The sequence below is a fragment of the Lonchura striata genome, chromosome 11 (assembly GCF_050655825.1).
Source record: "Lonchura striata isolate lonStrDom1 chromosome 11, ASM5065582v1, whole genome shotgun sequence".
NCBI lineage: Eukaryota > Metazoa > Chordata > Aves > Passeriformes > Estrildidae > Lonchura > Lonchura striata.
In genome coordinates, this window is record NC_140713.1 from 23,356,606 (window position 1) to 24,215,887 (window position 859,282).

Genomic DNA, 859,282 nt, shown 5'->3' on the forward strand with positions numbered 1-859,282 from the left:
TGGGAATTTGGGAATTTGAAGTGTAGGAAACCCAGAGAACTCTCAGCCTGATCCCACAGAGAAGGGGCTGACACCGTCGCCTCCCCCTGCTCATCCCTCGTGCTGCTTTGGTGCCAGCTGATCCCTTTCAGACCGTGTGGAAAGAAGAAGGGGGAAATAAAAATATCCAGGATTACCTCAGGCTTCCTTTCAGGCAGAGAAATCTGGGCTGGGAGGGCAGGGAGGGTTTGCCAGGGCTCAGGGGGGCAGCTCTGCCAGCCCAAATCTGCTCTGAGAGGCACCACGGGCACCCCAGGAGGAGAGAACAGGAAACAGGGACAAGGCAAGAATTGGGAATTGGGATTTCACAGCATGAGCTGTGGGATGTGTGTCTGACATCTTCAGGGAATCAGAATTGCTTACCAAGTACCCAAACAAGGGAAAATTTTTTCCCATCCCACATTAGAAGACAGGCACATCAGGAGGGTGGAAGTACTTTTTTCTTTGGGACAAGGGGGGGGGAAAAAAGGAAGCAAACAGAACTAAGTTCACAAAACTTTGCTTTTTATTATTTGAAATTGGAAAAGGCTCCTTGGGTAACAATGATCAGGTGTAAAAGTAACACACAGGGCTTGCTCAGCTTTCCAAAACCTGGGTGAAGTAAGCCAGATGTTGATTTTACACATCCCATTCCTCTCAAAGTCACCAAGAAAAGAACAGCAAACCCCCAGCCCTTGGACAGGTGAGGTGGTTAAAATGCAAATTATCATGTTCCACATGGATATTCGTGGTGGTGGATGTCCAATGGTTTCCTCCCACTACCCTCTGTACAAAGCATTGATTTATGTTTCACCTTCATTTTAAAATACTTTTTATAATAAAGAGACTTACCCACACTCAAAACCTACAGAAAATGCCCAGATTAATCCATCAGTGTCATGTTAAAGTGGTGAGTGCAAAATACACATTGGAACGGGGAAGGGGGAGTAATCAATGACAAAACAAAAGTGCAGATTGCTTTAATTAAGCTAATGAACACAGACGAGCCAAGTGCTCTTTGCCTCAAAAGTTCCAAGGATTGCAATCCACACAAAAAACCAGAACCACACATTTGAGTCCAGCACACAAAGCACCCAAAGCTCAGTGGCACTCACAGTTTGGTACCTCTCTCTTCCACTCCACATCCCAAAGAATTCCCTGTCCCGCCGGGAAGGGCACAGGAGCCTTTGGCAGCTGAGCAGCACAGAGGATTAGTGGCCACGTGAGCAGCCAGCTACAAGACAGAGTTAACACATTACCATTCCCTAAACTAGCAAGTTGAGCCTAAACAACCCATTTCCACACAACACCCAACACGCCCATCAAGTTCCACTAGGTTTAAATTAATAAAAAGCCGAGAAAAATTCATCCTTGTTGAAAAGTAAACACGGAGCCAGTTGTGGCTTGGGCTTTTCCTGGGAGCACAGAATTCCCTTTTTCCCCAGCACACAATTTCCTAAGGAACTGCCCTCCCACTGCTGCTGTCCCAGCACTGCTGTTCACCCAAATTTACAAACAATTCCATCCTTTTTCCTCCTCCTCAGTAAAATCCAGCCTGACAAATCCCCGTGGAGGGCAGCGAGTCCCCCACAACCACCAGGCCTGAGCTCAGCACATTCACAGCTCTCAAACCCAAGGCAAACAAACTGGAGCTTTCATGTTCCTGTTTTCCAGCTGGCTAAATCCACGTGTTTTGACAACACAGGGAGCAGGATGGAGGAGCAGAACCCATCCCCAGCACACTGAACCAGACACTTGTCCCCAAATTGTCCCCAAGCCAGAATTCAGCTCCGGGTCTCGCAGTGGCCACTGGGGCTCTGCAACCTCCCTGCAAAGGCTTTGTTTGATCCAAAAGGCTCCTGCCAAGAGTATTCCTACCCCTGACAAGTTGTTTTCCATCCTCGCCAGCACTTTCCACCCATCTGGGATGAAGAAATCCAGCCAATTGTCCCCAAGATTTCCTGCAGAGCCAAAAGGACGAGGAGACGTCGGCAGCAGAGATTTATCACCATCTGCAGGGCCCCAGCACACATTATCCCTGTCAACAGCTCTCACAAAGATCCCAACGGGCTGCAAAACTGGGATTTGGGAGAGCAGTGGGGAATGCAGAGCTGTGCAGGGGGTGGAACAGCCTGTACCAAGCATGAGCAAGCCCAGCCAAGCCCAGCACAGCTTCCCACGAGGAAAGGCAGCACAGGGAATGCAGGAGCATCCCCCTCACCACTGGGGATCAAATCCAGACCTCCTGCTCCTAAATCTGTCTCCCCTTTCCCAACGATTCCAGAGCTGGGGGTTTTAACTCCGTGTTATCCTGCTTTGCTCTGGAAGCACTGGCACAGCCACGCACAAAGGAGCATCCCAGCATTCCCAAATCCATCTTCACTGGATGCTTTCCTCACCCTCAGCCAAACCAGAGGGAATTTTCTTCTGAAATGCCACGAAAGCCTGCCAGGCTTGGAGCAGCAGAAGGTGAGAAAAGGCATCAGAGGAACATTAATACAAAATTTGCTGCTTCCTTTGCTCCAGACAGAACGAAGCCAAGGGGTACCAGCATTTTTCCCTTTAATCAGGAATTATCCTGACGTTTTGAGGCCAGCCAGGTGAATTATAAATAAAAAGATGCCTCTACAAGGAGGGGCAAGGCAGAGCTGAGAAAATTCCCACAGGGCACCAGCCTCCACCAAAGCCCTTCTCTCCAGGCAGCCAAGCAGGTTTGGCCATCAGGAGACCCTTGGCACTGCCACTGGAAAGGTTCAGAAGGGACAAAGGGCCTGGAGAAGAGCAGATGGACAACTACAAACAGGTGACACCTTGCCCAGGTGACAAAGGACAGAGGCTACAGATACATCAGTACTTGGGAGAGTGACTCAAGCCTCAGGTACTTGCAGGGCAATCAATGCAATCTGGATTTTAATCTCCATTTAAAAAAAAAATTAATTGTAATTTAAAAAGCTAAAAGCAAAAATTATCAAGTCAGTTGTGTAAAATTTTAGGATTTTTTTTTTTTTGTGGGGATATTGAAGTGGGGAGGAATTTGCAATCAGAGCTACAGATCCAGCTGAAGAAGAGCTGGTTTTAGGGACAGGCAATGGGAACAGCAGCCCAAGAGCACATCTCCCATCCCTTTGGGCTGTTAGAACACAAGGCAGAACTGCAGCAGCCTAACAGCAAATTCCAACATGAACAGGCCACTGAGAAACCAAATAAAGCCCTAATCACAGAATCATTTAGGCTGGAGAAGATCTGAGATCGAGTCCAACCAATAACCCAGCACTGAACATCCTTAGCAGTCCCAGAAAGCTGCACCAAACTGGAAACCTGTCTGCAAAGCAGGCAGGAGCTCTCACAGAGCTCAGCAGCTGCAGCACAAGGCTGAGATGTCCCATTTCAGCCCCAGGGCCCCTCTGTGCCCACTCAGCAAGGCACAGAGAGCAGCCTCTGCCTCTCTCCCAGCCCGGGTGATCCCAGCTCTTCCCTCTGCAGGAAAACCTCTGACAACCACCCTGCTCCTCCTATTCACCAGGCCTGTAACAGCTCCTCACCCCCAGCACCAAGGCAGGCTTGCCACTCCTCACAAAGCTGCAAGAAACAAAGCAAAAAGTGCCCTAAATCACCTTGACATTCCCAGAGGTTTGGGGAGCTCTATCCAGAGAAACAGGAATTAATCCTGTGAGTGACATGAGCTGCTGCTCGCTGTCTCTGCTGGAGCCTGGCTTCTCACACAGATGAGGGAACACATGAGAGCCAGAAATGGAAAAAAGCCCTTGTCAGAGTGAGAAGCTGCTCACAGGCACTGGAACCAGGCAGGGACTGAAACTTCTCCACAGAAGGGGCCTGAAACCTCCCAGCACAGATACAGACACATTTACAGACCTAAAACTGCAGAGATGTAACAGCAGGGTTTTGTTAGACACTGATCTGGGGAGAAGAGAAGGGACCTGGAGTTTGTCATCACAGCCACAAAGGGCTGATGGTTTCTAGCACAACTCACAGCCTGGAGATGAGCACTGGCCAGGATTTTCCTGCACAGCACATTCTAAAGGGAATCTGCTCCCTTGTGCACCACATAATTCCCACTGGAGCTCAGATCTGCCACAAAACCATCTGGGATCAAACAAGTACAAGAAGAAAGGGAAAGGAGGGCTCTGGGAGAGGGGCAGCAGCACCCACCACTCCAGGAGCCAGAACAAGCCACACAGTACAAGGACAATCCCTCGTCACTCTGGACTCTGAAGGGCAAACCTGAACAGGAATGGCAGCCCTGGGGTCACACACCAGTGACATGTGGCACCTTCTGCTGCCCATCTGGTGGGCTCATCTCACAGCTGGGTTTCTTTTGGCTCCTTCCTGTGCCTTTTCAGACCCACTTTACAAGATGTGAGAAAATCTTTTAGGTACAAACCACTCTGAACACATCAGAGCTTTTGCAGTTTGCACCCATCTCCAGTCCCACACTCAGCTCCTGCAAGAAGGAAAAAAAATCATCTCAGCTCTCAGGGAGACACCCAGACCTGGAGCTTCAGAAACAGCACATCCAACAAGCTCCAGGAGCCAGGACAATGCTGCACACACTCATCTGCAGTGGGGATCCTGTCCTGGCTGAGGGAATTCTCCAGAGGAAAGCACACACTGCAATTAGCAAGGATGGAGGTATCACAGCAGCCCCTCTGGCATTGCTGCACCCACAGAAAGGTTTCTGGAGAGGAGGATGTGCTTTGGCACTGCCTGTTCCACTCTCCAGCTCTGACCAGAAGTTGGTTTTGTCCCAATACATTCTCTGCTTGCACTAAGGAAGGTCTGTTCCCTCCTCTGCAGGATCCCTTCAGCTCTCCAAAGCACAGACTGGGAAACAAGGACTTCTGGGGAGCAGCGTGGAGTGGCACAGAGGAAAGGGCAGTCAGGGATGTCTGAAGTGGGATGTGTGCACGTTTGGGGTACAAAGGCTTTATTCAAAGTGCATGCTTCTATCCAGAGGTACCGAGAGCGAGGACTCCCTGCCCCAGCCCCGGCTGGGGAGCGCAGCAGCCTTTGCCACCTCGAGCCCTGTCCTTCACCACAAACACTCATCAAGTAGCCATGGGCTGAATGTTCTTGAGCATCTCATCAAAGGCCTCCCGGGAAGGCGCTTGGGCGTTCTGGAAGGAGACCTTGATGCGGCTGTAGAGGCTGAAGGATTTGAGCTCCAGCCAGATGAAGCCGAAGCGGTCGTCGTCGAACAGGACGAACACCCCCGGCGTCCTCTCGGGGCTGGTGAAGCCGTGGCCAGCAATGAGCCCCGTCCCGTAAAAACTGCCAGGGGATGAGGACAAAACAGGTGTGAGAGCAGCCAGGATCACCCAGGATTTAGTTAAAAAATCAGCACAAAGCTCTGACGAAGCCACTCTGCCTGTGTGGCAGAACAGCGAGGTTTACACTCGGTTTTTCTATTAAGATAAGGAACTCCCCGTTGCTATTTGCAGGTTCCAGCTTTGGGTTATCCTAATCAGGACCCGCACACCAAAGCTGGGTTTTTCAGTATTTCAGCCCCCAAACCCATCTGAGATTAACTTGTGCAACTCAAGGATCAGCACAGGCTCAATCCTCCCAGAAAGCAAAGGCATGTTGAGAGCGTGACCAGAGAGGCAAAACTCAAGGGAGAGAAAAATCCAAAAAGCAGAAAAATCTATCAGGACCTGAGGAGGAATAAAGGTCAGTCAGAGCTCTGAGCAAGCAGCAGGTGGAGCAGGGCTTTATCCAAACACAACTGAGCTGTGACAGCAGGAGCCTTCTGGGATTAACCAGCTCTGGGTAGGTTTTTCCATGAGCACAGATGTTTGGCTGAAGGTCACCTGTCTAAGCCTCAGCTTTTGGGCTCTTTTTCCACACTTCATTTAGTGTGCTGCTTCACCAACTCCAGCTCCCATTCAGCACAGCTCTCTGCATGCCTGCACCTCCTGCTTGGGGTGCTCAGCACCTGCCAGAGCTGCCCCAAGGCACCAGAGGCCAGGGAAAGGTGGGAGAGAGCACTGTGTTCCCACAGCCAAGGACATGAATGACACACATGGGAATGGGAAGCAGCTTGAACAGTTCTAAATATATGAGCTGGGGAGCTCTGGGACATAAAACACACCAAAAAAAAAAGGGGGTGTGTGTGGAATTCAGAAGAGGTGCCAGCTTCTGAAGTAAATCTAGCAAGGAAGTGGGATGGCAGATGACAGCGTGGTGAGAGAGGGAACAAATCAGAGTGTGGGAAATTGGGCAGTAGAGGCAGGAACTAGAGGTTGTGGATTCCACATCCCTGGAAATGTTCAAGGCCAGGTTGGACAGGGATTGGAGCAACTTGATCTAGTGGAAGGTGTCCCTGCCCATTGCAGGGGTGGAAAAAGATGGGGTGTTAGGTCCCTTTCAACCCAAACCATTCTGGGATTCTGTGAAATCTGAGCCCAAGGAGCTGGGAGATCCACAGGCAGGTAAAGGACACACAAATACAGGACACACCTCATAGATTCCCCCTTCCCTTTTAAAAATGCATCAGCCATAAATCCACCAGTTACCAGACTCGGCAGGTGCGGGGATAATCCTCATTCCTCGATATCACTCCCATGGGCAGCACGAAGGGCTGGGAAGCTGAGGCCTTGTCCTGGGTCGTCCCCTCTGCCCCAGCTGCAGTCTCTTCCCCCTCAGCACCTTCTCCTCCCAGGGGGCTGGCAGGCTGGGAGGCAGCCTGCTGGGAATGCTCCTTCTCGTCCTGCCGCTGCTCCCGCTCCTGCTCCTCCCGCCGGACCTGCTCCTGCACCTCCAGCACGATGCGGGAGAGCTCGCTGAAGTCCCGCAGGATCTCGATGTCAGGCAGCTGCAGAGGATGTGCCAGGTCTATCTCCACAGTCTGCTGTCCAGCTGGGATGTTGGGATCTCCCTAAGGACAGGAAGGAACAGCACGGCTGCAGACACCAGTGCTACAGAGCCATCACCTGATCTCGTTAATAGTTCGCCCTGTTCTACAATCACCAAGCTGGCAATAAAAAAACCCTGCTTGGATCTTTTCTGCCACCTCTGCTTTCCCTCTCCCAGAACCAGAACTTTAAATCAAAAGCTGTTCTTGCAAGGGTGAAAGAAAGTCGAAGCTGCAGCTGCAGAATCCCTCCCTGCAGGGAGGAAAGGAGCTCCCCTGCCTGACTTCAGTGAAGAGCTGCCAACATCTGGTACCTGCTCCTCACACACACACAGGGGATCTCCAGTGACCTGCTACCAGCTGCTCACAGAAAGCAGCTGGAAGGGAAAGGAAAGGAAGGGGGAGCTTGAGCAACTTTGCAGAGAGCAGGTCCTGGTCACTCCATGTGTGCCGAGATTCACCCAGTGCCACCAATCCCCACGAGGAACAAGGTTTGAGCTGCCAGCTGCCAGACAGAACTCTCTCCTGCACATCCACTGCGAACACTTTCACAAGCAGAAAGGAAAATGCACTCACAGTGATCTTGGTGCCCTTGGCTTTCTTCCCATGAAAGCTCAGCATGACAATCTCCAGCCCGTGGCTCCCGTAGGTGCCTTTGAAGAGGCCGGGCTGGATGAGGTCCTCGGGGCTGCTGGGGGGGAGGTAGATGCGCCGGTACGTCAGGCAGTTGCTGTGCAAGACAAAAACACCAGAGAAGTCAAGAAAAAAAAACCCTCCCCAGCAGCAGCAGTGTGTTTGCATTCTGCTCCTCCAGCAGCTTGGGGATGTTGTCAAGACAGGCAGGATCTGTGTTTGCAGCAAGATCAGGATTTGCTTTAGAGCTCTGCAAGCACTTCCTCCCTCCCTGTGCTGCTCTCCCCACCATCCTCGTGAGCACACCAGGAGATTCCTGCAGCAAGGAAACTTCCTCAGCCCTTGAGATTGCTAGAGAACCTGGGAGTGAAGCATATTTAAACATCTGCTACAGTGAGATGGCTGCTAATAAAGCTTGGAGAGCTGGTTAAAATCCCCAGTTTCTCAGGGAGTCTCTAATTCCTGCACTACAAAGCACACTGACTAATATGGATAATAACCAGACACTCCTTGGGATCACAGGCATTTGCTCTGTCTTCAAATTAAACAGAGTTAAATGGCTCAAAAGCACCTTACTGTGCATAGTTATTGTGTAGAACTTGGAATCCTGTTCCTACTGCTGTCATTCCACCTCATCTCCCTGTGCAGCTGGGAAGCACTGCAGAGACACAACATTCCTCTGGCTGTGAAAGCCCATGGAAAAACCCATCTCAGGGAAAAATGCTCGAGTGTGCTTGTGAAGGTGCAGCAGCCCTTACTCATATTGGCTGGTGTAGATGAACTTCATCAGGATGAGCTCCTGCATGTGTTCGTGGAAAATGTCCTCCAGAGTCCGACCCCACTCCTCCCTCAGCCACGTCCGGAATTCCTGCAGCACGAGGAGAAAAGGGGGAGGATGAGGTCGTTTCAGTGATGTGCCCCAGGATGGCTTCACTGTGTGACTCTGTGACAGCACATTTCACTGGCAGAGCCACAGACAGGGCACATCCTCTGCCAAGGACAGGGAAACGTGGCTGGATTTGGGAACAAGCACGTGTTGTCTTGGAAATAGGCTGAAGGAGTAGTGATTCTGGTAACTGCCAGTGATCACACAATAAACAGGCTCCCCTTCAAATAAATCCCAGGTAGAAGCAGAAACCTCCTCAGAAGAAAGGCATGAGCATGGCCTGTCACTGCAGAGCAGCTCATCTACTCTTTCTCTCACAGTAACTCATTTGTGTGCCCACAAGCTGACTCCTGTGCCCTGTCCTGACACGCTCAACACAAAAGAAAAAAGCTTTTGAAAAGCACTGAGGGTTTAGGAGGTTAAATCCTGCTGATTTAATACTGATGCATCTAAATGTAAAGGGTGCTTTGAAAGCATCTCCTGGAGTATCCCAACTGCAGCTCTGACAACTTAATACCCTACCATGAGTTGGTGTGATAACAGCTTACACTGAGATAGCAGCCTGCCAAGTGATATTCCAAACCTGCCTCCTTTATCTTCCCAAGCCAGATCCTCCAATTTCCATAATGCCACACACACTTAACGTGGTGCTTTGAAAGTATTAAAGCATTTCTCATCTGCTGCAGCACCAGAAAACACTTCAGTAAACCTTTCACCCAGCTGTTTCCAATTAGCAGACAGACATTTTACAGCATTCCTCAGAAAGCAGCTGAAATATCAGATTTGTCACGTGGAACCAACTGGAAGCAGTACCTGGCACAAGTATTCATCCTGCCATTTACACCTGCATTTAAGCAATTTAAACACAGGTATTTCAGTCAGGAATCTGCCTTGCTGGGTAGGGCTGACAGACACAGGAGAAACAACCAAATGAAGCTTTGAATCCCTCGAGCAAGGCAAGCAGTGGGAAGGTGCCTCCCTGACCAGCAGGTATCCAAGTGCAGCTGGTGCTCACTGTGTTTGAAAGATCTTAATTATCTTAATTATATGAGATCAGTGCCTGGAGTGCTGCTGATGACCAAGATGTGCTGCTGAGCCTCCCTGGACAGGCCTGCTACCAAAACAGGAGGAAGGTGCTGGGGCTCAAAGAGCACCTTGACACAGAAAACTGCCTGAAACAGGGAATGAGCCAAAAGCTCCCAGCCTGGGGGTTCATCCATGCCCAATCACACAGGAATCAGAAGGCACGTCCCACACCCCTCCAGCAGGGAGATCTCAGGGAGGGGACACACAGAGAGGCTCAGTGAGAGCCCTGGCACAGCACTCACCTCCTGCCTGCCCCCTGACATCCGGTGGTGATCTGTCTGGTTGCACTTCGTGGAGAACTCGTCCTTCTTTACAATCTGTGGTTACCAGGGAGGAGAAGTGAACAGGTTACACAGCACTTTAGAGATACCTGGGATGATGTAGCTAAGACTGCTCACAGTAAATGCTTTACAAAACAAACATTACTGGATCTACTACAACAGAGAAATCATTCATTGCTACCGAGTGCAACAGCTACAGAACAGAGAAATGAAAGCGATAAAACCTCAATGCACTCTAATGAAAATAATCGTTTTAAGCTGCTTCCCAATTTCAGATTCCTCCTTTAAAGAAAAACAACCTGTCAGGAAGCTTTTTAAAATATCCAATGGATGCTGCATCACCTTCTCAAGGCCTCACCGTGGAGAGAGCTGCAGAACAGGTCTGTGTCTGCCTGGGCACCCTCAGCAGCTGCCCAAGGCCAGTTTACACATCCTTTCCCCAGCCTGTGCACATCCTGGTGCTCCCAGCCCAACAGAAAACAGCACAACAGCCTGGCTGTGCCATTGCCAGGGAACAAATTCAGAGCAGGCAACAGCCCACACAACTTGTCAGACACATAATGAGTGTAAAGCTGGTGCCCACACACGCAGCAGGGAGGTGAAAGCTGTTATCTCTGAAATAAAATTCTCCCATTTCCAGAGCCCAAGTGCACACACAATGCTGAGGGAGGCAGAGCTCACCTGGATGTGGCCATTGTGAGGTCCCTTGTGGCCATACATGCACTCCACCGTGGCACATTTCCTCTCCATGAGGTGGATCCTGAAGAGGGGCTTGAATCTCATGGGATCATCCACGTGAGGGTCATGAGGGGGCAGGTACATCCAGCCAATGATGAACAAACCATCCACCTGCAGAGGGACAGGCACAGAGCCCACGGGATCAGCTCTGCAGGATTCCTTAGGAGTCTGCAGCAAACTCTGAGGCCTCTCATGGCCCAGGAGCTGCAGAACAGCTTGCTGCATTCCCAAACAGCTTTCCAGCCATTAACCCAGACCATATGCACTCCCAGGGTGAAGAGGGTTTCTTTACAAGGCTTCCTGCACCACTGGAAAAAGCTCAGGCCTTTATTGCTGCGAATGACTTGCCTGGAGTGCAGGATCCAGAAGGAAAGACCACACAGCAAGTCAGACTCTAATTGGTTTGAGAGCTCCTGCTGGCAGATATTCCAGCAGATGAATTCTGCTTCCCATGACTATCCCTGCTTTTTGGATGAGGAGTTATTCGGCTTTACTGCTCAAAGAACACAGGAAGCAACACTTTCCTCTGACGAGAGGCACAGCCCCCTTCCTGCACACCTACAGAATCCCTTCCCTCAGAGCCTGCAATTCCAGAGGCAGGATATTCTCCAAACAGAGACACCTGAGACCATGGCAGTGCCACAAAGTCTTTCTAAGGTCCCAGGGGAAGTACTGATGCAGCTGGATGCCCTCTTCCACCAGTTCAGGCAACAGCATCTTGCAAAACCCAAAGGCCTCGTGATTTGTTCCGCTTGGAGCTGGCAGTTGTTGAACCTTGGTGCAGAGAACAAGAGCTCCAGGCAAACTCCTGGCTCAGCCCTCACAGTTCAGAGTCAAATGTTGTTCATTAACTGCTCTCCCAGCAGCACCAGAGCTGCCAGGCTCCACAGATCTTGCACCAGTGTCACTCTGCACCTGATGCCTGATGAGTCTTAGGGCTGGGGCAAAGGATTGCCAACCACGCAACTGCAAAGCCCTTTGCAAAAGGTTCAGCTGCAGGCAAAGAAAATGAAGAAAATGAACAGACTCCTGTGCCAGCCACTGGAGTATCAGTGTCAAACTCTAAATCAAGCCTTTCCCTCAAACACTGATCGTGTTTTCTACCTGCTCCTGGGGCTGTTTGGTATGGAGCTGAAATATAAAAACTGTCTGGAGAAAGGTGGTGGTGATGAGAATCCCAGAACCATTCCGGCTGAAAAAGAGCTCCAGGACCATCAAGTCCAAGCTGTGAGCAATGCCCACCCACAGCAACGAGTGCCACATCCCCTCCAGGGATGGGGATCCCACCATGAGCAGCCCCTTCTGTGTTTAACAACCTTTGCTGTGAAAGAATTCCTTCCGATGCCTAACCTAAGAGAAACCAAGAAAGAACCATGCAGCACCCTCTGCATCCAAATCAATCATTTAAGGGCTGACTGCTCAGACTTTTTAGTGGTCTGGGAATGGCTGCCAGTGTGAAAAAGCAGCTCTGAGCCCCCAGAAGGCCCGGGCTGAGGCTCTCACTCACCACCACGTTCAGCAGTCCCCCGTAGGGCCCGATGTCTGGCTGCCACAATCCCAGGATGTGCCGGTAGCGGTGCAGCACTGGGGAACAGGGAGACACTCCGTGAGCACATCCAGCCAAGGAACTGGGATTTTGGGAATGAAAACCCTGCTGGCCAGGCTGCACACAGCACCCACAACTGCATTTTCTCAGGAGGAGTGAGTGCGTGCAAGCTGAGCCCTCCCCCAAACTCACATTTATGTTCTTTATTCCTGGCCCTGTGGAAGGGCAGAACCACCTACCTCAGCAGGAATTCCCAAAAAAACTTTTGCAACACAGTCCCATTAATGCAAACCACACAATATAACCAGAGCTAAAAAACAAAAGCATCTGCTGCCTCCAGTTACAAAAAATGCACTCGATGCTTCACACCGCAAAGCAACAGAAAACAGGGAAAGGCAGGAAGGTAGGAAGGAACAGGGAAATTGGAGTATTTTGAAAGCATTTCAGTGCCTTGTGTAGACAAACTTGGTTCCAGAGTTAAGCATCCTTAGAAACAGCCACTGGGAGCACGGGCAAAGCACATGGATCACTCCAGCTTGGGAATCTGGTGGTGTGGCCACATCAGTCAGGGCCTTCAAAATTCTCCAGAAGCAGCTACACCTCAGCTCAGTTCTACACTACACCTCAGCAGTGCCCAAAAGCTGCTTCCAAAACCTACTCAAAATCTACCCCAGCAGTTAAGGCTTCCCTGTTTCTCATCTCAGAGCCAGCTGTTCCTCCAATCCCACCTAAATAGAGGAACATTTGCAACAAGCAGGAAAAAAGGGATTTTACAGAATGTTGTGAGGAAAGCTGAGAGCTGGGACCTGCCTCCAGCCCTCACACAGCCATTCCTCTTGTCCATCTAATTCCATTTTGTCCATCTTGGTTTCCTCACAAGACCAGTAACCTTCCACAAGAAGATATTACAGAGTCTGGCATTTTGGGCAGGAACAGCAGCATGGAAACCTCATTGTTTCCATGAGGATAGCAAGAAGATATTTCGCTGATATTTCACAAGTCCATGGCCACCTCAGAAGGCCACAGTAACTCATTTTAACCTCCAGGACTGACTTGAATAATAAGGTTGTGTTTGCATCAATTTAAAAGAAGAATTGTGTCTCAGTGCAGCTGTTCCAGCAGCTTTGTTGCATTATTTATTTCGGACAGCAAGAACTACAGGAGTGGTTTTATTCCACCAAAAGCAAGAATTTCCGCAGGAGTTTAGGATGGCAGGGAGGGATGTCCAGAGCTGCTGAGCTGGAGGAGTCTTTTTCCTGGGCAGTAAACAACTTCAGACTGGTCTGGTTTCACCCAGGGAACCAAGTGCAGCACAAACAACACTAAGGCAAGCAGGCAAACCCCATTTCCAGCTCAGTAATTACATGTTAATTAATGGAATGAGCTGCTCCGCCCACCACACTCTGCCTTCTACCCTGTCTGCCACAGAGCTGATAAAACCCGGCCTTTTTTAATGTATTATTATCTTTTAGGACAGAAAGCTAAGCTGTCCCAGGGGGATGAGGATGCCCCTCCTGGCCCAGCTCCTGTCAGGAGCAATTTCAGAAACAGAGCTGAGTTCTGAACACAGGAGGCCAAAAAAAAAAAAAAAAAAGCCATCTACTTCCAGAACTTACTGAAGAAAATGCTGGTGCTTGGCCAAAGGCCCAAACAAGTCTCAAAACACAGCTCAGTTTTCAAGCCTGGGCTGTGTCTGAGCTCCAGCAAAACAGCAGCTATTATAAATTGCAGGGAAAACCTGATTAATTCCAGCTCTGGCTCTTCCTGGTAGGAGACAGGGTGGATCTGGCAGTTTTTTCCCTTTCTGCTCCTCGAAAGAAAACAGCACTTGGGTCTTTCTCCAAGCTTTTCCACTGCCTCTGCTCAGTCCTGGAGAAGCCTCTTGCCTATCCAAACTTCTGAGTCCACATCCTGCCAAATCACAAAACCACATCCACTGGATGCTCCAGGACAGCTTCACCCAGCCTGGATATTCCCCACGTTCCATAAGCAGCTCTGCACACCCTTCAGATGGGAAGGGGGCTTGAATCCAGCTGGGAATGGGCTTGGAAAAGCAGGGAATGCCAAGCTCCCACTGACAAAAGGCTGCCTGGGCATATCCTGACCAGGAAAGACCCAGCCCACTGCAATTCCCCCAAATTCCTGGGATGCAGGAAGGTCTCTAGAAGCAAAATCAGCTGGAGCAATGTAAGCAGGGCCCTGGTTGGTGATACATGACCTGCTCGTGGGAAGAGCTCAGAGTAATCCAGGTGAGCTCAAAACCCTGGGGAAAATGATCTGAGCTCACCTGGCTGACCCTGCATGAACAGGAATTAGGGAAGAGTTCCATGGAAAATCCTGACAGCACAGGAGAGGGAAAAAGGGGAAATGGGCCATTGCATCTAAAACCACATGGGCTCAGAACCACGGAATCATTTAGGCTGGATAAGACCTCTAAGATCACCAAACATCCAAGCTTTTCCCCAAGAGAAAAGGGACACATCAGAAAATTGGGGCTGCAGCTAAAGAAATAACAACTGAGGGAACAGAACTAAATGCCATTGAAGTTTGGAGCAAACATCCAGTCTCTAAAGGAATCCATGTTGCAGCCTGGATTTGCTTCTCCTTCCCTCCAGCCCCAGAACACAGCTGGTGCTGACAGGTTACCAAACCCAAAACTTCATCCCAATTCCTGCTGTAGTCCTGCTGCTGGGCTGTCCTGACTCACATTAAACCCAAAACTTCATCCCAATTGCTGCTGGGCTGTCCTGACTCACATTAAACACAAAACTTCATCCCAATTGCTGCTGTAGCCCTGCTGCTGGGCTGTCCTGATTCACATTAAACCCAAAACTCCATCCCAATTCCTGCTGTAGTCGTGCTGCTGGGCTGTCCTGACTCACATTAAAGTCACCACCTCCCCTGCATGGCCCCTGCTCAGTTCTTCCCTCAGCACAGGGAATTCTGCAGCATCCACTCATTAAAGTGTGGGAAAAACTCCATTCCCAAGCAGCAGTGAGTTTGTAACTGGAGTCTGACAAACTCTGCAGACCCAAAGGAGCATCAGAGACAGCTCAACACCCCCTCCAAATAAAAACCAAATAGTCCTGGCTTCCTTAATTGATGTAAACTAATCAGCCTTCCCCCTCAATTGCTGCTGAACACTAAACTCTGAGGGTTTAACTATTCCTCCCTCAACACAACACAAGGAGGGGAAAAAAAGGTTATCCAAAGTGAGGAAGGCAAATCACAATGTTTAAAACATTAGCACAATGTTGCCTAGAGAAAGAGCTGGTGCTTAAAAGGATTCAGTGTGCAGGGAGGGAATTGCTATGGGAACACTCAGCATTTTTTACTGGAAAGGGCTGTGGATTTCACCGTGGCTCACTTGAATCACGACAAAGCTCTTTGCCAGTCCAGGGCTGCCTTTGGGAGGCCTCACCAAGGTATCTGAATTCTATCCTCAGAGAAAGGAGCAATTCCCAAGGAGCAGAGTGAGTGCTCCTGCTGTGTGCAAAGAGATCCTCAAAGAAGCACCTCAAAAAAACCCAGCACACCTCAGTGCCCACCCTGCTCACGCTGCCACCCTGCAGGGTGCCAGGGCTCCTGTGACACACACCAGCCACTGTGGGAGCCCAGGACATCCCTCTGCCTGCCTCAGACCCTGGCAGGGGGCTCAGAGACCTTGGCACAAAGTCAAAACCACCTGTGGCTTCCATTTTAGCCCGTGGAAAAAGCTGCCGAGTCTGTGTGAAGAATTACAAGCCACAAGGGTTTAAGTAGTGTGATAGTTGAGTTAGCACAGGGTGGAAAAGTAGAATTTCAGGGTTTTTTAGACTAGGATTCAGGGGGTCAAGATGGAGGGATTTGGGTGTGTCCTGACCTTCTTCTCATTCTTCTTGTCCTCCATGTCTTGCTGTGATGGTGAAACTTTTCTATTGGTTTAAGGCAGAGACACACTGTCCAACATAAATGATAGATATTGGCACATTATTGTAAACATAGTACAGGTAGTTTTGGGTATAAAATGTAAATGCTGCCCGAAGAAGCACACAAAATGCCATGGCTTCCTTGCTAGACAGAGCTCAGCAGGTCAGAGAAAGAATGTTCCAGATAAGGAAAAATAAACAACCTTGAGAAGGCGACCCTACGCATTTCAGATTCCTTCTTTGGCAGCACGGGCTGGGAAAGGACTTTTACACTCCTGGGGTCACCCCAGCACCGCAGACCCCGAGAAGCCAGCACTGGTGGCACCTCCCTGCTGTGCCAGGGTCAGCCCCAGTGCTTTGCCCCAAGGCAGGGCACACTCCATGCAGCAGCCCGGGCGTGCTGGGTGCAGAAGCAGCAGCGGCAGCAGCGGGGTACGTACGGCAGGTGTAAACATCTCTGTACTCCATGTGCTCGTAGTCGGGCAGGATTTTCATAAAACGCCCCGACTTCACCCGAGGGTTTATACCTGAACAGACAGAGCAGGGTGAGTGCCAGCAAACTCTGCTCCACTGGGAGCAGCAAACACTTCCAGGGAGCTGCATCAACCACGCAGGAGAGTCCTGCTCTCTCCTGACTTTGCTTCCTGTTGTTTCCGTCACCCTCAGCCTCACGTGAGCAGGATTTCTCACACAGAATTTGTTCCAGGTTGCCACAGACATTATTTACAATTGGCAGCCAGTGGAATCCAAGTCCTTCCTCAAATTCTGCACTGCTGCCTCGAGAAGAACAAGTCACTCCACGGGCAGCAGTCCAGGCCTTGGATTAGCTCTGCTTTCAGGCACTTGAGCTCAGCTCCCATTTTCCCACACCATTTCTCACAGAAGCACACTCAGGAATGGAAAAGTCCATGCAGTAATCCCAGATTAACTCCTCTGCAATTAAAGAGGTTTATGGGCCAGTAGAGAAAATGGAAACTGCTCCTGGCACAGGGCAAAGTGCAGAATCTGAGCAGAGCAGCTGACATGGGGCATCCTGAAATCCAGGAACAGCTGCCAAGCATTCCCACTTTGGAATAACCATCCCTGCTTGGGATTGCTGTGGGGGTACAAACACAAACCTTCCACAGAAGGGCAGGAAAGGCCATCACAGGGGTGCTCCTCACACATCAAGTGTGACCCTTTGCTAATGGATGACATGGATTTGGAAGCTATGCATGGAAACTTAGGTGTGAGACAGATTTATTGCAGGTTATTAAAATAAATAACCTGATTACACTCTGGAAAGCTGGAAACAGTGGGAATGTTTAGGAAAATATGCCACAGGCTTGTCCTCTCCTCAGCCTCCCCGCCCACAGCCATGGCTGGGAGATACTGCGCTGGAGAGTCACCACTGCCCTGAGCCAGTAAGGCCATTTTTACCCAAAACTTGTGCATAAAAACCTCTAAATATCACTTTGGTGTCTCTGAACCACAGAAGTTCTGCAGTGAAAAGGACTACAGGCCCTGAAGAGGTGTTGTGCCAATTAAAAATGGCAATGAAGAGCTGAGATCTGACCTGGTATGTGCTGTGTGGTGGCTGCCACCACACAAAGATATGGGATTAAACTGGAATTAAGGGAGGCCTCGAGGGTTAATGGGATTCCTTTGGGGATATCTGTGTGCTGGCTCAGCATCACTCAGCCCTCCCAGCCAGGAAAATGAGGCAGTTCCATCCCTAGAGTGGTGTGCAATAGGGAGAGATATTAGGTGATGAAATAATTTTCCTGTGGATGCTCAGCAAATCTGTTAAAGATGGGATTAAAGCCCTTCTGCCTGTTCTTCTTCCCAGCTTTAAGATCAGTGCTTGAGGTCATTGATACTTCAAGGTTCTAAAGGGTCCCACACCCAGAGACATTCCCAAAACACACAGACACCTCCTGCCAGGCTCTCTTCCTTCAGGGAATGCTCATCCCTTTCCCACTCTCCTACAGCCATTTCCTTTCACTGAGATCAAAGCTTAGAAAAAAAAAAAATCCGTTAATTCCCTAGCAAGATCTGAAAATAGCAAAACAGGATGAAAAAACCCTCAATACACCTCATTAAAAAAATTAAATTCCATCCTCTTTTCCCACCAAAGGATTGGGAGGCACAGAAATCCTGACTCTTGGTATTAAATAAAACTCCAAACATGTCAACTTCCCAACGAAAGCCTTGCAAATCAGCCTGAACAACTTCTGCCATCAAAGTTTAATAAATATTCAACATTTCTGTGCTCTCCAAATTGGTATTAAGCAAGATTTGGATTGGCTTCATCACTTACGTTTGGCGTAAACATCTTGACAGGACACTCCTGTGATCTCCAGCTTCCTCAGGTTTTCACACACTCCATATTCTGCAACAACACAGGAAAAAAAGAGTCAACTCTGGCACAAAAAGTTTTGGAGTCTTGACATCAGCTACTGAGATCTGATTTGTGCTTTCTTGAAGCTGCCAAGGCAGACCAAGAATTGGATTTTTTGCTTTAAAAGCCGGATTCCATGGCAGAGTCCAAGACGTTTCATAAGCAATGCCTGCAACAAACACACCCAGCAAAGTCCCAGCTGCTCACATCTCGGCCAGGAGGGGTGTGAAATGTGGGAGACATCCCCATTCCAGCTGGGATTGTGTGCCTGTTCCCAGGAAATCACTGCTGTGTGCAGCAATTAGCTGCTCCCACCGAGGTACCGACAGGGAAAACTGCTTATCAGGGTCCTAAAGGAAAGGTCACAGGCTCGGAAAACAATGAAATAGAGACATAAAACAGGCCCCAGCATGTATAAATATGGTTACACTGAAAGCAGATCAGATTGAGACAGGGCTGCTGTACAGTCAGATGCCTTTGATTTCTTCCAAAACCCCCTGAAAACAAAGGGAGTTGGAGATTTCGGAGCAGCTTTGAAGCAGAAAATGAGATTCTCTCATTTTCAGGAAGTCAACGTTGAACTTCTAAGAAACTTGGAAAAAAAAATAGAAGCAAGTATTAATGTCTTGATGCCAGGAATTCTCAGAAGAGCAGAGGGAGGAAATGAGAGGAGGGAGATCCCAAAAAATGAGCAGTGACAATGCCACCCTGCTGCAGTGACCCTGACAGATCTCAGTACAGAGAAGTGCCCTCCTTTACATGCACAGATCAAACAGGAGCTTTCCTCAGCAGCACAAACACCTGCCAGGTATTTGACACAAAACTGTATCTCTGTAGACCCTCATCAAGTCATTAAAAACAAAAAGTGTATCCTCAGCTGAGCATCCTTGAATCAACAACTGTGGCTGTGAAGCACCACCTAACGCTGGAAACCTGCTGCAGGAGAGAACTCAGGTTTCAAATATGAGAAAAGCAGGAGGTTCCCTGAATTAATTCAGCCTCCTCCTGTCTATAAATACAAGCACACGAGGAGAGAGCTTTACTGGCAGCCTGTCTCCAGGGAATAAACATCCTCCAAGATGAGGGGGGCACAGGGCACGACAAACACACTCCATCCAAAAATCCCTCCATCAAAAAATGCCAGGGCCAGTGGCAGAATTCCTGCTGGCTCCTGTAGGCAAAGCCAGAGGAAGCTCTGAGGGTTCTCAGCCCCAAGGTGGGCTGGGGAAGCACAATTAGCAGAGCTGAGCTCGCAGGAAGAACAGCCCAGCACAAACAAACCATCGAGTGCTGGGGCTCTGCCAGCTGAGTGCTGCAGATCCATGGAGCCACAGCTCCACGGGAGCCTGGCAGTGCAGAGCCAGCCTGCCAGAGCCCCCCAGGCTTCCCAGCACTGCTCTGCACGTGAGAGAGGGATGGGAGAACACAGCCAGGGGAAGCAAATACATCCAAGGGATGCAGGAATAGTGTAGAATGTCCTCAGCTGACTGGAAAGTCCTTGGAAAAGGGCAGGAAGAGCATGGCTTGGGAACAGGCAACTCTTGTGCACCTAAACAAAACTCACTTGGCCCCGGTGATGCCTCAGGTTTTAACTTAGATATTTTTACATTCTGTGCTGCTTTGGTGTGTGGGTCTGGGCTTCATATCAGAGGATGGTGAGCTCTGTGCACAGAGCAGGGAGACAAAACAATTCCTGCTCCAGCTGGGCACCAAGGACAAATGATCCAAACCTCAGCCCAGGAGCACAAACAGCGTGGGCTGGAGAGAGAAAAACAAGCAGGGTGGGACTGATGGGCTGGAGCTGGAATGGGACAATGAACTCCAAGGTGCCAATGGAGCAGAACTGATCCCAGGGAGAGCCCCGGGAGCGCTCGTGCATTTTGGGAGCGTTTTGGTTCACCTTGGGGTCCTTTTGGGACCATTTTGGTTCACCTTGGGTTCATTTTGGGACCATTTTGGTTCACCTTGGGGTCCTTTTGGGACCATTTTGGTTCACCTTGGGTTCATTTTGGGACCATTTTGGTTCATCTTGAGTTCCTTTTGGGACCATTTTGGTTCACCTTGGGTTCATTTTGGGACCATTTTGGTTCATCTTGGGTGCAGCCCTGGCTGGGCTCTGGTGCTGCCCAAGGTGGCTCCATGGAGGAGATCCTTTAATAAATCCCTGATTTATTCCTTAGCTCTGCCCAGCTCTGTTCCAGCTCAGCCCTCCCATGGCATCCCCAGGACAGGTGAGATGAGCCCTGGCCACTGCAGGCAGGGAAGGGATTTGTACTGCAGGGCAAGGGGAGGAGACACGTAGAGGATCCTTCCCAAGTGGAATCTCCAACAGCACCAAGAGTGACATTCCCTCCTCCCACAGCTTCCCAAAGCCTTCTCCCTAATCCATGAATCCCTCAAGCAAGTGCCATGGGAGATCCACCACCAGCAGTTACCTCCAAATACCAGGGTGGGGAGGGATTTGATGGCAAAGCTTCATGCAAAGGCCCCTGAAAACCTGCAGTGAAATTTTATGAAAGCCAAACCGTTAATAAAGTGGTTGTAATTCCAATCTTAACTGGAAAGATTCAAATAAACTCCTCTAAATAATAATAATAAAAAAATAGGATTTCTATATTGCTACACACTATTTGTCACTAGGTATCCAAGAGAGTATTAGCAAGAAAAAAATAATCTCATCCTAATGTGCTTTAAGACTCATTTTATAACCAATTCTTATCCTGGTTTGGTCAGCAAACAGCTACAGAGAGTGAAAATGCCACAGTGATGGCTGAGCTCCATAAGTGCATTACTGCACCTCTTCTGACCCAGCTGCTCATACCAGCATGGCCATTTTATGGGAAAAATCAATTTTTTGGCTCACAGTGGCTAAAAAAAAAAACAAAACTCCAAATGTCATAAGCAAGAAAAGCTTTTGACCCATCTCCTTTTAACCCAGAAGACAAGAGGGACATAAATCAACAGCAAACATAGCTTCAAGATAATGAGAGAAAAATAAAAAGGTTTTCTTTACAGAGAACAGAAATCCCTTTCCAAGAAAGATCTGAAGGGCTTGAGCTTCCTGGAAAATTCCACTTCACTGCAATTAAATCTATTTTAAGGAAACGTATCTGAGAGTAAAGTATTTTTATTTTAATAGTCACCAAAATTCACACCCTTGGAAAATGGCTACTTAATCCTGCTTGCAAAGGAAGGCTGGAAATTGGTTTTCAGGTTCCCACTGACCAGCTGGAAAGGCTGCTGGTTTATAAGGAGTGCTGATTTCCCAAGCACAGGGACATGCTGCTGTTTCCATGGTCACATGCACGGGATTTGAAGGACTTGGAGAAGCAAGTCTCCATTTGGTATGAGCTGCACTAACACTTCTGCAAGTGGCATTTATCCCTGCCCTGCTCCCAGCACTCCCAGGCCTCACCTTCCCTGCTCCTCCCCAGGAGAAGCTGTGCCACCTTCACCCTGCATGGACTATTCAGGTTAAAAACAAGCAAGGCTCTTCCATCCTGGGTTGCTCACATCAAAGCCCAAATTCCTGCTTTTCTGCTGCCCTTCCCAGCATGGCAATGCCAGGGAGCTGCTGGAAGCTGGGTGTGCACATCCACAATTTTGAGGAAATGAGGATGTCTGGCAGAGCTTGATCATTACTGAACTTCCACTGTGTCCTGGCTAATCAAATCTTCCAATTATCTCTGGATAAATGCATGTTCACAAGGCTGGACACAGAACAGAGAGGATAAAAACTCACTGAATTATTCCAGATCCCAGAAAAATGGGAGATTCTCAGGTTACCAGCTCTGAAGTACCAGGTGGACAAATTTAGAACTGGCTGCTTGTTTCCAGAGGTTGAGCAATCAGATTAAAACACACCCAGTCCTCTCCCAAACATTTCTTCCAGGGGAAGGCCTGGGGTTCCCAACGAGGAACAGGAGATTTGATGTGCAATGAATGCACCCATTTGTGGAAACCCTAAAGCAGAGGGTGGGCAGCTTCAGATGTGCAGCTTGCAGACAGGTCTGAGACTCTCTGAAGGGCAGCTGAGAGTGTTGAGCACCTGCCTGAGCAGTGAGGAACAGCCAAGCACTGCCAGGCTGGAGTTTAAAAGCCTGGAAAGGTCATCAGAGAGGAAGAAAAGCCACAAACTAACACCCTACACGAGGTTTTCACCTCCCACAAAGGGAAGTTGGAGCCTTGTGACTTATGAAAGCCACCCTCACCAGGGCACAGCTCTGCAAGAAATGTTGTGGCAGCATTTGTGCATCAAACTCCTGCATGGATGGCTTGGAGACTTTTAAGAGCTGAACCCCACCCAAAAGTCTCTTTATTGAGTGTACAAACCACATTTCCCACCCTTCTTTTCCTCCTCTTTCCACACAACCTGAAGGTCACAAACTTCAGCACCTTGGCTGACATTTTCCAGCAGGCCCAAAAGCTGCTGGAGGTTGTTTTCACAAACAAAAGCCTTTTCTTCCAAGCTCTAGAACTGGTTATTTTGCATTGCTGGTCTGTTCCCAGCTGTTCTGCTGCACTTGCCCTGCCCTGGTTAAAGATGAAAGAAATGAAAGATTAAAAATGGACTATAAGGTGTTAATCAAGGTAGGTCAGGCCACCAGCCAGGGTGACACGAGCTTTAATTCTGCTCCTGCTGCAGAGACCAGCAATCTCCTATTTATAGAAAACATGGAAGTGACTGCCAAGGAAGCAACCCAGAGACATTGTTTACCCCAAACAGTTGCAATGATAAAAGGACAACAGCTCTGCCAGTCGTGTCAGGGTTACACAACTCCCCCTGCTCCACCCCAGCTCCCCACCAGCAGCAAAAGCCACTCCACTTTCAGGCAGACAAGTCCTTTGGACACTTGGAATAATCACAGCATGTTTTCAGACTGACCTACAGCTGGGCTGGCCCAGAGCAGGGCAGAACGAGTCACCAGCACTGCATGGACTGAGGCTCCATCCAGCCTGGGGCACAGCCAGGCTGCTCCTGCCCAAGGGAGAGGAAAACCAGCCAAAACAAAGCCCTGCAACAACAGCTTCTCCCAGAGAAGCTTCTCTCTGATCTGATTATTTCAGGATTCTTTCCTGCCTCTGCGCTGCTGTGCACTCCTAAAAACAGAAGTGGTTTTGCACATGCAGCTGACAGCAAGATGAAGTTTCCCAGCTACTTCTGGAACGTCGTGCTGATGATCCTCGTGGAGCCCTTCCAACTCAGGATATTCTGTGATTCCATGATCATCAGGAGGCTTCAGACTGAATAAAGCAGCAAGGCACACGTGCTCCTGTTCTGTTTTTAGGACATGCAGCCTCACAACAAGGCTCAGGCAGACACAAACACTGAGCTCAGATAGGAATTAGTTTTGGAAAAGATTACAAAAAACGATGACATTTTGTGTTTACATTTTATGTTTGACTATCAGTGTATGGCTGTGCAGAGGCACAGCACAGAATATTTTAAGTTTTAAATGTGTATTTATTTACCAACACCTGATGTTTACCTATAAAATAATGCCCAATTTTATACTCATATGTACAACCATTCAAATGCAAAGCACCACAAACAGCCTGAGAAGTCCAGCTGAGGAACTGCTTGGAAAACCAGAGCTGGTTAAGAGATTCAGAATCAGTTTCTCCATGGCAGGAAGATTTTGGCCAGGAACTGTCCCTTTTCTGTTCAGCACGGCTTGGGTACCTGCCTTTGGTACAGGAGCCACTGCAGCAGCCACCAAAGCACTCTCTGACACTGCTTGGAATGGATATGTTGGGAAACTGGAGAAATTACATGCAAAGAGAATGAAAATTTGGTTTATACCCCTCTCACCTGGCAGTAAGCTAAGGGCCATAGACAAAAGTGCTGTCTTGATACCTTCCCCTCCTGTCCAGATTAGTTTTATCCATACAAATTCTACTGTTTCCTTCATTTCCTTAAATTTCAGCTGAGCTTTTGAACATTGGAAAGAAAATCCAAGGAGCAGACGTGAATTTGATAAATAAATGTACATCCCCATCAGACCTAAGTCAGTAGGTCTTTTTTACAAGCCAACCTAGCCTAGAGTTAAAAGTGACATAGATTTCTATATACATATTTTGTCAGGATCATAACCTATTAAAATAATTAATCAGGGAAGTTTTGCAAGCCATTCATCAAACACACAAATCTCCATGCCAACCAGAAAGAAGTATTAACACCATCTCATTAGCCTGTCTCCTAAAACCAGGGTTAAATTATCAGGACAATGCTGAATTATGAAATAATGCTTTGGTTCACATTTTCCAGGTGCAGCCTTTGTGATGTCCAAAGGTTCTTGGGTAGTGCTGATAAGGCACAAATTCCTTCCTGCAAGGTTTCAGGCACTCCACCAGATCCCACTGCAGGCATCCACTGACATCCCCAAATCTCCCATCCCCGTGGTATTAAAAACAGAAAGCAAACAGGAAAATACACATGACTTCATGCGCTGGCAGGATGGCAGCGTTTGGAGAGAGGATGAGCACAGCCCTGGGAGGTGGGACAGGACTGAAATAGAGAGCACAGAGAGCCACAGCGGAGGGAGGAAGAGGATGAGGAGTAAGGAGGGAGAACCGCGGCCTCCCGGGCCTTCACATCAGCAGCACAGCATCCTTGCTCCAGAGGATTCCTGGAAAAGGCACACCCGGACCTGGGAGCTCTGCACAGCGGCTCTGCAGCTCCCCAAAGATGCCCTTACCCAGGCTTGGCCTCCTCCGGGCCCAGCTCCCGGTGTATCCCCAGGAATCCCAAGGTCCCCCTTTTCTCCCCCGGTGAGCATTCCCTGTCCCCGAGATTCCCCGAGGCCATGCTACACGGAGGAGGCATCATCTCCCAGCGCCTGCTCCCATCCCATTTCCCCGGGGGACAAGCCCCGCTCGATGCCCTTTGCCGCGAGTGCCACCACCAAGGCAGCGCATCCCAAGGGACCGAGCCGTGCCCGCTTCCGCACAGGTGGGAGCCCAGCACCCCAAACCTGATCTCTGTCCTGCCCCAGCCCCAAGCCAAGTGCCACCACCAAGGGACGCGTCCCGAGGGACCGAGTGCATCCCGAGGGACCGAGCCGTGCCCGTTTCTGCGCCCCGCACCCGTGGGAGCCCTGCGAGCCCGCAGCCCAAACGTGCTTTCCGTCCCCTCCCGCGTCCATCCCCTCTGTGGCACCCCGGCGGCCGCAGCCCGTGCCTCCCCCGCGGCCCCGGCCGCGCATCGCTCGGTACCTTCGCGGCAGCGCCGCCGCCAGATCGTGTCGGTGCTGAGGATGCGGCGGAAGGTGGTGCACACTCGGGCCAGGCTGGGCAGGTCGGTACCGGGCAGGGAGCCGAAGATCTGCACCAGCAGCTCCGGGGGTAACTCCAACAAGGACAGCGGAGCCCGCGCGGCCGGGCAGGCCACGACAGAAGGCGGCAGCGGCCGCCCGCCTTCAATGCGCTCCGCGGCTTCATCGTCCTCCGTGACGCCGCCGCCTCCCGCTTCCTCGGGGTCCGTGTCGGTGTCGGGCTCGCTGTCGGCGGTGCCGCAGCGCTGCTCCCTGGCCGAGCCGCGCCGGCGGCAGCCGCGGGCCGGCCCCACGCCGCACAGCCGGGCGCACACGGCCATGGCCGCCGCCGCTCTGCCGCCGCCGCGCCGCCCTGCCCGCCGCGGCCCGTGCCCGCCGCGAAGCCCCGCCAATCAGCGCGGCACACCCGCCTCCGGCCCCGCCCACCGCTAAGGCCCGCCAATCAGCGCGGCACACCCCGCCGCTGGGCCCCGCCCACCGCTAAGGCCCGCCAATCAGCGCGGCACACCCCGCCGCTGGGCCCCGCCCACCGCGCGGATCCTCCAATCAGCGCCTCCTGATCCGGCCGCGCCACGCCCCCGCCGGTAGCGGACGCCGGTCCCTCACCGACACCGAGGTGCGGCCCCCTAGCGGGCGCACCGACAGCGCCATGGCGGCGCCGGTGCCCGGGAACCGGGCGCGCTGCGGGCCGCTGCAGGGCTGGGGACACGTTCACCGCGTGTGTCCCGCCTCCTGCTGCAATTCCATGGGAAAAACAGACATCTTTTCCCTTGGGAAAGTCTGGCTGCGGGGGAGAAGAAAAAAAAAAAGGAGGAAACCATCTCTGCCCCGTGTGAGGATCGAACTCACGACCTTCAGATTATGAGACTGACGCGCTACCTACTGCGCTAACGAGGCTCCTCGAGACACTGCCCCGCACGCAGCGCTCTTGGTCCTGCGCCTCCGCCTCCCCAGCCCTGCCCGATCTTCACCGCCATGCCCGCGGTGCTGCCTGAGAAATCTATTTTCTTACAAAAATCCCCTTTTCTGCACCTCTTTTGATTGTTTCGTTGTATTTTTCTCCCCATTCCTTCTTTTCCCTGCTTTTCTACCAGCCGGACCTCAGATTTTTTTGCAAATGGCTCCTCCTTGCTACGGTGTTCCACAAGAAACATCTTGGGTTTTGTCCTTTTTTTTTTTGAAATAGCTCCTTTTTATTCCATGTTGTTCTGCAAAACAGCTGCAGAGTCCTTTGGGTTTCCTAAGCATCCTCCTGCTGCCGGCCAGGAATAGACTGCGAGGGCTGTGCTGACAACAGCCTCACGAGGAAATCAAGTTGCTTCCACATAATTAACAAAAATTAAAGCCAGCCTCGTTTGCTGTGGAGAGACGCTGTTCAGCTGGGATTTCTGCAGTGGATTGAGCTCCCTGCTCTCAGAGAGTGCTCAGCACAAGAGGGTCTCCAGTGATGCTGCCTGAAGCGCCGCCCTGAATCCTAATGGAGGGGCCTCACCCTCAGCGAGGGTCCCACGGATGCAGTCACCATGACAATCCAGCAACAAATCCCCAAATTGGCAGAAAACAGGAAAACAGGGATTTAATTGATGCAGAAAGTCTGAGAGCATCGCCCACGAGAATCTCTGCGCAGAGGCTGCTCTGCAGAGCAAGGAGCTGGCAGAGGATGAAGGAGGAGCAGACCTTTGGATACCGTAGAATCCCACAATGGTTTGGGTGGGAAGGGACCTTAAAATCATCCCATTCCACCCCCTGCCATGGCAGGGGCACTTTCCACTGTCCCAGGTTGCTCCAAGCCCTGTCCAAACTGGCTTTGGGCACTGCCAGGGATCCAGGAGCAGCCACAGCTGCTCTGGGCAACCTGTGCCAGGGCCTCAGCACCCTCACAGGGAGGAATTCCTGCCCAAAATCACATCCATCCCTGCCCTCTGGCAGCAGGAGCCATTCCCTGTGTGCTGTCCCTCCATCCCTTGTCCCCAGTCCCTCTCCAGCTCTCCTGGGGACCCTTCAGGCCTTGGAATGGCTTTGAGCTCTCCCTGGAGCCTTCTCCTCTCCAGGTGAGCACCCCCAGCTCTCCCAGCCTGGCTCCAGAGCAGTTTTCCCAGCTTTTGGAGCATCCCTGGCTCCTCTGGACTCTCTCCATCAGCTCCACATCCTCCTGACATTGAGGGTTCCAGGGCTGGACACGGAGCTCCAGTGGGATTTCATGAGAGCAGAGAAGAGGGGAGAACCACCCTCCTTGTCCTCCTGCTCACAGTCCTTCGGAGTCCCACCAGACCAGACGAGATGCTTGAGCTGCCCACAGATTTTGCCAAGGGTCTGGTGGGCAGCTGTTGTTGTCGGGGTCAGGAAACCCTGATTGCCAAGGGTCTGGCTGGCCGTGGATACGGGATGATGACATGAGGAGTCCAGGCTGCCTGGCTCGTGGTACAAACAATATTGCTCCAGCCCTGGGATGAGTAAATGCTCAGCTTCTCCCAGGCTGAGCATTCCGCCCCTGGCTCTGCCCACGGGCAGGATGAGGTGTCATTTTTAGTGCTGTGCTAATCCTTTGGGGCCTCGGTGATGGACAAATGGAGTGCCCACAGTTCTGATTACATTACAAAAAGCTGCTCCAAGCATGTAAACCAAGGCACGTGGGCAGTGAGTCATGTAAACCAAACACCAAACCTTTGGAAATACGGCTGGAGCTGTTTTCCACCTGTAGGGAATCACGTGGCTTTTCCCACATTATTTTATGCTCAGCTGGTGCTTAAAGGTTCTGACACAGCTTTTGAAGGTCATGTCTGTTTGTTTAGGAAGTGATGGATTCATGGAGGGGACAGGGGAAAGTACTGATGGCAAGGATTTTCGTGTGAATGAAACAAAAGATGTCCTGGGTGACACTGCCTGGAGCAGAACCACAGCAGTCTGCAGCACACACATGCTTTCCCCTCTTTTGCTTTTATATTTTTATCTGAACTTTATTCTTTCTCCTTTCCCACTGAATGCTCCTGCTGCCTAATCACCCTACAACCTTCTCTCCTTTCCCTCACCCACCTGACCCCTATAACCTGACACCACAATCTTGGCTCCGTGGGTGCTGAGCCACATTTCTCACCCATCAGACTTCCCTTGGCCCACTGACCCCCTTCCCAGTCCAAGCCAGCAGAAGGCAGGAGTGGAAAGGGCTGTGATGGACAGATCCATGCCAGTTCCCAGGGAGCTCCATTGCCCCGTGCTGATTTCCTGCAGATGAGGAAGGGCAAAGGGAAAAGGCAGCACCCACCTCCATCCCACACTGATGTTAGCAAAGCCTGAGGCAAAGCTCCCCGTGCTCTGTGTGACCATGTTTCCCCTTCTAACGGGACAGAGTGAGGGAATGCCAGCCCTTCATCACTTCAGAGAGGAGAAACAACTGCTGTCTCCAATTTCCAGTGCTGTTCTTGTGGAGCAACACACAATAGTTTTGGATCTTGGGCACATCCAAGGTCCATGAGGCCCAGAAGGTGGAGAGCTGGTGTGGAACAGGGAGGTTATAACTGAATATCACCTTCAGCTTCAGTCATCGAAGTCTAAAATTGCTGCTTTCTCCCCTATCTTACCAAATTCATTATCTGAATCAACCAGCTTTGTTTGTGACAGTAGGGGAAACAGGAAAAGTGCATTATCATCATCTCCCATGCTCTGTGGCACTGTCTGAGCACCTTCCTTGGAAAACATTCCCAGAGTAATGGCCTGGAGCCTTCAGTGCTGCTGTCTGAGGCAGGCAGCTCGCAGCCCTTACCATAGGGCTCTTGAAAAAGGATGTAGTGAAAGGGGAAATGGTATTATTTCATTTCCCCCAGCAATTAAGGAGCTGATGTAGCTCTTGCTGTAGTCAATTAGTCCTCACGCTCACTAAAGGGCTTTGGATGGGTCCCAAAGTTAGTGTCCTCATTTTCTGTAATCCTGGAAGTGTTTATGCCTTCCCAAGCTCTGAGCAGGGATGAGCCAGCTGATGGCACATCCAGCCAATTATAACCAGAACAGAGAGGAGAGAATGATTTATTTTCCATTTGGCAAGAGGGACAGAAAAGTATGGCAAGGCAGGCCGAGACAGATGAACAAATCCTGTCTGCAAGCCCTGCTTGCCACAGAGAGTATTTGCAGCATGTTTTTTTGGCATGGGACTACACTGAGATTTCTGCTTTGTAATAAAAAGCAAAGACTGCTCCTGCCTCCTAAAAAACTGCTCCCATCCTTGGAGGGAGGACACATCAAAGAGAGAATATCCCAATAGAAATGCTGAAGAGTTTTGCTTTGGTTTTTGTAATGTGTATATTTTAAGCTGGAAAACAGCTCCTCTTGTCCTGGGTCTGTGATTTCCCACTTCCTTGATTTGTGGACATTGATCTCACCAGATTTGCAGGATAAACAGCATTGGACAGGCTGGGCTCTTCAGGGAAAATCCAGAGCACTGCAGAAAAGCTGCTGATGGCTCAGGAAGTGGTCACATCCCTCTGCCTTAGAGCAGAGCTCCGTGCCCTCTCTTTAACTGGCTCCCCACTGCCAGAGGGCAGGGATAGATGGGATATTGGGAAGGAATTCTTCCCTGGGAGGGATGGTGAACAGGTTCTCAGAGAAGCTGTGGCTGCCTCATGTCTGGAAGTGCCCCCTGGACAGGGCTTGGAGCCACCTGGGACAGTGGAAGGTGTCCCTGCCACAGCAGGGGGGTGGCACTGGATGAACTTTAAGGTCCCTTCTAAGCCAAACCTTTAAGATCACTTCCAGCCTTCCACCCCCTAACATTCCATGATTCCATGACTTATGGAAGAGGGTACGATCTCTCTTCAACGTGCTGTCCTTGCTTCCATGAGGAATCAGTCAATCTAAAGGCTGTGAGTGCCTGGAGTCACCCAAGACGTCACAGCACTTCTACCACAAGCAGTCCTTGTCCCTCCAGCTTTGGCCCCAGTCCAGCCTGGACAATTTAGTCCTGTTCAACACCTGGAGCAGCTCAGCTGGCAGAAGGATTCTCCAGCTCTGGAGGGCTCAGATGCTGGGGGTGCTATTCCTGGCTGCTGACCTGTGGTTGTGCAATCCCAGGCAGCTCACGGAACCTCTCAGCGTCAGCGAGGAGAATGTTTTCTGAAGCACAGGCAACGTCGTGCTCAGTTACTATTTGAACACGTGGGGGATTGCTGCAATCCTAGGAGTATCAAAAATCCTAGGAGTATCAAAAATCAGGGGGAGACCTTGTTACTCGCTGTGTTATCCCACGGTTTCCCTGCTCTGCCTCCCGCGCTCGCGCTGTCGTTGCTGCTTGCCAAGATGTTATGGATTTTCTGAGTGAAATCAGTACACAAACACAGCTCACTGCTGCTTGCACCAACTGATTCGCTGTGTTCCATCAAGCAACATCTCCCATGTCAGATCCTGGAGCCAAGAGCTGTTTGCTGGAACAACAGGAACAGCAGGAACTGACGTCAGTTATGGTACCCAGCAATGATGTCTTGGGCAATCCTTCTTGTAGGGAGTTTCTAGCCAAACATTCTACAAAAATGATAGTTTTGTGACGACTTTGCATGTATCTGTGTGTTAGCTGGGATTTACCATCCAAAAAAAACCATGGATAATAGTCTAGAACATGTGATATTTCAAAAGTGTTGTGCTCCCACTGAGGGTCAGGCTCAGCTGTTGTAAGGCCTCAAGAAAACCCACCCAGGCAAAACGTGGGGTCTCTCTCTAGCTTCACTTCTCTCACATTAGAGAGAAAATTCAATATTTCTACCCCCAAAACAGATATTTTGCCATTCTCACCACTTCTTCCTTAAGTTCTCCTAACTCGGAAGGTGAAATTTGATGTGTGGCAATTTGTTCTTCTTAAGGGTAGCCACCATCTTGAGGCAAATTTAAGATGAAAACTTCCCAGAAGAGTTATTTTAAGGCATTGCAAACAATTCTCTACAGTCAGATTCTGCCTGAAAATCTCCAATAGCAGCTGGGTAATGGCTGCACACTTCTAAAAAAACCAAGCCCACATTAATCTTGAGCTGAGCTGGATCGATAAGAACAATTTGTGAGCAGAGAACTGAAGAGAGGTATTTTAATTCAGGTTGAAATGCAAGTTATTATCAGTACAGTGTTCCTCCTTTTATTTTATAGGGCTTTTCTCTCTGTGTTCCTGGTGAATTTAATACTGCTGACAGCTGCTGAGCTCCCAGCCCTACACACTGAGTGCTCTCTTCCAGGAAGGGTGCAGCACTGCAGAGGAACAGCTTTGTCTGTTCCTTGAAAAAAAAAAAAAAAAAGCCTTTTCAGTCCTGTTGTACCAGAAAAATGAGGGGATGATTTATTATTCTGAATGTGAAATACACTTGTTTCATTGTGAGGCAGCTCATGTGGGAAAAAAATAGGAAAAGTGGGAGTTTTTCCCAAGGGAAATGCTGTGAATGTCAACCACTTTGGAGTCACTGTTCATACTGAATTTCTAACAAAAAAAAAAAAAAAAAAAAAAAAAAAAAAAAACCCACAACCCAACCTTGTGGAAGACAGAAAAGTTGGGGAAACCTGTGTTGCTTTTTTTTTTTTACTTAGTATTTAGTTTGGTGTATTAGGTGCAGAAAGGAGGACCTGAGCTGGAATTCAAACCTGCTTTGTAAATTTGGGAAATCACATCTCCTTTGCCTTATGCAAAACTAGGGCTGACAGAGATTGTAGGGGATTATTTACCCCATCCTTCTCCCTGAGACCAGAACGATTCTCCCTGAACTCTTCAGAGCAGATGTTTTACTAATTTCTCATTAAATAAAAACATCCAAAGGTGATTATTCCATTTCCTTCCTAGGGAATTTCTTCTGGTGCTCAACAATTCTTACCCTTAACCCAGTCCCTAATTTCTATGGCCTTTTCCAAGCTGTAAGCTCATTATTTCTCATCCTGGTCCTGCAGCATGCAGGGAAAAGCTAATTCCCTCCCACTCTGCAGAAACCTTTTGCATATTTGAAGACAATGTAATGTCCCCTTTGGGTTAAGTCTCCTTTTCCTCAGCCTAAATGCTTTCTAAAGCCTTCTAAGGCCAGGATGAAAACGCTCTGTGGCTCCATTTTTGAAGGGCTCTGTTCCAGCGCCGTCACCGAGCCTGAAGCCAAAGCATTTTCCAAAGCAGCGTTTTCTCAGCAGGGCTGGGGAGCTGTGCTGAGGCAGGGCTGATCCCAAAGGCTGTGTCCATGCTGTCATTCCAACTGCTCCTAACACCTTCCTGGAATCCAGACTCGCCAACTGTCTGTGCTGTCGATACGCAGACACGGGCGAGGGCTGAGCTCAGGAGGGAAAGGTCAGGCGAGTCTCCGTGTGGGTCTAAATTTCCTTCTCACAGTTTCTGCAGATTATTTATGAGAGGAGCATGTGATAGCCCAGCCTGTCAGCAGATACTCTGATTGTGGCTCTCCCCAAGCACCATATGGATGCTTTCAGCCAGAGCTGCAGCCCTGCTAACAGTCGGCTTTTGGATGCAAAGCACACGGAACACAGAGCCTGGAATTGTCAGCCCTGACACCAGGACGCACCTGAACGCCCCAAAAATAACATTATGTGGTTTCATCCTCCTGCCTTCAACCCTCAGACACAATTCTGAGAGCATGGTGGAATTTCCTCAGCCTGGAAAATGTTTGTTTTTTTTTAAAGGCAGGCATTTAAATAAAGAAGAATCCTGTTGACACAGAAATTTGGGATTGGTGTTTTAAATTGCAGATGTATCAGTGTTCTGCTGGTCATCCATGTCTCACCTGCTATGCCTGGCCAGTGATGTGATGGACAGAGCAATCACACACCTCAGGGCTGTATTTCCTTGTTAGTCACATCTTTAATGGCCTCATAATGACAGGCCACCGGAACTGTGACCCTGAATCACAAAATTAGGTCATGAACCCTCATTCCTTTGTGTGAGTGCAGATTCACTCCAATGCATCCCTCCACCCCCAAAAAATTAAAAACACTGATAATCTCTAAGATGGTTAGAAAACTGTCCTTCTCCCTGTACTCCTAAGGACAATCCTGGTCACAGCTCTCTGTCCCTTGGATTGTACAGCAAGATCCTGTTGCCCTATTGCTGCAAAATCCTCCTTAAATTCAAAACATGGTGCCAGGAATGTATGTGAGAGAAAGAGAGAAAGAGCGATGCAGCTGAAAGGCTCCAGCCAACAGCTTGTGTCAGAAAGCTGCTAAGCAGGAAACAGTTGGGCAGTTTTACTCACAACGTGGTATCTGTGACTGAAGTTGTGATTTAATCAATTCCTCACAAACCGCATGAGGCCGGGGGGGGGGTGGCTTCCAAGAGAATCAGAGCACCTGCTCCTAAAATTTTGTTCTTCAAACATAAACTTTACCCATACCCGTGTCAATGTGAAAGCAAATTGGTGACAGAGCATTGAACTTGCATTTTTGCATGGAGAAAAATGCTTAAGTGTTCATGTAGAAGGGGATGTTGTGGGCCACCCCAAGGTGGCCGCCCTGCGAGTTCATGGAATCATGGAACAATGGAATCATGGAATAATGGAATCATGGAATAATGGAATACCAGGGGATCATCTGGCCCAACCTTTCTTGGCAAAAGCACCATCTAGACAAGATGGCTGAAGCTTAAAAGTGCCCAACATTGAGGAATCCACTGCTTTCCTGGGGAGATTGTTCTTTTTTGTGTCACTGAGGAGAGCACTGCCTGGCACTGAGGTGGCCGTGGCTGTGTGTCACTGAGTGAGGAACACAGCCTGGCACTGAAGTGACCATGGCTGTGTCACTGATTGAGGAACACAGCCTGGCACTGAAGTGACCATGGCTGTGTCACTGAGTGAGGAACATAGCCTGGCACTGAGGTGGTAATGGCTGTGTGAGGAGAACCTGGCACCGAGGTGTCCATGGCCGTGTCACTGAGAGAAGAACACTGCCTGGCACCAAGGTGGCCATGGCTCTGTTGCTAAGGAAGAACACTGCCTGGCACTGAGGCAACCATGATTGTGTGTCAGTAAGGAAGAACACGGCCTGGCACCGAGGTGTCCACGGCTGCGTCACTGAGGAAGAACACAGCCTGGCACTGAGTTGTCCATCCATGGCTGTGTCACTGAATGAGGAACAGTGCCTGGCACTGAGGTGGCCAAGGTTGTGTGCCACTGAGTGAGGAACACAGCCTGGCACCAAGGTGGCCATGGCTGTGTTGCTAAGGAAGAACACTGCCTGGCACTGAGGTGACCATGGTTGTGTATCAGTAAGGAAGAACACTGCCTGGCACTGAGGTGACCATGGTTGTGTATCAGTAAGGAAGAACACAGCCTGGCACTGAGGTGACCATGGCTGTGTGTCACTGAGGAGAACAGTGCCTGGCACCAAGGCAGCCATGGCAGTGTGTCACTGAGGAAGAACACAGCCTGGCACCGAGATGTCCATGGCTGTGTCACGGAATGAGGAATGGAGCCTGGCACCAAGGTGGCCATGGCTGTGTGTCACTGAGAACAGTGCCTGGCACTGAGGTGGCCATGGTTGTGTGTCACTGAGTGAGGAACACAGCCTGGCACCGAGGTGTCCACAGCTGTGTCACTAATGAGGAACACCGCCATGGCCGTGTGTTGCAGAGCGGGAACACCGCCAGGGTGCTGTGACATTCCCACAGCACGCTGGCCGGGTATCACCAACCCCGCCGGCCATGCCCTCCCTCAGGATGCCCACAGTGCACGGGCTGTGTGTGCCGGCCGTGCCTTTCCTCAGGATGCCCACAGCACACGGGCTGTGTGTGCCGGCTATGCCCGCCCTCAGGATGCCCACAGTACACGGGCTGTGTGTGCCGGCCGTGCCCTCCCTGATGATGCCCACAGCACACGGGCTGTGTGTGCCGGCCGTGCCCTCCCTGATGATGCCCACAGCCCACGGGCTGTGTGTGCCGGCCGTGCCCTTCCTCAGGATGCCCACAGCCCACGGGCTGTGTGTGCCGGCCTTGCCTTTCCTCAGGATGCCCACAGCCCACGGGCTGTGTGTGCCGGCCATGCCCTCCCTGATGATGCCCACAGCCCACGGGCTGTGTGTGCCGGCCATGCCCTTCCTCAGGATGCCCACAGTACACTGGCTGTGTGTGCCGGCCATGCCCTTCCTCAGGATGCCCACAGCACACGGGCTGTGTGTGCCGGCCATGCCTTTCCTCAGGATGCCCACAGCACACGGGCTGTGTGTGCCGGCTATGCCCTCCCTGATGATGCCCACAGCACACGGGCTTTGTGTGCCGGCCGTGCCCTTCCTCAGGATGCCCACAGCACACGGGCTGTGTGTGCCGGCCGTGCCCTTCCTCAGGATGCCCACAGCACACGGGCTGTGTGTGCCGGCCGTGCCTTTCCTCAGGATGCCCACAGCACACGGGCTTTGTGTGCCGGCTATGCCCTCCCTCAGGATGCCCACAGCCCGCCGGCTCTGTCACTGAGCCCGCCGGCTATGCCCTCCCTGTCGATGCCCACAGCCCGGCGGCTCTGCCCCGCGCCCGCCGTGCCCTCCCTGTCGATGCCCACAGCCCGGGGGCTCTGCCCCGCGCCCGCCGTGCCCTCCCTGTCGATGCCCACAGCCCGGGGTCTCTGCCCCGCGCCCGCCGTGCCCTCGCTGCCGGCGGCGAGGCGGAGCCGCCGTGACGCGCGCTCAGCTGACGGCCGGGCGGCCGCGGCGGCGCGGGGGGCGGGCCGGCACTCGGAGGTGTCCGCCGCCGCCGCCGCGCACCGCCGCGCCGGGCCGACCGCCGCCATGCCCTCGGAGAAGAGCTTCAAGCAGCGCCGCACCTTCGGTGAGCAGCGCCGCACCTTCGGGGAGGGACGCGGCGGGATCGCCGGGGAGAGCAGGGGAGGGGGCGATGGCGGCGGGGATCCGCGGGCGGCTCCCGCTGACAGCGGCGCGACCCGCGGGCGGAGCGGGCCCGGGGCCGCCCCGGTGTTGTCCCGGTGTTGTCCCGGTGTTGTCCCGGTGTTGTCCCGGTGCTGCCCCGGTGCTGCCCCGGTGTCCCGGCCTGCTCGGGGCTGTGACCGAGCCGAAGCCCGGCCCACCTCCGCGGTTGTTTACCCGGGCGGTTCGGGACGTGGGGGTTTTGTGGTGTCGCCAGGTGTGGGGTGGCGGCTGTGCTGTGCTTGGGGTGGGGAGGTCTCTTCATGGCATCGTCCGTGGTGGAACTGCGAAACTCCCAGGAGCCTGGAAACACCCTCGGCGTGTGTGCCAGGAGCTGGGCCTGCCCTTCCCTCCGCTGCCTGCTCGGTGTCCGGCAGGCAGCGGAATTAAAGCTGCGGAATTAAAGCTGCCCTGGCAGCCGGGGAGAGGAATTCTGCAGCGGGCTGGGCTGGGGCGTGTGGCTCCCGGCTCTGTTTGCCTGCTGAGAACTAGCAGGACATCGAAAAGAGCTGTGTAATGACGGCTGGGAAAATGAGATTAGTGCCTTTCGAGAAGGAGCAGCCTCGACAGAGCCGTGCCACGCTTCTCAGGATGGGACCGCAGCAACCCATGTGTGTCAGTGAGGGTAACACGAACTGGCAGCGTAACCTATTTCTGCGTGAGCTATAAAACCCCGTACGTGAGATGGAATTGGTGGAAGTAATTGATCCCGATTTTCCTTTCTTCCTGCCTTTGGGTTAAAGTCAAGCTGCTTAAAGAGAGCTTTGTGATGTGCCCACCCTCGCCTTTGCTGCTGTGCTGAATGTGAGCTCTTCCCTGCGGTGAAGCAGGATGTGGCTCTGACAAAAGTCTGTGTTTATGCCATCCCTTTTCTCAGAGCCTTCCAAAACTGTTGTTGACCCCATCGCCTGTCAGCAGCCTCTGTTGCAGGTATTAAGTTCAGTTAGGATGGCAGCCAAGCAGTTGCCACTGCAACTACTGTCGTCAGAGAACAGTGTGTATCTGTGGCTGGCTGGGGCCTGATTTTGAACACACCACATACAATAATCTCCACAATTTGCCTGGTTTATGTTCCTTCTACCCCAGGGAGTTCTGCTGAATAACATTGCTGTGAGCAAACCTGTTCCGGCTGAAAAGTTAGTGCTTGCCAGGTGGATGGTTGGTCTCACTCTTCCACGTATCTTTTGTGTTTTTGGTTAATCTGAAAAACTATTTTAACGAGGTGGAACTCTCTGCCCTTGAAGCGCTCTGGCTGGGAATGTGGCTCGGGATGTGAGGTGGCTTTCAGGTGAAGGCTTCGCATGCTCCTTGCCTGAGTTCTGCTTGATTCACCTACAGCTTCACACGGTGATTCAGGGCAGCTGCATTCCTTGCCGGGCTCCTGAGGAGGATGTGCTCCATGGGCACGAACAGGACCTGAGCAGACTGAGGGATGTTATTGCTGAGTGTCCTGCCATTAGCATTCCAAGGGGAGCTGGCCTAAGTGCTTCTCTCCCTAGGCAGGTGTGTGTTCAAGCCGTGATGCAACACTCTCTCTCGGAGCTGCTTGGAGCCTGAAAACAGCCTGGAAAGCCCCGTCCTGCTGAAGAACAGAGGGCTTAAAATTGAGTTCACTGAATCTGAAAGTAGGCAGGGGACATGCAGATGAGGCGGCCCCTGAAAGCAGCCAGGCTGTTTACTCTGCCTCGTGTACTTTAGCCAGGTTCATGAGATCTGTTCTATTAATATTTCTGTCTGAGGAGAGGTGAACTTTATCCTGAAAACTGGCACGGAGAGTGGCAAAATGTGTAGGTCCAGCAGAGCCTCCAGCAGCTCCTGCAACAATGGGTGAGGCTGAGTCAAAATAAAACCTGGAATTCGGTAACAGGAGAGCACACAAGGAAAGCTGATGCTGCCAGGCTTGGGCCAGTCCCGGGGCTCAAATAATTGTTGACCATTTCCTCTTCTGGGACCTGCCAGAAATAGCAGAGGGTATTTAGTTGTTCATTTGGGTGGTGTAATTTGAGGCCTTAACTGTGTGAGGTTAAATGTGTGCTTCAGTGGGCAGAAAGTGAGGGGGTGTGGGGAGGAAAGGATCTCCTTTAACACTTTCTAGGAGTGCCAGGCAGGTGCACACAGCGCTTGTCACCTTGGGTTAAGGAGCAGGAGATCAGCTGTCACAGGAGAGGTTGTGCTCCTGATAGTGCTGGCCCATTTGGAAATTGATTTGCCTGAATTTCCTCTTCTGCCTTTTCCTAACACATGGTCCCTCTCTTCAGTGGTGGAGAAATAAGGAAATAACAACATTAACTGCGAATGCTTAAACAGATTTTTTTTTTTTTTTTTTTAATCCCTTGCAGAACAAAGAGTGGAAGATGTACGACTGATTCGGGATCAGCATCCCACTAAAATACCAGTAAGTCCAGTTCTTTTAATTTTTTACTTCAGTTTCCAGCCTCGTGGTGTTTTTGGCAGTTAGAAACCTGTGAAAGAGCTGTCCTGAGGAGACCAAATGAAAAGGTGGCTGTTCAGGGTGGCTAAGCCTGGATTTCAGGAGCATTCTCAGGCAGTAATTCTCACGGTTGCTGTGGTGCAGCAAGGTGCTCACGGGGGCTGGAGGAAGTGGCATTTCCGGAGTTTTGCACTTGTGTGTTGTAACTTGGAAGAAAACCACGCCCCAGCTGAGCTCTGAGATCCTCCTGAGCTCTCAGCTCCTCTCCCTGTGGTTTTTTCTCTGAATTAAGAGCGTTCAGGGGCCCAGCAAGAGGAGTAGACAGCAGTGTAGAGGCAGATAGGGATTTGCTCATCAGCCTGGGCTAAGCAGGGCAGAAATGCTTTTCTCCTGTGCTTAGGTCTCCAGGAATGCTGCTGGGCTCTGCAGCTCACACAGGATATCACCCCTCACCCTGACACTCTTGAGCTGCTCAGTTCCAAATGCTGCCTAAGTTTGTATTTTATTTTACTTACATCCTCAAAGTTAAAAATGCAGAGAATATCCTACAGGCAAAAGGCACGGATTGTGTTCTGTCACTGCTGAATTCTTCAGCAGAGGGAACTGAATGGGACCCTCAGCCTTTGGCTCTGTGAGGAGATTTGGTGACCCCAGTGGGTGGAAATTCTGCTGTGAACCAACTGCTGCAAACTGTCCCCACTCCCAGAGCAAACTCACTGACAGAAGCTGCTGTGGAAACAGAAACTGAAAGGTTTTCAGCTTTCCTTGGGCTTTAAACTCCTGCCTTCACTTTGGAGCTGCCACTGCTGCTTCCCTGGGAGGAATACTTCACAGCAGGAACTTACTGACTTTTTTGGAATGTTTCATTTTCCCAAAAGGTGCTTTCCTTGCAAATCTGTTTCCTGACAAATTTTGCTTTTTCACTCACCTTTCAGAGACCACTTAGCCATAGTCCCCAAGCTCTGTGACCACAGATTGAAAGCCAGGGATTTATGGCAAAACTCTCACTGTAAGTCAGCCATGGACAGGTTCCAGCCAAAAATCCAGAGGTACCTAAGGAACTTGCTGGAGATGTGGTGATGCAAACTCCCATCATCCCTGCTGGGATCCCTGGAGTCTTTCTGGGCCAGTCACTGCCTCGTTATTGTCATTAGCAGTTCTGGATGAGATAAGGTGGCAATGTCACACTAGATAATAAATCCCTCCTGTGCTGTCAACATCCTCCATTCTGCTGTTAGAAATATCTACTGCTTAAAAATAGTGGGGCTTTGTTACCCAGAATGAGCCAGCATTTATTTCAACTGATGTAAGGCTCTTTCTCTGGTAGAATTCAATCAACATCTCTTCACCTGTGCAGCTTTTTAGGATCAACACAGCCAGACCCCGTGAGCATGGAAAGCATCCAAGGGACTGGTGTCACGTAGCTCCTGTTGACTGAAAATCAACAAACCCCACATGGCCCTGGAAACAGGAGCACACGAGTTCTGAGATCACTTCTTAAAAGCAGGAACTACCCTCAGCTGCTGGGCAGGGTGTTCCTTAAATTGGGAAATCTGCAGTTTCTCTGTGAATTAAGTGGTTATTACACAGCAGTCCTGGCAGAGTTACTGGTTCCTGAGCGTGCTTGAGGAAATTTTCTCCTTAATTTGGAAATTGGAGGGTTTATACCCTTCCAAAGTAGCTTTTTCTCATGCACTAGAAGGAACCTTGGGAGGTGAATGAACAGCAGAGTCATCTGGAGTGGTGGTTCTTAAAGAGATGGCCTGAAATGGAGAAATTCTAGTGACAACTGCTTGATCTGGCAGACTTCTGTAGCAGCACAAACCCTGGTCAGCCCCTGCCTTGTGTTAGAGGGAAGTGGGCTTGGTCTTTTCTTGGATTTCCTTGTTGCTGGGTAATCCAGTGCTGGGTTAAACAATTGCAGCAAAGAAACTCCTTAAAATTGAACTGAAGCTGGGGATGTGTGCTGTAAAATCTTTGTGTTACCCCTCTGTGCAGCAAACAGAACAGAGGAGCATGTGAAGGTAATTAATTCTCATGGAAACACAGAATTGTTGGGGTTGGAAAAGACGTTTAAGATAACTTTAAACTTTAACCAACCATGAATTGCTGCTTCTCACACTGGAGATGCTGCATTCACAGGTGAAGGGAAATGGAGCTGGGAGGGTGCAGATGAGGGCACCACTGTTCCTGCCTTTCACATCTTCTGCTTTTTGTGTTTCTTCTCAGGTGATCATTGAAAGGTACAAGGGGGAGAAGCAGCTTCCAGTTTTGGATAAGACCAAGTTCCTGGTGCCAGATCATGTCAACATGAGCGAGCTAATCAAAATTATCAGGTAGTATTGCTGGGATTCCAGCGTGAACTGATCAGCCTCGGACTGTGATGCTCTGTTAATTCCCCCCTGGTGCACTTGGGAGGTCTAAATGGAAAATTCATCTAACGAGCACTAGGACAAATCCAGGAGAAGGTGCTTTTCCTTTTGCTTTGCTGGAAAAACCCCACTCTGAAGAGCTGCTAGTCTGCTTCCAAGAGAATTAACATTCCCAGAGCTGTAGGAGGGAGTGTGGGGCTGTGAATCCCTGGCTGGGTCCTTCTGCCCAGCACTTCCTGCTTGGCTATTTTGGGATGCCTCCTCTCTCCTGCCACGGAGTCCCCCTCGGGAGTGGCTGCTCTTCCCACCCACTGGGAAGGGGAGTTTGGGCTCAGAGCCAGAGCTCTGCTCTTGGCTTGGGGATGCTCTTGGCATCCTTTGGGAAGTGAAGTTTCCCTCAGTGACAGCACCGAGGCCTGGGAAACACCAGCTCAGGCCAGAGTGTTTCTGCCCTGGCTGCTTGCTCAGCTTACAGGAAAGGCAGAGGGAAACAGCCCTGACTGGAAGCTGTGTGGTCAGAAATTCTGCTAGAAGTGCATCTCTGCTGGCTCAGCAGCAGTGTTTGATGAGGAAGGGTTCTCCAGTGGTAACTGGGCAGTGAGCAGCAAACCAGAGCTTGTTTTGTGATGGTCACGCTGCAGCAGGGGCTGGTTCATGGAGGCCACGGGCTGTGGGAGTTGTCCAGGGTGGCCAAACAAAAAGTGTCACAGGCAAATCCCAGCTCCTGCAGGAAGCAGAAAGGCAGAGAGGGCTTTGGAGACAGGAACCAGGTTGCTAAAATCTTCCAGAGTCTCAGGAATGTGAAAGGCCCTGGGCAGAGAGGTTAACTGCAGGCTGAAGGGTTTTCCCATCTTTTTTCTCTGGCTTTACTGTTAATAAATAACTTGGTACCAGCCAGACTTGGGTCTCAGCCAGCTCCAGTGATGCACAGCAAAGCCCATCCTTCCCAAACCTTGGAGAGCTGCTGCCTTCCCTCAGCCTGCTGTCTCTGGAGTGATTAGTCTGGCTTTGGAAAGGTCCCTGTCCAGGCCTGTGGTTGGGAGCTAAATAAATCCTTGTTTCCAGCTGCTGCTGCCCCTCAGCAGCGAGTGGGAGCAGCAGGAAGCTGCTGTGATCTATTCTTTCCCTGCTTTGGTGGCAGCTCCACACTCCTGAGCTGCTTTTGCTCACTTGGTTTATCAAGTGGGAAGAGCTGCTCTCTGCAGGAGGCAGTTTAGCAGGAACACCCATTTTCCCGAGCGGGAATGATCCAAGGGAAATCCAGAATTCAGTTTGTGCAGCCTGTGGCTCCCTGCCCTTCCCACCATGCTTCTCCAGGGAGGGAGGGAAGGAGGACAGGGAGCAAGATGCTCCAAGGTTAAACCCAGGCCGTTACAGAGCTGGGGACCAAGTGAGTTTAGAAGTTGCCCAGGTTTTGCAAGGAAGCTCTGCCCGAATTTCCCAATCTTCCCAAGGATGTCTGGGTTTTCATTCCAGTGAGCTGCAAGCCAAAGGTCCCTGGTTATGCCAGGGGTGCTTCTTCTCAGACCCTCCAGTTCAGTGCCCTTCTGGAGTGCAGCTTTTCCCCTGAGTGAGGGCCCTGCCAGTGGATGCACCTGCCTGGATTTAGCAGAGGAATTGAGCCCAGTTTTGAGGGCCAGGGCAGGGTGGGGACACGCAGGGAAAGCTGCCCATGGACAGAGGTTGGAATGAGATGAGCTTTATTTAAATCCACCCCAACCCATTCCCTGATTCTCTGCCGTGACCTTGCTGCTGTCAGTGCTGAGGACTGTCCGTTGCCATCTGTCCTTTGTCCCCCTTTCCCCTCACCCCTGCCCAGGCGACGCCTGCAGCTGAACTCCAACCAGGCCTTCTTCCTGCTGGTGAACGGGCACAGCATGGTGAGCGTGTCCACGCCCATCTCCGAGGTGTACGAGAGCGAGAAGGACGAGGATGGCTTCCTGTACATGGTCTACGCCTCCCAGGAGACCTTCGGAGCGCCAGCGTCCGCCTAGGACACGCCAGCGGCCCCAGCCTGGGATTTGGGTTGACCCTTGGCCATCACCCCCACTCTTCCCCACACACCCCCCAGGGAAAGAACCGGATGTCACCTCCGCTCTCAGTCCTTAGCATAGTCTCGCTTTAGCAGGTGTCTCATCTCACCTTGCCTTGTTTGTGACTATTACACAGTACAGACGAGCACCTCCAGCTTTGAAACCTGCCCTAATAATATCCCACACAGGCACATTTACAGGTCTGGACCTGACGAAAGGAGCTCAATTGTGCATGTGACACTTGCAGAGAAAGGGACACTCGATTTACTTTTAACGAGCAAACGGGCACCAGGGAGGAACTAAAGTGTTTCCCGTGAGTTTGCTGGAAAATCTCCCTACGATTCCTTAATTTTTTTTGTTTTAAATGGGAAGGTTTCTCTTGAGAGCAAATGCATTTTAATGTTCCAAAGGGGAGCTTTTTCTTCTGCAGCTCCATCAGACTCGTGTCAGCGCTGCAGGGAGTTAAGGCAAGTGCTTGGGGTGAGCTGGGGAAGGACAACTCTTTGTGTCTCCGGTTTTTGGGCACCGCACGCTCAGGGGCGGTGCCGCTTTCTGGAATACTCCTACCAAACACCACAGCTTTATCGTAGTTTTAGGAAGTGTCTAACTGTAAAATGCACACCCGAACAGGTAACACCGAAATAAACTCCAGTCTGTTACGAATTCCCAATCCCTGTGTGTTCATCTGAGCTGGCTTCCAGCGATCCGTAGGATCATGCCCCTAGCCCGGAGGTCGGGAGAAGCAGCTCAGGGCCGCGAGCGGCTGCCGAGATTGACGAACAAATGATTTTGTGGCACGGCTGGAGGCTCCCGTGGCCCGGGCAGGGAGCAGGCTGTGCAGAGGGGAGCTCTCCCGTGGGACAAACCTGTGTTTCTCTAGTGCTGTCAGCGAGGCGCGGCGGGATCCCCGCGGTGTCACCGGTGTCACCCGGCTCCGACGGGGACAGAAGCAATACTACAGCGCCTGGCACTGCGCGGGGTGCACGCGTTGTACCTCCTCCACCTTGTACCTCCTCTCCACTCTTTGCATGCATCTCCTTGCCGGGGCCCCCCCTGCCCGTTTTTTATTGTCCTTTGTGTTTTTACTCCGACGTGAACTTTTCGATGCAGCTTGTTCTCTTGTTTAGTTCTGTTCGTGGAAGAACTCGTTTAACTCATAACTGACAACTGTACTTGTAATTACGACGTGATCGACTGATATTCCTGTACAAATGTTGCTTTTTTAAAATTAATACAGTGCTGATACGGATGGATTACATCCCAACTTAATTCCGGCTCGTGTGGTTTATTCCTAGGCATTTTCACAGCAAAATAATTAAAGGAATTAAAAATAATTCTCTGCTACTGCCAAGCTGGAGAGAAGCCCCCACACAGCTGAATCCCTTTAAAAGGAAAGCCAATATCAAGGGATTCTGTTTAATTCTTTATTTTCCATACATTAAATTTACTCAGATAAAAACATTCTAAAAATGTACAATTTAACTTTTAACAAAGTATAATAAAACATAAAAATCCCAATACCAGAATACTTGACATTTACAATTCAAAATCAAATTAGCTGAATATTAAATATTTACAAAACTATTTAAAATATTTATAAAGTTACATGCAGAATTTGTAATACTAGAAGTGATCGAAGTAAAAGAAATGGCTCAAATGGAGCAGGAATTTCCTTCATTCCTAATGGAAAGTTATGTCCAAGAGAAGCTTTTAATCTGCACTTGAAAACACACAGGATTTGCTTTCTGCTTCAGTACCAACACAGTTCTTGTGTGGATCAGGAGAATTTCAGGGAACAAATGGGTAATTCCAAGGGTTTATTACAAGAGCTGTGGGGCCTCAACCAGCCAAAGTGATTCCTACTCTCACAAATGCTCCGTTACGTGGATTTTTGTCCAGATTTGCCCATATTCATCCCATTTACAGGTGTTCCAGACTAGCCCGAATCCAGCACCCCCAGGGTCCCTCTGGCACAGCTCTGCTCCCCTGCAGGATTTTGGGAAGAGCTTTGCTCTGCCCGGTGCCCCAGCCTGGCTCATCCCGGGATGTCTCTGGGATTTGGGGGCACGGCCAAGGGCTGGTGCTGGACTCTTACTTTGGGAAGTCTGGTGCTTAATTTGCCAAGATTTAATGACCATGGTATGAAAAGGTTTCACAAAAAGCTGAGTGTGACAGAGCTGGTTTGAATAAAAACCAGTTCGGATAAACTTTAGTAAAGGTTCAAATGTAGTTTTCAATAAAGTCAGGTGGAACCCTCTGATCAGTATCTCAGTTCCCTCTCCTCCCTCTCTGCACTCCCTGTTAGGGTCTAGCCCAGAATATTTATTAATGCTTAATTTGCAGGGTGAGGAGGAGTTCACTGGAAATTCCATCCTATTTCCAGTCTTTCCATCATCAAATGGAAAATGCAGCTGGAACTGTCCCACCCGCTGCTCCCTCCCCTGGGAAAGGCTCCTCACTGATTCTCCTGCAGGGAGATCACTGGGGATTCCCTTCCCTCTTACACTGAAAAATCATTCCCATTCCACAGTGAAATCCATCTGGAGAACTAATTATTTTTATATTGGCAGGACGAAGATAGGACTAAATAACATTCTTTGAAATCTCCATCTTTCAATGTACAAAAATAGGGTTTAAGAACTGGTTTCTTCAGGCAGGGCAGCTGGAACTCTACTATTCCAACCCAAGCTGCCTTGCTTTTTAGGGGTAAAAAAGATGGATTTGTGCCTTTGAAGAAGAGATTAAGGATAATTTTACGGAATTAAGGTGCTCTGTTTTGGACTTACCAACTTTGGTTGTTCTGGGTACAGAGTGGAGGGTGTTCACTGGCAGGTCTGAAGCCCCAACTCACTGGGATTTGGGGAAGGCTCTGAGGTTGCTGCTGGCTCACCAGATTTTCCTCTCGGACACTCGTGTTGCCTCCAGGTCCTTCTGGATTGGATCTTACTCCAAACCCAGACCCAGCTGTTCCAAAGCGTCCCCCAAATGCAGCCACGAGCCACTTGGAGAAACATCAGCTGTAACTTGACACAAAGGAAAGGATCCCAAAGGAAAAAGGATCCCAAAGGAAGGAATGAAACAGCTGGAAACATCAGCCTGAACTCTACACACAGGGAAGGATCCTAAAGAAAGCTCTGGAGAAAGGAATGAAACAATTTTCTGGACAGACATTCAGTTTTACAGTCCTTTTGATATGATTTTTTCTGTGAGGAAGATCAGACACAGCTGTGCCCAGGCTTGGGCAGTAAAACAAAACACAACTGGTACAGAAACGACTTTTTTTTTTTTTTTTTTTTTTTTGCTGCTGCTGTTTTTTTTTTTTTGCTGTTTTGAGAGGGTTTTGAACACTCACATGTGTGTTGAAATACAGTTTCTTTAAATACAATTTTAAAATACTGTTTAAAAAAAGTGAAAAAAATAATAACAACAATAATAATAATAATAACACTAAGTTTGGCTTTCAGCACATGTTCCAGGCCACTGGAGAGACCCTCAAAGCTGCAAATAGTAAACATGGAACTGCACGTTTTCCTTGGGCATGATGCAGTGGGACAGACTGTTCCTACCATTGTCTTGAGCTCATTAAGGCAAAGTAAATTGCATTGTCAGTTTTCATCCCTTTAGTGTTGTAGGTCTGAAGGTTGTTCATGGGAACACAGGGAACGTCCTCAAACTCGGGCAGAGCCAACAGGGAGCGGGAGCTGGGCTGGGGATACACAAATCAGGGGGTTCTTATTGCATAGCAATAAAAAGTATCTTTTGTTTGTTTGTTTGTTTGTTCTGCAAATTCAGGTTTTGGATCCCTCCCTGGGCCGGGTTTGGTACCCACATTCCTCCCAAGGCTCTCCTGATGCTCGTGATCCCACGAGGATGAGACTTGCCCTTGGAGAGACAGGGACACAGGGATGGCCCAAAATGTTCCTCTGCTATCAGCACAGCCCAGGAAGGGCTGGGCTCCCCCCTCACACTGCCCCATCTCCTGGGGGCAGCTCCAAACCCTCCTGCTCCCAGAGGACTTCCCAAAACACTGCTGCACTACAAATCCTATGCATTCATCCTGGTGTAAGGAATACCTCCAAGTGTAAACAAGGCTTCAGACTTTAAAGGTGTCTCCCGAATTACAGGATGCAAATTTCTCTATGTCAGACACTTTTACAGAGGAGGCCTCGCCCATTTAATGCTGTCAAATTCCTTGGCGGGGGAGAGCCATGAGGATTAGGATCTTCTTTCAACCAGACAGGACCAAAGTGTTTCAAATTAGCAGTTCGAGATGGGCTTGGCTTCCTCTCCAGTCCTAATTTAGATTTGTCACCCACAAATGATGGACTAAGTAGTTAACACCAAAGCTACTCATCTACAACCTACTGCAACAAAGGAGGCCGACAAGAAATCCTTCCAAGTCTTGATAATAATGAAGTTTTTACTACCTTTTACATGTTTGACTCCCACCATTCCTGAATCCTGGAGTAGGAGCCAAAGGGTATTTTATATAAAGTAAAGCAAAAGCTTATCAACTCTGCTACCAGAGTTCTTAGTTTGATTTTTTTTTTTTTTTAGGATGGTTTAAAATTCATTTACAAAAGCAGAATAATAAGGTTTCTGTGAAAGAGACCTATATACAGTAACAGGACGTAAAGGTTTTGTGTATTACAAGAAAATATTCTTGAAGCCTTTATGACTCTGGAGTCTCTGGGACTTGGACCCTTGGAAACTAAGTTTATTCCAGTGCTGGGAAGCCAGCACTAGCTAGTAATAGGTGAGACAATGAAGCACGAGTTTGTTTCCAGAAGGAACCGAAACTGCCGTGTGTGTTCTTTTGGAAGGGAAAAGAGAGACTTTTTAGGATTTTTATTGTGGAATTAAGTCCCGTAAGCCTGCTGGTGCCAATTTGGAAAGGTTGGAACTTCTTTGCCTCTTGCACTGGTCTCAGAGTGACACTGTCTGCTAAAAGTGCAGAAAGCTTGAAGAGTTTTACATTCTTCTGTAGTGCAATCCTTAAAAATCCCAGAGATTAGTGCCTGATCACTTTTGAAAAAAAGTAGACATTTTACCTAGCCCAGGGGTGCCAAAGTCCTTCCGGCCACTCCTACCTTCCACCTCAGAACAGAGCTGCCCTGGAGTCAGGCCTTTCACCTTGGAAAAGTCCAATTGTGGCAACATTCTCCAGCCAAAAAAGTACAGGGGATGTTGTACTTCCAGCAGGAACTGCAGCTGGCCAGCTCCACCATCCATCCGTCCATCCATCGCTCCGAGGACATGGGGTCAGGAGTTCCAACATCAGAGCTTGAATTTGGCAATCAAAACTGGGTTGGCTGCACCCCTAAGCTAGATTTTCTACCTAGTCTAATAAAGTAAAGCACCTTTGGATTAAAAAATACATTAAGCTTAACAGCAACTGGACGTCTCAGTTTTGCAGTTCGATCTCCGTCGCTCTCCATGGCTTTACAGCATCGTGGTGCCAGCTGGGCAAACCTCAGTCTGTGGAGTCCAGGCTTTCGGAGGGAGGGGCGTACTTCAGCCTGAACGTACCTGGCACAGGGACAGGGACACGGGGTCACACGTCAGTCACCTCCCACAGCTCCCCAAACCAACCTGCTGCTGCTTCCCCCCATGGAACGCACCACCGGAGCTTGGGTGCTGTTTTAGGGCTGGCACAACTTTGTTGCATGGAATCACAGAATCTCACGATGGTTTGGGTGGGAAAAGGATTTTAAAGCTCATCCAATTCCAGCCCTGACACTTTCCACTATCCCAGGGTGCTCCAAGCCCCAGTGTCCAACCTGGCCTTGGACACTTCCAGGGATGCCACTTCCAGGGCAGCCACAGCTTCTCTGGGCACGCTGTGCCAGGGCCTGCCCATCCTCACAGGGAAGAGTTTCCTCCCAATATCCCATCTCACCCTGGCCTCCTTCAGCTTACAGCCATTTCCTCTTGTCCTCTCAGTCCAGGCCCTTGTGAAAAATTTGGCAGACTTTAAATGGGAATTTAATTAATGAACTTAAATCCAATTTAAAAAGACATCAGAGTCTGCTGCATTCCCAAAGTTCTCCCAACTCAGGACTGACAAGGCAGCAGCTCTGCTTCCCCCTGGCCACTACCAAAACATTCACCAACAGAATTCCACTCAGTATTTACCTTTTTCCTGCTGTAAATTGCTGGCCAACACCTCACACTTGTTAATTTATGTGTTCAAACTGTTGAGACCACATAAAAATGAATCCAGGTAAAGGCTACAGACAAGGCATGATGTGAAATGGAATCTCAGTGCTCTTCACTCAGAGTTTGTATTTAATTTTTTAACCCACACCACTCTCAGATTATCTCAAGATAAGACAATAAAAATAAAAAAAAGAAAACTGGGACTAAAAAGTGCTCTTGGTAAAGCAATATTTCTTTTTTACTGTTTCCTGCCTGGAATTAAGGATTCTCCTGGAGAAGCCTGTGCTCTACATGTGTAAGCAACATGTCCTATAAAATAACTACAGCAGCAAACAGGACCTTCAGGAGGGTTTGAACAGCAATTCTTCATTTAGGTCATTGTGTTGGGCAGGAAAGGAAGAGGAACAGAGATTTCAGTTTCTGAAATTCCAGGGGAACTTGCAGTAATGACTGAAGCGGACCTGGCTGACAATGCAGAAGCAGCAACAGCAACCTGTCCACAGCTGCTCCTTCCCTTCCCCGATGTTTCTTCCCTGCCTAAAATCAGTGCCAACCCCACAGAGCACACCTGAGGGCCTTGTTTGAATCCTCCTCATGGGACTGCCTAAAATTTGCCAATGGCTCAGACCATCAACTTGCAATAACAAAATATTTTTACAAGCCAGAGATTCCAAGATGCGATCAGAGCCCAGATGGCATCAAGGCCAGGTTCTGTGTGGATTAGACCTTACTCCAAACCCAGACCCAACCGCTGCAAAGCATCACCCAAATGCAGCCACGAGCCACTTGAAGAAACATCAGCTGTAACTTGACACAAAGGAAAGGATCCCAAAGGAAGGAACGAAACAGCTGGAAACATCAGCCTGAACTCTACACACGGAACAGGACTCCGTGTGTCCCCCCAGCCCTTACCTTGCCGATTGAAATCCATGGGTGGCTGTTTGCAGTCCTGAGCTCTGTGCCCGCTGGCCCCGCAGTTGTAACAGGAGAGGTTCCCGTTCTTTTTGTGGCTTGACCCGTTGCCGTTGCCCATCATCCCCTGTGCCTGGTACACCCCGGCCGTGCCCGCCATAAAGTTCTGCATGGGGGGCACGGCGAAGGTGGACTGCCCGGCCATGACGGAGTCGGGGGCCAGGCCGCTGTTGTAGGCCGTGTGCACCACGGGGAACGTGGTGCTGCTGTTGTACTGCTGCGTGTTGATGTAGCCGTTGCTACACAGGGGGTTGAAGGGCAGGAAAGGGAAAGTAAACATGGAAGGTCCTGAAAAGGGGTGCTGGAAATAGTTGGCGTAGCTGACGGTCATGCCGCTGGAGCCGCAGTTGCCGCTGCAGCCGCAGGAGCTGCACACCATGCAGCCGGGGGGCTGCGGCGGCGGCTGCTGGTGGTGGTGGTGGTGGTGGTTCTGGTTGGGCACGGGGACGCTCCCGGCCGAGCCGCCGCCGTTGTTGCTGCTACTGCTGCTGCTGCTGCTGCTGTAGAAGTTGTTGTCGGCGCCGGAGGAGAGCGTGGGGCTGGAGCTGGGCGCGGGGCAGCTGGGCAGGTTGGCCATGGTGGTGAAGGACGGGGACGGGTGGCTGCTGGAGGAGGCCGCATTGCTGTTGGCGCAGAAGCTGCCCTGCATGGGCGCCACGGGCACGCTGCTCATGGCAGAAAAGGCAACTTTGGTGTTGGCTGTGTACAGAGCAGTCCGGGGGTTGATTATTGCAGGGGACACCGTTATTTGCATATTGCTGGAGCAGGAAGTCTGTCCGGCCATGGCGGAGTCGGTGGGAAGAGACGACGACACCAGGAGTTTGATGGGCGGACGAGCCACGTGGAAGACTGTGCTGGACGTCACCGTGGCAGCAGTGCTCGTCTCCACGATGAGTCCTGGCTGCTGGGCTGGTTTGATCACTCTGTCCAGAGTGGAAGCGTGGACGACTTTGGTCCGAGGCCCAAAGTTCATGGTGGACGTGGGGGAGCCGCTCTCGGCTCCCCCCGACAGCACCTGCAAGGGCTGGTGCGGAGAGGACGCGGACATGACGTCCACCACGGCGTTCCCGAAGCCCTTTTCCATCTTTATGCTGCCCCTCGAGCCGGGAGAGGCTTTATTCCTTTCTTCCAAGGACAAGAGGGAGTGCACAGAGGACGAGAGCAGCTTCATGTCGGCGGAGCTGCGCTCCGGTTTGTGCACGGAGCCGAGCATGCGGATGGGAGCCATGTGCGACGGGCTGGGGGACAGCATCTGCATGGGCAGCGCGTGGTGCCCGGCGGGGCCCGCGCCGGCCTCGTTCTGCACGGGCAGCACCTGCGCCGTGGGCCTGGCAGAGCTCGAGGGGAAATGGTTCAGCAGCATCACCGGCTTCTCCTTGTCCGAGGCGTCCAGGTGGAGCTCCAGGCCTGGGGAGAGAGGAGCTGTGAGGACAGCCCTGGGCACGGCACGGGGCACGGCCGGGGGGCTCTGCTTACGTCTCTCGTTCTCCTCGGCGCTGTCCGAGCTCTCCTCGCGCGTCTGGATCCCCATGGGGCTGGAGCTGGAGCTGGAGTACTCGGAGGAGCTGCCCTCCCGGGGCAGGGGGTGGGCTGGCTGATCCACGTCCACTCGCAGCTCTGCAGGGACAGGGCACGCGGAGGTGACGCTGACAGCATCAGCAGAACACGGCCACGCTCAGCGTTTACAGGGATACATCCGAGGTGGAACAGAGCAGCTGCCCGTTCCCACCACAGCCATGGAAAAAATCACCTTTTATTGCCCCAAGAATCACCAAAATCAGATTTTTTGCTTGCTCCCTGTTAAGCCAATGGCCTTTGGAAGATAAAGCTCGGGGAAGAAGCAGCACAGGCAGGAGCTGACCCTCGTGCAGGCACGGCTGAGCACAGCAGTGTCCCCTGCTCCCCTTACCTGCAGCGTGGTTGCCCCGGATACTCTGGATAGGCCCCACGTGGGAAGTGGGGGGAACCCTGGCCACCCCACTGCTGGTCACTGAGGAAGGTGTGGAGGGGTTTAGGCACCGTTTCTCTGATTTCTCCCTACAGGGTGATGGAGAGAAGCATGAAGAGACAGAAGCTGGCTAAAACACAACCGCAAATAAATCCATTTCTGAATGAACCCAAAGCAGACAAAGCCCATTGAACAACCCACTGCTGCTGTGCCCATTTCAAATGGAAATACTTGGAAATCACATCAGTGCTGACCAGAACTGCCAGCAGTTAGGGCTGGACAATTTGCCATCTGATTAGAACACTATGCTCTTATTTGTCCAGGGTAAAACACCACCAAACCCTGACTAAACTTACAATTCTATCACATATTATGTCAGCACGTTCCAAACCCAAAGAGAAAACAAACACAGCCCCAAGTTTTCCTTTTCCAAACAAACTCTGGAAAAACTAAGATTGCTGATAAACGCTGCCAAAGAAGCTCTGATAAATGGGCACAGATTTGGATTTCTAATTGCTTTTTAAGGAACAGCAGTAGCTGCAGAATAAACACTTTCCTGTAAGTGGAGATGCAAAAACCAGGACAATCTGTTGCATCAGTGTCCCCAAAGGGCTGCCACAGCTCTCTGGGGTCACTGTGGGACACTGAGGCAGCTCCATCCACGTGGATTGGAGCCAGAAAATTATTGTCACTTCCTAGGAAGAAAAGGCCTGACTTTGGGAGTGCATCCCCTGGGCTTGCAAACCCAACAGCTGCCATCAATGTCAAGAGGATGGGAAGCCCAAAATCTTTGCAATAAATGTGATAGAAGTTTTTAAAAAAACCTAATGTACAATATGTATATTTTGTAGATTTAAAAATTTGGTATCCTTATCACAGCCCTGAACAGGCAGCAGTAAACCAGAAAGTGCTAAATATTGTTTAGTAATGGAGATAATTATCATTCATATCTTCAGGTAGGAATCATGGTAGGTTTGTGGCCTGGGAAGCAAAATTTGCATTTTTCAACCTTACAAACAGTTCCCCCAGGCCTCACTTACTTCTCCAGCTCCAGCTGGGTCTTGAGCTTCTTCTTTGCTCCCATGGTGAGGGACTCAAACTTATTCAGATCTTCTTCAGTAAGACTCAGAAACTTGGAAAGAAAAAATGTGCATAGTTTTATAACCTGGAATATTCTTATTCCCATTTTCAGTGAAGAGCAATTCCAAAAGCCAACTTTAAAGCCAGTTTTAAATTCAAAGAAACTCTGTACTCCAGTTTTCAATTATAGTGTAAAATGAAAATGTGGGGGACAGGCATGAAGGAAAGAACACCTGCAGATTTAATTTAATTAGGTGTGTGCTTGTATTAACCAGTCACAATAAAGATGAAATAACTCGTGTACCTATTACAATAGAATTAAATTAAAATAGAACTTGGTGCTATCAGTGAATTTAAGGATCTTAGAAAGTCACTCCAGTTTTCCCAGTGTTTCATGTACCACAGAAGTGCAGTGAAAATATACTCCAATAGTAAATTTAATAATAAAACATAGAGATAGATACAGACATTTATATTATAATGTAATTAAAGTGAAAGCCAGTGAAGTATGCATAATAATATTTGCTTTTTAAAAATACACTGGAATATAGAGTTTTACTACTTTATTAAAGAAAAAAAAAAAAGTATATTTTCTGTCTTATAATGAAGAAAATTAAATCAGAAGCCTTTGGTAAGAGATTGAAATTAAATCCATAAAATATTCCATAAGCAGCACAAAGCTCAGCCCAAGCCCTCCTTCCACTGGAGGGCGTTCCAGGCCAAAAGACAGAGGACAAGGAATCTCCCAGTGGAGCTAGGAAAAGGCTCCAAAACCTTGTTTAGATCAAATCCAGCACACACAGGTGTTATCTGGGACTCTTACACTGCAAAGTCATAAGAGATGATTTTGCCACAGGAATTTCTGCAAGAAACACACCTCACTCACTCGTGTTCATATTCATTCCACGAGTCTCTGGAAATCTATTCCTTAAAATGAGGATAAACAAATATTTTGGAAGAAAAATCAACCAAGAAGCCGAACTCAAGAGAAATCAATGTATTTAGGTATCTCCTGCATACAAAGGGATGTCCAGGGAGCCAAGAAGAGCTCCTAAGGCAGCATCCAAGCTGGATCTCCAAGCATTCCATGAGGAAGCCTGGGAGAAGCAGCAGCTGTTGGCCAGCCTCGGACACAACACAGAGTGAGAACAGCAAGAAGGTTTTCATCAATTCATTACTGCTTTCAGAAAGTGAAAACCTCCCCAGCACGTGCCAGAAACTTGTGTGATCCTCAGTGCAGATGTTCCCAGCCTGGAGAACGTGGGGATAATTTAAAATCTGGCTGCTTCCCTCCATTTCCTGCCTTACCTTTTCCATGGTGAGCTGTTTGAAGACGGGGTAATACTTGTGCAAGCGCAGCTTCCTGAGCCAGTCCAGGATCCCGTTTTGCTCCTGTGTCTGAGGGGTCTGAGGGCTGGAAGACATCAGCATGGCTGGGGAGGAGTTTTCCAGCTGGGAGCGGTAGCCCAGCGAGGAGCCGGCGCCTCCGGAGTGCGAGCAGTGGGGCAGAGACACGGGAGCAGCAGCCGAGTGCTGCACGTGGTTCTGGGAAGACTGAATTCCAGCCACCCCACATATAGGTCTGGAAAATAGGAATAAGGTTGGGTTTAGTTGGAAAAGCTGTGTCACCCAGAGCTCAGCTCTGCAGAAATCTGGGGGAAATTACCCCATCGGAGCCATGGTATGGATTTGTACCTGCCCTGCTCCACAGCTCAGTGAAACAGGGCAGTTCTGGCAAAGGGTGAAGCTGATCTTCACCTTAAACAGAGTTTTCCTTCAGTAATTTCCTTCAATATTCACAGATATGAAAAATTCTGCTGCCTCTCTGTGATTTAAAAAAGCTTTCAACAGAACGGCCTTTGCATTATTAAAAAGAAGTAAAGATGCCCAGATATAATCCCATGGAAATTTTTAATCTTTCCATATGGAAGTGGCAAAAGAAGCCACAATACTGGCTCCTTGAAGGGGGTCTGGGTTTTGTTGGAGGACATGAAAATTGCCTCTTAAGAGAATGTCAACAAGATAAACATTTCACCTTCCAGATGTTCCCAGCGTAGTTCCTACTTTATACAGGGAGGGGTTGCCAGGATCTGAAAACAAGGAACAGAGTCACAAATGGCATCAGTTTATGAAATGCAGTACAAAAAAATATACTTTAAACTTTATTTCAACTCACTTGAGCTCTGAAGTTGCTGTGAGGGAGATGAAGTGCTGAAGAACTTCCTGACGTGGTCGTTTTTCACCACATGGGAAGGGAACGGGGCCAGGTACCTGCAGCAAACAAAGCCCCTGCTCTGTTAGAGCCTCCCAAATCCATCAGGATTGCACTCTGGACAGCACACTTGGAAATCAGATTGGAAATTTAAAAGCTGAAACACACCATACAATTCTGTATTCTAAGAATTTATCGATATTCTTATTCTTAATACCAAACCCTGTTATCCCTGGGTTGTTTTCACTCTGGTGAGTGTTTCAGCAAAAATGCCTCATTCGGGAACCCTGAACACTTCTAAGGCTGAAAATGTTCAAATGTAAACTTGAAAATTGCTTTTCAAATGCAGGAACCTGAGGAATATAAACTAGAGATGGATCTATTACTGAATTTCCCCCTTTTGAAGATAAACAGCAGATGCAGAGTCTGGCAGTTTGGGGAGAAACTTCTGTCACGTTTTCCCTGTGTCTCTTTGAAGGGAGAAGAGCCCTTTTAGCAGCACCCAGTGCCCCCAGGGAGCTGTGGGAGGCTGCAGAGGGACTGGGACAAGGGACGCAGGGACAGGACAAGGAGGGACAGCTTTGAGCTGGAAGAGGATGGATTTAGATTGAATATTTGGGAGAAATCCTTCCCTGGGAGGGCGGGCAGGCCCTGGCAGAGATTCCCAGAGCAGCTGTGGCTGCCCCTGGATCCCTGGCAGTGCCAAGGCCAGGCTGGACAGGGCTTGGAGCACCCTAGGACAGTGGAAGGTGTCCCTGCCACGGTTTTGAGGTCCCTTCAACCCAAGCCACTCTGAGATTCCACAAAAAAAAATCCCAATCTCCCAAAACTTTGCACCTCCACACACCCAGAGGTGTTTCCCAGCTGGAAACCCCGGAGTTCAGTGCTGAATTTCCCAGCTGAGCAGCACCTCGGAGCAGCTTCCTCCCTGCTCCAGAGCTGCAGCTGAGCTCTGGCAGTGCAGTTGCTGCTCCATTAACCCAGATTTGGAGAGGCTGTTGTTCCCAAGCAGCAGGCACACGCATTCCCTGCAGCTCCCAAATCCTCCTTGGAGCACAGCGAGGCACTGGGAATGCTGCCTGCCATGGAAAACAATCCAGGCATGCACCTGCTGGCTGCTGCCTATGGAAAACCAAGGTCAACATGGCTTAGGGGGAAAAAGTGGGAAGGAGAATAGAGTCATAGCACTCTAATATAGTTAATTAATTTTATAATTAATTATCAATATATTATTATTATAAATAATAGGTATATATTCTAATAATATATAATCATATAGTATAATAATATACTTAAAAATAATCTAAAATATACATTACTATATAATATATAATAGTATATATTATATATTATTATATATAATATATACTATATATTATATTTATCATTATAATATATATCTAGCATAATATATTATTATACTATATATTATATTATTAGAATATATACCTATTATAATATAATATAGATTATTAAAATAACCTTTATTAATAAAGATTATTAGAAATAATCTTTATTTTAGTTATAGAACTCAAAGTAAATTTATATTTTAAAGTGTCGTTTAATTTTATAACAATAACATATTAGGTTCAGAATAATATTAATATTACAATAATCTCGTTTTGTGTAGATAAAGAGAGTAGCAGCTGAAAGGAATTTAAGTCACTCCAATTTTCCTAGGAAAACCACATTTAGAAAGAGAAAACCAATGTGATCTGCCACAGATTATGATATTTAAAATACTGGTTTATATTAAATAATGGCCAGATAATTTGTGATAATTTGAGGAGGTACAAGCTAAGGCCTCAAAAATTTCTTGGCTGTTAAAGGCTTCAAAAAATGTAACAATTTAATGATATCTAAATACATACCTAACTTTTTAAAATCTGACTAAAATAAACATCATGGCAACCTAAAATGACTGAGAAAATAAAAATTCTGTGAAAGGGGCAAAAAAATCTCCACAACCCATTCCTCAATACAGATGGGTGAATATTCAGGCTTCTATTTTTTCCTGAGTTTTAAGTGCTTGTTTTAAGCAATTCTGGTTATTTTTGAGTCCAAAACAAACTTTTGCAAAGCCAGTCATCCTCTATTTGTTCTTCACAAGGAATGAGGAAATATCAGTTCTCCAGAAAGCTTAATACAGAATATTATTACCATCTGTATTTCTGAAGAAAGAATTCCTGAACAATTGTTATGCACTGAAATTAATGGACCATCCAGGAAAAAGCTTAGGATCAGGCTCTAATTTCTTCAAAGTAATTTAGAATATGGAGATAATACTTCTATTTCCTGTTTTTTTAAATTTTTCTCAGTGAAAGAAGCCCAGTGTCAAGATAAAAACCCCACAAAATCCCAGCATACCTCAGGTCTGATTCCAGGTCCATGTGGTTCCGTTCCAGGTAAAATGAATCTGGACCAGCTAAGCAGGGAATGAATTTCTCCAAGTTTTCTTCTGGATACAGCTGAGACAGCTAAAGGGGGAGGATATGACAAATTACAAGTGAAAAGACTTGTTATTTCTATGAGATTCAAGCCACTGCCTGCTATAAATCAAATATTTTATAAAATTCAATCTGAATTACCTTGGCACATTTTGAGAAGTATCATTGAACAAAATTAGAAAGAGGGACAAAACATTTTTTTCCTTTTCAAAGTGTTTTTCTTATTGTCTTTACCTTTGAAATGAATTCAGTCACTTCCGCAGAAGATTTGGTTACCAACGTCACCGAAGAATCAGACCACAGGACCTTGGGGAGGAGCAAGAAGGATTTGCTTTAGTAATTAATTTAATTTGGTTCCTCAAAATTCAGTAATTGGTCTCAACTGTCCCTCACGGATGTTGTGATGAGTGACATCAAGAAGGAAACACTTTTTTTTTTGTGCACAAGGATAAAACTGCTGCCCAATTCTTGCTGTTTGTACATTTATGATCTCCTCTGGATGCTTGGAAAAGCCCCTCAGAGTTTACACAGCCCTTACACACTGCAGACATCCAGAGTTAAGCAACCAACCACGGAGTCATGGAATTTTTTCCCCTCATTATTGTTAAAGAAAACAGCTGGTTTGGAGGATCTGCCTTCCAACAGGAACGGCTCCCCCCACACAAAGCTGCCTATTGCTAATTAATCAACTCCACATGCCTGAGAAATTGGGAATGGCAGCAAAAATCCAGGCAAAACCTTCCCAATGAAACCTGCAGCTCCTGCTCCACGATCCATCTTGTCCATGCTCTAAAAAAAGGGAATATTCAGTATTTCTTCCCAAACTAACAAGTCACGACATCCTTGGATATTGAAGCATTTATTGCTTGGGAGATGGAAGTTTAATCAAGCCAAAAATCAGGATTTCTTGGCTTGAGGAAAATCACCATGAGACAGGCCAGGGATGAATCCCTATGGATCCAAAATATCCACTGGAGGCATCTGGGAGGCAGCTGGATCCATAGGGGAAGGAGCTGGTGGGAGTTTTGGGATCACAGAGCAGCCACTCACATGACATTCGTTTCAATGACAACTCCAAACATACACAAAGTTTTTCCAGCCATCCAAAAGCTGCCAAAAAGAGTGGGGAGAGGAGAGGATTTCAAAATATATTACATAAGTGAGGAATTTCCTCTCAGCAGAGCTGTTACACAAAAAAAAAAAAAAAGGGGGGGGGAAGAAACGAACACAAAAACATGAGCAGCTTTAACAAGTTTGTGGGTTGTTTTTTTCTTTTTAAGTTTGTGGTAAATAATTTTTTTTTAATTCACAAGGAATTTTAGAAAGTACAGGAAATATTATCTTTTTTTTCTAGTTTTGTAATAACCCAACAATTGTCATGACTTCTGTTTTAACTTGAATTTTCAATACTTATAAAACAATAACGTGAACTGTAAATTCACTGGGGAACAATAGCACTGCAAACACTAAACTGCTCCATCCATTGACCTGCTATTCCCAAGCTCCTGAACAAAACAAAACCATTCCATAATTGGGTTTTTTAACCCAGCAAACAGCAATTCATCAACTCAGCTCTTCCATCAGTTCAAGCTGTTGAGGCAAACACTGGGTACAGTAATTTCTGTTATTTATAGAAAAATTTGTAATAGGAAAAGAAGTTTCACGAGATCTTAATTGGAGTGGAGACAACTGCAGGCTTCATACAGAGCTTGAAAAGCCCTTGGAAAAATCCTGTCTGTGATGGATGACATTTGGAACAATTGGGGATTCAGAAATTTGGGACATTCTCCATGAATCCAATCCTGCAGAGGTTAACGCTGCCAACATCCCAACAGATGCTCTGCCCTGGCTGGGAGTTTTAAGGAATAACTTGGTGAAAGTTGTGGATAATTGAGATTCTCCTGCCTGCTTTTTCCTTTTCTCACTCCCCACTTTGTCTCATCGAAGAAACCAAAGCTGTTTTCTGGGCTGTGCATCCCGAATTTTGGAATACTTCACTCCAGCTGCTCAGCAGCACCCATTTCCATTTCCATTTCCATTTCCATTTCCATTTCCATTTCCATTTCCATTTCCATTTCCATTCCCATTTCCATAGCCCCAGGGTTCCAGGGATGAACTGGGAGTGGCACCCAGCTGCAGCCGCTGCTCCTGGCTCTGTGGTGAACCACACTCACCCCACAGCACTGCCCTTCCTCCCTGCCACCCAGCTCAGGTGCCTGCAGCTCACACAGCAGCTCCTGCTCTGCCCTTCCTGCTGCATCAACACCCCTCTGCTGGAAAGGGTTTTTATTCCCTTTGCAAAAGCTTTTAGACCATGGTGAAACTCCCCTTCCAGCCAACTCTTGCTCCACTGAGTCTTCCTCAAGTGTAGCAATGTGCCCCCTGTTGATGGAGTGATTAAAATATTCTTTGTCTGCTTGGAAAGGCAAAAAGCCCAGAAGCTTCTCTCCCAAAGAACTTTTGGGACTTCACCTCAGACCTGGGGCTGCCCAACTGGACAGAGACCAAGAGGTCCCACCAGGAAAATTCACTAGAAAAGGAAGAGAACAAAGGAAATAATCCCTTTTGTAGGGTGTTTTAGCAGGAGCAAGAACCTCTTGCCCCGGCTCTTTTTTTTCTGTAAGAGTTTGTTATTTTGCCTTTTATTAAACTTTTTTCTGTTTCCAACACTACCTCAGAAGCCATCCTGCTAACTTTATGCCATTTGAGATAGCTGAGCTATCGAGGAGAGGAGAGGAGAGGAGAGGAGAGGAGAGGAGAGGAGAGGAGAGGAGAGGAGAGGAGAGGAGAGGAGAGGAGAGGAGAGGAGAGGAGAGGAGAGGAGAGGAGAGGAGAGGAGAGGAGAGGAGAGGAGAGGAGAGGAGAGGAGAGGAGAGGAGAGGAGAGGAGAGGAGAGGAGAGGAGAGGAGAGGAGAGGAGAGGAGAGGAGAGGAGAGGAGAGCCCTGAAGAATCCCCAAAGCTTTTCTGAACTCTGCAACCTTTTGGAACCAAATCCCACCAGAGGCTCCCTCTCTGCTTCTTTCCAGCAGCTGTGCCCTCAGAACCCACATTGTTCTCTGTCCAGATTAAGACCTAAATTCTCTCTGGCTTCTGCACTCCAGCAGAAGAATGGACATTGGATATAGATAGGGATAGCCATCCTCTAAGTGTGGCATCATATTTGCCCCTAAATAAACACTGCCAAAATTTCCTGCATTAAAATGGCTTTTTTTTTTTTTTTTTTTTTTTTTTTTTTTTTTTTTTTGGCCAATGCCCATCTGCATCATCCACAGCCATTTATAACTTTCAAATCATTGATTAAAAACTATCAGTCCCAAAGGAGCTCTGCTTTCACAAAGGATTTTTGGGATCCAGCAATAAAGTTTGAAAATCTCCTTAACTGCTCCTTAAGTATTAAGTATTCCTTCTTTCACAGAAAAGGAAACCCAAACTTACCTCAAAGGAATACTCAACATTTCTTTCATTCTTCTTGTGTGTCAGCCCCTTTAATTCCACTTTTTCAACACTCACTATGGAAAAACAAAGAGAGAAGAAGAATGAGGAGGATATCCATAAATACAGGCAGAAGTGATGACTTTTGGGAAGTGCCAGGCCTTGCTTTGAGAGCATCCCACGACCTTTGGAGGTGTTCCAGGTGCCCAGTTCCAACTTCCTCCCTCAGGAATGTTGGTACCACAACTTCATGCTATTTTCCAGCCTTGGGAAAGTTTCATTCCAAGCAGTTTCAACCCAAATAATCCCCTCCAAGCAAAGCTCTTATCACCCCACTCATCACTGTAATAACACACTACACACACATGGAATTATCTTAATAACATCAAGGAATAAACACCATCCCTCCCGGGGAAACTGGGAAGAGGAAGAACTCTCTATGTTTTCAGGGCTTGGTTTTACAAGTTCAGTGTGGTTTCATGGCTCTGTTCACATCCTGACTCCTCCCTTCCTGCAGTTTCACAGATAATTTCAGCCTCCCTTGGAATAAGGTGCAAGTAAAAGCAGGATTTGAGTGTGGAAAGGATGGAATGCCAGGACAGGTCATCTCACACACCAGATAACTGATGTGCTGAGTTCTTAGAGACACACACATCCCAAAACACCCAGATCAGGAATTCACCAGGAAAAGCCTTGATTTCATCAACTTTCTATTCTCTTCAAAATTCATCCTACCTTTTGACTGCTGTCAAGTGGATAAACACATGGATTTTTTTCCTACAAAAAACCAATTTACATTGGGTTTAAAACTACAAAAGCAGAATTATCCCAAGCCAGAGCCACTAAAATTGGACCCGTGAAGGGACATGTGCCATGCATGGTGTGTTTTCACTGAGCAGTCCTAACAAGGAGAGCCCAGAATTCTTTCCCTTTATATCCAGAGAATCACCAGTTACAAACTGTTAACCTGTTTTCAGCACTATTTATTGTTAACTTTTTGTTATCATTAAGACTCAAACCAATGTTTATAGCAAGGAACTTCCTCCTGGGTGCCCAACAAAACACTGCAGTGAAGTTACAGCAGCACCATTGCAACAGGGACCTGGCTTTTGTCACCTCCCCGGTCCTGTCCCCAGGGAGGCTCCACCCAAAGCCCATCTGGAGCTTGAGTTCCCTCTGTTTCCCAACAGTTGTGGCCTGAAGGTTTAATTGAGACCTTTTAATTATTTTTTTTATTGTGCCCTCAGAGAATCCCAGAATGGTTTGGGTTGGAAAGGACCTTAAAGCCCATCCAGTTCTAACCCAACCACCTTCCACTATCCCAGGTTGCTCCAAGCCCTGTCCAGCCTGGCTCTGGGCACTGCCAGGGATGCAGGAGCAGCCACAGATCCTCTGGGCACCTGTGCCAGGCCTGCCCACCCTGCCAGGGAGGAATTCCTTCCCAAAATCCCATCTAAATGCACCCTCTGGCAGTGGGAGCCATTCCCTGTGTCCCATCCCTCCATCCTTGTCCCCAGTCCCTCTCCAGCTCTCCTGGAACCCCTTCAGGCCCTGGCAGGGCTCTGAGCTCTCCCTGGAGCTGCTCCTCTCCAGGTGGGCACCCCCAGCTCTGCCAGGCTGGCTGCAGCCCTGGAGCAGCTCCAGGGTCTCCTCTGGACTCATTCCAGCAGCTCCTGACCCCGGGAATGCCAGAGCTGGATGCAGCTCTGCAGGATGGGGTCTCAGGAGAGCACAGCAGGTCCTGCTCGTTTACAGATGTTTCCACCTGGGTCTTGGCTGCTTAAAAATCTCTTCTTTGAGTCTCATTTGCAGTGAAAATTTTGAAAGTCCCCAAATTCAGTTCTGCAGGTGTTTGTGGCTGTCCTTACATGGAAAAATGGAACGTTCCTGTTCTGATGCTCACAACTGCTCCTGCTCCATGTAATTCCCAATTACAATTGCATCAATCCCTGGGCCTAGGAATAATGTCAATTCATTACTTACTGCTTTCTCCTGCACATTCTGCTTTTTTGAGAGGTTTGTTCCGTTCAAAATACTTCACTGGGTTGCTCTCATGCTTCTGAAATGATTTTGTGCCACATGCTGAGCACCACAGGGATAAATTTGCTCACCAGACATTGCTGAGCTATCCAGACAATATTTAGCAGCATGAAAGTTTGAACATGAAGATTTGAAAAGGCTCATTTAAAAAAAATCTACCTCAGTACATTTATTTAAGAGAATTCAGGGCCCCCTGAGTTGTGATCACAGCTAAAATACACTGAATATTGATTGGAATTACGAGTACTACAGGATTATAATGAGAAAGAATGTGTAAAATGGGTATTGAGAGGGGGAATGTGGTGAAGCAGCTGAAGGATGAGCAAATAACTTGCAGAAATCCTGGTGTCAACTGCTGCAACATCTGGTTTTGAAAAACACAGCCAGTGTTACGCAACATTTGTTGTTTATAGCAAACCCAGCATCACTCTTCTGCAACTGTTCTTATCGTTTGGCATTTCCAAAGGATTCAAACCCCAGCTCTTCCAGTCATTCATTTCTCATCTCCAGCAACTGCAGCAGAACTGGATTACCCAGAGACATAAAACCAAGCTATTCCTGTTTTACTCTGTGGGTTAATAACAAACCTTAAATCACCCCGGGTTTTGGTGGTGCTGACAGTGCCACAACCTTTTCCTGCTCAACGTCTGGGCTGAACTTGCCCAGTGAATAAAATCCACTGCAGTGAATTTATCCAAAGAAAAAGATTACAATTAGAAAAATGGACCTTTAGGTAAAGATTTTTGCACTGATTTTGTAAGATGAGGTCTGTTCTAGGGCAGGAAATGCAGCTCATGTCCTGCACGACAGGCTTTAGGGACAACCAACAGGATAATTCCTAATATTACATAAAGAGCTCCAGGAACTTTCTCCCAGCTAGCTGAAATACCATGAAAAACATTACCAGCCTACAGAAATCTTGTTTAATTTATCAAATTGTATGTTTGTGTTCTGTGGCCTCTCACCTACTCTGTGTGTTGTTTAACTTCTGGTTGGTTTTATTGAAATAACCTTCCAAAACCTACCCTGAAGCTTCACTTTATTCTAGCAGTGCTACAGAACTCCAGAAGAGAAGGTGCCATCCACCAAGTACAAAGAGGCAGGGAGGGGGAAAGGGATTTTTATTTACTGCTTTTATTCTCAAAAGCTCAAAGAGCTGACTCTACACAGTATCCCAATAAATGAGTCCAGGAGCAGAAAAACCTTTGCACAGAATTAGGGATACATGATACTGATGGCTTTTCAGGATGCTGAATCCTGCAAAACTCCAACTTCCCAACCCAGGGGACACAAAAAGTTAAAGCTCCTAATTCAGGAGATTCCCAGAGTATATTTGCACTGGCAAAGGGGCACATGAGGTTTTTTGCCATGGGTATTTATCCAGAAATATATGGGAAATTCCAGCAGGTAAATGGAACAGCTGGATGAGATCCCCAGGAAAGGGGAAGAGGAAAACAAAGGGGGTTGGAGAAGCTCAGGGCTGCAGGAGAAGCTCCAGCAAGGCTGTGGCACCTTTGGTGCTCCCAGGACCTTCTGGCATCATCCCTTAAGGGTTTTTTGAAAAATATTATTATTTGCTGCTTTCTCTAACCACAAGAGAAGCATTTTCCATGTCGTTTTGAAGCACTTTTCATTGTATCCAGCATGGAAGGCTGAGTGTGGAACACTCCAGCACTGAGGCACAGCCAGGAAGCACAGCCAGGACAGCAGCGACGTCATCTCGTCTGCTTTTCCAACCCTGCCCCACCATCCAGGGAAAACACAGCCAGGGAGCTTGCAGACATTTTATTCAGCTCTGCTTTCCTAGTTTTCCTATTCCCTGAGGGTTTTTTCCCATTTCCTGGTGTGGGTTTTTTTTTTCCCTGTTTTTTACTATTTCCTGTTTTCCAGGTGGGGATTTTCACCCTTCTGGCTGATACTGGAGTATTTCTCATCTCATTGCTCACTTCAGTGGGAAGGGACACACAATTCCCTCCCTCTGCTCACACCAGGTGCTAAATCCTCTGGATTTCTGGCCTCCTCCTCCTCCAAAAAAGCAGGAGCTTGCATCTCCTCCTCTTCCCAAAATGTCAGCAGCTACACAAAACAAAAGGCCAATTCCAACCCTCCAGGATTTGCCATTCCTGGCTGGTAAAGGTCAGGGTAAAACCTGCTCTGGATGTGGGCAAGGGCAGAAGAGACATTTTGGAAAGCCACATCAATCAGATAATAATATTTTTTAAAATTCCCTCTTTACAGCTTCTGGATCCATCCTAATAAAAGGATTCAACAGATCAGTGTTTCAATCCAAATGAGAATTTTGTGCTCCTCCTGAAAAAGTCAAGTAATTCTACATAAATCAGGAGGGTTGATTGTGGTCCAGCCTTTTTCCATAAAATCCAATATATCCCCTAGAGGATTATATAATATACTAATATTATTATTATATATATTATTATATAATATATAATACCTAGAGGATTTCCTTTATTAAATCCCTGGATGAAGGATCAGTTTATGTGGGATGTGACATGGAAATGCCACTCTCCAGGTGGCAAAATCTCAGTCTCCTGAAACTGGGCTGAACATTTTGGTTTATGATACTTGACCAAAAACAGCAGAAAGGCTGCAAGTAATTTTTATGTTGGGGGAAAAAAAAAAAAAAACAACAAACAACAAACCCTAAGTAAAATCCTTTCTGTAGGAGGCCATAATCATAAATGAGGTCTCTGGACTAAAAGATTTATTCGATTTTCATTCATGGAAAGAGGCATCAAACACCATGACAAGCAACTGAGTTTGTGCTGAAAAAGTGGAACAAAAGGGAACTCATAAAATCCTTTCCACATCCCTGTTTACACAGAAGTGGGCAGAAATGCAGCACCACCACTTTCACAAGGCATCTCCTCTTTGTGCTGAAGAAATGCTTCCAAAGCAGCATTACTCAATTCCTGCTGCCCAGTCGATGCCAAAATCTGGGAACAAAATCCCACAGAGGCTCCCCACAAACCCAGCAGGATTTATATTCCCACCTACAGAGGCAGGAGGGAAGGAAAACAGAGAAAAGAATTTATTTGCTCCATGCAAAGCACATTCATGGTAACAAAGGACCAGAAATTAAAGGGGTTTGTGGGGGTTTTGTTTGGGTTTTTTGACTGCTTGTAAGTATCAGCTTAAGAAAGGGTTTTTTTGGCTGTTTTGCATAAAACTTCCTGCTTTCACTTTTTAAAGTTTTCTAAAGCTTTTTATCCAGGCTATGATAGAAATTCTGGATACCCTCTTGTTCCAAGCACACACACTGATCCTCTTCTGCACAAACACACAAGGACTAAGTTTTCTCATCACTAAATTTGATTTCCCTGTCTCCTACTTCTCAAAACTTAAATTTTTCTTTTACCGGACTAATGGAGGCCTGACGAAAACCTGCAGAATCCAATATTAGGGCTTGAGTGTGTAGGATGAGAACTGAGATCTAAATATGATCAGCACCTTTAGGGTGCCAAGAACTTGGTGTTGGTGCTATCCCAGGATCACTGGGACTGGAAAAGAGCTCCAAGGTCATCAAACCCAACCTGTGAGGGATCCCCACCTTGTCACCAGCCCAGAGTGCCAATCCAGGGATTCCCTGACACCTCCAGGGATGGGGACAGTCCCAGGAGCTCAGCTCAGACTCATGTTTATTTACTAAAACTCCTTCAACAAACCACAGAATGACAATATTATCTCCTAATAGATATTAGAAGATTCTAATAGATATTTTAATATTATCTTCTAATTATCTGATCTGTCACTAAAGCCAAGAAAGAGCTGGCACTGCTGAGCTGTCCCTGAGGTGATTTCAGAGGAAGATTTCAGAGGAAGAGCATCCAAAGCCTCAATTCCAGCTTCCAACCCTGCACCCAGCAGGCTCTGAACCCTCAATATCTGGAGAGGATGGCACTGAAACCACTCAACTTGAACTCTGCTCTGTTGCACAGCCAGCAAAAACACACCTTGGTGTGTTCCATGACACATTAACTCCTGCACAAACCTCCCCAGAGATCTCTGATCTGCATCAGCTGATGGGCCAGAGTCCAGCAGGACAGGAGGTGCTCCCTGCTGCAGGTACAGAAACTGCTGCTGCGGAGGCAAAAAACATCAAGCACACCCTTACGTGGAACTGCAGCAAACAATTAAAAGGCATCATTAACTAAAATGACAAGCCAGGAGCTTGTCTGTGGGGACACCAGAGGGGAAAATGCCTCCACTCGACAGCACGGAGAAGTGTTTCAAATATTCCCTTAAAAGGGAGGGGAAACAGGCAAAGAAACAAATGTTTCTTTTGGAAAATTATCTCATTTTGCTACTTCTAGGAAAGGCAGATGTAGCAATAGATAGAGCAATTCTCTCTGCAGTTCATTGCATTGTCACATGAAAATGACCTTTTGCTATTATATTAGTGACATCTCAGACCTCTCCAGAAGGATAATTTATGAAGATATTAACCTGTTTTCATATCCTGCAGTGGTTATGGATGGAAACAACACCGTGTGAAGAGGCCTAACTGGGATACTGAAGTGATCCCAAATACTTTCTGCAGAGTATTTGTTAAGAAATACTTGAGTGTTCACATTGAAAAATAAATATTTAAATTTAAATTTGAAGTTCTACAGAAAAAGGAAGACACAATTTGAGCTGGACTAATTTGGATCCTGCTCAGCCTCATAACAGCATACACCATCCAGTTTTCTGCTGTTATCCCTTAAAACTAAAAGTGGATGAGCAGACAACAGTTTTTCCATGGAAAAGGAAAGTGTAGCTGGGAAAAAACTTGTAAGCAAACAGAACAGTTTCACTAGTTAGCAAGAAAGTCTTCTGGTTGTCTGCTCCTCAACAGGAAAACCCTGGAAATTAAAGTTTCATGGACATCATGAAAAATTTCTGTCAGTAGAGGAAAGGCACTCGGTATTTTCCTGCGAGAAAAATAAGAGTTCTTCCAACATACAGAATATTTAAGATCAAAACCAACCCATCCCTTCACCATGAGTTCAGGTGACAAATCAATGCTGTTTTAATTGAAGAGCAAGGCTGGAGCCCATGAAATGCAATATTCCACAGGAAACAATTACACAGCTTTTTTAAAAACCAAGGCCATGAGCTGAGTTTTGGCAGCCCAGAGAAGCAATAACAGGCTGGGATTGTATCACTCACCCCAATCACACCAGGAGTTCTCATGTCCCTGCTATTTCCTCACTTTGGCTGATTTAAGCTGCCAGCTAAGTGACCTTCTTATGTTTCTCCAAAACAGATATTTAAAATTTAAAAAAAGCCTATATAGCTCAGCTTTTAACTGAACTCATGCATTTCTGAAGTAATCCTGAATGATCCTGTCAGCACTTCAGCCAACCACAAAAGTCAATCAACCTAAAGATGGGTTGTGCAACTTCCCTGGGTTCAAAAGCTTCCCAAAACCCCAAAGTGCCTGTGCTGGAGGCTGGAGAAAACTCCCATCTGGACAGGAAAATGTAAAACCCTGAAGAACCACTCAGCTGTTATGAAAAGAACTGAGACATGGCTTCAAACACTGTTTTGAAGGGTTTTCTGCCCAAATCCTTGAGGCTAGGAACACCTTGCATCCCTGCTCCCTCTCCTGCCATGGCCACTGAGCACAGTGGCCAGATGAATTGCCTTTTTTTTTTATTTTCTGAGGCCAGAAAAAGCTTATGCAGAATAAAAATACCCAGAAAGGGTTGCTGGATTAGCCAGATTTGTGAAACAGCTCCTAAATTTGAGCAGCAACACATGGCACTGGGCAGGTGCTGGCCTGGGAACATCCCCCAGAATCTGCTCTGAAATGTGGAATGGTGCTCTGGGTGCAAAAAAGTTGTGTACAGAGCCAGAAAAGGCTGCAGGAGTTTGACATCAGGGACAAGCCAACAATATATTCCTCAATTCCAACAGCTCTACCCAAGCAGAGATGCAGCTCTTTGGGATCTCAGGCAGAAGGAAAAAGGAGCCCTGAAGGATGGGGTTTGATACCATGGCATTTTCAAGCATGATTTTAGGGAAATGTGTGCAACACTGAAGGTTTAAAGGTATCCTACAACAAATTCAGAGATGTCAGTCACAGTGGGGTTCAACATGTGCCTCGTGGGCTGCATTTTTAAGGGCTCCAGTGATTTCATTTGCACACTGTATTTACTGCCTAATTCCATTTGGAACTGCAGCTAATCAACTATTTGCATACAAGTGAGAAGTGTAAGTTTTAAATGCAGCCCTGAACCTCATTTGCTCAGTGACTCATTTTCCTTCTCCCAGTTAGCTCAGAAACATGGGAAAGAATTCCTGTAAAAGTGAGCAAAGCCCCAAGCTCTGGGGTGAAGGGCAGCTCCAGTAACCATTAACATCCAGCCTTGTACAAGCCATTTAAATAAGCATGCTGCCTGTGTTGAATTTATCTAACAAAACCATCTCTGAAATCAAGAGAAATGTTCAACTTTAGATATAAATAATTTTACTTTCTGGGTAAGCAAGATGCAGTTGTATATTTAGTCTGGTTTTATCTGATGGAGTGCTTATTTTATTTACTATTCTTAGAGAACTTTTAAACAAAATGTTGGCTTTGTTTCTCATTCTTAAGAGGAGCTTTGCTCATCATAGAGAAATCTCCTGCTTTTCCCCAGAAAGGATTTTCTCTGGCACATAAAATTCCCTGAGCCCCTTCAAACCCAAGGTGAGCCTCATGATTAATTCTGATCCGAAAGCTGTATTCACCTACAAAATTACACATGCAAAGTCAGTTTTCCATGGAAAAACTGACAAAAAACTTTTTTTTTTTTTGCTAAAGTGCAGCAAAGCCCAGAAACCTAGACTTCCCTAAATCCCAAATATTACCAAGGAACTGATCCAGCTGAGCTGAAAGTTTTGAAGTTTGAGGTCGGCATGGAGCAGCCGCTTACCCTGAGCTCAGAGAGAGGATTCCAGCCTCAGAAAGGAAACCAGAACGGGCAAAAAGTGACACCCAGGTGGTCACCACAGCTGGGCACCTGAGCTGGGCTTTGCTTTGAAGTTTGGAGCAGTGTCCTAAATACCAATGGACAAATGCAGTCTCACAGCAGCAGCCAGTGAAACACAAAGCACATTTGGGTGCAGCTTGAACTAACCACAAACCACCTTTGCTGGAGGTGAGTGAAATGGCAACTGAGCTAAAGCTGTTAGTACCCATTAGTTTTCCTCCATCACCCAAGATTTTACTCACTAAATGACCGAATAAAGATTTTCAGACCACTCAGCTAATCATAATCTTTGCTGCTCTATTAAAACACCCCACATGAACCCAATCCCAACTGCATCCGGTGAGGATTTGCCCAGCATAATTTCAACTTTTTGAGTCCCCAAGGCAGGAGCTGAGCGCTCCATATATAAATATACATTTCTCCCAGCACAGGGGTGTTTGTTTTGCAGCCTGAGGGTGCATTTTGTAACCATATATCGGCATGGCTGGAGCCCAGAGGGAGGGGATGAGGCTGCAGCTGCTCAGCCAACGTGCCCTGGCTCGAAGGGCATCTGGTGCTAAAACACCACAGCCCTGGGATCAGATGGCTCCAAGGATTCCTGCCCCTACCCAAAGGAGTTAAGAGATTCCAAGTGCAGAGAAATGCAGCATTTCAGTCTCCAAGGCAGATGAAGCAAGCAGCTTGCCTGGTTTGGAAGGGCTGCTCCAGGCCAGCAGGGTTTAATGCTCCTGTAAATAAGCACGTGCTGTTTGCTGCATTTTTGAGACCAGGCTCAGCACTGGAAACTCATGACTAAGGCTGCAATAACAAACAGGAGCAGCAAGGACAAAGTCATTTTATAGCAGCTTCAATTTTTTATTTTCTAAGGAATTATAGCCTTGTTAACAACAACAACAACAAAAAAAAATCTCCTAGCACGCTATGCAAAAACACCAGACTAAGGGACTCATGTGGAATAGAAAATCCTTGAGTACAGACAGTCTTGCCAAGAGCCACAAATGCATTCAAGTGCTCAGTTCAGTGAGGAACAAATATCCCTGCACAGCCACTTCTGTGAGGTTCCCCTTTTGTGGCAATTTTCCTGTCTCTGTACTCATTCTTTAATGTTCTTGTTCCCTTTTCTACTTTTATACAACTCATTGTTCCTTCTTTCTGATCCCAGACAAGATTTGACCAGTGATTCAAAGAGGCAGAAGGAAGTTCTAATTCAGCAGTTGAACTGATTTGGAGACCCACACAACTGCCCAACAGTTATTGGATAACTGTAACACATCTATGAAGCAAATACAGGAGGGAAAAGCCCAAAGTAGATTTTGTGGACATTTGCCCAGAAACTGAGCTAAAAAGAATGCAAAAAAACACCAGACCCCATCCACTAAGGATCTCCAAGCCCTGAAGCTCTGAATCTCCAGACTCACCAGCAGATCCTTTAGTAGAGCCTACAGAATGAACCAAACCAGCAAAAATCCATGTTTAAAGCTCCAGGTCTCCACCTTCTTTTGGAGTAGTTGGATATCCAGCAAATCCCTGAACTCCTTAATAACAGGGACAGGGAGGAATACAAACTAGGAGCTCTCCAAGCCACTAAGACCTATTTCATACCTGCTGTTTTTGCAGACAAAATCACTTATTACACTTTTCCTCTGGCCTGTTCACAAAGGGCTGATTGTAAACAACTCTGCTGGAATGATACACCTGGAATAATTCATCCTCAGGAGTGGAAAACACAATAGGGAGAAACTCCAAAGGCCCTCTTGTGTTTTCTGCCATTTCCTTTCAGCTGGGGATATTAATGATGTAATTTTAGCAGGGCTGCCCCTCTGAGTGATGGTTAAAAATAGCACCCACACCCTCCACTGATGAAATGCAACCACTCCAGGCAGGGAAGTCATGCAGCACAGCAAACCCTCTCCTTTTTTTTCCAGGGAGAAATAAAAGAACAAGCCAGAAAGCAAATGAAACATTAACCTTTTAGCTTAGCATTTCTGTGCACCCAAGAAAGAAATTTTACTTTAATCAAAAGCATTGTCTTGCATAATTACAGCCTGTGACTCCTCAGCTTAAAAGAACAAGAGGAAATTAAATTAGAAATGAAAATTCAAAGCACCTAAACAATGCCAAAGTTGACTATTTGTCTCCTCTACTTGTGTGGCACAAAGGAACAGATCAGATCCACAGTTCCAGGGAATGCTCTAGGGAGTACAAGGCACCACGTTCATGGGGTTTGGGGCAGTAGCACCCCTCAAACTTCTCAAGTTCCCACTGTCTGCAAGCCACAAATGAGATTTCATTCTCAACTGAGTCCCTAAAATCAATCCAAGAACAGCTCCAGATGCTTCCCTTCCCCAGCAGCTTTCCAACCTCTTCATGCAGGTCCCAGGATCAGGCTCTGCTCTGGCATTTTCCAACAGACGCCGTTCATCAAAACTGCATTAAGCTGTCACTAAACACGAGAACACAACTTCCTTTAAACAACCCAAAATAACTGAATTCATGGACAGAATTCCACTGCTTTGCCTCTTCTCACATTTGTTCTTTCATATCATGGAATGGTTTGGGTGGGAAAGGATTTTAAAGCCCATCCAATGCCACCCCTGCCATGGCAGGGACACTTTTCCCTATCCCAGGTTTCTCCAAGCCCTGTCCAGCCTGGTCTTGGGCACTGCCAGGGATCCAGGGGCAGCCACAGCTGCTCTGGGCACCTGGGCCAGGGCTGCCCACCCTCAGAACAAAAATTCCTCCCTAATATCCATCCCAAACCAACTCTCCTTCAGTTTGAAGCCATCCCCCCTTGTCCTGTCACTCCTGATGAAGAGTCCCTCCCCAGCTTCACGGCAGGCTGACCAGCCCCAGTTTCATTTATTCTTCATTTCCAACTCCTAAGATCATCCATTTCTCCAGTCTTACAGTATTTGGTCTATTTTCCCTGCTTCAGTCTGATTCTTTCCAAAATCACAGCCTCCCATGTCTGCAGAGAAAAGCCCCCACTGAGAATTCTAACGCTGACATCAAAGGCAAGCAAGAAACCTCAGATTTATTTGAAATACCCAGAAATTTGCAGGTCTGGACCCAAAACTATGTGAGAGATGCCACCATTTTTAACATGTATATTCAGAAACCTCTAAAAACTCCAGCTATCTATATTGAGAAAATTATTGCACTTTAAACCTATTACCCTCAGTTTTTGGAGGCAAGAATTCGTCTAAATGGAAAGGTAGATGTAAATGAAAAATATGCTTTGGAAAACTGAGGGATTTAAGGAATAAACTGTTAAAAGGAAGGAACACTTACCAGCTAACAACTAACCAGCTGTAAAAGCTTCCTGAGCATGACATGCAACAGAAAATTGCCATTTAGTCATTAGTACAGTGGTGACAGTATGTAAAATGGGCAGGGATGTGCTGGATTTCTAGGAATACATGTGAATCACTCCTATTTTCTTCTCTAAAGTGCCAATTTTTATCCAATTTTGTTTAAGGGCTATGTGGGCCTAGATAGGATAAGCAAGCGATTTCTTTTAAATTCTTCCCTGAATTCTTGCATGCCCCTGTTTAAGATGGCAGCAAAATGGGCTATTTCAGAAATCCCCAGATGTTCCAGGGTGCTGCATTCTGAAGGCACGAGGAACAGCTGAGCATTTCTGAGCATTTCTCACATCCCTCTCTCAATCTGCAGGCAGCAGACACACAAATGTCCAGCCCCACTGAGCCACTTCCCTTCAGGTTGCAGCAGGAATTTGCCAGGAGGCAAAAATGAGCAGTTAAAATGTACCTTCTTGGGGTTTTCTGGGATTTTTTTTCAGTCTTGAATTACATATTTGTTATCCTTCAGTGATTTCTTAAATTTTAAATTTTATTTCCTGCTTTTAATTAAGGATTTTCAGTAAAAATGCAGGTTTAAGCATTAGTTCCACCACAGGAAAAGCTCTCCCAACACCTTTTTTTTTACCTCAGAAGATAGGCTGTATGAAGCCATTACCATCAAGATCTGAGAAAAACTGGTTTTCACCATTTAATATGATTTTAATTAAAAGCTGAAGTTGCTTTGTTGTTTCCATAATGGGAAAGTCATGCTGCTGCTTCCAGAGCTGTTGAGGTAATGACCATTAATTTCACCTTCATTAACAACTCCTGTGCCACTGAAGGCACTTCTAGGACTCCAAAGACATGGAAATGGGAGAATCCTTCTAGGAATGCACATCCTGTGTGTGCCCTCCTGAGAGAGCCATGGAAAAAGGCAGATAATATTAAATATGAGTTCATATTCTCACTGTAGATATTGATGACTACACTGTCCTTATCCAAGATCAGGAATGTGCCTGAGGATTGCACTAGAGAGAGGTAAAATCCTTGGCACAGCTGGATTTACCAGCATCCTATTCTTAGAATTAAAATTTTTCCAAGCAGCATGATTAAATAAATTATAAGCAAAAGTATCATCCAGCTCCCACTGAAGCCAAACTGAATGGACTATTCCAAATGAAGTGTTCTTTGTCAAATCCTATTGTAGCAGAAAACTGCTCATTTCGTAATGTTTAATATGGAAATTGTATTGCCCAGCACACAAATCTTTATTTTTAACACAAGGATAAATAAAAACAAGATGAATGATGGGGCTCTGAGTGACCTGGGCCAGTGAAAGGTAGCAGGGGTAAAAAGAGAGGAGCTTTAAGTCTCCTTCAACACAAATTCTGGGATTTTATGGATTACCCAGGAGCAAAACAAAGCCTTATTTCCCACAGATCCAGGCTGTACCTCAGTTGTTCTCACCTCTCCTGGAGGAAGCATGAATGAGTCTCTTCTATGCAGACACTACTGTAAATAAAATCTCTAAATAGCTTTGTCAAATTTGAATGAATTTAATCAACAGGCTCAGCAGTTAATTAGGTAGGGACCAGCAGCTGCCCAAGCAGAGCAATTCCACCTCCCCACTGAGGAAAAACAGGCAGGAAGTCCAAAAAGACCAAAGTCAGAAAATCACTCAGCAGCTTCCGGATAAAGCCCTCAGGTTAAATGCTTGATATCCATTATTTTAGGGGAATATGAGATCAAGGCAGATGGTGTAGATACAACTAAAACTGCTCAGAGGAAACTAAAGAACACTGTGAGATGAACTCCAGAAGAGCCACAGGTAAACACACAGAGCATCACCTTCCCTGCAGCTCTTGGTGTGCTGGGAGTGCTCCCTGGGGAGCAGGAGGGGAAGGAATGGGAGCCATGGATTCCAAACCCCAGGCAGGAGCAGCTCCAGATTGGCACAGAAAGCTGTGACAGTTGTTGTATGAGCAGGAGCCACCTTCCCATGCAGTGTCTGTGCTGCCTCCTCTCCCTTCCCATCCCAGCAATCCCAGATCTCTCCTGACAAAGCTCACTACAGGGAAAAGCAGGCAATGAGGGTGACAAAGAAATATTGATTCCAACCTCGAGAGAAGAAAAAAGTTAACTTATTAACACTGACAGGGTCCAAGCACAGCCCCAGCATGAGGAGCTCCACTCCCAGCTCTACAACAACCCACTTACCCGGCTTTGGGGACATAAAATGGCCTTTTGTAAGCAGAGGACAACTGAACTATCAACAAAACCATGAGGTGAAATGCAAAGTTTCTGATGTTTTTTAAACCCTAAACATGAGTATTGTCTTTATTGCAAAATCAAACCTCCAACCTGAACTGAACTCTCAACTCCACACTGAGCGACGTGGCTTATGCATCACCAAAAAATTCCTCAACATACAATAATCTTCTAGCACAGGGGAAAATATGCAACATCAAAACAGGTTTTTTTGGAGCACGCTAATCCTTGGGTTTGACTTCTAGAATTCACTCTAAATACTTGATGTTCCTCAAAGAACTCGTGTGGCAGAGACAGAAGGTCAGGAACGCTGCCTGGTGTGTGATCTCAACCTACATTGCTCAAGTTTAGAAGCAGAGCTCTCCCTTCAGAGGGAAAATTAACAAGGACATACACAAACAGCTGAAAAATTATATACAGTTGGGAGAGGGAGATTTTTCCTGAAGGATTATCATAGCCTAAATATTTCTTTAAGCCCTACCCTACCAGTAGTTGACCCAATATTGTTGGAGATGATGCAGTTACTTAAAAATAGAATAATCCAGCTCCACAACTGATGCAGAACAAGGCAGTCTAAAATCTGGACCTGAACAAAATAGATTTCAGTGGTTTTTTTTCCCCCCTCCCCCTGTATTTTCTGCCTGCCTTCAGCAGACTGACGTCAAACATTTCAAGAGGAAAAGGCTGTTGGTCGCCATTAAACTGGGAGAGCTCCTGCAGCCTGGTTTCTTATGGAAAAAGAATGAGTCAAGGAAGTGGGAGAAGAAAAAAAAAAGGTGCAAGACCGTACAAACACATTTTGCCAAGGAAAACAGAGCAGCAAAAATAGTGGCGAGAAGTTCTGGGAGGCTGACATCACACATTGCTGCTGACTATTGTCATGAAATAATTCAGATACCAACGTTTGCTGCACGTGACAACCACCACAGGCCACCTCCAACTGATCCCACCTGGGCTCAACAGGGAAACTGCAAACAGGGATAGACTGACATCCCCATATTGACTGAAAACTAAATCAATATATTCCCGAGATACACTTAGAGCTTGTTTTCCTTCATGCCCATAGACTTTTATCCCATCAGCCATGTGCTGTTCCATGTATTTATCCAAGTCTGGGACCCATCAAGGCTTTGTAGGACTTTGTGTGTGGACTCAGAGCATCCCTTCAATTAAGCAATTGGTTTTTCTGTGCTCAGCAGAGCTAAATGGAGAAGAGATTGTAGAATGAAGCCTCCTGCCCCCATTTTACGTCTCAGAGCTTTACTCCTCACTCTGCAGAAGCAGTTTGTGCCTATCCTTAGATCCTGTGTTGCAAGAATTATGATTCAGCTTCACTCTAGAAGGATCAGATTTCAACAGTTGCCTCATTTGAAATCAGGCTGGCGTGGAGACAATTTGGAGGGTTTTGTGTGGCAACAGAGGAAAAGCAACATAAATATACAGGAAACACAAGAATAGGAGAGTTTCTGTCACTTTGCAGAAAATGAGACTTGTTCACTTGAGGAAATCACTGTCCAGGCTGCTCTGGGGAGGGACATGGCCAGTGCCACCTGCAAAATGAGCAGCTTCTAAACCTCCAGTGCAGGAAACTTCACCCAGCGGCTGTGACAAATCAGGATTTTACTGATTTACTGAGATTTTTACTGATTTTACTGAGAGCAGTGACAGGATGAAGCCTGCACAGTCTCTGCCCTGGGATGTTTGTAACTTATGCTGTCATTATAAAGATGCTTTTGTTCTGCACTTCAACATCTGGTCTAATGCATTTAATTCCTCTGTGCTTTTGGAAAATATGCTGTGGTCACTGAGCATGTTTAATACATTGCTAAAATATGTCACATGCAGAGAGCAGGACTTGCCTCCACTGCTCTCCACCTAATGGCCAAATCCTTGGAACCTGACAGTAGAAGAGTAATTAGCAACATCTCTGGAGCATGGAAAATTCCTATTGCTTTTATTAACAAATAAAATAAGCTGATTTTTTTCAGTCAGCTGTGATAACCAGTAACTACTCTCTTTAGGGAATTACCCCAACTCTACATCCACAGGCTTGTTAAAAATTAGCTCTGTGCACAAGGCTTCCCATGGGTCACACAGCTCCTCCTGAACTTTGGAATAAAAACAGAATTTCCTGAACTTCCCTTTGCTACCAGCAGAGGATTGCCTGCAAAACAAAATAGTGAAAAGCAATTTTAACTCCTTACTTTTTTAAACAACTTTCTACTGGGAAAGACTGAGGGGACAAAAAATGCCCAACCTTTATTTGAATTTATTTTGTTCAAATGGTGTTAAAACCATTATTAAAACTTGACTACATTCTAGGAACAGTGGGAAGAGGGAGAGAAAGCAACACACCCCTCTTGGAATTTTAATTGTATGTAACCCAAGAATCTCTGTGTTTATCTCTGCTCTGCTTGACCAGTGAGATCTGTCAGTGCCTCAGTACCTGTGAACGAGCCTGACTGCAGCTTCCAGCTCCACAGCCAGATCCTGAGAACAGGGAAAGCCTCCACTTCCCAAAGTTCCCTCCAGCTAAAACAATTCCTCATCTGTGGAAACAGCTTTGAACAGCCCTAAATCACTGGTCAAAATAGGAGTAAAAAGCACAATTCACAGAGCATGCTACAATTGCTGGATTTCACATCTTTCTGTCAGAACCCATCTGTATTTTTTTCTCAACTTGCACAGGGCAAATTTTTAAACTTTATTTTATAAAAGAAAAGCCCAGTTAGAGCACAGATCCCCCAAATATTTATGTCAGCAGGCACAGAACTTCTCAGTGCCCCAACTTTCACTGGGAAGCAATGTCCACCTGGTTTATCCCATTTTATGTACACATGGACAAAGGGGTTTAGTCTGGAGAAACAGCAGCAAAATACTGAGGAATTCTGATAAAAAAACCAAGAGTTTGCTGGCCACCACTCTCAACAACTTGGGTATTGCAGCACAGATCCAGCACTTGGGCTAGTGGAAGGTGTCCCTGCCCATGGAATTAGCCAATCTAAGGTCTTTTCCAATCCAAATCATTCCATAATTTATGATTTAATGCCTGACAGTGCTCCCACAGCGAGCTGGGCTTCTGAGGTAAAAGCAAAGGTTGCACTCCTCAGGCTGACACTCCTGTTATAAATTCATTTCCTGAGGCAGTACAATTCTGGTGCAATTACTCCCAGGTATCTGACAAGTCTGTGCACGAAGCTGTACAAACATTCCAGGAGCACACACACTGCCACAGAGGATCCAGCAGAATGCTCCTCTCTTCCTGCTCCCTCTCATGTAGCAACTCCAGTATTTGATGCCAAAAGTGGCAGATTAAGGAAAACAAAGTCACTGAGAGCTTTCAGGTCCAAGCTACTACAACCCCAGTCACTGTTCAGCTGTGGAGAGTAAATTAAATTACTGACATGTCCCCAAATCAGGATTAAAACATTCCCTGGGTTAATCCAAACTGTCTCTAATCCAGCTAAGCACAACAAATACTGCACCTTCCTCATTTTTCTTTTCTTTCTCATGTTTCAGCTCCAGCCTTTTTAACAGAGATACTTCCAGCTCCAGGGCTTTGCCAGGAGAGGAATGATGACCTTGGGCAACTCATTACTTCTGGGGAGAAATCCTGTCCTGTCAAGCCGTCTGAAACCAGGCTCACTAAAAAATAACAACATCAAAATCAAGCATCCCATGCTTTTATGACAATTTTATGTGCTCCAAGTTAAAAAGTTGATGGGTCTTACTAAATGAAGAGCTGTGTTTGCTATGAAAATGAGGAATATAAGTCAGGAACAGTGGATTCAGGTGGCAAATAATGCTAAATTGCACTCCAAGCTGAAGAAACAGAACCCCAAGACATCAAGAATTCAACAGTGCTGGTGAAGCAGAAAGCAGAATATCAGTATTTGTTCCACACCCCCTTTCCCCAACCATCACTGAGGCAGCCTGTAAATTAAACTGAACACGAGGCAGGTATTCTATAAGAGAAAAACAGATCAGAGCAAAACCTAATTAATTTTCACAGCGTACCATGACTAATCTTAGCATATATGGTACTGGAATAGCAATCACTGAGTACAAATGAAAACAGTGTTGAACCCTGTCCTATTTTTAATCAGATGAAAGCCACAAACCCAGCCATGCTTCTGCTTAGTGCTGCGTTTTCTTCTACCCTGATGGTTTTTACAGCTGGAGAAATGGCAACTTGCAGCATTACTGTGCTGTAAAAAATGACTGCTCCTTCCACTTCTGGGATTACAGTGGAGTGTGTCACTGAAAAGGAGGGCTGGTGGAGGCAAGTCAACATTTCTTGGGACATTTAACCCTTTCTGTGGGAGCTGTATCAGATCCTCTGAGCAAAGATGTGCTCTGAAATTCTTGAATTTCTGTGATATCAAACTGTATTTGCAAAGTTCTGTATGAAGCCAGTGGAGGAGAAGAAAACAGAACAAATTCCAAATAAAAAAAATTAAGATGGTGCTTGGCAGTATTTTTAATGATATTTGAAGGCAACATATGAGGACAGATGTCTGCCCTGATTAATTCTGCCCTACAGGGCTCACAAAAGCTGTTCTGCTCAAAGAACAGCTCCCAGTTCAAAGACTTTCCTCATTACCAGTGATTTTTTTTTTAATACATTAAATAAAATCACTGTTAGTCACATTTTATCCTGGACATTTTCATATTTGCAATGAGAGCCTGGAGTGTGGAAATGGAGTAATTAACCCTGATTTGCTAAGCCCAGTTTTCAGACAGGTCATCGTGCAATATCGCATTAGAAAAACCAGATTTAATTTGTAAGAGAAAGGTGCAAGATCTCTGTCCTGTCTTCCACTTCTCTTCACTCAGTTTTCCACTTGGGAAAGCAAAAGAAAGGTGGAAGTGGCACTCAAAATTATTTAAATTTCTTTTCCCTTTGAGAAACACTCAACACCATATGCTTTATCCAAGAAATAACCTGCTGAGAGGTGGAATGTCCAAGAGATCCACTGTTGGAGAATATTTCTTGAGAGCAAAGCTGGTATTTCAAAAGGAGGTATCTCAAAAAACCTTCTTGCTTATTTAAAATAATGATGGAAATGGAAAAATCAGAATACTCCTGTCTCACTGGCCACTTCTCCCTGACACACTCACACTTCCTACAAACCCTTCTGTGGCTTCCTTTGCCCAACCAGGAGCAAAGCAGCAAATTTCCAGCCTCCAATCCCAAGGAAAATAAAGCTGAGCACCACCAAGGATGTGAGGTGGCTCCCCAGTGGCAGCAGGCAGGAGGAAAAGGACACACCTTTGGAGTGCTTCCCCGAAGGCCTCTTGGGTAGTGACTCCTCCATGGAATGTGTGGATGTGTGGAGCACATTTTCCAAACTGTTACTGACACTGTTGATGGGGGTCTCCGACCTTGGAGTGACCTGGAAGGAAAAGTACAAAAAAATCCATTAAAATAAACAACAACACACAAACATCACACCTTCTCTGGAGTGAAGGATCCCCTGGGAAGGCACTCAGGAGAAGTTGGCTTCTCTGAGAAGTGAGGGTGTTACTGCTGATATTCCCCAAGTAACAGTTCAGGGAAGTGCTTTCAGTCAGCAGCTATTCACAAACTGAGATTATCTTGGCTAATCTAAAAAGCTACTTACAGCGTAATTCTTTCTTAAACAATAGTCACACAGCGGTCAATTGGAGAGAGATTACAAGACCTTTAACCTCTGCACACCACAGATTTTAACTTTTCCACAAGAAAACTGGGGAAAAGGGCTTTTGGAAAATGTCACTTTTCTGTTATGATGCCGTGCTGGTTTCGGGTGGGGTAGAGTTAATTTTCTCCACAGTAGCTGCTGTGAGGCTGCTTTGGATTTGTGCTGGAAGCTGTGGATAACTCAGGGATGTTTTGGTCACTGCTGAGCAGGGCTGACACAACCAAGGCCTTTTTTGGGTCCCACCCCACCAGCACAGAGGCTGGGGGTGGGGGCACAAGGATTTGGGATGGGCACCAGGGTTTTGGGGATGGGGCATGGGCAGCCAGCTGAGCTCAGCTGGTCCAAGAGATATTCCAGGCCTCAGTAAGGAAAGCTGAGGGAAGAAGGAAGCAGGGGATGTTCAGTGACCCCAATACTCTTCCATGACCCATGAGGTTCCCTGGGATGGCCAAACCCTCTGCATCCATGGGGAACTGACTCTTTGCTTTGCTTGCATGTGTGGCTTTTGTTTTCCCTATTAAATTGTCTTTATCCTAAGCCAGGAGCTCTGTTTCACTCCTCCCACTGTCTCCCCATCCTGGTGCCAGGGGAGCAGAAGTGGCTCCATGGGGCTCCGTTACCTCTCCAGGGAGGTGACTCAAGGCATTCCCAAGTATTTCCACAACAGATTGCAATGAAAAATTCTCAGCAGCAACACCCTGATTTTCTTGTCTTTGCCATTTAATAACCTGTCATGATCATATTTCAATGGAAACTTCTACACTAACAATCCCCAAGCAGAAGGTTGAAGCATCAAAACAAAAAAGGGTTTAAGAACCTTGAAGAGGAAAAGATGCTTTAAAGAGGGAGTTCAGACCAACAAAAACACTCCCAGTAACTACTCAGAGTAGCTGTGTGACTTGAAATTCAATTGTTACATCTGGAATAGACCTGAGCTGCTGGTAGGGAGAGCTGCAATTAGAATTCCACATGGATTTTCAGCCTGGCACAAATCACAGGAGAAAATGTGCATCTTGCCACAACAAAATTGGTTCTCCTTCACTCAGGTAACTCAAAACCAGCAGCCACAGGTCCCTGAAAGGGAAAAGGCTCCCTCAGACCCTGCTAACTTGACACAGTGCCCTGAGCTGGGACAATTTCTGCAGAAAACAATACTTTGCGCCCCCTCCCATTCCATGTTGCCGTCAGTCAGCACACACAATGCAAGTCAGAAATAGCACAGCCCCACTCCATACAATTACCTATTGTAAGCTCCATTTTAAGACTGACATTTATAGATTTATACACACTTTCAGGCAGTAGAACGAGTGAAAGGCTCTGTATACTTGACATCCATAAAAAAGCTTCTATGTGTAAAGAAATCAATCCAGAATGGCAGATGAGTGTCAGGAAAGAAGAGGGTTACAGGTAGCTGCTTTCCTTTTCAGCACTTCTTGACAAAAAAAAGTTTATTTTATATATAGAAATGCAAAAGTGTTATATTTATCTAATTATATGCTGTTTCTTCCACACGGCTTTGCACCAATAACAAAACTTAACACCAAGCTTTCCATCAGACCAACCATTAAACTCCCAGCTTGGCAGGAGGGTGGGGAAGAGTTTAAATTTCCTTTGCCAAAGTCAGTCTTTAGCTGAGCTTATCTCACACAGCCTCTCTCCTGGAGCTCATTAAACTCTCCCTCCAGCCCAGGGCTGCTGGGAGGAAGTTCCAGAGGGCTGAGCACCATCCTCCTGGCAAAGGGACAGAGCAGAGGAGCAAGCTGGGAAAGCAGCTCCGGCAGGGCTGCGTTATCCCAGACAACCAGGTTGCAAATATTCCGAATAATCAGAAATATAAACACTCAGAATGATTGAAGCCGAGTCAGAGCAGCCACACAGCTCCAGAAAACCTCTGAACAAGCAGTTTGTTACAATTTATTGCCTCTTATCTTGTATTCCCTCCTCTCCACTCTCCTTACAACAAGCATCGCGTGCAGCTTATAATTTGCATTTTGTTTATACATAACCTCCATTTTTTTTCCATAAAGATTTAATTTTCTTAGACTTGCTAAGGATTAATTTAGCCCATATGTCTTGTCTGCCTGAGCTCATACTATCTGATCCCGTCGCACATCAAAGCAGTTCCAAATTGGCCTAGAAAAATCACAAAGCTCTGATTAGTTCCAAATGAAGCACTTTGTTAGGGAGCTGAATGGTGTTAGAACCACTGAATCCCACTGCTTAAAGCTTCCATTCCAAATTTTGAAATAATTTTTTCCACTGACTTAAACATCACGATACTGCAACGGTTTGGATTTGTTTAGGGAAAGTGAAATAATGAAAAGTGGTTTGCAAATCAAAGTTCCAAAATAGTAACAGCAATTTTTTTCATCCTTCTTTCTTTCTTTTTTTTTTTTTTTTTTTTTTAACTTGAGGCCAAGCCAAACAGAGGAACAATAACCCATCAGCTCAGAGCTGCAGGAGATATTGTCCTGGGAGGGTTGGGAGAAACACTGGGAAAAGCTTTACAGGAAGGACCTGTCCAAATTCAGCTGCAGAAATTCAACATCAAGTAAATTCAGGAAGGAGAGTTCTCCATAGCTGAACACTCCTGAAATCCCTGGTTTAGGCTCAGCACAAACAGCCACTCAGGAAAAACTGGATTTGGAATAAAGAATGAGGCATTCCAGGGAGATAAGGGCTCAGAGAAGCAGGGAGCAAATTGCTTTGGACCTTTTAGGAGCTGTAACATCTCTGAGAAAGCCAAGAGGCCATTAAGGAATAAACATCTGCAGCTCCAGAACTGTTCAAGGCTTGTTTTCTGAGGCACTAACAGGCCACAGTGAAGATGGATAAGTTGGCATCACAGGAACCAGGAATGTTCAGGCCATACATCATAACAAACCACAGGACTGACATTTTATAAATGCAGGAAAAAAACCCCATGAATCATTCAAGGTCTAAGAAAAAACAGACCTTTGAATAAAAGACTGGATTTTTCTACAGAAATTACTTGAGAACATCAGCAGAAACAGTCCATAAAGAGCAATCAAAACTAGCAGCTAGCCCAGAGTTAAATATTCTGCCTGCTTTATCCCCAGCACAGCATTTCCAGGAAGAAAGAAAACCCTGTTCAGGAATTCCTTCCACACCACAGGAGGCCTGAAGCCTCCTTCAATGCCTCTAAAACCTCCAAGTGGGTGCAGAAAAGATCCTTAAAATTATTTTTACTCCACTTCAATGGTTGCATCTTTGATTGGAGCAAGCTGGTCTAGAGGAAGGTGCTCCTCTCCTTGGAATGAGATGAGCTTTAAGGTGTCTCCCAACCTTGATGATCCTGGGATCCTTTGATCTGCTCCCTCCACAGCAAAGCATCTGGCTCACAGATGCACTTCTGATTTTCCAGATGCAAACCCTGCTGCCTCCTACATTTCAAGTTAAAGGCAAATTGAAAATAACAAAGAAAATTGATCACTGCTTAGTGACTGAGGCTCAGAGTGAATTCTTCTCTGCCTCTCTCCCCATTGTAATGATGACAGGACCAAAACTGGTATCAGCTACTGAGAAGTGGATGCTTCCCAACAAAGATTACTCAGAAGGATCACTAAATGCTGACCTGGAGTCCTCCACCCCCAGGAGTCACCAGGAAGAGAAACAATTGCTTTGACTCAGGGGTTGATGACAAACATGCCAAGGGAACAGAATTCCTTGCTAGAATTTTGCCATTATCACATTTTTCCCATTTCCACCTGTCATCATCCAAACCCAACCTTTTTTCCCACAGAAGGTTGGCCTTATGATCTCCAAGGCCTTTTCCAACCTAGTTAATTCTGTGATTTTCTTCTCAGCACCAGAGAGGTCCTAACAGATTTAGATCTTGGGACAGCAAAAGCAGCTCTAGCAGCTCTCCTAAGCTCTCAGTCCATTAAAAAGCACACAGGAAAATAAACCCAGGTGCTTCCCACAGGTGGTGCTGCTCTTTCAGCCACTGCTGCCTGAAGTGGCTCTGTCCCAGGCAGTGGGAGTCACTATGGAAAATGGGAAGTCTGGGAAGCTGGGGAACTGTTAGCTTTGCTAACACTGAATACAGCAAAGTCTTTCATAAAAATAACAGGACTGATAGGAGTCAAACTTAATGTGGTCAGAGTTTTACCAAAACAGCAATTATCTGTTCCTTTGAAAAATAAACAGGGCACAGAAAATACATGGTTTAATAGCAAAGTATTTGCTGACTTAGTTTGAAGTGCAGCCAAAAATACTAAAAAAAAAATCAACAGAACCACTACCCAAAGCACCATGGACAAATGGAACAATGATACAGGATCTGAAGAAACAAAATATGGATTTCTATACCTGGTTAGGTAAGAAATTTAGGTCATGTATTACACAGGAAAAGCAAACAATATATAGCAGTAATGACTGAGTTAAGTGAGTCCTGGAGCTCCAAGCCACACAAACACATTCTCCCATTGATCACACAGGAAAACTTTTCCATGTTCTCAACAATGGCCAATGATAAATTGAGAGTCCCACAGAGAAATGCTTCTGTCCATACTGGCTTTTGAATTCTCCTTTAAAAAAGGAGTTTTTAGCCAAAAACTGCTCTCCAGGAGTAGGTAACATGTATGAGTGAGCTCAGGAACTGGAACAGTGACTCCAGGGGGTAAAAACCACTCAACTCCTGTCCTGCCAGGTTCATATTACTGAGTATTAACAGCAGCTTATTTGAGGTTAACACCAAGGTCTTTAACGTGGTGCAATCCTGTTGGCAACAACGCTCCAGGAGAAGTTTGATGGCAAGGACACGGCCCCTGCAAGCTCAGGCTGATTCCCACCAAAGGCACAAACTCAGGTTTTTAAGTAATCTGAGTAAAAATGCATTGCTGACACTCAGCTGTCAGTCTGACACCACATGATTGTTCATCAGGCTAAATCCAAGCTGGAGACAAGAGCAAGTAATGCAGGGATGTGGAATTCCAAATGCACTGAGACAAGCCCAGGAGGGGCAGGACTGAGCCAACACCTTCCTCGTGGTAGTAACAAGGCACTCTTGTGAAACCACTGCCTCAGGCACCAGTCCTGCATTTACTCACATATCCAAAAACCTGACTGCCCTTCCACCAGAAGAAGAAAATTCCAACCTTCTCCTTTGAAAGATTCAGGCTCTTCCATGAGGATGTTTAAGAAGTGCTCACAAACACCCCCCCACTTTCCACATACCAGTAAAGTGCTCACCACTTCAATTTACACATATTTAGTTGCTTTGTTGGACTGGGATGTGGATGCAGCTGGAAGTGTTTGGTTTGTGTAAAAATTCAAGTGGTTCCAACAGTCCAAATAAGCTGTAAGAGCCAGGTGCCTCCATGTTTCAACAGCTATAAAATACACCTTTTTCCTAGAGGAGGAACACAAAGGGTGAAGAGGCAGTTCACAGGGAAAATGGATAATGGATAATTGATCAGATGGTTTTGTCCTGGGAGACTCTCTGGAATGAAATGAGGCATGTGGTACTTAAACACCACAGGACAATCACACACCTGCTCCAAGGCTCCTCATGAATTCAGGAGAACAGATGGACTAAAATAAATCCATAAATTTATAAACTAATTTCCACTAAAACCCCTTTGCTTAAAAAATGGTGAACACTGTTAATAATAGGAACATAAATCTACCATAGAGGTACTCAACTCATCAAATCTGAATTTTGCAAACTGATCATTCAAACCACCTCAAAATCAAAACAAATCCCTGCTTCTCAGCAGACCTTGGAACAGACACTGCTGCTCCACTCCCCAGCACTGATGTACAAACCTGAGCCTGTTTCTTCACCTGATGCCACCAAAAGCCAACCACCCCTCTCTTCTGCAATAGCCCACAAAGAAATTATCTGACAGGTCACAAATCCACAGAATTCTCATTCTCCCTCCTTCCCCTCCTCAATATTCACTCAAGTAATGGCTTGAGTGTAATAAAACTACTCAGAATCATGGAAGCACAGAGTCATTAAGGGTTGGAAAGAACCTCTGAGACACCAAGTCCAACCATGATCACCACTAAACCATTTCCCCCAGTGCCACATTCACACATTTTCTGAGCACTTCCTCAGGTGGTGATTCCACCGCTTCCCTGGGCAGCCCATTCCAATGCCTAAACACCCTTTCAATGTAGAAATTTTTCCTAATATCCAACCTAAACCTCCCCAGGAGCAGCTTGAGGCTGTTCCCTGTCCTCCTGTCCCTGTTCCTTGGAGCAGAGACCAATGCCTCTGGCTGTCCCCTCCTGTCAGGAGCTGTGCAGAGCCACAAGGTCCCTCCTGAGCCTCCTTTTCTCCAGGCTGATCCCTCTCAGCTCCCTCAGCCTCTCCTGGGGCTCCAAACCCTTCCCAGCTCCATTCCCTTCCCTGACACCCTCCAGCCTCTCTTCTGGATGTCCTCCTTTCTTCCACTTATGGTGACAAATGAAAGCAGCACTGGAGAAGAATTCATAATACACATGAAAAGTGTTCACTTTCACTATTTATCATCAGGACTTGGCAGGTCTGTAATTAAAATTAAGACCTTGCTCTTAAGTAACTGATCTGATTATTTCTGGATCACTTCAGCTATTCACAAAACCCCTTTAACTCTGTAACAGCCTGAACACCTGTTAAAAGGTTCATCCCTCCCAATGCTGATTATTGGATAATTATCCCAATGGAATCAATGGAAAAATTCTGGTTCAGCATGAGACAAGAATGAGGAATTTTGAAGTTTGCTCATTATAAACCCCATGCAAAGCAACACAGATCTGAACCACAGCAACATCCTTTTGCTTGAATTAATACCCATTTCAGACCTCAGGAAGAAACAGCTTCAATTCAACTGGCTCCAAGACTGGAGTCAAATTCGAGTTGAAGTATGACAATGGTTCTTGTTTCCACAGACAAATTAGATCCAGCATTTCCATAATAAAATTCTGTGGGCTTTGAGAATCTTATCTGTGTTCTTCTGACTATATTTGCTTTTCTTAGGGATAAAAGGCACTCCAGAGCTAATAAATGGAGAGTGGAGTATTTGAATATTAAAGATGACAGAAGAATCCCAGCTCTGCCCTGCCAGGAAGAGGCAGGGCTGTACCTACTGTCACTGAAGGTGACAGGAGCCCTGTTTTAGCAACTCAAACATTCACAAACCCACTAAACCAAATGGTTAAACACTTCCAAACAAAGCTGCTGTTCAGCACCTTTGAAGTCAGCCCCTGGAATGCCTGTGAGGTGTGGTTAACTTCTGCTGGCTCTGCCTCTCCGCTCCGGATCTGCTGCAGGATCTCCTCCAGCTCATGCACTGATTCCATTAAAACAGTTTGGATCTGGTACAGTCCAAAGCATCCAACACGAATCTTTATGCCACAAGAATGAAGCTCACTTCAGTGTTGCTTCATTGACACCTAACAGTTCAGAGATAATTAGTAGAAAAAAGAGTAAATTTAAAAAGTGAAGTGGAATGCACTCTCAAAACAAAAACTTCATTCAGCCTGTGCAAAAATAAATGGGAAAACAGTTCATGGAAAAAACATCATCATTATTAGCTCAACACATTTTTTTGGCTGCTCTGTTCCTGATGTTTGGGTGCACAGTGCATCTCCCAAGCAAACTCTTTAGGTTCCTAAATTCAAATGCATCATGCAACATACCATTAGGCAAAGTGAATTTGGTGCTAATTGATATTGTTACTGCCCAAGACCATTGTCTTGCAAGGATTCCTAAAGCTCATTTCTGAAAATATTGCAGGTTTGAGACTGAACCATTTTATCACATTTCAAATAAAACCATGAGTCAGAAAAGAGCCAGAAGGGGAAGCCTCACATTTTTAAAGTGGAATATCAAGACGTGTGTACAATCCATGTTGCCTGGAGTACCCAAAAATTCTCAAAGGACATGCAAAAGACATGCAGGGCTTGGCAGTGTCACCAGCTGGAAGCTACAAGACCTGTCCCTACAGCTCCTGAGGTTGGATTCATGTGGTTTGGAAAGTGAGATCATTCTGAGATAGCAACTCTTGATACCAGTGAGTAAACACTCTAATCCCAGCCAGCAACTACTCTCAACATGGTCATCTGCTGAATCTATGAAACACCCTCAAAGAGGCTAAAAATTAAGTTTGTCAAGATTTATTCTATCCCTACAAGGCTCAAAAAAACCCGCCATAAAGGCAGCTGACATAGATCACTTAACTGCACTGCTGTCTCTGTGAGGGCTTGACGACTCAGTTTCAACCCAGCAAGTGATGGTTTTTTATAACTCATCACTCCATTGGTGAAATAAAAATATCAGAATATTTCTCAATGGAGTTATGTCCATTCATGCTCCTGAAGCAAACAGTGCAGACAGGTGAAAGTGTTTGAAATGGATCCCTCAGAGCAACTCCATAGCTCCCAATATACAGCCTTGAGTTCTTTGGAAGTTTTAGAGGAGCCTATGGAATTAGCATGAGTGAAAAATAGCACCTTATGCTATAAACTTGAAATAGCCATTGGTGCAGTATTTGGAAGGTGACTGGGCAAGAACCCTCCTTCCCATTCACAAGATACCAGCCCGAAACAACCACATAACTATGGGGTCACTGCCCCTTATTTCACTTCAGCTGCAAACAAACTGCACTCAGGGTGATTATTTCTGACCCTGGCTCTGCAGCTGAACCCACAACCAGATCAGAATCATCATCACAGAATCATGGGATGGTTTGGGTGGAAGGGACCTTAAAGCTCATCTCATTCCAGCCCCTGCCATGGTTGCTCCAAGCTCTGCCCAACCCAGCCTTGGACACTTCCAGGGACCCAGGGGCAGCCACAGCTTCTCTGGGCAGCCTGTGCCAGGGCCTGCCCACCCTCAGAGCCAAGAATTCCTCCTTAATATCTGATCTGAACCTACAGCTCATCACCCTGACTGCACTCTGCTCTTGTCAGAGCAGAGCAGGTACTGAGGACCCAAAGCATTCTCTTATTTCCCTGATTTTACAGCACGATCTCAATGAGGAGATCAAACAACTCCAGGGAACAGTGACAGATTCATGAATAACCTCCCTAGCTCTGAAGTTCTGTCCTTAGAGTTACTGACAGTAGAGTTCTTGAGAGGGAAAGTCTATGCAGAAATTCATATTAAGATGCCCAGCATCCATGTAGATCACAGAAGCCAAGTTCAGATTTGTGTTTTCATCTGCCATCCACCCCAGCAGAGAATCACAGAATCACTGAGCTTGGAAAAGACCTCCAAGGTGATCAACTCCAACCTGTGCCCCATCCCCACCCTGTCCCCATCCCCGAGCTCTGAGTGCCACCTCAGGGATTCCTGGGACACCTCCAGGGATGGGCACTCCAACCCTCCCTGGGCAGTGCCAACCCCTGAGCCCCTTTCCATGGGGAAATTCCTGCTGCTGCCCACCCTGAGCCTGCCCTGAGGCCGTTCCCTCTGCTCCTGTCCCTGTTCCTGGAGCAGAGCCCAACCCCCCGGCTGTCCCCTCCTGGCAGGAGCTGAGCAGGGCCAGGAGGGGTTGCTGGGATGTCCTGAACAGCACCAGGAGCTGGACTCTGTCATCTCTGTGGGTCCCTTCCAGCTCGGGATATTCTGTGATTCCATCCTCACAGACTCCAAGGTAATGTAGAGGGCAGCATTTTCCCTCCTGTTCATAAAATGTTCATTTTATACCATCAGGTAGAAACCATCAATCTCATAATTACTGACCTACTTAAAGCTAGCCACAGCCACCTTTTCCTGCTAAGTTAAGGTTCAGGTAAGACAAGAAGCATCTGAAAAAGCACAAAAAATAGATGGGCAGCTGTTTTAAGCCTCTTCATAGTCAGCAACTGCAGGCAGTAAAAGGAAACAGCAAAAAGCAGTTTGCATCACTGACCACCTTCAGCTGTGTTCACCTAGCCCAAAGCAACTTGAGGAATCATGAAATATTTACAGTAAATTTGTATCAGCTGTTCAGTCTCTTCACTGCTGAACACAATTTGATTTTGAGATATTTCACTATTAAATGTGAAAGAAAAGATGGAAAAAGGATTGCAAGGTCAAATCCTCTGCAAAAAGTTATAGCTAATATCAGGTTGGGGCATATTTTAATAGGGCTGGCTAAGCAGAAGCAGCACATTCCAATTTGTTTCTGCAAGGAGAACAAAGAGCACTGCTCATTACTGTTGCATCTCCCTGACTAAACAAGGTAACCAGAAATCAGAAATTGTAACAGTAGGGCAGGTACAGTTACACAAGAGTTACACCCTATTCCCACTCTCCTAGGGGGAAGCTGAGGATAACAGCCAGTTCACAACCAGCTCCCTGTTTGCAACCCATCTCACATCCACGGCATCCCAGCTTCCCGAAGTTTTTCAGGACCACAAATGGTGAGCATTACTCCAGTTCCTTGAGGAAGAGCTCAGAGAGGAGCAGAATTCCCCATTTAACACCCAGCTTCCAGCACCAGCTCAGCATGGCTAACCCTGGAATAAAGCAACAGGAGCCAGGGGAAAGTGCTGGCACCAGGGAGGGAATTCTCCTCCAATTCCAAGCAGGAAGAGCAGCAGCCCAGGGCACTCACTTTCTCTCCACATCCACATTGTTGTTTTCTAGGTGATGCTACAGCACAAGGATTGTCACAACATCACTTGGCAACACCTCAAGGACTCGGTGTTGGAATTTATTTGTGCATATTTAAACAGGGCTGAATGGAGAAAGAGATTGTTTTTTCCACTTGCTTCATCCAACTCCTGGTTTAAGCCAACTGTTTACTCTAAAAGTAACAGAATTACCCAGTTAGGAACAACAAAAAAATAATCTTAAGGAAATCTGCATCACTTCAAACAAAATGCACATTCAGAGACTGTGAAGGCAAAGTCACCTTTGTGTTCCCTCTCCCTACTCTGTACTTAGCAACCAAGATTCTTCAGCACAGAATCTATAAAAATGTGATTTTCAAAGAGACAACCCTTCAGTGAGCTGAGAAGAAAAGAAAAACCAAACGATCCTGGCTGCCTTATTCCTGGCAGGAAAAATGGCAGGATGGATTCTCCGTCCATCTTAGATTGACATAAATAGTGCTGGAGTTTTTCAGCTCCATAAATCCTGCAGCTCAGAAAGAAGACTCTCAAAAACCTTCCTGCCTGCCTGATTTTATCTTTTTTTCTTTTACTTATCTTATTTTGGGGGAAACTTGGATATGATTTAGTGTTTCCTTTCCAACTCAGGGTCGCTGCAGCATTTGAATAAGAGAAGCTGCAAGTAGTTAAGTACCTGAAAAGAAGCGTTTTTCTGGTATGAATTACACCTTTCTACATCCTGTGTGAAATGTTCTTTCTAGCTACATTTTATCCACATGGAGGTTTCAACTGAATGAAGAAGTTCTCCCATGCCTTGCTCTTTCCCCCTTACTACGGGAGACTAGGAACAAGATAGCACGGGAAGAATAAGGAAAAAAAATAGGAAGCTGAACACGTCTCAATTCTACAAAGCAATGGTGTTTAAAGAAACATGAAATTGGAAGGGAATTTGTATTCAGGGGAAAACTGAGCACAGATTTCTGTTTCAGTCTGGAATTCAACACTCAGTGAAATCTCTACTGAGCCCTGAAAAACAGCTTTATTGAGGATATTACTTTAATACAGCGGTTTTCACAGCTTTAGGTATTCCCCACCTTTCCCAAGAGCAGGGTAACACATCATCCACTGATCCTCAAAGGCTGCAGCCTGTTAGCTTCTCACAAGCATCCTCTAAGCTGGTGCTTAAATTGAACTTTCAAGCGGGTTAAAATCAGACAGAAAGACACTTTGACTCCCAAATTTGTAGCGGGCTGAGAGCAATTAAGCAGTCACATATCTAATGACTTGCAGCACATCTTAAAACGTTCCTGTCTGGCCTAACTGCTGGCAACTGAATGAAAGAAGAGCAAGTTAATGACGGTGAACCCCGACACCAGGATCAATACCCGAGGGGATGCAGAGTGACAGAAAACGACAACATTTCTTTCAGCTTAACACCAGCAACTCTAAATGTTTGCCAGCACATCCGTCTAAACAAAACCCAGTCTCACCAAGATGCTTTGGACACTGGACAGCTACTCCTCCTTTCCAACTTTTTCCAGGGGGAACTTGCAAACAGATGCTTTTATCTAGAGATACTTTTATTCCCCTTCCTAAATCACCGGTTTTCCACACAGCTGGCAGGGCTGTTCCTCCAGCAGATGCTCTGAGAAGCAATCAGGGGAGGCTTATATTGCTGCTGTTGATCTGCTCGTGAACCCCTTCTCATTTAAATGTCACAAGCTCGTAAAAACTCCATCCATCCATCCATCCATCCTCTCCCCGTGCCCTCAGCTGACCATCCCCACCATCAACCCACCGCCTTGCCTCTGTAGCTGCCATTTACCACTGTGCTAAAGCACGCTTTAAAATGAGAGCCGAACACACAGCCCGGTGCCATCGCGGCGCGCAAAAAGCAGCATGCCCACCTTATGGCAGCCAGGATAGGTTGCCATGGTGTTGAGGGCAGAGGTGCTGGGATTCTTGCTGGTGCTGGCCATGAGACTCTGGATCTGGGTGAGCTCCTGCCTCAGCACCTGCTTCTGGTGGAAGCTGAAGGCCGGGTGGTTGGATGCCATGGTGAAGAGCAACAGGAACTCATCCCCCGTGCGGCCCTCGTTGAGCTGCAGCCCGTAGTTGTTGATGACCGAGTCGATGTGGGTGAGGGTGCGGAACAGGACCCCGGCGGCCTCCCGGTGGGCAGAGCCCAGCAGGGCGAGGGACACCAGGAGTTTGCTGCGCACCACCTCGTCCGTCAGGTTGGTGAGGCTGCCCAGGTCGGCGGGGTTGTTCGCCTTGATCTCGGAGTCGCGCAGGGAGTGATAATCCTTGCGGGCCAGGTCCTCCAGGCAGGCGCCCAGGAAGCGCAGCTCCAGCGGGATGCACAGGTCCAGGAGGCCGCAGAGGAACTCCACGCGCTGCGGGGAGGGCAGCTCGGAGAACCAGCGGTACACGCCGTCCCGCTGCAGCCGCGGGCACCGCTTCTCCACCATGGTTCCCCGCGCCGAGCACGCCCCGGCCGGGGCTCGCACACCCGGCCTGGGGCAACCCCGGGCGGGCAGGGCCGGGCCGAGCCCCGCTGAGGGCGGCGCAGGCCCGAGCGCTGAGGCGCGGCCTGGCCGCGGGGTCCCCGCCCGCCGGCGGCCCCGAGGAGGCCGCTGCGCTCCCGTTCCTCCCTCACGGGGCGGCTCCTCCGTCCCTCCGGCGGGCGCCCGGTGCCTCCATCCCCCGGCCCCGCCGCCGCGACCGCGGGAAATAATCCCTCCCGGGCGGAGGGGCACGGAGCGGCGCGCACAGCCCGCCGGCCGCTGCGCGCAGGCGGAGGGATCCCGCGGTGAGGAGGCTCGGCCGCGAGCGGAGCGGGAGGAACAGGGAGCGCCGGGCGCCTTCGCTCCCGGCCTGACCCCGCGCCGGGACACGCCCCCCGCGACGCTGATTGGCCGAGCCGCCATCCCGCCCACGGCGATTGGCTGCGGACGCGTCTCCCCGCCCCCTTTCCGCGCTCTCCGGAGAGGCGTCTCGGGGGGCTTGTCAATCCTCCCAGTTTAGCCCCGCCCCTGGCGTTGATTGGTCGAGGAGTCATTAAATAGGAGAGGGGTGCGAAGAGGCGCCTTTTGTGTGTGTGGCGGCCCGCGGGTGCGGCCGCGCCGTCCCCGCGGCTCTGAGGGGCGCTGACCCCGCTGAGGGCACAGCTGTGCCTCGCCCCGCTCCCGCTGACCCCGCGGAGCTGACGGGCTTGGCCTTGGGGCTCCTGTCCTCCCCGCAGGCTGGGGAGGAGCCTCGGGGTGCATCCTGACATCCCAAATCGCGTGTGAGCACCTTCGCTCCCCTTGTCCTTCACGGCCGGTGCTTTTTGAGTCTGCCCCCCGCCTCCGAGTGCCGCCCGTGCTCTTTGCCGCTTACAGTGTGGGCGGTTTTCGCTGCCTTTTCGGTCCAAACGCCTCATTCCAGGCACGAGGAGGCTGTGGAGTAGAAGAGGGAATGGCTGCCACGCTCTCCTTCCTCCGGCGTTGTTTTTAGGATGACAAAGAGCCTCGGGGATGCAGCCCGAGCTGCTGCTGGCTGGTGATGCCAAAACCCCGATAAAGCTTTTGGCAGCCTTGCCTGAGCCGCCACCAGCCCAACCCGCAGCCAGTTTGGCACCTGATTCCCGATTCTCTTTAAATACAGCGTGGAAACAAAAGAGGCACCAAAAACCTCTCAAAATTATCATTTCCCCCCCCCCCCCATCCCCGCATTCCCGCTCTCCATTCTAAATTGTGATTCTGGCTGACAGCGACGTAGCAATGCACATTTTCTAGCAGGGCCGTGGGCTGCAGGTTTGCACGGACGGCATCGGCCAGCCAAGGGGCGGACACGATTTCTGTTTTTCGTGGTGTTTTTCCATGGAACTCGGCTGCTTGGCTGTGGTAGCCCAGTAGCCAGACTGCGCATCAGCTGGATAAATGACACGGGTGAAGATCTTTAACTGGGACAAGCCAGGAATAACATTTTTAAATGCAGCCCCAGGCAGGCGGCGAATGAATCCAGGCTTGGTTTTTATGTGATGGTAATCTTGGAAGATGGACCATGCGTTTTATTTTCACAAGTGCCACGTTGCTGCGCCGCAGATAAACAAAAGACCCAACATTGATGCTTTTAAAGGCAAAATTGCATTTTCTCTCGAGTTGATCTTTATGGGATGTGCAGATGCCCAAATGTGGGCTCTCACATGAGTTGTGCGACCACTTGTGCTGGTATCACAGAAGAGAAAACGTCTGGCTCCTCTGGGTGATGGTTTATTGGAAATCTCATTATACACCTTGCTAAGACGAACTGCTGCTCCACAAACATTCCAAACGCTGGTAGTTTATCCTGTTTTATTTCCCTGTGGAATATCGCGAGCCATCGACCGCGTTTATTGGAGTCCCAGTGAAATGCGGGAGCCAGCGGGCGGAGAGCACTGACTGAGGCTGCATAATGTCATATATTGTAAAGAGACACAACCCTGCTTCTGTTGCAGGCTCCTGCTGTGAGAGGGTCCTTGACAGCCCCACAGCCTCTCTGTGTCCTTTCCTTGCAGAGATCCGTCATGGAGTGCGAGCCATATGTGCTTCCTTTTCCTGCCGTGCCCGGCATTGTCTGTGGGAGGAAGGGATGTGTGGAAAACAGAGGAAATGCTCTGTCCCTTAGGAAAGCTCTGCCTTGAGTTCTAGCCCGGGCCAGGCCGTTGGCATAGGCATGATGAGTTCTTTGGTGGCCTTTCTGCTTATACTGATGTTTTTATCCCTCCTGAAAGCACATCCTTTATCCACTAATCCAGTCTGAAAGCACCACGCTGTGCTCAAAGTCAAGGTTTCTGTAGCAAGGTGAAAAAGGCTGGAACTTTCTGCTTGAGAACCAGGTCTAAGACTGACTCTAAATAAATGTTTCAATGAGAATTTTGTTGCAAAAGAGTGATTCTATGGTTTACAGACAGAAATTTTTTGTCTTTGATGCCAGATAGAATAAATCCTAACCTGAAGTGTAATAGATGAACTGGGAGCCTTTTCTCTGATTAGAAGTGGCTTTGGGTGAAGCCTGAGGAAACCAAAAGGGGCGTGACACAATTCTGTCACCAAGAATTCCTGGCTATCCAGGGGCAGAGCCAGGAACTGCTTTCAGGCAGATAAATCAACTGAGTAAGAACTGTGTTAGTGCTTGTCCAGGCAGTGGGTTGGGAGTGAAGGTGGTTCTGGGGTGCCTGTGCTGCCCTGCTCCTCCTGCGAGCACAGGACACCAAACTGGCTCCTCATTTCATCCCCAGATCATCCCATTTCCTGCCTGTTCTCCCTGAAAATACTCTTTGTGCATGCTTAGCACGACTGGAGAAGATTCCTTGCTGGAGTAATCAGTAAGCAATAATTAATTTTCCTCTTTTTGTATTTTCAGAGCATGCAGAGGCTGTTGTTGACTGTTGCTGGCTGGACCATCTCTGAGTCTGTGGAGGACTGAGAGAGGGTCCAGCCCTTCAACACCTCAGTTTTACTGTTGTAAGAGTCTGAATTCTCCTGTTTGGATTTCCTCAATCCTGTTAAACTTGGAGCTTGACTTAATTACTTCTTTCCCTACAAGCAGCACCTCAGAGCCATTGTAGCCAAATCCTTTATCGCAGGATTGATTTCTCATATCCTAATTATCACAGATAATTCCTTCCTGTGAGTTTGACTCCATGCAACACACAATGGCCAAAAGCCTATGAAAATTAACTGAAATAACTCAGTGTGAGGTGGGTGACCGAGTCCAGTGTGAAAGGAGATTATTCACTTCTGTGTCCATCCACAGAGACAACGGGAATGAGAATCTCTACCATGGATAAGGAGGAGATTTATTTGGGAGGCTGCTGGATAAAAGACCAGTTGAGTTGCCCAGATCCATCAAGTGCCCAGTGCTCCCAGCCCACAGAACTCCTCCACAGGGACCTTTATCAGAGCCTTTTCCCATCACATTTAGGAGACTTTAGGAGGCTGTTCAACACTTGCAAAATCTTCTGCCCATTTAATGACAGGTTTGACATTTTCAACCTCCTAAATGTGGCTTAAATCTTAGCACTTCTGCCAGAAATCCAGCCTGGAAATCCCAAACCTTTTACCAAAATGACTCTCAAAGCCAGAGAGGAACCCACTGCCGCGTGGGGTATGAGTCAGCTGTGATGGGCAGCCTTCCCTCGGGTGGCTCCCCTGCCAAAACAGCTTTCCCTCTTTTGGGGACTGAATTGCGTTCCGGTCTGAAAGCCCACTCTGTACAAGGATGAATATAAAATTTGACAGAGCAACTGGATTTTCAAAGCGGGATCTCTGTGCCTTTCACCCCGGAGCTGCCGGCTCCTTTGGAGACGCGCCTTTCTCCATCGCGCCTCTCCCAAATTTCCCCATGCTGATCATCCCCTGCCTCTCCCCTCATCCCATCCTGGCTGCCTTGTTCCAAACCTCTCTCCTCATCGCGTTTTTGCCCTGGCTGAAGCGCAGCTCCGCCAGCCCACCCCGGAACGCTCTGCTCCTGCGGCTCCAGCCCGTCCTTTCCTGCCGGGATGCGGTGAGTGGCAGGAGCAGGAGCCTTGCGTGTCTGCGCTCCGAGCCGCGGCAAGGGAAGATAAATATTGCCCTTGCATGTTCTCTCAACTACTCCTGAGCACACGGCTTATTTCCTGTCGGCTTTCACGCAGATGCTGGAATTGGAGCTCTCGGGCTTGAAAAAACAAACAAACCCCAAGCTTTGAAGCGCGGAGAAAAATATCATGTGGGATTTGGGAAGAAGGGAGGGAAAAAATACCACCAAACCAAAACAGCGGCCAGCTGTCGGGTCTGCAGCATCCCTCGGAGTCTGATTTTCAAGGATTTGGCTGGGGCGGGGTGGGGAAGGTGTCCTTGCTGTGCCAGCAGCAGGAGCGGGATGGATTGAAGGCTGCCGGGGATGAGCCTGTGCCTGCGAGTGTCGCTGCCCTCTGCCGATGGACTCCGGCACGCACACAAGTAAATACGGATTTTCCAGGCTTTTTTCCCAGCTGGAGGCATAAGAGAGAGGCTCGCCTATCCCTCAGTGAAGATCTCCCCTCAGTCACGCTCTGCTTCATCTGTCACCTTTCCCAACTCAAAGCGTGAGCAGCCCTGAGCATCCCCTGCCCCGTGTGTCCCCTGTGTCCCTTCCAGCAGTGCTGGCACGTCCCTCCTTGGCCCCAAAAGCCAGGATGCCCTTCTGGCTTTGTGTGGTTCCCTGTGGGACTTCCTACAGAGAGAAAATCCACAGAGCCTGGCTGCCAAAACCTCTGCCCAGCTGCCTTCCCTTGCTCCTTGTGTCTGCCTCAGGGGCTGCTGCAAAAGAAGCGCTCCTGGGTTTCCCTGTCTTTCCCTGCCTGTGCCTGGAAGGACAGGGATGCCTCAGCCCTGCCCCTTCACAAGCCAGAGATTTCCTTTGCATTCCCCTTTGGAATATTCCCTTGTTTAAATCTTACCCCACCAAAGTCACATTTTGGGTGACTTTACCAAATTAGGGATGTGCACAGCCCGGCATGGAGTTGTCCTCTGTGATCCACAGGCTGATTCCAGCCCTCATCCATTACACAATGTTAATTTGGTCTTTGCTAAAGCCAAAACACTTCAGAGCTGGAAAGGAAAAACTGGAAGTATTTATTTGATTATTCCTTGGGGTGTTTTCACATCCTATCCCTTCTCTCACTGTGTTGGTCAGTATTCCAATAACCAGCTAGATCCTTTTCATATGCTGGAGGAGAAAGGATGAGGAAGGAAAGGAAAGTGCCCAAGTATGTGCTGAATGTGGGTGTGAACTTCAGTGTTTCTTTAAAACATTTGAAATTCTTGCTGTAGTTGGATATAGAAAATCAACTTGGGTAAAAATTAAACAATGGTTTGGGTTGGAAAGGACCTTAAAATCCATTCCACCCCTGCCATGGCCAGGGACACCTTTCAATAAACCAGGGTGCTCCAACCTGGCCTTGGGCACTGCCAGGGATCCAGGGGCAGCCACAGCTGCTCTGGGCACCTGTGCCAGGGCCTGCCCACCCTGCCAGGGAACAATTCCTTCCCAAAATCCCATCTGTCCCTGTCCAAATCCCACCTGGAGCCCCTTTAGGCCCTGGAAGGGGCTCTGAGTTCTCCCTGGATCCTTCTCTCCAGACTGAGGAGCCCCAGCTCTCCCAGGCCACTTTTAGAGAGCTGATATCACCTGTCCCACCTGCAGGGCCCACACTTGAACCCTTCTGTGCAAATTCCCAATATTTACATGTTGGGATGCACGCTGGAATCACACACTGGGGATGATTTCCTGAAGAAACCCACAAATAGCTCCTGAATGATGACCAAAATGAGAAAATTGGGATTGGTTCACAGGCAAGTCATGAATAGAAAAAGAGATGAAATTAGCTGAATGAACTGTTCATTATGCATTATTCAGCCAGCTGTACTAATTAGTGCCTTAAGGACTGTTTCTGTTCCCACTGCAGCCAACTCTAAAACTTCTTTTGATTTCAGTGGGAGCAGGACAGAGCCCTCAGAGAATGGGCCTGGCGCCTGCTCCCTCTGCAATGCCTCGTGTTTTCTTTTCCTTTTACTATTTCTCACTGATTCCAATTTTTGTGCCTTCTATTAAAAAGGCTTCTGAGCTGTCCTGTGTGGTGATCAGTTAATGACAGGGACAGAAATGTTCCCTCGGTCCCACGGCATGTCCTGTGCCTGATGTGTTCTCTGAAGGGAAAGGTTTTTTATGTCTCCTCTCGCTTTGCTTTTATCCAGAGGAAGAGAGAAGCTTGAAAACCTTTTAGAAAACACAATCCATCCAGAAATGTCACCGGGGCAGGAGGTGCTGAATTAAATGTTTGCACTCTGAGCCTAGAAATTACAGTTGGACATTTGATTTTTTTTTTTTTTCTGTATATGGATAATGTTTGTGCTGGTTCTTTCCCACCAAAAAATCCTACAGCTCTGAGTGTGGAAATGTTAGGGAAAAAACACCAAACTGCTGCCTGAGTCACATCAACAGCAGATCTCCACCAGATCACTTGCTGGGGGCCAGAATAAGGTGGTTTGTAGCTCACTTTTCTCCCCATGGACAAACCAGCACCTTCAGGAGAAGCAAGCCCTGATTTTGGTGTGGCTCATGGGAGGCTCTGACATTGTTCTGCTCCCTGCTTTATCCTGGGCTGCAAAACCAATTCCTTTGGTGAGGCACCACGGCAGATCCCCATCCACAGGGATTTTCCAGCTGGTGCTGGGGCCGGAGAGGACCCTGGTGGGTGCTCAGATCCCAGTTTGGATTGAAGGGATCACATCTCAATGAACTATTCCCCTCTTGCTGCAGAGTCCTCTGTCCCCCTGCCCAAGGCAGAGGTTTCTCCACTCAGGACTGTGTAGGGAATGTCTGGCCAGAGAGCAGCTTCCCTTTTCCATGTTTTGCTGGATTTTGCCTGTCCATCTTGTACCAGCCACCTTTTTCCTCCCAGTTTTTTGGTGTCCCCTGGGCAGGAGCAGCAGCAGTGCATCCCCACAGTGCTGCTGGTGGGTTCCTGCCCCAGCCTGCCCCGAGCTGGAGCTGCTGTGGGATTCCTTCCCAGCAATTCACTAAAATTCCCTCCTGGAGAGAGAGCAGAGGATGCACCAGCAGCTCAGCCTGGAGGAATCTCCACAACCCCACTCTTTGGGCTCCTCTCCACAGACTGCCTAAAATGGGTATAAAGGAGCCTCGGCGTGGAATTTATTTTCTTCCTCAGACCATCCTTAAAATAACAAACACCAGCAAACTGGTGACATGCAGTGCATCTGTTTGAATAACATGGACCTTCTGTTTGTAAGAGAGGAAACTCCAAATAACTCTTTGATTTGTGTTTCCTTTCTTCTCCTTCCTCATCTCCTCCTCCTCACTACCGTATACAAATCTGTTCTGCCAGCTCCAAGCCACCGGTCCCCCCTCCCCTGATGAGCTGGTTCTTGTGCCATGTGATGCTTATTTAATTTCCTCTTTTGCTTCCAACACGGCCAATATTTATCTTCCCTCATGGGATTGTGCCTTTGTTTACACGCTGATGTCAAGGGGGAAGGCCAGCACTTCTCTGGGGCCAGCAGACCGAATTCCTGCCCTCTGACTGCATCCCAAGGAATAGCAGCTTCCCTCCCGGATCACAGGAGCGATTAGGAGTAAAAGATGTGGTTAAAGTTAGCACATGGAGACATCCTTTTCCCAAAGAGGGATGGAGTGGCTGCTGTGGCGGGCAGGGGTCAGGCTGTGCTAAAACCCAGCTCAGGGTTGCCTTCTGATTGCTTCCCCACAACGAGCAGGGCTGGGAAAACAACACCTAATTGCCATTTTTTCCTTCTGTTTTTGAGACAGCGCAGCGTTTCGACACAGGTAAAAGGGAGATTGAAAAGCACCGCTCCCAAAAATCCCACTGAAATCAATCTGCCTCTCAGAAAAGGCAGGATCTTACCAGGAGCAGCTTTCCTTTGTTCAAAGCTGCTCTCTAAACTGACTTAGGAACCATCTTTTCCTCATTAAATTTGTTTCCTTTCAGTGCTGAGCCTTTGCCTTCATTACCACATGCAATTTTTTTTTTTTTTAAAGCCCTCATAGCTAATATCACAACTATAGATCTTGGGGTTATTTATAGCCCTAAACTCCGCAGAGAGCTGTGTGTCTTGTTGCTGTGGAAACTGGGATTCTAAAAGTAAAAGGGTTTTGAAGGGATTTGAGAAGGGACCTGCTGAATTTCGGAACTGGCTTTCACTCCCAAAGGTCTGTGTTCAACCATGCCTTGAATTTACAGGTAAAATTCACCTGAAGGGCTCGGGTAACCCTCAGGGGATATTGGGGAATACTGGTCCACTGTTTTTTATGGCCTGGCACATCACAGCCTGGTTTTTGCCCTCTGTTGTGAGACAAAAGATGCACAGGTAGCCACGGGAGTGTCAAACTCGCCGGGTCACCGATGGCACATTTGCCAGGCTCTGGGCTGTTTGCTTTCTTTTTTAGCTTTTGTTGGCTTGTGGCAGCCTTTTCCCAAGGGAAATGCCACCTGATGTGCTGGAACCTCCTGCATGCTGCAGCCAATCATTGAATCATGGAATGGTTTGGGTGGGAAAAGACTTTGAAATTCATCCCATTCCAACCCCTACCATGGCCAGGGACACCTTCCACTAGCCCAGGCTGCTCCAACCTGGCCTTGGGCACTGCCAGGGATCCAGGGGCAGCCACAGCTACTCTGGGCACCTGTGCCAGGACCTCAGCACCATCACAGGGAAGAATTCCTTCCAATATCCCATCTAACCCTGCTCTCTCTCATTTTGAAGCCATTCCCTGAGCTCAGAGGGAGGACTCCGAGCTCCTCTCCACAGCTTTGAGACTGGCACGGAGCATTGTTTGCTGGAAATTGGATTTTCCTGTATTAAACGGTTATTTAAATGATTTTATTTGTCTCTGGGTGTCGAGTGTAAAGGACAAGGGTGAGATTGATGGGCTGGGTCCTGTTTCCTACCCTGCTCCTCCTCTGGCAGCTCAGCAAGGGGCAGACTGTCACTTGGCAGAAATTCCATGTTTTCCCTGGGCAGGGATCTCACTGAGCCACCTGTGGAAAAGCCAATTCTTTCCTCTGATCCACCCAGGGATCCCCAGGCTGGATCCCAGCTCCTGACTGGAAGCCAAAAGCTGCAGTGTCCCCCTTTTCCTGGCTGGGAGATGTGTGAGGCTGACAGGAACCCTGTGCTCGGCACCACCCCGGCTTTTTCTGTGCCTGTAAAATCAGGTGTCCTCCCCCAGCTGGGATAAATCCTTGGAGAGCTTCCCTGGCTATGCCTGTCCCTTTCTACCTTTAAAAACACCTTACAATTCAACCAGGAATTCTGTTTACAAACAGCTCCAGAGCCAAGCCCAACCTGAGTTTTGAGCTACATTCAAGACGCCAAACTTGGAAAAATATCCTAGAAAATTCCACCCTATCAATACAGCCCAGGGAGAGCAGGGGGAAAGGGAAGGACAGGCAACGTAAAATGATTAACCCCCGAGGATGAGCCTTAAATTCACAAACAAGGCCCAAATGTCAGCTCTTCCCTTGCATTTCCAGAAGTAAAGCAGCAATCCCTGGGCGTGCTGCATTCCCAGCGACGGGGGAGAGCACCAGGCAGCCTCTCCTTCCCCAAGAGCAGCCCTGACATTTGTTCTGCACATTTCTCCAGGTCCTTCCTGGCACGCCGTGTATCGTGCCTGGCTCGGAGTTATTCCTGTGATATTGGATTAAAAATAGAAAGGCAGGAGCCAAGAGACGGTGATTCAGTGACGGAGCTTTTCCATTAGAGGGTGCCAGGAACCTACTGTTGCTACAGAGCCCAGGAATCGTGGAAAACACAACTTTGGGCCGTGCGTTTCGGGGCTGGGCAAATCCACACTCATTTTTGGACCCAGTTCTTGCCCTGCCCATTCTAAAGTAGAACCGTGGAATGACAGGATGCTCGGAGTTGCGAGGGACACAAAAGGATCATCAAGCCCAACCTTTGGATTTGCACAGGGTGTTTCCAAAATCCCACCACGTGCCTGGAAGCATTGTCCAAGCTGCACTTGGGGTTATTTTGCAGGCAGAGGTGTGTTTTCAAGTGGATGTGGAGAGCAGGAGATCTCAACATTTACAGGGAATTCTGGGCACTGTTTGGATGTGAATAGGAAATCCTCATTAAAAAAAAAAAATTAAAAAAAAAGATTTATCCACAAAAAAAGTGGTGGTTCTGGTGGAAAGCAATAGTTTGCATGACTGTAACTGGTTGTGCTCGAGGTGTAGTGGTGAGGACAGACAGCAAAGGATGGGACCCATTTTTCTACTCCAAATCTGCCAAAAATCACCCAACATCAGGAAACAGCCCAAGTATTGAATGTATTTTCTCCTCCATCCCAGAGAAGCCCCTCTGGAGAAGCAGAATATCCTCAGGTCTGAGCTGCTTGCAGCAGGCACAGCTGATTTTAAAGATTTTAAAGCAAAACCAAGTCTTGCTTGGTTTTGAAGCTTTGGAAAAACAGAGTTCTGTAATTTTGTGGCAGAGTTGGTGAAACTATTGGGATCAGTCATAGAATCACTGAAACCATAAATCACAGGTCAGTCACAGAATCACTGAAATTACAAATCATAGAAATGGTTTGTGTTGGAAGGGACTTCAAAGCTCACCTCATCACCCCAGCCATGGCAGGGACAACTTCCACCATCCCAGGCTGCTCCAAGCCCTGCCCAGCCTGGCCTTGGACACTTCCAGGGATCCAGCTCTGGACAGTGTCCCAGGGTCTCAGCACTCTCACAGGGAGGAATTCCTTCCCAAAATCCCATCTGTCCCTGCCCTCTGGCAGTGGGAAGCCATTCCCTGTGTCCTGTCCCTCCCAGCAGAGTGGGGAGCAGTTCCTCTGTGGTGCAGCTGCAGGGGGACACTGCTGCAGGCACAGGGGAAAAATGAGATGAATCCTTGGATCACGAGGTATCTGTGGCCCTGCCCTGCCTCTGGGCACACCCATCCTTGTGCATCCCTTTCCCCACCTGCCCGTCCAGCGTGGGATCTTTTTGGAGATTTCAGGTTAATGTGGGGATGGAACATTCCTGGGATGAGTGTCTGGAGAGCTACAGGTGAGGAAGGGGAAGGGAACGTGGCTAGATCCCAAAGCCCAGCCCTGCCTGACTCTGCAGCACATCCTGACAGCTTTTCCTCTGGATTTCAGCCAGCGTGGCTCAGGTTTGGAGCCGTCTGCTCCTGTCCCAGGTCACAGTGGGAGATCCAGAGCAGATGGGACGAAGGCTGACCCTGAGCCACACCAGCAGGGCTGATCTCACTCTGCTGACTGGGGATTCAGGGCAAAGCAGGAGCAGCAGTGTCCTGACCAGGTGGGTGAGGGCTGCATCCAGCACACAGCCACTTCTTTCCCTGCTTTTTGGAGGAATCTGGTGCTTTTGAGCCCAAAAGTCGGGATCATGCATCAACAATTATTTCTGGCTGACAGACAGAAAACCAGGGATGGTAAGGGAGCAAGAGGCTCGCCTGGGACAGCAGTTTTCCAATAAAACCACGCTTGGCTGAGTGCTGGTGTTGGCTGTGGCCACCCTTCTCATCCTGGTGGCTTCCCTGGTGTCACAAGGATGGATTCAGTGGATATGTGGAGCTTGGACAGAGCACGAGCTGCCCATCCCTGGCTGTTTCCTTGCTGCCGTGGCCCAGGGACAAGAAGAAACCCTGTTTGTCCCCAAATCTGTGCTCCCTGATCCCTGTGAGCACCCTGATTTCCCAGGATGGGAATAGCAGCATCCAGGCCTGCAGCCACATCCTCGTGGGAAGAGCCACCAATGGATGGTTCTCATCTTACCCTGCTGGAGAGTCTTTCTTCCCAAAATGATCCCGAAGCATTCTGGGGAGTAAATATAAACCAGAGGTGTCTGGGCAGGAGGGTGGGGTGGGATTCAGGGCTCGGAGTGGCACGGCTGAGCAGTTTGGCATGGCAAGGGAAGCCAGGACGTGTGAGGACATGGGAGGGAGCACAGGCCAGCAGAGTGCTCAGAGCAGCAACTGGCAAAGCTGGGGCTGGGCCAAGAAAATAAACGTAGGAAGTACTTGAGACTGATGAGAACCACGGGCAGCCTGCTCTTGTTTAAGGAGGGTTTTTTTGGGACACTGGAGCAGGCTCCTGTTGCAGACAAAGCAAGACCTCAACCCTGATCAAACTTTCATTGGCTTCAGCTGGGCCAGGGTTTCATTTCGGATGATTCTGGTTTTCCCCAGGATGTGATTTCCCCATTTTGGGATGTCACTCAGGAATTTTGGAGACTTGTACAGAGATTTAGGGATTCATGGTGTCGGGGCTGGGTGCTGCCAGCTCATCAGGAGGAGCAGAGGCTGCTCTGCAGCACTCCAGAGCTCTGTGTGAGCACTCAGGGTCGATAAATCCAGAGCTGAAGGCCAAAGCTGAATGCTCAGCAGCTCTGCTAATCATTTGGGTGCCTGCGTGCAGATTGAAAGCCAGTTCCTTCCAAATTTGCTCTACCAACAAATAACCTGGAGGCTTTTCACTCCAAAGTTTGACTTGGGCCACTTACTTTGGAATTTCATCCCCCACCGTGCTCCTGTCTCCTGATGAAGATGGGGCATTCAAGGTAAGTGACAAATTGCAGGAGGTTTTCATCTGGCATCAGCTGCCATCCTGAGATCTCCAGAATTCACCAGCCAAAATTCACAGGGTCCTGAAAATCCTGTCAAACCATGAAGGAAGTTTGAAGGAAAGGCTCAAGCAATACTGGGAAATATGAGCAGAGGGTAAAAGAGGAGCTTGGGGTGCTTGTGAGTAGAGGTTCTCCAGGAGGTGGAAATCCAGGAAAAATTGTATTCCTAGCTGCAAATGAAGCTGGGTATGAAGTGAATGAGGACAGCTCCTTTTTGGAGGGATTGATTCCCTCCTCCTCCTCCTTTTGGGAAGCTCCATTCGTCCCACCGTGTCTGGGATGAGTTTCAGTCCAAATCCAAAAGTTCCCTCACTTCAGAAGGATTTCCACTGGGATTTATCAGCACCTGGGCTCCTCTGCTTCAGCAGGACCCAGGTGTGCATCTCATCCCAGGGAAAATCCAAATATCCTCCTCTTGCCATCCCTGCTGCTCTGCTTTGTGCCCGTGCTGGTGCCTGACAGTGACAGCCGAGTTAATCTGGTTTAGAATTCTCATGGCTTGATTTCTGAAGGTCTCACTGTTGTAGGGTGGCATTCCTTTATCCCTCACCCTTTCTTTTCCTCCTGGATTATCCCATGTTAATAGTGCCATGGAATACAGTTATTAACTGCTCCCGAATCCTGCTTGCTGATTCCTTAAGCAGATCTCGAAATCCTCTGAATCTGCCTTGGAGTTTTCTGAGGGTTTGTTTTGTGCTTTTTTTTTTCCTCTCTCCTTTAAACCCAATGAATGAAATGTGTAGGATAACTTTCTGCTCTGGCTTTTGGGAAGCAAAGGAATTTCTCATGTTTGGATAGCCCGGACGTGATATTCTAGATTGAAGTGTGCATCTGTTTAAATCCCTACAAAACAGGCTGCAAGAAGGAAACCTTGTTTGAAAACCTACAATAAATATAGAATAAATCCTTCCATAGGTATTTATCTGCCCAGAAAAAAATATCCTTGACCACTCTTGTGTGACAGATTTTCATAAGAAAAGAATATGAGTAATGTCAAGTTTTTTACATCGCTCCGTCGTCTTGGTTCACTGAGAGGCATTTCTTCTTTGTTATGAATTATAAATCCTTATTCCTGCAGTCCAAACAATTCTGGGAACTTCTGCCACTGACTTTCAAAACCCAGGGAAATCACAGTGTCCTTTGCATTTACAGAGCATTTCCAAACATTCATTATTCACACAGGAATTCGTCCATCAGCAGCTCCATTAAACTGAGAGAGGGAGCCCTGCTTTCTCATCAGGTGCCAAAACACTTGGTTGAGGTTTATTTCTTCCTCTGAGAGCAGATTCTAATCCCAAGGGTCAGAGCAGCACCTTTTGCAAAGGGTTAGACCAGAGGAGTGAGTGTGTCCATGGCCCCTGCCTCAGTTTCTCCAGCAGTGATGTCACATTCGAGGATTCAGCCCACTGAGAGCTTGAGGAAATAATAATAATAACTTTTTAAAAAATAAATTTTGGCCAATACTTGTAAATCTCAGCTCTCACAGTCCAGGAGTTCTTAAGGATCACAGAATCCTGGAATGGTCTGGGTTGGAAGGGACCTTAAAGATCCCCTTTTATCCCTGCCATGGGCAGGGACACCTTCCACTAGCCCAGGTTGCTCCAAGCCCTGTCCAACCTGGCCTTGGACACTTCCAGGGATGAGGTAGCCACCACCTCAACTTCTCTGGATTATAAAAACTCTCAGAATTTAAAAAAACCCAACTTCCTGTATCTGTTAAACCAGAAAAAAAACCCAAGCTCTTGGCAGGAAATACCCCAAATGCCCTCAAAGCAAAAAAAAAAAAAAAAAAAAAAAAAAATCCCCTCCAAGTTGTTTATTTTTTAACCTCACGCAGCTTGAACTCTGTGTCAAGGCTGAGGAGGGGCAGAGAGAGCAGAAATGGCTTTTTCTCCAGATGTGGCAAAGCTTTGGGATGTGTCCCTTCCTGGGAGAGCAGGCTGAGCCCCACGCCAGCTCCTCCAGCCCTTCCCAAAGTCAGCGTTCAGGAGCACACACAATCATGGATATGATTATCTGCAGGTGCTTTTATTGAGAGCTCTGGGAATCAGGGGTGCAGACCCAAATCTGACTCTGACGTGGCTTTCGAGCTGAGCGTATTTTATATTCTATCCTTACATAACTCACATATCAATTATTAAACTTATATCGTTCTATTGTATACATTGACTTTGTTCAAGCATGAGTTTCTCGTGATCTTTCTTAAGCCCCTGACCACACTTTCTCATGATTATTCTCACGATTAAACAGTAATTATATTTAATTACTAAGCAATCATCACATCTAACAATTAAATCATTTATCATGTACTATCTACACAACTGCAGTTGTAGCAAGGTACAACACATTCCCAGGGTGTGGGAACTCAAAACGTCCCTCAGACATTTTCGGATGTTCTGGGTCCAGGTCAGAAGCATTTGAGACCCTGGCAGGCAGCTGCAAACAGCTGGGATTTTGGGTTTGAGCCATGGAATGATTTACCAACCTTAGAAGAAAAACAAGAAGTCACAAAAGTTTAGATATTATAGTAAAAGTAGTTACAAAGTAGAGGGAAGAATTTTTGAGTGCTGTACAGGGGGGTTTTAACACCTCCACAGGGGGGTTTCTATTTTATACATAAAAGTTTAAAATTTTAAAATAGAAAAATCTAAGCCTATCCTATCATCCCTCTTTCTTCTTCCTTACCTTCATATTTTTAGTAATGTTAACACTCACAAATTAATTTAAAGCAAAAAACCACCATTTAATATAAATAATAAATATTTTAGAAACTATAAACATGTAACACATAATATACCATATAAAAGATAACACCAACCCTAAACAAAAAGAAAAAAAAAACAGCAAACAAAAAAAAATCAAAAACATATGTACCTTTACCTAAGCTGCTGAACAAACCACAGCAGCCCAAAAAACCAATCGTTTAAATAACTTACAATAAAAGACCATAAAACCAAACAACAAAAAACTGCTAAGCCTTTCTTTAAAAACATAAGTAAAAAAAAAATTCCACCATATAAAACCACCCCACAACCTAAAGTAGTCTTCAACATCAGGGTGATTTTTCAGGGCCTACTAAGCTTAATTTTCTTTCTAACCCTAAAATCCCATTGTCGGAATCTGAGGTATTGATGATCCCGAGATTGTACAAAGTTTTTGTCTTTCTGCCCACTGCCAAAGCAGAAGCCAGAATTGGTCTGTGCTGGTTTCCAGGTTGTTTATTCTGTTGATCTCTCACATGTTCTGCTGCCCTGCCCAGCTCTGTCCTGCAGGGCAGCGTGTGGGGCTCTGCCCTCAGTGGGATGTGACAAACATTAAATACCAGAAACTCCCTGGGCTGCATTTACAAGAACATACCAATATCTGTCACCTACGTTGGGCAGTGTGTCCCCAGCCTGAACCAACAGAAAAATGCCAACACCACAGTGAGACATGGAGGGCATGAAGAAGGAGGAAAAGGACAAGGCACACCCAATTTCCTCCAGCTTGTCCCCTTTGGACCCCTCATCTAGAATTCTAAAATTTTACTTTTGCACCCGTGCCACACTTAATTATTGCTTATATCAAACACTCAGAGCTGGTAATTGATCCTGTGAGATTGAAAACTCTTTTCCATGGGCAGAGATCACAGCCAGTGTCTCTGGGGGCTCTGTCCAGGGGGGTTCCTGACCCCTGCCAGGGTCCCAGACCTGCCAGGGCAGCCAGAGGGAAGCTCTGGATTCCCACATCCATGATTTTAAAATCCTTCTACTATCACTAACACAGGGCAGGAGCAGCCTTTGCCTGTGTGGAAGCCAGCATGCCAAGCCCTGCTCCAAAGCAGGTTTCTTCTCCTCACATGATGTCAGCATTTCCTGACAACCCCAGCAGGAACACGAGGGTGACAGATGTCCCTTAATTATCGGCAGCGTTCCCACTCCTCGGGCTCAGACAGAAATTCTGAGCCTTCAAACTACCTCGGGTTTCTTCACTGGCATCTTTCAGCTGTGGAAAATTGGTCACCTTGGGGTTTGTGCCCTGCCAAGGGGTGTCCCAGAGCTCCAGGCAGGTGAGGAGGGTGGAAAATCCAGGGGGATGGGGGCGGCTGGGGAAGCCACATCCTGCAAATAAAGGGATTTTCCAGCTGGGATGAGAAGGGCAAAGAAGGGCCACTCCCTGTGTCCTCCTTGAGATGGATCTGGGGTTTGTTATGGACAAACAGCTCGACACTCATTTTTTGTAGGGTGATCCAGTAAAGTAAAAGGGCAAATGAAGCATGTTGGGGAGAAATCCCATTGTTTTCCCTTGGTTTTAGTTTTCACCTTCCAAGATCACAAAAAATCTACCTCTGTCCCTCAGCAACCATGAGAGAGGGATGGGAGGAAGGAGGATGGGATCTCACCACCTGCAGAGCCATGTGCTGCTCCTCTTCTCCTTGGCTGATTCCTCCTTCACAGGCCCTTACATGGGACAGCAGCTTGATCTCATTGAACACAGCTGATGGGTGTGTTCCACACAGGAACTCAAATCCATCATCCATCCTTCCATTCATCCATCCGTCCATCCATCCATCCATCCATCCATCATCCATCCATCCATCCATCCATCGATCATCATGGACTGACCTTTAGCTGATAGAGGGCAGATCTAGATCAGGTTTTAGGAAAGGATTCTGTGAGGGTGGTGAGACCAGAGCAGCTGTGGCTGCCCCTGGATCCCTGGAAACGTCCAAAGTCAGGATGGACACTGGGGCTTGGAGCAACCTGGAATAGTGAAAGGTGTCCCTGCCTGTGGCAGGGGTGGGATGGGATGAGGTTTAAGGTCCCTTCCAACCCAAACCATTCCAGGATTCTATTCCATGCATCAGTCTGCCCTTCATGTGTCCCTTCCAGCTGATTCCAGCCCTGTTCCTTCTGGAATCACATGGAACATCCATGCTCTGAGGAGCTCTCAACCTGCCTGTGATTGATTCCAGCCTTGTTCCTTCTGGAATCACATGGAACATCCATGCTCTGAGGAGCTCCCAGCCTGCCTGTGATTGATTCCAGCCCTGTTCCTTCTCTCCTGGAAGCACAAGGAACATCCATGATCAGAGCTCTCAACCTGCCTGTAATAAATTCCAGCCCTGTTCCTTCTGGAAGCACATGGAACATCCATGCTCTGAGGAGCTCTCAACCTGCCTGTGATTGATTCCAGCCCTGTTCCTTCTGGAAGCACATGGAGCATCCATGCTCTGAGGAGCTCCCAACCTGCCTGTGATTGATTCCAGCCCTGTTCCTTCTGGAAGCCCATGGAGCATCCATGCTCTGAGGAGCTCTCCTCCTGCCTGTGATTGATTCCCATTCTCCCCAGCTGCCTGATGGGTGCAGGGGAAAATCCAGCCCTGGGTGAACAGATCCCCCTGCCCACCAGGAAAAACCACCCCCACCCATTTCCTGCTGCAAACCTTTCCCTCCCATGTGCTCGGCTGATCAGGATCAGCTTCTTTGCTGCTGCTTTTGTGCCTCTTGACTTCCACACGGAAACTGGCTCTATTTTTACCCGGCTGAAGCTGATTAGATTGGCACTAATTGGCAGGATAAACAGACACGTCCTGTGTGCAGCAGGTTAATGCGATCCAGGCAGTGACCAGGGAACGCGCTCGGCCCATGCCCAGCACGGGGAGCACAATCCAGGGAATTTATTGTCCCCATGCCTGGAACATGCCCATTAGCCAGCCCCATCCTTCCTCTCCCTGCAAAGCCATTTCCCCTGGCAGGGTTGCTGCACAGTGCCAAACCTTTCATCCTTTTCTCCTCGGCTCTTCACAACCCCGCAGAAAAACCCAAGGACATGCAGGAGTTTTCCTTTCTGGTTAACCCAGGTCTTGGCTTCTCCTGACCTGTGAGATTATTAGCATTGAAGCAGGCACATATTAAAAAAGAAAAATGCTACTTACAACTCCAAGGCTGACCTCGTCCGAGTAATGTAATTTTCCACCATTTCAATCACTTCCATAAATTCCAATCTTCCGGAAGATTAGCAGCAGTTCTGCTTGCTGCAATATCATTTTGGGCTTTAATTGGTTTTGGGGGTAATTTAGACAGAGACCAAGTGAAGAAAAGAAAACTTAGGGGCAACGTCAGGTGATGTTATACTCCTGGAATTCAATTCGCTGGGAGAGGGATGGAGCAGAAAGCAAAAATGAAAATCATTCTGCTTTCCAAAGCTGCACATTTCAATCTAATGGTGGGAAACCTTGGGAATATTTTTGGTTCTTGGTGCTTGGTGGTGGCTGCACCTCCTGTTTAATCCCAGGAGAGGAGTGGAAGGTGAGCAATCCTCAGAAAGGTTACAAGCCAGGGAGGGAGGTGCTCTGTTTATTCAACATCTGTACATGCATCAAGTTTGAGCCCCTCTCAGAGGGCTTCTCATCCCTGCAGCTGCTGCAGGATTCCACAGCCACCTCTGACTCCTCCTGTGCTGCCAGAGAAAGTGATTTTTGGGGAGTCCCACTGTGCAGGGCTCTGAGCTGGATGTAGGGAGCAAACCCCTCTTTTTAATTCCTGCCTCCATGCAGGTGGCACAGGCAGGATATTGGAATTGTTTGGGCTAGAAAGGAGAATAAAACAATCCAGTCCCACCCCCTGCCATGGCAGGGACACCTTCCACTGTCCCAGGCTGCTCCAAGCCTGGTCTAGGACAGTCCCAGGGATCCAGGGGCAGCCACAGCTTCTCTGGGCACTGGTGCCAGGGCCTCCCCACCCTTACAGAGAGAATTTCCTCCTAATATCAGATCTGAGGCTCTCCTCTTTGAGTTTAAATCCACTCCTTGTGCTGTCACTCCATCCCAGAGCTGCCCTGCTCGGCGCCTCTCTCCCTGTTTACAGCTGAACCTTGAGCCCTCTCACTTTTGCAGTTTAATTTATTTCATGCAGGCCCTGTTGATTTGATATTTTTCCCAACCCATCCATGGCAGGGACGGAGCCCAGGGCTGTGTGGAAGGCTGAGGAATTCCATGGTGTGATTATCTCTTACTTCACCAGAGCTCTCCACCTCCTGTTTCCCTCAGACTCCTCTTTGCCACTCATTACCCCACCCTCTCTAATTACCAATCATACCACCCTCTTTTAATTACCCACTTCAGCCTTTGTGGTTGCAGTAATTGTCCAAGAAACCTCCCAGCCTTAAACACTTCCATCCCACCGTGTCCTGTCCCCCTTGGAGCTGGTGCTGGCTTTTCCCCACTCCTCTGGGTTTTCCCAATCCTTTGGCACTTCCAGTGGCTCTTCCCAGGTTCCTGGGAACCACCATTAACTCACAACCTCCTTCACAATCCTCTCAAGTTTTTTGGATGTGCTGGTTTAAAACCACTCAGCTCCATCAGCAGGATGCTCCTGAGAAGTATTTCCTTAGCCTGTTGTCTTTTTTACCAGGATAAATCCCTCACTGATCATCCCTGCCTTTTCTGTGTCATTAATAAACCTCCCATTTCCACGCAGGATCTCCCCACTGCTCAAAATTAATGGAAAATATCCTTCTGTGTTTCATTTCCCCAGCTTCCGAGGTTTATTAATTACGACCAATTTCCCTTTTCTTCCTTTTGTGTGCTTATATTTTGTGTGTCGTGTCAGTATTGGCAGCTCCTTCCCTTCCTTTCCAAGTGGTGTTTGTTATTTTAACAAAGATTCCTGCCTGTGTTGCTGCTTTTTGGATAAAATATTTTAAAGGTTTTTCCCTTTTCAACATATATTTTTCTTAAAGTCCTTCTCTGAATTCATCTGACTTGTAATTATTCTGTGATTTGGGAAACAGAACTTTTTAAAGTGGCAAGTAAATGTATAGATTTTTATACTTTACTGCTTTAAGCTTTTCTTCATTTGCACATAACAAATATAATCAAGCCACAAAGGCCCGTGCCTGGTGCAGTGAGAAATCCACCCTCACCTGCTGGAGTGAGGATAAATGTGGAATTCCCTCATGCTGGAGACAATCTTTTTTTTTTTCCATTAGGATATTATCTTTCTCCCTCCCCAAAAAGTTTCACTGATATTTTAATATTGGCAGCTCAGGACCTCCAGCATCCATCCCTCATGGAGCTCCCCAGGGATCCCAAGGTTTTTATTAGATATTATGGATGTGGCTGCTTAAAGAAGCAGAATGTGTCGAGTCCCTGCTGCAGGCCCTTCCTGCCTCGTGCTTTATTTCCCAGGATATTGATCTAGAAACTCTCTGGATCATTTATTTCCTTGCTGTTAATGACTCAGAACCGCTCCCAGCCAATCCCAGCGGGATGGAAATCAGGGCTGGCAGGTCAGGACCTCCAAGCACGAGTGGAAATCAAATGGAGAGGGTGGTTAGAACACAGGGCTGCAGCATTCCAGGCAGGAAAATTCCCTGCCACCCTGAGGCACTGGGAGCAGGGTTAAGGTGTGGATTTAATGGTTGGGCTCGGTGATCTCCCAGGTGGTGGAGAGGGAGTTTAGACAAGAGCATGGAGTGACAGGACAGGGGAGGAATGGCTTCAGGCTGAAAGAGGGGAGGGTTAGATGGGATATTGGGAAGGAATTCCTAATTAGGATGGGATAATGAGAAGGTGAGGCTTGGCACGGGGTGCCCAGAGCAGCTGTGGTGCCCCTGGATCCCTGGCAGTGCCCAAGGCCAGGCTGAACGGGGACTGGAGCACCTGGGACAGTGGAAAGTGTCCCTGCCATGGCAGGGGGTGGCACTGGATGGGCTTTAAGTTCCCTTTCCCAAACCAGTTTGGGATCCTGGCATTCCAGGATTCTATTCAGCAAATCCACCTTGTACCACTGTTTTGCTGCAGTTGTTTTTCTTTGTATCCTGTCATTTCCCAATTTATTTTTTTTTTTTTTTGAGTGTGGACTGGTTACATCATTCCTCCTCCTTTCCATCACCAGCCCGATGCCCCCAGCTTGGCTGGCAAGGATGCCCTCAGGAGTTGCTCCCTTTGGAGCTCTGCATTTCCATCATGGATAGAAAACACCCACTGCTCCCACTGCCCAATCCTACTTTTTCTTCCCCCATCCACACTCAGAAGCTAATTTGCCTTTTATTGTATTTTTTGTCATTATTTTTTTTTTATCCCAAACTTCATCTCACTCATCCCCTCATCCACACATGCAACCAGGTATTTAAAGAAAAAACCTGTCAGCCCTATCTAACACCATCTGTATCCCGTGGTGGAAAAGTCCCTGCAATTAGTCACAGCTCCTGGAGAAATCCTGCAGCCCAGCTTTGCAGACCTGGCATGGCAGGAGGGAAAAGCCCGCTGGCACTCAGGGCTGGTGTGAAATCCAATCTGGAATTTCCTCTCCCTCAGCCTCCTGCACATCAGCAGCGCTGAGGAAATACGAACTGGTCTGGAGAGGACTCCCAAGGCTGCTCACCGGGGCAGGAGTTTTTATTGTAAACGAATCCTGACCTTTGGAGAAAGTCTGGGAAAAGCAGGTTTATTTGGGGATAAGCTCAGGGCCAGCATGTCAGGGTTGGCCACCGCTCCACGACTCCCCTGGCACCTGGAAGGGTTCATCCAACCCTTCACCTGGCATTCCCACAATCAGAGAATCGTGGAATGCTTTGGGCTGGAAGGGATCTTACAGCTCAGCTCGTTCCACCCCTTAGGAACACCTTCCACTATCCCAGCTTGCTCCAAGCCCTGTCCAACCTGGCCTTGGACACTTGCAGTCTGCTTTATCTGCCTTCCAGTGGGGCTTTTGGAAATTTTTGGAGCCTCACAGAGCCCACCTTAAACCTTTTCATGACCAGAATGTCCCTTTCACACCCAACCCTCTGCTCCAGCCATGTCAGGCGGGGACCATCCCAGGAAACCTAAATCAGCACAAGACCAGAAGATTTTTAGATGCATTTTTAGAGTGGAACCTGCCCATTCCTCATGTACAAAGGTGCTGTTCCCAAAATAACCCTCATTTTAAAGCCACACACCATCCTAAGAGTAGATCACATCCTCCTCTCTTCCTTCAGCAGATTGTTGGGAATTTCTTTTTCGCAAGGTGCCATTAAACTTGCTGTTATTTTAAGCACCTGCTTCATGAGAAGCAGCATCTCATGTTGGTCAGAGGTGTGTCACACCTTGGTGCCTGCCTCAGATCCCTACATCCCACCAGATCCCGCCCCCAAAAAAAACAGCTGGCCAATAATTAGTTGGCTAATTAACATGTAAAATCACTATAACTGTCTAAAACTACTGAGAAAGCAACAGAAGGGGGCTGGAATTTCTTTCGTTCCCTGCCAAAATTTTTATATGTGTTTAAGTAACTTCAGTTCTGATGTTTTTCTTGGAAACTTTGGGGGTTCCCACCCAAATTCTCCCTCTGTGGGAAAAAAAAAATTAAATAAATAATAAAGGGAGTTTGTAGTTGCCAAAAAATGCAGCACCTGGGGTGTGGGATTTTTAGGGAAGGAAACAATAAAGCCCCCCATGTATAATGAGCACAGTTCTTGCATTCACAAAGGACTCGCTGTAGTTTGAAAAGACATTTTCTACTGGAAAGAAATGCTTCAGTGGGAAAATTTCCACCCACTCCAGTTGCATCTCTTCCCTCCAGCTCTGAGAGAGAGAGAGAGAGAGGGGAAGGTTTTCTTCCAGAGGAGGGTGGTGATGTGTTTCCATGGATGGGCAAGAAAATGCATCGAGAGAGGGAAAAAAAAAAAATAACTGAGTGGGAAGACACAGCCTGAAAGTTCCCGGTGGGTGGGCAGTGAGGCAGGTACCGAGCACAAGCCGCCTTTCCAGAGGGGATGCACAGCTAAATCCCGCGGGTTTCCATCAGCAGCAGTTACACCTTTTGGTTTTTATTTCCTTGGAGTCCTGGCCAGGCTGTGTCTGGCTCAAAACCACCTCTCCAGTAACGCTGGTGGCGATGGCAGGATGCAAATCCGAGCCGGTGCGTGGGGATTTTGGGGAAGAGCTGAGTTTTTCCTCCATCGCCCAGATTTTGCTTTATAAGCACTTGCGAGCATCTTTTACATTATTCTCCAGCAGAGAATAGCGGCGCGTGAATCCCCTGCTGTATTAACACAAATATATCGATATCTGCAGGCACACGGACCCCGCACACGCATCCCGGTGCCAAAAAGATTGGGCACGTTCCGATCCAGGGGGGGATGCGCCAGCGGAGCCGGACCCCGCCTGCTCCAGGGGCACAAGGCGAGCCGCCAGCGCTGCCTGGGGAGGATTCCGACATCCCCAGCAACCCCAGGGAGGAAAAAAAAAAATAAAAACCCCAATATCTGCGGAGCGGAGCGCTGAGGGCCTGCCGATGGATCGGGAGGACCGCGATGGGATGCGCTGTGCTGGAGGGAGGGGAGCGAGGCAGCCCCGCCGGAGCGGGACCCAGCCCGGAGCGCTGCCGTGAATCCCGGGGCGAAGTGACAGCGCGGCCTTTCCGACGAGAAATAAATAAAAACCCCCGTGCTGCAGCTCCGGAGCCGGCGTTTGGCCCGTTCCCGGTGTCCCCCCACCCTCGCACCCACCGACCCCCGGCCCCGGCGGGGGATGCCGGCCGCTCTGCGGCGGCGGCGGGGCCGGGGGAGAAGCGGAGGGATAAATAAACACGCGGGAGCATCCCGGGAGGCTGCGGGGGGCTGCGGCCCTGCTGGGCTGCGAGGAGAAGGCGACGCAGTTCCTGTCTCTTTAAATCCACCCTGAGCCCGGCGCCGGGAGCTGAGGCAGAGCAGAAAGCCCAGGATCCGCTCATTACCGAGCGGGATTTATCCCCGTAGGGAGCCGCCGAGGAAAAGCGGCGGCGGGGGAGGCGGCGGGGCGATCCCAGCCCCCCGAGCATCCCGCAGCCCCCGGGGCCGGCAGCCCGGCTCGCCGCGAGCATCCCCGGGCCGGGATGCGGGCCGGGCCGGGCGCGGCCCCCCGGCACTGAGGTTTGCGGCGCGGGGGAGGCGGCGGGAGGCGGTGCGGGAGCGGCCGGGAGCCGTGCGGGAGGGAGGGCGGCGGAGGAGGCACCGCATTGCTGCTGCTGCCGCTGCCGAGCCCCGCGATGCCGCCGCGCCCGCCGCTGCCCCCGGCCCTGCGCCCCAGCCAGCCCGGCCGGCGGCGGGGGGCTCCGCGGGGGCTCTGAGCATCCTCCCCCCGGGGCTGCCCAGCGCTCGCTTTTTTCCCTTTTTTTTTTTTTTTTTTTTTCCCCTCTTTCCCTTCTCTTGGCATTTGGCCTCTTTTTTTTTTTTTTTTTCCCTCTTTTTTTTTTTTTTCCCTCCTCTTTTTTTTTTTTCTCCTTTTCCCCCACCCCCGTTCCCTGCCTTGGATGGTTTTTAGGTGGAGTCGTTTGCACCAAAATCCAATAGCTGCTGCTGTTCTTGCTGCTATTTTTTTTTTTTTTTAATGATCCTGTTTCCACAGCAGGGGAAGAGAGAACTGATCCTCAACATACTCCCAGAGAATGAATAATCACAAGAAACTGGCTTAAGCAGCTCCCTGGATCTGGTGCATAATTTTGATTGAGTTCAATTTGATTTAAATTTTTTTTATTTTTATTTATTTCTTTTTCCCCAAGTCATCGTTCGCATTTTATTTCCTGCATTTCTTCCTTTTTTTTTTTTCTTTTTTCTTTTTTTTTTTTTTTTTCACCTTTTGGGAGATTTGCAAACCGAATTACATGCATGTCCAGTGGGGGAAGGTTTAATTTTGACGATGGAGGGTCGTACTGTGGAGGCTGGGAGGACGGAAAGGCTCATGGCCATGGAATCTGTACCGGCCCGAAGGGTCAAGGTGAATATTCGGGCTCCTGGAGTCACGGCTTTGAGGTGCTGGGGGTCTACACTTGGCCCAGTGGCAACACTTACCAGGGCACCTGGGCGCAGGGCAAGCGCCATGGCATTGGCATGGAGAGCAAAGGGAAGTGGGTGTACAAAGGAGAGTGGACCCATGGATTTAAGGGACGGTACGGGGTCCGGGAATGCACTGGAAACGGGGCCAAGTACGAAGGCACCTGGAGCAATGGATTACAGGATGGCTACGGGACAGAGACCTACTCGGATGGAGGTAGGTGATGCCTTGATCCCTTCCTGGCTGGGGCAGGTGGGCTGGAGGGTGATGGGGAGAACCTCCCGGCGGGGTTTGGGTTGGAGTTTGCAACCTGCTGCCTTGGCTCAAGGGATGCTCCCACCCTGCAGGGGAGAAGGAACCAGCCCAGCGTGGCACCAGCCCAGCCCTTGGCCACAGGTAGCCCCATATGTTCCGTGGGGTCTCTTGGGCGCTGGCTCCTCGCTCCTTCCTCTCCTCAAGCAGGTTTTTGGGATGTGTGAGGGGCTTGTGCTGCTGTGGGGATGCTCAGCCCCAGCCCAGAGGGGTCGGAGCACGGGGTGGGCCAGGCCTTGGGGACACAACCCAAGTTGCACATGGGATTGGCACTTCTGACTGCACCACTGGAACCTGTAGGATTTGCGTGGGAACATCGCGGGGCAGGATGGAGGCGAGTGCGTGTTGGGGGGGAGATCTGGGGCGGATGGGGCAGCCCCAGGGCTGCCAGAGCTCTCAGCCAGGGCTCGGGGGCTCTGCACCTCCTCCAGCCCCTCCAAAGGCAGCCCCACGCTCAACAATGCCAGGGAAAAGACTTTAATTCAGACAAGAGTCTTACATTCCTAGTTTGCGGCTTAATGCTCTAGCGTAGGGGCTCAGAGGGATCACCAGAGCTCTTCTCTGCCGTCAACACGGCTTAACGAGATGCTGAGGGGAAACTGGGATTAGAGGAAAAACAAGAAAAACCCAATTGGAGCGATCAAACCCAAAAAAATTGCCGGGCTAACAAGCTTTAGGGCTGAACTGGGAGAAACAGCTGGTGCTGTGCTGTAAGTGGCTGTATCATCCTCTCTCCTGGGTTGTGGCTACTTCCACAATCGGAATTGCCACCATAATCCGAGGCAGGCCTACCTGCCGGCAGCCAGGGGCACTGGGCTCCGCTGGCCCCTGCTTTTCCTGGGAATTGTGGCCTCCTAAAGCAGGCTCAGGGGTTATTTTTAGGATGTTATGGTTTTCCATAGGGCTCCGGTGAGGAAATTGCAGCGTCGGGGAGCTCCATCGCAGCCCTGCCGAAAGGTGCTGCAAGACCTTGCTCTGGAAAACCCAGTGTGCTGCTTTGTGGTTGCACAGGGAGGGGAGGTTAAACCTCACCTGCAGCTGCTTTTTTTTTGTGCTCTCGCAGGGAGAGGCGGAACCGCCTCGGGATTGTTAATGATAATTTGGCGCCGGTTGTTTTCTCCCAGAGAAAAACAGAGCTGCAGCCTTTTGTTTCAGCTGCTTGGAAGGATGCTGGGGACTGAGCTGGGATGTGCCGGGTGTGTGTTTGGAAGCCATGGATAAATCCCAGCAGTCCTTCAGTCAAAAATAAAGCCTGGGCAGGGAATCGTCGCCGTCTCCCACATCCGAGGCGCTCAGGAGGGGCTGGGGGGGGGTTTCTGCTTGCTCCCAACGTGGGTGCTGTCTCCTGCTGGCACCCAGCCCCTGCCTGGGAGCTTTGAGGGAGGACAGACACAAGTCTGGACTAACTACAGGTCCCTGAGGGATGCGTGTTGCAGGGCTGGCCCTGTCCCCGGCCACGCACGTGCCCCCGCCCCGGCACACTCCCCATCCTCTGCAGCGCAGCGTTTTTTGGGGAAAGCTGGGCAGCATCCCCACACTGCTTAGCAGCAGTTTCAGCCTTTTCTGAGAAGCTACCAGAAGCAAAGAGCTTTTCCTTCCATCTTGGCAGGCCAGCCCGGCTCCCCGGTGCTCGGGGACCCAAAAGCGACGTCGCGTGTTTGCGATTTCGGGAGGAGGGAAGAGGAGCGGTGCTGGGAAAGGGCAGGGTCTGTGGCAAAATGCTCCCCCTGGGACTCTGCAAACCTTCCAAGGAGGAAGGAATGCCGTGCTGGGGAAATGCAGAGCGCTGGTAACTGTGGAAGCTCCTCCACATCAGCTTCCCCCACCTCAGCTGGGCCAGAACCACCTCCAAGGCCACTTTCGCCAGCTCAGCTGCCAGCAGCCAGGGGCCACGTCCCTTTCCCAGTTCCTGGCTCCATTCTGGGTGGAAACCACCAAAGCTGGGCATCTCCAGCCTTTCTGGGCACCGAGCCTTGCTGAACTTTGTGTGCTTGGGTCTCAGAGGCCGCTGTGTGCGGGAGCAGAGGCACCGGGCGAGGCAGCTCTAGGGGAAGGATGTTTCTCATTAATCTATTCCAGTTATTACCTCCAGCAAACTGAAGTATCCAAGAATCCTCGCCCCAGCATCTGTCACTCGCCACCCACAGATAAATATTCATCCCTTGCACATCATTTATTTTTTAGCTGGCTTGGGGATGGGGCCCTAAACGCGCATGGAGGCTCGGGGAGCCCCAGAATCCACGGATGGGCTCCGCTTTCCCCGTTCCCTTGCCCAGCAGCTGGAAGGGCACAGCTCCCCTGCCCCGGCGCTGTGCTGGGAGGGCTGCTGGTGTGACTGCTGGACTCCGGGGCGTGTTGGGGTGCCGGGGGTGGCACACGGCGGCCCGGGGGCTCCCGCCAGCGCAGCCCCCACGCGCAGCCTGCCGAGCTCACAGCTCCCACGCCGCGCACGCCGCGCGCCCCACGCCGGCCCCCCACGCCGACCGGCCCCCCACGCCCTTCCCACGCGCTCCCCCAGCCCCGGGGGATTCGTGTCCATCCCCACAGAGCCCAAGGAGCCGTGCTGCTCTCCCAGGAGCCCACCCGTCGCCCAGCGTCCCCGGCACGGCAGCCTCTGCGCCGTCCTGCTGTCCCCGTGGCCTCAACGCACCCAGACATCCCCAGCACTGCTGACACAGCCTCATCTTCCTGCCAAAAATCCCCCTGCCCCCCCTCCAGAGCACCTGATATTACATAAACCAGGCTCCCAAGGATTGCTTCGGTCGGGTGCTGGAGTTGGAGCACTTGTCTGATTCAGGTCCGGAGTGGGAGCAGGAATTGCTCCCTTGCTCCAGGTGAAGGGGCTGCTTCCACCTGGATCAGCACCACTGTGAGGCTGGGGCTGCTGGCAGAGGGTTGGAGACTTCTTCTGGTCAGGTCTGGAGATAGGAGACATCACAGCTGCTTCCTGCCTCTGATACTTTGGGGATGCTCAGTGATTTCACCCCGGGGACAGCTGGAGTTGTAGCTCCAGATTTCCCATGGGAATCCTCTGCACTGGGTTTGGGTTGAGCTGCTGAAACCATCATGGCTGTGGGGGTGGGTGAGGTGGGGTGGCTGAAGGAAGCCTCCAGATCTGTTTTTGCCCTTTCCATCCCTTGCAACGCTGTTTTCCTCCTCTTCCCAGCTGAACAACTGGGATCCTAAACCAGACCGGGGCTCTGGGATGGGACCAGCCCCATCCTGGGCACCCGCTGCCCAGCATCCCTGAGGGAATGGGACAGGCTGGGGGTGTCTGCTGTGAACCAGCCTCATCCTATTGCCAGTCCTCTCCCCATCCCGAATGTCCCACGCTCCCTAAATCCTTGTTTCTCGGGAGGGCTACCCCGAAAGGGCCGGGCGGTCGCATGGTGGTGTTCATCTTGTGTAATCTCCGTGCCCACTCACCTAAAATGAATCATCCTTTGATAGGTGAGGGAAATATAATTAGTGTTTGCATTGTTAGCACCGGCTGAGTAGGCAAGTGGGTTTTCTTGGCCCGGGCTGGGAAATGTTCCTGCCGTGGGGAGAGGGAAGCGGAGCGCTGGGAGCTGCCGGGTGGGGCCCTGCCAGCCTGTCCTGCTCCATGTCCCACTTTCCCACCCCTGCAGTGGCACTGGTGACACCTCTCTCAGCAGGTGCACCAGGAGCTACCGACCAAATGGCTGGGGAGTGATTGAGGAGGGGAAAAACAGGGAATATTTCCCAAAAGCCAGCGTCAAGGGCTGCTCTGGGGGGATGGAGCGGGAATGCTGTGTGGGATCTGCCTGCCTTGGAGGGGCTGCATCCCCTCACCTGAGCAGAGCCGTGCTTTGGGATGAACCACCGCCAGCCAGGAGGGTTGGAATGGGACATCTTTAATGTCTTTTGGGTTGGAAGGGACATTAAAGATGTCCCATTCCAACCCAAACCATTCCCACATTCCACAACGGCAGCGCCCTGGTGCCTCTCCCCAGCCCGGCCTTCCCCTGAGCTCCTGCACAGGGAAGCCACGAGAAGAGGGCAAATTTCCCTCAGGATCTATTCATAGCACGGATGTCAGAATTACCTTAAAAGTACCAGCTCTTCCCTTGTTTTGCTGCCGGGAAGGAATTGTTGATGCACTTTAAACAGTGGGCGGAAACAAGCAAATACAAGAGCGCCCTGATCCTCGATCCTCCCGTTCCTGCAGCACCCAGACACAGCCAGAGCTGCTCCTAACAAACCCCAGGACCTGATCATCAATTTAAAAAGTCCAGATTTTGGTGATGGAGCATCACACTGTCAGGGTTGGGTCTAGAAGCCGCTTGCAGAGGTTCCAGGAGAGCAAAACCGGAGACATCAGGAGCTGCCGAGCACAGAAAAATGAATCAAAATACTAAATGAAGATTCTGACCAGCCTCATTAAAAATGAATGCTATGAACTCATGGTAATTACTTCTCCCACTGGAACATGCTGCTTAGTTTCAGGTACAGCTCAGGACAGAGGAAGAAGGATTTTGACCTCAGAGAAAAGAACATGAGACAGAAATTGCCAGACAGGCCTCAGACCCTCACTCCATCTTCCCGAGTCTTTCATCCAGGCTGGGATTCTCCAGGGAATTGTGCAGGACCCCAGCCCTGGGGAGCCCCTCACACCAGACCCGACCCACACCAGAGGCTGAAGCACAGTGTTAATGCCATTTCACCGGGGTGGGTTTCTCATGGCTTTGAATGCAAATCTCAGGATATTTGCATGTGATTTGATATCCCATGGGGCTCCTCGTGGTTGGGTGACATCTGCTCCTGGAGCCGAACGGGTTTTTTTTTTCCCTTTAGAAGCTCCAGCTTGTGGAATCATGTGATTTTGCAAGATTTTCAGCTTCGGTTTGGAAGCAAGGTTTCCACCCAGGCTATTGCAGAAAAGTCATTCTTCCAGGCTTGGGAAGCAGCAGACAAGAGCTAAAAATGCCTTCTGTTTAAAAATGCCTCGATTTTAAAATGAACCTGATGAATTTTGAATGCTTTGAGTCAGGTAACGCTGACGTAGATGAATGAGCTGTATTAAAGCAGGCATGACTTGGAGATGGAGGAGCTGGGCAGGGTGAGCTTGGGGATTGTCTTTTAGGGGTGAACACTGGGGTTTAGCATCTGCCTCGTGAGATTTTTTTGTCTCTTTGGGTCTGGTTTTGGCATTGATTGAACTCCTGAGCAAGGAAGGATTTTTTTGCAGGAGTTTGCAGGAGTTGCAGGAGAGGCTTGATGGTCATTTGCCCCTGGATTCAGCAGTTTAACTCGCAATTAAAGTGTTTTTAACAAAACAAAAAAAAAAAAAAAAGAAAAAAAAAAAAAAAGAAAATCGGGAGTTTGCAGAAAGCAAAACTTGAAAGGCAAATGTTTCTACTTTGGGGCTTGGTGTTGGCTTTTCAAAGACAGATTCTGGCCTTTGCATCAAAAATCCTTAAAAATTGCATTGGGTGCATGAGCATTCCCTAAGAACAGCCACTGCTTTCCCAACGTTATTCCCTGAAGAGGTTGCACTCACTCTCGGCACACGGCAGAGCATCATGAATTTTCATGAATGAGTGAACAGCCAGAGCAAGGCCCCTCATTTTGCTGATTTCCACAAGAAGATGATCACTACAAAGGTATCATTTCCTGCTCAGGGCATCACCTGGGGCCTGCAAGGTGTTTCCCTGGCAGGAATTAGGGTCTGGAAGTGTCCAAGGCCAGGCTTGGAGTAAGCTGGGGTAGTGGAAGGTGTCCCTGCTCATGGTGAGGGTGGATGAGATGAGTTTAAGGACCCTCCCAACCCAAACCTCTCTGTGATCCCATGATTTATTTCACAGGGAATAAATAAACCCTGCTCTTGCTTCATCCCAACCTGGAGCTGCCTCCTAGTCCTGATCCACGGGGAGCTCAGCCCATCCCACCCAACTGAGCACTCCCACCCTCAGGGGGGATGCAGCCCCCAAAACCAGCACCTCCCACCCTCAGGGGGGATGCAGCCCCAAAACCAGCACCTCCCACCCCTCAGAGGGGATGCAGCCCCAAAACATGCACCTCCCACCCCTCAGGGGGGATGCAGCCCCAAAACCAGCACCTCCCACCCCTCAGAGGGGATGCAGCCCCAAAACCAGCACCTCCCACCCTCAGGGGGGATGCAGCCCCAAAACCAGCACCTCCCACCCCTCAGGGGGGATGCAGCCCCAAAACCAGCACCTCCCACCCTCAGGGGGGATGCAGCCCCCAAAACCAGCACCTCCCACCCCTCAGAGGGGATGCAGCCCCAAAACCAGCACCTCCCACCCTCAGGGGGGATGCAGCCCCAAAACCAGCACCTCCCACCCCTCAGGGGGGATGCAGCCCCCAAAACCAGCACCTCCCACCCTCAGGGGGGATGCAGCCCCAAAACCAGCACCTCCCACCCCTCAGGGGGGATGCAGCCCCCAAAACCAGCACCTCCCACCCTCAGAGGGGATGCAGCCCCAAAACCAGCACCTCCCACCCCTCAGGGGGGATGCAGCCCCAAACCCAGCACCTCCCACCCTCAGGGGGGATGCAGCCCCCAAACCAGCACCTCCCACCCCTCAGGGGGGATGCAGCCCCAAACCCAGCAGTGTGGGAGAGGCTGGGAATCAGGAATCAGCCCTTGCTCCTGGATCTCCGCTGGGGAAAGGAGAGATCCCAGAGTTTGGGGCAGGATTAGAGCATGGGGGGATTAAGGGAATCAGCATTAGCCTGATTTCACTCTGCTTTCTGAGAGGAGCACCTTGGCCTTAACAAAGGTGCTGAGCAATATCTTGAAGTGGTTTGCATCCCTGGGGATAAAACCTCGTCCTGCTTTTGACCCCAGCTGGTGGCTGAATCCGCAGGGATTCTGCTGCCCTGGGAAAACCGTGGCCCCATTTCACCAGGGGATGATTCCTCCTTGACTTTCCCTCTGTCTGACCAAGCCAGCCCTTCCCACTCCCAGGACACACAACAAGAAATGTCTTTCTTTGGTAATTTCCTCTTAAAAGTTGTATTTCCCCTGCCTGCAGGACCTGGAGCTTTAAGAGGAATCACAACTGGCCTGAGGGGCACCATGAGCCCCATCAGGATCGGTGAAGCCAAGATTTTTTTGTCTTTATTGTAGGGTTTTGAAGCCTTTCCTTGAATTCTGGCTGGAAGAGGCACTTCCCAGCAGGTTTGGGGAAGCAGGAGATGCAGCAGCGATGAGAACAGGGAGGGGATGCTCAGGACAGGTTTTTCCTGAGGAACAGAGGAACAGAGTTTAACCCCTTGAAGCAAATAGCTGAAACGCCTTGGAAAACATTAATTTCCACACAAGATTTTTTTTTAATGTTTCCATTTTTTAAATTTTTTTTTTTTTAATGTTTAATGTTAATTTTTTTTAATGTTTTCCTCCCTCCTTCCAGAGGGAGGAGCCTTCACCTGCTGCTGGCAGAGTATCCTTGGGACAGGCAGTGAGGACATAAATGTGTCCCCACGTTTGGGATGGGGCTCATAACCCCCCACCCCCAGAGGAGCATTCTTGCCACCTGTGATTTCCCAGTGATTTTTCCCCAAGGAGAAGGGCTCAGCAATCCCTGTTCCATGGTTTTTCAGCCAGAAATACTTTTGTTGTTATTTGCATCCAGAGGAGGAGGAGGAGGAGGAGGAGGAGGAGGAGGCAGATTCCCTGGCTGAGGCGTGAGGCTGTAGAAATCCATCTCCTCCCTGCAGCCCCCAGCTCCTGCTCCTGCAGAGCTTCTGGCTGTTCCAAACCCATCCCTGCTCCCATCCCTACCCCTTCCAAACCTCACCCAAGCCCAGCACCTCCACTGCCTGATTCCTTTAGACGGAGGCTCCCTGCTTGTAGAAGTACAAGCTGACCACGCTGACACGAGCTGTAATTCTTTATTCTCTACTGGCCCCCAAACCAGATTTTATTCTGCACCCAGGCAGGAGCACGGCAGCCCCTGGCAGCTCTCATCCTCCTCATCCTCTCCTTGCCCTCTGTGCCTCCCTGGATGCCCAGGCCTGGCTGTGCCCACCATGTCTGGATGCACCCAGCATTAGCACTATGACTAACACCCATCACGTGTTCCTGCCTGCAGATTAGATTTGCATACTCAAAAATCCATACTTTATTCCTTCCCCTGTGTAAGCAGTTACCAGAGCATATTTTTGGCAAATTAGCAGCCGTAGCAGAAGCATCTGACTGTGTTTTTAGCGTGGCTTGGTGAAGGAAAACCTTGGCAGGGCTGGAGGGGGATCATTTGCTGTGGATTCCGGATTTGTGTGCTGCTCGACACGGGCAGGGTCACTGATTCCCACCTTCCAAGGTGGGCAGTGCAGGTGGCACCTCCCAGCATCCATGCCGTGCCCGTGGGGGGTTTAGGGCAGGGGCTGGGGGGTTTAGGGCAGGGTTTGGGGGGTTTGGGGGGTTTAGGGCAGGGTTTGGGGGGTTTAGGGCAGGATTTGGGGGTGGGAGCAGCAGCTGGGCACAGGGAAGTCACCCAGCTGGACACGGTGTCCTGCTGCCAGGAGGGACAGGGCAGGAGGGGTGTCCTGGCAGAAAATGTGTCCCCACGTCCATGCGGTGACCAGGGGGTTGAGGGAGGGGATTCTCCCCCTCTGAAACCCCACATGAAGTGCTTTTCCAGCTCTGGGGCTTCCCAGTGTGAGCTGCTGGAGCAATTCCAGAGGAGGTTACGGAGATGCCCCAAGGGCTGGAAACCCTCTGGAGGCAGCCTGGCAGAGCTGGGGGTGCCCACCTGGAGAGGAGCAGCTCCAGGGAGAGCTCAGAGCCCTGCCAGGGCCTGAAGGGGCTCCAGGAGAGCTGGAGAGGGACTGGGGACAAGGGATGGAGGGATGGGACACAGGGAATGGCTCTCACTGCCAGAGGGTGCATTTAGATGGGATTTTGGGAAGGAATTGTTCCCTGGGAGGGTGGGCAGGCCTGGCACAGGTGCCAGAGCAGCTGTGGCTGCCCCTGGATCCTTGGCAGTGCCCAAAGCCAGGTTGGATGGGGTTTGGAACAATCTGGGACAGGGAAAGCTCTCCCTGCCATGGCAGGGAGTGAGAACAACAGGAATTTTAAGGTCCCTTCTCACCCAAACCATTCTGGGATTCTGTGTGTTTGGGACACTTTTTTTCCCAGCAATTCCCTGGGATGTCCAGCGAGGATGTCCCCATTGTCACACCGTCAGGGCACCCCCCAGCCTCCTCTTTTCTCCCAGACTTCTTCCCTTCGGGCTGGGTGTTGCTGAGATGATTTGTGTGTGAATCCTCCTGGGCTGGAAAAGGATATCTGTAAAACTCCCTCCTCTGGTTGGAATTCAAGAGCCCGGCCTAATTATTGCCATCGGACATCTTTAATTAATATGCTGCAGAGGCCAGAGATAAGAGAGGGGCTGAGCACGCCAGGAAGGATCCTTTGTGAGATAAATCAGCAATTTGTAAAACCTAATTGCTTTGGCTTGGAGAAGTGGAGGGGCACTTTGGACCACTCCCCCCTCCTCCCTGGGATTTTGGGGAAGGAGGGATGGTGGCTTGGGAATGCTGCTGGTGCCCACCATGGTCACTGGACCAGGAGGATCTGGCTGTGCCTCAAGGATGGGACAGAGTTCCTGCCCTTTGGAGCCTCCTGCTCCCATTTTCCAGGCAGACTTGGGAAGCTGCATCCCTGTTGCTGATGATTTTATCTAACCTGGGAATATTGACCCAGCCTGGTGGGTGTGCTTGGGTTTTCAGCTCAGTGTTAGGGATGGAAAAGGAATTTTTTCCAAACATTTGTCTTCTTCTGAGGTCGGGTTGTGGTAATGACACGCTGCCCTCAAAGTGCTTCACAACATCCCAAATTCCCGCTTGGATGTCTCCATATGAGGAACTGGAAGAGGGTAGGTCTGTGCAAACCTCCCGTGGGATTTATCCATGTGTTTGCCAGAGGATTCATCCTGCAGGACATGGAACAGGCCATGTAGGTTTGGGAGCAGCCATAAAGCTTCTCCTTAATGGTGTTCCTGGAGTGGGGCCAGAGGGCTCAGTGGCTACAAAATGCCAAATCTTGGGTATGGGCACAGGGGGGAAAGAAAACACAGTCATTCCGACCCAAAAGTTCTTATTTTTATCTCCTTCCAACATCATGGCCCAGGTTTATAGCCAAGTGCATGATCCCACCTCAAGCCACAGGAAGCCCCACATACCCGGGCAGCCCCACAGCCTCCCTTGGTGCTTCCTCCCGTGCTGTTCCAACTCCAGCTCTTCCTGAGGAAGCTGCTTGGGAGGTTTATTTGTTGCAAAGCTGGATTTCACTGGAATGAATGCTGCCCATCCCCTTTATCCATTGGCTGGTGCCTCACCCTGGGGTTTCACCATCTCTCCAGAAGCAGGAAAGGATTCCAGGTCCAGGAATTTCCTCAGTTTGGGACAACAAGCAGTGGCTTGGTTGTTCCTTCCCATGGAGAAGAAATACCTTGTCGGTGAGAGGGAGCAGTCCTGGATCCCCACAGTGCTGTATCCCAGAGGGATGAGCCAGAGCTGGAGATCTCCCCTCCCCTCCCCAGCAAACTCCCCAAAATCTCTTTGGCAGAGGAAGGGAAGTGCATGGAAAAGCTGTTCCTGCGATGCCTCCCCTCCTCTCCATGGAGATCTTTGCAAACAGGAGCTGTGTTAGAGCTCCCAGCCCCGCTGAGCTGCTGGAATGCTGCTGCCTTATCCCAGTTCCCAGCAGGGAATCTGGAGGTGCAGGGTCCTGCTCGCCCCTCTTCTGCTTTGCTGCAAGGTGCAAACCCAATCCCGCCCTGATTTTGGGGATTTTGGCATTATGGAGCCACCAGGAGCTGCGCTGCAGACTCTCAGCTTTCTCCCAGGATGGATTTTAGCCAAATGCTGAGGAAGTGCTGCTCCCTGCCACTGCTGGAGGATCAGGAATGATGCTGCCCAGGCCAGGGACTTCCTGCTCTCTGCTCTCAGCCCTGCTGCCTCTGGCCAAGGATGGGGCTCTGCACTTTCCTCAAAGCCATGGCAATTCCTGCAGGAGTTCTGGAAACAAGCCAGCCCTGCTCCAAGGGGAGAGAGCCAAAAAACAATCCCAAATTCAGGACTAGGAACACCAGTGAATGTGTCCAACAGCACTGCCCCTTGTCTTCTCTCCGTGTTTCCATCAATCCCTGTCTTTCCTATGAGCCTGTTCCCTTTCTTACACTTCCGCAGTTATTTCTGAAATAGGGTTTTTCCCTCCAATCCATCTTTTGGGATGGCTCCAGTTGTTTTCTCCAAGCCTCTCCTTAGCTCTGCTTGGCATGGACGTGGCCACTTCCTCACCTTTATCTTGACTTTCCACATCCAAGAATTTCTTCTCTCTCTTTGTCCTTTTTGCCCCGTGCAAAAGGGCCACCCAGAAGTGGGATGGATATTTTTGGATCCTTGGAGGCATCCATAGGAGTGGCCTGCATGGCTGAGGAAAGAGGCTGGGACCTTTTCCTCCCCAGGGGTTCTCCTCCATCACGGTGCCTTTGGGCAATCAATGGGTGGGACTGCCTTGGGCTGCTCCCTGCCTCCCATCCCAAGGCAGACACGTTCCCCTCCCGCATCCTGACCCGGTGAGGTGCTCAGAACCAAAATCCTTGCAATTCCCCCTTCAGCACCTTGGCAGATGATTCTGTCCCATCAGGAATGCTCGTTCCACCCCTCCCAGCCCCACCCTGCTGTCCCCACCGTGCCACATTCCTGCTGCACCTTCCCTTTCCACCTCCCGAGCCTGGAGCAGCTGCAGCCGGTCCATCCTTGACGCTGTTGAGCCAAGGACGGGCGAAATGACTCGCACCATTTCGGAAGGAAAATGAATCTTTATTCAAAAGCACCTCTCTCTTTTATAGAAAACATGTGAACATTAACTCCATTGCTCTTAAAGTAAAAACATTTCACCTGATCGGTGCACTGGGCTTAGGTCAGCGTGGTAGAACATATCTATAAACAATACAAATAGAAAGCAAGATAATAGATTGTTCACATTCCTCTCAGACTTTTTCCCAGGTTTTTTCACTCTCTTTTTCTCTCTGGCTGAACTGAGGATATCCACACATCCTGGCACGTGAAGGGGAATATCCTGAAATCCCGTTTCCTCTGCAGGGACAAGGAGTCTCCGGGCTCCGTGTGAGACCAAGCTTTGTGCACATATCTGCAAATGTTGGGGCAGAGGTTAAGCTGAGCGGGGCTCGGGAGGAGCTCAGCAATGCAGATCCAATGGCTCCGGAGCCTCCCGCTGCCCATGGCCAAATCCTGGATGTCCAGGGGTTTGAAACATCACCAAGTCAGGGCAAGGAAGGAGTGCTCTCAGAGTCTGTGTGTCTCTGTGTGTCGGGATGAGCCCAAGAAAGTAAAAGTCCTCCTTTCCCAGCCCGTGCAGCCAAAGGAGTCTAAAATGCGTAGGGTCAGCTTCTCGAGGTTGTTTATTTTCTCTTATCTGGAACATTCTTTCTCTGACCTGCTGAGCTCTGTCTAGCAGGAAGTCCATGACATTCTGTCTGCCCTCTGAGGTGAAGTTTTATACCAAAAACTATCTGTGCTGTGTTTACAGTATTGTGCCAATATCTATCATTTATGTTGGACAGTGTGTCTCTGCCTTAAACCAAATAGAAAAGTGTCACCATCACAGCAAGACATGGAGGACAAGAAGAATGAGAAGAAGGTCAGGACACACCCAAATCCCTCCATCTTGACCCCCTGAATCCTAGTCTAAAAAAACCCAAAATTCTACTTTTCCACCCTGTGTTATCTCAACTACCACACTACTCAAACCCTTGTGGCTTGTAATTCCTCATACAGAGTTGACAGCTTTTTCCATGGGCTCAAATGGTGTTTTTGACTTTGTGCCAAGGTCTCCGAGCCCCCTGCCAGGGTCTGGAGGCAGCCAGAGCAGCCAGAGGGATGTGCTGGGCTCTCACAGAGCGCTGCTGCTGAGGAAGGGCTGAGCTCCCTGGCAGGAAGCTCTTGGATCTGCTGGTGGCCATGAAGCTGCCCAGATGTCTTGGTGGCCATCAGGGACACGAGCGTGGCCTCTGAGGCAATCCCTAGGGATAATCCATGCTGCTGCCTCCTGCAGGGAAGAAACAACACCCAAAAATGCAGAGCTGGGGGCTGGGAGTTGCTCCACGGTGCTGGGAGAGGACAAGCAAGAGGGATGGAGTGGCTGGAAAATCCACCTTGCCAAGGAGATGCTGAGGAGAGACTGCTCCTGGCAGCTGTGCCATTCCAGCCTGGCTGGGGACAGGCACAGGCTGCAGCTGTGACTGCTGTGACCAATTTACCACTGGTGTCCAGCCCACAGCGCTTTGTTCTGCTCCCTGCCAGTCCCTCAGGTTTTCAGCACAGGGCTGGGATCCTTCACGCTGCTCCAGCTGAATCCAAGGAGGTTTTTCAGCTGCACGTTTGCCAGGAGATGAGGAGGATGAGGGGACCTGTGTGTGGTCAGGGCTCAAGTCAAGGGATTCAGCCAAGGGAAAGGAAGATGGGGACGTGGGCAGGGTGGGATCTGGTGGATCTCATGCAGGAACTGTTTTCCTTGTGCTCTTGCCCACACTGGCATCTTTCCCTGAAACCCACCGAATCCATCTCCAGGGAAGCAGGAGCACTGTGTGAGGACATCCCAAACCACCCTGGGGGCTCCTTGGCACAGAGACTTGGGATCTGGGAGGAATCTTTCCCCAGGTTGCTCCATTGTCCTGCTGAGATACTCTGAAATGGAGCCAGGAAGGGAAGAGAGGAGCTGCCAGGTGCCCAGGGAACACAGGGACACCTTGGCAGGCTCTGCCACAGCCACCATGCCAGGCATGGGGAGAGCTGTGGGTGCATGGCACTGCTTGTTCCCCGTTCTTGGGGACACCACAGGCGACAAGGCAGGCTCGCTGCTCAAACCCCCCCCAAGAGGACACGTCTGCTGTGTCCCCTGAGCTGCATCCTGCATGTTCCCCCCATCCTTCTCCCTGTCACCACTCCTCGCCCTGCCCTGCCAGTGCCTGCCCTAATCCCGGTGCTAATCCTATAAACCCTCAGTAAATCCTGCCTGTTCCTGCCTCTCCAGGGCAGGCTCTGTGGGGTCCCACCTTGGGCCTGCTGGATTTTTGGGGTGCACAAAGCTGCCACCCCAATAATGCAATGCCATTGGAGCACGGGGAAGGATGCCCAAATCCTGGGGGATTTGTTCAAAGCACTGGCAGCTAAAAAGACAGCTGAAGCACCCCAAAATACACCCCAAAATACACCCCAAAATGTGGCCAGGTGCTGGTTTCACACTCTCAGGAAGCAGTTCCTGTGCTCAGCATGGGCTGCTCCAGCCCAGATCCCTTCTCTGCTGCTGAGCCCCAGGACTGGGCAGGGAAATTCCTCAGGGAGTGCTGGGGTAGGACTGGCCCGAATCAAGCAGGGTTCAGTTTTGGCAGGGCGATTTGAGGCTCCCTGGGCATGTGGGAATGGGGCTGGCACAAAGGAAGATCCCACTGCTGGGAGGTGCTGCCTGTGCCCATCCCAGCTCCTCACATCCCGGGGCTGGCACTGCTCACAGCATTCCAGCAGCTCCAGGGCCCAGCTTGGAGCCATCCTCGGGCTCCTCGGTCTGCCCCAGGAGGGCTCACAGTGGATCACTGCATCTCGAGTTGTTCTGGAGAAGATTAAGCCGACCTAAGAATAAAAGAAGCCCTGCAGTTCAATGGGCTGGGATAAGGCGTGGAATTGTGCCAACCTCCGAGCTCCAGGAGGGGATGGGATTAGGAGCCCTGAGCAGATTACCACCCAACCCGTAGTTCGGTGCACGGAGAGGGTGCTGAGGTCCAGCTGGGTGGGTGGGCTCCTTGTCCCCCCATTCCCAGTGCCATGGTGGAGCCCTGTGTGTGTTTTGTGCCACCACCAACCAGTTAAAAATCTCCAGGAAGTTCCCACGCAAATGTAGGAGCTCCAACAGGGACACAATTCCAAGGGGAATATCCAAATGGATCTCTCCCCTTGAGGCCTTTATTTCTATAGCGCTGCTTCCTTCCCCAGCACACCGGATGAAGGCACTGTGTGCATAAATAAATGTATTGTTATACATTATCCGTGCACTGTGAGATGCCATCGCTGCCAGCAGCACGGAGTGTGCTCCTGGATAACCATTCCCCCACTCCACACCCCTGCTCCCTTCCCCTTCACGTTAGGGATTGATCCAAGGGGCACTTCCTTGATGCCTTGGATGGTTTCTAACACCGCCATGCTGCAGCTAGAGTGCAAGCCTGCAATCTGGAGTGGCGCTGGTGGAGTCACCATCCCTGGGTGTGGTTAACAAAGCCTGGATGTGGCACCGGGTGCCAGGGTTGAGTTGGGGTGCTGGGGCTGGATTGGACTCGATGATCTTGAAGGTCTCTTCCAACTGCTGTGGCACCGGCTGCCAAGGTTTAGTTGAGGTGTTGGGGCTGGGTTGGACTCGATGATCTTGAAGGTCTCTTCCAACCTGGTCATTCTGTGAATTCTGTGACTCCAATCAATTTTCCCTCCACAACCTAACGTTGCAACCCTCATCCCGGAGATGGGACTGGGATTCCTTAGCTGCAAAGATCTCCCGGAGGAGTTTGCTGCCACGACCTCCCCTCCGTTTGCTTTTGTCTCCTCTCCGCAGGGACATACCAGGGCCAGTGGGTCGGAGGGATGCGCCAGGGTTACGGCGTCCGGCAGAGCGTTCCCTACGGCATGGCTGCGGTCATCAGGTCACCCCTGAGGACGTCCATCAACTCCCTGCGCAGCGAGCACACCAACGGCACGGCGCTGCACCCCGACGCCTCGCCCGCCGTGGCCGGCAGCCCGGCCGTGTCCCGCGGCGGCTTCGTCCTCATGGCCCACAGCGACGCCGAGATCCTCAAGAGCAAGAAGAAGGGAATCTTCCGGCGCTCGCTGCTGAGCGGGCTCAAGCTCCGCAAGTCCGAGTCCAAGAGCTCCTTGGCCAGCCAGCGGAGCAAGCAGAGCTCGTTCCGGAGCGAGGCCGGCATGAGCACGGTCAGCTCCACCGCCAGCGACATCAACTCCACCATCAGCCTGGGCGAGGGCGAGGCCGAGCTCTCGGTCATCGAAGACGACATCGACGCCACCACCACCGAGATCTACGTGGGCGAGTGGAAGAACGACAAGCGCTCGGGCTCGGGCGTGAGCCAGCGCTCGGACGGGCTCAAGTACGAGGGCGAGTGGGCCAACAACAAGCGCCACGGCTACGGCTGCATGACCTTCCCCGACGGCACCAAGGAGGAGGGCAAGTACAAGCAGAACATCCTGGTCAGCGGCAAGAGGAAGAACCTCATCCCGCTGCGCGCCAGCAAGATCCGGGAGAAGGTGGATCGGGCCGTGGAGGCGGCCGAGAGGGCGGCCACCATCGCCAAGCAGAAAGCGGAGATCGCGGCGTCCAGGTAAGGCGGTTCCTGCCCGTCCCGGTGTGTCTGAGCTGGGATCCCGCCCTGGGGATTTGGGAGTTTTTGTTGTGGCAGGGGTGTTGCTGGAGGATAGAGGCTCGTGGTGGATCTGCAGGTTGGTGCCACGTGGACCTCGCAGCAGCTTTGGGCTTGCCCAAGCTTTGGGGTGCTGCTCGAAACAGGGTGGATCCAAGCCCAGTTGTCCCTCTGGTAAATTCCCGGTGGGCTGGGGATGCACAACCTCCCCAGGTGAGGCAGGGAGGCCATGCAGGGTCACCAGAGCCACCTGGGCAGGGGGTGGTGGCACTTTGGTGGTGTCACAGGCTGAGCGCTGTCACTTCGAGAGTGCTGGGTTATTTATCCCATTTTTCCCTGTCCTTGTGGATAAGCAGGAGAGCTCCTGAGCTTGCCCAAATCCTCTGCCTCACTCACAGCCAAGAGGAACCATCCCAGGGCTGGCCTGTGCAGGGAGGATTCCCAGCTATTTCCATTCCCAAAAGGGGTTTTGAGTGGAAAACCGGTCAAATATGTGTCTTCAGCCCTGTGGAGGCTCTGCTGGAAAGCAGCAGATCTGGGTACCCTACAATGCCCCTTCTCCCTGTGCAGCCCTCATGGAACTGCTCAGAGATCCAGAGCTGGGATCTGCTGGAAACCAGCAGGAGGGAAGGGGAAAACTAGCCACGTCTAATTTAAGTTGAAATAAGGTCCCAGCTCAAAGCAGGGCCAGCTCAAGCACCCTGTAGCTGGCTCCCAAAAGGCACCTGGAGCTCTGTGCCTTGCAGGAAGCTCCCAGACCAGCGGTGAGGCGAGGAGGAAAAGCTCCTCTGGAGAATTCAGGGCTCTTTGTATCACATTTTGGGGTGGTTTATTGGAGCATGTCATTCCTTTCTGTTTTCTGAGCGAGGGCTATATTTAGCAGCCAGGCTGGGAAAAAGGGCTGGGGTTAGGGGAAAAACCCAGGTACCTCCTCAGCCTCCTGTGCTGGATTAATTGTTGGGTCTGGAATATTTGTATGCAGAGTCACACTTGAAATCTTTATCAGCACGTCTGCCAAGGGCTTATCTGCAATATGAATGAGCCTCCCGGGCCTGCTTTGGGAGCACATTTGGGCTTGATGATGTTTTCGAGCTGATGGTTGGGAAAAAAAATCAAAAATCTCACTAGAATGGCAGGTAGGAAGCAGATTGCAGAGGAGTGGGAAGGCCAGATCTTTTCCTGTGGTCTGGGGATGGTTGGGAATGCCTCGAAAGGCTGCAGAACTGGGAATGTGGAGCTCCAGTGTGCCGTGGGATGGATCCTGGGAATGTGGAGCTCCAGTGTTCTGTGGGTTGGATCCTGGGAATGTGGAGCTCCAATGTGCTGTGGGATGGATCCTGGGAATGTGGAGCTCCAGTGTGTTGTGGGATGGATCCTGGGAATGTGGAGCTCCAGTGTGCTGTGGGTTGGATCCTGGGAATGTGGAGCTCCAATGTGCTGTGGGATGGATCCTGGGAATGTGGAGCTCCAGTGTGCTGTGGGGTGGATCCTGGGAATGTGGAGCTCCAATGTGCTGTGGGATGGATCCTGGGAATGTGGAGCTCCAGTGTGCTGTGGGTTGGATCCTGGGAATGTGGAGCTCCAATGTGCTGTGGGATGGATCCTGGGAATGTGGAGCTCCAGTGTGCTGTGGGGTGGATCCTGGGAATGTGGAGCTCCAGTGTGCTGTGGGATGGATCCTGGGAATGTGGAGCTCCAGTGTGCTGTTGGAAATGTGGAGCTCCAGTCTGCCATGGGATGCTGGGTCTGAGCACCTGAGCATCCTCAATCCCCCAGTGGTGATGATCCTGGAACACCATGAGAGTGGGATTGCTAGAAATGCTTAATGAGCTCTTGACATGTAATATTCACCTCTAATTATGGGAGAGAAGAGGAAGAAATCAAGTCAGGAATGGCAGTTGTGAACACCTCCCTGCCCTGCACTGACTGGGTGGTCCAGGGCTCTGCTGGGGAGTGGAGGGTGGAGGATGGAGAGCTGGAGCTGGATGGGATTAGGTGGGTCCAGGGAAGGATTCCTTCCCAATATCCCATGTAAATCTCTGCTCTTTTACCTTAAACCGCTTTGTCTGAAACCTCCAATCCCTCAGCTCGAGCTCTCCCCCCTCCTGAGGGTTTTGGCAGAGTCCCTGAGCCTGCAGAACCAGAGCAGAGCAAGGTTTTACATACTGAGATCCAGCTGGAAAAGCTTTCTTATTAATCTTAGTCGGATTTAATTTTAAAGCTTCCTAATGAAGGAACCCTCCCCTGCAGTGCCCACACCAAACTGCATCATCCAAAGGCCACAAAGCAGAACTGGGGGAGAACCCTGGTGCTCATTCCCGAGGTTTTGGGGCTCAGGGGTGGAACATCCCCCCTCTAATGCCAACATAAACTCCAATTTCCCGGCGTGGCTCTGTGTGTGTGTGTATTCTTTTCTGTCTGATCATACTGAGTTCACTCTGCAGCCTTTCCCTTGGTGGGGAAAAAAAAAAAAAATATGTGCCCACCCACGGCTTTCATTAAATTTGTAAGAATTCAGTATTTTTGAAAACTCTGCCGCTCTGTCAGATTTGGTTGGAATTGGCCAACACGTTCAAAAGTTATTAGTGTGGGAGTGATGGCATATAGATATATAAACAGCACAATCACAGGAGTGAGCCCCATTTCCTGAGGAAAGTAGGCTAAAAACACAGCGTGCTGGAGACAAGTAAATTGCTTTCCTAAAGTTGCTGGAGCCTGAGTAGAGCACAGTGATATCTGCACGTTTGAGGGATTTCTTTTAGGGTCAAGAGGAGATTCTCTTAAATTTTCTTTGCTGTGATTTAAGTGGGGGAATGCACAATTCCCTCTGATTCTCTGGAATTGTTCAGGTGAAGTGAGCAAGGAGGAAGGGATGTGAATGAGGGTGAGGAACTCCTGCTGATGGCAGCTGGCCCATCCCTGGAAGGGCTCAAGGCCAGGAGAAAGTTTGGAAGGGGAAGGGAAGGGATCCCTGCCCGTGGCAGGGGTGGGACTGGATGAACTTTAAGATCCCTTCCAACCCAAATCTTTCCATGATTCCATGACCAGGGGGAGACAAAGAGGGAATTCTTTCCCAGCTTGTTTAAAGGGAATGTTGAGGGGGTTCTCTGAGTGCTCTGGGAGATCTTCATTCCCTCTCAAATCAGTGCTCTGGTCAGGACAGCAGGGACAAACAAATCCCTCTGAAATCAGCCCAGAGGCAGCACTCTTTCTGCTGCCACCCTGGAAGGATGAAGGATGCACTGGACACCCCAAGTCCCGTCTCATTAGTGCTAATTGACACCTCAGGCAAATTCTCTGTAGGCTCTGGTGTGCCATTATCCTCGAAAATAAAATATCCAGGCAACAAAGGTGGGCCAGGGAGCTCAGCCCAGCTGCTGGTTTTTGGCACAGCCAAAAAACCCATCTGCTGGGGGATGGGTGCACAGGGGGAGATCAGGGGTGACTCCAGCTCTCCGGGGTGGCTGATGGCAGTTCTAAAGCAGAGCTGGCAGACCCTCCATCTCTCCAGGGTTTCCTCTTGCTTCCACAGTTTGGAATGAGTGGCTGGGCTGGCTATGGAAGGAGGGACTCACATGGATGAGTCCTGGGGATGGGTGGCACGTGGCAAACACTTCACTCCTCTCCAGCTTGGGGATCTGCTGCCCAGCACCTTAAATAAGAATTCCTGGGAGCAGCCTGGCTCCCAGAGGGAATGCTGCTCCCAGGTCACTCCTAAGTAAAGCTCTCCCTGGCATAATTATAGCCGAGCCTTGCACCGACCAGGAGAAAAATATAATTAAAGCTCCACGGTCTCAGGAGGAGCTGGGCCACAAATTAGCACAGTGAAAAGGGAAACTGGAGGGAAATAGGAAAAGGAAGGAAATAAAGCCATCCTGGCAGTGAGGAGGGGAGGAGGGGGATGTTTGGACTCGCCCTGGATGCTCCCTCAGGATGCTGCAGCCAGGGCTGACGTCAGGCAGGAAAAGCCCCCGAGAGCCGAGCAGCAAAGTGCAGGAGGTTCTTAGAGCCAAGCAGGTATTTTCTTGAGAAAAATGGAAAGAAAGGCAGCTCGGGCCAAGCCAGAGAAAAGCAAAGCTGCTGCAGCCGTGCTCCGAGAGTGGTGCTAATGTCCCCACCGGGTAGTGCTGCTGCTTAATGCTCTGCCAGGCCTGAGCCCGCAGCCCTGCCATTGTCTGGGCTGCCTTTGATTTCGGGTTCTTGCTGCTGCTGCTGCTTTTTGGGTGCCTGGGGGTGCTGGCTTCTGACCCTAATCCTGCCTCATGCCGCCCCAAGGGCTCCTGCTGCGGATGGAGAGGGAAAAGGAGGAGGAGGAGGAGGAGAGGTGGGGGTTAAGGGCCCCCAAAGGGTTTTTTGTGTCCCCCTCCTTGGGTCAGGACAGCAGGGACAAACAGAGCCGGGATGGGGCAGAGCTGAGCTGGCTGCAGGACGGGCTGAGCTGGTGCCCAGGTGGGGCAGGGTCTCTCACCAGCCCCTCTCTGGGCAGCTTTGGCTCCAGGGGGGATTCCTCTGCTCGTGGCCCTCTGCAGAAGGGCTGCTGGTCCCTGCTGGAGCTCGGGGTTTGCAGGAGTCACCTCAGCCCATGGGCTGGGCACTGATGGGGTCACTGAGGGCATCACCTGGAGCCCACCAGGACGTGTGGGGTGAATGTTCTCCTTCCATCCCTTCCTGGGCTCTCCATCCTTTCCATTCCCAGCCAAAACATCCCGTGTCCATGGCCCAGGTGTGTGGCAAACATCCTTGAAACCATTCCCAAAACCATTCCCTACCAAAACATCCCGTATCCATGGCTCAGATGTGTGACAAACATCCCTGAAACCATTCCCTACCAAAACATCCCGTGTCCATGGCCCAGGTGTGTGACAAACATCCCTGAAACCATTCCCAAAACCATTCCCAAATCCATTCCCAGCCAAAACATCCCGTGTCCATGGCCCAGGTGTGTGACAAACATTGCCAAAACCATTCCCAAATCCATTCCCAGCCAAAACATCCCGTATCCATGGCTCAGGTGTGTGGCAAACATCCCTGAAACCATTCCCTACCAAAACATCCCGTGTCCACGGCCCAGGTGTGTGGCAAACATCCCTGAAACCATTCCCAAAACAATTCCCAAATCCATTCCCAGCTAACACATCCCGTATCCACGGCCCAGGTGTGTGACAAACATTCCCAAAACCATTCCCTACCAAAACATCCCGTATCCATGGCTCAGGTGTGTGGCAAACATCCCTGAAACCATTCCCTACCAAAACATCCCGTATCCACGGCCCAGGTGTGTGGCAAACATTCCCAAAACCATTCCCTACCAAAACATCCCGTATCCATGGCTCAGGTGTGTGGCAAACATCCCTGAAACCATTCCCTACCAAAACATCCCGTGTCCATGGCTCATGTGTGACAAACATCCCTGAAACCATTCCCAACCAACATATCCCATATCCACGGCCCAGGTGTGTGACAAACATCCCTGAAACCATTCCCAAAACCATTCCCAAGGTTCTGGGCGCTGCCAGCCCCTCGTGCTCTCGCTGTCCCCGCTGGCTCTGTCCCCTCCCCGCCAGCAGAGCTGTCCCAAACCCCCGTGCCCTGTGCGGGGACAGTCCCGATCCAGCCCTTCCCGGAGGGCAGCGGGGCCATCCCAGCGCCCGGAGATCCCCAGGAGCTCCTCCTGCCCGGCACAAAGTGACGCAATGGAGCCTCTTCCCCTTCTTTGGGTGGGGCAGCCCTTCATCCCTCGGGAGGGGAAGCAAAATACACCAAAAACAGCAACACAAACCCAGCCTTCCCTTTCTGCTGCTTTCCCTTTCCTTTTCTGCTGCTTTTTCTTTCCCTTTCTGCTGCTTTCCCTTTCCCTTTCTGCTTCTTTTCCTTTCCCTTTCCCTTTCTGCTTCTTTTCCTTTCCCTTTCCTTTTCTGCTGCTTTTTCTTTCCCTTTCCCTTTCTGCTGCTTTCCCTTTCCCTTTCTGCTTCTTTTCCTTTCCCTTTCTGCTGCTTTTTCTTTCCCTTTCCCTTTCTGCTCCTTTCCCTTTCTGCTCCTTTCCCTTTCCCTTTCCCTTTCCCTTTCCCTTTCCCTTTCCCTTTTCCTTTCCCTTTCTGCTCCTTTTCCTTTTCCTTTCCCTTTCTGCTCTTTTTCCTTTCCCTTTCTGCTGCTTTTTCTTTCCCTTTCCCTTTCCCTTTCCCTTTCCCTTTCCCTTTCCCTTTCCCTTTCCCTTTCCCTTTCCCTTTCCCTTTCCCTTTCCCTTTCCCTTTCCCTTTCTGCTGCTCTTCCTGCTCAGCGAAGCTGCAGCTCTGCTTTTCCCTGGGATTTTGGGCAGGGAAGGAGAGATCCCTCCCCTGGCTGCCCCTCTCCATCCTCATCCTCACCCTCCCGGGGCTGGGGAGGCTGCTGGGACACCCAGTCCCTCCTGCCGTGTCCCAGGGATGCTGCATCCCAAAATTTGAGGTGGAGAAGGACCCAGGGGAAGGGCTGGGCTCTCTCTGCTGCTTTCCCAGCTCCGTGCTTTTTTTCTTCTCCCAACTCCCATTTGGGGTTTCCTGGTTGCTCCCACCTTCTTCCCTTCAGCAACATCCCCATCCTTGTCCCACCCCACACCCTTTCCTCCCCAGGCAGAGGCAAAATTCATGTCAGGAGCACAACCAAGAGGCAAACACAGAGCTGAGCCAAATTATTCAGTGCTTTCCTTGCTGGTTTTCCTTTCCCCTGAGTTTGGGATGCTGGGGAGGGCACAGGGAATGGGCTGGGGTGTTCCAGGCTCTCCATGCTCCTGCAGTTGGTTTGAAAAGCTCCAAGCACTGAGGTTTCTGTCACCTCCTCCCCACAGGACAAATGACAAAGCTGTCCTGGCTTCCCAATCCAGGAAATTAAAGGATTTGACTGTAGACCCTGCTAAGCAAATTTCCCCCCTGGAAATCCCAGGGGGATTTAACCCAGGAGCCTGTTCCAAATAACCAGGAGCCCATTCCCAAGAACCAGGGACCCATTCCCAAGGACCAGGACCCCATTCCCAAGGACCAGGAGCCCATTCCAAGGACCAGGAGCCCATTCCCAAGGGCCAGGAGCCCATTCCCAAGAACCAGGAGCCCATTCCCAAGGGCCAGGAGCCCATTCCCAAGAACCAGGAGCCCATTCCCAAGGGCCAGGAGCCCTTTCCAATATCCAGGAGCCCATTTCCAATAACCAGGAGCTCCTTCAAGGACCAGGAGCCTCTTCCCAAGGATCAGGAACCCATTCCAAGGACCAGGAGCCCATTCCCAAGGACCAGGAGCCCATTCCCAAGGACCAGGAGCCCCTTTCCAAGAACCAGGAGCCCCTTTCCAAGAACCAGGAGCCCATTCCCAAGGGCCAGGCCAGGGTGCAGTGGGGCTGAGCAGGGACCCAGCAGCTCAGGGACAGCTTGAGAAGCCTCAGGAAAAGTGGGATTTTGGGGGGTGCAGCTGATTTTGGGGCTCAAACCCCCATGCAGGCAGCGGGCATGAGGGAGGTGGCTCGTCCTGGGTGGGCTCTGAAGTTTGGGGCAGGCAGGAGAGGCTCGTTGCTGTGGAAACAGGGAGGGTGTCCTGGTTTTCTCCCTGCAGACATCAGGGCTGGGGCCACCACTTGCCCCACAAAGGGGTGACAGACCCTGGAGGCACCTCCAGCCCCTCTCCCTCCTGCCTGAACCCACCAGGGCTGGGCTAGTGAGGGGGATTGGGCGATTTGTGCCCAGTCTGGAGAGAGGCCAGACCTCCGTGGGGACAGTGGCCTCACAGCCACCCTTTCCCAAGGCAAATCCTGGTGTTTTCGCTCACCTGCCTCCTGCAGAGCTCCGTTCCAAGATGGAACAGATGGCCAGGGATGAGGCTTCCTGTCCAGATGTTGATTTTCTGGCCAGCTGTGGATAACGCCCAGGGCATCATCTCCCTGCACAGCCCATCAGCTCTGTCCTTGCTGGGGCACAAAGTTAAAAGGAAGGGAAATCCTGGGAGGGAAATGCAGGAATCTGCCTGGCCCTGCTCATTCCATGTGCTCCTTGGGCAGGGAGATGCTGGGAGCATCCTGGGGCCAGATGTGCCTCTGGGTACCAGCTCCACCTGGCCCAGCCTTCCAAACTCGATGGATTTGGATTTTCCTGGCATTTTTTGTTTAGCAAAAGCCAAGATAAAATAAAGGAATCCTTTTTGGGATGGTGGGAATAAGGTGAGCTGGAGACAATCCTGGCGTTTGATGCTCTCATCTTTCTCCTCTGGGAATGACCCAGCTCAGGGATGTGGTTTGAGCTGTTGCTCCCAGAATTTTGGGGATATGGCCCATCCTTATCCTGCTGAGACTTTGGACTTTTCCACTTTGTGAATTCAGTTCTCCAGCAAAACTCCTTTTGGCCACTCCAAGGCAAGGCACAGGACACAAGGACACTGCAGGGGATGATTTTTCTTCCCCTTTACTTGCATTTAAAAATGGAATTTCAGTGTAAAATGGCAAAAGGTTCCTCAGTGAGTTCGCTCCCCATTTGTAACTCCAAAAAAGTAAAGGTGGGGAAGGCTCTGGCACAGGGGCCTGGAGCAGGGAGCTGAACAGGACCTGGCTCCAGCCCTGCCCCCATGATTTTGGGACACCTCGAGCATCCTGTGTCCCACTGCCCACGAGCTCTCCCAGCTGCTTTGGGAATGATTTCCCCCCTAAGGTGACATTTCCTGCTCTAAAACTACAGGAAATTTGGATTTTGGCCTCTTGAGCACAACATTTCCAGTGCTTCTCTCTGATTTGCTTTCTTGGGCAGCCACAAACACATCAAGGGGATTTTTTTTTCCCCTCAGGATGAAAGGGTTTGAGTGTTTATTTTCCCTTAATTCTCTTGAGATGTGACTTCCAGAGCCATTTTTTCGGGGCGTGCCATCACCATTCCACCCATCCCGTGCCATCCCAGCCTCTCCCAACCTTTTCTCCTGCTAGCAGGAGCTTTCCTGCTCCTCCCCAGAGCCCAGGGGTGATCCATCCATGCTCCCATCCCAAAATCTCCATCTGGAGCTGCCGAGTTTGGCTCTCTCTTTGCTATGCACAGCACCTGCTCCTTGTCTGGCTGCAAGGAGCCCCAGCAGACCTTCGGGGCTGCGTTACATCATGTCAGAGGTCACATCAAGCAGCTTTTTTTCCCCTTAATTAAGAATTCCAACCATGGGAGGGGGAGAAAAACAGAGCGGGCTGGGAAAAATGCCTGAGCCGAGCAGGTAAATGGGAATTTCTCCGCAGACAGCTAATTGGTGTGTCTAATATTCCACCCCCTGAGGTGCTGCTGCCTGCACAAATCACTCAGGGCGAGCCTGCTGCAATAACAGGGAAGCCGCCAGAGCTGTGGGAAGAGCCAGGCTGGAATTGGGAGCGGGTTTTATCGGGGCAATAAACGCCAGATAGGGGAAATAACAAACAGGTTAGATAGGGGAAACAACAAACAGGATAGGGGAAATAACAAAAAGGTTAGATAGGAGAAATAACAAACAGGTTAGATAGGGGAAATAACAAACAGGTTTTGTTAATCACTGCCACCAGCTCCCCGTTCCCTCGGGGCCGTGTCTAGACAGGGCCTGGCTCCGGGCTGGGCTCATCCCGAGCCCCGCAGAGACGGGAAGCGGGATGAGGGATGCGGGATGAGGGATGAGGGATTTGGGATGAGGGATGAGGGATGAGGGATGAGGGATTCAGGATGCAGGATGCAGGAGAAACCCCTGGAACAGGAAAGGGAGGCAAGGATGGGCACCGCAGCTGTGCCCTAAATCACAGAGGCTCCCGCAGAGGTGGAAACCAGACCGTCTGCAGTGGTTATTAATAATTCAGCCCCAATTTGTCCCATCCAGGAGAGCTCGAAGCCCGGCCAAGCCTCCCCTCCTGGCTGCCCGGAGCAGGCAGAGCCTCCCGGGGCTGCTGCAGGCTGGCAGGGCTCCGGGAGATGGGATTGCCTGTCCTGCCCCATCCCATCTCCTCAGCAGAGCTGCTCCAGCATCCCGGGGCTGGGACTGGCAGCGATCCCCAGGGACCGGTGCTTTGTGCTCCTCGGGGGATGCAATCAGGGCCACAGGACTGGAAAACAACCCCCGAGGAGCCCACACAGCCGAGGCATTCCCGCTGGGGAGGCTGCACCGAAAATCTCCTTTTTCTCCTTCATCCCTTTCCCAGGACAAGGTGCATCCCAAGGCTTTCCCGACCCCGGGGGTTTGGATGAGCGAGTTTAAACGCCCTGCAAGTGCTCTCTCTGAATTTTTCCTGAAGTATTTCCTTGCAGCTGGCGTGTCTTTTAATTGAATTTTGCCGTTTGAAAAATACATGAAGCTCTGTAATGGAGGGAGAGAAAACATCCCCTCCTATAGGAAGATAAAGATGCATTTAAAGAGGGGAAAAAAACCATCCCCAAAGCTGCCTGATGAAGTATTGACCTGGAGACAAAGTGGATCAGATGGAGCCAGCCCGGCCCCTTAGGAAAACTTGAGGCTGTTCATTAGGGATGAGCTCACTGCCAGCTTAACTCCATCCTCACCACTCCCAGTGAAGCCTGTGGGAAACCTGCCAATTCCCAGATTTTCCATAAAAATTGGGACCACGGGGTCCTTTTATGGGGTGGAAAGGGTTTGGGACTCGTTGCAGCCTCGTGGTGCTCCTGTTGGAGTTGGGATAATGGGAGAGCTCTGGGATGGAGGAGGGCTGAGCCTCTCCATCCCTGCCCAGGATCCCAACAGTAAATCAGGAATTTCCTACTTCCCCCTGCCAGGCTTTGGGGTCAGGGAAGCGAGAATTTTGCTTGGAAAAGAACAGCCAGAGCTGCCCTGTGAATTTTGGGAAGCACACCTTCTTTCCCAGAAATCTTACCCATAGAATGCTTTTTAACATTCCCAATAATGTGGATTTCTCTCTGTGTTCAGCACAGAGCATGGGTTTGTTCAGTGCCTGGCTTTTATTGGAATGTATTTTCCATACAAAAACGCTGGAAAAATTAGGAATAAAGGTGGCAAATCCCTCTCCTGGATGGATTCAAACAACGGATGGAGAAAGACTCAGCAGTGATCCAGGTTTCTCCAGGTGCCATCCTGGCAATTCCAGGTGTCACATTCACAGCTCTGAAACCTTTCTGGGCTTCTCTAAACTCGCTCTAATTTCCAGCCTAATTTTAAAGCACTTTGTCCCACTTGTTCTCCTGCCAGAGCATTCCTGGAACCAAAACACCTCTCAAGCCTCACCTGGTTTGAATTTTCCTTCCTTCCTTCCTGAATCCCTGAGGATTTTGCTGGGAGTTCACCCATTTTTGGCTAAACCTGCCCCCAGCACCGGCTTTGCAGCAGAACCCTCGGATCCACTCCTCGCTCACTCCAAGCCAGCCCAGAGTCACTGCTGGAATTCCTAAAAAGCCAAGTTCTTCCTTGCAAATCAGTTGATTCCAGCTTCTTATAGATTAGCTGGAGCTGATAAACTTGGCATTAGGAAGCAGGCTCAGGTATTATCCCTTCCCCTCTCAGTTCCAGCCAAATCACAGGAGATCTGCAAGGATTTCTGGGAATCTGGTTGGTTGGGATTTTTCCCTGCCTCCTGCCAGCTCCCCTTGCCAGTTTGACCACTTGCCCGCTCATCCTGCGAGAAGAGTGAGTCAGCTTGGCAAAAAATTAATAAATGAAATATTCTGGGCCGGCCCCAGCAGTGTCTCTGCCCTGAGACCCAAAACGGGGGCTCAAAAGGCACAAACCATCCTGGCTTTCCCCCCTCTGGCTCTTCCCAATCCCAATCTTTGCCTGAACACCCTCCCCCAGCTCAGCTTGGATGGGGAAGTGCACTAAAATCCTGGAATTATGGGATGGTTTGGTTGGAAGGAGCTTCAAGCCCATCCCATTCCCCCCCTGCCACGGGCAGGGACACCTTCCACTCTCCCAGGCTCCTGGATTCATCCCAGGCTGGGGATGCTCGGAGGTGGGAGGAATTAAACAGCTCCTCTTGCATCACTCCATCCCCTCACGAGCCCACAGGAACAGGATGATCTTCAAGGTCCCTTCCAGCCCAAACCACCCCAAAATTCTGTTTTATGGGGAAGGCCCCAGCCTCATTGTCACCGTGGCCTCCAGTCTGGAGAAAAAGAAATTTATGGCAGCACTTAGGGAAGGAGGAGCAGAGTGATGAGATCAGGGCCCTGTCCATGTGTCAGGGAGGAAAAAACCCCACTTTTCCAGGGAAATTAACTCCAGGCAATTAAGTGGGAATTAAGATTTAGCACACGCCACGAGCAGCAGGCGTGGAGAAAGGCGACAGCTGGTAAATTTAGGCTGTGACAGAGTCATGCGAGCACTAACAGGATTACTGGCGTTTATTTGGGAATACTTATGGATTTTATTATGCAACGTATGGATCTCCATAATTCTGCTTTTCACTCCTGCCAGCGTCTCGGGGAGCTTTACAAACAATTAATCAGCAGCATTCCAGGGAATCCAGTGTGTCCTGTCAGCTTCAGGGAATCCAGTGTGTCCCTGTGCTCCAGGGAATCCAGTATTTCCATCCCTCCCCAAATGTATTTTGGATCAGAGGGGGCTCATTGATGGGATTGATTTTTGACCTTTTTTTAACCAAACCCCCAATTTACCTTTTTTTTTTTTTTAATTCCCTGCACTTCCCGGGCCGATCCTGGGAGTGATGGGATGAGCAGACCCAGAAGTCATTGGAGTGAGTTTCCCAGGGGTCAAAATCCATCCACCCCCCAGGAATGGTGATTTTAATCCATTTAGGTTGGAATATTTCCCTGGAAAAGGGTGGTCAGGCACTGGAACCACCCAGGGAGGGTTGGAGTGCATCTGGAGTTGTCCCAGCAATTCCTGGAGGTGGCACTCAGTGCTCTGGACAAGGTGGGGATGGGTCACAGGCTGGATTTGGTGACCCTGGAGCTCTCCTCCATCCTCAGTGATGCCGTGATCCGTGATCCTCCAGCGTCACCTCCTGCTCTGCCTCCACCCGAGCGCCCCAGCGCTGCTCCAGCCTCCTTCCCTGGCAGGCAGGGGGGATGAGTGGCTCCAGCCGCCTCTCCAGAGGGGCTGAGGGTGATCCTGGCTGCTGAGCATGATCCAGGAGCTCACAGGCGCTGTCAATCCCCACTGGGGCCAGCAGGGACCTGGGAAAGCGCTGCAGACAGGCAGGGACAGCCCCAGGCCTGGCAGCTCCCTGGCCAGGGCATCGATGGATGGAGGAGCTTCAAATCCACGTCCCTGAGAAGATCCCCTGCAAGATGGCAGAGGTGTAATGAGCTCAGAGAGGCAGAATCTGAATTTTAACCTCTGAGTTTTAACCTCTGAATTTTAACCTCTGAATCTTAACCTCTGAATTTTAACCTCCTTCAAATATCCACGTCCCTGAGAAGCTCCCTGGAAGATGCCAGAGGTGAAATGAGCTCGGAGAGGCAGAATCAGAATTTTAACCTCTGAGTTTTAACCTCTGAATTTTAACCTCCTTCAAATATCCACATCCCTGAGAAGCTCCCTGGAAGATGGCAGAGGTGTAAGGAGCTCGGAGGGGCAGAATCTGAATTTTAACCTCCTGGTGGCCCTGATGGTTTCATGCACAGGTTTGATGCCCCAGTGTTTCCCACAGAGCATGCTGGTACCAAAAATTTGGCTGAGAAGAGACTGGAGAGGGACTTTGACAGGGCATGGAGGGACAGGACAAGGGGGAATGGCTTGAAGCTGAAAAAGGGTGGATTTGGACGGGATATTGGGAAGAGATTCCCATTATCTGTGAGGGTGGCACGGGGTGCCCAGAGCAGCTGTGGCTGCCCCTGGATCCCTGGCAGGGCTGGAATAACCTGGATTAGTAGAAGCCGTCCCTGCCCACGGCAGGGGTTGGGATGAGATGGAATTTAAAGTATTTTCCAACCCAAACCATTCCATGATTCCATGAAAAACGGGAGCAGCCTGAACCTCCCCTCCCAGCAGTTTTCTCCAGCTCCTCCTTGGGGCATCCCTGCTCCTCCTCCAAGAGGGACACCTGGCAGGGAACGGGCTGTGCCACCTCTGTCCCCTCCTCTGACCCCAGCTGAGTGCTGGGCAGGGAGAGTGCTGCACTCCAGCTGGCTAAAAACCCATTTAAACCCAATTTTTGGGTGCATGAATCGCAGAGAACCCTCAGGACCTGCAGCAGCATCACCACAGCCCCACAACCACCTCCAATAACTCTGGAAAACAGCTCGGATTCGCTTCCAGGGTTACTCCAGAGCAGCCAATGGCTGGGAATAAAAAGCATTTATTAGAGCAAAGGGAGTGAGCACAGGTGACAGCAGAGCCACACTCACACCCTGTTCCCCAGCCCTGGCGATGCTTCCAACCAAAGCAGGCACATTCCTGGCCCTGTTTTCCATTTTTAGGAGCCTGTCAGAAATGGCACTCCCTCTCCACGCAGATGTCGAGAAATTAGAGGGAATTCAGAGAGAGGCAGGGAAAAAAAAAATGATTAAAGGAGATGGAGGGCCTGATTTTGGAGGGAAAAGAAATCAGTGGAGTTATTTATAACCCTGCCTGCACCGGGGTGGGAGCAGGAATTTTTGAAAGTGCCTGGATGGCTCGGATAAGGGGAAAAAAAGGGGCAAAGCATCCGGAGGATGCTCTCCAAGAAGCTGTAAATCCTGAGTGATGGGATGAAATGCCATCCAAAAAAAGCCTTTGGGGAATCATCAGTGAGAGCAGGGGACAGTTGTTGATCCAGAGGGAAAAAGTGCCCTGATCAAAATGTGTGAAGGGATGGTGGGGGCGGCTCCAGAGCCGAACCCCCCGCTCCTACCTCTGCTCCCAGGATTTATTTACATCCAGCATTTTATGCAAAACGCGGGGGTGGGCGTGGAAATGTTCTTTTTTTTTTTTCATCCCCCAAAAATTGGGTTTGGTTAAAAAACCAACCAAACCAGCTTGAAATCCAACCCTGTAGGCACAGAGAGGCTGCTGGGACGGGGTGGGAAATGGGATGGAGGGACCTTTTGGGGGAACAAATCTGAATTTCTTGGGTGATTCCCAGGTTGAGGAGCATCTCCTGAAGGTGTTGGAAAATCCCCCATTCCCCAGCCATGGCCAAGCTCTGCTGGCAGCTCTTCCCTCGCGGCCGAAGGGTTTTGGAGGAATCGGTGGGGGAGATGTGGGGTTCCCGAGGTGGGGAGGAGCTGCCTCACGGGGTGCTGCTGTCTCTGTTGCCTTGCAGGACCTCTCACTCCAGGGCCAAGGCGGAGGCGGCCGTGACGGCGGCGCAGAAAGCGCAGGAGGAAGCGCGGATCGCCAGGATCACTGCCAAAGAGTTCTCGCCTTCCTTCCAGCACAGGGAGAACGGTCAGTCCCCGCCAGGCCCTGCCCTCGCAGCCCTGCCCGCACCCCAAAAACCCCCAAATTCCCCTGGCTGGAGGCTCAGCCTGTGCCCGCAGCTCCCGGTCCCCTCCGGAGCTGCTGGAGGGGGAAAGCTCCGTGGAACACCGGGTTTTGGGAGATTTAGGGCAGGGCTGTCATTATCCAGCAGTTCCACCTTGGTCAGGGCTTTTTTTGCCTGGTATCTCCTGTTTGCTCCCAATTTTTTAGTTCAAAGCCTTTGGTGGTTGCACAGAAAGAGCCCAGCCAGGGCTCTGGATGCAAACACAGATGATCCCAGAGGTCATCACCGACTTTACACCCATGGCAGTTCCTGATTGCGGGGAAGGTTTGGATTCCTTTCCTTTCCTTTCCTTTCCTTTCCTTTCCTTTCCTTTCCTTTCCTTTCCTTTCCTTTCCTTTCCTTTCCTTTCCTTTCCTTTCCTTTCCTTTCCTTTCCTTTCCTTTCCTTTCCTTCCCTTCCCTTCCCTTCCCTTCCCTTCCCTTCCCTTCCCTTCCCTTCCCTTCCCTTCCCTTCCCTTCCCTTCCCTTCCCTTCCCTTCCCTTCCCTTCCCTTCCCTTCCCTTCCCTTCCCTTCCCTTCCCTTCCCTTCCCTTCCCTTCCCTCTCTCCCTCCTTCCCTTTCTCATTTTCACCATTCCTTTCTCACATTTTCCCTCATTTTCACCATTCCTCGTTGCTTTCTCACATTTTTCCTCATTTTCACCATTCCTCGTTGCTTTCTCACACTTTTCCTCACCGAAGCCTCGGGGCGCTCGGAGCCGAAGCCGCGCCGGGGTCGGGTGGGTTCTGCAGCCGAGAAGAGTGGGACGCCCCAGGTGCCCCCAGCGATAATTAACATGGTAATTAACGCGCGCTGGGCTTCCCGAGAGGTCTCCCAGCCCCGAGCCCTGCTCAGGAGGCGGCTCTCGTTGTTCTCGCAGCTCAGCGAGGATTACTCGCATCACCGATCCGGCCTCGGGGACAAGGGACCATGGGCTCTGCTGGCCCAGCCCGGCCCTGTGCTCGCCCCGCCGAGCTCGGGGGCGGCCGGGGGCATCCCACGGCTCAGCTCTGGGGGCTGCAGCAGCCTGAGCCGGGCCACATCCCCAGCCAGAGCCGCCGGGAGCATCCCCTGCATCCCTGCATCTCCCGGAGGCTCAGCCGGGCTCATCCCTCCTCCTGCCCATCTGTACACGGCAGATCGGAGCTTCTCTCAGGGCTGCCTTCCCCCGAGGGCTTCTCCAGCCCTGAGATGTTCCTCGGCTCCATTTCCTCCTGCCAAGAGACTTTGCAGGTTTAAATCACCTCTTGGAAAGATATTTTTAGGCAATACATTTTTTACTAGCTCCTGGACGGGGCCGTGGCGCTTCACTCGCGCTGGGGTTTGTGCGCTCTGGCTGGGGGGGTTGTGTGAGCTGCGACAGGGGAGCAAGGAAGAAAGGAAGGCGGTTCTGCTTCGAGTGCATTAAAAAACCCACCACGGCATCCCAGATGTGCCGGGAGGGCTGGCAGCGCCTGCGGAGCCGCTCGGGCAGGTCGTGGGTGCGAGGGGCGGTGTCACCCCCGGAGCCCAGCTCAGCCTGGGGACAGCCGGGACAGGGATGGGGCAGCTGCCACCACACTGCGGGCATGGCAGGGCTCCGTGCCCACCGTGCACGGGACCCTGGGTGCTGCTGTGCCCTCCTTGGACAGGATGGGGGCTCGGTGTGCCCCCCATATTCAGAATTGTGGGTGCTGGCTGTGCCCCCCATATTCAGAATTGTGGGTGTTGGATTTGCCAGCCTCATTCAGAATTGTGGGTGTTGGATTTGCCACCCTCATTCAGGATTGTGGGTGCTGGCTGTGCCCCCCATATTCAGAATTGTGGGTGCTGGCTGTGCCCCCCATATTCAGAATTGTGGGTGCTGGATTTGCCACCCTCATTCAGAATTGTGGGTGCTGGGTGTGCCCTCCTTTGACAGGATTGTGGGTGTTGGCTGTGCCCCCCATATTCAGAATTGTGGGTGCTGGCTGTGCCCCCCATATTCAGAATTGTGGGTGCTGGCTGTGCCCCCCATATTCAGAATTGTGGGTGCTGGATGTGCCCCCCTCATTTAGGGTTTTGGGTGCTGGATGTGTCCCCTTATCACAGGATTTTGTGTGCTGGATTTGTCACCCTTGTACAGGATTGTGGGTTCTGGCTGTGCCCGTCATATTCAGATTGTGGGTGCTATCTGTGCCCCCATTATTTGGAATTGTGGGTGCTGGATTTGTCTCCCTATCACAGGATAGTGGGTGCTGGATTTGCCCATCATATTCAGAATTGTGGGTGCTGGATGTGCCTCCATTCCACGGGATTTTGGGTGCTGGATGTGCCACTCATATTCAGAACTGTGGGTGCTGGATTTGTCTGTTCCACAGGATCGTGGGTGCTGGATTTGTCACCCTTGTACACGATTTTGGGTGCTGGATGTGCCCCCCTCGTTCAGAATTGTGGGTTCTGGACATGCCCCCCTCGCTCAGGACCCTGGGTGCTGGCCGTGCTCCCTTGCAGGGTGCTGCAGGTCCCCAGTGCCACCCACGGCGTGCTGCGGTGGGTGCTGGGTGCCACCCACCCCCTGGGTGCTGGCTGTGCTCCCTTTCCACGGGGTGCTGGGTGCTGGATGTGTTCCTGGCAGGGAGGTGGGTGTGGGTACCACCCACCCGGCTCAGCGAGTGCCAGGGGCGCTGGGTGCCCCTTGGAGGGGTCTGTGGGTGCTGTGGGACACCACAGAGGGGTCTGTGCCCACCTCAGCATCACCCCTGGGCAGCTGCAGCTCCTGGAAGGTGAAAACAAAAATATCCCCGTTCCACATCCCGCATCACCATCTCACCCGTGGTTCCTGTGCCCGTCAGCCGTGGGCATCTCCAGGTGCCCATCAATCCCAATTCCTGCACACAGCAGGATCACCCAGGCTTGCCCGGTGTTGCAGAGCTGAGTCCCTCTGGAGACAGAGGCTCCCAAATCCCAAATCCCAAAGGTGCCTCCTCAGCTTTGCTCCGAAGCCTCGGCGGCCGGGCCGGGCCGCCTCCATGGCGCTGGAAATGCGCGTTTGGAGCTCCGCAGCCTCCCTCGCTCTCACAGCCCTTCTTCCAGGAACACCACGTGCCTTGGCACTAATTTTAGCTCGGGATAATTGTTGCACATCCTCGGGTGAGGAAAGGGCCCCGCTGCATCCGCGGAGTTCCTGCGCAAGGAAACTGCGGGGCTGGGGGGCAGCAGTGCCCCAGCTGTGCCCCAGATGTGCCCCAGCTGTGCCCCAGATGTGCCCCAGCACCCCCAGTCCTGCTCCTCCCACAGCCCCAACCCTCGGGGATTAATCCAGCACCTGCAGATTGGTGCTGGGGAAGGTTTGGGATGAGGAGAGGTGTCGGAATTGTCGGAATCTGAGGAATTGATGATTCCGAAATTGCAAAAAGTCTCTGTGTGTCAGCCCCCTGCCAAAGCAGAAGCCAGAATTGGTCTGTGCTGGTTTCCAGGTTGTTTATTCTGTTTATCTCTCACATGTTCTGCTGCCCTGCCCAGCTCTGTCCTGCAGGGCAGCGTGTGGGGCTCTGCCCTCAGTGGGATGTGACAAACATTAAATACCAGAAACTCCCTGGGCTGCATTTACAAGAACGTGCCAATATCTGTCACCTACGTTGGACAGTGTGTCCCCAGCCTGAACCAACAGAAAAATGCCAACACCACAGTGAGACATGGAGGGCATGAAGAAGGAGAAAAAGGACAAGGCACATCCAATTTCCTCCAGCTTGTCCCCTTTGGACCCCTCATCTAGAATCCTAAAATTTTACTTTTGCACCCGTGCCACACTTAATTATCACTTCAATCAAACCCTCAGAGCTGGTAATTCATCCTGTAAGATTGAAAACTCTTTTCCATGGCCAGAGATCACAGCCAGTGTCTCTGGGGGCTCTGTCCAGGGGGTTCCTGACCCCTGCCAGGGTCCCAGCCCTGCCAGGGCAGCCAGAGGGAAGCCCTGGATTCCCACAGATAGGAAGCTTGCAACAAACTGGAATTCCAGCAAAATCCCTGAACTGGGGAAGATAAAGCTCAAAAACCAGGGACACCCCAAACCTTGGGTGAGCCTGCTCCCACAGGTGGTTTCCCACCTTTCTCACATGAAATCTTTTATTCCCTCTGTGCCTCAGCCTCCCATTTGGGATCTTGGAAGGCTGCTGGGACAGGAACGACTGATAAAACAGCCCCAAAAATAATCTTTTTATCCCAGAGACAGATATTCTGCAGGAAAACAGAGAGGTGAGCTCCATCTTTCTCCTCCTCAGCAATTTGTCACCAATACCAGGATTTTTCAGGGGCCCTGGATAAAACCCAGGAGATTCAGTGTCCCACATACAAACAGGGGAAAAATGAAAGCTGGTCTATGTGAGTATCATCCCAGAAACTCGAGTCATTAGGAGACCATTTTCCATAAACTGCTTGGGTAGATTTCCAAGCTGGTTTTGTTACTATTTCCCTCCCTGCCAGTGCTCCAATGGGGACTCCAGCATTCCCTGTGTGTATCCCAACCCTGGCAGGGGTGAATGCACATCCCAGCAGCTCCCCGAAAAGATCCAAGAGAGAAAATTACTCAGCAGAAGTGGAGAGACCCGAGCAGGCGCTCCAGAGCATTTATTTTTCATTTGTAAGCGATGGCATGAAAATTGAGCTCTCCCTTCTCAAGACTCGTTTCTTGTCTCACCGTAGCAATCACAATTAGATGCATTTCAGGGGCATTAGGCACTTAATATATTTATCAAATTATTCACCTAATTTAGCACGGCTTTAGCTGGGAACGACTGGAGAGGGGAAAAGGAGAATTAACCACTCTTATCTCGCTGGGAATCGTTCGGTGTTTCATCCGTGAGGAGCACGTTGGAGGTTTTTGTTCCGTGTTCCTCCAGCAGCAGAAGACATTCAGCCCCTCCTGAAGGGCCCATGCCCAGGTGCCCCTGTCGGGGACGTCTCTGAGTGAAGGAATGAGGAGCCTCCAGTGGGATGGGGAGGATGGGGGTGCTGGCCTGAACGAGCAGCCCTGTCCTTCCACCCCATCCTGGGGCCGAGCAGGGAAACCTCCACGTCCTGCTGGGCTGCGTGGGGCAGGCAAGCTCTCGGACATGAGGTCTGTGGGCTTTCGCTGGCACCCCTGCCCAGATGTGGCCATTGCCCTCCTGCACCTGGCAGATGAAAACAGAGGTGGTTCCCATGCAGGAGAGGGGTGAGGGCTGTTGGTGTGGGGTGATCCCAGTGGCACCCAGGTGATCCCGGTGACACCCAGCACACCCAGGGTGATACCAGTGAGATCCAGGGTGGTCCCAGTGTCACCCATCACACCCAGGGTGATCCCAGTGGCACCCAGGGTGGTCCCAGTGTCACCCATCACACTCAGAGCGATCCCAGTGGCACCCAGGTGATCCTGGTGTCACCCAGCACACCCAGAGTGATCCCAGTGAGATCCAGGGTGGTCCCAGTGTCACCCATCACACCCAGGGCGATCCCAGTGGCACCCAGGGTGGTCCCAGTGTCACCCATCACACTCAGGGCGATCCCAGTGGCACCCAGGTGATCCTGGTGTCACCCAGCACACCCAGAGTGATCCCAGTGAGACCCAGGTGATCCTGGTGACACCCAGCACACCCAGGGTGATACCAGTGGCACCCAGGGTGGTCCCAGTGTCACCCATCACACCCAGAGTGGTCCCAGTGTCACCCAGGGTGGACCCAGCGTCACCTATCATGCGCAGGGTGGTCTCAGTGGCACCCAAGGTGATCCTGGTGGCACCCAGCACACCCAGAGTGATCCCAGTGGCACCCAGGATGCTCCCGGTGGCACCCATCACACTCAGGGTGGTCCCAGTGTCACCCAGCACACTTAGGGTGGTCCCAGTGGCACGCAGGGTGGTCCTGGTGACACCCAGCACACCCAGGGTAATCCCAGTGAGATCCAGGGTGGTCCCAGTGTCACCTATCATGCTCAGGGTGGTCCCAGTGTCACCTATCATGCTCAGGGTGGTCCCAGTGGCACCCAAGGTGATCCTGGTGGCATCCATCACACTCAGGGTGGTCCCAGTGTCACCCAGCACACTTAGGGTGGTCCCAGTGGCACCCAGGGTACTCCCAGTGTCACCCAGCACACACAAATGCAGCGCACTGGGTGTGCCACCAGCCCCCTCACAGATTTCCCTTCCCAAGCTTCCAGACTGGGAACTGGTAGGAAATGTGGTCAGATGGATCCCAAAAAACCATCAGAACCTCTTCCCAGCAGCTCCGCATCGCTGGTGGCTTCTCCAAATCCTCCAGGATTGGAGAGCCATCGCTGTGGTTCTGCAGGGCGGGGCTCAGGGCAAATTTGGTGTCCCCATCCCACCCCTCTCCTCCTCACCACCCAACCCTCTGCAAACCCTCGGGGCACCCAACGCAGCAGAAATAATCCTGTCGCCTTCCCCTCTCCCTTCTCTCCTCGCCCCGTGGCCCCCAAGGGCTGGAATGCCAGCGGCCGAAGCGGCAGAACTCGAGCGACGACATCGAGGTCCTCTCCACCGGCACCCCCCTGCAGCAGGAGAGCCCCGAGCTGTACCGCAAAGGGACCACCCCGTCCGACCTGACCCCCGAGGACAGCCCGCTGCAGAGCTTCCCCGCCAGCCCCTGCCCCACGCCGCCCCTCGGGCCCTCCTGCAGGAACAAGGCCGCCCACTTCTCCAGGCAGCTCTCGGTGGACGAAGAGAGGGGCGGCGAGATCCAGATGTTGCTGGAAGGGCGCGGCGGGGATTACCTGCGCCCCAACAGCTGGGGCGAAGAGAAGGGCAGCGGGAGCCGCGCCGCCAGGAGCGGGGCCACGCGCAGCGGGCAGCCGGGCTCCACCGCCGGCCCCGAAGACTACCGAGGCCGGAGCGGGGGACACAAACATTCGGCCTCCAACCACAAGGCGAGAGAGAGGTGGACAGATCCCCCAGCCGCGGTTTCGTGGACTTCCCACCACAGGTCCCACAACCACAGCTCAGGGAGCTCCAAGCTGCTTGAGCTGGATGAGGAGAAGATGAGTAATTACGAGATGGAGATGAAGCCCCTCATGAGGATGGATTCTTATATGCAAGAGATTCACGCCCAAAAAAGACACTACGGCAAAGGGGGAGGCTGCAGGAGCGCGGCTGACGAGCACCGCGGGGAAGAGCGGGGCTTCGGGGTTCAGAGGCTGAGGTCTAAGTCCCAGAACAAAGAGAATTTCAGGCCAGCTTCCTCTGCCGAGCCCACGGTGCAGAAACTGGAAAACCTGAGATTCGGGGACAAAGCTGAACCTCGGCTACTGAGGTGGGACTTAACCTTCTCCCCGCCACAGAAATCTTTACCTGTTGCACTAGAATCTGAAGAGGACAGTGGGGATGCGCTCAAATCCAGTACGGTGAGTGAGGGGATTGGGTGTGGAATTCTGGCCTGGAAGTCCGGGGTTGTTGTGGGGCTGAGTGGAGCGGGGTGGGAGGGAAATTCGGAAAATGTGAATTATTGTGGGTTTGTGCCTTGAATCCCCTCTGCTCCCTCCTCCCATCCTGCTGGGCGTTGGTGTGGGGTGTTCCCTGCACGCTGTGCTGGGTTTTCCCTGGAGGATGGAGTTTTGCAGCCCAGCCCCTTGGGCCAGCAATAAAAATCCATTCTTGCTGGGAATTTGGTGGGAAAGCTGCAGGAGCAGGCAAGGCGTTGGTGATGTTCCCTGGGTTATGGTTATGGCCACAGAGCTTCCTGCTGCTCCAGGAGAGCTCCTTGTGAGACATCCCACCCTGAGCTCCTCGTTTTGGGGGAGACAAGGACACTTTGGGCTTGGAGCGGCTGCTGGGAAGGGCTGGAGGTGTTCAGGAGAGAAGACAGAGTGATCTTAAAAGCTGCTGCAAAGTGGAAGGGAATAATCTGTTCTCCACGAGCAGAATTAATGGTCTTAAAGTCAGGGAGGGTGAGCCATTAACCATGGCTAATGAGGTGAGGGCTCTAATGAACTGCCTGGGGAGGGGGCGGGTCTGAGGTTGGACATCACCAGCTCAGACAGGAGCTGGACAGAGCTGAAGCTCCTCAGGAGAGGGCTGAGCTGGGTGGGTTTTAGGTTTTTTGCAGTCTTGTTTTTTGAGGATTGCTGGATTTCCCATTAGAAGCTTCCTCACTTGTTGTCCCCATTGGTTGGCATTGACAGGAGAGGTGACGGGGTCTGCTGGGAGCACTGGGGAAGCCACCACTGTCCCAAACTGTCCCTTGTCCCTTGCCCAAACGCAGGGCAGGGCTGGAGGTGTCCCACGAGGATGCCCCAGACCTACCCAGGGGAAATGGAAAACCTGTCACACTCAGGAGGTGACATTTCAGCAGGCAGGAGCTGAATCTCCCTGTCAGGGGAGCACAGGACGGTGCCTGGTCACGAAACCGAAACGAATTTGTCAGTCAGGCCGAAAATTCAGGCGAGAGGCATCGAGGTGTGTGAGGTGTGGTGACATTTGCCATGGCTGCAGTGTCTCTGCTCCTCCAGCACCTGCCAGCAGAGCCCAGGGGCAGAGAGAGGAGGGAGCAGTGAAGGATGGAGCTGCCCCAGATGGAACTGTGGATAAATCCCTCTCAGAGCAGGAAGGATGGATCTGCCCCAGCTTTCCTGCTGGAGCTGTGGATAAATCCTGCCCACAGCAGCCAGGGGTGCAGGAAGGATGGATCTGCCCCAGCTTCCCTGCTGGAGCTGTGGGTAAATCCCTCTCAGAGCAGGAAGGATGGATCTGCCCCAGCTTTCTGGCTGGAGCTGTGGATAAATCCCTCTCAGAGCAGGAAGGATGGATCTGCCCCAGCTTCCCTGCTGGAGCTGTGGGTAAATCCCTCTCAGAGCAGGAAGGATGGATCTGCCCCAGCTTCCCTGCTGGAGTTGTGGGGAAATCCCTCTCAGAGCAGGAAGGATGGATCTGCCCCAGCTTTCTGGCTGGAGCTGTGGGTAAATCCTGCCCACAGGGGTGCAGGAAGGATGGATCTGCCCCACCCTCCCTGCTGATAATTCCCCCAGCAGCCCTGGAGCTCTCTGCCTCCCCATCCCCGGGCTCAGGCTCAGCAGCTCCCACCCTCCCGAGGGGGAGCCGAGCACGGCGGCTCCACAGGACACATCCTGCAGCCTGGAAAAGCAGAGCCAGGCTGTCCTTGCCTGCCTGGGAAGCTCTGGAGACACGACAGGCAGCATCAGGAGCCTGACAGGCTCCCAGAGGGGAAGAGCAGCAGCAGGAATTGCACAGACACAGCCCTGGCAAGGCCGTGGGACGCGCAGATGTTCCAGCACCTTTGACAACACGACCTGGGAGACACAGGGCACACGGGAGGGATGAAACCACTGTTTCACCCCGCTGAGAGCCATGTGATTTTGGGGAGATTGCTGGCACAAGCAGCCCTGGGCTGTCTCCCCACGCAGCCCATCAGATGTGCTCCCACCTCGGAGCTGTCACAATAAAGCTCCCTCCACATGGCTGGAGGCAAACTGCCACCAAGACATTCCTGGCCATTCCCAGTGAGCCCTGGCACTCAGGAAAGGCCCAGCCTGCATGGAGGAGCTCACGGAAAAGCCATTAGGATGCACATCCTACTTTGGAAGCGCTGGAGCTGTGGAGCAGCATGTTCAGTTTTCTCACATTCATAACCGAGGGTGGAACAGATGGCGAAGGTTTGGGAGGAAGCTAATGTAATACAGAGGAAGAGATAATATGTGGATTTAAATAACCCACAATGCCAGCAACAATTTGTTCTAGCAGGAATTGCACGGTGCTAGCAGGGTTTTGTTCCAGTGGCCTGGCAGGGAGGGGGAGGTTGGGCAGGAGCAGGGGAAGGTGTAGGGGAGGAAGGGGAGGTGCAGGGATCTGTGCTCCAACCTCCTGCCCAAACCCCTGACCTCACCTGCACCTGCCACCAGAAGCACTTCAGGCCCCAGGGAGTGAAGTGGTAAATCCCTGAGGAGGAGGAGGAGGAGGAGGGGAAGGCTGAGGGGGAAGGATTTATCCCACAGACCCCGCATCCATCTCCAGGCAGCACAGGACACTCACACACTCCATCCTGCAACACCCCCCCTGCATCCTGCTCGAGCTCCACATCCCCCCACAGCAAATCAAGGCTCCCCAAGCCCCCCAAAAGCCAAATTCCCCACGCTGGCCTGAAATCCCCTTTCCCTGTGGCCTGGCAGGGCAAGGCAGCTGTGGGCAGCTGTGGGTGACCTCGCTTCTGCTCAGGGATGCCTCAGGTAGAGCAAAAATAGCCGAGTTCAGCTCTGAGCATCCCTGCTGCTCACTGGCAGCTCCTTTCTCTGCAGCCCAGCTCCCGGAGCAGTGGGACCAGTGGGAGCTGCCCTTTGAGCCCCTTTTTTTTGGGGAGCAGCTTCCCAGCTGGTCCCACTGCTCCGGGAGCTGGGCTGCAGAGAAAGGAGCTGCCAGTGAGCAGCAGGGATGCTCAGAGCTGAACTTTGCTATTTTTGCTCTACCTGAGGTATCCCTGAGCAGAAGCGAGGTCACCCTCACAGCTTAGCTTGTTTTAAAAATAACCTGCCCTAAACCAGCTCTGCACAAGCCATCCACGAGCCCAGGGCTTGGCTCTGGGCTGGAGTGGCAGCTCCAGCTTCCAGCACACTTCTGGCACTGCTGGAACGGGCTGGGGCTGCAGGGCTCACAAAAACACACTCCAAAAAAATCACTGCTCCTGATTCCTGCCTGAAAAACAAGCTGGGAGCCACGGGGCCTCAAATCCAAGCTTTTCCAAAGCTGCACAGGCAGGGATGCAGACTCCACTGAGGAGTCACACATGCAGGTTGCTGTAGGAGCTGTAGGAACTTTGTTCTCCTCTGTCACTTTTCCCCAGTCCTTTAAAAGAAGCTCCCAGAACCACCCCCCTCTTTTTAGGGGCTGCACACCAGGAATTGAAAAATCCTCTCACAATTCCTGAATTGAAAAATCCTCTCATAAAAGGTCATTTCTTGAGGCCACGGCTCAGTAACGTCGATGAAATTCAGCTCTGCTTGGCTCTCAGGGGATTTGGGGGGTTTGGGGTCACTGAGCCACACAAATGCTTTAAAAATGACATTTAAGGCCACCTGATCTCTCTGTGCCTCTGTGGGCACTGACCCCAGCACCCAGAGGACAAACTCACAGCAATTGTCAGCGTTGGGCCAGAGGAAAACGGGAGCCAATGTGGCAGGAGCAGTGCTGGTGTTGTGGGATTAAGGGATTTATGGGAATGTCCCCATCCTTCCCACCCTCAAAGGCCCACGAGGTACAAAACCTGTGCCTGGATGCTCCACAGGTTCCTGGAGCCTTGGAGGAAAAAAGGAAAGGAAAGGAAAGGAAAGGAAAGGAAAGGAAAGGAAAGGAAAGGAAAGGAAAGGAAAGGAAAGGAAAGGAAAGGAAAGGAAAGGAAAGGAAAGGAAAGGAAAGGAAAGGAAAGGAAAGGAAAGGAAAGGAAAGGAAAGGAAAGGAAAGGAAAGGAAAGGAAAGGAAAGGAAAGGAAAGGAAAGGAAAGGAAAGGAAAGGAAAGGAAAGGAAAGGAAAGGAAAGGAAAGGAAAGGAAAGGAAAGGAAAGGAAAGGAAAGGAAAGGAAAGGAAAGGAAAGGAAAGGAAAGGAAAGGAAAGGAAAGGAAAGGAAAGGTTATTGAGAGGCTGGGAAGGGAAAGGAGCTCTCTAAAACGCCAGCGAGCCTTTTATCCACAAACCACAGCCCGTGCCGAACATCTGCCGCATCTGGAAGGGAGGAGAAGCGCTTTAGGACGGAGCAGCTCAGGCGAGCCCGATCCATCACCCCCTGTGCCCGTCCAGCAGCGGCCAAACCCAAAACTTCCCGAGCCCTGCCCTCGCTGGGGGCACCCCTGGGGCTGCCAGGAGGCAGCAGCCCGGCCAGCCCTGACTATTCCCCGCACAAATCCCAGCCCAAAGGCGAAAATTCCCGGGGAAAGAACCTCCGCAGAGGCTTTAAGGGCATCTCCCGGCTGAGGGATCTCGGAGAGCCCCCGGCGGGGAGGGATGCCGGCAGCCTCTCCCTCCTCCCCTGCGTGCTCCGGCAGAGGGATTAGCGGTTTTTTTGGGTTTTTTTAGCCCTAAAGGTCGTGAAATGAGTTAAAAATAAAACCCGGGTGTTTTCTCCACCCTGTTTGGGGGGTGAAGCTCTCCTGTGCATGAGGTGTTGCCATTTGGCTGCTTTGGGATGAAGAGACCTGGGGACTTGTTTGGCATTATCCTCCCTGGGATTAAACCCTGTGATTTATCCCTGTGGCCTTCCAGCTTCAGGTTTTCCCATTTATTTATTATTTTTTCCCCCCATCGGGAGCCATCCCCAGGTCTCCCAGCACAATCATGCCTGGGTTTTCCTTCTTCCTCTCATCTCAGCCAAGCAGATTCACCTCAGTCCCAGCTGGCAGCCGCGTGCCCAGACAAACAGAAGCCATCATTCCATGGGCACAAGGAGGAAGAGGAGCCCTGCTGCCATCCCAGCTCTGGAATGAGGCAGGGCTGAGCACTGCTGCAGGGGTTGTCTCTTCTAAAGACAAATAAGAATCACAAACTGTTCCTCCTCTAATCCCTTCCGTGTTCAGACAACCTGAGGTAACTAATCTTCAGAGGGAAATGGGATGTTCAACTCCACAGGGTCCTTTTCAAAGCCTTTTCATCTCCAGGGCTTTTGATGTACCTGGGAGCACTTTCCTGGCTCTGCTCCTGTCACCTGGATATTGGGGTTGAGCCCAGTTCCATCTCTTAGCTGGGAAAATTTGGGGCTAAACAGCAGCTTTTTGACTGCATTAGAACCAAATTTTGACTGCTGTTTTTAGAATAAAAATCTTAAAACGAGAGCTTCAAACGTACCTAAACAAACACTGAGCTCAGTCCCAGCACCAGGGAGGTGAGGGTTGAACCAGGGGGTGACAAATCGGTTCTTTAAGAGGCTAAAGGATCTCTACGGGGATAACCTCTCATTTTTTTAGCCTTTTTTCCCCCAGAAGCAGGTTTTTCCATCCCACCCAACTCACTTTCACTCACACAAGCACTTTTACCATCTCCTGGGCCCTTTCCTGGAGCCAGGGGAGCTGCTGCAATCCGCTGGAGAAAGCCAAGTGGCTCCCTGATGTTTCCTTTGCTAAATGCTCCTTAACCATTTCCCAGAGCCTGTTCCTGGCAATGATGTGACAATTCAGCACAAATGTCACCGAGCTGCTAAGTTTGCAGCCCTTTCTGCAGTGCTGAGGCTGGAAAATGGTGCATATCTATATTTTTTTTTTTTTTTTTTCTGCTGATCCAAGTCCTTAGTAATTACACTTAATAGATCCCGGAGGGATTCCTAGGTAACCTGCACTCTGGTTTCCATGGCAGAGAGGCAGAGCTTGTACCCTGTGATAACAGATAATAATGGATTGCTAATGCTTAAATTAATTATGCCACAATTGCATTTGTAAACCAGCTGTCCGTCGTATTCCCAGAAAAACTCTGGAGTTGCTACACAACAGTTCCAGGATAAAAACAAACAAGGCAGAGGGGCAGGAATTACTCTACAGCTACAATTAGTTATTACTCCTGTGCCATAACTGTGGTTTATTCCTATCTTAGTGTTTCCATGGGTTAAGGTCTAAGTTTCTGTTCTTTAAGCTTGGAAGAAAAGCTTGAAAATCCTGGGAGATCCAACCTGTTGATAGAGAAGAATCCTTCTGCCCAGCTGATGTTGGTGTAGATTCTCATCCTTGGCAGACGTTTTCCTTCTCCTGTGAAGGATTCCAGGGATATTATTGTAAAAAAATTGAAATTTGGCCCCACCAAATGGTGACGGCAACAGGCAAAGCTGCAAATCAGGGGCTGTGTCTCCTCTTTCCAAAGGCTCCTGCTGGAGGTTGGAACACTGTGGGAAGGGTTTAAAAGCCACTGGTTGTAAAGCACTGGGAGATCAGTGCCCTGCAGCCAGGCTGGGCTCAGCAAAGCCTCTCTCCCAAAGCTCAGCTCCAGCACTGACCCATCTCCTGCCCAGGCACGGAGCAGGAATGATGCTCAGTGCTGCCACATTCCCAGGCCATGCCACGGGAGGGGAGAAGGGCAAACCTTCCCTCTGAGCAGAGGGGAAGCCACGGAGACCTCAGGAGACAGAAATCAGGCAGACAGAAGCACTGAGAAGTGCAGCAGGATCTGTAGTTGGAGTAAACCAGAAGCTTTGGAGGGGCCAAACTGCTTTTCCAGCAGCAGCTGCCATTCCCTGCCATTCCCAGCTGGACAGCAGCACAGGGAGGAGGGGGTTAAAAAGAGGGGGCTGTAAAAAGGAGGCAGAATTTGTGGATTTGAGCTGGGTCAAAGACTCCCACACCTCCCTGGTCATCCTGTTCTAAGGGAATGGGAATGTGGCAGATCCCATGCCCGCAGTGGCAAAGGAGGGATTTTCTCCTGCCCCTGCCCTGCTCCTCATCCCTGCAGGATGCAAACCTGAGCCTGGGCTGAGCAGAGCCTGGGATCCAGAGGTGCTGGTGTGAGCGGGTGTTGGATCCCCCCAGTTTTCCAGCTGAGGGCACAGCTTTGATGCCCCGTGTGTAAATCACAGATCCACGGGATCACCGAGGCTGGAAAATGTTCTGGAATTGAGTGCCACCATTCCCCAGCGCTGCCAAGCCACCTCTGCTCCACACGCACACAGCTCCGGGGATGGGGACTCCACCAGTGCCCTGGGTGAAGAATTATTCCCAAATATCCAATCTGAACCTCGCTGGTACAACTCCAGGCTGATTCCTCTTGTCCTGTTGCTGTTTCTTGGGAGAAGTGACCGGTGCAGGCTGTGCTCCCTCCCTGCACGCATCCCACGGAATCTGCACCTCGGCTGCATCCCAAAATGAGGGAACAGGGAATTGGGAGGGATCAGCAGCGTGAGCAGAGCAGGGGCAGCACTGGCCGAGCTGTTTTGGCAGGGAATTCCTCCACGGAGCAGCCCAGCAATGGGGCTGAGCCCTCCCCGGCTGCGGGGCCGGGGCAGGAGCTCGTTCCGTGCCAAGGCAAACAATGGCACTGATAATCGCCTGCAATCTGTTATTACATTTCCAGCAGCTCCAAAACCCCTCCAACCCAATAATCTTCTGAAATGCAGCTAATCCCTCCCAGCGCCAGCAAGGCCGGGCTTGGCACGGCCGGGCTGGGGAAGGGAAGTAGCCTTTGGAAGCTTCTCATGGCACGGGAGGAGAGGTTTGCCAGGAGCAGCCAGCCCTGCATGGGTACCTGGCTGCTCTCCGCAGTCCCTGCCTTGGCTTGGCTGCCTTTGACCCTGTTGCTAAGCTACAAATATGCCTTTGCAGCAGGCTCCAGCATCCTCGCTCCCACCCACTCCCAAACGCCGGCTGAATCAGGCTGCTCGGAACAGAAACCATCCCCGGGCAGCCGGGAGCTGCTTTTCCCCCGTTCCTTCTCCAGCAGCTCCGCAGAGTGACCCAGGGAAAGCTCCCAGCCCTGTCCCCACTCCATCCCAGCGACGTGGAAGGGGGCAGGAGCCTGGGGGAAAAGCCTTCGGAGCATCCCAGGGCTGGGATGCAGCAGGAATAGCTGAGGATCCCAAAAAGAAAAAAAGCAACCACCCACCTGCTGCCAGCAGCACTCACCCTGTGCGAGCCACGCTCACACCCTGGCAGCAGGGCTGGGGTGCCAGGAGGGATGGGGTGCCAGCAGGGATGGGGTGCCAGGAGGGATGGGGTGCCAGGAGGGATGGGGTGAGGTGCCAGGGATGTTTTCCTGACCAGTGCCCTGCAGAAGGATGTGCTGCAGGGCTGCCTGCAGTTCCTGGGATGCTGGTGGGGTCCCACAGGATGGTCCAGGACGTGCTCCAGGGGAAGCCACGGATGCTCCCCGAGGGATTGAACCATTCCTGGGATCTCCAGCCCAGCTGGGCTGCGGGGTGTGCACGGGGCAGCTGCAGTGGGGTTCCTGCAGTGCTTTCCAGGTGAAATCACAGAATCCTGGGATGGTTTGGGTGGGAAGGACCTTAAAGCTCATCCCATCCCACCCTTGCCACGGCAGGGACACCTTCCCCTATCCCAGGGTGCTCCAAACCCTGTCCAACATGGCCTTGGACACTTCCAGGTGGTTCCCAGGAGCTTCATTTGGTCCATATGAACTCAGGAAAGGTTATTAGAGCATTCCCAAAATGTTGGCTGAACATGGACCCCCGTGTCCTGACCCGATGTCCAGGATACCTGGAAAACAACTGTGCTTATTGGGAAATGTCCTGTGGACACTTCAAACCATCTCCAAACCACCCTAAGATCCCATATAATCTGGTTTTTTGTTGTTTTTTTTCTTCCTTTTCATTGACCACCTAATTTTATCTCTGTTTTTAAGGCCAGAATTCCTAAGGGAGTGGCATGGGATGATCCATGATCCATCAGGGGGTACAGCCAAGTGTTTGTTTGGCAGCTTCAAAAATCCTCCAAGGCTTCCTGGGCACTTTGGGAGGTGTCAGTTGGGATCTGCTGATCCCCCGAGCTGCCTGGGCTCCCCAGAGCAGATTCTCTTGGATTCTCCCCAGATTCTCCTGGAATCCCTGCAGAATTCCAAGGAGCCATCTAACTCCTGTCCTTCTCTTTCTCTTGCAGGGTTCAGCTCCCATCCTGGTAGTCATGGTGATCTTACTAAATATTGGAGTCGCCATTTTGTTTATTAACTTTTTCATCTAATTCAAGACTGTCTCGTTTGCAAAAATAACAGTTACATGTATGAATGGGGGAAAAAGAAAAAAACAAAAAAACAAAACAAAAAAATTACAGAACCAAACAACAACAACAACAAAAAAAAGGGAAAAATCATAACTCGAACTGTCCTCTGACAATTTCCAAGTCTTTTCACAGAAGAACAACAAATGATCGAGTCTCACTCACAGTTTGCCTTTTTTCCTGGGTAATGTTTTTTGGATTTTAGCCAAAATTCTTTGCTTGTATAACACTATGCTGTGTGGCATGGCAAAATGCTATCAACACTCTGCCCCCCCAACACTGGGAAGGATGAGAAGGAATCCCAACAAAAGAAAAAAAAACCTTGTTTCCCTTCCCCTCACCCCCCCAACAAAAAGAAAAAAATTGTCTTTGTACCAACAGCAATGAAGCCCAAAATGGAGATGAGACGAGGGGACCATGGGGAGAGTTTGGGTGGAGTGGGGACGGGTCCTGGGATGCTCCAGGCTGAGTTTCCCAGGGAAATCCACAACAGCTTTAACGATAAATGGGAGAGAAAAGCAAAATCAGACTTTTCACCCTTTGAGAATGGAGGAATGCTGCTGTAAGAAGGAGGAGAGAAGGAGCACAGGGAAGGAATGAACCCTGTCTGGATGGGGAAATGGCAGAACAGGCCCCATTCTGATCCTTGTTTTTAAAAGAAAAATTGGCTTTTTGCCCGGGCAGGGGGGAATAGGGAACACAAGGTGTGAGCAGCAGCCCCAGCACCCTCCTGCCTTCACTCCTCCTCCCCAGGCTGCTCCTCACCCATGGCAAGGCAGGAAAACCTCCCAGAGCTATTTTTAATTCACAGCCAATTTCTCCTGGCTAAAACTTCTCCCCCCCCCAAAAAAACCCCTTGGAGGCACCTCCAGCAGCACGGACGGAGTGGCTGATGGTGCTGTGCTGGTGAGGAGCACCCAGCCCATCCCAAAAAACGTGCACAGGCAGCAGGGTGGGGAGGGACAGGGGACAGAGGGCTCAATTCCAATCCACTGAGGGTGACAATAAAACAAAACCAAGCAAAAATCCAACTGTTTCTCAAAGGCACCTGGGGAGGAGCAGCTGGAGCATGTCCCAGAGAGGAGGGAGAGGGTGGTGGGTTTGTCTCTTACATCTTGCTGTGGACTGTTTCAGACATCATGCTTGGGCTCTGAGCATGTAGTATTTTGCACTTTGTAATGCAGGATGTATATTCCAGCTTCCAACATGTCCCTGTATTAAAAAAAAAAAAAAAGAAAAAAAATAAGAAAAAAAAAGTAAAAAAAAAGAAGAAAAAAAAAAGAAAATCAAACCAAACATCATTGGCAATGGCAGCCTCTAAGGATGTATTTTCTTTCTTTTTTTTTTTTTTCTATGTCACTTAATTTGTTCGTTTCTACCATCTTTGTACTTATGCCTGCCTTGATTTTTGTCCCCTCCCCGTGCCCACGGATAATCTGCATACTCATTAAAGATGCGTATCCCTGTTCTGAGCTGTCCTGGTCCCCATCACACAGCGTGCTCTCCGGTCCCAAAGCTCCCATCCCATCCCATCCCTCCCCTCGGTGCTCCCCCACCAGCAGCTCCCACGGCTCCTTTGGGATTTGGGACCAGGGACCAACTCCCACCCTCATCCCCCCTGCAGCCGTGGGTGCAGAGAAGGGTGCAAATCCTTTGGGATTTGGGACCAGGGACCCTCATCCCCCCCTGCAGCTGTGGGTGCAGAGAAGGATGGAAATTCTTTGGGATTTGGGACCAGGGACCAAATCCCAGCCTCATCCCCCCCTGCAGCTGCAGCAGCAGGAGAAGGGTGCAAATCCTTTGGGATTTGGGACCAGGGACCAAATCCCACCCTCATCCCCCCTGCAGCTGTGGGTGCAGAGAAGGGTGCAGAGAAGGGTGCAAATCCTTTGGGATTTGGGACCAGGGACCAAATCCTACCCTCATCCCCCCTTGCAGCTGTGGGTGCAGAGAAGGGTGCAAATCCTTTGGGATTTGGTCCCTGGTCCCAAATCCCAGGCTCATCCCCCCCTGCAGCTGCAGCAGCAGGAGAAGGGTGCAAATCCTTTGGGATTTGAGACCAGGGACCAAATCCCACCCTCATCCCCCCTGCAGCTGTGGGTGCAGAGAAGGGGGAAAATCCTTTGGGATTTGGGACCAGGGACCAAATCCCAGCCTCATCCCCCCCTGCAGCTGCAGGAGGGTGCAGAGAAGGGTGCAAATCCTTTGGGATTTGGTCCCTGGTCCCAAATCCCACCCTCAGGAGGGTGCAGAGAAGGGTGCAAATCCTTTGGGATTTGGTCCCTGGTCCCAAATCCCACCCTCAGGAGGGTGCAGAGAAGGGTGCAAATCCTTTGGGATTTGGTCCCTGGTCCCAAATCCCAGCCTCATCCCCCCCTGCAGCTGTGGGTGCAGAGAAGGGTACAAATCCTTTGGGATTTGGTCCCTGGTCCCAAATCCCAGCCTCATCCCCCCCTGCAGCTGCAGCAGCAGGAGGAGGGTGCAGGAGGGTGGCAGCTCCCGAGGGGGTGAGACCCTCACAGGAGATTTTGGGGGTGGGGAAGGAGGGAAAACCCTCCCCGACATTCACGTCCAGAGTTGTTGGATCCAGCCCGGACTCGTGGACTCAGCTTTGCTTTGCTTCTGTTTTAGCTGTTTCTCTGCTACCTTTTCAGCAGATTTCTTATTACACTGCACTGGATTGCTATATTTTTAACCAGAAATAAACTAAGGATTAGAGCATGTGCCAGTTAAATTCAGTTCTTTTCCTTACATGGTCTGATTCCCTCCTGTCGCAGTTTTGCTTCCTCTTCTCCTTCCTTTCCCTTTCCAGGCACAGGGCTATGGGTGGACAGGGGAAAGGATAATTTTGAAATTCCATTTTCCACAGTAACTGTCCATCATCTTCCCACCTCTTCCTTTTTTCGTGTTGTTTTGGATTTTCCTTTTGGTCCTTAGTCATAGTTTTGTTTTTTTTTTTTTTTTCGCCCTCTTCAACGCTTGCTGTACACTTGAAATGAACCAAAAAAAAACCCACATATTGGGATTGCAGCCTTGGGAATTCACCCCTGGGATTTGGAATCCTGCTTCTACTCTTTGGAAATACTCTCGAGGACTTTTTTTTTTTTTTATATTATTTTTTTGGTGCATTCGAGTGCAGGACACAAAGGTCCTGTCAGGAGCAGGTTAAACACAGCCCTGCAAACACAGATATTTAGATATCTGTAAAACAGCACCAAAATGTCACTTGCTATCCATCAAATAAAAGCACTGGTGGTTTCCTGACTGGATTTTTCCCACTGGTGCCTGCTCTTGCCCCTGGACCAGCACAAATCCAACTTGGAATTTTCAGCTCTCTGTTCCACTCAGTCAAGCTGAGGTTTGCTCAGTAGGAGAGACATCCACAGACTAGTATTAATTGGCTCCCAACCCACACGGTCCAAAATAACGATTCCTTTCTTAATCCTGGGGAGTTGAGCAATTTGTCTCAGTCCTGGGCTGTTCACATTTGCCCAAGGCCAGGAATCTTCCTGAGAAGCAGCCCAGAGAGAGAGGTAATTCAGTGTATTTCCCTGTCTTACGAGCCTGCCTCCTGCAGATCTACCTAAGGCCCATTAAAACGCCCATCAAGGTGGGCCATAAATCCATGGAAATTATCCAGCCCTGCTGCTTTATGTCCAGGCTGGCAGCTGCACTTGGTCAGTTGAAGGTTTGGATCATTTTTTTTTAAGGCTGCACTGGAATTTTTATGATTTTTATGTTGTGCCAGCACGAGGAGGGGCTGGCACAGCAGAGCCATTGGGAAGGGGGAATTTGGGAAGGGAGATTTGGATCCCACCTGTGTGAGAGGGGCTGGTCCAGCACTGCATCCTGGGGAAGAGCGAGGAAGGAAGGAAGGAAGGAAGGAAGGAAGGAAGGAAGGAAGGAAGGAAGGAAGGAAGGAAGGAAGGAAGGAAGGAAGGAAGGAAGGAAGGAAGGAAGGAAGGAAGGAAGGAAGGAAGGAAGGAAGGAAGGAAGGAAGGAAGGAAGGAAGGAAGGAAGGAAGGAAGGAAGGAAGGAAGGAAGGAAGGAAGGAAGGAAGGAAGGAAGGAAGGAAGGAAGGAAGGAAGGAAGGAAGGAAGGAAGGAAGGAAGGAAGGAAGGAAGGAAGGAAGGAAGGAAGGAAGGAAGGAAGGAAGGAAGGAAGGAAGACAAACCCCCTGTGCCACATCAGCTGCTCCCAGCCCAGCCGGTGTCTGGGTGGCTGTACCAATTCCAGCTCTCTCCAGAGCCCCAGCTCCCAGAGATCCCTGCCAGGAAACACAGCCAGACTGCATCAGAAGGGGAGGAGCGACAGCAGAAACAGGGTGGGACCCACAGTGAAGGGCTTAATTGAGACCTGAGGACTAATTACACACGGCAGCTTTGGCAAGTGCAGGGAGGATGGAGAGCAGGGATTTTTGGAAGCTGTCACACTGACAGGGTGGATCCAGAGGGCTGTGCTGAGGCAGGATGGAGCAGGGATGGGATGGGATCTCCTGAGCTGGGGGTGAGGGGTTTGCACAGAACAGAATCCTCACGGTGGCAGCTTTTCCTGCTTTAGGGACCAGCTCAGCTCCTTGCACAGCTCCTGAATGACTGCAGTAGCTGTGGGATCATCGAATCATGGAATGGGTTGGGTTGGAAGGATCTTAAAACTCATCCTATGCCATCCCTGCCATGGGAAGGGACACCTTTCACCATCCCAGGTTGTTCCAAGCCCTGTCCAACCTGGCCTGGGGCACTTCCAGGGATCCAGGGGCAGTGACAGCTTCTCTGGGCACCTGTTCCAGGGCCTGCCCACCCTCGCAGGGAGCAGCAAATCCCCCAAAACTCTGCACAGAAAGATGTGAACTTACCCAAGTGGGAGGACAACAGGTGAGTGACTGAGCAAGCACGAGGGATTCCTTCCTGGATTAACACGAAATGCTTTTTCACCTTTCCGAGATCAATAAATTGTTCGTTTTCACCTCTCCTAGGTTGTCAATAAATTGTTTGTTTTCACCTCTCACCTGTTATTTCGTGGAGAAGGTCCCTCCCTGCCAGCCACGTTTTTATCTCACCAATTAAAGCTCCCTGTCAGCTCTATTTAATCTTCCTTCTGTCCTAATTAGCCCAGCAGATCCCAGCCCTGCTCTCTGGAGAGCTGCATCCCTGGGGATGGCCCTGGCACAGCAATACCCAGGGCACCTGGAATTCCCTGCACAAGGACAGCCAGTCCTGGTGGCACCTCCAGGCATCACTTGGATCCCATCTGGTGTCCCCAAGGACACAGCACTGCTCTGCTGGGAAGGAAGGGATGCCTTGAAAAAACAAAATCCTGGGATCAGCCCACTCCTTCCTGGCCTCAGTGAGGTCTGCAGGTGGACATTTCACTGGTCATCAAGAGGTCATTTGCAGGACAACTGGACCAACAGGGGGAAAAAGTGAACTCCACAAAGGCAAAACTACACTGAACATGGAAAAGGAGGAGGTTTCTCTGAGTGCATCTCACAGGTAAGGCAGGGAAGGACTCCCAGGTTTTTCCAGGCATCTCAGAGCTGCTGGTGCACTTTACTCAGCCTGCAGATGTCACAGCAGGAACTGCAACCCCTCTTCCACATCAGGAGGAAAACAAGAACAAAAGCTGGGATGGGATTTACTGAGCAAAACAAGGTGATATAACCAAGTGAGTTTATTGCAGGAACGCCTGGCCCCAGTCAGGAATCTGGGAGAGTGAACCATTGTCATGTGCACAGTTTGTCTACACAGACCCCAGACAACTTTGGAACAACAAAGTCAGTCTTGTACAGCCCAGGACAATCAGAACAAGTGCTTGGACAGCAATCCTGCTCCTCAGGAGCCTCCCACAGCATTCCCAGGAGTACCAGCAGACCCAGAGCATCCATCCAGGATGGTCAGCCCAGAGCTGGGAAAAGCTGGAGCCAGCATGGACGTTGGGCTGACCACTGCTCCCAGCACCTTCCTTCACTCCTGGAGCAGCCTCAGGACATCTGGATGGCATCTTCATGGAAAGTCTTGGCCATGGCATGAGCCACCTTGAGCACCTTCTTGTCCTTGGCCTCGGGGCCCATGTGGCCACGGGCCAGCCTGAGCCAGTACTGCTCTGTCCTGGCCACGTAGTGGGGCTGGGCCTCCCCAGGCTGCACTGCTGGGTGCTGCTGCTCCCCTGGGCAAAGAGAGGGACAGAGAGGTCACACACAGCTCACCAGGGCCACAGCAGCCAGCCCATGTGGGGCTGAACAGAACAGCCTGAAAAAATCTACCAGCAAGCAGGAAAATGTCTCTTTTATTCCAAGAGCAATGTGTTAGGAAAGCTGCTTCTGCTGGAAAACTCACCTGGATGCAAGGGAGACCTTCCAGGCTGGCAGCAGAACCAGGCACTGCACTAAACCCCACTTTAGATTAGTATGGAGACAGCATTTATTAATAATTACCTTCCTCATCTTCACTCTCCTCTTCAGAGATCTCCTCTTCTTCTTCCTCCCCTCCCTCTGCACCTTCCACATCATCATCCTCCTCTTCATCTGACTCTGACTCCTCCAGCCATTCCTGGGTTTCTTTGATGAGAAAGGAAAGAGAAGAGAGGCACAAAGAGAGAATTAGGGTGCAAAGAGAGAACTGAGGTACAAAGAGCTGACCCCAGGTAATGCCCACAAGCTCTGCAGGACCACCCTGAGACAGTGGGGACAGGCAAGAGCATCCCTGTTCCTTGGAGCAGTGGCACAGCAGGATTCCCAGGATGGCTCATGCCACCACAGCTCTGTTCACAGCTCTTGGATTTCCACAGGGCAGAGCTGACTCTACAGTGACCCCAAAGCTCTGAGCCACACAGGTAAGACACTTTTTCCTCTCCAGGGAACACCTCCACTCAAAGGCTCTCCACCACCCCGAGAAAACACCAGAGTTGTTTTATTTTCCTCACTGCTGCTGCCCTGAGGGCACAGGGAGAGCTCCCAGCAGCAGAGCTTACTTGGATCCATCTCCAGCAGCACCTTCCACTGCTCCATCCTGTGCAGGTCGATGCTGTGCAGGTCACTGAGGGTCACCTGGCGGTCGCCCACCTCGAACATGCCCCCGTACACGTAGAGGACCCCGTGCTTCACTGCCACCATGGCACTGGAGCGTGGGCACGGCTCCACTGCCTGGCCCAGGGCTCCACCTTCTTCCTCCTCATCCTCCTCTTCTGAGCCAGACCTGTCCTTGTCTTCTGCAGCTCCAGGGATCAGCTGCTTGATGGTCATGACGGTGCCATCTTCTGCCACCACCTCCTTGACGATCTCCAGGGGACCCTGGGGAGGTGGCAGCTGCAGCTCCTCCCCTCCAGCAGCCTCTGCCTCGGCCTGTCTGCCACGCCTGCGCTTCCTCCTCTCTGCTTTTGGGCCCTGAGAACAGGAATGACAGGAGGTTTCCTGGGAATTGCGTGCAGTTCATGCAGACGGCACGGAGGGAAGGAGCAATTCCTATTTGTCATCACAATTTAAAGTCTCAAGTGATCAGTGCAATTCCTCCTACAGCATGAGCTTCTCCCAGCCTAAACCAAGGAACAGTGAAGATCCTGGAGAATCCAGGGTGTGGAATTGCCTCCTCTGTTAAAAGAGGAGCAGCTCTCCTGCTCCCAGGTGCCACAAACACACAGAGGCCACTGTTGTGTGGCAAGGGAAAGTAACCCACATTTCCTGAAATCACAACAATTGCTGGGTGCTAAATTACAGCCCATTACCAGGCAGCACTCCAGGTCTTGGAAGAACTCTCTGAAAGGGCTGGAAAACAATCCGTTTGGGAAGGCTGAAGCAACCAGCTGAATGGCTGTTTGCCTGTTATTATGGGATTGACTTCTCCATTTGGAGAACAAAGCCAGGAAGGGGCAGGGGGAAGGAGAAGCTGCACCAGGTTTGCACTTCTCTTGGCCTGTGAGAGTGGTTCAAACACAATCAAAGAGCTGAGCTGAGCTCTGAAGCTCTTGGAGACAAGGTTAATATTTCATCTCTTCTGGTAGCTCATCAGCACTGGGGAGAAAAGGGAGGGGTTTGATCCCAAAATCTTTTCACAGCAGCTCTGAATGAACTCCTCTCATGTCAGATTCATCTGGCCTGGAGAGAGCTTTCAGCAAAACACCAGAAATATGTTTTCAAGCTGCTTTGCTTCATTTTGTATTCCACAATAATGGGGCAGCCTGATTCCAGGAGGAGAGGGATCGCTCAGGTGCAATGAGCTACCAGAAATACAGGATTCCTTCCAAGAGAGAAAAATCCTTGTTCCATCCCTGGAAATGTCCAAGGACAGCTTGGAGCAACCTGGACTCATGGAAGGTGTCCCTGCCCATGGCAGGGGTGGAATGAGAGAATCTTTAGGGTCCCTTCCCACCCAAACAATCTGTGAAATCTCAAAGAGGCCAAACCAGGCATAAAGGACGTGCCAGGTGATGAAATGACTGAATTGTTTCACCCCAGACCTTGAGCTGGGCAGGGAACCAGCGGTTCTTCCCGATGTCATAGAAATAAATGTCATTGAAGAAGTCCCCCTCGATGCTCTCCTCCTCCTCCTCATCGTGCACCCCCCCAAAAAGGAGGCAGCGGTTGTTCGGAGCAGTGGCCACGGCAAAGCCAGACCTGGGGCTGGGTTTCACTCCAGAGGGGCTGAGGCGACTCCAGCTCCACCTGTCTGCAATGGAAAGAACAAATGTGAGCACCAGCAGAAGAGATTCCTGCTTGGCTCATGTATTCCAAGGTCTCTCAGAATTCCAGCAAGGAAATCTGGTGCTTTGTGAAGGCTCAGCTAGAACAGAGGCTGGGCAGAGTCACAGAATAAAGCAGGGATTTATTAAAGGCTCTCCTCCATGGATCCACCTTGGGCAGCACAAAAGCCCAGTCAGGGCTGCACCCAAGATGAACCAAAATGGTCCCAAAAGAAACCCAAGATGAACCAAAATGGACCCAAAATGAACCCAAGGTGAACCAAAATGGTCCCAAAATGCACGAGCGCTCCCGGGGGCTCTCCCTGGGATCAGTTCTGCTCCATTGGCACCTTGGAGTTCATTGTCCCATTCCAGCTCCAGCCCATCAGTCCCACCCTGCTTGTTTTTCTCTCTCCAGCCCACGCTGTTTGTGCTCCTGGGCTGAGGTTTGGATCATTTGTCCTTGGTGCCCAGCTGGAGCAGGAATTGTTTTGTCTCCCTGCTCTGTGCACAGAGCTCAGCATCCCCTCATGTGAAGCTCAGAAATACACACTAAAGCAGCACAGAATGTGAAAAATAGAAAAGCTAAACCTGAGGCATCAGTTCTGTGCCCTGTTTTGGATATTCTCATGGCAGGGTGTTCTCATCTTCAGGGTATTTCCAGAGCAGGGAGACTCTAAAGTGTCTGCACCTTTACTGGAGGGTGGAGTTCAGACAAGGCCTGATGCAGCCTTCAAGCACCAAAAAACATCCCTCAGTTATCCCATGGAGCCCTCCCACCTTCCATCAGCTCTCTCCACCTCTTCTGCCACCCTGCACCGCTGCCTTACCCCCAAAAATAAACACAGATCATCCCAAAAAGCCCCAACCAGGCTTTAAAAGAGGGCTCAGCAGCAGGACAAGACTTGTGCTCTATCCCTCTGCTTTTCTCCAATCCCTTCTACTCTGACTTCAGAGCAAATCCCTGAAATGCAGGGGAGAAGCACTGCCAGGCCCTGTGCTTCTGAAGGAACTGCAATTCCAGCAAGATAAAACTATAAACAGGAATAATGCAAACAGGGCCTGGAGTGCAGACAGTGCTGGTGACCAACTCTCCTCCCCAAACCCCATCCCAGACAGTCAAGTTTGGCGAAATCAATCACAATTTTAACATTCTAAAAATTCAGCTCCAAGAAAATTGTCCCACTGCCCGAGTCAAGGAGAAAATCTCCTAAGGAAAGTGATGGAATTCCTATTCCAATCCAAGATAACCAAAGAACGACCATGGATCAATCTGTCCCACAAGGATTGTAGCCCATGGAATGGGTCCAGCCTGGAGAAGGGAAAGACCTGAGTGATATTCCCTGTCCTTATCTCAATCCATGAGTCCCCCACTGGATTTTCTCTCCCTTCTCCAGCTGAGGAGGGAGGGATGGAGCAGCTTTAGCAGGTCCCTGGCATCCACCCAGGAATACCCCACCACAGGAGAATTCTGCAATCCCCAAGATTTTCTGTTGTGCACAGCAAAGCACTGATCAAAATGTCCCAGAAACAAGAATTTGGAAATGTTGTTTTAATTCCTTCCCACATACAAACTGACCAAAAAAAAAAAAAAATATCACTAAAATCTCTTTTCCTGGATTTCTTCCTGAGCCAATACTGGGACAACACAAAAGTTATCACTGAGAGGGGAATTAGATTCCAGGTTTTTTGGTGTGTTATTCTAATGAAGGGAGAGGATTTGCATTCCCAGGGCAGTGCTCACCTTCTTCCTTGCCTGCCCCTTCAGCCTTCAGCAGGAACATATCCGTGTGCAGGGTGCCTTTGTCCACATCCTTCTTGATCCTCTGCAGGGAAGGAAAACACAGGGATGCTCAGGGAAACAGAGGGGATCCAACTGGAAATGCAAACGCTGGGACTGGGCAAGGAGAGGCCACTCTGGAGCATCAGGGAGCTCCAAACCGTGGGATTCAAAGCAGGGATACTCCCTGCGATGTGCCAAAATCCCTGCCTGTGGCAGCAGGAAGGGCTCTCCAGGCTGCAGCACGGATTTCTGGGGATTTGTGACTGCATGGAGACTATGGGATGCAGGAATTTTTGCACTCAGAGCAGAATAAATTGTCACGGGGGATTAAAACCAGCTGGTTTGCAAGCAAAGGAAGGGTGGGCAGCACTGAGGAAACAGAAGAGCCAAGGTCCTGCCTTTGACTCTGCCCAGAGAGGACCAGGTGCTCTCAGGGGCTGATGTAACTCCTGTAAAAGGAGCAGATTCCCACTCCCCAGTGGAAAATGAGAACTTTCCAGGGCTTGCAAGGCCTTCTAAGATTCTGCCCTGGATGTTGGGCAGCTCTGACCTGCAATGACCTCACGTGGCCCACCTCTGTGACCAGCCCAGGCTGGGGGTCCCTGACACCCCCCTGAGCCAGCAGAGGTGACAGCATTGTCCCCTGCAGCTGGCCGTGTGGGGTCATTCAGCTTTGCCACATGTCTCACACAGCCCTGAGCAACAGGTTCATCCTCCTAAACAGGAGCAGAAACTCCACTCCCATCCCTGCAAAAGGCAGCAGCAAGGACAAAAGGTGAAAGCTCAGCAGAAGCCATGAAACGCCTGATTTTCAGTGTGAATTCCCTGCTCCTCTCCCTGGAAGCTCTGGATTCCAGTGCTCATGGCAACAGCAGCATCCCAAGGCAGCTCTGTGCCACACCACCACAGGAGCTGTGTTAATAATGTCATTATCCAGCCATCCTTCATGCACAGCTCCCTTGTCATTCCCTTCCTCCTGGGATGAGGAACTCTGCTCCCAGGATGCCACCAGTGCATCCCACCAGTGCATCCCACCAGTGCATCCCACCAGTGCATGCCAGCCCTCAGGAAGATGAGCTCTATGGAGACTACAGGATGCAGGGATTTTGGCACCCAGAGAAGAGAAATGAATTGTCACAGGGCATTAAAACCAATTGGGTCCAGCCCTCTCCTGCTGCACACCTGCACCTGGCAGGTTTTGTTGTTGCTGGTATCCAATGCTGGTATCCTGGGACTGATGCTCAGTTCTTAGGGAAAAGAGAGGGAATTGTGCTCCAGGCACTGCACAACTCCACCCAGGTGAAGTGTGAGGAGCACAGCACTGCATGAGAGGCAAGAGAGCAAACACAGAGAGCAGCTGTGTGGAAAATTCACATTCCCTTCTCCTGAAAAGCTCCCTGTAGTAAACACACTGCGTGTGCAACATGACAAAGCTCCCTGGGCTCAGAAAACCCTGCTGAGGTGGAGTGGGAGTCAGTCTTTGTTGTCACAGGCACTTCCAGCTGCTGGAGAGATCCATCCCCTCCCAGCCAGGACAAGGCAGCCCTGAGGAAATCGTTCCATCACTCACAAGAGGTTCCTGCTCCCCTCCTGTCCTTGGTGCTTTCCAGCTCCAGGTGTTTTGTTTTCCAGCATGAACCTGGATGTGCACAGTGGCCAGCCTGTGGTTTGCACATGCAGGTACAGTGGGGAGCTACAAGAGCTTTACAGGCACCAGCTGAAAATTCCAACTCTGCTGCCAGGCTGCAAAGCAACTGAGGCACAGAGAGCTTGGGAAGTGCAAGTGGGATTCTCCACGTGCTAAATCTGCCTGATAAGAGATCAACAGCGTTCAAAAACACCCAAACAGCAAAAGAGTTCAGCAGGCAGAGCTACAGAGGGAACCAGTCCCACCAGACCTTACAATTCAGGCATTTCCACATCTCCCAGCAGAATCCACTTCAGCTTTGTGACAACTGCCACTTAAAAAAAACCCAAAACAACAAGATCCCCACACCCCAGCCATCTCTGGCATCCCAAAGCCCTGCCCAGATATAACTCCAGCCCTCCCCTGGCCTGTAAGCTGCACCTGCAAGGTGGAGCAGCAGCAGCTCCAGCCCCTCTGTTGCCTAGCAATGGAGAGGCCTCGGTGCTTCAGACAGCCCAAAATGCAGCTCGCTGCAGCAAGCCCCATCCCCAGCACAGCAAAGGGCTGAGGACATCTTTAGGATCTGCAGGAGAGCAGGTCTGAGCTCCTCTGGCCATCTGGGGTCTGTTCTAGGCAGAGCTGGCAGCACCCACAACACCCCCTTCAGTGGGAGATGACAGAAATTGTCTTTATCATCTCCAGGCTGCTGCTGAAACAGGAACAGAGACACCTTTGTGCTGAGAATCCTTCCAAATATCAGCCATCAGCATCTCAAGGCAGTCACACACAGGGTTGGAAAACTCCTTTTTCACCATGTGCAGCCTGGTTTGCTCAGGAAAATCCACAGCAAAGGTGTATGGGGACCAAGGTGCTGGCCCCGACTCTGCAAGTCCTGCAGTGCCTCAGAAAGTCACTCCATCTTTTCTGCCTCTACTTCCCCAGCCAGGAAAGAGAATTTTAATTAGGTCCCATGAAAGGAATTCAGCCCTGGACTGACATGTTACTGAGAAGAGATTCTCACATCACTTCTGCAAGTTCAGGAAATCAAAGCAGGCCCCAAAATTCTCTTTCTGCCTTCATCACAGGACAGCAGCCCTGCCATGTCACCACCCTGCTCCAGCAATGTGACAGCCAAATTACGTCCCTGTTCAAAAAGAAGAGCTATTATGATTTTCCTCCCCTCTTCCCCTCAAAATTTCCCATCCCAAGTGTGATTTAGTCCTGCCTCTCCTTGAAATATTCTGCATTTGATGAATGGTGCTTTGCTTGGTTATTTGCCTGGTTTCAGATGTAGAAATGTCTTCAAACTCCCCAAAATGTCTTCATAGCAGCCCTGACTGGAGTATCTGCCCCTGTAACTGGAGACAAGGAATAAGTCTTCTCTTGTAGCTGCCCAACTCCAATTAAGTATTGTTTTCTCCATGTCTACCTTCTCCCAAGAGTATCCCAGGCAAACACATTTTCTGCACTTCAAAGCAAACCCAGACACTCAGCTCCACAATCAGCTCTAAGTGAAGACACAATGAGAATTAAATAGCCACACATTAACGGAATTGGGTCTCTCCTAGAGGGGCCATAGCCTGCTGAATTGAATTTTCAGGAGCATGCTGAAGGCTGCAGAGGAAATTCTGTTCAGAGCTTTGGTCAGTTTGTGCCACAATCAGAGAAGCACACAGAGCTCTCTGCATGACAAAGGAAGGAGATTTTTAACATCTATGGAAAATGCCTTGTTTTAATGGAATGTCTGCTTTGCTTTCATGGAGTGTCTGTTTTCCAAGCTGTTTTCCAAGCTGAGAGAACTTCCCCCAGCTCCCATCCTTGCCCAGTGCCCTGCCAAAGGCTGAGGACAGCTTTGCATTCCCCCATCCCTTCTCCTTCACCTTCATCAGCTCCCACCAACCCGGAGCAGCAGTGGAACAGAACCAACTGCAAACACATGAGACTTTTACATTTCCATGGGGCACCTGGAGCCCAGCTGCTGCTTCCAGGAGAGCTCCACACCTAGCAGGGCGTGCAGGCTCCCTCCCCACCCTCAGCAGTGAGGACACAGCACAGGGAAGAGGACAAAGCCCTCTCAGGTGGAGAAGGCTCAGTGTCCTTACTGCTGCTGAATCCAAGGCACATCTGATGAGGCAGAGCCCAAAGCTCAGGCCCTGAGGAGGCACAAATGCTTCTAAATATACAGAGAGACCAACTCCCTTCTCTCCCCTCTCCCTGCTTCCCTCCTTTGTTCATGTTGTCCCCTCAGAAGAACAAGGCGTCCTCCTCCCCTGCTGCCTTTCCACGGCAGCAGCAGGATCTGGGGCCTCTGCCTGCATTCCCAACATGAAAAGGTTTTGCAGGAGCCTTCTGCTCAATGAAACACTTCCCTCCTGCTGCCCAGCATGGACACAGGGATACCTGCTCAGTGAGGAATGTGCTCTCTGGTACAAAATTCCCAGGATTAACGGAGCAAGGAGCAGAGCTGAGGGAGCCTGGTGCTTGTCAAAAGTCTTTTTTGGCTTATTGAGTTTTCTCCCTCACCTCTGCCACTGATGGCACAAAATAAAAGTCTCCTGGCAACTGCTGCTTTTAACCTGCAAGTGCTGAAGCACAAAGGAATACCTGAGAATGCTTTAAGTTGCCAAAAAAGTGTCATTTCTCCCAGTTGCTTATTCCTCCCTCACTGACATCAATTCCTTCTGTTGGATTAGAACAGCAGGGAAAATAGAGAAATCATCTGAACCAAGATTAGCCCCTCAATCAGCAGAACTGCATGAAAAAAAGGCAGAAAGAGAAGATGCCTCTCTTGGTTGCCAGCCTGTGGACAACCCCTGCCTCAGCACAGATGTCCCCTACCTGTTTGGAGTAGCCCCCATAGATGATGATGTTGCCCTCAGGGGTGGGAGTCATTTGACAGCCAGACCTTGGAGCAGGCCCCATCCCTGCAGGAGCCAGCTTGCTCCAGGTGAAGGAGTCCAGGTTGAAGGCATACACATCGTTGTAGTAGATGAAATCTCTGCAGAGAGCACATGGGCACAGCACATTTTGTGATGGGGACACTCAGGACACGATAAAACAGCATTTCAGAGCTCTGCTCACAGCCCCCACCCCTACAAGACAAGGATCTGACAAGATTCAGAGGCCAAGAGTGCTGGACTGAGCTTTGGCTACAAGGATGGGCAGCTGCTTCAGTGCTACAATGATTTCTCCCACACCTGAAGACTTTAAATCAAGATCCCTTGTCTTTCTAACACAAAAAATCCAGTTCAGTCCCAGTCCTGCTGAGGATAATCCTCCCATCAACACCCAGATTTCTGTTACTGGCAAAATTTTGCTGCCTTTTTTAAGGAGGACTCAAACTCCCAGCCACCCCAGCAACCCACCTTGCACTCTCATGGAACCCTCCAAAGATGATCAGCTGCCTTTTGCACACAACCATCCGATGTCCACTTCGTCCAGAGGGCCCCCCTGGTGCCCTGAAACACAAAGAAATTCCATTTATCAGCAAAATCTCCTGTCCTGGTAGTGCCTCAGGCCATTTTTATTGAGGCTATTGGCAGCTGAGCTGGTTGAGCTCAGCCTCTCCTGGAAATTTGAACCATTGGGAACGTGGTTGCCTCAATCCGTGTCTGCTTTTCCCCAGGACAGGATGGGTGCTCTTCCAGGAAATCTTGGGACTGCAGCACAGGCAGTTCTATTCCTAGAGATAAACCACCCTACCAGCACCCAGAGTCTTCTCAGTGATGACTCAGGAGCTGATTCTTCAGGAGGGTTTAATGAGCAGCACTTGACAATTGCAGGGAAGACACTCCAAACGGAGATGTTTTCTCCAAGCACCAAGAGACAAAGCCTGGCTCTGACATCCCCATCCCTCCCTCAGTGTCTCAGGAAACCAACAACACCTTCACTCATCCACCTGCAGTTTGGGTATGACACCAAACCAGTGAAAACACTTCATGAATTACCCAGATTTCCTCAAGAACAAAGGCACACTGCAGCAAAACAAGTCATCATTATCCCACTGAAGGAGGGCAGGGATAGATGGGATGTTAGGAAGGAATTCTTCCTGACACAGGGTGCCCAGAGAAGCTGTGGCTGCCCCTGGATCCCTGAAGAGTCCAAGGCCAGGCTGGGATGATGGAAGGTGTCTCTGCCCATGGAGGGAGAGGAATGGGATAGGATTTAAAGTCCCTTCTAACCCAACACACTCAAAAGCGGCCACACATTCCTGTTCTGCTCTTCCAAGCTTTCCTGACTTTTCTGTTAAATGTGCAGCTTCCATTTCCAGGAAGAAGCAACACCCCTTCCATCTGTCCCATCCAAAAGGCTCCCAAAGAGCTGGGCAGCTGGACACCACCCCAACATGGATTCACCCTCCTTCTTCCACCTTCCTCCACAGCATCACATGAAAAACAACAAAAACAACCCCAGCAACTTTCCAACACAGCCAACTCTAGGCCAAGGAGGGTTTGCTCTGTGTGTTCTCTGCCCCCATGGATGAATCCATCCCATTTTCCCTCACTGGGGAGTCTCCTAAAGCTCCCAGCCGGCACCACTGAGCCCAGCAAGACTCCTCCAACAAGCAGCCCTAAGGTGTGGAAGTGATTGCACAATCAGGGCCTAAATAAACAAAGTTGAAAACAGCAGCAAAACCTAAAGCCACAACCCCCTGGCCACACTTGTGGAGTGGCAGCAGGGAGCTGGGAATGTGGTGATGGATTTCTGTGGAGAGAGAAAATGAGGGCCCTTATTCACCATGGAAAATGACAACCTCACCCTGGTGATAATGAGAAACTCCACCAGAACAGCAGCGTTTGAGGAAGACTGAATTAATATTGATTGCTTGGACTCTTTATTCTAACTGAGAGGAGGTTTTTCCAAGCATTTACTGGATCTTTAAGTATCACCCTGCAGAACAGCACCTCTGGTATTAATTTCATCAAGACCTGAAATCATTATTTTCTCTTGCTGTAACAAAGCTCCTGTGTCATTATTCCAAAAGATGGCACTTTTTAAATCATCTTTTCATTTTTTTAAGGAGAGAATGAATTAAACCCAACATGAGCTCTAAAATCCTCTTCTCAGAGAATATCTTGTGCCTTGTTTCTCAAACAGGTTTCCTCTGAGTTCAAAATCAATAAAAGTTTATTCATTGATGTGTTTTATTAAAGCTCCCACCAACGTAGATTTAACTCCAAGGCACAAATGGCAGAGTCAGGCAGGACTGGCAGTGATGCAGAACCTCATTCCCACTCCAGGAGGATCTTCCTGGAACTTCTTTCCCAAGCACAAACTCTCCCCTTTTACCTGTTTCAGTACTCCTGGTCCCAAAGAAACATTTTGGAAATGGTTTCCCAGACTCTGTGATTAATGCTCTATTTCATGGGGTTGACACCAGAAGGCAGACATGTAGGAGGGAGCTGTAAATTCTCCTGACTTTTTTTAAAAATAGATTAAAAACTCTGGCTAAGGACTGGCTTTACACATGTGCAGCATGAGGCTGATCTGAGTTGCTCCATAAGGAATTTTCTTTTGCCTGTGGAGTTACTCTGGGACTTGAAGTAACAAACCAGAGCTGGGTTCAGCCCCCAGATTCATGAATTACTTGTCCCAGTGCCTACAGGCTGCAGGAGTTGCCTCTTCATCCACAGGATGCTCAGGTGAAGCTTGGGAATGCTCAGTAATAATAAAAGTGGGGATGAAGAGAACATTCCATCACAGGGGCACTTGAGGACAGAGCACTTTTATCCTGCAGAGGAACTGAACTCAGGATTTGTGCTGTTTTACACCAGTGGCACACACAGATTCTGTCCCCTCGTGTCTGCATGCTCAGGTGGAAACAGAGAAGGGAAAACACAACTGGCACAGAGGCCAAAATTCTCAATTCCAACTCCTTGCAAAGTCAATCCACAGTTGTACACCTGCATCCTGATCTGCCAAAGAACAAACTCATTTCTGGGCTGACAAGCTACTTGATTTACACCAAAACACCCTTTTCTTTAAGCACCTTCTACCTGGTGTGGCAGGACCTGATCTTTCTGGTGAGCAAGGAGAGGCAAACATCAGACCCAGCTCTGTGCTGGGCCATCCTCCACTGCAGGGACTGCTCCAGTTAAACAGAGACTGGTGAAACTGGGAAATTTACAGCACCACATCCCACCAAATCCTACAGGAAATATCACCAGCATTCCAGAATTTTGGTGAAGGGAGCTGCAGAGGAGGGATGTGGCAATTGCCAAGCACAAGCCCCAAGGATGCTCCCTGTCTCTCCCTGAGGGAGGGCACTGGGACTCACAGAGCAGACTGGGAATGTTCTCTCTGGGAAGAAATGAGGCAATTAGGTTAAAATATTGCTGCTCCAAGGCAGGGTAACAAACAGTTCATGGACTGAGGAAACCTCGTGCATCACACACAAGATAAGGTGGCTGCACTAAGTCAAAGTCAGCTGCTGGCACGGCTTCTAACGGGCTGGGATTTGCTGGGTTTGGATCATCTTTGTGCATGCAAAATGCAAGGAAACACAGCTAAATCTTGCTAAATTTAGCAACTTTTAACTCTGTCAGGCAGCCTGACACCACTGTGCTCTGTGCCAGGAGAAAATGGAGCTGCACTTCCCCAGCACAGGGAAGTTTTCAGAGCTAGTCAAGGTTTTCTCTTCCCAAGTGTTTCAAAATCAAGCTCACAGCACCAGGATGGTTTGTGGCAGAATTGTAGGCCAGGAAGGACATCATCATTGTCTGGAATCTGAGCTGGGGAGCTGGAATAACCAGATTTCCTAGAATTTCATGCTTTTATCACAGCAGGGTCATTTTGGACAAACCAACACATCAAACCCACCTGGAATGGGGCACTCGTGATCCTTCCCATGGGAAGAGAAATAGAAACTTTGCCTCTCTTGTCCAGATATTAATAATTCATTAATAATTAATTTTATTACTTTATTATTCACACTAAACTGACGTTTTCTAAACCCCACACTAATCTGTTCCCCATGTCTGTCACCTGGCATTTATTCAGGTAACACTGGCAGCACATTGGATATATAGAATAATTCCTTGGTGTGTGCGAAGGCTCTTGGTGCCAGAGATGGTTCCCCACCATGATCCCAACAAATGGGAAATGCTGAAGGAGGTGAGGTGCAGCAGGTGTCATGACCAGAGTTTTAAAAGAACCAGGATAAAATCCCTTGTAGAAGCCAACATTCACTTCTACCCTTTCCTGTTCCCCTTTCCAAGCAGCCTCCTGACCAAGATGCTGTATGGAAAAGCAAAGAGGCAGCAGAAATCTGCATTTTTGTGCTCAGCCAGGTCAGCATTTAAACAAAGCCATTCCCTCCCTTTGCCTCATTAATGCAGCTCCAGGAGCAGCCCAAGATTGGGGAGGGGATGTGCTTTGCCTGATTCCAACACTGGGACCAGGGCACGGGTGTTCCCAAAACTCCAGCAGGGCTGAAGGACAGAGGACCACTCAAACCAGGCAGGAAGCTCAAAGGGAGCAGACTCCAAATTCCCACTTGTCAGGCACTAGCAATGCTCCCACTTTGCAGGGAGAGGGGAAAAGGTGAGACAGGCACAGTGGGTCCCTGGCTCCATCCCTGCACAGCTCATCCCACAGCAGCCTCAGCTACTGTGCAAGGAGAGGCAGGCACAGCTAACACACCCCACAGCCTCTAACAGGGTGAAAAGGGATCAACCTGGCCAGATTTGGTGTTCCCACCTGAAGGAAGAACATGGAGCTCCTAAGTGATCAAAAGCTGCTGCTTTTCTCAGTGCACTTTGAGGGTGATCTGGAGGCACCCAAAGCTGTGTCCTGGGTACAAGACAATCCCAAATCCAAGAGGAAGCCAATGGCAAACTCAGACCCAAAGCCAATCTCCTGCCTCACAGTCCACTGGATGTCACTAGAATCTCCTCTCATGCAAATACAAACAGGAGCAGCCAAAGCAAGGAGCCAAAGGTTAAAGAAACATCAACACAGGATTTTGGGCCAGATCCACTGAAAATATTTACACTTTCACTCCTGTCAAAAACTTTTGGCACCTGTTTCCTTTGACAGGCCTGAATTACTGGCTTGTTTATCCCAAGGAATATCAAGGCAGCAAATGGCAGGAGTGAAGCTGGGTAGATACAAACTGGCTTGTCCAGTGGTGTCTTCTGTGGCAAGCACATTTCTCTCCCTCTCAGGATTTTTCATAGAGGCGCACAAAGAGACATGAAAGAGAAAACAATTTCTATTTCTGCTCCTTGTTTTTCCAATATAGAATGTGTTTAGAGAATTGTTTACCTGGGGTGATTGCTTGGTTGGATTCTGGTGAGGATTGTTTGAGCCTGATGGCCAATCCAACCCACCTGTGTGTGAACTCATGAGTTGTGTCAGTCATAGAAAGTAGTATGTAGTTTTAATATCCTCCTTTTATATAGAATATCAATGTATTTTAGCATAGTTATAATAAAGAAATAATTCAGCCCTCTGAATTGAGTCAGACATCATCATTTCTTCCCATTGGATTCACCTGCATTTACAATAGTCTTCTTCACCCCTTTGAGCACAGGCACCTCTGTATTTAAGGGAGAGCTGGGAAACCATAGCACTGAACCAGGAACCAAACTTGGATCACACCAGCACAGCTCCTCACGAGGCCAACACCAAAGAGTCACTGAACACCAGGACCTCAGGGATCAGAAATCCAAATTTCTTGGCAAAAGAACGGTTCAGGCACGAGGGCCCAGCACTTACTTGATCTGTTCCCAGGTCTTGGTGGCCAAATGCAGGACCCAGAGATCTTTGTAGTGGTAGAACTGCTCCCCGTTGGGAGAGGCAAACTCCCCCCCGAAGATCCAGAGCTGCCCCCCAGCCGTGGGCACCACAGCTGCCTGCAGGACAAGGCACAGCTGGGTCAGAGCAGGATCCCAGGCCAGGCACAGGACCTCCCCTGTCAAACACACACCTCCAAGTCCCAGGGAACAGCAGCAGCTCTCTGGGGCTGAAGGAAGGAGAATTTGCAGAATTAAAAGTGTTTAGCACATCTTCTCTAGAGCAAGGGAAAGCTGGACTAAAAGCTGGGCTCTTCCCACCTCCTGCAGGAAGTTCAAAGTTTCCTAGGAAACATCTTGCGATTAATGTAACAAAAACTGTTCAACTCTCTCTGTTCAAAACCAAACAAAAGAAATAAAACAAAACAAAAAAACAAAAAAACAAAACAGAAAACTGAAATACAGAAGGAACTATGCAGCATTTGGACAAGAGGAAAGACTGCTACTGCTTTGATTGTGTCATAGCAGAGAGGGTTTTTTGTTTGGGTTTTTTTTTTTTTTTTTCTCTTGCACAGAGCAGCACCAAAACACCTCTGGCGTGCAGGGAGAAGAGCAAGACTCCACTAAAGTTATCTGTGTTAGGACCAAGAAAGAAGGAAGGAATCCCAAGAAGGAAATGCTGGGGCTGAGCAAATTTCAATTTGTGTTTTCTCCAGGGTACCCATCACAGTTCAACACTGGGATAATGATCTCTTTCCTTTCAAGGCTTCATTCCCTGACTGTCTCTCCCAGCAAAAAAAAAAAAAAAAAAAATATTTTTAGCCCCACACAGGACCATGCCCTGCTATAAACCAGCCCAAACATGAAATTATTAAATAAGAAAATCCAGGGTGTGCTTTGAGGCAGGATTTGTAGGAACATGAAGTTACCTAAACAAAGGGGATGTGTGCCTGAATTCCATGGGCATCCAGTGCTTAAAAGCTTAAAGGAAAGGTTTATGCAACAGCCTGCTCATACTTGTGGGTGAACTTTCCAAGAGCTGGCTTGAAATTCATGACAAAACCAAACCTTCTTCCTTGAACAATTGCCAAAACCTGCCCATAGCTCCTCTCACCTCAACTCCAACAGTGGATTGTGTGTCAGAGACCAGGGATGACAAATAAAAGTAAAAACATGCACCTGGCACCCACAGACACACTTCTATTTAACTCTGAGCTATGCATTAAATATAAAGCCACAAGGAAGACAAACCAGTCAGCTGATGAGGCTGAACTGTCTCCTGTGAAACCATAATTAATTATCAGACAGAAACACTGCTGAAACAGGACTCCTCGATTTATTGTTGTTGTAATCCAGCTGCAGCTCCTGAGCTGCTCCCTTTGGACTGAGCTGCTCGACAGCCACCTGCTGGCTGCTGGAATGTGGCCTCTGAAACCAAGCTCTATTTCAAACAACACAAAGTAGCCCAAAAATCAAGGCAGAATCTTTCAATTCAAGGATACACAGCTCACAGCTGTGGCACTTAAGAATTTTACAAAGGGATATGAACCTAACTGGGGTGCTGGATATTACCAGGGAGCTTTGGGATGGGTGGGAAAAGGACATTCACTCACTGGCTGCAGCAGGTAAGAAAATCTATCAGCTGCTGAGGGCCAAAGACCTCAAAATACAAAAAATACTAGTCTTTGGTCCAGGTTGTACCGTGCAGGTGTTCACATGAAGTAAACAACCCCAAATTCCTCATCCTCACAAGCAGCCAGTGACCTGGATTTGCAGAGGTGGAGAAGAGCCCAAGTGCTCCCTGCTGGCAGCAGTGGATGCTCATGGATGAGGGCTGTGGCCATGAAGGGAACAATGGACTTTGGTCAAATTCCAGTTTGAAAATTCAGGGCCCCCTGGGATTATGGATTTGAGCTGGTCCTTGTAGAATGCAGCAAAGAGAATTCATTTCTGAGGAAGAATCTCCCCCTTGGCTCTGCTTGAGTTCTGCCATATCAACAGATACAGCCCCAAATCTTCATTCCACACCAAACACTGCCAGAGGACACCCAGTGACCAGAGCACCTTGGACAGAAAAGGTGAAGTGACACCACTGGCAGCCCATTAGGAGGAAAACAAAGACAGGCAAAAAACCCTCAGGAGCTGAAAAAATCCAAAGCCTCATCCCAAATCACCTTCAGAACAATCCCAGCTGCTGCTCTGGCAGCCAGAGCTTTACCTGGTGAGCACAACGCCTCGGGGGTGGGTTGGGGATGTCCAGTTTGGCCCAGCTGTTCTTCCTGATGTGGTAAATGTACAGGTCATTGTACAGGTAGGTCTGTGAGACAGGGAGAGGAAAGAGCAGCTCAGCTCAGCTCAGCTCAGCTCAGCTCAGCTCAGCTCAGCTCAGCTCAGCCCAGCTCAGCTCAGCTCAGCTCAGCCCAGCCCAGCCCAGCCCAGCCCTGCACAGGGGATTTGGGGTGAAGATTGCAAAGCACAACCTCCTCAAAGGGCAGGGAAGGAGGACAATGAGCTCCTGAACTGCACTGGGAGGCAGCAACTCCTCCACTAGGCTGGAATGTTCCTTCCCAAACCCTTGGTGACAGCTTGAAATATGAGGACTTAAAAACCTGGAGCTTTACACAGATGTTCAGGTTAAAGCTGCTCAGAGCAAAGAACAGCTCCAGGTGGTATAAAAAGCAGATTTAGTTCAGTTCAACACACTGGGTAACTCTGAGGTGGCCAAATATCACTGCCAGGCTGGAGTTTTCCAGAGCAGTTTGTCTCCAGGAGCAAAATAACCACTTGCAACCTGCAGAAATTCAGGAAAAAGAGTATATTCCTGAGTGCAATAATTTGCTGCTGCCCCCATCTCCAAGACAGCCAGCAGCAAAGGTGCAGAAATATCTTGTTTTGAGAAGTGCAAGAGATTCTTCACCAGTTATCCCAAATGAGGGGCAGATATGGCTACAATTAAGTCTGGAGAAATTATGAAGGCCTGAAATATTGATGCTGAGACAATCACTCTGACTCCTTAATGGGTTCCAGCGTGTCTCCTTCCTGCCAACTGCTCAGCCATGAGACAGAGCCATGGCAGAATTAAAAGGCTATTTTGCTCTCATTCAGGGACAAATACATATTTTATGACTCTGCCTTGAATTTCCCTTCAAATGAGACCCGTGCAAATTACAGGAAAAGGAGGGAGGGGGGAGATAAAGAAGAAAATGAAGTATACATTACTTTTTGGCCATTGAAATATTCACCTCCAAAAAGGATCAGCTCGTCTCTCTCAGGGTGAGCACAAAGAGAGCAGTTCAGCCTGAAAGAAAAGAGGATGAAAATAAAAAAGATGTGGAAGTCCTTAAAACCTTGAATCTTGGAGCCTTTAACTCAGGCACCAGCACCTCTGCCCTCCAGCCCCAAAGGTCTCTCCATCATCTGCCAAATTACCCTGCTGTGATGTTCACCCCAGGGCTAAAAACTTCTCCAAAGAAATTAATTTCTTCCAAAACTTCCAGCAAGATGAATGGGGCACTGTCTGAGAGGCTCTCCTATTTCAGGAGCACACGTTACTCTGTGATTTAACTCCCCCTTTGACGTGAGCTCCTGAATTTTAATGCCGGGATGGCAGGAACAAAAATTACTTTTATGAGGGCACAGAACTCTGGGCTGTCTCCTTTCCATTTATCTGTGTCATTATTCTGCACTTGCTGCTGGTCGCTGCTCTCCTGAACACCCCAAGTTTGTGAACCCCACTTAACAAAGTGGTTTTTACCTCATGACACGTCCTTTTAGCCTCTGAATTCCTTCAGCCCTCTAGTCCAAACCCAAAACTTCCTCTTCACTCTCATTTTTCCTTAAAGCTGTGAAATCTAACCCTGCTTTGCCTCTTTTGTGCTGATGTAATGGTTAAAAAATGGATTTTGATGCCCAAAACCAGGCTTTTGGTCTCTTTTTAACCATGAATTCAGTATTCCAGGTGTTTAGTAACTCCAGATATCAGCTGTACCTTCCACTCTTGGGAAATAACTTTACATAAAGAAATTACATTAAAAGCACTCCCAGCTGCTCTACAAGTGGCAGCCAAAACCTCACACAAGCTCTCACCTGGGTGAGGGGGGTGGGCAAGATGACTCAATTACTTGGGTCTTTTTAGCATCCAAATTCTGGAATTCTGCTATCAGGGCTTCAAGATCCTCCTGGAAAGAAAAGGCCAGACATGAGCAGCTTGACATGCAGAGAAACCAGCACTCACTCCCACAGTTTCCCTTTCTTTAGAGAAAAATAACTGCCCAAATATAACTGGAAACTTTTATATCCAGTGTATCTTTATTCCCTTTCAACTTCACTCAATTAAAACCAAAATCTGCCCCCCAAAGCTGCTGACAGACCAAGGGCAGGAGCGGGATTGCAGCAATGGGAGATTCTGAGCCTTGTCTCTCCCACCACCCCACTTCAGGTCACTTTGCTGAAGGTGTGCTCCAAGCAGAGATTTCCAAAGCCTGGGAATTTTGCAGCATGGAACCAGCTCTCCTTGCAGCCAGGAGACTCCAAAGGGGCACCTTCCAAGCCTTGGAGCTTTAAATTAGGCCATTAACAGCACGTTTTACCAGGGAAAAGTCACTGTTTTGAGGCTTAAACACAAGCAGCCCCTCTAAGAGTGGAAGAAACAGAGGTTCTCATTTGCTTTTAGGACCAGGAGAAAAGGATGAAGGGGATGAAAAGCAAGAAGGAGCCTTAACTTGTGCTTTCCTCTCCTTCTTTTACACCTGCTGTCACACACAAGGGATCAGAGGGATTTAAGCAGAATTCTGCTCGGAATCAGAGAATGAGGGACCTTAAATCTCACCCATGGGCAGGGACACCTTCCACCAGCCCAGCCTGCTCCAAGCCCCGTCCAACCTGGCCTGGGACACTCCCAGGGATGCAGGAGCATCCCTGAAACCCAGCTTCAAGGAGGTTTGGACAGAGCTCATGGTGGGATTGCTGTGGTACCTTCGCAGGGCCGGCAGCTGGACTGGATGATCCATGTGGGTCCCTTCCAGCCCATTACATCCTTCCCTTTCCCTGGGCAGCCCAAATTCCCTTTGGATCCGCTCCTTGCTGCCATCGCTGTCCTGAACCTTCCCGCTGCCCCCAGTCACCTCCTCCTTCTTGGCTCTGCGGGACACCTTCTTCTCCATCTTCGCCAGCGTCTTCTCGGCGCCTTTCCCCTTCTTGTCGCGCTTCCCCTTCTTCCCCATGGCAGAGGGGCCGGGGTACCCCGGGATTCCAGCGGGATCGCACCGAGATACGCCGGGATTCCAGCGGGATCGCAGCGGGACCGGGTCGGGATCACACCGGGATACCCCGGGATCTCAGCGGGACGAGCCGGGATAACCCGGGATCACACCGGGATACCCCGGGATTGCAGCAGGATCACGCCGGGCCGGGATACCCCGGGATCACACCGGGATATCCCAGGATCACACCGGGATCATACCGGGCCGGGATGCCCCAGGATCACAGCGGGACTGCAGCGGGATCACAGCGGGATACCCCGGGATCAGACCGGGATTGCAGCGGGATCACGCCGGGCCGGGATACCCTCGGATCACGTCGGGATCACAGCGGAATCACGCCGGGATACCCCGGGATTGGAGCAGGATCACGCCGGGCCGGGATCACACCGGGATAACCCGGGATTGCAGCGGGATGAGCCGGGATCACGTCGGGATCACACCGGGATACCCCGGGATTGCAGCAGGACCACGCTGGGCCGGGATACCCCGGGATCAGACCGGGATACCCCAGGATCACACCGGGATACCCCGGGATCAGACCGGGATCAGACCGGGATCAGACCGGGCTCATGCCGTGCCGGGATACCACGGAATCAGACCGGGATACCCCGGGATCAGACCGGGATCAGACCGGGAGCACGCCGTGCCGGGACACCCCGGAACAGCCGGCCCCGCGGCAGCGCCCCCTGCCGGCCCGGAGGGCTGATGGCGGCCGGCCGCGCTGCGGGAGCGCTGAGGGAGCGCTCCGCGGGCCGCGGCCGCTGCCAGCCGGCGTCAGGAGCCCCGCAGCGCCGGGGAAAGGGGTTCATGCAGCCCCGCACTCCGGCCGGCACAGCCCTGGCGCGGCTCGGACGCGCTGCGGTTGATGCCCGCCCTGAGGAGAACGTGGAGCCCACAAAATGGCCCCCTCCCCTCACACAAAATGGCCCCCCCTCAGGGGAGGCGAGGACACGGCCCAGGGCAGGGGCAGGCTCTGTTCGGTGGGGCCCAGCGTCATGAATGAAAATCTGTCCAGCCAAATTAAAGTGAAAAAAATATATATTTTTTGCAGTCAAATTCTGTCTAGCCAGACACAAGGAAAGAACAGAGCCGAGCGCGGGGTCGGCCCTGGGTGTGCAACAAGGAGTCAGCCTCAGCAGAGGTTTTCCTCTGTGCCCACACACCTCCATCCTGGCACAAGCGGGTTTTATAGGGAAAATTCCACCTGAGGCCAAGAGTTCAGCAATCAGTCTTTTCTTCCATTCAGAGTCCATAGGTTAATGAGATTTTCTTTTTTTTGGTGATGAATAAGAACAATTCAGTGTCCAGAGTTGGTGAATCCCTTGATGAAATTTATGGGAACGCTGCATTCACATGGATCTGCCCAAGGATTTCCATGAAAGCCATCTCGGGTAGTTTATGATCAGTTTATGATCAGCGCCTGGGCATCCCCGTATCTCTCCAGACATGGCCCATCTCCTGGCCGAGCCGCATCCTTTTACGTGTAAATCAGGTTTCAACATACACCAAGTTTCTCTGCAAGGGTTGGGGGAACTCCTAATACAAACGTGTATACTCCAACAAATATTCACGATCATGTATATCATACTAGAAATGGCGCGAATTATATCTACCACACATAACACCAGGGACACGACAAACAGCAATGGCCATAAACTAAACCACCAGTTCCACCTCAGCGTGAGGGTGGCAGAGCCCTGACACACCTGTCCAGGGAGGTCACGGATCTCCATCTCCATTCCAAATCCACATGAACGCGTTCCCGTGTCACCTGCTCCATCCTGCCTTGGGCTGGATGATTTCCAGAGGTCCCATCCAACCCTAAATATTCCATGATTCTGTGATTAGGAGGAATTTCTTCACAGAAAGGGTGGTTAAATACTGGCAGGGCTGCCTAGGGAGGTTTGGAGTGCCCATCCCTGGAGGTGTCCAAGGAATTCCTGGATGTGGCACACAGTGCTGGGGACAAAGTGGGGATCAGTCACTGGTTGGATTCGATGATGCTGGAGCTCTTTTCCAGCCTCAGTAATCGTGGCATTGTGTAATTCTATCACCTGAGACATGAGCCAGGCCTGGGGGAGGCCCTGTGAGGAAATAAAATAAAATTAAACCACAGGCAGAATTCCCCAAGGATTGAGGCACTGTGAAAATGTTTTCATTTCCAGCTGCAGACCTTTGGGAATGGCATTTATCCAGGCCACTCTCCAAATCCTGAGTTGTTGGAGAGTCAAAAGAAGTACAGGCACTGTCAGGCAATGCCAGGCAGCTGCTTTTTCCCTCAGTAGTGGAGAAGGAATAATGATGATTTATGTGGTATTTCACGCAGAAATGCTGAGCCTAGGGAAAAATTCCTGGGAAAACACCTACTTTGAACACCTAAGGGTGTAAATAGGGGTTGAAATGCAGCTTTTAGCTGCGAGTTCATCCCACTGCGCATCAAAATTGCTACCATGATTGTTTCTTGTGGAGCAGAAGGAATAAAATCATTCTATTTTTCACCGAATTCCCACAAAACCCCTCATTTCCTGGAAGCGGGGGTGGGGGGGTGGGGGGGTTTCACCACTCCAAACCAGCCAGGATCTCCACTAAGGTACAATTCAATTATCTAAAACATCCATGTGCCATGGAATTGCAGGATGTATCCTTTGCTGTGAACATCCACCTACTCTTCAACCTGGGATCAGGGAAAAACACAGCCCTGGGGCACAGGGGGAAGAGCTGGGAAAGTTATTTTGGGGTTGCAGACAATGCACAGCATGAGCAGCACTTTGTTTTTCTGTTTGTTCTGAAAACACTGTGGTTCCAGCTCGAGCTGCAGCGTGTCCCTGTTTATGTGCAGGAAGGGAACAGAAACTCTGGAGGCACCGGGGATGGGACAATTGCAATTCCCAGATGTGGGAGCTCTGCCGAGTTCCCTGGCGCTGCAAACGGGCTCGGAAGTTTCCCTGCTGCTCCTTGGGTTTCAACTTCAAAGAGACATCAGTGTGTGAAAACACATCCCCTCCTGGTGTCTACAGGTCAACATTTCCTCTGGGTCCAGATCTTCCAGCGCTTTTTAGGGAGGTTTGGAAATGAAAAAGCTGCATTTTTAGGAAATTAACCCTCAAAGTCTTCACCTGCTGTGAGAGCGAGAAGTTTTTCACCTCCCGCACACCCAGCTCCACTCACCCCCTTTTGGTGCTTCATCATCCACGGGTATTTCCATGAGCTCAGAGATTCTCTGAGCTGAGATTGCTTTCTCACCTCTTCATTTGCCACGTTCCTGGTGCAGTTTGGGATGCGTGGGGTCATTTGGAGCTGGCTCCCATGTGAGGCAGGACATTGCTGGTGTGAGTTCCCTGATCCCTTGAACTGCCCAGTCTGGCTTCTCATGCGAGATGTGAGAAAGGAGGATGGGGGGACAACCAAAGCTCTGTGCTGCACATCTGAAAATGCAAAGCACAATAGGAGCATGAAACAGGGCAGGAATTCCTCAGGGAATTCAGCCCCGCTCCACTATTGAGCAGTTACTGTGTTCACAATGGTGACTTCAGGGATGAATCTTCCTCAGGAGGTCGAGGGTAAAGATGAGGCTGAAGACCTGAGGGCACCAACCTGCCCTAAAACATCCATTTAAAACTCCAGCGCTCACTTAGGTGAGCTCTTTCCACAAGCTTCCCACCAGCCAGGATGGGATAGGCCACTCCATGTTCCCACAGTCTCACCAACATCTGCACACAGCTGGCAGACAGCTGTGGCTCCGAGCTGGGACACACACACACACAGAGCTCCCACGCCCAGATGTCCCACGCTTTTCTCTGTTGTGTCTCAGGTTTGGTCCCTGCTTTGTTTGGAGGAACAAAAGCTGCACTTTGGCTGTGTTTGCACATTTTGTGCTCTGAAGTCGTCCTGTGCTGTTGTCTCTGGCAGCCCCTCTCCAGCTCTGACCTATACAAAGCCCACGTGGTTCGACTTTGTTATTTTTTTTATAGTCTGGAATATGCACATTCAACAGGATGGTAAATCCAGCTGTATCAGCAAAGTAAAGAATAACAGGCATGAGAGCCTCAGAAAAGGCTCAAAAGCATTTTCCCACAAGTCTTCTTTGTGCTCTAACACTTGATTTATTTTTCCCTTGTTAATGCTTTCTGAAGCCAGTAGCAAGGAAGGAATTAATGCCACAGATTAAGCGGGAGGACATGCTGACAGCACAGGAACTAAATCAACCAAAAAAGCATTGCAGTGGTTGGAATTGCTGGTGTTGGAGAGCTCTGCCTCTGTCTGTATGGAAAAAGGAGGATAAAGATAAGCACTGCAAACAGGGAGAGCTGTGTGGTGCTGATGGGGAGTGTTTTATAGAATAATGGAATGGTTTTGTTAGAAGAGATTTTTAAAACCATCCCATCCCATGCCCTGCCATGGCCAGGGACACCTTCCCCTATCCCAGATTGCTCCAAGCCCTGTCCAGCCTGGCCTTGGACACTTCCAGGGATGGGGAGTCAAATGCTGGGGGGTGTCAGAGAATTCCAGCAGAGCCAGGGCTCCAAGTGCCCTGGGACATGCCAGCATGCCCAGGAAAAATGATTTTCTTTCACTGCTGTGTGGTAAAAAAACCCAGAAAATCATTGAATTGTTAAAGTTGGAGCAGGCCTTTAAGATCATCAAAGCAGCACCACGTTCACTACCAGCCATGTCCCCAGCTGCCACATCAACATGGCTTTTACACATTCCAGGTATAAGGACTCCAACACTGCCCAGGGCAGTCTGTGCCAGGGCTTGACAACCCCTTCCATGAGAAAAATGTGCCCAGTATCCAATCTAAAACCTCCCTCAGCAAATCCTGAGGTCATTTCCTCTTGTCCCGTTGCTGGAAGCAGCTTCATGCAAGAAAACCTCACAAAATGAATAAAAATAATCTTTGGTCTCCAGGCACAGGCTGCAATTTTCCTCCTTCACACAGATAAAAGAGAGAGAAATCAACCCAAAATGTGCCCTCCAGGCTTTGTGGACAGCCAGAGTCAGTCATCTCCAAAGGCAGATCCAGATAAGGGACAAAGATATGTCCATAATCAGGGATCACTTTGAAAAAAGTTGGGAATTCTTGTTTTTTCTCCTGGCTGTGCTGACAGTCCAGCAGAGGCCCCTCATTCCCTGCTTATGCTGGAGAAGCTGGAGCTGGACTGGGAGCTGGCAGGTGGCTGCTGCTCCATTCAAGGCTCGTTTATAATCAGGAGCTGATAAAATCTCCCAGCCATTGAATGGGCTTCCTGGATTTTCTGTTTGGAAATCGGTGCTTTAATATCTCGAGAACAGAGGAAGCCAAGGAAGGCCGAGGCTTCCCTTGAGGGAAGTACAAAGTGTGGCTCTGTCCAGATACACGTCCCAAGGGACATCCATCTAAATCCATCAGCAAAGTGCCAGGCTTGAGGCCAAAAATTCTCTGAAGCTGTGAAAGCCCTTACTTCTGCCATTCCAGTAGGATTTCCTTGGGGTTTCTGCACTTTTTGAGAGGAAAATTGGAGCAAATAAATAAGGATGTCAGAGCAAAGGAGCCTGAGACTCCCCCCTCTCTGATCTCTGGTTTTAACTGGTTATGGATTGTGGGAAATACAGAATTTATGATTTGGATAAAGCCTTGTCTGACTGTGCTGGGATCCTGCATGGAACACCTTCTATGCCAGAGCAGGGAGATTGTGGGATTATTTCAGCTGTTCATCAGGAGCAGCTGCCACATGAGAGGGTTCTGCTCCCCACTGTTCACTGATTTATCCCCACTCTCTAAAGCTCCCAAATCCCAAACTTCCCTTCAGGAAAAGGCTCTGGTGACTCAATCCCAGCACATCTGTATAAGCACAGGAGGACGAGGCTCTTGGAGGAATGGCTTGTGTCCGTGCTACTCCAGCCAAACTTCCTCGTGGAGCAGCCAAATTTCTCTGCATGTGTCACTGCCCTCCTTTGCCCGTCCTTTCACAGACACCAGGGGTTGCAGCAGGGCTTTGGTGCCACTGTTTCATCAGAGCAGCTTTGGTGGGGCCGTTTCGGGTGTGTCACTGAGCTGTGATGGGATTTACCAGCCCACAACCGAAGCTGCTCCTGATTGAAATGCTCCAGCGGCTGCTCCCAAAGGCTCTGTCCAGCTCTTGTCGCATTTTCCAGGACACTGACCCCCATCAATCTGCTCCTGCCGTGTGCCAGCACCACAGCAGCGATGAGAAAGCAGAAATTTTACGCTGTCTTTATGTCTGTCCCGGATCTTCCTTAATTAGGCTGGTGAACCATTAATTAGGCTACCTAAGCTTCTTTGGAGATGCTTAATCTTCCTGGGCAAGCAGGGCTCACAATATCAGGGTTGGATCCAGCTGACACCAGCTGAAACTGCTTTTCCTTACCTGTCACCAGCCGTGTTTTGCTCTATTCCCAATTTGCTGATGAACAAGTTTTGATATTTTTCCATTCATTTATGTCCCAGGTTGACCCAGAAGCACTTCAGTGGCAGTGTCATTACACAGGTCCCTGGCTCACCTGGGGTCAGGGGTTTCTAGGGGCACAACTTGGGGCTCAACCCCATAGCTCTGAACCCACTCTGAAACTTCTAAAGAAATAATTGAGTGAACCTGAGAGAAATGAAATGAGTGAAAGGAAACCCCACAAAATCAGAGGTGAGGAGTGAGAAGCGAGTCCTGGCCAGTGAGATCACATTGCTCAGAGAACAAAGCGACCAATAATACCTTGAAATCCACTGCCCATGTGCAAAGCACCATTTTTTCCTCACCGGTATTCAAATTCGGAGTCTGATGCAACCCTGGCTGGAGTGGAGTCAGGCTGCAGTGGCTGCGGAGCCCCACGAGGTGTCAGCGCCAGTGCAGCCCCGCTGCTGCTGCTGCTGCTGCTGCTGCTGCAACACCCGCCCCAGCCTTGCATCAGCTCCCAGCAGGGCTCGGCATTCAAGGATGCGGATATCCCCTGGATTCAGGGGTGCGGATGTCCCCTGGATTCAGGGATGCAGATATTCCCTGGATTCAGGGGTGCGGATGTCCCCTGGATTCAGGGATGCAGATATTCCCTGGATTCAGGGGTGCGGATGTCCCCTGGATTCGGGGATGCTGATATCCCCTGGATTTAGGGGTGTGGATATCCCCTGGATTTGGAGATGCTGATATCCCCTGGATTCAGGGGTGTGGATGTCCCCTGGATTCAGGGATGCAGATATTCCCTGGATTCAGGGGTGTGGATGTCCCCTGGATTCAGGGATGCGGATGTCCCCTGGATTCAGGGGTGCGGATGTCCCCTGGATTCAGGGATGCGGATGTCCCCTGGATTCAGGGGTGCGGTTGTCCCCTGGATTCAGGGATGTGGATGTCCCCTGGATTCAGGGGTGCGGATGTCCCCTGGATTTGGGGATGCTGATATCCCCTGGATTCAGGGATGTGGATGTCCCCTGGATTTCAGGAATGTGGATGTCCCCAGGAGGCCGGAAGAGAAATGTTCTCCAGTGAGCAAAGCATGTTGAGATGGAGAAATCCTTTGTATTTCAGTTTCTCCAGCTTCAGGACATCCTCAGGAATTTGGCAGTGGTGATAGTATTTACACTATTAATCCCATGTTTTGCTGAGAACGTGTCCAAGCACATTCGAGGACAGCTCCTCTGCCATGAGGAGCCTGCACAGCCCAGGGCTGTTTTTTGGGGTACACCATCTCCAGAGAGCCCAGGGCTGTTTTTTGGGATACACCATCTCCAGAGAGCCCAGGGCTGTTTTTTGGGATACACCATCTCCAGAGCAGAGCCTACAGTGGGTGCTGCAGAGGACTGGCCACAATCCTCAGTACTGTTTACCCTCAGAAAGCAGATACAAATTCACTTAAAGATAACCTTAAACGCTGTATGGACATCCATTTATCTTACAGCCAACACTCAGTTCCCAGCACAAAGCCTTCCCCACAGGGCTGAGAATGTCTTAGAGATGTTTCCCTTAGATGGGGAAGGAAATGCTGGGGGCAGATGAAATCAGCAGTGAGACACAGCCAGGCTGAGGCAGGGCAGGGTTTAGTGTCCCGCTGGCTTTTGTGGCAATCCAGTACAAAATGTCCTCATCCAGGTGTTCTCCAACACCAATTTTCCTCTGTCACTTGCTGAGGGAGCCTTAGGAACCTGGGCTCAGTGGCTCACCTGTGTTCAGGGGGAGTCATCTCCTGGCAGGGAGGGTGAAGAGGATTCCTTATATATTATCAGAAGGTTTAATTTAAACATCACAGAAAAATCCCTGAGTTCCAGCACAGTGAGACATGAGAAGAGACTGTGGCATTTTCAGAGCTGTGTCTAAGCCCCTGTCAAAGAGGGTTGGGGGGAATCAAGCTGTTCTGTGGGAAGGGTGGATCTGGATCATTTCTCCCTGTCCTGCCATTCCCAGCTTCCACAGCTGAAAAGGTAAAGGACAGGGCCTGACCCTCAGTGTTTGATTTTTGCCTCCCTCAGCCCTGACAACAGTGCCACTGATGACATTCATTCTGGTTTATCTCCACAGAAACCCCCTGACCCTGGCCTGATGGGTGAGTAGGTTTTTTCCACAACTGATTGGCATTGCTTTTCCTGGTGGTGCTGTGACAGCCTTTGGGATCAGATGGATTTCTGCCCTACCTGCTGCTGTCAAGGCACTTGACAAGGCTTTACCAGTCAGGGCAAGGCTGGGGAGGATTTGGTGAGTTCTGCTCCAGTTCAGGCTGGTCTCCCTGAGCCCCTCAGTAGAGATAACTCCTTACATCTCTTATCTTGCTCAGCATTTACCCTCAGGAAATGATGACCCTGGCAAGATTCCCTGTGGTTTTGCAAAAGGAAAGAAAATATTTGTTCATTCTCAGCAGCTTAAAAAGGTACAAGTGGGTGTGTTAACCATTCTCTTGAGCAGGAATGTTCTCCTAAAGCAGTAACCTGCAGGAGGAGGAGCTGCTGTGCTGGTGTCAGTGCAGGAGACAAAGGAAAGCTTTTCCCCCCCGTGGTTAAAATTATGTTGAATTTCCTTTCTCACTCTTCCCTGTGAATCCCCAAAATCTCAGCAGAACCTCTAGGGATGGGTGGCAGTTTAGAGACCGTGAATTGTAAATAAAACTTTGGTTTTTCCTTCCAGCAGAACACAGAGTGTCATCTGCAGAGCCCCCCACCTCCTCCCAACACCGCTCCTGCATGACTGCCCAGATGGATTCAAACTGCAGCAATTTAGATTTTAAAATATGACATCACATCCACTCCTGAGCGCACCTCAGGGTAATTTTACAGACATGATGTAACAGGTGATTGTCCCATATCTCTCTATCACTGACTCAGTTTTCGAAGAAAAGGTCTAATTTTAACCTGCAGCCTCAGTTAAGTGTTTCCATCCTGTTCTCTCTGAAAATAACCACCTTGGTTTCCTGAGCTGAGCTGTCATTTCTGTTGCTAGAAAAGACAGAGTCACACAGGAAAGCCAGCCCCAGGTGTCAGGGACACGTCACAGCTGGGTTTTTCTGTGCTGCCTGCACAGAAAGCAGGGGTTTCATGATGACCACATGGACAACAACCTGATCCACCACGCTCCATCCATCCCACTGATGAGGCAGGTGGGAATTCGATCCCATTGGAAAACCAATATTTACTCAGCTCCCTGCTGGGCAGCTGTGCCTGGCATTGTTGGAGTGTAAATGGAGTTTCTATGGTGGTTCCTGGCACCCAGCACAGCTTCACTCTTCCCACAGGATAAACTGGCAGCATTTTGAGGAGACTGGGATTGGGATGGTGGCCGAGTCCCTGGGGCTGGTGGGCTGCAGGGTGTCCATGAGGGGTTATTCCTCTTTTCCAGACTGTCCCCACAGCAGCCAGCAGGAATGGTGGTTTATACTCCCCTGGAAGAATCTCAGAATATCCTGAGTCAGAGAGAATCCAAAAGGATCACTGAAGTCCAACCCCTGGATTTTATACAACTGCTTTTCCCTACAATTCCCCTGAGAGTCCAGGACAGGCCCCTGGAAGAGGAGGACACAGGGAATGTGTTTGTGCACACCAGCTGCCCTCTTTCATGGACAGGCACCTCCTGCTCGCTTATGGCACCGGGGGATGTCAGTCCATGAAAAACTTTGGATCTTTCAGGCCACCAGGACATCAAGAAGCTGCACAGCCCCCACAGGACAGTGAGTCCTTCCATGTGGCACTGCTGCCATGGCACATCCGCTGGAGAACCTCCAGGAAGGTTTCATCAGTGGGAATTGGTGAACCAGTGATGCTCTGAAGTGCAGAGCAGCTGTGAGGAGAGGCTGCAGCTCTGCCCAGGCACAGACTTGCCTGCAGAAGGGCTCAGCTGGAGGCAGGCGTGGGCTGGTGCTGGGCTCATTCCTCCCAAATCCTTCACCTTTATGCCCTGCAGCCGCAGGGCAGTGGGGTTTGAACAGGCCGGTGGTTTTTTATTGGGGAGAGGCAATGAGTCAGGCACAGGCAAAGCTCTGCCTGCACCCTCACAAATCCCTTCAGCCCCAGGTGAAGACATGGCAGCTTCTCCCAGGGCTGGCCTTGGAGCAGCTGTATCCAGAGCCTTCCACTTCCCAAGGTGCTGCTCTCCAAAAGTTGTGGCCCCTTGCTTCCCACACCCTTTGGGATTCTGTGTACAGGGATTTCTTCCTCCTGCCCACCACCAAACCACGCACCCAGCAGGGAATTTCCTCCTGAGCTTCCTTTTCCTGTCTGTAGGATCAAATCCCCTTTTTGTTCCAGGCCAATTTTCCTCTCTGTCTCCAATTCCACATCTCTTCCCAGGCCCTGTTTCTGTCACACTTGGTTGGAGCCAGCCACCCCTGAGATCCATTTTGTCCTTGTTGTGTTCTCAGAGTCTCCCCCATATCCCCCAGGGGGATGGATCCCCATCCCAACAGGATTTTGGAATGAGGCTGGAGCAGATCAGCCCTCAGTGATCCTTGCAGGATCAGGCCTGGCGCCCGCGAGGCTGTGGCACACAAAGCAGCATGTGCAGCTCCACAGAAAAGCTGGAATTCATTTAATAAAGCCAAGGAAAATCAAATGAAAGCCTCCTTCACTGCCTAATCCCCTGCATGAATCAACAGAGCTGCAGCATCCAAAGGCTCCAGGCTGGAGCCTTTTTCCCAGTGGAGAGCAGGCCACAACAGGCAGCAGGGAAAATCCAAGAACTGCCATAAATTCTGTTCCTGAGGGAATCTTCTGCAGCACAACTTCCCGTTCCTGAGACAGCTCTGCACTCAGCAGCCTTGTGGCTGGAAGTCACTTTCCTCCAAAATAAAAAAAAAAGAAAAAAAGGAAGAAGAATCTGCACTTTTGGGGGAAAACAGAGCAGAGCCAACTGTTTCCTGCTGTTTTATCTGATGCAACAGCCCTTGGCAGGGTCTTGCATCAGTCCCTGAGGATGCTGCAAGCCTGTGGCCAGAATGAGGAGGGTGTCAAAGTGCTTTTCAGGTTGATTTTTCTGTGTAGAGGGCAGGAAGATAAATCCAGATGGTATTTGGCCCACACAGCAAGAAGCAAATCCCAGAGAGAATATTTTGCAGGATTTATGGGTTTATCTTGTTTGCCTTGGGTACAGGACCTTCTCTCAGGTTTGGTCTCCTGAATAAGACAGACAAAAACCTGTTTAACCTTTGCTCAGCAGTGATAGCACCTGCTCAGAAATTCCATGGGGTACTAGGAAAAAGGCTAATTCTGCTTCCATTTCTATTAATTTTAATTAAACGTGGAAGATAAAGAGAGAATGGTTTGAGGCTTGCAGGATTTCTAGCTAATATCAGGCTTCTGTTTTTTCTAGAAAATATTAGAGGTACCTGAAGAAAACAAACATAAACAAGGGACAAAAAGATTTTCCATCCCCAAATAGTCGTCCTCAAGAAAAAATTGTGACCAGCAAGAGTAATTTTTGATTATTCAGAGGGCCTGGCACACACCGGGATTAATGTGGCTCTAAATGACTTTCTTCTGTGAGCTGGGATTTTTATTTTGAACACCTGATTTCCTCTACCTGTGGAAGGACTCCCCAGTTAACAGCCCGGATTTTTCCATGCAGCTGCTTCCCCAGGATCCTGCTCTCCCCTGGGAATGGCTGTCCAGAGCTGATTCCTGCAGCAATTGCACAGCCTGAGCCATCATGTGAGAGCTTAAACTCTTTACATTGTGGGGAGCCAGTGCCTCTTTGGAAAGCCTCTTTCAGGCAACTTTGTCAATGTGGATTATGATTTTTTTTTTTTTTCCCCCTAATGCAAACCCAGTGCTGGCACAGGGATAAATCCCATTTAGCAGGAGCAAGGCTGTGGACAGACAGACAGACAGACAGACAGGAGACTGCAGCCACCAGCAGGGAGCTCAGCCCAGCATTCCCAACCCAGCAATTCCTGCAGTTCACCAGGAATATCATTCAAAGTTCCAGCTGCCTCCAAACATGCAGGAAAAGCTGGGATAACCCCAATACCTTCAGCCTCATCTTCCCAGAAAGATTCCACGGGTTGCTGGTTTTAGAGTCACTATGTAATACCAAGCTTCTGTTTTTTTCTAGAAAATATTAGAGGCACATGAAGAAAACAAACATTAAAAAGGGGAAAAAGGATTTTTCCATCCCCAAATGTCCCTTCTCAAGAAAAGATTGTGACCAGCAATAGTAATTTTTGCTCTGGTGCCTTTTGGCTGCTGGAAGCCAGGGCCAGCAGGAATCTCCTGCAGGTCCTCCCAGGCTCCAGGAGTGTTTGGAATATTCTCCACCACACAGAGCCTGGCAGGGCTGAAATCCCAGGGACTGAGCAGGAGCTTCGCCCCCACCCTGCTCCTGGCACGGGCACCAGGGCCCCTGCAGACATTTGAATTGTCTTTTAGCTGAGCTGATGGCTTTTTGCTCCCACATCCAACATGCAGCAGCTCACTGCAGCACGAAGCTCCCAAATTCCTGAGGTGCCCAGACCTGATTTCTGTGCAGCCCAAGGGATGAGGCTCCTGCTGCTTTCCTGGGCAAGTCAGAGCAGAAATGACCTCACTGAGACGCAGGGCCAGGCTCTGGAGATGTTGACCCAACCAGCCAGGAAACGGCTCCGAAGCAGAGCTCACCACACTCCTGGAATATTGCAACATCCCGAGGGTTTGCTTTGGCTCAGGGCTCTGTGCCTCTCATTCCTGTCACCCATTTTTGGGATGGCTCTGGGCTGCTCTGGAGGCTGCAGGATTTGTCACCTGATGCTGTGACAGTCCCTGATGGTGCTGGCACGATGCAGACACGTGGAGTGGGAGCTGCCCGTGGAGTTGGGTGAGCTTTAACCTCCAACCCCAACCACTCCATGATTCTGAGGGCAGGCAGCCAGGCCAAATGCACTCCCACCCCCTGAGGTGGCTCTGGGACCTCTCTGTGTCCCTGTCACCCTGAGGGACACAGTGACAAGTGATGCCAACTCGTGCAGAAAAACAGGGAGGACAGGGTGGGATCCTGGACTGCGGAGAGAGGCAGGGAATCACTTCCAAAAGGAGCTGCTGGGAAAAGCCCTTAGTTAAAATTTAAAAAGAGTTTTTTTCTCTACATCTCTTGGGCACTGTCCCTCGCTCCTGCTGCCTCCCCAGCTCCAGGTGCTCACGTGGATAATTGGGTTCAGCCCCCCCAAATCCAGGAACAGGCTCTCCAGGGCACAGATTACACTGGCCTAAGGCAACAGGGACATTTTCCCAGCAAACCCTGACTCCAATCTGGTTTTTGGGGCAGGGTCCTGCATGGCCACTCCAGGACAGGGCTGAAGGACACATTAATTAAATCAGGAAAGAGGCTCAGGCAACAGGAATTGCCATTTCTTGCTTCCCTGGTCTCTAATTCGGTGGAGGGATCCAAATGTGGATTCAGTTTTCCCATTGTGCAGTTTGGATGAAGAGCAGGGGAATTTCCAGCATTTATTGTCCCAACTGATTGAGACAGAGCTTTCAGTCTCTTCTGGGAAGATGAGCAAGACCTTTCTCAGCGGGGGAAACCGAGGCACAGCCAGGAACAAGGGTGGTTTCTGTGGATTTCCAGGTCCTTCCTGCCCACCCTGCTGCTTGTGCCATCCATTCCCAGCTGGGAGAGTTGCAGTTCAAGACAGGAAGGAAATTTGCATCTCCAGCAATTATGCAGGGGGGAAAAACTTATAGGGATCTCTAGAAAATCCTTGTTACATTTCAAGGTCTGGAATCAGGGAGTTGAATACATCCTTTTTTTAAAGACCTTTAACACCCATTTTTCAAAAAATCCTGTTCTGCTGAGCTCTGACACCTAAAAAATAAATTAATTAAATAAAAATAAATCTCCAGCAAAATCAGCTGGGGAGACACCATTATTTCATGGCTTTGCAGGTTAAAATCAGCAACTCTTTTTAAAACTGGTAAAAAAAAAAAAAAATTCTTCAGGCAGTTCCATTGCCTGAATATTAAAGGAACAATTTTCTTGCTGGGTGTTACTTTGCTGCAAGGAAGTTTGTCAACATCAATTCTCCTGGTCTCCAATTTCCCTTATATCTGGAGCTCATTTTCACTGGATGAATTTGTTTCCCTCCAAGGATCCCTTTATTAGCTCCAGCCCCAATTCCCTGTCAGCTCCTTGTTTTGATTTATCTGTGCACCCTTGAAGCTGTTCCGTGTCACACCCCACCCTTCAGTGGCTTCTTCCCAACCCAAACAGATTTAGGGCCTTTCATCTTCCACACAATTCTTCAAAGGAACAACAGTTTTATGGCTTTTGCAATTCCCTGCAGTCCTGGGACATTCCCACCTGCTGCTCCAAGGGCTCACCCTTCCTTGGTGGCATTCCCTGTGTTCTCCACGGGCTTCCCACACAGGAGCTCCTGGGTTTGGGGAGAAAAATATCCTGGGTTTGGTCTGAGGGTGGGAAAATGTCAGCCTTGCTCCCTGTGGGGAGGTGTTCCCACGCCTGCCACTTCCAGCCCCTGGGACAAAGCCCAGCAGCCACAAGAGCAGAGCTGGGGACGTGTCTGGACAGAGCTGGGACCACGTGTGGCTCCCATTCCAAGTGTCCTTCCCAGGAAAAGCCCTCCAGGAGCTGGGACCACGTGTGGCTCCCATTCCAAGTGTCCTCCTCAGGAAAAACCTTCCAGGAGCTGGGACCACGTGTGGCTCCCATTCCAGTTCTTCCCAGGAAAAGCCCTCCAGGAGCTGGGACCACGTGTGGCTCCCATTCCAAGTGTCCTTCCCAGGAAAAGCCCTCCAGGAGCTGGGACCACGTGTGGCTCCCATTCCAAGTGTCCTTCCCAGGAAAAGCCCTTCAGGAGCTGGGACCACGTGTGGCTCCCATTCCAGGAGTCCTTCCCAGGAAAAGCCCTCCAGGAGCTGGGACCACGTGTGGCTCCCATTCCAGTTCTTCCCAGGAAAAGCCCTCCAGGAGTTGGGACCACGTGTGGCTCCCATTCCAAGTGTCCTCCTCAGGAAAAACTCTCCAGGAGCCTTCCTCTGCCACGGTGGCACCACTGATGAATCCACATCCAGGAGTTTCCAGTTGTGGCTGCTCCATCCCTGGGAGTGCTGAAGGGGCTTGGAGCAACCTGGGGTAGTGGGAACTGCTGGACTTTCCTTTTGCTGCACAGAATTCTGGACACACCCTGGGAATTGGGATATTCCTCCTCTGCTCCCTCCCCGTGCCCAGGGCTCTCCCACTTCCCCATTCCCCTAGTTTTAACCTCAGGAAAATGAACTAGAATTTTTAAGAGGATGGAGGTGGAGGCATGGATGCTCTCATCTCTCCTAAATCCAGCTGCAAGAGGAATATTTGGAAACCCAGGTGCTGATGGTGGGGGATAATCATGGAAAAAGAAAACTTTTCGAGGCAAAGACCAGCAACCAGAATGTTGTAATTCAGCTTTCTTTGTTAAAAAACAAAACAAAACAACCCAAAACATAGAACAACCCAAACATTGAACAGATTTGTTAAAACACAGACATAAAAGAATCAAGAAATACTACCAAAAAAAAAAAAAAATTACATTGCAAGAGACATCTTGTTGTCCAAGGCCATTGGATTCAGGAGCTGCTGGCTGCCCAGCCCTCAGTCAGTGGAATTGCTGTGCTGCCAGGAACACAAACATTGGGAATACACAGCGCTTACTGGAGAAGAATTAAGACTAAAATATATTTACCCCTTTCAAATAAATATAGTGTCATCTACAGCAATATTTAAATTAGTAAAACAGGTTTTCTTAAAGCAACCAAATGTAACAAAATCGTAAATCAGGTTCAGGTTTTCTTGTGTGTGTTAAGAGGTTTACTTTTTCTGTGTTAAAAAAACCAAAACCAAAACCAAACCAAAACAAAACAAAAAAGAAAAAAAAAAGTGTCTGAAAAGTCAAATTCTGCACCAGGAGTGAAGGTCATCCTCCCTTTGTTCTGAGGGGGGAGAGAGGCCTGGGAACCACTCAAGATCCTCCCTCTCCAAGGATTTGGGTGGGACATGGACCTCCCCCTGTCCTCTGAACAATTCAGGAGATTTTTCCCCCCATGCCTCTGCTGATCCCAGCACAGCCTCACCCGGGATGAGGGAGAGCTCCAGTGCTGGGCTGAACGTCAGCCCTGGGGAAGAACTCAGGTGTAGCTATAAAGTCTCTCTTAGGCAGTTTAGAAATTAATTCAGTGTTTAAAAAAATACTTTTTATTTTTAATCATTACCACTTCCACAGCTGGAGGAAGCAACGCCCCTTCTCAGGCAAGGAATAATCCTCTGGATTTGGGATCCTTGGGATCACTGATCCCAAGCCACCTTTCCTACCACTGCATCACCAAACTGGGAGCTCTTGGTTGCACCAGCAGCATCCTCCACTCATTCCCAACCCAGATCCAGTTCCAGCTGGGAAGAACTTGAAAAGCCAGCACAATCCTGGGTGTAACTCCTCAAGGAGCCACCTGGAATGAGGAGCCCCTGGAGCTTCCCTCAGCACTGAGGTCTCCAGGGTCTCCTGGCAGGGATGAGGGAGCAGATTCCCATCTCTGCAGAGATGCAGGAGGAGATTCCCACCCCTGCAGGGATGGAGGAGCAGATTCCCACCCCTGCAGGATCCCCCTGCTTGGCAGCCAGGCGTGCCTGGCTCTGGCTCATGCCAGAGCTCGGGATGCTCCCAGGGCTGGTACAAAGCTGGGATTCAATCCCAGACAGAGCTCAGCACCAGCCCGGAGCCACCCTGCCCTGGGGCTGCCCTTTGCCAAGCTCCAGGAGCCGCTTTGTTCCAGCCCTTTCCCAATTTCCCAATTTCATGTCATGAGGTGGCAGAGTGGATGAAGAGCTGGCATCCCAAGGGAACAGCCCCAAGCAGCCGGGGGTTGTGTGAGGACAGCGTTTGGCAGGTTCCTCATGGATTTGTTTTGTAATCTGATTTTCTAGTAACACCTGAGAGCGCCGTGGCCTCGGCTGAAGGCACAGGGACCTTCCCAGAGCGAGTGGAAACTTTTCCTGGGATTCCCTGCAGCCAGGGCAGGACTCTGCCACTCTCTGCAGGGTTGGGAATCACAGCTCCAGGGAACAGCCCCACTGCCCCTGCCCGGACCCACCACAGCAGCCCCTGGAGGAGCCAGATTTATTCCCCTGCCTGAGCCACCCTGAGGACTTGGACAACAACAAAGCCACTTCCCAGGAGTTTCAAACCAGCTGAAGGGCCTTTAAAGTTTGTTCAACTGTGCCAGAGTCCCTTTGAACTCCGTGGCCACCGAGGGGGCCGTTCCAAACAAAAGCCTGTTTACCAGAAGATGGTGTCTGAGATGGAAAACACTGCAAATTCTGCAGGAAGTTTAAAAAAAAAAAAATCATTAAAAATCCACCAGATGACATAAATCCCCCTGGTTTTTGCAGGGCTGGTTTCCCTCCCAGCTGGAGGAAAGAGGAACCCAATGGGTATGGAAATGCCTGGCCAGCAGCTCCTGCTCTGTTTAGCAATCCCTGCAGGATGCAATTCTGTGAACACCCCAAACAACTGCCAGCCTGGGAGCCTGAACTCAAAAACAACTGGAGAGGAGCAAGAGTTGGAAGCTGGGATCAGTTCAAGGAGCACGGGATCATGGCACAGCTGCCATCAGGCTCCATCACCTTCAAGGTCTTTTCCAATCTGAATTCCATGGACAGAACAGCTCCAGCTGGACATGCAGGGAGCTGCCAATGGAAGAGATTCCTGTGGAACCTCCTGTAGGTCACTGGGGTGGCAGGGTCCTTGTGGGGAGCGTCCATCTCCCTCCCTGCCTACCACAGCCTCCAAGGAGCACGACAGAGAAACAGGAAAAATCCCAGGGCTGGGAAGGATGGGAAACTCTGGGAACTCTCTGTCGCTCCCCCTGCCCTCCCTGACACATCTCACTCCATATTTGAGGAAAACAACCAGCAAGGTCTTTCCCAGGGGTGAATTCTCCCTTTTCCATACCCAAAGCCATCAGAACAGCACAAGCTGGGGGCAGATGTTGCTGACCCAAGGGAAAAGCTGTGGCAGCCATTTCCATGATTGCAGAAACTACTTCTTGTCTTTTCTTGCTAAAATGAAATTCAGTTTTACCCCTTCCCTCATCATCTCCCAGACCTCCAGGAAAAAACAACCCAAGCTCTTCCAGCTGCGTCACCAAGCTCTGGTGGAGGGCAGCCACGGGGGATCAATGACTCCATGGTGAAAGAAATCAGCTTTTTGGCAGATCAACTTTGAGATGTGAGCTGTGGCTGACCAAATCCAGCCTTTTTGTGGCTCTGTGCTGGTACCTGGTTCAGTTTCTTCCTAAACCTCTATTGCCAAGGAGATGCAGATGAGATGCCCACGAAGGTGGGATCAGTGCCAGAGCCTCAGGTTAGTACAAGAGAAAATCTTCAGCAGCAAGTGAGAAATCATGGAAATCCACAAAAAGCAAAGCAAGCCAGTTAAGGATTTAATTAAAATCCGTTGATTGCTTAAAAAATATTTTTTAGTGTGACAGCTCGTCTTTCAAAGCAGCGTGGAAGGGGCACCAGGAGGACACTGTGATGGTCATCACCTGATGGACAATGTGTCCAAGCCAACCTTTGGGAGGTCTGGCCCCAGTCCTGAGCTCTCTGTGGAGGGCCCTTGGTGCCAGCTGACTTTGGGTTGAGATTCCAATGCCTTTGCTTTGCATCCCAAGGAATTCTGCTGGTGGGTTTTGGCACTGAGAGTCCCCATGCTGAACCCAGGCCCTGCAGGAGCTGCCCTGAGACCTCACAGCCAAAAAAACCTGCAGCTTGAGTGGCAGGTGACAGACTGAGGTCCCCTCTCCATGGAGCAGGTCTAGCAGGAGCTCTGATTTCCCATCACTGCTCAAAACCATCTCAGCCTTCAGCTGGAAGAAGCCAAAACTCGAGTTCAGGTTTTGTGATTTGTGACCTTATTTATGCCAAAGCCTCTCCACAGGCATCAGATCTGAGATGCTCCAACTCATTGCACTGGCCAAAAACCTTGGGGTCTGCCCTCTGGATATTCCCAAAGCAGCTGCAAATCCTCCTGGATTAACTCAACTGCCAGGGAGCTGGATTGGGAATCTCCACACTGTCACCTGAGCTGGATTGGGAATGTCCACACTGTCACTGAGCTGATTTGGGAATCTCCACCCCAGATGCCATGGAATAAAGAGCTGATTGTCTCCCCTGCTCCTGCCTCGGAGCAGGACACGGGGCTGGCAAAGTGGGAGTGTGGAGCTGCACCTGGACACGGCCACAGAGCTGGGCAGGAGCTGCCCCTGCCCCACCACAACCTGCAGTGCTGCAGACCCTCCCAGGACAGAGGCTGAGTGAGAACCACAGGGTCCCTAACACCCCTTCACCCCAAAGAACTCTGCTCCAAGGAGAATCCAGCGGGAAGCGACAGCTCCTGGAGCAGCCTGGCTTCCCAACGGCCACGTTTAAAAAAAAGGGAAACAGTTCACCAAGCCACCTGCACAAAGCACAAGCACAAAAATCTGCAACAGAGACAGCAAAGCAGCTCCAGTGGGGAAAAGATCAGAATTCCAGGTGATGTCGGAGCACAGAGGCACAATGAGCAAATGGATCAGGAACTGCAGCTTTCCAAAAGGTGACACTCGAACCAAAGAAAGCAGCGTGTCCCTAAGGGGACAGTGCTGACCTACTTGGGAACTACAGGAATTCTGGGGCTGCTCAGGGATGGGATGGCACCACGCACGGCAGCAAACCAGGATTACACATTGCAGATCATGGATGGTGCTCAGGGATCACTCCTGGAATGGGAGGCTGGTGCTGGGACCTCATCAAGCCAGACCTGATGCATGAAGGAGGATGAGGCCCAGGCTCTGCTCCTTAGAGCAGAACTCACCTTCATTACTCAGAGCTGGGGAGGCCCTGGCACAGAGCAGCTGGGGCTGCCCCTGGATCCCTGGCAGTGCCCAAGGCCAGGCTGGACAGGGCTTGGAGCAGCCTGGGACAGTGGAAAGTGTCCCTGCCATGGCAAGGGTGGCACTGGATGGGCTGTAAGGTCCCTTCCCACCCAAACCATTCTATGATCTCCAGCAGCTCGAGGTGGCTCCAGCCAGCCAGGACATCTGCCCTTCTCCACAGCCCAGAGCCAGCTGGTCCCATCTCCATGGCACATTCCAGAGGAAACATGGCAGGACAAAGGGAACAGTGCCAGGCAGAGCACGGAGAGACTGCCCAGGGAATGTGCCAGGGCAATCCCCACCCTTCCTTTCTCTCAGCACGTGGTTTAGGGGCAAACGTGGCTCCCTGAGCAGAGCCATGAGGAGAGGGAGCACAGAGCTGCTCATCCCATGCTGGATGAAAGCCTGGCACAGAAAAGCATGGAATGAGCAAGCCAAGGACTTGGCCTTCTGCTGACTGCAGCTCCCAGGTTTCTCAGCAGGAACTCCCCCCTCAGTGCTCATTCCCAGCGATGGGCACTGTGGGGAAGAGCATCCTGGAGGACTGGCTCAGCAGCAGGGAGCTGGCTTGGATCTGGGAGTGGTGATCCAAATCCAAGGGGTGGCAGTGCCCCGAGTGAGGGGCGCAGGGACACTCAGATGAGACCCCCCACATCCAGTGTCCAGCAGCACATGGGGGTGTGAGTCTGGGGGAGTGAGACAACATCGGCCAACCTCTGCTTCCCACCCCCCACCCGGGCCAGGTAAGGCAGCTCAGGACCCTCCCAGGGCTCTGTGGCAGCCCCAGCCCCCACCAGGCCCTCTGAACACTCAAACCAGGCTCCAGCAGATCCCAGAGCCAAGCACAGCCCTCACACACACACAGAGGGCACAGGCAGCACCCCTCTGGAACTGCCCTTTGGAATTCCTCCTCCTGGCTCGTACCAAGGACTTCTTCTGGCTGCTCTGCAGGGCTGGGAGGGGCTGGAGGGGCTGCAGGAGCTGAGCAGAGCCTTGGGGCAGTGGTGGCAGCGGGAGGCAGCTCCGGCGCCTGGGACTGGGGAGTGAGGGGTCGGATCCTTGTGTCATCTCAGAATAACCTTGTGCGTTTCCTCGAGCTCAGAGTCCCTGCTTTTCCTGCCTAGGATTCCTGAGGAACCACTTCCATCAGCTTCTGGCACAGCACGGTGGTGGAGACTGCAGAGAAAGCAAAGGAAAGGTCAGGGATCAGCCCCAGCAGAAACCTGGGTCCATGAGGGAAGGGCTGAGCCCTCTGCCTCCCCACCCTGAGTCCAAGTACAACTGAAGGTTTGAAATATTCCACAGATACTCCCTACTCCATCCCATGGATACCCCCCCCTACTCCATCCCATGGATACCCCTACTCCATCCCATGGATACCCCCTCCTACTCCATCCCATGGATATTCCCTACTCCATCCCATGGATATTCCCTACTCCATCCCATGGATATTCCCTACTCCATCCCATGGATATTCCCTACTCCATCCCATGGATATTCCCTACTCCATCCCATGGATACCCCTACTCCATCCCATGGATATTCCCTACTCCATCCCATGGATATTCCCTACTCCATCCCATGGATGTTCCCTACTCCATCCCATGGATGTTCCCTACTCCATCCCATGGATGTTCCCTACTCCATCCCATGGATATTCCCTACTCCATCCCATGGATATTCCCTACTCCATCCCATAGATATCCCCTACTCCATCCCCTGGATGCTCCCTACTCCCCTCCCAGAATTCAAACCTCACACCAGGAGCTCTGCTCCTGCAGCAAGGACCCTGCACTGCTCCAGGACTCCTGGACACAGCTTCTCCTTGCCTGCTAACACTAATTGTGGATGCTCTGAATGGGAGCAGCCAAAATTGAGTCAGGAACCAGCATGGAAAATCCAAGGTGAAGCTTTTACTTCCAATTCTGAAAGCCATGTGAGCCCCCAGCCTCTTCTGAAGGACAAACCCACCCTGTCCTGCATACAGAGCAAAGGCCACTGCCTGGCCCAGGGCAGGTGGGACCAGAGGGACCATTCCAGGTGCAGATTTCCCAGGAAAAGGTGCTAAACTGGAGTAATTTTATAATCCCATCCATCCAAATACTCCTCTGCTCCCTGCTGCTCTGCTCGGAGATCACAAACTATTCCTGCATGGCAAAACTAATTCTAAGCATAGCCAAGTGAGACTCAGATCAGCTGGAGGTGATCCAATTGCCTGCAATATATCAATAAATCACATTTAAAGCTCCGGTGTTTCTCACTGGACATTTGCAGAACTATCACTGTCTGTTCCTGGAATATTTTCAATATTCTCCTTACAATCCTTTGGTGGAGGAAAACAATGAATATGGTCATTTACCACCATTGCAAAACTGGCATTGCAAAAATGGCTTTTCCAGTAACTGAGCCTAATATCCAGGGTAAAAAAGTGAGTGTGGGACAGAGGGACAGAGAGAGAGACAGGGGGAAAAGAAGAAGAACAAGTGCTGAGTGCTGCTGAAAGCTTTTTTTCTTCCTCATGAAACACCCAGCTAAGGCTGGGCACTTCTCCTTGCCTGCTTTTCTAGGTCAGCCCCTGGCAGGAGAGCGGGGAGGCAGCTGCTGAGCTCAGTCACTCGGGCAGCAGGGCTTGACTTCCTGGGCTGTTGTTGAGGTTCCATGTGCCAAGCACAGCCCCTCCATCCCTCCAAACACACCCTGGCCTTGTGGCAGCTGGTAGAAAACCTTGGAGCAGATACCTTAAAAATAAACCTGAGAGAAAACATCCAGGGGAGCTTCCCACCCTCTGCTCCGCTGCCACAGAGGGGATGCCAAGGAAAGCTTTGTCTGGATCCCAAATGTCAGCACTGCCTAAGCCATGGGCTGGGACTAATTGTGGATTTTCAGCTGTCAAACTGGGGCCAGCTGTGCTCAATCCTTCCTACACCACTGGGAAGGGATTCTTGGCTGAGCAAAGGCTTGGCCCTGGGCTTTTTCAGGAGCAGGGAATTCTGCTCTGCTGCTAACAACCTCTTTGCCAGGATTAAAACCCTCCAAAACATGGTACTGGTCCCAGACTTTGCCATTATTTCACATCAGGATGCATTTTGGATGCCTGGCACACATGGTAATCATCAGCATAAACTTGTTCCCATGAAAGAAGAATGGAGCAGAGCCAGGATTCTGGAAGCTCCTCCAGAGGGAGGAGAGCCAGCACTGGGAAACGTCTTGGGAGCCAAAGCTGCTCCTCCCTGGAGATACTCACAGATGCCTTGGAGAACCCACTTGGGCTTGTTCTGCCACCAGACCCCGAAGAAGTAAATGGGGATCCCACTGAGGATGATGGCAAAGCCGATCCCGCACTCCTTGGGCGTCATCCAGAAGGAAACGGCGATGAGGAACAGGCAGGCCAGGATGAAGAAGATGGGCAGGCAGATGTTCACCTGAGCAGGGAGCAAGGGACAGCTTAGGACATGTGCCAGGGGAGGCTTTCCAGGAGTTTATCCAGCCTAGGAGGGACAGAACTATTGATTCCCCCATGGCCAAGAGCCTTTCTCAGCACCTTTTTGGACCTCAGTTCCGTAATTCCATATCCAAATCATCAGCACCAAACATCCAGCAGAGGCACAGCACAAGCTGGGACTGTTTCCCAGGGGACTCCAAGAAGGGCACCCACCAGAGCAGCCCAGCTTTGAGAAGAAAACCCCAAAACCTATGGGAAGAGCCAGCAAAGATTCCCTTTGGGCCCGTGGGTTTGTTTCCCTGTGGGTGCTGCTGCCTGGCAGAGTGTGCCATAGGATGAGGGAAAACCAGTTTTTGGGGGAGAGGCACCAGGGGCTGACAGGATCTTGGCCTCCCCCCAGATGGGACACGGGACTGCCAAGCTGGCCAAGGACACCAGGGACAGAGCTTGGCACGGGCTGGCTGCTTTAGCAGAAAACTATTTTAGGGGAATTCCACAGGGGTAGAGTGTTACACAGAGAGCCACAGCCTGGGATCTGTCCTGGGACTCATGGAGAGTAATCCCACCGCAACGCCCTGTCCCTGTCACCCAGAGCTCCCTCACTGTCCCCAAGGCAGCTCTTTGTGCTGGATTCAGCAGCAGGGACACCTCCTTTAGCTACAACACAACACTGCCCTGCAGTCCCAGCCCCTTTTCCATGCAGGACCAGCAGCTGAGCCTCCCCTGGTGCTGGGGAGGGGTCCCCTGGCAGTGCCCACCCTGGTCTCACCTTGATGGGCCTCTCCAGCTCTGGCTTCTTGTAGCGCAGCCACATCATCCCGATGATGGCCAGAGCCACACAGAGCCAGTTGAAGAAGCTGAAGAAGTTGATGACTGAGAAGATGTTGTTGGAGAAGGCATAGAGCAGGGTCATGACACACTGAATTTAGGGAAAAGGCCATTAGGAAAGGGAGCAGGCAAAACCACCTACGTTACAATACTAAACAGGGGTGTTTAGGGGAAATACCTGCCAGGAAAGGGATCACACTGTTTTTTACTTATTTAAGCTATTTTCAATTGGTGCCTGGAACCATTTCATAGGATCATGGAATGGTTTGGGTTGGAAGGACCTCAAAGCTTAAAGGACCTCTAGTTCCAACCTCCTGCCATGGGCAGGGACACCTTCCCCTATCCCAGCTTCCTCCAGGCCTTGTCCAGCCTGGCCTTGGACACTTCCAGGAATGGGAAGAATTCCAAGACAGAAGTGGACAATGAGGACGTGATGGGAAGGGTCCATCTCCTGTGGGCACATGCAGGAATGGCTGTGGCTCCATTCCGGTGGGATCCCAGCCCTGATCCATCCCCCAGCCCGGCCCCAGGGCTCACCGTGAACACGAGGGACGGGACGGGGGTGAGCAGCCGGGGGTGGATCATGGACAGGATGGAAGGCAGGTGCCCCTCTCGGGATCCCACGAAGAACAGCCTGGGAGGGGACACAGAGAGGGGACACAGTCCTGTCACAGCCCTGGGGCTCTGTGTTCAGCACAGAACAAGAGGGGCCAGCCTGACTCAGCCCTGAGGACTGGAACACCAGTCCTGCTCACCAGGGAGGCTGGACACGGCCAGGGAATGCAGGGAGGATGGATTTCTATCCTGCTCTCCAGGGACAGCAATTAAATGACTCCTCAGGCAACCCAGGGATGTGTCAGAGCTGGAACCATGTCAGTCCTGCCCCTGCCCAGCATTTCACCCTTTCCCAAGGGATTCTCATCCCTGAAGTTTCCTAACTTTCTGCTTCTCATGAAAGCCACTTTCTCAGCAGCCCCAAGCCCCGAGTCTGTGTCTGGTTCTGTTTATTGACCTCACCAGGACTTTGCCTGAGGAACAGAAGATTGACACCACTGAAAGGTTGCCTTTAATCTGGTTTAAAGTCTGACTTTGTCTTCCTGCATTCCCGACGTGGCCTCCAGGCCCTGCAGACTTTGTGTCTGCCCACAGCCCCTCTCCAAAGGGTGAGGAACTGAGCACAGCCTGTAAACAAAACCCACAGGATTGAGCAAGGAACCTACCGGGAAGAAGTGAAAAGAGATCCATTGACAGAGCCAAAGCACGAGAGCCCAACGAAGACAGGGATGATCCAGGACATGACACCAAGGTGGTAGTTCCCAAAATCCTAAATGGGGGACAACAAGAGACATTTCACGCTCAGAGTGTCCCAAAAAAACTCAGAGCTGCCTACAGAGAGTATTTGGAGAAATCTCAACAAATGCCACAGCTCAGTGCTGAAGCTGTGACGGAGTGTCCCATATTCCCATGTGCTGCTCCCCTTTCCTGAAAAAGCAGATTGTGGAACTGCCAAAATACATCAGCAGCCAGCCAGCCCTTCCCTTGAGGCCAGGACACGACATTTATCCACCAGCTATTGGAAAGTTCAAGACCAAACGGAAACAGAGGAACTCAGACAGCAGCTCCTGCCAAGTGCTGAGTCAGGGGCTGGGACCAGCCCTGGGACACACAGGGACCAGCCCTGGGACACACAGGGACCTGGCCCTGGGACACACAGGGACCAGCCCTGGGACACACAGGGACCAGCCCTGGGACACACAGGGACCTGGCCCTGCAGCTTTTTGTCACAGGATGAGCCTGTGCTGCTCCACTGCAGGTTTGCAGGAGCAATACGGGCTTGATTTCCAGCCTCTGCTGCTCCAGGCCAGGCTGGACAGGGCTTGGAGAACCTGGGACACTGGAAGGTGTCCCTGCCTGTGGCAGGGGGTGGGATGGGATGAGCTTTCAGTGCCTTCCCACTCAAACCACTCCAGGATTCCCTGCAGCACAGGCTGTGGCTGGAGCAGGGCCTTGGTCCCAAGCTGAAGGATGGAGCGGTGTCACCTGAGGGGCTCAGCTCATCCTGGGCTGGGAGATTCCCCCTGAAGCCCTGAACAATCCTGGGCAGGCTCCATCTGCAAGTCTGCTCCTTTCTGAAGCCATAAGGGTTCCTGACCACACTGGCATTTTAACTAATAGAAGTATTATTTTTCTCTCTTAATTAAAACAAGGAAGACACGGAGAGAGAACAATCCAGTTCAGTGTTGGCTGAGTGACCTTTCCCCATAAATATCAAGCTCTGGTAAGTGATGGGCAGTCACAAGGCCAGCATGAATGAAGCTGCAGCACTGAGTTCCACCCTCACTGCTGCCCAGGATAATCCCCTCGGGATCACGCTGTTCTTCCCTGCTCTTTATCTCCTCCTCAACATCAGGGTTTCTGCAAGCAGCCCCGAGCAGCCTGAACGAAGCAGGAGATGTGTGCAGTGATTCCAAGGCTGATTTCACCTGCCCTGGGATGAGTCAGGCTGGAGCAGCAGGATCTTACCACGGCCACAGCCTCGGACGTCAGCATCTGCTCGGTGCTCAGCGTGGTGAAGTAAGCCAAGTTGGTCAGCACATACACCAGCGTGACAACAGGCAGCGAGATGATGATAGCCAGGGGCAGGTTTCTAGGAAAAAAACATCCATTGTCCTGGAGCAGCTCGCAGGAGGGAGCTGCTGATCCCCGGGATGGCCACCCTCCCGTGCTCGCTGGCTTTGAGCCACTCTGTTCTCTGAGCAGGCACTCACTGCTCCTGTGGGACAGGGGATATCCACAAGGGAACAGCTGCCCCAGGAGTGTGGGACTCCCCATCCCTCAAAAAACACCTGGATGTGGCACTTGAGCCGTGGTTATTGGTGAACACCAGGCTGGTTCACAGCCTTAAAGGTCTTTTCCAGCCTCGAGGACTGTGTGGCCCCTGAGCAGCCTGGAGGCTGCAGATGGAGAGGGAAGGATGATGGAAGAAAGGATTTTTTGCATGGAGAGGCCCTGGCTGCCTGAGCAAGCAGGAATCCAAGATCTTTAATTAAAAATAACCAGTGGCATCAGCACAAAGATTCTCTCTGGGCAAAAGAGCTCCCTGGTGCTGGGGGGATTCCTGGGGGAGATGGAATCTCAGGGATACACTGGGCAGTTTTAGGCTCTACCTAAACTCAGCTGTCTGGACTGAGGGAACTCAAAGAAAAGGAGCTCAGGCACAGCTTAAGCAGGTCTGTGAACAGCCCGTGTTGGTACAAATTTGCCTTTCCCAACAGTTTAATTTCATTTGTGAAGGGAAAGTGCAAAAAGGAAACCCTGCTTGGTGCCACTCTAATTGCTCCAGCAGAGCTCCAAACTGCAGGAGCAGAGTCAAATACCACAACTGCATCCAGCAGACATGAAAATAATTGCAAAATGCAGCCCCCCTTCTGCTGTTTCTCTGGGAAGGGGTGGATCCAGCCCTGTGCTTCCCAGCAGGACCAAAGCACCCCCAGGGTCAGCCAGGATGGGCTCTTGCACAAGTGCCCCCGAGCCTGAGCTCCCAGCAGCTCCCAGGCACCTTCCCAGGAGCAGAAGGGATTTCTCAGCACTGTCCTGCTCTGCTGAGGGCCCCAAATAACCCCGAGAGGCACGGGCAGAGCAGGAAGCAGCTCTTGCTCAACAGGATGGAAGAGCACGGGACAAACACATGGAGAGCAGCACAAACACATGGACAGCAGCACAAATGCTCAGTGGGAGTTGAACCAAGGCAGCAATAAAGCCCTGAGTGCTCTTTCCTGGCCCATAACTCACAGAGGTGTCAAGCCAAGGAAGCAGAGATGTCTCCCAGCACTGATAACACGGCACAGGAGAGCAGGGAAAACAACAGCCCTGCTCCTGCAGGGATTATTGTTCCCTTTCCCTGATTCCAGGGAGGTAGAAGGTCATTAATTTATCTTGTTTTCTCTTTTTCCAGATGAAGACCTTGGCTTCCTCCTCTGTTAAACACACAAGGAAAGGGCTTCCCCAAAACAGCTGCTTTTCCCCCAGGGAAGTCATGCCAGGACTCACACCTACCTGTAGGGATTTATCATCTCTTCTGTCACAAAATTCAAGTAATTCCTGTAATTTCAAAAGGACAGGGGTTAATTCTGGTTAAATGAACCCTTCCAGTTTAACTCATCTGCACAGGGATTCCAGGAGGGGCACAGGCACTGATCCTGAGGGAAAACTTGGGATAGCTGATATCCACAGCCATGCTGGACAGGGCTTGGAGCAACCTGGGATGGTGGGGGGTGTCTCCATTCCATGATGAGGATGGCTACCAGTGGTCTCTTTTCACAGCAAATGGAGCAGCAGGTGCTCAGAGGACTGACAAAGGAGCCCTGCAGGAGCTTTAGTTTGGAATTGGAGCTGGAATTGAGCTCGGTGTGGGAGAGGGCTGTGCCTTACCATCCTCCATAGGCAAAGAGGCCGCTGTACAGAGCCAGCACGATGTTCCCAACGCCCACCTTGGTGCCCTCGAAGGATTTCTCAGGGGTCAGGTTTTCCACATCACCTGCAGGACACAAACCCCGCTCACTGCCACGGGCTCTGAACCCCAAAGGCCTCCAGAGAAACCTGGAGGCAAGAGCTGCTCTTAGGATGAAATCATTTTAATTATCACCCTGCTGCTTTTTGGGTTATGCTGAGCACGGGCACGTTTTCCCTCCAGTTTTCCAAGGATCAAGCCAGCTGGATTCATCCCCAAATGATGACCCCAAAAACTCATCTCAAGCAAGGACTGATTCCTCCAAACTTTCTCACACTGCGACGTGCTGTCACCAAGGTGATGTCCCAGAGACATCCTAGGGACCTTCCTGCTGGAAGATGCTTTGCAAACAGAGATTGTCACATTGTCCTCTCAACTCCAGGCTGCTGGCCTTCGATAAAGCCCCAGGATTTCCTGCACTTCCACCAGCCACCCAAACCCCCAGAAACCCAGGATTTCCTCCAGTCCCACCAGCCACCTGATAAAGCAGAAGCCTGTGGCAATCCCTTTGATTGAGGGAAGTCAGGTTCTGGGGGTTTGGATATCAGAAGTCACCTTCTTTAGGGCCTGATGATCAAAAGTTCCTGTTGTGGATCTGCTTTTGAAAGAAAACGCCAGAAATAGAAGATTTGATTGTGCCTCTGGTCGCAGCTCTCCCCGAGCAGCCCCAGGTTTATTTATTTTGCTTTCAAATGCTCTGCAGTTGTTTTGTTCCCTGTCTTTGATGGAGGGGCTGGCTGTGGGACAGGGATGGCAGAGCCACACTCCCAGACGGAGTGCAGGGAATGTGGTGGGATCCAGAGGGGCACCTCTGCACCCGGGGGGAGCCCATGTGATTCCTCTTAGGGCATGGAGCTCTCCTAATCACCCCCAGCAACTGCATCACAAGGCAGTCAGCAGGGCCCGCAGCTTAACCCTTCATCCCTCGGCACTGGGCACCCAGGAGGTGCTGCTGGAAAAGCTCAGGGATGCTCCAGCAGCAGGAATTTTTCCCCTGGATGGCCTCTCTTCCTGCCCCACTGGAAATTCTCCCTCCCCAGTGCCACTGCTGCAGAGGCTGGGTGACAAACGTGGCCCTGGAACAGCTCCCACTCATCTTCCCAGTGCTGGGGAAGAAGGATTCTTCCTGCAGCACCATCCTGGAGCATCTGTCACTGATGGGGCTGCTCCAAAGCTCTGCCAGTGAGCTGGAGCTGCCCTGTGTTGGGGGAGAGCTCCATCTGCTCTTTCCTCCTCCTTCCCTGATCAGCTCTATCCTGATCTTTTCCACCCTGGGCATTGCTCCCTTCTCCCTCCTGCTCCTGCTGAATCCTGACCAGGGTAGAAAGACATTCCTTATCACAGCATGGAAATGCTCTCTGCTGCCCAGGGAAGCATTTCCACCTGCCTTTCCCTGGCTGGAGCCACCTCATGTGCAGGGGGGTGCTGTGGGTGTGAGCTGCTGGGAACCCAGCCAGAGTGGGGAACCCAAGGTGTGCAGGGCTCCTCCTGCCCAGATCCCAATCCCAACTGTTCTCTGCTGGAGTCACCTCTTGCCCAGCACCTCCTTGCACCAGAAAAGTCTTCCCTGCATCTCCCTTGGGATGTGCTGGATGTATTTGATCCTCCTCAGCAGAATGCACCAATCCCTTTTTAAAAGCAAATCTGAGTGCAACAGGAGAGCCAGGAAATGCAGAGACTGATAAAAGGCTGAGTTTAACCTCAATTCCTGCCTTGCAGGTTCTGCACAGAATCCCAGTTTAGCCCAGGTGAATCAAAAGGCTGAGCAGGAGGGGTGGAATGTGATCCCCTGCATCCCTCAGGCTCAGCTTTCCCTAACTCATTTTCTGCCCTTCCTGAATAATTACCAGTCTGGTTCTTTCCAGGCCTTTTGTTATGGGAATAAGAGACGCATTTTGTTCACAGTGCCTGCTGCAATTAGCGACTGCAACAGCACAGGGATGGACTGGGAGAGCTGGAGGCTCTCAGGATATCTCTTCTCCAGGGTTTCAGGCTCTCCATGTCCCCACCCTGATCCGTGGACCATCACCTCCACCACCCAGAAGGATGCTCCTGAGCAGCACGAGCACCATTCCATTTCTTGTCCACAGCTGGACACCAGCTCTTCCAAAATCCTCCTTGTCTTTCACAGGCAAAACCCTCTCAGGCCAAATGTTCCTTCTCCTGAGGCAGCCAGCACATCACTGCCCTTCCCACCCCACCTTTGGAGAGCTGGAGCTCCCCAAAACCTCCCAGTGAGTTGTTAAATTTCCCATTTCTGTGCCCCAGGGTCAAATGGATTTAGCAACGTGTCGGGACACAATTAAACAACCAGAGGAGTGCCTGTATCTCACCATCCGCAGCATAAAAGAATTCTTCCTTGTATCCCTCATCCCTTCAACAAGTCCTGCTGAAAAATCCCGGAATTATTTTGGTTTGATCCTAATTTGGAGCTTTGATCCAACCCCACCTTGCCGAGCTGGGCTGTGCTGGGGGAGGAGGGAGAGCGGCTGTGCTGCACCACCTCCAAAAGCTCCCAGGCACTCCATCCTTCACATCTGGCCAATTCCAGCTGCAGGATTTTGGATTTTTGGGTCTGGCTGAAGTCAAGGTTACAAATGTGCAGGTGAGGCTGCCAAGCTCAGCCTTGGGGCATCCCCAGCTCATCCCTTGCTCCGGGCACTGCCCTGCCCATCCCCGGCACCCCGAGAGCCTGGTTTGAACCCCTGGTTTGAACCGGCTGTTCCACCGCGCTCTGCTCTCCAATTAACCAAATTAAGGTAACGAGCTGTGACACAAAGCCCATTTGGGCTCCTGCAGCTGCCAGGAGTGCGGGAATTGTGCCGGGAATTGTGGCGGCTCAGCGGGGCCCGGCTGAGGCGCTGCGTGCCCGGGCCCTTCCTTCCAAAATCTTCATTTGCTCCCCAGTCATGTCTAGTCTGGTTTTAATAGCACAGCAATCTTCTCCTGCACAAAGCGCTGCAGCATAATTAAATATTTTCAACTTGCCCCAGCACAGCCGTGGCGAGAGGGGGCCCTCAGCACACGGGGTGGCTGTACCCAGAGCCCCAGAGGAGGAGGAAAAACAATTCAGGGAAATGAGTCAGGAAAAGAAGCGTTTGCCACCTGATTAATCTGATTAATCTGATTAATCTGCAGCAGGAGGCTGCTGTGATTTAGAGGGGCACGGTGTGGCAGCTGTCCCTGTTTCCCTGTCCCAGGAAGGAGCCTCCCTGCAAAGCTCCATAAAAAGCACAGCAGGCTTTATTTGGGATGCCAGGCTAGAAAGACGTGCAGCAGCAGGAATTGTTGTCCCTGCCATCCTCCTGTGCCCTCAGGATGTTCCCCATCCATTGGGTTTGGCTCCAGGGAGGATCCCTGGTGGGCTCCAGGCTCCTGTCAGCGCTCCTTGGCTGACCAGGGAATCCTGGAATGCTCTGGGTGGGAAGGGAGCTCCAAGTTCTTCCCGTGCCACCCCTGCCATGGCAGGGACACCTTCCACTGTCCCAGGTTGCTCCAAGCCCTGTCCAGCCTGGCCTGGGACATTCCAGGGATCCAGGGGCAGCCCCAGCTTCTCTGGGCACCTCTCCAGGTCTGCCCCAGGGCACAGCCCCAGCCAGCCCTGCCACCCCCACCCCAGTATTGCTTGTAAAAAGCTGTTTAAAAAGTGATGTTGTGGCTGGAAATCCAGAACTCTGCTAGGAGGGTTCTGAAAGTACCAGAAGGATGATTCAGACCTTCAGTGAGCAGAGCTTGGCTCTTAAAATGCCATTTTTAGTACTCCAGGTGCAAGGAAACGTCTGGCACTGTGGGGTTGAGACATCTGGGTGCTGCTTTCATTTATCAAATCCCTTTTGCTACAAAACACCCCTTTGGCCTCTGTATTTCTCCCTGGGGGTTATTTTGGTAGTTCCCAGTCCGTATTTTTTTCCCTGCCTTTTTTGGGTGAAGAATCCTGTGATTGAGAGAGGGAAGGAAAATTGAGTCCCTCTTCCTTTCCTCCCAGGCTTGGAGCAACCTGGGACAGGGGAAGGTGTCTCTGCCCATGGCAGGGATGGGACTGGAGGAGCTTTGAGATCCCCTCCCACCCAAATTATTCCATTATTCTACAAAAAACAAAAAGCCAAAAAAACAAAACCAAGACAAACAAACCCAAAAAACCTGAAAAAAAACTAACAAAAAAAAAAATCCAAACTAAAAAAAAAAAAAAAAAGACAAAACCAGCAACAACAACAACAACAAAAAAAAGCACAAATTAAACCCAAATCTCGGGCCCAGCCTAAGCTCTGCTCTGGAGTGAAACCTGCCTGCTCTGTCCTTAACTGACCCCGTGCTGCTCTGGCAGATGCAGCTCTGCATCCCTGACAGCCCAAGGGAGGGAGGCAGGGAGGAAAATGCTGCTGCCACCAGACAGCTCCTGCAGGCACCACAGAGCAGGGATTTTACAGCCAGGATAAAGAAAAGGGACAATAAATAAAGGGACAATAAATCCAATAAAAGCAATTCAATAAAATCAGTGTTAAATTCTATTTCTCTAAGTCCCAAAGGCCCAATTCCAGGTTTTTAAGCAGAGCTGCTGGTGAGAGATCACAGCGAGGGCTGGAGCTGCATCCCTGCTCCAGCTGCCCAGAAACCCTGAGGCATCATCCACAGGAAAAAACAGACATCAAACATGTCTGTGATATGTTTATTTCTACTTTTTTCACACCAAAACCTTTCCTGAACTGCCTCACCTGTAAAAACCATGAGGGTGTGCCTCAAGAAATACCCAGATTTTTTGATCATTTCACACCTCAGTCAGTTTTTAAAGGAAGCTTTAAGGTGTGGATATGGAGAGGACATAGCCACAGACCTGTGTGACACATCCAGGGCAAAAACATCCCTCAAACCTGCTGTCCAAATCTTCTCTATGATCCAGTCTGACATCCCACTCCTCAGCTGAGGAATATGGCCAAAAAATACCCAGCTGGACAGAAAGCAAATTGGGAGAGCTGGTAAAATAAGAGAATCAAAATAAATCTTGTTTTCATAATCCTGGAGTGAAAAAACTCTGATCCTCTCTATGTTTTAAGTTATTTCTATTATTTAAGTAAGTTATTTCTATAAATAAGCTATTTAAATAAGTGATTTATTATTTATTTAAGTTTAATTAATTTATTTCTATTATTTACAGGCTATAATCTGGAGGCCATACACAAGATTTTACAAACCAATACCTAAATCAAGGATTTTTCAAACCACACATTTACGGCCTCAAGAAGGCTTTTAAAAGTTTCATTCTTGGATTAATAAAATAATTTCATCCAAAGCAGCTCAGTTCCACTGAGTCAAGCTCCAAGCACTCGAAAGGCTGAGCAGGGAACCAACTTCCAGCCTCTCCCTTTGGGAAGGGCAGGGAAGGAGTGATGGGAAACAGCTGCTGACAGGGAAATGTTCTTTTATGGGGCAAAACTGCCACAGAGTCTTTGTCCTTGTGAGATCCCTGCTCCTCTGCAAACCAGGAGAAGAGCCAGGGAGAGGACAGAGAGAGAGAAAAAGCCAAAAGCTGAAGGTGGGAGGTTAATGCAGAGAAATTTCTGTGAAATCACAGAAATTTCCACATCTGAGCAGAAAAAAAATGTGGTGTTGCTCCTCTGGGCTGTTTATGGATACTGGGAATACAAAGCAGCAGTGGGACAGGGACCAGTAAAACCAGTTCATTGTCCAGAACATCCTGGGAATACACAACCCCATTCCCCCTGACAACCAGCTGGGTGCAGGTCTCACCCCAAAACTGCTGCCAGCTTGGATGGGCTCAGCTGCTGGTGGGAAGAACCCTCTTTAGCCAAAAAACCAACACTGGAATGGACACAGGGTGTGGAAATGTGGGACAGAGCTGGAGGACAGGGCAGTGCTCTCCCATTGTCACTGAAAACGGGAATTTTTGTGCTTTTTCTGAATAAAAAAAATGAAGAAAAAAGACAATTTCTTGCTGTATCCCTGCTAAAAGCACAGAGTGACCTGGAATGATTGAAAGGAAAATGGAGCAAGGTGCAAACTGCAGGTGGGAGCTGAGGAAGGGACAGGAAAGGAGCTTGCACATTCTTAAGGACTTAGCAGAGAGCCTGCAAGTTCCCTAAGGAGATTAATAAAATCCATGATGGAGCCCAGGCAGAATCCCAGCTGTGGGATTCTGGACAAGCAGGAATGGTCACTTGGGACAAATTTGGAGCCAGGATCTGCTGTGGATCCCAAGGATCCCACTCTGATCCAGTCTGGTTTGAGGGTTGGCTGCTCAGACAGGGAGAAAAGTCTTTGCTTACAGGTGTCACTGTCCAGGAATTGCTTTTGATCTCCCTGCCAGGTGGATCAGCAGGAAAAGAAATCACAGGGAATTCTCTGCCCTGCAAGGTCTGCACAGCCACAACCACCTGAAACTGCAACAAACTTCAAAGGAAGTAAAACAACTCCTGGGACACAGGAGGGGAAGGAGTATTTTATTTTAACAGGGCAGAAATCCCGTCTAGGTTAGACAGAAAACAAGGGAAATCTCATGGATTTCCACTGAGGGCAGAAAGTGGCTCAGCCTCCCCAGAAAGGCTAAAAGAACAGCACATTCTGAAGATGCAAATTAAGATTCTATCTGCAAACAAAGCCCAGTTGTAAAAATCTTCATGGTAAAATGTTAACCAACTAAAAGAGATTTATCATGATTTATCCTTTTCCTCCTGGGAGAGGACCAGAAGGTCCAGCAGAGCAGGCTGGGGAGCTGTGCAGAGAGAGGAGGTGTGCTTTGTGATAAGCCTCAAACAATGTCCCTGTTGAGTGTCTGCACTGAGCTGGAAGAAAATAAAAACCTCTGACAAAGCAAGAAATTCTGCAAAGACAGCACTGGCTCCCAGAGCTGAGACAGGAATTAGAGACCCAGGGGCACACACAGACACACCCCTGTGCAGGGACATGATTCCCTGGAGATCTTATCCCCTTTTTGCAAATAAGGACAGGACTGTTCCCCAGGACACGTTTACTCCCACAAAACTTGCACCAAAAAGCCACATTTTGGTTTAACTGCGAGTTAACCTGGTTTGGAACCAACTCAGATGGGTTTGGAACAAACCATTTCCCTGCTTTGAGAGGATTTTATGGGTGCATGAAGCAAACCAGCAGAACCACCCAGAAAATCTGCTTTATTTTCCCATTTTTGTCTCCTTTTCCAGGTGCCAGCTGAGAGCTCCAGTTTCTCTGTTCCTCCTGGGCTCTGTGTCCCTGGGTGACCCAGAGCTGGCCTGAGCCACTGCACACCTGGAACAGGATGAAGGGAAATGTGCAGGGGGAGTTTGTGGAAGGATTAAGATGACTGGGAGTAGTTTGCACATGCAGATAATTCTCTGTGAGCAAAATGTTACAAAGAGATTTCCCAGTGCAGCAGCACCAACGTTTTCACTCCCTGCAATCCCAGAGGGAGAAGCCACAGTCCCTGTGGAAGTGGGAAAGACTGTAAGGGGTTTCAGGAGCATGAAATCAAGTCTGGCACATAAAACAAAATCCCACAAATAAAATACAAAACCTCTGGCAAAGCTGGAAACATCCCCCAAGCACCTGAGAGAACGGGGAGGTTTGCAAAGCTCTGGAGCAGCTGGGGTTGGACTCCTGGGCTTTGCTCCTCACCCAGCTTCACCTGCAGAGCCCCAGGAGGAGAACAAGGAACAGAACTCACCCTTGGCCAGCTGCACGAAGCCCAGGATGATGATGAGAGCCAGCGCCAGCAGCTTGGCAGCAGCAAAGGCGTCCTGCACACGGGTGGCAGCTTTGACACTGTAGCAGTTCACAGCTGTCAGCAGCACTGAGGGGACACACAGGGACAAGGTCAGCACCCAGGAGACACGTCAAATGCACCAAAAATCACAGGGAATCTTTAGGTGGGATGTACGGAAGGAGTTCCTCCCTGTGAGGATCAGCAGGCCCTGGCACGGGTGCCCAGAGCAGCTGTGGCTGCCCCTGGATCCCTGGCAGTGCCCAAGGCCAGGCTGGATGGGACCTGGAGCACTCTGAGATAGGGAAAGGTGTCCCTGCCATGGCAGGGGATGGACTGAGATGTTCTCCAAGGTCCTTCCAACCCAAACCGGTGATTCCCTTTTGCTACAACAACCAACCAGAGCCTCTTCCCAGAAGAGAAACTCACTGAGAGCTCTGCAGCCTCACACTTCTCAACTGCACCCTTTATTCTGGCAGCAAGTGCTTTGAATAATGCCTGTGGTCCTCAGACATGGAATGGCACTGCTCCATTTGAAAACATTCCTGAGGGCTTGCAAATAAAAGGACTGACTGCAGCCCCCTCCAGCAGTATTTGCTTGCTAAGAAGCTCCTGCTGCCCACAAGTTGCCCTGTGGTTAATTCCACTACTGGGGTTTACTTCCAACCTTTTTTTGCCATATTCCCCCCCAGCTCCTCTGTATCCCACTCCTGCCAGCGTGACATTCCTGCCAGGAAGGGCACAGCCTGACCCAGGCTTTGATTAAAGCCTCTGCTCCTGGCTGGGCTTCACCTGCTGCAGAGCAAATAATGGCAGAGCTTTGCTGCCCTCACAAATCATTGACTATTTTGGTGCCCTGCTCCCTCGCCAGAGCCTGCTTGTTATGGACACAGGCAGATGTCACAGAGGGTGACAGTCCCTCCAGCCCAGTGACCCCTCGCTGTCCCCAGCCTGAGCATTCACCAGCAGCTCAGGGAGGAGCAGATCCCCAAATCTCCTCCCGGAGCTGGAGGCTTTTCCCTGCAGGATCCTTTCCCAGCTCCTTCTGCCCTCGTGCAAAAGCTCCTTCCCAGAGCCTGCAGGAGCTCTTGATCAGAGCCAAGCAGCTGCTGCCCAAAACATCCCAGTCCCAATCCTGAGGGCGTGAGCTGCACACCCACCTCAGAGCCCAGAGCTGACCCCAGAGTGGGTGGGGTTGGAAGCACCTCACAGATCCAGTCCCACCCCGCCAAGGACAGGGACACCTTCCACCACCCCAGGCTGCTCCAAGCTCCATTCAAGCTGGCCTTGGGCACTGCCAGGGATGCAGGGGCAGCCTGTGCCAGTGTCCCAGGATCCAATGGCTCCCAGGATCACTGGCTCCTTCCCCCACCCTCCCACCTCCAGGATCTGCTGCCATTCCAACGCAGGAGCACCTCAAACGTGGAGAAGTGAGAGCTGCATGTGTCAGGAAGGAAAGCACACGATCCAACCCCCCCACAGGGGTGACAAGCAGCAGGAAACAGGGATTGGAGATGGGTTTTGTGGCGTGCCCTTGGAGACCTTTGGGAGTGTGGCTGGGACTGAAATGACCCCGAGCTGGTTTTGGGGAAGCAGAGCCACGCTGGGGTCACAGGACAGCACGAGCTGGGCTCTGGCCAGGAGCAGGGCTGAGTGACTGTGGTGACAGATGTGCCACATCACTGTCCCTGTGCCAGGCCCCTCCAGGACATAGAGAACAGGGACAGCCCCTGGAGCAGCCCTGTCCTGTGGGGTCACAGCTCTGTCCCCACAGAGGGACACGTCTGCCTCTGGGGACAGGGCAAAGGGCCACGAGGCGGAAACTCAGCTTAACCAAGTGACCTTACAGTGCGACAGGGGACAAGGAAACACAGGGGATGTCACCCAGCAAAAGTCCCAACTCAGCCAGTGAAAGCACCTCCAGTGAATCCTCAGGGCAGCGAGCTCTGGAGAAGGATTCCCTTTGACCAGCAATGACGACAAAAATAAATCTGCCCTTGTTTACAGAGGGATATTTAGAGGATGAGCTCACCCAAATAGAAGCACGCTGCTGCTGCTGTGGTGAGGACAGCCCTGAGAGGTGTGACAGTGACATTCCCTGCCCCATTTAGGCATTCTGTGTCTGTGACAGTAACTGCTTCACCCCCACTTCAACACTGATTTTTAGGGGCTGCAGGTTTTCCCTGCTCTGGTTCTGTAGAGTCCCCTGGAGGGTGGTGGTGAAAATTAAAGGCAAAAGTTTCCTACACAGTCCAAGTGTCTGTGTTCAGCCCCAAAGCCCCATCAGTGCCAGATAAACAGATTCCCTAAAAATGAGAAAGCACTTTGGGATCAGAGAGTAAACAGGGCTGGAAGTTTCTGCTGTGGTCACCACTCAGAGCTATTCCAGTCACATTTCCTCTGCTTTACTTTTCCCCTTTTACAATGGTATTTGTCTCTCCAAAATGAGCACAGTGGAGTCACTCCACTTCAATACCTCCAACACAGGAATGGCCAAGAATCCCCCAGTCTCACCCATCATCCTACAGACATCAAACAAGATGGAAGCTTTTCCATAAAATTCCAGGAGAAATTCCAGTGGCTGCTGAGCTTCTCAGGAGGCTGGGATTTCTTAGGGCAGCAAGTCTGACTGCTTTGATCCCAGGTGCTGCCCTGGCAGGCAGGGGCTGTGGGATCCTCCTGGCAGCACTCCCTCAGCTCGGCTGAATCGCTCCAGGAGAAACACAGCAAAGCTGCACAGCTCCAGCACGAACCAGGGCACTGATACAGAGAGCAGGCTGTGCTGCCCTCATTCCTGCAGTGTTTTCCTAAGGCTCCAGCCCTGTCAGCCAGCAGCCAGGCAGAGCTTTGGAGTGACCCATCAGGGCTGTGCTCAGGAATCATTCGAGGAACAAGGATTTCAGCGTGACCTGACGTGCCACGCCTGGCTGAGCCAGCAGCCCCTCTCCAAAGCTTTACATAATTGGGATAATAAATGTTAGAAAGCTGAAGGCATGGCAGATGGACAGGAGGTGACTTTTCAGAGAATCCCAGACTGGTTTGGGTTGGAAAGAACTTTACAGCTCCTCTTGTTCCAATCGCATGGGCAGGGACACCCAGGTTGCTCCAAGTCCATTCCAGCCTGGCCTTGGGCACTGCCAGGGATCCAGGGGCAGCCACAGCTGCTCTGGGCACCTGTGCCAGGGCCTGCCAGCCTCACAATAACAAAAGTTTCCATACACCTAATCTAGCTATTTGTTATTCGTTACTCATGACTCTGGCAGGAGAGCTCCTGGATTTTGCTCTCCAGGTGTTGTTCACCCCTTCACCCTCCAGCCCAGTCTCATTCCAAGGCAACTCAAACCACAGAGGGAAATTGGAATTTCTAAATATACCAGCAGGTCTGGCTTCAATATTTCCTCTGTCCTGCAGTCCCTGCTGGCTTCAGGCATCTCACTGAACCTGCTCCACTGGCACTCACCTGCACAGCCAAGGAATTGCCCATTCCTGATAGGAACAAGGACAAACAGATTAATGTGACACCAGACCCAGGACTTTACCCACAATTCCCATTTTATGGCTGTATCCCTTTGAAGTCGCCTCCCAAGCTCTTGCCCAGACACAACTCCTAGAGGACAACAGGAAAAACTGCAGACAGATAAATGGATCAATCCCACCTAGGTGATAAAAGCATGGAACCACAACAGCTCCTGTGTGTCTGGGGAAAGGCAGCATGGGGAGAGTGAGGCTGTGCCCAGAGCAAACGAGGGAATGGAGCTGGACACAGCTGAACCTGGCCTGCCACTTCTGATGCAACAGCCTTGGCAGCATTCCTGTCCAACAGGCACAGCTGCAGCTTTCCCAGGATAACAGAGATGGACAAAGATCCAATTCCCACCTGGAGCTGCCTGGGGGTGACAGGAGCTTGCTCAGCCCAAGATCCTCCTCAGCAGCTTTGCAGGTGAAATTTCTGGAATGAGCACAGGAATGAATTCCTGAGGTACTGGCACAGCTGCCTGTGGAGTCACACACACTTGCACAATGTCCCTTTTGTCCCTAATTTCACCTCCTGGGCCCGACCTGTGGTGCTGGCAGTGTGATTCCACGTACACCTCTGGAACATGGATAAAAGTGTGGAAGTAGCTGCCTTTAAGGGACTAAACTCATTAACTTGCTCTTAGTTCCCATGGGATTCCTGTGTGTGGTATCCCAGTACTCAGTGACAACACAGCAGGTTGGGAAGTTCTAGAAAATAAAGGGCAATTGAAGGGGAAATAAAGAGAAATCCCCTCCATCAGCTTCCCTGCCAGGAAAACAAGGCCTGTGAACTGTTCTATCATGCATGACTCTGTAACTCACATTTCCAAAGTGCCTGGCCCTTGCCACTGTAAGATGATGCTCCCATTTACCATCTGCCACTGGGTGATGTTGATTTTCCCTCACAATTACTCCCAGAACAGCTCCAGCTCCTTTCCTTCTCCATCCTACAGCAAAGGCTCCACTCCACATGAAGTGCAGGTGACAGTTAATCCACACAGGACAAAGAGAAAAATAATAAGTTATACTGAGCAGAGTGGATTAAACCCTTGGGAAAATCAATTCATCAAGGCAAAAACACCCCACCAATTTTATATTTCAGTGGCTGGGATGCCACAGTGTCTCCCAAAAATCTGTGGTGACTGATTCCAACTGCGCATTCCAACACGGGACAGGCAAGGTCAGAGGCAGAAAATGCTTTGGGGTATTTCAACTTGGCAAATATTGACTGAAGAATTTGTGCCTTGTAAGGTGGGGAAGGGAAGAAGCAGAGGGAAAACTGCAGATATTTCTCCAAGGACAAAACTCTGAAGAAACTTAACACCCAGGGCAGTCAGTCTGGGAAAGGCCTGTGGGCACATGAGGCTGTTGGAAAGCTCAGAGCCAAGTGTCTGTATTAAAATCTACTTATAATTATCAACATCCCTGGCAATGCTTTTCAGTTCCATTTTTATTCCTCTTCTCAAAAAAGCAATCAGGGAACGGGTGCATCAATAAAGAAGGCAAACTTGCCCTACCAAGGAGTTGAAAAATAGGATTGTCTCCAAACCTACCCTGAGGCCAAGAGCTCTGGATGTCCCAACAAACAACCCCAGGCACCCTGAACAGGTCAACACCCCATCCCATAATAACAGTAGGACACTGACACAGGAAAACCCCAAAGAATTCCTCAGTGTTGGGAGAGGTGGCTCCTATCTACAGGCAGGAATTGCTATTTTGGCTCCTTAGGAAGAAGGTTGTGATTTACTGTCAAGGTTTCCAGAGGACATGACACAGCATTTCCACCAACAGGACACTTTACCTCAGGAAAACAAACAAAATACAGGGAGAAAAGATATGGAAAAGCTCTTTCTCCCGATTTCTCCCATTCCCAGCAAATTACCCATCCCAAACTAACTCCATGCTCACCTCACAGAAACATCTTCCCAACAGGGAGCAGCACCTGCTGCTATTTTATGTGCACAGAATTCAGCTCTGCATCCTGGCTGGAAAAACTTACATTTCCCATCTCTTGGACTGGACCTGTGGCCACATCCGACCCTGGAACTATGGAGCTCCTGGGATACTCTAAAAAAGCAATGCTGCTTTAAATGAAGCTGACCCTGGAGGGTTTTTCCACAAAAAACCTTCCCAATTTGATCATGCCAGGGGAGGAATACCCTGAATGATCTCAGTGTTAACATAAATCATTCAAACGCAGTAACATTTAATGGGGTAATTGTTGTGAGAGCCAGGAGAGGGGTGCTGGAATTGCACTGTGTGTTTTAAGAGCCCTCCAAGCCCTCACTGATTTCTGGAGAGTCCTGCGAGTGTCAGAGCCTGTTTTCATTAATGCTGCTCTAATTAAACACAGATTAAAAAAGCAACCTCAGCCTTGCCATCCAGCAGGGATTCCACAGACCCCTTCCTTCCTGCCACTCCACTCCAACAAGGGCAATTTGCTGATGGAGCTTTAGTCCCTTAATCCACCTTTCTGGAGGAGGAATAAGAAATCTTCAAAGCTTCACAGCCAGCTTGTCGTGGCTGATTAATTAAAAGCAGCAATGCTGCAGAATGAACCCATCTCATGCAGACAGGCCCTGAGTGTGTTTTGTGTTTGCTTCTCACCACTTAATACCTGATGAGGTGAAAATCCACACATCTGTGAGAGAGCTGAGCCCAGCAGCAAAACCTTCATGTCAAATGAAGAGACTCCTGCTTCCCACAGGATCTGTGATTTCTGGGTGGGATGCTGACACTGGGTATTCCCTTCTGGACAACCTGGCAGCTGCTCCTGCTTGGATTCCTCCTCCTCTCAGGAGTGTCAGGCACTTCCACAGCTCTCAGACCTGCCTCAGCTCTGCCCTGGCTTCTGCTCATCCTTTCACTCTCTGGCTGCTCAAAACACAAGAGACAAATGAGGAGCTCAGCAGCATTCCCTGGAATTCCAGCCCTGCAGGAAGACTGCCCAACAACAGAGCTCAGAAGCAGTGAAGGAAATGTAGATAAATTTTGAGGAAGATTAAAATTCCCTGGCTTTGATATTGCCTATTGCCGTGCTGGGGTTATTCGTGCTGGATTTGCATAGCTAATTAACAAGTGAGACACCAATTCAGAAGCAAACGTCAAACTCCTCTGACACCGAGGAGCAAGAACAAAATTAAAACAACGCAATATCCTGAGCTGGAAAGGATCCACAAGGATTAATTTTCGAGTCCAATCCCAGTTTTCCACAGTGGAGCAGATTTTTTTTGTCAGGAAATCAGGAGATTCCAGAAGCTGTGTGTGGCTCTCAGGGTGTGAGGATGTGTGGGATGAACAGCTCAGGCACTTGTGGAACACCAAGAACCAGCTCAGGGCTGGCAGCAGCTTCATTCCTGTCACCCTGATCCACAGAAAATGAATTCAGTGCACCACAACCCAGTCCTGGGAAGGTGCAAGCAGGAAATCTGCAAATTAACAGTGGGAAATGAGGAATATCCACGGCATCGTTAAATCCGTTTAACACTTTTCATCCCTGAGCCCTCTCTGGAACACACAGGGTGCACTGGTGATTTTTACTGATTTTTGTTAGGATTTATCAGCTTGAATTGAATAAATATTCACACAAGTGGCAGCAGGATGGAAAGAAAACCTGAGTCACTCACACCTGACACAGAGCACAGGATCCAAGGTTTAATTCTTTGCCATGTTCAATATTGACATTGTAATAGATCATCAAATATGCAAATTCAGCACCTAACAACTGTCCCTCCACCCACTACAGATGGGATAAAGCCAGATTAGGTAAACTCAGAAGTGAGAGAATTCAAATTATTCCCGTGTTTTCACACAAATGCACACGCTCCGTTTCCTGAACTTCCAATTTTTGTGTACCAAACATGGATGGATTTTGTGTTACGAGTTTTAAAGCATCAACAATCTAACCTCACCGATAAAAGAGATGCTCAAGCTTCTGAATCACCCAAGTAACCTGCAGCCTGGAAAGTCTTCAGCCAAATTTTCAGGGAACGTGAAATGAGCCAGGCTAAGGATGAACAGCCTGACCCCTCCTGCTCCAGTAAGAATTCCCTGGAGTGGATTCCCAGCTTTCATTTGTGGCAAACACCAGAGGCACTCCCGGTGCCCAGGAAAGAAGCCCTGCATACCAGCTGTGTGTAGATTACAATCTCCAGGGCAGAAAATAACCTATTTGTAGGTAAATTCTTCCTACCACCCACCTTGTTTTCCTCAGCACCTTCAAAAAATTCCCTCTTCCAACCATTTTTTTTCACTCAAGCCTGTGATTTACATTTTCTTAATGCATTAATTCACTCTCTGAAGTTCACGGTGGCAAATTCTGAACAACACATCATTTATTCAACCCTTCAACAGCAGCGAAGTGGAAACAAATAACTTTAGTAATTCCTCCTCTTACTACAAACTGTGCAGCCAAGTGCATGTCGTGTGGAGATACAAACTTGCAAGGAATAGAGCTGGGATTGTTCTGCAAGGATGGATTTTGGCTACTGTACTCCAGCCCCAGGTCCCAAATTCCTCTGCTCCTTCCCAAGCTGCTCTCCCCCATTTTGAGGTAATTCATTCATGTATGTGCTACAGCCTATGCACAAATAGGTCATTTTTTTCTACTCCAGAGCTTTTGAAAAGACTAAAAAGTCTCTCTCTGAGCAGTTTCTGCTTGAACAAAGCTGTTTGTGAGTCCTACAAGTGTTGTGTGCCTGAGCCCTTGGAGCAGATTTATCTCGTTTATTGTTCCTGGGTCACGGTGTGGTTTTGGCACTGGGGAGATGAAAAGCTGATTCCAAAATTCAAAGTTCCAAAAATCAAAGTTGCCAAAAGCTGCCCTGCAGGATGAACAAACCTCTTGGAGCAAAGGAGACAACCCCAAACTTAACCCAAAGCATAAACAAACCAAGAGCCAGCGGTGCAAGGGGGAACAGAACTTAAAGGAGAAACACATGGGGATGATGCAGATTTGGAGAACTCCAAAGCCTTCCCTTGGCAGTTCAGGAGAAAGGTTCAAGAACAAATTCTGCCGCAGGGAAATCCTAATTGCTACCAAAGGAAGGCTGGAGACTTTTCTTGGAGGAGCACAAAGGAATGAGAGCTGGCTCCAAGGAGTTTCGTGCTGCAAATCCCCCAGCAGTGAACAGATCCCAGCATGGGCAGGTCTGTTTAACCCTGCCCTGAGCTTTGAGCAATAAAACGGGAACAGAGACCCATCTTGGGAATAATCTTGAAGATGAAAAGTCATCTGTGGTTAGTAACACATCCTTAAAGGCTTTGCCAGTTCCATCTGCGCTCGCACGGCAAAACTTTGCTGTAAGGCAGCAAGAAAACCTTCAATTATATCCTAATTCCTTGGGTTTTCAGCAAGAAACACAATGCCACGTGCACCCATGCCCCTCTCCCCGTGTCCCTGAGGAAACCACAGTGCAGACCAGCAGCAAAGCTCAAAAATCAAATTTCCAAAGGGCAACACACCAGCAGCACGACTATTCCCTGACCAGCTTACAGCTCTCTTCGTTAAATGATTACATTTCCCTAATAAACGCCCTCCACACTGTAAAAAAATTTGGATGGAAATCCACAAGCTTGCCCAGGTACCTTTATATTCCTAAAAATTCAGCGGGGGACTGAGAAGTTTCAATCTTGCCTGAAGAAAGCACAACATCCTGCCATGCCTGTTATCAATCCTATCATCAGCCACATAATTTACCTCCCAAAGCCCGGGTCAGGCTGGCTCTGAGACATTTCCAGACAATTTATCTTCCCATAACGACCACGTGCCGCAGGTTTGGGATGCCCGAGATCCTCGGAGGGGGAAGGAATCTCACACAATCCTAGGAAAGGGCAACACCAACGAGCAGCTTCCTCCTCACCACTCAAAATGCAAAAATACAGAGATCACCTGGCTGTGATTTTGTACAGTGGATAAATTATTTATAAAGCCCTCACAAAAATTAGATCTTCTTCCAATAAACATCTTTATAAAGGCATTAAATCCCAGTGGAGCAGAACAGATTGAATGGTTAATGAGAAGGGAAGAGGCAAGGCATGGTCCCGTATTTAAAGGATTGGGAATTTGGATGGGGTGACTTTGCAGTCACCAGAGGAACAGCAAATAGGATTTGAATGCCAAAACTGCAGACCCCAAAAGCGCAGAGAGGAGATAAAAAGCGCATCAGGAGAGATCCGTGTGCCCAGGTGGGCACCGCTGGCGCTGAATTCATCCCTCCGCGACTGAACTTCTCTGCAAGACACCGCCCCAGACACAGACACAGCGTCTGCTGGCAAAAACAAACCCCACAAAAGCAGGTTTTGAGCGCGGTATCAGAGCACACGCGGCCGGGAAATATCCCCTCTCACAGCTGGTGCTGAAAGCAGCGCAGGGGCGTGTTCAGCACCAGTTGCTGGTGACAGATAATTGTTATCCTCACCCAAAGCCACCCACCAACGTCCTCACGGCCCTGCAGAGCCCGGGGACAAGGGGGTTCTACCCTGCCCGAGCTCGGTCCTGTGGGAAAGCAGCAGAAATCCTATTCCAGCTGCCAGGAAAAACGCACGCTGCATTTATCACACGCTGCTGGGGAATCAGAGAGCCTCACTAGCCCACAGCTGGCATTTGGGAAATTTTGTGCTCAGTTTATTACGGGTGGGGATACATTTTCTGCTGTGGGTATTCAAAGTAGCCAAAAAAACCCTAGGATGCAGGCAGCGTAGCACAGGAGAGATGGTGCAGATCTTTAGGGGAAGGTGATGGGGAGTGAGGAACCACGTGGAGCAGGACAGCAGGGACCTGCAGAGAGTCACTGAATCATGGAAAGGTTTGGGTGGGAAGGGAATTTAAAGATCATCCCGTCCCGGGAGCAGGGACACCTTCCACTAGACCAGGATGCTCCAACCTGGACATTTCAGGGATCCGGGGGCAGGCACAGCTTCTCTGAGCACCATATGCCAGGACCTCCCCACCTTCCCAGGCAGGAATTCCTTCCCTAAATGCCATGTAACCCTCCTGCCCGTCAGCGGAACGCCACGAGCGGCTACTTACGGACACACAGACAAGCCACCAGCTTGGCAGCCTCGTCGGGCACGGGGCAGGTGGGGAAGATGGGCTTGAGCAGGTAGGTGGCGAACACCAGAGCCACGATGTACTGCGAGGAGGGCCGGATGATGAGCAGCTCTATCCAGAGCTTGAGGAAGGCGGGCAGGGAGCCGTACACCTCCAGCATGTAGGCGTAGTCCCCGCCGGACTTGGTGATGGTGGTGCCGAGCTCGGCGTAGCACAGCGCGCCCACGATGGAGAAGGCGCCGCACACGGCCCAGACCACGAGCGACAGCCCCGGCGAGCCGGCCTCCCGCAGCACGCCCGTGGGGGTGACGAAGATGCCGGAGCCGATGATGGTGCCCACGATGATGGCCACGCCGTTGAGCAGGGTGATGTTCCGCTTCAGGGTCACCCCCTCCGCCGAGCCGCAGGGCGATGGCGAGCGGGCACAGCCGTTTTCCTGCGCCCCTTCCAGCATCTTCTCCGTCGCCTGCTTCTCCTCCTCCTGCGCCAGCGAGGCGGCCGAGCCGGCGGGGCTCCGCTTCTTCACGGCATTGCCGGGGGAGCTGCCGCCGCTGGCGGACATGCTGGCGGAGCTGCGGGAGCGGCCACGCCGCCACCTTCGGCCGCCCCTTTTGTTCCGGCGGTGGGCCGGGCTGCTTTCCGTGGGGAGGAGGAGGAGGAGGAGAGCGGCAGGAGCGGCGGGGGATGCTGCAGCGCCCCCGGGGTGCGCGGCAGCCGCTGGATGCCCGCTGGATGCCCGCGTCGCTCTCGGGTGCCCCCGACCGCCGCCGAGCCCCGAGAGGGGCAGGAGGAGGCGGCGGCAGCCCCGCGGCTCGGCCCCGGGTGCTTCTCCGCCCGGTGTGCTCCGTAAAGGAGAGTTCCTGCAGGGGAGAGCGGGTCCCTGGCTGTGTGTACACGTAACACACGTGTGTGTGTGATATACAGACGTGTATGTGTGATATGTGGGGTATACAGACACGTATGTATGACATACAGGATATACAGACACGTATGTGTGATATATAGGATATATATGATATACAGACACATACGTATGATATACAGACATGTATAAGTGATATACAGGCTATACAGACACGTATGTATGATATACAGGATATGCAGACATGTATGTATGATATACAGGATATACATACATGTATGTATGATATAGAGGATATACAGACACATATGTATGACATACAGGATATACAGACACATATGTATGACATACAGGATATACAGACATGTATGTATGATATACAGGATATACATACATGTATGTATGATATACAGGATATACAGACACACATGTATGATATACAGGATATACATACATGTATGTATGATATAGAGGATATACAGACATGTATGTATGATATACAGCATATACAGACACATATGTGTGGTATACAGGATATACAGACACACATGTATGATATACAGGATATACAGACACACATGTATGATATAGAGGATATACAGACACGTATGTATGATATACAGCATATACAGACACATATGTGTGGTATACAGGATATACAGACACACATGTATGATATACAGGATATACAGATACATATGTATGATATAGAGGATATACATACATGTATGTATGATATAGAGGATATGCAGACACGTATGTATGATATACAGAATATGCAGACGTGTATGTGTGATATACAGGATATACAGACACATATGTATGACATACAGGATATACAGACATGCATGTGTGATATACACATACATGTACATGTATGTGTGCTATACAGACGTGTATGTGTGTCTATCCTGCCTCTCCCAGCTCCCCCAGCCCCACCCTGCTGTGCTTTTCCATCCCAGTTCACAAGCACAGGGCAAGGCCCCGGTGCTGCATCACCTGCACCTCTGCAGAGGTGCTGTGGGAATCAGCCCCTCCTGGAAGTCACCAAAATCACCAAAAAGGCTTCTCTGAAACATTAATGAGTCGCCAATGTCACATCTGCCAGATGGCAAAGTCACCAAAATGCTTGCTTGGGAAATGAAAATATAAAATAATTCAGCCATCTGGCAGGCGTGCAGGCAAAAAAGGCAATGTGTGCCTCACTGAAGGCAGAGGTTCTGCACCCAAGGAGAATCACTTGGGTACTACAGGAACGCCCAAGGAGCCAATCCTCCAGCAAATTCTGACTCCCTCTTGCCCTGGTGGGAGGAGAGGAGCTCAGAGGCTCCAGCTCTGACTGCAAACATTCCCTCTGAGGGTGGAAGTGGTACCTGTGAGGAGCTGCTTCCCAGGCAGCCTGCCACACGAGCAGTGCCCGAGCTCCAGACCCAAGGCTGGTTCATCCTCCCGGAGCCCTCTCTGTGCACGGTTCAGACAGGCAGGAGGTGGGCTGGAAGGTTTTCTCCAAGGGAACTCCAGAGAAACGTGAGATGGACATTCTGGGGGGAAAGGGCACATTTCAGTTACATTTCATTTCCATCCCGACCACTTCCAGCCATTCCAGAATCCCAACCAGCCCGATCCTTGGAGCACTAATCCAAACCTGACATCTAGTGGCTGCTCAGGGGGTCAAAAATCTGCTGCTGACTTTAGGTAAACATTCAAATTCTGGAAGAGAGCAAAGACAGAAATCACTTGGCACTAAGCACGTTCCTCCAGTTTTCGAGGAGAAATGGGATCCTGAAGAGACTAAAAAGACTCTGACAATTAATTAAAAATAAACCACAAAACATTTATCACAGGTTTTCTGTAATCCCCAAAGCCTTTTTAAAATGTACTAGTTTACCACTACAGGTGATTTTGTTACTGCATTCCATGATTTATCCCAGAACCATGAAATCAGGAAAAAAAATCAGATACTTACAACATATGGAATTATCCCTGTGTCAACCTTGTTACATCAGGATGTAGCAGACAGGACTGGGATTGAAATTAAGTATTTGCTTCAGGTGTTTTCAGATGAACACTCAAACTCAGTTATATATTTGGGAGAATAAAATCATTTATCAAGGGATTTACTTCTGCAGTGCTCCAGGCCAAGGTCCTCAAGGCCAATAATGACCTAGAACCAGGATTTCCTGAGCTGGAAGGGACCCACAGGGATCAAGCCCAACTGCTAACCCCAAGAATCCCACCACGGGCATTTTACACCTGGTATGAACCCACACAGACATTTCCATGAACTCCCACAAGAATGGGACAGAGTTATCCTGTTCTAACTCTTCCAAAAGGGGAATTTCTTCGGAAGACTGGAAATCCCAGGCTCCAGAGGCTGTGGGACAGCAGCCACTGAACTGCCCTGTTCCAAGCCAACCTCGTGCTTGACTCTCTTGCAAATTATTGCATGGGAGTTCATTCTGCAACTGTTTTTCCATTTGTATTTCTGAGAAAACACCAGGCTGGCGCTGGGGTGTGTTCCCAGAGCCGATATCTTCAAAGCACCTGCCGGTGCCGGGTGTTGTTATCAGCCCGGCCATGAGCATTACCTCTCCTCAGGCCCCCAAGTTCTTCCGCAGGATCTTTGAAGACTATTTGATTATCCAATCAGCTCTCCATGTGCTAACACTCAGAGTTTGGCACATCAAAAAGGAGGAGGAAAGGAATGATTTGTCAGAAGCACAAACAATGAGCAGGAGCAGGAGCAAATGGGCCATTTGTGAGGAGGGATGGGGATGTTTTGAACCAGTTATTTGGAAAAAGCTGCCTTGATCCAGTCACCCTGCTGGCATAAATCCCCCATTTCTTCAGCAAACACCTCAGCTGTGCTGATTAAAGAGCTCAGAGCTGCTTGTCCTGGGTAAATGGAAATGGTGGCAGCTTCTAGAACGATTACATGGTCACAAGAGCAGAGCTGGCCTCACTCCTAACCCAGGCCACTCTTCCTTCAGAAGAAAATGGGCTGCCCAGCCACCAGGACACTTGGAGAAGTCTCTAGAAATATTACCTAGCATTATTTTAGGGGCATTCCTTAACCTGGAATGGAATCTCCTGGTTTTCCTATTAAAAGAAACTTCTTTAGATTAATCCAGCTAAACAAAACCTGTCTGGGTGACAGCGGGACTCCAGGTGTGGCTCAGCTGTGAGACAGAAATTACCACTTATTTCACCCAGTGTTCATGGAATCATGGGATGGTTTGGGATGAAGGGACACCAGAGCTCATCCAGCTCCAACCCTGACACCTTCCACTGTCCCAGGCTGCTCCAAGCCCTGCCCAGCCTGGCCCTGGGCACTGCCAGGGATGCAGGAGCACCCTGAGTGAGGGCCTCCCACCCTCACAGGAATGATTCCTTCCCCATATCTAATCTAACCCCACTCTCTTATATCAACTTTTAATTGGTATCAGTAATTGAATGGCCTTTAGAGGGTTTTTTAGGGTTATTTGATAGCATTTTTGTAGCCACAAGCAGCAGCTGAGTCACACCACACAGGCTCAGTTTTATGACAGGACAGAGGAAGGAGCTCAGCTGACAGTTCCAGCTGAATGGGCAGTGTCCAGAGAAAGGGTTCAGGAAAGATCCCAAAAGTCTGGAATGCTGCTGGAGATGGCCTGTGGCATCTGGCTGGGCGTGAGCAATCATGGGATACCCTTCAGCAGCACACAGGGCTCTTTGTGCTTTCATTCTTACACAGCTCAGCAGAGTCTTTCAGGGCTTGGAAGTATCACAGAACATCTGACAGCTGATCAGATTCTGCTCCTTATGAACTGGGGCATTCCCAAAGAGGAATTCTGATCTTTTTTTGAGAGGAAATTTTACTTTTTTTTTTTTTTTTTTTTTTTAAACTTGAAAAGCTTAATTACACAACGAGATACAGGCATGGGTTTCTCTGTTCCTTTATTGTAGTTGCACACTAATGTAACAATGTAAAATGCAGCAGCTGAAGGGTTCTATACATTAGGGAAAAACTCTGGGCAAGGGCCTGTATCCCAGGAAAACATAAAGCATTCCCTGTTCAGGTGCTGTCTGCAGACAGTGATTTCAGTTATGATCAGACAGGTAACACACATTAAATACACAACATCATAAAGGCCACAAAAACGAGATGCACAGAGAAAAAAGAAAAGCCAAGATGTGCCAGGAAATACAAGTTAAAACATCTCAAATTAAGGCATGAGGGGACCCTTCATCCAAAGCAGGATTCCAGTCCTCTAAAACCCTGTGGAGATCAAAGCAAACTCCAATTCTGGAGCTTCCAAAACCAGGGGAGACCCTCCTGTCATCCCTGACAGAACAGGCAGCACAAAAGTGGGCAGGAAAACCTGAAGGGTGAAAGTTCTGGAATGCAGGAACAGGGATCAAACATTCCAGCTCCAGAGGAAGGTGTCCCCACTGTGAAGTCACCCAGGACAAGGTGAGAGCAGCATTTCAGAGGAATCCTGAAAGGCAGCTGGAATCAGACCAGCACAGACCTCCAAACCTTCTCCTCTCTTTGCAGGGAGCTGTCTCAGAATTATTCCTGGGACAGTCTTTAATTCCTGGGATCTGCTGCCCCAGGAATGCCTCCCAGGGCAGTATTTACAAATAAAGTGACTCTTATGCAAGGAAAATACAAATATGTGCTTTGACCCTTTTGTATTGTGCCACCCAAAAGAGCCCAAAGATTCCTTTTTAACTTAATTGTGCAAAATCAGCTCTAACCCAACAATCAAATCATTTTTCCACACAGAACTGAGAGAACAAGGCACAGGAATTCTATCCCATCTCTTGATTTAAACACAATTATTTTCCTAAACTTGACATTCACAAGGTCAATAAAGTCATTGCAACAGAAAAGTTGGAATTGGAAAAAACAAACAAACAAAAAACCCTCAGTGTGTTCATTTCCAGATTAATTCCAACAATCTGCCCTGCAGCTGAGCTCCTCCCTGTCTTAAGGAGATGCTAAAACACTATACATAAATGCAGTAAACATTAAGAACATCAAGAAATAGTAAAATAAATGTAAAACCCTGTAAAACTTTTTTTTGTAACACAGTAGTTATTTTTTATCTACATTAACCCTGTTTCCAGGTATTTGAAGTGACCAGTGTTGAAACTGGAATTTCTTCATTTTATGTCAGTAAAAATAGGTGTGATTTGATGGAAATATGGACACAGCTTAACTGTATCACTGGGTAATTCACTATTCTCTAACAAAGCTTCCATGGCAATACTTGAACAAAGTAAATCTCTGGGAGAATTTTAAATAAATCTGAGAACTTTAACTGGATCACTGGGAAGGGAATATCCCACATTCCCTCTGGTGGATGCAGGGTGGTTCAAATAGGATTTACACATCCAGGAGGGAAAATCTGATTGTGTGGAGCAAACCATGGAGAACTCGGTGCGTGTGAGGCTGCTACAGAGCTCCAGAGAAGCTGAAGTTAAACAGTTACACCCTGGAAGATCCCTAAAATAATCTGCTTTTTGGGTTTGTTGGGAAAGCTACATCGACTGGTGATTCTTCTCAGTAGATCAGAGAAATCCAAAAAGTCAGTGGAAATTACAAAAGCAATTACAAAAGCTTTTTTAAAGATCCATTCATAAATGATAAGGAGATTGATGCATCTACAGCCCAGTGCTGCTGTTTTTAAATAAAAGGCAACATTAAGATGTCTTTGTATTACAATTTTTTCTATTAATGAGTAGAAAATATCTGAGCTGCTGCCATCTTTCTCCAGAGTCCTCCTCAGAAAGTGTCTGCAAGAACAGCACTGAATAAATATCTCAGACTTAATGACTGGACCATAATTATTATATATTCAGGCAAAAAGTAAAATAATTTTTACTGGACTGGGAGATACTCCTTCCAGCTTTGTTTTGGAATGTATCATTCGCCAGCAAAATCATCACTGATGTGGATTTGTAGCTAAAAATCTGTGTGATGATGGCAAAGCCTGCAGAGTTCAGCTGAGGTCATGGAATCAGAAAATCATGGAATGGTTTGGGTGGGAAAGGACATTAAAGCTTATCCAGTGCCATCCCTGCCGTGGCAGGGACACCTTCCACTATCCCAGGATAATCCCAGCTCCATCCAAAGGGAGATGGCACAACCAGGATGGAAATGTTCCCCCAGGCAGGGAGGGCTTGGGGGAAGTGGTGAAAGCAAAGAACTCCACTGAATTCCCAACAGGAAAAGTATCCTACACTGGGATAGAGGGAGATTTCCTTCCTTTCAGCATCCAGAGTCACTCAATTGAAGTGGCCACATCGCAGGGGACAAAGGCACAACTGAGGCACCAGAATAACAGCCTGAGGTAGAGCTATTGAGGAGGAAAGGCAGGATCTGGGCACTCAACTGGTTCAACATTATCTCAAACCCTTAATATCATCAGGGTCACGCTGAAAAGTGTTAAAGTGCTTTGAAACAGAGTACTTGGACTTCAAAAAAAACAAAGCACCAATTGGAAAGGGATGGATTTAGCATTGCCAAACCAGGTTGTGGCTTCACTGAATCCCAACAGGAATCAGACAGAGGGAGGAAAGAGACTGGACCCATGGAAATCACACAGGGAGTTCACAGGCAGAGCTGCTCCTCATCAGAAACCTGGTGCAGGAATTTTATCAGCTAAATACAGCAGAGTGTGAAGGGACAGAGAGAAAGGTGCCTGAGAGAAAATTAGGTTTAGTAGGATGTGAGAGGTCACTGATCCCTGGGGCTGCTGGACCACAGCTCCTGGGAAAGGCTCAGAGCTGGCAGCTCACACAGCAGCTCTGCTTGGTCCACAAATCAATTCCAACCACTGGACCTTGTTACCATAAGGTGCAATAAAAACAAACTGGTCCCCACTGGTCCTGAAGCTGGGTGTTTTTATAGGAAAATATATCTCAAGGCAAAACTTTGAAGAGAGCACTGGTGCTCAGTGAGTTACTGAAATAAAAACCCTTTCCTAGCACTGGTTTGAGGAATTGGTTTGGGCTTTTGCCCTCCTGATCCCACTGGAAGGGTCAGCTGGGCCTTATCTAATCTTGCTTTCCTTTGATGTGATCAGTTTCCTGGGATCAATTGGACATTTTCACCTGATTTGCTGCTCCTGCCAGTCTTGAGGCACTCGTGAATTCTCTTCTCCTCCCTTCTACTGACAGATTATTAACATGGGAAAACAAAAGCTGCCAAAGCCAAAAGCTTCTAGGGTTTTAGAAAAAGTCTTCTGGCTCCTGGTGTAGTTACAGAGGGCATTCTGTGACACCCACATCAAACACAGAATGGCATTTTTGTCCTTGTCCTCTCATCCAAGGAGAAAGGAAGAAGGTACAGTGTCTCTGAGACAAGCAAGTTCTCTTCCCAGACATCAAACAATTCCCTAAAAGGATCTGATCAGTCCGGTACTGATACTTTTCTTCCCACTTCCTGCTTCTAAACATTTTTTTACCCAGGATTATTAATTCATGAAAGGCACTGAAAGAGCATTTGAAGAAACACAGAACAATTCAGAGAAGAGCAGGGGACGAGCTCTCCTATCCTTGTTTTTAACTGTCTTAGTAATTCCTTCTTGACCCTTGCCTCGGAACAATTCAATTTGTTAAGGGTTAATATTACTCACTTCTTAAAAAATAATGCAAAACTAAAAACCCCACTGTTACTTTGTTTTGTTGAGAGTTTTAAAGTTCTCGTAAAAGTTTCTTATGCCTTCTGATGCTTACATATTTCTACTGAATCTTCTCGCACTGTTCAAGTAAACAATGACTGTTTTACATTTTTCTTTGTAAGTGGAGGGAATTGATAGAGTGTTAGTTCAACCAGTGTAGTTGGAGAGGTGGCAATCCACCAATCCACTGTCAGTTTTACTATTCTATACATAGTGGAGTCAGGAAATAAATCGTCTCTTTAAGTTCTTTCCCCTTCTACGTCTATCGTCCGTTGTGTGAGTAGTGTGCCACCCCAGAGCTTCCCTAGGGCCAGCCAGGGAGCACTGGCAGGGCACGGAGAGAAGGAGCAATGCTGGGAAATGCTGTGCAGGCAGGGCTGGGGGCTCTGGGCCAGCTAAGGGCCGAGCTGGGGGCGGAAGGACGAGCGCACGGTGCGGTTCATCAGCGGCTGCAGCGGGCGGAAGTTGTCCACCATCCTCCTCTCCTCCTCCCCGTGCGACGTGAACAGCAGCGTCCGAAAGGCCTCCAGCTGGGAACCACAAACGGCCACTCCAGTCAACACGCCAGGAATCCCCCACTTGGGGAATTCGTGGCAAAGGACAGGAGTTTGGAGAGGGGATAAAATCAAGGGTAGCGCTAGGTTTGTGTTCTGAGGGGTTTTAGCAGCCACATCTGCTGGTAAAGATTGTCCCGTTATCCACGCCAGCATGGGAGAATTATCAGTCATCTGCCATCTTTATGGAAATTAAATCCCAAATGTGGCACGCCTGAGAGAGCTATTTCCTCACTCAAATACTTCATCCAACCTCCATTTACAGCCTCCCTGACCCCCGGGAAAAGAGGGAACCCCAAAAATCCCCAAGTTGTTCTCTCACTGATTTATAACTGCAGCAGCAGATCAGCTTTTAATGCTCACAAGGCCATTCCAGTGGTAAGTCATTTCTATGAGAGTTAAGAAGCCAAGAGAAAAAGAAAAAATAGGAAAAATTTCAATTTGAAGGAATGCCACACTATGCCTGCAGTTCTCTGTTAACCATCTCCATGTCATAAACATCTTCCCATTTTCCCTTCCTTCCACAAAAAGGAGGGCAAAATTATGAGAATTCCAGTAAGTTCCTAAAACTCCCCAAGTTTTCAAGGGGCAGCTTCCAGAATTGTATATCACAGATCAAGATAAAACTCGTGATAATAGATGGAAAAGTTGAACAAAGCTGGAAAAACATCTTGGAGAGGTCTTTCAGTATTAGTGACTGTTAATGCCAGGATTCCTCCCCAAATCCTGGGTTGAAAGTGTCACAGAACTCTGAAAACACTGATTTTTTGTCTTTTCAGAGAATTGCTGGTGAACAACTGTTTCTGAGCATCTGTGTGGCAGCAAGAGGTGTGATCTGAAAGGAAAATTGAGATTTTTACCTGATCCTCATCCACCTCGATTGGCTTCTTCTTAATGATCCATGTGACTGATTCAGTGAGGGGGGGAGTAGTCAAGGAGCCAGCGTAGGTCCAGTAATCAGGGCAGGAAGGGATCAGGCACGAGGGATCAAAGACATCAAACTCGATCACAGTGTCCTAAATATTAGGCAAAAAACATTTTTAAGGATGGTGTTTTGAGAAAAAAACGGACAAAGTTAAAAATGGTCTTGACAGTGAGGTGAAAAACTTACGTGTGGGAAATAGGGTGTTGGGAATATTAATAGTGTTAGTATTTTAAATCCCTCGAATTTGTGTAAAATTGGGGCTGAGGTGTAAGAGGCAGCTGCTGAGCAGGCAAAAGTTAAATATTTCTGCTGTCTCCCACAAGCCATTAGGAATTCAGTGTAGGAGAAACAAGGAGTGAGAAGGATCAACAGCCTAAGGTGTTCATTCCCACATGTGGGATATCAGACAGAACGTAGGAGCTTCAAAACCCAGGATTTCCCACACAAATATTGCTCCAGGGGGATTTTCAGGATATACTGGGGGATCTTGGCTTATTTTCTTTTAAATTCACATGCTGTAAATTATTATATTGTCACAATAGATGTATATTCAGATTTGGGGAGGTCTTCTGGCACTGAACTGACATGTTTGGTGTTTATCTGGCAGAGCTGTCACCGCTCTGATATAAAAACTTGTTTTATCTGGATTTTAAAAACTCCTTCCTGTGAGAAGTAGAGGCACAGCGACTTCAGCTGGATGAGATTAGAAGATGAAGAGGTCGATGTGGTTTTTCCCCGCTTTCAGAAGGGAACAAGAAATGCTTCTGTCAGAGACTCAGCACTCCCTCTCCTGGCAGGAGCCTGCCAGGAACGATCCCATTCCCCCAGCAGAAAATTCAGTGTTTATAAAAAAGCGAATAACCTCTTCAAAGAGCAGACAAAAATCAAAAATCCTTAATCCCATAGTAAATAAACCCCTACTTCAAGCATGTCCTTAAAGGAGAAACAATCTCAAGAGCAGCATTTCTTCAAGAGGTTTTGAAAGCTTCAAGTATCCAATTCCTCCTGAAAAATCAGCTTCCCTTCCCACTTCCAAGGCGTCAATCAACTCAATTTTACCCCCCGGTAAAATCTAAGGAAGAAGGCTTTTCTAGGTGTTTTGTGGCTCTCCAAGTGTTCTTTCTGCTGGGTGACAACGGGTGGGACACCTCAGAGCACTGACCTTGTGTCTGACTGCTGGCAGGGCATCCACCAGGGTCTGCAGCCCCTCGTGCCGTGCTCCCAGCTGCAGGGACAGGGAGGGGTGGAGAATCAATAAACTGATCAGTAATCAATCAGTTCTATCTGTCAGCCTTAGTATTCTTTCATAACAATAATCACAGAATGTTTAGGGTTGGAAGGGAGCTCTGGAGATCATCCAGCCCAAGGCAGGGGCAGCTGGAGGAACACATCCAGGTGGGTTTGGAATGTTCCCAGACAGGGAGATTCCATATCCTCCCAGGGCAGCTGTTCCACCCTCAACAGAAAGTTCTTCCCATTGAGGTGAAACTTTTTTTAGCTTCTGGCCATCGCTCCTCATCCTGTCACTGGCATTGAACAGAGCACCATCCTCTGACACCCCCTGGGAACACTGATATGGATTGATGGGATCCCCTCTCAGCCTTCCCTTAGTGCCCTAAATTGCTTTAACAGAATGCAAGCAGGAAGGCCCCATCACAGCCAGTCCCACAAAACAAAATTACCTTTAGGAACACTCCAATAACAGCCAGGCCATTCCCTTCCATCACAGCTTCCTCAAAACTCGGGTACTCCACAGCATTCCAGTGCACCAAATGCAGCTGAAAGAGGAGTGAGGGAGAAATCAACCCCTGCACAGAGCACAGACACCACACCTGACTTCATACCTGGCTGCATTTGCTCCTTGGCAGGGTGAGGCACTGCAGGGAGCTCCTCAGAAACAATAGAAACAAGGAACAAAGTGCTCTTGGTAAATAATGGTCCTTCCCTTCCTTTTTTGGTTTTTGGTTTAAATATTTAAGACCCACTGAATTTCCCATTTATAAAAGGGATTTAGTCCATGGGAGTCTCTCTCCAGGAACGCTGGTCAAAGGCACAGACAAAGCTCAGTCTTCACCTCTTTCCTCTCTTCCCAGGAGGAGCAGAGCACCCTGTCCTCCTGAGGACATCCTCCTGCACACAACAGTCTTCCTCTGCACTGCAGACAGCCAATACATTGAGGGGTTTTGTGTGATAAATAAATACCCCAGCCCAAAAACTTAGCCACAGTCTCCCTGCTAATGAGGATCTTGCCAAGCTGGCAGCACCACCATGAACACACCAACAGGAGAGAAACTCTTCTTAAAAATAACCCATCATCACTTGACAAATTCTTCTCCTTTGGCAAAAAACTGTGGTCAAAGCTGTCAGTTCCACATTTTCACTGACTTCATCCTTTTTATTGACGTTTTCTTTCTTAGCAGTTACTTAAGCATCCAAGTTTTGCTATTTTAGTAACTGTTCAACAGTTGCAAACAGAAAATAAAGGGGTGTTTTATAAGAGTAATTAGTGTATGTTTTGTGGGTGACAATCTCTGAAAGGTTTAGTAAAAATAAACAATGTGATTTTTAACTTTCAGTAATGGATGATGTCCAGTTTTCAGGTCATTCTTCTCCAGAAAACATAGTGAAGATGAATTTTTATAGAATAAAACAGCAGGTGAGCTGTAGCACTTCAAAAGAAACTGCAATTCCTCAATTTGGGAGTTTTCACAGACACACCTGAGACAAGTGTTGGCATTGTTTAGGGTTTCATACCATACCTCTGCTGGGTAAAATTTACAGTCAACTGTGTGCTCTGAGCCCCAGTCGTTGATAGCTCCCCAGTGGAAGTGGAACTGCTTTAGCCTGTACTGGTTTTCCAAGGGGCCTCCAACGATGGCTAGAAAACAAAACAAGGCACACATGTTAATAAATATGATTTAGAATTGGCCAGACAAGTAAATTCTTAGAAAAAATTTGCCCGTGAAAAAGTATCAGGTGGAGCAACTCAAACAGCACCTATCTACACTTTGCCATGACCAAATTATTCAAGCAAACACATTCCCAGTTTTCCCTGCACCAAACTGGAGATGAGGGAAGTCTCCTCATCCATCTCCCCCCGAGGGAATGTTTTCCCAGGTGACACCAAGTTTGGCACAGTCACAGTGATGAGTGTCACATTCTCACCCCTGTCAGAGCAGGAGTGTCAGGACTGCCTGACCAGGTGACACAGCAGTGACATATCTATTAAATGTATTCAATGACATCCCACAAGGATCTGTGACATTTCTCATGACAAGACTTCAAAAAGCAAATCATGCCAGACAAATCAGTATATTGAGTAAAATGTTCAAATCTCCTGCAAGCTACAAAAATCCAGACATCTTATTCTGCTTCTACACACCTTCCAGACTGCACAAGCAAAGGTCAGCCAGAAATATGTTTTGTTGTGCCTACAAGCTGTTCAGGAAGGATTTAAGCATCCAGTCTGCCACTGGGCAGGTTTCTGGAAGATTTAATGCCCTTTTCATCAATTAGTAAAGGTAAAACTTCAGTCTGTTCTCCTGATTTCAGTATGCCTTCTGCAAGCACATGAGTGAAGAAGTCCATGCCCAGCTTTCTGCTTCCATCATTCCCTCCTACCTGGACCAAAACCATCCTGCAAAGTCATCTTGCTAATTATGAAATCAGAACATCTGGTAAATGAGAAACTCTAATTGCTTCCCAAGGGCTAATAACACTTATGGAATCAGGGAATAATTTAGGTTGGAAATGAGCTTTACAAAGGGTTTGTCCAGCACTAAACCATCAGCATCTGCTGATTTATACTGAACTGCAGGACACGGGGAAGTTATACAGCAAACCTTGGTATGAAGCACCTAATCCCAAAACTGCTTTTGGAAATAAGTTAATCACTTCCATGCTAAGGAGAAAACAATGAGAGGCATTAAGAGATTTTGTTGTATTATTTTTCCTGAAAGCCAGCCAGCAGGTTTGAAATCCTATCCAGCCAGGCCTGTCTGTGAAAAAGGAATAAATTAAAAGGAGCTGTGCAAAGTGACATTGAATTAATTTCATCCCCTGCTGCTGAGCCCTGGGCATGAATGCAATGCTGACCATCACTAGGAAAACTTAATGCCCCATCCCTGGAAGTGTCCAAGGCCAGGCTGGACAGGGTTTGGAGCAGCCTGGGGTGGTGGAGGGTGTCCCTGCCCAGGGCAGGGGGTAGGATGGGATCAGCTTTAAGGTCCTTCCCACCCAAACCATGCTGGGATTCTGTGCTGGGGAAGGGGTGGGATAAACATGTGGGTCACACAGCCAAGCCTCTCAAAGTGAATTTCTGTGCTCTAACACAATCCACTCCTGAGTATGTGATGATGCACACCCACAAGTGAGTACAAATTTGTGTTAGTAACCACGTCCACTTGAATATTTGCCTCACAAATAACCTTAGCACAGATACATGTATGGAGTCAGGTTCCTGTAGTGGCCACCAGAAAGTGACAGGAAACAAGCAGGAACTTTAGTCCCTTCAGAAACATTTCTTCTCAAATTACAACCTTGACAATTTCAAAACAAAACTGAAGTTTAAGGGGCTCTAACAACAAGAATCACACCAGGTGTTTCTTGCAGCCCTGGCTCTGCTTGAGCCTCATTTCTGGCGGCACCACACACAGACAGACCACATGCTGTACATACCTTCCCCTCACCCTCTTCTTCCTCCTGCTCTACCTTCAGCTTTAGCCCAAGTCTTGCAAACCCCATGTCAGGATTCAGGCATTTTTGTCTATCCTGGGTGTCTTTCTCATCTTCTGTTTCGACTGTGGTGCTTTTGTTTGTTCCCAAGCTTTCTTCTCTGGAATTCTATGATTGTTAGACAGAAGCTGGCAGTGAGAAAAAGCAGAAACAGCAAGAATAAAGAGAGAAAGGTGGAGGAGAGAGGCAGGCACCTGAGAATTGGGGGTTATGCAGCAACTCCTCACTGTCTGTTGCTTCTCTGTCATTTTGGAGCCCTGTCACTGACTGATTGATGCCATCCTACCCTTCATGGACTTGAATTCATTTAAGGAAGATGAGGATGATGAAAAGGCAGCAAATGCTCACAGGGAAAGATTTACCTCAAGGAAAGGATTACAGACAAAGCAGGTAAGATCTTTCAGAGGTGAACTATTGCCTCAAAGGCCTGATGATTCCAGCCTTGCCTTTATGTCACAGAAACTGCTCCTGTGCAATTAAATATTGCATATTTCTGAATCCCCTACAGGCAATTCCTATTTCCCAAACACTTTTCAGGATCTTATCCTTAACTGATAGTGGGGTGTGGCTTATAAAGCAAGAGGTTTTTTAATGAAAACCAAAGCCAATCTGAAGTTAGTAAATTTAAATCACTTTAAATCAAGTCATGTCTGTCCCGTAACCCAACCTCATTGAAAAAAAATAGCACTTCTTCATGAAACCAGTGCTTAAATGAGCAAGGGCAAGGATATTCCCTCTTGGAAATGGATTATTCCCTTTTGGAAATTGATTATTCCAAGTGAACAGCTAGAAACAAGAAAAACAAAACAAGCCCCGAACATCACACAAGCTCCCTGCATTCCACCACCACCGTTTTTGCTGCACTGTTTTATCAGCCTCCGTCCAAACATCAACCAGAAATGTTGGTGTTGTGAAGACAAAGTGTTTGTTTGGTGTGCTGGAGGCTCCCTCCCCGAGGGCATTGCTAAATCCCTCAGGAAGCTGGAGGAGCTCTCATGGTGAGCAGCCATTTAAAACATAAATTACTCCAATCCAGCAGGTTCAAACTTGCTTAGGGTCCTTCAGTTTTTTCCTGCAGGACAAGCTGAGCAATCATGTGCTTCACAACAGCCCTGACCAATTGCTACCAGCTCACCCACCCTTATGAAATATCTTCATATTCTGCAATATCCTTTGCTAAAGGCATCTTTTATAAGGAACAGTGGATAGAAAATCTGGGATTTGGGAGCAATATCTTGATTTTTAAGTCAATTTTTTTATTCTGTTGAGCCACTCAGGTCAGAGGTTTATTTGCATGAAATTGCTGGAATGCATGGTTGGATTTTCCATGCACTCCTGCTTCCCCTAAAACAACAGGGATACACACACACCTGCTCCCGAGGGCAGAACTCAGTGTTATTTCACTCCCTAAAACCCCACACAGATAAGCCTGTGTGCTTTCCAACTGCAACTCATTTGGCTGCTGATTATTTCAAGTGCAGTAAATATCTTTATTAACACCACAAAAGATAAGTGGCAGATTACTTCAATAAAGAGCAGTGAGTGAATCAGGTTTCAGATTGAGTAGATACACATAGAAATGACTGAATATTGACTCGTGTGGCTAAAGTTTATTACAAAACCTACAAGACACGGCACTGTGGCTTGTGAAAGGAGTTTCAACATACAGCAGGGGATTTGTGCATAATGCCCATGGTAATAAGAACACTGTAAATGTGAAGTCTGTAGAATTTCTTCATCATGCAAACCACATGTAAACCCAGCATTTTCTAACTGTGCATTCATTTTCAACAGCAGGTCTTACATCACACAAATATTTCTCCTCTCTTAGCATTAACAAGACATTAAATAGATTTTTAACAGATTTTTCTTTTTAATAGACTTTTTTTTTTCCCTGAGTTTTTACTTACTTGACCTATCAGTAGAATCATCAAACTCCACCAGGAAGGAGTAGCCATTGTTCCAGATGTGAAGACAGGTGGTGGGGTCGTAGCTGATTTTCAGAGGCTTCAGGAAGGGATCATAAACGCTGTCCCTCCACTGGATGTTGATGGGAGATTGGCGGGTGCCTCCGGGAATTGTCAGTGGGCTCTGCCACAGCGGATGCACTGCAAGATAAGGAGGAGAGTCAGCCTAATGCAGGATACAGAACTTTCTGGCAAGGGAAGGTGCTGTGTCACAAAAGGCTAATTCGAGTCAGCTGGTGCCCAGAAAAGTGAAAGAAAAATAAAACATTCCAGTTGCATGACTCAAAGCCAAACAGGGAAGTGCAGTAATTTGACTTAGAACCATGTCAGTACCTTTGCAGAAAGTTCTGCGAAGAAACTATCCCCTTATTTCCCAGAAAAAGACAACATTTTCCTATTATTGCCAGATTTTAAGGCGGCTTTGTTTTACAGCTTTTTTTCCACACCAGCACCACCAGCTGAGCTGGGAGCGCTCCAGACATGGGATAATTCCCACTGGGAAGCAAAACATTCTCTAGGAGAAAACACAAGCACAGGGGTTACTCCACAAAGGGGTGTCCAGAGCTCCTGTTGCAGGAGCTAACCCCAATCCTGACCAAACTGCTTCGTGCAGAGAAGCTCCTGCTGATCCCACCCCTGTCAAACCCAATCCCAAACCCATCATTTTGGGGGCAGCCTGGACCCCTCAAATTAGCACAAGCAGGATAGGTACATGAATGGCTTCCACAGGACTTTATTCTGCTTAAAAGCAGACCCGCCGCCTGTGTGGAGCTGTTCACCCAGTGAACAGTCCCCCTGCTGAACCCCAAATCGCGATGCTTTGAGCATCACTTTACAGGCTACTTCACAAGATACGACTGTTCAAGGTCTTTTAAACGAGCAACTGGAAAGAAATTAAACCTTCAATCCACTCACACGAGGAGTGGCCGAATAACCTCTCCCCCCCACACACACCCCCCCGTTTCCCTCAGTGAGGCGCAAACTACGACGCTCCATAAAGTCAACTCAGGCAAAATATATAGGGAATATATTTGAAACACCGCCACTTCAGTGTTTCAAAAAACGTATTTTATTTAAAAGACCTAAAAAGGTCTTTTAAACGAGCAACTGGAAAGAAATTAAACCTTCAAACCACTCGCACGAAGAGTGGCCGAATAACTTCCCCCCCCCACCCCGTTTCCCTCAGTGAGGAGCAAACTACGACGCTCCATAAGGACAACTGGGGCAAAGGCGGCGGAAAATATATCGGGAATATATTGGAAACACTGCCACTTCAGTGCTCCAGAAAACATCAGGCCGATGTTTCAGCCAGGCAGAGCGCTGCGGCTCCCTCACGCAGTCGGGCAGCGATGGCGGGACAGCGGCGGGGCGCGCTGAGGGAGAGCGGCACTCACGGGCGTCTCGCAGGCGGTACGAGCAGCAGGCACCGAGGCTGCACCGGCGGCTGCCCCGCCGTGAGGAGGAGGAGGATGAAGAGGCGATGACGGCCACCCAAGCTCGGCGGAGCAGCGGCAGCATCGCGGCGGAGATCGCGGAGCCGCCCAGCCCGGCCCGGCCCTTTCCGGCACGGCCTCCCCGCCATGGCCCGGGCGGGGTCCGCCATGGGCGGCTCCTCACGCTGTGACAGCCCCGGAGCGGCGGCTCGGGGCTGTGAAATACGCCATCGCTTGGTTTTTCAAAGTTTAATAATAACAAAACGGTTATAAAAATAATGATACAATGGGAGTAATAAAGTTTAGAGGCGTCCTTCCTGTCACGCACCCAGCGCCGAACCCGGGCTCGGCGCTGTCCTTTTCCTTGTGGCTGGCTCAGAGAGAATTCGATCCTAAATAAATTTTTTATTATTTCGTTTTTAATTTGGCTGGACTAATTTTCATTTATAACAATAGTAATACAATTAGAGTAATAAAATTTAGAGCTAGGACAGTTATAAGACAATAAAAAGCAAAGAATTACGGACGTCCGGATGCTCTTGGACACTAAGTCACAGAAAGCATCCCTTGTGAACAAAGGAATAACCTTAAAAGCAACCGCCTGTTGTATATTCATATATCTCATACATGATGCATAAATTCCTTGCAAATTAAGAACTTTTCTGTTTTTTCTTAACTTCTTAATCCTGTTGGTTCCACAAAGACGGAGAGAAGGTGGAAGAATGTTTGTTTTTTCTGATAAGGAGGCTGTAACTTTTTATCAACCCCCTTCACTGTCATCTCTGTGTGAAGAGTTTCTTGATTATCTCATCTTCCTGCGTGAGCTTGTAACAAATTCTATATCACAGAGTTTCTATTTTAACATTGTGTTGTAACCTAAAACTACACTTATCACACTACTTTAGATAATTAATACAGCATAACTTTCTAACATTACATATATAATATTTATTGTAATATTTGCGAAAAGCCAATCATAAAATCTGCATTTTTCACAGCAAGCGTGGCCCTTCACATCAAAAGGGATTCCTTCACATCGAGAACATCCCCTCAAAAGAGTATTGCCTCACCCAAAAAAGCATCCCCTCACATCAAAATAGCATTTATTTCCCTCACACCAAGTGCATCCCCTAACACCTAATCCCCTAATGCCCTAACAGCCTAAAAAAAAGTGTTTATTCCCTCACACAAAAAAAAAAAACGCACAGAGGTGGGTGGCCCTGGCACAGCAAGGTCCCCTCTCCAAGCCACATTTGGAAATGTTATGAAAAGTTAATATTTATGTTTACTTTCCTTGGCTGTCACAAAGGCAAGAGGCCAAACTAGTCCCACCTTGGATGGTGAAAGGGTCAACTCAACTGAACTCGGTATTCACCTGACACTGCCTGAAGCAGAGAAATCTCAATGAAACTGATTAAAAAGAAATCCTGTAGAAAGCTGAAAGCATCAGTGAAAGCACAGAAAAACAAGAATTCCAATTTTTGCCCGTTCTCTTGGGCAACCAGGAGCAGACCACCCTTAGCTCCCGACCTTCCTCTTGCTGTACAATTGTATTTCCCAGTTACTCTCAAAATAATTTTGAAAATCTGCATTTCTCTTTTGGGGATTTTTTTTATCTTGTACTTTTGAATTTTCACAAGGAGCCTGATGTAACACTGAGAATGTTTTACTGAAATCAAGACAGGACCAGCTACTCAACCAGAGTCAACCAAGAAGTGTTTGCCCTGTTTCACCCACATTGCATAAGAAGTTTCCATTGCATTCACAGTATAATATGTTTAAAGAACTCCTGAGTTGAGTAAGAGCAGGTTGAAACCTGACCAACGATTTGCTTTGAGTGGCTGCATGATCACAAACAGATCATCAGGAGATGTACAAACAGCTTGTGATGTCAGGATGTTAAACTGGGTTTAAATTTCATTTTACTTCCTCCCTGCAGAGTCTCTTTTGTGTAGCAAAACTGAAAGCAAATGAATTTTTGGTTTGACTCACAGGGTTTTTTAGGGTGGCTAATTTACTATTCTCAACAGAATGCTTCCTGTAGATGGATAATCGATGAGATTGAAAAGACCTGCTGCCCATAAACATAATGATTCAGTCAAGCTTAATCAAGTTTAACAGCTTATTGATCATGGTTAGGCAACTCTCTAGCACAGATATGTCCTGCTGAAGTTTGATGGACCACAGGACAGCCCAGATGGGCTTCAGGTGTTTTATATTCAGCATAAAAAAGAGATACTGGGGCTTATTCTCATCTACCAACAAACTGCTGTCATCCCTCCACCATTCTCCCTTTTCCATTCTTCCACGATGTCCTCTAAGTACAACTGATAATCTTGGGCAGCTTAGAAATTACATCTACACCTGGTTGTGTAATTACAGAAAATCACAACCATCCCTTTTCTGTATGTTAAAGCTGATGAAATAAAAAGCCACAAGCTCCACTGCTTTACGTTGTGCCACCATTAAGACAAGACAACTTCATGAAGCTTTCTGGTGGTTTGATCCTGCAAGGTTTTGAAAAATGTGAAGATTTTTTTACAGAGTTTTTCACTAACAGAGCAAGTCACTTCTTATGGGCTGAACAGCACAACAAAAAGGAAGTTTACAGCATGCTCACAGAAATCGTGGGCTGGTGAGATACGAAATTAAAAGGAATATCTGCAACAATTTTCTTTCCCTCCTGAATCACTCACAGAATCTCCATCCAGTTTTGCACATGCTACTTCTTCCTGAGTATGAAGTTCATTAAAACTCTAGCATTGAATTTCCACAACCAGAAAGGGAAGAGCTCAAGTGATGCAGAATCTGTGCGGGAAGAGAAATAGAAACCTCACCTTCGAGTTTTCAAATGGCCAAAGTTAATTTTAAAAAAGGTGAGAGTTAGAATTGAGTATGCAGTTTGCAGCCTTTGCTCACTGAGGAAAGGCCTGGGCTGGTGTTTGCCTTTGTCACGCACCCATCTCTGGTACTGGGAAACTGAATTTTGTCATACAAAAAGCCTGACCAAGATGTGAATCACCTGTGAAAAGGGATCTGCCACAAGCAGACCCAATCTGTGCCTCATTTACTTAGGAATTTTTAAAAATCCCCATCAGACACAGTGATGCTTCATTTAATTTTATCATGTTTGGAGGCTTCTTACATTTGCCCCACGTTTTTTTCCCACTTTACCCAGATATATAGAGCCATCCAAATAGTCCCAATCTTTGGAATAATTTCCCATAATTAATCGCAGCTTTTGAAGTAGTTCTTAAAAAGTCCTTTTAGGATTGATGCAAGCATCAAAAGCTTCAGGGTGGGAATCATGATCCAGATGAAAATAAAGGTTTTAATCTTTGAAAAGGAAAATACCTCTTGAATCAAGTGCTTTGATTTCTTTACAAATGAGATAAACCAGGGCAAACAGTGTGGTGGGAAGAGCTGAGAAACCCCACCCAAGGGAAGGAAATAAAGCCCTGTTTGCCATAGCAACACATTCTGAACAAGAAAATAAAATATACATGTTGCTGAAACTCAGTATTTTAAAGGACCACAGCTCTGCTTCAGCCACTGGGACCAGAGGAAATCCAAGACAGGTTGATTTCCTTGAAGCTTTTTTTGGTCTGAATCAAGATTTTGGAGGATAACAGCGCTACTTGGCTCAGGCCCCATGGTGACAAGGTGCTGAAAGTTCTGCTGAATTGATGTCAGCTGGGGGCTGTGGTTTAAGCCAGTTTATTGATAAACAGCCCAGAGCTTTTTTATCAAACAGATGTAGCTGACAGGGTGCTCCCAGCTTGACAGGGGAGCACAGCAGATTGGGAAATGCTGAGTTTTCCTCTGCCTCCACAGAGTTTGGCTGAGGAGGAAGTGGCTGAGCCCAGATAAGGGGGAGGTAATTCCAGCTGGCAGGGTAAAGCAAACAGAGGCTTTATCTCCTCCTGTATAAAAAACATTTGCTGAAATTATGCATGCAGGCTTAGGAAGAGCTTGGAAGAGAACTCCTGGGCAATTTGGGGAGGCACTGCAGTTGTGTGTGCAGGCCTGGAGATGGCACACCTGGATTGTATGGCTCTGCAGGATTTGTACAATGCTTTGGGATAAAAAAACCCCAAACCTTGAAGGATTCGCTTTTCTTGTAACTACTTCTAAAATGGCAAGAAAGAAAAAAAATCTTTTCAGACCTGCTCTGCTAATAATCACTAAATTAGGCTTTAAAATCCCCAGGGAGAACATTTCCAGCAATTATTCTAAAAAATCAATGTCTGAATCCTCCACTTCCATGAGCTTGGCACTGACACTCCCTATCCTCCACACCACTGGGAATTTTGACATCCGTGCCACAATTCTCCCCAGTGTTTCTATAGTGAAGTGCAGGAAAAGCCTTTTGTCCTTGCAGGGTCATAAGGGGAATCCAAAAGCTCCAGAAACTGTCAGCCTTTGAGTTTTCAAACCTGGTGTGAGTAACTGTGGAGTAACCCCCAGGCTGCCTCACTCCGAGCTCCTGTCCTCCCCCTGCCTGCCAAAAACAGGGATTCCAAAGACAGGGATTTCCCAAATCAGTTTGTTTTGGCATTTCCTGCACGAGAAAGGTTGAAGGAGTAAACAGGATCTGTCTTAAATTGAAAAGAGGAATGTGAGTAAAAATAGACACCAGTTGTGGCTCATTCAATCAGCAGTGCTCCTTGGATGGAACAAACTGATCTCTTCTTGCAATGGGATCCCTCTTACCCAGGGCAACCACAAAGTGTTAAAATAGGAACCCAGCTCTCTTCTTTGGCAGAAGTTATTATCATGAACAAATTTACAGAGGAAAAAAAAAAAAAGAAACAAAAGGTTTTTCTAGCTACAAGAAATTACTCTTTGCTATTCTCCAGCTGGCATTATCTTCACAGCAGTGAATAGACACAATCTCTGGCTGGCCCCATATTATCTGAAAGCAAGTTAATCAGTATTTTAAATAACTAAATCTTTAACATCCTCCAGGAGTGTCTTGCACTTCAAAGTGATTTATTTGAGGTCTGTACAGCGCATTTGGAGGGGTTTGTGGCTTGTTCAAGGCCTCATTTTCCAAATCAAACACTGCAGTGGCTATGAAATTCGGAGTCAGAATCAATTTGTGCTAAATGTGTTTTGAATTATGCTCATGAACAGTTTTCATTGAAAGCAGCCAAGCCTCCCAAGTAATGATTGCTTTTTGTCACCGGTTAGAGTCACAAAAATCACCGTGCCACCGACAGCAGAAATCGCAAACAAGGTGGAACCCTGAAATTCCACAAAATATTTTCACTTCTTTCATTCCATCCACTTTTTTTTTTTTTTTCGAATTTCCAACCACATTCCCAAATCGCCCTTTTTAATCCGCTAATAAATAAGAACAACACCCAACCACACCGGCTCTCTTCCCACCCCAGCCTCTCCCATTCCGCAGCGATTCGGAGGAGCTGCAGGCACTTACAGGCAGCATTCCTGATGTTTTTCCGGGAGCAGGCAGCCAGGCTGCAGGGCCGTGCTGGCACAGCCCAGAGCCTTTTCAGCAGCTTGGAGAGACTCCCCAGGGCTGTCACCTTCACCCCACTCATCACTGCCACTCCAAACCTCCCCTGCTCCTCAGCAGATCCTCCCACAGCCTAAGAAGGCATCAGCATCCCGGAGAACCAAACCCCACACGGATGCAGAGCCCACCGAGGGGTCGCCAGGCTGCTTTATAAATCATTTTTGAGAGCACCCTTTGCTGGTTAAGAGGTGGAGCCAAGCCAGGAGTTAATTTTCAACCTGTCCCTGCGCTGTCTTCTTCATTGGCTCTGCATTCTCTCCAGAGGCTGGCTGGTTGATGATTATTCCACATGTGCTTCCCAGAGATGGTTTTCCTCCCCCCACCTCATCTGGTTCTAAGAACACTAAGGAGGGTTGACAGAAAACTCTTTGGAATGCAAGGAGAAAGTTCTTATCTCCTTGGTGCATACCTGCTGTGAATTTGAATAGTTGTATAATTTGAATATTTGAATACTGATTGACAAGAGGTGCTGTCAGGAACAGCTGAAACTCCCAGAGATGGGGCTCAAACAAAGGAATTCCCAAAATCCAGCAGCTAAGTAAGGCTGGGCCCGGGAAAATGCTCATTTTAGCTCTGAGCATTTACTACAGCAGCATTGTAGCCTTCAGGTGAGGAGCTGCAGAACAAGGGATGCCAACAGCAAGTTTTGTCACAAAAACATCCCCTAATTTTGTATAGACTAAAAATGGTGACAAAGACCCATAATTACTCCTCTGCTCACGCTTGGGCCCAGCTGAAATCTTTGTTTGGGTGAGGACAGAGATGTTTTCCTGACCCACATTTCTCAGAGATAAGAAAAAGAATGTTACTCTCTTGCTGGTTCCAGGGGCACTTCCAGTCACTTTGTTACCTTATGTGAAAATCCAGCCTGGAAATCCCACACTGTATTTTTCTTTAGGTATCTGGTCTTCCTCCAACTGAAAAAAAAATCCACATCAACGGCACAAACACATCCAAGTCAGAGCTGCAATTTTTCAGGCCAAGCACAGAAAGGAATTATTCCCATAAAATTTCCCAATATTATTATTGCCAGCCAAATAGGAATGAAAACAGGGAGCCATTGAAGATGGAATTATCCTTTCCAAGGACAGGGAGTCAATGATAACCAACACAGCAAAGGGTCCCTTAGAATTTCTAGTCCCTGTGAGTGGCAAAGTGAAAAATCACATCCAAGGTCCAACCCAGGAGCACAGGAAAGAGGAAAAGGAAACAGCAGCAAAGTCAAGTAGCAAAAAATATCCCAATTCCTTCCCAGAAACAGAAATAAAAACAAACCTAAAACCAAGAGCCCCAGCAGCAGATCTGAGGCTTAAATGGGCTCCTGGCCCATCGTGGTGGGTGGAGGCTGCAGGTGAGGATTATGGAGGTCATTAAAATTTAATTTAAAAATCCCTCTGGCTCATGACAAAATTAAAGTATTTACACAACCCATGTGATTATTTTTCTCTATTAAATACCTGAATGGGTATACTTCAAAAACTCCAGACTCCATCAATGCTAGAGCAAGGAGAGATAATGACAATGGTAACATTCTGCCATTAAATCCTCCTCCTTTTTTAATTCATAAATTAAGAAAATGAACCCATGAAATATTTTTCAATGGCTTTGATTTATGTTCTGTTGGTGGTTTTTTTCATTTATTTGTTTTTAACAGATAGGTGTTTTGAATTAGAAACTTTTTTGGTGATATTTTCATGAAACATCTGCCTGTCTGCCATCTCTTATCACACAGGGTGTCAGGGCAGGGCTCGGGCTCAGGGAATCCTCTTTGGTAGCCTGAAGTGGCCAGCTGAGCTGTGCTATTTATTATTCCAACCCCTCCTGTTTAGCAGAGTCTTCCTTCCCGCTTGTCATTTATTCCCTAAGCTGTCAGCACTGCCTGTACTGTCAGCTCTGAGTTCTGCCCAAAGCACTGAAACATCAACTGTTCTTCATAATTGGGTAATGTGGGTGAGCAGTGTGACTGTACACAATGAAAATGGGCTTCTTTTTCTTCACGGAAATGAAACAAGGGAAAATTTAGAATTTTCTCGCTGTCACCCATCTGACTTTTGCTGTCAGTGCCTCCAGACTGAGCAGAGGGGATCAATAATTGAGGTTTTTTCACTAGAGCATTGCCAGCACTTAGTTGCTTTTATATTACCATTGTTCATATTAATTGTGTTATTGCAGAGGGAGAATCACCTCCTCACTGCAGTGTGTCCAAGGAATCTGATCCCCAGGCTTCCTGCCTGGAAGGGTGTTCCTGCCCTGGTTTGTAGGTCAAACCCAGCAATTCAGCAAAAAATACAGTGTTACAGCTTTACTGTAACTCGATATCATGGAAGTGATTTAATAATGAACATTTTCCTCACCTAATTATTGTCTAATTGGCAGGACACTCAGGTTGTGGGAAGCTGCTTGGGAGTTTTGCTGCTGAGGAGTGGAAACCTCTGTGGAGTGACTAAAAATGTCACTTATTGTGACAGGAGCCAGGCCATCCCTGGGTGACTTTGCCCCTCGTTTCCCTGGGGATTGGCTCACACTTCCCATGGCCGATTTTTATTTGAGGAAAGCTTTTTTTTTTGATGTCCACGTTTTGCTGGGACAATTCATCCAGCTGAGCTCAGCAGCCTGGGAAGCACCTCTGTTTGTTCATTGTCTCTCCAAACAGGACAGAACATTCCAGATCCATTCCCATGAGTGCTCAGCAGGGGGAATTCCTGAGATGTGCTGGGAAGCTCTGTTGGATACAGCCCATGGACCTTCATCCCTGCCAGGGAGCACTCCAGGATCTTCTGAGGAACACCTGGAGTGGGAGAAAAACTCTGTCTCCAGAGCTTTGCAGTGCCCAGCTTGTAAGGAAATGCAGGATTTCACCATCCCAAGGGTTGGAATTTGCCTCTGGATGAGGTTCTGGCTGACCTGGGTTGCCCCGAAGAGCAGCCCTGCCCTCCTGCCTCTGCCACGTGGAGCTGTGTGGAAACCTGCTCAGGGACATTCTGCCACCCTGGCCACAACTGGACATCTCCACTCAGTTTATTTTACCTCTCACACCTGCAATGGTAGAGCTAAAAATAATTTTGGATGTGTTGAAATGGATGCACGTCCAGAATGAGGAGACGGTCAAATTCCGCTTAGAATCATAGAAGGATAAAATCCTCTAAAATCTGTAGGTGGAATGAATACCCTTCAGGCTTTGACAATCCCCCCAAAAGTACTCAGATATTAATACCTGACCAAGTAAACATGGTCTGGGGCAAACATGAGCAGAGCTGGGCAAACCTCAGCTGTGTGGGGAGCTGTGAGAGATCCTGGAAGATCCCAGCCAGGCAAGTGTAAACACAGGGTTTGTGCCAGGGGGACATTTCTCAGAAGGGAAGGAGCTTCCCATCATTTGATTTTTTTTCCCAAGTTGTGTCCAGGGAGGTGGAGGAGTCTGTAAAAATAAATAAGAGAACATCAAGATCATGCCTGACCCTTCTCACCTTGTTCCTCAGACTGGCAGAAGGGACCCTACAGGACCATGGACTTTGACCAGACGGGTGGCAAAACGTGTCACAGCTTCTCTCTCTGCTGAGGGAATGCAGGCCCTTTTCTTCCATCCCTGTTCGTGAAAATTAGGAGTATTTTTATTGAACAAAATGGAGTTTACTCAGCAGAAACCAGAATGAGATCAGAGTACTGATACAGAGGTAGCTGAAGTAGGTCCAGGAGCAAAACCCACTTGGTGCTGCCTTGTTTTGTGTCATAAACCATAGAAAAATCTGAGGGGATTGAAAATGGCTGTGGCATCTGAAAATTAAATGATGAGCTTCTCCTCATATGCTGCTACAGCACATTTACAAATAATATAAATATTCTCTTGGTTAAAGAGGTGTTTTATATAAATTTTTCTTAAGCATCACTGTCACAACATAGGACAGGCTGTGTTCATAAGGCTGGGTTTGTTTCCCTTTCCAGTTACAAGAGATATTATAGAGAAAATTAACAAACCTAAGCAGAAAGAAAAGAATAAACAGGGGACCTTCAAGTACTCTTTTTACTTGGATGTAATTGAGGATTTTATCCTTTGGAAAGAAAATGATTCTTCCAGCAAATACTCTGGAGTGCCTTCTGTGCCCTGCTCACATCTTCCCCATCCCTTTTTCCTGTGTCCTCATGCTCAGCACTGAGGATAATTATGGATGTCTGTCACTTGTTTAAACAAAAGCTTTGTTTGGCAACCTTTATTTTTCTGCTGCAGCTGCAAAACTGTGTGCACAGTGTGTTAATTTTTTACCTTTGATGCTATGGGAAGGGTTTTTTTCCTTAATGAAAAAAAAAAAGGAAACCAATGAATGAGTTCCCAGTCTCTCCTGATCCACACAAAACATGTGAAAGCAGCAACTTCCTTAGAAAACAATAGTAAATGAATGCTGAGAGCAGGGTGAAATAAACTGGATACTTCCTGGAAGCAAATTACTCCTCCTAACATGGCAAAGCACAGACATAAAATGCAAGAGTTCAGAAAAAAAAGAGCACGAAAATGTGAGGAAATAAAACAACAAAGAAATCCCTTGTTTTATTTGGGACAACAGACTAACAGGGCAACAGGGGGTATTTTCTCCTGTAAAATTAAAAAATTAAATTATATATTAGCAGCCTGAAGTTTTCAGTTGCTTTTATATGAGGACAGGAAATTAAGAAAATTAGAATGGATTTGATGTAGGCATTTGAGCAAATTATCATGGTTTAAATCAGAATAAACCTTCCAGTGTATCAAGTTCTTCTTGGCATTTGCTCATAGGCAGACCTATCCCAGGGTAAAGTGAAACCCTCATTCACTAAATGGGGATTACAGTGAATTTCTTTCAATTATTGCAGAAATAGTCACAGGAGCTCAGTTTTGGCAGCAGCTGAAGCTCAGGAGATTGTGAAGGAAGCAATTACCCTTTGGTCAGTCACTCACTGGTACTGGGAATCAAAAACTGAAAAGCCAAATCTGGGCCTCCAGATTTAACAGAAAGATCCTTTTCCTCGTGTTTGCAGTCAGACTTTGTGCTGCACAAAGTGTTTATCACTTCTGGCTGTGCAGTCTCAAGGAAACACGAGGTAAACCATGATAAAAGAGTCTGTCTGTGATTTAGTGGTGTCATCCATAATTTAAAAAATAAATGCCTTCTGGTTTGGAAAAAAAAAAATCCAAATTAATTTCTCTGGTAAAGAGGGAAAAACTCTTCCAAGGGGTGAGGTAACTGTGGATTCTCAGCTGCTGGATCAGAGTGGATGGGCAGGAGGAGGTGCTGCAGCCTCCCTTGGGGATAAATTGTTTTATTTGTTTATTCTGCTGTTATCTCTGATCAGAGTCGCAGACATCAGTCGGATCCCGCCAGTATTTCCTGCAGTTAATTTGAGCCAAATTAACTTTGGGTAAATACCATAACTGGTTTATGACCATGCCAGCTTTTCTGTTTGTGTTGGGAAACGATTCATGGCTCTCCAGGGCAGAAGCACCTCACACCTCCAGCAAACAGGAGTTTATAATCTTTGGGATGGTAATATGATGAAAATATGAGAAAGCAGGGCAGCTTTTACCATGGGCTGGTTTAGGGTGGCAAAAGCTTTTACCAGTAGCTCCCACAGCAGCTGGTAAATATTTGTATCCCTGTTTTTCCAGCTGGGACCTGCAATTGCTTGAGTCCAGCAGAAACCCTATGGCAAAACTGTTGCAGGGCAAATTGGTGTAGCAAAGCGTGAAATAATCTGGTGTGAAAAGTCAGATTCTAAGTAGTTTAACCTTTGAACTGCCTAATCTGCTTGTGAAGGGGGAGAACACGGTAAATAAATCAACAGCTGCATGAGGGAACAATTTCCCAACACACCAGGCCTGCAGGTGTCTGGAGAACCTCTTACAGCTGAACCAGAGTGGATCCAGCTGTGTGACATGGCACTGGAGAACCCCATTAAGCATCTCATTTAGGAATCTTTATTAATCTTATTTAGGGAATGCTTTAATGCAGAAGTCTGCAAGTCGCTGCTGGCTACGGTGAAGCTGAAAAGTGAAGCGTGGTTGGTCTTTATTGGGCAACACTGTGCTATAAAAAGACAGAAATTTGCCTAATCTTTGTCCTCTTTGCATATGCTTCCTCCGTGCTTCTTTTTTGGAGGCTCTTTGCATATTTTTATCGTGCCCAGAAGGTTCCCGGTGCGTTCCCACCTTCACCCAGCCCTCCTGTTCTCGCAGCACGCACAGCAGTGACAGAAGAGCGAGGCTGACGAGCCAATTTAGCAAATTCCCACTTGCTGCCTGCTGCTCAGCCTGCTCCGGGCACGGTGACGTTTCTGTCCTTAGCACGACAGTGACATCCACGAGGAGTCTGATGGAAGCAGCAGATGATGGGGAAGGTGTGAATGATTTTGGAGGTGCAGATTCCTGTTCAATCTGCCGGCTCTGCTGGCTGAGCGCTGTGGACGTTGAGGGGCTGGAGCGTGTCCAGGGAAGGGAACGGAGAATTCCTAAGGGAGATGGGAAGGAAATGGAAAAAGGCTGGAGAATTCCTGTGGGAGCTGGGAAGGGGCTGGAGGACCCTGAGGGAACTGAGAAAGGGCTGGAGGATCCTGAAGGAGCTGGGAAGGAGCTGGAAAATCCTGAGGGAGATGGAAAAGGGCTGGAGAATTCCTGAGGGAGCTAGGAAGGGGCTGGAGGATCCTGAGAGAGCTGGGAAGGGGCTGGAGAATTCCTGAGGGAGTGGGAAAGAGGCTGGAAAGTTCCTGAGGGAGATGGAAAGGGGATGGAGAATTCCTGAGGGATGTGGAGAGTCCTGAGGGAGCTGGGAAGGGGCTGGAGGATCCTGAGGGATTTGGGAAGGGGCTGGAGGATCCTGAGGGAGCTGGGAAGGCACTGGAGATTTCCTGAGGCATTTGGGAAGGTGCTGGAGGATCCTGAGGGGGCTGGGGGGCTCAGCCCGGAGCAAAGGAGGCTCAGGGACCCTCCTGGCCCTGCTCAGCTCCTGCCAGGAGGGGACAGCCGGGGGGTCGGGCTCTGCTCCAGGAACAGGGACAGGAGCAGAGGGAACGGCCTCAGGGCCGGCTCAGGGTGGGCAGCAGCAGGAATTTCCCCATGGAAAGGGGCTCAGGGATTGGAAGTGCCCAGGGAGGGTTGGAGTGCCCATCCCTGGAGGTGTCCCAGGAATTCCTGGAGGTGGCACTCAGAGCTCGGGGATGGGGTACAGAGTGAATTCCACGATCCCGGAGCTCTTTTCCCCCCTCAACGCTCCCGGGATAAACCCTGCGATTCCGTGATTCCCTGACTACACTTCCCGGCACGCCCCGCGCCACCCCCGCGCGTACTACAGGTCCCGGCGTGCTCCTGCGGGGGCGCGCGCGCTGCCCGCTGGGACTCGTAGTCCGTTCCCCCCCCCCCCGCTGCGGCGCCTCGGCGGCGGGGCAAGGGCGGGGGCAGCGCGCGGGCGCGCGGCGCGTGCGCGGCGCGGGGCCGCCGGCCGGATCTCTCGCGAGGAAGGACGCCATTATCGCAGCCGCCGCACAAAACACCACGAGAACTCGGCGCCCGCCTCACACGGTAACGCGGCGCCCCCGCGGGCGGCAGCTCCGCCGCGCCGCCGCCCCCCCCGGCCCCGCACGGCCCCGCACGGGGGGCACCGCGCACACACACACCGCGATCCCCACACCCCCACCCCCCCCGGGCCCTGAGCCGGCGGGGAGGGAGCGGCCGAGGCGGGGGGACCCCACTCCGCCTCACCCACCCCCCATCCCTCTGTTCATCCCCGCCGTGGTTCCATAGCGGGGAGAAATCCTGCCCTCAGTGAGGGTGCTGAGGCCATGGCACGGCGTGCCCGGAGAAGGTGTAGCTGCCCCCTGGCAGTGCCCAAGGCCAGGTTGGACAGGGCTTGGAGCAGCTGGGGTATGGTGGAAGGTGTCCCTGCCGTGGCAGGGGTGGAGCGGGATGAGCTTTAAATCCCTTCCACCCGAAGGTTTGGCTGTGCTCCTCCGCGGGGCTGTGTCCCCTGTCCCCCCGGGCTGGGCTGGGCTGGGCTGGGAGCGCTCCTGGGAGCAGCAGCGTGTGCTCCTGGCAGGGTTTGCACATCCACAGCAGCGCTGCTGGCTTCTGTCCCCTTCACAGCAGCCAGCTGTGACACGGAGGGCTTCAGATGGGATGTGAGAAGGAATTCCTCCCTGTGTGCCTTTCCCTGGAGCTGCCTGGGATAGTGGAAGGTGTCCCTGCCATGGCAGGGGTGGAATGAGATTTAAAATCCCTTCCCACCCAAACTCCTCCAGGATTCTCTCAACACACTCGTATCCCTATGCCCCTATTTGCAATTCAAGCGTTGCCTCCTTTTCCTCCCTCTCCTCCCCATTTTTTTTTTTTTTTGTTTTATTTTTAAATCCATCCACAGTGGCAAGTTGTGTACTTCACCAAATATAGTCATTTTATCCTGCTATGGCACGGATAGTTTATGGATCAGTTTATTTTTGGAGCTCTCCCGGGAAGACTTTTTGAAGTAAACAAGGGTTATTTGCAACTGAGAGATTCCTTTGGTGGAAGCAGCTTTAAAATGGTATTTTGGAGTGTTTTTTGGTACTTTCTTGCCTTCTGTGTGAGGATACCTGAGGTGTGGTGCCCTGTAGATTCCAAGAGAGGCAAATCTGACATCTGTGTGACTTCAAATATTTCAACCAAGATTTTAAAATATCAAACAAAAAAGTGTCTGAATTTCACAGAGAAAACAGAAAATTTTCTCTGCTAGGAAGTTTATATATATATATATGTTTATATATTTTTAAAACAGTTGTTTACAGAAATTCACCAGAATAACAAGCCTTTGATTCTGAAACCCTGAGTAAATTTCCCCGCAATAAACGGAAGTAGTTTCATTTTCAGTAATAGATGTTAATAGGAAAGATTAATTAATTTATTGAGAGAATAAAAAGATGGAGGTTAGATTTGTGAAACATTCCATCTTCTCCAGAGGACAAAAAGATTTTATAACTTTGTTTTTTCAGTTTATGATCTCTTCTACAGCTGGGTGTTCTGTCTGAATCACCCAGCCATGTGAAAGCTGTGTGCTTCCAGAGCAGGTGTTAATTAAGGTTCTTTTAAAGGGCTAATTGATTAATAACATCCAGAGTAATTTAATAAAACCATTAAAGGTGTGCTGCTAATTAGCAATGCTCACAGCTGCAGCTTCCAGAGGCACCTGCTCCAAGAAATAAGTTTGGAAGAGGCTCTTTTCCTGCCTGTGCTGCTTTTACCGTGCTTTTTCTGGAATTTTGGGCAATCAGGTGAGGAAAAATGAGCATTTATTCAGAGCTGCTGCCTGTGGATTTACCTTGGCTTGGGAAGGAGTGGTGGTGTCCCATGGGATTCACACCAAGGGAATTCCAGGAGTTTGCCTCTGGATTTTCTCTTGAGCTTCCTCCTCATCTCATAAAACTCTGTATGTGCAGGAACAGCACATATCTTTATTGTGTCAAAATTCCAGGATTTTCTTTTATTTTATCAGAATTCCAGGTTTTCCTTTATTGTGTCAAAATTCCAGGGTTTTCTTTTATCAGAATTCCAGGGTTTTCCTTTACTTTTATCAGAATTCCAGGGTTTTCATCTCTTTCCTTGGAGGAACCCTGAAACTGGAATTGCTGGGATTGAGCCACTTGTAGGAGGAGACAGAGCAAAGCCAGTGGTTGGAAATAAACCACAAAATGTCTTTGTATGCAGAACTTTGCCAATAAAATTTTGGTCACAGGTCGATTTCCTTTAGTTTGAAACTCGATATTTAGTTATTGACAGTTGAAATAACCTTATTTTCTCCTTTATCCATACTTGTTGAAAGGTTAATTATCACTTTCCCCCCCCCTCCACTTTCTTTCCCAAGTAAAATAAAAGGAATAAAATATCTTCACAGTCACATGAACTACTTGTTTCCTTGCAGGTTTAGGTTTTTAAAGGTGCTGGAAAATAGTGAATTTTGCAACCAGTTAGACTGAAAAGCATACAAAAAGGTTTAACTTCATCACACCCTTGGTATGTGGGACTTGAAATAAAATAATTTGTGGTGGTGTCTGTTGAACAGAATCATTTGATGTTGCTTCCTGTTTGTAACCCCTGATTTAGAGCTCTGGGCTGGGGACAAGGTGGGGATGGGGCACAGGGTGAATTCCACGATCCCAGAGCTCTTTTCCACCCTCAACAATCCTATGAAAATAACTGGGATTTTGAAGAACTGCTCAGTTCGTGTTTCCCTACTGAAATGATGCTCCTCAGTTTATTTTCATTCCTACTTTTGGCAAGAATTTGAGAATCCTGCTGTCTCTCTGTTACACAGCAGTGCTAAGGTCTGGTTTGGCAGCTGGAATGGTTTCTTTTCCTTGATGCCTGCAGCAGGAAAATCCATTAGAAGACTTTGGAGTGAGCAGGTTGTATTTGATGTTGGCTTTTCTGCTTTTTTTTTTGTAGTAGCAGCAGCCTATGCCAACACCAGGGGCTGTCCTTGTCTCTCTCCTCTGGAATTGCTGGATCAGAAACTTTTTTTCCAGTGTATTGAGGACTAGCTGTGCACATATTAGGAAAAAACGAGGAAAAAAACCCTATAAATTATTATTATTAATCTCTTGTTGCTAAAGGTAAGCTGGCAGGCCAAGAGGGAATGGCCCTAAGCTGAAGGAGGGCAGGGATAAGTGGGATATTGGGAAGGAATTCCTCCCTGTGAGGATGGGGAGCCTTGGCACAGGTGCCCAGAGCAGCTGTGGCTGCCCCTGGATCCCTGGCAGTGCCCAAGGCCAGGCTGGATGGGGCTAGGAGCACCCTGGGATGGTGGAAGCTGGATGAAACTAATCCTGGATGTTTGAATTTCCTGGAATAATGGAATTCCCTGAGCTGGAAGGGATCATCCAGTCCAGGACATTCCCAAAATCCCACCCTGGGCATCCCTGGCAGCGCTGTCCAACCTCTCCTGGAGCTCCTCACCCTCGGGCTGTGCCCATTCCCTGGGGAGCCTGGGGAAAAACCTTTTCCTAATATCCACCCTAAACCTGCCCTGGAAGTCCGTGCAGGATTTTTTGGAGCTGTTCCCAATAAAAATCCTCCATCTAGTGGCTGAAAACAAGAAAACAGCAGGACAGGATTTGCTCTCTGGGCAGCTCTGCTCTCACTTTTGCTGCTTTTCAGCAAATTCTACAAATTGTGCCTGGTGTGAATGATCCCTGTCGGGAATAATCCCACCAGGATCCCCAATTGCAGCCTCTGCTTTAAGACCTGCAATCTGCAAGCATTTAGCTCCTTCCCGGGCTGGGTTCAAGGGGATTAAATGGCTGTAAATTGAATTCAGGCCTCTGTGTGTGTGTGTGTGTGTGTGTGTGTGTGTGTGCTGGGACACGTGTGAACATTTCCTGCCCAGCTCCTGGGGAACAATCCCATCCAGGCTGTGCCACGGGGGGCTGGCACAGGGCACCGGGGTTTGGACAAGATCCACAGGGAATTTGGGCTGCAATTCCTGCTCTCCGTGACCACCCACTGCCCTTCCTCGTGCCTGGGAGGCACGGAAGGCATTCCTGGATTATTTGTTGGGTGTTGTGTTAGGATTGGTGCCAGGGTTAGGAGATTTGGGAAAAGACGTCCAAGCAAAACCGTGCCTTGTACCAGGTGGAATGAAAAAAAAAACCAAAAAAAAACAAACCCTAAAAAGCAAATATTTCTGAAGGGAAAACAATAAACCAACAATAATAATAGGAGCTTTTGTGGTAATACTTGAGAATTTCTGCCTGCCTGGTAGGTTTTCTACTCCAGAAAGTTTCCAGCTCCTTTATTCCTGGAGCAAACATTTCCTTTTTTTGGTTGCTAGCTGAATTTTACCACTTGCACTGGAGTTTATCACCATAATACCACTGTGAGTGATATTTATTTGATATATCCATCTCCAGAATGTTGTGGCTGGTGTTCTGGTTTTCCCAGATAGGGAATATTTCTATCATTTTTTTGGGAGAATAGACATGTTGCCTGATCTTTAGCTGAATCAAGGTTGCTTGTCTACTATTACACTCATTTTTAAGCTGTTAAAACTGAAATGTTTGTGTGGTTTTACTATGAAGTTTAATTGAAACACAATGTTTTTCCTTTTCTTTTAAGGTGGATTGAGGATAAGGCTGACAGCCAAACAGATGCTAAGAAAAAATTATTCTCTTTTGTTGTTTTGGGTAGCAAGAAGGAAGTGTAAATCCGATCTCTTCCTCCTAAAATGAGTTTTAATTCACATTGTGAAAGGCTGCAGAGAGCTGGGGCTCAAAGGAGGCTCTTGGATTTATGGTGCTCTTAAATTGTGTTTTATTGTGTTACATTTGCACTGGTGTGGCTTTTTTGGGAATTGGTGCAGGAAGGCTCTGTTCCAGCTGTCACCCAAAGTGATTTTATCATGGAGGAAAAGCCAGGCTCTGGGCTCGAGAATTGGTGCAAGTCACAGAGAGAGACTGAAAGGAGAATTGTTGTGTCCTGAGCTCTGCAGCTCCTGGGAATAACTTCATGGATGGAATTATCCCAACGTTCCCACTTGTGCCCTTGGAGCTGCTCCAGAGGTTGTTCTCCAGGACGCTCCAGAGGGGTCACAGCTGTGCCAGGGCTTTGGAGCCTCCAGAGGGGGATTCTTCTTCCTGGAGACCTTCCCAGGGACAATCCTGTCCTGCTTTGCTGGGGTTCCATAGTTTCCTTCCCAGCTGGAGTTAAGTGGGGATAATTCCTTGTCCAGAGACAGCTCCGTGCCCCTCTGGGCTGTTTCCCTGCAGGGATGAGACCTCAGGGATTTAAATAAAAAACAAATTAATGAGTATTTTGTCCTCTGCATCGTCCCTGGAGAGCGTGGATGATGTTTGTACCATAATCCCTGTGCAGCCTGAAGTTATTTCTCTGCTCCTGGAGATCAGCCCTGGCCTGTGCTGGGTTTATTCCTGTCTCTGGGCTGGGCTTTGTGTTCACCTGCTTTGGAAAACCTTGGAAAGTCTCATTAAATCAGAGGTTTTGCAGAATAAGGACCTTTGGCTCAAAAAAAAAAAAAAAAAAAAAAAAAAAAAAAAAAAAAGGCAGCTGGGCTCAATTAATTAATTAATTAAATTCATTTGAGGGGAATGGCTTTCCATGGACAGGGGCAGGGAGAGATGGGATATTGGGAAGGAATGAGGGTGGTGAGGCCCTGGGGTGGATTTCCCAGAGCAGCTGTGGCTGCTCCTGGATCCCTGAAGTGTCCAAGGCCAGGCTGGACAGGGCTTGGAGCAGCCTGGGACAGTGGAAGGTGTCCCTGGGTGAATGTTGGGATCCAAAATGTGAGGAACTCTCACAGGACTTTGGGCCTGTAAGCCAAAGCTTAGAATTAAACACGGGTTTCCAAACGGAGGTGCCAGAAGTGAGAATGTTGATTTATAGTTAAAAGCAGAGACACGTTGAGTAAAGGAAAGTTTAGAGTTTTAAAGTTTTAAGATACAGAAAAAAATAAAAGTAAAATAAAAAAATAAAAGTTCCAGAAGTAAACAAGGAGTTTAGAATGCAGCACTGTAGGTTTGTGTGTCTGAACATGATTAGCTAAGAAATCTTACAGTGTAACATGGGTCCATAAGGCAAAATATTTAAGGATTGGGTCACAACTATAAATATCCTTGTTGGCAGTGTTTTATTGGTCAAAAAATCCTTAAAGGGTCTTGCAACTGAGGGTCTTGTGGCCTTCTGAACCATGCAGTGAAGATGTGAGCTGAAGTCACCCTTCCTGCCTGTGTAGAAGATAAAATAAACCACATAATCTAAAACAACTCAGAGGTCCCATCCCAAATTCCTTCCAAAATTCCCCACAAGTGAATTATCACAGGTGGAATGGGAAGATCCTCAAGGTGCCTTCCCACCCCAGCAATTCCATGATTCCAAATGTGGTTGGATAAAGATTTTTGGAACAGAGATTCCATATTTGAGCATTGCCTTTAATTTTTTAGAAGGAAGAGTGGGATGAAGAAGAGGAAGAACTTTTGAGGCTCTTGGGCTGGGCAGAGGGAAATGGCATTTTCCAGCTTTTCCCACACAGCCAGCAGGAATATTTGCCACAGTGCAAGCTGGAATCTGAGGAAATTTTTTTCATTTATCAATAGCCCTGCGAAAAGTCCAAGAGAGCTCAGCTGCTCCAGCCAGAGCAGTGCAATTCCACACTCCAAGCAGAACTTTGGAATGTGTTTGGATTTTTTAAAAGATGGTGTTTACCCTCGCTAATTAATGTGAGAGAAGGTTTCTGGTTTGTGTGTGTTCTCCTGTGTTAACGAGGCATTGGATGGGTTTGATTATACACTTTGGAATGCTGCCCTGTGACTCAGGAAAGCCATCAGATATTTCAGTAAATAGCTTTGTTTACAAGGGACTGCTCAGAAGAATTATTTGGAATTAATGTTTTAAAATAGATTAATTAAATTACATTAAACTTGTGTGTGGAAAAGCTAATCTGGAATTCAGGTGAATTTAATTTAGTTGCTTACAAATATTAATTTACTTAATTAAACAAAGGCTGATTGAATTCTGTGTTAAGTGTATCAATTCTGAGCAAGAGTGTTGGCAGAGATATTTAATGTAATTTATCTAATCAGCTTTAAATTTATATCTTTAGTTGTCTGTGATGAGTTTTTTTGAGTATTCCAGTCCTGGAGCTGCTTCCAGGCAAGTGCTTACAGGGATGCTCAAGGCTTTTTGCTTCTGTTTTTGAGGGAAAATGAGATGATTTTTAGTTGTAGTTTCATTTACCCAGCAGGAGCAGGTGTCTGCTGGGATTATTGGATCAGAGGAGCAAAGTGGGGTCTGGCCTGGGGTGGGGAAAGGGGGACAGTGGAAGAGCTGCTCTGGTAATGGGCTGCTCTGAGGGGTTAGAAACGTTTGGGGAACCTGGGATTTGATTATTGAAACCACAAATTGATTCTTGAGGGTGGGAAGAAGCTCTGGGATCACCCAGCTGTGCCCAGTGCCCACCCTGTCCCCGTCCCCGAGCTCTGAGTGCCACCTCAGGGATTCCTGGGACACCTCAGGGATGGGCACTCCAACCCTCCCTGGGCACTTCCAATCCCTGAGCCCCTTTCCATGGGGAAATTCCTGCTGCTGCCCACCCTGAGCCTGCCCTGAGGCCATTCCCTCTGCTCCTGTCCCTGTTCCCTGGAGCAGAGCCCGACCCCCCGGCTGTCCCCTCCTGGCAGGAGCTGAGCAGGGCCAGGAGGGTCCCTGAGCCTCCTTTGCTCCGGGCTGAGCCCCCCGAGCCCCCTCAGGATCCTCCAGCCCCTTCCCAAATCCCTCAGGATCCTCCAGCCCCTTCCCAAATCCCTCAGGATCCTCCAGCCCTTCCCCAGCTCCCTCAGGATCCTCCAAATCCCTCAGGATCCTCCCTTCCCATCTCCCTCAGGATCCTCCAGCCCCTTCCCAGCTCCATCCCCTTCCCTGGACACGCTCCAGCCCCTCCAGGTCTGTTTTGGAGGATTCTCCAAACCTGACCAGAGCCCCAGGTGTGGTCTCAGCGGTGCCCAGCACAGGGGACAGTCCCTGCCCGGGGCTGTGGCCATGCCAGGGCTGGGGCCAGCCAGGTGCCAGTGGCACACCTGGGCTCCAGTTCAGCCACGGTCTCCAGCATCCCCAGTCCTTTCCCAGCTTTCCAGCCTGGAGCTCCAGGCTTGTTGTGGCCCAAGGGCCCTGTGGAACCTCATGGATCCAGCCTGGCTCCTTTTGAGGGCATTGGGAGTGGAGTGGGGAGGAAATCCCTCCAGGACACACCATAACCTGTTCCTCATGTTCAGAGTTGGAGGAGCCCCTGGAATTCTCTGGGAGAATCCAAAAGTGCAGCTTAGATCCACCAAAAACACTGGGCTGGAATTGGTGTGAGCCTGGCTGGCCAGGAACTCTTCTAATGGAATATTTTCCACTGCCTGGTAGAACCTTCCTCCCCATCCCCTGCCCCAGACAGGGGCAAAGTGACCCTAAAATAGTCTTGTGTTGATCCAACTTCCACGTGCTGCTTGGGGAGCACGTGAGCCACCACTGCTGAACTATCCCCAGCTTCCTGGCTTTCTGCTAATATTTCTTTTTTTTAACTTAAAATTTGTTCCTGGGAATAGTTCAGCAGTGGTGGCTCGATGCCAATGTACATACACTTAATTTAGATTTAATGGGGACTAGAGTTTCAGACAGGAGGTGGAAAAAAGGGGGAATATAGAGGAAATTTCAAGAAAAGGAGTGTTTTACGTGAGGAAACGCTGGTAAATACTTCACTGAGTAAAGTACATGGAAACCATAATGGCAAAGTTACTCTGAATTTGTTGACTGAAGCTTTTTGAAGCTGATAAACTCCTCTAACTCTCATCCTGTTGAATTTTATCAGGCTTTTCCCCTTGGTTCTGAAAGCAAGGTCAGCCCACCAGTGAAGTTTACTGTTAGAAATGGAAATGGTGAATTTTGGAGAGGGACTCTTTATTCAAGGTGTGAGAACTGCAGTGGCTGCAGCTTTCCTGGGCATTGCTTTCCTCATCAGGATTCCCAATCCTAACCTTGGGCATTGCTTTCCTAATCCCCAGGATTCATAATAAATTTATTTGTTTTCCCCTTTATATTTTGATCCAGGATGGCAGCAGAAGGGAATTTTATCCTGGCTTTGAAAAGGCAGAATTGTGGCTGATTTCTTCCAAGCTGTTTGACTTAGTGAGATTGGGATAAAATTTGTTTAAATGGAAATAAATATTGATGTTATGAACACATGTTTCTCTGTGTGTGTTGTTGTTGGTGGTTGTGTCCTTGTTTCAAGACTCTGGGACAGAATATTTGGGTATTCCTGAGGTGAAGCTGAACTTTCTCCCTCTTCACTTTCAGCTATGTCCCGTGAGAGGTGGACAGTGGGTGCTGGAAACAGGAAATCATTTGAAGAAAGGTTGAATTTAGTGATTTTTAAATTTAATCTTTAAGGCACGTGGTTGTACTTGAGTTGTCTGTGCAGGGCCAGGAGTTGGATGATCCATGTGGGTCCCTTCAAACTCAGGATTTTTTGTGCTAAATCTGTGAAGTATTAAAGCGGATTTTATATATTTATTGCAATTTAATTGCAATACAATTTTTGCAATTCCTTCAGAGGAGAAATTTATTGCTATGAGTGGTTTCAATGCAACACGTGCAGCATCAATGAGCCCTGTAATAACAAAGCCAATTACAGTGAATCCTATAAATAATACGCTTTTTAACAGTTCTAATTTATTCTAACTTGGCCTTTTTTTTAGTGCTTGGGGTGGTGGATGTGTCCCCTCTCTGGTGCAGGCCATGTGTGACAGGCTGGAACAGCACAGCTGCTTTGTTCTGTTCAGCCTGGCCGGGCACCAGGACTTCTGAGAAATGGCAAATTTCATTTGCCAAAACGGCATCCACAAGCACGGAAGGACTGCCAGGTTTTTTGGGCTTGCTGCCACGCTCTGTGCTGGCCCAAAAGTCTTTCACCATGAGCAGAATTTCAAGTGACTCAGTGCTGGCAGTGCTGGTATTTTGGGTAAACAGTTTGGAGATGTGGAAGACTCCTCAGAATCCTTCTCTAGGTTGTGTTGCTCTCCTCAAAATTTATCCTCTCCAAGTCTGGCCTGATGGATTTCTTGGGCTCAAGTGGAAGAGGAAAATCATTGTGCATAGTTGGATTTGATTCCACGTTCGTGTTAATGGATGAATTATCATTTCCATCAGTAAATCTCCATTTATCTCTCCAACGTTTTTTACTCCAGGTTAAAAAAGGGGAAAAAAAATATCCACTCATCTCTTGGTATTCCTTGTCCAGCCCTTTGTAAACTGGGAGAAAGCACAGTTAGGAGAGATTGTAGTGATTTTATTTCAATTTTACAGGTTGAAGATTTCTCTTAAAACACTAATAAAGAACCTGGACTGAGAATTCCAGGAGAGCAAGGCTGAGAAATATTTTGACTTTAAAATCAGGACCACATCCTGGAAAAGGTTTCATCGGAGCTGAGCTGTAGAAAAACTGGGCAAGTTCATCCTGAAGAAAAAAGTCAAGTTTTGCTTGAGTTGTAACAAGATGTGAGGAAATTCCTGTTTCTCGCTGAGTTTAGGAGGCCTGACACGATTCAGAATTTGCAGTTCTTGTGGACTGGAGCTTTGTGAGTGTGAAAATTCTTCTCCCTGGGAATGTGCAAGGAAAGTTTCAGCTCCTGCCTCAGCCCTGGGGCAGGGAGGTTCCTCTGGAGGGGCTGCAGGAGCTGAGCTGTGGATGCCACTGGACAATCCCTTTGTAGCTCGGTCATTTCTCTGAGAACTGAATCTTTCAATAAAAGGAGAATGAAAAGCACAAGGCCTTGATGCTGTCTGAGACATTTCACAAATATTAACCCTGTGCTTGCTGCTGTGTTGCAGGAGTGCATGCCGGGCCAGCTCTGCCCTGGGGAGCTGCAGTGGTGCCTGAAGGGTTTTGCTGCTGGTTCTGAATGATGTCAGAGCAGGATTTGGCAGATGTGGTTCAGATTGCTGTTGAGGACCTGACTCCTGATAATCCAGGTAGGAAGAGATTTACAGCAGCGCTCATTAACTGGAAATCACTGCTGAGCTTTTCTTTAAAATACAAACCAGGTTTTTATTCCAAAGGTGCTTTTGAAGCCCATATCCCATGTTTTCCAGAGCTTTACTTGTGTATCTCCAAACCGTTTAGATCAGATTATTTTATTTATTTCACTTTTCTCTTAAAGGCTTTCTTGCCTGTTTGTTTTTTTGTGCAAGGGTAGACTAACTCCAAAAACAATTAAATATTCCTGCTGTCTTGTTTTTCTCCATGGTTTAGTCTTTTCCTTCAATGGGAACTGCTCCCCATGCATTAGGGATTGTTTATGTGTAAGACACTTTGTCTCATCCATTATTAAAATTCTTTGGACAGTCAAATTGAAAAACACTTCTGAAAGCAAATATTTGGATATCACTTGCTCAGAAATTGACTTCCTGAGTGAAAATATATTGAGATGTTGGTCCTCTGTGACTATTGCAAGTAAGAACAGTAATGGAAATGAGAGACACAGGCCAAAAACTGCTTTTCTGATACAAAATGAAGAAGTTAATCAGAAATGAGTTGGAGGAGAAGCTGGGAACTGCCAGTGCTTCAAAAGTCTTTGCTTGGTAGAGGAACTCAAACCTGGTCCCATCACGACTGTCAGAGATTTGAGAGAAACCCTGAGCAAGTGTCAAAGAACACACTAAATATCTTAATTAAATGGACATGCTTTTGTTTTCTCCACTTACTGTATTTTTAATTTGAGCTTTGTCCTCTTGGGCTTTGAACTCTGGCAATGTTTTTTTTTTCCTTTGCAGTTGTGTTGGAGAACCATGAGGTGGCAGATGATGATGTGGAACCTGCCCTGAAACGTCAGAGGATAGAAATCAACTGCCAGGATCCCTCTATCAAGGTTATTTACTTCCCTTTCCTGGGTTTCATTTTAATGCCAATTCAATTTAAGGAAAGTTATGACAAGAATATAAAAGAAACTGTTTATACCTAATACCGGAATTATTCTGGTAGATACTTGTTCATTTTTAGGCATAAATTTATAAATCTGGATAATTGTGTAATTCTCTCCAATGTAGAATTAGTAGCAAGAATTTCAGATGCAATGTAAAATAAGAATGAATTGCACTGACCCAAAACATCACTGCTGGGGACATTTTTTTATAAAGTAAATGAAGCTGACCAAAAAGATAAACTTGAGGATGTATTTGTGTTACAATGTGTAGATACTTTCAGCATATTTGCAGCTATTATTTGAAGCTAACAGCATTCTCCTGATAGATAATTAAAATTTAATTTTGGCTCAGGAGCTCAGCAATCACCCTGCTGTGATTTGGGGTTGGTTTTTGCCCTGGAGTGTGAGTAGCTGATGAGCATTTCAGTGCCACAGACACTGTCCTGTGTGATTCTGTATTTTTGGGGTGATCCCAGGGGCTGGAGCTGTGTGAAGGAGGGTTTGGGGTGCTCCGTGACTGCAGGGCCACAAGATGGCACAGCTGCTGTTTGCAAAGCACACAGAGAGCAGCTCTTCCCTCTCATGGCCTGTTTTCCCAGGAGAACCCAAGTGGAATATGTTTTCTTTTCAAAAAGATTGCTTAGCAAAACAGATTTTATTTATTTGCTTTTCTTGATTTGCTGTTCAGCAGGAAGCTGAAGTGAGTGGCATTAATTGTCTCTGAGATTTTTTGTGTTGATACAATTTCCACTGCAATTTATCTGTTCAGGCAGGAAAAAAAACTCGCTGACTTTATCCAGGAGGATGCATCCAGAGATTTATAATCCTTTTGTTTTCACATGTGGACTGGAAGGCTTTGGCAAGTCACTAGAAATGATTTTGCAGTGGATGAAATCATCCTGACAAAGTGCTTAGGTGCAAATGGCTTTGGCTGGGCTACTTTTGGCTCCCAAATAAAGATCTGGAAGAATCTGAGCCTGCTGAAACACTCCTGGATGTCATCAGGGGTGGATTTTGTCACTAGACAGGCTGTGAGTTCCTTTAGGATTGCTTCCCAGTCACGTTTCTCCAGAGCTTCCTCAGGAGTGGGGATGAACTCGGAGCGCTCAATGCTGGTTCTTCTCCCTCCCCAGTCGTTCCTGTACTCCATCAACCAGACCATATGCCTGAGGCTGGACAGCATCGAGGCCAAGCTGCTGGCCCTGGAGGCCACCTGCAAATCCCTGGAGGAGAAGCTGGACCTGGTCATGAACAAGCAGCACAGCCCCATCCAGGTGCCCATGGTGGCCGGGTCCCCGCTGGGCGCCACCCAGACCTGCAATAAAGTCCGATGGTAAGGACACAGCACTGCCACTGCCCCAAAATCCCCTAAATGCCCCTAAAGCTGGGCATTCCTCCTCTCTGTGCAGCTGGCAAGAGGCTGCTGGTGAAGGTAGAGTTCATTTCTCTTCTTGAAGGTGATTTTTGTAGCAGCTTTGTAATGTTACTCAGAAGCAGATGCTGGTTCAGGGACAGTTTGCAGCTCTTCCCACATTTCATCCTGACTTAAACCAGACTCTTTCATCCATCCCCTGGAAAAGCCTCAGCAGCTCTTTCAGACAGGTTTTTGAGACTTGCTCTGCTTTTATTTATAGCTGTTTTGACTTAATGAGTTCATCATCATTCTAATTGCTTCTCATTTTACTTCTCTTCACCAGAAGTACAATGGACTATGTTTTATGATCTTGTTTGCTAAAGAATCCAGCTAGAAAAATATCTCTGCTTATTTTGGAGTTAAAAGCTGGAGATGGAAAATCTGTTGAATAATCTAATGCACTCTGCTGAAAGAGCAGGCTTGACCTGCAGTCCCTTTGTGTCTCACTCCCTTAATGTGGTTTTAAATACCTAAATCTTGATGTATCTGTCATCTTATCATCGAGGTGATCCCAGCCAGAGAAATCTGCTTAACAAAAGACTCTTTTCTCTAACACTTCTTCCTCCTTTTTCATATTTTTATAGCTGCAACACACTTCATACTGCTCTGAATAACTGCTTTTTACTCTCCATTACAAAGGTGTGCAGGCATTTAATTTTTCTTTTAAGCAGGTGCCGTGTCTGCTTTTACCTCTGCTTTTGAGGGCTTCATACACTGAAAAGATAAATTATGGCTGTGTTGTGTAATAACAGAAACATGGAATAAGGACTTGGATCATAGAGGAACTGACCAGAGTTTTACACCAGGGCTTTTGCTAAATAACTCTTTTCTCAATAATTATTTCTTCAAGAACCTTCTTGAAATCTGGGCTGAATGTTTTTGTTGTTAATTTAGAGATCTTCAAGTTCTTGTGCACAAGCTGAACTTTTTGCTGTGGTTTGTGCACAAAAGGCTTCAGAAACCTTTTCAGGAACCCACGGTCCCTTTGGGACTCTATTAATTCATGCTCAGTGAATGCTTTCCTCTGTAAATTGTACTGTTTTCAGTTTCTGAAGGAATTTGTCAGACCTGGGCTTCTTGGTTTGGTTTGTTTTTAAATCTCTGCAGCCATCAGAAATCTGTCCTGGCTGTTGATGGTGCTTCATCTTTTGGTTTGGGTTACAAATTTTTGCTAACAGCTCCTCAGCCAGGCTGGCCATCATTTAGATAGAAGTCTTGAAGAAAGCAGGAATCTCTGCCCCAAATATTTGTTGCTGTTGGTCTGAAGTTGCACATTATCAAAGGTGTCATGCCAGGAGAGCACTGAGGGCTTTTTGTTCTGGAGCAGACTGTGGCCTGTGGGACTCAAGAGAAAATAGGGCTGGACGTGTTGAATTTGGCACTGGGGACACTCCAGTTGCACAGGGACAGAATGTTTCCCTGAATTCTCTGTCTTTCATCCATAAATCCCTTTATCACTTGTTGATTGTTTCCAGTTAAAGGCTGTTTCATTGTACCAGCTCTGTGTCCTTCTCTCTTCCCCATCCATCACAGAAGGCAGAGCTTCCCATAACTTTGGGATGGGGATTTTCAGATTCTCCACAGGAATGGGATTCTCCAGCCTCTTTCACCTCCTCCTGCCACCAGACTCATGCTGGGTTTGCTGCTGTAACAAAAAATCGTGGTTATTAAAGGCTGTCAGGGAAGATGGTGCTGCACTGGCAGGAGAGCAGCTCTTGGATAAAAAATGGGAATAAATCCAGTAAATACCTCAGGATCCTGGCTGAGAATTGGGCCTGGGGGAGTCCATGAGCTGGGGGTGCTGGTGGGTGGGGGACTGGCCTTGATTCTGTCCCTCAGGTGAGACCTCACCTGGCCCAGCCCAGGGAGGAGCTGGAGCTGCTGCAGAGAGCCCAGAGGAGGCTCCAGGAGGAGCAGAGGATGGAGCAGCTCTGCTGGGAGGAAAGGCTGGCACAGCTGGGAGTGTTCACCTGCACAGGAGAAGCTTTGGGGTGACCTCAGTGTGGCCTTCCAGGACCTGAAAGAGCTGCAGGAAAGATGGAGAAGGGCTTTGGACACGGGATGGAGGGACAGGACACAGGGAATGGCTCCCACTGCCAGATGGAAGGGCTAGGTGGGATAGTGGGAAGGAATTCCTCCCTGGGAGGGTGGGCAGGCCCTGGCACAGATTCCCAGAGCAGCTGTGGCTGCCCCTGTGTAGGCACAGAGTTTTTGGGGATTGGGATGGGGCTGGCCCAGCCTCGTCCCCAGTGGGTGCAGCTGTGAGGAGCAGGTGAGCAGCACTGACAGCAACGAGCCAGGGAGGGCCCAGGTGTGCTGGCAGGGACACAGGGAGCAGAGAGGACACAGTGGACAGAGGGCACACCAGGAGCAGCTCATGAGCCATGAGGGTATAAAAGTTAAAAGTTATGCTGAAGAACAAGCAGGGCAGATTCTTGCAGCTTTCTGAGGTTGCTCTGCATGGGCAGGCACCTGAGGCCTTCTGCTGAGGAATGGTGTCACTGTGTGTGGACCTTAATGCCTTCTGGAATTTTGTGGTGCCACTCTGTATATCATGGGACATGCTGTGCCATGTGCTCTGACACCTCTGGATCCCTGGAAGTGTCCAAGGCTGGGCTGGAGGTGTTCAGGTGTAAATGGAGGAAATCCAGAGGTAAATGGAGCTCAGGTGGTTTCCTGGACCCATTTTTTTTTGCTACAGGTGACCACAAACATCTGGTTCTGTTCCATATGCATTTGTGGCTAATTGACAACAAGTATAGAGATAAAAACATTTATATTTTTGTATTTAATGAGAGTGGGACAGTAGTAAATGGAACTGTGGATTAATTGCACTCAATTAACAAGCCGAAATCTATCCTGGTGTCCTTGAGCAAAACTTGTTGGGGGTTGAATGTTGGCTAATTAATGTGGCTAATTAATCCTCAGATGCAGTTTTGTACCAGATGGGATGTTTGAATTTGCTGTATTTTTGTAGGTGTGGATCATTGAAATGTTTGTTTTACCATTGAATTTAATCAGCAGAACGATTTAATTGAATTTGGAGAACAAGACTTGTCCACCCACTTTGCAATGTGCCATTTGGCAAAGCCTCCTTGGCTCCACATCCCCCAAATTGCAGAGCTGTGTTCCTGCTGATTGTTTCCTTGTTTACAAGTGGGTTTGGGGTCAAATAATGCAAAGCTGAGAGTCGAGATGATTTGAAATGAGGTTGTAAAGCAGAGAATGTGGTGTGGAATGAATTGTAGGGGGACTGTTCTAGATTTAGCAAAAATGCTGTTGCTCTTGCATAAAACCTTTAGGAAAACAAACAAACCTAAAGAAATATAATCAAGGTATTGGTGTATAAACCCTAAAATAGCCAGAATTCTATTTTTTAAATTTATATATAGCTATATATTTATTCTTTCTGTGAGTTACAAACCCCTTGGCCAACCTAATTGCATTTTTATCAGGAGGATTTTTACTGATTATAATAAAGTATCCCACTATGCTAATCCAGACTTTTAGAAGGAATAATAATTCCTCAGCCCTTATCAGTGAGCAGTGGCTGCTGAGTCTCTTCCCTGTGTTCACTGCAGTTGATATTATAACTCATTAGGGGATGTAAACCACTTTATATCCTTTTATTTCACTCAGTGATAAATAAATTAACATTGGGAACCTTCAGGATTTTTGCTGGTTTTAACTCAATTTAAGAGCTAATTGTTCCTTCTTGGAATTGCTTCTGAAGACCCTGAATTTGCAGGAAGATTTTAATTGATTTATTTGGAAACCAAGCATGGATTGAGGAGCAGAGGATCAGGCAAGGTGAAGAGTTTCTTTTCAAGATGCAGATCCATGAATCAGCCTGGAAAAAACATTTCCTGGAAGCAGATTCAGCCCTGGAGACAACCCAGCAGTGCCTGGGAGTGAGAGGGACTCGGATACAGAGTCAGGAATTTGGGGTGAGCTGTCAAGGTTTGATTTGGAGAAGCTTTGGAGTTGCCCAGGTTTGCAGGAATGCTGCAGCAATCCAGGTTTATTTCTCCTTTAATTATCCTTGGCTTTTCCTGAGGCTTCAGCCAGCAGCAAATGTGCAAACAGTGAATTCTGGACATGACCACAGCTGGACTTTTGTCCTTGCTTGGGATGGAACCTCTGGGATGCAGCAATTCCCAACCTTTCCCTGTCTGTCAGCAGTCTTTGGAATTGCACAAATAATTGCAAATAATTATTTGGAATATTTGAGTTCTGGGCTCACAGTTGGGATTCTCCCAGGTGGAATTCTGGGGCTGTTTTCCTGAAGGATTGAGGAGGAAGGGGCTGCAGGAAAATGGCACAATTGTTTGGGATCCGTTCTCACCACCTTCATTTTGGTTACACTCCCAGCTGGGAGACAGAGTCAATATTGACAATGAGAAAATCATCATTAACACTTCATGAATTAAAAGATTCTCTTTGGAATCACGAGATTTTTAAAGAGCGCAGAAGAATTGGAAGCAAAATTTGGATATTTTTGAGCAAAATAATTTGGTAAAGTGAAATTTCAGTTTAGGGGGTAAGAATTTGAATGCTTTTTCATAATTTTTTCATAATTTCATGGATTGGGCCACAAAATTTTTGCCTTTCCAGCCTTTTGAGGCCCATTTCCAGTTCTGATAAAGGGATCAAGGGTTTTCCACACGACATTTGTGCATGAACACTCTGTTTTCAGGTTGAGTTTGTGAATTGTGTTTTGTGTGGTTTTGTACATGAAGGAAGTCAGTGTTTGTCCCTTAATGCCAGCACTGAGCAGTGTTTCAGCCTGCAGGAATTGTTGTGCCTTGGGGTATGTGGTGAAAACCCCAAATTCCTTCTTGAGGTGTAGTAGAGAAATTTCTCTGAAAATTGCAGTTCTGTCATGCACTCAAAAATTGATTTTATAAGCAGAACAAATGAAATAAAGGCATTATTAGATTATCTGTCAGCTCCTTTTTCTTTATCCAGAGTTCTGTTGTTTCTTTGGCTGTGGAATGGAAAAAAAACCCAAAAAGCCTCCCAAAACTTGACATTTTTAATTCCTTGGAAAACATGACAGTGCTTTCCAAAAATCTCCTAATTTGTCAACAAAACTTGTCAGTCTCAACCTCTTGAGGTTTAATTTTATTTTGCCTTCCTGGCCACGTGGATTTCATGGAGAAGATTTCTGTGATCCATTCTATTTATCAGCAGCACAAGTTGGTTATTGAAAATAAGCTGATTATTGAAAATAAGGGTTGGGATTTTTATTAATTCCAAATAATTCAGGATTAGGAGGAAGTAGCACCTTGCATTAAAGAGCTCTCAGAGCAGAGTTCTTGTGGAATTTCACATTCCAGGGGTGGTGCTCTCAGATATTGGGGAGCCAGGTGCCCAGGAATTTGTTGATAAATTGGGAGGCAATGTCTGACCTGCAGCATTTCAGGGGAGAGGGAAAAGTCAGTTATGGAATGAAACCAACAATTTACCATCATCCTTTCAGCTGGGTTTTGGAGAGTTCAATAATTCCTGCACAGATGGGGTGGAATTCATTTATAAAACTTTTCAGACTGACCAAGATTTGAACTGTGGATTCCTTCTCCCCACTGCAATTTTTCTAAAGTTAATTGTTTCTGATGAAATATCATTTCTGAGAGTCCAATAATTCAAGTGAGAGCTGAGCAAGTAGCAGCTGATGATTTAATGCTGAGAAAAGGATGGAAAAAGTGTGCTTTGGATCTTTTTAATTGCAGTGGTGCTGTTTCAAATGTGCCTGTCAGGCTTGAACCACCAAAATGAACTTTTACAAAGAGGTGGTTTTGAATTCTTAAAGAGAATTTACACTGAAAATCAGATTTTAGGTGATAAAGCTCCTTCAGATTTCAGATGTGTTACTAGGTTTGATATTTTACTCTTTTGCTAGGAAATTGTACATTTTCCCCATTAATTTATTTCATTTGGGAGGTTTGCAGGATTGCTGTTCACTCTTAGCCACGTGTGGATAAACAATTTATTTATTCCCACTCAGCTGAAACACTTGCTTTGGGTCAGAGACCTCAGGGAATCCTTTTAGTTCCATTCAGAATCAACATCCTTTATTTGTAAGGGTTTCTAGGAATGGTAAAAAACAGGAATACATGAGAATCAAACAGGATTTGGACTTAGACACAGATTAGGGGGACATTTACCACTCTAATTACTGTCTAAGAACATTTAAAATCAATTATAACATACTAAAATGTGGGTTAAGCTTGCCAAATCCCATCGATGAGATGAATTCCAGGGAAAGCAGAACATTGAATTCCATGGCTCCATGAGCACAGCCAGGAAAATTAAAGTAAAACAAAGTAAAGTAGAATAAAGTAATAATATTATAAAATATAATATCATTATAATATAATATAATTCCAGGAATAAATGGAAAGGTGCAGGACATGGAGTTTGGTTCATGCCAAACACCTTTGTAGGGCTCATCTTTGCTTTCTGCCTAATGAAACAATTAAAAATTCATTATATTTCATGAAAGTGTGCAGGTTTTTACCTCTTGGATGTTGGAAAATGGGATCATGTTTAGTGAAACTCTACAAATCTTTATCAGTGTGAAGCAGAGCACTGGGTTGTGAAAGCCTGTGTTACACACAATATATTTAATTTATCGAGCAGACAATAAACAGAAGGGGGCAGAAAAGCTTTATTTATTCTTTTGGGTTCCAGCCTGGCAGAATTTAAATATTTTGAATGGTGGAGTCACTGGGAATTTGAAAATCCAGCAGTAAAAGCAGTCCCTGGAATCTTTTCCTGTAAGTTAGGGAGTTAATTCTGCCAGTGCAAATAAATGAATGAAGAGGAGAGCAGGTAATCAATTAGTGATCAAATCAATTAGTGACAAAGTTTGGAAATGTCAGGGATTTAGGTGTATAATTTGTGAACCAGTTTAGAGCAGTTTAGAATACCACTATCAAATTTTAAAATTGCAAAAACTACCAGTCTTGCTTTTGGAAAATCATATAATAATTGAAATTTAGTAATTTCAAACACTCGAGTTCAAGAAAAGAAAGAATTTATTTCTTTCAGTGGGTTTGGAGGGCCCCAGTTTTACTTGAAGCAGGATGGAAAGGAGGGATTCCCAAGGATGAACCACCCTAAAAGGTTGGAATTGCTGATCCTGGAGATCTTTTCCAACCTTTGTGGCTCCAGAACCTCTCCCAGATCTCACTGAGGTTGGAGCCTCTGTTCCATCTGCTCTCCTTGGCAGCAGCTGCCACTTAACTGCTGCATTTCCACCCTAAAAACCCCTAAATACCCTTGGAATGTCTTTCCAAACAGCATTTCCCCATTTTTTTTTAAGGAGCTGTACATTTTTGCATATCTTGAGCTCCATCTCTTTGTTCCATGAGCAGGAAATCTGCTCCCAATAACTCCCAAAATTGTGTTTTTCATACCAAGGGAAGAGCAGGATTTCAGGAGGGTGCCCTCAGGGTGTCTGGAAATTTAAGATTTAATCCCTAATTTCATTCCAAGCATCCTTGGAATGACTGGAAAATGTCTGTGGTGGTGGCAAGGGCACAGAGCTGGCTGGGAGCTTGGAAAAGCAGAGTTACCTGGTGGGAATTATTGACAAAACCCCCAGAAAGAACTCAGGGGTGTTTGCAGGAACCTGATATTGTATTTATTTGTTACCTGGTAATCGATGAGGCTTCACTTCCTTTAATTATTATCTTGAAATCCAATTTATAGCAATGCCTCCTCCACCCCCCAAGATTTTACTGCTTAAATTTAATTTAGTGCTTGGACTTCTGCTGATACCAGAATTTATCAAAAAATCAGGAAAATCATCTCAAAGTAACTAATTGCATAACGAAGGATTCCAAGTCTTTCCTCCTGATTCAACCTGTGTTTTCTAAACATCCAGAATTTCTGTTGGAATCAATAATTTCCCTCCTGGAACCTGCTGAGGATCAGGACAGCTGCCTCATTTCCCACCGAGCACAATCTCCACTTGCTGCTCCTTATCTGCCTCAGGAAGTTAAGGCTCAAAGAAGGGTAATAACTGTAAATTTCTTTCCAGACTGCCTGAAAACAAGATATCTCTGCTGTTGTATTTTTATGAGTACATTTATCTTCCAAAAGGGTGGTATTGACCTACTGGTTATGGCATGACCCGGCCTTTTCTTAGTCATAATCAAAAGTAAAAGATTGATAATTAATGTAATTTCTCACTTTTCAGTCCTGGTTATGTCACACATTTCCTGGATGGGTTTTCCCCCCTCATTTTTCCCCCTCATTTTCCCCCATTTCCCCCCATTTTTCCCCATTTTACCCCCATTTTATTTTTTTCTATTTTTCCTTTTTTTCTATTTTTATAAGTTTTTTCTATTTTAAAAAAAAAACATTTCTATATTTTTTTCTCTCTTTTCCCTTTTTTTTTTTTTTTGTATTTTTTCTAATTTTTTGGGTATTTTTTCTGGTTTTTTCTGTTATTTTTCTTAGTTTTCTGTATTTCTTAAAAGCAAAACATTCTTTGGACCCTGTGTCTCCACGTTTAACTTTTACAGTTTCAGTTGTGTTCAAAATGAGATATTTTAAAATTTTGTTGTTAGTTTTTTTTTAAACCAAGATCTAAAATTATTTGTGTCCCTATTGAGGTGGTGGAAAATCTGTGGAGGAGCAAGCCTGGCTTGGGAGCAGGAGGGTTTGAGTTGATGAACTCCTTGGAAATGGGAGTTGTCCTTTTGGAATTTGGTTCTCCAGGTGGGTTCAGCTTTTCTCAGAGCACAATAATCCCCAGGAGAGTTTTAACAGCTTTAAAAATTGGATTAAAATTAAAATTAAATTTTAAAAAATTAAAATTAATCTTAAAGCTGGTAATTGATGTTTTCCTACCTCCAGCCAACCAGAGGCTCCTCTGCAGGTAAAGATGGATTTTGTAACTTGGAAAATCTCTGCTTTGTACTGAGATGAGTTGAAAATTCAATGTTGACTGTGTTCAAATTGTTCCTGAGGTTTTACTCTGGGGAAATCCAGAATCCAAAGAGAACTTTTAATCCTCAGCTCGCTGAAAATGATGGATGCCACTGGTGATTTTTTGGCAATTGCCTGTGACTGGACCATGAATTTGGGAATTGAAATTGTTGAGGTGCCTGTGCACAGTGTGCTTGTTGACAGGTTTGTTCTCTGCATTCATTTTGGGGCATAAATTCTTTGGAATTTGGATTCTTTGCCAGTTGGTGGCTTGGTTGCAGTGTGAGATCCTCAGTGGGTTTTTCTCTCTCCTTTTTGGACAGGGATCCTTAACTCTGCCAGCAGCAGGCCAAGGAAGCAGGTGGCCATCAGGAGGAAGGAGCTTTGTGACATTATCTTCCTAAATAATGATGAAAAGATGTAAAAAGGGGCTCTTGTTAAGGATGAACACGAGTGTTAGTGCAAGATAAGCTGGGGATAAAATAAGGAAAACAGCACATTGTACAAAAATATTTGTTATATTTAGATTTCTCCCTGCTAGGGATAATTGTGATATTCCTCCATGCGTGAACTGTGCATCTAAATTTTAATTTAAACTGGGAAATACCAGAGTTCAAGGGCTCGTTTTCAGCCTGGCTTTCCTTTAGGCTGGAGAGTTTTCCAGCAGGAATTCCAGCTCCTCTTCCCATTAATGCTTCTCTGTGAGCTGATCCATGGGAGTGAGGACAAAAGGAAGAATCTGTCTGAAAATCTCACTCCAAATAATTTTCAGTTATTTTAGAGAAACACTTTTGATCCTCATGGAAGAGAGAAATGTCAGTTCATTCCTCGTGCCTGATTTTTCTCTCTCTTCAAATGGAAAGCTCAGCTGGGGAGAGGAGGAGAGGATGGTCCTGGCATTGCCAAAAGTTCTTTTCAGTCTCTGGCTGCACTCTGGGTGATTGGCAGGTTATTGGCAATGGAACCCCAGCCTTTAAGATGAATGATCAGATCTGACTCACACATTTTCCATACTGAAAATGACCTTTGGCAGCAATTTCTTCATGCAAAATATAGACTGGCCTTTTGTATTTAAAAAGAAAATAAAAAAATCAGAGGCTAAATATGCAATCATTAGTTGGTACGTTTATTTTAAGGAGAATTTTCACCTGTAATTTGACAATTTATTCAGTAAACTGCTTTTAAAAATTCCCAAATATCTGCAGGTTGCATGCATTTAAATTTTTTTTAGAGAGTTGTGTCCAAGAAGAGGCAAATTGCTGCTCCAGTCTCTCCAAGTCTTAATGCTTGTGGGGAAAGGAATATGTGAGCACAAATGGAAAGTTCTGGGGCCTGTGCAGGCACTCTGGGTTTGTGAAACTCCCCCTGACCCCTGGAATATTTTCCTTCCATCTTCCCCCTGAGTACTGGCAGCACTCAAAATTGCTTCCCTTGGGGTCTGAGGGAATATCCAGAGCTTTCCTCCTCCTTCTCCTTTGTGTTTTCTGTGTTTTAGTACAAAAGGAATGGTTAAAGCTGTTTCATCTTCAGAAAGAGATGAAGAGATTGAAGAAAGGAATTGCAATAATCCAAGGATGCACTTGGCTGTAATGAATTTTAATGATTTTTTGTCAGCTTGGCCCAGTATTTTGACTTTATGTAGAATTCCATTTTTGATTTTGTGTCCGTTCGTCAGATTTCTAAATAAATCTGAAAACAGGGGCTGGAACATCTCACAGGGAAGCAAATTCTCTATCACCCTCCACAAGTCCCTGCCAGGAGGGTGCAGGCAGGTGGGAATTGGGCTCTGCTCCCAGGGAACAGGGGCAGGATGAGAGGGAGCAGCCTCAAGCTGCTCCAAGGGAGGTTCACATTGCACATCAGGAAGCATTTCAAGCATGTCCATAAAAATGAACATCCCTAAAACAAAGCAACCCCCCCTCAATTCCTTTTTTTATGCCAATTTTTAGTGCTAAGGCTTTTTTTTTTTTTCCAGATATAAACTTAATAAGAGCAAAATGCTAAGGACTTTCTAAATGTAATTTTATTGCATTTATCTCTCCAGTTGAAATTAATTATTCAGAGTCTTCATTAAAAAGAAGCTTTGGTAAGTGGCATTTTAAACAGGCCTTCAGAAGTGATTTCAAGGGAGATGCTGATAAAGAGCAGTGTCTGAAAGGAAGTGTAAAATACTTGGACATTTTAAAATGGAATGTGAGAACTTCCAGGGCAGCTGTTTGGATAATTTGGGACATGTAACGAGCACACACACGATGCTGCTGGCCTGGGAACTGCCAGCACTGCCACATCTCCCAGTTTTACCAAGTGTTTGGTGGGGTATTTCAATGTTGGTGCAGAGAAAAAGAGATGGAAGTTGTCTTTTTTTTTTTCAAAAATAAAAATGTGGCGGTCTTTCTCCTTGGACTGGAAGTGCCCTAAATCCTGATTCTCCAGAGAATAAGAGGAAAGCAACAGAAGCCCCCATTTCTTTTTTTCTTTCTGAAATCTGAGCTCCACGTGCACATGAAGAGCCTGGGATGAGCCAAAATCTCCCAGAGGCTCCCCAGGGATCCTTGGCTTCCCTGAGGAATCCCCTCTGCTGCCAGCAGCATGTGCAGTCCCTGGCAGTGGGAGGCAGGGCATTGCAGCCTGGGGCTTCTGGAGCCAAAAAATCCAGGGTCAAGCATTTTATTTATGCCAAAATTGGGATCCATTCATCCTCAGCTCCACGACAGGGCCTTATCTTTCCTTGGTGATGGATAATTCAGCACTTGAGACTTACACAGACACGAGAATGTTCAAGTGTGTGCTCTGCTGCAGCTGCAGGAAATACACTTGCTGTCAGCAGATTGGCTTAATTTGTGTTTCAGCAATTAGCCAGGGGAAAATAAATGACCCCCAGTCACGTTTGGGATGTTGGAGCAGTGACAGCAAGAACGAGCTGTCAAAGGGGAGCTAAACCAACATTTCTCTCCCTCAGTTCTCCCTGAGCACAGCTGGAGCAGTTTGAGTCTCAAATCCACACCTGGGAATGCTGAATGCTGGTGTGGCAGCATTGTGAATAATCCCTGCAAACTGGTCAGGTGCCCACCTGCAGGTGGAGGCAGCCATTTATTTAATATTTCCTTCTGCACTCCAGTGTAAACTTTGCATGGCTTGAGTTTTCCTTTTCCATTGTCATCAGGAGTGATAAGTGAAGCTTTTTCTGGTTTCTCACACATGTGAAATGATTTTGATGTTTGGTTTTAAGTTTTTTTAATGTGTGAAATGCACACAACAAGTAGTTTAGTCCTGTTTTTATTCAGTTACAGTCTGGTCCTGTTTGCTTTGATGCTTTGTGTGCTGCTTATCTCCCCACCCTGGAGGACAACACATGCCCTTTTACAGGCTCATCATCCACTTTTACAGTAAATCCTTTCAAATTCTCTTTTCCTAGGAAATACCCTACTGCAGCTGGGGCATTACCACGTAAATTGGCCACGGTACCTCTGCAAACACTCAGATTCTCCCAGAAAGACTTTGGTGGAGCTGTGATTTACAGACTTCCCCCTGTGTGTCCTGAATTGATGAATTCCTTATTGCTTCCCCAGGGGTCGTGGACTTTTATATAATTCCATTGGAGCCATCCATCCTCTGGAAAAATCAGAGTGCTCGAGGTGGTGTAGGTGTCAGCCTCGATGGATTGCTGGAGTCAGCGGTGCCAGGAGAGGGACGAGGCCCAGACCCTCCCTGGATTACTTAAACCAAAACCCTCTTCATGGATTATTGATAAGCTTTGCTCCTTTACATTCCCATTCCCTCTGTGGTTATTTTATTTTTGCAGTGTTGTCCCTCAGACCACAGTGATCCTCAACAACGACCGGCAGAACTCCATCGTGGCCAAGATGGTGGGGCAGGAGGAGCCGCTGAGCAGAGCTGCAGATTCCCTGGAGAACATCCTCAGCAAGTGAGTGCCATTCCCTGGAATCCTCCCTCCTTCCCTCCCTGGGCAGGGCCACTTCCAAGGGCAATTTGAAAGGAAAAACGAGGAATCCTCGAGGTAATAATGGGGGAAAGATTGAACCTGGGCTTGGATAGATTCTCTTGCTTCCCTCTTGATGGGAGAGAACATCCTGGAGGAGCTGGGATTATCTGTGTTTAGTTGAAGAAGGGTTTCCCATAGCTTCCCTTCCCGTAGGAGGGTTTCCCATAAAAATCCCATGGATTTTTACATGGATGCACAATCCCCTGGGAACAGGAGGAGGGTTTCCCATAAGAATCCCATGGATTTTTACATGGATGAACAATCCCTTGGGAACAGGCCAAAATCCTGTATTTAACCAGCTGAAGGAGGTCCACGGAAAACTTGGACTATCTAAAGTGAATTTTAAACAAGCACACCTGGAGATTCTGGGTGGAAAATGGTCATAATTAATATATTTTTATTAATTACTTGGATATTTCTTTTGTTTTGTACATGGAGCCTAGACTTTTCCATTGAGGCAGGTGTAGGAAGTTGATACCTAAGATTTTTTATATTCCTTCTGCTGTGTGTGATCCAAAGGACACAGTCTTAACCTGCACAAAGGGAAATTTAGGTTGGACGTTAGGAAAAAGTATTTTGTTGAAAGAGTGATGAAGTACTGGAGTTGTCTGCCTGGGAGGTGTTGGAGTCACCATCCCTGGATGTGTTTGAAAGAAGACTGGATGTGGCACTGGGTGCCATGGTTTAGTTGAGGTGATGTTAGGGCATGGTTTGGACCTGATGATCTTTCACGTCTCTTCCAACCTAGTGATTCTGTGTGATTTTTATTCTGCTGGATAGCTCCGAGTTCCACAGCAGCAGAGTGGTTTAAAGGAGCTGATTTTATCCAACACATTTATTTTGTCAATTAGCACTTTTAATTCTCTCACAACGTTGTGCAGGGCCATGAGCTGAACCAAGTGACGCTGGAATTTGGATATTCCATGCTCACGTTCCTGCTGAGGGGCTGTTCTCTGGAGGTGACCAGTGCTCCTTGCCCACAGTGTGTGATGTTTTTTTATTTTGCTGGATAGTTCTACAGGAGTGGAGTGGTTTAAAGGAGTCCATTTTATACAACACATTTATTTGGCCCTCACAACAACCTGCAGGGTCACAAGCTGAACTGAGTGATACTGGAATTTGTATATTCCTTGCTCATGTTTCTCCTGAAGGGATTTTCTCTGGAGGTGACCTGTGTTGGCCCTCACAATGAGGTGCAGGGCCATGAGCTGAACTCAGTAACTTTGGAATTTGGATATTCTTTGCTCACGTTCCTGCTGAGGGGTTTTCTCTGGAGATGACCTCAAAATAATGTGTAGGGCCACAGGATGATGTCAGTAACTCTGGAATTTGGATATTCCATGCTCGTGTTCCTTCTGAGGGGTTTTCTCTAGAAGTGACCCGTGTTGGCCCTCACAATGATGTGCAGGGCCATGAGCTGAATTGAGTAACTTTGGAATTTGGGTATTCCATGCTCATGTTCCTTCTGAGGGGTTTTCTTTGGAGGTGACCAGCGTTGGCCCTCACAGCAATGTGCAGGGCCACGAGCTGAATTGAGTGATGCTGGAATTTGGATATTCCATGCTTATATTCCTTCTGAGGGCTTTTCTCTGGAGGTGACCCATGTTGGCCCTCACAGCGATGTGCGGGGCCATGAGCTGAGCTGACACTGGAATTTGGATATTCCATGCTCATGTTCCTTTTGAGGGATAATTCTCTGGAGGTGACCCGTGTTGACCCTCACAGCCATGTGCAGGGCCATGAGCTGAGCTGACACCGGAATTTGGATAGCCCATGGAATTCAGATATCCCATGGAATTCGGATATCATGGAATTCGGCTATCCCGTGCTCACACCCCGCTGGGGGCCGTTCCCTGGAGGTGACCCGTGTTCCTCGCCCGCAGCGCGGTGCCGGGCCGCCGGCAGAACACCATCGTGGTGAAGGTGCCCGGGCACGACGACAGCCACAACGAGGACGGCGAGAGCGGCTCCGAGGCCAGCGACTCCGTGTCCAACAGCGGCCAGGTGGGCAGCCAGAGCATCGGCAACAACGTCACCCTCATCACCCTCAACTCCGAAGGTACGTCTGCTGCCAAGGGCGATTTTGCCTTTTCTGTCTATGTTAACTCGGTACTCCAACTGTGCATACTTGTGGTTCCTTGGGTTTGAGAATTTAGCGCAGTGCTGGTGTTCTGTTAGGCTTAACACCCTAAAGGCCTCGTCGTGTGAGGCTGCAAAGCCCTAAAACCATCTTGAGAAACCAATGGTGCCTTGAGAGGCTGCCTAGAGCAGAGTTAAAGGAATAAAGTAGGAATTTATTAAAAAGCCTTCAAAGGATACACCTTGTCTGGCCATGGGGTCGGGCTGTGCTCCAGGAACAGGGACAGGAGCAGAGGGAACGGCCTCAGGGCAGGCTCAGGGTGGGCAGCAGCAGGAATTTCCCCATGGAAAGGGGCTCAGGGCTTGGAAGTGCCCAGGGAGGGTTGGAGTGCCCATCCCTGGAAGTGTCCCAGGAATCCCTGAGGTGGCACTCAGAGCTCGGGGATGGGGACAAGGTGGGCACTGGGCACAGTTTGGACTTTGATCCTGGAGTTTTTTTCCAGCCTCAGTGATTCCCAAATTTTTACTGCTCTGTCAGCTGTGCCAGGAGCCAAGCTGCCAGCACCAGGAAGATGTTTGTTGTGTGATTCCTTTTCTGCCTTGGTCTGGCACAGATTTGCACAGACAAACGTGATGTTTGAGCCACTGATGTGCATGGAAATTCTGTAGAAACACCTAATCCATTAATGTCTGCAGATCTGATTTCCCTCAGACCTCTGGAACACTCATCCATTCAAAATCTCTGAGATTGATGAATGCTTTGAGGATCAGATCAGTGACCCCCCTCCACCTGCCCTTGCCCTTGCACGGGAGGGAATTGCTAAGTGACTTCACCTGCAGGGTGGCACAAATTCAATTATTAATAAAGGAAGAGATGGAGAATTGCAGGGCTGGGGTGCAGAGGGAGGCAAAGTCACAGCAGCCCTTGGCTTTCATCAGCTGGGACAGAATTCCAGGTGACTCTGAGGTGGAAAACCTGGCTGGACATCCCAAGACTGAGACCAAGCACCCAGTGTTCAGGACAGCTCCACTCTGTCATCCTGGCTCTGGAAAGCAAAACTAAACTTTGCTTAGAGTTGGGTTTATCTGACACTGAGCTGTGGCTATTTCCAGGATTTAGGGAATGGATTTCTGTAAAGGCGCTTGTTGCTTTCATGTAATTTGTGATAATTAAAAAAATAGTGTTATTGCCTTTATATCCCTGACAAATAATGATTCAGGAGCTTTGAGCCCAGTTCCAGTAATGTAGAACAAGGCTGTTTTTTTGCTGACTGAACACTGTGACTTCAATCCGTGTGTTTTTTAAAATCCAGTTAATTTTGGCATGCTTGTGTTCTTACTGGGAGTTTTGGAGTGCAGCATCTTCTCACTTCAAACACAGCAGTGCATTTTATTTAATTGTGAACATTCTAATTAGGCTTAAAAACAATGAGCTTTGTATAGTTCAGTGTCTTGTGCAGAACACAAGCACAGAGCACAGGAAGAGCTTTTTTAGTTTCACTGACACACTTTTGGAGCAGCAGATCCATTAAATGTAATACACTAAACATGAGGAAATTTCTTTTATTAAGGTTTATTTTATAATGGTTTATTTTATAATGGTTGTATGGGATGGGTGTGATGTTCCAGTGTTATTTTCCTCTTCAATTTTCACACACTGCCCTTGCACCTTCGGGGTGGTAAGAGAAGGAAAAGTTTGCTCTGTTCAGTCTTTTTAAGACTCTTTTTCTGTGCTTTCCAGAGTTCTTGTGCATTTTTAAAGTTCTGAAGATTCTGAATGCTGCAGCTGGTGCTTAGTGTCCTCCTTGCACAGAACTTCATTTGTGAATCAATTCTTTGGGCCTTCATAGCTGTGAAGAGATGGAATCATGGAATGTTTTGGGTGGGAAGGGACCTTAGAGCCCATCCAGTTTCAACCCTGACACCTTCCACCATCCCAGGCTGCTCCAAGCCCTGCCCAGCCTGGCCTTGGGCACTGCCAGGGATCCAGGGGCAGCCTCAGCTTCTCTGAGAAATCCATTCCAGGGCCAGCCCAACCTCACAGGGAGGAATTCCTTCCCAAAATCCCATCTAGCCCTGGTGTGAAACCATTCCCTGTGCCCTGTCCCTCCAGTTTCTCATGCAGAGAACCCCGAGCTGGAAATGTGAACATGCATTTTTGGAGCAGATAATGGACGCTGGGTGTTAATTAAGGGATGACTGATGTTTTTTCCAGAGAAAACTCCTCAGTCACGTCTTGTCTCCTCGACTTGGCATCTGAAGCAGTCATTTGATAATGGCAGCATTAAACAGCACTCAGGATTTGCTTTCCAAATGGGAATCCGAGCAGCCCTTTGTCCCAGACTTATCTGTGCACAGGATTTTCCAGCTCAGGGCAGGCTCAGATCTCACCCGTGGGATGAGCACTTGGAGCTCTTTCCTGCCAAGCTCCTCAGGACAGGCACAGACAGCGAGAGGAGCTGGAGCAGAGCAGGAGTGAACCTTTTGTACCCTAAAACAAAATGATGTGGTGCTGATGTGGAGACACTGATGAGGATTCGTGAAAGCCAAAGAAAATTATAAAAATTGAATTGCTTTGGGGGTTGTTTTTCAATTATTGGGAGCCAGCAGATGAACAAGTTTTCTTGCAGGTGTCTGCCACAAGGATATTTGGAGTTAACGCTCCAAATATAACAAAGATCTATTAAACAAGGAAAAAAGGGCAAAATCCACATTAGAAATCTGATTTTCTGACATGAAACACATTTTCCAAGGTTTTAAAAAGCCCTTTGAGTCCATGGGCTTTAGTTTTCTGAATTTTTTTCAGGTTTTGCTGAATGTGACTTTAAAGCTCTTTAACCTTTCTTTCAGCACAGCTTTCAATCCCACTGCTGGATCTGGAGGTGAATTTACAGCCTGGTTGTCCCTCCCTTCCACAGACTTAATGATTTTTAATTAATAAAGTCAGTGCTCTGGAGTCTCTGCCAATTAATCACTGCCCCTGTGAACTTCTGCTAATTGACAGGAGCTCATTAAAAGATCACAGACTCATGGAATGGTTTGGCTTGGAAGGGACCTTGAAGCTCATCTCGTTCCAACCCTCCACATGATGCTGGTGTTGAATCTTCTGTACATCAGCCAAAACATTATTTAATTTCTCTAGAAATGGAGGTTTATTTTTGTAGGTTAGGATTTGTTTTTTCGGGGTTTATTTTAATTTTTTAAAGATTAATTCATTTTTCTGCCTCTCTGCACCTACCAGTCTTTTGCTGCCACTGCCAACTTTGCACCCAGCCTTGAGAGTAAAATAAACACAACTTCTTGGAGTGATGGAACATGTTAACTCCAGTAATTCTGTGGGCAGGTGTTTCCTTTTGTTTTCCCTAGTTTTAAAGGAATGACTGACAGCTCCTGGGGATGGAGCAGAGCCTGGCTTTGCTTTTAGGCTCATGTCAGACCAGGGGAGCCTATCCCAATGGAAAAATGCAACAGTTCAGTGTCTGTCCCTTCCCTGGGTGGGAGAGCACGTCCAGAGCAGCCCCTGTCTGGTTTTTGTTCTCTTGACAGGGTTTTTTTTTGCTGCTGACCCCAAACTGGCTCCTCCTGTTCTCAGAGAATTCCTGCTTTGCGTAGCAGCCCTCAGCACGTCCCCAAACAGGGGTGGATGGTCAGCTGTGCTGGGAGATAAAAGAAATGCAGCAAAAAAGAGTCAAAAGCAGCACTGGAAAGCAAACTGGGTTCAGTAGAATGGAGATAAAGGCAAATTTTGAGATGTTGAAATAAAAACAGTGAAGAGGAATTAGAAATTGGTGTGTGGGGAAAATGAGTGCAGAGAGGGACTCGGATAAAGCTGGCAGGGCTTTCTGCACTGTGAGGAGAAATGATCAGGAGCCACTTCTGTGGTGATCTGCTATTTGGTGTAAAAAAGGGCAAGGGAGCTCCTTTCCCCTGGAAGGGCAGCAGGGTCCTCAGGAAAATTCCCAGAATTAGGGAATGTCTGGGGCTGGGAGGGAGCCCTGGAGATCACCCAGTGCCAGGCAGGTGACACAGGGACACATCCAGGTGGGTTTGGGATGGCTCCAGTGAAGGACACCCCACATTGTCCCTGGGCAGCTGTGCCAGGGCTCTGCCACCACCCAGGGAATGAAGTTTTTCCCCAGTTAATTAAAGAAAGAAAAATAGGATAGAATGAGAAGGTGTGTGATGAGCTGAGCTCCAGGTGAGTGTGTGCAGTTGTGCTTCAGTGAGCTGAAGGGAAGGGAGTTCTTTGAGTGTTCTCTTCCTCCCCAGCTCACACTGACTGAGTTTTTGGAAGTCTTTAAGGAGCAGCAGCAGCAGGTATGGCTGTGCAGTGCTGGGGGTGGAGTCTGGCTTTTAGAGTGCGTGTACCAAATAACCCACCTCCTCCAGATTCCACCCAGACATCACCTCTAGAGCCTGAAAATACACCTAAAGAACCATTCCACATGCATTCAAGGGTATTTCAGTGCTGCAAGACTCCAGTGATCCAGATTTAGTCCACAGTGTTTATGTATTTAATTGCTCAGAGGGAATTCCATCCAATTCCCAATCTGTTTTCTCCTTCCGTATCCATTCTCCTCCACACCAGAGCTCAGGGGACTTGTGCCTCATTCAGGACTGGCCCTGGATTTCCTCTTTCCACCAGATTTTTGGGTGCCAATCCTGTGTTTGCTCCCTGCGAAGTGCCAGATGTGTTGGCAGCCTGGCAGGAATGATTTTGATCTAAAATAAGGAATAATTCAGCTTTTGCGCCCTCACGGAGCTGCAGTGGATTCATGGTTAACTTCAGTCATGCTTAATGCAAAATAGTTATAAAATAAATTCCCTTTCTGTTTGAAAGGAGGAGGAAAATGCAAGAGATAATTTAGTGGGGGGATTGTGGTCATAGGTCAGAATAACAAGATAATGTCTTTTTTTCCAGGCTGGGAGCAATAAAAGAACAGTTGCATGTGGTAAAAACAGTATGTTCTGGACTCTGTGCCAGCAGAAAAAGGAGAGGATTTTGCAAATTGAACAAAATCTTTGGTTCATGTAGGTTAACAACGTTTGTTAAAAAAGTCTGCAGGCAAAAGGTGTTCCATAAGGAATGAAAAATTCCTATATCCAACAGCAGCTCTGTGAGCTGTAAGGCAGTAAGGCTGTGATAGGCTGCAGGATAATTTATTCAGGCTTCCTAGAATTTCTTTGAAAAACGTACACGTTGATCCAGAGATGTTTTTGCTTCGCCAGATCTGCCCAAATTTTTCTAACCCAGTCCATTTATCTTGAGGAGCAGCCTGTTGTTTTCCCTGATAATGGTAACCAGACTTGTGGTGAGGCCAGACACAGTGGCATGCAAAACAAGGCACAACTCATCCAAACCACTTTATTTTTCAGATGGCACCTGGTCCTGGGAGCAGAAAGCAGCCAGTGTGACCTATCCTGGCTGAGGATTAAAAAAGAAAGGATCAAATTAAGGAAAAAAATACAAACACTTTGCAAGTGTATAAAAATATATTCAGGACAGGGCATGAAGTTCTGATTTCAGCAGAAAAAAAAAATTGAGGGATGAGTTGCTACATATGTCAAAAATAGTTTTCTTTGCAAGTTACTGAATATAAGGAAGAAATTCTTCCCTGTGAGGGTGGGGAGGCACAGAGTGCCCAGAGCAGCTGTGGCTGCTCCTGCATCCCTGGCAGTGCCCAAGGCCAGGCTGGACAGGGCTTGGAGAAACCTGGGACAGTGGAAGATGTCCCTGCCATGGCAGGGGTGGAGGAGATGAATTTTCAGGTCCCTTCCAGCCCAAGGCATTCCCAGGTTGTGTGGCTGTGCTCTTGCTGATAATCTGCTGCTTCCAGTGATAAATCAGGATTGCACAACCCAATGTTTGCCTCATCCTGTCGTTACTCAGCGCTGCGAGCTCGGCCCTGACATGTGGCATGACTCAACCCAAAGGTCGTGCTGGAAAAGCAGTTTGGAGTGTTTGGAGTTGCTTTTATGTTATATTTTATTGAGTTCTTCTGGCTAGTAGTCTGATAAACCCCAGGGCAGGATTTGGAAATCCAGATGCTGCTTGCTCCGGGTCCTGCGCGGTGTGAAAAGGAAACGCTGTTTGACCTGAGCTCTGTCACCTTCTTTGGGGACTGGAAGGGTTATGGAAACCAGGAACTGGGGACTTTGTCTAGATCACAAAACTCTGCTCTAAGATCACTTAATGAAAGAAAAGTCATTAATGTAATTGTAACTGAACGTTGTTCACTATAAATTACTGTAAAGCTCTCTGTGGAAGGGCTGAGCAACTCCTCGGTCAGCAAACCCTGTTTTACTCCACAGTTGAGCAAACATGGAAATCAATCCAAATGTCCATGTCAGTGGACACTGAAATATTGCTGGAGTGTTTCCTACTCAGCTCCTGTTGGCAGTGTGAGGAATTCTGGAGGTTTGGTTTATGTCTGGAATGGGAGTCTCATCCTTGGCTGTGTGTTCCATCCTCCACGTGAGGTGGGGTTGGTCCTGAGCTCTGTTCCAGTTTCTGGTTAGTCTTGAGTCCATCAACTTTTGGCATTGTCTGCACAGGTTAATTGAAGTGAGTGCCTAATATTCCTTTGAATTTCATTTATTTATTTAATTAAATCCCTACTATTCCCTTTTTCCCCCTGAGAAACTGGGAAAGAAATAAAAAAGCTTCTTAATATATTGAGTGTGTGTGTAATTATGTATAGCTGTGGTACTGATGGTCTGATATTTGAATAAGAGGGAAGATGATTAGCGATTGAATAATTATCCTTCTGCTGTGCCTATTCCTTGGGAAACTATTATTTAGAAGATAATACAGCCAGTAAATATGAGGAAAAACCCAAATTATGTTTGGGATCTCTGGTTACATCCTAAATTATTGTAATTGGCTTGATGTACTCCTTTGAAATGGTTAAACAAGTTAGTGTTCACTATTGATTATAATTCCCTAAATCTATAATCTTGTTTAGCCTTGCTTTAATCTCATGGGTTTGAGGTTGGGGAAAAACAAGGTTCAAAGCTGTTGACTGCTTGAAATTTGCTTTGCTTTGAGAATATCCCAGAATTGCAGTAACCTTCATTTTTAGGGGATGAGAGCACTGGGCCTGGAGTGGTTTCTCAATGAAAGAGATCCCTGAGAGTGAGCTGGACACCTGGACTGGCTGCTGTGTAGGTCAGAACGTGACCAACAATAATTTTTGGTCACCGCTGGGGCGAATTTGGTTTTCTTCCTCTCAGCGGCCGCCGTCGCGATCCCGCTGCGCTCAGCCGGGAAAGCCCACGGCCGGCAGGAAGCAAAGCAGGGGGGGAACCATGCAAACTTGAGAAATTCCGAGCCTGCCTCCTTGCTGAGCCTTTGCCCCCGTGTGTGTGTTTCAGAGGATTACCCCAACGGGACGTGGCTGGGCGACGAGAACAACCCCGAGATGCGGGTGCGCTGCCCCATCACGCCCGCGGACATGCTGCACATCAGCACCAACTGCCGCACGGCCGAGAAGATGGCCCTGACCCTGCTGGACTACCTCTTCCACAGGGAGATCCAGGCCATCTCCAACCTCTCGGGCCAGGGCAAGCACGGCAAGAAGCAGCTGGATCCTCTCATGATCTACGGGATTCGCTGTGAGTGAGATGTGGGGGTTTAACGTGTGGGTAAGGCAGAAACGATGTGTTCAGTGGGATTTTAGAGTGTGTTTGATGTGTGGTGAGATGTGCTGGTGGCTTTATGAAGTAGGTTTAGGGCTTTCAGGAAGAAATCTTGATGGGCTGGTTTACTTCAGTTGGTGGGTATTCACCAGAAATTCCTCACTCTTTCACTCTGAATTCTGACATCTTCGCAACTGCCAGCTGTGAGTGTAGTAAATACTGCAGAAATAATTGGTAACACAAATTTCAGTACTGTTCCATGCTCAAATCAGCATGGTCTTGAACTGTAGTTTTGGGCTCCCCATTTATGTCTTTTTTTTCAAAAGTCTTGCTGAAGTTGTGATGGGAAAAGTTGGCAATCTCAGGATCATAAAATCTGGATTCACAGCAGGAATGGCAGGACGCTGTTGGATTTCTGTCTGCTCCATGCACACAAGTCTTTGGATTATTTAAGCTATTTTGGGGCTGTGAACTGATATTATTTGTGTTAAAGGCACGATATTTGTTAATTTAAAAGGAATCAAATGTGGTTTCATGTAGAACAAAGGCACAGCCACTGGTTTGAAATGAAAAGAGAAATCTGGACGTGAGCATCGTGTTCTGCTGTGGCGATTTCTAGTGAATACATTGAGGACAGCCAAGTCTGTTCCCTGTGCTTTATTTCCAAGAAACTAGCATAACCAGGATTTTGGGAGAAGTTTCCTCTGCCAGGTGGTGGTTCAGCACTGGAATCAGGGAATGGGCATGGCCCTGAGGCTGCCAGAGCTCCAGGATACTTGGAGAATGCTCCCAGGGACAGGCTGGGATCACTGGGGAGTCTGGGCAGGCCCAGGAGTGATCCTTGAACTGGATTCTAATAAACCTGGAGGCCTTGTTGTTACAGGATTCTTTATAGTCACATTTTGTTTAGTCACCAGTGGATCTGGAATTGGAGTAATTTGTTCTGTTGGTGAGTTTTCTATGGAATTGGCAATTTGAAACTCCAGGTAAGGCTTAAGAAGAGGTCAGCAAGGGATTATTTGGGGTGGTGTTTGGAGAAGTGGCTGTGGGATAGTTACAGGGAATGGATGTGGATGATGTTTGGTGTTGGCAGGAAACACGTTCCTCTTATCTGCTGCTGTTTCCAGTAGTTTTCAGGCTATTTTTGGGGATACTGAAACCAAATCTAACCCACTCAGGTGGCTGCACTAGGGCAATTTTTGCTTCATTATTTACCTGAAGCAGAAGACTTCAGGCTTCTTTTACAAACACATTAAATATGTATTTTTAAGAGAGACGGCAATTCAAATTAATGCTGATCTCCAAAGCCTTCTTGTCTGCTGATCTCATCAGCACCAATGATGCTTTTAAAACATGGATTTTTGTTAAAAGCTTTTAGAAATACTAAGAAATTGATCTTGGTCCAGTGTTAAAGCAATTCCCAGGCAGTTCTTTTCCCATCCCTCAAATCTGAGAGCACAAATCACATGGGTCAGCTTGTAACTGATTGTGGAGGAAGATGAGATGTTTGCCAATGTGAGCATGGGGAAGGAATGTGTCCATGTGAGCAAGTGCTCAAACTGGGGATTATGTCATTTCTGTGAGGCATTCTGACCATGAAAATGCTGGATTGTGGAAACGGTCCCTGCAGCTGGAGAAGGTCTGGAATGGCACAGATGTGAGAGCAGATCGTGAGCAGCAGTCAGTGTCTGACTTTGGTGGCATGAGCACGGTTTGGGATCCAGGTATCTGAAACAACTTCATTCCTTCCTACTGTTGGCCGCTGTGTTGTTTTCTTTTGGGAGCCAGGCCATAAAAAACTAGGGATTTCTGGAAAAAAATAGCCCCTGTGTGGATCTGGCCACAGAAGACTGGTTTGGGCAGTGAAATGTTGATCTGCTACCAGCAAGGACAAAGAATCCTGTGGCAACCAGCAAAGAAAACACACAAGAACTTGATGGAGCAGCAAATGTAACAGTGAGAACAGTGGTCCAGGAATGATGATTTCACTTAATAACCTCATGTTTCATCACTGGGAGTAATTAGGTGGGAGTGGAGTTGGATTCCAGCAGCCTGGTGAGGAATGTGGAGCACTCAGCTCTGGAGGATGGGACTGTGCCCACGCTCAGAGTCTGTGTGTGCCATGATTCCATCCCTGCATCCCTGCCTGGGAAGAGCCATCCCAAATCCCCCTTCCCAGGCCACACACATCTGCTTTTCATCCCTGAAGTGTTCTCCCAGAAAATCACCCCAAAGCCGACTTTCCCTGGCATGGGAACCCCCTCAGTGCTGGTCCCCACTGTGGGATTTGCTTCTGCTCTGAGCAAATGATGCTTTGATGACTTAATTCAACCAGAAATGAAAATTCCAATGTCATCAGCCTGGCCTGTGCCAGTCACAGCCAGAGGGGGCCAAGGAAAGAGAAAAGATTTTATTTTTCCTTTCGTTTCAAGTTTCTTGCAGTTTGTCAGTGGAAAGATATTCCATCTTTTTTTTTTTTTTTTTTCTTTCTATAAGAAAAACACCAAGCAAACCTGTATTTAATAGAGAAGGTATTTTGTGTAATATGCAGAAAGTATAGAAAATGAAGAGATGTGTTTATTAAAAATTCTTGATGCTCTGCACAAGGTTTACCACAAGAGGAGAGGAAAGTTTATCTTTGGAAGTCTAAATTTTCACTTGTGGTAGGAATTTGCTTGTGGGGTGGCAGTGGTACTGAGGGGAATTTTTGGGCAAAAAACCAGAATGATTTAAACACAATCTCTGTCATTAAATAGCTCATTACCTCAGCCCTGCTAAAAATGGAGAGTTTTGCTGGTGAAATACAATCCAAGTATATCCTCAGTTGTAATTTTCTTTGCCTAACAGAAAATACAGGTTTAGCTCTTTGGAGATTTTACAGCAATTTCCACGAGCCAGTTGAAAAAAAAAAACAGATTCCCAAATTCAGAATTTTGCAGTTATAAGAAATGGTGTAAGTGAAAAGATGATTTTCCATGGCATGCTGGAAAAAACGGAGAGGGGATTTCTGAAGCTCAGAAAAGAAAATTTATCAGTAGTTCTTATTCTTCAAAATAATCAAAGTAACTAAATGAAAACAAAATATGATTAGTTACTTATAATATATATTTGTATATACACATATTTTATATATTATTGTGTGTAACTTTGTGTATTATTTCTGTGCAAGCCCCTTGCTCTGTGCATGGATTTTTGCAGACTCTCATTTTCCCACTTATTTGTCTGTTCTGGTTAATTATTCCAAGAGGATGGAAGATCAGAACCTGCAAATTTAATGCAGAATTTCTGGTTGTGTGGAGGAACGAGATCCAAACTCACGAATTGCATTAAGGGGAACCTGTGCCCTTGTGTTACTGGATCCCAAAATTCTTATTTTGGCTCCAGGCAGATCTGATGCTCAGGGAACAATTTATGCACATGGAAATAAATCTCTTGTTAGGGACAGGTTTGTTGCTGAGAAAAAAAAACAACTCAAAATCAGAAATCCCCCACCCAAACCCTCCAGTGCTCACAGAGGGAAGGAAACTGTGCTGAAAAAATTGGATGAATTTTCCCATGTGGTCCCAAGACTCCCATAGAGTGAATTTCCCATTTCCCTTTAATTTCATCCAGAATCCATCCTTGTCTTTTAAATACCATAAAACAAAGTGTTAGCTGAGAATACCTAATGATAAAATCAGATTTTTAGCTCTGAATGATGCATTTTAAAAATGCCAAACAACTTCACTTTTTAAGACATAAAAACCCAGCACAGAAAGAAACCCTTCATCAGAGCTTGGTGTTCCTGTTATACAAAACATTTCTTCCAGTAGGGATGGGAGCACTTCTCCTACTGCAGGAGTTGAAAGAGATGTTAATACACTCTGAAAGGACTTGTGTCCTCAGCAGAGGCCAAGTGGAATTAAACACTGGCTCTGCTTCCCAAAAATCCACACACCAGCTCTGGAGCTGCAGCCCACACACGGCTGCTTAATAGGAAACACATTTGGCTGTGGAATTGATGTCAGTGGCATGAGTTTATGTGTGGAGAGAGGAATAGAAATCGAAATATTGCTGCCCACAGCCACAGGTTGGGCTGGTTGAAGCTGCCACTGGTGGCGTGGAAAACGTGTGGGGGACCCAGCACTGCTGCTCCAGCTTTTCATGGGGAGTCTGAGCTTAATGACAACAGGATCAGCAGCAAATAGATCACATTTCTGTCCTTCTGGGGGATTATCCTGCTTGGAAATACTGCAGGAAGGGCAGGAAGTTCTCATGGAGGAGCTGAGCTCAGATGTTTCTCACCAGAGGATGTTTTGTGGGACACTCCAGGCTGGTGCTGTTTTTTAAGATGTTTATCATGGAATCCTGGAGTGGTTTGGGCCGTGTGCATCAATTATTTGTATTTATATTATTTATATCTATGGTTATATTTATATGATCCAGTGCCACCCCCTGCCATGGCAGGGATACCTTCCACTGTCCCAGGCTGCTCCAAGCTCCAGTGTCCATCCTGGCCTTGGACACTTCCAGGGATGCAGGGGCTGCCACAGCCTCTCTGGGAATCCATTCCAGGGCATCTTCACCCCTCCCAGGGAATGATTCCTTCCCAAAATCCCACCTAACGCTGTCCCTGGCAGCGGGAGCCATCCCTTGTGTCCTGTCTCTCCAGACCCTTGGGAATCATCTCTTTCCAGCTTCTGTCTCCTTCAGGTGCTCTAAACAAACATTGCAATTACTGAGGGCATGCACTATAAATACAGACTGTCATCAATATTTTCTATTCTTTCACTTTCCCGCTTCCAAAAGCCTTTTTTATTACTGCATTTTTATTAACTCGACGAATTTTCCCTTTTTTTCTTATTTCCTACCTAATATTTGTATGCTTTTTGGCATATTTTCTGTGTCTTCCTTTCATTTCCTGTTTATAATTTTGGGCTTCTCGTGTCTCATTTCTGAATAACCCACAAGTCTCTGGCTGTTAGGGTATTGAATAACATCCCATGGTTTAAAAGTGTCACACCAACATGCCACAATCCTGAACATCAGCAGCTGTAGAGACGCATCCAAACCTTGGATTCCATCTGGAGACTGCTGGAGAGCCTGAAGAAAAATGATCCAAATTGGCATTTTGTGCCGTGTCTTTAACATTTCAGCAGCAGCACAAACTGGTGATTTCTGTGATTTGGATATTGGTAATTGTTGTTTTAAACCCTCCCCAGCTCCCTCAGGAATCAGCCACGGATGCTCTGGAGGTTTGGGGTAGTGGCAGAGCTCAACTCAGCAATTTCCTGAGGATCCCTGAGCTGCTGCACCCAGCTCAGGCTCCCTCATGCTATAGGATAAGAACTCCTCTCCCCAGCCCTGGTAGCCTGAACAGGAGTCCTGTGGTTTGTGTCTGATGGATGAGCTAATCCTGTGGTCCCTGGAAATACTTTTTGCCAACATTTTCTTCTCCCAGTGTTAAATACCACGGGCTGTAGTTCTTGGGAAATAAAGAGTGACTTTGGGCAGTTCCTGTGGTGTTATCACAGCACCCTGGAATTGTTTGCTTTGGAAGGGACTCCAATCTGTCCTTTGCAGCTCCTGGCTGGGCAGGACACTCTGCAGGTTGCTCAGATCACCCAGTGGGACATTCCTGCTCCTCGGCATGGCTCAGATTTCGTTGAAGGCTGAAGGGTTGAGTTTGCCCAATTCTGCAGCAGCGTGCCCGGGGCAGATTGGGGGATTTGGGCAGGTCCTGCTGAGCTTTGTGCTGCCACAGCCTGAGCTCTGAGCCCTGCCAGGGGCTCTGCTCCCCCTGGCAAGCTGGGCTGGCTTGGCTGGGAAGGTCATGAGTGGTGTCACCTGCTGGGGACTGTGGCAAGCACATTGCTCTCCCTCTCAGGATTTTTTATAGAGGTGCACAAAAAGAAATGAAAGAGAAAACAATTTCTGTTTCTGCTCCTTGTTTTTCTATGTGGAATGTGTTTGGAGCATTGTTTACCTGGGGTGATGCTTGGTTGGATTCTGGTGAGGATTGTTTGAGCCTGGTGGCCAATCCAACCCACCTGGGGCTGGGCTCTCAGAGAGGGTCACGAGTTGTGTTAGAGTCAGAGAAAGTAGTATATAGTTTTAGTATCCTCCTTCTGTACAGTATATTAATGTATTTTAGCATAGTTATAATAAAGAAATCATTCAGCCTTCTAAATTAAGTCAGACATCATCATTTCTTCCCATTAAGTTCACCTCTGTTTACAATAGAGGACAAAACCAGGGAGAGGCTGCAGAGCTGTGGAGCTCTCTCCTCCTCAGGAGCAAAGTCTGAGAGTTCAGCACATCCTCAAAAAGCAAGAAGTGAAAGCAATCCTTTCTGCTGGGCTTTCCTCCTCTCTGAAGAGCTTTAATTTCTGTGGGCCTCGTGCTGCTGCTGCTGGCACACGTCGTGTCCCTCGGAGCTGCACGAGCCTGGCTCCAGCTCCACGGAGCTGCTGCTTTGTGAATCAATTAAATGCTGCCACATGCAGGGCACTGATAACCTCCTTTGAGGCCAGGCAAGGAGATAATGGGAGAACCCATTGAGTTTATCTCAGCACCACAGTTCTCATCCATGGCATCAGTGCTGGCCTTGCTTTCAGCTGGAACTCGCTGCTGCCTGCAGTTTGCTTCTTTCCTGGGCACTTCTCTTGATTTCAATTATTTTCCTGGCTAGGCCATGTTAATAAAATGAAAAAAAAAAAAATAAAGGCAGCAATTTTAGGGAAAGAAAAGAAATGGTGTGTTTTCTCTCTCCTCCTCACACTTCTCTTGCTGTCCTTGCGTTGGACAAGTGAGGAATTCAATTTTCCATTCTTGGAAAAGCCGTGGTGGGGCTGTCAGTCCCCGCTGCTGTGTGGAACTCCACTGTGTGTGACGTGCTGCTGAGTGCTGGGCTCTCCAGAAACCAGCAAATGAATGTATGAGGTCACTTGGACCATCTGTTTCCCCACTCCTTCCATCCCTGAGTGCTTCTCCCTTTTGGCCAGACTCGGTTCAAGTACGTGCTGCAGTGTGCAGGTCTGCCCTGCTGGAGAGGCAGCTGAAACAAAGCTGAGTTTGGGGATGGAAAAGCAGATTTTTCAGGCCTTTGAGGGCTCTTTCAGGAGTGTCGAAAGAAGAACAGGGTAGCTTTGAAGATTGGCTCTTTGGGAAGGTTTCTGCTGCAGTTGTTGGCTTCCCTTTTAAAAATGGGGGATAAAATAGGAATAAATGCAGGATATATTTTTTTTTTAATTATGGAAAAAACTAGAAGCAAATGCCATTTGTCCAGTGTCATCACTCTGGTGTAACTTGGGACCTGGAGCAAGGCTGGAGTAGAGAACAGGAAGAGTTTTCTCTTTTCAGATTATAAACCCTCTGATTGGTCCAGAATTGCTTTCTTGTAGGGGTTGATGGATTAATTTATAATAATTGTACTCAGGTTATTAAACAGTGGATGTTTTGTCACCATCAGGAAAGGGATTGAAGGATGGGAATTCTGTAACACGTGGAATTCCAGGGACATCACAAATACTCTGTTCCTGCGGGGATTAATTAATTCTGCAGGGATTCATTAATTAATTCACCCCAGCCCCTCCCTGCTCCTGCAGCTCCATAATCTTTTGGAGCACTCACTGTGTCCTGTGGGGCGTTGGGATGGAGCAAAGCCAGGAACTGATAAAAATCCATCTTTTCCTGCCACACTGGGAATTTGACACCCCACTAGATGGCAATATTTGAATGCTGATGGCTCCTTCCATAAATCAGAATAAACCAGGGTCTGCTTGCTGTAAAATAGGTAAAAATAGCCTGGCTGGTTTTCCAGAGAGGTGCTGAGGTGTGACTGAGTGGAGGAGCTCTCCTGCTCTGGAACAGGATCCCTTGGTGGAATTTGGAGATTCTAGATCCAAATTAACATTAATTTTTCATTTTTAAAACTTCTGGTAGAGTTCTTTTAATTCGAAGAACGAAAGCTTTTAAAATAACTTAAATTTTCATGTCTCCTCTGAATCTGTGACTTGTTAAAGATGAAATATTCAGACAAATATCCTCAATAAATATTAATGAACAGAGTAATGACTTGGTAGCTGAATTTGCCTTCCCTCCTCCCTCTCTCCAAGGTCCCAGCAGCTCCTCCTGTCTCTTTTTTGGACGTTGTGGGTCAGAGCAATGTCATGGAAAGGGATTTTTTGGTGCCAGGATGGATTTTCCAGGCGTGTGACATTGGAGGAGCCTCCAAGGCTCTGGCACTCCTCCCCTCCTGCATCCCAAAGCTAAACATCCCAAACTGAGCAGGGGGAAGTGCCTCTCAGCTGTGCACATCATCCCCCAGCTGTGGAGGAGTAAACAATTCCTGCTTTCCAATGATTTCAATATGGGCAGGGCAAGCCCTGGATGAGCTCTGGGGAATCAAAGCCCGAGGCTCAAGGAGGAATTCCAGAGGTGCTTCAGCTTTTCCTCTGCTCCCTCCGTGTTCAGAGCAGCAGATTTTGCTGTCATGTGCTCTTGGTTTAATCAAAAAGACTCCAAATGGATGACCCTGCTGAGAAAAAATGAATTTTGGGAGCCAAAGCCCTCCAAAATCAGCCCCTTCTCCTCTCTGAGCAGGCAGGAGCTTGTTTCTTGTAGGATCCATCATGTTCCTGTCAATTTAAAAGGATTCTGTCCATCACTTTAATATTAATTCCCCACCCTGGTGCTTTTCTTTAGGTTTTAATAATTAGAGCAATTTGGAAAATGAAGGAGCAGTGACCCAAATCTGCTTGGATTCTGTATTTAATAGAAATATATTTGTATTTTATATATGTGGTATTGGATTCTCTGGTGCACTTTCCCTAATCTTTCCAGATGCACCAAATCCAGCAGGAATTTCTGGGCCAACTCAGCCTACTCTGCTGAGTCCACGAAAATATTGATTTACCTCAGAATTTTCCAAGGAAATCCGTGATTCCTGGAGAACGGGAAGCAGCAGAAACTCAGAGTGTGCAAATGAAACTCCTGCCAGGGAGTTTGATTTTTAGGGGCTGGTTCTGAATGTGGGATGAGGATGGAATATTTCATGTCTGGTTTTGATCTTTTCCTCCTCAATTTGTTCTTAATTTGATTTCTTTACAGTTTCATGTTCTGTGGGGATTGTTTTGTCTTTTGTTCCTTGACTTCTGACCTTTGAGAAGGAGAGGATTACTTCCTCAGGAACGTGATTTTCCTGGGATTTTCTTAGTTTATAATTAATTATGGTTTTTAGGAAACCCCAACCCTTTCTCTCCTTATTTTATACAGCAGATCTTCCAAAAAATTGTGAGTGTTGAATCATTTCAGACACCACCTCTGTGTTTTTACCAAATCAAATACTTTTTCCTTTGCGTTTTTGAGCTTGTTTTGCTTTGTATTCCCAAGCTTTTTTTCCCCATTTGCATTTCCTAGTTTTTATTTCCCTTAAAAACCACAGAAAGATTTATTTCTGCTTGTGTTGCTCTTTTTAATTTTAATTGAACTCCCCCAGATCTCTCTCTGTCTCTGAGCCATGCTGCACCTGTTGCCTTTCAAAGCTGACTTGAATTTTCCCGATTTTTGCCTTCTTCCTGAGCTTTTCCTTGCTAAGATTGGAATGTTGATCCTTGATTTCCCCTTTTCTCCCCTGTGGCTCCCTGAATCCTCTTTGCAGCCCTTTTTGTCTCCCAAGCTGCAGCCAGCATCTCTCTGTCTGTATAAATCACCCAAACTCCTGCAATTTATGAAATCACTGAATTATTTTTAAGTCTCTGGTGTGTTTTTCATAGAAAGCTTCCTTCAGGAAATGAGATTCCTCCCCCCAGAAAAGCAAACTTTGGGTTTTTATTGTTTTAAAATAAGGACTTTTTCTTTTGAGGCACCATTCATGAAAAGATCACTAAAAGCACACTCAGCCAGTCTTAAATCATCTAAATCCTGTATTTACTCTTCTTTTATGGGCATCTATCTTCCAAATCATTGTCTTTTGGTCCAAGTGCTGATTTATATTCCTGCCTGGATTTTTCTCTGTGATGTTCTGTGGCTCGTGGATGCTGTGCTGTGTAAAACGTCAGCGTCTGATACAGCTTTTGACAGTAAATGATCCAAAAAAAGGTCAAACCCTTCTCCCTGGAGCATTCCTGCCTTTTCTCTCCTCTGGATTTCCCCAAGTGAGAGGTCTCATTTCCAATATCCTGCTTTTCTGAGTGGGCTGGGTGTGGGACATGCTGAAATGAGGCAGCTGGGAGCTCTCCTGCCTGGAATCATTTGTGGATAGGGAACAGTCAGCACACTCCACCTCTCTGCTATTGTGTGCACATGGTTGGGGAATTTCTCTCTCTTCTGCAGGTAAATCATGTTTTTAATGCCACTGGCAACTTTTTATCTGCTTAAAAACTCCTCCAGTGCCTTTAGGTTGAGATTTTTCTTGGTAGGAAATTGTCTTGCTAAGGACCTGGTTGTAAAACAACATTTTAGATTGTGACAGCGATTGCACAGATTTTACGTCTGAAATTCATTTTGGTTTTTTATCAATTAGCTTTGTGCTTTAGGGTTAATTTTTCAGGCCTGTTTTCCACATGACCAGGTCTGCAGTTGTAAAAACCTCTGCAAACAGCACTGCTTGTCTGAAGCAGCTTGACACCCTGACAGCAACTGGGAATTTCATGAATTAAGGGAAAGAAATGAGGATGCCTGGCTAGGAAAATCTGTCCCTGGTGGTTTAGGGCTCTGTAGCCTAAATTTCTCCTGTCTGCCCCTGTCCTGGTGAGGCTGTTGTCTCTTTTCCATGGTTTCCTCTGGAGCTGCTCTCTCCATGGAGTTGGTGGTGTCTGCCAGCATTTCCTGGCCACTCCTTAGCACACTGATCATTAATTAGTGAGGATCAGGATCAGGGGGGTGAATTATGGAGTGGGTTGGGATGAAGTGAATTAAAATTTATTCAATCCCAACCTTGCAGTATGCCAGGTTATTCCAGCCTGGCCTTGGGCACTTCCAGGGATCCAGGGACAGCCACAGCTGCTCTGGGCACGTGCCAGGGCCTGCCCACCCTCACAGCCAAAAATTCCTTACCAAAATCCCATCTAAACCTCCTCCTTTTAAGTTTTCTGAAGATGTTTTCCTTCCTTCCCTCAATCAAGCACTTTTGGGGATGTTTTGTGTCCCAGCTCTGGTGCTCAGCCTGTTCCTCACGCTGCACCTGAGACTCCTGTCCTGAGTAATTGATATGACTTGGATTTCTCTGAGTCAAGTGGCACTCTGGAATATCCTGTGGATTAAATCCAGTGGCATCCTGGAATGTCCCATGGATTAAATCCAGTGGCACCCTGGAACATCCCAGGATTAAATCCAGTGGCACCCTGGAACATCCCAGGATTAAATCCAGTGGCACCCTGGAACATCTCAGGATTAAATCCAGTTGCACGCTGGAACATCCCAGGATTAAATCCAGTGGCACCCTGGACCATCCCCTGGATTTCAGTGGAACAGTTCCAATTCCCAGGCAGCTTTTCCCTGGGATTTTCTCTGCCTGCAGTGCAGCCATAACACAATAGGAAAGTCACTAAAATGCAGTTGTGAGTGAAATCTGGATTTTTTTCCTCCAAACTCAGCGTGAGGCTGTGCTGGTGTTCTCTGTGGGGCTGCTGGGGCAGCACTTCAGGCACTGCTGGCTCCGTTGGCTGTGGGAACCCAGGACACCCCTCTGGCTGCCTCCAGACCCTGGCACAAACTCAAAAATACCTGTGGCTTCCATTTTAGCCCATGGAAAAAACTGCCAGCTTTGTGTGAAGGTTTGAGTTAATGTAAAACAGGGTGAAAAAGTAGAATTTTGGGGTTTTTAGAATGGGGTTCAGGGGGTAAGATGGAGGAGTTTGGGTGTGTCTTGTCCTTCTTCTCCTTCTTGTCCTCCATCTTTCACTGTGATGGTGACACTTTTTATTGGTTTAGAGTAGAGACACACTGTCTAATGTAGGTGATAGGTATTGGGAATTAATTGTAAATAAAGTAGTTTTTGGTATAAAATGCAAACACTACCCTGAGGGCAGACAGAATGCCATGGCCAGCCTGCTGGACAGAGCGCAGCAGGTCAGAGAAAGAATGTTATAGATAAGGGAAAATAAACAGCCTTGAGAAGCAAAACTAGCTCATCTGGACTTCTTCTCTGGCTGTGGGGCTGGGAGGAAAAGACTTGATGATTTCAGGGATATCTTGACCACAGAACCCTGAGAATTGTCTCCCCTGCAAGCACTGCTGAGCATTCCTTGCTCTGGGAATGCACCTGGGGAACGGCTGAGGCCGAGCACTGTGCACTCAGGGGTTAATCCAGAATGTTCTCTGCTTTTGCTGACACCCGTGGGAAGGAACCTTTCACAGCAGCAAATGGGAATTTCAGCCCATTTTCCTCCTTTCGCAGTTTGGAGACACCACACAGGGCTGTAAACTTCTCTGGGTTCTCGCTGTCACTTAAAAGTGAGAAACCTTGGGGACTTTAAAGCACTTTTGAAGTAGATTTTGGGGTCCAGTGCTTTCTTCTTGTGTGTTCTCACCTTTATTTCAAATTGCTCCTCCCGCAAAAAAAAATTAAAGCATTGAACAAAAAAAAATATTTTAAAAATTGATGCCACGAGAGATCAAGTTCTCCACTTGGCTTTGCTAGAGCCTGCAGATTTCAGACTTTGAGGACTCTGGGCTCATTTGTAATGCAGAGGAAACAATGGAGCTTTTAGTTTGTGCAAACCTGGAATTTTGTGGCTCCAGGCTTCAAATCATTTGTCTTGCAGGAGCAGCCCATATCCTGTTCTTTAGGTTCTATATACAACAGCTTAAGCAAGTCCTTCACAGGATTAGGAGCCCATCTGAGAGGAAGATGGAAAGCCCAGTAAGTGGAAAAGTGGAAAAGATTATTTTACTTTGCAGGGTAGGAAAAGGAAAATGAGAATTTTAGAGATTCTTGAAGCTTTGTCCTGTAGAGTAAAAGCATCTCTGGCAGCCTTGGCTTGTTCAGTGTTGCACCTCTGAATTCTGAAGTTCTGAGGAGTATTAGAATATTAAATGTTCAGAGACTTCTGATTGAATTTAGGGAGTTTTGATGAGAGAATCCTGAGATGGTTTGGGTGGGAAGGACCTTAAAGTTCATTTAATTCCAGCCCTACCATGGGCAGAGACACCTTCCCCTGTCCAGGGTGCTCCAGCCTGGCCTTGGACACTCCCAAGGATCCAGAGGCTGCCCCAGCTGCTCTGGGAATTCCATCCCAGCCCCTCTCCACCCTCACAGGGAAAAATTCCCAATTCCCAATATCCCACCTAACCCTTTTCTTGGTCAGTTTAAAGCCATTCCCCTTGTCCTGTCCATGTAAAAATCCACCTCCCTCTTTTGTAGATGGGCAAATAATGGATTTTTCAGGTGATTTTTTTTCATTCTGCAGACGTGGGGGCTTGGAGTTTTTTTGCTCTCGAGTGTTGGTGCTTTAGGAAAATCCAAACCCCTCAGAAGCTCCACTGAAATGGTGAAAGTGTTGAATAATTCAAGCTGACAGTGCACAACATTCCCAGTTAAATTCCCAGTTTTAAAGCCACTCCTCGCCATGTTTATGGAACACTTTGGCAACTTAGCACCAGGGGCTGCAAAGTTCATCCTGAGGCTCTTAAAGTGCCTGAATTCTGGGAGCAGCTGTGAGAGGATCCTCATTTTGGGTTGTGTTTTTACTGGATTCCGATCAATTTTGAACTGAGCTTTAAAAGAGTTGTTTTTTTTTTTCTTTATATGGAGTTTGCTGCAGTTTCCTTCTTCAGCAGGAGGCAGTTTTGTACATCAGACTTCTTGTGGGGTACTGTCAGTGAGGAATAATCCTTGCTCCAGCTTGGGCTCTGGAGTGCTGGATCCTCCTCTTGGTTTGGCACATAAAATTCCATGCACTGCTGGCACTTTTACATCCAGACCTGTGCAGGTGAACAATTACTGACTTTTGGGAATAAGTTTTGTTGAAGTCCTGTCACTGCTCAGCTTTGGGGCTCTTTGCACAGGTGCAGAGCCTGGTCTGTGGGACTGCATGTGTCCTCTCTGTGTTTTCTGGAAAATACAGGTTTATGTTGATTGTTATTGTCAGATTAAGCCCTTTTCTGACCCAGAGACAGAGCAACTGAGAGGTGTTTTAAAAACTTTTCTTCCGTTTGCAGTCTCATGAGAAGGGTGGGACAATGCAGATGTCATAATTCACACCATCACAGTTAGAAGCTAATTATTTCCTAATTACAATATACTGTGAGTGTTTCTTGGCCTATCAGCTATAGATGCCTTAAAGACAATAATCTGAAATTACCCCTTATGGATCCTACTCCAATGCATCTTTCATAGTTTTATTTCTCCAAAATATCCAGTCTTATTTGCAAGGCCATTTGTTGAAACATTTTTCTAGTTCCATTTCTCCCTCAACAATGACTGTCCTATTCCATGATTTTTCCTATGGTATCTTTGACTGTATTTCTACAGTTATCTCTTTTCTTCCATCATTCCAGGCCACCTGTTTTACAAATTTGGCATCACAGAGTCAGACTGGTACCGCATCAAGCAGAGCATCGACTCCAAGTGCAGGACAGCCTGGAGGAGGAAGCAGCGAGGGCAGAGCCTGGCTGTGAAAAGCTTCTCCAGGAGAACCCCCTCATCCTCCTCCTACAATGGCTCAGGTACAAACCAAACCTTCCCCCTAAATCACAAATCCCTCTTGGGTTTCTGACGTGCCTGAATTTTAGTTTAGCTGCCTGGCTTTGCTGAAGTGCTGAGAATGTGGAATCCTGGAATGGTTTGGGTGGAAGGGACCTTGAAGATCATCTAATTCCACCCCTGCCATGGGCAGGGACACCTTCCACTGGCCCAGGTTATTCCAGCCTGGCCTTGGGCACTTCCAGGGATCCAGGGGCAGCCACAGCTCCTCTGGGAACCTCCCCCCCCTCACAGGGAATAATTCCCTCCCAAAATCCCACCTAACCCTGCTTTCTGTCCACGCCCACGGGTTCAGCTCCTGCAGCTTTGCGCTGTGTTTTTGTATTTTTACCACACTCAGTTCTTTGAGGAGAAAGTCCAAATATCCTTCCTTAGAGGAATCAAGTGACTAAATCCTTCCCAGTGTGTTCACACCGTTCAGTGGGACGTGCTAAATGCTGTTCCTGAAGTGTTTTCCTCCACAGACATGAAATGTGCTGTAGGTGATTCCATATTTCCATCTAGGTATGGAGGCCTGGATAACAAATGAAAAATCCTGACCTCAGGAGTGTTCTCTGAGGACATTTCTGGCTCATGCTTTTAATATAAAGCAGTGTTCTGGGACTTTTGTACATTAGATATTAAAACCAGGGCTTTGGAAGGCAGCCCAAAGAAAAGGAAGTCAGTTTATTTGCCTGCATAAAATTTTTGGTTGCATGTTAACACTAACCACTGTATCTCATGCAAAGAATGACAAAATCTGCTTTCAATGGAAAATTTTATGTGCTGGAACAGGGAATCCCATCCAAAAATCTCAAATTAAAACAACTAATCAATGTAATGATAACCATAAGCCCTCTATGTTGATGGGATTTTTACTTTCAGTCTTTCAGCAATCAGTATTTCAGGGTAAAAAGGCAGCAGTAGGTGGATATTACAGCCTGTGCTCATTAGCCTGTACTCCTTGAGTGGTGTTGAGTTTTATTATTCAAATTATTCATCTTCAGTCTGTTTTGGAGGTTTGGAGACACCTGTAGAGATGGAGAACTCAGAGTCAGTGGATTCCTGTCTCCTGAAGGCTGTAGGATCATGACTTTGGGTTGGTTTCTTGTGGTTATCCCATGGAATCCCAGCCTGCTTTGGGTGGGAAGGGCCTTAAAGCTCATCCCATCCCAGGGTGCTCCAAGCCCTGTCCAACCTGGAACACTTCCTGAGGTATTCCCAAATCCTGGGCACTGCAGTGCTGGGAACCCCTCCCTATGAATGGGAGGACTGGGATTTTCAGAATTGTTTTTAGCAGCAATTAATTTGCCTAATAAAAAAAAAAAATATATAAATATGGCATCCTGAAACTCACTCAGCTGTGCCCTGACTTTGGTTCCCCTGGCTCTGAGGAATTTTGGGGATAACTGAGCACAGTAAGAGGTTTCCACCACCCCTGGAGACATCAAAATCCACCTGGGTGCAGCCCAAAGCCACCACTCCTGTTGCCCATATTTTGAGGAAGGACATTGTGTTAGATCATCTCCAGAGGCCACTTCCAACCTCATTTATTTGGGATTTTAGTTTTTTTAATGAATTCCTGCACACACAATTAATAATTCTGAATTATTTGCATCACAGCGGGATCGTTGTTCAAACTCACTCCTCTTGCACTTGTTGGAAATGCCAAAGCTTTGAGGCTTTTCCTGCTTGTTGGGATCAGCAGTTCCTGGAGCACGTGGCTTTGATTGGAGCGTGGTGAAAAGTGACAACAGATTTCCTCCCTGCTCTCTTCATCACGTGGCAAAATTAACTCTGGAAACGACAGCAAAGCAGGAGGCTGAGCCCACAGACCCTCCAAGGCTTTGGAATTTGGTGTTCAAGAGGGATCAATCTGCAGGGAAAATCATGGCTGGGGAGCCTGGTGGGAAAACACAAATGGATTTTCTTTGTCCTTTGCCCCCAGAGATGTTAATTAAGATTTTTTTACACTTAACTGACTGTTAAATTCAGGCAGAAGTTGCTTTTCCTGATTTTCCCTGGCTGTTTGCTTGAATCCATTGATTTTTTTTTTGGAAAGGAGGTGTTGATTGCTGTGGTTGGCTCTGTTCTTGGAGCAAACATCTCAGTACCTAAAGGGTGTTTTCCCCATGATTTTTCCCAAGCAGAGACATCCACATGGCTGCCACGATAATTTCACTGGATGTTCCTTTGGAAATGTTGGAGTCTGTGCAGGGAATGCTGTAGGAAATGAGGGGTTTGGGAGGAGGATTAATTGAGAAGTGCCTTCTTGCTTTCTTTTCATTTCTCTTCAGATTGTTCAGGCTGTTATCACAATTTTCCATGTTGGAATTTTTTAATTAGTTCCCTGATTTTGGGATTTCTCTGTAGATTCAGGCCTATGCTGAGGTGTCATATTAAAAACTGGATGTGCAGCCAAATCTTCAAAGCTGTTCCACACAACTGGGGCTGAGGCAGGGGGGAGGTGATGGTTTACAGCTTTATTTCCACTGTTCTGGAATGGTTTTATCCTGCTTTTTTTGGGGTTTGGGGATGGTTAATCCATCCATTACCCTTCCCTTGCTGGGACTACAACGAGGGGATGCATCCCCCTGTCTGTGAGGAGACGTGTGAGGGTGGAGCTCTGGGCACCAGGGAAACAGTTTTTAATTCCAGAATTCCTAAGTGTGAATCCCTCCTGCTGTGGAATCTGTGCCTTCTCCCAGGGAACAAGGGGCAGGATGAGTGGAGATGTCCTTAAAGTTGCACCAGGAGAAGTTTAGGTTGGAACCAGGAAGAATTCCTTTGTGGAAAGGTTGTCCAGCATTGGAATAGTTTGTCCAGGGTGGTGGTGGAGTCTCCATCCCTGGAAGTGTCCAAAAATCCCATGGATGTGGCACTTGGGAACGTGGTCAGTGGTGACCATGGTGGTGGTGTTGGACCTGATGATCTTAAAGGTCTTTTCCACCCTTAACAGTTCCATGATTCCATGAAAATGAAAATCCTCAACAGATAAATAGGAACAGATGAGAAAGCACCAAAGATTCTGCCTTAAAAAGTGATTTTAGCTGAGAACTGAACCCATACATCCTTGAAGGTTCTTTGGGAATGTGCTGCAGGGTTCGTGTCCCAATTGCCCCTTGGGAACTCGTGGAAAATTCTGGAATTTAGCTGTGGCTCCTCCTTCCAGGAGTTCTCCAAGAATCCCAACTGGAAACGTGAGGCTCGATGGTTTCCAGGGATTTCTCACTGCTGACAGCTCCTCTCCCCAAGCTGGGTGTGCTCCTCATGGTTGTGTTTGTTTGGAGTGGGGAATGTTTATAAAAGTGGATAAATATTCCCTTTGTCTGCCCCGAGATGAAGAGAAGAAAAACAGGACTCATAATGGATGTTTTGTTTTCAGATATGGCTGAATCCTGTCTTTTCTTTCACAAAAAAATCCAACAAAATAGAGAAAAAAACCCTCAATTTTGGTTGTTGCAGTGAAGCCAATTTTAAATCTATTTATAGGTGAGAGGAGAGGTCTATCCAGGCTGTGGCTCCACATGCACCTTCAAAAAGCACAATAATTTCTGTCCTCTGAAGCCAAAAATGGCTTAAAAATCAAGACTTTTGGGCCTTTTAGTTAAAAACGCATTTTATTATGTGAATATCATAAATATATAAAAATACGTATTTCTCTGCTGCAGGTTTTATTTCTTTGATAATCTTTTATCGCATAACTTAATCAGAAAATAAATATTATAAATGAAGGATTCTGTATTTGGACACTGTGGTTTGGTAGAGGTTGAGTCGTAATTAGATCAGTTGAATTCCATAGGGAAAAACTGCGAAACACAAAGGAAAGACCAAGCCCGAGGGAAATTATCCCTCAGAATCCTGGAGGAATTTGTCCAACAAAATCTTGAGGGAATTTGTTCCTCAAAATCCTGAGGGAATTTATTCCCCAAAATCCTGAGGGAATTTGTTCCCCAAAATCCAGAGGGAATTTGTTCCTCAAAATCCTGAGGGAATTTGCTCCCAAAATCCTGAGGGAATTTATTCCTCAAAATCCTGAGGGAATTTGTTCCCCAAAATCCTGAGGGAATTTGTTCTTCAAAATCCTGAGGGAATTTGCTCCCAAAATCCTGAGGGAATTTATTCCTCAAAAATCCTGAGGGAATTTGTCCCACAAAATCCTGAGGGAATTTGTTCCTCAAAATCCTGAGGGAATTTATTCCTCAAAATCCTGAGGGAGTTTGTTCCCAAAATCCTGAGGGAATTTATTCCTCAAAATCCTGAGGGAATTTGTTCCTCAAAATCCTGAGGGAATTTCCTCTCAAAATCCTGAGAGAATTTGTTCTCAAAATCCTGAGGGAATTTGTTCTCAAAATCCTGAGGGGAATTTGTTCTCCAAAATCCTGAGAGAATTTGTACTCCAAAATCCTGAGCTGGGAGCCCTGAAGGAGCTCAGTCATCCCAAAAAAATGCTATTTCTAAATTAAAAAAAAATATATAGGGAAGTGAATTGCATCAAATATCATAAATAAATTAAAGGAAATTAGTGAAAAAGTGAAAGACAGAGGCTCAGATAAGGATTTTTTCAGGATCTCCATTTTTTCTGGTGGCCATGACAAAGCCAATGGTATCCCAGTTGGAAAAATCCCATTTTTATTTGGTTGATAAATGCCATTTATCAGTTATTTGGTTAAAAAATGCCATTTTTATTTGGTTGATGGGACAGTTTTTTTACAAAGTTCAGCACTTTTCATCCAGTTGCGATTCCTCAATCCCACCTGGAATTCCATGCAGCAAATTCCACCCTACAGCAGTTGAGGAAAAGCTGGAATTGCACAGGGAGCACCAAGGCTGCATGTAAGGAATTCTAAAAGCTCTGCAGTCCCTTGCTGAGATGTGAGGGATTAAAGGTGTGCCCAACAGGCAGAAAAAAATTGGATTTGTTGTGTTTCCCTGGGTTCCTGTGGAAATTTGTGGCTGGAATTCTGTGTTCCAGCTCGTTAACAGAGTCAGAGCTGCCTGAATTGTTAACCAACCCAACTTTTCAACAAATAAATAAATATTAACTTGGTGGTTTGGAGTTCCCATTCCCATGCTCAGACCTAAACCTCAAAATTATCTTCGTGCCCAAACATTTGCAGACAGGAGGGGAAAAAAACCCCTTAAATGGCTGATTTTATTAAAGAACATTCCCATTAAAATATTTGAGTGGATAAAGCTCATTCCTGCAGAACTAACAGTGTGTTTGCAAAATAAATCTTGGGAGTATTTAGTGGAGATATTAAAAATTAATGGTTTCTGTCATTTTTACTTGCCTTTTGCCTCTTCTGTTTAGAAGAATCCTTTCCCTGCAGCTGGAAAACCTCAAAATGGATCTATGATGTGTCCATTACAAGTTTTTACCCTCTGGAAATCCCACTGAGGTTTTCCTGGTGGTTTTTGTCCCTGTTACATGAAGATAACTCCCATTTTTTATGTTTAACCTTCCCTTTTCGGGGGCATTTCCACTCAGCAGTGTGAGTTGTGTTTAAATTTAATAAATCAAGATATCCACCTGTCATTTTGCGGTTCAGAAATACAATTCCAGACCTCACGTGTGTCAGTATGAATTGTAGGGGATGGATCTTGAAAAACAATTGTGAGATTCCCTTTATTTACTATGATAAATTATAAATAATTTATAATTATTTAGAATAATGATTATTAATTGGTATAATAAGTAAATATTAATTATTAAATAGAATTAATAGTTAAGAACTTTAACGATTAACTATTATTATAATATTATTATATAGTTAACTATTAACTATATTATAATAATATTGATATTATTATAATATTAACTATTATAATAATTAAATATAAGACTTAAACATAAATGATTATTATTTCTATTATAATTATAAATCATTATAATATTATATAATTTCAAAATTTCATTTCTCAAAATAGGCAGGACGGGTTTTTAAAGGTGTCCTTGGGGTGGTGGTGGCAGCAATTGTTCTCAGGTGAACAAAAACCATTGAATTGCTCAGGAAACCTCTGGGGTTTTGTTATGATGGGCTTTTTCCAGCTCCAGAATCTGGGATTTAGACCCCAAAAGGTGCTTTTTTTTTTTTTTATTTTCAGCAGGAGCTCTGCCAGCCTTTTTGGAGTTCTGTGGGCTCTGCAGCAAGCACCCACCGTGCCGGGGAACGTTGAATGATCTGTGCCCGGGGACTGGGTTTGGTTCCGTGGGGCTTTAGGAACGCTCTGGGGGAGGCACAGAGAACAAAGCTGGAATTTGCTTTATTTCCTGGTTTCTTGCAGAGGGGGCGCAGAGCTCGGTGGCAGCCTCCAGCGAGATGCAGCAGAACCAGCCCCAGGCCCTGCACTACGCCCTGGCCAACGCTCAGCAGGTCCAGATCCACCAGATCGGAGAGGATGGACAAGTCCAAGTAGTATGTCCTCACCTTTTCCTAAACCCTCCTCCCAAACCCGCCAGAACCCTGCTCCAGCTGCAGTGTGAAATCACAACCTGCCAGCGCTTAAGGTGTCCAGAAAACAAACACTGGAGGCTTATGGAAAAAAAAAAAAAAAATTAGAGTTACGTGACAAAAAAATTCCACGCAGGATTTCCCCACGCAATCAATGGAAATCAATGCACTTTGGTTGTTATACAGAGAATTATCAGCCTTTTCCTGGCTGTGTTTACTTAGTGATTTATACTTCAGAGGTAGTTCTGGTGTGATTTCCACAACAGAATCACATTTATTTATTTGTTTTTCTGTAAAACTGCATTCTCAGGCACTTTTGAACATCTGGGAGCTGAATCTTTCCCATGTGTGTTTGTGGAGCTCTGTGTCTATCAGTGAAAGTTCTAAATATTGACATTTTTTAAGCCTAATACTCCCACCACCACTTAGGCCTGATGGTTTTTATCTGTGGTTTTAGTGTACTCTGAAAAAAAACCACCTTCACTTTAATTCCTGTGTCCCACTGGGCACTACAAGGATTATTTGAAATTCAAATTCTTTTTAAGAAGTGTCCTCAGTGAAACAATTCTCTTTGTGCAGGAGCCGGGTGGAAATCTTCCTTTTCCACTTCACTTTTGCCATAACTTTTCAATATTATCCTGGGAATTTCTTTGTCTTTTGAATCCCATGAATATTTTAAAAGTGGATTTTCCTGTGGATCTGGGGGTGAGATTTAACTGGTGACTGAAAAGTACTTTTCAAGTCTTGAAAGACAAGATAGAAAGGAAAATGACATAAAATAAATGACTTTAATAGAACAGATGGTTCATTTATAGATGGAAGTGATAAAAACTTGCCTCATTAAAAGACCTGGACATATTAATTATCCTTCAAATTGTGGAATCCAGGAAAAAACCTGCTATAAACGGATCTTCTAAACATTCCATCTTTTTCCTGGGAGCACTGAGAGTTGATGTGAAGGAGGGAAGGTGATTTTAATCTCCCCCTGGGCTGGGCAGTGCTATAATTTTCTCTCCAGCCCCTATTGTCAGAGGGACACTTTCAGTGTGGTTTTTCTCCCTATAAATAGGCAGTTTCCTTCCAAAGGAAATGAAACTGTTGGAAATAGAGGGATCTGTGTGTCTTTGAAAATCACAGGCAATTGTTCTTGTGTTATAAAATCAGAGGGGCCTTTGACAGAATTCCAAATGATTATCTTTCATCTCATGCAGGCATATTAAAATGAACACAAAGCTTTATAAAAACCTCTTGGAGGTTATTTAGAATCCAATCTCCCCTCAGGTAAATCACAGTGGCTGGCCTGGGCAGGATGCACAAGGAATTCCAGCCACTCTCCTCCTTGCTGGCAGCAAAGGGGACCAGGAGAGTGGTGGGAATGGGCAGCAATACCAAATATTACAGGATTCAAACCATCAGGGCAGATTCTCACCAATATAAATCAGGGGAATTGTTCAAATTAATGATTTCCTGCCAGATCCCAGCAGCTGAGAGTCCTTAGCGTGGTCTGTGCTCCAGTGAATGAGCAAAAATAGGTGGAAAATGAGATACCTTTGGAAACCTCACTCTTGGAGATATTTACTGTTGGTTATTATCTGTTCTAGAACGGTATTGCTTATTATCTGTTCTAAAAGTGAGTTTTCCAGATATTTAAATTGAATTAAACTTTCAGCCAACAAAGCAAATCAACCCCAAGCTTTGTGTACCAGTCAAAAAGGCAATAGAAAAACACACTTGTTAGAAGATGATGATGATGATGATGATGATGATTATTATCATTATTATTATTATTATTATTCCTGCTGTTTTCCTTCCCCTGTAGTGGAAGTGAAGCAGTCTTTGGTCCAAGTCCCTCTGCTTTTGCTCCCATCCAAAGCTGGGGCAGCCCAGGTGCACTTTGCATTTGAGAAGCTCCTCAATGGTTTCACTGCCCGTTTTGCTTCTCTCCATGGAACTCTGCTGCCTGCGAGGCAGGAGCTGCTTCCTGGAGCTGTGATTTTCCTCTGATGCTCCTTGGTGTTTTCTTTTGTTGTGGATCCCACAGGGCCATCTCCACATAGCCCAGGTGCCCCAGGGAGAGCAGGTGCAGATCACGCAGGACAGCGAGGTGAGCAAAGCCTGGGGCTCCCAGGAACCTGGCAGCTGAGGGGGAACGAGGCTGGAACCAGCAGAAAATGTGCTTTAGAACCTGCTGCTCCTGTCTCTGGGCTCTTGGGGGATTCTTTTTCAGTAGTATTATTGATATTTATTTTATTTTTTTTATTTTGGCTTATTTTTCCCTCCCCCCTTATTATTATTAATATTATTATTATTAGTAATAATAATAACAACAACAATATCGTTATTATCATTATTATTATTTGTATTCTTCTATTTTTCTATTTTTTCTATTTTTTTTATTTTGATGGTTTTCCCTCCTTCACCACCCAAAACAGCTCAGTGTGTGTTTATTGGATTTTGTCATAATTATTATTTCTATTTATTTTATTTTTATTATGTTGATTTATTTTCCCTCCCTCACCAGCCAAAACAGCTCAGTGTGTATTGTTTCTTTTTCATTTTTATTTTATTTTATTTTATTTTATTTTACTTTATTTTATTTTATTATTTTATTTTATTTTATTTTACTTTACTTTATTTTTTATTTTATTTTATTTTATTTTTTATTTTATTTTTATTTTTATTTTGACTTATTTTTCCCCCCCTCACCAGCCAAAACAACTCAGTGTGTGTGTTAATTGTTGCATAAGGCTGATAAGCTTTGGCAATTTAGTACTGATGGAGTTTAATAGAAAACCAGGTGCTTGCACTGCTTAAAAATGAAATTATTCTGTTTAGGTTGATGAACTAAACATGGTCAGAACATTCAGGGCCTTTAATGGTTGAACAGGAATCGCAGAAACCTTCAGCCACCATCTAATAAAGGAATATTCCAGAATGAATTTACCCTTAATTCCTGACCAGTTTATCTGGCACTGCAGCATTTGCACTGCTTCGTTTGTTTTCCAGAAAAAGAATTCAGTGGAATGGGATGGATAAATGGATATGGATAACTGGAAATGGATAAATTCAATCCCAAACCCTCCAATTTTGGCTCAGCTCCCAAATCCAGGTGGATTTCCCTGTGTATTTGCTGCAGTTATTGGTTATTTAAAAATCTCCTGAGTGCTGAAACTGCTCTTGGATTTCTGCTGCACTTTGTTTAAATGCAGAAAGAATAGAAAAATCAGGTTAAACATTAATCCAGGCAACAATTTGAATCTGTCCCATTTCCCTGTCAAGGTTTTTCCCTCGCTGGGAAGTGGATCTGCCTGGCTTGGTTTAATCCCTGTCCAAAGAACCCAAATCACAGCTCATAAAACCACTTTGTGAAGGAATATTGTTAACACAGGCAGCTACTGGAGAATAAATATTATCATAAAAATTCTATAAATATTATAGTTAAAGGCTTGTCCTTTGAAGGGCCTGTCAGGCCTTGAGAGAGAGAAGAAAGGATTAAAATATCCTGGCTCTGGTGTGTGGTGCTGCCATAAAACGGAAGGGGTTTTTGGGTAAAGAACCACTGAAAAAGGGATGATTCAGCAGAGATTGCTGGAATGGATCCTGAGGTTCCAGCACACCCTGGATCCTTTGGCTCTTCTTGTCTGTGGGGCTTTCAAAGGCTGCATTTGTCCCTGACAGATGAAAACATCTGGTTTTAAATTGATGACAATGTACACAAGTGAGAGAGGAGCTGCCAGCAGGAGCAACTGCACAAAAATGGGGATTTTGTCCTCCAAAATGTGCTGTTTCACTGCACGGCTCTTTTGGGAAGCTGCCTCTCCTTAATCCAAGTGTACTTTTGGAAAGACATCTGTGAGCATGTGAATAAAAACTTCATGTCATAAAGATTTCCTGATTGGACTTTGGAGCTTAAAATACTTGGTTTTATTGAGAATTTTCTTTTTTTTTTTTTTTTTTTTTTTTTTTTTTTTTTTTAATAGATGTAATCCCTGTAATAGAACTGTGTTGGTTTTCAGTATGGAATGTGGATAAATAAAAAGCAAATAGTAAAAGTGTTAGATTGCTAGTTCTGGGATAGTAAGGGCTGGATTTCAATTTGCAAGTTTATATAAAGGAGGAAAACCAGAAGTTTTACCTCAAAATTTTTTGCACAAAACCAGATTACCTTTGAATTTATAATTAAAAAATGATGAATTTTGGAAGTTACTGAACTTCAAAAGCAAAACATTCTGGGTGGGAAAATTCCTTGCTTTTGAGGCTGAGTGGAGCTGGATTGCCTGAAGAACCTTCAGCAGAATTTCCTAAATTCACGGATTTCCTTCCTATTGAAACAGATTTTTTTTATTTTTTTTGCAGTTTTTGCAATGCCAAACTTGTGCTGACTGTCCCTTCTCTCCTTTTCCAGGGAAACCTGCAGATCCACCAAGTGCACGTGGGTCAGGACGGGCAGGTAGGAGCGGAACTGGGGTGAAGCAGCATTTTCCTTGCTCTTTGATGGAGATTGGGATAATCCCCATTTTTAGTGCCTGTTTTAAAGAGCCAAAACTGCTCTGGTGAAAGAAATAACTTGCAAAGGGATAAAACCCGATGGAAATATTTCATATTTGGCCCAGCTTGGTTCAGCATTCCTGCAGGGATGTTTTCTCCCTCTGTTTTTTCCCTCCTTTGGCCTCTCCCCTGCCCAGGGTGTTGTCTGCTCTCCTCCAGTCCCCAAAAACCCAACATTTATCCAAGCAGTTACTCTTTTTTTTTCCCATTTTATCCTTTTCCATGTCCTGAGGGAAGCAGATCTGTTCTTGTTCTTGCTGAGGAGCAGATTTTTTGAGGTGCTTCTGCAAACTCCAGGTGAGGAAAAGCAGCTTTTCCTTGGCTGAGGAGTCACTGACCATGGAGCTGAGCTCGGGATTCTCACGATTCCCAGAACTGCTCACGTTTGATCTCAGACACACTTGAAATGTTAAATTCTGCTAAAACAGAGCACAAAAACCCTCCTGCAAGGAGCTTCCAGGCCACAGGAATCAGAGTGTGATTATTATTATTATTATGTTTGCTGTTGTTATATCTCTTTTAAAACTGAGTTTTCCAGATATTTAAATGGAATTAAGTTTCAGTCAACAAAGCAAGTCAGGTTCACTAGGAAATTTTGGTTCCTGGTGATTCTGAATAAACTGGGAGACATTTGGGATCCTGCCTGGGATGGAGGCTCTGCCATAAGCAGGGTTTACATTGCTGGGAAATTTTAAAATTATGGTTATTTTTTAGTGAATTTTTAAAGTTATGGTTATTTTCTGGTGGATTTTTCATTACGGTTATTTTTTAGTGGATTGAAAAAAAAGGAGCAAGCAAATATTTAAGGGATTTTTAGCTCTGTTCTGCAATAATTACTGAATCAGAGTGTGAGGAATTGTTTGGTTTCTGGTGAATCTGAATAAATTGGGAGACATTTGGCTGCCTGGGATGGAGGTTCTGCCACCAGCAGGGTTTGGAGCCCCCAGCACTCTGAACTTGGCAGTATTTGCATTTCAACAAGAAAATAAACCCCTGGAAATGTTCTTTGCTCAGGGCTACATCAGAGGTGCTTTTGCAGAATTGAATCTTGGAAAGGTGATTTTTTGGAGATGTTATTTTGGTATTTATTGCTTTTTTTTTCCTTCTCTGTGAAATACTGTTGTCCAAATTACCCCTTGATATTGGGTGGTTTTATATCTCTCTGAGTGTGGCACGTAGATTAAATTGAATTTATTTGTAATTAAAACCTCAAAACATTCTTTTCCCCTTGCATTTTCTATTCCTGTGGAAATTTGTGTGTCCACATCTGTGCATGGCCAGGGCTGTGTCACAGATGTGAGCTAGGGAGGAAAACCATGATTAATTCTCTTTTTTTGGGATTTCAATGATGTTATCTATCTATCATTACTATCACTCAGATTTGGGATAATCTCTCTCCTGCCTCAGTGGTTGTTGGGTGTTCACTTACGGATGGGAAATCAGTTTGACATCCAGTTTTTAGGGAATTTTATTTAACCACCTGTGCCCTGAGCTTTTAAACTTTGCTTAAAACAAAGGACAAAGTGCTGGGATTTTGTTTTTTCCTCACTCACTCAGCTGCATTGTGGTGTGAAGGAATTTCAGTGCCTTGAGCATCACCAGGAACATTCCCAGGAACATTCCTCAGCTCCTCCAGAAGATTTTGCTGGGTATTTTTGAGCGGATTAAAAACCAGGAGCAAGCAGATATTTAGGGGATTTCTATCATTAATTACTGCGAGCTTCCACAGCAGCTGGAGCACTGGAGGGGGGTGAGCAGAGCTCTGGGGCTGCTGGGTGGGAGCTGTGAGCCCCCAAAATTCCCCAGGAGGAGTTAAACCAGCTCAGCTAAACCCTGCCGGTGGTTTAAGGCTGGGAGCTGGAGCTGATCCCTTTTCCTTGGGATGGGAGCAGGGAAACACAGCACAAAGCAGCAGCTTCCAGTCAGCTGCTCCAAGAAACTCCTGGAATTTTCCCACCTGTCCATTATTTTCCAGCCTTTTTCCTGGATCTTTTGAAGGCTAATACGGATACTCAGGAATATGGATAATCAGGGATAACGTGGGGGCTTCTGTGACTGAGTGTTTTCATCTGAATAATAAATACATCCTCACTAAAGGATATATTTATTGAATATGGATTTATGAATCTGAGCCTGGCTGCTGAATGCTCCCTGTGAATATTTCCCAGAGAAAAATTCCTTGGTTTTTCCATGATTTTCTGGGCACAGAGCAGCCTGCTGGGGGTTGCCCTGTGCAGGTGAGGTTTGGTGCTGCAGTTTCTCCATCTCCATCAATTCCAAGTGAAACGTTCACAGAGCAGGAACCTGGGAAGTTCTGGGAGCTGAGGCAGAAAACAGCACAAAACTCAATGAGATGGTAGCAAAGAAATCTCCCAGGTGTTCAGGTACCAAACTTTGGCTTTTCTGCAGGATTTTCCTGATGGGAACTTCTCCTCCCTCTTGCCTTCTGTGTCCTGGTGGTTGCTCTGAGCTCAGATTTTGTTTTTCTGGCATCCCTGTGCATGGAATGAATGAAATCATTCCAGAGGAGCTCTGTCTACCTCCACATGTGTTCTATTAGCTGCAAGTTTCAGATTTCAGTGCACGTTTAATAAAAACCCCGAACTGCAAAAATAATTAAGGCTTCACATTAGCTGAGCCTTGAAACCTCAGAAAAGTGGGAATTTCTTTTTTTTTGCTCTGTGCATTTTATCCTTAGGAATTACCAGAAATTTTCATTTATTTCTCCTCTGATTACCTGCCCTGCTTCTTTCTCCCCTCCATTCTTTATTTCCTTGGAGTTTTGATCACCCCAGGAAATGTTCATTGTGTCCTGTGCTTCAGGGACACACCTGGGATGTAAAAAACAGGACAATTCCAGGAGTTTCCCACTCCTTAATTCTGTTTTTTAGCCATTCTATGTTCTACACCCTCACTGCCAGTGTTTCTCCAATTTAGGGATTAATTAAATGGCACCAGAGAAATGGTCTTTAATTATTGCCTGGTTCTTAAATGGAAAAGTTGATGTCCTTTAAAATCTAAAATGGGATTTTGTGCGTTCAAGGAGAGCCAACGATTTGTTCTGCTGCAGGAATGAAAAACTGGGGACAATTGCATCATTTAATTCACTGTAGGGGAATGGGAAAAAGCAGGAAAATCCAGGATGGCTCTGGCAGGAAAAAGCCAGCGAGTGCAAAGAGCTTTGGTAGGAGATAAATCTGCAGGATTGCTTCTGCCACGTTGTTTTTCCAAGAAGAAAAGTTGGGATTTTCGGAGTTGTGGCCACAGGTGTGTCCCAGGTGAGCCTGGAATCAAAGGGATCCCATCCATCACTTCTGCTGATTGAGGAGCCTTTTGGATGGAGCAGGAATTGCATTTTCTTTTCCTGAACTTTGCCCCTCAGGACTTCAATAATACACTATTATCCAAAATGGAATATGTTATCCTAAAACTCCATATATAACCCCAAACTCAATATATTATCCCAAAAATCAATATTATTGACTTTTTAAATTCAAAGTGTTCCACTCCCACACCTGTTTTTTCCCATGTTTTTATTCCAGTCTGGAGCAGGATCCATAGGCACTCCCTTGAAGTAATTTAAACCTCTCAAAATTGAACTTTATTTCATTTACCAGGATGGATAAATATTCTCAGAGAATTATTTTCCAGATATTAAAATATTATTAAAATAGGCCTATTTAAATGATCCAAAAATAAGACAAGAACCTCCTAATGCAATTTTTTGCACAAATTTAATTTGCACAAATGACATACAAATTTGATTTGTATATAATTCATTTAATTGGAATACTCTAGATTTAAATACAGTGCTTTATTTGAGTTGCTCAGTCACTAATTAATCCAAGGGAGGAATTTTTTCCCCATCCCTAATCCAGGAGCAGCAGAGGGCAGTAGCATTAAGATGATGCTCAGTTGTTTTCTGAAGGAATGGGAGGGAATTTGAAGAGGGAAAAAAAGAGCTGCTGGGATAATTTCTGTGGAATTCCAAAAGGTTTTCCCAATTCCAGCACAGCTCCTGGAGTAACACACACAGAGAAATGGTTCTTACAAGAAAAAAAAAAAAATCAATTAAAACCTCGATACAGCTCAGCTGGAGCTTAAAAACTCCTTGATTGGTCTAGAAAAAATTAATTATTATTTGTAACTGATAGTTGTTCAGGAATTGTAGTAAATTCTCCTAAATTTAGGTTTTAGGAGTAAAAAGGAAAAGAATAGTTTGGAAACAATTGTGCTTTGTGCAAACTCCCTGTGACATCCCAGAGTATTTATGGATAAATAAAAGTGTTTAAGTATTTAATTATACTTAAATAGAAGCATTTTGCAGGCAGATTTTTGGGCTTGCTTTGGGGATTTTTGTGCACAAACTTTTTAATTTGATGTTTGTAGAGTTGGTCCCTATTTTGTCCCTCAGAGTAATTAATCCAAAGCACAAAACTCACTGTATTTAGTTCTGAAAATTTAATTTTTAGGCAAAGTAGTATTTTAGCAAATGAAAATGGAGACGTTTTCTTTTAAAGCAATCCTAAAATTTAGGATTAAAAAAAGGCTTGAGGGAAAATTCTCTGACTTGGTGATCAATATCATCCAAAATATCTCCAGGAAAATTAATGTTGTAAAGAAAACAGGAATATTTCTGTTAGATCTGGCTTAAAAAAAGAAGTGTAATAAAATATTTATATATACTTATGTGCATGTAACACAGATTCCTGCATGATTAATTTGTAGCTTCACTGCAGAATTTAGGATGGGTTTGGAGAAAGTTTGCATTTAATTTGGAAGCTTAAAGCAGGACAAAACAGTGCCCAGGAGGATAAAAACTGAGCTCCGAAACTGAAACAAATTTGTCCCATTTTAAAACCTATTATTTGTTATTATTATTACTAGTAGTATTAATTCTTTTATTAGTTTATTTTATTATTGTATTTTATTTATTATTTAATATAATAATACCTATGATGTAATCTTTATGATTTATATATTTATTGTTTATAATATTTATTATTTAATAGAAGAATATAATAATATTTTGGCCTTTCTGGCAGGCAGCTTCTCCAGCTCCATTCCCCACCCGGAGTCCCTCTCAGCTCACAAACTCTCCTTTTTCTCTGCCTTTCTGATCAAAAGCAGCAGAATGTGCAGAGAGGTGGCAAAATCTGCTTTCATTTTCCTTTGCTATCAAACAGGAATTTATTTGATCCCCCCAATGACTTTTTTTTTTTTCCATTTGTGGAACGTTCAGGCTGCTGGGAAGGATGACCAGAGGTGATTTGTTAATCTGTTACAGGCAGTTCTTTGATAGTCCCTCAGTTCCCAGTGATCTGTGCTTGTAAAACAAGATTTTTTTAATGAAGCCTTTGGAAAAGGAGAATATTTTCTGCCTATTTTTTGATTTTTCTCCTCAGAGAAAATGGGTTTGTTCCATTAAAATTCCATTCAAGCAGACAGGAGCATTTATAATGCTCCAAAGAATACATTCTCTATTTTGGAGTATATTATGTTCTTTATTCACCCAAATCTTGTTTTAATATTGCTGTAAACTTAATAAGAAGAGATGAGATAGGAAGTGATAATCTTTTAAATATAAGGAAAAATCATTTTCTCCACCTTGATAGGAGGCAGAGGTCTAAGCTGCCTCTTATTAGAACTGTTGCTAATAAAAATCTCTGCTTGTAGGCTGGCAGTGCTCACAAAGCTATCGGGGCTCATCTGGAGAAATCATTTCTTTTTTGTTTTGTTTATTTTTTTTTTTCCCTGCTCTTCATTTATGATTTTTCTCATCATGTGATGCCAGCCCTGTCCCGATGCTCCACGTTTCCCTCATCCCATTCCTGTGCTCCGCTCTCGTTTATTTGAAATATTTGGGGTGTTTTGGAGCATCCCCTGCCTGGGAATCACTGCCCCGCATCCCAAATCCCAAGCCAGGCGGGATTTGGGAATTTTTAACCTGGAGAAAAGGAGTTCAGGGGAAATTCCCTCTCCCTTCCCACTCCAGGAGACCCCACAGGGAATCCTGAGGAGTTCAGGGTTCCCACATTTGGTGTGGCAGGGTTAAATGGGATTTTGGGGTGGTCACAGCTTTGGGAATCTGTGATGACCAAAAATGGGAAATGGCTCCTCTTTTTCATCTTCTCTCTCTTAAAACAGTGGATTTTTGCCAACTTTGGGCACCAAACCATCCCTTTTAAAAATTCAGCCCCAGCTGAAGGATCAGTTTCTCTTTCTCAAAGCAGACTTGGTGTGATTTACAGAGTTTTTTAACTAGGCAGTGTTAAATACACTGAAATTGGACAGTTGATTAACTTTTGTTTGTGTTCAGAGATTTAATCCTTCACGTAGTTCAGCTCCATTTCCAGGCCAACTTTATAGAATCCTTCAAATATTTCAAACTAGCTGAGCAATAAATAAATTTTATCTACAGAATTCTGATAAATGGAAGAAGGATGATCCAAGATCTGAATTTGGGATTAAGTTTGCACATCTATTAAAATAAAACCCTACCAGATGAGCACTGTAAGATGCTTAAAGATGATCCTCAGTTGTTTTCTGAAAGAGTGAGGAGGGAATTTGGAGTGGGAGAAATGAGCTGCTCCTTGATTTAGACATTAAAATCTCCCCTCAGCAGCCCAGTTTTAATTCCTGCCCTCAGCTGCTGTTTTAATTAGCTGGGATAGATTGCCTTTATTCAGGGGGGAACATTTGGAAAGTCTGCTTGGAAAACCATCCTCTGCAGCCATTTCTTTGGTGTCCTGTGCCCAGAATTCCCCTCGTGGAGCGAGGATTTGAAATGCTGAACTTGCTCTGTTTGATTCCCAGTCTGCTGGGATTAATTGGCTCCTGCTCCATCAATTATCCACTCAGAGCTATCAGTTCCTGCCTGGGCTGGAAGCAAAAGCAGAACTGCTTCAGCCACTTTGCCTTTGATACAAACTCTGCGCTTCCACCAGGCCTGGCTGAATGAATCTCTTGGAAAAAATTGCCTTTTGATTTTATTTTTAAATTTTTTTTTATTTTTTTTAAGAACAACAATTTTTATTCCTGAAATCTGTCACTCTGGAATGCTGCTAAACGTTTGTGCTGAACAGCACGAGTGAGTTCAGCAGGAGGAAGTGTTGGGATTATTGAATTTCCAGTGAGCTGGCACTGCCCATGAGGGACTCATCCCACAGCATTGGCACAGGAGAGGTGCCAGGGGAACTTGGACAGGGTGACAGGACACAGGGAATGGCTTCAAACTAAAAGAGGAGCAGCTTAGATGGGATATTTGGGATAAATCCTTCCCTGGGAGGGTGGGCAGGCCCTGGCACAGGTGCCCAGAGCAGCTGTGGCTGCCCCTGGATCCCTGGAAATGTCCCAGGCCAGGTTGGACACTGGAATTTGGAGCCCCTGGGATGGTGGAAGGTGTCTCTGCCCATGGCAGGGGTGGGGACAACATGGATTTTAAGGTCCCTTCCAACCCAAACCATGCTGGGATTGTCCAAAATCCAGCCCAGCCTGTCCTGCATGGAGTTTGTGATGCACCAGCACCAGCGGGTGTAAGAGCTGGGAGGGGAAAATGCTGAGAGTGTAGGAAAAAGTCCTAAAAATGACTAGGACCTGGGAGATTTTTGGTCTGTGAGTTCAGGTCAAGGCCAGGAGATGGGTGAGGCTGGAAGTGTGAGCAGGGAGATGTTTGTGAGCCTCTGGGGGGTGAACCACATCACTGCCTTTTGGGGTCAGCTCGCGTGGGGTCGTGTTCTCCTTGCAGGTGAACGGGATTTGTGATGGATCCGTGCATCAAAAGTGTTCTCAGAGCTTAGAATAGGAGCAGAGAGATCAGAATGAGTCTGCGTGAGGCCTCAGAGCCACCCCACAAGTCAAGAGAGAGAAATTATTTGAAATGAGTTTGTTTTTCTCCTGCCATCCCTGCGGGGTGAAGTCACCCCAGGAACGGCCCCTGAGCCCCTGGGTCTGTCCCAAGAGCAGGATGTGACCCCCCAAACCCCTGGGGTGTGTTTGTCCCTGGCCTGGGGATGTGATAAATCCCTCCTGAATCCCACAGTGGCCTTGCAGGACCATTTGTGGCAGGTTAGAAAAGCCCCAAACTCAGGGAACTTCTCTCCTTCTTCCATGGGGATTTTCCAAATTCAAATAATTTGGTCTCCCCTCATTTGGGTCCTTTTACTGTATTTGGAGTAGAGAAAAAGTAGTGGAGGAAATCTGGGATTATGGATGCTGGAAATCCAGGATTCTGGATGACTGACCTTGAAATGGGTGGATAAAACTGTCCAGGAGTGACTTTCTCCTGGTCTTTGTGAAAATATCATTATTTGGAGTAGAGAAGTAGCAGCTGAGGAAATCCAGAATTCTGGGTGCTGGAAATCTAGAATTCTGAATGATGGACCTAAAAATGAGCAGATCAAACTTCCCAGGAGTGACTTTCTCCTTTTCTTTTTGAAAATACCATTATACAGAACATTTTTGAGGTACTTCAGTTGTAAAAGTCTTCATTAGAGGTGCTCCATTGTGAAGATTTAATTTAGAGGCTTTTCTTTGAAGTCTTTTCAAAAGTTAAAGATTATTTTATTCAAGGTGGGGTTATTTTATTGAAAAAAAGAAAATCCTTTCATTTTCCATGTGTTGAGTAATGCCTTGTTCGTTTTAATGGGAAGCCAGTGGAATCCATTTGGAGTCTGCTGTCAAAGTTGATTTCTTTCAACCTCTGTCCCTGATCTTTAAAAAAGCAGAATTTGGTCTCACTGATGACAGTTGGATAATGAAAAAGGAATGACAGCCCTCCAGAGCCAGAGCTTTCCAGAGTGAACATTCCATGTTTTTAACAGTTTTAATCTTATTTCCTGTTCCATTAATCAGGCTCAGCCAGATTGTTTTGTAAGCATTTATTGTTAGGTTGTTTTCTCCTTGCCTGAAATATCAAATAGGAAGCGTTTTCCTTTCAGCCTCATCTCTCAGATAAATATAAATTATCAAATTACAGCAGTGGGATCCAACTTCCCAGACTTTTGTCAATACTGAGCTTTTGACATTCCTCATTTTCACTCCTTAAATTATTGACATTTCCAGGGAAATCTGTGGGTTTATCTCTTCAGAATTTCCTATAACAAAAAACTCAAATCCTTTTAACTGTGGATTAGTGCATAAGTGTAAAAAAGGGAAGTGAATTAATAAAGAAAATAAATTATATTTAAATTATTCTCAAGGAGTGACTGAGATCTCATTAAATCTGCTTTGCTTAGATGGGAAACCACAAATCAGAAATTGATTTTCCCGATGATTCTGCATCCATGGCATCCATCAGCCCTTAATCCAAATATTTCCAAGCAGATGCTGAAGAAAAGGACTTTAAAAGTCCCATTCTTGAGCCATTGGGCTGGGCTTTATTAGCCAGACCTCACTGTCAGTACAAAAAATGCCATTCCTTGTGAATTTTTTCTGAATTCACTCAAATGCCAGATGAATTCCAAATGTTGGTTTTGTGAGGGATGGTGTTTTCTGTGTCAAGGCAAACATTTTATTAAAATCATAAATGGCTTTGTCATCTGTTTGCATTTTGCCTGTAATTATGATTAAAGCAGAAATTGGTGAAAAGTTTTTGAATCAATTAAAAATCACTGGGTTCTTTTCGACCCAACAGAGTGCAAAAAGGAAAAGCTACAAAAATTCCCAGACTTCCTTTTCTTTTTTCCTAATTTGGAAAGTTATTTGTTTCAGGGAGGGAAAAACTGCAATATCATGGAATGGTTTGGGATGAGGTGATTTTAGGCAATCAAGTTCCACCCCTGCCATGGGCAGGGACACTTTCCATTATCCCAGATTTTTCCAGCCTGGTCTTGGACACTTTCAAGGATGGGACATCCACCACTTCTCTGGGAGGCAGTAAAAGTAGGGAAAGAAGGCACCAAAACCACAAAAAAGAATTGATTTTTCAATATCCAACCCCAAACAGATGAGAATTAAATATTCTGTGAGGAGAAAAATGAAAGTAAAAATTATTTTCAGCATTAAAAAGAATTAAAAATCCAGTTGGCTTCAGAATCATCCTAAAAAAGGAGGAGGGATTTGGGAGCAGCTGCCTGGGATTAAGTGGATTAAATTAAATGCATTGAATTTTCTGGCTGATCTGACATTATCTGCTCCAGGTATCCTGGCAGGAATCAGCCATTCCAGGCTCGTGGCCAGGAGTCTGTGTTGTTTTCTCCTTGGAGCTGGGATGCAGGTGGGCTCAGCTGTGTGGAACTGGAGTGAAAATCCCAGGAAAACAGCAACACTTGTGGCATTTTCTGACCTATCCCTAGAGAAAATTGCTTTAAAATTCAACTTTTCTTCTCATCTCTGCAGTTTTGGGCAGTGCAAAGGTCTAAGTGTAACAAAGAGGAGAATTGTTGGGAGAATTGCTCCTTTGAAAGGAAAATTTGGGAGCAACAATTCCCATTGTTTTTCTGAGCAATAAACAGGTACTGCATGGAATTAAAAGGAGAATATTTGGTGTCAGGACTGCGTGTGCTGCTCCAATTAAACAGAAATATTTTGTCTCACTGAGCAAAGTTTGACAATTAATTAAATGAGCTGGAGGTCATCACAGAGTGGGATCCTGGAGCATCCCAAGGAATTCACATTCCTCAGCAAGGGAGGTGATTCTGGCTGGGATATTTTGGAATGTAAACGTTTTCTAAGCACTCAAATATCAGAGTTCAACAGCAGCAATAGCAGAGTTCAGCCCAGCCCTTGTCAGTGATCAATAAAATGATGCTCCCTCCATTAGGAAATCCTGGAAATATGTAACACTTCAATAGATATTTGTAGATATAAGAGAATTTGAATTCCAAAGAAAAAGCCCAGGGTTTATTTTTGGGGTTGGACTCAGTGCTGACAGGCAGCAGGAGCCTTTGGGTTTGAGAGCTGACAGGGTTTTTTGGGTTGACAGAAGCCACTTCTTTGGTTTACTCAGATTTTTTGGGACTCCAATATTTTTTTCTGTGTGAGTACCTTGTTCTGTATTCAATTTTTTAAGTTGGTTTAGAATTATTTTGATGCTGGAGTTGTTTTACCTGTGAAAAACCAGGTAAAAATGGATTTTATATTCTTAGGAATATCTAGAACTGCCTTGAGAAATGTGCTTGAATAAACCCTTCAGTTTTATCCCATTCTTTGACCTTTCTGAGCTGCTCATTTGAGATCAAACCTCAGACTCTCTCCACTCCTACATTTTATTTACAATATTCATCCATATGTTTAATCAGGGCTTGGTTTCTCCCTCGGGAGGTTCTTTGGCATCTTTTTTCTTGAGTTGCTCCAGGAAAAATTTGGCTCCTGAAGGATCTTTCTGTGTTCTTTACCCATCCCTGCCTCCCTGCCATTCCTCCTGGAATTCCTGCTGGAATTACTGCTGCTTTTAGCTGGGAATTCCTGGCCGTGCTGGGTTTGGAATCTGCTCGTGCCATTTTTATGGGACACCTTGCAAAGACCTCACAGCTTTTTGTAAATTCACTGGGATTTGGGCAACTCCTGTCTGTGGTGATTCCAGGGAAAACCTTTGATCCCAGAAAGGTTCTGGCACAGCAGCACAGATGTGATCTCACACGATGACCTCATGTAAAAATCACCACGTTGGGAAGAGATCAGGAAACACCAGGATACCACTGGGATTTTTCCTGCTCATTTTCCACGTGCTGGTTTGATATTCCCGTGCTGGTGGCGTTTCCACTGAATTATTTGAGGTCATTTTCCTCATCAACATCAGATTTTTTTATCATAAATCAGCCCTGTCATGTTCTATAATCAATCCTTCTCCCACAGCTTCATTTGGGAGCAATGTGAGACCTCTAAAATCTTTATTTCAGGAAAAATCTGCATTGTGCAAGCCACCCCCCTCCACCAGCAAGGTGCAATATTTTTAAAAGCTGAATTTTTGGGACAAAATAACGCAGAGAGTTTTGTTGGGTTTTTCTTGTGAAGCCAATTTGGAACAGGAAATACAATTTTAAAAAAGCCCAGCCCAAATGTGCACATGTGATTTTTCAAGGCTCTGATTGATGCCTGAATTCCATGTGGTCCAAGGCATCCAAGGCAAATCGAGGGATATCCTCAGTGGGAGAGCAGAGGATGTTGAAACATGCATTGGAGTGAAAATTTGGTGCAGGAGAAAGCTGAAAGAAGAATGGACTGAACCCAGCTCCAGGGAATAGAACTGGGCAGGACTTGATGCTTTGGACACACTTGAACCACTTAATTTACTTTTAACTCTGAAAGGAGAAGGTAACTGGGAAATTGGGTCAAAGAAAGGGGAGCAGTGCTGATTCCAGGAGCATCTGAAACACCAGGAGATGCATTTTTACCCTTGAAGGCAGGAGGTGCTAAAAGTGGCTGAAACCACGGAAAACCCCGGGACGAGCAAAATTCCACAAGTGTTTTTTCACTTCTGAAGGGTTTTTTTATTGTTTCTGTGGGAAGAGATGAGGTTGTGATAACGAGCTCATGGGAGAGCCTCAGGAGCAAAATGCTTTTTAAAATATGGGGATTTTCCATCAAAACGAGGCACTGGGATAGGGATAAAACTGTGGCTGCAGCTCCAGAATCAGGGAATGCTTTGGGCTGGAAGGGACCTTAAAATTCATCTCATTCCACCCCTACCGTGGCAGGGACACCTCCCACTATCCCAGGCTGCTCCAAACCTCATCCAGCCTGGCCTTGGGCACTGCCAGGGATCCAGGGGCAGCCCCAGCTGCTCTGGGAATTCCATCCCAACCCCTTCCCATCCTCACAGGGAGGAATTCCTTCCCAACATCCCACCTATCCCTGCATTCTTTCAGTTTAAACCCGTTTTCCCTCATCCTGTCATTCCATGCCCTTGTCCAAGCCCCTCTCCAGCTCTCTGGGAGCCCTTTAGGTGCTGGGAGGCTGCTGGGCTCAAGGAGGAATTCCAAATACTCCAGGGAAAAAGACCTGGAGCCACAAACCACGTGGATCAGAGAGCTGGAGCTGAGCAGAAATAGATTTGTGAAATAATTCATTTTGAATAATCCAGCAGCTCTTCCTCCTCACGAGGACAGAAGGGTCACAACAACATCCCCTGAGAGGCACAATTATATTTTTATTTGTGTTTTAATCGCTTTCGACCAGACAGTTTTGTCAGATTCTCATTGGAGCTCAGCTCAAGCCCTGTTGAGTTTTGCAGCCTGGTTTTGCTCACACGGAGCAGCCATGGCCAAGGGACAGCCCAGGGGGACAGCTGGGGCTGCCAAAAAGATTTCTGGGCTGGGTTCATGTTTGTTGGGATCTGTAGTGTTGGGTTAGAAAAATCTCCGTTGAGCCTGAGCAGCGCTGTCACTATTTTGGAAGTGCTCTCAGATGGGAGGAGTGATAAATAATGCCCTGGAATGATGCTCAGTGCAGGAGCTGCTGTGGGGCTCCAAGGCAGGATGTCCAGGTTGGGACACGGGAGAGCTCTGGAAGCAGAAGGAAAGGGGGATCCTGGAGTGGGGTGAGCCTGGGGCAAAGAGTGAAAGCAGGGAGGAGCAAGGAAGGAGCACTGATTTTCCATTATTCAAAAGAGGTGTGAAATCTCTTCGGAAAGAACCTGAGTTTAAAGTTTCAAAAAGGGATCAGGAAGGAATCTCCAGGGAATTCAGCAAATCCATGGGTTGGATCTGGAACCCCTTTGGAGAAGCTCAGCAGAGGGTGCAGAAAGGTCACCCTGGAGGTGTAGCTGCCACTCCTGGGCTGGCCTAGACAGGGGAGAGATGCAGAAGAGATTCCTATGTCTGGATCAGCAGCCAAGGAATGTGAGGGATAAAGATAACTTGTGGGATAATTATAAATCCACAAATTCTTCACCCTGCTCCCCTCAAAGCACTGAAACACAGGAAGCACCCAGACTGAGACAGGACCAGAATGGTTTAAAATTTCTGCCTTTTTTGTATTTTGTCTTGGTGTAATCAGGAGCCAGAGCTCAGGAACTGGGGTGTGGAGTTGGTATAATTTCAGGAGCTGGGGTGTGGAGTTGATATAAAATCAGGAACTGCCATGTGGAATTGGTATAAATTCAGGAGCTGGGGTGTGAAGTTTTTATAAAATCAGGAACTGCCATGTGGAGCTGGTATAAAATCAGGAACTGGGATGTGGAGCTGATATAAAATCAGGAACTGGGATGTGGAGCTGGTATAAATTCAGGAGCTGGGGTGTGAAGTTGGTATAAAATCAGGAACTGGGATATGGAGCTGGTATAAAATCAGGAACTGCCATGTGGAATTGGTATAAATTTAGGAGCTGGGGTATGGAGTTGGTACAAATTCAGGAACTGGGGTATGGATTTGGTATAAAATCAGGAACTGGGATGTGGAGCTGATATAAATTCAGGAGCTGGGGTGTGGAGTTGGTATAAAATCAGGAACTGCCATGTGGAGTTGGTATAAAATAATTGTTCAGCAGTGCAGTGAAGAGGAGAAGGAGGGTTTGGCTGTGCTGCAGCTCTGGAAAAGTTTCCCTGCTGCACTGGGAGAGTCCAGCTGAGGGCTGGCCATGAAGAGCAGATGGGTGATACCCCAGTGGGATATGGGGGTTGCTGTTTTGACTGCTGCTCCAAGATTCCCAGTGAAGCACAGAACTGGGAGACGCTGGATGTTTGCAGACATTGTTCCCGGAGCTTTTGCCAAGGGCTCAGTGGAACAAAGAGCAGAGTTAAATTTAGTCCATGACAATCTGATCAAAACCAACCCCACAAATGCAAATCCTGTCCAGCTCCAGGCCCAGCGTGGCCTCCGGAGCTGCCAGAGCTACCACAGGGTTGGGATCTTGTGGAAAATCTTTCCAACTCTTGCAGCAGGAGGCTCGAGGCAGCTGGTCTGCTGCTCTCCAGTGTCAGTGTGAGCTCAGGAATGGGAATGCCTAAAGATTTTATTTAAGGTAGAAACCCAGAGGTTTTGTGGAATGGTTTGGTTGGAAGGAACATTAAAATTCATCTCATTCCGCCTCTACCATGGCAGGGACACCTTCCATTATCCCAGGGTGCTCCAAACCTCATCCAGCCTGGATTTGGACACTTCAGGGATCCAGGGGCAGCCACGGCCACTCTGGGCACCTCTGCCAGGGCCTCAGCACCCTCCCAGGGAACAATCCCTTCCCAAAATCCCACCTAACCCTGCCCTCTGGCAGTTTAAAGCCACCCTTTCCATGGGGAAATTCCTGCTGCTGCCCACCCTGAGCCTGCCCTGAGGCCGTTCCCTCTGCTCCTGTCCCTGTTCCTGGAGCAGAGCCCGACCCCCCGGCTGTCCCCTCCTGGCAGGAATCTTTAGGGAGCAGAAAGCCCCTCCAGAGTCCCATTTTCCCTTCATGGCTCCAGCGGTGGCACAGAACATTTTCCTTCTCAGACGGCGAATATTCCACGTTGTGTTCGTGTCGGGGCTGAAATCTGCTGGAAGTGCCTGGGAGGGGGGACGTGATGTTCAGGGCCTGGAACAGCTGGGCTGGAGCCTGGGCAAGGTGCTGGGAAAGGCTTCCTTGGACACAGAGCCAGCTGGAAAGGCCAGCCCTCGCTCCAGCAGCGCTGTCAGCACCGAGGGAACACAAAACCACCATTTTCCTCCCATTTCCCCCTCGAGCCGATCCTTTCATCCAGGAGAACCAGCACCTGTGCTATGCTGGCCCTTCCGAGCGCTGCCTGCCTCTCCTCAGGAGGAGAGGATGACACTTCTGGAGGTCTTCAGCCTCTAAACGAGTTCAAGCTGCTGCTGAAATATTTCCCCTTGTTTTGTGTCAATTAACACCGGGAGGCTGCTCTCCGAGACAGCCTTTATCTCCTGCATCTCCAGGGCCGTGTTTGTGCATCAGGATTTGTCAGGAATTGTCTTCCCCACAGCCTGGGCATCATCTCTGGAGCAGATTTTCTTCATTAGGCCCAGAAGTGCTGGGAGATGCAGGATTCCACAGGGGAGTAAACAAAGGCGGGTTTGTGGCGAGCTCTGGCCCCACGTTCCTGTCAATCCTGCGGTTCTCATTCCTCACTGCAGCGGGCACGGTGAGCATGGCAGACACCACAAATGGCTCAGCTTTTCAGTGGCAATCATTCCTGTCTTGGAATAACTTTAATGGAAAAGCAGCATCCAACCCGATGAAAAAAACGTGTGAAAAAAAAACTTTTCTTCCTTTTCTTGTTTGCCTCATTGAAATTTTTTTTTTTTTTTCCAGGCTATTTTTAGCCGTGAGCACTTTGAGAAAACTTTGAAACTTTGGAGTTGTAGCATTTGTGGAATTAGAGCACTTGGAGGAGGTTTTTTTTTTAAGGAGCAGTAAAGTTCCAGCCAATTAGAAAAGAAAATTATTTGTGTCTGGGATAGTTTGCTTTAGATTTTAAACAATTTTTGCAGCTTATGGAGGGTTAGTAAGTGGTTGGATTTCCTTCTGAAGAGATAGAACATCTTTTTTAATAATTTCCCAGCAACATCAGATGTTAAAAACCTAAGAGGGTTTCTAGCTCAGCAGTGCAGTCAGTAATTCCCTGGTTTTGCCTGAAGCACTGGATTATATTCCCTCACATCTTCCCCAGTTACTCTGTCATTCCTTGGACGTTTGCTCTTGATGATTTCAAAACATTGAACAAGTGAAAACCACGAGTTTTTCACCAGTTCAGTAAAGATCAATTTAGTGACTCCCATTTGTAAGAGGAATATTGACACACTTTGTTGTTTTAGGACTTGGATTTATGGTTCTTGGGGATGGACTCCATTCCTTAATGCCATATAATCCATGGAGCGTTGGTCACAAAGCCAAAAATTGCTTCTGCTGCCACTGCAAAGTGTAACTTGAGAGAAGTCCCTTTACTGATTGTCTGAGGGAGAACAGCCACCAAAAGTGGTCACAAAAAGAAAAAAAAAAAAGTAAAAAAAAACGAGGCTGTTACTGGATTGTAATTGGGTTGTAATGTTACTGTACTGTTCTTGGAGCTTCTTAATATGTGATACTTTATCAGTTTAAAAGCTGAGTGTGTCAAAAAGTGTACATGTAAAACATGAGCCCACACAAAGTGCAGCCTATGGCAGGGAGTGAGGGTTTAGTTTGGATTTTAGGAAGATTTCCATATGGAGAAGGTTGTAAAACAGCTTCTGTGGGCAACCCCAGGCAGTGGAGGATTCCCCATCCCTGGAAGTGTGGAAAAAGCATGGATGTGGCACTTGGGACAGGGTTAGTGCTGCTGGGTGATGGTTGGTCTTTTCCAGCCCGAACAATTCCACGATTCTCTGATTATTGTCCTTGAATTCATTTTGCCAGGTGGGATTATTCTGGCCATTTGAAGGAATTGGGAGCAAAGCTGATACTTTATAGAAAAACTGAAATGCTAACACTCCTGACTCTGGAAAGGACCTTGATGCTGCTCTACCCCAAATATCTGGGCTTCCCTGGTGCTTTGAGTTTGGTGATGTGACCCTGTTAATAACCATGAGATTGTTCATCTGAATTCCACTTTTGAGTGGTTTTTTTTCTCTCTGAGTGTCCAGAACCAGTTTTTAACTCCATGGGATTATCCATGGATTTTATGCAGCAGTGAAAAGAGAGCTGGAGGTTGTCCTGTGCCAGCTGAGTTCCAGGGAATGACAGATTTTGGCCCTTCAGGCATTTTTTGTGGGAATTTCCCGTGGCTCCCCCATTTACTCCCAATTTTTTTGGCCTCTCAGGTTGCCCGGTGCAAACCCCACTGCAGACAGACCTTGGAAAAGGCTTCCCTGCACCGTCCCATTTTTAGGGCACCTCAAGACGTGTAGAAAAAATCAGGAAATCCCCAATGTAGGAATTCATAAAGACCAAAGAAAACGGAGCAAAAATTCCCTTTGATTCACAGGTTTACAATGATTTTCCCCACACAATCTTTTACTCCTCCGTGTCAGGCACTCGAGACAAAATCCTGTCTTTGCTGATGAGACTTGGCCAAAAGTCAGCTGGAAAACTCTGCTATTTATCCACTGAGGAAGCAGCTTTTACAAACTTTCCTGAAGGAATTCAGCTAAGTGTTTTCTTTAAATGAATATATTTCCAGAGCCACGTTGTTACAACATCTCGGGCTTCTGGAGCTGCTCCTTCCAGCTCCTTGAAGATCTCCAGCAATTAGGCTGCACTGATAAAGCCAGGGGGGCTTATCTTGTCTCTTCTTTTAGCTCAGAGGAAATAATTTGTGCATTTTATCAAGGATAAGAAGTGGGAATTGTGAAATCTGATCCCACTCCTGCCACTTGGTGACCCGGAGGAAATTGGTTCCCCAGAGCATTTCAGCCCTGCCTGTGTGATAGGTGCTGCTGGGCTCATTTTCCAGGGAATTCTGCAGCTCCTCCAGGATTTCAAACCAATCCCAACCCTTTTTGTGCATCACTTTTATTGAAATAAACTAAAAATGAGGTTATCTGGAGCTTACAATAACTGTGAAATCTTTCTTCTGGAAATCTGTGTGTCCCATTTGTTTGGAAAGATTTTCTCTTCCATTATTCATTACAGGGGCCTTAAAATTATACTCCAGTGACAAAGCCTCTATTTATTTTTAGACAATTGGCATCCACTTCTGGCTGACCTAGAATGTTTCTTTGATGACAATGCCTGTGATCCAGCTGGGTTTGCTGAATGGTTGCATAAACAAAGGCAGATAGTAAAATGTGGGAAAGAAAAGGCTATTTTTATTGTATTAGAGACTGTCCAGCCAGCTCCAGGCCCAGTTTTAAATGTCATGTCTGTAGCACAGCACTTCAACTAAATGCCCTGATCATCTCCAGAATATCTCTGGAATTTTATCATTATTGGATTGCAGGGTTAGGAGGAGGCTAAGAGGAAAAAAGTTCAGAGTGGAGGTGATGCACAGAAAAAGACAATCACTTTGGTATCCGGCCTCTTCCTTCCTGAAGAATGTAGGTTAAATACATGGAACTGGGAGGGAAAGTCTGAGCTTGATGTTCTCTCCAGCCCCGTTTATTCATTTGTTGGCCAATTCATGTTTCATTGCAGCAGCTTCATTTTTAATGAATAATGACACTGCCTGTGGGCAAAGAATTCCAGGTAGGAGAACAAAGAGAAGTCTCATTTTAACTTAAATCATGGAATCACAGAATAACTGGGGCTGGGAGGAGTATTAAAGCTCATCCCATTCCACCTTGCACTGTCCCAGGTGGCTCCAAGCCCTGTCCAAGCTGGCCTTGGGCACTGCCAGGGTCTGGGTGCCAGGGCCTCTCCACATCCCAGTAAATCCAAAGGGAATTTCAGTGCACAGCATCACCATCCACATTTCTCCCAGCAAAAAAAGAAGAGCCTGAAATAGTTACTGGGACAAGAAGGTGTCAGAGGGCAAAATCTGGCCACAATTCAAATCCCAGTGTAAATTTAGGGGAAATTCCTGTGTTAATGAGACTTTGAGACCAAGTGGCAGAGAACTTCCTTCCATGGATTTAAATCTGTGTTTCACATTATAGATAATAGTACTGGGAAGAACATCCTGATATTCCAGTTCTAGTCTCTCAATTGTCAGGGTTAACCTGTGTCAGGGGGAGATTGGTTGGATTTTAGGAACACATTCTTCCCTCAGGGAAACTGGAACAGCTGCCCAGGGAATGGTCAGGTACCAGAGCTCAAGAAGTGTTTGGAATTTTGGGATTGTCCAGAAGTTGGACTCGGTGATTCCTTTCCAGCTCAGGGTATTCCATGAGCACCTCCAGCTTCTCCCTGGAGCTGCCAGCAGAGAAGGAGACCCAGCAAATCCTGGCCTCCCCCAGGTTCTGGCCACACCTTGGGCCAAGGAAAACCATTGCTGCCACTGGAAAAACCAATGGCACAGCCCAGGAGTTCCAGCAGGACTTTCAAAAGCAGGAAAAACCAGTTGGTTTCCCTGGTTTTTACACGTCTGGACAGGGATGTTTGTAGGATGTGTGGATTCCCCAGAAGTGCCCCAGCTTTAACCGCGACCCATCAGCAGAGATTTATTCCTACCCCATAAAACAATGAAAGCACCCAACAATGCTCTGCAGGAGCATCCTAAAATCAGAATGATCCTGTTTGTCTTGGATTGGGGACTTTGCAGGATTTATTTAGGAGCCTTTTTGTTTATCTGTTAAAAACAGCCTTTCAGTCAATGCTAAGCTCGATGGCTTCGGTGTAATTTTCCATGGTTCAGACTTGCTGAAGTAATAAATAAAATGTAATAAGAATAAATTATAAATATTTATAAGGCTATTTTCGGCTTTTATGAGGTTCTTAGGATTTTGAATTTAATATCCCAGCCAAAGCTGCACTCAGAGCTCTTCTCTTCCACATCCAAATGCCTGCTCAGGGTTTTGCAGCCGGATGGAGTTTGGCTGCCAAAGCTTCACCTGTGGGGATGCCAAGGAAAGCATCCAGTGGGACAGAGCAAACCTGGCACCCACACCAGGGCACCGAGTTCACCTCCCCCAGCCCTCACTCCCACAGACCTGGGCACACCAGGTGTGTCAGAGAAGGTTTCCTGAAAAACAGAAGGGGAGAAAAAGGCAAAAAATAATTGTAAGCTTTCTAGAAAAGTTGTTTTTATAAATGATTTTTTTCTGTGCTTGTGTTTTAATCACGAATAATTCCACACAATGTGCTCTAACCAAAATTTTCTGTGTTTTTCATTTAAATTTGGGCTTGATTTAGCTGGAGAAAAATGCGGGGGGTGGTGCTAAAAAAGCAAAAAGCACAATCTCCATTTTGGCTTAATTGAAGGACCCAGTCCTTGCAGAAGGACTCTTGAAGAAGATGATTGCATTCACTGTTAATTAATAATGAGCAGAGGGTTTAAGGTGAGGAGTGGCCATGAGGCAGGTCCTGGTTGGAAGGGGCTGAGCTCTGAGCTCCCAAATCCAAACCATTCCCTGAGATGTTTGGTGATGGATCCCAGCAGAGCTCCCACCTCCCCCTCCACTTGGGCAAACAAGATCCTGTCCCACGGATGGAAAAACAGAATTCTCATGTTCCAGAATTCTCCTGGAAAAAGAGATTGCTGGAGTTCAGTCCATCATTAAACCCCAAATCTAACAAACAGCTGATTTTTCATGTTAACCTTTATTTGGGGAAAATAACATCCCACAGCCTACGTGGAAAAAAAGGAACCCTTGGCAATACCCTCATTAAAGCTGATTTTTTGCAAAGCTTCAATGAGTTCCTGCCAAAGAAGAGAGCAGGTTGGATGCTTTTTATTGTTAAGAAATGGGAAAATAACAAATGTTTCCCTGATCCCTGAAGTAATTCATTTTCTGGGTAACATTCTTCATTGATAACTGCATTTTTTATTTTGAAGAATGATCCCAAACCAAGCCAGAAGTTAATAGATGAAAGGAAATTTGCAGAAATACCCTACTGAATACATGGTCTCTGTTAGGATTTGCCTGTTTGTTCATATTGTGCATAAAAGTTTTTAAACCCACGTGGGTGGAAATAGGATTTTAGTGTATTGGTAAAAGCCATGGAGTTACATAAAAATACTCTCTAATTTACTACCAGGGTTCTATTGCTGTATCTAAGTTGAAGGATTTTGAATTCTTGATGTCAAACAGATGTGTTAAAAACATTTTTAAAATTATTTTTTCTGTGGATTTTACTGATAGAGGGGATTTTTTGATATGGATTGAACTTTGTGATTTTATCTGATATTGATACTTGTCAAATATGGGGGTTATGGGCTTTGAAAAAGTGTTATCTGGATATTTCTGCAAAAAATCATGACATAGAGGAGGAATGAAATAGTTTTATTCAACTTGATGTGATTTTTCTAATCTTTTTCTCTTTTAGGGAGTGATTAGAAAATTAGATTTTCCCCTGTAGCCACTTTGCAAGGAGAGTCCTCTTGGTGCAAACAGCTTTGAACACTGAAAGTTTAAGTCTTTAATGTGTCAGTTGTGTGGGAGCTGCGTTTCCAGCTGGGTCTGCTTTATTTCAGTGACAATGTTCAGCTCTGCTCAGCAATGCAGGGAGAAATATGGATTTGGAAGGAGCAGCCTGCAAATTTGAGCAGCAGATAGAGAATTGCCGTGAAGAGGGTGCTCACATTTCAGGGGGAATGTTCAGGATGAGCCATTTTACAGTGAGGAATCCTCCTTACACTTAGTTTAGCTCCTGCATCACACCCTGAGATAGTGGAGAGCATGAAAGGGGTAAGAATTTATTTTTTAATATTTAATACTTGTGGTTTAGTCTCAGTTCTCCCAGTTTTTTTTTGCTGCGGGGGCAACAAATTCATCTGGCAGGCTGTGAAATCCATATTAGCAGTTTTTAATAGCCTCAGCATTTACCAAAATGAATAATTTGGGGGTTCTTTTTGTTGATGAATTTGGGTTTTAATGGGTTTTCATTAATTCTGTCAGTCCCTTCAGCTGTCAGCAGACATCGTGTGCTGAAGAGCTCCGTGGCACCAGCATCAGGAGTTTGGTCACTTCTAACCAAAACTGGGGGGCAGTGCTTAGATGTGGCTTTCAGTTCTACAATGAAACCTTTCACTTCCAAACTCATCTTCGTGCTGCTCGAATTCCTCTTGGAATTCTTCTTAATTTGCAACAGCAACGCAGTACAGTTGAGTGTTCCGGGAGCCTTTTGCAGTCGTTTCAATGCCTTCATTTAAAGAATATTCCACTCTTTATCCATGTTTTTTCCCCTTGCCTCTCTCACCCCCTGCATCCTCAGCTGGCCCACCTTGCTCAGGTGGCTCCTGATGTGGATTTTGGAGCCAGGGGATTTCTGCAGCTCGGGACGAGCGCGAGAGCCACGGTGGAAATTGGGATGCGGGAGCGGAGCGGTGCTGGGGGATACACGAGCCAGCTGTGCTGCCAGAGCTGAGAAATGTCCCCTTGCATTGGGGAAGGCTTCACATGCTGCTCAAAAAAACAAAAAAAAAGGCAGCAAAGCTGAAAAGTCTCTCGTGATGCTGAATTCAATCAGGGAGGTGTGAGGAGATGGTTTTGTTTGGCATCGCCGTGCCTGTTTGTCCCGGGAATCCTTCGAATTCCCAACCTCCCTGCCACAGCAAAGAACTTGCAGGTCTCTCATATATTTTACTGCTTTTCTCCGGGCCAATTCCTCTATTTTCTTTGGTTTGTTTCGAAGGTTGAAGCTGAAAGTTGGACGCGTATTTATTTATATGCATAACACTAAATTCTGTTTTCCAAAATGGCATTTCCTTGTTTCCCAAGCCTTTCACATCGGTTTAGGCTGACGTTACAAACCTGTTCTTGGTTTCTTTTCTACAAATTTACATAATTCGTTTGGAAATCGTTGTAGCATTAACGTGTGCTCGTTGGGGATGAATTTCACCTGCCTTTGGGATGATTTTTAGTGTTCCTGACTTGGTTTGGGTTCGGTATCTCCCAGGATGTGCTCCTTGCACTGGGATCTGCTTTTCTGAGGATTAAGGTTAAAAAAAATGCCTGACAGTTTAAAAATCTTGAAGTGTTTCTCTTCACGTTTTTGATTCAGCGTTTTGGACTAAAGATTTGCCGTCTCACAGAAAAGCTAACTCCCATTCTCAGCAGAACTTGTAGTTATACTGGTATTAAATTATATTTAAGAAGAAAAGCATTCTGCAAACAGTATATTTTAAGTCAAAATATTGTGAATTACTTCACCATATTCTCTTTTTCACCAGTAAATATGATACAGCTGAAACAATGACTGTTTCCCCCCTTTAAGTTGTTAAACAGATACACTCTGTGCCTGCTAAATTGTGTGTAAATTCGGATTTCTGTCATTTCTTATTTTGGGGGAGGGAAAATCATTCCAAACACCCCACAGAAATTAATTTTGTGAAATCACTCGAGGGGAATTAGGTCCATCTGCTGAGAGAGTTCAGCCTTTCGAAATTCACTTAGAGAAGAAAAGAAGAAGGAGTCATTGTTTGACTCGAGAGATGCTCGTGCTGTGAGCTGGGCTGTGTTTTTGTAGCACTGGCTGTGAGCTTTTGGAGGAAGGGGATTGTTTTTGGAAGTGCCTTTTATTTCCTTGCAGATAAAAATGGGTAATTAATACATTTTAATGAGGTGTGTAAAGTAATGAGTGCAGCTATGGACAGATGATGTGCAAGCTCAGAGCTGGAGATAGAATTCCAAGTGAGGCGACACAGAATTCCAAGGAAAGAGACCTAAGTTCTGCTCATGTCTGTAATTATTCCCATGCACTTACTGAAACGGGAATTTAAAAAGATATAGATACTTTTTGCCTCAGTCAGTTCATATAAAACATAGAGTTGAACTAAAATCTGATTTGTGGGTCCCACCTGAACCCAGAGGTTTTTTTGAGACAGAATTAGGACTGAATCCCTTCAAAATGTCTTGCATTCATGATAAAAAAACCAAGGAACCTGCTAAAAAAATTATGTCTATTATATAAACCAAACTCTAGCTTTGTCCCAGCACTTTCAGGCTGATTTTCAACCTGTGCTTGAACTCTGGTGAAAGAGAAAGATTTGGGGAGTTAGAAGTTTTGCCAGTGAATTTTCCTATTTCAAATCCTGCATTTCCAACTCCAGGAAGTTTCCAATGAAACCCCTGTTTCCCTGAACCATCAGTGCAGAGACAAAATCCAAAATACTCCAAAACCACCCTGATTTCACGTCCAGATTTCAAGGCCTAATTAAGTAATGACTGCAGGGGGTTTCAGATCCTTTGCTTGCAGCTGGATTTCCAAGGGCAGAATAACAGTAGCAGGGTGCTAAAGAACTGCTAAAGATTTATTTTTGTGGCTTTGGGTGGCTGCTCTGCTGAACTGACAGTTCCAAACTTGGCACCAAATGAAAAGATGAACTTTGGAGTTTATCCAGAGTCACCAAGGCCTTGTGTTCAGCCTTTGAACAAGGCTTTGCTAAAAGGGCCTACGTGGGGCCTAAAGAACTCCAATTTATCTGTGGGGATTTTTTTTTTTTCTTAAATCTTTTGTTTTCAAAATTGTTGAGTATTTTTTTCTCAGGATAGTTTTTCCCTTTTTTTTTCCCCGAGGTGTTATGTTCAGCCTTTGAACAAATACTTTCTAAAAGGGTCTATGTGGGACCTAAAGAAAATTCAATATATCTGTGCTGATATGGTTTTTTGCCTTAACCCTTTTGTTTTCAAAATTGTTGAGGGTTTTCTTCTATGTAGTTTTTTTTTTCCTTTTTTTTTTTCCCCCCATATTTTTTTCCTTTTATTTCAAGGCCTTGGGTTCACCCTTTAAACAAGGCCTGGCTAAAAGGGCCTGCATGGTACCTAAAGGAACATGAATTTATTTGTGGTGATTTTTCTTCCTTAATCTTTTGTTTTCAAAGTTGTTAAATAGGTTCTTATCTTTGTAGCTTTTTTGCTTTTTTTCCCCCTCCCAAAATCCTTTTTTTCCTTTTATTTGAAGGTCTTGGGTTCACCCTTTAAACAAGGCCTTGCTAAAAGGGCCTGCATGGTACCTAAAGGAACATGAATTTATTTGTGATGATTTTTCTTCCTTAATCTTTTGTTTTCAAAGTTGTTAAATAAGTTTTTCTCTATGTAGCTTTTTTTCCCCAAAATCCTTTTTTTCCTTTTGTTTGAAGGGCTTGGGTTCAGTCTTTGAACAAGGCCTTGCTAAAAGGGCCTATTTGGGACCTAAAGGAACTTGAATTATCTGTGGTGATTTTTCTTCCTTAATCTTTTGTTTTCAAAGTTGTTAGGTAGGGTTTTTTTCTATGTAGCTTTCTTGCTTTTTTTTCCCCCCAAATAGTTTTTTTCCTCCTTTTTTCCAAGGCTCTGGGTTCAGCCTTTGAACAAGACCTTGCTACAAATGCATCCGTGGGACCTAAAGGAACATGAATTTTTCTGTGGTGATTTTCCTTCCTTCAGTCTCTAATTTTCAAAATGGTTGTATTTTTTCTGTGCAGAGACTTCTATACTGTTATCTCTGATTTCATTTGGGTCTTTTTATGGAAAAAAAAATCATATATGTGAAGCTTTTTTTCCCTGTGAGAACACTTGCCAAGGAAATCTTTCTTGCAGTTATCCAAAGGAAAGGTCATTTTTACAGCGAGACTTCAGATCTGTGTTTTCAGACAACTCACAAACACCCAGCCAGCAATAGCAGGGGCATCTTTCAACTTTAACCTTGTGTTCTTTAAAATTTGTTTAACCAAAAAAAAAAAAAAAAAAAAAAAAGAAAGAAATTGGAAGAACGTTCATCTTTTCCACTGAGTGATTCTTTGGAAAACTCAGATAACTAAGAGGGGGAGAAATGGGAATGTTCAGCATTTTATTTTGAATTTAGATAAAAACATTAAATTAAAATCCCCATGAAATATTTAACTGGCTCCTGGTTTTTCAGCCATGTGACTTTAATTGGTGTTTATTTCTGTAGATTAAGGCATTAAAAACTTCAGCAGGTTTTATTCCAGTTTCTATTGAAACAAAACCCAAATGTTTCTTTACGAAAACCATAAAACCAATATTTCAGTGCAGCTTTTCCCGTAAATATTTTATTTCCCTGAGTTACTTCTTGCTGCCTTTCGCTACAAGGATTTAAAACAAGAAACAGAGCTCAGGAATCTCCTTGAAAACAATTCTTCATCGGGGACAGGCAGCAGCTTCCACAGAGAAAAGGAAACCTGAACCACTTAATGGCTCTGTTAATTAAATTTTCAGTGATTTCTCAGGCTGTTGAGAGTGTGGAGGTGCACGTGATGGATATTTAGGGGTACTCAAGCCAGGAAGCTTCCAGGTGAGGGAGAGGTGACTCCCATTTGTCTTTGGCTGCCTTTGAGAAGGGATTTTAGGGGGATTAATGGAAAACCCAACACAAACTCCACGCAGAGGTTGTGCTCCTGCAGGAGCTGCAGGGGCTCGTGGCTGCCTTTGTTTTTAACACCCGAAAAGCTGATTTGTGCTAAATAAAAAAGAGGATTTGGGATTCATGGGCTAATTTATTGCTGTATATTGTGCTTTTCTGTTAATGATGATTTATGGAGCAGATGGATGATATTTGTGGTGTATGACCACGGACGTGGCCAAATTCTCTGGTTGTTGAAGGGGAACATCACAAATTTAAATTATAATTCTAATATTTCTAGAATCCCTTCTGCCTTTCCCTTCTCCTTTATTAAACCTGACATCTCAGAGGTGTGAGAGATGAGGGAGGAGTCAGGGTCTCCCAGCGGGGTCTGGGGAACATTTTCCATTATTTCTCCCCAAGCAGAGGCTCCAGACCTGGACCTGCTTTTGGCATCAGTCCCCACATTCCAGGAACATTCCCCCAGAGCCAGGGGAATAGCTGAGGAGTTTTGTTTGGATGTTGGGATTGTGCAGCATGGACAGAGTTGGAGCTGAGACTGAGAATGATGTTTGGGTGTTCCCAAAGCTTGGGAGTCCTTTTCCATGGAAATTCCAGGGAAGGACAGAGCCAAAGTGAGGATTAGAGCCAACAGACAGGGCATTGCTGTACCCAGTCAATGAAACTCCTAATTAAAAGGAAATATAATTGAGTTAGAGAGGAAAATATAAGTAGAGGATATTGATTATAATAACCTTTAGGGTTATGTTCTGAAGGGCAGATTTATTACAAAAAAAAAAAGGGGGTTTTGTATAATTTTCAGGTTGTTGGGACTCCTTTGGTGACGTGGGGAAGTGAAGGATAACGGGGGAAGAGTGAAATTGTGTGAAGGGCATTTGTGGGTGGGTGTTACATCCAAAACACTGAATTGTCATTGCCAGCACTAAGCACAAACTGGAGCCAGTTAAAAATGCATTAAAATGTGAATACATTAAATTTGTGTGATGCCTTAAAAGCATCATGCAAAAATTGCCATAATAACGGGAATAACTTCCATAATTCTAAACCCATCCTTCAGAGAGAACACAGGTTCTTTTGGGCTGCTCACTGCAAGAATATTCCCCAAAACTTCTCTAAGTTAACAAAGTTCTGTGGATTGTTTTAAACCAAATAAACCCCCGTGTGGGCAATATTTGACAGAATCTCAGAGGATTTAATTTATAGATCTTAATTCACTTTTGAGCCTAATTAGATTGAATTTAATAAAATCACTTGAATTATGAGTGAGAGTGTTGAGAGTTTTAATGGAGTTTATCCCTATATTTTTATAAATATCCCTGTGTTTTATAGGGAAAACTGATATATATATCTATATTTTATCTCTATATGTATGTATATTTATCCCAGTATTTTTCCCTATTTCTGTTATGGATAGCCACCTTGAAATATTTACTTTTCCATGGAACAGAACAATCCCTGATAAGAACAGGATTTTTTTGATCTCTGACTATAATTCCAGCAGATCAGAAGCACCACACAATTCTTTAGTTTGCTCAGTCCATGTAAAATCAACTAAATATTCCATAGATGCTCACTCTTTGCAGGAGTGCAGCTGGAAAAGGAAATATCCAGGATTTTGTGGGGATATTTTGTATCTGTATTTTATCTTTATTCATCCGTGGTCCACTTTTCCACTTTTCTACTTTTCAGTAATGTTCTCTGGGGTTGGGGATTCAGGAGGCAGAGGAGAAATTAAGGAATGAAGGGATTAAGAAGGAATTCTGAGGAATTAAGGAATATGGAGCCACACATTTGCAGGAAAAGCTGCTCAGGGCTTGGACACAACTTTCCATTTTTACCTTAATTCCAGAGCTTCCAGAGAACTTTTGGGAAGGACACCTTGTGTTTCCCTGTCTTATCTCATGTGCCTGTTCCTCATTTTCTCAGCTGAATTATTTTTTGGGGGTGAACTTCAGCTCCTCTCACTCTCCACACTTTTGTTCCATGTTGTTCCCTTTCAAACATTTGGGAATGTTGCCATCGGTTTGACAGGACCTGGATCAGACCTTGGAGTTTTCAGCTCCAGCTCCAAAACTCATCCCTACAGGGATTTAAAAGTGGATGCAGAGCTTGGGGACTTGGCAATGCTGGGAATGTTGGACTCCATAGCTTTGGAGGGGCTTTTCCAACCTAAAGCCATTTAGGATTTGGGGATTATTTGAGTTCCTTGGTATTTTCTACTTTATGGGCTCCAGAGTCATTGATAGATCCAGCGTTGTGTGATGTGGAGGGAGCAGAGCTGGGAAGGGTTTGGAGCACCAGGAGCAGCTGTGGGGGCTCAGCCTGGGGAAAAGGAGGTTCAGGAGGGACCTGAATTCCCTGGAGCTGGGTGGGAATCGGGCTCTGCTCCCAAGGAACAGGGACAGGGTGAGAGGAACCAGCTGGAACTTGTAGAGGATGTTTAGGTTGGATATTGGGGAAATTCCTGCCTGGAAAGGGCTGCCCAGCCTGGCACAGTGCCCAGGGCAGTGCTGGAATCCCCCATTGCTGCAGGGATCTAAATCCATGTGGATGTGGCATTTGGGGTCCTGGATCCATTCCCTTGGCAGCATTGGAAACAGTTGGATTTGATGATCTCGGAGGGCTTCTCCAGCCTGGGTGGTTCCATGATTCCATGTCAGATCAGGGTTGCATTTTCCAAGGTCCAAATCCCTGGATTGTGTTTCACTGGAATTTTTCTTGTGCATTTGGAGCAACACAACCCTTATTTCCATGGGATTTTCCATGGGATTTCCATGGGGGTTTTGATGGCATCTTTTGTCCTTCATTTGGAGCAACACAACCCTTATTTCCATGGGATTTCCATGGGGTTTCCATGGGATTACCATGGGGTTTTGATGGGATCACCTTCATGTGCTTCCCTCTGGAGCTGCCAGGGTCCCTCAGTCCCGCTCTAGCCCGAGCTCATGCTGCCTTATCAGTTCAACCTGTCAGCATTCCCAAATATTCCCTGAAAACCCTCCTGTCCTTCTCTCAGGAGCCAGAGGAATGAAATCCCTGGGAAATTCCCCGGGATTTGGGAGGAGGAAGAAAACCCTTCAAATTGGCAAAACGCGCTCATCTGACACCACCAGGGCTCCCAGATTTATTTTTGTTTTCCTTCAAAAGAGAAATTAAGGAGCATCTTGAATCACTTGTCCTAATTGGCCGAGCCAGTGAAATCCATATGGATGTGCATTATCCATAGAAGAAGTGGAGGATTGGAAATATTTTCCCTTTCTGACAAATGGAACCATTTGTTGCTCATTTTTCCCTATCTAAACAGAGCTCCCGAGGCTGGGAGAGCCCGGGGGGAGAGGAGGGGATTTCTTGGCATGAGATCGGCTCTGCCTGGAGATTTTCCCCCTTTTTTTCTTGCTGTTCCTATAAATCTCCTCGAAAAAAAGGGGGGAAAATCCACTGGATAAATCAAGAAAGTGAAACCCCTTTAATTCTTACAAGAGTTTTTGTTCATCAAGCTGTGGAATACATGGAAAAATGCTGGATAAACCCTCCTGTGTTGGTTCCTGGAGAGATTTTGTGGGGGGGGAAAGTGGGAAATTTGTAGAAAACATTTTAAAAATACAGATAATAGCAATTCTTACAGACCAGTTTCTGTGAGCAGAGCAAGGAGGGTAAAAATGAAGTTTTAACAACAATAATTTGAATTAAGCAAGGATTCCACAAGCAAAACTGATCTTTTGGCTTTAAAAACACGGATTTTTTTTTTTTTCCTGTGGAATTAATTCCATGAAAGTAAAAGTTTTGTGCTTTTCAGGAACAATTTAGGATTAATTTTAAAAACTATTGCTTTGTGTATGTGCTGATTTGTCCCATAATATTCACAAATATCTGGAATTTAAGCGTATCTGAAAGAGAACAACTTGTGGCTTGTGGTTATTTCCCTTTGGGTCAAATTTTGGTGTCAAACACAGATTTTGGGTTGATGATTTTTTATTCATTACAGGTACAAATGAAACAATCATAATTAGCAGATCAAAATTGATTTGCTTTCAGCTGAATGGAGAATTTACATTTTATGGAACTTTTTAATAACAGCAAAGAACATTTGAGGTGCAGTGTTAGAGTATAAAATTGCCAATTTTAAAGCAGAACTGTTTTTGCTCAGTGCTGCAGGATTTAAAATCCATAAATTTGCAGTTACACATTAATTAAAGTGTATCCCATTAATTATATTTTTAGTCCATTAATAATTTTTACTCCCTGAATGTTTTTTTACTCCATAAGTTATTTTTACTCCATTACTGATTTTAACTCCTCCTTTTGCACTTTAACAAACGTCAAAGAAACAATCTTGAATTATCACAGATATTCCTCATTAATGTGAGATCCTAATTCCAGAGGTGAATCAATTAATGAGGAATTGTTTAATTAAAGTTCCTTCCCAATATAGTTCTGTGACTGTAAATTTGGATTTGTAGTGGGAACAACAATTATTTAAAAAAAAAATGGTCAAATTTGGATGCACTCAGGTTCACAGTATCCTGCAAAAACGGAGGGGACATGAAATGTTCCAGGACATAAAAACTCATCCTGGATAAATTTCCCCATAGTGAGGAACTGAGATAAGAAATCAGAAATCCTGGTTTTTTTTTGCCCACGTTTTTGGGTGTTTTCTCTGATTTTGAAAGGATTTTCTCCTGCTTTTCCCAAGGAAGGAGCCCAGGAGGTTTCTGCTTTTTGGGGAAGCTGCTGATCCCGTTTGGCTTTGCTGTGATCCCACCTGATCCCACATTCCCCGAGGAACAGGAGTGAGCTCTGAACCCTCTTCCCCTCTTCCCCCTCTTCAATTAGCAGGGAATGATCTGGAGAAAAATTTCCTTTGCTTTGCAGGAAAAAAAAAAGCCAAATCCACAGTTCCCCAAGCTGTCAGTAGCAGGAAAATTTGTGATTTTCAGCTTTCCTCGGTTTGGAGCTCTCTGCTCCCAGGGCTGCTCCTCTTCTCCAGGCTCTGTTCAAATATTTGGGATTCAAAAGGATCTCGGTGTATTTGTGACAGTTCTTCCCTCAGAATCTTCGGGATGGATTTGATTTCGCTGCTCCATTTCAGCTAAACAAATTCTCCTTTGTTCTGGTGAAAATGAACAGGAAACTTGTAATTGAATTTTAACTTCACCATTTTAACTTTTTCATTTAATTGACACAACAAACAGATTTGGTTTTTGCGGCGGAAAATTTGGCATTTTACGATTTCTGTGTTTAATTTCCACACTGAACAATATAATTTTTATGCCCCTTGTACCCTTTTAATAGATGAGGTTTTACTGTTGATTTTTGATGTGCAAATTCCTGAAAGCTGCAGCGAGCTCAAACCTCATCGAGAGAAACTCGTTCGTGATGAACCCAAGTCCAAAGATTTTAAAAAATATTTCATGGATTCTTGGCAGCTCTTCTGAAGTGAGAAGCAAATGAGAGCAGGGATAGCCCCAGGTCAGCTCTGGGTGTCTTTTAATGAGTTTTGGGTTTAATCTCAATATCTCAACTCGAAACATTTGCTTCTTGAAAGCAGAATATTTAATACACTGAGCAGTTGCTGACAGCTGCGTGGAAAATTAAAAAAAAAAGGGGGGAATTTGTTCCCAGCTAAAAAAGAAATGCTTCAAAATGTTTTTATTAAAAAAAAAAAAACCAAATCTCCACAACAGCTTTGGAATATCTTCATCCTGGGATTTTATTCGCTCTGTCACAGCCGGGATTTACAAGCTCATGAAAAGGTTACAATCCCAATAAAGCCACACGGAGCAGGGAATTAGGGAATTACAGAGTCTGTAAAACCTTGGCAGCGTTTAGTGAGGTGTGAGGTGAGGTTAAAAAATAAAAAACCAGGGAGTAAGGACAGGGGAAACCCTTGGAGTTGAAGGAGCAGGTGGCAAAGGTCGGGGTTAAACTCGTTCGGGGTTAAGCAAACTCGGCTTTGTTAGGTCTGGGTTAAACAGATCCTTCCTGGCAGGGAAGTGCAAGGAATGCAGGGAATCCCAATTATCTGACAAATATTAGCCAAACCTGCTCCTGGTGCTGCTGAAACAAGCGTTTACCACGGAATTCCAACGGTGGAAATTTCCCTCTTAAAAGTTTTCTCTTCATTTTTGCCTCTAAGGAATTCTGGGAGTGGGATTTGCAGTGTCTTTCCTTTGGAATATCTGCTCAAGGCTTTCAAACTTCTCTCGTTTTATTTGCTTTGCATTTGTCCTTGTGATGTTTTCCCAGCTTTCCACAAAATTCTTCATTTCCGCGGGATCGCTCTGGAAAACAAAACCCCACCACCCTCATTTAGATTCGTTTAAAATTTGGTGTTTTCCATTCAAAATCCAGGTGGATTCGTTACATAAGGGATCTTTCATAACCTTTGAGCTTTCCTCGAGCTCAGCTTCTCCCTGAAGGATCCTTCCCCACGTCCTTGCTCGGCCTCGTGTCTCCACAAACACGCAGCTCATCCTGAGCCAGCTTCCCAAATCTTGGACATTTCCCGGGAACATTCCGTGTCTGGGCAGTTCCTGTTATTTACCTGCGACTGCAGGGATGGGAGCCATGGAATTACTCAACAATTAAATCACTCATTAGGCAGCTATCTCAAAATCCCCGTCAGTTTTCAACACATTTTGGGGTCGTTTTGCCACCCCATAAATAAAAAATTAACGGCGGCGGTGTGAGATGAATTCCCTGAAAATATTCCTTGTTGGAAATTCCTGGCTTTTGATAAAAACTGCCAATAGTGCTGGGAAGGGATTTGAAAACAGGACTTTCACAGGCGGAAAAAAATCCCCTAAAATTGTTCATCTGATCTTTTTAGCACTTAAAGTCATAAGTGACCAACAGACGCAATAATTTAGTAAAGAAATTCGGGAACCATTCCCTTTTGTTAGCACTCAGAGAGTAAAAACTTGGAAAAACCGAGGGAATTAACAGCTTATTACTCATTTTTCTTCCTGCTTTTGAGATCTGTGAGAGATTTTATTGAATTAAACTTGAAAACAAAATCACCCACCCTACCCAAATATCCTAAATCAGGATTTTAACCCTGTCTTGGCTCTCCAGGGTGCCTGGCACTGCTCCCTTTGACTCCTTGGTGGCCAAAATCCACTTGTGCTCCGGCTCGGGGCGGGATCGGGGCCAGAAATGTTGAAAATGTGGGATGAGCGTGAGAAATGTTGGGTTGTAAAAGCAATAATTTCTTTATTTCCAGGGAATTTCACATGATTTGTACCCTCAGTATCACCCAGGCTCGAGGCTTCCTCACCCTTTGGCTTGGTAGGATTTTGTTTTCTTTGGATAAAATCCTTCCCCAGTTCCCAAGCAGCGAACAAACAGATTTAGACAGAAAACCCGCAATTGTTTGTTCTTTTCAGGCTGAAATCTCATTTCCAGCCGCAGGAAAAACAATAAAATGGATGTTTGCTTTCTTTTTTTGCCCCTCTGGTGATAAATATGATTTATTTAGAATTTTCTTGGGCTATCTCAGCTATTCCAGTGGAAGCTTTGGAAGGAAAACGTTGCTTTCCCTGCACTATTGGCTGCTGCTCAACTGCTTTAAGTTTGTGCAGGAATAAGGATTTTAATTTTTAAATTAGTTACTTTTCTTAATAATTTCCTTTTAGAACTAAATGTAATTCTTCAAATTTTTAATTATTGTAATTCTTTTAATTGTTTCTCCCTACAGAACTTTTCCTCCCCTCTGCTTTAAGCCTTAATAACTCCAGCACACCAAAAATAAATTGCAGAATTATTTTACACTAATCTTTCCTTCCCGTCACATCTGTGGATTTTCTCAGATATTTATCAGGACAGAAATCCCATCCCTTGGGTAGAAACCCTGGATTTACCTTGCCATGGAATCAGAGGGGTTTTTTTATGCTTGGCAGCGCAGTCTCTGAGCTTTTCTTTTTCCTGGAGTGCTCCGTATTCCACTGGAATTTTTATCCTGAAGATTGCCTTCAAACTTTTCATTTTCTCCCTTAATCCCTTTGGTGGAATCTCTGTCCCTGCTCTCATCTTCACTCTTTGGATTCCTCAGGGAAATTGCAGTCCGTGTGAGCACCGGGATCCGCTCTTCCCACGTGTTGTGTGGAAACATTCCCAGATTTTGTGCCATTATTAGAATTATTAGGGATTTATCCACGTTAAGTATTTCCACGTGCACCTTCCTCCCCTTCAGGCTTTTATTTGCAGCATCCAAATGATTCCAAACTTCCCTTGTTGGTAAAAAAACATCCAGAAATTCCAGACGGGTTTTTCCGAGGTCAAACTGGATTTTTATTATTTCATCCTTGCGCTGATTGGTCTGAAGAAGGAATGTTTATTAGTCATAATAAGCTCGTTAATTTATGGTTTTGCTAATTATTGGTGCAAACCTCAGGAGGAATTTTCTCCTGATTTACTCCTTCCCAACACAGGGTCAGGTACAGAAGGAGCAAAGGGACCCCTCTGTTTCCCTCTCCTGGTTTCTTATTAATTAAAATCCCTATAAGAACATTATATTGTATAATATAGATGGCATATTAAATTATATATTAGAATTTCTTATAGAAAAAAAATCATGTCTTCCTATATATAACATTGTCATCTATTATTTCTATATAAAAATAGTTTTCTGTCAGGTATATGCTACAATAAATGATATTATGATTTTATATTTTATGTATAATAAATTATAATTTTTTATATAACTTTAATATAATTTTATAAAAATTTAATATAATTTTATAATTTTTAATATAATTTTATAAAAATTTATTATAATTTTATAAAATTTTAATATAATTTTATATAAGGCACTATATATTCTATTATTATATATACTGTATTAATAAATAAAATAAAATTAAAATTTAAAAATAAAAGACAAATAAAATAAATAAAATACAAATAAAATAAAATAAACATAAGATGATATATAATATATACCAATAGAATAATAACCTTATTGTATCATACAATAATAGATCATATATTTTATACAATAAGCATTTCCCTGTGGCCCAACACTTCAGGAATCCCTGTGTAACCCAAGTGGGAATGGCTGCGGGGACTCTGGGAATGTCCCCAGCTTTGGGAATGGCAGCACAAATGGAAAATGCTGCACGGAATTGTCAGAGGTTCAGAGGAGATCATTCCCCTTGGAAGTGGCGCTGAGCTCACCCAGCACAGCTGAGTTTTCCCTGGAATTGCCCCCTGACTTTTGGGATGTGTTCATGCAAGGCTCAGCAGAATCTGGGGGGTGGATCCGCCGGGATTTGCTGCTGCTGAGCAGGAATTCCAGCAGGGAAAACAGGGAAAAGCACGAGGGGGAAAGTGGGAATGGGATTGTTCTGATTTATTAAAAAAATATGGATATTGATCTAGTAGCGATATCTAATTGTGACGGACTTCCTAACAATATAAAGTTAGAAATTGTGTGTTTATTGTGTGTGGGGTCACTCCCAAATCCACACCGCAGCTTCCAGGTGATGACAGAGCCCTTTTATCCATCCAGGTATTGAATATTTAAAATACAAATCCATATTCATCATTTTGGTACAGCCCATTCCCAAATCCACACTGCTCCTCCCAGGTGATGACAGAGCCCTTTTATCCATCCAGGTATTGAACACCCAAAATACCAATCCATATTCATCATTTTGGTACATCCCATTCCTCACTTTGTGTATTTGTTCCTTGAAATGGGTCGGTGTCCCTTCCATGGGGAGGGGTCCCAAAATGAGGAAATCAATGAAGTTTTTCCCTCGTTCTGACCTTTTTACCTTTTCAATGCAAATTTGACAAATGAACTCTTGGTAGAACTCCCATTCCTTGTCTTCAGTTGGTTTCAGAACAGAGGAGGCCACAATTGTCTTATGTTCCTAAAAGCAATTTATCAATTATATTCTTCATTATAAACCCAGCTAACTCAACATTGTGCTGACAAGCAATCAATTATTAGTTAACTCCTAACTCTTAACTTTATTAAGGCCTACTTATTTATTTTAATTAACTCTAGTAAGACTTATCTCTAACTAAAATGGTAGCTCCTCTGAAATCTCTAAATTCTTCAAAATTTACATTTCAGTTCAGAGGGTGAAAATAGGCAGAAATTTTCATTTTCATGGATTTGGAACGTGAAATTTCTCACAATCGGACCATCCCAAACCTTTTAAAAGTTCCCCTGTTCACTCTTTGTCTGCTGTGTTCTGGGTGCCATTTAAACTTTAAAATCTCATTTAAAATGTAATTATTAACTCTTATTGCTCTTCTTATAACACTGCCCAACCATACTCTGGGATATCCACTGCTTTAATATTTATTTCCAGTTTTAGGATGGATTATTCTTAAAGATTTTTTAATCTGACTGCACATAAAAAGGAGGAAAAAAAATTGAAATTGATCTTTTTCAGTGCTGTTTCATGCCTTATCTCCTCTGTGGTTTATTTACTGTACAGTGGCTTTCTTTGTGCTTTGTGTGATCCAATTCCTAAGCGATATATTCAGGAAAAACTCCAAGTAGGTAAATAAAAGGATCAGAGGGAATTCTTGGTCAGCTGCAAATCTCCTTGGAGAGTCTTTTATCCCTTTCTTTCCTGTGCTTTTATCTCCTTGTTATGACAAAAGCTTAAATAGCACTTATTGCTCCTTCTCCTTAAATCCCATTTCTCCTTTCTCCTTGAAAAGTGTGAAACTTGGATTTAAAGGGGGTTGGGGAGTGATTTTTGAAGGATAAAGTTCGGAGTTGCTGGGACTGTTCCATCCTGGCAGGATCCAGCCCCAGATTGCTCCAGAGGAAAATGCTGGTACCAGGAGGAGAACAGGCTGCAAAAACACCTCGTGGTCAGCCAGAAATTGTGAATTAGGGGGGGAAACAGTCCCAGAATTTCCTGAGGAACTGTAAATTTAGGAGGGAAATATTCCCAGAATTTCCTTAGGAACTGGGAACTCAGTGGGGAAATATTCCCAAAATTTCCTTAGGAACTGGGAACTCAGTGGGGAAATAGTCCCAGAATTTCCTTAGGAACTGAGAATTCAGTGGGGAAATAGTCCAAAAATTTCCTTGGGAGCTGGGAGTTAATGAGGGAAATAGTCCCAGAATTTCCTTAGGAACTGGGAATTAAGAGGGGAAATATTCCCAGAATTTCCTTAGGAATGGGAATTAAGAGGGGAAATAATTTCCATATGAACTGGGAATTAAGAGGGGAAATATTCCCAAAATTTCCATATGAGCTGGGAGTTCAGTGGGAAAATAGTCCCAGAATTTCCTTAGGAACTGGGAATTCAATGGGGAAATAGTCCCAGAATTTCCTTAGGAACTGAGAATTCAGTGGGGAAATATTCCCAGAATTTCTTTAGGGAATTTAGTGTGGAAATATTCCCAGAATTCCTGTAGGAGCTGGGAATTGGGGATTGCCTGTGCTTCCAGCTGGGGGAATTCATCGTGAGGGAGCTCAGTGGCACCAGGTTCATTCTGGGTCTCTCCATGAGCTGCTTTTGCTGAACTTCCCCACTTTTTGCAGGATTTTTAAGGGAAAAAAAAAAAACCAAAAAACCGACCCCAGCATGTTCTGTGTTAGATATGAAAAACTGCTTTTTACGAGCGCGAGCTCGATGGAATCTTACATTAAGGGGATTTTGGCATTTTGCACTCCCAGGGAGCGTCTGGATCCTTGTGAGGGCTGGAAATTCTCTCCTTTGTATCAGCCCCAGACTCGAGCAAGGCCAAATGTGGGTGGGTTTTGATTTTCCCTCCAGTGCTGAACCCATTTTCAGCCCTTCCTCATCCCCACAAACAGCCAGAGGCAGTCAGGCTCAGACTGGAGGGTGTGTGAAGAAAAAACTGCTCGTCTAAATCAAAATAATTCATCCCTTAATGGGCTGGGAGGAGGAAGAACTTTCCCTGACACTCTTAAAACTCCTTCCCCATCCCACAAATCCCTGTCAGCCGCAGCTTGTGCTCCTTCCCTCTGCACTGCTTTTGGGATAACCTTATCAGGTTATCACTTTTATTGCTGCCTGGCTCCTGATGGATGTTTGAGCCACCAAAGCTGCCAAAAAAATGATGGTTTATGTAAAATTAATCCATTGATTTAGCTCTCTTTGTCCAGCATTTTTCTTTCTACTCCAATAACTGCAGCGTCCTAAGAATGAAAAAATTTCCTACCAGACTTCCCACGGATTAGAGGAAAGTTTGGAGTTGTGGAGGGAGAAGATTCCCGGCAGCCCAGGGAAACACTCTGTGTTCACTACTTGGAGAAAACCACATTTTTGCTCTCGTGACTGAGGGGTTGATTGTAAAAATAAGGCACTTTAACCTTCTAAAGGTGGATTTTACACAGCTCTGGTGAGTTCTAGTTCCACTTCCACTCGTGTGGCCAAACACAAGGGGTTGTTTTGGGGTGGGACTTTCCCCCGTTTTCCCTCCGCTGAGCCAAAATTTCAGTGGGTAGAACACGAGTGAAGCTGAACTGGCTGCACACAACTACTCCTGAGCACAACTATGTGCTCCCAGCCTTTCTTTGAGGTTCTATCCTCGTTTTACATTGTCCCAGCTGGGTATTAAAGTGAGCTCCAGAACTGGCAATGGCTTGGGGAAAAGCAGATGTGGACTCGGAGCAAGCAACACTTCTGGGTCCAGAGCTCTCCTTGATGTCTGCTTCAAACTCCAGGAAAAAAAAATAAAATAAAATGGAGAGGCCTTCCAAAATGTCTTTTCAAACATGCAAATGACGCTGGGAAAGTTTAACATGTATGCAAATGTGATCTGGAGAGGGGAATTAAAGACCTTTGGCTGGCCTGGAGGCTCAGCTGGTAGCAAAATAGAAATTTCTTGCTGGATGGGAGAGCGAGGTTCAAGCGCAGGCCAGGGATGGCTGGGAGCTCCACGTAGGTGAAACTTGGAGCTCTACAGCAAAGCCAGGGGTTCAGAGATGTTCTGGTTCCTGTAATTCCATCCCCTGGATGTGGCCGGAGTGGAAAATGAACGCAAAGGGTAAACAGAGGGGTGAGGAGAGCGCAGAGCCTCGGAGAGCCCCGGCAAGGGTAAAACTGCCCTGACAACTCACATATGGTTGGAGTTTAATCCACGGGGGAGAACAGGCACTCCACGCCTGTGCCAATTGTTTTCCACCCCCAAAGCAAAGAGATTTTAATGATTTATAGCAGAGCAGGGTGGATGTGTTACCTAATGGCTTTAGAATGACTCGATGCAGTTTTCGAAGCGATGCAGGAAGTGCAGTGGATAAACAAATCCCTTCTTATTCCTCTTTGTTCCCGTTTGAAACAGAGCTTTGGTTCTCTGCTAAAATCCCAGTTTCTCTGGGAGCGCTTTCCATGCAAGCAGAAAAAAAATTAAAGATCCCTCCCAGAAAAAGGATTTTATTTGCGGGCTCAACGCGGCATGTAATTGGCAAATCCCGTTTTTGAAGGATTTGTACAATTCTTACATGTCAGGCTACTGGCTTCAAACTGAGACAAGTCCATAAAGGAGGAAATTAATTCAAGGAATCACAAATTCATTTGCAAAATGGGAAGGCATCATGGGCAGCCCCAGAACTTGTAGTACATGACTTAGTCAAACAAACTGAAACTCTCTGAGGATTCATTTCTGTTTTATGGCTGGAAATTAGAAAAAGAACATTTGCATCATTGCAAATGCTTGATGTGAAAGAAGCACCAATTCCCGAGCTTTTCTCCAGGGGATTGGAAACATTTGTCCACTTAGTGCCTTGGCAAAAGGGAAACACCTGTGGAATTTCAGCAGAAATGTGGCCTCAGGTGGAGAAAACTGAGATAATTCATGGTTTATCTGTGCGCCCTGCTGGGAAGCTGAGGGTGCTGATTTGTGCAGCTCTGAGCTTATTAAATCCGTCAAAACCCGATATTTTAAAATCAACAGCGGCTGTGTGGAAGAACATCCACCTCCATGGAGGAAATCCATCAGCTTTCCTAATTGCTTTTCTTCAGGAGAAGGCTTTGGACATCAGAGATGATTTTCTGGGGTGGGAGATGATGGATGACTTTTAATAACCAGCCCATCTGCTCCAAGTTCTGGTCACTTCCAGAGCCACACTCACCTTGCCCAGTGCCAGTAATTGAAATAAAATAGATAAAACTTCTGTTCCTTTGCACTCCTTGGACGTGAACTTTCCTAGGAGATAAAAACCAGGATTAGAGCTGGAGGTGGGTGTTTTAATTCCTTTCCTACCAGTATCCTGTAGCTCTTGTAGGAGTGTTTGGAGAAGTGCAGGTGTTCTCTCATATGGTTTTCATTCCAAACCCCATATGTTTATTTTTAGCCGAAATTCTGGGATTCATATTCCCCCTGCACATGGAAGTAGCCCCTATAACATGGAGAACTCCTCATTTTCAGTGAGCTCTGTCACTCCTGTCAGGAGATTTGGGTGGGAAAGGAAAACCAAGGACAGCAGACAGCTCCAGGTTCTGGATTCCTTCCCTGTCCAGGAAATCAGGGAGCATCTTCCCAAAGGAGTGGGGCTGTTAAAGAGAACAAACCCTGAGGGACCGAGTCTGCTCTTTAACTTGGGTCAAGTTTCCACTTTTCCTTGTCCTTGGGAATTATTTCCCATGAATTCTATCCACAGCAGGGTTTTTCTGGTGCGAGTTTCTGTTAGAAACTCATTATTGTAATTCAGGTAATTCTCCAGAGCACTCTTTGCTCCTTTAAGTGCTCTTTAATTGACAAGCACTGGCTCAGAACTTTCTCCAGCTCCTGATTTATAGCTCGGACTCCTCACTCTGGTTTTCCCTGCCATCCTCCTCCTGCTTTTCCTTTGAAGCCACCACAAACTTCTGATCCTGATGGATGGAACTCCAGGTGGTGACATCATTCCACAATTCAAGTGGAGGAGGGAGAAGATTCATTTTCTTAGGCCTTTTCCTCAGCTGTGCAATCCTAGAACTTCTCTGTGTCTCCATGCTCGTTTTCCCCATCCATATTTCTCCTGGTTAATGGGATCCTGTCGGGGACAGTAGGAGCAGTGTTTCGTTACTCTGGCAACAAGAGCCAAACTTTCAGATGTTATTTTGCTTCTATTAAAAAAAAAACAAAAAACCACTGCCAGTTATGATGTAAACATTTGCAGCTCCCCCTAAATCTCTTTTCTTTCTGGAATTGAAGTGAAATGATCCTTCCGAGGGCAAAGTGAGGGATTGGAGCAGACATTTCCCAGCTGTGTGGGATTTGGGGAGACCCTCAGTGATCTCTCAGACTCTTTTTAAGTGGCATATTTACTGCCAGCCTCATTGGAGGGGATGGAGCTTCTCAGCAGCACTGAGAGGCCAAATCCTCCTCTGAATTTATTTAGGAAAAGATTGGATGCTCTTCCTGCTGCAACTGTCTGAAGCCTTCAGCAGAATTTCATGGGAAGTGCTGAAAATAGCCCAGCATTTCTCCCGACCCTTTGTTTCTAGCAGAACTAATCCCACCAGGAACTGGAGACCAGGGTGCCATTTCAAGCCAGGTTTATCTTTTTCAGACAAGCAGGGATTTGTCACATTTGGATGGAAAGGGAGCCATTCCTTCAGAAATGGGGGATTCTGCCCCTCTTGGCTGGGTCGTGGCACTAACAGATTTCCCACCAGGCAGATGCTGCGTGAGTCACCCTCAGTTATTCCTTGAAATGACTTTTCCTGTGCTGGTCACTTGTAGAAATCTGCATCACCCATCTTTGCCTCCTTCCTTGAGCTCTTGCACTCGGCAGCTCCAGTTTAGGAAGATTTCCCTGACTCTGGAGCATTTTTCTCTGGATTGTCCAGCCATTACTCAGTTGTACATTGAATAAAACCCAACAATAACATTCTGCTGAAAAAAAAAAACCCAAAAACATTTAAGCCAAAGGCTTCTTTAATAGTGCTCAGGACAGTGAATTATTGTAGAGATCTGGAATTGCCCACTCCTGAAAACTCTTCCTTTGGGAGGCAGCTCTGTGGATTTTGCTGTGCTCGCTGCTGGCACTGAACCATTTCTTCAGAAACTCTTGGAATTGTGTAAATCTGGGGATTCCTGAGGGACCTTAAAGCTCACCCAGATCCACCCCTGCCATGGGACACCTTCCACCATCCCAGGTTGCTCCAAGCCCCATCCAGGGGACACTTCAGGGATGGGGAAGCCAGATATTCTCTTGGAATTCCATGCCAGCACCTCAGTACCCTCACAGGGAGGAATTCCTTCCCAATCTCCCATCCATCCCTGCCCTCTGGCAGTGGGAGCCATTCCCTGTGTCCTGTCCCTCCATCCCTTGTCCAGAGTCTCTCCCATCTTTCTTGGAGCCCCTTCAGGCAGTGCAAAGTCACAGTTTGGTCTCCCTGAAGCTTCTCCAAGCTGAACAATCCCAGTTCTCTCAGGCTTTCCCTGTGGGAGAGGGGCTCCGTCCCTCTGAAGCACTGGTTGGTTTTGGGAAGAGCCATCAGGTAACTCCAGAGCCGTCCTGAGAAGTTTTGGAGCACAATTCCCTGGGAGGATCTTGGAGCAGGAGATGAGTCAGAGGAACCATCCAGATTTCCTTTCTTCCCAATATCCCCTTGAATTTGATACAGGGAATGAGAGAATTCCTCTTTCCATAACCAGTCATTTCTACTGAAATTCCATCTGCACTCAAAGTGCCAATTAATTATAATTATATTTGTAATTAACCTTTGCACGTGTGCTGGTTCCAAGTGGATTTTCAGGGGAAATCTGTGCTTGGATTTGATGCATTTGACATCATTGTTCAGGGCCTGAACCCATCCCTGCCAGAAATCAAAGCAAAGCCACACTTTGCCATCACTCCTCTGACTCCACCTGAGCACGGCAGGCAGGAAAAGGGACATTTTGGGGACATTCAGGTGGCTGCAGGTTGTGTTCCCACCTTTCTCCAGGACAGGAAGGGAATCTGGAGCTGGGATCACCGGGCAAGAGCTGGGATGGTTTATTCTTGTTATACAGTGAAATAATGCCCCTGCTAAAAACACACTCTGGGCTTCTCCTTTTGGTTTCTCCCCACTCCGTGGAGCTGAAATCAGTTTCCTTTTCCATGCCTGTGATTTTGGGGAATTTCCAGGAGGTGCTCCCTGTTCTATGGCCCTGCAGGGGGTTCCCTAATGAAGCTCTGACAGATTTAAGGTCACTTTTTGCAGGGTTCCACTCAGCACTCCCCGAAATGCACAGCAGGGACAGTTCCTCCCCTCTCAACTGCTTTGATTTATGCTGAATTTATTTTCATGTCGGCACATTTCATGTGAGAAAGAAATAACACATTTAGGTACAAGTTGTTGTTGGGGAAGGGAAGGTCTCCAAGGAAGCAGCTCACGAAATTCCCTCATTTTAACAGCAGTGGATGCTTTTTATTTTCTTTTACTTTAACCCAACACACATTTATTTTCAGAGCAATTCATTGGGATATTAATGGGAATAAAGCACCTGAAAGCACTTGCAGTGGGATTTTCTGCAAGGCCCTTATGCCACAACCCTGCATTTCCTTTGTAGTGGAATATTTGAAGATGGGAGCCACTAAATGAATGTTTTGCTGGCACTAAATGCAGGAGATGGTTTTAGTTTAAGGCTCCAAAAGTTTCAGACTGAAAAGAATCAGCGAGAGGGAGTTATCTTTTTGAAGAGAACTCTTATCAGCAGAGCTTCTTATCATTTGGAGGAGCTGTGTTTGTCATTTGAATGTGTTTGGCCATCAGTGTCCCAAGATTTTCAGCTCCCAGAAACATCCACTCCTTCTGGGATTCCAAACCTCACTTTGGTTTAAAGAAACATCACCTTTTCCTGCATTCCTGCTGTAGAAATGGGGAAAAAAACGTGGGGAGAAGGCACCAGAATCCCAGTATATCTTATTTTTGAGAATTTTAGAGGTAGGCAAACACGTGTGCTTGCTCAGATTAATAAAAGAGCTCACAGCAGTAGCAAGAATGGTTCAAAAATGGGGTTGAGAAGGTTCAAAATGTTTTTAAAAGGTTCAAAAATGGGGTTTATAAGGTTCAAAATGTGTTTTAGAAGGTTCAGGAAGGGGGTTTAGAAGGTTCAAAATGAGGTTTAGCAGGTTTGAAAGATGTAACAGGAACTGAACATGTTTGAATAATTCTGGAAGATGTTAAACTAAAATTTATTATATTTTATTCTTTAAAAAAAAAAATCCCTTTCATGCCTTGGCAGTTGAATGTTAAATGGGAATTATTTATGTTATGGGATAAAATGGATTTGACATGGACAGAAAGAGAGCAGAGAAAGTAACTGGTTTTCATTATTAATATTCATTTTATTATGTTTTATGTGGTAAATATCTCACTGAAGAAGGGTCAAAACAGAGAAATTCAGGAGATTTTTTTTTTCTTCATGTCCCAGATCACCAAGACTTTGAAGAGAGTATGATAGAGGGAAAAAAAAAAGGGGAGAAGAGAGGGAAAAACCTGAAAAGGAAAGCAGAGATTGATGTCAGTGGGATGGCACAGGGGGAGAATCCCAGAACGTTGGCTTGGAAGGGAATTAAGGGAATTTGGGGTCATCCCACCCCCCTCCATGTCATGGTCAGGGACATCTCCACTCTTCCAGGTGCTCCAACCCAAACTGCTCCAGGACTCTGCTCATGGGGCTGCTCAGTCACTCCCAGCCCTTCAGAATTTTCCAGCTGAGACAGAAATGAGGAAAAATTCATTTCAAGCCTGCAGGGGATCAGTGGGACAAATGATCCTGACAGCCTCGGGCGTGTTCCAAAACTAATACTGTGGGATGGGAGAATTCTGCTCATTCCTCGAAAGCAGCCTGGGACATCCTTGAGCAGCTCGGTGCTGGTGCTGCCTCAGAACACCCGAGATCCCCAAAAAAATCCTGACAACACCCTGGAGGACATTCCTGGAGGTCACCTCCTCTTCCTCCCACGCTCCCCAGGGAAATTCGGCTCCAGCCCCTCGTCCACGGCCACCCACCCACAGATCAGCTGAGAAATCATTCCTTGGTCAGCAGAACCTTTGTGAGCAATGTTATTTTTTGCTCTTTGTTCTCTTCTTTTGGTTTGAAAGATTCCTTTTGTTCGTTGTGTTCAAATGTTTAGAAATCCCTCATTTGCGGCTCATAAAAATTAAACCTGAATGTGGGGCTGGGTTTGAGAAATGCGAGGGGGTCTTGTTGTTTTTTGTATACATTTATTTTATTCTGATTTTTGTTTCAAGAAAGGGACTTAAATGAGTTTATCTCAATCCTATTTTTAAGTGCTTTGAGATAGATCAGTTCTTCTGTGGGTTTGAAGACTGGGAGGGACTTGTCTTCTCCAGTCAAATGTGGATGGATAAACATAAGCATTAATTAGGAATTCCTAAATCTACACCTTCCTATTGATAGGAATATAAAAAGTGCTGTAATAAATGTCTTGGCTGTGGGAAGGAATATCTTGGGTTTGGGTGTTCATGCAGGAAAACCTTGCTTATTAAAAGGCCTCAAAGGATACACCTCGGGCAGTACAAGAGCCTGGCCAAGGCTGCACCCAAGATGGACCCAAGATGGACAGCAGATCATGAATTTTCACACTTTTATAAGTTTTGGTCCATTTCCATGTTGGGGTTAATTATCCAATCACAGCTCCGGGTGATGCAGTCCCATCCTCCCAGATTACTCTCATCAATTCCCTGGTGTGTGGATTTTTTGGGCCTTTTTGTTGTTTGCACTTTTTGAGGCTGAAGCTGCAGCAGTGTCCTTGGTTCTTGGGTTGGAAAAGGATTGTTCTGTGTGCCTGAGCTGGTTCTGGGGCTGGAAAAGGATTGTTCTGTGTGCCTGAGCTGGTTCTGGGGCTGGTTCAGGATTGTTCTGTGTGCCTGAGCTGGTTCTGGGCTGGGAAAGGATTGTTCAGTGTGCCTGAGCTGGTTCTGGGGCTGGAAAAGGATTGTTCTGTGTGCCTGAGCTGGTTCTGGGGCTGAGAAAGGATTGTTCTGTGTGCCTGAGCTGGTTCTGGGCTGGGAAAGGATTGTTCTGTGTGCTGAGCTGGTTCTGGGCTGGGAAAGGATTGTTCTGTGTGCCTGAGCTGTGAGGAGAGCTGCTGGCACTTCGCGTGGTGTCCAGAGTTATTTCCCAGTCTGAAAATACAAATGCTGAAACTTCAGCGTCACTGCCAGCCTGCCTTGGTGGCATTCCCAGCTCTCACCTGTCTCTGCTGCCGTCCCACAGGTGCTGCAGGGGGCTCAGCTGATCGCCGTGGCCTCGGCCGAGCCCGCGGCCGGCGGCGTGGACGGCTCCCCGCTGCAGGGCAGCGACATCCAGGTGCAGTACGTGCAGCTGACCCCCGTGCCAGACCACGCTGCCAGCAGCCAGGTATGGAGCCAGCTCCCCTTCCCTTCCCTTCCCTTCCCTTCCCTTCCCTTCCCTTCCCTTCCCTTCCCTTCCCTTCCCTTCCCTTCCCTTCCCTTCCCTTCCCTTCCCTTCCCCCTTTCCCCTTTCCCCTTTCCCCTTTCCCCTTTCCCCTTTCCCCTTTCCCCTTTCCCCTTTCCCCTTTCCCCTTTCCCCTTTCCCCTTTCCCCTTTCCCCTTTCCCCTTTCCCCTTTCCCCTTTCCCCTTTCCCCTTTCCCCTTTCCCCTTTCCCCTTTCCCCTCCTTCCCCTTTCCCCTCCTTCTCCTTCTCCTTCTCCTTCTCCTTCTCCTTCTCCTTCTCCTTCTCCTTCTCCTTCTCCTTCTCCTTCTCCTTCTCCTTCTCCTTCTCCTTCTCCTTCTCCTTCTCCTTCTCCTTCTCCTTCTCCTTCTCCTTCTTTCTCCTTCCCCTCTCCTCTCCTCTCCTCTCCTCTCCTCTCCTCTCCTCTCCTCTCCTCTCCTCTCCTCTCCTCTCCTCTCCTCTCCTCTCCTCTCCTCTCCTCTCCTCTCCTCTCCTCTCCTCTCCTCTCCTCTCCTCTCCTCTCCTCTCCTCTCCTCTCCTCTCCTCTCCTCTCCTCTCCTCTCCTCTCCTCTCCCATACTTTGAACAGCTGTCAGATCTGTTTTCTATCTACCCACAAATACAAGCAGCTCATCATCCTCTTTCCAAACCATAAAAACTATCATTTATAATAAGAAACATTTTTTTTTTTTTTTGAAAGTAGAAATGATCCTTGCCTGCTCCTGCTTCTCTGTCCTTGCTCAGTGCCTCTGGAGAAGTTATTTTGGTCACTGGTGTGTCCTTGAAGGCTGAGAGGCATCGCAAAGGACAGCACCAAAAAGGGGGCTGCAATCAGCCAAAAAGTATTTTCAGGCTGAGGTTTCCCTCAGAAAAGTTATTCCTGTCCTGACAGCAGTTTTCCAGTTGTTTTGATCAACAGAAAGTCCAGTTGGAAGTGAACACTTGATCCTCTCTGCTTGAGGAGGAGTTATTGGGGTTTTTTTGGTCGTTTTTAATCAGTTTGAACAGCCGTGAATCTGATCCTAGGAGAAGTCTGTCATCAGCTTGAAGCTTTGGTGACAGCACCACAAAGTTTATTTAAAACACTTGGAACACGTTTTCTGCATTTGGTCACACGTGGTTTTGAAAAGCTTCTTCAAGTGGTTGTGGAATTCTTTTTGCCTCTCCATTGCCCTTGTCAATATTTTATTTTTAACAGTGCTGTGGACTCTGAGGGTGTTCTGCAGGGATTGTGCCTTGTTTTTTATGGATCCTCCATCATTGCAGCTCCTGTGGATTTCATAAATCCAAAAAAAACAGGGAGACCCTGACTTGGGAAGGACCCAGATGGATATGACCCCAAATAAGAGTGAGGGGTGCTCCTCATGCTGCTGTCCCCTCTCCAAGCCTGGACAATTCCCATTTTCCCTCCCATTCCTCGTGCTCCCTCCTCATCCAGCACCTCCTCAGGCAGGAATTCTGGAGCAAATAATGGAATTCTGGAGCAAATAATGGAATTCTGGAGCAAATAATAGAATTCTGGAGCAAATAATGGAATTTTGGAGCAAAATCTCCCAGGAGTTCTCCCTCTTCAGGGCCACTTTGCAGCGTGTTGGTTTTTGTGCTGTGGTTAACCCCAGAGGTTTTCAGGGAAAGCAGGGAAGGAATGTGGCAGGAAAAGGGGATAAAAGGAAAAGCAGACAAGCCCCAGAACAAGTCAGCCATAAATATTTCCTCCCTTTGCACCAAGTGAAAACAGGATCTGGAGCGAAGCTGGAGAAACCAACTTGGTGTTTGCACTGCTCTGAGTTTATCCATAGTTCAGGAGCTTTTTGTGTGGGTAAAAATATGGAATTTTCCTGTGGAGAAGGATGTCTCATCTGAAGGGAAAAGTCTTATCTTCAGGAAGGGAAAAACCAAGTGAGGCTGCACTGCCACTCCCACCTGGTTCTTTGTCAAGGTGGTGAGATGTTCCCAAGGATTTTGCAGCTGTTAATCAATCAAAGCTCATTAAAGTGGAATTTATTTTCCACCTGAGTTGGATTCTGTGCCAATTCCCTGTTAGAAACAGCACAAATGTGGATTTATTTCATGTCTCACAACAAGGTACCAGTTTTCTGCCCTTTTTTTTTCCCTGAAATGAATCCCTGCTCTGAGTTCAGCTGGAGCAGAGCAAAATCCACTTCAGTTTTGTATTTTCAGTCTATTCATGAATGATTTTTGCTTGGCTTCTTTTCATGTTTTGACAGCAGTTTGCAAAGTCTAGAAATACAGAATATTTGGGTCCAAATTCTGTGCTCAATTGCAATGCTGGTGGTAAATTGTGTTAGATTTGGAAAAAAACCCCACCATCATTCCAAATGTAAATTCTTGTAATCCGTTCAGGTCTGAGGTTGGATCAATATTTGGTGTTGCTGTTGTGCTGATATTTGATAATTCTATTTACTCAGTACACTTTTCCTCTAAACAGGAAAAAAAACTTTGAGGATTATTTAAATTTTTTTGTGCTATCCAATTTAGCAATCTCATAGATTTATTCAGCCCCTTGGCATGAATTTATTGAACTTTTATGCAAACACAAAATAGCCTTCAAATTAAACAGGGAAAAATTGCTGTAGCCAAATGCAATTACTGGCAACAAAGCGGAGAGAAATAAATTAATTTAGGAGCAGCACTTTAGGATTTTGAACTTCTGGTGTTTAAATTTGAATAAAAAGTAAGCTGGGACTGTGTAATAGAACCTAAGAGCTGGGAATTCTGGTGGATTTTCCTCCTTGTGGATCTTTGGGCAGGTTCAAGGCTGGGAGCACAAAGCAGGACCTCAAATGAGGCTTTTTTATCACCAAAATCCTCTCAGAGAGAGAGGGAGAATTCTGTGGCCAGGGTGTTGCACAGAGCATCCTTTAGAGGTGTTGATGAGAGAAAATCCAGCAAGGGCAGATCTCTGGATGAGGGGGAGTTTAGAGGGGAAAAAATCCCCAGATCCTTGCCCTGTGCTTGGAATTTTATCCGTGCTGTGATGGCTCCTGGGCAGGAGAAGCTTTTTTTGGGTGTGAGGGGCTGCGTGCAGGCCAGTGCAGCTGCTCTGGATGCTGCTCCTCTCACAGCTCTGCAGGTGCTTTCCTGGCTCCCAGAAATTTGGATTTTTTTCCCCTCCCCAGTGGTTCCTGGTAGGCAGCGAGTTGGTTTGTGAAGAGATTTTTCCTTTGGAGGTTTCAGTCTGTTGTGCTCACTGGTAATTCTTCCTGGATTTCCCTGGGAAGTGAGGAGAGGCACCTGCAGGAGGAATTTCCTCTGAGGAAAAGCTGCCTGGAGTCGTGCTGCTCTCACTTCACCCTAAACAGGGAAAGGCTGCAGTGGGGAAAATCAGCATTTTTAGACCTTATCCTATTCCAATTGGGAAATTCTGATTTCACTGCCCTCACCCCCAGCAGCTCTGGCACCCCAGAACTCCCTCCTGTGTTTTCCATGCTCATCCTTTCCATCTCCCTATTCCCAAAGTCTCTCTGTTGGGATGAGCCTTCCACAGCTTCAGCTTGCTGCCAGACTCTGTATTTATTTCCTTTATTTGGAGCTGGTTCTTTTCCTGGGAAGAGAGAGGGAATAATTGCCTTGGTGCCACTCATGATTTTGTAGATGTTTATCATAATTGCATTATTTCAGCTTCCTCATTAGGCTTCATGGAGGCTTTTGATGTTATTTTTGGTGCCTCTGTGAGTGCGTTCCCATTCCCACTGTCACAGAGCCCGCATCCATGCGGATTTTGCTCTGGAATTTTTTCCACTGGCATTCACAGGAACTTTCTATTTGTACAATAAGCTCTCATTCTCTTGGCTACACCAATAAAAAGCACTTTTGGATTGATTTGCTGCTGTCCCTTTGCAGGGCACCGATTCCCTTCAATCAGCAATGCAGCCAGAAATGCAGATAGAACACGGAGCCATCCAGATCCAGTGAGAGGATTGAGGAATGTTGGGGAGCTGGCAGTGAACTCCAGCCACAGGTGGAGTGGCAAGGGCTGGAAAAACCTCCCAGACCTCAGAACCTCCAGCCATGCCCTGCTCTGCCACACCTGGGATAATTCCAGCTTCACTCAGAGCTGCATCACGACACCAACCCAAGTCCTGGCCTTCAAAACCAAACCCCGTGGGCTGCACTTAAATCCACTGAGAGAGGACAAAACGAATCTTTCATGGGGAGAGGAAGAACTCTCCTGCATCCAAACTGTGAGACTCCATCCCTGCCCGTCCCGTTGGTCCCTCCTGTGAAAATGGAATGTCTGCAGATGTTTGGGGTATTGCTGCCCTGCAGTACCTGCTTTGCCACGTAGAGAAAGTTCCAGAGATCAGATATTTTTCACTGGTGGAACAGCCTTTTTTTTTTTTTTTTTTTTTTTTTTAATTTGCTATGGTGTTTATAACAAAAACAAACAAACAAACAAAAAAAGGAAAATATTTAAAAAAAAGGAAAAATCCCTTGACAGCAAGTCTTGGCCTTTTGCTGGTGTTTTCTGTTCAGTGTCATGAAAACTGTATTTGCAGAAGACTAACACTTTTGTTTGTACCGTTGCTTAACTACTTTTCTAGGGGAAAATGCTTTAAAAATGCTGTAATTACGCATTTCTAATGAAAATAAATGTGTATTTATGAATAGTGCAGCTCTCAGTTGCTCTGCCTTGGGAATGAGTCCGGGTTGGCTGGGCAGGAATGTTGTCCTGGAGGAGCTGGGGATGGATCCACATTCAGCCTCTCAGGAAGAACCCAATCTCAGACCATTTTATTTTCTAAATTCCCAATCTCAGACCATTATATTTTCTAAATTCCTAATCTCAGACTGTTTTATTTTCTAAATTCCCTATCTCAGACCATTATATTTTCTAAATTCCCAATCTCAGACCATTTTATTTTGTAAATTCCCAATCCCAGTCCATTTTATTTTCTAAATTCCCTATCTCAGACCATTATATTTTCTAAATTCCCAATCTCAGACCATTTTATTTTGTAAATTCCCAATCCCAGTCCATTTTATTTTCTAAATTCCCAATCTCAGACCGTTATATTTTCTAAATTCCCAATCCCAGACTGTTATATTTTCTAAATTCCCAATCTCAGACCATTTTATTTTCTAAATTCCCAATCTCAGACCGTTTTATTTTCTAAATTCCCAATCCCACACCATTTTGTTATCTAAATTCCCAACGCAAGAAAAATGGGATAGCTGAGTTTTTGAGTGTGTGAAATGTAATGAGTTTATGAAATAATTTTATGTAATGTGAACAATTCTGAGCTCTCTCCCTTTCAGTTCCTCCTGCCTCCTTTGTCCAGCAATTCCCCAGAGTGGGATTCATCCATCTGAATCCAACATCCAAGATCCAGGTGAAATCCCCTTTCCTCTGAATATTCTGGGAAATTTAATACAGAATTTGACAAAGCACCATTGTCCTATTTGCTAATCCTGAGTGCAAAGGAAACCTGTTTGTTGTCACCTGGTTATTTTAATGATGCATGTTTTGGAAAACAGGGTTTGGAAAACAGGGCTTGGAAAATAGGAGTTTGATAAATAAGGTTTGGAAAACAAGAGTTTGGAAAATAAGAGAGGGAGGTGTTGCTTTGTATTTGATTTCCAGCTGATTTCCCACAGGGTCATTCCCAATATTTGGCTCATAATGCACTTAATGAATTGATAAATGAGGTATGGCCACAAATCCCACATGTGGAATCCGGGAGAACTTAAAATTTTATTTTTTTTTATTACCAAAGGAAGGGTTAAGAACCCCCAGCTTCTGAGAATGTTGTCCCTGGTAAGTGTTACACTTTTCTATAAATTCCTCCTTCTCTTTAGGACATTTCTTGACACAGAAGCTCAATGCAGACAGCCACAGCTTGTGGAGCTGGGGGTCTGCAGCAGGCCAGGAATTTGGCTGCTCCTCAGCTCCTTCTGCAGTGTGTTCCTCAGCCTGGGGGAACTTTGAGGGGCTTGGCACCCAAAGAAAGGCCTAAAAATAAAGTCAGGCCTGGAAATTTTAATAATCATGGAATGGTTTGGGTGAGAAGGATCTTAAGGATCATCCATTCCCTGTGTGCTGTCAGCTAGAGTTGGGAATTCCTCTGGTTTGGGAACTCAGAATTTTGTCCTCTTTGCATTTTCCAGCTGAAGTTCAGGAGGAGGTTGAGCTCAGGAGACTTCAGCACTGAGCCAGGGATTCTGGTGAGTATTCCCTGTCCCTGCTCCCTCTCTGGGGGCTGGATCTCCCTGTCCTGACAGGAAATGTCTCCAGGAATGCTGGATTGATCTACTTGTCCTGGTAGGAAATGTCTCCAGGAATGCTGGATTGATCTACTTGTCCTGGTAGGAAATGTCTCCAGGAATGCTGGATTGATCTCCTTGTCCTGGTAGGAAATGTCTCCAGGAATGCTGGATTGATCTCCTTGTCCTGGCAGGAAATGTCTCCAGGAATGCTGGATTGATCTCCTTGTCCTGGTTGGAAATGTCTCCAGGAATGCTGGATTGATCTCCTTGTCCTGGTAGGAAATGTCTCCAGGAATGCTGGATCTGTTTTCCAGGCATCACAGGCTGTGCCACCAACAAATAATTCATTCCCCAAATGAGTAATTCTGGGATGGATTCCCTCCTGGGAATGTTCTGAGCAGGGTGAAGGCACCTTCACCTCCAGGTTGTACCAAAACCATCCACAATCCAGGAAGAAATCCTGAAAGTTTTGGAAGATAAGGCAGCAGGAGCTCCTGAGGGTCTGCCTGGCTCTGAGTTTGGGAGGGTTGGTGTTGGTTCACCACAGATGTGGATCCATCCTTGAAGACAATTTTTAGTAAATCCCCTAGAAACACTCGATTTACATCTCCTCTTACTCCCAGTCTCTGCTTTTCTACCCATAACAATCTTTTTCCCTCACCATCCTCATTTTCACTGTTCTTTTCCTCACGCTGCTTCTGTCCAAGAGAGATGGAGACCAGGATTGTTCAGAGGACATTTCCTGTGGGGTTAGAATTGGATCATCTGCTTCTTTTATTCGAATTCACCTCATTCCCTGCAGAATCCAGTTTTCCTGGGATGATTTTGGTGAGAGCAATATTTTGGTGTTCAGTTTTGGGTTTTTTTTGAGGGGGGAAGAGCTTCTGGTTGCCCTACTTGGCCTTGGCCTTTAGTAAAAATCAGCATAAATGGTCGTGGCTTTAGTGAACTGAATATTAATAAAAGTAATATTCAGTTCACTAAAGCCACAACCATTTATGCTGATTTTTACTAAAATTCTCTTAGTGGACCATTATTAAGACCCTTCAGATCATTTAATCTTGAATCCTGCCTAAAAAAGAAGAATCCTTAAGGGTTTCCTGATTAAAGCTAAAATATTCTGGTTTGATGGATTGTGCAGCAAGAAATCGGTCTCAGAAAAGTGAGGGATGTGGGGAATTTCTTTCCTGGTTTTCTTCCCTGTTAGTTTAATGCATTTTGTCCTGCAAAACAAATCTATAAAATAGATTTGTGTGTGACCCAAATAAACAAGAATGTCCTCGTGAGCTGCATTTTCAGCCATTTCAGCACTGACACTTTGCCTGTAAAGCAAAGAACTCCATCCAAAAAATAAAAATGTCGCTCTGGTGCTCATCTCCGTGGTGGAGCTCCTGCTGTGTGGAGATCCTCTGCTGGCTCTGGATTTTATGGTGCAATTCCATGGATGTGGAGTTTCCTGTTAGAAAAACACTGGGAGAAAACAAATCCCTACCAAAAAAAAAAACCCAAAACCAACCCAAACCCTAAATTGCTGCGGGATCTCAAACTCCTGTTAGCAATTCCTGCCCAATTCCCAGTTATCCCAGCTGCAGATTTGGACAAAGAATATTCCTTTAATTCCTGGTGATCCCAAAGCTCCTGAGCTGGGCTGGTTCAGAGGAGCGCTGCTGTGTCTCGTACAAAGTTTAATCCAGCAGCAAATGTCTCCTTTGTTTTACTTTTTTTACCTTTTTTAAAACTGAATTCTACTTTTCTAAGTTTTCTCCTCTTTTTTTTCCTATTCAATTTTTTCCTTTTTGTGCAAAGGGAAAAAATATCGTCTAGTATAATATAGTATATATAATATATACACTATATAATATACATACTATATAATTTATATATACACACCATATATACAATATCTATATTTATTTTTATATATGCACCTTGGATAGTATGTATATTTATTTTTATGTTAATACACCTTATATATTTATATATTTATATATTTATATATTTATATATTTATATATTTATAGTTATAGTTATAGTTATAGTTATATACATATACATATACATACACATACACAAATACATATATATACTTTGTATTTTATAATAATTTGGTGTTTATTATTATTTTTATATTTATTATATTGTATTTCTGTTTAATTTCTATTTCTATTTTATATATTTATTTTTATATATTTTTATTCTATAATTTATATATAGAATATATGAAATCGTTTATTTTATGTATTTATATTTATATATTTGTATATTTACATAGCCTGTTTCACATATTTATATATTTCTATTTATTTCTAGATATATTTCTAGATTTATAAACCCCATGCTCTGCTGCATTCTGAATGCCATTAATCAGGAAAAAGGACAGCAATTTCAGCCCTTCATTTCATGCAGGGGGAAGTTGGTTTTTATTGGGCCGATTTAACAGCTCCCAAACCCCGCCCTTGGAAATTCCAGCTGATGCCAATTAGGAACACTTTCAGTCCATATCCCGATTTTCCCTGCAGCTCCCACGTGGCGCTGGAAGCAAAGCTCCCTTTGGAATCCCTCAGGTGATTCACTGGGAATTCTGCTGCTTCCCACTTTGGGTGGAACAGCAAACTCCCATTTTGGTGCTTTTTCTCCCCAAAATTCCCACTCCCAGCTCCTCTGGGGGGCTTCAATCAGCCCCATCCTTTGGGATTGTCCAGGGAGCTCCGCGCTCTCCCTGGGGCCATCTGCCTTGCACAATTCCTGGGATTTTACAGCCCTTGCATTACTCAATCCTCCCTCAACTCTCTTCATCCCCCCGCTCTAATGGGCGCCCTGCTCTCCTCAGCAAAACCAGCAGAGAAATTAAAAACAAAAAAAAAAAAATCCAAATGTTCAGAAAAGAGGAGGAGGGAGGGATCCAAGGAAAAGCGAGGCAAAAAAAAAAAAAAAAACAAGGAGCAGTTTGTGGGTTTGGTTGGATCCCTCCCTCCTTTTCCACGCTCAGGTTGCCTTTCCCTCCTCTCTGCAGCCCAGGGAGGGGGTTCCTGGGGAATTCCTCATTTTCTGGCAGGAAAGAGTTCCCCAAATTTCCTCACTCACCCCAGGAGCAGCAGCACTGGAGGTAGGCAGGGGCGAGGCGGTGGGGAGAGGCTTGGAGGGGATTTTCCATCTTTTTTTTTTCCTTTCCCATTTTGTTTATCCCTCGCCGGGTTTTGAAGGAGTCTGTAAACATCTGGGGGGATTACATCTGGTTTGGGTTCTGCCTGAAACTCCTGGGAGCTTCGTTCAGTTGAGCGTTAGAACGAAAGCAGCGGCTCCTCTGGCAGGTTCTGCCTCAGGATTTTCCAAAAATAAACTCTGCATCCCAACACTTCCCCCTCTGACACTTCCCTGAGCTTTCATGGAAGTTTTCTTGTGTGGCAAAGAGCTCACTGAGCCTGGAGTTCAGCGACAAGAATGATTCACTTTTATTTTCCATATTGTAAAAAGTGGAATGTCTTATTTTCCCCGCCAGAAAATCGAGTTCGTAGGATTATTCCCTTAAAAACTTTGGAATGTCTTTGCATGGACTGACAGTTTTCCATGCAAACACAACACTCCTGACACTGATAAAACTCATTGATGGGAAGTGGTTGAACATTTGGAGGGGAGGTTTTCGTGTTTGGTTGTGGTTTTGTTTTGGGATTCACCTGTGTCATTCCCTGCTCCAATCCCGCTGGAATCCCAGCTCTGTGCTGCACAGGTGTCCTTGGATTTGGGGTCCCTCAGGCTCTGGGCTCCAAATCCAGATTTTGGCAGCTTTAATCCATGTGCAAATCCATCCAGTCGAGGGTCAATTGAAAAGCTCATGATTGGAGTTTTGCTGTTGGGAAGGAAAATTGGGGAAAAGCTGTTCAGTTTGGGCAGGGAAGGAGCTGCAGGAACTGCAAGCCAGGAAATCCAGGTGGGAATTGAGGCAGAGGGATTGGCAGGAGGAGGAGGAAGAGCAGTGCCCAAACAGCTCAGGAGTGGGGGATTCCTCATCTTCCTCTGCCACTGCCAAGTGTCACCAAATGCAGCCCCACGGGGCCGTCAGTGCCTTGGGATGGGAATGGGAATGGGAATGGGAATGGGAATGGGAACTGGAACAGGAACAGGAACAGGAACAGGAATAGGAATATGAACAGGAATAGGAATAGGAATGGGAATGGGAACAGGAACAGGAACAGGAACAGGAACAGGAACAGGAATAGGAATGGGAATGGGAATGGGAATGGGAATGGGAATAGGAATAGGAATAGGAATAGGAATAGGAATAGGAATAGGAATAGGAACAGGAATGGTGTGTGGCAGCCTGGGATGGGTGTGCAAGGCTGATCCCAAGGGATGTCCCTGGATCCACACGGTCCAGAGTCACTGGATCCATTCCCAGGCTTTGTCCCAATAAGCACCACCCAATAATGTGGGAAATATCCTGAATTTAGAGAATCAGGAATCATTCAGGTTGGAAAAGACCTTTAGGGCCATCAAGTCCAACCATCCCCCAGCACTGCCAAGGCCAGGACTGGACAGCCCTTCCAGGGAAGAAATTGTTCCTAAATGTCCTGATCACGTGAAGTTCTCAAAGTAGGAGGGTTGAGTTGGGCTAAAAGTGCTTTTTCCTGGTTTCTGACCAGAGGAACGATGGATTCTTGTCCCCCTTGTTTGTGGGGAACAGCAAATTCCTGGCTGGAAACCCATGGACTGATCAACGGTGTAATAAAAAAAAATTGACATAAAATCAATTTTTAAAAAGCCTTGAAACATTTAATCCTTTGGGGCTGGTTTCTGAAAGTCCAGAATTTAAAATATCGTAACTAAAAAGCGCTTTCTTACAACAGAGTTAGTAAGCAGAGAACACCCAAGAAAACACTGATTTTTCTCTTAAAATGCCCCCTTCCCTCTTCTTTTTGTCCCTGAGATTTTGGTGGGTGCTGACCAGACAGACCCTTCCAGCAAAAGGAGGGTTAAGTCCTGGAGAAAGGGGGTGGAGAGGGAATCCCAGCTTGGAACTTGAGACTTTCCAGCTGAGGAAGAAAGATTTGGAGATGCAGACGTAATCCCAGACCTCTGCAATCAGCTCCCTGTCAAAGGAAAAGCACATAAAAAACTGCCCAGGAGCAGCACTGCCACCACCTCCAGGGTGAGTAGGGAAAAACTTCCCATCTAAACTCTTGGAAAATGGTTGAAATATTGGGAAGGGCTGGGTGGGGAGGTCAGGAGCAGGAGTGAGTTGGGATTCTTTGGTACCAGATGCAATAGGTGGTTTCTTAATTCAGGTTTTCCTGAGCTGGGGGGGGGCTGGAGCAGAATCTCTGCTCTTTCCTGCTCTAAATCCAAAAGTCCCCATGAGCTGCCAAGGACTGCAAACAAACTCATGGAGTGGGAATGCAAATTTGAGTGGATTTCATCTCGAAATGGGAGCATTTTGATTTGCGTGGGTTTAACTCCTTCAGCTTGAGCTGCTTTCCTTATCTGCCTGCTCCAGCTGCAGGATTCCAGGTAATCCCTGCCTTCAGGCTGGGCTTTCCTGAACTTTGGAGCATCCTGGTGGAGCTCCACACTTTGTTTGCTGCCTGTGGGATGCTGCACAGCTGCTGCACTGAGCGTGGGGGGTTTGTGCTCCGGAGCATCCCAGGATTTTCGGATTGATCCAGGCAGCACCAAGGATAGGAAGAAGGAAGAGATGCTGCAGCTTTGGTTTCCAAGGCTGCCAGGTGCATGGGGATGGGGTGCTGCAGGTGCCGTGTGATTTATTGCAGCATTATTGTTGACATTATTATGAAGAATAACGTTGATATTTATGGAGCAGTTCATGGTTAACGCGCTCGGCCCCCCGAACCCTTTCACGCTGGGTTTTGTGGGGATGTGCTTGTGAAATGCCTGTTTTCCATTACAAAACTGGGAGATAAACGAAGATGACAGTCACATTTTCCTAACATAAATTTCTCCCTTTCCCCCGTGCTCCTTGGAAGCCATAAATTCCAGCAGCCTGGCTGCCTGCTCCAGACATCAAAAGGCCCTGGGTTTACAAGCCCTGCTTGCCTGGGTCAGGCCCTGTGCAGGAGAGACACAGATGATCCAAGTCATCCACATGACAACACAAAGCTGGGATGGGGAGCAGAGTCAAAGGAGGAAGCTGGACATTGTGGGAGGGGAAGGAAAATCTCCTGAGAGGACTTGTCTCAGCTGATGCAGTTCAGGTGCTGGGGAGAGATTTTCCTGCTTTCTCTGGCCAGTCGACATCTTCCTGTTTTTCTGCTCCTGCCCTAAATGTTTTCAGCCCTAAGAGCTCAAGCTTTTGAGCTGAAACTCGTGGCCAAGTTGTTGTCTCATCACATCTCTGTGAGTGCAACATCCTTTGCTCTTGGCCTCGCTGGCCGCTGCCTTTTGCCCAGATCACATCCATTCACAATAATAATAATAACAGTAAATGTAAGAAGAAAAATTATTTGCTTCCACACAGAACCAAGGTGTAAAACCCACTCTTTTCTCTCAGCCATCTTTTTTAAATCCAGACATAAAATTCACTTTTTCCTCAGTCCCCTCTCTTAAACCACGTCTAAAATCCACTCTTCTCCAATCCCTCATCCTCCTCTGTTAAACCAGATGTAAAATCCCATTTTTCCCTCACCTGTGGGTGCTCCCCTTCCCTCAGTGCTCAGCCCTGGGGTGGGGATTTGGCTGCTGTGCTGCTCTCAGCCCGTGGCTCAGCATTCCCAGCTCCTGCTCTGCTCCTCCCAAATCTGGATTAGGAACTCTCTGTGTCCTGAGCCTGGTTTCGGTCCTGTCCTAAGGAGCTGTCTTATTCCTGAGCCTGGATTAGGACTCTCCAAGGAACTCTCTGTGTCCTGAGCCTGGTTTAGGACTCTCCTAAGGAACTCTCTGATTCCTGAGCCTGGTTTAGGACTCTCCTAAGGAACTCTCTGATTCCTGAGCCTGGTTTAGGACTCTCCTAAGGAACTCTCTGATTCCTGAGCCTGGTTTAGGACTCTCCTAAGGAACTCTCTGATTCCTGAGCCTGGTTTAGGACTCTCCTAAGGAACTCTCTGTGTCCTGAGCCTGGTTTAGGACTCTCCTAAGGAACTCTCTGATTCCTGAGCCTGGATTAGGACTCTCCTAAGGAACTCTCTGATTCCTGAGCCTGGATTAGGACTCTCCTAAGGAACTCTCTGATTTCTGAGCCTGCCAAGAGCCGAGGCAGCTCCTGCCTGGGCCACACGGAGCGTGGCAGTGTCTGACCTTTGCAGTTCTCTCTTGGGAAAGGGGAGACAAAAAGGCAAAGAATTAAAAGCAAACAAAACAAGGAACAGCTCTGCAAGTGCCAGAAGCAAAAGTCATACAGATAGCAAGTTGTTTGGGTTTTATTTCTTTTTTCCCCTCTTCTATTTTTAATCTGCTCACTTTCATTTTTCTCTGGAACTCGTGGAAAGGAGGAGTTTCTGGATAAGGAGAAGTGACTGAACTTGTACTGAGACAGAAATAATCTGGGTAATCAGTGCAGGGAAGGGGGAGACACAAATCTACGTGACCACTGAGCTGAACTTTGGGCAAATCTCTCTTTGTCTGGGACATTTTCCTGCTTTTGCAGAGAGCTCCAGCCCCAAATCCAATCTCAGGGCAGTGTTATTGCAAGAATTCATCTCTGAAACCCCAGCAGAATTTGTTTGGATTGCTAATTTCTGCGAGGCCTCGGGATCTGCTGAAGTGGAGGAAATCCACGGGTTAGCACTCAGGGTATCCAGTTGCAGGGTCTCTGAGGGGTGGGAAATCACTTCCCAAACGTGCCTAATAGTCCTGGGGTGGAGAAATTATTAGTGCTGATTACACCCTGAACCAACAAACCTTCAAAGCAGACCCCAGCCAGGGAGGTGGGCGCTGAAAGAGCAGGAAAATGGATGGGACAGTGGGGAGATAAAGGCTCCACGCTGCTCCTGCTGCGTCTTGTCCCTGGGTAGAGCCACATCAGTGGCTAAATTACATTTCTTTCAGCAAAGCTCTTAACGAGGAGCTTGTAATTGCCAGGAGTCATGCATGGCTTTCATCCAGTTCTGTGCTTTTTGGGACCCTTGGAAAGATGGAAACCAGCTTGTTTTTTTTACCCTCAGACTGACCTGGGATGTGCTGGCTGGTAGAATTAAAGGGACTCTGGACGTGACGGGTCCAGTCCTTGCTGTCCCCTCCAGAGGTGACACTGCTGCTCATCCCCCCCGAAGTCCTGGGGAGAGCTTCAGCTGCCCTTGGGCACTTCCAGAGATCCACAGCTTCTCTGGGAAATCCATTCCAGGGCCTCCCTGCCCTCCCTGATAGGAATTTATAATGGCTCTTCCCTCAGAGACCCCAAATCACCACCTCTGGTCACTTAAATCGAAAATACCGCAGGAGAAACAGGGAAACTCAGCAAAGCCTGAACTCCCTGACACAACCAGGGGGATTTTCCTGGAGAATTGGAACTGAATCCCTGCAGGACACCTGCCCTGAGTACTGCCCCTGCCCTGGGGTGTTGGAATCTGAGGTATTGATGATTCTGAGATTGTAAAAGTCTCTGTCTGTCAGCCCCACTGCCAAAGCAGAAGCCATAATTGGTCTGTGCTGGTTTCCAGGTTGTTTATTCTGTTGATCTCTCACATGTTCTGCTGCCCTGCCCAGCTCTGTCCTGCAGGGCAGCGTGTGGGGCTCTGCCCTCAGTGGGATGTGACAAACATTAAATACCAGAAACTCCCTGGGCTGCATTTACAAGAACGTGCCAATATCTGTCACCTACGTTGGACAGTGTGTCCCCAGCCTGAACCAACAGAAAAATGCCAACACCACAGTGAGACATGGAGGGCATGAAGAAGGAGAAAAAGGACAAGGCACACCCAATTTCCTCCAGCTTGTCCCCTTTGGACCCCTCATCTAGAATCCTAGAATTTTACTTTTGCACCCGTGCCACACTTAATTATTACTGATATCAAACACTCAGAGCTGGAAATTCATCCTGTAAGATTGAAAACTCTTTTCCATGGCCAGAGATCACAGCCAGTGTCTCTGGGGCTCTGTCCAGGGGGGTTCTGACCCCTGCCAGGGTCCCAGAGGGATTCCCTGGATTCCCACACTGGGGGATGCAGGAGCTGCTGACACCTCCAGGACAGCTCCAGCCCCTGGGGTCTCACAGGGAGCTGGGCTCCTGTGCCTGCAGGGACGCTCTGGTGTCCTCCTGGGGACTGTCCCTGGGAGCAGCAGCACCCCCGAGCTGGGGCATTCCCAGAGGAAAGGCATGTCCCCTGGAAAACCCTGGGAATGGCATTTCCCCTGGAAAACCCTGCTTTTCCAAGGGTGGAGATGTGGAACAGTTATTGTAAATGTAGGTGAACCTAATGGGAAGAAATGACGATGTTTGACTTAATTTAGAAGGTTGAATTATTTATTTATCATAACTATGTTAACATACATTAATATGTTATATAAAAGGAGGATACTAAATCTACATATTACTTTGACTCTAACTCTAACACAACTTGTGACTCTCTCTTGAGAGTCTAGATATAGGTGGATTGGATTGGCCATCAGGTTCAAACAATCTTCACTAGAATCTAATTAAGTATTCACTTTAGGTAAATAATTTTCTAAATACATTCCACATAAAAAAAACCAAAGAGTAAAAGTAGAAATGGTTTTCTTTTTCATTTCTCTCTGTGTACTTCTATAAAAAAATAAAAAACATATATACTTACCACAAACAGTCATGAGGAGGTGACACCTGTGGCTGACCCAAGGATCATGAAATTCCACGTCTTAAAAACAACAACCTGGAGAAATTGATCTTAGAAATCTTAGAAACAAAATCCTGGGGAAATCCTGGAGAATTGAACAGACATCTGTTCCCGCTTTTTTCCCAATCCTCCTGTGCTGATTTAATGTTTGAGGTGCAAGCTTTGTCCCAGACCAACCACGTTAACACACAACCCAATTCTGATCCTTCTCCCCAGGAATTTGTGCTGTTCCACCTGGAAAAACAGGATTCCCTTCAGGAAACCCCTTCAGGAGTGAGAGATCTGCAGAGCTCCCAGCCCCCCAGGGCCTCAAGGTTAGTGGATTTTCTGTTGCATCCTTTTAAAAACCATTGGAACTGCAGCAGGATGGGGAATTATTGTGGAGGATAAATATCCCCTGCAAGGAACCTCACAAGGATATGGAAAAGTGGTTCCAAAAGCAAGGTAAGCAGAGGAATCTGTATTTTCCCTAATTTATTCTCTTTCATCATCCATCCTGGATGGAAGAGGAGCCTAGGTTTGTTTGCACCTTGCATGAGAAATAATTTTTTTTTTTCCTAATGATTGGAATTTGTGTAAACTGACAACATCACAAAGGGTGAGAAAGAGCAGCTCCAGAGCTGGTTGCTAATTATTCTCCTGGTAAAATTGGCTGTTGAGCTCATGTTAATTGTGTTTAATCACTGGTTTAAGGACAGGTTTCAGCCCTCCCAGGAATGAGGGAATTCCCTGAGTCTCTTCCCAGTGCTGGGTTTTCCTTGCTCAGATCATCAGAGTTTGGATTTTCTCTTATTCCCTATTTTATCCACATTATTTTAGAAGATGCAGTGCAGAAAAAGGAGAATTCCATGCAAATTAAGGGTTGAGGAGGAGAAAATCCAAACTTTTGGCTCTGGGAACTCCCAGGGTTTCCCTGTGGAGACAGGGAAGTGAAAAGAAGCAGGAAAGGAAAACCCAAGGCAGGGAAGGCACTTGAAGGCTTTTCCCACCCATCCCTCCCCTCTTGTGCAGCACCTCCCACTCCAGGGTAGGAAAAGCACAAAAAGCCAGGAGATGGTGAGGACAGAAATCGTTTTTAATTTGCTTTCCCTAAGTTTTAATAATCCCCAGTGCTGTTAACAATACATTTCCATTCCTCTAAAGAACAGAACTATTAAACCTCCTTTTTTCTAAGGTAGTGCTTGTTCAGGGGGTTAAACTTCCTCCCAGGTGCTGTTCCAAGAAAAAAAGAGCAGGGATTTAAACCCCAGGAATTTCAGTCTTCAGGAAAAAAAAAAAAAAAAAAAAAACTTATTTGAAGCTTGGGTAGGTCTGGATTTTCAGTTTCTACAACCTCCCTCCCCCCTGAAATAACACTTCAACCATGGTGAGGGAAACCTTGGGCCAAGAGTTTTACAACTTAACCACATGCAGAAGTGCTTATGCAACTGCTGCCTTAAAAATGAACTCAGATTTCAGGCAAAAAAGGAAAGTTTTGGGACACTGAGGGTGTCAGACTGGTCTGGAGATGTGCTGGCACCTTTGGGGGCTCACACCTTGGCTTCTGGGATCTGTGGTGGTGCCAGGAGGGAGCTCAGAGGGATTTCTGTGTCTCCCTAGATGTCATTTAAGGTTGGGCAGGAGGGAACTTTAGGAGATGAGCAGCACCTCCTCGAGTTACTGTCTACAGGTTAAAGCAACACCAGACAAAACTGAGAGATATAAAAACTAAAAAAAATAGAGAGATATAAAAAATCCAGGCCCTTTTTCTCCAGCCGGTTCCATCTGTGTGGTCTGCTCTGCTGGGGAATTGCTGCTTTGGGAGATCTCCACAGCTCCCAGAGGGCTGAGGGAGATGTGCTGCAGGGGTTCATCAGCTTCTTTCTTCTGGTACACTTTAAAATTCGGTTCCTTTGAGGTTCAGGTGGCCTTTGGATGTGCCTTTGCCACAGAGTCCCCCAAAAGGAGCAGGACCAGCACAAAGAGTGAAAGCAGAGGCCTGGAGCTGGAGTTTTGGCTGTTCCCCAGCCTAATGGATATTCAGGGCTGGCCTGGAGCCTCTGGGATTAGCAGAGAGTTGTTTTCCTCAGGGATTTGGGGAAATCTCCAGCTTGGCTTCTCCAAGGTCAGTTCTTGCCCCATCTCGTGACGGGTTCATCCCGTGAGCAAGAGCAGATGATAAATCCATCACCCCCTGAGGTTCCTCACTTGCTGATCCTTGTTTTTTTTCCCTTTTTCCCTTTCACACAATGGCACCAGGGCCTTCCAGAGGGAGTCTGCAGCTCTGGGCCTCCAAAGGAAAAGGATGGAGCTCATGGGAGTGCTCCCCTCAGCAGCAGCGAGTTAAAAATCATTGATTTCAATCAGTTGGGAGGCTCCAGAGGCCTCCGTGGGGCTGGGCAGGGATGGGCACAAGCTCTTCCTGATGGCCAGGATCCTGGGAATGCCCCCAGTGTCACTTTGGGATCTTTTGGAAGAGCTTTTGGAGGATCCAACACAGAGCTCCACGCAGGGATGTTGTTTTCCTGCAGAGAGCGAGCTGGATTTGGACAGCTCAGCCCTCAGGGGATGGATGAGCTGCTCCCTCTGAGTGCTCTGCACATCAGCCTCCCTCAGCTGGGCCCGAGCAGGGCAAAACTGGCAGGATTAATTTGGTTTTTTGCCTTTGGCATCGGCTGGAGTGGCTCTGTGGTTGTCTCTGTCCAGGCAGGAAAGGCCTGGGCATTCCAGGAGGAACCTGAGGGAAGGGGCAGCTCCAGCACTGCATCCACATAATGTCTTGGATTTGTGCTTCTCTGCTTGGGGCCTTCTGGAAAATCATTTGCTTCCAGCAAGTGGGAATGAAGGGAAGGATTTATGGGATAAAAAGAGGCAGATGGATCTAGGGAGATGGATCCTGTGGAACAGCCTCACGTGTGCCATGAGGATACCAGGGGCTGGATGAAGGCTTTCATGTAAAACCTTGGTTTTTTGGTGAATCATTGAGGCCAATTCCTTCCAAGTTCCCCCTCTGCCCTCTCCCAGCAGCCATTCCCTGCCCTTTGGGATCATTCCTGGCACGTGCCAGCACAGGAAACCTGGGCACAATACTGAGGGAATGGTGGTGAGGAAATCCCACCCCATTTCCAGCCTGGCACAACACTGAGGGAATGGTGGTGAGGAAATCCCACCCCATTTCCAGCCTGGCACAACACTGAGGGAATGGTGGTGAGGAAATCCATCCCATTTCCAGCCTGGACACAAAACTTGGAATGGTGGTGAGGAAATCCCACCCCATTTCCAGCCTGGGCACAAAACTCAGGGAATGGTGGTGAGGAAATCCATCCCATTTCCAGCCTGGACACAAAACTCGGAATGGTGGTGAGGAAATCCATCCCATTTCCAGCCTGGCACAACACTGAGGGAATGGTGGTGAGGAAATCCATCCCATTTCCAGCCTGGGCTTCCCAGAGAGCCTCTGGAAGGCTGTGGGCAGGGAAGGGCTGTGAGCAGCCCCCGAGGTGGTGCTGACATCACCAATAAAGCTCAGGGAGCTCTCTCCAACTCCTGAGCCTCAGAGCTGGGATTTAATCATCTCCAGAGCTCCAGCACGACCCCGCTGCTCTCCCAGAGCTCCCAGGTCGTGCAGAACCAAGGATTTCTTTCAACACCCCAGGAAAACCATGAAAAACAATCTCCAGCTCATCCAGAGCCCACCCTGGCTTCCAACCCAGCCTTCCTGCCTGGGAGTGTTTGCCAGGAACCTCCTGGAAGGGAAAACCAGGCTGCTGAGCAGGCTTTGCAGGAGCTGGGGATGGATGGATCTCGCATCCCCCTGGATCCTTTTGGGATCCAGCCTTTGGGGGCTCCAAACACAATTTCCTGGGAGTTTCCCTTGGCCTCCAGGCCTTGGTCTGCTCCCCACTCTTGGGGCAAAGCTCTGTTTTGCTGCACCGCTCCGAGTTGTACTTTTCTCCTGTTAATTCCTGGCGAAACAAAGCCCAGCCAGCTCCAAGCAGAGCTGGATGTCAGCACGTGCCACCAGCTGCTCCTGCCACCTGCAGCAACACCTCCTCTCTACTCCCCCCTTCCCCCCTTTCTCTCACCTTTCCCTCTCCCCCCCTTTTCTCCCCTTTTTCTCACATTTCCCCCCTTTCCTCCCCTTTTTTCTCCCCTTTTTCCCCCTTTTTTCCTGCCTTCTTCCTCCTTTTCCCCCCATTTTCCCTCCTCTTTTCCTCCCCTTTCCCCCTTTTCCCTCCCTTTTCCTTCCCCTCTTTTCCCCCCTTTTTCCTCCCCTTTTTTTCTCCCCTTTTTTCCTCCCCTTTTCCTCCCCCCTTTTCTCCCCCTTTTCCCCCCCTTTCTTCCCCCCTTTTTCCCTATTTTTTTCTCCCTTTTCCCTCCTTTTCCCACCCCTTTTCCTCCCCTATTCCCCCTCCTTTCCCCTCCTTTTCCTTCCCTCATTTTTCCCCCTTTTTCTCACCTTTCCCCTGCCTTCCACCCTTTTCTCCCCTTTTTTCCTCCCTTTTTTCCTGCCCTTTTTTCCTCACCTTTTTTCTGCCCTTTTTTCCTCCCCTATTTCCTCCCCTTTATTCCCCTGGTTCCTTCCAGGTCCCAGCCTGTTCATTTCCCTCAGTTTACTGTTTTAAATAATATTTTATTATGTATAACGATATTTAAAACAACAATATTGCAGATTTTAAAACAATAATGTTGTTTAAAATCATATCTTCTTATTTACAACAATATTTACAAATATATAAATATATTTGTAAATAATAACATTTTAAACTAACAATACTTATAAATATATAAATATATTTGTAAATAATAACATTTTACAATATTAACAACAATATTTACAACAATATTGCAGATTTTAAAACAATAATATTGTTTTAAACAACATTTTATTATTTATAAATCTATAATGGATGCTGCACTTTTAGGGAGAGCAGGATCCCACTGGGAGTCAGTTTGGCTTCTGCAGCAGGGGATGGCAACTGCTGCCTTTTGTGTGCAATTGTCTTGTCCAACTTTTATTCCAGGGCAGCAGCTCCTTCCTTCCCCCACGGAATTCCCTCCAGAGATGCAACCTGGCTGGCTGGAGGGAATTTTCACGGGGTGGGATTGAAGGGCTGTGAGTCTTTGCTGGCAAAGCTGGAATTCCTGCCCATGTGGGGATGCCTGGAGCAGGGAGCTGAGCTGGCTTCTCCCGGGGAAGGGACCAAAGGCAGGGGCAGGTCTGTGGCATCAGGGACCAGCAGAGCTGAAACCAAGCCTGGGCTCAGTGCATTGCACTGAGGGATTTCAGGTCACCCTGAGGAAAACCAGCTCCTAATCTGGGGAGTTAAGTCAGGCTTTAAGAGTGTGGGGAGCTCCCAGGGTTTGAAGTTGTCCACTTTGGAACCATTCCAAGGGGCAGTTCCTCAGGCTGGGACTTCAGCTGCCTCTCCACTGGAAGATGCTCATGGACAATTCCAGTTTCTTGGATTTAGGGGGTTGTGATGGTTGACTTGGAAGGATGGGGGAGAAGGAGCCTTGGTCCTGATTGCTGGAATTTCAGAGGTTGGACTCTGGGTTGTTACTTGCCTTGACCTCAGTGAGAGGTGCAGCAGGGAGGGGAGCATCCCTTGCTGGGCCAGCTGGGATTTTCCATGGAGCTCGAGCTGTTCTTGCACATCATTCTGCAGTTTATGAGCCTTGGGTGCCTGCTCCTTTGCAGATCCTGGCAAAACTACTGCCAAAACCCAAATGTTCTGCTACCCAAAATCCTGCCAGGGGTGAGGAGCAGCTGAGGAAAATCCCCATGGAGTGAATGATCCCAGAGCTCTTGGATCATTTAATCCCAAAGAAAGCCTCTCTGTGGGGCAGGGAGCAGCTCCTGCCTGGGAGGCCCCTGGATGACTGGACTGGGAGGGAGCTGAGCTCAGCCAGAGGCAGAAACGCTTCAGTTCTGCTGAATTCCACGTGCCAAATCTCCAGGTGCCTCTGCAGGCTTGGATTTGGCTGGTAGGGAGGGTGATCCATGTGTGCACCTGCCCTTGGGATAATCCCAGCCTTGGGCAGCTCCAACTGGCTCCGCTGAAGGGCTTGGAAGCTTCTCCTTTAAAACCAGGGCAGCCTTGTTGGTTGTTTCCATGGGATTTGGTTCCACCAGCTCCCAGGACCTGCTTTCCACGGGGCTGGCAAGCTCTGTCTGGAATCTTGGTCTCAGAATGATGGGAGCAGAGCCTGTGCTGAGCCTGTCAGCTCGGGGGAACCATAAAAAAGGAGCAGAGAGTTCAAGCAAATAAAACCTGGAAGCCTGGAGAGGAGAAGGTCATGCAGACACCCTCTCCATGGCAGGACACTGTGTTTTTTGGGGCTGGGCTGCTCTGCCTGGCTGCAGATCTCTGGCACGTCCCAGATGGACTCTGTGGAGCTGCAGGAAGCAGCTCGAACTCAGGGTAAACCAGGAAGATGCTTCTGAAGCAAAACCAGGTGTTAATCAAGGCTCAGGGAATGTTTCAGGTGCCTCCTCCCTCCCTGTCCAGAATCCATCTCCAGCAGGATGGAGGGCTCCTCAGGAAATTCCAGCCTGCAAACCCAGGATCTCCATCCCAGGCAGGGAATTTGCTTTGATTCCCTCTGTCCTGGAGCAGCTGCCACACTTCCCCCACAGAGGGGGAGATTCCAGCTCTGCCCAAATCCTGATTTGTGTGTCCCAGCTGCTGGATGTGTCTGGAGCCCGTGGTGCCCAGCAGGGGATCGGTTTCCTTCCTGCAAACCAGTTTGGGACTGGAGCTGGCAGCCAAGGAGCTGCTGGAAACCTGGTGGAAACAATTCCCAAAACCTTCCCCCGCAGGGCACAGCGGGCCGGGGGCTTTAGGGAGCTGCTCCAGCCTTCCTGTGGCACTTCCCACCTTGCCCAGGGCACAAACCCCATTCCTGGCAGTGGCCAAGGCCAGGCTGGATGGGGCTTGGAGCACCCTGGGATAGTGGAAGGTGTCAGGGTTGGACCAAGATGAGCTTTGAGGTCCCTTCGTCCCAAAGCTTTGGGCAGAAGGTTCTGTCCAGGTTTACCAGGTGGGAATGGGCTGGGAACCATTTCTCCAGCCTGGAATGGGGCAAGGGCTCTTTCATCTCCTTCCCACGCCTTCCCACTGAGCCAATCCAAAGATTATTTCATCCCTGTCCTGTGGCCCAGCCAGCCCTGGAGCCAACAGGAACGTGGCTTCAGGAGCTGGGAAGGGCCCCCAGGATCCCAAATATCCCCAAAATCCATCAGGATCTGTGCTCTGTGTGGGAGCTGGGATCTGCTCCGGCTCCAGTGCGCTGGATCCATCCCGGAGCTGCAGGTGCAGAAAACTGGGAACAAACCCCCCCTTTCCAGGAGTTCACCCTCAGCTGCAGCAGCTGGAACAGTCCAGGCCCTCCTGAGGCTCGTGGCTTTTCCTTTCTCTCCGTGCTGGGGAATCAAGCTGATTGCTGTCAGGAAGATAAATGTCGTCTCCGAAGCTGCGATAAGAAACTTTGAAATCGTTTTGAAATCTGCCCTTTGCCAAAGGCTCTGCAGAGCTTTGGGGGGGGATGCAGCTGGAAAATCAGCATTAGGCTCACCAAGAGCATGGAGGCTGATCCAGAGGGGTGGATTTTTGGGAGGGAAGTGGATGTGAACCCTTTATTTGGAGGTCATCTCGCCATTCTCATCCCATTTCCATCCTGGTGGAGCGGTGTTTCTGGGGCATCACTTAAACTCAGGCACATTCTGGTCAGGAGGGTCTTGGAAGCAGAAGGGCAGAGCCCAAAAAATCTGTTTTTCCCTGGATATGGGGAAGCTGAGCCTGCTGGCCTCCATCCCATTCCCACAGCTGGTGTCCACCTGAGGAAACACCACCAACATCTGGGGGGTGTCAAGTGGGGTGCAGGTTGTGGCACCTCTGCTCCCCAGTCTGGCAGAATCCAGCCTGGATTTACCCCCTCGGCCACTTAAGCAAAGAAATTTCCTTAAAACTCATGGTGAGCCCTTTTTAGTGAGTGCAGGTGGTGAGAAACACAAAATTTCCCAAATAAAATCAGCAAAATGCTGGGTGGCAGCCCTGGTTCCCTTGGCTTCCTTAAAAAACCAGCTCTTAATGGATCTGCTGGAAAGTTTTTGAGATGCTGTTTGAAGTCTGGGCCGGTTTTATGTTTTATGCAGGAATTTGGCTACAGGAAGTCTCGGTTCTTTCACGTATTTTGTATCAAAATCCCTTTATAGACCAAATAATCCCTTTTCCATGGCAGAGCCTGTGCCCAGATTGCTGCAACCTGCTCATGCTGCTGAGATGATTTCTGTCTAAAAGACAAATCTGTAGCTCTTTTAACAAATTATTTTGTTGCATGTCCAGGCTTTTGCCGTTTTCCAGGGACATTTTCACGGGGTTTTTTCATGGGAAAACCCCCAGGAATTTCGAGGGCTGGAACTGCTGGGGAAGTTGGGGTTCATGAGAAGCTGGGAATGCACTGACCACAAGTGAGCTGAGCTGATGGGGAAGAGAGCTTTGGCTTCTCTTCCAGTGGTGTGTAAGGAACTAAATACAGGGGGAAAAAATATTCCGTGTGATCAGGGAAGAGGAACAGGAGAGGAGAAAGAGGAGAGGAGACGCTCGCAGAGCTGGAGCATCCCCGAGTTCAGCGCCCGGAGCCGCTGACCTGGCGTCACCTCCGCTGGCACCGCCGGCAAAGCCTCGCCAAAACATTCCTGTGGTTTCCCAGCTCCTGCGCTGCCGGGGCTCCGCAGCATTCCCAAAAGCAGCCGTGCCTTCGGGAATCCCCCTCTGGAGCAGCTGCATCCCGCCCCGCACACGCCGATAACGAGCCGGGCGAGGCTCCTCTCAGCATCCCGCTGCCATCCCGGCGCGGCACCGGGAGCCTCCCGGGACACGCGGCATGGATTCGGGATGGCTGCAGCGGGAATGTGCCGGACAAGGAGCGCTGCCCTCCCGGCAGGAGCCAGGGAAACGGGGGATGAGCTGCGGGAGGTGGGATGACAGCGCCGGCCAGATAAGGATGGGGTTTTCATTTCAGCATCCCATTAAACGGGACGGGAATGTTCCTGAGCCGGCAGGGCCCCAGATGTAGCCGGGAATGAGATCCCAGGGATTGCAAATCCCGGCTGGATTTGTCTCCTGAGCCTTGCACGGGAGTTGTGTGCATGGAAAGAGGGGAAGGTCCCAGCGTGGCTTTGCAGGGCTGGAAAATCAGGAGAAGGCAAATTCCAGACTGTTTCTCAGTGAGAATTTGGCTCTTCCCGTGCTGGAGTCCAGGCTCTGGTGTAAGAGCAGGAATTTGCTGCTTCAGTGGGAGCAGGCAGAAATCAAACTCTCGGCGATGACATTTAGTGAAGCGGCAGGGAAGGCACCAGGGAAATCCCCGGCATCAGCCTGGATTTTCCATGGGGCAGGATGTTGGGAAAATCCCCTGGACACCCAGCTTGAGGGGTGGGATCAGTATTCCCAGTATATCCCAGTACAGTGCCAGGCTGGACTGGTCATCCCTGGATCTTGTAGCCTCTGCCCAGCCACTGCAAGGCTCTCCAGGAGGAAACTCTGCATCCCCTTTATCCTTTGCCCATTCCCAACTGTGTGGTTCAACCTCGGATTCCAACCAGGAAAATCCCTCCAAGGCTAGCCCAGGGTGCAGAGTGGAGCATCCCTGTCCTCTGCTCCAGCTTTCCCAGTCACAGCCTGGCCTGCCAGGACACAGGAGCTGCTGGACAGACCCATCCCTAATTTCACAGAACGACGGGATCGGGATCACTGAGGGGGGAAAGGAGCTCTGGGATCACCCAGCTGTGCCCCATCCCCAAGCTCTGAGTGCCACCTCAGGAGCTCCTGGGACACTCCAGGGATGGGCACTCCAACCCTCCCTGGGCAGTGCCAACCCCTGAGCCCCTTTCCATGGGGAAATTCCTGCTGCTGCCCACCCTGAGCCTGCCCTGAGGCCATTCCCTCTGCTCCTGTCCCTGTTCCTGGAGCAGAGCCCGACCCCCCGGCTGTCCCCTCCTGGCAGGAGCCAAGCAGAGCCACAAGATCCCCCTTGATCCCCCTTTTCTCCAGGCTGAGCCCTCCCTCAGCTTCTCCAGAATTCCAAATGAAGCCAAACTGAGCTTCCGTCGGGCACAAACCTCTTGAAACTCAATTTGATTTCCCAAACAGCACAACGCTGCTCCCCTTGACCAATCCTTTGTCCCAAGGCCGGGCTGAGGAGGCAGGTTCAGCTTTGCTTGAGCTCTTGGAAAGGCAGCCCTTGGAGCCAGGGCCTCTCCCGACCTTCCTGGAGCGCTCACATGTGCGGAGCAGAGCCGGAGCCTCGCCCGCTCCGAGTGCATCATGACCTCAGTTAAGCAAACACTTGCTGTAATCGCCTCCAGATCTGCCCTGGCTTTGATCAGCTGCAGGATCACTTTAGCTTATGATATAAATATGTAAAACATCCATTTGTTTTCGGGCAGGATGCAAATAAATCATTGCATAAGTTCGGGCCCGAGCGAGGAGTGCGGCCACGGCTCCGGAGCTCCTCACGCTCCACCTCCCTGAAGGTCATTCCTGCAGGGACACAGCGCTTCTCTTCCCCACTCTGCTTTATTCCAGTGGCTCCTGTCACTCCTGGCTGTCCTCGGTGGCTCCTGTCACTCCTGAATGTCCCTCGGTGGCTCCTGTCACTCCTGGGTGTCCCTGAGTGGCTCCTGTCACTCCTGGGTGTCCCTCGGTGGCTCCTGTCACTCCTGGGTGTCCTTCAGTAGCTCCTGTCACTCCTGAATGTCCCTTGGTGGCTCCTGTAACTCCTGGGTGTCCCTGAGTGGCTCCTGTCACTCCTGGGTGTCCCTCGGTGGCTCCTGTCACTCCTGGGTGTCCCTCGGTGGCTCCTCTCACTCCTGGGTGTCCCTTGGTGGCTCCTCTCACTCCTGGGTGTTCCCAGCAGAGCGGTGACACCGATGTGGACGTGGTGCCACTGCTGTCCCATGGAACAGTGATCCCAATCCCACCCAGTGATCCCCAGTGCTCCAAAACCAGCTTCAGACCCCTGCTGGGATCACTCAGAAGGTCTGGTGGTCATCACTGTGGTGGTCATCACTGTGGTGGTCATCATTTTGGGTGGAGCTGCTCCCAGCTGGAGCGAAGCCTCCTGCACAATTCCCAGTGGGAAGCTGCTGGGAGCGCTGTCAGGGTGGTTTCACAGAGGTTAAGCTGAGCCCAGAGCTCAGCAGCTCCTCTGTGCTGTCAGCCAGGCTTAAGTGCTTGGTTGGTTGATGGGAAATTGGGATTTGGGCTTTCCCCAGCTGAGATTCCTCAAAATCGGCTTCCCCTGCCTGTTCCCAACCCAGGCACGAGCACAGCCCCTGTTTAGGATGTCAGGGAAGGGGATCTCTTGCCAAGAGATTGAGGAAAAATTATAAAAAACAACAGCTGATGGCTGGGGAATCTCATCTGCTGAGCCAGGAGAGGCAGATGAATATTCCCATTTTTCCAGAGCTAAGGAAGGATCAGGGTCTCCACCAGCTGTGTTCTCCAAGGGTCTGGCAGCACCTTCCCAAGAGAGAAGGGATTTGGGGCAGTTCTGGCTTCATTCCTACTTGTGGCTTATGTCCCACCTTCCTGCAGGCCCTGCAGGATTTGAACAGAAACGTGGATTCCTCATCCCTGGAAAGTTCCAGGCCAGACTGGAGGGGCTCGGAGCTCCCAAGGTGTCCCATGGCAGGGGTGGGACTGGATGAGCTTTAAGGTCCCTTCCCACCCATCCCACGATTGTGAGATTTTCCCCCATGACTGAAAGGATTTTCCAGTCCTTGCCCCAAATGCTGGGCTGCATTTTGGGGCAGAGCCGTGCCCGTGCTCCCTGAACAACCCAGCAATTCCAGAGAAGGAGATGGATGCAAGAACAGGAATCAATATTCCAGTGCTGCTCCAGGGTGTCCTGGAAGGGGAGCACGGGGAGCTTTGGGAAGATAAGATTGGGTGCATGAAGCAGAGCCAGATGATTAATGAACCTTTGTCCTGGCGAGGGAGATAAAACCCCTGCAGCTGCTGCCCCCTGCTAACAGCTTTTCCATCACACTGGAAGTATTTTTCCTCGTTCCAGAGGTATTTCATTATCTGCCTTTATCCAAGGGCAGATGGAATTGGAAATCTCCCCCAGCCCCGTTCTGCTCTCACCCCAGAGCTCCTCCCGTTGCTGTTTGTTGTGTTTCCTCACCCCTGCAGCTCCAGAGCTGGGAGAAACCCACACCAGTTTCTGCTGTCCCCCTTCTCCTCCTTCCCAAACTTGGCGTTTTGTCTCCTGGCTGCCACTGCTGATGGGTCCCTGATGGATCCACACCAGAGCTTTGTCATTCCACAGATTTTCACCTGGGAAGGAGAGGGGGAACGAGGCACCCAGGGCACCTCCAGGGGGTTCAGCTGGGATGGACTGGGAGAAGACACCGGGATTTGCAAGGGCAGAGCTCTGGAGCCTTTGGAGCTTGGAAAATCCCTGGTGCCTGAAAAAGCTTTTTCTCCTCCTCTTCCTCCTCAGCTTCCTCCTCTCTTCCTTTCAGTTTTGCCCCAGCTGATCCAAGGAAAAGCCTCATGCCAGAGACAGGCTGGGAATTCTCCAGGGAGGCAGCAGGGATGGAAGGTTGAGGACACTGCTGAGAAGTTGGGAGTGGGATGGTTTGGATGCTGAAAACCTCCATTTTTTCCATGGAATTCCCCTGGAATTCTTGTGACACGATCAGCACAGTCCGTGGCACTGTCCCTGTGAGGTGAAGCTGTTCACACATTAAAAAAAAAATTGTATTTTCTCAGTTTGGAACTTCGTCTCCAAACTTTTGGTTGCAGAGCAGGTTGTGTTTTGTAACTTTATCCAACAACATTCCAGCAAACCTGCGGATGCTGCAAATGCCATTTCCCTCATTTTGGGCAGATTTTAGAGAGTCCAATCCCTCCCAGCACAGAAATGAGGAGCTCAGGTTCCCTGTAAGGATTTCAGCTGGGACAATCCACAGGGATATTCCCTGCTGGAATGAGTGGTGTTACTTTTATCCCCATGAAATTCCTGCATTCCAGCAAGTTTACTCCAAATTTATTTCCAGGACAGTGCTTGGAGCAGCCTGGGATGGTGGAAGGTGCCCCTGCCTGTGGAATGGGATGAGTTTTAAGCTCTTTTCCAGCCCAAACCAGCTTGGAATTCTCCAATTCCACACCGTGTGAGGCACAGCCAGGCTGCTGAATAAATATCTTTAAATGTTTGCTGCCTGCTTGGATGAAAACAATGTCAGGGCTAGAAATAAATTCCAAGGGAAAAAAAAAAAAAAAAGACTATTTTGGGAAAGATGGGAAGGACACAACAAATCCAGGGACAAAGGTGTGGCAGCAAAGGGGAGCAAGTGCAGGGACAGGGGGGCTGTGGGGAGAAAAACAGGGATTTGATAGCTGGAATGGCTCCCACTGCCAGAGGGCAGGGATGGGTGGGATTTTGGGAAGGAATCCTTCCCTGGCAGGGTGAGGAGACCCTGGAATGGATTTTACAGGCCCCTGCATCCCTGGCAGTGCCCAAGGCCAGGCTGGGCAGGGCTGGGAGCAGCCTGGCATGGTGGGAGGTGTCCCTGCCATGGCAGGGGTGGGATGGGATGATCCTTTTCCCCTTCTTATGAAGAAAACCCCTGGAAAATGGGATAATTCCAGTGAGAACCTGGCTCTGGGGGATTCTCAGAGCAAGGCTGGGAGGAGCAGAGTATTGGAGATGCAGGTGAAGCTGGTGGGAAGAAATGATGATGTCTGACTCCAGCTCAGAAGGGTGAATGATTTCTTTATTATAACTATACTATAATACATTAATATACTACTTAAAGGAGATAAAAAAACTACAAATTTACTTTTTCTAACTACCAAATCTGACTCACAACTCCTGACCCTCTCTGGGAGTCCAGAACAGGTGGGTTGGATTGGCCATCAGCTCAAACAATCCTCACCTGAATCCAATTAAGCAATCACCCCAGAGGAACAATTCTCCAAACACATTCCACATAGAAAAACAAGGAGCAGAAATAAATTTTTTTCCCTTTCTTCTCTCTGTGCTCCTCTATGAAAAATCCTGAGAGAGAAGAATGGGCCTGGCACAGCAGAGCATCCCTTGAGCTGCTCAGCTCCCTGAGGGAGGAACCCATCCATGGAGAGAACAGCTCTGGGCTCTCCCTCAGGGCAGGGATCCACCGGGGTGGGAGCTGCCAGTGCCCTTCCCCGGCTGCCCTCCAGGTGCTCTGCGTGCCCAGGTGGGGCCGTCAGCGCCCAGGAGCAGCTGCGGGCAATTATTGGGATAATTGCCCCGCCCAGCCCATTTCCCACCTGGCTGCGGTTAAAACCGCCCAGAAATTCGGGTACCGCTGCAGGGAGCTGGCGTTTATTCCTCCTTTTTGAGGTTTTTAGGGACAGTAAGTGAATTAGAGGAGGATTGTCCCCTTCTTGAGGGGCTGAAGAGGTCTTGGCGACCACCTGGATTTTGGGGATGAGGCACCGTGGAAATTTTGTCGCCTCTTTTGGAACACCGGGCATCTTCCAGCGCCGGAGCTCGGCACTGAGGTGTGTGTCCCCAGCAGGTCAGTGAGCTCTGTGTGTCCCCTGTGTCCTCAGCAGGTCACAGAGCTCTGTGTGTTCCTTGTGTCCCCAGCAGGTCACAGAGCTCTGTGTGTTCCTTGTGTCCCCAGCAGGTCAGGGAGGTCTCTGTCCCTGTGTGTCCCCAGCAGGTCACAGAGCTCTGTGTCCCCTCTGTGTCCCCAGAAAGTCAGTGAGGGCTCTGTCCCCAGAAGGTCGGTGAGCTCTGTGTGTCCTTAGCAGGTCACTGAGGTCTCTGTCCCCTCTGTGTCCCCAGCAGGTCAAGGAGGTCTCTGTCCCCTCTGTGTCCCCATGGGTCAGTGAGGTCTGCGTCCCCAGTGTGTCCCCAGCAGGTCACAGAGCTCTGTGTCCCCAGCAGGTCACAGAGCTCTGTGTCCCTCTGTCCCCAGCAGGTCACAGAGCTCTGTGTCCCCATGGGTCAGTGAGGTCTGTGTCCCCTCTGTGTCCCCAGCAGGTCACAGAGCTCTGTGTGTCCCTCTGTCCCCAGCAGGTCACAGAGCTCTGTGTCCCCTCTGTGTCCCCAGCAGGTCACAGAGCTGTGTCCCTCTGTCCCCAGCAGGTCACAGAGCTGTGTCCCTCTGTGTCCCCAGTCCTCCCCGCTGGAGCTGAACCCATCGGGATTTCCCGGCGTTGCGGGGTGCGGAGCTCGCCCCGCTCCGCCCGGAGCAGGGTTCGCTGCCAGCCCCTCAGCCCTGGGGCTGGGCAGTCTCAGGATATGGAAACCATTCCTCCTTCACGGGATGTTCCCTGCTCCGCTCTGTTTTCCTCTCCTTTTGTCCCAAGCCTCATCCCCGGTGCTCCTGTGCTCCGCTGGCACCCCAAGGTACGGCTGGTATTTCTCCTAATCCCCCCCTTTTTTTATCGATTTTCGCTGTAATGAATATTTGGCTTTTGTTGGGCTGAGTTTTGCTGTTTTCCTCTTTTATTCCTCTCCTTGTGTCCCGTGTGTTCCACCCGAGCTGCGTCCCTGAAATCTGAATTTTGGGGTGTCTCTGCTACCCCTCTGCTCCCCTTGGAACGACACAACATTTTGCCGTTAGAAAACTTTATTTTTTTTATTATCGTTGTTGCAATAAGACCCCAAATTCAAACCCTTCCTGCTCTCTGGACACGGCTGGGTTCGGTTGGATGCTTCCCCTGCAGGCTGGAATTTTTGGGGGGCGCAGGAGCGGCCCCATCCCAGGCTGTGCCACCCTGCCCTGCTCCAGCTCTCCTCGCATCTGGGACAGAGCAACAAAAGCGCTTTGTGCTCCCTCTGCAGCGAAGTCCTTGTGAGTTGTGCAGGAAAAGCAGCGGCTGCCAGAGCCTTGGGAAGCTGCCTGCGAGATTTCCATGGATTTCCCGGCCGTCGGAGGCGATGCTGGGATGCTTTTCCTCCCTTTTGTTCCAAAGTCGCTTTTGCTTTCCTCGCCCAGCTGCGCGTCCTGCGCTCCCAGCTGGAACCACTCGCGCTCATCAGCGGCCGGCCCCGCCCAGCTAATTAATTAATTAATCCCCCCGAGGGCGCAGGTGCCGCCGCTTTGGGGTTAATTAAGGGAAAAACGGCCGCGTGCCTTGCCAGGGATCCTTCCCGGGCTGCTCCAGCTCCGGAGGGAATGGTGGTGCCTGGCAGCAGGGCAGGGCTGTGGAACAGCGCATCCAGGAGTTTCTCATTCGGGATTTTGGCCTCGGCAGGAGAGCGGGATCCGCTTCCCCGCGTGTCCCCTGGGATCGCATTCAAGCTGGAAACACGGCTTGAGCTGCAGGTGTCTCCCAAATAAATCCAGCCTGCCCGACTGGAAGTGGAATATTGGATACCTGGAGAGCTTTAAAGCTCCTTTACGTGTCCACAGGGTCTGAATATTTCTAGTATTAAAGAGCAGATGAGCCTTTTAAATTCCTTCTCTCTTTTTTTGAGAGATTCTGCTTCAGTTGTGGGCTTGCCTTCACCTGTCAGGTGTGTGAAGACTCCATAAAGCTGATTTAGAGGTCCTGGAATTTTTGGCTGCACTCTTGAACTTCTTCAGCAAGTTCTTGTATCCGTGCTTTTCCTAGGGGGGGAAAAAAAAAAAAATCTGTTTTCTCAGGGACTCCTTTCCTGTTCCTGCAGGGGCTGCTGGTGGGAAGAGGGTGCTGATTTGGGAATTAGCACTGGGGGAAACTGGGATGGTGAGCTGCTGGTTTCTGCTTTAGGAAGTGGGAATGGTTTTTCTTAACTGGGAAATTTTGCCCCTTTATCCCAAGGCACCCATTTCCTTCTTGACTGAAAATTTAAAAAAAAAAAAAAAAAAAAGGGAAAAAAATAAAACTCCTATGTTTGGTGAAGGACTTTGCTGCTGGATGCAGAGATTTGGGGATGTCCCCGAGGGAGGGGCGATGTCCCTGCTCAGGTGGCACTGCCGGGTGAAAGGAGTCCAGGACTGGAGCCCATCCTTGGCTGGCAGGGTGCAGTGCCCTCCCTGGAAGCTGAGGAATGAATTTATTGACACCTGGAGTGCCAGGGGATCCCAGTCCTGGCAGCTTCTCCAAAGCCCTCCAGTGCTCCCTGCTGAGACCAAATTTCCCCTGGGATGTGCAGGAAGAGTCCCCAAAAATGCCCAGGTGGCAGCAGGGGCAGCGTGGGCACTGCCAGGGCTGCAGGAGCAGCACATCTGCAGCACATCTGGCTCAGCATCCTGGGCTCAGCTGCAGCAAACGTGGGAGTAAATGGATTTTCTTTAGGATCGAGTTGCAGCACAGCCCTGATAAACGAGCATCCCATTTTCCCCAAATGGAGGGAGCCAGTCCTGGAGGTATCGGTGCATCTTTTAATGGCCTTGCTCTGAGAAACACAAGGATTCTGTTGAAATGGGGTTCTAATGGCTCCTCCTCTTTTCCTGCTTCTCCTCCAAAGCCTTTTGAGCTGGGAAGGAGGCAGGGGATGGTTGGAATGCTGGTTCTTTGTGGGCAGCCCAGTTAAAATCTAATTATCCTGGTTATCAGTCAGTAAAAGGCTCTCCCAGAGAAAAGGGGGTTTTATCTCTCTTTGTTTGACAGCAAACCTGAAATGCATCACTTGATACCATAACTGAGCTCCATTCACCCATTTCTGCCATTCCAACAAAAAAAGGGAAGTTCGATGCTCCCTTTAATGCCAAGAACTACAAAAAAAGGTCAATTTAAGTTTTACCGGCTCGTTAATTCGAGCTGCTCACTCAAAGTGCATCTTTCCCATGCAGTTGCCCAGCAGAAAATGTGCTTTATTTGGGTTTGGAGATAAATGGCTCATCCAGGCAGACTGCAGGCTCTGGAGAAGATGCTGGATCAGAGAGATGTGGAATAAAATGAGCATGGAATGATGCAAATGGGGAAAATTTGCTAAATCCAGGGTGGGAGTGTGGATGCAGCCACTTGATGCCTGGTTTTGGTGGGCTGGGGGAAGGTTCCCCTTCAGGATTTGTTTTTTTGCTCACAGGAGGTGAAACTTCCCCTCAGTCAGGCTCTGCTCCCGGGAACCAAGGGACAGGACAAGGGGAACCTGTCCCAGGCTGTGCCAGGGAGGTTTAGGTTGGATTTTGGGATGAATTCTTGCCTGGGAGGGTCGGCCAGGCTGGCACAGCTGCCCAGGGCAGTGCTGGAGTTCCCATTCCTGGAGGGATTTAAAAGCCACGCTTCCGAAATAGCAGAATTTACCAATTTACACTGCCAGCTGCCATAAAATGTCTAAAATCAGGGAATATTGTCCTTCTCTTCCCGCCCCATCCCCATTTTCCTTTGGCTGCCCAGGTCCCATGGCTGCTGTGGCACGGGCAGCACCTCACCAGGGTCCAAACCTGCATTTCCCAAATCCACCCAAAACCTCTGGCCCTGGGACGGGGAGGAGAGTGGGAAGCTCTGATGGGTTGGAGCTGGATCCCAGTTTTGCCAGGAGAGGAGAAGGTTCTCCTGGAATGCTTTTTGTCCTTATGAGGCTAAAATTCAGGAATTGTCTTTAGAAGCAGAGGGTTTTATATCCCTGTGGGAAACGGGTGCCTCATCCCTGGGGCTGGAGGGCTCCAGAGCCTTCCTGCCTCTGCAATCCTCCTGCTGGGAGCTCCTCCTGTGCCTTGGGATGGGAATTCTGGTGGAGGGAAAGTCAAAAATGCCCAGAAAACAAAATCTGGGCTGTGTATGGAGTTTCACACAGGAATGAAAACAAGACCTTGGAGGCTGAGGGTTTGTTCCTTTGGTGTTGGAGGGGTGTTTTTCCCCCTTTTTGGAATGGAATGGAGTCAAAACATGAAGTTTTTAGATAGGAAAGGCTCCCCCTCCCACCACTCTGCCTCCCTGCATCCCTCTGGAGGCAGCTACGGGATCGTGCTGGACCTGGGATTCTGTTCCACCAAATATTGTCAGAATTAATCCCAGTCCCTGTGGATTGTTTGGGCAAAAATCATCAAGTTCCTTCCGTGCAGCCAAGAGGAACCATGTCCTGAGCCCTAATCCCAAAAATGCTGGGATGAAAAGCTCCACTCCCAGCCAGCAAAGATGGTCCTGCTTAAATCGAGTGCCGCAGAAAACTCCCCGGGCCTGATTCCCTGCCTGCAATAGGGATGGTGGAAGCACAGCTGGTGGCTCCTGGCTCTGCAGCACCTGGAGGGGCTGGAATCCCTCTGGAATCCCTCTGGAATCCCTCTGGAATCCCTCTGGAATCCCTCCCTCTGCCAGGAGGATCCCCGGGGAGGTGCTGAGGATAATCCTGTGCTCTGCCTTCCCTCTGGATGAGGGCACAGCCTCATTTTCCCAAGGGACTCAAAGTTTTCCAAGTGCAGCTCTTGGCTCCTCGTGGAGGCTTTGGGAGAGGATGGAGCTGCAGGAGGTGGTGGCTGCTCTCTGAAAACGCTGCCTTGATCCACAATCCCTTGGGAAGTGCCCCTGGCTCATCCCAGAGCTCCCAGGGGATCAGGCTGACCTAGATTCTGCTGGAGCCTCCACGGAATGTCACTAAATGTGGCTTTGATCTGTTCCCAGAGTGCATCCAGAGCACGTGGAATGTGCAGAGAGCTTTGATTTCCTTGGAAAGCCCTCGTGGCCAGACCTGCTGCCACATGGTCGGGTTGTGTGTTTTTTTTTCTTGTGATCTCACTCCCTGATCCTTTTGGAGGAGTCCAGGAGGAGCTTATCCAGCTAGGGATGGCTGGGAGAATCCAGGAATTTATCAGACACCTGGGAGATTCTGGAGGCAGGAGCTGGAGCAAATATTGGCTGGGATGAGCAGCTTTTCCTCTTTGAGGTTCCCGTGGGTTCGAGGCAGACAGTTCCTATCGAGGTTGTTTTTGGAGGGGGATGTGCTGCCATGGGAAAGGCGTTTCCAGGGAATTCCTGGGGTAACACTGGACAGGCTGGGAAGAGCAGGATGTCTGCAGGAGTTCCCTGGGTGAGTTTGCAGCTGAGGGCTGGTGCTGCTCACAGCTGGAATTCCTGCACTCAGGAGTCTCCAGAGTCTGGGGGGGGGTTTGGATTCCTGAAGGTGCCACCTCCCCATCCTGGAACCGGGATGAAAAATCGGGCACGGGAATTATTGTGGGCTTGATCAGGAGATCCCCAATGGCTCAGTCGTGGAATGGCTTGGGTGGGAAGGGATCTCTGAGGGTTCTCAAGCCCAGCTCCTGCCATGAGGATTCCCAACTTTCCACCATGCCAGGCTGCTCCAAGCTCCATCCAGCCTGGCCTTGGGCACTGCCAGGGATCCAGGGGCAGCCACAGCTGTGCCAGGCCTGCCCACCCTGCCAGGGAGGAATTCCTTCCCAAAATCCCATCTAAATGCACCCTCTGGCAGTGGGAGCCATTCCCTGTGTCCCATCCCTCCATCCCTTGTCCCCAGTCCCTCTCCAGCTCTCCTGGAGCCCCTTCAGGCCCTGGCAGGGCTCTGAGCTCTCCCTGGGTCAGCTGAACACCCCCAGCCTGGCTCCAGAGGGGCTCCAACCTTCAGAACATCTCCTTGGCCTCCTCTGGACTCGCTCCAGCAGCTCCACGTCCTGATGCTGGAGTTCCCAGAGCTGGAGCTCCCGTGGGGTCTCACTGAGCAGGACAGAAGGGAAGAATCCCCTCCTGTCCCCACCACTGTCCCCGTGCAGGAGGATTCCCTGTGCTCACCTCTTCCCAGAAGGGTTTTCCTCCCTGTCTGTGACTTGGACAAGGTTCAAACCAAGGGAAGTGGGGTTGGAATCCAGCTGTGCTCGGGATTAGCCCAGTCCAGGTGTTCTGGTGACATCTGCACACCTGGGCACTGCTGGCCCAGGCTTGGCCGAGTTCCCTCTGCAGCTCCAGGAGAGGATTCCCTGCTGTTGATGTGCTGGCCCTGCCATGGGGCAGGAATTGTTTCATGGAGCAGGAATTGTTTCATGGATCAGGAATATTTACCCCCCAGTCCTCCCCCTTTTTGGGCAGAGGACAGTCCAGGCCCGTTTCTCCAGCCTTGCTTTCATTAGTGCAGGGCTGCAGCTCATCAAGCCCCATAAATATTTCCATAAATATTTATATCCTGAGCATTCCTTGGAGCATTCCAAACCCTGGCCCCGATTTCACGGGGATGCTTTGTGTCCGTTTGTTGTGCAACAGCTTTGCCATGGATGCTGTGACAGGGAATTCCCGAATTCCCTGGTGGGCAGCAGGGCCAGGGAGGCACGTTCCCCTCTGGATGTGTTTGAGAGCCTGGCAGGAGCTGCCTCGGAGCTCCCTGAGGGGGTGTGGAGCAAAGATCAGCTGGGGATTCCCCCATGGATGCTCCGAGTCCCGAGGATTCACAGCTCTGCCAGCCCTGAACGCTCAGAAATCGGGAGCGGTTTCCAAAAAATCACGGATTTGTGATAAATGAAGGAACGGAGGGGGATTCGGGCTCGTTTCCCAAGAGCTGTGGTTCTGGGTGAGATCATGGAATGGGCTGGTGGGAATGGGGAGGGACCTTCAGACTCCTCCAGTGCCAGCCCTGCCGTGGCAGGGACACCTTCCACCATCCCAGGTGCTCCAAGCCCGTCCAACCTGGCCTGGGACATTCCAGGGATGTGTCCCCTCACTCCAGAGACAGGAAATGCCAAATTGGCTCTAATGGATAAGGATTTATTGGGATTTTAGTGGCATTTTGGATTTTGTTGCTTGCTGCTCTAATGAACCTGGTTGGTTGTTAAGCCATCAGTGCCAGTGGAGATCACTGGGAATGACAAGAATGGAATTACAGAATCATTTAGGTTGGAAAAGACCTTCAGGATCATTGAGGCCAAGCATGTCCTGAAGTTTTGGGTGTCTAACTGTTAATTTTATTTTTTCAACTGTGAAAATTAAAATAAAATGGTCTTTCCTGAAGGTTTTTCCAAAGCTTTGCGGAGTAAATGGGATGTGTGGCCATTCCTAATATTTATACTCCCAAAAAATTCCCTGATTTGGTGCCTGAAGGCATCAGCTGCTGGAGGAACCTGTCCATGTAACCTCCATATGAAAGGATTCCTTTGGGACTGTTCCATATTTTTCTTCCAAGCTTTTTATTTGTTAGAATAAACTATTTTTGGAGATGAAAAGGAGGCAGAATTATTAATAATTATTAACAATCATTAACTATTAACAATAATTCAAAATTATTACTATCAGAAATTCCTGGTGTAAAGAAAAACACAACCCCAAAGTCTCTACTACTTAATCAATAAATCTAAGTGTTGACAGCTTTAATAAATTATCTTTATTTTATTCAATTAGAAAATATCTTGATTTTAAATTTCAACAGAATATTAATTTTCCTTCTCTCTTTTTCCAGGCAGGATTATTGACTCCACACTGTGGGAATTCACCTCCGGAACACCTGCACCAGGTACTGCATTTATTTCATTGCATTTCTGTGCTGTTTTCCCATTGAATGCCATTTCCAAATGTTTTAATGCTGGAATTTTTGTGCCGTGCTCGCATTTGAATTTTACTTCTGGCGGTCTGGGCTCCATATTTTGCGCCCTGGCATCTCAGATTTGAATTGCAGGAAGAGGTGATGGAGCCTTGGAAACAGGGATATTGTGCAGAGTGGATTGAGATTCTGGAAGGCCTTGGAAAACCCAAGATTCCCTGTTGCTCCTGGATAATGTGGTGAGGGCCCTTGGAAACAGAGATATTGTTGTGCAGGTGAATCAAGGTTTGTGGAGGCCTTGGAAAACCTGGGAATTTTATTCCAGTTGTTCCCAAAACTCATGGTGAGGGTCCTTGGAAACAGGGATATTGTAGAGAGTGAATTGAGGGTTTCATGGAGGTCTTGGAAAATCCGTAATCTTTATTCCAGTTGTTCCCAAAGCTCATGGTAAGAGACCTTGGAAACAGGGATTTTGTTGTGCAGGGTGAATCAAGGTTCATGGAGGCCTTGGAAAATCCAGGAATTTTATTCCAGCTGTTCCCAAAGCCCATGGTGAGAGTTCTTGGGAACAGGGATATTTTACAGAGTGAATTGGAGGGTTCATGGAGGCCTTGGAAAACCTGGGAATTTTATTCCATTTGTTCCCAAAGCTCATAGTGAGGGTCTTTGAAAATGGGGATATTTTACAGAGTGAATGGAGGGGTTCATGGAGGCCTTGGAAAATCCGGGAATCTTTGTTCCAATTGTTCCCAAAGCTCATGGTGAGGAACCTTGGAAACAGGGATATTGTAGAGAGTGAATTGAGGGGTTCATGGAGGCCTTGGAAAACCTGGGAATTTTATTCCAGCTGTTCCCAAAGCTCATGGTGAGAGCACTTGGAAACAGGGATTTATTTTGTTGTGCAGAGGGACTCGAGGCTCATGGAGGCCTTGGAAAACCTGGGAATTTTATTCCATTTGTTCCCAAAACTCACGGTGAAACAGGGATTTTGTTGTGCAGAGGGACTCGAGGCTCATGGAGGCCTTGGAAAACCTGGGAATTCTATTCCACTTGTTCCCAAAGCTCATAGTGAGGGTCCTCGAAAATGGGGATATTGTACAGAGTGAATGGAGGGATTCATGGAGGCCTTGGAAAACCTGGGAATTTTATTCCAGCTGTTCCCAAAGCTCATGGTGAGAGCACTTGGAAACAGGGATTTATTTTGTTGTGCAGAGGGACTCGAGGCTCATGGAGGCCTTGGAAAACCTGGGAATTTTATTCCAGCTGTTCCCAAAGCTCATGGTGAGAGCACTTGGAAACAGGGATTTATTTTGTTGTGCAGAGGGACTCGAGGCTCATGGAGGCCTTGGAAAACCTGGGAATTTTATTCCATTTGTTCCCAAAACTCACGGTGAAACAGGGATTTTGTTGTGCAGAGGGACTCGAGGCTCATGGAGGCCTTGGAAAACCTGGGATCTCTGTCCTGGAGCACATGGTGAGGCTGGATGAGCACCCGGGCGTCTCCGCCGCTCGGGTTGTGCTCTCCCCGCGTAACTCAATCCTCTTCCCAGCTGTTCCCCATCCCAGCTGGAGGCTGTCGGGAGGAGCAGCCCCACGTGTGACCCGAGCCACCCCCGTGGCTGGAGCATCTGAAATCCTTTCCTGCTCCTGTCAGCCCGAGCCCCCCGCCCGTTTCATCACCTCGCAGCTCTGGCGTGTGCCGGCACCGCAGCGCCCGAGGCCGACCGGGAAACTTCTTGACCAATTTCTGGGATGGTTTTCAGATGGGGTTTTATTGGTTTATGAATTGTTACCTCCGTTTCCCCTGCAGAAGTAGACAGGGAATGAAGGCCAACTCTCCCTCTTTTCCCAACACCGGGAAGCCGATCCCGTGCATCGGCCCCGCTCCCATCACGTGCTCGCGCTGCGCGGATATTTTCCAATCCCAAACCCAGTGCTGTGCTTTGCTGGTGTGTTTTTTTTTGCTCCTTTGTTTATTCCCCAGCCGCCGGGGATGAGCGCAGAATCCCGCTGGCAGGAACATTTGTGGGAAATCGCATCACGTTGCACGTTTGCGCGAGGCCAAATCCACCAGAGAGCCCCCGGCGAGCGCTCGCGCGGCCACGGAGCAGATTCTGTTCCCATTACTCACCAGAGAGGCTCGCTGGATGTTTATAGCTGTTGGGTGGGCAAGAAAGTTGGGAAGAGCCAGGATTTGTCGGAGCCTTTGGTGGTTGAGGCTGGGTGGGAATGAGAGCAGCTGGCCTGGGCTGAGTAATGGGGTGGCACTGGTGGCCCCGAGTCGTGGTAACTCATTTCTGTCTGTGGTGACTGGGATTTGCCTGCTCAGCCTGCAGGAGTTGCTGGAAGGCTCCGAGTCACTTTTATGGATTGTTATGACTCGGCCTAAGAGCCGGATTTGCTGGGCGAAGGAGCCAAGAGTTCTTTGTTAGGGAAACGTGAGGACTTTGTTTAGCAGTTCCCACTTAGTGCCTGTGCTCCTGGAGAGCAATGGTTGGTCCCAAATTCTCTGCTCCCAGTGCCCTGCACTAATGGATAATTTTGTGTTTTCCTGCTTCTCTGCTTGGAAAACACTGCGAAGAGCAGCTGTGGCTTCAGTGCTCGGATTGGACTTCACAGCTGAGTAAAGCATCCCTTGATGGCTCTGTTTTCCTGCAGGGGAGGAGAAAGCCCCAATAAACTGTTCCAGTTGTGGTTCTGGAGACAAATGTGGGCTCTGATGGACACTTCTTAAATGGAGGTCAAGCAAAAGTTGCCTCATCCTTGAAGGATTTGCCTGACAAAGGTAGCTGGAATAAAGCCGGATGTTTTTCCGGAGGGCTGGCCGTGCATCTGAGGAGAACAATTAGTGTTTTACGGGCTGAAGCCACGCCAAAGGGATCCAAAACTGGCCGAGACATCTGAAATAAAAATATTCCTCATCAGGGAAGTTGGTGCTCGGGCTCGGTGAGCTTGGCCCGCTCTTGTTCCATCCCCTCATCGGTGACCCCAGGTCCTGATAAAATTCCCGCTCAGCCTTGGCCGGGAAGTGCAGGGTGGTGGTGATGGAGGAGCTGTGCTCTGGGAGCTTTGGAAAGCTCAGCCCTCGGGAATGAAACGGGCTGGGATGCAGCTGGAGCTGGGGTTGAGGCAGGGTGCTCCCGGTGGCACTGCCAAGGGAATAAATAAATCCTTTGGGAAGGGCAGGATGAGCTCCCAAAAAGTCAGTTGGGGTGCTGGGATGGGTGTGAAGAGAAGCCTCGTGTCCCTCATCAGACCAAGGGAGATTGGTCCTATTTTTCTTTTCCAAAGGATGTCAAAAATTAGAAGTTAGTATAAAAAAAAAAGGGAGCTAAAAAAAATAAGAGAGCAAGAGATGGAAAAGCTCTTAATCTACTGCATTTCTGAAGAAAAAACTGAAATAAATGGAGTGACTTGTTATTTATGCCCTGGGATCGTTTTGAAAGAGAAAACTTTGGAAACAAAAGGATAAGATAGAGTGAGAATCCGAGCTGGAAGCTAAACCTCAGCACTTTTTGCCTTGGCCACGGCCCAGCGTTTGTGATGGAAGTGCCACGGAGGATTTGCTGTCCCCTGCTGCTCCTCAAACCAGCCCCGCACAGGAGGGTGCTCAGCCAGCACCCTCATTTTAGGATTTTATGTACTTTTGGGGTTTTATGGAGCTGGGCGAGTGGGGGAATGGGATTGTTGGGGTGGTGCAGGAGGTCAGCACAGATGAGTTCATGGTCCCTTCAGGAATCACAGCTTTGTGAAGAAATGCACTTGAAAATCCTCTTGTATTGCAGAGGAAGGGATTGTTGTTCCTGGAGATTTGCAGGAGATTGAGGCCTGGAGCCACGAGGAGGTCCTGGTTGGCTGCAGTGTCCCACCACGAGGTGCTGGCTCCCGTGTCCCTGGTGTGGTCCTCAAGGGAGTGAAGTTCTTGGAGCTGATGATGCTCGTTGCTCTAACAATTTTTCTCTCATTAGACATCTCAAAATAATATTTAGAGGACAGACTGGTCAAGGAAAGCAGTTGATTTTTGGATTTTTTTAGGTGTCTATTTATTATGAATTTTTGGAGTTGAGGGTGGTTTGGTGCTTTGCTCTGGGAACTCTGAAATAAGCAATGACTTTTAAGGAAAAGGAAACTGTGTCTCCTTTTCCTTCCTTTCCTTTCAATCTGATTTATCTCCAGACATCTCCATAGGTACCATTCCATTTTTCATGCTCAGAGTTCCATCAGGACAGACATCTGAGACAGAGGGTAGTGATAGATCCCCTCACCTTAAACCCCATTTATTCGCTTCCCGAAATAAATAATTCAGGGAAAACAAATATTTGATTTTGTGTAGCAAAACCAGGGGTAAAAAAAATTATTTCCAGGTCAGCTGTGTGACTGGTGATCAGTTCTGTTCTAATCCTGTGCTGGGGGATTGATCCCAGTGATTCTGTGCTCCCTGAAATCCCATTTTTCCTCCAGGCTGCGCCGTGCCTGTCCTGCCTCTCAGTCCAATTGCATTTTGCTGCTTTAATCATAAACCTGAGCGAGTTTAATGGGCTGTGTTGTGCTGAATTGCTTCCAGACTGGAGCTGAGGTAAATAATGTTCTCCGTGTGATCCCATAGGGATGGGACTGAGGGATGATGAGGAGTCGTTGCCTCTCCTGTGGGTGCCGAGCTAGTGACTTGGGACGAGGAGTCTGGGGGTGTTCCACCTGGTTTTGTTGTTGTTTCAGCTGGAAAGGAACACCCCTGGTTGTCCCCTGGAGTGTAAACAATGCCCATCGTGGATTGGGGTTGTTGGGACTCATCTGCTCTGGCCTGCCTTAGCAGCAGAGCAGAGAGAAATCAGGTTCAGAGCCCTCAGAGCTGAGCAGATGTTCCAAGATCCCCGTGAAGCACAGCTGAGGGTGGGACTGGGAGGATGAATATCCCTCAGTGGGATGGGGATGAGCTCCTGAGTCCTGTGAGGAGCTCAGGAAGTTCTCAGGCTGCCCAAAGACGAAGGATTGGTGTTCCAGGGGTGCACTGTGGCCCTGGGGACACAGCTCTGCTGGCCTGGCAGCATCTCCAGGGTGTGGAAGTTGGGACAACTCCACACCCATCAGCTTCGAACCTCCAGGAGGGGTTTAAGCACAACATTTATTTGGCTGTGAAGCTTCTTTGGGGGCAAAGCAGTTCCTGGGGATGTTGTGGAAAACCAAACCTGGCAGAAGCGTTCCCGGAGTCGTCCTGAAAAACAAAAAAATGGCAAAGTCATTCCTGGGGGTGTCCTGAAAAAAACCAAGAATTAGCTGAGTGGATCTTGAGGATGTTCTGAAAAACCAAACTGGGGCTGAGTGGTTCCTGGGTTTGCCCTGAGCTGGCTGTGGCCACTGGGGTGGCAGTGCCAGCCTGCCACAGTGGTGATGCCCAATTCCAAATAACATCCAGCCCAGAAAGAGGAAAAAGCCCCCCAAAAGCAGCCAGGATGACTGGACTGATCAATTTTTTGGCCAGGTAGCACCAAGATTTGAGAAGCTTTCATGGCAATGGGAGGGAAATCAGCTGCTCTGGGGTGCAGAAAATCGAATCTGGAGGCTCAGCTCCCTGTGCCTCAGTGGGAACACTGCTGTCCTCGGAGGAGCCGTGCAGACGTTTCTTTTTATCCCAAATAAAGCAATTTTCTGCCTTCCTCCTGTTCATGTCTGCCTGTGCTTCCCCAGGAACCCCGCAGCAGCAGGAATGTGGCATCTGTCAGCACATGCTGCAGGAGAAGCACAGGAGCTGAGAGCGGGGCCTGACAGGAGGGGCTGAAATCAATGAAATAATTTCATTATTTACGTGCTGCTCCCTGAGCTGCAGGAGCAGGGAGGGTGTGAGGAACACCAGGATTTTGGGCTCAGGGGGCAGAGGAGGTGGCACAAATGCAGGTGAGGAGTGTGGCAGCCTGTGGTGGCACAAAGTGGAATTAGTAAAAGGAGCAGATTTCAGCAGGGTTTAGTCTGGGACAGCTTCAGCTCTGTGGGACTTGGGAGCTCTCCTACACCTGTTTGTTAATTTGCTTTTTTGGCCAAAACCCTTCTCCTGTCCCATCTGCTCCTGCTGCATCCTGAAGTGTTGGCACCTCTTGGAATCACAGATTGGAGGCCCTGGAGTGTCACTTGAATATCCAACTGGTTACTTTCCAGTGGATTTAATCCAATTTTTCTTTTTTTTTGGGCTTGTTTGTTTAAACTTTAAATACTGGGCTGAATCTGAATGAATTCTGTCTCCTGGAGGTTTTTATGCCATGTAAAATCTCCATCACGCTTGATTTATCCAATGCAGGTGCCACCAGCAAAAAAAAACCTTGCCCTGAATGGAGTCCTCCCTTGTAATGCTGAGTTTATTAATCAATTTGTTTAAACCTGAAATATTGGGCTAAATTTGAATAACTTTCCCAGGGATTCCTTTCAGGAGCAGAGGATGTGTTGGAACTCAAAATGTCCCTCAGACATTTTTAGATGTTCTGGGTCCAGGTCAGAAGCATTTGAGACCATGGCAGGCAGCTGGAAACAGCTGTGTTTTTAAATTTAAACCATGAAATAATTTACCAACCTTACAAGAAAAATAAAAAATCACAAAAGTTTAAATATTATAATAAAAAGTCACAAAGTAAAGAGTTTTTGAGTGCTGTACAGAGAGGTTTTAAGTCCTGCACAGGGGGGTTTTAGTTTTATACAGAAAAGTCAAAAGTTTTAAAATAAAAAAAAATTAAGCTTATCCTGTCTTCCCTTTTTCTTCTTCCTTACCTCCATGTTCTTAGTAATGTTAGCACTTACAAATTAGTTTAAAATAAAAAAATTACCACTTAATATAAATAATAAGCATTAGAAAAAACCTATAAACATTTAACACATAATGTACCATACGAAAAATAACAACAACCCTAAGCAGAGAAAGGAAAAAAAAAAATAGTCAAAAAAAAGTCAAAAATGTGTGTGCCTTTACCTAAGCTACTAAACAAACCACAGCAACCCAAAAAGATAACTTACAATAAACTACCTTAAAACCAAACAACAAAAAACTGCTAAGCTTTTTTTTTTTTTTTAAAAACCACAAATTAAAAAATAAGTTTTTCCACCACACAAAGCCACCCACAACCTAGAATAAACTCCAGCAAGGCTGGTTTGTGCTGAGCCTACAGAACAGTGCCCTCTCGTGTGCTGGGAGCTGCAATCCTCCCAGACTCAGCTTTGGAGTGTGCCTGAGGAATTCAGCCTGGCCTGTGCGCTCAGGTCGTTATTTGAATTTTCTCCTCTCTGTGGCACGACAGCCCTAAAAGGCTTTTGTGACTGAGATTTGAAATTATGTAAATGAATGAGGGTTTTTTTTATACTTTATAGTTCAATACACTGTTGTTTTTTGTTTTGTTTTGTTTTTAATTCTACTAGGGAAAGAGTTTAACAGCTTTATTTTATTTTGATGATGAAGCTGGCAGAGGTTGCTCTGTCTGGCAGCAGCTGAGCTCAGGTTTCAGGTGTAGATCCCAATTTCACAATGAACCCAAAAGAGAAAGCCCAACATTCATATTTGCATTTCTGGGTGGTTTTGGTTTGGTTTTTCCCATCGTTGTTTGTCTCTGCAGTGGGACTGAAGTGCTTGGTGAGGTTCAAATCCTTGTTTAGCCAGGGATTTTGTAGATTCCAAACCTGGAGCTTCTCTGCTGTGCTGTTCCTCCCAGTCCAGCCCAGTTGCTCCATCATTTCACTGGCTGGGGATAATAAAAATCACATTCCTGCTCTCCTGGGATCACTGAGCTCCAGGATCACCCCTTCCAACCCTGCAGCCTGAGGCAGTGCTGGTCCTCGTGGTGCTCTCCCCATTTATTCTCATGTTTTGCTCTTGGCTACCCCTTGCACGATCTAAATTTGGGATTTATCTGGGTGAAGTTATCCAGTCTGGAGTTTCATCTGCTCTGTGGACAGATGTTATTTTATATCTGGGTAAATATGGAGAAATCAGCTTCGTTCCAGGCCCATATGTGAAATAAAAATGCTGCAGTGCTTTTAGGCTGGTCCTATAATAAACAGACCTACAAATTAATATTCTTTGGGATTGTGGCGGAACCTGTGCTGGGAATTAACTTGATTTGGGGGTGTGTTTTCTGAGCAGATTTAAAAAGAATTACTCTGGTAAAACTTAGACTTTTGATGAGCTTTATCAGGCTGCTTTGCCCATGCCTCCTCTGCTTCAGGAGAGCGATTTTTGCCTGATTTTCCCTGTGATGTGGGAGTGTTTTCCAGCAGGGTGGATGCAGTCTGTTCAAGAAGCAGCCAGTGCGGGCCCTGCTCCTGCTGGGTGTGTTTGCCTGGTTTTTAGGAAGGGGGATGTGTTTGGATGGAGGATTTCCATCTTGCACTCGGGCTCCCTTTGCGCTGGCTCCAAGGGCTGAGATCCCGCGTTTGGATCCAGCCAAGGGATGTCAGGAGGGGACTGGAGTTGCATAAACCAGAGATGCTGTCTATGTGCATGAGCTTGGAGCCGGGTCCTGCCCGACATCTGTAGGATCTTGCTGTCAAGGCTTGGCCTAGATGGCCTTTAATGTCCCTCCCAACCCCAATTATCCCAAATTTCTGTGGGATCCGGGTTGTCCTCGGTGGCATTTCTCTATGGTTGGTCCTGTTTTGCTTCCAGCACTATTCCTGAGCAGTTCCTGGCTGTGAGGATGGAGATTCCAGAGTGAACCTCATGGAGGCTCCTCTGCTCACAGCCCCAGCGGGGTGGGGGAAGCAACCAAACCTTTTTTGGTTCTTGGCCAGGATTAGTGGGACAATGGGAATTCCCATCCCAAGGGCTGGGTCCCTCCAACCCAAAGCAACCTGTGGAAGCTCTGGCCTTGCAGAGGAGCTGAATCCAAACCAGCTCTGGGAAATTTGCAGGGTTTTCCCAGAGAGTGGCTGTGGGTGGGGTTGGAACACCAGCTGGCTTGGGGAATCTGGGTCAGGAGGGGCAAATGGACCAGGAAAAATCCCTGGGAATGCTGGTGCCGTGCACCAGGATGATGCTGAGAAAACAAGAGGCTGCTCAGGCAGAGGGTTGGATTTAACCTGGGAGGGAATTTTCCTTCTGTTCCTGCTCAGGTCAGGGAAAATGACATTGAACATTTTTCAGTTTGAGTCAAGTAGCTTCCCGTTTTTCTCTTGGAAGGCAGGCAGGAAGATCCTGGGCATTGGCAAACCTGGGTGGGAAGGGCTGGTGCTGCACTCCTGCTTCTCTTGTTAGCTGATTACAAAAGTCTTTGCTCTGAGCTTGGTGCTGACTCCAGGGTGGAAAGGCAGCACTAATCCCACTGTCCCGACCAAGGGAGATGCCAAATTTGGGATATTCTGTTCGGGGAAGCCCAGCTGATGCCACGGGGTGCAGGACTGGGCTGTGGTGGTCCATGCTGGGCTGGGCTGGCCCAGCAGCTGCTGAGGCCTCAGAGCTCTGAATTTCTCACCTCAATTTCTTGTGACACCAGAATTATCTCCCTGACATTGTGCCTGCACGCAAAGGCTGCACCAGCAATTCCATGTTCTTATAATCCCCCTGCTCGGATAAAAATCAGATGGGAACAAATGTGCTGCACATGAGGACTAAAGACTTTTATTACAGTATCTTTTTAATTATCAAGGTGGGGAATCACGTTTTACAAAGTCCAGTAAATTGAATTTTATTATGGTTTGTGTGAGGACTTATTTAATAGCAGACTACATGAGATGCTGACACAATTCCTCTTTCTTTCTGGAGGTTTATTTGTTGCTTGTTGAACTCTGGGAAAACGAGCTGGGACTGGAAGCAGAGGGTTGCAGATCTAATCCAAGGGATGGTTCACGTTCATGGTTTAGATTAGCTCCGTTGAATTCCAGATTGTGTGCACTTGGAGCAGCTGGGAAACCCAGACCAGGCAGTTGGGCTTTATTAGGAAAGAGCTCCTGCTCTTTTCAATCGGTGCTTTGGGAAGTCTCAAATCCTGAATTATGGCTGTTTGTTTTGGAAGGAGCTCCAGTTCTGCTCTCTGCTCCTTGGTGTTGGAATTTGGGGCTTCTGTGGAGCCTCCTGCCCGGGGCAGGTGTGGAGAGGGGATGGATTTGGTTTCCTAAGCTGGGAATTGCTGGGTTATCCATGGAATCATGGAAAGGTTTGTGTTGGAAGGGACCTTAAAGCTCGTCCAGTTCCACCTTCTGCTGTCCCAGGCTGCTCCAAGCCCTGTCCAACCTGGCCTGGGACACTTCCAGGGATCCAGGACAGCCCCAGCTGCTCTGGGAATTCCATCCCAGCTTCTCCCCACCTTCCCAGGGAAGTTTTCCTTCCCAGCATCCCACCTAACCCTACTCTGGTGGAAATCCCAGTGTTCTGTGGGTTTGTGCTTTGTTGGGAATTTTTTCATTAACACCGAGGTTCGTTCACCATGTATTCAGCTCTGGGTGGTGAAAAGTTCCCCTCTTGGATTTTGGATTTATTATTTGGATTTATTTGGTTGTCCTCCCTGTTTCTGACAGTTTGCAGTCCCTGGGAGGGTCAGTCTATACAAAAACCCCTTTCAGTCCTGGATGCTGCTGCAAGCAAAAGTTATTTTGGATATTCTGCGTGTTGAGGAAATGCCAGTTTGAGGGAATTGCACATGGATCCCCTTTCCCAAATTTGTGCTTGGAAATGCAACAGACAAAACTGATCCCTGAGCTGAGTAAATGGGCTGCAACTTGCACACTGAACTTCCAACATGATCAGGTTTATATTCCCATTTTAACTCCTCAGAAAGCTTTTGGAAATGAAAATCAATCCTATAAACCCACAGAAGACCTTTCTGGCCCCATGGCTACAGCGAGCAAAGACGTTTAAGAGATGATTTTCATATGCATGGAGTCATCTTAGAATTCTGGAAGGGAACAGTTTGTCTGGGATTCATAATAAATTATTCATCCTTTTATTACCATAATAATCGCTTTTTATGGTTACCCAAGTGAATGTTATTATGAAAGCATAGAAAAATCTATTAATTATTTTCCAGGTTTTTATAGTATTTCTTTTTTTTTTTCTCTATTTTTTTTCCCATTCTGGGAGTTATTTTGATGTTATCAGAAATCAAAGTTATTTTTTTCCAGAGATAAAAGTCTCTCAGCACACTTGTTTTGTATATCAGAGCTGGAAGAACATGAGATCAACTTATCCAGAGAAAATGCCAGTCTGGAGGTATCTTCCCTGCTTTTTGGTCCCTACGGATCCCAGGGTGTTTCCTTTAACCTTGTGTAGGTACATAATTTACTTATAAAAAAATCACAAACATGGGGTGGGGTCTTAAAAATAAGAAATGCTGCCTTGTGCCAGGAACAACTGGAAACAGCCTGGAATGGAGGATTTTCCCCCTTTAATAGGTGGAGGGTTTAGTGCTGATTAATAGGAGCCTCCAGGGCCTAAATTTGTCCAAAGTTTAACAGGGATTTGTGATGAATTTGTAAATTCTTGTTCACAAACTGGTTGTTGGAGGGGTGGACATTTGTTGGTTGGTTTTTCCCCAAATAAATGATTCCTGTGTGGATCAGCAGGTCTCAGTTATATTTATTTCCATGGTTTTGACCAGCCTGGTCTGTGGAAGCTCAGCAGGGCTTGGAATGAGGGGAGGTTTAAGGTCCTTTCCAACCCAAAGCACTCCAGGATCTTCTGGAAGTTTCCCCGAGAGCATGGACTGGGTTGTTTCTATGGGGTTTGTAATAATTCTGGCTTTGGAGGGAAAAGTTTTGTGGATTGTTGTCAAACCAGGATATTTGGTGGTGCTAGAGGCTGAGGGAGTGTGAAAAGGACAGATGAATCTTGATTTTTGTGTCTCTTTTGATGGGCTGGGTCACATGTAATGCAAAGTTCAAGCTTGCCTGTGATGCTCTTTGGGTCTGCAAGTGATGTTCAGCACTGAACATTAGGGAATCTTGGAATAACCGAGGGAAAAGCTTGGAATTCTTCGGTGAGATCAGCTCTGTTGGTCAGGGTATGGTTCTGATAACGCCAAGGTCGTGGTTCAGCGCCTGGGTGAGCCTCACTTAAGAGTTGGACTTGACCCCTTCGCACTCAGAATATCCTGTGACCTGGAAATAAAGTGGGAACCAGTAACACTTCCAGAGCTTCCAAAGCGCTTCAAGAAAATCAGTTTTGCATGTTGGAGCTCCTGAGGGAATCCTGCTGGACATGTCCACGTGGTTCTCGTGTGATCCCACACGTGAGGGAGTTTTGAGCGGGGGATGATGATAAAAGCCCAGCATGGCTGGGAGGCTGATCCTGGCTCATCCCACGTCCCTGATTTCCTGCTTGTGACCCCAGGTGGGTCCGAGAGGAGAGGGTTCAGCAGCAGAATTCAGAACATTCCTAAGCTGAGGCACGGGCCTGACCCTGTGGAGCAGCATCCCGGCCTGGGCACCTCAGGAGAAATGTTCTCCAGGAAACCTTATCTTTGGAGCTGGCTTTGTTCCGAGCATCCATTTGGCCTCTGGGTGCTGGAAGGGTTGGAGAAGTGTCCCTTTTTGGGGCCTGGGGTCCCTTTTTGGGGCCTGGGGTCCCCTTTTGGGACCTGTGCGGGGCCCAGCCCAGTGCACACCCTTCCCATGGTGTTCAAACCCTTCCTACACCCAGAAAATCCTGGATAAGTGCACTCCAGGATGTTTTATGGTGCTTCCCTCATGGTCCTGCTTCATCCACAGACCAGCAGATCCAGTAGCCCTTTGGCCACCTGGTTTTGGTGTTGGCTTCTTGTCAACTGGGACGTGGCACTGGGAGAAGCTGCTGGGAGCTGAATTCTTCCCTGCCAAATGCCAAGGAGCTGCTTCTCCAATTTTTTTTCCTGCTCTGAGTTTATTATATTAATAGAGAAGAAGTGCTTAAAGCCCTCAGTGGTTGCTCAATGTAGCCTTTGGCACCACACACAGCAGTGGTGGAAAAAAAGCAAACAGAAGTGTGAAGAGCCCGACAAAACACATGGAAAATATCTTGTATTATATAAATAGGCTCAATGCCTGTGCTTCAAGTGCTGCCTCTCATTTGAGTAAATTCCTCCCACCAAGGAGGCAGAAAAATCAGAAATTCAGAGGCAGGAGCAATGAAAGGGGGGGGAGCAGTTGGGTATTTTGGAGGTGTTTTGCCCACAGTGGGTTTTTAGAGTGGTTGGAAGGAGTGTAAAGGAAGGTGCAATGGTTTGAGGGTTCTTTCTGAGAACACACAACAAAAGAGGTGCTTGAACAGGAAAATCACCACTCTGGGTTGTCAGATGTTGGGGGTGTTGCAGAGTCAGGCTGGGACCATGAGTTCCACAGCTTGACACTGAGATAAGAGCTAAATGAGGTTACAAAACCCAAAATCTCCAAAAATAAAATGCCAAACAACAGCCAAAAAAACCAAAACAAAACAAAAAACCAACAAAAATCCTAAACAACATCCAGGAGTAGAAATCCCAAGGTAATTGGAATGGGAATGTTTTAGCTGTGAACATAGTGCTGCTGGGTTAACGGTTGGATTTCATGTTCTGAGAGATCTTTTCCAGCACTGAGGATTCCAATCACACAAGATGGACACGGGGATTTATAACTGAGTAGAAATTATTTGGTTGTTTTTTTTTTTTTTTTTTTTGCTGTCATAATTTGAGGGAGTTCCTCTCCATGTGCTGGTGGTGCACAGCTGAGGATGCTGTCCAGGAGATCTGGTGGCACCTCTGGTATTTCCAGGTAATTTCAGGAAAATTACCTTTGTAATTCTTTCTGTGATGCAGGGTTTTGGGGAAGAAGAACCCTGTGGGCTCTCAATGCAACCTCCCCTCTCCATCCTCCAAGGAACATCCTGCCTCTTATCCACCCCCTCTTCTCCATTCTCTGCTTCCATCATCTTTCATCTGCCCCTAATTAACTTTTCCAATTCTGCTGAGCGTACAACGTCCCAAGATTAACCTAAGAGAGAGTGCAAGCTTCCCAGAGAATTGAAAATCAATTTCTCTGTCTTTGTCTACCTGTCAAGGATTGAGTGCCAAGGCTGGAATTCATCCTCTGGTAGCTGATGGTATCGTGTCCACCTAAATCACCTTTTTAGCAGTGCTTGAGATGTGTTAGGCTGAATTCCCTGGCTGCCATCCTGTTCTTGGTGGGATAGGGAAGAAGAGGAGTTGGAGTCAGCACTGACTGCTCCATGTCTGGCAAAAATCTGGTTGTGGAGCAAGAGGGAAATGCTGGCTGGTCAAAATTCCTGGGTGTCCTCATCCCTGACAACAGCTGAGCTCTGCTGTTTATAAAAAGGATTGAGGGCCTTAAGTTGGGCTTAGTCAGCTGCTGATCCCTGGGAACGAGGAAAGGGGGGTGTTGTTTCTCCATCTAATCACTTGCAGGCTTGTGATTACAACATTTAATGATGATGGCCGAGGTCAGTTTTTAATTAGCTGAGCCACATGATGGGCTCTCGCCGTGCCAGCAAAGCCTTTCCTCATTGATGTCTGGCGTGATGTTCCAGAAGAGCAGCTGTGCCAGTGAAATCCTGGATTTATGGGTTAAATCACGCTGTGTATTTCCCAATCCCGAGCTGTTTTGCTCTGATCTGGATGGGACACGGTGGGTCCAGATTGCAGCGTGCAGCAAGTCCCTGTCTTTGTTCAACATGTTGAGGAGTGAGCAACAAATAGGAAAAATAATACTCCAGAAGTCTTGAGAAGTTGGCAGACGCGGCTGTTACCAGGACTCACATGATGCCGTGGCCCGGTGGAACCGAGCTGTTGCCGATTGAATCACATGTTTTTGTCCTGGTAACAACCAATAACACCCCGCTCCTTCCCAAAAATCCTAAATATAGTCCCGAGAACCTCCAACCAGGGGGGATTGGCACGGGGCTGTGCCTTTTCCACAAGCCCGGCGTGCTGGCCGGGACCCAGCGGGGCCGTGCCAGGAGCAGATGGCAGAGCAGGCTGCACATTCCTGAGTCCCTCAGCCTCTCCTCTCCCCGGCCCTGCGAGGAGGGATGGATGGATGGATTCACGCATGGCTTCGCCTCCAGCACGGCTGGAAAGGTGTTGGAAAGGGATGACTTGGGTTTTCCTGGCCCACACGTGGATGATAACAATCCCCCCAACTCCCTCCCTGCCGTGGGATGGGGTGGAGGAGATGATTCCCTCAGGGATGAGCCAGCCCCTTCCTTCCAGGCTGAACGCACACATTTGTTTGCCTGAACGTACATCTCGACAGGCTCCGTGCACGCTCTGCCCTTGACCCTGCTTGCATGTGAGTTATAAAATTTTCCATTGATTTCCTGGAGGTCTGGAGCTTTCAGGCGAGGCTGGGTCCCTTTGAGCCATCCAGGTCTGGAGTGTGTTTAGGGGATGAGGTTTAGCCAAGTCTGAGGTCGCTCAGAGCTCCACACGTGAGCACAGCTTTCCTTATCGTGCTGCTCTGCCGAGCCAGGGACGCATCCCTGGGCTGCTGCTCCTCACCCTGAGGTGAATTCTGGGGGGTTTCATCTCCCCTCAAAGGCTGGGGCTGGTCCCTGGGGAAGGCAGAGCTTCCAACCTGGTGCATTGTTCATGAATTCATCCAATTTGGCTCTCAGACATCACCACTGGGATTATTTTTTAAGTTTCCCTCTAACGTCACTGTCAAATTATGGTTCCTTGTTTTATCTTTACCTCATTTTTGTAATCAGGTTTAGCCCAGTTTGTGATTTTTCCCCCTCAGTTTTGTCCCCAGGTTTAGCCCAGTTTGTATTTTTCCCTCACTTTTGTAATTTGGTTTAGCCCAGTTTGTGAATTTTTCCCCTCACTTTTGTCACCAGGCTTAGCCCAGTTTGTGAAAATTTTCCCCCTCAGTTTTGTCACCAGGCTGAGCCCAGTTTGTATTTTTCCCTCACTTTTGTAATTGGGTTTAGCCCAGTTTGTGAATTTTCCCCCTCACTTTTGTCACCAGGCTTAGCCCAGTTTGTATTTTTCCCTCACTTTTGCAATCAGGTTTAGCCCAGTTTGTGAATTTTTCCCCTCAGTTTTGTCCCCAGATTTAGCCCAGTTTGTGATTTTCCCCCTCACTTTTGTCACCAGGCTTAGCCCAGTTTGTATTTTTCCCTCACTTTTGCAATCAGGTTTAGCCCAGTTTGTGAATTTTCCCCCTCAGTTTTGTCCCCAGGTTTAGCCCAGTTTGTGATTTTTTCCCCTCACTTTTGCAATCAGGTTTAGCCCAGTTTGTATTTTTCCCTCACTTTTGCAATCAGGTTTAGCCCAGTTTGTATTTTTCCCTCACTTTTGCAATCAGGTTTAGCCCAGTTTGTGAATTTTCCCCCTCAGTTTTGTCCCCAGGTTTAGCCCAGTTTGTGATTTTCCCCCTCACTTTTGTCACCAGGCTTAGCCCAGTTTGTATTTTTCCCTCACTTTTGTAATCGGGTTTAGTCTAGTTTGTGGATTTTCCCCCTCAGTTTTGTCCCCAGGTTTAGCCCAGTTTATTTTCTCCCTTCCCTGATTCCACCAGGAATCTCCAGCCCTGACCTCAGGCACTTTCCTGCTCCAAAGAGAAAAGAAGGAATCTCCTAGAAACCTTTTTGCTCCCCACTCTGACCAGTTCCTGACACCCACAGGTCCCATTCCAGAGGAGATGTGCTGAGTGAACTCTCTCCAGTTCCCTCACATTTAACTTCGAGCCGTGCACAACACCCAAGATTCCCAGTAAGAAAAAATTGGAATGTGTGAAAGTTGGTCCCACATCTCTGTTCATTCCATAGTTGAGGGTTTTTCTGCTGAAGTTTTGGTTTATGCAGAGCTGAGTTAAACTAAGGCTGGGTTTTGCCTCAAGGATTAACGTTGTGTTTTAGGATGTTGAGCAATGTTTTGTCCTCTGAGCCTGACCTGGAATTGTAGTTCTGAGCGAGGTTGGAGGGAAGAGCTGTTGGAATTACAGGAGCAGCAGAGGACTGAGGTGAGGGTTCTTGCTGGAATGTCCCCCATGTGTTGGGTGGGAGCTGTTCCTCCTTTTTTCTTTGCACCCAGGAAATGAGAACGGCTGGAAAATCCTCCAGAAAACTCAGAAGTGAACCTGGATAATCTGAGATTTGTTCTGTCACTTTGGAGCTGTCTGTTTGACAGGGTTGGCACAATTTTTGCTCTTAAAATTCCTCAGGATCCCTGTGAAAATGAGGATGAATCCGTTTCCTTGCATTTTTATCTGGAAAGATGTTTGCTCAATCCAAGTATATCCAGTTCTGCCCTTGGGGAAGAATGAAGAGCAGAATTTGGTGATCTTTGGGGTTTTTTTTCCAGGCCATTTTGGGTTAAGCTTTGGCATTAATGGCTGTTCTGCTGGAAAACTCTCGAGGAGATTCCAGGGAAGTGTTAAATCCAGCTGGGTCTGAAACAGGATATGGCTCCCACCAGGAGGTTTGCTTGTGTCTGGACAATGCCAGTGGCTTTCATGAGGATCTCATCTTTTCACCATGCTGACTTCCTGCTCTTATCACTACTGGCTTTACACACAAATTCCCATCACCAGGCGGGGGCTTGGAAGCTCTGATCCCAGCCGGATCCATTCCAAGGCCTTCCGAACGTGCCAGTCAGGAAGGCACTGTAGCGTAGCCCGATACGAAATATTTTGAGTGTCCTGCTGTAGGTCTTGCCTTTATAAACAAGAGCCAGTCCAGAAGTTTAGTGAGGATTGATAGGATCAGGATGTATTTGCAGGGAGGACTGGCTCAGATGGAGCAGCTGCAACTTGCCCTCAGTGGGAAGTGGAATCTTGCTGCTCTCCCTGTGTGGCTGTGAGAGGGGGGAAAAAAGGCCCAAAAATAAGGAGAAACTTCTTGAGTTGAGATGTATTTTCAGAATGAAGTGTTACAGGAGGGATTTGGGATGTTCCAGGGGTGTGCTAAATTAATTCCAGTCTTAATTAAAAGGATGTACTCAACTCTTAATGAGTGCAAGCACACAGCTGGGGTGTGAAGTGCAATGGAACATTTGGGATTTTTGGGTGAAATCCTTTCCTGTGAGGGTGGGGTGGCTCTGGTAGAGGTTCCCAAAGAAAGTATGGCTGCCCCATCCCTGAGAGTGTCCAAGGCCGGGTTGGACATGGTTTGAAGCAACCTGGGACAGTGGAAGGTATCCCTGCCCATGGCAGGGGTGGAATGGGATGAACTTCAATGTCCATTCCCAAGCCATTCCACGACTCCTTCAGTGCTGGGTGTGCTCTCTGTGGTCCCAGCATCCAGAACCTTGGGATCAGCTGCTGTAGGAGCCTTTGGGAGGCTGGAGGAAGCCCTGGAAGGTGTGGTGTGGGCAGGTCTGTTGGAACGACAACAATATTGGAGGAGCTCCATCCAGGGGCATCATTCCCTGGGCTCAGCCCCGGAGCCGTGCGAGGGCGAGCGCGGTTCTCCCGCGTTCCACGGAGCTCCACGGCGTAACGCCGCCGCGCCCTTCTGCAACCACGCGGGATCCTTGGGGAGAGGAGCGGTGGATGGGGTGGGGAGCCCTTGGTGGAGCTCCACACCCGCCCTTCAGCTGCTCTGCTGGCCATCCCCACGCTGGGGAGCACCGGAGGGATCGCTGCAGGGCTGCTCCATGCCTGGCTGCGCGGCCCCGCAGCTGGGCCGGAGTTACAACACAAACACCCGCAGTGATCCCAGTTGGACGCGAAAGCGGCCGCGCGTTCCATGGGAAGCGGCGATGCCAGAACGGGGAGGTCAAGGCTGTGCAGTGTTTTTCTGGCAAAGGAAAAACCCGTCGGATGGAAGGCGGTGCCTGGGGAATCTCCGCAGCGGTGGGATGAGCTCCGAGCACGACTGGAGATAATGGGGCTCGGGGAGGGGATCGAGCCAGGGAATATTGGAGAGAATCCAGTCCCCCAAGCCCAATGGCCACCCTTCTTCAGGATGAAGTCATTGGAAGCAGCACAACCGCTTATCCACAGGGCCAACCTGCTTCCAGGAGTCATGGGATCGTGGTTTAAACAGGTTTTTGTGTTCCCAGCCCTCCATGCCCACAAGTGCTGCTGGTGCTGCCTCATTTCCCCCTCGGAGCAGCTCCAGCTCATGAGATTCCCTGTCTGTTTTTTTATCCAGGGGATAAAAAGAGCTTTTAGCTCTTCTTTCCTGCAGAATGAGGTGCTCAGAACTGTCAGCACCATATGATCCATCGCTCCAGGAATATCCAAGGGGATGGAGGCAATGTGTCAGAACATGTGGAAAAATCCCCCAGAGCTTCCAGTTGATGCTGGAATTATTAAAAACAAAAAAGCAGAGAAAGCGTTCATGGAGCTCTGGAAAATGCCACTGATAAGGATCTTTTCAACTTCTCCCGTGAAAAGATGAGCTCAAAGTACCAAGGTTTGGGTCTGGATTTGCAGTTTTCCAGACTCTGGGGACTTGGAGCTTGGAATAATCTTTTGGCTTCTTGCACAGTGTAAGAGAGACCAAAGCTCCAGCAGCAGGAGGCACCTGGAAGCTGCTGGAGATGAGTGTGGAGCTGGTCCTCTTTTCCTGGACAAGGATGAAACCAGTGTCCCAACGATGGTCACAGCCCCTGGAATGGGCTCTGATGAGCTTTGGATGAGTTTTGGTTTTGCTCTGCAGAAATCCATAGCTTTTCCTCACTGCTCCCAGAACTGGATCCATTCTGAAGAGCAACAATACATGGAAAATGGAATATTTTGCTTATTAAAGTCACTTGGAGAATCGCAGTTCCGAGGTTGGCAACCAGAGCTCGGAGAAGCTGAAGGAGCTGGAGAGTTCATTGTTCCCCTTTTCCAAGAGAAACTTCCACATGTGCCAGCAATTTTATTTATAATGCTCAAATAAATGGAGTCCATTTAAAGGTATTATTGAGGGAGCAGCACTTCAAATATATCATTTTTATGTTATTAGACTGCTTGGAGTGAGGTGTCCTACTGCAGGCAGATAATCCATCCCCCTGCCTGGATTCCAGGCTGGAACTTACTGGAAGCTTTGCGCCACAAGAATCTGAGCGAAGGGATTATTTTCAAGGAAAGAAAAAGGAGCTTGAGGAAAATAAGGCTGGAAGGCAGAACCTCAAACCACGGTGGAGAAATTTCCTGACAGCAGCTCCACGTCTCGTGACCACCTGATGGCTCCTGAGCTTTTTGGGGATTTTAGCAGATGCCCAAAGGGGAGCTCAGCTGGCTGGGAAGAGTTTGGGGTAGGTTGCACCTGGAGTTTGGGCCGGCTGTCCCCCTTCCTTCATTCCATCCATTCTTTTTTTGCTGGAACATGGGAAATCCTGAAGGAATCCAGACGTTCTGAGAACATCAAATGACGGCTCTGACCTTTGCAGGCTGTCCTGGTGTCCTGCGCTGGGGTCCGTGGAGTGAGGGAACAGGAGTGGGGCAGGGAGAGCCAGGAGAAGCAGGCAGATATTCCAAGGAAGAGGAAAGAGCTGAATTCCCTGCAGCCAGCAATTCCCAGGAGCTGACTCTGCACTGTGAAATCCCTGAAGTTCAGGAACACTGGGGTTGTGCACATGCCCTGTGAATTCCTGCTGGAAAAGTGCTGTGGCACGTGAGCAGGTGGAGGATAAAGGGGGATGATTCCCTGTGCGTTTCCCCATTCTCACAGGCGCAAAAATCAGGATTCAGCCATGCTCAGAACTATCCCAATAACTGTTGGAATCTGGCAGGAAAAGCTTTAAAAAAGTGGGAAGAGAACTAATGTTTTACTTGATTTTGTCAGAGGGGAGCTGAACTGTAACCCAAGGGAGCCCACAGAGTTAAGGAGTAAAACAAGATGCAAATGTGTGGCGTGCAGGGGGATTGGAAAATCCATTTAATTCCCAAGTCTTTGGGAGCAGGGGGGATCTGAGGAGCTTGGTTGGGGTTTTCATCTGCTCCTGGTGCAGCCTTGTCCAACTTCCTCCAACTTTTCCACCTATCTCAGTCCCTCAGGAGCCAAGAGCAAGCCCAAAGGTTTTTTAGCTGAAAAGGGGTTTTCATGTGAACATTGGAAGCTTAGGAAGGAACTCTTTTATCAGGAGCTGTGCCTTTTGGTGTGAGGCTTCCAGGGAACTCCAGGGCTGCACCAGTTGGATCCTGGAGGGGGAAAGGGCTTGGGAGATGGAGGAGAAAAACTGCTCAGGAGATGGATGGGGGGAAAGCTTCCCCTGGAGGCTCTTGGATGAGTTCTGTGTTGTTAAAAGAGTCATTTATTGCTATCAAGGAAGTGCCTGGAGGCCGGGGCTGGGATCTGTCATTCCCAGTGTGGTGCCCAGGCAGAACAAGAACCAGAGGAAAGAGCAAATGAGGTGAAGGAGAGGAGGAGGCAGAATCCCAGATTCAGGATCAGTGTATCCAACCCCACGATTTTCCAGGACTTTTTTTTTCCCCCTGCAGCTGCAGGAAGGACCTATCCTTGTGGCAAGGCTCCTGTCTGATGTTTGTCAGTTCCAATCTCAGTGTTCTTGACAGCAAATGTTTAATTTTTGGGGAATATCAGAGCCTGGTGGCCGTGCCTGGGTGGTTGGAGCGAGATGGGAATCAGGGCTTTGCAGCTGGGAATAAATGGATTGGGGGACTGCAGGTCAAGGGAAGCCATGAGCGTGGCTGAGAAGCCAAGAGGAATTTATCCATGGAGATTTGTCTGCAAGGGTTTCTACAGAGAGGATTTGTGAGCTTTTGGCTGAATCCCCCTTTCCCACAGCAGCTTCCTCAGCAAACCCCAGGCTGTGAGCTTGGGGTGAGGACCAGGATCCCTGGGAGAGTTCTGGAGCTCCCTTGATTTGGTGGAACTCTTTTCCCTGGACCTGAGGCTGCTTCCAGCTCATTCCCAGAGCAGCTGCTGCCCCAGTGGAAGTTGTTTGGAGCTGCTTGGCCGTGCTGTGGGCTTGGAGCAATGTGTGTGTATGTGTGAAACGGGGCTTTGCAGGAGGAATTCCCTGGATTCAGCTCTCCTGAGGGGAAAACTGGAGCTTTCCATAGGTCTGGGACCTCTTCCCAGTGCTGAACCCCAGCACAGGAGCGGGGATGGGGAATGCTGACGAGCCCCAAACCTCGAGGCTTTGGGATCAAAAGCCAAGGACCAGCCTTGGGTTTGGCTCTGGCTGCCTCCACCTCTTGTGCCCAGGGAATCTGTCCCAAAAAGCTGCAGCTGATTCCCAGGGGGATTGGAAAAACCTTCCTGGTGTCCCCCAGGTGAGTCCTCCCAAGGATTTCAGCTGGAGATGTGGCATTTCTTCCCTCTTTCCCAGCATCTGGGACCTTCTGGGAGCTCAGTTTCCCTCTGGGGCTGCAGCTCCTGCTGATTCTCCTTAGCCACGCAAAGAATAATTAATGAATGAGTTTTCCATCAATCCTGGAAGGGCCGTGGCTTTTATCCTCAAGTATCCTGAGGCTCAGGTGTTTTTTTTTTTTCCACGGAGGATAAAAATAACCATTTTTTCCTGAAGTGTTACGGATTTCTGGTATATCTTAGTGCCTATTCTCTCCTTCCTGTGATAACAGCAGAGCACTCCATTGCATTTTCCTTTTCTCCTCGAGGGTTTGCTGGAATTTCAAGTTTTTATGGCACCACTGCTGTCCTTGCCATCTCATCCTCTCTTTTTCTTCCTTGTTTTTGGCCTCAGCAGCTGTATGTCCCCAAAATCCTTGTGAAAGCTTCACCTGAGCCAAGTGGGAGCATTCACTGAGGACCACATTCCTTGGGGACTGATATAATCGATATAAACTTCAAATTTGGTGCATATTGGATGGATATTCCCAAGCAAATGGTTAAAATAAGGAAAAGGTGAAGGAACAGAAGTTTGCTTTCCGTGTTACTATTTTTATTTTCCTTTTACTGTGTGGTCACAGTAAAAATTCTCCTTCTGGAATCCCAGAGTTTTCTTTTCCTCTCACCCTGATTTAGGGCAAAAGTTTGAGCTTCCCCCCTCCTCCTGGCTCCTTTGAATGTGGGAAATGAGGAGGTTTCTTAGGAATATTCTGTTCCCTCCCTGTTTTCTGCCAGTTGGCATCTCTGCAGCCCCTCCACGGCTGCATATTTGGGGATGCAGGAGATTTCTCCTGCTCTTTGAGGTTTGCTGGAATTTCTGTCAGCTCCTCTGGGCAAAACCACCCGGATTTAAATTGGGAAAAGCCAACATGGAGCTGGAGTGCCTCTGGTTGCGTTGGCTTGGGAAGGAGCAGCCTCTGCCTTGGGTTTGTCGGGATCAGCCGTGTTTTGTCTGGGAATTGCAGCAAACAGAATGATTTGGGGTTTTATTTGCATTCTGCACCCCCAGCCCCGTGGAGTGCTCCAGGGTGGCATTTGTATCCCAATCCAGCTGTTTGCAGCTGTTTGTCCTGCTGCCCAGATGTGCTCAGCAGCTGCATCCAGCCCCAGTGGTGGTTCCATGGAGCTCGCTCGGGCCGTGGCAGGGAGAGGAGGTGGCAGATGCCTGAGGAACCTTCTGAGGTGTCCCCTCCAAGCTGGATTCCTGGAGAAATCCCCTGGGGTGATCTCGCAGCTCCTGGGATCCCTCAGGAATGGCTGGGGAGGGATGCCAGTGTTGGTGGTCCTTTCCTGGGCTGGGCATCTGCCAAACATCCATGGATTTACTGATGTGGGTTGGGGTTGGAGCGTTAGCTCCAAATGCCATTCCCAGCTCCCAAAGCCTGGACAAACCCCAAATTCCTGCTCTGCTGAGTCACATTCCACAGGGATCCTGCCCTGAGGTGATTCCTGCCTTGGGAGAGAGCATTTGAATGCTCCTGACTCCTCAGATTAACTGAGAGGATGAATATTCCTGACCCAGGCTCTAGGGAATCAAACAACCAACACATTCCACCTGGTGGATTCCCACGAGGATTTCAGCACCTGATTCCAGCCTCCAAACCATCCAGAGCTGCTGTGGGCAGGGAAAAGGGGAGGAACAAACACTTCCTTAAGGAAGTGTCAGATCCAGAGCATGGATCCAGCTCCAGAAGAAGTCTTTCCTGCGGGAAGCCTGGAGGATTTGTTTAGATGTTGCCTGTGGATCTGAGCTCCTTTTTTGGTTCAATTTTCCTTCCCTGGGAAAGATGGATCTCCTGATTCACCCCTACAAGGTTTGGGCACCTGAAAGCACAAAGATCATGGAATGGTTTGGGTGGGAAGGGACCTTAAAGCCCATCCAGTTCCAATCCCAACACCTTCCACTATCCCAGGCTGCTCCCAGCCCCAGTGTCCAGCCTGGCCTTGGGCACTGCCAGGGATCAAAGGCAGCCCCAGCCTCTGGGAAATCCATTCCAGAGCCACCCCACCCTCACAGGAAGAACAAAGGGACACTTTGGAATTGGAAATTGGCTTTTTTTTTCTGTTTTTAACCCATCTGGGGGTGCTCTGGGTTTTCCCCTGGCACTGCTGATCCACACTCCACGTGTCCAGCTGATGGAAAGCAGGAGGTGGCGTGACATCATCCCACCCCGCAGGAGTTTAATCCCACTTGACAGGAGCAAACCTTTTCCTTTTGTTTTCCCTTCTTTTCCCCTTTACACAGAATCCTTGTCCTTTTCCAGAACGGGCAGAGGATGAAACCAGCTTGGAAAGTCCTAAAAGAGCCTCACTGTCACTTCTCCAGCTTTTATTTCCCTCTGGCCTCAGCTCCATCCTTTTCCAATTGCATCCTGTCTATTCCCTATCTTTGATTAGAAACAGGACCTTTTCCAAATCCTACTTAGGGTTTTAATAACCCTGAATGCATCCTCTGAGCACAAAACAAATCCTTGTGGGAAGATCCCAGGTGAATCCTGGGTTGTTGAGAGCCAGATATTCCGAGCTGCTGGCTGGCCATTGGGATGAGGGGTGCAAAAAGATGGAAAAAGGAATTATCTTCTTTGGAAACTGCCTGTTTTAGGGAAAAAAAGAAAAAAAAATATAGGTGGAATGGCTCCTCAGTGACAGAGAAATTGTGGCTGCCCCAATCCTGGAAGTGTCCAGGGCCAGGTTGGATGGGGCTTGGAGCAGCCTGGGACAGTGGAAGGTGTCCCAGGGATAGGATGGATGATCCCGAAGGTCCCTTCCAAGCCAAAGCATTCCATGATTTTCTCTGGAGGAAACGACGATGCCCTTGAGGAAAAACTGATGTGGAGTGGTGTCCATGCAAAAGATTGCTGGGAAAGGGGCAATTTTTGGTTTCATGCCAGAAATGTAAATTATTACATTTTGAAATTCAAATTAATTCAATTATTACAGAAATGTAAATTATTAAATTATTTTATATATAATTCTGTGAAAAATTGAAGCAGTGAAATTCCTCCCGTCAACTTTTAAATAATTTTGACGAGAAAACCCAATTTTTCAATGGAATAGTCTCCATTTAAAACTGTTTGCTCCTCCTGAGGGCATCCACAAACCTTCCTGTTAAAATGTTATCAATTCTGGGAAAAAATTATTCCTTCAGTCTTGCCTTCGCCTGGAGCTGGGTGTTGTTTGTTGGGAATTTTAGTGTGTTTTCTCCCCTTCACATTGACTGAATAATCCACGTTTTTGCCTGAGCTGCCTAAATTTGGAGCAGGCTCAGGTTTTGTCTTTTGGAGCAAATTCCCAGCAGGAGTTGGTTGGATCCTGGATTGGATCCGATTTCTTTCCATAGCCCCAGCACCTCCTGCTTTGGGGCAGGGCTGCCCATGGGCTGCAGCAGAATCTCTCTTTCTTCCAGACTTTCCCGAGCTCTCTTCCCACCTGGAATTCCGAGCCACAGGAAGGCCAGAAAATGTCTGCTCCTGTAACTCCTCCTGTCAGACCTCCATGGTTTGAACGGGACCTTTTCCCCAATAATTCACATTTCCGCCACTTGTGGTCACGCTGGGATTTGCCCACAGGACCCATGAGCTGGTTTTATTTTTCCTGGATAAATTGTGCTGCACTTCCCTGTGCTTTTCCCAAATCCTTGGCATGGCCAAGATTTCTCTGGGAAATCTTTGTGCTGCTCAGCCCTGTGTGGTTGTGTGAAAAACGCCAATCGCTTGGCTTTTAAAATTTTAAAAGTTTAATAATAATAAAATGGTTATAAAAATAGTAATATAATTAGAGTAATAAAATTTAGAGCTAGGACAATTACAAGACAATAAGAAGCAAAGAATTACAGATGTTTGGATGCTTTCAGACACTAGGTTAGGAAAAGCATCTCTTGTGAACAAAGGAATAACCTTAAAAGCAACAGCCTGTTGTATATTCATATATCTCATACATGCTGTGTAAATTCTTTGCAAATTAAGAACTTTTTGGTTTTTCTTAATTTCGTCTCCTTAATCCTGTTGGTTCCACAAAGATGGAGAGAAGGTGGAAGAATGTTTGTTTTTTCTGATAAGGAGGCTGTAACTTTTTATCAACCCCCTTCGCTGTCATCTCTGTGTGAAGAGTTTCTTGATCATCTCATCTTCCTGCGTGAGCTTGTAACAAATTCTATATCACAGAGTTTCTATTTTAACATTATGCTGTAACTTAAAACTGTATTTAACACACTGCATAAGAGAATCAATGCAGCATAACTTTCTAACATTACACATATAATATTTATTGTAATATTTGCAAAAAGCCAATCATAAAATCTGCATTTTTCACATGGATCAGGACTGCCAGGTTCAGAGGGAGCTGGGTCATCCTCCAGGAATCCCAGAGCTCTGGAGCTCGCCCACAAAACTCCTGGGGTCCCCCTGAGGTCTCAGCACAGCCCCCAGGCCCTGGGGTTGAAATGTTGGCCATAAAAGATTTTCAGGGCGTGGGTTCCTCTCCTGAACTCCCTGCCCATCCCTAGGAGTTGTGTCAAAAAAAAAAGTGGAATTTTGAGCAGGAAAAAAAAGAAACCAAGCAGGGAGAGGAGCTGCTGCTCTCTTCTTCCAGTTGATCCATTTGTGCCAAGTTCCCAAATATTTTTGAAGGGTAACAACCCCTAAAAGTTGGGAAGAGCCCAGCACGTGAACAAATGGCTCTTTATTCTGTGTGTTTTTAATCAAACTGGTTTCATGGATCTCCAAAACCCATTTCTGGGCACAGGAATGGGATTTTTCCCCACAAATTCTGTGGAGAAAAGCCAGGGCAGTGCCCAGGCTGGTGTTGGGCTGCAGGGCTGGGCCTGGTGGGGCTCAAAGCCTGGCAGGAATTGGCCACTCGGAGTTTTCAGCTCTTTTTGCCGTAATCTAACTCTGATTCCAGTGCAGAATTCCATCTGTGCCTGCTGCTTGGAGCAGGGAGGGAGCACATCTGGCCAGATGTGCTGGGAAAGGCTTTGCAGTGCAAGCCCAGCTGTGAGGGCTGCGATGATCTCGCTGCCTTCGTGGTGGTGATACCCAAAATATCCCAAAATTCTGCTTAAAATAGCCCAGGAGCTCTCCCCTTCCTCCTGTTATGGCCAGAGTCCCTACAAATGGATTTTCAGGGAAAGGTTTTTGGTGTGGAACGGGGAGAATTAGGGAGAAAAGTTACTCTGTGCTTTGTGTTCTGCTTTGGCTTAATCGTGTGGTGAATGAAGCCTCCAAGTGTCTCTTTTGGGATCTGGAGGGAACATTTGTAAGGAAAATGGGAATTTCTGAACTCGAGGATTATTAGGAATCCTGGATGATGGAAATGTGCTGGGTACCAAATAATCTAATGCATCAATCACTGAGTAACATAAGTCTGTGTAAATCTTTATCCTCACTTTCACAGATCCTTTCAGACTGGCTTTGAATTTGACTTTTTCCACTGGATTCACTTGGAAAACCCATTTAAACCCATTTTCCCAGGTGCCAGACATCTTTGTGCATGCTTTTTTTTTTTTTTTTTTTTTTTTTTAAAGGATAACTCAATATTTTCTGAGTAAGTTGTAGTGCTCTGAGTGAAGAACTGAACACAGTGGAAGGTTCAGTGCTGGCAGGGGCTTGGAAATGAGCTGAGCTTTGTTCCCTTCCAAACCAAACCATTCCACTGTTCTGTGGAGGTGAGGTCATAAAAAGAGCCTGGACTTTGATCTCTTTACATTTGGCTGCAATCTGTAAATCCTGAGGAGGTTCAACTTTTCCAGAGCGATCCCGAGCCTCTGGAGCAAAGGCTGGTGGTGACACTGGGAGGGAGCAGAGATGGACCTGCCTATTTAAGTGGCTTTCCTTAAATATTGTGGCAGAGGATTTTTAGGATCCCCGGGGTTGTGTGGCACCAAACTGCTGCCCAAAGTTGGGGGCTTGGAGGTGACTTTTTGGCCTCATCCCACTCTCCTCCAGCACATCCATACGGTGTCCACAGCACTCAGATGTTCCCCTCCAGTCCTGCCAAATTTCCAGCTGCTGCAAATGAATGTTGAAAGTTGCTCTGAGCTCATTGTCGAGGCAAACAGCTGGCGCTGCTGGAATATAGGTTTGGATGGGGTTGCTTGGGATGGGAATGTCATTAATGCCTCTGTGTGAAATGAAATGAAATTCCTCCCGTGCGCCCCGCAGGATTGCAGCGCTCGGAGTTCAAGGGAAACGGGAAAAATCCCTTTGGTGGAGCTCTCAAAGTTTAGCTCCCACCAGGGGCGAGACCTGGGCATGCCGAGTGTCTGAAAATCCTCCTGAAATTCCAATTTCCTGCTCTTTATTGCTCGGGGAACGTTCAGCCTAATTGCAGTCGGTAGGGAAAAGGCAGAGTTAAAGTGATGATGATGATGGAGCTGCTGGGATATTGCAGCTTTTCTGGGAGTTTCCCTCCCACGTGTGAAAATGAGGCATTTCCTGCTGTCTCCTGGGCTGTCAGCGGGCTCTGAGAGCTGCAATGGGTCGGGATAAATTCGGGATCCTCTTTGCTGGACAGGCTCTCCTCACCTTCCCACGGGGAGCAGTGGAAGGGGAATTGCACCAGGAGGAAAAATCCTCTCCTGGTTACAGCCAGAAGGAGGAATCTGGATCTCCAAACTCTGTTCAACCCTGGCCATGGTGCTCACCACTCCCAAAATGCTTTCCCTAAAACACAGGTGCCAACAGCTTCCCCCTGAGCAGCAGGGAGAGTCCCAGGTGGGAATTCTGCTGGCAGGATGGGCTGCGGGATGTGCTGGGCCCTGTAACAAATATTGGGGTGTGCAAAATAAAAAGCAAAAAGGAGGGGGAAGGAAGGAAAAGCCCACCTGCCGTGTTTTCAGCAGCCCTGATTCCATTGTCTCTCCTCAGAACATCCTGCTTGGCAGCTGAGCCCTCTCCCCAGAGCTTTTCCACACCCCCTCTCCTTCCTGCAGGAGAACGTGGCTCTGCAGATGGAGGTTGTTTGCTTTGTGGTTACAGATCCGTGGAGAAATTAAAAAGGGAGGGAAAAAAAATCCCCGACTTTTCCTTTTTTTAGGTTTGGGGGTGGAGTCACTCGGTCTGTTCATCTTGGGTTTCACCAAACTCCAGGGCTGGGATGGGAGGTGAACTCCCAGCATGGAATCCCAGACTGGATTGGGTGGGAAGGGGCCTTAGAGCTCCTCCAGTTCCAACCCCTGCCATGGGTTGTTCCAGATTGCTCCAAGCCCCATCCTTGAGCTCTTCCAGGGATGGGGAATTCCCAGCTGTGAGCATCCAGGTGTGGGGAAGGAATGTGGGCAGGCAGGGAGGAACTGGGAGATGATTCCAAGGGAGGAATTGCCCTCCGTGACCTTCCCAGGGCTGGCAGTGCTGTGCCTGCTGCCTCCAAGGATAACGCACCCAATGAGGACTTTTGGGATGGGAAGGAGCAGGATAAGCTTCCAATCTACACCCAGAGTTTCCATTTCCTGACACACGAGTGGTCTCCCAGCTCCCCTTGGAGTCTGTCGTTGATCCACGCTGGGATTTGGCATTCAGGGATCGCAGCACCTGGAGCACTGAGCATCCAGAGGCTCGGGAAGGCTGGGCAGGAGCAGCCAACTGTGCCAACCTCGCCTTTGCTTCTCCTCACCCTGGCCCAGCGGTGGAAGGGGATGTGGAATTGCCGCTCTCCGCGCTGGGAGCGTTCCTTTGGGAACGGGACGGACGGGAGAGCCTGGGCATGGCCGCAGCACGGCACAGCCCCACTGGTTTTATGGATGTGCTTGAAGTTCAGGGCGTCCATTGGAAGTGGGCGAGTGGAGGAGCGTGGGGACCACCCAGGCTCGCTCCGGCTTCCGGCAGATGTGGCTGGAGATCCCCACGGCCGCCCGTGGCCCGAGGATGAGTGGGAGCATCCCGGGGGCCGGAGCTCACGTCACAGGGATGTCGGGATAAATAGGGATGGAGCCAGGAGCTGCCGTGGGAGCCGTGGCCAGGAGCGGAGCTGCCGCTGCCGGGGGGGATCTCTGGGAATTTCCCGTGGGATCCCGGCGCTGCGAGGGAGCGTGCAGGCACTGACCTTCCAGGTGAGGGTCTTGCCCAGTTTTCTCCTTGTTTGCAAGCCCTGCCACCCACGTGCAGCTGGGATTCCTCAGGAGGGACCTTGGGGTGAGCCCTGGGCCCTCGGGGTGGTTCTCTGTGGAGTTTTCCCAGCGCTCTCCCCATCCCACCCTTTCCTCCTGAAAGGAGGGCTCATCCTCCTTCCTCCCATCCCGGCGTCTCCAAGGCCATTCCTGAAGGGAAAAGGGGGAGTTGGGATGGGATTGGCACTTTGCTGGCTTGCTTGGTTTGTTTGTTTGTTTGCTCCGAATGGTTTTCCTCTGGTTTTCCTCTGGTTCCAGCCCCGAGCTCCAGGGGGTGTTTTTGGGCAATCAAAGGACCTTTATGCTGTGAAATGCAAATGTGAGGGTGCCGTGCAAGGCAGGCTTTGAGGGCTTTGTAAATTTATATATTTGTATTTATAAAAGCCCTTTTATTTCCTTGGAATTCTGTGGCTGTGCTGCTCTAACAAAGTCAGCTCTGATTCAATTTGTGGTTCTTATCCAACCTGAAAACAAGGCTGACTTCTGGAAGTGCTTTAAAACCCATCAATTCCGGCAGGCTTTTCCTCTCAGAACTCATTACAGCATTTTCCTCCTTCGTTTCTTCCTGAGTCCCACACTGTAACTCAAGTATCCTGCCCTGGGATGCACCTCAGAGGTGAAATCCCTGGAATTCTGCTTGGCTTTCACCACAGGATTCCTGTTTTGTTGCACTAAATGAACCAAACCCTCGGTTCTTTGGGGATTTTTATTTCAGTTGTTGTGACTAATTTTGCATTTTTCACATCCCTTTTGTCGCCTGGCTTTCCGTCTTTTACCTTTGCAGAGGTAAAGTCATGGGCAGTATCATTCTTGCTGGAATGAGCTTGAAGGTTCATTATGGCACCAGGAAAACGAGCTGGGTTTTATCCTCTGATTTATTGTTGCACCTGTCTCGGCTTTAAAACAAATTAATAGGGAAAAATTTAATAAAAGGTGGAAATCCAGGGCAATATTTTAGTCTGGGGTGTTGTGGGGCCCGCAGTGGCTGTGAGGCAGGGCAGGAGCTGTAATTCCAGGGCGAGTTGGAGAAATCCTTCCCTGTGAGGGTGAGGAGAGCCTGGAATGGAATTCCCAGAGCAGCTGGGGCTGTCCTGGATCCCTGGAAGTGTCCCAGGCCAGGTTGGACAGGGCTTGGAGCAGCCTGGGATGGTGGGAGGTGTCCCTGCCATGGCAGGGCTGGGATGAGGTGAGTTTTGGGATCCTTCCAACCCAAACCATTCTGTGTGAGGCCTCTGAACTGGAGACAACTGGTCTGTGCTCAGAGCTGCTGGCTGGAAGCTGGAATTGGGAATTCCAGGCTCACAAACCAAAGCAGGCTGACAAGAAGGGGTGGCTGGCTGCACTGGGAGCTGTGGAAAGCTCCTGCTGGGAGCAGTGGGATGCTGGGGAGCAGATGCAGCCAAGATGCTGCTCAGGCCCTCAGACACGTTTTCCCAATCCCATTTCCCTCCCCTCTGGCTGGAAGGGCCATTGCCTGGAAATGAGGAATGCCAGGGATCTTCCTGAGGGATGTTGTGTCTGCAGGCAGAGCTTTTCCACCAAGCTTTGTTTTCCCACTGTGAGTTTTGTTTTGGTCTCCCTGCTCCTGGTAGCTGCTGTTTGCTGGATTAGCAGTGAGTCTGATAAAATCTGGATGGGTTGGAGAAATCCAAGGGATTTTCTCTCCTCGGGAAAAGCCTGGCTCAGATTTAGGTGCTGTTTTTATCCCTAATGCAAAGGTACTCGTGCTCCATCTCAAACTGGGACAGCTCCTCACGTTCTCTGCATCCCAGGGAAAGGTTTTTGCACAAAATGCTGCTCTCGTGGGGTTTTCCTTTAAGGGCAAATCTTCCACCAGAAAATTCCTCAAAAACTTCTCAGGGTTGGAATGAAAAGGGCCAGCCTTGCAGTTCCAAACTCTGCTGGCAAAGTGGGAATTTGTGCTGGTGAGTTCCTGATTCACCTGGATGGGAGGGAACGGGAAGGAGCTCCAGAAATAATCCCAGAGTGTGGAATGAGCCCTTTTGGGGCAGGATCCCTCCAAGCACCCACGGCTGGAAGTTGCTCAGAGTTGGATTTATCATCTTTGAACTTTGCTTTTTAAAATCAAAACCCCCCCAGCCCTGTCCTCCACCCTGCCTGGCTGGAAAAGCAGCTCCTTTTTGTTCCATCCAGTGCTTAAATCCCTTTTTCTGTGTGTGCAGAGGAGGATTTTGTCTGGGTTTGGGAGGAAATTTGGAGACCCTTTGCCTGAGGAGATGCTGTAATCCTGAGTCATCCGGAGCATCCCAAGGACTCCATGTGCTTGCCTGGAGCTCCAGCCTAGCTCTGAGTTATGGTTTGGAGTTACAGCTTTGAGTTTTAGCAGATGGATTCATCCTGCTTAGATCCCAGAGCAATAAACACAACAAATAATTCACGGATGCACAAAGTCCCCAGGGTCCTCCCAAAGCCCTTAATCACTGCCTGGGGCTTTTCTCCCTCCATGCTAATGAGCCTTTCTTTTTTTTCCATGGATATTTCTCCTCTGCAAGGGTGCTTTAACTCAAAAATCCCGGATTTAAAGTGATTCAGAGTGAGGCTTTGAGGCCGCAGAGCGAGTGCTGCTCCTGTCCCAAAAAATTTCCTCGGGAAGTGTGAAAGGGATTTTTCTCAGCAGCTGTTTGTGTCTCTGGGGGTGAAATTAGGTGACCTATATTCCATGGAAGGGCTGCAGGACAGGGCTCATCCCGAGGCAGGAATTTCACTCCTGATAAATAATAATCAAATCAAAAAGGAGGAAACCACATCTGACTCTCGATCCCGCTCAGCCTCTGCCCGTTCCCAGGAGCCAGCGTGACTAATGGGATTGCTCCAGGGCAAGCTGGATGTTTCACTGGAGTAAAAATAAAATCCAGAAGCCCAGACTGGCGTGTGTGACGTGAATCATCCTCAGGCTTCTGCAGCTCCATCCTCTCTCCGTGGGATCAGACAGCAGATCCCTGCTGAGCTCCGTGCCAGGGGCAGGAAGGACACGGAAAGTCCTGAAAAAATAACGGGGAGGTGGCTCTGCCATGCTTGGAATTGCTCTGACTCCCTGGCTGGAGTATTGGGGTGTCATCCAAATTTTGGCATGGGCTACAGAGCACTGCTCGGCCTCTTTGTATCCCGGTTTTGGGGTTTTCCAGCTGGGATTGCTCCTTGCACGGCCACGGGCAATATTGTAAACATAGATGAACCTGGTGGGAAGAAATGCTGATGTCTGACTGCAGCTCAGAAGGGTGAATGATTTCTTTATTGTAACTATTCTATAATACATTAATATACTGTTTAAAGGAGATGCTAAAACTACAAACCTGCTTTTTCTAACTACCAAATCTAACTCCTCACAACTCCTGACCCTCTGTTGAGAGCCAGGCCCAGGTGGGTTGGACTGGCCATCAGCTCAAACAATCCTCACCAGAATCCAACCAAGCAATCACCCCCAGGGAAACAATTCTCCAAACACATTCCACATGGGAAAAACAAGGAGCAGAAATAGAAATTGTTTTCTCTTTCTTTCCTCTGTGTTGCTCTATGAAAAATCTTGAAAGAAAGAAGGATGTCCCTGCGACAGGGACGTTCCCACTTTTCCAGGAGGTGCTGGGGCTTGGAGCAAGCTGGGAGAGGGGAGGTGACCCTGCCCGTGGAACAGGATGAGCTTTGAGGTCTTTTCCAACCCAAACCATTCCATGGTGGCCACAGGAACGGCCAAAGGGAGCTGGGCTGCCCAAGGTGTGATGTCTCTGTGGGGAATGGTGGAATTGGCCAGTGGGGCTTGAACTGGGAATGGGAAGGGCAGGGAAGGGCAGGGAAGCACTTTTCCCTCTCTCCGTGCTCTCCATGAGCAGCAATGGCTGATGGAAACATGGAGGCACCTCCGAGACCTTGGCTCGTTCTCCAGAGGTGTCCTGGGTCTGCTCCAGGAAGGATTTCACCCAAAATCGACCCAATCTGCTCCAAACGGAGTGGGAGCCCTCCCGAGCTGGGGCTTTGAAGGTGCTCAGGTCATTTCACACCTGGGGGTGAGAACTGCGCCAAGGAAGGGAAAATATCCCAGATTTCCACCCAAAAGCAAGCAGGAGTTGATATCTTGGACCGTGCTGGGGTTGAGTCATTGAGTTTGGCTCCAGCAGAAATTAGTTGGAATCGCAATCGGTGCAAACCAAACTGGATGAAGGCACAGAGATGATGCCAAAAGTGGAAAAAGGTGCCAAGGTTGGAAGGGGTTGGGCCAAATTCCTGCTGGGATGGAGCTCCCCTCCATGAGGGACAGGGGACAGTGACCTTGAGGGTGCCACAATTCAAATATCCTTAGGGAACACCATATCCTCCTATTCTTTACACAAAACCAGAATAAAATCCTCCCAATAACTCTGCTGGGGAAATGTGTCTCATGCTAGATAAAAATGAAGTTTAAAAAAAAAAAAATCTTCCAGTAGTTTTTGGTTGTATAACACTGAAGGCATCACTTATTTCTTGCCAAACCCCCTGATAAGACCCCCTCTGTGTTTTTCCTTTTAATTAAAACAAGGCTTTTTATGTACAAATAAAACATTGGTGCCATATTTTTCTTTTATGGAATATTATGTCATGGCAGGATTTGTGGCTGCTCCAGACACTGAATTCCCAGCAGGAGGGAAGTAAATCTCTACTGCATTCTCCAGTTGTACCCTCCACCACTCCTTGCTGATAGAGAGAGGCTCGATGCCTGCTCATAAATATTCCCAACTTTCCAGAGGATCCTGGATGCCTCTGCTGCTTTAATGCTTTGGATTAAGAGTTGCAAGAGGAACATAAATTTAATCTCTGGACCTACAGAAAGGAAAGGGCTCTCTAAGTTTAAAAATGTTTTTCTTTGCAATAAAACCAGCAGAATTATTGATTGGAGTTCTTGGGGCTTGTAGAGAGGCTTTTTCTTTTTTTTCTTTCCACTTTAATTTTATTTTAGTTATAAATGCCCAGGAGCAGGACCTGTTTATTATGTGCCAGCATAACCCCAGCCAGGGCTGCTCCATTTGGATTTGTTGTCCCAGAAATGAGGAGAAGAGGAAGAAATATGGGAATGTGTGGGTGACACTTGGGGCTGGATCTGCAGCAGGAGGCCTGGAATGATCCAGCTCTTCTTGGTGGCCTTCCCCAGGGAGAGAAAAGAGAAAACCACTGGACAGGAGTGAGAAATCTGTGGGATTTGGGGAATTGCAAGGACATGGAGTCAGCGGCCCTGGAAGTGTTTATTAGATTAAAGGGAGTTGTGACTCAGTTTTGGGGACATTTGGGAAATTCCTGTCTGGTTCAAGATGTTCATCCCTTGGTGGGGAACCCCCCAGCCTGCCAGGGAGGGAGAACAGAAATCCTGGGAGTTTGTGGATGTGATTCCCACAGGTTTGTGAGGAAAAGTTCACATTGGAGAGGGGCTGGTGCCAGTTCCTGCTGGAACCTGGGCTTTGGGATCTCGGGGGGTTCCCTCCCAACCCATGGATTTGTTGCGTTACTGGAATTTATTTGGTGGGGGTTCCTGCTGTGCCTTGTGGAGAGGGAATGGGGTCTGCTGCTGGAATCATCCCATCCATCCAGAGGAGAACACACTCCTAAATATCCTAATGCCTGATCCGGGCATTCCTGGGCTGGAATTCCAGCCAGTTTGCTGCAATGATGTCATTTGGAGAGCTGGCACGAGGAGAGCTCTCCTGACTCGCAATCCTAAACCACTTTCCACCTGCCTTTCCATCTTGGCTGCTCATGGAAGGAAGGAAAATCCATTTTTTCCCATCCCCCTCGATGTTTTGGGGCTGGAATATGAAGGGTCCTGGTTTCCCCCTCAGGAAAGGTGAACTTGGAGTGTTTCTTGTGTGGTTTTTGGGGTGTCTCTGTGCATGATTCCCCCCTCTGCTGCTGGCAGGGTCTGGCTCCTGCCCAGAGGAGCTGCTCTGGCCCCTCTGCCCTTTCTCCAGGAGCTTTTTCCAAGGGAAAACTCATAAAACACAAACTCCTTCTTCCCTGCTCCCCTCATCTCCTGGCTCCCCCTGGCTCTCTCCCCAGAACGCGTTCTTGGATTTTGGTGGAAATGTTCTGGGAGCCCCTCGGAGTTCCCAAGGGGTCTCTCACCCTCTCAGCTCCCTGATGCTGCCTGGGCTTCCTCTCCTTGGATTCTTTTTCTGGACTCTTCCCTTGTCCAGCCCCTCTTATCCCTCATCTCTTTACTTTTCCTCTCTCAGCCTCTTCCTCCATCAGTATTTCTGTCACCATCTTCTCCTTTCTCTGAGTTCCTCTTTGGAGATTTTCTTTATTCACTTTTCACCTTTTTTTTTTTTTTTTTTTTTTTTTTGTTCTTGCCTCTCCAATTTAAGGAAAATCTCTACAAAAACCTTTGAAGTTGTTTCATCTTCCCTGCTCTGATGGCTGCAGCCAGGACTGGGGCAGTGCCAAGCAAACTTCCCAGAACTTCTCCATGGCATTCTTTAACCCTGAAGTCCTTTGTTGTCTCCTCATCAAACTTCCCATGATACAGAATCCCAGAATTATTTGGGTTGGGAAGGACCTTAAAGCCCATCCAGTCCCACCCCCTGCCATGGGCAGGGACACCTTCCATTATCCCAGGTTATTCCAAGCTGGCCTTGGACACTTCCAGGGGTCCAGGGGCAGCCACAGCTGCTCTGGGCACCTGTGCGCATCCCTCCCCACCTTCCCAGCCAAGAATTCCTCCCCAATATCCCATCTAGCCCTGCCCTGCTTCTTGGACTGCTTCGCGTTGGCCAAGCTCTTGCCTCCTGGAGCCCTCTCAAAGTGAAAATTTTCCTTTTCCTTATGAAAAATCCACATTATTGTCAAGGAGCTACGGCCAGGGAGAAGCTGGGGGTGAGGGAGAGTGTGCAAGTTCTGGGATTAACATCAGGCAAGGGAAGGGAAAGGGGAAAAAAGGAGAACAGTTCCACACCGAGCACGTGCTTGCTCTTTTGCCTCATTGTGCATTATCAGCCCAGTGATTTACAGAGGCTGAAATCCATTCCAGAGCGTGAGAGCAGATTAATAAATATGGGATTTTGGACCTGCTTGAACAGATATTTGTCTCTAGGATGGCTCCCTGAAGGTGTGGCCCGTGTTTTGTGGATCAGCCCCTTTCCACAAAAGCAATGTGCTCCATCCCTGACATGGATTTGTGGCATCAGCAATTCCTAAAGCAGCTTCAGAGCAGGGAAAATGTTTGGTTTGGAGGTTTTTTTTCTGGCTCAGTCCTTTTCAGTGTCTATTTTTTAACCTAAAGTACATTCTTGGCTCGGCCAGGAAGGCCAACCAGCTTTTCTTTTTATGATCCTTCATTCGCCAAAGATATCAAAATGTATGTATTTATATATATTTCTATATTCCTAGAGGAAGTTGCCAAAGCAAACTGTCCTCACTGTGTGTCTGCTCCCGGGTAGCTCTGCCAAGGAGCAGGTCTGGATTTTCCTGCCAATCCAGCCTCCATCTGGGACAGAAGCAAAGGAATGGGAGCAAAATCCATGTGCTCCCAAATTGCTGAGCTGGTACCTGCCCATCTCATCCTGGGGCAGGGAAAAGTGGGACTCTGGGATTGATGTTCTACCAACGTAGAATTGGAAATATTCCCAATCTTCTTGGGAATAGCCGAAGTTGAGCATTCCCAATGAATTTGTGCCAAACTTTGGAACATCTCAGTGGTCAATATCTCAAATCAACCCCGTGAGGATGAGGGATGGACCTGCTGCAGGGGATGAGGGGATGGAGCTCCGGGGATGAGGGGATGGAGCTCCAGCAATGAGGGGATGGAGCTCAGGGAATGAGGGGATGAAGTTCCAGCAATGAGGGGATGGAGCTGCGCCAGTGCTCAGGCGGGTGAGTCACGGCCCCTCTGAGTCACATCCCAAATCCATGATTTCATCGCTGGAGGTTCAGGCTGAAAGTGCCCCAAGGAGGGAGATTGATGACCCTGGAAGTCCAGAGGAGTGGGAGTGGGATGTTGGAGGGGAGTGGAGTGAAGCTCCGAGCTGGATGAGGCCCGCACGTATCGGGATGTGCTGATGTCATCGTGTTGACAGTGTGTGTTGGAAAGAAAAGCTCCAGCCCGCAATCTCCAGGTTCCTGGAAACTCTGAGGAGGATTTATTGTTCTGTGCTGCTGAATGGGGCTCTGCATCCGCCTTGCCCTGCCCTATCCCAAGGTTTGGGCGTGAGGTTTCAGTGCTGGAAGAGCGCGTGGCTGCTCCGTGCAGCTCCGGTCCCTGTGGAAGGAGGGAAGGCTGAGAACTCCCAGGAACAAAATCCCCTCCTCGGTTCAGCCTCCTGAACTCCCCGAGCCCGTCCTGACCCTTCCAATTCCCCGTGCCTGCAGCCAATTAATGAGCCTTTGGAAGCTCATCCCATTAATTGTTTTGCGGGATGGGTTTCCGCCGCTCGCCGCTGCTCCTGACGTTTTCCTCGGCTCTTCCTGCTGGGAACACCTTGAGGCAGGCACAGCACCACGCTCCAGCCCGATGCCTTTTGCAGCGAGGATTTCCAAAGAAATCCAGGCTGTGAAATCCCATCACCGTGCACCTGCTGTCCAGGCTGGAATAATCACAGGGAGGTGGTAACCAAACAGTAAAAACAAGGACTGGGACAAAGACCAGAAGGTTCTTTGTGGCTTTTCCTGGGATCTGAGGGTTTCTCCATGTTGGGAGGGAATTTGAGCTGCCTCATCATTAACCTTGCTCAAAAATCAGGGATGAGCTCGAAATGAGATACCTGTGGTTTCCCCAAACCTTCCCAAGGGTGGGAATCTGGGATTGCCTCTGTTTCTGCTCCATGGACAATTCCAAGAGTTCAGTCCCTCTGCCCCGAGACCCCGTTCTGGCCTCCAAAGCAGAAAAGCAATTACACAAAAGTAATGAAGCTTTGGGGAGCTGTTGTGGGGAGATCTCTCTGGTTTGTGTCAGAGACTGAGAGCTGGGCCTGGGGGTCTGCTTTCAACCTGATACAATCAGAAACAGCCCCACAAAAAGGCTGCTTAATTAAAGCACTCCTTTGTGCAACTCAAATAAAACCCAGCAGCTCCAAGCCAGGGGATCCTGGGAGGAGATAAAGGCACGGGGAGAGGTGGATGCTCCGTGGCCTCGGGCATGAGCAAAGCCAGATGTGGGCTGGGCTCCAGATGTGTGCTCTGAACTCTGCCTACCTGGGGCTGCAGCTGGGAGGGCTGCTGGGATCTGGGGAGTGTGGCCAGGCGGATTTCCAGGGAGATTGGGATCAGAGTGGGCAGTGCTGGGCTCGCCAGCTGCAGTTCCTGAGAGAGGGATGAGAGCATGGAGTTTGGTCCCGCTCTTTTCTCTTGGGTGATGCTTCTCCCTCTGTTCCTGTCACTGATTTCTCCTCCAGGACCCGGTGGCTGTGAGGATCTGGCACCTGCAGATCCCAGATCCTGCTCACTCTGTGTGCTGGGGATCCCTGCTGATGGATGTGGCCTTGCCTCTGGGTAGTTTCACTTCACAAAAAAAGTTCTGGAGCAAGAGGGGCTGCACATCCCTTCCAAACTCCAGGGTTTGTTAGTTTGGGTTTTTTTTCAATATTTTACTAAAGAACTCCCAATATTCCTATTTTATATGTTCCTACACAATCCTTTAGAATCCCACTGCCTCAGGTTTTTTCCTGCAGTAACTCCCTGTCCTTTGAATCCAAAGGTTCGCAGTGGCTCCTCAATCACTTTGGAAGCTGGGTGAAAACTCCTGTGCCCCTTCCCATCTTTCCTGGCCTTTGGATACTCCCGTGGCCCTGCTGGAAAGCTGCCCCCAGCTCTTCTGCCCTTTGCTCCGGGCAAGATTGTTGGCGTTCAGAAACACAAATAATCATGGGATATGATTATCTGCAGGTGCTTTTATTGAGAGCTCTGGGAATCAGGGATGCAGACCCAAATCTGACTCACACACGGCTTTCGAGCTGAACGTATTTTATATTCTATCATTACATAACTCACATATTAATTATTAAACTTATATTGTTCTATTGTATACATTGGCATGAGTTTCTCGTGATCTTTCTTCGGTCACTGACCAGAGTTTCTCGTGATTATTCTTATGATTAAACAGTAATTATATTTAATTACTAAACAACCATCACATCTAACAAGTATATCATTTATCATGTACCAGCTACACAGGTGCAGTTCTAGCAAGTACGAGTTCTCCATGTGCTTAGGGTGTTCATTTTTCCAGGGCCTACTAAGCTCATTTTTCCTTTTAACCCTTAATCCCCATGATTTTAAAACCCTTTTACTATCAAGATGTGCTCCGTTGTGTTCATCCTGAGCTTGCATTTCCTTCCTCACTCTCCATCCCTGACCCTGAAGCTTTTGGAACTCCCTCCTGGGAAGGAGAATCCTTTGTGGAGCGTGAAGTGATGGGAATGCCGAGGAGCTGTGGACAAACCTGGCTGGAGCAGCAGCCAGAGCCCAGCAGGTACCAAGCCCCACCTGGCATTCCCAGCTCCCACTCCTGGCACGGATGGATCAGGAGCAGCTGCCAGGGAAAAAGGCAGGAGGAGGAGGATGAAAAAGCCCATTTGGATGCGAAAGCTGAGGAGTTGTGCAGCTCTTCCCTCAAAACAAAAATAGCAGCTCCAAGAGCATTCAGAGGAGCTCTGGCAGGGCTCATCCGTGGATGGGAAGCACATTAGGAATGGAGCCTGCTCTGGAGCAGCTGCTGCTTTGTGTCCACTGGAACCGTGGCAGGGAGCAGCGAGCACAGCTCCCCTGCTGCCCTGGCGTGGATTTGGATCTCTCTGGAGTAAATCAGACTCCAGGAAGGGCAGTGCTGTTGCTCTGTTTACGCCAGGCCTGGCCTGGCTTTTCCAAGTCCTGTGGGTGGGTTTTGATATCCAGAAAACGAATCCTCGACATGGATCTGACCCAGTCCCCTGGATTTGAACTCTTTGCAAGCTGAGATCGGGATGCAAAGTTCCCAGCTGCACCCTCTCGTCCCTGAGCCCCATCAGAGCCTGTCTCTGAACCACCCACAGCTCCAGGAGAAGGGGACCGAGCTCAGCTCAGCAGCTCAGGACCTGACCTGGCCCCTCTTCCCTGCTCCCCGTGGTGAGAACTCAGCAGTTGATGGAAATCTGATGGATTTCCCCAGCGTGGGCTCGGCTGGAAGCGTGAGCAGGAGCAGACCTGGCAGAGTTTTGGGGTTGGTTTGCCTTGAGGAGGGAGAGAACTCCCATCTCTGGCCGGGTTCTGGAGGAGCTGGCCTGGATCAGCCCTGCTCACCCAGGACATTGCTGGCAGTGTGCTGTCAAATCCGGGCTGTTTTTACTCCTCAGCCCTCTCAGCTCCTTGGGAAAGCTGATGAGGAGTCAGGAAGTCCACAGGGAGAAAGGAGAAGGAGAAGGAAGGATGGAGCAGAGCAGTGTGGGGGGATTTTATAAAGGAAACAGCAGCATAAAACTCCTGAGAAAACTTTTCCCTTCAGTTCCTGCTGAAGTGGGAATCTTCTGCCATCTCTCAGTCCAGGGATGTGCAAAATGCTCAGACTGACCAGGTTAAGTGGAATATTTCTGTGGTGGTTCCAACTGAGAGTGGTTCTTGCTGCCTCAGCCTGAGCTGGGTGGGTGTGATTTAAGTTTCCCTGGGCAGATTTTCCCACCCAGAACAGGAATATTTCATTTCTTTGACATTCAGAAGACCCAATCCTTAGCTATAACCTTTTTCTATTCCTATTTAATCATTAGTTTTTCAAAGTTTAGGGGTTTGGGGCAATTATTTTATTTGATGTGTTTCTTCTGGGCAATATTTTTGTGATAAAAACTTGCTGTGTGCAGGTCAAGCCTATCCTTGGGTGGCAGGAGTTGTGCTGGATTTAATTTTTGAATATTATTCCCCATGGAATGTGCAAGTTTCTGAGATCTCCCTTCCCATAGAAGCAGATCTTTGCCAGGTGTGGTGCCTGTGTTTATTTTGCTGTTTGATAGGGGAAATTTGGCTGCTGCTTCACCTCTTCTGTGACTCTCCTGGAGCAGCAGCAGTTCTGGGAACAGAGGAGAAGCCTTGGCTTGCAGGGAGCAGAATTTGGAGCACTTTAATTCCCAAGGTCACGGCTTTGCTGTTTTATGGGAGCCCATGTGCTGCTTTCCCAGCAGATGAAAGGATTTTGCTGTCAGCACTTTGAAAAAAAAACCAAACCCAAGAGGGACTCTGGGTCTGCCTTTGGCATCTCTTGGGGCTTTTTGGGTCAAGCCACCACTGGAAAAATCCCCCAGTTCTTTCCACTGGGAAAACCCACAAAATGTGCTGGCAAAGGGAGGACATTGCAGATTAACAGCCAGGTTAATTTTTAGGGATGCTTCCATGGATCATTTAATCAGTTTAAGCACCCGGTGGAGCAAAATTCCCATCTCATAAACTTTATTTTTTTCCCTGTATAAAGGAAAAAAAAAAATCACATTATTTCTCTATTTTCCCCTTAAGAACAGAGCTGAACACCATTAAAACACTTTTATCAAAGTCCTTCTTAAAATGTTTCCACGCCATGGCTTGGGAACTTTCGGAGAGGATCCAAACCTGGATGTGGTGATGGAGATTTGAGCTGAGCTCAAATCCTGGAGCTTTGTTTTCGGAATCCGCGGAGATTTGGGCAACTTTTTCCAGGATGAGGAGTTTATTTGCTGAGAAATGCAATTTTGGGGTTGACTGCAGCTCTTTTCTGAGTTGGCACTGGGAGCTCATCTTTTTGTAAAGGGCAGCTCAGTTTTGTTCCTGCATTTTTCAGAGCTCAACATTCCAATTCTTCCATTTCCCAGTAATATTTTAAAACCTTCCTGCAAAAGGCAAGAATGATCAGGAGCACCAAACCAAAACGAAGGGATTGGTCATGCTTTGGGGTTGACCTGAACTTAGAGGATTATTTGGGGTTTTTCTTTTGCCGAGTGGAAAAATAAATCCGGAGCTTTTCACTCCAAGTGCAAACATAACCTTCCCTCACCCTTGGAACGAGCCAGGGAATCTCACTGTGGGATTGGCCTGGTTGGGAGTGCAGAGCCAGTCTCCACATCCCGGGTGCTTTCGCAGCTTTCTCATCAAGAGGATGAATTAGGATTTAATTAATGCTTTGATCTCGGGCGTTCCCAGGTCCTCATTCCCTGTGCCCGCTCCCAGGCAAATCCCTGTCCTTGTCCGTGGTCACTTGGTCCTTGAACCAACCAGGTTCAATTCTTGTGAATGCCAGGAGGGCAGATTCAGACCTGAATTAACTTGGCTAATTAAGTAAAGTGAATTAAAAGGTCAGGGTGTTGCGCTTCAGGATCCAGGAGGATCCCTGCCGGGGTTTGGGAGTTCCTGCTCCATGCTGTTGATCTGGAATTGATCTGTGCTGCTCTGGAATTGGAAGAGTTATGGAATAGAATCACAGGGTGGGCTGGATCGAGAGGAATAATATATGATATAATATGATATAATGTGATATAATACTATATAATATGAAATATAATATAACATAATCATATAATATCATATCATATCACATCATATCATATCATATATAAATAATATCAACATAATATAACATAAATAATATAATATAATATAATATAATATAATATAATATAATATAATATAATATAATATAATATAATATAATATAATATAATATAATATAACGTAACGTAACGTAACGTAACGTAACGTAACGTAACGTAACGTAACGTAATTAATATATAATAATAATAGTTTCTCTGTGACATGCCGAGGCCTGCCTGGTACAGAAGCCATGGCAGTCTGGCCAGTGTCTCAGGCAGCGTTTATTACCTTTTACATTAAAAGTTACATACAGTCAATTTATAGCAAAGCACCAATATCTGACATCTGTGCTGGACAGTGTGTCCCCATCCCAAACCCATAGAAAAGTGTCACCATCCCAGCAAGACATGGAGGGCAAGAAGAAAGGAAAGAAGGCCAGGACACACCCAAATCCCTCCATCTTGTACCCCTGAATTACATTCTGAAAAACCCAAAATTCTACTTTTTCACCCTGTGTGGATTCACCTATCACACTACTCAAACCCTTTTGGCTTGTAACTCCTCACACAGAGTTGGCAGCTTTTTCCATGGGCTAAAATCGAAGCCAGAGGTGTTTGTGACTTCCAGGGTGGCCAGTGGGAGGTCCTGACTGCGACAGGGAGGGTGCAGTGGGACACGGGGCACTCAGCTCTGCCAATGGCCCCCAGGAGCCCCCGAGGGTCCCTGCAGTTGCTGTCACCCCGTGTTCCTGGGTGTTGTAAATGCAGGCGAACCCTGCAAGAAATGAGGGTGTCTGAGTCAATTCAGAAGGCTGAATGATTTCTTTATTATAACTATGCTAAAATACATTAATATACTATATAAAAAGGAAGATACTAAAGCTATATACTACTTTATCTAACTCTAACACAATTCGTGACTCTCTCTGAGAGTCCAGCCCCAGGTGGGTTGGATTGGATTGGATTGGATTGGATTGGATTGGATTGGATTGGATTGGATTGGATTGGATTGGATTGGATTGGATTGGATTGGGTTGGGTAGGACTGGACTGGACTGGGTTGGGTTGGATTGGATTGGATTGGATTGGATTGGATTGGATTGGATTGGATTGGATTGGATTGGATTGGACTGGACTGGGTTGGGTTGGGTTGGACTGGGTTGGGTTGGATTGGATTGGATTGGATTGGATTGGATTGGATTGGATTGGATTGGATTGGATTGGATTGGATTGGATTGGATTGGATTGGCCACCAGGCTCAAACAATCCTCACCAGAATCCAACCAAGCATCACCCCAGGTAAACAATTCTCCAAACACATTCCACATGGGAAAAACAAGGAGCAGAAATAGAAATTGTTTTCTCTTTCTTTTTGTGCACCTCTATGAAAAATCCTGAGAGGGAGAGAAATGTGCTTCCACACCTGGGGGGCTCAGTGCTCTGAGGAGCCAGAGGAATGGAAGGATTTCTTCACTGCTGTCAGCACCTCCCTGTGGGAATCCAGAGCTTCCCTCTGGCTGCCCTGGGACCCTGGCAGGGGTCAGAACCCCCCTGGACAGAGCCCCAGAGACACTGGCTGTGATCTCTGGCCATGGAAAAGAGTTTTCAGTCTTACAGGATCAATTACCAGCTCTGAGTGTTTGATATAAGTGATAATTAAGTGTGGCACGGGTGCAAAAGTAAAATTTTAGGATTCTAGATGAGGGGTCCAAAGGGGACAAGATGGAGGAAATTGGGTGTGCCTTGTCCTTTTCTCCTTCTTCATGCCCTCCATGTCTCACTGAGGTGTTGGCATTTTTCTGTTGGTTCAGGCTGGGGACACACTGTCCAACGTAGGTGACAGATATTGGCACGTTCTTGTAAATGCAGCCCAGGGAGTTTCTGGTATTTAATGTTTGTCACATCCCACTGAGGGCAGAGCCCCACACGCTGCCCTGCAGGACAGAGCTGGGCAGGGCAGCAGAACATGTGAGAGATAAACAGAATAAACAACCTGGAAACCAGCACAGACCAATTCTGGCTTCTGCTTTGGCAGCGGGGCTGAAAGACAGAGACTTTCTACAATCTGAGAATCATCAATACCACAGATTCCAACACCTTCCCAAGCCTCCTGGAGCAGGAATCTCATCCCTGGCTGGGCAGGAGCTGGAGCTGAGCTGGTGGTGTCACAGCCCAGGAGCTCCAGCAGGGCTGTGCTGACAATGAGGGCTCTCCTGGAGGTGCTGACAGATTCCAGGGGAGATCCTGGGGCCAGGTTCTGTTCCTGGATGTATGGAAAGCCAGGACACTCCCATCTCCTCCATCTTCCAGCTCCTTCCCTGCTGCTTTTCGTTTTATTGCCCATCTCTCTTCATTTAGAGACTCCCTTTTGGGAGATGTCTCTCTTCCATCTTCCTCCTGCTCCTCCCTCCTGCTGCCTCTTCCTTGCTTCTCCAGCTTTGCTGTCGGAAGCAGTTTGTCCAGGATTGTCCATGTTTATTAATGACACATCTGTTATCCTGGGGGCTGATATTTCTGTGGATCTCCCAAATTCCTGCTGCAGTTGCATCTCCCAACTTTCCTTGCTGTTTTATGGAGCTGGGGAGCCGAGGGAAGCTGGGGAATGTGGCTGAGGGGGGTTCCTGTGTGACAACCTTGAAGCTTCCCGGCCTCCTGCCTCTTCTCAAATACATGCAAAGCAAGATAAATATTCCCTGTCCTGCCCTCAGACGGATTGGAAATGTGCAAACCTCACTCAAACTGAAAGACAAAACCACTCCTGGGTTTGCTCAAGTGTCCCCCCACGTGTAGAAAGTAAATGTTCCAATTATTCCTGAGGGCAACTCCCTCACGTCAGCAGAGAGTTTTAGGTGGCTTTAAGGGCAGGAAGCTGCATCAGGGGAGAGTTAGGTTGGATTTTAGGGAAAGGTTCTTCCCCAGAGGGTGGAAGAGGCACCCCAGGGAATGGTCACAGCTCCAGGAGCGTTTGGACACTGCTCTCAGGGATGCACAGGGTGGGGTTGTTTGGGTGGCCGTGCAGGGCCAGGAGCTGGATTTGGATGATCCGTGCGGTTCCAACTCATTTAATTGCATTTATTTCAGTATTTTTGCAAAAATGCTTCTAAAAGCAGCTGTGGGTGATCCCCCTGTTCCTGTGGAGCTCGAGATCCCTCTGGGAATTAGGGACACACACACTGCAGCCCTGCAGTCGGGAATGTGCCTCTGTGGATGCTCCTCTCCACTGCAAGGCCCCAAAATCGAGATGTCTGTGGCAGGGAGGCTCTGCAGACATCAAACCCTTTTTCATATTCCCCTTTCAGGTCAGCTTTGCCTTTCCTTGGATGGAGTGAAAACAAACAGATGTTCCCAGAGAGCTGGGCTGACCTGGAAACCATTAATTAGGGAGAGAGGGAAGGAGCAGAGTGCAGGGTTTGGATTTCCTTTGAGGAGAACTATTTTTAGGCTCAGGACAAGTTAACAGCAACCTGCTGCTGGGGCCAGTGGGGAAAACGAGGAATAATGGTTTCCTTTCAGAGAGGGATGGTTCCTGGAGTGCTGTGATTCCTGGGATTAGTTAGGTGAAGTTTGGATATATTAATTTGGGCGGGGGGGGGGAAGAAAGCATGGATGTGTGTCCCTCACCTTGGTCTGGAAGAATCGTAGGATCGTGGAATGGTTTGGGTGGGAAGGAGACTCAAAGCTCCTCTCATTCCAGCCCCTGCCATGGGCAGGGACACCTTCCACTCCCCCAGGTTACTCCAAGCCCTGTCCAGCCTGGAACACTTCCAGGGATCCAGGGGCAGCCCCATCTCCTCTGTGCCAGGGCCTCCCCACCCTCCCTGTAACACCTTCACCTGCTTCGGATCCCAGTCCTTCTGTGGGATTATTTCTGTGGGATTGTCTTTTCCCACCAGCTACACCAAGCCTATTTCTGATCTCTGGGTTGGTTGCATGTTTTGGGGCCAGCCTGGCAGGTTTGCAGAGCCGTGCCACCCCTCTGCCTCCCTGCAGGGCGGGGAAGGGGCGTTAATCCCAGCCTTGCTCCCCTCGGCTGCGCTCCCGAGGCTCAGCTGGACTGGGAAGTTTAAGTGGGAAGGACTCCAGGAAGGACTCCAGGAAGGACTCCAGGAAGGAAGGAAGGAAGGAAGGAAGGAAGGAAGGAAGGAAGGAAGGGAGGGAGGGAGGGAGGGAGGGAGGAAGGGAGGAAGGAAGGAAGGAAGGAAGGAAAGACTCCAGAAAGGAAGGACTCCAGGACAACAGGACTCCAGGAAGGAAGGAAAGAAGACTCCAGAAAGGAAAGACTCCAGGAAGGAAGGAAGCAAGGAAATAAGTGGGAAGTTTAGCTAACATATCAAGCTTAGATACCCTATGTCTGTCAAACACAACCCAGAAAAACCATTTTCACTTATCTAGTAAGTGTACTGGCAGATGCTTGGCCGATTCCAAAAGAAATTAAGGAAGCTGTACGGAGTCCATTCGCAAAATCAACCGAGCCCAGCTCGGTTTGTCCTGTCCTGCTCAGCCCTGGCAGGCCAAAGGCCACTGGAGCTGCTGTAGCTTCGTCCTGAGCTCCCAAGCACCTGGTCCCAGCTCCTAGAAACCTGAGAGCCGTGGAAGCAGCACATGGAAGGGCAGGGCTGGAGCAGCCCTGGAGAACGTGTGGGAGTCCTGGTGTCGTGTTCAGCCCTGGAGCCTCCCCAGCTCCATCCTCGGGGAGGGATCTGTGCTGTCCTGGAGAACTGGCCAAGGAGCAGTGAGCTGAGAGCAGCACAAAGCCAGCAATGCAGAGCAGGCTGGGAATAGTGGGAATGGCAATCCCTGGGCATCCAGGGCTTGGCCATGGCTTGGCACTGCCCTCCCGATGTCATCGGTGCTGCCCAGGGAGCTTTGCCAGCCTGAGGATGCAGGGAATTGTGTGGCAGCACCGAGGATATCCAGGCAGGTGTTAAAGCCTGGCTCTGCGTGCTCACAGATGTTTCCCAGCACAAAGCCAGGGCCTGGGGTAGGTTCCCATCCTCTGGGAGGTTTTTTTGTGTGAGATTTTTCTCCTCTCTCCATTTTTTGGGGGTGTAATTGCCACAGTCCCTGTGCCACGTCGTGGGGGGAGCAGTGCAGGTCAGGATTTGCTGTCACCTTGCCCCTGAGTATCCCTTGAGTAGCTCCCTGTCCCCTGCGAGGCTGAGCCCCGAGCGCTGCACTTCCCTGCTGAGGGGGAGAACTTCTCTAAGTGGATCTGACTCCTCCTAAGCATCACATTCCTGCCTCGTCTGGAAATCAATCATCCCTCTGTCTGAACCTCCCCTCTCCCCCAGCCCGGGCCTGCAAGGCTGCAGTTCCATGGAATTCAAGAGCATTTCTGGGAGCAGGACTTGACTTGCTGCTCTGGGAAGGAGGCGATGGACGGGGCTGGTTTTGTGCTGTCATGGAAGCGCTGTGGGTTCACCCAGGTTTCATCCTTGCAGGGACAAAGAATTCCCTTCTGGAGCTTGATCCATGGCAGGCCTGGCAGGAGGAGAGGGGCTGTTCCCTCTGTTGTGGGTAGGGAGTTGGAAGATGTTTTCCCTTGGAAAGGCTCCTGCCCTGTGTGTGTGTGTGTTGCATTAAAAGGTGTTTAATCCTATAAAGCTCCTGCTTGTAGCACTGCCATAATCCCATCCCTGGGTCATCACAGTCCCTGCATCATCACAGTCCCTGGGTTGTCACAATTTCTGGATCATCACAATCCCTGCATCATCACAATCCTTGGATTATCACAATCCCTGCATCATCACAGTCCCTGGGTTATCACAATCCCAGGATCATCACAATCCTTCAATAATCCGTGGATCATCACGATCCCTGGATCATCACAATCTGTGGGTCATCACAATTCTTGGATCATCACAATTCCTGGATCATCACAATCCCTGGGTCATCACAATCCTTGGATCATGATAATCCCTGGGTCATCACAACTCCTGGGTCATCACAATCCCTGGATCATCCTAATCCCTGCATCATCACAATCCCTGCATTGTCACAATCCATGGATCATCACAATTCCTGGATCATCACAATCCCTGGGTCATCCGAATCCCTGGGTCATCACAATCCCTGGATCATCCCTGGATCATCACAATCCTTGGATCATCACAATCCTTGGATCGTCCCTGGATCATCGCAGTCCTTGGATCATCCCAATCCCTGGATCATCCCAATCCCTGGGTCACCACCCCTGCAGTGCTGGTTTGGGGTGGGGAGGCAGCTGAGCCAGTGGGACAAGGTGCTCTCAGCTGCTTCTTCTTCCTGTGCAGCCAAGAAAAACATCAGGGAGGACGGGACTGTGGAGCCCAGGGGGAGAGCAGAGCTGTGCCTTCCAGCACATCCTTAAAACTGTAGGATCGTGGAATGGTTTGGGTTGGAAGGAGCCTTAAAGATCCTCTTATTCCTGCCCTGCCATGGGGACACCTTCCACTAGCCCAGGCTGCTCTAACCTGGCCTGGAAACCTTGCAGGGGTGGGGCAGCCGCAGCTTCTCTGGACACCCTGTGCCAGTGCTTGGCCACCCTCAGAACAAATCTCAGATCCCACTCCCGTTGTGGGATTATTTTTGTAGCACTGAATTATCTCCCAGCTAAGACAAACTTATTTTGGGGCTTGGGGTTGCTTATATTTCTTGGGAACAACCTGGCAGATGTCCAGACACCCTCTGCAGGTGAAATACCTGCAGCAGGGCTTAGATCTTGTGTCCAAGGCATTTTTTTGTTGCTGCAGTGAGGATTTGTTGGGAGAGGCTTGGAATTTTTGGTGTCATCTCCTGTGAGTGAGGAAAATTCACGGCACAATCACAGCTGCTGAGCACGAATTGTGTTATTCTGCCTGTTGTCTCTTTTTTAATAAAAGATGGGTTGGCTGAATAATGTGAACAATTTGAGCATTCTCTATAGGACTAAATCACAGGGATGTTTGTTTAACCTACAGCAGCAGCCCCCAAATCTGTGGGGTTTAATTTGAACGCATATTTTACATAGGTGAGATGACAAGGTTATTAAAAATGAAGCCATTGTGGATGTAAAGCATAAAGAGACATCAGCAGTGAATTTTCCTTCCCCTCGGCAGAACCCTCCACCCCTGGAGCCAAAAGCTGAGATCCCAGAATCATGGAATGGTGTGGGTGGGAAGGGATCTTCAAGATTCTCCAGTCCCACAGTCCCAGGTTGCTCCAAGCCCTGTCCAGCCTGGCCTTGGACACGTCCAGGGATGGGGCAGCCACAGCTGCTCTGGGAATCTGGGAATCTTTGCATTTCCAGGGATTGCGTTTCCTTAGGGAAAAGAAACAAGGGCTGGGTGTATCAGTGACTCTGCCTCGGTGTTTTGGTTGCTCTGGGGGATAAGTCAGACTGAATTCCCTACAAATATGGGGTTGTCCGTGTGGGAATGGATTTGGGGCTGGGCCCCAGCAGCAGCTCCAGGCAGGAGCTGTTTGTGAGGTGGGACAACGCCAGCTCTGGAAGCATTTGGGACAAAGGACAGGGGGAGGATGCCTGGGGAGGGATTCATTTATGTTCACCTTTAATCAAGCTGCCCAGAGCTCTCAGTGCTGTGATTTTGAGCCGTGTCCATCATCCTGGAAGTCAATCAAATCCCAGCAGCTTTCCCTCAGAGCAAGACCCAGCTGAGCAGGAGCACGAGCAGGGCGGTGCTGCAGCTCCACATCTCCCCTGTCCTCACCTTGGGGAGGAGAACAAGGAATCACTCAGCAAAGTGGCTGCAGGGGCTGCCCCTGCTCACTGCCAGTCAGGTTTTGTCCTTTCCCTGCGTTTCTCAGCACCCTCTGCCCCGTTAATGCTGAGGATAATCCGTGCTCAGGCTGCAGGAATGCTCTTGGAGCAAGTCTGGTGTGGGTTTTTGGGGTATGATGCACTTGCGGTTCCTCGTGCCTCGGTGCTGATGGAGATTCCCAGCAGCTTGGAAAACTGGCTCCGTGGTTAAAGACCTTTAAAGGAATTTGAAATACGTGGGATGAGGCAGTGAGGGCTGGGAGAGGGAGGTGCTGCTGGAGAGCCCCAGCCAGCAGCGCTGAGGATGGGCTGCAGGACACAGGGAGTGTGCCAGGAACACATCCAGGTGCACATCCCAAAATTCAGCTGCTTCTGGCCCTCAGAAGAAAGTGGGAACACCGGGACTTGTCCTTTCCAAGGTGTGTAATTTGTGCTTCCAAAGTATAAAGGAAAGAGAAGTAAATCAATTGCTGGATTTCAGTTTGGCTGCAATAAAAGCCGAATGTGGCATCATCCGGTTAATTAATAATTAATATTCTCCTTTAATTAATAATTACTCTTCTCCCTCTACCTTCTTTGGAGGCCAGTGTTTGGTTTGAGGCATCTCTGTTGCGTGTGTGAGAGAAATCGTAGGAGCAGCCCGAGCATTCCTGCAAATCTGGGGGGATTCCTGATTGCTTCCCATCCCAACAGCAGAACCACTTGGAAAAGTGCCCTGTGGCCCCCTGCCCTCCCCCAGGCACTGTGTGATGACATGCTCTGAGTCCCATCCCAAAATCCCAAATAATCCTGCTTTATGGCGGTTGGAAGCCATTCCCTCTTGTCTGTCACTACCTGCCTGTGCAAAAGGTCACTTTCCCAATTTTCCAATTCTCTTTAAGCACTGGAACGGGCTCCAAGCTCTCCTTGGAGCTTTCCCTTCTCCATGCTGAGCGTCTTTGCGCTCTCCTCTGGCCCTGCCCCAACAGGTCCTTGTGCTTCTCGTGCTCGGGACCCCAGACCTGGACTCAGGATTGGATTTGAGTTAATTTTTCCAACAAGACAACATTTCCACAGCGCAGATCCGCTGGGGAAAAAAAAAAAAATCTGTGGAAAATTGAAGGCACCTCCTGTTGGAATTGTCACTGAGCTGATGAGTGCCACCAAATTGTGACCAGGTCACCAGTGCTGGTGGGGACAGCTCTGTCCCAGGGCTCCTCAGCTGCCCTGGCACTCATTCCAAAGCATCCTTGGAGAGGAGGATGAGTGGATCCTCCTTCCAGATGCAGTGAGGGGCATCCTCCTTCCATTCCTGGAGGAAAATCCGGGAGATGGGAAACCAGCAGCTCCCACCCTCCTTGGCTGTCCATTTTGGGGGGTTTTTTTTGTCCCTATCTCAGGAGCTCTTTGGTACTCCTGGAAGATCTGAGAGCTCGTGGAGCCCCCGAGCTCCTGGGTGTTACCAGCTGGCCGCCGGTTCCGAGTTCTCCTGGGATTTCTGCCCCGAGCTCCGAGGAGGGGAATCCTGCTGTCCCGGCAGCTTTGCGTGCGGAGCAGCTTGTCCGGAGGCCTTGGCTGCTGCCAGGGAATCCAGAGGCTTCCCTGGGGCCCTGGGATTAGCACAACTCCCTCCTCCCCCGCCACGGCTGGCTTGGGAAGAGGAGGAGGAGGGAAGAGAAATCCGTGAGGGGAAGGGGTTGTCCCACCCTGTGTCCCTAATCCTGGGTGGTGTTGGGGGCAGGATGTGCCGGAGCGCTGCATCCCAGCCAGCCCACGTAGCACCTCCAGACATCCCTGGAATGCTCATCCCTGCAAGCAGCTGGACGAGGCTCCGAGTGAAGATATCCCTGCTTATTTCAGGGCCTGGAAGTTTCCTTTCCAACCCGGATTATTCCGTGATCCACACCTGATGTGGATCCTGTGGTTTCGTACCCAAAGCGCTGCTGGGAGGGAGACTGGGAGCCCGAAATCCTGATGGATTTGGGAGCACAGCTGGGCTGAGCGGTGCTCAGGGAGCCACTGATCCTGTAAAGCAGCTGGTGCTGAGCTCTGCCAGGGCTGGATTCACATCTGGACACCTGATCCAGGCTTTTCCTGCTCATCCCATCGTCAGCGGGGTGGGAGGAGCGGGAAGTTCTCCCAGGGAACTGAGACAACACGAGCTTTGCTCTGGAGGCAACACCTTGTCCTGAAGTTAATCTGTGGGAATGCTCTGGGAAAAGAGGTGTTCTAAACAAAATTCCAGCTTGGTGCTACTGCTTCCATGCCCTTTGTCAGGATCCCTTCAATTCCCGCTGCAGTTTGGTGATGGCACAAGCAGGGGACTGGAGCTACAGGAAAAGGGAGCTTGCCCAAGAGAAAACTTGGATTTTCTCCTGGAGAGAATGAAATGCAACGGAGAAATCTGTTCCCAAACTGCTGATATCTTCTGGGAAAAGGGATCATTTGAAAGAATTCATTAAATCTCCATTTGTCATCCCAGCACAGCCCTGACAGGGCTTTGATCAGCTCCCACACCTGACTCGCGTGCAGCAGCTCCATTTCCAAACATCCACAGCTGTTTGCTGGAGCTTGGAAGCAGTGCCAAGAGATTGGAAGGTGCTGCCAGGAAAAACTCAAGTTGACGAATGGGAATTACCCTTCCTGGGATGGCTGGGAGTGTTTTTAGGAAATCCAAATCTCTCTTGCTGGTCTCTGGCAAGTCGTTTGTATTCCAGGCAGGATCAGGCAGTCACCTCCCATTTTAGTTTATTTTAGTTTAGTTGATTTGATTTTAGTGGAGCACCCTCAGCTCCGTGTTTTCCTTGAGCAGGTGAGTGGGAATTGTGTCCATATCCTGACGTGGGAGCTGGAGCTGGAGCTGAGGGGAGGTGGGAAGGAGGAAATTGCTGTGTGTGTCAGCTCTTAATTCCTGTTCCTTCATTTATCCCGCCCTCCCAGCCTGAAATCCTTCCCTTCCCATCTCCCTGTAAGCGTGACAGGTCCTTGGAAGTGCTCCGAGCTTTTGTTTGGAATGTCACCTTTCCGTGTCACCTCTGTGGCTCCTCATGGGGAGCAGAGCCCCTTGTGGTTTTCAGGGAATGTGGAGAGATGAGGAGATGGATTTTCCATCCCCATCCTCAAATCAGTCACCCAGGCTGTGATTTCTCCCTCCTTTCCCTTTTGGCCCTCATTCCCTTGGGATGAGCTGCCTGGCACTGCCTCTCCACATCTGCTGCTGCCAGGAGGAGCTGCCCTGGAACTGGGTCTGGAATGGCCCAAATCCCTTTGAGTGGGGTCTGGAATGGTCCAGATCCCTGGAACTGGGTCTGGAATGGCCCAGATCCCTGGAACTGGGTCTGGAATGGCCCAAACCCCTTTGAGTGGGGTCTGGAATGGCCCAGATCCCTGGAACTGGGTCTGGAATGGCCCAAATCCCTGGAGCTGGGTCTGGAATGCTGGTGTGCTCCTCCTGCTAGTGCAAGATCCTGATTTTTGTTATCTTGTTGTGCACACACATTAAAAAACAAAATTTTTTTTTTCACTCCATTGAGCCCAAGAGCCAAGGAAAGGAAAAGTGCAAGGAAAAGAGCAGTCCAGGCAGTTGTCAGCCCTCCCCCCTGCCAGAAGGATTTGGAGATGTCTGCAGAAAAAAAAATGGTCTTTTAATCTGCCATGGATATGTGCAGAGAGCAGGACGTGGAACCGTGATCCTGGGTCCGGATGGCGTTCCTGAAATAACAGAAATGTGGGAAGAGGGCTCCTGAACCTCCCACAGAGCCTCGGCGAGGGCTGGGTTAGCAGAGCAGCAGTAGCTGCAGGGAGGATGGAATTTGTCTCTGTGGCATTCTCTGCTCCTGGAGCTGGGGATGGAGAGGCCCGGACAGCCAAGGACGAGCGTGCTCCTCTCTCTGTGAATTTTAAAGGATATGCTACTGGAAGTGTGGAAAAAGGCTCTGACTGGAGCTGGAATTCTTCACAGAGCTGCTCAGGGCCCTGTCTGGAATTAGGAAACTCGTGGGTTTTTTTCTTTTGTTGAAGAATTAATTCAAAGTCTGAGGGTTTTTCCCTTTCCCTCGGCCCTGTTGTAGCTGGAGTCTCCAACACTTTCCCTGGTGATACTCCCTGATTTCTCCAACCTCATTCCCGGTGCTCCAGGTCCCTGCCCCGGTTCTGTGCGTGTTTCAGAACCATAAACATGATGGATCCCTGTTTCTTAGCGAGCTGTTGAATTATTTATGGATCTGCTGGGATGCGGGAGCTGCCAGCTACCGGCACACAGCCAGCAGGGAACGGAGCCAGGCTGGGAAAGGGAAAAGCCTTCCTCACTGCGAGCTGAACTCGGGGAACGCTGGGGGTGGGTGGGATCCTCGGGTGAACGTCCTCCAGAAGGTCTGGAGCATCCCTCAGGAGCAGCATCCTGCTCCGAAGCCGTGGAAGTGCCCGCGGTGGGAAGGGCCGGCCTCGCGACGCGGCGGAATTCCATGCGCTGTGCAATAAGATGGATTTAGTTCCTGACCTTTTAAAATCCCGGGAAAAGGCTCGCTGTCTGGGCTGAAGCGTTTTCCAGCTGTTCCCTGTCTGGGGGTGCCACAAGCCAAGGCTGAGGTTTCCGAGGAGGAGCTGAGACTTCCAATGTCAGGGTGACACGCAGGGATCACGCCCGGGGCTCCAGGACAGCTGGGATGTGGGATGTGGGATGTGGGATTTGGGATTTGGGGCTGGGCGAGGAGCAGGAGGGCTGGGAAAGCCACATGTGGATGTGGGAGGTCTGTGCCGAGGTCTGGGCAGCGTGGATGGGATCCAGGCTGGAGGAGGAGGAGGGTGAGGGATCTGGAGCACGTTCCTCTGGCAGGGCGCTGTGGGACACCCGGCAGAGCAGCTGCTCCTCCTCATCCTCCTCTTCCCATGGGATCAGCCCTTTGGGATCAGCCCTTTGGGATCTCTCTCCCCAAAGGATCTTTTGGGATCAGCTTTTTGGGATCCCTCTCCCATGGGATCAGCCCTTTGGGATCAGCTCTTTGGGATCTCTCTCTCCCCACAGAAAAGTTTCTTTGGGATCACTGTCCCCATGGGATCAGCCATTTGGGATCAGCCCTTTGGGATCTCTCTCCCCATGGGATCAGCCCTTTGGGAATCAGCCCTTTGGGATCCCTCTCCCCATGGGATCAGCCCTTTGGGATCACTGTCCCCACAGATTCAGCCCTTTGGGATTCCTCTCCCCATGGGATCAGCCCTTTGGGATCTCTCACAGCAGGAATTCTCCTCACTGTTGGTTGATTTTTCTTGGAGATCTCCCTGAAAACCTTTTGGGAGAGCAGCTTTGTTCAGCCCCAGGTGGAGGTGGGAAGATATTTGGGAATGTGCTCCCAGACCTGTTCTAAGGGATGGTGTCAAACGGGGATGGAGAGCGTTGTAACCTCCTGCCTGCTCCAGGCTTTGCAGTGAATCCACGGCCATCCAGGGATTTTGGGGCTGGAGCAAACCTGGGTGAAGCAAGAACACCCCGAGACAAACTTGGGGTGCAATCCACCTCAACGACACGAAAGGTGGGCACAGGTGGGGTTGGCAGAGGGGGTTTTCCAGCCAAACCTGGAGCCAGGAGCCGATGGGCGCAGGGAATAGCCTTGGAAAGGAGTCTGGGAATGGGAGCTGTAGGTAGGGCTGCATTCCGGGTGCATCACAGGGATAAAAGTGCATTTTTGAGCTGAGCTCAGCCCCTGCCAAGGGACACGGGGCCAGTTCCAGATGCCTGCCCTGAACCTCCAAACAGTCCCACATTGTTGGGCCCGTGAGTCACCCTTGTGTCAACAGCAGGACAAGCCAAGCATATTATTCCTTGGGAGGGAAACGGCTGGAGAAGACAATTCCTGCCTTTTTAAATTCCCGTTTCACCTCCAGGTTTGGCACCCAGGAGCCAGCGGTGCCTTTGCTCAGCCGTGGGGTTGTGTGAGGGAAAGGGAACCACACCAGAGCTGGGCTGGGGACAAAGCTGCCTTCCTAAAATATCCTCTGATGTCACAGCTCCTGGGTGTGGGTTTTTGGAAGAGGGAGAGAACAGACTGGGACTTCTGCTGAGAAAAAAATAAACAGAGAGGAGAAGTCTCCCATTGATTTGGTCTCCCGAGGAATTAGGCAGGAATTTGCTGCACATCCCTGCATATTTTTCTCCTTACCTCTCCTGAGGTTGAGGGAGGAATTTTAGGCTTCCCAAAAACTCAGCCCTGTTTTTTTGAGGAGCACAAGGAAGAACCAGACTGAGGGTGGGAATCTCAGCGGGCAGAGGCTTATTGGAAACTCCGGGCAGCTTTAAGGGCTGGGGAGAAGCTTCAGAATTAAAATAAATAAAAGCCAGTGCTGGCTGGGGGCTGGCAGTGGTGGCAGGGTAGGAAAACCTTGGACATGATCCACCTGGAAAACACAGCTTGATCCACCCCTGCAGCAGGACTGAGGGCAAGAATCATGGAATGGTTTGGGTTGGAAGGGACCTTAAGGATCATCCAGTTCTGTCCGTGGGCAGGGACACCTTCCACTATCCCAGGTTGCTCCAGCCTGGCCGTGGACACTGCCAGGGATGGGGCAGCCACAGTTTCTCCTCTTCCCTCCCAGGGAACAATTCCTTCCCAGTATCCCATCTCACCCTGCCCTCTGGCGCTGGCAAGACATCCCCCTTGTCCTGGCACTCCGTGCTCTTGTCACCCTCTCCAGCTCTCTTGGAGAGGGGCACTGGAAGGGGCTCCAAGGTCTCCCTGGAGTCTCCAGGCTGGACAGCAGCTTCATCCCTGCTCCATGCACAAACCCCATCCTGCTCTAATGTTTGCTTGGGAGAAGTGGGTGTTTCCCTGCACCTCCAGTGAGGAGCTCCGAGCTCCTTCCCACGTGGCCTCACCTTGGAAAAATGCTCCTGACTCCATCTTCCCAGCCGTGTCCCTGCTGTGGAGCAAACTTGGCCCATGGAACGCATGGAAGAACTCTTCCCATGGGGCTGGAGCTGCCTGTGGGAGCTCAGGACTCAGGGATGTGCTGGGCTGGAGCTTCCTCCTGCTCCTTTTGGAAGCAAAGTTCTCCAGGAATGTTCAAGGGAGGGGTTCAGAGCATGCTGGGATGAGATGGAATCAGGATGGGCCATTCCAGGATGTGGATTATGCCCTGCTGGGGGTCGGGAAGCAGATCTAAAGTGACACCTCCAGCATTCCAAACCTTGTGGAGCACATCCCTGCTCCAGGTCCAGCATTGCTCCTGCCCTGGGAGTCTCCCAAGGTGCTGCTGTGCTCCATGGGAGCATCCATGGAGCAAATCCCACTGTTCCTGCTGGGAATTGTCAGGAGATGGTGCTGGAAGAGCTGACAGATCCTTCCTCATCCAAGGGTGGCCCCACAAATCTGGGGTGAGCACACCCAGTTCCTTTGACAGCATCCAAGGGAATGGGGAATGTCCTCCTGAGGGAGGTGAGCTCAGGGCTCCAACACAAACGGGAGAGGAGACAGGGAGGGCGTTTCAGGAAAGCTGGAATGGCTCTGGGATTCAGGCTGGTGGCGTCTGGGTGGGAGGGAATCCATGGCAAGGGCGGGCAGGGAGGGTAAAGCCTTGGTGGCATTAGGAAATTCCATTAAAAATTCATATTTTCTCCTGACCTTTCAGTCTCTGGAAATGCAGACACAATAAACAAATGTGAAAGGGAGGAGCTGGTGCTGGAATATGGGGCTGGAGCAGAGTGGAAAGTGGAAAGCAAACAAGGAAGCAATTAAGGGCACAATGAAGGGAATTAAGCACCATGCACTTCATTCTGGAGTTATTTATACTCCGAGGCAGAACTAAAAATAAACATAGGATTTCCACAAGGAAAACAAGCTCAGTTCCCTCTTTTAAACAACTTTATGGAGCTGTGATGGTTATAGATGGAGAAATTCCTTGGATCTCCTTCTCCATGTCTCGGTTTTTGCCTGCAGCAGGGATTTTATAGCTGGGACTCTGGGATTGCAGAGCTCTGGGAAGGCTCTGCCGAGGCTCCTGCAGCATTCCAGAGCAGGGCAATCACTGCTTTCCAAGTGGAAGCTCCACTCTGGATCTTCTGGGTGCCACCAGGCTCTAAAGATTAAAGAATCATCCTTGTGATCTTTGCCTTGGAGCCGGGACAGTGGTGGGGTCGGCCCAAAACTCCTGGAGGAGGTTCCAGGGTGGCAAAGAGCAGCTCCCAGTGGGGTTTGGTGGAGGGAATCTGGGAAGAGCAGAGATTTCTCTGGGATACCCGCAGGTGGGGAGTCTGAGCCACCTCAGGGATCTCCTCCAGTGCTTGTCGTGGGTTTGCTGAATTGGGATTTCTGGGGGGGAAGTGGGATTTGGAGGCTGTGAATACCCACAAAAGTTTGGGGGTTTGTAGTGCAGGGAGATGTGTGAGGAGATCCAGGTGGATTTACCTCCTTGTGGAATTGTCCTGGATGGGATAATGTTGGTCCTTCCACTGTGAGTCCTTCTCGTGGGTGCTCCTGGCGTGAGGCAGGATCCCTCTGAGCAGGCAGGAATCCTGGGTTGGAATGGGCTGGGTTTGATGAGCAGGGCCACCTTCCTGAGGATCCAGCAGCATTCCCATCTCCCTGTAAACACTGGGGTGTGTTCCTGTTGGGAACCTTTCCAAATCCCGGTTTTCCAACCTCTGGGGTCACAGAAAAGTGGTCCAAGGTGCTTTTCCCATTCCTTGTTCCCACTTTGTGGGCAGTGCCTGTATCCGTGCTGGGATGGGGACTGTCACCATAATCTTGGGTCATTTATGGATCCAATTTCAGCTGTTAAACCCCTCTTTTGGAAGTAGAATTCCCTCCTGGCATGAAGGGTTGGCACTGTCCTTTTGGATCATTCCCTTTGATGCCCACGGACACGGAGAGCTTGGAATCTCCTCCCTGCTGAGCTGCCACGTTCTCCAGGGGAAAACGGGGGTGACAAGGCTTTGCAAATTCATTCCTTCTGCTCCAGGATTGCCCAGGATCCTTCGGGATCATCCGAAATTGGCGTTGCTTGCGGGAATTGTTAATTTGCATAAAGCCTGGGAGATGTTACGGATGGGCTCGTTAGTGGTAGACATTGTTATTAATTCCCTCAGATTTGGGTTGCTGTTGTTTTGTCTGAGGGCAGGATTGTGATTCCCAGTGATCCCAGGAGGAGCACAGTTAATGGAGTTGTGCTCAGGAACATGTGAGGGAAGTGGCCGGGAGCGGATTTGCCTCATTTGCCAATTAGTAAAACGTCTCTGTGGATATTTCTGGAATGTTTATGCTTTTGCTCTTCCGAGTTTAGATGAAGGATGGGAAACATTCCGGGCCAGTTGCTTTGGAGCCATTAGAAAGGAGTGGAAATGAGGGGGGATAAAAAGATCAAGTGTGTCGAGTGCTACTTGTTCTAAATCCTTCACTCCTCGAGTATCCAGACCCTGGATACTTGATCAGGCACTTCAGCCTCTTATTAATTAATAATTCATTTATTTATTTATTACCTTCCTGCTGCTTTTCTCAGGCTTCCACTTTAAGGGCAGAGATGTCCCAAAGAAAGGGAAAAAAATAAAAAAATCTCTTGTTTAGCAAGTTAAGGGAGGTGGGATTCCAAATCCCAGGTGAACTTCTTATCCCTCAGGATCAATTCAGCTCCTGCTGGCATTCCCCTGGTTCTGTGGTACCCAAAATGCGTCTCAGGCCTCTCTCCTACTTGAAGAGTTTGGTGTGGGGTTCACTGAGCTTGAGGTCCCCTTTTTCCAGGAAGGTGAGATCCTTCCTAGGGATGACCAGCAGCTGTCCCTTGATCCACAGCCTCCACTGCTGATTCCCAGTGTCCCTGTCCCGTGGCAGCTCCCTGGAACCAGCACAGACCCCCCTGGACTCACTCAGTTCTCCCTCCTTGAAAACCACCGTGAATTTCCACTCAAATGTATTTTGGTTTTTCTCCTCTTCTGCACTGTTGGATTGTCTCGTTTGGGCTGTGAAAAACTCCAGATTATCTCCAGGATGGAATTGTTCCCTGTGAGGCTGGGGAGGTCCAGGGTGCCCAGAGCAGCTGTGGCTGCCCCTGGATCCCTGGAAGTGTCCAAGGCCAGGCTGGACAGGGCTTGGAGCACCCTGGGACAGGGGAAGGTATTGGGGTTGGAAGTGGATGATCTTTAAGGCCCTTCCAAACCAAATTCCATGATTCCATAAATCCAATCGTAGCTAAAAAGCCCCTGAGGTGCTGAGGAGTGCTGGGATCTGTGCTGGCCCTGGACAATGTCAAAATGAGCCCATTTTCCTTGGATTTCCTTTGCTGTTGTCCCAAACACGCGTTCACTGAGACTTTTGAGGAATGCGACACTGCCATGGAGCTGATTCCTTGCTTAGACTGTGGTGGTGATGCACAGGGATGTGGAACAGATTTATTCCTTTCCTCTGGAGTTTGCTGTTGCATCTTTCCTCGACTGTGATCTTTTCCTTCTGGTCTTTCCCTCAGTCCTTCCCTCGCCAGCCACATCCTTGCCCTCTGCTCCGCATCTTTGAAGGCTGGAAAAGCCCGAAGAGGTGATTTATTGTCCTGTACAGACGGGATTGCATCTCATTACCTCCCACTTGGAAGTGATTTTTCCACTGGATGTCCTTGAGCTGTTGCACAACCCCCCTGGCAAAGGCACGGTGCTGGGCAGGGATGAGGGAAGTGCTGGGAATTCCTGCTGGGAGCAGCCTTTGGAGCCTCCTGATGACCAGAATGGGTTTTGTGGGAAAAGAGGGGAAAGGGGGGCTGGGTTAGGGTTGGTTATTTCTATACCATGAGGATTTTGGGGGCTGCTGTGTCCCCCTGTAAAATGTGTCCTTTGGGGACTGAGGAGGGAAAATCCATGGGGAGCAAGGCACCATTGGTGAGGGAATGCCATCCCAACCAAGCTAAGGCTGAGCCTGAGACCATTTTCCACAATTCCCTGCATGGGCTGGCGTCACAGTCACCAGTTGGGCCTGTCAGGAATGATTTAAACCCAACCCAAACACTGGCAGGATCCAAAACTGCGACGGGAACCACGGGTAAAGGCAGGAAAGGGATGCTCTGCCTCTGGCAAGCCCTGCTCCTTGCTGGCTCCTGCTTTGCATTAAGCTGGGACTTACAAAACCAAACAAACAACTCTCCCTGCTGAGGGGAGCAGGGAGGAGGGCGATGGAAGCGGGGCTGTGTCTCGGAGTCGGGGTTTTCAGGGATCACAGTCCGTGGCAAAGCCAAGCTGCTCCAGCGTGGTTTGTGTGAAATGTTCTTTTCATCCCCTGCAGGAGCCACGGATGTGCAGGGAGCTCATCATACACACTGGGTTTGTTCCTTTCTTTTCATTAATATCTCATTTTTTAGCGTTTAAGATTTTCGGGGTTTGGCAGGGGAGAATTATTACAATGGTTAGAACTGCTTCGTCCTTGGAAATTCTCCTAAATCCCTCTCAGAAATGCACGTGGGAGAATCCAATGGTTGAAAGCAAAGCAGACCATTTGTAGCAATACCAGATGAATTTGTACCATTTTTTTGCGAGCTGAAAATTCGGAGGGCAATGGTTTCCAGTCACTCAACATTTTTAAGAGGATGATTTCAAGTGGTTGTCAACAAATAGTAGCTCTTGTCCTGCATTCCCTATGGGAATTTCCAGCCCCAAAAGTTTGAGATGTGATTCAGTCCAAGCTTTAATTTTCTGGTGCTTTTTGTGTTTAATGCGAGGCGTTTCTGGAGTCCCACCACAATTGTTCTCTCATTAGCAGTGGAACCCAGCTCCTTCTCCGAGACAGCCAAACGTGGGGATGTGGGACTGGGAATGGGTGTGGGACTGGGAATGGGTGTGGGACTGGGAATGGAGGTGGGACTGGGAATGGCTGTGGGATTGGGAATGGGTGTGGGACTGGGAATGGAGGTGGGACTGGGAATGGAGGTGGGATTTGGATCGAGAATGGGTGTGGGTGTAGGATTGGGAATGAATTTGGAATTGGGAATGGATTTGGGACTGGGATTGGAGGTAGAATTGGGAATAGGTGTGGGATTGGGAATGGATGTGGGATTGGGAATGGATTTGGGACTGGGATTGGAGGTGGGATCGGGAATGGATTTGGGACTGGGATTGGAGGTGGGATCAGGAGTGGATTTGGAACTGGGATTGGAGGTGGGATCAGGAATGGATTTGGGACTGGGATTGGAGGTGGGATCGGGAATGGCTGTGGGACTGGGATTGGAGGTGGGATCAGGAGTGGATTTGGGACTGGGATTGGAGGTGGGATCAGGAATGGTTGTGGTGCCGGTTGGTGGTGGGGGGGGTGGTGTGAGCTCAGGTCGGATTGAGCTTGGTCCCACCTCAAGTGACACCAGAGGGACATCAGGCAGAGTCGTGCAGCAAAACCAGTTTGTGTCTGACCCAGATGTGGGATCTGGGTGGGGAGAAGGAAATCCTGGAGGTGTTGTCTCCATCTCCATCCGCAGGGTTTCGGTGCCTGCCCAGTGGGATGAGCTGAGTGTGGCCAGCCCAGGTTTGCAGCCCTCCAGGATCAACTCCAGCTCACGAATCTCAGGCTCAGCGGGGAGCACTTGTGCCATGAACTAATCAGGGACAGCTTCAATTCCCACAAACACCCTCCCCCTCATTAGGGACCCCTCAGGATCCCAGGAGGTGCCGAAATTCCTCATTAACAGGGAGCAGGGCCTCGGGACTGCGCTGCAGCCCAAGGGGGCAGGAATTCCTGCCACTCCTTTGTGCCCTGCTAATGATTGAAATGGCAATTAGCCAGGCCAGTGCTGTGTCCATGGCCAGGATCACACAGCCAAGGCGTGGGGATGAACTGGTATTTGCCATGGAAATGAGGAATTTGGAAGGTTTGTGTAGGAAGAGCTTCTTCCCCTTCTCATCACCTGCCCTGCTGCTGTGTTGGTTTAGTGCTGCTCTCCTCCTTTTTTCCAAAATCCCCTTCCCTCCTCCCTTTTGGATACATTCTCTTCCACTTACTCCGTGTTGTCCTCAAGGTCCTCAGTGCTGCAGCCCTGGGTTTTGTTGGATTTGTGTGGAAACGGAGTCAGGTCACATTTTACAGCAGAAAATGGAGTTTGTGCCCAGTGGTGTCGTTGTGGGATGTGGAGGTGCCAGGCAGAAATTCCTGGTTTGGGAATTGGGCTGAGGCAGGTCCTCCAGGCCCAGCCTTCTGCCCAGGCTTGTCCTGCTGAGCACACTGAGGGCTCCTCCAGGGAGCAGAAAGCTCCAGCAGCATTCCTGGGATGCCATCCAGGAGGGATGTGCCGAAGGGCAGAGCCTCTGTGTTTGCCCAGGTTGTGGCAGTGGGAGCAACGCAACAAATTCCTTTGGAAAATGGGATTGTGGTGGTGTAAAACGTGCAGCTGGAGCCCCTTCCAGATGTGTGAGGAGGAGAGGCATGCAAATGCCTTAAAATACCATTTAAATACCATTTAAATAGCATTTAAACACCATTAAATACCATTTAAATTCCATTTATTCCCCAGTGCTGGGGTTCACCCCAAAAGACCCTTTAACACTTCCACCCAGATGTGTTTGGGTGCTGATGGGTCCCCACTCATTTGCTTTAAAAGCCAAAACTCGCTCGCAGCTGCTTGAAAAATCAAGAAGGACATTTTGCAGCAGGAATAATAACCTTGAAGGAAGGAATCCCTGGTGGGTTTTCCCAACCTTTTCTGCTTAATGAACCAACTGATTGAGCCTGTGAGGTTGAAATAATCCTTCCAAGGACCTTGGAGCCGTCCCATTAAGTCAGGGGAAAGATTTTACAGCACAATTTTTGTTAATGAACCCAGACTTTGTTGTCAGAGGGAGAATTGGGACTTTCTCTGAACCGACTTGAGGTGCAGGTGAGGAAATTTAATTTCTTGCCCTGCATTTTCAGCTGACACCTCATCATCTGTAAAAGTTGTAATGTTTCTTTCTCGTCTTTCCTTATGAACTGAGGGACAATGGAGAGGCTTGTAGGAGGAAAATCCCCCAAGCTCTGTTTAATGCAAAGATAACTCCTCCTTCAGCTCAGGAAATCCCTCAGCTGCTGACTGGTTTAGGCTGGGGGAGAGAAAAAAAAATCACAGTGTGTTTATGTTATTCTTAAACCCTTCCTCAAAACCTGCCTTTGGCCACTTCCAGGGACAAAAATCTGAGCTGGATGGACCTTGGAAAGTCATTATCACCCTTGGTGTGGTCAGGGTGCTGCTGTGTGTAATTAATGCTGTGGAAGTGTTGAGGGATGGCTGCACAGAGGGGCTTTGTTGTCATCATCCTCACCCTGCTTTTCTTCCCACCTTTCCTCGGCTGCTCCCTGGCTTTTCCTCCGGCTGTGGTTCTCCCAGCCTTTCTCAAGAGGTCAGTCTTGGCTGGCTTTCGTGGGTTTGCTCTCCCACCTCGCTCTCCTGAGGGTGGAATTTCTTTCCCCCTGGATACGGGAGCAGGGTCAGCTCCATCGTGGAGCACAGCGAATCTTCCCCACGTTTCCAGAGGAAGGGTTTCCTGTCTGCGTGCCCTTTAATGTTGTTGATCCTCTTCCCAAATCCAAGGAAAGGGAATTCAGTGAATGATTTTATGTGGAAGGAACTGACTCATATCAGGGAACCCCCACCACACACCAGAGTGAGGGCAAAGCACTGGTGGGATTTGAGTTCCCCAAAAATTCAACAGCTCTGAATCCACTCAAACCCTTGGAATACCCACAGATCTACTTCACTCCTCACCAGAGATCCTTCTCAAAATACAAATGAGGGTCTGAGTTCAAAATCCTTCCCTTGTTGCGGAAGCCAAGGACAAAACTCCCCTTTCCTTCGGTGGGACCGGGATTCCCAGCCCTGCCGGAGCCTGTTTGAGCTTGGAGCAGGCAGGGGATGAGGAAAGCTGCTCCACGGTGACCCAGACGGGCTGTGGGTGAAGCCTGTGAGGAGAGAGCCCCTCGGGAGGAGGCAGCACCATCCTCATTCCCACCGAAGCCATTTGGCTCCCAGTTGCCAAAGCAGCGCCAAGCCCCGGTGACCTTTCAGCCTCCTCGCTGTGCTGCGAAGATTTACAGTGGAAAAAAGCTCCTTCTTGTGAGGGAATCTTGCTCCTTCCTCCCAGGGGAGCCTCCAGCCGTGGTGACTCAGCCCTCCAGCATCCCGGCTTCCCGGATCCCCCCGGGAGAATCCTCGGAGCCCGCCTGATGTCACCTCCTGCTCTGGCTTCCCTCCGCTTCCCAAGCTGCCCAGAGTTCACAGCTTTGATCTCAGCTCTCCGTCACCACTCCTGGCTCAGGCTCCGACTGGCTTCTCCTGGAATGATGACATTTAAAAAAGGCTTTGGAATGACAGAGGTCCCAAAGTCCCGGAGGAGGTGGAGGTGAAGCTTGCTGGAAGTCAGGACCTGGCTTTCCAGAAGATCCAAGTCACTGCCTGCCTGTTTCAGGCAGAGCTGCAAACCACAGCCAGCATTTGGAATGGGAATTTTCATTTCCAAACATTCTCTACAAGGTACCCTGCAGGGCAAACCCTTGGAGGAGGAGTTCTGGGATAAGTGGAAAAAGAAGTACACTGAAGTTGGGAAGGACACTGCTGCTCCTCAGTGAAAGAGGAGCTGGAAAACAAACTGGAAGATGGGTCTGAGTCCTGAAGGGGAATCTGGGACAGAATTCCAGCACCTCAGTCAGGTGCTGATTTTACTTGGGATGAAGGGATTGCCAGGTGGCTGCCACAGACTGGATGGATCCCAGTGAGGACCAGTGCTCTGGGAATCAGGGAGGTGTTGATCACCTCTGGCTGCTCCATGCCAGCAGAATTGTTGGGACCTTTAGGGTGGAAAGCTGCACCAGCAGAGCATGTGGGAGCAGAGCTGGGCTTTTCCTTCCCACCAGATCTCTCCTTGATTTGTGCTGTGCCTGTTCAGCCTGGAGGAATTCCAGCACTGGAGGATGGAGTTCTCTGGGCCATGCTGTTAATGAGGCCACCGTGATGATCAAACCTCAGCCTGGAACTTTATCCCAGACAAATCCCTCTCTCCCTCTGCCCTGACCGAGTGGACAGGCCAGAGAAAGTCCTCCAGGCTCATTTTTCTGGGATTCAAGTAGAGGTGGAGCAGGGCTGGTGCCAGAGATTGCACAACTCTGCCCGATTCAAACCAGCTCCAGACAGAGCAGTGGATGCCTGGTGAGGGCTCGTTAGGGATAATGAATAATTAGGTGTGAAATTTTCAGGAATGGCAACTCCAGGGCTGCAGAGGAGTGTGGGAACGAAGGGAGGAGTGGAGAGGAATCCCATTTAACACTGGTGCAGTCTGCAGGCTGGGTTTTCCGTAGGAAACTGGCAGCGCTGGCATAAGGAAAACAGGTGACTTGGGAAATGCTTGGATTTCCTTCCCTTCCCTTCCCCTCCAGCTTTTCCCCAGCGGTGCTGATCTGCCAGCTCAGCTCCGAGGAGAAGAGCCACATCCAGCACTCCCAGCCAGGAGCTCCAGCCCAAATCCCCGGGCTTTGCTAAGAGCTCAGTGTTGTGTCATACTCGGGGCCACCCGCGGACCTCGGAGAAGTCCGAAATGCCAGGAAACCTCCGTGTCCAGCTCTTCCAGAGGGATCCAGAGCTGGTCACAAGCTGCAGCTTGCAAGCTGTTGGGTTTGTGGTGGAGTGTCCCTCTCTGGAGATGCTCCAGAACCATCTGGACACAGCCCAGTGTTCTGGGGTGACCCACAGGAGCAGAGAGGTTGGACCAGATGACCCAGCATGGTCCTTTCCAAACTGGCCCATCCTGGGATTCTGTGATGTAGCTCCTGATGGTGGAGGAGTTTTCTGGGAAGGATGGAGACAGGCTGATCCAGGATCATTTTTTCCATGGCTTTTTGCTGCTCTCAGGGCTGGAAGGAGGGTGTGATCTGTGTGGGAATCTCAGCAGATACCTGAGAATTATCCCGACAAATCCCTCTACTCCAAATATTTCAGACTGCTGCTTCCCAAACCAGCATCCAGGAAGGGATGCTGCTGCTCCATGGGGCTTCTTCCATGGCTTCTGTCAGCCACAAGTTGAAGGGAAAACCCAAAAATTCCTCTTCATTGGAAATCTCCCCAGTCTCCAAACTATTTTTGTTGCCTGCACTCATCAGACAATTGCAGGGGTCAAAGAGGTTTCACATTTTGTTGTTGTTTTTCAGTTTTGGGAACTTTTTCCCCTGCAATTTATTAAGTCCCTAAAGCCAGAGCATTTGAAATTGCTGAGTGAGGGAATTGTTTAGAGCAGCTCCTTGGAGGGGCTCTTGTTTTACGTAGAAAATGTGTTGATTTGGGCAGGTGCCAACCAGGAAATTCCAAAAAGCTGGAGATGGCCCCGTTACAAACAGTTTAACCAACCTCAGATGTCCCTTTGCTGTTGGAATAGGGAGCACACGGCCCGGGAAAAAATGAGATAATTAACAAATACACAGAAATTAAACCCTCTGGCTGCCCCACTGAACCCAGTGGTTCCAGCTGAAATCTCCCAGTTGCCCCCATTTGCCCTGGAATGGGCATTTTCCCTGTCAAGATCCGAGGCTGGGTTTTGCATCTCGTGCACGTCACGCTTGAATCCTGCGCTTTCCTCCTGAGGAAAGGCTGGATGACAGGCTGAGGCAAAACAGGGATGCTCTGAGGCACAAGGAGTTGGCAGGAGGAGGGATGTGGTTGGAAAAAGTGGGAGAGACGAGCACCCATCCAAGGAGAGCTGCACTTCCCTCTTCTCTTGCCTGACCCCTGTCCTGCTGCTTCATTCCTGGAGGCTAAAAGCCAAGAGAAGAAGGAATTGAGGCAGGGAAGTGTCGGGAAGACTCACAGCTCTCAAAGCAGGGAGCTGGAGTTGGGTTTTCCTTCTCTCCTGTGGTATTCCAGTAGTTGTGACCCCACGGAAGGAGCAGACTGCTGGGAGCTCTTGTGTTTCTTTTTGTAAAGAAATGGGGTCACTCGTTCCCATGCCAAAAGATGGATCCAGGAGTCCCACTCTGGGCATCCACCTATGGGAATGTTGTCCCAGGTTTTCATTCTTGTGTCTTCATTCCTGGGGCTGGGATCAACACATGGATGCTGGACATGTGTTTTTAGAGGGAGGAGGAGGGAGAACAGTGTCCAAAGGAGGTGCCTTCAAGGTCAGGAGGATTGGGAAAGGTCTTCTGCCACCTTCCGTGGTGTGGGAAGGATTGGAGATGTCAGGGGTGAGGGATGTCCCCTATCCATAGCTTGGTGCTGAGGTCTTGGGGTGGAATTATCTGGGGTCTGGAGAGGATTCCGACAGCGTTCTGCACTTCAGGATCTCCACCCTTGGAGCATCCATCAGCCTTGGAGCACGGACTGGGAGCACTGCATTCCCTGAGCCTGGCAGGGAGCAGAGCACATCTTCAGCCCTTTCCTTGTGGAGCTCCAGCATCACTGTTCAACCTCCAGCGTTTTGGGGAGTTTGAGGCCATTTTTAGCTGCCAGAGAGAGAGAAATTCCAGGAGGTTGGAGTGACATGCCCGACACAATGGGAACTTTTCTTAGCAATTTTCCACTGTGCTGCAAATGGCAAAGATCATGGATATATTTGCATGTCTCAGACTGTCCTGGGGAGTTTACGTTCCCTGTGCTGGGGTGATGATTTTCACATCACAATAATTTCAGTGTTGGGAGTGGATAAAAAAATCTCCAGCTGAGGAGAGGCCTTTGTTCTTACCTGGTGACCAACCTCAAGAGAAAAAAAGGTTTAAGAAACTTGATCTGTGTGGGATGAAGAGGAGGTGGCAGGTGGGCCGTGCCTGTGCTCCGGGGTTGGTTGCACTGCTCAGCCCAGTGGAACCACGTGCATTCCTGTCTGGAGTGACAATAAGGACGTTTTTTGCTCTGGGATAAGTCAGGATTGGACCAGACTTAGGCTTGGCTCTGTGGAGGACAGCCTGAAAGCAATTAGCCCAAGAAAACGAAGCAGAGCCACTGGGACTTGGTGCAGCTTCCAGCACCATTGGACCAGGCTCTCCTTGACTCTGGGCCAGGGTCCTGCTGGGTTTTCCCCCCCAGTTTGAGATGTTGCCCAGTGCTTGCTGCTGGGGGAGTTGTGTGGTCTGGCTGGAGCTGCCACGGGCGTCTTCCCCACCGTGGGACCTGCGGGAGTCCCCAGAGCAGCGGCTGAGGGCAGGATGGAGGCTCAGGGGGTTCTGCCTCTCCTTGGCTTCACAGGAGGCAGGATTTGCCCCTTTGAGGGCTTTGTGAAGGTGGTCAAGCTCTAGGATGAGCTTCCTTGGGCTTGTAAACGGAACAAAAGTTGTTTTAGATGGGATATTGGGAAGGAATCCTTCCCTGTGAGGGTGGGCAGGTCCTGGCACAGGTGCCCAGAGCAGCTGTGGCTGCCCCTGGATCTCTGGCAGTGCCCAAGGCCAGGCTGGACAGGGCTGGGAGCACCCTGGGATGGTAGAACGCGTCCCTGCCCACAGATCAGAGTTGGAACAGATGATCTTTTAGATCTTTTTCCAATCCAAACCATTCCATGACTCCACGATTAGTACAGAGCAGGTGCTGTATGAATAAGACACCTCCCTGCACTCTGCTGGTCCCAAATCCCATCCCTGATGCACAAGCCCAAGGGAAAAGACACATTCCCAACAGCGGGGAGGTGGGAATGGCGCAGGGGCTGCAGAGCATCTGTCTGTCCAGTCCCAGAAAAGTCCTGCACATTCCTCACATCTGGACAACAAATGGGCCCTCCTGGGGGAGCCCAGCTTTGACCTTTGCTCCTTTTGTCAAAGAACAAATCGAAGACAAACATGGAACATTTGCTCCGGGAGCCTCCTGTCAGCGCCACGGAGAGGTCGGGAGCTGGCTTGGATGTCCTGCTCCTGTCACAGAATGACAGAATGACAGAATGACAGAATGACAGAATCACAGAATGACAAAATCACAGAATAACAGAATCACAGAATGACAGAATCACTGAATCACAGAATAATGAGGTTGGAAGAGACCTCTAAGATCATCAAGTCCAACCCATGCCCTAACACCTCAACTATAGCACCAAGTGCCAAGTCCAGTCTTTTTTGAACATATCCAGAGATGGTGATTCCACCACCTCCCTGAGAAGACAATTCCAGTATTTTATTATTCTTTCAGTGAAGAATTTTCTCCTAATATCCAACCTAAACCTTCCCTGATGTAGCTGAGGCTGTGTCCCCTTGTTCTGCCAGTGCTGCAGGTGGGAGAGCCCAACCCCACCTGTCTGAACCTCCCTTCAGGAGCTGTGGAGAGCAATGAGGGCACCTCTGAGCCTCCTCTTCTCCAGCCTGAACAACCCCAGCTCCCTCAAACGTTCCTCACAGGGTTTGTGTGCCCCTCACCACCTCGTTGCCTCCTCTGGATGTGCTCGAGCATCCCAACGCCCTTCCCAAACTGAGGGGCCCAGAAGTGGACACAGTCACGGATTTAGGGAGGTGTGAGTGGAGATGCACAGCCTGGAGAACCTTCCTTGTGTTTGGCTGAGGCTGGGGAAGGCAGAGCCTCTCTTGGAAGCAGGGGAATTGAGGATTTTGTTGTTTCAGATCCGTGATTTTGGGTGTTAACGAAACAGCGAGTCCCACCCCATGCCAGGACAGTGTGCTCCTTCATGGCATGTTCACCACTGGGATCTGCCAGGGGTCCTTGTGTTGCTGAGATGATGGAAATTAATCGAATTGCACAATTAATGGTATTTATTAAATAATTGGATGCTTTATCCTCCTTTTGCCTTGCACCCATGGGGCTGATGCTGAGCTCTGCACAGACTCTTGCACAGGCAAGGCCTGGATCCAGCATTTTCTTTGGATTATGGATTTGGAACAGCCAGTTTCACTTTTTTGGGTTTATCCATGGTTTTCTTCCAGTTCCTGTCAGACAAACATGGGGGCCTTTCCCTTTGTGCCAAAAAATGGAGCTTTAACAGTCAACTAAAACAACCCCATCCCTCTTTCCCTGGATAATCAAGGAATGCCTCTTCTTTTTTTGTTATTATTTGTGACTTTGGTTTCGAACACAAAGCCCGGGCTGCATCCTGCCACTCCAATGCTGTCCCAGATTTTGGCAGCAGATTTGGTGGCAGATGGTCCCAAGCAGACGGGTTTAGTTAGACCAGACTCATGGCAGATCTCTGGGATGCCCAGTCCCTGCCTCCTTCCCTCCTTTCTTCGGTCATCAATGAAGCCATTGAGAGAACCTTAAATAAATAAACAACAAAAAAGCGTTTTTGGACAGACAGCGGGATGGAAAATGACTCACAGGAAAACAGGGATAAAGTCCACTCTAGGATTAGGCATTCCATGTGTCGAGTTTCTGCTGGGGCTCCAGGAATGTTGTGGTTTTTCTCTCAGGATGATGCCAGTGTGCAATGATGTCACTGTGGAGTATTTGGTCAGGAGGAGCTGATGGAGTCTGGTGGTTACTCACAAATATAGGCCTTTCAGCATCTGGAAAATCCATGGCCAGCATTTTTCGGGAGGCTCCAGGCAATTATTGCCATCAGTGTTTCCAGCCTGGCTGAATTCCATGAAAACTGCTGGAGTCATGCTTGCTGTCCTCCTTTATTTGTGTGAGGACCTGCTTCTTTCCCTGGGGATTGGGTGCAAACAAACTGAGCAAGATCCTTTGTGTTGGTTTTGTCCTACCAAAGGGTGGATCCAGTCCTGGAGGATCCAGTCCTGGGAAGAACATGCAGGATATTGATGGGAACAAAGAGGAAAATCCTTAAGGGATGCAGGAAAAGCAGGAGAAAGACCCTGCACAGTTCAAGTTGGGCACCCAGTGGGTGGTGATCAACCAAAAGGCTTTGAGAGGAAAAACCTGAATCCCTCAACCCTTGATCCTCTTCTGTGAATTTTATTGGAAAAAGGGACAATTTCAGGGACACTTGCACTTGTTCCAGAGACTCTTTTCAGAGCTAAGGCAATTCCAGAGGGGGATGGTGCCCCGTTTCCCTTTCCTTGCACCCTGTGATCCTTGTTTTCAACACCATAATCCCTAAACCCACTGCTGTATCCACTTTTTTAGGAGGTTCTTCCTTCCCATAATTTATGGGAACTGATCATTAGAAAGGGGGGATTGAAAAACCCTCTTGCAGTTCTCTTTCCAGCCTCTGCGTGCAAAAATTTCTCCATTGCGATGATCCCAACTCTAGGAATTGCAATTCCGTGATCCATTAGGTGGTTTCAACACTTCTCCCTCCCTGGCTGATGCCTCGTGTAAAATACAGATATAAACACGCAGAATGTATTTATAAAGTTTATAAATCAATTATTGGAGAATCCTGGAGTGGTTTGGGATGGAAGGGACCTTAAATCTCATCCCATCCCGCCCCTTGCCATGGGAAGGGACAATTTCCACTATCCCAGGTTACACGATTTCCACTATCCCAGGTTGCTGTTAGCACATAAATGTGGATTGCTGGGAAAAGGAGGGGAGAGCCACCAGCTGGGCTCATTTCCAGAGGCTCCCAGTGCTGGGATGAGCTGCTGCATTCCCGGGATGGGGCAGCATCCAGGTGGTGCAGGAATAACGTGGCCCAAGGGCAGCATCAGCTGGGAAAAGCCCTTCTGGCCACATCCCATCATGGGAATGGCATGTGCCATTCCCTCCATCCAGTTGCTCTTCATGGGCTCGTTGACCTGGAACGAAACTCCAGGAGGAGCCAGAATTCCAGCCAGGTGTCCATTCCTGTCCGGCTCCGAGCAGGGAGCGAGGAGGCTCCAGGGCAAGGGCCAGACGTGCCGGGGAAGCCAACTTGCCATTCCCATGGATGTTTTCAGGGGATTAAGGAGGGACTGATCGCTCTCCAGGCCTGTCTCAAGTTGAGGAATTACCTGGAGGGCCTGCTGGAATCCACTTTTGGGTGAGTGGAGGTTTTTTCCAATCTGCAGTGACAGGAGGCGAGTCCAGCGGGCTGGAAACGGCCCCGGAGCTGTCGGAGGAGTGGTGGCAGCTCCCTGTGGCTCCATGGAAAGCTGATCCATGGCTGGCTGCACTGGGAGCCCCTTGCCAGGGACAGACCTTCCACGGGGAGCCTGGGGACAGGGGACACCCAGCCCGTGCCTCAAACTTGGCCTCCACCGCTTGGGTGTGGAGAGGAACAGAGGGAGGGGAGGAATTAGTGAAAATTCCTGCTTTTCCTGGGGCTCAGTGTTGCCTGATCTCTGGGAAATGCCCACGTGGAGCACAGGGAAGATGGTCTGGAGTGGGACCATTTGGGTCTCCACCCTGTGAGTCTGGAGGAACCTCTCCTCCCACGGGCCTGGCAGAGAACTGGAATGATGGGAAGTGTTTGGGGAAAGAACTGGAATTTGGGGGGCTCTGAGGAGCCCTGATTCCATCCACAGCATCATCCCAGACCTGTAACTTCCTGGGAAACCCTTCCCAGCCCCATTCCTGGAGGACAGGGATCAGTTCCACTGTCACAATGGATTTTTGCTCTGCCTTGCAGCTTTTTCTCCTCACGTTCCTCAGGGGCTTTGCCTTGTTGCTGTCCCATTGCTGATATCCCTGGATAAAGAGAAAAGTGGGAAAACAGAGGAGCAGCAGCACAGATCTTCCTGTTTGCTAAAAAAAATTAAATGGCTTAATGGTTTTTTTTTTTTTTTTATTTATCCCAAAGGTGTCCAGGGGCAGATGAGGGGCTGGGACTGGAGCAGGACTGGATTAACACCGAGGCCATCCTAGACAGCTCTGATCCCCACCAGAGCGTGGATCCAGCCAAGGAAGGTAAGGAAACAGCTCCTTATTTTTTCCTGGATTGGTAAATCAAATAACACAGTGGAGAAAGTTTTCCATGTTGTGGACTTTGCTTGTGAGGTTTTGGTTGCTGCCAGCCCCCCCGGCTGCTCCCTGGTTGCTGCATCCATAAGGATTGAGCCGTCCTTTGCCCATGGATCTGTTGGGTTGTGTGTTCTTGGGATGTGATGCCTTTCACAGGGTGAGCCCAAATTATCCTGCGCCTTCCCAAACAATTCCTCTGTAGGAACCTGTGAAATGCAACGCTCCTATCCCACATTTGGGAAGCAGGGAATATCTCAGGTGGAATCTTGGCCCTTGAGGGTGGATGTGTGACTCTGTTTCCATGTTTCCCTGGGTGCTCCGGGAGAGAGCCGAGCTCAAGGTCCCGTGCGTGGGACACTTGCCGTGGTTTTGGGTGGAAGGATGCGTTTGCAGCCCATAATCTGACCTAATTTTTCCTTGTGCTGTATCATTCCCAATCCAGCATCCCAGGCTGTCTGTTTTCCTAATCTAGGATGTTATGGCAGTTCTTTCCTGCAGGAAAAATAAACTTGGTGGGAGAGAAACAAAATCATTTTATAAGCTGAGCAACACGGAGCAACCTCCAAATAAAGGGGTGCTCCTCCTCAAGGTGTTACAGGGGAGGTTTAGGTTGGATTTTAGGGAAAATCTCTGCCTGGAAAGGGTTGTCCAAGCCAGGGTGGAATCCCCATCCTGAAGGGATTTGAGAACCGTGTGGATGTGACACTTGGGGACACAGTCAGTGGTGGCCTTGGCAGCGCTGAGAGAACGATGGGTTGGACTCAATCTTAGGGGGCTATTCCAATTTGATTCCATGATTTTAAGAAAATATGGGAGTGAGATGGCCACTATTGGAGGATCCTGTGCTGTGCAGAGGTTTTGGACCCGGGCAGGTCTTGTGGGCCACCCTATAAAAACCCCAAACCCGGGGCGTGCTCGGGAACAGGCAACAAAAACCGTGAAAAAGAACCATTTCCCTTTCCAGCTCCTCGGGAGCTGGAACTGGTGTGGAAAAAGATGTTGTGAGTTACTGGTGATGAATGAGCCTCTAACAGCCCCATTAATCAACGCTAATCATCGGGGTTGTTTGGGGAGCGGGAATTTGTCCACGCCGGGGTTGATTCCTGTGTGGAACAAGCGCCTTTATGGGATCAGCTCAGGAGTTGGACAGGAATCCTGTGCCTGATGTTTGCTTGACCGTCTGATGACTCAGGAAAATCAGGAGGGCCCAGCAGAGCTTTTGCTGGCATGGGGAGCTCCGGGGAACCCTTCCAAAAGCAGCTCCAGAGGCGGATTCACATCCCTGTTGGTTCTTGGGGGGATTTTTCCTGGGATTTTTAGCTCTGGTTTTGATTTCTTTACTTCTGCTGAGTGTGTGCATTGGCATCTGGGTATCTCTGTGGTGTAGAGCTGTGATTCCAAGAGGGTGATTTATTCCAAGTGGTTGTTCCATGAAAATCCTCTCTCCAGAGGCTCCACAGCAATTCTGCGTCGTTCCGCTCCTAAATCCAAGTAAAGGATCTTTGCTTGTTCAGGAAAATCCCTCTCCTGCTTTGCAGAACATAGGTGTGACAGAAAAGACCATTCCAAAGGTTTTACCCGGCTTTATTCCTATAAAACCAGTGAAATTCCCCGTCCAGGAGACTGGGGAGGGATTCAAGGTCGATAGCACCGGGTGAATTCCCATTTGTTGGTCCCACAAGTTTCAGGGACAACTTCCATGTGCAGAACTCCCATCAAGCCCAGTGTAAGGATCCCACCATGCCAATTAGAGACTTCCAGGGTACTGGATTTATGGAAAAGCTGAACTTTTTGTGCCCTTCCTGCACAGATTTCTTTGTGCCAGCAAAAGGAACGGGAAACTCCTCAGTGAGCCCTGATCCCTGGATCATCTGTTCTGAAAGCAGAGCTGGAGAGGAAGGAAAACAGGAGGAGGAGGAGGATAAAAAGTTACATCCCAGGATTTACCACAGGGAAAAGGTTGAGGAGGTCACTGGAGTGGCCGAGCCACCGGGAATCACAATTTTAGGGAAGCAGCAGCCCAGGAGCTGCTCTTGGCCAGGGATGGTTCCACCAACCACAATCCACATCAACATTTTTTTACGGTGGAATTGGGACTCTGGTGCAGAAAAATAAGGAATCAGGGAAGAAAAATGCCCATAAAGTGCCGTTGGAAATCCCCATTCCCTTCCCAGCCCTGCCTCCATCCCTGTGAAAGATCCTTTCTGGGCCTCGTGTGTCAGCAAAGGCTCGGGTTTGGGTTTTTCCCTTTGTCTCAGCGCTCCAGGGACCTTTGTGCCGTGCAGTTCCCGAGGTTTATTTGCTCTCCCGAAGAGCTGATAGCTGGATGTATCCCCAAAATCAACACTTTGGATTGTGCTGTTTATTTAATGACCTTCCCTCACTTCGGAGTGATTAAGTCCGTCTGCGGCCGGGTGTTTTGCTTAGCGTTAAATTCCCGTTATTTTGGGAAGTTCATTTCCACACTGCGTCCTCCCAGTTGCCTTCCTGTAAGTGAGGAGGGTGGCTTTGGATCCAGGTTTTCCTCCCCTCCTCCCTGGATTGCAATTTTCCCTCCCTGGCTTGCGAGCAGCTTCCAAATTCTGCCTCTCGGAGTGTAAAAATCCACCTTGGAAGGAGAGCCTGGAAAGCCCCAGATCTTCATCCTGCCGTGAGAAAAATGCTCCAAACCTGCCTCCCCTCATGGCATTGGGGTGTCCCAAAGTCCAGTCCCTTGCAGAACCTCCCGGGATGGCGGTGGGCACCAAGGTTCAAGGACCTCATGTCCTCTGTCCGTCTGTCCCAACAAAGGATGGCTCCAGCGGTGACATTTGGGATCCAGGGGAGGGATTTTCCCGCTGTGGGATCCAGTGGAGGCTGAATTCAGGGAGGGACAGCAGGACCGAGCCCTGCCACAGCAGCCCTGCTCCACCTGGAGGTGAAAGCAAATTCCAGCAGAGCTCGGGGCCAGCTGGGATTTGTAGGGCAGCAGCTCATCCCAAAAATCCCAAAGGGGAGGGATCTCCCTGGTGGGGTTTTACTGAGGGAAAGAATCCATGGTGGAAGAGCAGAGGGATGTGGAAGTGTGAGGAGCTGCTCTGCTGCTCTCCAGGGTCCGTCCCAATCACTGCTCCTTCTGCAGGAGACTGCTGAGATCATGGGCACAGCTCTGGGGGTTGGAATTAGGGATCGTTCCTGGTTGGAATTTGGATCTGCCCTGGTTGGAATTAGGGATCTTTCCTGATTGGAATTAGGAATCTGCCCAGGTTGGAATAAGGGATCTTTCCTGATTGGAATTAGGGATCTTTCCTGGTTGGAATTGAGGATCTTTCCTGATTGGAATTAGGGGTCTCCCCTGGTTGGAATTAGGAATCTTTCCTGATTGGAATTTGGGATCTCTCCTGATTGGAATTAGGGATCTCCTCTGACTGGAATTAGGGATCTTTCCTGGCTGGAATTAAGGATCTTTCCTGGTTGGAATTAGGGATCTCCCCTGATTGGAATTAGGGATCTCCTCTGGTTGGAATTAGAGCTCTCTCCTGATTGGAATTTGGGATCTTCCCTGGTTGGAATTAAGGATCTCCCCCGGCAGGAATTAAGAATCTCCCCTGACTGAAATTAGGGATCTCCTCTGGCTGGAATTAAGGATCTCCTCTGGCTGGAATTGGGATCTCTCCTGATTGGAATTGGGGATCTCCCTTCCCAGGGCACAGTTTCCCTTTGGGTTTGGAATTTTCCTGCTCCTGCTCTGCAGCTCTGTCTGAGCTGTTCCTTCCCAGAGCTGCCTTTCCCCTTTTGGAGCATTTATCCTAAATCTCCCTAATTAACCCATGCTGAATATCTGATATTCACCCTTCACCCTTCCCACAGCTTGTGGGTGATTTATAGAATCCCCATTTTTCAGTTTGGGGCAATTTATGGGAAGGAAGTCGCCGAGATTAATTGGAATTACAACTCCAGGTGCTCGGGATTTCAGGGGAAGTTGGGACTGTTGATTTAGGTGTTTTTTGGGATAACAGCCCCCTGTTAGCTCCAAAACACAGCAATGGATGAGCCCAGGATTTGATCCACAGAATGGTTTGGATTGGAATTTGTTTAAAATTGATTTATTCCAATCCACCTTCCACGTTGTTCCTGCAATCAAAAAAAGAAAATAAAAAAAAAAAAAACACCCTCTCTCTGGAGATATTTTACACTTAAATATTTCACAGAGAAATTAATCCTGAATTTATGTGCAAGAACACCCAAAAATGGAGTCGTGTATCCTGCGAGGCTTCCAGGAAATTAGCACAAGTGAATTACCCCAAACAAAATTACCCTGCCCAGAGCACGTGTGTTCCAGGGGAGGGTTTGGAAATCAGCAGAGAAGGCTTGGAGGCTTTTTTTTCCCCTTGGAAATTTAATGGATCTCATCATTTTGCACAGCCCTATTGGAAATAGCAAAGAGCCTGCCGTGTCCAATTAGGAATTAGAAAGAGAGCGGCAACAGGGAGAAAGATTTCTATTTATGTTTTTTTAAAAAATGATACAAAGAAAGAAGAATGAACTTGTTCTTGAGCTCCATGAAATCCTGCTGAATTGGGAGTTCTCTCCTGCTGAATTGGGAATTCTCTCCAATACCGCAGTATTTGCTGATACCAAAAAATTGCTGGGAATTTGTTGCCAAAATGAATTTCAAGTGTACCAGGGTGAGGATGGAGGGAAAACCAGGAGGGATGAGATGGTGATGGGGGCAGCCCTTGCAGAATGCAGGCACGCATTCCCCAAAAGTGGGATATTTGGGATATTTAAGTCCTCATTGCTCTCTCAGGAAGCAGAAAATCCTTCCTGCCATGGGGGGAGCAGAAAGTTCAGCGGGACAAACAGGGAGGATGGAAGAGGTTTGGGAAATGTGCTCTGTGGGAATCCAGAGCTTCCCTCTGGGACCCTGGCACGGGTCAGGAACCCCCTGGACAGAGCCCCAGAGACACTGGCTGTGATCTCTGTCCATGGAAAAGAGTTTTCAATCTTACAGGATCAATTACCAGCTCTGAGGGTTTGATATCACTAATAATTAAGTGTGGCACGGGTGCAAAAGTAAAATTTTAGGATTCTAGATGAGGGGTCCAAAGGGGACAAGATGGAGGAAATTTGGTGTGCCTTGTCCTTTTTCTCCTTCTTCATGCCCTCCATGTCTCACTGTGGTGTTGGCATTTTCCTGTTGGTTCAGGCTGGGGACACACTGTCCAACGTAGGTGACAGATATTGGCACGTTCTTGTAAATCCAGCCCAGGGAGTTTCTGGTATTTAATGTTTGTCACATCCCACTGAGGGCAGAGCCCCACACGCTGCCCTGCAGGACAGAGCTGGGCAGGGCAGCAGAACATGTTAGAGATAAACAGAATAAACAACCTGGAAACCAGCACAGACCAATTATGGCTTCTGCTTTGGCAGCAGGGCAGAAAGACAGAGACTTTTTGCAATTTTGGGATCATCAATAGCTCAGATTCCGACAGTGCTTGATCCTGGGGGGATGGAGCAGCCTCTGGGCCATGGTTGATCATCCCGAGGTTTTGCAGCAGGGATATCCCATGGCTCAGGGAAAACTGCTCCAGCTGGTGGGGCTGGAGGTGCCAGCAGCAGCTCCAAAGCCCATCCCGGAGCTCTTCCCAAAAAAAGCTTTGTATTATGGTAAAAATCGCAGAGCTGGCTCTGGATGGGCTCAGCCTCTGGAGTTTCTGAGCTGTGTTTTCCAGCTGGGCTCCAGTTCCTCCCGTGGAATGTGCCCCTGCTGTCCCTGCCGTGTCCTGCTGGCTCTGGGGAGGGGAGGGAAGCAAAGGGAAAACTCCTGCAGCAGGTGCAGGGAAAACAGATCCCCGTTCTCCTGGCAGCCACGGCACAGCCCTGGGATGGCAGCCCTGGGATGGCAATCCTGGAATGGCAGCCCTGGGATGGCAATCCTGGAATGGCAGCCTTGGGATGGCAATCATGGAATGGCAGCCCTGGGATGACAATCCTGGGATGGCAACCCTGGGATGGCAGTCTGGGAATGGCAGTCATGGAATGGCAGCTCTGGGATGGCAACCCTGGGATGGCAGCCCTGGGATGGCAGTCTGGGAATGGCAATCCTGGAATGGCAGTCCTGAAATGGCAACTCTGGAATAGAAATTCTGGAATAACAACCCTAGAATGGCAGTCGTGGAATGGCAATCCTGAGATGGCAATCCTGGAATAGAAATTCTGGAATAACAACCCTGGAATGGCAATTCTGTAACAACAGTCCTGGGATGACAATCCTGGGATGGCAATCCTGGAATGGCAGCCCTGGGATGGCAATCCTGGAATAACAATCCTGGAATGGCAGCCCTGGAATGGCAATCCTGGTGAGATCTCTCATCTCCACCACGCAGGTACGGCTGAGGGAGCAGCAGCTCCCAACTCCTGGAATGTTTTTTCTCCCTGTAAAGTTCACAGTGAGGTCAATGCCCTCCAGAGGGTTTTTTTTGTTGCTGTCACAGTGGGGAATTCTCTGGCTCAGCCTCTCTTTGCTCCCAGTGGAAACTCCTTGGCAGGTGAAGCATGGATTCACCTGCCTCACCTCAGGCAGCTGGGGCGGATGCCAAACCTGAGCTGATCATTGCAGAATAACCATGGAAAGGCACCTGGAATGTCCTAAAACAGGTGGCTGTGGGATCTGTGAGAGCATCAGGAGTCCCCAGGACATGGGGCACGAGAGGATGCAAATTCCAGGCTCTCCTGGATGTGTCTGAGCAGCCTCTGGGTCCCCAGGGCTCAGTGCTGGGATCCCTGCAGGGACTCAGGACTTCATGGGGGCCTCCTTAAGCTTCCCAAGGAAAATCCCTCTGGATGAGGCAGGAAGATTTCCCTGTCTCAGGACATTCTGATGCTCCAGCACCATCCCAGTGAAGCTCCCAGCACTTGGAATCAGCTGCTCCAGGACTTTGGCTGGACGGGCTGTTTTCTGCACCAAAATGTGGTTGTTGGATATGAAAAATTTTTGGCTTCCTCTGAATTATTGGAGTGCTGGATTGGATGTGGGATGGACTAAAATTCCCCCCACGCCCTGTCCAGCCTTCTCCCCTCTTCCCTAAAGAAATCCCGCTCCCAAACAAAGCTTTGTTATGTCTCATTGTCTTCTCTGGCACTTGGAATTGTGAGTTTTTCCCGTCTCTCTCTTTGGCACCTTTCCACGCTCTCCAAGGCTTTGTTGGTTTTGCAGTGATTCCCACTCTGGGACTTGACTCCAGGACCATGGGAAAGGCTCCGTGGCTGGGATGGGGCTGAGGAGAGGCACCTCTGACCCTGCAGGGGCTGGGCTGGGTGAGGAACACGCAGGAGGTGCTGCTGGAAGGAATCGAAATTTTATTCCTCTTTTTATTCATCAGGCACATCAATCCCCGCTTTGGCACAGCTGATGTGGCCATCAGGCACACGTGTCCTTCCCTTGGGGACAAAACTCTCTGGGGCTGGGCTGGGCACTGGTTGTGTCCAGTAATTCCAGAGAATTATCCGAATTTTACAGCATTATCATGGAATCGTGGAAAGTTTGGGGTGGTCTCAGGGTCTGCTTTGTCAGGATGAGCTCAATATTTTAAAAGTCCTCGTTTCCCAGCCCGTGCTGCCAAGGAAGGAGTCTGAATGTGCAGGATCAGCTTCCCAAGGCTGTTTATTTTCCCTTATCTAGAACATTCTTTCTCTGACCTGCTGAGCTCTGGCCAGGTCAGCCATGGCTTTCTTCATGTCGCCTCAGGTGGCATTTACATTTTATATCAAAAATTATGTGTATTAAGTTTACCATAATGTGTCAATATCTATCTATGTTGGACAGTGTGTCTCTGCCTTAAACCAATAGAAAAGTGTCACCATCACAGCAAGACATGGAGGACAAGAAGAATGAGAAGAAGGTCAGGACACACCCAAATCCCTCCATCTTGACCCCCTGAATCCTAGTCTAAAAAACCCTGAAATTCTACTTTTCCACCCTGTGCTAACTCAACTATCACACCACTCAAACCCTTGTGGCTTGTAATTCCTCACACAGACTCGGCAGCTTTTTCCACAGGCTGAAATGGAAGCCACAGGTGGTTTTGACTTTGTGCCAAGGTCTGGAGCAAGCCAGAGGGACGTCCTGGAATCCCACAGGATGGGAGGGGACTTTGAAGCTCACCTGGTCCTGCAAGGAGCAGGGACTCTTCACCTGGGTTGAACATTCCCAGGGAAACACGGAGCATTCCAGCCTGGGAACTGCAGTGGATGGAAAAGGTCCCAGGGCAGAGCCAGGAGCCGTGGGAGTGACATTTCCCGTGGCGCCAGGAGACACCAGGGCAGCTTCCTCGGGAGAGGGGGGTTGGGAAAACACCTTGCAGCCTTTGGTCCAGCTGGGAATCTTCCCCTGGAGCTGGAATAAAGTGAGATTTCCCAAAATCCACGGATATCCCCGCGTGATGCTGGTCCTGCTGTGCCTCCATCCCGCTGGAATCTGCAGGGCTGCAAACCTGGGCACGACGAGGCTTCTCTTGGCTCTGCCACTCCCTCTGGAGGTTATTCCCAATCCGGTGCAATTTTTTTTTTTTGCAGCAAACGAGGTTTCCCAATCCCTGGATAAGATCTGCCTTGCCCTCAGAGGAGTCATTAATTCAATCTGCTGCAATAGCACTTTAATTGGGTTAAATTAGTGCTCACCAGTCCCTGGAGCAGTGGAATAAAGTTCTTTATTGTGCGAGGATGCCGAGTGCTGGGTGGGATCCTGGTCCTTATCTCTTATCTCTTATCTGTCTCCCAGTGCAGCCTGTCTGCCAGTCATTCCCGGTGCCAGCATTCCAGCAATTCCCAGTTCAATGCTCCAGTCGGTTAAAACCTCGTGGCTGTGGCTGGACTGCCAGAAAAAGCAGAGTTAAAATTAATCCGGGTTTAATCAGAGTTGATCAGGTTCAAATCAGAGTTTGGTTGCTTGTGTTGTGCCAGGTGTGGTGACGATCCCAAATTCTGTGTGACGTCCCTTATCCTTCCTCCCCATGTCCCATATTCTTGTCCCCCCCTGAGCTCTGCTCTTTGTAGGACCAAGCTGAGCTTTGCCAGGAGCGGCTGATCCGAGGGAAAGCTGGCTCTGTGCGCGGGGATGGATGAAGGGATTCACTCAGGTGCTCTGCAGCGAGCAGGGAACGCAGGCAGGATGATCCCAGATCCAGCCCTGCCTTGGAGAGCACCAGCAATCCCAAAGAAACGCCGGTGCTTTACTCCAGCTAAGCCAAGACGCAGATTTAGACAAAATAATAAACGTCCAAATCCATTCTCCTGCTTCTTTTCCTCTAATGCATCGTGAAAGGTCTTTGAACACAATTCCAAGCCCTCTGAACAATCCCATATCCCCCATCCTCCCGCTCCAATGCACCTGAGCTCCCCTCCAGGAGCCGCCTTGGCATCATTCCCAAAAAACCGCGGCTGGGAAATCTTCCCTTTCACAACCTCGCCGTCCTTTTCCAGAGGATCCTTGCTCAGGCCCACCATGGGATCCAGGCATCCCCCAGCTCTGCTTCTTCCTTCTTCCAGCGCTGGAATTCAGCTTTGAAAACCACTTTGTCTGAGTGATCCGGGTGTTTCTGGCTGCACAGCTTCCAGAGGCTCATCCGTGGAAAACAGCAATGGGAAAAACAGATCCAGGAGGTTTTCAGTCATAAAACGCAGACACAAAACGCCCTCGGTGAGCAGAGTTCACAGGCAGGACGTAGGCTCCCAAAACCGTCCGGCTTTTCCTGGGTTTTGCAGGATAATAACGTTTTTCATGGATTATTGGGATATGATCGAGAAACAAAGCCAAAAAGGAAAAAAATCTCCAGTTTTTAAGATTCTGGCATCCCACCTTCCCGGCATCCCAGGATAGCTGGAGCTCGGGCTTGGAGATGCTGTTCCTGCACAGCGGATTTAAGGAATTGTGGCAGTGCCGGGAGGGAAGGAGGGAATTCCCGGCTGTGCTGGGATCCAATCACCCCAGGAGCAGCATTAATTGCAGCTGCGCTAATGAGCTTTTCCCGAGCACCGCATCCCAGCTCTCGCTCTCCTTCACCCCATCCCTTTCCTGCTTCCAGCATTGTTGTGTTTTCCTCGATGACAATCCCTAATTAAGGAGCGAGGTGCCGGAGCTGGTGGAGCATCCCTGGCTGCGGAAACCTCCCAGGAATATTTGCCCTGGACAGGCTCTGGGATTGTTTATTTGTGGGAAGCAACAGCTTCTCGCTCCACGCTTCCCATTTGTCTCAATCAGGGAGCTTTTCCACACCTCGGCATTCCTGGCAACCGGGGAGTTCCCTCTGGAGCTTTCCTGCCGTTTTCCTGCCTCTCCGCATCTTTTGAGGGAAGTTTCTGCCTCTTCTCCCACTGTGTCACCTCTGGGCAGGGACACAGGGCTGGCTCCAAGCCTCTGGATCCATCCTGTGCTCCAGCAGCAATTCCTGTCCCACTGTTCCATGGCCAGCTCCAGGAAAAAGCAGGAAAGCAGGACAACATCTCCCTGTGGATATTTTCATTTATAAGAGTTCAAACCCTTTAATTCATTGATTTTGGGGGGCAGATTTGGTTTAAATCTCAATTGTGGTTCATTCCGGCTGCTGCCGCCGAAGAGTAAATTATGGATTCCAGGACTTTTTCCCAATTTTTGGAGCCTTAATATGGGATTTGACATCCTCAGGCAGCTTTGGGGACAGCTTTGACGGCTTTGAGCTGCCGTGGCAGGAAATAGAGGGAAAATCAGGATTAGAATCCATCAGCACTGGGAAAAGGGGGACAAAAGCTGTCTTTTCTTTTTTCCAGTTTGGAGCGTTTGATTTACAGGGATGGGAGAGGGTTTTCCATCAGTTTTCTGGGATTGGGTTGGTTTTGAGGGCTAGGATGTGGATTCAAGGATTTATTCCCAAAACCTGTCGTGTTTAGAACCCAGCCTGCCTCAGCCTGGAGCATCCAACCCCTCCCATCCATGGGGCAGAGCCGCGATTCCCGGGATGGATGGAGGATTTTAGGGACAGGAGGGATCTCAGGGATGCGCTGAGCTCCAGCCAGGCTGGGTTGAAATTCCAGGATTTTTGAGCCGGGAAATGCTGAGTTCTGCTTTTCCCGTTCCTCGGGAGATTGGGATGGAAAAGAGAACTGGAGCTGCCCCCGGAGCTCCCGGGCTCGCTCCTGCTGGAGCAGCGGGAGGGGGAAATGGGAATTGGGGAATGGGAATTGGGGAATGGGAATTGGGGGAATGGGAACTGGGGAATTGGAACTGGGGAATGGGAATTGGGGAATGGGAATTGAGGAATGGGAATTGGGGGAATGGGAACTGGGGAATGGGAACTGGGGAATGGGAATTGGGGAATGGGAATTGGGGAATGGGAATTGGGGAAATGGAAATTGGGGAATGGGAATTGGGGAAATGGGAATTGAGGGAATGGGAACTGGGGAATGGGAACTGGGGAATGGGAATTGGGGAATGGGAATTGGGGAATGGGAATTGGGGGAATGGGAACTGGGGAATGGGAACTGGGGAATGGGAATTGGGGAATGGGAATTGGGGAATGGGAATTGGGAAATGGGAATTGGGGAATGGGAACTGGGGAAATGGGAATTGGGGAATGGGAATTGGGGAATGGGAATTGGGGAATGGGAATTGGGGAATGGGAATTGGGGTTCCCTGCGGATTCCCTCTTTTCCATGGCAAAGACAGCGGCTGCCCCCAGGCTGTCCCTGCCAAAGCCATTCCCGAGCTCCCTTCCAGCCCCTCGTGCTCCGAGGTTTTCCATAGGAAATTTCGCTCCAGAGCCCAGCGTTCGCTCCCGGTTTCATGGCATTGCACAATCCAAGGGCTGCTCCCAAAGCTTCATGCTCAAGTCTTGCTCAAAGTCCTTCCAAGCCCCAGCAATTGGAATTTGGGATATTCCCTCCACAGGTTGAGGGATTTGTGCTAAGAGGGCCTTGAGAAAGTGAATGGGAAATGGAATTTTCCCATGAAAACGGGAGTGGAAGTCCCCGGGAAGCTTCAGGAACAGCACAGGGCGCCTTTGGAACGCTGTGCCAGAAAATAGAGGAAAAATCATCCACATGGATCTGGGGAAAAGGGTCAGGAAAGCTCTTTAGCACTTTGGCTTTGCAGGACATCAAATGCTTTTCCTTCTGTCGGGTGGAATTTGCTTCCAGGGGGGAATTTTGACATTCCCTCCCCCTCTCCTGCCCTTTTTTTTGCCGGAGCATCCAAGGAAGCTCCTGGCTTCTGCAAGGTTTCCAGATTTTCTTTTTCCACAACGTAACCTTTTAAAAATTCTTCTCCCCTTAGGAATCTTGGGATGTTTCAGGTTTCCTTGGCCAGTCTGGAGCTTTGTGGAGCTCAAGCTGTTCCTTTGAAGCCACAAAAGGCTCAAATGCAACCTAAGGAATTTGCTACCAGAAAGGGTGGAAAATTCCCCCTCCTCCGGGAGGTTCCCTGCCGGATTCGGTGGCAAGAAAAGGGGAGGGAAATAAAAAGGGCAGGAAAATAAAAGTGAGGGATAACTCAGCATTTGGGGCCTAATAAAAACAGGGAATCTTAAAGCAAAATGAGAAAAATTGAGCAGGTTTGCAGGTGTTTGAGGAAAGGTCAGATTTTACTGTATTTCCTCCCGGAATTTCAGAAGGTTGATCAAGAAATGGTCCCTGCCTGGTTCTGCTGAGCAAAAAGTGGAAGTTGTGGGGTGGAAGTGGTGACAAATCCCATGAAATTTGAATTTCCTGCAACTCATTCATTTCTCTTTCGTTGGCTGGAGATAAAGCTTTGCTCAGATCCACGGTGGGGATGTTGGGATGGGGCTCCAGCTCGGGGCTGTCTCAAGACACCCATAAATAATTGGAATTAGGAGTGGATTTTCCAGTACCAGCTCCTTGGGTTCAATGGGGATGTGATGGAAAAATGGAAACACCAGTTTGGGGACAGGACCTGCAACAATTCCTCATCCCAAACGTTCCTGAGGGGGATTGTTCCTGCTGTTGTCTGGATTCTCCAATTGGAGATCCTTGTGTCTTCAACAGAAAAACAATTTCAATCTGATCCAGCTTGTTCTGGATCCCTCCAAACCAAATTCAGAAATCCCATCTCACGTGGAATGATTTGGGTTGGAAGGGACCCCAAAGCTCATCTCATTCCACCCCCCGCCACATCAGGGACACCTCCCACTGTCCCAGGCTGCTCCAAGCCCTGTCCAGCCTGGCCTTGGACACTTCCAGGGATCCAGGGGCAGCCACAGCTGCTCTGGGAATTCCGGAATCCTCTCCCTTCTGTCAAAGCCCTGGTGAGCTCAAACACCTGGCCCGACATCCCAGCAGCTCCAGGAGCCCCTCCGGGCAAACCTTGGCACAAGGAGAGGCAGGAGAGGCAATTCTGGGCTGCTAAAAATATTCCTGGGGGGAAAATCCCACCTCAGCTCCCTGTGGTGACACGATCCCAACTCTGCACTTGGCCGTGGCGGCGGCTCCTGCCAAAGGCTGAGCTGGAGCTCCCGCTTCGTGCTCGGCCTCTGGCTTTTGCCGGTTTTCCTTGGGAGCAATCGGGATTTGCACGTTCAGACAACCTCCTGATGCTCGTCTGGCAGCAGGCAGGCCTGGATGCGGCGTAGGAAAGTTCCTTTGTCTCCCGTTTCCATTTTTCTTGGAAGGGAGGGCAGCGCGAGAGGCGGCGGCTGAGGAAGGACGGGCTCGGATCCGCCGGTCGGGTTCCTGCATCCAGCAGCTGAGAGCAGGGAAAGGGATTTATCCTTGCTTGGGGCTTTGGTGCTGGGCTGGAAAACGCCAGGGAGGATTCCCCTCCAGGGGCTGGATCCACACCAGGATGGAGGAGAGGGATGGAGCAGTGGGATGAGCATGGGAAGCAGCCCCCCAGCAGGAATTCAGGCGCCCAGCTGGGACAGTGGCACCCAAATCCTGGGACAGTGGCACCCAAATCCTGGAGCAGTGGCACCCAAATCCTGGGACAGTGGCACCCAAATCCTGGAGCAGTGGCACCCAAATCCTGGGACAGTGGCACCCAAATCCTGGGACAGTGGCACCCAAATCCTGGAGCAGTGGCACCCAAATCCTGGGAGAGTGGCACCCCAATCCTGGGAGAGTGGTACCCCAAATTCTGGGAAAGTAACACCCAAATCCTGGAGCAGTCACACCCCAAATCCTGGAGCAGTCACACCCCAAATCCTGGGACAGTGGCACCCAAATCCTGGAGCACTGGCACCCCAAATCCTGGAGCAGTGGCACCCAAATCTTGGGACAGTGGCACCCAAATCCTGGAGCAGTGGCACCCCAAATCCTGGAGCAGTGGCACCCAAATCCTGGAGCAGTGGCACCCCAATCCTGGGAGAGTGGTACCCCAAATTCTGGGAAAGTAACACCCAAATCCTGGGACAGTGGCACCCCAAATCCTGGGAAAGTAACACCCAAATCATGGAGCAGTGGCACCCCAAATCCTGGAGCAGTGGCACCCCAAATCCTGGGGCAGTGGCATCCCAAATCCTGGAGCATGGCACCCCAAATCCTGGAGCAGTGGCACCCAAATCTTGGGACAGTGGCACCCCAATCCTGGGAGAGTGGTACCCCAAATTCTGGGAAAGTAACACCCAAATCCTGGAGCAGTGGCACCCCAAATCCTGGAGCAGTCACACCCCAAATCCTGGAGCATGGCACCCCAAATCCCACGGTGCTCACTGACTCCCTCAAATCCCCAGCTGCTAGGGAATCCTGGAGATTCCCAGGTTCATTTGGAGTAAAAATGGTGGAACGGGAAGCCCAGGGAAACGTTGCCAGAGCGAGGAGAGAATAGAAAATCCACCCTTTTCCCCCCAGTGGAATTATTTTGAAGGCAGCATCATTTTGCCTGGCGAAACCTGACTCAGGAATTTTGCCTCCTTGAGGCTGGCAGGGCTGGCAGCGGGACAGAAACGTTTGCTCCAAGAAAACTTGGCAGAAAGCAGGATTTCCATTAAAAAAAAACCCAACCCAAACATGAAATCGAGTTAATCCCTTCATTTTCTCTGTAGCTTTTCCCTCCCGAGCTGCCTTTCCACGGCCTGCCTGGGTGTGTTTCGGATCCCAGGTGCCTCCCAGCAATTAAGTGGAGTTAAAATTCCTTCCTGACCTTGGGTTTATCAAGCGCTGCGCTCAGGTTTGGCATCTGTCAGGCTGCTAAAAACAACATCCCGCGTGTCGGGGCTCGCTCCCGAGGCCGGGGGGCGCAGGGGGATCGGGAGCAGGTGGGACCGGGAACAATGTTGGAGGCGGGAGATGCTCCCGGGAAAACGCGGAGCCGCGGGCTGCTGGAGAATCCAGCGGGAGCAGGAGGAGGGCTTGGCAGGTGGCCACAGCGACAGACACCCCCGGGAGGTGCCTGTCCTTCTGCCTCTGCCTTTGGAACCCTTCGTCCATGCGTGGATGAAGAGTTTGGCTCTTCCTCTCCGCTCCTCCCGAGGGAGCGTGGAGAAGTCCGTAGGTGGGGCAGCCATGGAATCATGGAATGTTTTGGGATCTTAAAGCTCATCCCATTCCACCTTCCATGGGACGCCTTCCACCCTCCCAGGTTGCTCCAAGCTCCATCCAACCTGGCCTTGGACACCTCCAGGGACAGCCACAGCTTCTCTGGAAAACTTCTGCCGGGGCCTCCCCACCCTCACAGGGAAGAAGGTATCCATTGGTCCTGGGAGACAAATCTTCATCCCAAATATTCCCCTGGTGCTATTTCTGATGGTGACAGGGACTGGTTCGCCCATGTGGGGAAGTGGAAAACAGGATTTTCCAGCTGCCTGTGGTCAATGTCCATGTCAATCCCAGTGGGATGGCATCCAGAGGCTTGGGTGGGATGAACATCTCAGCTTTGTATGGCTCAAAAAATCTTTAGATCCTTAGAAAAAGTTAAAGAGACTGGGACAGTGCCCTGGGATTTGGCTGTAAAATCAAGGAGTTGCTTTGGGTCCCTGGGTCCCACCTGATCCTCATGGCAGGTGGATTCTTGTAAGGGAAGAGGGAGAGATTTATCAGGAATAAAATAACCAGGCAGCAGAGGATGCAAAATCGGCCCAGATTCCCGGGATCCATTTAAACATGGCATTTTTAAAACTGTGTGTGTGGGGAATGTCCTCTGCCCACGTGAGGGAGTGGACCCTCTTCTCCCACTCCACAAAACCCAGGTTAGGTGGGATTTGTAAGTGAAAACCTCCTCTGACCAAACTTTACGTTTTCATTTCCTCTGTAAAACTGGGAAATCACCACATTTTTTGGGGGGGAATCAACTGTTCTGCCCCAGCTCGGAGCGGCGAGTTCTCCCTCAGCAGAGCTGCTGCTCCATCTGTCCAAAGGGAGCAAAAATTCCAACCCAAACCTTTCAAAAATATCCCAGAAATGGCTTGTTTTGGCCGGGTTGCTCCCGTGAACTTGCTCCAAGCTGGCAGGGAAGCGGGGAAGATCTGCTGGAGCAGGCTGGATGTGGGCGAGCGCTGGAGCAAGGAGAAGCCCTGGAAAGTTTGGGTGGATTTGGAGGAGAGCAGCGTTTTGGGGCGGTGTGTGGAGGGAAAAGCGACTTTTCCATGGATCCAGCTGGAAATGAAGGCTTCTAAAGCCAGCAGGTCAAGATGCCACTTAAGGAATTCTCAAATCTCTCCTGCTTTAGTGGATAATAATCCCATAAATAAACCCCTTTCCTTCCATGGGAAGGAAAGAAAATATCTTGAAAAAACACATTTTGTGCTGAAAGATTTCAATTTTCCAGCTTGGGCCGCTCCCAGAAAATCCTTTTTTTTCCCCGTTTTTCCTTGATTTCTGTTCTTCCACAACTCCTTGAAATGAAATGATACCAGCAGCGGGAGAGGAGCCGAGAGGATCGTGCCAAGTTGTCCTGTCCAAAGAACCCCGCAGCCTGGAGCTGCTCCCAGCTGGATCCTGGAATTCTGTCCTGTCCAACAACCCCGCAGCCTGGAGCTGCTCCCGGCTGGATCCTGGAATTCTGTCCTGTCCAGAGAACCCCTCAGCCTGGAGCTGCTCCCGGCTGGATCCTGGAATTCTGTCCTGTCCAACAACCCCTCAGCCTGGAGCTGCTCCCGGCTGGATCCTGGAATTCTCTCCTGTCCAACAACCCCTCAGCCTGGAGCTGTTCCCGCCTGGATCCTGGAATTCTCTCCTGTCCAAACAACCCCGCAGCCTGGAGCTGCTCCCGGCTGGATCCTGGAATTCTGTCCCGCTGGCTGATGAGGTGAGCGTGGTTCACGCCCCGGCAGATCGGTGTCAGCTCCACTCGCGCCCTCACAGCTCCTTTCCCTTGGGTTTTCACTGGAAAGCTGCTGGGAAAAGAGGAAGAGAGGCTCGTGGGGGCTGGAAATGCTCCAGGGTCACTTTTTGGGGTCACGTTTTGCTACCCAGGGTCCTTGGGACAGCGCTGGGATGCAGGAATGATGCTTTGGATGGAGCTGCCCTGCAGCACTTCCCTGCACAGCGACATTTCCCATCTGGCAAGGACAGCTTTTCCTTGGATATTGTGGTTAGGAAGAACTGTTAAAGCCGTGCAGGGATGGAGGAACCACAAAAACTGGCTTTTCCCAAGGTGTTGCTGCTGTGCTCTGCTGGCTCCGGTGACTCCAGCAGGAATTTTGCACCCTTTCAGTGCCGTGGCTTTGCAAAGCTGGGGCTGGCTGGCACCAGGGTCCCTTCTGCTTCCAAGGAAATGGATTTTGGAATGCAGAGTTGGGAATGGAGGTGCTCCCTGGGCTGTTTCACGGAGGTCACACGGCTCCGGCCGCCTGCAGGAAATTATTGTGCCCCAACTCCAGGAGTTAAGACAGGGGAAGGAGAAATCCCTGGGAAACAAAACAAAGGGAAAGATGAGAGTCCTGAGAAATCCAGGCTGTCCCTGAGCGAGGCAGCGTGGATGGAAGGGAAATTCTGGTCAGAACAGTTTTGTTGAAGTGAAAAAGGAGGACACGGATCCTGTGCTGCTTCCCTCGGGCACTGAAGCGAAAAACATCCTAAAATACCTGGAACTTCACAAAATTCCACTGGGGAAGGGGAGCACCCTCGATTTCCTTTGAAAACGTCAAAATGCCACAATGATTGAGATGGATTAGGTCTAGGTGAGGCTCCGTGTCCCCCAAAACAGGTTTTTCCCACAGCTTTTCAGCTCATCCAACCTCCAGGATTTTTTGGAGCTTCCCTTGGAGCATTGCCCCCTCCAAGTTCACTGCAATTTGCAAAGTTGAACCAAAAAAAATCAGTTTTTCCAGCCCCCCACCTGAGACTGAGATGATTTACTGGGAGTTTGGATTTGCAAAGTGCTGAGTGGTGATTCTTGTTCTGGAAAAGTCCCTTTTTCCATGGGAATTGGGCTTCTAAGCAAGAATCGTTGGGAACAGCAAATCTTCCGTGGTTTATTGGTCTTTGCTGGGTTTGGCATCTCCGTGGCTGCTCCTGGGGGTTGTGCTGGGTCCCAGAGCTTGGGGATGATATTTTCTTGATTAAGGCATAAATAAAGTAAAATTTTAAAAACTAAAATAGAATAAAATAGCCGAAGCAAATCTAGAACTCTACTGTGCAAAACAAAACCTACAACTTTTCCAAGCTTTTCCCCACTCCAGACTGATGAAATCCCAGGCAAACTTCAGCAGCATCCCTACATCTTAGAGGATGGGAGAAAGCAAACACTGGCATGGAAAAAGGAGGAGGGAAAAGGCATTTCCAGCTTCCAAAGGCTGATGGATATCCAAAGAAAATTGGACTGTGGCTGCTGAAGTCATGCTGGGAACGATGACGTGACCTGGCTGGGTCGTGGTTGAATCCTGTCCTTTCTCAGCCCGCAGTGAAGGAATTGGAGATGCTTGGACAACATCCTGGGAAGGGGCTGGATCTGTCCCTCTGTGGGGTTTGTTTACTTTAGTCTGGAGAGAAGCTCCTGGAGCGCTTTGGAAGCGTTTCCCAGCGCGTCCTTCCGCCGGCTGCTCCTCACGGGATCTGCATTTCTCCCGGTGACCCTCTGTCCTGCCCGTGGCCTCTCCCCATTCCCTCATCCCCCTCTCCTTGGCAGCAGCAGTGTCAACAGAACTCTGCTCCCAAAAATGCAGCCTGACCCTTTTCTGCCCAATTTTGGGGATGGTTTTCCCCCCATTGCTGTCCCAAGTCAGTGGATGGATGGATGGATGGATGGATGGATGGATGGATGGATGGATGGATGGATGGATGGATGATGGATGGATGGATGGATGGATGAATGGATGGATGGATGGATGATGGATGGATGGATGGATGGATGGGTGGATGGATGATGGATGGATGGATGGATGATGGATGATGGATGATGGATGGATGGACGATGGATGATGGATGGATGGATGGATGGATGGATGGATGGATGGATGGATGATGGATGATGGATCTTGGCTTTGTTGTTGAGTTTTCCTGGCTGGTGCCGGCCTTGGAGCTGGGGACGGAGGGAGGTTTGTTCTGGGAGCACAGTGGGGTTTCCTGGAAGCCTGGTGGATCCCACTGGAGAAAGCTGGGGTCAACAACTGGGGCTGCTCCCCCTCAGCAGGGCTCTGCCACGTGTGGGGAGAAGGGAGCTGCTGCTGGAAAAATTCCTCAAGGAATTCTCTCTGAGATGCAGAGAACAAGGTTGGGAGGACTGCGCTTTGAGGTCGGATCCCTGGCTTTGGGGTGGATTACGTGGGAATGCTCCTGGATTTTGTGGGAATGCTCCATGTGCTGCTCCAGCCTGTTCTTCTCTATGTGCTTGGATGATGTTGGAGCATTCCTGCAGGGATTTCCTTGGAGAAGCAAAACTCAGCCTCCTAGTGATGGGCTCCCTGTCCATGTCCAAGGTTCCATCATCTCCTTTTGGCTGCTCTGGGAGGCATCTCCATCACGGCATTCCAGGAGGATCCTTCCATCAATCCAAGGATAAGGAGAACGGACGAGGGGCAGAGGCAGCGGATCCAGGCTCTCTCCTCTCTGGAATGACGGCATCAGTTGTGGGATTGAGAGGATGAGAACTGGGATGAGCTCTCTGCAAGAGGGTGGAGGGAGCACCCAGGGGATGGTGGCAGAGACTTGGCTTTCCCCAAACAGCTGGAGCAGCCGGCTCCACACACTCCGAATTATCCTGCTGGGCAACTTCCAGCACTCGGTTCCCATTGAATTCCTGGCCCGGGGGCGTTATTGTCAGGATGCTTTCGTCTGACTCAGGCCACTCCAGTCCCACCCCAAAGTGTCTCCCAGTCTCTTCCCAGGCGGGAGCACAGTGGCTGCTGGGTTTTGAGGAAGCCTCCTGCTTCCCTGTCCCTTCTCCGTCGGCTTTTCCTCACCCTCCCACTTTTGGGGCATGCTGGAGCCCATCCATAGGGTCTTGGAGCACATCCCTGGGATCTGCTGGTCTATTGTTTGACTGCTTCCTAACCAGCTTTTGTCTGGTTGCTTTTTGGAGGTGGCTCAGTGAGAGCTGTTCTCAAGGAGACACCCAGAAAAATCAGGAGAATGCGGCTGCTGGAAGTGTCAGAGCCCATTAAGAGTGCCAGACATGCCCTTTCTGCTCCCTCTCCTTCACCATTCTTCTCGCTCTGGGTTGGTTTTTCCAGGAATTCTCAAGGCTTTAAATAGCAATTCCAGAATGGCAGCAGCTGGTGAGGAGCTGAGTCCACCCCCCGTCGCCCAGCCCAGCCACGCTCCATGGGAATCCCTGCAACTCGGCCACTGAGGCACTTCGGGAAGGGCAGAGCTGCTGGAGAGCCACCAAGGAGCCACCCAAAGCCACCCCAGCCTTCCCCATCCACCCAGTGCTTCCCAGCTTTAAAACTGGGAACGGGCTTGGGATGGGAGGGTTGGTGGTCCCAAAAATCCCCACGTGACCTTGGCAGAGGCTGTAGATCCATAAGATCATGGCTTCATCAATGTTAGGAAAGCTCCAAGGTCATTGGATCCAGCCTGGGACTGATCTCTCACCAGGAGAGGCCACGGAAGGAATTCCTGTGGGAATGACTGGACTATGAAGTCCTCACAAGTGGCAGCAGAGAAAATTGCTCCTGGCCCCTCATGCCTGCCCCTGTCCATCTTCTCCCCTTGGAGATGGGACACTGGTCCTGCTGGGACAGCGGCTGTGTCCAGGAGGGAGCCAGGATCCATAATTTCCCAGCTTTGGGAACGAGCAGAGGGCTCACAGCTCCTCTGCAGGCAGCCCTTTGGAACCCAGGGTTGAGAGGAGACACGAGGAGAACGGGCTGTGTGAGGTCTCCTGCAGCCAGGCTGGATTCATTCCATAAATTTCCACGTGGACAGAGCCCTTTTTGAAGTGCTGGCACCACTGCAGAGCTCTGGGGGAGCTGCAGAGGCAGCAACAAGACCAAGACCCCTCTGCAAGGTGTGTTCAGCTCATTGGGACACCCTGGAAGTTGTCCCTAAAACATCCCTGAGGATGGATTTTATGGAAAAGGGTGGAAGTGCTCCAGGACCTTGCTACTGCCAGAAGGGATTTCAGGTCGTGCTGCCCCGTGCTCGCACATCTGGAGGGACCAACCCCAAACTGCAGGAGCCCTTCACCCTCCCAGGTGCCACCTTGCCCTTTTTTGGGCTTATCCACCCCAAATTCCAAGGCTGGGAATTTGGAGGGATGAAGCTCCAGACTTTTCCTGCGGTTTTCCAGCGCCACTGGGAGGCCGTGGCCGCCCAAAAGGAGCGGCCAGCATCAAACATCTGGGTCTGATATCTCTGTTTACCACAGGCTCGTTGGGAGCCACATTCGTGGCACGTGAAGTCATCTGGAGATGCTTCCCTGCAGCACAAAGTGGCTCCCTTGGATCTGCAGCACTCCCGCCCCTCATCCCACTCTCCATCCCTCTGGCTGCGAGGAGATGGAGGGGGGAAAAAATCTGTGTTGATTCGAGCGTTGTGTGAAAGTATTTTCCCATCATTTTCCATGAAAAGCATGATTTAATTAACATTTTTAGATGTTTATTATTGAAGAAAGCCTGTGCTGCTGCCGCTGCCTGGGTTGGGCTATTTTCTTTTTTTTTTTTTTTTCTTTTCTCTTGGTTTTCCCCAATTTGTGTTTGTTATGAAAGAGTTGAGGCACATTCCATAGGATAGCTGGGAAGGAGGGGGATGGATGGATGGATGGATGGATGGATGGATGGATGGATGGATGGATGAATGGATGGATGGATGGATGGAGAGATGGATGGATGGATGGATGGATGGATGGATGGATGGATGGATGGATGGATGGATGGATGATGGATGGATGGATGGGTGGATGATGGATGGATGGGTGGAGAGCACCCAGACATCCCAACTTGCTCCACCTGGGATTTTGTGGGGTGTCAGCTTGCTGTGGTTGGTGTCCATTCATGGAGTAAGTCAGCAATAAATGGCCTTCAAATTCCCAGATTTTTTTTTTTTTTTTGGTGGTTAGACTATCATTGTGAGAAGCTCCATCGACTTTCTTCCCATGGTTATCATGGAATCTGAGAATAGTTGTGGCTGGAAGAGACTTTCTGATCTGACACCTCTGGTTTAAGCTGCATTTCTTGGGATTTATGGCTTTTAAATCACTGATTCTTGACTTCAGGAAAAGGAATTGTTGGGATACATGTTTCCAAAGGGAGATCACCCAAACCCAGGAGAGGAATAGAGGTCATGGTGAGGATCTGATGTCCTGATCTCTGCAGAGCTGCTGGGAAAAGGAGATTTTTAAGATATTTGGGACTGTAAGGGGGAATGCCAGCCTGGTTCCTAATGGGATGTGAAAATCCCAGTGGACAAACTCCCTCCATCCATCCCAGCAGGGTGGACTGAGATGTCACCAGTGGCTTGGCAGTGGTGGTGGATCTCAGAACGCCAAGAGATCTGCCCTAACTCCTAGGAGTTATTTTCCAAATTTACAAAGGAAATGAAAATGTAAACTTTGGTCTCACCTAAAAATCCCACCTAACCCGGCTTCCTGGGAAAGCCCCTGTGGGTTTCATGGAGTGGGAGAAGGGGGTCCATTCCTAATCCTCTAAGCATGACTTGACCGGATTTTTGAGGGTCCTCAAAACTCTGTTCAGGTTCCTGTTGAGGATCCAGCAATCCCTGTCCGGGTTCCTGACTCAGTTCTCCTGGAGACCCCTTTGTCTCCGAGGAGGTTGGTGACAGATTTATGTCAGTGTCTGGCCTAAAAGGCACAAAATTGAGTGCTGGCTCTTGAAACCAAGTAACACCTTCAGGTGAAAGGTTTCAGGTCTGGATCAGGGCTGTTTAGGGCCAAAAAAATCCCAAATTGAGGTCCAAAGTCCATTTTTGTCTCCGGGGCTCTGCCCAAGGAGGGGGTGGTGGTGGTTGCAGGTCTCATGTACCAGTCTCAAGGATGGGTTTTTTACTGCTTTGTGGCTTTGCTTAAAAAAAAAAAACTGAGAAAAGAGAAAGAAAGAAAATCCATTTTTAGCCCTTTAAGCACATCCTTAACCTCACACCAGCTCCGGAGGCTCCCCCGCACCAGCGCCGGGGCTTTACTCATCAGGAAAGTAAACATGGGCTTTAGGGCTCTGAAACAGCTGAAATCCCAAAAAACCCGCCCTGGAGGACAGGGATAAACAGTGCTCCAATGTTATCGTTTGTGCAGGGGGTGCTGGACGCGGCCACGACCGCAAGAGTTCCTCCCCAGCCCGGGAAAGTGCCTGGGAGTTTGGCCGGGAGCAGCTGGAGCAGGGAACGGATTTGTTTGGCATCGTCTTCCCATAAAAACAGCCCCCCCATCTTCTGGGGGGGGCCCATCTCAGGGGTGGCTGCAGGGTGGGTGCACCAGCAAGATAAATTTGGAAAAATCCCTCTCCCGATGCCCTAGTCCTCCGCAGCCGGCGCCGTTTCCAGAGGGTCCCAAAATGGGTCGCAATCAGCTCTGGCTGGGTGGGAGCTGATCCTGAGGAAGTCCTGGGACTCCATGTGGGATTTTGTGCTGGTTAATGGAAGGGCTGGATGATTCTGGAGTTCTTTCCCAGCCGGAATGATTCTGGGATTCTCCTCCGTGCATCGAACCTTGCGCCGCTCTGCTCCGGGAGACGCCGTAGGAAGCGGGGAAGGTGTGTGCACATATTTATATCCCAGAAAAATCCCAGCCCTTGGAGGCTGGAATTGCAGAGGGGCCCTCTCCTCGTCTCTCTCTGGGACTAAAGATAGCCCTGAGTGCAGCTGTGAATCAGGAGGAAAAAATGTGGGTCAGCTCCTGAACGGAGCAGGGATCGCTCCGGGACTCGGCTGCTCCTGACCTCCCTGTGCCGGGCAGGAACCCGGGCTCAGCCCAGCAGACCCCACAGCTGCTCCCAATCCTGCTCCAGAGGCTTCAGGAAAGATCCCCAAACCCCCGGGACTGATGGACTGTGGGGCTGGGGGCTGTTCCCTGGGGGTGGAATTGGTGCTGGGAGCAGACATCCAAGAGGTTAAACCCGGAATTCCCAACCCATGGATGTGCACACGCATGTGCTTGGAGTGACATCTGCATGTGCTGGGACAGGGTGACCACAGGCATGTGTCTGTGGACACAGTGATGGTCACTCATGTCCGTGGACACACTGATGGTCATTCATATCCATGGACACACTGATGGACACACTGATGGTCACTCATGTCCATGGACACACTGATGGACACATTGATGGTCACTCATGTCCATGGACACACTGATGGACACACATGTCCACAGACACACTGATGGACACACTGACCGTCACTTGTGTCCCTGCACACACTGATGGACACACTGATGGTCACTCGTGTCCCTGCACACACTGATGGTCACTCGTGTCCTGTGCACATGGATGGACACACATGTCCCTGTGTGCCCCCTGGCCGTGGGAGTGAGTCCCTCTTTTAAATCAGTGTTTTTCCTGTCTCGCTGTTGTGAATCCACTCCCGTTTTTCCTTGTCAGGGAAGAACCTGCCCTGGACTCGGGGGCAGCAGAATCCCAAAGCACAGGCAGGAGGCTGGAGCTGGGAACCCCGGGACGTGTCCCTGTCCCTGTCACACACTCCAGGGGTGCTCACAGAGCAGTTGTTCTATTTTTCCATGCTTTGCTTCCCCCTTTGCTGTCCCAGGAGTGGGTTTCCCTCTTGAAGGCAGCTCTGCTCCCGAAATACATGAGGAGAAGGATGAAGGCAGCGATGGCTTTTCTGGAGGGTGGCATCACCTGGGACCCGGCTGGGTCACAAAATCATGGAATGGGTCGGGTTGGAAGGGACCTGAAGCTCGTCCCATTCCATGAGCCACGGGCAGGGACACGTCCCACCACCCCAGGTCGTTCCAAGCCCCTGGAATCACACATCCCCTTGTGGAAGGGACATTCGGTGAATCCGCGCCTGAACCGCTTCACCCTCTCCCCAAACACAAGGATCGCGGGCTGGGAATGCCATCCCCGCTCTCCCGCTCCCTCCGTCGCCGCTGGAAGGTCCCGGCAGAGCTCGGAGGTTGAGGAGGCAAAACTGGGACGTGCTCGGAGGCATGAGCTGCCAATCCTGCGAGCAGGAATTGCCGTGGGCGAGCCGGTGCCTCTCTGCTCTGCTCCAGCCCGGCCACCGCTGTCCCGAGGATTTCCATCCTCCCGCAGCCCCGGCGCCAGGAAATAGTTAAACCACTCCAGGATTTTGATTAGCAGAGCCTTAAAGTCAGTGAAAAAGACAGTCGGGGAGAACTCTCAGGAGCATGCTAATGAAGTGAAGTCATCCGCACGCAGCAGAGGAGATCCATGCGTGCTCCACGCCGGAGGATTCCCGCAGCATTCCCGGCGCAGGTGGAGCGGGGACCCGCGGCTCGGCCGTCCCGGCACCTTCGCTCCCCTCCCTTTGGATATTGCCACGCTTTCCCTGGGATTTTTTCCTTTTTTTTTTTTCCGCCTCACTGGAGCTTAATGATATTTCCAGCTCGGCGGGAGCTGCGGGAAGAGCGGAGATAGCGCGGAGAGAGGCTTGGAAAGGCAGCAAAGGCAGCTCTGCGGGAAAGGTGAGGGAATTCTCTTGGAAAATCCCTTCTTTTCTTGGAAAATCCCTTGGGTTTCTGTCTCTCGCCGGCGCTTGGGCTGTGGCACTGCTGGGGTTGGGGAAAGGGGGAAGCTGTGCAGCTGGAAAGTTTGGGAAGCGGGGTCTGGGGGATGGAGATGTCCCGGCGAGTCTGGCGGTGTCCAGGTACGGAGCTGGAGCAGCCGCCTTGATCCCACTTGGAAAAATCCCTGGGCAGTTTTTAGAGCGCTAAAAAAACATCCTTCTCCTCTCGTGGGACTTTGCAGAGAAACTGTGCAGAGGCTGGATCGTTTTCCTCGGGATCGGCGCCTCACAGGTCCTACCTTTGCTGTAAAAGTTGGATTTTTGAGAATAATTCAGAAACTTAGGACAGAGCAAAGTTTTGGTTAAGCCTGAGGGTTAAACCCAGTAACTCCAGCGTGGCCAAATCCACGGTGGAGCTGATGAGTCGCCGGGGCTGTTTAATTTATAAGAAGTCCCCCCATGAAAACACTGCAGTTTTGTTTATGGGAAATGCAAGAAAAATATGCAGACGAGGTTTTGCTCCCAAACAGCCGAGGTTAACCCGTTCAGGATGATGGTTCCAGGATTGCTCCTGGGATAAGCTGGGCACAGATCACTTTCCAGCGGTTAGAAACGAGCTGGTGACTCAGTGGCTGCCTCAGGTTTAGCACTGTGCAGATCCTCAGTCTGGCTGTTCCCAAATTTTGCGTTTTCTGCCTCATGGAATTTTAATTTTCCTCTCGGAGAAGTGTCCAAGCCTGTGGCACTGCGAGGATTTCGAGGCAGGCAGAGAGGCAGCTCCTGGGTTTCGGAGATCTCCTGGAATACCCCACTCCTCGCTGCAAAAATGCATCTGTGAAAAACAAAATCTCCCGATTTTATCCATGTGGGGTTAGCAGGATGTCAGCTGGATTTTTGGGCCTAGGGACTCCCAGCAGGGCTGGTGACAGGATTGCGTTTTTAATCCTCTGTGGAAGCATCGTTTCCTCAGATCCCAAAAAGTGAGTTACTCTAAAAGCAACATCTCTGTCCCAAAGCAGAGCCCTGCACACCCCATCCCTGGAAAACAGCTCCGTGTTCCTCTGCTGTCCCATGGAATCACTTCCTGGGAAGTTTTTCCCTTTTCAAGGTCCCAGGAAAGGCACTTTAAGGTGACATCTCTGCAGCCCTGTGGTGGCAAGCCCAGGTGACCGAATTTGGGGAAGGAATTGTTCCCTGTGAGGCTGGGCAGGCCCTGGCACAGGTGCCCAGAGCAGCTGTGGCTGCCCCTGGATCCCTGGAAATGTCCCAGGCCAGGCTGCACGGGGCTTGGAGCAGCCTGGGACAGTGAAGGTGTCCAGGGTGGGACTGGATAATCCTCAGTGTCCCTGGCAATCCCATTCTGGGATTCTGGAATTCCCTGACCCTTGGTGATGTGTGCCATCTCCGTGCCACCTTCCCAGCCCAGCTTCCCTCTCCCAGCTCTTGGGGTGACCCTGGCATTCCCCAAATCTGGGATTCCCCTGGTACGTCCTGCCTGATCTGCACCGAGCTGCCCAAGGAATGAGGGAAAATTCCCAATTCCTCCTTTTTTCCTGTGGGTAGGGTCTGGTCTCCACACTCAGCAGCAGGTCCAGATGTGGCCAGCTGTGGGTGGCAAAGCCTGAGCCCTGGGTCAGCTCTGGCTGCCTTTGGAGGGAGATGGGAGCACGTTTCAGAACCTGGAATGCTGGAATGCTCCTCTTCCCAACCAGGACATGGATTTTGTCCATCTCCCAAGCCCCGTTTCAGCTGGAGCTGCTCCAGAACCTCCTGGTTGTTCATCCCGTGCAAACAATCCCAGTCACTCCTCGTGCCCTTGGGATTTCTCCTGCAGGTTTCGGGGGGGTTGCAGTGCTCTGAGACCCAAAAAATCATCCAGGGGGAGTTTCTCGTGGGCTTCAAAGCCTCTTGGAATATCCCCCATCCCTTTTGGCTGGCGGGGCTTGGAGCAGAAAGGTGTGAAAAGGGCCCGTGGCCGCTACTGAGCAACAGTTACCAACAACCTCAGGCAAATAAAGTGCAGGAGATGATGGAAACAGGGAACGGCGGGCCGGGTGAGTCAGGAGCGGGTGGCTGCTGCTCCCTGCTCCTTCCTCGATGACAGCATCCCCCCTTGCAGCCCCTGGAGGCCGCAGATCCTGGGATATTTATGATGCTTTCGCATAACGAGCGTTTCTCTGGCTGCCGGCAGAGCGGGAGTGAGGAGCTGGGATTTGCACGTTCCCCTCCTTCGGGCTGGGTTTTTAGGGCTGTCACGGGATGTTCCTGACACCCTGTGCTCTTTTCCTGGGAATTTTGGGCTCCTTGAAGGGCATCAAGGCACTGTCCAAGAGGGAAATGCAGGTGTGGAAGGAAGGGCGTTATCCCCGCGGTGTTTGGCGCAGATTCTCAAGGAATGGATTGCTCTGGGATAATTTTGGGGAGGTTTTGGGGCATTTTTTCCAGAGAAGCTGTGGCTGCCCCATCCCTGAAAGTGTCCTAGGCCAGACTGGAGCAACCTGGGCTAGTGGGAGTGTCCCTGCCCATGGCAGGGGTGGGATGGGATGAGCTTTAAGGTCCCTTCCCACCCAAACCATTCCATGATTCTGTTCCATAGAGTTCCCCTCAAAGGGCTGAGTATTCCCAGGGAAATGCCTGGGCTGTATCCAAAGGCGAGGAAACCAGGAATCACTTTTGGAGGTGCCCATCCCACCGCTGATTCCCAGTCCAGGGAATACCAAGAGAACACAAAACTGACATTTACTCAAAACTTCTAAAAATCCGCGATTTTATCCCAAGGCAGCTTTCCCAGGATGGCCCTGCTGCTGCTGGAAGGGCTGGAAGCCACTGGAAGGGCATTTTCCATGGGCAGGTGGATTTATTTCAGCTCTGAGCTGCCAATTCCTGGCTCCATATGGATTAACACCCACGGACATTTGTCCGTCTGTCCGAGCCCATTTGCAGAGGCGTTCCCTGGATCCCATGGTACGTTCTTCTCCCAGAATCTCCCAAGATTTGGGGACAGCAAAGAAAAGTTGCTGCAGGAAAAGTGTCCATGCCAGGGACACTTCACCATCCCACGGGCTGTGCTGCAGGCTCTGACTTCCCAGTGATCCTGGCTGTGGGAAAAGGATGGGATTTGGGTTGGTGGAGAGGACCTGGCTCCTGCAGTGGTGTGGCTGTGGCCTCCCATGACTCCCGTGCCCTTTCCGAGATGGAAATTTTGGGCTGTGCAGCGTGGGTGAGGCAGCAGAGCCCAGCTCTTGCGGGAGAGGCACGGAACAGCAGCGGGAGTCGGGAAATCCCTGCGGCAGGAGGTGCAGCTGCTTTTCCCAGCACCCTTAAACACATCCCAGCGCAGAGCCCGCTCCTCCTCGCCCTGGGCATTGCTTTCACCGCTGCTGCATTCCCATCCTGCAGCTCTTCACCATTCCTGGGGATGCTCCCTCGCCTTCCCAGCTTCTGCCATCCCAAGAGCTGCCAAGGAACCCCTGGAATTCGTGGCTGCCACCTCCAGCTCTTCCCAGGCAGGTGACACTGGTGAAAAGGGTGGAGAGCTTTATCCAGGTGCCTCTGGAGCCGTTGTCCCTTTGTCCCCCATCAGTGGCAGTCGGGAGGGTTTGGCTGAGCGGTGGCATCACGGCAGGACGTGGCACTGCCCGGTGTGGGTGTGGGCAAGGCTTGGAGGAGCCTCTCCTGAGCTTCCACCTTTCCCTGGGAAGGACGGGGAGTGGGAGACAGATCCAGCACAGGGGCTGGCTTCAGGTGTGCTGCTCTGGGAAATCAGGATGAAGCCTTTGGAAGCACCTGGTTTTGTGGGAATTTGGGCTGGCATCGCTCCGGGTGCTCCACAGGGAATGTGGGGGCAGAGGTGGCACCAGCACGGCCCTGTCCCCTGTGTGCTGCATCCCTCGGGATCACACGTGGAGCAATCCCTGGGAACGTCCAGCACGTCACAGGAGCTTCCTTCCCTCGGAGATGATGCCACAGGGAGATTCCCCCATCCCGCTCACATTCCTGCTGCTCCGGTGCCCACAGATCCTGCACATTTCCAGCCTGGCATTCCAGCTCCGTGCTGTGGATGGGATCATCTCAGAGGACGGATCTCTGCTTCCCTGTGGGAGCTCTTCCCTCTGCTCCACAGCCTCGTGTGTCCCATTCTTGCATCCTAAACACAATTCCTGTGTCTGCATCCATGGGATGTGCACCTTTCCCAAAGCATCCCGACTTTCCTCTTCACTTCCAGGCTCCAGGGAAAAGTGCCCTTGCAGGAGATGGAGTTCTGTCCCATGCCTTGGTTAAAAGGGAATGGAAGGAGAGGCTTTAGCCTGAGTTTATCCTAATTAAAGTGCAGGAAAAAGCTTGGGATCACCGCGGCACCGCTCTCCTTGGTTCCCAAAGGATTCCTGGAGGGGGGACACGGGCCGGGGAGGCTCCCGAGCAGGTTTTGGACAGCAGCCGGCGTTTTGGGGCGGGAAGCTGAAATCCCGGAGTACAACATCGCCACCTGTTTGCCACAGGCGAACGTACAGCGGGAAAAATCCCGGCTGGATGGATCCCACCGGGATGCACAGCGGGCGCGACGATCCCAGTGATCCCAGCCGGGGGCGACTGCACGGGGATGGATCCCAGCAGGATGAACTCCAGCGGGAAGAGCCCATCAGGACACAGCCCAGCGGGATAAATCCCTTTGGACAGCCCCAAATCAGGACGAGTCTTATCAGGATGCAAAAATCGGGATATCTTCCATCGGGATGCACCCCATCAAGCAACCCTCCACCAGGATGCATCATCAGGATATATCCCACCAGGAATCAACCCCATTGAGATATATCCCACCAGGATTCATCCCACCAGGATTCAGCCCCATCAGGATTCATCCCACCAGGATTCAATCCATCAGGATATATCCCACCAGGATTCAATCCATCAGGATTCATCCCACCAGGATTCAAACCCATTGAGATATATCCCACCAGGATTCATCCCACCAGGATTCAATCCATCAGGATATATCCCACCAGGATTCATCCCATCAGGATATATCCCACCAGGATTCAACCCCATTGGGATATATCCCACCAGGATTCAATCCATCAGGATATATCCCACCAGGATTCATCCCATCAGGATATATCCCACCAGGACACAACCCCACTGGGATAAATCCCACCAGAGTGGGTTCCATGGGACAGCTGTCCGTCAGGAGGGCATCAGGATGAGAACCCAAAGTTCGGGGTCACCCTCGTGCCATGGGGAGTCACTGAAAGCTCTTAGAGCTTCCAGATAAAATCCCAGAATTATTTGGGTCGGAAGGACCTCAAAGCCCATCCGGTGCCACCCCGGCCATGGCAGGGACAGCTTCCATTATCCCAGGCTGCTCCCAGCCCTGTCCAGCCCTTGGACACATCCAGGGATCCAGGAGCAGCCACAGCTTTTCTGGGCACTCTGTGCCAAGGCCTGCCCACCCTCACAGGGTGGAATTCCTTCCCAAAATCCCATCTATCCCTGCCTTCAGGCACTGGGAAGCTATTCCCTGTGTCCTATTGCAACAGGCCCTGATAAAAAGTTGGGATATTTTGGATATGTGGCAATAAGAGAGGATTCCCCCCCCTGCTGGCTCTGCCCTCCTTCCCTCCGGAGCTCAAAGCTGCTCCATGCCAACACAGCACGTGCAGGATATTCCAACCCTTGGGATAAACCCCCCGTGCTCCCCCCGTTTCCATGGATAACGTGCTCATGGATTAAGTGTCAGGCTTTTGTTTGAAAGAAGCCTTCAGGAAAACGACTCCACGAGACCTCTGTGTGTTCAGATTTGTCAGGGTGTGAAATATTTGGATTCCGTGGATGAGCCCGGACGTTTAATGGACAGCCCTTGAATGGCTGCTGCAGGAGGGAGCTGAGTGCTCACTCCCACAGACCTCTCCCCCTCTGGAAAATGGGAATGAGCCATGGAGGTTGTTCATTAGTGGGGATTTATGGCACAAATCTGCTGCTGTTTGGTGGGGACAAACAGCCCGAAGTGGGATTTTAGTGCTGGGAATGCGGCCCTGGGGCTGGGGCTGCTCACAGAGGGCAGAATTCCCCTTCAGGGGAGCACTGGGAATAACTGGAGCTGAGAGCAGCGGGATTTGGTGTAGGAAGCAGAAATAAGGTCAGGTTCATCCATTGGGGTCCTTCACCTGCGCTGTGTTTTCTCCCGGGAAGTTTTGTTTGGGAATTCAGCTCACAGAGGGCAGAATTCCCCTTCAGGGGAGCACTGGGAATATTGAGCTGAGAAGCTGCAGGATTTGGTGTAGGAAGCAGAAGTAAGGTCAGGTTCATGCATTGGGGTCCTTCACCTGCGCTGTGTTTTGGAAGTTTTGGTTGGGGAAGTCACTCCTGGTGTTCCCTTTGCTGTTTTTGTGTCAATGTTTATCCAAATACAAATAACTCCATGTCTGGGCTGCTGAGGGATGGAGGTCCCACTCCCCCAGGCTCTGGAGCTGTGCTGGATTCTCCTGGTGCTCTGCAGGAACATCTCAGAAGGGTCTGGCACTCGGGGCTGGGTGGCCCAGGCTGGTGGCACCGTGGGGGAGGACAGGGCAGGCTGGGGTCGTGCAGGGGCATGGCCACAGAGAGACTTTTTGGGGCAGTAGAGCCCAAAAGTGGCTCAGTGTCCACCTCCAGATTCCAGATTTGGGAGGCTGAGACAACCTTGTCTCCATCCATTTGGATGGATCCATAGATTTGATCTCTCGTGGTTTGGAACTCCAGGAATGTTGGCCAAAGCCATGCTCCAAATGGTTTTCCTACATTTCTGCTGGGATTTGGTCTGTGCCAGTGGAAATGGGGCATTTCTGGGCAAAGCAGCCCCAAATCCCTTCCTCTTCCCACCACCGAGGTGAGAGGTCTTTCCTCTCACCCCTGAGGGTGTCCTCATTCTTTTCCCCATCCCCATCCCAAATTAAAACCATGGAATGGGTTGGGTTGGATTGGATTGGTTAGGTTAGGTTGGGTTGGGTTGGGTTGGATTGGATTGGTTGGGTTGGGTTGGGATGGGTTGGGATGGGTTGGGTGGGGTCGGGTCGGGTCGGGTTGGGTTGGGTTGGGTTGCATTGGGTTGGGTTGGGTTGGGTTGAGTTGGGTTGGATTGGTTGGGTTGGGTTGGGTCGGGTTGGGTCGGGTTGGAAGGGACCTTAAAGCTCATCCAGTCCCAACCCTGGCACCTTCCCCTATCCCAGGTTCCTCCAAGTCCCATCCAGCCTGGCCTGGGGGTTGGGAACCCCAAACCTCCCTGAGCACTTCCAAGGCCTGAGCTCCCTTTCCATGCAGAAACTCCTCCTGATGTCCGCCCTGACCCTCCCCTGGCACAGCTTGAGGCCCCATCCTTTTGTCCTGTCAGATCTTTGTCACCTTCTGCCTCCCACAGCATCCGGGCGGCCCTGGCACCGTGTGCTGGCACTGCAGGTGACAGCAGGGGACAAAGATCCGACAGGAGCTGTTTGTGTGGAGCTGGAATTGTTCTCTCCATGCTGGTTGTTGTTATGCAAAGCCAAGTCCTAAAAATATATTGAATTTCCTCTGCCGTAATTTGGAGGAAAAGCACTTCTCTGGAATTCTGCAGCAATTGGGGGTGTCCCTCCATCCCGAGCACCTCAGGGTGGGAGTGAGGTCTGTGTAGAGCAAAGACCCAGACCAGGGCAGAAACCTCTTCCTCCTCCTCCTCTTTTTATGAATTTTTAACCCTCCAGCAGCTCAAAACTCTCTGAAAAGCTGCTTTTGATTCACATATCCAAAAAAATTCAGGCTGAGCCACTGTGGCTCCAATAAAACTTTAAAGAGGGTCTGGGCTTGTTGGTGGGAAGGAGTCGGGAGGGAAATGGGAATGAAGGAAAGCCTGGTTGGTGTTAGGAGAAATTTGGGCAAGCTCTGGCTGTGGTGACACTGGGGGATGCAGCAGGACAGGATGGAATGTCCCAGGTCCCCAGAGCATCCCTGATCCAGCTCTGGATCAGCCATGATCCATCCAGAGGGGCTCTGGGATGATCCTGCAGGGCTGGGGCACGGCAGCTCCAGGACAGGAGGAAGAGGAAGGTGCTGTTCCCTCCTCATTGCTCCTGTTCAACTCCAAATGCCTAAAAAAAGAAAGGAGAAGGATGGAATTCCATCCAGCTTTGGGGACTGGAGGCAGGAATGGGCTCGGGGCTGCAGGTGGCACCCAGGAGGTTTGTTTGGAAGCGATGGAGCTGGAAAACCCAGGATTAGCTGGGTTGGTTGGAAATGGAAAGGGACAATCAGTCCTGTCGCTGTGCCAAGCACGATCCTGGAATCAAGAACTGGAAGCTGTGGTGGCACCCCGTGGGTGCCAGGCTCCAGGGGGAGGTGCTGCCTCACTCCTGGACCATTCCCAGCTTTTCTTTTCCATGGAGATCTCCCTCGGGAATCCCAGAGCGCAGACAGAAACCCCGGAGCAGGGACAGCTCTGCCATGGAAGCGATGCCAAACCCTTGGCAAAGGTGGCTCCTGCTCCTGCCGTGCCAGCAGACACCCTGGAGCCACGAGTGGCACAGATCTGCACCCCAGGGACATGGGGAGGGAGCAGGAGCCGGCTCTGGCTGAGCCCCATCCTGCCTGGATGCTCCAGAGCATCCCTTCATCCCGAGGGCACAGGAAAGGGATCGGCGCGGTGCCGATTTTGGCACCATCCCAACCCTTCCTGTGCCTATTTTGGCACCATCCCAACCCTTCCTGCACCTTAGGGCTGGGAAATGGAGCCCTGGGGTTTCACACCTGCGGGGTCAGAGCGGTACTGAGCCCGGGATGCCCGGGGGATTCCTGGAGGGAAGGGGAGGCAGCCTGGGAGCCAGGAACCTGCACTGGCATTCTCCCCCCCACCCCGATGCCATCGGGGCACCAGCGGGATCCCACATCCCTCCAAACCAAACAGGAGCCTCGGGAATGGGGCAGAGCTCTGGGGCCACCCCCCAGTGACCCCCGCAGTGCCCCCAAATCCCCAGAGCCGCATTTCCCTCCTGCCCGTTCCCAGCTTCGCTCCGATTCCCGCTCCCGGGCACGGGGTTGGAGATTTTTTGGCTCAGCAGAAGCAGAGGCCGGGCGAGCTTTGGTTGTTTTGACTCCAGTTCAAAAGGAAGCTCGAAAGCAGCCATGGCTCCGTGTCCCGATCCCAAATCCGCACATCCCAGCCGGGCCAGCGCAGCCAACAGCAAAATCCTCACGTTGGAGGAGCAGCTCCAGCTGGGGAGAGCCCGGGGCAGCAGCCAGATCCCAATCCCAGTCACAGCCACATCCCAATCCCAGTCACACCCAGCAGCCAGATCCCAATCCCAGTCACAGCCAGATCCCAATCCCAGTCACAGCCACATCCCAATCCCAGTTACACCCAGCAGCCAGATCCCAATCCCAGTCACAGCCAGATCCCAATCCCAGTCACAGCCACATCCCAATCCCAGTCACACCCAGCAGCCAGATCCCAATCCCAGTCACAGCCAGATCCCAATCCCAGTCACAGCCACATCCCAATCCCAGTCACAGCCACATCCCAATCCCAGTCACACCCAGCAGCCAGATCCCAATCCCAGTCACAGCCAGATCCCAATCCCAGTCACAGCCACATCCCAATCCCAGTCACAGACACATCCCAATCCCAGTCTCCTCCAGCAGCAGATCCCAACCCCATGTTTTTCAGCATCAGATCCCAATCCCGTGTTTCCCAGCAGCAGATCCCAATCCCGTGTTTCCCAGCAGCAGATCCCAATCCCGTGTTTCCCAGCAGCAGATCCCAACCCCAGTCTCCTCCAGCAGCAGATCCCAAACCCGTGTTTTCAGCAGCAGATCCCAACCCCATGTTTTTCAGCATCAGATCCCAGTCCCATGTTTCCCAGCAGCAGATCCCAGTCCTGTGCCGAGGCCAGGGGGAATTTGGGAGCAGCCCCAGCCTGGGGGTGTCTCACCCCTTTTTCCCGGGATGGGAAGCTGTGCAGGGATTGTCCTGGCTCCGTGTCCTGGGACACGTGGGCTGATCCCAGGGTCTGGAAGCAGCAGCAGGAATTTGCCCCCGTTCAGTCCCACAGCCCAGGCAGGAGGGAGATCCCAGCCAGCTCCGGGAGGGCTTTGGTGGCTCTGGGTTGGCAGAGGTGTTGTGGATCCATCTTTCACCAATCCACCCCTTTTTCCATGGAAATGTGCCCGTTTCCAGAGGGATGTGGGGATGGGAAGCCATGGGCCTGTCCACATCTGGCCCCAGAAAACATCTTGCACACAGCAGCTGCAGATGTTGAGCAGGGAGAAACATCTGGGCTGCTTTGAGAGGGGGAGCCAGAAATTCCTGGAATGGGAGCCAGTGCCCAGCAGGGCCAGGGAGCTTCCATGGGGAAAATCCCAACCCAAAGCCAGCCTGGGTGGCACGTCCTTGACCTCGTGCCTCAGTTTCCCCATCCATGAAGTGGGAATGCTGGGTCTAGCAGATCCTTGACCTCGTGCCTCAGTTTCCCCATCCAGAAATTGGGAGTGCTGGCTCTGGTACATCCTTGGCCTCGTGCCTCAGTTTCCCCATGCGTAAATTGGGAATGTTGGGTCTGGCAGATCCTTGACCTCATGCCTCAGTTTCCCCATCCATAAATTGGGAATGTTGAGTCTGGCATATCCTTGGCCTCGTGCCTCAGTTTCCCCACCCAAAAAGTGGGAATGCTAGCTCTGGCACATCCTTGGCCTCGTGCCTCAGTTTTCCCATCCATAAATTGGGAATGCTGGGCTCGTGCCCAGCCAGGCTGGCACATCCTTGGCCTCGTGCCTCAGTTTTCCCATCCATAAATTGGGAATGCTGGGCTCGTGCCCAGCCAGGCTGGCACATCCCTGGCCTCGTGCCTCAGTTTCCCCACCCGTGAAGCTGCTGCCAGGCTGGCACATTCCCGGCCCTGCTGCTCCATCCAGGACTGACCCACTTCCCTCCAGCAGAACTCTCTGCTCCGCTCTCTTTTCCCAGCTCCTTTCTGTTTGCCTGAAGCCGGGAACGCTCCCCCTCGGCCAGGCTGGAGCCCCAACCCGCTGCTCTGTGCCTCCCTGCGGGAACCCAGACCCCTTCCCCAGGGCAAAACCCACCCTGGCCAGCTGCCCCGTGCGCCTTTGCCCCCTTTTCCCCATCCCTCTGGCCGTGCCGGGGACAGGGAGGAGAAAGGTGACATTGTTCCCTCCTGGAAGCAGCAGCAGCATCCCAGCTCCCGGCCTCTGTGGCCGCCTCAGTCATGGATGTTTGCATATGTTAAAAATATTTAGTCCGGTGCTAAAAAAAATATTATCCCCGAGCTTTTGGGGCCAGCCGAGCATAATGGCACCTATGTGTCCGTGGGGCGGCGTTCCGGAGGCACACAGGGCTCCTCTTGGCCTCGGGAGCCACCCTGGGCTGCAGCAGGGAGCGATCCCGGGGCTGGCAATGCTGCCCTCCCCCTTGGAGAGGGGTTTGGGGCTGGGGGAGCTCCTTGGGGCGTGCGGGGCGGGGGGGATGGATGCTCAAACACAGGCGCTGGCTCCAGGAAAAAGTGATAAAAGCTGGGGTGGGAGCTGTGCTCTCAGCTGGGATGAGTCCAGCTCGGGTTTGGGAAGGGCATTGGGATGCTCAAGAACGTCCAGAGGAGGCAACGAGGTGGTGAGGGGCACACAAACCCTGTGAGGAACGTTTGAGGGAGCTGGGGTTGTTCAGCCTGGAGAAGAGGAGGCTCAGAGGTGACCTCGTTGCTCTCCACAGCTCCTGAAGGGAGGTGCAGACAGGTGGGGTTGATCTCTTCCACCTGCAGCACTGGCAGAACAAAGGGACACAGCCTCAGCTACATCAGGGAAGGTTTAGGTTGGATATTAGGAAAAAATTCTTCACTGAAAGAATAATAAAGTGCTGGAATTGTCTTCCCAGGGAGGTGGTGGAATCACCATCTCTGGATGTGTTTAAAGAAAGACTGGACTTGGCACTTGGTGCTATAGTCTGGTTGAGGTGTTGGAGCATGGGTTGGACTTGATGATCTTAGAGGTCTCTTCCAACCTCATTATTCTGTGATTCTGTGATTCTGTCATTCTGTCATTCTGTGATTTTTCTGTGATTCTCTGTGATTCTGTGTAAATTATTCTGTTTAAATTATTCTGTGATTCCGTGTGATTCTGTGATTCTCTGTGATTCTGTGATTCTGTGATTCTCTGATTCTCTGATTCCGTGTGATTCCGTGTGATTCTGTGATTCTCTGTGATTCTGTGATTCTGTGATTCTCTGATTCTCTGATTCTCTGATTCTGAGATTCTCTGTGATTCTGTGATTCTGTGTGATTCTGTGATTCTGTGACTCTGTGATTCTGTGTGAATTATTCTGTGATTCTGTGACTCTGTGTGATTCTGTGAGCTGGGATGAGCAGGGAACGGCCCTGCTCCCCAAAATCCATGGATGCAGGCCATGGAGGGGAGGGCTGAGACCTCTCCCCACCTCCTGCCAGCCTCACCCAGCCTTTCTGGAGGTACCCAGAACTTCTGGGGACGGGGAGAATCTTCCAGCTGAGTTTCACAGGAAGAATTCCAAGGCAGCTGGGAGTGTGGGAGGGAAAACATTTCCCTGTAGTAATCTCCCCGTGAGGAGCAGGAGAAAGGAGTGTGGAGTTTGTTCTGGCTGCAGGAGGAGGACAGCAGCGAGCCAGGCCACGGGATTTTTGTGCAGCAGCACTAAGGAATCATTTCCTCGGCTTTTTTCCCCCCTTATATATTTATTTTTCAAGCGGGGGAAAGGAGCTGGAGGAGGGCGTGGAGGTGAAATAATCCTGTCTGGAGAGCGTGAAGGGATCATTATACCCCGTCCTTTGGCTTTTTTGGAGTTTTTCCCCCTTTTCCGAGGGTTCTGGGAGCAGCCCGCGGACACTGTGGCCATTCATGGCTCGGCTGGGGGTGTGTGGGGCGCGTGGCCGGGCGGGAGTCGGGAATAATTCCTGCACAATATGGAGCGGGGAAAAATGGGCCGGTTGTCTGGGGTGGATGGAGCTGGATGTATGGAAGTGTGAGAGCATCAATGCAGCCATTTATGAGCACAGCTTTTCCCCCTGAATAAACTCCACAGCTCCGAGAAAAATGTAAATGCTCGGGAGCCCTCGGAGGCAGAATTTCAGGGAGAAATAAGAGCAGCTTTCAGGGCTGGGAGAACAGCCCCCTGCAGCCCCCCACTGCTGCTCCAGGGGGGTTTTCCCCCTTCCTGCAGCTCCTCCGTGGTTCTCCCTGTCCCCACTTTGCAGGAATTGTGTCCCCGATGTCCCAGGGAGCTCGGGAATTCCTTCCTGAAAGGTTCCATTCATCCCTGCCCTGCTTGCTTCCCTCTGCAGCCACCACACCCCGGGCTCGGCTCTCATTCCCACAGCAGCATTCCCGGACGGAACGCTGGGAAGGGCTGGGAAGGGCTGGGAAGGGATGCTCCAGCACTGTCCTGGCATGGGGATAATCCCCCCGGCCTTGGTCCTGATTTCCAGCCTGGAGCCGGGAATACTCTGGGAGCATCCCAGGAATACTCTGGGAATACCCTGGGAATACCCTGGGAATACCCTGGGAATACCCTGGGAATACTCTAGGAACACTCCAGGAATACCCCGGGAATACCCTGGGAAAGCGGCACTGGGGTAGATGCGCTGAGCCCGGGCTCCAATATTCCATGATTTCAGAATTATCCCATCCATTCATTGATGGAATAATCTGGGAAAGCTCCCAGATGCTCCTGGCTGGCCCAGGAGCATTTCCCAGAGTTTCCCAAGGTGGGATCGCTCCCTGGGGTGCTCCGGAGTTTCCCAAGGTGGGATTGCTCCCAGGGGTGGCTCCGGACTTTCCCGAGGCGGGATCGCTCCCAGGGGTTCTCCGGAGTTTCCCAAGGTGGGATCGCTCCCAGGGGTGCTCCAGAGTTTCCCAAGGTGGGATCACTCCCAGGGGTGCTCCGGAGTTTCCCAAGGTGGGATCACTCCCACGGGTGCTCCAGAGTTCCCCAAGGTGGGATCACTCCCAGGGGTGCTCCAGAGTTTCCCGAGGCGGGATCACTCCCAGGGGTGCTCCGGACTTTCCCGAGGCGGGATCGCTCCCAGGGGTGCTCCGGAGTGACTCCGGAGCTGCGGGAGCGCGGGATCAGCTCCTTTGATATCGGAGGCGGCGCTGGCAGCGCTCCCCGCTCTGGCAGCGCTTTGGAAGCGGTGCCAGCGGAGCCGCGCTTCCAGAGGGGCCTGGAAATGCAATCCACGATCTGATAGTCGGGAGCAGCTTTTTTAATTAAGGCTCTGGCCAAGGGCTGCTCGGGGGGATGGGCAGAGGGATTGTCCCGGGGGTTTTGGCACATCCCGGCCTCTGGCACCCTGGGCAGCTCCAGGGCTCTTTTCCTCTGGTGTCACATTTGGAATGAAGCCTTTTTGCCCCCTTCTATCCACTTTTCCCCCCGTTTCTGTCCCCTGTTTTCACACTTTTCTATCTTCCTCCCCCCTCTCCTTCCTATGCCCTTTTTATCCCACTTCCATTTCCCCTTTCTGTACCATTTCCCCCCCTTCTATTCCTTCCCTCCTTTCTATCATTTCCCTTTCGCCCTCGTATCCCACTTCCCTCCCTTTCTGTCACCTTTATTTCCCTTTCCATTCTTTTCCCTGGCTATCCCCATTTCCTCTTCCCCCTTTTCCTCCTTTGCTTTTTCCCCTTTCTATCCCTCTTTCTTCCTTTCCCCCTCATATCCCTTTTCCCCTCCTTTTCCTCCCTCTCTATCCCCTTTTTCACCCCTTTCCATCCTTCCCACCCTTTTCCACTCTTTTTTCCTCTTTCCCTTTCCATCCTTTTCCTCCTTTCCCTTTTTCTTCCCTCCCCATCCCCTTTTTCACCTCTATCCATTTTCCTTTCCCTTTTCCACCTTTCCTACTCTTGTTCCCCTTTCCCTTTTCCCCTTTCCTATTTTTCTTTCCCTTCCCCCTTTCTACCCTTTCCCATTTTCCTTTTCTCCATTTCCCCCCCTTTTTCCTTTTTTACCCATTTTTTTCTTTCCCATTCCCTTCTCCCCCCTTTCTACTCTTTCCTTTTTTTCCCTTTTTTCCCTTTTCTACGCATTTATTCTTTCCCTTTCCCTTTCCCTTTCCCTTTCCCTTTCCCTTTCCCTTTCCCTTTCCCTTTCCCTTTCCTCTTTCCCTTTTTTACCCACTTCTTCTTTCACTTCTCCCTCCTTATTCTACCCCTTTCCCTCTTTCCCCTTTCCCTTTTCCCCACATTTCTTCTTTCCCTCTTTCCTTTCCTCCCCGACTTTTCTTTCCCCCTTTCCCCTTTCCCTTTTCTCCCCGTTTTTTCTTTCCCTCTTTCCTTTTTCTCCCCATTTTTTCTTCCCCTCTTACCCTTTTCTCCCCATGTTTTTCTTTCCCCCTTTCCCCCCCATTTATTTCTTTCCTTCTTTCCCTTTTCTCCCCGTTTTTTCTTTCCCTCTTCCCCTTTCCTCCCCGTTTTTTCCCTCCCTTTCCCTTCTCCCGCTCTGCCCCTCTCCGGTGCCGGAGCATTCCCGGTCTCCTGCGCTCCTTCTCCCGTATCCCGAATTTCTGCGCGCTACTGGCTGGTGCCGCGGGAGGGGCGTGAGCAGCTCCGTGCCTGCGGTCAGTGATGAAGACTTTCTGCTCTTTTCATCCCCGCAGCACGGAGCCACCGCTCAGGGCCAGCCGGCAGCTCCTCATTCCCGATTTTCGCCTTTTCCAGCCCCTTTCCAGCCGAGCGCAGCCTTCCCCTCCGGCCGCCTGATGATGAGGTGAGTGAATTCCCTTTTCCAGCGCCGCTTTGCTGCCTGATGTCATAAAAGTGGTTTTTTTTTCCTCGGGGGAAGCCTGGGGGGAAGGGGAATGTGCTGTTTGCCACACGTCGCTGCTGGGGGTTCACTCCAGCTCTTTCCCAGGGTTTGTTCCCCTCGGCATTCCCGGCTGGAAGCTCCCGCATTTCCCTCTGCAGACACAACTTTCCCCCTCTTTTCCTCCCCCCCCTCTCCGCCTCATTCAGTGACTCAACGAGGTTTGTCAGAGTTAAAAAATGATGCTCTTTGCTCAAACTATTCGGGATATTCGTGTCATCCCAGAACTTTCAGAGGGAAGTCGTTGCCATTCCCATTCCTCCCTCCCGAGGCCGGAGCTGCCCCCGGGCCCCCGCTCGGGGCTGCTGCTGCTCCCGAGCCCCCCCGGCCGCTCTCGGCTGCTGTCACCGCCCGGGACGGGGCCACCCCTGCCCGGAAAGTGTCGCCTGTGCCCCGGCGGAGCCACCCCCGGCAGAGCAGGGGTTAATCCACCCCCCCCTTTCCCCCCTCCCTCGACTTCAGCTGCAAAAAATATGAAGTGAGGATGGATCCGCTCATCTGCGGGGCAGAGAAGTTGCTTTGATGTCGGTCCTGCTGTCGGTCCTTCCTTCCCTCCTTCCCTTCCTTCCCCCCTTAACCCTTCTGCCGGTGCCTGCCTGGAGGCGCGGCCCCCCCAGCCCCGGGAATCCCGTGTGCGTGGCAGGGGGGACACGCGGGGGGCTGGAATTCTGGATTTTCCTTTTTATTTCTGCCCCATTCCCGGGATGCGCATCCCCCCCGGGAGCGCTGCAGGGCTGGGGGGACACCGGGGAGGGGGTGGCGAGCTCCTCGTCACCTGTGGTGGCCCGGGAGGGCTGAGCTTGGAGGCGTTGGGTGTTGTTGGAATGGGATTTTTCCTTTGTGGGGGGATTGAAAGGGGTTTTAACCCCATTTTTGCGCCGCTGGAGAAAAGCGCCGCTGCCGCTTTAAGGCAGAAGTGTCCCTTTAAGTGACTTTCCATTTGCTGTTTTGGAGAGCCGAGAATTCGGTTTCCCAGATTTCCTCTGAATTGTGTGCAGGAGGCAGAGGGAGTTAAAAATGACTCGGGGAACCTTCAGCAACTGCAAGGCAGAGGGGGAAAAAAGGGGGGAGTGAAATGATGTGTATGGCATAAAGTGAGATTTGAGGGGGGAAAGATTTAGGAAAAAAAAATATATTTAGGGAAGAAAATAAACGAGATCTAGGGAAGAAAAAAGGTATCTGCTACTGCTTCCATGTGGCTTCCTGATGTTGTTCCCAAATCCCTGTCTGGGATCGTGGGGAATACAGGGAGCTGGGAGGATGCAGCACCCCGGGTACCCAGGGGTTAACAGCCCTCACCAGTTGGGCAGCATCATAAATTGCAGCCGTTCCCCCCCAAATTAATTCGCACTTTCTTTTCCTGGTGTTTGCCCTAGGAAGAGTGAAAAAAAAAAAAAAATAAAATTAAAAAAGGAGGAAAAAGAAGAGGAAAGGGGGGGAAAGCCTTAAATAAATAATGGGGCTGGAAGGGGCTGGGGAAGGCTCTGGTTCCTCAATTAGCCGGGAATTGCCTTCTCCCGACCGACGGAAGGCAGCGTTCGAGCCTCTGGATTTGTGGAGCTCTCTCGCAGTGCCAAGTCTGGTTGTGCGGGACTTTGGAGGGGTAGGTGGAGGAATCCGAGCGGCTCCGCTCCCTTAACCCCTTCGCAGCCGAGCGGCTTTGGGAAGCCGGCGGGGCTCGGCAGGGAGGGAGGGTTCGGGCAGCGCAGAGCTCGGGGGGCGATTCCTGCGGCCGGGAGGGGTGAGCCGGGCCGGCTCGGCACCGCCGTTCACCGGGGACACGCGGGGCTGTGGGCACAGAGGGGTTTTGGGGATGTGCTGAGGGTCGGGGGGGTCCATGATGCTCGTGTCTGGAGAAGCTCTGGGTTTTGGGGATGTGCAGAAGGTCAGGGGTAGCCATGATCCCTTGTGCATGGAGGAGAAGCTCAGGGGTATCCATGATCCTTGTGCATGGAGGAGAAGCTCAGGGGTATCCATGATCCTCGTGCATGGAGGAGAAGCTGAGCGATTTTGGGGATGTGCAGAAGTCAGGTAGTATCTATGATCCTTGTGCATGGAGAAGAAGCTGAGCAATTTTGGGGATGTGCAGAAGGTCAGGGGTATCCATGATCCTCACCTGGAAGAGAATTTCAGGGACTTTGGGAAGATGCAGAAGGTCAGGAGTATCCATGATCCTCGTGCATGGAGGAGAAGCTCAGGGATTTTGGGAAGATGCAGAAGCTCAAGGGTATCCATGATCCTTGCACATGGAGGAGAAGCTCAGGGGTATCCATGATCCTTGTGCATGGAGAAGAAGCTGAGTGATTTTGGGGATGAACAGAAGGTCAGGAGTATCCATGATCCTCATGCCTGGAGGAGAAGCTCATGGATTTTGGGGATGTGCAGAAGGTCAGGCAGTATCCATGATCCTCACCTGGAAGAGAAGCTCAGGGATTTTGGGGATGATCAGAAGTCAGGTAATATCCATGATCCCTGTGTCTGGAGGAGAAGCTCAGGGATTTTGGGGATGTGCAGAAGGTCAGGGGTATCCATGATCCTTGTGCATGAGGAGAAGCTCAGGGGTATCCATGATCCTGTCTGGAGAAACTCAGGGATTTTGGGGATGTGCAGAAGCTCAGGGGGTATCCATGATCCTTGTGCATGGAGAAGAAGCTGAGGGATTTTGGGCATGTGCAGGAGGTCAGGGGGTATCCATGATCCTCACGCCTGGAGGAGAAGCTCAGGGATTTGGGAAGATGCAGAAGCTCAAGGGTAGCCATGATCCTTGTGCATGGAGGAGAAGCTCAGGGGTATCCATGATCCTGTCTGGAGAAACTCAGGGAATTTTGGGGATGTGCAGAAGGTCACAGATATCCATGATCCTCACCTGGAAGAGAAGCTCAGGGATTTGGGGAAGATGCAGAAGTTCAGGGGTATCCATGATCCTCGTGTCTGGAGAAGCTGAGGGATTTTGGGGATGTGCAGAAGGCCAGGAGTTATCCATGATCCTCATGACTGGGAGGGGAAAGCTCAGGGATTTTGGGGATGTGAAGAAGGTCAGGAGCTATCCATGATCCTCATGCCTGGAGGAGAAGCTCAGGGATTTGGGAAGATGCAGATGCTCAAGGGTATCAATGATCCTTATGCCTGGGAGGAGAAAACTCAGCGATTTTGGGGATGTGCAGAAGTCAGGTAGTATCTATGATCCTTGTGCATGGAGAAGAAGCTCAGGGATTTTGGGAAGATGCAGAAGCTCAGGGGTGTCCATGATCCTCACCTGGAAGAGAAGCTCAGGGATTTTGGGAAGATGCAGAAGCTCAGGGGTGTCCATGATCCTCACCTGGAAGAGAAGCTCAGGGATTTTGGGAAGATGCAGAAGCTCAGGGGTGTCCATGATCCTCACCTGGAAGAGAAGCTCAGGGATTTTGGGAAGATGCAGAAGCTCAGGGGTGTCCATGATCCCTGTGCCTGGGGATTTTGCTGTCACATCCCAACTGTTGGCAAACGTGGGACAATCCCAGCAGGAATTGCTTTGGGCACCCGTTTGAATTCCCACTCGGGCATGGGAAGGGAGGCTGCAGTCCCTGCTGAGGAAGGGCAGATGGGAAGGGGAGCTGGATGGGTCCTGCAGGGAATGGCGGGTGCTGTTCCTTGTCACTCAACACCCCTGTGAGGATGCGGCTTCCCGGGAAGCCTGAGCCCCTCTGCAACCCCAACCACAGCAGGGATTGGTGCCTGTGGAGAGGAACAGCCTGGCCACGAGACCCCACGGGGCTGTTTGGGGTTTCCCTCTGAATCCCAGCGGCTGGAATGTGGCAATTCCTACAACAATCGCTGCGTGTGGCCAGGCCAGCATGCAGAGCTCGGCCGAGTCCTTGAGCAGAATTCCCCGGGACACCAGGGAGATCCACATCCCAGAGGAGCCCCAAAAGCAACATCCGAGGTGGGTGGTGATGCAGAGGCAGGGTTCTGGGAAACACGGGCTGGGACGTGCTTTGGATGGGGAGGCACAGGGTTTTTGGGGATTGGGATGGGGCTGGCCCAGCCTCGTCCCCAGTGGGTGCAGCTGTGAGGAGCAGGTGAGCAGCACTGACAGCAACGAGCCAGGGAGGGCCCAGGTGTGCTGGGCAGGGACACAGGGAGTTGAGGGGACACAGGGGACAGAGGGGACAGAGGGGACAGAGGGCACAGAGGGCACCCAGGTGTTGCAGAGTTAGATAAATACGATTATCCATAGATAATACAGCCAGGATGAGAACAGTCCTCCCTGCTAGCCCGACAATGCCCCTGCCTACGGATGGGTCCTGGGGTCAAGTGCACTGTTCCATGTCATCCCCAAAAGATGTACGGTTCACCCCACACCTCTATCCCTCCCCTAAAACATCAAGTGCCTGTAACCCCATTGGCCCGAGCCTTGTTCCAGCCCACCTTGAAGCCCCTTGAAAAGGGGGCTCCGAGGGGCCACACGTTCTCTTGGAACCTCCTTCCCTCTCTTGGAACTTCCTCTCTCTTGGAACTTCCTTCCCTCTCTTGGAGCTTCCCCTCTCCTAGAGCATCCTTTTGTCTCTCCCCTCCATCACCCTCTCAAGCCCGGCCACGTGCTGTGTCTGGGAGCTTGAGGCAGGACCTTTCTGCACCCCCAATAAACCTGATCCCCAAGAGCAAACTTCAGAGATCTCTTACCTCTATCCACCTACACCGTGCTGGAGCCTGATATTTTCTACAAACTGGCGCCCAACGTGGGGCACGAACCCAGGGGACACAGGGGACAGAGGGAACACCAGGAGCAGCTCATGAGCCATGAGGGTATAAAAGTTAAAGTTACGCTGAAGAACAAGCAGGGCAGATTCTTGCAGCTTTCTGAGGTTGCTCTGCATGGGCAGGCACCTGAGGCCTTCTGGAATTGCGTGGTGACACTCTGTGTGTCACGGCCATCTGGGCTGTGACACAGGCCAGCAGCCACCAGGGATGGGTTTCCCTTTGGAGCATCTCCTGAGGGTACCAGGATCCGCTGCCTCGGACTTTGGAACAGAGAATTCACGGATCAAACCGCTGTGCCTGAAGTATCCCAGAAGAGGATGGGCCATTGATGTCCAAGAAAGCAATCTGGATTTATCCCAGCTCCAGCTGCAAAGGGAATTTCCAGCCCAGAGCCTTGGGATGCAGTTAGTGCTGAGCAGGGGAATGCCTGGGGCTGTTCCCCCACCAGACAAAGCCGATGTGGGATGAGCTCTGCTCTGTGAGGACGCTCATCCCCCTTCTCCTGCTCCATGGGGACGGAATCCAGCAGGGCCTGGCCCTGCCCCTGTGTTTTCCTTTGGGTTGGGATCTGTTTTCTTTGGGTGGAAGCGTTGGTTCCTGGCCAGCTGTGGGGAATGGGGTCGGGAATGTGGCACGGGAGCGCCCGGGGCTGGCAGGGCCATGGGCAGGTGTTTGCTCTGGCTTCCTCCAGCTGCTCCCATGCCAACCCTCCCTGCATTCCCACCTGCATTCCAGGCTGGCATGGGCCTGGCACCGGCTCCTGCCCGTCTCCTGCTGTTTTCCAGCCCTGTGTCCTGCGTGTGTCCCCAGCCAAAAGCAGCTCCTCAAGGGAGATCTTCTCCAGAGGCTCCTGGAAAATGCATCTCCAGTGTCCCCTTCAAAACCCAACCTCTTTTTGGGTTGAATCTGCTGCTTTTTAATTAGGGGGAGCCAGCTGTCCCTCCTGCTTGGGAGGCAGGGATGGATCAGCTGGGAAGTTCTAACTGGAGTAGCCATGGCAGGGAAAAGGCTGGAGGGGAAACTGAGGCAGCACTGGTTCAGATCCAGACCTCCCATCCTTTCTCCATCTTTCCTGGGATCCTTTTGGTTTCCTGGCCCTTCAGCTCAACCTTGGCCAAGTGTCCTCAGGCTGGTGGCTGGGCCAGCTGTGCTTTTGGGTGTTTTTTCCTCTAAACCAGGGAATTTGGCTTCCCTGAGCTTTGCCAGAGTCTATTCCTCGCTCACCGGTTAGCGACGGATCAAATTATAAACCCAGAGCGGGATTTCCACTGAGATCCCAATTCCCACGGCGATTATCTGGGATAAACACAAATCCCTGCTGTGCCCTGGCCTGGAGCACCCCTGGCGCTTCCTGACCTCCCTCAGAGCCGGGGATGCATCCCTGGAGCTCGGAGGAAAGGGGTGGAAGGAGCTGGAGCATCCCTAAACCTGCCCGTGCGTCCCGGGGATGGTGCTGGGTGGCATTCCCACATCCCTGGCATTGCTCCTTGGGAAGGAGGATGATTTTCCCTGTTCCCGTGTTTCCCTTTCCCTCTGCATCATCCCCAGGAGGGCTCGGAGCTCCTCCCGGGCTGTCCCGGCCCCCGAGGGACGCGCAGAGCCCGGTCCTGCCCCGCCCGCTCCCGGCACAGCGGGGATTTCCTTGGCCGGAGTCCCGAGGGAGAATTCCCACATTTTCCTCCCAGGAATGTGCCCAAGGCGGTGACGCTGCTGCCGAGCCCGTCCTGGGTGCTGGAAGTCCTGCCAAGGCGTTGGCATGTGGGAAGTGGGGTCTGTGCGTGCTGGGTCTCATCCATCCCATTGCCATCCTCTTGGGAATTACAAAAATCCTGGATTTAGCAGAATTTTTCCATCTACATGGAAAATTTTGGGGGTTTTGTCTTTTATTTTTCCAGCATTTGGGAGGAATAAAACCTTTTTCCATAATATTGTCCCCTCAGCTGTAGCAGAGCAGCAAGAGGTGCTTCCCAGCTGCATTCCCAGGGGTTTATTCCGTGGATAAAATCCTTCTGAGCAGGTGTTGGTGGCTTTTTCTCCCTCTGAGATGAGGAAGTGTTTCCTGGACATTTATTGTGCCCCACTGGAGGGACCAGCCAGGAACTGGGAGCAAGGAATTCTGAGCAAAGAATTGCAGGCAAGGAATTTCCAGCAAGGACTTGTGAGTATGGAATTCTGAGAGAGGGATTGTGAGTAGGGGAACTGCCAGCAAAAAAAACTCTGAACAAAGAATTTCCAGCAAGGAATTGTGAGTAGGGAAGTCTAGTTAAGGAACTGTGAGTGATCCAGTTGGGAGCATGGAATTACAAGCAAGGAATTGTGAGTGAGGAATAGAGAGTGAGGTGGGTGTTCCCTGCAGAATCCTGGAGGGATCCCTTCCTCCAGCTGCTGCTTTTCCCTCTGCAGTTTTTGGAAGCAGCACGAGCAGTGCTGGGGATGCTCCGCATCCTGGGAGTATCCATGGAAAATATCCAAGGAGAAAGCACCTGAGCCAGAGCACTGAGCCTGGGGCTTGTCATTCCCAGGGGAGCTGGGGGAGATCCTGCTGGGAGCTTAAATCCAGTTTTAATGCAAAAACTGGGAGCCTCAGCTCAGGATCCCTGCTGGAGGGAAGATCCCTGGAGGAAGTGTCGTTCCCATCACTCCAGCTCCAAGCAGAACACGCAGGGGTGAGGAATTTAGGAAGAGGTTGTGAAATCCATGGTGAAATCCCTGTCCCGTGGAGAGCCTCTGACCATCAATGTCAAATCCCTGCTTCCATCAGCTCCCGGGATGAGGTCGGGATCCCCCAGCCTGGCCAGCGCAGGGAAGAGCAGGAATCTTAATTTATCCCAAAGCACTCCTGGGCCATCCCGCTGCCAGCTGCAATCCCTCCCCTCCCCGGGATGATTCCCGGGCTGTGACAGCAGCGGGAGGCAGGGCAGGTTCCTCGGGAACATCTCCTCTCCCAGCAGGGAGGAATCCTTGCTGGGGGATGCAGCCAGAGCTCCCCGATGGGCTGGGAATGTGAGCCAGGAAAAGTTTCCCAACTCGGAGCTCACCCCGAGGACTTTGGGAGGGTTACAGGGCTCCAATCCAGGCTGCATCCCGAGGGATTTCTCAGTAGAATGTCCCTCCCGGTCAGGGTGTCACTGCTGGCAGTGCTGGAGCCATCCAGGGAATTTTGGAGCATCCAAAGGCAGCAGGAACTTCCCTGAGCAGCAGACGCTGGCAGCAGCCAGGGGAGGGTTTGGCTTGTGAGGATATCTCCATGGAGTCCTGCATCCCGGTGGGATGGCCTTGGGTGGGGCTGGAGAAACCCTGGAGGCAGGAACGGCTGGATGGACATCCCAGGGGGAGCTGGGGGTGGGAATGGACATCCCAGGAGGAGCTGGGGGTGGGAATGGACATCCCAGTGGGAGCTGCATGTAGGGAATGAAATCCCAGAGAGAGCTGGATGTGGGGGAGGAAATCCCAGTGGGATCTGGATGTGAGGGATGAAATCCCAGTGGGAGCTGGATGTGAGGGATGAAATCCCAATAGAAATTGGATGTGAGGGATGAAATCTCAATGGGAGCTGGATGTGGGGGATGAAATCCCAATGGAATCTGGATGTGAGGGAGGAAATCCCAGTGGGATCTGGATGTTGGGGATGCACATCCCAATAGGAACTGGATATTTGGGATGCACTTCCCAGTGGGATCTGGATGTGGGGGATGAAATCTCAATAAAAATTGGATGTGAGGGATGAAATCCCAATGGGAGCTGGATATTTGGGATGCACATCCCAATAGGAACTGGATATTTGGGATGCACTTCCCAATGGGAGCTGGATGTGAGGGATGAAATCTCAATAGAAATTGGATGTGAGGGATGAAATCCCAATGGGAGCTGGATGTGGGGGATGCACTTCCCAATCCAACCAAGTCCAGCAGAGGTGCCCAGCTGAGCATCCCCCCTGGTGCTCCCACATGGCTGCATTTTCCTGAAGCAGCAGCTGATTCCAGCAGCCAGGAATGCTCTGGGGGAATATCCAGCGATTGTGGCCAGCCAGGGGTGTCCAGGGCACTGCTCCCACCCCATTTTGGGAGGAAAGCCGAGGATTTGATGCCTGGAGGAGCCCAGATGTGGCTGGGTGGGATTTGGGTCCTGCTGCTGTTGGGAACATCTGGCCTTGCCGCCGTGTCCTGGGGCTCTGGAAACGGTCCCGGCCTGATTCCGGAGGAGCTGCCCGGATTTAGGATGAGGTTTTCAGGGCTGGGCCTGTCTGGGTCATTGTAAAACTCCTTTGTGCTTTGGGGCTGTGGCTGCCTGCCCTAAAATTCACCCCAAAAAAGGCACCTTCTTCTTTTGGAGCTGCGTGGATGCAGCTGGAAGCTGCAGAAATGACTCCGTGATGGAGTCATCACTGAGGAATCATCACTGGGATCCCTGGAGTAGTGGGAATGTGGGTTTGGGTCATTTCCCAAATGAGTCCCGAACTGTGGAATGTGGGGCAGGCAGTGGCAGGGACAGAAGAGCCCCCCACGGGTCTGTTTGGAACCTTTGTTGTTCATCATTCCATTAAAAAATCAGGATGCTGCTGTAGCAGCCCCGCAGAGCTTTGTGGGGAGCCCCCCACAGCATCCTCCTGCCTGCCAGGCCTGGGAATTTTCCCAAAATCCAGCAGGCCAGCTTGGAGCATCTCCAGCATCCCGGGGAAGTCATTCCCATGTGAGCCAGGTGCTCCCTTGTCCCATGGATCACTGCCTGGAAGGCACCTCGGGGTGGCACGGAGCAAGCAGGACAATCAGGAATGGTCTCTGCTAACTTTGGGAATTGCTGTGCCGGGAATTCTGCACGTGCAGAGCCCCCGGGAGCCCTCAGAGGACACAGGAGCCCATGGGTGTGATCCCAGCCTTGGGAATCCTCATCCCTGGGGATGGAGGCTGCAGAGGCTGGAGGAGAGCCTTGCTCCAGGTGCAGCCCCTGGCACGCTGGAGCCACAGCGGAGTGCCCAGAATTCCGGCGTCTCCGTGCCCCCCTGGCACTCCACAAACCTTTCCCTGGGCTCCACCCAGGGGTGCTCCAGCAGCAGCAGCTCCCAGGGGTGCTGCCCCAGATCCTGGGGAAGGCAGGATCTGCTCCAGAGCATCACCCAAACACCTGCCAGGCTTGGTTCCCGTGCCAGAGCTGATCCCATCACTCTGCCTGGGGAAATTCCCTGTGCTGGTCGAGGGTGCTGCCCACGTCCATGAGCCCACACCGCTTCTCCCAGATTCCAGTCCCACATCTAAAGCTCCAGGTGGTTTTTCAGCCCGGAAAATCCCAACTTTTCCTTCACTCCCAACACCCTCAGCTCTGTCTGGGGCTGAACTTTTGCCCTGCAGACGAAGCTGGATTTAATTGTGCCCCATAAAGCGGCTCCAGCTCTTCCCTCCAGGAAGGTTCATGAGGAGGATGGAAAACAGGCCCTTAATGCCCTAAGAATTCACCTCTCTTCCCCCATCTTCCCTTCCATGAACTTTTAAGCTCGTCCAAAAGGCTCCATACGTTGATGGCAGGGCTGGGATGCTGCAGCTTTGCCAGGAGGGCAGGATTTCCATGGAGTTCTAAGTAGAAGCAAATGGTTTTAAAGGAAATTAAATTTACAGCTCTATAAAAAAAAAAAGGCATTTTATTGCTTTGCTTTGCCTGTCAGGCAGGAGGTAAAGGAATGCTCAGAGGCTGGAGGCAAAGAGGAGCAAACCCATGGATCACCAGGTGGATGGATTTGGGCCCTGGAAAATCCTGGATGCTTGGAAGTGATGCTTAGGATGCTTCATGCTCTTAAATGATGGCTGGGGATGCAGACACAGCAATGCCTCAGGGTTTATTTATGGGGAAAAACAGCAAATCCCTGGGATTTATTAATGAATCTCCTCCCATGGCATGGATTGGAGGGCTGGGATAAACAGGAATCCAACGGTGGCACTGGATATCCATGGAAGGCAGCAGGAATGGAAGGGAGATTTGGTGACTTCATGTTCCAGGCAAGGAGGAGCCCGTGGGATCCGGCTGGATTTGGCTGTGCCGTGTCCAAAGGAGCTGGGAAGATCCCATGGGACAGGGGAAGGGGACAGCAAGTGGCCTGAGCATGGCATGACCCCAGTGCCAAGCCCAGGGACTCCAGGGGCATCCCTGCTCCGGGATCCATGGATGTGGCTGGAGCAGGAGGAGCTGAAGGCTCAGCTGGGCTCCTTGGGGCTGCACATCCCATCAGTGCCAGCCCCAGGAGCAACTGGGTGGCATCTCCTGGGATGGAGCAGGAGCAGCTGGGTGACATCTCCTGGGATGGAGCAGGAGCAGCTGGGTGGCATCTCCCAGCATGGAGCAGGAGCAGCTGGGTGGCATCTCCCAGAATGGAGCAGGAGCAGCTGGGTGGCATCTCCTGGGATGGAGCAGGAGCAGCTGGGTGGCATCTCCAGGGCACAGCAGGAGCGGCACGGCTTTGCGGGAAGGAGCCGGCAGCGGGCTGGGATGAGGGAATCCTGTTAGTGTCATTATAGCCATTGTTGTTATTAATTGTATCCATTTAATTCTATTAGATATTATATTATATAAATTTAATTATATAATTATATATATTAAATATATTTATAAATATACAATATATTATAATATAGAATATAAGATATAAATATATATTATATATTTCATTAGATAATTAATTATATTATACGTAGTAATTATGTCCGTATTAATTATTTGCAGGCTACTGGGGGTATATAATCTAGAACCCTAAAATTTTACTTTTGCACCCGTGCCACACTTAATTATTACTGATATCAAACCCTCAGAGCTGGTAATTCACTCTGTAAGATTGGAAACTCTTTTCCATGGCCAGAGATCGCAGCCAGTGTCTCTGGGGGCTCTGTCCAGGGGGTTCCTGACCCCTGCCAGGGTCCCAGAGGGAATCCCTGGATTCCCACCCTCTCCCACCGAGTGATCCTGCAGGAACTTCTGGAGAGCTTCTCAGGACTGGAGCAGGGATGCTGCTGATCCCTGGGCGCCTCCTGTGCCCTCCCGGTGCCCCGGGAGCAGGGCTGGCCCCAGCCCAGCTGCAGCAGCCTCGGGGGTTCCTGTGCTGCTCCTCCTCCTCCTCCTCCTCCTCCTCCTCCTCCTCCTCCTCCTCGCAGCTCCCGGAATCCTCTCCAGCCCCACTGTCAGCTGTGAAAACAAGAGGAGCCCCTTCCTGCACGGCCCCTCCGGCTCGGGGTGAGGAGATGAGGGGTGCTAGGACAGGAATGAGAAGACTCTGACTCAGAAGGCTGTGAGAGTAAAACTCTGATTTATTCAAAATACACCGCTCTTTATACAGAGCTCCGTGAGGACCAACGCCATTGGACCAATGGAATAAAAACTGAGAGTAAAACTCTGATTTATTCAAAATACACCGCTCTTTATACAGAGCTCCGTGAGGACCAGCGCCATTGGACCAATGGAATAAAAACTGAGAGTAAAACTCTGATTTATTCAAAATACACCGCTCTTTATACAGAGCTCCGTGAGGACCAACGCCATTGGACCAATGGAAAAAAAGCTGAGAGTAAATCTCTGATTTATTCAAATTACACTGCTCTTTTATACAGAGGTCCGTGAAGACCAATGGAATAAAAACTGAGAGTAAAACTCTGATTTATTCAAAATACACCGCTCTTTATACAGAGCTCTGTGAGGACCAACGCCATTGGACCAATGGAAAAAAAAGCTGAGAGTAAATCTCTGATTTATTCAAATTACACCGCTCTTATACAGAGCTCCATGAGGACCAATTCTATTGGACCAATGGAATAAAAACTGAGAGTAAAACTCCGATTTATTCAAAATACACCGCTCTTATACAGAGCTCCATGAGGACCAATTCATTTGGACATGAAGTGAAAACAAATCATACCATTGGTGTACAGTGCTTGACACACAGTGATAGAACTTCCCTATAAACAATGTGAATAACAAGAGAGATAAAGAATTATTTACATTCTTCTCCAACTCTTTCCCAGGCTTCTGCCTGGATAGAAACTCTCCATTTCTCCTTGACTGAATCTGAGAGCCACGGGGTCCTGGCACTGGGAGCACTGGGAGCACTGGGAGCACTGGGAGCACTGGGAGCACTGGGAGCACTGGGAAGCTCAGCTCTGGCCACTGGAGGATGCCCGGCCTCGCTGGCAGCTCCCAGATATCAGAATGTGGGATGGGAGTGATGGAATGGCAGAGTTGAGTCGCTGCATTTGGAGGACACCCAAGTCCTGGTGGGAACACGAAGCTCCTCCCTTTTTTCTCCCCAAATCTGTTCCCGCATCTTAAACCACGAATTTCAGGATCTCATCCCTGCTCTTGGCACCGCTGCCATCCCGGAGCCATCCTGCTGGAGATCCCAAATTCTGCCTGGGTTTGTCAGCAGCCAGGCTCCCGACACGGGGAACGTGCTCCAGGTCTGCTCCTCCTTCTGCCCAAAGATAAATCCACGGAAGCTTCTTGCAGATCTGCTGGGAACCTCGGGAAGCTTTGCTCCCTCTCGAACCCAGGGATGTGGCAGGAGGCTCTGCCCAAGCCTGTGTCACACTGGGAACAACTGGGATGATTCTCCGTGGATCCCCATTTTCTCCACAGCCGGATTTGGTGGTGGCACCATTCCGATGTCCCCGCTGTGACAGCAGCCTGCTGGCTGTGACATCCCCCTGTGCCTCAGGATGCTCTGAGGATGAGTCAGGCAGTGAGGGGATGAAGCAGAGCCCAGCAGAGCTGTTCCCATTCCCGCCTGGCCTCGGGAAGCAGTGGATTTATGGGATATATCCATCATAGGGATATAAATCAGCAGCTCCCCACGCCTGCTGCTGGTTCCCACACACAGATCCATGGAAACCTCGGGCTGACCGGGACAATCATTCCTGGTTGCTCCAGAGGCCTCTCCAGCAGGAGAAGGGGAGTCCCAGGGAGAGGGGAACATTTGTTCCTCCAAAAAACCTCCTTGCATGGAGCAGAGATGGATTTTGGCAGCTCCTTGCCCAGCTGGATGCTCTGGATGCTCTGCCCTTGACCCGAGGGTCACCTTGGGGGCAAACCCGCTGTCCCCGAGCTCCGAGGATGCCGTGGAGCTGGAATTCCCGAGGATTTCATAGAGCTGGAATTCCCGAGGATGCCATAGAGCTGGAATTCCCGAGGATGCCGTGGAGCAGGAATTCCCGAGGATGCCATGGAGCTGGAATTCCCGAGGATGCCATGGAGCTGGAATTCCCAAGGATTTCATAGAGCTGGAATTCCCGAGGATGCCATAGAGCTGGAATTCCCGAGGATGCCATAGAGCTGGAATTCCCGAGTATGCCATAGAGCTGGAATTCCCGAGGATTTCTCCGCGGCTCCCGGTGCTCGTCGGCAGCCGGAGCAGGGCAGAGGAAAACAAAGCCCCGCAATTAAAGAGTCTCTTAATTGCAGCGCTACACGCGGCTCTTCCGCTGCTTTCTAAGTTTGGGGCCGTAATTACAGCAGCAGGGAAAGGAGCAGCTGCGGCCCCGCCGCGCCAAGCCCTGCCTTCCAGGGATTCTTGGATTTGACCGGCTAAATCCTGGCCTGAAGCCTGGCATGGGATGAAAGGGAAAAGCAACCCCCAGGCTCAGCCTGGGCAGAGCCCTCGCAGCCCCCGCCGGGCTCCCGGGCCAGCGTTTGTTCCTCTTTTGCCTCTTTTTCCTCTTTTAATGTTTTGTTGGGTTTTTTTTTCAAAAAAAAAAAAAAGAAAAACAAGGAAAAAAAAAAAAAACCAACCCGGGGAGGTCCAGTCCTGGTCAATCCTTGCAAGTCTCAGTTTGGAAGCAGCGGGCAGGAAGATTAAAGGGTGCCTGGAGAGCCGGGCTGGGTGTCAGGATGCTGCATGTGCTGGGCTGGACACGGCCAGGCGGGAATTGTCTCCTGCTGTCCGTCCCTGGTTTTGGGGACAAGCCACGCTGGTGAAAATCCATTTCCCTCTGGCTTGTGGGGTTGGTTTATTTGGGATCATCCCGCGGCAGCTCTGCTTGCTCCCTTTTGTGCCCGGAGGAGATGGGAAATGTGGGCACAGCGTGGCAGGCAGGTGCCCACACCCAGACTGAGTGTTTTCCCTGGTTTTTCAGCCCGTGGCTTTGAGGAATCCCGGGATGAAGGCCACTTTCTGCAGCAAGAGGAGGATGTCTTGGGAGCAGGGGAGGGAAGCTGAATCCAGGCTGTGTTTTGGGCTGGAGACGTGTCCCAGATCCCCAATGTTTTCCATCCCTCGGGCAGGTTTTTGTGGGATCAGCAGCAGGGGAAAAGCGATAGCCCATGGGGAGGCCCTTCTCCAACACCCCCTTCCCCAAAATCCAGCAGCAGCCCAGGTTTTAATGGAAGAAGCAGTCACTTTACAGCAGCTCCTGCTCCATGTGGGAAAATTATTACTTGAAACATTTGGCTGGAAAAGGGGAGGAAAAGGAGCAGCACAGATGAGAGATGCACAAAATCATTCCTTATCCCCATGCTGGGATGAAGATCCCACGTGACTTTTCCCTGAAAAAAAGTCTCTTTTAGAGACTTTAAATCTCCAGATCTTTAAATCTCCAGGTGAAGGGTAAAAATGCTCTTGGTCTGTGAGTTCACTGGGAAAATATGTGGGGTCTGGTGGCATTGCTGAAGGGCTGAGGGAAAGGAATCCTTTCCGGTGTCCATGGGATTAGGTATTGTCTGGGATTCTTTCTGTGGGCAGGAAAAATGTTCCTGGGATGAGCGTGGCCCTTTGGACAGGGAGTGATGTCCTGACCCCCTTCCCTCTCCTCCCTGCCTTGGGGGGCTGGAGAGAAACCATTAATGAGTGGTTTTCACCTCTTTTTTAATGTTGATTGTTTTTAATTGTCGCTGTTGGGAAGGATTCCGTTTTCCAGCCAGGATATATAAATATCCCTTTTTCTGCAGACTCCCAGAGGGTTGGGTTGTTTCGTTCCTCCTTCAGTGGCTGAAGACGAGGAAAGGGATGAGTCACATGGATCCCATTCCCTGGTGGTGCTGGGGGGAAATTCCCAGATTCCCTCATTTCTCTGCTTCCCAGCACCTTTTCCCACTCAGCATCCCTCAGCACCGGGATTCAGCCCAGTGGGAAGAGCAGCAGCATTCTTTCCTCAGACCTCTGAGGCTTTAAAATCTCCCTGTTCTGCCTGAAAACCTCATCCCGAAGCAGGAGGGAAATTCCCAATCCTTGTTTTGCATCCCTACAAGAGGGATATAGTCCTGGAGCAGTACGTGGAGCAACACAGCAGCAACAGGCTTGGACTCCAAGAGCTTCTCCAGCTCATTCAGCAAAAGGAAAATGAAAATATTGACAGGATGCCATTCTTCAACCCTCGGCTCATTTTTATTTTTGCCTGATGAAAGGAAAATCCAGCAGCGTGAGGAAGGGGATTTTGTCGCCTGGAGTGTCTCTGGAGAAAACATTCCTGGGAGCAAACAGAGCCTGGATTTGTCTGGGCCGTGAATATTGGCATTATTCGGCCGGGAGGGGGCCTGGGGAAGCAGAAAAGCAGGAAAAGCAGCAGGAGAAGCAGCACAGAGGGGTTTCAACAGGATCGTGGCTGGAGCACAGGGATGCGGCCGCGTCCCACATCTGCCCCCCAGCAGCTGGAGCAGCAGGAAGGGCTGGAAATCCCGGCTGGAATGGTTTTCCATCCTGGCCTTTTGAAGTTCCAGGCATGTGCCGGGCCCGTGCTCGGCACCTGCGAGCAAACCTGAGCCGGGCTGGGGCTGGAGGGAGCCGGGAACACCGAGGGGGAAAAACCGATGGGAAAAAAAACGATGGGAAACGCTCCGGGATTGAGGCAGCTCCTCCCATGTCGGAATCTGAGCTATTGATGATCCCAAAATTGTAAAAGTCTCTGTGGGTCAGCCCCGCTGCCAAAGCAGAAGCCAGAATTGGTCTGTGCTGGTTTCCAGGTTGTTTATTCTGTTTATCTCTCACATGTTCTGCTGCCCTGCCCAGCTCTGTCCTGCAGGGCAGCGTGTGGGACTCTGCCCTCAGTGGGATGTGACAAACATTAAATACCAGAAACTCCCTGGGCTGGATTGACAAGAACGTGCCAATATCTGTCACCTACGTTGGACAGTGTGTCCCCAGCCCGAACCAACAGAAAAATGCCAACACCACAGTGAGACATGGAGGGCATGAAGAAGGAGAAAAAGGACAAGGCACACCCAATTTCCTCCAGCTTGTCCCCTTTGGACCCCTCATCTAGAATCCTAAAATTTTACTTTTGCAACCGTGCCACACTGAATTATTCCTTATATCAAACACTCAGAGCTGGTAATTGATCCTGTAAGATTGAAAACTCTTTTCCATGGACAGAGATCACAGCCAGTGTCTCTGGGGCTCTGTCCAGAGGGTTCCTGACCCCTGCCAGGGTCCCAGAGGGAATCCCTGGATTCCCACACTCCCACCTCAAACCCAGCGGGGTGTGCGAACCCATCCCGTTTTTCCACAGCTTTGGCAGGGCTGGGTGAGGCCGGCAGCCCCCGGGGCCAGGCTGGCACTGCCCGGGGCTGGGGCTGCTCCCTGGATGCCGCCCGGCTGCAGCAGCGGCATCCTTGAAGTTGTCCATGAATGTGTCTCTGTTCCCCGGACTTTTTATAGCTCCGGGCGTTTTTCTTGGCCCCGGGCGCTGCTGCTCCCGTGGAGAACAGAGAGCATCGCTCAGCGCCGGCCAGCGGGGCTGCGGCAGGACGGCTTTTTGGGATTCTGCTTCCCAAAATTCAGTTTTCCCCCCCTGCGGCTCTGCCCTGGCACCGGTTTGGTTTGTAGCTCAGATGCGGGAGGGTTCTGGTTTGATTATCCATCCCTTTGCTAAACTTTTCCCTGCGTGGCACATCCCTCCTGCCTTCCAAGAGCTGCGGATTCCAGTGTGCGAAGTGATGGCAAACTTGGCCTCGGGCAGCAGCTGCAGCTGCAGGAAGCCCAACCAGGTCGTTGTCCATCCCAATCCCCACAGCTCCTCTCCCTTCTCCGTCTCTGCAGCTCCCCCCGAGATGTGGCAGCCAGCGGAGCCCCCCAGCCCCGCGGCTGGGGGAGGGAGCCTAAAGGAGAGGAAACCCCAAAACCTGGGTTAAACCTGGGTTTAAAGCCAGCCCAGCAGGGACAGGCTGGAATTAAACCCGGGTTAAAGCCTGGGTTTAGAGCCAACCCAGCAGGGACTGGTCCAGGGTTAAACCTGGGTTTGAAGGCAGCCCAGCAGGGACAGACCGGGGTTAAACCTGGGTTAAACCCAGATTAAAGCCAATCCCAGCAGGGGACAGGCTGGAATTAAACCCGGGTTAAAGCCTGGGTTTAGAGCCAGCCCAACAGGGGACAGGCCGGGGTTAAACCCAGATTAAAGCCAATCCCAGCAGGGGACAGGCTGGAATTAAACCCGGGTTAAACCTGGGTTTAAAGCCAGCCCAGCAGGGGACAGGCTGGGGTTAAACCCGGGTTAAACCTGGGTTTAGAGCCAGCCCAGCAGGGGACAGGGGGGTTGAACCCGGGTTTAAAGCCAGCCCAGCAGGGACAGGCCGGGGTTAAACCCGGGTTTAGAGCCAGCCCAGCAGGGCCCGGGGGGGTTTCCAGCAAAGCCCGGCTTGGGGCTGCTCCCCCCATCCCCTGCTCCGGTGAAATCGGATCTGGCCCCCACCAAGCCGGGGTTTGTCCCGCAGCATTTTCGGGATGTTTCGCATTCGGGAGACACCCGAGGAATGTCTGCCGGGGAGGGCAAAGAGCCTGCGAGGCAGCGGGAGGGGCCAGAGCCCCTTCTGCCCGGAGCCCGCTGCAGACGGCGTTTTTTCCGTGAAAAAAGCAATTTCCCAGCGGGATTGATGTCCCCCGAGCGCTCCCGGCCTCTGAACTGCAGCCGAGCGTTGTTTGGGAGAAGCGGCGGCATCCCCGGCTCTCCCCATCCCCATCCTCCCCATCCTCCTCCTCCTCCTCCTCCCCGAACCCCTCGCCCAAAGTTGGCACCGCGCGGGCGGCTCCTTCCAGACACCTTTGCTTCCCTCTGCAGGAAAACTCCATCCATTACAAGCTGGCCTCTCCGAATCCCGTTATCCCAAAAAACTGGACCCCAGCAGGGATGGAAGTGCTGCCGGGGGGGGTCCAAGTTCATGTCTGCACAACGTGGCCTGCCAGAGCCACCGGCTACTTTTATCTCCATCACTTGACTATTATACTTAATCAGGAAAGGGGGGATATTATATTTGTATTTGAAATCCACTTTTCTTTTATAGAGAGCAAATTATAATCACTTTTAATTGAAAAAAAAAAAAAAAAAGCTGATAATATTCTGCACCAAATTTCTGGCAGAGAATAATTAACAGTGCAATAAATCCCCAAAGGAAATGCTCATTAATCTTGTCTTTCCGAAGCAAATTTCAGAGGAGAACTGATTGAAAACATTGCTAATAATTATAGGAAAGTTGACAGCTTAAAAGCCCCCAAATCTGGCAGCAGTCTCCTCCTATCAGATCCTGTGGGAACTGGTTCAGGCTGGACGGGAGCATCCTGATTTTCTGGGGCAGCGCTGGGATGGACGGGAGGGACCTGAGGCTGCAGGGGGGACTCTGGATGGGCTCATCCCGGGATTCTGGGGTCACAGGGTCGTCCCAACCAGTTGGGTGGCTGGGCTCAGAGCATCCATGCTGGGGCTGCTGGTCCGTGCTGTGATGGTCCTTGCGCTTCCCATTGTTCTTGTGCCATTTATGGTCCTTGTGCCACCTATGGATCGTGTTCTTCCCATGGTTTTTGTGCCATCTGTGGTCCTTGTGCCACCTATGGATTGTGTTCTTCCCATTGTTCTCATGCTTCCCATGGTTTTTGTGCCATCCATGGTCCTTGTGCCACCTATGGATTGTGTTCTTCCCATTGTTCTCATGCTTCCCATGGTTTTTGTGCCATCCATGGTCCTTGTGCCACCTATGGATCGTGTTCTTCCCATGGTTTTTGTGCCATCCATGGTCCTTGTGCCACCTATGGATCGTGTTCTTCCCATGGTTTTTGTGCCATCCATGGTCCTTGTGCCACCTATGGATCGTGTTCTTCCCATTATTCTCATGCTTCCCATGATCTTTTTGCCATCCATGATCCTTGTGCCATCCATGGTCCTTGTGCCACCTATGGATCATGTTTTTTCCCATTGTTCTCGTGCTTCCCATGGTTTTTGTGCCATCCATGGTCCTTGTGCCACCTATGGATCCCTATGGATCGTGCTCTTCCCATTGCTCTTGTGCCATCTGTGGTCCTTGGATCTTGTTCTTCCCATGGTCCTTGTGCTTCCTGTGGTCCTTGTGCCATCTGTGGATCTTGTGCTTCCCGTGGTTTTTGTGCCATTCACAGTCCTGGTGACACCCATGATCCTGGTGCCACCAAGGATCCTTGTGCTTCCCATGGTCCTTGTGCCATCCATGGTCCTTTTGACACCTATGGATCGTGTTCTTCCTGTGGTCCTTGTGGCACGTATGGATCTTGTTCTTCCCATGGTCCTTGTGCCATCTGTGCTCCTTGTGACACCCATGATCCTGGTGCCACCAAGGATCCTGGTGCTTCCCGTGGTCCTTGTGTCATCCTTGGCCCTTGTTCTTCCCGTGGTCTTTGTGGCACTTACGGATCTTGTGCTTCCCGTGGTCCTGGTGCCTCCCGTGGTCCCTCCAAGCCCAGGTGAGATCCTGCCTCTCCATCAGCCCCACCCCAGCTGTGTCCAGGTCTCCGGGCCTCTGGATCCCTTCAGCCAGAGCAGTTTGGGAGGGAGCACCAGGACTTCCCTGCGCCGGCTCTGCTGGTCCCTCTGTGCCCCCGTGTCCCGGGGACCTGCAGGGCAGTGACTCCTTCTGCCCCCCTCCCACTCCTGGGGCTCACAGCAGCCAAAGGAATTTCTGGATTTGGGATCCCATTCATGCCCTGAGCCCAGCTGAAGCTCGGAGTGTTTAATTGCAGGCAGCCAATTAATTTCTGTGTGTGTGTGCCCAAGGGCAGAACCCCTGAGGAGCGGGGTGCCAAAAGGACAGGGAGCTAAACGGGGCTGGGGTGGAAATCCTGGGATGTGCTCGTGGCTCTCGGGTTTCCTGTCCCCGTTTGACCAGGGCTGGGGAGCTTGGAGCAGACCCAGGCTCTGCTGGGAGGAAGGAAATGTGAGACTGGCCTGGGAGTGCTGTCATTGCCCGGGATTTTTCCAGGATTTTTGGCTTTTTTCTCTCTTTTTTGGGGGTCACGGGAGGGAAATGTGGAGCAGGGCTTGACCCTGGGATAGTGGGTGAGGGAATGTGGGATCACAGGACATTGGTGATGCCCTGGTGATGCCCAGGAGTCAGCTGGGGTGTGGATGGTCCTGGTGTGGCCTCTGAGCTCCCCTTCTCCCAAATCCATCCTTTATCCCCATCTCCAGCAGCACGGAATAATTTCTCCCTCCTGCCAGCAGCTCCCCTCAGCATCCCCTGCACAGGGACAGATTTTCCTCACATTTAAAACAAAAGTGAACCAGAGAGAGGAAAACCCTTCCTTTTGGCTTCAGCAATTCCCTCTTGGCTGAGGAATGTGCCCAGGTGAGGCAGCCCTGGGGATGGGGACATTTCCCATCAGGAACGTTTCACAGCTGTGCAAGGCCCAGGGAGCACTTCCAGCCCTGCCTCCTTTCAGTTCTGGGCCCTCAAAGCCTGAGGGATGTGCTCAGCTCAGAGCCAGGGCCCTTGTCCATTTAAATCAGCAGGAAAATTTGGGAAAATCTGAGACAGAGGACGTGGTGCCTCCTGCTCTGGCTGTGCCCAGCAGGATGGGAGCTGATCACCAGGGATGAGCTGCTCCCAGAGCCCTGCACTGCCCCAGCACCCCGAGGGACACCAAACCCTCCAGCTTTATCAGGGAATCCTGGAATGGTTTGGCTTGGAACGGATCTTAAAGCCCATCTCATTCCACCCCAGGCTGCTCCAAGCCCTGTCCAGCCCAGCCTTGGGCACTGCCAGGGATGCAGGGGCAGCCCCAGCTGCTCTGGGAATTCCATCCCTGTCCCTCCCCGCATCCCAGCCAAGAATTCCTTCTCAACATCCCATCTAAACTTCCTCTTTTCCACTTTAAAGCCGTTCCCCATCCTGCCTCTCCATGAGGTCAAACTCTTTCCTCACCCAGCCTGGTGTCTGAGGAGTTCATTTGCATTTTTTTGGACATTTCTGCCGGGGTTCCACCTGCTCCGGGCAGGTTCTGCCATCCCAGGGACCCCAGGGTCCCCTCCCAGCTGCTCTTTGTCACCCAGAGCCATCATTTCCATGAGGCAGCTGCTCTGCCCCCGGCTGCCCCTTTTATCTGAGCTCTGTTAAATGATCTCAAATATGTGCTCCGATAAAGACAAACAAACACCCGCTCAATTTAGTCCACCCTAATGCCAGACTCTACTTTTACCCAAGTAATTAAGATTAATGCAGTTGATAATTTAGGAAGTATTCTTAAATGTACCCTTCTGGCAGCATCTAACATGTAATTTTACCTTCGAAGATTTATCGGAGCACTCAGGTAACAGATAGGTCCTTAGCAAACAGCAGCATTTTAGAAGGAAAATGAAAGATTAATATTCCTTAAATAAATGGCAGAAGAAGTCAGGCTTTATTCCAGCCCCACAAAGATGCTGCTGTCAGCCCCAGCCCCGCTGCTGATCCCCAGGGAGATTAAACAGCGCAGCCTCGGGCTCGGGAGGGCTCCGGTGTCTCTGGGATTTTAGGGATACAGAATCTCTGAATCAGCCCTTATTTCAGGCTCAGGATGGCTCCAGTGTCTCTGGGTTTTTGGGGATGCAGATGCTCTGAAGCAGCCCTTATTTCAGGCTCTGCAGGGCCCAGGTGTCTCTGGGTTTTTAGGGATGCAGATGCCCTGGAGCAGCCCTCATTTCGGGCTCGGGATGGCTCAGGTGTCTTTGGTTTTTAGGGATGCAGATGCCCTAAAGCAGCCCTCATTTCGGGCTCGGGATGGCTCAGGTGTCTCTGGGTTTTTAGGGATGCAGATGCCCTAAAGCAGCCCTCATTTCGGGCTCGGGATGGCTGCAGTGTCTCTGGGTTTTTGGGGATGCAGATGCTCTGAAGCAGCCCTCATTTCGGGCTCAGGATGGCTCAGGTGTCTCTGGGATTTTAGAGATACAGATGCCCTAAAGCAGCCCTTATTTCAGGCTCTGCAGGGCCCAGGTGTCTCTGGGTTTTTGGGGATGCAGATGCTCTGAAGCAGCCCTTATTTCAGGCTCTGCAGGGCCCAGGTGTCTCTGGGTTTTTGGGGATGCAGATGCCCTGGAGCAGCCCTCATTTCGGACTCAGGAGGGCTCAGGTGTCTCTGGGTTTTTAGGGATGCAGATGCTCTGAAGCAGCCTCATTTTGGGGATCTGGGAGCTGCCTCTGGCTGGGAAGCAGCGCAGGAGGACGCAGCTCCTGCCTCTGCCCTTGCTGCGTGGATCCAAGCCGGATTTCTCCCACCTGGCAGCTGGTTTTGGTGTGGTCAGGCACTGCTGTGACGAGGTGAAGGATCCCTGGCAGATCTCGCTGGGAGGCAATCCCAGGCTTTTGACTAATCCGTGTGTGCCCCTTAGAGAGAAAATCTCTGAATGCTGGAGAAAGGGACTTGGAAAAGTCTGGTACATCCCAGCTGATTTTCCTGCCCCGTGCTGGGTGAGGAGAAGCGGAGCTGAGCCCGGGGGGAGCCTCCCCTCTCCCTGCCTGCAGCCATCCCTTCTCCTCTGCAGCATTCCCAGATGACAGAGGGGGATTCAGAGAGAGGAAAACCCTTCCTTTTTTTTGGCTTCAGCAATTCCCTCTTGGCTGAGGAACGTGCCCAGGTGAGGCAGCCCTGGGGATGGGGACATTTCCCATCAGGAATGTTTCACAGCTGTGCAAAGCCCAGGGAGCACTTCCAGCCCTGCCTCCTTTCAGTTCTGGGCCCTCAAAGCCTGAGGGATGTGCTCAGCTCAGAGCCAGGGCCCTTGTCCATTTAAATCAGCAGGGAAATTTGGGAAAATCTGGGACAGAGGACGTGGTGCCTCCTGCTCTGGCTGTGCCAGCCCACCCCGAGCCATCCACGCCGGGCTTGGGATGGGGTCCCACCCTGCAGGGGATTGCCAGCCTGAAACATAAACTTCAAGGAATTTAGAGATTTTAGAGGAGCTAAGATTTAATTAGAAATAAGCCTTACTAGAGTTAATTAAAATAATAATAATAATAATAATAATAATAATAATAATAGTAATAATAATAATAATAATAAATGAGTAGGCCTTGATGAAGTTAGGAGTTATAAGTTAACTAATAACTGATTGCTTGTCAGCACAATGTTGAGTTAGCTGGGTTTATAATGAAGAATATAATTGATAAATTGCTTTTAGGAACATAAGACAATTGTGGGGCTCCTCTGTTCTGAAACCAACTGAAGACAAGGAATGGGAGTTCTACCAAGAGTTCATTTGTCATATTGGCATTGAAAAGGTAAAAAGGTTAGAACGAGGGAAAAACTTCATTGATTTCCTCATTTTGGGACCCCTCCCCATGACAGGGACACCGACCCATTTCAAGGAACAAATACACAAAGTGAGGAATGGGATGTACCAAAATGATGAATATGGATTTGTATTTTAAATATTCAACACTTGTATGGATAAAAGGGCTCTGTCATCACCTGGAAGCTGCGGTGTGGATTTGGGAGCAATCCCACACACAATAAACACACACTTTCTAACTTTAAACTGTTAGAAAGTCCATCACAATTAGATATCGGTACTAGATCAATATCCATATTTTTTTGATAAATCAAGCCCACCCCGAGCCATCCATGCCGGGGTTGGGGTGGCCTCCAGCTGAGGCTGGGCTCTGTCTGGTGTCACCTCCTGTCCCCCCAGCCCAGCCACCTCCTCCTGCCAAATCCCTGCTCTGGAAGCGCCTCGGGGCTGGGGAGGGACTCTGGGCACGGAGCCCAGGCAGTGGCTGGTGACAGCAGCTGGTGACACCCTACATCCCGTGGGGTGTCCCGAGAGCTGCCAGGCTCAGCCTCTCCTCCTCCTCCTCCTCCTGCTCCTGCTCCGTGACTGTGCATGGCAAGCGGGGAAGGATTAGGACTCTGCAAAATCTGTACCCCCAGTGAAAGTCTGGAAATTCAGAGGTGCTCAGAGCCAGCAAATCAATTCTGGATCACTGCGAGCAGGAAAGAAACTTTCTGAACAACCTTCCAACTTCCCTGGGCCAGAAAAACCTGCTGGAAATCACTTCTTGCACCAACACAGCCAGCAGACATCCAGGAGCGTGGCCATGTGTCCCTTTGGACCTGTGTGTGTCCCTCTGTGTGTCCCTCTGTGTGTCTGCACCCCCAAAAACTTTCCAGCCTCTCTTCCAAGGTCCTTTTCAAGCTCTCAGTGCCAAGGTTTGGCTCCTTCCCTCTGTGGGGAAGATCCCCCAGTTTTTCTGTCCCTTTGGAGCAGCTGCAGTCCCCAGTGCCAGCTGCCCTCCCTGGGCACGAGCAGGGCCCGGGGCTGGCAGGGAAGGTGTCCCCTGCCCCTGGATGATGCTCCCGCTGCTGCCCCGTGTCCTGGCAGGAGGCAGAGCCCTGATCCTGCTTTTCTCTGTCTGCCTGGTGTGCCAGGATGTGATCCAAGTTTTCTTCTTCGAGCAGGGGTCGACTCCAGGCTGGAGCTGGGGCTGGCAGGGAGGGAACAGCAAGCCCGTAAAATCCCCATCTTTACCCAAAATTGGGGAAAAGCTCCCTCTGGGGGGCAGGGAGGCTTGGGAATGGCAGGGGCAGGATCAGCTGGGAGAGGTTGGCAGCTCCCTGTGCCCAGAGGGTGCCCAGGGCTGGGCTTTGGGCTTTGGCCACCCTCAATTCCCCTTCCCTGCTCCTCCTCCATCATTTCCTGCCTCAAGGGCCCCATTCCCACCCCAAGGGCAGCAGCTCTGCAGGGAGGCAGCAGAGGGGGAGATGGGATCCAGCTCCTCCATTCCCTCACTCCCACAGCACCCAGGCCAAGCCACCCCCCCGGGGGACCCGCCTGGGCGTGGCCAGGATGGGAATTTTGGGGTGGAATCCCCCTCTTTTGGCACTGAGCGCTCCCCACACGCTGCAGCAGCGCAGCCAAGCCAAGCACAGATTCCTGACATATTTTTCTCTTTCCTTTGCAGCCAAGAAATCCATTTTTCGTGGGAGGTGAAAGTGAGACCCGGCAGTAGCTGAGCACGGAGGGTGCCAAGGTAGGGGCCAGCTGACAGCACGGGCTCAGAGGCGATTTTTGGGAGCCAAACTCTCCTCCCCAGCCCACATGAGCTCTGGGAATGCCTCTGGCTGCTGGGATGCTCAGGGACCTTCTCTGGCCCTGCAGCTGCTCAGTGGCAAGAGGGAGGGAGCTTAAAGGGCTGGAGAAGGGAAGGGATTTTTCCCAGCTCCAGGCAAAGCCACGCTGGGTGGGATGGATCCATCTGGGTGGGATTTCGATCCTTTAGGCAGGGGTTAAAAGCCTCTTTTTGGGGACAAAGTGTGTTCAGAGTCACCACATGAAGCCACGGAAAGCCCACAGAGCCGGGGGGTTCTGTGTGGGATCCCCTCATGGAATCCCGGGATTGTTTGTGTTGGGAGGGACCTTAAAACTCTTCCATGGGCAGGGACACCTTCCCCTATCCCAGGTGGCTCCAAGCCCTGTCCAGCCTGGCCTTGGGCACTGCCAAGGATCCAGGGGCAGCCACAGCTGCTCTGGGCACCTGTGCCAGGGTCTGCCCACCCTCCCAGCCAGGAATTCCTTCCCAATCTCCCATCCATCCCTGCCCTCTGGCAGTGAGAGCCATTCCCTGTGTCCTGTCCCTTCATCCCGTGTCCCCAGTCCCTCTCCAGCTCTCCTGGAGCCCCTCCAGGCCCTGGAATGTGCCCCCACCCCTCCCAGCAGCACAGCGAAGGGCAGTGCCCTGGCAGTTGCCACCCAGCTGGCACCCAGAGATTTTCCAGCCACCCACTCCCACGCCTGTCCCTGATCCCTGGGCTGAGCTGCCACGCTCCTGGCTCTGATAGCAGCAGCTCCATGAAATCATGGAATATCCTGAGCTGGGAGGGACCCACGAGGATCATCGATCCAACCCCCAGCCCTGCCCAGACACCCCAACAACCCCACCCTGGGCATCCCTGGCAGCGCTGTCCAGACTCTCCTGGAGCTCTGGCAGCCTCGGGGCAGTGCCCGGCACCCTCAGGGGGAAGAACCTTTCCAGATATCCACCCTAAACCTGCCCTGGCACAGCCCCAGCCACTCCCTGGGTGCTGTCCCTGTCCCAGGGACCCATCCCGGGATGGTTTGCTCCCCTTGGAGCCCCTGAGCTCACCTGGACCAAACCCAGCAAAGCCCCCGAGCAGAGCCCCTGTGCCCAGCCCTGCACGTGTGCCAGCCCCGGCGGGGCTGCCCTGGGCACTGGAGGCAGAGCAGGAACAGTCCCTGCCCGCCTAATCAGCTCGGGCGATAGAGGAGCGCTAGATAAGCGGGGGGAGCGTTCTGGGGCTGATTTCCAGATGGAGCTGAGTCACCGCGAGCAACCGGCCCGCCAAGGTCAGCCAGGGGAGCGGCCGAGCCCGGGGCTGAGCCCGGCTGTGCCCGGGGCTGAGCCCGGCTGTGCCCGGGGCTGAGCCCGGGGCTGTGCCCGGCTGTGCCCGGCTGTGCCCGGCGCTGTGCCCGGCTCTGAGCCCGGCTGTGCCAGGGGCTGTGCCCGGCTCTGAGCCCGGCGCTGAGTCCGGCTCTGAGCCCGGCTCTGTGCCAGGCTGTGCCCGGGGCTGAGCCCGGGGCTGTGCCCGGCTCTGAGCCCGGCTGTGCCCGGGGCTGTGCCCGGCTCTGTGCCCGGCTCTGAGCCCGGCTCTGAGCCCGGCGCTGTGCCCAGCTCTGTGCCCGGCTCTGAGCCCGGGGCTGTGCCCGGGGCTGTGCCCGGCTCTGTGCCCGGCTCTGAGCCCGGCTCTGTGCCCGGGGCTGTGCCCGGCTCTGTGCCCGGCTCTGTGCCCGGCTCTGTTCCCATCTCTGAGCCCGGCTCTGAGCCCGGCTCTGTTCCCATCTCTGAGCCCGGCTCTGTGCCCGGCTCTTTGCTCGGCTCTGTGCCCGGCTCTGATCCCGGCTCTGTGCCCCGCTCTGAGCCCGGCTCTGATCCCGGCTCTGATCCCGGCTCTGATCCCGGCTCTGTGCCCCGCTCTGTGCCCAGCTCTGTGCCCAGCACTGTGCCCGGCTCTGTGCCCGGCTCTGTGCCCGGCTCTGTGCCCGGCTCTGTGCCCCGCTCTGTGCCCGGCTCTGAGCCCGGCTCTGCCGGACCCCGCCGGGGCCGTGCCCCCCATGCCTGCCATGGGAAGGGCTCCTTCACTCCCTCTGCCACAGCCGGGGCCGCCCTTTCCTCGGGGGATATTTGGCTTTTTCCTGCCCACACAAACCGTTCTGTGGGGCTTTTCCCTGGGCACATCCTTCCCCTGGCGCTGCCCTGCCCACCTGGCGGTGCCCTCCCCACGGTGTGGTCCCTGCGGGGCATCAGCCGCGGGTGGGATCTCAGCTTTTCTGCCTCGGGAAGGAGCTGGGGGTGCTGTGTTCCCCCGGGTGTGGGGGGATTGGGAAGCTCTGGGGTGCCCGGGGACCCTCAGCTCAGCCCTGCCCCGCGGGCACCGGGCGGTGAATCACAAAATCACAGCGCGCCTGGCACGCTGGGCTCCCGGCAGGACGGGACCTGCCCCGCCGAGAGAGTGCCAGGCACGGCTCTCGGTGCCAGCCAGGCTGCTGCCACCGCTGCTGGCCGTGTCCCCTGTCCCCCAGGGGCTGCAGGAGGCCCCAGCAGAGGGAGGATGCTCCGAGCCCCCGGCAAGGCGCAGCAATGCAGGTGGGCACGGCTCTGCCCGCAGCCAGCCAGCCTGGCAATAATCGCGGCGGGTTTTTAAAAAGCCAAACCCCCTTTGCCTCCGTTCCATCCCTTTCCACCTCCTCTTCCAGGAGCTGAAATGTCAAAATCCAAGGAGCGATGCCAGTGGTAACTCATGGAGGAGCCTGGTGCTGAGGGCAGGCTGGGGCTGTAAAAGCCGGAGGGAATAGTCCCAATTTTCCTTTTTTCCTGGATTCCCCATCCCACGGGGGGTGAACCGTGCCTGTGGCAGACCCGCGGGAGCTGCCTGGGCAGTATCGCTTTAAATCAACACGCCCAGCCCTCCTTATCGATTACCCCATCGGAGCCGCATGAGGCCCCGCATTTCCCGGCTCCCGGGGCTGCTGGGCCACCTCAGAGCCATGCCCCGTGGCCACAGCCCCAGCAGGAGGGACCCCCAGGCAGGAAGAGACGACCCCCAAGCCCTGGCAGGGAGATTTTGGCGAACAAATCCCTAATTGCCACCTTGCCCTTCTCCCCGTGCACCATCCGTGATTTGCGTGGGGTAAATCCACCCCCATTTCCTGCCCAGGCTCTGCCACCGCCGGCAGGACGTGGGTGCCATCAGCAGTGGCACGGTCCCGCGTGCCACCAGCGCTGCTGTCCCCATGCCCAAACCTCTGCCAGCGCAGGCAGCAGGATGTTTGTGTCTCCTGGCCCCCCTCTCAACCCTTGCCGTGCAAATCCTGCCGCTCTCCAGCCACACCGGCCAGCCTTTCCCTCGCAAAAACAGCAACAACAACAACAAAAAAAGGCTCCTTTATGCGGCTGAAAAGCCCGACTGTGATAATGTAGCGAGCGCTGGCCTTGGGTATTTTATCTTGGCAAGGAGCCTTTGCAAATTTAAACAGCAGCGAGCGGGCTCTGGGGTTGTGGTGGCTGAGACATAAGTGGGGCATTGTTTTCCCAGCAGAGCCCTTTGTGCCAAAGGGCCGCGTGTGAGCTTTGGCCGCGGAGCCGGCACGCTCGGCTCCCACCCTATCGGGCCCGGATCCGTTTCACTCGGCAGGGTGTGAAATTGGGGAGGAATTCAGGCCTGGCAGCTCCGAGCGGCCAGGGCAGCGCTGCTGCATCCCTGCAGCAGCTGGGGGGATGCAGCCGCCCCTCCCGGGTTTTTATTTTATTTATTTTTTATTAATAATATAGTATTAATAATAATATATTATTATATTAATAACAATATCCCGAATGTTGTTGTTAATGCAGCGTTTGGGGTGCTGGGTGCTCATCCCGGCAGATTCCAGGTGGGAATGGAGAGGTGGGCTCCTGGAGAGATGCAGGGTGCTGCCCTTTTCCTTGGAAAAATCTTCTCTGCTCAGGTCACTCCAGGGCAGGATGGGCGAACCCGGTGGGGTTAGGATTTGTGGGAATTACACCCAGAAGGAGAGGAATAAACTGAATTTCCTGCTCCTCACCCCCTGCCAGCAGTGCCGTGCCTTGACCCACTGCAGCAGACGGTAAAGAAACATTTCCAGCGAGGCAGGAGGAAAAAACCCTCACTGTTTCCAGCAGACTTCTCCTTAAAAACAACAGCAAAAAAAAAAAAAAAAATACTCTTTAAAGCAAAACTTTACCCTTCTTTTTATTAAAACCTCCTTCATATAAAATCCTGGTGGCGCCTTTTAAAAGGCTGCGCTTGACTTGTGCTCCGTATCCAACGCCCCGAGGTCTGGGTTGTAAAATCAACTGGGAAATTCGGGACTCAGCTTTTCTGCGTTTGCCTCCTTCATAACATCTAAAATTTCCAGGGCAGTTCGCAGGGAGGGTGGTGAAATCCTTTCTCCGAGGATTTCAGAGCGGTGAGGGGCAGCTCCAGGGGGAAAAAAACCTTTCCCTTCATCTTCCCTCCAGCAGCGGGGACCTGGGGACACGGAGCAGGAGGACACGGGGACAGCGAGCCCTTCCCAGGATTGCCTCTCCCAGCCCATCCCGACAGCCCTTCCCACTAATCCGTAGGTGGAGCTCTTCTGTCATCTTTTTCTGCTTATGTTGCTAAGAAGTAACCCAGAAATAGCTTTCCCGGGAGGCAGAAAAGTGCTTCCTCAGCAGCTTTGGCCGGAGGTGAAGAGCTCCGAGCATCCTTTGAAGAGCCCGAAGCTGCAGCGCTTCACCCCGGGGGAGGGGGGATTGCGATGCCCCCTCCTCCAACCGCAGCCCAAGAAAAGGGCCCAAAATCTTTGCCGTGCCCCTTCCCTGACTGACCCCCAGCCTTCCCCTCTTCTCTCCTGTTGGCTGCAGGTCTGAAGGATGCGGCAGAGCCCCGCCGGCCCTCGGGACCCGCCCGCAGCCCGGCCCCGGGGCGCTGCTGCCCCTCTGCCCGCGCCGGTGCCCATCGGCGGAGGACCATGCCCGTGAGCGGGGCACGGCAGCTGGCAGCGGGACGGGACAGCGGGGCTCTGTAGCCTTGTCCCCTCCTCGGTATCATGACTGGAGAGAGCCAGCATGTTTACACCATCGGCGATACTGAGGCCGGCCCCAAAGAGCCCGACAAGGACTTTGGCTGCGGGGACAAGGATGGGAGGGTGCTGGGCGGGGAGGGGACACCCCCTTTCCCCGGCCCCAAGGACAAGGAGCCCCACAGCCAGCGGGAAGCCGTGATCCGGCCGCAGCAAGCGGGGAGGATCGACTTCAAATCGCTGCAGTGCAAGCCCAAGTTCGGCGGCAATGACAGCACCTGGGGAGAGGTCAAGGGCAGCCCCCTGTCCCCGCCGGGGAAGGGGCGAGCCCGGGAGCGCAGCCGGCGCTCGGGGAAGGGCGAGCGGGGCCAGCAGCAGCTCTACCGGCTCAGCATCGCCGGCACACGGCCCAGCCCCACCATCGGCATCGCCTACCCGCAGCAGAAGGTGACGCCCCCGAAGGAGCCGGAGGCGAGCCCCGCGGCCGGCAGCCACCGCTTCCACGTGCCCGGCATCGCCCAGCGCGACGCCGAGCTCCGGCCGCAGGAAATCGGCTTCGGCCGCTGCTTCCCCGAGCCTGCCGGCGGCCGGACCCCCACCAGTTATACCTCACAGCCCGGACCCTCCCTCGGCCCCAAGGGGCAGCCCCCCGCCGCCGGCATCCCCCTCAAGAGCCCCGGCACCCACGGGCAGCTACATTATTTAGAGTTCCAGGCAAGCCGGGCCGAGGCCTGGCCTTCCCCGGAGAAGAGCTTCGCCGGTGCTACCTACGGGATCTCGGTGCAGAAGGCCAGCTCTTTCTGCGAGGCCGGCAAAGCCGCCGTGCACGGCCTGGGGGCTTTGCCGTGCCCGTTCCCCTGCCAGCTGCGGCACGAGGCGGGCAAGGAGCCGCTCCGCGGCAGCGCGGCCGCCCAGGAGTACCTGGAGGTGGGAATCGCCGCCGCCGCCCAGCTGCCTCCCGGTGCCTTCGCCTTCCACTCGTCCCCCAGAGAGTGGCCGGAGGAGCCACTCGGGGCTGGGGGTCCCTACGAGAGCGTGGCCCCCGAGGGGAGGCTGTACGGGCTGCCCGTGCCCCCTCCGCCGCCGCCGGCCTTCCTGCACCCGCCGCCGGCGCTGCACCGCGGCCCCTTGCCCTGCTGCAAGGGCAGGGCCGAGCGTGCCGCCGACCCCACTGGTGCTCTCCCGTCGTCTGGTGCTATCGACCAAAACCCAAGCACTTTCCAAGAAAACCAAGCTGTTTTTCCGTCTAGTTTACACTCGCCTGCCGGGCCAAAGCCAGTGGGGAAGAGGCAAGGCTCGGCCAAGGAGGGCGTCCCCGGCCCGCGGCTGCTGGTGCAGAGCAGCGCCCTGAGAAGGACCGTGGCACCCAACTCGCTGTCCCAAGTGCACTTTCAGAGCAAGGCCTATTGCAGCTCCCCCGCGGGCAGCGGCGGCGCGGGAGCCGTGCCTTTCGAGACGAGCGTTCCCACTACGGCACCCACCCACCCCCGGCTTGTGCAAGCTTGGGAAGGTGCCACGAAGGCGTTTTCTCCCATGGACCAGAATTCAGCACCTTATTCAAACCCTGTTGGAAACCAGTTCTCATTCGAGTGCCAGTCTGGCCCCGAGCAGAGGCAGCACAGGCAGAAAAATGCCAGGCTGCCTTGGCAGCAGATGCACCTCCCTTCTGCAGTGCCCGGTGCCAACAGGCTGGAGCTGTCGAGACACATCAGCAGCCAGAAGCTCCCCTTCCCCCTGGGCACGTCGGACTGGCAGGGCAGCGGGAAGGCCCAGAAAGGGCCCCCCATGAGCGATTCCCCGGGATATCACAGCAAGAAGCTGCTATCGGGAGAGAGCCTGCAGAGGGGAGATCCCAGCGGGACGGGAGCTTTTTCCTTTGAGAGTGGGAAGGAACCAGGGTCTCCTGCCTGCGACTCGAGAGGCAAAGCCCTGTTCTACAGTATTGCTCAAGCAGCTCCTCCTCCTCCTCCTCCCTCAAGGAGCTCGGCAGGCTCAGGGCTGGTCCTGCCACCATCAGCCTTGGCAGCTGCCTCCCCTGGTGAGTCCCCGCTGCCGTCCCCCGTCCCCAACCCCACGTGTGGCAGCACCTGCTCGTCGCTGTCCCCCATGTCCAGCAGCCCACTCAACGCCGGCTTCGAGGACAGCCAGATGTCCGGAGCACTGACCCCGTCGCCCTTCTTCCAGCACCCCTGCCACGCCAAGGATGCCAACAAAGCCTTCCACCCCTCCGAGGTTCTGAGTCCCAGCTCGCTTCACTACCACCCCCCGGACTCTGTCAAGTCCTTCAGCTTCCCTGCGGATGCTCTGAAAGACGACAGCCTCCTGAAACGCGCCCCGGGCAGCCCGTTCCACAAACCCTCCGGGGAGGCGGCCAAAGGATGCTCGGACGGGCTGGACGGGGAGCAGCCCCCGCCGCCCTACTCCTCCCACCACCTGCTGGCCACCTCCCTGAGCAGCGCCAGCCTGGACCAGCTGGACGTGCTGCTGACCTGCAGACAATGCGACCAGAACTACAGCAACCTGTCCTCCTTCCTGCAGCACCGCCAGTTCTGCGCCTCCCAGCCCGCAGAGCCCAGGGACGCTCCCCGGGCAGCCGAGGGGCGGAAATCGCTCCCAGCTGAGCCTCCCAGAGCCCCCGGCCTGGCGCTCTCTCCAGACCCCCAGGGACATCTGTTGGCGTTAAACAAGAGCGACGACTTCTTGCTGGAGGGGGAAGGCAAAAGCGAGGGCAAGGAGGATGCTCTGAAGGGCGGCCTCTTCCACGGCCTGGCCGCCAGCTCCCTCCCGCTCAGCGCCTCCGACCTGGACATCGACGACGCCAAGCTGGACAGCCTGATCACCGAGGCCCTCAACGGCCTGGGCTACCAGTCGGACAACCCGGAGATCGACAGCAGCTTCATCGACGTGTTCGCTGACGAGGAGCTGCCGGGCGTGAAGGCGGCTGCCGGGGGCATGGCCCACAAGGCCAAGGAGGGCCCGGCCTCGGAGAGCAAATCCAAGCAGGCAGCGGAGGAGAAGGCAGCAGGAGAGGCCAAGGCTGGCTGTTTTTGTGAAGATGGCCACCCAGGCGGGGAGCAGGCGAAGAGAGGGGCAGGAAAGCGGCACCTTCACAAAGGGAGGGCGGCACGGAGGGTGGCGCCGCAGGAGCCGGACGCCGCGGCAGAGGGAGCAGAGAGGACAGCCAGGCTGAGGGCAGGCAGGAAGAACGGCATCCCACCAGCCAGCACCTCCAGCCAGAAGCATCCCAGGAGACTCGGCCAAGACCCTGCGATGAGGAGCGAGGTGGGGCCAGGCATCGCCGGCAAGAGCTCCAAGCCACCGCGGTTCTCCATGAAGGACATGAAGAAGCGGAAGCCCCGGAGCGGGACGTGGAGCAAGGAGCTCATCCACAAGATCGTGCAGCAGAAGAACAAGCTCCACAAGCTGCAGGTGAAGAGCAGCAAGCAGGCCCAGCTGCCCCAGGGCACCGAGAGGCCGCTGGCAGCCACCAAGGAGGGCAGGCTGCAGGAATACGACTACGTGTCCGACTCGGATGAGGAGGGGGCAGAGTGCAGCAAGCCCCGGGGCAGGAAGAAGCGTGGCATGGGATTCGTGGGGAGGAGCAAGTACAGCTTCAGCAAGAAACGCCTGGGCAGAAGCGAGAGAGCCAGAGAGAAAGATCCAGCCTGGAGCTACAGCCGGAAAAGGGACAGTCAGAAAAGGGAGGCACAGGAGGACGGGGATGTCCCGAGTCAGGAGGATGCTGAGAAAGAGGATTGTGCTGCCAGAGCCCGAAGGAGGAGCAGCCACTCATCTGCTGGCAGCAACCACAGCGTGCCCACAGAGATGGGCACGAGCCCACCCCGCGCTGGTGGGGCTGGTGACAAGGGTGGCACCCAGAGGAGGAGGCGCTCAGGCAGCCCAGCCCGTGTGCCAAGGACTCCCCTCAGCCCTCCCCTGCACAGCAGCCCAAAGACGAGCCAGGAGAGCAAAGAGGACGTTGCCAGGGGGAGCAGGAGGTTTGGTTCAGCCAAACCTTTGCTGGCAGGCTCCAGGACACGGCCGAGTACTGAACCAGATGCTGCTGCCATGGACGGTGCAAAGGAGGAGCCGTCACCGCAGCCCCAGGAAAGGCAAACGCTCAGCATGGCCAGCCCAGGCCAGAGCCCTGCCAGCTTCTCCTCTAAGGAGGGGGTGGAAGAGCCCAGAGGAGCAGCAAAGCTCCCGGGTGAGGCAGGAGAGCCCACCCTGCAGGCTCAGCGCTCTCCTGAGCTCTCCGTGGACCACCAGAGGCACCAGTTTGCCCCTTTCCCAAGCGAAGGGCTGAAATACCACCCAGAGCAGGTGATTGCCCCACCCCAGAGCGGTAACAAATCGAGTCCTGGCCGCGGGAGTGCCTCCTGCTCGGAAGCGGGAATCAAATTCACAAAGGGCCAGGGGCTCTGTGACAGTCACAAGGATTATCCCACACCTGCTCCCACCTACGGGGGGGACGCAGTGGGAATGGTGCTGGCTGCCAAGACGCCCGATCCGTACGTCAGCGGTGACAACGCGTTTTTTGATCCCAAAGGCCTTCCCGGTCACTACGAGGACAACCTGTTCCCAAAGCCCCCAGCGCTGGGCTCCTCCCACATGGATGACATGTACCTGTGCCGGGATGACATCAGCGCCAGCTCCTTCGAGCAGAAACACTCCAGCATCTCCCCTTTCGCCACGGAGATGCCGCAGGGCAAAGTGTCCTCCCCGCTCAGCTTTGACTCGTCGTCGATATTCGGCGAGCTGCCCGTCGCCGAGTTCGATCCCTACGAGGGCAAGGATGGGTACGCGGCGGCGTTCCCCTGCCCCGGCAGCGCGCCCCGCAAGCCGCTGCCCTTCGAGCAGCCCTACCCACCCTTCCTGCCGGAGAAAGAATGGTCCCTCATGGAGGAGGTGGCTCCCATGCTGCCGGAAGACATGTCTCAGTTCCACAGCCTCTCCGTGGAGAAGCCACCAGCCAAGAAATTCCCCGAGGAAGGAGGTGTCCCCGGCAGCCAGCTCTCCCTGCCGCTGCCAGACCGGATGGCGGATTACAACGCGACCTTCATGGGCAACATTTCAGACGACGAGCTGGAGATCAAGCGCTTGGTCACGGAGCTGGAAAGCCAACTGCAGACCAGCAAGTTGGACTCCGAGGTGTCGGTCGGCCTCCAGAAACCCGAGCCGTCCGTGGCTGCCCACCTGCGGGCACAGGAGGCCGAGCGGTTCCCAGTGCTCTCCCAGGGAGAGCCGGAGGCAGGCCAGGAGAAGGGGCTGTTCTTGGCAGGTGAGCTGGGCAGGTCGAGCCTCTGCGTTGGGGAGAGGCTGGCAGGGGAGAAGCCAGACGTGGTGACTGCCCGTGAGGACTACGAGAGGCCCAGGGAGCCCTGGCCGTGCCCGCTGGAGCTGGGCTCGCTGGAAAGCGGGATGTGCGACCCAGCCCCGCTGGCCACAGACCATTTCTGCTCCAAAGACAGCAGTGAGCAGCTCCAGGGAGCTGCAGCCACCGAGGAAAGAGACCTCAGGGAGATGGAAAATGGGTTTTCTTCCAACAGGCTGCCTGGCTCAAGCACAACTGACCAAACAGAGGCTCCCATCTACGCCAGCCCCATGACAAAAAGCCCTCCTGTTGTCACCGGCTCCGTGTTCCCCGAGACCATGGGTGCAGCAGAAGTAACCAAAGAGCCCCTGCCATCCCTGCCATCCCTGCCGTGCCAGTGTGATGCCAAGGGCTTCCCTGTGCCAGGGAAAGCAGACGTGGATCCTGCAGAGCTGGAGGAGTTTGACGCCCATCTTCCAAACCCTAAACCCCAATTTGGGTTTCAGCAGGGTCCCACCCCAGCCTTGGATCTCACCTTTTCACCTCATGTCAAAGAGGTCCCAGATACAGAAGAGAAAACCTTAAGCAGGACTGAGCCCCCCCAAACAGTGAAAAATGCTGTGGGTCTCAAAGGGGGTGGTGATGGGCCTGCGCTGGTGGAGGAGACGGAGGAGAGGAGTCCCAACACCTATCAAAGCCCTGGAGCCAGTGACAAAACCAGCAAGCACAACGTGCTGCTGTTTGAGATGCTGAGTGTGCCCAAGGAGAGCAACCACCCTTCCCAGGAGATGATGGGGGCACCCCAGGAGACCTCTGCCAACCCCCTGCAGCAGCTCCAGCTCTTCGTCGCCCGGACGGTGAAGAACAACGAGGAGGAGCTGTTGATGCCGTGCTTCCCCGGGCTGCTGGCTCCCAGCCACCCCTGTGCCACCAGCCACGTCCCGACAGAGCACCAGGAGAGGAGCAGCGGTGCCTTGGAAGGAGAAGATCAGACCCAAGGGGAAGGGGATCTCCCCACTGGAAGCAGCCCTGGAAATATCACTGCTCCAGGGAAAGAGGTGCTCTGTCCCAGTGGATGCGAGCAGCTGGAGGCGTTGGACGCAGAGAGCTCTTACCGTGCAAAACAATCCACGTCGGCAAAGCCGGAGCTGCAAAATCATGTAACAGAGCTGCAGCACTTAGCAAATGAAGCCCCGGGGCTGAGGGACATTAATATCCCTGCAGATGGTGTTTCCCAGGAGCGTAATGACCTCTCACCACCCAACAGCACCGCGGCGACCTCGCTGCCAGGGCAGGGAAGGAAAGCTGATCAGCTCAGGGAAGAGCAGGAGGGAGATAACAACACAATGACCTTGGCATTTAGGAAACACGAGCAAGCCCACCCCAGCCGTGCTTTGCTCCAGGAAGAAATGCTGGGCAGAGAAGAGGGAGAGAGGCTGGAAAGGAGTTGGGTGGGGAAGGGGGCACAGCACCCAGGCAGTGCTCCCACCAGCCCTGTCGGCCCCTTTGGCCCCTCTGAGGGGGATCTCCACCAGGATCACAGCTTGGGGACGGAGATAAAAGCCAGCACGGTTGGTGCAGATGTTCCCAGAGAAGGGAACGGCAAGTTGTCCCTCGATGGCTGTGATTACACAGGTGAATCTCCAGCCAGCCTGCTCTCACCAGCCAAATATTCCGACCTCAAATGCTTGCGGAGCAGTGGGACCGAGGGGGGACAGGTCCCCAGTTTAGGCACTCAGCTCCCGGATGAGAAGGAATACAGCTCCCCCCTGCCTGCCACACCAAGTTCATTCGTCACAAAGAGTTGTTTTCCCGAGGCCAGCAGCCATCACATCCACCACACCGTGAGCCCAGCACAGCAAGGGACATGGGAAGGGACACCTGCCTTCCCTCCCTCGCTGCATCACTGCGGGGCTGTGCCGATGGAAGCGGCTGAGGAGCATCCTCATCACCTCCCTGATGGTGTTTTGGGCAGCTATGGATCGCCTGGAAGAGAGGGGACAGTGAGACCCTGCGCTCTGCTGCACGGTGATGCTCTGGTGGGCTCTGCCATGGAGATGGGTGGTCCCCAGAAGCCTCCTGAGAAAGACTGTTCTCTTCCCTGCTCGCCGCCTTTCCACCAAAAGGGAGTTGGGAAGGAGGTCCCCAAAAACACCGGTGCTGTGCTGCCGGATTTTAAAGAAAACCAAGGATGTGCCATCACAGACACAGTTGTTAACTCCACCCCTCCAGAAACCCAGGACTATCCAACCCAGCCCAGAGAGGATCTTCTGCTCGTGGAAGGAAGGGAGGCCAGCCTGAACCAGGAGAACAAGCTTGAAAACTGTTCCCGTGTCGGGAATAAGCATCAAAGTGAACCAGAGGCTTTGTGCAATGGTTTTGCTGTTCAGGATGTGTCAGCTGCCATCAGCAGAGGTTTTACAAGGATTGGAGATCTTGGTCCTGCTGAATTAAATGGCCATGAGTTTTCAGGGGCAGCAGAGGTGAGACTTGTTCTTTCCAAAACTACAGAGAGTGAAGGGAAGTGTTTAAAAGGGGAGAAATCCAAAAGCCATGGGGCTGCAGAAGCTGGGGGTTGTGTGTTAAACAGTGCGGGCCAAGGAGAGGACTACACACCCAGCGGTACTCCAGACCCATCCCAAAATGAACTCCACAAAGGAAAAAAGCCCAGTGGACTCCTGGTGACTTGTGACATTTGCTCAGCCACTTTCCGCTCCAAGCCCGGCCTGACCAGGCACAAAGCTGTCAAGCACCAGGTGAAGAACGGTGGTTTGCCACAGCCCAGCAAGACTCCCAGGTCCCCTCTGATTCCTGCACGCAGGACATCAAAAGCAGCCCCAAAGGTGCCCAGGAGGAGCCTGAAGGCGTCGGTCAAAGACAAAACCTGCAGCTCACAGGCGCTGACCTCCACCGTTGAACGCATTCCCAAGAAAATACTCCCAGAGCTGGAGAAAGAGCCCAGCACGCAGATGCAGGAGGTGGTCAGCAGAGTGCTCAGCGACCTCAGCGTGATCTCCTTGGAGATGTCCCAGGAGCTGCGCCGCACACACGTCCTGCAGAGGGAGGTGAAGGCAAAGGGCGTGCACCCAGAGATGAGGGGATCGGGAGAGGCAGCGTCTGGGAAGCCGGATTCGGGATGGAAGGTCAGGAAAGGGGAAAAGGGCAGAAGGAGCCAAAGCAAAGATCTTGGTGAGGAGAACAGCAGTTCTGAGAAGCAGCCCAACAGGAAAGTGAGGCAAAGGAGAACGAAGGTGTTTCCCAGCAGGAATGAGCCCGATGGTCCCTGTGAGCAGGAGAAGAGCACAGGTCCTGCTGCCCTCAGCTCCAGCCTGCCCGGGATCATGGGGGGCTTGCACGAGCCAGATGGTGGCATCTCCTCAGAGGAGCACAACAGGACCAGCACAGCCCAGCACCCCCAAAAAGCCAAAGAGTCCTCTTGTGCAGCCGAGCTTGAGGAAGACCTGGGCAGCAGGATGGGGTCTCTAAAGGAGATGGTCAGCAAGGAGACGGCCACGGGCAGCTGTCCTGGGGAGGTGGAAGATCCAGATGCAGTGGAAGACACGCAGGCTTGCAAAAAATGGATCAGCGGGTTTGTGGAGCAAGTGGTGAAGGGATGGGGCAAGGTGGGCACAGAGCAGCATCGTGGTGCTGATGGCACAGAGGACATGCATGCTGGGACAGGGGACAGTCCTGTGGCAGGCAGTGACACCAGGACCTGGAGTGGTTCCCTGCAGGGTCCCACAGCTCCTGGCGAAGGGGCTTTGCTGCTAGAGAACCGTGATTTGGGAACCACCCAAAATGTTTCTGGGCATGTTTCTGGGCAGACCACACCGGGGACCAGCCCTCCTCCTGCAGATCCAAAGCGGTGGGTGAAGGCAGATGTGCCACCAGGCAGGGAGCACTGCGGGGACAGCACGGCCACCTCAGACCTCCAGAGCTTTTTCGACGACGATTCCACCTTCTCCCAGCTGTTCCCCAGGGATGAGCAGTTTGTCCGGAGGAAGTGCACGCGGGTGTATGGGAAGCGCAGCAAGAAACCCAAACCTGTCCCCGAGGTCAGCCCGCAACCAGCAGGGGCCATGGACCTCTTCACCATCCGCCTGGCTTCTGACCTCAGCGACACCAGCTCCTTCTGTGTCACCAGGGAGGACCCCTGCGAGTACGAGACCATCTCCGTTGACGACGCCCTGATGCTGAACATGTGCCATGGCAGCAAGGCAAAGAGCGGAGATGCTGCTGCAGATGGGTCTAAAAGCATCGAGCTGAGGTTGGACCAGGAGGAGACCGACCGAGGGAAGGAGGACATTGATCTGGAGGACAACATGCTGACCTTCTTGTGCCAAAACAGCCACGGGGACAACGTCCCCAGCTTGAACATCTGGGGCAGTCTGGAGAAGGAGGGGGAAAGCCTCTCTGCCGAGGACATGTTTGAGCCTCTGATGGACCTTGAGGATGAGCACTCCCTCCAAGAAGTGACCCCCGAGCCCCCCGACCTGGCAGAGGAGTCCTACAATGCCAAAGATAACGGGGATTCGGACTCCCCCGAATTTCACACCATCGACATTGAGATGCTCAATGCAAAGCTGAAAATGAGAGACGTGTGCTTCTTCAGCCCTTGCGAGGATCTTCCTGGCCATGGCGAGGACAACGCTGTGAGTTTGAAGCCAAAGTCGGGCAAGCACAGGAGCAAGCTGGAAGATGGGAAATTGGGGAAAAGCCGCGGGGACATAACCATCAAAACCAAAGACAAGCAGTACAAATGCAAAGTCTGCTTCCAGTGGTTCCTGACGCTGGGGGAGCTGGACTTCCACAAGCTCTCCCACAACCCTTCCCCTCCTCCCACCTGCTACATGTGTGTGCAGCGCAAATTCAGTTCCCGGGAGCAGCTCCGGGACCACCTGAAGGAGAAGCACACCAGGAACAAAGCTGGGCTGTGGGCGTGCGGGATGTGCCTGAAGGAGATCTCCGACGTCTGGATGTACAACGAGCACCTGCGGGAGCACGCCACCCAGTTCGCGCGCAAGGGGCAGGCGCAGAAGTCGGCGATGGGCCTGCCGGGCTGCTTCGAGGACAACGCCGCCGTCACCCACTTCCTCAACACCATCATGTGTCGGAAACCCAGCAGGTCCTCCCGGCACGGCGACGCCAGCAGCCGGCACGGGGTCAGCAGAGAGAGCAAGAGCCCCAAGGAGCTGCCCCTTGAGCAGGAGAAGGTGGTGACAGACCCCTTGGAAAGCGGTGTCAAAGTGAAGCCTCCTGCACCCAGCTCCTCCAAAGCATCCTCCAGCCCATCTCCAGAGCACACGGCAAAAAGCGAAAGCACCCCAAAATCTGTCCCCATGCACCCAGACTGCAAGGATCCTTCCCGGGACTGCCATCACTGTGGCAAGCAGTTCCCCAAACCCTTCAAGCTCCAGCGGCACTTGGTGGTGCACAGCTTGCAGAAGATTTACTTGTGCCACAAGTGCCCCATGTTCTACCAGGAGACCAAAGAGCTCCGGAGCCACCTGAGCCAGGAGCATGGCGTGGTGGAGGAGCAGGAGATCAAGCACACCACCCTGTACGCCTGCGAGCTCTGCGCCGACGTCATGCACGTCATCAAGAAGTCCTTCATCTGCAGCATGTGCAACTACACCTTCTCCAAGAAGGAGCAGTACGACCGGCACATGGAGAAGCACCTGGCGGGCAGCAGCAAGACTTTCAAATTCCGAGGGGTCATGAGGCCTGGAGCTGCCTGCAGGGAGGGCAGGGAGAAGGTGAGAGAGGACGGATCTCTCCGGGAGGGAATGCCACCGAGCAAGAAGCGGAAGGTGGCTCACCATGGCAGCTCAATCCCACACAGGTCACCGGTCCATCTAGGCCCCACGAGTGACCTTCAGCTGGTAGAAGCTGGGAACCCCAGCCTGCAGGTTCCCACTGACTCCTTCCCAACAGCACCTGGTGACCTGGGAGCACCCCAGCCCTCCGTGAAAGCAGAAGTCCTGGTGGGTGACATCTCTGAGCTCCTAGCAGACATGGAGAAGTCCCCATTTGACCCCTTGCCACCGCCACCCTGCCTGTCCCCACCTCTGCCACCAGCTGCTGCAGGCAGCCCCGAGCTCGGCCACATCGCTGGCCTGTCCATCGAGGAGCTGGAGAAAGGAGCCTTTGATGGGAAGCCGCTTCCTTTCTTGGACTCGCCTGAGTTTCCCATGGACCTTGCTGGTCTGGCTTGTCACCATGCCACCAACCAAAAACTGTCCCCTCCCCTCCTGACGCAGAAACGTGGCTGTGCTGCTGCCCATAAAACAAGCACAGGCAGCAAAGATGAATACAGGGCCTGTATCCTGGAGGATCCCGGCGCAGACACCAACGCCATGGCAGGGATCCCCTTTCTCCAGCTTGCCAAGAAGATCTCAGAGCTTCCTACCCCTGAGGCAGAGCCTCCACAAGCCACGGACACCCACAAATGGGGCAGCCCCAGTGCCAGTGATGCCTCTGCCTGGGAAGGTGCAGCCAAACCGGTGTCTCCAGAAGGTGCCCACCAGCCCCACCAGCCCCTGCCCCGAAAGGACAGGACAGCTTCGCCCACGCTCAGCAGAGCTTCCAAAGATTCAGTGCCACCAAAGAAGATCGTGGGCAGCGAGGCTGCTCCCAGTGTGGGCAGCCCCGAGGAGGGTCAGCCCATCTCAGGGAAGGAGAAATCCGTGCCTGAGGCTAAGGACAGTAGCGCTAACGCCAAGGACCAGGGCGGCAACCCAGGCAAGTCCAGCGGCCACCAGCCCAGAGATGAGGTGGCCAGCAACACCACGAGACACGGCCACGCGGAGCCAGGCAGAGCCACCAGCAAGCTTCACCCCAAGAGGAGGAAAGAACACAAGTCCTTGAGCCACCGCAGCAGCTCCGGCTCGCGGGAGAACATGGAAGGAGACGGGAAGAAGAAGAAAGCCCGGCCACCGTGCCCGGGCAGGAGCGAGAGCACCGCTGAGCTCAAACGTGGCAGCTGGAGCAACGCCGAGGCGCCCGCCCTGTCCCCCGGCAGGAGGGACACGCACTGCACCAAGCTGGCGCCCAAGCCCAGGACGGGCCCCCAGCTGAAGAAGGTGGTCCTGGACCCTTACAACCAGAAGAAAGGGGAGCTCCGCCACGCCAACGGGGACGTGAAGCGCAGGAAGGCCATTCTGGGCAAGAGCCTCCACCAAGTGCTGGCCAAGGGGCCGGCGCCATCCCCGCGCGGCTCCTGGCACGGCCCCCGCGCCGCCCGTGGGGCCAAGGCGGCCGGCCCGGCCAGCTACCGCAGCGCTGAGTCCCAGAACAACCTGCTCAGCCAACTCTTTGGGCAAAAATTAACCAGCTTTAAAATTCCTTTAAGAAGAGATACTTCAGAATAATTTATGGAAGTGACTTATGGTGATCCTCAGCTGCTTTCATGGGGTTTGCAAGGGAAAAATTATCAAAGCATTAAATTCGTTTGTGTAGCATGATTTCTCTGTCTAGCTTAAATGAACTTGCACTGCAGCCTCTGTGAAATAGTTTGCTTTGTGTCTACTAATCTACTTTAATTCACCTGATTTATCATGCAAATGCTAGAACTTTGATGTTGCTGATGATTTTCATGAACTGAAATTGTAATCGCTTTGGGCAGACTGAATCGTCGAGAGCAATTGCTTTATTGCAGAAGTGCTGAGGTTATAAGGATACTTGCAAATCTCAGACCCTTTTGAGTCTGTGTCTGTGTTATCTTTGTACAAAGTACTTGAAGAGATGAACTTCATTCCGTAGACGTCTTATTCATAAGGTGCAGTACACTGTAGAAAGCAAATTTTTTTTTTTTTTGGAAGATTTTGCACAAATAATCCCGTACAATTCATTTAATTGGGAGCTGGCCTAAGCGATGATACAATTAAAAAATTAAATTAAGACCCAAGTGTCCTATATTTTGACAGCCATCCCTAAGAATTTTGTTTCTACATCGTCAAGAGAAGAACGACCCAGCTCTGGGGTTCTGGGGCTGTCGGAGCCCTCCAGAGGATGCTGCCACTCTTTGACCACTGTAGACGATGGGACTGGAGGAGAGGCGTCCCCACAAGCAAACTGCACCTTGACACTTGTGACAAACTCTGATTTTTTAGGGTTTTTTAGGGTTTGGGGTTTTTTTTGTGTGTGAGTGTGTGCGCGTGTGGTTTTTTTCTTTTTGTTTGTGGATTTTTTTTTTTTTTTTTTTGTGCAACAAGAAAACTGTGCCAATTTACCGCAGCAAAAGCCGGTACTGTCCGAGTGCCCTCAACGGTATCACTTCTAAACTCTCTTACTGTATTGACGTAGTGGCTCTATAGGTATCCGCTTGTACTATGCAGTTACTGGTGCTATTCTTCATTTGTAATGTGAATACAGACTTCCTTGATTGAAAGAAATAAAAGGGGAATTGGTAGGAAGAAGCGATTATCTGCCCAAAAAACAGAGCAGGAAAAGAGAATTAAAAAAAAAAAAAGCCAACTCGAGGGGGAAAGCATTCAGCTTTAGGGAGAAAAATTAACTTTAGGGGGGGAAATACAGCTTAGGGAAAAAATGCAACTTTAGGAAAAATACAACTTTAGGGGAAAAAACACAACTTTAGGGAAAAAGCTCCTCTGTGCTGGTACTCCATAGTGTGGAAAAGGTTACGTCACATTAAACGAGCACGTTCTACAACCGAACTTTTGGGTCCAGAAAGAAATCTCAGGTGCAAATGAGGACATGGAAAGATTTTATTGAAATACTCCCAAGTCAAGGAGGTGAAGTAATGCACTGATGTGATATGAACAGTCAGAGTACTTTGCGTCTGTCCTGCAATGATTTTTTTGTTTTGTTTTAGAGTTAAAAGGGAAAAAAAAAAAAAAAAGAGGCTTTATTCTGTTAATATGTATCTTTACAATTCTTTGTATTGTATAAAAAACTATTGTAGGTAATTTACCTTGGGTGCAATGTGTTCTGTCAAAAGTTTTTATTTTGATATTTTGTCCAGAGAAGCAGAGAGAGAGCAGGAAACGCCGTTTTATGATGTTGTCCGTGTGCTTTTAAAGTGCCTCTTTAATATTGTTAAATAAAGTATGAGATAAAAATATGGGGTGGTACTGTAAAGTCATCCATGATTAATCTTTTCAAATATATTCCAATATTTTCACAGAAATTCCCTGTCTGCCTGATGTTTGTGGGATGTTTGAGGTGTCCTCTGTAAGGGGGATGAGGAGGACCTTGGTGCCACTGCTGTCACCTCAATGTGTTGGAGCTTCTCAACGGTGAAGATGTTCCTGCAGCTCCTCTTCCTCACAGATCTCATCCGAGTGCTGCTCATGGCAGGAGAGTTTTGTCCCTGAGGGGAAAAATCCAAAGTGGTGGTGGTGGTGGTGGCCTGGTTTGGTGGTCATCATCTGGTGATGGTGACGGCAGAGCTGGCGATTGTCACAGCCCAGTTTGGTCACCACCAACTGGCAGTGGCAACAGCCTGATCTGATCATCATCAGATGGCGATCGTGCTGGTCCAGTTTGGTCGTCATCACTTTGTGATGGTGATGGGGTTACCTGCTTTGGTCATCACCAGGTGTTGATGGCCCAGTTTGGTCAGCAATTTGTGGTGAAGGTGGTAACGGTGATGGTGATGGAGATGATGATGGTGTTGGTGATGGTGATGATAATGGCCCAGTTTAACCATTCCCCATTTTTGATGGTGATGGTGATGGTGATGGTGATGGTGATGGTGATGGTGATGGTGATGGTGACGGTGATGGTGACAGCTCAATTTGCTCATCCCAAATTGATGATGATGATGATGATTGATGATGATGATGATGATAGTGAGATATCATTTTGCTCATCCCCATTTGATGATGATGGTGTTGGTGATGGCGATGCTGCTGGTGATGGTGATGGCAATTGATGATGATGATGATAATGGTGATTGATGATGATGATGGCGATTGTTGATGATGATGATGATGATGATGATGATGATGGTGATGATGATGGCGATTGATGATGATGATGATGCTGATGCTGGTGATGATGGCGATTGATGATGATGATGATGATGATGATGATGATGATGGCGATTGATGATGATGATGGTGATTGATGATGATGGTGATTGATGATGCTGCTGCTGGTTATGATGATGGCAATTGATGATGATGATGATGATGATGATGATGATGATGATGATGATGATGCTGATGATGATGCTGCTGCTGGTGATGATGATGGTGATTGATGATGATGGTGCTTCTGCTGCTGGTGACGATGATGGCGGTTGATGATGATGATGATGGCAATTGATGATGCTGATGATGCTGCTGCTGCTGGTGATGATGATGACGATTGATAATGATGCTGCTGATGATGATGATGGCGGCGATTGATGATGACGGTGCTTCTGCTGCTGGTGACGATGATGGCGGTTGATGAGGATGCTGATGAAGGCCCGGTTCTCTCGTCCCGCTCTGTCCTCGAGCTGACCTCCGCGGCCCCGCTGGGCCGGGGCGGGAGCACACAAAGGCGGTGCATTCCCGGCTTTAATTACTGCCGCAATCACAACACGGAGCCGCTGTCAGGGAGAGATAGCTCGGCACCGCCGGCTGGGATCCTCGCCACTCGGGGCTTGTAACTAAAACTGCAGGATTAATTTGATTAATTGATAGAATTATTTTCCAAACTACTCTTTTGTTTATGGAGGCTTAAAATGCTCGCCGCCTGCACCCTCCTGGTGTGTTGCAGAGTGGAGATAAAGTGGCTGAAAATAATTAGTATGGCTTAATTTAGGGAAAAAAATAACCTCAAAAGAATTTTGCAGAAAATTTAAGGCGGCACATTTTACTTTGTTTTGGCAGGAAATATTATGGAGCTGGAAATGGGACTTTTATGTTTTCCCTGTGCTATATTTCACCAGGGCAGCAAACCTGCAGGGCGGAGGAGGAGAATTTCATGCCTGGTTATTAGCAGAGCTATCCCACACCTCCAGATTCATCACCTGGGCACCTGGAAATGAGTCTCCTGGGAGCCAGGGGAATGCTGCAGGGATGGGACCCGTCCCCAGGGACCCCTTCCCAAAGCTGCACCCATTTCATGGAACCCAAGACATGAGTGGCAGCTGTCTCAGGCTCTGCTCCCTCTGGAATGCCACTCCCCAGGGAGATGTTTGCATCATCCCCACATCTTTGAGGGCTGAATTATTTTGTTAATCCTTTCCCTTCTAAATGTGAGTCGTTTTTTTCCCCCCTCTGCTCTCACCCACACCCCACATCCTCAGTCCCCCCCACCCTGAGCTCCCTAAAGCCCCCGGGTTTGCTGAGTGCTGCGTGATCCGGTGGCATTTGTCACCTGGGGGATTGCAGGGCCCTGGCACCTCATTCCAGTGAGGATGCAAAGCTGGGCAGCTTCTCCTGGCTGGGGATTAACTCCCCGCTCAGCAGGGGCCAGCAGCACAGGGAGGCTCCTGTGAGACCCTGCACATCTGGGGGTCCCAGCCCTGCACCCCCCGGGACATGGGGCCAGTCTGCAGCCACATCCTCAGGGCAGGGACAGCTCCACCCCGGGGGTTACAGGGTGGCTCTGATGGGAGGTGCCTGCCATTGATGGAGCTCCTCGGGGGGGATTTCTCGGCTTCTTGCCACCACCCAAAATTTTCCTCAAGCTGCTTGCTCTTCAAGCCCGGCCTCAAATCCAGCCAGCCTTTCTTTTCTCAGCCCCACATCCAAGTTTCTGAGCCAGAGGTGCTTTAAGCCTCTCCATAAAGCCTGGGGGATAACGGGATCCACCATGGTTGTCACACTGCAAGCAGGGGCTGAAGATTTAGAAATTTCTTTTTCTTGCTTCTGAGTCAAATCTGGCCGTTCCTTGCACAGCAAGAATTTAAACCCAGCTCCCACCTTCCTCCTCAGGGTGTGTGACAGGGTCCACACGTAGCAGCGGGATCCTGCAGCCCTGGTGCTGAATCCATGCAGGAAAACCTGGAGCCCTGGGGGCTGTGAACAGGAGCACAGGAGCCATGCAGCCCCCAGGGATGCCATCCTGCCAGCAGCGATGCTTCTGAAGGCCAGGAATTGGTTGGATTGCTCCTTTTGGGAGTTAGAACATCACTCCTACAGAAGATCAATAAGAGAGAGGGGGAAATAAGCACTGAGACATGCCAGCCTTGGATTTGGGATGTGGGGGCTGCTCATCCACACATTCCCACCTGGTTTCAGGAGCGTCCAGCATCATTTGTGCCAGGGAAAATTGAGGTTGGATATTGGGAAGGTTGGTCCAGGCCTGGCTCAGCTGTTCAAGGCAGTGGTGGGGCCCCCATCCCTGGAGGGATTTAAAAGCCACATGGATGTGGCACTTGGGGACATGGTTCAGTGGTGGCCTTGGCAGTGCTGCGGCCCGGTGATCTTGGAGGTTTTTCAAACCTAAATAATTCCACAGGTGGGATTTGATTTAATCCCAAACCCTTCCACGCTGCCACAGCAGCTCCCGGGAGCCCAGAATTCCACAGCAGCATCTCTGCACAGGACGTGCCCAAGTCAGAGAGGAACATGCCCAAACCGTGCCCAAACCGTGCCCAGGCTTTGCTCCTGCCATGTCCAAGCCACATCCCACCCGTGTCACACCCGTGCCCAGCCTCGGAGGAGCCCGGGCTGTTGGCAGCCACCCGAGGTTGAGCCACAGGCTGGTGACAAGTGGCACCCAGGGCCAGGTTCTCCTGCCAGCAGGTGGCAGGGCCCTTCTGCAGGTGGGGCACCGTGATGCCAGTCCTCCCTCTTGGGACCAAAAAAACCCCTAAAATAGGATATTTTGAACTGGAGAAAAGCTTGTTTTGGAGCCTGGGCAAACCGTGCCAGCAGCCAGTGCCATCAGCTGGCACTGGGGGCTCGGCACAGCCCCCCAAAATGCCCTCGCAGCCATCCCTGAGCCCTGAAATCCGGCAGAGGCAGCGCCTCGGCTCTTCCCATTGACATTCCTGCGCCGCCGCCTCCTCTCGCCGCGTCTCTAATAATATCAGGCCAGATTAATTGGCACTAATACAAATGTACACAGCTCCATAAAAAGATGTCACCTCGCTCGCAATGGGGGGAACGGCTGCTCCCGCATTATCTCTGCTCTGCAGGCGTGTAATTCACTCCTCGGGAAAACACGCTATTTATTCGGCTCCCCTATAACAATCTCCCTGCAAACACCACGGCACCGGGAAGGGAGCAGGGGGACACCCAGCCCTGCCGCTGGCACCGCCACCGTGACACTTTTCCCCGTGCGGAGGCCACCCATGGGTCCCCCTCCAGGGAATGGGGCAGCGGGATGTGGGATTTGGGGACGTCCCGCGTGGGGATCCAACCTTGGGTGCTGGTTGAGACCGAGAATTGTCAGCCCTGGGGGGGTCTAAGTGGCTCAGGTTTGGTGCCAAAAAGGGAATTAAAGGGACATTGGCACGGAACGTGCCAGGGGAAGGGCAGCAAGATGCTTCCTTCGCTCCCCAGGCCAGGGCGGCAGCACCCACCGGCTCCAGCGAGGCTTTGGGGACAATTTTTTTTTGGGGTGGGCATGCAGCCCCCCGTGGGTGCGGCAATGTCCCCTCGGCCCCTGGAGATGCTCCCGCTGCTTCTTCCAGCACAAAGAGCCGGGGACGGCTTCTTGCAGACCACGCTGCCTGCCGAGGAGAGGAAATTTGGGCGCCTCGCTCACCGCCAGCCCCTCGAAGCCGCGCAATTAACGATGCTGTGTTTAATTAAACGCTTGTCTAATTATCTCGGCGCGAGCAAACACGCCAGGTGAAGAGCACGGGAGCTGCGGGGACATCCGTGGATGGAAGCGGCCCCAAAATCCCCGCAGGGGGAGGTGGGAGAGCCCCGAAATCCCCATCGGAGCCCCTGGAGGAGGCAGAGCCGCCAGGACCGGCACAGAGGGCCCGGCAAACCCGGCTGGGCAGGAGGGAAAGGCTCTGGGAAAGCGGAGCTGCTCCCCCGGCGATTCGAGGCCACTCGAGGTGAAAGGAGACGCCAGCATCATTTTGGGGGGTGGTCAGCCAAGGGGGGGCCGGCAGAGCCTTGTCCTCAGCAGCATCTCCTTCCTTCCATAGGGTTTTTTTATTATTTATTTATTTTTTTTCTCCCCTGGATTTCTTCTTAATTCCTAACTTAATTTCTTTTGACATCCTCATTGCCGGTTTGACCTCTTTACTGGAATCATGCGCTGCTTAAAACTCATTATCCCACTATTGAAACAGGAAGTTAATTAAAAAACCCTTTAAAAAAAAGAAAAGGAATAAGAAAAGGGGGAAAAAAAAAGCACATCCCGTGTCCGGGGAGAGATGGAGAAGGGATATGACCAAGCTGTGCCATGTCCCCGCAGCCCACCAGCCCCCTCCACTGACCCAAAAACTCCATTGATATTTGGGGACCACCAGCTGTCCCCACTAGCAAATCCCCCTGATCCAAGGTCAGCCACGGGCAAGGTCCAGTTTGGGAGAAATTATTATTTTTCACAGGACAATATTCCCATTATGGGTTCAAAGTCGAAGTGGCTCCTGTTTAACGCACATTTCACCCCAAAATTTCTTCAGGCTCACAGGTCACCTGGCTGGGATGATGCCAAGGGGGGACCCCAGGACGCCTACGCCACCCCAGGGTGTCCCGGGGTGTGCCCCACCCTGAGCCAGGGTCACGGTGGGCGTGGAAGTGCCAAGGGGGAGGTTTTGGAGATTCGTCTGGAAATGAGAGGGGTTCTAAGGGATCCCAAAGAGTCTCTGGGGAAGGTTTGGGGGGCCCCATAAGAAGCTTTGAGCATCTGAGACAGATGGAGTGGAACCCAGCGCGGGCACTGAGCTTCCAGCGGGGGCATCGCTGTGCGCGTGGGAGCTCCCAGAGACATCACAAGGAACCCCAAAGGTGAATTTGGGTACCCCCAAAGCAGAATTGCAGACCCCAAAGTGGAAATCCGGGATGCTGCAGCCGGGTTGTGAAACCCAAAAGGGGGGCTCCGACCTAGCGGGGTGGGGCCAGAGACCCAAAGGGGCGGGCGGAGCCTCCCGGGGCTCTCAGAGCGGGGCTGGGGACACCTTTGGGATCATTTTTGGGGAGCGTGGGGGGGTGCAGCGGAGCCCCGAGGCCACGCCCCCCGCGCCGTTAGCCCCGCCCCCGCCGCGCGCGCGCGCGCCATCCGGTGGGCGTGGCCCGGGGGGCGGGGGCCTATGGGCGGCCGCGGCGGCGGCGCTGGCCCCGCCCCCCGGAGCGCTCCGCGGGTTTGATCCGGCGCGGCGCCCATTGAGAAAATCCCGCGGCGGCGGCGGCGGCGGCTTCGCTCCGCCGAGCACGGCCCGGCCCGGCCCGGCCCGGCCCCGGCCACGCGGGCGGGCGGGCGGGCATGCGAGCAGCCGGCGGCCCGCCCGCCGCCACCCACCTGCCGCCCGCCCAGCCGCCAGCCGGGGCGCCGGGCTCGCCCCTCGCCGAGCGATGTCCAGGAGGAAACAGAGCAACCCCCGGCAGATCAAACGTGAGTCGCCGCTACCGCCGCTGCGCCACCCCCCCGCCCCTTACCACCACCCCCCCCCCCCGTGCCTCTTTTATTTTTTTGCACCCCTCCCCCGGTCCGCCCGCGACACACCCGGGACACACCCGGGACACACCGGGACGGCCGCCGTGGGTGCCGGTTCCCGCTACCGGCCCATCGCCGGTCCCCGCCGCTCCCCCCCTCCCGCGCCGCCTCCCCCCCGCCCCAGCGCGGTGGCTCCGGTACCGGCTCCCGATGGGGGCCCCGATAAGGCTTTAAAATATTCCGTTCTGCAAGTCCCGTCCTGATAACATCGCTCTGTCGGGACGGCCTGAAATTGTGATCTTATCTCCCCCGCCTGCCTCCCATCCTGCGCCGGCAGCCAGGGCCGGGGGCTCCCCAAACCCCCCCCCGGGGCTCCCGATCGCCGCCGGGCCACCCCCGCCCTGCCAAGGGCTCCTCCGGGCGGCTCACCCTGCCAGGGGCTCCCCACCCACCCCGGGGCACCCCAGCCCTGCCAGCGGCTGCTCCCAGCGCCCTGACCCCGCCAGGGCTCCCCTTCCCGCACGGGGACCCCCGTTAGCCTGGGCGCTGCTGGACCCGCCGTGCCATCGTCCCCGTGTGCCACCCTCCCCGCCGGCCACGCTGTCCTTGTCACCCCCACCGTGCCCGGTGTCCCCCCGGGTCGCGCTTTGCATCCCAGCCCAGGTGGGACGTGGCCGGGAGGAGCAGCCGCGGGGTCCCCCGGGATTTGGGGCGCATCCCCGGGCTCCCTGCGGAGCGGGCTTCGCAGAGGGTCGCGCTGCCCAGCACGCTCCAGCCCACCGAGCTCTTCTTTTGCTCCAGCGAGGATGTACCAGCAAGGCAGAGAAATCCTGCGAAGTGCTGGAAGTTTTTTGGTGCCGGGCTCAGCTTGGTTTTTCTCCTTCCTCTCCGGTGTGTGTGTGTGTGTTTTTTTTCTTTCCCCCTCGAGTCGATGGGAGCTGGTGATAAGAGGGAGATGGGAGGATAGGAAAGGCTGGCCACCATGTGATAATCTACCTTTATCTTTCTCCTGAAATAATTGCAAGGCTGAGTTGCACCTACCTGTTTCCCTGCCTGGGGTGATTGCTGTGGTGATAACGCTCAGCTAGACTTTTACCCGGGGAGAGTTAAAAATAGTCCCAGCTGCCTCCTTTTTTTTTTTTTTTTTTTCGGGATACTTTTCTCTTTTGGCTTGGCTTTCTCCAACTTCCGCGGCTTTATTTCGCCAAAAAGCCCTGCGAGCCCTGCCTGGGTAACTGCGGCTCCTTCAGCCGGGAGCCTCGGGAGCGGAGCGGGCGGCAGCGCTGGGATGCCGCCGCTCCCTGCGGGATCCTGGCCGCTCTTTTGGGATTTGGGATGCCCGACCCCAGCACCCTTCACTGGGCAAACTGAGGCAGGACGGCGGCTCCTCGGTATCTCCTTCCTCTGCTGCTTTTCTGCAGAGATGTGAAGAAATGATAAAGTGGGAGGCTGATCTCAGGCCGCCGGCGATGGCCAAAACTGATTAAAAGCTGAGAGCTTGGAAGCCTTCCTGTATGTGTCAACATGAAAACAGTCATTAGAGGCGGCGAGCGCGGCGAGAGCGCCCTGCCGCTGCTCGGCCGGGGAAGGTATGCATGAATCAGGGCTCCGGTAACCAGACTCCTCTCATGTACAGACCGGACCTGTTTCCACAAAGTCTATCCTTCCTTATCATCTCGGCTGGAGCATTAAAAACCTCCTCCAGATTGCTATCTGCTGATTTTATTTTCCTGGGTGACGCGATGCTCTCGCTCTGGCTTCGCCTTCTCTCGTGGGGTTGGGGTTTTGGTGTGTTTTTTGGGGTTTTTTTTTTGGTGTTTTTTTTTTTTTTTAAGCCCGATGCGAGGCGCAGATTAAGGCTCGCGGGGAGATCGCCGGGAGAGCGGGCGATCGCCAGCAGAGATAAGACAAAGATCAGACACCGGACTATATTTAACCAGCTGCTTTAACCTTCCTCCTCTCGCTGCCTTTCCGGGCTGGAGCCGTGCGGGGATGGAGGGGCCGGGGGTGCCGCTCCCTCCCAGCCCCCCGGCAGCGGTGGGGAGCCTTTGAAAGCCGATTGCATCGCGATGGTGGCTTTTGATAGCAGAGAAAACACCCCGAGCATCTCTGCCTTTCATTTTTGGGGGTTCCTGCCCGCAGAGGACAGTTTCTTTCCATCCCCGCCTGTACCACCAACCTCCCTGCAGCTGCTTCTGCCTTATGGGGTGGTTTATTTATTTTTTTTTCTTTCTCTTTTTTTTTTTTTTTTTTTTTTTTTGTGTGTGTGTCTGTCTTTTGTTCTGCTGGTAGATAGATGTGAGGGGCTGATAGGGAGCAGGAGCTGATCTCCAACCCAGATAGCCTGTTATATTTATTAACTTCAAACATGGGAGCGCGGGCGCCCAGCTGATGAGCGAGGCTCTGGCAGCTGCCGGTGCTTTCACAGCGCCGGGTCCTGCGATGGGGGAGCCTGATAAGCGAGAGATTGATCTCATCGCGCTGATGTGCCTCCCCCTCCCTTCTTCTTTTAATACAGATTTTTTTTTTTTTTGCTCCTAAGCGAGCTGGAAGCGAATGTTTTGTCAGAGTTGCAGGGGCCTGTTTGTGGTTATTATTTTTTTTCTTTGTGGCGGTTTTATTTTGTTTTTCCTTTTCCCTTTTTATTCCGCGCTCGGCTACAGTAGATCTGAGCTCCTGATAAGCGCCAAGCCCCGATCTCCATCCTGATAGAGATTGCCAGGGTTGATAAGCGCCACTTATCTCTCCCCACCAGACCGGAGCAGGATTCGCTACAACAACAAACCCAGCAAAGAGGGGCAAAAGGGCTCCAACAATTTGTTCCACTGCAAATGTGATTAACGCGAGGCACTTTAATTATCTGATGGGGGGCAGCTGCGTGTGTGTTTTTATTTCTCAAGGTGGTGGGGTGGTTTTCCCCCTCTCCACGTGCTCCGTGAAGCGAGCTGGGTTGAGAAGCCGAGCTCCCCCAGCTCCTGTTATCGGCTGCAGATGTTGCATTAGTTTGATGAGAGCTTTGACTTTTTTTTGATGATTATCTCCCATTCTGGGGCGGGAGGGGGGAGAGGTGAAAACACCGTCGTATTTTTGCGTGTGGATTTTCTCTAATTGCTATTAGATGGTGTCAGATAAGGAGCGCGATCTGCTGCGCTGTTAAAGCCGCCGTCTCTTGATGATGGGGTGTGTTGGCTCGGGCGGTTTTATTTTTTCCCTTTCCTCCCGCACGCTCGGCTGCTCCCCGGTCCCGCGTGGGAAGGGGACGGTGGAGCCGGGCAGGGGGTGGCCGTGGGAGAGCCGTCCTTCCCCCTTCCCGGGAGCCTGGAAAATTGCGTTTCTTGTGCAGATGACAGTGGCCAAGCCAGCGTCTATTTTTAGCGGCGGCGTGGTGAGCCGGTGGCGTGGGATGCTCCCGGCACGCCTCCTGCCCGCTGCTCCTTCCCTCTGCCTTCCCTCCCTGAGTCCTTCCCTTTCAGGTGACTCTGTTTCAACCTCCTCTGCTTGTTGTGTTTTTGGGGTTTTTTTTGCCTGTTTTTCCCTCTGCGCTCTTTTCCATCCTCGCCACCGCTGTGCCTCAGTTTCCCCATCCCCGCCTCCAGGGTGGGGGTGTTTGGGGAGGTGCTCCGTGGGGTGGGGAGGGTTTGCTCCCGGGATCAGCCGGGTCCCAGCAGAACCTCCCAGCTCCGCTCCCAAAACCGGAATTTTCTGCACATCCCGGGGCTCCCTCAGCCCTCCCAGCCCCACTCGTGGCATCCCCAGGGTGGCATCCCCGTGTCCCACGTGCGTGCTACACCCACGGGTGCTGCCTGCCTGCCAACCCCTCCCCTCTTGTGCAAACGCCCCGAGGCTTTTGCCAGCCCTGGCGCGGTGGCATCGGAGCTGCCAGGGGCGCGGGTGGCAAAGCCCCGTGGCACAGCTGCCCCCGCAGTGGCTCTGCCCGTCCCGGCTGCCACCGGCCTCTTGGGACATGCCGTGGGTGACATCAGGGACTCCCAGGGCTGGGGGAGCATTGTGGTCCCCATGGGTGGGGTGGGATGTGGGGTGACCCATGGGATGAGCCCAGCGTGGGGAGCTCTCCCAGCCCAGCCCCAGGTGGTTCCCACGGGTCACATTCCTGCCCCGTGGAGGGGCTGCCGCAGCCTCAGGGGATGCTGGAAGAAGTTTCCCTCCTCTCCCACAGCCGGTGCTGCAGGTGTGAGCATCCCTGCAGGCCCCAGCTCCAGGAGAACAGCTGGTGGCCAAGGGGACAGCTCAGAGCAGGAAACCCGTTCACCATGGATAAGGTGGATGGATTCACCATGTCCATTCACCATGGATAAGGTGGATGGATTCACCGTGGATTCACCATGTCCATTCACCATGGATAAGGTGGATGGATTCACCATATCCATTCACTATGGATAAGGTAGATGGATTCACCGTGGATTCACCATATCCATTCACCATGGATTCACCATATCCATTCACCATGGATAAGGTGGATGGATTCACCATATCCATTCACCATGGATAAGGTGGATGGATTCACCATATCCATTCACCATGGATTCACCATATCCATTCACCATGGATTCACCATGTCCATTCACCATGGATAAGGTGGATGGATTCACCATGGATTCACCGTATCCATTCACCATGGATAAGGTGGGTGGGTTCACCATGTCCATTCACCATGGAAAAGGTGGATGGGTTCACCATGGATAAGGTGGATGGATTCACCATGGATTCACCGTATCCATTCACCATGGATAAGGCAGAGATGGCACTGCTGCCCAGTGCCACCACCCGGGCCCTGCCAGCCGTGGGACGCTGCATCCCTCGATGCCAGGGAACCCTACGAGCCCTTTTGGGGCCATGCTGGGGGCATATCCCAGGATGGCTCTTCCTGGCCATCCCCATCTCTGCAGCGGGCAGGAGAGGGGAATGAGGAGGATGCTGGGGGAGCTGGGCTGGCCATGGCCAAACCAGCTCTGCCGTGGGGCAGGAGGGCAGCACTGCAGCTGCCAGCAGCTCCTTCCAGGGCTCGTGGGTGCTGGGGTTGGGTTGGTGTTGTGTCTGCAGCTGCTCTTCCTCCTCGTGAGCCCCCGGGGGATGCCCCCACACCGTCCCCAGCGTGGGCACGGAGCCACGTTGATGGACTGTCCCCAGCACCCCGGGGAAGGCACCTCCAGCCGGGATTCACACCTCGGCATCTGGAGTTGGGCAAGGTCTTATTTTCCACGGTGAATCACGAGGCCACCGAGCAAGCTGCAGCTTCCCCTTTGGCCAGGTTGTGATGGGGCCAGCTGGGCGAGCAGGCCTTGGGAGGAGAGCAATCCTTTCCCCACGGCTGCTGCGGGAATTGGGCGAGGAGGCAGTGCCACGGCACAGGTGATCCGAGGTTCCTGCGATGGCAGCGGGGTCGCCTGGCATCACCCCACATCCATCCCTGCGCAGGAATCGCCGTGCTGTGGGACATTCCCAGCCCTGGGAGAGGAAAGGACAGCGCTGCCCGAGGTGGGGGCAGCAGGGCTGGGGATGGAGCTGCTGGGCCCTGCGTGCTGCTGGTGGATTTGGGGCCAAATGCAGCTCTGCTGGCCGAAGGAAGAGGATGTTTTGAGGATGTTTTCCATGCGTCCTGCTGCAAAAAAAAAGCCATGATCTGCCTTGGGAAGCGTTGCCGTGGAGGGAAAAGCAGCTCAGAGTTTCCACAGAGGCACAGGCAGAGCTGAGAGCTGCCCAGAGCAACGGGGGCACGGCAGGAGCGAGGAACCCGGAGCTTCTCAGCATCCAACACTGGAGAAGCTGGAAAAGGCCTCTGTACCAGCCCTGCACAACATTCCACTTCTGCTCCATGCTGAGGACATGGATTTTCTTCCTGTGGAGCCAAGGAATCGGCTCCCCCACTTTGGAGAAGAGCAGGAATGGGAGCAGGAGGCCAATATCTCCCTTTTTTCTGCGCCACGTCCCATGACTGCCTTTGCTGCCTGACTCAGGGCTTTTGGCCGCTCCAGCTTGGCCGGGCTGTGTCCTGCTGCTCCTTTTATCAGGAAAGTTCAAGTGTTTCGGGGTAATACAGTTCCCTCTTCCGATGGCTGCCCGGTAAAGGCTCCGCATTGTTCCTGCAGCAACATGTTTTTTTGGAAGGGCTGAAATGCTGAAAGGAATGCAACTGCTGACCTTGGGCTGCAGTGGGGTTAAGGAGTGTGTGCCTATGAGTCACTCCAGATAAGAGCCTTCCACGGCTTTTTTCCTCCAAAATAATTCTTTATCTCCTCTTTCTCACATCAACATATTTTCTTGACATCTCCCATTCGATAGTGCGTGGAGGAAATGTGCTCCTCTGATTTGTTCATCTGATGAAATGTGGATCCATTGTTTTCCCCCGGCCTTGGCCGGCCGGGAGCTGACCCCGGGATTTGGGGATGCGCCTCCGGGTCAGTGCCAGGGCTTGGGGATGCTCGGGTCCTGGAGTTTTGGGAGTGCTCAGTAAGGTCATGGCTTGGAGATTTTGGGGTCAGTGCCTGGGGTTTTGGCCTGGAGATTTTGGGGGTCAGTGCCTGGGGTTTTGGGATCTTCGATGGGGTCAGGGCCTGCAGCCTTGGCAGTATTTAGGATTGGTGTCTGCGTTTTTGGGGATGCTTGGTGGGGTCAGTGCCTGGAGATTTTTGGGGTGTTTAGTGGAGTCAATGCCTGGAGCTTTGGGAATATTTAGGAATGGTGCCTGCAGTTTTGGGAATGCAAGCCCAGGGTTTGGGGATGCTTGATGGGGTTGGTACCCCTTGCTTTAAGGGTGGGCTTTGGGGTGGGTGCCCAGGATTTTGGGAATGTTTGGCACCCTGGACTTTAGGGATTCCCTACAGATTCCTGGGGCTTTAAGGATGTGCCTTGTGGTCAGTGCCCAGGAGGTCAGTCCCTGCAGCTTCGGGAATGTGCCTTGGCATGGTACCCAGGCTTTTGGGATGCTTGAGCAGGTTGGTACCCAGGCTTTTGGGATGCTTGATCAGGTTGGTACCCAGGGTTTTGGGATATTGATGAGATTGGTGCCTGGCGTTTTGGGATCCTTGATGGGATTGGTGCCTGGTGTTTTGGGATGCTTGATCAGGTTGGTACCCAGGCTTTTGGGATGCTTGATGGGATTGGTGCCTGGCGTTTTGGGGTGCTTGATGGGATTGGTGCCTGGCGTTTTGGGATCCTTGATGGGATTGGTGCCTGGCGTTTTGGGGTGCTTGATGGGATTGGTGCCTGGCGTTTTGGGATCCTTGATGGGATTGGTGCCTGGCGTTTTGGGATCCTTGATGAGACTGGTGCCTGGCGTTTTGGGGTGCTTGATGGGATTGGTGCCTGGCGTTTTGGGATATTGATGAGATTGGTGCCTGGTGTTTTGGGATATTGATGGGGTTGGTGCCTGGCATTTTGGGATATTGATGAGATTGGTGCCTGGCGTTTTGGGGTGCTTGATGGGATTGGTGCCTGGCATTTTGGGATATTGATGAGATTGGTGCCTGGCGTTTTGGGGTGCTTGATGGGATTGGTGCCTGGCGTTTTGGGATATTGATGAGATTGGTGCCTGGTGTTTTGGGATATTGATGAGATTGGTGCCTGGCGTTTTGGGGCTACTTCCCTGACTCTGGGAACGTGCCTTAGGGTTGACACCCGGAGCTTTTGCGATGCTCGATAGGATCAGTCCCAGGAGTGGTGGGGGTGCAGCTTTGAAGCTTCTCCCCCACAACATCACCCAGGAGCTTTTGCAACGTGACACTTGCGAGCAGCAAGCAGAGCATCCCCACTTCAGGGAGGCAAATCCTCTTTTCCCTCCACTCCGCCGGGAAGTTTGGCCGCTCTCTCTCTCTTCTCCGTCTCCCAGGCGAGGCCTCTCATGCTACTCGCAGCTCCTATGATAATGCGGAAAGTTGAACTGGCCCCATTACTGCGCTGCGATGGTTGCCGCGATAAGGCGGCGATAATGGCAGCGATAGCGGCAGCTCGGTAGCCAATGGCTCCGCCGCTCCTGCCATTAACATTCCCCACCACGGCCGGGCTCGGAGCTGCCTATCTGCTCTCCATTTCCACTCCTCCGCCAGATAAGAATGGAAATACTGACTTCATAGCTCACTGATTAAAGTGTCTGGATTTCTTGATAATACACAGATAAATTATGTTTTTCAAAAAGAAGGTAGGGAAGGGAGTGCGAGGGGAGGGGAAAAACCTCCAGTCCATTTTTTTTTTATATTTTTTTTTTTTTTCCTTCCCTGTTTCTGGCAGCGCGCTGGGAGTTGGGTTTTTGCTGCTCCAAAACGCCCTTCCCACCTCAGCCTCAGGAATGGGGGGGACAGAGGATTTTTGGGCGCAGGGCACGGCCCTGGGATGGAGATGCTGTCCCTGCAGCCAGGGCTTTGCCACCTGTGCCACCTGGTGATCCTGCTGGTGGCTGGGATCTGTCCCCAAGCTGGCAGCACCCAGGGATGCTCGGGAAGCATCTCCATTTCTGTAGCCACCTCCAGCCTGAGCTGCTCCTGCTGCAGGATGCTGCCCTGGATGCAGCCTCATCCCTCTGCCCTACCCATCCTCAACTCCTTGGCTTTCCTCACTCATCCCCACTGGAGCAAACAGAGCTTCCAGACTTCTCCGTTTGGAAAAGGTATCGACCACGAGCCTCTGAGTCTGTTTCATCTAAATATAAAACTAAAGAGCAAACAGTATAAAGTTCATTTTTTAATGTGCTGCCCCATTCCAGTTGGGCTGCTCTCTTTATTTTTTTTAGGGGAACTGTGATAAAAAGCAGAGATAAAGCCAGGACTGTTTTGTGTAGGAGTCGGTATCTGCGTTATCTATCTCCCTTTTTCACTCTCCGGGCAGCTCTGTTGTTTTTCGCTCTTATCTCGCTCCACCAAAATGCCAAGAACAGGAAAAAAAAAAAAATTAGAGAAAAGAAAGAGAGAGAGGCAGCACAGGCACGTTTGCACGGAGGGAACTCTGTGTCCACGGAGCCGGGTGGGAGAAGGGCCTGGAGCTGGAGGAAGAGGAGGGTTGGGGTGCTGGGAAGGCCGGGAAGGATTTGGGGAGCAGCACTGTCCCAGGGATCTCCACGTGCCAGGCTCGGTGCCAGCTGCTCTCACGTGGGCTACCCAACTTGGTTGTGCCTTCCCTGCCCCTGGAGCCCCCAGAGTTCCTGCTCGTTGCCCTGGAGTGCTCCAGGATGGCTCTGGGAGATGGGATCGGGCATCCTGCGGGACTGGGAGCATCTTTGCTGATGCCCCCTTGTCCCCATCCCTCTGTGACAGGCTGAAAGGCTTGGGGTGGGCACTGAAACCCATCCCTGTTCCCCTTCCATCGCTTTTGGGTGGGCCTGGCAGGACCTGGAGCTGCTTCCCACAGGAAGGGGGATGGCTCCAGCTCGGCATCTCCCGGGTAATTTGTCGCTGGATTAGCCCAGAGCTTGACCTCTGTCCTCGCTGTCACCCAGTATTGATGTGCTGCCCGAGCATCCCCACCCCCAGCCCTTCCCGCCTGGAATGTCTTTATTCCAGGTGGGAGAAGAAGTGTCAGAACTGAGGGGTTTTCCCCCAGTTCCACCCTTTGCCAGGGAGCAGAGAGCCTGATCTTCCCAGGTGGAATTGCTTTCCCATCTTGTTGCGTACCCAGCTGCTCCCGACCTGCCCACATCCCGGATCACCACGGGCATGAACTCTTCAAGTTGCTCTTGGATGGGGTTTGGATGGAGACGCCTCGGAAGGACTGGTCCTTCTCTGCCAGTCTCGCCAGCTGCCTCAGTTTCCCTGCGGTGCTCCGAGCAGCCTCCGGTGGCTCTCCAGCCCACGTTCAGCGCATCCCTTCTCCCGGAGCATCCCCATCCATCTGCTGCGCCGGGCACGGCTGCGTTCTCCTCTCTCCGAATCTATCAGGCCCTTATCGAGCCCATCTGAAGCCTAAAGTCACTCCGTTGTCATTGTCCCCGCGTTTCTCCCCCGGCTCCTTGCCCTGCCTGGCCGTTCCCGTTGGGAATGGCGGCCCCCGGAGCGCCCCAATCTGCCGGGATCTCTCGGGGCTTTATCGGCCCATCGGAGCCGGGGCTGGCGGGGCCGTGGCTGGCGCCGCTCGCCGCTGATAAAGTTACAGAGTTCAGGCAGTGATGAATGTTCAGTAACTGCACCCGCCGCCATCCCGCCCGGGCTTGGCAGCCCCGGCTGAAACCAATCCCTCTCCTATCAGCAGCGCTGCTCTTTCTCAGGCTCGGCCTCTCCCCGCTTCTGCTCCTCCCCGAGGGGCACCCGGGGGTGCTCCGGGGGCTCCGTCCCAGGGCTGCGGTCTGGATTTCGCCCTGGAACCCTTTGGGTTGGGGAGGAACCTGGAGCTCATCTGGTTCTAGAGCAGGGACCTTCCACCAGGCCAGGCTGCGGTGGTTGGGACAGAGCAGCTCCCCAGCAGTGGCTGGAGCATCCCAACCCATCCCAATCCATCCCATCCCATCCCGAGAAATCCCAGCCTTCCCAACACCTCCATTCCTGCTCTGTCCTTCGTTCCCCTCCTGGAAAAATTAGACCTATATACGCTATAAATGCAATCATTATTATAAATGCAATCATTATTATAAATGCAATATATAAATATATCTGTAATTATAAATATAATAATTATTATACATGTAATAATTATTATACATGTAACCATTATTATAAATTTAACCATTATTATAAATTTAACAATTACTGTAAACACCATCCCATGAGAAACAGCAGCATCACCCACCCCCGCTCCATGCCCCCACCACCTCTATTCCCCCACCACCCTTTATTCCCCTTCCTGGTATAAATTAGGCCTAATAGATTATAATTGTAATAATATTCATCATTATAAAGCCCCTCGTGAGCAGTTGGAGCATCTCCACATCACGAATTGCAGCATCACCTCTGTCCCCTGTTCCCCTCATGGATTAATTAGGCCTAAATACAAAAATGCAGTAAGTCTATCACATTAATTTGTAAATTATTATAATGATTAAAATATCATATGATATATGATATAAATATGATATATGATATAAATATGATATAAATATCCCCCATCAACAATCCCTACCACCTCCTGGATAAACCAGCAATAATTTAATACCAAATCATGATCAATACCTTCTAAATCCCCCCCCTGCACTTTCCAATTCTCCAGCCATATTTTTTTTTCCTTTGCCCTTTTCCCCCAGGGCACCACGGGCAGGGTCAGGGTGAGTTTTATCTGGAGGTGATGGAGAAGGGCCCCAAATTGGAGATAAAGCCCCCTGGGGCCGGCCCCGGCCGCTATCGGCTCCGTGCACGGGGCTGATCCTTCACGGGGAGATATCCATGGGAAGAGCCCGGCCTGGGATGCTGCAGCCAGGCTGATAGGGGGGAGGCTGATTTGTGCTCCAAAAGCTCCTTTTCCTCCCAGACAGACCCCAGAATATGGGAATTTGGTGCAGCATCACCGAGGGGAGATGTCCCGTGGGATCGGTGTCCACCCAAAGCTCCTTTGTCCCGGCTTGGCATTCCCGGTCCCGGCTTGGCATCCCCGGTCCCATGGGCAGGGAAAGGCTGGGAGCAGCCGAGGTCGCTGGTAAAACAAACACGGGGAGGGCCCAGGGAGGAATTTGGGTGAGAAGAGCGGGCGGCTGGCCCATCAGATACCGGGATTTGTGGGATTTGCAGCCCGCTCTTCTCCGGGCGTTTCTGGCAGCGCGGCGGCACCGCCGCCGGACCCTGGGGAATCCCGGGATGCTCCAGATGCCACCAAACCACCAGGGCTGAAGGAGCAGCTGGGATGGCCTCCAGGAGCATCTTCCCCTGAGGAATACCAGCCTCTTCCTGCAGCTCTTGGCTCTGGAATTTGGGGCGGAAAAGGTGATTTAGGGCAGCGAGGAAGCGATGCCTGAGTGGAATTTTCACATTTCCAGTGTCAGGTGATGGATGAGTAGCCTGGTGATGCTTTGTGCATCCCAAAAGCTGGTTTTTGGAGCCTTGCCCATCTGCTTTTGGGTTGGTTTTCATTATTATTTTTTATTATTGTTGTTGTTATTATTATTGTGGTTTTTTAGAAGAGGATGAGGAGGAGCTGGAAGGATGGAGAAGGGATCCTCCATTATGCTGCCTGCCTGGTGGAGCTGGAATATCCCTCAGGATGCCCTGGCACAGCTGAGATGTCCCTTCTGTCCCCCTCCAGTGACACCCAGAGCCAAAGCTGAGCTTTGAGGTGCCTGGAGAGGAGGTTTGGGATGTGAGGTCACCAGACTCCAGGATCTGTCCCTCATTCCCTGACTCCCAGAGCCCTCCTTGGACTCATCCCCTGCCCAAAGGGACTTGGAGGAATTTTTATTTTTAGGAATGAGGCTCGTGGATTCCCAGAACGGTTTGGGTTGGAAGGACCTTAAAGCTCATCTCCTTCCTCCCCCTCCACGGGCGGGGACACATTCCATTTCACCCAGGTTGCTCCCAGCCCCATCCACCCTGGCCTTGAACGCTTCCAGAGATGGGAATTGGAAGGAGTCGGATGGAGAATTTGATTTAAATTCGTATTTGAAAATAAACACTTGGACCCGACAGCAGCCGGTGAAGGCAGGTTGCCACCAGCCTGCACGTGTTCCCGATCCAGGACCTGCTTCCCACCACGGGAACTCCTCCTCCTCTTCCTCCTCCTTCTCCTCCTCCTCCTCCTCCTCCTCCCTGCTCCAGAGCTGGTGGGAAAGTCTGTGGCTGTTGCTATTTTCTATCTGTTATCAAGGCCTCTTATCACTTTGCTCTTGTCTCCGTGCCGGCTCTCCGAGCGCCCAGGGTCTCGCTCTTGGCAGCCTGGAAAAAAATCCCCCCTCTCCTCCTCCTCCTCCTCCTCGATTCCCTATATTCTTTTGCCTTTTATTTAATTTACCAGCTAAGCACAAAGAATGGAGAAAAGCTTTGTTGTTCCCGCGCTGGGAGAGCCTTAATTGGAGTGCAGTGATCAAATCATTACCTGGATAACGCCGGGTTTCCCTGGGAATGCCGACCCTCGGCCCAGCCCTGCTGCCACGGGCACAGCTTTGAGTCACTGTCTTTTTATTATTATTATTATTGAGGGGAAAAAATGAAGAAAAATAAGGAAAAAAAAAAGAAATCCTTGCTCGTTATCAATAAAAAAAAAAGGAGGGAGAAGAGTTAATCGTCGAAGCGGAGTATCTTGGAAGGGAGCGTTTTTTGGCTCTTCCCCTCTCTGTAAAACCAGCCTCAGTAATTCAGTTTTAAAGCATGAAAAAAGGGAGTTGATGAAATTCCACTATCAGCACTGAACCAATATGCAAAATATCTCGCCGAGAATCAAATAGCTATTATGTTTTCATTTCCATTTCAGCGTATTTGCTTAATGAAGAATAGACAGATCAGGCCAGCCGAGGGAGGCTGTGTGCGGTGATAACTGTGCAGGGCTCCCAGCAATCCCGGGCAGTGACGCTCCCTCCACTCCTGCTCCACGCTCCCTCTCCCTCACTGCCTTTTTTTTTCCCCCCTTTTTTCCCCTTTTTTTGATTTTTTTTCCCCCAGTGGTTGGTTTAACCCGTGCAGCTGGGAGCGCTGGCGGTGCGTCCCCGTGTTGGGGGCGAGTGGGGTGCTGCAGTGGGGCTGGGATGCACCCAAGGACACGGTTTTGGGGTGCTGTTGGCCACCCAGCCTCCCCATGCCGCCGTGGTCCCCAAACCCTTGGTTTTACAGGGTTGGATTTATCTTATTTTTATTATATTTTTATTTATGTTTATCTATTGTATTCATCCCCACCTCCCTTTGTGCTCGGGAGCGCTTTGGGGTGGGATGTGGGGTGCACTCAGGGAGTTGTGAGATGATTCCAGGGTGCTGTTGGCCACCAGTCGTCCCCAGGTTTGGAAAGGTTGAATTTGTACAGAGCATCCTCATCTTCCTCGTGGCTGGGCCTGGGTGCTTTGGCGTGGAATGTGGGTGGTCCCAGGATGCACCCAGGGGTCACAGGGACAAGATTCTGGGATTGTTGATTCCCCTGTAGGCACTGGGTGACACCACAGTGCCCAAATCCCAGCTGGAGGAGGGATGTGGGGTCACCCCAGGAGGCATCCAGGGATCCAGTGACGTGGTACTGGGATGCTGTTGGCCACCCATCATCCCTGTAGGAACGTGGTGACACCACAGGACTCAAAGCTGGATTTGTATGGGGCATCCAGTTGGATTTATATGGAGCATCCAGTTGGATTTATATGGAGCATCCAGTTGGATTTGTATAGGGCATCCAGTTGGATTTATATGGAGCATCCAGTTGGATTTGTATGGGGCATCCAGTTGGATTTGTATGGGGCATCCAGTTGGATTTGTATGGGGCATCCAGTTGGATTTGTATGGAGCATCCAGTTGGATTTGTATGGAGCATCCATTTAGATTTATATGGGGCATCCATTTAGATTTATATGGGGCATCCCCATTTCCCTCCTGGCTGGGGATGGATATTTCGGGGTGGGATTTGGGATGCAGCCAGGGATCACGGATGGGATGCTGTTGCCCATCATCCTGTAGGATGCTGTGGTACCCAACGCCCTCCCCATCCTGCTCCTGCTTCCCACTGTTCCCTGCTGGGATGTGGGTGGTCTCGGCACCCTTGGGGGGTGCCAGGTGCCCTCCTGGTCCCACCCATCCCATCCCTGCCCCATCCACCCCTCCCTGGGCAGGCTGGAGGTGCCAAACCCCGGCGCAGGCGAGCGTCGGGTTAACTTTATCAGAAGCCCAAGAGCCGTGAAGGCGTGAAGGAAGAAATTAGCCTAACAATGTTTCATTTACAGCGGGAGAAACGATTTGTTAGCTGGCGATTGTTTCTGAATATTATCACAGCCTTTTTAATTGTGCTGGAACTGAAATTAGCAGAATTAGAATAAATTGCCTTCCCTTCTCCGGCAGCCTCTTTATTCACGCTCATTGTTGTGTGCTTTGTATAGATTATGGGCTCTTTGTTCTGCTGCTGTAAATATACATGCCTGGAGTCACGGCGAGCAGCTGAGGTCTGCAGACGGGCCGGCCCTGCTCGGATCCCCCCCGTGATCCCCCCGTGATCCCCCCGTGATCCCCCCGTGATCCCCCCGTGATCCCCGGATTGTGCCTGGCTGGGGCCCGGCACCGCGGCGTCGTGTGGCTCCATCCACGTGTGCCACCATGCTGGGCTGGTTGGGGACACAGCTGCCATGGAGACGGCCCAGAGGGATGGCAGGGCTGAGGGGTGTCCCCCCGTGTCCCCCCTGCAGTGGGTCTGTGTCACCGCTCAGATAAAGCCGGGTGGGGATCATTTCTGGGGTCACTTTCGGGGACAGGTGACGCCACATCTGTGTGCACCAGGCTGATTCCCCACCGTGCCCCAGGCAGGGGACACCTGGAGCAAGGACATGGCCACCTCTGCAGGGGACCCCAGGGAGATGCTGCACCGCAGGGGTGGCTGGGCAGGGCTTTCCCTTCCTTCCCTGTGGGGCATTTCCTCCCAGCATCCCGATTTCCCAAGGGGGAAAAATAAAAAAAAACCCCTGGCATCTTTTCCCTCTGGCTGTGCCCTCCTCAGTGCCCTGTCCGTGTTCCCACAGGTTCCCTGGCAGCGATGGAGGAAGGCGAGGACGCCCCGGTGGGGGACCAGAGCCCCTCGGAGAGGGACGGGGCCACCTCGGACTGCGAGGGCTCGGCCGAGCGCGACGCCTCCAGCCCCCCCGGCAGTGAAGGTGAGCCCTGGGCTGTCCCTGCTGTCCCCTCCCCACCGGGATGGGCGTTAGGAAGCAGCCTGGCCACCCCTCGGGGCTGGTGGGCCAGTGACAGCCCCGTGTCGCCGGGGGTTCCATCCGTCCGGGCACCCTGGGGACAGCCCAGGCTGCAAAGCCGTGTCACTTGGGGCGTAAGTCAGGGTTTAAAGTCACCTTTCACAGGGATGTAAAGTGACCTTTGGGATATACAGTGACCCTTAGGTGCAGAATGAGCCTTCCCCCGCCTTGGGGTGCAAAGTCACATCCCCGTAGGGTGCAAAGCGTCCCGTCCCAGGGATGCAGAGTGACCTCTCGGGTACAAAGTCACATCCTTTGCAGTACAAAGTTCCTCTCCCCGCCCGCGATGAAAGCCACGTCCCTTGGGGTGCAAAGTTCCCCCACCCGGGGGGACAAAGTCACGTCCCTTGGGGGGTGCCAAGTGATTCCCCCGGGGCACCAAGCAGCCCCAGAGGCCACGGGTGGTGGCCCTGGCCGTGCCACGGGTGGGCTGGGGGCACGGGGCCGTCGGTGGCACCGCGCTGCCCACGCAGCCGCCAGGCTGCCGCCGTGCCCGAGCCGTGCCACACCCCAGAGGTGGCTGCGAGCTCAGGGCCGGGCTGAAACAGTCCCAGATATCCTTTAAGTTCCTTCCTGTGGAGGTGGGGGCAAATCCCAATCAGTTAATGTTTGCAGTGCCCTTCGAGATAACCGCGCCGGGGCATGGCTGCGCCGGCTCAGCGAGCCCAGCCGCGGCTCCCGGCGAGCCCCACCGCCTCGGGGGCAGAGGTGTCCCCAAAACAGGGCACCAGGGAGCCACACCTGGGGCTTGCCACCCTTGGGGCAGGGCAGGACACCCCTAGCTGGGACAGGGAAGGATCCTGGTAGTCGAGTAGGGAAGGGACAGGAAGAGCTGGCACAGTCGTGGACCCCAACATTTTGGGGAGGGAAGGGACCCTGATAGCCCCAACGGGAGCAGGAAGGGAGAGGTCACAAGGCAGGGATGGGACCCCAATAATGAGGGGCAAAGAATGGACCTCAGTAGCTGGGACGTGGAGGGGACCCCACTATTTGGGGCAGGCCAGGGGCCCTAAAGCTGGGGCAGGGAGTGGACCCTAGTTGGAACAAGGAGGGACCCCAATTTCAGCAAAAAGACCCCAACAGCCAGGGCAGGGAAGAGATCCTCCAGCAAAGCAGGGCAGGGAGCCTGATAATTGGAACAGGGAGGGGACCTGATAAGTGGAGCAGGGAAGGGACCCCAGTATCTGAGTCAGGGAGGTCTCCCAGGCAAACTTTGCTCGGTGGTGGAGGGAATGGAGGCCTCTTATCTGATGGGGGAGCCGGGCTGGGGGCGAGGAGCCAGAGCCGGGGCGCGGAGCTGCACCTGGCACTGGCCTGCCTCGATAAAGAGGTGATAGCAGAGATAAGGCCGAGCAGCAATAACGGCCACTAAAGCTTTCAGCGCGATGGATAAAAATCGATATGCCAGGCACTTTGATTTATAGCCAAAAATAATAGGACTTTTATACCCGGCGATTGATTTATTTGATGTTAATCATTGCGCTTATCACCTGTATTAATAATCTCCAATGGCGGTGACGTCACCGCGGGGCGGCCGCGGCGGCGCCGATCGATTGGGCTCCGCGCTGCTCGATCCGCCCGGGCCGCCAAGGCAAACATGTACTTTGGGCACTAATCTGCCACACTGTCATATGCAGATTGGCTTTATCAGCCCATCTCCAGCAGCAGTTAATGGAGAAAATAATTGTTATCGAGTTGCTATGAATACGCCGCAAGTGGAGCCGTGAGGGGAGCGGGGCCGAGCTGGCGCGGCGTGCCAAGGGTGTGCCGGGGCTTTGGGGTGGAGGGGCATTCCCGGGGGGATGTGAATGCCCTCCTGGTGCCCATCCCAGCCCTGGGTGTCGCTGGTGGCTGTCCCTGTGGAATGCTGCCTCTGGAATTCCCTGCTCCTGACCTGCTGCCTTCCCCCTCCTGCTGCAGAGTCCAGAGACGCTCCGGAGAGTCCGAAGGAGCTGGAGAAGCCGGATCCTGGAGAGAACCCCCAGGAGCCAGACCCCTGGAATGGGCCAGGTGAGTCTCTGGTGTGGGATCGCTCATCCCACTCCAGCTGCTGGAGCAGCCCTCCGGCCTTCGCCTCCTCTTGCAAACACCAGTATGAGGAGGACTGGGAGCACTGGGAGCTGGGCAGGCTGCAAACCCCAGAACCTCCTGCAGGAGAAAGGTGTGAGGTGGTGGTTGTCATCCCTGACGTCTCCAGGGTGATTTTTGGGATGGTAAAACCATGGATTTGGGAGCAGCAGCTGGCATCACGCTCCCTGGCACTGGCAGGGGTTGGGCCCGTCCTGTGTCACACCAGGGCACTTCACCAACATCCTGGCAACCACAAGGGCGACGCTGGGGTGGTTTGGTGATGGTTATCAAAACCCCAAGGAGCGATTTCAGCCTCTATCTCCCCCTGGTATCTCCATGCCAGGGCTGCGGGCACCAGGGCAGCGGCGAGGCCGGGCTGGCCCTGTGGGCACCCCCAGTCCTATCACCCACTGTCTGCAAAGCCACGGGGCTACAGACGTGTGCCACACGGATTCACAGAATCACGGGATGGCTGGGCTTGGGAGGGAGCTCTGGAGATCACCCAGCCCAAGGCAGGGACACCTGGAGCAGGTGACACAGGGACACATCCAGGTGGGTTTGGGATGGCTCCAGAGAGGGAGGCTCCAAAACCTCCCTGGGCAGCTGTGCCAGCGCTCTGCCACCCTCCGAGGGGAGCTCCCTCATGTTGAGGTGGAACTTCCCGTGGTTTGGTTCGTGGCCGTCGCTCCTCGATCGGGGCTGTGGGTTGTTCCGCTGGGCACGGCTGCTGGCAGGGGGATGGGGATGGCACCGGGGGGACCTGACACCACCCAGGGTGATGCCCGTGCCACATCTCAGGCCCTGTTGGTGCTGCCCACACCCTGCTCCTCCCAGGGGAGCTCCCAGCTTTGCCTGGGCGTGACCCCGCCGCAGGACAGCGGTGGCCCCTTGGGGATGGACACCCCGGGCAGGTGCCACCGTGTCCCCAAGGCCACGGGGCTGGGGGTGCTGCGGGAGCCCTGGGAAGGAGCACACGCGCTCCTGCAGCTGCCCGAATCCCCACGGCCCCGCAGGAACCCCGCTCCCCTTCCCGCCGGGAAGCTCCCGCTGATATCCCGGCCCTTCCTGCGTGCCGGGCAGGAAGGAGCTGCGAGGCCACCCCCGGCTCCTCCTTATCTGCTCCCAGCCCTTTGCCCCCAGACGCTGCCAGGGCAGGGTGGGAGCACCGGGGGGGTGCAACTCCAACCCCACAGATCCCCCCCCTCATTCCCCGTGGGGTCACCACACCTCGCTCATCCCGAGCCGGGCATCCCGGCTGACTCCATACCTCCCCTTCCCCCTCCCGTTTTGGGGAGCGGGTTATTTGCATTCTTTAGGTAAAAGAGATTTTATTATCGGGCCCGGCAGCCCCATCTCTGGCGGCAATCGGAGCGCCGTGGATTTCGGCGCGCGGTGCCGCGCCAACCGCCGCCAGCGCCCGGCTATCAGGAGCTCTGCAGGCCCGGCGCTTATCAGGGATGGAGCTGGCCAAAAGGGAAGCTCGGGGCAGCCGGAATTTTCCGCTTTATCTGGCAGGATCCGCCGGGCGCCGGCCGCGAGGATGCGCCGCGCCCGCGGGGGCTTCGCTCGCGCCCCGCGCGGCCTCCCCGTCCCCTCCTGGGAGTTTTGGGGGGGGTCCCCGCGCTGGGTTGGTGGTCCCAAAGGTCATCCCGCTGTCCTGAGGGGATGTGGCCTGCCAGGACCTCGTCCTGGGCCTGCCTGGCAGCCCGTGGCAGGAAGATTTTGGTTTGTTCCCTGCAGGGGTGAGGTCTCGGGAGCTGGAGGATGAAATCCCAAATTTGGGAGTCTTTCTGGATGTGCCAGGCCTTCATCCAGGCTGCTGGGACACCCTGGCTGTGTTCTGCTTGCCAGTGGGATCAGGGGATGGAGCATGGCCGTGCTTTGTGCTCCCTCCATCCTGGAGACAGGATGCCCATCCTTCCCAAATTCCCCCAAACCTCTCCCCACAGCCCCTCCATCCGTGCCTTTCCCACTCCTTTTGCTTTGCCCTGGAGATGGGTGGGTAGCAGAGAATTTTGGGAGCACCCCACAGCCTCCAACTCCCATCCCTGCCCGGCCAACCTCAGCAATTCCAGCCAGTTTTCCCAGAAGGATAAGAGGAAAAACTCTGGGAAATTCCACCTGGGGCAGGAATGCAGCAGAGGAGAGCCCTGCTCAGGGACAGGCTGCTCAACCTCATGGTGAGCCACCAGAGAATTCCCACGGGGAGCTGCTGGGAGGCTGGAAAAATCCTGGATTCTTCCCTTTCCTCCAGGTGGGATGGAGCTTTTTGCTTTTGCCCTTGTGGGAACGCCACTGGCATTGGAGGAGCTGTGACCAAACCCAGGGTGGCTTTTGCATTATCCCACCCAGCCCTGTCCCACCTGGGAATTCCCAGGGAATTCTTCACCCCCTTCCCTACATCAGCATCACTGTTTGCTGAGCCCCAAGCCCTGCTGCTGTCTTGCCTGTTTGGGCCTTTTTCAATAATTAATTACTAATTATTAGATATTCATTTAATACTAATTTCCTCTGGGTTGATTACAGGGCTCAGGCTCCTCTCCTGATCCCCCAAACCCCTCACCCCCCATCCTCCATATCAGGATGGCACAGAGCAATTCCTCTTTTTTTTGGTGCATCTAATTAAAACTCCCAAGTTTTTTTGGGTTTCTTTTTCCCCCCTTTTTCCTCCCAGCTCCCCCTTCCCTTCGGTTGTGTTTATCTCCTGCTTCAATAATCTCTGGCTGCCCAGGGCTTGTCTGGAAACCTCAAGGTTCATTATCGGGGCGAGCAGGGCACAATGGGGGGGACGGCTCGTCCGGGGAGGGGACACGGCCCTCCCCCTCCACCCTGCCGTGTGTGGGTGGGAAGAATTATCCCAGCTCTTCCCTTTTATCGCTGGGAGCGGGGCAGCAGAGAGTTGTGTCTGTGGGAGATTGCTGGGGGATGGGGGGACGTGGCATTCGGGGAGTTGGCACCCCCAGAGTCCCAAATCAGGGGGTGCCCAGCACCCCGAAATCCTCCCCCTGCCCCAGGTGTGCCCAGCAGATCCTCCTGCCAGAGGGGTGGGGATGGTCCCAGCAGGGATGGTGGCACCTGTCCCGGATTTGTCCCTGCTGGGGGTGTCCTGCTGGGCCTGGGGGCACTGCGGGGTGGAGGGGACACTTCGGGGACACTGGTACAGTGAAGGGATGCTCCGACTGCTCTGGGGACGTTGCTGAGAGGAAGGATGGCCAGAGCGGTGTGGGGACAGTGGCAGGGTGGAGGGACGCTCAGGGATTTTGGGGACAGTGGCAGGGTGGAGGGATGCTCAGAATCTTGGGGACATTGGGGAGGGATGCTCAGGGATTTTGGGGACAGTGGCAGGGTGGAGGGTTGCTCAGAGATTTTGGAAACAGTGTGGAGGGATACTCAGGGATTTTGGAAACAGTGTGGAGGGATGCTCAGGGATTTTGGAAACAGTGTGGAGGGATGCTCAGGGATTTTGGAAACAGTGTGGAGGGATGCTCAGGGATTTTGGAAACAGTGTGGAAGGATGCTCAGGGATTTTGGGGACAGTGACAGGGTAGAGGGATGCTCAGAGATTTTGGGGACAATGGGGAGGGATGCTCAGGGTGTTTGGAAACAGTGTGAAGGGATACTCAGGGTGTTGGGGGCAGTGACAATGTGGAGAAATGCTCAGGATCTTTGGGGACAGTGTGGAGGGATGCTCAGGGTGTTTGGGGACATTTTGGAGGGATGCTCAGGGATTTTGGGAACTGACAGTGTGGAGGGGTGCTCAGAAATTTTGGGAACTGACAGTGTGAAGGGATACTCAGGATGCTGGGGACAGTGACAGTGTGAAGGGTTGCTCAGAGATTTTGGAAACAGTGTGAAGGGATACTCAGGGTGTTGGGGGCAGTGACAATGTGGAGAAATGCTCAGGATCTTTGGGGACACTGTGGAGGGATGCTCAGGGTGTTTGGGGACATTTTGGAGGGATGCTCAGGGATTTTGGGAACAGTGACAGTGTGAAGGTATGCTCGGAATCTTGGGGACATTGTGGAGGAATGCTCAGGGATTTTGGGGACACTGGCAGTGTGGAGGTATGCTCAGGGATTTTGGAAACAGTGTGAAGGGATACTCAGGGATTTTGGGGACAGTGATAGGGTGGAGGGATGTTCAGGGATTTTGGGGACATTGGGGAGGGATGCTCAGAATCTTGGGGACAATGTGGAGGGATGCTCAGGGATTTTGGGGACAGTGGCAGTGTGGAGGGAGGGTTGCCCAGGCATCTGTTCCCATTTTCCCTGGCATTTCCCACTGTGCACTCTCGTGCCAGCCCTGAGGGCGATGCCTCCAGGCTGCTGCTGATTGACAGCTGTCCATCACTCCCCTTGCTGCTCTGCCTGGCTGGATCTGAGGACCAGTGAGGATTTGGGGCTTGGATCCCCCCTCCTCCATCTGGGTACCCCCTCCCAGGGGTTCTCCCACCCCCCCACGGGCACTTGGGGCTGTGGCAGGGACCCCCCCTCCCCTTTTCCGGGTGGGATATCTTCCCTCTGCATCGCCCCGGGGCCCCTGCATTCCCCTTCCTGCCCCCCTGTGCCCTCTTCCCGCTGCCCGGGCACAGCCAGGGGTCCCAGCAGCCCTGGCAGAGGGGACAGGGTGTGCCTGGCACGGGGTCCCACCACCCTGGCAGGAAGTTTTCCTCCTTCCCGTCCTTCCCGAGCGCTTTCTGGTGTTTTTTTCCCCAGTGTTTGTTCCTGTCCCCTGCCCTGTGCTCACAGGTCCCCTGTGTTCCCTGGATGTCCCTCGTGGGGAGGAGCCCTGGGAGCAGGAGCTGCCTTGGGATGGGGATGGGGATGGGAGCCCCCTGGGATGGGCTCCATGAGTGGGCACAGGGCAGGGACAGGGCACCCCTGGCACAGAGGGCCTGGCAGCCCCAGGGAAGCCAGGAAGTTTTCCTGCTTCCCATCCTCCCTGAGCCTTTCCTGGTCTTATTCCCAACGTTTCCATCCACATCCCTGCAGGATCCCAGCTCTTCCCTAGGCTGGGAACCCCTTGTCAGGCGGGATGGGCACCCCTTGGGATGGGCACCCTCAGGAGACAGGGACCCTCCCAGCCCCATCCCAGCAAGGCACAGCAACACCCCGAAGGTGGAAATCCCTTATCAGCCCATCCCGCAGGGGCAGGGCACCCCAGCTTCCCTGGGCTGATCCCGGGGAGCACAGGGCACGGCCGGTGCCACCCCGCCGCCGGCGCCTGCCAGCTGTGCCCCACAGCTGGCGAGCAGGAGCCTTTTGGGGTGCAGCCCCCCTTGTCCAGCCCCGCCAGGGGCCGGGTGGTGCCCACGGGGCAGGGCCTGGCTGCTCCATTATCCGGGGGCAGGGTTCAGCCCGATAAGGAGTCGCTTTTGGACTCGGGCAGCAAACAATCAATAAGTGGCAAGCGATGGGCAGCTGAGATAAAGGCAGAAATCCCCCCCTGGCTCCTGCCCCACCAGGGCGTCCCCAGAGCACCCCAAACCTGCCACGGCCATCCCCTCTGCACCCGCAGAGCAAGGCCAGGCTGAGCCCAAGCAAGGCTGGATTGAAACCCTCCTCCCTCCTTTGTCGCCCCCAAGGCTGCCCTGATTACTCGAGCACCCGGGACGGCAAAGCCGGGATAATCTCCTTAGCCCCTTTGGAGAGATTTCCCTTTGTGAGCCGAGGTGAAGAGTGGAGATGCTGCGTGTTCACAGCTTAAGACTCTTCCCAATCGGCTCCCTCCATCTTATCAGAGCGGTGCCATCACATCATTGCAGTAGTTGAGTTGTCAGGATTTCTTCCTTCCGCCGCGCTCTCGCCGCTGCTAAAAACAGCAGCTGGGGCTGGGACGGGGGGAACTGGGGGGAACTGGGGGGAACTGGGGCTTCTCCAGCTCGGATTTCCCCAAGCAGGAGCAGGGGAGCCGTGGGAGTTTGGGTACCCATTGATGGATCCATCCATCCCTCCATCCATCCCACTGCCAGGCCAGCTCCTGCAGCCCCCCAGCGTGTGCTGCTGGGTGTTCCAGGGGTGCAGCCACATCCAGGCACCCCCATTTGCTCTCCTTGCAGGAGGGAAGGGCAGAGGGGCACCCCGGACAAGCCCACCCATCCCATTCCAAGCTGCTCCCGCATCCCTTGGCCTCAAAACTGCATCCACAGGATGGGAATGGCATCCAAACAAATTGCTCAGCTCCTTAGCAAGAATCTGGAGGTCCATGCACCCATCCATCCCCATTTCCCAGTGTCTCCATCAGCAGGGCTGGGTCTGGCGTGCCCCCCAGGCTGGCACGGGGCGCTGGATTTAATCGGAGCAGGGCGGCTGATCCCGGGATGCGATCCCATGACACGCTGGTGGCAGTGTTTGTCCTGACTGTATCCAGGCAGCTGCAAACACTGCAGGGACCTCCCAGCCCGGCTGCCCCCTGAGGGGCAGAGCAGCTGGTTTGGATGTGGTTTGATCCGAGGGATGCAGGAACAGCTTGGAGTGGGAGTGGGAGTGGGATGAGGGATGAGTGGGTTTGTCTGGGGAGCCTCTGCCCTTCCCTCCTGCTCACTCCCACAGGGACAGCCAATGGAGGTGCCTGCATGTGGCTGCATCTCCAGAGCTTCCAGTGCTGCTCCTGGCAGTGCCATTCCTCTCCCTGGCCCTGGGAATGCTGTGGTCACCGTGCCCGTTCATCTCCATCACTGGAGGAAGGCTCGGGGATGCCTCCCTGGAATTGTGCATCCCTTCCTCCCTCCCCTGTGCCCGCCCTGGCCCCTCGGGATGGGCGGGAATGTGGTGCCAGCCCTGCCTGCTTGGCCATGGGGTGGTGACAGGATCAATCTTTGCTCCTGGCACAGCTCAGCCAATTCCCTTGGAATCTCTGGGTGGGAAGATAAGCTGGGAGCAGCCCCGTGTTCCTGTGTCACACCAGGCAGGTGCAGCTGCCTCTTGGGGGGGCTTTTCCTTCCTTCCTCCTTCCCTTCCTCCTTCCTTTCCTCCCTCCCTGCTGCTTTTCTCCGTGCCCCAGAGCAAACAGGCCAGTCCCTGCCCAATTTGGTTAACGAGCTGGGAGATAAGCCCTGCTCCCTGATAACGAGGGACCGATGGCCAGGTGAGATACCTGGGGGGTGTTCACCTGCCAGGGGATCCCACAGGGAGCTGCAGCTCACGGACTTTGCTCCAGGACACCCCAGGGGCTGCCAGCAGCTGGTCCCAAGCTGGGATGTGCCTGGATCCGTGCTGGGATCGCTCCCCACGAGGGCACACAGCTTGCTGCCTCTGGGCTTTGTTCCCAGTGTGGAGCACGCAGCATCTCCCAGGCCTCCCCATCGTTTTTTTCCCTGCTCCCACTCAGCAGTGCTGTGTGTTTAGCTGGGAAAAAAAATCTCCTTTTCCCTCCTGTTTTTCCCTCGCTGTGTTAGCGTGGCTGAGGCACAGGGGCTCTGGCCAGCCAGGGATGCTCATCCTGCTGGAGGAGCTCTCAGCACCACAGAGCAGGGGTTCAGCCCTGTCCGTGGGGCTCCAGCACCCCACTTTTGGGTGGCTGGAGGCCACGGGGCGCTGGCAGGAACTCTGGCAGCACTATTTTTGTCCCCCTGTCTGGAACGGTTTTCTCTTTATCAGCGCCTGCGTGTTTTCTCTGCTGGGGATTGATACACACAAGATGAAGTGCTCTGACATGGGAAGTGTCAGGCGAGTGCTCTTATCTCGGAGACATGGTCTCCTGACCCAAACGCTGCTGATTACCAGTGAGACGGGCAGGGGGGGCTCCGCCGGGGGGGCACCCGCAGGGGGACGTGGCCGTTGGGCTCCGCTCCCCAAAACCAGCCGGGATGGTCGGCGTGGCAGAGCAGAGGGCAGCCAGCACTGCTGGGGCTCTGCTGGGGCTTTGGGGGTGATGCTGAGGCTGGTGGAGCGGGGGAAAGTCCAGCAGGCCAGCAGCACTTGGGGAATCAGATGGGAGGTGCTGGAAATGTGGGATAATGTGAGGGTCCGACTGCCCCGCTCAGCCCCGAGGTCACTCTGGTGGTCACTCTGCTCCCCGGCTGTCCCCCGTGCTTCACAGACCCTTCCTCAGGCTCCGTTTGTGCCAGGGGATAAATCCCAAATGCTCCTCACCCTCCTCCTCCTCCCCGTGCTGAGGTGGGGCTGGTGAGGGCATGGGCAGGAGCTGCCAGGAATGTGGGGGATGTGGGGTGGGAGGATGCCAGGGATGCAGGGCAGGCACAGCCCGTGCCGTGCTCATTCCCAAAATCCCTTTGCAGGGATGAGATCCCAGCTGGAAACGGAGCCGGGGTGGCTTTGGGAGCACTCCGGTAGGGAGGGCAGGACAGGGAAACTGAGGCAGAGCCCGTCACCAGCACTGCTGGGGGCTGTGGCACAGGGCTGGAGGGTGGCAGGGACCAGCCTGGTGACCCCAAACCCCTCGGGGAGCCTGGGCAGCTCCCAGTGGGCAGCGAGTTCTGGCGAGGTGGCACCGACAGCTCCTTGGGGATGTGCCCCGAGCATCACCCGGCGGGCTGGGGTGGGCACAGGGGACCCGCGGGTGCCAGTGGCACCTGGGCCACGGCAGTGGCACCTCCCAGTGGCTCACCTCAGCTCACCCCGGCGCCGGGAGGATCCAGATGTCAGCCCTGCTAATAAACACATCAGATTTCCATCTCCGCAGCCATGGGATCGCTGCATCCTCCCCGCGCTCCCGGCTCCGGAGGCAATTCTGCCTTCAGCCAGCGCAGCCTCCCCCTGCCCGCGGTCCCGGGGGGCTCCAGGGGGTTCCAGGGGGTTCCTTGGCCCGCAGAGCCGGGCTGGGGATCACCCCACACCCAGCCCGGCTCGGGCTCGCTGTCCCCGCGGAGCAGCTCGGTTTTTTGGGGGGCGGCAGCGAGGGGCAAGGCAGCGCATCCATCTGGGTATTGGTTACCTGCCACCTTATCTGCGCTCCCAAAGACAAAGGCACAGTTAAAACATTTTTTCGAGCAGCCTTCATAGCGTATTCACGTGTTATCTAACCCATTAAAGCAGAGCCTTATCAGATCATCGAAGCCATTAAGCCCTGAAGCTGCTGCGGGGATGGGAAGCGCTCCTTCCGCTCCGGGACCCCCGGGAAGGGGCTGGATCCCCCCTCGGGACCCCCAGGAAGGGGCTGGATCCCCCCTCGGGACCCCCGGGAAGGGGCTGGATCCCCCTCGGGACCCCCGGGAAGGGGCTGGATCCCCTCGAGAAGGGGCTGGATCCCTCTCAGGACCCCCAGGAAGGGGCTGGATGCCCCTCAGGACCCCCAGGAAGGGGCTGGATCCCCTCAGGACCCCCGGGAAGGGGCTGGGTTCCTCTCAGGACCCCCGGGAAGGGGCTGGATCCCCCTCGGGACCCCCAGGAAGGGGCTGGATCCCTCTCAGGACCCTCAGGAAGGGGCTGGGTTCCCCTCAGGACCGCCGGGAAGGGTCTGGATCCCCTCGGGAAAGGGCTGGATCCCTCTCAGGACCCCCAGGAAAGGGCTGGATCCCTCTCAGGACCCCCAAGAAGGGGCTGGATCCCCTCGGGACAGGGCTGGATCCCTCTCAGGACCCCCAAGAAGGGGCTGGATCCCCTCAGGACCCCCGGGAAGGGGCTGGGTCCCCCTGGGAAGGGTCTGGATCCCCTCGGGACCCCCAGCAGCAGCTCCCGGCTCCAGCCGGGTGCTGGTGCCCCCCGGGATTTGGGGTGCGGCCGGCCGGGGGGGTTTGGGGGCACACCCCACTGATGCTGTGCGTGTCTCCCCGCAGATGAGCTGGCTCTGGAGGTGCAGGATGGGCAGAGAAGGGTCCGGACCCGGCGGAGCCTCCCCGAGGGCTTCTCCTGGGGCCCCTTCCCGGGCAGCATCCACAGCGAGCCGGCATCGCCGGGGCACGGCCACACGGTAAGGAGGAAACAAATCCTTTGGGAAGAGGGAATCTCCTGGTTTCAGTGCCCAGGAGGATTCCCTGCCAGCCCAGAGCGTTCCCACAGGCAGGACAGGACAGTACAGGCCAGGAGGTTGCTGTCCCCTCTGCACTGGCTGCTTGGTGGCACCTGTCTCCTCCCGGAGGAGATGGGATCTGGCTTTCCCAGCCCACATTTGCTCCCTGGGGACTCTGGTGGTGCCTGGAAAGCACATCAGCCATGGGGAAGGGGCAGGAGAGGAGCCCTGAGGGGACAGCGGGGGCTGCTGGCTGTCGGTGGCCATTGGTGGCATCACGGGGGAGCAACAGAGGAGGGAGGTGTCCATCAGTGAGACTCGGGGTGATTTTAGGCTCTGGATCCTCCATCCCAGCCATGTCCTTCCCTCCACACCCCCCCAGAGCCACACACAGGCAGCTCCAGCCCAGGATCCTCAAGCCCTGGCTCCATCCCCACCTCTTCCTCCTCCTCCTCCTCCTCTCTCCTTTGCTCATTTTTTTTTTCTTTTTTTTTTTTTTTAAGCTCAGGCCCGTTTATCTTTGCTGAATTAAATCCTTGATTAACCCTTATCTGCCCAGTTTGGCTCCCCTATCTCCCGCTTGGCGCCGTGTGTCCAGACACCCGGTACAGGATGATTGATTTCCCCAAGATACGCGCAGCTTTTTTTTTCCTGATACTTCATTTATTGTCTAAATATTTTTGCTCCCATTTCAGCAGCTCCCTTATCGAGCCTGGCTGATGATTCCCAGCCCTGCTCTCCTCTGCCACTCTCCTCCCTCCCTATCTCTGCTCGGGGAAGGGAGGAAGGAATTGCAGCCCCATCCCTGATAGGGGCTGTCACCCTCAGGTCCTTTCCTCTTTGCTGTTGGCAGTGCTGGGAGGGGTGCAGGGGGTCTCCCCCAAATCCTGCCCGGCTCTGCTCTTCATCTCCACGTGGGAGATGATCCCAGTTTGGGGTTTTGATGGGAGCTGGAGCGCTGGGTGGGTTTGATATTCCGTGGTGGGGAGCACCATGAAGTGCTGAGGGAGAAGGAGAAGGAACAGGAGGGAAAAGAGAAGGAGGAGGAGGAGGAGAAAACAAGGAACAGGGGGGAAAAGAGGAGGAGGAGGAGGAGAAAAGAAGGAACGGGAGGGAAAAGAGGAGGAGGAGGAGGAGAAAAGAAGGAACAGGAGGGAAAAGAGAAGGAGGAGGAGGAAGAGAAAAGAAGGAACAGGGGGGAAAAGAGGAGGAGGAGGAGGAGAAAAGAAGGAACAGGAGGGAAAAGAGGAGGAGGAGGAGGAGGAAGATGCCTACCTGATCCCACAGTGTTCCCCAAAAAGATCCTTGCTGGGGAGGGGGTGGAAAGGCTCTGGCAGGCAGCTGAGAGTGCCAGGGGAGGTGAAGCCCCCGTGGGAGCGTGCCCGAGCCCAGGGGTGCCCGTGCCCCCCGGTGGGTGCGGGGCAGGTCGGGTTTTGGTGGCTCCCGATGGTCATCGAGGCACAGCCGCCGCTTTGTTCCGCAGAACAAGGGAGGCTTCACGCCAGGCTGGGCACCCCGGGGTGCTGCGGGCACCTTGGGGTCGTGGGGAGCCGGGCTGGGCACCCCGGGGTGCTGCGGGCACCTTGGGGTCGTGGGGAGCCGGGCTGGGCACCCCGGGGTGCCGCAGGGCCCTGCAGTGCAGGCAGCCCCCCCATTCCTCGGGATTCCCAAGGGATGCTCCTGTGCCTGGCTGGCAGCAGCAGGGCCCGGCCCTGGGGGTGCCAAAGCCCCCCGTGCCCAGGGAGGGGGTCCTGCCACCACCGTGAGAGGGGCACACGGCTGTGACGGCGTGTCACTGGCACACACGTGTGCCAGTGTGTCACGCTGTGTGTCACTGTCACACGTGTGCCAGTGTGTCACACCCGTGTGCCAGTGTCACACCTGTGTGCCAGTGTCACACACGTGTACCAGGCTCACACCTGTGTGCCAGTGTCACACACATGTGCCAGCGTGTCACACCTGTGTGTCACACCCACGTGCCAGTGTGTCACACCTGAGTGTCAGACCTGTGCCAGTGTGTGACACCAATGTGCCAGTGTCACACACATGTGCTAGTATGTCAAACATAGATGCTAGTGTCACACACATGTGCCAGTGTGTCACACCTGTGCCATGTCCCACCCGTGTGCCATGTACCACCCCTGTGCCATGTCCCACCCATGTGCCATGTCCCACCCGTGTGCCATGTCCCACCCCTGTGCCATGTCCCACCCTGTGCCATGTCCCACCCCTGTGCCATGTCCCACCCTGTGCCATGTCACACCCCTGTGCCATGTCCCACCCTGTGCCATGTCCCATCCCTGTGCCATGTCCCACCCCTGTGCCGTGTCCCACCCTGTGCCATGTCCCACCCTGTGCCATGTCCCACCCTGTGCCAGGGCATTTTCCGGCTGCCCGCTCTCTGCTCCTGGCCGTGCCGAGGCCCCGGCTGGCTGTGCCTGCCAGGCTGCCCTGCAGGGCTGGAACCTTGGGCTGGATAATTAGATTTCATTTCGTTACTGCAGCAGCCATCGCAGCAGCAGGGAGATTAATTTCCCCCCCCGTGCTCATTAATATTCATTAGAATGCGGGAGGCTGAGCTGGGCAGGGGCTGAGCAGGGAGGGCTGGGACCCCCCGGCAGCCCCTCGGTGTGACCCCAGCCCGTTTTGGGGAGCACTGACCCCCCTGGCAGCCCCTCGGTGTGACCCCAGCCCGTTTTGGGGAGCACTGACCCCTCTATCAGCCCCTCAGTGTGATCCCAGCCCGTTTTGGGGAGCATTGACCCCCCTGGCAGCCCCTCGGTGTGACCTCTGACCCTTGTCCCTGCCCCACAGACCCCCCCCCTGACGCTGGTGCTGGGGGACGAGAGCTGCTGGCTGTCCCTGGTGCCCCTGGTGCCCGCAGAGCCCGATGCCAACGCCGTCATCTACAGCAAGGGTTGGTGCTGGGGGCAGCGGGGCGGGGAGGGTCCCCAGCCGGGTCCCCTGTCCCACTGCTGCCGCTCCCTGGGCTTGTCCCTGTCCCCGCTTCCCTGGGGAGGAGCCCGGCAGGGATGGGAGCAGGGATGGTGTAAGGGTGGTGTAAGGATGGGCACAGGGATGGGAGCAGGGATGGTGTAAGGGTGGTGTAGGGGTGGTGTAAGGGTGGGCACAGGGATGGGAGCAGGGATGGTGTAAGGGTGGTGTAAGGATGGGAGCAGGGATGGTGTAAGGGTGGTGTAAGGATGGGCACAAAGGTTCAGGGATGGGCTCAAGGATTGGCAGAGGGGTGAGTGCAGAGATGGGTGTAAGGAGGGATGGATGCAGGGATGGGCACAGGAATGTCCCAGGATGGGTGCAGAGATCCAGCAGGGATGGGCACTGGGATATCGCAGGGATGGATGCAGGAATGGGCACAGGGATGGATGCAGGGATGGGCACAGTGATATTGCAGGGATGGGCAAAGGGATGTCCCGGGATGTCCCAGGGATCCCGCAGGGATGGGCACAGGGATGTCCCGGGATGTCCCAGGGATCCCGCAGGGATGGGCACTGGGATAAGTGCACAGACGGGCACGGGCCCAGCGCGGGCACACAGCGCCATCTCCAGGCCACGGCAGGAGGCGGCGGCCGGGACCGCGGGGCCGGGCCGGGCACGGCGGAACCCAGCGGGGCAGGACGGGACCCAGGACGGGACCCAGCGGGGCAGGATGGGATCCAGCAGGGGCAGGACAGGACCCAGGACAGCATCCAGAGGGGCAGGACGGGACCCAGGATGGGACCCAGAGGGGCAGGACGGGACCCAGGATGGGATCCAGAGGGGCAGGACGGGACCCAGGACGGGATCCAGCGGGGTAGGACGGGATCCAGTGGGGCAGAACGGGACCCAGGATGGGACCCAGAGGGGCAGGACGGGATCCAGTGGGGCAGAACGGGACCCAGGATGGGACCCAGAGGGGCAGGACAGGATCCAGAGGAGCAGGACAGGACCCAGGACGGGATCCAGAGGGGCAGGACGGGACCCAGGATGGGATCCAGCGGGGTAGGACAGGATCCAGCAGGGGCAGGACGGGATATAGCGGGGATAGGACAGGACCCAGCGGGGCAGGACGGGACCCAATACGGGATCTAGCAGGGGCAGGACAGGATCCAGAAGGGGCAGGACGGGATCCAGAGGGGCAGGACAGGATCCAGAGGGGCAGGACGGCACCCAGGACAGGATCCAGAGGGGCAGGACAGGACCCAGGACAGGATCCAGAGGGGCAGGACGGGACCCAGCAGTCCCTGCTCACCGCCGTCCCTTCCCAGAGGAAGGCCTGTGGTGCCGCACGGCGCGCGCGCTGCGGGAGGACGAGCCCCTGAGCGCCTTGGTGGTGGCAGAGCCAGCAGCTGTCCCCAAGCCCGGGGTGAAGGCAGAGCCCGGCGAGTCCCCGTACCCGGCAGCACTGCACTCGGACATCCAGCTGCTGCCACAGCAGGCTGGCATGGCCGCCATCCTGGCCACTGCCGTGGTCAACAGTGAGTCTGGGGACACGGGGAGGGACACACGGAGGGACACATAGGGAGGGACATGCAGGGAGGGACACGGGGAAGGACACGGGGAGGGACACAGGGAGGGACATGCAGGGAGGGACACACGGGAAGGGACATGGAGGGAGGGACACGGATGAGGGACATGCATGGAGGGATGGACACACAGGGAGGAACATGTATGGAGGGACACAGATGAGGGACATGCATGGAGGGACACGTGGGAAGAGACACAGAAAGGGACACACAGGAAGGGACATGGAGGGAGGGACACATGGGGAGGGACACACAGATGAGGGACATGCAGGGAGGGACACATGGGAATGGACACAGAGAAAGGGACACACGGGAAGAGACATGTATGGAGGGACACACAGGGAGGGACGCATGGGGAGGGACACACAGGAAGGGACATGGAGGGAGGAACACACTGAGAGGAATATGTATGGAGGGACACGCAGATGAGGGACATGCAGGGAGGGACACATGGGGAAAGACACGCATGGAGGGACACAGGAGGGACACGCAGGGAAGAGACATGCATGGAAGGACATATAGATGAGGGACACACAGGGAGGGACATGTGGGGAGGGACATGCATGGAAGGACATATAGATGAGGGACATGCAGGGAGGGACACACAGGGAGGGACACACAGCACCACAGCCCTGCCAGGCCCCCGCAGGCTGTCCCACAGCGGTGTCCCCGTGCCTGCCTCTCCACAGAGGACGTGTTCCCCTGCAAGGACTGCGGGATCTGGTACCGCAGCGAGCGCAACCTCCAGGCCCACCTGATGTACTACTGCGCCAGCCGGCAGAGCGCCGGCGCCGGCTCCCCGGCCCTGGACGAGAAGCCCAAGGAGACGTATCCCAACGAGAGGGTCTGCCCCTTCCCACAGTGCAAGAAGAGCTGTCCCAGTGCCAGCTCCCTGGAGATCCACATGCGGAGCCACAGCGGTATGGCACGGCACGGCACGGCATGGCAGCCCTAGTCTGGAGGCTTTGGGGAGGTGTCGGAATCTGTGGTGTGGATGATTCTGAGATTGTAAAAAGTCTCTGTCTTTCAGCCCTGCTGCCAAAGCAGAAGCCATAATTGGTCTGTGCTGGTTTCCAGGTTGTTTATTCTGTTTATCTCTAACATGTTCTGCTGCCCTGCCCAGCTCTGTCCTGCAGGGCAGCGTGTGGGGCTCTGCCCTCAGTGGGATGTGACAAACATTAAATACCAGAAACTCCCTGGGCTGCATTTACAATAACGTGCCAATATCTGTCACCTACGTTGGACAGTGTGTCCCCAGCCTGAACCAACAGAAAAATGCCAACACCACAGTGAGACATGGAGGGCATGAAGAAGGAGAAAAAGGACAAGGCACACCCAATTTCCTCCATCTTGTCCCCTTTGGACCCCTCATCTAGAATCCTAAAATTTTACTTTTGCACCTATGCCACACTTAATTATTACTGATATCAAACCCTCAGAGCTGGTAATTGATCCTGTAAGATTGAAAACTCTTTTCCATGGCCAGAGATCACAGCCAGTGTCTCTGGGGCTCTGTCCAGGGGGGTTCTGACCCCCTGGCAGCTCTGGGGAGCCCTGCATTCCCCAGGGGGGCAGCGTGGTGAGCGGCCAGAGGAGGCTGAGCCCGGCTGAGCTGCTGCAGGGGCAGGGAGGCTGCAGGGCTGGAGCGCTCCGAGCACTGGGATGAGCCTCTCCCCAGCTGGGTCACTGCTTTGGCACGGCTCATTTGTGGGTCTTCCCCTGCGGGAACTCAAAATGTCCCTCAGACATTTTTGGAAGTTCCAAGTCAAAAGCGTTTAAAACCCTAGCAGGCAGCTGAAAGCGGCTATAATTTTGAGTTTAAACCATAGAATGATTTATCAACCTTACAAGAAGAACAAAAAGTCACAAAAGTTTAAATATTATAATAGAAATAGTCACAAAATTAAAAAAAAAAAATAGTGCTATACAGGGGGGTTTTAATGCTTATCCAGCAGGGTTTTAGTTTTATACATGGGGGTCAAAAGTTTCAAAATAGAAAGATTTTAGCCAGTCCTGTCCTTCCTCTTTCTTCTTCCTTACCTCCATGTTTTTAGTAATGTTAACATTCACAAATTAATTTAAAATTTAAAAAAACACCATTTAATATAAATAATAAATATTAAAGAAAAACTATAGACATATAACACGTAATATACCATATAAAAAAATAACAGCAACCAAAAGCAGAAACAAAAAAAAGAAAAAAACAGCAAACCAAAAAGATGTCAAAGGCGTGTGTACCTGAGCAAACCACAGCAGCCCAAAAAAACCAATCTTTTAGGTAACTTGCAATAAACAACCGTAAAACCAAGCAACAAGAAACTGCCAAGCCTTTCTTTAGGAGCATAAGCTAGAAGTTTTTCCTAAAGTAGTCTTCAACATTCCCCCATCTCAGAGCCGTAGAGACAGAGGGAGCTGGCGCTGTGGGCGTCCCCACAGTCCCTGTCCCCCTCCCCTGAGCGCTGAGTGTCCGTCTGTCCGGCAGGAGAGCGGCCGTTCGTCTGCCTGATCTGCCTGTCCGCCTTCACCACCAAGGCCAACTGCGAGCGGCACCTCAAGGTGCACACGGACACCCTGAACGGTGAGTGTGGCCCGGGGACAGCCCTGTCCCCTCCCAGGGATGGGCGCTGTCCTTCCTGCTCAGCCCGCTGCTCTGTCCCCCCCCAGGTGTCTGCCACAGCTGCGGCTTCATCTCCACCACGAGGGACATCCTGTACAGCCACCTGGTCACCAACCACATGATCTGCCAGCCGGGCTCCAAGGGTGAGGTGTTCTCGCCTGGATCGGCCCTTCCCGCTGCCAAACCCCTCGCTCCTGGTGAGTGCTGGCGCTGCGGCCACGGGGGACACACGCGGGATGGCATTGTCACCGAGGGATTGTCCCCAGCTGGGTCTGCTGGTGGCAAGGGAGGTGGGGATGGGTCAGTGGCCCTGTGCCAGGGGTGTTGGGAACAGGACACGGCAAGGATCTCTCTGCCAGGACGTGTGGGACAGGGAACGGGGTGAGGATCCTGCCCTGGGGGTGTCAGTAACAGGGGGGACAGGGCAGCATCCCTGTGCCAGTGTTCCCGGTGATGATCATCCCTGTGCCGGTGATGTCGGTGCTGATCATCTCTGTGCCGATGTTCCCGGTGATGCCGGTGCTGATCAGCCCCGTGCCGGTGTTCCTGGTGATGCCGGTGCTGATCATCCCTGTCCAGTGTTCCCGGTGATGCCGGTGCTGATCATCCCCGTGCCGGTGATGCCGGTGCTGATCGCCCCCGTGCCGGTGATGCCGGTGCTGATCGCCCCCGTGCCGGTGTTCCCGGTGTTCCCGGTGATGCCGGTGCTGATCATCCCCGTGCCGGTGATGCCGGTGCTGATCGCCCCCGTGCCGGGGCTGCCGGTGACGCTGTCACCTCTGTCCCCCCGCAGGGCTGAGCCAGCCGAACAACGCGTCCCTGCGGAAGTGCAGCCTGAGCGCGTTCCTGCCCGAGGCGCTGCCAGCCCTGCCGCAGCACATGGTGCTGCCCGGCCCCGACACCGCACCGGCACCGGTACCGGCACCGCCCGCCTCGCCCCCCGACCCCAGGGCCGGCAAACTCTCACCCCCAGCCCAGCCACAGAACGGGGAAGGGCCTTCATCAGCATCCTCCTCCTCCTCCACGTCCGGCGAGCCCGTGCGCGTCAAGGAGGAGCCGGCCGGCAGCCCGGCCAGCGAGGCGGAGGCGCCGAGGAGCGGGGAGGGGGCCGGCAGCCCCGAGGCCGGCTCCCGGACCTCGTCCCCCCGCAGCCTGTCCTCGGCCAAGGTCAAGTCGGAGCTCGCCAGCCCCACGCCGGGCTCCAGCCCCGTGCCCAGCGAGCCGGGCACGGGCACGGCCGGCGGCACCGTCTTCCTCCCGCAGTACGTGTTCGGCCACGAGGCCACGGTGGTGCCGCAGGCCTCGGAGATCCTGGCGAAGATGTCGGAGCTGGTGCACAGCCGGCTGAAGCAGGGCCACGGCGGCGCGGTGCCGCCCGCCATCTACGCGGGCACGCCAGTGCCCAAGGGGGCCACCTGCTTTGAGTGTGAGATCACCTTCAACAACATCAACAACTACTACGTGCACAAGCGCCTGTACTGCTCCAGCCGGCACCTGGCCGAGGACAGCCCCCCCGGGACACGCAAGCTCAAAGCCACCCCCGGGGCACCCAAGGGTCCCCTCGCCCCGGGCACGCTGCTCTCCCCTCCGGCGGGCAACGGGCAGGGCCCAGCGGCGGGGGACGGGGACGCCGGCCGCGACGCCACCCCGCCGGGCACCGCGCCGGAGGGCAAGGCGGAAGAGGGGGGCACCAAAGCGGGGTCCCCCGAGGCGGAGGGGGGCTCGGGGCGGTGCAGCGAGGACAGCCAGAGCCCGGTCAGCTCGGCGGGGGACGAGGGGGACGAGGACCCCAGCAAGACGCTGTGCGAGGCGTGCAACATCCGCTTCAGCCGCCACGAGACCTACGTGGTGCACAAGCGCTTCTACTGCGCCTCCCGGCACGACCCTCCGCTGCGCCGCCCCGCCGGCCCCAAGGCGCCCTTCGTGCCGCAGCCGCTGCGCACCCGCAAGCGCCGCAGGCTCTACGAGATCCACGGCGCCGCACGCCGCCCCGCCGAGCCCCCGCCGCCCACCGAGCCCCCGCCCGCCGAGCCGCCTGTCCCCGAGCCCCGCGCCAGCCCCGACGCCGAGGGTCCCATCGACCTGAGCAAGAAGCCGCGGTGGCAGAGCGAGCCGCCACCGGCACCGCCACCGGCACCGCTGCTGCCCCTGGCCGACTACCACGAGTGCACGGCGTGCCGCATCAGCTTCAACAGCCTGGACGCGTACCTGGCGCACAAGAAGTACCAGTGCCCGGCCACGCCGCTGCAGCCCCGCACGCTGGAGCACCTGCAGAAGATGAAGGGCGCCGTGGCCACCCCGCTCAAGGGCCGGCGCAGCCCCGGCAGCCCCGGCGAGGGGGACCCCGAAGGCGGCGTGCGGCTCAGGGCGACCCCGGCGGGGAGCCCCGGCGTGCCCTACCCCGGGGCGGACTCGCTGCAGCGTCACCCCAAGGGTTCCCTGCCACCGCCGGGGGCCAAGGGTCCCCTCTCCGCCTGTCCCTACTGTCCCCTCAACGGGGCCATCAAGGGCGACCTCCTGGAGCACTTCCGAAACGCCCACGGGCTCTTCGTGGCCAAGCCGCCGGTGGTGCCGGGGCTGCCGGACGCGCCGGCCCCCGGTGCCAGCAGGACGCCCGAGCCCCCGCTGCCCGCGGCGTCCCCTCCGCGCCCGCCCGGCCCCCGCCTCCGCCGGGACAGCCTGACCGCCAAGGAGGGCCGGGACAGCCCCCGGCCCCCCGGCTCGCCCGGCTCGCCCGCAGCCCCCGAGGCGCTGCGGGAAGCCGCCCGCAAGCCCCCCACGCCCCCCGCCTACACGGACAGGGGGGTGCAGACCTCGCCGGGCAAGGCTGCGCCCGCCGCGGTGCCCAACGGCAACCACAGGTACTGTCGCCTCTGCAACATCAAGTTCAGCAGCCTGTCCACCTTCATCGCCCACAAGAAGTATTACTGCTCCTCCCACGCCGCCGAGCACGTCAAGTAACCCCCAATCCCCCCCCGCCCAGAGCCCCCCACCGCCGCTCGGGGGGCTGCAGGGGATGGGGATGGAACCGGTGCCTGGCACCTGCCCCGTGCAGGGGTCGGGGTGATGGAGGAGCCCCCCACACACACACGGGAGGCTCCACCGGGGCTGCTGTGGCATCTGGAGCCCCAGAGTTCACCCAGGTTGGGGGGGTGAGGACACTGGAGGTGGGGGTTGGCCCCCCACCTGTGCCCTAGGGGGAAACTGAGGCAGGAGGACTGTGCATGACCCTGCCCTGGGGGCTGTTTCCCGTAGACACTACGGGGCTGGGGTGGGGGTGTGGGGGGCACGGGCTTGGCCCCAGCACCCCAGGGAATCTGGGGGTGTCCCCACCGCAGAGCGGACCCTGCAGGGAGGCAGGATGGAGCTGCCCCGAGAACTGTGTGTATAAGTGTGTACAGAAATAAATATGTCTGCTAAACACCTGTGTGGGGTGGGGGACACTGCGGGGGCTGGCACGGCCACCAACAGCACCCCAAGGGGCTGGGCCATGGGGACATGGGGGGCTGACAGCAAGGGCGGGGCATGACATCCCCACGCTGTCCCCCACACACCTCTGTGCTCAGATGGGGCTCAGCTGGTGCTGATGGCTCATTAATTACCCAGCTAATTAAGTGCGGGGTGGGGCTCAGGTCTCTGCCCCAGGAGCAGCCCCTGGGGTGCAGCTCCAGACTCTGCTGTGATGCCCAGGTGAGTGTGGCTCGGGTCAGGTGTCCCCCACAGTGTGACACTTAAGGGAGGATGGCCCTAAGGACCCCCCGAGCATGGCTTGTCACCTCCCCACAGCCCATCCCAGTATTCCCAGTCCAGCACAGGCGGGCAGTTCCCCTCTCTGGCAGGGCTGGAGCTTCAGGATCTTTCTGGGGACACTCAGGGACAGTCCCCAAGGGCCAGGTCACTGGAGCCCAGTGCCCCCAGCTCTGTTTCCCAGCTGGTATCCCTGGAGCTGCCAGGCCCTTGGGATGCCCCTGGACCTGGCCAGGCCAGCAGCAGCACCGGGGGTTGTGCAAGGCTGGGGTGGGCACAGTGCCCCTGCCCAGGGCTGCCAACGGGGCTGGGGACCCCAGGGACCAGAACACCCCCCCATGTCCCTCTGTGCCAGCCCTGCACAAGGAACAGGGAGATCTTTCATCCCTCTAAAGGGAGCAAGGACAGGCGTGGTGCCCACTGCCACAGGCCAGGGGCTTTGGGGTTTGCCCCATCACTGCTCTGTGGGTGTCTGCAGTGCCAGGGGAGTCTCAGCTCTGTGCCAGGGGGTGGGAGCCAGGCTCTGGTGCCAGGGAGGAGGAGGAGGAGGATGAAGGCAGCAGCGCCCCTGGGGAAGCACTTGCAACAGGCTCCTTCCTTGTACGTCTTGCACCACCAGCTCAGGGTGCCAAGCAGTGCAAGGGCTGAATGCCCTGCGTGTCCCCCCCCCGCACCAAAGATGACACAAAACACAGCTGAACTACAGAGAACTTTACTTAAATAAATATATTTACAGAGCAGCAGCTATTCCAGAGCAGCTTTGGCCACACTCAGCCAGCAGAGTGCAGGAGAGGCTGTGCCAGGCACCGCGGCAGCCTCTGCCCAGGCATTGACCTAGCGGGGTGCTGGGACCCCCCGAGGGTCGTGGGGGGACAGCAGAGGGGACAGGCCAGGCCAGCCAGCCTCACTGCGACATCTTCTTGTAGGGCAGGGCGGGGAGGCTGCGGGGCAGGATGCTCTGGAGGGGCAGCGGGCTCTTCTCCTCCTCCTTCTGCTCCTCCTCGGTGGCGTCCAGCAGCTGCTGCATGTAGCACGAGGTGCCCAGCAGGACGTGGCCCGTGGCCTGCATGCTGAGCAGCGCCCAGCGCAGGGCTTCCCTGGGCAGGGAGAGAGGGGTCAGCGTGCCACGGGGGGGGTGGCAGCGTCCCCAGAGCGTCCCCAGAGCGTCCCCAGCTCCCCCGGCACTCACTTGACCAGGCGCCGGGCGCCGTGGCAGCGCAGGTCGTAGGACATGGTGTAGGTGCCATAGAGGGTGGCTTTGACGTTGAGGCAGCCCAGGTCCTTGGGGTGGGTCTTGTACAGGTCAAAAGTGACGCAGGCGACGTCGATCCTGCGCGGGGGCTTGCGGGACAGGCTGGCCTGGTAGCCACGCGTCTGCAGGAGCGGCACCGGCGTCGCCCACCAGCCTCCCCGGCCCAGCGCGGGCCACGGGGGACAAAGCAGCCTCTCGGGGGGCAGCCGGGGGGTGGGCTTGGGGTTTGTCACCCGTGGGGGCAGTCCTGAGGTGAGTTTGGGGTGTGTAACCCATGGGGTCAGTCCTGGGGTGAGTTTGGGGTGTGTAACCCATGGGGTCAGTCCTGGGGTGAGTTTGGGGTGTGTAACCCATGGGGTCAGTCCTGGGGTGGGTCTGGGGTGTGTAACCCATGGGGTCAGTCCTGGGGTGGGTTTGGGGTCCATCACCTACAGGGTCAGTTCTGAGGTGAGTTTGGGATTTGTCAACCGTGGGGTCAGTTCTGAATGGGATTGGGATTTGTCACCTACAGGGTCAGTCGTGGGGTGGGTTTGGGGTTTCTCACTCACAGGGTCAGTCATGGGGTGGGTTTGGCGTTTGTCACCCATGGGGTCAGTTCTGAATGGGATTGGAATTTGTCACCTACGGGGTCAGTCGTGGGGCAGGTTTGGGATTTGTCACCCATGGGGTTAGTCCTGGGATGGGTTTGGGGTTTGTCACTTGTGAGTCAGTTGAGGTAGGTTGGGATTTGTCACCTACAGGTCAGTCGTGGGGCAGGTTTGGGGTTTCTCACCCACGGGGTCAGTCATGGGGTGGGTTCATCACCAGCAGGGTCAGTCCTGGGGCAAGTTTGCAGCCCATCACCTGAACCCCCCAGGCGTCCCCTCACCTTGGGGGCAGTCCAGCTCTGCCCCTTGCTCAGGGCCATCAGGGCCGTGCCCTCCTCCAGCGTGCGGAAGAAGGACTCGGTCTCCACCGCCGTGCCATCCTCATCCAGCACCAGCGCGATGGGCACGGGCAGCGCCAGGGCGCTCTGAGCCTGCAGCGAGGGGGGCTGGGGGTCAGCAGGGCTGGGGGTCAGCGGGGCTGGGGGTCAGCAGGGCTGGGGCAGGCCTCGGACAAACAGCCAGCCAGAGCCCGGACAGACAGCCGGGGGCAGGCAGACCTGGCGCAGCAGCTCGGCGAGGCTCGGGGCCGTGACGCCCTTGCGCAGGCTGCGGTCCCAGCTGCAGACTCGGAAGGGTCGGGGCCGTGGGGCCGGGCCGGCCAGCAGCTGCTGGGTCACGGAGGCACTGGCCGAGACACATCTGGGGAGGGGACACGGGGATTGCAGGGATCGGGGGGTTCTGCCAGCCAGCAGAACCCCCCGGCAGTGCCAGCAGCTCAGCGGGGATGTCCCCCGCGCTGGGGACACGGCACTTACTTGGACACGGGGGCAGCCAGGCGCTGGCTCAGGGATTTGGCGTATTCCATGGTCCAGGAGCAGCCTGCGGGAGGAAGGAAGGACAGTGGCTCTGTCAGCTCTGGAGATGTTCCCACCAGCACGTCCAAGTCCGCTCCTGGGGATTTCCAAGCTCCTGTGCACTCCAGGAGATGTCCCCGCTGGCAATCCCGGTGACAAAACTGAGCCTGAGCTCTGTCCCACTGCCTTTACAGGGGCTGCTCCTGCCCTTTGGCCAGGGCCAGAGTCCCCTGCCAGCAGGGCTCTTGCGTAAAGAGCCTGAGTCAGCGCTGGGGCAAAGGCGAGACAGCAGCGCTGGGCTCCGGCCGGGCTTGGGGACACCCACGGGACACCCACAGGAGCACCCACAGGGCATCTCCAGCCAGGAGCTCGTGGGGATCCCGTGGAGCTTCCCCGTCCCTCACCTGCAGGGAGCGGCAGCTCTGCTGCGGAGGGTCCAGCCCGCCCGCCTCACCTGCCCTGATGTACCTGCGGCACAGGCTCCACCCCGGCCGCGCCCCCTGCCCGCCCACCCCGCCGGGAAACAGAGATGTTCCCGAGTGGCAGTTCCCACTGGTGTCCATCCCTGCACAGAGATATTCCCGAGTGGCAGTTCCCACTGGTGTCCATCCCTGCAGAGATGTTCCCTGTGTCAGTTCCCACTGGTGTCCATCCATCACAGAGATGTTCCCTGTGTCAGTTCCCACTGGTGTCCATCCATCACAGAGATGTTCCCTGTGTCAGTTCCCACTGGTGTCCAGCCATGCACAGAGATGTTCCCTGTGTCAGTTCCCACTGGTGTCCATCTGTGTACAGAAATGTTCCCTGTGTCAGTTCCCACTGGTGTCCATCCCTGCACAGAGATGTTCCCTGTGTCAGTTCCCACTGGTGTCCGTCCATCACAGAGATGTTCCCTGTGTCAGTTCCCACTGGTGTCCATCCCTGCACAGAGATGTTCCCTGTGTCAGTTCCCACTGGTGTCCATCCATCACAGAGATGTTCCCTGTGGCAGTTCCCACTGGTGTCCATCCATCACAGAGATGTTCCCTGTGTCAGTTCCCACTGGTGTCCGTCCATCACAGAGATGTTCCCTGTGGCAGTTCCCACTGGTGTCCATCCATCACAGAGATGTTCCCTGTGTCAGTTCCCACTGGTGTCCGTCCATCACAGAGATGTTCCCTGTGTCAGTTCCCACTGGTGTCCATCCATCACAGAGATGTTCCCGAGTGTCAGTTCCCACTGGTGTCCATCCCTGTACAGAAATGTTCCCTGTGTCAGTTCCCACTGGTGTCCGTGGAGGGGGCACAGCTGGCACAGCTGGCACAGCTGGCACAGCTGCCCAGCGATGTGGGCTCTCCTCTCTGGAGACATCCCAATCCCACCTGGACACGTTCCCTTGCCAGAGCTGCCTTCCAACCCTGAGCATTCCCCGGTCCCGCGGCACGCGCGTGGCCGCCACCTGGGGCACACCTGGGCACACCTGGGGCACACCTGGGGCACGCGGGGGACCTCGCACCTGTGCGCGCGCTCACACACCTGCGCTCCGCCCTTGCCGTGCGCGGCCCCTTTAAGACGGGGGGGGGGGGGGGGGAGGAGAGGCGCGCGCGCCCCCCCCCTCGCCTCGCGCCGGCGGGGCGCGTCGCGCGCGGATGACGTCACGCCATGGCCGCCCTGCGCCGCCGCGAGTAGAGGCCGCTCCGCCGCCCCGTCCCGCGCTGCCGCCGCCGCCCCGCCGGCCCCGGCCCGCCCCCGCCGCTCCCGGCCCGCCCCCGCCGCGCCCCGCACCGCGCCGGGCCCCCGCAGCCACCCCCACACCGGTGAGGCGCCGCCCGCGCCGCCGCGGCCTAGCGCCGGGAAAGCGGGGGGGGGGCGGGCGCGGGCCCGGCGGGGAGAGCGGCGGCACCGGGGAGCGGGGAACGGGGGCGGCAGCGGGGAGAGGAGGGGAGGGCCCGCGGGGTTCTGAAGGGGTCGGCGGTGCGCGGGAAGCCGGAGAAGCTCCGGGCCGGGGCAGCGCGGAAATGAATGAATTGCCCCGGTTGGTCGCGGTGAGGAGCGGGAGGGGCCGGCCCCGGCGCCGCGGGAGGCCTGGGGGGGCCGGGGGCAGAGCTGGGACCGGCACTCCTCGGCGGGGAGTGGGGACGGGAGAGCGCCCGGGGGCACGGCACAGAGGGCCCGCCTGGCACTGAGCAGAGTGAGGGGCACAGAGAGCCCGGCTGGCACCGAGCAGAGTGAGGGGCACAGAGAGCCCGGCTGGCACCGAGCAGAGTGAGGGGCACAGAGAGCGGGCACCGAGCAGAGTGAGGGGCACAGAGAGCCCGGCTGGCACCGAGCAGAGTGAGGGGCACAGAGAGCCCAGCTGGCACCGAGCAGAGTGAGGGGGCACAAACTATGGGGTACAGCAGCCTTGCCTGCACATGGGGACAGCCCGGGCTGGCCTTGGGCTTTGTCACCTCTGGGGACAGTTTTGAGGTGAGTTTGGGCTTTGTCACTTGTGGGGACAGTCCAGGCTGGCCTTGGGCTTTGTCACCTTCAGGGTCAGCTCTAGGTTGGGTTTGGGGTTTGTCACTCATGGGGTCAGTGCTGAGGTGAGTTTGGGGTCTGTCACCTACAGGGTCAGTTCTGAATGGGTTTGGGGTCTGTCACCTGTGGGGTCAGTTGTGGGGTGTGTTTGTCACCTTCAGAGTTTGGGGTCCATCACTTGCAGAGTCAGCTCTGAATGGGATTGAGCTTTGTCACTCATGGGGTCAGTCCTGAGGTGAGTCTGGGGTCTGTCACTTCCAGGGTCAGCTCTGGGGTGGGTTTGGGGTCCATCACTTGTGGGGTCAGTTGTGGGATGGGTTTGTCACCTGCAGGGTCAGTCCTGAGTTGGTTTTGGGGTCTGTCACCTGCAGGGTCAGCTCTGGGGTGGGTTTGGAGTTTGTCAGCTCTCAGGTGTGTTTGGGGTCTGTCAGCTCTCAGGTGGGTTTGGGGTCCATCACTTGCAGGGTCAGCTCTCAGGGGAGTCTCCTCAGAGCTGCAGCAAGGACAGCACCTCCAGGGTGTGAATTCTTTCCTCCTGAGCTTTGCCTGGATTCAGAAAAAGGCTCCCAGTTTATCAGGACAGCTCCTTGCCAAACTGCTGATCCAACATCAGTCTTTTGAGTGGGATTATCCCAAATCCTGCTGGATCCAGGTGTGACTCTGCTGCTTGTCTCTCCCTGAGGCCCTGAGAACTCACACCCAGCGTTTGCTGGGGGAGAGCTGCAGGGAGATCAGCTGTGCTGGGAAAACATTCTGCAGCTGCTTTTCCCTGCAGGACCCCACCACAAATCCATGGGGAACATTCCTGCTTCAACCCCAGCTCCTGGAAATGCCTCTCAGCACCAAACTGATCCCACAGGGCACCTGAGTTTGGGGCATCAAAGGGTGCCCTGAGAGCTGCTGAGTTCCCTGGGCATCCTGCACCTCAGAGCTGCCCAAGGATGGTAGAGAAATGAGGATTTGGGTTAATTAACCCTGTTAACAGCTGGAATTGCAGTCAGGGCAGGGCTGCACACAGGTTCATCCTCTCAGTGTTCTGTGTTTCCCCTCTCCTGGCTCCTGAGGAATTGATTTTCTGCTGCCACTGCTCTTCCATGTTCTTCCCTGTGTTGCTTCCTGCCCTTGGTTTCTGCTTTGCCTCTGTTCTTGCAGTTTTTTGTTCCCTGAATCTTTGTGTGCTCTCCTCACCTGTCCTGTCAGCACTCTTCCCTCTCCTCAGTTCCCTCAGAGTTCCTGTTCCAGAATTTGCTGCTCTGCTTTCACCCCTGGATCTCATGGAGCCGATTCACAGCAGCTCTTTGGCTTTTAGGAAGTGGATTTTATCCTTTTATCCCAAAGATTTCAGCCGGAAGGAAAAAGCCTCCTCTCTTTTTTTTCCTTCCCATGTGTGCTGTGACCTCCCCCAGGGCTGCCAGGGGACAGAAATGGGGAATGCACTTGGTTCATCATATCCATGAAAATTGGTAGGATTTTAAGCCTGCAGTTGATGGCTCTGCCCAGCTCCAGGTTTTTGTAGGAACTCAGTTCCTGCCTGGAATTTCTACCTTTTTAATTTTGCACCTTTTGGTGCTGTTCAATTAACAGCAGAGAAGAAATTGGGCCTGATTTTGCAAAAGGAGCTGCTGGGTTAAAATTCCTGCTCTGACTCCTCTGGCCTTGTGAAAATCAACTGACAAAGGTGTGAGATTCAGGATATTATTTTAAATGTATCCTGGCGAGGTGGAAATGGACTTTTAAAAGCAACTTAAGTAGCAAAGAGCTTTTCTCTCCCTGCCCTTAGTGCTGTGCCAAGGCTACTTAATCCCAGTGCTTTAAGTTAAAAAATCTTGGATGTCATTAAGCTTTGATAAAAATATCTTACACAGGAAGTGAGGAAGGTGAATTTAAATTTCTGTAGAAATCTCTACAAATTTCTCCTCTCCTTTTTAGGGGGGAAATACATAATTTTAAATGTTTCTAAGGAGGGTTTAGTAGGAACAAATTGGCTCCTTCCTGGTGCATCCAGGCACGGTGAGGGTGGCCAGGTAGGAGGAGCACCTCTGTCCCACCTTGTGCAAGCCGTGGGACTCTGATAAATTCAGGAGCAGTTCATCCTTCATTCCCTAATTTGAGATATTCCAGAGCCCAGGCTGTGAAACTTCCAGGTCACTGATGTGTTGTGGGACTAAAATCTCCTCATTCCTGGGAAGTTCTGCTGCCACATCCTCAATTTCTTCCCTCAGAAGCTGTGACCTGCTTTGAAGAGGCTTTTACCTCACTGAAGCTTGCCAAAAAATTCTAAAACCAGGGAAAGACCCTTATTTTTTTTTTTTTTGGCCCCTGTGCTGCCCCAGGCTGTCTCAGACACTCAGGAAAGGAATATTTGACACACTTTGAGCAAAAGAAGCAGGTTTTGGAACAGAAATAGTTGTGCAGCTGGGACCAAAGGCAGCTTTGCCTGAATTTTTAAGATTTTTAAAGATAAAAGGCTGCTTGGTGAGAGGCATTAATACATCCCTGCCTCTTGCCTGAGCTGCAAGTCAAACAAGCTTATCTGGGGCTTAGGAGAGTTAATTTTTTGCTTTTATGACTGGTTTTGAACTAGGAAGGAACTGGCTTAGTTTTAAGGCACAAAAAAAAGCCAAGTTTATGGTGAGGGAGGGATGAAACCTGGGGGCTTCTGCTCTGCCACTTCTGTCACTGCTGCTTGATTTAAAATACCTCCATGGAGTCCATTTCTCTCTGTTTTTTGTGATTTTTGTCTTTATATTTCCCTAAAGGACAGCAGAAAGCAATTTTAAAAACTCCAAATGTAAAAAAAAACCCCAAACAACCCCTAAAAAACCCCTCAAAAATCCTCAAAATCCTTTCAAGATTTCAGAGATTTGGGATAAATCATGATTTTCAGATTTAAAAGACCTCTCCAGAAAAACCTCTCACAATTCCAGAGATTTGGCATAAATTGTGATTTGAAGTTTAAAAAAAAAAAAAAAAAAAAAAAAAAAAAAAAACCCTCATAGAATTCCAAAGATTTGGAATTAATTGATTTGCAGATTATTTTAAGACAACACTTAAAACTGGAATTAAACTTGCTGTTCTGTTCCATCATCAGGCAGTTTTCCTTTTAATTTTCAGCTCCCAATTTTTTTTTCCTGCTGCTGATTTTACCTTTGGACATCTGGGCTTTGTTTTGGGACATTTCCATTCAGGGTAAGATTGCTGCCAAAATCTGCTTTGTTGGTTTTGGGGACTCTTGGAGCAACAGCCCAATCCCTCAATCCAAGGAAATACACCCCAAAAAACTCTCCCTGCCTGGATTTTGTGAGCCCTTCTCACTTGGGTCATCATTTATTGTGTTTCTTATCATTTCTGCTGATGGAAATTAATAGGAAATTATTACAACTGCTGGATGCTCTGGATTTTATAAAAGCTGCTGTGCAGGTCAGAGTTCTGTATTTCAATATTTTGTATTCCTCACCATCAGACCATACTTGTTTCCTCCCATCCCTCCAAAGGTCTCCATGTCAAACACAAAAAGCCATTTGCTTCACTTAAATACCTTTTTTTTCAATTATTTTTTGGTGCTGCTTATTTGCAAGAGAACAGAAAACAAATTTCCTGATCCATGTGCCCCTGGCAGATTTGATATTTCTGGTGGCCTCCCCAGGCTGACCTTTGTGTTCACACAAAGTCACTTCTCAGGCACTTGGGCAATTAAAATCCCCACTCTGAACTGGCTCTTGGAGCCAATAATAATTTGTGCAGGAATTTATGAGCTCAGCATCAGGCTTGATGTGCTCCATGAGGAGATAATTTCCTTCAGCTCCATCCTGGGGCACTGCTCAGAGCTGTTGTCACCAGGACACAACTTCTGCCTTTTTGTTTGGGTTTGACCTTGGCAGGGAAAATCAGAACCTTGCTGCTGAGCCAGAACCAACTTCAGTGTACAGAGGAAGAAGAGGAGCTGGGAGGAAGCTCCAAATGTGGATTTTTCTGCTGCTCTGGGCCCTGCTGGTGTTGAGATCATCTCATGTTAATCAATTAACTGATAGCAGCAGGGCTCTGAGGGCTTGGGGAGAGCACAGCAGTCCTAAAATACAGCTTAAGGTCCTTCTGGGAGTGGTTTGAGTTTATTTTCTGGTTTTAACTCCTCTGCAGACTCCCACAGTATAAGGAGCAGCATTTTCTGGAGAGGGACTTTGATCTTGGGAGTTTGCAGCAAATTCTCTTCATTACTAAAAGATTTTGGGGGTTCCATTTGCTTTACTTGGGGCAGTGTTTGGTGAGTCTGTGTGGCTTTTTGATGGGAAATCTCCTTTTCTGTGCAAAACCAGTTGGACAAACAGGGAAAAGTGTCAGGAAAAGGTGAAATAGCAGCTTAATAAAAGATTAGTAAACTCTGATTTTCATGATGGATTGCTGGGTGTGTTTCAAGGAGCAACCAGAGTCTGACATTTCTGCTCCAAGGGTTTTAAAAATGCCAGGTGAAACTCTGCTCACTTATGCCATGGTTTTGTGGCAGCACTAAATGAACTTGCAGAGAGCAGCTGGAATGAGACATGGGACAGATTAAAATGAAGATGATTTGTAATTCTATGGCTTTTTTTAAGGGTATTTAGAGCTTTTGTGTGGATGTCTCCCAGTCAGCTCAGCCAGTTCTGGTCAGGCATTTCTATAATTCATGGGATTTTTGTTTCTGGGGTAAAAGAAATGAATGTATGGCCCATTTTTTCCCCTGCTTTGCATCCTGCCTTTTTCTGTTGTATTTATTGGCTTTATTCTCAGCAGACATGGGATTTTGAACCTCCACCAAGCACGTGTTTAGACATCTTCTAGGAAAGTCTCATGCAGGCAGCTAGATCTGCTGCTTTGAAGGAATTTTGGGCTCTTTACTGAGAGCTCTGCCCCTCAGGTGAGACCCCACCTGGCCCAGCCCAGGGAGGAGCTGGAGCTGCTGCAGAGAGCCCAGAGGAGGCTCCAGGAGGAGCAGAGGATGGAGCAGCTCTGCTGGCAGGAAAGGCTGGCACAGCTGGGAGTGTTCACCTGCACAGGAGAAGCTTTGGGGTGACCTCAGTGTGGCCTTCCAGGACCTGAAAGAGCTGCAGGAAAGATAGAGAAGGGCTTTGGACACGGGATGGAGGGACAGGACACAGGGAATGGCTCCCACTGCCAGATGGAAGGGCTAGGTGGGATAGTGGGAAGGAATTGTTCTCTGGGAGGGTGGGCAGGCCCTGGCACAGGTGCCAGAGCAGCTGTGGCTGCCCCTGGATCCTTGGCAGTGCCCAAGGCCAGGCTGGACAGGGCTTGGAGCAGCCTGGGATGGTGGAAGGTGTCCCTGCCATGGCAGGGGTGGGATGGGATGGGATCTTTATGATCCCTTCCAGCCCAGACCAGTGTGGGGCTCTATGGAATTCCAACCTCAAGCTCTGTCATGGCAGCACACTCCAGACTGGGACAATATTGGAATCAGTTCTTTGTGCAGTTTAAAGTCTGAATTTCCCCCTTGAAGGATCTGTGAGAAACCATATTCCTGAATTGATGGCATCCCAGAATGGTTTGGCTTGGAGGGGACCCTAAAGCTCCTCTCCCTCCAAACCCCAGCCACGGGCAGGGATGCCCCTCCCTGGACTGGGTTCCCCAGGGCCCCATCCAGCCTGGCTTTCCAGGAGCTCCCAGAACCTTTCCTTAGGAAGCAAAGCTCAGGAGAATGAGTTCCCTCAGGTGAGGTTTCCCTGCTTGCCCAGTTTGCTGCCCCTAACCAGAGCTGTTCTGTGCCCTGCAGACCCTCAGGGACTGATGGACGTTTCCGACAGCCCGGAGCCAAACCCCTGCTCTCCCGAGGAAGAGGACCAGCAGCTTTCTGATGAGGAGGTCCTGAAGGAGAGCGGCTCAGAGCGAGAACTCGATGGGGAGGGTGGCCAGGGGAGCCTCCTGGGCGAGGAGGAGGAGGCAGGCAGGGCCCTGAGCCGCGGGGAGGAGGAGAACCACTCAGACGAGGAGGATCGGCTGAGCGAGGCCAGGTCGCAGGAATCCGACACCAACGAGCAGAGCGGGGGGCTGAAGAGCCCCCGGCCCCGCAAGGGGGAGGAGGAAGACAGGACAAACGACCTGGAAGTGTCCTCTGTCACCAGGGAGCTGGATGAGCACGAGCTGGACTACGATGAGGAGGTTCCCGAGGAGCCCAGTGCTGCTGCTGCAGAGGAGGACGGTGAGAAAGCTGCTGGGGAGGATGATGAGGAAGAGGAGAAAGGAGATGATGCCCCTGAAGATGAGAAGAAATCCAGCAGCAAAAGCGATGATGAGAAGGACGGGCAGGATCCCCTCAAGGAGAAGAAGAAGGAAGAGGATGATGGGGAAATTGATGATGGAGAAATCGATGTAAGTAGGAGGTGGGCAGAGCCCTGGGGTGGTTCAGAGCTGGTTGCTTCTCCCACTGCAATTCTTTCCTCCTCCTGGTGGGAATATCCACATCCCTGGTGTGCAGGGAGCCCTTTCCCCTGGAGGTAAGGCCAGGGCATGGAGCAAGCCCTGATCTCAGGGGTTGCTCTGTGCTGAACCAAAACTTTGTGCCAGAGCCATCAAAATGAGCTTTGTTCCCTCTCAGTGTGGGGAGACTCCAGTGCTGTAGGAAACTGCCCTGCCTCAGCTCCAGGGACACTTGGGAATGATGCTGACAGCAAATCCCATGGACTGGGTGTCCAGGAGCTGTTCAGATAGAGGGGCTGGTGCTGGGGGGTGGTTGTGCTGCTCAAACCCTGATCCTGAGCTCTTCCTGGGGCTCCAGCAGCCTCTGGATGCATTGAAAGGGATTGGAAGGTGATGGGATTTCTGGAAAATACCCAAGGCATGGTTTGGGGATGGGATCAGGGATGTGCAGTGTTTCACAGCTCTGAACCAACCAAGATATTAAAAAAAAAAGTGGGGTTTAGCTGCAAGTGGGGATTAGGGAAAATCTCACCTTTAGCCATGGTTGTGTTCAGCAGGGAGCTCTGCAGAGCAGCAGCTGCTTTGTGCAGCTTAACAGCAATTTCCTCCTTTTCCATGAAGAAAACAGGGCAGAGTAATTCCAGTAAAACCCCTCCCGTGGGCTCCTGGTCTGGAATTGCATCCCAGTGGTGGGAGTGTGAAGAGACATTGCTGCTGCAGAGCACCTGGGCTGGCTCCCCGTTCCAGAATTGCAGCTGCACAGCTGGGCTGGGAGTGGGAGTGTCCCCAGGGAAGCACTGCAGCGGGGTGGGGTCACTGCTGGGGCTCCTCAGCTGAGCAGGGGAGCTGCTGTGTCCTTCCAGGCCCCATTCCTGTGGGTCTGACCTGGCCACAGGACCCTGGGAAGCTCCTGGAGCCTTGCTGTGCTCCTCCCTTTTCTCTATAAAGAATCATATTTTGTATGGTTTTTACTCTTCATAATTCATTGGCAAGTTTAATTGCTTTCAAAAATGACAGTTTTTCTCCTTCATGCCCATCCTGGCAGGTGAGTTTGTTCAACACGTGTTTTCCAAAGGTTTTGTACATTCCTGAATCAGTTAGAAGGAATTCCAGTACGTTATGGGCAGAAAAAAAAATTCCTGGAGTCCTCACTCCATGCCTTCACCTTGATTAAAATATGAATGCTCTCCTTTGGAGCCTGAGGCATTCTTGGGAGCTCTCCTCACAAAGCAGGAGATGAATCTCTAGCCTGGTTTTCATACATTAACTCATAACAGCATTCTCAGCTGCCTGATTCCAAGGAGACCTCCCAGAAATAAATACTTCCCCTTTTGTCCCAGACTTCACACAGCTCCTTTGAAAGCAGCAGAGTGGAGCTGGTTCTCCCATTCATGCAGCACTGAAAGCCAGCCCCAGCTTTGGGGAAAACTTCAAGCTCTGCATTTCCTTCTGCTTTCAGCCTCCTGGCGTGGAGGGAGGGGAATATTAATGCAAATTTTAATTGGAATATGAGTGCAGGCTTTTAGATCCCTTGCTGTTGAGGAGAGCTGTGTGTCCCTGGCTGCTCAGGAATGCAGCAGGAGAGGCTCTTCCCCCTCCTCCCTGTGCTCCTGTGCTTGTCTGCAGCCCAGGGATGGCTTTTTCCTTCTTCCCAGCTGCTCAGTGGATCAAAGGAAACTTTTCCTCAGTTTCCCACCCAGAGAGCAGCTGTTGCCAGGCAGAGGGAAGGCCCCTCCAGATGCTCCCTCTTCACCATATTTCACGTGCTGAAAACGGGGAAATGGAGGCAGAGAGGGAAAACCAGGATGTCCTTTAGGATAAAATCCTGATTTCCTGCCCAGATACCTGTGACACCTCTCTGGTCATTGCACCTTTGCCTCCTGCATCCCCAGCTCCTTTTGGCTTTCCAAGTGCAGCCTAACAAAGCTGGGGAAGGATTTTTTTTTTTTTTTCACTTGGAGAAAGGAGAAAATGCTGATACTTGAAAGTTCCAAAAACTTTTCTTCTTTTGGAGGTGTTTCATGGCTGGTATTTCTTAATCTTGGAGCAACCTCCAGCTACCAGAATTTATTCCTGGGGATGAGGCAGAGTTTTGTCTGAGCTGGTTCCCAACTCCAGCGTGGAGCTGAGGAGTAGAAGGGAAGGTGGAGATGACTGGAAGAAATCTCTTGGATTTATCCTGAAAAGTTCATTTGTAAGATTGGCCCTGGAGAGGGACTTTGGACAAGGGTATGGAGTGATAGAATGAGGTGGAACTGGCAGGGTTTGGTTGGATATGGGGAAGAAACTCCTTCCTGTGAGGGTGCTGTTCCCTGGCACAGGTGCCCAGAGCAGCTGGGGCTGCCCCTGGATCCCTGGCAGTGCCCAGGGCCAGGCTGGATGGGGTTTGGAGCAGCCTGGGATGGTGGAAGATGCTTTTACACCTGGAATCTTCTGCCTTCACCTTGTGCAGGTGCTCTGGGGCATTCCTTTAACCCGACCTTGCTTTTCTGCCGTGGTTTTGCCCCGGGGTGGCTCTCAGTGCCTGATGTTTGAGCAGCCTGGGCACTGCCAGGCCCTACAGGGCACACCCCACGTGAAATGTCAGCTTTGTGTGTCTGTTCCAGGACGATGACTTGGAAGAAGGGGAAGTTAAAGACCCCAACGACAGGAAGGTGAGGCCACGGCCCACCTGCCGCTTCTTCATGAAAGGTAACTACGCTCTGGGGTGTGAGAGGAGCCAAAGCTGCTGCAGTTGGTCCTGTCTGGGGGTTTTTGTTCTCCATTAAGCTGCTGTTACATGATAAATTGTGCCCCAGGCATCCTCAGCACCACCTTGCTGTTTGTTGGTGGCCAAAGCTGAATTTTCATGGAGCCACTACACAAAAAGGGCTTTGCCCTCAGCGTGGTGGGCCTGGAGGAGGTAAATAAAGGGAGAGTTGCAGGAATTTTTGGGATAAAACACAGAGGTTGTGGCTGCCTCATCCCTGGGAGGCTCCAAGGCCTGGTAGGAGAGGAATTGGAGCAACCTGGGATAGTGGAAAGGTGTTGGGATTGGAACTGGATGAACTTTAAGGCCCTTCCAGCCCAAAGCATTCCATGATTCTGCTCCCTGCCTCACCTCTGTTTGTTTGGGATGCACTGTGGTGCTTGCTTTGCCCTCAGGTTTCCTGTGAAAGGCAAAGCTCCTAATTGGAAATGTTTGTCATTAACAGATGAGGATCTCATAGGCTTATTCCTACATTTAGTTAACAGTGTGTGTCCAGTTTTCCCTCCCTCCCTTCTCCTCACTGGAATATGCTTCTTGTACATTGATCCATCTGTGTCTGGATGTGTTTGTCCCCTCTGGCAGGTGGAGAGTGCCAAATCTCTCTCCACGTTTGTGAAAACAAGTAAATGCCACCAGAGCTGGAGAGGAGAACAGTCAAACACCTCCAACAGCGTTACTCCTTAAAGGGTTTTCAATTCCTGGTGGGGTTTTTGGTGGCTGGAGGCTGAAGTGCTGCTGGCAGCAGGGATCTAACAGCTGTGTGTTCCCACAGGACACTGCACCTGGGGCATGAACTGTCGCTTTATCCACCCCGGAGTGAACGACAAGGGAAATTACTCCTTGATCTCCAAACCTGAGCCCTTCTCCCCCAACGGTGCCCCTCCCATGGGGCCTCACCCGCTGATGCCAGCCAACCCCTGGGTATGGAACCTCTCCTGGCTGTTTATGGCTTCTGCAGCACCCTCTCCATCCCTGCAAGTGTTCCAAGTGGGGCTTTGGAGAGCCTGGCATGGTGGAAAGTGTGCCTTCCACTGGAACCAGATGAGCTTCAGGGTCCCTTCCAACCCAAACCATTCCACGAGCCTGGGATTTTCCTCCTCTTTATGTGACCTAATACCTCAGCAGCTGAAGATGTGATTTTTAAATTGAGTTCTTGGGGTTGCCAGTAGAGGGAAGTAATTTTCCATGGTTTCCCAGCTTAGTCCAGCTGAGGCACGTCTGGAGTAACTCTGAGGAAGCTTTACAAAGCACAGCTTTGCCGTTTAAAACTAACTCAAGTGTCTTCTCCTGCTCTCCTCACCTTTCCTACAGGGAGGCCCAGTGGTTGATGAAATCTTACCTCCACCTCCTCCAGACCCTCCAACAGAAAGTGCCTGGGAGAGGGGACTCCGGCATGCTAAAGAGGTAAATTCCTGCCTCCAAAATCCACTAGAAAAGCTCCTTTTGGAGCACGAGTTTCTTGCTTTTTCTCCATTCCTTTTGACTTTTAATCTATTAAGTATGTTTTTTTGTATATCACAATTGTTAGACAGCGAAGAGGAGCTCAAATCCAGGTTGAGGAGGGTTATATTAAGAAATAGTGAGAATTTCTGTTCAAGTCCAGCCCTCCACAAAGCAAAGCTTTAAGCTGATCCAATTTCCCTCCCTTCAGTACCTGTTTCTCCAGTTTGTGATCACTGCAGGGGGGAAACTTCTGTTTCCTGCTGTTCTGAGCTGGTGGAGCAGGGAATTAATCAGGAAAAGTCCAGCATCCTGCACATTCTGATGGAAGAAGGTGCTCTGGCTGCAGGAAATCACCTGAGGGCAGGATTTTTAATATTCCAATTTCTCCCTGCCCAGGAACCTTGTCACGCTGTTTTTGTGATCTTTAAAAAGGTATTTAAAAAAAAAAAAAAGTGTATACATATTAAAAAAAGGTATTAAAACTTTTTGTTCTCTTTAAAAAGGTACTAAAAAAAGCAACCATGAGGAAAGAGCAGGAGCCTGACTTTGAGGAGAAGAGGTTCACAGTGACCATCGGGGAGGACGAGCGGGAGTTCGACAAGGAGAACGAGTTTTTCCGGGACTGGAATTACCGCATCACCAGAGACGTCCGGGACCCCGCGTAAGGAGCACCCTGGGGTGCTGCAGGGAGCACAGCTGGGTGGGAGTGCAGTGCAGGGGGGCTCGGTGTCCCTCCAGACTGGGGGAATGGCACCTCCAAACAGGGAGCAGCTCCCATGGATGGAGCGGGAGGTTAAACCCTTGAGCCGCCTCCGCTCGCTCCGCTTCAACCCCACCTCCCTTCCCAGTCTCCCTGAACCTCCTTGGAATTCTGCTCCCTCCTGGGCTCTCTCCAGCTCTGCATTGCCTCCCTCACACCAGTGTGCTCTTCCAGCTTTTTTTTTCCCCCCCTCTTTTTTTTGCTTATCCCAAACATGAGAATTGAAAAGCATTCCAGGTGAGGCTGCGAAGTTGGAGCGTGTTCAGTGGGCAGGAGCTGATGGCCCCAGCTGGGGCTTCTTTGCACTGGTGCAAACTGGTTTAAAAACACCTGGACTGGTCCCAGTTAAACTGGGCACTGGGAGAAACAAAGCTGGTACCTGGCCACAACAAGCACCTAAATTTAAGTGTTCAGGTAATTGGGGTTTTAAGGTAAAATTGAAAGAGTTGGAGACCTCAAACCCAGCTCTGGGAAATTGTTTGGTAGTTCTCGAGCCAGGAAAAGGAATGGGAAGAGATTTTTTGGGAAAGAGGCTTGGATTCTGCAGGAATACAGGTGGATTTGTCTCTCCTTGCTTGTACATCCTCTGTTCTTCCTACATGGACAGATTATGGAAATATTTTCACTCCCAGAGGGTTTGCAAGGCTTAGTTCTGTTTATTTTAGAGTGGATGAATGACAAAAAAAACTCTGAAAAGGAGTAGATTAAGCTTTTGTTCAATATTCTTTGATTTGCTCTGGAGTGCAATTCCTTTCCCTAATTAAAAAAAAAAAAAAAAAGTAAAACAAAAAGATCTTTGTCCTCCAGTCTGAAGGAAAAGAAACTTCTAAAGTATTAATATTTTCCTGAGTTTAATTAGCTCTGGATCTCGGTCTTGTGTTCCTCTCAGAGGAACCAGTGCTCTGGGGGCTGTTCATCCATTATCTTCATTTTATGACTGCCCTATAAAGTGCACCAGCATTTTGGGCCTCTCTGATGTAGGAACTGTTAAGAGCAGGCCTGGTTTTCCCATAGTCCAGAAAAAAAACATATTGCACATAACCAGTGTTAAACAAAACTCATCCAACAGCTGGAATTCCTGAAAATGGAAGGCTGTGTGAGCAGGCTGTAGCATAAAAATATCTTTTTTGTGTGTGAAGGGAAAAGTTATGAATCTGCTGCTGTAAGCTCTAGAAAATGCAGATTTTTCTCCTCCCCACACACAAGTTGTTGCCCAGTTGGGCACCTTGCAGCCAACGGAGCACTGGAAGTGCAGCTGGGGTGTAGAAAATGCTTTCAGCACTGTCTTGTGACATGTGGAGTTGTCTCAGTAGTTCATGAATCCCTTTTTCTTTTTTGAATAACTATAGGGAGGTGGACATCAAAGAAAACATTAACTATGGGTAAGCAGGTCTTTGATTCCAGTACTGTTACAACTGTAAGAAAATTTTCCTTTGCCTTTTTTTCCATTGCACTTCCTCCAACTTCCGAGGCCACAGACTGACCACTGTCCCCTCAGCAGTTGACTCAGTGGTTATATTGGAATATTTTTGGGGTGGTACCAGTTGTTTTCTAGTGATACAAGCACTGAATTACCCAAACACACAGCAGTGATCCTTTTTGAAATAAAAAAAAACCTCCACCAGTATTACAGAAAGGGGAAATTTGGGCTTGAGGCTGTGTGAAAAAGCAGAGTTTCCTTTCTGGCATGGCTTGAGATATTTTCCTGTCTCTGAACACCTGATGTCACTGAATCCAGGCTGGTTTGGGGTTGGCATCAGGAGTTTGTTGCATCTCAAATCCTAGTTCTCCTTCCCTTGGGTTATTGCTTCAGTCCAAAAGAGAAATCCTAAATTATTTAAAAGCACTGAAAGAAATACAGGTATCACTCACAGGACAGCACCTTCATCTTAACCTGGCTCTTTGGCACTTCTAAAATTCAAAAAGTGTCTCCTTTATTAGTTTTTTGATAAATCAGAGCCTCATTATGGATAATCTGGAATTTGGGAGCACTTGCTGTATAATCTTAGCTCTGCCACCAACTCCTCTGTGGCCCTGGAAGTTTCTTCTTCCCTGTACCCTCCTCATCCTCACAGTGGATCTGATATTTGCACTCCAGGTGGTTTGATGTTGTTGAGTTGGGGAATTAAAACCATCAAGCAATGTTAACAGAAATCAGGACATGGAGGAAGCAGCTTTAAGGAGGGTGGGGTTTCAATCCTTCCCCTCCCCAAAACTCCCTCGTTCTGCAGTTCTGTGTGTGCCACGTGCTCACCAGTCCCTGGCTGGGCCAGCAGCTGATTCCCACTGGGGAATGTCAGCTGGAGAACTGGTGCCTTCATCCCAGGGGGTAATTCCAGGTGCAGGGTGTTGCTGACCTGCCCCAAAAGCTCCACTGCTCCCTGTGGAAAGCTCAGCACCTGTCCTGTGCTGGTGGCACTGGTGGCAGCCATCACTCCAGGGGCAGGGAACTGGGGGATCTCCATCCCTTCCACTCCTGAAGGAGTTTGGGATGAGCTGTGGTGCATGGGCAGAAATCCCAGCTCTCAATCAATGAGGCAGAGCATGTCCTGCTCCCTTTGCAGGCACTGGAAGGGGCTCTCAAAAGCACTTTCTGTTGTTTGCACCACATCGATTTGAAGGCTGAATTTTTGGTAGCTCTTTTTTTGGTGTTTATCAAGAAAGGTTTGTGCTTTTCTCTGATAAGCCTCACTTTAAAAAAGACTGTCTGGTTGGGCTGTGTAAAAAATAAACATCTCTGCACAGCCCTGCTGCATTGAACGTGGTTTTCTTGTCACAGTGGCTGAGCTGACGTAGCACACACAGTTTTTGTGGTGCCAAGGTGCCTTTTCCCTCTCTAACATTCCCTGTTTTTCATTGTAGGCTTGATCCCTATGCAGATCCCTATTATGACTATGAAATAGAGCGCTTCTGGCGTGGTGGGCAGTATGAGAATTTCAGGGTTCAGTACACAGACCCCGACCCCTACCGTAACTACAGAGTAAGTAAGGAAATCCCCCCCTTCCCTCTTTTCCTTCCTGACTTTCTTCCAGGTTCTTCTGGGCCTTGGCACGGTTCCAGGGCAGTGCTTGGAACAGGAGCTTTCAAATAGTTCAATTTTGGCTTAATTCCAGCACAGAGTATGCTGGAGGTGAGGGGATGGAGGATCACCAGGAGGGCAAAAGCAGTGTTCAAGGTGGGGAGCTGCCTGGTGGAAAAGGCCTGGGAGTGCTGTTGGAGAAAGCCACTGGCACCTGGCTGGTACCAGCCCTGGCATGGCCACAGCCCCAGGCAGGGACTGTCCCCTGTGCTGGGCACCACTGAGACCACACCTGGGGCTCTGGTCAGGTTTGGAGAATCCTCCAAAACAGACCTGGAGGGGCTGGAGCGTGTCCAGGGAAGGGGATGGAGCTGGGAAGGGGCTGGAGGATCCTGAGGGAGCTGGGAAGGGGCTGGAGGATCCTGAGGGATTTGGGAAGGCACTGGAGGATCCTGAGGGAGCTGGGAAGGGGCTGGAGAATTCCTGAGGGAGCTGGGGGGGCTCAGCCCGGAGCAAAGGAGGCTCAGGGACCCTCCTGGCCCTGCTCAGCTCCTGCCAGGAGGGGACAGCCGGGGGGTCGGGCTCTGCTCCAGGAACAGGGACAGGAGGAGAGGGAACGGCCTCATGCTGGCCCAGGGGAGGATTAGATTGGATTTTAGGAAAATTCTTCAATGGGAAGGGTGTAAAGCATTGGAAAAAACTGCCCAGGAAAGTGGCGGAGTCCTCACCCATGGAAGTGTTCAGAAAACCTGTGGATGTGGCACCTTGGTCAGTGGTGACCTTGGTGATGATGCTGGCTGAGGGTTGCACTTGATGATCTGAAGGTCTTTTCCAACCTTAGCAATTCCATGTGTGAGGTGGGAAGGTGGTTCCTGCTCATGCTCCTTGGCTGCTCCTCGGTGTAGCAGTTGAGCAGTGCTTGCCCATCCTTGGGCATCTTGGAGAGGGAGGGAGTTTCCAGGAAAGATCCTGGTGGAGGAAAGGGTTCCTTGCTAACTCCTGGGAAGGAGAGGATTAGATTTGGGCAGGTGTGCTCTGTGTAGCAGCAGAGGCTCCAGCCTGACTGTGCAGATGGCAGGATTGAGGTCCAGGACAGCAGCAGGCAGGTGCTGAAATCCCAGGAGTTGTGGGTGGTACACCAGGAATGGATCTGGGTGAAAACAAAGTTCTGAACCCTTTCCCTGCTCTTCCTTTCCCCTCATGCAAACTTTGTGCCTCTGGAGCAGTGACCAAACCAGCCAGTCATGCTCAGGGGAGAGCTTTTCAGTGCTTTCCATCAAATCCTTTCAAGAGTACCTTTTCCTGTGCTCGAAATCCTTGTTTTCTGCAGGACAAGGAGCCTGGGCCTCACTGTGGCCACACATCACCAATTATTTTCCTGGTGCTCATTTGCAAAGTTAATTATGTGGTTATAGAAATGATCAGCAACAAGAGGAAAGACTTGTAAACATCAATACATTTATTTAATGAGCTTCACAAACCAAATTAATCCAACATTGACTTTTGAAAACAGCAGTTGTGTGGGGTGTGATGCTGTGTTTGTATCCAGGTTCTGCTCAGCAGGATGTTGGTCTCCAGATTGTTGATCTGTCATTGATCTCCAGATAATTGATCTCTAGATTGCTGATCTATCATTGATCTCTATATTATTGGTCTCCAGATTGTTGATCTGTCATTGATCTCCAGATAATTGATCTCCAGATTGTTAATCTGTCATTGATCTCCAGATAATTGATCTCCAGATTGTTGCTCTATTAATGATCTTTATATTATTGATTTCTAGATTGTTGATCTCCAGATTTCTGATCTATCATTGATCTCTAGATTGTTGATCTCCAGATTGTTGATCTATCATTGATCTCCATATTGTTGATCTATCACTGATCTCCAGATTGCTGATCTATCATTTATCTCTATATTATTGATCTCCAGATTGTTGATTTATCATTGATCTGCAGATTATTGATCTCCAGATGGTTGATCTGTCATTGATCTCTAGATTATTGATCTCCAGATTTTTGATCTATCATTGATCTCCAGATTGTTGATCTATCATTGATCTCCAGATGGTTAATCTGTCACTGATCTCCAGATTGTTGATCTATCATTGATCTTCAGATTGTTGCTCTATCATTGATCTCCAGATAATTGATCTCCAGATTGTTGATCTGTCATTGATCTCCAGATTATTGATCTCCATATTGTTGATCTATCATTGATCTCTAGATAATTGATCTCCAGATTGTTGATCTGTCATTGGTCTCCAGATTATTGATCTCCAGATTGCTGATCTATTGATCTCCAGATTGCTGATCTATTGATCTCCAGATCACTGGTCTCCATGTCACTGGCTTGCAGATTATTGATCTCAATCCTTTGCTGAGGGAGGGCGGATGGAATTCCTGGCGTTCCCAGGCCCGCCGGGCTTTGCTGGGAGCTGCTCCCCCAGCATCACCGTGGCTTCTGTGTTGTTTTTTCCCCAAGGAAAGAGAGCGAGAACGGGAACGGGAAAGAGAGACCAGACAGCGGGAGCGGGAACGGGAGCGGGAGCGCGAGCGGGAGCGGGAGCGGCGGCAGCGGGAGCGCGAACGGGAGCGGGAACGGGAGCGCGACAAGGAGCGGCAGCGGCGGAAGGAAGAGTGGGAACGGGAGCGGGAACGAGTGAAGAGGGACGAGAAGGACAGGCAGCACAGGGACCGCGACAGGGACCGCGACCGCGACAGGGAGCGCGACAAGGACAAGGACAAGGCCAAGCCGCGCTCCCCGCTGCTCCCCAGGTAAGCTGGGATCGGGTGCTGGCTGATCCGCGGGCGTGTAACTGCCGAGGACAGAAGTAGTTCGTGAGCCTTGTGGCCACTAAGTGGAGCTACAACATCGGTGACAATGACCCTGAAAACAGGAATGTCCTTTGGTATGGAGATGGTCGGCTCCTCCCTCTTCCCTTCAGGCTGGAGAGGTTTTGGGAGGATGAGGGATTCCTGCAGGTTGGATCCTTGGGAGGCCTGTGGTGACTCCCTTTGAGGCCTTGAGAAATGCCTGTCACAAGATTTAGGGCTGCTTTGGGAGTTTGTGGATAGCAGAAGTATCTGGAGATTTAAGTAGAAGTAGACAAAGTAAAGGAATTGTCCTTGGAACGAGTCTGTGCTCAGTGGAATTGCAGCCTGAAGTCAGATTTGTTTCCTCTGACCACCCATTGTTTGTGGAAATTGTGGTTGTGACCTGTATGAAAGACAAAATGGAAGCAGACTGAAAGTGCAGGAACATGGTTCCTGTTTTGTTCCTCTGTCAGTGAGGCATATTTGTAAAGATCTGGATAAATATCCCAGTGAAATGGAAGCTCTGATATCACAACCTCGTTTGGTTCAGAATCACGGAAAAGTATCACATCTTTTGCAGAGGGACACCTTGGAGCAACCTGGCCTAGTGGATGGTCCCTGCCCATGGCAGGGGGTGAAGTGAGAGGGACTTCACTGTCCTTCTCAACCCAACCCATTCTGTGATTTTGGGATCTCCAGGAAATCTGCTGAACAGTTTCTTGGGAAGAGTGGCAGATGGAGACTCCCCCAGCATGTGGAGCACCCTGGGGTGCCCACACAGGGATGTGTGGGGCACAGAGAAGTGCAGGGAAACTGTTTCCCAAGGTTTATTGGAGCTTTTCCTGCTGCCTGCTGTCCGTGCTGTTCCTCTGCACTGGAGGAAGGCGTGAAACACGATGGGCATGAGGAAGAGTTGGATCGATGAAGAGCAGGGCTAAGAATGCCAGGAATGAGGCTCCACGTGGAATCAGGTGGATTCAGGTGGGAGCAAGGCTTAGTCCTGAATCCAACGCAGAATTTTGATCTGCATTACTGAAAGGTTAGCTGATTTCTGACCCTCTTTCCCAAGAGGAAGTGACAGTTTCAGAACGGTCTGGAGGAGCAGCAGCAGCTCCAGAGCAGTTATAGGAATACCATAATTACTTGTTCCGTTTAATTATAATCTTCACAACCGCGATTTGTGCACCTTAATTACCAGGTTGCCCAATGGTTTGTGCACTCCTTGGCTCGGTGATGGGACAGATCTTGCCCAGACCCATGAGATGGAGATGATGTCAATGAAAGTGATGTCAGCTGCTTGGCAGCTCGAGGTCATGAGTCAGTGACAGTCACCGTGACCCAGGGACGAGCCTGCTGGCTGCTCCTTCCCCTGGCACTGCTGGAGTCCTGGGGCAGGGCTCTGCTGGGAGAGGTTGGGCTGCCAGTGCTGCCCAGAGGGTGCTGGGCAGAAGCAGTGGCCGTGCTCACCAATCTTGGATCCATCTCATTCCATGAAAACCACGTGAGAGCCCAGAGATGGGATAGACAGCATTCAGGGGATACACATTCCCTGCTTCCCTGTGGCACAAGGGAGCTGGGGATGCCTCTTGTGTCTCCAAAACAGGCTCCTTGAGATGAGTCTTGGTCATTCAGGAATAGTTTCTGATGCACCTCTTTGCTTTTTTTGTTTGAAGTCTGCTACAGAGAGGGACTTTTCAAAGGGCATGAAGTGACAGGGCAAGAGGAAATGGTCCTAAGTTCAAGGGAGTGCAGGGTTAGATGGGATGTTGGGAAGGAATTCTTCCCTGTGAGAGTGGCAAGGCCCTGGCACAGGTTGCCCACGTTGGAAGGGACCCTGAAGCCCATCCCATCCCCTGCCGTGGGATTTCAGTTCCCATGGTGGACATCCACGTCAACATGACCCCGTCCCACAGCTCTGCAGGTGTCTGGTGGAGAAAACAAACCTGCAGAAAGAAGTTTTGAAAAAGCTTTTTAACAAGTGAAAGCCTAATTCCAGCTTCTCCCTCGGAGGCCGCATCCCTCATCTGTCACTTGGCATTTCCCCAGGAGTCCCCGTCACGCTCGTGCTGTGACCTGGCTCTGGCCTGTGTCCCACTTTGTGACCAGCTCCAGCTTCCTCATGGCAGAGCAGTGGCTCGAGCCGTCTCACCTTTTCTCCAGATTCCTCCGTGCCAGGCTCCAGAGGGGCAGCTTTGGCATTCTGGGATTGAGCAGCTCCTGAGCTCGTTTAACGTGTCAAACCCGGGATTGCTCCGTGCTTCCCAGGAAGCAGGATGCACAGAATGCCACAGCACACACCTGGGGCTCTATTTATAGACTCTGGGCTTTCCCTAATTGCTGGATCCCAGCTTTTGGCAGGTCCACCCTCTCCAGCTGCCCGTTAACATTCCTGCCACTTCCAGGGCTCACGAGGCCCTGGCGCTAATGGGCTGGGAGAGCTCCTCCACGGGGATGGGAGAGATCCTCCACAGAACTTGGAGAGATCCTCCACAGAACTTGGAGAGATCCTCCAAGGGGCTGGGAGAACTCCTCCAGAGAACCTGGAGAACTCCTCCACAGAACCTGGAGAAGTTCTCCACAGAACCTGGAGAACTCCTCCACGGGGGTTGTGCAAGTAGCGCTGAGCTGTGCCCAAGGCAGAGCTGAGGGTTTCAGTAATTCCAGGTTCATGCTGCTCACTCCCACAGGAGCTGGAGGAAGGAACAAACCAGGACCTACAGAATCAAGGGCTGAGAGAACCCAAGCAGCAAACAGGCAGGAGTACAGAACAAATTGCTTTTCCATTCTGCTGAAAGCAGGAAGGTTTAACCTGATCTCTGAACAGCACAGGAGTTCAAGGCGAAAAATGTGGAGAAGCCAGAGTTGTTCCCAGTATTGCTGGGTGATGGAGCTGAGGAGGAATAGAACTTAAAGTTTTAAACCCTGATGCATTCAGGGACAAGTGTTTTTCCTTGAGCCTTTGGAAAGAAGAGGCTGTGATGTTTGGGCTCCAGTGGGATTGTTACATGTGGATTGGGCTTTTTTGAAGAAATTCACAAATTTGTCTTCCAGTACATGTAGGGAGCCACCAAGAAACAGAGAGAGTGGCTTTGAACAGGAGCATGGAGTGACAGGACAAGGGGGAGATGGATTCAAACTGGCAGAGAGCAGGTTTAGATTGGATTGTGGGAAGAAATTCTTCCCTGTGAGGGTGGGGAGGTCGTGGCACAGGGTGCCCAGAGGAGCTGTGGCTGCCCCTGGATCCCTGGAACTGTTCAAGGCCAGGCTGGAGCATCCTGGGTTAGTGGAAGGTGTCCCTGCCCATGGCAGGGGGTAGAATGAGATGAGCTTTAAGATACATTCCAGCCCAAATCACTCCATGGATCTGTGAACATGCAATTGCTGTTTTAAGCTTTGGGTTGTTTTATTTCCCCCCCCCCGCCCCAAGGTTAAGGTGAGCACTCCAAGAAGTTTAAAATCTTTAGAGATTATAGTGGTGGTAAAACTGTTCCTCCCCCTCCTCCTCCTCCTCCCTCCTCAGGCATCGAAGACTCAGACAAGCCAGGACACTTTATGATCAATTAGAGGGATAACTTGGCTGTCTGTCCTCCTGCTCCCATCTCCAGAACAAGTTCTCATGCCCCAGGCTGGGCCTGATTTTTGCTGAGTGCAAAATTCCTTCTTTTTCTTTCCCTGTTGTGCAAATCCTTTCAGGGATAAAGAAGTGACATGAAATATGTCCTCTGAAGAAACTTAAGAGCAGTGCAAGATGTTCTGACCCTTTAGCTGGGGGCAAAAGCTCCACACACTGGAATAATTTCCTTTAATCCTTTCTGTTGTTGCCACCAGCATCTGTTTGTTCCAGGAGCTCGTGAAGCAAGCCAGTGCTGTGGGGCCTGTTGGTGGTTGTATTCCCAAAGCACTGAGGGAGATTCAGGAGATCATTCCCAATGGGCAGCGCTGGCACTGATGTCCCTGTGCCAAGGAGTGGCTGGAGCTGTGCCAGGGCAGGTTTAGGGAGCACCAGTGCCATGTAGGATGAGGAGAAGGAGGGAGTTCTTGTCCTCAGAGATGTTCCCAGGAGGTGACAGCAGCTGGGAAGGTGCCAGGAAGGAGCAGTGTCTGACAGACCATCCTGGCATTATCCACACCACACTTTTTTTGGAAGGAAGTTCCCTCCATCAGGACTAAAACCTATTAATGGAGAGCACTTAGGCAGCCATTAAAAACCAAAATAACCCTGCGAGCAGGGACAACTGACAGCAAAGTCGGAAAGGACAAATCCTAAATCCTCCTAAAACCTTTCCAGGTGTCAGCTGGAGTGTGAGGTGCTGCAGGTTCCAGGACAAAAGGTTACGTGCCGTGCTCACCCTTGTGTTGTTTTCTCAGGCTGGTTCAAGTTGACTTTGTTAATCTCTGAGCACGTTAATGAGCAGGATAACCCAGGCTCTGGAATCAATGCAGGTTATCCAGGGCCTGCAAGTCAGAAAGTGTTGGAAGGAGCTTGATTAGATAAAGGAGTGGCAAAAAGAGGGAATGCAAATGGAGTGATTCATGGTGGTGTGTGCACCACAGAGCAACTGAACTCGTTTTTTTGGAAGAATCTTTAATTCTGAGTGTTCCTGGGTCGTTGTTTTTCCTGAGAGCATCTGGTGGTCTCCCAATGCTGCCAGCTGGATTTGTTCCCTATTTTTTGGGTGTAGAAGCTCTGAATGAAAGTAGCTGTCAGTCAGTTTTGGGAGGGCTTAGTGATGGCATCTCATCCTGCTGCCTAAAGGTGGGAGAATGGTGGAATTGGGATCCTCTTTGTTTTCCCTGTGGAAATCTGTTAATTCCTAAAAGAAATCCTTCATTTGTTCCCGTTTGTCCTGCCACAGGAGGAAGAGCAGGCAGGACAGACAGCTGTGTGCTCTTCCTGGCATTGGAGTTGGGCATTGGTAAAAGCTTGGAATGCCCTGATTTTGTTTTGTATCCATGAAAATTGAGTGAAGGGGGAAAAACCTTCATCCAGGGGCATGGATTTGCTCTGCAGGTGTCTGGGCAACTTCCAGGAGTGCAGGGGATTAAGCGAAGCAAATGACCCCAGGCTGTTGAGTTTCCCAGGCTGAGATGGGTTTTATCTGCTGGACCTCTGCTCCTGCACACTCCAGATGTTCCAGGACTGCTCAGAGAAGGAATTCCCTCCTTTTCACATACAGAGCACATCCCGTGCCACCCCAAGGTTCTTTGGGATCTCAATCCAGTGCCCTGCATGGAGGCTGTGCTGTGATAAACACGATAACAACTTGTTTACATCCCCGTTTTTCGTGGTGCAGCTGCCACCCCGAGCCATGGAACCTGCTTAGACAGCTCTGCTCTCATTTCTGCTCCCAGGACTTTGGGGAAGCTGGTGATAAGAACAGCTCTGCTCTGGAGCCAGGCTGGGAGAGCTGGAGGTGTTCAGCTTGGGGAAGGAAAGGCTTCAGGAAGAGCTCAGAGCCCTTCCAGGACCTCAAGGGGCTCCAGGAGAGCTGGAGGGACACTGGGGACAAGGCATGGAGGGACAGGACACAGGGAATGGCTCCCACTGCCAGGTTAGATGGAATATTGGACAGGAATTTTTCCCTTTGAGGATAGATGTTGCCCAGAGAAGCTGTGGCTGCCTCATCCCTGGAAGTGCCCCAGGCCAGGTTGGATGGCATTGGAGCACCCTGGGATGGTGGAAGGTGTCCCTGCCCAGGGACTGGATGAGTTTTAATGTCCCTTCCCACCCAAACCATTTCGTGATTCCATGATGATGAAGTCTGTGGATGAAACCAAGCTTTCCAAGTTCTCCACAAAAAATTCCTGCTGCTTGGAATTTCTGTTGGTTCTTATGGTTCCTGAGCTGCTGCCTCCACTTCCCCAGCAGCAGCAGCAGAATTTCATAACCCTAAACTGAGATGGAGGGCAGTGAGTGACTCAGATGTGGATCTCAAGGAATGTGAATTTCTTCAGCATTTCAGAGCTGGCGTTAAGGGGAGATCCCCCAGCCTGGATTTTAGTGGAACAAGGTAATTCCAGGGCAGGATCACTGGCACATTCCGGGCAGGATGGCTGCCTCCTGCTCACCGAGAGGAGGCTCTCCAGGCGTCAAATGCTCAGCCCTTAGGGGAGATGCCATCTCTGATAGCTTTATCTCCCTGCTGGGATGATTTCATCCTGGAGGTTCAGATTGTATCTCCACTCTTTAATTTCCAAGCCTCTCCCCAACAGGCTTTGAAGAAATCCTTCCTTTTTTTTTTTTGAAGTGACTGATAACTCAGTTCAGATGGAAACAACTTGAGAAAAGCATTTTTCCTGCTAATATTTCACCAAGATCAACGGGCAGCAGCTCCAAGGCCCAGCATTCCCTGTCCTGGGCACATGTAGGTGGCTCTCCAGAGCTGTTGTCCCTCTCCATTAGTCCAAGACAGGAAGAGTTCCTGCGTGCTTGCACTCTGCTGGAATTTATTTTGCAGCAATTACAAATCCTTTCACAGCTGCCTTGGCACATGGCTCCAGTCATTCCTCGAGTCCACTTCCTCTGGAAAATTCCACTTGCCACTGAAGGAAAAGCGGCGCCGGCGCTGCTGACGCAATCGCAGCTTTCCTGCAGGAACACCAGGGCTGTTAAATCATCCCTGGACTTTCCTCCTGGAGAAAGGGGAGCTGGAAGAGCAGCCCCGAGCCAGGCTGACGTCACTGCTGCCCAGGGGTGATAAGGTTTGCTTCCCTGTCCCACGGCATGGGGAAGGACAGGAAGCGCTTTCCCCTGCACGCTCATTTTCCCCTCCAAGATTAGAAATGCTTCGGCAGCATTTGCATAATACATGAGCAGAGCTTGAGCTGGGCAGCTTCTTTTTCCTCCTCTTCAAAGTTTTGTTGGGCTCACTGACGTGCAGCCTGGGTTTTTTTGGGAGGCAGGTTTATTTGGGAGCTGGCTGGGTGCTGCCAGCTGGAGCTGCCTCTGCTCCTTCTCTCCCTGCCAAAGCCACTTCAGCTTCACTTCTCCTCCTGATTGCTGTCATTACATTCCAGCCAAATGGGCATCAGCGTGTTCCTTCTGGAAAAGAAAACTTTCTGTTGTTTTAAGGGTAAAATTGCTTTTGGAAGCTGCTGCCTGAGTGATTCTTGAGGATCTGGCTGGAAATTCAAGTGCTTTTGGTCACTCTTGTCTTGTCTTTTCTTCACTCTAATTATTTTTTTTAAAACCTTGTGGAAGGGACTTAGGAGTTACTTCTGAAATATTTCAGTTATTTCCTAAAAGTTGGAATTTGGTGAAAAAGGTTGGGATGAGCACCAGAGTTCTTTGTTACTCTCCGTGCTGAAGTGGGTGAGGTTTGCCAGCAGCCTGGGCAGCTGTGCTGAGGGTGAGGATGAACTCCTGAGCCGATCCTGTGGCTCACCAGCCCTGGAATTCTTCCCTCCTTCCTTCCCTCCTTTTCACCATGGCAGGCTGATCTCACTGAGCCAGCAGCAAACCATTCTTATTTTTTTTAATTTACTGAATTCAGGAGCTGAGAGCTCCACCAAGCACCAGATCCAGCACAAAATCACCTAGGCTGTAAGAGTGAAAGGAGCAGAAATCCTCCCCTCCTCCTCTCCCAGCCGTGGCACCTGGCCAGGCTGTGATTGGGATGTTCTCTAGGGAGCTGCTCCAGCTCACTTTCCATTCTGCCTCCTGAATTCCACTGGAGAAGATGAATCCAGCAGCATCAGATCCCAGTTTTGGGTTGAACGAGTTTCTTTGGTGATGCCACGCATTGGAAGCTCTGATGGAAGGCTTTGAAATTGTCCTGTCAGGAGCAGCATCTTCCTTGTCTGTAGAGTTTAGTGCTGAGTCAAAAAGCCAAGCACACCCCAAAATGAAGCTTTCTGTTGTGGTTTTCCTTTCCTCCAGAAGGTGACTTCATCCAGAGGGAATTGCATCAAACCAGGTAAAAGGTGCAAGTAAATGAGATTTTGCTTTCAGAGTCATCCCTGCTCCCGGCTGGCGCCCAAGCTCTGGACTTGAGCTGGAGCTGTTCCAGCTCCCAGGATGTGCTGTTGGATGTGAGTTTGAGGTGCTTTTAAGGGAGAATAAATCCTGTAGGATGCTTTTCTTTCTGAAAACTGGTTCAGGAGGGAGTTGAACCCGGAGAGGTGCGAGGGCATTCCAAGTTCACGGACTTGTGGGATGTCCTGAACTGGAAGGGACACACAGGGATCTTCAGCCCAAGGACTGGTGTCCTGCCCAGGACACCAAAATCCAATCCTGAGCCTTGTCCAAAGTCTCCTCCTGGAGCTCTGGCAGCCTCAGGGCCGTGCCCATTCCCTGGGGAGCCTGGGCAGTGCCCAGCACCCTCTGGGGGAAGAACATTTCCCTGATCTCCAACCTAAACCTCCCAGATTTGTCATTCTCTTGAGGTTTTATCCTAGATAAAGCTGCCTGTGCCAGCAGAATGTCCCCCCTGCATCTCCCAGAGCTCACTGCAATCCCCTGGGAAGGCACACTGGATCAGGATATATTGGGCATTTTCCATGGGGACACTCACATGGTTTTCTCTCCTCCTTTCCTTGCTCTTTATCCGGCTGCTTCATGCAAGGTGTGGAGGCTTTTCCCAATCTTCCTGTCCTTCTTGTTCTGCACTTGGTTGATTTGAGGATATTCCAGAGGTGAAATTGGCAATTCCAAATGGATTTGAAAACATCTGCTGGAAGGAGCCCTTGAGCCCAGCTTGGACTATGGAATGTTACCAGGTTATAACACATTCCAAGTCGTGGTGCTCCTCCAAGATGAAATTCTCATGGAATTGTGGCTGTAACTTGGAAAACTTGACCAGGGCACTGCAGATAGCCTGTTCTGAGTTAAACAGTGTGTGCTGGAGCAGGGCTGGGAAAGGGGGAGGATGGAATGGGGCTGCTGGGGTGTGCAGCTGGGCCATGACCCTGCCTGGGACTCCCTTCCTGGGCACTTCTGTGTGGGATGGAGGCATCCAATTCTCCTCTGCTGGAGCTGGAGTGAGATTGGTGGGAGGGTGAACATGAAAGGAGGGGTTTTCCTCTGAATATTCCGAGGGAGTTGTGGGACAAAGAGTAAAATTGCTTTTACATCAGCAGAGATTAGGAAATAGTCAGAGCCTGGATTTTTAGGTCAGCACATCCCAGTCCTGGGGATGAGGAAACTCTGCCAGAAAGGAAGGGATGAGGCTTCTGTGAGGTGTGAAGTCTTCAAAGAACAGGCTCCTGACCAAGAGCTTTCATTATCCTGGGGTTTGTTGAAGTGTGCCTGGAATTATTAGAAAACTTGAAGGTGGCTTTTTTATCTCAAAAAGGTAGAGGAAGTCCTGTGGGGAGTGGTTGCTTCAGTGGTGTGAGTAATGGGGTGGTACTGGCTGAACCCATGGGGAAAGGGGCCTTTCCTTCCCCAAATTCTCTGGGAACTCACTGGTTTGAGGAAAGGAATAAATGCATCATTGTCCTGCTAATTTGGTGAGTGCAAGAGGCTTCAGAAAGCTTTAATCCCTCACAAACTCTGCCTGAAACCCCAGGGAGAAGATTAGAAGCAGGTAATTGAGGAGTTGAGTGCAGGTTAGAGCGAGGGCAAGGAAAAATTCCAGGTTAAATCACCCAGAGATAAGAGAGGTAATAAAGTCTCAGCCTCAAGAAACTCATCCTGGAGTACTTAAGGAAGTGTCTGGTGCAGGTGCTGAAAAGTTGGGCCTGAATTGTTTTCAGAGGGTTGGAGAGGAGAAGGGAAACCCAGAGGACCAAAAAAGGGGAAATGAAAAAAGGGAAGGGAGGAGGGGGAGAGTGAAGCCTGGCTGGGCACCTCCTTTGGTGGTGTTTGAGCACCCAGAGGACAAAATCAGGGTAAAGCAGCATGGTTTGTGGCCAGGTGGGGAGGGAGCTGCTCCTTCTTCTGGGGAGGACAATTTATTGCTCTGGGGAGGAGCAGCTTTGCCATTCCCTTCGCTTGTGCTTGTGTCAGTCCTTGGAGGCCAGGAGCTGAGCCTGGAACCAGGCAGGAGCTGAGTTTGGAATCACCAGGAGCTGAGCCTGGAACCAGGCAGGAGCTGAGTTTGGAACCAGGCAGGAGCTGAGTTTGGAATCACCAGGAGCTGAGCCTGGAACCAGGCAGGAGCTGAGTTTGGAACCAGGCAGGAGCTGATTCCAATCCACTGCCACTTTTGGAATTCTGTATATTGCGAGGTCGAAAACAAAGTTCACTCCTTTTACTTCCTTTTACTCCTTCAATCTTAGTGCAGATACGCGAGTTATTTCATGTTGTAGTGCATCTATATTAGAATATATATTATATTGCAACAATATAATCATATATTATATTAATCATTACATAGCATATAAAAAGTAATATATATTATATTATTATATATTGTAATATATATTGCTATATATTATTATGTAAAATATATTACATATTATACTTATTACATATATTATGTATCATATATTATATGTGATATATTATGTATTATATGTGATATATTATGTATTATATATTATATTATATTATATATTATATTATGTATAGTATATAGAATATGTAAAAATATATAGTATATAGAATATAAATAGTATACTATATTATATTCTATAGATTGTATATAGAATATGTAAAATATATAATATATAGTATATTATATATACTATATATAATATGTATAATATATATGATATACATATTATATATACTATATACTATGCATATTATATATACTATATACTATATATATTATATATATACTTAATATAATATAATGTAATATAATATAATATTATATATAATGTAATATAATATATATTATATATACTATATTTATAATATAGTACATATAATATTATATATTATATATATTATATTATATATACTATATATATATAGTACTGTCACAGGACTCAACATATTACATACAATATTATATACTATTCTTGTATATTCTAATACCTGTTCCATTCTAACGTTATATATTATTACGGTTCCAGCATTCCTGGGCCCTTTCCCCCCCCGTGCCCCTTCCCCAGCCCAGCCCTGCTGACCCGTGCCTGTGTTGCAGCCGGCAGCCCGAGGCGCTGAAGAAGGAGAAGGAGGCGCCGGCGCTGGGCGCTGCCCCGTCCAAGCGTGCGGACGAGTGGAAGGACCCGTGGCGCCGGTCCAAGTCCCCCAAGAAGAAGCTGGGCCTGTCCGTGTCCCCCAGCCGGGCGCGCCGGCGCCGCAAAACCTCGGCCTCCTCGGCCTCCGCCTCCGGCTCCTCCAGGTGAGGCCAGCCCACCACCTCGGGTTTGGATTTTCCATTTCTATTTCCATTTCCGTTTCTCACCCTCTGTGCCGCTTTGCAGTGCGCCTCTGAGCTCCACAGCAGCGTGCTGAGCTCTCCGCACACAGCAGGGAGACAAAACAATCCCTGCTCCAAGGACAAATGATCCAAATCTCTGCCCCAAGAGCACAAACAGCGTGGGCCGGAGAGAGAAAACCAAGCAGGATGGGACCCCATAATTGGCTCCAATATGCAAATGGAGCAGAACTTATAAAAGTATCCACAGTGCAGCAGAAGTTAAGTAAAGGTGATAGGTCAGAAAAGCAAAATAAACCTTGTGGCAACTGTCTGTTGGTTACTTACTTCTACTGCACAGTGGATACTTTTATCTAATGGACTTTTAACTCACATCCACACATATTCTATTCTAAGTATATATTCTATTATATATTCTACTATATATTCTATTATAGCTATACATCATAACTATATAACTTCTATTATAACTTCTAAACTCTTAATTTATTCCATACAGCAACACCCTCACATTCTAACCCTTCACCATCTTACCAACAGTTTCTCACTTAGTTAAAGCATATTCTTACTTACAACTATAGAAATACAAGTTTATGATTTTTCTGCTTAATGTCTGTGTGCTGTATTTTTACATCAATCCAAGCTTCTTCCAAGGCTGCAGATCAAACCCTTCAGTGTCTGTAGAAGTTTCTGTTTTTCCAATTCCCACTCGTGGCCAGGGAAGGTGTTGAGGTGATGGGAACAGGTTGTCCAGAGAGGTTGTGGGTCCTCCACAGGGACAGTGGGAGGTGTCCCTGCCCAGTGGAGCTGGATGATCCTTAAGGTGCCTTCCAAACCCAACCATTCCATGGTTTTATGTCTGGGAAAGCAGTTCAGCACTTGCTGCTCTGGAGCACCCATGGACACATGGTGAGATGGGAGCCAAAGCAGGCAGGGAGCTGTGGGAACTGTGCTGGAGATCGGGAAAAGGCAAATCCTTGGAAAAGCCATTTTTCCAGTGAATTGGAGCTGGATGCAGTCTGCATGGTAGCAGCTTATCTAGATGAAAACCTCAATAGGAGCAGCAAGAACTATAAAAATTAGGTCCTGGTCATTCTGGGATGGATGGAGGGAGGAGTTGAGCTCACTCCAGTAAGAGCTGGTTGATGCTACTGGGAGAACTGGGATTGTGGAGGTTTGATAGAGCCTTGGAGGGCTGGAATGGGGCTTGGAAACCAACGGTGTAAATTTAGATAAAAACCACCTTTCAGAAGGAAACTCCCTGAATCTGAGAGGCTCGAGGCACAAACTGGATTAATTTCGTTTAAGTGCTTGAAGCTCCTGAAAGAGGGGAAAAGTATCCAGGAGGAATGAGGAACATGGTAAATTGGAGATAGACATCTAAAAGGCAGAGCCCTCCTGAAGCAGATTTTCCTGCTGGGATCACTGCACCCAGTCAGGTGATCTGTCAGGGGATTGTCCAGTGAAAAGGCACAAAATACGTGGAAGCAGTTCCCAGAAAGGATGGAATATCAGTAATTAAAAGAAGGGAGGCTTATTTAAGGGAGCAAAGAGAGTGGCAACAACAGGAACCTCCCTAAAAAAAAAGGGGATTTGAGGAGAGGATGTAAATCCTGACAGTTCCCTGAGGAGAAGGCTGGTGGGGTTTGGAGCACAACATGTTTGGAAAGAAAACCTTGGGGGTTTTTCAGGAAGTTCTGAATTTTAACATTTCTCTTCCAGGTCCTCTTCTCGTTCATCCACCTACTCTGGGTCCGGCTCCTCACGCTCGCGCTCCAGGTCCTCCTCCTACAGCTCCTACTCCAGTCGCTCCTCCAGGCACAGCTCTTTCTCAGGCAGCAGGTCCAGGTAGTGGCTCCTGGGACTGGGGAGCAGTGCTGGGATGGTTTCCAAATGCTTCCTGACAGTTCCTTTTTGCTCTGTTAAAATAAACCTAAAATTGCCAGCCCTTCGCTGAGCAAGGGAGGCTGTGGTTGATCTGTCAGCCACCCCCTCCTCTCCCCAGTGCTCCCACCCACGGGTGCAGTGCTGTGGTGGCTGGGCTCTTTCCCATGCCTGTGGTGGATTAACATTCCCATCATTTGCATTTTCTGATTGGAAGAAGTTCAGCAGCATCTCTTTTCTGTGGCGCTGGGATTTCTGTTTCAAGAGGCAAATCCCGTTTCTTTATTAAAGCAGTTGTGTCTTGTGATAGTCCTGACACTTCAAAGTAGCAATCCTGTGTCCTATGCTGATTAAGATTTATTCCTCTGCAACTTCCTTGCCCCTGCAGACAGTTTCCCAAGTCTGGAATATCCAGAGTAGGAGAACTGGCTCCTTGGATAGGAGCTGAAGCCGCACAGGTACCCAGAGCAGATCCCACAGGTGATGGCAGAACACACTCTGTCACTTCTGGAGGCTGATTTCTCCTAGGAAAAGCTCAGCTGGGAGCTGATTCCATCTGGGAAGCAGAATGAGCTCCCCCATCCATCCATGCTCCAGGCAGGAGAGTGCCAGTGTGGGTGACACCCTTGGGTGCCTCTCCCTGAGGTGGCAGAGTGAGGAACACCCTGTGCCCAGCTGTCCCCAGAGGAGCTGGCACACAGGAGTCAGCTGCTGAGGCACTGGGGTGTAACAAAGGCACTTCCAGCCTTGGCACTGGGCTGAGTCACCCCAACAGTGCTCAGGGGCTCAGGAAACAGCTCCTGCCCTTGCTTGTCACCTTTGGGATGCTCCACTTAATGCTGCAGAAATTACAGATCCATATTGGCTTGAGCTGTATTTTTTGTCTTTCTCCCAAGTTTCTTTTGGTTTTGTTTCTGTTTAAAGGGTAAACTGCTCTAGGAGTTACAGAGCATAAAATGATGAACCTAAAACTCAAAATCCTACTTATTTTCTTGTTTATTCTCCCTAAGGAGACAATAGAGAGGATGGAGACAGCCTCAGGTATTGCTGTGGAATACCTGGAGTGCCTCTCTTCTAGCTGATCCTATTTTTCTTTCTGTTTCCTGCTTTTCCCACTGGCTGGTGGCAGAAGTTAAGTTTTGTTGCACAGAGTTCAAATATAAAACCAGGAGAAGCTCAGGACAGGTTCCTGGGGAGGGGGGAGTGGTGGCTGAATGTCCTGAGAGCCAGGAAAAGCTCCTGCAATCCCAGAGCTGAGTGATGTCTCCTTCCTTTCCAGGTCAAGGTCCTTCTCATCTTCTCCCTCTCCTTCTCCAACACCATCTCCTCACAAGCCACTGGCCAAGGCTAAAGGGGAATTATTGCCACCTCCTGGGAAAGGGTAAGGATCCAAATTCCTCTGGATGGGGGTCCAGATGAGCCCTTCTGACCTTCAGGGGCCTGAAGCTGAAGGAATGCAGGATTAGATGGAATATTGGGAAGGAATTGTTCCTGTCAGGGAAGTGTCCAAGGTTGGACAGGGCTTGAAGCAACCTGGGATAGTGGGAGGTGTCCCATGGCAGGGAGTGGAACAGGATCTTTGTTCCCATCCAAACCATTCTGGGATTCTAAACCTGACTAAGTTTAAGAAAGAAATGAAAGATGACAAATACAAGCTTTATTGAAGAGTTTTTAGCTTGGTAGATTTCATTAAATAATTACACTTTTATTTATTAAATCCAAGTTAAACTGTACAAGTATCCCTAAATATTACCTGTATACAAGTGTTTAAACACATGGTTTACTGCTGGAGCATTCCATGCGTGCAGATATATTTGTATAATCTAAATATACGTAATAGGAATTGTGGGAAAGTTTAGGTTCTTTCCTCTGCTGTGGCTTTGGTTAATCCTCAGAATAAAGAATGGCTCAGCCTCGTCAACTTTTCACACTGGAGACAGATGAAAACAGGACTGGAGCTCTCTGCAGCTGGGTTTGGCACATTCTGACAGCCCTGCTGCTCTTTTAAATTCCTGAAATTGCTATTTCACAAACCCTGCAGTGGCAAATTATGGGGAGGCTGGAGGGTGACACAACACCTCAGTGATGTCACCTCTTCTAAGCTGACCTGCAAATAAATGACACCATGGGAATCCCCCTGAATTCTCCAGAATTTAGGACAATCCCCTTTGCCACAATTCTTGTCCCTCATTATCCTGTCTTTTGGGGTTTTTCCCCCTCCACTTGGGGCTCAGCCCTCCGAGGCTCTCTGCTCCCTCCCAGTGCTGCTGGCAGGGCTGGTTTGGTGCCACCAGGGCAGCCTGGCCCAGCACAGGGGTGATTGTCCCTGGGCAAGGTGCCACGGGCTTAATCCTGTGTCCTGCAGGGGTAACTGCAGGTGCTGAGCACAGCAGGAGGAATTGGCAGTGTGTGTGTGCAGACAGCACCTCCTCCCAGCTGCTGGCTGGGAAATCCTGGCTGGGATGCTCCAGGGCCTGAGGGGGCTGGGGACAAGGGATGGAGGGACAGGACACAGGGAATGGCTTCTCGCTGCCAGAGGAAAGGGTTAGATGGGGTATCAGGGAGAAATCTTTCCCTGGGAGGGTGGGCAGGCCCTGGATCCCTGGCAGTGTCCAAGGCCAGGTTGGACAGGGCTTGGAGCAACCTGGGCTAGGGGAAGGTGTCCCTGCCCATGGCAGGGGGTGGGATGTGATCTTCAAGGTGTTTCCAACCCAAAGCATTTCAGGATTCATTCTTGGAGCAGTGTCCAGCTGTCAGAGCAGAGCTCTGAGCCCCGAATGGGGCAGCCCTGAGGAGCCAGAGCATTCCCATCTCCTGCAGTGGGTGTTGGATAACACAGTGGTGCTCCCATCCAGTTTTCCACAGGGAACACAAGCCAAGGGACAGATCCAGGCACACACACAAGCTGTTCTGCACCCTCCTGGTCTGTGTGCTGGAGTTAAAAAGAGAGTTTTTGCATTAACTGTGCATATTTCATCCTGAAGCTTGTCTGGCAGATTTTAAGCAGGTGTAAGTGTCTGGGTTAAAAATGATGGAATTAAATGGATGAGAAACAACATTTCAACCCAGTCTGCTTCAGGAGTTAATTTACAAGTCAAATATCTCCAAAATTGGCTGTTGTACAGTAATTTGTCTCTGAAAAGATTAATTGATTGAGCATGTGAGGAACGAATCCCTTTAGGGAAATCCATGGTGTTTGTGTTTTGGTGAATCAGCCAAGTGTTTGTAGCTTCGGGAATCACATCAGAGCCAGGTTGGATGGGGTTTGGAGTTAACCTGGGATAGTGGAAGGTGTCCCATGGAATGGAGAAGAATGGGATGATTTTTAAGGTCCCTTCCAGCCCAAACCATCCCAGGATTCCATAATCTCTAGAATATTAAACAGCAACGAACCAGAGCACATTGTTTCTGAGGATGTCTGTGCTCTGTGCCCACCCCCTGGGATCACACACCTGAAAACTGTCGTTTTTCCAGGGAGAAATCTGTGAAGAAACTCACTGCTCTGCCAGTCCCTCAGCCACTCACAAAGATTGCAGCAGCGGCCCCGGAGCCAGCCAAGGCAGGGGATAATCGGGAGGCAAGGAGGAAGGAACGTCAGACAAGGACTCCACCCAGGAGGTGAGAGATGTGGGGGCTGGAGTGATGCTTGATCTCCTGGGAGATCCAGAAAATCCCAGGTTTCTGTCTCCTGGAAGATCCAGCAAATCCCCAGAGTCCCAGTGTCTGGGGAGAAATCCATCTGCTGGGGCAGGGAGAGAAGGGGAAGAGAGCTGGGCTGGGATGGTCCTGGATTGCCATGAGTGGCTCCTGCCTGTGGAGGCTGGAGGAGGATGGAGGGGTGGAATACAGGAAACGTGGCAAAATCAGGGTGGGAGTGGGGGAAAAGGCGTTTTTGAGAGCTGCTGCTTGTGGAGGTGAGGAAAAAGGAAAATGAGGGACCTGTTTAGTGCCAGATCTGTTTGATCTGATGTGGTGGAGGGTCAGCAGCTGACCCACACTGACCACAAGGATATTCCCACCAGAGAACATCATTCCTAGGGATCTTCCCCACCACAGAGCATCATTCTCAGGGATACTTCCCAACACAGACCATCATTCCCAGGGATATTCCCCAACACAGACCATCATTCCCAGGGATATTCCCCAACACAGACCATCATTCCCAGGGATATTCCCCAACACAGAACATCATTCCCAGCACATAAACTGGGAGAAGTGGTGGAGGGGGCTGGTCACCCCTCAGCTGGGCGTCAGTCAGAGGGTGCTGAGCAAGTCTCTGGTTTTCTCTTGGGGTCCCCCCACTCTTTTTGCCATTTCAATTCTCATTTTGGGGGCGTGCTTGCTGCCTTGCAGGAGGACCATCAGTGGCAGCATCAGTGGCAGTGCCAGCAGCTACAGCGGGTCCAGCTCCCGATCGAGGTCCTTGTCCCGGTCCCTCTCCAGATCTCATTCCAGATCATCCTCTGCCTCGGCCTCCCACTCTCCCTCTGGCTCAAGGAAATCCAGGTACAGCCCTGAGCCTTCGTGACCTTTATTTAACAGCAGAGATTGTGGCTGTTGTTCACAGGTTTGGTTTCCTGCAGTGGAAACTCTCTGTAGCTCCGGCAGCACCAGCTGCCTGTGCCTGGGGGTGGGACAAGGTTGGGTTTGTGGTACAGATCCCAAGTCCTGAACTGTGATGAGAATACAGTAATGGAGAAGGCATGAAGTGATAGAACAAGATATAATGGCCTTAAACTGATAGAGGGGATATTTCTGTGGGATATTTGGGAAAAATGCTTCCCTGTGAGGGTGGACAGGCCCTGGCACAAGTTGCCCAGAGAAGCTGTGGCTGCCCCATCCCTGGAAGTGTCCAAGGCCAGTTTGGACAGGACTTGGATCAACCTGCTCTTTTGAGAGGTGTTAGGCTTGGAACTGGATGATCTTTAAGGTCCCTTCCAGCCCAAACCATTCCATGATTCCCTGATATTTCCCTTGTGGTTTATTCAAGGAAATAATCCTGTCCCGTGTGTCCAAGTACCCATTTAACCTAAATGGTGACCAGAACAATTCCTCCTGGCCAGGGTGATCCCACGTCCTAATTAAACTACAAATGAACAGTTCCAGGCTATGGAGCTTGGCTCTCCTGAGCCTCTCCTACCTCAGGTTCCTGTGTGTCCTTAGGGAAGATGCTTGGCCTGTCAAGAAAGGTAGGTCAGAAAATCCCTAAAAGGCACAGCTAATGATATTTTCCCTTTGCTGGCAAAGTTGCAGGTCCAGTTCCTTTGTGTTTAGCCCCAAGTGAACAGTTCCAAGACTGTTGGTCTCTGGGATGTGTAAACAACAAACTCCTTCCAGCAAAGAAAAACAAACCACTCTTGAGTCATTCCTTCAGGTTTTTTTAATCTCTTCACACAGAGGATTCCCTGAATCCTCACAGGCAGAGCCTTGAAACCCAACACTTCCCTGGCACATGGGTGTAAGAGTAGTCCTGTGGTGCAGAACCAGTGGCTGGAGCAGGATTTGGCTCTGAGCAGCTGCAAATTCCCATCTGTGAACTCTGGAACTCCGAGGCTCAACATCCGCGTTACTTTACTGAAATCCCGGCTTGTTTACTCCGTGCTTGTCACATTCATCAGCTCAGCCTGGGGTGATGCAAGAGCTTCAGAGAGCACCAGGGCATGGATGGGAAACGTGAGCACACTGGGGCTGCCTGTGCTGCTCCTGTGGGAAGGGGGAGGCACAGGAAATGCACTGTGTGCCCACAGCAGCTTTGCTGGGCCAGCCTGGTGGCCTGGAGGAGATCCTGGCTCATCCTGGCACCATTGGAGCAATCCATGAGACCTCTCAGAACTCAGCTCCTGGTGCCAGGGGTAGAGGCTGCAGAGGGTTGGTCTGTGCTGAAGCTGCCACAGCCCCTTCAGTCATCCCAGTGCAGCTTCCAGCCAGGGAGCCTGGGCCTTGCTGGCAGAGCAGGTTGGTGTGGTCAGAGCAGGCGGGAGAGGCTGCCTGAATATTCATGGAGTGGGATGGTTTGGCTTGGAGAGGAGCTTAAAGCTCATCCAGCCCAACTCTCTGCCACCTTCCACTAGACCAGGTTGTTCCAACCCTGTCCAGCCTGGCTTTAACACTTCCTGGGATAGGCCCTGCTGGGAGATTTCCATCTTGGAGGCATCTCCCTGTCGTTATCAGTCGTGACAGTGAGTGTGTGCCAGCAGCAGCAACCCTGCCAGAGAACCCTTGCCCTGAGCTGTAACACTGACCTGGATGTGCCAGTGTGCACTCCCTGCTTTCACTCCCTGTTTTCCTGGGCAAACAGTGACCTGTTTACACATTGCCTTAATCCTGGCTATAAATATCATTACTTTCTAGGCCTGCACCCCACATCTTTGGGATTTTTCACGCCACCAGCACCCCAGGACGCACAGCCTTTGTGTGCCATTCCCTGCCGAGCTTCCCAGCACCCAGCCGTGCAGGGAAATGCAAAAAGGCCTCGTTGGCTTCCTGGGTGTGACGAGCTGTTGGTTCTTGGCAGGTCCCTGAGCGTGAGCAGCGTCTCCTCCGTGTCCAGTGCCTCGTCCAGCAGCAGCTCCGTGCGCAGCGCCGACTCCGAGGACATGTACGCAGACCTGGCCAGCCCCGTGTCCTCGGCCAGCTCCCGCTCCCCCACCCCGGCCCAGCAGAAGAAAGGTACAGGCACCTGCTTTGCTGGGCTTGTATTCCTCCAGGGAGTCTCTGGAGAAGAAGGGAGGAGCAGAGATCCTTCCCCGGGGTTACTGTGGGATCCAGGAAAATCCTTGAGCAGAGGTCCTGTGGAGCAAATTTGCATCCACATCCTTCCATCCCTGTGCCTCTTGTTGTCTCATCCCTTTTCCTGCCTCTCCTTCACCCTTGAAGGTGATGTAAATCTGGACAACTCCAGTATCACTTTGCTCTTCCTCTGCTCGTTCCAGACTGTGGCAGAGTCTATGGCAAAAGCCTTTTGTTTTTTGTCTTCTCCGTTGTTCTCTGTGGAAATACTGGTTTCCTGAGTCCCTTAACCTCGTGTCCACGAGCTGAGTTAACTGCTCTGGGCTTTTCCCATCCCTGGAGCAGCATCCTCCTGCCCAAAGGGAGAGCAGGCAACAGGAATCATTCCCAAGTGACCACTTGTGCTCTCCGCTTTCAACAGGAAAGTCAAAAAAAGAAGACAGTGCTAAAGAGGAGAAGAGGAAACGGGATGTGCCTGCTCAGCTCCTGAAATCAGCCAAGCCCACCCCGGGAAGCAAATCCCAGCAGGTGCCCCAGGGCCAGCAGCCCTCGGCCCCCCAGGCGCAGCAGGGCGGCTTCAGCGGGCACAAGGAGATCAAACTGACGCTCCTGAACAAGGTGGGGATCCCTGGTGGCTGGGATTGCCTCTCCTGGGGGCCTGAGGGGGGTGGATCCTGTCAGGAGGGGGATGGATCCCGGCAGGAGGGGTTTGGATCTGCTCAGGAGGGGGATGAATCCTGGCAGGAGGGGTTTGGATCCCAGCAGAAAAGGGATGGATCTGGTCAGGAGAGGTTTGGATCCGCTCAGGAGGGGGATAGATCCCAGCAGGAGGGGTTTGGATGCAGTCAGGAGGGGTTTGGATGCAGTCAGGAGGGGGATGGATCCCAGCAGGACGGGGATGGATCCGCTCAGGACGGAAGCTCCAGGCTCCGCTGTTGGGATGAGCTCAGCCAGGAAAGGTCTGGGGCTGGCTCGGAGGGCAGCACACAGAACCAGTCTGGCAGCACACACCCTGTGGTGGCTTCACTTTGGGACTGTGTTGGCAACTTCCCTGGGGCACATTCCTGCTGCAGCTTCCAGGCTCTTCCCTGCTTGCTCGAAGGTGCCGCGTGCGCCGGGGCCTTTCCCTGCGAGCTGCTCTGGGAGCGCTGCCTGTGCCACACCGGAGCGGGCTGGGAGCAGCCTGGCACAGAGTCCAGGGGCAGAAGGAAGGGGCAGGGAGCCCCTGGGGTGCCCAGCTGGCTCTTCCCTCCCCGCCGATCCCGCTGCCCCGGTTCGGAGCCCTCGGCGCAGATCCCAACCCGCAGCGCGTGGGGGGGAGTTGAGCCTCGTGGGGTTTGCTGCTGGGGCAGGGTGTTGGCCCCATCACGTGGGCAGGTTCCTGGTTTTGATATTTTGCTCTGCCAGCCCAAATTCCCCGGCGCAGTCTGAGGCTGCAGATTTCTCTACTTCCCTGTGCTCTGACGTGAGGCTTTATCAGAGGCAGGAAGCTGCTCGGGAGGGAGGAGTGTGCAGTGACACATGACAGCCTGGAAAAGGCACGGCTCCACATGCCTCCTTCAGTTCTGCTATCCTTGGTGCTGCTGGCAAAGAAAAACATCCCAAAAAGCTGCTTGTTTGCCTCTTCCTATTCTGAAATCAGTCCAGTGCAGGGGGGTGTTGCTGTGGCTCCTGGTGGTTGGGAATTAGGTGGATTCAGGGATGGCTGGGACTGGTGAGTGCAGAGTTTATTGAGAAAGGTGCTGGCAGGAGGCAGGCAGCACGTCCCAGGGAATGGCTGTGCCTGTTTCCCTCTCCAAAGGGAAGTGGCTGCTCAGCTCCATTGTTTTAATTCCATTGCAGGCAGCTGACAAAGGAAGCAGGAAGAGATACGAGCCAGCAGACAAAGAGAGGCCAACCTCTCCTCCAGCCAAACGGGCCAACCTGTCACCTGACAGAGGTGAGGCATCCTCCAGCCCGGGCTCCTGCTTTCCAACAGCTGGAAAGAGCCTTTGCAGCCATCCCAAAACCTCAGAGTGGGATTGCCACCATGCTGCTGCAAAAACACAGCAGAGCTGAGGCCCTGGGCAGGCCAGTGCCAGCCTTGCCACACTGTCCCCGGGGCACATCGTGCCCAGCGTGACTCCCCTGTGTCCCTGTAAGTCCTGTCCACAAAAATAACCCCTTGGCTTTGAAGACACGGAGTTCTCACCTCCACATCCACCCCAGGGCCTCCTGCTCACTGCTGCTGGCCATGGATGTGGCTGTGGAAAACAGGTTTAGGTTGGAAATTAGGAATTTTTTTTTTCCCAGAAAGGATTGGAACAGACTGTCAGGGAGGGAGTCCCCATCCCTGGAAGCGTTCCAAAAACGTGTGGATGTGACACTTGGGGACAGGGGTAGTGGTGGCCATGGTGGTGCTGGGCTAAAGGTCAGATTGGATGATCCTGAAGATCATTTCCAAACCTCAGCCACTCCAGGATTCTGAGTCACAGGAGTTTCCTTTCGTGCATCCCGGAGTTTTCCCGGGGGAGCTGTTCCTGCCAGCCAGGCTGGTGCTTCGAAAGGCTGGGCTGGAGGGAGGGATGAAATCAATCCCTGCCAGCCTGGGCCACCAGCTGATTGCCCCACCTCTGGGTGACACAACTGCCCTGGATGTTTAGAAAGACCTGGGCTTTCCAAGTGTTCTCCTGGGCCTCGGTAGCAGGACCAGCTCGGGAAACCCAGCTGGCAGCCCCAGGCAGGGACCTCAGTGCCACCCTCCAGCCTTTGCTGTGGCTGCCAGGAGGCAGAGGGGGTGTGGGGGGGTGTTGGCAGCCAGAGGTGGCAGCTGGTGACGTCGGAGCCGCCACGTGATGTTGTTTTCCCTGGTGGCTCAGCCGTAGGTGGATCTTGTTGACTCTGGGTGCCAGCCAGCAGAAGATCTGTGCTAATAACCTGCAAGGTTCACGTCCCGCAAGGGCAGCCTGCAAGGGCCTGCCCGAGGTTGAAGTTCACCAGGATCTGCCTCACACACCAGTGACAGGGCCAGGCCAGCTCGCTTCCTCGAGAGACCTTGGTGTCATTCTCTGCTGTTTCTTAAAAAGCAAGTTTTGAGCAAACCATAGAAGCACAGATTGGTTTGGGCTGGAAAGACCAGGGACACCTTCCAGTAGCCCAGGTTGCTCCAAGCCCCATCCAGCCTGGCCTTGAGCACTTGCAGGGATCCAGGGGAGTGCCCCAAATCCAGTGGCAAAGGTGCCCTTGGCTGAGCTGGGACTGAGCCCCTGGGCATCCCAGCACCAAACTGGTCGGTGGTGGTGGCTGAGTGTGTCACCTGCTCCGTGACCTGCTCCTGTGGGCCGGGGCTGTCCCAGTGTCCATCCTCAGGAGCAGAGGGAGGCCCTGGCACACACAGGGCACCTTTGCAGGGCAGCAGCAGCTCCGCAGGCTGCCTTCAGGTGGAATCCCCTCTCTGTTCCTGGGATAACCCAGGCGCTCCCCAGCAGCCCTGAGTGCCCAGGGCAGCTCTGTGGGGCAGGGCCTGGCAGCTGAGCCGTGCTGAGCAAACACGGGGGTGCTGCTGCCCCGAAAGCAGCAGAGCTGCCCTCGCCTGTCACTGCTGCAGCCACTACACCCCGAGACCCGCCAGGGCAGAGCCAGCAGCTCTGCAGGATCAAAATGCCATGGAAGAGCCTCATTCCAGCAGCTGGAGGGTGAAGGAGGGCTGGTGGAAGGTGCTGTGTGCAGGTGACTGCGGGGCACAGCCCTGCCTGGCCTCTCTGCTCCCCCAGGGGTGTGGGGGGCACTCAGTGAGGCTTTTCCAGCTGCTGCTGGGCTTGGCTTTTTGTTGGCACGATGTGGTCGGTGAGGGCAGGCAGGGGGTGCTCCCCTGTGCCCCGGTGCCAGGCAGGAAAATGAAGGAATGTCCTTGTGCTCTCCCGCCAGGCTCTCGCGATAGGAAGGCGACCGGGAGACTCTCGTCCCCCAAACAGGAACGGCAGCGGGGCCAGAACCCAAAACCTTCCCCTGCACAGGCAGACAGGTGAGTGCTGCTGCTTCTGCTGGGCCTCAGAGCCCTGCAGCTCCTGCTCCAGCCCCGCTCCAGGTTCTGCCAGGCTCTGCCAGGCTCTCAGGCTGGCAGTGCCAGCTGCCGTGGAGCGCAGCACGAGGAAGGACGCGGAGCTGCCCGGGAGGTGCCAGGGGTGCCAGGGCTTCGTGCAGAGCCTCCAGCTGGGCCATTCCAGCTGGGAGAAGAGCAGGAGCACCAGGAGCCAAGTGGGTCAGGAGTGAGCTCAGCCAGTGCCTCTGCAGCTCATTAGCACGGTGTTAATGAGCAGCAGAGTGCAACTCCTTCCCCTCCTTGCCCAGCTCCTCCTGGCACCCGGCTCCAGTGCCTGATTGCCCTTTTCCCAGCCTGGCACCCCCTCAGCTGCTCCCCTTGCTGCTGTGGCATATTCAGGTGTGTCCCCTGCCTGGGACAGAGCAGTGACAGCCCTGGCTCTGCACCCTCCCGTGCAGGTGCCAGGTGACCACTCAGCCAAGCTCCTGGCAGGCTGTGCCTGCTGCAGTGCTGGGAATGTGCCAGGGCAGGACTGGATGTGTGGCTCTGGGGGCTCGAGGGTTGTGGATTCTCTCCGAGGATCTCTGGGGGCAAACATCACAGGGAAGGGGCTGAAGGATTTGGGATTGAGGGGATGCTCCAGGGCTGCTCTCCCCTCTGGGTCTCACAGAGCTGCTCACTGCAGCCACGAGCTGGCACTGAGTTTAATCCTGGGAATCCCCATGGAATGGCTATGTTTTACCATTTAAGCCAGTTTTCAACTCAAGGCCTCCTCCTGTCTCCCAACCTCTTTTCTCCCACCTGCTCCTTGAGCTATGTGGCATTTCCTGGTACTTAAGTTCAGCTCAGAAGTTAGGGAGAAATCCTTCCCTGGGAGGGTGGGGAGGCCCTAGTACAGGATGCTCAGAGAAGCTGTGGATCCCTGGCAGTGCCCATGGAGCAACCCATGGTAGTGAAAAGACGAAAAAGATGGAATTTATGTGAGAAAGGACCTTAAAAACCACGATTTAATGTTGCTCAGTGCACTTTTAGCTTCCCTCAGATCCTCTGGGACATTCCCATCCCCTCTCACTGCTCCTCCCTCTCTCCCTGCAGGAAACGCCAGCTCTCCCCTCAGTCCAAGAGCTCCAGCAAAGTCACCAGCGTGCCGGGCAAGGGCTCGGAGCCGGGCCCTGCGGCTGCCAAGGGCAGCAAGTCCAGCACCCTGTCCCGGCGGGAGGAGCTCCTGAAGCAGCTGAAGGCAGTGGAGGATGCCATCGCCCGCAAACGGGCCAAAATCCCGGGAAAAGTATAGTGGGCCGTGCCCCGGAGTGACTGGTGATGTTTTTATAAATAGTGGCAAAAGCGGCCGCTTCGGGATTTTGCAGTTCCTCGTCTTCGTTTTGGCCGCGGTTCTTTTTAAGAAAAAAAACAAACAAAAAAAAAAACCAAACCCACCCACCCACCCACACACACACACACACACACACACACAACCAAACACAAAGAAAATTAAGGAAGTTTTTGTCCAGTCAGGAAAAGCCCGCGACCAGCGGCTCCGGGAGGGCTCCGGGGCCGTGTCCGTTCTGCACAGAGACTCCAGCCCCGTGGGATGCTCCCAGCCTCCTGTGCCCCCTCTCCTCTTTGCTAGCCTCGAGTTGTATTCTCCTAGTTAGCCCTGCTGTGTGTCGAGTGTCTTCAGCGATGCAGTTCTAGTCCCGTGTGCCGAGAGAGCCGAAAACTGCTGTGAACTGCTGGCAGCACCCTCCTCCCCCAGGAAAAATATATATATATATATTCCTGCCTCAGTCCCCTCGGGAGTGCCCTGGCGTTTCTTTGGAGCAGGGGATCGGTTTGGTTGATTGCCCAGGAGCCCTGCAGGTGTTGTGGGCGTGTCTGTCTGCCAGGAGGGTCCTTCTTCCTTTGGTTTTCCTTTTTTTGTTTTGTTTTGTTTAGGTTGCTTTTTTTTTTCTTCTTTTTTTTTTCTTTTTTTTTTCTTTTTTCTTTTTTTTTTTTTTTTTTTTTTGGAGGGATCTCCCTGAAATAAAATATTTTGATAACCAATTTTCCTGCTCTTGTCTGCACCTCCCTTGCCTTGGTGGGGGGGTGAGGGGATATGTACCCCTCATTTTGGGGGTTTTTGGGGCAGGAGCAGCTCTGCGGAGCTGGAAAAGCTGCTCTGTGTCCTGGGGGAGCACCCGGTGTGACACCAGTGTCCCACTGGTGTGTGTTTTTGGGGGGCTCTGCCCTGCCTGGCATCAGGGACAAATCCCCCTAATTTAGGGGAGCAGTGCTGGAAAACCCAATGGATTTCCCAGGCTGCTTGTTCCCAGTATGGAACCAGTATCCTACCGGTGTGAAGTGTTAGTGGGGGGCATCATCTGGGGTACCTCAGAGAACAATTTTTGGGGTCCCTGGCATTTCCCATCCTCCGGGATTTCCCCATCCTCCAGCCCCGCTCCTCACCCCCAGCACAAAACCAGTATCCCACAGGTGCTGCTGGGAGGAGGCCACTGGTCCATCCTGGAGGGCTGATGGCAACCCTCGAGCCCTTCCCAGCGTTGCCCAATTCGGGATTTCTGCCCGGGAATGCCATGGTGATCTCACGGCGCCGGTGGCGCAACGGGGCACAGCCTGGGGGATGCCCGTGTCACCGGGCCACCCCTGCCCACCTCCCTGCCCAAATCCCGGGGCTCCGAGGCGCCGTGCTCCCGGCTGGCACACGTGGAGCGGCGCAGAAGGAAGTGGCGGCCGCGGGGAGGAGGAAGGAACCTGGAGCTGGAGTTTCCAGGTGTGTGCACATCACCTGCCCGGCCCTATAAAAGGCGGCGGCGGCGGCGGCGCTGCCACTCGGCCGCTCATCCCCGGGGCTGCGCTTCCCGGGGTCCCCCTCCAGTTTGGGAGCGTTCTGCCCCAAATTCCGCCGCCCTCCCCTCCCCAAATTCCGCCGCCCTCCCCTCCCCAAATTCGGCCGCGTTCCCTGCCCCCTCCACCAAAATTTTGGCGTGGTGCCTCAACACCTGGCTGATGGTAACGTGGGGTTTGGGGCTGGGGGGTGTTGGGGGGAGGTTCTCTGGGTGTTTAATGAGTGTGTTACACACCCTGTGCACAGTTCTGTGTGTGTGTGTGTGTGTGTGTGTGTGTGTGTGTTACCTGTCATGTGTGGGGTTCTCTGGGTGTTTAATGAGTGTGTTACACACTGTGTGTGTTTAATGAGTGTGTTACACATTGTGTGTGTGTTTTATGTGTGTGTTACACACCCTGTGCACAGTTCTGTGTGTGTGTGTGTGTTACCTGTCATGTGTGGGGTTCTCTGGGTGTTTAATGAGTGTGTTACACACTGTGTGTGTTTAATGAGTGTGTTACACATTGTGTGTGTGTTTTATGTGTGTGTTACACACCCTGCGCACAGTTCTGTGTGTGTGTGTGTGTGTTACCTGTCATGTGTGGGGTTCTCTGGGTGTTTAATGTGTGTGTTACACATTGTGCGTGTTTTATGTGTGTGTTACACATTGTGTGTGTTACACACTGTGTGTGTATTTTATGTGTTATTTTATGCACAGTTCTGTGTGTGTGTGTGTGTATGTGTTACCTGTCATGTGTGGGGTTCTCTGAGTGTTTAATGTGTGTGTTACACATTGTGTGTGTTTAATGTGTGTGTTTTACACTGTGCACAGCTCTGAGTGTGTGTGTGATGTCTGGGGTTCTCTGGGTGTTTAATGAGTGTGTTACACACTGTGTGTGTTTTATGTGTGTTACACACTGTGTATTTTATGTGTGTGTTACACACCCTGTGCATAGTTCTGTGTGTGTGCGATGTGTGTGTGTGTGTGTGTGTGTGTGTGTGTGTGTGTGTGTGTGTGTTTTACCTGTCATGTGTGGGGTTCTCTGAGTGTTTAATGTGTGTGTTACACACTCTGTGTGTATTTTATGTGTGTTACACACCGTGTGCATAGGTCTGAGTGTGTGTTACCTGTCATGTGTGGGGTTCTCTGGATGTTTAATGAGTGTGTTACACACCCTGTGTGCATTTTGTGTGTGTGTTACACACCCTGTGCATAGTTCTGTGTGTGTGTGTGATGTGTGGGTTCCCTGGGTGTTTAATGAGTGTGTTACACACCCTCTGCACATCTCTGTGTATTTTATGTGTGTTACACACCATGCGTGTATTTTCTGTGTGTATTTTCTGTGTATTTTCCGTGTGTGTATTCTACATGTGTTACACCCTGTGCAGGGCTCTGTGTGTGTATTTTATGTGTATTTTCTGTGTGTGTATTTTATGTGTATTTTCTGTGTGTATATTTTGTGTGTATTGTGTGTGTGTGTATTTTCTGTGTATTTTCTGTGTGTGTATTTTCTGTGTGTGTATTTTATGTGTATTTTCTGTGTGTGTATTTTCTGCATGTGTATTTTCTGTGTATTTTATGTGTATTTTCTGTGTGTATATTTTCTGTGTGTGTATTTTATGTGTATTTTATGTGTATTTTCTGTGTGTATTTTCCATGTGTGTATCCTATGTGTCTCACACCCCGTGCAGGGCTCTGTGTGTTCCCCGTGTCCGTACCGTGTTTCCATGTGTGTTCCCCCGTGTCCATGCCGTGTTTCCATGTGTGCATTTATATATTATTATATATTTATTTCCATGTCAATGCTGTGTCTGTGTGTGTTTATCTGTATTTATATGTATTTATATATTTTTATATAAAAATATATATATTATATTTATATATTTATTTCTATGTCAGTGTTTTGTGTGTGTTTATCTGTATTTATATGTATTTATATATTTATATATTTATATAAATATATATTACATATATAACATATATATATATATAAAAATATATAAATATATATATAATATTTCTCTATTTATTTCTATGTCAGTGTTGTATGTGTGTGTACTGCTGCTCTGAGTTCTGTGTGTGTTTTTCTGTATTTTTCTGTATTTATATATATTTATTTCCATGTCAGTGCTATGTCTGTCTGTGTTTATCTCTATTTATATTTTTTAATATTTATTTGCATGTCAGTGATGTGTGTGTGTGCGTTTCTCTATTTATATGTATATTTATATATCTTTATTTCCACGTCAGTGCTGTGTGAGTGTTCACTGCTGCTCTGTGCTCTGTGTTTACGTGTATTTATATGTATTTTTCATACATTTCCATATCATTTTATCTCTATGTCTCAGTGTGGTTTTGGTCCCGTGTGTGCACTCCCAACACACACAGAATTTTATTTATTGCTGCATTTAATACCCAGCTAGATTCCATTTCATCCTATATATGTTCCATTTTCTCTTATATATATTCCATTTCATCTTATTTCTATTCCATTTTATATTATTTTTATTTGTAATTTTAATTTCCTATTTTATTCTATTTTCTATGTGTAATTATACTCTCTATTTCTTTATCCTTTTCTTTATCTAGCTTGTCTTTAAATTATCTATTCCTTTATATATTTATTTACTTATTTATAGTTATTTTTATTTTATATACTTACATTTAAAAATATTTAAGTATAAATATATATTATATAAAAATATTTTTATATAAAGTATAAATATATATAAGTATATATATTTAAGTATAAATATATATAATTTTTATATATTTAAATATATTTAAATATATAGAAATACATAAAAATAATTATATATTTATATTTGTTTCTAATTTATTTTGTTTATTAAATTTACCTTTACTTTTATTTATTTATATTATACATATTTTTATTTTCTTTTTTTTTTCCCTTTCCATTATTTTTTAAATCCCAGAGGTTGTTTATGCTAAATTTAATGTTTCATTCACACACAGGCAGGAGTTTTCTCCTGCACAGATATTTCCTTCTCCTCTATAGATATGGATATAAATATATACATATGTTTTACATAAATATAAACTATATAAATAGCTATTAAACTATATATAAACATATGTACCTGTATAAATAAATATATAATATATATTTATATGCATATATGTGTACTAAGCTATACATACATATAAAAATATATCATTTTAAAATATATAAAAAACACGTATATCAGGTAAATGTATATATGTGTACTGGGCTTTATATTCATACAACATATCGTATTTTTACACAAAATAATATATATTCTCATATATGTGTATATATATCAACATATAATATACACATAAACGTATATAATATATAATATATAACTTTTATATATAAACATATAGAAATATATAAATATATATTAAAATATATGTTATTTATATAGAAATATAGAAATATAGAAATAAATATAGAAATACAGAAATATAGACATATAAAAATATAAAAATATAAAATTATATCTTATATATATAATTAAAATATTTTATACATATAAAATATATAATGTATAATTTAACATACATTATATTATAATGTATATTAAATTATACCTATTATAGATTGTGTGTATTATGTATATATTATGTAGATTTTATTATATATTATATTTAATATACCATTCTATATTCCACATGTTATATATATGATATATATCATACATTATATATATAATATATATTACACATTGTATAATATACATTAGGCTGGGGGTCCATAGGTGTGTTCAGGCCCTCTCTGCCTGTATATCCCGAATGTATCAATATATAAATTAAATTCTGTGTTCTATGTGGGTACAGGCTGTCCCTGCACGCACAGCTCCTCTGTGTGTGCATCAATGTTTTTCTGTGTTTCTGCATACACATAAAAATATATATTAAAAATATATATCTCTCTCTATCTCTATCTCTATCTCTATCTCTATCTCTATCTCTATCTATATTTATATCTATATCTCTATCTATATCTATATCATGTCTCTATATCTATATAACTATGTATCTATATATCTATATCTATATCTATATCTATATCTATATCTATATCTATATCTATATCTATATCTATATCTATATAGATATAGATAGATAGATAGATAGATAGATAGATAGATAGATAGATAGATAGATAGATAGATAGATAGATATCTTTTTTTTTTTTCTGTGTGCATATGGGTGTATATTTGTGTGTGTGTCACAGTGTGTGTGCATCTCTCCTGCACACCTTTTTTGGGGTGAAGGGTGTGAAATCCTTGTGAGTGCCAGTACATTTGTGTGGGGTTTTCTCTCTATTTTTTTTTTTTCTGAGTGCATTTATATTCTTATATTTTATTTATATTTATATTTATATTTATATTTATAGTCATAGTCATAGTCATAGTCATAGTCATAGTCATAGTCATAGTCATAGTCATAGTCATATACAAACATATTTATATTTACAAATAAATATATATTTTATAAATATAAATGTAAATATATTTTTATATAACTATATATTTTTTTATATTTTGTGTGTGTGTGTTTGTGTTTATTCATTTTTATATATTCCTGTGTGTTTATGCCTGCAGATGTTGCGTGTGTGTGTGTGTGCATATTGAGTTTGCATGTGGGTGTGCTAATTTTTTAGGGATGGAATATATATATATAAATCAAAATATAGATAGGTGCAGATAGAAATAGATATATAGATATAGATAGATATAGATGATATAGATATAGATATAGATATAGATATAGATATAGATATAGATATAGATACAGATATAGATAGATAAATTATTTGTATATATAGATAGAAATAGAAATAGATATAGATAAATACAGATACAAATAAAAATAGATAGATACAGATAAAAATGTAAATATATAGATATATGTAGATGGAAATAGATATAGATAGATATAGATACAGATAGATATAGATATATAGAGAGATGATAGATGTAGATAAAAATAGAAATAGATATGGATAGATGTAGATAAAAATAGAAATAGATATAGATAAATATAGATAAAAATAAAAATTTATATAGATACATACATATAAAAATATGACTAGATAGAAATAGAAATAGGTATAGATGGACCTGGATACAGATATAGATAGAAATATAGATATAGAAATATAGATTGATAGATATAGATAAAAACGGAAATAGATATATGTAGAAATAACTATAGATATAGACAGAGATAAATAGAAATAGATATATAGATATCTTTGATATATATAGATAGATATAAATATATAGCTATATAATTATAGATATATAGCCATAGATACAGATATAGATACAGATATATAAATATCCAGATAGAGACACAGAGATGATCTAGAGATATCGACGTCCAGATAAAAATGTATAGATACTCTGTAGGCATGGAGATATAGAGACATTTATAGATACAGAGATTAAACCCACAGAGAAATCGAATAATAGGAATTGATAGATGATAGATAGATATGGATGGATGGATGGATGGATGGATGGATGGATGGATGGATGGATGGATGGATGGATGATGGATGGATGGATGGATGGATGGATGGATGGATGGATGGATGGATGGATGATGGATGGATGGATGGATGATGGATGGATGGATGGATGGATGGATGATGGATGATGGATGGATGGATGGATGGATGGATGGATGGATGGATGGATGGATGGATGGATGATGGATGGATGGATAACAGATAAATACACAGACACACAACTGCCCAGGCCCTTCGGGTGTCCCTGGCTGTGTGTCCCTGTCCCCCGATGTCCCTGTCCCCCCGATGTCCCTGTCCCCCGATGTCCCTGTCCCTGTCCGTGTGTCCCTGTCCCCCCGATGTCCCTGACCCTGTCCGTGTGTCCCTGTCCCCCGATGTCCCTGTCCCCCGATGTCCCTGTCCCCCGGTGTCCCTGTCCCTGTCCGTGTGTCCCTGTCCCCCGATGTCCCTGTCCCTGTCCGTGTGTCCCTGTCCCCCGATGTCCCTGTCCCCCGATGTCCCTGTCCCTGTCCGTGTGTCCCTGTCCCCCGATGTCCCTGTCCCCCGGTGTCCCTGTCCCTGTCCGTGTGTCCCTGTCCCCCGATGTCCCTGTCCCTGTCCGTGTGTCCCTGTCCCCCGATGTCCCTGTCCCCCGATGTCCCTGTCCCTGTCCGTGTGTCCCTGTCCCCCGATGTCCCTGTCCCCCGGTGTCCCTGTCCCTGTCCGTGTGTCCCTGTCCCCCGATGTCCCTGTCCCTGTCCGTGTGTCCCTGTCCCCCGATGTCCCTGTCCCCCGATGTCCCTGTCCCTGTCCGTGTGTCCCTGTCCCCCGATGTCCCTGTCCCCCGATGTCCCTGTCCCTGTCCGTGTGTCCCTGTCCCCCCGATGTCCCTGTCCCCTCGATGTCCCTGTCCCTGTCCGTGTGTCCCTGTCCCCCCGATGTCCCTGTCCCCTCGATGTCCCTGTCCCTGGCTGTGTGTCCCTGTCCCCCCGATGTCCCTGTCCCCTCGATGTCCCTGTCCCTGGCTGTGTGTCCCTGACCCTGGCTGTGTGTCCCTTTCCCCCCGATGTCCCTGTCCCCCCGATGTCCCTGACCCTGTCCGTGTGTCCCTGTCCCCCGATGTCCCTAACGCCCGCTGTCCCCGCAGGGCTGGCTGGCCGCCCTGGCCGTGCTGGCGGCGCTGGGGCAGTGCCGGGCGCTGCGGCGCTCCGGGCCGGGCTCGGGGCTCTCGGCCGTGCGCTGCTTCAGCGGGGCCGAGCTGGGGCCCGAGGCTCCGGCGCAGCTGCTGGGGCGCAGCCTGCGCTGGGACCGGCACGTCTCGGTGCAGCTGGTGCCGCAGCTGGAGCGCGGGGAGGCGGCCGGGGCCCGGCGGCGGCGGCGGCAGCGCCCGCCGGGCTGCCCCGCGCTGTCCGTGCGCGCCGGGCTCCGCGGCGAGCATCACGAGCGCTCCATCTCGCCGTGGCGCTACCGGTGAGTGCCGCCCCTCCCCGCCGGGCCGTGCCAGCCGCTCAGAGCCGGCGGCACGCCTGGAACTGTCGCCGCGTCCCCGCAGCATCGACGAGGACGAGGACCGCTACCCGCGCAAGCTGGCCTTCGCCGAGTGCCTGTGCAGCGGCTGCGTGGATGTGAAAACCGGCCGGGAGACCACGTCGCTCAACTCGGTGGCCATCCACCAGACCATGCTGGTGCTGCGGCGCAAGCCGTGCCCGCGGCCCGCGGCGCCGGGGCTGGTGGCGCTGGAGGTGGATTACATCCGAGTGCCCGTGGGCTGCACCTGCGTCCTGCCCCGCACGGTGCGCTGAGCCCGGCCCGGCCACCGCCGCACCCCGCCCGTGCTTGTTTTAGAGCACCCGACCCGCCAGGGTGGCCCCTGCCCTGGTTATTTATCAGTTATTTATCAGCCTCGCTGCCCCGGGGCTTTTTGTACCCTTTATTTATTGCTGACCCCCCCACCCTCCAAGCCATGGGCCAGCAGCGCCCCACGGCCAGACCCTGTGAGTGCTGCACTCACTGGTTATTTATTCCCCCCTAAAAAAGGTATTTATTGTCTCCTTCCTAGCACTATTTAATGCTGCCAATAAAAGCGAACAACTCCTGGCACGGTCCTTGCTCTGTGCCCAGGGCATCGGGATGTTGGGAATTGGGGCACGTCCCCGGGCAATGCCCGGCTGTGGGACACCCCTCAGCCCCTCTGGGTGGGCAGGGCAGGATGAGCTGGGAGGCGATGGGGAGGGCAGCAGGGCACGGGGGTGCCCCACAACACCCCCAGCCCCGGGGGGGACCCAGCCCTGGCACCCCGACACCCACACCTTTCCCACGGCTCTGCCCCCGGGCACCACAGCCCACGGAGCTGGTGCCACCTGCCAGGGTGCTGGCAGCACCCAGGGGTGCCCTGGGCCACCTGCAGCCCCTGAGGGGACAGAGCAGGGCCTGGAGCAGCTGCTGATCCCAGCGGGATCAAGGATTTGGGATCTGGCACCCACATCACACCGGGGAACGTGCAGCACCCACGAGTGGGACTGGGCAGGGAAATGCTCCCCACGTTCCCTGCTGGGGGTTACCCCGGGTTTTGGGGGCTCCTTTGGGACTCCCTGTGCACCCCCAGTGCAGGGCCCTCCCAGTTCCACCCCACTGTGGCTCCATAAGGATTTTGGGAGGGGACCCTGCCGTGGCCATACTCTGCACACCCACATGCTGGATTTGCCCAGAACTGCACTGTTTGTCCCCAAAACACCTCCCCAGTCCTGTCCCAGCCCCCCAGGAGCAGGGCAGGACTGGGGGGATCCCCCTGGAGCAGGAGGCAGGGGCAGCCACTGCCTTTCCCACTTTTTATTGCAACAGCAACTGCAGAAATGACAAAAACCAGGGAGAGCTGCCTGATCCCCCCGGGAGCTGGGGATTCCCTGTGAGCTGGAGTTCCACGGGGATTTGGGGATCCCCCAGGGAACTGGGGGGTGCTTGGGGAGTTGGGACCCTCAGGGAGCTAAGCATGCCCAGGGATCCGGGGTTTCCCAGGAACTGCAGACTCACAGGGATTTGGGGGATCCTTAGGAACTGGGAAGGCCTTGGGGGCTGCAGACCCCACAGGAAGCTGAAGATTCTTGGGGATTTGGGGAGGTGCAGGAGCTGGGGAGTTCCTGGGAGCTGGAGACCCCACAGGGAGTTGGGCAGGCCCAGGGATTTGGGAATCTCCAGAAACTGGGAAGCTCCTGAGGGCTGGAAACCCCACAAGGAGCATCACATCGCTGGGAATTTGGGAGCTGAGCTTCTTAAGGGATTTGGGGATCTGCAGGAGATGGAGATCCTACAGGGAGACAGATCCTACAAGGAGCTGAGCATTGCTGGGGATCTGGAAATACCCAGGAGCTGGGGACTCCAAATTTGGGGATTTGGGGTGCTCAGGGGGAACTGATGATCCCAGGGATCTGAGCATCACCAGGAGCAGGGGACCCCCAGCAGGAGCTCAGCACCCCCGGGGCTTTGGGGATCCCCAGGAGCAGGGGGGCAGGAGGATCCCCCATTATTCCACCTCCACAGGGATGGGGTTCACCTGCCCCCCCACCTCCGGCTGCTTCTTGCGGGCGTCGGGGGGCGGCCGGGGCGGGGGGTTGCTGGGGGGCTGCTTGATGGTGCCCCCCACTTGGGGCCGCTCCCGGGGCTTCTGCTCGATGGGTCTCCACTCCTCCCCTCGCACTGCAGCCTGTGGGATGGGGAATAGCCCCATGGAACAACCCCCACCCCAAAAAAGGGGCTGTTTGGGGCAGGGAAAGCGCAGCTGGGAGCAGAGGGGGGGAAGGAAGATGTGACCCCCCCCCGTCCACCCCGATGGGGACGGGGTGTTCCTGCAGCCCAGCCTGGGAATGCCTCTGGAATCCACAGGGAAGCTCCGGGCCGTGGGTTTAGGGGTGCCCTGCCCCTCCCAGCCCCCCAGAGCCCCTCTGCACTCACCAGCAGGTAGATGCCGCTGGCGATGCCCAGGCAGACGGTGCCCAGGATGGTGGAGAGGAGGAATCCGGCAGGGACAGCCAGGCTGGGACAGAGATTTGGGGTTCAGAGGGAGCTGGGGGGCTTGGGGGGGCCCAGCCCCACTCCCAGCCCTGCACCCCACTCACGCGGCGTGGAGGATGGCTCGGATGTAATAATTCCTGGTGAGGGGCCCCAGCAGCTTCACCACAGCTGTCAGGTACTTCTGGCCGCTGCGGGGTGACAGCGGGGGGTCACTGGGGGTGTCCCCACCCTCAGGGGACACCCGGCCTCCAGGGACCCCCACCTCTGCAAGGATCACCCCGAGGAACCCACAGGCGTGGGATCCAGCTCTGCTGCCACATCCCGGAGTTTGGGGGTGCCGGGGCTGCAGGGGGGGCTCGGCACTCACCACCTCTCCATGGTGGAGCCCTTTTGGCGCTTGCTCCGGGGGTACTCGAGCAGGCACACCAGGAGCCCTGCCGCGCTGCCAGCCGGCCGTCAAGGAAAGGCGGCGTGGCACCGGGAACAACCCGCATCCCCAAAAACCGGGATGTGCGGGGCGGGGAACGCAGGGCCGGGAGCAGCGGGGCGAGGTGGGAGGCGGGATGCGGGATGCGAGCCCTCCCCGGTCCTGCTCCCAGCCAGATCGGGCCAGGGTTTCCCGCAGCCCAGCCCCGGGAATGAAGGATACATGGAATAGGCCGCGAAGTACCAGCCCTGGAACTGCCCCGCCACGGCCACGACCCCGCCCGTCAGCAGAACTGCGGGAACAGGCGGCATGGAGGGGTCGCTCCGGGACCCCCCCGGGCCAGGACAGCGACCCCAGCGCGGGCACAACCCCCGAACCGGGACACAACCCCCGAACCGGGACACAACCCCCAAAACCGAGATACAATCCCCAAAACCGGGACACAACCCCCGAACCGGGACACAACCCCAGAAACGGGATACATCCCCCCAAACCCGGGACACAACCCCCGAACCGGGACACAACCCCCGAACCGGGATACAACCCCCAAACCCGAGACACAACCCCCAAACCCGGGACACAACCCCAGAAACGGGATACAACCCCCAAAACCGGGATACAGCCCCCGAACCGGGACACAACCCCCAAACCCGGGACACAACCCCCGAACCGGGACACAACCCCCGAACCGGGATACAACCCCCAAAACCGGGATACAACCCCCGAACCCCGGACACAACCCCCGAACAGGGACAGAACCCCAAAACAGGGATACAACCCCCCAAAACCGTGATACATCCTCCAAAACCGGGACACAACTCCCAAAAACGGGATACATCCTCCCAAAACAGGGACACAACCCCCCAAAACCGGGATACAACCCCAAACCCGGGACACAACCCCCCAAAACCGGGATAGAACCCCCCAAAACTGGATACAACCCCCCAACCGGGGACACAACCCCCCAAAACCGGGATACAGCCCCGAGCTGAGCGTGTGCCCCCCCAAATCCGGGCACAGCCCCCGCAGTCCCCCGGCCGGGATCGCGGCCCCGGGACCCCTCGGGACCCCTCGGGACCCCCGGATCCAGGGAAGGGCACCGGGGCTGCCAAGCGCGGGGACCGGGAGATGCTGCGGGGGCACCCCCGGGCTCAGGGAGCCCCAGAAAAATCTGGGGGGGATTTTTGGCCCCGCGGCCGGAGGAAGAGGAGAGCGGAGGAGGAGAGGACGGAACCGAGGAGGAGAGGGCAGAGGAGGAAGAGAAAAGAGGAAGCGGAGGCTCCGGGACTTCCCGGCTGTCCCCGGCGCCTCCAGCCCGGTGGGACCGGGACCCCCACCCACCCATCCCATCCCTCCTCCCGGAGCCCCGGGGACTTTCTGGAGTCCCCGGGTCCCCCAAAACCCCTGAGCCCCCCGCACTCACTGAGCCCGGCGGCGAGCGCCTGCTCGTTCGCCCACATGGCCCACTCGATCTGCCCCATGGCCCGCGGCCGAACCGGCCGGTCCCCAAGGGTTCGGTGCTCCCGGTTCCGCTCGGCTCGATCCGAGAGGTTCGGTGCTCCCGGTTCCGCTCGGTTCGGTCCGAGAGGTTCGGTGCTCCCGGTTCCGCTCGGTTCGGTCCGAGCGGGTTCGGTGCTCCCGATTCCGCTCGGTTCGGTGCGAGAGGTTCGGTGCTCCCGGTTCCGCTCGGTTCGGTCCGAGCGGGTTCGGTGCTCCCGGTTCCTCTCGGCTCGGTCCGAGCGGGTTCGGTGCTCCCGGTTCCGCTCGGCTCGGTCCGAGGGGTTCGGTGCTCCCGGTTCCGCTCGGCTCGGTCCGAGAGGTTCGGTGCTCCCGGTTCCGCTCGGTTCGGTCCCAGCGGGTTCGGTACTCCCGGTTCCGCTCGGTTCGGTCCCAGCGGGTTCGGTACTCCCGGTTCCTCTCGGCTCGGTCCGAGGGGTTCGGTGCTCCCGGTTCCGCTCGGTTCGGTCCCAGCGGGTTCGGTACTCCCGGTTCCGCTCGGTTCGGTCCGAGCGGGTTCGGTACTCCCGGTTCCGCTCGCTTTCGGCTGCTCACGGCCCGGCCCGGTTCGGCTCAGCCCGGCTCGTATCGGGCCCGCTCCGCTCTGCTTTTCCCGCTGGGCCCGGCTGTCCCGGCTCGGTTCGGCTCCGCTCGCCCGGTCCCGACCCGGAAGGCGGGCGCGGCGCGACTCCCGCAGGCCACGCCCCCGAACTGACCACGCCCCTTTCCACACACCACGCCCACTCGTGTTGACCACGCCCACTCATGTTGACCACGCCCCTTTCCCACTGGCCACGCCCCCGCGGGACCGGACACCGAGCCGGGGTCACCGCGGGGTCACGGGGGGACAGGAGTGGCCTGGAGGGACAGGGACAGCCCCGGGACACCGGGACATGGGGGGACAGGAGTGGCCTGGAGGGACAGGGACACTCCCGGGGACACCGGGACATGGGGGGACAGGGATGGCTTGGAGGGACAGGGCCACCCCTGGGGACATGGGGGGACAGGGATGGCCTGGAGGGACAGGGACAGCCCCGGGACACCGGGACAGGGATGGTCTGGAGGGACAGGGACACCCCCACGGACACAGGAGGGGACAGGGACGGCCTGGAGGGACAGGGCCACCCCCAGGGACATGGGGACACACAGGGGGACAGGAGTGGTCTGGAGGGACAGGTACACCCCCAGGGACATGCGGACACAGGAGGGGACAGGGATGGCCCGGAGGGACAGGGACACCCCCAGGGACACAGGGGGACAGGGATGGCCTGGAGGGACAGGGACACCCCCAGGACACCGGGATGGCCTGGAGGGATAGGGACACCCCCGGGGACACTGGGACAGGGGGACAGGGATGGCCTGGAGGGACAGGGACACCCCCGGGACACCGGGATGGCCTGGAGGGACAGGGACACCCCCGGGGACACCGGGACAAGGGGACAGGGATGGCCTGGAGGGACAGGGCCACCCCGGGGACACGGGGGCCGTGCAGGGGGACAGGGTCGGTCCCAGCAGCAGGGACATTGGAGCGATGGGGACAGGGCCAGTCCTGTGAGGGACAGGGAGGGGACAGGGGATGTGGCACGTGCAGGGACAGGATCAGTGACAACTCGGGCGCATGTGGGACGGGAGATGCCCCACACGGGACACAGGGGTCACACAGGGTGACAGGGTCAGCCCCAGGGACTGTCCCCATCTCCTGTCCCCCATTTTGGCAGGCACTGTTCCCCCCCAGCCCCACACACAGAGCCCGAGAGCCCAGAGCAGCACTGGAACAGGACCTCTCTATTTCCTTAGAAAAGATTAAAAAGCAGCCCCGGGGTCACATCCTGCCCCAGGGCTGGGGACAGCTCTGCAGCAGGCCCGGGGCAGGTCCTGAGGCCCGCTGGTGGCACCGGGACCCCCGCGTGTCCCAGAGTGTCACCGGGGTCAGGCCCGGCTGCGGGGCAGCCCATCCGCGCCCAGGAGGTGCTGGCTGGGGTCATCCACCAGCTGGGGACCAGGGCCAGGCTGTGGGGCAGGACACGGGTCAGGGACACTGGGGAGCCTGCAGGACCCTCCCCGCTGCGGGTGAGGGCAGCTCTGTGCCCCACAGACCCCAAAAGGTCACCCCATGGATTGTGACAGGGGGAATATGTCCAGAAATGGGATCCTGCACACCCACCTGGGGATGGGGACAGGGCCCTACACACCCACCTGGGAATTGAGACAGGGTTGGGGACAGGGTTGGGGTCCCACACACCACCCTGGGGATGGGGACAGGGTTGGGGTCCCACACACCACCCTGGGGATGGGGACAGGGATGGGGTCCCACACACCCACCTGGGGGTGGGGACAGGGTTGGGGTCCCACACACCACCCTGGGGATGGGGACATGGCCCTACACACCCAGCTGGGGATGTGGACAGGGATGGGAATTGAGACAGGGATGGGGTCCTGGACCCCCCCTGGGCACAGCAGTGGGGTCCCACCACCCCCCTTGGGGACAGGGATGGGCTCAGATCCCTCCCCCAGAGGCCGTGTCCCCCCAGACCCCATCCCCAGCCGCCCACCCTCACCTTGGTGTGCAGGATGTACCGCACAGCCCCGGGCAGGGGCTCGGTGACCACGGCGGCCAGCAGCTCCTGCGGCAGCGCGGCCGAGCCCACGGGCAGCCCCCGCACAAACCTGGGGCACGGGGGGCAGCGCTCAGCCCCCGCCGTGCCCCCAGCACCCCCAACCCCAGCGAGGAGCGGGGCTCCCTTACTCGTCCCCGTTGGCGGCCGGGGGGAAGCTGCGCCTCAGCACCTCCACGAACTCGGCCACGGCGTCGGCCAGCGCGAAGACGACGGCGTTGGGGCCGGCGTCGAAGGTGTAGGCGACCTGCGGTGGCATCGGGGGGCCGTGGGGACCCGGGGCAGGGCCACGGCGCCGGGGCAGCGCCCCCGGGGCCCCGCGGGTACCTTGGTGTGGCCGTGGTGGGCGTTGTAGCGGTGCGCCAGCGCGATGATGTGGCGAGACACGTCCGTCAGGTAGAAGATGGGCGGGAAGGTGTCCAGGCAGGTGGCGTGGAACTGGTTGCTGTCCCTCATGGCCAGCTGGCCAAAGCCCTCGAAGTCCCGCTCCTGGATGTGCCGCATCATCTGCGCCAGGCGCTCGGGGACCACCACCTCTGCCCGGTGCTGCCACGGCACGGGGGGTCACCATCGGCCCACATCGGTGACACCCCAAACCAGTGACAGCCCCAGCAGGAAGGTTGTGGCCACCCCAGTTTAGTGACACCCATGGCAGGAGGGTCACGGTCACCCCAGTTTAGTGACATAGCAGGAAGGTCACAGTCACCCCAAATCAGTGATAACCCCAGCAGGCAGCTTGTGGCCACCCCAGTTTAGTGATACACATGGAAGGAGGGTATGGTCACCCCGGTTCAGTGACATCCACCACAGATGGGTGGTGGTCACCCCAAATCTGGGGATACCCACTGCAGGAAGGTCACTGTACCCCCAATTTGGTGACACCCACAGCACTGTGACCCTCTGGGGGTCCCTGCACCCCATCCAGCCCCGTTCCAAGGGAAAGGGGACGAGTCCCGTGTCCCCCTCCTACCTTCAGCAGGGGACTGGTCTCCACGCTGGTCTGCATGCCCGCCGTGCTACCCACCGGCTTCTTCTCCCCACTGACCTGTGGGGACACAGCCACTGGGACACGGCCCCTGCCGAGCCCCCCGAGTCCCAAATGCCACCCAAATCCCCTGCCAGCCCCTCACCACCAGGACGAGGACGCGGAGCTCCGGCCAGTGCGTCTCAGGGGCCACCTGCAGGGCCAGGCTGTCGCTGCCATCGGGGCGCTCCCCGCGCTGCCACTGCACGAAGCCGCCGAACATGCTGCGACAGGCACTGCCCGAGCCCCGCCGGGCCACCTCGGACAGCTCCTCCTCCAGCCCGTAGAGCCGGGCCAGCGCCGACACTGCGGGGACAGGGACAGCCCTGTCACCCTCCCAGTGCCACCACAGAGCCAGGCCAGTGCCGACACTGCGGGGACAGGGACAGCCCTGTCACCTCTCCCACTGCCACCACAGAGCTGGGCCAGTGCCGACACTGCAGGGACAGGGACAGCCCTGTCACCCTCCTGCTGCTGCCAGAGCTGGGCCAGCGCCGGCACTGAGGGGACAGGGACAGCCCTGCCACCCTCCTGCTGCTGCCACAGAGCCGGGCCAGCGCCGGCACTGAGGGGACAGGGACAGCCCTGCCACCCTCCTGCTGCTGCCACAGAGCCAGGCCAGCGCCGGCACTGAGGGGACAGGGACAGCCCTGCCACGCTGCTGCTGCTGCCACAGAGCCAGGCCAGCGCCGGCACTGAGGGGACAGGGACAGCCCTGCCACGCTGCTGCTGCTGCCACAGAGCTGGGCCAGCACTGACATTGTGGGGACAGGGACAACCCTGTCACCCTGCTGCTGCTGCCACAGAGCCAGGCCAGTGCTGGCACTGAGGGGACAAGCAGAGGGGACAGCCCTGTCACCCCTCCCAGTGCCACCACAAAGCTGGCACTGAAGGGGACAGTCAGAGGGGACAGCCCAGCCACCCCTCCCAGCCAGACTGCCACAGGCAGGGCACAGGTGGCAGCAAGGGGACAGCCCTGTCACCCTGCCAGGGCAGGAGGGGACAGAGGCCCGGCCCCACACGCACCCAGGCAGGCGTAGCCGGCGGCGGACGAGGCGAGCCCGGCGGCCGTGGGGAAGTTGTTCTCGGAGGCGATGTGGACTTTGCAGGAAAGGCTGAGCGCAGCCGCGTCCTCGCCGGCCCCGCGGCGCTTCCGCGCCAGGCGCCGCACTGCGGGGACAGGGACAGGGACAGCGGAGTCAGAGGGGACAGGGACAGTGGGGACAGAGGGGTCAGAGGGGTTGGGGACAGAGGGGATAGGGACAGAGGGGTCAGAGGGGACAGAGGACAGGGACAGTGGGGACAGAGGGGACAGGGACAGCAGGGTCAGAGGGGACAGGGACAGCAGGGTCAGGGACAGCAGGGACAGCAAGGTCAGGGAGAGAGGGGTCAGGGACAGCGAGGTTGGCAGGGACAGGAACAGTGGGGACAGGGGACAGAGGACAGTGGGGACAACGGGGACAAGGGGACAACAGGGACAGTGGGGACAGCGGAGTCAGGGACAGCAGTGATATAGGGGACAGCAGGGACAACAGGGATGGGGGGACAGAGGTCAGCAGGGTACAACAGGGACACCAGGATCAGGGGACACTAGGACAGGGGACAGCAGGGACACCCCCGGGCAGGGGACGCTCACCCTCGCGCAGACAGGCCTGGACCCGCGGGTGCCCCACGTCCGCCTCCTTCCCGTTGAGCCACAGCCGGTCCTCCGTGAAATCCCGGCTGGCGGCCGCCGTCGTGGTGGTCCTGAGCTGTGTGGAGAGAGGGAAGGGGCTCAGCACCCCCGGGGGCTGACCCTAAACCTGTCCTGTCCTAAACCTGGTCCTGGTCCTGGTCCTAAACCTGGTCTTGGGTCCTGGTCCTAAACATGGTCCTGGTCCTAAACCTGGTCCTGGTCCTAAACCTGATCATGGTCCGGATCCTAAACCTGGTCCTAAAGCTGGTGCTGACCCACCTGGTCCTGGTGCAGTGTCACGCTCAGGGAGGAGTTGATGGGCAGGATGAGGTTGGTGTCACGCTTGCCCCCTGCAAGAGAGCACGGCATGGCACGGCTTGGAATGGCATGGAAGTTTGATGGCACTGATGGACACAATAAGGCATGGCATGGCACAGCCAGGAATGGTACGAATAGCCAGGAATGGCACAGAACAGACAGAAATGGCACAGAGCAAATAGGCAGGAATGGCACACAGCAGACAGGAATGGCACGACACAGCCAGGAATGGCACGGCACAGCCAGGAATGGCGCGGAACAGACAGGAATGGCACGGAGCAGAAAGGAATGGCACAGCACAGACAGGAATGGCACAGCACAGACAGGAATGACACAGCACAGCCAGGAATTATATGGCACAGCACGGCACGGAGCGGCACAGAACAGCTCCGAATGGCACTGACGGACACAAAGCAAAGCTCGGCATAGCAGAGCTTGGCACGGCACGGCATGGCCCGGCAAGCGAGGACATAGCGCGGCACGCCCAGCCCGGCCCGCAGCCGGTGTCCCCCGGCCCGCAGTGCCGCCCGGCCCGGCCGAGCCCGGCACTCACAGTATTTGATCACGGCGATGTTCACCGGGGCCGTGCAGGTCGCCATGGCCAGCCCGCGCTCCGCCGCCATCGCCGCCGCCCGCCCTCAGGCCCCGCCCCCGCGCCACGCACGTCACCGTGGCCTGCGGCGGGCCCCACCTCGCCATTGGTCGAGAGCGCGGCACTGGTTCCCGACAGCCAATGGCAGCGATCGGACCACGGGAGGCCCCGCCCTCCAAGCGCGCTGGGCTGGGCCTGGGGGGGCGCCATTTTTGAATTGGGCAATAGCTGCGCATGCGCAGATGCTCCTGGTACAGTCTCAGCGCTCCCAATATCCCAGTGCCCCAGCACCCCCAGGTTTCCAGTGCTCCCAGTACCACCAGGTTTCCAGTGCTCCCAGTATCCCAGTGCCCCAGCACCCCCAGGTTTCCAGTGCCCCCAGTATCGTCCCAGAGCCCCAGTGCTCCCAATACCCCAATGATCCCAGTACCCCAGTGCTCCCAGTGCTCCCAGTACCGCCCCAGTGCTCCCAGTACTGCCCCAGTGCTCCCAAACTCCATGTCACCCTCACACCCCAGCACTCCAACTGTCCCCAGTACTCTGAGTGTTCCCAGACCCTCCAGTGCCCCAGTATCCCAGTGCTCCCAGTACCCCCAGTATGCCAGTCCTCCAGTGCCCCCAGTATCCCAGTGCTCCCAGTACTGCCCCAGTGCTCCCCCCACCCCAGGGGCCACGCGTGGATGAAACTGCCTTTATTGAGAAAAAATGGTTTGCTACAAATACGTCATCGAGTTCATTCCTCTCCAAAAAACAGGACGGCTCGTTAAAAGTTCTAATTATGCAAAAAAGTGGTGGGTGGCGACGCACTGGTGGTCACGGCCAGTGGGATCCGTGGATCCACGGCACAGGGAGAGGATCCCTGACACAGATCCCTGGCACAGGGAGAGGATCCCTGGCACAGATCCCTGGCACAGAGAGGGATCCCTGGAACAGGGAGGGATCCCTGGCACAGATCCCTGGCACAAGGAGGGATCCCTGGCACAGGGAGGGATCCCTGGCACAGGGAGAGGATCCCTAGCACAGATCGGATCCCTAGCACAGAGAAGATCCCTGGTATACAGAGGGATCCCTGGCACAGCCTGGTATGGCCCCTCACAGCCAGGGCCTTAAAGTGCTTTACAAAAGCAGCTCTTGCTGCCCCTGCTCTGCCCCTGTGGGGCAAAAAGGAGGAGCAGGAGAAGAGAGGGAAGCAGCCCGAGGTTAACAGTGCTGGCCTGACAGCACCAAGCTCTCACAGGCTGCTCCAGCAGCTGAGGCTCCCAGCTGAGCACAGGGCAGGGAAACACTCCTAGGTCCCTCCTGGAAGATGCCAGTGGCTCTCCATCCCACCAGGAACATCCTCCAGGGCAGGTAAAAGCTCCCACCCCTCCTCACTGGCCTGGCTCCAGAATTGGCAGCGGGGCAGCTCCAGCCCTTCCCCTGCCCTGCCAGGGGAGCTGAGGGCTCCCTGCACCATCCCAAAATCAGCCAGGACTATGAAAACCAGAATAAACCCTAAGCCAGTATTGCTAGAGCAGAGCTGGAGCCAGGTTTGGGATAAAGCTCAGGAATTCTTGGAGCAGGGAGATGCAGAGGGGGCCTCTCCCACCCTTTCCCTGCAAATCCTGCAGGAAGGCTCTCGGGAATCACCCCCTCCCTCAGGTTCACCCGGTGCCATCTCCCTGCCAGCCTCTCCCAACCCTCCAGAGCCAACCCCAGCAGCAGCAGGCAGGGCTGAGAGGAAGGGGCAGGGCTCACCAGGATGTTCCCAGGGAGGGATTACCACAGGGAGATGCAATCCCTGATTTCTGGGGGGAACTTGGGGCTGGGATCCTGCATGGACAGCAATTCCATTGGCAACCAGCACCTGGATCCAACCCAACCATCCTGCCTGCTCCCTCACAGGCAGGGGAGGGAAGGGAAAGGCCCAGAGAGATCCAGGAAAGGCCCAGAGAGATCCAGGGGAGGCCCAGAGAGATCCAGGAAAGGCCCAGAGAGGTCCAGGAAAGGCTCAGAGAGATCCAGGGAAGGCTCAGAGAGATCCAGGAAAGGCCCAGAGAGATCCAGGAAAGGCCCAGAGAGATCCAGGGGAGGCCCAGAGAGATCCAGGGAAGGCCCAGAGAGATCCAGGGAAGGCCCAGAAATATCCAGGGAAGGCCCAGGAAGATCTCTGCACTTCCCCCACCTCAGAGTCCGACCCGCTGCTCCGGGATCCAGCTCCTGCCCCGTTCCAAATCCACGTGTTGGTTTGCTTGGGTTATCTGTGTAAAAAATAAAAACTTTCTTCATCATGTTCCATAAAAATATTCTTGTCCAGGGTGGCAGATATTGCAGAGTGAAGGGGAACAGCTTCTGACCCCGCTCTAGAAAACGTGGAAAAGGCTTCGCTTCGTGTAGAAAAAGGCGAGGATTTGGTGTCCCAGGAGCCGGTACAAAACGAGGAAGGGGAGGTTTCCCTGGGTGCTGGATGCCATCCTCCAGGGCTCCTCTGAAGCACTGCTCAGTCTCATCCTGGGATCCAGCTGAAGGAGGCAGCTCCAGCCTCCAGCACGGGGGTCAGGACAGCCTGACATCTCTAGAAAAAAAATCCTTGGAGAGTTTAAAAAAAGATGCTCCGTGCTGCCTTCCTCCTTTTTAAAAGGATGTGGCTGATTCCAGTTCCAAGTGAGGGGGTTTGGCATCCATTCCCTCAGTTCCAGGTACCTGCTCTGCTGCAGCAGACAGCAGGGACAAGTGTGCCAAAAAGCATCTGACAATAAATAGATCTGGACACAGGGCTATGCTCCCAACACAGATATTAAATTCCAATCCAAGGATAGATCCCAGCCCTGCTGCAGAGCTCTCTGCTCACTCACTGTGACAACTGAAGAGGCTCCTCCACCTTCTCAAACAAGGTGGGAATTGCAGTGGGAACAGAGTGGGGCTCCGGAGGGTTCCTGCAGTGTCCAGAAGGAGCCAGGACAGGGAGAGGGATCAGCCTCAGTTCTCAGAGAGGGACAGAGCCAGGGCTGCCTGCAACGCCGCCTCCTCGTCGATGTTGTAATCCTGAAAATGCAACAGGGCAGCTCAGGAGAGCTGGCACAGCTCTGTGCCCACGGAGCCTCCGTTCCTGTGGCACACGGATCCCAGGAGTGGCACCCGTGCTCTTCGGGGTGCCCCCTGTGCCCACATCCCTCTCCTGCCTGGGATCCCACCCCTGCCAGGAGGGATGGAACATGCCCACGCAAGCTGAGGCCAAAGGGTGAAGCTTTCCAGAGAGGCCAGGGGTTTTTGCAGAGCTCCAGGTCGGGTTTATCCAACTCCTGAAAAGTCAGGATATTCCTCGGAAAATGCCTGGAGGTTCTTTTCCCTGACATCTCTCCAATGAAAGCAGGATGGGAATAGAGCCTCCCCTGAGGCCAAGGCTGAGCCATCACAACTGCCCCCCACACAGGAGGGGTCAGGGACCCCCCACATGCAGCAACCACACCCCCCAAAACCCTGGGGCAGGGTTGGTCCCACCCCCTGCTCCCAAAACCTCCAAGAAAAGGAGCTTTTCATTACAATTCCTCAGGGGAAGAATTCCATGGAAAAACCCATTCTGTGGAGCACAGGAACAATCCCCTCTCCTCCTGGTGGGTGTGGGGGTCTCACGGGTGGGACACTTGTGCCCCGTGAAGGGCTGGTTTCACCTCCTGGCACAGAACACAGGGAGGAGGGTCCCCATTTTTAACTCAGGCTCACACTCACCACGAAGGTGTCGTAGGAGAACTTGTGCCTGTGGAGCAGGTGCTGCAGGAAGTTGGCACTCTTGTAGCTGGGATCCCCCCAGGGCATGGCCGAGCACACCGGGCACACCTGTGGGGACACACGGACACGGAATGGTGGCACCTGCACAGGGACCTGCCAGAGAGAGGAGTGCTGCCCCTCTTCTGACAGGCTCCAATCCCCACCCAGACTGGCCTTGGGCACTGCCAGGGATCCAGGGGCAGCCACAGCTGCTCTGGGCACCTGTGCCAGGGCCTGCCCAGCCTCACAGGGAAAGATTTCTCCCTAATATCCAACCCAAACCAAGTTTCTGGCAGTTTGGATCCATTCCCCATTGTCCTGTCACTCTAGGCCCTTGTCAACAGTCTCTCTCCACCTTTCCTGAAGGTCCTGGAATGCCATGATTAAGTCACCCTGAAGCCTCTCTTTTCCAGGCTGAACAATCCCAATTTTTTCAGCCTCTCCCTCATGGCAGAGCTGCTCCAGCCCTCTGATCAACTTGATGATCTCCTTTGGAGCTGCTCCAGCCCTCTGATCAACTTGATGATTTCCTTTGGAGCTGCTCCAGCCCTCTGATCAACTTGGTGATCTCCTCTGCAGCTGCTCCAGCCCTCTGATCAACTTGATGATCTCCTTTGGAGCTGCTCCAGCCCTCTGATCAACTTGGTGATCTCCTCTGGAGCTGCTCCATCAGCTCCAGGTCCTTCCTGTGCTGAAGATCCCAAGTCCCCTACCTTGGTCAACCCAGAGGGAACAGGGAGAGGAGATCCAGCACCACCTGGTTTGCAGGAACAGGGGGATGGAGACAGCTCATTCCAGGGAGCCTCTACCAAAGCAGGGACAGATCCCCACCTCGCAGAGGGGTTGAAAGCAGCTGGAACACAGCTGTGCCTGCACACACAGGGGCACAGAGCACTCACCACTCTGTTGGGGTCGTTGCGGTGGTTCTCCATGCAGTGTTTCAGCAGCTCCTGCTGGTCCAGGTTCCGCGCGCCGCAGTACGGACACACGAACGTGGAGCGGTTGGGAATGTTGCTGGGGAGAGCCAGGAGGAGCTCAGATCTCAGGGGAGGCTGCACTGGCTCCTTCCAAACTAACACAGCCCCAGCCAGCCCCAGCCCCTGCCCAGCCCACCTCCCTGCTCTGGTGGAGCCTTCATCCCACCCCACGCACCGGAACCCCAGGAGGGAAAAAGGTGCTGCTCTTCCTCCCAAGGGAAGGCACAACACACACCTGGATTTTGGGGCATGCAGGGAGGGCCACGTTTCCCTACCTGGGAATAGGCTGGGATGTGGGGACAACTGGAACAAACTTGGGGCAGTTGGCCATCTGCTCCTGCACCTTGGCGCAGGACGAGACGTGAGAGCGCATTTTGGCCAGGGTCACCTGGAGGAGGAGGACAAGAAACATTCCTGGAGGTGCAGGAACACCTGCCAGGAGCCAGGACAGGAGCTCAGCTGAGCTGGGAGTCACCTCTGCTCCACGTGGGATGACCCACAGCAGTGGGAATGCTGCAGCCACCCGTCCTTCCTTGCAGGATGGAAATTTGGGGCTGCAAGGATCCCCAGAGGATCTGTTCCTGTCCCCTGGGAGCAGAGCCCGACCCTCCCTGACTGTCCCATTCTGTGCAGAGCCAGAAGGTCCCTCCTGAGCCAACTTTTCTCCAGGCTGAGCCTCCCTCCACCCTTCCCCAGCGTTCCCCAGCTCCGTTCCCTTCTCTGGACACATTCCAGAGGAGGATGGGGAGGACGGGGACAACGGGGACAGGCAGCTTTACCTTCTTGCTGCAGCCTCTGCAGGGAGCCTTGTAGGACGAGAGCTGCTTCTCCAGGCTGGAAGCCTTCTCCACCTTTTTGGGATCGAAGGGCACGCGGCAGAGCGGGCACAGCGGGGAGGGCACCTGCAGGCAGGGCTGCAGGCATTCCCCACAAAACCTGGGGGCACAGGGCAGCCCTGAGCACAGCAGGATCCCCGCAGGGCACCCCCTCCCCCAGAACCCAGGTGATGGGGTTCAGCTTTTTAGCAGTTTTAGCAATTTTCAGATTGGGAAATAAATCTGAACTCCACACAAAGTGCCAGCAGCTCTCCTCACAGCTCAGGCACACTGAACAATCCTTTCCCAGCCCCAGAACCAGCTCAGGCACACTGAACAATCCTTTTCCAACCCAAAAACCAAGGACACCGCTGCAGCTTCAGCCTCAAAAAGTGCAAACAAAAAGGCCCAAAAAATCCACACACCAGGGAATTGATGAGAGTAATCTGGGAGGATGGGACTGCATCACCCGGAGCTGGAATTGGATAATTAACCCCAATATGGAAATGGACCAAAACTTATAAAAGTGTGAAAATTTGTGGCTCGGAGTCCATCTTGGGCTCTTGTACTGCCCAAGGTGTATCCTTTGAAGGCCTTTCTAATAAATCCATATTTTAATCCTTTTCCTTTGTTTAGCCTCTGTTCTGGGTAGCCTCTCGGGGCATCACAGGGATCAGCATCCTTACTGGGAGAACTGGGAGCAGGTGAGTCCCCAGGGAGCTCCTGCAGGCTCAGACAATTCCCTGCTCCAAGGCTGGATTGGAAAGGGGCCCAAGTCAGTGCTGGGTCCCCAGGCCAGGCAGGATCAGCTCATCCCAAGGTCCTTCCATCCCCAGGAGCAAGGGAATCCCAGCAGCCCAGAGGAGGCAAAGGTCCCCAGAATCGATTATCCTGGAATTCAGCAGGGAATGAAACGCCCCAAAGGCTCTGACAGTATCAGGGGACCGGAGAGGGGTCAGGAATCACCCCCAGCCCCAGAGAAGCAGAGAGGCGGTGCTGGAGCCCCAGAGAGCCGCAGCCCCTCGGGAACGGCCCCAAAATCCCACGGGAAAGGGACCAGGGTGACCCCGAAATGCTGGGGGGACACGGGGGAAGGGTCGGGGGTCCTGGGCAGGGCTGGGATGGGGATCCTGCCGTGGGATGGGATCAGGGCCCGGTACCGACCGAGGGTGAAAGGGGAGTCCCGGTACCGATCCACCCGGTACCAAACCATCCCGGGTGTGAGCCGGGGGTCCCGGTACCGAACCATCCGGTACCGAACCATCCCGGGTGTGAGCCGGGGGTTCCGGTACCGAACCATCCGGTACCGAACCATCCCGGGTGTGAGCCGGGGGTCCCATTACAGAACCACCCGGTACCGAACCATCCCGGGTGTGAGCCGGGGGTCCCGTTACAGAACCACCCGGTACCGAACCATCCCGGATGTGAGCCGGGGGTTCCGGTACCGAACCATCCGGTACCGAACCATCCCGGGTGTGAGCCGGGGGTTCCGGTACCAAACCATCCGGTACCGAACCATCCCGGGTGTGAGCCGGGGGTCCCGTTACAGAACCACCCGGTACCGAACCATCCCGGGTATGAGCTGGGGGTGCCGGTACCGAACCATCCCCGGTGCGGGCCGGGCATGCCGGTACCGAACCATCCACGGTGTGAGCCGGGGGTCCCGGTACCGAACCATCCCCGGTGCGGGCCGGGGGTCCCGGTACCGAACCATCCCGGGTGTGAGCCGGGAGTCCCGGTACCGAACCACCCCCGGTGGGAGCCGGGGTGCCGGTACCGAACCATCCCCGGTGCGGGCCGGGCGTGCCGGTACCGGCTGGGCTCAGCGCAGAGCGCCCCAAGGATCCCACGGCCGGCACAGCGCCCGGCCCCGCGCCCCGCCCGTCGCCGGGGCCGGCTCATGCCGGGGGTCCCCGCCGCCCCCGCCCGGGCCCCGTCTCACGTGTGGCCGCAGCCCGCGATGCCGACGGCGCGGTGGAAAACCTCGAGGCAGATGGGGCAGCTGAACTGCGCCTCCAGCGCCTCGGCCGCGGCGCCGGGGGCGGCGCGGGGGGGCCCGGCCGGGCCCTGCGGCCGCTGCGCCGCCGCCACCAGCAGGCTCCGGAACATGGCGGCCGCGTCACCGAGCGGCGCCGCCGCGTCACCGCCGCGCGACGGGAGCGCGCCGGGACACGGCGGGACGGGAGGAGCCGAGCGGAGCCGAGCGGAGCCGAGTGTGGGACGAGCGGAGCCGAGTGAGGGACGAGCGGAGCCGAGTGGAGCCGAGTGGAGCCGAGTGAGGACGACCGGAGCCGAGCGGAGGTGAACGGAGCCGAGTGAGGGACGAGCGGAGCCGAGCGGAGCCGAGTGCGGGGCCGAGTGAGGACGACCGGAGCCGAGCGGAGGTGAACGGAGCCGAGCGGAGGTGAACGGAGCCGAGCGGAGCCGAGCGGAGCCGAGCGGAGCCGAGCGCGGGGCCGAGTGAGGACGACCGGAGCCGAGTGGACCCGAGTGTGGGACGAGCGGAGCCGAGCGGAGCCGAGTGGAGCCGAGTGAGGGACGAGCGGAGCCGAGCGGAGCCGAGTGGAGCCGAGTGAGGGACGAGCGGGGCCGAGCCAAGCGAGACCCCCCGAGAGTCACCGGGACCAACCAGGACCCACCGGAACCCACCGGGACCCACCGACATCAACCAGGACCCACCGGCACCAACCGGGACCCAACGGGACCCATCGGAACCCACCGGCACCAGCCAGGACCCACCGGGATCCACCGGGACCCACCGGGACCCAACGGGACCCACCGGGATCAACCAGGACCCACCGGGACCCAGCGGGACCCAGCGGGACCCACCGGGACCAAGTGTCGCCGCCATGTGCGACGCGGCGGGTGGCGGCGGTGGCTGCGGGGCGGACTCGGATCCGCCACGCCGCCGCCGCGCCCCGGCAGACAGGTGTGAGCCCGGTCCGGCCTCGGCATGGACCCCCGGGGCCGCTCCCGGTACCCCCCGGGCATCCCCCACGCCGTGCTGCCGCCGGTGCATCCCCGGTGCGCCCGCCGGCACCCCCCGGTGTCCCCCCGGTCCTGTCCCCGGTGTCTCACCGGAATCCCCCGGGGTTGTCTCTGGTGTTATCCCCGGTATCCCTGCAATAGTCCCCAGTGCCATCTCCGACCCCCTGCTATCTCCCGGTATCCCCCGGTAGCATCCTGGGTAGCCATGGTGCTGCCCGGGGACCGGGGCCGCCCGCTTTAGCGGGTCCCGGTGTCCCCGGTGACCGGCCGTGTCCCCGCAGCCAGCCCCGAACGTGCATGAAGTGCGGGCAGGGCACGGCCGCGCTCGTCATCCGCGTCGGGGACCCCTTCTGCCGGTGAGGGACCGCGGGGACGGCGGGGCTGGGGACATCAGAAACTGGGGATGTCAGAAATTGGGGACATCAGAGATTGGGGACACAAAAACTGGGGACCTTGGGGCTTTGGGACATCAGAAACTGGGGACAGCGGGGCTGGGGACATTAGAAATTGGGGGTGTCAGAAATTGGGGATGTCAGAAATTGGGGACATCAGAAATTGGGGACACAAAAACTGGGGACCTTGGGGCTTTGGGACATCAGAAACTGGGGACAGCGGGGCTGGGGACATTAGAAATTGGGGATATCAGAAATTGGAGACATCAGAAACTGGGGACAGCGGGGCTGGGGACATCAGAAATTGGGGATATCAGAAATTGGAGACATCAAAAACTGGGGACATCAGAAACTGGGGACAGCGGGGCTGGGGACATCAGAAATTGGGGATATCAGAAATTGGGGACATCAAAAACTGGGGACATCAAAAACTGGGGACATTGGGGCTTTGGGACATCAGAAACTGGGGACAGCGGGGCTGGGGACATTAAAAATTGGGGATATCAGAAATTGGGGACACAAAAACTGGGGACATTGGGGCTTTGGGACATCAGAAACTGGGGACACTGGGGCTTTGGGACATGAAAAACTGGGGATATCAGAAACTAGAGACATCAAAAACTGGGGACATCAAAAACTGGGGACATTGGGGCTTTGGGACATGAGAAATTGGGGACATCAGATACTGGGGTCTTGGAGTCTCCAGAGGATGGAGACTGGGAAACTTTGGGTCTTGGGGACATCAGGGATTGGGGACATTTGTTCTTAGGGATGTTGTGTCTGGAGCATTGGGTTGTTGGGGATCTCTGGGATTTTAAGGTTTGGGGACATTGGGTGTTGGGGACATCAGGCTAACATCAAGGCTTGGGGACAGTGAGTGTTGAGGACACAGAGGAAGGGGGACAGTAACGTTTGGGGACGTGGCTCATGGAATCTCTGGGATGTCGCCGTTTTCGGGGACGTTGGTCTGGGGGACATAAGGGGACTTTGGGGCGTGGGGACGTGGGGTCAGGGGGTGTCAGCACAGGGTGTGGCTCAGGAGTCACCGTGTCCCCCAGCGGCTGCTTCCGCGAGTACTTCGTGCACAAGTTCCGTGCCATGCTGGGCAAGAACCGCGTCATCTTCCCGGGAGAGAAGGTACGGGCAGGGGACCCGGCCAGGGAACCAGGGGTGGCCCCAGGGCCGGTGACCGTCCCCGCTGTCCCTGCAGGTGCTGCTGGCCGTGTCGGGGGGCCCGGCCTCCAGTGCCATGGTCCGGCAGGTGCAGGAGGTGAGCGTGGGGACGTGGAGGGGCTCGGGGGGCACATGGCTCGTTCCCCCCTCGCCCCACAGCTCACCCCACTCCTCACCCCACACCTCGCCCCGCTCCTCTGCAGGGGCTCAGCCGGGAGGCGGCCAAGAGGCTCCGCTTCGTCCCCAGCCTCGTCTACGTTGAGGGTGAGGGAGCCCCGCTGCTGCTGCTGTCCAGCTGTGCATTCCCTGCTCCTGTCCAGCTGTGCATTCCTTGCCCATTCCCTGCTCCTGTCCAGCTGCACCTTCCTTGCTCCTGTCCACCTGACCATTCCAACGCCATTCCCTGCTCCTGTCCAGCTGCACATTCCCTGCTCCTGTCCAGCTGCCCATTCCAGCCCCATTCCCTGTTCCTGTCCAACTGCCCATTCCCATCCCATTCCCTGTACTGCTGCCTGTTCCCTACCTCATTCCCTACATCCTTCCCTACTTCCTTCCCTACTTCCCATTCCAGCCTTGTTGCCTGTTTCCTGCCCCATTTACAGCCCCACTGTCCATTCTGTACCCCATTCCCAGCCTTGCTGCCCATTCCTTGCACATTCCCAGCCCCACTCCCTACCCCAGCAGTGTCCCCTGCACTGTGCCAGGGCCGGGGTGATGCCCGCTTGGCCCCAGGAGCAGGGCTGGGAATGTGGCAGCAGCCCTGGCACTGCCCCCCTAGCCCCAGGAATGGGACTGGGAATGTGGCAGCAGCCCTGGCACTGCCCCCCTGGCCCCGGGAGTGGGACTGGGAATGTGGCAGCAGCCCTGGCACTGCCCCCCTGACCCCGGGAGCGGGGCTGGGAATGTGGCAGCAGCCCTGGCACTGCCCCCCTGCCTTCCAGAGGGAGCTGTGCGCAGGCAGAGCCCGGAGCAGCGGGAGCAGACCCTGGCCCAGATGGAGACCCTGCTGCAGGCCACCGGCTTCCCCTACCACCTGATCCACCTGGAGGAGGTATTGGGGTGACACAGGGACAGGTGCTGAGGTGAGGGGACACACTGGGACAACTTCCCCCATATCCCTCTCTGCCCCACAGGCGCTGGAGCTGCCCCCATCCATCTTACAGCCGGGGCCGGAGCGCGCCGGCACGTCTGGCCCTTCCTACAAGGAGGCTGTGGACAGCTTCATCCAGCAGCAGCGGCAGGACGGGGACAGTGGCACCTCTCAGCCCGCTCCCAGCACCCCGGCCAGGCCAGCAGGACCCCCGGCCGCCCCCCGCCTGCCGGCCGCTGCCCAGACGCAGGAGCTGCTCCGCGCCTTCGAGGCCGCGGCCACGGCCACGGCGCGGGAGGAGCTGCTGGAGATGCTGCGGTGAGGGGCTGACCCCGCTGAGGGCCAGCACCAATGCCAGCTGGGCAGGGTGGCTCTGATCCGCTGTCACCTCGTCCCCCAGGACCCACCTGATCGTGCAGACGGCCCGGGACAGGGGCTACGCCAAGGTGATGATGGGCGAGAGCCTCACGCGCGTGGCCGTCAAGCTCCTCACCAACCTCTCCCTGGGGCGCGGTGCTTTCCTCGCCGTGGACACGGTGAGCTGGGGACGGGCACCCGCACCCGAGGGGTGACACGATGCCACGGGGGCACGGCTTGCTGGTGGCACAGTCCCCTGGCAGTCCTGCACCCACAGGGCTTCACGGACCGGCGCCACGGTGACGTGATGGTGGTGAGACCCATGCGGGACTACACGGCTAAGGAGATTGCCTTCTACAACTTCTACTTCAGCGTCCCCACCGTCATCGTGCCACCCCTCTTCACCAAGGTAGGGGGTTCCCCGTGGTGGGGAGCCCACGCTGGGTGTCCCCACGGCAGGGACGGGACCCCCAGCACTGCCCTGCCCTCCCTGTTGGCTCCCACAGCGCCGCGAGAAGCTCAGCATCCACCAGCTGGTCGAGCGCTTCCTGCTGGGGCTGCAGGAGGAGTTCCCCTCCACCATCAGCACCGTGTACCGGTATGGGGGGTCCGTGTGGGGGTACTGGGGGTGTGGGGGGATTGGGGTGCACCCACAACCCCCATTTTGGCTGCAGGACAGGGGAGAAGCTGAGCCCGGAGCCGGCCAAGGCCCACAGCGAGTTCCACCGCTGCCTCCTCTGCCTCTGTGGCCTGGACACCTATGGGGGTGAGTGGGGAGGGCACTGGGGGGCTCGGGGGAGTTGGGGAGCAGCCGTGCACCCCTCAGTGACCCCCTGGCTCTTACAGAGGAGGAGCTGGCTCTGGAGCCCACGCTGATATTCGAGGAGCCAGCAGCAGGGTGAGCATGCGGACTGAGGGCATTCCAGAATTCCACAGCTGCTCCCAGGCCACTGTGGTGGCACCACTGAGTGTCCCTGTCCTCATCCCTGTCCCTGTCCTCATCCCTGTCCCTGTCCTCGTCCCCCAGGGTTGAGAGCAAAGCTGCCTACATCCCCCTGCTGTGCTACAGCTGCCGCCTCACCTTCAAGGAGCTGGTGAGCTTTTTGGGGTGCAGGGGGGTGGCTCTCGGGGCTGCTGGGGGTCCCCAGGCTCACGACCCCTCTCGTGCAGGGTCCCCTTGCCACACTGCCACCCTACGTGCGCGCCGAGGGCCAGCGCAGGATCCGCAGGTAGCGGGGCTGGGGGGCCCCTCCCCGCCTGCTCAGCCCCCCGAGGCCGTGTCCATCCAGTGTCTGTCCCTTGCAGAGCTCAGATGGAGCAGAGACCAGGAGTCCAGTGAGAGCTGAAGGGGTTGGGGACAGCTGGGGAGACACCCCCATCCCACACTGTGGCACAGCAGGGGCAGGTGCCGCTCCTCAGGGATAGCCCAGAGGTTGGTGAGGACTCCTGAGGCCCAGGCAGCTGCTTTTATACCCCATTTCTGTGCCAGCCAGGGGCAGGGAGAGTCCCCATCCCCATTTACTGGGGGCTGGGGTGCAGGTCCCTGGTTCCCCCCACCTCCCCTGCCCCAGCTGCCTGTCAGCCAGGGAGGCCTCAAGTTTGTTTTATTCGGTATCTGTATAAATAAAACATTTGAATTCTTTAAAAAAATCAAACCCAAAGTCACAAGTGTCTAAAGTCCAACTGGGGCTGCCAGACCCCCTCTCAAACATGGGGGGGCCACAACCCAGGACCCCCATCCTGGAGCTGTGGGGGGATATTGCTTGAATTCAACCTGGTTCTGGAGCGGGGCTGGGGCAGGGAGGGGGCACGGGCTGGCTCTTGATCCCCCAATCCCCACCTGGCAGCCAGCAGTGCCCAGTGGGTGGGGGGGGCCACCTCCAGTCCCTGCTCCCCGGGAAGGCACAATGTGGTCCGTGCAGGTCGGACAGCTTCAAAGCAATGTAAGAAAAACCTCCAGAAGAACATCCTCCCTCCACGGGAGTGCCCAGAACCCCACATCCCACTGCCTGCCGGGCCGGGATGCGGCCCCAGCTCGGGGGGCTGCTTAAGGCATTGGCGGTGATGTCCCTGTCAGGGGGAGGCTGGAGCCCCTTCCCCTTAATTCTTCTCCCGTGTCCACTTGATCATGGTCTCGGGCGAGCGGTAGAGGAAGATGAGCTTGGCGTAGAGCTCCTCCTCCAGCTCCAGCTCGCCCGTCTCCCGCACCAGGAAGATGTCGTGGCACAGCTTCAGGATGCGATCCACATAGGGCAGCTCCTCGAACATGATGGAGTGGGAGATCTCGCTGAAGAAGCCCCGCACGAACTTGCCGATCACCAGCACGATGGACACGTAGAGCCCCATGATCCTGCAAAGAGTGGGGCACATCCTGGATCCCACCAGCAGTTCCCTGCGGATCCCCACCACGCCCTGGCACCCTCCACGTACCCGTAGCCAGCCAGGAAGCCCAGGCTGGGCGGGCTGACTTTGTCGTTGAAGATGATCATGGGGAGGATGTTGCCTTCTTGGGGTGGCGCGTCCTTCTGCCTCAGCACCCACCACTCCACAAAGTGCTCCCCGCGGCCGGAGCCCCTGCGCTCCCGTTTCAGCTGCACCTCCACGTCCAGGTAGCTGTCCAAGTCATCTGGAGAGGGTGACACCGTCAGGGCACAGCACAGTGGCTGCTGTGCCCTTAAGGATGAATTTTTTGGGGGGAGTGACACAGTGGGACTTGTGTCCTCGCTGCCCGCAGGGGCTGGCACCATCAGGGCTACTGCTGTGCTCCCAGCACTGATGTTTTAGGGAGAGACACACTGGGACTCACGTCCTCCCTGTCTTCAGAGAGGTGGCACCAGTGCTGGTTTTCTCGGGGGGGGACACGTTGGGACCTACCTGGCAGCAGCTGCTTGATAGGTTCGGCTTCGCTGCCCGTGGGCGCCCGGATGTATTTGGGGAAGAGGTTTGGCAATACCCTGTAAGAAAGTGGAGTGATGGGGGGGGTTACACCATCCCACTGAGCACAGGGGTCCAGCCACCCCCTCAGGGGACACTCACACGGGCTTATCCCTGGTGCCATCCAGCAGCTGGGCCAGCTCCAGGCGCTGGGGCGCGCCGGGCTGCAGGTCTGTGTCGTGTTTGCCGTAGGCGTTCTCCACCGTGCCCCCCTTGTTCAGGTCCCTGCGGGCACGAGAGGCTGGGTGTGGGCAGGGGGGCGCAGGCAGGGCTGGCTCCTCCCTGGCCGTGCCCGAGGTACCTCTGGAAGATCCAGGTGAGGTGCAGGGTGATGTCGGAGGAGCCGTTCTGCAGCTCCAGCCGCATCTGCTCGCGGCTGGGCGGGCTGATGCTCCACAGCGAGCCCGAGCTGCCCTCGACGCGGGCGGTCACGATGTCCTCCATGCCGTAGAGGCTGATGAACTGCATGGCCAGCTGCCACCGGGGGTGGGGGAACACAGCTCAGCCCTGCCCTGGGGGCTCTGCCAGACCCCTCCCTGGGCAGCCAGCAGGGATTGTTTTGGGGTGGCGGGGTGGGGATTTACCGGCTCGCTCTCAAACTCTTTGGTGAGCTCATCGTATTCCTCGGAGGTGAAGGGCTGGATGTATTGCTGCTGGGAGCTCGTGCTGAACAGAGGCTGTGGGGACAGGGGGACATCAGCCAGGGCACCCTGGTGTCCCATCTGGGCACCCCAACAGCCACCCCACATCCTCACCTCGTACCCCCCTAGCTTGAGGTTGACGGTGACATCGATGGGGTGGTTGATGATGCCCACCACGGAGCGCACCAGGGACATGAAGAGCAGCGGGAACCAGATGATGCCCACGAGGAAGAGGATGATGAGGCCGCCCATGCCGTACTTCACCACCTTCTTCTTCTTCTGCCCCTTGGGCTGGGGGTATTTCTGGGGCGGGGGGGAGACAGCACACAGTGTAGGGTGGGCTCAGAGGGACCCCAACAAACCCCCAAGAGGGATTTAGTGAGGGACCCCTTCCTGGCACAGGGGATGTACCTTCTCAGTCTCCCGGCTGCACTTGATGATGAAGATGTTGGCGTAGATGTCCTCCACGCACATCCAGTTGGAGAGGGACAGCGTGGTGTCTGTCCACACCCAGTCCATGACGGCCCGCAGCTCCACCAGGAAGGGCACGAGGCGGAACCTGGGGGCACACGGGGAGAGGGCGGTGGTACGGCACCCTCGGGGTGCCCGGAGCTCCCTGTGGGCCCCGTGCCGTACCCCTGGAAGAGGAAGAGGTTGAGGTGGTTGTATTTCTTGGTGAGGAAGTTGCCCAGGATGCGGGTGGGGTAGCCACAGCGGATCTGGTAGGCCGACAGCCCGAAGTAGATGCACTTCACAAAGTACCACAGCTGGGCCACCGTGTTGTGGCGGAACAACCTGTGGGAGGGACGTGCCACCCTTCAGCCACCAGCCGGGGCCACCACGGGGGCCCGGGGATGCCAAGGTGCCACGCGAGGGCCGCGCTGTGCCGTGGACTCTGTGGGACGTACCTTTCAGTGACGTAGGGCAGGATGAAGAACATCCAGACGTGGATGCCGAAGACCAGGGTGACCTGGAAGATGAGCTTGCCCAGCACCGTTTTGCGGAGGTAGAGCGCGCGGTCGATGACCATGGTGCTGAACTGGAAGAGCATCATGAAAAGGAAAGCCTCCGGCACTTGGTTTTCCGACAGCGAGGAGGTGATGTCGGCGGCCGCCGTGTGTTTCTGGGGTGCAGGAGAGGTCAGGATGTGGCCCAGCCTCACCCCGTGGTGGAAGCAGGACAGTCAGGGCCCGGCGGGACACCCTGCTCACCCCAAAGGCCCAGAAGCCGAAGACGATGATGATGAAGTCGACCACATCAGCCAGGAACATGTAGGCGTAGACGTCGGTGGCTGCACGGCTCTGCGTGTCCAGGATGTCCCGGAAGAACTTGCACACGGGCTGGTACATGTACTGTGCCCTGCAGGGACAGGGGACACGGGGGGACACGGGGGACAGTGACTGGCACCGCGCCCCACAGCCCCCACCCCCAGCAGCACCGCCACCACTCACTTGGTGAGGATGAAGCCCTTGACCCGCAAGCCAAACGCCTTCAGCTTCCTTTGAGCGTGGCTCTCTTCTGACACTTCCTCCTCCTCTTCCTCACCCCCTTGAAGTGAGGCACAGCGTGGGTGACAGCCAGAGTCCTGCAGGGCCACATCCTGCCCGACCCCAGCACCCTGGGGCTGCCAGCTTTGCTCCTCAGCAGGGCATGAGGGCTGGGAACTGGTGCTCACCTTCCGCTGGAACCATCTCCAGCATCTTCCTCCCCTGCTTCCTCCTGAAGCGGAGCTGTGTGGCTTCGGTCCCCTCCTCCTGCTCCACGGACTCGCCCTCTGGCTCCAGCTCCAGCCCCGTGGCTGCTCCCAGTGCTCCTGGCTGGGCTGGAGCCTCCAGCCCTTCCTCAGCCACTGCTGATGGTGAGGACACGGCTTCCTCCGGCTTCTCCTCCCCTTCCTTGCTCTCCTGCTTCTCATCCGTCGTCTTCTCCTGGTCCCACAGCCCATAGGACTGTGGAGGGACACATCAGGGGTCCTGCTGACCCGAACCCCACACACCTCACTCCCCATCCTGCAGCATCCACTCCCACCAGCACTGGTGGGAAACCACGGCCGAGCTCCCGGCACCCCCTGGGTTCTGCCCGGAGCCCCCAGGAGCAGCTCCAGCTCCCCCCAAATGCCCACCCACGGCCCAGGGCTCACCAGCAGCAGGGAGCGATGGAAGAAGAGGGCCAGGAGCTGCAGGAGGTCATACTTGATGTAGTGGATGGACTTCTCCAAGCCCAGGATGCGTGGTGGGAAGAAGGGCTTGCCCTCGTAGCGCAGCAGGGTGATGTAGCCATTCCAGGGGAAGAAGCCAAACTGGAAGAGGTATTTCACCACCACCGTCATCTGCGGGAACGCTGGGGTCAGTGGGTGGCAGCGGGGGCCAGGTGGCATCGTCCCTTCGCTGGCCACCCCCTGCCCACCTCGGTGAAGAGGATGGCGGTCATCCAGAAGCGCTTGGTGGGCCGGGGGATGGAAAGCATGGCCCAGAGGAAGATGAGGATGGGCAGGAAGAGGGAGATGACGGAGCCGGTGACCATGTTGTTGAGGATGATGGTGAAGTAACAGAGCAGGTCGGAGTGGCCGGTGACGCAGCGGTACCCGGCCAGCAGCAGCTTCAGGAACCGGTTGTGGGATTGGTAGAACTGCTCCGACTCCTCCAGCTCGGAGACATACAACCTCCTGCAGGATACAGGGCTGGGGTGAGCCCCCTGCCACCCCCTGTCCCCATCCTGCTGTCCCCGTGTCCCCTTGCCCACCTGCTCCTGAGGAGCTCACTGGCAGTCCGCCGGCGCTGCTGGGGAACGGCCAGGAACTGCTGGGCATCAGCCACGTCCTCCAGGCTCGTCGCCTGCTCCTGGCTGCTGGAAGAAGGGGCAGCTCTTCAGCACCCGCGGGGGATGCCACAGGGGCGGGGGTGAGCCCCCAGCCCCACCTGTGGCACTGCCAGGGGGGTCTCTATGCACCTGCCTGGAAGTGCCGCTTTGGGAATCCGCAGCCAAGGAGCCGGGCGGGCTCGGCTCCTGCAGGAACTCCTCTGGGGGAAGCTCGTAGAGCTCATCCGGGAACTCCTCGTTTATCTCCTCTTCCTGGGGCAGGCAGAACGTCAGTGCCACCGTGGGCTGCCACCCCCCCGCGGGCCGGTGTCCTCCCCTGGGCCCACCTTGGCCAGGCGCTGTGCCATGACGAATCTCTCGAGGCACAGGACGTGGGACATGTCCGTGTGCTCCCGGTTTTGGGTGTCCAGCCACTTGGTCAGCCCGTCCACCAGGGCCTGGCACAGCAGCCACAGGAACCTCAGCGTGTTCAGTGCCCGCTGCAAGACGTTGCTGCGCTCTGCCAGGGCAAGAAGAGGGGTGGAGGGTCACTCGTGCCCTCTCAGACCTCCCCAGCACCCCCCTGCGCTGCAGCCCTGCTGCCCACCTACCAGAACTTTCCACGTTCTCTTCCTCCCGGCCTTCAGCCCCCTCGGCAGCCTCCACCTCTCTCCTTGCGTCATCCCCTCAAAGGTCAGACCCCAGGGAAGGATGAACATCATTTCTGGGGCTCTGCCATGCACCACCCCATCCCCTGTCCGCCCACATCCACCTTACAAACCAGGGTGGGCACCAAAGGAGCTGCACAGCTTGTGCCAAACCCCACTGTAGCCACCAGAGAGTCTCCCCCCACACCTGGAGCGCCCTGCCAGGGCACACAGTGGGCACCAGGCAGGGCTGTGTCCCCTCCTGCTCCTCAGCCCTATTTTGGGGTGTCACACCCACCTGCAGCGCCGTCGGTGCTGGGTGGCCCTGGCTGCTCGGGCTCCTCCTGCTGCCGCAGCACCGTCCTGGTGTTGGTCACCCAGGCCTGGTAGGCGAGCTGGGAGGGGGACAGGGGCCATCAGCACCCTGGGGACACTGCCAGCCCTCCGGCTGCTCTGCAGCCCCCCAGCCCTGCTCACCTGGAAGGCGCTCAGCCTCCCCGGCCGCAGCTCCTCCTGCACCTCCTCCTCCTCCTCGCTGTCCGACTCGAAGAGGAAGTATTCCCCGGAATGCAGCACTGCCGGGGGGCACAGGGGGTCACGGCACAGCCAGGGCCGTGGCAGGGGTGTCACACCCCAGGCTGTCCCCGCTGCCATCTGCCAGGGCGCTGCCTGGCACCGAAGACACCCATGGGGACACCAAAACCAACGACTCGACCACCACGTCCCCGCAGCGGCGTCCCTCCGGACGTGAGCGACGCCGGTGACCCCAACCCCAGCCTGGCACCCCCAGTCCAACACCCCGTTAGCGCTGGGGACCAGAGAAGCCGTGGTTAGTGCCTGGGGACGTGCAGTGCCAGCGGTGTTAGCGGTGCCCTCTGCGAGGGGCTGAGCCCGTCGCGGCGCCGGGCCGGGGCTGTACCTGTGGCGTGGTCTAACCACGGCCGCCACCAGCGCTGCCTCTGCCGGGACGGGTCTGCCGGACCACCGGGCGCTGCGGGACGGCAACGGGGCTGAGCGGGGCCCCGCTCGGGGCACCCGCCCCGCCCGGGGGGCACCCGGGTCACCACAGCGCTGCGCGGGGCTCCAGCAGGATGGGCGCTGGGCAAGGCTCACGGTGCCAGCCGCGTGTCCGGAGAGGGGTTGGGGACACGGGAGGGACCCCCCAGCTCTCACCTGCTGTGGCCCCTTCCTGCTCCGGGCTGCTGGCCTGCTCCTGGTGGTACTTCTGCTGCTTGGCTCGGATCCGCTCCATCCTGGGGGCGGAGGATGCTGCAGAGCCCGCTTCCCCCGCGCCCACAGGGGCACCCCATACGCGGGGCTGTCCCAAGGTGCAGGGAGAGGGGTCCCAGTGCCCCCCAAAACCCACTCACTGCCGCTTCAGCTGGTCCAGCGACTTCTTCTCGGCTAGCTGGTGCGAGCGCAGGCTCTTCATGATGCTGGCCTTGAACAGCGCCACACCCCTGGGGGACAGGGACAGTGGAGGGTCGGGGGGGGCCTCCAGCACGCATGGCGACCCTCCAGGACCTCAATCCCACCTGGAAGCCTGCAGGGCAGAGGCTCGGAGGTTCCACATGACGTGCAGGTAGTAGGAGCTGAGGAAGATGCGGCGCTGGAGCAGGAGGAAGAAGAAGCAGATGCTGTCCCACATGATGCCGGCCTCCTCCACGGGCAGCGTGCAGTCGTGGTCCTTGTGCATCGCCTTGGCTGGCAGGCAGAGGTGCAGGCAGGTCAGGCAGCAGCCCAAACCTGCAGCCCCCGAGCCCCCCGGAGCAGCAACTCACGGTTGTAGTAGCCCTTGACGGTGCAGACGAGGCTGAAGAGCTGGATCACCCAGCAGAACCTGCTCTGCATTTGCTGCACGAAGACGCAGGACAGGAGCTGCGGGCAGAGAGGGCACGCAGGGCTCTGTCACCGCGCCCGGGGACGCGCAGGGGGACCCGAGGAGAGGCACACGGGTCACAACGCACCGACAGCATGTTTTTGGAGATGATGACGGTGATGTTGTAGAGGATGAGGCAGTCCCAGAGCGCGAGGCGGGCGCGGGCCGGCTTGCGCAGCATGGCGCTGCCCGAGAGCAGCAGGTAGAAGCAGGCCAGCACGTAGCCCAGGCCGAAGAGGCTGATGCGGTTGCTGCCGGTGATGAAAACCACCACCAGGACCACCCAGAAGAAGTAGTGGAACACCACCACCTTCACCATGTCCAGGTAGGACCTGCGGATGGGGTGGTCAGAGCAAGGGCCTTGTCCCTTCCCAGCACGGTCCCAGTCCTCCCACCAGCCCTCTCGTGGGGGACGAAGGGCTTTGTCCCAGTTTATGGGTCCAGCACCATCACCAGGGGTGTCCTGGACCACCTTATCTCCTTCCAGAAGAGCCTCAGGGTGTCCCTGCTCCAGCCATCAGGGGGGTCATGTCCATAGGGACCCTGGCCCAAAGGGGTTCAGTCCCATTCTGGGGGATCCCAGCCTGGCAGGTCCCACTGCCTGAAGGTCCCATCCCACCCACACCTCAAGGGATCCCATTCCAGAGGATTTGCCATCCGAAGGTGGGATCTCATCCCTACCCCGAATGGTTCCATCCCAGAGGGGAAACCCATCCTGTCCATACCCTAAAGTTTGGCATCCCAAGGCTGGAATTCTAAGGGTGTGATTCCATTGTGCCCACATCCCAAAGAGTCTCACCCAGCTGGGTCCCATCCCATCCACTCCCCAGGGATGCCATCCCAAGGGGTCTCACCCCATCCATACCCCAGGGATACCATCCCAGGGGGTCTCACCCCGTCCATACCCCAGGGATGCCATCCCAAGGGGTCTCACCCCGTCCATACCCCAGGGATCCAGGGATACCATCCCAGAGGAGCGCCCCATTCACTGCCCGCAGGGGATCCCATTCCCGTGGCCCCAGCCCTGGTTGGGGGGTGCTGTGCCGGGGGTGCCCACCTGCAGTAGATGAAGTTTGGGGTGGGGTTGTGGCGGTCCGGCTCCCGGTCCAGCCGGTCCGAGTTGTCCCCGGCCGCCTGCAGCCACGGCTCGGAGCGCTCGGCCTCGAAGACGCGCCACTGCTGGGCCGCGCACAGCAGCAGCATGAAGTCATCTGGGAAAACACGGCTCAGCCCGGGCCTCAGGCACCCCAAAACGCTGCCACCCCCCAAACCCTTCCCCCAGGCACGGGGCACCCCCATCCTGAGCTGGTTAATTCTCTGCAGGCAGGTGTGGCTCTCCCCGGCCCCATCTCCTCTTTAACTAAGCGTGGATCTCTCCACGCTCCTCCTTTCCCCAAAAAGGGGGTGGCGAAACAATTAAGGTCCCCCAAAAAGGGGTGGGGTTTGCCATTACTCCTTCTCCAAAGGGGTTTGTGTGATTTAAGCTCTGTCTCCAAAGGAGTGGGGCTCTCAAAGCTCCTCCACCCCTCCTGCCTATCCTTCCCCCCTCCTGGATGGAGCCAAACGATGGCTGGGGAGGCCCCAGAGGTTGGGGGGCTGGAGTAGGGCAGCAGGGCACCCCATGGGCACAGAGGTGCCAGGGGCTGGATTTGGGGAGCCAGGGCACCACATGGGCAGGGGGCTACTCACTGATGAGGTTGGTGGATTTGGGAGGCTGGAAGAAGTCGGGCAGGTAGAGCCACTTGATGAGCGCCGAGTTGAGGGGAATGGTGTGGCTCCAGCGCCACGGGTAGTCTGGGGGGAGAGGGGGCACCATCAGTGCCAGGCCTCCCCTCCAGCCCCTTCCCAGGGGGTGCCCCCCGTGCCCCTTACCCATGCAGAGGGCGGGCGGCATCCCCAGGCACAGCAGGTACTGGTGGAGGAAGAAGACGACGAGGAAGAGGCAGTACTTGGGCCAGAGGCGGGCGATGGCGGCGCGCCGCCGCCGCGTCAGCATCACCACGAGCCAGCAGCCGTGCAGGATCACCAGGAAGTTCATCCGCTGCCCGATCACGTTCACCATCATCAGGAAGCAGATCTGGGGGCGCAGGGCTCAGCACCGGCACGCTGCGAGCACCGGGACCCCCGCCCTGCACAAGGCCCACGCTCCCACCTCCAAGCCAAACTTGTAGTAGAAGTAGTTGATGAAGTATTTGGCGCAGCTGACGAGGCCGAGGTCGAGGTGCTGGCGGGAGACGTCCTCGAAGACGGTCTCGGTGACGGGGGCCACCAGCTGGTGCTTCTTGCGGTGGTACTGCTGGCGCCGGTACACCACGGCCTCAAGCACCAGCAGCAGCAGCACCTGCAGGTGGTTCTGGGGGAACAGGGGATGCTCAGGACCACGCTGTGAAGCCAAGAATCCCTCCCCGTGGTGGTCTTCACAAACAGCATCTCTCCAGGTTCTCAGAAGAGATCTCTCAGAAGAGCATCTCTCAGAAGAGCTGCTCAGGACCACACTGTGAAGCCAAGAATCCCTCCCCCATGGTGGTCCTCACAAACAGCATCTCTCCAGGTTCTCAGAAGAGCTGCTCAGGACCACGCTGTGAAGCCAAGAATCCCCTCCAGGCGCTCCCCACGGCGTCCCCGTGCCCACCTTGACGTATCCCCAGTTGGGGAAGCCCTTCCGGATGCCGAACCAGTTGGCAGGGTCCACGGGGCCACGGTACAGCGTGGAGTTGCCCAGCTCCTCTGGGGTCAGGTTGGTGCTGTTGGGTAGGGGCTGCAAAAGGGGAGCACCAGGGGGTGGGTCAGCACCCCAGGACCCCCCTCCAGCCAGGGAGCCCCCGAAGAACCGGCCCCACTGGGCACACCTGGGTGCAGTTGCTTAAGTACTGGTGGGGGTCCACGACCTCGAGCTGGTAGAGCATCTTGCAGACGATGATGATGCAGGTCCAGACGGTGGAGAGGCACGAGGCCATGGGGCGGAAGCGGCAGTAGGGCATGGCCAAGGCCCACAGCAGCACCAGCAAGAAGTTCATCACCGAGACCTGGGGCAGAGGCCACATCAGCACCTCGGGGGGCCCGGCTGAGCCCCCCAACCCCGCACCCCCAGGGGTACCTCCTCCAGGGCCACCCAGACAGTGTAGAGAGCCACCAGCTTGAGGACGTGGAGCTCCAGCAGGCGCCTCATGAAGACCTCCCCGCGCGTCATCATCTCCGAGAAGGTCCGGCCCAGCACCACCAGGCGCTCCAGCACCAGCCCCCATTTGTTGGACACTGTGGGACATGGACCCTCGTGGACCCCCCCATGGCCTCGCTGGCTCTGAGGACACCCCAACCCTTCCCCCATGTCCTCCCCAGCCCGTTCCCACAACCCCCAACAACCTCCAGCCTCTTCCTGGCTCAGAGGGCATCCCGATCCATCCCTGCCTCCTCCCAGACTTGGAGGAGACCCCAAGAAATCCCTGCACTACGCTGGTCCCAGCCTGGCTTTCAGGACAGCCCAACCACCCCCATGCCCTCCCAGCCCCTTCCTGGCTCAGAGGACACCCCAGTCCATCCCCATACCCTGCCAGGCTTGAAAACACCCCAGTCCATACCCCCAAAGTCTGCTGCAGCCTTGGAGGATGCTCCAATCCATCTCCCTGCCCTCCCACACTCAGATACAACCCAAATCCATCCCCATACCCTCCCACACTCAGATATCAACCCAAATCCATCCCCATGGCCTCCCACACTCGGATACAACCCAAATCATTTCCCTGCCCTCCCAAACTTGGATATCAACCCAAATCAGTCTCCCTGCCGTCCCAGGTCCCTCCTGGCTCGGAGGACACCCCCTCCCCATCCCTGCCCTGTACCCAGGGAGGCGGTGTCCGGGTCCTGGGCGGTCTCGGCCGCGGCCGCGTCCCGCAGCAGGCGGCTCCCGTGCAGCTCCTCCGACCTGTGGGAAGGGGGCTCAGAGCAGGGACGGGGGGCTCGGGGTGCAGGGGGGTCACCCAGCACCTGGGCTCCTACCTGGGGATGTGGCAGGGGGCTGGAGAGACGGGGCGGACGTGCTGCAGGTCAGTGAGGAGCATGAAGGGCTCGTGGAAGTAGTGGAGCTGGAGGATGCAGGCCAGGAGGAAGAAACCCAACAGGAGGATGCTGGAGAAGAGCTTGGAGACGCTGAACTGCTCCAGGCCCATGTCGCTCAGCCTGGATGGGGACAGCAGGGTCAGCCCGGGGTCTCATCCATCCCACCCCAACCAGGCACCGAGCCCCCGTGCCAGGGATCAACCCCAACCTGCTCCGTGCCTCGGTTTCCCCACGTGCAACCCAGCCCTTGGCCACGCCCTGGTGCCAGCAGGGACCCCGCAGTGAGCAGGGGACACTCACTGGCCATCAGTGAGGCCTGTCAGGTTCCTCCAGTACATGGGGAAGTCCTCGAACTGGTAGGTGTAGGTGGCGATGAGCACCAGCATGGTGTAGGCCACCACCAGCCACCAAAAACCCTTGAGCACCTTGCGCCACAGGCTGTAGTACACCTGCGGGGACAGGGACATCAGCAGGGCCACCCCGGGGACGGCCCAGCGCCCCAGGGCTGCCCGGCCTCTCTACCTGGAACAGGATGAGGCACAGGAGGAAGAGGAGCATGTAGACGATCTTGTAGACGACGAGGCGGCCGGCAAAGGTCACCACGATGAACTTGGCGGCGCAGATGAAGAACCAGAACTTGGCGAAGAAGTTCCTCACCACCTCCCCCAGCTTGCGCAGCACGTCCCGCGTCTGGCTGGCGTCTGCGGGGGCACAGAGGGGCTGCAGGAGCCGGGCGGGGGCACCCCGCTCTCCTTCTGTGCCGTGGGGTGCTCAGCGTGGCACGGCGCGGGCGAGCCCTCACCCGTGTCGGTGGTGGACACCTCCAGCAGCGGCGTGGCCGGGGCCCTCCTCGCGAGCACCTTCTCGGTGACGAAGCGCCGCAGCAGCATCCAGAAGGTGAGGGTGAACAGGAGCTGCGGGCACGGGCGGTGAGGGCCACGGGCGGGCGCCGGCAGCACGGGGCCGGGCCGGCGCCACACTCACCTTGGCCCCCAGAGCTATGCAGGGGTAGCTGTGGTGCACCAGCCCCAGCGGCTGCAGCCGCAGGAAGCTGATGTGGGTGGGCAGCTCGGGGACCACGTCCATGGCCCACACGTACTGCAGGCTGCACAGGGCGATGCCGTAGAGCACCAGGAAGGGCGAGCACAGCATGGCGAAGTGCCGGCGGCTCCGCACCGTCCAGATCAGGCACGCCCAGAGCAGCAGCACGAAGGTCAGCCAGCTGTGGTAGAAGATGCTCCACACCTGCGGGCAGGAGGGGTGAGGGTGAGGGTCACCACTCATGCTCCACGCCATGGCTGTGGCCCCTCCTCGGGGACGTGTCCCCTCCCCGGGGACGTGTCCCCTGCCAGCTCTTTACCATCATGGCGATGAGGGCGGACACGTAGCTCTGCTTCATGAGGACGTGGCCCAGGGCGTGCAGGGGCAGCCACAGCGCCGGATGCCTCCTGCCTGGCATGGGGACAGGGAGCGTGAAGCACCCCGGGACCCGGGCAGGGTGTGGGGACAGGGAGCATGAGACACCCCAGGGACCCAGGCAGGGTGTGGGGAGAGGGAGCTCAGAGCACCCCCAGGACCCAGGCAGGGTGTGGGGAGAGGTAGCACTGACCACCCCCAGGACCCAGGGAGGATGGGGGGAGAGGAAGTTCAGAGCACCCCAGGGACCCAGGGTGTGAGGAGAGGGAGCTCAGAGCACCCCAGGGACCCAGAGTGTGAGGAGAGGGAGCTCAGAGCACCCCAGGGACCCAGGATGTGGGGAGAGGGAGCTCAGAGCACCCCAAGACCCAGGATGTGGGGAGAGGGAGCTCAGAGCACCCCAGGGACCCAGGGTGTGAGGAGAGGGAGCTCAGAGCACCCCAGGGACCCAGGGTGTGGGGAGGCTCTGGGGTCAGCCTTACGTGTGCTCAAGCTGTGGATGGTGCAGTTCTCGTTGCCGGCGCTCGGCTTCCCGGTGTTGGGGCACAGCATGGGCTGAGGGCAGAGAGGGTCAGAGCCCACCCTGGCACCCCCATCCCTGCAGAGCCCCCCCAGACCCACCTTGGTGTCCTCGGCCACGCGGTCGGCGTCCTGGGGCCAGCTCTCCAGCTCCACCAGGTCCCTCGGCCGTGCCGGTGCCACGCCTCTCTGCCAGGGGCAGGAGCCAGATCAGGGCACCCACTGCCACCACTGGGGACAGGCACCATGGCCCAGCCCCCTGCCAAGGCACCCCACACTGTGGGCACCCCACTGCCCCCTGCCTCCCTTGCGCCAGGGCCAGCTGCAGCCAGCACATGGTCACTGCTGTCACCACTGTCACCACTGTCACCGCTGTCACCACTGTCACCGCTGTCACCACTGTCACCGCTGTCACCACCGGGGTCTGGCTCAGCCCTGCAGCCCCTCACCTTGGCCTCGCGCCAGCGCAGCTTCACCAGGGTGGCCACGGTGTAGTAGAGCAGGAGCAGGATGCCAGGGCTGGTGTAGACGAACCAGGGGTAGCTGCTGTTGAGCTCCAGGGTGTTGGGCTGGGAGCAGTTGTAGTACAGGATGATGTCCTTGAAGCCAAACACCCTGTGGGGACACAGGAGGTGGCATCAGCCCCCATCAGCCAGGACCAGGAGCCAGGGTGCCATCGCTGTGCTGGCACCAGAGGGGTGCTCTGGCTGCTCTCCCCAGGGTGGGACCCCGGGCACAGCTCCCTGCCCAGGGACTCACCGTGCCCAGATGGTGGGGGGTGGGAAGATCCCCTGGACGAAGGGGGTCTGGTAGGCATAGAGGCACAGCAGGTGGCAGGCGCTGTAGATGCCCACGAGGATGCAGAAGACGTTGAAGACCTGGTGGCTGGTGGGGAGGTGACAGGCCCACCACGTGCACAGCCCCATGAAGAGCAGGAAGTAGACGCTGGAGGAGGCGGAGGGCAGGGTGATCCCTGGGGGGGAGCAGCGCCCCACGGGCGGTCAGTGCACAGCCCGGCTGCCCCCCGCACCGAGGGGCATCATCCCCCTGGGCTGAGAGCACCCCACTGGGCCCAGCATTCCTCCTCAGGTCACGCATCCTTCCCCTTGCACCGAGTTTTCCACCTCGGATCAAACGTCTCCTTCCTCTTGGTCCAAGCTTTTCCCCTTTGGGCTCTAAACCCATCCTCGGACCACGCATGGCTCCTGCCTGGAATCAGCATCCTCCCTCCTTGGACAGAGCATCCCCTCCCACCCCAGCCCAGGCACTTTTTCCTGCACAGAGCAAGCCTCCGACGCTCAGAGCGAGCAGCTCTCCCCGGGCTGAGATTCCTCCCTTGGACTGAACATTCTCCCCCTCCTCCTCGGACTGTTTCCCCCTGCACCGAGCATCCCTCCCGCCACGCCCCAAGCACGCTTTCCCTCCAACCGAGCATCACAACCACCCTGCAGTGAGCCCCCCCGCCAGCAGCACGCCCCCCACGTGCCCCCCAGGCCGTGCCCACCTGCCAGGGCCAGCAGCAGGATGGCCAGGCCCTTGCCAGCCTCCCAGAGCAGGGAGTGAGCCTTGTCCCGCAGGCGGCTCCGCAGCCGCGCGTCCCCGTGCGCCGCGCGCCGCGCCCGCCCCGCGGCCCTCTCCTCCCTCTGCCAGGGGAAAAAACCAAAAAACCGGGGTGCCGTGAGCTCCGTGACCCCATTCCGGGCGGCTCCTGGCCGTGCCTCAGTTTCCCCGCTCTGCGGAGGTGCCAGGCGGGCTCAGTGCCCGGCACCCGGCGGCGTTTATCTCCTCAGCCGCCTGGCGAGCGCCCGGGCAGGGTGGCTGCTGCTCCTGGCTCGGGCAGGATGGGTTCCCAGCACTCAGCTCTTTGCCAGGCTGCCTCCCATCCCTGCTGCCCCTGCTCTGGGTACAGCCGGGCACCACAGCCGGGCACCACAGCCTGGGGGTGCCACAAGCACGGTGTCCCCGGGAGCTGCTGGCACTGCCAGGTGGGGCTGGCACGGCACAGCACCCAGCCCTGCACCAGTGAGCTCCAGCTGCGGGCCAGCACCCCACAAGTGCCCACCCCACAAGTGCCCACCCCACAAGTGCCCACCCCACAAGTGCCCACCCCACTGTCCCGGCTGTTTGCCACGATCCCTGTGGCAATGCCAGAGCAAACATGGGCACTCCTCCATGGCTGAGTCACCCTCAGCAGTGGGACAATGACCAAGCCCTCCAACCTGGCCAGAACTGCCCCAAACTGGCTCCCCAACCACTGGGCACGTCCCCATGCCAAGCCCCAGGCTGTGCCCAGGCAGACAGGCTGGAAGGTCCCAGGGGGGTGTGGATGGTGGGATGCCCCCATGGCAGTGGGGGTGGCTCTCACCCACTCAGAGGACTCCAGGGACTCGGGATTCCCTCTGCAGCTGGCACGGCTGAGGCGGCTGCACAGGCACAGGGACAGGGACGACACCAGCAGGATGCCAACGTCGGGTGCCACCAGCCTCACCGAGTTGGGGATGTCCCTCAAATCCAGCCTGGGGGGGACAGCGGGGCAGGGGAGGGCTCAGGGGTGACCCCCCACCCCCTGCCACTGCCACCCCCCAGCCCCACAGGTCAGGGTGGCCTTACCTGGTGATCCCGATGTGCCGAGCAAGGACCTCCCAGGAGCTGCCTGCGGGGAGGACGGGGGCACTGAGCGGGGCACAGCCCGTGGGGCAGGCACCGAGCACCCCCAGCACGGGCAGAGCACTCCCCTCCATGCCAGGGCAGGATGGGCTCCGCACCCTGCAGACACCCGGGTGGCACGGGATGTCCCCCGAGGTGGCACAGGATGGGTCCCACACGTCACCAGCTTGAGGCTGCAGCCCCAGGGCAGCACAGGGAGCGGGGCTGTGGGTGGGTGGGGGGTGGGTGAGGGTGGGCAGGGGCACCCCCTACTCACAGTTGGGCTCCAGCAGCTGGTCCAGGAAGGGCAGCGTGTAGAGGCATATCTGGAAAACCAGCTGGGCGAGGAGGAAGAGGATGCTGGTGCCCAGCAGAGCTTTGATGATGCGGCTGGTGTGACCTGCAGGACACGGGCAAAGCTGCCACCCACCAGCCAGGGACACCAGAAACCCCAGCAGGGACACCCGGGAAGGGCTGGGAAGGGAGCACTGTGCCCACAGATTCCAGGGCTCTGCCCCAGGGTCGGGATCCCACCAGGCCTTCAGCAAAGCCTGAGGACACCCCAAGAGCCAAAGCCCAGGACCACCCTGTGTGTCCCTGCAGCCCCAGCTGGCACCTCCCTGGCCCTGCTGGCCTGGGACCACCCCGGGGTGCAGTCAGCATCCCCATCCCTGCTGGAACACCCATGGGAGGGCTCCAGGGGGTGCCAGGGGTCCATCCCTGCTGGAACACCCATGGGAGGGCTCCAGGGGTCCATCCCTGCTGGAACACCCATGGGAGGGCTCCAGGGGTCCCATCCCTGCTGGAACACCCATGGGAGGGCTCCAGGGGTCCCATCCCTGCTGGAACACCCATGGGAGAGCTCCAGGGGTCCCATCCCTGCTGGAACACCCATGGGAGAGCTCCAGGGGTCCCATCCCTGCTGGAACACCCGTGGGAGGGCTCCAGGGGTCCCATCCCTGCTGGAACACCCATGGGAGAGCTCCAGGGGTCCCATCCCTGCTGGAACACCCGTGGGAGGGCTCCAGGGGTCCCCCCCCACTCCGCACCCCGTCAGCCCTTCCAGCAGCTGCAGCCGTGCCCCCATCCCACCCGGCTCCCCGGGCCCCGTGCCCATTTTCCTGGCCGGGGGGTGGAGTGGGCAGCGAGCCCACCACAGCTGCGAGCTGGCCTGGGGGCGGCCCCGGGCCAGCAGCTTTCCCTCCCCTTGTTTTTTCCTGTAAATCCAGGCAGAGGCTCGGCAGTGCCGGGATCCGGGGCCGTGCCGGGCTCCGGGGCCGTGCGAGCCCATGAAATATTCAGAGGGGAAAGCTTTTAGCCGTGGCCGTGCCAGGCGCTGGGGTGGGCTCCGAGCCGGGCACAGGGGGGCTCCGGGCACCGTGGGTGACCCCGAGGCCACCGTGATGCCCGGGCAGGGCGGAGGGGCTGCTGTGGTGTGCCCACACGCCCCAGCCCCGAGGTTTTTGGTTAACAGGGCTCCAACCCGGCCGCTGTGGACCACGAGGGCTATTAATAGCCCCGCTGGGCTATAATTAACAGAGAGAGGCTCCACACGGAGCCATGCTGCCCAGGCGGGTGAAACCGCAGCCAAGGTGCCCCCTGGGAGGGGGGTGGCAGCTGCCCTGCTGCCCACCCACCCCCCGTCCCAGCCCTGCTCCCCCAGGTGAGCCCCTTACCCCCTTACCTGTGCGGAAGCGTGGGGAGGGCCCCGGGAACCAGGGCAGCAGCAGCAGGAAGAGCAGGTACACCAGGGACAGGGCGTTGTAGCGGAAAAGGCAGGCTGGGGACAGAGGGACAGCGTCAGTGACAGGCACGTGGCACGGGGGGGGGGTCACAGCTGCACCCCACCCCGCCACGGGGGTCCCCAAAAGAGAGGCGGCCCGAAATGCCCGGCGGCGGCGCTGGGTGATGCCAGGGGAGGCAAGGGGGGCAAAGCACAAAAAAGCGACACGGGCAGGACGCCAGGCTGTGCCACTCCTGGGGACCCACACGGGTGGCAAGGAGAAGAGGGGACACCGGAGGTCCCAGACACACGGGGGGACGGGGGGAGAAGAGCCATGAGAAAATCCTGCTGCGTTTCCACACCACTGCCACCGAACCATTGCAGGCACCCCACGGCCGGGCTGGCACCCCTGGCACAGCTGGCACAGCTGGCACAGCCCCTGCCCCCAGCCCTGCTCTGGCTGTGCCACCAGCTCCGCACCTTCCCCCTCACTTATTTTTAGACCTAAATTACAGCTTGTTTGGAGGCACAGAACCACGGAACTGCCGGAGGAGCCGGGCCGAGGCAGCGCCCTGTGGGGACAGACGTGGGGACAGGCGTGGGGACAGGGACGTGGAGACTGATGGGACAGGGACATGGGGACAGGCGTGGGGACAGACGTGGGGACAGGGACGTGGAGACTGATGGGACAGGGACATGGGGACAGGCGTGGGGACAGACGTGGGGACAGATGGGACAGGGACGTGGGGACAGACATGGGGACAGGCATGGGGACAGGGATGTGGGGACAAGGGTGTGGGGACAGATGTGGGGACAGGGACGTGGCGGGGCACCTGTCACCCTGGCCGGGGACTCGGCGTTCCTGTCACCACGCTGACAGTGACAGACACCGGCACATGCACCGGCAGGGGCTGGGAGCACCCACGGGGCAGCAGCACCGGGGCAGTGCCCGGCTGGGGACGGGGCACCGAGCTTGTCACCGTGCCCTGCTCCAGGCAGTGCCAGAGGGACACGTGCCACCAGCACGGTCCCAGGGGACAGCCCAGGGAGGGGACAGCCACCGTCGGTGACCCTGGCTGTCCCTGTGCCAGGCAGCTGCTCCCCTTGGCACCCCACGGGGCAATGGGTGACACGGGTGGGGGCTCAGCCCTGACCCCGTGGGACCGGGGGGGACCCGGCGGGGCGCCAGGGACACGCTGGGCTCTGCAGCCCGGCACGGCCCTTCCTGTGTTTACCGGGCTCCAATGCGACAGCGCATCCTGGGGACAGGGACAGCGCCGGGGACAGCGGGACACCCCCGGGGGGAGCGCCCAGCAACACGGCACACGGCCCCCGGCTAAAAGCAGCGCCGGCCCGCAGAGGGGTCCCCGGGTGTCCCCAAGCTGCGGGGCGCAGCCCGGCCCCGAGCAGGGCTGGGGGGCACCGGGAGCGTCCCCAGCCGCCGCCTCCCCGGGACGCGTCGCCTCCCGCCGCTGCCGAGGGCTCGCGGCTCTTTCGGCACGGCATGATCTCATGGAGCAAATATTCCAGGCGAGAGGAGCCTTCCCGGCACGGGGGCGAGACGCTGCTCGGCTTCCGTGGGAGCCGGGCACGGCCCCTTGGCCGCTGGCACCCACCCGTGCCAGGGCTGCCAGTGCCCACCCGCCCCAGGGTGACCCAGTCCCAGCCCCGGCCGCGTCCTGGGCGCTGCTGGCACGGCTGGGAATCCCGAGGGGAACACAGATTATTGCTGGGCATTGGGGTACCCGCACGCTGACCCCATTATTTGGTGCCACCGGCACCCCCAGGCCCCTCTGGCTGGCAGCCCACCCTGCACCCCTCACCAGGAAACCTCCCAAAAATGCTCCATGGCTCCAACCAGGATGGGAAATGGGGGGAAGGAGGTGGTGGCAGGTGACGGGCTGGTTTGGGGGCACCCTCGCCGCCCAGCCTGGCACCCCCAGCGCAGCGGGGCGCGCCGTGCCCGCGGTGCCCGCGGTGCCCGCGGTGCGTGGGTGCTCCGCGGAGGGAGGGAACCGGTTCCCCGCAGTGCTGACAGCGGGGAAAGCGCCGGCACGGGGAGAAAAACCAGTTTGGCCTGTGGGGAGAGCAAACCCGCCCTCCACAGCGGCTGCGGGGGGGTGCAGCCACCGCCCCCTCCCCACCACCCCCCGGCTGAGCGCTCACCTTGGCCCCTAAGGTGGCACCCCAAATTCCTGCCTGCCCGTGACCCCGGAGCAGCTCCCACGCTGCGGGGAGCTCCCCAGCACCGGCAGCACGTGAAATATTAACGACGTTAATGAGCCGCGAGGAGGATAATTACAGCACCGGGGAGCTGGGCGGGATGTGCCAGTCCACGCCAGCCCGAATTGAATTTCCCCGTGGGAGGGGATTGGGGTCACTGGGCACCCCTGGCAAAGTGGGGGCAGCCAGGAGGAGTGGGCACCGGACGTCTGGGAGGAGGGTTGGGGTCTGGCACAGCCCCCTCCCTGCACACCAGGCACCATTCCATGCCCAGCCAGCTTCCAGCACAGATCCGTCCCAGCTGGTCGGGAAGAGGGGGGTCCCCAGAGCCCCGCATTGGGGGAGCCCCACACACCAGCCCCGCGCCCACAGCGGGACCTGCAGCACTCAGGGTTAATTAGCAGAGCTCCTTAATTCCCTGCCCTGCTCCCTCACACGGGCCCGTTACCTGCTGCCGGGGCCAGGCAGCTCTGCCAAGTCGGTGCCAAGGTCACCAGCCCCTGACAGGGTCCCCAAGGTGTCACTTTGCTCCCAGGACTCGACTCTGCACCCGCTGGCTGCGATCCAGAGGCAGGGTGAGGAACCCAGAGGCCTCGTCCCAAAATCCCACCAGTGTGGCTCTTCTATCCCAAAATCCCACCAGTGTGGCTCTTCCTATCCCAAAATCCCACCAGCCCCAAAGCAACAAGCCCTCGGGCAAGCAGGGCTGGCCACGGGCACGTTCCCAGTGCCAGCCCCAGCCCCTCTCTCCAGGAAAGAGCAGCCCCACGGGTTCACCCACCGTATCCTGTTTTTGTGGAAAGTCGATCCCAGCTCTGACCCTGCTCCTGGGAATGCCGCAGGAGATGCCCCAGGAGGGCTCTGGGTGCCAGCGTGTGCCACGGCTGCCAGCCCAGCAAAGCCCAGCCTCAGCCAGGAGCTCGTGCCACGGGACAGGGGACAAGTGTCAGGGACACCCCCCTTCCCTGGCACACGCCAGGAGGGCCCAGTCCGTGCCAAGGAGCTGCAGGCTCAGCACTGGGACACACCTGGACTGGCATTCCCAGAGCCACCAACCCTCCCAGCGGGGCCGTGGCAGTGCCAGGCGGTGCCCAAACCCCGCTGTCCTCACCCAAAGGGCACCCGCTGCACCCCTGGGGACCCCCCCACGGTGTCCCCCACCTCACCGGGGCTGTGGGGGCTCAGTCCTGGCAGCCGGGGCTGCGTCTCCATCCCATCCTGGCACCCCATGCCCTCCCCTCCCGCTGCGCCCGGGAGGAAGCAGCAGTTATTGCTCTTGGAGACAGCGGTGGCTTTGCTGCTTTTATATTTTTTTTAATAGTTTTTTTTATATATAGGGTTGTTGTTTTTTTTTTTCCTCCTCTATTTTATTTCCCTGGGTTTTATAAAAAGCACCTGACCACAGCAGGCAGCTGCAGCAGCCCACGCTGCACCCAGCTGGGCTCCGGCCCTGCGGCACCTGGCACCCCCAGGGACCCCCGCAGCACCCTGGCCGGGCAGGGGGGCTGTGTCCCCGCACCAGGGGGTTCGGGGGGCCCCGCAGCCCCAGAGAGGGGGTGCCACCCTTCCCCATCACCCCTGCCCACGGAGCCACGGATCCGCGTGGCCACGACCGGCGCTGGGGGTGCCCGGTCCCCCCTCGTGGGGGCTGTGCTGTGCCCCCCACAGCACCCCGCAATCCCAGCAGGAAGGACGGAGCCGAGGTGGGCACACAGCCCCGGGACCCCCCCCGGGGCTGTGCCAGCCGTGGGGCTGCCCCGGGCCACGGGGCCCGAGCCCGGCGCCGCCACTCGCCCCGAGCTGGCCGGGAGCCGCGAGCAAACATCCTCCGGACGTTCGGGGAGAGCCGAACCGGCGGGGAAGGAAGGGCCGCAGGCGGGTCAAACCCTGCCCCGTGCCGCGGGGCAAACCCTCCCGCCCAGCTGCAGGGGGACGAGCCACACCCTCCGTGCCTCAGTTTCCCCCGGCTGCTCCTGCGAGACCCCTGGGCGCTGCTGAGTCACCCCCCCACCTCCCGCCAATCAACCGGAGCAGGACGGACTCCCCGCCCAAGCCGGGCCCCAAATTTAAACGAGCCACCGACAAGCCCAGCGTGGGGAGGGGGGGACAGCGAGGCCACCGGTGTCCCCAGCCGCGGGGGACCGGCGCCCCCGCATATCCCGTGGCGGAGCAAGGGGGCAGAGCCAAGCAGGGCGGCAGGATTTGGGGCCGAAGCAGGAGGATTCGGGGCAGGAGGGCCCCGCGGGAGGCTGGCCCGGAGGCCACGTGTCGCCGCGGGCACCCATGGGCGCTGCCGGCAGCTCCGCGCCCCGGGCCCGCCGCTGCCCCGGGCCGGGCAGCGCAGCCGCCGCTCCCCGCTCGGGGCCGGGTCGTGATCAACCTCCTGACATCCTGCGCGATGCTCTGACTCACCGCCCCGGCGAAGAGAAGGAAAAGCAGCTTTTTCTAGAGGCACCGACTTCCTCCGCCAGCGAGGCTCTGCCCGCTGCCAGCACCCCGAAACCCAACCCCGCTCCCCAAAACACAGCCGGGAACGGGGCTGCTCGGCTGGACCAGCCTCCCTCGGCCGGGAGCGTGTCCCTCTCTCTCTCTCTCTCTCCAGGTGACAGTCTCCCAAAAGTCCTTCTAGGGGCACCCCAAAAGCCATGCCAGAGCGTCCTGGGGCTCAAACCCCCAGCACGGCTGCTGCGAGCCCGGGGGCAAACAGCCCCGGCACAAGGAGCCCCTTGAAGGATCCTCGCCATAAAGAGCTTTTTCCTTCGCGTTTACGCAAACGCAGCGTCCCCGAAGAGGCTCCGGAGCAGGCGGGCTTCAAAGAGCCGATTCTTGTCCTGCGCGTCCCGGGACACGGGGATTTTCCAGGCCGGTGGCCAGCCGGTTGCCTCGGTGGGTGGCACATCTGCCATCGAAGACCGACAGCGCTGGGAACGGGCTGGTGGCAGCCTGGGGACCGCAGAGCCACAGGGGCCGGGGTGGGCACTCTGCATCCCCGGGCACGGCGACAGGACGGGTGCCAGCTGCCGCCCGGGCATCGCCCACCCCGGCCCGGGCAACCGTGGCGACAGGGCTGTGACCCAGCTGGGTCACCTGCAGCCCGCACAGCGGGGACACGCACACGCCCCGTCCCGCCCGGAGAAAGTGGCGGCGCTCCCCGCGAGTAGGCTCGGCCACGGGCGGAGCCGGCGGCATCTCGGGACCGCAGCACCGACCCCCCCCCGGGATGCCAGCCCCGCTTCCTGGCGCAGGGACCCGCTCGCCCCGCGGCTTCCCGGCGCTTCCCGGGCCCCACGTGCCGGGGGAACCCCGCGCCCCGCAGCCACCGGGACACCCCCGGGGCGACTCCGCGGGCGGGCACCGCACCGGGGTCACCTTTAGGGGGGATCCCCGCACTCACCGGCGAGCAGGGCGAGCGGCAGCAGCAGCCAGTAGAGCCCCGCGCAGAGCCCCCGCCGGTTCATCCCGCCCGGGGGGGCCCGGCCCGAGCCGCTCCGAGCCGTTCCGCCCCGCCGGGGCTGGGCTGGGCTGGGCTGGGCAGGCCCCGGTGCCGACGCCGCTGCCCGGTGCCGCGGCGCTCCCGAGGCGCTGCCCCCGCCCCGCGCCCGCCGCTTTATAAAGCGGCACCGCCCGCCCCCCGCCCGCGGGGCCGGCGCGGCCCCAGCGCCGCCCGCCGGCACCGGCACCGGCACCGCCGCGAGCTGGCCGGGCTCACACGGGCCCCCGCAGCCCCGCGGTCAGGGGAAAAAATATATCGACTCAAAAGGAAAAGAAAAAAGGGGGAAAAAATGAAAGAAATATCAGCAGATGTGTCTCGTGTTTATTTCGTCCGAAAATGAAGTGAAAGGCAGAGTTAGTTTTTGTTGGGTGTTTGTTGTTGATAGCAGGGTTGAGAGGCGCTGCGAAGAATGGGGAGCTGGGAGGGCTCCCCCAGGAGATGATGGGCAGCCCTGGGGCTGGGTGCTGTGTCCCTGGCACCCAGGAATCATTCTGTGTACCTGGGGCTGGGTGCTGTGTCCCTGGCACCCAGGAATCATTCTGTGTACCTGGAGCTGGGTGCTGTGTCCCTGGCACCATGGAACCATCCCGTGGTCCTGGAGCTGGCTGGGAACCATCCCGTGTTCCTGGAGCTGGGTGCTGTGTCCCTGGCACTCAGGAACCATCCCGTGGTCCTGGAGCTGGGTGCTGTGTCCCTGGCACCATGGAACCATCCCGTGGTCCTGGAGCTGGGTGCTGTGTCCCTGGCAGAGCTGGGAACCATCCCGTGTTCCTGGAGCTGGGTGCTGTGTCCCTGGCACCATGGAACCATCCCATGTTCCTGGAGCTGGGTGCTGTGTCCCTGGCACCCAGGAATCATTCTGTGTACCTGGAGCTGGGTGCTGTGCCCCTGGCACCAGGGAACCATCCCGTGTTCCTGGAGCTGGGTGCTGTGCCCCTGGCAGAGCTGGGAACCATCCCGTGGTCCTGGAGCTGGGTGCTGTGTCCCTGGCACTCAGGAACCATCCCGTGTTCCTGGAGCTGGGTGCTGTGTCCCTGGCACCAGGGAACCATCCCGTGGTCCTGGAGCTGGGTGCTGTGCCCCTGGCAGAGCTGGGAACCATCCCGTGTTCCTGGAGCTGGGTGCTGTGTCCCTGGCAGAGCTGGGAACCATCCCGTGGTCCTGGAGCTGGGTGCTGTGTCCCTGGCACCATGGAACCATCCCGTGGTCCTGGAGCTGGGTGCTGTGTCCCTGGCACTCAGGAACCATCCCGTGTTCCTGGAGCTGGGTGCTGTGTCCCTGGCACTCAGGAACCATCCCGTGTTCCTGGAGCTGGGTGCTGTGTCCCTGGCACCATGGAACCATCCCGTGTTCCTGGAGCTGGGTCCCTGATCCCTGGAGCCGGCCCCACAGTCCCACATTGCCCAAGCTCGGTGCCCACTGCAGAGCCAGATGCAGACCCACACCCCCTGGAACTGGGAGCCCTGGAGTGGGGTCACATCTGGGGCTGGGCTGTCTCAGTCCCAATCCCAACCCAAATCCCAGTGGATCCCACCAGGCACAGCTGGTGGCACGGGCAGTGTGGCAGTGACACCTGGCAGAGCTGGGCACCACCGGCCCATGAAATCTCCACATTCCTTGGCTGCCCTGCACTTCTTGTTTTCCCATCACGGTGAATAAGCTGGCATCCAGCTGGCACACTGCCACACTGCTCCCCACTCTCCTCTGGGCTCCCTCCAGAATTCCAGGGCCTCTTCTCTGCACCCCAATTGTGCCCAAGTGCAGCCATGCAGGCAGCCGTGCCCACAGCATAACCCCCAAGGCAGGATGGGCCCGATGGCTCCCAAATGTGTGTCCATGGGTTCAGTGGGCACAGCCCCTCGTGGGAGCAGTGGGAGCATCCTTATCACAGGCACTCAGCTGCATCCGCCCTCATCCTGGGATCCGGAGGGAGCCGCTGGTGGAAATGAAACACAATTCTGGTGGAAATGAGACACTCACAATTCTGGTGTAAATGAAACACAAATCTCGTGTAAATTAAACACAATTCTGATGTAAATGAGACACAATTCTCGTGTAAATGAGATACTCACAATTCTGTAAATGAGACGCAATTCTCGTGTAAATGGAACACTCACAATTCTTGTGTATAACTTCTCATTACACAGACGTGAAGCTCAGCATTAACACCACCTCCACAAGGCCCAGGTATGACCCCTGGCACCACCCCAGGGACCAGCCCCGGGTATGGGGATGACCCCTGGCACCACCCCAGGGACCAGCCCCGGGTATGGGGATGACCCCTGGCACCACCCCAGGGACCAGCCCCGGGTATGGGGATGACCCCTGGCAGCACCCCTTGGCACCCTGGCAGGCAGGGATGCAGGACAGGGTGCTGCAGGTGCCCGCAGCAGCTCTCGCTCCCGCCCAGGCCTGAAAAGCCGCAGGCAGGCAGGCAGCGAGGCTGTGGAAGCAAATGGGCACCGGGAATGGCACCCCAGAGCCCTGCCCTGCCCAGAGCCCTGCGCTTTGCCAGCCTCGCTCAGCTTTTACAAGGGATGGGGGAGACTCGCCAGGCTCTGTAAAGTGCTGCGGGCACGGCCTGAGTGCCCGGCCTGCCAGTGATGGGCCGGAGGCTTCTCCCAGCCCCGGGCACTGCCAATGGAGCAGGGAGGGGCGTGGGGCAGGAAAGGCGAGCGGGGGACGCTGCAGGAGCTCCCGCAGCCCCTCGTTCCAAGGCTGCACCCCGGAGGGAATCCATGGGGCTGGAAGCCAGCCCGGGCTCGGCCCCACGTGTGGGGGACACCCAGCACCATTCCGGATAGAAACTCCCGGCTTTTGCCCCACTAGTCCAGGCGGAGCGGGCAACCTCCATCCCAGCAAGGCCGGAGGCCCCCGGAGCCCCCCGGAACCCCCCCGGGTCCCCCACGTGCAGCCCCGTTCCGGGGGCGCGGCCCCTTTAAGAGCCGAGTGGCGCCAAACCCGTCTCACGTGACCGCTGCCCGCCCCCCGGTGGGCGGGGCCTCGGCGCGCGGGCTCCCGCCAAGAGAGAAGCGCGCGGGACCGGCCTCACGTGGTCTGGGCCGGGACCGCGATCGGGACCGGAACCGGGATCCAAACCGGGACCCAAACCGGGATCGAGATCGGGACCGGGACCGGGACCGGGACCGGGATCCGGACCGGGATCAGATCGGGACCGGGACCGTGACCAGGACCGGGATCCGGACCGGGATCAGATCGGGACCGGGATCAGATCGGGACCGGGACCGTGACCAGGACCGGGATCCGGACCGGGATCAGGATCGGGACCGCAGCCATGGCCCAGCTCCGCCTCACCGACTTCTTCAGCCAGACAAAAGCGACCACCGGAGCCCCGGCCAAGCGCAGCGGCGGCCGCCTGCTCAAGGCCGCCCTCGCCGGTGCCCCGGTGCACCGGGAGGAGGAGGAGGATGGTGTCCCGGCGGGGCTCAGCGCCCGCTCGCTGCCGCTGCCCGGTTCGCCGCGCACCCCGGCCCGCGGGGGCCGCCCGGCCCTGCGGGGCATGGCGGGCAGGAAGCGGAGCCGCCGGGACATGGAAGCGGAGTCGCCGGTCGGGGCCCGGCTCGGGGAACCGAGCGGGAAGTCGGCGCGGAAGAGGCTGGAGCTGCCCCGGGACGCGGAGCCGGGGTCTCCGGGAGCGGTAGGGAGGTGGTGGGGTCGGGGATGCTCCGCTCGCTTCCTCTGGGATGCGGCCCTGAAATGGGATGGGGGAGGGTGAGGGCGTGTGGAACCATAAAACAACCGTCCCGCCAGTGTTGGGCCCCTTTTCCCCGTGCGGGACCCCCGAACTTGCCTCCCCTTCTCATTCACAGTCCTCCCCTCACCGGGACGTAACCCTGTCCCAAGTGCACGGGCCCCAAAACTCACCCCCTTCATCCCCCCTGCCCCTATTGCAGACCCCCCTGTGGCTCCCCCCTCCCAGCGCAAGATTTTGGGGGGCACAGGGGAAGGGGTTGGGGCGGGTGGGTTCGCCGGACAATCCCTGACTCTCCTCTCTCTTGCAGGCCACCAGCTCCTCGCCTCTGGCCGCTCCTGGACCCCCGGCACCCCTGGCCCAGGAGCTGTCCCAGGAGCTGGCCGTGTCCCCCGCGGGCCGTGGGCAGGACACGGGGCCAGAGCCCAGCCCGGCGCGGCGCCTGCAGCGGGTACGGGCTGACCCCTGCGCGGGTGGCTTCGGTGCCGCGTGTCCCGCTCTGACCCCGTGTCCCCTCCCTGCCCAGGAGGACGTGGCCGAGCTGCAGGGCCGCCTGCAGAGGATGAGGACGCTGGGCCACGTCCCCTCTGTCCCCAGCGGGACCGGCGGGGACCTGCGGAGCCGCCTGGAGCGCGTGCGGCAGCTGGAGCTGCGCGCCCGGCAGAGGAGAGCGGCCGCCGGGGACACCGGGGCGGCAGCTCCCGAGGGCCACACCGGGTGAGGAGCAGCTGCAGGAGGGATTTGAGGGGGCTGCCACGGCCCTGAAGTGGTTTTGTGAGGGTGTGGGGGCTCTGAGCGCTGTGACACCCATGTCCCAAGGTGACGTGACCTCCATACCTCCTCAGAGAAGGGGTTGGGGGTGGCAGCTGGGCACTGTGTCATCACCCTGAGCCTGTCCTGTCCTTCCCTGCAGCCAGCAGCCCCCGGCCTACCAGCGCTTCCACACCCTGGCCCAGGACCTGCCCCCGGGGCTGACGCTGCCCTACAAGTTCAGGGTGCTGGCGGAGATGTTCCGCAGCGTGGACACCATCGCCGGGATGCTCTTCAACCGCGCCGAGACCGTCACCTTCGCCAAGGTCAAGCAGGGCGTGCAGGACATGATGCGCAGGTGAGTTGGCCAGGTTTGGGGTCCCAGCAGCCCGGTTTGGGGTCCCAGCTGAAGCTCTGGGGGTCCCCAACCTCTGTGGTGCTGTCGCAGGCAGTTTGAGGAGCAGCACTTGGGGCAGATCAAGGCTGTGTACCCCAGCTCGTACCGGCTGCGCCAGGAGAAGAACGTCCCCACCCTCAGCAGCGGCGGAAAGAAGTCTGAGTATCAGCTCACACTGGAGCCAGTCCTGGGGGAAGGTATGGATGGTTTTGGGGTGCCTGGGAGCTGGGGTACGCTTAGTGCTGGCTGATCCCTGGATCTATAGGGATGCTCTTTGCTTGCTCCATTAAATGGAGCTTCTGAACGTGTTGGAAGTGGGAAACAATTCGGGACAGGAGGGACAGTGTCCAGGCAGTGACTCGGCTCCGTGGCAGGGCTCTGATCCCGTCCTTCCCGAGGCTGCCATGGTTTGTGTGGGTGACACCCGTGTCCCTCCTGGCAGAGGAGAAGGTGGATGGGCGCCCGCACCTGTCGGCGTCGCGGCTGCTGGAGCGCCGGAGGGAATTCCACCGCAACCTGGTGAACATCGTCAGGGAGCACCACAAGGTGAGGGGCACCTGGCACCCCCTACGCTGGGGTTGTCACTGGTGCCACCCAGGCTGAGGGACACGGAGGTTCCTCCTGGAGGTGGCCTCTGAATTCGCTCCCTGTGTCACCAAGCCGTGCTGGGAGCGCGGGGCAGCGGCTGCTCCGGTGTCCTGGTGCCGTGACACAGCTCTCGCTCCTCTCCAGGCGTTCCTGGCTGCCCTCAGCCCTCCCATGGTGGTGCCAGAGGAGAAGCTGACCCGGTGGCATCCCCGCTTCAACGTGGACGAGGTGCCGGACATCAGCCCCGCGGAGCTGCCGCGGCCGCCGCGCGAGGACAGGCTGAGCACGGCGCAGGAGGTGCTGAGCGCGGCCCGGGGCATGCTGAGCCCCAAGGTGAGGCAGGGCCAGGGGCTGGCTCCGTCTGTGCCACCTCTGGAAAGGTGTGGGTGGCTTCCCACTGCCCGAGGGCAGGGGTAGGTGGGATAGTGGGAAGGAATTCCTGCCACAGGTGCCCAGAGAAGCTGTGGCTGTGCCATCCTTGGAAGGGTCCAAGGGCTGGTTGGATGGGACTTGGAGCAATCCGGCATAGTGGAAGGTGTCCCTGCCCAGGGCGGGGGGCTGCAAATGAGAAGAGCTTCCAGGTCCCTTCCCGCTCAGAGCATTCCACAATTCCACCAAGCACCCCAAACTCCCCTGTGCAGGCAGGATGGATCAGGATCACTTGGGCTGCCGGGTGACGGCGGGGGCGGCAGAAGAGGGGAAACTTCTCTTTCCTCCAGCTTGAACTGCAACCCAACTCCTCCTCCCTCTTCCACATGAGCAGATGGAAAAAGCTCTTGCCAACCTGGCGCTCAGAACGGCCGAAGCCAGCGCGGGGGAGCCGGCGCTTCCCAAATCCCCGGCCCCCGCCAGCACCTCGGGCGCGCTCAGAGGGGTGTCCCAGGGGCTGCTGGAGCGGGTGAGTCTCCCCGTCCTGTGCCAGGGGCCGGGGGCAGTGCCCGTGCCCGGCCCGGCCCCTCAGGGACGCGCGGCGGTGTTCGCAGGTGCGGGCCAAGGAGGCGGCGCGGCTGGCGGCGCTGCTGACGCGGGACGCGCGGCAGGAGCGGCGGGCGGCGCGGCTGGCGCGGCTGCCGGCCATGGCGCGCGTCCTGCGCAGCGTCTTCGTGGCCGAGAAGAAGCCGGCGCTCGCCATGGAGCTGCTCTGCGCCCGCCTGGCCGACAGCTGCCCCGAGCTGGTGGCGCCCGGTAGGGGTTGTGGGGTTGGGAGGGGGGTCTCTGCGGGAGGAGGGGGCTGAGAGCTGATCCCGGTATTCCTGAGCTCCGATCCCGGTATTCCCGAGCTCCGATCCCGGTATTCCCGAGCTCCTATCCCGGTGTGTTCCTGAGCTCTGATCCCAGTGTGTTTCTGAGCTCCTATCCTGGTGTGTTCCTGAGCTCTGATCCCGCTATTCCTGAGCTCCGATCCCAGTGTGCTCCTGAGCTCCATCCCCGGTATTCCTGAGCTCTGATCCTGGGGTGCTCCCGAGCTCTGATCCTGGTGCTCCTGAGCTCTGATCCCAGGGTGTTCCCAAGCTCTGATCCCAGGGGTTCTTCCAAGCTCTGACCCGCAGTGCTCCTGAACTCTGATCCTGGTGTGTTCCGAGCTCCAGACCCCAGTGTTCCTGAGCTCCGATCCTTGGTGTTCCCAAGCTCTGCTCCTGGTGCTCCCGAGCTCCAATCCTTGGTGTTCCTGAGTTCTGATCCTGGTGTTCCCGAGCTCTGCTCCTGGTGCTCCCGAGCTCCAATCCTTGGTGTTCCTGAGCTCCAGACCCTGCTGTCTCTGAGCTCTGATCCCAGGGGTTCTCTCGAGCTCCAGTCCTTGGTGTCCCTGAGCTCTGACCCCGGTGCTCCCACCCACAGGTGAGATGGAGAAACACGTGCGGCTCTTTGCGGAGCTGCTGCCCGACTGGGTGGGCATCCACGCCCTCAGGACGGACACCTACGTCAAGCTGGACAAGGAGAAGGACCTGGGCCTCGTCACCGAGAGGCTCCACAAGGCGGCCAAGGAGGCTGGAGCCCTCTGAGCCCCTCCGGGGTTGGGTTTTTTTCTGTGCAATCTCCTCAAAATGTAGCAAATCCCGACAGCGCTCTGGGTTCGGGGTGGGCTGGAGGGAGGCTCGTCCTCGGATGGCTGAGAAAGGGCAAAGTGCCTTCATTTAACTAATTTAACTAATTCCTGTGGTGGGAGCTGTGAGGGTTGTAGGTCCCCGTGTCCTTGAGCAATCCTGTGTCCTGGGGGTGATGATGAAAGCGACCCTGACCTGAGGAACCTTTTCCTCTCCCTCTCCTGGTTCTACCCTAACCTGAGGAACCTTTTCCTCTCCCTCTCCTGGTTCTCCTGAAGGTTCAATGCATGAGGGGTCTCCTGAAGGTCCAATTTCAGAGGTTTCTTCCATTAACTGGGTCCTGGTGGGGTGAAGGCAGAGAGGGTGACGGGCAGGAAAGAGTGAGAGAAAAAGTCACAAATGGATGTTTCTGGAGCTTCGGGCCTCGTTCTGTTTTTAAGGGAGGGAAAAAGCATCTAAAAGCATCTTGCAGTCCTCGCTGGAAACAACTACAGGACTTGTCAAAACACATTTGTATTAAATGTTTTAAATATAGTTGACTTGTGTTAACCCAGCGCTCGTCCTCGCTGCTGTCTCGTGGTTCTCCATGGCAATTGGCGCCGGGAAGGGCTGGGTCCTCATCCAGCTCCTGGAGAAAGACTCACTGGAAAAAGTGAGCGTGGGCTTGCAGGAGCTGAATGCAGCTTTTGTAGATGGGGCTGGGGCAGGCAGGGCTGACAGGGTTTTTTCTCCCAGGGGAAATCCCAAAGCCACTCGAGCTGAAGTGGCTTGGGAAGAGGGACAAAGAGGGTGAGGATGGCTGCAGAGGTGCTGGGCAGGGCAGGGGTGGGAGCTGCCTGTGTCACACACACCTCACACTGCTCCTGAGCCTGGCTGGAGCTCCTCAGGGACCTGCTGGGAACAGGGCCTCCATCCTTTCATCCCCTGCTGCTCCTGGGCAGACTCCCCACCTTAAAAGTGCTGGGCTGGAGTCTTGGCAGCATCTGAGATCCCACAGCATTTCCTGTGGGAGCAAGAGGCCTTCCTCCTCCTCCTCCTCCTCCAGGCCCGTGCTTGCCCGGCCCTGCTGGCAGGAGCGTGCCCTGTTTCCAGGGAGAAGGGATTAAACCCAACCCAGGGCTGGGTGTGAGGCTGGGGGGCTGCTGGGTGAGGCTGGGGGGCTCCTGGGTGAGGCTGGGGGCTGCTGGAGCAGGCTGGGCTCTCAGCCATGCTCGGGGAAGGAGCAGGACTGGAGAGGAGCTGGAAGCAGCAGCCTGGCAGCCACGCTCACATCCCATGGAGCTCCCGTTCTGCTCCTCAGGACAAAACCCTTCTCCCACCTGGAAGCTGCTCCTGCCCAGCCTGGTTTCTCCAAGGCAATGACATCAGGGGCTGCTGGCAGCCCAGGCACCGTCCCCACGTTCCCTGATGTCACCTGCTGGCACTGATGTCACCTGCTGGCACGGGCAGGGCTGGCGCCACTTCCCAGCTCGCAGCTGCTTTCCACGGCTCCTTGGGGTGGAATTGATGTTTCCCCTCTCCCCCGCAGCAGGGACCCTCTCCTGGTGCCAGGGCTGGGAGGTGCTGCTGCCCTGGCTCCCCAGGGGCCCTGGGGGTCATTCCCCAGGGAATTGTGCTCCTCGGTGTGAACTGAGCAGCACTGAAGGGGTTTTTCAGGAAATGGGGGTGGGAATCAGCTGGAATGCTCTTCCCAAGTGGAAGGGCTGGGTGGGGAAGGGGAGCTGAGCTGAGCGAGCCTCTCCAGCCAGAGGTTGGTGCAAAGTAAAGAAAAGGTACCCGAATGCTCTCTGGAAAACAACTCCAAGCATTTGGGGGATGAGGGAGAGCTCACACCACAGCCTTGCCCCACCGACCACCTGGGGCTGCAGGGAGACACTCCCAAGGGTCATTCACAGCTTCAGCCACAGCAAGAACAGCTCTGAGACAGCTTAGGAAATATAAAAATACATCAATATTTATTTTACCTGTGAGTCCAGTCCCTGCTGGGCCAGGGACACAGTCCCTGATGTTTTTAGGCTTGTGGAAGTTTGGCACGTGGGGATTTAGCTGTGACCAAACTGAACCGTGCTGGAGGAAGCATCTCCAAACCCCCCTCACACACCTGAGACCACTGCAACACCTCTCCCGTGGCCTCAGCTGGCACCAGCTCTGAGCTGGCAGCAGCCTGATGGCCCCAAACAGCCCAGCAGAGGGGAGGCAGCAGCACAGAGTGGGATGTGGGAAAGGAGATGGGGAATTCCTGTGCTCTCCAGGGAAGGAGAACACTGCCTGGGCTCACCCCACAGCAGCACCACCCTGATCTAAGGACACAGCAGACATTTCATTCACCTGAACGAGCACAGCCCTGGTGTAAGAGCAACTTATTCTGGTGTGAGTGACAGTCCGGGGCAGCCAGCCCATCCTGAGGTCAAATTCAGCAGGATTTGTCCCTTACAGAAAGAATTGCTTTTTGCCCATCTCCTGTGCTTCTTTGGGAATTTTTTAGCAGGTTCCTTGCAGGCTGACAGGCCCAGCCCAGGGAATGCTGGTGCCCTGTCAGAGCTCTCCTGCCTCAGCAGCAATGTCATCACTTTGGTCTCCTAAAAACCACAGATTCAGTGAACTGCATCTTGGTCTCCATCCCCCACCCAGTCAATCAGCTTGCTAAAAGGATGAACTCCAAAAAGGGATCATTACACTCAACACAGTGCCTGGGAAATTTAGGATTGAAGAGCATCTGGCCATGCTGTGTTTAACCCCCTTCCCCACCCCCCTGTGACACCCAGAATCACTACAGAAAGCCCCAGATTTGTTCCCAGTGCTCCCTCTCCCTGCTCCTCCTCACTCATACTGCAGCAGGGAGTAGAAAGGGATGGAATTGAGCTTTTCCGACCCTTTCAGGGCTGTCAGCTCTATGATCACCAGGCACTCCAGGACTTCAGCCTTCAGCCTCTTCAGCAGCTCGCAGGCAGCACGCATGGTACCTGAGGGGGGAGAAACATCCTCACTCCTGGGGCAGCTCCAGCCCACAGCCACCCCTGCTGCTGCCAGCCTGGGGACACCAGAGCTGTGGCTACCCTGGGAGTGTCCAAAGCCAGGCTGGACAGGGCTTGGGGCAACCTGGGCTGGCAGGAGGTGTCCCTGCCCATGGCAGGGGTGGGGCTGGGTGGGATTTAGCCAAGGCAGCCATTCCATGCACACAAGGTGTCACACGTGCTTCCCTCACCTCCGGTTGCCAGCAGGTCATCCACGATCACCACTTTCTGTCCTGCTTCCACAGCATTGCTCTGGATTTCCAGCTCAGCCTGCAGGGAGCAAAGAGCAGCTTTGTTTTGGTCTGGCCTTGGAGAGAAACCCCTCGTGGAGCTGCTGGTTCGTGCTGGAACACAGACAAATCCTCGGCGACATCAGCCTAAACTCAGCACCTAAAATCCCCAAACCCCACGAATTCCAGCTACAGGGGAACGCCACAGAAGCACGGAGCAGGGAGGGGACTGCTGGGCCAAGCCTGCGGCACGCCAAAAATCCTGAACTCTCATCGTGTGAGTTATGGTGGAATCTTATCCCAGAGCACTTCTCCAGCGAGGAAAATCTCGCTGCGATCCTCAGAGCAAGGAAAATCTCCCGTCACCCGCCGGAGAGCTCTGCCCAGAGCCAGATCCAAACTGGCACCTGTCTGCATGTGTCACCCCAGCTCGGCCGGCCCAAACAATCCTCGTGGCTCCGGCGTGGCTCTGGGGGCTCTGCTGCTGTTCGTCCCAGCGGGAGCAGCTGCGGGGTCACGGGGCAGGATGGGGGGAGCCACGCGGGGCAGCTCTGACTTCCAGCACTGCCTGCCACGCTGGGGGACACTCTCCGTGGCCATGGCCCTGAATTCAAGGCAAAGAAAGCCACCGAGCAGCGAGTCTGAGCGCCAGCCCCCGAGGAGAGCGGCGGCGCAGCAGCAAGCGTCAGCCGCGGGCACGAACGGCGCGAGCGTGGGCGGCCCTGCCGGGCTTGTGCCAGATTACCCACGGCAGCAGAACCAGCCGGGACCCCTCCCCAGGGTTTCAGCCCCCCTGGCCCCCCAGGGCTCACCCTGCCGTACTCCAGGCTGTAGGAGATGGACTCGGTGGCACCGGGCAGTTTCCCCTTTTTCCGCACGGGCACGAAGCCGATCCCCAACCTCTGCGCCAGCGGGGTCCCGATCAGGAACCCGCGGGAGTCCAGGCCTGGGGGCACAGCAGGAACAGAGAATCACTCACCCTGGAAAAGGCCTCCAACACCACCAAGTCCAACCATCTGCAGCACTGAGCCACGTCCCCAAGTGCCACATCCACGTATTTTTTGGATAAGTGACTCCCTGGGCAGCCCATTCTGATACCTGATCACCCTCTCACTGAATTAATTTTCCCTCATATCCAACCTAAAGCCCCCCAGGTGCAACTTGAGGCCTTTTCCTCTTGTCCCATCACTCAGAATAATTTCACTGGGGGAAGGTCTTGGCACAGCCCCTCGGTTTTATCCTCCCATTCTAAAAGCAATTTGCTCCTCAAGTCACACCTGAAGGTAGAAAACCCAGCCCACACTCCTGTTCTGGCCCCAGGAGCCCGTTTCCCTCTGCTCTGACCCTTCTCCTTGGAGATAAAGGCAGCAGGGCCCTGCTATCAGCCCTGCCACACCAGCAGGAGCTCTGCACCTGGGGCAGACTCCACTCAGCACACCTGGGCCAGGTTTGCTCTGTGCCCCCTGGCTGTGGGCCAGCCCAAGCAGTGCCCTCCTCAGCGCTCTGCCGGGCGAGCTGAGCTGGTCTGGCCACCAAGGTGGCTTGTGCTGGCCTGGGAAGGCTCCCTGGGGAAAAGCAGCTGGGCCAGGGCCTGCCTGCCCTGGGCACAGCGGGGGCACACTGCGAGCTTTGGGTGCCCCCTCCTTTCTGGCAGTGAATTGTGGAAGTGCCACATCCCACGGCAGCATTTCAGAACTCACGGGTGGAGGTGAAGGGCAGAAACTGTCCTGGTGTCACCACATGCCAGAGGCCAATATTCAGGTGATTTTTGTGTCCAAGGGCCACCCCAAACTTCCCACCCCGGACACGCTGCTCTGCCCTGGCCTCAGGGATGTCCAAGCAACACTCACCCACGATGAAGTCGATTTTAGGGAAAGACGCCCTCACATGATCCTCCAGAAGATCAATCAAGGTCCTGAAGGCCACAGGATCCTTCAGCAAGGGGCTGATATCGCTGCAACGAGGGAGGGCAGCGGGTGAGGGAAACCTGTGGGGCTGCCCTGGAAACGGGGAGAGCCCGAAGCCAGGGGAGGTTCCACAGCCCGGGGGAGGCTCCAGAACCTGGGGAAGGCTCCCGAACTGGGGGAAGCTCCTGAATCCAGGGAAGGTTCCCAAACCCGGGGAAGGTTCCCAAACCCGGGGAAGGTTCCCAAACCCGGGGAAGGTTCCCAAACCCGGGGAAGGTTCCCAAACCCGGGGAAGGCTCCCAAACCTGGGGAAGGCTCCCGAAGCTGGGGGAGGGCCCCAAGCCCAGGGAAGGCTTCTGAACCCGGGGAAAGCTCCCGAACCTGGGGAAGGTTCCCAAACCCGGGGAAGGCTCCCAAACCCGTGAGAGGTTCCCAAACCCGGGGGAGCTCCCGAAGCCGGGGGAGGCTTCAGAACCCGGGGGAGGCTCCTGAGCCCAGGGGAGGCTCCTGACCCCAGGGGAGGTTCCGGAGCCCAGGGGAGGTTTCTGAGCCCAGGGGAAGCTCCTGACCCCAGGGGAGGTTCCGGAGCCCAGGGGAGGCTCCTGAGCCCAGGGGCGGTTCCGGAGCCCAGGGGAGGCTCCTGCCTGCTGCTGCCGGGGCCAGGGACGGGCAGCGGGGCCCGGAGCCGGCAGCGCTTCCCCGGCCCGGCTCCAGCCCTGCTCCCATCCCCATCCCCGCTTCCACCCCAGCGCTGGCTCCACTCGGCGCCGGTTCCCTCCCCGCTCCCGCACCGGAACAGCACGCCGGGCTGCGGGAAGTCCGGGAAGGAGCGGACGCGGTCCCGCAGCGCCCGCAGCCGCCGGTCGCTCATGGCCGCCCCGCCGTGCGCAGCCGCCGCAGCTCCGGCACCGGCACCGGGCGGGGCGCCGCGGCTCCGCCCGCCGGGGCGGCACCGGGCGGCACCGGGCGGCACCGGGCGGCACCGGGCGGCACCGGGCGGCACCGGGCGGCACCGGGCGGGCACCGGCTCCGGGCGGGCACCGGGCGGGCACCGGGCGGGCACCGCAGCGGGCACCGCAGCGGGCACCGGGCGGCACCGGGCGGGCACCGGCTCCGGGCGGGCACCGGGCGGGCACCGGGCGGGCACCGCAGCGGGCACCGGGCGGGCACCGGGCGGGCACCGGGCGGCACCGGGCGGGCACCGGGCGGGCACCGCAGCGGGCACCGGGCGGCGGTGCCCGAGGGACGCGCGGGTGAGGCGCCTCGGGGCGTGGGGCGTCCGTCCCCTCGGTGTTTGGAGCTCCGGTACCCCGGGATGTGGAGCTCCATTATCCCAGAGCATTGAGCCCCAGTCTCCCCGGCACGTGGAGCTCCGGTACCCCGGAGCATTGAGCATCCGTCCCCCCGGTATTTGGAGCTCCGGTACCCCGGGATGTGGAGCTCCATTATCCCGGAGCATTGAGCATCTGTCCCCCCGGTATTTGGAACTCCTGTACCCCGGAGCATTGAGCATCCGTCCCCGCGGTATTTGGAACTCCTGTACCTCGGAGCATTGAGCATCCGTCCCCCCGGTATTTGGAACTCCTGTACCCTGGAGCATTGAGCATCCGTCCCCGCGGTATTTGGAACTCCTGTACCCCGGGATGTGGAGCTCCATTATCCCAGAGCATTGACCCCCAGTCTCCCCGGTGTTTGGAGCTCCGGTACCCCAGGGCATTGGAGCCCCAGTTCCCCCGGTATTTGGAGCTCCGGTACCCTGGAGCATTGAGCCTCAGTCTCCCGGTATCTGGGGCTCTGGTACCCCAGTTCCAGCCCCTCTGGTATTTGGAGCTCCGGTACCCCAGGGCATTGAAGCCCCAGCCCCCCATATTCGGAGCTCTGGTATGCTGGAGCATGGAGCTCTGGTGTCCCCGTGCACAGAGTCCCAAATTCCCGGTGTACGGAGCTCTGATACTCCAGACCTGGAGCTATCCCAGTGCCCCCAGCCCCCCATGGAGGTGTGGTACCCCAGGACATGAGGCACTGATACCCTCGGTGTGTGGAGCCCTGGCACTTCACGCACAGAGCCCAAATCCCTGAGTGCATGGAACTCTGATAACCCTGGCACATGGAGCTGCAGTTCCCAGGGACATGGAGCCCTGGCACCTTGGCACATGGAGCTGCAGTTCCCAGGGACATGGAGCCCTGGCATCCTGGCACATGGAGCTGCAGTTCCCAGGGACATGGAGCTGCAATTCCCAGGGACATGGAGCCCTGGCACCTTGGCACATGGAGCTGCAGTTCCCAGGGACATGGAGCCCTGGCACCTTGGCACATGGAGCTGCAGTTCCCAGGGACATGGAGCCCTGGCACCTTGGCACATGGAGCTGCAGTTCCCAGGGACATGGAGCCCTGGCACCTTGGCACATGGAGCTGCAGTTCCCAGGGACGTGGAGCCCTGGCACAGCCCCTGGCTCCCCTCTGAAGAGCTCCCAGGTACCTGCTCCGTGTGGAGCTGGGTGTCCCTGCCTGACCCCAGCCTCAGAAAGGAGCTCCCTGCCTGGGGGTTTCATTTCCATCACCCTGCCCAGCCTTCCACACACAGCAAACTCCTCAGGACTTCACTCTTTCCTGCTTTTCCATCCCTCATCACCTCGTGTGAACTCCTGGAGTCATTCTGTGTTTGTTAAACCCGTTGGTTGGGATGAGGGACAATAACACAGCCCCAGGTCCTGGACCAACAGCTCCTGGTGTCACCGAGCCCTGGGCAGGGCAGGGAGCTCCCCCAGCTCCCATCTCCTGCTGGTGAATGTTGTTTGGCCATGCAAAATCCACCAAATGAGTTCAGTTCTCCTGTTCCATTAGCAAATACACCTTGGATCTGCTCCAAACCCGTCCGGGCACGGCTCGCTGTGGAAAGCAGGAGCAGTTTGAGCTGTAACACCCCTGGCTGAGCTCAGTGTTTGCTGCTGAGAGCTGTGACCGGGAAAACTTCCCCCACACCCTCTGGAGAGCCCCTGCCATGGCAGGGACACCTTCCACCAGCCCAAGGTGCTCCAAGCTCCTTCCAGCCTGGCCTTGGACACTTCCACGGGCAGCCACAGCTGCTCTGGGCAGCTCACAGGAGGAATTTCTCCCTAATATCACATCTAACCCTGCCCTCTGGGGAAATCATTCCCCCTTACCCTGTTCCTTGTCCCCAGTCCTCTCCAGCTCTCTCAGAACCCCTTCAGGCACTGGAAAGAGCCCTCAGGTCCCCCTGGAGCCTCCTCTTCCCCAGGCTGCACAATCCCAGCTCCTGTTAAGGTTAACTCCCTCTGCTGCCAGAGACAGCCCGTGCTGCCTTCACAACCATTCCCCCACAAAGTAAGATTTTCCCTGCACTCAGATCATCTCTTTGGCACCAGAAGGATCCTCTGGGGCAGCTGATCCAGGGAAGCAAGGAGGGAGGAAGGACAGGGCCTGCCAGTGGAGCCATGCTCGCAGCGCTCGCTCTCTCTGCCTGGCCTGGACGCCTTCCTCTGGTGACCTTACAAGCCCAGCACTGGACAATGAGCTGCTCCAGCAACTCCTCTTCTTCCTGGCAGATGGAATTGCTGATGGAATTTATCTGCCTACTCGTGGAAATAAATGAGCAGGAGCTTATTTCCTGGGAAAAAGGATCTTTTCAGCCTGCCAGGCAGCTCTGCTTCTGCCTCTCACTAACGGAGGGGCTGGAACGGGGGGTCTGTGTCACCCCTGTCCTGTTTGTGACCCCCCCACGATCCCACCCTCACACCACATGTTCCTGTGGTTGAGTGAGGCTCCCAAGCCCCTCATCAAACCTTCAGCAGGATGAGCTGCTGAGTGCCCCCACTGCTCCACCCCATAGCCAGGGCTCTCTCTTCCTCCTCCTCCTCCTCCTCCTCCTCCTCCTCTGGGATGTGGGGTCAGCCTGTCCCCATCAGTTCTGCCGGGAAGGGCACAAAGGTTACACCGAATTGGACCTGCGGTGAGCCAGCTGCCAGAAATCGTGGTTAAAAGACAACATTCCTGAGATTCCTGTCTGAACTCCTCATTTACCCCCCATCTCCAAGGATTCCAACTGCACCCACCGGCACAGACTGGACTGGAACACCCCAAGGAAATCAGTTTTCCCCGTGATTGTTCCACCTTTCAAACAACCCTGCTGACTCCTACTGCAATTTCCATCTGCAAAGAACTTTCCTAGGACCCCTTTCCAAATGTGATGTCAAAGGGCTCTGGAATATCACCGGGAGGTGACTCCACATCCGCTCCTCGTGGCTTCGAGCTGCTCTGTGCCTGGCAAAGGAAAAACCACCTGGAATTGCCCCAGGGAACGCTGGCTTTGCCTCTTTTCTGGACACCGAGGCCATCAGTGATTGAAAAGTGCTTTTAGATCCTGCTAGGAGAGGTGTTATTAGCCAGGGAGCAGAGAAACTGGGAATACAAAAGCTTGGGAACTAACTTTAATCGGCTTAACCAGGCAATTAAAGAGTTGTGCTGAGCCTGGAAGTTTCTGTTTGTTCAGGATTTTAACACTTCAGTGTGAAGTGGAACAAAATGCCCCAAATTTCAACATCCCCCTTGCACCAGGGAAAACAAGCACAAAAATTTCCCTGCAAATCCACTGGAATGTTTCGTTTCAATCTCAGCTGAGGAAACTCATGCACTTTAAACCCTTTAAAAAAAAAAAAAAAAAAAAAAGCCACAACAAATTTGAAATATCTTCTTTCAACACCAGAAGAATGCAGCTCCCCAGCCAGATCCCTGGGCTCGGGATGGAAGCCTCGGACCTGGTTTTGTCCCCCTAAAAGAGGGAAAAGCGTCGTGATCCAGCTCTGCCTCCCTGGGAGCAGCAGGTTGGATCAGGTCCTTGGAGGAGACACAAAACTCCTCTCCCTGCCCTGGCCAGCCTGGCTTTTGTGTCTGATGCAGCACGAATGGATTTGGCTGGCATTCCAGGCTGCTGCCTTTTATCTGCTCTCCCTTTCAGCTGGGAGTTGTGCTACCAAGCTCCTGTCACCCAGGGGGTGTTAAGTGACTCCAAGAGGGACAAAGGCCCGCAGAGCTGCCAGGCTGCCTCTCTGCAGAAGCTGGAAGGCAGAGGTTTTTATTCCCTCCTCAAAGACCACAAGCTTCTGGCTACGGATCCACCTTTATTTAGGATTTATATAATCCCAACTCGACTGCAAGCAACAACGGTGGAAGGGGATATAAAGAAAAACAGGCAAATGGAGCCTTGGTGTTTCAAATAGCCATTTTCCAAAGGAAAAAAGAACCCAAAATGGGATTTCAGTTCTTCCCTTACAGCTGTTCTTAAAACTTGACAGTTTAATTCAAGGGGCACCACAGTGTCGCCTCCTGATAACATAGAAAAACATCCAGTGCTACCAGAAAACAAAAGGAAAAGTCGATTTCCAAGTATTCTAACAGCTAGGAGAGATGGAAAACAGGCCATTCGAACTGCAGAACAGCTACTTGGAAGCTGAACAAGCAAAGGAACTCTTAAGAGAATAAAAGTGTGTTTAGTTTGTAAAGTTTCCCAGTGCTGAGGACAAGGGCAGGATCCCTGGGGAGGGATTTCTCTGCTGGCTGTGCTCCAGAGGCTGCTGGGGACTCTGCAGCCAAAATTCACCTCCCAGCACCCCAAACCTTCCTCCCCCACAAACTCCATTCAGTTCTCACCTTCCACGGGTCCTTCCTCAGCTGCTGGAATTCTTTCGTGGGGTTATTTCACTGGGGAAAATAATGAGTCCCCAACCTTGAGGAGATCTTTATGTGAAACCAGGAATTTTGGGATGCTGTCCACGATGTCTGGGAAGGGCTGGAGGTGACAGCTATGGAAATGCCACTGCCACTACTGTCCCAAGTGCCACAGCCTCCTTCTTGGAGACATCAGTTCCACTTCTTTTAGTCAAATCCCACTGCCCCAGAACAGCCCCAGGTTTCAGCAGCAAATCCATGGGACTCTCACTCCCTTCCCTAGGTGCAGAACTCCCCATTTTCCTTTGACACATTCCTTGGGCTCCCCTCGGCCAGGCAGGGCCGTGCTCTCCTCGCTGCTGCACTCAGGGCACTTTGCAGGGCATTAACCTTGGCTCCAAGTGTTGGGAATTGATCTGCTGCTTCCCAGTTCCAGCATTCAGCTCCCCAAATTGTTCATCCCCAGGGACCAATTTGCCACTGAAATAATCCATTTGTCGCTGCAGGATTTGGAATCAAGGCTCCACTGCTGCAGCCAGAGCCCGGAACAGCAGCCGGAGTTCTTCCAGGATTATTAGTTCCATCCATTTCAGAAGCAACTCTGCACGCAGGGTGGGATGATAACAGAGCCTCAGGGGCAGAGCTGGGAGGCTTGAGAGGCTCAGCTAATTGGAAATTAAAGACAAGAAAGAAATTCTTCGGACTCCTAAGCCAGGAAGATATTGAGCTTTTAGCATTCAGCATAATAAACACAGAGAAAGGAGCATCACAGCCCTAAACTCCAGCATTCCTTTGGCATTTCTGAATCCTAGCTGGAGAACAGAAGCCACCAGCAGACCAGTTTGGCTGCTGCAGGACCCTGAGTGGATAGGAAATCCTCCAGCCCCACTCCTGCCCCAGTTCCCAAGCTGGGCAGCTTCAGGCCAGAACTCAGGATGGTTTTTAAGGATGGTTTTTGAGGGCAGATGTGGCCCCTTTGTGGCCCAAGTGGGCAGTGGGGGCTGCAGGCACCATCCCCACCCCGTGCTGGCCCTGCTTCCCCCCAGCCTCTGAACTGCACCGTGTGGGCTGGGAGATTGATCCGTGGTAAAAATAATTCCAGGAAAACAAACCAAGTTATTTTTAAGCCCAGTCAGTCCCATGATCCAGGAGGTGGATCTGGGAAAGTGCCCCAAAGCAAGGCGTTACTCCCTTGGCTTACAGGTGAAATCACAGACTGCATTACTGATAAATTAGTTTATTTTTCCTCGTTAGTTCTTCACCTCACAACTTTTAAATCTGTACAATTTTAGGAAAGGCATTCATTTAAAATTCCTCCTATTAGCCAGCTGTAAAACAACTATTCCTATTTAAATTTAAAGCAGAAGCTTTGTCACGTTAAACCCTGATTATTTATTATCTGCTACGTGTCCTTTTATTCGAAACAGACACGTCATGGCTTCACTTACTTGCTTTCAAGTGCAAAATTTCCCTCCAGGATCCGTGTCCTGAGAGTACTCCAGGAATGAGGAATGAGGGTTTGCTGTGCTGGGAGGGGGGACAAAGCCCGTGGCTGCTCAGAGCAGGTTCCAGGGGCAAAGCAGGATGTGCCAAGGTGCAGCTGTGAAAGAGAAGAGGAGGCAGCAGAGGCAGGGACGGGGAGGAGGTGTCAGAGCAAATCCTGGGGGCAGAGCAGCGTGGCCAGCCCAGGGCCCAGCTCTGATCCTGGGGGAGCTCTTCCTGAGCAGCACAAACTCACCAGTGCTGTTAGCTGCCCAGGATCTGAGGGCTGACAGGATTGCCAGGGAGCTGCAGCCACGGACTCCCTCCTCTGGTGGAATTTTACAAGTTGTACAGCGAGTGCAGGGCTCTGACAGTCCCAGGGACAGAGCTGTGGGATCAAAGTCACTGAGCTTGGAAAACACCTCGGAGACCATCGAGTGCAGCCCCCAGCAGCACCACCACGGCCACCCCAGTGCCACATCCTCGTGGTTTTTAGCATTTCCAGGGATGGGCGTATCACCACTGCCCTGTGCCAATGCTTTTCACCTTTTCCATGAAGAAAATTCCCTGATATTCAACCTGACCCTCCCCTGGCACAACTTTCCTCCTGTCCCTGTTCCCTGGGAGCTGTGCAGAGCCCCCAGGTCCCCCCTGAGCCTCCTTTTCTCCAGGCTGAGCCCCTTCCAGCTCCCTCAGCCCCTCCTGGTGCTCCAGCCCCTTCCCAGCCCCATTCCTTCCTCTGGGCATGGAGAAGCCCTAAAGCACAGGTGGAGCAGCCCCGCGAATGGGGAATTCCTGGTTTTATCTGGTCTCCTGTGCTGACAGACCCACAACTGCTCCCAGCCCTGACCTCACCCCTGAGGGAGCTGCTGGCTACATCTCCCAAGCCTTGAGCTGTGTCCAAACAAGGAGAAATGTTATGGATGAGCTGGAAATGCAGTGATACACTTGAAGGACGATTAGGAACATCCTAAGAAATGTGGGCTATAAACAAATGTCACTTGCAGATGTGCAGGGATCCCTGAAACGCTGGCTGGGATTTCTGAGAGGTGCAACAGCAAGAGCTGACCCAAGGGCTGTTCTCATTCCAGTTTAATGGGATTATCCAGCTTCAGCAGACACACACCAGAATTCCCGTGGAGGGGATTACAGGTACATAAACCATGGGATGGGGGAATGGGAGCGTTTGGGATTACAGGAGGGTGGGACAAGCAGCTGAGAGCACAAGAGCAGAGCTCTCAAGCAGCTCCAGGCTTAGCTGGGGAGGAATTTGAGCTGTTCCCAGGTACAGAGCACCTGGATTTTCCTAAGGCAGCACAACATCACACAGACAGGGCAGGTGGACTGTGGGAAACACTGCAGGGGTGGAAGAAGAGCTGTTGGTGGGACAAATGGAGAATCATGGAATGGTTTGGGTGGGAAGGGATCTAAACCCTCATCCTGCTCCAGCCCCTGCCATGGGCAGGGACACTTTCCACTATCCCAGGCTGCTCCAAGCTCCTCTGGGCACCCTGTGCCAGGGCCTCCCCACCCTCAGAGGGAACAACTCCTTCCTTACATCCAATCTCAGCTGCCCCTCTTTCAGTGTGAACCCAAACAGGCTCAGGCTCCCTGCAGCTGCTGCCCTGAAGGCCCAGAGGAGGCTGGTTTTGCTCCAGACAGGTTTATTGGAGACAGGGAAGGGTGTGGAACAGGCTCCAAGGCAGAGCAGGGATCTGCCCTGTGGGATTGAGCAAAGGCTCTGTGCTCCTCTGGCTAAAGGAGAGCTACAGGCAGGCTGGGGAGGGTTTGCACAAGGAGAATTCCTCAGAGAGCTTGTGCTGGAAATGGGGTCAGGAGTTAAGGGCTGATGCCAAGGGGCATTTCTGAGCCTGCACTTGGCTGGGCCCAGAGCACGAGATGGGAAGTGTGGCTTGGCCCAGCTTTAGACCCAGATTTTTGGATATTAAGGAAAGCCCCAAAATGAACACCTGACCCCCAGCTCCCCACAAATGTCCTGCACCAACAATTGGCAACAGAATCCTGGAATGGTCTGGGCTGGAAAAGACCTGGAAGCTCATCCAGTGCAATCCCACTTCCACTGTCCCAGGCTGCCCCAAGCCCTGCCCAGCCTGGCCTTGGGCACTGCCAGGGATCCAGGGGCAGCCACAGCTGCTCTGGGCACCTGTGCCAGGGCTTCAGCACTCCTACAAGGAAGAATTCCTTTCCAATATCCCATCTCTCCCTGCCCTCTGGCAGTGGAAGCCATTCCCTGTGTCCTGGCACTCCAGGCCCTTTCCCAAAGTCCCTCTCCAGCTGTCCTGGAGCTCCTTCAGGCACTGGCAGGGGCTGTAACCCCAAATCCAACACCCACCTGAGGAGAATCCCCCCCTTTCCTTAAACCATGACCTAGGGAACGTTTGCAGCTGCACATGGAAGGAATTCAGGGCATTCTCCTCAGTTCCAAACCCCTCAGCTGTGAGCAGGAGGGACCCCTGGTTTGCACCCAGAACTCACAGATTTGGGGAGAAAGGAAAAACAAGCTGATGTGCAGAGCTCACAATGGAAATCAAATGTTAAAACAACAAGCTACAGGCAAACAAAACATGGGTGGTTTGGGCAGGGCTCTCTGGCAGCTCCGAGTTTCCTGACCTGTCCCGTGGCTCCTGTTGGGGCACCCCAGGGAGCAAGGCTGGGTGGAAGGAGCAGCAGTGATCCACGGCATTTTGGAGCTGATGGCAGAGTCCTGGCTGTCCAGAGAGCTCTCACAGCTGACCCAATCCTCCCTGGAGTTACCATTTAGGGAAAGAACTGGGGGAAGAGAGGAGTAGAGGCTAAACCCTGAGCACGAGGATTATAAACACTGGCCCATTTGGAAGAGCAAGTGATGATATCATGCACACATCACACCCTTCCCGTGTAAACAGAGTGCCAACAGGAGCAGGCACTGGAAAGGGGATGTCCAGCTGCCTCTGGGGAGCTCTGCAGGGCTGCAGCCATCAGTGAGGCCAGGAGCATTTCTTAGGATCAGATTCTGGTGCTTTCAGGCACTTCCCAAGCTTCTCGCAGCCCGGAGGGGACCAATTCTGTTAAAAACAAACAGAAACAGACACAACCATGATTCACACCAAGTATCTGCTGAGCTCTCACCCCAACCAGCTCTTTATGATCCTCACAAAGACACTTTTATGTGCTGCTTGAAAAATGAAACTCCTCTTGCAGCCGAAGCCTCTGGGCTCATAAACTTCCCCACTCCAAACAGTGGTGAAATAAAAGCTGGGAAAGGCCACAAATGCTGTGCAGCAGATGATTCCCTCTCCTGGGACACGCCAGTCCTTCCTGGCCTCTCCCACCCAGCTTGCTGGATGCTGGTGACCTTCCTCTTCTCCTGTTACCACAGCAGGTAGCACAGAGCAACCAGACCAGGAGGTTTTGGTGACACCCCCACTTCTCCTGGCATTCCAGGGGAGTTCCCATTCTCAGCACTGCAATAGCCAGGCACTGTCCTGAGGAAGCAACAGCCAGCAGAAGGCCAAGGGTGTGAGAGAGATAAGAATTAAAGGTATTTTAATGAGCATTTTGCTGGATGGATCCATGGGCACGTGGAGCAGGAAACATTCCTGAGACACCTCTTCCAGTGCCTGCACACCAAAACTGTTTGTTTTCCCCGTTTCCACGTTTCTTGAGCTACCTGTGTGTGTAGAACTGAAAAAGGAGATCCACTGCCAATCTCGGCTTCCAGAGGGATTAATGGAGGAAGGAATTTGGGTAAATGAACGTTTTTAATTTCGCTGAGGTTTTGCCATTTAAAATGTGGGACTGTGGTCATGGGAAGGGCAGATAACAATTCCCATTCTGCTTTCATTGGTGCTTCCCTCTCTCAGGTCTGTCCATCGTGGGACATTCCTGCTGTCCCCTATTAAAGGCCAGTTCAACACTGACCTCCTGCCTTTCATTTTGCCGATTTTCACCCTGCAAGTATTTATGTTTTCTTGGAATTGAATTCCTATGGAAGAGAAACGTTTAACCCCTGTTAAAAAAACAGCACTGGAGCAGTTTTTTGTTCCATGGAGCTGACAACAGATGGCAGTGAGACACCAGCAAATCCTGCAGAGCAGCAGACACAGAGGGAGCTGTGCTGAAGGCACCTCTGCACCGGGGGCTCCGCAGGCTTTCAGAACAATTAATGTCCTTTCCTAAATCTGTTCCTCTGCTTTCAAATGTGCAGCCACGGCTGGAAAACGCAGAGCGCTCCGCAGAAGGAACCGAGAGCCAAAGGAACAGATGAAATGAAATGAAATGTTTGTTCTTTTGAAAAAGCAGGACAATCAGGGGTCTGTGCTGCACTCCTGCAGTGCCAGTCCTGCTGCTGGGCTGTGCTGCAGCCCTGGGGACAGCACGGAGCCAGGCCAGCCCCGAGCTGCAGGAACAGCTTCTCCCACACTTGCACAGCAGGAAAAGCCAGCAGAGCTGCCTCTGGGGAACTCCCCGGACACTGCTCTGGGATCCAGCACAGATGGGCTGCAAACACCTCCCTGCTCCTGCTTCCATCACTGCTCTGCAGGAGCTGCACAAGGATCCATCTGCTGCCCTGGGATCCTGCCATGGCTGCGTGGGAAGGGGCCTTAAACTCACCCAGTGCCTCACTCCTTGTGCTCAGATCGAGGAGCTCTTGTATTCCAGGAATAAAACTCTTGAATAAAAACAAAACCCCTCAACCTTATGGGTCAATACAATTATTAACAAACTGCCAGGTGGAACCATGAAATGGTTTGGGTTGGAAGAGACCTCAAAGCCCATGCAGTGTCCCAGGCCTGCCATGGCAGGGACACCTCCCACTGTCCCAGGCTGCTCCAAGCCCTGTCCAGCCTGGCCCTGGATACTGCCCACCCCCCAGGGAACAAATCCTGCCCAAAATCTCATCCAGCCCTGCCCTCTAGCAGTGGGAACCATTCCCTGTGTCCTGTCCCTCCGTGGCCTTGGACACTTCCTTGAACACTTCCACACACTTTGTTTGTGTGAAAGCAAAGACAATTCTCCTCCTCTCTCCCAAATACATCAAACAAAAACCCTTATCAAATAAACAGGTGGCAGGAGATAGTGTCAGTAAATTATCTGTATCTCCCAGCATCCCCCAAAAACAGATTTAGCCCCCAGTCCACCCCAGCAACATAATCATTCCCTGAAGGTTTGCTTATCTTCATTTCTGGTCTCCAAAGGCAGCAAGCTGCTGCCTGGTACTTCGGTGTAGTGAGCATGGAGTTATCCATCCTGGGAGGAGTGCACACAAACTGAGAACTCACCGTGGCTCCTGCTGGGATTGAAACATTTCTCCTGGGACTAGGATCCCCCAGCCCACTGCTGGCCTGCAATTTGGGAAGCCCTTTTGGAAGAAATGCCTTTGCACAGCAGGGCTCTGGCAGCAGCCAGGCCCTGGGGACAGTGCCTGGATCTAAAAGGCCCCAGAGGAGCAGAGAACAGTGTTTATTAAGGGAAAAGTTGAATAAGGAAAGAAAACAACACAGAAACAATGGGCCCTCAAATCTTTTTCCTATTTAACATCCAAAAATAAAGAGATAGGACAAAGCTAAGGGAGATCTTTGCCTTATTACTGAGGGGACACAGCTCCACATTTTGTTCTGTGCTGGTGACAGACCAGAGGCAGCAGGTTCTGACTGATTCGGGAGATTATTTCTGCATCAGGAAGATTTTGCCTGTTACTATTTTGTAACAGCCTGTTACAAGACTTTGTCTGTAAGAAGATTTTGCCTGTTACTATTCTGTCTGTCAGCCCACAGACACATTCCCTCACACTACACAACCTCCTGTCAAGTGACAACCTCCCCCAGATTATCCAGTTTCTCTCCCAGGTTCTCAACAAACCAAGCAGTGTTTGACAGGGAAGCCAAACTGTAACTTTCCAACAGGAGACTTGAAAGAATAAACAGAACTGAAAAAGTTCAATTTCAATGAAGACTTTGGAAAATTTAGGCACGGGGGGGAATTGGAGGAGACAAAGCAAGACCAAAGATACATCACTGAAGATGAACTGGCCCACAGAAGACTCAAAACAAAGAGGGCAGGGATGGATGGGATATTGGGAAAAAAATCCTCCCTGTGAGGGTGGAGAGGTTCCCAGAGGAGCTGTGGCTGCCCCTGGATCTCTGGGAGTGCCCAAGGCCAGGCTGGACAGGGCTTGGAGCACCTGGGACTGTGGAAGGTGTCCCTGCCATGGTGGGACTGCCTGAGCTCTGAGATCCCTTCCCACCCAAACCACTGCAGGATTCCATGATTCCAGGACTTTGAGAACTGCAGAAGAGGATTAGAAAGGGGAAGAAGGATCTGCCCTGTTTCTAAGCAAGGAAGTTTCTATGCATCTCTTCTGCATGCCTTCCCAACACTGACATTTGATGAAACCTGTACAACATGTATTTTAACCCAAGGATTGCCCAGTGCATCTGTGCTTCAGGAACTCACCATGACAGCCTGGTCACACACGTTCAGCTGGGGCTGGCCTGGCACCAGGGTGGCCTTGTGCTGCTGGACCAGCCCCGAGATGTGCTCCACAGCCCGCTGGTACTCCTCACTGGCAAAGCTGCAAGGGAAAAGCACAGGGGTTACTGCTGGGCCTTCCTGTGCTGCCCACGTCACCAGGCTGGCCACAAGGAGGTGTGGAAGCATCCTGCCAGCTGCCCACGGCTCTGTAGGGAATGCAATCCAGGCTGGCAGGGTGCAGGTGCTCTGCTCAGGGCACTGAGGATGGCAGGGGCTTGTCCTGCCCAGAAATCACCTGGCTTCAGAGCAGCTCAGCTTCCCAGACTGCTGCTCCAGGGGCCCCAAATGTTTCCTCCTCGTGCAGATCTGCTAGGAGCTCACGTGCATTCCCAAGGGGATTGTCTCAGCAAATGAAAGGGCATTTCTGGGCTGTCCTCAAACTGTCCCTCCAATGATTATCAAGGGACACTTCCCAGACACAGGACAAACACTTTCCCAGACAGCTCGGGACAGAAATTTCCCGAGGCAGCCCTTCCAGCGTGTCCCACCTGAGCTCAGCAGCTCTCCACACTCTCCCCCCACTCTTCCCAGAGCTCTCCTGAACACCCGGCCCGGGCGGAGGCGTTTGCTGTAGGGAAGCGAGGGGAATGTCAATATTTTGTTTTACAAGAGTGTACTCAGGAAGGGTTTCAAACACAACCCCGGGCCAGTTAAACTCCACAACCACCAAGGAAATGAACTAAAATTATGCAAACAGAGAGGAGAAGAATAGAAGGGCCTCGTCCAAGACTAGAATACCTCCCCCATTCCACAAAATGCCGAGGTTCTGCCCCATCCACATTCTTCCATTACAGCTTGATTATTCCAAGCTGGGAGCCATCTGCCATTCCCCAAAATGTGGTTAGAAATGACCAGAGCCTGACCCACTCGATTCCTCCAGCAGCTATTTGCTGGAGTGGCTCAGGGTGCACTTCACTAATATCTCAAGTATTTCTAAAAAGCAGGATTCCTATCAACGATCTCTCTTTGTCCATCACCTTAAGAGTCACTTAAAAAACCACCAGAAACCCCACAGAGAGCAGGCAAATTCCTTCTGAAGATAAAAGAAACAATGCAGCTGGGTGCTGACCTCGGGCTCCCTGTGCTCCCAGGCCAAGCTGGCCACCAGCCCCACACTCCAGCTAATTTCCTTCTTTGCAAAACAATCACATTTGGAAGGCCAGCGATGTGCCAAGCGCTTCCAGTAAAGCCTATAAATATCCCAGCTGGGCAGGCAGCCAGGGAGAGGCTGATTGTGGGGCTGGGCTGGGCTGATACAGAGGCGGAAGGGAAGGTGGGACAGGAGCTGGAGCTGCTGCTCTCACACCCAGCTGCCTGCATCCTGAGCTGAAGGACCACCCTGAAACCCAGAGCATCCTGAGAAGCTCCAGAATTTCACAGAATCCGACAATCCTGGAATGGTTTGGGTGGGAAGAGATTTGAAATCTGTCTCATCACATCCCTGCCATGGCAGGGACACCTTGAACCACCCCAGGCTGCTCCAAGCCCTGTCCAGCCTGGCCTTGGGCACTGCCAGGGATCCAGGGGCAGCCACAGCTGCTCTGGGCACCTGTGCCAGGGCCTGCCCACCCTCCCAGCCAGGAATTCCTTCCCAAAATCCCATCTAACCCTGCTCCATGGAGGTTGGTTTTCTTTTCCTGACCCCATGGAACCCCCATTCCACAGGGGTTGGTTTTCCTGCCTTGGCTCTGTGGCTGTTTTCCGTCAGATATTCCTGTTCAGCTCCACAACATGCCCCAAAATCCCACATCCATGGATTTGTGAAGTATTTACTGATTGCACAGGAGTTAAAACTGCCTCCAGTCCTTAGCAAGTGCATTTTGAGACAAAATCTGCAAGAGTGCCTGGAATTTGCATGTAAAATGGGGATAATTACCTCATGGTAATCAGTGGGAGCTGTTAGGGGAGCTGGGAACCTCTCCTGCCTGGAGTCCCATCCTTTCCTGCTATGCATACACAGGCCTGGGCTGCAAGGCCAGGTTTGCTGCATTCCATGCTCCAAAAAAAGGTGGAATTATCAGTGCAGGTGTCTGGGCACCATTGTCTGGGAGGGCTGCCTCCGGGGCGAGCTGCATTTCCTATTCCAGCTCAGCAATCCCGGGAAGGAGAGCTGGGAATAGCAGCGCAAGAATGAGAGGGTGAGCAGGTGGTGTTGTGAGGAGTCTGCTAAAAGAGATCCCCCAGCGTCCATGAAATTATTCCACGCTCAGAAGGAGGGAGCAGAGTGGACAAAGTCCAGGGTCATTACACTAATTGACACTTTACCTCCGGGAAGTCCCTGGAGATGCAATCAGGGCTGGATTGGAGCGCGGGGTCCCAGGCACAGGTGTGGGCTGTGCTTCCTTCATTTACTGTAATTGTGCCTTGGCAATCTGCTCCATCCTCCCCCCACAGCTCCTGGAACCTGCTCTGCTGCTTAACCCCAGCGTGGCCTCCCAGCAAACTGCAGGGAGCAGGGTTTGTCTCACCCACACTCAAACTCTGCTTTAGTCCTCTGCTCCTTGGGCTTTCACCTTCGGGGACGGTGCTCTGCCATCCTTAATGCACCCTCAAACACATCAGCACCCAAACAAATGCAGGAGCATTTCCAGCAGGGTTTCAGGATGTTTGTTTTACACCTCACCCTGCTGATACACAGCGCAGTGTCTGTCCTGGGAGCGATGGGGCTGTGCTGATACTGAGAGGGCTGGAACAGAGTGGGAATGATATATGATAAAAATTCCCATAATGGGATTCACAGGAACTGGTAAAAGGCTCTAGAGCAGGCTGGGCAGGGCTTGGAGCAGGCAAAGGTGATGAGCTTTAAACAGGACAGGCTTTAAAGGCCCCTTCCAATCCAAAGCATTGCAGGATTCCATGGTTCTAGGAACAGCAGCTCTCAGATTGATATGAAGTTATGGGAAGAGCATAAAACGTGGCTAATGATACTTCACTTCCTTCTCCCCTGGAATTATTTTAATTAAAACCATTCTTTTTAATTCTGAAATACACCCAGATTCTGATAATTTGATTTTATCTGTTATCAGTGCTTTGAGGCTTCACAGCACCGTGGTATCCAAGTCTTGATCTTCTCTTATTACTCAGTCTTCCTCAGCTCCTCTCTCCTATTATCAAGTTTATTTGCAATTTAAGGTCTGCACAGTGCAGGAGGCAGAGACAGGTTTGGGGCTCTGCTGTTGGAATTACTGGAGAGACTCAGAGGAGCCAAAGGAAAGCAAAAGAGGAATCCAAGGGTGAAGGTGGCCCTTACCTCAGGTCACCTCTGGCCCAGCAGCATTTTGGGGCCAGATGCATCCCTGGAGGCATGAAGGGCATGTGGCCACTGGGCCACGGGAAACCTTGGAATTCCAGAATCATCCAGGTTGGAAAAGGCCTCCAAGATGGGAGAGCCAAGCTGTGATGATCAGCACACTCCTTGCAGCAAGGAGATGGGGTGGTGCTGATCCTCCACCTGCTCACCTATTTTCATGGAAGTTTTCCCTCCCCAGCTCCCAGAATCCTGGATTTCACTGCCAGCAAGCCCAGCACTGAAATGGCAAAGGGGACAAAGGTGGAGTAAAGCCTTCAGCTGGGGGTGAACAGGTGACAGGAAAGAACAGCTATCCACTGATCCTCCTGCTGGCTGCTCCTGTGCTATTCCTCAAGTGTCATTTGTTGAGGTTTCATTTGTTGAAGTTTCATTTGCTGAAGTTTCCTGAGTCACAGCTGATGTACTGTGTTCTTCAGGCCACTTTCAGTGGCTGCAGCACTGCCCGGACCTGTCTGTGGAGACGATGATGAAGGTGATGGCGTCCATGTCAAACTGCATTTTGCTTTTTTTCCAGCTGGTTCGTGCAGCTTTTTTCTCCCAATATTCCTGCTCATGCAGCACCACCCCACCCAGACCACCTGAGGGCTGTGGGCTGAGTAAACACCAGCTCCAGGTGGGTCCCAGACCTGGGAAACCTTTAGACCACAGAGCCAGCTGTGTTTGTGTCCAGTCTCCAGGCTGCTGATTCTCCCCCACAGGTGGATTTTATTTCCCTCCAGCTGGCTCTGTACCAGTCCCACCTGGCTCTCCTGCTTCTTCCCACCTCGCTGCAGCCATTCCCAGCGTGGTTGGTGCTCCGTGGGTTTTACTGCCACCTCTGAGGCTCCTCAGCCACGGTTTGCACACTTTTAGTGTCACCTCTCCTGTGGCAGCTGCTAATTCACCCTGCAATGCAGCTGGCACCATTTCCCTCTTTGCCAAGATGAGGAGTCAGCATCTCCCCTGAGCACAATCCTTGCTCTTTGGCATTATTCACATTTTCCCCGTTTTGCACCTTCTCTCTCTTCCCCACAGCCAGGTTTGTGCCCTGAGCACTAAGGTGAGACTGGCAACTTTTCTGTCAGATCCTCTCCCTTTTAGCTTCCCTTCAGGAGCTCCTTCCCTTTTTTTTTCTGGCTCCATAACCACTGCAATTACCTCTCTGATGATTTCCTGAATTTTCCATCTGCTCGAAATAGGCACTTGTGAGCTCTCTTCTTAATTAATGTGTTCTAAAATCATTATGTTCATCAACCAAGCCTTATCACTTCCATTTTCTTCCATAATAGTAAAATCCATTGCCCTAAGTAAAACACAGGAATTTTGATGCTCATAATTCAATAAACTCAATTCTCAGAGCAGAAGCTGCTACAAACCTGGAGTAACAACAAGGTGTGAGCAGGCTGTACTTACCCTGCCCTCACTTGTTGTTAAGCTTTGCACCCCTGGCTCAAACTGGCAGCATTTCAGAGATTGCTGTTATAAATTCTTTGGCTTCAAAACACTTTTTCTACTTCAGGCTGCATTAGGTATTTTACTAACTGTATTTTTAGCTGTGCCAGCTTTGCTTTTTAGATATATATATATTTATATATCTCTCTCTATATATAAATATAAATATATATAATAATTATGCAGTATTTTAGTAAATGTCTGTATAAACAATAATCTGACTCAGATAATAAAACTGACAACTGCTTGTGAAGACGGTACCAACAGATAATTTTGCTGAATTTGTCACATTGGAGAAACAAGTTCCCTCTGTGGTACTTAGCACACACACCACAGCCCAAAGATAACAGAATCTGGCCAAGGAAAAAACCCATCAGATCTTCTAGTTCTGCATTTGGATAAAATTGGCAACAAGGGCAGTTATTGCACCCAGGGAGGAAACAAAGCCCTGCTCAGACTCAGGGAAATGCTTCTGCTTTCTGTGCTGCCCAACACACATTCTTAGTTACAGTTTAAAATTGAGAGCTATAAAAAAAGAGAGATTTTTCTGTCCCCTGCACTGATGCAGGTGACAAAAAGGCACCAAGGGTTCCCCTCTCACCACCAGGGATGAGGTGACTCCTACACAAGGGTCTAAAGGTTTTCTACACAAGGAATGTAAAGGAAGGAATTTTTCCCTGTGAGGGAGGTGAGGCCCTGGCACAGGTGCCAGAGCAGCTGTGGCTGCCCCTGGATCCCTGGCAGTGCCCAGGGCCAGGCTGGACAGGGCTTGGAGCAGCCTGGGATGGTGGGAGGTGTCCCTGCCATGGCAGCGGTGGCACTGGATGAGCTTTCAGGTTCCTCCAGCCCAAGCCATTCCAGGATTGCAGGAGATTTCAAGGCAAAGGAGCACACAGAGCTGTGTCCTTTGGCAGAAGATGTGGGGCAGGAGCCAAATCCAGAGGGGCAGCAGCAGGAAGAGAATCCCAGCCATGGTGGGGGGCTGTTCCCAGAGCAGCTGAGGCAGGGGTGCAGCACAGGAAGGTGTGCTCAGCACTGCCAAGGTGTCCCCACGCTGACAGGACCTGCCTGGAACTGCCTGAGCCATTTTTCTCTGCATGTGGAGCTCCCCTTGCTGGGACTGTTTGCAGGCAGCTCCAGGAAATGCAGTGAACAGTGGGAGGAAGAGGAAGGACTTGTCCTGCCTCAACAAGAACCCCAGGGAGCTGAACATGTTACTGCTGCCTCTGGGTCTTGCAGGTCTTGCATCTTCAGGGATCCCTTCAGCAGCCACTTCAACAAAGACTGAAAAGCTTTGTTTGATTTTTGGAAAAATAGGTTGTTTCTATCCACTCACCTTCCTAATACAGAACAACAATCATGGAATGGGTTGTGTGGGAAGAGATCTCAAAACTCATCAAGTTCCAGCCCCCATGAGATAACCCAGACAGTGGTGGGCTTGGCAGGGCCAGGTTAATGGCACTTGCTGAAATACTCCCTGAATCTATAAAGCTGCAGCCTGGAAGAACTGTCCCTGTGTGTGCTGCACGTGCAGTGTCAAGGCCCTGCAAGTCAGGGGTGCTGCTGCAGGTGACTGAGCTGCTGATTCCTGGCATTCCCTGGCTCTGAGATCCCAAATATAGAAGCAGTGAATCCCTCTGGAGGGGCACGTGATGCCAGGCCCTCCTGAGCAGCAGTGACACCCAGTGCTGGTGGCTTTGCATGTGCCCCCACTCCAAACTCATGTAAATCAGGAGAGATGACAGATTATTGAAACCGTTTCAAGGGAGAAGAAAAGGCTGCACTGAATAAGGAATAAATGTAATAAAAAGTGAGCAAAAGCAGGCAGGGAGAACAGAGCCAGCACGTAGGGACAGCCAGACGCAGGCTGGGAGCAGGATGCTGGATTCCCTTTGGAGAAACATTAGTGTCGGGACTCCCAGCAGGCTCCCCGCCAAGGGGGATAATTAAGCTAAATAAAAATACACACCAAGAACAGCTCCACAAATGAGGATAATTTAATTACCACTTTCGATAGAGCAGACCCACTTCCCAGGAGTTTTCCATTGTGACCAGAGAGGAGACAATAGCAGCAGAATGTGCTGGAGAAAGGAAGAGTGGTGTGCTAAAACCAGGGTTTCTATTAGGGGCTGCATAATAAACACCAGCCCAGCTCTCCATAAGCGGGTCATAATCTTGCCATAAAATTCAATCAAGGCAACAGCTTGTGAATATCCAAAAAATCAATGCAACCATATGAGAAATGATTGCAGCTGGAACCCTGGAATTTATTTCAATGCTCACTCCACGGTGGTGGGAAGGAACAGTGGAATCACAGGGAAGCAGCTGCTGCAACACCCCTGAGAAGAGTTCTACCTCAAATCCAGAGGAAATACAAACAGTACTAGAGAATCCCAAAATCACAGAGTATTTAGGGCTGAGAGTTCTAGAGCAGTGCAACCCCCTGGTCACCTGGAGCAGGTGACAAAGGTGACACACACAGCAGGCAAGTTCAGTTACTGCTACCCATTTTTTGATTTTTGGAAAAAAGAGGTTATCTCTATACACTCATTTCCTAAAACAGAATCACAGAATCCTGGAATGGTTTGGGTTGGAAGGGACCTAAAGCCCATCCAGTGCCACCCCTGCCATGGCAGGGACATCTCTCATTGTTCCAGGCTGCTCCAAGCCCTGTCCAGCCTGGCCTTGGGCACTGCCAGGGATCCAGGGGCAGCCCCAGCTGCTCTGGGCACCTGTGCCAGGGCCTGCCCACCCTCACAGGGAGGAATTCCTTCCCAATATCCCATCCAGCCCTGCCCTCTGGCAGTGGGAGCCATTCCCTGTGTGCTGTCCCTCCATCCCCTGGGCACTGAAGCAGTTGTTGAAGTGCCCAGGTCTCACCTGGAATCCCAGCCCAGTCCAGTTTCACTGAGCTCTGTTTACAGCCCTGAGGCTGCAGCTGGGCTTTGCTCACCAGTGCTGGAATTCAGTGGGAGCAGAGCCCCCAAAGAGCTTTACCCACTGCTGATGCACCTCTAAAGTGCTCTGTTAAGTGAGAGAGAATGGAAATATTTTCCCTCCCCTCCTCTCTGCAGTGAAAACACTCATTGGACAGCACAGGCTCATCTCCTCTGGAAGGAATGGGCTGAGTGTGTCCACTCAATTATTCAAACCAGCTGAGTAATTGCAGCCCTGTCAGCTCAGAAAACATCTTTGCCTCTCCAGGCTGCTGCACAAACCCAGTTCTGGGCAGGCAGTCCCAGCAGCTCTTGTTCCTTCTTGATTTATTTCCACACTCTCCCTGTCAGAGCCCCTGGTGAGGGATGAGGCTGTGTGTCCATGGATTTGCTGCAGGAGGCAGGGAAGGAGGGAGGTGGGGACACCTTGGGAGCGTTTTTGGAGGTGGCAGGGCTCTTTGTGGGCTCTGCTGGCTGCTGACTGCATAAATCCTTGTGGGAATCTCTCAGGGCACGGTGTGTGCCAGAGATAAATATTACAATAGCAGGCTTAGAAGAAAATGGATTCAGACAGCCAGGAGAGCCCGAGGAAGGAGCAGGGCTGGGCACAAAGTCCTCCTGCAAAACACCCTCAGGAGGAGCTCTCTTAGCTGGAGTAGGAGACTGGAAGGTGACCAGTCTGCCCTCCAGAGATTCCAGCAGCACACAGCACTGGCTGTTTCTTCCCTGGCCCCAAAACTCCCAGCTCCAAGGCACAGCTGTCCAGCAACCCTGCTTGAACGTGCCACACTCAGCCCTGTCCAAAAATTGGTGTTTTCCTCCTCCCCGAGGGGCTGCAGGACACAGAACAGGAGCAACCGGGCTGACAAGCCCATGTGCATATCCATCTCACCTGACCACCTGGAAACAAGGGTTTTGGTCCTTCTCCAGGGAAAAAACCAGGAGGAAAGCCATCATTTCCCAGCGTGGGACAGCTTTTAAACAGATCTCAAGAACCAGCAAACAACTTTTGGACACTGACACTGCTGAGATTTTGTGACAGCCCATGAAGTGGCTCACCTTAAGGGGTACTTCTCACCAGGGTCCCTGCCCAGGTGGAAGAGCAGGGGCAGGTAGGTGTGCTCCTCCTGGGTGTGGGTGGTCACTCCAGCCACGCTCTGGCCAGGACAGAAATCGATGCCCTGCAGCAAAAAGGAGAGAGGTCACCAAAGGTGATGTAGGGCAGGCAGCAAAACTTGACTTGATGCCACTTTCTCCAGCAAAACAAACCTCAGGATTATTTTAAACCAAGAGTCCAATCTCCAAAACACATTCTGAGCTGGTGGGGTAAATTAGGGTGAGCAAGTGGTGTTGCACTGACACAGGAGCTGAAGCAAGGCCGTGCTTTCTTGTCTTATAAAAATATAATCCCAATAAAATATTCATTAAAATGAAATGGCAGAACAAAAGACAAAGAGGTGGAAGCATTTAATCATAAAAATTCTGCACGTGGAAAGGATTTTCTGGCTGGTTTTTCTGGCTTTGGAAGGCCCCAGGAAGGGGGGATTGCTTGACACTTCTGATCAAAACCAAAACACCGGGAGAGACATCCAGACACCTTGAGAGACAGCAGGTACCTGAAAACTCCCCTGGCAGCACCTGAGGGATCAGTTTCTCTGAGAAATGAAGCAAAACTGGTTAATTATATAAAATTTGGTTGTGTTTTCAATTTGATTCGTGGCAAGCTGGTATTGAGGGACTCACCTGGGCATGCCAGTGGGGATGGGAGTACTGCAGGAAGGGGAGGCACTCCCAAATTCCTGTCTCTGACCATCTGTGGGGGCACGAGGTGCCATTCTCCCTGCAGCAGCAGTGGCTTTGAAGGGCACAGCTACTGGCAATGTCCTGGGGAAGCAGCTGGGAGCAGCAAGGGGTTAATGCCAGCTCCATCTGCCCCCCTCCCTCCCTCCCTCCCTCCCTCCCCAGCCCTGATTTGCCAGTTGGGAGCTCCCTAATCCCCGGCCTTGGCCTCCAGGGCCACCGGAGCCCATTTAAACCCCTGCAAGAGCCAAAAATGCAAAAGCACTCATTTCCCTGGGCAGAAAATAAAGCAGGGCCCCCCAGCCCAGGCCAGGCCAAGCCAGGCAGGCCTGGCCCCAAATGGACTTGTTAAAGCTGGGTTTTACAATTCCAGCTCCCACGCTGCTCCTCACAATCCCAAAGTGCCCCCAGACACGGATAGAGACATGGAGAGCAGGTAAATGGGAATGGTTCCATGGGAGTGGGAAAGCAGCTGTAGCATTTGCTTATAAAACAAACTGAAAAGGCTCTCTACAGATGTTGGTAGGATTTGATTGGCAAACAATTTTCTAAAAATATCCCGTGCTCTTAATGGACAGCTGGTCAGTGGAGCAGTTAATATTCTGCTTTTCAATAAAGCAAGAAGTTTAGAAGCCCATGAAATCCCATTTATCTGCACAGGGCTATAGATTCCTGAATCACTGACTGGAAAAATAAGGGACTTGCTCGATAGGTTGGAGTGGCCCTACCAATAATGGACTTTAAATGGATACAAAACTGATTGACCTTCCCACCCTGTGATGCCACAGGCCTCTGAAACACACAGGGAAAAGAGATTTTTGTGGGCTTTTTTCCCCACAAAAGGACCAGTTAATGAAAAGGTATCAAAGCCTCCATAACATCCAAATTATAATTTGGATGCAAATCAAACAAGCAATTTAATTAAGAGCCTGCTAATTGGTACAATGCTCCTCGGCTGCAAATGCTTCAGTGTGAAAGATTTTCCTCTCTTGGGTGTTTGTTTAGACATTGCTCTGTTTCTATTTTATCTTGTGTTTCCCAGGAAATCCTTGTAGCCCAGACTCCAAAACACAATTCCAAAGATTCCCAGGAAAGAAAATGCTGGGACAATTTTCCTGATGCCACCAGCCCAAAGCCACCTGTCATTCTAATTTAAGCACTCAATGCCCTCTTGAAAAGCAGTCTACTGGAGAAAAGTCAAATAAATAAATGGAAAGTAAATAAAACTCCGAGAATACAATTTTAGGACATTTCTAAGGCATTCCAACTTTATCCCTGCAAATAAAATGGAATATTGCTATTTTTATCTACTCTGTGAGTCAATATTCAACCTGCAGAGAGAGCTTCAAAGATTTTCTACCTACTCATCAACCAATTAGTAAAAACATATATATAAATATATAAAATTCAATATTATTTCTTTTGTATGGGTAGGTTTGGTGATGTTTGGAGCTGAGAAGAGCCAAGAGCTGCCTAAGCCTGTCCCACCCAGCAGGGTAACACCACCCAGTGCCACTCTCCTGTTATCCCTAAAAGCTGTTTATTGTCAGACTGTCCATAGCAACGTGCAGGGATCAATCATTTAAGCACATTCCTGATTTCTGTCCCTGCTCCCTGTCCAAGGGAGTGGGTGGAGTCCCCATCCCTGCAGGTGCTCAGGGCAGGACTGGATGTGGCTCAGTGCTCACACCTGGGGATTGTCCCAGGATGGACTCGGTGACCCTGGAGAGCTTTTCCAGCCTCCGGGGCTCTGGGATTTGCAGGGCTCACTGATCAAACCCTGCACAAAGGCCACTCCCCGTGTTTCAGCAAACTCTTAGGGCTTTTCTGCTGCATCACAAAAGGCTGAAAGCCAAACCAGAAGCTCCTGTCTGGAGCATCTCCTGCCTTCTAAAGGGAGCCCACACAGAGCATCAAGAGCAGCTCAGCTCGCTGCTCTTACAGTGTTTTGCACAGCACAAAAACCTGTTTGCTGCAGGAGAGATTCCAACAATCCTTTCCTTCCATTATTCTGATCAAAACACGACATTCCCTGCCCACCAGGTGAGCCTCCCAGTGACCACCACGCCTGTCCTGCTCAGCAATCACACAGCCCGGGCTGTTTTTCCATCCCTGGCATGCAGCAGCCTTTGGTTGCACAGCTTTAATTTCCAGAGCAAATGGCCCACAGATGCTGTGTCAATATAGACATGAGACAAACACAGCCAGTTGCCAGTTTGGGCTCCCTGCCAAGAGATGGAATCACCACTTGTGTTAACGGGAGCCCTCTGGCAATTCCTCAGCCTGGCACCAGCCCAGCTCAGGCTGGCAGGAGTAGGAGCCACCTCAGCCCAGCTCTGCCTCCTGCTCCCCCAGCACCACCCAGGGCACCAAAAGCAGCTGAACACTGCAAGGAGAAAAGCCCAGCTGTCAGTTCAAGGCTGGAATGTCACCTCTTGCTGTTTGCCACAGCCTCCTGGCCATTCCTGGTGAAATCCTCCTTGGGATGAGCAAGGGGGGTGCCGGGCTTCAACCCCCTGCACCCAAAAATGCTTCTGATGTGTTAAAGAGGCTGGAAGAGCACTCAAATATGGGCAGCCCAAGGAGATGGGCAGCCCTCAGACATGATGGGCAGCCCCAGAGATGATGGCATCCCCCAAGATGATGGGCAGCCCCAAAGATGATGGGCAGCCCCCAGAGAGGATGGACAGCCCCCAAAGATGATGGGCAGCCCCAGAGATGATGACATCTCTCCAGAGATGATGGGCAGCCCCAGGGATGATGACATCCCCCCAGAGATGATGGGCAGCCCCAGAGATGATGGGCAGCCCCAAAGATGATGGGCAGCCCCAGAGATGATGGACAGCCCCCAGGGATGATGGGCAGCCCCAGAGATGATGACATCTCCCCAGAGATGATGGACAGCCCCCAGGGATGATGACATCCCCCCAGAGATGATGGGCAGCCCCCTGGATGGGCAGCACAGCAAGCTCCGATCGATGCCTGGCTCACATGCTTAGAGAACCAAAATCAAATGTCATTATTTGTGAGGTTCTACTTGACTTCACATCCCCGGCTCAGAAAAGGCTTTATCGATCCCTCCACGTGCGGGAGAAGGGCAATCGCAGAGCCTGACTGGAATAACCCCTCTGGCACTTCGCATTAAAACAATAGCGGCGCCTCCACGCAGCCTTTAAAGCCGCAGGAGCGCTCGAGGAATCCCACTGAAGGCTCCGAACAAGCTGACAGCACAAAGGTTGATGTTATCAGCCCCTCTCCCACAACCAAAAGGCGTTTTCCACGTTTTCCCCTTCATTATTTTTTCCCCTTCTTGCATCAGTGCTCTTGGGAGGTACAAGGGCTGTTTTGTGCTGGATGCTTTTGGTGGGAGGCAGAGAAAAGGAAATTTCCTTTCTCTTGCCGCCTCCCATTCCTGCCTCCTCTATGCAGCACTAAATTAGGAAATTCCTGAGGACTTGCTGCCTACTGTGGTAAATTTATAGAAAACACCCATTTTTTACCCATTCAGACCCCTTACTTTCAAAAAACCCCAGCATTTGACAGGTGACTGCCAGTAAAAGTCATTTCACTGTCCAAAAGGGATCTCCCCAGGTTTATTCCTCAGTTCTCCCTTTGCTCCTGCACACGTGGCAATTTTCATCACTGCTGATTTTTGCTACAAGAAAAAAGGTGAACAACAATGGAAAAGCTTGAGATCCACCAGTCCTGGAGCAGCAGGGACTCAGCCCGTGTGCAGGAGGAGATTTTCCTGCCTTTATCAAACTGTTTAAAAATACAAACACATTTTTCAAGTCAGGCTTCCTTTCATCTCCCTCTGTCCCATTTATCACTTCTTGAATGTCAGAGATGTCAAATTATGTAAACATGAGCCACCTATATAGATGGAAGGCAGGTAAACAGCTCCAAATAAGCATCCTGTGCAATCCTCAGAGAAAATGTCCCACAAAATGCTTACTCCCACTCAATTCTGTGGAGTGAGCCTTCCCTTTATGCCTTCAAGAGACCACCCCCTCAAGAATCAAGAAATCCAGTTCATCCAGCAGCAAAGGCAGCATCAAGGTATCCTCCAGCACCGAGAGAGACTACAAGACTTCCTGACAGGAGTCAGACTAGGAAAAAAAAAATTGCTTGGGGGTTAAAAAATAAACAAACAAAACCTGGGAAGAACAGAAGAGCACAATTCATCTGTGTGTCAGATGACAAGCCCTAATCCCAGGCCATAAGGCAGAGGATGCAGACCAGTAAGGGCACGTTGCTGTCATGGGACTGGAGGATGACAGCAAAGCTGCGTGCTGCCTGCACGGGATGTTTCCAGAGTCAATATTCTGAGTGCCAGATGGAGAGGAGCCTTCAGAGCCCTGTTCTGCTTTGCTAGGCTCTGCTTTCTGCAGGCTGTGTCTCCCTGGTACATTTTTATTTGTGTGTACATCCTTTATTGCTGAACCAACTCCCACCCCAGTCAAACACAGCTTTGCAGGTGAGGGGCCACGTCCTCCCTCACCCTCCTGGCCATCCCAAACAGGCCCAGGACAGGCACCAGCTCCCCATTTGCCAGGATCAGCATGAAAATGGGGTTCTGGCTGCTTTCATGAGATAATCCCGTCTGAAAGTGGAACAAAAATGTGGATTAAACCCAGGGCAATTTTACTGTATCGGTGCTTTTCCAAACAGTCAATTACCGAGGGAATTCTGAAAGTGAAAGGAGGGCTGGCTGAACCCTGTCTGTAAAAACCATGAAATATTCCCCTACCCATAAAACAAACCTCTCCAAAATGTGCAGGCAGATGTTTTGCCACATCTGGCCAACTTCAGCTCTCTTTCCAATGGATGACAGGAAAACCACATATTCCAGGTCTGAGTGGGGACCTTCACACAGGGAGTTTCATATCTGGAAGTCTCACTGGATTCACAATGAGGAAAGACCTCTAAAGATCATACAATTAACAAATCCTCATTAGCTGGAGTTCTACTGGGATGGCAAGTCAACCTTATTGAACAAACAGCCAACAGTCAGAATTCCAAATGCCACAGATGTGCATGGATTTATAGTTGTTTTTCAAATGGAATTAGCAAACAAAGTGGCCTTTTTGATTCCAGAGTCCAATATCAACACAGCTGGGAAGCCCAGTTACTGAAAGAGGGAACTGTGTTGTAAGGTGAGCTTAGAAACTCCTCCAGCAGGGCTGGGAGCTGTGGAGCTGCTCTGCATTCTGATTTATTTCTATTTTTAAACTTGCGAGGTTTGTAATTAATGGCTCGAAGACATGAGGAGAATTGGAACAAATCTCAGCCTCAGCTTCCTCTGCTGTGTTGTTAATGGCTGCTCTGGCCACTAATGTGCTCCAATTTTCCCCACATCAAGCTCATGTGATCCAAGCTGCAGGAAGGAGAGTGGATTTGTAATCGTCTCTCTGATGTACAGGATAATTGCTGACTTTTATCAGACAGCAGTTAAACAAAGACTTGGAAAGAAATAAATATTCCTTAATTGCAGCACTGCCACTGCTCACAGTGGGAGAGCCTCTGGAAGGAGTAGCTGGTCCCCATTATCACCGTTCCACACTCAGACATGTAGGAATGAGTTGAGTTCCATGCAGGGGTTTATTTATTTGCCAACTGGAAGTGTGGGTATGTGCTTTTATCACCACGGAGAGCAAGAATTCCTCTGGGAATTTGCCACCCCTGCACCCAAACACACAGACAGAGAGGAGCTCCCAGTTCCTCCCACCCAGGGAAAAGCCTCCACGGGTGATAAACAGGTTTTACTCACACACAAGACAAATAAATGATCTCATTTTATCTGCGTGGAATTAGCACTGAGACAGAGCATAAAAAACATTTCTAGAGCCAACTTTCCTTTCCTGCTTGCTCCCTGTAAAACAAGCTTTGACTCCTGAAGCATTGCAGTCTGAAAAAAGACAAACACACATTTACAGCCCTGAATGGAAATGACTCCCTTGGAGCTGACACTTCCTTCTACCCCCAGGACATCCCAGTGAAAGAATCCCTGCACTTTTATATCCACAAATGTCACCAGCACTTAGTTCTGCACCTGTGATGCCTTGAGGACCTTCCATAAGTTAAAAAAAAAAAAAAAAAAAAAAGAGAAACAAAATAAATCATACAAACAATCCCTCCCCAAGCCCAGGCTGCTGTCAGGATTGTTGAGAGCTGGGTCTCAGTGCTCTGGGTTCCTGTCTAAAGGGATCTGCAGCATGGCACACGTGTGAAGCTGCCACTCAGCAAATGCCCCAGAGTTTAGAGCCAAGAAAAGACACAAAAAGTAAAGGAAATAATAGTGCTTAACATCTAACTGTGAGGAGATCAGCCAGGAGATAAATAAAATGTTGTACATAGTGTGATGTGGGCTCAAAGAAGTGCTGATAACAGATTAAACACATTTATTTCACTGCTTTCAACCACTGCTGTATTTTCCACTGTGCCTTTCCTACAGCTTTCCTTTTAAACCATCACAAACCCAACAAACTCATCCCAGTTCCATTTCAATAGTTCAAAGGAGGTGTTTTGTGCCAGCAATTGTGACATTCGTGGTCAGTGTGGCATCAGGCTCCAGCCTTTCCCAGGATATCCTGAGCTGGGACGGACCCACAAGGATCAGGGAGTCCAACCATGGGTGAGCATCTAAAAGCTCCAAATTCAGTTCAATATTAAGGGGGATTAAGAGTTGATTAAAGGGAGCATCCCTCAGAACAACCTGGAATTTGCTCATTTTCCTCTCTCTGTCCCCGATTTCAGGGTGGGGGGTCCAGTTCCCTCAGGTTTTTTAGGAGCACAGAATAATTTAGGTTGGAATATCCTCTAAAGTCATTGAGTCCAGCTGTTCCCCCAGCACTGCCAAGGCCACCACTGATCCATGTCCCAAGTGCCACATCCACATGGCTGTTAAACAGGGGGACTGGGACTCACCACCTCCCTGGGAGGCTGTGCCAGGGCAGGACAGCCCTTTTGGGGCAGAAATATTCCTGGTACCCAACAGAAACCTGCACAGCAGCTCTGAGGAGCCCAAAGCATGGTGACATCCCCCAGTTCCCAGGGTGTCTGTCCCCAGGATCCCAGTGACTCCAGGCCAGGTCCCTGTGCCATTACCTTGCTGTGCTCCTCCCAGGAGTTGCTCCAGGTCCAGTAGTGAGCTTTGTAAAGCCCAACTCTCACTGCCATCAGCTCGTTGCCACGATAATAGAAAATGGGCCTGGAAGGAGAGTAGAGCCGCATGAGAAACACCAACAGCCTGGGCCCAGCCTCCTGATAAGGGCCACAAACCCCTTAATGGCATCCCACTTCCCATGTGGATATCAGGCAGGAACAGGCTGCCTCCTAATAGTCTCCTCTGCAAGGTTTTCAATTAACATTTCTTAAAGTGTTCATCAAGTTGAGAGCTCACACGGTGCAAGAATGAAACATTATCCAGCTTGGCTGCCAGTGATTGTTAATCCTTGAACTCTCAGCCCCTGGGATTTCCTCTGGAGCGTGGCGGTTCCAGCGTCTGACAGCTCTCAAGTGCCTGCCTGGGAGGGAAAAGGGGGATTCACAGGCTCTGGGATGCTCAGGCTCCTCTGCCCAGCTCCACAGCTCTGCCACGGAGCTGGCAGTGCCACACGGGCAGCGTGGAGCTGGCAGTGCCACACGGGCAGGGTGGCCAGGAGGACACCAGATGCCGGTGTGTTCTGGATGACATCTCTGAGAAACTCCACATGGAAAAACCTGGCAGCCAGACATGCTGTGGTTTTAATTCCTCTCCATCTTTTCCCCCCCAAACTTCACTTTGCAGCATGTAAACATGCTGCTAAAGCTGCACTTGTTCCCAGAGGTTTCCCTAATTAATAATTCATCCAGGAAATGCATCTCACTCGCTGCATCTGTGCTGTTCCCTGGGCATGCCAGCAACATTCCTGCTGGTTTTCCCAACAAAACACTCCTGGTTTTTTTGAGGGAACAGCACAGTATTTTACTGGAAGGGACTATCTGCAGGAGAAGGGTTGATTTGTTGGTGCAGCTCCTCTCTCCAGCTCTTTTGGGCTGCTGACAGGACAGGAGGGTGAAGCTGTTTGTCAGGGGGAACCTTTGTCTTTCCTTCTCAGATGCCACTCCAAAACCAAGTCACTCTGGCGATGCCACCTGGAAAAACCTGTCCCTAAATGCAAGGTGAAATTTAAATATCCCCGCATGAATGACAGGAGTGGCCCCAGAGCTCTTGTAGCCTCACAGTAACAATGAGCCTCCCTCCTTTGTCACCAAGAGCTGCCACCAGGAACAAAGGGAAAACAACTTTGTCACCAGGAACAAAGGGAAAACAACTTGGTTCCCAGGAAGAAGGGGAAGCTGCTCCCAGAAAGCCATTCCTGCATCCTTAATGCACCTGGGAGTGAAATAAAGGCAGCAAGAGAGAGCTGCCAAACTGCAGCACCTGATACAAACCAGTGCCATCAACAAAACCTCCCAAAAATATTCCAGACAACACTCCAGTCTCCTTTGCCTTGCCATCAATGGCCAATATCTGATCAGTTATTATGTGCCCTCCTGACTGAAGGTTTTAAGTTTTTCATTAAAAAAAACCACTTTTTCTGTTTCAAATGAGGATTCCAGCTTGTACTCAGTATTTTGACAGAAATTATTTATTTCCTCCCCCATTCACTTTCCTTTCACTTGAAAGAACACAAAAACTGTATCTCCTGGAAAGTTTTTGGGGAACTGTGAAAACTTTGTCCTGGTCATGTCTAGGAAAAAAAAAAAAGAAAGATAGATAAAATGAAGAAAAAAAGCCACAACGTGCTTTGAGTGACTGTTATTGTAACACAAGCAAGGGGTTGGTGACTGCACTGAAATTCCCTTTTAAAACAACAAAGAAACTTCCCAAACTTCCAGGAGATGGGCCAGGCTGTGTGTGAGGAACTTGCAAGGCTCCTGTCAGGTAACACTCAGGTGTGCTCCTTGCTTAAGAGGCACAAAAGGAAATTCACAGCACAAAGGCTCTCATCCAACAAAGAAAAGAGCTCCAAAAATGTTTTCCATGCATAAGTTTCCTTGTTATCTCCCAAAGAATATGACTGTAGTCAGAATTTCCAGGCTGCCAAATTGCCAAATTCCTCACCAAAATCCCAACTCCAAGACTTCTCTTGACCTCTGACACTTCCAATAAAATAGTTTTTTGGCCGGATTTGCTGTCAGATCTTGGTGCCTGTGCCCAAGACCTGACAGCACATAACGACTCCAGGTCTTTCACCCAAATCTATCCCTGCAGAAGCTCTCCAGGACCTTGGGAAGAGGATTTTCCTGCTGTTTCCAGGTCCTCTGCAGCAGCACAGCCTTCACCTCCCAGCTCTGCAGCAGGACAAGGACCCAGCACGCTCTGGGCAGCTTTTGCAGGGATAAATAATGGATTCTCCCCCAGCCAGGCTCCAGTTCTCAGGCTTTTATCTCCCCTCCTGCCATATGTTGTTCCAGGGATCCCTGCTAACCCTGTGACATTTTCATCTGTCCCCAGACTCCACTGTATGGCAACATGCCACATGTCAGGAATTCCCAGCTCAGCTTGTTCCAGCGGAGCAGGAGCGCAGTGGGAAGCTGCTGCTGCTGCTGCTGTGCATTCAGCTTCCATTCAACACTTGGGAGCTGGTGTTAAAAAAAACCAGCCCCAAATCTGGCATCCCTTCAGGCAGGAGCAGGGCTGGCAGCTCTGGGATAATCACTGACCTGTCAATTAGCTTGCCCTGCAGGATGACAGGTAAAAGGTCGATGCCATCAATCTGTCTGTCACTGGGAGGCTGCAGACCCGCCAGGGAGAGGCTGGTGCTGAACAGATCCATCACACTGCCCAGCTGATGGCTGACCTGCAACCAAAAAAATCAACAGAAACACATCTGCAAAGAGCCCTTCAGGAAAATCCGTATGGAAACAGGTTTTCCCTCAAAGCTCCCTGAAAACCTCTCCCTTCACACTGCTGCAGTCACCAGTAAACTCCTCTGAAAACAATAAAGCAAAGGAAACAATCCCAATTTCTCCATTTCCAGGGAGACTTTGCATTTTGATTTTTTTTTTCCATTTTCCTCTCCCTCTCCTCACTCCTGTGTATCCCTTTTCCAGGAGTGTGTTGTCACAGGGCTCAACTTAATTTAGCAAATTCCAGCTCATTTGCGGATTGAAAAATCAGCACTTACACCAAGGGAAAAAAAAGTCCTTGATTTGTTCCCTTCTCCAGGTCATCTCTGGAGTCCAGAATACCCTGAGAGAGTTCCCAGAAAGCACAGGGATAGATGGATAATAACAAAAAGAGCCTGATGACTTCATCTGCAAACCATTTCCAACAATTCAAGAACTGTAAAGTTGTGGTATTTTTAGTCCATATTTTAATAAGGGAGAAAAACATCTGGGTTTGGCTTCAATGGAGATGTACAAGGGTTTTTTCCCCTCCTTCCTTACTTGGAAGCCATACTCATCTCTATGCTCTTAATTATTTATATTTTAAAACCCTGCAAAGTCTGTTCTGCCTGATTCTTTGTGAGTCTTTGCTCCCTCCCCGTTGTTGCAGGGTGTTTAATTAGTCAGTGACACACTCAGTTAAAGCAGATGCTGGCAGATCAGGAGCACCAGGAGGCACCAGCACAAGATGTGACAAGAAAAGAGCATTTTCAGCAACAGCACTTGTTGGGAAACAAGAAACCATTGGATACAACCCCACAGCTGTGAGCAGCAAAGCACTTTCTGACTAAAATCCAAGTCCAATCCCAACAGAACAATATTGGGACTATCAAAGACCTTTTACCTCTGATTCCTTCTACTCACAAACAGACCCCCAGCCTCTAAGCTGACACAAATTATTTAAATGCAACAAATGATGACACGATAAATTAATTTTTATGAGATGCTGGCTCAAAAATATAGGGGAAAAAAAGGATCCTAAACCTTGTATTAAGAGGCTGGGCTGAACAAAGTGAACACAAAGAAAGAATTAAGAAAATTAAAAAAAAAAAAGAACTGGAGAAAGCAACATGCAGGGGCCTAATTACAAGTTTAACATTACAATATCACATTACTTGATTACAGTAATTTCAATTTTTAATGGCTTTCATTCATCAGGAGGTGTTGGCAGGAACACATCTTATTAAAGCTGCATGCAAGAATTCTGCCACAATTCCTTGGGAGGAAACAAAGTGCAAAGCTTGAAGCACCAGAGGAAAGCTGGCTGTGGAGATCCTTGGGAAAGCAGCTGGATCAGCTGAGGTCCTGGGCCCTCAGTTTGGGATTTATCCATGGCCAGAGCCTGGGAAAGGTCCTGCTCAGCCTAGCCTTGGGGGCAGGCACAAAGGGAGATGTTTCCCAGAGAAGCTGTGGTTGCCCCAGCTCTGGAAGTGCTCAAGGCCAGCTTGGATGGGGTTTGGAGAACATTTATTCTTTATTTTAGCGCAGCCTTTTCCTCTCCTTAAAATTATTTTAATCATGCAGTCCCACCTCCTGGCTCCAGCAGGGCAATCCCAGAGCACAGGACAGTGTCCAGGCAGGTCTGGGATGTTCCTCTGGGCACATGGGGAAGCTCTGCCTCATGTCCAGGTGGAACTCCATGAGATCAGTTCCTGCCCATCCCTCCTGTGCCATGGCTGGGCCCTGGGAGCAGAGCCTGGGCCCTGGGCTGTCCCCTCCCTGCCCAGGGACATGCCTGAGGTCCCTCTGAGCCCTGTCCTGTCCTGTCCCTGCACAAGGACATGGCTGAGGTCCCTCTGAGCCCTGTCCTGTCCCTGCACAGGGACATGGCTGAGGTCCCTCTGAGCCCTGTCCTGTCCCTGCACAGGGACATGGCTGAGGTCCCTCTGAGCCCTGTCCTGTCCCCTCCCTGCACAAGGACATGGCTGAGGTCTCTGTGATCCCTGTCCCTGCACAGGGACATGGCTGAGGTCCCTCTGGCCCTGTCCCCAGGGCTGAAGCTGAGGCCATGAACATCTCCCAGCCCTGGGGGCTCCTCCCAGGCTCATTCCCACCTGCAGAGCCGCAGAAGGAGCAGCTCCAACCCCTCCTGCTCCTCCCACCCAGCCCAGGAGCCAGCCCCTGCCTGAGCCCTTTTGTAATCAGAGCTCTCACAATTTCTCCATCTAATCCAAAAATCACTTTTCCTGTTGTGGCTCCGTCCCAGCGCCTCAATCTTTTGATAAGAGGCAATTGCTGACCCCGGGCTCGTGCCTTTAATGTCACCTCATTTATCCAGAGCGTGGGGACAATCCTGGGGGGCCACCAGGCTCCCCTTGTCCTGGCCCTTATTATCCAGCACCAGATGTAGATGACTCTCTTTAATCATCCAATTACGTTTCTGGTCTCAGACAACATTTTTGCCGTGAAGCAGAGAAAACTTCTTAAGGAAATTAAATGCCCATGCCACAGCCACTTGGATTTATCTGTGCTCTGCAGCACCACATTGAAGAAGGAAAAAGGAAAAAAAAAAAAAAGGTTAATGTTCATATAAATCTTTGAAGTGTTTTCAGAGAAAAAATAAAAAAAATACCATTTTTCTCCTGTCAACAGGGCTCTTTCATTCTAGTTGCATTTCCCTTTTATTTATTTCTTTTTTTTTTTTTTCAAGAAAAGAAAAAGAAAAATCCAGAGAGGGCAACAGCCCAGAGAAAATAAATAATATATAAATGGAGGGAGATCAGATATTGCTGTATCAGTGAGGAACAGCCGGTATTACGCACGTAAGGACGGATTTTTTTCCCCCCTCCTTCCCCCCCCTTCTTTTTAATAAACTCTCAGTATCCACACAACGTCTTTAAGAAAATGAAATCCTTTTGCTGTGGGCCACGGCGCTGGAAGAAATAGTCCCCAGTGCTGTTATCAGTGCTTTCAAGCTTTAACTCTGAATCAAAGGCGACAATTAATAAAGTCGCCCCCGCCAGGAATGGAAAGGAGGAAAGCTAAATATTTGAAACTGGGTGAACAAATGTCAGGGTGTTTTTAAATAAAATCCTTTTACAGTTATCACAGCGAGCAGACCTGATATCCCTGTCTAATTCAATTTCAATTTGCGCCCCATGGGAGATAGGGAAGAAAAGGTTGCAATGCTGTCTTTGGGTTGATATGTTCTTTTCTCCTTCAGGAAGCAGGCACGAGAGAGGAAGGGGAGGAGGGCGAGGGGAGAGAGGAGGAGGATTCAAATACCAATAGAATATGATTTTTTTTTTTCCAGCTGGATCCTTCCAGAAGGCAGATGTGATGTGGGGAATGTTGAAACGCTGATTTGTTGTGAATTCACCTGGAAAACGGAGCTGAGGAGGGAAGTGCAGCCAGGCTGTTTGTGTGGGAATAAATATTCCTGGTGGGGAGCAGAACTCACTGAGTGTTGATGCCAAGAGCAACACACACTCCTGAGGCATCTTTCCCCTCCAAAAACCTGCAAACCAGCCAACTGCACCAATTATCCCCAGCTCCATGGAGAGCCTGGCAGGTGCTCCCACCCTGTGCCTCACTCCTTGTGCTCAGATCGAGGAGCTCCTGTATTCCAGGAATAAAAACTCTTGAATAAAAACAACCCCCCCCAGCCTTATGGGTCAATAAAATTATTAACAAACTGCCAGGTGGAATCATGGAATGGTTTGGGTTGGAAGGGACCTCAAAGCCCATCCAGTGCCACCCCTGCCATGGCAGGGACACCTTCCACTGTCCCAGGCTGCTCCCAACCCTGTCCAGCCTGGCCTTGGGCACTGCCAGGGATCCAGGGGCAGCCACAGCTGCTCTGGGCACCTGTGCCAGGGTCTCCCCACCCTCACAGGGGAGGAATCCTTCCCAATCCCCCATCTAACCCTGCCCTCTGGCAGTGGGAGCCATTCCCTGTGTCCTGGCACTATCTGCCCATATAAAAAGTCCCTTTCCCTCCTTTTCCCGACACACTGCAAGGCTGCAGTGAGGTCTCCCAGGAGCATTCCCATCAGCAGACAGAGCTTTCCACACAATAACTGGATTTCACTGGCCAGAGACGCAAACTCTCCTTTCCTGGCTGCAGTTGTTCCACCTGAGACAGCTCCTGACCCTTCCCTTGCTCCTCAAATGGAAAGGAACAACCACAGCCCTGGGAGCAAGCCCAGCACAGGAAGGACTTGACCCTTCAGCTTTGTGCTGAAGTTCACATCTCCCAAGCCTTTGCTTCCTTCAGCTCCTGACAAGTAGGAGCAATGAGAGACTTTGAAGCAGCTTTCCCACATTTCACAGCTACTTGGAGTGCACAGGACTGGGGCTGAGCAGTTAAAACTCCTCCAGAGGATGGTGAAGCTACAGCAAGGTACAGAAAAAAAGCCAGAAGTGTAGTGGTGGACACAAGTCTCTCACCTGTGGTCAGGGCTGCTGAGGGAGCAGTGCTGGAGCCTCGAAGGCAAGAACACAAGCAGAAAACACAGGTGAGTTTCTATCACAGTTCCTGAGCAGCAGATAAGGAGGGTTTGAAGCTGAGCACGTGCTTAAGGCTGACACTGGCATGGTGGAAGAGGGATTTTGGGTGCATCCCAAAATCTGGGAGCTCTGGGCACAGCTCAGTTGCCCAGCCCACCCTGCACACACAGCTCTGCACAGCAATGCCTCTTCCCAGGAATTCAAGCAGCATCTCCCAAAAACTACCTGGGAGAGGGGTCCCAGCCAGGCAGAAAAGAAGCAGGCACAAGGATTCCTCTCTCCTCCTGTTCTTAATTATCCTCAGAGTTACTACAATGGAAAGAATTTTTAAATTTGGGCATTTTCTCGTCCCCATTTATAATGCGTGTTTACTTTTATCACATTATTTAGTTTGGACCCAGCAAACAAAACACTCAGCTGCAGTTTCATGTTCTCCTTTGCTAGCCCAGGGCTGTTGTACTTGGCTTGCAAAGGCTTTATGGAAATGTTTAAATTTAAACAAAATGACTGTTTTCATTTCAAATTAGAAAAATAATAAACCATCCTTGGTAGGTTTGGTGAACTCTCGAAAAATAATGAAACCAAACCACCCTCCTGCCCTCAGCTGCAGATCTGAGCTGCCTCATGGTCCCTTCTAAATGTAAATGATAAATTATCATTAGCCTGCCTCAATTAAACCACCCCCATGGAATGCAAGTTCCACAAATGTTTTATTTATGACCAGTTTGCAGGCTCGAGCACGGTGCCCAGTTAATGAAGGATCACTTTCTGCAGGGCTCAGGGATGCTCACCAGGGGGAGGGGGCTGTGCTGTCCCTGTGATCCTGCAGCAGGATTGATTGCATCCTTCTGTAATGAGAGCTGGGACAAGGGGGGCTGGCAGTGCTACCGAGGGGATATTTTGAAGTGATCATATCTGCATTTGTGTACAGGCAGCACAGAGCAATAATGTGGTGTCTAAACCTCCCTGAGTGGAACTTTCATCAAGCACCAAAATGAGGGTCAAACCTCTCGGTACTTCAGGGCATGGAGAGTGGGGGGAACAAATTCCTGCTCTTTATACTCCAGTTTGTTCAAACACATGAGAAATAGCGAGGTCCAAAAGAGTAGAGGGTTTAAAAAGAGCAGGAAGACAAGAGCAGAGCCTGGATGCTCACAGCAAAGTTGAGCACAGACCCTCTAAATGGAAATTTGCATTGGAAGTTGCCTGGGGCAGCAGCAGCTCCTTACCCACACAAACACTGGGACTTGGGGCACGGTAAAAGTGGGAAGCAAAGCCCCCCCAGGCCAGCGAGGAGCTCCCCACTCCCTGCAGCCCCCCAGGCTGCTGAGAAATGCCCGAGGCAGACACTCACCCCTCCTGCAGGGATGTGGCCGGGCCACCAGGCGATGGCTGGCTCCCTCATGCCACCCTCGAAGGTGGTTTGTTTGCCACACAGGAAAGGCCCATTGCTTCCTCCTAGGCACAGAAAAAAAGCCTTCAACCCCACAAAACACCAGCATTTCAAAAGGACACTGTCACCCAGGCTGGTTTGAAATGAATTCTCAATTCTGCAAGGATGCTTCTTCAAACGACATGGCCAGAGTTGGGGTGTTTTGTCATTGTCGTCTTGTTTGTTGTGTTGCGGTTTTGTTTTTGGGGTTTGTTTTTTTTTTTTTTAATATCCATTTGTGATGAAATTTTAGGAGTGTCTTTTCAGCACAGGGAGAAAGTGACAGTTAAACACACCTTGCTATCAACAACCAAATTAAAAACAAACCCCAGACAAACAGGAAATACCTCACTGGTGTTTTCCTTCCCTCAAAGGGTGTTAACTGCTGTCTGTAACCAAAGGAAATCTGACCATTTCAAGCAGAAATAGCATTTTTTTCATAATGATTTTAAATTTTATAGTACCAGAACAATATTAGATGAAGGTATAACAGTGAGAAAAATAATCCTGCATTCCCTGAATGGTCACTCAGAGATGGCTTTGCAGGAATATCTGGAGTTTTAACCCAACCCTGGAGCTCAGCTGGCCAAGGAACAATAAGGGAGGTCTCATAACTGATTCCTGGTCACACAAAGTCAAAGCCAGTGGCTGAGCTGAAATCAGAACTCAGGTAACTCCCTGCTCTGTGGTTCAATAACCACAAGCCAAGCCTGGCTCCAAAGAGAAGAGAGCAGGTTCTAAAATCAATTTGCAGTGATTTGTTTCAGAGAAACCATCACTTAAACAAAAGGAAATTTGTTAGGCAACAAAAATCATTTCTCTTCTTGATATTTTTTATGAGAGCTAAAGAATGAGGGACTCTTGAACTTTCTCTAATTGCTCAGAAGGCTGAAATATGATTTGGCAGATGGAGAGTAAACACCCTGCTAAGTTACTGAGCCTGGTTCTCAATAAATTACAGAATATTCCCTCCCTGACAGTGCAAATACACACAGGTAACAGAAACACTGGGGCAGGAAAAATTCCATTTGGCCAAGGACATCTCCTCCAACAGTGGCCAGAAGCACTGAACATAAATTATTCCCAACATAAATACTCTGTCTTTTGAGGCTTCTCCTACCTCATAACACAGACCCCACACACAGGATTCCTTTCTCCACAGAGGGAGAGATTTAAGCCTTGATTTCCCAAGGCCAGGTGTGTTCAGCTGAGCCTCACCTTGTTTGGGAGCTGAAATGAGAGCAGCCCCGTTATCAGAGGTGAAAAACACAAAGGTGCTCTCACTGATGCCCAGCTGCTGGAGGTGCTTCAGGATTTTCCCAACGCTGTCATCGATCTCCCGCACAGCATCCCCATACCTGGGCCAAAAGGAGATGCAAAATACTCAAAAAAAAAAAGGGTCAGTGGATTTAATTTGTACCTGTGCTGCAGAAATCCTTCTCGTGCATCAGGTTTTCTGCTGCCACTGCAAACCTTTGTGTCTCTGGCCTGCAGAGAGTAGCCCCTCTTGGGTACTGAGGGTCAGGGTTTGCTCAGGTGTGAGCCACCCTTGGACAGAGGAATTCAGCCATAAAATTCACAAACAGAGGCAAACCCACCTTGCCACTGACTGGGAGGCCGTAACATGGCTTTCTTTATGGTTAGAAACTCTTTGAAGCAACACTCCCAGTGTCTACAGAGCTCTTTGCCTCCTCCAAACTGCATTTTTAGGAGTGCTTTTCTATTTGGTGGTTCGATTTATAGGCTTTTAAAACAGGCACTAATCATACAAAAGCCTTCTAAAAAATCATCTGTGCCACAGACAGCATTTCATTCCTCACACAACTGGCAAAGGAGCTTAGAGCACCCCCCCTCCCCCTGGAGATTCAGATTAAAGCCAAATTATGAAAGAACAATCCAAGCAAATAATGCATTTCAGCACAAACACACACTTGAGGAGTGATCCATGCCTTGGATCTAGCAACCACTGCTCAGGTTGGCTGTTCCAGCTGCAGGAGGTATTAATTAAAACAACCCCAAAAAGCAGAACTTACAGCCCTCTCTGACTCGTGCCCAGGAACTGTTTGGAGGCATAAACAGGAGCGTGGGTAGCATCAATTGCCCAGTATAAAAAGAATGGCTGCTGGCTGGCCTGCTGCTTGCTAATAAAATCCAGAGCTTCCTGTAAACAACAATAAAAATGAATTTATCCTCTGCCGTCAAAATTTCTCCAAAACAAAAGGCATAAAGTCACCTTGGCTTAGAAGGCAGTACTAAAATAGTACCTGCAGGTAGAGCTGAGTCAAGTTGGCTTCACCTGTCTTCAGATCAATTTTGAAGTCTTCATAGTATCTTAAGATAAAAGGAATCAGAAAGGGAAAAAATCAATCCTAAGGAATAAACTGTCAGGAAAAGGATTTTTTTTTTCCCCCTTTTATGGATTCTTTCCCCTGTGTAAGGAGGTGACAAACAAGTCACAGTTAACACTCAGCAAACTCTCTTCAGATATTAAAAATATGTCACCATAATTGTTCTTATGGGAGAAAGCAGTGACACAGCTTAATGCAAATTAATGACTTCAAGTTTTGGACAAATCTGAGGGACTGGCCTTTTGCTGTAGGGGGCAAAATGCTTAAAAATCTCATGGTGATTCACAAAGAGCTGATTGAAATGTGAATAAAATTTCCAAAGTACACAACAACTTTCAGTGAGACAGAGAAATGCTGGAAGCAGAACTTGGGCTGCTTTGGAAACATTAGTTTAGAGGGATCTTCAGCCACCAGTAAAGCAGGAGGGCCTGGGGAAGTGCTCAGGGAAATAACAGCAGTGAAATGAGACAACAGCAGAGTGAAAAATAAATGGACAAGAAGGGCCCAGACTGCAGACTGGGAGCAGGGAATGGAGCTGTGCAAACACACAAGATGTTATTCCAAACAGGAAGAGAAGGAACAAAGAGGTCTTTCAGTAGAGAATGGGAGCAGTTTCCAAGAGTGGAAGCCTTTAGGGTGCCAGGGATGAGCAAACAGCTGTGGGAGGGCAGCTCCACATCCCTACACCATCCACATGACACTTCCAGGTCAGTCATGGTGTTGCACCTTTATTAACCACAGAATCCCAGAATGGTCTGCCTTGGAAGGACCCCTGAAGCCCATCCAGGTGTGTGATGGCAGCAGGGAGGGCCCAGATAACCCCAGTGGCAGGCAAGGAGCTGCTGTAAATGCAGGTGAACCCAGTGAGAAGAGATGATGATGTCTACTCCAGCTCAGAAGGCTGAATGACTTATTATAACTATACTATAATACATTAATATACTATTGAAAGGAGATACTAAAGTCACATACTTACTTTTTCTAATATATATTATATCTAATTAACTCACAACTCGTGACCTTCTCTCCAGAGTCCACAGGTGGGTTGGATTGGCCATCAGCTCAAACAATCCTCACCAGAATCCAACCAAGCAATCACCCCAGGGAAACAATTCTCCAAACACATTCCACATGGGAAAAACAAGGAGCAGAAATAGAAATGTTCTTTCTTCTCTCTGTGCTCCTCTATGGAAAAACCCAGAGAGAGAGAGAGAGAATGTGCTGCCACAAGGAGCTGGCTTACCTGCCAACCATCTCCCAGTCCCTGTAGACGGGGATGTTGGGGCGCTCTGTGCTGTTGTAGGGCCCAAAGTGGCAGTTTGGGGACCCAAACCACTCATCAAAGCCGTGCTTCAGGGGGTGGAACTGGGCCCGGTGCCCCAAGTGCCTGGCAGCAAAAGCAACAGGGCAGAGTTCAACTTCTGCTGCAGGGAAGGCAAACCTCAGCTCATCAGAACAGCATGCAAGAACAGTCTCTGCCTAAGAAATCAAAACCCAAAGCATTTCAATCACATAAATGACTCCAGAGCAATGTCTTGAGCTCTCTCACACTTGTTGCAAGCACAGCCATGCAGACTCACCCCAGTGCTCACTTATATTCCATTTTATTTACTCTCCAATCACTGTTTTCCATTTTTTCCTTCCACTGGTGTCTTCTCCCATGCTGTCTGATGATCAGCACTGATGGACTACACTGCCCCAAACCACTGCAGAGATGCACATAATGTTTTACTTAAGGATTCTGATCTATGACAAGTCCCTTTTATCCCACTGAGCTGTAAAAACACAAGGCAGAGCTCATGAAATGCACCATTCCATCCTCATCCCCTTTATGGAGCATTCAAGCTGCCAAAATGGTACAAAGAGACCTGAATGGAAATGAAATGAGGTTTTTGTGTGCACATGTGGACATAAAACACATTTAGCTGCTCCTGATGACAGCTCCTCTCTACGGTACAGCTTGAAAATCTTCCATCCTTAACTTCCAGATGAAGCTCCTCTCTAATCTCCAGGTTTTGTATTGCAAATTCTACATTTCCTGCATTTATAGAGCCTTGAAGACAGAGAATTCCCATGCTCTCTGTCTCTAAAGGGGATCTTGGTAGCTCAGCGTTTATTTAACCATTCCATCTTCCCCTCACAAGCCTGGATCTGCCCCTGTCCACTTTGTGCCATCCCCCTCTGCACCTTCAGAGCACAAAGGGCATAAAAAGCATTCCCTGGAGTGAAATGATCCTTGGAGTTACTCTGAGCTGTTCCAAACTGAGTTATTACAGAAAGAATCCTCATTTCAGCTATGATCACAGCTTGGTGATGTAACTGCCACTGCAGGTCTGAGCTGCAGGATTCCACACTTTCCCCTTCTGTAGACGTGGGAATACAAAGTCATTCCTGGCTGGTTCTACAACAGGGGAGATGGAAAAACATCTTATTCTATAAAACCCCCAAAAGAACTTACAGACATTGAACAATGACTGAGATCCAGATCAGTCTCTGCATCTTACAGCACAAAAAATTGAGATTTAATAAAACACAACAAATTCCATGCTGGTTGTGGAAAATACCTGACTTGCAAACTTATAATTAAACCATGGAATTTACTGTCACAGGACACCCTGAAGAGTTTTTAGAAGGGAGGAAGGAAAAAAAAATCAGCTGGAAAACCTCTGTGAGGCAGGATGAGGCTCTAGGTTTACCCTGCATCTCTTTACACCTTTCCAAGGAACAGGTATCACTCCCAGTCCTGTCCAGGAGAAGTTTTTGGGTGCACAATAATGCCCTGCACATTCCTACTTAGTCCTATTCCTGCTAACAGCTGCAGGTCCTTCCAGATTTGCCTTTTTTTCCAAGGAACTGGCACCAATCTGCTTTTTGCCTTGTTTATTCCTTTTCCCTGGGTGTATGAATTTCCATTTATTAGCACTGAACTGCATCTGATTGCACCCAGCCCACTGAGCTGATCCCTCAGGGCCATTTTCCTGCTTGGATTTGTGCTGATAAATAATTCACTGTCTTAGGGTGCTTTGCTTTCTTTCCAATTCCAGCAGGTGAATCCAACCACAATTTAAACTCACCCTTCTCTAACTTATTAATGAAACTGATAAAGAAATTCCTGTTACTTTCCACAGGAATTCAGTTCATTAATAAAAACTCAACATATAGCAAGAGTCAAAGATAAAAACCATGTGGGTGCTCAAGGCAAATTCCAACAGCATATCCTGGTGTTTTCTGATTAAATAAGTGGGGAGAGGTGTGGATAAAAACCCAGAGTTGAGGAGTTTATAACTACAAATACACACATAAAACCTCAACAACTCTTTGTATGAAGATATATGTCAGTACTTGTAATGGGAACTCAGGAATTGATCCCAGCAAGGGGAAGATCCATCCACTTTCCAAAGTTGGACATTTGGACTTCAAAACAGATGTTTATTCCTTGTAATCCTGGGTTTTTCTGTTGCTCCTTCCCAACACACAGAGAATGAAATCTCAAAGTGAGAGATCTCCAATTAAATTTACCATTTGCCAATGATCTTATTGGTGTAACCAGCCTTCTTCAGGAGCTCTGGAAGCAGTAATTCAGAATCTGGGATCCCTCCTACTATATCCTGTGGTGTGTATGCTGTGGAAAACAAATCAAAAACACCTTTCTGACTCTTCAAAATATTACAGCAAACAGCTCATGTACTGGATCAGAAATAGAGTCATTTGGAGTCCCAGAAATGCCATTCCTTCAACGTCCTCCCATGGGATGGAGAGAATAAACTGATCCAGAGAGACCAAAGGGACATTTCCACCCACTTGTGCATGAGGGCAAGAAATAAAGGGAGCTGCAACTCCAGAGTGGAGACGAGATCCTTGAAAAGGAGATCTCAGAAAAAATCAGGTGCTTTAGGGGTGGTCTTTACACTGTAAATTTGCTTTGTGCCTTCTGAAATGAAGGCAGCCTTTCCCTAACTCAAATCACCAATAAAGGTGCTCAGACTGCAAGGGCTGATGTATTATAGGGTGATATCCCAAAGGTTTTTTCCAACTTCATTCATTCTGTGATTCTGAAAGAAATCAAGAGTGTCTCTCAGCCCCTGAGGCTCCCAGGTGTGACTTTGCTCAGGGAATCAACCCCAGGCTGCTGATTGCTGCCCAGCCACGTCCCAGCACATGGCACTGGTCACTCTGGGACCCAAACCACCCCTGAGATCTTCCCTGGAAGCACAAGAGGCAGGAGGGATGGAAAACTGCTCTAAAACTGGGTAGAAATCTGTCTGCTGGATAAACCTGTGAGCAGCCAGTTCTCCTCTGTGGGGATTAACCACACCTGATTTTCCCTCACCAGACCCCAATTCCCCTGGCCAGGGGAAACGTTTCTCTGTCAGCAGAACAAATGATCAAGCAGCCTGGTTTGTTCTCTTAATTTGAGGAGGTTTTCTGCTTGATGAGTAGGAAGCAATAAATTTCACACTTATTGCCAGCACTTAAGAGAATTTGGTGGCACTCTGGGATATCCATGGGGAAGATCCCCTTTGCCCAAGGAGAAACTTCCTACAAGGCACAGAGGGAAAGCAGCAGAAGAAGGGAGGTGAGGAATGAGGCTCCTACCGTTCCTGGCGTGTCCATTTGTGGTGTAAAAGCCATTCCTGACCGGGAGCCGGCCCGTCAGCAGCGCTGCCCTCGCTGCAAACAGCACAAACATTCATTTATAGCATTCTCTGCTTCATATTCACATTATTGGAGGAGGATGAGTGCACACACTGACTGTGTGTCAGTGTCCTCTTGTCACAGCCAGCCACTCAATCACTCACACCCTCCCGTGAGCCATGGAGAGAATCAGTTCTGATGCATCATTGGAGTTATCCCAGCTGAAATTTGGCCCCTTGATTAAATTAGCCACACTGAAGGGTCATTTCTTTGAATAGCCAATGGAGCAACCCTTACATCTCAGTTATATATATGTATTTATTATGTATTTAAGAGGAAATCCTACCACAAACTGATTAGATGCTCAAGGCTAAGCTTTTGAGCTTGACTGAACAAAAATCAGGAAATACAAAGAAAGAGCTGTCCAGCTTTGACAATAAAAGTCAAGTCCTGACTGCAGGGAATATTTAAACAGATAACTTCAAGCATATGCAGTGCCACCACTGGCTTAGCAGGATTTCAGCTTATTTTAAATGCCTTTTCTGTGCAAGGACATCATCAACACACTGGCAAGTGCTATCCTAAATGAGAGCCCAAATAAAAAGCCCCCATTCTTCATTTTTGCTCCAGTTCTTGGCAGCTAATCAGGTTTGAGGGGGAAAAAAAGAAAGTTTAAAAAAAGAAACCTCACAGAAAAAACAACAAGGAGAAAAATATCTGCCTCTCCCAGACCCAAACGTTTCTTTTATCTTTTGTCCCTGTCCCAGGAGTCTTGTAAGACACCAGGGTCAAAAGCAGGACACAAACTGCTGCCTTTCCTTGCATGAAAGTCTCACCAGAGCCAAAAGAATCAGACCAAATACATCCAGCAAGAGTTCAGATCCTGCTTTGCTCAACCCAAAATGAGAAAGATGAAAAAAATGCAATAACTGGGGCTGGAGTACTGAACTGAAACGGTATAAAAATCCTTTAGCTGGACTGATCACTGAAGCAGTGCTTTGTACAAACTGAGAACTGTCGGGTTTCCAATCCAAACATAAATAAAAAGGGAGCAAAATGCAAGATCAAAGCAACAAATGCAATCTCTGGCCCCAGGGCAGGCACTGGTTTGGTTGTTAGCCCATGTCAGAGGCTGGCAAACACCCCAAACTCCTCAGAGGGAGATGTTTCTTGTGCTTACATGGTTCCAACTGCAGTTTACTTACAGGGAGAGCAGAGGGGGCTGGCAGTATAAAAATCCAGGAAAAGCATCCCATCTGCAGCCATCTGGTCTAGGTTAGGGGTTTCCTTGGAAGGCTCTCCAAAAGCTCCCAAATCCCCCCAGCCCATCTGTAAAAGGAACACACCAAAAGATGTCGCAGTCCCTCTCCAAGACCACATTTTTGGGCCCACATAACACATTCACTGTACCCCTTAATTAATAAATTTTTACAGTGCTCATCTCCCGACTCAGCACTTCACAAATGTGACAAAAATGATCTCTGCCAGCCCTGTGGAGCAGGGAACTCTTACACTTTCCCCTGGTGGGTGGGAAATTGAGGCACACACAGGATTAAATTACTTATGAACAGGTATTAAAGCACTTGCAAGAAGCCCAGTGCCTTCACTGTTACTCAGAGCCCTGAGGCACACCCAGAGCAGGGAGGAAGAGGAAGTTACACGTGGTTTACTCGGGGTTGTGCAGCTGCCACGTCTGAGCCTTCAGTCCCTGCCCTGCTGTCTGTGCTGGAATCCAGGATTCCACCTCAGCCTCTGCAGGACTGCAAACACAAGGGAAAGGCCTGAACTCCAAAGCAGCACTGCAGGAAAAGCCATAAAAGTGTTTTAAAAGGCAGAGGAATCTGCAGAGGCATCACCAGTGGCTGTGCTTATCTGCAGGACTGTGCCTTCACCCTGCTCTTCCTCCTGAATGCGAGGGGTCACAGGCCAGGAGAACCACACCCTTCCCACCAGGGTGTCTGTGCTCACTGCTGGAAAGCATTCCTGGGAAAATCACAGCTCCTGCCAGAAGGTTCTGGAAGGGAGCAGCTGAATGAGCCATCAGGCACCACAGGTGCTGGGGATTCTGCTGTGCTTTAGAAAAGGCAAGAGGTTCCTTTGATGCAGGTGTGTGTCAGGATGCACCCAGATCCTCAGGGAACCACCTGGTGCCATCAGTTTGGCCAAGAAAATCCTTGCAGAGATGGTTTCTGAGTTAAGGAGCAATTAAATGGTTCCCCTGGCACTGGGATGAGGCATTATAATGGATTCACCCCCAAATTCCTGATTTTTCTTTATCATCAAGGAAGAAAGACAAAAAGAATCTCACATTGTTCCAATCCCAGAGACCCAGAGGACAAAGGGAAAAAACCCAGGGAGAGGTGTTTTTAGTGCACATATTAAATAAATAGGTGGTTCACAGAAGCTCCAGACAGGAGCCTCGTGCTGTACCAACACTTCCAGAGTGGGAGAATCCCTGTCCCAGAGAGCTTTCCCCTGGAAAATTACAAATGCCAGCTTGGGAAGGGGAGATATTCCTGAATGGCAAACTGAGGTAACAGAACCACTGAGCTTGGGAAATCTCTGAGTCCCAGCTGTGCCCAGTCCCATCCTGTCCCCAGCCCAGAGCACCAAGTGCCACCTCCAGTCTCTCCTTGGACACCTCCAGGGTTGGGGACTCCAAACCAAACTCCCTGGGCAGCCCTGCTAGAGGCTCAGCTGGCTGGAAAAGTGGGGGATTCTCCTGCTCAGGAATGTGGCAACACCATGGAAACAACGGGCAGGATAAACTGGCAAAAAGGCAGGGTTTGCCCACCCTCATGAGCTCCCCGAGTAGCTTCAAACAGCAACAAACACATTTCCACCACATATACACCTGTCCACCACAAATACACCTGGAAGGTAACAGGAGATTATTAGGAGAGAAGCAAAATGGGTACATGGCAGCGACCTGAGTGTGCTGGAAATTAATATAATTCCTTATCCATGAGGCCAAGGGTGCAAATTTGAAAAGACTTTGAGTCAGAGATAAATTAGTGCTAATTTCTGATCTTTAATCATCTATTGCCACTTTTTTCTTCTCAGTTCAGAGAGCCACAATGAGCAGTTACTTTTTTTCTTGTTTAGTTTTTCAGGAGGCCACCAAGCCCCTCCTTGTGACCGACAACCATTAGGCTTGGGAGGGAGCTCTGGAGGGACACCTGGGGCAGGAACGTGTCCAGGTGGGTTTGGGATGTCTCCAGAGAGGAGAGCCCACATCGCTGGGCAGCTGTGCCAGCTGTGCCCCCTCCACGGACACCAGTGGGAACTGACACAGGGAACATCTCTGTGCATGGCTGGACACCAGTGGGAACTGCCACAGGGAACATCTCTGTGATGGACGGACACCAGTGGGAACTGACACAGGGAACATCTCTGTGCAGGGATGGACACCAGTGGGAACTGACACAGGGAACATCTCTGTGATGGACGGACACCAGTGGGAACTGACACAGGGAACATCTCTGTGCAGGGATGGACACCAGTGGGAACTGACACAGGGAACATCTCTGTGATGGACGGACACCAGTGGGAACTGACACAGGGAACATCTCTGTACAGGGATGGACACCAGTGGGAACTGACACAGGGAACATCTCTGTGCAGGGATGGACACCAGTGGGAACTGACACAGGGAACATCTCTGTGATGGCTGGACACCAGTGGGAACTGACACAGGGAACATCTCTGTGATGGATGGACACCAGTGGGAACTGACACACGGGAACATCTCTGTGCACGGATGGACACCAGTGGGAACTGACACAGGGAACATCTCTGTGATGGATGGACACCAGTGGGAACTGCCACAGGGAAACATCTCTGTGCATGGCTGGGCTCCCCTCTCAGCCTGCCCTGCCCAGCCCCGCTCCCTCCTCAGCAGGACAGCGCTCCGGTCCCCTCACCGCCATCCCTCCCTCCATGTCCCAGCCCCGCGCCCCCGCACTCACGTCGTCCATGAGGAGCAGGACGATGTTGGTGGTGGTGGCGGCGGGGCCCAGGAGGGCGGAACAGAGCCCGAGCGGGCCCAGGAGGGCGGAACAGAGCCCGAGCGGGCCCAGCACGGCCCCGCAGAGCCCGAGCGGGCCCAGCACGGCCCCGCAGAGCCCGAGCGGGCCCAGCACGGCCCCGCACAGCCCGAGCGGGCCCAGCACGGCCCCGCACAGCCCGAGCGGGCCCCGCGGCCGCCGCGCCGCGCTCGCCATGGCAACCGGGCCGCGCGTGACCCGGGCCGCGCGTGACCCGCCGGGAGGGGCGGGGCCAAGATGGCGGTGTGCATCGCCGTGATCGCCAAGGAGGTGCCGGGGCACACCGGGACGGGCCGGGGGATACCGGGACGGGGAGTGCGACACCGTGACGGGCCGCGGGGACACCGGGACGGGCCGGGAGACACTGGGAACGGGCCCGGGGATACCGGGACGGGCCGAGCAGGGACACCGGGACGAGGGGACACCGGGACGTGGAGTGCGACACCGGGACGGGCCGCGGGGACACCGGGACAAGGAGTGCGACACCGGGAACGGGCCAAGCAGGGACACCGGGACGAGGGGATACCGGGGACGGGCAGAGCGGGGACACCGGGACGAGCAGAGCAGGAATACCGGGACGTGGAGTGCGACACCGGGACGGGCCGGGAGACACCGGGAACGGGCCGCGGGAATACCGGGACGGAGCGAGCAGGGACACCGGGCCGGGGGACACCGGGACGGAGCGAGCGGGGAGCGGAGGCCTCAGGCTGTGGGGCTGAGGGGAGCAGTGGGTGTGGGGAATGCTGAGGGGGGAAAGGGGCCGGGGCTGTGGGGGACGGGAGAGGGGAATGGGCAGGAATTCGGGTTGTGGGGCTGAGGGAAAAGGGGATTAGTGGTGAGGGGAGAGGGGCTGGGGCTCTGGCTGTGGGGTTGAGGAAAAGGGGGATTAGGGGGGTTTGGGGAAGGGTGAGGGGAGAGAGGCTCTGTTTTAGGGTCTGAGCAGGACTGGGGCTGTGGGGTATGAGAGAGGGGAATAGGCAGGATTTTGGGTCATGGGGTTGAGGAAAACGGGATTAATGGGGTCTGAGGAAGGGTGAGGAGAGAGGGGCTGGGTCTCGGGTTGTGGGGCTGAGAACGGGGGCTTAGTGGGAATGGTTAGGGGCTCTGCTTTTAGGGTCCGAGCAGGACTGGGGTATGGGAGAGGGGAATAGGCAGGATTTCAGGTCATGGGGTTGAGGAAAACGGGGGATTAGTGGGGTCTGTGGAAGGGTGAGGAGACAGGGGCTCTGGTTTTAGGATCTGAGCAGGACCGGGGTAGGGGAGAGGGGAATGGGCAGGATCTCAGGTTGTGGGGTCTGCATAGGGGTGAGGGGAGCAGAACAGCAGAGCCGGGGCAGCCAGTGGGGTGAAAAGGGCTGGGCAGGAGCAGGATGGGGCAGCCAGCACAGGCACAGTGCCAGGAGCTCTGGGCTGTCCTGCTGCTGGGACAGAAGGGTTTTCCTTGGGACAGACGGGCACAGAGACCTGAGCCTTGTGCGCTGCCTGTGCAAATGGTTCTCCTGCCACGGGAACAGCTGTGCTCCAGAGGTGCTGCAGCCTGGGGAGGGGCTCTGCTGGGAACATAAATGGTTAACCAGCTCTGGCAGCAGCAGTGTGACTCTTTCTGCTCCCAGAATTACCCCCTGTACATCCGGAGTGTCCCCACGGAGAACGAGCTGAAGTTCCACTACACTGTGCACACCTCCCTGGATGTGGTGGATGAGAAGATCTCAGCCATGGGCAAAGCCCTGGTGGACCAGAGGGAGCTGTACCTGGGGCTCCTCTACCCCACTGAAGACTACAAGGTGTATCTTTGTCGAGCCTTGGGCCAGGCCATTGTGGGTTTAGTTTAATCATAGAATATCCCGAGCTGGAAGGGATCATCAGGTCCAACCCCAGCCCTGCACAAACACCCCAATAACCCCACCCTGACCACCCCTGGGAGCAATATCCAAATTCTCCTGGAGCTCTGGCAGCCTTGGGACTGTGCCCATTCCCTGGGGAGCCTGGGAAGTGCCAGCACCTCTGGGGGAAGAACCTTTCCTAATATCCAACCTAAACCTGCCCTGGCACAGCTCCAGCCATTCCCTGGGTGCTGTCCCTGTCACAGAGAGAACAGTGCTGTGTCTGCCCAAAATTCCCTCTCAGTTTGTCCCTCTGGGCACATTCCAGCCTGGTTGATGGCTTTGCCAGGCCCTGCTGTGTGAGAGGCAGGTCCTTGACCCCTGCCCAGCTATGGCTACGTGACCAACTCCAAGGTGAAGTTTGTCATGGTGGTGGATTCCTCCAACACAGCCCTGAGGGACAACGAGATCCGCAGTGTGAGTGCACCAAAGCAGAGCCACCTCAGTGGGGCTGCTCCTTCCAGCTCCTCAGGACGTGCTGAGAGACAAACAATTGATTCACTCACCTCCTCTCCTCTTCCAGATGTTCCGAAAGCTGCACAATTCCTACACAGACATCATGTGTAACCCCTTCTATAACCCCGGGGACAGGATCCATTCCAGGTGAGTGGCTTGTCCACATGGTTCTTTGACACTTGTCTGGAATTTTCAGGGCACCTCTGATGCAGCAGGACCAGTCCTGTGGTCGGCCAGTTCAGGTGTGTGTGCTCTAAGTGCCTTAATGAGAGCAGTGATGTTGGTTTTGGACCATTCCTACCCATGAAAAACTGATGGTGTCATAAAAATCCAACTCCTACCTCAGAACTGGGGTTACAAACATTAAGCCAAGAAAATTACTTGGGAGAAAAAATTACCTGAAAAGAGAGGTAACAGTAGTTGGACTTGATGGTCCTAGATGTCTTCTGCAAATTTAGTAATTGTGAATATTAAAATGTACATAGAACAGGTTAAAGAGTGAACAAGTGCCCTTGTCCAGGGTTTATCCTTAGTTAGGGACAAACATTCAGCACATGGAATTCCTCACCTGTGAGGGTCAGTGTCCCCCATTCCCATTGTAACCTCACAGAGAATTTTAATAAATTAGGAGTTTCTATGGTCTAGGCAAGAACAACTTTGCAGACCCAGGGCAGTGGCCAGGATAAGACCTGTCCTTACTTCAGCTTAATTAAAAGTCATTAATCCCTTAACAGCCTGTACTGTAAAGAGGAAAACCCCATATCCATCTTTGGGAAAGCCAGGCAGAGGCAGGGTGATAAAGCTGTTTTGTTACAAAAGCTGCGCAGAATGAGCTGCTTCTTTAATAATCTGGTTTTATTTCCTTCTCCAGGGCTTTTGATACTATGGTGAACTCCATGATGATGCAGGTGTGCTGAACCCCTGGGAGACATTCCCTGTGTGCAGGAGCATGCCTGCAGTGCTGTAAATATTCCATTCTGTGTAATAATTTAAATTTGTTCTGTGTAAAATAAACCTGATGCCTGCAGGGTTCACCTGGATTTGTACTCGAGCAAACACAAACCACTGCTCAAGGAATCATGGCATGGTTTGGGTGGGAGGGGACATTAAAGCCACCTCATTCCATGGGCAGGGACATCTTCCACTGTCCCAGGCTGCTCTAAGGGCCCTTCCAACCAAACCTTTCTAGGAGCTCCCCTGCCTGGGCTGATTGCTGGGTGACTCAGCTTGCTGTTACCACTTTGCACCTCATCCAGACACACTGCACAGTGATCCCCAGCCCAGGTAGAGCAGGTGGAATAATCCCACCCAATCCAGGCAGGGATTAAACCATCAGGATTGCACAGCTGCCTGGCTCATCCCAAATTCATCCCCATTAGCATCTCCTCCCCTGCAGCTCTAATTACAGAATTCCGAATCAGCAGCAGGTATTTGTCTGGAATAAAGTACAAATTGCACTGGAAAAACATCCCAGCTCCATCACTCCTGCTTCAGCAGAGGAGATGCAAGCAGGAGTAGGCACAAACACCTCTACTGCAAGCACCTCATCAGTTAAAAACCACAGAAACCAGCTAAAAATAACAGATCTGCCCAGCCCCAGGGGATCCCAGGAGCCTGGAGAAAGCCAGAACTGCACATGAAGTTCACACAGCAGGATCATTTATTTTAAAAATAAGTAACAATTACAAATACTTTCTCATACAGAACTCAAGTTCATTTTATCAGCAACCACCTGGAATATCCTGGGAGGTTCAAGCCTCTCCCACCATCTCCACAAGGCACAGCTGTGCACTGTTATCCACAAACATTTTCATCTAAAATATTTGGCTGTTTTCACTCACAGAGATGGCAGCTCAGTGTTGCTTCTTCCACAACAGAGTCCAAACACCCCAAAGTAGTTTTTTATTAAAAAATAAGCCTCAGAAATTTATAATTCTATCAAACAGAAGCCCTAGAAAAAGCTGGTTTATAGTCTAAGCCTAAAGGTAGCTCAAATCAAGGTCAATCTCAGCAGCTCTGAGGACAATAGCAACACAACATGAAGAGTTAAGGCCCCAAGCTTTTTAAAAAAAAATCTAGAGATCTTAAAAGGAAAAAAAAATCAGTGGGATTTTTAGCCTGGCAATGCCCCTGAGCTGTGAAAAGCTGCTTTAGGAGTCAGTTGCATCTGCTGCATCTGGGTTAGAGGAATCCTAACCAAGGATCCCGAAAAGATTAGTGGGAGAATTACATAATAAAAGCCATTTCCATGCAGAACTTCTGCCAGGAATGCTGTCTGCCGGGGGGTCCAGCCCACCTCTCCTAACACAAAGCTTTTCCTTTAAAAAACACAAATTCAGCAGGAAAGGGAAGAGCCAGGAACCTTCTTCCCTGGCACCCAGCTCCTGAGCCTCCAGCAGGGCTCCCAGCAGAGCAGGAATGGTGATGGGAATGAAGAGGGAGACCAGACCAAATCTGCACCAGTGAAGGTGATTTTGTAATGCTGCTACTGCAAGAAAAAGGAGCTGCCAGCACCCTTTGACCCCTGGAGACTGGAGTAAAAACAGGAGGGAGGGAAGAGGCTTTGCCGACAGCCAAACTAAAAAAGAGGAAGGGTTTTGTGACACCCAGGTCCTGTTTAACTACCACAGAGACAGAGAGGCTCCCAGAGAAACAAGAGATTGCTTTTTCCTGGCCTGGATGTACAAATGCAGCACGCCAAAAGCCAGACCCAAACCACACCAGCCTTCCCAAGAGGAAGGTCACATCCATAGGGCCGATGAAGGAAAAGGTTCCCAGCAATCAGATCTGGACCTGCAACCCAAAGTTTCCCTCCAATGATTTGGGAAAGGAAAGAGTCTTTAGTTCTTAGAAGAAAAGAAGATCCAGCTGCTGTAGGAAGAGCTGAGGAGGTTCATGGCCAAGCAGTGGCATGGTGGGCATGCAGCCAGCCAGGAACCCTCCAGGACAGCCTGGATTTTCCACGGGATGAGACTTGATGGTCTGGAAGAGCTCTTCCCTTCCCAGGACAGTGCTCTCTGGAATGAGCTGTCCTCCATGCAAACACAACCCCCCAGGCAGAGCTGAGGTGGGATGAGCTCTCCTGGGATGCTGGCAGGATGGAGCAGATCCCATCTTCCCTCCTGCAGCCCAGCACAGGGCTCACCAGTAATCCTCACGGCCAGGCAGATGGCATTTTTAAAATTAATCTGTTTTTTGGCTTGGGTAGGCATATTTTTAAATCTCTCCAATCCCATCTCCTCCTTTCAGTCCCATTGGCATCGCCAGGCAGTCCAGCCTCTTCTAGTATGGAAAATACCAAGGCAGCAGCCTTGCCCGACCCCTAGGCAGAACAAAACCAACCTGCTGAAGCACAGGGGCAGTGCTCCCTGCTCCCACCACCCTCCCAAGGCCTGGGATCCCCCTCCTGCACAGCCACCCCCAAAGCCAGGGGAGCCCCACAACCAAGCACAGCTCTGGAACTGCTCAGGCTGGGAGTGCAACGCCCAATTCCTGCAGGGACGGGGTGACAATCCAAATTTCCACTTGTTCCTTCCTGCCGGAGCCCTCCTCCATCCCCAGGGTGGGAGGGGCAAAGCCGAGACAGGGGAGCAGGGACCCCATGCTGCTGCACACCTGAGGACCCTCCACGCCCAGACTCACCTGTAGGTCCTCCCTCGCACCCTGAGGTGCTGCCCGTAGTAGCCCCCCCAGCGGCCCAGCCCTCCCCGGGCATGGAAGTAGCCCCGGTAGCCCCCGCGGTCGGTGCTGCTGATGCCGGGCATGTTGGTCCTCTTGGGCAGCACCTGCAGGGTGGGGAGGGGCTGCTGGAGCTGGGATTTGGCCCAGCCCCAAGCAGCCAGGGCTGGGAACGGGGGGAGCAGCCCCCCAGGGCACCCCCAGTTCTCACCTTGATGACACGGCCCCTGAAGATGCTCTCGTCCAGCTCCACCGCAGCCTTGGCAGAGCTCTGCTCCTCGAACTCGATGTAGGCATAGCTGTGGAGCAATGGTGTGAGCAGAGCCCCAGGGACACCCTGCAGGCCCCCAGCCCTCCCTGCAAGCAGCACTGACCCTTTGGGGTGGCCCGAGAACTTGTCACAGAGGATGGTGACACGGTTGATCTGCCCACAGCTGTTGAAGTGAGACTCCAGCTCCTCTGCTGTGCCCCCGTAATCCACCTGCAACGACAACTCATGGGTGTGCCATCTGATGCCCTGGGTTTCAGCTTTTCTATTTTCCAGGTTCTCTGCTGCCTGGTGTGTAACTCTGGAACTTTCTATGAGGTGTTAGTAGGTTCTCCTCACAGAGTAGTTGGACACAACGATCCCTTCCCAGCTGGAGAATCGAGGACAACCTTACCAAAAAGGCACAAACGACAACAACGGGAAGGGGCAAGCCAGGGGGTTGGGACTTCATGACCTGGAGCTGTAACTGGACAATTGAACCCAATATGGAGATGAACCAAAACTCACACAAGTGTAAAAACTCGTGACTGGGATCCATCCTGGATTCAGCCTGGGTGTAGCCTCTTCTACTGCCTGAGGTGTGTCCTTTGTCCTTTTAAGGCCTTGCAATAAATACCTGTTTTGTTCATTTAGCTCTGTTTAGTCCTGTTCCAGGCCAGCCTCTCAAAGCAGCAGATCCACACCCCAGCAGGGAGGCAAAGGGCCCAGCTGGCCCCACTCACACCCCACCACACCTCAGCCTCTGCTGAGGTCTCCCACCTGGAACACAAATCCTGTCCTCGTTTTGAAGGAACAAGCAACACCACACAACCCACAGCTTCCAGGGGGCTTTTTGGGGAGCTGACACTTGCAACAGATGAGCTGCAAATAGTGGATAACCAGCTACACTGCCAGGCTGGGCACAGGAGAAACACTTGGGATGGGAACAGCCAGGCTTTGGTGGGGGACAGATCTACACCAGGGATTTGGGACACACACCCAGCTCCCGCTTACGTTGCCCACGTAGATGGAACGCTGGTCAGCCTCCATCTTCTCCTTGGTTGTCAGCGGGAAGAGAGCTGTGGAGAGGAGGGAATTGTCATGGACAGAGGGACATCTGTCTGCTCCCAGCACAGCCACCCCTGAGCTGACACACTGCAAAGCTCCTCAGATGCCTCTCACATCCAGGTGTACCCAAACCCTCGCACTGCTGCCTCCTCCTCCACCCCTCTTGGCCCTTTTCTTTTCACAGTGACTCCTCTACTGCAGCTGTTGGTAATAAACTCAATTACTTGACTGAACTAAGTGCAATTAAATTAATTTACTACATCTGGGGCCACACAGGTAGGAGGTTAGAGCTGATAGAACGTGCATTAGCACTACACCAGGCCTGGAACCCCCTTCACCCACCTTATGTGTCCAGTCCCAGGTGCCCGGAGAGGTAGAGCCAAATACTCTGGCTCTGATTGTCACCCTGTGCCCCAGAGGTGTCCTTGGGGAGGGACAGCAGCACCCTGTGACAACTCCTACCTGCTTCTGAGCTCACGAACAGGTGGTTCTCAGCTTCCAGCTGCAACTCCTTCAACCTCTCATCTTCCTTCTCTATTTCCCGCAGTTTGGCTTTGATGGCCTCCAGCTCCTGAATCCCAAACCAAGAATTGCACGAGCAGCACTCGGAGCAGGGACACCCCAGGAGTAAAAAGTTCCCCTCTTCCTTTGGGCACCAGGGAAAAGCGGTTCCCCAGGCAGGCAGGCACTCACCGGGTCCTGAACATCCTGCTCCTCTGTGCTGTTCACATCCTGGACGCTCGCATCCGAGCTCTCGTCTGTCACCTTGCACACGGCTGCCACCTCTGTCACATCCCAGGGCGCCGCCTCTGCTCGCAGGGACGGTGGGTCCTGCCACCAGATCTCCGAAGTGTCCAGGAAGAGAGGACTGGGCGGGACAAGGGGCAAAAGGGCATTGAACCAACAGCCATTTAACGGATCGGCTAAAGCACAGCCTCCGCCAGGCGAGGGCTTGCGGGGCGTTTCCAGCAGGAGGATTAAGAGGCGACATTAATGCAGCTGGTTCTCTGTGCAGCAAAGCCACAGAACCGCAAAGTGCAGCCAAAAGGTCTCCAGGTCACACTGAGTCGATTCCCAGCTCATGGGGGCTGCAGAGAGGACCTGGAAGCAGCCGCCCTAAAGTGGAAAAAAACCCCAGGGGCACAGAGGAAACGGGTAGGGAACGGAGAGAGAAGGCAGGACACGGCCAGCAGCAGAGCCGCACAGAGGGAGCAGCCGGGAGCTCTGTGTCCCGCCGGGAAGGAAGAGCCGCACCCTCACGGGGGGCTCACGGAGGGGCACGCCCTCCCACCCGGGAAAGCGAGCACTCCCACCCCAGAGTGGAGAGCCGGCACGGCTGCAGCCCGCGGAGCAGCGGCACCGTGTCCGTCCGGTGCACGGGCGGTGGCCGGCCGTGCCCGGGCGGTGTCCGGGCCGTGTCCGAGCAATGGCCGGCCGTGTCTGGGCCGTGCCCGGGCGGTGTCCGAGCAGTGGCCGGCCGTGTCCGGGCCGTGCCCGGGCGGTGTCCGAGCACTGGCCGGCCGTGTCCGGGCCGTGTCCGGGCCGTGTCCGAGCACTGGCCGGCCGGTCCGGCCGGTGGCCCCCGCCCCGCGCCCCGCACGCACCTGGCCCGGCCCCCGAACATGCTGCGCGCGGCCCGCGCGAGCGGCGACCACGTGCGGCTCTCCCGCCACCACGAGCGCGCCTCGCGCGCGCGCGCCGCTTTCACACATCAGCGGCCAATCGGGGCGGGGCGCGCGCCACGGCCCCGCCCCCGCCGCCCGCGGGCGGCCCCGCCCCCGAGCGGACACCGGGGCCGCGGGTTCGAGACCCGGCGGCGCTGCTCGGCCGCGGCTGATGGGCGGGGGTCCCTCCGGCCCTCCCAGCGCGACGACCCCGCTGCTGCGGCCGGGGCCGCGGCCGGCTGGCAGCGTCGGGGCAGCAGGGGCCACCCCGAGGGTGGAGCTGCAGCTGCAGGGGGGGCAGATCCCCTTGATTGCCTCGAGGACACAGCTGAGTTACCCCGCGGTGGGCGCCCCTCCTGTGCAGTGAGCGGCTCCAGGGCTGTAATTAAGCCCCCGAGGTTCATTACTGGGGGCACAGAGTGCAAAGCACTGCCAGGAGTGGGGGGGTGAGGGCGCCCAGCACAAGCCCAGGCTCCGGAGCCTCTGGTTGATATTAAATTGTCTTTATTACACAGATACAGAGTTAAGAACAGACATAACCTGAATCATAAAGTTTACATCTTTCACAGGTCAAACATACAGTACACTCAGAGAAAGCGGGGAACAGCAAGGGGGGGACAGCATGCCGAAGGAAAGTCCTACCACGTTATCTCTCTGGGCTGCGCCCCACGCCTGGCCCTGGCGGGGGGCTCCGGTTCGCAGCCCCGCAGGGCCCCCCGTGCTCGGTGTCCCCGTCCCGGGGCGGCACGGGCAGGGCTCAGCCCCGCGCGGGGCCGGGGAAGCGGTGCCGCCGCCGCCGGGAGGGAGGGAGCGGGACACGGGCGCGACCTCCCTCCCGGGGCCGTGGCGTTCCGTGACATCGGAGGAGCCCCCAGGGCTGCCACCGCAGGGGGACACCCCATCACAGTGCCTGCGACCTGGGGACGCACAGTGGCATTTGTCCCCAGCCTCAGACCCACTGGGACCCCAGCAGCCCCCGGGGGAGGAGGAGGAGGAGGAGGAGGAGGAGGAGGAGGAGGAGGAGATGCTGCAGGGGGACTTCGGGGGGCTCTGGCAGTGATGGAGCAAAAGCCAGGCAGGCGTGGGACCCCCGCTCCAGCCTCGCCGGGACGTGGCACTTTGGTTTCAGCTGGGATTTTGGGATGGGAACGTGAGGAAGGGGCCGGAGAGGGGCACCGGGGATCCACGTCCCTCCTGCCACCTCCCCGGCTCGGTGGCACCCCAGCAGCCAGCGCCCTGGGGACCTGGGACACGCTGTCGCCGTGTCCCCAGCACCGTCCCCCGGCCCCGGCCGTGACGGGAGCAGGAAACCCGGGAGCTGCGAGCAGCCTCGGGGACCTGATGTGGCACCCCGTGTCCCCTGGCTGTGCCAGCACCGCGCTGCTCATCCGCTGCCATCCCCACCGTGCCACCAAAGGGGCACAGCACGGGGCACACGTCCCTTGTCCCCCAGCGCCACCGTTTCGGAGCAAACCCCCAAGGTTTGTCCCGCAGGGCACCACCAGCACAGCATCACTTCAGCCCCGCGGCCGCTCCGTCCTCCCCGCAGCAAAGTTTTTTTTTTTTTTTTTAATTTTTTTTTTTAATTTTTTTTTTTGGGAAATCTCACATTTAAAGCTGTCGTTCTGGTTTGGCCGCCCGTCACCGCCGTCCCCTCCCTCCCCTCCCTCGGCTTTTGGTTTCAATGCAAGGTTCTGTAGGGTAGTTTTATTCTTAATTAAAATTAAAATTTAAAAAAAATCATAATAATTCCAAAAAAAAAAAAAAAAAGCAAACCAGCAGGGAGCGGAGTGGAAAGGAGAGCAGTCCCTGTGGAAGCGCTCTCGCCCGCGGTTTCCCGGCGAGGTGGAGGTAGAGAGGCAGAGCCCCGGCAGGAGCGGGGCCGGGGACACGCGGGGACGGGCGGGGACACGCGGGGACGGGCCGGACACCCGGGCGAGCAGGGGCATCTGCAATACTCTTATATATTACCTCTTCTCAGGAAACGTAAGAAAAATATACAATATTACATATGTCACACCATAAATAAAGTGAATGGTCACGGGAGGGGCGAAGCTCCCAGGGTTGGGGAGGGGGGAACAGAAACCACCCAAGGGGTGCACCGAGGTCTTGGGGGGCACAGAAACGTCCCCGGGGTTGGGCCAAGACCTTGGGGTGCACAGGAAACCCCTGGGGGGAGGCACCGAGACCTTGGGGTGCACAGAACCCTTCCAGGAGGATGCCCCAAGGTCTTGGGGTGCACAGAACCTTCCTAAGAGGATGCTCCAAGGTCTTGGGGTGCACAGGAAACCCCTGGGGGGAGGCACCAAGACCTTGGGGTGCACAGAACCTTCCCAGGGGATGCACCAAGATTTTGGGTGCGCAGAATCCTTCCAGGGGATGCACCAAGGTTTTGAGGTGTGCAGAACCCTCCCAGGGGATGCACCAAAGTTTTGGGGTGCACAGAATCCTCCCAGGGGATGCACCAAGATTTTGGGTGTGCAGAATCATCCCAGGGGATGCACCAAGATTTTGAGGTGTGCAGAATCCTCCCAGGGGATGCACCAAAGTTTTGGGGTGCACAGAATCCTCCCAGGGGATGCACCAAGATTTTGGGGTGCACGGAACCCCCAGCAGGGCCGGGTGCCGGTGGCACGGGGCCGGGGATGTCACCCTTGGCGTGTCCCCAGCTCTGCTGTGGCTCAGCCCGGCCCCGAGCCCTTCCCTCCTCTTCCTCCCCTCGGGAAAACACACAGGATGGGATTTGCGAATGCGGGAAAACTGCAGCTCCTCTCGATGCCAGGCCTCGCTCCGGGCAGCACCACGGCTCCACGCTTCCTCCTCGTCCTTTATTTGGCAAACGTCTCTTCTTCTTATCACGAGCATTATTATTATTATTATTATTATTCATTTTTGGACCTCTGCAGACACTATTTACATTCACATTAGCGCACAGCACTGCTGCCTCCGCTCGGAGCTCGGACTTTCCCTATTGCACTTCTGTCCTCCGTGCCGCTCCGGCGAGGCAAGAATCCCAAATAATCCACATTGTCCTTGGCCAGGAAGGCGGCAGCGTTCCTTTTCCTTTCCTTTTCCTCTTAAAAATCCTTGTGAAACAAATCCAGCGCGGGGGTGTGGGAGCAGCCTGGCAGTGAAGGGATGGGGGTCCCCCGACGGCTTCGGGGAGGGAGAAACCCAAAATCCGTCTTTTAGTTTCCTTTTTTTTAAATTATTTTTTTAATTATTCTTTTTTTTTTTTTTAAATCTCCTTTCTGTTCTCCTTTCCCAGGGCGGTGGCGGGCAGAGGTAGAGATGTGCCGGCTCCAGCTGCGGTTCTCAGCCCCATCTCCCCCTCCCACACCTTGGGGGTTGGGGTTTTAGTAAAAAAACACTTTTTCTTTTTTTTTTTTTTTTTTTTTTTGCTTTATTTTAATAGAAATTCTTTAAAGCCCCAGGGGCATGTCCATCCATCCTTGTGGGGAGGGGAAGGAAGCGACAACAGAATGAAACGAACTTTGGCAGTGGAGAGACGTTTGGATCTTCCTTGGTTTTGGATTTCCTTTGGAGCAGAGGTGAGTCTGGTCTGTTCTTGGCTAGCTAGCAAGGTAGTTACAGGTGAGCGTCCGTCACGCGTCGTCTGGTTTTTGGATTTTTCCTTTTTTTTTTTTTTGCTTTTTTTTTTGCTTTTTTACAATTTCTTACTTAAAGCCAAAGAGTCCGACGTTTTCTTTTTTATTTTCTTTATTTTTTTACAAAAAAAAAAAAGGTAAAAATTAAAAAAAAAAATAGGAAGAGAGAGATGAAGAAAAGAAGGTTTCTTTCCTCCTCCAAGTGAGCCCCTGGGCAGCACTGATGGGATGGGATCGGGCTGGTCTCTCCCCACAGCACTGCGTGGTGATGCTGGAGCCAAATCCCTCATCCAAAGAGCAAAAAAAAAAAAAAAAAAAAAAAAAACCAGCCAAAAAAACCCCAAAAAATCCCAAACCACAATCCCCCAGCCGATAGAAAAACCAACCGAAAAAAAGCCAAAACAAAGACCGAAGAAAGAACAGAGCCCGGTATTTGCCTTAACTCCACTTAAAGCCCAGTTTGAGGATCCGTGAGGGTTACTTGTGAGAGCTAGAGAGGTCGTTTCGGAGGTCACTCGAGTCAGGTCGCTGAGGAAATGGCGCGCGGCGCAGGCCGAGGCCGCTCAGCGGGACGCGCTGTCCAGCGGCGCCGGCGTGGCCGGGGTGCCGGCGCGGGACACGGCCACCGAGCCCGGCTCGCCGGGGCTGCCGGCCACGGCGGGGACCCCGTCGGGCTGGCCCGGCCCGGGGGCGCCGGGGCCCGGCAGCCCCTGCAGGGTCTGCCCGCAGACGTGGTGGTGCTTCTCCCAATCCTTGTGCTGGCAGAAGGAGCCGCAGTAGCGCGCGGTGTTGCAGCCGCTGCACGTCTCGCTCGCCTTGCGCCCGCAGTTCCAGCAGCTCTGCGGGAACGGGAACACGGCCTCAGCTCCGGAACGTGCGGCCCAGCTGGGCTGGGCGCCCTCACCCGGGACTGGCACTCCATCATGCCAGAGGGTGTACCTCCATCCCAGGGGGTGTACATCCATCCCAGAGGGTGTACATCCATCCCAGGGGGTGTACATCCATCCCAGGGAGTGTACATCCATCCCAGAGGGTGTACATGCATCCCAGAGAGTGTACATGCATCCCAGAGAGTGTACATGCATCCCAGAGAGTGTACATCCATCCCAGAGAGTGTACATGCATCCCAGAGGGTGTACATCCATCCCAGAGGGTGTACATGCATCCCAGAGGGTGTACATCCATCCCAGGGGGTGTACATCCATTCCAGGGAGTGTACATGCATCCCAGAGGGTGTACCTCCATCCCAGAGGGTGTACATCCATCCCACAGGGTGTACATCCATCCCAGAATGTGCACATCCATCCCAGTCTGTGCACAGCCATCCCAGAGAGTGTACATCCATCCCAGAGTGTGCACAGCCATCCCACAGGGTGTACATCCATCCCAGTCTGTGCACATCCATCCCAGTCCACGTACATTCATTCCAGACCATGTACATCCATCCCACAGGGTGTACATCCATCCCAATCTCTGCACATCCATCCCAGTCCGGGTACATCCATCCCAAACCATGTACATCCATCCCAGAGAGTGTACATCCATCCCAGAGGGTGCACAGCCATCTCAGAGTGTGCGCATCCATGCCAGACTGTGCACATCCATCCCAATCTCTGCACATTCATCCTAGACCAGGTACATCCATGCAGACCATGAACATCCATCCCAGACCATGAACATCCATCCCAAAGTGTGCACATCCATCCCAGAGAGTGTACATCCATCCCAGTCTCTGCACATCCATCCCAGTCTCTGCACATCCATCCCACACCATGCACGTCCATCCCAGACTGTCCATTTCCATATCAGACAGGCACACCCATTCTGGACCGTGCTCCCTTATCCTGAACCAGGTCCCCCTAATCCCAGCCCATCCAACCCTACCCTGGACCACGCACAACATCCCAGACCATGCACACCATCCTAGCCTGCATCCACATCCAGGCCCACGCACCCCATCATCGCCCACACGCTGCATCCCCGTCTCGGTGCAGGAATTCCCGTCCCCTCCCATCCCGCGGCGCTGCTGCACGCTCCCATTCCCACCCTCGATGGCATCACCAGCAGGTTCCACACACCAGCACCGCCACCAGCCCGTCCCCAGGGTCCCCACCTCGCTGGAGTCCTCCTGCTGATTGATGACGGTGAGGGCATCCTCGGACGCCTGGCGCTTGGCCTCGGCCAGGGCCCGTTCCATCTTGGCGCGCTCCGTGGTGATCAGCTCGTGGGCTTTCCGCTCGGCGTCCGACACGGCCTTCTGCAGCTCGGACATGGCCTGGCGCTTCACCTCGTTCACGGCTTCTTCTGGAAGGCAGCAGCCGAGCGTGGCCGCGGCGTGCCGCTGCCCAGCGTCCCCCCCTTCCCGCAGAACCAGCCCGAATTCCTCTTGCGCCGCAGGCACCCCAAGGAGGGGAGCTGTGGCAGAGGGGGCTGGCGCCCACCCCGCACTCACCAGCCTTCCTCCAGATCTCCTCGGGCATGTACCCGGAGAGCGGCCGCGGCGCGAAGTCCCGGTGAGCGTCTGCCAAGGACAGAGGGGACGCGATGAGGAGATGCTGTCCCCTTGGACCGGCCCCGCCGGCGGCGCCGGACCCCCGGGAGAACGGCCCCGCCCGCAGCCCGCGGCCCCGGCGGTCAGTACCTAACTGGGGAGCCTCGGTGGCGGCCGAGGAGGAGTTGTGGGGGCGTGCGGAGGGGGGGCTGCCTTTCTTCATGTCCTCGGCGTCGCTGTAGCGCCGGATCCAGTGGTTGAGCTCCTCGCGATCGGCCTCCTGGCACCGCCGCAGCACCGTCAGCGACCGCCGCGTCTTCTCCACCATGTCCATGATGCAGTTCAGCAGCTGCGGGGGCAACAGCGGGCGTGGGGAGGGGGCTGTGCTGCAGGCAGCCGGGGGGCTGCGGTGCCCGGTGCTGGGATTCGGGCTGTGCCAGGCTGGGCCAGCTCCGGGGTGCTGAGCTGGCTGTGGAAGCAGAGGATGCTCGGGAGGAAAGCCCCGGGAGGGGCTGCGGGCAGAGCAGGACACACACACACGGATGGGGCAGGGGCTCTACGTACGTTGTTGAGGTGCTTCCACTCCTCCGCCCACTCGCGGTCCGTGAGCCGGTGGTCGATCACCTCCTCCTGCCGCGTCCCGTGCACGGCTGCGAGGCAAGAGCGGAGCGGGGTCAGCCCCCCTGCGGGACCCCCCGTCCCTTCAGGGGGGTCCCAGCCCCGTTCAGCCCCGTTCAGCCCCGTTCAGCCCCGTTCAGCCTCGTTCAGCCCCGTTCAGCCCCGTTCAGCCCCGTTCAGCCCCGCTCCCCCCGTGCGCGGGGCTCACCGGCGGGCCGCGGGCGCTCGCGGAGCTCCCGGGGGTCGGGGTGCCGGTAGGAGTCCCGGTAGTGGTGTGCCATGGCCATGTCCTCCAGGCGGTAGTGCTGGGGTAGCGGGGGGCCGGCGGCGGGGTGCCCCAGCCCGTTCGGGGGGTGGCTCAGCCCGTTGCTGGGGCTGTAGCGCTGCGCGGGGCTCATGGTGCACGGCCGCTTGCTGAGGTGCTCGGGGTGCAGGGGGTCTCGGTCCAAACCGTTCTCTTTGGTCCTGGCCGGAGGAGAGGATGTCGGTCCCCGCTGGGACCCCCTGGAACAACCCCCCCCCACCCTTTTCAGGGGCGCCCCCCTGAAAAATCCCACGCGGCCCATCCCGGCTGGCACCTGTCTGGCGTCCTCCTCTTGCCGCTCTCGCCCACCTCCAGGAGCAGCTCGGAGGAGTCGATGGGAGAGGAGGCGTTGGCGTCCAGCAGCAGCTGCTCGTGCTGCGCCAGGTACTGGGCCGGGCTCTGCTTGGCCATGCGGGCGCAGTGCAGCAGCTCCCGCTGCAGCAGCGGCAGGTTGGCCTGTGCAGGGGAGGCGACAGTGCAGTCCACAGCCCCGCAGCCCCCCCCGAGCAGCCTGGCTGTGCCCCCAGCTCACCACGGGCAGGGGGTGCACGGGGGTGCCTTCCCTTTGGGCTCCTGCTCCTTTTCCCCAGGGGACGGCCTTGGGATGTCAGTAGAGCGCCCAGGTGGGATTTTGGGGGACGTGTGTGGCACCCCACAGGGCTCAGACACAGCTTCAACAGAGCTCTCCTGCATCCTGGGCTGCAGAGCATCATCCCTGGGCCACCTCAGCCACTCTGTCCCTACAACTGCTCCCTGGGGACTTCACCTGTGGGACCTCCAGCCCCTGTGGCACCCACAGCTGTAAGGATCAACTCCCCTCCCACCCACCGTGTCCCCCCACAGCGCTGCAGCCCCAGGAGCAGCAGGAACGAAGCAGCAGAACCCCTTTTGCCCGGTGCTCTGGCTGCCAGCCCTGGATTTTGCCTCCGGCAGCTGAGCCGCAGCCAAATCCCATCTGTGGGACACGTTAGCGCCCGAGCCCGAGCTGCAGTCGCGGTGAGCAGGGCCAGACCCTCCCTCCCCTTCCCTTCCCTGGCCGGGGGGGAGCAATCCCACAAAAACAGCAAGTCCCCAGTCTGGGAAGCACGCCGAGCCCGGCTGGTTGCAGTTAGGATAATGAGAAACATCTGGGCCGGGCGGTGGGAACAGCTGGGAGCGGGGTGCCAGGGCGGCCGCTGCGCTCTTGGCACCGGGACAGCGGCGATGGATCCCAGCCTGCCTGGAGCCACAGGGCCACCAGTGCCCGCCGGGGCCTGGCCCTTCACCTTGCCCTGCTCCCACGGAGCCCAAAAACCCTGCTGGATGGGAGGGGAGGGGAGGGGGCTCTGCCCTCCCCCTCCAGCTCAGCCTGGAGCAAACTACCCCAGCAGATTCCTGTGATGAGCATGGACCTCCACTCACGGAGTGCTCTGGGGGGCTGGTATGCTGAGGTGGAAAAGGGGTTATTTTTGCACTTTTTAATTATTCCTTTGCTAACAAAGGACAGGGGACACTGGGCTTAAACATCTGCTGGCAGTGCCGGTGCTGCCAGGCGTGCCAGCGCCGGGCAAATCCCTCTGGAGCGGGGTGACACTGCAGAGTCAGCGCGAAATTAAAAGTCAAATTTAAAAAAAAAACGGGGGAATTTTTAATGAATTGCAAATGGCAACCAGCTGGGCCGACCACTCGCTTTATTGCAGCCAGCCGGGGGCCTGGGTGACTCCACACGTGTGGGGGAAAACGGGCAGAGCCACAGGCAGCTGCCAGCCCCAGAGCCATCCCCAAACCCCCCAAATCCCCTGTGCTGAAATGCTGCCATGAATCCCGCCCTGCCCGGGCCGGAGACCCACCTTGAGGAAGGGGATGACGAAGGGTCGCAGCGGGAAGTTGGTGGCTTCTTGGAGCTTGGCGTGAAACTCCTCGATGGTGAGGGTGGAGTTCTGCGGGGACAGCCTGGGCTCAGCACCCCTGGTACAGCCCCCATGCCCCTGGGGACGCTTGGCTGTTCCTTCCCCATTCCTGCTGCTCTGCCAGGCTCGCAGGGAAACCACACTCAAGGGAAAACCACACTCAAGGGACAACCACACTCGAGGGACAACCACACTCGAGGGACAACCACGCTCAAGGTTTCCCTGGCCATGCCAGCAGCCAGGACCAGCCCTGCGCTGGCTGTGCGGATCCCAGGAGACGCTGGGAAAACAACCCCCCTTTCCTCCAGGATTTAGATCAATCTAGGCCACTCTTTCCCTCTCAGCAGCATCTCCATCCCCAGAGGAAAACCCGGGCTGCTCGGCCGCGGGGTCCCCGTGGCTGAGCCCACGGACGTACCACGAGCCCCAGGACGAGGGTGCGCACCCGCTCCCCGATCTCGGGGGAGATGTCGTTCCCGAACTGCTGCAGGGTGGTGAGGAAGCGCTTGAGCTTGGAGAGCTGGCGGGCACCGCAGGCCGGAGGGAGCTGGTGGGTGGACAGGGAGGCGCTGGAGGAGGTGGCCGGCCCGTTGCTGAACCCGTTGGGGGTGGACGGAGCCCCGTTGATGGCGGTTGGCGAGTGGCTGCTCCCGTTCATCACTGGGGAGACAGGGAACGGGACGTCAGAGAGGGTGGCTGTGCCCTGGCACCGTGGGATGGTAGGACCAGAGTGTCCTGCTGAGTAATGTGAGGCTGGCACCCTGCTGGATGCTCCGGGATGCTGGTGAATCCCTGGGGCTGCATCCCGGACTGGTCCCAGTGCTGTGGGGGCTGCGGGGCATCCCCCAGTTCAGCAGCTCCTCAAGAGCCAAAGCAGCCAAGGGAAGGGGCTCCATCCTGCCCCTCAGGGAGCTGCTCAGCACTCCCAGAGAGAGCCCAGGAGCCACTTCCCATGGAGCCCAGCCTGGCACCTGTCCCCAGTGCCCGGTCAGGAGGGACAGGAGCTGCCTGAGCACCGCACGCCGGCAGACCTCGCGGGGATATTTTGGGGTGCCGACCATCCGAGTGGCAGACCACTCTCTCCTGCACCAGCACCACAGGGGCCTTCCCCTGGCCAGCACGGGTGACAACACGTGTCACCATGTCCCAGCCAGCGTGAGTGACAACATGCGTCACCCATGTCCCAATGGCGCAGGTGACAACACGCATCACCCATGTCCCAGTGGCGTAGGTGACAATATGTGTCACCCATGTCCCAATGGCGCAGGTGACAACACACATCACCCATGTCCCAGTGATGTAGGTGACAATATGTGTCACCCATGTCCCAATGGCGCAGGTGACAACACATGACACCCATGTCCTGATGGAGCAGGTGACAACCCCCATCACCCATGTCCCAGTAGTGTAGGCGACAACATGCGTCACCCATGTCCTGATGGCACAGGTGACATTATGTGTCACCCGTGTCCCAATGGCTAGGGTGACAACACGCATCACCCATGTCCTGGCCAGCACAGGTGACAAGATGTGTCACCCATGTCCTGGCCCATATGGGTGACAAGATGTGTCACCCATGTCCCGGCCAGCACGGGTGACAAGATGTGTCACCCACGTTCCGGCCAGCACAGGTGACAAGATGTGTCACCCATGTCCTGGCCCATATGGGTGACAAGATGTGTCACCCATGTCCCGGCCAGCACGGGTGACAAGATGTGTCACCCACATCCCGGCCAGCACAGGTGACAAGATGTGTCACCCATGTCCCAGCCAGCACGGGTGACAAGATGTGTCACCCCTGTCCCCACGGTGTGTGGCCCCGCGGCCCCTGGCGCGCCCGTGCCCGTCCCGTCCCCGCTGGGCTCGCGCTGACCTGGGGGTGCCATGCTGCCCTGCCAGCCCTGCCTGCTCGGGGGTCCCGCTGGCTCCCCGGCCGGGCAGCGCCCAAAATAACCCGGCGGCCACGGGTGCTTTCATTCCGCGACTGGTGCGCTCCGAAGCTGGACACACACGTGTCCCCGGGCCGGGCTGGGCCGGGTTCCGTCCCCGTCACCCGGGCAGGGCGAGGGGCTGGCACCGGGGAGCCCCCGGGGCGGCGGCTGCGCTCGGGTCTCTCATGAGAGCGGGCGTTTCATTTTACTTACAAAGACAGACCATCGACCATTTCAAGCAACCATGAAAACGGCCGCGAGGCAGAAACGTCGGAGGGCCAGCGTCTCGATCTGCAAGCAAAATAAAACACGCTATGATGAGAGAGCAGAGGGGGCAGCTCTCCAGCCCGGCGCGGGATGCTCCTCACCACGGGCACGTGTGCCATGGGCACCAGATCAACCAGGGTCCCTGCGTCCCGCTGCAGCCGCAGGGAGGGGTCAGGGCATGGATGTGGGCTGCCTGATAAAGCTCTGACAGTTTAGGGACCAAATGAGGTCCCTCAAAGCCAAAAACAACCGAAATGCCATTGTGGTCACGCCAAGCTGCTCCATGGCCCCAGCCTTGTGTCTCAAACCCTGCTCCATGCTGAGCTGGGAAGGAGAGGCCGCTTGCACCCCTGGCCCTGCACCCTGAATCCTGCTCGTGCTGAGCCGTGGCAGAGGGGCTGCACCCCCAGCCCCGTGTCCTGAACCCCTCTCTGTGCTGCAGAGGCCGCTTGCACCCCTGGTCCTTCATCCCAGACCCAGCCACACCTGGGCAGCCACATCCCCACAGGGCTGGGATTGACAGCCAAACCCCCTCCAAGCACAGCACGAGCTGATTTCCAGAGTCCAGAAGCGCTGCTGGGGGGCTGCAGGTGTCAGGGGATGGATCTCGGGGGGTGTTTTGGGCTGTTTTCTTCCCCACTGGGGTTTTTCTGAGCAAGAAACAGCTACGAGCAAAACCCTTGCGCAGGCGTGTGCCCAGGAAAAGTCTCAGCAGAGCTGGAGCAGCTGCTGGCAGTGCCCATTGGCACCGTTGCCAGCCTTGTCCCCTGCCTGTCTGGATCCTGCATTTCATGTCCCTTGTCCATCCCCATGCCAGGACAGTGACACCAGCACAGTGCCAGACCCCTGCGGCTGTGCCACAAGCCCTCGTGCCTCTGGTGCCACCACCACGTCGGGCGGCTGTCCCCAGTCCAACCACAGAGACTGAAACTCCCACCTGGAGCCCCCCCGATGCCACCACGCCATGGCCTGGGCAGGGCAAGGAGGTCCCATCCACTGTGGCTTTGCCATGTCACCGCCCTGCCACCCTTGGGTGCCACGTGCAAGCGGCAGACGCGTCCCCACTGATCCACAGGAACCCCCCGAACCCCCGCCACCCTCCAACCACACACGGCCCCGTGCCAGCACTCGGTGACCAGCTGGCAGAAGAGCAGGACCGAGCAGGATGTCCCCGTCCCCAGGGACCTCACGGGGCACCGCTGGCCACGGGCGGTGCCACGGCGCTGCCCGCAGGAACCACGGCACGCCAGGAGAGCCTGGGGACAGGCAGTGGCACGCCGGGGTGGAGCCGGGCTGGCAGCCCGTGCCCGCGGAACTCACCGGTGCCAGGCGTGAGGGAGGGCTGGCGCGTGGCTCCCTGCGCGGCGGCGGGCGGCGGCATGGCGGGCGGCGAGGAGCGGGCCTGCGTCTTCACGTCGGCCGGCGAGTCGGGCATGGCAGCGGCTCCGCGTTATCTGTGGGGAGAGAGGGCACGGCGTGGTGAGCGGGGCAAACAGGGGGCACCTGGGCACCTTGGGCTGGCGTAGCCATGGCCAGGGCCGCTGTAGCACTGAGGTGGCAGTGCCCAGGGTTGTGGGGTGGGTGATGGACTTGCTGTTCATCTGCGCAGAGGTGGGGACAGTGGCAGTGCCAGCCCCAGAGCCATCCCAAATGCCCTGTGAGGAAATGCTGCCACGAATCCCGCCCTGCCCGGGCTGGAGACCCACCTTGAGGAAGGGGATGATGATGAAGGGTGGCAGCGGGAAGTTGGTGGCCTCTTGGAGCTCGGCGTGGTTGGCACCGCTGTGCCCCTGCCATGCCAGCCCTGCCCCAGCCTGTGTCACATCATCGCTGCTGTCACAGCGCAGCAGCCTCCTGACACAGCCCGGGAATTCCTGCTGACCCCTCACCACCCCTGGCAGCATCACGCAGGGCTGGCACAGCCCCTGGCAGAGACTGTGGCATCATTACAGCCGGTGTTTGGTGTTTAGTGGCGGTGACAATAGCAGGACCCACACATCACCAGGGACTGTGCCCCCCAGACCCTGCAATCCAGGGATCTGGAGCTCCAGCCATCCCCACCATCACCCAGCGGGCACCACCCGGCCCCAAATAACTCACAGCAGTGCATTCCTGGGTGGGAGCCATCCCCTGCAGCACCATCCCCTGCAGCACCATCCCCTGCAGCCACGGCCCGGGGCAGGCTCTGGGCCCCGGTGGCCACACGTGCTGGCAGCTGTGGGCATCTGTCACCCCGTGGGCTGCCTGTGGCTCTGGCCAAAGATGGAATCGGCCACCGGGGCCACCCCCGGCCATGGGGTCCCCCCTGTGCCCTGGCACGCTCCCACCTGGCCTGGCTGATAATCACCAATCCAATATTCAGCCTTAACCCAGGGTGGCTGTGGGTGACATTGAGGTGAGTAAAAGCAGGGCCTGGTCCCCACGGAGATGCTCTCAGGGTTGTGCCACAGCTGGTGCCACACAGAGCGCCAGGAGATGGTGGCAGGAGCCCAAATCTCAGCTGGTCACCTACAGGATCCTTCTGGAAGGCTCCAGCACCATGGGTGTCCCTCTCTGTGCACGGCACACTGGAATGCTGCAGACACCAGGATGGGAATGCTGCAGTTCCCACTCCTCGCTCCCTTCTCCCTCCCCAGCCACAGGAGACACCCCAAGACCAGGCAGCTTCCCTCACCCCAAAACCTCAGCTTCCTTACAGGGCCTGCCAGAAGAAATGGTCTGTTTTGAAAACTTTTATTTCCCTTTTCATGGAAATGTCCATCTCTGGGCAAAACTTCTCCAGCTTCCCGGGATTCCCCTGTCACTCTGAGGAGCAGGATCCAGCTCCGAGGGCGGAGGACGAGCCCCGAGTGTGCACAGGGTGTGACCCTGTGAGGTCACAGCTGCAGCACCCGATCCCACACCATCCTTGCCAGCATGCCTGGCACCATCCCTGTCCCTGTCACAGCCCTGGCACCATCCCTGTCCCCTGTCACAGCCCTGGCACCATCCTTGTCCCTGTCACACCCCTGGCACTATCCCTATCACTGTCACACCCCTGGAATGGTCCCTGCACCCCTGAATGCTCCCTGCCCTGCCTGCACCTCCATCCCAGCTCTGGTCCCCTCGCTGCCCTGGCTCCGTGCACATTCCCACACCAAGAGAAAACACGGATACATTCATCCTGGCACTGACATGGCTTTTCCACAGCTTCCCATCAGCAGGAAAGTTTCCATCAAGCTCAGCAAGCACTCAGGGAAATGCGGCCTGGGGCTGGTTTTTCTTCTCTTTTCTTTTTTGCCTGTAAGTTTTACATTTTCCCCGAGGTGTTTGCAACCCAAACACAGCCAGGCAGGCACGGGGTTGGGATAAAGAGCTTGGAATGCCCAGAGCACCCAACCACGACTGTGCCACCAACCCAGGTCCTTTGGAGGATGGGGCGAGCTCCAGCAGAGCAAAGGAGGTTTTGGGGAGCAAAGTGCAGCCTCCCCTCAGCACCTTCACACAGCGATTCCCCAGCACAACTCCAACTCCACTGGAATTATTTTTCCCTCTATTTTTTCCTCTCTTTGGGGTAATTTGTCCCAGCCGCTCGGGGCCGTGTCTGTTTTCCTCCATCTGGTTTCCATTAGGTCTGTGCAGCCCAGATGAATAAGTAATAATATAAAAATAAAAGGATTAGTATTTTCTCCTGGGCTGGCGGGAGCGGCTGCTCCCCACCCTGCCCCCCGGGGCCAGGGCATGCCAGAGCCCCCCACACCCCTGTGGGACCCCCGAGCCCCCCGTTTGTCACAGGGCAGGGTTTAACCCTGGGGCAGGTCCCTGTGCCACCCTGAGCCCCCCGTTTGTCACAGGGCAGGGTTTAACCCCCGGGCATGGCCCTGTGCCACCCCGAGCCCCCCGTTTGTCACAGGGCAGGGTTTAACCCTGGGGCAGGTCCCTGTGCCACCCCGAGCCCCCCGTTTGTCACAGGGCAGGGTTTAACCCCCAGGGCAGTTCCTGTGCCACCCCGAGCCCCCCGTTTGTCACAGGGCAGGGTTTAACCCCCAGGACAGATCCTTGTGCCACCTTGAGATCCCTGTTTGTCACAGGGCAGGGTTTAACCCCCGGGCATGGCCCTGTGCCACCCTGAGCCCCCCGTTTGTCACAGGGCAGGGTTTAACCCCCGGGCAGGGTGACACTGTCACATGCCAGCCATTCCAGCGGGCACAGGGCATCCCGCTGGAGCCCGGGGCAGGAGCGGTGCCCGGTGCCGGAGGGATGCGACCGTCCCAGCCCGGCTTTGCTGCTTCCCGCAGCCCCAGGAGCCCATCCGGCCGCCGCCCGGGGCTCTGCGTGTCCCCGGGACACGAGTGGGCTGTGCCAGCCCCGGGTGGGCGCCCGGGCCGCCGCTGTGCTCTCCTTCCCGCAGGGATGCGGAGGAAGCAGGCACGGAGCTGCCCGGGCTGCGGCACTGGGGAGCCCCGGCTCCCTGCAGGCAAAGCTGCCCGGGTGAACAAGGGGTTAAAGGGAATTCAGCGCCCAGCATCCTTCATGCTCTCCAAATGGCCACAAATGAAATCCAGATGCTGGAGGCGACGTCTCCCCAAGCTCCCCAAGCCGGGCTGCCTCGGAAACAAAGGCAGGGAAGCGTTCCTGCTCCTGGCTGCCAGCAGCAGCTCCCGGTAAGGTGGCAGGGCTGGAGCTGCCCCTGGAGCAGATTTGGGATCCTGCAGGTCTGGCAGCAGCTCCCGGTAAGGTGGCAGGGCTGGAGCTGCCCCTGGAGCAGATTTGGGATCCTGCAGGGCCATCAGCAGCTCCCGGTAAGGTGGCAGGGCTGGAGCTGCCCCAACCCGAGCAGATTTGGGAACCTCTGGGGCCCGGGGCCGGGCAGCAGCACCAGCCTCGTGCACCAGCCCGGCTGAGCTGCTGGGACATCAGGGCACCACCAGCTGCCTCCTCCCCTGCACCATCCTGACCCCTCCCTGCTGACAAAGGTGACAAAGGTGACAACAGGTTCACCCCAGCTGCGCTGGGAGCATGAGAAAGCAGGAGTGCAGCTGGGGGTGCTGACAGAAGGTGGCTTTAGGTGGGATTTTGGGAAGGAATCCTTCCCTGGGAGGGAGGTGAGGCCCTGGCACAGGTGCCCAGAGCAGCTGTGGCTGCCCCTGCATCCCTGGCAGTGCCAAGGCCAGGCTGGACAGGGCTTGGAGCAGCCTGGCACGGTGGGAGGTGTCCCTGCCGTGGCAGGGCAATGAGGTGAGCTTTAAGGCCCCTCTCCATTCAAACCAGTCCACAGTTCCATGGTGATGCTGGAGGGATGCTGCCCATCCATCACTGCGGTGTCCCAGGTGCTCATTTTGGGGAGCCAGCCCAGCAGGGAGCAATCCACACCCAGCACTCATCAGCAGAAATTAAACTCTTCATGAGTAAATCCAATTAATCAAAACTCTCTGCGCAATTTGTAAAGAAGCCCAGATTCAGCCAGCTCCGGGCCTGGGGAGGCCCTGCAGGTCATCCCCACCTCCCAGCAGCACAATCCCAGATTTCCCAGCTCAGGTGCACCCGGCTGGCTCTGCTTCCTGAGCACCCACACCCTGCAGTGCCAGCGCTGCTGGCAGATGCCCCACGGGCAGGTCCCGAGCCCCGGTGCCCTCCCACGGCGTGGCAGGGACAGCACAGCTCCACACGGCACAGCAGCGCCCGCAGCCAGGCTCTCCACGCGCCCCAAAGCCCCAAAATCCCAGTTTTCAAACCAAAACCGTGCACCCAGGGAGCCACAGCAGCTGGCTCGGTGCCACCGAGGCAGTGCCAGCAGCTCCGAGCTGGCGTGGCCGGGGGGTGGGGGATGGGGATGGGTTGGATTTTTCCTCGAAACAACGACCAAAAAAAGCCAAAAAAAAAAAAAAAAAAAAAAGGTGCCCTCTCTGTTTTACAAGCCTTCATTTGCTATTGTTTATGTAAACAGGTAAATTGTTTCGTATCTCAATTAAAAACATCTGCCACATAAATGAATACCAATTAACTCATCCTGTTTTTAATTACTCTGTTAATTACACACAGGCAGCAAAAAGGATGGCAGGGGAATAGGGAAAGCACGCTTACACCCCCCCTTCCCACCTTGCTCTTGGCAAGGATCCGAAACGTGCCCGGATAATGATGGATTAAGGTGAAAACCGTGGCTCGTGGCCAGCTCCGGCGTGGCGGCTCCCCCCGGGGCTGCCGGGCCGCCTCGCGCGGGGATTTCCCGGGACCCTCTGGAGAGATTTTGGACACCTCAAGCCCCACGGGATGCCCCAAGGCCGCTTACATCCCCCAGCCCCGCGGGCGCTCCCGGTGCCAGCCCCGCGGGCGCTCCCGGTGCCAGCCCCGCGCTCCTCCTCCGAACGAGAGCCAAACTTTGGGATGGCGAGAGGAGCCAGGAGGCAGCGTCCTCACGGCCCCAGCGCATCCTCGTGCTGCCCCCGGGAGCCCTCCTGGCACCCAGGGGTGCCCCCACGGCTGCGCGGGGTGGGTGCCGTCCCCGGCGAGGGACCCCGGGCGCCGCCGGCCCCCCCCGGCTGCGGGAAGCTTTCCAAGCGAGCAGATGGGGCAGGGAGCGGCGGCAGGAGGAGGAGGAGGAGAGCAGAAAAGGCTATTTTCTCACGCTACATATTTTACAAGTCGAACATTTTGTGCATTTCAGCCCTGCCTGTAAAAGCATCCCGGCCTCAGCGCCGGGACTCGGCGGCGGAGCCCGTGAGTCAACAGCGGCTGGCGACGACGTGGCTGCTGGCGGGGGGACAGGCTGGGAGGAGGGGTCCCCCACACCCAGGGGAGGTTTGGGGGGTCCCCCCGACCTATGGGCCAGCGGTACCCAGCCGGGGCACAAATCTGCTGCAGCGTCGCGCCCGCTGCCACCGTCGGATTCATCCCCCCGGGGTGGCACAGGGAGGTGGGCACGCACACCCCCAGCCACCCTGCTGCTCCCCGGCTGCCTTCCACTCCTGGAAACGAAACAGCGGGATAAACAGTGCCGCGGGCAGCCCGGAACGCCTGGAGAGGAGCAGGGCTGGGGCTGACCCTGCCGGAGCTGCCCCCACGCAGGAAACACCCACGGCCTGGGCTGCGCCATCCCCCAGGGCACTGCCAGAGGGGCACCCCAAAAGCGGCCCCGCGCCCCGGCCGGGCATTTCTGCAGCCGTGGGCACGGGGATGCTCGTGCCCACAGGTGGCCCTGATGGCTGGGGGGCACCCGCAGCGGCTTCGGGGCATCCCGGAGGCAGGAGCGGCCGGAGAAGGGAAAGTTCCCCCGAAGCACCGCCGGAATCCCGGCGAGCTCCCTGCAGCGTGGGAACGCCGAGGCGCCGCCGGTTCCCCAGGGACCCCGCGGCGGACCCTGCCCCGCCAGGCCGGTACCGGCTCCGGGGAGTGCCGGTACCGGCTCCGGGGGGTGCCGGTACCGCCTCCGGGGGGTGCCGGATCCAGCCGTGCTCCCCCACAGCCTCCCCGGCTCCTGCCTCACCGACCCTTTTGTCTATTTTTGAACGGCCGGCTCCATGTCAAGGCGATTTTGCCCATGTGAAATCGAATCAAAGAAGACAGGAAAAAAAAATTTATATTAATGAGAATTTTGCAAAATAAACAGGAAATCCCTTGGATGTTTTCTGGAACCGTCGGTCGGCATCTTCCGAAGGAAAGCTGGGGGTTTGTCAAGGTGGGGTTCCCCCTGGGGAGCCTGAGCACAGTGGGACGGTGGCAGAAAGCAGCTTCAGGAAATCGAAAAATAACCCCAAACTGGGCCATGGCACTAAGGGCAGGGCAGCCGGGCAGGGGGTGCCCTCTGTGCCACCAGACTGTTCTTGCCCCTGGCTGGCAAGGATTGATCCCAGCTTGGGGACTCCACTCCTGTACTTCCCATCCTGCTGGGCAGCTAAATCCATCTCCCACGTGAGATCCAGCGTGGAAAGCAGAGGCCGGGCTGCAGCTCCGACCGACCTGCAGCTCCTGCAGCTCCGAATTGCAGCTCCTGCAGCTCCGAATTGCAGCTCCTGCAGCCCCGACCTGCAGCTCCTGCAGCCCCGAGCGCATCTCCCGGCCGCAGCAGCAGCGATTAAACCCAGCTTAACCCCATGTCCCTGGTCCCTCCCAGCCCCGTTCACAGTCCCCGGCCCCGGGCTGCCCAAACTTGCGCTCGCTGGGACCGTGCAGCTCCGGCTGGGGGCTGGGGAGGGTCGGTGCTGCCGGGGGGATTTGTGTCCCCCCGGGAGTGACCCAGCTCCTGCGGCACTGCCAGCGCTCCCTGGCAGCCCCGCACTCCCTGCTTGATTCGCTGCCAGCCCACTGACTCCCACCAAGAGGTGAAATATTTAAGGGGTGCCTCTCCTCCCCGGGGGTCCCACACCACCTTCCCGAGGTGGCTGCAGGACAGGGGACCGTGCACAGCCACGGGCAGAGCCGAAAGTGCCCCCAGACACATTTAGGGCAGCGAGAAGAGCCAGACCCCATTTCCACAGCGCCGGGGACGCCGCAGGAGCCTCAGCGCCCGGACCCTGCCCGGGGTTTTCCAGCATGCAAACATCCATGGCTCCGAAGCAGAATATGCAAACATCCATGGCTCCGAAGCAGAATTCCAGGAAGGTCGGCAGAGACCTGCCAGCCCCAGGTACCCCACGGGACCTGCCAGAGCCCCCTCCTGCCTGCAGCAGCCCAGCCCCGACGTGGGGCTGAGCACCAGAATATTTGTCCATGCTGCAGCCTGGAAGTTCCCGATGCAAGAGGCAAATCCTGCAGCCACGGGAGGCCTCCCCACCGGCCAAACCCAGCACCCAGCCCACGGCAGCACCCAGAGGCTCAGAACAGCCTCTCCCCCACCGCGTCCTGGCTTTTCCCCCTACAAACCAACATCTGCACGCACGTTTTCCAAACAAAACGCACCCAACATCTGTCTGCTCCCGGGTGAAACCTTACCTGCCGGCATGGGAGGCAGCCGGCAGGGAAAACCCCCTTGGCACAGCCAAGTTCACCTCCGCTCACCTCCCCAGCCAGGAAATCTCTCCCCGTGTGGAAACTCTCAGCACGGGGACCCGCCTCACAAACCTCCGAGGATCCAAGAGCCCACCCCAGGCGGCAGCTCAGCTCCATGGGGCTCCTCACCCGAGGACCGCGGCTGTCAGCATCCTCCCCGGCTGCTGCTCCGTGTTTGCCGTGGGATTTCGGGCTGCTTCCCCCATTTCTCCATTCACCCCACCGCGGCGGAGCTCACCCCACCGCGGCGCCGAGCTGGCGGATGTTTGCAGAGTGTCTTCAAGTCGCTCGACAAAGGAGCAGGGAATTAATATTCCTTTTAATTAAAGGCAGAAAAATCTCTTTGTTCCTGAGCAGAGAGAAAACAACAGAGGGAAGAGCTCAAAAGCTCTTCCTAAGCTGGAGACGAGACCATCGCTTGGAATCAAAGGCACTGTCAAGGCGCACGTGACCTCGAATTAAAAAAACAAAATGAAACGCAGCAGCGGCAGCGGCTCCTCTCCGACAGCGAAGGAAAGTTGCAAAGTTTTTCTTGGCTAATAGAGGGAAAAAAAATAATAATTCCAAGAAAAGGTGTGTTTAACTAGAGAAACGCTCTGCGGGATCCGAAGGCACCATCCAGCGGCGAGGGAAGGACGGAAGCGCTGCCCCGTGCTCCGGCTCGGTGCCGCGGAGGAGCGCGGGGCCAGCCTCGCTCCGTTGGCGTTCCCTTGGCAAAGCGGGGCCGCCCGGCTCGGGCAATCCCAAAGGAACGCAGGAGCAGGCGGTGATGAACGGCGGCGCCGGAGCCTCCCGAGCCAGCCTTCCTTCCCAAATCCGCATCCCGGCAAACATCGCCGGGCGCACGCCGGGACTCCGCCAGCGCTCCCGGCACGGCCCCGTGGCCCCGGCACGGCCCCGCGTCCTCGCACAAAACCACGGAGCCAAGGGAGCTGGAACGTCCCGCAGCAGCCCCGGGATTCCTCCCGCAAGCTCCCCCGAGTGGCTCAGCCCCTCCCGGCCGCCCGCCACGGCTCCAGCTCCAAGCCCGCAGGGGAGGGATGCGGAGCTGGCGGCACACACGAGCGGCGCAGGGATGACAAAGAGCCGGACTGCTGGGCACGGGTCGGGAGCCGCAACCGGGGGGGGTCTGCCGGGGGGTGGGCACAAGCTCGCGTGGGTTCCCGGGGACGCTGTGCCGCCCCACGCCGCCCCGGCGCTGGGGAACCGGCGGCGGGGGACACGGAGGGGAGCGCAGGGAAGAGGGGTCTGCGCTCCGCCGCCCCCGCGGCAGCGCCGTGCGTGGGAGCGGGGCCCACGGGCGCGGCCATCCCGCTCCGGGGCTGCCTCCGCCGCGGAGCCGCTCCGAGCGCTCCGCCCGCTCGCCCCGGTTGTGCCCCCGCTCGCCCTGCCCCGCTCCGCCGCCGTGGCGGGGACCGCCGGCTCGGGCACACGGAGCATCACCGGCCCCTGCGCACCGGCAGCTGCCCCGACACCGCGGGCATCCCCCGGACACCGGGAGGCTCCCGCTGCCCTGCGCACCGGGAGTGTCCCCCGGGCACTGGGAGCCTCTTACTGCCCTGCGCATCCGCAGCCTCCCCGACACCGGCAGCCTCCCCGGGCACCGGGAGCATCTCGGACTCCCGCACAAGGAGCGTCCCCCGGGCACCGGGAGCCTCCCCGGCTCCGTCGCGCCGGGAGCACCCCCCGAGCATCAGGAGCATTCCCAGCCCCTTTTCCACGGGAGCCTCCCCGGGCACCGGGAGCATCCTCCGAACACCGGTAGTACCCACAGCTCCTCTGCCCTACGAGCCTCCCCGGGCACCGGGAGCCTCCGGTTCCCCCGCGCACCGAGAGCATCCCCCGAACACATCCCCCATGGAGAATTCCAAGCCCCGCTTTCACGGGAGCCTCCGCGGGCACCGGCAGAGCCTCCCCGTCCCCGTCCCGGTAGGCGGACGGCACTTACCGTCCTGAGGTGTGGCGGAGGCGTGAGGTAAGTCCCAAGGCAGGGGCCGGCGGCGCCGGCAGGAGCGGGCGGAACCGGCAGCGGCCCCCGGCGGCGGCGGCCCCGGTCCGCTCAAGGCCGGCGCTGGCGGAGCGCGGCCCCGCGGCGGCGGCCGCCCCCGGCACCTGCCCGCCGCCGCTCGCCGCGCCCGGGGCCGCCGCTCGCCGCCAGCTCCGGGGGTCGGGGCGCTTCCCCTCCCCCCGGAGGGGGGGCACCGGAGAAGCGGGGGAGGGCGGAGAAGCCGCGGTAAATCCGCGGGGCCGCTTCACCCCCTGCGCGCTGCCCGGCGGCGCATCCTCCCGGCGCCGCGCCGCGGCCGTGGGGCGCCCGCGGCCGCGCTCCGTGCCCGGCCGGGCCCCCGCCGCGCCGCCGCTGCCGCCGCGCCGCCCGCCCGGCCCGGAGTGAGCGGGGCCCGCCCGCGCCGCTGCCTTAGAGCGGGCCCGCCGCGCCCGCCAGGGGGCGCCCCCCGCCGCCGCCGCCGCAGCGGGACCCCGGGACGGGAACGGGAACGGGAACGGGATGGGATGGGACGGACGGGGATAGGGAACGGGAACGGGATGGACAGGGACAGGGACAGGGACAGGGAACGGGAACGGGAACGGGAACGGGAACGGGAACGGGAACGGGAACGGGATGGACAGGGACAGGGACAGGGACAGGGAACGGGATGGACGGGGACAGGGAACGGGATGGGACGGACGGGGACAGGGAACGGGAACGGGATGGACAGGGACAGGGACAGGGACAGGGACAGGGACAGGGACAGGGACAGGGACAGGGAACGGGAACGGGATGGACGGGGACAGGGAACGGGATGGGACGGATGGGGACAGGGAACGGGAACGGGATGGACAGGGACAGGGACAGGGAACGGGACAGGGACAGGGACAGGGACAGGGAACGGGAACGGGAACGGGAACGGGAACGGGAACGGGATGGACGGGGACAGGGAACGGGATGGACGGGGACAGGGACAGGGAACGGGACAGGGACAGGGAACGGGAACGGGAACGGGAACGGGAACGGGAACGGGAACGGGAACGGGAACGGGAGGGAATGGACGGGGACAGGGACAGGGACAGGGACAGGGAACGGGAACGGGAACGGGAACGGGAACGGGAACGGGAACGGGAACGGGATGGACGGGTACAGGGACAGGGACAGGGAACGGGAACGGGAACGGGAACGGGAGGGAATGGACGGGGACAGGGAACGGGATGGATGGGGATACAGAGCTGGGCGGCACCAGGACGGGAACAGTAACGGGACGGGATGGACTGGCACAGGGAACGGGCGGCACCGGGACGGGAACGGGACGGGATGGACGGGGACAGGGAACGGGATGGATGGGGATACAGAGCTGGGCGGCACCGGGACAGGAACGGGAACGGGATGGACGGGGACAAGAAACGGGTAGCACCGGGACGAGAATGGGACGGGATGGACGGGGATACGGGGCTCGGTGGCACCGGGGGTCCTGCACGGAACCGAGGGGCTGCTCGGCACCAGGGCACTGAGTGGGGCACGGGGCTGCGGGACACGGGCACCCTGCACGGGCACACGGGGCTGCCCCGGGCTTTGGGGTGAACGGGACCCGGTGCCACCGTGGGGACTGGAAGGGCACGCACGGCGGTGTGCAGGGCTTGGAGGCCGCAGGATTTGGGTTTGCAAAATCATCAGCCGGGGATGCCAAAGATCGGGGCTGCAAAGCCGAGAGTGGGGGGCTGCATGGGGGTGACACGTTTTGGGGAGCTGCGAGGAGCTGGGAGATGTTTTGGGGACGTGGAAGGACTGCAAGAGAACGGGCCAGGACTTCTCTGGGGCCATGGGAAGAGTCAAGGGGGTGGAGCGGGGTGGGGGTGTCTGCGAGGGGCCGGGGGGCTGCAGGGGGATGGAGCTGTGCTTGCTCAGCTTCCCTCTCCGGGCTTGCACTGAAGCAGCCACAAGAGCACAGGCAGAGCCCCCCGTGCCCCCCGTGCCCGTCCCGGCCTGGCCTTGGAGTGCGCCCACCCTGCTGGGCCTGGGTGGGGCCCCAAGGGCAGCTGCGTGCTGGGAATGCCGGTGGGACCCTCCCCGAGAGCGCTCAGCGGCGCACATCTGGCTGCCTGGCACACATCTGGCTGCCTGGCACACATCTGGCTGCCTGGCACAGCCTTCCCGCCTGCCCCGTGCCAGCTGGGGCGCAGCATTGCAATTTTCCCTCCCCAAGTCGCACCACAGCGCTGGGAACACAATCCCTGTGAGCTTCCCTGCGGGTTTCCCTGGCAGTGTGTAATTCCTGAGCTGGCAGCTCCCTCCCCCTGCGACTGCCCCGTGCCCGGGCATCACTCATCCTCACCCGCTTCCAGGGACTGGGAGAGCAGCAGCTCTGCCAGGCGGAGTCACGGCATGGCACGGCTGGGGTGGGGTGCCACGGAGCAGTTGCGTGGGCACTGGACAGCCAGAGAGTGGCCCTGAGGTGTGGGCACTGCGTGGGCATTATGTGGGCACTGCACGGCCCTGGCACGGCTCCCAGAGGCTTCCAGAGGCTCCCAGAGGCTCCCAGGGGCTCCCAGAACCAGCTGTGCCCGGGGACATGGGCACTGGGTGCCAGCCCCACCATGCCCGGGGACACGGGCACTTGCACACGCGGTCCCCAGCACGGGTCGAGGTGCTGTGGACCCCCAGCTCAGGGAAGCAGCCCGAAGTGCTCCCAGGGTTCTGGGCTTCCAAATCTCCTTCGGGATCAGGCCACCCGCCGGGACAGCAGGGACCTGCCCCTGGGGGTGCCACGCTCCCAGCCCGGCCACCCGTGTCACACTGCCACCCTGGCAGTGCCCGGCTGGCGCCGTGCCACCAGCCTGGCAACGACCAAACCCCTCGGACCTGCCAGCCCCCGGCACCTCACAGGGACCTGCAGGGAGCCTCTCCTTAACTTGGGGTGCAGCTGAAGGGCAGCATCGAACCCCCCCAGCCCTGGCACCTCGTGCCCCGGGTGGCACCGTCACCCCGCGGGACAGCAGGGGGACAGAGCCACCGCGTGTGTCCCTCCCCCGGCGGCGTTTGGGTGCCGGGGGCTGCTGCGTTCCCATTCCACGCACGCAGCCGCTAATTTGGGTGGATTGAAGTCGTAATTCGCGACTGTGAAAATAAACATTTGTGTTTGCTCGCTTTATCCGGCGGGGCTCGGCTGAATGGTGACAATTCCCCGCCGGCGGCGGCGCACGGGACCCGGGACACAGCCGGGACAAAACCGGGACAAAGGCGGGACAAAACCGGGACAAAGGCGGGACAAAACCGGGACAAAGGCGGGACACAGCCGGGACACAGCCGGGACACCCGTGGCCACCTCCTCGCAGCTCTGGGCGAGTTCCCCCCTCCTTTGTGCCCTGTCCCTGGCATCCCCCGGATCCCGAAGGAACCGGGAAAGGAAATAATCAGTGCATGATCACTTTGTACTAATGCAGTGATCATGAGGAAGATAAAGGTAATTTTTGGATATTTGGAGTCCAGCACCTACTCAACCCCTTCCCTAGCCAGCTCTGCTTGGTTTGTAGCCTTGGGCTGGTTTGTGGTGCTCCCACCCCACCAGAGACGTCCCATGGCCCACCCAGCGCCGTGGGCCTGCAGGAGGCCACCTGGACCCCCAACTGTCCCCAGGCTGTCCCAGGGCTGAGCTGTCCCAGGGCTGTCCCAGGGCTGAGCTGTCCCAGGGCTGTCCCAGGACTGTTCCGGGACTGTCCCAGGGCTGTCCCCAGGCTGTCCCAGGACTGTCCCAGAGGTGTCCCAGGGCTGAGCTGTCCCAGGGCTGTCCCAGGACTGTCCCAGGGCTGTCCCAGGCCTGTCCCAGGACTGTCCCCAGGCTGTCCCAGGGCTGTCCCAGAGCTGTCCCAGGGCTGTCCCAGTACTGTCCCCAGGCTGTCCCAGGCCTGTCCCAGGGCTGTCCCCAGGCTGTCCCAGGGCTATCCCCAGGCTGTCCCAGGACTGTCCCAGAGGTGTCCCAGAGGTGTCCCAGAGCTGTCCCAGGACTGTCCCAGTGCTGAGCTGTCCCAGGGCTGTCCCAGGACTGTCCCAGGACTGTCCCAGAGGTGTCCCAGAGCTGTCCCAGGACTGTCCCAGTGCTGAGCTGTCCCAGGACTGTCCCCAGGCTGTCCCCAGGCTGTCCCAGGCCTGTCCCCCCGGCTGTCCCCGGGTCTCTCCCTGCTGGCTGCTGCTCCCCTCGGCATTTGCATCTTCCCAGCCTTTATCTTCCTCGCGGTCTCTGGATTGCCGCAATTACAGACACTTTAAAACACAATGATCTGGCTGTTAGCGTGATGGATGACAGAACCTTTCTGTCTGGTTTAAATCATTGCTGAGAGTGAGCAAACTTCCCCGCCTTAACCCTTTCCTGCCCCAAGCCCGCTGCCAGCCGGGGGCTGCTGCGAGCTCCGTGGCCACCCACCCACCGCACGCCCGGCTCCCAGGGGTGGGATGAAGGGGGGTCTGGCATTCCTAGAAAGCATCCCCCCCTCCCTCAGCTGTGGGGGCTCCCTGGGTGCCTGGGGAGGGGCACTGGGAGCAGCCCCGGCCCAGCAGAGCCGCTGGGCTGCGGTGGGACAGGAAGGGCTGGAGCGGAGATCAGCTGCCTGCTAGGGTTTTAAACGCTTTGGACTTGGAACTTCCAAAAATGTCTGAGGGACATTTTGAGTTCCCGCAGGGGAAGACCCACAAGTGAGCCGTGCCAAAGCAGTGACCCAGCTGGGGAGAGGCTCATCCCAGTGCTCGGAGCGCTCCAGCCCTGCAGCCTCCCTGCCCCTGCAGCAGCTCAGCCGGGCTCAGCCTCCTCTGGCCGCTCACCACGCTGCCCCCCTGGGGGAATGCAGGGCTCCCCAGAGCTGCCAGGGGGTCAGAACCCCCCTGGACAGAGCCCCAGAGACACTGGCTGTGATCTCTGTCCATGAAAAGAGTTTTCAATCTTACAGGATCAATTACCAGCTCTGAGGGTTTGATATAAGTGATAATTAAATGTGGCACGGGTGCAAAAGTAAAATTTTAGGATTCTAGATGAGGGGTCCAAAGGGCACAAGATGCAGGAAATTGGGTGTGCCTTGTCCTTTTTCTCCTTCTTCATGCCCTCCATGTCTCACTGTGGTGTTGGCATTTTCCTGTTGGTTCAGGCTGGGGACACACTGTCCAACGTAGGTGACAGATATTGGCACGTTCTTGTAAATGCAGCCCAGGGAGTTTCTGGTATTTAATGTTTGTCACATCCCACTGAGGGCAGAGCCCCACACGCTGCCCTGCAGGACAGAGCTGGGCAGGGCAGCAGAACATGTGAGAGATAAACAGAATAAACAACCTTGGAACCAGCACAGACCAATTCTGGCTTCTGCTTTGGCAGCGGGGCTGACACACAGAGACTTTCTACAATCTCAGAATCATCAATACCACAGATTCTGACAGGGCCCCAGCACGTTCCCACCCATGGGAGATGCTGGAAACTCCTGTCGTGGCGAGCCCAGGGCAGGGACCAGCCACACACCTTGTGGTGACCCGTGCTCCCTTTGCTGTGGGGAGTTGGCATCTCCCAGTGCCGGGCATCCTGCCCAGTGCCCACCCGTGCCTGCCCACCCCACAGTGTCCCGGTCCCACGGGAGGGTGTCACCGTCACCATCACCCGTGCCCTGCGGGGTGGCACGGGGAGAGGCTGCGTGCTGTGGTCTGGAGGGTGCCAAGGACTCGTCCCAGGGGAAGGGGCACCCCAGGGCACAGCCTGGGGGAGAAGGGGAGCGCCGAGGCCTTGGCAAGGCGTGTGCCAGGAGATGAAGTGCTGGCTCAGGGCACATGGAGGCAACTGGTACCAAAACCTGACGGGAAATGGCACCGTGTGCCATCCATATCTGCCCTGCACGTGAGCCCTGCCAGCTCTGGGGGCCGTGCACAGGCAGGGGCGGCGCGCTGGGTGCCACCAAGGCACCCTCGATGTCCCCTCTTGCCTCCGCAGCCACCGCGGTGATGGGGACGCTTCTCACTCCTTGCGGGTGCCCAGCCATGGGGGGTGACCCAGCGCTGCCCCCGTGCTGGTGCCTCCCCTTCTCCCGCTCTCCCGGAGCTGATTGCCATTCCGGAGCTAATTGCCATTCCGGAGCTGATTGCCATTCCGCCCGCGTCCCCTCTCCACCAGCCTCAGGCTTTCTAAAAGCGCCCCCGGTGCTGCTTTATCGCACCTTGCCCCGGCAGGCTGGTGCTCAGCCCTGGCACCCCCGGGCACTCCCGGCTCCTGCCCCTGCCCGCTCCCCCGGGACGGCGTCGGCAGCCGAGGGCACCGAGCCGTGCCGCGGGTTTCCTGTGTCAGCCCAGCGGCTCTGTCTGTCCGTCCGTCTGGCTGCTCGGTGTCTATCCGTTCCCTCCCGGGGAGCAGAGCATCCCCTGGTACCTCTCTGAGTCCCCGCGGGATGTGGCAGTGCCAGCGGTGCCCTTCAAGCGGAGCTCGGTGACACGGCGTGGCCGAGTGCCCGCAGGCTGCAGTGACGCAAAGCCCTGCACGGCTCTGGGGTCTGCAACAGATTTGGGTTTGTTTGGAGCATCCCTGCTTGGAGCATCCTGCTTGGAACATCCCAACTTGGAGCATCCTGCTTGGAGCATCCTGCTTGGAGCATCCCTGCTTGGAACATCCTGCCTGGAGCATCCTGCTTGGAGCATCCTCCTTGGAGCATCCTGCTTGGAGCACCTAAATCTCACTACCCAAATCTCAGTGCCCAAATCTCAATGCCCAAATCTCAGTGCTCAAATCACAGTGGCCATATCTCAGTGTCCAAATCTCAGTGCCCAGGTCTCAGTGCCCAAGTCCAGTGCCCAAATCTCAGTGCCCAAATCTCAGTGCCCAAGTCTCAGTGCCCACACCTCAGTGCCCAAATCTCAGTGCCCCAGTCTCAATGCCCAAATCTCAGTGCCCAAATCTCAGTGTCCAAATCTCAGTGCCCAAATCTCAGTGCCCAAATCTCAGTGTCCAAATCTCAGTGCCCAAGTCTCAGTGCCCAAACCCATCCCTGCGCCAGCACCGAGCACCGGGGCCGGGCTGCATCCCCCGGCGCTCTTCCCTTGGCACTGGCCTTGCCGCGGGAGCCCTGGCGCTGGATTTTCCTGCTCGGTAATCCACCGGGGAATGCAGCGGGGAGATAAGGGGCTGCTGCCCGGGGAAGACGCTCGCCTGCCCGCGCCTATCGCCCGCCGCAGCTGCATCCGCCCGGGCACATCTGCTCGGCAGGAAGCGCCGTGCGCCAGCCCGTCCCAGGGAAGGGGCTTCGCCTGTGCCTGGCTTCCCCCGTCACCCCTCCCGGGGGTCCCCAGACTCGGGCTCACACCCCCCTGCAGCCATCGGGCTGGAAGGTGCAGCCCCAGCAGCTGCTGAAGCAGATCCGGTGGCTTTGTGGCTTTCCCACAGCTTCCACATGGAACAGAAAAAAAGTGCACCTCCCATTGAAAGAAAAAACAAAATTAAAATCCTGTTTTTCCTTGCTGACAGATTCGTTCCTGCTTCGTGGCGTTCAAAGGGAAATCAATCCCACACTGGTTATCATCCCGCCCGCCCTATGCTGCCACACCAGAAAATCACTGGCTTGCCTTAAAAAATGGGAGACTTCAGGATACAGCACCGTTCCCTGGGTGCTTCCAGGTTTTAGGGCTGCCAGGGGCAAAGTTTCCAGCTTTTCTTTTCCATGGAGAGCCTGGGAAGTGTTTGAACTGCAAAGCAAGGATGGCCACGTGATGCCCTGACTCCTGGAGCTGTTTTGGGGTGCACGGAGATGCTGCCGGCACCTCCATGGGAGCAGCACCCACCCAGTGCTAAGTCCTGCCAGCCTCATCCTCGGCCGGCAGGAATTCACTGGGAAATGCTGAATAAAATCCCCTGAGCTGCCCTTGGGTTCACAACAGGTTCACATTCCCCTTCTCCCACCCTAACCTTGGGGAGCAGCTCCTTCCTGGCCCTCCCCATCCCACAGGCTGCACTGCCTGCATCGTTCCCAATAGGATGGGAATTTCATCAGCGGGAATTGCACTTCCAGCACCTCGCATCCCTGCAAAAATCAGTGGGAGCGAGCAGGAGGTGCTGTGAGCCTGCCTTCGCCCCGGCAGGAATCCAAGCCCTGGGGCTGCTTCCAGAACCTTCCCAGGGCCAAAACCCTCCAGCCCTGGGTTCTGGCTGTGAGGAGGCCAGTGCTGCTCCGTGTCGTGCCAGGCCGTGCCACGGGGAGCCACGGGCTGGCGCCGGGCGGGGTCTGGGGTTTGTTAGGAGGTCCAGGTGCCCCACGGCAGCAGAGGACGTTGCGGCTGTCTCTGGCCACCTGCATCGTTTCCAAGTTCCCAGGCTAAAAGCAGGGCTTGTTATCGAGAGCAAAAACTGGGCCACCTCTGTTGTATTTCATTTCCCTTTCTCCACCTCTTCCCTGCCCGCTGCTCAGCACAGATAAGAGCTCTCGCTGCCGGGGCTGGAGCGCGGCGCCGGCAACGGCCTCGCCAGCCCTATCGCTGCCCGGCCGGCCGCAAGGAAATCAGGAAGTTTGCAGAGATATTTGGCCAACAAAATAAACATTTCTCCTGCCAAAAGCCTAACGGGCAGCCCGGCGAGCCCGCAGCAATCTGCACGGCTCCCTGGCTGCAGCCTTCCGGAGCGCCGTGCCCGCCGTGCCCGCCGTGCCCGCGGCCTTATCGCAGCGTGTCCCTGCCCGGCATGTGCCAGTCTGGGGACGGGGACCCCAGCACGGCTCCCCACCCTCGGTGGGGCGGCACAAGAGGCGCAGCGGCCGGGCTGCGCCCAAAGCCTGCCCTGGTGCTGTGCCAGCCGCGTCCCCGAGCCACGGGCAGGTGCCAGGGCGGGCAGGGGGCTGCGGGCGGAGCGCGGTGCCCCCCGGGGCGGGGGGTGAGGGGAAGCGAGGCACGGGGCCAGCATTGTTCCCAGCGGTGACTCAGCCGGCTCCGCTTTCCTGCCCGCCCCGGGCACGGCCCCAGCAGAGCCCCCGAGCCCCCAGGGCTGCCCCAGCACGGGGCTGGGGGATGCTCCAGCCCCACGGAGCCTCCGCCCTGCAAAGCAGCAGCAGCAGCACCTGCAGAGCCCGTGGGGTCGGGTGTGAGCTGCTGAGCCCAGAATGAGCGCAGACACCCAGCACACACGGGGCCGAGATGCTGGAAATGAAACATCCCCGGGGCTGATTACTCCTTATGGAAAGGTTTAATGGCAGAGCAGGCTCCGAGCGGGTCCCCATGACAGCGACAGCCCATGGAGCCCAACGACGCCTTGGCCACGTCCCAGAGTCCCATTCCAGTGGCTGGTTCCCAAGGACATGCACCGACCGGTGCCAGCCACGTGCCACCCTCGGGGAGCACCTGCCTGCCCAGGGCTGCATATGGCACCGGGGTGGCCACCCGTGCCACGGCACACGGCGCTGCCACCGCCGCCTTCCTCCCGCCGCCGCCTCTCACCTCGGCTGGTCCTGCGTGGTGCCCTGGCCCACGAGGGGTCCCCGTCCTCCCTGGGGTGTCCTGAGGGGATGGTGGCAGCGCCCCACGTCTGCGAGCCCGGCCGAGCCCGGCGCCGCCAGCCTCGCCCCACGCGTGGGCAGGAGCTGTGGCGGGGCTGGCGATGATGCCCGGAGGGGCGCGGGGTGTCCTGCCCCCCCGGTGCCCCCCGGTGCCCGCCCGGCCGCTCTGTGCCGGCCGGGGCGCGGTGGCAGCGCAGCCGCGGCCGTGGCGAGGGGAAGGTGAGCAGCTGCCGGGCAGCGATAATGCGGCGGGGGGGCGGCCGGGCAGCTGCGCCCGTGTCCTTCCCCGACAGGAACCATCTGTGACCAAGCCCAGCTCTGCCTTCCCTATCAGCCATTCCGGTCTGACTTTCCAACAACTTCCCCTTCGCGCCGGCCTCGCTTCCTCACTGCGAGGGGCTGGCACGGCGCAGCGTGGCACGGCAGGATGGGCATGGCACAGCACGGCACAGCGTGGCATGGCAGTATGGGAATATCAAGATGGCAACATCAGGATGGGCACAGCAGGACAGGCATGGCAGGACGGGCATGGCAGGATGGGCACATCAGGATGGGAACATCAGGATGAGCACAGCAGGATGGGCACAGCAGGACAGGCATGGCAGGACGGGCACAGCAGGATGGGCATGGCGGGACTGGCAGGGCACAGCATGGCACAGCACGGCTGTCCTGGTGCGCCTCGGCACAGGCAGTCCCGTGCACAGGGCCACAGCACAACCAGCGTGCCGAGGCACGGCCTGGTTGTCCGTTTGCAGCCTGGCACAAACACGGGGCTCACCCTTTGCCTGGGATCATCCATGGGATGAGGTTTTCCCACGGCTCCTGCCCTGGTCTGCAGCTGCAGCATCACCCCGACCTTCCCAGCACTTGGGGTGACCCCGCTGGGCAGCCCGGCCCTGCACCCCCGGCCAGGCCCCTCGGCGCCGCTCTTTGGGCTCCCCAGGAGCTGTCGGGGAGAGAGAAACAACTTGTTAGAAACCCCAGAGGCGGCTCTGGGCTGCAGGTGGGAGGGAGGAAACGCGTCCTAAAAATACAGCAGCGCCTGCACGGTCCCCGAAGGTGGCTGAGCAGATGGCGTGTCTCGGCGGCCACCTGGGCTCCTGCAGATGGCACCCGGGGCTCCCCGCTTTGTGCCCCCCGCCCGGGGCTCGGGGGGGGCAGGAAGGGATGGGGGGAAGGTACCGGGGTGTGGGGGTGCTGTGCTGGGCTGGGCTGGGCTGAGGGGCCAAAGCGGGTGACACCAGCAGGGTCTCTGCCCTCTGGGTGCAGCCCCGAGCCCCCGGGGACATCGAGCACGGTCTGGTGCTGCCGGGAGATGAGGGGAATCCCCAGCACGGGGCTGATGTGCTGGGGAAAGGGCCACAAGCTCCAAAGCACAGCCTGACCCTTCTGTGTCTTTGGGGAGAGATGTCACAGCTGTCCCCAGAACAGCCCCAGTCCCACGTCCTGCAAGCCCAGCTCCATTCTGCCCACCCTGGAGATGCCCGTGCCCCAGCAGCACGGGCACAGCAGCCTGAGTGTGGACTGAAGGCTGGCAGAAGTTCTGGCAGGGTTTCCAGCTGCGTTTCGAGCTCTGGTTTCTTGCCCTTTTCTTTCTGGCCGGCCCAGGTGGGCGCTGTGCCATCGCTCGGGGTTTTGCCCCTCGGCCAGGGCCGGGCTCACCGTGGCACACGGAGCGGCAACTTCTGGGGAGCGCCCCAGGGCAGCGAGTCAAAACAAGAGGGGTTCGGGGCCGGCCAGGAAAATCCCAGGCGGCTGCGGCCCCGTGTCCCCGCCTCACCCGGGCGGGAGGGTTTTCTCCGCCAGGAAACGCGGAGCACCTGCCCGGGCAGCTGCGGGCACCGGGGAATGCCCAGCGCGGGGAGAGCCCCGAGCTCTGCCCAGGCTGCAGGGAACCCCCGGGGTGCGGGCTCTGCCTCGGCCAGGGGAAACTTCGGAGCTCTCCAACCACGGAGAGGAACCGCCGGGGGCGGAGGGCCCGCCCTGGCACGGGGGAACCCCCGGGCCCGGGGTCAGCCCCGGCACGGGTGACCCGTCCCGCCCGCGCCCCCGGAGCCCGCGGCGCTCCCGGCCGGTTTCTCTCGGATCAGAGCGGCTCTCGCTGCCGGGCAGGAGCTTCCCCTGCCCAGGGAGAAGCAGGACGGGCTCCCGCCGCCCCCACGCTCGCAGCGAGCTGGGGGAAGGAGGGCGGAAAGCCCCGGGGGGCGGCCGAGGTGTTGGCACCTCCACACGTACCGGGGCTGTGCCAGCCCTGCGCTCGGCGGGACACGCGCCATGGCATGGCACGGCATGGCACGGCATGGCACGGCATGGCACGGCATGGCACGGCACGCTTCCCCAGTGCTGGAAATGCCCCTTGCCCATGTGCCCCACTGCCTGCAGTGCCCCGCTGCCTTCCCCTCTCCACTCGAAAGCCACGGGTGGGGGAAGGAGGGGGAAAAGGAAGCGGCAGCAACAAGCGGTGAGCAAAACATCACCGGCAGCTGCCGGAGCCAAAGCGGGACCGTCCCCTCCCAAAAAGGGGCTGGGACGGGGGCACGGCCCAACCCGGCCTTGGGATGGGGTTTAAATCCGCCTCCTCCAGCCCGGGGAAATGGGGATGCAGGAGCAAAAGCAGGAGCTGGGAGAGGGAAGGAGAGCGACGGCCGAGCCAGGGAGATGGGAGCTGCCGGGAGTTCACGGGGAACACAAAGACAAATTCTTTAAGGGAAAAAAAAAAAAAAAAAAGGAAATCAAAGGGATGTGGAGAGGGAGATAAGAGGGAAGACAGAGCAGGGAGACGAGGGAGCGGAGGGGACGGGCGGAGGGGGCAGGCGGCGCGGGGAGGCGAGGCGGGCGCCGGGGGAGCTGCCTGGGCGGCCCTATCGCCTCTCCCCATCGCGGCAGCCCGAGCTCAAGTAGTTTTTCACCGAGATTGGAGTGATCAGGTAGGGCTGCCCTCGGCGGCAGCTGCGGGGCTGTGAATAAGCACCTGCTTATCTCTGCCCGGCGGCTGTGCGCGGCTGCAGATTGCGGGGGACGGGAGCTGGCTGCCGCCTGCGATTTCCATATCAGCGCCCCGCAGCCGCCTGCGCCAAATAAACACAACGGCCCCGCGGACAAAAGGTTAATTATCAATTTTCAGAAAGGGAGAGAGAGGGGAGGGGGGGAGAGAGGACAGCGGCGGCCGTCGGCAGGCGCGGGGACGAGCGGCCCGGCCCTGACCGGGTGCTGGGCTCGGTGCCCCGGGCACGGCGGCCCCGAGCGGCCCCGAGCATCCCCGGGGCTCTGCGGAGGGGCGGGGTGGGATAACGGGATAACGGGATGGGATGGGGTAACGGGATGATGGGATGGGGTTGGGATTGGGGACGGGACAGACATGAGAATGAGGACAGATATCGGGATGGGGGCAGTGACAGGGATAGAGATGGGGATGAGGACAGGGATAGGGTTGGGGACACATACCAAGATAAGGAAGGGGACAGGGATGGAGCAGTGGGACTGGGGGGAAGACATAGGGGAAAAAACCCTCCCAATACTCTGTTTCAGCCCTGGCTGGGCAGAGGCCAGACTGGAAGAAGGCACATCCTCCTCCTCCTCCTCCTCCTCTCCCCTGGGCCTGCAAGGCCCTGCTGGCTCCACTTCCCACAGCCACATTTCTGTATTCAACAGCTTTCCCCTCTTATCAGAGCAACCAGGAGCTGCCAGCCCGGCTGGGCACGGCCCAGGGAGAGCCAGGGAGGGAAGAGGTGCCCTGGTGGCCCCAGGAGGAAGGGCTGGGTGGGGGCATCACCTGCTTGGAGCTCAGACCACGTGAAGCACCAGGGATCCTCACCGGGCTTGGGGTCAGGGCTTGTGCCTCTCTCCTGACACTCAGCAGTTGTTAAACACGGCAGGGGGTGCTGGGCTTTCCCTGGTGTCACCCACCCTGTCCCCCACGTTCCCTCGGGGTTCCCTCGGGGCTGCACAACCGCCCTGCTGCTGCTGCCAGCCCTGCTCCAGGATGGTTTTTCCATCCTGCACGTCCCACATCAGCACATCCTGGCCGGGGATCACTGCCCCGAGCGTGCCCTGATGCTCCCAGCTCCAACGAGGGACCCAAAAGAGCCTCCCGGGCCAGCAGCCACGTGGCCGGGAAGCCTGGAGCCCACACGGCACCAGATTTAGCCACAGACATGCTCCTAAAAATAGGCAGGAGCTGGGAGGCTGCAGAGCTGCATCTGCTGCCACAGGGAGCAGCCCAGAGCTGCAGCCCTCATCCCCCGGGGCTGGGGGGCACGGAGCTGGGATAGGGATGGAGCTGGGAAGGAAGGAGCTGGGAGAGGGAAGGAGCTGGGAGAGGGAAGGAGCTGAGAGGGAAGGAGCTGGGAGGGAAGGAGCTGGGAGGGATGGAGCTGGGAGAGGGAAGGAGCTGGGAGAGGGAAGGAACTGGGAGAGGGAAGGAGCTGGGAGGGATGGAGCTGGGAGAGGGAAGGAGCTGGGAGGGATGGAGCTGGGAGAGGGAAGGAGCTGGGAGGGGGATGGAGCTGGGAGGGATGGAGCTGGGAGAGGGAAGGAGCTGGGAGAGGGAAGGAGCTGGGAGAGGGAAGGAGCTGGGAGGGATGGAGCTGGGAGGGATGGAGCTGGGAGAGGGAAGGAGCTGGGAGAGGGATGGAGCTGGGAGGGGGAAGGAGCTGGGAGGGATGGAGCTGGGAGAGGGAAGGAGCTGGGAGAGGGATGGAGCTGGGAGAGGGAAGGAGCTGGGAGAGGGAAGGAGCTGGGAGGGAAGGAGCTGGGAGGGATGGAGCTGGGAGGGATGGAGCTGGGAGAGGGAAGGAGCTGGGAGAGGGAAGGAACTGGGAGAGGGAAGGAGCTGGGAGGGATGGAGCTGGGAGGGAAGGAGCTGGGAGGGAAGGAGCTGGGAGAGGGATGGAGCTGGGAGAGGGATGGAGCTGGGAGGGATGGAGCTGGGTGCTCAGAGCTGGGGTGAGCAGAGCTGGCCTGCACAGGACTGACCCCAGCACAGTTTTTGGCTTGAGGAGAGATCAGAGCCACCAGCCTGGAAGGATCCAGCCTGGTGCCAGGGACAGGAGGACACCAGCATGGACACGAGATGCTCTTGGTGCTGGGATGGTCCTAATCCACAGGGGAATTAGATGTGCAGCTGTGGATAAGAATAATGAGAGTTGAGAATATTTAATATGACCTTTAAGGCAGGCAGCTCCCACCCCTGGGTGCCAGGAGCTGGGTGCCCCTGGCGGGTTTGGGGGAGAAGCTGGGGGCAGAGGCAGGACTCACAAAGCCGTGCTGCCCGGCTCTGAGCTCTGCTGTGGCCCCAGCCCCACCTCGATCCCAAGAGGGGCCTGACCTGCAGCTGATAAAACTCGCTAAAAATACCGGGATAAATACGAGGGAATGCAGGCGGGCTGGGAGCATCCCGGCCTGGAGCAGCCGGCCCCTCCTCGAGCCTTGCCCAACCCCCCCCCCCCAGATGACCCCAGCCCAAAATACAAACGCAGGGCCCATCTGGTGTCCAACTGATGAGCACAGATGTGTTTGGGATTTCCGAGCCGCCTGGCAGCCGTTCAGACCTGTCGCAAGCTGCACCTGCTGCAGGATATTTTCCCTGCTGGATTTAATCCCCATCCCCCCGGCAGCCCCCGGCGCCCCTCAGGGCTGGGCGGGCAGAAGGAGCCCCCCGCCCAAGGGATGCCCTCCCTGACCCGTGCCCGTCCCTGCCATGAATACGGACGTGGGGATGGGAGAAGGGGGCAATGAAATGGCCGAGAGGAGCAGCGCGCTGCCCAAATCTCAGCCCCCCCTCCGCCGAGGAGATGCCTGGGGGAGGGTTTGGTGTCACGGCCACCCTCCCCCGGGGTGGATTCCCGCAGCTCTGGGTGTTTGGGGAAGCTCAGAGGATTCCTGGGAGCACCCCCAGCCACAGAGGGGGATGCTGCAGGGGCGGTTGGAAACCATCCAGGGCTGTTTCCCAGCCCATTGCCATCGCCCCCCAATTAACACTCCACTCTCCCGTTTTAACAAGGCTCTCCCGGCTCACATGTTGACCCCTGTGATGATCGTGGAGCCTGCGGAGGGAATAAACAGCAAATCCCCTTTTAAATGAAGGGCTCGCCGAGGGATTAGGAGCGAAGGGGTGGCCTGTCCCCCCCCAGCCCCCCGGGCTGCCTGTGCAGATATTCCGGGCAGGAGAGGCCTCGTCTGCCCGTCTGGCCCGTCTGAAGTGGTCCCGGGCGGTAGGGAGCGATTAGGATTAGACACATCCAGGACGAGAGTTGTTTTTCACCAGCTAGGGATGATAATGGGACCCGCGGGGAGGATTAGGGTCCGTCTCCATCTGTGTGTCCGTCTCCTGCCGCCTCCGCCGCCCCAGCGCGTCCGGCCGGGCTCTGGGATGGCAGCAGCGAGCCGCTGCGCCTTCCAGGCTGTGCTCCGACCCCCTCCCCACCAGCACCGGGGCAACGAGGGCTGGGGCAGCCAAAGGGCGGTCCTGCAATGGGCACAGCACCCAGCATCCCTGGCACCAGCATCCCTGCACCCTGGCACCAGCATCCCTGCATCCCTGGTACCAGCATCCCTGCACCCTGGCACCAGCATCCCTGCACCCTGGCACCAGCATCCCTGCATCCCTGGCACCAGCATCCCTGGCACCAGCATCCCTGCATCCCTGGCACCAGCATCCCTGCATCCCTGGCACCAGCATCCCTGGTACCAGCATCCCTGCACCCTGGCACCAGCATCCCTGCACCCTGGCACCAGCATCCCTGGAACCAGCATCCCTGCATCCCTGGCACCAGCATCCCTGCACCCTGGCACCAGCATCCCTGGTACCAGCATCCCTGCATCCCTGGAACCAGCATCCCTGCATCCCTGGAACCAGCATCCCTGCATCCCTGGCACCAGCATCCCTGCATCCCTGCACCCCTGGAACCAGCATCCCTGCATCCCTGGAACCAGCATCCCTGCATCCCTGGCACCAGCATCCCTGCATCCCTGCATCCCTGGAACCAGCATCCCTGCATCCCTGGAACCAGCATCCCTGCATCCCTGGCACCAGCATCCCTGGCACCAGCATCCCTGCACCCCTGGAACCAGCATCCCTGCATCCCTGCACCCTGGCACCAGCATCCCTGGAACCAGCATCCCTGGCACCAGCATCCCTGCATCCCTGGCACCAGCATCCCTGCATCCCTGGTACCAGCATCCCTGCATCCCTGGTACCAGCATCCCTGGCACCAGCATCCCTGCATCCCTGGAACCAGCATCCCTGCATCCCTGGTACCAGCATCCCTGGCACCAGCATCCCTGCACCCTGGCACCAGCATCCCTGCATCCCTGGTACCAGCATCCCTGGCACCAGCATCCCTGCACCCTGGCACCAGCATCCTTGGTACCAGCATCCCTGGCACCAGCATCCCTGCACCCTGGCACCAGCATCCTTGGTACCAGCATCCCTGGCACCAGCATCCCTGCACCCTGGTACCAGCATCCCTGCATCCCTGCATCCCTGGCACCAGCATCCTTGGTACCAGCATCCCTGCATCCCTGTATCCCTGGTACCAGCATCCCAACATCCCAGGGAACACTGGAGGATGCCAGGGGGCACTGGAGGATGCCAGGGGGCACTGGAGGATCCCAGGGAGCACTGGAGGATGCCAGGGAAGGCTGAAGTTTCTGTGCCCACTGTAATTATGGAGAAAGAGAGAGAGAGTGGCATTTTGAAGTTTGGATAAAGCCTTAATTGAAGTCTTGGCTGGTGTTAATTATATTAAAGGCAGAGTGAGCGATGGGCTTTTTATTAGTTAATGAGGATTTTCATTTTCTGGCAGAGAAGCCCTTTGATGTTTCCAGGACTAATGGCTGTTAAATTCAACTTCTTCCCTTTGCCAGTGCTGGGGGGTGGTGGGGAGCAGGGGCCGCTCCGGGCACGGTGCCCAAAGCCCTGGGAGCCACCAGGCACCGTGGGCAGAGGACAGGGATTCTCCCACCAGGGGTTTGTGGCCGTGCTGGGAGGGAAATATCCTGCCCTGCACACCAGCACCCAGTGTCCCCGTGGTGTTCAGGCACCCCAGGGATCCTCAGCACCCCCGGACATCCCTGGGGCACCCAGCACCCCCGGGCTGTGCCGCGTCCCTCCAGCCTGTCCTGCTCTCCCCACGGATTTTTCCAGACGATCTCCAAAGCCGTGCCAGGCCGCCTCCCTCCTGCCACAATTAGCATTTCTTACGATTATTTTGCATTCATTAGCCGCGGAGCCAGCGCTCTAGCCTGTCTGCAATCAGGTGCAAATTCCCCGTGCGTGGCTTTTCCCAGCCTTGCAGGGAAGGCTGAACACTTGGAATATTCCAGGCCATCCCCAGCTGGATGATTCGGAGCATTCATCAAGACCCAGAGCACTTTGCATTTCAAATGCTGCCAGGGAAGAGCCAGGCTGGGATCTGGGATCTGGGGAATACTCAGCAAGAAAAGGGCTTTGGCTTTGCCCACGGGAAGCTCTGGGCTGGGAACTCGTGGTGCCCCACAGGGCAGAGAACCCAGCAGTACTGAAGGAGGTTTTGGGGTGCCCAGGGGCACAGGATGGGGTGGGATGAGGGGCTGGTGGCAGTGGGCACCCAGCAGCTACTGAAGGAGGTTTTGGGGTGCCCAGGGGCACAGAATGGGGTGGGATGAGGGGCTGGTGGCAGTGGGCACAGAGCCCCAGGGAACCCAGCAGTACTGAAGGAGGTTTTGGGGTGCCCAGGGGCACAGGATGGGGTGGGATGAGGGGCTGGTGGCAGTGGGCACCCAGCAGCTACTGAAGGAGGTTTTGGGGTGCCCAGGGGCACAGGATGGGGTGGGATGAGGGGCTGGTGGCAGTGGGCACCCAGCAGCTACTGAAGGAGGTTTTGGGGTGCCCAGGGGCACAGGATGGGATGGGATGAGGGGCTGGTGGCAGTGGGCACCCAGCAGCTACTGAAGGAGGTTTTGGGGTGCCCAGGGGCACAGGATGGGGTGGGATGAGGGGCTGGTGGCAGTGGGCACCCAGCAGCTACTGAAGGAGGTTTTGGGGTGCCCAGGGGGTGGGATGGGGTGGGATGAGGGGCTGCTGGCAGTGGGCACAGAGCCCCACGGAACCCAGCAGTACTGAAGGAGGTTTTGGGGTGCCCAGGGGGGTGAGATGAGGGCTTGGTGGCAGTGGGCACAGCAGTAAGGGGGGCTGGGGGGCAGAGGGGTGCCCCAGGCTGGGTCAGCAGGGGTTGCCCCCCCAAATGGCAGCTCGGCCCCTCCTGGGGGTCTCTGTGTGCGGCTGCCGTGGGGCAGGAGGGGAGGCCGGGGGTCTTTTCCTGGGCATTTCCCCTCGTCCTTCCCAGCCGGGCTCACGGAGGGAGCCGGGGGGGGGACGCAGCTTAAGCTATCAATGGTCCTGCCTTGATGGGAATAAAATATGCACTGAAAGACATGAAAATGGAGTAAATAAAAGAGATAAAAATGGAACGATCAAGCCAGCAACTTCTCCTCCTCTGATTAAAAAGAGGGAGTGGGGGGGGGAGAGGGGATGCGCGGAGCCCTTGAAGAGGCAGCTGCTGCCGCAGCCGCAGCCCTGATAAAGGGGCTGAGCAGCCTGCTCGGGAGAGATAAAGTGAAGTCCCGGCGTTTCCTGTCCTCAATCCAAGCCTCACCATCAATATTAATACAGCCTGACAAACTGGCGTTTAAGATAGAATAAATATAGACTGGTGCCGCTATTACCTAGACCTTATTAATCTGCTCGGAGGCATTTAAATGCCGTTAAAAATATGGAGTTTACTCGCTGGCACTTCAATAGCTTCACAATCCATCAGCGTTTTGTTTTCCACCCTCCTCCTCCCCTCGCCGAGGTGTTGGCTCTGGGTGCCCGCTGACCTGCGCTGCTCGGGGCTGGGAGAGAGGAGCCAAGGGGGGAGCTTGGCTGGAGGAGGAGGAGGATGAGGATGATGATGGTGGTGGGTGGGAGCTCAGCTCAGGAATGCAGGAGCAAACCCCTTCGAGATGGTGAGTGGAGCACCCCAGGGCTGGAGGGCCAGACCCCTCCTGTCCAGGTGATGGAAAATTCACCCGGGTGCTCCTCAAAATTCACCCGTGAGCTTCTCAAAATTCACCCGGATGCTCCTTAAAATTCACCTGGGTGCTCCTTAAAATTCACCCGTGAGCTTCTCAAAATTCACCTGGGTGCTCCTTAAAATTCACCCGTGAGCTTCTCAAAATTCACCTGGGTGCTCCTTAAAATTCACCTGGGTGCTCCTCAAAATTCACCCGGGTGCTCCTCAAAATTCACCCGGGTGCTCCTCAAAATTCACCCGGGTGCTTCTCAAAATTCACCTGGGTGCTCCTCAAAATTCACCCGTGAGCTTCTCAAAATTCACCCGGGTGCTCCTCAAAATTCACCCGGGTGCTCCTCAAAATTCACCTGGGTGCTCCTCAAAATTCACCTGGGTGCTCCTCACTGGGAGGGACTCGGGGCTCCCAGGGGCAGCAGCCGGAGAGCCCCTGGCACAGGAGCAGCCCCTGGAGGAGGAGCAGCCCCGGGCACAGGAGCAGCCCCGGGATTGGCATGGGGAGCAGCCCCTGGCACAGGAGCAGCCCCGGGCACAGGAGCAGCCCCTGGAGGAGGAGCAGCCCCGGGCACAGGAGCAGCCCCGGGCACAGGAGCAGCCCCGGGATGGGCAGGATCCAGCAGGGTTTGGGGAGCTGCTCCCCTGGGCTGCCCTGTGCTGTGGCACCCAGTGCTCCTTCCCTGCCAGCCCCGGGCCAGGGGCACTGCCCGGTGCCCAGCGTCTCCCCTGGCACGTCTCCTGCCTCAGCATCCACAGGGCGCGGGAGGATTCACGAGTGCCAGGGTGCAGGGCAGGGCCTCCACGGTATGGGGGTGAATCCACGATGCCAGGGGTGCCAGGCACATGGCAGGGACATCGCTGTACCTGGCAGGACCTGTGGGTACCAGCTGCATGGCAGGGAAACTGCAGGATGGGAATTGATCCATGCGTGCCAGGGGCACAGCAGAGTGTGGGGCAGGACCCCAGGGTGCCAGGGATACATCAGGGTGTGGGGCAGGGTTAATGGGTGCCAGGGGCACGGCAGGGTGCGGGGCAGGGTTAATGGGTGCCAGGCACGCGGCAGGGTGCGGGGCAGGGTTAATGGGTGCCAGGCACGCGGCAGGGTGCGGGCAGCACCCCGGGGTGCCAGGGGCACGGCAGGGTGCGGGGCAGGGTTAATGGGTGCCAGGCACGCGGCAGGGTGCGGGCAGCACCCCGGGGTGCCAGGCTCGCGGCAGGGCAGCAGCCCGGGGCCGGCGCGGATTATTCCTGCATTATTCATTCACCGGCAGCTCCTGCCGCCGCCATCTGCTCCGGCTGCCGCCGCGCGGCCCCGCTCCTGCTGGCACACCTGGGCACCCCGGGCACCCCGGGCAGCGTGCGGGATGCCCCCGCCGCCTCCCGCGGGGACGCTGCACGGGCTGCGTGCCCCCAGGGAAAAGGGAAAGGAGATGGCGCGGCCTGGGTGGTGCCAGGGTGCCCTGGGGTGTGGCACAGCCCCGGGCAGGTCGGGCACTGCCCAGTCCGGAGGCAGCTCTGGGCTGATGCCAGGGCTGGGCAGGGCCGAATCCGTGCCCAGGGCAGGACGTTCCTCCTGGATCACTCAGCCGAGCTCATCCCGTATCCAGGCAACACCTTCATCCCCTCACCTTTTAATTAAAGCACTTGATGAACTTCCTAATGAGAGCGTGGCAGCCCCCGGGGCTCTGCGGAGGTGCTGCCCGTGCCAGAGGTGCCAGAGGTGAGGTCCCAGCTCGGGGCACGGGCATTGCCCCTCTGCCCCATTCCTGCCCCTCCCCTGCATCCCCGAGCACCAGCCGAGCCAGGAGCTGCTGCTCTGCGCTGATAATTGCCAGGTTTAATTACTCGGCAACGAAAATGACCTTTTGCATCTTCCAGCGAGGCCAAGAAAGCTGTCCCTGGGTGGGAGCAGCGGGAACGTGGCAGGGCTGGCACCACCCCGGCGTCCCCAGGGTGATGGGGACAAGCCAAGGTGACAGCAGCACCGAGGTGTCCCTTCAGCGTCCCTGGCGTGGGCTGGGAAGTGCCCCCAGGGCCTGGGAGGTGGCATCCCTGGGGCAGAGCCATGCTGGCAGCCCCGTCCTGCCCGGGCTGCAGCCCCCTGGGCACGGGGGGCTCTGCTGCCCCTTTGCTGTGCCAGGCTGCCTCTGGAGCAGCTCAGCTCTTCTCTGTGGGGAACGCTGCTCCAGGATGGTTTGGGTGGATGGAGAGCAGAGATCTCAGAGGCTGCTCTGGGGATATCAGGTTTATTAGGGATGGAGAAAGGTCCTGCTCCAGCTGCCAGACCCAGCACGGGGCGAGGCCTGAGGGGATGGGGAGGGGAGAGACAGGAGGATGCTCCAGGAGAGGGTGGAGGTCCTAAGAGGGGGAAGCTCCAAGAGAGGGGAAGTTCTAGGAGAGGAGAAGTTCCAAGAGAGGGAAGGAGGTTCCAAGAGAACGTGTGGCCCCTCGAAGCCCCCTTTTCAAGGAGCTTCAAGGTGGGCTGGAACAAGGCTCAGGCCAATGGGGTCACAGACTCCTGATGTTTTGGGGGAGGGTTACAGGTGTGGGATGACCCATACATTTTGGGGATGAGATGGAACACTCATCTTGACCCCTGGACCCATCCGTAGGCAGCGGCGTTGTCGGGCTAGCAGAGAGGACTGTTCTCATCCTGGCTGTATTATTTATGAATAATTCTATTTATCCATCTTTCCCAACACTTCTCCTTCCCTTTTCTCCTGGAAATAAGGCAGAGGTGGATGCCAGCCCACAGGCCGGGCACAGCCCCTGCCCACCCTTGCTCCGTGTGCTGTGCCAGCCTGGGCCTCACCCTGGCACGGAAAGGAGCCTCCTCCCGGTGATAATTACCGAAAAGTTCAGCCTTGGAGGGGAGGGGAGGGAGGCATTAAAATGCAGGCGCACAGCTTGGGCCTCGCAGCAGATGTTGGCATAATTAGAGAGGAAAAAATGATGAAATTAATTTGTGGTTCAATGTAAATTTGGGCGTTGGGGGGGAAAGCTGGCGCCTGCTCCCTGGCTGCCAGCGGGACCTGCTGGGGCTCTGGGGGAGCAGCAGGGCTGGGAAATGCCAGCCCACGGTGGGCAGGAGCTTGGGCACTGCTGCATGCCAGCCCTGGCCCCACGCAGAGGTGCCAACAGCCTGGGGAGGTGGTGACCAGCCCAGGGAGATGGGTCATGCCCAAGGAGATGCCCAGGGAGATGGGTCGTGCCCAGGGAGATGGATCGTGCCCGGGGAGAGGGGCCACCAGGCCAGGAAGCTGGGCACCACCCTGGGCAGATGAAGTGCCAGTCCTTCCAGGTGAGTGTTCAAACACAGGAGGGTTGGGGAGGAAAAATAACAAGTGAGGTCCAGCAGTGGCCGTGGTTTGGAGTTTCTGTTGACCCCCACAAATACAAACAAAAACAGATAACAACACAACACCAGAAATAACGAACAAATATCAATAACAAATAACAGGTAACAAATAACAGATAACAAATAACAAAAAAATATGTTTGTCAATACACCCAGTGTCACAAGCAGCCTGGGGACCCTTCCCTTTCGGGGGGACACGGTTGGGATTGTCCTTTAGGGGACACCCTGAGGTGTGTGAGGACCATGCTGGGACACAGTGGGGACAATCCTAGAGTTCCCATCCCCTTTTCCTTGGGGCAATAAAAGGAATGAATATTTGTCACCTCCCGCTGGCCGCCCAGCCCGGGGAGGAGGTGCAGGCTCCGCATCCTCCAGCCGCGGCTCACGCTGGGCCAGGGCTGCTTTGGCCACTCCTGGCGGGCGATGGATGTCCCGTGCCAGGTGGGCACAGCCTGGCACCGCCACCTGTGGGAGCTCAAAATGTCCCTCAGACATTTTTAGAAGTTCCAAGCCTTAGTCAAAAGCATTTTAGACCCTGGTGGAAGGAAGAACAGGATCAGCCCACTTTTTTCTCTTTTAGAACTTCTGACCCTCATGTACAAAGTAAAAACCTCCCTGTACAGGTGCTAAAATCCCCCTGTACAACACTAAAAAATTCTCCCCTCTGTTTTGTAACTATTTTACTATCCTATCTAACCCTTTGTGACTGTTTCACTTCCAAAGTTGGTAACTCATTCCATGGCTCAAACTCAAAATCACAGCTGTTTGCAGCTGCCTGCCAGGGTCTAAAATGCTTCTGACCAAGGCTTGGAACCTCTAAAAATGTCTGAGGGACATTTTGAGTTCCAACAGGCAGAGACCCCTGCAGCCCTCCCCCTGCTCCCGCGGCGCTGGGCACAGCGGCATGCGCCCGCCGGGCACGGGCACGGCGGGCACGGCTCGTCCCGGTGCCCGTGTGCCCCCGGTGCGATTCCATCCGGCTCCATCTGCTCCTGCCCAGAGCCGGTGCGGGTCGCGGCGAGCGGGGACGCGGGGCCGGCCGGGATTACCGGGCTGCGGCCGGGCTGGCACCGGCACCGGCCGCTCCGCAGGCTCCGGCACGGGGATTACGGATAACGCATCTGGAGCGGCGCTCGCTCGGCCGGGTTTGGGGTTGAGTGAAAATCAAACGCCGGGAATCTCGCCTGCCATCTGGCCCCGCGGCCGGCGGGGCAGCGGGAGGGTCGGGCCGGGGGCTCCGGTGCCCCCCGAGCATCCCCCGAGCGCGGCCGCGCTCCCTGCGCTGCCCTCGGGCCCCGCCGAGGAGCTGCCCCAGGAGGGATTTTTGGGAGGGTGCGCAGTGCCAGGATGAGGGCAGGGCCCGGAGAGATCCGCTCCTCGCAGGGATGTCCGTGTCCCCACACGTCCCTGGATGTCACCATAGGGCAGGAGGGCTCAGAGCCGTGCAGGGATGTTCCCGTGTCCCCACACGTCCCTGGATGTCACTTTAGGGCAGTGCCCGGAGCTCTCAGACCCACGCAGGGATATTCCCGTGTCCCACACATCCCTGGATGTCACCATAGGGCAGTGCCCGGAGCTCTCAGACCCACGCAGGGATATTCCCGTGTCCCCACACATCCCTGGATGTCACTTTAAGGCAGGACCCGGAGCTCTCAGACCCACGCAGGGATATTCCCGTGTCCCCACACATCCCTGGATGTCACCATAGGGCAGTGCCCGGAGCTCTCAGACCCACGCAGGGATATTCCCGTGTCCCCACACGTCCCTGGGCTGCGGGCAGTGCCAGGGGGGCTCAGCTCCTTGCGGGAACAGGGGCAGGAGGAGGTGATGGGGAGGAGGTGCCGGCCCCGGCCGTGCCCGGGGGCCACCCTGGCAGCAGGGCCGTCCCGTGGCCCGCAGGGAAGGCAGCAGAGAGCAGATCCGTCCTTCCCCCCGGCAGCGGCGGCCCCGGGGGGAGCCGGAGCCCCCAGCACTCCCCTCCCTGCCCCGCATTCCCAGCTCATTAAGGCTCTCCCATTATTCTGACATTTTGTGCGCGTCACGTAGCGGGAAGAAGTAATTTACTTAGAAGAAATTAAAAGTTCATTTTAATTGAGCGCACACTGCAGTATGCAAATGCGGGCGCATTATGTACACTGGTGCGGAGACAAAGGCTGTAATCAGCCGTTAACCCTTTCCGAGCCAGCCCCGCGCTCCTCCGCAGCGCCGGCCCCGCTCCGGCCACTCCGGAGACCCCTGGGGCGGGTTTGGGGTGTGCCCCCCGCCCTCGGTTCCGCGCTCCCGGAGCGGGGGCCGGGATGAAGGCCGGGCACGGCTGCGGTGCGGGAGTCACACGGGGATGCCGAGGATGGATGGAGGTGTCCCCAAATCTGTGACGCGCTGCGATGGCTCCGAGCCAGCGAGGCGGGCTGGATGATGGGGCAGGGGGTCTCCAGGGCTGAGGATGGCATTTCGGGGAGCTGGCATGGAGATGCCAAGGGGATATCCCCGGGGATACATGTCCAAAGGCCAAAACAGGGCTGAGCGCAGCTGCGACCGCCCTCAAATCCAAATAGCTGGACAGTGATAGCTGGATGTGAGGGTGGTCCAGCTGCGACGAGCCCGTGATATTCTCAGCATCCTGTTGCTATTTTTTAATGGGTTTTTTTTGTTTTTTTCCTACCTGTCAGACCTGAGATTTTTTTAATGGCAGTGCAAATAGAACTGGCTCGCAGATGCGAGATGACAGCCCGCTGCAGGAGACAGACGAATTACCCCCAACCTCGGCTCAAGACGCCCACAGACTCCCAAACAAAGGGACGTGGCGTTCGGGGGGTGTCGGGCGTTGTCAGTGCCCAGCCAGGCTGCCCACGCCGCTCCTCGGGCGCTCTTTGTGTGCAGCAGCTGCGGGACCCCGTGGGCAGGGATTCCACGGGACACCCCCGCTGCAGAGGGGCTCTGGGGGAGGCACACCCACGCCACGGGTGGGGCATGCCAAAAATCCGAGAGCCGGGAGGGCAAAGGTGTCCCTTTGAAGGGGGCACACCGAGGGTGACAGAGCTGGAATTCGCAGGAGGGATGGTGGCACTGCTGGGAATCCCTTCTCCTGGCTTTGCCAAGGATGGCGGCAGGGGTGGCACCCTGCCACCCTGAGGGGGTGACAACGGGTGGCTTTCCAGCCTGGAACCACGCAGGGAGGAGGGTAGGGGACACGGGGGAGCTGCCACCTCCACCTCAGCCGCTTTTCATCCGCCCTGAACCGCAAGCCCGGCGCTGGCAGCGAGCTCCCGAGGGCAGCCCGGGCGCTCGGCAGGATTTAGGATTTCATCGCTGTGTGCAACCTTTGCAGCCCGTCCCACGTGCCGCCTGGGCGCCGGCTCCGCAGCTCCAGATGGCACCCGGGAAAGAGTTAAGTCCGCTGTGATCAACAGCAAGAAGCAAGTGGTAAACAGTTTTTCTCTCCCTCTGCTAAATTAATATGCAAATTCCCCCCCTTCTCTCCCCCCCCCCCCTTGCTTCGAAATTAGCGAGGTAGAATGCTTGGGCTAATTATGCATTCAAACGAGCAGGCTTCGTTAATGTGGCACTAAGAGGAGCCTGAAAATGATTGTGAGACGATGAAATTGAAATTGGAGCACGGCACTTCTAATGCATCTGGAGTCACTCTTGCGTGCCCCGGCAGATGTAACCTGGCAGTGACCGGCAGCTCCCGCCTGCGCCGGGCACCCGCAGCACCCAGCACCCCCGGAGCCTCCTCCGGCTCCCCCGTCCCACTCCAAAACCAGCCCCTTCCCTCATTTCCCTGCCCAGTTCCTTGGGGATAGAAGGGCGGGATGGCCCCGTAGAGCTGCTGGTGTGGGGTGGGGATGGGGCAGAGAGCCCCGAGCACCCCCGGGACAAGGAGAGGGGCTGGGATGGGGCAGAGCCCGGATGGAGCATCCCCAGGACATGGAGAGGGGTTGGGATGGGGCAGGGCCTGGATGGAGCAGCCCCAGGACATGGAGAGGGGCTGGGATGGGGCAGAGAGCCCAGAGCAGCCCCAGGACATGGAGAGGGGCTGGGATGGGGCAGAGAGCCCAGAGCAGCCCCAGGACATGGAGAGGGGCTGGGATGGGGCAGAGAGCCCAGAGCAGCCCCAGGACATGGAGAGGGGCTGGGATGGGGCACACAGCCCGGATAGAGCAGCCCCAGGACATGGAGAGGGGCTGGGATGGGGCACACAGCCCGGATGGAGCAGCCCCGGGACATGGAGAGGGGCTGGGATGGGGCAGAGCCCGGATGGAGCAGCCCCAGGACATGGAGAGGGGCTGGGATGGGGCAGAGAGCCCAGAGCAGCCCCAGGACATGGAGAGGGGCTGGGATGGGGCACACAGCCTGGATGGAGCAGCCCCAGGACATGGAGAGGGGTTGGGATGGGGCACACAGCCCGGAGGGAGCAGCCCCAGGACATGGAGAGGGGCTGGGATGGGGCACACAGCCCGGATGGAGCAGCCCCAGGACATGGAGAGGAGCTGGGATGGGGCACACAGCCCGGATGGAGCAGCCCCGGGACATGGAGAGGGGCTGGGATCAGCACTGGTGGTGCTCCAGGTGAGCTCCAGGTCCTGGCACAGCCCTTGGAGTGTCCATGCAGGTCCCCTGGGTGATGCCCCCATGGTCTGGAGCAGGGTGGGGAGCACTTTCCTCCTTCCCAGGCAGAATCTTGGCCCCCAGGGCAGCCAGCAGGGCCTGGGCGTGTTTGGCAAAGCTCCACTGGTGCTTGCATGGAGAAACCTCTGGATGGATGAACCTTCTGCACTGCTGGCATGCTGAATCCTGGTGGCTGCAGGAGGGTCACGGGGGAAATCCCATTCCCATTGCCACATCCCAGCGGATTTGGTGCTCAGCAGCTGTCAGTGCAGCCCAGCAAGGACCAGGCTGGTGGCACCTCCACATCCATCACATCACATGAGCCACGGCCCCAGGATTGTCCCACAACAGGGAGGGGTGGCACAGTGACATCCAGGGCCAGGCCGGGGTGGTGCTGTGGGCCCGAGACCTGCAGAGGAGAAGCAGGAGAAAAAGTTGAGGGAGATGTTTTATTTTGGGGGCTGTGTTGGGCCGAGGATGAGCAGCCACCAGCTGCAATGGGCACAGGGGATGATGAGGCATTCACGGGAATACTGGCTCAGGGTGTCAGCAGTGCCAGTCTCCGCTGGGATAACTGCTCCCTGCCACCTGCACAGCCCTGGATGCAGCCACCCAAGGGCTAGCCCCAACTTCCCATGAGACACAGCAGCGCTGCGGGACCAGCAGAGACGGATGTGGGTGTTAAATATTCATTAGAGGTGTGGAATTTCCTGGAAGCGTCCATTAGGAGGTAATGCCCCATCCACAGCCGGGGCCGGGCCGAGGTGGGCGGAAGGCGGCGGGGGAGGGGAGGGAGGAGGATGCTCGGAGGAGGCTGCAGATGCACCGTGAGGAATCGATGAGGAGCTCCAGGCTTCAGGCACTCAACCACCGGGAATGAAGAGAAGGAGTAAACAGACAAGGAGATGAATAACAGCCCGGAAAGGAGGGGAAGGAATGGGGGAGCAGCAGGGATGCACATCCTGGAGGAGATAATCCCCGGGAGCGGGGTGGGATGGAATAACGTGGTTTGGTCAGCAGGGATGTGTATCCTGGAGGAGACAATCCCTGGGAGCGGGGTGGGATGGAATAACGTGGTTTGGTCAGCAGGGATGTGTATCCTGGAGGAGACAATCCCTGGGAGCGGGGTGGGATGGAATAATGTGGTTTGGTCAGGAGGGATACAGATCCTGGAGGAGATGATCCCCGGGAGTGGGATGGTTGGAGCACGGTGGGATGGATGGAGCAGGGTGGGATGGAGCAGGGTGGGATGGATGGAGCAGGGTGGGATGGATGGAGCAGGGTGGGATGGAGCAGGGTGGGATGGATGGAGCAGGGTGGGATGGAGCAGGGTGGGATGGATGGAGCAGGGCGGGATGGTTGGAGCAGGGTGGGATGGAGCAGGGTGGGATGGAGCAGAGTGGGATGGATGGAGCAGGGTGGGATGGATGGAGCAGGGTGGGATGGTTGGAGCAGGGTGGGATGGAGCAGGGTGGGATGGATGGAGCAGGGTGGGATGGATGGAGCAGGGTGGGATGGTTGGAGCAGGGTGGGATGGAGCAGGGCGGGATGGATGGAGCAGGGTGGGATGGAGCAGGGCGGGATGGATGGAGCAGGGTGGGATGGATGGAGCAGGGTGGGATGGTTGGAGCAGGGTGGGATGGATGGAGCAGGGTGGGATGGATGGAGCAGGGTGGGATGGATGGAGCAGGGTGGGATGGAGCAGAGTGGGATGCAGTGGCACAGTTCAGCCCAGGGGGATGCAGAGCTCCAGGAGCGATGTGGAGCAGCCCAGAGGGATGCTGAGCAGTGCTGAGGACACACACCTCGGCAGGGGAGCTGTGAGTTGAGTGAGCTGCGGTGTGCCCGGGCAGGGTCAGGGCCAGGGCATCCCCTGGCATCCCCCGGCACTCCCCGGGCACCCCCGGGCACCGGGACTCACAGCGTGCCCCGGGCGTGGGGCTGGCACACGGAGGGGGTTGTTTTTTCCTCGTCTCCCCGGTAATTTTTCCCTCTGACTGTGATGCATAGCAGTGCTAATTCGGCACGTTGCCATTAATTCCAGCACAGCTGCCGCTCTCTCCCTCAAGGCATTTCGCTAATACTCGGCTTCAGAGCCTCTCAGCAAATTAACATCATTTGTTCTGCAGAACATGTTTTATTTCTACACTGCATGCATAGCTTATTGCTCCACCAGAAACCCGGGCTGTGCGGGAGGCAGCGCCATGGGCACGGCCCTCCAGAGCCAGCCCCGCTCCCCAGCTCGCCGTGCCCAGCCCTGGATGGGCACAGGGACACAGCCCAGCCCTGGACGGGCACAGGGACACAGCCCAGCCCCTTGTGCCACCTACAGGGACACAGCCCAGCCCTGGATGGGCACAGGGACACAGCCCAGCCCTGGACGGGCACAGGGACACAGCCCAGCCCCTTGTGCCACCTACAGGGACACAGCCCAGCCCTGGATGGGCACAGGGACACAGCCCAGCCCTGGACGGGCACAGGGACACAGCCCAGCCCCTGGTGCCACCTCACACTGACCCAAGCTGGAGCTGCAGGGATCTTCTCCCAGTGCCAGCATGCTGTGGTGCTCTTGGAGCACCCAGGGCCGGTGATGTGAGAGGGGGGATGGTGGCAGTGTGCTGGATCGGTCAGGCTGGCATCTCCTGGCACGATGCCACCTCTCAGTGCTCCTACATTTAGGAACAGAGGTGACAAGATGTCCCAGGATGTCTGGGCAGCTCCTCTGGGATGGAGGAGAGCACCTCCCACGGGGTGCTGGGTGCTGAGCCCCCGAGGTCCCGGGGCTGTCGGTGGGGCAGTGAGCTGGGCAGAGTGTCACCAGCCACCCAGAGTGTCACCAGGCACCCAGGGTGTCGCCAGAGAGTGTCACCAGCCACCCAGAGTGTCACCAGGCACCCAGGGTGTCACCAGAGAGTGTCACCAGCCATCCAGGGTGTCACCAGCCCGGCACGGGGTCCCTCCAGCACCCCCCAACCCGCAGCTCCCCCAGCGATGCTTTCAGGTCTTGGCTTTGATTAAAGTTATTGAAGCTTTTTACCAAAACATAAAACCTGATTGTTTGCATAAACAACCTAATTGGATTATAGTGCACAGCATCGCTAATGCCGCGGGCTGCCTGGGAGCTCCGGCAGCACCGGGAGCACCGGGAGCACCGGGAGCCGGGATGGGCAGGGGGTTGGTGCGACCCCTCCGTGCCCCCCGCCGGGGTCCGCACCCACCTGCCCCCCTCTCCCAGCCCCGCAGGGACCTCCTCGGGGTGGTTGCCAGCCCGGTGGGTGCCAGCCCGGTGGGTGCCAGCCGGGTGGGCGCCAGCCCGGTGGGTGCCAGCCGGGTGGGTGCCAGCCGGGTGGGTGCCACCCTGTGCCCTCGCTGCTGCCCCCGCCGCGGGGCGGGAGGGGCCGAAGCCCCGCGCGTGGGGGAGGAAGAGGAAGGCGGAGGAGCCGAGCGCGAAGCAGGCGCCGGGAGCTCCGCAGGAGCGCTGCCCGCGCAGCGTTTGCCCGGCTGGGAGCTGCAGAAGCCTTTCCCGGCGAGAGGAGGAGAGGCTCCATGAATATTTCATTAGGGAAGCAATGTGGTGTGCTGCAGAGAACATCTGGCTGCGCTCCCCGGAGAGCCCTGCCTGCTGCAGGAAGCAGGAACTGTGAAATAGGGAGGAAAAGGAGGAGAGGGGGAGATGGGGGGATCACCCCGCGGCACGGGGGGAGCCCTGCCCTCCCGGCCCCGCGCTCAGCAGCGTGCGGCTCCGTCCGCTGGGGAATGACGGCGGCTGGAAAGGCCGTGCCGGTGCCATCCAGGTGGAGGATCCTTCCCTGGATGGACATTTTGGGGACCAGGCCACTGCTTCATCCCGATAGCCGGTGCAGGAATGGGCAGAGCTGCTCCTGCAGCTCAGAGCTGAGCGGCCGGGGGATCAGCCCAGCGATGGGATGGGATGGGATGGGATGGGATGGGATGGGATGGGATGGGATGGGATGGGATGGGATGGGATGGGATGGGACATCTCTTGCCACATCATTCCCAGGGAGAAGCTGATGCCCTCCAAGCTGGATGCTGGCATCCCTGCCCAGCTCCTGCAGGTGTTGGGCACTGAGGGAGGTTTGTCCTGCTGGGACTGGTGCAGAGTGGACATCCCTGGGCACAGGGGAGCTGGTGGGCACAGCCAGGGTGCAGAGCAGCAGGAGCCGGGGTGCTGTGAGATTTGGGATTTTCAGCATCCCTGTTTCCCTTCATTGCCAGCTCCTTCCCCGGGCACAGGCCAGGTTTGGTGCCTGGGGACCCTTCTGCAGCCACTTTGCACAGAGCCAGTGGAGCAGTGATATCACAGTGTTCCTGCCTTGGGAATGGCCCCAGCACTGCTCCTGCACTCCGGGCAGGCAGGAGGGCACCCAGCAGCACCAGCTCTCTGCCCCGCACCCTCAAACCCTCCCCAGGGCTCCCCCCACACCCCCAGCCCCACACAAACACCCGCTCACACCCCATCTCCTTCACCCAGCTCGCCATGGCCACGACCCCGGCATCGTGCGAGTCATGGCCGTGGGACCGAGAGCTTCCTGGTGTCCTTCATCCTGCCCTTCCCTGCTCCTCCTCCCCGGCCCGGTGTCCTTCATCCTGCCCTTCCCTGCTCCTCCTCCCCGGCCCGGTGTCCCACATCCTGCCCTTCCCTGCTCCTCCTCCCCGGCCCGGTGTCCTTCATCCTGCCCTTCCCTGCTCCTCCTCCCCGGCCCGGTGTCCCTCATCCTGCCCTTCCCTGCTCCTCCTCCCCATCATGGTGTCCTTCATCCTGCCCTTCCCTGCTCCTCCTCCCCGGCCCGGTGCTGGGTGTGGGGGCTCTGTGCCCACCCTCCCTCTGTCCCTCTCACCCAGCCCACAGGCTGTGCTCCGGGGCAGCCCGGGCCGGGAGCAGGGCGCGTTTCCCACGTGCCAGCGCTGCTGGCTGGCACGCTTTGCCTGGCACGCTTTGGCTGGCACCTTTGTCTTGCACACTTTGGCTGGCACGCTTTGCCTGGCACGCTTTGGCTCGCACCTCCCTTCCCGCAGCCCCGCTGGCAGACAAAGCCCAGCCACACAAAGCCACAGCCTGGCTCACCCACTGGCCCCGCATGGGCAGAGCCTCTGCCTGCCCCAGGGTGGGCACCTGGAGCCTGTGACTGCCCTGGCAGGGCAGGGCAGGGCAGGGCAGGGCAGGGCTGTGGGACAGGCCGGGTGGGACATGGTGGGACAGGCCAGGCGGGAGGGACAGCAACGGGCAGCGAGGCCGCCAGGACACGGAGCCTGGCACAGACACACGCCTGGCACAGACACACGCCTGGTACAGACACACACCCGGCACAGACACACACCCGGCACAGACACACGCCTGGCACAGACACACGCCTGGTACAGACACACACCCGGCACAGACACACGCCTGGCACAGACACACGCTTGGCACAGACACACGCCCGGCACAGACACACACCCGGCACAGACACACGCCTGGTACAGACACACACCTGGCACAGACACACGCCCGGCACAGACACACACCCGGCACAGACACACGCCTGGCACAGACACACACCCGGCACAGACACACGCACACCCTGCACAAGGAAGGCAAATACCTCTGTCCTCTGTGGCTCCTGCCCGTCCTGCCTCGTCCTGCCGTGCCTCCTCCATGCCGCCCGTCCTCCATGTGCCCACGCAGGGCCGTGCTGCCAGACCCTCCTCTCGGCCGCTGGCGGGTTTTGGCCCCCGCTGCCTGCTGGCGTTTTGGCAGCCTCGCCGCTCCAGCGATGGCATGTGTCCATTATTCTTTTTTTCCCTCTCTCCCTTTCACAATCCGTCCTCCCCAGCCTTCTCTGCCGGTGCCTCCGGAGCCGCCTGCGGTGCCAGCTCGCAGGGAACTTGGCAGCGAGCGCGGCACGGGGATCCTCCCGCAGCTGACGGAGCCCTGCCAGGCGCAGGCGGCCCTTCTGCCAGCCACCAGCCTTGGCACGGGGGGCCGGGGGGGCTGGCGAGGCTTGGCAGCCCTTCCCCGGCACCGCGCGCCCCAGCCGCCGCCACGGCTCCGCTGCCAAATGCCAAAAGGGGGGAGGAAAAGGGGAGAAGGCAGAGAAAGGAGTTGGCTTCGCCGTGCCCGGCGGCGGGGACCCACCAGGGACCCCTTCCCTTCGCCAAGGCCAGCTGGGCGACGTCCTCGTCCCTTGGCACAGGCTCCGGAGCCCGCCGGTGCTGCTGGCATC

At 52.0% G+C, this 859,282-nt stretch overlaps 25 protein-coding genes, 2 long non-coding RNA genes and 1 other non-coding gene across 63 annotated transcripts; 12 read left to right on the forward strand and 16 right to left on the reverse strand.

Moving 5' to 3' along the window:
* Positions 1–526: 526 nt before the first annotated feature.
* On the reverse strand, positions 527–25,956 carry FBXO31 (F-box protein 31). Of its 2 annotated transcripts, XM_021537947.4 has the most exons (10): positions 25,563–25,956; positions 18,267–18,338; positions 16,408–16,494; positions 12,021–12,097; positions 10,457–10,624; positions 9,737–9,811; positions 8,281–8,390; positions 7,466–7,619; positions 6,552–6,913; positions 527–5,307 (listed from the first exon to the last, which is right to left on the reverse strand). In XM_021537947.4, exons 1-10 carry the CDS (start codon positions 25,939–25,941, stop codon positions 5,085–5,087), a joined length of 1,707 nt encoding a protein of 568 aa, XP_021393622.1. In that variant the 5' UTR covers positions 25,942–25,956; the 3' UTR covers positions 527–5,084. The 2 variants fall into 2 exon arrangements, with proteins under 2 accessions (XP_021393622.1, XP_021393623.1); XM_021537948.4 differs by lacking the exon at positions 16,408–16,494.
* A 489-nt stretch (positions 25,957–26,445) lies between these two features.
* On the reverse strand, positions 26,446–26,518 carry TRNAM-CAU (transfer RNA methionine (anticodon CAU)). Its single transcript has one exon. It is a non-coding gene; the product is annotated as a tRNA-Met (tRNA).
* A 9,752-nt stretch (positions 26,519–36,270) lies between these two features.
* Positions 36,271–44,589, forward strand: MAP1LC3B (microtubule associated protein 1 light chain 3 beta). Its single transcript, XM_021537946.4, has 4 exons — positions 36,271–36,389; positions 38,824–38,879; positions 41,145–41,251; positions 43,107–44,589. Exons 1-4 carry the CDS (start codon positions 36,350–36,352, stop codon positions 43,279–43,281), a joined length of 378 nt encoding a protein of 125 aa, XP_021393621.1. The 5' UTR covers positions 36,271–36,349; the 3' UTR covers positions 43,282–44,589.
* Positions 44,590–47,839: 3,250 nt separating this feature from the next.
* Positions 47,840–95,196, reverse strand: ZCCHC14 (zinc finger CCHC-type containing 14). Of its 3 annotated transcripts, none has more exons than XR_014958007.1 (13): positions 94,298–95,196; positions 81,428–81,551; positions 61,575–61,648; positions 58,373–58,444; positions 58,059–58,168; positions 55,656–55,750; positions 55,515–55,569; positions 54,788–55,061; positions 53,440–53,531; positions 52,361–52,488; positions 50,392–52,068; positions 48,659–48,849; positions 47,840–48,371 (listed from the first exon to the last, which is right to left on the reverse strand). XR_014958007.1 is itself a non-coding variant. In XM_021537945.4 (13 exons), exons 1-13 carry the CDS (start codon positions 94,859–94,861, stop codon positions 48,794–48,796), a joined length of 3,252 nt encoding a protein of 1,083 aa, XP_021393620.3. In that variant the 5' UTR covers positions 94,862–95,193; the 3' UTR covers positions 47,840–48,793. The 3 variants fall into 3 exon arrangements, 2 of the variants coding, with proteins under 2 accessions (XP_021393620.3, XP_085446070.1); XM_021537945.4 differs by having other exon boundaries at positions 47,840–48,849; positions 50,392–51,858; positions 51,928–52,068; positions 94,298–95,193; XM_085589944.1 differs by having other exon boundaries at positions 47,840–48,849.
* Positions 95,197–119,998: 24,802 nt separating this feature from the next.
* Positions 119,999–170,152, forward strand: JPH3 (junctophilin 3). The gene is made up of 5 exons (XM_031505897.3): positions 119,999–120,562; positions 136,272–137,049; positions 152,269–152,393; positions 158,905–159,824; positions 169,005–170,152. The coding sequence occupies exons 1-5, from the start codon at positions 120,181–120,183 to the stop codon at positions 169,083–169,085; spliced, it is 2,286 nt and encodes a 761-aa protein (XP_031361757.1). The 5' UTR covers positions 119,999–120,180; the 3' UTR covers positions 169,086–170,152.
* Positions 170,153–174,776: 4,624 nt separating this feature from the next.
* KLHDC4 (kelch domain containing 4) lies at positions 174,777–195,858 on the reverse strand. Of its 2 annotated transcripts, XM_085589945.1 has the most exons (13): positions 195,214–195,356; positions 195,063–195,181; positions 194,026–194,117; positions 193,159–193,237; positions 192,158–192,256; positions 189,923–190,059; positions 184,570–184,662; positions 184,043–184,202; positions 179,539–179,620; positions 177,573–177,781; positions 176,091–176,502; positions 175,555–175,677; positions 174,777–175,286 (listed from the first exon to the last, which is right to left on the reverse strand). In XM_085589945.1, the coding sequence occupies exons 2-13, from the start codon at positions 195,159–195,161 to the stop codon at positions 175,102–175,104; spliced, it is 1,770 nt and encodes a 589-aa protein (XP_085446071.1). In that variant the 5' UTR covers positions 195,162–195,181; positions 195,214–195,356; the 3' UTR covers positions 174,777–175,101. The 2 variants fall into 2 exon arrangements, with proteins under 2 accessions (XP_085446071.1, XP_021382616.2); XM_021526941.4 differs by having other exon boundaries at positions 195,063–195,858.
* Positions 195,859–211,009: 15,151 nt separating this feature from the next.
* On the reverse strand, positions 211,010–243,230 carry SLC7A5 (solute carrier family 7 member 5). The gene is made up of 10 exons (XM_021526938.4): positions 242,576–243,230; positions 231,994–232,119; positions 224,240–224,345; positions 223,865–223,909; positions 222,332–222,455; positions 221,029–221,132; positions 220,346–220,442; positions 219,750–219,899; positions 218,783–218,960; positions 211,010–216,714 (listed from the first exon to the last, which is right to left on the reverse strand). Exons 1-10 carry the CDS (start codon positions 243,156–243,158, stop codon positions 216,659–216,661), a joined length of 1,569 nt encoding a protein of 522 aa, XP_021382613.1. The 5' UTR covers positions 243,159–243,230; the 3' UTR covers positions 211,010–216,658.
* A 112-nt stretch (positions 243,231–243,342) lies between these two features.
* On the reverse strand, positions 243,343–266,432 carry CA5A (carbonic anhydrase 5A). Of its 4 annotated transcripts, XR_014958008.1 has the most exons (8): positions 260,703–260,884; positions 259,252–259,449; positions 255,367–255,485; positions 254,290–254,385; positions 253,770–253,832; positions 252,543–252,698; positions 244,832–244,999; positions 243,343–243,456 (listed from the first exon to the last, which is right to left on the reverse strand). XR_014958008.1 is itself a non-coding variant. In XM_085589947.1 (7 exons), the coding sequence occupies exons 1-7, from the start codon at positions 260,824–260,826 to the stop codon at positions 244,931–244,933; spliced, it is 825 nt and encodes a 274-aa protein (XP_085446073.1). In that variant the 5' UTR covers positions 260,827–260,884; the 3' UTR covers positions 244,799–244,930. The 4 variants fall into 4 exon arrangements, 3 of the variants coding, with proteins under 3 accessions (XP_085446073.1, XP_021382614.2, XP_021382615.3); XM_085589947.1 differs by lacking the exon at positions 243,343–243,456 and having other exon boundaries at positions 244,799–244,999; XM_021526939.3 differs by lacking the exons at positions 243,343–243,456; positions 244,832–244,999; positions 260,703–260,884 and adding exons at positions 247,378–251,658; positions 266,182–266,432.
* A 7,238-nt stretch (positions 266,433–273,670) lies between these two features.
* BANP (BTG3 associated nuclear protein) lies at positions 273,671–387,219 on the forward strand. 2 transcript variants are annotated; one of them, XM_085589948.1, is made up of 13 exons: positions 273,671–273,823; positions 284,651–284,791; positions 285,593–285,687; positions 286,875–287,074; positions 299,898–300,020; positions 301,982–302,157; positions 309,552–309,791; positions 324,297–324,464; positions 330,769–330,899; positions 332,977–333,039; positions 335,341–335,385; positions 382,387–382,530; positions 386,448–387,219. In XM_085589948.1, exons 2-13 carry the CDS (start codon positions 284,722–284,724, stop codon positions 386,517–386,519), a joined length of 1,527 nt encoding a protein of 508 aa, XP_085446074.1. In that variant the 5' UTR covers positions 273,671–273,823; positions 284,651–284,721; the 3' UTR covers positions 386,520–387,219. The 2 variants fall into 2 exon arrangements, with proteins under 2 accessions (XP_085446074.1, XP_085446075.1); XM_085589949.1 differs by lacking the exons at positions 382,387–382,530; positions 386,448–387,219 and adding an exon at positions 369,451–370,094.
* LOC146766448 (uncharacterized) lies at positions 367,884–370,214 on the reverse strand. Its single transcript, XR_014958011.1, has 2 exons — positions 370,088–370,214; positions 367,884–368,509 (listed from the first exon to the last, which is right to left on the reverse strand). It is a non-coding gene; the product is annotated as an uncharacterized LOC146766448 (long non-coding RNA).
* A 2,563-nt stretch (positions 387,220–389,782) lies between the features above and the next one.
* LOC146766449 (uncharacterized) lies at positions 389,783–541,344 on the forward strand. Of its 2 annotated transcripts, XR_014958009.1 has the most exons (4): positions 389,783–398,883; positions 420,884–420,937; positions 496,036–496,142; positions 537,830–541,344. It is a non-coding gene; the product is annotated as an uncharacterized LOC146766449 (long non-coding RNA). The 2 variants fall into 2 exon arrangements; XR_014958010.1 differs by lacking the exons at positions 496,036–496,142; positions 537,830–541,344 and having other exon boundaries at positions 420,884–427,795.
* LOC146766450 (uncharacterized) lies at positions 514,950–565,170 on the forward strand. Its single transcript, XM_085589331.1, has 3 exons — positions 514,950–514,954; positions 536,577–537,939; positions 563,905–565,170. Exons 1-2 carry the CDS (start codon positions 514,950–514,952, stop codon positions 537,796–537,798), a joined length of 1,227 nt encoding a protein of 408 aa, XP_085445457.1. The 3' UTR covers positions 537,799–537,939; positions 563,905–565,170.
* An 820-nt stretch (positions 565,171–565,990) lies between these two features.
* Positions 565,991–583,501, forward strand: ZNF469 (zinc finger protein 469). Its single transcript, XM_031505896.3, has one exon. It carries the CDS (start codon positions 569,067–569,069, stop codon positions 581,721–581,723), a length of 12,657 nt encoding a protein of 4,218 aa, XP_031361756.2. The 5' UTR covers positions 565,991–569,066; the 3' UTR covers positions 581,724–583,501.
* A 6,153-nt stretch (positions 583,502–589,654) lies between these two features.
* ZFPM1 (zinc finger protein, FOG family member 1) lies at positions 589,655–628,205 on the forward strand. The gene is made up of 10 exons (XM_077786392.2): positions 589,655–589,830; positions 605,435–605,566; positions 607,583–607,672; positions 617,469–617,602; positions 620,456–620,558; positions 621,907–622,116; positions 622,854–623,084; positions 624,650–624,745; positions 624,832–624,981; positions 625,578–628,205. Exons 1-10 carry the CDS (start codon positions 589,791–589,793, stop codon positions 627,743–627,745), a joined length of 3,354 nt encoding a protein of 1,117 aa, XP_077642518.2. The 5' UTR covers positions 589,655–589,790; the 3' UTR covers positions 627,746–628,205.
* Positions 628,206–629,227: 1,022 nt separating this feature from the next.
* Positions 629,228–631,714, reverse strand: CIDEC (cell death inducing DFFA like effector c). 2 transcript variants are annotated; one of them, XM_021526998.3, is made up of 6 exons: positions 631,629–631,714; positions 631,186–631,249; positions 630,928–631,069; positions 630,652–630,801; positions 629,721–629,905; positions 629,228–629,628 (listed from the first exon to the last, which is right to left on the reverse strand). In XM_021526998.3, exons 2-6 carry the CDS (start codon positions 631,233–631,235, stop codon positions 629,436–629,438), a joined length of 720 nt encoding a protein of 239 aa, XP_021382673.3. In that variant the 5' UTR covers positions 631,236–631,249; positions 631,629–631,714; the 3' UTR covers positions 629,228–629,435. The 2 variants fall into 2 exon arrangements, with proteins under 2 accessions (XP_021382673.3, XP_085446076.1); XM_085589950.1 differs by lacking the exon at positions 631,629–631,714 and having other exon boundaries at positions 631,186–631,479.
* A 1,182-nt stretch (positions 631,715–632,896) lies between these two features.
* Positions 632,897–676,294, forward strand: ZC3H18 (zinc finger CCCH-type containing 18). Of its 3 annotated transcripts, XM_085589953.1 has the most exons (20): positions 632,953–633,020; positions 636,838–636,912; positions 639,485–640,080; positions 642,735–642,819; positions 643,650–643,798; positions 644,189–644,281; positions 644,824–644,981; positions 646,430–646,462; positions 647,943–648,060; positions 650,584–650,876; positions 661,952–662,152; positions 663,911–664,036; positions 665,352–665,453; positions 667,547–667,690; positions 668,426–668,578; positions 670,587–670,741; positions 671,223–671,419; positions 672,644–672,740; positions 674,708–674,804; positions 675,918–676,294. In XM_085589953.1, the coding sequence occupies exons 3-20, from the start codon at positions 639,499–639,501 to the stop codon at positions 676,114–676,116; spliced, it is 2,982 nt and encodes a 993-aa protein (XP_085446079.1). In that variant the 5' UTR covers positions 632,953–633,020; positions 636,838–636,912; positions 639,485–639,498; the 3' UTR covers positions 676,117–676,294. The 3 variants fall into 3 exon arrangements, with proteins under 3 accessions (XP_021382610.1, XP_085446079.1, XP_085446078.1); XM_021526935.4 differs by lacking the exon at positions 636,838–636,912 and having other exon boundaries at positions 632,897–633,020; XM_085589952.1 differs by lacking the exons at positions 632,953–633,020; positions 636,838–636,912; positions 646,430–646,462 and having other exon boundaries at positions 639,231–640,080.
* Positions 676,295–684,282: 7,988 nt separating this feature from the next.
* Positions 684,283–685,098, forward strand: IL17C (interleukin 17C; the record flags this gene model as incomplete). Its single annotated transcript, XM_077786245.2, has 2 exons — positions 684,283–684,620; positions 684,703–685,098. Coding segments are annotated over 2 exons (588 nt in total), but the record flags the coding sequence as incomplete, so codon positions are not given.
* Positions 685,099–685,964: 866 nt separating this feature from the next.
* On the reverse strand, positions 685,965–689,795 carry CYBA (cytochrome b-245 alpha chain). 2 transcript variants are annotated; one of them, XM_085589955.1, is made up of 7 exons: positions 689,492–689,795; positions 689,009–689,181; positions 687,808–687,877; positions 687,526–687,600; positions 687,263–687,346; positions 687,099–687,180; positions 685,965–686,850 (listed from the first exon to the last, which is right to left on the reverse strand). In XM_085589955.1, exons 2-7 carry the CDS (start codon positions 689,064–689,066, stop codon positions 686,671–686,673), a joined length of 549 nt encoding a protein of 182 aa, XP_085446081.1. In that variant the 5' UTR covers positions 689,067–689,181; positions 689,492–689,795; the 3' UTR covers positions 685,965–686,670. The 2 variants fall into 2 exon arrangements, with proteins under 2 accessions (XP_085446081.1, XP_021382672.1); XM_021526997.4 differs by lacking the exon at positions 689,492–689,795 and adding an exon at positions 689,310–689,359 and having other exon boundaries at positions 689,009–689,117.
* A 1,052-nt stretch (positions 689,796–690,847) lies between these two features.
* MVD (mevalonate diphosphate decarboxylase) lies at positions 690,848–695,354 on the reverse strand. The gene is made up of 10 exons (XM_021526996.3): positions 695,268–695,354; positions 694,676–694,746; positions 694,358–694,472; positions 693,748–693,891; positions 692,828–693,027; positions 692,668–692,742; positions 692,025–692,243; positions 691,829–691,944; positions 691,641–691,749; positions 690,848–691,092 (listed from the first exon to the last, which is right to left on the reverse strand). Exons 1-10 carry the CDS (start codon positions 695,335–695,337, stop codon positions 691,012–691,014), a joined length of 1,200 nt encoding a protein of 399 aa, XP_021382671.2. The 5' UTR covers positions 695,338–695,354; the 3' UTR covers positions 690,848–691,011.
* A 629-nt stretch (positions 695,355–695,983) lies between these two features.
* On the reverse strand, positions 695,984–702,969 carry RNF166 (ring finger protein 166). 3 transcript variants are annotated; one of them, XR_014958012.1, is made up of 8 exons: positions 702,788–702,969; positions 700,810–700,966; positions 700,306–700,418; positions 699,953–700,067; positions 699,015–699,122; positions 698,141–698,330; positions 697,643–697,860; positions 695,984–697,546 (listed from the first exon to the last, which is right to left on the reverse strand). XR_014958012.1 is itself a non-coding variant. In XM_021526995.3 (6 exons), exons 1-6 carry the CDS (start codon positions 702,952–702,954, stop codon positions 698,265–698,267), a joined length of 726 nt encoding a protein of 241 aa, XP_021382670.1. In that variant the 5' UTR covers positions 702,955–702,969; the 3' UTR covers positions 695,984–698,264. The 3 variants fall into 3 exon arrangements, 1 of the variants encoding a protein (XP_021382670.1); XR_014958013.1 differs by lacking the exon at positions 697,643–697,860 and having other exon boundaries at positions 697,408–697,546; XM_021526995.3 differs by having other exon boundaries at positions 695,984–698,330.
* Positions 702,970–703,405: 436 nt separating this feature from the next.
* On the forward strand, positions 703,406–708,506 carry CTU2 (cytosolic thiouridylase subunit 2). The gene is made up of 15 exons (XM_021526932.4): positions 703,406–703,774; positions 704,115–704,189; positions 705,284–705,362; positions 705,436–705,495; positions 705,602–705,662; positions 706,340–706,449; positions 706,532–706,806; positions 706,889–707,024; positions 707,123–707,254; positions 707,352–707,443; positions 707,520–707,611; positions 707,692–707,743; positions 707,873–707,939; positions 708,016–708,074; positions 708,151–708,506. Exons 1-15 carry the CDS (start codon positions 703,695–703,697, stop codon positions 708,182–708,184), a joined length of 1,404 nt encoding a protein of 467 aa, XP_021382607.3. The 5' UTR covers positions 703,406–703,694; the 3' UTR covers positions 708,185–708,506.
* Positions 708,435–731,879, reverse strand: PIEZO1 (piezo type mechanosensitive ion channel component 1 (Er blood group)). Its single transcript, XM_085589951.1, has 51 exons — positions 731,723–731,879; positions 726,067–726,162; positions 724,660–724,782; positions 724,347–724,389; positions 724,102–724,252; positions 723,241–723,379; positions 722,496–722,709; positions 722,186–722,351; positions 721,839–721,925; positions 721,700–721,772; positions 721,162–721,253; positions 720,786–721,046; positions 720,604–720,715; positions 720,324–720,502; positions 720,102–720,250; positions 719,742–719,921; positions 719,585–719,667; positions 718,843–719,000; positions 718,595–718,771; positions 718,378–718,503; positions 717,898–718,098; positions 717,618–717,822; positions 717,435–717,539; positions 716,803–716,956; positions 715,834–716,077; positions 715,648–715,744; positions 715,402–715,570; positions 715,237–715,326; positions 715,040–715,119; positions 714,786–714,857; positions 714,344–714,441; positions 714,165–714,261; positions 713,831–713,905; positions 713,567–713,739; positions 713,370–713,492; positions 713,163–713,260; positions 712,827–713,085; positions 712,561–712,749; positions 712,096–712,369; positions 711,872–711,968; positions 711,632–711,779; positions 711,329–711,543; positions 711,057–711,215; positions 710,832–710,979; positions 710,535–710,723; positions 710,364–710,456; positions 710,081–710,253; positions 709,882–710,004; positions 709,720–709,799; positions 709,276–709,471; positions 708,435–709,195 (listed from the first exon to the last, which is right to left on the reverse strand). Exons 1-51 carry the CDS (start codon positions 731,784–731,786, stop codon positions 708,946–708,948), a joined length of 7,347 nt encoding a protein of 2,448 aa, XP_085446077.1. The 5' UTR covers positions 731,787–731,879; the 3' UTR covers positions 708,435–708,945.
* A 2,834-nt stretch (positions 731,880–734,713) lies between these two features.
* CDT1 (chromatin licensing and DNA replication factor 1) lies at positions 734,714–739,867 on the forward strand. Its single transcript, XM_031505899.3, has 10 exons — positions 734,714–735,479; positions 735,844–735,984; positions 736,060–736,250; positions 736,447–736,641; positions 736,732–736,877; positions 737,123–737,226; positions 737,413–737,601; positions 738,032–738,166; positions 738,252–738,453; positions 739,108–739,867. Exons 1-10 carry the CDS (start codon positions 735,117–735,119, stop codon positions 739,269–739,271), a joined length of 1,830 nt encoding a protein of 609 aa, XP_031361759.2. The 5' UTR covers positions 734,714–735,116; the 3' UTR covers positions 739,272–739,867.
* A 1,374-nt stretch (positions 739,868–741,241) lies between these two features.
* On the reverse strand, positions 741,242–745,353 carry APRT (adenine phosphoribosyltransferase). Its single transcript, XM_021526994.3, has 5 exons — positions 745,256–745,353; positions 744,408–744,511; positions 743,370–743,503; positions 742,519–742,597; positions 741,242–742,276 (listed from the first exon to the last, which is right to left on the reverse strand). Exons 1-5 carry the CDS (start codon positions 745,333–745,335, stop codon positions 742,134–742,136), a joined length of 540 nt encoding a protein of 179 aa, XP_021382669.2. The 5' UTR covers positions 745,336–745,353; the 3' UTR covers positions 741,242–742,133.
* A 7,355-nt stretch (positions 745,354–752,708) lies between these two features.
* GALNS (galactosamine (N-acetyl)-6-sulfatase) lies at positions 752,709–794,739 on the reverse strand. 6 transcript variants are annotated; one of them, XM_085589969.1, is made up of 16 exons: positions 794,562–794,680; positions 794,411–794,471; positions 791,648–791,771; positions 790,404–790,478; positions 789,327–789,429; positions 787,051–787,194; positions 785,724–785,790; positions 785,493–785,620; positions 784,678–784,817; positions 783,382–783,485; positions 777,354–777,490; positions 774,750–774,852; positions 767,586–767,738; positions 766,902–767,023; positions 758,088–758,205; positions 752,709–754,696 (listed from the first exon to the last, which is right to left on the reverse strand). In XM_085589969.1, exons 1-16 carry the CDS (start codon positions 794,663–794,665, stop codon positions 754,610–754,612), a joined length of 1,770 nt encoding a protein of 589 aa, XP_085446095.1. In that variant the 5' UTR covers positions 794,666–794,680; the 3' UTR covers positions 752,709–754,609. The 6 variants fall into 6 exon arrangements, with proteins under 6 accessions (XP_085446095.1, XP_085446094.1, XP_085446093.1 ...); XM_085589968.1 differs by having other exon boundaries at positions 794,532–794,680; XM_085589967.1 differs by having other exon boundaries at positions 794,411–794,680.
* On the forward strand, positions 794,708–797,859 carry TRAPPC2L (trafficking protein particle complex subunit 2L). Of its 3 annotated transcripts, none has more exons than XM_021526991.4 (5): positions 794,708–794,758; positions 796,102–796,274; positions 796,701–796,788; positions 796,895–796,974; positions 797,699–797,859. In XM_021526991.4, the coding sequence occupies exons 1-5, from the start codon at positions 794,726–794,728 to the stop codon at positions 797,742–797,744; spliced, it is 420 nt and encodes a 139-aa protein (XP_021382666.1). In that variant the 5' UTR covers positions 794,708–794,725; the 3' UTR covers positions 797,745–797,859. The 3 variants fall into 3 exon arrangements, with proteins under 3 accessions (XP_021382666.1, XP_085446103.1, XP_085446102.1); XM_085589976.1 differs by lacking the exon at positions 794,708–794,758 and adding an exon at positions 795,531–796,015; XM_085589977.1 differs by lacking the exons at positions 794,708–794,758; positions 796,701–796,788 and adding an exon at positions 795,482–796,015 and having other exon boundaries at positions 796,102–796,272.
* A 605-nt stretch (positions 797,860–798,464) lies between these two features.
* Positions 798,465–803,563, reverse strand: PABPN1L (PABPN1 like, cytoplasmic). 4 transcript variants are annotated; one of them, XM_031505900.3, is made up of 8 exons: positions 803,425–803,563; positions 802,514–802,688; positions 802,283–802,391; positions 801,767–801,831; positions 800,880–800,986; positions 800,717–800,804; positions 800,470–800,612; positions 798,465–800,149 (listed from the first exon to the last, which is right to left on the reverse strand). In XM_031505900.3, the coding sequence occupies exons 1-8, from the start codon at positions 803,442–803,444 to the stop codon at positions 800,110–800,112; spliced, it is 747 nt and encodes a 248-aa protein (XP_031361760.2). In that variant the 5' UTR covers positions 803,445–803,563; the 3' UTR covers positions 798,465–800,109. The 4 variants fall into 4 exon arrangements, with proteins under 4 accessions (XP_031361760.2, XP_085446100.1, XP_085446099.1 ...); XM_085589974.1 differs by having other exon boundaries at positions 801,752–801,831; XM_085589973.1 differs by lacking the exons at positions 802,283–802,391; positions 803,425–803,563 and having other exon boundaries at positions 801,750–801,831; positions 802,514–803,142.
* A 408-nt stretch (positions 803,564–803,971) lies between these two features.
* Positions 803,972–835,677, reverse strand: CBFA2T3 (CBFA2/RUNX1 partner transcriptional co-repressor 3). 11 transcript variants are annotated; one of them, XM_085589962.1, is made up of 12 exons: positions 834,985–835,126; positions 815,913–816,046; positions 814,539–814,616; positions 812,813–813,054; positions 812,335–812,424; positions 810,780–810,961; positions 810,410–810,666; positions 810,148–810,233; positions 809,734–809,932; positions 809,545–809,613; positions 809,206–809,396; positions 803,972–807,931 (listed from the first exon to the last, which is right to left on the reverse strand). In XM_085589962.1, the coding sequence occupies exons 2-12, from the start codon at positions 816,025–816,027 to the stop codon at positions 807,656–807,658; spliced, it is 1,785 nt and encodes a 594-aa protein (XP_085446088.1). In that variant the 5' UTR covers positions 816,028–816,046; positions 834,985–835,126; the 3' UTR covers positions 803,972–807,655. The 11 variants fall into 11 exon arrangements, with proteins under 11 accessions (XP_085446088.1, XP_021382601.2, XP_077642520.1 ...); XM_021526926.3 differs by lacking the exon at positions 834,985–835,126 and adding an exon at positions 825,505–825,646; XM_077786394.2 differs by lacking the exon at positions 834,985–835,126 and adding an exon at positions 823,686–824,209.
* Positions 835,678–859,282: the final 23,605 nt, after the last annotated feature.

Excerpts from the sequence above, each read along its gene's own strand:
- MAP1LC3B (XM_021537946.4), top strand. The coding sequence starts at position 36,350 with ATGCCCTCGGAGAAGAGCTTCAAGCAGCGCCGCACCTTCG. Across the intron at positions 36,390-38,823 it reads CAAGCAGCGCCGCACCTTCG|AACAAAGAGTGGAAGATGTA; the intron begins GTGAGCAGCGCC and ends AATCCCTTGCAG. Across the intron at positions 38,880-41,144 it reads AGCATCCCACTAAAATACCA|GTGATCATTGAAAGGTACAA; the intron begins GTAAGTCCAGTT and ends GTTTCTTCTCAG.
- PIEZO1 (XM_085589951.1), bottom strand. The coding sequence starts at position 731,786 with ATGAACCGGCGGGGGCTCTGCGCGGGGCTCTACTGGCTGCTGCTGCCG. Across the intron at positions 724,253-724,346 it reads CGGCACATCGGGATCACCAG|GCTGGATTTGAGGGACATCC; the intron begins GTAAGGCCACCC and ends TGTCCCCCCCAG. Across the intron at positions 711,780-711,871 it reads AAGGGCTTCATCCTCACCAA|GGCACAGTACATGTACCAGC; the intron begins GTGAGTGGTGGC and ends CTGTCCCTGCAG.
- ZC3H18 (XM_085589952.1), top strand. The coding sequence starts at position 639,316 with ATGCCCCTCCCTGGACTGGGTTCCCCAGGGCCCCATCCAGCCTGGCTT. Across the intron at positions 643,799-644,188 it reads TGATGCCAGCCAACCCCTGG|GGAGGCCCAGTGGTTGATGA; the intron begins GTATGGAACCTC and ends CCTTTCCTACAG. Across the intron at positions 664,037-665,351 it reads TTCTCAGGCAGCAGGTCCAG|GTCAAGGTCCTTCTCATCTT; the intron begins GTAGTGGCTCCT and ends CTTCCTTTCCAG.
- RNF166 (XM_021526995.3), bottom strand. The coding sequence starts at position 702,954 with ATGTTCCGGAGCCTGCTGGTGGCGGCGGCGCAGCGGCCGCAGGGCCCG. Across the intron at positions 700,967-702,787 it reads ATCGCGGGCTGCGGCCACAC|GTTTTGTGGGGAATGCCTGC; the intron begins GTGAGACGGGGC and ends CTGTGCCCCCAG. Across the intron at positions 700,419-700,809 it reads GCAGAGGCTGCAGCAAGAAG|GTGACCCTGGCCAAAATGCG; the intron begins GTAAAGCTGCCT and ends CTCCTCCTCCAG.
- CTU2 (XM_021526932.4), top strand. The coding sequence starts at position 703,695 with ATGTGCGACGCGGCGGGTGGCGGCGGTGGCTGCGGGGCGGACTCGGAT. Across the intron at positions 706,450-706,531 it reads ACCTGATCCACCTGGAGGAG|GCGCTGGAGCTGCCCCCATC; the intron begins GTATTGGGGTGA and ends TCTGCCCCACAG. Across the intron at positions 707,255-707,351 it reads TGCCACCCCTCTTCACCAAG|CGCCGCGAGAAGCTCAGCAT; the intron begins GTAGGGGGTTCC and ends TGGCTCCCACAG.
- APRT (XM_021526994.3), bottom strand. The coding sequence starts at position 745,335 with ATGAGCGACCGGCGGCTGCGGGCGCTGCGGGACCGCGTCCGCTCCTTC. Across the intron at positions 743,504-744,407 it reads TAAAATCGACTTCATCGTGG|GCCTGGACTCCCGCGGGTTC; the intron begins GTGAGTGTTGCT and ends CTGTGCCCCCAG. Across the intron at positions 742,598-743,369 it reads ACAGCCTGGAGTACGGCAGG|GCTGAGCTGGAAATCCAGAG; the intron begins GTGAGCCCTGGG and ends TGCTCCCTGCAG.
- GALNS (XM_085589967.1), bottom strand. The coding sequence starts at position 794,665 with ATGGCGAGCGCGGCGCGGCGGCCGCGGGGCCCGCTCGGGCTGTGCGGG. Across the intron at positions 785,621-785,723 it reads TGACTCAGCTCTACCTGCAG|GAAGCTCTGGATTTTATTAG; the intron begins GTACTATTTTAG and ends TGTTGTTTACAG. Across the intron at positions 767,024-767,585 it reads ATCCCCACTGGCATGCCCAG|GGCATCGATTTCTGTCCTGG; the intron begins GTGAGTCCCTCA and ends TTTTTGCTGCAG.
- FBXO31 (XM_021537947.4), bottom strand. The coding sequence starts at position 25,941 with ATGGCCGTGTGCGCCCGGCTGTGCGGCGTGGGGCCGGCCCGCGGCTGC. Across the intron at positions 18,339-25,562 it reads GCGGCGGCGCTGCCGCGAAG|AATATGGAGTGTGTGAAAAC; the intron begins GTACCGAGCGAT and ends GTGTTGTTGCAG. Across the intron at positions 8,391-9,736 it reads TGTCAGGGGGCAGGCAGGAG|GAATTCCGGACGTGGCTGAG; the intron begins GTGAGTGCTGTG and ends CTCGTGCTGCAG.
- CDT1 (XM_031505899.3), top strand. The coding sequence starts at position 735,117 with ATGGCCCAGCTCCGCCTCACCGACTTCTTCAGCCAGACAAAAGCGACC. Across the intron at positions 736,642-736,731 it reads GTGCAGGACATGATGCGCAG|GCAGTTTGAGGAGCAGCACT; the intron begins GTGAGTTGGCCA and ends GTGCTGTCGCAG. Across the intron at positions 736,878-737,122 it reads GGAGCCAGTCCTGGGGGAAG|AGGAGAAGGTGGATGGGCGC; the intron begins GTATGGATGGTT and ends CCCTCCTGGCAG.
- BANP (XM_085589948.1), top strand. The coding sequence starts at position 284,722 with ATGATGTCAGAGCAGGATTTGGCAGATGTGGTTCAGATTGCTGTTGAG. Across the intron at positions 300,021-301,981 it reads CTGGAGAACATCCTCAGCAA|CGCGGTGCCGGGCCGCCGGC; the intron begins GTGAGTGCCATT and ends CCTCGCCCGCAG. Across the intron at positions 330,900-332,976 it reads AGGATGGACAAGTCCAAGTA|GGCCATCTCCACATAGCCCA; the intron begins GTATGTCCTCAC and ends TGGATCCCACAG.
- ZFPM1 (XM_077786392.2), top strand. The coding sequence starts at position 589,791 with ATGTCCAGGAGGAAACAGAGCAACCCCCGGCAGATCAAAC. Across the intron at positions 607,673-617,468 it reads AGACCCCTGGAATGGGCCAG|ATGAGCTGGCTCTGGAGGTG; the intron begins GTGAGTCTCTGG and ends GTCTCCCCGCAG. Across the intron at positions 622,117-622,853 it reads GGCCACTGCCGTGGTCAACA|AGGACGTGTTCCCCTGCAAG; the intron begins GTGAGTCTGGGG and ends GCCTCTCCACAG.
- PABPN1L (XM_085589973.1), bottom strand. The coding sequence starts at position 802,811 with ATGTCGCCTCTTAATCCTCCTGCTGGAAACGCCCCGCAAGCCCTCGCC. Across the intron at positions 800,987-801,749 it reads AACGTAAGCGGGAGCTGGGT|GTGGATTACGGGGGCACAGC; the intron begins GTGTGTCCCAAA and ends TTGTCGTTGCAG. Across the intron at positions 800,805-800,879 it reads TTCTCGGGCCACCCCAAAGG|CTATGCCTACATCGAGTTCG; the intron begins GTCAGTGCTGCT and ends ATTGCTCCACAG.
- SLC7A5 (XM_021526938.4), bottom strand. The coding sequence starts at position 243,158 with ATGTCCGCCAGCGGCGGCAGCTCCCCCGGCAATGCCGTGAAGAAGCGG. Across the intron at positions 232,120-242,575 it reads GGTGGCTTGTCTGTGTGTCC|TGCTGCTGACAGCTGTGAAC; the intron begins GTAAGTAGCCGC and ends GTGTCCCCTCAG. Across the intron at positions 219,900-220,345 it reads TCCCGTCCCTCGTGTTCACG|TGTGTCATGACCCTGCTCTA; the intron begins GTGAGCCCTGGG and ends CCCTAAATTCAG.
- JPH3 (XM_031505897.3), top strand. The coding sequence starts at position 120,181 with ATGTCCAGTGGGGGAAGGTTTAATTTTGACGATGGAGGGTCGTACTGT. Across the intron at positions 120,563-136,271 it reads AGAGACCTACTCGGATGGAG|GGACATACCAGGGCCAGTGG; the intron begins GTAGGTGATGCC and ends TCCTCTCCGCAG. Across the intron at positions 137,050-152,268 it reads GCGGAGATCGCGGCGTCCAG|GACCTCTCACTCCAGGGCCA; the intron begins GTAAGGCGGTTC and ends GTTGCCTTGCAG.
- CA5A (XM_021526939.3), bottom strand. The coding sequence starts at position 266,305 with ATGAGTGGGGTGAAGGTGACAGCCCTGGGGAGTCTCTCCAAGCTGCTG. Across the intron at positions 259,450-266,181 it reads AAACATCAGGAATGCTGCCT|TGCATCCGCTGTGGCAGAGC; the intron begins GTAAGTGCCTGC and ends CTTATCTTGCAG. Across the intron at positions 253,833-254,289 it reads TTATTGGAGTGTTCCTAAAG|CTGGGAGCACGGCACGAGGG; the intron begins GTAATTTTGTTT and ends CTGTCCCTGCAG.
- ZCCHC14 (XM_085589944.1), bottom strand. The coding sequence starts at position 94,861 with ATGGTGGAGAAGCGGTGCCCGCGGCTGCAGCGGGACGGCGTGTACCGC. Across the intron at positions 53,532-54,787 it reads AACAGCTCACCATGGAAAAG|TTTCTGAGTCTTACTGAAGA; the intron begins GTAAGGCAGGAA and ends TTTCTTTCCAAG. Across the intron at positions 52,069-52,360 it reads CCGGGGCAACCACGCTGCAG|AGCTGCGAGTGGACGTGGAT; the intron begins GTAAGGGGAGCA and ends CTGTCCCTGCAG.
- TRAPPC2L (XM_085589976.1), top strand. The coding sequence starts at position 795,758 with ATGGGCAGGATCTCAGGTTGTGGGGTCTGCATAGGGGTGAGGGGAGCA. Across the intron at positions 796,016-796,101 it reads GGAACAGCTGTGCTCCAGAG|AATTACCCCCTGTACATCCG; the intron begins GTGCTGCAGCCT and ends TTCTGCTCCCAG. Across the intron at positions 796,789-796,894 it reads GGGACAACGAGATCCGCAGT|ATGTTCCGAAAGCTGCACAA; the intron begins GTGAGTGCACCA and ends CTCCTCTTCCAG.
- ZNF469 (XM_031505896.3), top strand. The coding sequence starts at position 569,067 with ATGACTGGAGAGAGCCAGCATGTTTACACCATCGGCGATACTGAGGCC.
- MVD (XM_021526996.3), bottom strand. The coding sequence starts at position 695,337 with ATGGCGGCGGAGCGCGGGCTGGCCATGGCGACCTGCACGGCCCCGGTG. Across the intron at positions 694,473-694,675 it reads TGACACTGCACCAGGACCAG|CTCAGGACCACCACGACGGC; the intron begins GTGGGTCAGCAC and ends CTCTCCACACAG. Across the intron at positions 691,750-691,828 it reads CCGGCCGCCAACGGGGACGA|GTTTGTGCGGGGGCTGCCCG; the intron begins GTAAGGGAGCCC and ends CCCGTGCCCCAG.
- CYBA (XM_085589955.1), bottom strand. The coding sequence starts at position 689,066 with ATGGGGCAGATCGAGTGGGCCATGTGGGCGAACGAGCAGGCGCTCGCC. Across the intron at positions 687,347-687,525 it reads GGCTCCACCATGGAGAGGTG|CGGCCAGAAGTACCTGACAG; the intron begins GTGAGTGCCGAG and ends GTCACCCCGCAG. Across the intron at positions 687,181-687,262 it reads CGAGCCATCCTCCACGCCGC|CCTGGCTGTCCCTGCCGGAT; the intron begins GTGAGTGGGGTG and ends TCTCTGTCCCAG.
- CBFA2T3 (XM_085589956.1), bottom strand. The coding sequence starts at position 835,381 with ATGGCTGATAGGGAAGGCAGAGCTGGGCTTGGTCACAGATGGTTCCTG. Across the intron at positions 813,055-834,984 it reads ACCACGCAGGACCAGCCGAG|TGATGAACGGGAGCAGCCAC; the intron begins GTGAGAGGCGGC and ends CTGTCTCCCCAG. Across the intron at positions 807,932-809,205 it reads AGCAGGAGGACTCCAGCGAG|AGCTGCTGGAACTGCGGGCG; the intron begins GTGGGGACCCTG and ends CCGTTCCCGCAG.
- KLHDC4 (XM_021526941.4), bottom strand. The coding sequence starts at position 195,161 with ATGGGGAAGAAGGGGAAGCGCGACAAGAAGGGGAAAGGCGCCGAGAAG. Across the intron at positions 193,238-194,025 it reads TGCCCACCCCCCTCACCCAG|GCTGAACTGCTCTCTTTGTG; the intron begins GTGAGAGCTTGT and ends CTTTTCTTTCAG. Across the intron at positions 192,257-193,158 it reads AATATTTCAATGGCCAAAAA|ACCTACCTGTACAATGACCT; the intron begins GTAATGTATACT and ends CCTGTCTCACAG.
- CIDEC (XM_021526998.3), bottom strand. The coding sequence starts at position 631,235 with ATGGAATACGCCAAATCCCTGAGCCAGCGCCTGGCTGCCCCCGTGTCC. Across the intron at positions 629,906-630,651 it reads AGAGCTGGACTGCCCCCAAG|ACGCGTGGCTACCAGGCCAG; the intron begins GTGAGGGGACGC and ends CCGCTCCTGCAG. Across the intron at positions 629,629-629,720 it reads GGCGCCCGGCGCCTGGTCAA|GGAAGCCCTGCGCTGGGCGC; the intron begins GTGAGTGCCGGG and ends CTCCCTGCCCAG.